Genomic DNA, 1153433 nt, shown 5'->3' on the forward strand with positions numbered 1-1153433 from the left:
GGTTGTGCTCAGGTTCAGAACGTTAATGCCTCGCTTCAGGCTCTGATGGCACAGCGTGCAAACCACTCGGGTCTTGTCGTCAGCACATTGTTTGAAGAAGTGCCATGCCAGGGAACTCCTTGAAGCTGCCTTTGGGGTGCTCGGTCCCAGATGGCGGCGGTCAGTAGCAGGCGGAGTCTCTTGGCGGCGGGTGTTCTGCTTTTGCCCACTGCTCCCTCTTTTGCTACGCTGTTGGCTCGGTCTCACCACTGCCTCTTCCTCCGAACTGTGAAAGTCAGTGGCACGACCTTCATTCCATGTGGGGTCTAGGACCTCATCGTCCCCTGCATCGTCTTCCACCCAGTCTTGATCCCTGACCTCCTGTTCAGTCTGCACACTGCAGAAAGACGCAGCAGTTGGCACCTGTGTTTCGTCATCATCAGAGACATGCTGAGGTGGTATTCCCATGTCCTCATCATCAGGAAACATAAGTGGTTGTGCGTCAGTGCATTCTATGTCTTTCACCGCTGGGGAAGGGCTAGGTGGATGCCCTTGGGAAACCCTGCCAGCGGAGTCTTCAAACAGCATAAGAGACTGCTGCATAACTTGAGGCTGAGACAGTTTCCCTGGTATGCATGGGGGTGATGTGACAGACTGATGGGGTTGGTTTTCAGGCGCCATCTGTGCGCTTTCTGCAGAAGACTGGGTGGGAGATAATGTGAACGTGCTGGATCCACTGTCGGCCACCCAATTGACTAATGCCTGTACCTGCTCAGGCCTTACCATCCTTAGAACGGCATTGGGCCCCACCATATATCGCTGTAAATTCTGGCGGCTACTGGGACCTGAGGTAGTTGGTACACTAGGACGTGTGGATGTGGCAGAACGGCCACGTCCTCTCCCAGCACCAGAGGGTCCACTAACACCACCACGACCATGTCCACGTCCGCGTCCCTTACTAGATGTTTTTCTCATTGTTATGGTTCACCACAACAACAAATATATTATTTGGCCCAATGTATTGTATTCAAATTCAGCGGGATATAAATTTGAGGCCTAGTATTTAGGCGCTGGGTGACCGGTATGGATTTAGTGACAGAATTAGACTTGGAAATGCACAGAAGCGTGTGTGTGAAGTTATTCTGAATGACCCTATGTGCACCTTCAATATGATCTACCCTTTTAGGGATAGATTTCAAATAGCTCTGATATAGCAGAAACGACTAAATTATGAAATTGCTAAATTGGGAATTGTATTTCAACCCAGAACAAAAAATGTGCTTTGACGGACACTAAATAACTTTCCCAGCCACAACAGGACAGCGGTAACGAGAGATTTAGCGGGATATAAATTTGAGGCCTAGTATTTAGGCGCTGGGTGACAGGTATGGGTTTAGTGCCAGAATTAGACTTGGAAATACACAGTAGCGGGTGTGTGTGAAGTTATTCTGAATGACCCAATGTGCACCTTGAATATTATATACCCTTTTAGGGATAGATTTCAAATAGCTCTGATATAGCAGAAACCACTAAATTATGAAATTGCTAAATTGGGAATTGTATTTCAACCCAGAACAAGAAATGTGCTTGAACAGACACTAAATAACTCGCCCAGCTACAGCACTAGGGACAGATTTAGCGGGATATAAATTTGAGGCCTAGTATTTAGGCGCTGGGTGACAGGTATGGGTTTAGTGCCAGAATTAGACTTGGAAATACACAGTAGCGGGTGTGTGTGAAGTTATTCTGAATGACCCAATGTGCACCTTGAATATTATATACCCTTTTAGGGATAGATTTCAAATAGCTCTGATATAGCAGAAACCACTAAATTATGAAATTGCTAAATTGGGAATTGTATTTCAACCCAGAACAAGAAATGTGCTTGAACGGACACTAAATAACTCGCCCAGCTACAGCACTAGGGACAGATTTAGCGGGATATAAATTTGAGGCCTAGTATTTAGGCGCTGGGTGACAGGTATGGGTTTAGTGCCAGAATTAGACTTGGAAATACACAGTAGCGGGTGTGTGTGAAGTTATTCTGAATGACCCAATGTGCACCTTGAATATTATATACCCTTTTAGGGATAGATTTCAAATAGCTCTGATATAGCAGAAACCACTAAATTATGAAATTGCTAAATTGGGAATTGTATTTCAACCCAGAACAAGAAATGTGCTTGAACGGACACTAAATAACTCGCCCAGCTACAGCACTAGGGACAGATTTAGCGGGATATAAATTTGAGGCCTAGTATTTAGGCGCTGGGTGACAGGTATGGGTTTAGTGCCAGAATTAGACTTGGAAATACACAGTAGCGGGTGTGTGTGAAGTTATTCTGAATGACCCAATGTGCACCTTGAATATTATATACCCTTTTAGGGATAGATTTCAAATAGCTCTGATATAGCAGAAACCACTAAATTATGAAATTGCTAAATTGGGAATTGTATTTCAACCCAGAACAAGAAATGTGCTTGAACGGACACTAAATAACTCGCCCAGCTACAGCACTAGGGACAGATTTAGCGGGATATAAATTTGAGGCCTAGTATTTAGGCGCTGGGTGACAGGTATGGGTTTAGTGCCAGAATTAGACTTGGAAATACACAGTAGCGGGTGTGTGTGAAGTTATTCTGAATGACCCAATGTGCACCTTGAATATTATATACCCTTTTAGGGATAGATTTCAAATAGCTCTGATATAGCAGAAACCACTAAATTATGAAATTGCTAAATTGGGAATTGTATTTCAACCCAGAACAAGAAATGTGCTTGAACGGACACTAAATAACTCGCCCAGCTACAGCACTAAGGACAGATTTAGCGGGATATAAATTTGAGGCCTAGTATTTAGGCGCTGGGTGACAGGTATGGGTTTAGTGCCAGAATTAGACTTGGAAATACACAGTAGCGGGTGTGTGTGAAGTTATTCTGAATGACCCAATGTGCACCTTGAATATTATATACCCTTTTAGGGATAGATTTCAAATAGCTCTGATATAGCAGAAACCACTAAATTATGAAATTGCTAAATTGGGAATTGTATTTCAACCCAGAACAAGAAATGTGCTTGAACGGACACTAAATAACTCGCCCAGCTACAGCACTAGGGACAGATTTAGCGGGATATAAATTTGAGGCCTAGTATTTAGGCGCTGGGTGACAGGTATGGGTTTAGTGCCAGAATTAGACTTGGAAATACACAGTAGCGGGTGTGTGTGAAGTTATTCTGAATGACCCAATGTGCACCTTGAATATTATATACCCTTTTAGGGATAGATTTCAAATAGCTCTGATATAGCAGAAACCACTAAATTATGAAATTGCTAAATTGGGAATTGTATTTCAACCCAGAACAAGAAATGTGCTTGAACGGACACTAAATAACTCGCCCAGCTACAGCACTAGGGACAGATTTAGCGGGATATAAATTTGAGGCCTAGTATTTAGGCGCTGGGTGACAGGTATGGGTTTAGTGCCAGAATTAGACTTGGAAATACACAGTAGCGGGTGTGTGTGAAGTTATTCTGAATGACCCAATGTGCACCTTGAATATTATATACCCTTTTAGGGATAGATTTCAAATAGCTCTGATATAGCAGAAACCACTAAATTATGAAATTGCTAAATTGGGAATTGTATTTCAACCCAGAACAAGAAATGTGCTTGAACGGACACTAAATAACTCGCCCAGCTACAGCACTAGGGACAGATTTAGCGGGATATAAATTTGAGGCCTAGTATTTAGGCGCTGGGTGACAGGTATGGGTTTAGTGCCAGAATTAGACTTGGAAATACACAGTAGCGGGTGTGTGTGAAGTTATTCTGAATGACCCAATGTGCACCTTGAATATTATATACCCTTTTAGGGATAGATTTCAAATAGCTCTGATATAGCAGAAACCACTAAATTATGAAATTGCTAAATTGGGAATTGTATTTCAACCCAGAACAAGAAATGTGCTTGAACGGACACTAAATAACTCGCCCAGCTACAGCACTAAGGACAGATTTAGCGGGATATAAATTTGAGGCCTAGTATTTAGGCGCTGGGTGACAGGTATGGGTTTAGTGCCAGAATTAGACTTGGAAATACACAGTAGCGGGTGTGTGTGAAGTTATTCTGAATGACCCAATGTGCACCTTGAATATTATATACCCTTTTAGGGATAGATTTCAAATAGCTCTGATATAGCAGAAACCACTAAATTATGAAATTGCTAAATTGGGAATTGTATTTCAACCCAGAACAAGAAATGTGCTTGAACGGACACTAAATAACTCGCCCAGCTACAGCACTAAGGACAGATTTAGCGGGATATAAATTTGAGGCCTAGTATTTAGGCGCTGGGTGACAGGTATGGGTTTAGTGCCAGAATTAGACTTGGAAATACACAGTAGCGGGTGTGTGTGAAGTTATTCTGAATGACCCAATGTGCACCTTGAATATTATATACCCTTTTAGGGATAGATTTCAAATAGCTCTGATATAGCAGAAACCACTAAATTATGAAATTGCTAAATTGGGAATTGTATTTCAACCCAGAACAAGAAATGTGCTTGAACGGACACTAAATAACTCGCCCAGCTACAGCACTAGGGACAGATTTAGCGGGATATAAATTTGAGGCCTAGTATTTAGGCGCTGGGTGACAGGTATGGGTTTAGTGCCAGAATTAGACTTGGAAATACACAGTAGCGGGTGTGTGTGAAGTTATTCTGAATGACCCAATGTGCACCTTGAATATTATATACCCTTTTAGGGATAGATTTCAAATAGCTCTGATATAGCAGAAACCACTAAATTATGAAATTGCTAAATTGGGAATTGTATTTCAACCCAGAACAAGAAATGTGCTTGAACGGACACTAAATAACTCGCCCAGCTACAGCACTAAGGACAGATTTAGCGGGATATAAATTTGAGGCCTAGTATTTAGGCGCTGGGTGACCGGTATGGATTTAGTGACAGAATTAGACTGGGATATGGCCAAAAAATAAACAGACTATTGCTGGTTAAATGCACTTGGTGTGACAGCTTCACCCTGATGTAGGCTTTAGCCAAAAAACAACCACACCATTGAGGGTTAAATGCACTTGGTGACAGGCGCAGCTTGCCCCTGATTTTGTATATGGCCAAAAAATGAACAGACTATTGCTGGTTAAATGCACTTGGTGTGACAGCTTCACCCTGATGTAGGCTTTAGCCAAAAAACAACCACACCATTGAGGGTTAAATGCACTTGGTCGCAGCTTGTGCTGGCGCACCACAAGACACAAAATGGCCGCCGATCACCCCAGAAAAATGTGACTGAAAAACGGTCTGGGCAGCCTAAAAACAGTGAGCAATTGAGGATCAGCAGCTCAATGATCCACAGCTGCAGATCGATCAGTTAATCAAGTCCTTTGGAGGAGTTAATCTGCCTAATCTCGCCCTACTGTCGCAGCCGCAACCTCTCCCTACGCTAATCAGAGCAGAGTGACGGGCGGCGCTATGTGACTCCAGCTTAAATAGAGGCTGGGTCACATGGTGCTCTGGCCAATCACAGCCATGCCAATAGTAGGCATGGCTGTGATGGCCTCTTGGGGCAAGTAGTATGACGCTTGTTGATTGGCTGCTTTGCAGCCTTTCAAAAAGCGCCAAGAAAGCGTCACAAAAGCGCGAAGAAAGCGACGAACACCGAACCCGAACCCGGACTTTTACGAAAATGTCCGGGTTCGGGTCCGTGTCACGGACACCCCAAAATTCAGTACGAACCCGAACTATACAGTTCGAGTTCGCTCATCCCTACCTACTAGTTTTAAGTTTATAGTTCGCTCCTGGATCAACATGGGACTTCAATGTAAACTTCAGCTACTTCATCGTCTTGACTGGGAGTATTACGGACACGTGTCACAGTGTTGTTTAGGAAGAAAGGAAGTGAAACTATTGTATAAACCTATAAGATTGTGAGCTCCTGTGCTGCACCGCGGACCACCTGTATCTTGCACCCAACAGAATTGTTCCCATTTCCTAGGGTAATAAGCGGTACGGCAGGGGAAGTGATTGTTGTGCCCGCAATAGGTAAATTATCGCAAGTGATGTCTGTCGGCCATCTCGGGGAGCCGTGCTGTGCAGCACAGGGGTTTCGGCGTCCAGGCCGAGCATATGTAACTTTATTATACTGTATGTTCACTACATTTGAGATTGTGTTTAATACTTCTGTTCAGTAAAGTTTCTGTTTTCATAAAAGCTGGTCTCGGTGTTGCTTTCCTCATCTGTGGCTTCGCTGTATCCTGGGGAGCCCTCCCTGGTTCATGGTCTTACAACTGCCCAAATAAGTGAAGTGTGCAGTGATTCTAAGAGCGACGCCTGTCATCTGAATGAGTATTGTTTCACTACCACAGCAGACTCCCTTTGCGTGTTACTGCAAGGCACAGTGTTCTACACCACTAAAAAGGCTCTCTGCAGCAAGGAAATAGACGTTTTTTTAACGCTATTCACCACTGATAAATTCGGATCGAAACTACTTTTTAAAAAAAATCTGGCGAATTTTTACTAATTTGCTCATCTCTAGTCACGATGATATATTATGAATATCAACAAGTGATTGATACTTGTAAAATATCCATCATTACCATTTTACCATAGTTATTAAACCAAGTCCTCATCACTATGTACAACAAAACAATTCTATATTGGTCTTTTCATTTTCCGATATCTCAACTCATTATTTTTCAAGGTTCCCAGAACTTTGTAATATAGTCAAAGTTCCTGAATACAACCATTATTGAAAGCTGATGTTCATTATATGGTTCATTTAATGACATTTAATTCCTTTCACTGGAAAAGTTCTTTATTAAGAAGTGTAGCACACAATGACAAATTAAACATTAAATTACATTACATTTTTTAATAGTATCTATTGAGAAATATTCAGTGCAATCGGGTCCATTTTATTTAGGTTCCATAAAATTATATTGCATTTTAAGTACAAGTGGGGACTACCGAAGATTACATTTTTTTGTAATTAGTTATAAAATATAGCCTAAAAAAGTCAGCTAAAATTCTGTACTTAATGCTAAGTCTTCAAACCACTGAAATGTGAATCCTAATGGGAGAATAACTCTTGTTTATTGTTTAATGGCGTTGACTTAATTTTAAACGTAGAATGTCTTTTGGGAGATTCATTCCTTGACTTCTGAAAATAGCATTGTACAAATGTCTGGCATCTCTGTCTATCCAGTCGCTTTACTACACAAACCTCATGCATTTTGGATTTTAACTAATTATTTTGGGTTCTTTATGGTAGAAATGCGAAACTGCCAGAAAGGGAAGCAAAGTAATTGTTATTTTCTGCTCCAGATGATAGATTAAATATTCATGTGTGGAATCTGTATCAAATGAGAATCTGAGCAGGTTAGTAATTAACAGACCCTGTGAATAGAATATTAAGTTTGTACGTTATGTATAGAACAGGCCAAGCATAGCCAGTGGATGTGGAAGAATAGAAAGTGACAACTGATATTGTAGGTAATGGTATGAAATTTACAATTCTTTACATTAGGCACACTGGGCTTTATATTTTTAGTAACTGGAATATGCATGACACAATCATCACTTGTCGATAATAGTAATTTCCCCATTGGAATATGTAAATTGACATTTTAGGAATTGTCTATTAAAGAGATCATGTTTTCCTGACAGGTTGCTGTTAGTAAATACGGTACTTGCAATTACCATGAAATAACAAATCTGCCGTATATTTCCTTTGAACTCTGCATTGGACTATTCCTCTGGTATTCCTCCTGGTATTGTAGGAATATATTGACAACTGAACATTGCCATTCCCCTTGTCAATAGCTTGTGTTGATACACAGTCTGGCACAGAGGCAACCCTCATTTATAAGGAGAATGGTAATCCAGTTCTTAATATAGTACTACAATTCCAGGAGGAAAAACAACAGCACTGCACAAAGTTACAGAAACAGATAATCCCAAAATATTTTTTTGTAGGAAAATCTGGTTAAAATAAAAAATTATTACTTTTTTGACTGAAACATAACACCAAGTTTGACAACTTATAGGATTTCTAAAATGTTTTTTCTGGGCTCAGTGGGTCCGACAAAGCCACCTTAATTTCACTTAACACACCTATAGGAGAACGTTTGCAATATACTTACCCTTCCGAAGTTGTGTGCATTGGCCATTCAGGAAAATTCCTGAAAATTCCCATCCACAAAAGAAGTGATATCCCACCTATAGCCCAGGCCAGAAACCTGGTAAAAGACATGATGGATTTTCTCAACAACAATGTCTTGTGATTGGGTTCCCAAGGACGATCCATGAAACTTCAGAACAGTTTGTATATTACAAACTTTCTCCTACTGTGTTCTGTGCAGTTTAAGTGGATTTTTGAGACCCATTAGGCTGTGAAAAAATTATTTAAACCTTTCATGACCGGGCCCAAAAAGGCCTGAATGTCCAGGCAACTTTTTGTGATTTTGTGCATAATTTTTGTGATTTTTTTTTTACTTGACACTTTTTATTAGAATGTTTTTTTAGAGATTTTTTTTCTTTTTTTAGGTTTAATTTGGAAGTAAACCACTAATTATTATTAAAAAGTATATATTTTTTAATTATAGCCTTTTATTTCTTAAATATTAAAACTGACACAAAAATTACTACGCTCTCTTGTCAAAAGTTGCTAATATACGTAAGGGACACCTTATAGTAGTGGGAGATTTCAATGCCGTCATGTGGCCCTCTATGGATTCCACTTAATTTACTAAAACCCGAGAACCAACGGAAGTTTCTCAAATTATGCATACTTATGATTTGTATGATGCTGTCACGGAAGGTGTACAGAAAACTAGAAGACACAAAATGAAGATCCGACTGACTGGATCCAAAACTAAGGAACAAAAGTGAGAGCCCTGCAACAGACCTGGCTCTCTCCCTAACTCCTCAGCCTATGCGAAAATCTCAATGGTAGATGATCGCATATCCTTGTACCTCGACTGTATAACACCTGAACACCCTATAATAGTGAGGGGACACGACCACCGGCTCCCTACACTTGATACGGAGGGAGTCAGGGTCACCTGGGATCCAGCAAACAGGAAAACACAAATGAATGAACAAAACTTATCTGTAGAAGACTCAGTAGTAGCATCAGCATGCACACACTCCAGGAAGGAATAGGTCGCCTTACCCTGCTCCTAGTTCAGGGATCTGCGGAGGGTGAGTAGGGATCCAAGGTTCCTGAGCATGGGCCCTCCTACCTTCAAGGTCGGCTCATGCAGCTAGGAGTTAGGGTTGGATTAGGGATGCGTTAGGAGGTGACCTGCTCTCTAATTCTGTCGTCCTGGCCGAGCAGCCATTAACATCTTCCGTCATCGCACGGCTGAAGGTTTTCCCCATCCTCAGCCGTGACAGATGCCTGGCGGATTCAGCACTCTACTGAGCATGATTTTACCTTATTTTCCTGTGTTCACAAGATTTATACCCGTATTGATTACTTTTTAGTAGACAAGAAGCTGCTTTCTTGCGTTGACTCCACGGCCATTCAAACTATTACTTGGTCTGACCATGCGCTTTTTATATCTATGTCTGTAGCGGAACAATACACATCATCACCCTATTCCGTTTGGAGGCTTAACAATTATATCTTACAAAATCCGCGATACTCTCCTCAAACTATTCAATGCCTAAAAAATTACTTTTAAGACAATGATAATGGTCAAACCCCGGACAGCACTCTTTGGTGCGCTACAAAGGCAACATTAAGGGGCCATTTAGTCAAACAAGCTTTTTATGATAAAAAAAACTAGGTTGCAGACTTTGCTTCAGATGCAAACTCAATTAGCAGACCTCCATCGCATGAATAAAGACAATTATTCCCCTAGCAGAGCAGTGGAGATTGCATTGATCCAATCTCGCTTGCACGAGCTTAACGCTTATCAGTATGATTTAATGCTGAGGATACTTAGGCTTAACCATTATTGGCACGGCAACTGGGGTGGAGCTTTGCTAGCTAAACAATTGAAGTCTCGCACAGCAAAGTCTAAAATCCCTTTTTTGTTGCGTTGAGATGGTTCAAGGGTTCTGTAGCCGCAGGGCATCGCTGATGAGTTTGCCAACTACTATGCCTCATTATACAATCTCTCATCTGACACATATACTCCACAACCAACCTTACCTACTATACAGGCATTCTTAGACCATCTCAGCTTGCCTACAATGTCAGAGGCTCAGGGGGTTTTGACGTCCTCAGCATTTTCCCTACATGAGGTCATGTTATCAAAACCCTGAAACCTGGTAAGTTCCAGATGGCCTCACCAACGGATTTTACAAAGTTCACGGTGAGTTATTAGCTCCATACCTAGTCCGAGTTTTCAATGAAGCTAGGTATTAAAACGTTGATCTAAAACTCTATGCAAAGCTCATCACGACACGATTATCTAACATCCTTCCGACACTGATAAAAGCAGACCAAGTTGGATTTGTGAAACATCGCTTCTTAAACATTATGTTGGTAGTGGCTGAAGGTCGGACACCTTCTCTGCTCCTATCTCTGGATGCCGAGAAGGCATTCGACCGGATACATTGGGGTTGTCTTGAGGCAGTTCTGGGCAAATTTGGGCTTCCTCCAAGGCTTCCATCTTCAATTTTAGCCTTATATACTAGTCCTTTAGCAAGGGTTTTCTCCTCGGGATCCCTTTCTTCTCGCTTTAACATTACAAATGGTACCCGCCAGGGATGCCCCCTATCACCCCTTCTATTTGCTTTATTAATGGAGCCATTTGCTCAACACATCTGCATGTCTCCATCTATAAGAGGTATCTCAGTAGAAGACATGGAACATAAAATAGGCCTTTTTGCTGATGACACCATTATTTCAATTACCGACCCTGTAGCTTCTCTAAAGTCCGTAGTGGATATCATTGATCAGTTCAGTCAAGTCAGCTACTATAAGGTTAATTCTCATAAATCACTTATGCTAAGTATGCATTTACCAGATGAACTCAAACAATCAATCCTATTACAATTTTGTTTTAAGTAGGCTGCAGATAGTATCTCCTACCTGGGTATTATTCTAACATTTCCCCTTAGCGAATTACAGGTTATTAATTATACCTCTCTTACCCGCCAGCTCGAGCAAAATATCTCAGTGTACTCTCACTACCCACTTTCATGGGTAGGCCGCATTGCAGCAGTCAAAATGTTTTTTTTACCTAAGATTTTATATTTATTTCAAACCTTACCCATCAGTCTCCCATGCTATGTGATAGCCTCACTGCAAAAACTTCTCTTGCAGTTCATATGGAACAAATAAAGAGCAAGAGTGTCAGCTGACATATTATATCGTCCTATCAGATTAGGGGGACTGGGATGCCCTTGCCTCATTACTTATTATAGAGCTACTATTCTAGATCAGCTAAAGAACTGGTGGGTTAACTACACTATAAAGCGATGGGTACAAATGAAATCTAGCTTATTACGAACCCCTTTCTGCAGCACATACTCTGGCAAGGAATTCTCTCAAAGAAATCCCCATGCTCTCCCTCTGTGACTTGTCAAGTAGGATTGTCACTATGGAATAAATGCCATTATGCCAACTGATAGGAATAACTTGCTGAAATTTGATAGTAACCATCCCCGTCGGATGGTTGAGTCTCTTCCGTGGAGGGGTAGATAGGGGTTATCCTCATAAACTAGTGGAAAAACGAATCAAAAGGTGGTGGTTGTTGACCGTGAGTCCACGCTCCAAGGTAAAAAAAAGAGTAGGGATAAGAAACGTATTCCCTTTGTCTCCACTTATGGTGCTCTTAGTGGGGAGCTTGCACGTATTATACGTAAGGAGTGGCATATCCTACAGAAAGGGTTGCCCACAATATGTGAGTTTGAGAATTTCCCTATGATGGCGTATAAAAGAGGCGCCAACTTACGTGACAAGCTGTTGAGAACAGAAGTTATGGATTCCCGAGGGGATGGACAGAGGTATCTGGCGCCAAGGAGGTTGGGATGTTATCCCTACCTTGGTTGCTGCAACTGTGGTAATATGGTGAAAGGAGATACCTTTGCCCACCCCTACAGTGGTAAATCCTATAAAATAAAATAATTCTATACATGTAGATCTCGTGACATTATTTACATGATCACGTGCCCCTGTGGTCTAATCTACATAGGGGAGACCACTATGGAGGCACGTGAGCGGATTAACTCCCACAAGAGTAACATTAGAAGGGCACTGGTGGATAAACCAGTAGCTAAGCATTTTGTTGAACGTGGACACTCGGCCAACCAGCTACGGTTCCGGATTATTGACTCAGTTGGTAAAATGAGACATGGGGGCGATGGAGATCGAATCCTACGTAGGAAGTAACTGAAGTGGATTTTTGAATTGAAGGCACTCCAACCTTATGGGATGAATATTGAATTTAATGTGGGGAATGTATAGGTTATCCATGGGACGTAATGATGAATTTACACTCAGTATTGTGATTTTTAATATGTACTTGTTTTTAACTTTTGTACCCGTAGGGACATATTCACTAAGATCACTATTGGTTTTGTATACTGAACACAGCTCAGTGATTCATAATGTGGAGGAACTTACCCCCCTCCATAACTGGTAATGAATGTATGATCGTTGGTTCATGGGATAATCACGGGTATGTTTTTTGCCAGCAGATCTGGATGGGGGCAGGTGGTTTGTTGTGCGTCCCTAGAAACGGAGCACAGCCTGTGGGAGGAGTATGAAGTGGCTCGGCTTCACTGATGATCGCATGGACGGGTTAGTTTGCGATCATGTGATTAGTGTCAGTCACGTGAGGGAAAGTTTCCTCCTCCCTGGACATGCGCACTGGATGCAGGGGGACGTGCTATAAATGTGCATCACGGAGGTATGTGTTCCATAGATCACAAGGTGAGAGTGTTACTTTTCACATGGGAGAATTAATATATATTTTAAGCGAATGTATAGGAACACATTTTAATACATTGTGGAGGAATGGTGTAATATGGAACTATGTGATTGGCCACGGCCGTTTGGGGAGGTGTGGCTTGTACTTTATAAGCAGGATCATTTGGGAATCACACTGTGCTTGATAAAGGCTATGTTATAGCCAAAACGTAGCAACTTTTTGTAATCACGTATTGCATGTAAGCAGTTCCCAATAAAGGGATATTCACCGGACATGCTGCCTCCATCATCGTTTATTGGACAATTGCAGTATATGACATTGTGATATACTTCTTTGAAAAAATGCTGTAATTTTTAATTCTCAATAAAATGTAAAAAAAAAAAAAAAAAACTGACACAAAAATTAATTATTGCAATGGGTTCCCTATTTTGTGACGATCGTTTTCATATATAACATGTATAGGTTTAAGCGAAAGTGGCGACTATGGTGATGGTTTCCGTTAGCGACTGGATTGTAATTTTGTTTTTTACATTTTTTTTATTTGTATTTTTTAGCATTATTCGTTTTTTTTTTTACTTATATTTTTATTTATTTTTGGCATATAATATGTCCCCCAGAAGGTCATTAAAAGACCTCTGGACACTGAAATTTTTTTTTTTTCCTCACTGATTCCACTGTAACTAGGGCATCCATAGGAGCCTCAGTTACAGGGATAAACAGCCCCTTGTGGTAGCATTAAACACAGGCAGAGCTGATCAGGGTCTCCTTGTACCCTGCAGCTCTGCTCCTGCCCGAGACACCCCAGGCGGTCACGTGACCGCTGAGACTAACAGGGGAAGCGACTCTGCCTCTTCCTGCTCCCCCCCTGTGCTCGTGCAGCGCTGTCCTCCCGGGAGGACAAGAGAAGGCAGAAGCACTAATAAACCGCTTCTGTCTTCTCCTCAGGGACCCCGCTGTGTCTCACAGCCGGGACCCGATCTGCTCCTGCTAGATTGCGGGAACAGGAGCTTTAATTCCAATGCTGATCAGCGCTGGTATTCAAGCGCTCCCTGGACGTTTATTTACGTGCTATCTGCACGGGGTATGTGCAGATAGGACGTATATATCCAGTGGGCAGTCGAGAAGGGGTTAAAGAAACCTGAAAGCTTCTTGTTTGGTTTTTAAAGAAATGTAGCATGCATCTAGTAGAAGCAGGGGTGTAGCAATAGGGGATGCACCTGGAGTTGGTGCGTGAAGGGGGCATAAAGCCTAAATCCTCTTTCACACGAGCATGATGGATTAGGTCCGGATGCGTTCAGGGTGCGTTCAGTGAAACTCGCACCATTTTGCAAGCAAGTTCAGTCAGTCTTGTCTGCGATTGCTTTCAGTTGTTCAGTTTTTTTCGCGCGGGTGCAATGCGTTTTGTTGCTTTTTTCACACGCGTGATAAAAAAAACTGAAGGATTACAAACAACATCTCTTACCAACCATCAGTGAAAAATGCATCGCACCCACACTTTCTTGCGGATGCAATGCGTTTTTCACACAGTCCCATTCACTTCTATGGGGCCAGGGCTGCGTGAAAAACGCAGAATATAGAACATGCTGCGATTTTCACACAACGCACAAGTGATGCGTAAAAAACAACGCTCATGTACACAGACATATTGAAATGAATGGGTCAGGATTCAGTGCGGGTGCTATGCGTTCACGTCACGCATTGCACCCGCGTGAAAAACTCGCTCGTGTTAAAGGGGCCTGAAAAGTATTATAAATAGCTTGTGGTAGATAGGGCTCTGTTCGGCTACAGTCATACAGTCAGTTTTCCTGATGCAAGCCAAAACCAGGAGAGAACTGAAAAAAGAGAAGTCATATGTGTACATTATTCTTTCTCTTTTTTTATGGTGGACTCCTGATTTTGACTTAAAAAACTACATCCAGAACCCATATTGTATGACCGTACTCTGATCTGTCCCAGTAAATTCAAGTTATCGATCTTGGTCAGGATGGCACTGCTGGTCTTTGTTCAGCACTAGTTTCTTGTGCACTGTATGCATGCACCAAATAATTTTTATTACCCTGTATATGCATAGGCAACAGAAAGAGTTCAAGACCTTCTATAGGGCCTGTTTGTACCACTGAAGCTGAATTCAGCCTGATAAAATAAGCTCACACAGCTGACTGAATGTGGTAAGGTACAGGCAGAATTGCCGCTAATGAAAAAGAAGTATGAGGACATTGCTGTTGTGAGCTAGATTTCAATTTTTTTGCTGGGATTCTCGCCAAGTTTAGTGAACTGTGTTAAACCTTGCTGCATTTTATTGCCCATTTAAATGAAGGAAAAACTGCAGGTTCATCCTCTCATATTCTGACCTCTATAAGAAATGACTTTTTCCACCCCTCTTGGCAACCTGCACTTAGATCCGCTTTGTAATACGGAAAACATGGCTAGGGCAGTTTAATTCCCATTTTAAGGACATTTTAGCTCATGTGAATATGCTAAGAATGATTTGGGTGAGGCAAAGTTAATCAAATTTAGACTGGAAAGGAAAGTGTAGAAGTAGAAATAAACTACAGTTTGGAGATTGGACACTTCACCCTCTAAACCTAGTTTTTATGAAACCAGCCTTTGCTGTTACATTAAAACCTAACATCGCAAAATTCCAGCGCTGGAAAAATAAAAGACTTGTCTAATAATCAGGTAGAGATTAAAAGATGTAGTGCATTCACAAAGTGTTTAAACCCTTTTAGTTTTTTCTCATTTTTGTATTTTGCAGCCATGTTCTAAAAAAAATAAAATAAATCGAAATGATAAAGTGAAAAAATAATTTTTGAAATGTTTGCAAATTTATTAAAAAGGAAAAACTATAATTTCACATGGACATAAGTATTCAGAATCTTTGCTATGACATTTGAAATTTAGCTGTGGGGGTCTCCCATTTCTCTTGATCATCTTTGAGATGCTTCTACACCTTGATTGGAGTCCACGTATAGTAAATTCAGTTGATTGTACATGATACAGAGAGACACAGTCCTGTATATAAGGTCTCGCAGCTGACAATGCATATTAGAGCAAAAACCAAGCCATGAGGAGGAATGAACTGCCAGGATTGTGTTGGGGCACAGATCTGGAGAAGAATACAAAACATTTCTGCTGCAAAAATTTCTACAATTCTGTTTTTACTTTCACAATATGGGTATTGAGTGCAGATTGATGGGGGAAGACTTAATTTTTTTTTATTTTAGCACAAAGCGGTCTGAAGACTTTCTGAATGCATTGTAGGTTTTAATTATTTGAAGCAGGATTCCTGAGTCAAAAGCATAGGAAATCCTGATATCACTTCTAGGAGGGACAATGGCAATGCTGCTGACCCTGCCCACGCACATTGATTGCAATCTATCTCTGTATTAGTGTGTGTGTCGTGGGCAATGGGTGTAAAACTACTGTGCCAACCAACCGGTTTGATTTTGGGCATAGACCTAAGGCCATTATCCTGGCAGAACTATACCAATATCTGGACTTTGCTACAAGGGAGCCACCAGAATGCTACCCATTATAATTGTCCCAGTATGGCTGGCTGCTAACCCACCTCAGAGACACTGGTGTGAAGCATAGTCAGGAAACAGGCAAAGGTCAGGGCTAGCAGAGTTCATGCGAATCCATGAAACTAGTCCGAGGTCTGGGTAGACAGCAAAGGGTCAATATAGTCAACAGACTAAAGTCAGGTTGGGCAGCGGAGAGTCAGAATTGATAAACAGGCAAAGGTTGGTACACAGGCAGACAAACAGAACAGCACACCTTCACTAGGAAATAGCAAGCTATATAATCAGGACTCAGTTTCTCTCCTAAGAGTCATCATATCCTGCTCCTAGATAGGGCAGTATAAGTCACCTGACAGATGTTGGGGTTTAGCCTTATAGTGACACAAAGTAATGTAATACAGTTCCAGAAAACTGAATGAGATTGGACAAAAATCATGTATACTTTGATTGTGGAAATTGACCCGCCGTGCAGAATTTGAATCTTGAGCTATGCAGTTTTTGGTTTGGAAATCCACATGGAAATTTGTTGCTATATTTCTGTAAGACAGCCCGCACCCATATGCAGGTAGCCATAGAGTCCATTCACACGTCCGCAATGTGTTTTGCGGATCCACAAAACACGGACAGCGGCAATGTGCTTTCCGTATTTTGCGGACCGCACATTGCCGGCACTAATAGAATATGCCTATTCTTATCCGCAATTGCGGACAAGAATAGGACATTTTCAATTTTTTTCGGGAATGGAATTGCGGACCCGGAAGTGCGGGTCCGCAATAGACCGCAAAATGCGGAACAAAATTGTGGATGTGTGAATGGACCCTTAGAGTGCCTTCACACACCGCGGATTTCGTTTCACAAATTTCCGCGACTGAAAATCAGTTCTATTCATTTGAATGGGGTGGAATGCACATGGATTTCTGCAAGCTCTATTCAAGAGAATGGAACTTATTTTCAGTCATGAAAATGTATGCAACAAAACCTGCCTTGTGTAAAGTCGCCCTTAGGCCTCCTGCACACGAGTGTGGGTGACAAGATCTGAACAAATGTCCATGTGGATTTATGTGCGTTTCTGCACAAACATTTTGTTGCAGATTTGATGCGGTTTTGCACCCATCGTTTTCAAAGGGTGAAATCCACAGCTAAAACCACAAACATAAATGATATGTTGCGGATTTGGGAATTCACAATGCGGTTTATTTGCTCCACAGAAAAAATCTGCAAAGTGTTCATGAGATTTGCGTACTGTACTATGCTACAGGAATCTATGTGGAAAAATTTAGCATATTCTGCAACATGTACAGGTAGCCAAAGGACTCTCACACGAGCGTGACGGATTGGCTCCGGATGCGTTCAGTGAAACTCGCACCATTTTACAAGCAACTTCAGTCAGTTTTTCCTGCGGTTGCGTTCAGTTGTTTCGTTTTTTTCTGCGCGAGTGCAATGTGTTTTGTTGCGTTTTTCACGCTCGTGATAAAAAGCTGAAAGTTTACAAACAACATCTCTTAGCAACCATCAGTTAAAAAACGCATCGCACCCACACTTGTTTGCGGATGCAATGTCTTTCTCACGCAGCCCCATTCAATTCTATGGGGCTAGGGCTGCGTTGAAAATGCAGAATATAAAACATGCTGAGTTTTTCACGCAACGCAGAACCAATGCGTGAAAAAAAAAAACGCAGACACATTGAAATGAATGGGTCAGGATTCAGTGCAGGTGTTATGCGTTCACATGACGCATTGCACCCGCGCAGAAAACTCGCTTGTGTAAAAGAGGCCTAGGCCTCTTTCACATGGGCGTCATAGTTTTGGGCCGGATAATATGCGGGTGCGTTGCAGTAAAATGCACGATTTTTCCACGCTAAAAATCGTCATGTTTGGTACCCAGACCCGAACCCGGACTTCTTCTCAGAAGTTCGGGTTTGGGTTAGGTGTTGTGTAGGTTGTATTATTTTCCATTATAACATGGTTATAAAGGAGCATAATAGCATTCTTAATACAGAATGCTTAGTAAAATAGGGATGGAGGGGTTAACAAAAAATAAAATAATAATTTAACTCACCTTAATCCACTTGTTTGCTCAGCCCGGCTTCTCTTCTTTCTTCTTTCTTCGGGACCCGTGTAAAGGACCTTTGATGACATCACTGGGCTCATCACATGGTCCATCACATGAGCCATCACCATGGTGATGGATCATGTGATGGACCATGTGATGAGCGCAGTGACATAACCACAGGTCCTTTTCCTACTGCACAGCAAAGATGAAGACAGAAGAGAAGCTGGGCCGGCACGAACAAGTGGATTAAGGTGAGTTAAATTTTTTATTTTATTTTTTTTAACCCCTCCAGCCCTACTAAGCATTCTGTATTAAGAATGCTATTATTTTCCCTTATAACCATGTTATAAGGGAAAATAATTATGATCGGGTCCCCATTCCGATCGTCTCCTAGCAACCGTGCGTGAAAATCGCACTGCATCCGCATTTGCTTGTGAATGCTTGCGATTTTCACGCAGCACCATTCATTTCTATAGGGCCTGCGTTGCGTGAAAAACGCACAAATAGAGCATGCAGGGCACGGAACATAACGAAATCCATAATACGGAAGGACGGATCCGTTTTGCTGCCCATAGACTTGCATTATGACGGAATGCAAAATGGAAGCCTTTAAAAGGCATTCCGTTTTTCTCCTTCCTAATTGAAGTCTATGGGAATCAAAACGGATCCGTCTGGTTCCCGTTATGCAAGACAGAAAACAAAGTCCTGTCGACGGGGCTTTTTTTTCCGGCTTGCATAACGGGACCCAGACAGATCCGTTATGTTTTCCCATAGACTTCTATTAAGACGGAGCAAAATGGAATGCTTCTTAAAGGCTTCCGTTTTGCATTCCATCCTATTGATTCCGTCATGTTCCGTTATAGCTCTGTTATAACGGAAAGCCATAGCGGACTCCTTAACGCTAGTGTGAACCCATCCTCAGGAAGATGTTGCAAATTTTGCCACACAGATGGCATGTGACAAAATTTGTGACTTGATTATGCCACAAAAGTGGTGTAAATAGATTAGTAAAAGTCCCCCAATAGTTAAACCCTGGGTTCACACCTGAGCGTTTCTGAGACGCGCGTTTTACGAGCGTTTTTATGCAAGTTTTTTGCAATAGTAAACGCGCGTTTGACGCGCGTTTGTGTGATTGACTGCAGTGTTGTCCAAAGAGCAAATATCCCTGCTGCCTGCTCCTCCTATTTTTGTACTTGCCATCCTGCGTATCATACAGGCAGCGTTTGGCTTGCACCAGCCTGATCAGGGTCTCGGTGTCACACACAGACTCCTCCATGCTGGATTCTCTCCAAAACTGTGCTTTGTACCTGGTGTTGGGCCTTTTCCAGCATGTTGCTAAATCCAAAACGCGCGTTCGAACGCGCGTTTTCAGTGTCAAAAACGCGCAAAATACAAGCGTGCGTTCCCATTGAAGTCTATGGGCCAAAACGCGTGACAAACAGCCAAAAAAAAGCTCAAGAACTTGTTTATGTGAACCAGTCCCATAGGGAAGCATTGGTTTGCATCAGTTATGCGTTTTACAGCGCGTTTGAACGCGCTGTAAAACGCGCAAGTGTGAACTTAGGGTAAAGTGAAAAAAGAAAAACGCCCCTTTCCCCCTGATTTTATAATAAAAAATTGGAAAAAAGAAGAAAAAAACACACATATTTGGTATTGCCGCGTCCATAACAACCGGCTCTATAAATAAAAAACATGATCCACCCTGTCCGATAATCATAAAAAAAATAAAAATAAAAACTGTGTAAAAAAAAGCCATTTTTGTCACCTTACATCACAAAAAGTGCAACACCAAGTGATCAAAAAGGCATATGTCACACCAAATAATATCAATAAAACCGTTACCTCATCCCACAAACAATTAGCCCCTACATAAGAAAATCCCAAAAAAAAAAATATATATATATATAGCTCTCAGAACATGAGACACTAAAACATCATTTTTTTGTTTCAAATATGCTATTATTGTGTTAAAGTGAAATAGATTTAAAAAAGTATATATATTAGGTATCGCCGTGTCCGTAACAACCAGCTCTATGACAATATCACATGAACTAACCCCTCAGGTGAACACCGTAAAAAATAAAAAATATTTTTTGTCACCTTACATCACAAAAATTGCAGCACCAAGCGATCAAAAAGGTGTATGCCCCCCAAAAAAGTACCAATCAAGCCGTCACCCCATCTCGCAAAAAATGAGACCATATCTAAGACAATCGGTCAAAAAATAAAAAAGCCATCACTCTCAGTCAATTGAGACACAAAAATAATATTTTTTTCTTCAAAACTGCTATTATTGTGCTAAAGTGAAATAAATAAACAAATATAGACATATTAGGCATTGCCGCATTCGTAACAACCTGCTCTATAAAAATACCACATGACCTAACCCCTCAGATGAACACCGTGATTTTTTTAAAATAAAAACATTTCCAAAAAAGCTATTTTTTTGTCACCTTACATCACAAAAATTGCAACACCAAGGGCTCAAAAAGGCGTATGACCCCCAAAATATTACCAATCAAACCATCACCTCATCCCTCAAAAAATGAGACCCTACCTGAGACAATCGGTCAAAAAATAAAAAAGCTATGGCTCTCAGACTATGGATACACTAAAACTTTTTTTTTTTTCAAAAATGCTATTATTGTGTCAAACTTAAATAAATAAGAAAAAGTATACATATTAGGTATTGCCATGTCTGTAATGATCTTCTCTATAAAAATATCACATGGCCTAACCCCTCAGGTGAACGCTGGAAAAAAAAGATAATAATGTGCCAAAATTACAAATTTTTAGATAAAAAAAATATGTACCCAACAATTGTACCAATAAAAACGTCAACTCTTCCTGCAAAAAACAAATCCCTGCACAAGATGATCGGCAGAAAAAAAAATGGAGAATGCTTTATCATGTAAAACTGAAGCAAACAAAGAAAGTAGACATATTTCATATCATTGCGTCCGTAGCAACCTGCTCTATAAAAATGGCACATTAACTACCCTGTCAGATGAATGTTGCATAAACAATAAAAACTGCGCCAAAACAGACATTTTTTGGTTACATTGCCTCCCAAAAAACGTAATATAGAGTAATTAAAAATCATATGTACCCCAAAATAGTACCCATAAAACTGGCACCTTATCCCCTAGTTTCCAAAATGGGGTCACTTTTTGGGAGTTTCTACTGTAAGGGTTTATCAGGGGGGCTTAAAATGCGACATGGCATCTAAAAACCAGTCCAGAAAAATCTGCCTTCCAAAAACCATATGGCATTCCTTTTCTTCTGCGGCCTGCAGTGCACCCTTACGTCAGTTTACGACCATATTTGGGGTGTTTCTGTAAACCGCAGAACCAGGGTAATAAATATTGAGTGTTGTTTGGCTGTTAACCCTCGATTTGTTAAAAAAAAAAAATTGATTAAAATGAAAAATCTGCCAAAAAAGTTACATTTTGAAATGTAATCTCTATGTTCCTTTAATTATTGTGGAACACCTATAGGGTTAACAAAGTTAGTAAAATCTGTTTTGAGTAGCTTGAGGGGTGTAGTTTCTACAATGGGGTCATTTATGGGAGGATTTCCACTATGTAAGCCCCAAAAGTGACTTCAGACCTGAACTGGTCCTTAACCTGTTTGGGACATAGGGCGTACAAGTACGCCCTGATGTCCTGGTACTTAAGGACACAGGGCGTACCTGTACATCCACTGTAGTTCGGATCACCGCCATGTGGCGGGCGGTGATCGGAACAAGGTGCCTGCTCAAATCATTGAGGAGGCACCTTGTGTCAATGCGCGGGTGGGTACCTGCGGTTTGCGGCTTTCACTGGAGGTTGCGGCGGGGGACGGCGGTGCCATCGGGTCTCCGTACGGCTATAGGGCGGACCCGATGGCATGGAAGGCAGAGCGATGCCTTCCTTAGGCATCGGCGCTGCCTTTCAGTGACGAGCCTGTGAGATCCAGCCCCCTGGATCTCACAGGCCGGAAGCTGTATGAGTAATGCATTCCAATACAGAAGTATTTGAATGCATTGTAAAGGGCATCAGACCCCAAAAGTTGAAGTCCCAAAGTTGGACAAAAAAGTAGTAAAAAAAAAGTTGAAAAAAAAAGTTTTCACCCTAAAATTAAAAGTTTCAATTAATAAAAAAACCATAAATGTCATTTCCCCCAAATAAAGTAAAAAGGTTTTTGTAAAAAATAGGAAAAAATAAGTTTACATATTAGGTATCGCCGCGTCCGTATCGAACGGCTCTATAAACATATCATATGACCTAAAATAAAAAATAAAAACTGTGCTAAATAGTACAACAGTAAGCGATCAAAAAGGAATATGCCCACCAAAATAGTACCAATCTAACCGTCACCTCATCCTGCAAAAAATGAGCCCCTACCTAAGACAATTGCCCAAAAAAAATAATATGGCTCAGAATATGGAACACTAAAACATAATTTTTTTGGTTTTAAAAAAGCTGTTACTGTGTAAAACCTAAGTAAATTAAAAGAAGTATACATATTAGGTATCGCTGCGTCCGTAATAACCTGCTCTATAAAAATATCACATGACCTAACCCCTCAGGTGAACACCATAAAAAAAAAAGTGTAAAAAATAGAGTTGAGCAAACCCGAACTGTACAGTTCGGGTTCGTACCGAACTTTAGGGTATTCGGCACCCGAACCTGAACATTTACGTAAAAGTTCGGGTTCGGTGTTCAGCAATTTTTATGGTGCTTTTTAAAAGGCTGCAAAGCAGCCAATCAACAAGCGTCATACTACTTGCCCCAAAAGGTCATCACAGCCATGCCTACTATTGGCATGGCTGTGATTGGCCAACTGCAGCATGTGACCCAGCCTCTATTTAAACTGGGAATAGACGTGCATAAGTTACTGTGAAATTTAGGACACAAATACCGCTGTCATATAGGGTTAATTATTTTTAACAGACTTAACCACTTTTTACTTTGCTTGGTGAGCGCTATGAGGCAAACATCTAATAAGGGATGCAGTCATGGTCGTGGGGGTGGTGTTGGTGGATCCTTTGGTGCAGGGAGAGGACGTGGCCGTTCTGCCACAGCTACGCATCCTACTAAACCTACTATTTCAGGTCCCAGTAGCCACCAGAATCTACAGCGATATTTGGTCGGGCCTAATGCTGTTCTAAGGATGGTAAGGCCTGAGCAAGTACAGGCGCTAGTCAATTGGGTGGCCGACAGTGGATCCAGCACGTTCACATTATCTCCCACCCAGTCTTCGGCAGAAAGCGCACAGGTGGCGCCTGAAACCCATGCCCATCAGTCTGTCACATCACCCCCGTGCATATTGGGGAACCTGTCTGAGCCTCAAGTCATGCAGCAGTCTCTTATGCTGTTTGAAGACTCTGCTGGCAGGGTTTCCCAAGGTCATCCACCTAGCCCTTCCCCAGGGATGGAAGACATAGAATGCACTGACACACAACCACTTATGTTTCCTGATGAGGACATGGGACTACCACCTCAGCACGTCTCTGATGATGATGAAACACAGGTGCCAACTGTTGCCTCTTTTTGTGCAGACCGAAAAGGAGGTCAGGGAGGAAGACTGGGTGGAAGACGATGTAGGGGACGATGAGGTCCTAGACACCACATGGAATGAAGGTCTCGCCACTGACTTTCAGAGTTCGGAGGAAGAGGCAGTGGTGAGACCGAGCCAACAGCGTAGCAAAATAGGGAGCAGGGTGCAAAAGCAGAACACCCGCCGCCAAGAGATTCCGCCTGCTACTGACCACCGCCATCTGGGACCGAGCACCCCAAAGGCAGCTTCAAGGAGTTCCCTGGCATGGCACTTCTTCACACAATGTGCTGACGACAAGACCCGAGTGGTTTGCACGCTGTGCCATCAGAGCCTGAAGCGAGACATTAACGTTCTGAACCTTAGCACAACCTGCATGACCAGGCATCTTATCTTATCTACATGCAAGACACGGGCTGCAGTGGAGTAGGCATGTTCAAAACCAAGAAAGGGCTCAGGCCCCTCCTGCTCCCTCTTCTGCTGCTGCCTCGGCCTCTTCCTCCGCCTCTGGAGGAACGTTGGCACCTGCCGCCCAGCAAACAGAGGATGTGCCACCAACAACACCACCTCCATCACCAAGCATCTACACCATGTCACACGGAAGCGTTCAGGTCTCCTTCTCACAAACCTTTGAGAGAAACGTAAATTCCCACCTAGCCACCCTCGATCCCTGGCCCTGAATGCCAGCATTTCTAAACTACTGGCCTTTGAAATGCTGTCATTCAGGCTGGTGGAGACGGACAGCTTCAAACAGCTCATGTCGCTTGCTGTCCCACAGTACGTAGTTCCCAGCCACCACTACTTCTCCAGGAGAGCCGTGCCCTCCCTGCACAACCAAGTATCGGATAAAATCAAGTGTGCATTGCACAACGCCATCTGTGGCAAGGTCCACCTAACCACAGATACGTGGACCAGTAAGCACGGCCAGAGATATATATGTCCCTAACTGCACACTAGGTTAATGTAGAGGCGGCTGGGCCCCAGGCAGAGAGCTGTTTGGTGCACGTCCTTCTGCCGCCAAGGATAGCAGGGCATCATTCTTTGCCTCCTGTTGCCTTCTTTTCCTACTCAGCTTCCTCCTCCTCTTCTACCACCTCCTCATCAGGTCAGCGACAGACCTTCACCACCAACTTCACCACAGCCAGGGGTAAACGTCAGCAGGCCGTTCTGAAACTGATGTGTTTGGGGGACAGGCCCCACACCGCGCAGGAGTTGTGGCGGGGTATAGAACAACAGACCGAGAAGTGGTTGCTGCCAGTGAGCCTCAAGCCCGCCCTGGTGGTGTGCGACAATGGGCGAAATCTCGTTGCAGCTCTGGGACTAGCCGGTTTGACGCACATCCCTTGCCTGGCGCATGTGCTGAATTTGGTGGTGCAGAAATTAATTCACAACTATCCCGACATGTCAGAGCTGCTGCGTAAAGTGCGAGCTGTCTGTGTACGCTTCCGGCATTCTCATCCTGCCGCTGCTCGGCTGTCTGCTCTACAGAGTAACTTTGGTCTTCCCGTTCACCGGCTCATATGCGACGTGCCCACCAGGTGGAAATCCACCTTGCACATGCTGGAGAGACTGTGCGAGCAGCAGCAGGCCATAGAGGAGTTTCAGCTGCAGCACGCACGGGTGAGTCACACTGCGGAACAGCACCACTTCGCCCCAAATTACTGGGCCTCCATGCGAGACCTTTGTGCCCTGTTGCGCTGTTTCGAGTACTCCACCAACATGGCCAGTGGCGATGACGCCGTTATCAGCTTTACAATACCACTTCTATGTCTCCTTGAGAAAACAGGGCGATGATGGAAGAGGATGTGGCCCAGAACGAGGAGGAGGAGGAAGAGGGGTTATCTCTAACACTTTCAGGCCACTCTTTTAGAAGTGGTTCAGAAAGAGGATTTTTGCAACAGCAGAGGCCAGGTACAAATTTGAACAGCCAGGGCCCACTACTGGAGGACGAGGATGAGGAGGATGGGGATGAAGCATGTTCACAGCGGGGTGGCATCCAACGCAGCTCGGGCCCATCACTGGTGCGTGGCTGGGGGGATACGGAGGACGCAGATGATACGCCTCCCACAGAGGACAGCTTGTCCTTACCTCTGGGAAGCCTGGCACACATGAGCGACTACATACTGCAGTGCCTGCGCAATGACAGCAGACTCAAGTTGCCCACATTTTAACGTGTGCTGACTGCTGGATCCCCATTACAAAGACAATGTGCCATCCTTAATTCCCTCACTGGAGCGTGAACAAGCTCACATTCATTAAAATGAACCAGGCCTGGATCCCACAAGACTTGTCTGTACCTTGTGCAGAATGGACAGTTCTAACAGGCGAACATCCAGGTGTCCGCTCAACTCTAGTAAAAAAAAGCAATTTTGTGTCACCTTACATCACAAAAAGTGTAATAGCAAGCAATCAAAAAGTAATATGCACCCCAAAATAGTGCCAATCAAACCTTTATCTCATCATGCAAAAAATGAGACCCTACCTAAGATATTAGCCCAAAAACAGTAAAAACTATGGCTCTTAGACTATGCAGACTAAAACATGATTTATTTTTTTTGTTTCAAAAATGATATTATTGTGTAAAACTTACATAAATAAAAAAAGTATACATATTAGGTATCGCCGTACCCGTAATAGCCTGCTCTACAAAAATATCACATGACCTAACCCCTCAGATGAACACCGTAAAAAAAAGGTCTAACAAAAAATATTTTGTCACCTTACGTCACAAAAAGTGTAATAGCAAGCGATCAAAAAGTCATACGCATCCCAAAATAGTGCTAATCAAACCGTCATCTCATCCTGCAAAAATCATACCCTACCCAAGATAATCGCCCAAAAACTGAAAAAACTATGGCTCTCAGACTATGGAAACACTAAAACATGATTTTTTTGTTTAAAAAATGAAATCATTGTGTAAAACTTACATAAATAAAAAAAGTATACATATTAGGTATCGCCGCGTCCATAATAACATGCTCTATAAAAATATCACATGACCTAACCTGTCAGATGAATGTTGTAAATAACAAAAAATAAAAACGGTGTCAAAATACCTATTTCTTGTTACCTTGCCTCACAAAAAGTGTAATATAGAGCAACCAAAAATCATATGTACCCTAAACTAGTACCAACAAAACTTCCACCTTATCCGGTACTTTCTAAAATGGGGTCACTTTTTGGGAGTTTCTACTCCAGGGGTGCTTCATGGGGACTTCAAATGGGACATGGTGTCAAAAAACCTGTCCAGCAAAAACTGCCTTCCAAAAACCGTATGGCATTCCTTTCCTTCTGCTCCCTGCCATGTGCCCGTACAGCAGTTTTATGATCACATATGGGGTGTTTCTGTAAACTACAGAATCAGGGCCATAAATATTGAGTTTTGTTTGGCTGTTAACCCTTGCTTTGTAACTGGAAAAAAATATTAAAATGAAAATTCTGCCAAAAAAGTGAAATTTTGAAATTGTATCTCTATTTTCCATTAATTCTTGTGGAACACCTAAAGGGCTAACAACGTTTGTAAAATCAGTTTTGAATACCTTGAGGGGTGTAGTTTCTAGAATGGGGTCATTTTTGGGTGGTTTCTATTATGTAAGCCTCACAAAGTGACTTCAGACCTGAACTGGTCCTTAAAAAGTGGGTTTTTGAAAATTTCTAAAAAAATTCAAGATTTGCTTCTAAACTTCTAAGCCTTGTAACATCCCCCAAAAATAAAATATCATTCCCAAAATGATCCAAACATTAAGTAGACATATGGGGAATGTAAAGCAATAACTATTTTTGGAGGTATTACTATGTATTATAGAAGTAGAGAAATTGAAAAAGCGTTTATCACCACATAAAGTGACACTGGTCAAATTAGCAAAAAATGGCCTGGTCCTTAAGGTGAAAATGAGCCCTAAGGGGTTAAAAAGTGGGTTTTTAGAAATTTTCTTGAAAGTTTTAAGAATTGCGTCTTAAATTCTAAGGCCTCTTTCACACGGGTAAGTTTTCTGCTCGGGTGCAATGCGTGAGGTGAACGCATTGCACCCCGCATTGAATCTGGACCCATTCATTTCTATGGGGCTGTGCACATAAGCAGTGATTTTCACGCATCACTTGTGCGTTGCGTGAAAATCGCAACATGTTCTATATTGTTCTTTTTTTACGCAACGAGGCCCCACAGAAGTGAATGGGACTGCATGAAAATCGCAAGCATCCACAAGCAAGAGCGGATGCGGTGCGATTTTTACGCATGGTTGCTAGGTGACGATCAGGATGGGGACCCTATCTTTATTATAGCATAATAATAGCATTCTTAATACAGAATGAAAAGTAAATTAGGGATGGGGGGTTAAAAAAATATATATTAAACTCACCTTGTCCACTTGTTCGCGCAGCCCGGCTTCTCTTCTTTCTTCTTCTTTGAGGACCTGGAAGAAAAGGACCTTTTGGTGACGTCACTGCGCTCATTACATGGTCCATCACCATGGTGATAGACCATGTGATAAGCGCGGAGGAATCATGTGGCCATCACATGTTCCATCACCATGGTGATGGATCATGTGATGAGCGCAGTGATATCACCAAAGGTCCTTTCAGGGGCGGGCTAAGATGGGGGCAGGGAGGCAATTGCCCCCCAGGCCACCCTAAAAAAACGGCCGCTGGGCTGTCTTTAACAGATTTTTATTTATTTTTTTATACCTCAGGGCCACACCGCCGATTACCACAGGCTGCGCAGCCCGGGATGTTTTTTCGGTGGGCAGCAGTGGCAGCGGTCAGTTGGAGATGAGCGCTTCCATTGTGGAAACACTGATCTCCATATTCATCTGTATCGCTGTCCTCAGGACAGCGATACAGATGGCTGTTCTGTTGGGCAGGGGAGGGAGAGGCGTGTCCCTCCCCTGTTCTTCTGATAGGCCGCAGGCACTTATGCATAGTATCAGCTTAGCACAATAATTTTTTGGGGACATGATCTTTATACTATTAGTGTCTGGGCGCAGTTATTTTTTTTAGAGCACTGTGTGCCAATAATTGTTGAAGGGGGCACTATATGTGTGGTAGTAGTATTACCAGGGGGACTGTTTCTGCAGTATAGTATTGGGGGTGGCAGGAAAGGGTGTTCAGAAAATGTGAAGATGATGGAAATGTGGGAAACTACCATAATGTCTGTTTGTCAATCTCTGCGGAGACGGGAGATGGCTGAAAAATCATTATGGCGGTCTGGTCTGAATGGAGAAGATGAGGAAAGAGAATGTCTACATCAAAGGTGACATCAGTGGTTCTAAGAGGTATGAGGCGCTATGTAAGAGAGGAGATGCTCCGGCTCCTCCCCCTGCAATTTGCAGAAGGAGGATTGAGAGCTGGGTGAGGACGGCCAAAGGGGGCAGCAGGCCACGGCCGGGTGGCAGAGGGTTGGGGGAACCACAGGCCTGGAGCAGAATCTGGGGAGGGAGGAGAGCAGATGAGCTTCCTGGCTGTAGCCTGCTGTCTATTGTATAATGTGAAGCAGGCAGTGCAGCCAGGACAGGCCCTCCCCTGGGTCCTTTTCTCCCAGGTCCTCAAAGAAGAAGAAAGAAGAGAAGCAGGGCTGCGCGAACAAGTGGATGAGGTGAGTTTAATTTATTTATTTTTTGACCCCTCCATCCCTAATTTACTTTGCATTCTGTATTAAGAATGCTATTATTATTAAGGAGGTTCCTGCTACACAGTTGGATATCGTTGATACTATTCAATACTTGGGTTTGACTATATCGCCTCGGGTTGAAAATTTTGTACAACTCAATCTGATCCCCACAATGGTAAAGATCAGAGCTAAAATAGGAATGTGGCTGAAACTTCCCCTATCCAGAGCTGATCGAGTTTCACTAGTTAAAATGGTGATACTACCACAATTTCTTTACGTGCTCAGGAACACACCTATTTGGATACAAGACAAACATTTTAAACTCATGGAAAGAATAATTAATGATTTAATATGGGGAAGAAAGCGAGTGCGAATTAAGCTGGAATACTTGTATAAATCAGTGGAGTGGGGGGGTTTAAATCTCCCCTACTTTAAAGGGTATTTTTATTGCAGCCCAGCTATTGAGGTGCTATGAATCAGAGGACAGTGCACTCCTGGGGAAGTTGGTAACTAGCCACGCTCATAACAATATTTTTACCTTGTTGGAATCCGGGCTTTTGAAGAGCTACGAGCAAGGCTATAAAGAGACTATAAATCTACTCCTGAAAGTGTGGGGTACAACTAGGACATGGTTGAAGGTTAGGGGTTCACTCACATTTACGCCTCTTTGGCATAATTTCTATTTACAAAGGTTAGATGATATTGCAGCTGACACATTTTGGCAGAAGAATAAAATATTATATATTTCACAGGTAGTTAAAGATAGAGAAATTTAATCCTTTACAGAAATGACACATAATATAAGAAATCTCTCATGGTTTAGGTATTTTCAATTGCGATCTGTACTATCCAGTTTGGACGATAAACGTCTGCTGGATATAGATAATTTATCTTTTCTGAATGATTGGGTAGGGGGTACACCTCTTAGAACTAAGATTTCCAATATATATAAGTTATTAATTAAGGCACGGTTTAGCGATACACAATCACCAGGACAAAAAGCATGGGAAGCGGACTGCCCGCATTTGCGAGTAGAAGGGTGGGAGAATATTTTTGGGAATCTGACTTCAGTATCCCAGAACTTTAACCATGTTCTAATACAATTTTACATTTCCCATAGACTATACATTACCCCCCTATGGATGAATAAATGCGGGTTGAGAGCCACGTCCAACTGCCCCAAATGTGATATTGTAGGAGCAGACTTCCTCCACATGATTTGGACTTGTCCAGAACTTGTAAAATACTGGAATAGTATTAATAATTGTATTATCCATAAACTAAAAATTCGAATTCCTTTTGAACCACATGTATTCGTGCTTAACGACTTTTCCAAATTAAAAAATCACAAGTATCAAAAGATCTTTCTGAGCAGAATATTGATGTTGGCTAGAGTTCTGATCAGTCGGACCTGGTTTGCCCGATCCACTCCAGACATAAATATATGGATAAATTTAACCGATAAGGTAAAAAACTACGAGAAAATTATATATAAATGGAGGGAAGTTGAGGACCAGTGGAATAGGATATGGGGTGGCTGGAAGATTGACTAATTGAGGTCATGTTCGTTTGTTTATGGGGGTCCTACTTTGACGCACCACAGACTAGGGGGGAGGGAGGGGAGGGTTTTTTCTAAATGCAACCAAAAGATGAACTGACTATATTTATATTTATCTACATTTGGTTGGGTCACTAAGAATTGAGGGGTTGTAAAAAATTTTGCTGTTAATGCTTTGTAATTTTCCCAATAAATTTTTTTTTGTTAAAAAAAAAAAAAAAAAAAAGAATGCTATTATTTTCCCTAATAACCATGTTAAAAGGGAAAATAATAAAATTTACACAACAACGATCCCAAACCCAAACCCAAACCCGTAACTGGGTAGCAAACATGCAGATTTTTCTCATGCGCATGCAAAACGCATTAAAACACTTTGCACTCGCGCGGAAAAATCAAGCATTTTCAGGTATCACTTTCTGTTTTTAAAGCGAAGAATTTGAAATTTAGAAAATTGTGAATTTATCCAAATTTTTCGTAAATTTTTGATTTTTTCATAAATAAAGGTGAAATATATTGACTTAAATTTATGACTATCATGAAGTACAATGTGTCACGTCTCAGAATGGCTTGGATAAATGAAAGTGTTCCAAAATTATTACCACATAATGTGACAGATTTGCAAAAAATTTGTGAATTTTACCAGAATATATAACTTACTTTTTCTTTTTTTACAGTCTACTAGGTATATCAGTGGTACTATACACACAAAGATTGGTGAATTTCACCCGAAAATGTAAATGACAATTTGTTTTTGTTTAACCTGTCTACTAGGAATAGCAGTGGTACTATACACCCAAAAATTAGTTAATTTCAACAGAAAATGTAACTGATAATTTTTTTTTAAACTGGCCTAGTAGGTATAGCAGTGTTACTATACACCTAAAAATTGGTGAATTTCACCTGAAAATGTAAATGACAATTTTTATTTTTTTAAACCTGTCTACTTGGTATAGCAGTGGTACTATATACCCAAGAATTGCTGAATTTCACCAGAAAATGTAATCGACAAAGTAGTGGAATGATATAAAATAAAATACGTACAAATAAAATAAAAAAATTGATTTATGAGGTGGAGTTCCATATGGAGTAGGAGTTTGTGGAGGCGGTGGATGTAGCGGTGTAGGTGGAAGCGGCGGTGGGGGAGGACAAGGAAGCCAACACAGGTTTTTGGTTTAAATTAGGGTACACTCTAAAAGAGTGTGAAATATCCAAAATACAAGAATGAGCAATTGCGCTGCAGTATAACAATGGCTGGTTAGTGCCGGTATACATGTCTATTCTACGAAGGTACGGACAAGTCCTGAGGGATCCATGTCTGGTTGATTTTAATGAACATGAGCTTGTCCACATTGGCTGTGGACAAGCGGCGTGCTAAACACATGTTCAGACAATACACTGGCTGCAGGGCAGGCCAGCACCTCCAAGGTGTAAAGGGCAAGCTCAGGCCATGTGCCCAAATTGGAGACCCAGAAGTTGAAGGGGGCAGACCCGTCATTTAGTATGTGTAGGCGTGTGTACACATACTGCTCCACCATGTTGGTGAAATGCTGCCTACTGCTAAGACGTTCCATATCAGCTGGTGATGCTGGTTGTTGTGGTGTGCTGACAAAGCTTTTCCACATTTCGGCCATGCTAACCCTGCCTTCTGAGGTGCTGGCGGTGCCCCAGCTGTGTTGGCAACCTCTTCCTCGTCCTCTGCTGTGGCCTTGTGCTTCCACTGTGCCCCCGCTGTCAGGTGGGAATGCCACCAGCAGCGCATCTACCAGCGTGCGCTTGTACTCGCGCATCTTACGATCACACTCCAGTGACGGAATTAAGGACGGTATGTTTTCCTTGTAACGGGGATCCAGCAGCGTGGCCACCCAGTAATCAGCACTGGTTAGAACGTGGGCAACTGGGCGGTCGTTGCGGAGACACTGCAGTATGTAATCGCTCATGTGTGCCAGGCTGCCCAGAGGCAACAAAAAGCTGTCCTCTGTGGGAGGTGTATCGTCTGTGTCCTCTGTATCCTCCCAGCCACGCACCAGTGATGGCCATGAGCTGGTCTGGGTGCCACCCTGCTGTGAACATGATTCCTTCTCCTCCATCTCCTCATCCTCCACCTCGTCATCATCAAGAACTGTGCCCTGGATGGACAATTGCATACCTGGCGTTTGTGGGTGCAAGAACCCACCCTCGGAGCCACTTGGGAATGACTGGCCGGAAACCCTACGAAATGATCCCTCTTCCTCCTCCTCCTCCTGTGCCACATCCTCTTCCATCATTGCCAGGAGGCATAGAAGTGGGATAGTAACGCTGAGAACGGCATTATCGGCACTGGCCATGTTGGTGGAGTAGTCGAAACAGCGCAACAAGGAACACAGGTCTCGCATGGAGGCCGAGTCATTAGTGGTGAAGTGGTGCTGTTCCGCCGAGCAACTCACCCGTGTGTGCTGCAGCTAAAACTACACTATCGCCTGCTGCTTCTTGCACAGTCTGGCCAGCATGTGCAAGGTGGAGTTCCACCTTGTGGGCATGTCGCATATGAGGCGGTGAGCGGGAAGGCCGAAGTTACGCTGCAGCGCTGACAGGCGAGCACGGCGAAAGGCGAGGCGAAAGCGCGCACAGACAGCCCGCACTTTATGCAGCAGCTCTGACATATCGGGGTAATTTTTAAGGAATCTCTGCACCACCAAATTCAGCACATGTGCCAGGCAAGGGATGTGCGTCAAACGGCTAGTCCCAGAGCTGCTACGAGATTTCACCCATTATCGCACACCACCAGGCCGGGCTTGAGGCTGACTGGCACAAACCACTCATCAGCCTGTTGTTCTGTTTAAGGCTGTCCACAGAACCTGTGCGGTGTGGGTTTTTTCCCCCAAACAGATACGTTTTAAAACTGCCTGCTGTCGTTTACCCCTGGCTGTGCTGAAGTTGGTGGTGAAGGTGTTACGCTGACCGGATAAGAAGCTGGTAGAGGATGAGGAAGCAGAGTAGGAGGAGGAAGCAGCAGGAGGCAAACTGAAGCGCCCTGCAATCCTCGGTGGTGGATGGACATGCGCCAAACTGCTATCCGCCTCAGGCCCAGCCGCCACTGCATTTACCCAGTGTGCTGTTAATGGCATGGCTGTGAATGGCCAGTGTAGCATGTACCCGTGCTTACTAGTCCACGTATCCTTGCCACAGATGGCGTTGCGCAGTGCACACCTGATTTTGTCCCCTACTTGGTTGTGCAGGGAATGGATGGTTCGCCTTAAAAAGTTGTGGCGGCTAGGCACGGCGTACTGTGAGACAGCCACTGCCATAAGGCCTTTAAAACTATCCGTCTCCACCCGACAGAATGACAACATTTCAAAGGCCAGTAATTTAGAAATGCTGGCATTCAGGGCTAGGGATCGTGGGTGGGTAGGGGGGTACTTCCTCTTCCTCTCCAGCGTTTGGGAGATGGAGAGCTGAACGCTTCCGTGGGACATTGTGGAGATGCTTGGTGACCCAGGTGTTGATGTTGCTGGCATATCCTCTGTTTGCGGGGTGGCAGGTAGCACTGTCACTCCAGAGGTGGATGAAGAGGCCGAGACTGCAGCAGAAGAGGAAGCAGGAGGAGCCAGAGACCTTTCTTGGTTTTTGAGGTGTCTACTGCACTGCAGCTCCTACTTTGCACTTAAATGCCTGGTCATGCAGGTTGTGCTCAGGTTGAGAACGTTTATGCCTCGCTTCATGCTCTGATTGCACAGCGTGCAAACCACTCGTGTCTTGTCATCAGCACATTTTCTGAAGAACTGCCAGGCCAGGGAACTCCTTGGAGCTGGCTTTGGTGTGCTCGGTCCCTTGCTGCGGTAGGCAGTAGCAGGCGTACTGTCTAGAGGACAGCCGCTCCGCTTTTGCACCCTGCTCCCTCTTCTGCTGTGCTTGCATGACCTTGATTCCATGTGGGGTCGAGGACCTCATCATCCTCCACATCATCTTCCACCCAGTCTTCACCCCTGCCTTCCTTATCGGTCTGCACACTTTTGAAAGCCCCAGCAGTTGGCACCTGTGTTTCATCATCATCCGATGCGTGCTGCGATGGTCCTCCCATGTACTCATCTTGAAAGATAAGTGGTTGGGCATCGGTGCACTCAATCTCTACCACTTCTGGGGCAGGGCTAGGTGGATGGCCCTGAGAAACCCTGCTAACAGAGTCATCAAAAAGCAGAAGAGACTGCTGCATGACTTGGGGCTCAGACTGCTTGGCTGATTTGCAAGAGGGTGAGGTGAAAGACTGATGGACATCGGCTGCAGGTGCCAACTGTGGTCTTTCAGCAGGAGACTGGGTGGGAGACAATGTGAAGGAACTGGATCCACTGTCAGCAACCCAATCTACTATTGCCTGTACTTGTTCAGGCCTCACCATTCGTAGAGCCGCATTAGGCCCGAACAAATACTGCTGCAGGTTTTGTCGCCTAGTCGCACCTGGGGAGGGGGTTTCACTTGTGCGTGTAGCTGGCACAGATCGACCACATCCTCTCCCTGCAACAGGAGCTCCACTAGCAGCGGTATTTTAAATCTCTGAAACTAACCCAAATGTATTAAGGGGGTATCTCACAATGACATATGCAGCAAAGGCTGCCAAATAAACATTTTTTGCCCAAACGGGTGTTTGTTTAATAACTCAATACGGCAGCAGTATATAACCCAGGAATTTCAAACGTGCTTATGCTGCAAGACCTAAAATATTGTGTATTTTGCCCTAAAAAGCGTGTTTTATTAATGAAAGAATATAAGCCCTGTATATACAGGGTGTATCTCACACGGCCTGACCCACTGTAGGCTTGAATTAAATATTGGTGCACCAAATGGCGGTATTTCAAATCCCTGAATCTAACCAAAATGTATTAAGGGTGTATCTCACAATACATATGCAGCAAAGGCTGCCAAATAAACTTTTTTTGCCCAAACGGGTGTTTGTTTAATAACTCAATATGGCAGCAGTATATAACCCAGGAATTTCAAACGTGCTTATGCTGCAAGGCCTGAAATATTGTGTACAATGACAACTGCCAAGTGCCAACAATTTTTTATTTTTTTTTGCACAAACCAGTGTTTGTTTAACAACTGAATTTGACAGCAGCATATAAGCCTGTAATTTCACATGTGATGATGCTGCAAGGCCTGAAAATAGTGTTTTTTGGCAAAAAAGTGTGTTTTTAGAACCCCAGAAAATGATGGGTGTATTTCTAGCTTAAATTGCACACTGCCTTATCCTGATGTTGTAGATTGCCCAAAAATTGTTTTTTGGGTAACAGTATTTGAAATCTGTATATATTAAACTTGAATTTAACACTTGCAGATCAGGAAAATAGTGTTTTTTGGCAAAAAAAGGTGTGTTTTTAAAACCCCAGAAAATGATGGTTGTATTTCTAGCTTAAATTGCACACTGACTAATCCAGATGTTGTATATTGTCAAAAAAGTGTTTTATTTTGGTAACAGAATATGAAAGCTGTATATATTAAACTTGAATTTAACACTTGCAGATCAGGAAAATAGTGTTTTTTGGCAAAAAAAGTGTGTTTTTAAAACCCCAGAAAATGATGGGTGTATTTCTAGCTTAAATTGCACACTGACTAATCCAGATGTTGTATATTGCCAAAAAAGTGTTTTTTTTGGTAACAGAATGTCAAATCTGTATATATTAAACTTGAATTTAACAGTTGCAGATCAGGAAAATGCTTTTTTTGTCCAAAAAGTGTGTTTTTAGAACCACAGAAAATGATGGGTGTATTTCTAGCTTAAATTGCACACTGACTAATCCAGATATTGTATATTGCCCAAAAAGTGTTTTTTTGGGTAACAGAATATGAAAGCTGTATATATTAAACTTGAATTTAACACTTGCAGATCAGGAAAATAGTGTTTTTTGGCAAAAAAAGTGTGTTTTTAAAACCCCAGAAAATGATGGGTGTATTACTAGCTTAAATTGCACACTGACTAATCCAGATGTTGTATATTGCCAAAAAAGTGTTTTTTTTGGAAACAGAATGTCAAATATGTATATATTAAACTTGAATTTAACAGTTGCAGATCAGGAAAATGCTTTTTTTGGTCCAAAAAGTGTGTTTTTAGAACCACAGAAAATGATGGGTGTATTTCTAGCTTAAATTGCACACTGACTAATTCAGATGTTGTATATTGCCAAAAAAATGATGATTTTTAATGTCCCAAAAGCTCAGATGGGGACATGACGCCGCCACCCACCTAACTGATTTATTAAAGTTATTTTTTTCAGTCACTGGGCTCAGGGCAGGATAAAAAAATGGTGCCCTGCACACACAAAACACAATGGGCCAGATTTAGCATTAGCTCAGGTCAGAATAATGGAGTGAAAAAGTCCCCAAAAAATGCGCAAACGCTAAAACTGCGCACAAATTTGCTCTGCACTATGCTCGCCAGTTTTCTGAAAGTGGGCGTGTTTTCTTATGTAAATTAATCTCTAGACAGATTTACTATTGGGACTATTTAAAAATTCACAAAAAAGTCGCAATTTCACTCCAGTGAGGACCATGCTTATCTTATGAGACTTTTTAATAAAACATGCGACTTTTTCATAAAAACGTGCAACTTTTTCGTAAAGATGTGTGACTTTTGTAAAGCTGCTTACTGATGGATAAACTGCTACAGTCAAACCACATTTATTACAGTCTTAAAGGAACGATCATAAATCTGACTTGGCTAAAACTGACTTTAGCCATATGTGAAAGTGGAGTGAGCTGTCAGAGACATGATAAATCTGGCCCACTGTATGTAGATCGCTGAGTTAGATTCGAGTTCTGATCACAGATTCTCTCCTATTCTCTCTCTGAAATCACCAGCAGCATCTTCTCCCTACACTAAGCACAGCAGAGTGACGTGCGGCACTACGTGACTCCAGCTTATATAGAGCCTGGGTCACATGCTACACTGGCCATTCACAGCCATGCCATTAGTAGGCATGGCTGTGATGGCTTCTAAGGTCAGACAGTTAACCGCTTGTTGATTGGCTGCTCTGCAGCCTTTCAAAAAGCATCAAGAAAGCGCCGAACACCGAACCCGAACCCAAACTTTTACTAAAATGTTTGCGTTCGGGTCCGGGGTCCAAAAATCCTAAAGTTCGGTACGAACCCAAACTTTACAGTTCGGGTTTGCTCAACCCTAGTTCTAATCAATGGTCAGGTACGTTGATACACTGCTCCAAATTAGATAGATAGATACGTGCATGCACGGCGAGAGAAATAACACTGATACTCTATATAAGGTCAAAGCATAACTCTAATGTATTAGGTGAGGGCTTCACATTATATTCCCTCCATATAAGGCTACTTTCACACCTGCGTTTAGGTGCGGATCCGTTTGGTATCTGCACAGACGGATCCGCACCTATAATGCAAACGCTTAGATCCGTTCAGAACGGATCCGTTCGCATTACCATAAACAAAAAAACGCAAGCAGCGTTCGGGTGTCCGCCTGCTGAGCGGAGGACAAACGGTGCCAGACTGATGCATTCTGAGCGGATCCGCATCCACTCTGAATGCATTAGGGCAGTACGGATCCGTTCGGAGCCGCTTGTGAGAGCCTTCAAACGGAACTCACAAGCGGAGCCCCGAGCGCTAGTGTGAAAGTAGCCTAAGTGGGAGGAGTGGGCTCACATGATTGTTTTTTTTTTTTAGCAAGAAGGAATGTAAAAAGGAAGTAAATTTAAGGCATATGTATGATAGACTTAGAGGAATTCCTGACAGTTTCAAGTTTTTGCTGCAAATAGTTTCAATCATAGAATGCATACTGGGGGTTGTCTCTCGGACAGACACCATTTTGTAAGTGACAAGCAAGTGTCCATTATATTAATATATTCCATAACAGTCCCCCCTTGGATTCTTGATTGTGGAACTTTCCCTGCCTAGTGAACCCCTGGGAATACCATTCGCAATCCTCTTCACCCACAGTGGCGACAACCTACCCCTTTTGGGTAGACTCCCGGTGCATCTGACTTATGATAGTACCCTGGGATTCATCTTTCCCTATCTCGGTACGACATCGTAATTGGTGAGGGAACTTGTGTTGAATTTTTTGGTTTCCATTTTTTTCACATATTTTTCAGACACAGGGTACAATGCAACATAACACTACTGACATTAATACTAGCCTCAAGACTATCACCATACCTATCTGGGTGAGGAAGCATTTCCAATTTTTGAACCATCCAAAGTACTCATCCAATGGGTCTGTTATCCCTGAGTTACGTTTTAATTCCTTTGAGAGGTTAGTAAGCTTGTTTATTGCTTCAGTTACCAGATGTTATCTGGGATGTAGGTGCAGCAAGTTTCCCCAATCATTTTACAAACTCCCCCAGTCTCAGCTAGGATCACTCTACCCTGCCTTTATGCTGGATGTTGAATAAGGCATTGGTGTACATTTTGGCCAAAGCGTAATAAGCCACTCACCACGTCAAGGTCGCCTTCATGAGTGGTCCCTAACACTAGTTCCTACCTGTTATGGGCCATGACAGCCACACAAAGTCCAGGGAGCGCAGGTACAGCATGCACGCCAAGCACAATCTGCTTTTAACCCCGTCCGGTGTCATTACAGCTTTCATCGGATCCAGGGATGCAAGTACCAACATGAATGCTGAGCCCACTATATACCTCTCCTGGAGCCAAATGGCTACTAGTAGGTGCTATATAAGCAGACTCAGTTTTATACTGACTTTAAAACCAGCCTCCAGGGCAGATTGACTGGTCAGGTGTGCATGACTGCTTGGAGATTGCCACGCCTCCAATATATACTACAAAGAAAAAAATGTGTGGGGGGGTCAGCCCGCACAACCTTGTATGCAGGTGCTCATTGCTATGGCAAAATACAGATACAAACGCAAAAACACAAATGCAATCGCACTCTGCAAACCAGCACTCTGCCCTGCCTTTATGCTGGATGTTGAATAAGGCATTGGTGTACATTTTGGCCAAAGCGTAATAAGCCACTCACCACGTCAAGGTCGCCTTCATGAGTGGTCCCTAACACTAGTTCCTACCTGTTATGGGCCACGACAGCCACACAAAGTCCAGGGAGCGCAGTATGATGTCAGAAAATCCTGTCTCGGCAGCCATAGTATCTTCAAAGGTGGGGTCTGCTATGGCTGTCATCTGCCTAAGGGAGGTAGTGTAGGGTTTGGACGAACCCTTCTCTATCTTTTTGAGAATATGTAGATCTTTTTGGTGGAACATGCCGATGTCCCCAGCATTTTACCTCAGGTGCCTATAAGGTATGTCCCTGCGTCCCTGGGGTTTTCTATTGTGAGGGTAAGTGGCATGTTGGAGCCTGTCTGTCCACTTGGGTGGCATCTTCCCCTCTTAAACAGTAGAAAAAACAAAGTGTAGCAGCACAACGGAAAAAGGGTTAATACCGTTCCTTAATGTGGTGGTGCCAGCCATGTTGGGAGTCAGTCCAGAGCTCCCCCAAACATAGATACACTTGTAAAGGAACCGCAGCACTCTCTTGTCTTCAATATTCAAAGGTTTATTTACCAACACAATGCAAAGTTTCGACCTGTGTGGTCTTTTTCAAGCTTTCAAGGCTTGAAAAAGACCACACAGGTCAGAACGTCGCATTGTGTTGGTGAATAAACCTTTAAATATTGAAGACAATAGAGTGCTTCGGTTCCTTTACAAGTGTATCCACTCTTAAACAGTGTCATGCAGGTAAGCAAGGCACTCTGAGGTCTCGGGCTCTCTGAGGTCTGTATCCCCATGGGTCACCCGTGTTCCACCCAAATGCTCCCCACGAGTTACACTGTTTCCCATACTGGTTATCAGTGACACAGATGTATGTGGATCTATGGCTGCCCGTCTGGTGCATGATACATTGCCATGCTGGCATTGGGCACAATACTAAACTGCAGTAATCGAATTTGAAGGTAGCCACGTGAGTACTTGAGGAATTAAACCAGAAAGTGGCAATATGTAGCCATCCTTCTCTTTTTGTTGGGTGATGGCCACGTGTCCTCCTGTCTTTGGAAGATTCTGTGTATATGTGACCGTGTAGGTGTAGACAAAAAGTATCAGAGCGATAACTGTTGCAAAAGGCATCGTGCAGATTCAGCTGTGGTTTCCTCGATATCTGAAGCTGGCACTCGTATTCTTTTGCAGTGTGATGCGTGGATCCAGTTAGGTCTCCCCTCGAGTTTTACAGAAGTTTGGGTGGTCAGCAGCACCTGGTAAGGTCCCTCGTATTGTGGTTTGAGGGTGCTTCTAATATGCTTCTTGACCACCACCCACTTTCCAGGTTTCAGAGGGTGGCTTCCTTCTAGAGAGTTAGGATCTGGAATGGAAGAGAAAACTTGAACATGTATGTTAGACAATTGTTTACTCAGAGCTATCACATATTTGGCAACAGATTCATAATGCATTTGCAACTGTTGCAGGAAATACTGTCCCATTCTTGACCCTGTCCCAAATAGGATCTCTTATGGTGTCAGTTTATGTGGAGGCCTTGGTGTGTGCCTAACTGAAAAGAGTGCTATAGGCAAGCACCGAAACCAATTGATCCCTGTCTCCCTGGTCATCTTCAACATTTTTTACTTTTACACCCTGTTCAATCTTTCAACTTTGCCGCTGCTTTGGGTCCTGTAGGGGGTGTGATACGCCAGGTGCGACCCTACCACTTCCCAGACTTCTTGGGTTAATCTGGCAGTGAATTCTGGGCCCTGATCACTCTCAATGACCTCAGGTACTCTGAACCTACAGACAAGCTCCTGCATCAGTTTTTTAGCAGCAGTAATTGCTGTCTGATTTCGGATGGGGAAGGCTTCTGGCCACCCAGAGAACAAGTCTATCACTACCAGCACATATTGATACCCTTGGCACATTGGCATCTGGATGTGGTCGATTAGCATCCTCTAAAAGGGATATAAGGCCTTTGGGAGACATTTCCGGGGCGTGGGCTCAGTTCTACCTGGATTACACTCTGCGCAGATGAGGCACACTTGAGTATGTCTCACCAGGACAGGGGTGATCCCTGGTGCCATCCATAATTTATCAATTAGCTCTTTCATGATGGTTTTGGATTGGTGAGTGGAACCATGAGCTATTGCAGCTATTAGGGGATAGAGAGTTCTGGGTAGGCATACTCTCTTTCCCTGTGTCCAGAGTCCGGATTCTTCTTCGAGGGCTGACTCTTTCAACCACGTTTCCTTTTTCCTGGGGGTGGCCTGTTTCTGCATTTGTTTCAGTAGGTCCTATGTGACTTCCTCTTGCTCCAGATCTTCTTGTACGGTCAGGATCTGTTCTGCCTAGGCTCCTTCCTCTTCCATTGCTGCTCTCTTTGCTGTTTGATCAGCTAGGGCATTTCCTCTGGCCTCAGGAGTGTCAGTTCATGTATGGGCCTTTACCTTGATCACTGCCACTTGAGTGGGCAGGAGTACTGCTGCCATTAGGGCCGCTACTGCTGAGGCATTTTTGGTTGGGGTTCCTGCGGCTGTGATGTAATCCTGTGTAGATATTAGCAGTGGAATCTTTTGACATGAGGCAGGCTTCAGTGAGGGCAATGAGTTCAGCCTCCTGTGCTTACTGGTCTGTAGTGTTGAGCGCGAATATTCGAATATCGAATTTTTTTAGCGAATATCGGCACATTGCTAATTCGCGAATATTTCGAATATAGTGCTATAAATTCGCTATTTCGAATATTGTATTTTTTTTATTGTTATATTTTTTTCTTTCACACTTCCCAAAAGTAGTTCTTACCTGTCCTTAGGATTCCTGGCTTCCTGGCTGCTGAAGTCAGTGCTCGTTGCCGCTTCTGCCGACTTCCGTGCTCATGGAACGTCCCCATCACCATGGGAACTCTCCATACTAGAATGTACTATCGGATTTGAGAATTACGTTGAAATCGCAATGCGATTAATATAACTTTAATTGTATTCGTCATATTCCTCAAAACGAAGATAACGAAGTATTCTCCATCTTTGTTTTAGCTCCATATCCGTCAACTTCGTTAATTCTTGCAATCAAATAGGAAAGGTGACTATAGAGACAGCTGTGTTTAATTCGCTATGCGATTATATATATATATATATATATATATTTTTTTTTATAAATAGAATAATTATTATAATTATTCTATTTATTTTAAAAAAGCTAAGTAATATAATCGCATAGCGAATTAAACAGCTGTCTCGATAGTCAACTTTCCTATTTGATTGCTAGAATTTTAGCGAAGTTGACGAATAGTTATCTAAAATGAAGATGGAGAATACTTCGTTATCTTTGTTTTGAGGAATATGACGAATACATTCGTCATATTTGCTAATTCTACCAAACCAACCATGGTAAACCGGGTCTAAGTTGAAATCGCAATGCGATTAATTCAAATTATATTAATCGCATTGTGATGACAACTTAGCACTGCTATATTCCTTATTCGTCAACTTCGTTAATTCTAGCAAGCTGACAAGTTGAAATCGTAATGCGATTAATATAGCTTTAAGTCATCGCATTGCAATTTCAACTTAGACCTGGTTTACTATGGTTGGCTTGGTAGAATTAGCGAATATGACGAATGTATTCGTCATATTCCTCAACACGAACATAACAAAGTATTCTCCATCTTCGTTTTAGCTACCTATCCGTCAACTTCGCTAATTCTAGCAATCAAATAGGAAAGTTGACTATAGAGACAGCTGTGTTTATAATTCGCTATGCAATTATATTACTTTGCTTTTTTTATAATAAATAGAATAATTATAATACTTGATAATTATTAGAATTATTCTATTTATAAAAAAAAGTAATATAATCGCATAGCGAATTAAACACAGTTGTCTCTATAGCCAACTTTCCAAATATTTTAGCGAATATTCGCGAATTTTGTCGAAATCGAATATGGCACCTCCCGCTCATCACTACTGGTCTGGGCGCAATTGTCTTGCACACAGCACTTCATGCTCACTAGTGACTGCCATGCCTGTATAGAATTTCCCTTTTTCATCGGCATACTTTGAGCCATCCACAAAGAGAATCCAATGAGGGTTTGTCAGAGGAGTGTCTTGGACCGATGGTGGTGTCCCTACTTCAGCTTCCATCATTGTGATGCAATCATGTTGAAGTCCATAGTTTTTCTTCCTGAAGATCTTCTTCAGCATGCAGATCAATAAAATCTTCAGAAGCTTCTCCTGAATCTCTAGTATACTTCCCCCTTGGAAGAGGAAGGATTGCAGCAGGGTTAAGGATGTGACATTTCTGAATGGTGACATTATCTGGCAGTAGCAGACTACACTGCAGCCAGAGGTGGTGTTGTGCAGTGAGGTGTTTGGGTTGTGTCTGCTGGCAGAGATGTCATGCAGAGCCAAAATAGTGAGGGGGTGCCCAAGCACAATGTTAGATGTGATGTCCAGAGGAGAGCTGGCAGCTTTTACACAGGAAGGGGCAGCTCTGGCTACAGGGTCAAGGCGCTTAGAGTAGTAGCCTAGCAGTCTGTTGCGTCCACCATGAGTTTGGGTAAGAACTCCAGTAGCGTGACCTTGACGTTCCATGACATACAGCCTAAAGGGAAGGCTGTAGTTAGGAATCCCAAGGCCTGGAGCAGTTGCAATTGTGGTCTTCAACTTGTCAAAGGACTCATTAGCCTCCCTTGTTAACTGGAACGGAGAGGTTGCATTCCGAAGAATACAGTCATATAGGGGCGGCATCAGCACTAAGGCATCGGGGATCCAGGGTTGGCAGTAGGAAATGAGGCCTAAGAAGGTCTGCAATTGGTGTGGAGTGTCTGGTATCCGTATGTTTGAAACTGCCTTTTTCCTGGAATCCGTGAAGTGTTTACTACCTTGGGCAATACAGTGGCCAAGAAAGACTACCTTGGGTAAACACAATTGGAGTTTGGTTTGAGATACTTTGCAGCCCGATTCGGCCAGGAACTGTAGGAGAGAGATTCAGCTGGCCAGACATTTGTGAAAGCTTGAAGCACAAAGGAGGAAGTCATCCACATATTGTAGGAGTTCGGCCTCTAGGTTTTCTGCCTGCCATGATTGGAGCACAGAGGACATGGCTTTGCTAAAGCACGAGGGGCTATTCTGTGCTCCCTGAGGCATCACAGTCCAAGTGTATTGCTTGCCTGCATGTGTGAATGGGACAATCTTCCTTTAATTATCTCTTTGGCCTTGTAGACAGTGTTCTCGCTTATCACACATGCCAATGTCATGACGTCACTTCCCCCTTTCAGCTATGGCCACCTATGAGGGCTGAGTATTCTCCAGTTTTGTTCTCTACTATACTTTGTAGATCTGACCACGTACACCCATATGTCTTGTATATTTGATCTAATTTACGGTAAAACAGCATGGGGTGGGTCTCGGGGTCTGGCAACTGACTGACAATTGCAGCTGATTTGGTGCTAATGACTCATATCTAGGTGGTCCCCTGGATATTGCTTTGGATAAAATGGTTTCATTTGCATATCTCAAAAATTCAGACTGTTCCCCTGCCACATTCTTTATCTGTTCTTTTATCTCATGTAACTCATACTGTATGCACCGCTCCTCCTCGGTCAAGTCTGACTGCTGTTTAGGTGCTAATATCTGCAGGAGAGGGGAAAGTTGTATGCACGGGGGGTTCTGCTGGGTTCTCATCCCCATCATCCCCCTCCTTCTTCCCGACCATCACTTGAACAACCTGCTGTGGCAGAGTGAATGTGCCATCAGAATTTATCATGGGGTAGAGTGCTTGAACTTGTGGGCTTACAGGCAGGACGGAGGGATCTGGTTTACCGGGGGTTAACAGTCCAGCCGTGGGCGTCGGCTGGGAATATGACGGTGTCTCATGCAGAGCTGTGGGTAGGAGGTGCCGGGGAGCTACAGGAATTTGGCTATGAGGGCATGAAATGCCACATGCAAGGCACGTAACACGGGAGGGAGGATTCTGTTGCCCACATACGGCAAAGGTCCACCCCCCTTCTTCTTGATGACACCATTATTATAAGGTGTCTGCCTGGGCATACAGTAATATCTTCCTGTCTTTTCATTATATGTTTGTTCTCCCCCCGTCCATTCAAATTCTTTGCTGCAGTAAAGCCACACCTTCACTGCACTTCCTATCTTTTCTTCAGTAAGTTTACCTTTCTTCTCATTTAACAATGCTCTCCATGTATCCATACAAAGATTGCCACCTTTACAAATCTCATAATGTTTCTCCAACCTGGGTAAACACTTTACGAAGAGTTTTCCTCTCTTGTCTGCCATGTACTGCTCCGGTGAGCAGCATCCCTTCTGGACACTTTCAACATTTCCCATAATGTAATATCTCCTGGAGCCGTCTAGTTCGTAACCTGTGCTTGCACCCTGTGTTCTTGAACTTCCTGAGTTCTTCTTTGAGTCAGACATGTAGTACACCTTCGGACCGGTTCTGACCGCCTCCTCCCTTTCTACTATCCGGACAGACGCCTCTGGCTGTACCGCGATGTAGGCAAATGAGGTAGGCTTCCTTATTTTATAACTAGGTAGTTCATACACAGGTGCTCAAGATCATAACGACGTCAGAACAACACATAAAACACAGTGTATCAAAATCTCATCAATTACTTTGGGGTTCTTACTTGCGTGCCCTCAAAGGCGCCCCAACTGCCGCCGCACCCCTTCCTCAGACAGATGACAAGAGGCTACACCAGGGGACACAGTATAGGCAAGATTACTCTGCTTTCTTACCTCATATCACGGTTTAGCGATCCCGGTGTCCGTTTGTGTTCCCCTCCTACATATGATCTCGGGGGGAATGGGAACAGGGGAGTCCAACCTTCGAGCCCCACATTGGGCGCCAAAATGTTCTGGTTCTGATCAATGGTCAGGTAAGTTGATACACTTCTCCAAATTAGATAGATAGATACGTGCATGCACGGCGAGAGAAATAACACTGACACTCTATATAAGGTCAAAGCATAACTCTAATTTATTATTCACATTATATTCCCCCATATAAGTGGGAGGAGTTGGGCTCACATGATTGTTTTTTTAGCAAGAAAGAATGTAAACAGGAAATAAGTTTAAGGCACATGTATGATAGACTTAGAGGAATTCCTTACAGTTTCAAGTTTTTGCTGCAAATAGTTTCAATCATAGAATGCATACTGAGGGTTGTCTCTCGGACAAACACCATTTTGTAAGTGACAAGCAAGTGTCCATTATATTAATATATTCTATAACAATGCCATATATATATATTTATATATATATATATATATATATATATATATATATATATATATATATATGTCTATATTAGCCCTGAAGGTTTTACTTAGCTGTAGACTAGCTAAAGTGAGATGACGTCAGATATGGGTGCATCTGAAATGTTATGAACCAAAATATCTTCAAAACTTCTAAAACTGTGCAAATTATTGCAGTTAAATAGGTAATAATGATTCAAGATTATTGCCTTATTAAAATTTGTTATGAGACCGAGGTTGAAAGACTTAAGACTATCCTAGGGCATAGTCTATTACTGCATACTGAGAACCAGTATTTAATTGAAGAAGATATTAAACTAAATCATTAGTTTCTTTCAAAGACCTGGTTTGTACATTAAGGGAGAATGTACCACTAATGCAAGCGAAAGATTGATGTCAGAAATTTTAGTTATGACATTTTATTAATTAGCCTTAAAATTAGTTCTAGCTTAAAAAAGCAGAAAATAAACTTTATTTCAGCCATGTAATACGATAATACATGTTCTCTAATAGAATTGATTCAACTGCAGTTTTGCTATGTTCAGTTTTAACTCCATTAATATTTACCCCTGATGGAAAAGTAATTGTTTTGATTAAATATGTCCATACCAGCAACTTTTGAGAGTACCCTTTCCCAATCACCCAGATAGGATAGCCACTGCAAAGTGTGGATGTTGCTCTGGCACACATGGTCTGAGGTTGCCCACCCTTTATTAGGTGATGGCCTCCTGCCAGTCAGTCCACAGTATATTATAAATGCTGCTGCAGGTCAATCCACAGGCTAGTGTAAATGCTGCTGCTGATCAGACCACAGTTTACGGTCAAGTGTCCCTCCATGTAACCTTCCAGTTTGACACAGCTGCAGCCAATCATTGGCCTCAATGGTGATCTGCTCCCCTTGAGTCATGTAACCATTTGACATGACGCAGGGGATGCTACTGTGGTGTAAAACAGGAAGTTCACATGGAGGGACCCAGGACAAGCAATGGAGGCAAGGCAGCAAACGAGCTGGGTCCCAGCTCGCCAATGCGAGTCTTGCCAATCTGAGTGGTTTGGAAATTAGTGAACAACCACTTTAAATACATTTGAGATAATAGATCATGTGTGACATACACACATCATCGATCCCAAAGGTCCTTTCCCCTTACATTATCTCAAGGTCCTTTACCCTTTCCTACACACATCCATGCCTATAGTCATTATATGTCGCAACCAGAATTGTGGCAAAAAAGCTCAATAAATCTGTTATGTACAGTAATCCTCCAAAACACTGATTTGTGCAGAGTTGTGCAGGAGACCACAGCTGGAACCTAATCCCCCCCCCCCCCGCAGTTCTAGCACAGCTCTGCCTGAGGCCATAGCCTCACTTTGCCTCATGAATGAACGATGTGCCCCTGGTCACACCCCTGTAAGGCTACTTTCACACCAGCATTTTTGCTGGATCTGTTATAGATCAGCAAAAATGCTTCCGTCATAATAATACAACAGTCTGCAACCGTTAAGAACGGATCCGGTTGTATTATCTTTAACATAGCAATGACAGATCCGTCATGAACACCACTGAAAGTCAATAGGTACAGATCAATTTTTTATTGTGTCCGAGAAAACTGATCCATGTTCGTTGACTTACATTGTCAGTTATGACAGATCCGTCTTGCTCTGCACTACATCGCAGACAGAAAATTGCTGCTTGTAGTGTTATTCTGTCGAGATGGGGATGCAACCAAATGGAATGGAATGCATTTTGGTGCATTCCGTCTTGTTCAGTTCAGTTTTGTCCCCATTGACAATGAATGGAGACAAAATGGAAGTGTTTTCCCCCGCTATTGAGGTCCTATGACTGATCTCAGTAGCAGAAAGGGAAAGTGCAGATCTGAAAGTAGCCTAATCTGATTTCTCTGTGGAGAGATATTTGCACTTATTTGTGGCCCTCTTCATTGGAATCTATAGAAGTTGCTAAAAAGCATAGCATGAGCCACTGGTTTACCCTGAGACCACTTTTTTAGGTGAAAGCCCTGGAGATGGGTCTTGGTCGTATCAGGCATCTATGGCACATTCTGTGTACACTCCACAAATACCTAATAAAAGTATACCCATTTAAAGAAGATACAATATTTTCATATAAATGTTTTTTACAATGCATTCAGAAAGTATTCAGACCTGTTCACTTGCTCCACATTTTGTAATACTCCAATTTTTATAAAAAATTGACAATATTCAGTTTTTCTCCCTAAAGGGACACTTCTGACAGTAAATGGGTATTTTTTAAGTCAGTATTCATAGAAACAAATTTGTAAAGAATTTTAAGCTGAGTTTCTTTTTTATTTTAGCAGTACCATGCCATTGGAAATTAAAAACAAAAATAGAGATACAACTCCTATAATGATAGGTAAACCATTGTTATTTTACTGCTGCTGTGAGAGAATGATACTATCTGCTAGGATAATAGTATTTGCAGCATTTGGACGAAATGTTGACAGCACTATTTTCTCTTGATAAGCCTAGATAAAGACGCCCACAATATTGCACAATACACAAAATTTGCACTTATCAATGTAATCTTTGATGCTCTAATTGAGTCACCCATCCCACTTCTGTCTCTGGCTGCAGTGAATGGTCTGACATAGAAAGTCAAGCGAGGCTGTTTGCCGTGTTAAATGTCAAAACAAAGGAAGAAGTTAAACGGAATGTGTCATCAGAAAATGACCTATTGTTTAAATCACATTTTTAGGTTTAACGTATTTTTTAAAAATTTTTGCTGATTTTATTTTTAAATATATATTTTTATATATATATATATATATATATATATATATATAACAAAACCATAAATTCCTGCTGATTTTGCGCTGGCCACTAAGCCTGATAATAGGTGTCACTCTTGGTCTGTACAGATCTCTTTGCGGCAGTTATATATTATTGTAAACCTGTCTGTAATGATAAGGAGATATCACCTCTGTGTATAGATAAGACAGGATCCACCGTTCACAATAGTTGATTGTCAGAGCTTCTCTATTGTTTCCTTGTACAATGACCTCTGCACAGGTCACAGAGCATGCCTAGACAACACTCCCATAGAAGTCAATGGGGTCCCCTCCTGACCATTGAGTCTATGGCCCATGGGGATGCCCTGAAGCAATTCCTTAATGCTTTCTAAATGCTGTTAAGAACAGCTCAGGCAAAATGGCCGCCCCCATAACCATGTTCAGGGATAGAATACAAAAATCTGCAATCAGAAAATAAGAAAAATATTAGAAAAAGAGGATATGTATTGCTATTTGGTTTTAACTGCAGATAACATTTTTTGTAATACATTTCCTTTAGGAGCCAGGACAGGATGTAGAATACATGGAGTAGCTTTAAAAATTCATATACCCGTTTATTGTTAAAAGAAAATTACAAGGAACATTCGCATATAGATTGTTAATTTGTGATAAAAAATGTCATGGTAGTGTTTTTCATACTACACCCAATATCTCCTAATGACAAAGTGATATGAGCTTTCTAGCCGATCAGCTGAAGAGGTTGGCGTTCTGTGAGCTCCGCAGCCTATTCCTAGGCCACGTGACTTCACCGAACAGCAATGAATTAACATTGCAGCCTGTGGGAGATTCAGTGCGATCCTATCAAGCCCTGATTTCAGAAGGATTGAGGCTGCCTGGGGGAGGGGTGGCGGCTGTTTGGTCTCCAGGAGCCACTTCTCCTGGGAAAAGACCACTCAGCTGCCATGGTCACAATTGACCATGGTATCTAAGGATTTAAATGTTCCTTATCAGTGTTATCGTCGGTCATGTCCTATGCCTCTGGGTGTCAGCTGTGTAAAACAGGTGCTGAGTGTGCACCATATTTAAAGACTAGACTTGCATTGTGCATACATATACAGAGCAAGTCCTGAAGGGTAGGTATCCACACAGGGTAGATTTTCTGCAGCTGCATTTCTGCTGCAGATTTGTTCTGGCTTTTGTGGTGGATTTGCTCTGGATTTCGGCAACATAAGGACTCTTTCACACGGGCGTCATGTTTTTGGCCTGGATAAGATGCGGGTGCGTCACGGGAAAATGCACGATCTTTCTGCGCGAGTGCAAAACATTGTAATGCGTTTTGCATGCGCGTGAGAAAAATCAGCATTTTTTGTACCTTTACAGAAGTTCGGGTTTTGGTTAGGTGTTCTGTAGATTGTATTATTTTCCCTTATAACATGGTTATAAGGGAAAATAATAGCATTCTTAATACAGAATGAATAGTACAATAGGTCTGGAGGGGTTAAAAAAAATTAAAAATTATTTAACTCACCTTAATCCACTTGTTCACGCAGCCCGGCTTCTCTTCTATCTGATTCTTTGAGCAATAAGACCTTTAATGACGTCACTGCGTTCATCACATGGTCCATCACATGATCTTTTGCCATGGTGATGGATCATGTGACGGACCATGTGATGAACGTAGTAACGTCACCACAGGTCCTTTTCCTGTGCACAGCAAAGATGAAGACAGAAGAGTAGCCGAGCTGCACGAACAAGTGGATTAAGGTGAGTTAAATTATTTAAAAAAATAATTTAACCCCTCCAGCCCTATTGCATTCTGTATTAAGAATAACCATGTTATAAGGGAAAATAATAATGATCGGGTCTCCATCCTGTTCGTCTCCTAGCAACCGTGCGTGAAAATCGCACTGCATCCGCACTTGCTTGCGGATGCTTGTGATTTTCACGCAGCCCCATTCACTTCTATTGGACCTGCGTTGTGTGGAAAACACACAAAGAGGAGAATGCTGCGATTTTCATGCAACGCACAAGTGATGCGTGAAAATCACTGCTCATGTGCACAGCCCCATAGAAATGAATGGGTCCGGATTCAGTGCGAGTGCAATGTGTTCACCTCAAGCATTGCACCCGCGTGGAAATCTCGCCCGTGTGAAAGGGCCCTAAATTGACATGCTACAGATTTTTTTTAGAATCTTTAAAATATCATCCACTGTGATAATACTGCAAAATGCTGCATATTTGCTACATGCATATCTGCAGTATATCCATTCTGTGTGTACATGCGTTAAAGCATTTCATTTTATAATATCTATACAAAAAGAACAATACTCTTCATTTTGATAACTGTATTGTCAAATAGGTAAAAATCCACCCTGTTAGCTCTGTAGAGGGCACTCTCTCCTTTCTTAAAGCATGTCTGAGAACAGAAAACTGCGTAAAATTTTCTTTTCTCAGTTTTCAGTAAATAGAGCTTATAATGCTTATCATTTAGAGTATATGATAATTTTTCACAAGCTTATTGTTTCACTTAAAAAAATTAAAAAAGACAAAAGTGCAGCATAAATGTTCAACTTATCTGCAACCCATAATCTATGTATCTATCTATCTGTCTGTCTGTCTGTCTGTCTGTCTGTCTGTCCAACTATCCATCCATTCATCCATCCATATCTGTTTCTTTCTTTCTTTCTTTCTTTCTTTCATCTATGTATCTATATTGGCACGCAAAGGTTTGGGAACCCCTGGTAAAAATTACTGTTACTGTGAACAGTTAAACAAGTTGAAGATGAAATGATCTCCAAAAGGCATCAAGTTCAAGATGAAACACACTTTTCAACATGTCAAGCAATGTCAGTGTATTATTTTGGTTTTGTACAATTTTACAGTGAAAAAAGGAAAGGAGTAACTTGCAAAAGTATGGGAACCCAAGGAGATTTGAGCACTCAAATAACTTTGACCGAGGTCTCAGACCTAAAATAGCCAGTAAGGGTTAAGGCTTGGTCAGAATCATAGTTAGGAAAGACCAGGTGATGCAAATTTCCAAACTTTATAAATACCCATTCTCCTCTAATCTTGTCCCAAAAACAGCAGCAATGGGTTCTTCTAAGCAGTTGCCTAACAATGGCTGAGGCTCACAAAGCAGAAGAAGGCTATAAGAAGATAGCAAACCGTTTTCAGGGTTGCCATTTCAAAATGTAATTAAGAAATAGCAGTTAACAGGAACAGTGGAGGTCAAGAGAAGGTCTGGAAGACCAAGAAAAAATTTAGAGACCGCTGCTCGTAGATTTTTAGAAAGGAAAATCAGACCCCCGCTTGACCTCAAAAGACCTTTAGGAATATTTAGCAGACTCTGGAGTTGTTTTACATTGTTCCAGTGTTCAGCGACACCTGCACAAATATGGCCCCATTATGAAAACAAGTCCTGTGGACTGATGAGGTTAAAAACTTACTATTTGGCCATAATGAGCAAAGGTATGTTTGGAGAAAAAGGGAACAGAATTTCATGAAAAGAACACCTCTCCAACCGTTAAGCATTAGTCATGCTCGCTGAACATTTCATGGATAGTGGGAAGAATGGAAGCAAACATACCACCAATTGTAAAAATGTTAAAGATGAAAAGAGGATGGCTTCTATAAATGCATAATGACCTTAAACACACCTCAAAATACACAATAGACTACCTCAAAAAGCACAAGCTGAAGGTTTTACCTAGGCCTTCATAGTCCCCTGATCTGAACATCATTGAAAATATGTGGCTAGACCTCAAAGGAGCAGTGCATGCAAGACAGCCCAGCAATTGTTCTCTGATTTTTCCACATGTGTACCAAATCTTACAAACTGCATTCTCACTGCAAAAAACATATCTTTTCATTCCTCTCACCACAAAGCATTATATACTATATTTGTTTCTTCTGACCCACCAGGGACCACATGAATTCACAAAATTTACTAAAACAGGTGTTTAATATGCCAATAATAATCTAACGTGTACGAATCGGCAAAGGCACAGAATTAATAATTTGTTGTGTCTTTGGCTGTCTGTGTGGCAGAAGCTGATATATACACCAGTTGTTTTAGCTATGATTTAGGCTACTTTCACACTAGCGTTGTTTGAATCCGGCGTTCAATTCCGACAACGGAACTGCCCGCCGGATCCGGAAAAACGCGTGAAAACTGATTACATTTGAATCCTGATTAGGATTGTGATCACAATAAAAAAATGCATTGGAAAAAACGGATCTGCCATTTATGGACTTTAACTTTTTTTTTTACATTTTTCGGGTTTAACATGCAAAAGCCAGATCCGTTTTGACAGAACACACGGCGACGGATCCGGCGTCCAGCAAGTCAATCGGAAAAAGGCCGGATACGGCGTTCAGTCAAAGTGTTCCGGATTTTTGGCCAGAGGTAAAAATACAACATGCTACGGTTTTCTGAAAAGACTGATCAGTCAAAAAGACTAAACTGAAGACATCCTGATGCATCCTGAACGGATTACTCTCTATTCAGAATGCATTAGGATAAAACTGATCAGTTCTTTTCCGGATTTGAGCCCCTAGGACGAAACTCAGCGCTGGAAAAGAAAAAACGCTAGTGTGAAAGTAGCCTTATGCATGTTTTTTTGGTTTAGTTATGAAAAGCCTGCTGGGTTGTGATGGGCTTGCACCTTGCACTCCCTACTTTTTTTAAAAGCTGACATTAGCAGTGGGGTAAAAATAAAAAAAATGTGATGTAAAAAAACCTGTGCAGTGGGCTTGATAAATTCACACTGGATAAATCTTAGATACTATTATTACGTTTTTCCATTGGTTTTACTATTGTATTGTCAAGGATCAGATGTAGTTTTCCCAAGGATAACGATGGGTTCATTATGTAAATTTCCAACACCAGACACTAAATATACAATGAGACACCGGATATAGAATATTTAGTTGTTAATCACCAATTGTCAAAAGTATCAAAGGGCATGTTCAGTTCTGAAGTCACTTTGTGGGGCTTACATAATAGAACCAACCCATAAATGACCTCATTTTAGAAATAACACCCTTCAAACTATTCAAAACTGTTTTTTATAAATGTTATTAACCCTTTAGATATTCCACAGGAATTAAAGCAAAATAGAGGTGAAATTTCAAAATTTCATTTTTTGTTGATTTTCCGTTTTAATAACTTTTATCACAACAACAAAACAAACCTCAATATTTATTACCTTGATTCTGCAGTTTGCAGAAACACCCCATTTGTGGTCGTAAACCGCTGTATGGGCACACAACAGGGCACAGAGGGCAAGGAGCGCCATATGGTTGTTGAAGGGCAGATTTTGCTGGTATAGTCTTTGGGCACAATGTTGCATTTGAAGAGGCCCTGAGGTAACCCCACAGTGAAAACCCACAAAAAGTGTTTTCATAGAATTTGTAATACTTGGGTGTGAAAATGAAAAAAATGCTTTAGGCCCAAACTTTCTTTTTTACAAAAGATAACAGGAGAATATCTCCCCAATTTGCTACCCACTTTCTCCTGAATACAGTAACACCCCAGTTGTGGTTGTAAACTGTTTGGGGATACGCCAGGGCTCAGAAGGGAAGGAGCGGCATCTGGATTTTCTAACATGGAATTTTTTGGGGATACGCCAGGGCTCAGAAGGGAAGGAGCGGCATCTGGATTTTCTAACATGGAATTTTTTGCCAGGTTTTATTTTTTTTGTTGAATGAGCTACGTGAGGGATTATTTTGTGGAAGACAAGCTATAGTTTTCATTGGCACCATTTTGGGGTACATTTGGCTTTCTGGTTGCTTTTATCAAATTTTTGGAAGGTGAAGTCACAAGAAAAGCTGTTTGGTGTCATTTTTTTTTTTAAAGAGTTCACTTGATGGGGTAGATCATGTGATATTTTTATAGATCTGGTCATTACAGACGCAACAATACTAAATATGTCTATTTATTTACATTTTACACAAATCTTTTTTTTTAAATGTTTTTGTGTTTCCATTTTCTTAGAGCCACTTTTAAAATTTTTATGGCTATAGTCTTGTGTGAGGGATTGTTTTTGCGGGCTGAGGTGACGTTTTTATTGCTACGTTTTTGGGGTACATACGACCTTTTGATTAAATGATATTATGTTTTTTCGTGAGGTGAGCTCACAAAAAAAAATCTGTTTTGGCGCAATGTTTATTTAATAATTTTTTATGGTGTTCACCTGATGGGGTAGATCATAGAATCTTATTATAGAGCCGGTTGTTGCGGACGTGGTGATATCAAATGTCTATTTTTTTTTTCTTCTGTTTAAAAAAAAAAGTGTTTGGGTATAATTTTTATTTGTTTTATTTTTTACAGCGTTCACTTGATGGGGTAGATCATGCGATATTTTTGTAGAGCCAATTGTTACGGATGCAGACATACCAAATATGTCTATTTTTATATTTTTTTACATTTTACACAATAGCATTTTTTTTATGAAAATCATATTTTTGCGTTGCAATTTTCATAGAGCCACATTTTTTAAACTATTATGGCTATATTCTTGTGTGACGGCTTGTTTTTGCGGGATGAGGTGACCTTTTTATTGCTACCATTTTGGGGTACCTACGACTTTTTGATTGATTGTTTTTTGGGAGGTAAGCTCACTAGAAAAATCTGTTTTGGCGCAATGTTTATTATTTTTATGTTTTACGGCATTCACCTGATGGGGTAGATGATATGATATTATTATAGAGCCGGTCGTTGCGGACGCTGCAATACCAAATATGTTATTGTAATTTATATTTTTTCTTCCATTTCTTTAACATTTTTTAAATAACAGATTTGGTGGGGGGGAATTTAAATGTGAAACTTTTTTATTTTATTTTTTAAAACACTTATTTTTTTTATTTTATACTTTGAGTCCCCCATAAGGTAATACAAGGGGGAGATTTAACATTTTTTTTTTTAACTATTGATTTCTCCTGTAACTGGGGCTGACATAGTAGCCCCAGTTGCAGGGGAAATACACCCCCAAGAGAGGCTGTACAGCATAATACAGTGCTGTACAGCCTCAGTGCAGGGCTGATCGAAGTCTATGGAAGACCTGACAGCTCCTGCACTCCCCCTCGGCTGTATACACAGCGCTCATTGACGTTTATAGTCAATGAGTGGTCGGGAAGTGGTTAAGAAACCATGAGAAATACAAACAACCAGTGTAAGAATTTCCATTTTTAGGATATACGTTTTTATATAACAGTGTTATTGTACTGTAACTCATGAGTTAGTTGAGATGTCAGTCACTCCCCAAGGACCCTACCACTCAGGAGATTTAATGCACATTTAATGCACCTTATGCAGAAGGTAGGTCCCAATGCTAGGATCAAGTTAACCTAAGGTATTTCTTCTCCAAATCCTCACTGTTGATCTAATGATCCAAACTAACAGCATCATAGGGTCCTTCGAAGCACACGAACGTTAAAGGGGTTGTCCAATAAATAATAAGCTTTTCATTGTATTAACCTGTACTTTTTAAGTGGTTTTCCAGGATTTCTATATTGATGGTCTATCGTCGGGATAGCTATCAATATAGTGTGATGGATGGAGCTAGTAACTTCAGCATTGCTCCCATTCACTTGAATGACTAACACATCAGTCTACACAGTCGATGGAACTGTCTAGGCAACAGCGGATCAGTGGGGGTGTGGGGGGTCAGAACCCTGCAGATTTGATTTTGATGACCTATCCTAAGTATAGGTTATTAATACTAAAATCCTGATAAACTCCTTTATGCTTCATGCACATGAATGCATGTATTTTTTGTGCTACCCACATTTATGGAGGATATCACACTGACTCCATGATATCTATGATGTACTCATCTGTATTTGTTCCTCTTGGCCATTTCAAAAATTATGGTACTTGTCTTATTCTTGTCTGTATTGTAGATGAGAATAGTCCTTTCTATTTATTGGATTAAGAAAAATGTGGGGTTGCACACAGAAGGCATTTTTCAGAACCATTGTTTGCGGACCGAAATACGGACATGGTCATGTGCATGAATCCTTAAAGAGGTATTCCTGGATTTTAATATTAAGGGCATATCCATATATATATATTTCATTGCTATTTTATTTGTACTGTCTATGAATTGATCTTTTTATTTAAAATGTAATGTTTTTGTAATTATTCTATGGTATTTTGGGGCCCACTAGTGTGTGACAAGAGTTCTGTATATGTCTGTTGCATAGTAAATTAGTTAATTAAGTACATTATAATTCACAAATAGAAAACTAATAACAAACAAATTGACAATAATGCATTTTTGTCTGTTGAATGGGTTTTAGCTGTATGACGTGGGATACATTTATAGTTGTTGTTTGTTCTTTAGATTTTTATGGATTCTTTCCTATTAATTATCTCCATGAGCTTGCGCATGAATGCTTTTTTTTTTTTTTACAGTGGGCACCCAACTGCAAAATTCAATGTTGCATAAAAAAGCAACAAATATAGTAATTAAAATAAACCCCATGAAACTTTCAGTATTTTGCTGGGGTTAATGTGTTTTGTTTAATTAATTCAATGATTGTAAGTAGAGTTGAGCGAACACCTGGATGTTCGGGTTCGAGAAGTTCGGCCGAACATCCCGGAAATGTTCGGGTTCGGGATCCGAACCCGATCCGAACTTCGTCCCGAACCCGAACCCCATTGAAGTCAATGGGGACCCGAACTTTTCGGCACTAAAAAGGCTGTAAAACAGCCCAGGAAAGAGCTAGAGGGCTGCAAAAGGCAGCAACATGTAGGTAAATCCCCTGCAAACAAATGTGGATAGGGAAATGAATTAAAATAAAAATTAAATAAATAAAAATTAACCAAAATCAATTGGAGAGAGGTTCCATAGCAGAGAATCTGGCTTCCCGTCACCCACCACTGGAACAGTCCATTCTCAGATATTTAGGCCCCGGCACCCAGGCAGAGGAGAGAGGTCCCGTAACAGAGAATCTGTCTTCATGTCAGCAGAGAATTAGTCTGCATGTCATAGCAGAGAATGAGGCTTCACGTCAGCCACCACTGCAACAGTCCATTGGCATATATTTAGGCCCAGCACCCAGGCAGAGGAGGGAGGTCCCGTAACAGAGAATCTGTCTTCATGTCAGCAGAGAATTAGTCTGCATGTCATAGCAGAGAATGAGGCTTCACGTCAGCCACCACTGCAACAGTCCATTGGCATATATTTAGGCCCAGCACACACACAGGCAGAGGAGAGAGGTCCCGTAACAGAGAATCTGGCTTCATGTCAGCAGAGAATCAGTCTGCATGTCATAGCAGAGAATGAGGCTTCACGTCAGCCACCACTGCAACAGTCCATTGGCATATATTTAGGCCCAGCACACACACAGGCAGAGGAGAGAGGTCCCGTAACAGAGAATCTGGCTTCATGTCAGCAGAGAATCAGTCTGCATGTCATAGCAGAGAATGAGGCTTCACGTCAGCCACCACTGCAACAGTCCATTGGCATATATTTAGGCCCAGCACCCAGGCAGAGGAGAGAGGTCCCGTAACAGAGAATCTGGCTTCATGTCAGCAGAGAATCAGTCTTCATATCATAGCAGAGAATCAGGCTTCACGTCACCCACCACTGTAAGAGTCAATTTTCATAAATTTAGGCCCAGAACCCAGGCAGAGGAGAAAGGTCCCGTAACAGACAATCTGGCTTCATGTCAGCAGAGAATCAGTCTTCATATCATAGCAGAGAATCAGGCTTCACGTCACCCACCACTGTAAGAGTCAATTTTCATAAATTTAGGCCCAGAACCCAGGCAGAGGAGAAAGGTCCCGTAACAGACAATCTGGCTTCATGTCAGCAGAGAATCAGTCTTCATATCATAGCAGAGAATCAGGCTTCACGTCACCCACCACTGTAAGAGTCAATTTTCATAAATTTAGGCCCAGAACCCAGGCAGAGGAGAAAGGTCCCGTAACAGACAATCTGGCTTCATGTCAGCAGAGAATCAGTCTTCATATCATAGCAGAGAATCAGGCTTCACGTCACCCACCACTGTAAGAGTCAATTTTCATAAATTTAGGCCCAGAACCCAGGCAGAGGAGAAAGGTCCCGTAACAGACAATCTGGCTTCATGTCAGCAGAGAATCAGTCTTCATATCATAGCAGAGAATCAGGCTTCACGTCACCCACCACTGTAAGAGTCAATTTTCATAAATTTAGGCCCAGAACCCAGGCAGAGGAGAAAGGTCCCGTAACAGACAATCTGGCTTCATGTCAGCAGAGAATCAGTCTTCATATCATAGCAGAGAATCAGGCTTCACGTCACCCACCACTGTAAGAGTCAATTTTCATAAATTTAGGCCCAGAACCCAGGCAGAGGAGAAAGGTCCCGTAACAGACAATCTGGCTTCATGTCAGCAGAGAATCAGTCTTCATATCATAGCAGAGAATCAGGCTTCACGTCACCCACCACTGTAAGAGTCAATTTTCATAAATTTAGGCCCAGAACCCAGGCAGAGGAGAAAGGTCCCGTAACAGACAATCTGGCTTCATGTCAGCAGAGAATCAGTCTGCATATCATAGCAGAGAATCAGGCTTCACGTCAGCCACCACTGTAACAGTCCATTGTCATAAATTTAGGCCCAGAACCCAGGCAGAGGAGAAAGGTCCCGTAACAGACAATCTGGCTTCATGTCAGCAGAGAATCAGTCTTCATATCATAGCAGAGAATCAGGCTTCACGTCACCCACCACTGTAAGAGTCAATTTTCATAAATTTAGGCCCAGAACCCAGGCAGAGGAGAAAGGTCCCGTAACAGACAATCTGGCTTCATGTCAGCAGAGAATCAGTCTTCATATCATAGCAGAGAATCAGGCTTCACGTCACCCACCACTGTAAGAGTCAATTTTCATAAATTTAGGCCCAGAACCCAGGCAGAGGAGAAAGGTCCCGTAACAGACAATCTGGCTTCATGTCAGCAGAGAATCAGTCTGCATGTCATAGCAGAGAATCAGGCTTCACGTCAGCCACCACTGCAACAGTCCATTGTCATAAATTTAGGCCCAGCACCCAGGCAGAGGAGAGAGGTCCCGTAACAGACAATCTGGCTTCATGTCAGCAGAGAATCAGTCTTCATATCATAGCAGAGAATCAGGCTTCACGTCACCCACCACTGTAAGAGTCAATTTTCATAAATTTAGGCCCAGAACCCAGGCAGAGGAGAAAGGTCCCGTAACAGACAATCTGGCTTCATGTCAGCAGAGAATCAGTCTTCATATCATAGCAGAGAATCAGGCTTCACGTCACCCACCACTGTAAGAGTCAATTTTCATAAATTTAGGCCCAGAACCCAGGTAGAGGAGAAAGGTCCCGTAACAGACAATCTGGCTTCATGACAGCAGAGAATCAGTCTGCATGTCATAGCAGAGAATCAGGCTTCACGTCAGCCACCACTGCAACAGTCCATTGTCATAAATTTAGGCCCAGCACCCAGGCAGAGGAGAGAGGTCCCGTAACAGACAATCTGGCTTCATGTCAGCAGAGAATTAGTCTGCATGTCATAGCAGAGAATCAGGCTTCATGTCAGCCACCACTGCAACAGTCCATTGGCATATATTTAGGCCTAGCACACAGGCAGAGGAGAGGTTCATTCAACTTTGGGTAGCATCGCAATATAATGGTAAAATGAAAATAAAAATAGGATTGAATGAGGAAGTGCCCTGGAGTCCAATAATATATGGTTATGGGGAGGTAGTTAATGTCTAATCTGGACAAGGGACGGACAGGTCCTGTGGGATCCATGCCTGGTTCATTTTTATGAACGTCAGCTTGTCCACATTGGCTGTAGACAGGCGGCTGCGTTTGTCTGTAATGACGCCCCCTGCCGTGCTGAATACACGTTCAGACAAAACGCTGGCTGCCGGGCAGGCCAGCACCTCCAAGGCATAAAAGGCTAGCTCTGGCCACGTGGACAATTTAGAGACCCAGAAGTTGAATGGGGCCGAACCATCAGTCAGTACGTGGAGGGGTGTGCACACGTACTGTTCCACCATGTTAGTGAAATGTTGCCTCCTGCTAACACGTTGCGTATCAGGTGGTGGTGCAGTTAGCTGTGGCGTGTTGACAAAAGTTTTCCACATCTCTGCCATGCTAACCCTGCCCTCAGAGGAGCTGGCCGTGACACAGCTGCCTTGGCGACCTCTTGCTCCTCCTCTGCCTTGGCCTTGGGCTTCCACTTGTTCCCCTGTGACATTTGGGAATGCTCTCAGTAGCGCGTCTACCAACGTGCGCTTGTACTCGCGCATCTTCCTATCACGCTCCAGTGCAGGAAGTAAGGTGGGCACATTGTCTTTGTAGCGTGGATCCAGCAGGGTGGCAACCCAGTAGTCCGCACAGGTTAAAATGTGGGCAACTCTGCTGTCGTTGCGCAGGCACTGCAGCATGTAGTCGCTCATGTGTGCCAGGCTGCCCAGGGGTAAGGACAAGCTGTCCTCTGTGGGAGGCGTATCGTCATCGTCCTGCCTTTCCCCCCAGCCACGCACCAGTGATGGACCCGAGCTGCGTTGGGTGCCACCCCGCTGTGACCATGCTTCATCCTCATCCTCCTCCACCTCCTCCTCATCCTCGTCCTCCTCGTCCTCCAGTAGTGGGCCCTGGCTGGCCACATTTGTACCTGGCCTCTGCTGTTGCAAAAAACCTCCCTCTGAGTCACTTCGAAGAGACTGGCCTGAAAGTGCTAAAAATGACCCCTCTTCCTCATCCTCCTCCTCCTCCTCCTGGGCCACCTCCTGTTCCATCATCGCCCTAAGTGTTTTCTCAAGGAGACATAGAAGTGGTATTGTAACGCTGATAACGGTGTCATCGCCACTGGCCATGTTGGTGGAGTACTCGAAACAGCGCAACAGGGCACACAGGTCTCGCATGGAGGCCCAGTCATTGGTGGTGAAGTGGTGCTGTTCTGTAGTGCGACTGACCCGTGCGTGCTGCAGCTGAAACTCCACTATGGCCTGCTGCTGCTCGCACAGTCTGTCCAGCATGTGCAAGGTGGAGTTCCACCTGGTGGGCACGTCGCATATGAGGCGGTGAGCGGGAAGGCCGAAGTTACGCTGTAGCGCAGACAGGCGAGCAGCGGCAGGATGTGAACGCCGGAAGCGCGAACAGACGGCCCGCACTTTATGCAGCAGCTCTGACATGTCGGGGTAGTTGTGAATGAACTTCTGCACCACCAAATTCAGCACATGCGCCAAGCAAGGGATGTGCGTCAAATTGGCTAGTCCCAGAGCTGCAACGAGATTTCGCCCATTATCACACACCACCAGGCCGGGCTTGAGGCTCACCGGCAGCAACCACTCGTCGGTCTGTTGTTCTATACCCCGCCACAACTCCTGTGCGGTGTGGGGCCTGTCCCCCAAACATATGAGTTTCAGAATGGCCTGCTGACGTTTACCCCGGGCTGTGCTGAAGTTGGTGGTGAAGGTGTGTGGCTGACTGGATGAGCAGGTGGAAGAAGAGGAGGAGGAAGCCGAGAAGGAGGAGGTGGCAACAGGAGGCAAAGAATGTTGCCCTGCGATCCTTGGCGGCGGAAGGACGTGCGCCAAACAGCTCTCCGCCTGGGGCCCAGCTGCCACTACATTTACCCAGTGTGCAGTTAGGGAGATATAGCGTCCCTGGCCGTGCTTACTGGTCCACGTATCTGTGGTTAGGTGGACCTTGCTACAGATGGCGTTGCGCAGTGCACACTTGATTTTATCGGATACTTGGTTGTGCAGGGAAGGCACGGCTCTCTTGGAGAAGTAGTGCCGGCTGGGAACAACATACTGTGGGACAGCAAGCGACATGAGCTGTTTGAAGCTGTCTGTGTCCACCAGCCTAAATGACAGCATTTCATAGGCCAGTAGTTTAGAAATGCTGGCATTCAGGGCCAGGGATCGAGGGTGGCTAGGTGGGAATTTACGCTTTCTATCAAATGTTTGTGAGATGGAGAGCTGAACGCTGGCGTGTGACATGGTTGAGACGCTTGGTGACGGAGGTGGTGGTGGTGGTGTTGGTGGTACATCCCCTGTTTGCTGGGCGGCAGGTGCCAACGTTCCTCCAGAGGCGGAGGAAGAGGCCGAGGCGGCAGCAGCAGAATAGGCCGAGGCGGCAGCAGCAGAAGAGGTAGCAGGGGGAGCCTGAGTGACTTCCTTGGTTTTAAGGTGTTTACTCCACTGCAGTTCATGCTTTGCATGCAGGTGCCTGGTCATGCAGGTTGTGCTCAGGTTCAGAACGTTAATGCCTCGCTTCAGGCTCTGATGGCACAGCGTGCAAACCACTCGGGTCTTGTCGTCAGCACATTGTTTGAAGAAGTGCCATGCCAGGGAACTCCTTGAAGCTGCCTTTGGGGTGCTCGGTCCCAGATGGCGGCGGTCAGTAGCAGGCGGAGTCTCTTGGCGGCGGGTGTTCTGCTTTTGCCCACTGCTCCCTCTTTTGCTACGCTGTTGGCTCGGTCTCACCACTGCCTCTTCCTCCGAACTGTGAAAGTCAGTGGCACGACCTTCATTCCATGTGGGGTCTAGGACCTCATCGTCCCCTGCATCGTCTTCCACCCAGTCTTGATCCCTGACCTCCTGTTCAGTCTGCACACTGCAGAAAGACGCAGCAGTTGGCACCTGTGTTTCGTCATCATCAGAGACATGCTGAGGTGGTATTCCCATGTCCTCATCATCAGGAAACATAAGTGGTTGTGCGTCAGTGCATTCTATGTCTTTCACCGCTGGGGAAGGGCTAGGTGGATGCCCTTGGGAAACCCTGCCAGCGGAGTCTTCAAACAGCATAAGAGACTGCTGCATAACTTGAGGCTGAGACAGTTTCCCTGGTATGCATGGGGGTGATGTGACAGACTGATGGGGTTGGTTTTCAGGCGCCATCTGTGCGCTTTCTGCAGAAGACTGGGTGGGAGATAATGTGAACGTGCTGGATCCACTGTCGGCCACCCAATTGACTAATGCCTGTACCTGCTCAGGCCTTACCATCCTTAGAACGGCATTGGGCCCCACCATATATCGCTGTAAATTCTGGCGGCTACTGGGACCTGAGGTAGTTGGTACACTAGGACGTGTGGATGTGGCAGAACGGCCACGTCCTCTCCCAGCACCAGAGGGTCCACTAACACCACCACGACCATGTCCACGTCCGCGTCCCTTACTAGATGTTTTTCTCATTGTTATGGTTCACCACAACAACAAATATATTATTTGGCCCAATGTATTGTATTCAAATTCAGCGGGATATAAATTTGAGGCCTAGTATTTAGGCGCTGGGTGACCGGTATGGATTTAGTGACAGAATTAGACTTGGAAATGCACAGAAGCGTGTGTGTGAAGTTATTCTGAATGACCCAATGTGCACCTTGAATATTATATACCCTTTTTGGGATAGATTTCAAATAGCTCTGATATAGCAGGAACCACTAAATTATGAAATTGCTAAATTGGGAATTGTACTTCAACCCAGAACAAAAAATGTGCTTTGACGGGCACTAAATAACTTTCCCAGCTACAACAGTACAGCGGTAACGAGAGATTTAGAGGGATTTAAATTTGAGGCCTAGTATTTAGGCGCTGGGTGACAGGTATGGGTTTAGTGACAGAATTAGACTTGGAAATACACAGTAGCGGGTGTGTGTGAAGTTATTCTGAATGACCCAATGTGCACCTTCAATATTATATACCCTTTTAGGGATAGATTTCAAATAGCTCTGATATAGCAGGAACCACTAAATTATGAAATTGCTAAATTGGGAATTGTACTTCAACCCAGAACAAAAAATGTGCTTTGACGGACACTAAATATCTTGCCCAGCAACAACAGTACAGCGGTGGGTAACGAGAGATTTAGAGGGATTTAAATTTGAGGCCTAGTATTTAGGCGCTGGGTCACCGGTATGGATTTAGTGACAGAATTAGACTTGGAAATGCACAGAAGCGTGTGTGTGAAGTTATTCTGAATGACCCTATGTGCACCTTCAATATTATATACCCTTTTAGGGATAGATTTCAAATAGCTCTGATATAGCAGAAACCACTAAATTATGAAATTGCTAAATTGGGAATTGTACTTCAACCCAGAACAAAAAATGTGCTTTGACGGACACTAAATATCTTGCCCAGCAACAACAGTACAGCGGTGGGTAACGAGAGATTTAGAGGGATTTAAATTTGAGGCCTAGTATTTAGGCGCTGGGTGACAGGTATGGGTTTAGTGACAGAATTAGACTTGGAAATACACAGTAGCGGGTGTGTGTGAAGTTATTCTGAATGACCCAATGTGCACCTTCAATATTATATACCCTTTTAGGGATAGATTTCAAATAGCTCTGATATAGCAGGAAACCACTAAATTATGAAATTGCTAAATTGGGAATTGTACTTCAACCCAGAACAAAAAATGTGCTTTGACGGACACTAAATATCTTGCCCAGCAACAACAGTACAGCGGTGGGTAACGAGAGATTTAGAGGGATTTAAATTTGAGGCCTAGTATTTAGGCGCTGGGTCACCGGTATGGATTTAGTGACAGAATTAGACTTGGAAATGCACAGAAGCGTGTGTGTGAAGTTATTCTGAATGACCCTATGTGCACCTTCAATATTATATACCCTTTTAGGGATAGATTTCAAATAGCTCTGATATAGCAGAAACCACTAAATTATGAAATTGCTAAATTGGGAATTGTACTTCAACCCAGAACAAAAAATGTGCTTTGACGGACACTAAATATCTTGCCCAGCAACAACAGTACAGCGGTGGGTAACGAGAGATTTAGAGGGATTTAAATTTGAGGCCTAGTATTTAGGCGCTGGGTGACAGGTATGGGTTTAGTGACAGAATTAGACTTGGAAATACACAGTAGCGGGTGTGTGTGAAGTTATTCTGAATGACCCAATGTGCACCTTCAATATTATATACCCTTTTTGGGATAGATTTCAAATAGCTCTGATATAGCAGGAACCACTAAATTATGAAATTGCTAAATTGGGAATTGTACTTCAACCCAGAACAAAAAATGTGCTTTGACGGACACTAAATATCTTGCCCAGCAACAACAGTACAGCGGTGGGTAACGAGAGATTTAGAGGGATTTAAATTTGAGGCCTAGTATTTAGGCGCTGGGTGACAGGTATGGGTTTAGTGACAGAATTAGACTTGGAAATACACAGTAGCGGGTGTGTGTGAAGTTATTCTGAATGACCCAATGTGCACCTTCAATATTATATACCCTTTTTGGGATAGATTTCAAATAGCTCTGATATAGCAGGAACCACTAAATTATGAAATTGCTAAATTGGGAATTGTATTTCAACCCAGAACAAGAAATGTGCTTGAACGGACACTAAATAACTCGCCCAGCTACAGCACTAGGGACAGATTTAGCTGGATATAAATTTGAGGCCTAGTATTTAGGCGCTGGGTGACCGGTATGGATTTAGTGACAGAATTAGACTGGGATATGGCCAAAAAATGAACAGACTATTGCTGGTTAAATGCACTTGGTGTGACAGCTTCACCCTGATGTAGGCTTTAGCCAAAAAACAACCACACCATTGAGGGTTAAATGCACTTGGTGACAGGCGCAGCTTGCCCCTGATTTTGTATATGGCCAGAAAAATGAACAGACTATTGCTGGTTAAATGCACTTGGTGTGACAGCTTCACCCTGATGTAGGCTTTAGCCAAAAAACAACCACACCATTGAGGGTTAAATGCACTTGGTGACAGGCGCAGCTTGCCCCTGATTTTGTATATGGCCAAAAAATGAACAGACTATTGCTGGTTAAATGCACTTGGTGTGACAGCTTCACCCTGATGTAGGCTTTAGCCAAAAAACAACCACACCATTGAGGGTTAAATGCACTTGGTGACAGGCGCAGCTTGCCCCTGATTTTGTATATGGCCAAAAAATGAACAGACTATTGCTGGTTAAATGCACTTGGTGTGACAGCTTCACCCTGATGTAGGCTTTAGCCAAAAAACAACCACACCATTGAGGGTTAAATGCACTTGGTGACAGGCGCAGCTTGCCCCTGATTTTGTATATGGCCAAAAAATGAACAGACTATTGCTGGTTAAATGCACTTGGTGTCACAGCTTCACCCTGATGTAGGCTTTAGCCAAAAAACAACCACACCATTGAGGGTTAAATGCACTTGGTCGCAGCTTGTGCTGGCGCACCACAAGACACAAAATGGCCGCCGATCACCCCAGAAAAATGAGACTGACAAACGGTCTGTGCAGCCTAAAAACAGTGAGCAATTGAGGATCAGCAGCTCAATGATCCACAGCTGCAGATCGATCAGTTAATCAAGTCCTTTGGAGGAGTTAATCTGCCTAATCTCGCCCTACTGTCGCAGCCGCAACCTCTCCCTACGCTAATCAGAGCAGAGTGACGGGCGGCGCTATGTGACTCCAGCTTAAATAGAGGCTGGGTCACATGGTGCTCTGGCCAATCACAGCCATGCCAATAGTAGGCATGGCTGTGATGGCCTCTTGGGGCAAGTAGTATGACGCTTGTTGATTGGCTGCTTTGCAGCCTTTCAAAAAGCGCCAAGAAAGCGTCACAAAAGCGCGAAGAAAGCGACGAACACCGAACCCGAACCCGGACTTTTACGAAAATGTCCGGGTTCGGGTCCGTGTCACGGACACCCCAAAATTCGGTACGAACCCGAACTATACAGTTCGAGTTCGCTCATCCCTAATTGTAAGTAGTTCACTGACCCATGCACGCTAAGCTATTCCAGTCAATAAAAGCTTGTGCACAGTGGTGGATCAGGATAGAGAACTATTATGGGTTTATAGACACCCTATGGAAAACACAATTTACAAATACTTCTATGTATTAGCATTATTACTGCGGGATGTAATGTAATTTCAATGGTGTTTCCTGATGCATGTGCAGGTGAACGCTGCTTGAGTGTAGTTACAGATATTTCTAACAGTATACTCATTAATTAATGCTTAATTGCAGGGGACAATAATGTAATCCTTCTGAATTCACTAGATCAGAAGGTTCCTCACTGAATGTATTGAAAGAGCCTCTATGCATTTTCAAAAACAGTGCCCCTCATGGCCATAGGCTGTGCCTGGTATTGCAACTCAAGTGTATGCACATTCAGGCAGCACTAGTTTTTCCATTAAAACAATGGAAAATGAAGTATTATGTGAATAGGGTCAATTGGGAGCCAATGACCTAATTCCAGACAACTAATTTATTTCTTCTACTAGTGCATGCAATTTAGAGATTTAAGGGCACATTTATTAAGACCAGTGCTTTAGAATCCGGTCTTAATAAACCCCTTGCACTGGCTGTGGTTCTGCAGAAGTTCAGCGGATCATCAGCCAGTTGTAAATGTAAGACAGCTTCCTTTCTGTATTACATTTAGACCTTTTTCTATGCCTGAAATAGGTGCAGAAAATGGTAAATGAGATGGGCCTGCCATCCTGTCCACTTACCTGCCCATACCAAGCCCTCTTTTTTAGACCTGGTGTGAGTGGGGAAAAGTCGCAGATTGCGACGCAAATCCAATTATCTTATATCCTATGTCCTGTTCTTATGATCAGCGGTTGAGAACCCGCTGCCCCACGTGCCCAGCTCCCTCTGAGGGTGATGTCTAAGCAAACCACTCTTTCTTTACACAATACCTCTGATAGTGAGGAGAGACTTTCCCAAGGGGTGTACCAGGTGCTACCTCAGAGGGGAATTGGAACACGGAATCGGGACCACAGTGTGAACCCACTGGACTGACCTCCAGGTGACACAATGCACCCAGTGGATGCTGGGAGGCCAGAGGCTAATCAGACAAAAGCGGAGTCGGGGTATGAAGGCAGAAGTCAGGGCAGATGGCAGTCAGGCAAAGTCAATAAACGTAGATCAAGGTCAGGGCAGATGGCAATCAGGCAAAGTCCGTAATACGTAATCCAAAGTCTGATACAGAAAATGACAAGAACCAACAGAACACCTTCATTCAAACAGGAAACTAGACTAGCTAGGAACCTAAGTTTCTCTAGTGCCTTTCTGTAGAAGGAGGTGCCTTTAAATACCTCCTGCAGACCAGCTATAATCAGGGGAAGATAGAGGGCGTGTGCAGGCTGCCTCACAAAGGGAGGAGAGACACGCCCGCACACACCCTAAATACCCACAAGGAACTCTGAGCCAGAGTGCAAGCTCTACTCAGATCCAGGAGTGAAACGCTGGTGGCAGGAATGCAAACCACAGCTAAGAATCCCACTGCCCGTGCCTGTCGGGAAGGAATGAAGAAGCCTGGCGCCTGTACCTGCGTGTGGGGACAGAATCGCAGGTACGGGGATCTGGGCTAACACCTGTTTTACTGACCTCCTTCTCTGATTGAGTGTAACTGCTCAAGAAAGCAATTTTTAGAATTTAGTGTGGTTGTCATAAGGAGTTTTTCAAGAAAATATCCAGCATCCAAAGAAGAAGGTTGAAAAAAGTTGAACAACAAAAATATCAGTCTACAGCGGTATAAATAACAAAAAAGTAAAATAACTATGGAGTCCTACTACATTCAGTGTGGTGGTGAGATATCTGCTGAATCCAGATTGAATCCAGATGGAAGTGGCTGCAATAAAAGAAAGGCGATGCAAATGAGAGCATTGCTGAAAATGTAAAGGCTATGTACACCTTAATAGGCAATTTTTGTTTATGATTGCATTTTACCAATTTTTGTCTAAAAATCATATTTTCAATTGGCCTTTATTAAAAATATTGAGCTGTTCTGTCACAAAGGGTTAACTGTTTTTCTAACTGTGTGACTGGTACTTTCAATTTGTGCCCCCCTATCTTTAAACTATTAAGAGGTCATAAACACTTATTTGAGCCACATTCTTATCAGAAAGATAAAAACTGTGCTATAATGAGTGTTTATAATGTCAGAGAGCAGAGATAAGGAGCCCATCAGTTCCCCAACTGATGGAAAAGAGAAAAAAATCCAGAGGCTGCTTCTAGAGCATCTTAGCTATCTACAGAAGAAAGGGCTCCATATTTTTACTAAAGACCAATTAAAAAAATTATTTTTGCTCACAATAATTTTAATACAATAGTAAAAAATATACCTCCAAACGGTGTACATAGCCTTTAAGCCTTCTCAGAGAATGCATCAATAAGTCTTTACCCGATTGCTGCATATTGCCCTCTGGTAGACTGAGGTATATTGCACTAATGCACCCCAGTCTCTCAGGATTTGCCCCTTATGTTGTTCCAAGTCCCCTGATGAGCCAAAGTGAAACATGCAGTTTGGGATATATGGGCTAGACCCATATAGGCCATGCTAGAGCATGTACATTAGTTAGTTAGTTCAGTAATATATATAATCCGGATAGTTAGTGGTAGATAGTGTAGGATAGTTAGTTTAGCATATAGGTTCCAGTGTAGGGTGTTAGGTACATTAGTTAGTTATCTCAGTCATATATATAATCCATATAGTTAGTGTTAGATAGTGTAGGTTAGTTAGTTAATAGTGTAGCTGATAGGGTTTAGTGCAAGGTGTAGTGTAGGTTAAAAAAATGTTAGCAAAGTGAGAGCTCTAAAATGTATAGGCTCAATCCAACACTCCAATATTCAAGCAAAAGAGAGACCCCCAGAGGGAGAGTGTCTATAACTAAAACATAACGTTTAATTAAATATGCAAATAAAACACACCACTGTGATGCCAAAATCTAAAAACGTAAGGGGTCCAAGTCTGGTACCCCGACAATACTGGTCGACAAAGAAAAAATCCTGCTCAACCTACGGTAGTAGACGAGGTCAGTATAGACGGTGGTGCTCTGTGCCCTGTTAAACTCTATTGAAGGTGAAGGGGGAACCCATCCGGATACCTGTCCCTAATCGGGCCCGGTCCATGAATCTAAAAGAATTAGTAGCCAGCTAGTGCGCTCCTGTTATCATCCCGACGTGGCACATTTCTGTTCGTGTCAACTCTTCAGGGGAATTCGATCAGAAGAATAGAGATGCCACCTGTAGCTGCAACTGGATCAAATATGGGTATATTAATAAATGCCTCTCAAATAGGAGGGTGCATTTATGCCAAGGAAATGATAATCCTGGGCTGAATAGTCAGGGGGATATGTTAATCCTACGCTTTGCAGGTCCCCTATGGTTGGGGGAAAGAAAAATACCACCAGCGATTTTACACCTACCCAGTGGAGTTTTTAAATGCTACCTGTCTGTGCATCTCCATGAGGAACACCCCCCCCCCCCCACGTACAGCGCCGTCTCGTAACGTCAGACGCACACGCATGTGACACCAGACGCCAGCGTCGCGGTCACGTGTATTGGTGCGGTCAATAGCAGACTCGAAAGAGGCGGCACAGGTGGTTTCCTGGTTATGGGAGTAAACAGGAACTATTAAGGACACTCAATTCATGTGCATCCATTGTAATTTGGCAAATACAGTCTGTAAGATAATTATTGACATTGTTGACAGATATGAGGACTATACACTTGCATCCCTGACCAGTAGGAGATAGTTTGCCTCCCTGGAATAGAAACAAGCTTCCTAAGGAATCATCGGTGATAAGAGCCATTATTGAGGGTCACAGACACCTTTGCGCCTGGTGGAGGACTTATAGCTTCTGGCAGCCACACCATACTTCTGAGAGACAGATGAGTTTACCCGTCCCAATGTTCAGCTTGTAGGGAAAAGACAAGGAATAGGACAGAGCACATCAATCCTGGCTGCTTAGAGCCTTTATGTCACAACCAGACAGCTGAGAAGCTCTGACAGAGGCCTTTCAGAACCTCCTCCTTGAGTTCTGTGTTGTGGTATTCAGCTCCTCCTCTCATTAGCCTCTCTCAGCTGTTATGTGTTGGACTAATTGTTTCCCTTTAAATTCTTCCCCAGAAGGCTTTTCTGGGCGGCTTATATTTCTTCCTGGAGTATGTGTGCATGCCCATCTGGTTCTCCTCTCCTCTACAAAGTTAAGTGTTATACTGTTATCTGTTATTTTCTGTTTGCTGGATCCCAGGTGACCCTGACTCCCTCTGTGTCTGGTGTAGGGAGCCGGTGGTCGTGTCCCCTCACTATTGCAGGGTGCTCAGGGATTATATAGTCAAGGTACGTGGATATGCATACCTCCACCATTCGTATCTATGCATAGGCTGAGCAGCCAGGGAAAGTCCCAGGTCTTCTACAGGGGTCCCCCTTTTGTTCCTTAGCTTCTGGATCCAGCGAGTCATTTATGCATGTTGTTTTGCCTTGTTTCCTGTACACCGTCCGTGACATTATAAGCCGCCATAACCGTCTCAAGCATGGATCCGGTTTCACTTTTGGCTGAACGCCTTCAGGGTCTTTCATTGGAGGTAGCTGATCTCCGCAGGACTTTTTCTCAGCTTCAAGTGACCGGTTCAGCTGGCGTTCATGGAGTTTGTTCTGAGCCTAAGATCTCGATCCCGGATACGTTCTCCGGGGGTAGTGAGAATTTTGTGCGTTTTAGAGAGGCTTGCAAACTCCATTTTTGCCTTCTTCCCCATTCTTCTGGTGATGAGGAACGGAGGGTGGGGATCATTATATCACTGCTCAGGGGTAACGCTCAGTCCTGGGCCTTTTCGCTGCCGGAGGGGGCACGGCCCCTCCGTTCAGTGGATGAATTCTTTTTAGCCCTGGGTCAGATATATGATGATCCGGATCGTATTGCTCTGGCGGAGTCTAGACTACGTCTCCTATGCCAGGGTAAACAATCCGCAGAAATATACTGCTCAGAATTTCGGAGTTGGGCAGCTGATATTGGTTGGAATGATGCTGCACTCCGAAGTCAATTTTGCCATGGTCTTTCAGAGGGATTGAAAGATGCATTTACTTTCATGAAAGGCCTATTTCTTTGGACTCTGCTATGTCTCAGGCCGTTCGTATTGACAGGCGTCTTAGAGAGAGAGGAGAGATCTCTCCTTCCTGTCATACTCGGTCCCAGGACTGTGCAGCGGTCCCATTCTCTGCGCAGGGGTCTCAGTCGCTGTCAGCCCCTTCTGAGCAGGAGCCCATGCAGCTGGGGTTGATTGCTTCTGACAATAGAAGATTCAGCCCGCATGGGAGGGTTTGTTTTTGTTGTGGAGGTATTAATCATTTGGCAAATATTTGTCCCTCTAGGAGATTCAGGCAGTTCTCTGGGTATAATAAAGAAACAAAGAGGAAAAAATCTTTGAAAAATGTTCCGTCTGTTACTATTGGCAGGATTGAGGCGGAGATTGAAGATTTTCTGTTTGCTTGTAGTTCCCGTTTTGTCCTGCCGGCTAGGGTGGCGCTAGAGAGCAAGAACATTTTTTTGTGAGATTTTTGTGGATAGTGGAGCAGCGGTCAATCTCATTGATAATCACTTTGCGATAACTCATGGTTTCCAGGTGTGCGCTTTGAGAAAGGATATCCCTGTTTTTGCTATCGATTCCGCTCCACTTTCTCAGAAATCATTAAAGGGCATAGTTCACAATATCCGTTTAATTGTGAGTGATGCTCTTGTTGAGGATGTGTCATGTTTCGTCCTTAGCGGTTTGCCCACCCCTCTGGTGTTGGGGCTGCCCTGGCTCACTAAGCATAACCCCACCATTGATTGGCAAGCGAAGCAAATAAATGGTTGGAGTGACTTTTGCAGAGAGAATTGCCTCATGACATCTGTTTCTGAGGTTGCTACTAAGACTATACCATCTTTTCTCTCTGAATTTTCGGATGTCTTCTCTGAAAGTGGAGTTCAGGATTTGCCCCCGCACAGGGAGTACGATTGCCCTATTAATCTCATCCCAGACGCCAAGCTGCCTAAATCTCGTTTATACAATCTTTCCCAACCTGAGAGGATCGCTATGCGTGCTTGTATCTCTGAGAGTCTGAGAAAGGGACACATACGACCCTCGAAGTCACCTGTTGCCGCTGGTTTTTTCTTTGTTAAGAAAAAAGATGGTTCTTTAAGACCTTGTCTGGATTTCAGGGAGCTGAACAATATCACAATTCGTGACCCTTATCCGCTTCCTCTGATCCCGGACCTATTTAACCAGGTTGTTGGGGCTAAAGTCTTTTCCAAATTAGATTTAAGAGGGGCATACAACCTGGTCAGGGTCAGAGAAGGGGACGAATGGAAGACAGCCTTCAATACCCCTGAGGGCCATTTTGAAAACTGGTTATGCCTTTTGGTTTGATGAATGCCCCAGCCGTTTTCCAGCATTTCGTGAACAGCATTTTTTATCATTTGATGGGAAAATTTGTATTGGTGTATTTGGATGACATTTTGATATTTTCTCCCGATTTCAAAACTCATAAGGAACATTTACGTCAGGTCTTGCTCATCCTGCGGGAGAATAAATTATATGTGAAACTGGAAAAATGTGTGTTTGCGGTTCCAGAAATTCAATTTCTGGGGTTTCTTCTCTCCGCTTCTGGTTTTCGCATGGACCCCGAGAAGGTCCGCGCTGTGCTTGAGTGGGAGCTTCCTGAGAATCAAAAGGCGCTGATGCGTTTTTTGGGCTTTGCCAATTATTACAGGAAGTTCATTTTGAATTATTCTTCTATTGTTAAACCACTCACTGATATGACCAGAAAGGGGGTAGATTTTTCTTCTTGGTCAGTAGAGGCGCGTAAGGCTTTTTCTGATATCAAGGAGAGTTTTGCTTCCGCTCCCATCTTGGTGCAACCTGATGTTTCGTTACCCTTCATAGTTGAGGTTGATGCTTCTGAGGTGGGTGTGGGGGCGGTCTTGTCTCAGGGTTCCTCTCCTGCCAATTGGCGACCGTGTGCCTTTTTCTCAAGAAAACTCTCCTCCGCAGAGCGAAATTACGATGTGGGAGATAGGGAATTGTTGGCCATCAAGTTGGCTTTTGAGGAATGGCGCCATTGGCTAGAGGGAGCCAGACACCCTATTACCGTATTTACTGACCATAAAAATCTGGCCTACTTGGAGTCAGCCAAGCGTCTGAACCCGAGACAGGCCAGATGGTCGTTGTTCTTTTCTAGGTTTAATTTTGTTGTCACGTTCCGCCCTGGAGTTAAGAATGTGAAGGCAGATGCCCTGTCACGTTGTTTTCCGGGAGGCGGGAATTTTGAAGACCCGGGTCCCATTTTGGCTGAAGGTGTGGTGGTCTCTGCTCTTTTTTCTGAATTGGAGGCAGAGGTGCAGGCAGCCCAGTCAGAGGCTCCTGATCTTTGTCCTCCTGGGAGCTTGTTTGTGCCTCTCGCTTTAAGACACAAGATTTTTAAAGAACACCACGATACGGTCCTTGCTGGGCACCCGGGGGTAAGAGCCACACTGGATCTCATCGCTCGGAGATTCTGGTGGCCTGCGCTTCGTAAGTCGGTTGAGGGTTTTGTGGCAGCCTGCGAGACTTGCGCTCGTGCCAAAGTCCCTCATTCACGGCCATCAGGTCCTCTCCTTCCCTTACCCATTCCTTCCCGTCCTTGGACACATCTGTCCATGGACTTTATCACGGACCTGCATCGTTCCTCGGGGAAGACTGTGATTCTGGTGGTGGTGGACCGTTTTAGCAAAATGGTGCATTTCATCCCTTTTCCTGGTTTGCCCAATGCTAAGACGCTGGCGCAGGCATTTGTTGATCACATTGTCAAATTGCACGGTATTCCTTCAGACATAGTCTCTGATAGGGGCACGCAGTTTGTTTCCAGATTCTGGAAGGCTTTCTGTTCTCGCTTGGGGGTTCGGTTGTCATTCTCTTCTGCATTCCACCCGCAGTCGAATGGCCAGACAGAGCGCGTCAATCAGAATCTGGAGACATATCTGCGTTGTTTTGTGGCGGAGAATCAAGAGGATTGGTGTTCTTTTTTGTCCCTTGCTGAGTTTGCTTTAAATAACCGTCGTCAGGAGTCCTCTGATAAGTCACCATTTTTTGGTGCATATGCGTTTCATCCACAGTTTGGGACTTTCTCGGGAGAGGGGTCTTCTGGTTTACCTGATGAGGACAGATTCTCCTCGTCTTTGTCATCTATTTGGCAAAAGATTCAAGATAATCTAAAGAGCATGAGTGAGAGATATAAGCGTGTGGCTGATAAGAGACGTGTGCTTGGTCCGGACCTGAATGTTGGTGATCTGGTGTGGTTGTCTACCAAGAATATCAAATTGAAGGTTCCCTCCTGGAAGTTGGGTCCTAGGTTTATTGGGCCTTACAAAATCCTGTCTGTCATCAATCCTGTTGCATACCGTCTTGATCTTCCTCAGACTTGGAAGATCCATAATGTTTTTCATAAGTCCTTATTGAAACCTTATGTTCAACCCATTGCACCCTCGCCTTTGCCTCCTCCTCCGATTATGGTTGATGGGAATCTTGAATTTCAGGTCTCTAGGATTGTGGATTCTCGTCTTGTCCGCGGTTCTCTTCAGTACCTTGTTCACTGGGAGGGGTATGGTCCTGAGGAGAGGATGTGGGTCTCAGTGACGGACATTAAAGCCTCTCGTCTCATCAAGGCTTTCCATAGGTCCCATCCTGAGAAGGTGGGTTCTGAGTGTCCGGAGTCCACTCGTAGAGGGAGGGGTACTGTCACAACCAGACAGCTGAGAAGTTCTGACAGAGGCCTTTCAGAACCTCCTCCTTGAGTTCTGTGTTGTGGTATTCAGCTCCTCCTCTCATTAGCCTCTCTCAGCTGTTATGTGTTGGACTAATTGTTTCCCTTTAAATTCTTCCCCAGAAGGCTTTTCTGGGCGGCTTATATTTCTTCCTGGAGTATGTGTGCATGCCCATCTGGTTCTCCTCTCCTCTACAAAGTTAAGTGTTATACTGTTATCTGTTATTTTCTGTTTGCTGGATCCCAGGTGACCCTGACTCCCTCCGTGTCTGGTGTAGGGAGCCGGTGGTCGTGTCCCCTCACTATTGCAGGGTGCTCAGGGATTATATAGTCAAGGTACGTGGATATGCATACCTCCACCATTCGGATCTATGCATAGGCTGAGCAGCCAGGGAAAGTCCCAGGTCTTCTACAGGGGTCCCCCTTTTGTTCCTTAGCTTCTGGATCCAGCGAGTCATTTATGCATGTTGTTTTGCCTTGTTTCCTGTACACCGTCCGTGACACTTTATAGTGGTGTAGAACACTGTGCCTTGCAGTAACACGCATAGGGAGTCTGCCGTCGTAGTGAAATAATACTGTGAGACAGTATCACATGCAGATGACAGGCGTCACTTTTAGAATCACTGCATACTTCACTTATTTGGGCAGTCACGGGGCCAAAACTGGCAAAATAACTCAAGTACAGGGCTGGTGCAAGGATTTTTGCCACCCTAGGCAAAAGCAAATTTTGCCGCCCCCTTGACTCCACCCATTGACCACACCCCTTTACCTGCCCCTTTTTCAGCCACCTATTGCATGTAACATTTAACTATGGTCGTGTACCCTATGCCAGTCTATGGTCATGTACCCTGTGCCAGTCTGACTATGGTCACGTACCCTGTGCCAGTCTAACTATGGTCATGTATATATAATATCCAGCCATTGTCTGCCACCTAGTACCATCCCAGTGATGCCAATCACTCTGCGCTGTTCAGCAGGTTGGCACACCAAACACGAGCAGTGCCACCTATTCACTGCCAGACGCCATTCAGCCACTGTCTGAAATCCTGTGCCACCAGGGCAACATAAAACAGTATGCTGCCTTGTGCCCTCTGCCAGTCTGGCACTGTCCTGCACCCTGTACCATTCATAGCACTTTAGACAGTCTGTGCTACCTATTAGGCTCCATGTGCCACTGCTGGGCACCCTGTGCCAGTCAGAATCTATGGCCCCTAGTCAAGCAGCAGGTGTGCCCTGATCCCTGTACACAAGTGTGTGACACCCTGCTGCCAGTCACTGTCCTGCAGCCTCTGACACCAAGGTGCAGGTTGTCAGAGTGTGGTTGCCAGGGGTGCCCATCAGGTTCTGCTCCTCACTGTGCTCCAGGTCCACATTGCCTTGGCTCTTGCTAAGATCATGTGTCTTCGGCGCTTGATCCCGCGAAACCCACCTCTGGAGGTCACTGGTCTCGCGGGATTGTGCGCCCGAAGTCAAGGATTTTTGTCAACACAAGCGAATTTACATTTTGGCACCCCCCATCATTTCACATTTCTGCCCCTCATGATTCATGTCCATTTCTTGCCCCCTCCCATGTGCTAATATCATAGTGCCATCCTCTCCCCCTGCCCCCTAATGTGCCAGTATCAAGTGCCTCTCTCCTCCCCCCTCCATGTGCCAGTATCATGGCGCCAATAGCCCCCCTCCCCCGTGGCAGTAAAATAACAGTCCGGTATTAAAAAAAAAAAAAAAAGAAACACTTTCAGGAAGGTTTGTCCTGGGATTCGAACTCACAACCTCTACACATCAGAGGCAAGGTATTTACCCTCACAGCTATGAAAGCTGTCAAGCTAGTTACTTAAAATAAAAAATAAAAATAAGACTTCTACTGTAGGTAACTTAATACCTAGTGTACATCCATACACATGACAGCTGCAGTGTATGGATGTAGCAGAGCTGGGTGTGTTGGGGCAGCTGTCATGTGTATGTTTGTACACTAGGTATCAAAGTTGCCTACAGTAGAAGTCTATTATATATAATATATTTTTTTTTTAAGTTACTAGCAAGACAGCTTTCATAGCTGTGAGGGTAAATTCCTTGCCTCTGATGTGTAGCGGTTGTGAGTTCGAATCCCAGGACAAACTTTTCTGAAAGGCAGTCTAAATGAGATTTAAATACACCAGGGTCTAGTAGCTGTGTGACTGAACCAACTCATACTTGCAGCGCATCTGGCTGGCAAGTACAGGAACAGAAGGAGTGAAGGAGATGATGTAGGGGGCAGGCGGCGGCCGGAACCTACTGCTTGGGATTTGGACTCCTGCCGGCGCCCCCAGGCAAACTGCGCTCTACGCAGTGGCCTACTCTGCTTATGGGTGGCGCCGCCCTGCTCAAGTATCAACTCAGCCTTACAGGTAGGTAGGTGCTAGCGTCAAGAACCGGCTGATTCCACATAGATGTCTACAGAACCTGTTCTTATTATACAAGTAAACAGAGTGGAGAGGGTGTCAGCAGTAAGTTTGTGTTGATGTCACTGATTTAATTTTCCCCATTCTCTGATCCTGTCTGTGGAGCATATGCCTTCACTTGGTCAGCATTTGCTCACTGTTCCATCAGTACTGCTAAAGGCAAAAAAATAAATAAAAAATGGAGTTGATCTAAAACAGAGATGACACGTGAATGCAATATTTGCATGCCTTCTGTGTTTTCTACCCACTCCTGCTTTTGGCTACCAAAACATAAGCCAATTCTTATGGGCCCATACAGGCCTTAAAGCTGCTACACAGACAGGATCCGTTGTGCGTCACATTTTTCCTTCCTTCTGACATATCAGAAGAAGTGTCAAATAAATGATGATGTCAGCCAGGCCGAAAGCCAAAATAGTGGACCAGTTATGAAATAGGGAGTGTGGGAACAGCATGAGAAGTCCACATAGTGGACCTATGACATAGTGGTGAGGTGAAAGCAGCATGAGGAGACCACAGAGTGGCCCAATGACAGGTTCTGGAGTTGGAAGCAGTATGAGGAGGCCACCGAGTGGCACAATGACAGAGTCTGTAGGTGGCGGCAGTGTGAGGAGACCACAGAGCGGCACAATGACAGAGTCTGGATGTGGTAGCAGCAGCAGCATCAGGAGGAGGCCACAGAGTGGCACAATGACAGAGTCTGGAGGTGGCAGCAGAATGTGGAGACCACAGAGCGGCACAATAACAGAGTCAGCATCAGGAGGCCACAGAGTGGCAGGGTGACATACTGTGGAGGTGGGTGGCAATACCAGTACCCGCTGAAGATGGTGGGTGAAAGAAGAGCAGTTGGCATCAGATGTGTGGCATCAGGCGGGTAACAGCATCATAATAGTAGCTGAGGCAGGTAGCCATAAGAAACCGGTTTATTTTGTCAAATTGTTGGTGTGGCACCATGCTTGAGCTAGTCTGATGCATCAGGCATTGGTCTGTGGAAATCGTGGCTCATCCATGCCTGATTCATCTTGACGCAGTGTCCCACTATGTGCTTTATGTGGGCACTTTAAACTTTTGCTGAATGTCATATCAAATGTATTGTGGTAATTCCCTTTAACAGGCTGGCAATGTCATTTACCTTTATTCGCCCCTAGATGGTGCTGGCATATAGCTAGGGTGGGGGTCAAGTCAGTGTGTGTGTTTAGGATGAGAATGAAGAGAGGAGGAAGTTAATGGAGGAGGTGGAGATTTGTTTTCCCACCGAAATAATTCGCAAAAGATTTTACTGCATATAACTGCAGTTGTTAACGCTGAATACAATTTTTTTTTCCACCTAAATAAGTCCCAAAAGATTTTACCGCATATAACTGCAGCGCTAAACTCTGAAAACAAACGCTGAATGAAATTTGTTTTTCCACTGGAATAATATCACAAGATTTGACTGCATATAAGTGCAAAGATTAACTACTTCTTGGTAACCAAATAGCGTACTACAAGTATAAACTATTAACTGCCTGAATAAAGCACGTTAAGAACATTTTATTAAGTATTTATTAAAAAATTGGTTCTCCACCAAATCTAACAATCAGACTGGCGGTGCGAGTGGGAGTATAGAAAGTGTATATATATATACACACACACACACTATCTCCACAGCTCACACCACCATAAAAACGTCTCCCTTGAAGTATGTGGGAGCTACATAAAGCCCACAGAGATAGTAGGGTGGTGCGGTCTAAACCAGTACATGTGTGGTCTATCCCTTAAAAGAAAACTAATCTCATCTGTAGATTCCGGAGTAAAGGATATGACCCCTGGTAATATTATTTCAATGGACTGCCTCTCCACTAAATTAACAGCTCTGCACTGGTGTTACTCTGTTGAAACTAAACATGGAAAGGCGCTCTATATTGCTCTATGCGTTTCCCTGCCGATGTTGATCGGTATTTCCTCAGGAGCAAATAGCAACCTATCATAGAGGGTGTTGTTCAGATATATTACTACATCACTCTGGTGAGTGTGTAGTGATGAAGACATACAAGACGCCAGCCTGTGATATTTTTAGGGCTGACTACATGTATTCAGTGAAATAGTGCCGGAGGCTCTTTCTTGCTGCACGCACGCCATCAGAGGCTTGCAGCGTTTGCTTCGCTGAGTACATGTAGTCAGCCCTCAAAATATCGGGCCGATCAACATCGTCAGGGAAACGCGTAGAGCAATATAGAGCACCTTTTCATGTCTATATGTATATCCCACATACTTCAAGCGAGACGTTTTTATGGTGGTGTGAGTTGTGGAGATAGTGTGTGTGTATATATATACACTACCTATACTCCCACTCGCACCACCAGCCTGATTGTTAGATTTGGTGGCGAACCAATTTTTAATAAATACTTAAAAAAATCTTCTTAACGTACTTTATTCAGGCAGTTAATCGCATATAAGTGCAGCGTTGAACACCAAATACAATTTTTTTTCCCACCGAAATAATTCACAAAAGATTTGACCGCATATAACTGCAGCGCTGAACGATTAATACAATTTCTTTTTCCACCGAAATAAGTCCCAAGATATTTTACTGCACATACATGCAGCGCTGAACGCTGAATAAAATTCGTTTTTCCATTGAAATAATTCAAAACAGTTTTTACTGCATATAAATGCAGCGATGAATGCTGAATAAAATTCCTTTTTCCACCAAAATACTTCAATAAAGATTTTACCACATATAACGGAGTACGGAGATGGAAAGGGTCTTTGGATTCCCCCCAAACTATATGGACGCTTCAGAAATGAACCGCTGCTCCCGACAGCAGCTCCTGGGAAGGTCATGGAGCGTCCCGGTCATCCAGCATCTATTCGCTCCGCTGAAGTATTATTTTGAAAGTGTGTAGAAGCCACACGGGCCCCCCATGCTGCAGATTTATCATGGAGACATCATGGAGATTTTACTGCATATTACCGCAGCGCTGACCGCTGAAAAATTTTTTTACAACCAAAAAACTTCAATAAAGATTTTACCACATATAACCGCTGCACTGACTGACTGCTACTGCCGCTACTTCCGTGAACCCCTGCACCACTACTTCCCAGGTAGATAGGCTGCTGTGAAGCAGGTGCTCTACCCCTGGCATGTTTTGCTCCATACCTCCCACTGCTCCCATCCTGCTGAATACCAGCCATGCTTTCAACACATATAACTGCCGCCGACATAAAGTGATAATGTATTTTTCTTTTTCTACTGAAATGCAAAATAACTAGAGTTGAGCGAACAGCTGGATGTTCGGGTTCGATAAGTTCGGCCGAACTTCCCGGAAATGTTCGGGATCCGAACTCGACCCGAACTTCGCCCCGAACCCGAACCCCATTGAAGTTAATGGGGACCCAAACTTTTTGGCACTAAAAAGGCTGTAAAACAGCCCAGAAAAGGGCTAGAGGGCTGCAAAAGGCATCAAAATGTAAGTAAATCCCCTGCAAACAAATGTGGATAGGAAATGAATAAAAATAAAAATAAAATAAATAAAAATTAACCAATATCAATTGGAGAGAGGTCCCATAGCAGAGAATCAGGCTTCATTTCACCCACCACTGGAACAGGCCACTGTCAGATATTTAGGCCCCGGCACCCAGACAGAGGAGAGAGGTCCCATAGCAGAGAATCAGGCTTCATGTCATAGCAGAGAATCAGGCTTCATTCATAGCAGAGAATCAGGCTTCACGTCACCCACCACTGGAACAGGCCATTGTCAGATATTTAGGTGGTGGTGTTGGTGGTACATCCTCTGTTTGCTGGTCGGCAGGTGCCAACGTTCCTCCAGAGGCGGAGGAAGAGGCCGAGGCAGCAGCAGAAGAGGTAGCAGGGGGAGTCTGAGTGAGTTCCTTGTTTTTAAGGTGTTTACTCCACTGCAGTTTATGCTTTGCATGCAGGTGCCTGGTCATGCAGGTTGTGCTAAGGTTCAGAACGTTAATGCCTCGCTTCAGGCTCTGATTGCACAGCGTGCAAACCACTCGGGTCTTTTCGTCAGCACATTGTTTGAAGAACTGCCACGCCAGGGAACTCCTTGAAGCTGCCTTTGGGGTGCTCGGTCCCAGATAGCGGTGGCCAATAGCAGGCGGGTGTTCTGGTTTTGCCTGCTGCTCCCTCTTTTGCTACGCTGTTGGCTTGGTCTCACCACTGCCTCTTCTTCCGAACTCTGAAAGTCAGTGGCACGACCTTCATTCCATGTGGGGTCTAGGACCTCATCGTCTCCTGCATTTTCTTCCACCCAGTCTTCCTCCCTGACCTCCTGTTCAGTCTGCACACTGCAGAAAGACGCAGCAGTTGGCACCTGTGATTCATCATCAGAGACGTGCTGGGGTGGTATTCCCATGTCCTCATCATCAGGAAACATAAGTGGTTGTGCGTCAGTGCATTCTATGTCTTCCACCGCTGGGGAAGGGCTAGGTGGATGCCATTGGGAAACCCTGCCAGCAGAGTCTTCAAACAGCATAAGAGACTGCTGCATAAGTTGAGGCTCAGACAGTTTCCCTGATATGCATGGGGGTGATGTGACAGACTGATGGGCTTGGTTTTCAGGCGCCATCTGTGCGCTTTCTGCAGCAGACTGGGTGGGAGATAACACCACCACGACCATGTCCGCGTCTCTTACTAGATGTTTTCCTCATTGTTACCGTTCACCACAATAAGCAAAAAATTATTTGGCCCAATGTATTGAATTCAAATTCAGGCCTTTTATTACAGGCACCTAACACTATCTGGCTATCTATTTAGGTACCGTATTACACTAATACAGGCACAGCAGTAACCACAGATTTAGCTGAATATAAATTGTAGGCCTAGTATTTAGGCCCTGGACAGGTATCCCTTTTACGGACAGAATTAGACTTGGAAATGCACGGTAGCGTGTGAAGTTATTGAGGATGACCCTATCCGCACCTTCAATCTAATATACCCTTTTATGGATAGATTTAAACTTGGCCTGATACAGCAGAAACCACTGATTTAGGGAATTGCTAAGTTGGGAATTGTATTTCAACCCAGAACAAAATATATCCTTTGCCAGACAGCAGACAGTATTACAATTGGCTAGCCACAGCTGAAACACCAGATTTAGGGTACTGCTATTTTGGCAATTGTATTTCACCCCTCAATAAAATAGTAAGCACAGCCAAGCCCCTGATGTAGGATATAGCAAAAAAAAAAAAAACACTATTGATGGTTAAATGTACTTGGTGGCAGCTTGTGCTGGCCCACCACAAGACACAAAATGGCCGCCGATCACCCCAGAAAAAAGTGACAGAAAAACGTTCTGGGCAGCCTAAAAACAGTGAGCAATTAAATAGCAGAAGTTGAATGATTCACAGCTGTAGATCGATCACTTCAGTAAGTATTTTTGAAGACCAAATCACTGCCTAATCCGGCCTTAACAGCAGCAGCTGCATCCTATCCCTACACTGATCAGAGCAGAGTGACGTGCGGCGCTACGTGACTCCAGCATAAATAGAGGCTGGGTCACATGCTGCACTGCCCAATCACAGCCATGCCAATAGTAGGCATGGCTGTGACGGCCTCTTGGGGCAAGTAGTATGACGCCTTTCAAAAAGCGCAAAGAAAGCGCAGAACACCGAACCCGGACTTTTACGAAAATGTTCGGGTTCGGGTCTGTGTCACGAACACCCCAAAATTCGGTACGGACCTGAACTATACAGTTCGGGTTCGCTCATCCCTAAAAATAACACATATAACCACCGCACTGACTGACTGCTACCCCGCTACTTCTGTGAACCCCTGCACCACTACTTCCCAGGTAGGTAGGCTGCTGTGAAGCAGGTGCTCTTCCGTAGGCACGTTTGGCTCCCAACCTCCCCCTGCTGACTCCCAGCTATGTTTTCAACAAATATAACCGTCGACGTGAACTGAGAATATATTTATCTTTTTGTACTGAAATAGGACAGTAAATGCTTTCAGCAGAAATAAATGCACCAGTGAAGTGTGTATATATTTTTCTTTCTGTACTGAAATAGACCACTGAACGCTTTTGCCACAAATAAGTGCACCAGTGAAATGCGTACAGTATACTGTATATTTATATTTTTTTTTACTGTAATATGCCCCTATACGCTTTCAACAGAAATAACTGCAGAAATGAACTGAGCATATATTTTTCTTGTTGGACTGAAATAGGCCACTATATGCTTTCACCAGAATTACCTGCAGAAATGCACTGAGAATATATTTTTCTTGTAGTAATGAAATACACCCCTATAAGCTTTCACCAGAAGTAACTGCAACAGTGCAGTGCGTATATATTTTTCTTTTTTTTTACTGTAATACGCCCCGATATGCTTTCAACAGAAATAACTGCAGAAGTGAACTGAGAATATATGTTTTTCTTTTTGGACTGAAATAGGTCACTATATGCTTTCACCAGAAATAACTGCAACAGTGCAGTGCGTATATATATATATATATATATATATATATATATTTTATTTATTTTTTCTTACTGAAATACGCCCCTATACGTTTTCACCAGAAATAACTTCAGAAGTGAAATGCGTATATATTTTTCTTTACAGATATAAGATTCTAAAGATAGTAAGATATAAGTCACTAAAGGCGTTTCAAAATAGCGCTTGCAGCCCGATAACAAATAGCTGGAATGACAGAGCTGTCTAATGGCTATTTGGATCCCCAAATAATCTTTCCCTGCACTTGTAAATCGCTTTCTATCAATGTCCCTAGTGCCTTCTGGTGTCTCTACCTGCACTAAGATGCTGTGAAATGATTCATCCCTATCTTTTCCCTACACTTATAAATCGTTTTTTCTGTCTTTTTTTTTTCTGCAATGAGGTTTTTCCAATAGCTGTCCCTAGTGCCTTCACACATCTGTCCCTGCACTCTGAACGCTGGAAAATGTCAGAATCTAAAATGGCTGCCGTATTTACAGGGCTGTGACATCACAGGGCTAGCTGACTGCTGATTGGCTGCATGCAGGCATGTCAATGTGTCCTCAGCCCTCACACGTGTAGCCACCATTTTAGCAAAATTGCGATTCGCTACCACGAAGCGCAAGGAAATTTGCATTTATTGCGAATCAAATTCTTCCTAAAAATTCGTATCGAATTCCACTTTGTCAGCTTCGATTCGCTCATCTCTAGTTGTGAGCAACCAAATCCACATTGTACTGTCAGCTTGGCTTAAAGGTGCAAAAGGTGTGGGGTCAGATGACATAAAGGATAGTTCCACTTGTAGAGAAGGTCATAGCAGGGCTGAGTTACTCTCTGTGGTATATCGCTACTTGGCCTGGCCTCACCTTCACATCCAGGTAGACGGAGCATGAACTTAAAAAAACAACCTCTGTTGACCCTCCGTAAAGTCTTCCTAGAACTCACTGGATGCGACCCTAAACAGATGGTATGGGTCCTGCTAAATTAGTGTATGGGGAACCATCAAAGAAGATGAAAAGGCATCCCATGTGTTTCAACTGGACAGTAGCATCCAGTTTTCTCAGAAGACTAGTGTGACAAAGACTAGAGTGATTAGAGTGCTGACCTAAACAATAGCCTTTGACTATGGGCTAGTTCAATAAATCTAGCTGAATAAATTGTCCTCACTTAACTAAAGTGTATGGCTATAGTGTACAAGAGAGGAAGGCTGTCAGACCTGCCTATGGCAGACATCAGCTTGGCTTCCCATGTGCATATTTAAGTTAAGGGATGCCATCTTGGCCCCCTTGTTTGTAGCTTTACCATCTTATACTAGAGATACAGGCAACTTTTTTCCCTGCTTGGAGGAATTAACATTAAATTATGAAGCCTGACTGGCCTTGATAGATGTTGAGGCCTTATTTACCTCTATCCCTCAAAATTGTCATTCAAGATCAGTGGAGTTCTACTTTAATGTAAGGTGTTGTCAGTTTAGCACCAATAGTGAGTTTGTCCTTGGGCTCCTTGAATTCATGCTGACAGGAACTATTTAATTTAACAAATGTTTCTACCACCAGCTCAAGGGCACTGTGATAGGGAGCTCATCTGCCCCTTTGTAAGCTAATTTGTTCTTGGGCTTGTGGCAGGAGCTCGTGGTGTTCCTGAGTCACATATTAAGGACACATAAAATATTGGGGTACATGTATTAATTTAGCCTCTTTGCTGTCTTACATTTAGACCATTTTCTACGCCTAAACCAGGTGTAGAAAATGGTGAATAACATGGCCTGCCGGCCTATCCCAGCCCACGCCATGCCCACCATTTTAGACCTGGAATGAGTGGGGTGAAGTCGCATATGGCGGCGTAACTAACCATTGGGCTGCCATCTGCACCTGAAGTAGGTATAATTTAGGCATATTTCAGCTTAGTAAATGACCCCATAGTGTTTTGTGACTTTTTAATGGCAAAAACACTGTGTAGGGTAATAATACATTTCCTCCTAAGTTCCTGTATAAATGTAGGATTTATTCCTTAAAACTTTTTGGTAGCTAGGTTTCTAGAAAAATGTAAGCATAAGTATTGCAACGTGTATCTCAGTGAGCTTTGGATATATTTAGTTATATTTCCTTGATCTCAAGCGTATTTATTTTGATACATTCCAATTCTGACTATGCAGCCTGTTGCTGAGAGACACAGTGTAAGGAGAATAACACAGCGCTGACAGTGCATAAGCAAGTGGCTCAACACAGTCTTAAAAATGTGAATGCCTTCCTAGGGTCTAATAATATCAAACATATCAAAGTTTTCAAATAATTTTCCAAGTAGACTTTGGAGACATTTGGCACTAATAAAACAAAAAGTATGAATCTTCTAAGAATAAAATTTAAAGGAACACTAAACCTACAAATAAATGCTAAACTAAACAGAACATAATCTAGTCTCCAGTGCTTGTCCTTCTACAGGATTTTCTACAGAGTCTTAACAGAATGTCAAAGCCCAAACATGACAGTGCCATATGACATTTACAGGGCATTATCATACATCATGTATATAATAGAGCTTTACATAGTTAAAATTAAAAGGCCATATGGCAACTTTCTTATAGTAGACACAAACACCACCTAAATAGCAGTACTATGCTGTGTGCAAATAGTATCATACCATACCTTTTAAAAGTGCCATGACTTCCTGTTAAAGTCCTTTCCTCTTGCCTCTTACCACCCCAGTAGTATATTCAACATATGAGATATCAACTGGCAAGCACATCCCTTCCACTACTACGTACTGCAGCACATAAGCTCTTCTCTTTCGTTTGCCCTCTGTACAATGTAGTAATTGGTTTGCAGCCAATCAGAGTGATGTTTACAAATTTTAGTTTACTGTAAGTGTAGCCTCTAACCATTGGTCAGTTCGACAGCAAATCAAATACACAGGCTTCACAATGGTCCAGTGTCTATTAGTACCACCTGCAAATCACAATATGGGAAAATTCTTTCCTGAATACTGGGCTTATTTCAGTCAGGCTTTGCACCGGAAGGGAATAAAGAGTTTTTGAAAAGTGGATAACTCCTCTCCCCCAGATGTAGCCAGTTTTGACTTTGAGGACGTTTTGAATTTTACTCCTCAGGATAGATTATCAATATCTGATTGATTGTATGTCTGAAGCAGTAACCAAACCATTGTCAGGAACCAAACCAAAAGTCACCACAAGGAGAATGATTAGGATTCGAGCCAGATAAAAAATGGAAGCTTAGGTAGCAATGGAACCAAGGGTCAGAGTCAGGGGTAGAACCAAAGGTAACCGATGGACAACCCAAAAAGCAAGGAAGAAGCGATATCCAGAAACAAGCCAAGGTGAGGATCGAAGTCAATCAGGAATCAGAATCAGGATTATTAGCACAAGGAACAGTGTAGTAGCTAAAGGCACATGGGCCCTGGTGCAAGAATTCAGCTTGGGCCCCTTTTTCCCGCGGTGCTTTGTGGCAAGGGGCAAGGGAGCACATAGACTTCCTGCTGACTGAAGCAAAAAACGAAATGCCACAACCCCAAGCCAAATTCTTGACCTAACCCCTTCCATCCAGCTAGAGGTGTAACTTGAAGATTCTGGGCCCCAGTGCAAAATCTATGACAAAGCCCTCCCAATATGCACATTCTATAATACCGGTGTCTTCTTATGCGGCACAAGGGTCTTTGGGCCCCCTCAGGCTCCTGGGCTCGGTAGTGACTGCTACCTCTGTACCCCATATAGCTACGCCTCTGACAAGGAAATGAGACTAGGCAAGGCATGCTTGTATGGTTCTCATTTAAATAGACCCCATGCCTGACATCATCTTCACGTGCCAGTCACCTAAGTAACCCTACTAGCCTAATCAGTGGATAGGATTTATGTATTATATAGCACCTTCAAGTTACTCTTAGCCAGACCCTGTGAGGTGCCTGATATAATGCACCTAGGGGTCCATTCACACATCTGCAGTGTTTTGCGGATACAAAAATTGCGGATCCGCAAAACACCGGGCCGGAACCCCAATAGAAATGCCTAGATTAGGACATGTTCTATTTTTTGGCGGAGCCACGGACCGGAAGTTCAGGGCCAGGGACCGGGAATGCTGATGCGGTCCGCATCTTTTCCGTCCCCATTGAAAATTAATAGGTCTGCACCCGTTCTGCATAATTGCAGAATGGTTCCGGACCCAAAGTGCGAACGTGTGAATGGACTCTTATCGTGTAAACCTGTTCACATTTTTACTGCTGATGTGATATATTTGCCAACTGAAAATGTTGAGCTAATTTGGGGATTTGGCTCCTCTCATTTTTAGAATAGAGCTAATCCAGGGCCAACTAGGATCACTGAGTGAGGTGGCCCTTGTCAGGGCGGGTGATCTTCAGCCGGACAGTGCAGGGATGTGACTGATAGAGATAGACAGAAGAAGCCATAATCTGTGTTATTAAACCTGCAGCTACCATCTGAACAGTACCTACTGAAGAGAAAAACCTGGAGAGACCTACACCAACCTGGAACTACTCACTACATGTTCAACCAACCCTTGGGAGACCTTAGCGTGACCTAACTAAACTATTGTATCTACAATTTGATCATTAGTGAGATGGGTGATTGTGTTAAACTTTTATTTTATTACTCTTAATGGTTGATGTAAAGGCAGATGAGCTTGCCGTGTCTGTTTACCTATAAATTTATAATATATAGGTGTGTTGTTATAGACCAAGGGCCCAATACCTACTAATATTGACCCCTCATCATTGAGTTTAGGGTTGAATATAAGCTGAGTAGTTATGTTTTAGACGGTACTTGTTCCAGTAAATTAACCCTGCTATGCAGTCAGATAAGCAGGGCTGTGGTTGAAGATGGGAGCTGGAGCAGCAGAAAGAATCTTGTTGCCTTGCAACTGAACAAGGCCATGGACATGGGGCTATGGATGCCGGCGGCCATGGAGCACTGGAACTGTGGCGAAGTGAGTAGCAACTCAAGAGTGAACTAAAGTGGGATTTATTGTTAAATTCAGTGGGAGTTGTATCAATCTGTATTCAGTAAGCTCCTTCTAGTGATGGTTATAGGAAGCCAGAATATTATGATTTAACTCTTGTAGGAGAGTCCCCGGAATAATAATGGACGGACGATACGTGCCACCAGAGGTCCTGGCCTCGGTGGAGTAAGAACCGGATCATTGCGGTTACAGCGGCGAATGCTGCTGGCGCAGCGTGTCCGGGCCGGTTCTTACTGTTCCCCACGGCCACCCAGGTTTTTGGTGGAGCTGGGCCTTTAAGAACCCAGCCTGCTGATGATGGGGGTGGGGTGTGTCTTGCTGTGCTGGAGATTTCCACAGACAGAGTGAGTGCTGGTGAAGGAGAGTCTGGGCGCAGCACACATTGAAGGATAGCCCTGGGACCTGTGGTGCTACGAGCCGAAGGGGCTCTGGCCTGAGGGAGACAAAGGCAGATAGCCTAGAAGCCTGCAGAACTGCTGTGGTCTGTCCAAAACAAGGTGACTCAAACCTGCTGTTTATTTTCTATGGAAGGACTTTTGTTTTATGCACTATGTGGATATGCACCTGTGTGGCCTGCACATTGCCTGTTATGCCGTTGGTGTGAATAAAGTCACAGTGTATCACAAAGACTGTCTATGATTGCCTCAATACTGCCGCCGCTACCGTAGCCTACCACGAGCACATCCCCACAATTGGTGGAGGATGCGGGCATTCCTGCAGTGAGGCAGGCCTGAGGCAAAAGTTGTGTTGGACTGCATGTCATATATCAGGCCTGCAAGTTTTATGGTTCCTGACAAGATGGAGGAGGCCATTAAGCACCTGATTCAGAGTAATGTACAGCAGCAACAGGCATTGCAGGCTCAGAAGGAAAGACATGATGAGGCTATGTGTGCACAGCAGCAAACAAACAATCTCCTAATGCAGCAGCTGCTAGCCATGCAAGAGTCGGTGCGAACATCCCTGCAAGGAGTTTCAACTGTGACAACCCCGACTGTGTCTACCGCCAGGGACAAAGTCCGATCCGCCCTGAGGAAAATGGGTCCGGGAGATGATATAGAGGCATTCCTGATGGTATTCGAAAGAACTGCGGAGCAAGAGAGGCTGCCGTTGGAGCAGTGGGCCGAGGTGGTGGCGCCTTTTCTGGTGGGGGACGCACAAAAGGCCTATTTTGACCTCAGCTGCGGTGAGGCCAAGGACTATGAGAGGCTAAAAACTGAGGTGTTGGCCAGGTTGGGGGTAAACACCTATGTGCGAGCGCACAGGGTGTATCAGTGGGTGTTTGCCGAGTCCCGACCCGCCCGGTCACAAGCCTATGACTTACTTCACCTAGTAAAAAAATGGCTTCAGCCTGAAATATTGAGCACTTCTCAGATGGTTGAAAGGGTCGTGGTCGACAGGTTCGTGCGTTCCCTCCCGAGAGCCATACAGCGCTGGGTGGGACAAGGCGATCCAGGCAACCTGGAACAACTGGTTAGCCTGGTGGAGAGGTATATGGCCACTCAGGATTTGGTGCGGGACTCAGCGGTACTACCGAAGTCACGTCAGCCCCCGCTGCCGACCCGGGATCCTGAAAAAGGGATCCCACCACATAAGGAGGGGAGTGGATCTCCAGTCCGTGGGAGGAATACCCTGGGGAGGAGGGAGGCTGCGAGGATCAGATGTTGGCATTGTCAGGACTGGGGACATGTGGCATCCAACTGCCCTAGGGCATCCGAACCCATGGACTGCGGGTTCGCTCGCCGGTCCTCTTTTTATGCCCAACCGGTGTATATAGCTGACCCCCTGCTGGCGGCGGACAACCCTCCGGTGTGTAATGTCGTTGTTAATGGACACTCCGTGCAGGCCCTGCTGGACTCTGGGAGCCTGGTAACTCTGGTCCATGAGTCGCTGGTAACGGAAAAACTCCCAGAAAGGCGAACCCTTACCATTGTCTGTATACATGGGGATCGCAGGGAGTATCCCACCACTAAGGTTACCCTGGCAGTGTGTGGACAGGAGGTACCACATGTCGTCGGGGTGGGGAGACGGCTCCCTTATGCCGCAATATTGGGGAGGGACTTTCCCCTGTTCTGGACTTTGTGGAGGAACGGGTTGCCTACCTATGGGGAAGGAAAATGTCCAGGTCCCGAGCCCGAGGACCCCGAGGCAGGGACCCCAGCTGTAGGGGTCACCGTAGAGGAGGTAGAGTGTAACCCTGACCGGTTTCCCCTAGAAGTATTGGCGGGTGAGACAGTAGAAAGTTCATCCATCCTGGATCTGGAGGTACCCCGAGAAACCTTCGGGACCGCACAGCTCCAGGATTCGACGTTATTGCGGGCTAGAGAAGGTGTGTCGGTGGTTAATGGTGTTGCCCAGCGTCCCGGCGCCGATACCGTATTTCCTCACCTGGCCTATAACCAGGACCTGTTATATAGGGTAGACAAGGTGAGGCAGGAGGTGGTGGAACAACTGGTGGTGCCCCAGCCTTACCGGCGAATGGTTTTGGATTTAGCGCATGCGCATGTGTTGGGTGGTCATCTAGGGGTTAAGAAAACGCTGGAGCGAATTCTACAACGGTTCTATTGGCCTGGGATATATGAGGAAGTCCGGAGGTTCTGTCAGTCCTGTCCAGTGTGTCAGCTGACTAGCCCCCAACCTCACTATCGCAGTCCACTGGTACCTATGCCCATTATAGAGGTGCCCCAGGGGTCCACGGGGTTCTCGCCCTTTGAGTTGTTATATGGGCGACATCCCCGTGGGCTACTGGATATCGCTAAGGAAGCATGGGAGCAACAGCCTACGCCTCATAAAAGTGTGATAGAGCACATAGGAAAAATGCAGGACCGAATAGGGGTCGTGTTGCCGATCGTCCGTGAGCACATGGAAGCGGCACAACTGGCCCAGAGTCGGGTATATAACCGAACCGCCCGGGTAAGGACATTTCACCCGGGGGACCGAGTTCTTGTACTCGTGCCCACGGTCGAGAGTAAATTCTTGGCCCGGTGGCAAGGACCCTATGAAGTTAAGGAGAAGGTGGGCCCAGTTGATTACAGGATATACCAGCCAGGGAGGCGGAAGCCCGAACAGGTATATCATGTGAATCTACTAAAACCTTGGAGAGACAGAGAGAATTTGTTTGCAGACAGCCCGCCCTCTGTCGGGACGTCAGGGAGTGACCCGGGGTCACCAGGTGTTCCGGAGAACGCCGCTGGGGTGACGATAGGGGACGGACTGTCGACCAAACAAGCACAAGAGGTGAAAGAATTTGTTAGTCGGAATAGGGACGTATTCTCTGACCTTCCTGGACGTACCACCTTGATCGAGCATGACATTGTCACCGAGCCCCGGGTGAAAGTCCGCCTAAGACCATACCGAGTACCGGAGGCTCGGCGACAGGCCATTTCGCAGGAGGTAAGATCGATGCTACGTCTAGGGGTCATAGAAGAGTCAAAGAGCGAGTGGGCTAGCCCGATTGTCCTTATTCCCAAGCCGGATGGTTCATTACGGTTCTGTAATGATTTTAGGAAATTGAATGAGGTATCAAAATTTGACGCCTATCCCATGCCCCGGGTAGACGAGTTGATAGAGCGGCTGGGAAAAGCCCGGTATTTTTCGATCCTAGATCTCACGAAGGGCTACTGGCAGGTACCTCTGACGGAGGCGGCAAAGGAGAAGACGGCCTTTGTCACCCCGGAGGGGCTTTTTCAGTATAGGGTGTTGCCTTTTGGGTTGCATGGCGCCCCGGCCACGTTCCAGCGTCTGATGGATGTCGTCCTCAAGCCCCATCACCAGTATACCTCCGCGTATCTGGATGATATAGTCGTGTTTAGCCCAGACTGGGAGGGTCATTTGTCAAAACTTCAGGCAGTGATAGATTCTCTAAGGAAGGCGGGGTTAACTGCCAACCCAAAAAAATGCTCGGTGGGACTAGAGGAAGCTCGCTATTTGGGGTATGTGATTGGACGCGGAGTCATTAGGCCCCAAGTGAATAAAGTTGAAGCAATCCGGAATTGGCCTAGACCTCGTACGTCCAAGCAAGTACGGTCATTTTTTGGGCCTGATTGGGTACTACATGAGGTTCATTCCCCATTTTGCCACCTTGGCAGCCCCGTTAACCGGCCTCTTGAAGGGTAGAAAGTCGGTGATGGTTCGCTGGGGGGAGAAGGAGGAGGAGGCGTTCTCCCGTTTGAAGTCGGCCCTATGTGAGTCCCCAGTTCTGGTGACGCCCGACTTCAAGCGGGAGTTTGTAGTTCAAACAGATGCCTCGGGAGTAGGACTAGGGGCTGTGCTTTCCCAAGAGCTCAACGGGGAAGAGCACCCCGTGGTTTTTCTAAGCCGCAAGCTTACCCCAGCAGAAACCCGGTATAGCATTGTGGAGAGAGAGTGCCTCGCCATCAAGTGGGCACTCGAGTCTCTCAGATATTACCTTCTGGGGAGAAGGTTCCGTCTGGTGACCGACCACTCCCCTCTCCAGTGGATGAGTCGGGCTAAGGAGGGGAGCGCTCGGGTTACCAGGTGGTTCTTGTCCCTCCAAAACTTTAAGTTCACTGTTGAGCACAGGGCCGGCCGCTTACAGGGGAACGCAGATGCCCTGTCCCGGGTACACTGCTGTGCGTGTGTTCACCCCCTCAGGCTTGAACGGTATGTTCAAGCCCTCAGGGGTGAACAAAGGGGGGGGATATGTAGGAGAGTCCCCGGAATAATAATGGACGGACGATACGTGCCACCAGAGGTCCTGGCCTCGGTGGAGTAAGAACCGGATCATTGCGGTTACAGCGGCGAATGCTGCTGGCGCAGCGTGTCCGGGCCGGTTCTTACTGTTCCCCACGGCCAGCCCAGGTTTTTGGTGGAGCTGGGCCTTTAAGAACCCAGCCTGCTGATGATGGGGGTGGGGTGTGTCTTGCTGTGCTGGAGATTTCCACAGACAGAGTGAGTGCTGGTGAAGGAGAGTCTGGGCGCAGCACACATTGAAGGATAGCCCTGGGACCTGTGGTGCTACGAGCCGAAGGGGCTCTGGCCTGAGGGAGACAAAGGCAGATAGCCTAGAAGCCTGCAGAACTGCTGTGGTCTGTCCAAAACAAGGTGACTCAAACCTGCTGTTTATTTTCTATGGAAGGACTTTTGTTTTATGCACTATGTGGATATGCACCTGTGTGGCCTGCACATTGCCTGTTATGCCGTTGGTGTGAATAAAGTCACAGTGTATCACAAAGACTGTCTATGATTGCCTCAATACTGCCGCCGCTACCGTAGCCTACCACGAGCACATCCCCACACTCTCTAATTGTTTCAAATTTGAAATGGGGGATATTTATCTCTCTAGTGGAAATGGAACCATATCCACTACAAAAATATTTTATAGCTCCCAGGGAAATTTATGCTATAGGGGTTGTCATATGGCACGATGCCCAAGGCTCCATATTTGGAGCCACAAAGACTACTAAGTGGGCCACAAAGATTTTGATAAGTAACATGAGTCCAAACAATGCCCTGTAGTAAGTAAATGGAGCAATCTAAAAATATTTTAAACACATTGAGAGAGGCTTCTATTCACACATTGTGTGTTTGAAGAAAAGGCAGTGCTCCATGTAAGTGCTACTTCCTGGTCATTACACTACGTGCTGCCTCCTATGGAGCGTCGGCGCAGTGTAATTACAAGTACTCACAAGTACTTGTCATTACTCTGCACTTCTGAGACGATGGGCATCGCAATGAAAAGGAAGCAACACTCACATGAAGCACTGACTCCTCTTCAAATAGTTGATCGGCGGGGGTGCTGGGTGTCGGACCCCCGCAGATCAGATATTGATGACCTATCTTGAGGATAGGTCATCCATATATAAGGCAGGACAACCCCTGGAGGAGGAGTGCCTTTTTATTAAGATTTGTGGCTTGTGTGTTTAGCCTCTAAATGCAGAAGCTAGTCAAAAATGCTGCGGATCAAGCTATACAAATTCTTCTTCTCTATCGCTGTTTCTGTCTGTAAGCATTAGATGAATTTTAGACAACTGACATGTTAGATTCTTTTTCAACAAACACATTTTCCATTTATGAAGGAAGGCTGGATTTCAGCATTGCATTTAACTGAAAGAACAAAAACTGCTTTGTAAGAGAACATAATATTGACAGTTTTTACATCCAGTGCCTAAGAATGGAGCCTATAGGTTTTTTGGGGATTTTATTTTCTAGTAAAAAAAATAGTGAATTTTGCCTCAAAAGGGATCTCTGAGATAATTAAAAAGTTGCCTAAAGCCAGGAATACTTATAGATTTAATAACCTGCTGTTTCCAATTACACTCCTCTGGTGATGATGTGCCGGCATACTAGATGTAACCTCTACATTCAATCACTTACCTCAGCAGTCTCATGTGGTACACCTCTGAGGCTCAGTGATTGGCTGCAGAGGTGATGTGCAGTATACAGACTACATAATATCTTCAACCAAGTGAATAGATAGGCTTTTAAGACTGAACAAAACCAGTGATGCTGGAAGGTGGGGGATTACATTGATGAGCATAGATGCTTTTAATTATCTCAGAAAACTCCTTTAAAGTGCTTGTCCCACAAATAGTAAAGAGGTTTTCTACCTTCCAAGTGTAACATTAACCTGTTCCGGACACATGAAGTACCGCTACGGCATGTTGTCCTGGTACTTAAGGACACATGAAGTACCGGTACGTCATGTGTAGTTCCGATCACCGCCGCACAGCGGACAGTGATCGGAACTGGGTGCCTGCTCAAATCATTGAGCAGGCACCCTGGGACAATGCGATGGGGGGGTCCTGTGACCCCCCCCCCCGTGTTGGCGATCGCAGCAAGTCAATTCAGACCTGCGGTTTGCTGCATTTCCGGGTTATTCGGGAACAGCATGGTGATCGGTGGTGTGATAATACACCACCAATCATCATCCTGCGATCCTGAGAGGTGATGGTGACATCACCTCTCAGGATCGGCTCTCATTGGTCGGCTGGGGCGGGCGGACTATTCAAATTAGTGCAGCGCTCCTCTCTTCCTCCTTATGTGTCCGGGAGCCGATGAGAGAGGATCGCTGCACGTCGATCTCCAGAGCCAGCTGCAGGGATCTTCAGCCAGCACCCCCATCTGTGCCCCAGCACCCCCATCAGTGCCCCAGAACCACCAAGGTATTTAGGGAAAAGTTAGGGACAGGTTAGGCAGAGATATTCAGGAAAAGTTATCGGAAAAAAAAAGTTTTTGTTGCATCACCCTAAATCGGTGAGTCTGGGGTCCACAGCAGAGCTGTGTGACCCTAGACCCCCCCAGGGGTACTGCAGCTTGCCCCCCTGCCCACCCACAACTTTTTGGGGGGCGCAGGCAGTGTTTTTTCTTTTCGTACGCTGTCTGTGGCCGGAACTCTTTGCGTACGGCCACTGTTAGCGCATCGCACACCCCACCGCTGATCAACAAGTTTAAATAAAAAAATAAAAAAACGTTTTTTCGCCTTTTTTATTTATTTGTCTGTTAGGTTTAGAGTCAGTTCATGAACACCCATGCCCCCTCACACACGCACTCCAAATAAAGTTTAACATGCACGCACACACACACGCACACACACACTCCCCTATAGCCCGCCAGATGTTCTCGGCCGAGGAGGCATACACTAAGCTTGCCTCCGAGTTCGAGAGCCCCAGTGAGAACGAGGATGACCCCACTTTCCTTTTGTCATCCACGTCCTCCTCATCATCTAGCAATGATGATGAGCCCCCAAGGCGGCGGAGACGCCGCCAGGCAGAGCAAGGGGACCGCCATGCTAGAGACCCTGTGGCCCACACTAGTACGAGCAGCTCTGGGGTTCGTGCTAGTTTTCCGGCCCACCGGTTAAGTCCATCTGAGCCCCCTGCCGGTGAACTTGTCTGGTGTACCCTAGAGCATTTTGAGCCTGCGATTCCTGATTTTGTAGGCCAACCAGGAATCCAGATTTCCACATTGGGCTTCACTGAATATGACTATTTTAGTCTTTTTTTCAGTGACCACTTTGTAAATCTGATGGTGGAGCAAACAAACCTGTACGCCCAACAGTTTGTTGCTCAATACCCGGGCTCCTTTTTGGCTAGGGTGGGTGGCTGGACTCCGTTCAGTGCAGCCAAGATGAGGACGTTTTGGGACCTCGTGCTGCACATGGGCCTAGTCAAAAAACCTAGTGTCAGGCATTACTGGAGTGGGGACGTCCTCTACCAGACCCCACTTTACGGTACGGCCATGACACGCTCCCGGTTTGAGGCCCCCCTGAAATGCCTGCATTATGCAGATAATGCAGCCAAATTTGTGCAGGCCTATGTACCTGGAAGGGAGGTCGCGGTTGATGAGTCTCTCATTGCTTTCAAGGAGAAACTCCTTTTCCGCCAGTATGTTCCCTCTAAGCAGGCGAGGTATGGCGTGAAGCTGTACAAAATTTGTGAGAGTAGCTCAGGGTACACTTACAAGTTTTGTGTGTACGAGGAGCGAGATTCCCGTATTCAACCCCCAGAATGTCGCCCCACTCTGGTTGTTAGCGGAAAACTTGTGTGGGACCTTATGCACCCACTGCTAGATAAGGGTTACCACCTGTACGTGGATAACTTTTATACTAGTATACCCTTGTTCCAGTCCCTCGCTGCCAGATCCACATCCGCTTGTGGGACCGTGCAGAAAAATCAACGCGGCCTCCCTACCCACCCCCTCCAGGTATCTATCCCCAGGAGTGAGACCGTGCCCTTACCAGTGGAAACCTGTTGCTGGTCAGATATATGGACAAGAGGGTGGCAACGGTCCTCAAGCCCGATTGTATCGTCGACTACAATCGGTATATGGGAGGAGTTGATCTCTCTGATCAAGTCCTCAAGCCATATAATGCCATGCACAAAACCCGGACATGGTACACAAAAGTTGTGGCAAACTTGGTGCAGGTTGCCTTGTACAACTCTTTTGTGCTGTCCCGAAGTGCTGTCAACACAGGGAAATTCCTTCAGTTCTATGAGGCAGTCCTCAAGGACCTGATCTTTTCTGACCGGGAAAGAGCAGGCCAGAGAACCTCGGGAACTGGAGGCGCCCGGATCGTCCCTGGCCAACACTTTTCAGGTGTGGTCCTCCATACTGGCAAGAAGGAACGGACCCAAAAAAGGTGTAGAGTGTATCACAGGAGGGGGATACGGAAGGACACCACTACTCAGTCTGACACGTACCCCGATCATCCGGGCCTCTGCATTATTGGTTGTTTCAGAGAGTACCACACTTCCATGGAGTACTAAATTGATATTCCCCTTACCCAAATTAGCCACTGACAATCGAATAAAAAACTATGGTTCTCAGACTTGAGACACTAAAACAAAAAACATTTCCAAAAATATTAGTTAGTAAAACTAAAATAAATAAAAAAAGTTGACATATTAGGTATTGCCGCGTCCGTAAGAATCTGCTCTATAAAAATACCCCATGAACTCACCCCTCAGATGAACACGGTGAAAAAAAGAAAAACTGTGAAAAAAAAGGTATTTCCATTACGCCCCATGACAGCACCTGTGAGAGATCCTCCTCCCTCCGGACAGGAAACAGGAACTTCCCAGATCTTTAAATTGGTCCCGTGCCTTCTACCTTCAGTTCTTTCCTGTTTCCTGTCCAGGGACAGGAGGATTTCTTTCCAGGTCTATTTCTTGGCTGCAGGACCTCTAGGGTTAAAACCGAAACCTAGTGGAGGTACCTGTCGGCGTAAGTCTCCACTAGGAGCCGCTGAGAAGCCCGGCGTCTGCATTTCATTCCCTTTTTCGGAGCCATGGGGGGATGCCTGGGCTGCCTCGTGTCCCTGCCTGCCGGCGAAGTTGCGGCATGAGGGGGGAGGTGCGTCTTCCCCTCTCATTGAGGCTGGCTGTGCTGGACGTGCGCGTCGCACCGGAAGTGACGCGTGCGTTCCATCGGCCGGAAGGGGAGGAGCTTAACATGGGGGCGCTGCGCGGCCCATTTGAAAAAGGGAACGCCGGCCAGCCAGCGTGGTGGTGAGTAGCAGCAGGAGATCGATCGGGACACAAGCAGCATCTACAGCCCTCAATTGGCCCCCCTTTACGCAGCATTATGATGCAAGAAGTAGGGGATGTACAACAGCGCACCGACGGACAGGAGCAGCTTTTGGAACCAAGCATGGTACTCCTGGGGGTAAGAGGGGTTAACCCCCACCATCTCCCTTTGGGGAGTTGTTTGTTTTTATGGTCAGGTTAAGCTGATGGGTTGTTTTATTAAATGCAGGCTAAAGAGCACCCAAAGAAAGCTTCCCACAAAAGAGCTAAGGAGTGCGGAATTTGCAAGAGGAAGCTGGATCCATCTTACTCCAAGACATGTTGTCAACCATGTCTGGATAAGTTAGTGGCCGAGGAGTCGCCATCTTTATTACAGAGTATCCAGAATTTAGTAAAAAATGAAGTCCGTTCGTCAGTAGAGGAGCTTAAAAAATCTCTGCCTAGCTCATCCAGGCATAAGAGGCCCCAGGCGGTAGCGGAGGATGCTGTGGACTCTGGGTCTGAGGAAGGCGCTATTGCAGACTCGGATTCCTCTTCTGAGGATTTGACAGGGAAGCCGTTGTTTAGAGCAGAAGATACGGACCTGTTATTGAAGGCGGTTAGATCCACGATGGAGCTTGAGGAGGAAAAGGAGTCCAGGTCTAGACCAGAGCTAATGTTTGAGAGCCTAAAGCCTAAAAAGTCTAGGGTTTTCCCCATTCAGGACTGTATCAAGGATCTGATTAAACGTGAATGGGAGAAGCCCGATAAAAAATTCTTTATCCCTAGAGCGGTCAAGAGAAAGTACCCCTTTGATGATCAGGAAGTGTCAGCTTGGCAGGAGGTACCGAGGGTAGACGCTCCCGTAGCCAAGATAAATAAGAAGTCAGCTCTCCCATTTGAGGATCTAGGGTCCCTTAAAGATCCCATGGACAAAAGGGCTGATGCATACCTAAGGAAGAATTGGGAAGCTTCCACTCCTGCCTTTAAGCCAAATATAGCAACTACCTCGGTGGCTAGGTCATTAAAGCTCTGGTTGGAGGAATTAGAGTCTCATATAGAGAATAAGACTCCTAGGGATCAGCTGCTGGAGGCGATACCAACTATGTCCAGTGCAGTGGACTTTATCTCTGATGCCTCCGCTGACGCATTGAGGCTTTCCGCTAGGGCGGCTGCACTCTCCAATTCAGCCAGAAGGTCGTTATGGTTGAAAGGGTGGAAGGGCGATGTAGCTTCAAAATCTAAGCTTTGTGCCTTACCTTGCCAAGGGGGCTTTCTATTCGGATCAGCCTTAGATGACATTTTAGATAAGGCATCCGATAGGAAAAAAGGTTTTCCAGCACCGTCCTTTCCTAAACAGGGGAAGCCATTTCGGAGTAATGAAAGAAGGAAGGCTTTTGGGGATCAAAAGAAAAGGAGGGAGTGGAGATCTGATAAATCAAAAAGTGTGCTGTTTAAATCCAGACCTCAAACCTCAAGTTCCACTCAACAATGACGCCAGACCCCAAGTGGGCGGTCGTCTTTCTTTATTTTTTCCAGCCTGGCGAAATATTACCGCAAGCGCTTGGGTAAAGGATATTATAAAGGAAGGCTATCGCCTAGACTTCAAGAGACTACCGCCCAGGACTTTCAAAGTTACTTCATTAAGCCAAAATTCTCCAAAACAGGTGGCACTTTTGGAGGAAATAAACAGCCTCCTGGAAAAGGCAGTCCTTGTTCCAGTCCCAAAGGACGAGCAAGGAGAGGGATTTTATTCAACCCTATTTCTGGTCCCCAAGCCCAACGGAACGTTCAGACTGATTATAAATTTGAAGGGTCTCAACCAGTATCTGTCCTATCAGAAATTCAGGATGGAGTCCATCTCCTCCACGGTCCTCCATCTGTTCCCCAACTGTGTGATGGCCTCAATAGACATAAAAGATGCCTACTACCACGTGCCCATCCATCCCTTGTCCCAAAGATACCTGAGGGTGGCAGTGAAGATAGGGGAATCAATTGTTCATTTACAGTTCAGAGCTCTTCCTTTTGGGGTATCACAGGCGCCGAGGCTCTTCACAAAGCTGATGGCGGAGGTAATGGCAGAAGTAAGGAGGTCGGACATCATTATAGTCTCATACCTGGACGACCTTCTCTTGGTAGGGCAGTCCCCAGAGCAGCTGAAATCTCACATACAGAAGGTCCTGGGGATCCTGACGAGCCTGGGCTGGCTAATAAATTGGGACAAATCATCCCTGATTCCAACATCCAGATGTGTTTTCCTAGGCATCCTGTTAGACTCTCAGACTCAGAAATCTTATCTTCCAGCAGTCAAGAAAGAGGGGATTCAGCAAAAGATCAGGTCTTTCAGCAAGATCAAGGAAGTCCCCTTAAGAAAAGCGATGTCTATTCTGGGTCTGATGACGGCCTGTATTCCAGCAGTGAGGTGGGCCCAATTCAGGTCCAGAATACTGCAATGGCTCATTCTGTCCAAATGGGATGGGAGGTCGCTATCCCTAGATCACAAGATTGTGGTCCCGGGGTCAGTAACCCGATCCCTAGCTTGGTGGCTAAAGGCTTCGAACCTCGATCAGGGGGTAGAGTGGGTGAGACACGACCCATTAATAATAACTACCGATGCAAGCCCTTGGGGATGGGGGGCCCATTCAGTTTTGGGGTTTTTCCAAGGTCCTTGGTCAAAAGACCAGAGTGCTCAGTCCCAAAATGCCAGGGAGTTAAGAGCGGTCCTGTGCGCACTAGAGAAGAGTCTCCCCTTTTTGTCTCAAAAACATGTCAGGATCCTATCAGGCAACGCCTCGGTGGTGGCTTATATAAACAAACAAGGGGGGACAAGATCCTATCAACTAATGGAGCTGGCATCCAGGATTTTCTTGTTAATGCAGGGGAAAGCTCTGTCTCTCTCGGCGGTTCATCTGAAAGGCTCAGAGAATCACCAGGCGGACTTTCTCAGCAGACACAGATTCAGTCAGGCGAATTGGTGTCTGAATCAAGAAGTGTTTCACCAAATACAGGCCCTATGGGGATCTCCTACGATAGATCTATTCGCCTCGGGGGAAAACAAAAAGTGCAAAAAGTTCTTTTCTCTCAGCAGGGAGGATCAGTCGATAGGCACAGATGCGCTCTCACAGACGTGGGGGAAGGGCCTAGTCTATGCGTTTCCTCCCATCAGCCTATTGCCCAGAGTGATCCAGAAGATCAGGGGGGAGCAGGCGACTGTGATTCTAATTGCACCTTTTTGGCCAAGAAGAGTCTGGTTTGCTTGGTTGAGGAGACTATCGATAGCAGATCCCTGGGTGCTTCCAGAAAGACAGGACCTATTATATCAGGGCCCTCTACATCATCCGGAAGTCAAGAATCTCCACCTGACAGCTTGGATTTTGAGAGGTCTTTCTTCAGGTCTAGGGGCCTATCAGAACAGGTCATCGGGACTCTCCTAGCTAGTAGGAAAAAAGTCACCTCCGATATCTATCTGAGGGTATGGAAAGCCTTCCTTCGGTTTGCAGGTCCAGGCTTAGACTTGAACTCGCCCAACATCCCGTTAATTTTGAACTTTTTGCAGGAAGGCCTGAACAAAAAGCTTAAACCCAGCACTCTCAAGGTGCAGGTCTCGGCACTGAGTGTCCTGTTTGACTTTCGTTTGGCTACTCATCCTTGGGTCAAAAGGTTCATTAGGGGGTCCTCTAGACTTTGTCCTGTAGTTAGATCTAAGTCAGCCCCATGGGACCTTAACCTGGTTCTTTCTGCTCTAACCAAGGCTCCGTTCGAGCCTCTGGGGGACATCCCCTTAAAGATGCTGTCCTATAAGACTGTATTTTTAGTGGCCATTACATCTGCCAGACGTGTTGGAGAGCTGTCCTCTTTGTCCTCTTCCCCTCCATATACCCAGATTCTGGAGGATAGGATTGTTTTCAGACCAGACCCTGCGTTCCTGCCCAAAGTAGTGTCGGTGTTTCATAGGTCTCAGGAGATAGTTCTCCCTTCCTTTTGTCAGGACCCAAAGAATGAAGGAGAGAAATCCTTTCATACTTTAGATGTTAGAAGGTGTGTCTGTGAGTATTTAGAATCTACGAAGGACCTTAGAAAGACCCCGCAACTCTTTGTTCAATTTCAGGGTCAGAACAGGGGCTCCAAGGTTACAAGCCGTACCTTAGCCAGATGGATCAAGAGAGCGATAGGTTTGGCATATTCACTATCAGATTGTCAGGTCCCTTCAGATTTTTCAGCCCATTCCACCAGGGCAGTAGCCTCTTCCTGGGCAGAAAAAGGGTGCGCTACCATAGAACAGATCTGTAGGGCTGCAACGTGGAGTTCCCCCTCTACGTTTTACAAACACTACAGGTTGGACCTTTCATCTGTGCAGGATATGTCCTTTGGGAGAAAGGTGCTGCAGGCTGCAGTCCCTCCCTAATAGTTATCTAGTCTAGTCTCTCACAGGTGCTGTCATGGGGCGTAATGGAAATACTTCAATTACTCTTACCGGTAATATGTTTTTCATGAGCCCATGACAGCACCTACATAATTCCCTCCCTTAATAAAAAAAAAAATATATATATATATATTATTTTTTATATATAAAGAATAATGGGAAAAAAGAGAAGTCTACTCTTTAGTATGGTGCCAAAGAAGAGATATGCCTGGCATATATTTGGCGCAGAGTTTTTTGTCTATTATGTTTTCTCGCCTATGTTGTTAGTTCTCACTATATATAGGTGCGTTGCTGGTCCCAGGAATCTTGTCAAATACTGAAGGTAGAAGGCACGGGACCAATTTAAAGATCTGGGAAGTTCCTGTTTCCTGTCCGGAGGGAGGAGGATCTCTCACAGGTGCTGTCATGGGCTCATGGAAAACATATTACCGGTAAGAGTAATTGAAGTATTTTTTGTCACCTTACATCACAAAAATTGTAATAGCAAGCGATCAAAAAGTCATATGCCCCCCAAAATAGTGCCAATAAAACTGTCCTCTCATCCCGCAAAAAATGAGCCCCTAACTAAGATAATCGTCTGTCATGGTCTTACCTTCTTGCTGTTCTCCTTCGTTTGACATGTGCTGGCGGCCATCTTGGTTTCTGGGTTTCTTGTAGCCTCCCACCCTGCGGCTTCTCCTTCCCACTGGGAGGAGCTGGATGCCTAGCTCATATATATAGGAGGTCTGTGGCTTCAGTTCCTTGCTTGGTCCTCCTGTGTTCACATGCTTCCAAGACTGCTGCTGCTTCTGGTTCCTGATCCTGGCTTCGTCTGACTACCCTGCTGGTTCCTGATCCAGGCTTCGTCTGACTACCCTGCTGGTTCCTGATCCAGGCTTCGTCTGACTACCCTTCTGGTTCCTGACCTCTGGCTTCGCAAGACCCTGCTTCGGTTTAGCCATCCGTTTGGACTTTTGCCCTACAGCTTGGTTTTCAATAAAGCCTTCTTATTTCCACTTATCTCTTGTTGTACGTCTGGTTCATGGTTCCATGACATCGTCTAAAAACAAAAATGACTCTTCGACTATGGAGATACAAAATTACTAAATTATTATTTTTTTATTTATAAAAAGATAATATAGTGTAAAACATAAAAATAAATAAAAAGTAGACATATTAGGTATCACCACGTCCGTAAGAATATGCTCTATAAAAATACCCCATAACCTAACCCCTCAGATAAATACGGTCTGCCTCCTGTGGAAAAAAACGTACATCCTGTGCAAAAAAATTTCAACTTACATCACAAAACTTGTAATAGCAAGCGATGAAAAAGTCATATGCCCCCCAAAATAGTGCCAATAAAACTGTCCTCTCATGCCACAAAAAATAAGCCCCTACCTAAGATAATCGGTTAAAAACGAACAAAAAAATGACTCTTAGACTATGTAGATACTAAAATGTTTTTTTGTTTGTTTATAAAAAGATAACATACAGTTGCAAGAAAAAGTATGTGGACCCTTTGGATTGATATGGATTTCTGCACAAATTGGTCATAAAATGTGATCTGATCTTCATCTAAGTCACAACAATAGACAATCACAGTCTGCTTAAACTAATAACACACAAAGAATTTAATGTTACCATGTTTTTATTGAACACACCATGTAAACATTCACAGTGCAGGTGGAAAAAGTATGTGAACCCTTGGATTTAATAACTGGTTTAACCTCCTTTGGCAGCAATAACTTCAACCAAACGTTTCCTGTAGTTGCAGATAAGACGTGCACAACGGTCAGGAGTAATTCTCGACCATTCCTCTTTACAGAACTGTTTCAGTTCAGCAATATTCTTGGGATGTCTGGTGTGAATCGCTTTCTTGAGGCCATGCCACAGCATCTCAATTTGGTTGAGGTCAGGACTCTGACTGGGCCACTCCAGAAGGCGTATTTTCTTCTGTTGTTAATTTACTTCTATGCTTTGGGTCGTTGCCCTGTTGCAACACTCATCTTCTGTTGAGCTTTAGCTGGTGGACAGATGGCCTTAAGTTCTTCTGCAAAATGTCTTGATAAACTTGGGAATTCATTTTTCCTTCGATGACAGCAATCCGTCCAGGCCCTGACGCAGCAAAGCAGCCCCAAACCTTGATGCCCCTACCACCATACTTCACAGTTGGGATGAGGTTTTGATGTTGGTGTGCTGTGCCTCTTTTCCTCCACACATAGTGTTGTGTGTTTCTTCCAAACAACTCAACTTTGGTTTTATCTGTCCACATAATATTTTGCCAGTACTGCTGTGGAACATCCAGATGCTCTTGTGCAAACTGTAAACGTGCAGCAATGTTTTTTTTTGGGACAGCAATAGCTTCCTCTGTGGTATCCTCCTATTAAATCCATTCTTGTTTAGTGTTTTACGTATCGTAGATTCGCTAATAGGGATGTTAGCGTATGCCAGAGACTTTTGTAAGTCTTTAGCTCACACTCTAGGATTCTTCTTCACCTCATTGAGCAGTCTGCGCTGTGCTCTTGCAGTCATCTTTACAGGATGGCCAAATCACTTCACTACTAGCAAGTAGGGCGTCTACCTGCTGGTAGCCGCCGCATCCTCCTTTAAAAAAAAGCGCCCCCTCCTCCTGTTGATTGACAATTCAAATCCCGCGCCTGCACTTCATTCGGTGCAGGCACTCTGAGAGAAGGACGCTCGCTTCCTCAGCACTCCCTCAGTTCGCCTGCGCTGATGACGTCACCTCTAAACCCGAAAGAGAAGACGTCATCGGCGCATGAGGTGCAGGCGCGGGATTTGAATTGCAGTCAGGGCCAGCCGGAGGAGGAGAGCGCTCCCTGGCTCTGTCAATCAACAGGAGGAGGGGGCGTTTTTTTTAAAAGGAGGATGCGGCGGCTACCAGCAAGTAGACGCCCTACTTGCTGATAGTGAAGTAATTTGCATATTTTTAAAGATAGATTTTTAGTGAAACCAAGCCACAGAACAAGGTAAGAGCCATATATTGTCACGGAAGGTGTGCAGGAAACTAGAAAACACAAAATGAATATACGACTGACTGGATCCAAAACTAAGGAACAAAAAGGGAGAGCCCTGCATCAGACCTGGCTGATCCCAAATGTAGATGATCGCATATCCTCGTACCTCGACTGTATAACACCGGAACACCATATAATAGTGAGGGGACACGACCACCGGCTCCCTACACTAGATACGGAGGGAGTCAGGGTCACCTGGGATCCAGCAAACAGAAAAACACAAATGAAAGAACAAAACTTATCTTGTAGCAGACTCAGAAGTAGAAACAGCATGCACACACTCCAGGAAGGAATCTAAACCGCAAAGTGATGCACTGTGGGAAAGGATTTAAAGGGATGGAATCAGTGCAACTACAAGACAGCTGAGAGAGGCTAACGAGATGAGAAAATGAAAGCAAAACAAAGGAACCTCAAGGAGGAGGTTCTAGACGTCTGTCAGAGCTTCTCAGATGTCTGGTGGTGACATATATAGGGAATAGTCGTCCAATAAGGATTTTAATATGCCCAAAAATGAAAAAAAAGTTTTGGGGGTGACAGAAGCCCTTTAATATTGCAGCCCTTGCTACATCTGTGATTGTTAAAAACAAGTTTTAAAAACTTTACTAATTTTCTGGCTTTGAAAAAACACCCAATTTTTTTGCAATAACCTTCATTTTGGGCCTCTGCCGCATTAGTCAGTATGCAATTTAAGCTAGAAATACAGCTATAAATTTCTGGGTTTTAAAAAACACCCTTTTTGTGCAAAATACACAATTTTACAGCCCTTGCTGCATCTGCACGTGTGAAATTTAAGCGTTATATTCTGTTATAAAAAAAAACCAAAACATTTTGGACAAAAAACTAAATTTTGCAGCCTTTGCTGCATATGTCATTGTGAGATACACCCTTTAGATACTGTGGTTCTATTCAGCTATTATAAAAACACAAATTTTGGGCAAGAATATTTAATTGCTGCCTAGTCTGGATCTGTACGTGTGAGATACACACTTTAGATACTGTGGTTCTATTCTGCTATTAGAAAAACACAAATTTTGGGCAAAAATCTTTAATTGTGTCCCAATCTACATCTGTACGTGTAAGATACACACTTTAGATACTGTGGTTCTATTCTGTTATTTGAAAAACAGCCATTTTGTGCAAAAAAACTTGAATTGCGGCCTAGTCTGGATCTGTATGTGTGAGATACACTCTTTACATACTGTGGTTCTATTATGCTATTAATAAAACACCCATTTTGGGCAAAAATCTTTAATTGCGGTCTAGTCTGGTTCTGTACGTGTGAGATACAACCTTTACATACTGGGGTTCCATTCTGCTATTAATAAAACACCCATTTTGGAAAAAAATCTTTCATTACGGGCGGCCTAGTCTGCATCTATACGTGTGAGATACACCGTTTACATACTGTGGTTATAATCTGCTATTAATAAAACACCCATTTAGGGCAAGATCCTTAATTTGAGAAATATGAGGAAAGTGTCAAATAAGGGACGTTGCCCCAGTCGTGGTGCTGCTGGTGGAGCTCCTGTTGCAGGGAGAGGACGTGGTCGATCTGTGCCAGCTACACGCACAAGTGAAACACCTCCCTCAGGTGCTAGTAGGCGACAGAACCTGCAGCGGTATTTGGTTGGGCCTAATGCGAATCTACGAATGGTGAGGCCAGAACAAGTACAGGCAATAGTAGATTGGGTTGCTGACAGTGCCTCCAGTTCCCTCACATTGTCTCCCACCTAGTCTCCTGCTGAAAGATCAGCGTTGGCACCTGCAGCCGATGTCCATCAGTCTTTCGCCTCACCCCCTTGCAAATCAGCCAAGCAGTCTGAGCCCCAAGTCATGCAGCAGTTTCTTCTGCTTTTTGATGACTCTGTTAGCAGGGTTTCCCAGGGCCATCCACCTAGCCCTGTCCCAGAAGTGGAAGAGATTGAGTGCACAGATGCCCAACCACTTATGTTTCAAGATGAGTACATGGGAGGACCATCACAGCACGTCTCGGGTGATGACGAAACACAGGTGCCAACTGCTGGGGCTTTCGAAAAGTGTGCAGACCGACAAGGAGGACAGGGGTGAAGACTGGGTGGAAGATGACGTGGAGGACGATGAGGTCCTCGACCCCACATGGAATCAAGGTCACGCAAGTGACCTGTGTAGTTCGGAGGAAGAGGCGGCGGTCGCACAGCAGAAGAGGGAGCAGGGTGCAAAAGCGGAACGGCCGTCCCCTAGACCAGTGGTCCCCAACCTTTTTTGCGCCAAGGACCAGTTTCATGCAAGACAATTTTCCCAGGGACCGGGTGGGGGGTGGGGTTCTTGGGCGGGGCTTAGTGGGTGCTGGTCGGCGCTGACTGATTCATGTGCATCTCCCATTCACAGTAGTTATTAACCACAGAGACCGTCACACTCTGCTCCCCACAGAGACCGTCACACTCTGCTCCCCACAGAGACCGTCACACTCTGCTCCCCACAGAGACCGTCACACTCTGCTCCCCACAGAGACCTCCACACTATGCTCCCCACAGAGACATCCACACTATGCTCCCCACAGAGACATCCACACTATGCTCCCCACAGAGACAGCCACACTATGCTCCCCACAGAGACAGCCACACTATGCTCCCCACAGAGACATCCACACTATGCTCCCCACAGAGACATCCACACTATGCTCCCCACAGAGACATCCACACTATGCTCCCCACAGAGACATCCACACTATGCTCCCCACAGAGACATCCACACTATGCTCCCCACAGAGACATCCACACTATGCTCCCTACAGAGACAGCCACACTATGCTCCCCACAGAGACATCCACACTATGCTCCCCACAGAGACATCCACACTATGCTCCCCACAGAGACTTGCCGCAGCTCACATGACTGGTTACTACAGGCGACACGCGCGCTCTCGACGTCTTCATTTCCATGGATATAATGGCTCTCATAGCAGATGACCGGACCATGTGACTGACCATATGACAGGTAATATAAGGGGCGGGCTGTCCTCATCACATGATGCGGGAGTGAGCGGCGTCTCGGTGACAGTTGCTAACGCTGGTCTGAAGAATGTACTCAGCAGGTGGGAGGAACTCAGAGCGGCTCGTGCATACTGCGAGTCCTTAGGCAGCTGCGCATTGAAGGGGTGGGGTTGTGCGGATGTGATTGACAGCTGCAGAGAGAGAGTTGTGCGGGGCGGAGCGTCTGGCAACCCTAACTGCCGCGGCCCGGCATACAATCTTCCAGGGCCCGGTCCCGGGCCGCGGCCCGGCGGTTGGGGACCGCTGCCCTAGACAGTACGCCTGCTACTGCCCACCGTAGCAAGGGACCGAGCACACCAAAGCCAGCACCAAGGAGTTCCCTGGCGTGGCAGTTCTTCGGAAAATGTGCTCGTGACAAGACACGAGTGGTTTGCACACTGTGCAATCAGAGCCTGAAACGAGGCATAAACGTTCTCAACCTGAGAACAACCTGCATGACCAGGCATCTAAGTGCAAAGCACGAGCTGCAGTGGAGTAGATACTTCAAAACCAAGAAAGGTCTCTGGATCCTCCTGCTTCCTCTTCTGCTGCAGTCTCGGCCTCTTCATCCACCTCTGGAGTGACAGTGCCACCTACCACCCTGCAAACAGAGGATTTGACAGCAACACCAAGCATCTCCACAATGTCCCATGGAAGTGTTCAGCTCTCCATCTCCCAAACACTGGAGTGGAAGAGGAAGTACCCCAATACCCACCCGCGATCCCTGGCCCTGAATGCCAGCATTTGAAAAATGACTGGCCTTTGAAATGCTGTCATTCCTTCGGGAGGAGATGGAGAGTTTTGAAGGCCTTATGGCGGTGGCTGTCCCACAGTACGACGTGCCCAGCCGCCACTACTTTTCCAGGAGAGCCATCCCTTCCCTGCACAACCAAGTTGGGGACAAAATAAGGTGTGCACTGCGCAACGCCATCTGTGGCAAGGTGCACCTCACTACGGATATGTGGACCAGTAAGCACGGTCAGGGACATTATATCTCCATAACAGCACACTGGGTAAATGCAGTGGCGGCTGGGCCTGAGGCGGATAGCAGTTTGCCGCATGTCCTTCCACCACCGAGGATAGCAGGGTGCTTCAGTTTGCCTCCTGTTGCTTCCTTCTCCTACTCCGCTTCCTCATCCTCTATCGGCTTCTCATCTAGTCAGCGTAACACCTTCACCACCAACCTCAGCACAGCCGGGGTAAACGACAGCAGGCAGTTTTAAAACTTATCTGTCTGGGGGACAAACCCCACATCGCGCAGGAGCTATGGACGGGCCTTGAACAACAGACTGATGAGTGGTTGGTGCCAGTGAGCCTCAAGCCCGACCTGGTGGTGTGCGATAGAGGGCGAAATCTTGTAGCAGCTCTGGGACTAGCTGGTTTGACGCACATCCCTTGCCTGGCGCATGTGCTGAATTTGGTGGTGCAGAGATTCCTTAAAAAATACCCCGATATGTCAGAGCTGCTGCATAAAGTGCGGGCCGTATGTGCGCGCTTTCGGCGTTCTCACCCTGCTGCTGCTCGCCTGTCAGCGCTGCAGCGTAACTTCGGCCTTCCCGCTCACCACCTCATATGCGATGTGCCCACAAAGTGGAACTCCACCTTGTACATGCTGGCCAGACTGTGCGAGCAGCAGCAGGCGATAGTGGAGTTTCAGCTGCAGCACGCACGGTTGGGTCACTCTGCAGAACAGCACCAGTTCACCATCAATGACTGGGCCTCCATGCGAGATGTGTTCCTTGTTGCGCTTTTTCGAGTACTTCACCAACATGGCCAGTGCCGATAACGCCATTCTCAGCGTTACTATCTCACTTCTATGCCTCCTTGAAAAAACGCTGCTGGTGATGATGAAAGAGGATGTGGCACATGAGGAGGAGGAATAGGAAGAGGGATCATTTTGTAGGGTTTCTGGCCAGTCATTCACAAGTGGCTCCAAGGGTGGGTTCCTGCACCCACAAACGCCAGGTACACAATTGTCCAGCCAGGGCACAGTTCTGGAGGATGAGGAGGTGGAGGATGAGGAGGAGGAGATGGAGGAGGAGGAACCTTGTTCGCAGCAGGGTGGCACCCAGACCAGCTCATAGCCATCACTGGTGCGTGGCTGGGGGGATACAGAGGACACAGACGATACACCTACCACAGAGGACAGCTTTTCTTTGCCTCTGGGCAGGCAGGCACACTTGAGCGTTTACATGCTGTAGTGTCTCCGTAACGACCGCAGAGTTGCCCACATTCTAACTTGTGCTGATTACTGGGTGGCCACGCTGCTGGATTGCCGTTACAAGGACAACGTACCGTCCTTAATTCCGTCACTGGAGTGTGATCGTAAAATGCGCAAGTACAAGTGCACGTTGGTAGATGCGCTGCTGGTGGCATTCCCACCTGACAGCGGGGGCACAGTGGAAGCACAAGGCGAAGGCAGCGCAGCTGGGGCACCGCCAGCACCTCAGAAGCCAGGATTAGCATGACAGAAATGTGGAAAAGCTCTGTCAGCACGCCACAACAACCAGCACCACCAGCTGATAGGGAATGTCTTAGCAGGAGGCAGCATTTCACCAACATGGTGGAGCAGTATGTGTGCACATGTCTACACGTACTGAATGATGGGTCTGCCCCCTTCAACTTTTGGGTCTCCAAATTGGGCTTGCCCTTTACGCCTTCGAGGTGCTGGCCTTCCCTGCACCCAGTGTATTATTTGAATGTGTGCTTAGCACGGCAGGGGGCATTATCACAGACAAGCACAGTTGCCTGTCCACAGCCAATGTGGACAAGCTCACGTTCATTAAAATGAACCAGGCATGGATCCCACAGGACTTGTCCGTACCTTGTGCAGAATAGACATGTATACCGGCCTTAACCTGCCTTAGTTATACTACGCAATTGCTCATTCTTGTATTTTGGATATTTCACACTCTTTTGGAGTGTACCCTAATTTAAAAATAATAATCATTAAAACCAAAAACCAGTGTTGTCTACCTCGTCCTTCTGCACCGTTGCTTCTACCTACACTGCTATGTCTACCGCCTCCTCAAACTCCTACTTCATATGGACCACCACCTCATAAATCAATTTTTTTTTTGTACATATTTTATGTCATTTCACTAATTTGTCTGTTACATTTTCAAGTGAGATTCACAATGTTTTGGGTGTGGTACACCACTGCTATACCTAGTAGACAGGTTTAAAAAATTTACTAATTTGTCCTATACATTTTCAAGTGAAATTAACCAATTTTTGGGTGTGATACACCACTGCTATACCTAGTAGTTAGGTTAAAAAAATTCACAAATTTGTCTGTTACATTTTCGGGTGAAATTCACCCATTTTTGGGTGTGATATGCCACTTCTATTCCTAGTATGCAGTTAAAGAAATTATATCGTTCAAATAGCCTAGTTTCCTAGACTAATAAGCTCCCATTTTAGGTCTATTTAAAATATAACGTTTATTTTGTTTGTTAAGAATAATATAAAGCGGGAGAACAAAGGAAAATTTTAAAATTCTAGGTACAGCAGGACTCTATGGGCAGAGATAAGGGTTACTTCACCCATATATTCTGCCTCCATAACATGCGTCCATCTACTCTTTGTTTCTGTTTAGCGATATGCTTTATCCGCCTTGATGGAATTTCTGTTAGGAGGTCACCTATTCAGTCGCTTTAAAACATTTATTTTCCAATATATATCTATCTTTAACGCGACTCTCCACCACTTACTATCAGGGTACAGAGGAGTCTGCAGATACTCCTCGCCGTGATATTTGGTCCTACCTACCTAATCTAAAATCTTAAGACAAAAGCTCCCCCAACATGTTTCACCACTGAACGTGGCTTCTTCAGGGGAATGGAGCTACTATCAATGTTGAATATCCTGGGTCCAAAGGGTCTTTGAAACACTACAGTTAAATAAATTCTCTAATTTTTCTGTTACATTTTCTGGTGAAATTCACCAATTTTTGGTTCTGATATACCACTGCTATACCTAGTAGACAGGTTAAAAAAATTCACAAATTTGTCTGTTACATTTCAGGGTGAAATTCACCCATTTTTGGGTGTGATATACCACTGCTATACCTAGTAGACAGTTAAAAAAAAAATCACAAATTTGAGTGTTACATTTTTAGCTGAAATTTACAAATTTTTGGCTGTGATATACCACTACTATACCTAGTAGACAGGTAAAAAAAATCACTAATCTGTCTGTTACATTTTTGGGGGAAATTCACCAATTTTTGGGTGTGAGATACCACTGCTATACCTAGTAGACAGGTAAAAAAAAACACTAATTTGTCTATTACATTTCCGGGTGAAATTAACAAATTTTTGGCTGTAATATACCCCTCCTCTACCTAGTTGACAGCTTAATAAATTTCACAAATTTTTCTTTTACATTTTCGGGTGACATTAAACAATTATTGTCTGTGATAGATCCCTCCTCTACCTAGTAGACAGGTTAATAAATGTCACTAATTTTTCTGTTACATTCTTGGGTTGACATTTTACAATTTTTGAGGTGGATAAACCCCTGCTCTTCGTAGGTGACAGGGACAGAAATTTAAAATAATAATCTGTTCCATTGGTGGGTGACATAAACCCATTTCTGGCAATGAAAAACCCCTACTCTGCGTAGGTGACGGGGACTTAAATTTCTAAAATTCATCTTTAATTGGCCCTTGCATTCGATCCTTCTGCTTTAAAAACTTTTCCCATATTTCCGCTCGATTAAAATAAAATGTCATCCATTTATCTCCCTTGGATGTAGTCTCTCTTTCTCTATTTGCAGCCCTCTAGCCCTTTCCATGACATTTTTACAGCCATTTTAGTGTTTAAAAGTTCAGGTCCCCATTGACTTCAATGAAGTTCGGGTTCGGGGTCAAGTTTGGGTCAATTTCGGGTCCCAAACTCTAACTTTTTTGTGAAGTTCGGCCAAATACGTCGAACCCGAAAATCCAGGTGTCTGCTCAACTCTAATTGCTATCATCGAAGGAAAAATGAATTCCCAAGTTTATCACAACATTTTGCAGGAGAACTTAAAGAGGACCTTTCATCAGAATTAAACTTCTAAAGTAACTATACAGGCATGTAGAGCTGCGCCCAGGGAGCCCCCTGCACTTACTGTTATACCTGGGCGCCGCTCCGTTCTCCGGTAATTGCCTCCGGTATCTTTACAGTTAGGCTCCACCCAGGGGAACCTGCCGGCGCCTCCTTCTCCCATGCTGCAGCGGTGGCCAATCACAGCGCTCAGCTCTCTCTCAGGCTATGAGCTGAGCGCTGTGATTGGCCAACCCTACAGCATTGGAGAATGAGCCGACGGCAGGTTCCCCTGGGTGGAGCCTAACTGTAAAGATACCGGAGGCAATTACCAGAGAACGGAGCGGCGCCCAGGTATAACAGTAAGTGCAGAGGGGTCCCTGGGCGCCGCTCTACATGCCTGTATGGTTACTTTAGAAGTTTAATTATGGTGAAAGGTCCTCTTTAAGGCCATCTGTCCACCAGCTGAATCTCAACAGAAGATTGGTGTTGCAACAGGACAACGACCCAAAGCATAGAAGTAAATCAGAATGGCTAAAACAGAAGAAAATACACCTTCTGGAGTGGCCCAGTCAGAGTTCTGACCTCAACCCGATTGAGATGTTATGGCATGACCTCAAGAAAGCGATTCACACCAGACATCCCAAGAATATTTTTGAACTGAAACAGTTCTTTAAAGAGGAATGGTCAAGAATTACTTCTGACCGTTGTGCACGTCTGATCTGCAACTACAGGAAAGATTTGGTTGAAGTTATTGCTGCCAAAGGAGGTTCAACCAATTATTAAATCCAAAGGTTCACATACTTTTTCCTCCTGTACTGTGAATGTTTACATGGTGAGTTCAATAAAAACATGGTAACATTTAATTCTTTGTGTGTTATTAGTTTAAGCAGACTGTGATTGTCTATTGTTGTGACTTAGATAAAGATCAGATCACATTTTATGACCAATTTGTGCAGAAATCCATATCATTCCAAAGGGTTCACATATTTTTTCTTGCAACTTTATGTATTATCTTTTGTTGTTATTGGTGAACGGGTTAGGGCTCTATGTAAGTGAATGAGTCAAGGAGCAAGGCAAATGTGGTGCCCGTATTCAGGGTTCTAGGTTTTTTACAGGTAATTATAGACCAGAAATCTTAAGTTCTGTTGTGGGAAATTTTTCTGATGGACTCTTAAGGGACTATATGCAGGAGTATGTAACTGTTAATAATATCACAATGATAACCAGCATTGTTTTTTTAAAGACAGAATTTGCTATACTAAAGTGTTTATTTTTTTAAATCAATAAGTCATAAAAGATGTCATAAAATAGTATAGATCATCGCATATAATAAAAGAGAAACAATAATATACATAAGGAAACAACAACATAACTGTTCCTCATAAGGGCAGCAAGTCTACACAGAGCCAAAGATCAGGCTGAAGAAGCCATGTAATTAGAGGCCTTCCATGTATGCCACATCCTCTGAAATTTGGGGTAGTAGTGTTTAGCTAGGGCCATTGTTCGTTCATAGAGGAATGTTAAATTCACTCTGTCTATAATGTCAGCAAGTGAGGGAATGGTAGCACTCTTCCTTTTAGAAGTCATAGTCATTATGGTTGAAAGGAGAACATGAGCGATAACCAACCGACCTCTGAGGGGTATGCTGTCTTTACTAGTGTTGGTCGAGCACCAAAGTGCTCGGGTGCTCGAGTAGAACACCTCGGGATGCACAATGGAAGTCGATGGGAGAACCTGAGCATTAAACCAGGCACCCCCAGCTCTGAAGAGGGGAGGGTGTCTGGTTCATAGTAAAAGGTCAGAAATTGATGGAAACACCACTGAAATGGTTCGGGAACAGCATAGGGAGGATGTCTGGATGCATCTTGGACTCCCCAAGTCACTGCTCGGAATGATGTTGTCCGAGTAGTACACCAATTTTACAGACTGACATAATATGAACCAAACCAAAGATAAAATCAATTTTAGAGGAAAAATTGTTAGGAAACATTATTTCCTGTATATTTACTTGTATATAAAGTGCAAGTGCTGCCAAAAATTTCAGGGCATAGGCACTCCGATACAACCTGAATATCACATAAGGGAGGGCCTCATTCACATTGTAATGCAATTGTTCAGGTAGTGGGACTCCTACACTCATAAAGCCTATGCACTAAGGGAAAGGGCTGCCAAAAATTACAAGGAAGCGGCACTCCAATACACCCTTTATTACACATAAAGGATGGCATCATACACACCCTTGAAAAATTATGATTGCTGGCCTGCTGGTAACCCTCAAAAACAATAGTGGTGAGGGCCTGCTGCTGTTCTGACCATCTAAAACATTAGGGGTGAGGGTCTGCTGCCGAGCTGACCATCTAAAACATTATGAGCGATGGCCTGCTGCCGAGCTGACCATCTAAAAAAAATTGTGTGCGAGGGCCTGCTGCCGAGTTGACCATCTAAAAAAAATTGTGGGCGAGGGCCTGCTGCCGAGTTGACCATCTAAAAATTGTTGTGGGCGAGGGCCTGTTGCCGAGCTGACCATCTAAATAATTGTGTGGGTGAGGCCTGCTGCCGAGCTGACCATCTAAAACATTATGGTTGAGGGCCTGCTGGTGACCCTCAAAAACATTATGGGTGAGGACCTGCTGGTGACTCTCTAAAACATTATGGGTGAGGGCCTGCTGCTGAGCTGACCCTCTAAAACATTAGGAGCGAGGGCAGCCTAATAAGCATGTTGATATGATGGAGGAGGAGGACGAGAAAAGGAAAATTGAACCATATACCCTTTTTTGTGGCGGAAAGTGTGCATGGGAATACAGTGTATTCAATACAGCATAAAAGCCACATTTAAAGTGCCTTTATGTTCAGCCATTTTCCTCTGGTGGAGTAGAGAAGTTAGCGGCAATACAGGCCTTGTTCATTTTTATAAGAGTCAACCGGTCAGCATTTTCAGTTGACAGGCAGATGCGCTTATCAGTTATTAGGCCCCCAGCAGCACTAAATACCCACTCTGACAAAACGCTGGCTGCGCGGTAGGCCAGCACCTCCAAGGCATAGAGCGCCAGTTTGTGCCTGTCCAGCTTGGACACCCAATAGTTGTAAGGCACACAGGGATCACTGAGGATGCTGAAAAGGTCTGCTACATACTCTTTCACCATCTTCCAAAATGTTTCCCTCCTTGTGACACTAGGCCGCGCATAAGTTGACTGTACTGGGGGGTGTTATAAAACTGTCCCAGTCCTTGGAACTGGCCCAGCCTCTGTTGGAACTGCTGTGTGTTCTCCTTGTCTCCCCTCCTTGGTTGGCCAAGGAACTATGTACTCTGCATCCAGCATTAGCTGGAAATTTTTGGAGCAATTGTTCCACAAGGACCTTCTGGTATTGCACCATTTTGCTCATCATCTTTACCACAGGAATGAGAGATGAGAAGTTATCTCTGTAGCGGGGGTCGAGAAGGGTGACCAACCAGTAATCAGTGTTGGCCAAAATGCGTACAACGCGAGGATCACGGGAAAGGCAGCCTAACATGTATTCAGCCATGTGTGCCAGAGTCTCAACAGACAAGATTTCGCTGTCCTCATCAGGAGGATGACTCTCAATCTCCTCATTCTCTTTCTCCTCTTCTACCCATCCACGCTAAACAGATGGAATAAAACTTCCATGGGTACTACCCTCTGTAGCAGAGGCAACCGTTCCTCCTCCTCATCATCCAATTCGAACTGAGAAGACGAACTGAGGGTGGTCTGGCTATCACCCTGTGTACTTTCTTCCCCCATTTCCACCTCTTCCACATGCAAAGCTTCTGCCTTAATTGTGAGCAGCGAGCGTTTGAGTAGACACAGAAGTGGGATGTTTCAGCTGATAATAGTGTTATCGACGCTCACCATCTGTGTTAATTCCTCAAAGTTGCACAAAACCTCACAGAGGTCAGTCAATGCCCAGTCATCGCTTATGAAGAGCGGAAGCGACGACCATGTGCAGCTGGTATTCCACTACTGCCCTCTGTTGCTCACAAAGCCTGGCCAACATGTGGAATGTGGAGTTCCAGCGCGTGCTCAAGTCGCACAACAGTCGTTGAGCTGGCAATTGCAAGCGCTGCTGCAGCGTTGCCAGACCGGCAGAAGCTGTCGATGACTTGCGAAAATGGGCACAAACGCGGCGCACCTTCATCAGTAGCTCAGGTAAATTGGGGTAGGTTTTGAGAAACCGCTGAACCACTAGGTTGAACACATGGGCTAGGCATGGTATGTGTGTGAGCTTGCCGAGTTTCAAACCCGCCACCAAGTTACGGCTATTATCAGACACAACTATGCCTGGTTCTAGGTTGAGTGGCAAGAGCCACAGCTCAGTCTGGTCCCTTATCCCCTGGCACAGCTCTGCGGCGGTGTGCTGTTTGTCACCTAAGCAGATCAGTTTAAGCACGGCCTATTGCCGCTTCCCCACTGCAGTGCTACACTGCTTCTAGCTACTGACTGATGTCTGACTGGTGCTGCAAGATGATAATCCTTAGGTGGAAGTGGAGGAGGAGGCGGAGGAGGACAAGTGGGAGTTGCAGCCACTAACGTAGGTGGTGGTGGAAACCCTGATGGAAGTAGGGCCCTCAATCCTTGGCGTTGGTAGCACCTGTGCTATACCAGGGTATGACTCACTCCCGGCCTACACAATGTTCACCCAGTGTGCCGTCAGGGTAATGTAGCGTCCCTGGCCAAAAGCACTTGTCCATGTCTCAGTCATTAAGTGGACCTTCCCAATAACTGCGTTTGTCAAGGCACGGGTGATGTTATGGGACACATGCTAGTGTAAGGCGGGGACAGCACACCAGGAAAAATGTTAGGGGCTAGGGACAGAGTACCGCGGGACAGCAGACGCCATCAGGCTGAGGAAAGCCTCAGTGTCCACAAGCCTAAATGGCAAGATTTCCACGGCCAGCAATTTGGAAAGGTGCAAATTTAGTGCTATGGCCTGTGGGTGTGTGGCTGGGTATTTGTGCTTTTGTTTTTAAAGGTCTGGGGTATAGACATCTGTATGTTGCGCTGGGATACAGAAGTGGATGTGCTAGCTTATGGTTCTTGCGAAGGTCCAGGTGCATGGTGGGAGGCATCCGGGCCTGCATCTTGGACAGGGGATTGGCCAGCACGTAACACAGGGGAAGAGGAATCAGTCGTGTGACCCGCAGACACTGATTGTGGACCCAGGCGTTCAGCCCACCTATTAGGGTGCTTTGATGCCATGTAGCGGATCCTGCTGGTGGTTGTGAGGTTGCTAGTGTTCACGCCCATGCTAAGTTTTTGGTTTCCAGTGCGGCCTTTGCCCCCACCCCTAATTGAAATCATTGGTGGCTAGTGCGGCCCCCCCACCCCCACCCACCCCCTATTAAAATCATTGGTGTCCAGTGCGTCCTCCCCTCTCACCCCCCTAATTAAAATCATTGGTTAACAATCCCTCCCCCATCATTGGAGGCAGCGGAGCGGCAGTTCCGATCGGAATCCCAGTTTAGTCGCTGGGCCTCCGATTGGTTACCATGGCAGCCACAGACCTTTCACTTACCAGTAGGATGAGTGCCGGGCACAGACAGCGCAGGTAAGTATAATGCTGCTAAAAGTGTTAAGTAACCATGGCAGCCAGGACTGCAGTAGCGTCCTGGCTGCCATGGTAACCGATCGGAGCCCCTGCAATTAAACTGTGACTTTGATCGGAACTTCCACTCCGCTGCCACCAATGATGGGGGGGTGGAGGGGGGTTGTTAACCTGTGGCCACTGCCACCAATAATTTTAATTAGGGGTTATGGGGGTTGCACTGGACACCAATGATTTTAATAGGGGGGGCCGCAGTAACCACCAATGATTTGAACAGGGGGGTGGGGGTGGGGGGGCCGCACTGGCCACCAATGATTTTAATACTGGGGAGGGAGGGGGGTCTGGCCCCTGCTGCCTGGCAGCACCCGATCTCTTACAGGGGGCTGAGATCCGCACAATTAGCCCCTCAGGTGCGGCACCTGAGGGGTTAATTGTGCGGATCTCAGCCCCCTGTAAGAGATCGGGTGCTGCCAGGCAGCAGGGGTAGCTATGTACACAGTTCTTATTATATTCTAACTTGAAGCGTCCCCATCACCATGAGAACACCTCTGTTAGAATATACTGTCGGAATCGTGAAAACTCAGATCTGAAAAAGCTAACACTATTATTTTCCGTTATAACCATGTTATAACGGAAAATAATAAAGTGAAGTTCGGGTCCCCATTGACTTCAATGGGGTTTGGTTTCGGGTCCAAGTTCGGATCAAGTTCGGGTCCCGAACCCGAACTTTTTTTTAAAGTTCAGCCGAACTCCCTGAACCCGAACTTCTAAGTGTTCGCTCAACTCTATTTATAACGAGTATAAAAACTAAAATATTGCTATTTCAATCCCTACACTATCTCTCCCTTCTGCTCTCCAGCTCTCCCTGACTAAGGCTCCATTCACACGTCCGCAATTTCGTTCCGCAATTTGAGGAACGGAATTACAGACCCATTCATTCCTATGGGGCAGCACGATGTGCTGCCCGGACACGGTATTGCGGACCCGCACTTCCGGGTCCGCAATTCCGTTCCCGAAAAAAATAGAACATGTCCTATTCTTGTCCGCAATTGCGGACAAGAATAGGAATATTATATAGTGCCGGCAATGTGCGGTCCCCAAAATGCGGAACACACATTGCCACTGTCCGTGTTTTGTGGAGCCGCGGCTCCGTGGATCCGCAAAACACGTTGTGGACGTGTGAATGGAGCCTAATACTGAGCAAAAAATTGTCATGGCTACAGCATTACAGTGAATGGCAGTACTCACCTGCATGTTTATTGGCTGCGTAGCAGCCAACAAACATGCGGGGAGGAGACTCGAGCATCACGCTCGAACACACGCGGTATTCGGCCGAACAGTGCGATGTGCTGAGCATCGCAATGCTCGAACCGAACTAGTGTTCAGCCGAGCATACTCGCCCAACACTAGTCTTTTCCAATAAACAGGAGGGCTAATTTGGGAGAGGGCAGCAGGGTACTAACAAATAATTCTGAGGCTAGAGAGAAGATCTCTGCCGACAGTGATCTGAAAAGTGGGCAATCCCACAAAATGTGGAAGAGTGTTCCCCTTTGGCCACAAGGAAACATGAAACTTAGCCTCTCTGGGGTAAAATACTATCTCAATGTAGTTTTCACAAAAGATTCATAGTGGGTTACACATGTTATATTCTTTGACATAAATTGTAGAGCACTTTGCCACTGAGTTGTTGAGAATGTGGTGCTTAGTTCTCTTTCCCATGTGAGGAAGGGAGTAGATTTGACAAACGTGTTTTTGTTGTTTAGCTTGATGTACACTGGGCGGAGGGGAGTTGGAGAGACGTTGGGTTTGGACCACAGTTCATAAATCTGTTTATTATCTCCTATATCAGTAGGGGGAAGGTGGAAAGATGTCTGAGTTTGGGATGTGGAAGGCATCATGGAGATATTTAAAGGAGTTTAGTTACTTCCCATGAAACAATTTGTGTACTAAGTCTACTCCATATTCCTTCCATTTTCCCACACAGAGGTCAAGGGTGAGGTATTCCAAAGTGGTCAAAGGTGCAATATCCGCTATTGGATAAACTGTATGTGAACATAACCCATGGAAATGAGACCAGTTGGTAATGGCAGTTGTTACAAAATAAGGCAAATCAGGGCATCTAAACGAAGGAGCTAAAGAGGCCAACAAAAGGGCTCTAAGGTTGTTGGAAATCACCGCAGTGGAGTCTATGTGCACCCAATTATTGGCGAAATCTCGTCTCCACCAGCTTTCCAATTGGGTGACTTGAGTCGCCAGATGATAGTCATATATATTTGGAAGACCAAGCCCTCGCACATGTCTTCTAATCTGGAGCAATTTAATGCTATCTGTGGTTTCCCTTTCCTCCATTAAAAGGAGTTCAACAGCTTGGTACAATTGTTGAAAAATAATTTGGGAGGAATGATGGGGAGTTTGGGGAGGGCGACCATTTGGAAGGAGGCCAAAAGGCCTAACCACGATATTTTGACTAAATTTGGCTAAATAATTTGGCTAAATTGTCAAGTTCCTTTTCTATGGATGCCAGGTGGGGTAGGTAATTTGCAGGAGAGCGACCAACGATGTGAGTTTCATACCGAAGTATTTAACTAAGTATTTAACAAAATACAAGGGTTGTCAATCTAAGTCAAGCTTATCCATTCGGATCTTAACTCTTTGGGAGTCTAGGTTGATTGGCAAACCCTTGTATTTTGTAGTGTTTAGCTTGTAATAGGACAATTGACCGAAGTCTGATATCATGTCTAAACCTGTACATATAGAGTTCTCTGGGTCAGTGAGTGTAAGAATTACATCATCATCATAAAGACTTATGGAATGTGTACAATCCCCAATATTAACACCTTGTATTCTATCATTTAGTCTAATGGCCTGGGCAAGGGGTTCTATGGATACAATGAACATCAGAGATGAAAAAGGGCAGCCCATTTTTTATCAATAAGGCTCCATTAACCCATACTCTTGTGGATGGGCTGGAGTATAGGGCTTTGATTGAAGATAGGATGGGCCCTTAGAAACCCATTCGGGAAAAAACGGAGAAGGCGAATAACCAGTTAATGAGGTTGAACGCTTTCTCCGCATCTAATGTAACGAACACAGCTTGATCTCTCGTTCTTTGGAGGTGGGCTAGTATGTTAATAGCCTTCTAGAGTTATCCTGTATTTGTCGACCCTTGACAAAACCTCCCTGGTCTTTGTCAACTAATAGAGGGATCAATAGGGCTAGTTTGTTTGCTAAGGCTTTGGGGAATATTTTAATGTCGGTGTTTAAAAGGGAGATTGGACAGTAATTTTGAGGGTCAGCCGTGGGCTTGTCCGGCTTGGGAATTGTAACAATAGTTGCTTCTAACATCTACCATGGGAAATCTCCAGTAGTCATCGCGGAGTGAAAAGTCTGGATTAGGTGAGACGAGAATTGAGGAAGGAAAGCTTTATAATAAATGTTAGATAGGCCATCTGGGCAAGGGGCCTTATGACAGGGTAGAGAGTTAATGATGGATTCAATTTCCCATACTGTGAAAGGGGCATTGATATCTTGCAATTGGGATTCAGAGATACTGGCTAGACCTGGCTATTCACCAAACGAATTGTCTATGTCCTGTGGGAACACAATTCTGGAGCCAAAGCGTGGGTCAATAAGATGTGGAATTTTCACATTAGCTGCACTGTGTTTCAAGCGTTGTGCTAATAACCGCCCCGCTTTGTTGTCCTGGGAGTAGAAGTTGGCTTTAACAGCTTTCAGGTGGAGTTCATGTTTGTGCAGTAAACATTCCCTAAGTTGAAGTCTGAGGGTTTTCAATCTTTCTAAATATGTCTGAGAAATAGAGTTCTTATTTAGGGATTTCAGAGCTCTTATTTCATTCAGTATGTCATCTATTCTTTTATTTCTCTCTTTTTTGGTTTTGCACCCCAGTTTAATAAATATGCCTCTCATAAAGGCCTTGTGGGCACACCAGAGTGAAAAGGGGTCAGAAACAGACCCCTCATTGATCTGGAAGTATCATATTCTGTCGAGGCAGGGAACAATTCATAGGAATACTAAGGGTGTTCTATCAGGAATGTTGCACCAAGGTGTGTATGGCTGGCTTACATGTACCTCCAGTAGTGTCAAAGTGATTTGGGCATTTTTGGACCAGGTAATAATCCCTATGGAAGATGATAAGGCGTTGCCTATCACTAATCTGCTGACTAAGAACAAATCAATCCTAGAGTAGGTTTTGCGGGCTGCAGAAAAGAAGGAATAGTCCCTTTCACCACTCTGTTGGAGCCTCCACATATAGAATTAGGGAAGAGAGGGCTGGGTGGCATTTCCTTGAGGGTGCAGTGGTATCAGTCAAGGGGTCTAAGACTTAAAATCACCTCCCTAGATAACATTTCCAGTCTTCACTTTGTTTACTTTAGGCGCCTGTTGCGTAAGAAGGAAACCTGGTGTCTGCTAGGGGCATATATAAAGATCATAGTGTAGTCCACATTGTTCACTGAGCCTACAATGATGATGAATCTTCCACCAGGGTCCACAACCAAAGTCCTCAAAGAAAAGACCACTGTGTTCTTTACAGCCAACACTCCTCTCTGCTTCTTTGAGTAGTGAGATTGAAGGATAGGAGGCAACTGGGGGTACCGAACTCTATGGCTATCCGCCTCTAAGAGATGCGTTTCAGTGGCACAAGAATATTGCATTTTAAATTATTAGCCTACTTCCAAATCATCAATCTCTTAAAGGGACTGTTTAGTCCCCTAAAATTCAAGGAAGTTATTGTAAGAAACATTGTATGGGACAAGGAAGGTTTAGGACAAGCATGCTCAACTTGCATGCTCAACTTGCAGCCCTCCAGCTTTTGCAAAACTACATCTCCCAGCATTCCCAGACAGTTCACAGCTATCAGCCTTCAGCAGGGCATGGTGGGAGCTGTTGTTTTACAGTAGCTGGAAGGCCACAGGTTTAGCATCCCTGGTTTAGAACATCATACCTTGAATGACAGGAGGTGGGGGGGACCATTACCACAGACCTTCGGCCAATTGAATGAAGTCCCGTCCGAGACTCCAGTAGCAGATCATATTGAGCCCCTGAGGAGACCAAGATAATAAAGTATTCTGTTTTAATTAGCCTAGACAGAGGGGTGGCTGTGGATGTAGTGTTCTTGAATTTTGCAAAGACATTTGATACTGTCCTTCATAGACGATTAATAGGTAAAATAAGGTCTATCCCAGGTTATACAAGGTTCAGTGCTGGATCCCCTATTTAATTTATTTATTAATAATATTGAGGATGGGATTAATAGCACTGTTTCAATTTTTTCAGATGACACTAAGCTATGTAGTACAGTGCAGTCTAAGGAAGATGTCCATAAACTACAAGCTGACTTGGACACTTGGACCTCATTGGCAAATATGGATAAATGTAAAGTTATGTATCTGGGTGGTGTAGGAAGGCGCAAGGGTCCATCATTGATGGAAGGTACGTGTCACCGAGTTTCCTGGCCTCTGTGAGATAGGAACCGGTAATTTTGGGTGTCAGCGGCAGCTAGTGCTCGCTGACACTGTTTTTACTTAGTGTGGCTGTAAAGCCGATTCGGGCTGTTCCCCACGTTCCAGGCCAGGTTTTGGGCTGGGATTTAAAAACCCAGCCTGCAGCACAGCTGGGTGTGGAATGATTCTCCAGGTAATAGTGGAGCTGTGGAAGCTCTGTGTTTGGGAGCTGAAGAGTTCCGCCTTTCTGCAAGGCTGAGAGCCGCATGAGAGCCGCCTGCTGGGAGTCAGGCACCCTAAAGCTTGCTGTGGACTGCCAGGTGACATGTTTTGTTCTGTGGACTCTTGCTGTGTGAATTAACACCAGGACCCTGCAAAGTATTGTTTTTCTTTTCTGTCTTTTGTTTGAATAAACACTGAACTTTTGCTTTTCAACCATGGTCTTGCCTCTGTATTGCGTCGGCTTACACTGCCTACCAGAGCAAATCCCTACAGTGGTGATAATCTACGTGCATCATATGTCTTAGGGCTGTTTCACACGAGCAAGTCCATTGTGGGAATCACGCTCCGTGTGTGAGTGTGATCCTCCGCTCTGGACTTGCAGGAGAGCACGGCATTATCATGGTTTAGGGTCCAATCACACGTCCGTTGTTTCTTTCCTGATCTGTTCCGTTTTTTGCTGAACAGATCTGGACCAGTTCTGTACCCATTCATTTTCAATGGGTCCTGAAAAAAATCGGACAGCACAATGTCTGATTTTTTTTCAGGACCCATTGAAAATGAATGGGTACAGAACTGGTCCAGATCTGTTCCGCAAAAAACGGAACAGATCAGGAAAGAAACAACGGACGTGTGAATGGACCCTTATAATGCTATGTGTCTCTTCATGGCATTTTTTCCACAGAATCATAGTGACATAAAGCTGTCACTATGATTCTGTAGAAATAAGGTCAAGCAGAGGTACATAGCATTATAAATCATGATAATGCCGTGCGCTCCTGCAAGTCCAGACCGGAGGATCACACTCACACACGGAGCGTGATTCCCGCAATGGACTTGCTCGTGTGAAACAGCCCTTAGGGTGAGTAACACTGGCAGAGTAATTTATAGAGTACTTGTAGATTATAGATTAAATAACAGCATACACTGTCAATCAGCTGCTTCTAAGGCTAGTAGGATATTATCATGTATTAAATGAAGCATGGATTTGCGGGACAGGGATGTAATATTACCACAATACAAAATGTTGGTGCAGCCTCATCTGGAATATGCAGTTCAGTTCTGGGCACCAGTCCATAGAAAGGATGCCCTGGAACTGGAAAAAGTTCAAAGAAGAGCAACTAAACTGATGAGGGGCATGAAGGGTCTTAGTCATGAGGAAAAATAAAAATAATTCAATTTACTTAGTCTTGAGAAGAGCCGTCTAAGAGGTGACATGATTAAACTATACAAATATATAAATGGCCTTTACAAAAATTAAGGTGAAAAGCTGTTCCATGTAAAATGCCCTCAAAGGACAAGGGGGCACTCAATCCAACTGGAGAAGAAAAAGTTCAGTCTCCTGAGGTGTAAAGGATTTTTTACTGTAAGAACTATAAATCTGTGGAATTGTCTACTTCACTTCATGGTCAAAGCATAAACAGTGGGTAGTTTTAAAATGAGGTTAGATGAATTCTTAAAAGAAATAACTGCACTTTATAAAATTCACATCCCCACCTATCCCTTGATTGAACTTGATGGACTTTTTTAACCGTATTAACTATGTAATTATGTAAGTACCAGGTATCCGGTGGTTTCTCACCTCCTCAGGCTCTAGCGATGTCTGCTCCTCCAATCTTTGGTCCACCACTAGATGCTGAATGCAGGGACCCTGCCACACAGACCACCAGGACATTAAGGGACACACATGTAACAAGTACACACATATATACAGGCTACAAATCTTGCACAGGTGCTCATCTCCTTTATGTGTTGGCTTGCCCGTCTGTTCAATAACTGAACTGCGAATGCACACATAAAAGAGATGGGCACCTGTGCAAGATTTGCAGAAGCCTCATGGTGACATCACCGAGGCTAGGAGGTGGAGAGAAGATGAGAAGGCGAGGAACGGTGCTCTGCTCTGATGGACACAGCTGTGCTCCTGCACCAATAAGAACAGCCCCTTGGGCTCTTTTCACCTCATTAGCAAAAACCTGTTCTTTTTGGCATAGAAAAGCATGATTACTACAGAAAGGTATATTTGAAAATGCCAGTAAGGGAGCTAGCAGTTCCATACAAATGGTTAACAGACTTCTTTTAAGAAACTATTTTTGCTTTTATTCTAGAATTTATCTATGAAACAATTGAAATAATTTCATTTGTTCAAAAATGAATTAAAGTGTTTCAGTGAACAACATAGGGATAATACTGTAGTTCATTAAGCTTCCATAGCTTATTTCTTGGCACCTAATATGCAAACTCAACATCTGTTTTTCTGCACAGAAACAAAATATCAAAATGCACACAACATAAAAACATTCTTGGAATATTGCTCTCATGTGGGATCACTGCAACCAGCTTGTGTTTAAAACTCATGAAGCTCAACTCACTCTCAAGTGTCTATTTTGTAAACACATATTAATAATGTAATCTTTATTTATTTTTTAAAAAATTTACTCCTTTTTTTTCTTGTTCAGAGGCAAAATGTTTGGTTGTAATATATCACTGCGAAGTAGCAAAAAGTTTGCATTATTTCTATATTCATATATTCTTTTTAATTGCATACATACACACACACACACACATCCATTTGTTTATGTTGCTTATTAGTGTTGGGTGTGAATATGCCATAAAATGCCATAAAATGAACAGAATACTCAAGCAAGACCTTGTTGGACTCCATTATATATCAATGAGGTTCATAATTTGCCGTTCACACGACTGACCAGTACTGATCATCACTTCAGCTCTAATAATTATTATATCTGAGTGCAGTTTTTGTATCTTAATTGTTTTTGTATAAAATTTTAATCTTGGCCACATTAATTTTATTCTTTTTCCCTTTCGAATATACACCATACAGTATTTGTACGATGAAAGTTAACAGGGAATGTTTGAAGCGGGCTTAGAACCTGAGAGAACTTCATAGGCAGGAGGTACTAGTTGTGTTATAAAGCTAAAACCTGCCTGCAATTGCTAGGATAACTCAGATCCTGGCCATTTGTCCACTGTGATGCCTTAGGGCCCTTTCACACGGGCGAGATTTCCGCGCGGGTGCAATGCGTGAAGTGAACGCATTGCACCCGCACTGAATCCGGACCCGTTCATTTCTATGGGGCTGTGCACATGAGCGGTGATTTTCACGCATCACTTCTGCGTTGCGTGAAAATCGCAGCATGTTCTATATTGTGCGTTTTCCACGCAATGCAGGCCCCATAGAATGGAATGAGGCTGCGTTTAAATCGCAAGCATCCGCAAGCAAGTGCGGATGCAATGCGATTTTCACGCAGGGTTGCTAGGAGACGATCGGGATGGAGACCCGATCATTATTATTTTCCCTTATAACATGGTTATAAGGGGAAATAATAGCATTCTGAATACAGAATGCATAGTACAATAGCGCTGGAGGGGTTAAAAAATTATAATAATTTAATTCAACTTAATCCACTTGCTTGAGCAGCCCGGCATGTCTTCTCTGTCTTCTGTGCTGTGTGCAGGAAAAGGACCTGTGGTGACATCACTCCGATCATCACATGATCCATCACCATGTTATAAGGGAAAATAATACAATCTACAGAACCCCGATCTCAAGCCCAAACTTCTGTCAAGAAGTTCGGGTTTGGGTACGCATTACAATGTTTGGCACTCGCGTGGAAAAATCGCGCTAGTTCCCGCAACGCACCCGCACCTTTTCCTGCAACGCCCGTCAGAAAGAGGCCTTAGTCAACAGGAACCAAGAGGTTAGACAGAGGGGGCACACGATGGCCCCACCATTATACAATTACACGGTGTCCAGTGTAGGTTTATAGATCTTCTAACTTAGGGCTCTTTCACATGAGTGATGTGAACGCATAGCATCCAGATCGAATTCTGACCCATTCATTTCATTTTTCACACATCGTCTCTGCATTCAGGAAAAATTGCAGGCATGTTCTATGTTGTGCGTTTTTCGTTCAGCCCTGACCATAGAAGTAAATGGGAATTGCGTGAAAAACCCAAAGCATCTTGATGCAATGTGTTTTTTTACTGATGGTAAAGTTAATGGCAAAGCTTTCATACACATTTATGTCCTGTTTTGTCATAGATACGTTCTGAGCTCATGCATATGTTTTTCATCTGCAGCGGATCAACATTTTTTGCTGGTTGGATGCGAACCCATTTACTTCAACGGTGCCGCAAATGATGTGGACAGCACACAGTGTCTGTTCTGTTTGTCCGCTATGTTGCATCCGCAAAAATATAGAACTTGTCCTATTCTGGTCTGTATAGACAAGGATATGACTGTTCTGTTATGGGTCTAACATTCTGTTACGCAAAATGCAGAATGCACACAGCTGGTATCCGTGTTTGGCGGATCCTCAATTTGCGCAAAACAGGCATGGTCGTGTGCATGTGCTCTAACAGTGAGCTGATGCTGAAATCAAATAGTACAACCAATTCCTTGTGATTTACCGCATAATTATAATCATAACATCTAGATAAAGCAGTTTTGTGGCCAAACTATTACTCTTAATATAGTTAATAATCAATATTTTAAATCTTATTTTAAATCAATATTTTAAATCTATCCAAATGTTTTGCATATAGCTGGCATAATGTATCCCTGACATTGCCATCTGCTAATTCAGCCAAGTCAGGAATTTTGAATTCTTTTTTAAGAACTTTTTTTTTATTTAACCTAAATGTCTTAAAGGGACACTGACAGGGCCAATAAGCATATTGAGGTCTATATATGTCACTACAGGTCTTATAATGGGTATTACAATCATATAAGTTTCCCCCCTGTCCACATTATACAAACAGTAAACTTAAAGTTTTATAACCTGCTTCAACGGTCTGCAATCTGCCCAAGGGGCGGCGTTTCACTTCTCTTGCGCCCAGCCAGCCTCCCCAACTGCCGATTTGAAGCGCCGCCCAGCTCATGAATATTCAGTTTGCTGGGCGGCTTCTGCGGTCCCCGCTCTGAAGCGCTGCGCTGAACAGTGCCCTGCGCATGCGCCGGATCTTGTGAAGTCGGGGACAGTAAGCGCCGCCCAGCGAAGTGAATATTGATGAGCTGGGCGGCGCTTACTGTACCGGACTTCACAAGATCCGGCGCATGCGCCGGGCACTGTTAAGCGAAGCGCTTCAGAGCGGGGACCGCAGAAGCCGCCCAGCAAACTGAATATTCATGAGCTTCAAATCGGCAGTTGGGGAGGCTGGCTGGGCGCAAGAGAAGTGAAACGCCGCCCCTTGGGCAGATTGCAGACCGTTGGAGCAGGTTATAAAACTTAAAGTTTACTGTTTGTATAATGTGGACAGGGGGGATACTTATATGATTGTAATACCCATTATAAGACCTGTAGTGACATATATAGACCTCAATATGCTTATTGGCCCTGTCAGTGTCCCTTTAAGGTAGTCCTGGACATTACCCTTTATTAAGAGGGTTGTCCCATTGCAACAACTTAATAATGTATGATTTTTAGGGGTCCATTCTCTTCTCTTGTGGGGCTCCAGTGGTCAGACCCCCACAAGTCAGACATTTGTCTTGTATCCTGTGGATAGGATTAACATGGGCTTATACAAGCCAATGAAGTGGCCGATTGTTGGGAAGTAGTGATGGACGAACATCGGCCTGGACGATTGCGAACGCGATCAAATGTTTGAAAACTACAAGTTCGCAGCGGGCCCCATTCACTTTAATGGCAGGCGAACCTGAAAAACCTTCAGGTCATATTTGCAGCCACCAAATACTTGCAAGAAGTGCACAAATCGTCCCACAACATTGACAGTGATATACCAGAGGGGGATCAATGGCAAAAATTCCCACAAAAAATATGTATTTTAATCAGGGGCCATTTTATGCATCTTAAAGGGAAACTCGCCATGCTGGAGCCTAGAATTTTTTTATTTTAGGCTACGGGGGGAGTACAGGCCCTAAACATTAGGCATTCACTGGACAGAAAACATCAAGTGATTATGTGGCTGGAGGTATATTAGACGGTCATTGGATATCAATTTTACTGCAAGCCAGTGGAGTACAGGCCCAAAAAAAATTATTCATTCAATGTACAGAAAAGAACAAGTTATTATGTGGCTGGGGGTATATTAGACGGTTGTTGGATATCAATTTTACTGCAGGCCAGTACAAATACATGTCAAATACTTATGTTCAAAAAAACAAAAAATATTAAATTTGATTTAAAAATGGTTAACAAAACCCCCCCCTCTTGAATAAACTCCAAATGATAATAGGTTGTATTTTATAACACGTGTTCATCACAGGTGTTGAATTCCTCCAAGGCCCCAACAATTAGGCATTCACCGTACAGAAAAGATCAAGTGATTATGTGGCCGGAGGTATATTAGACGGTCAATGGATATCAATTTTACAGCAGGCCAGTGGAGTACAGGCCCCCAAAAATTGTAATTCACTGTACAGAAAAGAACAATTGATAATGTGGCTGGAGGTACATTAGGCATTCACTGCATAACAATTTTACTGTTGGCCAGTACGATTACAGGCCCCAAAAATTATGCATTCACCGTACATAAATTATCAAGTGATTATGTGACTGGAGGTATATTAGACGGACAATCAATATCAATTTTACTGCAGGCCAGTGTAGTACAGGCCCCAAAAATTATTCATTCACCGGACAGAAAACATCAAGTGATTATGTGGCTGGAGGAATATTATACGGTCATTGGATATCAATTTTACTGCAGGCCAGTGCAAATACATGTCAAATACATATGTTTAAAAGAACAAAAAATATAAAATTGGATTAAAAACATGGCTAACAAAAAAAAACTCTTGAAAAAAAAACAAATGCTAATATTTGAAATTCGATAACACGTGGTCGTCACAGGTGTTGAATTCCTCCGAGGTCCCAACTATTAGGCATTCACCAGACAGAAAAGGCCTTTTATGCCGCTATATTTACATAAGACAGGGAACATTATTTGTTCTGGGTGGTGGCGGATATGTATGGGCAGGCATGAGGAAATTCAATTAAACAGGGTCGTCACTGATGTTAAATTCCTCAGAGATCCATGCCTCATTCATTTTTATAAATGTGAGGTAGTCCACACTGTCGGGTGACCAACACATCTTCAAACCGCCCTCTTCTTGCATGAGTTGTTGGATTGGTACTCGCAACTATTTCTTTGTGGGTGTAAATTCCTCTGCCAGCGCCCGCAACAGCAGAATGCAGCATCTCTCGAAGCAAGGCCTGGAAATTCTACATTCTGACAGCCCTCTGTGATGCTGGTAACATGTCCGCCATTTTGTGATTGTAACGAGGGTCTAAGTACGTTGCCACCCAGTACTGGTCCTTGCCGTTTATGCTTTTTATACGGGGGTCCCTCTTCAAACATTGCAGCATGAACATTGGCGCCCTGGCTACGACTGACCAGTTTGGTGATCTCATCAAATGGCCGCAGAAGTCTGGTTGATTCGCGCATGAGAAGCCACTGGCGCGGAGAAAAAAAAAAGCAAGCTCCCAGAACCTGTCCTACTGCAGAGTTCGTACAGGTAGACGTTATTGGCACGTTTCTGCTGGAGCAGCCTATCAAGCATATACGTATGTAACAGGGTTAACATACATGCTTTATGAGACATGTTATCTAAACTAAATGCAACTAAATGTGTTAAAACAATAGCCATTGAAAAGCAATTGCTTAAGTTAAGGCGATGAGTTAAGAAATTTGAGTTAAGCGTGTGTGTGTTACCACTGATACATCTGTACAAGGTGGAGTTCCAGATCGTCGGGCAGTCACAAATCAGACATTTGACGGACAAGTGGTGTCGCCACTGAATGTCAAAAAGGTGATCCATGGCCGTGTAAGATCTTCTAAATTTGCCAGAGATTTTCCTGGCCTGCCACAAGACATCCTGGACCTCGGAGAATTTGGCAAAGAATCGCTGCACAACAAAGTTCAGGACGTGTGCCATGCTCGGCACGTGTGTCATTTTGTCCTGTTTCAGTGCACTCAGCAGATTGGCACCGTTGTCGCACACCACTTTACCAACTGTCAAATTGAGCGGGGTTAGACACTGATCGGCCTGTGACCGCAGAGCTGAAAGCAATGCAGGATCAGTGTGGCTCTTGGCTTCCAGGCACAACAGATGCAGCACAACATGGCAACATCTCACCTGGCATGTCAAATAGGTTCTGGGAGCTTAGGGGGTTCAGCAGTTGAATAGGAGGAGTCAGCCAATGAGGAGACGGAGGATGGAGTAGTAGGAGGAGAAGGAGAGGCTGGCCTGCTCATGCAATACATGTAGCACCAAATCCACATGGGTGCCATGGTTTACATGCTTGATGGCCGTAAGAAAGTCACCCAGTGGGCAGTAAAAGTTATGTACCTTCCCTGCCCGTGTTTGCTAGACCACGTGTCTGTGGTCAGATGTATCTTGGCACCGACAAGGAGAGGAGAAGAAGCAGGACGTGGAGCGCCAGGAGTGTGGCTTTGTGGGTTTTGACGGTGTTGCTCCCACTGGGTGCCTTCTTAAGGTGGTCATCCCTAGGTGAGTATTGGGCTTACCGCGACTTATGCGTTAACAGCAGAGGCTGCAGATGGCAAGACTATTGTCAGCAGCTGACACGTTAAAAAAAGCCCACACTGCGGAGCCATGTGCCAGCGTCCTGGGAGCGCCAAATGTGACCCCTGCATCAATCAGTTTTTTGGGGGGGCAACTGGTATATCACACCAGCTGAAATTAGTTGTTCCAGTAGCGTTTTTCCCTCTGTATAGCTGAGGTATCTCAGCAGAACCGCACACAAATGCTGCACATGCACTATATATAAATTATGTTATAAGTATATCACACCCCTGCCTCAATCAGTTTTTTGGAGGGGCAACTGGTATATCACATCAGTTGAAATTAGTTGCTCTAGTAGTGTTTGGCCCTCTGTATAGCTGCGGTATCTCAGCAGAACCACACACAAATGCTGCACAATACAAATTCACTATATAAAAATTATATTATAGGTATATCACACCCCTGCCTCAATCAGTTTTTTTTTTTTGGGGGGGGGGGGGAACTGGTGTATCACAACAGTTGCAATTAGTTGTTCCAATAGTGTTTGTCCCTCTGTATAGCTGCGGTATCTAAGCAGAACCGCACGCAAATGCTGCATAATACAAATGCACTATAATATACTTTCTATGTTACAAAGTATATTATAAGTATATAACACCCCTCAGTATGTCACACCTATCGATAGCACACCTACACCAGTCCTTAACCCCTTAAGGACTCAGCCCTATTTCACCTTAAGGACTTGGCCATTTTTTGCAAATCTGACCAGTGTCCCTTTAAGTGCTCATAACTTTAAAACGCTTTGACTTACCCAGGCCGTTCTGAGATTGTTTTTTCGTCACATATTGTACTTCATGACACTGCTAAAATTGGGTCAAAAAAGTTAATTTTTTTGCACAAAAAAATAAAATTTTTACAATTTTTTTGGAAAAATTAGCAAATTTCAAAGTTTCAGTTTCTCTACTTCTGTAATACATAGTAATACCCCCAAAAATTGTGATGGCTTTACATTCCCCATATGTCTACTTCATGTGTGTAGCATTTTGGGAATGATATTTTATTTTTTGGGGATGTTACAAGGCTTAGAAGTTTAGAAGCAAATTTTGAAATTTTTCAGAAATCTTCAAAATCCCACTTTTTATGGACCAGTTCAGGTTTGCAGTCATATTGTGAGGCTTAGATAATAGAAACCTCCCAAAAATGACCCCATTCTAGAAACTACACCCCTCAAGGTATTCAAAACTGTTTTTTCAAACTTTATTAACCCTTTAGGTCTTCCACAAGAGTTAATGGCAGATGGAGAAACAATTTAGAAATTTCTATTTTTGGGAAAATTTTCCAATATAATCAATTTTTTCCAGGAGTAAAACAAGGGTTAACTGCCAAACAAAACTCAAAATGGGTTGCCCTGATTCTGTAGTTTGCAGAAACACCCCATATGTGGGCGTAAACTACTGTTTGGCCAAACGGGAGGACATAGAAGGAGGGGAACGCCATATGGGTTTTGGAAGGCAGATTTTGCAGGACTGGTTTTGTTTATACCATGTCCCATTTGAAGCCCCCTGTTGCACCCCTAGAATAGAAATTTCAAAAAAGTGACTCCATCTAAGAAAGTACACCCCTCAAGGTATTCAAAACTGGGTTTACAAACTTTGTTAACCCTTTAGGTGTTCCACAAGAGTTAATGGCAGATGGAGAAACAATTTAGAAATTTCTATTTTTTGGAAAATTTTCCAATATAATCAATTTTTTCCAGGAGTAAAACAAGGGTTAACTGCCAAACAAAACTCAAAATGGGTTGCCCTGATTCTGTAGTTTGCAGAAACACCCCATATGTGGTCGTAAACTACTGTTTGGCCAAACGGGAGGACATAGAAGAGGGGAACACCATATGGGTTTTGGAAGGCAGATTTTGCAGGACTGGTTTTGTTTATACCATGTCCCATTTGAAGCCCCCTGTTGCACCCCTAGAATAGAAATTTCAAAAAAGTGACTCCATCTAAGAAAGTACACCCCTCAAGGTATTCAAAACTGGGTTTACAAACTTTGTTAACCCTTTAGGTGTTCCACAAGAGTTAATGGCAGATGGAGAAACAATTTAGAAATTTCTATTTTTTGGAAAATTTTCCAATATAATCAATTTTTTCCAGGAGTAAAACAAGGGTTAACTGCCAAACAAAACTCAAAATGGGTTGCCCTGATTCTGTAGTTTGCAGAAACACCCCATATGTGGTCGTAAACTACTGTTTGGCCAAACGGGAGGACATAGAAGGAGGGGAACACCATATGGGTTTTGGAAGGCAGATTTTGCAGGACTGGTTTTGTTTATACCATGTCCCATTTGAAGCCCCCTGTTGCACCCCTAGAATAGAAATTTCAAAAAAGTGACTCCATCTAAGAAAGTACACCCCTCAAGGTATTCAAAACTGGGTTTACAAACTTTGTTAACCCTTTAGGTGTTCCACAAGAGTTAATGGCAGATGGAGAAACAATTTAGAAATTTCTATTTTTTGGAAAATTTTCCAATATAATCAATTTTTTCCAGGAGTAAAACAAGGGTTAACTGCCAAACAAAACTCAAAATGGGTTGCCCTGATTCTGTAGTTTGCAGAAACACCCCATATGTGGTCGTAAACTACTGTTTGGCCAAACGGCAGGACATAGAAGGAGGGGAACGTCATATGGTTTTTGGAAGGCAGATTTTGCTGGACTGGTTTATTTACACCATGTACCCTTTCAAGCCCCCTGATGCACCCCTAGAGTAGAAACTCCATAAAAGTGACCCCATCTAGGAAACTACAGGATAAGGTGGTTGTTGTTTTGGGACTATTTTAGGGGTAAATATGATTTTTGGTTGCTCTATATTACTCTTTTTTGAGGCAATGTAACAAAAAAATTAAATTCTAAAAATGTTTCTACATTCGCTATTTAGTTTTGTGGAACACCTAAAGGGTTAACATAGTTTGTGAAGTAACTTTTGAATACCTTGAGGGGTGTAGTTTCTTAGATGGGGTCACTTTTTTGGAGTTTCTAGTCTAGGCTACATCAGGGGGGGCTTCTAATGGGACATGGTGTCAAAAAAAAAACTGTCCATCAAAATCTGCCTTCCAGAAATCGTATGGAGTTCCCTTCGTTCTATGCCCTGCACGGGCTATATAGCCATTTACGACCACATATGGGGTGTTTCTGCAAACTACAGAATCAGGGCCATAAATATTGAGTTTTGTTTGGCGGTTAACCCTTGCTTTATTACCGGCAAAAGGGATTCAAATTGAAATTTTGCCCAAAAATGGGTGTTTTGGCACCGTTTTTGTTTTATATTTTTAACACCGTTCATTCGAGGCGTTTGGTCAAATGTTATTTTTATAGCGACGACTTTTACGCACGCGACGATGCCCAATATGTATGGCTCTCAGACTTTGGAGACACTAAGCAGGAATCCTAAAAACTGCGGCCCTCCAGATGTTGTAAAACTACAATTCCCACCATGCCCTGCTGATGGCTGTAGGTTGTCTGGGCATGCTGGGAGTTATAGTTTTACAACATCTGGAGGGCCGCAGTTTGAGGATGCCTGCTCTAAAACTAATATTTTTTTGGGGAAAAAAAATTGTTTCTGTGTCTCCAAAGTCTAAGAGCCATAGTGTTTTATGTTCTCTAGTGGACTGTTGGGGATTATAAAAATTTAGTACTCCATGGAAGTGTGATACTCCCTGAAGCAATCGATAACGCAGAGGCCCGGATGATCGGGGCACGTGTCACATTGAGTGGTGGTGTCCTTCCGTATCCCCCTCTTGTGACACACTCTGCATCTTTTTTGGGTTCGTCCCTTCTTTCCAGTATGGGGGACCACACCTGGAAAGTGTTGGCCAGGGACGATCCGGGCGCCTCCAGTTCCCGAGGTACTCCAGCCTGCTCTTTCCCGGTCCGAAAAGATCAGGTCTTTGAGGACTGCCTCATAGAATTGGAGGAATGTCCCTGTGCTGCCAGCGCTTCGGGATAGTACAAAAGAGTTGTACATGGCAACCTGCACCATGTAGACCGTAACTTTTTTGTACCATGCCCGGGTTTTGCGCATGGCATTATATGGCGTGAGGACTTGATCAGAGAGATCAACTCCTCCCATATACCGATTGTAGTCGACGATACAATCGGGCTTGAGGACCGTTGCCGCGGTACCTCGCACAGGGACTGGGGTGGTGCTGTTACCGTGGATTGTGGACAGCATAAGGACATCCCTCTTGTCCTTATACCTGACCAGCAACAGGTTTCCACTGGTAAGTGCACGGGTCTCACCCCTGGGGATAGGTACCTGGAGGGGGTGGGCAGGGAGGCCGCGCTGATTTTTCCGCACGGTCCCACAAGCGAACGTGGATCTGGCGGCAAGGGACCTGAACAAGGGAATGCTGGTATAAAAGTTATCCACGTACAAGTGGTAACCCTTATCCAGCAGTGGGTGCATAAGGTCCCACACGAGTTTCCCGCTAACACCCAGAGTGGGGGGACATTCTGGGGGTTGAATACGGGAATCTCGCCCCTCGTACACACGAAATTTGTAAGTGTACCCTGAGGTACTCTCACAAATTTTGTATAGCTTCACGCCATACCTCGCCCGCTTTGTGGGAATGTATTGGCGGAAACTGAGTCTCCCCTTGAACGCAACGAGAGACTCATCAACCGCGACCTCCCTTCCAGGTACGTAGGCCTGCTGAAATGTGGCCCCAAAGTGATCGATGACCGGCCGTATCTTATACAGCCGGTCATAGGCAGGATCACCTCGGGGTGGACATGCTGCATTATCGGAATAATGCAGACATTTCCGGATGGCCTCAAACCCGGGGACGTGTCATGACCATACTGTACAGTGGGGTCTGGTATAGGACGTCCCCACTCCAGTATTGCCTGACACTGGGTTTTTGGACTAGACCCATATGCAGCACGAGGCCCCAAAATGTCCTCATTTCGGCTGCACTGACCGGCGTCCAGCCACCGGGTCTAGCCAAAAATGAGCCTGGGTTTTGAGCGACGAACTGTTGGGCGTACAGATTCGTCTGCTCCATCATCAAATTCACCAGTGGGTTACTGAAAAAAAAAACTAAAAAAGTCTATTTCAGTAAACCCCACTGTGGGAATCTGGATTCCAGGATTGCCAGCGAAATCCGGAATCTCAGGCTCAAAGTCCACTGGGGGACACCAGCTAAGTTCATCGGCAGGGGGCTCCGGTGAACTTATTTGGTGGGCCGGGAAACCAGTACGAACCCCAGGGCGGCTCGTACTAGGGTGGGCCACAGGATCCCTAGCATGTGTGGCCCCTGGCTCCGCCTGGCGGCGTCTCCGCCGCCTTGGTGGCTCATCGTCATCCGATGATGATGAGGAGGATGCGGATGACAGAAGGAATGTGGGGTCATCCTCATCCTCACTGGGGCTCTCGGAGTCGGAGGCAATCTGGGCGTATGCCTCCTCGGCCGAGAACACCCGGCGGGCCATGGGTGTGTGTGCGTGTAGGTGTGCGTGTGTGGAAACCTTTATTATATGTGCGTGTGTGTGGGGGCAACGGGTGTTCGCGTACTAAAAAAAGGAAAATAAAGGGGCAAGTGTTAGGAAAAAAAAAAAAAAAAGTTCAAAGTTGCTGATCAGCGGTACAACGCTGATCAGCGGTGGGGCGGGCGATGCGCTAACAGTGGACGGACGCTAAAGTGCCGACCAGTCAGCGAACGCAGAAAAATAATAAAAAAGTGGTGGTAAGGGGGCTAGTGGTGAGGGGGGGGGGGGCTGGGGGAGGGCTGGTGGGGGGATGGGTGGGGGGGGGTGGGGGGGGCTGGTGGTGGTGGGGGGATGGTAGGGGGGGGCAAGTGGCAGGGGGGGCTCTGGGGTCTGATAGATGGATCAAAAAAGTTTTGTGTAAAAGTTCTTTTTTTTTTTCCTAACTAACTTTTCCCTTCTTTCCCTTCCTAATGGTGCCTCTCCCTCACTGACCCTAACCTACCTGAGTGGCGATGGGTGCAGGAGGGTGATGGATGCCGATTAGGGGGACACAGGAGCTGGTGCTGGACGATGCTGCACGGTCAGGGTGCTGGACAGGAAGAGGAGGGGAGAGAGGAGCGCAGGAAGTTTGAATCTCGCGCCTCTCTCCCCTGCACCAATCAGCACCCTGGACAGCAGTGTTCAGCACCAGGGCCAGCACCGCCTCCTCAAATCCTCGGACTGCGATTGGTGGTGTAAAATTACGCCACCGATCGCAGTCTTTTTCCGGTTCATCGGGTCACAGCACACCCGAATGGACCGGAAACGCAGAAAACCGCAGGTCTGAATGGACCTGCGGTTTTCTGCGATCGTCTATACGGGGGGGTCAAATGACCCCCCCCTGCGTTGTTACGGGATGCCGGCTGAATGATTTCAGCCGGCATCCCGTTCCGATTAACCCCCGCAGCGCCGGAATCGCGAATTAAAGCCATGACGTACCGGTACGTCATGGGTCCTTAAGGATTCGGGAAACATGCCGTACCGATACGTCATGGGTCCCTAAGGGGTTAAAAGGACTTTTGTGGCCCTATTAGCTAGTGTTTGGTGTCTCTAACAGTATATCCCTGCTGCACACAGCAACCTCTCCATACACTGGCAAAAGACTGAATGTAAAATGGCAGCCAGATCGGGTTTATTTATAAGGTAGGGGTTGTGTCCATATGCTGAAATGTCTCAATTGCCTTTACTATCCCACCTGATGGATGTGTCATCAATGAGCAAAGATTGCAGCGAAACGACCGCCGTGCGAACCGCAAGGCCATCTCTATCGGGAAGGTAGAGTTCCTTCCTGACAGTCGGCTGCTTGCTCAGTGATGAAGACACTCACAGTATGAGGGCGAGGGATTGCTATAGCGATCCCTCCTCCCCGTACAGAATCATTGTTTCTGGGCACCAGATCACTGCACAATGATTGGTGGTGCCTGCACGAACGACAGATAACCCGATTAACGAGCGTTTTGCTCGTCCTTCGGGTGGCGTAGCATGGATTGCCAGCACTCAGGGCAAGCCAATTATTGTGTCCCCTCCCTACCCCGTCCTATGACGGATCTCTATGGCAAAATTGAAAACGCTAGTGTGAAAGTAGCCTAACACAGTGATAGCTCTCTGAGTACAGATAATCTAGTAGATGAATGAGAGGCCCTAGAATTTAGAACACACACAGTGTGGCCTGAAGTCCTCCCCCCAACCATATGAAATAAATATGTGGATGGACATTACATATATTGATATTAAAAATACAGGAGAATACAGCAGCACATACCGCTTGCATCCAGTTACATCTCCTCTGAGGCACACTCTTTCCTCCACTTTTTCATTCGTAGATAAGACTGCCATGATGCCTTCTTTCAGCCATGGTATCTGTGGTATCCTGATGCTGTTGCTGCCATCTCCACACTATGTCACCTTGCCACACTGTGTTATCCTCCTGCTGCCATCTCCACACTATGTCACCTTGCCACTCTGTGGTATCCTCCTGCTGCTGCTGCTACTGCCATATCCACACTATGTCACCTTACCACTCTGTGGTATCCTCCTCCTGCTGCTGCCATCTCCACACTTTCTCACCTTGCAACTCTGTGGTATCCTCCTGCTGCTGCTGCTGCCATCTACACACTATGTCACCTTGCCACTCTGTGGTATCCTCCTCCTGCTGCTGCCATCTCCACACTTTCTCACCGTGCAACTCTGTGGTATCCTCCTCCTGCTGCTGCCATCTCCACACTTTCTCACCTTTCAACTCTGTGGTATCCTCCTGCTGCTGCTGCCATCTCCACACTATGTCACCTTGCCACTCTGTGGTATCCTGATGCTGCTGCCATATACACACTATGTCACCTTGACACTCTGTGGTATCCTGATGCTGCTGCTGCCATCTTCACACTATGTCACCTTGCAACTCTGTATTATCCTGATGCTGCTGCTGCCATCTCCACACTATGTCACCTTGCAACTCTGTATTATCCTGATGCTGCTGTTGCCATCTCCACACTATGTCACCTTGCCACTTTGTGGTATCCTGATGCTGCTGCCGCCATCTCCACACTATGTCACCTTGCCACTCTGTGGTATACTGATGCTGCTGTTGCCATCTCCACACTATGTCACCTTGCCACTTTGTGGTATCCTGATGCTGCTGCCGCCATCTCCACACTATGTCACCTTGCCACTCTGTGGTATACTAATGCTTCTTCTGCTGCTGCCATCTCTACACTATGTCACCTTGCCACTCTGTGGTATCCTGATGCTGCTTCCCCTCATCAATATGTGATAGCTTCACTCTGTGGACTTATCATGCTGTTCCCACCCTCCCCACTTCATGACTGGGCCACTATTTTGCCTTTCGGCCTGGCTGACATCATGATTTATTTGACCTTACTTCTGATCTGTCAGAAGTATGGAAAAATGTGATGCACAATGGATCCTGTCTGTGTAGTAGCTGTAAGGCCTGTATGGTCCCATCAGAATTGGCTTATGATTTGTTAGCCAAAAGCAGGAGTGGGTACAAAACACAGAAGACTTGCAAATATTCCATTCATGTGTCATTACTGCTTTACATCCAGTCCTGTTTTTTTGGGGTGCATTAGCAATACTGATGGATTATTGAGCAAATGCTGACTGAGTGAAGGTGGATGCTCCAAAGACAGGTTCCATTTTTTGTGGGTTATTGTGCTGATGAATCAGAGGAAGGGCAAATTAATCAGTGACGTCAACACAAACTTACTGCTGACATCCTCTCCACTCTGTCCGAGGGGGTTCTACTTGTATACGTGTTTAATAGAACAGGTTCTGTAGACATCTATGTGGAATCAGCTGACGACGGTGTAAAAGGAGTGCGCTTCCTCTTGACGTTAACATCGACCTGTAAGGCTGAGTTCATACTTGAGTTATTTGGTTAGTTTTGGCCCCGTAACTTCCCTAATAAGTGAAGTGGGCAGTGATTCTAAGAGTGACGCCTGTCATCTGCATGTCATACAGACTCACAGTATTATTTTACTACCAAAGCAGACTCCCTATGCGTGTTACTGCAAGGCACAGTGTTTTACACCACTATAAAGGTTCTCACCAGCCAGGAAATAGGAGTTTTTAATGTAATTCGCCGCTAATATATTTGGATCAATCCAATTTTTTCCTGAAAAAATTGGCGAACCAGTGAATCGAATTTTTGAAAAATTAGCTCACCTCTAATTATAATAATAGAGCAGCCATCCTGGTTCCCCCATACAGTAGTGCGACCTATCAATTGTGAATCAATCCCATATAATAATAGAAGCTCATAAGAAATGTGTGAATACCATGCTAAAATTATATTGCAGCGTAATTCTGGAAAGTCAACAAAATCAATAAAAGTCAGTGGTGCTGACCAGTAATGAGCGGCAGGGGCAATATTCAAATTCGCGATATTTTGCAAAAATTTGGGCAAATATTCGTAATATATTCGCAAATTCAAGAATTTGTGATCTCCAGTCATTTATTTCTTTATTGCGTAAATCGGCAATTGGAAAATTAGCGATAAAAATTTGCGATCAACACTACTCCTAAAGTCAAATATATTGCAGCATTATTATTAGCCCACAAGCAAGAAGCAGTGAGGGATTATGGGTATTGATGAAAAAAAAAATCTAGAATATTCGCGATTATGAAGATATAACACTACATTCTAGGTATTCGCAAATTCTCAAAGTGCCAATATTCGCGATAAAAATTCACGATTAAAATATTTGCGATCAACACTAGTACTGACCTCAATTTGTAAAATCATTTAACCAGTTTCCGCTAGTGTAGATAAAAAGAAACGTGGTGCCACATAGTACAGTAGTTCCATCAGTGTCACGTAATGCAGTGGTTCCATCAGTGCCACATAGTCCAATACATCCATCAGCACATAGATAATAATTTCCTCCAGGAGCACTCACCTATTAAGCTTGTGCAGGACACGGACAACACTGAGAAGAGCTAACCATACATGTTTTGGTCAGCTTCAGCCACCTCTGATCAGATACTGAAACCAGGCACCTCCACAACAGATCATCACATGATCTGATGAAGACATCGATCCTGAGTTGAAACATGTAATATTACCAATAATTATCATTTACAATGGTTCTTATTGTTTCAGGTCGGAAGCACTGATTATCCTTCCTTTTTTCCCAGTTGGAGTAATTCAAAGTAAGTTTGACTTTGAAAACTCGGAAAGTTATTTGTAAAGTTCTTTTAATAATAAGATATATCATTATGGCAAGTCAGTAATACGGGAATTAATACAAGGGCCATACAATTATACTATGTCTTTAAGACTCTAGTTCTGTAGTATAATGGAAAGTAAGCTACACAGTCAATCATAGTAGAAGTTGGCAATTCAATTTTGACATCTTAAACGGTTCCAAGATCGCCTCGGCCATTAGGACAGTAGAATTAATGTTCCCAACTTAGTAAATTGAAATTTATTAATGGGCTGTAGTTGCCAAATAAAAGCCTTATTATCTAAAATTAGAAAAAGTTAAAGACGTGTTTGCTTATAGTATGTTGAGGCATCAAAAATGAAATACCAAATGAGTCATATCCCTTATGGATTATTTGGATAGCCATTGTCTGAACACCATTATGTTAACTAAATAATTACAAGTAGGCTTTTATAATCCACTGCCCAGTTACTGTAATCACTCTATCTGTGTACAGGAATCTCTCAGGGCGCAAATGATTGTTCTAAAACTTGAAAGAATGATGTCAGTTCATGCACATGGTATTCCAGTAAAATAGATCAGTCGTTGGCAGGGCAGCACTGCTTGCCTCTGCATCTCTGTCAGATCTTAATCTTGTGGCTAGCAGTTTCCACATGAGCACGTTCTTGGCACCTGGCCAGTGGACAAATCAGAGACTTCAAGTTAAGAAACATTTCACAAGTCAGAGTTAACACATCGTGTAATGCTTTCAATGCTACATAAAGCAGGAATCCAAGCCAGGATGCACTGACTGATAGTTTCCATATAATATGCAGAATCACTATGCTTAAACTTTTTAGAAATGATGACAGAAATAATAGAAAAGGTTTTTGCTAAAGAAAAGGTGTACCCTGGCTAGGACATGTAGTTTATAAAGGGAAAATTTAACCTTGAATATTTTTTATGGTGCATAGACATAGGAATTAAAGAGGTGCTCTTAGAAAAAAAGTCCCATCCCCTTAGTGAGCTTGTATACATAGTTGTTTACAGACATACATATGGATTTATAGATGTATTTGCCACCATTGTTACTTTTGATAGTTAGATATAGTGACCCCTGATGAGACTTGCTGGAACCTACAGCATTTGAGGGATTCTACATTTATTGATATGCGGCACTGACTTAGGATCTTAAAGGGGTTCTCTCACTTCAGCAAGGTGCATTTATCATGTGCAAAAAGTTAATACAAGGCACTTACTAATGTATTGTGATTGTCCATATTGCTTTCTTTGCTGACTTGATTGATTTTTCCATCACACTATACACTGCTTGTTTCCATGGTTACAACTAGAGATGATTGAAATTTTCAAAAATTAGATTCTGCCAGTTCGCCGAATTTTTCGGAAAAATTTGCTTAGATCCGAAATTATTCTCAGCAAATTGTGTTAAAAAACGTCTGCTGAGAGCCTTCATAGTCATGTAGAACACTGTGCCTTGTAGTAACACGCATAGGGAGTCTGCATTGGTAATGAAATAATACTGTAAGTCCGTATGACACGCAGATGACAGGCGTCGCTCTTAGAATCACTGCACACTTCACTTATTAGGGCAGTCACTGACCAAATAACTCAAGTATGAAATTTATTTTGAAATATTCTACCATTGTAAGACCTCTGACTGACATGACTAAGAAGGGAGCCGATGTCTCTGTCTGGTCGGATGAGGCATTGCAGGCCTTTTCGACTATTGAGGAGTGTTTTGCTTCTGCTCCCATTCTGGTGCAGCCCGATGTGTCTCAGCCATTCGTGGTGGAGGTTGATGCATCAGAAGTGGGGGTTGGAGCGGTGCTGTCGCAGGGTTCTTCTCCTAGCAAATTGGTCTCGTGTGCTTTTTGTTCCAAGAAGCTCTCGGTCGCCGTAGGAGATAGAGAGTTGCTGGCCATCAAGTTGGCCTTTGAGGAATGGCGTCACTGGTTGGAGGGGGCGTCTCACCCCGTTACAGTATATACGGATCATAAGAATTTGGCTTACCTGCAATCTGCCAAGCGTCTGAACCCTAGACAGGCCAGATGGTCACTGTTTTTTACCAGGTTCAATTTTGTTGTTACTTTTCGCCCGGGGGTTAAAAACGTCAAGGCAGATGCCTTGTCTTGCAGTTTTCCTGGGGGATGTGATTCAGAGGATCCTGCTCCGATTTTGGCTGGTGGTGGTCTGCGCTCTGTACCCCGAATTGGAGATGGAGGTGTTGGGAGGCCAGGAGGGGGCTCCTGGTTCTTGTCCCCCAGGGAGGTTGTTTGTTCCTGAAGGACTGCGATACAAGGTATTCAAGGAACATCACAATACTGTCCTTGCTGGGCATCCTGGTGGTAAGTCCACCTGTGACCTTGTGTCCCGGAGGTTCTGGTGGCCCGGGTTACGTAAGAGCATTGAGGATTAAGTGGCAGCTTGTGAAACCTATGCACGGTTAAAGGTTGCTCATACTCGACCGGATGGTTCACTTCTTCCTTTGTCTATTCCGTCTCGTCCTTGGACGCACTTGTCGATGGACTTTATTATGGATCTGCCGAGTTCCTCCGGGAAAACAGTAATTTTGGTGGTAGTTGACCGTTTTAGTAAAATGGCTCACTTTATATCATTAACTAGTCTGCCTAATGCCAAGACTCTTGTGCAGATTTTTGCTGATAATATCATGAAATTGCATGGTATTCCTTCGGATATGGTTTCTGATAGGGGCACGCAGTTTGTCTCCAGGTTTTGGAGGGCGTTCTGCTCTCGGCTGGGCATTCAACTTTCGTTCTCTCTAATCAAAACCTGGAGACCTACTTGAGGTGCTTTGTGGCTGAGAATCAGGAAGACTGGTCCTCATTCTTGTCCCTAGCAGAGTTTGCTTTCAATAACCGTAGGCAGGAGTCCACGGGTAAGTTGCGATTTTTTGGCGCATGCGGTTTTCATCCTCAGTTTGGTACCTTTTCTGGGACTAGTTCCTCCGGGATGCCAGAGGAGGAAAGATTTTCTTCTGCCTTGTCTTCTATCTCGTGGAGGATCCAAGTGAATTTGGAGAAGATGGGTGAGAGGTATAAGCGAAAAGCTGACAAGAGACGTGTGACTTGTCCGGACCTGTGTGTGGATGATCTGGTGTGGTTGTCCACTAAAAATATTAAACTGAGAGTGCCATCTTGGAAACTGGGTCCAAGATTCATTGGTCCGTACAAAATATTGGTGTTCAATCCAGTAGCGTTTCGGCTGGATCTTCCGCAGACTTGGAGGATCCGTGATGTGTTCCACAGGTCCATAAAAAAATATGTGAAACCGGTGGAACCATCGCCATTGCCCCCTCCTCCTGTTCTGGTCGATGGAAATTTAGAGTTCGAGATCTCCAGGGTTCTTGACTCTAGAGTTCTTGGGGGTTCCCTTCAGTACCTGGTACACTGGAGGGGATACGACCCTGAGGAAAGGATGTGGGTTCCGGCGCTGGATGTCAGTGCCAGCCGACTGGTGAGGGCTTTTCACAGATCCCACCCGGATAAGGTTGGTCCGGGGTGTCCGCAGGTCACCTGTTGAAGGGGGGGTACTGTCATGCCCTGCTCAGTCTATGTCCGGAGGTCTGCCAGATTAGAAGCACATGTCTAGTGTTTCGTTTTGTTTTGGAGTCATGCTAGATCCGCCTCCCTTTAGGTGCACTGGGTGGGGTCGTTGGTTTAAATTACTTCCACTCCCAGTGTACCGTGCGGGTTATAGCATCAGTCTGGCTTTGGAAGCAAGGAAGGAAGGATTGGCTATTCCAGATAAGATAAGTTTGGCTTCTGATTTTTGTGGTTTGCTGTCTAGGCTGTTTGAGTGACGTCTGTCCCCTCCAGGTTCTGAGGGAGCAGGCTGCCCCTTTCCCCTTTCACCATCTCAGGGATTCTAGGGTATATTCAGCCCAGGCACGAGGACACATTATTCCCACCTTTAGGATCTGAATGTGGGCATAGCAGTATAGGGAGAGCTGTTAGGGATTTGCTAGGAGGTGACCTTATCCCCAGCCTCTTGCCTAGAAACTTGTTATTTATTTATCTGTGTATCTGAGATCCTGTCCACCGTGACAGAAGGGTACCGAGTAACAGTCTGGAGGTGGCAGATGCAGCAGCAGCATCATGAGAAGGCCACCAAGTGGCACAATGACAAAGGCTGAAGGTGGCGGCAGCATCAGGAGGTTGTCATTGTTTTCATGTACTTTTTGTATATTTGTTGTTTCATAATATACATTTTCCTCACGCTTTCAGATGTCACACGACCTCACACTACGTCATTTGGTCCATACAGCAAAAGGAGTTTTTCAGTCACCCTAATTTTTTGTGAAAAAACTAATTTGAAAGGAAAAATTTCACCACAATGTCATTCTGTTCGTACAGCAAAAGGAGGTTTGCTGTCACCCATCAACATTACCGAAAAATAACACATTAAAAGAGTGGCAAAATGACGGAGTCTGGAGTTGGCAGCAGTATAAGGAGGCCACCGATTGGCGCAATGACAGAGTCTGGAGTAGGCAGCAGTATAAGGAGGCCACTGAGTGGCACAATGACAGACTCTGGAGTTGGCACCAGTATGAGGAGGCCACCGAGTAGCACAATGACTGAGTCTGGAGGTGGTGGCAGCATCAGGAAGTTGTCATGTTTTCATGTACTTTTATATATTTGTTGTTTCATAATATATATATATATATATATATATATATATATATATATATAATCACACTATGTAATTCGGTCCATACAGCAAAAGGAGTTTTTCAGTCACCCATCATTTTTACCACAAAAAAACACTTTGAAAGAGTGGCACAATGACAGAGTCTGTAGATGGCAGCAGTATGATGAGGCCACCGAGTGGCAAGGTGACATAGTTTGGAGGTGGCGGCAGCGTCTGGAGACCACAGAGTGACAAGATAATATAGTGTGGAGATGACAGCAGCATGAGGAGACCACAGAGTGGCAAGATGACATAATGTGGAGATGGCAGCAGCAGCAAGATACCACAGAGTGGCAAGGTGACATAGTGTGGATATGGCAGCAGCATGAGGAGACTACAGAGTGGCAAGGTGACATAATGTGGAGATGGCAGCAGCAGCAGCATCAGGATACCACAGAGTGGCAAGGTGACATAGGGTCGAGAAGGCAGCAGCATGAGTAGACCACAGAGTGGCAAGGTGACATAGTGCGGAGATGGCAGCAGCATGAGGAAACCACAGAGTGGCAAGATGACATAGTTTGGAGGTGGTGGCAGCATCAGGAGGCCACAGAGTGGCAAGCTGACATAGTGTGGATATGGCAGTAGCAGCAGCAGTAGGATACCACAGAATAGCAAGGTTACATAGTGTGGAGATGGCAGCAGCATCAGGAGACCACAGAGTGGACAGGTGACATAGTTTGGCGGTGGCGGCCGCATCAGGAGGCCACAGAGTGGCAAGGTGACATAGTGTGGATATAACAGCAGCAGCAAGATACCACAAAGTGGCAAGGTGACAGAGTGTGGATATAGCAGCAGCAGCAGGATACCACAGAGTGGCAAGGTGACATAGTGTGGAGATGGCAGCAGCATGAGGAGACCACAGAGTGGCAAGGTGACATAGTTTGGAAGTGGACACTAAACATGAACTGAGAATGCTTTTTGTTTGTACTGAAATAGGCTACTGAACGCTTTCAACACATATAACCGCAACCGACGTGAACTGAGAATGCATTATTTTGTTTGTACTGAAATAGGCCACTAAACACTTTCAACACATCTAGTCACCTCCGAAGTGAACTGAGAATGCATTTTTCTGTTTGTACTGAAATAGCCCACTAAACGTTTTCAACACATATAACTGCCACAGATGTGAACTGAGAATGCATTTTTCTTTTTGTACTGAAATACAAAATAACAGATATACAGACGTGGACAAAATTGTTGGTACCCTTTGGTCAATGAAAGAAAAAGTCACAATGGTCACAGAAATAACTTTAATCTGACAAAAGTAATAATAAATTAAAATTCTATAAATGTTAACCAATGAAAGTCAGACATTGTTTTTCAACCATGCTTCAACAGAATTATGTAAAAAAATAAACTCATGAAACAGGCATGGACAAAAATGATGGTACCCCTAGAAAACACAGAACATAATGTGACCAAAGGGACATGTTAATTCAAGGTGTGTCCACTAATTAGCATCACAGGTGTCTACAACCTTGTAATCAGCCATTGGGCCTATATATATGGCTCCAGGTAATCACTGTGTTGTTTGGTGATATGGTGTGTACCACACTCGACATGGACCAGAGGAAGCAAAGGAAAGAGCTGTCTCAAGAGATCAGAAAGAAAATTATAGACAAGCATGTTAAAGGTAAAGGCTATAAGACCATCTCCAAGCAACTAGATGTTCCTGTGAGTACAGTTGCACATATTATTCATAAGTTTAAGATCCATGGGACTGTAGCCAACCTCCCTGGACGTGGCCGCAGGAGGAAAATTGATGACAAATCTAAGAGACGGATAATCCGAATGGTAACAAAAGAGCCTAGAAAGACTTCTAAAGAGATTCAAGGTGAACTTCATGCTCAAGGAACATCAGTGTCAGATCGCACCATCCGTCGTTGTTTGAGCCAAAGTGGACTACATGGGAGACGACCAAGGAGGACACCATTGTTGAAAACGAATCATAAAAAAGCAAGACTGGAATATGCCAAACTACATGTTGACAAGCCACAAAGCTTCTGGGAGAATGTCCTGTGGACAGATGAGACAAAAATTGAAGTTTTTGCCAAGGCACATCAGCTGTATGTTCACAGACGAAAAAATGAAGCATATCAAGAAAAGAACACTGTCCCTACTGTGAAACATGGAGGAGGCTCTGTTATGTTCTGGGGCTGCTTTGCTGCGTCTGGCACAGGGTGTCTTGAATCTGTGCAGGGTACAATGAAATCTCAAGACTATCAAGGAATTCTAGAGAGAAATGTACTAGCCAGTGTCAGAAAGCTTGGTCTCAGTCGCAGGTCATGGGTCTTGCAACAGGACAATGACCCAAAACACACCGCTAAAAACACCCAAGAATGGCTAAGAGGAAAAAATTGGACTATTCTAAAGTGGCCTTCTATGAGCCCTGACCTCAATCCTATTGAGCATCTTTGGAAGGAGCTGAAACATGCAGTCTGGAAAAGGCACCCTTCAAACCGGACACAACTGGAGCAGTTTGCTCATGAGGAGTGGGCCAAAATACCTGCTGAGAGGTGCAGATGTCTCATTGACAGTTACAGGAAGCGTTTGATTGCAGTGATTGCCTCAAAAGGTTGCGCAACAAAATATTAAGTTAGGGGTACCATCATTTTTGTCCATGCCTGTTTCATGAGTTTATTTTTTTACATAATTCTGTTGAAGCATGGTTGAAAAACAATGTCTGACTTTCATTGGTTAACATTTATAGAATTTTAATTTATTATTACTTTTGTCAGATTAAAGTTATTTCTGTGACCATTGTGACTTTTTCTTTCATTGACCAAAGGGTACCAACAATTTTGTCCACGTCTGTATCTGTCGCACTGACTGACTGCTACAACGCTACTTCCGTGAACCCCTGCACCACTACTTCCTGGGCAGGTAGGCTGCAGCGAAGCAGGTGCTGTACCGAGGGCATGCTTGGCTCCCGACCTCCCACTGCTGGAACCCTGCTGACTCCCAGCCATGTTTTGAACACATATAACCGCCGATGTGAACTGAGAATATATTTTTCTTTTTGTACTGAAATAGGCCACTAAACACTTTCAGCAGATATAAATGCACCAGTGAAGTCCGTATATATTTTTCTTTCTGTACTGAAATAGGCCACTGAACACTTTTGCCACAAATAAGTGCACTAGAATGTTACCAATGATAAGTGTCTAGTGCACCATTTGCAGTGATCTATTTTTTGTGGTACATGTGGTCCGCTGCCGGCATCCTCCATTGTATGCATTTTTGCTGAGGATTGCAATTAGCAACGGATCACATGTGGAGGAACTGCTTCCCCGGTTATAAATACGCTACAGTATGTGGGGTTTGAGCATTTCATCCTAGTTAATCCATCCTAGTTAATCCATCCTAGTTAATGTTTTTTTGCTATATGCTTTCACCAGAAAACAATTAAATAGTGCAGTGCGTATATATTTTTCGTATTTTACAGAAATACGCCCCTATACATAGAGATGGCCTTGCGGTTCGCCCGGCGGTCTTTTCGCGGCGAACTTTGCTCATTCGTAGTTTGCCAAACGGGCAAACATATGGCGATGTCCGCTGGCGCCATATTCTTTTACATTGTGAAGAACTTTGACCCATGACACATCCATCAGGTGGTACAGGACAGCCAATTGAGATGTTTCAGCACATTGACATAGCCCCTACCTTATAAATAAGCCAGGTCTGGCCGCCATTTTAAATTCAGTATTTTGCCAGTGTAGGGAGAGGTTGCTGTGTAGAGCAATGATAGACTGTTAGGGACACCAAACACTAGCTAATAGGGCCACAAAAGTCCTTTTAAGGACTGGTATATGTGTGCTATCGATAGGTGTGATATACCGTATTTACTGAGGGATGTGAAATACCGTAAAGTGGGAGAAAAATGGCAGTGCGTCTTATGGGGGGAATGCTGCCATTTTTACTTTGCACTGATACATGGCCAGCCGCGATGCTGCACATCGCGGCCTGCAATGTATCAGCGGGGAGGGAGGAGGGGCTGGAGGCCGGCAACTTGTGTTGGCTCGGCGGGGCTTGGTGCAGTCATTGTTCTCTATTACACCGGGCCCCGCTCACAGCAGTATTTATTAAGTGAAGTCATGAGTAAAGCTTTGTTAAGGTATAGTAATCCTCTGCAGCAGTAGCACACGTAGTACTTACTACGAAACTCCCGTAGCAGGCAGGCTGGCCGGTCACTCACTTCCTCATGTGCATGCTCCTCCCACTTTATGAATGAAGCAGGCAGAGCAGACGCGTGACGGAGTGAGTGACGTTACGCTGCCGGCCGCCCTGCCTGCTACAGGAGTTTTTATAGTGAGTGCTACGTGCACTACTGCTGAAGAGGATTGCCATACCTTAACAAAGCTTTACCCATGACTTCACTTAATAAATATTGCTGTGAGCGGGGCCCGGTGTAATAGAGAACAGTGATTGCACCAGACCCCGCCGCGACTCCAACACAAGTTGCAGGCCTCCACCCCCTGTATTGGGGGTCACTATTTACACAAGGATAGTGTTATGGGGGGGATCTGTGGATAACACACATATAGCATATTATTCTATATATGTGTCATCCACAGATACCACCATAACAGAGTCATCCACAGATCCCCCATAACAGTGCCATCCACAGATCCCCCATAACAGTGCGTCATCCACAGATCCCCTCAATAACAGTGTCATCCAGAGATCCTCTCCATAACAGTGTCATCCACAGATCCCCCATAATAATGTCTTCCACAGATCCCCTCCATAGCAGTGTCATCCACAGATCCCCCATAATAGTGTCATCCACAGACCAACATTAGTTCAAAACCCACCAAAAGCACATCTTTTGGTAAAAAAAAAAATTCTTCTTATTTTCCTCCTCAAAAACCTAGTTGCGTCTTATGGGCAGGTCCGTCTTATAGGCGAGAAATATGGTACTTATAATATACTTTCTAGCATAGAAAGTATATTATAGTGCATTTGTATTGTGCAGCAGTTGTGTGCGGTTCTGCTGCGATACTGCAACTACACAGAGTGACAAACGCTATTGGAGCAAATAATTTCTACTGGTGTGTTATACCAGTTGCCCCCCCCCAAAAGATTATTGAAGCAGGGGTGTTATATACCAATAATATCCTTTCTCTATAGTGCATTTGGGTAGTGTAGCATTTGTTTGCGGTTTTGCTGCGTTACCGCAGCTACTCAGAGTGACAAACGCTATTGTAACAAATAATTTCAACTGGTGTGATATACCAGTTGCCCCCCCTGTTATATACAGATGTAGCATGGCTAGCGCTCAATACTTTCGCATATTGTTACAAACTAAATGCGATTTTCTCTACTTCACAATAGAAATACACAACAAGGCAGGTAGATGGCAGTGTTCAGCTAAAGGACGAAATGAATCAGTAGTATTTGAATCAGTAGTACTGTACTTTAACTGGATGTACTGTCTACAGGGGAGGGGGTGTACACCAGGGCAGTGTACACCCTATTTCCTATGCTTTTCCCCGCTGTAGGAGCTCACATTCTCTCTGGTGGTGATGGAGCCGCTTCATCCCTGATACCGGCTACCCTCATCCCTACCCGGGTCTCCCCGCTCTGGCTTTCACCCTTACCGCTTATTCATCCCTGTCAGTGTCCCCCTACTGAAGATGTCCAGCTGGCAGGATTATATGTATCTTTTAAAGGACGATGGCAGCTGCCATGTGAACACTAACTGTAATGGGCATGTGTTCAATGATGTCGGTGCAGAGAGTTAACATGCAGCGGTCGGGTGCAGCGCATACTGGACTTCATCCTCCTCCTCTTACCATATACATGTGCTCTGTATATATATATATATACATACAGAAGAAAAATGGCGGCACTGGCTATAGATGAGTAAAGTAGGGTGCACGCTCCTAGGGAATAGACTTCTTACCCCGCAATAAAATCCAGAAAATGGACGGCACTCCAGTAAGATGAAAAAAAAGGGCTCATTTAGAGCTGAAACGTTGCGCCGGATGGTTGAATAAAGGTATCACCGATTTTTTTAATCTTACTGAAGTGCCGTCTATTTTCTGGATTATATATATATATATATATATATATATATATATTTACAGTATACATATATATATATATATATATATATATATATATTGTGTAAAAATAACACTTAATGAGACCTATTAGAAATATTACAAATATTAGAAGTATTAATTGTTGCCTGCGTGTCCTGTACCAGTGATCTACTCAGAGGGCCACTATTTGTGGCCGGGAGGTCGTAGTGTGCCCATAATAATTATTAAGCAGTACACATTATTCTGTTGGACAGTGTGGATCGCTGCTGAAGCTAGTTAAAAATCTGTACCAGCTATTTTAAACACTTGCATTAATTTTTCATTTATTATTATTTTTCCATTTTTCCTATTTACATATATTTTATTGTTTAATTGCATAGTACCTAGTATACATTTGGTGGTTGTCCTGTGCAGAGGTCTGTCTCAGTAAAAGACGATACATGCAGTCAGGTCCATAAATACTGGGACATCAACACAATTGTAACATTTTGGGCTCTATACACCACCACAATGGATTTGAAATGAAACAAACAAGATGTGCTTTAACTGCAGACTGTCAGCTTTAATTTGAGGGTATTTACATCCAAATCAGGTGAACGGTGTAGGAATTACAACAGTTTGCATACGTGCCTCCCACTTGTTAGGGAACTAAAAGTAATGGGACAATTGGCTTCTCAGCTGTTCACTGGCCAGGTGTGTGTTATTCCCTCATTATCCCAATTACAATGAGCAGATAAAAGGTCCAGAGTTCATTTCAAGTGTGCGATTTGCATCTGGAATCTGTTGCTGTCAACTCTCAAGATGAGATCCAAAGAGTTGTCACTATCAGTGAAGCAAGCCATTATTAGGCTAAAAAAACAAAACAAACCCATCACAGAGATAGCAAAAACATTAGGAGTGGCCAAAAAACCTGTTTAGAACATTCCTAAAAAGAAGGAACGCACCAGTGAGCTCAGCAACACCAAAAGACCCGGAAGACCATGGAAAACAACTTTGGTGGATGACCGAAGAATTCTTTCCCTGGTGAAGAAAACATCCTTCACAACAGGAGGTAGGTGCAGTGGCGTAGCTATAGGGGTCGCAGCGGTCGCACTTGCGACCGGGCCCCTAAGTCAGGGGGGTCCACAGGGCCCCCCAGGAGAGACGGAGTAAAGCCCTGACTCATGGAGTGCTCTGACAGGGCCCGGCATGAAGTACAGTGACAATGTCGGGCCCCGTCTGAGCGCTCTTCAAACAAGTACTGTATAATATGAGCGGGGGGAAGGGGTGGTTGGCGCAGAGGCAAAAGGGGGGGGGGCGCACACTGACACAGACACCCGGCAGTTCTTGTCACTGCCGGCCGGGCTGTATCCAGAGTGAAGCAGGGCTCCAGCGCTCCCCCTGCTGGCCGCACATCGCGCTGCTGGCTGTGGGAGGAGCGCTGAGAGACCGGGAATAAGTGTGGGAGCACATCATCAAGGACTCAGGTAAGCATGTGTTTTTTTGTTTTTCCCCCCCTAAAGCTGCAGACTGGGGGAGGGGGGAAGGAAGGCACTGATGATGATGCCCCCTGTGCAGTGTGTGGTTCCCTCCCTAGTACTGATGATGATGATGGTGCCCCCTGTGCAGTGTATGACTCCCTTTCTGGCACTGATGATGGTGGGCATCTCTAATCTGGCATAACTACTGTGAGGGGGCACATATCTGGGCATCGCTACTATGAAGGGACACATATCTGGTATAACTACTGTGAGGGGCACATATCTGGGCATAACTACTGTGAGGGGGCACATATCTGGCTACAACTACTGTGAGGGGGCACATATCTGGGCATCGCTACTATAAAGGGACACATATCTGGTATAACTACTGTGAAGGGCACATATCTGGGCATAACTACTGTGAGGGGGCACATATCTGGGCATAACTACTGTGAGGGGGCACATATCTGGGCATAACTACTGTGAGGGGGCACATATCTGGGCATAACTACTGTGAGGGGGCACATATCTGGGCATAACTACTGTGAGGGGCACATATCTGGGCATAACTACTGTGAGGGGCACATATCTGGGCATCGCTACTATGAAGGGACACATATCTGGAATAACTACTGTGAGGAGCACATATTGGAATATCTTCAGTGAGGGGGCACATATCTGGCTACAACTACTGTGAGGGGGCACATATTTGGGCATTGCTACTATGAAGGGACACATATCTGGTATAACTACTGTGAGGGGCACATATCTGGGCATAACTACTGTGAGGGGGGCACATATCTGGGCATAACTACTGTGAGGGGACACATATCTGGGCAGAACTACTGTGAGGGGGAACATGTCTGGGTATCACTACTATGAAGGGACACATATCTGGAATAACTACTGTGAGGGGCACATATCTGGGCATAACTACTGTGAGGGGGCACATATCGGAATATCTTCAGTGAGGGGGCACATATCTGGCTACAACTACTGTGAGGGGGCACATATCTGGGCATCGCTACTATGAAGGGACACATATCTGGTATTACTACTGTGAGGGGCACATATCTGGGCATCGCTACTATGAAGGGACACATATCTGGTATAACTACTGTGAGGGGGCACATATCTGGATATAACTACTGTGAGGGGGGCACATATCTGGGCATAACTACTGTGAGGGGACTCAAAAGTGGGCATAACTACTGTGACAGGAACAAAGGTGGGCATAACTGCTGTGAGGGGCCACAAGAAGGACATATCTTTTGTGAAGGGGCCACAAGATGGGCATTAGTACTGTGAGTGGCCACAATGTGGGCATTAGTACTATGTAGCAGCATTTAGGGGAAATGTCCTAGATTACCCTGCTATATATTGGCATGGCTCAGTCTTACAGGACCAGCACAGCACCCCCTGCTGGTGATTTCATCCCTTCCTTATGTGATTATTCTTTTTTTCTCTATCACCGCAGGGACCTTGTTTTGGATCCAGTGGACATCACACCGACGCCAGCGACACCCTGGATGAGGTAGGACCAGATTTTATTAGGACTGGGTGAGTGTAGCCTTGCATTGGGCTTAGTGTAAAAAAAATTGCAGCCTCTTTGTAAAAATTGGGGGGGGGGGGGCCCGATTCAAGTTTTGCACTGGGGCCGATAACAGTCTAGTTACGCCCCTGGGTAGGTGTATGTGTGCCAAAGTCAACAATCAATAGAAGACTTCACCAGGTTAAAGATCGGGGGTCGAGCTAGCGCCAGACGTGAATGGATGTGTGCGTCTGTGCTCCGTCTAACAGATTTATCTTTACTGCAGCTTACTTTAACTTTACCGGCAAGAAATTGTGAAAATCGGTCACCCGAGGTCGAGGGATTCCTCCCAACATCAGAAGACCCCCGCGGCCAGCGGTGAGATGGATAAATTAATCAAAAAATTGGCGGCTATACACACTGCTAAAGACTCCAGGATGGCGCCGGTTACACAGAATGTACCTGAAGACAGTGGCCTGGACGCTGCGGAGAGAGAGAGGGACTCAGAAGACGCAGGAAGACACCAGAACCTCCCGATTTCGAGGAAATATCTAAAAATGGCCCTGAGAAGAGCCATGGAACCACTGGTGAGCGAACTTTCGTCCCTCCGTCAGGACATCAGACATGTGGGTGGAAGGGTGGAAGACCTAGAGTCTGCCCATACCGTCATGCTGGAGTTCTAGTCCGCAGCTTCAAACAGCCTGAACTCCATCCAAAATCACCTTAATTCAATGCACACTGCACTGAAGGATCAGAAAAATCGGAGGAGAAGGAATAATTTAAGATTCCGTGGCTTCCCAGAATCCATATTAACCTCCGAAATTCCAGAAGCAATTCGTGCCTTGTGTGAAACACTATTAGGCCCAGAATACCCTGCTCCAGTTTTAGAGAGAGCTCATAGAGCGCTATGTCCAAAACCCAAACCGACCGAACCTCCCAGAGATATAATATGCCGCTTTTTAAACTTCCAAGATAAAGAAGCAATATTGGACCGCTCCAGGAAGATACCAGAAGTGCTGTTCAGAGATGACAGAATTTTCATCTATCAAGACCTAGCACTTATCACTCTCAAAAAGCATAAAGCCCTCAAACCTCTAACTGAGTGGCTTATCAACCATAAAGTTCTATATCGTTAGGTTTTCCAATTTGGTCTTTCATTCCTTTTCAAGGGGATTCAGATCACCATTCGCAACCATGCGGACCTCGATCAAGCTTTCCACCATCTGGAGATCCCACAGTTGGATATCGAGAACTGGGACTTTATTCAGGACATCTCTTCCCTTCCAGAGGTCCCCAAGCCTAACCCATTTGAGACTTGACGTACTCCTAAAGCCCAACGTCAGAAGAAAAAATCCTCTCCACTGACACCTTCTGAAGAATCTCCTCCACCTGCCGCTACCAAGTTGCTGAAGTTATCCCCGTGGAGTGGAGGAAGTTTCGGAACTTTAATTTGCACTCCTGAGTGGACTCCTTGAAGGACCTTTTTTTTTCTTTTTTTTTCCCCCTTTTCTCTCTTTCCTTCTTCCTCCCTTTTCCCGCCCCCCCTAAACCCCCCCTCCCACCATCCTCCTCCCCTCCCCTTTTCCCTGACGCTGTCCCCCCCCCCTTCCCCTCCTTCCTCTCAGGGTTACTAGCACAGGTGTGCACAGAGAAGAAGCGGCCTAAGGCTTGTTTCGCCTAGTACTCAGACCTGACTTGGTCTCATCTGGATTCTTCCCTCTGATGCACACTTGTCCTTTAAGATTGCCGGAAGACCCGAATTTGGGAACAGGCTAAGTGACTTGTCCCCGGTATTTTGGGTCCATATGTTGTTTACATTTTACAGTAAAGATAGAGTCGATTAAGGGTATACTGCCCATTGTCTCCCCCACTGATGAGGTTGCAGTTACACTGCTTACTTTATTAGTTTTTTCTTATTAGTTACTATGTTTGTTGTGAATTTACGTCACCATCACATCCTTTGAGGAGTATGTTACTTAATATACAAGTGTCCTCTTAGCAGACACATTTTTAATAGCTGGCTCAGCCTCTCCTGATGTCCCAGATGGCTGACATACGTATTGCCTCCTACAATGTACAAGGTTTTAATTCTCCTTCCAAAAGGCGGCAGGTGTTCGGGATGTTGAGGAGAGACGGAGCAACAGTGGTATTCCTGCAGGAAACACATCTGAAAACAAACCATTTTCCTAATCTCACGTACTCTTATTTCTCACAGTGGTACCATAGCGGTTCCCACTCTTCAAACTCCAGAGGGGTTAGTATAGGATTCCACAAAAAAGTCAAATTTCAATTGCTAGACCAACTCACGGATTCTGAGGGAAGATATATAATGTTAAAAGGGAAGATCCATCAACACCTTTAGGCACACTAGTTCTAGGAGGAGATTTCAATCTGGTATTTAACCCCCTTCTCGACTCATCCTCTGGAAAATCTGCCCATTCCAAATCAGCCCTTCGTTCTCTGATCTCCAAGATGTGGAGAGCGCATCTTATTGATGTATGGAGAACTATGCACCCTGACACTAAGGACTACACATTTTATTCATCGGTCCACAGCTCCTACCAGCGTCTCTACTATATTTTCGTTTCCAAGGAACATCTCCAGAACTGTAGGGAGGCAAGCATTGGTACGATCCTTTTTTCTGACCACTCCCCAATATATTTGTCCTTATCCACACCGAGAAAAACCCACTTCTACTCTATGTGGCGTCTAAATGAACAACTTCTAGGAAACTCTGAGGCCAAATCTAAATTACAAAAAGCGTTAGTGGAATATTTCCACTTAAACAAGACTCCTGGAGTTCCACCTAAAAACTCTGTGGGACGCTTATAAAGTGTTCCTGAGAGGCCAATGTATTAGCATAGGAGCCTACCTTAAGAAAATAAAAAACTTGCAGATTGATGGCCTTCATGAGAAAATCAGTTGTCTGGAGAGAACACATAAAATCTCATTACAATCACACTCGGATGAGCTAAATAGTTCTAGACATTCTCTTAAAAACCTGCTAAATACCCAGTCAGCAAAATATTATCTCCATTCACAGCAGAAAATGTTTGCTCATGGAAAAAAGGCTTCCAAATTTGTTATCCAGAGGGTTAAGAAGAGAAAGTCGGACAATTATTTATTTTTGACTTGAATCAAATTGCCGCACAATTCAGAGACTTTTATGCATCCCTCTACAACCTTGACACTGACCATCAAGTACAAAACGCAAAAGAATCTCCTATTTCCCCTTCTGCCTATTTAGAGAGGTTACAACTCCCTTGACTCTCTGAAGGTGATAAACAACTTATGGCATCCCCCTTTACCTCAGATGAACTTATAGAAGCTATTCAAAATTCCCCAAAAGGTAAAAGCCCAGGTCCAGATGGTCTTCTAATATCTTATTACTCCACATTTAAATATACTATAATACCATACTTACTTCCAATATATAACCTGGCCCTGAAGAACAATCCTTTGTCCAGTGAAATGACAAAACGGTACCCGTCAGGGCTGCCCCCTTTGCCCCCTCCTTTTAGTCCTGGTTAGGGAACCCCTCTTACAAACAATTAGACTAGATAACGAGATCAAAGGAGTAAAATTAGGGGACCAGGAACATGAACCAGCAGCCTTTGCGGACAACTTACTTATTATGATTAGCAATCCCGCTATAGCTCTCCCAAAAATCTATCAACATATTGAGACATTTGGCACCCACTCTAATTTTAAGATCAACCATAGCAAGTCATTGATTATACACACTGGTATTTCCATATCCCAGAAAGCTTGTTTAATTGGTCTCTCCCCCACCTAACTTACTTAGGAATAAAAATAAGTAACGACCCCTCCCGCTTATTTACACTAAATTACATCCCTCTTTAGAAACATATTTCTGACACCCTCAAAAACCTGGATCTTCCGATACTTTCTTGGTTTGGTAGGAAAAACATTCTCACGTCTTTAGTAGGGATGAGCGAACCCGAACTGTATAGTTCGGGTTCGTACCGAATTTTGGGGTGTCCATGACACGGACCCGAACCTGGACATTTTCGTAAAAGTCCGGGTTCGGTGTACGTCGCTTTCTTGGAGCTTTTTGAAAGGCTGCAAAGCAGCCAATCAACAAGCGTCATACTACTTGCCCCAAGAGGCCGTCACAGCCATGCCTACTATTGGCATGGCTGTGATTGGCCAGAGCACCATGTGACCCAGCCTCTATTTAAGCTGGAGTCACATAGCGCCGCCCGTCACTCTGCTCTGATCAGCATAGGGAGAGGTTGCAGCTGCCACGTTAGGGCGAGATTAGGCAGTGATTAATTCCTCCAAAGGACTTCATTCAGAGATCGATCTGCAGCTGTGGATGATTGAACTGCTGCTATTGAATTGCTCACTGATTTTAGGCTGCCCAGAGCGTTTTTCAGTCACTTTTTTCTGGGGTGATCGGCGGCCATTTTGTGTCTTGTGGTGTGCCAGCACAAGCTGCCACCAAGTGCATTCAACCCTCAATGGTGTGGTTGTTTTTTGGCTAAATCTTACATCAGGGTGAAGCTGTCACACCAAGTGCATTTAACCAGCAATAGTCTGGTTATTTTTTGGCCATATACTACATCAGGGGCAAGCTGAGCTTGTCACCAAGTGCATTTAACCCTCAATGGTGTGGTTATTTTTTGGCTAAATCCTACATTAGGGTGAAGCTGTCACACCAAGTGCATTTAACCAGCAATAGTCTGTTTATTTTTTGGCCATATACTACATCAGGGGCAAGCTGAGCCTGTCACCAAGTGCATTTAACCCTCAATAGTGTGGTTGGTCAAGCTGTCACACCAAGTGCATTTAACCATCAATAGTGTGGTTATTTTTTGGCCATATCCCAGTCTAATTCTGTCAGTAAACCTATATCTGTCACCCAGCGCCTAAATACTAGGCCTCAAATTTATATCTAGCTAAATCTGTCGTTACTGCTGTACTGTTGTGGCTGGTCAAGTTATTTAGTGTCCGTCAAAGCACATTTTTTGTTCTGGGTTGAAATACAATTCCCAATTTAGCAATTTCCTAATTTAGTGGTTTCTGCTGTATCAGAGCTATTTTAAATCTATCCCTAAAAGGGTATATAAGATTCAAGGTGCACATAGAGTCATTCTGAATAACTTCACACACACGCTACTGTGCATTTGCAAGTCTAATTCTGTCAGTAAACCTATACCTGTCACCCAGCGCCTAAATACTAGGCCTCAAATTTATATCCAGCTAAATCTGTCGTTACTGCTGTACTGTTGTGGCTGGTCAAGTTATTTAGTGTCCGTCAAAGCACAGTTTTTGTTCTGGGTTGAAATACAATTCCCAATTTAGCAATTTCCTAATTTAGTGGTTTCTGCTGTATCAGAGCTATTTTAAATCTATCCCTAAAAGGGTATATAAGATTCAAGGTGCACATAGGGTAATTCTGAATAACTTCACACACACACGCTACTGTGCATTTCCAAGTCGAATTCTGTCCGTAAACGTATACCTGTCACCCAGCGCCTAAATACTAGGCCTCAAATTTATATTCAGCTAAATCTGTGGTAACTGCTGTGCCTGTATTAGTGTAATACGGTACCTAAATAGATAGCCAGATAGTGTTAGGTGTCTGTAAAAAAAGGCCTGAATTTGAATTCAATACATTGGGCCAAATAATATTTTTGTTGTTGTGGTGCACGATAACAATGAGGAAAACATCTAGTAAGGGACGCGGACGTGGACATGGTCGTGGTGGTGTTAGTGGACCCTCTGGTGCTGGGAGAGGACGTGGCCGTTCTGCCACATCCACACGTCCTAGTGTACCAACTTCCCCAGCGGTCGAAGACATAGAATGCACTGACGCACAACCACTTATGTTTCCTGATGATGAGGACATCGGAATACCACCTCAGCACGCCTCTGATGATGACGAAACACAGGTGCCAACTGCTGCGTCTTTCTGCAGTGTGCAGACTGAACAGGAGGTCAGGGAGGAAGACTGGGTGGAAGACGATGCAGGGGACGATGAGGTCCTAGACCCCACATGGAATGAAGGTCGTGCCACTGACTTTCACAGTTCGGAGGAAGAGGCAGTGGTGAGACCGAGCCAACAGCGTAGCAAAAGAGGGAGCAGTGGGCAAAAGCAGAACACCCGCCGCCAAGAGACTCCGCCTGCTACTGACCGCCGCCATCTGGGACCGAGCACCCCAAAGGCAGCTTCAAGGAGTTCACTGGCATGGCACTTCTTCAAACAATGTGCTGACGACAAGACCCGAGTGGTTTGCACGCTGTGCCATCAGAGCCTGAAGCGAGGCATTAACGTTCTGAACCTTAGCACAACCTGCATGACCAGGCACCTGCATGCAAAGCATGAACTGCAGTGGAGTAAACACCTTAAAAACAAGGAAGTCGCTCAGGCTCCCCCTGCTACCTCTTCTGCTGCTGCCGCCTCGGCCTCTTCTGCTGCTGCCGCCTCGGCCTCTTCTGCTGCTGCCGCCTCGGCCTCTTCCTCCGCCTCTGGAGGAACGTTGGCACCTGCCGCCCAGCAAACAGGGGATGTACCACCAACACCACCACCTCCGTCACCAAGCATCTCAACCATGTCACACGGCAGCGTTCAGCTCTCCATATCACAAACATTTGAGAGAAAGCGTAAATTCCCACCTAGCCACCCTCAATCCCTGGCCCTGAATGCCAGCATTTCTAAACTACTGGCCTATGAAATGCTGTCATTTAGGCTGGTGGACACAGACAGCTTCAAACAGCTCATGTCGCTTGCTGTCCCACAGTATGTTGTTCCCAGCCGGCACTACTTCTCCAAGAGAGCCGTGCCTTCCCTGCACAACCAAGTATCCGATAAAATCAAGTGTGCACTGCGCAACGCCATCTGTAGCAAGGTCCACCTAACCACAGATACGTGGACCAGTAAGCACGGCTAGGGACGCTATATCTCTTTTAACTGCACACTGGGTAAATGTAGTGGCAGCTGGGCCCCAGGCGGAGAGCTGTTTGGCGCACGTCCTTCCGCCGCCAAGGATCGCAGGGCAACATTCTTTGCCTCCTGTTGCCACCTCCTCCTACTCAGCTTCCTCCTCCTCTTCTTCCACCTGCTCATCCAGTCAGCCACACACCTTCACCACCAACTTCAGCACAGCCCGGGGTAAACGTCAGCAGGCCATTCTGAAACTCATATGTTTGGGGGACAGGCCCCACACCGCACAGGAGTTGTGGTGGGGTATAGAACTACAGACCGACGAGTGGTTGCTGCCGGTGAGCCTCAAGCCCGGCCTAGTGGTGTGCGATAATGGGCGAAATCTCGTTGCAGCTCTGGGACTAGCCGGTTTGACGCACATCCCTTGCCTGGCGCATGTGCTGAATTTGGTGGTGCAGAAGTTCATTCACAACTACCCCGACATGTCAGAGCTGCTGCATAAAGTGCGGGCCGTCTGTTCGCGCTTCCGGCGTTCACATCCTACCGCTGCTCGCCTGTCTGCGCTACAGCGTAACTTCGGCCTTCCCGCTCACCGCCTCATATGCGATGTGCCCACCAGGTGGAACTCCACCTTGCACATGCTGGACAGACTTTGCGAGCAGCAGCAGGCCATAGTGGAGTTTCAGCTGCAGCACGCATGGGTCAGTCGCACTGCGGAACAGCACCACTTCACCACCAATGACTGGGCCTCCATGCGAGACCTGTGTGCCCTGTTGCGCTGTTTCGAGTACTCCACCAACATGGCCAGTGGCGATGACGCCGTTATCAGCATTACAATACCACTTCTATGTCTCCTTGAGAAAACACTTAGGGCGATGATGGAAGAGGAGGTGGCCCAGGAGGAGGAGGAGGAGGAGGAGGAGGAGGAAGAGGGGTCATTTTTAGCACTTTCAGGCCAGTCTCTTCGAAGTGACTCAGAGGGAGGTTTTTTGCAACAGCAGAGGCCAGGTACAAATGTGGCCAGCCAGGGCCCACTACTGGAGGACGAGGAGGATGAGGATGAGGAGGAGGTGGAGGAGGATGAGGATGAAGCATGGTCACAGCGGGGTGGCACCCAACGCAGCTCGGGCCCATCACTGATGCGTGGCTGGGGGGAAAGGCAGGACGATGACGATACGCCTCCCACAGAGGACAGCTTGTCCTTACCCCTGGGCAGCCTGGCACACATGAGCGACTACATGCTGCAGTGCCTGCGCAACGACAGCAGAGTTGCCCACATTTTAACGTGTGCGGACTACTGGGTTGCCACCCTGCTGGATCCACGCTACAAAGACAATGTGCCCACCTTACTTCCTGCACTGGAGCGTGATAGGAAGATGCGCGAGTACAAGCGCACGTTGGTAGACGCGCTACTGAGAGCATTCCCAAATGTCACAGGGGAACAAGTGGAAGCCCAAGGCCAAGGCAGAGGAGGAGCAAGAGGTCGCCAAGGCAGCTGTGTCACGGCCAGCTCCTCTGAAGGCAGGGTTAGCATGGCAGAGATGTGGAAAAGTTTTGTCAACACGCCACAGCTAACTGCACCACCACCTGATACGCAACGTGTTAGCAGGAGGCAACATTTCACTAACATGGTGGAACAGTACGTGTGCACACCCCTCCACGTACTGACTGATGGTTCGGCCCCATTCAACTTCTGGGTCTCTAAATTGTCCACGCGGCCAGAGCTAGCCTTTTATGCCTTGGAGGTGCTGGCCTGCCCGGCGGCCAGCGTTTTGTCTGAACGTGTATTCAGCACGGCAGGGGGCGTCATTACAGACAAACGCAGCCGCCTGTCTACAGCCAATGTGGACAAGCTGACGTTCATAAAAGGAACCAGGCATGGATCCCACAGGACCTGTCCATCCCTTGTGCAGATTAGACATTAACTACCTCCCCTTAACCATATATTATTGTACTCCAGGGCACTTCCTCATTCAATCCTATTTTTATTTTCATTACCATTATATTGCGAGGCTACCCAAAGTTGAATGAACCTCTCCTCTGTCTGGGTGCCGGGGCCTAAATATATGCCAATGGACTGTTCCAATGTTGGGTGACGTGAAGCCTGATTCTCTGCTATGACATGCAGACTGATTCTCTGCTGACATGAAGACAGATTCTCTGTTACGGGAGCTCTCTCCTCTGCCTGGGTGCTGGGCCTAAATATATGACACTGGACTGTTACAGTGGTGGCTGACGTGAAGCCTGATTCTCTGCTATGACATGCAGACTGATTCTCTGTTGACATGAAGCCAGATTCTCTGTTACGGGACCTCTCTCCTCTGCCTGGTTGCCTGGGCCTAAATATATGCCAATGGACTGTTGCAGTGGTGGCTGACGTGAAGCCTGATTCTCTGCTATGGGACCTCTTTCCTATTGATATTGGTTAATTTTTATTTATTTAATTTTAATTTTTATTCATTTCCCTATCCAAATTTGTTTGCAGGGGATTTACCTACATGTTGCTGCCTTTTGCAGCCTTCTAGCTCTTTCCTGGGCTGTTTTACAGCTTTTTTAGTGCCGAAAAGTTCGGGTCCCTATTGACTTCAATGGGGTTCGGGTTCGGGACGAAGTTCGGATCGGGTTCGGATCCCGAACCCGAACATTTCCGGGAAGTTCGGCCGAACTTCTCGAACCCGAACATCCAGGTGTCCGCTCAACTCTAGTGGTCACCTCTCTTGCCCATCCGTTGGCATACTTCACAAGTTTAATAATACTGTCGGACATCATTGGAAATTCCTGGCCAGAAAAAATGTTGGGTCACCCGGTATGACGTCCGCCGGATGCCCAAATGCCCAGCTATGGGGATGTTGTGCCCAATTCTCAACAGCTCCTGCCTATACTTTTGGGGGACTACTAGCGGACATTTCTACTTGGGCCATGAGGCATTTGTCCTAGAATCGGTTAGCCTATACAATTTGCTACCTTCCCATACATACTGCTCCCCCTCCAGTCCCTCTTGATCAGTTACAGCTTTTTCCCGACACTTTAGTAAGGTGGGGTCTCCAGCTACCTCTTTCCCAAAATCCTCAGGGGTGTCCAAGGATAGGGGCTCTACTGTTGCTGTCGGGAAATTGGATCTTACCTGGGTCTCCGGAGTTTGTGAGGGGCGTTCTGCAGCACGACTCTGGGCTCTGGTAATTACAGCGTGAACCTCCTGGTTGGGTGTAGGCATAAAGGCAGACATAAGAGGACCCAAATCATTGCCGAGTATCACATCGGTGGGCAAATCCTTCATGACCCCCACCTTTACTGTTCCAAACCCCACACCCCAATTTGAGCAAATGTCTCAGAATCAGCATGATGGTGGCCCCTGTATCCCAGAGGCCATGGACAGTTTGGCCATTAACCATCACCACTTGATGGTGGTGTTGTCGGTTAACCTCACTGGCCGCCTGTACCGGATTGGCTTCATGAAGGAACCCCAGCGGTTCTTCTCCAGATAACTCCCGGGCCTCCCCAGTAGTTGGAACCGGGTAATCAAGTGAGTGGACTGCTGCCCTGATGGAGGGTATAATAAAGGGCTTTCCTTCACAGGTTCGATTTAGTGCCTAAAAAATTGGAGTTTTGGAATGAATCTCGGAATCTGTGAATAGATTTGCTCATCTCCACTTCATCCACATCTTGTCCCTTCATAGAATGTGTCGGCAGATAAGAACCATTTGGCCCATCTAGTCTGCCCAATATACCTGAATCCTATGAATAGTCCCTGGCCCTATCTTATATGAAGGATAGCCTTATGCCTATCCCATGCATGCTTAAACTCCTTCACTGCAGCAGCAGAAGCCGCAGCAGCACCAGCTAGTTCAATCTCATGAATATGATAGAGACGTTTTTTTCCTCTGCCATGCCAGGGTGACACAAAATGTTAACTGGATACCTGCTGCCTAAGCAACCAGGTTTAGTCCTACCTGGATGTACTCTTCCTCTGGGAAGAAAAACATTCTGTTCACTGACCCCATAGACTTCTGGGCAGGCACAATGGCTGGAACTGGTCCAGTTTGCTCTCACTGTTCTGTCTTGTCCATTATCCAATGTCAGCTCAGATGTCTCAGATAATAGTGTTGAGCGCAAATATTCTAATCGTGAATTTTTATTGCGACTATCAGCACTTAGAGAATTTGCGAAGATCTAGAATATATTGCTATATCTTCATAATAGCGAATATTCTAGATTTTTTTATCACTAGATAAACCTATAATCTTTTCTCACTTATTGTATATAGCTACTCTTAATCCTTATTATACTATCTATTATCCATACCAATTTTTTTTTAATAGTTATTATTTTACCTATCATGAATTAACTTTTATTATAAATATTTTCCTACCTATTATTAATAATTTATTTTCATAGATGCTATATTATTTTATTTTTAAAATAAATCATTACCTATAACTCACATAAACAACATGTAACAGACAATCACGCAAAGGCTGTATGCCAAAAGCTGGGTATGTGCAAGCCAACAACCTGTCCATGAGACAGGTACAGTCAGCATACCTTACAATGGCAGCATTGTGCACTATGAGACATATGGATGTGGCAGAGTTAACACTCATGCTTTATGAGACGTGTTATCTAAACGAAATGAGTTCAATTGCTTTTCAAAGGCTTTTGTCTCAAGATAATGCGATGAGTTAAGAAATTTGAGCTAAGAGCTTGAGTGCTAAGGCTAGTTTCACACTAGCGTTCGGCTGTCCGCTCGTGAGCTCCGTTTGAAGGGGCTCACGAGCGGACCCGAACGCTTCCGTCCAGCCCTGATGCAGTCTGAATGGATGCGGATCCGCTCAGACTGCATCAGTCTGGCGGCGTTCAGCCTCCGCTCCGCTCAGCAGGCGGACACCTGAACGCTGCTTGCAGCGTTCGGGTGTCCGCCTGGCCGTGCGGAGGCGTGCGGATCCGTCCAGACTTACAATGTAAGTCAATGGGGACGGATCCGTTTGAAGATGCCACAATATGGCTCAATCTTCAAGCGGATCCGTCCCCCATTGACTTTCAATGTAAAAGTCTGGACGGATCCGCTCAGGCTAATTTCACACTTAGCTTTTTTTTGCTAATATAATGCAGACGTTTCAGCAAAAGTTACTCGAGAAGCACATTCCACATGTTAACATTCCATAATATAGGAGCTCTAACACCTAAACGTTTTCTGTCACGTAAACATAAATCTCACTTAAAGCAATTTTGGTGCATTCTTTTTCACCAATCAAGTCTCTCTTGAATAAAATATTACAAAAATTCCATAATGCATTTTTCAAGCAGTTCATCATAGTCCATAATACCTGCTTCTTACCTGTCTGCGGCACAGTACAAAGTCCATACATTACTAGTTTGTGATTCAAGAAGCCCAGATCACAAGTATGCTTCAGCAACCCACCCTCCTCCATAAGTTCTGTGCATACTTACAATTCCACATTACGTGGAAAGAGGTTTTATCCATAACACAGTCACTTCTTGGACACTTTGCCCTTGACACCAGTCTCCTCCTGTGCTGAAAGGCTCTCGTCAGTAGACAATCCTGCATTACCATCCAGGCTAAGTCTTTTAAACAGTTTGATAGGTAAGCACAATTACACAACTTCCAACATTCCAAAGACTTGGCTTCTGTATAATTGGACAGACTTGTTACTTATTATTCAGATATTGTATTATTTTTTTAGCATTATCCAAACAGTCTTTTTCACAATTCTCTAGGGAATGATCTTCTCAATTAATACATATTTCCTTGGTGGGACAAGCAACACTGGTACTGTTAAAAGAATTTGCATCCATTGGCGTTTCCGGAGCAAATGTCCTACTACATACTTTAGGAAAAAAGACCAGGTATTCTCAGTTCTTTTAATCATCCTGTAGTACAGGGGGAAAAAATGCAGGTACAGAATTTTCTTAATATTAGGTATCCCTTTGCCGCCAAACTTTTTTTGTTTATACATTGTCTTCCTGTTGACTTTCTCCATTTTTGAGCTCCAAATAAACTGAAAGATTACTCTCTGAAGATATTTTAGACACTGATCACTTGGAGGGAAGACTACATACAAGTACAGTAGAATTGGGATTATTAGGTCTTTAATGATCACATTTTTCCCTTCTATTGTAAATTTTCGCAGCTTCCAAAACTCAACTTTCTTTTGGACTTCCTTCCAACTCTTTTGACCGTTGTTATTGACCATCTGCTCTTTTTGTATTTTTAGATCCAAGATATTTGCTTCTCTCCAGTCTCCTATGGCTAAGACGAAAGGCAGAATTTTGGCAAAAGAATTCCGTAATTTGTACAGCTCTTCTTAATGCAGGTATTGTTGTACACAAAATTGTTACATCATCCATGTCTTTTTGTAGTAATGAAAGTAGTGGCTCCAAAACACAAATAAACAGAATGGGTAACAAGGGACAACCTTGCTTAACTCCGGAAACTAAAGTGACTTTTCCAGACAGAAAACCATTAATAAGAACTTGGTTGAAGGATTCTTTGTAGAGCAATGATATCTGTTTTATTACAACATCTGGAAAGTTCATTTGCTTTAGCACCAACCACAGAAACTCATGTGACACTCATTGTCATATGCTTTGAGAAAGTCCAAGGATAGTATGGCTAGATCTTATTTTCTCTCATTCTGATACCAGATACAGTCTCTTATTATGTTGAGATTTTCCCATAATCCTCTACCTGGGACTGCACATACTTGGTCTTTAACCCCTTCACGTCTGCAATCTGTATATATACGTGATAGCTGCACATACCCTGTGCAGCTACCACGTATATAAACGTTCTGGCAGCTCTTTAATCCAAGCGCTGCAAAGCGCTTGGATTAAAGCTTCTGCCCCTGCCCTGTATGCTGTCACGGACAGCATACAGTGCAGTAATGCCGGCAAGGGACCAATCAGAGTGGCCCCTTGCCGGCAATCGATCCGATTGGTTAGTCTGTGCAGACTAACCAATCGGATCGCGGCAGTGTTAAATGCCGGTTTCAGGCTCTGATCTGCGCTCTGCAGATCAGAGTCTGAAAGCAGATAGTGTACCTCATGCCCCCCGATTTGTGCCCCTCCAAGCACTTAGTGCAGATCTGTGCCCCCTCATCTGTGCCCCTCATCTGTGCCCCGCTGATCTGTGCCCATGCACTTATGCGGTCCGCCGCCTCCCCGCCCCCTGCATTAATTTTCAAGCCACCCCTCCTGCCCGCCTCCCTCGATATTATGGGCAGCCTCCCGGAACCCCCCTCTTTCCTGCGCTGCCCCCCCCCCCCCCCGATCCCCCTGCTGTGTGCGATGGCGGCGGCTCAATTACTGAGCCGCCGCCATCAGCAGAGAGTGTCAGCTCTATGCTGACACTCTCCTGTAACCCCTATAGATGCCGCGGTTGCGGCATCCATGGGGTTAACAGAGGGAGGGAGCTCCCTCTCTCCACCATCGGGGCTGCAGCGCTGTGATTGCAGCACCCGATGGTTGCCATGGCAAAGGCGTCCAGTGCTGCCACCTACAGGCAATCTGGAAGTACTATACTTTGCAATGCAAGAGCATTGCAAAGTATAGTACAACTATCAGCCCCACTGGATCTTCAAGATCCAAGAGGGAACTGATAAAAAAAAAAGTGAAAATAATAAAAGTAAAAATAAATAAATAAATAAAAATGTAAATTAGAAAAAAGAAATTGCCTTTTCCTATAAAAAAAATGAAAAAATAAAATAAAATACACATATTAGGTGTTGCCGCGTCCGTAACGACCATCTCTATAAATATATCACATGATAGACCCCGTCCGATAAACACCATAAAATTAAAATTAAAAAAACTGTGCCAAAAAAGCTATATTTGTCACCTTACATCACAAAAAGTGCAACAGCAAGCGATCAAAAAGGCGTATGACCCCCAAAATAGTACCAATCAAACCATCACCTCGTCCCGCAAAAAATGATACCCTATTTAAGACAATCGCCCAAAAAATAAAAAAGCTATGGCTCTCAGACTATAGAGACACTAAAACATCATTTTTTGGGTTTCAAAAATGCTATTATTGTGTAAAACTTAAATAAATAAGAAAAGTATACTTATTAGGTATTGCCACGTCCGTAACAATCTTCTCTATAAAACTATCACATGACCTAACTCCTCAGATGAATGCTGTAAAAATAAATAAATGAAAACTGTTCCAAAACAGCCAATTTTTGGGTCACCTTGCCACATAAAGTGTAATAGTGAATGATCAAAAAATCCTATGTACCCAAAAATGGTACCAATAAAAACCTCAACACTTTCTGCAAAAAATGAGCCCCTGCACAAGACGATCGGCACAAAAATAAAAAACATATGGCGTTCAGAAAACCAATCCAGCACAATTTACCTTCCAAAAACCATGTGGCATTCCTTTCCTTCTACGCCCTGCCGTGTGCCCGTACAGCAGTTTACGACCACATGTGGGGTGTTTATGTAAACCGCGGAATCAGGGTAATAAATTATGAGTTTTGTTTGGCTGTTAACTCTCAATGTGTTAAAGAAAAAAAATATATAAAATGGAAAATCTGCCAAAAATGTGAAATTTTGAAATTTCATCTCCATTTTCCTTTAATTCTTGTGGAACGCCTAAAGGGTTAACAAAGTTTTTAAAATCAGTTTTGAGTAACTTTAGGGGTGTAGTTTCTACAATGGGGTCATTTATGGGGGTTTCCACTATGTAAGCCCCACAAAGTGACTTCAGACCTGAACTGGTCCTTTAAAAAGTGGGTTTTTGAAATTTTCATAAAAATTATAAGAATTGCTTCTAAACTTCTAAGCCTTCTAACGTCCTAAAAAAATAAAATGACATTTCCAAAATGATGCCAACATAAAATAGACATACGGGGAATGTTAAGTAATAAATATTTTATTAGGTATCACTTTCTGTTTTAGAAGCAGAGAAATTGAAATTTGGAAAATTGTGAATTTTTCCACATTTTTGGTAAATTTGGGATTTTTTCCTAAATAAAGGTGAAATTTATTGACTCAAATATATGACTATCATGAAGTACAATGTGTCACGAGAAAACAATCTCAGAATGGCATGGATAAGTAAAAGTGTTCCAAAGCTATTACCACATAAAGTGACGCATGTCAGATTTGAAAATTTTGACCTGGACATTGGGGCATCAATGACCCTTGGTCATCAAAGGGTTAAGTATTACTTTGCCAATTACTTTTTTAATCTGGTTCACAAGCAACTTGGCCATTACTTTGTAATCCGTATTTAGGAGTGTGATTGGTATCCAATTTTATTAATTGAGATTTGTCGCCTTTTTTGTATAGTAATGCCACAATACCTTTCCTCCAAGATTCTGGCAACACTTCTTTATTTAAAGCTTCCTTGAAGATAGCCATTAGGTCTCCTGTCAATACATTATAGAAAGTTAAGTAAATCCATCAGGTGTTTTGTTTTTTGCGAAACCTTTAAAGACAGCATGCAATTCTTCTAGCAAGATGTCCTTGCAGAGCATTTCTTGCTCCTCTTTCTCCAGCTTGTTTTAGAGTTTAAGGCATTTTCAACAAAGGCTTTATCTACAGTATTTTTTTTATTTTTATTAAACAGCTCTTGATAGAATTGTTTGAATTTTTAAGCATTTCTTCTTTGTTACACCACCAATATTTGATAATACTGTTGTTTGCCCAGTTGTTGTTTTTTTATCTTGTACATTTTTCGTCAGCTTCAAGCTGCTTTACTTTTGTATTAAATATAATTTCTTTGCCTTTCTGGTAAATTGCCTTTTTAATTTCTCCTTTTGTTTTCTCTATCAGGTCTGAGACATCGATGCCTCTATTTCTCAGCTTCAGGTAAGTCTGTAGTTTGGTATTAAGATTTTTGAACCACAATTTTTTCTCTTTTGCTATTTTAATTAGAATTTTGAGGAAAATGATTTAGTTTTGGTTTTTACATAATCCCACTATAGCAATATTGACATGGACTTTTCTTTACAACATGTCCATTTCTTGTAGTTGTGAACAAATATCTTCTTTACATCTTCATCATTCAATAGATCCACATTTAGCCTCCATACGCCTTTGCCTTTTCCACCTTCATTTACCGTATTTTTTGCCCCATAAGACGCACTTTTTCCCCCCCAGAAGGAGGGGGGATGCCCCTGCGTCTTATGGGGCGAATGCTGCAATTAAACATCGCAGTCTGTGATGCTGCAGCATCACAGACTGCGATGTATCAGCTGGACGGGGGAGGGAGGAGGGGCCGGTGTCATGCAAATGCGGCGGGGCCGGTGCGGTCACTGTACTCCGGCTGGGGGATATGTGGATGGCACTGTTATGGGGTGGGCGATCTGTGGGTGACACATATATAGCAGTGCCATCCACAGATCCACCCCCCATAACAGTGTCATCCACAGATCCCCCTCCATAACAGTGCCGTCCACAGATAACCCCCCATAACAGTGCCATTCACAGATCACCCCCATAACAGTGCCATCCACAGATCACCCCCACATAACAGTGCCATCCACAGATCACCCCCCCATCACAGTGCCACCCACAGATCACCCCACCATAACAGTGCCATCCACAGATCACCCCCCATAACAGTGCCACCCACAGATCCCCCATAAGAGTGCCCCCCTCATATCCCCCCATAACAGTGCCCCCCTCATATCCCCCCCATATTAGTGCCATCCACAGATCCCCCCATAACAGTGCCACCTACAGATCCCCCCATAACAGTGCCATCCACAGATCCCCCATAATAGTGTCATGTACAGACCACATTAGTTCAGAACCTACCAAAAGCACAGCTTTTGGTAAAAAAAATGTTTTTCTTATTTTCCTCCTCAAAAACCTAGGTGCGTCTTATGGGCTGATGCGTCTTATAAGGCAAAAAATGCGGTACTTGAATTTGCGCTAGAAGCAACTTATGATCAGAGAAGATATTACCCTCCAGGGACATCGTCACAGGCTTCAGGACTTTTGAAATGAAGAAATAATCCAGTCTTGATTGAACTAAAGAGTTACTCCATGTGTATCCTGGGTTATTGTCCTTTACATTACTCCAAATGTCAATTTACTTTAACTTTAATTTAATTTAAATTAAAGTTCAAAATCATATTTTTAAGTTGCTGCACTGTTTTGTCCCTTCTTCTTACTTGCTCACCAGTTCTGTCTTCATCTTTTAGGGCACAATTAAAGTCTCCGGCCATAGTCACTGGTGATTGACCAGCTAAGAAAGGTTGTATGTCCTCTAGCATCCCAGCTCTTTCATGAAGTTCAGGTGAAGCATATACATTTAGTTTCATAAACAAAAGTCCCTTTTAGAGACCCTCGGGATATTTATATATATATGGCAATGGTCTAATGAGACCTTGAATCCCTGTAGGGGTCCCTAACTAATATTAAAACTTATATCTTTAATGGTTATTAATTAAAAATTTGAAACGAAAAAGAGAAAAAACACGCTCAGAAGAACAGTTATTTAAAATTATCAGTGTCTGATATTGGCTAGGGTTAATTCGGAGTGGTGTGGTCGCGTTCCCTTTAAATCAACGGGATGTTTTGATGGATTTGAATACGTCCCACCTAGTGTTGTGAGATAATATTGGAACCAGCAATTGGATTGAGGGTGATTTGCTTTGTTCAGAGTGATTCTTAGTCACATTACATGTGCTGGCTGAAGTGTCACTCCTACTATAGGTTCACTGTGACCTTTAGTAACACTCTGCTAACAATGTTGCCGTTTCCACTCCTGCAGATGTAGCAGTCAGCTTCTCACACGCAGCTATCGCTGCTATCATGTGCTGGCTGAAGTGTCACTCCTACTATAGGTTCACTGTGCCCTTTAGTAACGCTCTGCTAACAATGTTGCCGTTTCCACTCCTGCAGATGTAGCAGTCAGCTTCTCACACATCGCTATCGCTACATCACCATTCATCCTCTATCTGTGCTGGCTCCCTGTCATCTCCCTCTGCTTTTGCTCTAGCGTGTCCTCTATTATCATTCATAGAGGCACGCTGTAACACTATCTGTCCCTGTTAGGGCTCGCTCTCACACTCTCTCCTATGTTTGCAATGCTGCTGATTGCAGCGTACTAAATACTTCGTTTCCCTGCCGGTCAGACACTGCTTAAAATTGACAACACATTTCCCTCCCTCCCGACATGTTTCGCCACACCGTGGCTTCGTCAGGGGATAGAGGTGTATGTGTCCGCGCGCTCATTATGACCCTCCTATATGTCCTTGTGGGTCCCGCCCACCTCTCAACGTTCACCATTCCAGCCAATCACTGTAGCCTGCGTCAAGTCATTCATCCATGACACAGGCTTCGTTCACCGACGCGCTTCCTGTGCGCTCCTCTCCTACTTCTCCGTCATCTATTAGTGACAGGTAAACAATAATGTTGCATGATGCATAGGCAGTTCCGATCCATTTGAGATCGCATTGCAGAGGCTCCACCCTATCACCACATTCTCTCCTCCTCCATGACTAATCCCATTAACCCTTTAGTGCCCCACAGTATTATCACTCCATACATACTGTATATCATATAGATATCCTTGGGTGAGGGCACTGTCGGATCAGGACTATGGCAATTATCTATGTTAATGGGTGTGTATTATGACATATATTAATGTCAGATTTTTATTATTATTTTATTATTATATAATTCTATACACCACTAACAGGTTTTTAGTGAAGGCACTAACGAATCTGGACTGTTGCAGATGTCTATGTTGATAAATGTGTATTGTGACATCCATCAATGTAACATTTTTATTGTTATTAAGTTGTTACGTAATTCTACACATCAATACCAGATTTTAATTGCATAGATGGATGTCATGGTATTCATCTAAGATGGAGGGAGGCGGGGGGGGGGGGGGAGCGCAGCCATATCGTTTGTGGCTGGAGCGAGGATAGACCACTTCTTGTATCTTTATTTTGATATTAATATGTAATATCTCAAAGCTGCCTACCTCTGGACCATCCACCATGATTTATACCGCTCCATAGACTAGTACTCCTATCATCTCTCTTCGTGGATGTGATTCCATGGCAAGCTGCTTCATTCAGAGCTATAACGTAGTCATATACTAGTGAATCAGTGGTTGCTGGAATGAAATTGGGGTCAAATTATGATTCTTCTAGTTTGTTCTTTCAATATAATATTCAATAATTATTTACTTATAATTCTTTTGTCATTTTTTTTTTTTTTTTTTAGGCATTTGCTATGTATATTTTATTTTAAATGAAGGCCGTATATGAAAAACCCTCATTTAGTCCTCCAGGGCTCAGAGTCTGTAGTTTGTATATCCATCTGGCCTCTTCCTGCAGTAGTTTGGTATCTAAATTGCCTTTTCTTGGTCCTAGAGTTTTTTTCTCCAGGCCCCAAAACTTCAAAACCTCCAAATTTCCACCATGTACATAGGTGATATGTCTATATAAGGACGTATCTTTGCCCGTATTGATGGCACTGATGTGGCCAGATATTCTGCGCCTCAACTCCTGTGTGGTTTTGCCCACATATAATTTGGGACAATTACATGAGGCAATGTAGATAATGCCACTACTGCGGCAATTAAAAATTCTCTGATCTCATAGATACGTCCATCCATGGGGTTTTTGAATTGTTTTACTTTTGGCAAGAATTTACAAAACGTACAACTTCCGCAAGGAAAAGAACCAATGATACTGGACTTTAACCAGCTTGCATCTATCATTTGTCTTTCAGGTAGGAAGCTGTGAACAAGCTTATCCCTCAGATTTGGTCCTCTCCTATATGTGACGCTGGGATGTGATGGTAGTACATCCCTCAGCTGTTCATCACTGGTAAGTATCCTCCAATGCTTCTTTAAAATCTTCATCACCTGTTGGTTACCACAATCATAGGTCCCTATGCATCTAATCCTTTTGTCTTTTTCTTCTTTCTTCTGATTAATTTTGTAATTCTGAGATATTAATTCATCCCTATTTATGCTTTTGGCACGATTAAATGCCTTTTTGAGGCATTTACGTGGGTAACCTCTGCTCCTGAATCGATTATAGAGCTCATCCGCCTCTTTCTTAAATGCCTCTTCAGTAGCGCAGTTCCTTCTGGCTCTCAGATACTGCCCTGTTGGTATTCCTTTTCTCAATGCTACTGGATGCCAGCTCGTCCAGTGCAAAAGGCTATTGGTTGAGGTTGGTTTTCGAAAGATTTGGGTTAGGATTTGCCCATTTTCGTCCTTCTGGATCACCAGATCCAGGAAGCATATTTGGTTGGGGTGAATTTCAAAGGTGAAGTGCATACCTATGTGATTGTGGTTTAACCTGTCTACAAAGGTGACAAACTCATGTTCCTCCCCCCCCCAGAATAACAGAACATCATCGATGAAACGCCCCCAAAATAAAATGTGACTCGTGAATTGTGCCATATTCTCCGTGAAAATTATAGTGTCTTCCCACCACCCCAAAAACAAATTAGCAAAAGTCGGTGCACACGGCGTCCCCATCGCGGTACCTTTCATCTGTTGATAGAAGGTACCGTTGCAGAGGAAGTAGTTGTGAGTTAAAATAAATCTTAATAGTGATAAAATAAAATCATTGTGCTCGTAAAAATTGGTGCTCTTAGTATCCAGAAAGTGCTTTGTTGCCTGAATGCCCAGCTCATGTTCTATATTGCTATAGAGGGCTTCCACGTCCAAACTTGCCAGGAATGTGGATGGAGATAAAGTAATCCCCCTAATTCTTGTTAGTACATCGGTGGTGTCTTTAATATATGAGGGGAGAGAAGAGACAAACGGCCTCAATATCTCATCCACATATTCACTGGCAGGTTGGCTAAGAGAGTCATTGCCCGAGACTATCGGGCGCCCTGGTATTGGTTGCTTCCTCTTATGCACCTTGGGTAGTGCATAAAAGGTGGGGATCGTTGGGCTTTTATTGTACAGAAAATCCAACTCATCTTTGGATATGAGGTTATTGCCTCTAGCTGTTCTCAGGATCCCTTTAAGGTCCTCCAAATATCTCCTGGTTGGATTTTCAGGAAGGATCTGATATATTTCTTTATCCCCCAGTAATCTGTTTACCATATCTACATAGTCGTCCCTGTCAAGGATAACTATGTTTCCCCCCTTGTCACTAGGCTTCACTATTATGTCTTTGTTGGATCCTAGTTCCTCCAGTGACTCCAGTTCTTCCTTGGTTAAATTCCTAGGGCTCAATTCCCTATTTATTCTCACCTTATTGATGTCCTGAGATACCAACTGGACAAAAGTATCGATTTTCTGAAACTGTGAGAAGGGGGGGGTCCATTTGGACCTTGGTTTGAGGTCCGTAAGTGGGGGAATTATCTCTATACTAAAGCCCTCACTCTCCAAATGTAGGCTCTCCAATACGTCTAAAGCTTCTTGTTCTTTCTGGATAAGTTTTCCAGTTTCTATGTTTGTGCTTGAAAATTGCTTATGCAATGCCAACTTTCGTGCAAAAAGATTGATATCTTTTATCCAGTTGAATTTATTGAAATTCGGTACTGGTGTAAATGTAAGACCTTTTTTTAATAAGGTAATTTGTGTTTCTGTGAGAATCTGTGATGAGAGATTAATAATTTGGGTGGGTTCCACATTTCCAATCCGGGCTATTTCGTGTTGTACCCCCACTTGTCCCTGTCCCTCGGTTGGACATTGCTCTGTCCTAAAAAAAGGGGGGCTATGGGTGGTGTACAAAATAGATTTGGTTGCCCTGGCATATTTGAGCCCAGGTTTGGTAATGTCACTGCATTTGTGCCACTCATGCTTACATGTGTGGATGCAGATGATGTTGTTTCTAGTGGGTTCGGTGCAATGGGAGGTACTTTTGATCTCACAGAGGCCACTTGGTCTGTCTTGTTTTGAGCCCCCATATTTACATTGGAGAATGTAAAGCCACCCAAAAAGGAAGAGGCCCCACTTGCTTGTGGCTGAGTACATTCCGATATACTATTTTTAGGGTTACCAGTTTTTTTCTGGTCTTTGAATCTGTTATATCGCACCTTCCTCTTAGTTCCCCCCCTATTTCTGGGGTCTTGATTATTGGTACTTTCGGTGCCTGATGTATCAGACTCAGAATAATCTGTATATCGTGTACTTCTAATTGGGTTATTCTGCCTATTTCTCCAATTATAGATGCGGTTAGTGTCAAAGTCCAGTTTATCCCGGATATATTTACGGTGTTTCCTCTCTTTTATTTCCTCTTTTAGAGTTTCCAAGTTCTTCTGCAGTCTTAATTCCTGATTTTTGAATTCCGGATGTTGTCCAAAGGTGAGTATTTCTTTAACTTCCTGATTTAGTTGTTCAATTGTGCGTTCTAAACACTTCTTTTCATACTCCACCATATATCTCATTAGCTTCAATGAGCTCTCTGTCTGAATTTCCTCCCACCCTTTAATATATTCAGGGTCCTCAGTATGGATGTTAGGTCTCAAAGTGCTTCTAAGGCCTCTGTATATTATTTTCTGATTTAAATAGGTCTCAAGGCTAGCTATCTCCCACCAGGACCGATAATATTGCTTGTATGTCTTACTGAGGTTTTTGAAGCCCGTAGCAATATCCGTACTATTTAGGGGGATTGCCTGCTGTGAAAACACCTGTGTAGCTTCTAAACTAAATATATCTTTACTTATGCCCTGGGCTAGGAAGCCCGCCATAGCAGAACTATTAGGATGGAATAAATTTTCCAAAATTTGGGACTCAATTTTAGTGGGGGGTGACCCCTATCTTAACAATTTCATAAACAAAAGTCCCTTTTAGAGACCCTCGGGATATTTATATACAGTATATATGGCAATGGTCTAATGAGACCTTGAATCCCTGTAGGGGTCCCTAACTAATATTAAAACTTATATCTTTAATGGTTATTAATTAAAAATTTGAAACGAAAAAGAGAAAAAACACGCTCAGAAGAACAGTTATTTAAAATTATCAGTGTCTGATATTGGCTAGGGTTAATTCGGAGTGGTGTGGTCGCGTTCCCTTTAAATCAACGGGATGTTTTGATGGATGTGAATACGTCCCACCTAGTGTTGTGGGATAATATTGGAACCAGCAATTGGATTGAGGGTGATTTGCTTTATTCAGAGTGATTCTTAGTCACATTACATGTGCTGGCTGAAATGTCACTCCTACTATAAGTTCACTGTGACCTTTAGTAACACTCTGCTAACAATGTTGCCGTTTCCACTCCTGCAGATGTAGCAGTCAGCTTCTTCCCTGCTGACTGAGGGAAGAGCGAGCATCGGACGTCACTGGGCTCGGCGCATGCCCAGTGACGAGGATGAAGCTCCTGCCCTCAGTCTCCTGCTGATCGCACAGGCGCAGCCCTCAGTGGGTACTGCGCCTGTGCGAAAGTTCGTTTGGCGTGAGGGAGGGGGAGGAGAGGGAGGAGAGGCTGTGGCAGGCTGGGGGCGGTTAGACAGTGCAAGGAAGGCGGGCTGGGCACTGTAAGAGGGGCGGTACTGGGCTCTCTAAGAAGAACAAAACGCCCCTCTGGGCACCTTCAGGACACATTTGCATATGAATAATGTTACTGCAAAAATGTTTTTTGCAGTAACTGCTGGACGGATTGCAAGATAAAAGAGCACAGCCTAATCCAGGTAAGCTGTGCTTCATGGCTGCTTTAAAATCGTTTTTTGACTTAGGGGAGGTGACAGAATCCCTTTAAGAAAAACTTCAAATAACAGACAGTCTCTTTGCATACAATAGCAGCTCTCTTTGTTGAGCTCTCTCGAAATTTCTCACTTTCTGTGAGATGAATTTGTAGGAAATCATTTTATCAGATTAACTACTTGACATCAGTGGAACTAATGGCTCCGGGGATGCTAAGCTCTCAAACTGAAGGATGTGCATAGGATCAGATAAGGTCACACTTGGTCTTAAGCCGCTGTCACTCTCATCTACACTTTCATGGGATGCTCTTTTGACACTGAGAACATGTTCTTCATGAATAGTGATGGACGAACATCGTCCGGGACATTTCGCGAACGCAGATGCGCGTTTGCGATTAAATGTTCGCGAACCACGCATTCGCAGCGGACCCCATTCACTTTTTTGGCAGGCGAACCTGAAAAACCTTCTGGTCATATTTGCAGCCACCAAATACTTACTAGAACTGCACAAATAGTCCCACAACATGGACAGTGACATACCAAATTGGGATCAATGGCAAAAATTCCACAAAAAATATGTATTTTAATCAGGGGCCATTTGTATGCATTTTAAAGGGAAACTCTTAAAAATGTGCCCTGCTGGACCCTAGAAAATGTTTATTTTAGGCCATGGGAGTACAGGCCACAAAAATGAGGCATTCACTTTACAGAAAAGAACAAGTTATTATGTGGCTGGAGGTATATTAAACGGTCAGTGGATAACAATTTTACTGCAGGCCAGTGGAGTACAGGCCCCAAACATTAGGCATGTACTGGACAGAAAAGAACAAGTGATTATGTGGCTGGAGGTATATTAGACAGTCAGTGGATACTATTTTTACTGTAGGCCAGTGGAGTATAGGCCCCAAAAATTATGCATTCACAGGACAGAAAAGAACAAGTGATTATGTGGCAGGAGGTATATTAGACAGTCAGTGGATAACAATTTTACTGTAGGCCAGTGGAGTATAGGCCCCAAAAATTATGCATTCACCTGACAGAAAAAAACAAGTGATTATGAGTCTGGAAGTATATTAGACGGTCAGTGGATAACAATTTTACTGTAGGCCAGTACAGGCCCCAAGAATTATGCATTCACAGAACAGAAAAGAACAAGTGATTATGTGGCTGGAGGTACATTAGGAGGTCACTGAATAACAATTTTAATGTAGGCCAGTGCAGTACAGGCCCCAAAAATTATGCATTCACCTGACAGAAAAGAACAAGTGATTATGTGGCTGGAGGTATATAAGACGGTCAGTGGATAAAAAATTTACTGTAGGCTAGTACAGGCCCCAAAAATTTGTCATTCATCTGACAGAAAAGAACTTGTGATGATGTGGCTGGAGTTACAATAAGTGGTCACCGGCTAAAAATTTTACTGTACACCAGTACAGGCCCCAAATATTAGGCATTCACCTGACAGAAAAGAACTAGTGATTATGTGTCTGGAGGTACATTAGGCGGTCACTGAATACAAATTTTAATGTAGGCCACTGGAGTAAAGGCCCCAAAAATGTGGTATTTGCCTGACAGAAAAGGCTTTTTATGCCACTGTATATACATAAGACAAGGGCCATTCTTTGTTCTGGGTGGTGGCAGATATGTTTGAAAATATGAGGAAAATCAATAACATGTGGTCGTCACAGGTATTGAATCCCTCTGAGACCCATGCCTTATTCATTTTTAGAAATGTGAGTTAGTCCATACAGTCATAAGCTAGGCGAGTGTGCTTATCAGTCATGATCCCCCTGCTGCGCTTAACGTCCTTTCGGACAGGACACTTGACGAATGGCAAGCCAAAAGTTTCATGGAAAATTGTGCCAGCTCTGGCCACAGGTCAATCCTGCACACCTAGTAGTCCAGGGGTTCCTCGCTTCTCAGAGCGTCCACATCGGGCGTTAACCCGATGTAGTTGGACACCTGTTGGTCTAGGCATTCCCTGAGGTTGGATCCGGAGGGCGACTGTCGATGGGTTGGTTGCAAGAACGATCTCATATCCGAAGTGACCAACACATCTTCAAACCGCCCTCTTCTCGCAGGTGCGGTAGGATTGGTACCCACACCTGTTTCGCTGTGGGTGGAAATTCCTCTGCCAGCACCTGCAACAGCAGAATGCCGTATCTCTCGCAGCAAGGCCTGGAAATGCTGTATTCTGACAGCCCACTGTGATGCTGGTAACATGTCCGCCATTTTGTTTTTGTAACGGGGGTCTAAGTACGTTGCCACCCAGTACTGGTCCTTGCCCTTTATGATTTTTATATGGGGGTCCCTCTTCAAACACTGGAGCATGAAGGCGCCCAATTGGCACTAAATTGGAAGCAGTGGAGCGCCCTGTCTCCTGATCATCGCCCAGGAGAATGTTGTCCTTGGTCTCACCCCCCGGCCACGAACAACACTAAGGATCCCTGAAAGGTTTAAAGTCCCCCTCAAAGCCTGCTCTTATTTGCTCCTCCTCCTCCTCCCAGTCACCATCCAGACTCCTGCTGACTTGTCTCAGATGGAGTAGCCCCCCCTGGGAATTCATTCAGCATTGCGACTTCCTCATCTTCCAGTTCCTGCCCCTCAACGACTTGATCAATGACACAATGCAATGCAAGCTCCAGAAAGAAAGCGGAAGGTACGATGTCAGTGATGGTGCCCTGGCTGCGACTGACCAGTTTTATTGATCTCATCAAATGGCCGCAGAAGTCTGCTATGCATTGAGCATGAGCAGCCACTGGGGCGATGAAGAGAAACCAAGCTCCCCAGAACCTGTCCTGCTGCAGAGTGCGTACAGGTAGTCGTTAACGGCACGTTGCTGCTGGAACAGCCTATCAAGCATATAGAAGGTGGAGTTCCAGCGCGTCGGGCTGTCACAAATCAGATGTCTGATGGGCAGCAAGGCGAGGCTGCCGCAAGACATCCTGGACCCCGGGGTATTTGGCAACGAATCGCTGCACGACTAAGTTCAGGACATGTGCCATGCACGGCATGTATGTTATTTTGCCCTGTTTCAGCGTGCTCAGCAGATTGGCACTGTTGTCGCACACCACTTTACTAACTGACAAATTGAGTGGGGTTAGCCACTGATTGGCCTGTGACTGCAGAGCTAAAAGCAGTGCAGAAACACTTGGCTTCCAGGCACAACAGCCTCAGCATAGCATGGCAAAGTCTCACCTGGTACGTCGAATAGGTTCTGGTGAGTTGGGGGGTGCAGCGGAAAAGGCGGTAGCAGTGGAAAAGGAGGAGTCAGCCGAGGAGTAGACGGAGGATGGAGTAGGAGGAGGAGAAGAGGCAAGCCTGCATGCAATCTGTGGCAGTAGCACCAAATCCACACGGGTGCCACGGGTTACATGCTTGATGGCCATCAAAAGGTTCACCCAGTGGGCAGTAAAAGTTATGTACCTTCCCTGCCAGTGTTTGCTAGACCACGTGTCTGTGGTCAGATACATTTTGTCACCGACACTGTGTGCCAGAGAAATATTAAATTGCCGCTGAACGTGGCCATGTAGCTCTGGGATGCAGTTCTGGGTGAAATATTTCCTTCTGGGGACCTTCCTTTGTGGTGTGCCAATGGCCACAAATTTTCTAAAGGACTCCGAGTCCACCAGTTTATATGGCAGTAGTTGGTGGGCTAGCAGTTCCGACCAGCCAGCGGTCAGCCGTTGGGCAAGAGGGTTAACCGGCATCATAAACTTTTTACACTACAACATTTGGGCCACGGAAGCTTGTCTTCTGCCAGATGAACGCGACGACGGCACGGTGGAAAGTGGAGTGGATGACAAATGGGAGGACAGAGGAGAAGAAGAGTCAGGACGTGGAGCACCAGGAGTGTGGCTTTGTGGGTTCTGACGATGTTGCTCCCACTGTGCTCGGTAATGGGAGGCCATGTGCCTTCTTAAGGAGGTCGTCTCTAGGCGAGTGTTGGGCTTCCCACGACCTACGGACATGTTAAAAAAAGTCCACACTGCAGAGCCATGTGCCAGCGTCCTGGGAGCGCAAGATGTGACCGTGCATGGTGGATGGCTCGCTTCAGATACATTTGCAATCTGCTTTTTGCCTCCTGTGCAATGCGAGTTCTGCCTGCTTCTCCTCTTCTCCTTCCTATCTGCTGCTCCGTTTCTCCCTCTGAACTCCCCTCCTCTTCCTCTCTTGTGGGCAACCACGTGACGTCCATCGACAAGTCATTATCATCACCTTCACCACCACTTATGCTAGAGATCTCAGAATAGGCAGCAACAGCGGGGACCACTCTCCTTGGGCTGATCTGGGTACTGTCGTCAGACCGCTGGGTGGTGGCCGTTGCTACCTCCTCGTCCTCATCCGATGCCAAAAATGGCTGCGCATTGGTGAGGTCTGGAAATGGATGGGAAAATAATTCCTCTGACTCGAGTAGGGGGGCTATAGTGGTGGTGGTGGGGGTTTCTTTGGGGGTGCACACAGCAGAGAGTGGTAAGGGTGCAGATACAGAGGATGAGGAGGGTGCAGAAGCGGAAGGCTGAGTGAGCCACTCAACCAAATCTGGTGCGTCCTTTGACGTAATCGCACTCACCTTCTCCAACTTCCCACTTAGGCTCCGGCCTGGTGCACCTGCCCAACCCCTACCACCCCTGCGGAACGGCCTGCCTCTTCCTCTGCCTGTCATTTTCAAAATGACCCTGTGACAAAGTCCCTAGAGAAGAGCAGTATTTGTGGAAGCCGGTATATCGCACCCTATAATCAGTATTTTGTGAAAACAGGTATATAGAACCCCTGAATCAATATTTGGTGTAAGCAGGTATATCGCACCCCTCAATCAGTATTTTGTGGAAGCCGGTGTATTCCAGGCGTCAATCAATATTTGTTGGAAGCAGGTATATCGCACCCCTCAATCAGTATTTTGTGGCAGCCGGTGTATCGCAGGCCTCAATCAATATTTGGTGGAAGCAGGTATATCGCACCCTTTGATCAGTATTTTGCTGAAACAGGTATATAGAACCCCTAAATCAATATTTGGTGGAAGCAGGTATATCGCACCCCTTAATCAGTTTTTTTGGGGGGTAACAGATATATCACACCCGTTGCAAATAGTTGTTCCAATAACGCTCAGCCCTCTATATATATGCGGTATCGCAAAAGAACCGCACACAACTGCTGCATAGAGTTGAGCGAACACCTGGATGTTCGGGTTCGAGAAGTTCGGCCGAACATCCCGGAAATGTTCGGGTTCGGGATCCGAACCCGATCCGAACTTCGTCCCGAACCCGAACCCCATTGAAGTCAATGGGGACCCGAACTTTTCGGCACTAAAACGGCTGTAAAACAGCCCAGGAAAGGGCTAGAGGGCTGCAAAAGGCAGCAACATGTAGGTAAATCCCCTGCAAACAAATGTGGATAGGGAAATTAATTAAAATAAAAATTAAATAAATAAAAATTAACCAAAATCAATTGGAGAGAGGTTCCATAGCAGAGAATCTGGCTTCCCGTCACCCACCACTGGAACAGTCCATTCTCAGATATTTAGGCCCCGGCACCCAGGCAGAGGAGAGAGGTCCCGTAACAGACAATCTGGCTTCATGTCAGCAGAGAATCAGTCTTCATGTCATAGCAGAGAATCAGGCTTCACGTCACCCACCACTGTAAGAGTCCATTTTCATAAATTTAGGCCCAGCACCCAGGCAGAGGAGAGAGGTCCCGTAACAGACAATCTGGCTTCATGTCAGCAGAGAATCAGTCTTCATATCATAGCAGAGAATCTGGCTTCCCGTTACCCACCACTGGAACAGTCCATTCTCAGATATTTAGGCCCCGGCACCCAGGCAGAGGAGAGAGGTCCCGTAACAGACAATCTGGCTTCATGTCAGCAGAGAATCAGTCTTCATATCATAGCAGAGAATCAGGCTTCACGTCAGCCACCACTGCAACAGTCCATTGTCATAAATTCAGGCCCAGCACCCAGGCAGAGGAGAGAGGTCCCGTAACAGACAATCTGGCTTCATGTCAGCAGAGAATCAGTCTGCATGTCATAGCAGAGAATGAGGCTTCACGTCACCCACCACTGCAACAGTCCATTTTCATAAATTTAGGCCCAGCACCCAGGCAGAGGAGAGAGGTCCCGTAACAGAGGATCTGGCTTCATGTCACCAGAGAATCAGTCTGCATGTCATAGCAGAGAATCAGGCTTCACGTCACCCACCACTGCAACAGTCCATTTTCATAAATTTAGGCCCAGCACCCAGGCAGAGGAGAGAGGTCCCGTAACAGAGGATCTGGCTTCATGTCACCAGAGAATCAGTCTGCATGTCATAGCAGAGAATCAGGCTTCACGTCAGCCACCACTGCAACAATCCATTGGCATATATTTAGGCCTAGCACACAGGCAGAGGAGAGAGGTCCCGTAACAGACAATCTGGCTTCATGTCAGCAGAGAATCAGTCTTCATATCATAGCAGAGAATCAGGCTTCACGTCAGCCACCAATGCAACAGTCCATTGTCAGATATTTAGGCCCAGCACCCAGGCAGAGGAGAGAGGTCCCGTAACAGAGGATCTGGCTTCATGTCAGCAGAGAATCAGTCTTCATGTCATAGCAGAGAATCAGGCTTCACGTCACCCACCACTGTAAGAGTCCATTTTCATAAATTTAGGCCCAGCACCCAGGCAGAGGAGAGAGGTCCCGTAACAGACGATCTGGCTTCATGTCAGCAGAGAATCAGTCTGCATGTCATAGCAGAGAATGAGGCTTCACGTCACCCACCACTGCAACAGTCCATTTTCATAAATTTAGGCCCAGCACCCAGGCAGAGGAGAGAGGTCCCGTAACAGAGGATCTGGCTTCATGTCACCAGAGAATCAGTCTGCATGTCATAGCAGAGAATCAGGCTTCACGTCACCCACCACTGCAACAGTCCATTTTCATAAATTTAGGCCCAGCACCCAGGCAGAGGAGAGAGGTCCCGTAACAGAGGATCTGGCTTCATGTCACCAGAGAATCAGTCTGCATGTCATAGCAGAGAATCAGGCTTCACGTCAGCCACCACTGCAACAATCCATTGGCATATATTTAGGCCTAGCACACAGGCAGAGGAGAGAGGTCCCGTAACAGACAATCTGGCTTCATGTCAGCAGAGAATCAGTCTTCATATCATAGCAGAGAATCAGGCTTCACGTCAGCCACCAATGCAACAGTCCATTGTCAGATATTTAGGCCCAGCACCCAGGCAGAGGAGAGAGGTCCCGTAACAGAGGATCTGGCTTCATGTCAGCAGAGAATCAGTCTTCATGTCATAGCAGAGAATCAGGCTTCACGTCACCCACCACTGTAAGAGTCCATTTTCATAAATTTAGGCCCAGCACCCAGGCAGAGGAGAGAGGTCCCGTAACAGACAATCTGGCTTCATGTCAGCAGAGAATTAGTCTGCATGTCATAGCAGAGAATCAGGCTTCACGTCAGCCACCACTGCAACAGTCCATTGTCATAAATTCAGGCCCAGCACCCAGGCAGAGGAGAGAGGTCCCGTAACAGACAATCTGGCTTCATGTCAGCAGAGAATCAGTCTGCATGTCATAGCAGAGAATGAGGCTTCACGTCACCCACCACTGCAACAGTCCATTTTCATAAATTTAGGCCCAGCACCCAGGCAGAGGAGAGAGGTCCCGTAACAGAGGATCTGGCTTCATGTCAGCAGAGAATCAGTCTGCATGTCATAGCAGAGAATCAGGCTTCACGTCAGCCACCACTGCAACAGTCCATTGTCATAAATTTAGGCCCAGCACCCAGGCAGAGGAGAGAGGTCCCGTAACAGACAATCTGGCTTCATGTCAGCAGAGAATTAGTCTGCATGTCATAGCAGAGAATCAGGCTTCACGTCAGCCACCACTGCAACAATCCATTGGCATATATTTAGGCCTAGCACACAGGCAGAGGAGAGAGGTCCCGTAACAGACAATCTGGCTTCATGTCAGCAGAGAATCAGTCTTCATATCATAGCAGAGAATCAGGCTTCACGTCAGCCACCAATGCAACAGTCCATTGTCAGATATTTAGGCCCAGCACCCAGGCAGAGGAGAGAGGTCCCGTAACAGACAATCTGGCTTCATGTCAGCAGAGAATCAGTCTGCATGTCATAGCAGAGAATGAGGCTTCACGTCACCCACCACTGCAACAGTCCATTTTCATAAATTTAGGCCCAGCACCCAGGCAGAGGAGAGAGGTCCCGCAACAGAGGATCTGGCTTCATGTCAGCAGAGAATCAGTCTGCATGTCATAGCAGAGAATCAGGCTTCACGTCAGCCACCACTGCAACAGTCCATTGTCATAAATTCAGGCCCAGCACCCAGGCAGAGGAGAGAGGTCCCGTAACAGACAATCTGGCTTCATGTCACCAGAGAATCAGTCTGCATGTCATAGCAGAGAATGAGGCTTCACGTCAGCCACCACTGCAACAATCCATTGGCATATATTTAGGCCTAGCACACAGGCAGAGGAGAGGTTCATTCAACTTTGGGTAGCCTTGCAATATAATGGTAAAATGAAAATAAAAATAGGATTGAATGAGGAAGTGCCCTGGAGTCCAATAATATATGGTTATGGGGAGGTAGTTAATGTCTAATCTGGACAAGGGACGGACAGGTCCTGTGGGATCCATGCCTGGTTCATTTTTATGAACGTCAGCTTGTCCACATTGGCTGTAGACAGGCGGCTGCGTTTGTCTGTAATGACGCCCCCTGCCGTGCTGAATACACGTTCAGACAAAACGCTGGCTGCCGGGCAGGCCAGCACCTCCAAGGCATAAAAGGCTAGCTCTGGCCACGTGGACAATTTAGAGACCCAGAAGTTGAATGGGGCCGAACCATCAGTCAGTACGTGGAGGGGTGTGCACACGTACTGTTCCACCATGTTAGTGAAATGTTGCCTCCTGCTAACACGTTGCGTATCAGGTGGTGGTGCAGTTAGCTGTGGCGTGTTGACAAAAGTTTTCCACATCTCTGCCATGCTAACCCTGCCCTCAGAGGAGCTGGCCGTGACACAGCTGCCTTGGCGACCTCTTGCTCCTCCTCTGCCTTGGCCTTGGGCTTCCACTTGTTCCCCTGTGACATTTGGGAATGCTCTCAGTAGCGCGTCTACCAACGTGCGCTTGTACTCGCGCATCTTCCTATCACGCTCCAGTGCAGGAAGTAAGGTGGGCACATTGTCTTTGTAGCGTGGATCCAGCAGGGTGGCAACCCAGTAGTCCGCACAGGTTAAAATGTGGGCAACTCTGCTGTCGTTGCGCAGGCACTGCAGCATGTAGTCGCTCATGTGTGCCAGGCTGCCCAGGGGTAAGGACAAGCTGTCCTCTGTGGGAGGCGTATCGTCATCGTCCTGCCTTTCCCCCCAGCCACGCACCAGTGATGGACCCGAGCTGCGTTGGGTGCCACCCCGCTGTGACCATGCTTCATCCTCATCCTCCTCCACCTCCTCCTCATCCTCGTCCTCCTCGTCCTCCAGTAGTGGGCCCTGGCTGGCCACATTTGTACCTGGCCTCTGCTGTTGCCAAAAACCTCCCTCTGAGTCACTTCGAAGAGACTGGCCTGAAAGTGCTAAAAATGACCCCTCTTCCTCCTCCTCCTCCTCCTCCTCCTGGGCCACCTCCTCTTCCATCATCGCCCTAAGTGTTTTCTCAAGGAGACATAGAAGTGGTATTGTAACGCTGATAACGGTGTCATCGCCACTGGCCATGTTGGTGGAGTACTCGAAACAGCGCAACAGGGCACACAGGTCTCGCATGGAGGCCCAGTCATTGGTGGTGAAGTGGTGCTGTTCTGTAGTGCGACTGACCCGTGCGTGCTGCAGCTGAAACTCCACTATGGCCTGCTGCTGCTCGCACAGTCTGTCCAGCATGTGCAAGGTGGAGTTCCACCTGGTGGGCACGTCGCATATGAGGCGGTGAGCGGGAAGGCCGAAGTTACGCTGTAGCGCAGACAGGCGAGCAGCGGCAGGATGTGAACGCCGGAAGCGCGAACAGACGGCCCGCACTTTATGCAGCAGCTCTGACATGTCGGGGTAGTTGTGAATGAACTTCTGCACCACCAAATTCAGCACATGCGCCAAGCAAGGGATGTGCGTCAAATTGGCTAGTCCCAGAGCTGCAACGAGATTTCGCCCATTATCACACACCACCAGGCCGGGCTTGAGGCTCACCGGCAGCAACCACTCGTCGGTCTGTTGTTCAATACCCCGCCACAACTCCTGTGCGGTGTGGGGCCTGTCCCCCAAACATATGAGTTTCAGAATGGCCTGCTGACGTTTACCCCGGGCTGTGCTGAAGTTGGTGGTGAAGGTGTGTGGCTGACTGGATGAGCAGGTGGAAGAAGAGGAGGAGGAAGCCGAGAAGGAGGAGGTGGCAACAGGAGGCAAAGAATGTTGCCCTGCGATCCTTGGCGGCGGAAGGACGTGCGCCAAACAGCTCTCCGCCTGGGGCCCAGCTGCCACTACATTTACCCAGTGTGCAGTTAGGGAGATATAGCGTCCCTGGCCGTGCTTACTGGTCCACGTATCTGTGGTTAGGTGGACCTTGCTACAGATGGCGTTGCGCAGTGCACACTTGATTTTATCGGATACTTGGTTGTGCAGGGAAGGCACGGCTCTCTTGGAGAAGTAGTGCCGGCTGGGAACAACATACTGTGGGACAGCAAGCGACATGAGCTGTTTGAAGCTGTCTGTGTCCACCAGCCTAAATGACAGCATTTCATAGGCCAGTAGTTTAGAAATGCTGGCATTCAGGGCCAGGGATCGAGGGTGGCTAGGTGGGAATTTACGCTTTCTATCAAATGTTTGTGAGATGGAGAGCTGAACGCTGGCGTGTGACATGGTTGAGACGCTTGGTGACGGAGGTGGTGGTGGTGGTGTTGGTGGTACATCCCCTGTTTGCTGGGCGGCAGGTGCCAACGTTCCTCCAGAGGCGGAGGAAGAGGCCGAGGCGGCAGCAGCAGAATAGGCCGAGGCGGCAGCAGCAGAAGAGGTAGCAGGGGGAGCCTGAGTGACTTCCTTGGTTTTAAGGTGTTTACTCCACTGCAGTTCATGCTTTGCATGCAGGTGCCTGGTCATGCAGGTTGTGCTCAGGTTCAGAACGTTAATGCCTCGCTTCAGGCTCTGATGGCACAGCGTGCAAACCACTCGGGTCTTGTCGTCAGCACATTGTTTGAAGAAGTGCCATGCCAGGGAACTCCTTGAAGCTGCCTTTGGGGTGCTCGGTCCCAGATGGCGGCGGTCAGTAGCAGGCGGAGTCTCTTGGCGGCGGGTGTTCTGCTTTTGCCCACTGCTCCCTCTTTTGCTACGCTGTTGGCTCGGTCTCACCACTGCCTCTTCCTCCGAACTGTGAAAGTCAGTGGCACGACCTTCATTCCATGTGGGGTCTAGGACCTCATCGTCCCCTGCATCGTCTTCCACCCAGTCTTGATCCCTGACCTCCTGTTCAGTCTGCACACTGCAGAAAGACGCAGCAGTTGGCACCTGTGTTTCGTCATCATCAGAGACATGCTGAGGTGGTATTCCCATGTCCTCATCATCAGGAAACATAAGTGGTTGTGCGTCAGTGCATTCTATGTCTTTCACCGCTGGGGAAGGGCTAGGTGGATGCCCTTGGGAAACCCTGCCAGCGGAGTCTTCAAACAGCATAAGAGACTGCTGCATAACTTGAGGCTGAGACAGTTTCCCTGGTATGCATGGGGGTGATGTGACAGACTGATGGGGTTGGTTTTCAGGCGCCATCTGTGCGCTTTCTGCAGAAGACTGGGTGGGAGATAATGTGAACGTGCTGGATCCACTGTCGGCCACCCAATTGACTAATGCCTGTACCTGCTCAGGCCTTACCATCCTTAGAACGGCATTGGGCCCCACCATATATCGCTGTAAATTCTGGCGGCTACTGGGACCTGAGGTAGTTGGTACACTAGGACGTGTGGATGTGGCAGAACGGCCACGTCCTCTCCCAGCACCAGAGGGTCCACTAACACCACCACGACCATGTCCACGTCCGCGTCCCTTACTAGATGTTTTTCTCATTGTTATGGTTCACCACAACAACAAATATATTATTTGGCCCAATGTATTGTATTCAAATTCAGCGGGATATAAATTTGAGGCCTAGTATTTAGGCGCTGGGTGACCGGTATGGATTTAGTGACAGAATTAGACTTGGAAATGCACAGAAGCGTGTGTGTGAAGTTATTCTGAATGACCCTATGTGCACCTTGAATATTATATACCCTTTTTGGGATAGATTTCAAATAGCTCTGATATAGCAGGAACCACTAAATTATGAAATTGCTAAATTGGGAATTGTATTTCAACCCAGAACAAAAAATGTGCTTTGACGGACACTAAATATCTTGCCCAGCAACAACAGTACAGCGGTAACGAGAGATTTAGCAGGATATAAATTTGAGGCCTAGTATTTAGGCGCTGGGTGACAGGTATGGGTTTAGTGACAGAATTAGACTTGGAAATACACAGTAGCGGGTGTGTGTGAAGTTATTCTGAATGACCCAATGTGCACCTTGAATATTATATACCCTTTTAGGGATAGATTTCAAATAGCTCTGATATAGCAGAAACCACTAAATTATGAAATTGCTAAATTGGGAATTGTATTTCAACCCAGAACAAAAAATGTGCTTTGACGGACACTAAATATGTTGCCCAGCAACAACAGTACAGCGGTAACGAGAGATTTAGCAGGATATAAATTTGAGGCCTAGTATTTAGGCGCTGGGTGACAGGTATGGGTTTAGTGACAGAATTAGACTTGAAAATACACAGTAGCGGGTGTGTGTGAAGTTATTCTGAATGACCCAATGTGCACCTTGAATATTATATACCCTTTTAGGGATAGATTTCAAATAGCTCTGATATAGCAGAAACCACTAAATTATGAAATTGCTAAATTGGGAATTGTACTTCAACCCAGAACAAAAAATGTGCTTTGACGGACACTAAATATCTTTCCAAGCAACAACAGTACAGCGGTAACGAGAGATTTAGCAGGATATAAATTTGAGGCCTAGTATTTAGGCGCTGGGTGACAGGTATGGGTTTAGTGACAGAATTAGACTTGGAAATACACAGTAGCGGGTGTGTGTGAAGTTATTCTGAATGACCCAATGTGCACCTTGAATATTATATACCCTTTTAGGGATAGATTTCAAATAGCTCTGATATAGCAGAAACCACTAAATTATGAAATTGCTAAATTGGGAATTGTATTTCAACCCAGAACAAAAAATGTGCTTTGACGGACACTAAATATGTTGCCCAGCAACAACAGTACAGCGGTAACGAGAGATTTAGCAGGATATAAATTTGAGGCCTAGTATTTAGGCGCTGGGTGACAGGTATGGGTTTAGTGACAGAATTAGACTTGAAAATACACAGTAGCGGGTGTGTGTGAAGTTATTCTGAATGACCCAATGTGTACCTTGAATATTATATACCCTTTTAGGGATAGATTTCAAATAGCTCTGATATAGCAGAAACCACTAAATTATGAAATTGCTAAATTGGGAATTGTACTTCAACCCAGAACAAAAAATGTGCTTTGACGGACACTAAATATCTTTCCAAGCAACAACAGTACAGCGGTAACGAGAGATTTAGCAGGATATAAATTTGAGGCCTAGTATTTAGGTGCTGGGTGACAGGTATGGGTTTAGTGACAGAATTAGACTTGGAAATACACAGTAGCGGGTGTGTGTGAAGTTATTCTGAATGACCCAATGTGCACCTTGAATATTATATACCCTTTTAGGGATAGATTTCAAATAGCTCTGATATAGCAGAAACCACTAAATTATGAAATTGCTAAATTGGGAATTGTACTTCAACCCAGAACAAAAAATGTGCTTTGACGGACACTAAATAACTTTCCCAGCTACAACAGGACAGCGGTAACGAGAGATTTAGCGGGATATAAATTTGAGGCCTAGTATTTAGGCGCTGGGTGACAGGTATGGGTTTAGTGACAGAATTAGACTTGGAAATACACAGTAGCGGGTGTGTGTGAAGTTATTCTGAATGACCCTATGTGCACCTTCAATATGATCTACCCTTTTAGGGATAGATTTCAAATAGCTCTGATATAGCAGAAACCACTAAATTATGAAATTGCTAAATTGGGAATTGTATTTCAACCCAGAAGAAAAAATGTGCTTTGACGGACACTAAATAACTTTCCCAGCTACAACAGGACAGCGGTAACGAGAGATTTAGCAGGATATAAATTTGAGGCCTAGTATTTAGGCGCTGGGTGACAGGTATGGGTTTAGTGACAGAATTAGACTTGAAAATACACAGTAGCGGGTGTGTGTGAAGTTATTCTGAATGACCCAATGTGCACCTTGAATATTATATACCCTTTTAGGGATAGATTTCAAATAGCTCTGATATAGCAGAAACCACTAAATTATGAAATTGCTAAATTGGGAATTGTACTTCAACCCAGAACAAAAAATGTGCTTTGACGGACACTAAATATCTTTCCAAGCAACAACAGTACAGCGGTAACGAGAGATTTAGCAGGATATAAATTTGAGGCCTAGTATTTAGGCGCTGGGTGACAGGTATGGGTTTAGTGACAGAATTAGACTTGGAAATACACAGTAGCGGGTGTGTGTGAAGTTATTCTGAATGACCCAATGTGCACCTTGAATATTATATACCCTTTTAGGGATAGATTTCAAATAGCTCTGATATAGCAGAAACCACTAAATTATGAAATTGCTAAATTGGGAATTGTACTTCAACCCAGAACAAAAAATGTGCTTTGACGGACACTAAATAACTTTCCCAGCTACAACAGGACAGCGGTAACGAGAGATTTAGCGGGATATAAATTTGAGGCCTAGTATTTAGGCGCTGGGTGACAGGTATGGGTTTAGTGACAGAATTAGACTTGGAAATACACAGTAGCGGGTGTGTGTGAAGTTATTCTGAATGACCCTATGTGCACCTTCAATATGATCTACCCTTTTAGGGATAGATTTCAAATAGCTCTGATATAGCAGAAACCACTAAATTATGAAATTGCTAAATTGGGAATTGTATTTCAACCCAGAACAAAAAATGTGCTTTGACGGACACTAAATAACTTTCCCAGCTACAACAGGACAGCGGTAACGAGAGATTTAGCAGGATATAAATTTGAGGCCTAGTATTTAGGCGCTGGGTGACAGGTATGGGTTTAGTGACAGAATTAGACTTGAAAATACACAGTAGCGGGTGTGTGTGAAGTTATTCTGAATGACCCAATGTGCACCTTGAATATTATATACCCTTTTAGGGATAGATTTCAAATAGCTCTGATATAGCAGAAACCACTAAATTATGAAATTGCTAAATTGGGAATTGTACTTCAACCCAGAACAAAAAATGTGCTTTGACGGACACTAAATAACTTTCCCAGCTACAACAGGACAGCGGTAACGAGAGATTTAGCAGGATATAAATTTGAGGCCTAGTATTTAGGCGCTGGGTGACAGGTATGGGTTTAGTGACAGAATTAGACTTGAAAATACACAGTAGCGGGTGTGTGTGAAGTTATTCTGAATGACCCAATGTGCACCTTGAATATTATATACCCTTTTAGGGATAGATTTCAAATAGCTCTGATATAGCAGAAACCACTAAATTATGAAATTGCTAAATTGGGAATTGTACTTCAACCCAGAACAAAAAATGTGCTTTGACGGACACTAAATAACTTTCCCAGCTACAACAGGACAGCGGTAACGAGAGATTTAGCGGGATATAAATTTGAGGCCTAGTATTTAGGCGCTGGGTGACCGGTATGGATTTAGTGACAGAATTAGACTGGGATATGGCCAAAAAATAACCACACTATTGCTGGTTAAATGCACTTGGTGACGGGCGCAGCTTGCCCCTGATGTAGTATATGGCCAAAAAATGAACAGACTATTGCTGGTTAAATGCACTTGGTGTCACAGCTTGACCAACCACACTACTGAGGGTTAAATGCACTTGGTGACGGGCGCAGCTTGCCCCTGATGTAGTATATGGCCAAAAAATAAACAGACTATTGCTGGTTAAATGCACTTGGTGTGACAGCTTCACCCTGATGTAGGCTTTAGCCAGAAAACAACCACACCATTGAGGGTTAAATGCACTTGGTGACAGGCGCAGCTTGCCCCTGATTTTGTATATGGCCAAAAAATGAACAGACTATTGCTGGTTAAATGCACTTGGTGTGACAGCTTCACCCTGATGTAGGCTTTAGCCAAAAAACAACCACACCATTGAGGGTTAAATGCACTTGGTGACAGGCGCAGCTTGCCCCTGATTTTGTATATGGCCAAAAAATGAACAGACTATTGCTGGTTAAATGCACTTGGTGTGACAGCTTCACCCTGATGTAGGCTTTAGCCAAAAAACAACCACACCATTGAGGGTTAAATGCACTTGGTGACAGGCGCAGCTTGCCCCTGATTTTGTATATGGCCAAAAAATGAACAGACTATTGCTGGTTAAATGCACTTGGTGTGACAGCTTCACCCTGATGTAGGCTTTAGCCAAAAAACAACCACACCATTGAGGGTTAAATGCACTTGGTGACAGGCGCAGCTTGCCCCTGATTTTGTATATGGCCAAAAAATGAACAGACTATTGCTGGTTAAATGCACTTGGTGTGACAGCTTCACCCTGATGTAGGCTTTAGCCAAAAAACAACCACACCATTGAGGGTTAAATGCACTTGGTGACAGGCGCAGCTTGCCCCTGATTTTGTATATGGCCAAAAAATGAACAGACTATTGCTGGTTAAATGCACTTGGTGTGACAGCTTCACCCTGATGTAGGCTTTAGCCAAAAAACAACCACACCATTGAGGGTTAAATGCACTTGGTCGCAGCTTGTGCTGGCGCACCACAAGACACAAAATGGCCGCCGATCACCCCAGAAAAATGTGACTGACAAACGGTCTGGGCAGCCTAAAAACAGTGAGCAATTGAGGATCAGCAGCTCAATGATCCACAGCTGCAGATCGATCAGTTAATCAAGTCCTTTGGAGGAGTTAATCTGCCTAATCTCGCCCTACTGTCGCAGCCGCAACCTCTCCCTACGCTAATCAGAGCAGAGTGACGGGCGGCGCTATGTGACTCCAGCTTAAATAGAGGCTGGGTCACATGGTGCTCTGGCCAATCACAGCCATGCCAATAGTAGGCATGGCTGTGATGGCCTCTTGGGGCAAGTAGTATGACGCTTGTTGATTGGCTGCTTTGCAGCCTTTCAAAAAGCGCCAAGAAAGCGTCACAAAAGCGCCAAGAAAGCGACGAACACCGAACCCGAACCCGGACTTTTACGAAAATGTCCGGGTTCGGGTCCGTGTCACGGACACCCCAAAATTCGGTACGAACCCGAACTATACAGTTCGAGTTCGCTCATCCCTACTGCTGCACAATACAAATGCACTATAATATACGTTCTATGTTAGAAAGTATATTGTAGGTATATCACACCCCTCAATCAGTTATTTTGGGGGCAACAAGTATATCACACCAGTTGCATTTAGTTATTCTGCACACAACTGCTGCACAATACATATGCACTGTTATATACTTTCTATGTTAGAAAGTATATAATATATATATCACACCCCTCAGTATATCACACCTATCGATAACACACCTTTACCATTCCTTAAAAGGACTTTTGTGGCCCTATTAGCTATCGTTTAGTGTCCTTAAAAGTCTGCCCCTTCTCCCCAAAGCAACCTCTCCCTACACTGGCAAAACATAGAATGTAAAAGGATGCCAGATCGGGTTCTGTGATAGGGTTGTGTGTCCATGTGCTAAAATGTCTCAATTGGCTGCCCTGTCCTACCTGATGGACTCATAGGTCAAAGTTGCAATATGTTTGCATGTTTGGCGAATCGTGAATGAGCAAAGTTCGCTGTGAAACGACTGCTGGGCGAACCTTCAAGGCCATCTCTATTCATGACCACTCACTTTTCTTTTTGTTTATTTTGTCTGTAGGTCCATGGCATCATTTCCTGTGATCGTCCCCTTCACTCATGCGTCAGTAGCAGCTTCCCCTGCCACCTTTGCAAGAGCAGATTTTCCAGGGGCATTCTTCACAGGATCCACCATTTTCTCCTTCATCAGCACCTTGGATGTTCCAGGTACGCTCGTAGTTTCAGGTTTCTCCGGTATTTTCATAGCGGGTGCAGCTCCAGCCTTTTTGGGTTCCTCCGGTTCTTTTGTAGGTCCTTTGCCTATGGCAACATCCGCATAGGACCGAGCACCGTTCCGCTTTAGACAGTCTTTAAAGGCATGGCCTTCCATTATATTCAATAACCTTTCTATACTGTTTTGTCATGTAAACTCATTTGCATAAACCAGGGCATATGGGAAAGACACGCAAATAGTGTTTCAGCTAAAAAACAAGGCAGATTATGCTAATTTGCATGTGTTTCTCATATGCCCAAGTTTATGCAAATTAGTTTACATGACAAAACAGTATAGAAAGGTTATTGAATATAATGTTAGGACAATTAGAAAACTTAAAATGTATATGTATATGCAGCCTGTCTCCCTAAAGCCATCCAAGTCAAATCAAGCAACTTTGAAGCTTGCTGGCTTTGTCCTTTTTTTTCAAATTAGAGCTTGTCTTGTATGTCTCATAGTGCACAAGGCTGCCATTGCAAGGTATGCTGACTATACCTGTCTTAAGGATAGGTTGTTGGCTTGCACATACCCGGCTTTTGGCATATAGCCTTTGTGTGATTGTATGTTATAGGTAATGAACTTGCGCGCGCAATACATGCATATTACATTGCCGATTTTTCATGGTGGGCATCCTGGATTTATATATACAATATGGATTATTTAATGAATTATATGTGTACAGTATATCGTAGTACTACACAGTCGAGTCACATTATTAGTTAATATCCAGAGTAACCACTGTGTGCAGCACAGACAGCAGCTAGACGGGATCAGAGTGACTCAATAAGGTCTTGATAGGTTGTCACGGGTATCTGGGTCCATGCTGACTGCAGTGCATCTCACAGCATTGGGGAGGATCCATAGCGTGAACACGGCGATTGAGATGATCCCACAAATGCTCAATTGGGTTCAAGTTAGTGGAATTAGGGGGCCAGGACAGTACTTGGAAGTCTTGGTCAAGCTCTTCCAACCAAAGTCAGACATTTTTAGCCATATGACATGTCACATTGTCTTGAAAGAAGATCCCATTCGCCCCAGGAAAGACAATAGCTGTATATAGGTTTGTGTGATCTGTAAAGATGGATTCATACTTAGATTAGTTGAGAGTGCTTCCCCATGGATGAGTGGGCCTAGAGTATGTCACAAAAACATTCCCTAGACCACAACACTGCCATCACAAGCTTGTGTTCTTTCAGCAATATTTACAGGGTGTTGGTTCTCTGATGTTTCTCTGTTGACACTCAAGGAAGCAAAAAACATGACTCAGAGAGCAGACGTCCAATTTGGATACTGCTGCAAAAATTGCAGCATTTTCTGACAACGCAATTTCAGTAGCAGAGGTACAGTGACCATCCATCTGCCTTGAAGATCCATATGTACTAGTGTTCACTAAGCTGTTGTTTGAAACTCATGTATGGCAGCCTCCTGGTTATTTTTGGCAGTGCTCTGCAGTTTCCACATTGCTTATTCGCAGTGGTGCCATTTGTCCATTCATAATACATTTTCAAAATTGCCCCTTTTACCAATCACAGTAACTAGGGATATGTATGCAGACAGCCTATTGCAGATCTTTTATACCCACCTAGCCAGTTCACAACATGTGGCTTACTTTATGAGCTGCACGCTGTTGACTTCAAAAGTAGGAAGTGGTCATAATATTGTGACTTGACCATGTATATTTGTGTACTGTGTACCACTAAACTGTTTTCATACTCTATGTACAGTTTAGCTGTGTTATTTACATCAACAATTGGCAGTACTATGTATGTGTATTGCAGAGTGACAATATTTATGTACATATATCAACATTCTTTATTTGTGTTTGTATGTCAACATCCATTGGCTCTATTCAGCGGTGCATGTATATCTGTAGTTGCACACAGATAGGGTGAGAGAAATATCTTGGCAAAAGACATTACCATTTTTTTTATACAAAGTTGGCATTTGACCAAGATATTTATCTCACCCAGCATGGGTATATGTAAAATGACACCCCAAAACACATTCCCCAACTTCTCCTGAGTACGGCGATACCACATGTGTGACACTTTTTTGCAGCCAAGGTGGGCAAAGGGGCACACATTCCAAAGAGCACCTTTCGGATTTCACAGGCCATTTTTTACAGATTTTGATTTCAAACTACTTCTCACGCATATGGGCCCCTAAAATGCCAGGGCAGTATAAATACCCCACAAGTGACCCCATTTTGGGAAGAAGACACCCCAAGGTATTCCATGAGGGGCATGGCGAGTTCCTAGAATTTTTTTATTTTTTGTCGCAAGTTAGTGGAATATGAGACTTTGTAAGGAAAAAAAAAATAAAAAATCATCATTTTCCGCTAACTTGTGACAAAAAAAAAAAATTCTAGGAACTCGCCATGCCCCTCACTGAATACCTTGGGGTGTTTTCTTTCCAAAATGGGGTCACTTGTGGGGTAGTTATACTGCCCTGGCAATTTTAGGGGCCCATATGCGTGAGAAGTAGTTTGCAATCAAAATCTGTAGAAAATGCCCTGTGAAATCCGAAAGGTGCTCTTTGGAATGTGTGCCCCTTTGCCCACCTTGGCTGCAAAAAAAGTGTCACTCATGTGGTATCGCCGTACTCAGGAGAAGTTGGGGAATGTGTTTTGGGGTGTCATTTTACATATACCCATGCTAGGTGAGATAAATATCTTGGTCAAATGCCAACTTTGTATAAAAAAATGGGAAATGTTGTCTTTTACCAAGATATTTCTCTCACCCAGCATGGGTATATGTAAAATGACACCCCAAAACACATTCCCCATGTATGGCGATACCACATGTGTGATACTTTTTTGCAGACTAGATGCGCAAAGGTGCCCAAATTCCTTTTAGGAGGGCATTTTTAGACATTTGGATCCCAGACTTCTTCTCACACTTTAGGGCCCCTAAAAAGCCAGGGCAGTATAAATACCCCACATGTGACCCCATTTTGGAAAGAAGACACCCCAAGGTAATCAATGAGGGGCCTGGCGAGTTCATAGAATTTTTTTTTTTTTTGGCATAAGTTAGCGGAAATTCATTTTTTTAAATTTTTTCTCACAAAGTCTCACTTTCCGCTAACTTGGGACAAAAATTTTAATCTTTCATGGACTCAATATGCCCCTCAGCGAATATCTTGGGGTGTCTTCTTTCCAAAATGGCATCATTTGTGGGGTGTTTGTACTGCCCTGGCATTTGAGGGTCTCCGCAATCATTACATGTATGGCCAGCATTAGGAGTTTCTGCTATTCTCCTAATATTGAGCATACAGGTAATGAGATTTTTTTTTCCGTTCAGCCTCTGGGCTGAAAGAAAAAAATGAACGGCACAGATTTCTTCATTCACATCGATCAATTTGGATGAAAAAATCTCTGCCCAAAAAAAAAGGAGGGGAAAGGCGTCTGCCAGGACATAGGAGCTCCACCCAACATCCATACCCACTTAGCTCGTATGCCCTGGCAAACCCGATTTCTCCATTCACATCAATCGATGTGGATGAATAAATCATTGCCGGGATTTATTTTATTTTTTTATATATACAAAGTGTTTGCCAAAGCATATGAACACCGCCACCTCCTCAGCTCATATGCCTCGGCAAACGTATCTTTTACTGCAGAGGAGAAATCTCGTCTTGCAGCGCCGCATACACCGAATTGTGTGTAATCTGACAGCAGCGCAATGCTTCTGTCAGAATGCACATCAGTGCTGCAGCTAGTCGATCGGTTAGTCCACCTGGAAGGTAAAAAAAAAGAAAAAACCAGGCCGCAACGCAATAATTTTATTAACTTTATAATAACTTTTGAACAGAACATACAAATTTAACTTTTTGAACTGAACGTTAACCTTTTTGCTTACTGGTGATTTTATTTTTTTACCTTTATAGGACAAACCTCTCCTTCCCCATGGGACAATGTGCAAAGCGCAAATCGCCCAAAGATGTGGCGAAGTGCATTATGCACTTTGTCCCAGGTGAAAGGAGAGGTTTGCAGCAGGGCAGGGTGGTCAGGGCAGTCAGGACAGAAATAGCGGGTGTCACGCCTTATTCCACTCCTGCTACAGACACAACATCTTTTTCGGGGTGACGGTTGGGTTGAGGTACCAGCAACGACATTGGGGAAATGTCGCTCGTGTAGACGGCTAACTACACTGGTGGATGGGGCCACGGAACCTCCTGGGTACAGGAGGTTCTTGATGATCTCTTCCTGAAATTTGAGGAAGGATCCTGTTCTCCCAGCCTTACTGTAGAGAACAAAACTATTATATGCAGCCAATTGAATCAAATATACAGACACCTTCTTATACCAGCGTCTGGTGCGGTGGGACACTAAATACGGAGACAACATCTGGTCATTGAAGTCCACCCCTCCCATGTGAAGGTTATAGTTGTGGACTGAGAGGGGCTTTTCAATGACACGGGTTGCTCGCTCAATTTAGATTGTCGTGTCTGCATGAATGGAGGAGAGCATGTAAACGTCATGCTTGTCTCTCCATTTCACCGCGAGCAGTTCTTGGTTACACAAGGCAGCCCTCTCCCCCCCTTGCAAGACGGGCCGAATTTTGTGGAGCCGGTCAAAAGCTGGGTGGCCTCTGGGACGGGAGGTGGTGTTGTCGCTAAAGTGCAGGAAATGCAGGATGGTCTCAAATTGTGTCCTGGACATAGCAGCAGAGAACATGGGCATGTGATGAATTGGGTTCGTGGACCAACATGACCGCAATTCATGCTTTTTAGTTATACCCATGTTGAGGAGAAGGCCCAGAATTTTTTTATTTCGGAAACTTGGACTGGTTTCCACCGGAAAGGCTGGGCATAAAAGCTTCCCGGGTTGGCGGTTATAAATTTTGTGGCATACCGATTTGTTTCTGCCACAACTAAGTCAAAGAGCTCCGCAGTCAAGAACAGCTCAAAAAATCCCAGGGCCGAACCGATCTGAGCTGTCTCAACCCGAACTCCAGACTGGGCGGTGAAAGGGGGAACTACAGGTGCGGCTGAAGTTGGGGACTGCCAATCAGGGTTTGCCAGCACCTCAGGGATTCTAGGGGGTCTACGGGCCCGTCTTTGCGGTGGCTGCGATGGGGTAACTAATGCACGTGCCACCGTACCAGCTTCAACTGCCCTTCTGGTGCTCGTCACTTCACCATGTTGTATGGCAGTGCTGGTACTAGGTCCAGGATGGGCTGCACTGCTGGTGTATGCCTCACCACGTAATCCGACAGCGCCAGCCCCACTCTAGTGCCCTTGAAGCGGATCCTGCGCAACCTGTGGTCTAGCGACACGGGGCCGGGTACGCCTGGTGGTATCAGGGACCTCAAACTCCTCGTCCGAACTTTGAGTCAGACTGCCACTGCTTTCTACAGGTTCATATTCTGACCCGCTAGATTCATCAAATGAGGGTTCCCATTCCTCATCCGACTGGGTCAGAAGCCTGTAGGCCTCTTCAGAAGAATATCCCCTGTTTGACATTTGGGCAACTAAATTTAGGGGTATTCCCTGAGACTACCCAAGAAAAAAAGCAAGCCTGTCTTACAAATGGGAGGCTAGCGAATTACCGGAGGCCGCTGCGGTTGATAAAAAATATCAAAACTGATTTTTTATCGCCGCAGCGCTTGTGAAGTGAATGTGCAGTGATTAAATGTATATTTTTTGTCACTGCGGCGGGGCGGGCGTGGGCGAACGCACGTGTGGGCGACCGATCAGGCCTGATCGGGCAAACACTGCGTTTTGGGTGGAGGGCGAACTAAGGTGACACTAATACTATTATAGATCTGACTGTGATCAGTTTTGATCACTTACAGATACTATAAAAGTACAAATGCTGATTAGCGATACGCTAATCAGCGAATAAGTGACTGCGGTGCGGTGGGCTGGGCACTAACCGATCGCTAAACTACCTAACCAAGGGGCCTAAACTATCCTAAAACCTAACAGTCAATAACAGTGAAAAAAAAAGTGATAGTTTACACTGATCACTTTTTTCCCTTTCACTAGTGATTGACAGGGGCAAGAAGGGGTGATCAAGGGGTTAATTGGGGTGCAGGGGGGTGATCTGGGGCTATGTGTGGTGTTTGGTGCTACTCACTGTGAAGCCTGCTCCTCTGCTGAGACCAACCGACGAAAAGGACCAGCAGAGGAGCAGGGAAGCCATTTAACACATCATATTTACTAATATGATGTGTTATATGGCTTCTGATTCGACATTTTAAAAATCGCCAGCCCGCCAGCCACGATCATTGGCTGGCAGGCTGGTGACAAAATTGTTCTCGTTCATTTGCCGGCCCGCGATGCGCGTGCGCAGGCCGGCTCAGTCCGAAATCTCGCGTCTCGCGAGATGACGCACGAATGCGTCCAGGAGGAATGAATCGACCGCCTCCCGGACGCATCCGTGCGTTAAGCGGTTGGGAGGCGGTTAAAGGGGTTGTCTCACTTCAGTAAGTGGCATTTATCATGTAGAGAAAGTTAATACAAGCCACTTACTAATGTATTGTTATTATCCATATTGCTTCCTTTGCTGGCTGGATTAATTTTTCTATCACTTTATACACTGCTCGTTTCCATGGTTACAGACCACCCTGCAGTCCATCAGTGGTGGCTGTGCTTGCACGATATAGGAAAAAGCACTAGCCTATGTGTGCTCCCATACTCCTGGCCACTAGAGAGGCTGATATTTTCTCCTATAGTGTGCAAGCACAAGTACCACTGATGGATTGTAACCATGAAAACCAGCAGTGTATAATGAGATGGAAAAATTTATCCAGCCAGCAAAGAAAGCAATATGAATAATAATAATAATAATACATTAGTAAGTGTATTAACTTTCTCTATATGATAAATGCCACTTACTGAAGTTAGACAATCCCTTTAAGTGCTTGGTCTTTGGTAAATTTTGACAAACATTTGATATACTTACTGAAAGGTACAATACAAGGCAGGGATTACATCAAGGTTTTTGCCCTACCTTTAATGTATGCTTTGGGGGAAAATAAGATGCAAAAATGCAGTATACCACACTTTTCCATCCAGCAGAGTCCAGTAAAAAATGTATACATTAATGTAAAATAAAAAAAATGAACTATGGAATTCTATGCCACTCTATGGCATCCTTCTATCTAAAGTATCTGTTTCACATATACGTTTTTGTATTTGTGATACGTAAGACAAAATGTGATGTGATGTAAACCCAGCCTTAGTAAGAGTTTTGACTAAATAAATTAACCAACCCGTTGTGGCAACTACTGTAAACTTTGTTTTTCTAGTTAGCTTCATTTTTATCTTGAGATTGGTTTACAAGAAAATAGAATTTGTACCTTAGCCAGCAAGAGAGTGACAGCTGTGACAATCCTTTTGACAACTGCTGACAGCTTTATTATTCTTAATGGTATGCACCTTGTTAATTGCAATTTGATGCAAAGTGCCATGGAAATACAATTTTTAGAAAATCAACAGATATTTGGAGGCAATTTGGTGCATTTAGCAGCTATAATGGAAGATGGTATGATTGTATTTTTATTTAGAGCTTTAATACTTATTATTTTGATTTGAAGACATACAAATTGACAGGAAAGAATGGAACTGGTAGACCTACAAATACATTAAAGAACATGCAGAAATGGTTGGATATTTTTCTAGGCTAGGGCTAATTAGGTTGCAAAACATCAAGTGCATACAAGTCTGAAGTTTAAAAAATGTGTGACATCCATCAACAACTTACTGTAGCCCCCCGGGTGCAATTTGACTAGTCGTGTACAATTTATATTTGTGACTTACTAGACCCACACAAATCGCTAACACGTCTTATGATGCGCACCCTTAAGTCTATGGTAGAAAAGTTCCTTTGCGATCTGAGATCTTTGATCAAAGTTCAAGCAGGTTTGGATTTTTATGACTGCAGTAATATGTTGCAGTCGCATAACGTCGTGTCTAATAACCGTACCACATTACCAATTATTACTGGCGATCTTGGTATCGTAGCTTAAACACAGTTTACAGTGTAATTTTTTTTACTAGGGTTCATTCATACGACCCTATTTCTGGGTCCGCATCCGTTCAGCAATTTTTGCCGAACAGGTGTGGCCCATTCATTTCAATAGGGCTGCAAAAGATATGGACAACACATTGTGTTCTTTCCGCATCCGCAGTTCCATTCCGCGGTCCCGCAAAAAAAGATAGAGCATCAATATCCATTTCTATTATAGGGCTGGCTCTGCGGAACACACGCCCGGTACCCGTGTTTTGCATATCCACAATTTGGGGACTAGAAAACGCTTATGGTCGTGTGAATGGACCCTTAACCACAAACAATGATAATCCAGGGATCGTTCCAATTTCCAGGCAGATATGAAAAATAAAAAATCTGTTTTAAGATGAATTGGACTATGACTTACAAAAACATTTTTGTAAAATTAACAGGTTAAGCCTGAAGGACATATGTAATTATACTGTATTTGTGGCTGTATAACAATGTAACAGACAGCCTGTGCAAATGAAGTAATGTGACCTGAATTTTACATTTTTCTCTGAATTAAAAATGCAATGTTTTCATATGTGCAAGACATTGATTTAATGTTCTTCTGACGAACAGAACTGTTCGTATGGAGCCAGTCAGAAAAAGTTAAGCATGACAATTCTGAGTCCTTTTCCAGTCATTAAATATGGACAGGTTTTTAAACAGAGACTGCACACAGATAGCTTAAATGTTTTTAACACAAACTCATTCATTTAAAGTGTAACTGCCATTCTATTTTTATTTGTGTAATTTTTAGGGGCAGTGATGCTGACCTTTTTTGCAAAATAACTGGCCTAAATGGGAGGAAATGCTCAAAAACCCCAAACACTGTAGCGTGTTTATAACTGGGGGAGCAATTCCTCCGCATGTGATCTGTTGCTAAAGGCAATCCCAAGCAAAAATGCATACAATTGAGGATGTCGGCAGCGGACCACATGCACCACAAAAGCTCACATGGCCTGTTATAGGTAGGGCTTACAGCCTTATCATCTCTCCCACTACCTGAGTGATTTCACTATGGAGGTATGTGCGAGCTTGGCTGTAAGTTGTATCGTAGCACCTCTCAGATCGTGTTCACACACCGTAGGTAGTCTAGTGGTAGGAACCCATGCAACACTGAGATACCATGACAGTGGTGCAAAAGGGCTCTGATGTGTTGGCTAAAGTTTTAGTTCTTAACATCAGCTTGAGGGATTAGCCAGTGTTTTCAGTTGCATATCATTGTGGTGCACCTTTCAAAGTGATTTATGACCTTTTTTGTAATTTGCTTTAATTACTGATATTTCTATTAGAAAAATAGCTATAAAGTGGCCCAGTTTGAGCCTTAGCAACTCTCCGCTGTCTCCTCTTTACATAACACAGTCAGTGTTGAGCGCGTCTCCACTGTTATGTAAATAGGAGATAGAGGAGCATTGCTAAGGCTCAAACTGGGCCACTTTAGAGCTATTTTTCTAATAGAAATGTAGGATTTCAGTAATTAAAGTATATTTCAAAAATGGTCAGTATCACTGCCTCTAAACATTACAGAAATAAAAATAGAATGGCAGTTACACTTTGAATGGAGCGATACATATTGTGTCATGTCATGACACCTCTCATTGTATTAGAAAGCATTCAATTTAATTTGTATTTACCTGCTTCTAAGGTGTAAATGGTTAGCTCCAAGGTAACTGCAATAGTTGGCAGGAGGAAGATTGAAGGAGCTTGATTGGACGAATGGATAACGGCTGTTCAGGACCAATAAAAGAGTAGAAACAACTGTAAATGCACATTTCATGTAAGTATATTTCACAAAGACAGACCTGCACTAACCTTTAGGATGGAAGAACTTCTTAAACAGCTGATCTTCAAAGCTGAATCTCAAGGAAGTGAAGCTTGGCTCCGCAGCTGCCTCCAAATCGGTCAGGAATCCGAAGAGATGAATCTGCAACCAGCTAAGCAAGTCCACTGCGCAGTACACAGCGCGAGCACAGAGATCATCGATCTGCACTCAGTCACCGGCGCAGGCTTATGAAGTGACACAGAAGATTCATCACCACTAGGGATGAGCGAATCCGAACTGTATAGTTTTGGGGTGTCCGTGACACGGACCCGAACCCGAACATTTTCGTAAAAGTCCGGGTTCGGGTTCGGTGTTTGTCGCTTTCTTGGCGCTTTTTGAAAGGCTGCAAAGCAGCCAATCAACAAGCGTCATACTACTTGCCCCAAGAGGCCGTCACAGCCATGCCTACTATTGGCATGGGTGTGATTGGCCAGTGCAGCATGTGACCCAGCCTCTATTTAAGCTGGAGTCACGTAGCGCCGCACGTCACTCTGCTCTGATCAGTGTAGGGAGAGGTTGCAGCTGCGACGTTAGGGCGAGATTAGGCAGTGATTAACTCCTCCAAAAAACTTCATTCAGTGATCAATCTGCAGCTGTGGATCATTGAACTGCTGCTATTCAATTGCTCAGTGTTTTTAGGCTGCCCAGAGCGTTTTTCATTCACTTTTTTCTGGGGTGATCGGCGGCCATTTTGTGTCTTGTGGTGCGCCAGCACAAGCTGCCACCAAGTACATTTAACCCTCAATAGTGTGGTTATTTTTTGGCTATATCCTACATCAGGGTCAAGCTGTCACACCAAGTGCATTTAACCATCAATAGTGTGGTTATTTTTTGGCCATATACTACATCAGGGGCAAGCTGAGCCTGTCACCAAGTGCATTTAACCCTCAATAGTGTGGTTGTTTTTTGGCTATATCCTACATCGGTCAAGCTGTCACACCAAGTGCATTTAACCATCAATAGTGTGGTTATTTTTTGGCCATATACTACATCATGGGGAAAGTTGAGCCTGTCACCAAGTGCATTTAACCCTCAATAGTGTGGTTGTTTTTTGGCTATATCCTACATCAGGGTCAAGCTGTCACCAAGTGTATTTAACCATCAATAGTGTGGTTATTTTTTGGCCATATACTACATCGGGGGCAAGCTGAGCCTGTCACCAAGTGCATTTAACCCTCAATAGTGTGGTTGATTTTTGGCTATATCTTACATCGGTCAAGCTGTCACACCAAGTGCATTTAACCATCAATAGTGTGGTTATTTTTTGGCCATATACTACATCAGGGGCAAGCTGAGCCTGTCACTAAGTGCATTTAACCCGTCAAGTTATTTAGTGTCCGTCAAAGCACAGTTTTTGTTCTGGGTTGAAATACAATTCCCAATTTTGCAATTTCCTAATTTAGTAGTTTCTGCTGTATCAGACCTACTTTAAATCTATCCCTAAAAGGGTATATTAGATTCAAGGTGCTGATAGGGTCATCCACAATAACTTCACACGCTACCGTGCATTTCCAAGTCTAATTCTGTGTGTAAACGTATACCTGTCACCCAGCGCCTAAAAAATTGGCCTTAAATTTATATTCATCCAAATCTGTCATTATTGCTGTAGCTGGTCAAGTTATTTAGTGTCTGTCAAAGCACGGTTTTTGATCTGGGTTGAAATACAATACCCAATTTTGCAATTTCCTAATTTAGTGGTTTCTGCTGTATCAGACCTACTTTAAATCTATCCCTAAAAGGGTATATTAGATTCAAGGTGCTGATAGGGTCATCCACAATAACTTCACACGCTACCGTGCATTTCCAAGTCTCATTCTGTCTGTAAACGTATACCTTTCACCCAGCGCCTAAATACTAGGCCTCAAATTTACATCCATCTAAATCTGTGGTTATTGCTGTGGCTGGTCAAGTTATTTAGTGTCCGTCAAAGCACAGTTTTTGTTCTGGGTTGAAAAACAATGCCCAATTTAGAAATTTCCTAATTTAGTGGTTTCTGCTGTATCAGGCCTACTTTAAATCTATCCCTAAAAGGGTATATAAGATTCAAGGTGCAGATAGGGTCATTCTCAATAACTTCACACACACGCTACTGTGCAATTCCAAGTCTAATTCTGTGTGTAAACGTATACCTGTCACCCAGCGCCTAAAAAATAGGCCTTAAATTTATATTCATACAAATCTGTTATTATTGCTGTAGCTGGTCAAGTTATTTAGTGTCCGTCAAAGCACAGTTTTTGTTCTGGGTTGAAATACAATTCCCAATTTTGCAATTTCCTAATTTAGTGGTTTCTGCTGTATCAGACCTACTTTAAATCTATCCCTAAAAGGGTATATAAGATTCAAGGTGCACATAGGGTCATTGTCAATAACTTCACACGCACGCTACTGTGCATTTCCAAGTCTTATTCTGTCTGTAAACGTATACCTTTCACCCAGCGCCTAAATACTAGGCCTCAAATTTACATCCATCTAAATCTGTGGTTATTGCTGTGGCTGGTCAAGTTATTTAGTGTCCGTCAAAGCACAGTTTTTGTTCTGGGTTGAAATACAATTCCCAATTTTGCAATTTCCTAATTTAGTGGTTTCTGCTATATCAGACCTACTTTAAATCTATCCCTAAAAGGGTATATAAGATTCAAGGTGCACATAGGGTCATTCTCAATAACTTCACACACACGCTACTGTGCATTTCCAAGTCTAATTCTGTCTGTAAACGTATACCTTTCACCCAGCGCCTAAATACTAGGCCTCAAATTTACATCCATCTAAATCTGTGGTTATTGCTGTGGCTGGTCAAGTTATTTAGTGTCCGTCAAAGCACAGTTTTTGTTCTGGGTTGAAATACAATTCCCAATTTTGCAATTTCCTAATTTAGTAGTTTCTGCTGTATCAGACCTACTTTAAATCTATCCCTAAAAGGGTATATTAGATTCAAGGTGCTGATAGGGTCATCCACAATAACTTCACACGCTACCGTGCATTTCCAAGTCTAATTCTGTGTGTAAACGTATACCTGTCACCCAGCGCCTAAAAAATTGGCCTTAAATTTATATTCATCCAAATCTGTCATTATTGCTGTAGCTGGTCAAGTTATTTAGTGTCCGTCAAAGCACAGTTTTTGTTCTGGGTTGAAATACAATTCCCAATTTTGCAATTTCCTAATTTAGTGGTTTCTGCTGTATCAGACCTACTTTAAATCTATCCCTAAAAGGGTATATTAGATTCAAGGTGCTGATAGGGTCATCCACAATAACTTCACACGCTACCGTGCATTTCCAAGTCTAATTCTGTCCGTAAACGAATACCTGTCATCCAGCGCCTAAATGCTAGGCCTCAAATTTATATTCAGCTAAATCTGTCGTTACTGCTGTGCCTTTATTAGTGTAATACGGTACCTAAATAGATAACCAGATAGTTTTAGGTGTCTGTAAAAAAAGGCCTGAATTTGAATTCAATACATTGGGCCAAATAATATTTTTCTTATTGTGGTGAACGGTAACAATGAGGAAAACATCTAGTAAGGGACGTGGACATGGTCGTGGTGGTGTTAGTGGACCCTCTGGTGCTGGGAGAGGACGTGGCTGTTCTGCCACAGCCACACATCCTAGTGTACCAACTACCTCAGGTCCCAGTAGCCGCCATAATTTACAGCGATATTTGGTGGGGCCCAATGCCGTTCTAAGGATGGTAAGGCCTGAGCAGGTACAGGCATTAGTCAATTGGGTGGCCGACAGTGGATCCAGCACTTTCACATTATCTCCCACCCAGTCTTCTGCAGAAAGCGCACAGATGGCGCCTGAAAACCAAGCCCATCAGTCTGTCACATCACCCCCATGCATACCAGGGAAACTGTCTGAGCCTCAAGTTATGCAGCAGTCTCTTATGCTGTTTGAAGACTCCGCTGGCAGGGTTTCCCAAGGGCATCCACCTAGCCCTTCCCCAGCGGTGGAAGACATAGAATGCACTGACGCACAACCACTTATGTTTCCTGATGATGAGGACATGGGAATACCACCTCAGCACGTCTCTGATGATGACAAAACACAGGTGCCAACTGCTGCGTCTTTCTGCAGTGTGCAGACTGAACAGGAGGTCAGGGATCAAGACTGGGTGGAAGACTATGCAGGGGACGATGAGGTCCTAGACCCCACATGGAATGAAGGTCGTGCCACTGACTTTCACAGTTCGGAGGAAGAGGCAGTGGTGAGACCGAGCCAACAGCGTAGCAAAAGAGGGAGCAGTGGGCAAAAGCAGAACACCCGCCTCCAAGAGACTCCGCCTGCTACTGACCGCCGCCATCTGGGACCGAGCACCCCAAAGGCAGCTTCAAGGAGTTCCCTGTCATGGCACTTCTTCAAACAATGTGCTGACGACAAGACCTGAGTGGTTTGCACGCTGTGCCATCAGAGCCTGAAGCGAGGCATTAACGTTCTGAACCTCAACACAACCTGCATGACCAGGCACCTGCATGCAAAGCATGAACTGCAGTGGAGTAAACACCTTAAAAACAAGGAAGTCACTCAGGCTCCCCCTGCTACCTCTTCTGCTGCTGCCGCCTCGGCCTCTTCCTCCGCCTCTGGAGGAACGTTGGCACCTGCCGCCCAGCAAACAGAGGATGTACCACCAACACCACCACCTCCGTCACCAAGCATCTTAACCATGTCACACGCCAGCGTTCAGCTCTCCATCTCACAAACATTTGAGAGAAAGCGTAAATTCCCACCTAGCCACCCTCGATCCCTGGCCCTGAATGCCAGCATTTCTAAACTACTGGCCTATGAAATGCTGTCATTTAGGCTGGTGGACACAGACAGCTTGAAACAGCTCATGTCGCTTGCTGTCCCACAGTATGTTGTTCCCAGCCGGCACTACTTCTCCAATTGAGCCGTGCCTTCCCTGCACAACCAAGTATCCGATAAAATCAAGTGTGCACTGCGCAACGTCATCTGTGGCAAGGTCCACCTAACCACAGATACGTGGACCAGTAAGCACGGCCAGGGACGCTATATCTCCCTAACTGCACACTGGGTAAATGTAGTGGCGGCTGGACCCCAGGCAGAGAGCTGTTTAGCGCACGTCCTTCCGCCGCCAAGGATCGCAGGGCAACATTCTTTGCCTCCTGTTGCCGCCTCCTCCTACTCGGCTTCCTCCTCCTCTTCTTCCACCTGCTCAGCCAGTCAGCCACACACCTTCACCACCAATTTCAGCACAGCCCGGGTAAACGTCAGCAGGCCATTCTGAAACTCATATGTTTGGGGGACAGGCCCCACACCGCACAGGAGTTGTGGCGGGGTATAGAACAACAGACCGACGAGTGGTTGCTGCCGGTGAGCCTCAAGCCTGGCCTGGTGGTATGCGATAATGGGCGAAATCTCGTTGCAGCTCTGGGACTAGCCGGTTTGACGCACATCCCTTGCCTGGCGCATGTGCTGAATTTGGTGGTGCAGAAGTTCATTCACAACTACCCCGACATGTCAGAGCTGCTGCATAAAGTGCGGGCCGTCTGTTCGCGCTTCCGGCGTTCACATCCTACCGCTGCTCGCCTGTCTGCGCTACAGCGTAACTTCGGCCTTCCCGCTCACCGCCTCATATGCGACGTGCCCACCAGGTGGAACTCCACCTTGCACATGCTGGTCAGACTGTGCGAGCAGCAGCAGGCCATAGTGGAGTTTCAGCTGCAGCACGCACGGGTCAGTCGCACTGCGGAACAGCACCACTTCACAACCAATGACTGGGCCTCCATACGAGACCTGTGTGCCCTGTTGCGCTGTTTCGAGTACTCCACCAACATGGCCAGTGGCGATGACGCCGTTATCAGCGTTACAATACCACTTCTATGTCTCCTTGAGAAAACACTTAGGGCGATGATGGAAGAGGAGGTGGCCCAGGAGGAGGAGGAGGAAGAGGGGTCATTTTTAGCACTTTCAGGCCAGTCTCTTCGAAGTGACTCAGAGGGAGGCTTTTTGCAACAGCAGAGGCCAGGTACAAATGTGACCAGCCAGGGCCCACTACTGGAGGACGAGGATGAGGAGGAGGTGGAGGAGGATGAGGATGAAGCATGGTCACAGCGGGGTGGCACCCAACGCAGCTCGGGCCCATCACTAGTGCGTGGCTGGGGGGAAACGCAGGACGATGACGATACGCCTTCCACAGAGGACAGCTTGTCTTTACCTCTGGGCAGCCTGGCACACATGAGCGACTACATGCTGCAGTGCCTACGCAACGACAGCAGAGTTGCCCACATTTTAACGTGTGCGGACTACTGGGTTGCCACCCTGCTGGATCCACGGTACAAAGACAATGTGCCCACCTTACTTCCTGCACTGGAGCGTGATAGGAAGATGCGCGAGTACAAGCACACGTTGGTAGACGCGCTACTGAGAGCATTCCCAAATGTCACAGGGGAACAAGTGGAAGCCCAAGGCGAAGGCAGAGGAGGAGCAAGAGGTCGCCAAGGCAGCTGTGTCACGGCCAGCTCCTCTGAGGGCAGGGTTAGCATGGCAGAGATGTGGAAAAGTTTTGTCAACACGCCACAGTTAACTGCACCACCACCTGATACTCAACGTGTTAGCAGGAGGCAACATTTCACTAACATGGTGGAACAGTACGTGTGCACACCCCTCCACGTACTGACTGATGGTTCGGCCCCATTCAACTTCTGGGTCTCTAAATTGTCCACGTGGCCAGAGCTAGCCTTTTATGCTTTGGAGGTGCTGGCCTGCCCGGCAGCCAGCGTTTTGTCTGAACGTGTATTCAGCACGGCAGGGGGCGTCATTACAGACAAACGCAGCCGCCTGTCTACAGCCAATGTGGACAAGCTGACGTTCAACAAATTTAACCAGGCATGGATCCCACAGGACCTGTCCATCCTTTGTGCAGATTAGACATTTATAACTACCTCCCCTTAACCATATATTATTGTACTCCAGGGCACTTCCTCATTCAATCCTATTTTTATTTTCATTTTACCATTATATTGCGGGGCAACCCAAAGTTGAATGAACCTCTCCTCTGTCTGGGTGCCGGGGCCTAAATATCTGACAATGGACTGTTCCAGTGTTGGGTGACGTGAAGCCTGATTCTCTGCTATGACATGAAGACTGATTCTCTGCTGACATGAAGCTAGATTCTCTGTTACGGGACCTCTCTCCTCTGCCAGGATGCCAGGGCCTAAATATCTGACAATGGACTGTTCCAGTATTGGGTGACGTAAAGCATGATTCTCTGCTATGACATGAAGACTGATTCTCTGCTGACATGAAGCCAGATTCTCTGTTACGGGACCTCCCTCCTCTGCCTGGGTGACTGGGCCTAAATATATGACAATGGACTGTTACAGTGTTGGGTGACGTGAAGCCTGATTCTCTGCTATGACATGCAGACTGATTCTCTGCTGACATGAAGCCAGATTCTCTGTTACGGGACCTCTCTACTCTGCCTGGGTGCCTGGGCCTAAATATATGACAATGGACTGTTACAGTGGTGGGTGACGTGAAGCCTGATTCTCTGCTATGACATGCAGACTGATTCTCTGCTGACATGAAGCCAGATTCTCTGTTATGGGACCTCTCTCCTCTGCCTGGGTGCCGAGGCCTAAATATATGACAATGGACTGTTACAGTGGTGGGTGACGTGAAGCCTGATTCTCTGCTATGTTATGCAGACTGATTCTCTGCTGATATGAATCCAGATTCTCTGTTACCGGACCTCTCTCCTCTGCCTGGGTGCCGGGGCCTAAATATCTGACAATGGACTGTTCCAGTGTTGGGTGACGTGAAGCCTGATTCTCTGCTATGGGACCTCTCTCCAATTGATATTGATTAATTTTTATTTATTTTATTTTTATTTTTATTCATTTCCCTATCCACATTTGTTTGCAGGGGATTTACCTACATGTTGCTGCCTTTTGCAGCCCTCTAGCTCTTTCCTGGGCTGTTTTACAGCCTTTTTAGTGCCGAAAAGTTTGGGTCCCCATTTACTTTAATGGGGTTCGGGTTCGGGACGAAGTTCGGGTCGGGTTCGGATCCCGAACCCGAACATTTCCGGGAAGTTCGGCCGAACTTCTCGAACCCGAACATCCAGGTGTTCGCTCAACTCTAATCACCACCTATGAAGCACAGAAGAAAAAATAGGAGAGCTCATTCTTGTTCTTATTTTACATCAGTACAACAGGGTAAGAAAGGCAGAGGGATTTCTACAGCTGCAGCTGCGAAGGACGGCATCGTTGATCAACGGTAAAGCAAACATACAGCAAAAAAGGTGCCATCAAAGCCTTCAACTGTCACTTCACCAACGTTAACTCCTGCTCTAGGTGAGACTTATCATATATTACAACAATAAATATATATACTGGGCACTCTCTCTATATATGAACCTCACAGTTTATTAGATAGCATATGCAAACAATTCATAGAACACACATATAACTTAAAACAATATATCATAAAATCCGGGTAGGTCAGGGAAAACTATTGCAAATAGAATGCGTGCTCTGAGTTGTGATAGCCTCTGAATATTGGGAATAAGAGTCCTTAATGTAGATGTCCATCCAACCTTGGTTGGAGTATAATAAAACTTGCTCTTTAGAGTATGTGAAACCCACAGTGAAAGTCTCCTCCGAACAGGGAAAAAGTTATAAAGATACGCAGCTGATGAATACAGTGATTTAATCGTGCGGCGTCCCGCTTTACTCACCGTTAAGTTGCGATATTATGCTCCGCTGCTGTACCAATGCCATAGGTATTGCGATTCGGATCTGTACTTTATTTGACCCTTTCCCCTCTCTGTCTCTCAAGCGCCGCTCCGTAGATATGAGCACCGGCGCTTAGTGTATTTGCAGATTCCCTCTTCAGCGCTGGATTCTGTGTTCAAGTGAGCGTCATACGCTCCTCTAGTGGTCCTGTTAGAATGCGCGTCGGGTCTCTGGTTAGACGGGGTTAATTCGGGTACACACGATCCTTTAGCAGACGGAATCAATAGGGGGGTTCTTTGCATCAAACGCGTTTCGGGGTCCGTTGTCACCCCTTCCTCAGTGACCACTTCAGGTTAATTCACAATTTATATTACCCAAAAAATGATTCTTTAAATGATTCAATAATAAGAAAAAAGCAAGTGTAAAGTATGCTTCATTTGATCAAGCATTGTCTTATCTTCAAAAAGCAGGAAAAAATGCTCTACTTGCCAAAGCCGACATCTTGCCAATTAACCCAATTGGGTACAACTCCTTAGGTTTTTAGTTTTTAGGTAAATTATTTTATGATATGGCACTTCCCATGGGTTTCACCCTTTCTTGCCAGTACTTTGAGGCATTCTCAACATTCTTACATTGGATGTTGGAGGTGCATTCAAATGAATGACTTGGGTGACTTTTTGTTAATCGGGCATAAGGAATCAAATACTTGTTTAGTGCTGCTGGATACATTTTTTAATATAGCACAATACTTTAATATCCCTTTGGCCATGGACAAGATATCCCACTACTCAGTTAAAATTTCTGGGTATTCATATAAACACGGTAACCATGGAATTCAGCATTCCTGAAGAGAAAATTATACGAACTATTAATTTGTTATCCGAGTTAAAGAAAAAAGAAAGAACAACACTCGGGAAACTTCAATCTAGGTACCTAAATTTTATTTCAAGGGTGATTCCCACGGGGAGAGTTTTTTCTAAAAGAATGTACGCAGCTTAACCACTTCAGCCCCCCTAGCTTAAACACCCTTAATGACCAGACCACTTTTTACAATTCTGCACTACACTACTTTCACGGTTTATTGATCGGTCATACAACTTACCACCCAAATTAATTTTACCTCCTTTTCTTCTCACTAATAGAGCTTTCATTTGGTGGTATTTTCCTGCTACTGACATTTTTACATTTTTTGATATTAATCAAAATTGACCAAAATATTTGCCCAAAAATGACATTTTTCACTTTCTGTAAAATTTTTCAAATAAAAGTCAATTTCTATATAAATTTTTTTCAAAATGTATTGTTCTACATGTCTTTAATAAAAAAAAAAATGCAATAAGTGTATATTTATTGGTTTGGGTAAAAGTTATAGCGTTTACAAACTATAGTGCAAAAAAATTTATTTATGCACTTTGACTTTCTGAGTCCCTGTCGTTTCCTGAGGTTCTACAATGCCCAGACAGTAGAAACACCCCACAAATGACCCCATTTCGGAAAGTAGACACCCTAAGGTATTCGCTGATGGGCATAGTGAGTTCATGGAAGTTTTTATTTTTTGTCACAAGTTAGCGGAAATTGAATTTTTTTTTATTACAAAGTCTCATATTCCACTAACTTGTGACAAAAAATAAAATTTTACATGATCTCGCCATGCCCCTCACAAAATACCTTGGGGTGTCTTCTTTCCAAAATGGGGTCACTTGTGGGGTATTTATACTGCCCTGGCATTTTAGGGGCCCTAAAGCGTGAGAAGTCCTGTGAAATCCTAAAAGTATTCATTGGAATTTGGGCCCCTTTGCGCACCTAGGCTGCAAAAAAGTGTCACACATGTGGTATCGCCATACTCAGAAGAAGTAGGGCAATGTGTTTTGGAGTGAATATTTACATATACCCATGCTATGTGAGATAAATATATCTGTAAAATGACAACTTTGCGGATCCGCAGATCCGCAAAACACATGCGTACGTCTGAATGGAGCCTTTAGACGCTGTTAACAAAACAGTGTCTAATATACTTTTTTAGGGTTAGAATGATCGCTGCTGGCAGGCTGTAGATTAACTTGTGAGCCGCGCGTCGCTGTGAACGTGCGGCTCTCGCGGGATGACGCGACAACGCGTCAATGAGGAATAACTCAGCCTCCCTGCATTAGACTGTCGGAAGAAGGTTAAGCTGGTAACATTTTTCCTAATTCTCACATACGAATAACAAAACAAATAAAAAATTATATCCATATTTGGCAAATTTTTTTAATGAATTCAATGGTCATGCAATATGGCAAAAATAATTAATCAATCAATTCTGACACTCTATCTGCAGGAGCTATAGGAAATTTTTCAATTATAATTGGTCAGCGGAAAAATGGCCTATGGATTGGTTTTTAAATAATTATACAAAAAAATTCGTTTTCATAGAATTATTTCCAGTTTTAGTGTCACTCTTGATATGGTTTCATGAATTCCGGAATATAAGTATTCTTATCTACACCGATAATGTGGGTGTAGTATATGCCATTAATTGTCTTTCTTCAAAGTCAGACTTAGTAAACTATTTATTACGAAAATTGGTCTTAATTTGCTTACAAAATAACATCTGGATTAAGGCTAAACATATTCCAGGGAAATATAATATAGTTGCTGATGCTTTATCTCGACAGCGTTTCAAAGATTTCTTTGAGATGGTACCTCAAGCACGAGAATTGGAATCCCATGCCCTGTTCAACTATGGAATCTGACAGAAGATTAACAAATGAATTAATAAAAAATTAATTAGCTGCAAATACATGGGCTGCATATTCAGCCGCATGGCTAGATTGGAGATCTTTTTGCAAAGCTCAAAATATTGAATAATTCTGTTTAGAATACGGACAATTTTATATCTTTTATTTTATATCTCTCCAGGAAAGCTTTACAAGTTGGTGCCATTTCGAAAAATTATCTGGCATTTAATTTTTTCTTAAGTTAGAAGGTTTTAATTTGCTACTTAATAATTTCAAAATAAAACAAATTATAAAAGGTATTAGTAAAAATTCATTGAGAAGGGAAAAACAAGGCCTATTTCTTTACAACTATTACAAAAAATAATTATTCAATAATCCATAGTTTGTAATTCCAATTACGAAGCTTACCTTTTTTCTTCGGCTTTTTCTCTAGCATTTTTTGCAGCTCTTAGAATTAGCGAATTAGCTGCAAGAAACAAACAAACAGACTCTCCTTTATTAATTTCTAATGTAAATTGTAACAATAGTTCTTTAAAAATTCATATAAAAAAGTCCAAAACCGTTCAAATAGGCAAAGGTTCCATATTAAATCAGTTTGCCCTATAGAAAACATGAAAAAATGGCTTTTGATTAGAAAGAACGTCGCTGGTCCCCTATTCATTCATTTGGATGGGACGCCAATGACAATATATCAATTTAATTATATTCTCAATATGTGTTTGGCAAAGTTCCATATTAAATCAGTTTGCCCTATAGAAAACATGAAAAAATGGCTTTTGATTAGAAAGAACGTCGCTGGTCCCCTATTCATTCATTTGGATGGGACGCCAATGACAATATATCAATTTAATTATATTCTCAATATGTGTTTGAAAAATATTGGCCTTGACAACCTCAAAATAACAGCCCACTCTTTTAGGATTGGAGCTGCAACCTATGATGCTCAATTGGGAATTGATGATAGTGTTATAATAAAATTAGGTAGATAAAAATCCAATTGTTTTAAGCTCTACATTCATCCTAATTTAATTGTTCATTAATTGTAGGAACAAAGAAAATAATTTGGATCCTGGGAAATGAAACTGTATTGTTGGCTCAAAGACGATCAACAGTCAGAAAGTCATCAATTAATCTAGGTTTTCCAGATAACTACTCAATATTTTGGAGATCGGTAAAAGGTTTAAAATGTAATAACTTGTTAGATGAATGCAAAAGCTTATTCTCTAGCTGGCCGAAACCTAATTTAGTTATTTTACAGTTCGGTTCAGATGAAATAGGTAAGATAAAAAAGCACAAAATATTATTCGAATTAAAGGAAAATATTGTTCAAATTCGCAAAGTATTAGGAAACCACAAAGTACTTTTTTTCTGAGATTATACCAAGGTTTGCATGGTCTTACAAGGTTCTTGCATTCATGGGAAAAATTTGCAAAAGAATAAATAAACAAATCGAAAAATTCATGTATAAGATTGGGGAAAATTCTTACAGGCACTGGGAATTAAATGGATTCACCAGAGGTCTTTACCACCCATTGAAAGACCAGTTATCTGATATAGGTCTCGACATATTTAATGCTGATATTCAGAATATGATTGAAAAAGTCTTCAATTAAATGTTATTTTAGACTCGCAATTAGGGATGAGCGAACTCGAACTGTATAGTTCGGGTTCGTACCGAATTTTGGGGTGTCCGTGACACGGACCCGAACCCGGACATTTTCGTAAAAGTCCGGGTTCGGGTTCGGTGTTCGTCGCTTTCTTGGCGCTTTTGTGACGCTTTCTTGGCGCTTTTTGAAAGGCTGCAAAGCAGCCAATCAACAAGCGTCATACTACTTGCCCCAAGAGGCCATCACAGCCATGCCTACTATTGGCATGGCTGTGATTGGCCAGAGCACCATGTGACCCAGCCTCTATTTAAGCTGGAGTCACATAGCGCCGCCCGTCACTCTGCTCTGATTAGCGTAGGGAGAGGTTGCGGCTGCGACAGTAGGGCGAGATTAGGCAGATTAACTCCTCCAAAGGACTTGATTAACTGATCGATCTGCAGCTGTGGATCATTGAGCTGCTGATCCTCAATTGCTCACTGTTTTTAGGCTGCCCAGACCGTTTGTCAGTCACATTTTTCTGGGGTGATCGGCGGCCATTTTGTGTCTTGTGGTGCGCCAGCACAAGCTGCGACCAAGTGCATTTAACCCTCAATGGTGTGGTTGTTTTTTGGCTAAAGCCTACATCAGGGTGAAGCTGTCACACCAAGTGCATTTAACCAGCAATAGTCTGTTCATTTTTTGGCCATATACAAAATCAGGGGCAAGCTGCGCCTGTCACCAAGTGCATTTAACCCTCAATGGTGTGGTTGTTTTTTGGCTAAAGCCTACATCAGGGTGAAGCTGTCACACCAAGTGCATTTAACCAGCAATAGTCTGTTCATTTTTTGGCCATATACAAAATCAGGGGCAAGCTGCGCCTGTCACCAAGTGCATTTAACCCTCAATGGTGTGGTTGTTTTTTGGCTAAAGCCTACATCAGGGTGAAGCTGTCACACCAAGTGCATTTAACCAGCAATAGTCTGTTCATTTTTTGGCCATATACAAAATCAGGGGCAAGCTGCGCCTGTCACCAAGTGCATTTAACCCTCAATGGTGTGGTTGTTTTTTGGCTAAAGCCTACATCAGGGTGAAGCTGTCACACCAAGTGCATTTAACCAGCAATAGTCTGTTCATTTTTTGGCCATATACAAAATCAGGGGCAAGCTGCGCCTGTCACCAAGTGCATTTAACCCTCAATGGTGTGGTTGTTTTCTGGCTAAAGCCTACATCAGGGTGAAGCTGTCACACCAAGTGCATTTAACCAGCAATAGTCTGTTTATTTTTTGGCCATATACTACATCAGGGGCAAGCTGCGCCCGTCACCAAGTGCATTTAACCCTCAGTAGTGTGGTTGGTCAAGCTGTGACACCAAGTGCATTTAACCAGCAATAGTCTGTTCATTTTTTGGCCATATACTACATCAGGGGCAAGCTGCGCCCGTCACCAAGTGCATTTAACCAGCAATAGTGTGGTTATTTTTTGGCCATATCCCAGTCTAATTCTGTCACTAAATCCATACCGGTCACCCAGCGCCTAAATACTAGGCCTCAAATTTATATCCCGCTAAATCTCTCGTTACCGCTGTCCTGTTGTAGCTGGGAAAGTTATTTAGTGTCCGTCAAAGCACATTTTTTGTTCTGGGTTGAAGTACAATTCCCAATTTAGCAATTTCATAATTTAGTGGTTTCTGCTATATCAGAGCTATTTGAAATCTATCCCTAAAAGGGTATATAATATTCAAGGTGCACATTGGGTCATTCAGAATAACTTCACACACACCCGCTACTGTGTATTTTCAAGTCTAATTCTGTCACTAAACCCATACCTGTCACCCAGCGCCTAAATACTAGGCCTCAAATTTATATCCTGCTAAATCTCTCGTTACCGCTGTCCTGTTGTAGCTGGGAAAGTTATTTAGTGTCCGTCAAAGCACATTTTTTGTTCTGGGTTGAAGTACAATTCCCAATTTAGCAATTTCATAATTTAGTGGTTTCTGCTATATCAGAGCTATTTGAAATCTATCCCTAAAAGGGTATATAATATTCAAGGTGCACATTGGGTCATTCAGAATAACTTCACACACACCCGCTACTGTGTATTTTCAAGTCTAATTCTGTCACTAAACCCATACCTGTCACCCAGCGCCTAAATACTAGGCCTCAAATTTATATCCTGCTAAATCTCTCGTTACCGCTGTCCTGTTGTAGCTGGGAAAGTTATTTAGTGTCCGTCAAAGCACATTTTTTGTTCTGGGTTGAAATACAATTCCCAATTTAGCAATTTCATAATTTAGTGGTTTCTGCTATATCAGAGCTATTTGAAATCTATCCCTAAAAGGGTAGATCATATTGAAGGTGCACATAGGGTCATTCAGAATAACTTCACACACACCCGCTACTGTGTATTTCCAAGTCTAATTCTGTCACTAAACCCATACCTGTCACCCAGCGCCTAAATACTAGGCCTCAAATTTATATCCCGCTAAATCTCTCGTTACCGCTGTCCTGTTGTAGCTGGGAAAGTTATTTAGTGTCCGTCAAAGCACATTTTTTGTTCTGGGTTGAAGTACAATTCCCAATTTAGCAATTTCATAATTTAGTGGTTTCTGCTATATCAGAGCTATTTGAAATCTATCCCTAAAAGGGTATATAATATTCAAGGTGCACATTGGGTCATTCAGAATAACTTCACACACACCCGCTACTGTGTATTTCCAAGTCTAATTCTGTCACTAAACCCATACCTGTCACCCAGCGCCTAAATACTAGGCCTCAAATTTATATCCTGCTAAATCTCTCGTTACCGCTGTACTGTTGTTGCTTGGAAAGATATTTAGTGTCCGTCAAAGCACATTTTTTGTTCTGGGTTGAAGTACAATTCCCAATTTAGCAATTTCATAATTTAGTGGTTTCTGCTATATCAGAGCTATTTGAAATCTATCCCTAAAAGGGTATATAATATTCAAGGTGCACATTGGGTCATTCAGAATAACTTCACACACACCCGCTACTGTGTATTTTCAAGTCTAATTCTGTCACTAAACCCATACCTGTCACCCAGCGCCTAAATACTAGGCCTCAAATTTATATCCTGCTAAATCTCTCGTTACCGCTGTCCTGTTGTAGCTGGGAAAGTTATTTAGTGTCCGTCAAAGCACATTTTTTGTTCTGGGTTGAAATACAATTCCCAATTTAGCAATTTCATAATTTAGTGGTTTCTGCTATATCAGAGCTATTTGAAATCTATCCCTAAAAGGGTAGATCATATTGAAGGTGCACATAGGGTCATTCAGAATAACTTCACACACACCCGCTACTGTGTATTTCCAAGTCTAATTCTGTCACTAAACCCATACCTGTCACCCAGCGCCTAAATACTAGGCCTCAAATTTATATCCCGCTAAATCTCTCGTTACCGCTGTCCTGTTGTAGCTGGGAAAGTTATTTAGTGTCCGTCAAAGCACATTTTTTGTTCTGGGTTGAAGTACAATTCCCAATTTAGCAATTTCATAATTTAGTGGTTTCTGCTATATCAGAGCTATTTGAAATCTATCCCTAAAAGGGTATATAATATTCAAGGTGCACATTGGGTCATTCAGAATAACTTCACACACACCCGCTACTGTGTATTTCCAAGTCTAATTCTGTCACTAAACCCATACCTGTCACCCAGCGCCTAAATACTAGGCCTCAAATTTATATCCTGCTAAATCTCTCGTTACCGCTGTCCTGTTGTAGCTGGGAAAGTTATTTAGTGTCCGTCAAAGCACATTTTTTGTTCTGGGTTGAAGTACAATTCCCAATTTAGCAATTTCATAATTTAGTGGTTTCTGCTATATCAGAGCTATTTGAAATCTATCCCTAAAAGGGTATATAATATTCAAGGTGCACATTGGGTCATTCAGAATAACTTCACACACACCCGCTACTGTGTATTTCCAAGTCTAATTCTGTCACTAAACCCATACCTGTCACCCAGCGCCTAAATACTAGGCCTCAAATTTATATCCCGCTAAATCTCTCGTTACCGCTGTCCTGTTGTAGCTGGGAAAGTTATTTAGTGTCCGTCAAAGCACATTTTTTGTTCTGGGTTGAAATACAATTCCCAATTTAGCAATTTCATAATTTAGTGGTTTCTGCTATATCAGAGCTATTTGAAATCTATCCCTAAAAGGGTATATAATATTCAAGGTGCACATTGGGTCATTCAGAATAACTTCACACACACCCGCTACTGTGTATTTCCAAGTCTAATTCTGTCACTAAACCCATACCTGTCACCCAGCGCCTAAATACTAGGCCTCAAATTTATATCCTGCTAAATCTCTCGTTACCGCTGTACTGTTGTTGCTTGGAAAGATATTTAGTGTCCGTCAAAGCACATTTTTTGTTCTGGGTTGAAGTACAATTCCCAATTTAGCAATTTCATAATTTAGTGGTTTCTGCTATATCAGAGCTATTTGAAATCTATCCCTAAAAGGGTATATAATATTCAAGGTGCACATTGGGTCATTCAGAATAACTTCACACACACCCGCTACTGTGTATTTTCAAGTCTAATTCTGTCACTAAACCCATACCTGTCACCCAGCGCCTAAATACTAGGCCTCAAATTTATATCCTGCTAAATCTCTCGTTACCGCTGTCCTGTTGTAGCTGGGAAAGTTATTTAGTGTCCGTCAAAGCACATTTTTTGTTCTGGGTTGAAATACAATTCCCAATTTAGCAATTTCATAATTTAGTGGTTTCTGCTATATCAGAGCTATTTGAAATCTATCCCTAAAAGGGTAGATCATATTGAAGGTGCACATAGGGTCATTCAGAATAACTTCACACACACCCGCTACTGTGTATTTCCAAGTCTAATTCTGTCACTAAACCCATACCTGTCACCCAGCGCCTAAATACTAGGCCTCAAATTTATATCCCGCTAAATCTCTCGTTACCGCTGTCCTGTTGTAGCTGGGAAAGTTATTTAGTGTCCGTCAAAGCACATTTTTTGTTCTGGGTTGAAGTACAATTCCCAATTTAGCAATTTCATAATTTAGTGGTTTCTGCTATATCAGAGCTATTTGAAATCTATCCCTAAAAGGGTATATAATATTCAAGGTGCACATTGGGTCATTCAGAATAACTTCACACACACCCGCTACTGTGTATTTCCAAGTCTAATTCTGTCACTAAACCCATACCTGTCACCCAGCGCCTAAATACTAGGCCTCAAATTTATATCCTGCTAAATCTCTCGTTACCGCTGTCCTGTTGTAGCTGGGAAAGTTATTTAGTGTCCGTCAAAGCACATTTTTTGTTCTGGGTTGAAGTACAATTCCCAATTTAGCAATTTCATAATTTAGTGGTTTCTGCTATATCAGAGCTATTTGAAATCTATCCCTAAAAGGGTATATAATATTCAAGGTGCACATTGGGTCATTCAGAATAACTTCACACACACCCGCTACTGTGTATTTCCAAGTCTAATTCTGTCACTAAACCCATACCTGTCACCCAGCGCCTAAATACTAGGCCTCAAATTTATATCCTGCTAAATCTCTCGTTACCGCTGTCCTGTTGTAGCTGGGAAAGTTATTTAGTGTCCGTCAAAGCACATTTTTTGTTCTGGGTTGAAATACAATTCCCAATTTAGCAATTTCATAATTTAGTGGTTTCTGCTATATCAGAGCTATTTGAAATCTATCCCTAAAAGGGTATATAATATTCAAGGTGCACATTGGGTCATTCAGAATAACTTCACACACACCCGCTACTGTGTATTTTCAAGTCTAATTCTGTCACTAAACCCATACCTGTCACCCAGCGCCTAAATACTAGGCCTCAAATTTATATCCTGCTAAATCTCTCGTTACCGCTGTACTGTTGTTGCTGGGCAAGATATTTAGTGTCCGTCAAAGCACATTTTTTGTTCTGGGTTGAAATACAATTCCCAATTTAGCAATTTCATAATTTAGTGGTTCCTGCTATATCAGAGCTATTTGAAATCTATCCCAAAAAGGGTATATAATATTCAAGGTGCACATAGGGTCATTCAGAATAACTTCACACACACGCTTCTGTGCATTTCCAAGTCTAATTCTGTCACTAAATCCATACCGGTCACCCAGCGCCTAAATACTAGGCCTCAAATTTATATCCCGCTGAATTTGAATACAATACATTGGGCCAAATAATATATTTGTTGTTGTGGTGAACCATAACAATGAGAAAAACATCTAGTAAGGGACGCGGACGTGGACATGGTCGTGGTGGTGTTAGTGGACCCTCTGGTGCTGGGAGAGGACGTGGCCGTTCTGCCACATCCACACGTCCTAGTGTACCAACTACCTCAGGTCCCAGTAGCCGCCAGAATTTACAGCGATATATGGTGGGGCCCAATGCCGTTCTAAGGATGGTAAGGCCTGAGCAGGTACAGGCATTAGTCAATTGGGTGGCCGACAGTGGATCCAGCACGTTCACATTATCTCCCACCCAGTCTTCTGCAGAAAGCGCACAGATGGCGCCTGAAAACCAACCCCATCAGTCTGTCACATCACCCCCATGCATACCAGGGAAACTGTCTCAGCCTCAAGTTATGCAGCAGTCTCTTATGCTGTTTGAAGACTCCGCTGGCAGGGTTTCCCAAGGGCATCCACCTAGCCCTTCCCCAGCGGTGAAAGACATAGAATGCACTGACGCACAACCACTTATGTTTCCTGATGATGAGGACATGGGAATACCACCTCAGCATGTCTCTGATGATGACGAAACACAGGTGCCAACTGCTGCGTCTTTCTGCAGTGTGCAGACTGAACAGGAGGTCAGGGATCAAGACTGGGTGGAAGACGATGCAGGGGACGATGAGGTCCTAGACCCCACATGGAATGAAGGTCGTGCCACTGACTTTCACAGTTCGGAGGAAGAGGCAGTGGTGAGACCGAGCCAACAGCGTAGCAAAAGAGGGAGCAGTGGGCAAAAGCAGAACACCCGCCGCCAAGAGACTCCGCCTGCTACTGACCGCCGCCATCTGGGACCGAGCACCCCAAAGGCAGCTTCAAGGAGTTCCCTGGCATGGCACTTCTTCAAACAATGTGCTGACGACAAGACCCGAGTGGTTTGCACGCTGTGCCATCAGAGCCTGAAGCGAGGCATTAACGTTCTGAACCTGAGCACAACCTGCATGACCAGGCACCTGCATGCAAAGCATGAACTGCAGTGGAGTAAACACCTTAAAACCAAGGAAGTCACTCAGGCTCCCCCTGCTACCTCTTCTGCTGCTGCCGCCTCGGCCTATTCTGCTGCTGCCGCCTCGGCCTCTTCCTCCGCCTCTGGAGGAACGTTGGCACCTGCCGCCCAGCAAACAGGGGATGTACCACCAACACCACCACCACCACCTCCGTCACCAAGCGTCTCAACCATGTCACACGCCAGCGTTCAGCTCTCCATCTCACAAACATTTGATAGAAAGCGTAAATTCCCACCTAGCCACCCTCGATCCCTGGCCCTGAATGCCAGCATTTCTAAACTACTGGCCTATGAAATGCTGTCATTTAGGCTGGTGGACACAGACAGCTTCAAACAGCTCATGTCGCTTGCTGTCCCACAGTATGTTGTTCCCAGCCGGCACTACTTCTCCAAGAGAGCCGTGCCTTCCCTGCACAACCAAGTATCCGATAAAATCAAGTGTGCACTGCGCAACGCCATCTGTAGCAAGGTCCACCTAACCACAGATACGTGGACCAGTAAGCACGGCCAGGGACGCTATATCTCCCTAACTGCACACTGGGTAAATGTAGTGGCAGCTGGGCCCCAGGCGGAGAGCTGTTTGGCGCACGTCCTTCCGCCGCCAAGGATCGCAGGGCAACATTCTTTGCCTCCTGTTGCCACCTCCTCCTTCTCGGCTTCCTCCTCCTCTTCTTCCACCTGCTCATCCAGTCAGCCACACACCTTCACCACCAACTTCAGCACAGCCCGGGGTAAACGTCAGCAGGCCATTCTGAAACTCATATGTTTGGGGGACAGGCCCCACACCGCACAGGAGTTGTGGCGGGGTATTGAACAACAGACCGACGAGTGGTTGCTGCCGGTGAGCCTCAAGCCCGGCCTGGTGGTGTGTGATAATGGGCGAAATCTCGTTGCAGCTCTGGGACTAGCCAATTTGACGCACATCCCTTGCTTGGCGCATGTGCTGAATTTGGTGGTGCAGAAGTTCATTCACAACTACCCCGACATGTCAGAGCTGCTGCATAAAGTGCGGGCCGTCTGTTCGCGCTTCCGGCGTTCACATCCTGCCGCTGCTCGCCTGTCTGCGCTACAGCGTAACTTCGGCCTTCCCGCTCACCGCCTCATATGCGACGTGCCCACCAGGTGGAACTCCACCTTGCACATGCTGGACAGACTGTGCGAGCAGCAGCAGGCCATAGTGGAGTTTCAGCTGCAGCACGCACGGGTCAGTCGCACTACAGAACAGCACCACTTCACCACCAATGACTGGGCCTCCATGCGAGACCTGTGTGCCCTGTTGCGCTGTTTCGAGTACTCCACCAACATGGCCAGTGGCGATGACACCGTTATCAGCGTTACAATACCACTTCTATGTCTCCTTGAGAAAACACTTAGGGCGATGATGGAAGAGGAGGTGGCCCAGGAGGAGGAGGAGGAGGAGGAGGAAGAGGGGTCATTTTTAGCACTTTCAGGCCAGTCTCTTCGAAGTGACTCAGAGGGAGGTTTTTGGCAACAGCAGAGGCCAGGTACAAATGTGGCCAGCCAGGGCCCACTACTGGAGGACGAGGAGGACGAGGATGAGGAGGAGGTGGAGGAGGATGAGGATGAAGCATGGTCACAGCGGGGTGGCACCCAACGCAGCTCGGGTCCATCACTGGTGCGTGGCTGGGGGGAAAGGCAGGACGATGACGATACGCCTCCCACAGAGGACAGCTTGTCCTTACCCCTGGGCAGCCTGGCACACATGAGCGACTACATGCTGCAGTGCCTGCGCAACGACAGCAGAGTTGCCCACATTTTAACCTGTGCGGACTACTGGGTTGCCACCCTGCTGGATCCACGCTACAAAGACAATGTGCCCACCTTACTTCCTGCACTGGAGCGTGATAGGAAGATGCGCGAGTACAAGCGCACATTGGTAGACGCGCTACTGAGAGCATTCCCAAATGTCACAGGGGAACAAGTGGAAGCCCAAGGCCAAGGCAGAGGAGGAGCAAGAGGTCGCCAAGGCAGCTGTGTCACGGCCAGCTCCTCTGAGGGCAGGGTTAGCATGGCAGAGATGTGGAAAACTTTTGTCAACACGCCACAGCTAACTGCACCACCACCTGATACGCAACGTGTTAGCAGGAGGCAACATTTCACTAACATGGTGGAACAGTACGTGTGCACACCCCTCCACGTACTGACTGATGGTTCGGCCCCATTCAACTTCTGGGTCTCTAAATTGTCCACGTGGCCAGAGCTAGCCTTTTATGCCTTGGAGGTGCTGGCCTGCCCGGCAGCCAGCGTTTTGTCTGAACGTGTATTCAGCACGGCAGGGGGCGTCATTACAGACAAACGCAGCCGCCTGTCTACAGCCAATGTGGACAAGCTGACGTTCATAAAAATGAACCAGGCATGGATCCCACAGGACCTGTCCGTCCCTTGTCCAGATTAGACATTAACTACCTCCCCATAACCATATATTATTGGACTCCAGGGCACTTCCTCATTCAATCCTATTTTTATTTTCATTTTACCATTATATTGCAAGGCTACCCAAAGTTGAATGAACCTCTCCTCTGCCTGTGTGCTAGGCCTAAATATATGCCAATGGATTGTTGCAGTGGTGGCTGACGTGAAGCCTCATTCTCTGCTATGACATGCAGACTGATTCTCTGGTGACATGAAGCCAGATTGTCTGTTACGGGACCTCTCTCCTCTGCCTGGGTGCTGGGCCTGAATTTATGACAATGGACTGTTGCAGTGGTGGCTGACGTGAAGCCTGATTCTCTGCTATGACATGCAGACTGATTCTCTGCTGACATGAAGCCAGATCCTCTGTTGCGGGACCTCTCTCCTCTGCCTGGGTGCTGGGCCTAAATTTATGAAAATGGACTGTTGCAGTGGTGGGTGACGTGAAGCCTCATTCTCTGCTATGACATGCAGACTGATTCTCTGCTGACATGAAGCCAGATTGTCTGTTACGGGACCTCTCTCCTCTGCCTGGGTGCTGGGCCTAAATATCTGACAATGGACTGTTGCATTGGTGGCTGACGTGAAGCCTGATTCTCTGCTATGATATGAAGACTGATTCTCTGCTGACATGAAGCCAGATTGTCTGTTACGGGACCTCTCTCCTCTGCCTGGGTGCTGGGCCTAAATTTATGAAAATGGACTCTTACAGTGGTGGGTGACGTGAAGCCTGATTCTCTGCTATGACATGAAGACTGATTCTCTGCTGACATGAAGCCAGATCCTCTGTTACGGGACCTCTCTCCTCTGCCTGGGTGCTGGGCCTAAATATCTGACAATGGACTGTTGCATTGGTGGCTGACGTGAAGCCTGATTCTCTGCTATGATATGAAGACTGATTCTCTGCTGACATGAAGCCAGATTGTCTGTTACGGGACCTCTCTCCTCTGCCTGTGTGCTAGGCCTAAATATATGCCAATGGATTGTTGCAGTGGTGGCTGACGTGAAGCCTGATTCTCTGCTATGACATGCAGACTGATTCTCTGGTGACATGAAGCCAGATCCTCTGTTACGGGACCTCTCTCCTCTGCCTGGGTGCTGGGCCTAAATTTATGAAAATGGACTGTTGCAGTGGTGGGTGACGTGAAGCCTGATTCTCTGCTATGACATGCAGACTGATTCTCTGGTGACATGAAGCCAGATCCTCTGTTACGGGACCTCTCTCCTCTGCCTGGGTGCTGGGCCTAAATTTATGAAAATGGACTGTTGCAGTGGTGGGTGACGTGAAGCCTCATTCTCTGCTATGACATGCAGACTGATTCTCTGCTGACATGAAGCCAGATTGTCTGTTACGGGACCTCTCTCCTCTGCCTGGGTGCTGGGCCTGAATTTATGACAATGGACTGTTGCAGTGGTGGCTGACGTGAAGCCTGATTCTCTGCTATGATATGAAGACTGATTCTCTGCTGACATGAAGCCAGATTGTCTGTTACGGGACCTCTCTCCTCTGCCTGGGTGCCGGGGCCTAAATATCTGAGAATGGACTGTTCCAGTGGTGGGTAACGGGAAGCCAGATTCTCTGCTATGATATGAAGACTGATTCTCTGCTGACATGAAGCCAGATTGTCTGTTACGGGACCTCTCTCCTCTGCCTGGGTGCTGGGCCTAAATTTATGAAAATGGACTCTTACAGTGGTGGGTGACGTGAAGCCTGATTCTCTGCTATGACATGAAGACTGATTCTCTGCTGACATGAAGCCAGATTGTCTGTTACGGGACCTCTCTCCTCTGCCTGGGTGCCGGGGCCTAAATATCTGAGAATGGACTGTTCCAGTGGTGGGTGACGGGAAGCCAGATTCTCTGCTATGGAACCTCTCTCCAATTGATTTTGGTTAATTTTTATTTATTTAATTTTTATTTTAATTAATTTCCCTATCCACATTTGTTTGCAGGGGATTTACCTACATGTTGCTGCCTTTTGCAGCCCTCTAGCCCTTTCCTGGGCTGTTTTACAGCCGTTTTAGTGCCGAAAAGTTCGGGTCCCCATTGACTTCAATGGGGTTCGGGTTCGGGACGAAGTTCGGATCGGGTTCGGATCCCGAACCCGAACATTTCCGGGATGTTCGGCCGAACTTCTCGAACCCGAACATCCAGGTGTTCGCTCAACTCTACTCGCAATGTCTTTGGCCATGTCGCTTCGCGATTTGGAGGTGGGGGCTAAGTCACTCCGTTGAGTGGACTTTGAGTTTGAAATTTGTTGAAATTGAATGATATATTGATGTTTATTACAATGAATTTGGATATTTACTATATAATTAATGAATATAGTAACATAATAAGCATCGCAGCCTGTATATCCCAACATTTATTATATCACAACGTTTAATAAAAGAAAAGTTTATTCAAACTTAATTGAATGTGTTGGAATTTTATTTAATTATATATTATGGAAAATATGACATCATGAGTAGAGATGTCGCGAACATAAAATTTTCCGTTCGCAAACGGCGAACGCTAATGTTCGCGAACGGGCAAACCGGGCGAACCGCCATAGACTTCAATAGGCAGGCGAATTTTAAAACCCACAGGGACTCTTTCTGGCCACAATAGTGATGGAAAGTAGTTTAAAGGGGACTAACACCTGGACTGCGGCATGCTGGAGGGGGATCCATGGCAAAACTCCCATGGAAAATTACGTAGTTGACGTAGTTGAGTCGGGTTTTAATCCATAAAGGGCATAAATCACCTAACATTCCTAAATTGTTTGGAATAACATGCTTTAAAACATCCAGTGTGTGTATACGATCAGGTATGATGTTGTATCGATCAGGTAGTGCAAGGGTTACACCCGCTTCACAGTGACAGACCAAACTCCCCATTTAACGCACCGCAAACAACCGCAAACAGTCCATTTGCACAACCGCAAACTCCCCATTTGCACAAGGTTGGATACCAAGCTAGCCATGTCCCATTCCTTGTCCTCACTGACGTCATTGAAGGTCTCTTCCTCCACCCAGCCACATACAACACCAAGGGTACAAGAAAGGTGACGACAAGCCCCCTTGGATGCCTGCTGTGGTTAGTCTTCCACCTCCTCAAAGCCACCTTCCTCCTCTGACTCCTCTTCTTCAGATTCCTCTCTCTGCGTTGCCGCAGGTCCAGCAATCAACGACGACAAGGCTGCTTCTGGTGGTGATGGTGACCACAACTCTTCCTCTTCATGCTCATCTACGGCCTGATCCAGCACTCTTCGCAGGGCACGCTCCAGAAAAAACGCATATGGGATGAGGTCGATGATGTTGCCTTGGGGTTGAATGACCAGGTTTGTCACCTCCGCAAAAGTACGCATGAGCCTACCGCAATTGTGCATGAGCGTTCAGTAACGCGGATAAAAAATACCCAGCTCCGCAGAGGCTGTCCTCTTTTTATTTAAATTAAAAAAAATCTGTTCTTAACAGTTTAATCTCAGTTTTGTCCCCTATCAGGGGACGGTGTATGGAATAGATTTTAGGAACCGGGAGATGGAAAAAGATGCTTGGTCGGTCCTCTTACTTCCAATTTGGGGCACTGCGCGTACGGCTTGCAATGTACTGTGCCACCAGATATGAGTTGTGTTTTTAACCGCCTCCCGACCGCCTAACGCAGGATCGCGTTCCGGAGGCAGCTCACTCAGGCACAGTCACGCATCTATGCGTCATCTTGCGAGGCGCGAGATTACGTTCACAGCCGGCCCCCGCATGTGCATCGTGGGCTGGCAAAATTTACAGGACAAGTTCGTCATCAGCCTGCCAGCTAATGATCGTCGCTGGCAGGCTGATGATTTTCAAAAAAATGAATCAGAAGCCATCTAACACATTATATTTATAAATATGTGTTAAATGGCTGCTGTGCTCCTCTGCTGGTCCTTTTCGTCGGTTGGTTCCAGCAGAGGAGCACAGTTCACAGTGAGTACACCCAACACAACACTTAGCCCCCAGATCACCCCCCATCACCCCAATTAACCCCTTGATCGCCCCTGTCAATCACCTAGTGAAAGGGAAAAAAGTGATCAGTGTAAACTGTCACTTTTTTCACTGGTATTGACTGTTAGGTTTTAGGATAGTTTAGGCCCCTTGGTTAGGTAGTTAGCGATCGTTTAGCGCCCACCGCACCACAGTCACTGATTCGCTGATTAGCGTATCGCTAATCAGCATTTGTACTGTTATAGTATCTGTAAGTGATCAGAACTGATCACAGTCAGATCTATAATAGTATTAGTGTCACCTTAGCTCGCCCTCCACCCAAAACGCAGTGTTTGCTCGATCAGGCCTGAACGGTCGCCCACACGTGCGTTCACCCAAGCCCCGCCGCAGTGACAAATTATAATTTTTTTTTAATCACTGCAAAATCACTTTACAAGCGCTGCGGTGATAAAAAAATCAGTTTTGATATTTTTTATCAATCGCAGCGGCTTCCTGTACTTCGCTAGCCTCCCATTTGTAAGACAGGCTTGCTTTTTTTTCTTGGGTAGTCTCAGGGAATACCCCCTAAATTTAGTTGATCAAATGGCAAATAAGGGGTATTCTTCTGAAGAGGCCTACAGGCTTCTGACCAAGTAGGATGAGGAATGGGAACCCTCATCTGACGAATCCAGCGGGTCAGAATATGAACCTGTAGAAAGCAGTGGCTGTCTGACCCAAAGTTCGGACGAGGAGGTCGAGGTCCCTGATACCACCAGGCGTACCCAGCCCCGTGTTGTTAGACCACAGGTTGCGCGGTATCCACTTCAAGGGCAGCAGAGTGGGGCTGGCGCTGTCGGATTACGTGGTGAGGCATACACCAGCAGCGCAGCCCATCCTGGACCTAGTACCAGCACTGCCGAAGAACATGGTGAAGTGGCGAGCACCAGAAGGGCAGTTGAAGCTGGTACGGTGGCACGTGCAGTAATTCCCCCGTCACAGCCACCGCACAGACAGGCCCGTAGAGCCCCTAGAGTCCCTGAGGTGCTGGCAAGCCCTGATTGGCAGCCCCCAACTTCAGCCGCACCAGTAGTTCCCCTTTTCACCGCCCAGTCTGGAGTTCGGGTTGAGACAGCTTACATCGGTTTGGCACTGGGATTTTTTGAGCTGTTCTTGACTGCGGAGCTCTTGGACTTAGTCATGGCAGAAACAAATCGGTATGCCACTCAATTTATAACCGCCAACCCGGGAAGCTTTTATGCCCAGTCTTTCCGGTGGAAACCCGTCCAAGTTTCCGAAATTAAGACTTTTCTGGGCCTTCTCCTCAACATGGGCCTAACCAAAAAGCATGAATTGCGGTCATATTGGTCCACATACCCAGTTAATCACATGCCCATGTTCTCTGCTGCCATGTCCAGGGCACGATTTGAGGCCATCCTGCGTTTCCTGCACTTTAGCGACAACAGCACCTCTCGTCCCAGAGGCCACCCAGCTTTTGACCGGCCCCACAAAATTCGTCCTCTCATAGACCACCTTAACACCAAATTTGCAGATTTGTATACCCCTGAGCAAAACATCTGCGTAGACGAGTCCCTTATACATTTTACCGGGCGCCTTGGCTTCAAACAATACATCCCAAGCAAGCGCGCCTGGTATGGGGTCAAATTGTATAAGCTCTGTGAAAGGGCCACAGGCTATACCCACAAATATTGGATCTATGAGGGTAAAGATCAGACCCTGGAGCCGGTCGGTTGCCCTGACTACCTGGGGAGCAGTGGGAAGACAGTCTGGGACTTGGTGTCACCCTTATTTGGCAAGGGGTATCATCTTTATTTGGAAATTTTTTACACAAGTGTGCCCCTCTTCAGGCATTTGTTCCTAGAACAGATTGGCTGCTGTGGCACCGCACGACCTAGTTGCCGGGGCTTCCCCTAACGGCTCGTTACCACCCATCTTGCAAGGGGGGAGAGGGCTGCCTTGTGTAATGAAGAACTGCTTGCGGTGAAATGGAGAGACAAGTGTGACGTTTACATGCTCTCCTCCATTCACGCAGAGACGACAATACAAATTGAACGAGCAACCAGTGTCATTGAAAAGCCCCTCTCGGTCCACGACTATAATTTGCTCATGGGACCAGATGTTGGCTCCTTTATTTAGTGTCCCGCCGCACCAGACGCTGGTATAAGAAGGTGTCTGTATATTTAATTCAATTGGCTGTATATAATAGTTTTGTTCTCTACAGTAAGGCTGGGAGAACAAGATCCTTCCTCAAATTTCAGGAAGAGATCATCGAGAACCTCCTGTATCCAGGAGGTTCCGTGGCCCCATCCACCAGTGTAGTGAGCCATCTACACGAGCGACATTTCCCCAATGTCGTTGCTGGTACCTAAACCGAAGCGTCACCCCAAAAAAGATGTCATGTCTGTAGCAGGAGTGGAATAAGGCATGACACCCACTATTTTTTGTCCTGACTGCCCTGATCACCCTGCCCTATGCTTAGGGGAGTGTTTCCGGAAGTACCACTCACAGGTACACTATTAGCATAGGGATTGCATCTCACAGGACAGGCACACAGGGCTATTAGGGCCCTTTCACACAGAGCTGCTGCAAACCTCTCCTTTCACCTGGGACAAAGTGCATAATGTACTTCGCCACATCTCTAGGCAATTTGCGCTTTGCACATTGTCCCATGGGGAAGGAGAGGTTTGTCCTATAAAAAAGGTAAAAAAAAAAAAAATCACTAAAAAGTTAATGTTCTGTTCAAAAAGTTAAATAAAGTTTATAAAAGTTAATGTTCCGTTCAAATGTTCAAATAAATTTATTGCGTTGCGGCCTGTTTTTTTCTTTTTTTCCTTCGAGGTGGACCAACCGATGAACCAGCTGCAGCACTGATGTGCATTCTGACAGAAGCATTGCGCTGCTGTCAGATTACACAAAAGTCGGTGTATGCGGCGCTGCAAGACGAGATTTCTCCTCTGCAGTAAAAGATACGTTTGCCGAGGCTTATGAGCTAAGGGGGCGGTGGTGTTCATATGCTTTGGCAAACACTTTGTATATAAAAAAATAAAAAAGTCCTGGCAATGATTTATTCATCCACATTGATTGATGTGAATGGAGAAATCGGGTTTGCCAGGGCATACGAGCTAAGTGGGTTTGGATGTTGGGCGGAGCTCCTATGTCCTGGCAGACGCCTTTCCCCTCCTTTTTTTTTTTTGGCAGAGATTTTTTCATCCACATTGATCGATGCAAATGAAGAAATCTGTGCCGTTCATTATTTTATTTCAGCCCAGAGGCTGAACAGAAAAAAAAATCTCATTACCCGTATGCTCAATATAAGGAGAATAGCAGAAACTCCTAATGCTGGCCATACATGTAATGATTGCGGAGACCCTCAAATGCCAGGGCAGTACAAACACCCCACAAATGACCCCATTTTGGAAAGAAGACACCCCAAGGTATTCGCTGAGGGGCATATTGAGTCCATGAAAGATTGAAATTTTTGTCCCAAGTTAGCGGAAAGGGAAACTTTGTGAGAAAAAAATATATATCAATTTCCGCTAAATTGTGCCAAAAATAAAAATCTTCTATGAACTCGCCATGCCCCTCATGGAATACCTTGGGGTGTCTTCTTTCCAAAATGGGGTCACATGTGGGGTATTTATACTGCCCTGGCATTTTAGGGGCCCTAAAGCGTGAGAAGAAGTCTGGAATCCAAATGTCTAAAAATGCCCTCCTAAAAGGAATTTGTGCCCCTTTGCGCCCCTAGGCTGCAAATAAGTGTCACACATGTGGTATCACCGTACTCAGGAGAAGTTGGGCAATGTGTTTTGGGATGTCTTTTTACATAAACCCATGCTGGGTGAGATAAATATCTCTGTCAAATGCCAACTTTGTATAAAAAAAATTGGAAAAGTTGTCTTTTAGAGAGATATTTCTCTCACCCAGCATGGGTATATGTAAAAAGACACCCCAAAACACATTGCCCAACTTCTCCTGAGTACGGCGATACCACATGTGTGACACTTCTTTGCAGCCTAGGTGGGCAAAGGGGCCCACATTCCAAAGAGCACCTTTAGGATTTCACAGGGCATTTTGTACACATTTTGATTTCAAACTACTTCTCACGCATTAGGGCCCCTAAAATGCCAGGGCAGTATAACTACCCCACAAGTGACCCCATTTTGGAAAGAAGATACCCCAAGGTATTTTGTGATGGGCATAGTAAGTTCATGGAAGTTTTTATTTTTTGTCACAAGTTAGTGGAATATGAGACATTGTAAGAAAAAAAAAAAATAATATTTTCCGCTAACTTGTGACAAAAAATAAAATGTTCTATGAACTCACTATGCCCATCAGCGAATACCTTAGGGTGTCTACTTACCGAAATGGGGTCATTTGTGGGATTTTTCTACTGTCTGGGCATTGTAAAACCTCAGGAAACATGACAGCCGCTCAGAAAGTCAGAGCTGCTTCAAAATGCGGAAACTCACATTTTTGTACCGTAGTTTGTAAACGCTATAACTTTTACCCAAACCATTTTTTTTTACCCAAATTTTTTTTATCAAAGACATGTAGAACAATAAATTTAGATAAAAATTTATATAGAAATGTAGTTTTATTTGAAAAATGTTACAACTGAAAGTGAAAAATGTCATTTTTTTGTAAAAAATTTGTAAATTGCGATTAATAACAAAAAAAGTAAAAATTTCAGCAGCAATGAAATACTACCAAATGAAAGCTCTATTAGTGAGAAGAAAAGGAGGTAACATTCATTTGGGTGGTAAGTTGTATGACCGAGCAATAAACAGTGAAAGTAGTGTAGTGCAGAATTGTAAAAAGTGGTCTGGTCATTAAGGGTGTTTAAGCTAGGGGAGCTGAGGTGGTTAAGTAGTACTATTCCTATCAGGGGACGTGTATGGAATAGATTTTAGGAACCGGGAGATGGAAAAAGATGCCTGGTTGGTCCTGCTACTTCCAATTTGGGGCACTGCGCGTACGGCTTGCAATGTACTGTGCCACAAGATATGAGTGGTGTGTTAATTAGTACTATTCCTATCAGTTTAATCCCTGTTACGTCCCCTATCAGGGGACGAGTATGGAATAGATTTTAGACAACCGCAAAGAGTTGTCAATAGTTGACACACTCATGACATAAATTTTATTCCTCAATGCGTCAATCTTGGTGTAGTGATGACTGTGCTCGTGCGCACGTTTGGGAGATTGCAGGTGGTGACCCAGAAAACAATGATTCTGCAGTGTGGGCCCATTGTTGGCCTAGTAGGCTTTAATGATCACCTTAGATGATCACAAAGAAAATTAATATTTTTCTATGCAAAATTATCCAGCCGATCGCTTTTCACTTCATTGTGATATGCAAGCCCCTTCACCACAACAAGGTAACGATCACGAAGGGGAATTGACACATGTATGTGCCTTTTTTGTTTTGTTTTTGCAGCCACAGTGCAGCACCAGAGGCCAGAAAAATTAGGCATGTACACATGCCTGATAAATGAGGTATTGTTGCAGCCGCTGCTGTAGCAGCAGCCAGAAAAATTGATGTTTTCCAGGCAGAAAGTGCACTAAAACATTGCAGCTTGAACCCTAGTTGGTGGCGGATAAGTCACACAAGCCATCCGGCATGCAGAGATAAAATACAGCAGCGTATGGACCATTTTTAGCCCAAGGCAGCCCAAGTTTTACTAACTAATATATATATATATCTTTTTTTATAGTTTTAGTGTCTCAAGTCTGAAAACCATAGTTTTTTATCCTATTGTCAGTGGCTAAATTGGGGAAGGGGTATATAAATTTAGTACTCCATGGAAGTGTGGTACTCCCGGAAGCAACCAATAATGCAGAGGACCGGATGATCGGGGCACGTGTCACACTGAGTAGTGGTGTCCTTCCGTATCCCCCTCCTGTGAAACACTCTGCACCTTTTTTGGGTCCGTCCCTTCTTTCCAGTATGGGGGACCACACTTGGAAAGTGTTGGCCAGGAACGATCCGGGCGCCTCCAGTTCCCGAGGTACTCCGGCCTGCTCTTTCCCGGTCAGAAAAGATCAGGTCCTTGAGGACTAGAGATGGCCTTGCGGTTCGCCCGGCAGTCGTTTGTGGCGAACTTTGCGTGTTCGCGATTCGCCGAACATGCGAACATATTGAGAAACTCGCGCCCGCCATATTATTTTACATTGTGAAGAACTTTGACCCATGACACATCCATCAGGTGGTACAGGACAACCAATTGAGATGTTTCAGCACAAGGACATACCCCCTACCTTATAAATAAACCTGATCTGGCCGCCATTTTACATTCAGTGTTTTCTCAGTGTAGGGAGAGGTTGCTGTGTGGAGCAAGGACAGGCTGTTAGGGACACCAAATGCTAGCTAATAGGGCCACAAAAGTCATTTTAAGCACTAGTATAGGTGTGCTATCGATATGTGTGATACACAGAGGGGTGCGATTTACTTATAATATACTTTTATAATGAGTCAAAAACACATATATCTATATAGTGATCACCTGGAAGTCAGGGGGCTAGGGGCTTACTAGGGCTATTTTTATATAGGGTAAGGTTCCCGACGGGGTTGCTCTTATTAGGGCAGGTGGTCTGTGGTTAAGCTATCAGGGCCAGAATAGCACCCCCCTGTAGGGCAATATCAGGGACAGTTCTTTGCCCATCCTGTACTTCAATACCACAACATCATCTAGCCCAGGGATGGATGTTTTTTTTGCTTTCCCTCCTGGATTCATCGATGTGCACTGGAATCCCCCGGATAGTGGTAGGACATATGGTTTCTGATTTGGTGCCGTCGAGCACTTGATTTAGTGCCACTGAGCACTTGTTATTGCCTACCACATCTATGCTTTTTGCTTAACTTTAATAATTGAATTTATTTTCATTTTGAAGGATATATTTTCCATTTACATGTTCGCAAAATGGGTCCGCATCCGTTCCGCAATTTTGCGGAAAGGGTGAAGACCCATTCATTTTCAATGGGGTCGGAATGTGCTGTCCGCATCCGCATTTGCGGATCCACATCCGCATTTGCAGATCCGCACTTCCGCTATGGACTGAAACAAGGGGATACTAGTATAAAAGTTATCCACGTACAGGTGATAACCCTTGTCTAGCAGTGGGTGCATAAGGTCCCACACAAGTTTCCCGCTAACACCCAGACTGGGGGGACATTCTGGGGGTTGAATACGGGAATCTCGCCCCTCGTACACACAAAACTTGTAAGTGTACCCTGAGGTACTCTCACAAAGTTTGTACAGCTTCACACCATACCTCGCCAGCTTAGAGGGAACATACTGGAGGAAAAGTAGTCTCCCCTTGAAAGCAATGAGAAACTCATCAACCGCCACCTCCTTTCCAGGTACACAAATTTGGCCCTAAAGTGATCAATGACCGGCCTGATTTTATACAGGTGGTCATAGGCAGGATCACCTTGGGGAGACATGCTGCATTATCTGGCATTTCCAGATGCCCCAAAACGTCCTCACCTCAGCTGCACTGACCAGAGTCCAGCCACTGGCCCTAGCCAAAAGGGAGCCCGGGTACAGAACACCTAACTCAAACCCGAACTTCTGTGAAAAAGTTCGGGTTTGGGTACCAAACGCATGACAATGTTTTGCACTCGCGCGGAAAAATCACGGGTGTTCCCGCAACGCACCCGCACATGTTTCCGCAATGGCCGTGTGAAAGGGGCCTTAGGGCTCATGCATACAACAGTATTGCTTTTTCAGTGTTTTTCGGTCAGTTTTTTACGGATCCGTTGTTCCGTTTTTTGTTTCCGTTTTTCCGTTCCATTTTTCCATATGCCATATACAGTATACAGTAATTACATAGAAAAAATTGGCCTGGGCATAACATTTTCAATAGATGGTTCAGTAAAAAAGGAACGGATACGGAAGACATACGGATGCCTTTCCGTATGTGTTCCTTTTTTTGCGGACCCATTGACTTGAATGGAGCCAAGCACCGTGATTTGCGGACAAGAATAGGACATGTTCTATCTTTTCACGGCACGGAAATACTGAAACAGAATGCACACGGAGACACTTCAGTATTTTTTGCTGAACCATTGAAATAAGTCCGGGAGCCGAGCGCTCCTCTCTCCTCGGCTCCCGGACTCAAAAAGAGGAAGAGAGAAGCGCTTCTGTAATTTTAACTGCCCGCCCAGCCGACCAATGAGAGACGATCCTGAGAGGTGATGTCACCATCACCTCTCAGGATCGCAGGATGGTGATTGGTAGTGTATTATCACACCACCGATCACCATCCTGTTCCAGGGTATCGGGTCCCTAGAGACCCGAATAACCTGGAAACGCAGCAAACTGCAGGTCTGAATTGACCTGCGGTTTTCTGCGATCGCTGACATGGGGGGGTCACAGGACCCCCGGTGCATTGTCCCTGGGTGCCTGCTCAATGATTTGAGCAGGCACCCAGTTCCGATCGCCGGGTGGCGGTGATCGGAACTACACATGACATATTTAAGTACCAGGACAACATGCTGTACTGGTACGTCATGTGTCTGGAACAGATTAAATAAGGTGGAGCCAATCAGTGTAGAATTGCTGTATCCGAGCCCAATTCATTTAAAAACTTTGTTAATAATATGTCCTCCATGGATGTCTTTGCAAAGTTTCTGCAACTATCGCAAGACTTACTTCGCCTCGCCTTAATCATGTCAGTTTGTTTATTGGCATAAATTACTGTATCAAAACATAAAGCTGAACTCTGCTTTGTGCCTCATTAATGAAGCAGAGTTCAGCTTCGTATTTTGATACACTAATTTATGCCAACAAACAAACTGATGTGATAGAGGTGAAGTAAATCTCGCAATGCTTGCAGAAACTTCAGAAACACCTCCTCGGAGGACATACATTTTGCAGTAAGACGGAGACCATATTATTTAGGTAGTTTTTAAAAGAACCGGGTTCTGATTGCTGTATCCGAACCCAATTCACTCAACCCTAACTTTAAAGGGAGTCTGTCACCTCCATGTGGCCATACACAGTGCTTACATTGCCCTATACCACACCTATACATATATGTAATGGTACCTTTGTCTTTGTCTTTACACTTGCAGAAGCTGGAAAAACAAACTTTGATTGTTATGCAAATGGGGGGTGGCGTTCACTGTGTTGGTGTCCAGGCTGCCCTGCCTTTTTTCATTGTTCCCCCGCTGGTTTTGCGCCGTTCGCTGGAACATGCGCAGTAGTTAAAGCGATGCCGTGCCAAGAATGGGCATCGCAGTGCGCATGCTACGGCCCGGCAAGGCAGTGCACAGTCGCGGCATCTCGGCCGGACCTTAGGATGACGCAAGGGAATAGGAGGGCGGGCATATGCAGAGGCGGGTGAACAATGAAAAAAGGCAGGGCAGCCTGGGCACCAACACAGTGAACGCCGCCCCTGGGCACTTGCAAGTTCTCATTTGCATATCAATCAAAGTTCGTTTTTCCAGCTTCTGCAAGTCTAAGGACAAAGACAAAGGCACCATAACATTCATGTATAGGTGTTCTATAGGGCAATGTAAGCATTTTATATGGCCTTATGGAGGTGACAGACTCCCTTTAAACAATAGATCATATTCTATTTTCCTTTAATGGGTATGTATTCAGTACATTTGCTGTCTGTTCTGCATGCGAAAAGCGCTCGGATGGGAAAATTGTTCATCTAAATTGATATTTAGGATAAATCAATAAAATAACCTTATTTTTTTAAATCATTTTTGAAATAATTAGAATCTTTGTATTTAAAAGCCAACCATGGAAGGCTGTCTGCATACACATAGAAAATAATTGGCACTCTGGAAACCATCAATTACTTGCATTGAACTGCATATATTTTTCTCAGCTGATGGCAGAATTAATACTATAGTAGTCACCGCTAACAAATAACAAAAACATTAAAGCTGTCAAATTTTTTTCTAAAATAGCAAATTCATTGGAAAATGCTGTACGTACAGGTTGCACATTTGAAATATATCCTGCTGTCCTGATGGAGAGGCATTGAATGCAGGTACTACTCTATTTAGCATAAAGGACATATTGGCTGACGTACCACATTGATAGGGTCCTTCTCCTGGTCTAGAGGGCACCTAGGCATACAAATTATCTAAAAAGGCGAACAGCCAAGCCAGTCAATTCTTCATCGGGCTGTTCTCGGAACTGCCTGTTCCCGGTGACCGCATGTGTTTCAGAGCGGCTCGCGGCGCAGGCACAGGTAAGGACTTACCTCTGCATCGCCGGGCTTGGGAATAAAGATGGCAGATCGCATGTGTTCGTCGGCGAACACTGCGAACTGGCCATCACTGCTGATCAGTATCACAAATATAAAGATCACAGTGAACGGTCAGATTTTAGCCATAGTTTTTACTGCCTATTGGTCTGTCCATATAATATGACTGTTAAACGGCATGTACCACTGTATATAATCAACAGCCCATGCAAGTACAGTATGAGCCCACAGCAGCCTATTGGCTCCATATTACAGACATGGATCAATAATGGGGTGTTCGTTGGCCTTAAACGGGTTGTCCAGTATTTTGATATTGATGGCTATTCTCTGCACAGCCCTTCAATATCAGAACAAATGTTGAGTGAATCGGACTCCATGTTCCGAATTCCAGGAAAAATTCTATTTGCTGTGCAGACGAATTTCCTCGTACTTTGTGGGAGCGAACCGATTTTCCCTGAATGGCGGTAAAAAACATATAAAAAATTATACTTACCTCATCCGTTTGATCGTGGTGAGCCAGCCGCTGCTATCTTGATTGAAGATCTTGGACGAAATCCTGTGCGTGGTGACTTTATCAAGGGCCGTGAAAAATTTCACGCTATATCTTCAATCGAGATGGTGGCTGGCTCGTCGCAATCAAATGGATGAGGTAAATATGATTTAATAAAAATAAAAATTCTATTTCACACTGTGTTATTGCTGTCAGATGCCGTGATCAGCTATGAATGCGGCATCTGCGGCTCCCTGTCATTGCACCCACTAATTCCAAAGAAATGTGGTTTGTGTCGAATTCTTCGCTCATCACTAATCAGAACGGCAGGGGTTTGACACCCCACCTCCTTACCGATCAGCTTGTTACCTTGCAACTCTGCAACTGGAACTACACAGTTCCTTACATTTCACTATCCACTGCACAATGGATGGAGCAATGTAGTTTTGGTGCTGGAGTTACAAGGAAATAGCTAATAGATTGGGGGGCAGGGTCGGACCACTTCTGATCTGATATTGATGGCCTATCGGGAGGATAAGGCTACTTTCACATCTGCGTTGGATCAGCAAAAACGCTTCCATCGTAAAAATGCATCCGTTATGAACAGATCCGGTTGTATTATCTCTAAAATAGCCATGACGGATCCATCTCTAAAACCATTGTAAGTCAATGGGTGATGGACCAGTTTTCTTTTGTATTAGAGAAAACGGATCCGTCACCCTTGACTTACATAGTGAGTCATGCCGGATCCGTCTTGCTCTGCATCCCAGGGCGCACTCCAAAATGCTGCTTGCAGCACTTTTGTGTGCGTCATAGGAATGCAATGAAAAGGAATGAATTTTTGTGCACTCCATTCCCTTCAGGTCAGTTTTGTCCCCATTGACAATGAGTAGGGAGAAAACAAAAGCGTTTTCCACCACTATTAAGATCCTATGACGGATTTCAATGCCGGTAAGCGAAAGTGCAGGAGTGAAAGTAGCCTAAGCCATCAATATCAAAATCTTGGACAACCCTTTTAACCCTTTCACCCCCGGAGTTTTTTTGGGGTTTTTTTTTGGGCATTTTCATTTTGCGCTCCCTGCCTTCGCAGAGCCATAACTTTTTTTATTTGCCTGTTCGCATAGCCAAGTGAGGGCTTGTTTTTTGCAGAACAAGTCGTGTTTTCCAGCGCCACCATTTAATATTGCATATGATGTAGTGGGAAGCAGGAACAAAAATTCCAAATGGGGTGAAATTGCAAAACCAAAAAAGCAATTCCATCTCAGTTTTACAGGTTTTTTATTTACGATGTTCGATGTGCGATAAAAATGACTAGTTACTTTTATTCTAAAGGTCAGTACAAATCCGGTGATACCTTATGTGTATAGTTTTTCTTGCGTTTTGATAGTGATAAAAAAAATTAAAACGTGGGAAAAAAATCTGTTTTATTTTTTTTGTCGCCATATATTTATCCCTATAACTTTTTAAAGTTTACAGAGTTGTATGGGGGCTAATTTTTTGTGTGGGGTGATCTGAACTTTTAATTTATACCATTCTGGGGTGTGTATGACTTTTTGATCACTTTTTATTTAATTTTTTATAGAAAATAAGGCGACCAAAAACGGCGAATCGGCCATTTGAATGCTTTTTTTACGTTTTGCTGTTTGCCGTATGGGGAATATATTTTTATATTTTTATACTATGGGCGTTTTTGCACATCGCGACACCCATGATGTGCATTATATATATTTTTTTGTTCTTTTATTTTAATTTTGGGAAAAGGGGGGGGGGTGGTTTGAATTTTTATGTTTTTTTTAAATGTATTTATTTTTTTAACTCTTTTTTTTAAACACTTTTTTATAGTTCCCATTGGGAACTATAACAATGAATCATCTGAGTGCTATTATCATAGATTACAATGCACTTGCATTGGAGTCTATGATGATTTTACTAGTTTCCTATGGAGCCCTATTACAGGCAAGGGCTCCATAGGAAATACTATGCAGCAGCCTCCTGTCATTCACAAAGACAAGGGGCTGCTGCATACATGCTTCGGCTCCTCTGATCGCCGCATGGGGGAGCCGGAGCACGCGTTTTCAGCGCGCTCAGATGCCGTGGTCAGGAATGACCATGGCATCTGAGGGGTTAAATGTCCGCGATCGGCATTACTGCTGCTTGCGAACATGAGCCGTGGGTGTTTGCTATAAGAGGCAGATGGCCACCCGCAACACTCAGGAGCGGCACCATCTTTAAAGACCCGGCCAGCGCTGGGGGTGAAGGGGTTAAGAAAGAGTGTTCAGTAATAAAATTTGCTGAAATGTTTATCTGGACAAAACCAGATAATCGGCCCCCCATGTGGGCCCCAATGAAATACAATAATTAAACAGCTGCAAACCTCCTTTTGGTGAGAGCTTAGTGAAATCAATTTTCGGTTGCTCTTTCTCTTTAACCACACATCGTTTCTTTTGAATCTCTTATGCAAAACGTATCTGTCCTATGGCACATTAATATTCACCTTATTCGTTATGCCTCATCCAGTTCATCAAAGCTTTCCATCCTTGTCAGCAATTTTAATCATGGTGATGAGGTTAGATTAAAACTATTTAAATATGCTAATACTCTGACAGGCAATTGAATGGCCTATTATAAATGATTCAAAATCAAACATTGCTTTTCTCTCTCTGCACAGCTGATCCTGATTAGCTTTGCTATTTCTGCTTGTCAGATACATTGAATGTCCGGTCCGTTCCTTTCCTGTGAATCATATCATCCCCTATAGAACTACCATCCTTTCATAAATATTCACCTGGAAATTTCAGATTTTGGAAAAGTTTATCCTGATTATAGGACAGAAATCTGCAAAACCAAATCCACAATAATTCAATGTTTAAAGGGATTGTCCAAGAAAAAAAATATGCTTCATTTTTCAAACCAGCACCTGAATACTCTTTGTAATTGCATGCAATTAAAAATGTAGCATTGCCACTGAGTTATTCAATAAAATGTATCTGTATTGCGCCACCTGCTGTTTGTTCTTTTCCTTATTTCTCTGTCTGTCTTAGTAACATTACTGAGGTGGAAACAGATGCTCAGTTCTATCCTTCAACTGCCACCAGACATATCTCCTGTTAGAATCTGTGATGTGTATAGGCACAGAAATGACATGCCTCTCTGAGCTGTGATAGGGAGAGAGCTGTAGCAGAAAGGACACACCCTCTGAGCTGTGATAGGGAGAGATCTACAGAAGGAAGGACACACCCTCTGAGCTGTGATAGGGAGAGATCTACAGAAGGAAGGACACACCCTCTGAGCTGTGATAGGGAGAGATCTACAGAAGGAAGGACACACCCTCTGAGCTGTGATAGGGAGAGCTGCAACAGAAAAGAAACGTCTCCTGAACTGTTAGCCCCTTTCACACGGGCGAGTTTTCCGCGTGGGTGCAATGCGTGAGGTGAACGCATTGCACCCGCACTGAATATGGACCAATTCATTTCTATGGAGCTGTGCACATGAGCAGTGATTTTCACGCATCACTTGTGCGTTGTGTGAAAATCGCAGCATGCTCTATTTTGCATGTTTTTCACGCAACGCAGGCCCCATAGAAGTGAATGGGGCTGCGTGAAAATCAAGCAAACAAGTCCGGATGCGGTGTGATTTTCATGCATGGTTGCTAGGAGACGATCGGGATGGAGACCCGATCATTATTATTTTCCCTTATAGCATGGTTATAAGGGAAAATAATAGCATTCTGAATACAGAATGCTAAGTAAAATAGGGCTGGAGGGGTTAAAAAAAATACAATAATTTAACTCACCTTAAGCCACTTGTTCGTGCAAAGTGGTTAAAGTCCTTGCCAGTAATGTAGATGGTTGTGAGTTCAAATCCCAACAAAAACTTTTCAGAAATAGAGGCTAAATTAGACTTAAATACACTGGGTGTCCTCAAGCTCTGACTCCATATATTGACATAGCTATATATGGAGTCAGAGCAGGGACTCCTAAGCCACTGACTCACGCTGGGGGATTCCCTCACTGTGCAGCGATCTTCTGCATAGACCCGGCACACTCCCCTCTTCAGAGCAGGAGGAGCCTGGTTTAATGCTCGGTTTCTTCCATTGACCTCAATTGTGCTTGGGTGCACTGTAGAGCACCCGAGCATCGCAAAGTGTTCTACTTTGAGCACTTGTGCTCGATCAACACTAATGTTATCCCATATTTTTAACACGTGAAATCATGCTTAAAGGAGAACATATGCCCTAATAATTAACAATGTATGAACAACATATTTCTAATTAATTATGAAATTAAATTCTGTAACGTTAAATGCGTTAAATTTCTGATCAAGAGAGAACAAAATGTGTCAAAAACTGAAGCACAAAGATAAAAACATAACTCGCTATAATTATATTTATACTGTACATCTATTTTGCCATGAACATGCTTCCCATTTCTACAAATAAATGAAAGCCAATTATTATACAAAATGAGCATGTCAGTATATCTGTGGAAACATAATGGCTTTATAAAATGTCAGTAATTAATCATGTCTTCCAAATCAGCTAAATGTATAGCGTTCTGATGGTCTACCTACTCAGTACAAGAATTGTTAGGCCTCTTTCATACGACCGTATGGCTTTTTCAGTGTTCTGCAGGCCGTTTTTTCCGGATCCGTTGTTCCGTTTTTTGTTTCCGTTGTGTTTCCGTTTCTGTTCTGTTTTTCCGTATGGCATATACAGTATACAGTAATTACATTGGCTGGGCGTAAAATTTTCAATAGATGGTTCCGCAAAAAACGGAACGGATATGGAAGACATACGAATGCATTTCCGTATGTGTTCCGTTTTTTTTTTTGCGGACCCATTAACTTGAATGGAGCCACGGAACGTGATTTGCGGGCAATAATAGGACATGTTCTATCTTTTAACAGAACGGAAAAATGGAAATACAGAAACGGAATGCATACGGACTACATTCCGCTTTTTTTGCGGAGCCATTGAAATTAATGGTTCCGTGTGAAAGAGGCCTTACAGATACTATACCAGGAAGCATTTGCCTGCCATTATATGTAATGTACTGTATATGGTATATGCTTGTAGTACTCTACAGGAAACAGACAATGATCTTGATCAGATTCAAATCCAGGGCAGCAATGCTAAAAGACAACAGGGCTAGCCACTGGTGCTGGTTCTTTGGATAAAAGCTTCTTGGGCCTTTCATCTCAGCAGAGTCTCAAGGAACATTGGCACAGCACAGATTTATCAACAATGTCACGTAGACCTGTTTTGGCTCTATCTAAAAAAAAAAATGGCACTAATTTGGCCAATGTCTGTAAGCAGTGATGGCCAGTTCGCAGTGTTTGCCGACGAACACATGCCATCTGCCATATTCACTCCCAAGTCCGGCGATGCAGAGGTAAGTCCTTACCTGTGCCTGCGCCACGAGCCGCTCTGAAACACATGTGGTCACCAGGAGCAGGCAGTTCCAAAAACAGCCCGATGAAGGTGACCGCATGTGTTTCAGAGCGGCTCGCGGCGCAGGCACAGGTAAGGAATTACCTCTGCATCGCCGGACTTGGAAGTGAAGATGGCAGATGGCATGTGTTCTGAAGATGGCAGATGGCATGTGTTCTGAAGATGGCAGATCGCATGTGTTCGTCGGCGAACACTGCGAACTGGCCATCACTGTCTGTAAGGACTCATTTACACAATTGTATCTGTTTTACAGTCTGCAAATCATAAATCTGCAAAACAAGTATCCCAGCTGTGTGCATGCCACCATTTTCTTCAAACTCCTGTAGAAATGTCTTATCTTTGTCCAAAATATGGACAAGAATGGGACATGTTCTTTTTTGCGGGAGGGTGGAATGGACACAAAGATGCGGAGAGCACACGGTAAGTTCTCTGCAACTTTTGTGTCTCCATTGAAATGAAAGGGTCCACATCTGTTCTGCCAAAAATACGGATCAGATGTGGACCAAAATATGGTAATGTGACATCTAGGATAAATTGACAAATTAATTTATTGTTATGAATTTAGAAAAAACATAGTAAGGGTGGGTTCACACTAGCGTTATGGAGTCCATTATGGCTTTCCGTTATAACAGGATTATAACGGAACATAACAGAATCCATAGGACGGATGCAAAACGGAAGCCTTTAAGAGTAGGGATGAGCGCACCCGAACTGTATAGTTCGGGTTCGTACCGAATTTTGGGGTGTTCGTGACACGGACCCGAACCCGAACATTTTCGTAAAAGTCTGGGTTCCGGTTCGGTGTTCGGCGCTTTCTTGGCGCTTTTTTAAAAGGCTGCAAAGCAGCCAATCAACACGCGTCATACTACTTGCCCCAAGAGGCCATCACAGTCATGCCTACTATTGGCATGGCTGTGATTGGCCAGTGCAGCATGTGACCCAGCCTCTATTTAAGCTGGAGTCACGTAGCGCCGCACGTCACTCTGCTCTGATCAGTGTAGGGATAGGATGCAGCTGCTGCTGTTAGGGCGAGATTAGGCAGGGATTTACTCTTCCAAAACACTTAATGAAGTGATCGATCTACAGCTGTGAATCATTCAACCTCTGCTATTTAAATGCTCACTGTTTTTAGGCTGCCCAGAGCGTTTTTCTGTCACTTTTTTCTGGGGTGATCGGCGGCCATATTGCGTCTTGTGGTGCGCCAGCACAAGCTGCCACCAAGTACATTTAACCAATAGTGTTTTTTTTTTTTTTGCTGTATCCTATATCAGGGGCTTGGCTGTGCTTACTATTTTATTAACCCCTTCCCGACCTATGACGTGTATACTCGTCATAAAGCACTGCTAGTTAGTGCTCCATGACGAGTATATTCGTCATGGCATTAAACTGTCACCATGTCTGCAGACATGGTGACAGCGCTGAGTGCCGGCTGTTACACACAGCCAGGCACCCAGTGTCAATGCAGAGGGGGGTCCTGTGACCCCCCGTATCGGCGATTGCTTCAAACCGCAGGTCAATTCAGACCTGCGGTTTTTTAGCGCTTTATGTCGTTTCTGATCCCTGCGGTCCCTGACCGCAGGGATCAGAAACTTTAAAATTCCCCAAATAACGTTTTTTTACCCCCCCCTGCACCCCTGAATGGTATTATGTGGGCGGGTGGTGCAGGGGGAGGGTTGCGGGCCGTGCGGGCCGTGCGGGAGGCGGGCGGTGAGGCAGGCGGGATCGCGATCCCCCACCCGCCTCCCCTTCAATAATCGTTGGTTTCTAGTGGGTATACCAGGGTGCCAGCACATTGCTGGCACCCTGGTATAAACGGCTGACATCGTTGATGCGATGTCAGCCGTTTAACCCTTTCCATACAGCGGTCCGTACGGACCGCTGTATGGAAAAGGTTAACAGCGCAGGGAGCTCCCTCCCTCTCCGATCGGGGGGCTGCTGTGCCTTTGCAGCCCCCGATGGGAGAGGGAGAGAGCCCCCAGACAGCCCCCCGCCAGCCCCGTCGTCACCCTTCCCCGTCTGCGCAGTTGTGACAGACGGGGAAGGTTCCCATGGCAACAGGATGCCTTCTCAGGCATTCTGCTGTCCATGGGGGTCTGGGTCAAATTTTTTTTTTAAAAAAGTGAAAAAAGTAAAAGATAAAAAAAACACATTTATCACTGAATAAAAATAAAATAAATAAAAAACGCTACACATATTAGGTATCGCCGCGTCCGTAACGACCTGATCTATAAAAAAATCATGTTACTTTCCCCGCACGGTGAACGCCATAAAAAAAATAATAAAAACTATGAGGAAATAGAAATTTTGCCCACCTTACTTCCCAAAAAAGATAATAAAAGTGATCAAAAAAGTCGCATGTACGCCAAAATAGTGCCAATCAAACCGTCACCTTATCCCGCAAAAAATGAGCCCCTACATGAGACAATCGCCTAAAAACTGAAAAAACTATGGCTCTCAGACTATGGAGACACTAAAACATGATTTTTTTTTTGTTTCAAAAATTATATTATTGTGTAAAACCTAGATAAATTAAAAAAAGGTAGACATATTAGGTATTGCCACGTCCGTAAGAACCTGCTCTATAAAAATACCACATGACCTAACCCCTCAGGTAAACACTGTAAAAAAAATTAAATAAAAACGGTGTCAAAAAAGCAATTTTTTTGTTACCTTACATCACAAAAAGTGTAATAGCAAGCGATCAAAAAGTCATATGCACCCCAAAATAGTACCAATCTAACCGTCATCTCATCCCGCAAAAATGATACCCAACCTGAGACAATCGACTAAAAACTGAAAAAACTATGGCTCTCAGACTATGGAGACACTAAAACATGATTTTTTTTTGTTTCAAAAATGATATTATTGTGTAAAACCTAGATAAATTAAAAAAAGGTAGACATATTAGGTATTGCCACGTCCGTAAGAACCTGCTCTATAAAAATACCACATGACCTAACCCCTCAGGTAAACACTGTAAAAAAATAAAAATAAAAACGGTGTCAAAAAAGCAATTTTTTTGTTACCTTACATCACAAAAAGTGTAATAGCAAGCGATCAAAAAGTCATATGCACCCCAAAATAGTACCAATCTAACCGTCATCTCATCCCGCAAAAATTATACCCAACCTGAGACAATCGACTAAAAACTGAAAAAACTATGGCTCTCAGACTATAGAGACACTAAAACATTTTTGTTTCAAAATTTTTTTTGTTTCAAAAATGATTTTATTGTGTAAAACTTAGATAAATTCAAAAAAGGTAGACATATTAGGTATTGCCACGTCCGTAGGAACCTGCTCTATAACAATAGCACATAATCGTACCTGTCAGATGAACGTTACAAATAATAAAAAATAAAAACAGTGCCAAAACACCTATTTTTTGGGAAATTTTCCATTTTAATCCATTTTTTCCCATAACAAAGCAAGGGTTAACAGCCAAATAAAACTCAATATTTATTGGCATGATTCTGTAGTTTATATAAATGCCCCATATGTGGTCGTAAACTGCTGTATGGCCACACGGCAGGGCACAGAAGGAAAGGAATGCCATTTGGTTTTTGGAAGGCAGTTTTTGCTGGACTGGTATTTTTGACACCATGTCCCATTTGAAGCCCCCTGATGCACCCCTAGAGTAGAAACTCCAAAAAGTGACCCCATTTTGGAAACTACACCCCTCAAGGTATTCAAAACTGATTTTACAAACTGTGTTAACCCTTTAAGTGTTCCACAAGAGTTAGTGGCAAATGGAGATGAAATTTCAGAATTTCTATTTTTTGTTACTTTGCCTCACAAAAAGTGTAATATAGAGCAACCAAAAATCATATATACCCTAAAATAGTACCAACAAAACTGCCACCTTATCCCATAGTTTCCAAAATGGGGTCACTCTTTTGGAGTTTCTAACCTAGGGGTGCATCAGGGGGGCTTCAAATGGGACATAGTGCCCAAAAAAACTGTCTAGCAAAATCTGCCTTCCAAAAACCATATGGCATCCCTTTCCTTCTGCGCCCTGCCGTGTGCCCATACAGTGGTTTGCGACCACATATGGGGTGTTTCTGTAAACTACAGAATCAGGGCCATAAATAATGAGTTTTGTTTGGCTGTTAAACTTTGCTTTGTAACTGGAAAAAAAAAATAGTAAAATGGAAAATTTGGCCAAAAATTGAAATTCTGAAATTTCATCTCTATTTGCCAATAACTCTTGTGGAACACCTAAAGGGTTAACAATGTTTGTAAAATCAGTTTTGAATACCTTGAGGGGTGTAGTTTCTTAGATGGGGTCACTTTTATGGAGTTTCTACTCTAGGGGTGCATCAGGGGGCTTCAAATGGGACATGGTGTCAAAAAAACTGTCCAGCAAAATCTGGCTTCCAAAAACCATACGGCGCACCTTTCACTCTATGCCCCGCTGTGTGGCCGTACAGTAGTTTACGGCCACATATGGGGTGTTTCTGTAAACGGCAGAGTCAGGGCAATAAAGATACAATCTTGTTTGGCTGTTAACCCTTGCTTTATTAGTGGAAAAAATGGGTTAAAATGGAAAATTAGGCAAAAAAATAAAATTCTCAAATTTCATCCCCATTTGCCAATAACTCTTGTGCAACACCTAAAGGGTTAACAAAGTTTGTAAAATCAGTTTTGAATACCTTGAGGGGTGTAGTTTCTTAGATGGGGTCACTTTTATAGAGTTTCTACTCTAGGGGTGCATCAGGGGGCTTCAAATGGGACATGGTGTCAAAAAAACTGTCCAGCAAAATCTGGCTTCCAAAAATCATACGGCGCACCTTTCACTCTATACCCCGCTGTGTGGCCGTACAGTAGTTTACGGCCACATATGGGGTGTTTCTGTAAACGGCAGAGTCAGGGCAATAAAGATACAATCTTGTTTGGCTGTTAACCCTTGCTTTCTTAGTGAAAAAATGGGTTAAAATGGAAAATTTGGCAAAAAAATGAAATTCTCAAATTTCATCCCCATTTGCCAATAACTCTTGTGCAACACCTAAAGGGTTAACGAAGTTTGTAAAATCAGTTTTGAATATCTTGAGGGGTGTAGTTTATAGAATGGGGTCATTTTTGGGTGGTTTCAATTATGTAAGCCTCACAAAGTGACTTCAGAGCTGTAGTGGTCCCTAAAAATTGGGTTTTGGAAATTTTCCGAAAAATGCTTCTAAACTTCTAAGCCTTGTAACGTCCCCAAAAAATAAAATGTAATTCCCAAAATGATCCAAACATGAAGTAGACATATGGGGAATGTAAAGTCATCACAATTTTTAGGGGTATTACTATGTATTACAGGAGTAGAGAAACTGAAACTTTGAAATTTGCTAATTTTTCCAAATTTTGGGTAAATTTGGTATTTTTTTGTGCAAAAAAAAAATTTTTTTGGACTTCATTTTACCAGTGTCAGGAAGTACAATATGGGACGAAAAAACAATCTCAGAACGGCCTGGATAAGTAAAAGTGTTTTAAAGTTATTCACACATAAACTGACACTGGTCAGATTTGCAAAAAATAGCCTGGTCCTTAAGGTAAAAAATGGCTTGGTCCTGAAAGGGTTAAGGGGTGAAATACAATTGCCAAAATAGAAGTACCCTAAATATGGTGTTTCAGCTGTAGCAGGCCAAGTTTAAAACTATCCATAAAAGGGTATATTACATTGAAGGTGCTGATAGGGTCATCCTCAATAACTTCACACGCTACCGTGCATTTCCAAGTCTAATTCTGTCCGTAAACGTGTACCTGTCATCCAGGGCCTAAATACTAGGCCTACAATTTATATTCAGCTAAATCTGTGGTTACTGCTGTGCCTGTATTAGTGTAATACGGTACCTAAATAGATAGCCAGATAGTGTTAGGTGCCTGTAAAAAAAAGGCCTGAATTTGAATTCAAGACATTGGGCCAAATAATTTTTTTCTTATTGTGGTGAACGGTAACATTGAGGAAAACATCTAGTAAGGGACGCGGACGCGGACATGGTCGTGGTAGTGTTAGTGGACCCTCTGGTGCTGGGAGAGGACGTGGCCGTTCTGCCACAGCCACACATCCTAGTGTACCAACTACCTCAGGTCCCAGTAGACGCCATAATTTACAGCGATATTTGGTGGGGCCCAATGCCGTTCTAAGGATGGTAAGGCCTGAGCAGGCACAGGCATTAGTCAATTGGGTGTGCAACAGTGGATCCAGCACGTTCACATTATCTCCCACCCAGTCTTCTGCAGAAAGCGCACAGATGGCGCCTGAAAACCAAGCCCATCAGTCTGTCACATTACCCCCATGCATATCAGGGAAACTGTCTGAGCCTCAAGTTATGCAGCAGTCTCTTATGCTGTTTGAAGACTCTGGCAGGGTTTCCCAAGGGCATCCACCTAGCCGTTCCCCAGCGGTGGAATACATAGAATGCACTGACGCACAACCACTTATGCTTCCTGATGATGAGGACATGGGAATACCACCTCAGCACGTCTCTGATGATGAAACACAGGTGCCAACTGCTGCGTCTTTCTACAGTGTGCAGACTGATCAGGAGGTCAGGGAGGAAGACTGGGTGGAAGACGATGCAGGGGACGATGAGGTCCTAGACCCCACATGGAATGAAGGTCATGCCACTGACTTTCAGAGTACGGAGGAAGAGGTAGTGGTGAGACCGAGCCAACAGCGTAGCAAAAGAGGGAGCAGTGGGCAAAAGCAGAACAACCGCCGCCAACAGACTCCGCCTGCTACTGACCGCCGACATCTGGGACCGAGCACCCCAAAGGCAGCTTCAAGGTGTTCCCTGGCGTGGCAGCTCTTCAAACAATGTGCTGATGACAAGACCCGAGTGGTTTGCACGCTGTGCCATCAGAGTCTGAAGCGAGGCATTAACGTTCTGAACCTTAGCACAACCTGCATGACCAGGCACCCTTCATGCAAAGCATGAACTGCAGTGGAGTAAACACCTTAAAAACAAGGAACTCACTCAGACTCCCCCTGCTACCTCTTCTGCTGCTGCCGCCTCGGCCTCTTCCTCCGCCTCTGGAGTAAAGTTGGCACCTGACGACCAGCAAACAGAGGATGTACCACCAACACCACCACCTCTGTCACCAAGCATCTCAACCATGTCACACAGCAGCGTTCAGCTCTCCATCTCACAAACATTTGAGAGAAAGTGTAAATTCCCACCTAGCCACCCTCGATCCCTGGCCCTGAATGCCAGCATTTCTAAACTACTGGCCTATGAAATGCTGTCATTCAGGCTGATGGACACAGACAGCTTCAAACAGCTCATGTCGCTTGCTGTCCCACAGTATGTTGTTACCAGCCGCCACTACTTCTCCAAGAGAGTTGTGCCTTCGCTGCACACCCAAGTATCCGATAAAATAAAGTGTGCACTGCGCAACGCCATCTGTGGCAAGGTCCACCTAACCACAGATACGTGGACCAGTAAGCACGGCCAGGGACGCTATATCTCCCTAACTGCACACTGGGTAAATGTAGTGGTGGCTGGGCCCCAGGCGGAGAGCTGTTTGTCGCACGTCCTTCCGCCGCCAAGGATCGCAGGGAAACATTCTTTGCCTCCTGTAGCCTCCTCCTCCTACTCGGCTTCCTCCTCCGCTTCTTCCACCTGCTCATCCAGTCAGCAGGCCATTCTGAAACTCATATGTTTGGGGGACAGGTCCCACACCGCACAGGAGTTGTGGCGGGGTATAGAACAACAGACCGACGAGCGTTTGCTGCCGATGAGCCTCAAGCCCGGCCTGGTGGTGTGCGATAATCGGCGAAATCTCGTTGCAGCTCTGGGACTAGCCGGTTTGACGCACATCCCTTGCCTGGCGCATGTGCTGATTTTGGTGGTGCAGAAGTTCATTCAAAACTACCCCGACATGTCAGAGCTGCTGCATAAAGTGCGGGCCGTCTGTGCGCGCTTACGGCATTCACATCCTGCCGCTGCTCGCCTGTCTGCGCTACAGCGTAACTTCGGCCTTCCCGGTCACCGCCTCATATGCGACGTGCCCACCAGGTGGAACTCCACCTTGCACATGCTGGACAGACTGTGCGAGCAGCAGCAGGCCATAGTGGAGTTTCAGCTGCAGCACGCATGGGTCAGTCGTACTGCGGAAAAGCACCACTTCACCACCAATGACTGGGCCTCCATGCAAGACCTGTGTGCCCTGTTGCGCTGTTTCGAGTACTCCACCAACATGGCCAGTGTCGATGATGCCATTATCAGCGTTACAATACCACTTCTATGTCTCCTTGAGAAAACACTTAGGGCGATGATGGAAGAGGAGGTTGCCCAGGAGGAGGAGGAGGAGGAAGAGGGGTCATTTTTAGCACTTTCAGGCCAGTCTCTTAGAAGTGACTCAGAGGGAGGTTTTTTGCCACAGCAGAGGCCAGGTACAAATGTGGCCAGCCAGGGCGAGGAGGATGAGGAGGAGGTGGAGGAGGATGAGGATAAAGCATGTTCACAGCGGGGTGGCACCCAACGCAGCTCGGGCCCATCACTGGTGCGTGGCTGGGGGGAAACGCAGGACGATGACGATACGCCTCCCACAGAGGACAGCTTGTCCTTACCTCTGGGCAGCCTGGCGCACATGAGCGACTACATGTTTGACAGTGGGGATGGTGTTCTTTGGGTTGAAGGCTTCTCCTTTTTTACGCCAAATGAAGGAAACATCATTGTGACCAAACAATTAAATTTTTATTTTATCTGACCATAACACAGAAGACCAGAAGTCTTCTTCTTTGTCCAGATGAGCTTTTGCAAAGGCCAAGCAAGCTTTTGTGTGCTTTATCTGGAGAAGTGGCGTCCTCCTGGGTCTGCATTGTGCAGTGTCCGTTGGATTGTCTGCCTTGAGACATTGCCTCCAGCAGAGCCCAGATTCACCACGATGGCCTTGGTGGTGATCCTTGGATTCTTTTTCACCTCTCTAACTATCCTCCTGGCCAGCACATGTGTCACTTTTGGCTTCCGACCACGTCCTCTTAATTTTCCACAGTGCGGAACATCTTGTATTTTTTGCTCAAATGTAAATAAAAGATGAGAAATGTTTTTTTTTCCCACAACAATGCCTCTTGTACATCGTCTTATTATCTTTTGGGAGACATCTATGTCATTTCCTGTCAAAAAATTACTTGCTAGTTGAATAAAAGTAACTTTAAGTCAAAATTTGCCAGGAATATAAATAATTATGGGCAGCACTGTATATATATATTTTTATTATTATTATTATTATTATTATTATAAAAAGGCAAATAGTTCTATTTATTGGTTTAACTGTGAGGGTGCCAGACTGTTCAGATTGTATGTCCACTTGCTTTCATTTCTGGACATCAGCTTGATATAATCACCCCCTCTTGGGTCATATTGTATTTTTTTCAATCCCCCCAAATGTGGAGCCTATAAATTTACCTCCATGTTTATTTTTTAAGTGCCGTGATAGGGGTTGACCCTCAAAATTTTTATTGATGTTCCTTATATGTTCACCAATTCTAACCCGCAATTGTCGTTTTGTTCTGCCCACATAAATAGCCCACATAAATCTTCTCACATGGGCATTTGATGTAATATATGACACCCTTTGAGAGGCATGTGAGGTAGTTTTTTATTTTGTGTTGTATGTTTTTTCTCCACTCTTGATTTCCTTAACAGGGTTTTGCATCTCAATAGGTTACAGGCTTTGCACATTTTACAAGAAAAGAAACCTGTCCTAGTATTCTGAGCTGTTTGGTTCATATTCTTAATTTTGGTTATATTCATCTTGACGGAGGGGGCTATTAGTGACCCCAGATTGTTCGCCCTCCTAAAGATGAACCTGGGGTGCTGGGGTAACTTTTCCCCTATAAACTTGTCCTGCTTTAGTATATCCCAGTGTTTATTAACATTTTATTTTTTTAAAGAGTTTCTTTTTCATTATTTTGGTTGATTATCGGGATTGTAAAATCAATTTCCTCCTCCTTTTTATTCTTCTTTGTATTCTCTGTTTAAGTCTTCTGTAGGACAGTTCGTCTTTCCAGTGCCTTCACTTTTTGTGCATATTATTTGCCTCTTTCTCAAGTTGCGGTAATGTTGTGCAGTTTCTCCTTAATCTGATGTATTGGCTGCAAGTAGTTATTCTTGATTATTACGGTTAGATCTAAAAAAAAATGTTCATTTTTACTGTAATTGGGTGTAAATTTAAATAAAACTCGTTTTTATTAATTTCATCTAAAACCTTTTTAAGAGTTGACCCCAGAGCGATTATCTAGAATATACCCAGAAGTCTCAGCACAATGCTGGAGATGTGAGCAACATCTAGGTACTATCTTACATGTATTTTAGGAATGTCCTAAGATTTTGGAGTTTTGGGAAAAAATACATGATTTCCTGACCTCTTTCTTCCTGTGTACAATACCCTTTACACCAGCTATGTACTTACTTTTTACTGAATTAGAATCCTTCCCAAAACTATTCCACAACATTATATTCTATGTCTTAACTGCCTCTAAGATACTTGTAGCTAAACACTGGAGGTCCACTACGGTTCCCCAGCTTTCATATGTAATTCGTAGAGTCAGCTATAACTACAAAATGGAAGGTACTATGGCTTCATTCAATGTTACATTTGCAGTGTATTTAAAACTGTGGGAGAGTAGGAGGGACAAGTTCCCTCTTCTCACTGCTACATAACCATTCTGAGGGCTCTAGTTGTCTATTTGGTGTATACAAATACGGGGGGCTACAACATGAGATCAGGGAGATAATCAGACTTTTGGGGGATCTTTTACCTCATCACTTACCTGCACACGTGTACTATTGCAATACTCTATAGCTATCCACATCACACAGCAGTATGTCAGTCGTTAGCTGTTACTGAATCTCTACTTTATATTTAGATAGTTATCAACAGTTAAAGTTACAGTCCTCTGCATCTACTTTGTCTCCCTGAGTTAAAGGAGAGGACAGGACAATGTACCTTTCCCCTGGCTCAAGGTTTAACTAGTTCTAACTAGTTTTGTTGTTGTTGCTGATTTTACCCTATGTCCCTCTTCCCTATTTTTAAAGCCTTTCCTTCTCACCCCTCCCCCCCACCTTCCAACCCCTCGGTCCTCAGTACATAACTGTAAAACTTGTTCATTGTATGGGTAATTATACCTTAATGATTAACATCTTACCCCCTCTATGTAGGGGATTGCACTACTGTGATTTAGATATTGACATGTTATGTATGTCTACTTGTTATTTTTAAATAAAAATATTGTGAGATAAAAACTTTTTAAGAGAATCTTCACTTCCTTTCTATATAAAAAGAATATAATCTTTAAATCATTGCCAGAGGACCAGACTCACGCGGAGCTTGCCACTAGGGAAGATGGCGTTCTCCTCCCACCTGCCTATATATAAAGTTGGCAAAACTCGGCGCGAATCTGGTCCCCATAGCGGTACCCCATGTCTGTAAATAAAAAACTTCTTCAAATTTAAAATAATTATGGCTTACAATGAATGTAGTACATTCCCTGAGGAATTCGATCTGTTCTTGTGTCAGTTATTTTTCTTTATTTAGAAAATACCCCATTACTTCCCTCCCTTTATTGTTTTCGATTAATGTATAGAGATGTGACGTCTAATGTACCTAGAATATATTTGGGTGTCCACTCCATATTTTTCAGTATGTGCAGGATGTGCTGGGTATCCTTCAAATAGGCAGGGAGCTTCTGGACGTAGTTCTATAAAATGACATCCACGTATTTGGACAGATTTGATGTCAGATTTGTCTATGCCTGATATTATTGGTCTCCCAGGTGGTTGTTTTTCAGACTTATGAATCTTTGATAAATAGTAAAAAAAAAAGGGATTCTGGGGTGTTTGTTATTAATAAACTCAGCCTCTTCTTTTGTTAAAATTCTCTTACTTCTCCCTTTTTGGACCAATCTATTCAGTTTTATCTTATACGATTGTGTCGGATCAAATATTAGGTTTTTGTATCTTCCAAGAATCTCATTGATTCGGCCTGATATTGAACATAATCTAAAATAACAATGTCCCCTCCCCTTTGTCTGCGGAGCGGATAATTATATTATTGTTGCATTGTAGTTGTTTTATACTCCACTATTCATGGGCACGTATTTTCCTTTTTGGATTTATCTTCCTTATATCCCTCACAACTAGGGTCTCGAACGCGTTAAAGGCCTCAGAATATTCAATAACAGGGTTAAAGCTTGATTTAGCTTTGAGATTAGTATGTAGGAAGTTGTCATCATTCATGTTTTTTTGGTGGTTTTTATTCAGCTTGTCGGAATTTTTATTTGCTATTGTGTCCCCCAATCCTCTTTGTTTTTTTATAAAAGAATTTTTTGAGGGCAAGGTGACGTAGGAATTTTTTGATGTCTATAAAGGCATCAAAGGGGCGAAATTTAGTGGATGGTGCAAATTTTAATCCTTTTTGTAATAGTTTATTATCACTCTTGGTAAGTACATATTTGCCTAAATTATAGATTTTTTTGTCCCATTACCTTGATCTCCTTTTTTTGTCCCTTGTCCCTCTTCTTGTTTTTGTTTTTGTTGTTTTTCTTCCTTTCTTGACGGCCGTGCCTGAATTTTTTTTACTGTCTTTTTTATTTTATTTTTGTTTATATTATCTGATTCTGATATGCTCATATTTGTTTTAGATATGAGAGTGTTGATTTGTATTTTTCTTTGAACTAAAGCACTGTAGCTATTTACCATTAATTCAGTTTTAGATTCTGATCTATCCTGATTTTCCTATTCATTTTAGATATATTTTCTAATGGACTAAATTTATTAGATGTTTCCAAGGGACTATTTTTACTTGTTTATTTGATTCCTTTCCTTTTGTGGATGTGCACTATTGGAGTCAGGTGGATGTGGTTTATTTCCTTTCTGTATTCTTCTTGTACTATCAGGGCTTCTTTGCTTACATAATATATAGGGAAATCACTGTTAGAGACTGCTAGATCTTCACACATAATCGTATCTATATTGTTCAATGTTGATTTATCATTTATCCCACTATATTACCTTCCTACTGTCAATTGGGGTATCGAATCTCTCTTTTCTTTTATTTCCTCCTTCTTTATGTTGATCCTATTTTTTATAGACCTCTATAACTGGATGATGTCTGGGTGGTTCTTGAATGGTTTTAGAGTTTCAAATAAATCCACAATTTCTCTGTCCACTTTCACTAGTACATCCTTTCTTTTATCAATGATGAATTTATATTGTCTGTCTGGAGAAACTGTGGAATAGCTCATCTCATTCTCTAAGTGTGTTCATATCTAGCATATCACCTGCCAGTGTTTTATGTACTTGATGTCCCATTCCAAATATTTCCTTGAGATGAGATGAGAGATCTGTGGGAAGTAACCTCATTAGAGAAATATTTGGAATGGGACATCATTTGGAATGGGTCATAAAACACTGGCAGACACTGGAGATATGAACATACTTAGAGAATGGGATGAGCTATTCCACAGTTTCTCCAGACAGACAATACAATTCATCATTGATAAAAGAAAGAATGGACTAGTGAAAGCATTTATTGCATTTATTCAAAACTCTAAAACCATTCAAGAACCACCCAGACATCATCCAATTATAGAGGTCTATAAAAAATAGGATCAAAATAAAGGAGGAGGAAATAATAACAAAAAATAAACAACAATTCGAGAGAGATTTGATACCCCAATTGACAGTAGGAGGGGAACATAGTGGGATAAATGATAAATCAACATTCAACACTAAAGATGAGACTATGTGTGAAGATCTAGCAGTCTCCAACAGTGATTTCTCTCTCTCTATATAATGTAAGTATAGAAGCCCTGATAGTACAAGAAGAATACAGAGAGGAAATAAACTACATGCCCCTGACTCCAATAGTGCACATCAACAAAAGGAAAGGAATCAAATAAACCAGTAAAAATAGTCCCTTGGAAACATCTAATAAATTTAGTCCATTAGAAAATATATCGGAAAATCAAGATAGATCAGAATCTGAAAAGATCAAGGGGTATGAATACTTTTTTTTTTTAAGGCACTGTATATACGATATTGACACATTCTGCAAATCATAAAAAAAAAAATATACAATACTCTTTCAGTCTCCCATGTAAGGGCTTATGATATGCCACCAATGTCTGAGATGAGTCAACCCCTTTAATATGCACTGCAGCACCTTTATTCTGAGGATCAACGCAGGGATCCTGTCGATTGGATTACCATATATCTCATACTAAAGGCATATCCTAAAAAATATGCCATCACTTTTAACATCACTTTTACATTCCTTTAAAGGACACCTTTCACAGTGCAATCTGCAAACAGCAAGAGAAGCTGAGCAAATTGATATATAGTTTTGTGGGAAAACATTCAGTATAACGTGTATATTATTAAATTCAATTCCTGTTCGTTCTGGCTGTTGGAGTCAAGGAGGCGGTCCTATCAGTGATTGACAGCTATCTCTGTATGCACTGTTATACAGCGATATTTGTCTATTACTAATAGGACCGCCTCCTTAACACCAAATCCCAGAATGAGCAGAAAATTAAATGAATGAAATACAAGTTATGCCGAATGTTTTCTCACAAAATTATATATCAATATATAAGTCTATGGCAGCTCTAAGCTCCTGTAGATTTTATTCTGCCACATGGACTGACAGCATAGGCCCATCCATTTGATCATGACGAGCCAGCCACCGCCATCTTGATTGAATGTCTCACATGAAATCCCGCTATAAACGTGGCATCTGAGGGGTTTAATGAAAAGGGGTGGTGCAATTGCGTCTCCCTGTTGTTGCACCCACTACTTACAAAAAAATATGTTTGCTTGATGAATATGCACCTGTGATTCTGAATGTTCTAGTCTAAATTTTCTTGTAGTACTTACAAAGAAATGCGCTTCGTGGACAAGTAAGGGCCATTCACACGTCCGTAGTGCATTGCGGATCCGCAAATATAAAATACATAAAAATAAAAACTTTATTTGGGTCTTTTTTTTCAGAATTAAAATGCATAAATCTATTGGAATTGTTTCTTTTTGACAATTCCACCCCATTTGGATTTTTTTCCCCCTGCTTTCTGCAACATTGTATGCAACTGTAAATGGTGCCATCAAAAAGCACAACTTGTCTGGGAAAAATTCTCATACGGCTATGTGAATGTAAAAATGTAAAAATTATGGCTTTGGGAAAGATGGGAGTAAAAAACTAAAATGAAAAAATGGAAAATCGCCTGGTCCTGAAAGTGTTAAAGGGGGTTGTCCCACAAAAAATATTCTACAGTTTTCGAACCAACACCTGGATCTCAATAATTTTGTAATTGCATGTAATAAAAATTTTTGCATAGTCACCAAGTTATTCAATAAAATTTTCATTTTTTTTCATTAATCTTGGAATAAGCCCATGTATATGTTTCAAACAGCCATGTATGCAATTTACCTATATAAACTTATTACCAGTTCAGCAATGATTTTTTGCTTACATTCACAAGTGCCGCTTGTCACCAAAACCTCCTGCACTGTCCAGAGGTCGCCAGTTCAAAACAAGGCTGCTGAAGAAGAGGCAAGTGATCATCCATCATCCTCCTCACACTGCATATTGGCTAGATTCGTATGTGCAATGGTTTTCAATAGAAGAGGCTGATGGACAGGTCTGGTCGCATGTTCTTCCATCAGCTGCCATATTTGGAATGTATACAGTGGCCAAGCACTTTAAGAGTTTCTATTTTAGTTCTGGTATGCAGCTATATTCTTAAGGGTCTATTCACCTGACCGTTGGCCGTCCGTGCCCGTACTGCGTGCCACAAAATGCAGTTCTGCAATATACAGGCACCCGTCGTGTGAATCCCATATCACGTATATGGACCCACTGATTTGAATGGTCTGCAATCCTCAAGATATGATGTGGTGCGAAGTGAAGGCACGGATCGGAAGTCCATGGAAGTACTCAGAAGCGCTTTCAGGGCGTTTTGGTCAGTGTCCAGGACAGAAGATAGGACATGTCATCTTTTGCCATATATTGTGAACCATCGACTGATTCAAGTAAATGGGTCTGTGCCGCAAAATGGGATTCACATGGCCGGTGCCCGTGTGGACTGGCTTACGTTCATGTGAATGTACCCTAAAGCAGTTGAAACGGTTGAGACAAGTTATAATAGTGTGAGATGTATACTTGGATGTGACCCCAATGTTAGAATGTGAGTTGTAAGTTGTTTACAACTTGCATATTCATTTTTATAATGGCCACGCATGAGAACAGGATCTATCCACATTTTATTTTACAAAACTTTAAACATCTTAAAATCCATTATGTTATTACGTATGTACCCAAACAAGAGAAAAGAGCAATAACATTTTGCCTAAGGCCATTCTTTGAAAGAAGTGCCACATCATCCACTTCATTTAGACCCTTTCAGAGTGGAGTATTTAGCTCATTCATCTAAATGTTTGTTTTTTACATAGATAATGGACTCCGCTCCTACTGTTTCCCTAGATGTTATTATCTCAGTCCCTTTGATCTTTTTTCCTCACGTGTTACAATAATAAATGTCTACAAACAATCCTGCTTGTGTCCACCATTAAGTTGTCTGCAGTTACAAGAAGCCATATTGATTTGTCTGTTTGATATGTTTTCTATAAATTATGGTTATAAATGCTAAAAATGTAGATAATGTATTAAAGTAATAACTCTCTGTTCTATATGTTCTTATGTTGCTACTTCTTTATATGAAGGCTGTCAAATGAACTAATGAAGGAATTGTGTCTTATGCCTTCTAATTTCTATTACCTAAATGAAGAATTTTCATTGCAGCAGAAGAGATAAATCTTGATTTTTCAAATCGTAAATGTACTTTAAATAAGAAAAAAACAAACAATTTTTGACTGGAAGCATTTGAAATGTATGCTCCTGCATCCAGATATTGCTGTTACTGTAAATATGGCACTGTCTGTGTGTTTCTGATTCCTGTCAGAATATTTTCTATATTCCTTGAGGTATGTCCCCTTGTTTACAAAGTATTTTGTGCTGTCTACACAGAGGTCCTGTCCATAAGATGGCTACTGATGGAAGGTCATGTGACCAGGCAAATTACCTCCGTGTGATGCCTTCTCCATTCAAATACACTGTACTTGTTTTGTTGTGAGTGCAGTGCAGTGCAGTGTGTTTGAATGGAGGAGGCATCACATGGAGGTAATTTGTCTGGTCACACGACTCTCTATCAGCGGCCATATTATGGACAGGACCTCTGTGCATACAGCACAAAAAACTTTGTAAACAAGGGGACATTCCTCCAAAAATATAGAAAATAGTGCACAATTTTAACAAAAGTTATATTGGTAAGTGCCATATACAGTTGCAATAAAAAGTATGTGAACCCTTTGGAATCATATGGATTTCTGCACAAATTGGTCATAAAATGTGATCTGATCTTCATCTAAGTCACAACAATAGACAATCACAGTCTGCTTAAACTAATAACACACAAAGAATTAAATGTTACCATATTGTTATTTAAAACACTATGTAAACATTTACAGTGCAGGTGGAAAAAGTATGTGAACCCTTGGATTTAATGACTGGTTGAACCTCCTTTAGCAGAAATAACTTCAACCAAACGTTTCCTGTAGTTGCAGATCAGATGTGCACAACGGTCAAGAGTAGAGTTGAGCGAACCCGAACTGTAAAGTTCGGGTTCGTACTGAACTTTAGGATTTTTGGACCCCGGACCCAAATCCGAACATTTCATTAAAGGTCATTTGAGTTTGGGTTTGGTGTTTGGCAATTTCTTGGCGCTTTTTGAAAGGCTGCAGAGCAGCTAATCAACAAGCGTTTAACTGTCTGACCTTAGAAGCCTTCACAGCCATGCCTACTAATGGCATGGCTGTGATTGGCCAGTGCAGCATGTGACCCAGCCTCTATAAAAGCAGGAGTCACGTAGCGCCGCCCGTCACTCTGCTGTTACTAGTGTATGGAGAGGATGCTGCTGGTGATTTCAGGGAGAAAATAGGACAGAATCTGTGATCAGAACTCAAATCTAACTCAGCGATCTAAATACATTTAGTTGTGTGGGTGCAGTGCACAATCTTTTTATAAATCACTGTAGTATGGAACGCTATAGGGATTAGATAAAACAAATACTTTATAAAATTTACAAAAAATGTGTGAGGAAAGGAAACCTACTAACTATATAAAAAATTCTATGTGACCAGATCGATCCACGGATCCTGAGGTGGATCGAGGTATCACATGGAAAGCCAAGTTCTGCGGTACCGCTCAGGTGTGGATAAGGTCACCAATAAATCCACTTCTGGTGCACTACTAATGGTTGCAACACCACACCTACCGGCTGTAGTAATCTGACACAACCAAAAGTGTGTACCGTGGCACGGACGAGGTGCTCTGCTCAATCACCCAGTTTAGATGGCCCTGGACTAAATTAACAAACTAATCCACTGATAAACATCTACTCATTGGACCCGACCAAGATTAAGAACCACCTGTTCAGAGATATGAACCAGATGTCTGAATGTCAGTCCTGTGAGCACGAATCAAGGGACACCAACTACCTGGGTGTGAGCAAAAGGCTTGAGTGCACCTGTTCACATACTACAGAGGGCTGGATTGACGCAGACCACTTCTGTTGTGTGAACGCAAATCAAGCGCAATTCAAAAAACATTGGTTTGCCCCCACTGATCGCTCGACGCGTTTTGCCATTTTTGGCTCGTCAGGAGCATAAAATGTGGGTAGATGGACAAACAAACAAGTGAGTTGCTGACCTCCGTGACAGAGGCTGCAGTTATTAACACTGAATGGCCGTACACGGCTGCAAGGACACGCGCTATATAAGGATGAGACTCCTCCCCTCTTCTGGATCAAGCACCCGGGGGGGCCAATAAGGAAGCAGGAGGCACGGCAACGCCACAACAATTTATCCCGCCCCACTTACCTGCCCCCTCTGTAAGACGATCACAGGCGAATGTCAAAACATTCGCATACTTAGTGTTAGAGTGACTAAACGGCAGCTTAAAATCAATAAGGCAGCATAGCAATGCAGGAACAGGGATCATTGTCTTATTCTGGTAGGTGGTCAAGTGTAGTAATTATGATAATTAACTACTGTAGTTGTTGTCACTGAGTCAGGATAACCCCAAGACATAAAAAGTCCTGGATTGTCTTAAAATATAGGGGTGATGCATCCTGTGACTTGCCATAATGCTACAAGGTGATGCACAGCGTACCCAACTCTAAGTTGAAAATATAGAGTGGGGCAGGATATATTGTATTGTCTTTTAAATACAAGCCAAAGGCACTCCTCATAGTAGTGTGAAACAAAGTAGTGTGAAACAAACTACAAACCGGATTCCCAAAAAGTTGGGACACTATACAAATCGTGAATAAAAACTGAATGCAATGATGTGGAGGTGCCAACTTCTAATATTTTATTCAGAATAGAACATAAATCACGGAACAAAAGTTTAAACTGAAAAAATGTACCATTTTAAGGGAAAAATATGTTGAATCAGAATTTCATGGTGTCAACAAATCCCCAAAAAGTTGGGACAAGGCCATTTTCACCACTGTGTGGCATCTCCCCTCTTCCAGCTCTTCGTTATGCTCAAATTTTCTTTTTCCAGCCTCTTATTGCTACTTGTCCCAACTTTTTGGGGATTTGTTGACACCGTGAAAATTTGAATCAACGTATTTTTCCTTTAAAATGATACATTTACTCGGATTAAACGTTTGATCTGTCATTTACGTTCTATTACAAATAAAATATTGACATTTGCCATCTCCACATCATTGCATTCAGTTTTTATTCACAATTTGTTTAGTGTCCCAACTTTTTGGAATCCAGTTTGTATATGCATCGGGACTCAAAGAAAGCAGACAAAAGAGTTATACTCATTGAGTCCGTGCGGTTGGAGTGTGTGCAAGCGGTAAATCCACTGTGTTTCTTTTTGCAAACAATCGCTTGTCAAAGTCGCTTCCTCTTGGAGATCTTCTCACCACCTCTATGGCCTGAAATTTAATCACATCCGCATTGCCACCATGTAAGGTGGATGTATGTCTCGCAATTAGGGTGTCGGCACCCTTGCGGATGTCATTGAGATGTTCTGTGATTCTTCTGCGGAATTCCCTAAAGGTTTTCCCCTACATACTGTTTTCCATAAGTACAGGTGGCCAAATATACCAACCCTCTAATCCTACAATTGACAAAAGATCTTATGGTGAACGTTTGCTCTGTTACGCTGCAGGTAAATGTAGCACCTAACTGAACAGCAGAGCACGCCACACATCCTCCACAACGGAAGGTCCTTTTGAGGTTGGTACTCAGCCAAGTGGTTGTAGTGGGGGCTTTAGAGAAACTGTGGACCAGACGATCTCTTAGATTGCATCCATGTCGGTACGTTATCAGAGGTGTATCTCCTACCAGATGACCAATATCGGGGTCAGATTTTAAAATACCCTAATAACTGGTAAGTAACTCTCTTACCGTATCCTGTGCCTCGTCATAAGTGGCCACAATGCACAATTGTTCAGGCACAGATGGTCCTGATTTGGGTGTCAGCAAGGTTTCCCGATTCAAGGCCTAGGAGTGTTGATAGGCCTTGGCTAACACGTGTTGTGGGTATCCCCTACTTCTGAATCTTGACTGCAGATCATTAGAACCAGCCCTGAAATCAGACATCCTGGAACAATTGCGCCTTACCCTAAAGGTATTGTCCTTTGGGAATTCCTCTCTTCAGGGGCAAGGGGTGGCAACTGTCCCACCTAAGGAGACAATTTGTGGTGGTCTTCTTCCGAAATAGACGTGTGCCAACGTTGCCATCACAGTCCCTGAAGATGGTGAGATCAAGAAACGTGATTTGGGAATCCTGAATCTCGGATGTGAAAAACAGTCCCATTGTGCTGTTATTCTGGTCTGTAACAAAGCTGTTGAACTCAACTACACTTCCTGACCACAAAATCAGCACATCGTCGATGTAACGTAGCCATAAATTAATATGGTCAGCCCATTTATGGTTATTCTCAGCAAACACAACTTCCCGTTCCCGCCAGCCCAGGTAGAGGTTGGCGAAGGTGGGCGCACAGGGGCTCCCCATCGCCACCCCCCTGAGCTGGTGGTACATGCGGTGATCAAAGATAAATACAAAGATAAATAAATTTGTTGTGCTGCCAAAGATGGGTGCCATGTTGGTTTAAAAATGAGGCTACAACTCCACATCCCTTGTCATGAGGTATGGAGCTGTAGAGTGCCTCCACATCCAGACTGGCCAGCATTACGTTTTCACCAATATGGATCCCCTCAAATTTCTTGATCACTTCTATTGAATCACGTACGTACGAGGATAGAGCGAACGGTCGCAAAATCCGATCCACGTACGTACTGATAGGATGTGTCAAGCTCCTTGTCCAAGAAACAATGGGTCGCCCCTTCAACGCTGATAAGCCCTTATGTACTTTAGGCAATCCATAAAAGCATGGGATCTGGGGATGTTTGGGAAACAAAAATTAATGTTCTATTTGGCTGATCAGACCGTGCTCATGTGCTGTATCCAGGAGATTTTTCAGTTTTTTCCTGAACAACTCAATTCGGTTGGACTCCAGCACACGATAGCACAATACATAGCTGAGAATGCTGAGGCACATGATCTTATACTGGTCGTGATTCATAACAACAATGTTCCCCCTCTTGTCAGATGGTTTGATGACAAGGGAGGTGTTACGTTCCAGAGAGAGCAGTGCGTCAATTTCTATCTAATGGAGATTTGATTCAGTCCCTCTGACTTTATCTAGCATTCTCAACTGATCAGTCACAACATTTAAGAAAATGTCAGGGGGTGTGCCATCACCTACAGGTGGGTTCTTTGTAGAGGGCAACTTGAGGTCCGTTAATGGACCCTCTCCAGGATCCCTCTCCCCTTTCTCCAGAAGATCAACCAATAATTGGATGTCAGACAAGTCTTGGATTGCAATGCCAAGTTCACTACATTGTTGTTGGTTGCAATTTTTTTTTCCATTTTAGTCTACTTATGCATAGGGTCAGATCCTTTACCCACTCAAAGGAGCTAAATGAACAGGTGGGGACAAATGATAGTCCCCTACTAAGCAGCCCCATCTCAGTTTCCACTAGGGTCCTATCAGATAAATTAATAATTTGCAATTTATCCATTGATTTGCCCAATTCTGTGGTATTGGCAACTTAAGGGCAGACTGCACTCATCCTTTGATGATATGCTATTGGTTTTTTCTGTCCCTCAAAGTGTATGATGTCGTGGGTTGATTCCCTAAAATCCCCCCCCCCCGTGATCGAGGTCTCCTACCCCTATCTCCTCTACCTCTAGGCCCTCTATTAGAAGGCTGGAAGATGGGACATTGACTATTTGGGTAAGGTGTGTCCTCTATTTCAGTTTCACCCTCTGATGATGAGGGTTCTGTCTCGACCTCGAGGGTCCTGGCAGTCTTGGTCGCAAACTCAAGTATGTGCCCTTCTTTAAAGTCCGCTTTATCCCTCAAAAATTGGAAGTGTTTGCGCTCTTTTAACTGAGCTGTAAACCGCTACACGGTCTGCTGCAGAAAACCCTCCTTACAAGGGAAGTCAGGGCTGTTGGAGAATTTATTTATAGCTGTAATTTGCTCCTGCAGCAATTGTGTATTTTTAATATGCAGGGCCTTCTCTTCCTCCTTGCTCCTTGGGACACCTTGCTGACACCTAAATCAGGACCATCTGGGCCTGAACATTTGCGCATTGTGGCCACTTATGATGAGGCACACGATACGGTAAGACAAATTCTTACCAGTAATTGGGGTATTTTAAAATCTGACCCCGATATTGGTCATCTGGTAGGAGTTTCACCTCTGATAACGTACCCACGTGGACGCAATCTAAGATCGTCTGGTCCACAGTTTCTTTCAAGCCCCCACTACAACCACTTGGCTGAGTACCAACCTCAAAGGGACCTTCCGTTGTGGAGGATGTGTGGCGTGCTCTGCTGCTCAGTTAGGTGCTACATTCACCTGCAGCGTAACAGAGCAAACGTTCACCATTAGATCCTTTGTCAATTGTAGGACTAGCGGGTTGGTATATTTGGCCACCTGTACTTGTGGAAAACAGTATGTGGGGAAAACCTTTAGGGAATTCCGCAGAAGAATCACAGAACATCTTAATGACATCCGCAAGGGTGCCGACACCCCAATTGCGAGACATACAGCCACCTTACATGGTGGCAATGTGGATGTGATTAAATTTCAGGCCATAGAGGTGGTGAGAAGATCTCCAAGAGGAGGGATTTTGACAAGCGATTGTTTGCAAAAAGAGACACAGTGGATTTACCGCTTGCACACACTTCAACCGCAGGGACTCAATGAGTATAACTCTTTTGTCTGCCTTCTTTGAGTCCCAATGCATATAGTTTGTTTCACACTACTATGGGGAGTGCTTTTGGCTTGTATTTAAATGAGGATACGATATATCCTGCCCCACTCTATATTTTCATCTTAGAGTTGGGTACGCTGTGCGTCACCTTGTAACATTATGGCAAGTCACAGGATGCATCACCCCTATATTTCAAGACAATCCAGGACTTTTTATGTCTTGGGGTTATCATGACTCAATGACAACAACTACAGTAGCTAATTATCATAATTACTACACTTGACCACCTACCAGAATAATACAATGATCCCTGTTCCTGCATTGCTATTCTGCCTTATTGATTTTAAGCCGCCGTTTGGTCACTCTAACACTAAGTATGCAAATGTTTTGACATTCGCCTGTGATCGTCTCACAGAGGGGGCGGGTAAGTAGGGCAGGTTGGTTGTTGTGGCGTTGCCGTGCCTCCTGCTTCCTTATTGGCCGCCCCAGGGGCTTGATCCAGAAGAGGGGAGGAGTCTCCTCCTTATATAGCGCGTGTCCTTGCGGCCATTCAGTGCTGATAGCTGCAGCCTCTGTCACGTGGTCAGCAGCTCACTTGTTTGTTTGTTCTTCTACCCACATGTTATGCTCCTGAAGAGCCAAACATGGCGAAACGCGTTGAGCGATCAGTGGGGGCAAACCCATGTTTTTTGAATTGCGCTTGATTTGCGTTCACACAACAGAAGTGGTCTGCATCAATCCAGCCCTCTGTAGTATGTGAACAGGTGCACTGAAGCCTTTTGCTCACACCCAGGTAGTTAGTGTCCCTTGATTCGTGCTCACAGGGCCTACATTCAGACATCTGGTTCATATCTCTGAACAGGTGATTCTTGATCTTGGTCGGGTCCAATGAGTAGATGTTTATCAATGGATTAGTTTGTTAATTTAGTCCAGGGCCTTCTAAACTTGGTGATTGAGCAGAGCACCTCGTCTGTGCCACGGTACACACTTTTGGTTGTGTCAGATTACTACAGCCGGTAGGCGTGGTGTTGCAACCATTAGTAGTGCACCAGAAGTGGATTTCTTGGTGACCTTATCCACACCTGAGCGGTTCCACTGATCGTGGCTTTCCATGTGATACCTCGAACCGCCTCAGGATCCGTGGATAGATATGGTCACTTAGAATTTTTTATATAGTTAGTAGGTTTCCCTTCCTCACACATTTTTAGTAAATTTAATTAAGTATTAGTTTTATCTAATCCCTATAGCGTTCCATACTACAGTGATTTATATTTTTGATGGTGGAACGTATACCATTAGCAGCTTGTCAGTTATTTGTACAATCTTTTTACCCTGTCAGTGACAGAAAAAATCTTTTATCCGTCTGTTAGTTAGGTGGGACATTTTATGCAAGCTCAGTGCACCAGCAAGGCATCTGAGCTTTTGTGACATTTAAATCCAAACTTGAAATACTGCACTAATAATCTGGTTTAAAATCACTGTTTATTGGCAATATACAACATCTGGTGCATTTACAGGATTAGTCAGTGTGCAATTTAGGCTAGAAATACAGCCATAATTTTCTGTTTTTTTTAAAACACCCTTTTTGTGCAAAATACACAATTTCTCTGCTCTTGCAGAATCAGCACATGTGAAATTCATATTCTACTGTCCTACAGTACGTTGTGCCCAGCCACCACTACTTTGCCAGGCGAGCCATCCCTTCCCTGCACAACCAAGTGGGGGACAAAATCAGGTGTGCACTGCGCAACGTCATCTGTGGCAAGGTGCACCTCACTACGGATACGTGGACCAGTAAGCATGGTCAGGGACGTTATATCTCCATAACATCACACTGGGTAAATGCAGTTGGGGCTGGGCCTGAGGTGGATAGCAGTTTGGAGCATATCCTTTCACCACCGAGGATTGCAGGGCGCTTCAGTTTGCATCCTGTTGCTTCCTCCTCCTACTCCGCTTCCTCATCCCCTACCGGCTCATTCTCCCTGGCTAAGAGTGGTGCGCTCTGATTGGATGCGGTCACAGCCAGGGAGAAGAGAACTGCCCCCAGCGAAACTGCGAGTCTCCGCCTAGTATAAACGAGTCGGCTCATTATAACATAAGGCGCCGAAATCAACCGGGCCAAGAGCGGATGAATGGGGTTGGGGTGCGGGTGCGGGTATCTTTGGGGAAAAAAAATGCCATGGCATCAGTGGGGGCACCCTATAAGGTAAGGCCATAATTAGACTAGGGCTAAACTGATAAAAGGTCCTCTTGAATGCTTTCACCACATATAACTGCAGAAGTGAAATGCATATATATTTTTCCGTTTTTGTACTGAAATAGGCCACTAAACTGTTTCACAAATAAATGCACCAGTGAAGTGCGTAGATTTTTTTCCTTTTTTTACTGAAATCGGATATCCCAAAGAAACAGATGCAAAACAGGAGACTGTTTCAGGCCCATTTGGAATCTTCTCTTATCCTGATCGAAACGGCTGTATCAGTGCCAAAGCGAAGGCGACCATCTGCAAGCCCAGTTTCATCCATGGGGGGGGGGGGGCCTTGACTTCCCAAAAGAGGCAGTATACAGATGATGGAGGTTCTTCAGCTGCCAAAAAGTCAAATGCACACCCTCCAAAGGAAGTTTGCAAGGACATGATTGGACAGTTTCCCATCAAAGCCGATAGAGGACGGAGCCAACACTGTGCTAAAGGCTACACCAACACACTTTGCAGGAAGTGCAATGTTCGCCTCTGCTTTTCAGAGAAAAAGAACTGTTTTTGGGACTACCATAATTGAATAAATCAACAAAAAAACAAGCATGATTTGCACATATAGTCTGGATCCAATGTTTTTTTAAATATGATACTTATTTTTTGTTTTAAATTCATAATAAAACTTACTTTTTTTCTATTATACTATTCCTATTGTGTAGATACATAAACATATGTGGGTCTTTATAAGTTGTAAAGTACAAATCAACTTTTAATTGTTCATTACATGTGTTCAGGCCCAGCGTTGCAATTTTACAACATCCTCCCCAAAAGTTACTAAATTATCAAAATAAAAAAACACCACTGATTTAGGCATCACAAGCCTCCTAGAACAACATGTGAAAGGTTGGAAAAAAAAATCTTCTATATTTGGGTTTCTGGGGGATATACTTTCTATATAGTGCAGTTGGATAGTGCAGCATTGGTTTGCGGTTTTGCTGTGTTACCTCAGCTACAGATAGGGATAAACGATATTGGAATAAATAATTTCTACTGGTGTAATATACCAGTTGCCCCCCCAAAAAAACTGATTGAAGCAGGGGTGTGATATACCAATTATATACTTTCTATATAGTGCATTTAGGTAGTGCAGCATTGGTTTGCGGTTTTGCTACGTTACCTCAGCTACAGATGTACCTCGAGACACATAATCACAATTTCTTTTCTGTCAGGTGAATGCCTAATTTTTAAGGCCCATACTCCTATGGCCTAAAATAAAAAATTTCTAGGCTCCAACAGGGCACATTTCAGAGAATTTCCCTTTAAGACGCATTAAAATGTCCCCTGATTAAGATACATATTTATTGTTGAAATTTTTGTAATTGATCCCCCTCTAGTATGTCACTGTCCATGTTTTGGGACTATTTGTACACCTCTACTAAGTATTTTGTGGCTGCAAATATGACCAGAAAGTTTTTCCTTTTCACCTGCCATTAAAGTTAATGGGGCCCACCGCGAACTTTTAGTTCACGAACATTTGATTGCGCAAAATTTATCCCTTTTTGTACTGAAATAGGACAGTGAACGCTTTCACCACATATAACTGCAAAAGTGAAAAATGCTGATATATTTTTCCTTTTTGTACTGAAATAGGCCACTAAACTCTTTCAACACAAATAACTGCAGAAGTGAAATGCTTACATATTTTTATTTTTCCACAGATATAAGCCACTAAAGTCTTTTCATTATAGCCCTTGCACCCTAATAACAAGAACAAATTGCTAGAATGCCAGAGCTGTACAATGGCTATTTGGATCTCCAAATAGTGTTTCCCTGCACTAGTAGATCGCTTTTTTTCATGATTAGGTTTTTCTAGCACTGTCCCAAGCGACTTCAGACATCTCTCCCTGCACTAAGATGCTGTGAAATGAATCCTCCCTATCCTTTCCCAGCATTTGTAAATAGCTTTTCTGGCACTGTCCCTTGCACCTTCTGACGTCTCTCCCTGCACTAAGATGCTGTGGAATTATTCCTCCCTATCCTTTCCCTGCACTTATAAATAGTTTTTTAATTTTTGTTTTAACAATGAGGTTTTTCCAATAGAAAATGTTTGACTCTAAGATGGCTGTGACATTACAGGGCTGGCTGCTGATTGGCTGCATGCATGGCATTTTGGGTCAGCCCACCTTCCCAGAGTTCCTTGCCCCATGTCCTCACATGTGTAGCTTCCATTGTAGCTGCCATTTTAGGAAAAATTCACAAAGCGCAAGGAAATTTGCATTCTTTGCGAATTGAATTTTTTCCAAAATTCGGATCGAATTCCACTTTGTCAGCTTCGATACGCTCATCTCTACCTGACATGTCAACATCTATCCATTTGATCAAGCAAAAAACAGGAATTATTGGAGAAGGCAACCCTTTAGCAATCAGTGGAGGTCCAATTCTAATACTTCGAAAATTAAAACCTTTTCTGCCCATGCAACTTCGTTAGTAGAGTTACAGTGACCATCCATCTGTTAGGGAGCCCCATATACAGTAGGGTTTGCTGAACTGTTGTTTTAGCCCACTGATTCATTTTAACAGTGAACTGCTCCACTTTTGCTTGTCAGTCTGCCCCCATGCAATTTTGTAGCTGACATCCACCTCTGACACCAATGGCACGTGGTGCTCCGAAGTTTCTATGTCACTTATTTGCAGTGGTGCCATTTCTCCATTCATCAGACACGTTCACCACAACAGCATGCAAACAGTTCATAAACTGAGCAGTTTCAGAAATACTGCCATTCTTCATCCTTTTTTTGCAACTCAAATAAATCACCGCTTCACACACCTGATATACTCACCAAGCCAGCTCCCACACGCGACTTTCATGACCTACGCGTTGTCGGCGTTAAAGTAGGAAGTCATGATAATGTCACTTCACTGTGTGTACTTCTTATTTGCTTTAATACTACACTTCTGTATTTTTACCCAACCTTCAGAATTTTCCAAACTTCTTGAGCATGGAGTATTTAGCACAGTAATATAACATAAACTGAAATTGATCATGACTAACATCTTATAGAAGATCCAGTCATTTGAGACCGTCACGTTGGGAATATTTATTTGTCAGAATTTAGAAATGGGGAATAAACTGATTTTTTCTGCCATAACAAGATCTTCTATCTGCATTCACAGAAATCTTCCCTCTCTGCTTCTCGACATAACAGTTACAGATTTTAACCTTCTTCGTAACGACACACTAAAAAATACATAAAGGACACTAAGTTCTGTTTGATTCCTTCCTCTCTCTGGATTTACAATGCACAAAACTGTAATAAAAATAACTAAAAATGATATGCCGAAATTATACGTGATGGTTTTATAGCTGAGACGAGCTCCCAGTCATTCCTCAGTTACTTGCCACTTCAGACATAAAAGTTCCCTTATTCTAATGATTCTGAACATTACTATTTTACATGTCAAAAAATATTATGTTGGAAGTCGACCACATTAAGGCAATCAGTGATGGAGCTCTCAGAAGTGCAGGGTTCTTGCTGTGATTTGAATTGACAGGTATCTCTTGTACCTTTAGCTTCTGGGATTTTTTATTTTTATAGCTCAATGGAGACATAGCAAATAATATCACATCAACTCCGCGAGGTGTAGTTATCATCCCGTAGATGGAAGATGTATATTCACACTCAGAATCTTGTTACATGTCCCAGAACTGGTTTGTAATGGATTAGCATTATTCTTTTTTGTCACACGGTGCAGTGCCATGAAACTCATAAAATACTTTTCCGTCCTTCTTTATATTCATGCAACGATCGCCAAGGACTGAAGTTAGCGGTGGAGAGATTTACTTCATCTATAAGTCATATTAGAATATTCTCCAGAAGACAGGCTAATTCCATTAAGACGCGACACCTCTGGCTTCTCCAGACATAGTAATTGGGATTCAATGAACTTTCTGTCTCTATTGCTTGGCCCTTCTGAGTCGAGAAACTTTTGAAGATAAAACATGAATAATGACGCTCTGGCTATCAGAATATCAGCAAATTGTTAGTGCTTGTTATCGGCAGCACGAGAATGAATGAATTAAACAACAATTCGCTTATTGGGGGTGTTTTTATATCTAGTTCTCGTTGAAATATTTCAAAAGTTTTCACGTTACGAAAGAATGCAAAATATCTGCTTGTCCATAGGTAATCTTCTCTCTGCACAGGCGTGTTACAAAAGCAGGACTTAAAGGGAACCTGTCACCGGGATTTTGTATATAGAGCTGAGGACATGGGCTGCTAGATGGCCGCTAGCACATCCGCAATACCCAGTACCCATAGCTCTGTGTGCTTTTATTGTGTAAAAAAAAGATTTGGTACATATGCAAATTAACCTGAGATGAGTCCTGTACATGAGATGAGTCAGGGACAGGACTCATCTCAGGTTAATTTGCATATGTATCAAATCGTTTTTTTTTACACAATAAAAGCACACAGAGCTATGGGGACTGGATATTGCGGATGTGCTAGCGGCCATCTAGCAACCCATGTCCTCATCTCTATACACAAAATCCTGGTGACAGGTTCCCTTTAAGGACTCAGTTTGGCCTCCTGGCACTCAAACTTGCTCATTTGCATATAAATAAAAATGCAGATATCTCTGCAGTGGTTCAATATACAGACAGAAGAAAGGTATTGTTTTAATCAGCATCATCAACCCTACCAAACAATATTCCTGGGTCAATTGGGTTGATCATGCTGACAAATGCTCTTTAAAAGAGGTGTTTCTTGATTGTTTTTGAGAAATTTGGTTTTAGGGTACTTTCACACTTGCGTTGTTTGATTCCGGCAGGCAGTTGTATGCAAACGCATGTCATTTTTTTCTGACTGATCAGGCATTTTTCAGACTGATCAGGATCCTCCTGATCAGTCTGAAAAATGCCTGATCAGTCAGAAAAATGCATTGCAATACCGGATCCGTTTTTCCAGTGTCATCAGGCAAAACGGATCCAGTATTTATTTTTTTAAATCATTTTTAAAGGTCTGCGCATGCGCAGACCGGAAGGACGGATCCGGCATTCCAGTATTTTGAATGCCGGATCCGGCACTAATACATTCCTATGGAAAAAAATGCCGGATCCGGCATTCAAGCAAGTCTTCAGTTCTTTTCGCCGGAGATAAAACCGTAGCATACTACGGTTTTTTCTTTTGCCTGATCAGTCAAAATGACTGAATTGAAGACATCCTGATGCAAACTGAATAGATTACTCTCCATTCAGAATGCATGGGGATATGCCTGATCAGTTATTTTCCTGTATAGAGCCCCTGTCACGGAACTCTATGCCGGAAAAGAAAAACGCTAATGTGAAAGTAACCTTAGTGGTCTCCTTTCATGTAGTCATCTTTCCCACATATAAAACAATGGATTAAATGGGGAACAAGTCTGGCATAGAATAGCCTCAAAAGATGGTGCAATTCCAATTTTGCACCAAAATGTGCAAATGTCCTCCCTTTTCCAACACCCTCAGCATTTATGTAAAAAGTAGGCAAGGCATGGGCAGGAGGTGGTGGGCCATGGGTGCACTGAAGCTCTCATTTGCATAAACAATAAGGGGAAGACTGTAGGCCAGGTCAATGCCCTCTGATGAGGATCTTGGTTTGATGCTAGTGTTCACCACTACGGGGTTGAACAAAGGGGGGGGGGGGGGGGGCAGTGACAGGCCTCATGGCTGCTAGGGGAGATTTATGGCAGAAGTTTTTCATGTCTTCCCTGGCAATCATAAGATCTGAGGCAGCACCAGGTGCCACAATCAGTCTGGGATAAGAGCCCAGCCCAGACTGTCAGTCAAGAGGAGAGAATCTTTGTGCAACAGAGTCCTGCTGGAGGCTCTGTACAAGTGGCTTCAGCTGGGCTGGCTGAGGGGCCATGGGGCTAAATGCTAGCCAGAACATTTGGGGGACGCCGTGATGCCTGGGCTCAAGGGTCACAAGGCCACAGTCAGGAGGACTGCTGGGCCACAATCCCCCAAAGGGACTTGTATTTGGACTGACATTGCTACAGCCTGGGGGGCTGGTGTACAAGCGTCTGAGGAAGCCAGACCTGACACTGTGTCTAAACACGATTGTATAGGTGGGTCAGGGATTAAGTAAAATGTTTAGTTAGAGCCCAGCCAGGCGAGTGTTTATTGTTTTGTATTATTTGTGCTGTGTCTGAAGACTGTCCAAAAAAATGCACTGTTTGGACCTACAACACGGTTGTCCGTGGTAAGTCTGAGAGAATGACCCCCGAAAAGTGTTGATCCTTTACAAGGGACAAACACTATTGGAATAACTAATTGCAGCTGGTGTGATATACCTGTTGCCCCCCAAAAAACTGATTAAGGGGTGCAATATACCTGCTTCCACAAAATACTGATTAGGGGATTTATATCTCTGCTTCAAACAAAATACTGATTGAGGGGTGTGATATACCGGCTTCCACAAAATATTGATTAAGGGGTTTGATATACCAGCTTCCAGCAAATACTCATTAAGGGGTTCTATATACCTGTTTCCACAAAATACTGATAGAGGGGATTGATATACTGGCTTCCACCAAATATAGATTGAGGTCTGCGATACACCGGCTTCCACCAAATATTGATTAAGGGGTTTGATTTACCAGCTTCCAGCAGATATTCATTAAGGGGTTCTATATACCTGTTTCCACAAAATACTGATAGAGGGGATTGATATACACTCTTCCACCAAATATTGATTGAGGCCTGCGATACACCAGCTTCCACTAAATATTAATTGAGGCCTGCAATACACCATCTTCCACCAAATATTGATTAAGGGGTTTGATATACCAGCTTCCAGCAAATACTCCTTAAGGGGTTCTATATACCTGCTTCCATAAAATACCGATAGAGGGTATTGATATACCTGCTTCCACCATATGCTGATAGAGGAGATTGATATGCCGGCTTCCACCAAATATAGATTGAGGCCTGCGATACACCAGCTTCCACCAAATATTGATTAAGCGGTTTGATATGCCGGCTTCCAGCAAACACTCATTAAGGGGTTCTACATACCTGTTTCCACAAAATACTGAAAAAGGGACTTGCTATACTGGCTTCCACCAAATATTGATTGAGGCCTGCGATACACCAGCTTGCACCAAATATTGATTAAGGGGTTTGATATACCAGCTTCCAGCAAATACTCATTAAGGGGTTCTATATACCTATTTCCACAAAATACTGATAGAGGGGATTTATATACTGGCTTCCAGCAAATATACTGTAGATTGAGGCCTGCGATACTCCCGCTTCCACTAAATATTGATTAAGGGGGTTTGATATGCCAGCTTCCAGCAAAGCAAATACTCATTAAGTGGTTCTATATACCCGTTATTACAAAATACTGATAGAGGGGGTTGATATACCGGTTTCCACCAAATATAGATTGAGGCCTGCGATAGACCAGCTTCTACCAAGTATTGACTAAGGAAAGGAGTTTGATATACCAGTTTCCAGGAAATACTCATTAAGGGGTTCTATATACATGTTTCCGCAAAATACTGATAGAGGGGATTGATATACCGGCTTCCACCAAATATTGATTAAGGCCTGCGATACACCATCTTCCACCAAATATTGATTAAGGGGTGTGATATACCAGCTTCCAGCAAATACTCATTAAGGGGTTCTATATACCTGTTTCAACAAAATACTGATAGAGGGGATTGATATACCAGCTTCCACCAAATATTGATTGAGGCCTGCGATAAACCAGCTTCCACCAAATATTGATTGAGGCCTGCGATACACCATCTTCCACCAAATATTGATTAAGGGGTTTGATATACCAGCTTCCAGCAAATACTCATTAAGGGGTTCTGTATACCTGTTTCCACAAAATACTGATAGAGGGGGTTGATATACTGGCTTCCACCAAATATTGATTGAGGCCTGCGAAACACCAGCTTCCACCAATTATTGATTAAGGGGTTTGATATGCCAGCTTCCATAAAATACTCATTAAGGGGTTCTATATACTTGTTTCCACAAAATACTGAAAGAGGGGATTGATATACCGGCTTCTACCAAAAATAGATTAAGGCCTGCGATACACCGGCTTCCACCAAATATTGATTAAGGGGTTTGATATACCAGCTTCCAGCAAATACTCATTAAGGGGTTCTATATACCTGTTTTCACAAAATACTGATAGAGGGGATTGATATGCCAGTTTCCACCAAATATAGATTGAGGCCTGCGATACACCAGCTTCCACTAAATATTGATTAACGGCCTCCGGACCGCCTGACACTTTTTTGCAGCCTAGGTGGGCAAAGGGGCCCAAATTCTAAAGAGCACCTTTAGGATTTCACAGGGCATTTTTTACACATTTGGATTTCCAACTACTTCTCACGCATTAGGGCCCCTAAAATGCCAGGGCAGTATAAATACCCCACAAGTGACCCCATTTTAAAAAGAAGACACCCCAAGGTATTTCGTGATGGGCATAGTGAGTTCATGGAAGTTTTTATTTTTTGTCACAAGTTAGTGGAATATGAGACTTTGTAAGAAAAAAAAAAAAAGAAAAAATTTCTGCTAACTTGTGACAAAAAATAAAAACTTCTATGAACTCACTATGCCCATCATCGAATACCTTAGGGTGTCTACTTTCCGAAATGGGGTCATTTGTGGGGTGTTTCAACTGTCTGGGCATTGTAGAACCTCAGGAAACATGACAGGTGCTCAGAAAGTCAGAGCTGCTTCAAAATGCAGAAATTCACATTTTTGTACCATAGTTTGTAAACGCTATAACTTTTGCGCAAACCAATAAATATACACTTATTGCATTTTTTTAATCAAAGACATGTAGAACAATAAATTTTGAGAAAAATTTATATAGAAATGTAGTTTTATTTGAAAAATTTTTCAACTGAAAGTGGAGAATGTCATTTTTCCCCCCAAAATTTCGGTAAATTTCGATTAATAACAAAAAAGTAAAAATGTCAGCAGCAATGAAATACCACCAATTGAAAGCTCTATTAGTGAGAAGATAAGGAGGTAAAATTCATTTAGGTGGTAAGTTGTATGACCGAGCAATAAACCGTGAAAGTAGCGTAGTGCAGAATTATAAAAAGTGGTCTGGTAATTAAGGGGGTTTAAGCTAGGGTAGCTGAGGTGGTTAAGGAGTTTGATATACCGGCTTCCAGGAAATGCTCATTAAGGGGTTCTATATACCTATTTCCACAAAATACTGATAGATGGGATTTATATACTGGCTTCCACCAAATATAGATTGAGGCCTGCGATACACCCGCTTCCACTAAATATTGATTAAGGGGGTTTGATATGCCAGCTTCCAGCAAATACTCATTAAGTGGTTCTATATACCTGTTATTACAAAATACTGATAGAAGGGATTGATATACCGGTTTCCACTAAATATAGATTGAGACCTGCGATACACTAGCTTCTGCACCCTCCTTATCCTCTGTATTTGCACCCTCCTCATCCTCTGTATTTGCACCCTCCTCATCCTCTGTATCTGCACCCTCCTCATCCTCTGTATCTGCACCCTCCTTACTCTCTTCTGTGTGCACCCCCAAATACACCACCACCACCACCACTACCAGTATAGCCCTCTACTCGAGTCAGAGGAATTATTTTCCTTTCCATTCCCAGACCTTACCGTTGCACAGCCATTTTTGGCATTGGATGAGGAATAGGAGGTAGCAAAGGCCTCCACCCAGCGTTCTGACGACAGAACCAAAATCAGCCCAAGGACAGAGGTCCCCGTTGTTGCTGCCTACTCCAAGATCTTTAATGTCAGTGTTGATAAAGGTGACGATGATGACATGTCGATGGATGTCACGTGGGAGCCCACAAGAGAGGAATAGGAGGGGAGTTCAGAGGGAGAGACGGAGCAGCAGATAGGGGTAGAAGGAGGAGAATCAGGCAGTAGTCACAGTGCACAGGAGGCAAAAAGCAGACTGCAAATATATCTGGAGCGAGCCATCCACCATGCACGGTTACTTCTGGTGCTCCCAGGATGTGGGCACATGGCTCCGCAGTGTGGGCTTTATTTTACTTGTCAGCTGCTGCTAATAGTGTTGCCATCTGCAGCCTGTGCTGTCAATGCATAAGTTGCGGTAAGCCCAACATTCACCTAGGGACGACTGCCTAAAGAAGGCACCTGGCCTCCCATCATCGAGCCCAGTGGGAGCAACGCCGCCAGAACCCACAAAGCCACGCTCCTGGTGCTTCATGTCCTGCCTCTTCTCCTTCTACCCTCTCCTCCCATTTGTCCTCCAATCCACCTTACACTGTGCCGTCGTCGTGATCATCTGGCGCAAGGCAGGCTTCCATGGCCCAAATGTTTGAGCGTAAAAAATGATGATGCTGGATAATCCTCTTGCCCAACAGCTGACCACTGGCTTGTCGGAACTCTTAGCCCGCCAACTACTGGCATATAAATTGGATTCTGAGGCCTTTAAAAAATGTGTGGACATTGGCACACCGCATTGGAAGGTCCCCGGAAGGAAATATTTCTCCCAAAAGGGCATCCCAGAGCTATATGACCTCATTCAGCTGAAAGTGAATGTATCTGTGGCACACAGTGTCGGTGCTAAGATACATCTGGCAACAGACACGTGGTCTAGCAAACACGGGCAGGGAAGGTACATAACATTTACTGCCCACTCGGTGAACCTTCTGGCGGCTGTCAAGCATGCAACTTGTGGCACCCGTGTGGATTTGGTGTTACCGCCACGGATTGCATACAGGCCGGCCTCTTTTTCTCCTCCTCTGACTCGATCCTCCATCATCTCCTCGGCTGACTCCTTCTTTTCTACTGCTACAGCCTCTTCTGCTGCACACTTCGGCTCCCCAGAACTTATTCGACGTGCCAGGTGAGACGTTGCCATGCTGTGCTGCAGCTGTTGTGCCTGGAAGCCAAGAGCCACACCGGTCCTGCACTGCTTTCAGCTCTCTAGTCACATGCCGATCAGTGGCTAACCCCGCTCAATTTGACAGTTGGTAAAGTGGTGTGCGACAACGGTGCCAATCTGTTGAGCGTGCTGAAACAGGGCAAAATGACACACGTGCATGGCACACATCCAGAACTTCGTCGTCAAATACCCCGGTGTCAAGGACATCTTGCGGCAGGCCCGGAAAATCTCTGCCCATTTTAGAAGATCTTACACGGCCATGGCTCGCCTTGCTGACGTTCAGCGGCGATACCACTTGCCCGTCAGACGTCTGATTTGTGACTGAACGACACGCTGGAAATCCACCTTGTATATGCTTGATAGGCTTCTCCAGCAGCAACGTGCTGTTAATGACTACCTGTACGAACTCTGCAGCAGGACAGGTTCTGGGAGCTTAGTTTCTTTTCACCGCGCCAGTGGCTGCTCATGCTCGATGCATGCAAACTTCTGTAGCCATTTGATGAGATCACCAAACTGGTCAGCCATAGCCAGAGCACCATCAGTGACATCGTATCTTAAGCCTTCTTTCTGGAGTGTGCATTGCGTCGTATCATTGATCAAGCCGTCTAGGAGCAGGAGCTGGAAGATAAGGAAGTCGCAATGCTGAATGAATTCCTGGGGGGGCTACTCCATCTTAGACAAGTCAGCAGGAGTCTGAAGAGGAGTCAGAAGAGGATGGTGGCTGGGGCGAGGAGGAGGAGGAGGAGGAGCAAGAAGAGCAGGCTTTAAACTTTTCAGGGATCTCTGGTGTTGCCCGTGGCTGGGGAAAGTAGACCCTGGATGACATTCTCCTGGGCGATGAGCAGGAGCCAGGTGCTCCTCCACTTCCAATGTAGTGCAAATGGGGGCCTTCATGCTCCAGTGTTTGAAGAGGGACCCCCGTATAAAAAGCATAAAGGGCAAGGACCAGTACTGGGAGGCAACATACTCATACTCCTGGTACAAACACAAAATAGCGGACGTGTTACCAGCATCACAGAGGGCTGTCAGAATGCAGCATTTCCAGGTCATGCTGCGAGAGATGCTGTATTCTGCTCTTGCGGGCACTGGGAGAGGAATTTCCACCCACAGAGAAACAGGTGCAGATACCAATCCTACCATGCATTGAAGAAGAGGGCGGTTTGAAGATGTGTTGGTCACTTCGTATATGAGATCATTCTTATAGACTACCCATCGACTGCCGCCCTCCGGATCCAGCCTCAGGGAACGCCTAGACTGACGGGTGTCGGACTACATCAGGTTAACGGCCGATATGGACGCTCTGAGAAGTGAAGAACCCCTTGAGTAATTGCTATGCAAGCCTGACCTGTGGCCAAAGCTGGCACAATTTGCCATGGATCTCTTGGCTTGCCCCTCGTCTAGTGTCCTGTCTGAAAGGACGTTCAGCGCAGCAGGGGGGGATCGTGACCGATAAGCACACTCGCCTAGCTCACGATAGTGTGGACTACCTCACATTTCTAAAAATGAATGAGGCATGGATTTCGGAGGAATTCAACACCTGTGACGACCAAGTTTAATGGGGCCACAGGGTCTCCTTGCTCTGCCTGTTGGCATCTCCGCTGCCTTGGGGGCTCATCATCATCACTAGATGATGAGGAGGATGTGGATGACAAGAGGAAAGTGGGGTCATTCTCGTTCTCACTGGGGCTCTCGGAGTCGGAGGCAAGCAGGGCGTATGCCTCCTCGGTCGAGAACGTCTGGTGGGCCATAGGTTAGTGTGTGTGTGTGTAAAACTTTTTTTTTGTGTGCGTGTGTGTGTGGGGGATGGGTGTTCATGTTCACTACCCTAACAGATAAAATAAATAAAGCTAAATGAAAAAATATTGAAAGCCTCAAAAATGTGAAAAATAAAATAAAAACGTTTCAAACTCGCATATCAGCGGTCTGAAGCTAATCAGTGGTGGGGTGGGCAAAAAATGTGTGTGTGTGGGCAGGGGGGCAAGCTTCAGCACCCCTGAGGGGTCTAGGGTCGCACAGCTGAGTGTGCTGTGAACCCCAGACACCGGATCAGGGTGAAGCCGAAAAATAAAACTTTTTTTCCCTGAAGTCTCCCTGCCTAATCTAATCTTTCCCTAAAACCTGTCCCTGCAAATTTTGGTGGCTCACGTGGGGGTGCTGGGGGTGCTGGGCTCACTGATGGACGACGGGCTCCTCTCTCCACGGAAGCAGTGTGGAGGAGAGCAGAGCTGGGGAAAGTTAACCCCGCCCGCCGGTCCAGCCAATAGGAAGCAATCCTGAGAGGTGATGTAACCGCCACCTCTCAGGATCTAAGGATGGTGATTGGTGGTGTATTATCACACCACCGATCACCATCCTATTCCGAATGACCCGGAAACACAGCAAACCGCAGGTCTGTATTGACCTGCGGTTTGCTGCAATCGCCGATATGGAGGGGGGGTCACAGGACCCCCCTCGGCATTGTCACATAGTCCCTGCTGAATGATTTCACGCCCTGTACGCCCTGTGTCCTTAAGGACTCAGAAATCAGGGCGTACAGGTACGCCCTGTGTCCGTAATAGGTTAAACATATGCATTTGACATGTATTTGTACTGGCCTACAGTAAAATTGTTATCCAATGACTGTCTAATATACCTCCAGCTACTTAATCACTTCATCTTTTCTGTCCGGTAAATGCCTAATGTTTGGGGCCTGTACTCCACGGGCCTGCAGTAAAATTGATATCCAATGACCGTCTAATATACCTCCAGACACATAATCACTTGATCTTTTCTGTACGGTGAATGCATAATTTTTGGGGCCTGTAATCTAATTGGCTAACAGTACAATTGTTATGCAGTGACCGCCTAATGTACCTCCAGCCACATAATCATGTTTTCTTTTCTGTATGGTGAATGCCTAATGTTTGGGGCCTGTACTCCACGGGCCTTCAGTAAAATTGATATCCAATGACCGTCTAATATACCTCCAGCCACATAATCACTTGATCTTTTCTGTATGGTGAATGCCTAATGTTTGGGGCCTGTACTCCAGTGGACTACAATAAAATCTTTATCCATTGACCGCATGTCGGGATTCGAACCCGTGACCAGCCACATCCCAGGCAGTAGCCCTGCTTACTAGGCTACCATCCTCTCTGGACATTCCTCCCTGAAACCTATTAGTTAACCTCAGTCTTGCCAAGCCTTGCTCATCACCCTTGATTCCCCACACCTGGTACTTCCCTATATAAGTCCAGCCCCTTGCACTCTAGCTTGCTGATTATTGAGCTCCTGAGCCTTGATCAAGCGTCTCCTCATCTGCTGCTCTTGCTACTTACTACTACCGCTACTACCACTGCTGACCAGGAATTGCCTACCGACTACTCTTCTGCTTTGCCCCTACCTGCTGAACTGCTACCACCGTTGCCATCCGGATTGTCTGACCACGCTTACTGCCGCCTGCCCTGACCTACCGCCTGCCTACCGACTACTCTTCTGCTTTGCCCCTACCTACTGAACTGCTACCACCGTTGCCATCCGGATTGTCTGTCCACGCTTACTACCTGCCTGCGGTCCTTGCCACTGGGCTCCACTCCTACCTCCAGCCAGCTGTCCTCTGACTCAGGTGAGCCTGTAGGACTGTTACAGAATAATCAGCCACACTATGAAGTCCGCAATGGCCACTCTGCGTAAGCAGGTCTCTGAACTTCAAGAATTTGGTACTACATATCAGGAGAAATTTGCCCAGCTCCAAGTCGTAGTCCAAAGCCAACAGAGCGAGATTATTGAACTACAGAGGCAACTCCTGGACGTCCGCGGCACGGCTGCAGACACCCGCATGCCACTCCCATCAAGATTCGGCGGTGACAGACGCCAGTATCGGGGGTTTCTAAACCAATGCCGCATCTATTTTCAGATGTACCCGGCCCCCTTCACCACCGAGAAAAAGAAGGTGCTATTCATGGTCAATCTCCTGACGGATGAAGCATTAGCATGGGCATCACCATACGTGGAGACTAACAGCCAGCTCCTGAACAACCTAAACAACTTCATCACCGCAATGAGCCAAGTCTTCGACGACCCCAACCGCTGTGCGACAGCCGAGGCGCGACTACATAGTCTGCGGCAAGGGAGACGCTCCGTCGCCGAATACACCGCTGAGTTTCGCCGTTGGGTCACGGACACCACCTGGAACCCAGCGGCACAGAGGAGCCAATTCCGGCGAGGCCTGTCCGAATTAATAAAGGACGAACTCGCCAGAGTTGAGGCCCCGGACGATCTGGACGACTTCATTCAGTTATGCATCCGGATAGATCAAAGACTCTCCGAGAGGAAGAAAGAAAGACTCTGGTCCTTGGACCACAGACCCACTTATTCCTTTTCTTCCACCGCCCAGCGCGACCCCCGGTCAGCAACTGAACCTATGCAGGTCGACGCTCTACGTAGGTCTCTATCCACAGCTGAGAAGGAGAGACGGCTGGCCGAAAACCTCTGCCTCTACTGTGGGGAGCCGGGTCATTTTGCCATCAAATGTCCTCATAAGATCCGAAAGACTATTGCCATCACGGAACTAAAGGAGCAACCACAGACTCCAACCCCACCAGCAGCCCCTGAAAATAACAACACGGCGGCTCATGGATCCCACTTCATCGTCCCCATCCTCATCGAGATTGAGGGGCGACAACTCCCCTGTTCAGCGATGTTAGACTCCGGGGCGGGAGGCAACTTCATGGACCTAACCTTCGCCCGCGAAAAGAATATTCCACTGACAATCAAGGCAGCCCCCGTTGACCTAGAAACCGTCGACGGATCCCCACGCTCCTCGGGGCCGGCCACTCACGAGACCACCGAACTACAACTCCTCATAGAACCAGATCACCGTGAAAAGATCCACTTCTCTCTGATCGCCTCCCCGAAGTTCCCAGTGATCTTGGGCATCCCATGGTTGGCCACCCACAACCCCTCGGTGGACTGGGAAACCCGCTGCATACGATTCCTGTCCGAGTTCTGCACGCTAAATTGCTCCCACAAACCCGTCCTTCCACCCGAAGACACCACCATCTCAAAACTATCTGTCAAGGATCTGCTACCCCCTCAATACAACGAGTTCCAGGATGTCTGCGACAAGAAAAACGCAGACAAGCTGCCACCACACCGACCCTACGACTGCCCTATAGAACTGTTGCCTGGGGCCGAAATACCCTTTGGCAGTATCTACTCCCTCTCAGAGCCTGAACTCAAGGCTCTGAAAGAGTACCTGGACGAGGACCTGAGTAAGGGGTTCATCCGGCCCTCCACCTCTCCCGCGGGAGCCCCCTTTTTCTTCGTAGAGAAAAAAGACTCCTCCCTGCGTCCCTGCATAGACTACAGAAAGCTTAATGACATAACCGTAAAAAACCGGTACCCGCTCCCACTGATTTCCGAACTCCTTGAGAGACTCCGGGAAGAGAAGATCTTCACCAAACTCAACCTTCGAGGGGCCTACAACCTCGTCCGAATCCGCCCTGGGGACGAATGGAAGACCGCCTTCCGGACACGTTATGGTCATTTCGAGTACCTGGTCATGCCTTTCGGACTCTGCAATGCTCCCGCCACCTTCCAGCACTTCATTAACGACGTCCTCAGGGACATGCTGGATCTGTTTGTAGTCGTTTACCTGGACGACATCTTGATCTTCTCTGAAGACCTTGAGCAGCACCGCGAACACGTCCGCAGGGTACTGCAGAGGCTCAGACAGAACTCTCTCTATATCAAGCTAGAGAAATGCGAGTTTGAGCGAACCACCACTCAGTTCCTCGGATACATCATCTCCCCAGAGGGCCTAAGTATGGACCCGGGGAAGGTCCAAGCTGTGATGAACTGGCCCGTTCCGAAAAACGAGAAGGAGATACAAAGATTCATTGGCTTCGCCAACTTCTATCGGAAGTTTGTCCGGAACTTTTCCAAGGTCATAGCACCAATCACCCAACTCACCAAGAAGGCAGTCCCCTTCTCCTGGACACCCGAGGCCCAGGAGGCCTTCACCAAGTTGAAACTCCTCTTCACTTCTGCCCCAATCCTAATCCACCCGAACCCCGAGCTCCCATTTACAGTCGAAGTGGATGCATCAGACTCTGCGGTGGGGGCAGTTTTGTCACAACGGACAGGGGAGAGGATGCTATTACACCCGTGCGCATATTTCTCCTGCCAGATGTCCCCCTCTGAGAAGAACTATGACAACGGGAACAAAGAACTACTGGCGATCAAGGATGCCTTCTCCGAGTGGAGACACCTGCTGGAGGGAGCCACCAACCCCATAATCGTACTAACTGACCACAAGAACCTCGAGTTCATCCGCAGCGCTAAGAGACTCTCAGCCAGACAGGCCAGATGGAGCCTATTCTTTTCCCGCTTCAACTATCTCATCACCTATCGCCCTGGATCAAAAAACGGCAAGGCTGACGCCCTTTCCAGAATGTTTTCCGAGCCCTCACAGAGTAACAAGGGCCAAAATAACATCTTGCCCGAGAGAAGGGTCGTAGGGGCCACCTACTCTAAAGAACTCCTGGGCACAATCAAAGAAGGATATGAAAATGACCCCTTCCTCTCCCACCCCACAGGCAATGTCAGCCTTACGTTTAAGAACGGTCATTGGTTTCATCAGGACCTACAACTATATGTACCAGAAATCGCACGGCTCGAAGTGCTCAAACTCAACCATGACTCCAAGGTGGCCGGCCATTTTGGCACAAGAAAGACCCAGGAGCTTCTCTCCCGCTCCTTCTGGTGGCCAACATACAAGGAGGACATCAAGAGGTACATCTCCTCATGCACGGTCTGTGCCCGCAATAAGACTCCTCGTTCCTCTCCCGTGGGTCTGTTACAACCTCTCCCGATTCCCTCCCGCCCCTGGGGCTCGATCTCCATGGACTTCGCGGTAGACCTTCCTCCTTCAAAAGGGATGAACACCATCCTGGTCGTGGTCGACCGTCTCACCAAGATGGCCCATTTCATCCCCTACAAAGGCCTACCCACAGCCAAACAGACGGCCGATCTTATTCTCAGAGAGGTCTTCAGGCTGCATGGGATCCCGGACGACGTGGTCTCCGACCGATGTGTACAATTTGCCTCAAAGTTCTGGAAGAACTTCTGCCTGGCGCTCGGGGTTAAAGTGAACCTGTCCTCTGCTTTCCACCCTCAGTCAAACGGGCAGACGGAGAGAACTAATCAGACCCTAGAGCAATACCTACGCTGTTTCAGCTCCCACCTGCAGGATGACTGGCTTGATCATCTCCCCACGGCCGAGTTCGCCTACAACAATGCTGAGCACAGCTCAACCAAGCACAGCCCCTTCTTTGCTAACACAGGCTCGCACCCGGTGTTCATTCCCCACCTACCCGTTACCTCCACCCTCCCAGCAGTGGCCGAACGCCTAACAACCCTACAGGAGGCACAAGAGAACATTATAGACAACCTCCAGCTTGCCCAGAGGCGCTTTAAACAGGGAGCAGACAGACGTCGCAAACCCACCCCGGGCTTCCATGTGGGAGACAAGGTATGGCTGTCCACCAGGAACCTCAGATTGAAGGTCCCCTCCAAAAAATTTGCCCAAAGATACATGGGTCCGTTCCGGATCACCGCACAAATCAACGAGGTCACGTTCCGGCTCGACCTTCCGGACTCCATTAGGGTGCACCCTGTCTTCCATTGCTCTCTCCTCAAGCCTTACGTGGAGAACACCTTCACAGGTCGCCACTCTCCCCCACCACCACCCGTGAGGGTACAGGGTGAAGAAGAATACGTTGTCGCAAAGATCCTCGACTCCAGGATCCACCGGGGAAGACTACAATACCTAATTGGGTGGGAGGGTTACCCTCCCGAGGATAACTCCTGGGAGCCAGAAGAGGATGTCCACGCCCCCAGACTGGTAAAAGAGTTCCACCAACGGCACCCCGGTAAGCCTGCCCCTGCGGTGCCTGGAGGTCACCTTGGAAGGGGAGGAGTACTGTCGGGATTCGAACCCGTGACCAGCCACATCCCAGGCAGTAGCCCTGCTTACTAGGCTACCATCCTCTCTGGACATTCCTCCCTGAAACCTATTAGTTAACCTCAGTCTTGCCAAGCCTTGCTCATCACCCTTGATTCCCCACACCTGGTACTTCCCTATATAAGTCCAGCCCCTTGCACTCTAGCTTGCTGATTATTGAGCTCCTGAGCCTTGATCAAGCGTCTCCTCATCTGCTGCTCTTGCTACTTGCTACTACCGCTACTACCACTGCTGACCAGGAATTGCCTACCGACTACTCTTCTGCTTTGCCCCTACCTGCTGAACTGCTACCACCGTTGCCATCCGGATTGTCTGACCACGCTTACTGCCGCCTGCCCTGACCTACCGCCTGCCTACCGACTACTCTTCTGCTTTGCCCCTACCTACTGAACTGCTACCACCGTTGCCATCCGGATTGTCTGTCCACGCTTACTACCTGCCTGCGGTCCTTGCCACTGGGCTCCACTCCTACCTCCAGCCAGCTGTCCTCTGACTCAGGTGAGCCTGTAGGACTGTTACACCGCATAATGTACCTCGAGCCACATAATCACTTTTTCTTTTATGTCAGGTTAATGCCTAATTTTTAGGGCCCGTACTCCCATGGCCTAAAATAAAAAATTTCTAGGCTCCAGCAGGGCACATTTTTGAGAATTTCCCTTTAAGAAGCATAAAAATGGCCCCTGATTAAAATACATATTTTTGTGGGAATTTTTGTCATTGATTCCCCTCTAGTACAGATGTAGTAGGGTTAACACAAACACTTAACTCAAATTTATTAACTTATCGTGTAATCTTGAAACAAAAGCCATTGAAAAGCAATTGAAGGTGTTTGCTTAACGCATTTAGTTTAGATAACACGTCTCATAAAGCATTTGTGTTTACTACATCCGTATGTCACTGTCCATGTTGTGGGACTATTTGTGCTCTTCTAGTAAGTATTTGGTGGCTGTAAATATGACTTCTGTCTTCATGTCAGCAGAGAATCAGTCTGCATGTCATAGCAGAGAATCAGGCTTCACGTCACCCAACATTGGAACAGTCCATTGGCATATATTTAGGCCCAGCACCCAGGCAGAGGAGAGAGGTCCCGTAACAGAGAATCTGTCTTCATGTCAGCAGAGAATCAGTTTGCATGTCATAGCAGAGAATCAGGCTTCACGTCAGCCACCACTGCAACAGTCCATTGGCATATATTTAGGCCCAGCACCCAGGCAGAGGATAGAGGTCCCGTAACAGAGAATCTGTCTTCATGTCAGCAGAGAATCAGTCTGCATGTCATAGCAGAGAATCAGGCTTCACGTCAGCCACCAGTGCAACAGTCCATGGTCATATATTTAGGCCCAGCACCCAGGCAGAGGAGAGAGGTCCCGTAACAGAGAATCTGGCTTCATGTCAGCAGAGAATCAGTCTGCATGTCATAGCAGAGAATCAGGCTTCACGTCAGCCACCACTGCAACAGTCCATTGTCAGATATTTAGGCCCAGCACCCAGGCAGAGGAGAGAGGTCCCGTAACAGAGAATCTGTCTTCATGTCAGCAGAGAATCAGTCTGCATGTCATAGCAGAGAATCAGGCTTCACGTCACCCAACATTGGAACAGTCCATTGGCATATATTTAGGCCCAGCACACAGGAAGAGGAGAGAGGTCCCGTAACAGAGAATCTGTCTTCATGTCAGCAGAGAATTAGTCTGCATGTCATAGCAGAGAATCAGGCTTCACGTCAGCCACCACTGCAACAGTTCATTGTCAGATATTTAGGCCCAGCACCCAGGCAGAGGAGAGAGGTCCCGTAACAGAGAATCTGGCTTCGTGTCAGCAGAGAATTAGTCTGCATGTCATAGCAGAGAAACAGGCTTCACGTCACCCAACATTGGAACAGTCCATTGGCATATATTTAGGCTCCGGCACCCAGACAGAGGAGAGGTTCATTCAACTTTGGGTAGCCTCGCAATATAATGGTAAAATGAAAATAAAAATAGGATTGAATGAGGAAGTGCCCTGGAGTACAATAATATATGGTTAAGGGGAGGTAGTTAATGTCTAATCTGCACAAGGGATGGACAGGTCCTGTGGGATCCATGCTTGGTTCATTTTTATGAACGTCAGCTTGTCCACATTGGCTGTAGACAGGCGGCTGCGTTTGTCTGTAATGACGCCCCCTGCCGTGCTGAATACACGTTCAGACAAAACGCTGGCCACCGGGCAGGCCAGCACCTCCAAGGCATAAATGGCTAGCTCTGGCCACGTGGACAATTTAGAGACCCAGAAGTTGAATGGGGCCGAACCATCAGGTAGTACGTGGAGGGGTGTGCACACGTACTGTTCCACCATGTTAGTGAAATGTTGCCTCCTGCTAACACGTTGCGTATCAGGTGGTGGTGCAGTTAGCTGTGGCGTGTTGACAAAACTTTTCCACATCTCTGCCATGCTAACCCTGCCCTCAGAGGAGCTGGCCGTGACACAGCTGCCTTGGCGACCTCTTGCTCCTCCTCTGCCTTGGCCTTGGGCTTCCACTTGTTCCCGTGTGACGTTTGGGAATGCTCTCAGTAGCGCGTCTACCAACGTGCGCTTGTACTCGCGCATCTTCCTATCACGCTCCAGTGCAGGAAGTAAGGTGGGCACATTGTCTTTGTACCGTGGATCCAGCAGGGTGGCAACCCAGTAGTCCGCACACGTTAAAATGTGGGCAACTCTGCTGTCGTTGCGCAGGCACTGCAGCATGTAGTCGCTCATGTGTGCCAGGCTGCCCAGGGGTAAGGACACGCTGGGAGGCGTATCGTCATCGTCCTGCCTTTCCCCCTAGCCACGCACCAGTGATGGGCCCGAGGTGCATTGGGTGCCACCCCGCTGTGACCATGCTTCATCCTCATCCTCCTCCACCTCCTCCTCATCCTCGTCCTCCTCGTCCTCCAGTAGTGGGCCCTGGCTGGCCACATTTGTACCTGGCCTCTGCTGTTGCCAAAAACCTCCCTCTGAGTCACTTCGAAGAGACTGGCCTGAAAGTGCTAAAAATGACCCCTCTTCCTCCTCCTCCTCCTCCTCCTGGGCCACCTCCTCTTCCATCATCGCCCTAAGTGTTTTCTCAAGGAGACATAGAAGTGGTATTGTAACGCTGATAACGGCGTCATCGCCACTGGCCATGTTGGTGGAGTACTCGAAACAGCGCAACAGGGCACACAGGTCTCGCATGGAGGCCCAGTCATTGGTGGTGAAGTGGTGCTGTTCCGCAGTGCGGCTGACCCGTGCGTGCTGCAGCTGAAACTCCACTATGGCCTGCTGCTGCTCGCACAGTCTGTCCAGCATGTGCAAGGTGGAGTTCCACCTGGTGGGCACGTCGCATATGAGGCGGTGAGCGGGAAGGCCGAGGTTACGCTGTAGCGCAGACAGGCGAGCAGCGGCAGGATGTGAACGCCGGAAGCGCGAACAGACGGCCCGCACTTTATGCAGCAGCTCTGACATGTCGGGGTAGTTGTGAATGAACTTCTGCACCATCAAATTCAGCACATGCGCCAGGCAAGGGATGTGCGTCAAACCGGCTAGTCCCAGAGCTGCAACGAGATTTCGCCCATTATCGCACACCACCAGGCCGGGCTTGAGGCTCACCGGCAGCAACCACTCGTCGGTCTGTTGTTCTATACCCCGCCACAACTCCTGTGCGGTGTGGGGCCTGTCCCCCAAACATATGAGTTTCAGAATGGCCTGCTGACGTTTACCCCGGGCTGTGCTGAAGTTGGTGGTGAAGGTGTGTGGCTGACTGGATGAGCAGGTGGAAGAAGAGGAGGAGGAAGCCGAGAAGGAGGAGGTGGCAACAGGAGGCAAAGAATGTTGCCCTGCGATCCTTGGCGGCGGAAGGACGTGCGCCAAACAGCTCTCCGCCTGGGGCCCAGCTGCCACTACATTTACCCAGTGTGCAGTTAGGGAGATATAGCGTCCCTGGCCGTGCTTACTGGTCCACGTATCTGTGGTTAGGTGGACCTTGCTACAGATGGCGTTGCGCAGTGCACACTTGATTTTATCGGATACTTGGTTGTGCAGGGAAGGCACGGCTCTCTTGGCGAAGTAGTGGCGGCTAGGAACAACATACTGTGGGACAGCAAGCGACATGAGCTGTTTGAAGCTGTCTGTGTCCACCAGCCTAAATTACAGCATTTCATAGGCCAGTAGTTTAGAAATGCTGGCATTCAGGGCCAGGGATCGAGGGTGGCGAGGTGGGAATTTACGCTTTTTCTCAAATGTTTGTGAGATGGAGAGCTGAACGCTGCCATGTGACATGGTTGAGATGCTTGGTGATGGAGGTGGTGGTGGTGTTGGTGGTACATCCCCTGTTTGCTGGGCGGCAGGTGCCAACGTTCCTCCAGAGGCGGAGGAAGAGGCCGAGGCGGCAGCAGCAGAAGAGGCCGAGGCGGCAGCAGCAGAAGAGTCTGCAGGGGGATCCTGAGTGACTTCCTTGTTTTTAAGGTGTTTACTCCACTGCAGTTCATGCTTTGCATGCAGGTGCCTGGTCATACAGGTTGTGCTAAGGTTCAGAACGTTAATGCCTCGCTTCAGGCTCTGATGGCACAGCGTGCAAACCACTCGGGTCTTGTCATCAGCACATTGTTTGAAGAAGTGCCATGCCAGGGAACTCCTTGAAGCTGCCTTTGGGGTGCTCGGTCCCAGATGGCGGCGGTCAGTAGCAGGCGGAGTCTCTTGGCGGCGGGTGTTCTGCTTTTGCCCACTGCTCCCTCTTTTGCTACGCTGTTGGCTCGGTCTCACCACTGCCTCTTCCTCCGAACTCTGAAAGTCAGTGGCACGACCTTCATTCCATGTGGGGTCTAGGACCTCATCGTCCCCTGCATCGTCTTCCACCCAGTCTTGATCCCTGACCTCCTGTTCAGTCTGCACACTGCAGAAAGAGGCAGCAGTTGGCACCTGTGTTTCGTCATCATCAGAGACTTGCTGAGGTGATATTCCCATGTCCTCATCATCAGGAAACATAAGTGGTTGTGCGTCAGTGCATTCTATGTCTTCCACCGCTGGGGAAGGGCTAGGTGGATGCCCTTGGGAAACCCTGCCAGCAGAGTCTTCAAACAGCATAAGAGACTGCTGCATAGCTTGAGGCTCAGACAGTTTCCCTGATATGCATGGGGGTGATGTGACAGACTGATGGGGTTGGTTTTCAGATGCCATCTGTGCGCTTTCTGCAGAAGACTGGGTGGGAGATAATGTGAACGTGCTGGATCCACTGTCGGCCACCCAATTGACTAATGCCTGTACCTGCTCAGGCCTTACCATCCTTAGAACGGCATTGGGCCCCACCATATATCGCTGTAAATTCTGGCGGCTACTGGGACCTGAGGTAGTTGGTACACTAGGACGTGTGGATGTGGCAGAACAGCCACGTCCTCTCCCAGCACCAGAGGGTCCACTAACAACACCACGACCATGTCCACGTCCGCGTCCCTTACTAGATGTTTTCCTCATTGTTATCGTTCACCACAACATTGGCCCAATGTATTGAATTCAAATTCAGGCCTTTTTTTACAGACGCCTAACACTATCTGGCTATCTATTTAGGTACCGTATTACACTAATACAGGCACAGCAGTAACCACAGATTTAGTTGACTATGAATTTGAGGCCTAGTATTTAGGCGCTGGGTGACAGGTATACGTTTTACGGACAGAATTAGACTGGGATATGCACAATAGCGTGTGTGTAAAGTTATTGAGAATGACCCTATCAGCACCTTGATTCTGATATACCCTTTTAGGGATGTATTTAAAGTAGGCCTGATACAGCAGAAACCACTAAATTAGGAAATTGCTAAATTGGGAATTGTATTTCAACCCAGAACAAAAAATTTGCTTTGACGGACACTAAATAACTTGCCCAGCCACAATAGTACAGCAGTAACGACAGATTTAGCTAGATATAAATTTGAGGCCTAGTATTTAGGCGCTGGGTGACAGGTATAAGTTTACTGACAGAATTAGACTTGGAAATGCACAGTAGCGTGTGTGTGAAGTTATTCAGAATGACCCTATGTGCACCTTGAATCTGATATACCCTTTTAGGGATAGATTTAAAATAGCTCTGATACAGCAGAAACCACTAAATTAGGAAATTGCTAAATTGGGAATTGTATTTCAACCCAGAACAAAAACTGTGCTTTGACGGACACTAAATAACTTGACCAGCCACACCAGTAACGACAGATTTAGCTGGATATAAACTTGAGGCCTAGTATTTAGGCGCTGGGTGACAGGTATACGTTTACAGACAGAATTAGACTGGGATATGGCCAAAAAATAACCACACTATTGATGGTTAAATGCACTTGGTGTGACAGCTTGACCAACCACACTACTGAAGGTTAAATGCACTTGGTGACAGGCGCAGCTTGCCCCTGATGTAGTATATGGCCAAAAAATAAACAGACTATTGCTGGTTAAATGCACTTGGTGTGACAGCTTGACCAACCACACTACTGAGGGTTAAATGCACTTGGTGACAGGCGCAGCTTGTCCCTGATGTAGTATATGGCCAAAAAATAAACAGACTATTGCTGGTTAAATGCACTTGGTGTGACAGCTTGACCAACCACACTACTGAGGGTTAAATGCACTTGGTGACAGGCGCAGTTTGCCACTGATGTAGTATATGGCCAAAAAATAAACAGACTATTGCTGGTTAAATGCACTTGGTGTGACAGCTTGACCAACCACACTACTGAGGGTTAAATGCAATTGGTGACAGGCGCAGCTTGCCCCTGATGTAGTATATGGCCAAAAAATAAACAGACTATTGCTGGTTAAATGCACTTGGTGTGACAGCTTCACCCTGATGTAGGATTTAGCCAAAGAACAACCACACCATTGAGGGTTAAATGCACTTGGTGACAGCTTGCCCCTGATGTAGTATATGGCCAAAAAATAACCAGACTATTGATGGTTAAATGCACTTGGTGTGACAGCTTGACCCTGATGTAGGATTTAGCCAAAAAACAACCACACCATTGAGGGTTAAATGCACTTGGTGTGACAGCTTGACCCTGATGTAGGATTTAGCCAAAAAACAACCTCACCATTGAGGGTTAAATGCACTTGTGACAGCTTGCCCCTGATGTAGTATATGGCCAAAAAATAACCAGACTATTGATGGTTAAATGCACTTAGTGTGACAGCTTCACCCTGATGTAGGATTTAGCCAAAAAAACAACCACACCATTGAGGGTTAAATGCACTTGGTGACAGGCTCAGCTTGCCCCTGATGTAGTATATGGGCAAAAAATAACCACACCATTGAGGGTTAAATGCACCACAAGACACAAAATGGCCGCCGATCACCCCAGAAAAAAGTGACTGAAAAACGCTCTGGGCAGCCTAAAAACAGTGAGCAATTCAATAGCAGCAGTTCAATCAACCACAGCTGCAGATCGATCTCTGAATGAAGTCTTTTGGAGGAGTTAATCACTGCCTAATCTCGCCCTAACGTCGCAGCTGCAACCTCTCCCTACGCTAATCAGAGCAGAGCGACGGGCGGCGCTATGTGACTCCAGCTTAAATAGAGGCTGGGTCACATGGTGCTCTGGCCAATCACAGCCATGCCAATAGTAGGCATGGCTGTGACGGCCTCTTGGGGCAAGTAGTATGACGCTTGTTGATTGGCTGCTTTGCAGCCTTTCAAAAAGTGCCAAGAAAGCGACGAACACCGAACCCGAACCCGGACTTTTACGAAAATGTTCGGGTCCGTGTCACGAACACCCCAAAATTCGGTACGAACCCGAACTATGCAGTTCGGGTTCGCTCATCCCTAGTGATAACCACCGTCACTCCACCATTTCTGCTTACGTATTTTAGGTACTGTACAGAAAACCACATAAAATATGCAATAAAAACCACAGAAATCTGCACTATTTATCATGCTCTTTGTGCCTTTTTGTGCATTTTTATGTGTTTTTTGGTGCAGATTTTCTGTTTATTGTAACAACCTCATTGAAGTCTATAGGGCAAACTATTATAAGCTGCAGAATTAAACAATTGATGTGGATTTTATAATCTTCATGGCAGGTCAATTTCTGTGCACACAAAATACACAATGAGTAGGCAAGATTTGGCAAATCTCATTTACTTGGCTGGTCCTCTTTTACCTTATGCTGCAGTTTTTCTGCATTAAAATCTGAGTGGAAAAAATGCATGTAATCTGCAACTTGTGCAGGTAGCCTAAGGCATCATGCACATGGCCGTTGTGCGGCTGTTCCGTGCATTGGGGACCGCAATTTGGGGTCCCCAATGCATGGGCAACATCCGTGTGGTGGCCGGGACGGATTCAGACCCATTCAACTTCAATTTTTTTGCGCACCGCATCTCCCTGATTGCGGACCCATTCAAGTGAATGGGTCCGCATCCGTGATGCGGGGTGCACACGGCCGGTGCCTGTGTATTTCGGACCCGCTGTATGCGGGCTGCAATATGGCAACGGACGTGTGCATGAGGCCTTAGGGCACAGTAAAATAAAAGTGTATTTCTATGATCTGCTGCCTGTTCCACATTGATTAAAATAGTTACTAGCGATGAGCCTGCAATATTCGAATTTGCAATATTTCGCAAATATTTGGTAGAATATTAGCGAATTGGCGAATTCGAGATTAGGCAAAATCGGCAATGTAATATTCGCGTAATGCGAACAAAATACAGGCGTGGGTCACTATAGCAAAATTTTTCAAGCTGCTAGAAGTTTCCTGAGAAAATGGTTAGCATGGCAGAACATTACAATGGCATTATATGCAGATAGAGTGCTCCAATATATTTGCGATTGTGAAATCGGCACTAAAGATGCAAATATTTTGGCGCAATACACGCAACTTCCCATTTTAACAGGTCTGACTACTTATTAGTGATTGGTGCACTAAGTATTGTTGTGAACTTGTGACATCACAGCACTATGTATGTATGTATATCAGCTACACTATATCACTATCTAACCTACACTGACTATATTCCACTAATTATCTGTATTATATATATAAGATAACTAACTATCTAATGTAATGACACAGGAAAGCAGAGAGCACAGCAATAACACTGATGTCTCTCTCAGATCTGCAAAATACTGCAGACAAGGGCTGCTGGGGAGGTTCTTATATAGTAAGGGGTAGGCAACTGTCCTATTGGTTGCTAGGGATGTTGCTAAGATCAGACAAAGATATTGCAGCCTTCTCATTGGCCCACAAGCAAGAAGGGAGGTTACTGCTGAAAAAAAATCTAGAATATTCGAAATTACGAATATATAATACTATATTCTAAATGTTTGCGAATTCTCAAAGTGCTTATATTTGTGATTAATATTCGCTATTCGAATATTCGCGCCCAACACTAATGGTTACCACCTGCTAGCAATATGGACATTAATCTTTTAGCTGTGTTGTACATCTGGCAGACTCTTCAATAAAAAAAATATATTGTAAAATGCAGCAGACTTGGATTTTAGAAACTTTTTTACGGGTATTTTTGAACATCAGCAAACGACCTCATTATCCACTATAAATAGAAAATAAATTGGTGTATTTCGCCATTCCATCTGTTGCTTCAGGTTATGAATATAATTCTTCAGTAGAATTCACTACATTATTACTGTATATGAAACAGTCACTACATTTTTATCAACACTAATGAGATGTAAAAATCTTAATTAGATTTTCACTTGCAACACACAGAAACAGCGTACCAAATATATTCCACAATGTTGCCCAGTTTGTCATTTTTAGTGCTTTCAGTTATTATTTTATAGAACTCTACATTTTTTTATACGCATTGCACGACATGTTTATGGCATTTAAAAGCAGCATAAAATATCTAGAAATGTTAATAATAATAATAATAATAATACCTTTAAAAGGGTATTCCTGTTTGGGACATTGATAGCATATCACTAGGATATGCCATCAATGTCAGATAGGATCCGGTCTCAAACATGGGACCCACATCTATCTCCTGAGAGGAACCTCTGAAGTGAACAGAGAGCAGCCAATCTCTATTTATTGCTAAGGAAGTTTCAAAAATAGTCAAGCACTCGACTATTTTCATAAGCCCCATAATGATGAATGGAGTGCATGTGCAAGCGTGCCCTCCTGCACTTTGGCGGCCTCATTCACTAGATAGGAGCAGGTCTCAGAGGTGGGACCTGCACTAATCTGACATTGATGGCATATCCTAGAGATATGCCATCAATGTCCCAGATGGGCCAACCCCTTGTGGCTGTAGGTAGTCTCAAATAATCATTATCGGACAGAAGCAAAGAAAAACTGGAATAGTGGTCCATGGCAACCAATCTAGTCTCTAGACAAAAAATAGAATGGATTGCGCTCACCTGGCTATGAATAATGGCGGAAGTACGGAGCACGCCGGGAATATAGCATGAAGACAATGTCCAAAAAGAAGAGCAGAAGTCCAGCTTCCAATACAAATGTGGCGGTTTTTATTGAAATAGTGCATTAAAAAACAAAAAAGAAGTGCATGTCTACGCGTTTTGGATTATAGCATACTGATCCTTACTCATGACAAGGATAGACTACACAGTCTTGGATTTATATAGTGACCAACTGAAAAAATCAGGTGACCACAATTAACCTTAGCCACACCTTCATACAAATAAAATACACAATGTTCTTATGTTTCAACGTTTCAATAAAAAACAATCCTAAAAACAATGTTGCACAAAGAGTCAACAATGAAGAATCAAGTCATGTCTGCGATTTAATCCCTTGGGAAGGCATGAACCCATACGAAAGATCCAAGAGAATTCCCTATTCAGTAATTTCCTTCTATGGTCGCCTCCTCGAACTATCGGATTAACTCTTTCAAGTCCCTGAACATGCATCCCTGTAACATCACCTCCATGAACAGCCGCATAGTGTAATCTGATTTCTCATCTAGAATGTGGAATATCCGACATGTGTCTGCAGATTCTAACTTTGAGGCTGTTAGTGGTGCATCCCACATATTTGAGGTGGCACAGGGAGCATGTAATGCAGTAAACCACAAAATTAGTATTACAATTAATGTATTGCTTTATTTCAAAAGATTGTTGATTAGCAAGAGAAACAATATAACACCCAATTTGGATTACTTTGCAGCAAGTACATACCCGATTGCCACATCTAAAGTTTCCCTTGTGTCTCAATCAAATGGGTCGACCCCGCTCTGTCTAGTCTCTACTTTAATTTTACAAAGGGCTTCTGGAAAATGAGAGGATTTTTTTTACACTGCCAAGTAAAGTACTCCATTTTTATGTCCCTCTTTTACTAATACAGGAATCTGTCTTCTAAATCTATTTACTAGTTTAAATTGCATTGGAAAATGTGCAGTGTACATACTGTATAAATCCGCATAAAAAGTTGACTAAGGAAATGACCACAGCAATATTCTGCTGCAGAATTGTTGCACAGTTTGGTGCACAATTGCAGCAGATTCCTCATGGCAGGGCAATTTAGACTGTGGATAATTTGTGTAGCCTGTGGATGACTTTTCTTAGCATCTCATCCTCTTTGCTGGCGCCATAAAATGCTGTGGATCTAATGCATGTGAATCCACGGTGGCAAATCTGCACCATTTCACTACGTTGAACATACTGTACCTTAAGTTTGCCAAAGCTAAAATGTCTAGCTGGTCCAATCTATAAAATCTGAGATCTTTATTCGATTATATGGGTCAATAAACCCTCTGCGGTTTATGGCTTCACATATGGCTGGGAGCCATATTGCCTTTGTTTAGAAGAGAGTGAAGGTGAGCCTCAAACCCATTTAGCTTTGGTCACCAAATGGATTGGCTGGAGATCATGACACATCTGAAAACATTCTGTAATAGCCATATGATTGGGCAAAGGGAACATAGGGTGTTTTTGCCCAGCCAAAGTTTTAAAGAAAAAATACCTGGTCATGTGAGGGCAGAGTCTGTGTGTGTCCTGCCGAGTGATAACATCAGGACACAGCTCCCAGCATGACAGGACAAAGAACTGAAGCTGACCTCCACTGGCAGGAATACATGAACCACATTCTTAGTGATGTGATTTTTTTTAATGTAATTACTTTTACTTTTAGCTATCTTTGTATTGACTGTTTGTAAGTGTTACTTTATGCAATGTTGTTAAATCATATTAAACCATTAAGCTTATTAGCTGTTGTGTTGTCCTGTTGATGGAACCTGGTTATATTTAGTATTGTAGTCTACTGTGTGTACAGCATTGTATTGCAGTAGTGGGTGGGTGAATCCTATAATGTGCAGGAGTCCATGGTAGGGTCCCATAGAATAGAGTATCTGGTTTTGTTTAATCTAGGGAATTCTGGGGACAGCCTTCTATATCAACCCACAGGGATAGACTTAGCCAAGGTGTAAGTGGGGAAAGGTGGTGTTTGACATAGTGTGCAGTGTCAGCCCCACTTGCTCAGGTGATTGGCAGATCATCTTATCCAACTAAATAGGATATAAAACATTGAATGAATTAACAACAAAAAAACACCATATCCATGCTTCACCAGCAACATGGGATCTCATAAAGATAATAAAAACATGTTAAAAATACATAATTAAAAACAAAATGGGAGAAACAAAATAAATAAATTGTAATGTAATATACATTTTCATATTTCTAAATTATTCCACAAGGGATTTTGAGCAAATATATAATGATAGTACCTCACCTAAGTAAAGGTAGTTCTAAAACTCCTAAAAAATTACAAACAATGAAGGTGAGGCTGTTAGCAAATGAGTTGCAGGTAGTGAAACTTATTAAAAAATTCTGCGCAGTGAAAAAATCCAGGTCCTCTTAAAAGGTTTGCCTTTTGCCCCTATGGTTCATTTTAATTTATATCAGACTAGATTGGAAGTTCTGATATACCTTCTACCCGGGACAGTTTTTTCCCTCCTGCCCAGGCCATTTTTTGCAAATCTGACATGTGTCACTTTATGTCGTAATAACTTTGGAATACTTTTATTTATCCAAGCCAATCTGAGCTTGTTTTCTCGTGACACATTGTACTTCATGACAGTCATAAATTTTTGTCAATATATTTCACCTTTATTTATGAAAAAATCACAAATTTAACAGAAATTTGGAAAAGTTCTCAATTTTCAAAATTTCTATTTCTCTGCTGATATCTCATACAATATTTATTACTTAACATTCCCCATATGTCTACTTTATGTTGGCATAATTTTGTAAATGTCATGTTATTTTTTTAGGACGTTAGAAGGCTTAGAATTTTAGAAGCAATTCTTAAAATTGTTAAGAAAATTTCCCAGACCCACTTTTTATGGACCAGTTCAGGTCTGAAGTCACTTTGTAGGGTTCGCATAGTGGGAACCCCCCCATAAATGACCCCATTGTAGAAACTATACCCCTTAAGTTACTCAAAATTTATTTTACAAACATTTTAACCCTTTAGGTGTTCCACAAGAATTAAAGAAAAATGGAGATGACATTTCTAAATTTCACTTTTTTGGCAGATTTTCCATTTTAATCAATTTTTTTAACACATCGAGGGTTAACAGCCAAACAAAACTCAATATTTATTACCCTGATTCTCCTGTTTACAGAAACACCCCACATATGGTCTGATATAACACCCCACATATGAACTGATGTAAGGGCACAGGGCAAGGCGGAGAAGAAAAGGAACGCCATATGGTTTTTGGAAGGCAGATTTTGCTGTACTGGTTTTTAGATGCCATGTCCTATTTAAAGCCCCCCTGATGCACCCTTACAGTAGAAACTCCCAAAAAGTGTTCCCATTTTGGAAACTAGGGGATAAGGTGCCCAGTTTTATTTGTACTATTTTGGGGTACATATGATTTTTAATTGTTTTATATTATGTTTTTTTGTGAGGCAAGGTAACCTTGGCAACGTTTTTATTTTTTACAACATTCATATGACAGGATAGATCATGTGCTCTTTTTATAGAGCAGATAGTTATGGACGCGATGATATCAAATATGTCTACTTTCTTTGTTTGTTTCAGTTTTTCATAATAAAGCATTTAAAAAAAAAAAATGTTTTTGTGTCTCCATTTTCTGAATGCCTTTTTTAAATTTTTCTGCCGATTTTCTTGTGCAGGGGCTCGTTTTTTGCAGGAAGAGTTGACATTTTTATTGGTACCATTTTTGGGTACATATGATATTTTGATACTGAGACCAACCAAAATGTTTCAGAATCTTAATTTGCCGATTTTCTTGTGCAGGGGCTCGTTTTTTGCAGGAAGAGTTGACATTTTTATTGGTACCATTTTTGGGTACATATGATATTTTGATACTGAGACCAACCAAAATGTTTCAGAATCTTAATTTGCCGATTTTCTTGTGCAGGGGCTCGTTTTTTGCAGGAAGAGTTGACATTTTTATTGGTACCATTTTTGGGTACATATGATATTTTGATACTGAGACCAACCAAAATGTTTCAGAATCTTAATTTGTAAGTACTGCACTGTCTACTTGTGATTCAGCACCAATGTGAATTCTCCTCAACAAGTAACCTCTGTATTTTTATAAACAATTTACGTTTTCTAACCTACAACATTTACATGTGGACTCTTAACCTAAGGGTGATATTAATGTTTCCAAATATTATGTTACACATAACCATAATTTTTATCCCATCCAATCTAGATTGCTGGCATTAGACTGCTTTTGAGGGCTTGTGGAGAAGAATATTGTCTCTCTCCATTAGAGCATTGTATTATTTTCTTCAGTGGACAATCTTTCATGGTCGTAGAGGTGAGCCTTTAAAGGGGTTGTCCTGCCATATATATTAATGACCTATCATCAGGATAGGTCATCAATATCTGAGCGGTGGGAGTCCGACATCTGGCACCCCTGCCAATCAGCAGTGTAATGACCAGGAAGCACGGCTCACATGGAGGGCCCCCTCCTCTTCAATAAGCTGATTGGCAGGGGTGTCGGATGATAGCGCATCAATATATATGGCAGGACAACCCCTTTAAGGATTTGGAAAATAGTGATTATATCATAATATGCCAAGCTGATAAGGGAGTGCTGATTATATTATAAAAGGAAGCATATAAACAACAAAATGAATATCTTATCTCTGATTTTAATACTCATGTATCCTTGTAGCTTGATCCCTCTGTTCAACTTAAGAACAAATTACACTGTAACAACACTAATACACAGTATGAATGCATTCTTGTTGATCTAAGCTGCATAAACAAGATTTTCCTCCCCTTTTTGTCCAATTGTGGCAGGTATCAGATCACTCAACGAGCGGTTTTGTGGGTGGGTTGATAGCCTATTGCAGACTTTAATTCAGATTATTCCTGGTTATCTTCAGGATTCTTAATTTGTTGGCAGCATTGATGAATAAGGAATGGAAATCTGAGTATGGTTGGATTACTGATGATGATGTGTCATAGTATACTGTAATTCCTCAAGACAAAGCAGTTGAGGCGCTACATTGGCTTTTGGGTACATATTTCAATTCTTCTCTTAATCATTACTTTTTTATGTTTCATAGTTTTATTTCTGTTAAGACTTAATTTTTTAATGTTTAATAAAAAATATTTTTTGCAATTCACAGGCACTCGATGGGTGCAACATCCTTCCTTCCACTGACAAAACATATGGCATGGTGGGAGCAAACTCTCCTTTTTTGTCTTCCTTAGTCTCGTATGGTCGGTATATCGATGACATGATTTATATCTGGTGTGCCGGTAGCCTTCCCAGACCTTGGGATGTTTTCAAATAACAATGATCTTAATTTGTGGTTTTGGTCACTTACAAACCAGCTGGTACTTATTTTCTAGATTTTTGGCTTGAAGGGATCTGAAGTCAACTACTATAATTATATCTGCTTATTGGAAGGAGTCTGCAGGAAACACCCGTCTTCATGTTCATTCTTTCATTCTCCACACGTGGTGTATAATATATCAGTGGGAGAGATGATCACTGTTAGCACATGTCTGAGGGTTGCTTCAGTCATGCTTTGCTGGAGCAGCCTCCTGTGGTTTCCACCTGCCAGTGGGGGCCACCCTTGTTGTCATACTGCCACGGCTGAGGATTTTCCCCATCCTCAGCCGTGACACTAGGCTCATGTGTCGCCACTTTCCTATGTGCCCCTTACAGAGGGCCAAAAATATTACATTTATTAAATATTTGCTACTAAGAATTCTTGTGAAGCTTTACTCATTCCTCAACATAAAATGAAGAATACTGTTAGTGCGGTGACATTTTCAACTGGTTACAGTATAGAAGACACTCAAATCTGTAATCTTATTCACAAACCCATTGCAGTACAATCAACTGCCAATACATGTGTATTTACAATTTCTCAATGTATAAACTGCAATTTATCTTATATAGTTTGTCATTACATGCACATTCTGTTGTCTGAAGTATGTAGGATGTACCACTGGACAACTAAAAGCCAGATGTAGGAGGCTTCTGTCCTATACCCTGCTCACTGAGTCATAAAATGTCTCTGCTGTGACAATTTATTTTGCTACAATACATAAGGGAGATACAACCACATTTGTTGTACAAGGAGTTGAACAAATCACTATCCCTTTAAGGGTGGGTAAACATCATAAAAGCTTTAAAATTGGGAAACATTTTGGAAATTTGAAATGAATACTTGCATGCCATTTGGAATGAATGGGAAATATGATTTTATATTACTAAATATTAATTTCAGTTTCTCCTATTGTATGTTTATTTTTAACATGTTTATATTACACATAGTGAAAGAGAGTAAGAAAGTGAGTGAGAGAGAGAAAGAGAGCTGGCATCTGCTAAAAATGACTTCATCTTTTTTTGTTAGGAAAGCTCATTTGCATAAGCTAGGTTTTTTGAAAAAAATATTCAAATGAGATTTTCTGACAAAAAAATATAAGAAAAGTAATTCTTTCTGATGCCAAATGATGTTAGACATGCTAATTTGAATATATTTTCCCCAGAAACCAAGAGGAACATTGCCTAGCCTACAATATTCATCACCTATAATAACTGGTCTCCAGAATAAAAATAGCACCCAAGCCAGAAGCCTCCCCCCCCCAAGGGCTCTCAACTAGAAAAGCTAATTCAATCTGCTTTGCTCTTATAAAGGGTTACTGTTCTGGAAGAGCTATTTGCCAATATGAGCCTGAGTTAGCTGTTATCATAGTTATGCTAAGAAGCCTGTTTAAAAGGTTGAGCAATTTGAAATGCTATGCTGTAGTTGTGAGACTGAATTGCACATTTTCCACGTGTGGGTCTCTCTATTGAATACAAAAATATTTGTATTGGTTAGAATCCAATAAAAAAAAAAATATTCAGGATGAATTCCATATTGGTATAATTGATTTGCTAATTTGTAGTATGTATAATTATAAATATCTTTGTGCCTTATAGATCAATTTTCCCTTTTTTTTTCCAATAAGCTTTTGGTGGTAGGCTCAAACTGTTCAATCAGTGCTATTTTATTAATTCGATTTTTATGAACTGCTATGCTTGGATCTCCACATGATGCTTCTCTGAAAAACAGACATACAAGCTATTCTCTTTTCCAGAAGGAAATAAAAAACGTTTCATATCAGGAACTCCTTCTGGGTCACTACCCTTTAACACACTTGAGCAAAGTAATTTTGCTTGGCAGTCTGAGAGGCCTTGGTTGGTGTACTATTTCTTCATATAGAGGACACTATGGGTATTGTAAGCCAGTCAAAATTCTTCTTGGTTTCTGGGAAAAATATATAAAAATTAGCACATCTTACATCTGCTGCCATCAGATAGGCTTAGCAACGCAAATTTAAATATCTTTCTCAGAAACTCAGAGGATCATTGCCTGGCCTACAATACTCAGCACACTTGCTACACATACTTGACACTCTCTGTAGCTAGAACAGACCAAATCTCAAAGGGTTCACTCATCTCTAACATGGTGCTTAGAGATGAGTGAATTTCCGCTTATGAAATTCGTTCACACTTTGTTTGCTAGTAAAAGGTGAATTGCGTTACCACGGACCATAATGCAATTCTATGACGGAATGCCTTTAGAGGCATTCCATTATTCATTCCATCATAGTAGAAGTCTATGGGCTGCAAAACGGATCTGTCCCATTTCCGTTATGGGGAGGACTCCATAACGCAATTCACCCTTTACCAACAAAGTGTGAACGAATTTCAAAATATGAAATTCGCTCATCTCAAATGGTGTTATTGTAGCTAATCCATTCCATATTTGATATCCTGTTTACTTGTATTACATAATCCGCTCATCAGAGCAAATGGGGCTGTTATATATTTTCTGTTTTAATATAATTTTGTTATGCCGTGAGGAAGGATTCTGTATAGATCTGAAATGCATTACCTGTGGTAATAGACTGCATTACTCTGACCTAGATGATCGAATCAAAGTCTGTGATTTATGGATTTGATGTGCAGGACTTCATCATTTTACCATTGACCTGATCCTGCCTTTGTATCTCTGTACTTTCCACTTTGCTTCCAGGTGTTGTGATTTCGTCTCCATTAGTAACTTTGCCAAACCAATATATTACTTTTGTAGCACTGATCTAAGGGCTCAGCTGTAGTGCTGAGCTGCATGCATACTTCTGCAGGCCTCAGAAATGAAATCTCTCTGCTGACTCAACTGGGAAGTGTCACATGGCATTATAGAAGCCCATTTTAGAGATGTGTCTGACAACACATTTTTGAACTGTTTCCTACGAGTAGAATTGCAACTGTATGCCTGTACAGTTGCATATGCCTGCCATTGGCTACCATTATTATTGGTGGCTACTAGTGTTGAGCGAGTCAAAGTATACAAAGTGGATTCCAATTCGAATTTTAGGGAACATTTTATTCAAATTTTCTATGTGCTTTGTGGTAATGAATTGATTTTCCCTGAAATAGTGGTAAAAATAAAAAATAAATCATACTCACTATTTGAGTGTGAAGAGGCAGCGGCGGCCATCTTGCTTCAAGATCCCATGTGAAATCCCATGCGCAGCGACGTATGATGTCACCATCGCGTCCAGCCTGATGATGTCATCGTGCACTGCATAAGATTTTGCGCTGTGGCCTCTTTGCACTCAAATGGATAAGGTAAGTACAATTATTTTATATTTTTTACTGATTAACCACTGAAAGGCCTTAATATTCATCTCCGATGCCACGATCAGAGATGAACGCGGCATCTAACGGGTTAAATGACGGGGGAGGGGGCGTAATCGCCATTCCCCTTCATTGTGCCTGCTACTCAGAAATAAATGTGCTTGGTGACAAAGTAATTAGTCACAAGGCAATTATTTTTCTTTTTATTCGGCGAAGCAGCCAAATCGAATTTTTAAGATAACAGTCTGGCAATGTGTACATGAAGTGGTATAACATGGCTTCACTATGTCCTAGTATTCTTAAAAGTTTAATAAAGCAACACAGGTAATACAATTTTTTTCTACATCTTTAAAATTTAATTTCTCATTAAAAACATATAGAATAAGAGCCACAGGACTCACCACAAGCAGTTGATTTTGCAAGAGGAAAACTTGGCATACCTGGTGACTACTCAAATAAAAGGCTTGTTAGTGAGCCCTGTTTATGATGTCCTGTTGATTCTTCCCCTTTAACCACTTCCTGACCGCTCATTGACTATAAACGTTCCGTTATGCATTCCATCATAGAATTGCGTTATGGTCCGTGGTAACGGAATCCATAACGCAATTCACTTTTTACCAACAAACGAAGTGTGAATGAATTTCATAAGCGGAAATTTGCTCATCTATAATGCCAACATAAAGTAGACATATGGTGAATGTAATGAATGAGTATTTTCTGAGGTATCCATCTTAAAAGCAGAGAGATTCAAATTTATAAAACAGTGAATATTTTCATTAACTTTTGGATTTTTTATAAATAAAGGTTTAATTTACCATTAACATGTTGTAGCAATGTGTCGTGAGGAAACAACTGATGAATGGCTTGGATAAGTAACAGCATTTCAAAGTTATTACCACATAAAGTGACATGTCAGATTTTCAAAATTAGGCCTGGTCAGCAAGGGGGCAAATGGCCTGGTATGGAAGTGGTTAAATTTGAATGTGCCAGCTCCTGAATAGTGATGGACAAACATCGGCCGGGAGGATTCTTGAACGCCATCGCGCAAACGCAATCAAATGTTCGCGAACCGCAAGTTCGCGGCAGGCCCCATTCACTTTAACGGCAGGCGAACCTGAAAAACCTTCAGGTCATTATTGCAATTGCCAAATACTTACAAGAAGTGCACAAATCGTCCCACAACATGGACAGTGACATACCAGAGGGGGATCTATGGCAACAATTCCCACAAAAAATATGTATCAGGGGCCATTTTTATGCGTCTTAAAGTGAAACAGTCAAAAATGTGGCCTGCTGGAGTCTAGAAAATGTTTATTTTAGGCCCCAGAGTACAGGCCCCAAAAATTATGCATTCACTTTACATAAATGATCAAGTGATTACGGTATGTGGCTGGAGGTATAAGATGGTCATTAGATATCAATATTACTGCAGGCCAGTACAAATAAATGTCAAATACATATGTTTAAAAGAACAAAAAATATAAAATTGGATTAAAAACATGGCGAAATCGAAATCCCCCCTCTTGAAAAAAGCCCAAATGATAATAGTTGAAATTCGATAACACGTGGTCGTCACAGGTGTTAAATTTCTCTGAAGTCCCAAATATTAGGCATTCACTGGACAGAAAAGGCCTTTTATGCCGCTGCATTTACCTAAGACAGGGACCACTATTTGTTCTGTGTGGTGGCAGATATTTGTGGGCTGTCATGAGGAAATTCAATTAACAGTGTTCGTCACAGGTGTTGAATTCCTCCGAGATCCATGCCTCCTTCATTTTTAGAAATGTGAGGTAGTCCACACTGTCGTGAGCTAGGCGAGTGCACTTATCGGTCACGATCCCCCCCTGCTGCGCTGAATGTCCTTTTGGACAGGACACTCGACAAGGGGCAAGCCAAGAGTTCCATGGCAAATTGTGCCAGCTCTGGCCACAGGTCAAGCCTGCACAGCCAGTAGTCCAGGAATTCCTCGCTTCTCAGAGCGTCCACATCGGCCGTTAACCCGATGTAGTCGGACACCTGTTGGTCTAGGCGTTTCCTGAGGCCGGATCCGGAGGGCGGATGTCGATGGGTTGTCTGCAAGAATGATCTCATATCCGAAGTGACCAACACATCTTCAAACCGCCCTCTTCTTGAATGCGCGGTAGGATTGGGACCTGCACCTGTTTCTCTGTGGGTGGAAATTCCTCTGCAAGAATCCGCAACAACAGAATACTGCATCTCTCACAGCAAGACCGGGAAATGCTGCATTCTGAGAGTCCTCTGTGATGCTAGTAACATGTCCGCTATTTTGTGTTTGTACCGGGGGTCTAAGTATGTTGCCACCCAGTACTGGTCCTTGTCCTTTATGCTTTTTATACGGGGGTCCCTCTTCAAACACTGGAGCATGAAGGCCCCCATTTGCACTAAATTAGAATTGTTGTAGCGCCCAGTCTCCTGCTCCAAGCCACGGACAACACCAGGGATCCCCGAAAAGTTTAAAGCCTGCTCTTCTTGCTCCTCCTCCTCCTCCCCCCAGCTACCATCCTCCTCTGACTCCTCTTCAGACTCCTGATGACTTGTCTCAGATGGAGTAGCCCCCCTGGAAATTCATTCAGCATTGCGACTTCCTCATCTTCCAGCTCCTGCTCCTCGACGGCTTGATGAATGACACGACGCAATGCAAGCTCAAGTAAGAAGGCATAAGGTGCGATGTCACTGATGGCTCCCTGGCTGCGACTGACCAGTTTGGTGATCTTATCAAATGGTGGCAGAAGTCTGCATGCATTGCGCATGAGCAGCCACTGGCGCGGTTAAAAAAAACAAGCTCCCCAGAACCTGTCCTGCCGCAGAGTTCATACAGGTAGTTGTTAATGGCACGTTTCTGCTGGAGAAGCCTATTAAGCATATACAAGTACACAATCTACAAATCAGATGTCTGACTGGCAAGTGGTGTCGCTGCTGAATGTCAGCAAGGTAAACCATGACCGTGTAAGATCTTCTAAAATGGGCAGAGATTTTCCTGGCCTGCCGCAAGACATCCTGTACCCCAGGGTATTTGGCAACCAATCGCTGCACGACCAAGTTCAGGACGTGTGCCATGCACGGAACGTGTGTCATTTTGCCCTGTTTCAGTGAGCTCAGCAGATTGGCACCGTTGTCGCACACCACTTTACCGACTGTCAAATTGAGCCGGGTTAGCCACTGATCGGCCTGTGACCGCAGAGCTAAAAGCAGTGCAGGTCCAGTGTGGCTCTTGGCTTCCAGGCACAACAGTCGCAGCACAGTATGGCAACGTCTCACCTGGCACGTCGAATAGGTTTTGGGGAGCTGGGGGGGTGCAGTGGAAGAGGCAGTAGCAGTGGAAAAGGAGGAGTCAGACGAGGAGGAGACGGAGGATGGAGTAGGAGGAGAAGTAGAGGCAGGCCTGCATGCAATCCGTGGCGGTAACACTAAATCCACGCAGATGACACGGGTTACATGCTTGACGGCCGTCAGAAGGTTCATCCAGTGGGCACTAAAAGTTATGTACCTTCCCTGCCAGTGTTTGCTAGACCATGTGTCTGTGGTCAGATGTATCTTGGCACCGACACGGTGTGCCAGAGATACATTTACTTTCTGCTGAACATGGCCATATAGCTCTGGGATGCCCTTCTGGGATAAATATTTCCTTCCAGGGATCTTCCTTTGCGGTGTGGCAATGGCCACAAATTTTCTAAAGGCCTCCAAGTCCACCAATCTATATTGCAGTAGTTGGTGGGCTAGCAGTTCCCACAAGCCAGCGGTCAGCCGTTGGGTAAAAGAATTATCCGGCGTCATAATTTTTTTACACTCGAACATTTGGGCCACGGAAGCCTGCCTTGTGCCAGATGAACGTGACGAAGGCATAGTGGAAGGTGAAGTAGAGGACAAATGGGAGGAGAGAGGAGAAGGAGAAGAGGCAGGACGTGGAGCACCAGGAGTGTGGCTTTGTGGGTTCTGACGGCGTTGCTCCCACTGTGCACAGTGATGGGAGGCCAGGTGCCTTCTTAAGGCGGTCGTCCCTAGGTGAGTGTTGGGCTTACCGCGACTTATGGCTTGACAGCACAGGCTGCAGATGGCAACACTATTATCAGCAGCTGACAAGTTAAAAAAAGTCCACACTGCGGAGCCATGTGCCGGCGTCCTGGGAGTGCAAGATGTGACTGTGCATGGTGGATGGCTCGCACCAGATACATTTGCAGTTTGCTTTTTGCCTCCTGTGCACTGAAATTTCTGCCTGCTTCTCCACCTTTTCCTCCCTATCTGCTGCTCTGTCTCTCCCTCTGAACTCCCCTCCTCCTTCTCTCTTGTGGGCACTCACGTGATGTACATTGACACGTCATCATCGGATTTGTCACCTTCACCACCACTGACATTAGAGATCTCAGAGTAGGCAGCAACAGTGGGGACCACCTTCCTTGGGCTGATCTGGGTACTGTCGTCAGACTGCTCGGTGGTGGCCTTTGCTACCTCCTCTTCCTCATCCAATGCCAAGAATGGCTGCTCATCGGTAAGGTCTGGGTATTGATGGGAAAATAATTCCTCTGACTCGAGTGGAGGGGCTATGGTGGTGGTGTATTTAGGGGTGCACACAGCAGAGAGTGAGGAGGGTGCAGATATAGAGGATGAGGAGGGTGCAGAATCAGAAGGCTGAGTGAGCCACTCGACCAACTCTGGTGCGTCCTTTGATGTAATCGCACACATCTTCTCCAACTTCCCACTCGCATCGACCTTGTGCACCTGCCCGACCCCTACCACCCCTGCGGACATTTTCCTATGCCTGTCATTTTTAACATGACCCTGTGACAAAGTCCCCTATAGAAGAGTAGTATTTGGGGAAGCAGGTATATAGAACCCCTTAATCAGTTTTTTTTTGGGGCAACTATATTACACCAGTTGCAATTAGTTGTTCCAATGATGTTTGTTCCTCTGTATAGCTGCGGTATCTCAGCAGAACCGCACACAAATGCTGCGCAATAAAAATGCACTATATAGAAATTATATTCTAGGTATATCACACCCCTACCTCAATCAGATGTTTTTGGGGGGCAACTGGTATATCACACCAGTTGCAATTAGTTGTTCCAATGTCGTTTGTCCCTCTGTATAGCTGCGGTATCTCAGCAGAACCGCACACAAATGCTGCACAATTCAAATGGACTATATAGAAATTATATTGTACTGTAGGTATATCACATCCCTGCCTTAATCAAATTTTTTTTGGGGGGCAACTGTTATATCACACCAGTTGCAATTAATTGTACCAATGACGTTTGTTCCTATGTATAGCTGCAGTTTCGCAGCAGAACCGCACACAACTGCTGCACAATAAAAATGCACTATAATATACTTTCTATGTAAGAAAGTATATTATAAGTATATCACACCCCTCAGTATGTCACACCTACACTAGTCCTTAAAAGGACTTTTACGGCCCTATTAGCTAGCGTTTGGTGTCTCTATCAGTATGTCCCTGCTTCACACAGCAACCTCTCCTTACACTGGCAAAAGACTGAATGTAAAATGGCGGCCAGATCGGGTTTATTGACAGGGTACGGGGTGTGTCCATGTGCTGAAACGTCTCAATTGGCTGTCGTGTCCCACCTGATGATGTGTCATGGTGTGTCATGGGTCAAAGTTCGACGCTATGCAAAAAAATATGGTGCATGCGAATATCGCCATATGTTTGCATGTTCGGCGAATCGCAAACGAGAAAATTTCACTGCAAAACGACCACCGGGCAAACCGCAAGGCCATCTCTACTCCTGCATAAATGTATCCTGGCTATCAATGATACCAGATTGCACAGTATGCCTGACACATGCTGCGCGCAACAAGATGAGCCCTATAGGTGTCAAACTTGTCAATACATTTTAAATCTATTAATAAAACATTTTTAATAATCTGTTCTGATCTCTTGACTGGAAGTTCAAAATGTAAGCACTGATAAATATGTGTGAATTAATTCTATAGAATATATATATTATATGTAGAAGTGTGGGAAGATTACCATCTCATGTTTTAGACTCGAATGTAGCAACCAAAAATGTCCACAGTACATAGGATTTATCAGCAGAAAAATAGGGAAATCCTAATTTATGATGTTTTCATTCATACTGTTCTGTAATACATTGGTTTATCGTTTTTATTGTTTTCATTCATCACTTTTTATTAGGTTTTTCAGAGCAGGATAAAAATAAACAGCAATTCTGACATTGCTTTTTATTCTTCTAACCTAATATTAAGAGTTGTTACTGATGTGTTTCTACAATTTTTACGTAGTCTTTTTTTTTCTTTTCATTTTTTAGAAAACAAGGCATTTTATTTAGGGAAAAAGCTTTATTTTTTTTTATAATTTTTAAAAACGTTATTCAACTTTTTCTATACCTTTTTGCTAGGTTGAGGGATTTGAACATGAGCTTGATTGCCCAATGTATAATACACTGGATTCTGTTTTAGTATATATTATGCTTGTCAGCATTAGACTTACATGGGTACTCTATGATTACATTGCCTGGGGCCAGTTGGAGACAGAGGGAATCCCCTTCCTCTGTCTAACCACTGAGTTGTTGAAGTTTCTATTGACCATAGCATCTAAGTGAATAAATGGCTTCTCTGACCTTGGCCATTGCAGGCTGTCAGTCACACCCGGGCTTCCACAGTAATCTCAATAAAACAGCCACCGTGCCGTGTAATCACAATGACATTCATGAAGCACATTCTGAAGAAAAAATACCTGGCAGATGACTTACATGTATGTCATAGTACGTTAAGTGATAAATCTCTCAACAAAGAATAATAGAAAAAAAATTTGTGTGTATTGTGAACCGTCTCTTATTATAAAAAACAAATCAAAGCTATGATAAGTATGTAATGGTGTTTTTTTAAATGTCTTGTTTGATTGACATGTTAAAGGGAATGTATCAGAAAATTACCTACTGTTTTGCTCAAGTTTTTATGTTTGATTTTTGTTTTTTGTTTTTCTCATATTTGATGTTGTTACCTATACTTAAAATAAATCCGGAGATATTGCAGTTTTCTCTGTGACCGCTGAGCCCCACACAGGATTCTAATAAGAAAAAAATAAAACAAAACAGTCAACTTTCACTCAAGTCATAAAGTGAGGATAAATCACACACCAAGACAGCCCACACTTACTGAATACAGGAAATAAGTCCCCTATGCACACACACTGACACACACATTGCTTTCCAACAATGTGCTAAACACTCAATGAAAGACTATTGATCCTTTTAGAGCATACAAGGAGAAAACTAATTAATAAGCTTTAAAAGGGTTGTCCGGGTTCAGAGTTGAACCCCGACATATCTTCTACTCCCCCCACTCAGCCCCTCTGACTGGAACATTGGAGCATTTCATGTTCTGATGCTCTCTCTTGCTGTGCACTGAATCGTGCAGGGCAAGGGCTTTTTCTGGAGATCCGGTGACATACCAGGCTCTCGTGGGGCTGGGAGGGGAAGAAGAGGATATGTTCGGGTTCAGCTCTGAAACCGGACAATCGCTTTAACAGAAAAAGTACAGTGCTTAGACAAAATACTAAAATAGAAATTAAGTAAAATGAAATACAACCAAACAGTTACAAAACAAAAGAGAAAATAACAGAAATATCTAAAATGTTTAGTGCTCTCATTAAGAGAAACAAAGTAAGAGTATTGCAGGTTTGATACCTTTTAATGGGTAACAAAAATAGAAGTAATGATGTTACATAGCGAGCTTTCCAGACATCACCAGTCTCTTCATCATGCGTACTACACCTTAGGCACCGTTCGCACAGCATTCCTTTTCCTTAGAATTTTGTCCACGCAAAAATTTTGCTGAATTTCAGCGAAATTCAGCGAGTCCTTTCTGTCTCCTATTAATTTCAGTGGGATAATGGAAGGCAGCACTGAAGATCGTGGAGCGGAGCCTTTAAGACGCCACTCCGTGATCCTCAACCATTGAAATGAATAGGCGGCAGAAACCAGCAAGGAAATCATGTGACCGCTGGCTAACTTTCGAAGCACGTATCCGTACCAAACTTCTGCTGCAAAGGACACAGTGTGAACATATCCTTGAGGGTAAGAAAGAACATAGCATGCACAATTTAGACTTAGAATGATACCCACACCGTGATCCAGTTATTGTACCAGTCATATCTGATATCCTTAGTCCTGTTCTCAGGTTTATATGAATATTAAATTGTTCATCTGTCGCTTACAATCGTTTTCTAGCATTTTAATATTGATGGCCCATCCCTAGGATAAGTTATTAATATTTGATTGTCTGTGGTCCAGCACCCTGCATCCCCACTTATCAGCTGGAGTCCTGGAGTATCTGTGGCACCCAAAGTAGGCACCAGAACTACACAGCTATGTCCATTATGTAATGGAAAGAGCATGTTAATGCAGTACTATTCTGATTGCAGTGAATGGGAGAAGGGCTGCAGTAAATAGCTCAGGTGGCGAAACAATGGATGGAGTTGTATTATTTTAGCGTTATTCTCAAACAGATGATTGAGGAGAGTGCGGATTGTTGGACCCCAACAATCATATACTGATAGGCTAACCCCTTTAAAATGTATCTGCCATTTCAGATGCTTTCACATATAAGCATACATGAAAGATGGTACTATATCTGATGAGTAAATTGCTTGTATGTAGCATTTTTATCAGTTTTCTCCTGTGAATGCTCCATCTCTAATTCTTTGCTTGTGGGTGAAGACTAGCTGCTCCCCATAAAATACAAATATAGACAGTAGATTCTGCTTTACTCAAAAGCCCAATATATGGCATTATAGAACAGTACTGAACAGTATATATGTGAATAAAGCACTTGGGGTGAGATATAACACTTACTACTAGCTACTAAATCATGGCTGTGTCATCACTGTCTCTGTACTTTCTCCCTCCTCTTTCCCCTTCCTTCTAGACTTCTATGGGACAATGTAATCTGATCCTTCAGTGGAAAGGCAGCCTTTCTTGGTTTCAGAAAGGGGGCGCAAGTGATAACTCTAGAACAAAGCATTTTTCTCTACAGGGAGTGCAGAATTATTAGGCAAGTTGTATTTTTGAGGATTAATTTTATTATTGAACAACAACCATGTTCTCAATGAACCCAAAAAACGCATTAATATCAAAGCTGAATATTTTTGGAAGTAGTATTTAGTTTGTTTTTAGTTTTAGCTATTTTAGGGGGATATCTGTGTGTGCAGGTGACTATTACTGTGCATAATTATTAGGCAACTTAACTAAAAACAAATACAGTATATACCCATTTCAATTATTTATTTTTACCAGTGAAACCAATATAACATCTCAACATTCACAAATATACATTTCTGACATTCAAAAACAAAACAAAAACAAATCAGTGACCAATATAGCCACCTTTCTTTGCAAGGACACTCAAAAGCCTGCCATCCATGGATTCTGTCAGTGTTTTGATCTGTTCACCATCAACATTGCGTGCAGCAGCAACCACAGCCTCCAAGACACTGTTCAGAGAGGTGTACTGTTTTCCCTCCTTGTAAATCTCACATTTGATGATGGACCACAGGTCCTCAATGGGGTTCAGATCAGGTGAACAAGGAGGCCATGTCATTAGTTTTTCTTCTTTTATACCCTTTCTTGCCAGCCACGCTGTGGAGTACTTTGACGCGTGTGATGGAGCATTGTCCTGCATGAAAATCATGTTTTTCTTGAAGGATGCAGACTTCTTCCTGTACCACTGCTTGAAGAAGGTGTCTTCCAGAAACTGGCAGTAGGACTGGGAGTTAAGCTTGACTCCATCCTCAACCCGAAAAGGCCCCACAAGCTCATCTTTGATGATACCAGCCCAAACCAGTACTCCACCTCCACCTTGCTGGCATCTGAGTCGGACTGGAGCTCTCTGCCCTTTACCAATCCAGCCACGGGCCCATCCATCTGGCCCATCAAGACTCACTCTCATTTCATCAGTCCATAAAACCTTAGAAAAATCAGTCTTGAGATATTTCTTGGCCCAGTCTTGACGTTTCAGCTTGTGTGTCTTGTTCAGTGGTGGTCGTCTTTCAGCCTTTCTTACCTTGGCTATGTCTCTGAGTATTGCACACCTTGTGCTTTTGGGCACTCCAGTGATGTTGCAGCTCTGAAATATGGCCAAACTGGTGGCAAGTGGCATCTTGGCAGCTGCACGCTTGACTTTTCTCAGTTCATGGGCAGTTATTTTGCGCCTTGGTTTTTCCACACGCTTCTTGCGACCCTGTTGACTATTTTGAATGAAACGCTTGATTGTTCGATGATCACACTTCAGAAGCTTTGCAATTTTAAGAGTGCTGCATCCCTCTGCAAGATATCTCACTATTTCTGACTTTTCTGAGCCTGTCAAGTCCTTCTTTTGACCAATTTTGCCAAAGGAAAGGAAGTTGCCTAATAATTATGCACACCTGATATAGGGTGTTGATGTCATTAGACCACACCCCTTCTCATTACAGAGATGCACATCACCTAATATGCTTAATTGGTAGTAGGCTTTCGAGCCTATACAGCTTGGAGTAAGACAACATGCATAAAGAGGATGATGTGGTCAAAATACTAATTTGCCTAATAATTCTGCACTCCCTGTAATAAGATGCAGCAAAGTATTAGCTTTTATTTTTTTTTATTTTTTTTGTGTGTGTCAACTTTGGGGGCAGAGGAGGACATATTACTGTGGGGGAAAATGATTACATGGGACCAGTTTGGGGGAAAATCACTTCAGGGGGCGGTGTGGGGGCATATTATTACATAGGGGGCAAATCACTTAATGGGGGCAGTGTGTGAGCAGATTATTACATGAGGAAAATTACCTCATAGGGGGGAAGTGTGGGGGAAATTACTATATGGGGTAGTGTGAGTGCGTTGCTATTGTGGAGGCACTGTAGGGGCATGTGGCGAAACCAACCTCGCCACTGGGTTTTGGAGAGGGCTGTTTAAAAGCCTCTTGCCTCAGGATTATGGCCCATAGTAACTTTAAAGGAGAAAACAGACCGGCCGCACAGCTTAAATCTGTCTGTAGAATTGTATTTTATGTTATTATGCGTTCGGTTAAATTGTATGTTATGTGAGGGCACCCAGATAGCTAATTTTATTGTATTCATGTATTCTGAGTGCCCTTCACCTAATGATATGCACTCAGACTTGAGCTATCTGGGGATATGTTAAATGTCTGTGTTTGCTGTGGGGGTGTGCCATTGTGTGTTTGGGTGGTGATTCCTGTCTTGTTGTCTCCACATGTGTATTGGCGATCTCCCTTTTGTCCTGAGAGATAATTGGATTGTCTTCGGTCGTCTCTGGGACAGAGGGGAGGAAACCATGATGCATTGTGGGGATGTGTAGTATTTGCAAAACTGTAATAAAAACCAGGCTGGGTGTGCCAGCACATCAGACTACTGCTTGACCCTCAAGACGGAGCCTTGTCTCGTTATTGGGGGGATTCCCTGTATGCTGTTGGAGACTGATTGCCAGGAGTGTAAGCGGACTGAATGCTTTTCCTGTTCGTCTGCTGACAGTTATTTGCGAGGTTCCAGTTTGGAGTGCTATTTTGTATCCAGTTCGGGAGGTTGGTGTTCTGCAGTAGCTGTGCCTGTCTCTCGGAAAGGGGCATATCGTCTAAACGGATTTTAACCCCTTGTCTGCTGAAACGGTCTGTTACATTGGTGGCAAGCAGCGGGATCTTTCCTACAGCCAGAAGGACAGCTACAGGAGACACCATTTCTTTGGATTTTTACAACTTGAGGGCAACGCATGTCTCAGTACAGTGACCCTAAAAGCACCAGGATGGAACCAGCAGTGGAGTACAGATACTCTGTGGAGGAATTTGACCGTATGATGTGGTTGCGGCTGAACTTCTTCGGACCCAATCCAGCTGAGAAATACGTGAAGTTCGTGAGGAATCTAGTGTCTACGACCCTACTATACCGGGCAGAAGGTGACGGTCAGCTGCCACGTTGGGTGGACCTCCATCGGAAGTTACGGTTGCGGGACAGTGGGAGCCCAGTCTCCATTCCCCAGCGGCAGTGTGAAGTGCAGGGAGAGGAGAGCAGCGGCCTCCCTCCCCAGCGGCAGGCTGAGTTACAGGGGGCAGAAGTAGTTGTTCCTGCCCCCCAGCAGCAGAGTGATATGCCAGGAAGGCAGTGTGAAATGCAGGGAGAGGAGAGCAACGGCCTCCCTCCCCAGCGGCAGGCTGAGTTACAGGGGGCAGAGGTAGTTGTTCTTGCCCCCCAGCAGCAGCATGATTTTTTGGGAATTGGGAGCCGAGTCTCCATTCCCCAGCGGCAGACGGAGTTACAGGGGGCAGAGACAGTCGGTCCTGTCCCCCAGCGGCAGAGTGTCCTACAGGGAATAGAGAGCCCAGTCTCCTTTCCCCAGCAGCAGGACACTGTATTGGGAGCGGAGGCGGTCGGTCGCCCTCCCCAGCGGCTGGAAGTATGTATGGGAGAGGAGCTTGTTACCCCCTCTCCCCAGCGGCAGCTTAACGCACCAGGGGGAGACAGTAAGCCCCACAACTGTGCAGATGGGACCGTGGTCTCTGCACTTACAGCACAGGGGGTAGGGACAGTCGGTCCTGCCCCCCAGCAACAGGGCTGTTTAGCCAAAGGGGAGACAGTCGGTTTCCCCCTCCAACAACCAGACTCCAACCAGGCTTCTTCCATGGTAGTGCTGGCACCAGGGCAGAGTCCTGCTGATCCCTGCCCACAAAGCAACCTCCACTCCAAGCCAGGGAGCAACTCGGAGACCGGGAGTACCAGCTACAGATATAATCTTGGTGGACTCACTGGACAGAGACAGGCTACGAAATTCAGCAGGTCCAGTATTTTGTTGTGGGTGGCCTGCCAGACTAACTCAGGTACCGACCGGCGTGAGGTCAGGTATCTGGTTAGTCTTCCCTGGGGGGGGGAGATGTGTGGTGAAACCAACCTCGCCACTGGGTTTTGGAGAGGGCTGTTTAAAAGCCTCTTGCCTCAGGATTATGGCCCATAGTAACTTTAAAGGAGAAAACAGACCGGCCGCACAGCTTAAATCTGTCTGTAGAATTGTATTTTATGTTATTATGCGTTCGGTTAAATTGTATGTTATGTGAGGGCACCCAGATAGCTAATTTTATTGTATTCATGTATTCTGAGTGCCATTCACCTAATGATATGCACTCAGACTTGAGCTATCTGGGGATATGTTAAATGTCTGTGTTTGCTGTGGGGGTGTGCCATTGTGTGTTTGGGTGGTGATTCCTGTCTTGTTGTCTCCACATGTGTATTGGCGATCTCCCTTTTGTCCTGAGAGATAATTGGATTGTCTTCGGTCGTCTCTGGGACAGAGGGGAGGAAACCATGATGCATTGTGGGGATGTGTAGTATTTGCAAAACTGTAATAAAAACCAGGCTGGGTGTGCCAGCACATCAGACTACTGCTTGACCCTCAAGACGGAGCCTTGTCTCGTTATTGGGGGGATTCCCTGTATGCTGTTGGAGACTGATTGCCAGGAGTGTAAGCGGACTGAATGCTTTTCCTGTTCGTCTGCTGACAGTTATTTGCGAGGTTCCAGTTTGGAGTGCTATTTTGTATCCAGTTCGGGAGGTTGGTGTTCTGCAGTAGCTGTGCCTGTCTCTCGGAAAGGGGCATATCGTCTAAACGGATTTTAACCCCTTGTCTGCTGAAACGGTGCCGTTACATAGGGGCATTTCTATTACAGGGACATATTAGGGGACATTATTTTTGGGGACACTATACAGGCATTATTACCTGGAGCACAATATAGGGTGTTATTATTATTACTGGGGGCACTCTAGGGGACATTATAACTGCTGTAGACACCACAGGGACATTGAGGATAATGTATCAAACTGGTGTAAAGTAGAACTGGCTTAGTAGCCCATATAACCAATCAGATTCCACCTTTCATTTTTGGAGCTATGGGCAACCAAGACAGTTCTACTTTACACCAGTTTGATGAATGACCCCAATTATGAGAAATATAACGTGTCTCTGTAACAAACTCTGTAGAGACGAGATGCGTCTGAAAGAATTTGTCATGGCGGTCTGGGTCAAACCAAGGAGAAGAGGAAAGAGAAGATCTACATGACAGGAGATGTCCCTAGATGTAAGAGGTATGTGGTGCTGTATTCTCCTATATGTAGTGCGGGCTCACTACTGTGACCTGTGTCTCATCTTCACCTCCAAGTCTTTTTTATCATAAATATATGTATTTTAAATTTGGCAACTAAAATTTTTATTTGTCACCTGCAGTCCTATGTAACAGCCTAGATAACAGCGATAACTTTCTGTGTGCAGAAAATATAGTAGATATTCCCTGCAGTCCTATGTAACATCCCACATAACACAATAATTCACTGTGTTATGTGGGGTGTTACATAGGAGTGCAGGGAACATCTATGACATCTGTACTCAGAGAGTTATGGGATGGTGGGGGTCCGACTCCTAGCACCCCCGCCAATCAGCTGTTTGAGGAGACCGCGATGTTCCAGTGAGCGCTGCAGCCTCTTTGCTCCTTACCAAGCTCAGCGCTGTCCATTTGATAGCACTGCGCTTGGTATTGCAGCTCAGACCCAATCACTCAGATGGGACAGAGCTGCACCTAGACCACGTGAATGATGAATGTGATGTCATGTAGCCTAGGAAGAGACTGTGATGCTCACAAAGTTGGGTAGACAGCCCCAGGCCTATCATGCACTAAATCCAACCCTGCTGTCAGGCGGCATCCAAGATGGTAGATGCAAGAGACAGGTAGTTCTCTCACAGATGTCTTCTTTGGAACCTACAGTATATTCTGTTATATGTATAGATCCTTTATACCTAGTTTAGACCCCTCCCCCCCCCCCCAAATAAAAATTCATAAAACATAAATGAAAAGAGATAACAAGTTTTCCTAAAAATTATGAGTCCTAGAAGGCTAGAGAGGGTTATACACCAACTTCCAGGGCAATTTGGAGCAACTTCGGTTTGGCCTGAATCGATTTGGGTCCCAAACAAACTGTTTAAAAAATTCAGCGAACCAGAACCTTAACGAATCTGAAGTGTTTTGCTCATCTCTACCATTTTACAAAGTAATAATTAAAGGGGGGAAAAAAACGCTAAACTGAACGTTATAACACAGGGAATGAGGGATGCTCAGGTTAGATAAACGTACAGTAAGTCTATCTGTTCATGATTTGAAATCTGTAGAAACCAGGTCCAATGTGTCCAAAGTCACATTCAGAGACTCTGATTGCCATGTCTCCAATTGCCATGGTCCAAATCATACCCATCTTGCCATCAAATACCAAGTCACGTTAAATGGGTTTATTCACTTTACAAAGTTATCCATGTGGATGCCAAGTATGTACAGTCATGGTACATTTTTCAATACATTGGCAAATCTCGGAACTTTTATTCACATAACAGAGCAGCGGCTCAGGCAAATGGCTGCCCCTATAGTCATGTAGTGTTGATCGCAAATATTCTAATCGTGAATTTTTATCGTGAATATCGACACCGTGAATTTGCAAAGATGTAGAATATAGTGCTATATATTCGAAATTGCGGATATTCTAGATTTTTTTTCATCAGTAACCTCCCTTCTTGCTTGTGGGCCAATGAGAAGGCTGCAATATCTTTATCAGAGCTTAGTAACATCCCTACCAACCAATAGGAAAGTTGCATGCCTACCCCTTTACTATATAAGAAACTCTCCAGCAGCCATTTTCTGCATTTTTTATTTTTTTTGCAGTTCCGAAAGAGAGAGAGCAGTGACATTGCTGTGCTCTGTGCTTTCTTCTGGATCCTGTTCCTTATCCAATTACATTAGATAGTTAGTTAGCTCATATATATAATACAGATAGTTAGTGAGAGGTAGTCAGTGTAGGTTATATCCTGTGCAGGGTGTTAGGTAGTGTGATAGGAATTACTGTTTCTCTGCTGTCCATACATACATACATGCTACAGACCTAGTGCTGTGATATCACAACAATACTTAGTGCACCAATCAGTAACATCTACACAGACCTGGAAAAAAAATTTGAAGTTGCATGTATTGCGTGAAAAATATGCGCATTATTAGTGGCGATTTGCGCAATCGCGAAAATAATTACGAAATCACGAATCCTATAGTTCGTGAATTTATTGTGAATATTATGCAGAAAATTCACGAAATATCGCGAAAATGAATATTGCCTATGCCGCTCATCACTATATTCGTGTACAACAAAAAAATTGCAGAAAAATCTAAAATCCGAGGATTTAAAAAAAAGTAGAAAAAATAATATTCTTCAGTAACTGACTGTACTTAGTAAAAAATAAATGAATTTTCTTTAAGTCTTCTGTTTGGGGCCACAGAGTTTAAATTCGTATTGTGGACTCATATTTGCTGCAAAATACTTGTAAAATATTGAATTGTGAACCATGCAGAAATCTATGGTATGCTTCTGAGTCAGGAATAAAGTGTTACATTTAGGATGTATGGTAGGATTTTTCCAAGATGCATAAACTTAATTTACCTTTAGTTCCTTCAACCACTTCAGAATGTGAACCATACCTTAGTTGCTGACTGTAAAGATGTTAAGTTTTTTTGTGGTGCAATAAATGTCAGCTTGTCATGCTTACGGTAATACTCTGTAAGCAGATTTGTTAGGTGATTTTCTTCACCGAGGTGCTAGGGACAGGCTGGTGCTGTAGCAACCTTTTGGGATAAAAAAAAAAAAAAGCCATTGGAAAATTAAATGTAAAATATAAGATTTTTTTATTATCGTTTTTGCTCCTAAGGCTTTTTTCAACTCTGAGCTGAAGTGACTTTGAAAATTGCTGTTTCGTACACTTAAACTTTCAGCATTTCTGCAGCCATTTCTTATAAAAAGTAAAAAACTGCACGGACAGCATGGTGGATCAGTGGTTACCAATGGTGATTGCAGCGCTGGGGTCTTAGGTTCATATCTGACCAAGGACAACATCTTTATAAGGCCTCATGCACACGACCGTTGTGTGCATCCGTGGCCGTTGTGCCATTTTCCGTTTTTTTTCGCAGACCCATTAACTTTCAATGGGTCCGTGGAAAAATCGGAAAATGCACCGTTTTGCAGCTGAGACCGTGATCCGTATATCCTGTCCGTCAAAAAAATATGACCTGTCCTATTTTTTTGACGGACAACGGTTCACGGACCCATTCAAGTCAATGGGTCCGTGAAACACGGATGAACACAAGATTGGCATCCGTGTCTGTGATCCATGGCCGTAGGTTACTTTCATACAGACGGATCCGAAGATCCGTCTGCATAAAAGCTTTTTCAGAGCTGAGTTTTCACTTCGTGAAAACTCAGATCCGACAGTATATTCTAACACAGAGGCGTTCCCATAGTGATGGGGACGCTTCAGGTTAGAATATACTAAAAGAACTGTGTACATGACTGCCCCCTGCTGCCTGGCAGGTGCTGCCAGGCAGCAGGGGGCAGACCCCCCTCCCCCCCCTGTAGTTAACACATTGGTGGCCAGTGCGGCCGGCCCCGCCCCTCCCTCCCCTGTAGTTAACTCATTGGTAGCCAGTGGGCCCCCCCTCCCTCCCCTGTAGTTAACTCGTTGGTGGCCAGTGGGCCCCCCCCCCTCCCTCCCCTGTAGTTAACTTGTTGGTGGCCAGTGGACCCTCTCCCCTCCCTCCCCCTCCTAATTAAAATCTCCCCCCCTATCATTGGTGACTGTGGAGAGTACCGATCGGAGTCCCAGTTTAATCGCTGGGGCTCCGATCGGTAACCATGGCAACCAGGACGCTACTGCAGTCCCGGTTGCCATGGTTACTTAGCAATTTGTAGAAGCATTATACTTACCTGCGAGCTGCGATGTCTGTGTCCGGCCGGGAGCTCCTCCTACTGGTAAGTGACAGGTCTGTGCGGTGCATTGCTTAATGATCTGTCACTTACCAGTAGGAGGAGCTCCCGGCCGAACACAGACATCGCAGCTCGCAGGTAAGTATGATGCTTCTACAAATTGCTAAGTAACCATGGCAACCGGGACTGCAGTAGCGTCCTGGTTGCCATGGTTACCGATCAGAGCCCCAGCGATTAAACTGGGACTCCGATCGGTACTCTCCACTGCCACCAATGATAGGGGGGGAGATTTTAATTAGGAGGCGGAGGGAGGGGAGAGGGCCCACTGGCCACCAACGAGTTAACTACAGGGGAGGGGGGGGCCCACTGGCCACCAATGAGTTAACTACAGGGGAGGGAGGGGGGGCCCACTGGCCACCAATGAGTTAACTACAGGGGAGGGAGGGGGGGGCCCACTGGCCACCAATGAGTTAACTACAGGGGAGGGAGGGGGGGCTGGCCACCAACGAGTTAACTACAGGGGAGGAAGGGGGGGCCCACTGGCTACCAACGAGTTAACTACAGGGGGGGAGGGGCGGGGCCAGCCACACTGGCCACCAATGAGTTAAAAACAGGGGGGGTCTGCCCCCTGCTGCCTGGCAGCGCCTGTCAGGCAGCAGGGGGCAGTCATGTACACAGTTTTTTAGTATATTGTAACTTGAAGCGTCCCCATCACTATGGGAACGCCTCTGTGTTAGAATATACTGTCGGATCTGAGTTTCACGATGTAACTCAGTATATTCTAACATAGAGGCATTCCCATGGTGATGGGGACGCTTCAAGTTAAAATATACCATCGGATTAGAGAAAACTCCGATCCGATGGTATAAAAGGGACTCCTGACTTTACATTAAAAGTCAATGGGGGACGGATCCGTTTGCAATTGCACCATATTGTATCAACGTCAAACGGATCCGTCCCCATTGACTTGCATTGTAATTCAGGACGGATCCGTTTGGCTCTGCACGGCCAGGCGGACACCAAAACGACTTTTTTTTCATGTCCGTGGTTCCTCCAAAGATCAAGGAAGACCCACGGACTAAAAAACGGTCACGGACCTACGGACCCCGTTTTTGCGGACCGTGAAAAAATACTGTTGTGTGCATGAGGCCTAAGAGTTTGTATGTTCTCCATGTCAGAATAGGAGCGAGTGTGCTACACGAGGGGAGAGAAGAGTCTGTTCCATGACAGTATGTTATTTGATAAAGGTCACTCTGACCGGAACGTCATCTGTTATTTCATCTGGACATACTTTATTCCATTAAAAGATAATAATAATAATTATAGTAATACTCTTTATTTATGTAGCGCCAACATATTCTGCAGCACTTTACAGTTCAGGGGTTCATGTACAAACAGTCATGAATAACATAGCAACAGACAACTCTATAATTACAACAAGAGGAATGAGGGCCCTGCTCGCAAGAGCTTACAATCTTTGAGGAGATAGGGGTGACACAAAAGGTAAAAGTGCTTGTTTTGCACAATGGTCCAGCCATGCTCGGAAAATAGGGGAGCAGATATAAAGCTGCATGAGCCAGTCACCAGCTGATATATGAAGTGCTTCTGGGTTTCTGGGTGCATGGGTGTGGTGGAGAGTTTGGTGGAGGGTCAGGTCAGGAAATGATAAATGGACTATATGGAGAGGAGTTAGATTAGGGGATGTGATAGGCCACTGTAAAAAGATGTGTTTTGAGGGAGCACCTAAAACTGTGTATATTGTGGTTTAAATCTAATTTCTTGGGGTAGGGCATTCCAGAGAACCGGTGCAGCTCAGCAAAAGTCTCGTAGCCGGAAGTGAGAGGTTCGAATTCTGGTGGATGTCAGTCGTAAGTCATTGACTGAACGGAGAGCACTGGTAGGGTGGTAGACATAGATGAGGGAAGAGATGTAGGGTGGTGCAGCACTGTGGAGAGCTTTGTGGGTGAGGACAAGGATAATTTATTTTTGACACTTACTACTTGAGAAAGAACGAAAATAGAAACCAAAAATATACAAAATAAAGATTACTCATTCATGCAAGTGTGCCCTGGATTTTTCTTGCCTATGTGGTGTACAATCGTGGCCAAAAGTTTTGAGAATGACACAAATATTAGTTTTCACAAAGTTTGCTGCTAAAATGCTTTTAGATCTTTGTTTCAGTTGTTTCTGTGATGTAGTGAAATATAATTACACGCACTTCATACGTTTCAAAGGCTTTTATCGACAATTACATGACATTTATGCAAAGAGTCAGTATTTGCAGTGTTGGCCCTTCTTTTTCAGGACCTCTGCAATTCGACTGGGCATGTTCTCAATCAACTTCTGGGCCAATTCCTGACTGATAGCAACCCATTCTTTCATAATCACTTCTTGGAGTTTGTCAGAATTAGTGGGTTTTTGTTTGTCCACCCGCCTCTTGATGATTGACCACAAGATCTCAATGGGATTAAGATCTGGGGAGTTTCCAGGCCATGAACCCAAAATGTCAACCTTTTGGTCCCCGAGCCACTGTCACGGCCTATGGTATGTGTAGTGACACTTTCCTTCACTTGGTTGCCTGTGACTACGATTGGTGTTGTTTGCATGTGGTGGCAGTGTCTCGGCCTCCTGGCTGATCCCCAGGACATGGTTGCCACGCATGCCATTGCCCACGGCAACAGGTGAAGTGTGTGTCTATGTGTGTATTTCCCCTTTAAGTGGCCGTCTTCCCTTGCTTTGTGTTGGAAGGGTTAAATCCCTTCCGTGTGTGTGAACACTGGGTGTGTCTGTGTGGGTGTAGCTACTTGGGCCTATAAAGCCTCAGTGAAGATCACTAGTCTGAGGGGTACTTCAGCCATGGCTAGCTGGAGTCAGCCTCCTGTGTTACCATCTGCCAGTGGGGGCCACCCTTGTGGTCATAAGCTTCATGTATGGTGTTAAGTAGATGTTTCTTTGGTCTTTATTTATTGCAGCATATGGTTTCCTGGGTTCCCGTGTGATGTGTGTTGTGTGCTGTGTCTTTTGTGTTGTTGTGGACAGCAGCACTTACACATGGGGAGGAGACACGACAGTATGACCACAATGGCTCCTCATGTGGCATTCCCTCGAATGAGGGTGCAGCACGTACCGCCATCTGCAGATGGGGTGCATGCGCATTCTCCGGAGGGAGAGCGTAATGGGGGTTTCACCGTTTACGGTGCAGTGAGTGGCATTCCCCGCCATTCCTTTCTCACCGTTGTCCGTGTTGGTGTCCCCTTGTTTGTCATTCCCCTCCCCCCCTCCCATTGTTTTTTGTGCCCCACCAACTTTCCCATTTTGTTGTTGGGGGGGGGGGCTTTGAAGGGTGGGAGTATCCTGCCTTCGGAAGAGGGCGCAGCATGTGGCGCCTGCCGCTTTCTGGCACACATGCTTATCCTCCGGAGGGAGGGTGAAAGGGGAACCCTAGTACAGTGCAGTTCTCTGTAGCAGTGGCTGCAGTGTGTGTGAACTGGCACTTGTGGTTGGGTTTCTCCTCGTCCACTTCTCAGTGGTTCTCTACCTTTTGTTGCTGTGGCTGGCTGCAGTCCTCGTTGGACTGGCTTTAGTGTGTGCTGGGAGAGGATGCATGCTGGCAGCGACTTTGTGGGAACCATTTGCTGAGAGTGGATGCAGTGTTCAGTGCGGTCTCTCCGGGCTGTTTCTTTGCTGGTCTCTGGTCCCTGTGTGTTGTTCCAGGGGCTGGCAGCAGTCCTGAGGAGACTCGCTGACACTGATTCTGCTTCTTTTTCCCATCTCCTTTCCCTGTTTTGAGTCCCACACTGGTTTTCCCTTTTGTGTTGGTGGGGGGGCTTTGAGGGGTGAGAGTGTCACGGCCTATGGTGTATCTAGTGACACTTTCCTTCACTTGGTTGCCTGTGACTACGATTGGTGTTGTTTGCATGTGGTGGCAGTGTCTCGGCCTCCTGACTGATCCCCAGGACATGGTTGCCACGCATGCCGTTGCCCGCGGCAACAGGTGAAGTGTGTGTGTTTATGTGTGTACTTCCCCTTTAAGTGGCCCTCTTCCCTTGCTTTGTGTGGAAAGGGTTAAATCCCTTCTGTATGTGTGAACACTGGGTGTGTCTGTGTGGGTGTGGCTACTTGGGCCTATAAAGCCTCAGTGAAGATCACTAGTCTGAGGGGTACTTCAGCCATGGCTAGCTGGAGTCAGCCTCCTGTGTTATGCCATCTGCCAGTGGGGGCCACCCTTGTGGTCATAAGCTTCATGTATGGTGTTAAGTAGATGTTTCTTTGGTCTTTATTTATTGCAGCATATGGTTTCCTGGGTTCCTGTGTTAGGTAGGTAGGTGTGTTGGTGGTAGGTAGGTGTGGTACTAGTTGCACTTACCTGCCATTGCCATATGTCTGTTCCTGTTTCCCCTTTCTTTATAGCTTGGCCAGTGAGACTCCTGTTCGTCCGTATCTAGGAGGAACAGGTAGTCTTACCCAGCTCCTAGTCCAGGGCCACCCTGAGGGCTAGCAGGAATATAAGGTTCCGGAGTATGAGCCCTCCTACCATCAGGGTCGGCTCATACGGCTAGGAGACAGGGTCAGAATTAGGGATTGTTAGGAGGTGACCTGCTCCCTGATTCCTGTCCTGGCCTTGCACTGACCATCCATCTTCTGGCATCGCACGGCTGAGGGTTTTCCCCATCCTCAGCCGTGACAGCCACTTAGTTATCACTTTTGCCTTATGGCACAGTGCTCCATCGTGCTGAAAAATGCATTATTCTTCACCAAACTGTTGTTGGATTGTTGGAAGAAGTTGCTGTTGGAGGGTGTTTTGATACCATTCTTTATTCATGGCTGTAATTTTGGGCAAAATTGTGAGTGAGCCCACTCCCTTGGAGGAGAAGCAACCCAACACATGAATGGTCTCAGGATGCTTTACTGTTGGCATGACTGATGGTAGCGCTCACCTTTTCTTCTCCGGACAAGCCTTTTTCCTGATGCCCCAAACAATCGGAAAGAGGCTTCATTGGAGAATATGACTTTGCCCCTGTCCTCAGCAGTCCATTCACCATATTTTCTGCAGAACATCAATCTGTCCCTGATGTTTTTTTTGGAGAGAAGTGGCTTCTTTGCTGCCCTTCTTGACACCAGGCTATCTTCCAAAAGTCTTCGCCTCACTGTGCGTGCAGATGCGCTCACATCTGTTCTCTGCCATTCCTGAGAAAGCTCTGCACTGGTGGCACTCCGATCCCACAGCTGAATCCTCTTTAAGAGACGATCCTGGCGCTTGCTGGACTTTCTTGAAGTTCTTGATGATCCTATAAATTGTTGATTGAGGTGCAATCTTAGTAGCCACAATATCCTTGCCTGTGAAGCAATTTTTATGCAACGCAATGATGGCTGCACACGTTTCTTTGCAGGTGACCATGGTTAACAATGGAAGAACAATGATTTCAAGTACCACCCTCATTTTACCAGGTCAAGTCTGCCATTTTAACCCAATCAACCTGACATAGTAATCTCCAGCCTTGTGCTCGTCAACATTCTCACCTTTAACAAGACAATTACTGAAATTATCTCAGCAGGTCTTTTAATGACAGCAATGAAATGCAGTGGAAAGGTTTTTTTGGGATTAAGTTAATTTTCATGGCAAAGAAGGACATCTGATCACTCTTCATAACATTCTGGAGTATATGCAAATTGCTATTATAAAAACTTAAGCAGCAACTTTTCCAATTTCCAATATTTATGTAATTCTCAAAACTTTTGGCCATGACCAGGGCCGTCTTTAATATTGATTGGACCCTGGGCAAAAATTTACTTGGGCCCCCTGGATCCTGCCTTCCCACACCTTAGCAGGGAATCACGCCTCCACCACAACACACACACAAAAAATCCACACATCTGGTAGAGTCCAGTGAATGACTGTAAATACTTCCAGTTCTGAAGACTCCAGCGGCTCAGGATCAGTGCTCTGGGCAGCTGGGCTCAGGCTGGAAGTGGGCACCGCTCTGCAGGAAGGAGACCAGGGCTCGGCTCACCCTAGTGTTACAGTGCACACCAGCACCCTACAGTTCACAGTATAGCACCCTATAGTATACAGCACCACACAATATGCAGTTTAGCACCCCACACTATACAGTACCCCACAGTATATAGTAGAGCAGTATAGCAGCCCACAGTGTACAGCACCTCACGGTATACAACACCTCACTGTATACAGCACTCCAAACTATACACAATACAGCCCCCCACACTATACAGTACAGCAGTATAGCACTCCACACTATACCGCACCCACAGTATACAGCCCCCCACACTATACAGTACAGCAGTATAGCACTCCACACTATACCACACCCACAGTATACAGCCCCCCACACTATACAGTACAGCAGTATAGCACTCCCCCCCACTATACAGGCCCCCCACACTATACAGGCCCCCCACAGTATACAGCCCACCACACAGTATACAGGCCACCCCCCCCCCCACAGTATACAGCCCACCACACAATATACAGCCCATTACACAATATATAGCCCACCACACAATATACAGTCCCACACAATATACAGCCCACCACACAGTATACGGCACCCCACTATACAGTAGTTTACAGTATATTAACATAACAGCCCCTGTCACCTTTTTCTGATGTAATCTTTACACAAAAAAGCTCCACAGTTAACTTCTGCAACACTCCACAGGACCTGTGATGACCTCATAGCCATGTGACCAGTAATTGCTAGGTTACTGGTCACGTGGTAATGATGTCATTAAGGTCCTAGATCAAAACTCATTAAGGTCCTAGAATTAAGATCATTAACACAGTACGATCATGATGCCTGTGTAGCCGACAGCCTGACACCCAGGGCAGTAGCTAGCAGGGCTCAAGAGGCAGCTGCCTTGGGCCCCCCAGGAGCAACTGGGCCCAGGGCAGCTGCCCCTTTTGCCCCTTGGTAAAGATGGCCCTGGCCATGACTGTATATAGTTAAAAATCTGTGTGTGTATTTGATGTATTTAACTATTTATGACGCTTATGTGATTTTTGCATTTTTGTGTTTGATATATTTTATTGCCTTATAATATTTTTACTATTGTTAAATTATGTATGTAACTTTTGATGCTTATATTCATCTGATTCATACAAGGCAATACTGGGAACCTTCTAACAGTATTATTTAAAGTGAATGGGACTTGTATTTGAGCACCGTATCAATGTTTTGGGCTCTGTGAGAGGTATAAGTAATTCATGGCACTATTATATGTACATTGCTTGGCATTTTTTTTTGGGTAACTGTACGGTAGTATTCATTTTCAATTGCTCTATTATGTAAGCACTGCACACCTTTGGTTTTGGATTGTTTATAGCAGTATTATTTAGGTGTATGAAGGTATTCTTTGGGCTTGTCAAGATGGGTTTGAGCAATGTAAAACTGAGATTTTGGCACTATTTGGCTGTGTTTTTTCACCACCATATGCAGTACTAATTTGAAACTTTGCAAAATATAATTGAGTAGTATGCAAGGTGAAAGTTTTTCTCATATTGAAGAAATCTTTTTTTGCCTTTTGGTATTAAGCTATGTGATACTAATGTATTTGTTTGGCTATAGAGAATTTAATATCAAAGACATTGCATCTGTAAATATGATTGGCAGGTGATCATCTGGACTTGAAAATGACTTGCAGTTCATAAATTCCTGCTACCAGTTTTGGAATATTATTGTTCTACCAGAATATAAGTAGATAAATAAATGCAGTGTTGCAAACCTTAAAAAACCATAAAAGCAGATACCTAAAACAATCATACAGGGTCTTGGCGTCCAATTCTTGTCCTTACTATTGTTTTGAAAGAAGTCATTTCCATTGAAATTAACTTTTACAGTACAAATAAAATGGATTTCTGTGCAATTTCCCAGAGGTAATCAAACCTAAGCAGTGTTCTTTATCTCAGCTGCCTATGAATTGTAATGATTATTTCTAAGATTCTACACAATTCGATCTTCCAACATCAATCTGTTCTACCATTTGATATTTGTCTGACAGGTGCTATTCATTGAAAATCAAGCACTAATAACTTATGACAAAGTCATAATGCAAAGATGAAGGAATATCTGCAAAAGTTTGCTTTGAAAAAATATGCACATTTTACAGTTTAAGACCTGGCTCATCAGGGATAATTTCACCAGAAAATATAAGGGTGAAAGTGCTAGCACGTATGCAGTAGTGCAAAACCTCATCTGAAATTATGTTTAATAAGTACTATCATCTGTGAAGTCTCACAACGTGAAAAAATATATGGTTGGCCAATATGCAATCAAAAATGGTCACATTGTATTTGATGAAGTGGCAGGCAGCTTGAAATGCACTGTACAATAAATCTTAAAATGAAAAAAATGTATTCTTCATCTTAACCCCTTTGGATTCTTATTGCAGTCTTCATTCCAGAGGATAACAACAGTCCTGCATCTTCTTGGTTGAATTTCATCCAAAGTGGACCTCACACTGCCCAAATAAACAGTGGCATATAGTGCCCATTTGAAAGTCTCCTGCTGTGCCAGTTAATTTTTCACAATATTCCATTAGTGTCATACAGTTCCCTCAATCCATCAAGTAGCTCCTAGCTCCCCATTTAAGTTAGTTGTCCTTGAGGACCAAGAGCTATCCACCATCTGCTAGACATTGGCTAGAAAATATATAAAAAATTATGTAATGGACTATATATTGTGAAAATCAATTATAATTTTCTAAACTGAATAAATGTATCTTTATTTCCCCCCAAAAATTTGGATTCCAACTGAATCAGATCTTTTCGGTGCAAGAAAGGGCTAAAAAGAATGTGCAAAACCCCCCAAAACCACCAACTCTTAAAGGGCAGTGATGGACACTTTTTGGTTTATTGAGGGAGATTTAGCAAAACTTGTACAAAGAAAAAAAACATAGTTTCTGCTTTTATTTAAAGACCTCTGAGAAGTAAAAGTTAACTTTGATAAATCTCCTCCAAAATGTGAATTGTCTCAGTTGAATGGTAGCACTATGTGAATGGGGGAGGAACTCTAGCTGGGGGATCCTTCCAGTGTTTGACTTCAACAAGGCCTAAGAAATATATAAGGTGACAGTCCTGGGCAACTTCATTAGGTAATTAGCCATTATGACAGCCTATCAGTACTCACTGATTGTGACTGAGTTAGGTGCTGTGGTTGCCATTGACTGCAACATCTAAGGGGCTAAATGCCTGCGAAGGGAAGTTCCTCTGATGCCAGCCAATAGAGCTGGTGTCAGCTGTTATTAGATAACTGAACACCTATTACACTAAGAATAGGACACGTGTTCCGCAAAGTTGTTTCTTTTTTAAATAATGCACGCATTGAAGTAATACAAAGCATACTGTTTAAAGATAACTGCATTTATTAACATGATTCTATTGGACCATTTGATCTGACTTTGTATTAGGCCTCTTTCACACTTGCGTTGTCCGGATCCGGCGTGTACTCCACTTGCCGGAATTACACCCCGGATCCGGAAAAACGCAAGTGTACTGAAAGTATTTGAAGACGGATCCGTCTTCAAAATGCTTTCAGTGTTACTATGGCACCCAGGACGCTATTAAAGTCCTGGTTGCCATAGTAGGAGCGGGGAGCGGGGGAGCGGTATACTTACCATCCGTGCGGCTCCCGGGGCGCTCCAGAGTGACGTCAGAGCGCCCCATGCGCATGGATGACGTGCCATGCGATCACGTCATCCATGCGCGTGGGGCGCCCTGACGTCACTCTGGAGCGCCCCGGGAGCCGCACGGACGGTAAGTATGCTGCTCCCCCGCTCCCCGCTAAACTTTACCATGGCTGCCAGGACTTTAGCGTCCCGGCAGCCATGGTAACCACTCTAAAAAAGCTAAACGTCGGATCCGGCAACGCGCCGAAACGACGTTTAGCTTAAGGCCGGATCCGGATCAATGCCTTTCAATGGGCATTCATTCCGGATCCGGCCTTGCGGCAAGTCTTCAGGATTTTTGGCCGGAGCAAAAAGCACAGCATGCTGCGGTATTTTCTCCGGCCAAAAAACGTTCCGTTCCGGAACTGAAGACATCCTGATGCATCCTGAACGGATTTCACTCCATTCAGAATGCATGGGGATAATCCTGATCAGGATTCTTCCGGCATAGAGCCCCGACGACGGAACTCTATGCCGGAAGACAATAACGCAGGTGTGAAAGAGCCTTTAGCTAAAATTGTACAATATGGTCTGATACAAATTGTAAATACTATACAGAGTGGCCCATAAAAGGATCTTGCCTCCAGTGATAGATCTTGCCTCCAAGATGATCGAGCAAGTGGATAGTTATTTTTTGTTTAATTACCCAAAAGTCACAAAAGATGCTGAAAGTGGTCCCTGTTCACATCTGTACATCTACAGGTCGGATTATGTTGGCTGATGCTGCTTGTGACGCTGCAGATAGTGTTTATGAGGTTTTCCTTGAGTTCATCCAGAGTATGTGGATTTTTTGTGTACACTTTCTGTTTTAAATTTAATTGCACGTGGACAAGTCTGGGGAATGCAGTGGCCATAACTCTTTGCTCATAGTTCGCTCCTCAGTAAACAGTTCATGAACCCGTGCCAGTCTTGTGAGGTGCGGCATGTTTTCCTATCTTGTTCGAAAAAGCAGGACATCTTTTCTTTTGGTGTTAGTTGGTTGGAAAATTGTGCAGAGATGTCCAGGTAAATTGTGGTATTCTCAGTTGATTTAAAGAAAACTTGGGCCACCAGACACCAATATTCTGGTCATGTGGTGTTTTGTTAGTCAAATGGGGATTTTCAGTCGGCCAGTACCTCGTATTCTGGGTATTTACGTGACCTGATAAATTAAATCAAGTTTTGTCCATCATGAAGTACAGCAATGGGTCCAAATCTATCAACAATCAAAGTCAGCAACCAAGTTGAGTAATTTATGTGTTTAGCTTTGTACTTTGGACAACTAAGATAGATTTACTATTAAGCAGTTTGATATGGAGATGTTGGAGGTGGGCTACTTTTTCGTGGGCCACCCTGCAGGGCCGTTTGAAGGAATTTGGGGGCCCCAAGCAAAATAGACATGGAGGCCCCCACAGTATAGCCATACAGTTTAAGTTCACCCACATTTTTTGCCGCCCTAGGCAAGATAAAAATTGACGCCCACCCCACCCCTTTCTCAGCTTTTAAATTAAAAGAACTGCTATGTTTCCCTTAGGGTTAATCCAGCTTCTTGTAGCTGTCTCTTTTTGTGGAACGGAATTGCGGACCCATACATTTCTATGGGGCCGCACAACGTGCGGCCCCGATCCGGAATTGCGGACCCGGATCCTCAATTCCGATCCTGAAAAAAATAGAACATGTCCTATTCTTGTCCGCAATAGCAGACAAGAATAGGCATATTCTTAGTGCTGGCAATGTGCGGTCCGCAAAATGTGGAACGCACATTGCCGCTGTCCGTGTTTTGTGGATCCGCAAAACACACACGGATGTGTGAATGGACCCTAAATGTGAAGTAAATTAGTTTCCAATGTAGTATTAATAACTAAACAATTACATAATAAACATATTGCATTGTCTACTTACCACCAGGACAATAAGATGATCTGGTCTCTGGCTGCAGTCTGGCTCTTGGTCTGGCTCTGCGGACTCCCTCGTCACTCTCATTATCCCCCCCCCTCCCTTGTCACTCTCATTACCCCCCTCCTCCCTTGTCACTCTCATTACCCCCCCTCCCTTGTCACTCTCATTTTCCCCCCCCTCCCTTGTCACTCTCATTACCCCCCCTCTCCCTTGTCACTCTCATTACCCCCCCCTCCTTTGTCACTCTCATTATTCCCCCCTCCTTTGTCACTCTCATTATCCCCCCCTCCTTTGTCACTCTCATTATCCCCCCCCTCCCTTGTCACTCTCATTATCCCCCCCTCCCTTGTCACTCTCATTATTCCCCCCCCTTGTCACTCTCATTATCCCCCCCCCTTGTCACTCTCATTACCCCCCCTCCCTTGTCACTCTCATTACCCCCCCTCCCTTGTCACTCTCATTATTCCCCCCCCCTCCCTTGTCACTCTCATTATCCCCCCCTCTCCCTTGTCACTCTCATTATCCCCCCCTCCTTTGTCACTCTCATTATCCCCCCCTCCTTTGCCACTCTCATTATCCCCCCTCCCTTGTCAATCTCATTATTCCCCCCCCCTTGTCACTCTCATTATTCCCCCCCCTTGTCACTCTCATTACCCCCCCCTCCCTTGTCACTCTCATTATTCCCCCCCTCCTTTGTCACTCTCATTATTCCCCCCCTTGTCACTCTCATTACCCCCCCCCTCCCTTGTCACTCTCATTACCCCCCCCCCTCCCTTGTCACTCTCATTATTCCCCCCCCCTCTCTTGTCACTCTCATTATTCCCCCCCCCTCTCTTGTCACTCTCATTATCCCCCCCTCTCCCTTGTCACTCTCATTATCCCCCCCTCCTTTGTCACTCTCATTATCCCCCCCTCCCTTGTCACTCTCATTATCCCCCCCCTTGTCACTCTCATTATTCCCCCCCCTTGTCACTCTCATTATTCCCCCCTCCCTTGTCACTATCTCCCCCCCTACCTCCTCACTCTCATTATCCCCCCCCCTTGTCACTCTCATTATTCCCCCCCCTTGTCACTCTCATTATTCCCCCCTCCCTTGTCACTCTCATTATTCCCCCCCCTCCTTTGTCACTATCTCCCCCCCTCCCTCCTTTGTCACTGTCTCCCCCCTCCCTCCTTTGTCACTGTCTCCCCCCTCCCTCCTTTGTCACTGTCTCCCCCCTCCCTCCTTTGTCACTGTCTCACCCCCTCCCTCCTTTGTCACTCTCTCTCATTTCCTCCCCCCCTCCCTTGTCACCTCTAGTGTAGCGTGGCCGAGCTCTGTTCGGTCCGCGGTACAGGAGCATTTGTTTCCTGTACCCGGCCGGACTGAAAGGAAGTGCACACTAAGTGTGCACTTCCTGTCAGTCCGGCCGGGTACAGGAAACAAAAGCTCCTGTACCGCGGACCGAACAGAGCTCTGCCACGCTACATTAACAACAGCATAGAGGCAGAGCAGACACAGCAGGCAGGATTCTTTAGAGCGGCGCCGGCAAGCGCTCAGCCTCAGCCGCTCAGGCAAAACAAGCACCGGCTCTGCTTGGGGCCCCGGGCCAGCTCGGGGCCCCAAGCAATTGCTTGTTTTGCCTGTGTGTTAGCGACGGGCCTGCCACCCTGTATATACTTTGCTGTTTCTAACAACTTCCTTATGTGTTTGGCAAAATCTTGACAATTCGCAGGATCCTCCTTCATGTCAATTGATAAAGACTATCTTGATTTTGTAGCTACATTTGCTATCTAGTAAGGTTTGATGCAAGTAGAATGAATCATTTACATTTAGGATATAGGTCATGAATGATTCAGAAGTTGACACATAAATGAAACCGAGAATGAAACTTTCCTGTGCTATCTTTGTCTGTTGGGTGTAATATAAAAGTGGTTATTTATAACAATGAATGTTCACTTTAAAATGCAAACATAAACATACAATGTATTTCAATTTAGCAGCATGCTGCAAAAATGCATCTGAGCTATCATAAAGTAAAGCAGATTTGGAACTGGTATGCCATGAATATTTTAAGCACATTGCCAAAGTGGAATTCATTCAAAGTACATTTAAGTAAATCCCTTGTGTGCATTCAAAAACAGTTATAAAGTTTGGAGGATTTTATAGTTAAAGGTATAAAACTTATGTTTGATTACCAGGTTACCAAAAAACTGGCCCTGATCCAAAATACTGTAAAGAAAAACAGATTAAAAAATTCAAAAGTAACAAAATAAACAAGTAGACATTATATCACCATTAAAGGCATTATACAGGAATGGATAATTATGACCTATCCTCAGGTTCCAAGTCCCGGCAACCATGCCAATCAGCTGTTTCAGGGAGCTGCTAATAGATGGGGTGCAGTGTAAATATAGGGTGCAGAGAAGGAGGCAATACCCAGGTCTTGGTACCTGAAGGGACCCAAAGGCCTCTTTTTTACTTTATAAGTATCACAGAACAGCGGATGTGAACCCACTGTGCCACTGACTAGCAATACTCCAGAGGGGCGTAACTAAGAAACTACCTGGATTTCACTAGAGCCTCAGATGGTGAGGATAGGCTTGACCATTGGTAGTTGATAGGGAGTACTCTGGGGCATAAACCAGTCAGTGACAGCTGTTCTAGGCAGACCATAAGGTACCTGCAAAGGTACCGACAGTACAGACGTAGTAAACCAGGCAGGGTCATGACAAGGAGCAACAAGACAGGAACCGGAGGATGATGCAGAGACGTAGTCAGGACGAGCAAAGGGTCAAGGCAAGCGGTACAGGAGCAAGGTCAGACAATACGGGTCGGCAACAGGAGAGGAGATGCAAGCAGGCTGGTATAGGAGATAAACGAAGTCCAGGAACGAAGCACAAAGTCAGGAACACGATAAGCAAGCTCTTTAGCACAAGATTAGGACCTTGACATTGAGGTGTCTGGCTAGAGGGCTGAGCTACTAAAGTACCTGCAGGAGAGCCAGGATAGGTTAACGAGATCACCTGACACAACTGAGCCCCGCTCAGGGAGCGATGCGTACTGCCACAACAGAAGCCGAGTTCAAGCAGTGTTCAGTTTGAATGGAAGTTGTGGAGCGGAATCTTCAAAGGTAATACTAACCCCACAGGCAGAACCCAAGGCTGCAGCAGAGGCAGGGAAGCACAGACCACAATCACAGATGAGCACGGTGCCCGGAACTGTAGTGGTAAGCAGGGGGATAGCGCCGCACAGAGGATGCTGTTACAGTACCCTCCCCCTTGCACCCCCTCTTCTTCTTGATAAGATCCGGAGCATGAATGTTCTCCTGCGGCTCTCAGGACCTCTCTTCTGGACCAAATCCTTTCCAGTCCACAAGATAATAGGTCTTCTTGCCCCGCTTCTTGACATCCAGGATATCCTTGACTTCAAAGACCTCATCAGTAGTGTTGATCAAGCATGCTCGGCCGAACACCAGTTTGGCTCGAGCATCTCGATGCTCGGCACATGTGGGTACTCGGCTGAGTACCGCATGTGCTCGAGCGCAATGCTCGAGTCTCCTCCCCGCACGTTTCTTGGCTGCTACGCATCCAATAAACATGCAGGGAGGTACTGGCATGCACTGTAATGCCGTAGCCATGTTGGCTACTGGCATTACAGTGATTGGCTGGTCGGAACGCTTCAGCACCCGATGACACGTGTTCAGCTCAGTCTTAGGCTCAGTCTTAGGCAGTCTGAGCATAGGAAGGGACAGACAGTGTAGGGAGTGTTATTGGAAGATTTTTATTAGAAAAACTTTTCAGAGACCCAAAAGTCTTTTTAAGGACAGCAGCAATATATATTTTTAGCACATCCTGTGCTAAATAGCGTTTAATAGGCCGCTGCGGACAGTTAAATTATCTGTGTCACATCTCCTGTGTAAAGTGTGCGCATCCCTAAAATATCAGTGACATCCAATGTCCAGTGTACTTTTTCCGTAGATGGTGTCTGGTTGCACGGTTAAATTATCCGCGCCACATTTCCTGTGTAAAGTGTGCGCATCCCTAAAATATCAGTGGCATCCAGTGTACTTTTTCCGTATGACGGTGTCCACTGTGGACATTTAAATTATCAGAGCCACATCTCCAGTGTAAAGTGTGCGCATCCAAAAAATATCAGTGACATCCAATGTACTTTTTCGATAGACGGTGTTCGCTGCAGACAGTGACATTAGCTACGCCACATAGAAACATAGAAACATAGAAACATAGAATGTGTCGGCAGATAAGAACCATTTGGCCCATCTAGTCTGCCCAATATATCTGAATCCTATGAATAGCCCCGGCCCTATCTTATATGAAGGATGGCCTTATGTCTATCCCATGCATGCTTAAACTCCTTCACTGTATTTGCAGCTACCACTTCTGCAGGAAGGCTATTCCATGCATCCACTACCCTCTCAGTAAAGTAATACTTCCTTATATTACTTTTAAACCTTTGCCCCTCTAATTTAAAACTGTGTCCTCTTGTGGTAGTTTTTCTTCTTTTAAATATGCTCTCCTCCTTTACCGAGTTGATTCCCTTTATGTATTTAAAAGTTTCTATCATATCCCCTCGGTCTCTTCTTTCTTCCAAGCTATACATATTAAGGTCTTTTAACCTTTCCTGGTAAGTTTTATCCTGCAATCCATGTACTAGTTTAGTAGCTCTTCTCTGAACTCTCTCTAGAGTATCTATATCCTTCTGGAGATATGGCCTCCAGTACTGCGCACAATACTCCAAGTGAGGTCTCACTAGTGATCTGTACAGCGGCATAAGCACTTCACTCTTTCTACTGCTTATACCTCTCCCTATACATCCAAGCATTCTGCTTGCATTTCGTGCTGCTTTATTACATTGTCTTCCCACCTTTAAGTCTTCTGAAATAATTACTCCTAAATCCCTTTCCTCAGATACTGAGGTCAGGACTGTGTCGAATATTCTATATTCTGCCCTTGGGTTTTTACGCCCCAGGTGCATTATCTTGCACTTATCCACATTAAATTTCAGTTGCCAGAGTTCTGACCATTCTTCTAGTTTTCCTAAGTCCTTTTCCATTTGGCGTTTCCCTCCAGGAACATCAACCCTGTTACATATCTTTGTGTCATCAGCAAAAAGACAAACCTTACCATCGAGGCCTTTTGCAATGTCACTTATGAAGATATTAAACAAAATTGGTCCCAGTACAGATCCCTGTGGAATCCCACTGGTAACATGACCTTGTTTTGAATGTTCTCCATTGACTACAACCCTCTGTTGTCTGTCACTCAGCCACTGCCTAATCCACTCAACAATATGGGAGTCCATGCTCAATGACTGCAGTTTATTGATAAGTCTTCTATGTGGGACAGTGTCAAAAGCCTTACTAAAATCTAGATATGCGATGTCTACTGCACCTCCACCGTCTATTATTTTAGTCACCCAGTCAAAAAAATCTATAAGATTTGTTTGACATGATCTCCCTGAAGTAAACCCATGCTGTTTTTCATCTTGCAATCCATGGGATTTTAGATGTTCCACAATCCTATCCTTTAATAGGGTTTCCATTAATTTGCCTACTATTGATGTCAGACTCACTGGTCTATAGTTGCTCGATTCCTCCCTACTACCTTTCTTGTGAATGGGCACGACATTTGCCAATTTCCAATCTTCCGGGACGACTCCTGTTACTAATGATTGGTTAAATAAATCTGTTAACGGTTTTGCCAGCTCACCACTAAGCTCTTTTAATAATTTTGGGTGTATCTCATCAGGCCCCTGTGACTTATTTGTCTTCACTTTAGACAGCAAACTTAGAACATCTTCCTCTGTAAAGACACATGCATCAAACGATTTAATAGTCATCCTTTCTAGTGGAGGTCCTTCTCCTTCTTTTTCTTTTGTAAAAACTGAACAGAAGTATTCATTAAGGCAGTCGGCTAGCCCTTTATTCTCTTCTACATACCTTCCGTCCTTTATTTTTAATTTAGTTATTCCTTGTTTTAATTTCCTTTTTTCATTTATATATCTAAAGAATGTCTTATCCCCTTTTTTCATAGACTGAGCTAGTTTTTCTTCTGCCTGCGCTTTAGAAGTTCTTATAACTTGCTTGGCCTCTTTCTGCCTAATCTTGTAGATTTCCTTATCTTCATTGCTCTGGGTTTTTTTATAATTACAAAATGCTAGCTTTTTATTTTTAACGATTTGGGCCACTTCTGCCGAGTACCACAGTGGTCTCTTCCTTTTTTTGCTTTTACTGACAAGTCTAATGCAATTTTCTGTTGCCTTCAATAATGCACCTTTTAAGTAGTCCCATTTCTCCTGGACTCCATGTAATCCGTTCCAGTCTGATAAGGACTCATTTATGACTAATTTCATTTTTGAAAAGTCTGTTTTTCTAAAATCTAAAACTTTTGTTTTTGTGTGGTGGGACTCTTTCACAGTTCTTATATTAAACCACACTGACTGGTGATCACTAGATCCCAAGGTTTCGCCTACAATGACATCATATACCGAATCCCCATTTGTGAATCACATCTCCAGTGTAAAGAGTGCGAATCCAAAAAATATCTGACATCCAGTGTACTTTTTCTGTAGACGGTGTCCGCTGCGGACAGGGACATTAGCTGCACCAGATCTTCAGTGTAAAGTGTGCGCATCCAAAAAATATCGGAAATCCAGTGTACTTTTTCCGTAGATGGTGTCCGCTGTGGCAATGAGATTAGAACATCCAATTTTACCAAAACACAAATAGCTGAATATGTGTGTACATATAGAATAGCTCACCAAAAAATTTAGAACACACATATAATATAACTTTATCCTTTATTAGTAAAATGTCATACAACACACAATATCTGACATAATAAATATGCAAGCAGCAATACAGGACAGTGGCATGACACAAAATGGTTCCTCCCAGCCATGGTAGGTCAGCACCTTTTAAGTCTCAAAGGAGTGTGCAATCTGTATGTAACACAAGACTACAGGGAGTGCAGAATTATTAGGCAAGTTGTATTTTTGAGGATTAATTTTATTATTGAACAACAACCATGTTCTCAATGAACCCAAAAAACTCATTAATATCAAAGCTGAATATTTTTGGAAGTAGTTTTTAGTTTGTTTTTAGTTTTAGCTATTTTAGGGGGATATCTGTGTGTGCAGGTGACTATTACTGTACATAATTATTAGGCAACTTAACAAAAAACAAATATATACCCATTTCAATTATTTAGTTTTACCAGTGAAACCAATATAGCATCTCAACATTCACAAATATACATTTCTGACATTCAAAAACAAAACAAAAACAAATCAGTGACCAATATAGCCACCTTTCTTTGCAAGGACACTCAAAAGCCTGCCATCCATGGATTCTGTCAGTGTTTTAATCTGTTCACCATCAACATTGCGTGCAGCAGCAACCACAGCCTCCCAGACACTGTTCAGAGAGGTGTACTGTTTTCCCTCCTTGTAAATCTCACATTTGATGATGGACCACAGGTTCTCAATGGGGTTCAGATCAGGTGAACAAGGAGGCCATGTCATTAGATTTTCTTCTTTTATACCCTTTCTTGCCAGCCACGTTGTGGAGTACTTGGACGCGTGTGATGGAGCATTGTCCTGCATGAAAATCATGTTTTTCTTACCTTGCAGACTTCTTCCTGTACCACTGCTTGAAGAAGGTGTCTTCCAGAAACTGGCAGTAGGACTGGGAGTTGAGCTTGACTCCATCCTCAACCCAAAAAGGCCCCACAAGCTCATCTTTGATGATACCAGCCCAAACCAGTACTCCACCTCCACCTTGCTGGCGTCTGAGTCGGACTGGAGCTCTCTGCCCTTTACCAATCCAGCCATCTGGCCCATCAAGACTCACTCTCATTTCATCAGTCCATAAAACCTTAGAAAAATCAGTCTTGAGATATTTCTTGGCCCAGTATTGACTTTTTAGCTTGTGTGTCTTGTTCAGTGGTGGCCGTCTTTCAGCCTTTCTTACCTTGGCCATGTCTCTGAGTATTGCACACCTTGTGCTTTTGGGCACTCCAGTGATGTTGCAGCTCTGAAATATGGCCAAACTGGTGGCAAGTGGCATCTTGGCAGCTGCACGCTTGACTTTTCTCAGTTCATGGGCAGTTATTTTGCGCCTTGGTTTTTCCACACGCTTCTTGCGACCCTGTTGACTATTTTGAATGAAACTGCATCCCGCTGCAAGATATCTCACTATTTTTGACTTTTCTGAGCCTGTCAAGTCCTTCTTTTGACCCATTTTGCCAAAGGAAAGGAAGTTGCCTAATAATTATGCACACCTGATATAGGGTGTTGATGTCATTAGACCACACCCCTTCTCATTACAGAGATGCAGATCACCTAATATGCTTAATTGGTAGTAGGCTTTCGAGCCTATACAGCTTGGAGTAAGACAACATGCATAAAGAGGATGATGTGGTCAAAATACTCATTTGCCTAATAATTCTGCACGTAGTGTAGTTCAAACTACACCTGGTCCTCCATTCTGCTACAAACATACTTGCACAAGCCCATAAACACGGTGCCAATACTCATTTGCAATGGATCCCAAACCAGAGATATCTAAATAGGTGAAATACACACTACAAGCAAAATAAAATAAAATACAAAGCAAGTGGAAGGGCAGAAAACAGTATTAACAAGTAGCACAATTAAAGAGACATATACAGACCAAGAGCACAGGGGGACACTGACCCCGACGTGCGTTTCGCCTTGCTTCCTCTTGGGGGCATACCCTACCCATTCAGGCACATGCTATTTATACCCTTATAATTGGTCCTTTACCAGTGAAATTGTGCCTGCTGCCTGAGCACAAGAAAAACAATCATCCACAATACCTAGCTTTATGTCCCAGTTTGCAGGGCCGCGCAGGACACCACTTTAGAAGTTAGACCAATGCGACCAGGTGGTTGGTTGGATTGCAGCAGATTATGCTTCCAGTCGCTTAAGCACCACCCTGTCTTCTACCAAGTCCAGTCTCAGTAGCCAAGAGTCTGCTCAACCCAATCCTCACCATGATCCTCCCCGCCAGCACCCTCACACTGATGCGCGGCTTAGTGTCACAAGGAGGGAATATTTTTGGAAAATGGTGAAGGAGTACATAGCAGACCGTGTCAGCGTCTTCAATGATCCCTCAGTGCCTTACAACTTACAACAAAGAAGAGAACTGGGGTGGTCTCCTTCTTCTCTTGTCCACATTGGTCTTTATGCGGATCCCCGCTTTGTCGATACAGACCTTGGTGTCAGAGTCTGCAGCTGGTACCCCAGAAGATGCAGGAACAATAAGAGTATGAGGGTGTTGACTATAGACAACAAAGAATGGCGAGGATCTAGTAGACTCACTAGTGTGGTTGTTGTAGGAGAATTTTGCCCAAGGTAGCAGTGATACTCAGTTGTCGTGTTGCGTGGAAACAAAATGTCAAATATAGTTCTCCAAAATCTGATTGACCCACTCTACTTACCTGTTGGTTTGGGGGTGATAACTGAAATAGAAGTCCAGGTCAATTTCTAGCAGACAACAGAGGGCTCTCCAGAGCTTGGATGTAAACTGGGTGTGGCTTGCTGGCAGAGTAAGATGGCTGCGTGAGGTGTGAGCTCCGGCGTGCCCCTGCTCGACTACTCCAGCGACAGTGGTATAAGGGATCCAACCTCTCAGCTTCCAAGCAATTGAGTAACCGAGCTTATGTTACATCTGAGCTACACCTGAGCCTACGCTATATCTGAGCTATATTTGAGCTTACGCCATACCTGAGAATGACCAGAGGTATGAGATCGGCGAAGAAGCAAGGGAAGCTGGACGCTTTTATGGAAAAGGGGACCCCTCCTGGAGACATAACATCGCCTCCATTATTGCCTCTATCACCCGAACAGCTAAACCCGGAAGTGGATGGAGCGCGGGTCATCACCCGACGTGAGCCAGTGGCAGACTCATCGCCGGATGCGTATCCACACGGAGCGGCAGGCTGTCAAACCGAGCGTGAGAGGCCCAGAGATCCTCGTGGTCCTCAGGCGGAGAGCACTAAGAGGTATGTTAGCCTTCTGACTCCGACCTCTCCGATAGAGCCGCTAGGAGAGGGGAGGACACAAGCGACAGCACAGCCCGACGGGGAGACTCTGATCCCGATGATCAAGGTGAGCGAGGTGACTGATTACACCACTGAAACAATTCAGGCGATCCCTACTGATGATAAACCTGCATCAGGTAACTTATTGAAAGACATGCTGATCCTTTTTAGCAACTCAATGCATAAAGATCTGATCTGCCTGGTTCGCCCATTACAGATTGCGGTAGTAGAGGTGGGGAATAGGGTGGACTCTGTTGAATCTAGGATGGAAGAACATGCTGTTTCCCATAATCAGCTTAAAGATGCCTATAGCGATCTTAAGGGAGAAATAGCGTGGCTCAAAGCAAAGGTAGTTGATCTAGAGGACAGATCACGCCGAAATAACCTTAAGATCCGAGGGGCCCCTGAAGATATTGCTCAGAAGGATTTGATTCCCTATCTACAGAATCTAATGAAAGCCCTGATTCCGGAGCTCATTTCACAGGATTTGACCCTGGACAGAGCACATAGGGTCATGAGACCTAAGTATCTTCCTAATTCATTACCAAGGGATATTGTGGTACGGGTTCATTTCTATCATGTTAAAGAAGCATTACTAGCTCTGTCCAGAAAATTAGGTACTTTGCCCTCTCCGTATCATCAGATTAAGATCTTTGCGGACTTATCTGCTAATACCCTGCAGCAGCGTCGTCAGCTGAGTGCATTTACTGCTGCCTTGCGAGGGAATAATATCCCTTATAGATGGGGATTCCCGACTAGAGTTCTGATTCATCACCAGGGAACTATACATGTCGTAACTTCTATGAAATCTGGGAAACAATTGTTAGATTCCTGGAATATCAAGATGGGAACCCCGGATCAAAGCCAAAGTCTACCTACCTCCCTGAACTCTGAATGGCATTTAGTTACACAGGGGGATAGACTCCATCGTTGAATGCGGCTACGGGAATTTAGTGGGGTAGAACTTGCTGGGGCAACGCTGAGCAGCCCTTTCTGGCCATGAGCCGAAATATATGCCCTCTCAAGGGAATAACGGCATTACATGCCGGGTTTTTGTTTGTCTTAAATTAATTTTGTCTTATTTTTTGGGTTTCGTTTTATGTAGTAACGTTTGTGATTTATGTATTGTCTGGCAGTGCAAGGATAGGATATACTGTTTACAGGCCTTAAAATGGGAGATATTTGATTTAGTAGGGGAGCAATCCCTCGACAGCATGGACCCATCGACTGATGGTTCATAAAATTGTTGCAATAAATGTGAAGGGCCTGAACAGCCCATTTAAGAGGTCCATGCTGTGGAGGGAAGTAGAGGTTATGAAGGGGGATATAGTTTGTGCAACTGAGACACATCTTTTGAAGGAGGACGCGTATAGACTTAAAAATACTCATTTTCCACATGTCTTTCACTCGCATTACACGAAAAAACAGAGAGGTGTGATGGTGGCAATTAGGGATTCGGTCAACTTCCAACTACTTGAATCCGTAATTGACCATAATGGGCGATTCATTATCATGGTGGCATCGGTAAATAGCATGATCTTCACCATGGTATTTGTATACGCTCCGAATAAGCACCAGCTACACTTTTTACGCAATCTAGTGACTAAGGTGAATACTGTTAAGAGGGGTTTGATCCTCTGGGGTGGAGACTTCAACTCTATATTAGACCCAGTTATGGATTCGTCATCTGGAGTTGGAGGGTCCATCCGGGGTCTCAACTCCCTCTTATTGAGAGAAGATCTCTACGATGTATGGAGGTTCCATCATGATGGGGAAAAAGATTTTTCCTTTTTTTCAAACGTCCACCAAACATATACCAGGATTGATTTTTTTTTTGGTGGATCGCCATTTGTTAAACATAGCGGTGCGCTCGACCATAGGGATGATTACATGGTCTGACCATGCGCCTGTTACTCTTACAATCGGCGAGGATTCCATTAGACCCCCCTGCTTTCTCTGGCGGGACAACACATATTTACTGGAACACCCTAGACATGGGTTGACATTGCAGGAGGGCCTAAGGGAATTTTTTCGCATCAATGAGGGATCAGTGTCCAGCCCTTTCTCTCTCTGGAATGCCCATAAGGCCTATATGCGAGGTTTGCTCATGAAGGCTGGATGTAGAGCAAAGAAGGAGAGAGAAGAACGGACAACCGCTTTGACTCTGCAGATCAGGTCCTTGGAATCCAGTAACAAAATGAGCCCTTCACGCACTGTAGGAACTCAACTGCATAATCTACGCCTTCAATTGAAGGAACATTTACTTTATAGATATGAAAAGGACCTAAAAAAGACACGTACTTTATACTATGCACAGGATAATAAATCAGGGAAGTTGCTAGCCCGTAGATTAAGGGAGAGAACTACAAAAAATAAGATCCCCTATATAACGTCAAATCTGACGAATAAAAAGATTATTGACCCACAAGGCATAGCAAATGCCTTTCAGGGCTTTTACAATACCCTTTATAACTTAGAATCCCCGCCGGATATGTCCTCTGTAAATTTGGTGGCTATAGAAAAGTTCTTGGATTCTATTGATCTTCCAAGTCTTACTGAAGCTCAGTTAGGGAAACTAAACTCCCCAGTGACAGAGCAGGAAATTGCTAAAATCATTAAGAAATTACCAAATAATAAAGCGCAAGGACCAGACGGCTTCTCAAACACATATTATAAGTTATTCCAAAAGGAAATCTCTCCTTATTTATGTCAGATTTTTAGGGAAATGGTGAGTACCGGTCGTGTTCCTAAAGAGATGTTGGAGGCGAGGATAATCACCATTCCAAAAACTGACCCCCCCTCGGATGACGTAAGAGGTTATCGCCCGATTTCGTTATTGAATACAGACGTAAAGATCTACGCAAAGGTTTTGGCAAGTCGCCTGGTCCCCTGTATTACAACCCTCGTCCATATGGACCAGGTGGGATTTGTAAGAGGTAGGCAGCTACAAGATAATACCAGGCGGACACTAAATATTCTGGACTATGTCCAGAAGGAGAAACTTCCAAAGCTTTTTGTTACCCTAGATGCCGAGAAGGCGTTTGACCGCATTAGCTGGCGGTTCGCCTTCTCGGTGCTGGGGAAGATGGGATTTACGGGGGCGGTCCTGGCGGCTATCAAGGCACTTTATACCCAACCAAGTGCCAGAGTATGGGTCAATGGGGCACTCTCGGACCCGTTTGATATTAGTAATGGTACCCGCCAGGGCTGCCCCCTGTCCCCCTTGATATTTGCTTTGACTATAGAGCCCTTAGCTCAGGCTCTTCGCCAATGTTCTGATATGAAGGGCGTTGATATAGGGGGTATAGAGCATAAAGTTAGTTTATATGCAGACGATATTATTTTGACGTTGTCAAATCCTCAAACATCTTTAATAGCTGCAATCGAGGTTATAACCCGATTTGGAGATCTCTCATTTTACAAACTGAATGCTCTTAAATCCCAGGCTCTCCCAGTAAATATCCCCCCTGATCAGATAAAGAGGCTGAAGGATAGTTTCGACCTTGACTGGCAAAATAGCCAGATCGATTACCTAGGGATAAAACTCACAGCATCATTCAAGAAGTTGTTCATGGCAAACTATGTCCCATTGTTAAAAGTCTTAGAGAGGGATCTTGATAAGTTGGCCAAGTATGAGGTGTCTTGGGTGGGTCGTATCGCATCTTTTCAGATGTTTACCCTCCCAAAACTCCTGTATATATTTAGGACAGTACCTATCACCCCCCCAGGTAGTTTTTTTCAGAAGTGTTCTAACTTGATTAATGCATTAATTTGGAAACGACATAAACCTAGAATAGCAACAGCGATAATGCAGAAGCCTAAACTCCGAGGTGGACTAGGCCTCCCGAATATTTACGAGTATTTTTTAGCTTCACAGATATCACAACTAAGAGAATGGTGGGTGGGTAATGAGGCGAAACAATGGGCACAAATAGAATCAACACTATCTCCTGGTAGGAACTTAAAAACCCTCCTACTTGCGGTTCTTTACCCAACATTTAATTGGCCACCCCTCCCGACGTTAGTATGCATAGCTTTGGAAAATTGGCTTCGATTTCATAGATTATGTACCTCGGGGTCTGGATCCTTTCCGCCCAGCGCCCCAGTAACTGTACTCAATTTTCTTATTCCGAATATTTCGGAATTGGGCACTGGGCGGATTGGACCTTCTCTCTAAATTATTTATTGCGGACACCCTTCGCCCTTTTGAAAATCTCCATGAGCGGTTCCTGATTCCACACACAGATTTCTATAAATACCTGTGTATTAGACATTTTTTTAAAGCTAACTGTCCGTTTAATCTGGTGTGCAATCGGGAAGTCTTCAGTCTGTGGTCAATGGCTTCTCCACAGGGTACACGACTGAGGCCTCTGTATATGATGATGGGAGATAAGGGAACATTTGTTAAAACTACACCATTGACTTCCTGGGAAAGAGAGTTGGGGGTGGAGTTCACGGTTGAGCAGTGGTCCACGGCCTTTATTTGTATAAATAAAAATATTAGATGTGCTCTTCATCTTGAATCCTTGATGAAGACCACATTGAGGTGGTACTATACTCCGGATCGGAGTCATATATTTCCCGACCTTTCACATCTATGTTGGTGGGGATGCGGCGATAGGGGTACATTGTACCACATCTTGTGGTCCTGCCCGAGGTTGCGAGATATCTGGAGAGCTATATTTTGTCTTGCCTCGGATCTGCTGGGCTCCCAGCTCCTGCCATCCCCCGCATTGGCTCTTTTATGGATTGATTTGGCAGGGATACCATGTGAGGGGAGGGTCATACTGGGACACCTTTTCCTCTCAACCAAACTAGCCATAGTTAAAAATTGGAAAACACGGGATGTTCCCTGCCTAACAGAGATCGTCCGTAGGTTAAACTCTACTTATATATATGAGCGTGCGCTGGCGGGAGCTGGAGAAGCGGCCGTGAGATTTGAGAGGGAATGGGGGTCTGGAGAGTCTCTCCGCTTGCCTTATCATACCCTGACTGATATATTTAGGCATATTTAATATGTGGTTAATCCCCTACGATATATAAAGGCATATCTATATAAAATTATATCTGTGTAAAAATCGCCTAGTAATTGCACTGTATGTTTTTGTGTCCCTTTCATGTTCCCTTTGTCTGTTTAGTCTAATTTTGTTTGTTTTGTATTTTACTGTGGCTTGTATATCGGCTAAGCTACTGTTGTTAATGTGACCGTGTATAAGGGCTGATTGTGCAGCTGTCTGTCTTCTTTTTATGTCTAACAATATATGTATGTCTTTATCAAAAACTAATAAAATAAATAAATAAATAAATAAACTGGACTCCTTGACCGGAAACAATATGTCCAGGCAAACCATGTAGTCGAAATATATGTTTTATGAACAGCTTGGCAAGTTCCACAGCCGAGGGCAATCCAGGCAATGGAATGAAGTGTGCCATCTTGGAAAAGCTGTCCACCACTACCCAAATCATGGTACATTCAGCTGAAGAAGGCAGATCTGTAATAAAGTCCATGGTAATGAGTTGAAATGGAACATCAGGAACAGGTAGGGGTAGCAACAGGCCTGGCGGTTTGCTCCTGGAAATTTTATTTTGAGCATAGACTGTGCAAGCAGAAACATAGTCATGTATGTCTTTGGACAATGTGGGCCACCAGTAGTGGTGAGACACTAGTTCTGTGGTCTTGCGGATCCCGGGATGACCGGTCAGTTTGGAGTTGTGCCCCCACGACAGGAAATATGTTTCTTTTTGGCAGCGGGTACGAATATTCTCCCCAGAGGAATGTCTCTTACCAGAGTCGGAGCCACAGTGATGGAGAGAGCAGGATATATCATGTATTGAGGCTCCTCCTGTTGGACAGAAAAATCTAAAGATCGGGACAGAGCATCCACCTTGATATATTTCTCATCGGAAGTGTAGCTCAAAGTTAAAATGGGAGAAGAAAAGTGCCCCCCTGGCTTGGTGGGGGTTCAGACGCTGAGCTGTCTGCAGGTACGGGAGATTCTTGTGGTCGGTAAAATTTTTTACCGGATGCTGGGCTCTCTCCAATAGATAACTCTGCTCCTCCAAAGCAAGTTTCATGGCCAGGAGCTCCCTGTCCTCTATACAGTAATTCTTCTCGGCGGGAGAGAAGAGCTTGGAGGAGAATCCAAAGGTGAGCATCTTGCCCTTGAAATTCTTTTGTAGTAGGACCGCACAGGCTCCTATGGAGGAGGTGTCCACTACTAGGAAGAATTGTTGGGAGACTTTGGGATGTCGCAGGACAGGTGCAGATGCAAAGGATCTCTTTAATTGGGTGAAAGTGGCCTCTGCCTCAGGAGGCCAGTCTTTGGCATTCACCCCTTTTTTAGTAAGAGCGGATATCGGAGACGTTAGAAAGGAGAAATTCGGAATAAACTGCTGATAGAAATTGGCGAATCCCAGGAAGTGCTGTGTAGCATGCAGACCCTGTGGGTGAGGCCAGTTCTTTACTGCATTCAGTTTTTCAGGATCCATCTGTAATACAGCATCTGAGATTATGTATCCGAGAAATGGTACTGTCGTTCTTTCAAAGGTGCATTTCTCAAGTTTGGCATAGAGTCTATTTTCGCTCAAGCGCTGTAAGACTAGTCATACATGCCTTCAGTGAGTGATCAAGTCTGGAGAGAAGACCAGTATATCATCCAGATACACAATCACGCAGGTATAAAGCAGGTCCCAGAAGACATCATTAACTAGCTTTTGGAATACTGCAGGAATATTGCATAGACCAAAGGGCATGACGAGATACTTGTAGTGTCCATCACGAGTGTTGAAAGCGGTCTTCCACTCATCACCTTTTCGAATGCGGACAAAATTATATGCACCGTGCAGGTCGAGTTTGTTGAAGACTTTAACCCCCCGGATTCTGTCAAAGAGTTCAGAGATCAGCGGAAGAGGGTATAGGTTTTTAAGTGTGATCTTATTCAGACCTCGATAATCGATACAGGGCCGCAAGGATCCATCTTTCTTCTACACAAAGAAGAACCCGGCCCCGGCTGGTGAAGTGGATTTCTGAATAAACCCCCTCTCAAGATTCTCTTTGTTGTAGTCAGTCATCGCCTGAGTCTCTGGAAGTGAGAGTGGGTAGACTCGACCAGGAGGAGGAGTGGCACCAGGCAAAAGGTCGATCGGGCAGTCATAGGGACGATGAGGAGGCAGAGTCTCGGCATCTTTTTTACAAAAGACATCTGCGTAATTGGCATATTGCTTCAGAAGTACAGGCAGGTTTACAGGTACCGTAGGCGTGGAAGCCGGTCGGACCTCCGCTAGGCAGGTGGAGCGGCAAGATGATCTCCATCGCACAATCTGACGGGAGTGCCAGTCCACAATTGGCGAATGAAGACGTAACCAGGATAGCCCAAGAATAATCAGATTCACAGAGACTGGCAGCATATAGAAAGAGATCAGCTTTGAGTGCAGAACTTAAGGGGCACAGTAACCGTGAGTACTGGTTCAGGAAGCAGACAACGGCCTCAGACAAAGGATCCTCCAGTCGGCTGGTGGGAAGCCGATACTGATGGACCAGTGCTTGTTGAATGAAGTTATCGGCTGACCCAGAGTCCATGAATGCTGGCACAGATAACTTAACTGCCTTGTGAAAAAGAGTCACCGGAAGTGAAAGTTTCGGAAAATACTTCTCCTGGTCTAGGACCACCTCTCCAACTGATCCTAGACAATAGTGTTTCCCAGCCTCTGGGAGCAGTTATGCACAAAATGGCCCTTGCTTCCACAATATAGACATAGATTCTCCACCTTGTAGACATTCTAGGTCAGTCAGGAGAAGGCGCTCAATTTGCATGGGCTTAGGTGGGATAGACACAAGAGGAAGGACCGGCCTCTGGAAGGATGGAGCCAGACGAGGTGGTCTTCTGGCGTATGCAACCTGCTTTGAGCGTTCCCTGAAACGCACATCAATCCTAGTAGCCAATGTGATCAGATCATTCAGAGTGGACGGGCGGTCGCAGACAGCTAATTCGTCCTTAATGTGGTCAGAAAGGCCTTCCCAGAACACTGCCAGTTGAGCCTCATCATTTCAAGTGAGTTTGGTCCTCAAAGACCATGCGGAAGGTAGTCAGGAAAGACTGCAGATTAGTCGTTTCCAAATAGCAAGGGCCCCATCTGACAGCATAGACAAGATGAAGGCAACCTTGGACCACTCCGTGGGGAACCTCTGCCCATGTAACTCGAAGTGGAACAGGCACTGATTAAGGAATCCACAACACGTTTTTGGATCATCACCGTAGTGAGTAGGCAGTGCGAGTTGCACACCAGCGGCACTCTGATCCGGAATCATGGCTGAAGTCATAGCAGCGGCAGGAGTGACTGGCAACCCTGCAGTGGCAGGAGGAAAGACTGCATCCAGGTGAGCAGCAACATTCTGCATGAACTGCATCAATACGTCTTTTCGTTCACTCTGGCGCTTTAATTCCTGTAACAGGTGATGAAGACAGCCTTAGGATGACCAGCGGGACCCATGGCCTCAGTGTACTATCACAGAACAACAGATGTTAACTAGAGTTGAGCGAACACCTGGATGTTCGGGTTCGAGAAGTTCGGCCGAACATCCCGGAAATGTTCGGGTTCGGGATCCGAACCCGATCCGAACTTCGTCCCGAACCCGAACCCCATTGAAGTCAATGGGGACCCGAACTTTTCGGCACTAAAAAGGCTGTAAAACAGCCCAGGAAAGAGCTAGAGGGCTGCAAAAGGCAGCAACATGTAGGTAAATCCCCTGCAAACAAATGTGGATAGGGAAATGAATTAAAATAAAAATTAAATAAATAAAAATTAACCAAAATCAATTGGAGAGAGGTCCCATAGCAGAGAATCTGGCTTCACGTCACCCACCACTGTAAGAGTCCATTTTCATAAATTTAGGCCCAGCACCCAGGCAGAGGAGAGAGGTCCCGTAACAGAGAATCTGGCTTCATGTCAGCAGAGAATCAGTCTGCATGTCATAGCAGAGAATGAGGCTTCACGTCAGCCACCACTGCAACAGTCCATTGTCATATATTTAGGCCCAGCACCCAGGCAGAGGAGGGAGGTCCCGTAACAGAGAATCTGTCTTCATGTCAGCAGAGAATCAGTCTGCATGTCATAGCAGAGAATGAGGCTTCACGTCAGCCACCACTGCAACAGTCCATTGGCATATATTTAGGCCCAGCACCCAGGCAGAGGAGAGAGGTCCCGTAACAGACAATCTGGCTTCATGTCAGCGGAGAATCAGTCTGCATGTCATAGCAGAGAATGAGGCTTCACGTCAGCCACCACTGCAACAGTCCATTGGCATATATTTAGGCCCAGCACACACACAGGCAGAGGAGAGAGGTTCCGTAACAGAGAATCTGTCTTCATGTCAGCAGAGAATTAGTCTGCATGTCATAGCAGAGAATGAGGCTTCACGTCAGCCACCACTGCAACAGTCCATTGGCATATATTTAGGCCCAGCACACACACAGGCAGAGGAGAGAGGTCCCGTAACAGAGAATCGGTCTTCATGTCAGCAGAGAATTAGTCTGCATGTCATAGCAGAGAATGAGGCTTCACGTCAGCCACCACTGCAACAGTCCATTGGCATATATTTAGGCCCAGCACCCTGGCAGAGGAGGGAGGTCCCGTAACAGAGAATCTGGCTTCATGTCAGCAGAGAATCAGTCTGCATGTCATAGCAGAGAATGAGGCTTCACGTCAGCCACCACTGCAACAGTCCATTGGCATATATTTAGGCCCAGCACCCAGGCAGAGGAGAGAGGTCCCGTAACAGAGAATCTGTCTTCATGTCAGCAGAGAATCAGTCTGCATGTCATAGCAGAGAATGAGGCTTCACGTCAGCCACCACTGCAACAGTCCATTGGCATATATTTAGGCCCAGCACACACACAGGCAGAGGAGAGAGGTCCCGTAACAGAGAATCTGTCTTCATGTCAGCAGAGAATTAGTCTGCATGTCATAGCAGAGAATGAGGCTTCACGTCAGCCACCACTGCAACAGTCCATTGGCATATATTTAGGCCCAGCACCCAGGCAGAGGAGGGAGGTCCCGTAACAGAGAATCTGGCTTCATGTCAGCAGAGAATCAGTCTGCATGTCATAGCAGAGAATGAGGCTTCACGTCAGCCACCACTGCAACAGTCCATTGGCATATATTTAGGCCCAGCACACACACAGGCAGAGGAGAGAGGTCCCGTAACAGAGAATCTGTCTTCATGTCAGCAGAGAATTAGTCTGCATGTCATAGCAGAGAATGAGGCTTCACGTCAGCCACCACTGCAACAGTCCATTGGCATATATTTAGGCCCAGCACCCAGGCAGAGGAGGGAGGTCCCGTAACAGAGAATCTGGCTTCATGTCAGCAGAGAATCAGTCTGCATGTCATAGCAGAGAATGAGGCTTCACGTCAGCCACCACTGCAACAGTCCATTGGCATATATTTAGGCCCAGCACCCAGGCAGAGGAGGGAGGTCCCGTAACAGAGAATCTGTCTTCATGTCAGCAGAGAATCAGTCTGCATGTCATAGCAGAGAATGAGGCTTCACGTCAGCCACCACTGCAACAGTCCATTGGCATATATTTAGGCCCAGCACACACACAGGCAGAGGAGAGAGGTCCCGTAACAGAGAATCTGTCTTCATGTCAGCAGAGAATTAGTCTGCATGTCATAGCAGAGAATGAGGCTTCACGTCAGCCACCACTGCAACAGTCCATTGGCATATATTTAGGCCCAGCACCCAGGCAGAGGAGGGAGGACCCGTAACAGAGAATCTGGCTTCATGTCAGCAGAGAATCAGTCTGCATGTCATAGCAGAGAATGAGGCTTCACGTCAGCCACCACTGCAACAGTCCATTGGCATATATTTAGGCCCAGCACACACACAGGCAGAGGAGAGAGGTCCCGTAACAGAGAATCTGTCTTCATGTCAGCAGAGAATTAGTCTGCATGTCATAGCAGAGAATGAGGCTTCACGTCAGCCACCACTGCAACAGTCCATTGGCATATATTTAGGCCCAGCACCCAGGCAGAGGAGGGAGGTCCCGTAACAGAGAATCTGGCTTCATGTCAGCAGAGAATCAGTCTGCATGTCATAGCAGAGAATGAGGCTTCACGTCAGCCACCACTGCAACAGTCCATTGGCATATATTTAGGCCCAGCACCCAGGCAGAGGAGGCAGGTCCCGTAACAGAGAATCTGTCTTCATGTCAGCAGAGAATTAGTCTGCATGTCATAGCAGAGAATGAGGCTTCACGTCAGCCACCACTGCAACAGTCCATTGGCATATATTTAGGCCCAGCACACACACAGGCAGAGGAGAGAGGTCCCGTAACAGAGAATCTGTCTTCATGTCAGCAGAGAATTAGTCTGCATGTCATAGCAGAGAATGAGGCTTCACGTCAGCCACCACTGCAACAGTCCATTGGCATATATTTAGGCCCAGCACACACACAGGCAGAGGAGAGAGGTCCCGTAACAGAGAATCTGTCTTCATGTCAGCAGAGAATTAGTCTGCATGTCATAGCAGAGAATGAGGCTTCACGTCAGCCACCACTGCAACAGTCCATTGGCATATATTTAGGCCCAGCACACACACAGGCAGAGGAGAGAGGTCCCGTAACAGAGAATCTGGCTTCATGTCAGCAGAGAATCATTCTGCATGTCATAGCAGAGAATCAGGCTTCACCTCACCCAACATTGGAACAGTCCATTGGCATATATTTAGGCCCCGGCACCCAGACACAGGAGAGGTTCATTCAACTTTGGGTAGCCTCGCAATATAATGGTAAAATGAAAATAAAAATAGGATTGAATGAGGAAGTGCCCTGGAGTCCAATAATATATGGTTAAGGGGAGGTAGTTAATGTCTAATCTGGACAAGGGACGGACAGATCCTGTGGGATCCATGCCTGGTTCATTTTTATGAACGTCAGCTTGTCCACATTGGCTGTAGACAGGCGGCTGCGTTTGTCTGTAATGACGCCCCCTGCCGTGCTGAATACACGTTCAGACAAAACGCTGGCCGCCGGGCAGGCCAGCACCTCCAAGGCATAAAAGGCTAGCTCTGGCCACGTGGACAATTTAGAGACCCAGAAGTTGAATGGGGCCGAACCATCAGTCAGTACGTGGAGGGGTGTGCACACGTACTGTTCCACCATGTTAGTGAAATGTTGCCTCCTGCTAACACGTTGCGTATCAGGTGGTGGTGCAGTTAGCTGTGACGTGTTGACAAAAGTTTTCCACATCTCTGCCATGCTAACCCTGCCCTCAAAGGAGCTGGCATTGACACAGCTGCCTTGGCGACCTCTTGCTCCTCCTCTGCCTTGGCCTTGGGCTTCCACTTGTTCCCCTGTGACATTTGGGAATGCTCTCAGTAGCGCGTCTACCAACGTGCGCTTCTACTCGCGCATCTTCCTATCACGCTCCAGTGCAGGAAGTAAGGTGGGCACATTTGTAGCGTGGATCCAGCAGGGTGGCAACCCAGTAGTCCGCACAGGTTAAAATGTGGGCAACTCTGCTGTCGTTGCGCAGGCACTGCAGCATGTAGTCGCTCATGTGTGCCAGGCTGCCCAGGGGTAAGGACAAGCTGTCCTCTGTGGGAGGCGTATCGTCATCGTCCTGCCTTTCCCCCCAGCCACGCACCAGTGATGGACCCGAGCTGCGTTGGGTGCCACCCCGCTGTGACCATGCTTCATCCTCATCCTCCTCCACCTCCTCCTCATCCTCGTCCTCCTCGTCCTTCAGTAGTGGGCCCTGGCTGGCCACATTTGTACCTGGCCTCTGCTGTTGCCAAAAACCTCCCTCTGAGTCACTTCGAAGAGACTGGCCTGAAAGTGCTAAAAATGACCCCTCTTCCTCCTCCTCCTCCTCCTCCTGGGCCACCTCCTCTTCCATCATCGCCCTAAGTGTTTTCTCAAGGAGACATAGAAGTGGTATTGTAACGCTGATAACGGCGTCATCGCCACTGGCCATGTTGGTGGAGTACTCGAAACAGCGCAACAGGGCACACAGGTCTCGCATGGAGGCCCAGTCATTGGTGGTGAAGTGGTGCTGTTCTGTAGTGCGACTGACCCGTGCGTGCTGCAGCTGAAACTCCACTATGGCCTGCTGCTGCTCGCACAGTCTGTCCAGCATGTGCAAGGTGGAGTTCCACCTGGTGGGCACGTCGCATATGAGGCGGTGAGCGGGAAGGCCGAAGTTACGCTGTAGCGCAGACAGGCGAGCAGCAGCAGGATGTGAACGCCGGAAGCGCGAACAGACGGCCCGCACTTTATGCAGCAGCTCTGACATGTCGGGGTAGTTGTGAATGAACTTCTGCACCACCAAATTCAGCACATGCGCCAAGCAAGGGATGTGCGTCAAATTGGCTAGTCCCAGAGCTGCAACGAGATTTCGCCCATTATCGCACACCACCAGGCCGGGCTTGAGGCTCACCGGCAGCAACCACTCGTCGGTCTGTTGTTCTATACCCCGCCACAACTCCTGTGCGGTGTGGGGCCTGTCCCCCAAACATATGAGTTTCAGAATGGCCTGCTGACGTTTACCCCGGGCTGTGCTGAAGTTGGTGGTGAAGGTGTGTGGCTGACTGGATGAGCAGGTGGAAGAAGAGGAGGAGGAAGCCGAGAAGGAGGAGGTGGCAACAGGAGGCAAAGAATGTTGCCCTGCGATCCTTGGCGGCGGAAGGACGTGCGCCAAACAGCTCTCCGCCTGGGGCCCAGCTGCCACTACATTTACCCAGTGTGCAGTTAGGGAGATATAGCGTCCCTGGCCGTGCTTACTGGTCCACGTATCTGTGGTTAGGTGGACTTTGCCACAGATGGCGTTGCGCAGTGCACACTTGATTTTATCGGATACTTGGTTGTGCAGGGAAGGCACGGCTCTCTTGGAGAAGTAGTGGCGGCTGGGAACAACATACTGTGGGACAGCAAGCGACATGAGCTGTTTGAAGCTGTCTGTGTCCACCAGCCTAAATGACAGCATTTCATAGGCCAGTAGTTTAGAAATGCTGGCATTCAGGGCCAGGGATCGAGGGTGGCTAGGTGGGAATTTACGCTTTCTCTCAAATGTTTGTGAGATGGAGAGCTGAACGCTGGCGTGTGACATGGTTGAGACGCTTGGTGACGGAGGTGGTGGTGGTGGTGTTGGTGGTACATCCCCTGTTTGCTGGGCGGCAGGTGCCAACGTTCCTCCAGAGGCGGAGGAAGAGGCCGAGGCGGCAGCAGCAGAAGAGGTAGCAGGGGGAGCCTGAGTGACTTCCTTGGTTTCAAGGTGTTTACTCCACTGCAGTTCATGCTTTGCATGCAGGTGCCTGGTCATGCAGGTTGTGCTCAGGTTCAGAACGTTAATGCCTCGCTTAAGGCTCTGATGGCACAGCGTGCAAACCACTCGGGTCTTGTCGTCAGCACATTGTTTGAAGAAGTGCCATGCCAGGGAACTCCTTGAAGCTGCCTTTGGGGTGCTCGGTCCCAGATGGCGGCGGGCAGTAGCAGGCGGAGTCTCTTGGCGGCGGGTGTTCTGCTTTTGCCCACTGCTCCCTCTTTTGCTACGCTGTTGGCTCGGTCTCACCACTGCCTCTTCCTCCGAACTGTGAAAGTCAGTGGCACGACCTTCATTCCATGTGGGGTCTAGGACCTCATCATCCCCTGCATCGTCTTCCACCCAGTCTTGATCCCTGACCTCCTGTTCAGTCTGCACACTGCAGAAAGACGCAGCAGTTGGCGCCTGTGTTTCGTCATCATCAGAGACATGCTGAGGTGGTATTCCCATGTCCTCATCATCAGGAAACATAAGTGGTTGTGCGTCAGTGCATTCTATATCTTTCACCGCTGGGGAAGGGCTAGGTGGATGCCCTTGGGAAACCCTGCCAGCGGAGTCTTCAAACAGCATAAGAGACTGCTGCATAACTTGAGGCTGAGACAGTTTCCCTGGTATGCATGGGGGTGATGTGACAGACTGATGGGGTTGGTTTTCAGGCGCCATCTGTGCGCTTTCTGCAGAAGACTGGGTGGGAGATAATGTGAACGTGCTGGATCCACTGTCGGCCACCCAATTGACTAATGCCTGTACCTGCTCAGGCCTTACCATCCTTAGAACGGCATTGGGCCCCACCATATATCGCTGTAAATTCTGGCGGCTACTGGGACCTGAGGTAGTTGGTACACTAGGACGTGTGGATGTGGCAGAACGGCCACGTCCTCTCCCAGCACCAGAGGGTCCACTAACACCACCACGACCATGTCCACGTCCGCGTCCCTTACTAGATGTTTTTCTCATTGTTATGGTTCACCACAACAACAAAAATATTATTTGGCCCAATGTATTGTATTCAAATTCAGCGGGATATAAATTTGAGGCCTAGTATTTAGGCGCTGGGTGACCGGTATGGATTTAGCGACAGAATTAGACTTGGAAATGCACAGTAGCGTGTGTGTGAAGTTATTCTGAATGACCCTATGTGCACCTTGAATATTATATACCTTTTTAGGGATAGATTTCAAATAGCTCTGATATAGCAGAAACCACTAAATTATGAAATTGCTAAATTGGGAATTGTATTTCAACCCAGAACAAAAAATGTGCTTTGACGGACATTAAATAACTTTCCCAGCCACAACAGGACAGCGGTAACGAGAGATTTAGCGGGATATAAATTTGAGGCCTAGTATTTAGGCGCTGGGTGACCGGTATGGATTTAGCGACAGAATTAGACTTGGAAATGCACAGTAGCGTGTGTGGGAAGTTATTCTGAATGACCCTATGTGCACCTTGAATATTATATACCCTTTTAGGGATAGATTTCAAATAGCTCTGATATAGCAGGAACCACTAAATTATGAAATTGCTAAATTGGGAATTGTACTTCAACCCAGAACAAAAAATGTGCTTTGACGGACACTAAATAACTTTCCCAGCCACAACAGTACAGCGGTAACGAGAGATTTAGCGGGATATAAATTTGAGGCCTAGTATTTAGGCGCTGGGTGACCGGTATGGATTTAGCGACAGAATTAGACTTGGAAATGCACAGTAGCGTGTGTGTGAAGTTATTCTGAATGACCCTATGTGCACCTTGAATATTATATACCCTTTTAGGGATAGATTTCAAATAGCTCTGATATAGCAGGAACCACTAAATTATGAAATTGCTAAATTGGGAATTGTACTTCAACCCAGAACAAAAAATGTGCTTTGACGGACACTAAATAACTTTCCCAGCCACAACAGGACAGCGGTAACGAGAGATTTAGCGGGATATAAATTTGAGGCCTAGTATTTAGGCGCTGGGTGACCGGTATGGATTTACTAACAGAATTAGACTTGGAAATGCACAGTAGCGTGTGTGTGAAGTTATTCTGAATGACCCTATGTGCACCTTGAATATTATATACCCTTTTAGGGATAGATTTCAAATAGCTCTGATATAGCAGAAACCACTAAATTATGAAATTGCTAAATTGGGAATTGTATTTCAACCCAGAACAAAAAATGTGCTTTGACGGACACTAAATAACTTTCCCAGCCACAACAGGACAGCGGTAACGAGAGATTTAGCGGGATATAAATTTGAGGCCTAGTATTTAGGCGCTGGGTGACCGGTATGGATTTAGCGACAGAATTAGACTTGGAAATGCACAGTAGCGTGTGTGTGAAGTTATTCTGAATGACCCTATGTGCACCTTGAATATTATATACCCTTTTAGGGATAGATTTCAAATAGCTCTGATATAGCAGGAACCACTAAATTATGAAATTGCTAAATTGGGAATTGTACTTCAACCCAGAACAAAAAATGTGCTTTGACGGACACTAAATAACTTTCCCAGCCACAACAGTACAGCGGTAACGAGAGATTTAGCGGGATATAAATTTGAGGCCTAGTATTTAGGCGCTGGGTGACCGGTATGGATTTAGCGACAGAATTAGACTTGGAAATGCACAGTAGCGTGTGTGTGAAGTTATTCTGAATGACCCTATGTGCACCTTGAATATTATATACCCTTTTAGGGATAGATTTCAATTAGCTCTGATATAGCAGGAACCACTAAATTATGAAATTGCTAAATTGGGAATTGTACTTCAACCCAGAACAAAAATAGTGCTTTGACGGACACTAAATAACTTTCCCAGCCACAACAGGACAGCGGTAACGAGAGATTTAGCGGGATATAAATTTGAGGCCTAGTATTTAGGCGCTGGGTGACCGGTATGGATTTACTAACAGAATTAGACTTGGAAATGCACAGTAGCGTGTGTGTGAAGTTATTCTGAATGACCCTATGTGCACCTTGAATATTATATACCCTTTTAGGGATAGATTTCAAATAGCTCTGATATAGCAGAAACCACTAAATTATGAAATTGCTAAATTGGGAATTGTATTTCAACCCAGAACAAAAAATGTGCTTTGACGGACACTAAATAACTTTCCCAGCCACAACAGGACAGCGGTAACGAGAGATTTAGCGGGATATAAATTTGAGGCCTAGTATTTAGGCGCTGGGTGACCGGTATGGATTTAGCGACAGAATTAGACTTGGAAATGCACAGTAGCGTGTGTGTGAAGTTATTCTGAATGACCCTATGTGCACCTTGAATATTATATACCCTTTTAGGGATAGATTTCAAATAGCTCTGATATAGCAGGAACCACTAAATTATGAAATTGCTAAATTGGGAATTGTACTTCAACCCAGAACAAAAAATGTGCTTTGACGGACACTAAATAACTTTCCCAGCCACAACAGTACAGCGGTAACGAGAGATTTAGCGGGATATAAATTTGAGGCCTAGTATTTAGGCGCTGGGTGACCGGTATGGATTTAGCGACAGAATTAGACTTGGAAATGCACAGTAGCGTGTGTGTGAAGTTATTCTGAATGACCCTATGTGCACCTTGAATATTATATACCCTTTTAGGGATAGATTTCAATTAGCTCTGATATAGCAGGAACCACTAAATTATGAAATTGCTAAATTGGGAATTGTACTTCAACCCAGAACAAAAATAGTGCTTTGACGGACACTAAATAACTTTCCCAGCCACAACAGGACAGCGGTAACGAGAGATTTAGCGGGATATAAATTTGAGGCCTAGTATTTAGGCGCTGGGTGACCGGTATGGATTTAGTGACAGAATTAGACTGGGATATGGCCAAAAAATAACCACACTATTGCTGGTTAAATGCACTTGGTGACGGGCGCAGCTTGCCCCTGATGTAGTATATGGCCAAAAAATGAACAGACTATTGCTGGTTAAATGCACTTGGTGTCACAGCTTGACGAACCACACTACTGAGGGTTAAATGCACTTGGTGACGGGCGCAGCTTGCCCCTGATGTAGTATATGGCCAAAAAATGAACAGACTATTGCTGGTTAAATGCACTTGGTGACGGGCGCAGCTTGCCCCTGATTTAGTATATGGCCAAAAAATGAACAGACTATTGCTGGTTAAATGCACTTGGTGTGATAGCTTGACCAACCACACTACTGAGGGTTAAATGCACTTGGTGACGGGCGCAGCTTGCCCCTGATGTAGTATATGGCCAAAAAATGAACAGACTATTGCTGGTTAAATGCACTTGGTGACGGGCGCAGCTTGCCCCTGATTTAGTATATGGCCAAAAAATGAACAGACTATTGCTGGTTAAATGCACTTGGTGTGATAGCTTGACCAACCACACTACTGAGGGTTAAATGCACTTGGTGACGGGCGCAGCTTGCCCCTGATGTAGTATATGGCCAAAAAATGAACAGACTATTGCTGGTTAAATGAACTTGGTGACGGGCGCAGCTTGCCCCTGATTTAGTATATGGCCAAAAAATGAACAGACTATTGCTGGTTAAATGCACTTGGTGTGATAGCTTGACCAACCACACTACTGAGGGTTAAATGCACTTGGTGACGGGCGCAGCTTGCCCCTGATGTAGTATATGGCCAAAAAATGAACAGACTATTGCTGGTTAAATGCACTTGGTGTGACAGCTTCACCCTGATGTAGGCTTTAGCCAAAAAACAACCACACCATTGAGGGTTAAATGCACTTGGTGACAGGCGCAGCTTGCTTCTGATTTAGTATATGGCCAAAAAATGAACAGACTATTGCTGGTTAAATGCACTTGGTGTGACAGCTTCACCCTGATGTAGGCTTTAGCCAAAAAACAACCACACCATTGAGGGTTAAATGCACTTGGTCGCAGCTTGGATGCACTTGGTCGCAGCACCGCACAAGACACAAAATGGCCGCCGATCACCCCAGAAAAAAGTGACTGACAAACGGTCTGGGCAGCCTAAAAACAGTGAGTGAGCATTTGAATTTCAGCAGCTCAATGATGCACAGCTGCAGATCGATCGATTAATCAAGTGAAGTCCTTTGGAGGAGTTAATCTGCCTAATCTCGCCCTACTGTCGCAGCCGCAACCTCTCCCTACGCTAATCAGAGCAGAGTGACGGGCGGCGCTATGTGACTCCAGCTTAAATAGAGGCTGGGTCACATGGTGCTCTGGCCAATCACAGCCATGCCAATAGTAGGCATGGCTGTGACGGCCTCTTGGGGCAAGTAGTATGACGCTTGTTGATTGGCTGCTTTGCAGCCTTTCAAAAAGCGCCAAGAAAGCGTCACAAAAGCGCCAAGAAAGCGACGAACACCGAACCCGAACCCGGACTTTTACGAAAATGTCCGGGTTCGGGTCCGTGTCACGGACACCCCAAAATTCGGTACGAACCCGAACTATACAGTTCGAGTTCGCTCATCCCTAATGTTAACCCAATGTGCAACTGACTAGCAATTCTCCAGAGGGGCGTGACTAAGCAACTACCTGGATTTTACTAGAGCCTCAGATGGTGGGGATAGGCTTGACCGTCGGTAGTTGCCAGGGGCTACTCTTGAGCGCAAACCAGTCAGTGACAGCTGTTCCAGGCAGACCATGAGGTACCTGCGAAGGTACAGACATAGTAAACCAGGCAGGGTCGTGACAAGGAGCAACAAGACAGGAACCAGAGGATGATGCAGAGACGTAGTCAGGACGAGCAAAGGGTTAAGGCAGGCAGCACAGGAGTAAGGTTAGATAATACGGGTCGGCAACAGGAGAGCAGATGCAAGCAGGCTGGGATAAGAGATAAACAAAGTCCAGGAACGAAACACGAAATCAGGAACACGAGTGGTAAGCAAGCACAAGATTAGAACCTTGACACTGAGGCGTCTGGCTAGAGGGCTGAGCTACTAAAGTAGCTGCAGGAGAGCCAGGATAGGTTAACAAGATCACCTGACGCAACTCAGCCCCGTCCAGGGAGTGATGCATACTGCCACAACTGAATCCGAGTTCAAGCAGTGTTCAGGTTGAATGAAAGTTGCGGAGCGGAATCTTCAAAGGTAATACTAACCACACAGGCAGAACCGAAATCTGCAGGGAAGGGACAGGGAAGCACAGACCACGATCACAGGTGATCACAGTGCCCGAAACTGCCGCTGTAAGCCAGGAAACTGTGTCGCACAGAGGACGCTGTTACAATAAGACACCATATTACAAGGGTGAGTCAAAAGTTATCCATACTTTGGCTGTAGAATTTATTTTGATCAACTTTTCAGATAAGACAAATACATCATTTTTGACATAATCTTTCATATTCCCTTATTTTAAAAAATGTTTTAGGCTGAGCTGCGAGTCACAACTGCAACGCTGTCTTCACCTTTTCATCAGACATGAATGTTTGTTCTCCTAGAGCCACATACTAGTAATCCACTGTAACTTGTCTATCCAAGAGCATCAGTTCACATACTTGCTCAATGTTGTCATCATTCGTGGATGGGTGTCCGTCTCCTTCTTCATGACTGACACTTGTGTGATCTTCCTTGAACTTCTCTATCCATTCATACACACTTCTCCACGATAAAACACTTTCTCCATACTGTGCAAAAAGTATTTGTTAAATATCACCACCAGACAAAAACTCCTCATCATAAATCAGATGCAGCATCTAGAAGAGCACCTTGTTATCATAGCCTGCTGTAAGCTACCAGGCTTACTTGTGTGTAGATGCTACCTGCATATACTCCTCTCCATCCACTACTGATCTGCATTAAAGGGGTTGTCTCACTTCAGCAAGTGGCATTTATCATGTAGAGAAAGTTAATACAAGCCACTTACTAATGTATTGTGATTGTCCATATTGCCTACTTTGCTGGTTGGATTAATTTTTCCATCACATTATACACTGTTAGTTTCCATGGCTATGACCACCGTGCAGTCCGTCAGCGGTGGTCGTGCTTGCACACTATAGAAAAAAGTGCTGGCCTCTCTGGTGTCCGGGACCAAGGGAGCACACATAGACTGGAGCTTTGTTCTATTGTGTGCTCCATGGACACCACTGCTGGACTGCAGAATGGTCGTAACAATGGAAATGAACAGTGTATAGTGTGATGGAAAAATGAATAAAGTAAGCAATATGGATAATAACAGTACATTAGTAAGTGACTTGCACTAACCTTTTCTAAATAATAAATGCTATTTGCAAAAGTGACACAACCGCTTTAAGGTAAAACTATTTTTGCTGTGCAACACAACTTTGATTGGCCACTGGGAGCATTTAAAGAGTGTAGAGACCCCCATTGAGAATCCCCCTAAGCATAGCAAAACGTGTGTGTCATATTTGGGTCTGTATTATGTCTATTGATTGGTTGGACCTGGTTATTTTTTATGTATACAACTATTAATATTTTGAGTCCATTCCTTGCAATTTGAGATTCTGACCCTACTAGGCACTCACCTTGTGGATGATGTGTCCTATGATTATGTGTTTTTGTACATAATGTCTTTTCAATAAAGATGTTCTTTATTTTTAATACAACAACAATTTGATCGGTATGGCTAGTTGCATATTGGAACATGCACATGCACTTTACCCTTTGCAGCCCATTTTGTACTGGTTTATTTTTTGACACAGCAGGGCAGATTTACTAAAATAAATGCAGGAGAAACTCTGACTTTATTTGTACCAAAAAAAAAGAAAACTTTCATAGAAGCTTTTCACTAAATTTCACATGTATTATCTATTTTAGATCTTTTCTGCAAATTAGAAACAAGCTTAGTGTGAAAGGGGCATAGCTTAGGTGGCACCAAAATTGCACCAACAAGTATGTACAGGAAAAGAAAAGGTATTAGCATTGATCATCCAAAATAAACAGATCAACTACAGATGCAAAGGGAAGTAAAGTCACATCTACATTGTAATCTGGTCTTTTCAAATGCAAGCAGACAAAAAAACAAATAAAAGCTCTCGGACCAAGAGGCATAAAAATATTCACTGTTAGCTGTGGAAGGGTAAGAGGCACAAAGTAGAGGATGGGGGGGGGGGAGAGAGAATAGCTTCCATGGGCAATAGAAAAATAAGGATAGGTTGGGACTTTGTGAGACCAAATTAATATTTAGAATTTATCCAGGCAGATCACATATTGGTGAATTTAGCGTGGGTTCTATTTTCACTGTACCTCTCAGATGCTGTGTTGATATATGATCATGGCATCTGAGAGGTACAGCGATCTGGGCAGTGCTATCGCAGCTCCCTGTCATTGCATCCGCTACTGACAAAAAAAATGTTAAATTCTGCGAATCAGCCAAATCAAACTTTAAAAAAATGTGCTCATCTCTATTATTTTTTCATTATCAAAATGCAAAAAATTATATACTGTATATAAGGTATCACCAGATTCGTACTGACTGTAGAGTAAAAGTAACTGGTCATATAGAACATTGTAAATAAAAAATCTGTAAAACATTTGGAATTTTTTCCCACTTCCAACTACAGCATATGCAATATTAAATGGTGGCGTTGGAAAGTTCAACTTGTCCCGCAAAAAAAACATGCCCCAGATACGGCTATGTGAACAGAAAAATAAAAAAGTTATGGCTCTAGAAAGACAGGGAGTGCAAAATGAAAAGCCAAAAACCTCCGAGGTATAAGGGGTTAATACAGAATGAAACATACGAGCAGCAATTAACTATCAGATTTAGAGAGAAATATTGCATTCTTTTTCCCATTCTAGTAAATAGTTGTGTCTGGAGGGCAAGCTGGGCTGTTGGAGTAAGTTAAAAACCTGTCACAAAACACGTTGAGGGGAAGGTGGTTAGTGGCTATGAGGGTAAAGGTTATGCAAGTCGATGGGTCAAAAGTAGTGTGATTTTGCTACAAATTTTGCTTTGCCCACTAAAAATCAGTGCACTCCTAAGTAAATATATGCTGGAAATGGTGCAAACTATTACAGTAAAAAGGTGCAGAAAGTTCTTAAATTTGTTGAAAATTTTATGGAATATAATGGACACTTCCTTGACACTTAAAAAATGGTGTCTGTCCGAGATACAACCCCCAGTATGCATTCTATGATTGAAACTATTTTCAGCAAAAACTTAAAACTGTCTATCATACATATGCCTTAAACTTATTTCCTGTTTACATTCCTTCTTGCTAAAAGACCAATCATGTGAGCCCACTCATCCCACTAATATGGAGGGTATATAATGCGAAGCCCCCACCTAATAAATTAGAGTTATGCTTTGACCTTATATAGAGTGTCAGTGTTAATTCTCTCGCCGTGCATGCACGTATCTATCTAATCTATCTATATAATTTGGAGCAGTGTATCAACCTACCTGATCATTGATCAGAACCAGAACATTTTGGTGCCCAGCGTGGGGCTCAAAGGTTGGACCGCCCTGTTCCGATACCCCCGGAGATCAGACGTAGGAGGGGCGCACCAACGTACACCGGGATTGCTATCCGTGATATGAGTTAAGAAAATAGAGTAATCTTGCCTATACTGCGTCCAATGCTGTAGCCTCTTGTCACCTGTCTGAGGAAGGGGTGCGGAAGCATTTGGGGGGCCTTTGAGGGCACGCAAGTAAGAACCCCACAGTAATTGATGAGATTTTGATACACTGTGTTTTATGTGTTGTTCTGACGTCATTATGACCTTGAGCACCTGTGTATAAACTACCGAGTTACAAAATAAGGAAGCCTACCTCATTTGCCTATTCGCAGTACAGCCAGAGGCAACTGTCCGGATAGTAGAAGGGGAGGAGGTGGTCAGAACCGGTCCAAACGTGTACTACATGTCTGACTCAAATAAGAACTCAGGTAGTTCAGGAACACAGGGTGCAAGCACAGGTTACGGACTAGGCGGCTCCAGAAGTTATTACATTATGGGAAATGTTGAAAGTGTCCCTAAGGGATGCTGCTCACCGGAGCAGTACGTGACGGACAAGAGAGGGAATTGCTTTGTAAAGTGTTTACTCAGGTTGAAGCAACATTATGAGATGTGTAAAGGTGGCACTCTTTGTGTTGATACATGGAGAGCATTGTTAAATAAGGAGCAAAAAACTTGCTGATGAAAAGATAGTAAATGCAGTGGAGGTGTAGCTTGACTGCAGCAAAGAATTTGAACGGACGGGGGGAGAACAGGCATATAATGAAAAGACAGGAAGATATTACTGTATGCCCGGGCAGCCACCTTATAATATATATAATCAGCTGTATTCAATTGTCAGTCATTTGCCTGACCCCGAGACCCACTCCATGCCATTTTACCGTAAATTAGATCAAATATACAAGACATATGGGGGTACGTGGGCAGATTTACAAAGTATAATAGAGAACAAAACTGGAGAATACTCAGCCCTCATTCTGGAGAAATTCAAGAAGCATTGTGTGCCTGTGTGCCCCGCACCATGCGTGTCTCTGTTGATCGGTGAATATAGAGTGAGAAACAGGGGGCCATAGCTGGAAGGGGGGAGTGATGTCATGACATTGGCATGTGTGATAAGCGAGAACACTGTCTGGAAGGCCAAAGAGAGAATTAAAAGAAGATTGTCGCATTCACACATGCAGGCAAGCAATACACTTGGACTGTGATGCCTCAGGGAGCACAGAATAGCCCCTTATGCTTTAGCAAAGCCATGTCCTCCGTGCTCCAACCATGGTAAGCAGCACTTCTACAATACGTAGTTGTTAAGCAAACTCATGGAGGACACAACAGACCTCTGGGCTACTAGTCTAAGCGCCTTGACCCTGTAGCCAGAGCTGCCCCTTCCTGTGTCAGAGCTGGCTCCGCATGACATCTCTGCCATCCTTCAGCAGACACAACCCAAACACCTCACTGCACAACGCCACCACTGACTGCAGTGTAGTCTGCTCCTGCCAGATAATGTCACCATTCAGAAATGTCAAATCCTTAACCCTGCTGCACTCCTTCCTCTGCCAAAGGGGGGGTATGCTAGAGATTCAGGAGAAGCTTCTGAAGATTTTATTTATCTGCATGCTGAAGAAGATCTTCAGGAAGAAGAACTATGGACCTCAACTGACACTCTTTACCAGGAACAGGATCATGATTGCATCACAATGAATAATGATGGAAGCTGAAGTAGGGACACCACCATCGGTCCAAGACACTCCTCTGACAAACCCTCATTGGATTCTCTTTGTGGACGACTCAAGGTACACCGATGACAAAGGGAAATTCAATAGAGGCATGGCAGTCACTAGTGAGCATGAAGTGCTGTGTGCAAGACAATTGTGCCCAGACCAGTCAGCACAGGAGGCTGAACTCTTTGCCCTCACTGAAGCCTGCCTCAAGATTCCACTGCTAATATCTACATGGATTCCAGATATGCCTTTGGAGTGGTTCATGACTTTGGACTAATATGGAAGGCACAGGATTACATCACAGCCACAGGAACCCCAATCAAAAATGCCTCAGCAATGGCAGCAGCAACAGCAGAAGCAGGAAAGCATGCCACCTCCCCCACCCGACAACAGATAGGACACCGGCAAGCTAGGGCCGGGAGGGGATAACACATACATGGCGGTTCACACCCTTCCCACTGGTCCCGCCCCTCGAGTGACACTCGATATAGCGGGAGAAAGCCTCATGTGTACGGCCCTAATGGCAGCAGTACTCCTGCCCACTCAAGTGGCAGTGATCAAAGTAAAGGCCCATACACGAACTGACACTCCTGAAGCCAGAGGAAATGCCCTAGCTGATCAAACAGCAAAGAGAGCAGCAATGGAAGAGGAAGGAGACCAGACAGAACAGATCCTGACAGTATAAGAAGATCTGGAGCAAGAGGAAGTCACATGGGACCTACTGAAACAAATGCAGAAACAGGCCACTCCCAGGGAAAAGGAAACCTGGTTAAAAGAGTCAGCCCTCGAAGAATAATCCGGACTCTGGACACAGGGAAAGAGAGTATGCCTACCCAGAACACTCTATCCCCTAATAGCCGCAATAGCTCATGGGCACACCCACCAATGCAAAACCATCAATAAAGAGCTAATTGATAAAATATGGGTGGCCTCAGGGATCACCCCCATCCTGGTGAAACATACTCAAGCGTGCTTTATCTGCGCAGAGTGTAATCCAGGTAGAACCGAGCCCACGCCCCAGAAATGTCTCCCAAAGGCCTTATATCCCTTTCAGAGAATACAAATCGACCACATCCAGATGCCAATAAGCCAAGTGTTTTAATATGTGCTGGTAGTGATAGAATTTTTCTCTGGGTGGCCAGAAGTCTACCGCATCAGAAATTAGACAACAACTACTGCTGCTAAAAAATTGATGCAGGAGCTTTTCTGTAGGTTCGGAGTACCTTAGGTCATTGAGAGTGATCAGGGACCAGCATTCACTGCCAGATTAACCCAAGAAGTCTGGGAAATGGTAATGTCGCACCTGGCGTATCACACCTCCTACAGGCCCCAAAGCAGCGGCAAAGTTGAAAGATTGAACTGGGTGTTGAAGTCAAAAATGTTGAAGATGACCAGGGAGACAGGGCTCAATTGGGTTCAGTGCTTGCCTATAGCACTATTTTCAGTTAGGCACACACCAAGGTCTCTACACAAACTGACACCATACGAGATCCTATTTGGGACAGGGCCAAGAATGGGACAGTATAATATGTGATAGCTTTGAGTAAACAATTGTCTAACATACATGCACAAGTTTTCTCTTCCATTCCAGATCCTAAGTCCCTAGAAGGAAGCCACACTCTGAAACCTGGAGAATGGGTGGTGGTCAAGAAGCATATCAGAAGCACCTTAACAGGTGCTGCAGACCACCCCAACTTCTGTAAAATTCGAGGGGAGACCTAACTGGATCCACGCATCCCACTGCAAAAGAATATGAGTGCCAGCTCCAGATATCGAGGGAACCACCGCTGAATCTGCATGATGCCACAGTTATCGCTTTGCTACTTTTTGTCTACAACTACACGGTCACATATACACAGACTCTTCCAAAGACAGGAGGACAAGTGGCCATCACCCAACAAAAAGAGAAGGATGGCTACATTTTGACCACTTTCTGGTTTAATTCCTCCAGTACTTACGTGGCTACCCTCAAATTTGATTACTGCAGTCTAGTATTGTGCCCAATGACAGCATGGCAATGTAGCATGTACCAAACGGGCAGCCATAGATCAATATACATCTGTGTCACTGATAACTATTATGGGGAACAGTGTAACTCGTGAGGAGCCGTTGGGTGGAACACGGGTGACCCATGGGGATACAGACCTCAGAGTGCCTGAGACAAAAAAGACAAAATGGGTAAATCCTTGCTTACCTGCATGACACAGTGGACAGACAGGCTCCAACATGCCCCTTACCCTCACAATAGAAAACCCCAGCCCCAATCACGCAGGGACATACCCCTATCCAGGTGCCTATAAGGTAACTTCTAGGGACATGGGCATGTTCCACCAGAAAGACCTACATAATCTCACAAGGATAGTGATGGGTCCGTCCAAACCCTACACTACCTCCCTTAGGCAGATTACAGCCATAGCAGACCCCACCTTTGAAGATACTATGGCCGCCGAGACAGGATTTTCTGACACCAACCTGTGGTTAGAATGGATGAAATACAATGCTGACACAGACAATAAGATGAACTGTTACATATGCGGGGGGGGGGGGGGGACACCCACACCTAGGCACAGTGTCCTTGCATCTGCCTCCTGAGACTGAAAGCTGCTTCCTGAGCCTATATACCAACACTAGCATAAATGACTCTGCCGGTGAAAGTGGAAGAGAAAATACCCCCTGGTAGTAAAACCCCCCAAACCAGGTGAAAGCATAACCACATATCCTGGTAACTACACCTGTTTCTTCAACCCTGGCAGTCAGAGATTCTTGGGCAACTTCACAGAGGGGTACTGCTTATCCTACAGCAACCTGTCCACTGAAACACAGAATCAGAGGGTATCTTTGGGGGACATCTAATGGATCTGTGGAGATGGAAAAATAAGAACTAGGTAGAAGGCAATTGGTCCGGTGAATGCGCCCTAGCGAAAGCCATAATGCCCCTTCACATACTAGAAGATGACCCCACAGTTAGAGGGTATACTCAAAAATGGAGGCCTCCCCACAGGGGAGTTTTGACCCACATGTGTATATAGATGCAATAGGAAACTCAAGGGGGGTCCCCAACGAGTTTAAGGCCAGAGATCAGGTGGCAGCTGGATTTGAATCCCTACTCCCAATGGTGATAATCAACAAGAACATCAACTGGATAAACTACATATATTATAATCAGCAAACATTTTTAAACTACACCCGTGATGCCCTAAAAGGAATTTCAGAACAGTTAGAGGCTACTTTTGCTGTGGCCTTTCAGAATAGGATGGCCCTAGATATGATCCTAGCTGAGACTGGAAGAGTTTGTAAAATGATTGGGGAAACTTGCTGCACCTACATCCCAGATAACACTGGCCCCAAAGGGAAGGTAACTGAAGCAATAAACAAGCTTACTAACCTCTCAGAGGAATTAAAACGTAACTCAGGGATAACAGACCTAAGGGATGAGTACTTTGGATGGTTCAAAAATTGAAAATCCTTCATCACCCAGATAGGTATGATAGTCTTAAAGCTAGTATTAATGTCAGTAGTGTTATGTTGCATTGTACCCTGTGTCCAAAAAAAATGTGAAAAAATTGTGACTTCAACTACTGAACAGCCCATCATGCTGCTATATGGTGAAGAAGAAATAGAAACCAAAGAATTCAATGGACACTTGCTTGACACTTTCAAAATGGTGTCTGTCCGAGAGACAACCCCTAGTATGCATTCTATGATTGAAACTATTTGCAGCAAAAACTTGAAACTGTCAGGAATTCCTCTGAGTCTATCATACATATGCCTTAATCTTATTTCCTGTTTACATTCCTTCTTGTTAAAAGACCAATCATGTGAGCCCACTCCTCCCACTAATATGGAGGGTATGTAATGTGAAGCCTTCACCTAATAAATTAGAGTTATGCTTTGACCTTATATAGAATGTCAGTGTTATTTATCTCGCTGTGCATGCACGTATCTATCTAATCTATCTAATTTGGAGCAGTGTATCAACCTACCTGACCATTGATTAGAACCAGAACAAAAATGCCTACTGTGGCGAAAGCCACTTCGCCACAGTGTTTTGGAGGGGACTGTTTGCTAGCCTCCTGCCTCAGGATTATGGGCCCTCTCATCAGCCAGGCCTCCTTCGTTCACAAAGGACTTGGACTAACTTGAACCCCTGGTTTAATTCGTGCCATTTTGGGATGTTAAATGTCTATGTGTATTGAAAAAGGGTGGGACTTTGTATACGTTGAGTAGGGAGGTCTGTTCCATTGTCTCTCTGTGTGTATTGGCGATGTCCTTTGTCCTGAGAGATAATTGAATTTCTTCTTGGTTGTCTCCAGGACAGAAGATATTGTGTATTCGCCTGCCTGTGATGATTGCATCAACCCAGTGTTAGGTAATTCTATCACCGGCAGAGGGGGGGGATTTTGTGTGGGAGTGTCTGAGTGTATTGTACGTGGTTATTGGCTGTTTTTACAAAACCCTGTGGGTGGTAACATTGTTGGAAGATGTGTATAAAATGCTTGTGTGTTAAAACAAAGAGGCTGCTTTATACCTTCATGAAGTTTTGGCTCATGTTTGGGGAATGGGATAACTACACTCTTGGGGATTGCTACTCCCCTGAGTATAAGCTCTTGTAAGAGTTTGTTCATGGTTCCTGCTCTCTGGATGTAGGAGAGGTTCACCCACTGGAAGCTGAAGCCCGGTCTTGGGTCCAGCGTGGGTGGAGGACGGTGAGACCCCAACCAAGCTGCGGCGGTTCGTGGGGTCTGCAGTGCGTACGGTGTCAAGTGGAGTGCTTGGAGTCCTCGGAAAGCACTAGGAGCATCTATCGACAGAGGTACCCGGTCGGGGTGCCTAGGAGATCCGTTACACCTACTTTACTGAAAAAACTACCAAAAACACTCCACTTTTCTTTTCTGGTGCAGTGCATTTGATACATTACTCCCTAACTTTACAAGTGCATTTCAATAAATTAGAATATCAGTGAAAAGTTAATTTATTTCCATAATTCAATTCAAAAAGTGAATCTATAGATTCATTACATACAGAGTGATCTATTTCAAGTTTTTATTTCTTTTAATGTTGACGAATATGTCTTTACTGCTAATTAAAAGCTGAAAGTCAGTATCTTTAAAAGTTAGAACATTGTGAAAAATGTTCCATATTTTGGACTCATGGGGTCACATCAGCTAATTAACACAAAACACCTGCAAAGGTTTCCTAAGCCTTTAAATTGTCCATTGGTCTGGTTTAGTAGCATGCATAATCATGGGGAAGACTGCTGACTTGACAGTTGTTCAGAAGACAGTCAGTGACACCTTCTACAAGGAGTGTAAGTCACAAAAGTTAATTGGCAAAGAAGCTGGCTGTTCACAGAGTGATGTGTTCAAACATATTAATGGAAAATTGAGTGGAACGAAAAAGTGTGGCACAAAATGGGGAACAAGCAACAGAGATAACTGCGGATTGACAAGAAAAGACTATTCAATAATTTGGGGGAGATTCACAAGGAGTGGACTGTGACTGAAGTCAGTGCTTCAAGAGCGACCAACACACAAACATATCCAGGACATGGGCTAATACTGTTGCATTCCTTGTGTCAAGCGACTCATGACCTAGAGACAATGTAAGGATTATCTTACCTGGGCAGAAGGAGAAAAAGGACTAGACTGTTGCTCAGTGGTCCAAAGCATGGACTTAGCTATAGGGGAAGCTGGGAAAGTGGCTGCTTTTGGGCCTTAACTCAGAAGGGGCCCATCCAGAATAAGGACTTAAAGATTTTATTGTCAGGGCCACCTCAACAGTATTATACAATGACATTATGTACAGTGGTACAGTGACACTGGTCCAAAGTGCTGTTTTCAGATGAAAGTAAATTTAGCATTTTATTTGGAAATCAAGGTCCCAGAGGCTGGGGGAAGAGTGGAGAGGCGCACAATCCAAGTTGCTTGGGGTGCAGTGTGAAGTTTTCAGTCAGTGATGGTTTGGGGAGCTATGACATCTGCTGTTGTTGGTCAACTGTGATATATCAAGTCCAAAGTCAGCACAGCCGTCTACCAGTAACTTTTAGAGCACTTCATGCATCCCTCTGTTGACAAGCTATATGGAGATGCTGATTTCCTTTTCCAGCATACTTGGCACCTGCCTACACTGCCAAAAGTACCAATACCCAGTTTAGTAACCACCGTATCACTGCGCTTGATTTGCCATCATGGCTCACCTGACCTAAACCCCATAGAGAATCTATGGGGTATTGTCAAGAAGAAGATGAGAGACACCAAACCCAAGAATGCAGGGGAGCTAAAGCCCGCTATCCAAGTGGCTTCCATAGCACCTTAGCAGTGCCACAGGCTGATCATCTCCATGCCACGCCACATTGATGCAGTGAGTCATGCAAAAGGAGCCAAGAATTGAGTCCATATACTGTACATAGTTTTTAGTAGGCCAACATTTCTGTATTAAAAAGTCTTTTTTTTTATTGATCTTATGTATTATTTTAATTTTCTGAGACATTGACTTTTGGGTTTTCACTAGCTGTAAGACATAATCATCATCGTTAAAATAAATAAATACTTGGAATAGATCACTCTGTGTGTAATGAATCTATAGAATATAGGAGTTTCATTGTATGAATTAAATTACTGAAATAAATTAACTTTTTGATGATATTCTAATTTATTGAGATGCACATGTGCACTGTATAAATATTAAACGGGATTAGTAATACGGTTCCAATATGTTTATTCCAAAGTGGAAAGAAGGAAAAGTAGAACATAGATACTACAATACTGCTCCTAGCTTCTTTTGTAGCCACATCTGTGTTTGGCTTGAAAAACTGCATCAAAAAGTGTGAATCTGCAGTACCTAGACCTGTGGGTACCCGCTATTGTTATCGTATGTATTTATATATTATGTAAGTACACCAGTAGATTTCAGAATTGTCAGGGACGGGGTTAACCACCTTGTTCCTTCCCTCTTCATAGGAGTGGGCTGGTCTTGCTTCCTGTCAGACGTAGGAGTTCTAGCTTGGACAGTCAGGAGAAAGGAAGCACGTTCAATTGCTCCTACTCCAAGCATGAGATCCAATTCACCTGTGAGACCACCACTCTTGAGATACTGCCAGTACACCAGGATACAGCTTTCCTAGAAGCTACAGCATTGATAGCAGAGTCACCAGCAAGCTACAGTTTTACAGACCCTGCTGCAGTTGAGGGACTTCAGTTCAGACACCCATCACCTATATAATATCCAGGCAGACTAACTCAGTCTATATTACACAAGAGACATCTACAGCCTCACAAGTGCCATCTTCCAGCTGTTATCCAGAACTTCAAAGGAGAGTCTTCAGCAAGATAGCATATCAGAGGTGCCTTTATCTGCCACTTTTCCCGCCACCCACTTTAAAATCTGGGGATAGAAGTTGCACTTTGTGCAAACTGTTGTTGGATGTACTGCTAGTTATCTGTTGCACTAAGTATACATGGCCTCAGGGAATAGTACACAGTGAAACAACATCAGGGTCGCTACCACTCCCATCCTCTACACTGGCTCCTCAGGGGCTTGCTGCAAATCCAACCTTTATACCGGATTGTGTGTGAACAATGCCTTGTAAATAAATGCCAATGTAACCGTCTACTCTGCATATTTTATGCCAGTATTCTCAGTGTTATATTTGTATACTTTATAGTTGCAAAACTTAAAACAATTATTAAAAATATTGAAATCAACTATATTCAGTATAAATAATTAATGTTTAAACACTTCTAGGCTATGAATAAAATCTGAATTTTAGTGAACTTGTAATGCAGTTAGTGTATATTATTGCTATTTACACAAAAAACAACAACAAAAAATACAACATGGTTCCAAAAATTAGAACAGCCACTCTTTTTTGAAAAGGCTCAGAAAAAGAAATTGTGGCTACAAATACTGTGACAATGGCATAGTAATACCTTAAGAGGAAAATAATGCATGGTATGGAAAGAAAGATTTGAAGCTCAAGGTTAAATGTTGAAAGTCATGGGGATTGGACGGCGGGATGACGTGAACACAGCACGTCTCGCTCTCCCACGCCGGCCTCTTCCCCTCAGGCTCCCGGCTTACCCATCAGCTGATTAGCCGATGCTGCACAGCTGACGCTGAAGCATTGATGCGCTGAGCGGCGTCTCTGTGCTGGATGCGGCTCCTGGATCCTGGATTACCTTACTTGCTGCTCATCGGTGCTTGGGTGCTGGACGCGCTGTACGGGACCCTCCGCTGTTCTTCTTGTGCTGTCGGCTCTCCCTTCTGCTTGTGCTTGACTTCAGCTGCTTCGCTGCTCCGGGGACCTCCTTTCTCCTTTCCTCGTTGGCTGGCCCTTGTCTCTTGTCTTCTCCCTGCTTTGGATCCGGTGACCACGCTGTTCTGCCTGCGGCTTCTCCTCTCCTGTCTCCCTGCAACCTGGACTGCTGGCCATTTCTGGACACGTGAGAACACAGCCTTGGTTGACCTTGTTTTCGTATAGTGCTGGTTTTTGTGTTGCCGAGTTGCTGGGAGGACGTATATTCTGTGCCTTGCCTCTTTCCGCTTTCCCTTTGCGGTGCCAGGTGGGGGGGGGGAGGAAGCGGTTAAAAGGGGGAGAATAAGGCGAGAGAGAAGCTATAAGGAGGAAAAAGAAAGAAGCAGTGAGGTGTGAAATTAACAGGGACAAAAGGAAGGAAGAAAAAAGAGAGAAAAAAAAAAAAAGAAAAAAAAAGGGGGGGATATAAAGAAACTGGAAATTTAATAAAAAAGGGAGAGAACCAGCCGGAAAAAAAAAAGGGAAGAGAATGGCCCCAAAGCGACGATCAGTGGACTCCTCGGCTACTAAATTGGGGTCTAAAACACCAGAAAACAAGATCGATAAGTTTTTGAAATCACCCTTCCCTATTGAAAAAAATCCATCTAAAATTAAACCCTCTGCTAATGTGAAGAAAAATGCTAAAACGCCCCAGTTTGAGGAACCCTCTGAGGACGGATCAATGGAGGCAGATCAGGAGACTGTAGAGGAGGGTTGCCCTATACAAACGCGAACAGAATATGATCCATTGGTATTAGATAAGATCCTCTCTGCCGTGGAAAACAACGGCTCCCTGGTGCAGGGGATGTCCACCCAATTGGGCTCAGTGCAGAGCGATATCACCCTAATCAGGGAAGATTTAGCAAAGATCCGTGACCGAGTTCTCAATGTGGAAAAAACTGTTGTTTTACTGCAAACCGATATAGCCACATTAAAATCTCAAACTTTGCTTCTCGCCTCAGAAAACCAAGTGCTACAACACAGGCTGGAGGACCTTGAGAATAAGTCAAGGCGGAACAATGTTCGTGTAGTTGGTTTCCCGGAAGGGGCTGAGGGCCGGCAGTTAGAGGAGCAACTCAAAGATGTCGTCACACACAATCTAGGCAGCGAGAATTTTTCTTCTATGTTTCAAATAGAAAGAGCTCATCGAATACCAGGAGGAAAACCTATTCCAGGGAGGCCGCCGCGCACAATTTTAATGAAACTTTTATTGTCCGTTGATAGGGATATGATATTAAGAAGAGCTAGAGAATGTACTCCCATTGAATATCAGGGCTCTAGGTTGCTCTTTTTTCCTGACTTTGCTCGTCAGACTCAGGAAAAGAGACGCAATTTTATAGAGATAAAGAAGCGCCTGGCGCTAAAGGATATTAAATATTCTTTACAGTACCCAGCGAAATTAAGAGTGATCTACAATGGGACTTCCTTGTTTTTTGAAACACCACAACAAGCGTCAGACTGGATCGATCAAATAGGCATTTGAAATCGCGTAATATTATGTTTGAGGGGATGCTGGGGGGTGGGGCTTGGCTGAGGGAGAGTGGCCGGGGGTTAGAGGTTCGCTGAGCAGTTCGGGCGGATCAATGGAGAGGGGGTTGGGAGGGTGGGGGGGGGCTGGGAACACACCTTGCAGGCGGGTTTTTTTTTTTTTTTTTTTTTTTTTCTTTTCTCTTCTTTTTTTTGATTGATGTCTATTAGAATTGTATCTTGGAATGTTAGAGGGCTTGGGGAAAGGGTTAAAAGGCAAGCTATTATGGATGCAGTAAAAAGATATCTTCCAGCAATTATATGTATAGTAGAAACTCACCTTACTAAAGAAACCCTGCGCCGTCTGACAACGGGATGGCACTCCCAGTCTTACCACTCCACATTTAGTGGATCCTCTAGGGGCGTTTCAGTCCTGATTCATAATTCTGTAGACTTCATCCTTATAAAATCCTACATAGATGATCAGGGTAGATTCATTTTCCTACACGGCAAGCTGTATGGCCACAGTTACATTCTGGCTTTCTTTTATATACCCCCTCCATTCTCAATGTACCCCCTGACTCAGCTATTGCTTTTTGCTGAAAATAGACCAGAATGCCGGTTAATCCTGATGGGAGACTTCAATGCGGTTATGGACCCCAACAAGGATAGATTTACTTTAGATGCAGATCGGGGGAGGAACCCCTGTAACTCCTTGTTGCCCCAGTTCTGTTTAGAGGTAGGAGTGGTAGATATATGGGAACATCTTGGCGGAGGAAAGAGAGTATTCTCCTGCGTTAGCAGGGGGGGGAGAGCAATGTCTCGGATTGATCTAGCACTCACTAATGAGAGCAATTTGAGTAATATCAGCAAGATTCGATATGGAGTACGAACCGTTTCGGACCACTCACCCGTACTAATTGAGGTTTGCACTGGGGAGAATAAGGCCATAAGGGGGCTAGGATTCAAGTTGAACCCATATTGGCTTGCCGTTATGGAGAATCCTCAGTCTATTACATTATTGATATCCTCCTTTTGGGAGGTAAACTTTCCCTCTGCTAATATCAATGTAGTTTGGGATGCCTTGAAAGCGTATCTAAGAGGGGTCTTTATCAGTGAGATCGCTGCAGCAAGGAGAATATTTAGGTGTAAAGAGGAGGAACTGGTTAAGATCGCTGCCTCTACCAATGAGTGTTTTACCAGTCAACCCACGGAATATAACAGGGAAGAGATGCAGAAGGCTAGCTGTTGCTTGGAAAGGTATTTATTAGAGAAAGCAAATCATAGAGTATTCTTTAAGGGGCTTAAATATTTCTCGGAGTCTGGACGTCCTGGTAAGCTCCTGGCAAGAATAATTACTCAACAAGATAGGAAAAATCAATCCATCACTTTAATTCGTAATTTAGAGGGGGAAACCATAACAAATTTAGAGGGGATTAGGGATACCTTCTTACATTATTTTGCTCAGATATATAGACCCCCTCCTGTTACGACACCCGAACTGGCGATGCGATTCTTGGAGAGGATTCCACTTTCTACCTTGAATGAAGCTCAGGTGGAATTTTTGGAGGAGGAGCTGTCCCTTTCTGAGTTAAAGGAGGCTCTGGGGTCTATCTCGGGGAGCTCATCGCCAGGATTGGATGGCCTCCCATATGAAGTTTACCGTAGGCATGGTGAGACGCTCCTCCCCCAGTTACTTGAGGTGTTTTCCCAGGCGATCCAGGGAGGGGGCTTACCATGCTCCATGATGGAGGCTCTTATTGTTCTAATTCCGAAAAAGGATAAAGACCCGGCAGAATTGAGCTCCTATAGACCAATTTCCTTATTAAATACCGATGTTAAGCTACTATCAAAAATTTTGGCTAGGAGGCTCTCGCGGGTTATATCCACTATTATCCATCCAGATCAAAATGGTTTTATGCCAAGAAGGGGCACCCATCATAACTTGCATAGGCTATTTATGAATATCCAGTCCCCGGGGAGCGGCGCCCGCTCCATCCTGTCGTTGGATGCTACTAAAGCCTTCGACAGGGTGGAGTGGACCTTTCTCTGGGAGGTGATGAAAAAAATGGGCTTTGGCCCAAGATTCTTGGCGATGGTACAGCTCCTATATAACTCTCCAGTTGCTAGGATAAGGATCAACGACATGATAACAGAGAGTTTTGTATTAGGAAGAGGTACCCGTCAGGGCTGCCCTCTCTCCCCCCTGCTATTTAATATTTACATTGAACCCTTAGCGGCTAGTATTAGGCAGGATCCGAGGGTGGCTGGCTTTGGCATAATGGGGAATCACGATCGAGTATCACTTTATGCAGACGATATCTTGATTTTCATACATCAGACAGACACTACTCTTCCTCGCATAATGGACCTGGTTGGTCTCTTTTCCGGTCCTTCCGGTCTCGAGATCAACTGGGAGAAGACCGTTCTCCTCCCTATAGATGAACTGCGGGGCGAACGGTATAACCAGCTAACGATCTCAGATTCAATAAAGTACCTGGGGATAACAGTTTCTGCCAAACCACAGGAATATCTACAACTTAATCTGCTCCCTCTGTTGATAAAGCTGAGGGTTAAAATAAAGATATGGCAAAAAATCCTGTCGGCAAGAGCCGACAGAATTTCATTAATAAAAATGGTGGTGCTGCCCCAGGTTCTATATATCTTGCGCAACTCGCCTGTATGGATTGTAGATAAGTACTTTAGATTGATAGAGCGGATGCTCAATGACTTAATATGGGGGAGGAAGCGTGTGAGACTGAAGGTACTCTATTTTTCTATGCCCTATAGTCGGGGAGGCCTTAACCTCCCCTACTTTAGGGGGTACTTTGTGGCCTCTCAACTCTGCCTGTTTAATGAATGGGAAAATAGCCAGTTCTGCAGCAGGGTGGTGAAAGATTCAGGCTTTGCAGATTTTTTTACAGTACTTGAGTCTGACTATTTATTAAATGCATTAAATGGGTATACACTCTTCTGCAGAATGGCCATAAAGTCTTGGCGAAATATAAGGAACTGGTGTGGAGCTGGGGCATCACTTATTTGTACTCCACTGTGGCACAACCCAAAGCTCTTGAATTTAAATGACTTGAGTTGCAGCCAGTATTGGAGGACCAAGAACATTCAGTACCTGCATCAAGTGGTCAGTGGTGGACACATTTTGCCCCTTGCGGATTTAAAGCAAGGGGCAAATCTAGGTGAGGTGGCTTGGTATGCATATTTTCAATTAAGGTCAGCACTTTCTAGCACTGCGAATCGCTATCTTCTTATTATAGAAACTCCTGAATTTTTACATGATTTAATTTCTAAGAAAATTGTCACGAGAATTAAAGTATCTCACTGTTATAGACACTTAATGAAAAAGTTTTTTTCTGACGTTCTCTCACCAGGACAGAGAGCCTGGTCATCTTCGCTTTTAGCGACGGGCTCCCCAAACTGGGAGAATATAGGGGAAAGTTTAAAATTGGTTTCGCATAATTTTAATCACATTGTGGTACAATTTAATATTTTGCACAAAATATATGTGACACCTACATGGTTATATAGGAGAGGACTTAGAACCTCCTCTAACTGCCCACGCTGTGGTAAATCCGAGGCAGATCATTTACATCTGTTCTGGGACTGTCCAATGGTGAGCAGGTACTGGAGATCGGTTCAAACCAATCTGGCTCGTAAACTCAATATTGTTGTTCCCTTCACTCCCAGGATATGGGTCCTGGGAGATCTATCGGAGGTTAATCACCAACCTACAAATGGTCGATTGTTGATTAAGGTGATGTTTCTGGCTAGGCTTCTCATTTCTAGAGTATGGTTTTGCTCCTCCGCTCCAGAGTGTAATAATTGGCTGGGTTTGGTTGAGAAGGTGAAAAGCTACGAGAAGATCTTGTATAAACAACGAGGAGTATACTTAAAGTGGGATAAATTGTGGAAAGACTGGGATACGACCAACTAATTTAACTTTTTTTTTTGTTTTTTTTTTTTTTTTTGTTTTTGTATGCAAGGTGGGGGGGGGGGGGGGGTAAGGTGGGGGATTTTTTGGGGAAGATCCAATTGTCCGGCTTCTTTGTGTATGCAATGTATTAATGCAGAATGTGAAGCCATAATAGAGCATTGGAGCATCTTTGGAAATGCCGGGGGCTGGCAGGACTCACCGGTATTAGATATTGGTTAACTCTTGATCAATTTAAAATATTGACTAACATTCTGGTGAGGGTTCGGGGCTCGGGATCTTGGGGGGTCCGGGCATCGGGTGCGACCCGGGATGCGGCTTTTTCTCTTGGACGTGAGTTTTTACTACGGGCAGCGATTTGACACGGGTGTGGTTTGGGTCCCTCATTTGTTCCTTCTTAATGAACTGGAGTTGATGCCGGGCTCTGCCCTCCTAACGAGACAGTGCTGGCTGGCTATTTTTCTTTTCTCTCCCCAAGTGCTGGGGATTGTTGAGTGACACTTTGATTTGTGTCCCCTCTCCATGAGACACCGTGGAGAACCCATGCGAGTTATGCTTAAACAAGCCATTAACATTTAATCCAACTATATGGGGATGAGGCAGGAAATCCTGGGAGTGGGTTTTATACCACTGGGATAGAAGACTGCTGGACCCCCCTCCCCTTCTCTTCGGTTTTACGGAAGGGTGCGATCAAAGATCGCTGTGAGCTTGCCCCACACGGGATAGGTGAGCACCAGAGATTCGCCCCACGGGTGTTGGCCCTGTCAGTGGTGCTTACTTGCGTCTGAGGGAGGCCGTGGGGGGTGCGTGTTCGCTGCTCGGTGGGCCGCCCGGGTCTCGGGCCTATGCTCCCTCTCAGTATGGAGATAATAACATTAAATAAGATCTCGTTTTTTATCTGTAATGCTAAACCCTTTGATGCCGGGCTGGTCCTGCTTTTCCCCCAGGCAGTGAGACCTTTAGTTGATATCTATATAATTATGGGTATTTGCATGAAATCATATTTAATTATGCTTTAAGGACTAGAACTGACGGACTTTTGGATCTTATAGCATTGTAAATGGTATATTGTTATGTATTTTTTTGTATGAGAACTAAAAAAATAAAAGTTTATATAATAAAAAAAAAGAAAGTCATGGGGATTCCTTTATCACTTGGATAATCCGTTGTGAAGGGGCTTTTATTTTTTTGCACAAATCATTCTCTACTAACATATTTACATAAGAAATAACACCCACTCATTTGTTAAAATTGTATTTCATTCAACATAATCTCGCAGAGAAGCCTTACAATAGGCAGAACAGAAAACAGAAAAAAAAAAAATATTGCTTTTATTAATCATGTTAGCGCTTTATTGAATCGCAAAAAGACTTGAAAGCACATTTGGAAATAAAACAAGGAAATGGGGAGATATTCTAACTAATTGTACAGTATATGTCATTATTAGACAACAGCCATGGTTGTAGAAATGAATAGGTTTCCGAGAAGCAGGCCATAAATGCTACATGTTTGTTTATAATCGTAAACTATGCTGTAACTATAGTTACAATGGAAAACAATGTATCAGAAATAGAAGACATTTCATTTTCAGTTATGAAAAATATGTAACCATATTGCTGTTGAAAGCCTACTGATGCCACCTGAACCCCCACACCCACATAGTACTTGCCGCATGGTCAGAGGAAATTAACCTTTATTCACACTTTTGTATTTATTTATGGCTTTTTTTTTTTTTTTTTTGCTTCTAGTTTTTTTTTATTTTTTAGGCTGCTTTCACACTAGCGTTCGCTGGTCCGCTCGTGAGCTCCGTTTGAAGGAGCTCACGAGCGGACCCGAACGCAGCCGTCCAGCCCTGATGCAGTCTGAATGGAGGCGGATCCGCTCAGACTGCATCAGTCTGGCGGCGTTCAGCCTCCGCTCCGCTCGCCTCCGCACGGACAGGCGGACAGCTGAACGCTGCTTGCAGCGTTCGGGTGTCCGCCTGGCCGTTCGGAGGCGTGCGGATCCGTGCGGATCCGTCCAGACTTTCAATGTAAGTCAATGGGGACGGATCCGTTTGAAGATGCCACAATGTGGCTCAATCTTCAAGCGGATCCGTCCCCCATTGACTTTACATTGAAAGTCTGGACGGATCCGTACTAGGCTATTTTCACACTTAGCTGTTCTATGCTAAAAATAATGCAGACGGATCCGTTCTGAACGGAGCCTCCGTCTGCATTATTATGAGCGGATCCGTTCAGAACGGATCCGCCCGAACGCTAGTGTGAAAGTAGCCTAAGAGGAATTAAATCACAGTGGTCTCCTATCAGAAATTTTTACCATCACAATCACTCTCCGTGTTCCCTATAAGGACAAATGGATATCATAGGAAGAGGATCCACACTCAAGATCCCTCAAGATCCATCTCAGTTAGACCATGTAGATGTTAAAGAAGTTGTGGTGCACATTGAGGGGGGTTGACATGATTGGTTCCGATAAAATAACATTCCTTGGGTATGTTTTCCTAGAATGCTGGATTGTGTCAATCCTGAAAATTTCCAATAAAATAACACTCCTTGGGTTCCAATAAAAATAAGATTCGTTGGGTATCTATTCTTTGTATGCTGCACTATGTCAATCCTCCTAAAATTTAGGAATAAATCGACAATTCAATGTTACCATTTCCTTTGTCATTGTGGTGTGTCCCTAGTGGCATGGAGGCAGACCACACAACATTATATGGATCCAGGGGTAGGAGGGGGCCTGGCCCTGGACTCCTGCATCTGTTTCCAACATGAAAACGCAGCATTGTCATGCAGCTGCCACTGGGGGTGCTCAGTCTAAAGAGCTTATTACAACTTCTATTGCAGACTATGGTAAATATATAAATTCCTATTCACTGAGCTTCTGCAAGTGGTGGTTGCAGGATGGCAGCTTAGTGATAGAGGAAGCAGAAGATTCATCAGTGTATTTATGCCGGTTATCTGGTATAAATACATTGAGAAATATTTGAGAAATATAGTGTTTAGCATGAATGCTATCTTTTTGAAACACCTGTTCCAGTTTATTTGACATAGAAGTGGCTGAAGGTGACTTTTTTTAATTACAATTTTTTAAAATCAAGACTTCTGCTTACCCCTTTTTGTCCCACTGCCAAGGAGGGGTTTAAAATATTGCGCTCGCTTGCGAGTGAGTGCCATAGCTGTCAGGGCTCCGCCTGTGGCTAATGTCTGCAATCTAACATAATTCAGATTGCAGACATTTAACTGTTCAAATGCCGTGGTCAAATAATGTGATCGCAGCATCTAAATACTGAAGAACAGCATTCCCATGCGGCGATTAGTGGAGCCGCTCATTCGCTTTTATGCGCTGGGTCTCTCTACAATTTAAGGCTACTTTCACACAGGCGTTTTGGCTTTCTATTTGTGAGATCCGTTCATGGCTCTAACAAGTGGTCCAAAACGGATGAGTTGTGCCCTAATGCATTCTGAATGTAAAAGGATCCGCTCAGAATGCATCAGTTTGCCTCAGTTCCTGCTCCATTCGGCTTTGGAGGCGGACACCAAAACGCTACTTGCAGCGTTTTGGTGTCTGTCTGACGAAACTGAGCCAAACGGATCCGTTCTGACACACAATGTAAGTTAATGGGGACGGATCCGTTTTCTATGACACAATAGAAAACAGATCCGTCCTCCATTGACTTTCAATGGTGTGCAAGACAGATCCATCTTGGTTATGTTAAAGATAATACAAATGGATCTGTTCTGAACGGATGCAGACGTTTGTATTATCTGGATGGATCCTTCTGTGCAATTCCATGACGGATCCGCACTAAACGCGAGTGTGAAAGTAGCCTAAGCTAAAAGTGATCTGAAGCGTCATTCTAGCATCCTGTGGAGGGGGGAGGAGGGGCTAAAAAAAAAAAGTTAAACTTTTTTTTTTAAACATTTTGAAAAATATTTTTTCTTTGTTCAAATCAACTCCCTTTCTCCAGAATTAAAGTAAAAATAAATAAACAATAAAAAACATAAAGATCATAGGCATTGCCACATCTCAAAATGCCTGAACTATTAAAATATATATATATATATATATATATATATATAAAAAAAAATCCCATACAGAGAATGACGTAATGGAAAACAAAGAGCTATTTTGCCACCATATACAAAAAAAAATAATAAAAATGCTTAAAAAGTCACAAACACTCCAAAATGGTATCAATAAAAGGTGCAGATTGTCCCCAAAAAGTTAGCATGCCACAGCTCTGTAGAGATAATTATAAAAACTTTATGAGGGTCAGAGTATGGCGATTAAAAAAAAAAAATTGTTTTCAAAGATTTTTCTTTTTTCAGTATTAAAACACAAGCAAAGCTGTATAAAAGTAATATTGTTATAATTGTATGGGTTAAATTGGTTTTCCATGCTCACCATATTAATGATATACTCTCAGGATAGGTTGCTAATAACCATCAGTAATGTCAGTGATTTTGAGCCAAAACCAGGTGTGGCTCTAAACAGGGGCGTACCTAGAGCATTTGGCACCCGGGGCGAACCCTTTGTTTGCCCCCCCCCCCCCCCCCCAAGAAAGTTAAGAAAACATGCACAAACTTTTTTCAATGTTTTCAATAATATTTTTACAAATTTTCGGATCCGCAAAACACATGTGGACATCTGAATGGAGCCTTACAGGGGGGTGATCAATGACAGAGGGGTGATCACCCATATAGACTACCTGATCACCTCCGTCATTGATCACCCCCCTGTAAGGCTCCATTCAGACGTCCGCATGTGTTTTGCGGATCCGATCCATGTATCAGTGGATCCGTAAAAATCATACGGACGTCTGAATGGAGCCTTACAGGGGGGTGATCAATGACGGAGGTGATCAGGGAGTCTATATGGGTGATCACCCGCCTGTAAGGCTCCATTCAGACGTCCGTATGATTTTTACGGATCCATGGATACATGGATCGGATCCGCAAAACACATACGGACGTCTGAATGGAGCCTTACAGGGGGGTGATCAATGACAGGGGGTGATCAGGGAGTGTATATGGGTGATCACCCCTCTGTCATTGATCACCCCCCTGTAAGGCTCCATTTAGACATCCGCATGTGTTTTGCGGATCCGATCCATGTATCAGTGGATCCGTAAAAATCATACGGACCTCTGAATGGAGCCTTACAGGGGGGTGATCAATGACAGGGGGGTGATCAGGGAGTCTATATGGGGTGATCAGGGGTGATCAGTGGTTCAAAAGGGGTTAATAAGTGACAGGGGGGGTGTAGTGTAGTGGTGTTTTGTTGTACTTTTCACCCCCCCCCCTTAATTACACCCTCTCTTCTCCCCTTAATAACAAACCCCCCCCCTTAATTACACCCCCTCCCTCCCCACCTTAATTACACGGTACACCCCGACCCCCCCCCCCCCCCCTTAATTACACAATTATTTACTTAACTTTACTTGTGTGTGTCTCACATTTATTTTGATGATGCCCCCCGCCGTCCGGCCGTCCGACCGCTGCGCTGGTATAATAGATGGATCATGGATGGGATCCTTCTGATCCGTGAAGGCGGCGGCGCCGCGTCAGCGTCGTGACGTCGTCACGTCATGTTGCGCGCCGCCTGCCGCCGCAATAATCCTTCTTCCACTGGACCGAAGCCGGTGCCTGGCAGTGGATGGAGCCGGGGGCGGGTGACTCCGGCGTCAGCACCCCCCTTGTGAGTGGCACCCGGGGCGGCCCGCCCCCCCCCCCCGCCCCCCCCTTAGTACGCCACTGGCTCTAAACACAGAACAGTTGCAGATCTTTCCAAACCTGGTTTTGGCTCACAATCAGTGATGACCAGTTCGCATCGTTCGCCCGTGAACATATGCGGGCTGCCATCTTTTTTCACAAGTCCGGCGATGCACAGGTGCCTTACCTGTGCCTGTGCGTGAGCCGGTCTGAAAACAAGTGCGGTCAGGGGGAGCAGGCAGTTCCGAGAAACAGCCACTGGGGGCCTTCATTGGGCTGTTCTCAGAACTGCCTGCTCCCGGTGACTGCATCTGTTTCAGACCGGCTCGCGGCACAGGTACAGGTAAGGGCTTACCTGTGAATCGCCGGACTTGTAAAAAAAGATGGCAGCCCGCATATGTTCGCGGGCGAACAATGCGAACTGGCCATCACTGCTCACTGATGAAAATCACTAACCAAAACACTGACGTGTGAATAAAGCTTAAGGGTCCAACACCCTGCACTGTGAGGGAACCACAGCTCCTTTCAAAGTGTAGTGGTCATGCTGGGCTACTCAGGTGTTATTCAATTCAATGGGAGATGAGCTGCAGTAATCCAGCACAGCCACTACACTTTAAAAAAAGTTGTGGTTCATTTTCCATTTACAATGCTAGTTCATGTACTGGAGGCTGTTGGAAACACCTAATTGGTGGGGGGGGGGGGGGGGGTGATATGTTGGACCTCCACCGATTGGATATCAATGCCAATGTGTGCTTCAGGGTCTGGTGATGCCGCTGACAACTGTGGATGGGTTAGGCCCAAAACGTGCCAGAGCTAAGCCGAGCTCGGCTGCCTCTAACTTTGCGCGAGTTTCTCCCATCGCGCAGAGTTCGATTCAATTCGCTGGTTCGCTGAATTTTTCGGGAAACATTCTGTTCAATCTGAATATATTTGAGACAAATTACGTAAAAAAAACGGCTATTTCCTGGCTGCTGAGAGCTTTTATAGTGGTGTAGAACACTGTGCCTTGTAGTAACACGCATAGGGAGTCCGCACTTGGTAGTGAATTAAAACTATGAGTCTGTATGATATGCAGATGAAAGGCGTCACGCTTAGAATCACTGCACACTTCACTTATTAGGGCAGTCATGGGGCCAAAACTGACCAAATAACTCAAGTATAAACTAAGCCTTACAGGTCGATGTTATTGCCAAAAAGAAATGCACTCTTTTTACACCGTTGCCAGCTGATTCCACATAGATGTCTACAGAACCTGTTCTATTAAACAAGTATACAAGTAGAGCCCCCCCCCCCGACAGAGTGGAGAGGGTGTCAGCAGTAAGTTTGTGTTGACGTCACTGATTCATTTGCCATTTCTCTGATCCGTCAGAACAATAACCCACAAAAAATGGATCCTGTCTGTGGAGCATACGCCTTCACTCGGTCAGCATTTCCTCAAAAATCCATCAGTATTGCTAATGCCCCAAAAAAACAGGAGTGGATCTAAAACAGAGATGGAATATTTGCATGTCTTCTGTGTTTTGTACCCACTACTGCTTTTGGCTACCAAATCATAAGCCAATGCTGATGGGATCATACAGGACTTACAGTTGCTAAACAGACAGGGTCCGTTGTGCGTCTCATTTTTCCTTCCTTCTGACAAATCAAAAGAAAGGTCAAATAAATGATTATGTCAGCCAGGCTGAAAAGCAAAATAGCGGCCCAGTCATGAAGTGTGGAGGGTGGGAATAGCATGAGAAGTCCACAGAGTGGACCTATGACATAGTAGAGAGGTGGAAGCAGCATGAGGAGACCATAGAGTGGCCCAATGACAGAGTCTGGAGGTAGCGGCAGCATGAGGAGGCCACAGAGTAGCATGATGACAAGAGATAGTGCAGGTGGCAGCAGCATGAGGAGGCCACAGAGTGGCACGAAGACAAAGTGTGGAGGTGTCATCAGCATGAGGAGGCCAGAGTAGCACAATGACGAGAGATTATGTACATACTACTGATTGGTGACTTCACAGCACTATGTCTGTAGCATGTATGTATGGAAAGCAGAACCTATCACTAGAGATGGCCTTGCGGTTTGCCCGGCGGTCGTTTCGTGGCGAACTTTGCGTGTTCGCGATTCGCCGAACATGCGAACATATTGAGATATTTGCGCCCGCCATATTCTTTTACATCGTGAAGAGCTTTGACCCATGATACATCCATCTGGTGGTACACGACAGCCAATTGAGATGTTTCAGCACATGGACATACCCCCTACCTTATAAATAAACCTGATCTGGCTGCCATTTTACATTCCGTGTTTTGCCAGTATAGGGATAGGTTGCTGTGTGGAGCAGGGACAGGCTGTTAGGGACACCAAACACTTGCTAATAGTGCCACAAAAGTCTTTTTAAGGACTGGTATAGGTGTGCTATTGATAGGTGTGATACACAGAGGGGTGCGATATACTTATAATATACTTTTATAATGAGCCAAAAACACATGGATCTATATAGTGATCACATGGAAGTCAGGGGCCTAGGGGCTAGGGGCTTACCAGGGTCATTTTTATATAAGGTAAGGTTCTGGACGGTGTCACTCTTATCAGGGTGGGTGGTCTGTGGTAAGGCTATCAGGGCCAGAATAGCACCCCCCTGTATGGCAATATCAGGGAAAGTTATTTGCCAACCCTGTCCTTCAATACCACATCATCATCTAGCCCAGGGATAGATGGTGTTTGCTTTCCCTCCGGGATTCATGGATGTGCACTGGAACCCCCCAGATTGTGGTAGGACATATGATTTCTGAATTGGTGCCGCCGAGCACTTGTTATTGCCTACCACATCTATGCTTTTTGCTTAACTTTAATAATTTAATTTATTTTCATTTTGAGGGATATCTTTTCCATTTACACGTCCACAAATTGGGTCCGCATTCGTTCTGCAATTTTGCGGAACCGGTGAAGACCTATTAATTTTCAATGAGGCCGGAATGTGCATTTGCGGATCCACACTTCCGCATCCGTACTTCCGTTTCTGCAAAAAAATAGAACATGTCCTATTCTTGCAGACAAAATTAGGCATTTTCTATTATAGTGCCGGCGATGTGCGGTCCGCAAATTGCAGAATGCACATTGCCAATGTGCGTGTTTTGCGGACGTGTGAATGGACTCTCATAGTAACATTATTAAAGGTTACGTTTTATCTTCATGTATATTCTAATGGATTGCCTTCCTTGTACAATGTTATAATATACTTCAGTGGCGTAGCTACAGGGGTCGCAGCGGTCGCAATTGCGACCGGGCCCTTGAGCCAGGGTGGCCCACGGCCCCCCCCACCGCCTCCTATTCAAAATGTGATCTAATAGTGCCGGGGCCGGGGCAGTGCGCACGGCGCAGCGCAGTAGGCAGCTCACGTGTGTTAGAGGGGGCGGCCGCGGAAGCAGACATTGAGTGAGGTAAGGTCTGAGTGACTGAGTGAGGAGGAGCCGCCCGGAGGCGTGGTTTCCGCACATCTCCGGCTCCCTCCCAGTCAGACACTCAGCAGCAGGCGGCAGTGACTGTGTGGACGTGCGGTGGCTGGCGGCGCGAGGTGAGTTTTGAATAGCCTCTGGCCGGCCGCCGGGCCCTCTAGCCTCTACAGTACTTTACAATACAGTCCAGATGTGCCGCCGTAAAGCCCCCTCGCCCTCTCATCTCCCCTCTTGCTGCAGACTCAAGAAAGTGCTTGCCTGTCCTTCCATTCTTTGGACAGAGACCCTAGCAACCAGTTGCTTTCCCGCTGTTCGAAGTACTACTTGTTGCAGCATGCCCTGCAAGTTTTACAAGTGAAGCTCTGGTTTTCGAACCTGTTGCATCCCCTCAAACAGGCATTCGTCAGCCACTGGCAGCGCCAGGAGGGGAGGCTGAGGGCAGCAGTGTGGAATATATAGGACGGGGCTTGAGACACCGCTACTTACCTGCAATTTACATGGTATCAATGAAATCTGAATGACTGCTTCTGTCTCAGTGCCACGTTACATATGCATCCAGTCACATATGTTGTGGGTCAAATGTATTCACCCAACTTTCTAATATACTTTTGTTTAAATTTCACCCCGCAGTCAAGGTCTCTGTTTGTTTGCTGTAAGTGAACAGGGACATGTTTCTTCACGTGTAGAAGCTGAATATCAGTTTTTTTTAAAACCATAGCAACCAATCACAGCAGATACTTTTTTTTGTATTCTGCTCTTGAAAAATGAAAGCTGCTCTGTTATTGGTTGCCATGCGCAACACGGGCGGTTTCTTTTCCCTTCAACAAATGAGGCCATGTCTTGGTTGCCCGGAGCAACGAATCACAGAGCAGGTTTCATTTTACATGAGCAGAATACAAAATGAAAGCTGCTCTGTGATTGGTTGCCATGCGCAACAAGGGCGGTTTCTTTTCCCTAGCGTAGCTACAGGGGTCGCAGCGTTCGCAATTGCGACCGGGCCCCTGAGCCAGGGGGGCTACACTTTATCTCACTCAGATTTTATATTTTCAATAAAAAATAAGAACTTTTACTACTTTTAAATAGCATCCTTATTATTATGCATTTATTGGATCAAAATGTATTTTCTCTGTGAGATTTTAGTTCTGCCATTAGGCGTACATGGGTCTGGTGGTGTTATGAAACGGTATTGAAGGTAGGGGGGCCCAAACTGAACTCTTGCACCAGGGCCCATGAGCCTATAGCTACGCCCCTGATATACTTTCTATGTTAGAAAGTATATTATAGTGCATTTGTATTGTGCACCAGTTGTGTGCGATTCTGCTGCGATACTGCAGATATATAGAGGGACAAGCGTTATTGAAACAAATTATTTCTACTGGTGCGATATACCAGTCCCCCCCCAAAAAAAAACAGATTGAAGCGGGGTGTTATATACCAATATACTTTCTTTATAGTGCATTTGGGCACTGTATAGTGCATTTGCGCATGCGCGTACGTGAAAATTATATTGCCGATATTTCCCATTGAAAAAAAATTAATCAATGGAGATCGAAAATTTGAATAATACATCTGGTATGTCACTGTCCATGTTGTGGCCCTATTTGTGCACTTCTAGTGATTATTTCTTGGCTGCAAATATGAGCTGAAGGTTTTTCAGGTTCGCCTGCTATTAAAATGAATGGGACCCGCCGCGAACTTGCGGTTCGAGAACATTTGATCGCGTTTGTGCGATCGCGTTCACGAACCGTCCTGGCAGATATTCATCCATGACTACCTATCACACTTCTTGAATTGGCGATATTCGCAATTAAAATTCGCGATTTGAATATTCATGCCCTACACTACCGCCGAGTAGGTGATTTTCCCCCCAACAGTCTGCACTGAGTGACTACTACCTCCGCTGCTTCGGTGAACCCCTGCACCACTACTTCCCAGGCAGGTAGGCTGCTACAAAACAGGTGGTCTACCCCGGGCGCGTTTGGTTCCCGTCCTCCCACTGCTGCCAGCCTGCTGACTCCCAGCCATGCTTTTAACACATATAACCGCCGACGTGCACTGAGAATATATTTTTCTATTCGTACTGAAATAGGCCACTAAATGCTTTCAACACATATAACCATCGAAGTGAACTGAGAATATAATTTTCTTTTTGTACTGAAATACGCCACTAAACGCTTTCTTGTCACAGACTAATAAAGATACAAATGTTTCCATCTCTCTATCTCAAAATGAATTACTGCTTAATAGGACGGTAATAGAAAATAAGAAAACTTTATTATAAATACTTATTAAAACTTGGCTGATCCCTCTCTAGATATAGAGAGATAGGCAGTTGAGATATCACTTGTATAAGGGTTCAAATGGGTTTATATAACCCTTGTGCGATGGCTTTGGGCTGATAATACACTGCTAATGGATGTTCACAGTGATCACACAGCCATACATACATATATCCCACAATGTTAGGGTTGACAATATTCTATGCTTTATTTTATATTTATGTGATAAAAGCCACAGTAATGCCACCACCTAGCGCCCTGTCCCTCTTGTTGCAGATATCCCCCAGCAGAAGTGAACTGAGAATATATTTTTCTATTTGTACTGAAATAGGCCACTGAATGCTTTTGCCACAAATAACTGCTCCAGTGAAGTGCGTATATTTTTTTCATTCTGTTCTGAAATAGGCCACTAAATGCTTTTAACACATATAACTGCACCTGTGAAGTGTGTATATTTTTTTATTTCTGTACGCTTTAACCACAAATAACTGCTTCAGTGAACGGAGAATATATTTTTCTTTTTGTACTGAAATAGGCCACTAAACGCTTTTAGCTGAAATAGATGCACCAGTGAAGTGCGTATATATTTTTCTTTCTGTACTGAAATAGGCCACTAAATGCTTTTGCAACAAATAACTGCACCAGTAAACTGTGTATATTTTTTTCTTTCAGTGCACTTTCAACTATAAATAACTGCACAAGTGAACTGAGAATATATTTTTCTTTTCCACAGATATAAGCCACTAAAGGCTTTTCAACATAGCACTTGCACCCCAAGAACAAATTGCTGGAATGACAGAGCTGTATAATGGCTACTTAAATAATCTTTCCCTGCACTTGTAAATCGCTTTCCTATCAATGTCCCTAGCGTCTTCTGACGTCTTTCCCTGCACTAAGATGCTGTGAAATGATTCCTCCCTATTAGAGTTGAGCGAACACCTGGATGTTCGGGTTCGAGAAGTTCGGCCGAACATCCCGGAAATGTTCGGGTTCGGGATCCGAACCCGATCCGAACTTCGTCCCGAACCCGAACCCCATTGAAGTCAATGGGGACCCGAACTTTTCGGCACTAAAAAGGCTGTAAAACAGCCCAGGAAAGAGCTAGAGGGCTGCAAAAGGCAGCAACATGTAGGTAAATCCCCTGCAAACAAATGGATAGGGAAATGAATTAAAATAAAAATTAAATAAATAAAAATTAACCAAAATCAATTGGAGAGAGGTTCCATAGCAGAGAATCTGGCTTCCCGTCACCCACCACTGGAACAGTCCATTCTCAGATATTTAGGCCCCGGCACCCAGGCAGAGGAGAGAGGCCCCGTAACAGAGAATCTGTCTTCATGTCAGCAGAGAATTAGTCTGCATGTCATAGCATAAAATGAGGCTTCACGTCACCCACCACTGCAACAGTCCATTGGCATATATTTAGGCCTAGCACACAGGCAGAGCAGAGAGGTCCCGTAACAGACGATCTGGCTTCATGTCAGCAGAGAATCAGTCTGCATGTCATAGCAGAGAATGAGGCTTCACGTCAGCCACCACTGCAACAGTCCATTGGCATATATTTAGGCCTAGCACACAGGCAGAGGAGAGAGGTCCCGTAACAGACAATCTGGCTTCATGTCAGCAGAGAATCAGTCTGCATGTCATAGCAGAGAATGAGGCTTCACGTCACCCACCACTGCAACAGTCCATTGGCATATATTTAGGCCTAGCACACAGGCAGAGCAGAGAGGTCCCGTAACAGACAATCTGGCTTCATGACAGCAGAGAATCAGTCTGCATGTCATAGCAGAGAATGAGGCTTCACGTCACCCACCACTGCAACAGTCCATTGGCATATATTTAGGCCTAGCACACAGGCAGAGCAGAGAGGTCCCGTAACAGACGATCTGGCTTCATGTCAGCAGAGAATCAGTCTGCATGTCATAGCAGAGAATGAGGCTTCACGTCAGCCACCACTGCAACAGTCCATTGGCATATATTTAGGCCTAGCACACAGGCAGAGGAGAGAGGTCCCGTAACAGACAATCTGGCTTCATGTCAGCAGAGAATCAGTCTGCATGTCATAGCAGAGAATGAGGCTTCACGTCACCCACCACTGCAACAGTCCATTGGCATATATTTAGGCCTAGCACACAGGCAGAGCAGAGAGGTCCCGTAACAGACAATCTGGCTTCATGACAGCAGAGAATCAGTCTGCATGTCATAGCAGAGAATGAGGCTTCACGTCACCCACCACTGCAACAGTCCATTGGCATATATTTAGGCCTAGCACACAGGCAGAGCAGAGAGGTCCCGTAACAGACGATCTGGCTTCATGTCAGCAGAGAATCAGTCTGCATGTCATAGCAGAGAATGAGGCTTCACGTCACCCACCACTGCAACAGTCCATTGGCATATATTTAGGCCTAGCACACAGGCAGAGTAGAGAGGTCCCGTAACAGACAATCTGGCTTCATGTCAGCAGAGAATCAGTCTGCATGTCATAGCAGAGAATCAGGCTTCACGTCAGCCACCACTGCAACAGTCCATTGTCATAAATTTAGGCCCAGCACCCAGGCAGAGGAGAGAGGTCCCGTAACAGACAATCTGGCTTCATGTCAGCAGAGAATTAGTCTGCATGTCATAGCAGAGAATCAGGCTTCATGTCAGCCACCACTGCAACAGTCCATTGGCATATATTTAGGCCTAGCACACAGGCAGAGGAGAGGTTCATTCAACTTTGGGTAGCCTCGCAATATAATGGTAAAATGAAAATAAAAATAGGATTGAATGAGGAAGTGCCCTGGAGTCCAATAATATATGGTTATGGGGAGGTAGTTAATGTCTAATCTGGACAAGGGACGGACAGGTCCTGTGGGATCCATGCCTGGTTCATTTTTATGAACGTCAGCTTGTCCACATTGGCTGTAGACAGGCGGCTGCGTTTGTCTGTAATGACGCCCCCTGCCGTGCTGAATACACGTTCAGACAAAACGCTGGCTGCCGGGCAGGCCAGCACCTCCAAGGCATAAAAGGCTAGCTCTGGCCACGTGGACAATTTAGAGACCCAGAAGTTGAATGGGGCCGAACCATCAGTCAGTACGTGGAGGGGTGTGCACACGTACTGTTCCACCATGTTAGTGAAATGTTGCCTCCTGCTAACACGTTGCGTATCAGGTGGTGGTGCAGTTAGCTGTGGCGTGTTGACAAAAGTTTTCCACATCTCTGCCATGCTAACCCTGCCCTCAGAGGAGCTGGCCGTGACACAGCTGCCTTGGCGACCTCTTGCTCCTCCTCTGCCTTGGCCTTGGGCTTCCACTTGTTCCCCTGTGACATTTGGGAATGCTCTCAGTAGCGCGTCTACCAACGTGCGCTTGTACTCGCGCATCTTCCTATCACGCTCCAGTGCAGGAAGTAAGGTGGGCACATTGTCTTTGTAGTGTGGATCCAGCAGGGTGGCAACCCAGTAGTCCGCACAGGTTAAAATGTGGGCAACTCTGCTGTCGTTGCGCAGGCACTGCAGCATGTAGTCGCTCATGTGTGCCAGGCTGCCCAGGGGTAAGGACAAGCTGTCCTCTGTGGGAGGCGTATCGTCATTGTCCTGCCTTTCCCCCCAGCCACGCACCAGTGATGGACCCGAGCTGCGTTGGGTGCCACCCCGCTGTGACCATGCTTCATCCTCATCCTCCTCCACCTCCTCCTCATCCTCGTCCTCCTCGTCCTCCAGTAGTGGGCCCTGGCTGGCCACATTTGTACCTGGCCTCTGCTGTTGCCAAAAACCTCCCTCTGAGTCACTTCGAAGAGACTGGCCTGAAAGTGCTAAAAATGACCCCTCTTCCTCCTCCTCCTCCTCCTCCTGGGCCACCTCCTCTTCCATCATCGCCCTAAGTGTTTTCTCAAGGAGACATAGAAGTGGTATTGTAACGCTGATAACGGTGTCATCGCCACTGGCCATGTTGGTGGAGTACTCGAAACAGCGCAACAGGGCACACAGGTCTCGCATGGAGGCCCAGTCATTGGTGGTGAAGTGGTGCTGTTCTGTAGTGCGACTGACCCGTGCGTGCTGCAGCTGAAACTCCACTATGGCCTGCTGCTGCTCGCACAGTCTGTCCAGCATGTGCAAGGTGGAGTTCCACCTGGTGGGCACGTCGCATATGAGGCGGTGAGCGGGAAGGCCGAAGTTACGCTGTAGCGCAGACAGGCGAGCAGCAGCAGGATGTGAACGCCGGAAGCGCGAACAGACGGCCCGCACTTTATGCAGCAGCTCTGACATGTCGGGGTAGTTGTGAATGAACTTCTGCACCACCAAATTCAGCACATGCGCCAAGCAAGGGATGTGCGTCAAATTGGCTAGTCCCAGAGCTGCAACGAGATTTCGCCCATTATCACACCACCAGGCCGGGCTTGAGGCTCACCGGCAGCAACCACTCGTCGGTCTGTTGTTCAATACCCCGCCACAACTCCTGTGCGGTGTGGGGCCTGTCCCCCAAACATATGAGTTTCAGAATGGCCTGCTGACGTTTACCCCGGGCTGTGCTGAAGTTGGTGGTGAAGGTGTGTGGCTGACTGGATGAGCAGGTGGAAGAAGAGGAGGAGGAAGCCGAGAAGGAGGAGGTGGCAACAGGAGGCAAAGAATGTTGCCCTGCGATCCTTGGCGGCGGAAGGACGTGCGCCAAACAGCTCTCCGCCTGGGGCCCAGCTGCCACTACATTTACCCAGTGTGCAGTTAGGGAGATATAGCGTCCCTGGCCGTGCTTACTGGTCCACGTATCTGTGGTTAGGTGGACCTTGCTACAGATGGCGTTGCGCAGTGCACACTTGATTTTATCGGATACTTGGTTGTGCAGGGAAGGCACGGCTCTCTTGGAGAAGTAGTGCCGGCTGGGAACAACATACTGTGGGACAGCAAGCGACATGAGCTGTTTGAAGCTGTCTGTGTCCACCAGCCTAAATGACAGCATTTCATAGGCCAGTAGTTTAGAAATGCTGGCATTCAGGGCCAGGGATCGAGGGTGGCTAGGTGGGAATTTACGCTTTCTATCAAATGTTTGTGAGATGGAGAGCTGAACGCTGGCGTGTGACATGGTTGAGACGCTTGGTGACGGAGGTGGTGGTGGTGGTGTTGGTGGTACATCCCCTGTTTGCTGGGCGGCAGGTGCCAACGTTCCTCCAGAGGCGGAGGAAGAGGCCGAGGCGGCAGCAGCAGAATAGGCCGAGGCGGCAGCAGCAGAAGAGGTAGCAGGGGGAGCCTGAGTGACTTCCTTGGTTTTAAGGTGTTTACTCCACTGCAGTTCATGCTTTGCATGCAGGTGCCTGGTCATGCAGGTTGTGCTCAGGTTCAGAACGTTAATGCCTCGCTTCAGGCTCTGATGGCACAGCGTGCAAACCACTCGGGTCTTGTCGTCAGCACATTGTTTGAAGAAGTGCCATGCCAGGGAACTCCTTGAAGCTGCCTTTGGGGTGCTCGGTCCCAGATGGCGGCGGTCAGTAGCAGGCGGAGTCTCTTGGCGGCGGGTGTTCTGCTTTTGCCCACTGCTCCCTCTTTTGCTACGCTGTTGGCTCGGTCTCACCACTGCCTCTTCCTCCGAACTGTGAAAGTCAGTGGCACGACCTTCATTCCATGTGGGGTCTAGGACCTCATCGTCCCCTGCATCGTCTTCCACCCAGTCTTGATCCCTGACCTCCTGTTCAGTCTGCACACTGCAGAAAGACGCAGCAGTTGGCACCTGTGTTTCGTCATCATCAGAGACATGCTGAGGTGGTATTCCCATGTCCTCATCATCAGGAAACATAAGTGGTTGTGCGTCAGTGCATTCTATGTCTTTCACCGCTGGGGAAGGGCTAGGTGGATGCCCTTGGGAAACCCTGCCAGCGGAGTCTTCAAACAGCATAAGAGACTGCTGCATAACTTGAGGCTGAGACAGTTTCCCTGGTATGCATGGGGGTGATGTGACAGACTGATGGGGTTGGTTTTCAGGCGCCATCTGTGCGCTTTCTGCAGAAGACTGGGTGGGAGATAATGTGAACGTGCTGGATCCACTGTCGGCCACCCAATTGACTAATGCCTGTACCTGCTCAGGCCTTACCATCCTTAGAACGGCATTGGGCCCCACCATATATCGCTGTAAATTCTGGCGGCTACTGGGACCTGAGGTAGTTGGTACACTAGGACGTGTGGATGTGGCAGAACGGCCACGTCCTCTCCCAGCACCAGAGGGTCCACTAACACCACCACGACCATGTCCACGTCCGCGTCCCTTACTAGATGTTTTTCTCATTGTTATGGTTCACCACAACAACAAATATATTATTTGGCCCAATGTATTGTATTCAAATTCAGCGGGATATAAATTTGAGGCCTAGTATTTAGGCGCTGGGTGACCGGTATGGATTTAGTGACAGAATTAGACTTGGAAATGCACAGAAGCGTGTGTGTGTGAAGTTATTCTGAATGACCCAATGTGCACCTTGAATATTATATACCCTTTTAGGGATAGATTTCAAATAGCTCTGATATAGCAGAAACCACTAAATTATGAAATTGCTAAATTGGGAATTGTATTTCAACCCAGAACAAAAAATGTGCTTTGACGGACACTAAATAACTTTCCCAGCCACAACAGGACAGCGTTAACGAGAGATTTAGCAGGATATAAATTTGAGGCCTAGTATTTAGGCGCTGGGTGACCGGTATGGATTTAGTGACAGAATTAGACTTGGAAATGCACAGAAGCGTGTGTGTGTGAAGTTATTCTGAATGACCCAATGTGCACCTTGAATATTATATACCCTTTTAGGGATAGATTTCAAATAGCTCTGATATAGCAGAAACCACTAAATTATGAAATTGCTAAATTGGGAATTGTATTTCAACCCAGAACAAAAAATGTGCTTTGACGGACACTAAATAACTTTCCCAGCCACAACAGGACAGCGTTAACGAGAGATTTAGCAGGATATAAATTTGAGGCCTAGTATTTAGGCGCTGGGTGACAGGTATGGGTTTAGTGACAGAATTAGACTTAGAAATACACAGTAGCGGGTGTGTGTGAAGTTATTCTGAATGACCCAATGTGCACCTTGAATATTATATACCCTTTTAGGGATAGATTTCAAATAGCTCTGATATAGCAGAAACCACTAAATTATGAAATTGCTAAATTGGGAATTGTATTTCAACCCAGAACAAAAAATGTGCTTTGACGGACACTAAATAACTTTCCCAGCCACAACAGGACAGCGTTAACGAGAGATTTAGCAGGATATAAATTTGAGGCCTAGTATTTAGGCGCTGGGTGACCGGTATGGATTTAGTGACAGAATTAGACTTGGAAATGCACAGAAGCGTGTGTGTGTGAAGTTATTCTGAATGACCCAATGTGCACCTTGAATATTATATACCCTTTTAGGGATAGATTTCAAATAGCTCTGATATAGCAGAAACCACTAAATTATGAAATTGCTAAATTGGGAATTGTATTTCAACCCAGAACAAAAAATGTGCTTTGACGGACACTAAATAACTTTCCCAGCCACAACAGGACAGCGTTAACGAGAGATTTAGCAGGATATAAATTTGAGGCCTAGTATTTAGGCGCTGGGTGACAGGTATGGGTTTAGTGACAGAATTAGACTTAGAAATACACAGTAGCGGGTGTGTGTGAAGTTATTCTGAATGACCCAATGTGCACCTTGAATATTATATACCCTTTTAGGGATAGATTTCAAATAGCTCTGATATAGCAGAAACCACTAAATTATGAAATTGCTAAATTGGGAATTGTATTTCAACCCAGAACAAAAAATGTGCTTTGACGGACACTAAATAACTTTCCCAGCCACAACAGGACAGCGTTAACGAGAGATTTAGCAGGATATAAATTTGAGGCCTAGTATTTAGGCGCTGGGTGACCGGTATGGATTTAGTGACAGAATTAGACTTGGAAATGCACAGAAGCGTGTGTGTGTGAAGTTATTCTGAATGACCCAATGTGCACCTTGAATATTATATACCCTTTTAGGGATAGATTTCAAATAGCTCTGATATAGCAGAAACCACTAAATTATGAAATTGCTAAATTGGGAATTGTATTTCAACCCAGAACAAAAAAATGTGCTTTGACGGACACTAAATAACTTTCCCAGCCACAACAGGACAGCGTTAACGAGAGATTTAGCAGGATATAAATTTGAGGCCTAGTATTTAGGCGCTGGGTGACAGGTATGGGTTTAGTGACAGAATTAGACTTAGAAATACACAGTAGCGGGTGTGTGTGAAGTTATTCTGAATGACCCAATGTGCACCTTGAATATTATATACCCTTTTAGGGATAGATTTCAAATAGCTCTGATATAGCAGAAACCACTAAATTATGAAATTGCTAAATTGGGAATTGTATTTCAACCCAGAACAAAAAATGTGCTTTGACGGACACTAAATAACTTTCCCAGCCACAACAGGACAGCGTTAACGAGAGATTTAGCAGGATATAAATTTGAGGCCTAGTATTTAGGCGCTGGGTGACAGGTATGGGTTTAGTGACAGAATTAGACTTAGAAATACACAGTAGCGGGTGTGTGTGAAGTTATTCTGAATGACCCAATGTGCACCTTGAATATTATATACCCTTTTAGGGATAGATTTCAAATAGCTCTGATATAGCAGAAACCACTAAATTATGAAATTGCTAAATTGGGAATTGTATTTCAACCCAGAACAAAAAATGTGCTTTGACGGACACTAAATAACTTTCCCAGCCACAACAGGACAGCGTTAACGAGAGATTTAGCAGGATATAAATTTGAGGCCTAGTATTTAGGCGCTGGGTGACAGGTATGGGTTTAGTGACAGAATTAGACTTAGAAATACACAGTAGCGGGTGTGTGTGAAGTTATTCTGAATGACCCAATGTGCACCTTGAATATTATATACCCTTTTAGGGATAGATTTCAAATAGCTCTGATATAGCAGAAACCACTAAATTATGAAATTGCTAAATTGGGAATTGTATTTCAACCCAGAACAAAAAATGTGCTTTGACGGACACTAAATAACTTTCCCAGCCACAACAGGACAGCGTTAACGAGAGATTTAGCAGGATATAAATTTGAGGCCTAGTATTTAGGCGCTGGGTGACAGGTATGGGTTTAGTGACAGAATTAGACTTAGAAATACACAGTAGCGGGTGTGTGTGAAGTTATTCTGAATGACCCAATGTGCACCTTGAATATTATATACCCTTTTAGGGATAGATTTCAAATAGCTCTGATATAGCAGAAACCACTAAATTATGAAATTGCTAAATTGGGAATTGTATTTCAACCCAGAACAAAAAATGTGCTTTGACGGACACTAAATAACTTTCCCAGCCACAACAGGACAGCGTTAACGAGAGATTTAGCAGGATATAAATTTGAGGCCTAGTATTTAGGCGCTGGGTGACAGGTATGGGTTTAGTGACAGAATTAGACTTAGAAATACACAGTAGCGGGTGTGTGTGAAGTTATTCTGAATGACCCAATGTGCACCTTGAATATTATATACCCTTTTAGGGATAGATTTCAAATAGCTCTGATATAGCAGAAACCACTAAATTATGAAATTGCTAAATTGGGAATTGTATTTCAACCCAGAACAAGAAATGTGCTTGAACGGACACTAAATAACTCGCCCAGCTACAGCACTAAGGACAGATTTAGCTGGATATAAATTTGAGGCCTAGTATTTAGGCGCTGGGTGACAGGTATGGGTTTAGTGACAGAATTAGACTTGGAAATGCACAGTAGCGGGTGTGTGAAGTTATTCTGAATGTCCCTATGTGCACCTTCAATATGATCTACCCTTTTAGGGATAGATTTCAAATAGCTCTGATATAGCAGAAACCACTAAATTATGAAATTGCTAAATTGGGAATTGTATTTCAACCCAGAACAAGAAATGTGCTTGAACGGACACTAAATAACTCGCCCAGCTACAGCACTAAGGACAGATTTAGCTGGATATAAATTTGAGGCCTAGTATTTAGGCGCTGGGTGACAGGTATGGGTTTAGTGACAGAATTAGACTTGGAAATGCACAGTAGCGGGTGTGTGAAGTTATTCTGAATGTCCCTATGTGCACCTTCAATATGATCTACCCTTTTAGGGATAGATTTCAAATAGCTCTGATATAGCAGAAACCACTAAATTATGAAATTGCTAAATTGGGAATTGTATTTCAACCCAGAACAAGAAATGTGCTTGAACGGACACTAAATAACTCGCCCAGCTACAGCACTAAGGACAGATTTAGCTGGATATAAATTTGAGGCCTAGTATTTAGGCGCTGGGTGACAGGTATGGGTTTAGTGACAGAATTAGACTTGGAAATGCACAGTAGCGGGTGTGTGAAGTTATTCTGAATGTCCCTATGTGCACCTTCAATATGATCTACCCTTTTAGGGATAGATTTCAAATAGCTCTGATATAGCAGAAACCACTAAATTATGAAATTGCTAAATTGGGAATTGTATTTCAACCCAGAACAAGAAATGTGCTTGAACGGACACTAAATAACTCGCCCAGCTACAGCACTAACGACAGATTTAGCTGGATATGAATTTGAGGCCTAGTATTTAGGCGCTGGGTGACAGGTATGGGTTTAGTGACAGAATTAGACTTGGAAATGCACAGTAGCGGGTGTGTGAAGTTATTCTGAATGACCCTATGTGCACCTTGAATATTATATACCCTTTTAGGGATAGATTTCAAATAGCTCTGATACAGCAGAAACCACTAAATTTTTAAATTGCTAAATTGGGAATTGTATTTCAACCCAGAACAAAAAATGTGCTTTGACGGACACTAAATAACTTTCCCAGCCACAACAGGACAGCAGTAACGAGAGATTTAGCGGGATATAAATTTGAGGCCTAGTATTTAGGCGCTGGGTGACCGGTATGGATTTAGTGACAGAATTAGACTGGGATATGGCCAAAAAATAACCACACTATTGCTGGTTAAATGCACTTGGTGATGGGCGCAGCTTGCCCCTGATGTAGTATATGGCCAAAAAATGAACAGACTATTGCTGGTTAAATGCACTTGGTGTCACAGCTTGACCAACCACACTACTGAGGGTTAAATGCACTTGGTGACGGGCGCAGCTTGCCCCTGATGTAGTATATGGCCAAAAAATGAACAGACTATTGCTGGTTAAATGCACTTGGTGACGGGCGCAGCTTGCCCCTGATTTAGTATATGGCCAAAAAATGAACAGACTATTGCTGGTTAAATGCACTTGGTGTGATAGCTTGACCAACCACACTACTGAGGGTTAAATGCACTTGGTGACGGGCGCAGCTTGCCCCTGATGTAGTATATGGCCAAAAAATAAACAGACTATTGCTGGTTAAATGCACTTGGTGTGACAGCTTCACCCTGATGTAGGCTTTAGCCAAAAAACAAACGCACCATTGAGGGTTAAATGCACTTGGTGACAGGCGCAGCTTGCCCCTGATGTAGTATATGGCCAAAAAATAAACAGACTATTGCTGGTTAAATGCACTTGGTGTGACAGCTTCACCCTGATGTAGGCTTTAGCCAAAAAACAACCACACCATTGAGGGTTAAATGCACTTGGTCGCAGCTTGTGCTGGCGCACCACAAGACACAAAATGGCCGCCGATCACCCCAGAAAAATGTGACTGACAAACGGTCTGGGCAGCCTAAAAACAGTGAGCAATTGAGGATCAGCAGCTCAATGATCCACAGCTGCAGATCGATCAGTTAATCAAGTCCTTTGGAGGAGTTAATCTGCCTAATCTCGCCCTACTGTCGCAGCCGCAACCTCTCCCTACGCTAATCAGAGCAGAGTGACGGGCGGCGCTATGTGACTCCAGCTTAAATAGAGGCTGGGTCACATGGTGCTCTGGCCAATCACAGCCATGCCAATAGTAGGCATGGCTGTGATGGCCTCTTGGGGCAAGTAGTATGACGCTTGTTGATTGGCTGCTTTGCAGCCTTTCAAAAAGCGCCAAGAAAGCGTCACAAAAGCGCGAAGAAAGCGACGAACACCGAACCCGAACCCGGACTTTTACGAAAATGTCCGGGTTCGGGTCCGTGTCACGGACACCCCAAAATTCGGTACGAACCCGAACTATACAGTTCGAGTTCGCTCATCCCTACTCCCTATCCTTTCCCTGCACTTGTAAATAGTTTTTTCAGTTTCTTTGTTCGCAATGAGGTTATTCCTATTGCTGTCCCTAGCACCTTCTCAAGACTGCCCCTGCACTCAGAAAGCTGGAAAATGGCAGAATCTAAAATGGCTGCCGTATTTATAGGGCTGTGACATCACAGGGCTGGCTGGCTGCTTATTGGCTGCATGCATGCATGTCCATCTGGGTGATCCCATCTTCCCAGAGTTCCTTGCCCCAAGTCCTCAGTCCTCACATGTGTAGCTGCCATTTAGGAAAAATTGTGATTCGTTACTGCAAAGAGCGAGGAAATTTGCATTAGTTGCAAATCAAATTTTTCCTGAAATTTAGATCGAATTCCACTTCGTCAGCTCCGATTCGCTCACCTCTATCTATAACCTTTTAGTGCGGACCAATAGAAATAAATGAGCCTATGTGCAACGCGCAAAAGATGCAGATCGGACATGGATGAAAAATACGGCCAAGTAATAAATGCTCCACTATCAATTACATAATGAATGTTTAAATAGAAACATTTTAATTTTAGCGGTTTGCGTCTTGTAAGCTGACCTAAAGAAACTGTGTGTAAAAAAACAACCTATTTTATAGCAGGCTGGGTTGTCTTCAAAGTTTGTGATGATGATTCCAGAAATCCAGCAAGATCCCTGCACTTGGAAAGAAGGAAAAAGTTAACTATTCAGTAAGTAAGCCATTACCAAACATGATTTGCTCAACACTACACTTGACGGTACCAAGCTCGATTCGCTCAACACTGCACTTGACCAAGGAGGATTACCAGTAAATGAGAATTTGACTTTTGTAGGTGAACAGTCAATAGGTGATATTTTAGCTATTAGAGAGGTGGTAATAAAGCACATACCTAGGGGCAGGTTGAGTAATAGATCACATTTCTTTTTTTAAGTACTATTTCATATTTTTTGTGAAGTCAAACACCCTAGGCAGAATCTAATTTATTATAAGGGCAAATGTATCTATCTCTAATCTGAGAAACACAATCTTATGAAAATATATAGAACACAGTGTATATCTTTGGTACACTTTACTTTGCCATTTAAAATCTGTTTTATGTTTTTGCTATTACAGTCTTTATTTCTTTTGTGCATGATTGATCTTTTGTTTATGACAGCCGAGATGTGAACCAAAGTACATTTTTAATTTTACAACAAAATCCATATGCACCCTCCAGTCATAAAATAAGACTGCAGTTTTATGAGTGACTCGCTAGTCATAAATAATTCAGGTTGTGTTAATTAAACATTCAAACTTTCTACTGGTTTTCCTTGCTTGTTTATTTTGGTGGCAATTATAGTTATGTTTTAATGGTATTTACTTATGAAGAACTCTTAGTGTTGGCAAAATAGAGAAAGAAGGTGATTTGCTCAGTTCGGTTATGCTAAATAGAAGAAAGTGAATTTCCTAAAATTTATTTCAGGTCTGATTTGTTGATTGATTCAGGTACAAATTGATTCTACCCGAATCAAAATTACTTTGAATACATTGAAAAGTCTCTCACTCTCTATTTCTCTCTCTCTTTAGAATAAAAATAAATAAATTAGGTTGAATTTTGATTCTAAAGAATTGATTCACTCATCTCTACCTAGAACCAAGTGGTCTGACACCCCATGTAACCCAATGTTATTCAAGCTCCCAATAAAAATCCTCAAAGGACATGGTAAATGAATCTCTCAGAGCAGAGAAGGAGTCTTCTGTCCATTCCCATGCTCTCATTCCCCAGGCCCTGCAGTTAGTACATTAGCAGTGGAGAATGTCAGACTTCAATATTTTATGCTCTGTTTCAACTCAAATAGTTATAAGTGCTAAATGTTTGATTATCACTTTGGTTGGCCAAAGGATACTGAAGTACTCAAGTTTACTGTATATAATGCAGAGGTATACCGTAACTTGAGGCTCCTGGTCCCAAATGCACAATTTGTAACTGGGCTCTGATATAATGTGTAATTTATAATACAAGTGCCTTATGTGACAGGGGGACCCTTTGGGCCCCCTCAAGCAAGGGCATGGGTATAACTGTTACATCCTTACTAATAGTTTGACACAATAAGATTCTCTAAATAGATTTTGAATAAAATCTAGACCTTGGACCTGCATTGGAACATATTAGTACACTGGGCTGTGATGAACCAATTATTAGTACAGTATTTAATACTTTGATAATTAAACATAAAGGGGAATATTTATCAAAAGTGGTGCAAAGGAAAACTTGCTTAGTTGCCCCTAACAACCAGATTCCACTTTAATTTTTGTAGAGCTGCTTTGGAAAATAATAGGATCAATATCATTGATTGGTATGAGTAGCTAAGCCAGCTTTCCTTTGCACTAGTTTCAATGACCCCACCCCAGATTATTAGGTTTGAATATAACTTTTTTTAGAGGGATGCAAGTGATTAGCTCCATCACCTTGAAATTCTGGGGTCCTGGGTCTAAATTCGACCATAACATCTGCATGCAGTATATATGTTGTCTCATAGGCAAACACATGCTGACAGACATTACACCGACATGCTTATAGATGTAGCTGTTTCTTAACTTTACTCAATGGCGATCATGTACTTATGTTCTATGCTACATATTTTGCTTAGAAAAGTCAAAACTTTTTAACTTTCAAAAATTGGACAATGTGTGGAGAGAAGGCAAGCTGCAGGTGGGAGCTCCGTGACCCAATTAATTTAACATGTATGCCAGAAAATGGACAAGTGGACTTCTGTTCTGGTGAACAGACAGGGGAAAATGGCATGCACCTCCTAATAAACTGGTCAGATCTTCCTGTGGCAGGATTTTTACTAAGACTAACGTAAAATGCCCTTCTTAATACATAATCCACAATGCGTTAAAGGACTGTCCACGTTTTTTATATTGATGACCTATTCTAAGGATAGGTCATCAATATCAGATTATTGGGGGTCCATCTCCCAGAATCCCGAGCGATCAGCTGTTTGAAGAGAAAGTAGCACTTGTACGAATGCTGCCTTCTCTTCACTGTTTACCTGCTCACTGCAGTGGCAAGCAGGTGTAATTACAACTCCGCCATCCCCATTCACTTCAATGGGGCAGCTTCTTCCTATTTCCATTGAAGTGAATGGGGCAGCGTAGTTGCAGTTACACCTGCTCACTGCTGCAGTTGAGACAGCGAGCAGGTAAACAGAAAAGAGATGACAGTGTTCATAAGAGCGCTGCTTTCTCTTTAAACAGCTGATCAGCGGGGGTGCCAGGAGTCAGACTTTCGCCAATTTGATTGATGACCTATAAGTAGGTCATCAATGTAAAAAAAGCAGACAGCCCCTTTAAGTACACAGTTTCAGCACACATTAAGGCCTAGTTCACACGACCGTATGGCTTTTATTGTTTTTTGCGGTCCGTATACCGTATACGGAACACAAAAAAATGGCTCGTACACTCGCAAAAAAAAGTTTGTGTGAACTAGGCCTAAGGGGGATTTATCACATCCTACACACTGTAGAATTCTAGCTTCAAAAAGTTGCAAATTGGCCTTTTGAAAATTTTTGTGCTTACTTGCACACATATTTATGCAACTTTTTGCATTTTTACAATACTCACTTCAGTTTTGAAAAGTGCTTTGGAAAGTGGGCATGGCTAGCTATGTTAAATAGTTATATTACAGATTTAACACTGCAACGTTTTAAAAAGTTGGAAAAATAAATAAACTGACTCCAGTGGGAGGGCTGGGGTGGCATAAAAGAAAACAGTCTTAGGTATAATTGATGCACCAAATGTAACAAACAGTGTACATTTCATACATTCAGAGTAGAGTACACCAACTTAAACTCAAGTAAACAGGACTTCAGATATTAACCTCAAGATAAATTCCTCTCTTTAACTTGACTTTTTCAACGGTACTTGTTTTGTTAAATGTCAATTTAAAGTTTGCTGCAACACAATATTTAACACAAGTGTCATGTTGATGTTTGCTTCATCTGTATTATATCGCAATGCAGCAGTATTGCAGTGTGTTATGTCAGTAATTAGGCAATCACATAGTCAAGACCCCTAGTGGGATTAAAAAATTTAAGAAAATGTTAGTAAAATATAACATTTTCCAAAAAAAGGAAAATAACCAATTTCCCATCAAAATTTGCTTTTGTTGATTTAAAACAATATTGAAATTATAGTAAACATAATTTAATTACTGGTGTATTATTTATTTAACACTGTCAATATTGTCCCCCCCCCCCCCCCCCACACACACACACAAATTAAGGCCTCATGCACATGCAGTGTCCATATTTCGATCTGCAAAAACACTGATCGGCAAAATACAGATACCTTATGTGTTCATTCCGTATTTTTCTTACACCCATCGAAAAAAAAGGGCCATTCTCATCCACAATACGGACCAGAATAGGACATCATTTGCGGAACTGCAACGCGGATTCACAAAAAATACAGATGTGTGCATGGTCCATTAGTATGCTATCTACAAAAAAAACGCATAGCACACAAATTTAAAATATGCATGATGCCTAAAAAAAAAAAAAAAAACTGTGCTAGAATTGCTGTTAATCTCATCCTGCCTATGAAAAGTGAAATGTGATGATGATATTGTACATACAAAATGGTGCTATTAAAAACTTCAGCTCATCCCACAAAAAACAAGACCTCACACAGCTCTGTCAACAGAAAAATTGTAATGGGTCTGACCAGGGGTGCACCACCAATGAGACCAGGTGAAGCAACCACCTGAGGCAGCACCAGGTAAGGGCAAGAAAGGGGCAGCTGAAGGGCCATGGGCTGAAGGGAAGGGGTTAGGTTAAGAATTTTGGATTGCGAAGGAGGGGCACAGGTTCAGTTTTCACCTTGGGCAGCAGCAAGGCTTAGTGCACCTCTGGGTCTGACACACAGAAGGAAGTTAACCTCTTTGTGAATGTTGTAAAAAAAACAATGGCAGAATTTCTGTATTTTTCCACTGTAGAAACAAAATTAATAAAAGCTATTAATTCCATAATATGTATTATCACTATATGCAGATGGAAACTGGTCACAGGGTATATTATACATACATCACAGAGAAGAGTTGCTAAGGTGGCGCTCAGTGGATGCTATATGTTGGAGCAGCGGTATCGCGACAGAACCACAAAGATCTGCCGCACAGGTAAAGGCAATGTGATATATTCAGATACTGCGCTAAGGGACATATATATTGTTGCAAGTTAGTGTACAGGTATTGCAGATATGTGGTTACTGGCACATGAAGGTGTATCAACATACAGGCGCTTAGCTGGTTTTAAACAGTGTACCTGAAATGTCGGCTTCAGTATGTGTGCCTTTGTCCGTATCCCCGTACTTGATGTCGAAGTTTATTTCCTTCTATTTTTCTTCTTTGCTTTCTGTCTCCGTTCTTAATTTTGCTGGTGATCAGGAATAGTCCAGGTGTATTTTGGGTTAGCGTGCCTCGGCCGGTGGCACGTTGCTGCCGCAAGTGGAGGTGTGTATGGAGGAGTGGTTCGCACTCACTTGGAGCTTGTGAGTGACGTCACTTACAGCGGTCATGCATTGACCACCAGTACCAGGTATCTCTTACTCCGACGCGTTTCGAACAGACGCTGTTCTTCCTCAGGGAGTGTTACCTGGCTGCTCACGCTCCCTTTTTATGGGCGCTTCTCCAGAATGTTAACCCCTTCCCTGCCGATCCTGCATGTAATTATCACCAGTCATTCAAACGCAAACAGTTCTATCTCTGCATTTAAACCACTGGGTATTAGGGTGTCCATATTGAATATCCATTTGGATTCTCTTCTGGACATTTCTTTAATGTAATCCCCTCCTCTGTTATTTGGTTGTATTATTTCAACCCCGCAAAAATAGGACCCGGCAAATTTGCCACCATGCTTTACACTGTAGTGGCGTGATAAAGGATGACCTTCATATTTTCTATTTATATTGTATATATGTTCACCTATTCTTTTCTTTAGGGTTCTCTTGGTGCGGCCCACGTAGATTTTGTTACAGGGGCATGTTAAAGTGTAGATGACTCCTTTACTGTTGCAGGTGATAAATTGTTTGATAGTTTGTTTGTAGGTTCCCTCCGTATTATTTATTTGTGCTATTGTTTTCGTATTTTTTGATATCTTGCATCCTCTGCACATTTTGCACGGATGGAAACCGCTTTTTCCCCCCCCCCCCTTCTTGTTGTTTTTGGTTTTTTGCCTCTGTCTTTGTTTCTGTACATTTAGCTGTGGATGCAATTATATTGCCCACATTTTGTGCCCTTCGGAAAACAAATTTGGGGTCTTTGGGGATAAATTCTCCTATTATTTTGTCCTCCTTGAGGGTGTCCCAGTGTTTTTTTATAATTTTTTTGAAAAGTGGTACCTGGTTGCTGTATGGTGTAATGATGGGTGGTATTTTTGTATTATTTTCAGTCTCTGGAGTGGTCAAGTTCTTTTTATTTTCTGTTAATAAGGTCTGCCTGTTTAGACGATTTATTTCAGATTTTTGTGCTGCCAATTTTATTGTGTCATATCCCTTGTGTTCCAGCTTCTTCTGTAGTATCTCTGCCTCTCTCTCATATTCCCCTATTTCTGTGCAATTTCTTCTTAGTCTCATGAATTGACTGCGTGGGATGTTTTCCAGCCATTTGGGGAGGTGGCAGCTGTTCATGGAAATAAAGCTGTTGCCATCTGTTGGTTTACTGTAGGTCTTGGTGAGTAGTTTTTCTCCTTCTACATATATAGATAGATCCAAAAAATTGATCTCTTTTCTGCTGTATACTGAACTAAATTCCAAATAAAACTAATTTTTATTTAATGTCATTTAAAAATTCCAGCAGCTTTGTCTCTCCCCCATCCCATATAAAAATAATATCGTCGATAAAACGCCGCCAGAGGACGAGACCCGCACGGGGGGCGCCACCTGGGTGGATGAATTGCTGTTTCCACCACCCAACATACAGGTTTGCGAACCCCGGTGCGAATCTCGTCCCCATCGCGGTCCCCCACGTCTGGAGGTAAAAATTCCCATTATATAAAAAATAGTTTTTTGTTAAAATGAACATAATGCATTCTCCCAGGAAGTTTATTTGTGCCTCTGGCATTTCTCCTTTTGTTTTTAGAAAATGTTGAACGGCGTCTACTCCTTTTTTATTTTCTATCACGGTGTATAGAGATTTCAAGTCCAGTGTACCAATTATATAGTTATTTTTCCATTCTATATTGTTTAGGATCTGTAGAGTGTGTTGGGTGTCTTTGAGGTAAGTGGGGAGTATCTGTACATATGGTTGTAGTTGTTGGTCAATATACCTAGACAGCGGGCTAGTGAGACAATCTATGCCGGACACTATCGGTCTCCCTGGTGGTTTTTCCATATTTTTGTGTATTTTGGGATTGTAGTATAGTACAGCAATTTTTGGGTGATCATTATTTATAAACGCCGCTTCTTTTTTGTTTAGGATCCCTATGTCTCTCCCTTTTTGAACCAGCCCTTTAAGTTGTTTTTTGAAGGAATCAGTGGGGTTGTTTTTTAATTTTTTATATGTTCTTATGTCACTTAGAATGTTTTCTGCTTCCCCCTTATAGTCCTCAATATTCATTAGGACTATGCCTCCCCCCTTGTCTGCTGGGCGTATAATAATGTTATGGTTTTTCTGCATGGTGGAGATAGCTCTCTTTTCTTCCTCCGAAATATTGCACATGTATTGGGGGTTTTTTGGGTAATGGATTTTTCTTATGTCCCTTGTTACCTGATTCATAAAGCTGTTTAGTGCCGAGGAGTATTCCTGTAAAGGGTTATATTTTGATTTTGGTTTTAGATCAGTATGTTTGAAATCGTTTGTTGGCTCCTCCTCTTTATCTTGTTTTTCCTTATATTGTTTTTTTTGTTTTTTTTTGATTTTTTTGATTTTTTTGAGGCACTTGGCTGTTTGCAGATTTTTTTATGAAATATTTTTTCAAGGCTAGATGTCTCATGAATTTCCTGACCCCAATAAAGGCCTGAAATTTGTTGAGGTATACCGTCGGGGCAAATTTGAGACCCTTTTTAAGGATTTTTTCTTCTCCTGGTTTTAAGACATGATTGCTTAGATTATATATCTTTTGCCCCCATTTTTCGTCCAATTCTGTTTCACCACTTAGTATTTGTTGCTATTGTTCATAACGACACGCACCAATATCCATATGGCGGAATTGTGGTGGGACAGAAAGGAACGGATCCAAAGAGTTCAATCAATCTTTGGATCCAACTCCTTAAAAAACTCTAAAAATAATAAGGATGTGGACACCCACTTCCCATTTATCAGAAACACTTTAAGGGATCTAGAGGACATGCTCACAATAGAACTGAAAGATCTATGGGAGATTATGACACTCGAGAAATATCTAGATGATGGAACATCATCCCAAAAGGCTTAAAAATAGAGAAGACCCTTTCAGGGGACATGGGAGATAAAGAAATCACCACTAAATTGGAACCACATGTTCCATGACTTCTCAAGAAAAGCTATCAGCTTCATCATCCTCAAAAGGAAACAGAGATTAACAATCATGAGCAAGGATATCTGCAAAGCCTTTGAAAAAATAAGACCATGGAAAGATGACCCAAGTATACAACCTCTAGTCAATAACATAAGAACACGACTACACAATAAAGAACTAGATATAAAAGAAAAGAAACTATGGAAATTCAACAGAGATTCACTACCAACACATATATTTAATCATGAGAAACCAGAGGAATATAGCGACTTGGAAACCATAGATGAACTATCTGTAGAAACATCAATCATTGAAGAAACATCATTCTCTGTGCATAACAATACAGAAGACAACGACACAGACACTCCAATAACCACAACTAACCACATGACAACAGAGGCACAGATACATAACACCAATATCTTGGAACAAAATAGATACAGCCCACTCAGCCAAATAGTAGATGAAGATCAAAATGTTGATATAGAGCAAAGTAAGGATCCAAAAAAGAAAACAAAAACTGTCAACATATACAATGAGGAAAAGGGTGAAAGATCCTCTTTGAGGAGACACACTACAAGAACTTCACATGGCGCAACAACATCACAGAGACAAAACTATGGAGAAAATAGAGAAAATGAAATAGACACCCAGCTAGCGACAGACGAGAAAACAAATCAAGAAAACCAGGACAACCTTGAAACAATAAGAAAAAAGAAAGGGACTTTTAAAAAAAACTGTAAAAAAGGATTTTTTTCAGGTCCGAAGAAACACAAACAAAAAAGGGGATGCAGAGGAGGGAAACTCTCCAAAAAAAAGAAAAAACTAAGTGGTGAAACAGAATTGGACGAAAAATGGGGGCAAAAGATATATAATCTAAGCAATCATGTCTTAAAACCAGGAGAAGAAAAAATCCTTAAAAAGGGTCTCAAATTTGCCCCGACGGTATACCTCAACAAATTTCAGGCCTTTATTGGGGTCAGGAAATTCATGAGACATCTAGCCTTGAAAAAATATTTCATAAAAAAATCTGCAAACAGCCAAGTGCCTCAAAAAAAAAAAAAAAAAAAAAAAAAAAAAAAATATATAAGGAAAAACAAGATAAAGAGGAGGAGCCAACAAACGATTTCAAACATACTGATCTAAAACCGAAATCAAAATATAACCCTTTACAGAAATACTCCTCGGCACTAAACAGCTTTATGAATCAGGTAACAAGGGACATAAGAAAAATCCATTACCCAAAAAACCCCCAATACATGTGCAATATTTCGGAGGAAGAAAAGAGAGCTATCTCCACCATGCAGAAAAACCATAACATTATTATACGCCCAGCAGACAAGGGGGGAGGCATAGTCCTAATGAATATTGAGGACTATAAGGGGGAAGCAGAAAACATTCTAAGTGACATAAGAACATATAAAAAATTAAAAAACAACCCCACTGATTCCTTCAAAAAATAACTTAAAGGGCTGGTTCAAAAAGGGAGAGACATAGGGATCCTAAACAAAAAAGAAGCGGCGTTTATAAATAATGATCACCCAAAAATTGCTGTACTATACTACAATCCCAAAATACACAAAAATATGGAAAAACCACCAGGGAGACCGATAGTGTCTGGCATAGATTGTCTCACTAGCCCACTGTCTAGGTATATTGACCAACAACTACAACCATATGTACAGATACTCCCCACTTACCTCAAAGACACCCAACACACTCTACAGATCCTAAACAATATAGAATGGAAAAATAACTATATAATTGGTACACTGGACGTGAAATCTCTATACACCGTGATAGAAAATAAAAAAGGAGTAGACGCCGTTCAACATTTTCTAAAAACAAAAGGAGAAATGCCAGAGGCACAAATAAACTTCCTGGGAGAATGCATTATGTTCATTTTAACAAAAAACTATTTTTTATATAATGGGAATTTTTACCTCCAGACGTGGGGGACCGCGATGGGGACGAGATTCGCACCGGGGTTCGCAAACCTGTATGTTGGGTGGTGGGAACAGCAATTCATCCACCCAGGTGGCGCCCCCCGTGCGGGTCTCGTCCTCTGGCGGCGTTTTATCGACGATATTATTTTTATATGGGATGGGGGAGAGACAAAGCTGCTGGAATTTTTAAATGACATCAATAAAAATTTGTTTTATTTGGAATTTAGTTCAGTATACAGCAGAAAAGAGATCAATTTTTTGGATCTATCTATATATGTAGAAGGAGAAAAACTACTCACCAAGACCTACAGTAAACCAACAGATGGCAACAGCTTTATTTCCATGAACAGCTGCCACCTCCCCAAATGGCTGGAAAACATCCCACGCAGTCAATTCATGAGACTAAGAAGAAATTGCACAGAAATAGGGGAATATGAGAGAGAGGCAGAGATACTACAGAAGAAGCTGGAACACAAGGGATATGACACAATAAAATTGGCAGCACAAAAATCTGAAATAAATCGACTAAACAGGCAGACCTTATTAACAGAAAATAAAAAGAACTTGACCACTCCAGAGACTGAAAATAATACAAAAATACCACCCATCATTACACCATACAGCAACCAGGTACCACTTTTCAAAAAAATTATAAAAAAAACACTGGGACACCCTCAAGGAGGACAAAATAATAGGAGAATTTATCCCCAAAGACCCCAAATTTGTTTTCCGAAGGGCACAAAATGTGGGCAATATAATTGCATCCACAGCTAAATGTACAGAAACAAAGACAGAGGCAAAAAAACAAAAACAACAAGAAGGGGGGGAAAAAAAAGCGGTTTCCATCCGTGCAAAATGTGCAGAGGATGCAAGATATCAAAAAATACGAAAACAATAGCACAAATAAATAATACGGAGGGAACCTACAAACAAACTATCAAACAATTTATCACCTGCAACAGTAAAGGAGTCATCTACACTTTAACATGCCCCTGTAACAAAATCTACGTGGGCCGCACCAAGAGAACCCTAAAGAAAAGAATAGGTGAACATATATACAATATAAATAGAAAATATGAAGGTCATCCTTTATCACGCCACTACAGTGTAAAGCATGGTGGCAAATTTGCCGGGTCCTATTTTTGCGGGGTTGAAATAATACAACCAAATAACAGAGGAGGGGATTACATTAAAGAAATGTCCAGAAGAGAATCCAAATGGATATTCAATATGGACACCCTAATACCCAGTGGTTTAAATGCAGAGATAGAACTGTTTGCGTTTGAATGACTGTTGATAATTAAATGCAGGATCGGCAGGGAAGGGGTTAAAATTCTGGAGAAGCGCCCATAAAAAGGGAGCGTGAGCAGCCAGGTAACACTCCCTGAGGAAGAACAGTGTCTGTTCGAAACGCGTCGGAGTAAGAGATACCTGGTACTGGTGGTCAATGCATGACCGCTGTAAGTGACGTCACTCACAAGCTCCAAGTGAGCGTGAACCACTCCTCCATACACACCTCCACTTGCGGCAGCAACGTGCCACCGGCCGAGGCACGCTAACCCAAAATACACCTGGACTATTCCTGATCACCAGCAAAATTAAGAACGGAGACAGAAAGCAAAGAAGAAAAATAGAAGGAAATAAACTTCGACATCAAGTACGGGGATACGGACAAAGGCACACATACTGAAGCCGACATTTCAGGTACACTGTTTAAAACCAGCTAAGCGCCTGTATGTTGATACACCTTCATGTGCCAGTAACCACATATCTGCAATACCTGTACACTAACTTGCAACAATATATATGTCCCTTAGCGCAGTATCTGAATATATCACAATACATCACAGAACTGACACCTATGATAAAATGCAACTTTTATTCTAACCCATTAAAAATAACAAAAATAAAAATTCCTAATATAAAAATCAGATGTCTTCACCAAATATACATGTTCATTCGCAAAGATGGCAATGCTATAGATAAGGAATCACCCGCTCAATGATTTCAGATATACAAATACAGTGTTATCCAGCTTGGACTCTGGTGCAGGCTCTGGTGAAATCTGCACCAAGTCCATCTTACTTACAATATGCTGAGTCAGTGGGGTCCAGCAAGATGATGACAATCCGGATCACCCTATTCTCTCCCTAAAGTGTGCCTAAAATACCCCTGTCTACAGGGATAGTCACTAAACTCTGTAGAAATCTTGTGTTAACGTGCAGTTTTCAAGTGTTCCGACACATTTTCCCAACCAAAGAAGCTGGCTCATCAGGGTACCATGTGTAGGTACATTTTTGTAGTTTGATAACTCAGAGATGCTGGGAGTCTAGGACCTTAGATGCACATGAGCCCAGCTTCAGATACAGCGTAATATGTACACAGCTATACCGTATATTCCAGCTAGCATACAGTTGTTTTGGGCTTATTGGCCTCCATGAGAGTAAGATATAGAAAGCAGGGTTCTATGAAGGTGGGGTTTTGGAGGCCCTAATCCAAGTCTTAATCCAGGTTAAAGGTCCAAATTAGTGTTGACTGAATCAAAGTAGAAAGAATCTGATTTGGTAACAAATCTTTTTTTCCTAAAATAGTGGCTAAACATGTCACAAAGTGAAAGCAAGAAGCCTGGGAGTGCAATATGACCCATAAAGCCATGCAGCCAGCCAATCAGCAGATAGCCATTCCCTGTGATGTCAAAGCCCTATGAAAATCCTAATCTTGCTTGGTCTTCTCCATTTTACTGTGAACTGAGCATAGGGAGAAATGTGGCAAATGCTAGGGACAATGTTTTAGCAATCTTTTAATTGTATAATATTGGATAGGGACAATGTAAGGAAATCATAGGGAGAGTTTTCAGACACTGTAGGGTGGGTATTGGGAGACTGCAGGGACAGTGCAGGCTCTGTGTAATCGCCCTGTCCATCTTGTTCCACTGCTGTACCATTTATACAGTACTTAAAGAGTAACTAAACCTTTGACAAAAATTTTAATACAATGTTCCTGATTCCCTAATAAAACTTTTTCTAATTATTAGGCCTCTTTCACACTACCGTTTTTTTTTTCCCTTTTGTGGGTCGTTTTTTGCGTTCCGTATACAGAACCATTCATTTCAATGGTTCCGCAAAAAACGGAATGTACTCCGTATGCATTCAGTTTCCGTATTTGCATTTTTCCATTCCGTTGAAAGATAGAACATGTTCTATTATTGCCCGCAAATCACGTTCCGTGGCTCCATTCAAGTCAATGGTCCGCAAAAAAAAACTGAACACATACGGAAATGCATCCGTATGTCTTCTGTATCCGTTCTATTTTTTCAGAACCATCTATTGAAAATGTCATGCCCAGCCCAATTTTTTCTATGTAATTACTGTATACTATATATGCCATATGGAAAAACAGAACGTAAAAACGAAATGGAAACGAAACGGAAACAAAAAAACAGAACAACGGTTCTGTGGAAAACGGACCGCAAAACACTGAAATAGCCATACGGTAGTGTGAAAGAGGCTTTAATGGATTTTCTATTTTTATTTGACTTTTCACTACCTAAAGCACAACATTCCCTGTGTGCTTAGAACTGCCAGGATTAACTGAGCGGGCTCTTGCTTCTGCCTGCTCCTCTAAGCTAAGAGCTGACATGCAGCGAAGCGGGCAGAAGCAGGAGCCCGATCCGCTCAGCTAATACTGGCATAGTACATGGGTACAATGTAAACCTCCAGGGGTTACGGGCAGGAGCAGCAATATGTGCTCCTGCCTGTACTCCTTGAGCTGTGGACCCATTCATAAAAATGTCATGCCCGTACTCTGTACACCACTGAGCGGTGTACAGAAATGTCAGTTTTAAGCACACAGGGAATGGTGCGATTTAGGTAGGGAAAGTTCTAATAAAAATAGAAAACCCATCAATATTGTATATCAGAAACAAATCTGTTCAGTTATACATAGATGTACTGTGCATCAGACTCATTGTCAACAGGCGGTGTAATATATAGGCACGTTTTGTAGTCTATCTGCTGCGCCATTCATACTTCATCTGTTACATTACTGATTCAATTAATATACACTATGGTCAACAGACAGTTACCTGAGCCCCCCCTAAGGAATGGGCAGTGGCAAAAACGTTGCTGTAGCCGTCACAAGTAGCAGCAGAAGAAAGGGTGGTGGTAGCAGAAGCTGCAGCAACAGGCCAGAGCTGCCACTGTTATCCAGCAGTAATGTTTTGACCGGGGGTGGACTGACCATTCGGGCACTCGGTCATGGATCGAGGGCCCGCGGCCACTAGGGGGCTCGGCGGCAGTGGCAGCAGCAGGGAGAGATGAGCACTTCCATTGTGGAAGCGCTCATGTCTATATTCATCTGTATCGCCATCCTCCGGACAGCGATACAGATGAACGGTGGGGGCAGGAGAGAGGAGTCTCCCTTGCCCGTTCCTCTGATAGGATGCAGGCGTAGTGCCTGTAGCCTATCAGAGGCCGATGCAGGCGGCGCAATGACGTCCCGCCTGAGCAGTACAGAGCGGGACACAGGCCGGAAGAGACCTGCATCGCATCACTGAGAGTGTCATGGAGGTACAGTAAGTATAAGTGTTTATTGTTTTAATAATTTTTTGTATAGTATGGCAAGAAGGGGGGTGGGGGCCCCCATATACTGGCACATTATGACACCAGCCATTTTCTCAGGCCCTTTGAGGAGTCCACTTTATTTGTCAGTCGCCAGGACTATGGGATGAATTATGTCATTCCACTCCTTCACGTCCTGGATGGGATGCTGATAAATCTGACAGGCGAGAGGAAAAAAGACGTGGCACTTACATCTCACAGTCACCTGAGCCCTGTGGAGGCTGAACTGGCACAGGAAGAGGAGGAGGATGAGAAGGAGGACTTAAATGCCAAGGAATTCTGTACAGAACTAGGTGGCTTATCTGTCCGAGTGATGGGAGAGGAGCAGGAGGAGCTAGAGGGCGAGTAAAAAAAAAATGCAGATGATCCGGACAGACCGAGCCAGTATGTGGTGGAGATGGAAGCAGGAAGTCCCTCTGAGGCCATTGTACACATGGCCAGATGCGTGATAAGTTGCTTGCGCAGTGACAGCTACATTATCACCATTCAGCATAGGTAGTGGGATACTTGGACTGCACCCTGTCACCCCATATCCAAGATCCCCTGGACTACTGGGTAGTCAAACTTGAATTGTGGCCCAGGGCAAGCTTTCCTCTCTGGCCAGTAGTGTGGCATCAGAGCAGGTGTTTAGTGCAGCGTGTGGAATAGTTACTTAAAAGAGAACTCGCCTTTCAACACAAAATATTCAGAAACAAACGTTTATATAGATGAATCAGGCCTGGATAAACCAGGATTTCCAGACACCGGCACCTGATAAAACAGACAAGATTACTCTGGCAGTAATGATCTGAATGTAGTGTGCTGCCACACCAGAATATTGTGACAAGTGACCAGTTACTTCTGCCCACATGTTGCTGCCACTGTTCTGATGCTGTCACCCACCTTATCACCAACTCTCCTGCTGTGATTTTTGCATTCCATTATTACAGGTGGGGACCCTATCCACAGCACCCAAGGAGGCAGGTGGCCACAAAGTCTAGCTAATATTGTTGTTCTTCCCAATTTGGAAGGCTCCTGCTGAAGACCACACCATGACAGAGAACACCTTGTCTTACACTGAGGAAGAGATATCCATGGTCTTATCCCAAGTAACTTTGTCAAATGAGTTCCTCCAAACCCCAGTGGTGGACCTCCAAGCAAGAGACCTTGAAAAGGAATCAAGGAGATTCCAGAGTTACGAACTCCATAGCGTAACTTTTGCGGAGTACATTAAAACACAACGAATCCCAAGGGGATTGAGAATGAGAATTCAACCAACCTTTTTCAGAGAGAATAAAGAATATTGCACAAGATTCGAGCATATCCTAAATAAGTGCTCATTTGACCTAATGACACTTACCCTCAAATACCTACAGACAGCCATAACAGATACGCAAACAAAGATCCATTCCATTGAACTCCAACTACAAGCAATCACTTTGTCTGAGGAATTTAAAAATCTTCAAGACAGAATCTCTTCAACCCTAATGACAGCCAGAAAGGAAATTGAAACTACCAAAAGGAAAAATTCCTACGGGATTGTGACGACTATAGAAATAACGTCTACAACTGGTCAGAAGGAAAGCAACGCACTAGAGACAGATCATCATCCAGAGACTCACAGATGTCCACTTCTAGCAATGAACAATCAAGACAACCGAACCGCGGATTTCGGAGAACCAGAAGTACCAACCAAGGAGACAGAGGCGGAGAAATCATTGCGAATCTGAACACCACCAGGTTAACCAGATCACAGGTAGTAACTTTAGATAAGAGCACACACTCCTTAGTAATAAATATTTTGTCAGAACTGTTAAGTCCAGCTGAACTGGAGCTATTGCAGAAAGGGTTATCCTTCTGCCCTTCATATCATATGGACACTTTTCAGCTGGACTTGGACTTGGAATGCTTTTTCAGAAATGTGCGCCTAAAAGCACATTTCTCAAAAACTAAGCCACAAACCTCACAAGAGGTCCCTACAAAATTTCCATTACCCAGCTAGGATTGCACCAGAGTCACATTCCGCCATTGAGACATTCATTGAACTAGTACACAAAGAAGTAGAGACATTTAAACAGGACGTCCGAAAAGGGAGATACAAATATAAAAACAACATCAGTAACGTGGAAAGACAAGCACTCAGTACTTTACAAAAGTCAAAACAAATAATAGTCAAGCCTGCAGATAAAGGGGGTGCACTAGTAGTAATGGATAGAACAATGTATATTGCTGAAATCCAATGTCAACTCCAAGATCTTACAATGTACAAAGTGCTAGACAGTAACCCATCTTTCCTGATTACTAAAAAGATACAGGATGTTTTAAAACATTACCATACCGACAACATCATTGATATAAAAACAGTCACTTTTCTAACAAAATCCCATCCCATCACTCCAGTATTTTACGTACTACCCAAAATTCACAAAGATTTGACCAACCCACCAGGACGACCAATAGTGGCTTCAACAGACTCATTATTGTCCCCTCTAGCCATATTTCTCGAAAAATTACTTACACCTTTGATCAGAAACACTAAGTGCTTTCTGTTGGACTCTACATCTTTCCTTCAAATTTAAACACAGTTTAGAAACACTCTCTCCAGATACTCTACTAGTGACGTGGGATGTAACAAGCTAGTATACGTCGATCCAACACTCCAAAGGCATTTCCGCAGTACATAAACTACTCCAGAACAACCATATAGACAAAGATATCATCTCACTCAGCATAGATCTACTGACTCTTGTTCTACACAACGATTTTGTCTTGTTCCAAGATACGTATTCTATGCAGATACAAGGAACGGCACGTGGCCCCCCATACACAAATAGCTACATGGCAGATGTAGAGGAGTCATACATCTATCAAAATTCACTTTTTCAACAACACAGCAGATTATGGAAACAATATATAGACGATGTCTTTTGCATCTGGTTAGGACCCATGGATACACTTATACAATTTCACCAATTCGTCAATAACATTTACCCGGAATTACAATTCACAATGCATCATGACAAAACATCCATTAGTTTCCTGGACACAAGAATACACAAAGATTCATTAGGGAAACTATCAACTGATCTTTTCCGCAAACCAACAGACAGAAATAATTTGCTTAATTTTTCCAGTTTTCATCCCCCCACAACAAAAAAAGCATTACCGGGTTCACAACTCAAAAGAGTACAGGCAATAGTTACTGATCCCCTACTTAGGAAGGAATGGGAAACAGAGATCAAGAACCGCTTTAGAGAAAGGGGCTATCCTTCTCAAACTTTACATATCCCAACAAAAGGGAAAACCAGACTTATTACAAATGACAAACGCCTTGCCTTTGTCTACAAATTCCATCCCAATGCTCAAAAAGTGATCAATATAATTAAGTCCCATTGGCCCCTCTTACGAAAGGCCTTTCCGGAAATTGAGGAATTCAGGAACCCCATTCTCCCGTGCAATCAGAGCAGACATAGGCCCATCCAGATCACATCCAAGACAATTATTTTTTCAGACTCAGAAAACCGGCACTTTTCCATGTTTACATTGTGCACAATGTAGTAATGTAGAAAAAGGCTCAATCATTACTCATCCACACACAGGCAAACCATACAAAATTCAAGGCTATTTTACTTGCGAGACAGATTACGTAGTGTACACCATCAAATGTCCCTGCGGCCTAATGTATGTAGGCAAAACCACACAAACAATCAGAGACAGAATATGTCAACATAAGTCCACAATACGCCATCAGAATCTGCTACTACCACTCCCACATCATTTTGATCAAGCCCATCATAACATTTCCCAATTGAAATTTCAAATCATTGAACATGTGTTACCCCCAAGAAGAGGGGGAGATAGATCCAGGATGCTGAAACACAGGGAGGCATTCTGGATTCATACTCTACAAACCCTGTCTCCCAAAGGACTGAACAGAGAATATGAACTTTATGCGTTTATGTGACTTCTCATCTGCTTGTGACGGTTCAAGACATAACATGAGTTCTACAGTTGAGATAACTATGATTTTATAGTTACAACTAATTACATTGTAAAATTATAGCAAAATGTGAATTACCACAGTGTCAGCGATTACCATATTGTCAGAATCTACATATGGCCATAGTCTATCCAGCTGTTATTTTTCAAAATACAAATTTCTATGTTTTTCACCATTCCCACAGGTATCCTAGATAGATCCCTTAGGACCATGCCGCAGGAGGTATCCTTTTTCAAAATTACGTTCTTTCCTTATAGATAATAGTTTTTCTGCATTAGCTTCTGTCCAGTGTGCTTCACCGGCGTCATTTCCGGTCCTTGGAGCGCACATAGTCTCCACTTCCTGTCAGTTGGAACACATCATGCGTTCCACCGCCAGTTTCCGCTAGTATGGAACGCACGCCGGCCGCACTTCCTCCCTCAGAGACGGCCGTCCTCCCGGTGCCGCGAACATGCTAAAAAGCGGGACTGGGATATCGGACATCAGACTCACAGAGACAGACGTACTGTGTGGCGGCCGGAGTGCTCCATCTCCGTATCCACTATCATCTTTTCACCTCTTGCGGCTTAGGTAAGGCAATGAAATAGAATACTACAGTTATCATAGATATCAGTTTCTCTTTCTGGCCCTATTTTAAGAAATGTAATGCACTCTGAGAAATGTAATGCATTAAAAGAACGTGTTACATACCCTGTCATCATAGGATGTAATTATTCTGTTAATTAAGCTGTTGTCAGGTAAACTGAGAAAGTTAAAAGACTTATGGTGGACGTTTTCCTTATAACCTATTCAACAGATATGAATGTCATAGTAGATTTACCAGCATACATTGTTTTCTACTTAAAAGAAAAAGATGGCGATTTTGTTGTAACGGATGCACTTTGTGTTAATTATGTAACATGTAAACTGACAATCATGTACATATGGACTGATTTTTGCTAAAATTACTTTTCTAGTGCCTGACGAAGGCCTAATAAGGCCGAAAACGTTTGTGCATATACATTGCCGCTTTTTCCAGAAAAAAATTTATTCATGGAAAAAGAAAAATAACTCTCCTGCTGTGATTTTTGCATTCCATCCGTCACCCACCTTATGCCACACGCCTGCTGTCTCTACTGTGATCTGCCACCATCTTGTGCTGTTACTGCCACTGCTGTTGCCCTTCACCCTCCCCACTCTGTTCCGTAGCTACTATTGTGACTCTTCATGCTGTTAAAAATCTCACTACTCTGTTACCCCTACTAGTGTTTTGTCATATTGTCATCACTGTTCACTCTTCCATTTTTATGATCAACCTGAAGAAACGAAAGATATGTTGCTTGAGTGTCCAGAAGGTCTTTATCACATGGTCAGTATTTAGCATCAGGATTTGATCATGATTTGAAAGTCAAAAGCAGGAATGCGACCAAGACATAGGACCTGCAAATATTTACATCACATGTTATCTTTGTTTTGGACCAACTCAGGTTTTTGTCTTACCAATACCGATCAATAGAGATGGCCTTGGGGTTCGCCCGGCGGTCGTTTCGCGGCGATGTCATATGGCAATGTCCGCCAGCGCCATATTCTTTTACATTGTATAGAACTTTGACCCATGGCACATCCGTCAGGTGGTACAGGAAAGCCAATTGAGACATTTCACCACATGGACATACCCCCTACCTTAAAAATAAACCCGATCTGGACGCCATTTTATATTCAGTCTTTTGCCAGTGTAGAGAGATGTTGCTGTGTGGAGCAGGGACAGACTGTTAGGGACACCAAATGTTATCTAATAGGGCCACAAAAGTCCTTTTAAGGACTGGTATAGGATTGCTATCGATAGGTGTGACTTACTGAGGGGTGTGATATACTTATAATATAATTTTTAACATAGTATATTATAGTGCATTTGTATTGTGCAGCAGTTGTGTACGGTTCTGCTGCGATACTGCAGCTACACAGAGTGACAAACGCTATTGGAACAAATAATTTCTACTGGTGTGATTTACCAGTTGCCCCCCCAAAAAACTGATTGAAGCAGGGGTGTGATATACCAATAATATACTTTCAATATAGTGCATTTGGGGAGTGCAGCATTTGTTTGCTGTTTTGCTGCGTTACCGCAGCTACACAGAGTGACAAAAGCATTTGCAACAAATAATTTCAACTGGTGTGATATACCAGTTGCTCCTCAAAAAAACTAATTGAAGCAGGGGTGTTATGTACCAAAAATATACTTTCTATATAGTGCATTTGGGTAGTGCAGCATTTGTTTGCGGTTTTGCTACGTTACCACAGCTACACAGAGTGACAAACACTATTGGAACAAATAATTTCAACTGGTGTGATATACCAGTTTCCCCCCAAAAAATTGATTGAGGCAGTGGTGTGATATACCAATAATATACTTTCTATATAGTGCATTTGGGTAGTGCAGCATTTGTTTGCGGTTTTGCTAGGTTACCGCAGCTACACAGAGTGACAAACGCTATTGGAACAAATAATTTCTACTGGTGTGATATACCAGTTGACCCCCCAAAAAAGTGATTGAGGCAGGGGTGTTTATACCAATAATATACTTTCTATATAGTGCATTTGGGTAGTGCAGCATTTGTTTGCGGGTTTGCTGCGTTACCGCAGCTACACAGAGTAACAAACGCTATTGAAACAAATAATTTCAACAAGTGTGATATGCCAGTTTCCCCCCCAAAAAACTGATTGAGGCAGGGGTGTGATATACCTTCTTTCACAAATACTGCTCTTCTATAGGGATTTTTGTCACAGGGTCATTTTGAAAATCACAGGCAGAGGAAGAGGCAGGCCATTCGACTGGGGTGGTAGGGGTTGGGCAGGTGCACCAGGCCGGAGCCTAAGTGGGAAGTTGCAGAAGGTGCATGCGATTACGTCAAAGTACGCACCAGACTTGGATGAGTGGCTCACTCAGCCTTCCACTTCTCATCATCTCTATCTGCACCCTCTTCACTCTATGCTGTATGCACCCCCAAAGACACTACCACCACCACCATCATATCCCCTCCGCTCGAGTCAGAGGAATTATTTTCCCATCCATACCAAGACCTTACCGATGCGCAGACATTCTTGGCATCGGATCAGGAAGAGGAAGTATCAACCGTCGCCAAACAGCAGTCTGACGACAGTTCCCAGATCAGCCCAAGGAGGGTGGTCCCCGCTGTTGCTGCCTACTCCAAGGTCTCTAATGTAAGTTGTGGTGAGGGTGACGACGATGACGTGTCGATTGATGTCACGTGGGTGCCTGCAAGAGAGGAAGAGGAGGGGAGTTCCGAGGGAGAGATGGAGCAGCAGATAGGGAGGAGGGGGATAAGGAGGACAAGCAGGCAGAATTTACAGTGCACAGGAGGCAAAAATAAGACTTCTAATATATCTGGAATGAGACATCCACCATGCATGGTCACATCTGGTGCTCCCAATACGCCGGCACAAGGCTCTGCAGTGTGGGCTTTTTTTTAACATGTCCGCTGTTGACAATAGTCTTGCCATCTGCAGCCTGTGCTGTCAACGCATAAGTTGCGGTAAGCCCAACACTCGACCTAGGGATGACCGCCTTAAGAAGGCCCTGGCCTCCCATCACCGAGCCCAGTGGGAGCAACACTGTCAGAACCCACAAATCCACACTCCTGGTGCTCCACGTCCTACCTCTTCTCCTTCTCCTCTCATTTGTCCTCCACTCCACCTTCCACCATGCCGTTGTCGCGTTCATCTGGCAAAAGTCAGGCTTCCGTGTCCCAAATGTTCAAGCGTAAAAGAAATTTGATGCCGTATAACCCTCGTGCCCAACAGCTGACCGCCGGCTTGAAAGAATTGTTGCTGCTACTAGGTGATTTCTTCATCAGAGACCCAAGACTTAAGTTGCTGCTAATGGAGCTGCTCCTGCCCCCCCTCTTCAGCAGTCATGGCAGTGGAACATGAGCTCAGACGGTCCCCCTGATTAGATGTTCATGAGGATGGGCAATGGGGCGCGTAGGCACCAACCAAATACAAAGGATGACTTAGTAGTTGAGTTTTTCATCCCTCTCAGAAGGTCTAAAAAAGGCCCCCATTTTGAACCGGTAGTGGTGGTCTAACATAGTGGTGAGCCAGTAGTCATCCCTCTGCCGAAAATGTGGCTATCACTATGCAAGCAACTAGGCATGCATCTGGCCATTTGTGCAAGAGACTCAAAGGGATTTCCTGCCTCCATCTCCACTGCATACTGTCATGGTCTCTCAGGGTCATTTCTGTTGTTTCAGTCATCACTCTCTAGTCCCTCATGCTACTCCTGCTCCTCTCCTGTCATTTAAGAAGATAAAACACCTAGTTCTGTGTAGAATTCCTGGGAGTTTATGTCCTCCTCCTTGTCATCCCTCCCAGCCCTCCCTGACATTGTGCAGACAGAATGTTCTTGTCAATATTGGTGAACATGATTCATATCTCCAATTGGTGAGGAGACAGCCAAGATTATATTTCTTAGTTAGTGACGCAGAGCAGTTCCTCCCCGATGTGATTCCGTTCACTCAAACTGACCAGGTGCAGGACCGCGTGACAACACCATGCTGTCCATAGATGGTATGTTGGAGGATTACTCTGAACTATGCCTGAAGGCTGAGGACAAGGTAAAGGATAAGGGTGCAGGGGACATTCGCACAGAAATCCCTTGATTACAACGTGGAGGTGGTATTTCCATAACCTGGCCAAGTTGCTGGTGTACCTGAGCCAGAACCACATTTTACCCAGTGGGCTGTAAAGGACATATATTGTCCTTGGCCATAGCTAAAGCTCCACATGTCAGCACTGGCATGAACTCTACCAGACACCGACAAGCTCAATGACTGGCCCTTCCTTCAGCTCAACATACACTCACCTAAAGAATTATTAGGAACACCATACTAATACGGTGTTGGACCCCCTTTTGCCTTCAGAACTGCCTTAATTCTACGTGGCATTGATTCAACAAGGTGCTGATAGCATTCTTTAGAAATGTTGGCCCATATTGATAGGATAGCATCTTGCAGTTGATGGAGATTTGAGGGATGCACATCCAGGGCACGAAGCTCCCGTTCCACCACATCCCAAAGATGCTCTATTGGGTTGAGATCTGGTGACTATGGGGGCCATTTTAGTACAGTTAACTCATTGTCATGTTCAAGAAACCAATTTGAAATGATTCGAGCTTTGTGACATGGTGCATTATCCTGCTGGAAGTAGCCATCAGAGGATGGGTACATGGTGGTCATGAAGGGATGGACATGGTCAGAAACAATGCTCAGGTAGCCCGTGGCATTTAAACGATGGCCAATTGGCACTAAGGGACCTATAGTGTGCCCAGAAAACATCCCCCACACCATTATACCACCACCACCAGCCTGCACAGTGGTAACAAGGCATGATGGATACATGTTCTCATTCTGTTTACGCCAAATTCGGACTCTACCATTTTAATGTCTCAACAGAAATCGAGACTCATCAGACCAGGCAACATTTTTCCAGTCTTCAAAGGTCCAATTTTGGTGAGCTTGTGCAAATTGTAGCCTCTTTTTCCTATTTGTAGTGGAGATGAGTGGTACCCGGTGGGGTCTTCTGCTGTTGTAGCCCACCTTTCTTTCCCATTCTGACATTCAGTTTGGAGTTCAGGAGATTGTCTTGACCAGGACCACAACCCTACATGCATTGAAGCAACTGCCATGTGATTGGTTGACTAGATAATCACATTAATGAGAAATAGAACAGGTGTTCCTAATAATTCTTTAGGTAAGTGTATGTGTACAGGGCTGGTACAGCTTTTTTAGGGAAGTAATGATGGCTTGGAACTATCCACCTTGGGTGGCCATCAGTTTTCTGAAAATTTCAGTCCACAATATGAAAAAGGAAGGACTAGTACCAGCAACTGGGCCAGGTGCACGTTCAGCTTCTGCGCCGTTCGAAAAGTGCATGCATACTGTTGTCTCTTTGCAATCGCCTTGGTGAACGATTGCTGATGAAACATGTGACAAGGAGTAGGAGCAGGAGGAGGACATCAGGAACAATAGATGAAGGGAAGGAACAACAGCTTCATTCTGCTGAGATTGAGGAGCCCTGTCTGCTGGAGAAGGCGTGCAGGCCACTTGGGAGATGCATTGGTTGCTGCATCAGGCTATACTACTACGTTAGTGCCACAGGGCTATATGACTACGTTAGTCATATACACTTTATGGTGACTGATATAACACATATCCTACATGCCGCCACATTAACCTTCTCCAGTGACTTGATAAAAAAATTCCTGCACTGCCGAGTAAGGCATTTTACCCCCGCCACTCCGTGCTGACTGCCTGCAGTTGCCTTTTTGAACCCGTGCACCACTAGTTGTTTCCTGACAGGTTGGCTCCGGAGTAGCAGACGGTCTAACCTGAGTGTGTCTTGCTCCAGATCTCCCACTGGTTCATCGGCACGCTGCCATCCTGCTGCTGTCTCATGGGCCTGCTGCCATCCTCACTCCCTGATGATTAGATATGAGTGAAGTTCTCAAAACTTCGATTTGGCTTCTTTGCAAAATTTCACAAAGAAATATGCTTAGTGACTAATTAGTTTATAACGAAGCTCATTTCTTTTTGAGTAGCAGGCGCAATGACAGGGAACGGCGATGGTGCCGCCCTCCATTATTTAAGCCCTTAGATGCCGCGTTCTTCGCTGATTTTGGCATCTGTGATAACCATTGAGGGCTTTCAGGGGTTTATCTTTTTTTTTTTTTAAATACTCACCTTATCCATTTGCTCACAAAGAGTCCACCGCAACAATCTTGATTGAAGATCCAGCACAAAATCTATTGCAGTGAGTGATGACGTCAGCACGCTGGCTGGCGTGGTGTCCGTCATACGTCACCTTGCACAGGATCTTCAATCAAGATGGCCCCAGGTGAGTATGCATTTTTTTACCACGAAACACGAGGAACTTTGCAGCAGATCAAATTTTCCCTGAAATTCGGATCGGAGTTCACTTCGTGAACTTAGATTCGTTCAACACTAATGATGATGCCCTCTCTTTACCCGGCAACCACATGCGATTGGCTACATCATCATCCACTATTGTCCTCACTGAAAAGCCGAGCAGATCCAGCAGTTAGCATAACTTCCCGAGCAGAAGGAGTAGCAAAAGAAAGATGCAGTTTCAGGACAGGTGAGGGCACAGAGGTTGTTCATGGCCATGCCAACTAAATGTGGTATCACTTTTCCTGGCTGTTTGTATCTGTAGTCACCTGAGATGATGAGTTGAAGAGTGAGTCAACCATTCCAGTACAGCTGGATTGTTGGTCAAAACATGACTACTGGATGACAGTGGCAGCTCTGGCCTGTTGCTGCAGCTGTTGCTACCACCAACCCTTCCTCTGCTGCTACTTGTGCCACTTAGAGCAACGTTTTTGCCACTGCCCATTTCTTTTGAGGGGGCCCAGGCAACTGTCTGTTTGCCATAGTGTACGGTAACTGAATCAGCATTTTAACAGAAGAAGTATGAATGACTCAGCAGATAGACTAGAAAAACATGCCAATATATTACATTGCCTGTTGACAATGAGTCTGATGCACCGTACATATCTTCATATCTTAACAGATTAATTATTAATTGCACATCAGATTAAATAGGTAAACATGCCTATATACCGTGTTTCTCCGAAAATAAGACAGGGTCTTATATTAGTTTTTTCTCTGTAAAAGGGTTAGGGCTTATTATTGGGGTAGGGCTTAAAGGGATTCTGTCATGAGATTTTACCCCTAATAAGAAGAATCCTAAGCTGGCCTTATTAAATGTCACTGTGGCTCTATTTGCCCAAAAAACAGGTTTTTATAATCTGTCACTCACTTAAGGTCCCCAGGGGGAGGTCCGTTAATACAGGGTGCCCGGCCGAACCCCTTGCCGTCCGGAGCCGAGCGCTACCTTCCCTGTCTTCTGCACCGCCTTCTACAGCTCAGCGCCGCCTCCGCTATCTTACCTGTCCCTCTGCCAGATCCCACGCCTGTGCACTAGGTTGAGCCTGACGCGCCGCGGACTCCTGGAAGCGGCTTTGTTGAGCGAAGTGCGCATGCGCCGGCCTGATGCACACTTCGCTCAACAAAGCCGCTGCCAGGAGTCCGCGGCGTATCAGGCTGAGCCTAGTGCGCAGGCGCGGGATGTGTAGGATTGCAGAGGCGGCGCTGAGCTGTAGAAGGTGGCGCAAAAGACGGGGAAGGCGGCGCTGGGCACCGGACGGCGAGGAGTGTGGCCTGGCACCCTGTATTAACAGACCTCCCCTTGGGCACCTTAAGTGAGTGATTGACAGGTTATAAAAACCAGTTTTTTGGGCAAATAGAGCCACAGTGAAGTTTAAGAAGGCCAGCTTAGGATTCTTCTTATTTGTCCGGACATGAGCATATGTTTAGGTTATAGGGGTAAAATCTTGTTATAGTATCTTTATGACTAAGGCAGCTTTCACATTAGCGTTTTCAATTCCGCTATTGAGATCAGTCATATGATCTCAATAGCAGAAGAAAATGCTTCAGTTTCATCCCCATTCATTGTCAATGGGGACAAAACTGAACTGAACGAAACACAATGCACAAAATGCATTCCGTTCCGTTTGGTTGTGTCCCCATCGCGGACAGAAAAACGCTGAAATAGAAAACTGATCCGTCCCCCATTAACTTTCAATAGTGTTCAAGAAGGATCCGTCTTAACTATAGAAGACATAATACAACCGGATCCGTTCATGACGGATGCATGCAGTTGTAGTATTGTAACTGAAATGTTTTTGCGGATCCACAAAAATTGCTAATGTGAAAGCAGCCTAAATAATGCATTATAGTTATTAAGCAATGGAATATTACAACTTTACCTGAAGACTCCCGTAACAAAGATGGCATGATAATTCCAGCTGTTCCTTTACTTGGTAGTGGAAATAATGCCCTGTGTTTTCAATGCTAATAGGCTCTCCAGATGCTTACTTAGAAATCCTAATTAACTTGCAAAATCCACATATCATGTTTACACGTGGTCGGAACTCCACACTGGCTCTATGTGCAAATTGTAGCTGTGAGCTTTATAATAGTTTATAATTGGTTTCCAGAGGATAACAGCAAATCTTCCAAACACATTTTAATTGTAGAGAGTATTATATTATGCGCAATGATTTTACCAGGGGATAATATGGTATTAAGCAACCATGATCTTCTGCAAAAGAAGTTAAATATGTATTTACAGAAAGGTTCTATAGCTCTGAGCATGTAATCAAAAATCCTATTTAGCCTTTTCACTGCATAGTATTTTCAAGTTCCGATCATTTACAAATGTATTTACCTAGAAAATTAAATATTACTGAAAAGGGCCCCTCAGACCTACAGCTATCTATCTTTCTATTTACCTGTCTGTCAGTCTCTCTGTCTTTCAGTCTGTCTGTCTTTCTATCTATCTGTCCACCTGGCTGTGCCCCCCGTTCACTTTTCCCGCCTGGTATGCTAATGAATAGCATCGGTACAGGGAGGAGGAGACTGCCCTGTTTCTTAGTGGGCATCTCCTTCTCCCTGGTTGTGGCGCTATGCTTTGTGATTGGACCGCGCTACAGCAAGGAAGAAGGAGGTGCCCATTGAGAAACAGGACAGTCTCCTCCTCCCTGTACCGATGCTATTCATTAGCATGCCAGGCGGGAAAAGTGAACGGAGCAGCGCGCACACAAACTAGTAAGCGATATTACCTCCCTGCACTATGCCCTACATAACCTGCTAGTTATTTTATAATGTCTGGACCCATGAAAGGTCCTCTTTAAGTCCTGTGATTTTGTGAGATTTATTTTAAAATGGGAAAAACATGGCTTTGGGAATGCAGAAACATAAACAGTATGTTTCATGGAGAAAATTATTATTATTATTATTTGTTATTTAAAAAACCTGATTAACTGCAATATAATTATTTTTATTAGTCCCACTAAAGGACTTCACAATACAATCTGCTGGTTACCTTTATAATGATATGATATACCCAGGATGCCAAATATTATTGCCTGTCAGTAATAAACTGACGAGCATTCTATTAAGCTGTGCCCAATTGGCAGCATATAGCCATAGAAGGTCTAGGAGACTTTTTTTTAGGTTCCTGATTGCCTTCTTAACACAGTGGAGCCCCATCTGGGATGACAGAGGGAGCTCCCCCCCCCCCCCCATTCTCTCTAATCACATAGTTACTTAGGTTGCTATTGACTGTGACATTTAAGAGATTTAATGAGTAACAAAGCTTTTTTTTTACAGTTTTCTTTTAAACTGTTCTTAGTTAGTGTTGAATATTCAAATCGCGAATTTTAATTGCGAATATCGCAAATATTTAGAATATAGTGCTATATATTCATAATAGCAAATAGTGTTGAATATTCTAATCTCTAATTTATCGCAAATATATTACATTGCCGATTTTTCACAATCAAGTAAACAATGAAAAGATCATAAATTCTCGAATTTGTGAATTTATGGCGAATATTCGTCTAACAATTTGCGAAATATCGCAAATTCGAATATTGCCTATGCCACTCATCACTATTCTTAATAACCCAAAAATATTTTTGGGTAATTTACTGTCTTAATTAATTATGCTGTTTTCCATCTTAAAAAAACGTAAAGTCCTGGATTGTATCTCTTCTTAAAATCATCATTCTGGTGCAGCACTGGCTTATCAATGCTGTATTGGTGTACGGATTACTGGCTGCCGTGGAGAACGCTGCAGAAGACAGAGCACAGATCGCTGCTCCTGCCTGTGCTCCCCTCAAGCTAATTCTTGCACAGCACATAGGTACCCTGTGCATTGTACTGAGCCTTGAGCTGAGAAGTGCGGGCAGAGGCAGGAGCCCACTCCGCTCAGCAAAATCCTAGCATAGCGTATAAGCCAGTTTTCAGACCGACTATACGGAGACTGTTTGTAACTACGGACTATTTTGTAGATAGGTTTTTTTTTATGGACAACTACAGATGTAGCCTAGATAAACTTGATGTGTTAAGTGAACAATAGTGTTGGCCGCAAATATTCGAATCGTGAATATTTAGAATAAAGTAATAAATATTCGTAATTTTGAATATTCTAGATTTTTATTTATTTATCAGTAACCTCCCTTCTTACTTACATAGAAACATAGAAACATAGAATGTGTCGGCAGATAAGAACCATTTGGCCCATCTAGTCTGCCCAATATATCTGAATCCTATGAATAGCCCCGGCCCTATCTTATATGAAGGATGGCCTTATGCCTATCCCATGCATGCTTAAACTCCTTCACTGTATTTGCAGCTACCACTTCTGCAGGAAGGCTATTCCATGCATCCACTACCCTCTCAGTAAAGTAATACTTCCTTATATTACTTTTAAACCTTTGCCCCTCTAATTTAAAACTGTGTCCTCTTGTGGTAGTTTTTCTTCTTTTAAATATGCTCTCCTCCTTTACCGAGTTGATTCCCTTTATGTATTTAAAAGTTTCTATCATATCCCCTCGGTCTCTTCTTTCTTCCAAGCTATTGTGGGCCAATGAGAAGGCAATGTCTTTGTCTAAGCTTAGCAACATCCCTAGCAACCAATAGGAAAGTTGCCTGCCCCTCACTATATAAGAACCTCCCCAGCAGCCATTTTCTGCAGTTTTTTTAAGTTCTGAGAGAGACAGCAGTGTTATCGCTGAGCTCTATGCTTTCCACACTACATTAGATAGATAGTTAAATAGCTTATATATATATATATATATATATATATATATATAGGTAGAAAGGTGTGGGCAGCACAGCTATCTGGACAGTACGGTCGGAGTGCCAGCGGCTGAGGAGGCGATCCACCTCCAGGGATATAAAGAAGAAAAATCCACAGCACATCCAGGTTGTAAAAAGTAAAAGACGGCTTTATTCACCAGACACGCGACGTTTCGATCCGCTCAATGGGATCTTTTTCAAGCAGTGACAAAAGTGGGCAGTGCATAGTGCATATTTATGCAGTTTAAACATCATTAGATAATTGATAAATCAAATACATTTAGTACATATAATATAATAAAAAACAACAATACAAAAATATTTTCACAGTCAAAGTCTGTACCTCATTTGAGTGTATCACAATGGCATTATTCAATCTTATACAATACAGTATACACATCAAAAATATGATATAATATATTAATTGTGATGATAGTGAGTACAGGTGCAAATCTTTTCTAATACCTTAATAATCTAAAATGCACAGGTGTACCTTTAGTTGAGGATGACATGAATCGTGGGAGTATGGAGTCAAAACACATGGATCTCGGCGTATCAGACAATGCAGTGCGCATGTCCAAGGACCTTTCCACACAGCTCAGTCACATGATCGCACGTAAGCCGGTCACGTAGTGCGCATGTCCAAGGACCTTGAAGCATGTGATCGCACCACGTGATCACGTACCCGATCACGTGACTAGATACATCACGTCACAGGAAAGAAGAAATTCCAAGTACTTTGTACCCTACGTGACTTAGGAACAGCTGATCATAAATCTGATCTTGTGTTCCAATATATAGTCGCCCCCTCTTGGAAGAAGTACACATATAGATTATTTAGTTAAATAACATAGTTCTCATAGTGTCTGCAACTTGGCACATGTACAGAACCATTGTCCGCATTAGCACATCATGATCGCCGGCCACGTCTCAGTGTTGGCCGCAAATTACCGGCTCTGATGGAAAGAGGCATATGCATATGGGTCCGTGGTTCATCAGGGAGATTCGCAGGCAACTTCTTAGACGGAAGTACCGTTATTGTAAGGAAAAGTAAGAAGAAGGTGTACAGTGTGCGGTAGTACCGCCAGATACCAAATCGAGTTGTTAACTCAAAAATGGTCATTCTAGTGCCTCCCAGTCATGTCGAGGAACACAACCACTGTGGTCCGGTTGTCACCGCATAACCACAGGTTGGAATAATCCCCTGTTCACAGGATCCCATTTATGGGAATCCAATGTGACCGCCCGGGATCATCCTCTAGGCTGGGGGGCAATCATACATAACACCCATTAGAGAAATCCTATGTCGCCTATCTCTCTGATACCACTAACTCCAAATGCACCACCGCATAGTCGGTCGGAAGATGCAGGCCATCCTCTGGACATCGCCGGTCTATCACGACAGTGCCGCGCATGGGACTGTCAATGTGCCAAGTGCAGAACAAATTAATCATATAATATAATATCCAAAAAGATAATAATGTGTACGAAAAAAAGAAAAAAGGGGGATGAAAATTCTTAGTAAAACTGATCCAGGTCCCATGCTGATCCAATTGGTTGACTTTGCACCAATTTCCCCTGGCCTAAACCAGATCAATTGTCACCATCTCCTAAAGATAATAAAAACAATACATAGAATTACCCTGTTATTTCAACAAGGAACACTACCACAAATAATTCAAGACAGGAGCAGGCGAACAGAATCCCAACATGATCACTCAAGACAATAACCAGGGCCTATAATCCACATTTAACCCTTGGGGTCTCAAAGTGTTTAGTCTAGCAATCCATCGGATCTCACACTTCTTAAGTAAAGTGTGTCTATTGCCACCTCTACGGGGAGTGGGAATGTGGTCTATTAACATAAATTTGAGGTCCCTTTCTTTGTGGCCCATGTCAGTAAAGTGTTTTGGAACTGGAAGATCCATCCGTTTTTTACGGATAGTGTACCGATGTTGATTAATTCGACTTTTAAAATCCAATGAGGTTTCTCCCACGTATAATAACTGACATGGGCACCAAAGAATATATACAACGAATGAAGATTCGCATGTTAAGTAATATTTGATTTGGTATTTTTTCTGTGTCGATGGATGCAGAAAGAAACTACCTTTCTGCATATAGCGACAATTGATACAGTTTAAACAGGGGAAACTACCCAATTTAGGGCAACGTAAAAAAGTCTGGCCAGATTCTTTTTGTGGACCTATGTCAGTATATATTATTTTATCTTTAAGATTTTTGGCTCTCTTGTATGACATGAGGGGAGGAAGAAGAAATTCTTCAATTCCCCCATGTCCACTCCTCAGTATCGACCAGTGTTTTGATATAATTTGTCTAACCTGTGTACTATCTTCAGTGTAGGTAGTGACTAAAGGAATTCTCTTAATTTGTTTGTTATTATTCCCATCCTTCTTTTTGAGAAGATCAACACGTGATTTCTCTTGTGTCGTAATGAGGTGTTCCTTAAGCAGAGACAGGGGATAATTTCTATCAACAAAGGCCTGTGTCATGCGTTTAAGGGTATCTGGTAATTCATCATTATTGCTCACAATGCGTTTTGCACGATAGAACTGACTTAGAGGAAGAGACTTCACCATAGCTCTTGGATGTGCACTGTTGTAACTCAACAAAGTATTGCGATCAGTCGGTTTGGAGTACAGGCTCGTTGACAATACACCCTCCTTGATGGTCACAACAGTGTCCAGAAAGTGGATCTGTTCCCTTGAGTGTTCCAATGTGAATTTAATGTCTATGTCAATAGTATTCAAAAAATGAAAAAACTCAATGAGTGCATCCTCTGGTCCGGTCCAAATCAAGAAAATGTCATCTATGTATCGCCACCACCTCAGGACATGCCGGAAGTGGGGCGATACATAGATGTACATCTCTTCGAGGAAGGAGACCGCCATGTTGGCATAAGTAGGGGCCACATTCGACCCCATGGCGGTCCCCTTCCTCTGGAGATAAAAATAATCTCCAAACAAAAAATAATTGCATGTCAGTACCAGGTGTAACAATTGTAAAATAAAATCCTAACATTCAGCTGAAAAAGTTGACTGGGCCAGAGCCCTAGTGACTACCTCAATCCCAAAGTTGTGTCGGATTGAGGTGTATAAACTGGTAATGTCCAACAATGCCAATATGGCATTCGGTGGAAAAGTGGTCACTGTCAGTTTATTCAGAAAATCAGAAGTATCCTGAATATAGGACTGAGCTGATATTGCATATTGTCGCAATATTCTATCTAAAAAGATATAAATATTGGACAAAATGGAACCTCGGCCCGAGACGATGGGTCTCCCTGGTGGAATTTTAAGATTTTTGTGGATCTTAGGCAACAGGTATAGAAACGGTGTCATGGGATGTGAAATTGTTAAAAAGTCTCTAAGTTTGTCATCAATAATGCCAGCATTACTAGCCCCCTGTATCACACTCTGTATCCTACGTTCAATGTCCCATCTCGGGTCAGTATTTAATTTCTGATAAACCTCACAGTCATCCAACTGTCTATTGGCCTCTGCAATGTACTGATGAGTGTCCATGACCACAATCGCACCGCCTTTGTCAGCAGGCTTAATGGTGAGACTGTGGTCATGGACCAACTCATCAATAGCACGCCACTCCAGTAATGTCATATTAGGGTGTACAATTTTTTTTTGAGCATTCAATTTTAGTGTATTTACATCTTTCATCACTGCATCAATGAATAACTCAATTGCTGGAGAGGACACAGGTGGAACAAAATCACTCTTATTGAATAGGTTGTAATCACTCAATTTCAATTCAGTGTGAGTACTGGTTTTGTCTGTAAATGAATGTGTTGAAAACCAGGTTCTGAGTTTGAGCCTGCGGAAGAATTGATATAGGTCCGCTTCAAGTTGTAACCAATCTGTGTTACTGTTAGGGCAAAAACTCAGACCTCTGGCCAACAAACTCAATTGTGTATCTGACAAGACATGTGATGAAATATTTACCACAATATCGGCATCTTTCAATTGCGTTTTTTGACAAATGGCCTCTTGCTCCTTGTTTTTGTGTTGGTAGCGGTGGTGTTTTCGTCCTCCACGTCGCGTTCGTTTCTTCCTGATAAATTCACTGTGTGCTCTAAAAAAGGCTCAGTAACCAAGTTGTTTTGTTGTATTTAAGTTAAGTCCCTGATAGGAGATTTCTTTCCGGCTTTTTGAGTGCGTTGTTGTGGCTGGTGATTCATTGTCCAGTTATAAACATTCCCTGTGTTGTAATCTGATGTATCGCGCTGCCATTTGCTGCGCTTAGTATCCTGTATTTCAATCCTCAATTTATCCAGGAATGGTTGAAACTTCAATAAGTATTCCTGATATTCATCTGTGGATAACAGGGAACATAATGTGGCTTGTAAAGCTTCCTGTTTTTCAGTGGTATCAACCAAATCTTTTTGAAGAAACTCCATATTGAGTAAAATAAGGTCCAGTGCAAACTTGTTAGCGATGGATTCATATTTAATGCGAAAATCGTTGTCATGCATGTACATGGTAGGCTGTGAATGTGTCCTCAATCCACGAGGTATTCTATTGGTTTTAAAATATTCTCCGAAGGTGGTAAGGTGCAAATCAAGACTTACCAATTTTTTGGTAATGCGCTCAAAGTCCCGTTTGGTATCCAAGATGTTGGGAGTGGATAAAAACTCGGCATGTCCTTTGTGAGCACCCAGGATTCTGCTCGCCTGCTCCTGGGAATATGAAAAGACGCCTGGTGTAGACTGGTCCCCAGTGGGAAAGGTAGTATCGGAAGTCATCTTGTATAAATCGGCGTGCTCCGCTCCACTTGATGCAATGATAATACAGGTAGAAAGGTGTGGGCAGCACAGCTATCTGGACAGTACGGTCGGAGTGCCAGCGGCTGAGGAGGCGATCCACCTCCAGGGATATAAAGAAGTCACGTGATCGGGTACGTGATCACGTGGTGCGATCACATGCTTCAAGGTCCTTGGACATGCGCACTACGTGACCGGCTTACGTGCGATCATGTGACTGAGCTGTGTGGAAAGGTCCTTGGACATGCGCACTGCATTGTCTGATACGCCGAGATCCATGTGTTTTGACTCCATACTCCCACGATTCATGTCATCCTCAACTAAAGGTACACCTGTGCACTTTAGATTATTAAGGTATTAGAAAAGATTTGCACCTGTACTCACTATCATCACAATTAATATATTATATCATATTTTTGATGTGTATACTGTATTGTATAAGATTGAATAATGCCATTGTGATACACTCAAATGAGGTACAGACTTTGACTGTGAAAATATTTTTGTATTGTTGTTTTTTATTATATTATATGTACTAAATGTATTTGATTTATCAATTATCTAATGATGTTTAAACTGCATAAATATGCACTATGCACTGCCCACTTTTGTCACTGCTTGAAAAAGATCCCATTGAGCGGATCGAAACGTCGCGTGTCTGGTGAATAAAGCCGTCTTTTACTTTTTACAACCTGGATGTGCTGTGGATTTTTCTTCTTTATATGTATTAAGGCAGATTGCCTGGATTTGTGGGAGGGGCTGAGGTCCGCCTCCAGCCTATTTAGGGCACTCCCCTTACCTGGCTCCTGCATCATTGAGGTCTGAGCTTTTGAGAGAGGAGGTCGCTTGTGGAGTGTCTGGAGAGTTGCCTGCGAGTCGCTGAATTTCTGGGAGTTTTTCGTTGCCATCAGTTCTGGATTTGGAGCATTTCGGTTCTATTTTTCCGGCTTTACTCAGGTTCACTGGGGGTCACGTTTTTGCCCGTTAAATTGCGAGTCATCCATACGGTGCAGCCGGGGCCTCACGGTTGTCCCCTGTACCGGTTCAATTCATTTCACCAAATGCTGCACCATGTCACTGTTTTCTCATACAAGTCACCAGTATTTCATTTCTGTCACCCCTTGTTCATGCACAATTTGTCTACACCGTACCACTATTCCGGTCAGCACCCCTGCGGCAAGCATGCAGTCGTTTCCTGGGCATCCCCCATTTCTGTTAATTTCATTTCACCAAACGCTGCACTAATGTCACAGCTTTCTCGCCCAGGTCACCAGCATTTCATTTCTGTCATGTCTTGTTCATGTATAAATTTACCTACACCGTATCACCACTCCGGACAACACCCCTGCGGCTGCAGGCAGTAGTTCTGAGTCATCCATACGGTACAGCCGGGGCCTCACGGTTGCCCCTGTACCGGTTCATTTCATTTCATCATACGCTGCACCCATGTCACGGTTTTCTCATACAAGTCACCAGTATTCATTTCTGTCACGCCTTGTTCATGCGCAATTTGTCCACACCGTACTACCATTCCGGTCAACACCTCTGCAGCATGCGGCATGGTTTCTGGCCTAATCCCCCATTTCTGTTTATTTCATTTCATAGACGCTGCGCAATATCACGCCTTTCTCACAGTCACCAGCATCTCATTTTGTCATGTCTCGTTCAAGCAATCTTCCCACAGGCAACACTGCGGTCAGCACCCCTGTGGTTTCCAGGCTCGTTCCCCATTTCCTTTTCAGTCCATATCACCCCACAATCATCCACATTCATGCCCCCCCCCCTCCTCCTCCTCATGTTCATGTGCACGGCTGCAGGGGCACAAATGCGTATGAGTTATTTCGTACGGGTCAGCAGGGCCTCACGGTTGCCCCAGTACTGGTTCAGCTCTTTTCATCATGGCGCACCAATGTCACGGTTTCAATACAAGTCACTAAGCATTTCTGTCACACCTGGGCATGCATTCTCTTTCACATCTGCACCACCTCCGGCCTTACACTCTGACGGCATGCGGCAGGGTCCCCCCTTTTCTGTTGGTCTCACACACGCTGCACCCAGGTCACGGCTTCTCGCAGCAGTCACCGCCAGCTCGTTTCTCAGGCATTTCTCACGTCTCCCCAGCAGATTCCGGTCAGCCCCTGTCGGTCCCAGCCCCATTCCCTGGTGGGATCACCCCCCAACATCCATCATTCAGGCCCCCCCCTTCCTCCCCCGTTCATGTCCACTTCACCAGGCTGGCGCTCTTACATACAGATAGTATGGCCCCATGCTGATGGCAGAATCCTGCATAGAAGACAAATCACCAAGGTAAACAACAGCCAAACTTTCCTTTGCTTGTTGCGGCCTCCTCTCCACTCGTTGTCTCACTCACGTGGGAAGACTCTCACCTCCTGACCCGCAGCCTCCTGCCTGTTGCCGCTCCGCTTGCACGCGGCCAATGGCGCCCGGCCGCGTCCTGGGGCCGGTTCTGCGCATGCGCGGCGATTTTTCTGCGCATGCGCGGTGATTTTTCTGCACATGCGCGGCGATTTTCTCGGCGCATGAGCGGTATCCCGGCGCCCGCGGGCGGACTCCGGGCGCATGGGTTCGCCGCCAGGGGGTAGTCACCGATGTCGCTCCATGCGGCCACCATCAGTCAGGCCCCCCCTTCCTCCCCCGTTCATGTCATCATCAGGCTGGCGCTCCCCGCCGCCTCCTGCGCACACCACACCCGCACACACTCATCCCCCCCCCCGGTCATTACGGGCGGCTCATTTCACCTTCACAGGGCTCACCGCGGCCCTGTCATCCCCTCCCCGCTACCTCCTGCTGGATCACCACTCCTCCCGCCGCGCGGCCGGTGGCGCCCGCCCGCCCGCGTCCTGGTGCCTGGTCTGCGCATGCGTGGCCGAGATTCGGCGCATGCGCGGCGATTCCGTCGCCGCGTGCGCGGTGTCCCGGCGGCCGTGCGAGCCGCATCTGGTGCGGGGGGCGCGCCGGCGGACGACGAGAGAACCTCCCAGCACGCCCCATCATCATACTCCCCAGCAGCCCCCCCCCTGTTCTCCATCATGGGCACTACCATCATCATGCAGCAGCAATTTGCATATTCACAATCATCCTTCTTACCGGTGTTCACCAGGGATTCAGCATGTCCCACGGATTGCAATGGATTTCAGTGCCAAATGTGAATCTCATCAGTTGGACCGGCAGTGTGATGCATGTTTCATTCCCCTTTTGATAATCAGATCATCAGGGGACGGGAGAAAAAAAATAAAAATAAAAATTAAAAGACTCACGTCGCTGCTTCACACACAAATGGACAGGTGGAATGGCTGGGGCACGGTCCCTATGCGCCATCCAATTGCAGACACGCACTTTCACCTGGGCATGGCCACACAGCACGCACCGGCCCCCCCTTTCATACCAGGCGCAAGCTGTCATTTCACGGACAACCGCCATGATCCTCCCGGTCATGCACATGTACCACATGCTTTACACATTTTCTCACACTTTGTCATGTCTACCCCCCCCCCCCCTTGTGTTTTAGGCGGTTAACCTATACTGTTTACACTACCGTGTAGCCGGAGAATTTTTTCTTGGTACCAGGTACGTTCACCTGCTCATTTACCTAAATCTTCCTCACATTTCGGACGGTTCCGTTAGGGTCAGCGTGCTGGCTTTAGGGCCACCATCATCCCACTAGGTACCCCCCCCCCTTCTTTGGCTTCGCCAGTAGTTAGTGGTCCCGCGAGGCCGACACCCCACCTCAAACGTACGGAGGCACCTGCCCAACGCGCCATCTCGTTAGTAAGCCGCCTCGCATGTTGCATAGAGAGGGCCTCACCTGTCACTCCCTTCCCCTAGTCCTGTCTTACAGTCACCGAGAGGCCAACGATCCTGCCACTACCTCGAGTGGCCTCATTATCCCCTCGCGCCAAATCATAGGTAGAGCCTCTCAAAGCCGCTTGGCAACTAGCAGGGCCTCATCTGTCACCATGCAAGTATAATTTTTCGCCATCCGGCCTAGCTAGCTTGCCAGCACGATCCTGTGTTTCCCCAAGCTAATCAACTGTTTTGTTTTACCATGTCTCTGGAAGGGATAGAGAACTTCTCCCTACCTGGCACCCCTGCTAGATCCGTCACTGCTACCCAGGGAGACGGTCTAGCCAGTCCAGCACCCATCAGATCCTGGACAATCCCGCGCATAACGACAGAGTTAAGGTGACTGCATGTTCCCTTCCCCGCCACGGCGAGGGAAGCAGAGCTTTTCCGGCTGCTGCGCACGCCAATCGATAACAGGGAGGCAGGGGAAGGACCTAGCCAGTCCAGCACAGAGGATATACATACCATGCTGTCCTCCCTAAATGTCATCCATGTCTAAAGTCAATGCCAGGTTGGAGAGGCTGGAATCAGTCACCGCGACCCTCTCCTTGGCAGGGCCACCACCGGCAGCATCACCGGCGCCGGCCGGATTGCCAGTGATCACGTCGACCGTTAGCCTGGAGGACCAAGAAGTCAGCCCGGCGCACATAATACCGGAGGAGGAACCTGGGGTACCCATCGCCACCAAGAAGACAGAAGGGCCAGACACGGTCATCACTTTTCCTGGGTACCCAGTTGGATTCCGCCTCAATGCAAGCCAGTTTGCCATCCGGGAAGATCCAGGACATTCTCGCCCACATAGTCAACTACCTTCAACTCAGCACCGGCAACCGCAAAGAACTGCAGTCCCTGTTGGGCTCCCTGATCTTTGCCATGCGCATCCACCTCGGGGTCGCTCATTTATATCACGGCTCCTGCACCTCTCCCCTTTCTCCTACACGACTCGCACGGGGTGTCCCTGGATGCCCACGCTGCAGGCAGCTCTGGGCATGTGGGGGAGGTTTCTGTCCACCTGGAGTGGCGGGGGCTTGTTTCTCCCTCAGCCGTCGGACTCTTCCCCCTCTATCTGGTCAGATGCGGCATCTACCACAGGCTTCGCGGCCATTTTTGGGAACGATTGGCTGTGGGGCAGCTGGCCTCCTGCGGTCCGGGGTTTGGAGGGATTCTCCGCTGCCTCAGCGCTTTTCAAGTTCTACCCCATCGGGGCAGCTGCCGTAGCGTGGGGTCATTCAGGGGCAAACATGTCGGTCCGGTGCTAGTCAGACAACCATACGACCTGCCAGTTCATCAACAGGATCGTTCCAAATCTCTCACAATCGTGAGGTTTCTGCGGAGACTTCCTTGGTTGGCCGCTTGCAATAATTTCTTCTCACATTGGTTCCATGTCCCAGGGGTGGGCAATACGGCAGCTGTCAGTCTGTCTAGCGTCAAATTTCAGGCATTTCATCAAGCTCTCCCATCAGCGTCACCCACGGCCTCCATCACTCCATCATTCAAACAGCTCATTCTAGATTAGAAGGCATCATGCGGCATAGCCAGTCTTTGTCCCGCTCAGCACTATCAGACGATACACATAGAACACACGACAGAGCGTTCACACTATTCAACAGGTCCTGTTGGAACACAACATCACGCACCCTTTTGTCATGACGTCTCTTCCGGGGTTGGCTTCTTTTTGCCACCTCAAAATCATGTCATACAACACCATCAAACTATATCTCACTGGCATTTCAACATCATATGCTAATCACACACCCCAATAACATCAGCTTCATGTCCTCGCACCAGATCAAATCCATACACAGAGGTATTCAGGAAACGGAACCCGCACGTCCAGCCCAGAGGCTACCCATAGTCAATCATATCTTCAAAGCATTATCCGACTTACTGGACGCCACGCCTCTTGAAACAGATACTAACTCCATCATCAAAACGGCAATTTACTTGGCCATCTACGGATTCCTGAGTTCCTGGAAATTCACTACAGCCTCCACGACCCGAACCTCACCTTGTCTTCTTGTCTCCCACTTGTCAAAACACATGGTTCCCTACATCCTGTCCTTACCTCACTCCAAGAATAGTCAGCACTTACCCGTCAACATTTCATTACCCCACGCACAACAGATCCAGTCAGTGTCCTGGATGCTCACAATCAGCGTCACAAGTTCTACCCTCTCAACCGCTACTTCAACTACATGGTTCGGTACTCACCACCACCACCTTCATGACCCATGCCGGGTCATCCCTCACACAACTAGGCCTCAACGCAGCCAACTACTCAGGGCACTCCTGTCGCATTGGAGCCACGTCCACGGCCTCCAGTGCCAACATCCTCACTCATGTCATCAGGGGATTGGGGCGCTGGGAGTCATCCGCTTACGCGCAATACATTCCCAATCCAACACAAGAGTCAAGAGTGGCTTTCCAAAACATGTCGGGTTAAGCCATTGATACATCAATTGGTTACAATAAACTGGTTATTTCCATTTTTGCCCTCTTCTTTCTCAGGCCTACCTCATCCTCGGTTTCGGCACACCACAACCGACTGCACTCATTCCCTGCTTTCCCAGGGCTCTTCACTGTACTACCGTAAGCCCCTTACACAAGTATTAAGGCAGATTGCCTGGATTTGTGGGAGGGGCTGAGGTCCGCCTCCAGCCTATTTAGGGCACTCCCCTTACCTGGCTCCTGCATCATTGAGGTCTGAGCTTTTGACCCTCCCACCACTCCACTCATTTACAACTCATTTCTTCCATATCTTTTCCTTGGGTAGGCCCTCTTCTTTCTCAGGCCTACCTCATCCTCGGTTTCGGCACACCACAACCGACTGCACTCATTCCCTGCTTTCCCAGGGCTCTTCACTGTACTACCGTAAGCCCCTTACACAAATATATATATATATATATATATATAAAATACAGCTAGATAGTGGGAGATAGTCAGTGTAGGTTACATCCTGACATAGTGTAGCTGTTGAACTGCAGGGTGTTAGGTAGTGTGATAGGTTCTGCTGTCCATACATACATGCAGACCTGCTAGAATGTGACGTTTCACGTATTGCGCCAAAATATTTGCATCATTAGTGCCGATTAGCGCAATCGCAAATATATTGGAGCACTCTATCTGCATATAAAGCCATTTTTAATGTTCTGCCATGCCAACCATTTTCTCCAGTCTCAGGAAACTTCTAGGAGCTTGGAAAATATAGCAAAAGTGACCCACTCCTGTATCTTGCGCGAATTACGTGAATATTACATTGCTGATTTTTCGCAAACCAGAAAATAATCTTGAATTTGCAAATATATGACGAATATTCACCCAAATATTTGTGAAATATTGCAAATTCGAATATAGCCCTTGGCGCTCATCACTAGTGAACAATAACAAGAAAATATTAATGGATTTCAATGGCTTTTGTCACGAGAGAACACTGACAAATTTTATCAGAGTCAATTTTAGCTTGGCTACTTCTGCATTCAAAATGTTATTATTTTATATTTAGTTTGTTTTGTAGGATTTTATTGAAGTGCTCCGAGATTATTTTAAAACTGTATTTCATTTGCTAGCATCATGGAAGCATAGCATCCCTCAACATGATCTTGGAGAGTTTTGGATGGGTTCTGCTAAGTAAATGATAACTGAAATATATGGCAGCAGGTGTAGATTTCATCCTGGAAGCATGGACTGCCAGAGGATGCTCTTAATTTATGACAAGCTATGCGCCTTATCATAAATTAAGCGCACCCTCTGCTGGTTCAGAGGGATATCAAAATCCGGTCTTAATAAATGATCCCCATCGTTTTTAAACCACCCAAATTAATAATCTTTGGGGATAGGATATGTCTGTATTATAGTTAATGTGGTTGTCATATTGTAGCAAGTACATATGGTGAGCCACATGTGACTTCCAGTCCACTGGTTAGGGACCCCTGTTATAAAAAGAAGCTCATTATCAATTCCTCCATTGCAAAAAATAAATAAAGAAAAGGCAAAATTGACCGCAGCCATAATTTCTTTTAATTTTATGGATATTATATTTTTCTTTATTGGAATTCAGTAAGAGGATTTTAAACCTATGTATTAAAAAAAGTAGGATCATGGTAAATATGAGGGAAAATTACCTGCCAATGCAATACGTATTATTGGAAGAGGGCATTGTGGTCTGTATTATGTTTAGGAATTTATTCATACTGCATTTTCCGTAGCCATGAGAAATGAAGTAGATGATGAAATATAGGAGTATATCATATTGTGCAATACATACATTCCACACTATAAAAATGCTTTTCATCTACTTTATGTAAATGATGTTCTTAGATATTCCATTAGATTCAGAACTATTCAACTAGATTTCTCCTTAGAAATTGAACATTACTCACCCCTCACTCTATAACCGGAAAGAATTCCAATGCCTTCTGTTCTTTTCACTATAAATTCAATTTATTCACTCAAAAAGCCAGTCAGTGAGATTGCTGTATTTTTTTCCGTTATTGATTTGAAGTCTCTATATGACTGCTTAAATTTCTCTCTCCGTCATTATCACAAGCATAGCTATAGTAAATTTATGCTCCAATTTGAGAATATATCTTCATTATAAAGACTATGATAGAGTTAGAAATAATTTGGTCATATATAAAACGGAGTGGCAGATACTTGGCTTTAGAATAGCACAATTATTGGGTATAGAGATGACTATGAAGTGGAACGTACTATTATTATACGCTACGTACTATTGTTTTCTTTTTAAATCAAAACTATGGCACGCGGGCCAGTACATTCTAGGGCAGGCATGCTCAACCTGCGACCCTCCAGCTGTTGTAAAACTACAACTCCCACAATGCCCTGCTGTAGGCTGTTCCGGCATGCTGGGAGTTGCAGTTTTGCAACAGCTGGAGGGTCGCAGGTTAAGCATGCCTGTTCTAGGGTATCTTCTTTCATATCAGAATATTTTGTTGACATTGAAGGCCACTAATTAAAGCTCTTGTAACAAATAATAGTAACGGTAGATAAAACAAGTTACCAAACATAGAAACCTGCTTTGAAGTTCTCTAAAACTAAAATGTATAATTTATCATCATCAATGTAAATTTTACAATGCACTGGTGACGATACTTTAACATTTATTAGCTCAGTTACTGCTAAAAACTACAATTTTATAATATAACAAATATAGAGACATATGAACATCCAACCGAAGATAAAGAACAAAGCGAATGCACTCAGCTAAGTCTGTTTCTTTATTTCTGTTTTTCTGTGGGCTTGATCCTAGGTGACCCTGACTCCCTCTGTATTAAGTGTAGGGAGCCGGTGGTCGTGTCCCCTCACTATTATAGGGTGTTCAGGTGTCATACAGTCGAGGAACGAGGGTATGCAATTTTCTACCATTGAGATTTTTGCATAGGCTGAGCAGTAAGGGAGAGAGCTAGGGCTGTTACAGGGCTTACCCTTTTGTTCCTTAGTTTTGGATCAAGTCAGTCGGATCTTTATTTGTGTCTTCTAGTTTTCTGTAACACCATCCGTGAAATTATAAACCGCCAAAACCATCTCAAGCATGGATCCAGTTTCACTTTTGACTGAATGCTTGCAGGGTCTTTCATTGGAGGTAGCAGATCTCCGTAAAACTGTATATCAGTTTCAGGTGACCAGTTCAGCTTGCGTTCATGGAGTTTGTTCTGAGCCTAAGATCTTGCTCCCGGATACGTTCTCCGGGGGTAGTGAGAATTTAGTTAGTTTTAGAGAGGCTTGCAAACTCAATTTTCGTCTACTTCCCCATTCCTCTGGTGATGAGGAGCAGAGGGTGGGGATCATCATCTCGCTGCTCAGGGATAACGCTCAGTCCTGGGCTTTTTCGCTGCCGGTGGGGGCACAGCCCCTTCGTTCAGTGGAGGAATTTTTTTTAGCCCTGGGTCAGATATATGATGATCCGGATCGTATTGCTCTGGCTGAGTCTAGACTACGTCTTTTATGCCAGGGTAAACAATCCGCAGAGATATACTGTTCAGAATTTCGGAGATGGGCAGCTGATACTGGTTGGAATGATGCTGCACTCCGAAGTCAATTTTGCCATGGTCTTTCAGAGGGATTGAAAGATGCATTTGCCTTTCATGAGAGACCTATCTCTTTGGAGTCTGCCATGTCTCAGGCCGTTGGTATTGACAGGCGTCTTAGAGAGAGAGGAGAGATCACTCCTTCCTGTCATACTCAGCCCAAGGACAGTGCGGCGGTCTCACTCAGTGCGCAGGGGTCTCAGTCTCTCTCAATCCCTTTTGAGCAGGAGCCCATGCAGCTGGGTTTGCTTGTCTCTGACAATAGAAGATTCAGCTCTCAGAGGAGGGTTTGTTTCTGTTGTGGAGGTATAAATCATTTGGCAAATGTTTGTTCCTCTAGGAGATTCAGGCAGTTTTTTGAGAGTAATAAAGAAACAAAAAGAAAAAAAATCCTCTAAAAACGGTTCCATCTGTTACTATTCGCAAGGTTGATGCGGAAATTGAAGGTTTTCCGTTTGCTTGTAGTTCCCGTTTTGTCCTATCTGCTAGAGAGCAAGAACATTTTTTGTGAGATTTTTGTAGATAGTGGAGCAGCTGTCAATCTCATTGATAATCAATTTGCTATAACACATGGTTTCCAGGTATGCACTTTGGGAAAGGATATACCTGTTTTTGCTATTGATTCCGCTCCACTTTCTCAGAAATCGTTAAAGGGCATAGTTCACAATATCCGTTTGATTGTGAGTGATACTCATGTTGAGGATGTGTCATGTTTCGTCCTAAGCGGGTTACTTACTCCTCTAGTGTTGGGGCTACCCTGGCTCACTAAACATAAACCCACCATTGATTGGCAAGCGAGGCAAATAAATGGTTGGAGTGACTTTTGCAGAGAGAATTGCCTCACAACATCTGTTTCAGAGGTTTCTACTAAGACTGTACCATCTTTTCCCTCTGAATTTTCGGATGTGTTTTCTGAGAGTGGTATTCAGGAGCTGCCCCCTCACAGGGAGTATAATTGCCCTATTAATCTCATCCCAGGCGCCAAGCTGCCTAAATCTCGTTTATACAATCTCTCCCAACCTGAAAGGGTTGCTATGCGTGCTTACATCTCTGAGAGCCTGAGAAAGGGACACATACGACCGTCGAAGTCACCTGTTGCCGCTGTTTTTTTCTTTGTTAAGAAAAAAGATGGTTCTTTAAGACCATGTCTGGATTTCAGGGAGCTGAACAGTATCACAATTTGTGACCCTTATCCGCTTCCTTTGATCCCGGACCTGTTTAACCTGATTGTTGGGGCTAAAGTTTTTTCCAAGTTGGATTTAAGAGGGGCATACAACCTGGTCAGGGTCAGAGAAGGAGACGAATGGAAGACGGCCTTCAATACTCCTGAGGGCCATTTTGAGAATTTGGTTATGCCTTTTGGTTTGATGGATGCTCCAGCCGTCTTTCAGCATTTCATGAACAGCATTTTTTATTATTTAATGGGAAAATTTGTACTAGTGTATCTAGATGACATTTGACATTTTTACTCCTGATTTCAAAACTCATAAGGACCACCTACGTCAGGTCTTGCACATCCTACGGTAGAATAAATTGTACGCTAAACTGGAAAAATGTGTGCTTGCGGTTCCAGAAATTCAATTTCTGAGGTTTCTTCTCTCCGCTTCTGGTTTTCGCATGGACCCCGAGAAGGTCCACGCTGTGCTTGAGTGGGAGCTTCCTGAGAATCAGAAGGCGCTGATGCATTTTTTGGGTTTTGCCAATTATTACAGGAAGTTTATTTTGAATTATTCCTCTGTTGTTAAACCACTCACTGATATGACGAGAAAGGGGGTAGATTTTTCCTCCTGGTCGGTAGAGGCGCATAAGGCCTTTTCTAGTATCAAGGAGAGTTTTGCTTCCGTTCCCATCATGGTACAACCTGATATCTCTCTGCCCTTCATAGTTGAGGTGGACGCTTCTGAGGTGGGTGTGGGTGCGGTCTTGTTTCAGGGTCCCTCTCCTGCCAAATGGTGACCATGTGCCTTTTTCTCTAAGAAACTCTCCTCCGCAGAGAGAAATTACGATGTAGGAGATAGGGAGTTGTTGGCCATCAAGTTAGCTTTTGAGGAATGGCGCCATTGGCTAGAAGGAGCCAGACACCCTATTACCGTGTTTACCGACCATAAGAATCTGGCCTACTTGGAGTCAGCTAAGCGTCTGAACCCGAGACAGGCCAGATGGTCTTTGTTCTTTTCAAGGTTTAATTTTGTTGTCACATTCCGCCCTGGGGTTAAGAATGTGAAGGCGGATGCCCTGTCACGTTGTTTTCCGGGAGGGGGGAACTTTGAAATCCCGGGTCCCATTTTGGCTGAAGGTGTGGTTGTGTCTGCTCTTTATCCTGAATTGGAGGCAGAGGTTCAGGAAGCCCAGGCAGAGGCTCCTGATCTTTGTCCTCCTGGGAGGTTGTTTGTGCTCTCATTTTATGACACAAGGTTTTTAAGGAGCACCACGATACTGTCCTTGCTGGGCACCCGGGGGATAGAGCCACAGTGGATCTCATTGCTCAGAGATTTTGGTGGCCGGCTCTTCGTAAGTCGGTTGAGGGTTTTGTGGCAGCCTGCGAGACCTGCGCTCGTGCCAAAGTCCCTCATTCACGGCCATCGGGTCCTCTCCTTCCGTTTCCCATTCCTTCCCATCCTTGGACACATCTGTCCATGGATTTCATTACAGACCTGCCTCGTTCCTCGGGGAAGACTGTGATTCTGGTGGTGGTGGACCGTTTTAGCAAAATGGCGCATTTTGTTCCTTTTCCTGGTTTGCCGAATGCTAAAACGCTGGCGCAGGCATTTATTGATCACATTGTCAAACTGTATGGTATCCCTTCAGACATAGTTTATGATAGGGGAACACAGTTTGTTTCCAGATTCTGGAAGGCCTTCTGTTCTCACTTGGGGGTTCGGTTGTCATTCTCTTCTGCTTTCCACCCGCAGTCGAATGGCCAGACAGAGCGCATCAATTAGAATCTAGAGACATATCTGCGTTGTTTTGTGGCGGAGAATCAGGAGGATTGGTGTTCTTTTCTCTCCCTTGCTGAGTTTGCTTTAAATAACCGTCGTCAGGAGTCCTCTGATAGGTCACCATTTTTTGGTGCATATGGGTTTCATCCGCAGTTTGGGACATTCTCTGGAGAGGGGGCTTCTGGTTTACCTGATGAGGAGAAATTCTCCTTGTCTTTGTCATCTATTTGGCAAAAGATTCAGGATAATCTAAAGAGCATAAGTGAGAGATATAAGCGTGTGGCGGATAAGAGACGTGTGCCTGGTCCGGACCTGAATGCTGGTGATCTGGTATGGTTGTCTACTAAGAATATCAAATTGAAGGTTCCCTCCTGTAAGTTGGGTCCTAAGTTTATTGGGCCTTACAAAATCTTGTCCGTCATCAATCCCGTTGCCTACCGTCTTGATCTTCCTCAGACTTGGAAGATCCATAATATTTTTCACAAGTCCCTATTAAAACCTTATGTCTAACCCACTGTACCCTCCTCTTTGCCACCTCCTCCGATTGTGGTTGATGGTAATCTTGAATTTCAGGTCTCTAGGATTGTAGACTCTCGTATTGTCCGCGGTTCTCTTCAGTACCTCGTTCATTGGGAGGGTTATGGTCCTGAGGAGAGGATGTGGGTTCCAGTGGCGGACATTAAGGCCACTCGTCTTCTCAGGGCATTCCATAGGTCCCATCCTGAGAAGGTGGGCTCTGAGTGTCCGGAGTCCTCTCATAGAGGGAGGGGTACTGTATCTTTGAGAAGTTCTGTTAGATGTTCTTCAGTACCTTCTGCATGATCTTCTTTTGTTTTGCTTCCGTTTTGACATCTCTCTGCCCTCTAATTACAAAAGTATTCAGATACAGGTGCTGATTTAAAAAATTTAAAATATTGGACAACCCCTGTAATAAGACTGATTTCATGAAGCTCCCCTTTAGAGTTTAATAAGGGATAGTTCTCCTTGAAATAACTGGATATTCATTTTCTTTTACTTGATATTACAGTTTCCATTAAGACAATACTGTATTGGTACTGTTGTCAGCTGTTCCATCTAAAAAAGACTTTGTCATATTTTACCTCCTTCCCAGTGGACAGCCCACAGGACTTGATCCCCAGTTGGACTTAGGTTTTACTTTTCCATAATGATCTACTAAATGTGAGTTCTTGGACCCAGAAATTAGATTTATTGTGTGTGGGAATGAAAATAGTCTTTAGTATTGAAAAGGATTATGCTTTCATCCCAGTGGAATCCAAGATGGGAGATATAGAAGGTGGTTGTGAAGATTTGTCCAGATCCTTTTGATGGCAGCAATGTTTTCACTTACATTGGTCATTGTGTTACAGGAAAACAACATTAGTCATAACTGGATTAAAGTTGATGGGATTACTTTACTGAACTAATTGGAAAATTTGTGGTAAGATATGTTATGTTATATCTTTAAAGGTTGTGCTTTATTCATCCATATTTTCAGTTATACAATTGGTGGGAAGTGAGAACCAATTTTTCTCTTGCTGATTGTGTAGTAATCCAGACCTGGGATATTACAAATTGTATATTGTTATGTATGATATGTTTTACTGTTTGCTTCTGGCTGTAGCTATCAACAAGGATAGGATAGCAAAGGTTGTTAGGAACAGGGTTAACTACCAGGTTTCTCCCCTCTTGGTAGGAGTGGGATAGTCCTGCTCCCTGCCAGGAGGGGGAGATCCTGTCTGGATACAGAAGAGAGAGGAAGCACACTGCCTGAGTTCCTGCTCCTAGAAAGATTCTTCAGAGAAAAATATTGTTCTCAAGTAAAGCCTTGAGATCCCAGACAGCAGAGTGACCCACTACATCAGCATCTACAGACATTGCTATGATGAGGAACTACAGCCAAGCCATCCATCACTAAACAACCACTAGGCCAGTATCACCTAAGAGCTGAATTGCCACCAACTAACCTGCCTCCATATCCTTGCTGGTGCCAGGGAAGAGCTGCACCAGCAAGTATACGGAGGCAGGTTAGTTGGTGGCAATTCAGTTCTTAGGTGATACTGGTCTAGTGGCCTAAAAGCCTGCTGCTACTGTATGTGTAACACCCCAGAGTGGTGTTACCACTTCTGCCCCTTGCTACTGTCTTTATTGGTCTAATGTCATGTTATGCATTTATTTACAGCTCCTTCCAGCAGGTGGCAGCAAACCCAGCAGAGCTGTAATTATATATAATGGAGCTAACCATTCAATTCTAACCCCCCTCTGTGGAGAAGTGGGCTAGTCCCACTTCCTGCAGGAAGGGTGGGGACAAGGTTCTAATTAGTCTATCTTACCCCCTTCTAGGGGAAGGGTGTACTGGGGCACGTCTCTGCTGGACGTGCCCACACCAGCCAGAGCACCTTAAGCTCTGCTGGCCATGGAGGCCAAAGCTCGAAGCCTCAGGAGCCAGGAGGAAAGTTCCCTGGCATAACCATAAGTCAGACCAAAGAGAGAAGTGCAGCATACAGAAGTAATAGTATAATAGGAAAGCCTGTCAGTACAGCAGAGAGATTGAAAGCAAGCAGAGTTATTAAATAAACCTGACAGTTTAATATTAAAGCCTGCTTGGATCAAGACGAAGTGCTGCAATTATATCACTGACTTCTCTGTGAGTCAGAGTAGTCAAATTACTGGCAAATCTATACCATATAATCCATATTTATAATGCAACTGTATATGTAAGGAGGAACCAGAAGAAACTCCTTTAACTGCTAAAACACCATTCCTATATATTTACTTGCAAAGACATTCAGAAAACATTGTAATGTAGGCAACCCTCAATGAACTAAGCATATATTACAATATATTAGTAGAGTTCATAAAGCCCACATACACACCACACACAAAAAACACTAAAACATTACATTCTTCCTCTGTGTACAGATTATATTGCAATTTTAATCTACCTCTAGTCTATTATATTAACTTTCACTGAGGCAAAGTTATTGCAGTGATGAAGAGGTACCATGCTAAAAAATTAATCATGTCACTGAAAGCCTGGAATATAAAACTTAACTTTTAATATTTCAAAGATAAAAGGTGCAATTCATAAGTGACAAAAATATAAGTACAATATAGTAATAGTACCCATAATTTGGGCAAATACAAGTAGATTGAATGTAAATGATGAAGAGTGAATTACAAAATTAGAAGGGGAGGTTGAGGGGGAGAATTTGGGGGCGACTAACCATACAGAAACCCTAACTATACCTAACAGTAGAGATGGCCTTGCGGTTCGCCCGGTGGTTGTTTCACGGCGAACTTTGCTCGTTCGCGGTTCGCCGAACGGGCGAACATATATATACGCTGGCGCCATATTCTTTTACATTGTGAAGAACTTTGACCCATGACTAGAGTTGAGCGGACACCTGGTTGTTCGGGTTCGACGGGTTCGGCTGAACTTTGGAAAAAAGTTAGAGTTCAGGACCCGAACTTGACCCCGAACCCAAACCCTATTGAAGTCAATGGAGACCCGAACTTTTGAGCACTAAAATGGCTGTAAAATTGTAATGGAAAGAGCTAGAGGGCAAATGTCGTCAAAATGTGGTTAAGAGCATGGCAAGTGCTCTGCAAACAAATGTGGATAGGGAAATGACTTAAAATAACATAAAATACGTAAAAATAAAAAAAAATAATCTTGATCTAGGAGGACCAGGTCCATATGAAGTAGGAGGTTGAGGAGGCGGTGGATGTGGCGGTGTAGGTGGAAGTGGGGGTGGAGGAGAAGGAGGTAGCCTACACTGCTTTTTGGTTTAAAATTTATTTTTATTTTTTTAAATTAGGGTACATCCCAAAACATTGGGAAATATAAACCTCCAGTCGTGCTAAACACACGTTCAGACAATACACCGCTGCAGGGCAGGCCAGCACCTCCAAGGCGTAAAGGGCAAGCTTAGGCCATGTGCCCAATTTGGAGACCCAGAAGTTGCAGGGGCTGACCCCTGTCAGTTAGTTTGTGTAGGCATGTGAACACTTACTGCCCCACCATGTCGCACGTCCCCGTGATGTTCACGATTCAATTTGATATCTGCTCTATCAACTTTCGATATTCTTTTATGCGCCTACCATGGTGATCACGGGTGGCGGGGAATCAGGGTTCCAAGTCGGAGAGGAAGCGTGAGTAAAAGAGACCAAATTCAAGGGAGATAAATGTATTTAAATAAATTGGGATCGAGCAGAGATGTGGGAAAAGCTATTGAGGCGCAAATGTGGGACAAATTACAGGAGCCCAAATGTGGGCCAAAAGAGTCAAGCGGAATTGTGGGAAAAGCTATTGAGGCACAAATGTTGTCCAAAAGAGTATAGCGGAAATGTGGGACAAAGTATTGAAGTTTAAATGTGGTACAAATTGTTTAAGTTTAAGCTTTGAATCAAAGGAGGTGGCGTGCATCAATTAAAGAAGCATTTCAGAAATTTTATTCCCTGTCACCTATACAGAGCAGGGGTTTATTCACATCTAAAATTGTATAATGTCAACCCAAGAATGTAACAGAAAAATTACAGAAATTAATTAACCTGTCTACTTGGTAGAGCAGGGGTCTATGACAGAAAACTATTGTTTATTGTCACCCGAAAATGTAAAAAAAAAATTATAGAAATTGGTAGAGGAGGGGTACATTACACCCAAAAATTGGTGAATTTGACCATAAAATGTAACTGACAAATGTTTATTTTTTTTTTTTTTACTGGTCTAATAGGTATAGCAGTGGTACATCACACCAAAAAATTGCTGAATTTCACTAGAAAATGTAACTGACAATTTTTATTTTATTTTTTAACCGGCCTACTAGGTATACCAGTGGTACTTCGCACCCAAAAATTGTTAAATTTCACGCGAAAATGTAAATGACAATTTATTTTTATTAACGGGCCTACTGGGTATAGCAGTGGTACTATACACCCAAAAATTGGTTAATTTCACCAGAAAATGTTAATGACCATTTTTAAAATTTATTTTACTGGTCTACTAGGTATAACAGTGGTACTATACACCCAACAATTTGTGAATTTCACCCAAAAATGTGAATGGCAATTTTTATTTATTTTTTAACCGGCCTACTAGGTATAGCAGTGGTACTATACACCCAAAAATTGGTTAATTTCACCAGAAAATGTTAATGACAATTTTTTTATTTTTTTTTAAGCGGCCTACTAGGTATAGCAGTGGTACTATACACCCCAAAATTTGTAAATTTAGCCCAAAAATTTTAATGACAATTTTAATTATTTTTTAACCGGCCTACTAGGTATAGCAGTGGTACTATACACCCAAAAATTGGTTAATTTCACCAGAAAATGTAACAGATAATTTTTTTTATTTATTTTACCGTTCTCTAGGTATAGCAGTGGTACTATACACCCAAAAATTTGTGAATTTCACCCAAAAATGTAAATGAACATTTTTATTCATTTTTTTTACCGGCCTACTAGATGAAGCAGTGGTACTATACACCCAAAAATTAGTTAATTTCACCAGAAAATGTAACAGATAATCTTTTTAATTTATTTTACCTGTCACCCGAAAATGTTAATGACAATTTATTTTTATTTTTAACTGGCCTACTAGGTATAGTTTGAGGAGGCGGTAGACATAGCGAAGTAGGTGGAAGCGGCGGTGGAGGAGGACGAGTTAGCCAACACAGGTTTTTGGTTTTAATTTAATTTAGTAAAATTAAGGTACACTCCAAAAGAGTGTAAAATCTCCAAAATACAAACATGAGCAATTTCGCTGCAGTATATCACCGGTTGGTGCTGGTTGTTGTGGCATGCTGACAAAGCTTTTCCACATTTCGGCCATGCTAATCCTGCCTTCTGAGGTGCTGGCGGTGCCCCAGCTGCGTTGGCAACCTCTTCCTTGTCCTCTGCCTTCGCCTTGTGCTTCCACTGTGCCCCCGCTGTCAGGTGGGAATGCCACCAGCAGCGCATCTACCAGCGTGCGCTTGTACTCGCGTATCTTACGATCACGCTCCAGTGATGGAATTAAAGATGGTACGTTGTCTTTGTAATGGGGATCCAGTAATCAGCACAAGTTAGAATGTGGGCAACTCGGCGGTCATTGCGGAGACACTGCAGCATGTAATCGCTCATGTGTCCTCTGTGGGAGGTGTATCGTCTGTCTCCTCTGTATTCCCCCATCCATGCACCAGTGATGGCCATTAGCTGGACTGGTTGCCACCCTGCTGTGAACATGGTTCCTCCTCCTTCTCCTCCTCATCCTCCACCTCCTCATCCTCCAGAACTGTGCCCTGGCTGGACAATTGTGTACCTTGGGTTTGTGGGTGCACGAATCCACCCACGGAGAAACTTGGGAATGACTGGCTGAAAACCCTACGAAATAATCCCTCTTCCTCCTCCTCATGTGCCACATCCTCTTCCATCATCGCCAGGAGCGTTTTTTCAAGGAGGCATAAAAGTGGGATAGTAACGCTGAGAACGGCGTTATCGTCACTGGCCATGTTGGTGGAGTACTCGAAACAGCGCAACAAGGAACACAGGTCTCGCATGGTGGCCCAGTCATTGGTGGTGAAGTGATGCTGTTCCGTCGAGCGAAACTCCACTATCACCTGCTGCTGCTCACACAGTCTGGCCAGCATGTGCAAGGTGGAATTCCACCTTGTGGGCACTTTGCATATGAGGCGGTGAGCGGGAAGGCCGAAGTTACACTTCAGCGCTGACAGGCGAGCATCAGCAGGGTGAGAACACCGAAAGCGGCTCTGACATATCGGGGTAATTTTTAAGGAATCTCTGCACCACCAAATTCAGCACATACGCCAGGCAAGGGATGTGCGTCAAACCGGCTAGTCCCAGAGCTGCTACGAGATTTCGCCCATTATCGCACACCACCAGGCCGGGCTTGAGGCTCACTGGCACAAACCACTCATCGGTTGTTCAAGGCCCGTCCACAGCTTCTGCGCGGTGTGGTGTTTGCCCCCCAAACAGATACGTTTTATAACTGCCTGCTGTCGTTTACCCCTGGCTGTGCTGAAGTTGGTGGTGAAGGTGTTATGCTGACGGGATGAGGAGCTGGTAGAGGATGAGGAAGCAGAGTAGGAGGAGGAAGCAACAGGAGGCAAACTGAAGCGCCCTGCAATCCTCGGTGGTGGAAGGACATGCGCCAAACTGTTATCCGCCTCAGGCCCAGCCGCCACTGCATTTACCCAGTGTGCTGTTATGGAGATATAACGGCCCTGACCGTGCATACTGGTCCATGTATCCGTAGTCAGGTGCACCTTGCCACAGATGGCGTTGTGCAGTGCACACCTGATTTTGTCCCCTACCTGGTTGTACAGGGAAGGGATAGCTCGTCTTGAAATGTAGTGGCGGCTGGGCACGACGTACTGTGGAACAGCCACCGCCATAAGGCCTTTAAAACTATCTGTCTCCACCATATGGAATGACAGCATTTCAAAGGACAGTAATTTAGAAATGCTGGCATTCAGGGCTAGAAATCGCGGGTGGGTAGGGGGGTACTTCCTCTTCCTCTCCAGCCTTTGGGAGATGGAGAGCTGAACGCTTCCGTGGGACATTGTTGAGATGCTTGGTGACCCAGGTGTTGGTGTTGCTGGCAGATCCTCTGTTTTCAGGGTGGCAGGTGGCACTGTCACTCCAGAGGTGGATGAGGAGGCCATAACTGCGGCAGAAGAGGAAGCAGGAGGAGCCAGAGACCTTTCTTGGTTTTTGAGGTGTCTACTCTACTGCAGCTCCTGCTTTGCACTTAAATGCCTGGTCATGCAGGTTGTGCTCAGGTTGAGAACGTTTATGCCTCGCTTCAGGCTCTGATTTCACAGCGTGCAATCCACTCGTGTCTTGTCATCAGCACATTGTCTGAAGAACTGCCACGCCAGGGAACTCCTTGGAGCTGGCTTTGATGTGCTCGGTCCCTTGCTGCGGTGGGCAGTAGCAGGCGTCCTGTCTAGAGGACGGCCGCTCCGCTTTTGCACCCTGCTCCCTCTTCTGCTGTGCTGATGGCTCTGTGTGACCAGTGCCTCTTTCTCCGAAATACATAGGTCATTTGGGGCCGAGGACATCATCGTCCTCCACATAATCTTCCACCCAGTCTTCACCCCTGCCCTCCTTGTCGGTCTGGACACTTTCGAATGCCCCAGCAGTTGGCACCTGTGTTTCGTCATCATCCGAGACGTGCTACGATGGTCCTCCCATGTACTCATCTTGAAAGATAAGTGGTTGGGCATCGTTGCACTCAATCTCTTCCACTTCTGGCTCAAGGCTAGGTGAATGGCCCTGGGAAACCCTGCTAACAGAGTCATCAAAAAGCAGAAGAGCTTGCTGCATGACTTGGGGGTCAGACTGCTTGGCTGATTTGCAAGGGGGCAAGGTGAAAGACTGATGGACATCGGCTGCGGGTGCCAACTCTGATCTTGCAGCAGGAGACTGGGTGGGAAACAATGTGAAGGAACTGGAGGCACTGTCAATCCAATCTACTATCGCCTGTACATGTTCAGGCCTCACCATTCGTAAAGCCGCATTAGGCCTGACCAAATACCGCTGCAGGTTCTGTCGCCTACTCGTACCTGAGGAAGGGGTTTCACTTGTGAGTGTAGCTGGCACAGATCGACCACATCGTCTCCCTGCAACAGGAGCTCCACCAGCAGCACCACGACCTGGGCCACATCCCTTATTTGACGCTCTCCTCATATTTTTCAAATTTAGGATCCTTGCCCTAAATGGGTGTTTAATTAATAGCAGAATAGAACCAAGTATGTAAAGGGCGTATCCCTCATCCCGTGATCCAGACTAGGCCACAATTAAAGATTTGTGCCCAAAATGGGTGTTTGTTTAATAACTGACTAGAACCACAGTTTGTAAAGGGTGTATCTCACACGCCCTGATCCAGACCAGGCCGCAAGTAAAGATTTGTGCCCAAAATGGTTGTATTTCAAATAACTGAATAGAACAAGAGTATATAAAAGGTGTATCTCACACTCCCTGATCCAGACTATGCCGCAATTAATGATTTGTGCCCAAAATGGGTGTTTGTTTAATAACTGAATAGAACCACAATATGTAAAGGGTGTATCTAACATGCCCTGATCGAGACTAGGCCACAATTAAACTTTTTTGCCCAAAACGGGTGTTTGTTTAATGACTGAAAATGACAGCAGTATATAACCCTTGAATTTCACGCGTGCTGATGCTGCAAGGCCAGAAAAATTGTGTATTTTGCCCAAAAAAGTGTGTTTTATTAATAGAAGAATATAACCACAGTATCTGAATGGTGTATCTCACACCAACTGATCCAGACTAGGCCGCAATTAAATTTGTTTGCCCAAAATTGCTGTATTTCAAATAACTGAATAGAACCATAGTATGTAAAGGGTGTATCTCACACGTACTGATCCAGACTAGGCAGCAATTTAAGTTTTTTGCCCAAACTGGGTGTTTGTTTAATAACTGAATATGACAGCAGTATATAACCCTTGAATTTCACATATGCTGATGCTGCAAAGCTATAAAATTGAGTATTTTGGCAAAAAAGTGTTTTTAAAAACCCAGAAAATTATGGCTGTATTTCTAGCTTAAAATGCACACTGACTAATCCAGATGTTGGATATTGCCCCAAAAAGTTTTTTTACTAACTGAATATGAAAGATGCATACAACCCTTGAATTTCACATGTGCTGATGCTGCAAGGGCTGTAAAATAGTGGATTTTGGCAAAAAAGAGTGTTTTGAAAAACCCAGAAAATTATGGCTGCATTTCTAGCTTAAATTGCACACTGACTAATCCAGATGTTGTATATTGCCCCAAAAGTGTGTTTTTTTAGTAACATAATATAAAATCTGTATAAATTGAACTTGGATTGCACACGTGCATATCTGTAAAATAGTGGATTTTGCCAAAAAAAGGCAGTTTTTAAAAACCCCAAAAATGATGGCTATATTTCTAGCTTAAATTGCACACTGACTAATCCAGATGTTGGATATTGCCCCAAAAGTTTTTTTTTTTTGTAACAGAATATAAAAGCTGTATAAATTAAACTTGAATTTCACACGTGCAGATCTGTAAAATAGTGGATTTTGCCAAAAAAGGGTGTTTTTAAAAACCCATAAAATTATGGCTGTATTTCTAGCTTAACTTGCACACTGACTGATCCAGATGTTGTATATTGCCAAAAAAGTGTGTTTTTTTAGCAACAGAATATGAAAGCTGTATATATTAAGTAAAAAAATTATTTTGTCCAAAAAAGGGTGTTTTGTTAATAGAAAAATATAACCACAGTATCTAAATGGTGTATCTCACACCGACTGATCCAATAAGGCCGCAATTAAATTTGTTTGCCCAAAATGGCTGTATTTCAAATAACTGAATAGAACCACAGTATGTAAAGGGTGTATCTCACAATGACATATGCAGCAAAGGCTGCAAAATAAACTTTTTTTAGCCTAAAACGGGTGTTTGTTTAATAACTGAATATGACAGCAGTATATAACCCTTGAATTTCACACATGCTGATGCTGCAAGGGCTGTAAAATTGGGTATTTGGGCAAAAAAGTGTTTTTAAAAACCCAGAAAATTATGGCTGTTTTTCTAGCTTAAATTGCACACTGACTAATCCAGATGTTGGATATTGCCAAAAAGTGTGTTTTTTTACTTAAAGAATATGAAAGCTGTATATAACCCTTGCATTTCACACATGCTGATGCTGCAAGGACTGTAAAATTGTGTATTTTGCCAAACATTGTGTTTTTAAAAACCCAGAAAATTATGGCTGTATTTCTAGCTTAAATTGCACACTGACTAATCCAGATGTTGGATATTTCCAAATAATTTTATTTTTTTTCTAAAACAATATGAAAGCTGTGTTTGACCCTTGAATTTCACACATGCTGAAGCTGCAAGGGCTGTAAAATTGTGCCGCTGCAGCCCACCTAACAGACGGTTAAAACTAATTTTTTTCTGTCACTGGGCTCAGGGCAGAGTACAAAGATTGTGCCCTGCACCCACACAACTAAATGTATGTAGATCGCTGAGTTAGATTCGAGTTCTGATCACAGATTCTCTCCTATTCTCTCCCTGAAATCACCAGCAGCATCCTCTCCCTACACTAGTAACAGCAGAGTGACGTGCAGCGCTACGTGACTCCAGCTTATATAGAGGCTGGTTCACATGCTGCACTGGCCAATTACAGCCATGCCATTAGTAGGCATGGCTGTGATCGCTCCCAAGGTCAGACAGTTAAACGCTTGTTGATTGGCTGCTCTGCAGCCTTTCAAAAAACGCTAAGAAATCGCCGAACAGCGAACCTGAACCCAAACTTTTACTGAAATGTTTGGGTTCGGGTCCAGGGTCCAAAATTCCAAAATTTCGGTACGAACCCGAACTTTACAGTTTGGGTTTGCTCAACTCTAGTCACAAGTCACTGCAGACACCTTCTATAGACAAATTATTTAAAATAAAGGAAAAAATATACTAGTTTTCACTTGTATTTTTCCTATCTCTGGCCCTGGCCTACAGAAGCTATTGGACAGATGTCACAAGTCACTGCAGACACCCTCTATAGAAAAATTATTAAAAATAAAGGAAAAAATATCCTAGTTTTCACTTATATTTTTCCTATCTCTGGCCCTGACACATAGAAGGTATTGGACAGATGTCACAAGTTACTGCAGACACTCTCTATCGAAAAAGTATCGAAAATAAAGGAAAAAATATAATAGTTTTCACTTATATTTTTCCTATTTCTGGCCCTGACACATAGAAGGTATTGGACAGATGTCACAAGTCACTGCAGACACCCTCTATAGAAAAAGTATTGAAAATGATGGAAACAAAAACATTGATGGCTATATTATATTACTGCCAGCCTGCCACTACACACAATAGTCCTTAAAAGGACTTTTGGGTCTTTGAAATGTTTTTTAACTAAATTGATTGAGATCACACTCCCTACACTGTCTTTTCCGAAGCGCAGCTCGCACTGACTACAAATGAGCCGAACATGAGTCATCGGGTGCTATATAACACCCGATGACATATTCCGGCCAGCCAATCACTGTAATGCCAGTAGACAACATGGCTACTGGCATTACAGTGAGGGCAGTACTTATCTGCACGCTTTTTGGCTGCATAGCAGCTGCGTAACATGCGGGGAGGAGACTCGAGCATGGCGCTCAAGCACACGCGGTACTCGGCTGAGTACCGCCATGTGCCAAGAATAGCAATGCTCGAGCCAAACAGCAGTTCTGCCGAGCATGCTCGCTCAACACTAGCGGTAAGCACAACATTCATTTAGGGACAACACCTTAAGAAGGCACCTGGCCTCCCATCACCGAGCCCAGAGGGAGAAACACCATCAGAACCCACAAAGCCACACTCCCGGCGCTCCACATCCTGCTTCTTCTCCTTTCTCCTCCCATTTGTCCTCCACTCCACCTTCCACTGTGACTTAGTCACGTTCATCTGGCAAAAGGCAGGCTTCCGTGGCTCAAATGTTCGAGCGAAAAAAGATGATGACACCGGATAACCCTCTTGCCCAATGGCTGACCGCTGGCTTGTCGGAACTGCTAGCCCGCCAACTAATGCCATATATTTTTCCAAGAAGGGAATCCAGGAGCTATATGGCCATGTTCAGCAGCAAATGAATGTTTCTCTGGCACACAGTGTCGGTGCCAAGATACATCTGAACACAGACACATGGTTTAGCAAACACGGGCAGGGAAGGTACATAACTTTTACTGCCCACTGGGTGAACCTTTTGACGGCTGTCACGCATGCAACTTGTGGCACCCATGTGGATTTGGTGTTACCGCCACAGATTGCATGCAGGCCTAGCTCTTTTTCTCCTCTTCCAACTCCATCCTCTGCTCCCCAGAACCTATTCGACGTGCCAGGTGAGATGTTGCCATGCTGTTCTGCGGCTGTTGTGCCTGGAAGCCAAGAGCCACACCGGTCCTGCACTGCTTTCAGCTTTGTGGTCACAGGCCGATCAGTGGCTAACCCTGCTCAATTTGACAATTGGTAAAGTGATGTGCGACAACAGTGCCAATCTGATGACCGCGCTGCAACAGGGCAAAATGATACACGTGCCATGCATGGCAAACATCCTGAACATTCCGGCGTCCAGGATGTCTTGCGGCAGGCCAGTAAAATCTCTGGCTATTTTAGAAGATCTTTACACGGCCATGGCTTGGCTTGCTGACCTTCAGCGACGACATCACCTGCCCGTCAGACGTCTGATTTGTGACTGCCCGACGCGCTGAAACTCCACCTTGTATATGGTTGATAGGCTGCTCCAGCGGAAACGTGCAGTTAACGACTATCTGTACGAACTCTGCGGCAGGACAGGTTCTGGGAGCTTGATTTTTTTTCACCGTGCTAGTGGCTGCTCATGTGCGACACATGCAGACTTCTGCCGCCATTTGTGACTGACCAAACTGGTCAGTCACAGCCAGGGCGCCATCAGTGACATCATACCTTACACCTTCTTTCTGGAGCATGCATTGCGTCGTGTCATTGATCATGCCGTCGAGGAGCAGGAGCAAGAAGATGAGGAAGTCGCAATGCTGAATGAATTCCCAGGGGGGGCTTCTCCAACTAAGACAAGTCAACAGGAATCTGAAGAGAGGTCAGAGGAGGATGGTGCCGGGGCCGAGGAGGAGCAAGAAGAGCATGCTTTAAACCTTTCTTTGATCCCTGGTGTCGTCGGTGCCTGGGTGTAAGAGACCAAGGATGACATTATCCTGGACAATGAGCAGGATCCAGGCCACTCCACCGCTTCCAGTTTAGTGTAAATGGGGGCCTTCATGCTCCAGTGTTTGAAGAGGGACCCCCGTATAAAAATCATAAAGGGCAAGGACCAGTACTGGGTGGCAACGTACTTAGACCCCCGGTACAAACACAAAATGGCAGATATGTTACCAGCATCACAGAGGGCTGGCCGAATGCAGCATTTCCAGGCGTTGCTTTGAGAAAAGCTGCATTCTACAGAGAAACAGTTGTGAGTACCAATCCAACAGCGCATGCAAAAATAGGGCAGTTTGAAGATGTGTTGGTCACTTCAGATATGAGATCATTCTTGCAGCCAACCCATCGACAGCTGCCCTCCGGATCCAGCCTCAGGGAACGCCTAGACCGACAGGTTGATCTTTTCTGTACATTAATGCCCTAGTTGTCCCAATGCTGTTACTCTTGTTCTAAATGAAGGAATGAGCCAGAGTGTCTTATCCCTTTATACTGACCAGGGGTAACAGTAAGTGTAACCACTGTGAGCCATACCTGTGTATACAGCAGCATACAATTTTTTTGTTGTCTTCTTGTTAGTATCTTTTTGTGCATGTGGCTGCCCTGTGAGTGCTTATAACACTACATTAGTCTTTGGCCTGTTTTCACAGTGGTTTATATATTAATTTATACAATGCTAATGCTTATGGATACTCAGCATTACAGTATTTCTACTGCATTTCTCATCTTATGTAATAGTTGCAATTCACTTGTAGCGCAAACTAGCTGTATATTATAGACTTTGTTTTTCTCTATGGCCCCCTGATGAAAACCTAATGGTAGAAATGGTTTGGGACAATTAGGGTGTGTTTTTTAGGGCAATGAGGGTTATGTTCCAGAGCAGTGCACTTCCACCCTCAAGTGACCATGCTGTTAGGAGATGTCAGGGTTATTGTAGAACTAGTCGCCTCAATTCTCTCCCCCTCAACTTCCGCCCCTTACTGAATAACTCACTCTTCATCATTTACAGCCTATCTACTTTTTGCCCAAATTATGGGTATTATTACTATATATTAGATAACCCCTATATCTGGCGGTCCTTCCACCGAAGTTATGAAGAGGTGCCTCTACATAACTTCGGCGCATCCAGCGTCAGTTCTAAATGTAAGACTGTTTTCTACCTATCTTACATTTAGACCATTTTCTATGCCTAAGACAGGAGTAGAAAATGATGAATGAGACGGGCCTCCCAGCCCAGCCCATCCCCTTCCCTGCCCGTGCCACGCCCACTTTTTTAGACCTGTTGTGAGCGGGGAAAAGTCGCAGATTGCGGTGCAACTAACCGTTGAACCGCAATCTGCACCTGATAACCGGCTATTATAGGCGTTTTTTTAGGATAATACATAACCCCCTATATTTTTGGTCACTCATGGATTGTTTTTTTTATCTTTGAAATATTTAAAGTTAAGTTTCATATTCCAGACTTTAAAGAATGCGTTATAGCCGCATTCTCTGGAACATAATTTAGAGGTCAGAACTGCTACATCACATTATATGGGATATCCAACTTGATACATTATATCTTCATTGCATGCTGCACTCCTCAGTGAACTACCTTGGTAACATTACCCCTTGGGGTCAGTGTCTGCTCAAATACCAAGTGCCTTATCTTCCCTTTGTCACCTCCTCCCTTATATGTTATACTCCCTATGTTATATTCCCCTTGTTCTATTTGTTTTCTGAAGGTGTCCTGAATTCGGGATACGACTATGTCCATATACAGCTACTATTGTACCTTGAAATATTGCACCATTTATGTCAGTCTAATGGACTAAGTTGTATTGTAAACTTCTTTTTGCTATATTTGAAATAATAAAAAGACATTTGCAAAAAAAAATAAAAAAAAAATGATAAGATAGTCTAATATATTAAATCAAGATGGTAAAAGTAAGGTGAAATTACTGCGCGCAATTAATTATTGCAATTAATGCATATTCTGGAATATGAGATCACACAGTCTTGTTTCCTTATTTCTACTACTGACTTTAGGTAATTATCATTTTAATCAATTTAATAGCTAATTAAATATTTTATAGAAATGTATTTCTTTTCTTTAGGAAAGCCTTAACCTCTTTAACCTCAGTGACAGATACATACATATGTCACAGGTGAGCATTAGGTTAAAAGCCAGCAATAACTCCCACCATCAGTGTCGGACAGGGGTGCCAAGGGCCCACCAGTAAAAGTGACTCTAGGGGCCCACCCTATAGTTTCATACAAATATTGACCCTTAAGGGGGTTTTCTGATTGGCATCAACATTCTTTAAAATAATCCTTTATATAGGAAGCTGTAGTTTAATAGCGCACATGACCGCTGCAGCTAATCACTGGCCTTGGTGCTCTACATCACTGAGGCCAGTAATTAGTTACAGCAGTCAGGTGCGTTACACAGGCATTTTACCGTGGCAGCCAAAACATTATGTTCCATCTGCAGCCCGATGGAGAGAACAGGGTATTGGTGCTGGATCAAATAGTGATCAGGATGGTGAGCATAAGTGTTTTTTCTGTGTTTTTTTTTTTTCATTTTTTTTTTACAGCATCCCTGTAGTTTGGCCTAAAAAATTTGAACTTAGGCACCCCCTTCAAGCTCAGTACTTAGATACTAGAACAATACCAAGCTCTGTATTCAGGTAAGGTAGCAGAACCAAGCTCTGTGCATAGATACAGCAACAGAACTCTGTTGCACACATACTTCTACACATGCCGGCACTATTTTATACACACACTGTCATACATGCAGGCACCCTTTCATACACACACTGTCATACATGCATGCACTCTTACATACACACACTGTCATATATACAGGCACTCTTACACATGGACACTGTTATACATGCAGGCACTCTTACATACACACACTGTCATATATGCAGGCACTTTTTCATACAGACACTGTCATACATGCAGGCACTCTTACATACACACACTGTCATACATGCAGGCACTCTTACATACATACACTGTCATACATGTAGGCACATTTACATACACACACAGTCATACATGCAGGTACTCTTACATACACACACTGTCATACATGCATGTACCCTTACATACACACACTGTCATACATGCATGTACTCTTACATACACACACAGTCATACATGCAGGTACTCATACATACACACACAGTCATACATGCAGGTACTCTTACATACACACACTGCCATACATGCATGTACTCTTACATACACACACTGCCATACATGCATGTACTCTTACATACACACACTGTCCTACATGCATGTACTCTTACATACACACACTTTCATACATGCAGGCACTCTTACATACACACACTGTCCTACATGCAGGCACCCTTTCATACACATACTGTCATACATGAAGGCACCCTTTCATATTCACACTTTCATACATGCAGGCACTTTTACATACACACTGTCATACATGCAGGCACCATTTCATAAGCACACTGTCATACATGCAGATACTCTTACATACACACACTGTCATACATGCAGGCACTCTTACATACACACACTGTCATACATGCAGGCACCCTTTCATACACATACTGTCATACATGAAGGCACCCTTTCATACACACACTCTCATACACGGGGTACTCATACATACACACTGTCATACATGCCGTCACTCTTACATACACACACGGTCATACATGCATGTATTCTTACATACACACACTGTCTTACATGCAGGCACTTTTTTAAACCAATTACAATACATGTAGATTCCTTCCTCACCTCATGGCTCTCTGTGTTGCTTTTATGTCCCCAGGTCCTGAGCCAGGCTCCTACCCCTCACAGCAGCAGGGCTTAAGTCTGATCATGCAGACAGCAGTACCTTTAGCAGAGCTGCCTCATTGGAGGAGAGCCTGTCAGTGCTATTGACTGACAAGTTGTAGTCCAATCAGCACTCCTTGTCAGAGTAAGGCTGTTTCCACATGATCTAAATTACATAAAATTGGGGCAAAATGCCTTTTTTGTTATAAGATCATGTGGAAACAGCCTTACTCTTATCAGGAGTGCTGATTACACAAAACTTGTCATGTTCCCATGATTCAGCGCTGGTGTGGAGCACTCCTTCTCATTTAGGATGAATCGCAGGCAGCATGCATCTTACTGTGTACAGGGGGCGGGCTTATCACAGACAGCTTCTAAGCAAGGAAGCTCAATTGCTGGTTCGGGGGCCCACCGAGGATTTCCCCAGCTCCCCGGTGGGCCAGTCTGAGCCTGCTCACCATCACCACCAAGCTCAACAAATCGCCAATGCATTTCTGACGCAAACAGTGTCCTTAGTCATGGCACTTCAGTCTAGAAACAATCATAAGGTTTAAATAAAACTAATGATCGCATGATATATTTGTCAAAATGACGTGTGAATGGAGATACACAAATGTGATCTGGATTTATGATACTTAAGACATTTATGCAAAACACATACGGTATTTAAAAACATGTGATATATAATAACTTTAGATAATCCTACATTTCAAAAGGCATAGAACAAAATTCTATTGATAATGATACATAAGTTTTTAAGTTTAGACTAAAAGGACTTTTTTAAACTGAAAATCCAATACGCCTTCTTGTTTAAATTGAGGCGTTTCATGTTAACCAATGGGCAGCTCTTTTTTAAAATGTTTTCTATACTATATGCCATATATTACAAAAGAGTTTATACTGCCTGAGTGACAGGTAATAAAATGTCTGGCTGCTTTTGAATTATTACATTAAAAAAGTAGGTGTGGCATGTGTGGGGCAAGGGGAGGGCTGGCAGGCCCATCTCATTCATCAGTTTCTACGCCTGTTTTAGGCATAGTAAATGGTCAAAAGTAACCCAGCAAGGAATCTGGCTTACATTTAGACCGGGGCTGGATTATGTACAGATTCATGCCTTACATAACCATGGCAGATCGAATGCCAGTTATGGTCCTAAATAATGACCCCCTGTGAGTTTTTGTCTTTTCATTGTTCTGCCTGCATATAGCAAACCCCATTGTGTACATTGAATGATGTATACAACATGATCACTGTTGATGAATCCTAATACACATCAGAAATGCGTTTAAAGGTTTGTTGATGGTGGTGAAAGTTATTGCTGGATTTTAATTATTTTATAATAAAGACAGATTTTATGATGGATGCTGGATGAACTCCCTTCGATGATTTACATGAAACATCGGAGCAAAACCGGTGAGCTAGCTTCCTTTTTTTTTATTTGCATGGAAATATTCACCACTTTACCTTCCAGGTGAGCATCCCTGCTTCTAATACAACTGCAGAGATTAACAGTTTTGCAAAACCTATCAAAGGTCCCCTGAACTTTTCTGTTTCCTCATTAGAGCATTTTAATGGCATAGTTGCCATGTATGCTTTTAATGGTATTTCTTGTTATTCTTTAGCTTCCTTTAAGAGAAGGAATCAAAGGAATACCATTGAGAACATAACAATTATGTAATAGCAACATCTAAGGCTACTTTCACACTAGCGTTCGGAGCGGGTCCGTCTGATGTTTCATCAGACGGATCCGCTCCTATAATGCAGACGTTTGCATCCGTTCTGAACGGATCCACTCATATTAATGCAGACGGTGGCTCCGTTCAGAACGGATCCGTCTGCATTATAACTTAGAAAAATTTCTAAGTGTGAAAGTAGCCTGAGCGGATCCGTTCATTCTTTACATTGAAAGTCAATGGGGGACGGATCCGCTTGAATATTGAGCCATATGGTGTCATCTTCAAGCGGATCCGTCCCCATTGACTTCCATTATAAGTCTGGACGGATCCACTCGCCTCCGCACGGCCAGGCGGACACCCGAACGCTGCTTGCAGCGTTCAGGTGTCCGCTCACTGAGCGGAGCGGAGGCTGAGCGCTGGCAGGCAGATGCATTCTTAGTGGATCCGCCTCCACTGAGAATGCATTAGGGCCAGACGGCTGCGTTCAGGGCCGCTTGTGAGCCCCTTCAAACGGAGCTCACGAGCGGACACCTGAACGCAGGTGTGAAAGTAGCCTAAATACAGAGGCATTTTAAAAATGAAAATAAAAAGGTTCCAGTTGAAAAATGTCTTCTTCTAACAGAAAACTAATTTTATTTGCTACTAGGTCAGCCTACAGTAGGTAATAAAAACATACATGTATAACAAAATAATCCCCATATTTTTGGTACATTAAGAAATAGCACTTGTATAATACCTTTGCAGTGTCCCACTAGTGTATGTGGGCACTGCAAAAGCTTGTTATGTCACATGTTGTATCATGCTGTATTTCATTCTTGTGTAGAATCCCTGTTACCGGGCTGTTGGGTGCATTACACACATTCCACCACTAGATGGGGATAGCACCACAGTATATATACCTCAGTTCAGGCCTAGTTAGTTAGTTGGTGAGATATAGGGAGTTGGAGTTAGAGTGTGGGAGCAGGAGGAGATGGAGTGAGGGGCAAGGGGGAAGGAGAGTACCCCTCCTCTCAGCTCTCTCTTGGGCTCCACGGCCCAGAGGAGCCAATTCATGGTCTCAGTGTCAAGCCAGGAAAATAGGCAGAGGTGAAGTCTTATGCTACCATCTACTCTTCCGGAGTGTCAAATGGATTTTTACTAAGTTTATTGTGGAAAGACAAAGGAAGGACAATAGCCATTATTCTAGGCTTTAGGCGCCTCTGTAATAAGGTGAAGGTTTATTAGCTTCCGGCAGCCTCACCGTTACTTCAAGGACAGATGGGCCATCTGTTACATCACTTGTGTGTAGAAGACAAGGGGCCAGATTTATCATTAGCTCAAGTCAGAATAATGGAGTGAAAAAGTTGCAAATTTTTGCGCAATCACTAAAACTGCGCAAAAATTTGCGACTTTTTTCTGCTCTGCACTATGCTCGCCAGTTTTCTGAAAGTGGGCGTGTTTTCTTATGTAAATTAATCTCTAGACAGATTTACTATTGAGACTATTTAAAAAGTCGCAAAAAAGTCGCAAAAAATTGCGCAATTTCACTCCAGTGAGGACCATGCTTATCTTATGAGACGTTTTAATAGAACATGCGACTTTTTCATAAAGACGTGCGACTTTTGTAAAGCTGCTTACTGACGGATAAACTGCTACCGTCAAACCACATTTATTACAGTCTTAAAGGGCCGATCATAAATCTGACTTGGCTAAAACTGACTTTAGCCACATGTGAAAGTGGAGTGAGCTGTCAGTCATGATAAATCTGGCCCAAGGACTTAATACCTTTGCTGAGACTGAGGCAAGGCAAAGAGCTGAATACCAGTGAGTACATAACTTCCTATGGTAGCCTGAGAGATAGCCACGTATACAGCCACAGAAGGCGCACTCGGTCTCCCATCAGCCGCAGACCTGCTGCTTAGCTTCATGAGCAGGGATCTGTGTTTGGCCTCATTCCCAGGGCGGCTTTGCTAGCTGGGAGGCTCCCTGCTCCTAGGTCTGCCTTGAGCGCCGAGCTGATCACTCGGTGCTCAACTTGTCTGTTTGTCGGTCATGTGACGCTGGCCACGTCACATGACCCTCAGACCCCACTATAAATACAGGCGGCCTGCTGGCTACAGGTTGCCTGTGATTTTCGTCTCTAGGGCTGTGTGTACTATTATTCTTGCTTCTGGAAATAATAATAGTACACATATTAATTAATATTAAAAATATTGCTTACTTGACCTCTGGTATTGACCTTGTTTGTTTCCTGACCTCGCTTTGCCGGCTCCATTGGTACCTACGCTATCTCTCGGATTTGACCTCGGTTTGTTCTCGGATTTCGTCTCCTGCCTCATCCTTTGTATTGACGTGACCTCCTGGACTGACCTCGGCTAGTTGACCCGCCATTGCCTTTCCCATCACTGGTACTGTTGTCTTATCTACCTCCCTGTCTATCCGTTTGCCTTAGTTTTGTGTACCGCCTTCTGCCTTGGCTGTCTGTTCCTCTCTTTCTCTGTTCGCTCTGCTCTACACTTACGTAGGTCAGGGACCGTCTCCCAGTTGCGCCCCGTCACCTAGGGCAGGTGGTGTAAGTAGGCAGGGACAGGGTTGAGGGTGGCAGTTTAGGTTCTTCCAACGCCATACTACAACCACTCTCATCATTTTGCATAATCAAGGTGCTGGCGTCACAACATTACCTAAGTCAGGGGCCAAACCACACAAACACCCATAAAATCCAATCACCATCAAGGGCACCTCAACCACTGTGCTGTTCTCCCCTTCACTGCACTGCTGGCCCAGGGAGGCATCTGCTAACCGTGAGTACCCAATGAACTATTGTACCCTTCGGCCCACTGGGAACCTCACGTGTTCTTCCCTGCGGACCAGCACGTTGAACCTTGATCCCCTTTTGATATGTACATACTGCGTGAAAAGTAAAAAAAAATACATACCTGTGAAATACATTCCAGTTCAGGGGATTCTTCTCCTCTGCTTATGGTTCCTGCTGGACAAAAAGTGTGACATGCCATCTACACAAACATCCCTGATGCTGGCCAATCAATGTTCTTAGCCGTGCCATGTGCATGCATGGCACATGATTGCTGATATTGTTGAGGCCACTGATTGGCCAGCAGTGGTGAGGTTAATTTAGATGGCACATTACACTTCCAAAAACGTATTCAAACTAAAAAGAGTTAGATGATCCCGGCTCTGCTGTCCTCGGGAACCACAAGACTGTCAGTACCCCCTATAATATGAATATATACAGTGGATATAAAAAGTCAGGTTTCTGTGATGTAAAAAAATGAGACAAAGATAAATCATTTCAGAACTTTTTCCACCTTTTAATGTGACCTGCACAACTCAATTGAAAAACAAACTGAAATCTTTTAGGTAGAGGGAAGAAAAAAAATATATAACAAAATAGCATGGCACATTTTGACTTGGCAAGATTTTCCCGCTCTTCTTTGCGCTCCAAATCTGTCAGATTGCGAGGGCATCTCCTGTGCACAGCCCTCTTCAGATCACACCACAAATTTTCTATCGGATTCAGGTCTGGGCTCTGGCTGGGATATTCCAAAACTTTATTCTTCTTCTGGTGAAGCCGTTCCTTTGTTGATTTGGATGTATGCTTTGGGTCATGGTCATGCTGAAGGATGAAGTTCCTCTTTATGTTCAGCTTTCTAGCAGAAGCCTGAAGGTTTTGTGCCAATATTGACTAGTATTTGAAACTGTTCATAATTCCCTCTAGCTTAACTAATGCCCCAGTTCCAGCTGAAGAAAAACATTCCTAAAGCATGATGCTGCCTCCACCATGCTTCACTGTGGGTATGGTGTTCTTTTGGTGATGTGCAGTGTTGTCTTTGCACCAAATATATCTTTTGGAATTATGGCCGCATGATGCTGCCTCCACCATGCTTCACTGTGGGTATGGTGTTCTTTTGGTGATGTGCAGTGTTGTTTTTGTACCAAATATGTCTTTTGGAATTAAATCCAAAAAGTTTAACCTTGCTTTCATCAGACCATAACACCTTTTCCCACATGCTTTTGGGAGACTTCAGATGTGTTTTTGCAATATGTAGCCTGGCTTGGATGTTTTAATTCGTAAGAAAAGGCTTTCGTCTTGCCACTCTACCCCATAGCCCAGACATATGAAGAACACGGGAGATTGTTGTCATATGTACCACACAGCCAGTACTTGCCAGAAATTCCTGCAGCTCCTTTAATGTTTATGTAGGCCTCTTGGTAGCCTCCCAGACCAGTTTTCTTCTAGTCTTTTCATCAATTTTGGAGGGGTGTTCAGTTCTTGGTAATGTCACTGTTGTGCCATATTTTCTCCACTTGATGATGACTGTCTTTACTGTGTTCCATGGTATATCTAATGCCTTGGAAACCTTTTGTACCCTTCTCCTGACTGATACCTTTTAACAATGAGATCTCTCTGATGCTTTGGAAGCTCTCTGTGGACCATGGCTTTTGCTGTGGGATGCGACTAAAAAAAATTCTGAAAAGACCAACTAGAGCAGCTCAACTTTATTTGGGGTTATGGGGGGGTTTATGGACACCTGACCAGGTAATTTGCCCTGGAGGCTGGTTTTAAAGTCAGTATAAAACTGAGTCTGCTTATACAGCACCTACCAGTAGCCATTTGGCTCCAGGAGAAGTATATAGTGGGCTCAGCATGCATGTTGGTACTTGCATCCTTGGATCCGATGAAAGCTGTAATGGCACCGAACGGGGTTAAAAGCAGAGTGTGCTTGGCGTGCATGCTGTACCTGCGCTCCCTGGACTTTGTGTGGCTGTCGTGGCCCATAACAGGTAGGAACTAGTGTTAGGGACCACTCATGAAGGCAACCTTGACGTGGTGAGTGGCTTATTACGCTTTGGCCAAAAGGTACACCAATGCCTTATTCAACATCCAGCATAAAGGCAGGGCAGAGTGCTGGTTTGCAGAGTGCGATTGCATTTGTGTTTTTGCGTTTGTATCTTTATTTGGGGTTAATCAGAGGCACTTAAAATTATGACAGGTGAGTGTGATTGCTTAATTCTGAACACAGCTACATCCCCAGTTATAAGAGGGTGTGCACACTTATGCAACCACATTATTATTTTTTTTTTGTTTGTTTTTTTCCCTCCATCTAAAAGATTTCAGTTTGTTTTTCAATTGAGTGGTACAGTTTATAGGTCACATTAAAGGTGGAAAAAGTTCTGATATTATTGATCTTTGTCTCATTTTTTTTACAGCACAGAAACCTGACATTTTAACAGGGGTGTGTATACTTTTTATATCCACTGTAAATAGTTAAAAAAACGTGAACCTGCGCAGACTAATTGAGAATCAAATAATACTGTATTATTATAAGGCACACTAAAATACACTTGCCTTTCAAGCTGTAGGGTAGTTTTTTTTTTCTTTGATCTCCTCCCAAAGAGATATACAGGAACTGATCCAAAATGTTTGGTTTCTTCTAACCTCAATGTGCGGCCCTGGCCGGTAGCACGCACGTGTAGGGAGGCGCTGCACATATACCTGATGAAGGAATGCGAGAATTCCGAAACGCATTGGTTGAAGTGTGGACTCAGGAGTCACCCGTAGACAGTGGCGGATTACAATATGGACGTTCGGGTCGGCAGCCCTGGGCTCAGCACCGCTGGGGGGCCCAACGCTGATCCGAACGCCCACATACTGCGGCGGGGCACGGGAGCGCATAGCTCCCTGTCCCGTCGCCGATCACCGGCATTCACCGCATAGGCCTCAGGCCTTGTAGGCCTGAGGCCTATGCGGTAGTGAAATCACTGCGCAGGCGTGCGTGATGACGTCATCGCGCGCCTGTGCCGGGACGCAGCACTGTGACGCGCCTGACTCATCCCGCCCGCCTTCCTCTGCGAGAAAGCGCCTGGCCCTGGACATAGGTGAGTATTTTTTTTTTCATTTTTTGTTCATTTTTTATTTCATTTGCCTACTTGGGGGGGACACAGGAGGACCTATTAGGGAAGATAAATCGATTACATGGGGGGGAATGTGGGGGTTGTATGGGGCCAAATTATTATGGGAGGGAATACTATGTCGGGGCAAATTACTAGATGGGGCAGTGTGGGGGCAAATTATTATGAGGGAATACTATGTGGGGGCAAATTACTATGTGGGGGCAAATTATTATGAGAGGGACTACTATGTGGGGGCAAATTACTAGATGGGGCAGTGTGGGGGAAACTATTGTGTGGGGGCAAATTGCTGTGTGGGGGGCAAATTATTATGGGAGGGACTACTATGTGGGGGCAAATTTCTATCTGGGGGTAGTGTGGGGGAAACTATCGTGTGGGGGTAATTGCTATGTGGGGACTATGTGGGGGCAAATTACTATGTGGGGGACACTATTGTGTGGGGGCAGTGTGGGGGAAATTGCCATGTGGGGACAGGGTGGGGTAATTGCTATATGGGGACAGTGTGGGGTAATTTCTATGTGGGGACAGTGTGGGGTAATTTCTATGTGGGGACAGTGTGGGGTAATTGCTATGTGGGGGCAAATTACTATGTGGGGGCAGTGTGGGGAAAACTATTGTGTGGGGGCAAATTATTATTAGAGGGAATACTATGTGGGGACAAATCACTATGTGGGGGCAAATTATTATGAGAGGGACTACTATGTGGGGGCAAATTACTATATGGGGCAGTGTGGGGGCAAATTACTATGTGGGGGAAACTATTGTGTGGGGGAAATTGCAATGTGGGGACAGTGTGGGGTAATTTCTGTGTGGGGTAATTTCTATGTGGGGACAGTGTGGGGTAATTGCTATGTGGGAAAATTGCTATGTGGGGGCAAAATACTATGTGGGGGCAGTGTGGTGGAAATTACTATGTGGGGGCAGTGTGGTGGAAATTACTATGTGGGGGCAGTGTGGTGGAAATTACTATGTGGGGGCAGTGTGGAGGAAATTACTATGTGGGGGCAGTGTGGAGGAAATTACTATGTGGGGGCAGTGTGGGGCAAATTACTATGTGGGGGCAGTGTGGGGCAAATTACTATGTGGGGGCAGTGTGGGGCAAATTACTGTGTGGGGGCAAACTACTATATGGGGGCAGTGTGGGGCAAATTACTGTCTGGGGCAAACTACTATATGGGGCAGTTTGGGGGAAATTGCTGTGTAGGGGCAAATTACTATGGGGGATTACTATGTGGGGGCAGTGTGGTGGAAATTACTATATGGGGGTGTTGCTATTGGGGAGGCACTATAGGGGCAATTCTATTATTTCTGGGGACACTATACAGGGATTATTGCCTGGAGCACAATAGAGGGTGGTATTATTACTGGGGGTCTCTAGGGGACATTATAGCTGCTGTGGACACTATAGGGACATTTGGGGTAATTTATCAAACTGGTGTAATGCAGAACTGGCTTAGTTGCCCATAGCAGCCAATCAGATTCCACCTTTCATATTTGACAGCTCTTTTGGAAATCCAGTTCTACTTTACACCAGTTTGATAAATTACCCCAATTATATCTATCAGGGTCACTATTTTTTCAGCAGTATAGTTCCTGGGGCATTGGGGAGCACAACGGGCACAGTATTGGGGGTGGCAGGATGACACTGTGGGGACACCAGGATGAGGAGGTTGATGGAAAAATTTAGAAATCTAACGTGTCTGTGTTACAAACTGTAGAGACGAGATGCGGCTAAAAGAATTTGCCATGGTGGTCTGGGTCAAATGGAGGAGAAGAGGAAATAGAAGGTCTACATGACAGGAGATGTCACTGGATGTAACAGGTATGTGGTGCTGTATTCTCCTCCATGTCTTTTTTATTACAATTATATGTATTTTAAATTTGATGACCAAATATTTCAGTTTAGGACCCAATTTGGGGTATTTTTTTTTTGTCTGAAGATGTCATATGGCCTAAGAAGAGACTGTGGCGCTCATAAAGCACCGCAGCCTCTTCATACAAAAAAAAAACTAAAACTAAACTAAAATGGAGGGGGGGGGGCCCAAGTTGGGTAGACAGCCCCGGGCCTATCATGCACTTAATCCGCCCCTGCCCGTAGAGCATGTCACACTTAATACTAGTCTTCTTGGTTACAGGATAGCTTCCCCCTGCATGTGCGTGCTACCGGCCGGAGCCACACATTGAGGTTAGAAGAAGCCAAAACTTTTTGGATCAGTTCCTATATATCTCTTTGGAGGAAATCAAAGTCAAAAAGACTTACCCTACAGCTTGAAAGGCAAGTGTATTTTAGCGTGCATTATAATAATACAGTATTGTTTGATACTCAATTAGTCAGCACGGGTTCACGTTTTTGAACTATTGATATATGCAAATTAGAGGATAACACATCTTTGTGTGGGAACTGGAGTGCACGTGACAGGTGAGTCTTTTCCTTTGCATCCTATCTGCACCTTTGAAAAGGGGTTCCTAGTCTCAGAATATCCCATTAAATTAATAACATTTAAATATAGATGTTGTTCCACAAAAATAACAGAACATACAGTTGTGTATTTGTGCCAAGGCAAAAATAAAACTTAGATATCTGTTCTGGAAGCTTCTAATCTGGAAAAGCTATATAAAAATGTTACTGTAGGCAACTGGAGTAGAGGCCCCCAAATTTAGGCTGACAGAAAAGGCCTTCTATGCCGCTGTATATACATAAGACAAGGACCATTGTTTGTTTTGGGGTTGTGGCGGATATGTGTGGGCTGGCATGAGGAAATTCAATTACACGTGGTCGTCACAGGTGTTGAATTCCTCCGAGATCCATGCCTTATTTATTTTTAGAAATGTGAGATAGTCCACACTGTTGTAAGCTAGGTGAGTGAGCTGATCTTTCACGATCCCCCCTGCTGCACTGAACGTCCTTTCGGACAGGACAGTCTATGAGGGGCAAGCCAAGAGTTCCATGGCAAATTATGCCAGCTCTGGCCATAGGTCAAGCCAGCACACCAAGTAGTCCAGGGGTTTCTCGCTTTTCAGAGCGTCCGCATCGGCCGTTAACCCGATGTAGTCGGACACCTGTCGGTCTAGGCGTTCCCTAGGCTGGATCCGAAGGGCGGCTGTAGATGGGTTGGCTGCAAGAATGATCTCATATCCAAAGTGACCAACACATCTTCAAACCGCCCTCTTCTTGCAGGCATGGTAGGATTGGTATCCGCACCTGTTTCTCTTTGGGTGGAAATTCTTCTGCCAGCGCCCGCAACAGCAGAATGCAGCATCTCTCGCAGCAAGGCCTGGAAAAGCATTCTGACAGCCCTCTGTGATGCTGGTAACATGTCTGCCATTTTGTGTTGTTCCGGGGGTCTAAGTACGTTGCTACCAAGTACTGGTCTTTGCCCTTTATCCTTTTTATACAGGGGTCCCTCTTCAAACACTGGAGCATGAAGGCCCCCATTTGTCTCCCATCCTCAGTCTCCTCCCGCAGCCACGGACAACACCAGGGATCCCTCAAAAGTTTAAAGTCCCCCTCAAAGCCTTCTCTTCTTTTTCTTCCTCCTCCACCCATCCACAATCCTCCTCTGACTCCTCTTCCTACTCCTGCTGACCTGTCTCAGATGGAGTAGCCCCACCTGGGAATTCATTCAGCATTGCGACGTTTTCATCTTCCAGCTCCTGCTTCTCGACGGCTTGATAGAGGACACAACGCAATTCACGCTCCAGAAAGAAGGCATAAGGTACAATGTCACTGATGGTGACCTGGCTGTGACTGACGAGTTTAGTGATCTTATCAAATGCCCGCAGAAGTCTGCATGCGTCGCGCATGAACAACCACTAGTGCAGTAAAAAGAAACCAAGCTCCCCAAAACCTATTCTGCTGCAGAGTTCGTACAGGTAGTCGTTAACAGCACGTTTCTGCTGGCGAAGCCTATCAAGCATATATAAGGTGGAGTTCCAGTGCTTCAGGCTGTCACAAATCAGACGTCTGACGGCCAGCTGGTGTCGACGCTGAATGTCAGCAAGACGAGCCATGGCTGTGTAAGATCTTCTAAAATGGACAGAGTTTTTCCTGGCCTACCGCAAGACGTCTTGGATCCCAGGGTATTTGGCAAAGAATCGCTGCACGACTAAGTTCAGGACATGTGCCATGCACGGCACGTGTGTCATTGTGCCCTGTTGCAGTGCGCTCAGCAGATTGGCACCGTTGTCGCACACCACTTTACCAACTGTCAAATTGTGCAGGGTTAGCCACTGATTGGCCTGTGACCGCAGAGCTGAAAGCAGTGCAGGATCTGTGTGACTCTTGGCTTCCAGGCACAACAGCCGCAGAACAGCATGGCAATGTCTCACCTGGCACGTTGAATAGGTTCTGGGGAGCTTGGGGCGTGCAGTGGAAGAGGTGGTAGCAGTGGAAAAGGAGGAGTCAGCCGAGGAGGAGACGGAGTATGGAGGAGGAGAAGAAGAGCCAGGCCTGCATGCAATCCGTAGCGGTAACTTCAAATCCACACGGGTGCCACTGGTTAAATGCTTGACGGCCGTCAGAAGGTTCCCCCCAGTGGACAGTAAAAGTTATGTACCATCCCTGCCTGTGTTTGATAGACCACCTGTCTGTGGTCAGATGTATCTAGGCACTGACACTGTGTGCCAGAGATATATTCTATTGCTGATGAACATATAGCTCTGTGATGCCCTTCTGGGAGAAATATTTCCTTCCGGGTACCTTCTATTGCGGTGTGCCAATGACCACAAATTTTCTAAAAGGTCTCTGTGTCAACCAGTTTATATGGCAGTAGTTGGTGGGCTAGAAGTTCGGCCACGAAAGCCTGCCTTCTGCCAGATGAACTAGATGATGGCACGGTGGAAGGTGGAGTGGAGGACAAATGGGAGGAGAGAGGAGAAGGAGAAGAGGCAGGACTTGGAGCGCCGGGAGTGTGGCTTTGTGGATTCTGGCGGCGTTGCTCCCACTGGGCTCGGTGTTGGGAGGCCAGGTGCCTTTTTAAGGCGGTCATCCTTAGGTGAGTGTTGGTCTTACCGCGACTTATGCATTGATAGCACAAGCTGCAGATGACAACACTATTATCAGCTGCTGACACGTGAAAAAAAAAAAACACACTGCAGAGCCATGTGCCGTCGTCCCGGGAGTGCAAGATGTGACCGTACATGGTGGATGGCTCGCTCCAGATACATTTGCAGTCTGCTTTTTCCCTCCTGTGCACTGCAAGTTCTGTCTGCTTCTCCTCCTTCTCCTCCCTATCTGCTGCTCCGTCTCTCCCTCGGAACTCTCCTTCTTTTCCTTTCTTCTGGGCACCCAAGTGTTGTCCATAGACAAGCATCGGTAAGAGTGTTGTCCATAGACAAGCATCGGTAAGGTCTGGGAATGGATGGGAAAATAATTCCTCCTACTCGAGTCGAGGGGCTATGGTGGTGATGGTGGTGTATTTGGGTGTGCACACAGCAGAGAGTGAGGAGGGTGCAGATACAGAGGATGAGGAGGGTGCAGAAGTTGAAGGCTGATTGAGCCACTCAACCAACTCTGGTGCGTTCTTTGACGTAATCGCACGTAACTTTTCTAACTTCCCACTTAGACTCCGGCCTGGTGCACCTGCCTGACCCCTATCACCCTTGCGGAACAGCCTGCCTCTTCCTTTGTCTGTCATTTTCAAAATGACCACATGCCAAAGTCCCTAGAGAAGAGCAGTATTTGTGAAAGCAGGTATATTGAAAGCCTCAATCAGAATTTTGTGGAAGCAGGAATATCATACCCTTCAATCAGTATTTTGTGGAAGCAGGTATATAGAACCCCTTAATCAGTATTTTGTAGCAGCTGGTATATCGCACCCCTCAATCAGTATTTTGTGGAAACAGGTATATAGAACCCCTGAATCAGTATTTTGTAGAAGCAGGTATATCGCACCCCTCAATCAGTATTTTGTGGAAGCAGGTATATAGAACCACTTAATCAGTATTTTGTAGAAGCAGGTATATCGCACCCCTCAATCAGTTTTTTGGGGGGCAACAGGTATATCATACCCATTGCAAATAGTTGTTTCAATAACTCTTGTCCCTCTATATACCTGCGGTATTGCAGCAGAACTTCACACAACTGCTGCACAATACAAATGCACTATAATATACTTTCTATGTTAGGAGGTATATTATTAGTATATCACACCCTTTAATCATTATTTTGGGGGGAGCAACAGGTATATCACACCAGTTGCAATTAGTTATTCCAATAGCGTTTGTCCCTCTATATAGCTGCGGTATTGCAGCAGAATCGCACACAACTGCTGCACAATACAAATGCACTATAATATACTTTTTATGTTAGAAAGTATATTATAGGTATATCTCACCTCTCAGTATAGCACACCTATCATTAGCACACCTATACCAGTCCTTAAAAGGACTTTTGTGGCCCTATTAGCTAGTGTTTGGTGTCCCCAAAAGTCTGCCCCTGCTCCACAAAGCAACCTCTCCCTACACTGGCAAAACACAGAATGTAAAATGGATGCCAGATCGGGTTCTGTTATAGGATGGGGGTGTGTCTATGTGCTGAAATGTCTCAATTGGCTGTCCTGTTCCACCTGATGGATGTGTCATGGGTCAAAGTCTGGCACAATGCAAAAGAATATGGCGCATGCGAACATCGCCATATGTTCGCATGTTCGGCAAATCACGAACTAGCAAAGTTTGCAGTGAAACAACCCCCGGGCGAACTGCAAGGCCATCTCTACCCATAGCTACAGCATTTCGAATGCTAAAGAGGACAATGAGGTGACGAGGATAGATTCCTATACCTATCATATACACAACCTACATGTGTCTGGATAATGACTAGATTATGCCACCATAGCTTACTAATAGTTATTTACAATTTTAATTACTGTGCAGCCCAGTTGTTTTTATGCTGCCAGGACTTGCTGTAGGTAGGAATACCAATGTAAAGGACTCTAGCTCCCATCATTTCTCTTTCTTGTCACAGACGTGGTCATTACTTACAGGTGCCTACATGCCCCTCAATTACAAGGTGTGAGATAGTGCTGCTACTTCTCCCTATCTTCACAGACAATACAGACCTGCTACTGTGACACTGCTACTGACTGTTTCTGCATGATCTGCTGTTGAACATGTGTCCAGAGGTAACTCTAACAAAACCTCCATGATGCAGTATATACCTGCACTGTAGTGCAGTTATTGTTCCCTCATCTGCAAATGATTCATTTATCTGAGACAGGTTTATACTGTATATACTGTGTGTATATATAATGTAGTATACTGTGTTTTAAAGTACATTGGAGATTGCATGTCATTTCAGGAAAAGGTTATTCTGCATGAAAGACCAAACTGCTGTCCTCTTTTAACCATCCATACTGAAAGCTGAAATGTTATACAGTAGTTTATCAAGGAGATGCATAAGACCATGTCTGCTGCTGAGCCATTGGGTACTACTGTTTGTGACAATGGCTTACTTCTAGACTGGATCTGACGGAAAAGAACACAAAGCTCTTGAATTGATTTCAAGTTTCTTTGCCCACACATTTTTATAGAAGTAGTTTATAACGAGAAGAATAGGTACAATGCAAATTTTAACATAATACTTTATTATGTTTCAAGGCCATGTTAGCTAGACAGGTTGTTATTTACCTTGAACAGACGGGGAAAATAAATCTTGTATATTTACTAATTAAACTTTTTAGCTTCTTTAGTTTTAACAGAAGCCCAAAGGGTTCTATTGACCAGTTTGCCACTGTGAATTAATCTTCATTTGTGTTTTTTTATTTATACTTTACAGAAAAGACTTCACTCAATAATGCTCGATAAAGCCTCTGGCAGCGTACTGACCTGCTGGGAAAAATGAGCTTTTTACTATTATGTTTAACTTGATATGGTACAAAGCTATTACAATAACATAGGTTAACATTGTAAATAAACTATGAAATATAGGATTGCTGATAGTACACTGGATAAGTGTGTAAAAATACTGTAGCTATTAACCCATTAAGGACTTGGGCCAAAAAAGTACGGTATGTAACGGGCAGAAGATCACATGACGTTTTATGCCTCCGTTTGACAAACAAAGGATACAAAAATGCTGCACACCACGTTCTAGTATCCTGCACAGTCTGGTAAAAAGCCTAAAACATATTTTTACAATGGAACTCTATGGTGAACGGATGCCACAGTATGGTATCAGTCTGAGGAATCCGTTTAACTTATACATTAAATGGATGGGATAAAACATATTTTATGGCGTACTGATTGTGTGGGCACTGCACTCTACCTGAACATTCAGGAACTTGCAGTGGAACCCCTAGTGATCAGACAGTAATCCCCTACCCTGTAGACAAGGGATTAGTGTTGTTAGTAAAAACCCCTTTCAATTCTGCTGTGGCCGCCCACCACACTATATTTATATTCTTACCATGAAGATGTGTCTTATATGTGACAACAATAGTCAGTCACTCGCTGAAGCGATGAAGTCAATATTATATACACTCACCTAAAGAATTATTAGGAACACCATACTAATACGGTGTTGGACCCCCTTTTGCCTTCAGAACTGCCTTAATTCTACGTGGCATTGATTCAACAAGGTGCTGATAGCATTCTTTAGAAATGTTGGCCCATATTGATAGGATAGCATCTTGCAGTTGATGGAGATTTGAGGGATGCACATCCAGGGCACGAAGCTCCCGTTCCACCACATCCCAAAGATGCTCTATTGGGTTGAGATCTGGTGACTGTGGGGGCCATTTTAGTACAGTGAACTCATTGTCATGTTCAAGAAACCAATTTGAAATGATTCGAGCTTTGTGACATGGTGCATTATCCTGCTGGAAGTAGCCATCAGAGGATGGATACATGGTGGTCATGAAGGGATGGACATGGTCAGAAACAATGCTCAGGTAGCCCGTGGCATTTAAACGATGGCCAATTGGCACTAAGGGGCCTAAAGTGTGCCCAGAAAACATCCTTCACACCATTACACCACCACCACCAGCCTGCACAGTGGTAACAAGGCATGATGGATACATGTTCTCATTCTGCTTACACCAAATTCAGACTCTACCATTTGAATGTCTCAACAGAAATCGTGACTCATCAGACCAGGCAACATTTTTCCAGTCTTCAACAGTCCAATTTTGAGCTCTTGCAAATTGTAGCCTCTTTTTCCTATTTGTAGTGGAGATGAGTAGTACCTGGTGGGGTCTTCTGCTGTTGTAGCCCACCTTTCTTTCCCATTCTGACATTCAGTTTGGAGTTCAGGAGATTGTCTTGACCAGGACCACAACCCTACATGCATTGAAGCAACTGCTATGTGATTGGTTGACTAGATAATTGCATTAATGAGAAATAGAACAGGTGTTCCTAATAATTCTTTAGGTGAGTGTATATTACAAACCTGACCGGTACATTTTTATGAATTTTTGCAATATCTACATAATTGTGAGTATGCATAGAGGTGTTTCCCATCAAAAGTTTACCAAGGTTTCTAGTTATATTTGCATTTTGGCTTTTTTCCCCTCCCATTTATGTCATCTTCTTGTGCTAAAGTTTTTAAGCATATAATCTGAGGAGCTGCGAATCGTTCAGCTCAGAATTTTATCTCTCAAGATTATAGAGTGAAGCCAAGCATAGAGATAAACAGAAGACACTGTATGTTTGTGTAATGCCGCATTTCTCAAACTAACCTCAATTTATTTTCGTCACCCAGCACTGATATCAATCATAAGCCATGCCTGACTAATATTTCATGATCGTTCATAGGGACACACAAACTTTTCTCTTAAATTCAATGTACTGCTGGCCAGTGGGTGCCATTTCAACATCTCAGCGAGCTCCTAGTGCATCAGCAGCTGACGATTCTGTTATATGACACAGCGCAGACTGTGTAATCTGTAGTTTGCTGATACTCCTCAGCCCCCACAATTTCACACTGACAGGTTTATCTGAAACAAGATTAATGTTCTAGGGCTCCTCACACATCCAATTTTCAAGCAATACAGAACAGATTTAGAATTCAAAACATGAATATGAAACATACTGAAAAATAAAAATATCTTGTCATTACTTGTATTCCTCCTATACGCTGTTCAGTTCTCCGTCAGTCACACAGGTTCAAAGATTTTATTGTTGAAGAAAGGAGGGACAATTTTAAGGATTCATGTTCTTTTCAAATCAATTAAAGTGTCTTGTTCTGTTTGATTACATCCAGAAATGGCTTATGCAAGATAAAGGACTAACATCATTTCTGACTGAAAACATAATTTCTTCTTATTGGCACTGTTTCCCCACCAAAAGCAATCAATAAATGAATGTTTTTGTATGTCCTTCTTTACTAAATCTTGCTGTCTGTTAATCAACATCAATTGCAGCAGTAATTAAACTATGTTTTGGAGGTGTTCCACGTTGCATGTCTATTGGTAGAAATAATAGAAAAGGTTTTCAATGACAGACTGGAATCGGACCTACTGTTGTGTATTTTTGGCCATAGTGGTAAAAGGATAGTAGACACCAGGGGCGTAGCTAAAGCCTCATAGGCCCTAATGCAAGAGTTCAGTTTGGGCGCCCTTCCATCAGTGCTTTGTGGCAAGGGACAGATGAGCAAATAGCCTTCCTGCTACCTGAGGTAAAAATTGAAACGGCACCTCCCCACCATTCCAAATTCTTGACCTAACCCCTTCCCTTCAGCCAGAAGTGTAACTTGAAGATTCTGGGCCCCAGTGCAAAATCTATGACAGAGCTCTTCCACTTTCTATAACACTGATGTCTTCTTATATGGCACAAGGGTCTGGTAAGGATTGCTACCTCTGGACCCCCAATAGATAGGCCCCTGGTAGACACAAAAAAAGCTATTATGGTTTGTTTGTTTTTAGCTTGGAAGGTTATAATAAAAAAAGCACTGGATTATCAAGGAACCTCCTCATGGGATAATTTGACTTGAAAATCCCTGGTAATATTTATTAACTTCGGATTAAAAACCAGACATCATCGAGGTAGAAATAAAAAAATAATTCACAGGGACTCGTTCCGGGCGCCTTAGTTGCTGCCCTTCATCATGACAATGATCATGACAGCCACAGGATCCACATACAGTTTACCATTAGGTGCCAGGCTGGACCTGTACTTGCAGGCTTGATCTAAAATTGCTATAGTTTGAAATAATTATAGGCAATCTGCATGTGGATTCTGTGGCCAGGCCATTAGTGTTCGGCGAGCATGCTCGACCGATCACCATTTTGACTTGAGCATTGCGATGCTCGGCAGATAGCGGTGTTCGGTCAAACACTGCGTGTGCTCAAGTGAGATGCTCGAGTCTGCTACCCACATGTTTGTTGGCTGCTACACAGCCAATAAACGTGCGGTAAAGTACTAGCACTCACTGTAATGCCGTAGCCATGTTGGTTACTGGCATTACAGTGATTGGCTGGCCGGAACGCGTCATCAGGTGCTCTATAGAACCCAATGACATGTAGTTCGGCTCAGTTTTAGTCAGGGCGAGCTTCAGCATTTTTTATGGTTTAGCATGGTTTAGTGCTGAAAGGTGTTAGAGACCCAAAAGTCCTTTTAAAGACTATTGTTTTATCTGGCTGCAATATATATTATATATATAATAATTGCGCTAAATTGCGTGCAATTGTTTTGCTGCTGCTGAAAATGACACAACCTCTTCTACATCTGTTGTATTACATTTGCACATCCTAAATATCTGTGAGATTCAACGCAATTGTTTGGCCGCTGCTGACAGCAACATTACCTGTGCTACATCTCCTGTATAATGTTTGCTCATCCTAAATATCTGTGACATTCAGAGTAATTTTTTCTTAGCCACTGGCAACAGCGACATTACCTGCTCAACATCTCCTGTATAACGTTTGCACATCCTAAATATCTGTGACATTCAGTGTAATTTTTTCTTAGCACCTGGTGACAGCGACATTACCTGCGCTACATCTCCTGTATAACGTTTGCACATCCTAAATATCTGTGACATTCAGTGTAATTTTTTCTTAGCCGCTGGTGACAGCAACATTACCTGGCTACATTTCCTGTATAACGTTTGCGCATCCTAAATATCTGTGACATTCATTGTAATGCATTTGCGCATACACTTACAAAACCTGAGCTACTGTACTTGTGACATACTTGAAGCATATATACCATTTAATATGCTCAAGGTAAGCAGTAAGGAATGGGGAAGTGGTCGTGTTGCTGATGGTGCACGCAGAGGCCATGGCCCTGGGCTCGGTGAAACTGTGCCTGCTGCCAGAGCACAAGAATCACACTCATCCACGATACTTAGCTTCATGTCCCAGTTTGCAGGATGGCACAGGACACCACTCTCGAAGTCACACCAGTACAACCAGGTGGTCGGTTGGATTGCAGCAGATACTGCTTCTAGTAGGTTAAGCACCACCCTGTCTTACACAAAGTCCAGTCTCAGTAGCCAAGAGTCTAATCAACAGAATCCTCACCCTGATCCTCCTTCCTCCCACCATGGAGAGTCTAGGAAAACAAGTGATCCCACCAGGGGCGTTGCTAGGGTCTCAAAAGATCCAGGGCTCAATCACCAATGCCACTGGCCCAATTCTTGTTGAACATCCCCCCCCCCCCCGCGCAAACACTAGCACTGAAGATATTTTACTGTACTTGCTATACAGCAGCACATACCTCTCACATCCAGGGCCTCACAGGTGACTTCTCCTCTGTGTGTAGATCTTCTCTGTCATCTTCTCCATTCGGTCCAGACACTTCTCTTCTCAGCCACCTCGTCTCTGCAGAGTGTGACGCATAGACATCTTAGCTTCCTTACTTTTCTGGACCCCCAAATACTATCCTGAAGAAAAATGAATGCCAATAGTAATTCCCTTCTAGAATACTCTCATTAGTAATACTGTTCCCTACTGGACCCAACAGTGATAATGCTCCACAAGAGTGCCTCGATTAGCAGAAGGGCCGTCCAGTATTAATAATACTCTCACAGAGCCCACAGTAGAAATAAGGTCCCCTGTAAATACCATCAAGCCATCTCTCCAGCCCCCTCCAAAATACAGTCCCATGTAAATAACATCCCTCTCTATCTACAACCTCCTCCAATTCACAGTCCCATGTAAATAACAGCCCTCTCTATTTACAACCTCCTCCAAAATGTAAATAGCATCACACCATCTCTCCTGCCCCATCCAACATGCAGTCCCATATAAATAACATTACCTCTTAACATTCAATCCCATGTAAATAATATTACTCCCTCCCACAGCTGCCTTCAACATGAAGTCCCATATAAATAACATTACCCCTCAACATACAGTCCCATGTAAATAACATCACCCTACCCCAGACACTTCCAAATTTCAGTCCCATGTAATTAACATCACTCCACCTCACTGTTCAATGTAAATAACTTCCCTCCCTTCAGCCCTAACATACAGTCCCAGTTAAATAACAACAACTCCCAACATTTCTCTGCCTCTGACACTGAGTAATCTTCACTTACCTCTCCTCATGTAGCAGATCTCACCTCAGCCTCTTCCCAGGGTTTTTCTTCACTGCTGAGCCATCCTCTCCTGCACTGGTCACATGATGGTGACATCTTCCCAGGTCCTTTTCAGCTACTGCATTTAGAACTGATCATGTGACCTGTGAGGTCATCACGGGTCCTTCAGTTCTTGCAGTGCATTAGATTGCAGGACATACGGGGCCTGGGACAAAACATCAGGGGCCCAGGCCCCGAATGTTTTGACCTAGCAACGCCCCTGCATCCCACACTCGGATCTTCCGAGGAGCTCTTTTCATTGCCATTCCTTAATTTGGGCCTCTCGCCAAGCCTCCTTAAAGAGGGACATGAGTAGATCTTGTGAACTGATTCCCAAACTCTTAAGCATCCACAGTCAGAAAAAGATGGCGGTGGGGAACGGCAATTAGTGTTTCACGAGGTGGATGATGATGAGACACAGTTGCCAATAAGTCAACGGCAATTAGTGTCTCAAGAGGTTGATGATGAGGATGAGACACAGTTGTTAATAAGTGAGGTTCTTGTCAGGTCAGCAAGTCAGGAGGATGACCAGAGTTAGGAAGTTGAGGAGGAGGTGGTGGACATTGAAATCACTGACCCAACCTGGGAAGGTGGCAAGCTGAGCTAGGACAGCAGTACAGAGGGGGAGGGATCCGTAGCACCGCAACAGGCTGGAAGAGACAGTGGGGTAGCAAAAGGAAGAAGGCGGGCCACACCAAACAGGCCCGCAACTGTTCCCCAGAGCAATCTCCCTTGCCAAGGGGTATGCGGCAATCTCCCTTGCCAAGGGGTATGTGTTCCGCAGTATGGCGCTTTTTTTAGGAAAGCGCGGACGATAAAAGAATTGTCATTTGCAACCTGTGCCGTACCAAAATGAGCAAGGGCGTGAACACTAGCAACCTTTCCACCTCCAGCATGATCCGCCACATGGCATCAAAGCACCGTAATAGGTGAGCCGAATGCCTGGGTCCACAATCAGTGTCTGCGGGTCACACCACTGCCTCATCTTCCCCTGTGTTACGTGCTGGCCATTTCCCTGTCCAAGACACAGGCCAGGATTCCTCCTGCCCTGCATCTGGACCTCTGCAAGCACCATCTTCTAGCACATCCACTTCTGTATCTGAGCGCAGCATATAGATGTCCATACCCCAAGCCTTTGAACGAAAGCTCAAATACCCAGCCACCCATCCACCCACAGGCCAGAGCACTAAATGCACAACTTTCCAAATTGCTGGCCCTGGAAATGTTGCCATTTAGGCTTGTGGACACTGAGGCATTTTTTCAGCCTAATGGAGGTGGCCGTCCCTCATTACTCAGTCCTCAGACGCCACTATTTTGCCTGCTGTGCCGTCCCCGCCTTACACCAGCATGTGTCCCGTAACATCACCCGTGCCCTGACCAACGCAGTTATTGGGAAGGTCCACTTAAAGACCGACACATTGACAAGTGCTTTTGGCCAGGGATGCTACATTTCCCTGACGGCACACTGGGTGAACGTTGTGGAGGCCGGAAGCGAGTCGTACCCTTGGATGGCACAGGTACTACCAACGACAAGGATTGCGGGCCCTACTTTCATCAGGATTTCCGTCACTACCTATTGGCTGCAACCCCCCCTTCTCCACCTCCTCCTCCACTTCCACCTCTGAATTCTCATCTTGCAGCACCAGTCAGCCATTAGTCAGTAGCTGGAAGCATTGTAGCACTGCAGTGAGGAGGCGGCAACAGACTGTGCAGAAACTCATATGCTGGACAAACAGTACACTGCCGCAGAGCTGTGGCAGGGTACAAAGGACCAGACTGAGCTGTGGCTCTCGCCACTCAACGTACAGCCAGGCATGGTTGTGTCTGATAATGTCTGTAACTTGGTGGCGGCTTTGGAGCTCGACAAGCTCACACACATACCATGCCTATCCCACGTGTTCAACTTAGTGGTTCAGCGGTTTCTCAAAACCTACCTCAATTTGCCTGAGCTACTGGTGAAGGTGCGCCGCCTGTGTGCCCATTTTCGGAAGTGATCTACAGCTGCTGCTGGTCTGGCAACACTACAGAAGCGCTTGCAATTGCCGCCTTACCGACTGTTGTGCGTGCGGCGTGAGCACGTGCTGGAACTCGACATTCCACATGTTGGCCAGGCTTTGTGAGCAGCAAAGGGCAGTAGTGGAATACCAGCTGCAACATGGTCATCGCCTTTCCAGTCAGCTTCCGCTAATCAGAAGCGAGGAGTGGGCATGGATGTCTGACCTTGGAATAACATCATTCATCCCATAGTCATGGTGACTGACAAATAAAATGGCCAGTGAATATTACACCTGCCTAATACTGAGGCACAGTAACTGTATCACTAAAATAAGGGATTAAAGGGGTTCTCCGGTCCAAACCTAATAATTGTTGGCTAAATCTAACCTGTGAAGGGAAGGTTAGTGGCCTTATACTTACATTACACAGTCCAGGCAGTTTGGAGATACACCTCCCGGTCACAAGGTTCCTCCTGATGGATTTTCTATCTTCCGGCCGAAGTCCGTCTTCTTCTCTTCCTGACTTCTCTTCATTTCTCCAGCAGGAGACGGATCGCCACGAGTGACGTCACTGCCTCCTGCTGGAGAAAGCGCTGGCTGGCAGTCTTCACAGCGCAGTAAGCTGTATGCTAATGCACATGTGCAGGACTGCCGGCTGGCCGTTAGTCTCTGCATCATACAGGCTTCTATGTGAATGTAAGCGCTGTGCAGGAGTGACAGCATAGCGATCAGCCAGAGAGGCTGATGGCTATGCTGTGCATGTCACAGGGGGCACTTTGGATGGCAAACAGGGGGCACTGGATGGCACAATGGGGGCAATGGATAGAACATGGGGGCAATGGATGGCACAAAGCTGAAATGGTTTTGCTATTTAGTATGGCTATAAAGCCAATCCAGGCAGGCTCTTACTGGGAGCAGCCAAAGTGCAGGGTGGTTGGCTTCTCCCCACGTTCCAGGCCAGGTCTTTGTTTGGGCTATAAAACACAGGCATCACTGTCAGGTGGTAGGAATTTGCTCCTCTCTGACAGTGAATCTCTGAAGTAGGCCTCGGAGCTGTGCTCTCTTAGGACATCAATGGGGAGGAACATCCTGCTGTTTTCCTGAGCCGAAAGCTTACCCCAGCCGAGACTAGGTACAGTATAGTGGAGAAAGAGTGCCTGCCAATCAAATGGGCACTCAAGTCTCTCCGCTATAATCTGTTGGGGAGAAAGTTCTGTCTGGTGACCGACCACTCCCCTCTCAAGTGGATGAGCCAAGCCAAAGAGAGGAATGCTCGGGTCACCAGATGGTTCTTGTCATTACAGAACTTCAAGTTCTCAGTAGAACACAGGGCAGGCAGCTTACAGGGAAACACAGTAAGAGCTTCTAAGGACTTCTGCATTGCTTCAAGGAGACTGTTTTCCTTGAAACTGACCTTTTGTTTTGCTTATCCTACACTGTCTCTGCAGTCTCCCTATCCAAGAATCTACAATTAAAGCTCTGTTAAACACTCCCCCTAGAACTTGTCATGTCTCTCCCTATGCTCAGTTCTCAGTAACCGGTCAGAGACCGGTCGGGATTAGGATTTTTATAGGGCTGTGACATCACAGGGGCTTGCTAGCAGCTGATTGGCTGGCTTCACTGCCTTATGGGTGATCTATTGTGTCCAAGCTTCTAACTTTTGACTTTGCAACACATGTTGCAGCCATTTTAGGAAAAAATCTATTTGTTATCACGAAGCACCAGAAAATTCAGATTCACTACGTATTAAATTTTTCCTAAACTTTGGATTGAATTCCACTTCGGATGCTTGAATTCGCTCAACACTAACATTCCTTGCATTTTACATTAATACCCAGAATACCCTTTTTTATGTATCTGTTGAATGCGCATCACCCATACTCTAAATGTTTAAAGGGGTTCTGCAGTTTCTTTAAACTGATGATCTATACTCTGGATAGATCATCAGCATCTGATTGGCAAGGGTTCAACACCCGGGAACCCTACCAATCAGCTGTTTGAGAAGGCATCAGCGCTGCGGCCTTCTTACTGTTTATCGCTGGCCCAGTGACATAACGACTAGTATCAATGGCCTGGGCGCGGCTAAGCTCTGTTCACTTGAATGTAGCTTAGCCCCGCCCAGGCCAGTTGATACTAGTCGTGATGTCACTGGGCCAGCGGTAAACAGTGAGAAGGCTGCGGCGCTGCTGGAGCGCCGCTGCCTTCTCAAACAGCTGATTGGCGGGGGTCCCGGGTGTAGGACCCCCACCGATCAGATTTGGATGATCTATCCATAGGATAGATCATCAGTTTAAACAAACTGCAGAACCCCTTTAATACCATGAAAATGTTTTGATTTTGTTTTATAATTATATTTATATTTATTTATAAAATTGCAAATAAATACAATATTTTTCTATGTATTCTAGTTTTAGAATGTTTAAGCCTCGAGCAAACTCTTGCATTGTATCTGATAAATGAAGAGGTCTCAGCTCAGCTTACATTACTTGTAGGATTTTTTTTATTTTCTTACCAACTACTCTAAAATGTATTTCCCTGGTGCCTGTAACTTAACTGCTTTGCAGCTATAAAACAACAAGGGCCAATGTCTGTCACTAACATTTTTCTGGAATATTTGAGTCAAGGGAAACATTACTGTATTGTTGTTTCAGCATCAAGAATACATTTCCTGCTAAACTTTAGCAATGTGTATATTCTAGCTATGTAAATGTATTTTTTATGTTACAAGTGGCCTCATCATCACGAACATCCCTTAAGATAAGCACAATGGGGAAACACAGAAAGCATTTAGTTGAGGAACTCAGTATTTTATGTTTACAAGAATTTGGTGACCCTGAACACATCGACTATGGTGATGAGCTGAATTTGGAGTGGTCACAAATACCTTGGGAATATGGGTTAATATCTCAGGGTTTCAGAGCCCAATACAAAAAGCAGTTTCTGTATGGCACTCAGATACGCTTCAGAAGCGTACAGTGCTGCCCATAATTATTCATACCCCTGGCAAATTTGGGCTTAAAGTAACTTTTATTCAATCAGCAAGTAATTTTTTGATAGGAAATGACATAGGTGTCTCCCAAAAGATAATAAGACGATGTACAAGAGGCATTATTGTGGGGGAAAAAACATTTCTCAGCTTTTATTTACATTTGAGCAACAAAATATAAAAAGATGTTCCGCACTGTGGAAAATCTCAGAGGACGTGGTCGGAAGCCAAAAGTGACACCTGTGCTGGCCAGGAGGATAGTTAGAAAGGTGAAAAAGAATCCAAGGATCACCACCAAGGCCATCCTGGTGAATCTCGGTTCTGCTGGTGGCAATGTCTCAAGGCAGACAATCCAACGGACACTGCACAATGCAGACCAAGGAGGACGCCACTTCTCCAGATATGGCACACAAAAGCTCACTTGACCTTTGCAAAAGCTCATATGGACAAAGAAGAAGACTTCTGGTCTTCTGTGTTATGGTCAGATGAAACAAAAATTTAATTATTTGGTCCCAATGATGTTTACTTCATTTGGCGTTAAAAAGGAGAAGCCTTCAACCCAAAGAACACCATCTCCACTGTCAAACATGGTGGTGGGAACCTGATGCTTTGGGGGTGTTTTTCAGCCAATGGACCAGGGAACCTAATCACAGTAAATGGCATCATGAAAAAAGAGCAATACATGAGGATTCTCAACAACAACATCAGGCAGTCTGCAGAGAAACTTATGTAAAGGATCCCAGCAGTCGTGATTAAGAAATGGTTAGCAGACAACAACATTAACGTTTTGGAGTGGACCAGCCAGAGTCCAGACTTAAATCAAATTAAGAATCTGTGGAGGGAGCTAAAGATCAGGGTGATGGCAAGAAGACCCTCCAACCTGAAAGATTTGGAGCTCATTGCTGAAGATGAATGGGCAAAGATACCTGTGGAGACATGCAAAAAGCTGGTCTGCAATTATAGGAAGCGTTTGATTGCTGTAATAGCCAATAAAGGCTTTTCTATTGATTATTGAGAAGGGTATGAATTATTTTGGACTGGACACTTTTTGCTCAAATGTAAATAAAAGCTGAGAAATGTTTTTATCTCCACAATAATGCTTCTTGTACATCGTCTAATTATCTTTTGGGAGACACCTATGTAATTTCCTGTCAAAAAATTGCTGGTTGAATAAAAGTAACTTTAAGTCAAAATTTGCCAGGGGTATAAATAATTATGTACATCCAATGAAAAACATTATTTTGGTGTGCACGCGTTTCAGTCGTGGTTTTAGAGGCATTGTGAGTGACAAACAATTTTTTATTGAATGGGCGTGACTCATATAACCTTGTATTATCACTTAGGGAAGCTCAAGTTGACCATACATTACAATGTCTAGCTGATGACATAAAGCATGAATAGGCCACATCCTCTAGAGCTGGAGATCGTCCTCTGTGATCTTCATATGCATTAATATACTCCTTTAAGGAGTCTTAATTGCTGGTTCGTCTAGAAATGATCCTCAAATGATATAGTACATTTCTATATTTTATATCTTGCCTCTTACACGATGGCAGTAAGTGGTTCATTACACTAATCAGTGCTTGCAGGATAGATATTTTAGTGCATTTTAGTAATTTTATTCTGTATATATCCAAGGTAAGTGGATATTTACCTTACGTGGAATGAAGTTGTTTTCTTTATTGACACAGCAAGGTTGTTTTCGTAGAAATTGTTAAAAAAAATAAATAAAAATAGTTGATGAACACTTTACTGTCATGATACTATTGCCAAGATTTTTATATCACCTAATTCATCCCCCCTGCAGGATCAGACTACATAGGTCCACACAGGAGCTGTAAACACAAAACATTATGAGATATTTAAAGGGTAAAGGGGTTGTCTCACTTCAGCAAATGGGATTTATCATGTAGACAAAGTAAATACAAGGCACTTACTAATGTATTGTGATTGTCCTTATTGCCTCCTTTGCTGGCTGGATTCATTTTTCCATCCCATTATACACTGCTCATTTCCAGGGGTTACGACCACCCGCAACACAGATACAAGGTGACTGGTACAAGAGCTGCTGTGCATGCGTGCCTATGAGTGCTCCCAAATTCACAGAAACCAGAGAGGCTGGTGCCTTTTCCTGTAGTGTGCAAACATGGCCATCGCTGATTGATTCCAAGCAGTGTACAATACGATTGAAAATGAATCCAGCCGGCAAAGGAGGCAATATGGACAATCACATTAGTAAGTGCCTTGTATTAACTTTGTCTACATGATAAATGCCATTTACTGAAGTGAGACAACCCCTTTAACCTCTTAGGGGCATATGATGTACCGGTATGTCATGCGTATTTACGATCACCGCCGGGTGGTGATCAGAACAGAGTGCCTGCTGAAAACATTTGTCAGGCACTCTGTCACAAGGCCGAGGGGGGTCCTGTGAACCCCCCGTATCAGCGATCACAGCAAACCGCAGATCAATTCAGACCTGTGGCTTGCTGCGTTTCTGGGTTATTCAGGTCTCTGGTAACCCGATAACCCGGGGTTTTACTATCCAAATGTTGTCGCTAATATATAACTTTTATTAATACATAATGTAATAGGGATTTCTCCACTAAACAAACATGTAAGTACGAAATGCGCACAGGACGTATGGGGTATGAGTTTGTTATGTGACACTTACCCTTGCACCTAAGTCTATGTGCAGTAAAGGGAGCAGTGAACTAACTGGATATAAGGGGGAGGTGCAACCACTGTACTGTACAACCACTTCATCAGGAGCTTTTTTAGGACACACAAACACAAACAGTGTACTGCACGCTTCCATACACTGCGTGCAGACACGTAGCCAATGGCCGTCCCAGTGCTGCAGGCTACGTGTCTGCACGCTGTGTATGGAAGCGTGCAGTACACTTTTTGTGTTTGTGTGTCCTCAAAAAGCTCCTGATGAAGTGGTTGTACAGTAAAGAGACAACCAGAGAAACGCCTCGAGCTGGGCTAGTCACCCTGAAAGAAAGGGTGCAGCTCTTATAGGAAGGGACACTATTGTAGCGGTTTTTATCGTCTACATAGGGTAGCAGTGCTAGTGGCTCTGAGTCACTGGCGTTAGGGTGTGTGAGTGTAGTGGAGAAGCTTATTGTGCAATTAGTCCACCTCCCCCTTATATCCAGTTAGTTCACTGCTCCCTTTACTGCACATAGACTTAGGTGTAGGGGTGAGTGTCATATAACAAACTCATACCCGGAAACTACGCCACCTAGGACGTCCTGTGCACATTTTGTACTTAACTCCCCCCCCCCCCAGCTCTCCTCTCCTCCTCCATTCTGTATCCGGGAGCGAGGAGAGAGAGCAGCGTCGGCTATCAGTGAGCCCAGAATCTCCATCTTTGCCCCTCCACAGTGCCATCTGACCCTCCACAGCACTAAAAGGTACATAGGATAAGGTTAGAGAAAGGTTAGTTTAGGCAGGGCTATTCAGGGAAAGTTTAGGGAAAAAAATAAAATAAAAGTTCACTGTTGCATCACCCTGATCGGGTGTCTGGGGTCCACAGCACAGTTGTGTGACTCTAGACCCACCAGGGGTGCTGCAGCTTGAAAAATTTTTTGGGTGCACAAGCATTTTTTTTTTTTTGCGCAGCTGACTGTGGCCGGCACTCTTAGCGTCCGGCCACTGTTAGCGCATCGCCCACCCCACTGCTGATTAGCTTCGGATGGCTGATCAGCGAGTTTGAATCTTTTTTTTTCACATTTTTGGGGCTTTTTTATATTTAGGTTTCATTTTTTCTGTAAGGTTTAGGTATAAGTAAGCGAACACCCATGCCCCCACACACAAACGCACACTAAATAAAGTTTAACACGCACACACACACATACACTCCCCTATGGCCCGCCAGACGTTCTCGGCCGAGGAGGCATACGCCCTGCTTGCCTCCGACTCCGAGAGCCCCAGTAAGGACGAGGATGACCCCACTATCCTCTTGTCATCCGCCTCCTCATCATCTAGCGATGATGATGAGCCCCCAAGGCGGCAGAGACGCCTCCAGGCGGAGCAAGGGGACCGCCATGCAAGGAACCCTGTGGCCCACACTAGTACGAGCAGGGGCTCATACTAGTTTTCCGGCCCACCAGATAAGTCCAACTGAGCCCCCTACTGGAGAACTTGCATGGTATACCCCAGAGCATTTTGAGCTCCAGATTCCTACAGTGGGCTTCACTGAATATGACTATTTTAGTCTTTTTTTCAGTGACCACTTTGGGAATTTGATGGTGGAGCAAACAAACTTGTACGCCCAACAGTTCGTTGATCAACACCCAGGCTCCTTTTTAACTAGAGCCGGTAGCTGGACTCCGGTCACTTTTATGGAGTTTCTACTCTAGGGGTGCATCAGAGGGCTTAAAATGGGACATGGTGTAAATAAACCAATACAGCAAAATCTGCCTTCCAAAAACCACACGGCGCTCCTTTCTGTCTACGCCCTGCCGTGTGCCCGTACAGTAGTTTACAACGACATATGGGGTGTTTCTGCAAACAACAGAATCAGGGCAATAAATATAGATTTTAATTTTGCTGTTAACCCTTGCTTTGTTACTGGAAAAAATTGATTAAAATGGAAAATTTGGCAAAAAATTTTAATTCTTAAATTTCATCTACATTTGCCAATAACTCTTGTGGAACACCTAAAGGGTTAGTGACATTTGTAAAAATCAGTTTTGAATACCTTGAGGGGTGTAATTTCTACAATGGGGTCATGTTTGATACTGGTCAGATTTTCAAAAAATGGCCTGTTCCTTAAGGTGAAATATGGCCGAGTTCTTAAGGGGTTAATGAAGACTTTACTATGGTGGTGGCAATTGAGAACATAACCTTTTGGCATCAACCAAACTATTGTAACTGTTGAGATCTTGTTTTTCATTCTTCTTAATGAGAAAATATTAGAATAAACTTGATGGTTTTTCAACCCCTCTATGATGCTTTTTCTAACAGTATTTCATTGCAAATTCCATCTAAAAAGTAGCTTGTTTAACAGTTATTTATATTAATACATAGAACGCTGTCAACTAGCGCTACACCGCATGGAATTCGCAGCGGTGTATTAGCAGTCCCGCAACCTGCCAATAAGGTAATGTACAGACTAGCTGTACAAGACTCAGAAAGACTAGAAACAATAATAGTACACCGCGCGCTATATTAGAAGTGGTGCCGAACAAGTTAACCAAAGCACACTCTTCCTTATCGCGTACTTTTACACTATAGGCAGTAAATCTGTGTGTTCGTCCTACCTTTACTCAGATGTATCTGCCGCGATGTGGTGTTCCGTGATGGTCCACGTGTCTGTACTGTGTTTGAAGCAGGGCAGGAGACGTAGATCCAGGAAGGATGGCTGTGGCGTCGGCCTTTTTGGTATTAAGGTATTGGGCAGTGATTCGCCCCGGCCGGTAGCAAAATATGCCCGTTACCTGTTTTAGATTAACGCTCACGTCTGAGCTGGTGACGTCACCGTTGGTATGCTACGGGTAGCAGTGGAGGTCAATCCTACGCGTTTCAAGTGCAACGGCACTCTTCCTCAGGGAATGTTACATCCACTGCATTGAAGCTTGTTATTTATAGTCCGTGCTGTCCATCCTTCCCACCCCTCTAATTCCGTGACTTATTCAAAACCAAACAGTTCAATTTCTGAGTTGAGGCCTTTTGGCAACATGGTATCTAGGTTAAAGATCCATTCTGTTTCTTTTTTTGATTGTTTCTTAATGTAATCTCCTCCTCGGGCGTCTGGTTCTATTTTATCTATGCCCATAAAGGACATACCTTCTAATCGTCCTCCATGTTCTTCCGTAAAATGCCTAGATAAGGGATGCCCTATAGATTTTTTCTTTATATTGTATATATGCTCGCTAATACGTTTTTTCAATTTTCTCTTAGTGCGTCCAATATACAATTTATTACAGGGACATTTGATGGCATAGATAACCCCTTCGGTGTTACAGGAGATGTGACCCCTTATTTTTTGCTCAAAGGTGCCCTCAGGATTTTTTACGTACTGTGTTTTAATTGTATTTTTAGCTGTATTTTTACATGGGACACATCTTTTGCAAGGAAAAAATCCTTGCAGGAGATTGGTTTTTGTATTTATGTTTTTGCCCACAATTCCTGCACCTTTACTAGTGGAGGCAATTTTGTTGCCTATATTGGCTGCCCTTTTGAATATGAAAACCGGTCTTGATGGTATGAGGTTACCTACAATTTTGTCTTCTTTTAAAATATCCCAATATTTTCCTACGATTTTTTTGAGGATATAAGTTTGTGTATTATAGGGTATTATAATGGGTGGTATTCCGTCTTTCATTTCTATTTCTTTCTGTTTTTCAGAAAGATACATCTGAGTAAAGGTAGGACGAACACACAGATTTACTGCCTATAGTGTAAAAGTACGCGATAAGGAAGAGTGTGCTTTGGTTAACTTGTTCGGCACCACTTCTAATATAGCGCGCGGTGTACTATTATTGTTTCTAGTTATTTATATTAAGGTGATATGTTCTCCTTACTGTCTGTAGGTCACACAAATATTTAAAATTCGAAGCCGATCTTACATTTATACATTGAATAGTGAAAGGAGTAACTGTGGGAGACAACCCTGTTTGCTCCATCACATTTGTGAATATATGTGTTCTACATTAAATATATCTGTCAAAGCAATGAAATGAAAATGCTACCTGTGAAATTTAGTATTCAATAAAGAAAGAGTGTTTTCTATGTGACAAACAGTAAAAATTGTAAATCTTTGATCAGTGCCGCTATCCTGTGCAACTGACATTTATATAAATGTTTAAATAGAGGCTCCAAAGTAATGCTGGGAAAAGTCAGCAGATTCTATAATTAGTGTTGATCTCTAGAATATTGTCAAGTAAGGAAAAAGTGATAAAGAAAACAGATGCCTAGGGAAGCCATCACAGAAATAACAGTTGATGGCGCAAAAAAAGTAAAAATTAAAATAACCAATTTATAACTAGCAAAAGAGGTAAAATAGATGGAAGGAAGTATGTAGAAGATATCAGCTGCCTAGCACAAAGTAACATGGAAATCTACTACAAAAATTGTAGCAAAGCAAATAGGATATAAGGGGGATTCTCACCAAAGAACAATAAAACTGGAGCACTGCCGGCCTTTTACCATCTAGCACTATTATAATACTATAAAAACAATTATGGTGAGTTCACAGTAAAATAATTACATTTAATATCCACTCATAACCAATACACATATGCAATACCAATATAGCAAAGTTTATAAGGCCGAAAAAAGACATCTGTCCATCTAGTTCGGCCTGTTATCCTGCAAGTTGATACAGAGGAAGGAAAATAAGACCCTGGGAGGTAGAAGCCAATTTTCCCCACTTAAGGGGAAAAAAATTCCTTCCCGACTCCAATCGGAATAACTCCCTGGTTGCATAGTCTTACTGCTCTTAACGTAAAGAAAGTGATGATCGGCAGGGGAAATATTCGAATTTGCGATATTTCGTGAATATTTGGTAGAATATACATCATATATTCTAGAATTCGAGATTATTTTCTTTATCGCAATGTAATATTCGGCAATGTAATATGCGTGTAATGTGCTTGAAATACAGGCGTGGGTCACTATAGCTACATTTTTCAAGCTGCTAGAAGTTTCCTGAGAAAATGGTTAGTATGGCAGAACATTACAATAGCTTTATATGCAGATAGAGTGCTCCAGTACATTCACGATTGTGAAATGGGCAACAATTATGCAAATATTTTGGCGCCATACGTGCAACTTTACATTTTAACTGGTCTGACTACTTATTAGTAGAGTTGAGCGAACACCTGGATGTTCGAGTTTGAGAAGTTTGGCCGAACTTCCCGGAAATGTTCGGGTTCGGGATCCGAACCCGATCCGAACTTCGTCCCGAACCCGAACCCCATTGAAGTCAATGGGGACCCGAACTTTTCGGCACTAAAACGGCTGTAAAACAGCCCAGGAAAGGGCTAGAGGGCTGCAAAAGGCAGCAACATGTAGGTAAATCCGCTGCAAACAAATGTGGATAGGGAAATGAATTAAAATAAAAATTAAATAAATAAAAATTAACCAAAATCAATTGGAGAGAGGTCCCATAGCAGAGAATCTGGCTTCCCGTCACCCACCACTGGAACAGTCCATTCTCAGATATTTAGGCCCCGGCACCCAGGCAGAGGAGAGAGGTCCCGTAAAAGAGAATCTGGCTTCATGTCAGCAGAGAATCAGTCTGCATGTCATAGCAGAGAATGAGGCTTCACGTCAGCCACCACTGCAACAGTCCATTGGCATATATTTAGGCCCAGCACCCAGGCAGAGGAGAGAGGTCCCGTAACAGACAATCTGGCTTCATGTCAGCAGAGAATCAGTCTGCATGTCATAGCAGAGAATCAGGCTTCACGTCAGCCACCACTGCAACAGTCCATTGGCATATATTTAGGCCCAGCACCCAGGCAGAGGAGAGAGGTCCCGTAAGAGACAATCTGGCTTCATGTCAGCAGAGAATTAGTCTGCATGTCATAGCAGAGAATGAGGCTTCACGTCAGCCACCACTGCAACAGTCCATTGGCATATATTTAGGCCCAGCACCCAGGCAGAGGAGAGAGGTCCCGTAAGAGACAATCTGGCTTCATGTCAGCAGAGAATTAGTCTGCATGTCATAGCAGAGAATGAGGCTTCACGTCAGCCACCACTGCAACAGTCCATTGGCATATATTTAGGCCCAGCACCCAGGCAGAGGAGAGAGGTCCCGTAACAGACAATCTGGCTTCATGTCAGCAGAGAATCAGTCTGCATGTCATAGCAGAGAATGAGGCTTCACATCAGCCACCACTGCAACAGTCCATTGGCATATATTTAGGCCCAGCACCCAGGCAGAGGAGAGAGGTCCCGTAACAGACAATCTGGCTTCATGTCAGCAGAGAATCAGTCTGCATGTCATAGCAGAGAATCAGGCTTCACGTCACCCACCACTGCAACAGTCCATTGGCATATATTTAGGCCCAGCACCCAGGCAGAGGAGAGAGGTCCCGTAAGAGACAATCTGGCTTCATGTCAGCAGAGAATTAGTCTGCATGTCATAGCAGAGAATGAGGCTTCACGTCAGCCACCACTGCAACAGTCCATTGGCATATATTTAGGCCCAGCACCCAGGCAGAGGAGAGAGGTCCCGTAACAGACAATCTGGCTTCATGTCAGCAGAGAATCAGTCTGCATGTCATAGCAGAGAATGAGGCTTCACATCAGCCACCACTGCAACAGTCCATTGGCATATATTTAGGCCCAGCACCCAGGCAGAGGAGAGAGGTCCCGTAACAGACAATCTGGCTTCATGTCAGCAGAGAATCAGTCTGCATGTCATAGCAGAGAATCAGGCTTCACGTCAGCCACCACTGCAACAGTCCATTGGCATATATTTAGGCCCAGCACCCAGGCAGAGGAGAGAGGTCCCGTAAGAGACAATCTGGCTTCATGTCAGCAGAGAATTAGTCTGCATGTCATAGCAGAGAATGAGGCTTCACGTCAGCCACCACTGCAACAGTCCATTGGCATATATTTAGGCCCAGCACCCAGGCAGAGGAGAGAGGTCCCGTAAGAGACAATCTGGCTTCATGTCAGCAGAGAATTAGTCTGCATGTCATAGCAGAGAATGAGGCTTCACGTCAGCCACCACTGCAACAGTCCATTGGCATATATTTAGGCCCAGCACCCAGGCAGAGGAGAGAGGTCCCGTAACAGACAATCTGGCTTCATGTCAGCAGAGAATCAGTCTGCATGTCATAGCAGAGAATGAGGCTTCACGTCACCCACCACTGCAACAGTCCATTGGCATATATTTAGGCCTAGCACACAGGCAGAGCAGAGAGGTCCCGTAACAGACAATCTGGCTTCATGTCAGGGCAGCACCCAGGCAGAGTAGTAGAGGTCCCGTAACAGACAATCTGGCTTCATGTCAGCAGAGATCAGTCTGCATGTCATAGCAGAGAATCAGGCGTTCACGTCACCCACCACTGCAACAGTCCATTGTCATAAATTTAGGCCCAGCACCCAGGCAGAGGAGAGAGGTCCCGTAACAGACAATCTGGCTTCATGTCAGCAGAGAATTAGTCTGCATGTCATAGCAGAGAATGAGGCTTCACGTCAGCCACCACTGCAACAGTCCATTGGCATATATTTAGGCCCAGCACCCAGGCAGAGGAGAGAGGTCCCGTAACAGACAATCTGGCTTCATGTCAGCAGAGAATCAGTCTGCATGTCATAGCAGAGAATGAGGCTTCACGTCAGCCACCACTGCAACAGTCCATTGGCATATATTTAGGCCCAGCACCCAGGCAGAAGAGAGAGAGGTCCCGTAACAGACAATCTGGCTTCATGTCAGCAGAGAATCAATCTTCATGTCATAGCAGAGAATGAGGCTTCACGTCAGCCACCACTGCAACAGTCCATTGGCATATATTTAGGCCCAGCACCCAGGCAGAGGAGAGAGGTCCCGTAACAGACAATCTGGCTTCATGTCAGCAGAGAATCAGTCTGCATGTCATAGCAGAGAATCAGGCTTCACGTCACCCACCACTGCAACAGTCCATTGTCATAAATTTAGGCCCAGCACCCAGGCAGAGGAGAGAGGTCCCGTAACAGACAATCTGGCTTCATGTCAGCAGAGAATCAGTCTGCATGTCATAGCAGAGAAGGAGGCTTCACGTCAGCCACCACTGCAACAGTCCATTGGCATATATTTAGGCCCAGCACCCAGGCAGAGGAGAGAGGTCCCGTAACAGACAATCTGGCTTCATGTCAGCAGAGAATTAGTCTGCATGTCATAGCAGAGAATGAGGCTTCACGTCAGCCACCACTGCAACAGTCCATTGGCATATATTTAGGCCCAGCACCCAGGCAGAGGAGAGAGGTCCCGTAACAGACAATCTGGCTTCATGTCAGCAGAGAATCAGTCTGCATGTCATAGCAGAGAATGAGGCTTCACGTCAGCCACCACTGCAACAGTCCATTGGCATATATTTAGGCCCAGCACCCAGGCAGAGGAGAGAGGTCCCGTAACAGACAATCTGGCTTCATGTCAGCAGAGAATCAGTCTGCATGTCATAGCAGAGAATGAGGCTTCACGTCAGCCACCACTGCAACAGTCCATTGTCATAATTTAGGCCCAGCACCCAGGCAGAGGAGAGAGGTCCCGTAACAGACAATCTGGCTTCATGTCAGCAGAGAATTAGTCTGCATGTCATAGCAGAGAATGAGGCTTCACGTCAGCCACCACTGCAACAGTCCATTGGCATATATTTAGGCCCAGCACCCAGGCAGAGGAGAGAGGTCCCGTAACAGACAATCTGGCTTCATGTCAGCAGAGAATCAGTCTTCATGTCATAGCAGAGAATGAGGCTTCACGTCAGCCACCACTGCAACAGTCCATTGGCATATATTTAGGCCCAGCACCCAGGCAGAGGAGAGAGGTCCCGTAACAGACAATCTGGCTTCATGTCAGCAGAGAATCAGTCTGCATGTCATAGCAGAGAATCAGGCTTCACGTCACCCACCACTGCAACAGTCCATTGTCATAAATTTAGGCCCAGCACCCAGGCAGAGGAGAGAGGTCCCGTAACAGACAATCTGGCTTCATGTCAGCAGAGAATCAGTCTGCATGTCATTGCAGAGAATGAGGCTTCACATCAGCCACCACTGCAACAGTCCATTGGCATATATTTAGGCCCAGCACCCAGGCAGAGGAGAGAGGTCCCGTAACAGACAATCTGGCTTCATGTCAGCAGAGAATTAGTCTGCATGTCATAGCAGAGAATGAGGCTTCACGTCAGCCACCACTGCAACAGTCCATTGGCATATATTTAGGCCATGGCACCCAGACAGAGGAGAGGTTCATTCAACTTTGGGTAGCCTCGCAATATAATGGTAAAATGAAAATAAAAATAGGATTGAATGAGGAAGTGCCCTGGAGTCCAATAATATATGGTTAAGGGGAGGTAGTTAATGTCTAATCTGGACAAGGGACGGACAGGTCCTGTGGGATCCATGCCTGGTTCATTTTTATCAACGTCAGCTTGTCCACATTGGCTGTAGACAGGCGGCTGCGTTTGTCTGTAATGACGCCCCCTGCCATGCTGAATACACGTTCAGACAAAACGCTGGCTGCTGGGCAGGCCAGCACCTCCAAGGCATAAAAGGCTAGCTCTGGCCACGTGGACAATTTAGAGACCCAGAAGTTGAATGGGGCCGAATCATCAGTCAGTACGTGGAGGGGTGTGCACACGTACTGTTCCACCATGTTAGTGAAATGTTGCCTCCTGCTAACACGTTGCGTATCAGGTGGTGGTGCAGTTAGCTGTGGCGTGTTGACAAAAGTTTTCCACATCTCTGCCATGCTAACCCTGCCCTCAGAGGAGCTGGCCGTGACACAGCTGCCTTGGCGACCTCTTGCTCCTCCTCTGCCTTGGCCTTGGGCTTCCACTTGTTCCCCTGTGACATTTGGGAATGCTCTCAGTAGCGCGTCTACCAACGTGCGCTTGTACTCGCGCATCTTCCTATCACGCTCCAGTGCAGGAAGTAAGGTGGGCACATTGTCTTTGTAGCGGCGATCCAGCAGGGTGGCAACCCAGTAGTCCGCACAGGTTAAAATGTGGGCAACTCTGCTGTCGTTGCGCAGGCACTGCAGCATGTAGTCGCTCATGTGTGCCAGGCTGCCCAGGGGTAAGGACAAGCTGTCCTCTGTGGGAGGCGTATCGTCATTGTCCTGCCTTTCCCCCCAGCCACGCACCAGTGATGGACCCGAGCTGCGTTGGGTGCCACCCCGCTGTGACCATGCTTCATCCTCATTCTCCTCCACCTCCTCCTCATCCTCGTCCTCCTCGTCCTCCAGTAGTGGGCCCTGGCTGGCCACATTTGTACCTGGCCTCTGCTGTTGCCAAAAACCTCCCTCTGAGTCACTTCGAAGAGACTGGCCTGAAAGTGCTAAAAATGACCCCTCTTCCTCCTCCTCCTCCTCCTCCTGGGCCACCTCCTCTTCCATCATCGCCCTAAGTGTTTTCTCAAGGAGACATAGAAGTGGTATTGTAACGCTGATAACGGCGTCATCGCCACTGGCCATGTTGGTGGAGTACTCGAAACAGCGCAACAGGGCACACAGGTCTCGCATGGAGGCCCAGTCATTGGTGGTGAAGTGGTGCTGTTCTGTAGTGCGACTGACCCGTGCGTGCTGCAGCTGAAACTCCACTATGGCCTGCTGCTGCTCGCACAGTCTGTCCAGCATGTGCAAGGTGGAGTTCCACCTGGTGGGCACGTCGCATATGAGGCGGTGAGCGGGAAGGCCGAAGTTATGCTGTAGCGCAGACAGGCGAGCAGCAGCAGGATGTGAACGCCGGAAGCGCGAACAGACGGCCCGCACTTTATGCAGCAGCTCTGACATGTCGGGGTAGTTGTGAATGAACTTCTGCACCACCAAATTCAGCACATGCGCCAAGCAAGGGATGTGCGTCAAATTGGCTAGTCCCAGAGCTGCAACGAGATTTCGCCCATTATCACACACCACCAGGCCGGGCTTGAGGCTCACCGGCAGCAACCACTTGTTGGTCTGTTGTTCTATACCCCGCCACAACTCCTGTGCGGTGTGGGGCCTGTCCCCCAAACATATGAGTTTCAGAATGACCTGCTGACGTTTACCCCGGGCTGTGCTGAAGTTGGTGGTCAAGGTGTGTGGCTGACTGGATGAGCAGGTGGAAGAAGAGGAGGAGGAAGCCGAGAAGGAGGAGGTGGCAACAGGAGGCAAAGAATGTTGCCCTGCGATCCTTGGCGGCGGAAGGACGTGCGCCAAACAGCTCTCCGCCTGGGGCCCAGCTGCCACTACATTTACCCAGTGTGCAGTTAGGGAGATATAGCGTCCCTGGCCGTGCTTACTGGTCCACGTATCTGTGGTTAGGTGGACCTTGCTACAGATGGCGTTGCACAGTGCACACTTGATTTTATCGGATACTTGGTTGTGCAGGGAAGGCACGGCTCTCTTGGAGAAGTAGTGGCGGCTGGGAACAACATACTGTGGGACAGCAAGCGACATGAGCTGTTTGAAGCTGTCTGTGTCCACCAGCCTAAATGACAGCATTTCATAGGCCAGTAGTTTAGAAATGCTGGCATTCAGGGCCAGGGATCGAGGGTGGCTAGGTGGGAATTTACGCTTTCTGTCAAATGTTTGTGAGATGGAGAGCTGAACGCTGGCGTGTGACATGGTTGAGATGCTTGGTGACGGAGGTGGTGGTGGTGGTGTTGGTGGTACATCCCCTGTTTGCTGGGCGGCAGGTGCCAACGTTCCTCCAGAGGCGGAGGAAGAGGCCGAGGCGGCAGCAGCAGAAGAGGCCGAGGCGGTAGCAGCAGAAGAGGTAGCAGGGGGAGCCTGAGTGACTTCCTTGGTTTTAAGGTGTTTACTCCACTGCAGTTCATGCTTTGCATGCAGGTGCCTGGTCATGCAGGTTGTGCTCAGGTTCAGAACGTTAATGCCTCGCTTCAGGCTCTGATGGCACAGCGTGCAAACCACTCGGGTCTTGTCGTCAGCACATTGTTTGAAGGAGTTCCATGCCAGGGAACTCCTTGAAGCTGCCTTTGGGGTGCTCGGTCCCAGATGGCGGCGGTCAGTAGCAGGCGGAGTCTCTTGGCGTCGGGTGTTCTGCTTTTGCCCACTGCTCCCTCTTTTGCTACGCTGTTGGCTCGGTCTCACCACTGCCTCTTCCTCCGAACTGTGAAAGTCAGTGGCACGACCTTCATTCCATGTGGGGTCTAGGACCTCATCGTCCCCTGCATCGTCTTCCACCCAGTCTTGATCCCTGACCTCCTGTTCAGTCTGCACACTGCAGAAAGATGCAGCAGTTGGCACCTGTGTTTCGTCATCATCAGAGACATGCTGAGGTGGTATTCCCATGTCCTCATCATCAGGAAACATAAGTGGTTGTGCGTCAGTGCATTCTATGTCTTTCACCGCTGGGGAAGGGCTAGGTGGATACCCTTGGGAAACCCTGCCAGCGGAGTCTTCAAACAGCATAAGAGACTGCTGCATAACTTAAGGCTGAGACAGTTTCCCTGGTATGCATGGGGGTGATGTGACAGACTGATGGGGTTGGTTTTCAGGCGCCATCTGTGCGCTTTCTGCAGAAGACTGGGTGGGAGATAATGTGAACGTGCTGGATCCACTGTCGGCCACCCAATTGACTAATGCCTGTACCTGCTCAGGCCTTACCATCCTTAGAACGGCATTGGGCCCCACCATATATCGCTGTAAATTCTGGCGGCTACTGGGACCTGAGGTAGTTGGTACACTAGGACGTGTGAATGTGGCAGAACGGCCACGTCCTCTCCCAGCACCAGAGGGTCCACTAACACCACCACGACCATGTCCACGTCCGCGTCCCTTACTAGATGTTTTCCTCATTGTTATGGTTCACCACAACAACAAAAATATTATTTGGCCCAATGTATTGTATTCAAATTCAGCTGAATATAAATTTGAGGCCTAGTATTTAGGCGCTGGGTGACCGGTATGGATTTACTAACAGAATTAGACTTGGAAATGCACAGTAGCGTGTGTGTGAAGTTATTCTGAATGACCCTATGTGCACCTTGAATATTATATACCCTTTTAGGGATAGATTTCAAATAGCTCTGATATAGCAGAAACCACTAAATTATGAAATTGCTAAATTGGGAATTGTATTTCAACCCAGAACAAAAAATGTGCTTTGACGGACACTAAATAACTTTCCCATCCACAACAGGACAGCGGTACCGAGAGATTTAGCGGGATATAAATTTGAGGCCTAGTATTTAGGCGCTGGGTGACCGGTATGGATTTAGTGACAGAATTAGACTGGGATATGGCCAAAAAATAACCACACTATTGCTGGTTAAATGCACTTGGTGTGACAGCTTGACCAACCACACTACTGAGGGTTAAATGCACTTGGTGACGGGCGCAGCTTGCCCCTGATGTAGTATATATATGGCCAAAAAATGAACAGACAATTGCTGGTTAAATGCACTTGGTGTGACAGCTTCACCCTGATGTAGGCTTTAGCCAAAAAACAACCACACCATTGAGGGTTAAATGCACTTGGTGACAGGCGCAGCTTGCCCCTGATGTAGTATATGGCCAAAAAATGAACAGACTATTGCTGGTTAAATGCACTTGGTGACGGGCGCAGCTTGCCCCTGATTTAGTATATGGCCAAAAAATGAACAGACTATTGCTGGTTAAATGCACTTGGTGTGACAGCTTCACCCTGATGTAGGCTTTAGCCAAAAAACAACCACACCATTGAGGGTTAAATGCAGTTGGTGACAGGCGCAGCTTGCCCCTGATGTAGTATATGGCCAAAAAATGAACAGACTATTGCTGGTTAAATGCACTTGGTGTGACAGCTTGACCAACCACACTACTGAGGGTTAAATGCACTTGGTGATGGGCGCAGCTTGCCCCTGATGTAGTATATGGCCAAAAAATGAACAGACTATTGCTGGTTAAATGCACTTGGTGTCACAGCTTGACCAACCACACTACTGAGGGTTAAATGCACTTGGTGACGGGCGCAGCTTGCCCCTGATGTAGTATATGGCCAAAAAATGAACAGACTATTGCTGGTTAAATGCACTTGGTGACGGGCGCAGCTTGCCCCTGATTTAGTATATGGCCAAAAAATGAACAGACTATTGCTGGTTAAATGCACTTGGTGTGATAGCTTGACCAACCACACTACTGAGGGTTAAATGCACTTGGTGACGGGCGCAGCTTGCCCCTGATGTAGTATATGGCCAAAAAATAAACAGACTATTGCTGGTTAAATGCACTTGGTGTGACAGCTTCACCCTGATGTAGGCTTTAGCCAAAAAACAACCACACCATTGAGGGTTAAATGCACTTGGTCGCAGCTTGGATGCACTTGGTCGCAGCACCGCACAAGACACAAAATGGCCTCCGATCACCCCAGAAAAAAGTGACTGACAAACGGTCTGGGCAGCCTCAAAACAGTGAGCAATTGAGTATCAGCAGCTCAATGATCCACAGCTGCAGATCGATCAATTAATCAAGTGCTTTGAACGAGTTAATCAGCCTAATCTCGCCCTACTGTCGCAGCCGCAACCTCTCCCTACGCTAATCAGAGCAGAGTGACGGGTGGCGCTATGTGACTCCAGCTTAAATAGAGGCTGGGTCACATGGTGCTCTGGCCAATCACAGCCATGCCAATAGTAGGCATGGCTGTGACGGCCTCTTGGGGCAAGTAGTATGACGCTTGTTGATTGGCTGCTTTGTAGCCTTTCAAAAAGCGCCAAGAAAGCGTCACAAAAGCGCCAAGAAAGCGACGAACACCGAACCCGAACCCGGACTTTTACGAAAATGTCCGGGTTCGGGTCCGTGTCACGGACACCCAAAAATTCGGTACGAACCCGAACTATACAGTTCGAGTTCGCTCATCCCTACTTATTAGTGATTGGTGCGCTAAGTATTGTCGTGAACTTGTGACATCATAGCACTATGTATGTATGTATGTACAGTACAGACCAAAAGTTTGGACACACCTTCTCATTAAAAGAGTTTTCTTTATTTTCATGACTATGAAAATTGTAGATTCACACTGAAGGCATCAAAACTATCAATTAACACATGTGGAATTATATACATAGCAAACAAGTGTGAAAAAACTGAAAATATGTCATATTCTAGGTTCTTCAAAGTAGCCACCTTTTGCTTTGATTACTGCTTTGCACACTCTTGGCATTCTCTTGATGAGCTTCAAGAGGTAGTCACCTGAAATGGTTTTCACTTCACAGGTGTGCCCTGTCAGGTTTAATAAGTGGGATTTCTTGCCTTATAAATGGGGTTGGGACCATCAGTTGCGTTGAGGAGAAGTCAGGTGGATACACAGCTGATAGTCCTATTGAATAGACTGTTAGAATTTGTATTATGGCAAGAAAAAAGCAGCTAAGTAAAGAAAAACGAGTTGCCATCATTACTTTAAGAAATGAAGGTCAGTCAGTCAGCCGAAAAATTGGGAAAACTTTGAAAGTAAGGGCTATTTGACCATGAAGGAGAGTAATGGGGTGCTGCGCCAGATGACCTGGCCTCCACAGTCACCAGACCTGAACCCAATCGAGATGGTTTGGGGTGAGCTGGACCGCAGAGACAAGGCAAAAGGGCCAACAAGTGCTAAGCATCTCTGGGAACTCCTTCAAGACTGTTGGAAGACCATTTCAGGTGACTACCTCTTGAAGCTCATCAAGAGAATGCCAAAAGTGTGCAAAGCAGTAATCAAAGCAAAAGGTGGCTACTTTGAAGAACCTAGAATATGACATATTTTCAGTTGTTTCACACTTGTTTGTTATGTGTATAATTCCACATGTGTTAATTCATAGTTTTGATGCCTTTATAGTCATGAAAATAAAGAAAACTCTTTGAATGAGAAGGTGTGTTCAAACTTTTGGTCTGTACTGTATATTAGCTACATTATATAACTATCTAACCTACACTGACTATCTCCCACTAACTATTTGTATTATATATATATAAGCTAACTAACTGATATAATGACACAGGAAAGCAGAGAGCACAGCAATAACACTGCTGTCTCTCTCAGATTTGCAAAATACTGCATACAAGGGCTGCTGAGAAGGTTCTTATATACAAACCGGATTCCAAAAAAGTTGGGACACTAAACAAATTGTGAATAAAAACTGAATGCAATGATGTGGAGATGGCAAATGTCAATATTTTATTTGTAATAGAATGTAGATGACAGATCAAACGTTTAATCCGAGTAAATGTATCATTTTAAAGGAGAAATACGTTGATTCAAATTTTCACAGTGTCAACAAATCCCCAAAAAGTTGGGACAAGTAGCAATAAGAGGCTGGAAAAAGTAAATTTGAGCATAACGAAGAGCTGGAAGACCAATTAACACTAATTAGGTCAATTGGCAACATGATTGGGTATAAAAAGAGCTTCTCAGAGTGGCAGTGTCTCTCAGAATCCAAGATGGGTAGAGGATTACCAATTCCCACAATGTTGCGCAGAAAAATAGTGGAGCAATATCAGAAAGGTGTTACCCAGCGAAAAATTGCAAAGACTTTCCATCTATCATCATCAACTGTGCATAACATCATCCGAAGATTCAGAGAATCTGGAACAATCTCTGTGCGTAAGGGTCAAGGCCGTAAAACCATACTGGATGCCCGTGATCTCCGGGCCCTTAAACGACACTGCACCACAAACAGGAATGCTACTGTAAAGGAAATCACAGAATGGGCTCAGGAATACTTCCAGAAACCATTGTCAGTGAACACAATCCACTGTGCCATCCGCCGTTGCCAGCTGAAACTCTACAGTGCAAAGAAGAAGCAATTTCTAAGCAAGATCCACAAGCTCAGGTGTTTTCACTGGGCCAGAGATCATTTAAAATGGAGTGTGGCAAAATGAAAGACTGTTCTGTGGTCAGACGAGTCACGATTCGAAGTTATTTTTGGAAATCTGGGACGCCATATCATCCGGACCAAAAAGGACAAGGACAACCCAAGTTGTTATCAACTCTCAGTTCAGAAGCCTGCATCTCTGATGGTATGGGGTTGCATGAGTGCGTGTCGCATGGGCAGCTTGCATGTCTGGAAAGGCACCATCAATGCAGAAAAATATATTTAGGTTCTAGAACAACATATGCTCCCATCCAGACGTCATCTCTTTCAGGGAAGACCCTGCATTTTTCAACAAGATAATGCCAGACCACATTCTGCATCAATCACAACATCATGGTTGCGTAGGAGAAGGCTCCGGGTACTGAAATGGCCAGTCTGCAGTCCAGATCTTTCACCTATAGAGAACATTTGGCGCATCATAAAGAGGAAGGTGCAACAAAGAAGGCCCAAGACGATTGAACAGTTAGAGGCCTGTATTAGACAAGAATGGGAGAGCATTCCTATTTCTAAACTTGAGAAACTGGTCTCCTCGGTCCCCAGACGTCTGTTGAGTGTTGTAAGAAGAAGGGGAGATGCCACACAGTGGTGAAAATGGCCTTGTCCAAATTTTTGGGGGATTTGTTGACACCATGAAATTCTGATTCAACATATTTTTCCCTTAAAATGGTAAATTTTCTCAGTTTAAACTTTTGTTCTGTGATTTATGTTCTATTCTGAATAAAATATTAGAAGTTGGCACCTCCACATCAATGCATTCAGTTTTTATTCACGATTTGTATAGTGTCCCAACTTTTTGGGAATCCGGTTTGTAGTAAGGGGTAGGCAACTTTCCTATTGGTTGCTAGGGATGTTAAGCTCAGACAAAGACATTGCAGCCTTCTCATTGGCCCACAAGCAAGAAGGGAGGTTACTGTTGAAAAACAAATCTGCCTATCGCCACCTGGATTTAACTAAGCAAATAGTTATGAGCCTCCTATTGGATAATTACTGCATGAGTGATTATCTTTCTGCTGGCAACAAGTTATTTAACCACAACTGGTGCAATGAGTTGCTTCTCATTTGTTAAACAACCATGTCGAAAGACACATCTCGTGGTAGTGGAAAAGATGTTGGTCTGTTTGAGAAGGGTCAAATCATTGGCATACATCAAGCAGAGAAAACATCTAAGGAGATTGCAGAAACTACTAAAATTGGGTTAAGAACTGTCCAACGCATTATTATAAAGGGGAAGGATAGTGGGGACTCATCGTATTCGAGGAATAAATGTGGCTGGAAAAAAAGTCCTGAATGATCGTGATCAGCGATCACTTAAAAGTTTTGTGAAATAAAATAGAAGAAAAACAACAGTAGAACTCAGGGATATGCTAGTGAAAATAAGAGCATTTTCACAAGCACAATGCAAAGGGAACTCAAGGGATTGGGGCTGAACAGCTGTGTAGCCATAAGAAAACCACTAATCACTGAGGCAAACCAGAAAAAAAGGCTTCAATTTGCAAGGGAGCATAAAGATTGAACTCTGGAGCAATGGACGAAGGTCATGTGGTCTGATGAGTCAAGATTTACCTTGTTCCAGAGTTATGGGCGCATCAGGGTAAGAAGAGAGGCAGATGAAGTGATGCACCCATTATGCCTAGTGCCTACTGTACAAGCCTGTGGGAGCAGTGCTATGATCTGGGGTTGCTGTCGTTGGTCAGGTCTAGGTTCAGCAACAGTATTTGCTCCAAGAATGAGGTCAGCTGACTCCCTGAACATACTGAATGACCAGGTTATTCCATCAATGGATTTTTTCATCCCTGATATCACAGGCATATTGTCACGACCCTTGGTCATGGCCGTGACTCCTGTAACCGCATGCAGTTGCCTGCGGTCTTGGTGTTGTTGTCAATCACAGGTGAGGGCTATAGTATGTTGCCTCACCTGTGGTTGCCGCTGGCAACATTGTGTATGTGGCAGCAGAGCAGCTTGAGCGGTGCTAGGCAGCTTGCTGCAATAGGCATGCGGTTGCACCTGGCAACCTCTCTTTATAGGTGTGCCTTTTATCGGTGTGCACGGGGTGTTACATGTGTTGTGTGCACTTCCCCTTTAAGTTGATGTCTTCCCTTCCCTGGTGTTGGAAGGGTTAACTTCCTTCCTAGTGTGTGTGTGCACTGGGTGTGTCTGACTGTGGGTGTGGCTACTTGGCCCTATAAAGCCTCAGTGAATAGCAATAGCCAGTGGGGGATTCTTCAGCCATGCTTGCTGGAGACATCCTCCTGGTTATTTACCATCTGCCAGTGAGGGCCACCCTGGTGGTCATAAAACGTTATGTCTGGTCTTAGTTTATGGTTTATCTGTTATTGCAGCATATGGTTTACTGGGTTCCCGTGTGATGTCTGTTGTGTGCTGTGTCCTTTGTGTTGGTTGTGGATAGCAGCACTTGCACGTGGGTTCCAGGTTGTGTTTCTGTGGCAGGTAAGTGTGGTACTTGTCTCACTTACCTTTCATTGCCATATGTCTGTTTATGTTCCCCTTTCTATGTAGCTTGGCCATTGAGACTCCTGTTCCTCCGTGTCTAGGAGGAATGGGTCGTCTTACCCTGCTCCTAGTCCAGGGCCACCCTGAGGTCGAGCAGGAATCTCAGGTTCCGGAGTATGAGCCCTCCTACCTTCAGGGTTGGCACATATGGATAGGAGACAGGGTCAGAATTAGGGACGTGTAGGAGGTGACCTTCTCCCTAATTCTCTGTCCTGGCCTTGCAGCGACTCCATATTCTGGCACCGCACGGCTAAGGGTTTCTACCATCCTCAGCCGTGACACATATTCCAAGATGACAATGCTAGGATTCATCGGGCTCAAATTGTGAAAGAGTTGTTCAGGGAGCATGGGACATCATTTTCACACATGGATTGTGTCTAGACCTTAACCCCATTGAGAATCTTTGGGATGTGCTGGAGAAGGCTTTTGCGCAGCAGTCAGACTCTACCATCATCAATGCAAGATCTTGGTGAAAAACGAATGCAACACTGAATGGAACTAAATCTTGTAACATTGCAGAAGCTTATCGAAACAATACCACAGCGAATGTGTGCCATAATCAAAGCTAAAGGCGGTCCAACAAAATATTTTTGTTGGTGACTTTTTTGGGGGATGGGTAGTGTATATCACTTTATTCTAAATATTTGCGAGTTCTCGAAGTGCCGATATTCACAAATAATATTCGCTATTCGAATATTCGAGCCCAACACTAGTAAAGAATCCTCTTCTATGTTTGCATATAAAACTTCTTTCCTTCAGATGCAGAGGATGTCCCCTCGTCACAGTCACCGTCCTGGGGATAAATAGATGACGGGAGAGATCTCTGTACTCACCCCTGATATATTTATACATAGTTATTAGATCTCTCTTCAGCTGTCTTTTTTCTAAAGTGAATTACCCTAATGTTGATAATCATTCAGGGTACTGTAGTCCACCCATTCCAGTTATTACTTTAGTTGCCCTCCTCTGAACCCTCTCCAGCTCTGCTATGTCTGCCTTGTTCATAGGAGCGCAGAACTGTACACAGTACTCCATGTGTGGTCTGACTAGTGATTTGTAAAGTGGTAGAACTATGTTCTTATCATGGGCATCTATGTCCCTTTTGATGCGACCCATTATCTTATTGGCCTTGGCAGCAGCTGTCTGACACTGGGTTTTACTGCTTAGTTTGCTGTTCACTAAAATCCCTAGGTCCTTTTCCATGTCAGTGTTACCCAGTGTTTTACCATTTAGTATGTACGGGTGACTTGCATTATTCCTTCCCATGTGCATAACCTTACATTTGTCAGTGTTAAACCTCATATGCCACTTATCTGCCCAAGCCTCCAATCTATCCAGATCCCTCTGTAGCAGTATACTGTCCTCTTCTGTGTCAATTACTTTACACAGTTTAGTGTCATCTGCAAAAAATTATATTTTACTGTGCAAGCCTAAATATATTGAAGAGAAAAGGGCCTAGTACTGACCGCTGACGTACTCCACTAGTGACAGTGACCCAATCTGAGTGTGTACAGTTAATAACCACCCTCTGTTTTCTATCACTGAGCCAGTTACTTAACCACATACAGACATTTTCTCCCAGTCCAAGCATTCTCATTTTATATACTAACCTTTTATGTGGTACAGTGTCAAATGCTTTGGAGAAGTCCAGATATACGACATCTATTGATTCACCGCTGTCAAGTCTAGAACTTACTTCCTTATAGAAACCAATTTAATTAGTTTGAATTAGATGACCGATCCCTCATGAAGCCATGCTGATATGGCGTTATTTGCTTACTTTCATTGAGGTACTCCAAGATAGCATCTCTTAGAAAACCTTCAAACAGTTTACCCACGACAGATATTAAACTTACCGGCCTATAGTTTCCCTGCTCTGTTTTTGAACCCTTTTTGAATATTGGCACCACATTTGCTACGCGCCAATCCTTAATTATCAGAAATAAGGGTCAGGCTATAACATTACTTAATTCTCTTAGGATACAGAGGTGTATGCCATCCGGTCCTGGCGATTTGTCAATTTTAATGTTTTTAAGACGCCGCTGTACTTCTTCCTAGGTCAGACAGGTCACTTTTAATGAGGAATTTACTTTTACATTCTGCATTTCTTCTGACAGTTTATTTTTCTTAGTGAATACAGTGGAGAAAAAAACATTTAATAGCTTTGCTTTCTTCTCAACGCTCTCCCCCCTCATTACTTTGTAAAGGGCCGACACCTTCAGATTTATACTTTTTACCATTTATATAATAGAAGAACATTTTAGGGTTAGTTTTGCTCTCTTTGGCAATTAATATCTCGGTCTCTAGTTTGGCTGCTGTTTCAATTGTTTTCCTTACAGTTTTTCAGTGCTTCCTAACTACCCTCCTGTTTTAGTGATATAAATGCTTTCTTTCTGTCATTTATTGCTTTCTTTACAGTTTTATTTATCTACATAAAGTATGTACCTCTTACAATTAGATTTTAGGATGCTTTAAAACAATAAAAAATAAACAGGTGGAAATGCTCCAAACCCAAACACTGTAGCATGTCTATAACCGGGGTAGCAATTCCTCCGCATTCGATCCGCAGATAACGGCAATCCCTAGCAATAAAAAAACATACAATGGAGGATGCCGGGGCGGACAACATGCACCACAAGGACATCTTACACAAAATTATACACTGTGTAGATGAAAAAATATCTAAATACTGTAGGAGGGCGAAATGGGTCCATCATTGACGGAAGGTACGTGTCACTGAGATTCCTGGTCTCGGTGAGATAAGAACCGGTAATTTTGTGTTTCAGCAGCAGCTAGTGCTGGCTGACACTGTTGTTTTACTTAGTATGGCTGTAAAGCCTATCCAGTTCTTATTGGGAGCAGCCAAAGAGCAGGGTGGGTGGCTGTTCCCCATGATCCAGGCCAGGTTTTGGGCTGGGCTATAAAAACCCAGCCAGCAGTCTAAGCGTGGTGGAATTGATCCTCCATCTGAAAGTGGAGCTCTGTCAGGCTCTGCTTTTGGACCTAAATGTTTGGTACCGTGCTAATGAGCCACACGCTGGGAATCAGGCGCCCTAAAGCGGATGGCTGTGGACTGCTGTGGATAAATCAGCCTGCCAGGTGAAATCTTTGTTTGTTAAGGCAACAATAAGCAGCAGTGGGGATATTTTAACATCTTAAACTGGCAGTTTACTATAAATCACAGAAAAGGGAATCAAATGTACTTAAAATTACTGAAAAATTCCTTACCTTAGCAAAGTGTATACTGTGGCTGTTGCTGGAATTGCAATTTACCACCATGTAAGTACATTGTGCTGAACTCCAATGTCAGGCAGCCTTTAAACATGTGTAGCACTGTTTCTGGACAAAAGCACGCTCTCTTCTAGTTATAAACAATCACTTTAACAGCTCCTTTACATGGGCCAACAGTCAGGGAAATGATTGGGAAGGAGTGTTCCTAGGAAAGCTAGTTTCCAATAATTACTGTGTGTAAAAGTGCTGCGGATAAAACTCTTGTCCATCTGGTGAAGGCATTGCTGGTGCAAACACCTTAATTCTGTGTAAACAGCAAGTAACCAGCCCCATACAGTGGAAGTGATTTTGTATGGGGATGCAGCTCTCACCTCCTCTGATGAGCAGGCAATTATACGGAATGAACTCTTCATTAGTGATGGATGAACATCGGCTGGGACGATTCGCGAACGCTATGCAATGTTCGCGAACTGTAAGTTCGCGGCGGGCCCCATTCACTTTAATGGCAGGCAAACCTGAAAGACATTCAGGTCATATTTGCAGCCACCAAATACTTACAAGAAGTGCACAAATTGTCCCACAACATGGACAGTGACATACCAGAGGGGGATCAATGGCAAAAATTCCCCCCAAATATGTATTTTAATCAGGGGCCATTTTTATGCATCTTAAAGGGAAATTCTCAAAAATGTTAAATATATATAAAGGGATGGCACTCTAATCATAAGTTATGCATGGAGAGGAATATTTATTATTATTATCCTAGGATTTACTATTTATTTATTTTTTAATCTAAATTGTATCCATCACTTTTACTATTGTACACTGATGTTATCTGGCTCATCAAGCCATCTCATAATAAATATCCATCCTCTCCATGCATACCTTATTTTTAGAGTGCCATCCCTCTATTTATATTTTATATTTCACATTTCCCTTCTACAAGCGTTGGGTACGCTTTGTTTGGATTGAGCACCTTATTCCATTTTTTGGGTCCTAGTGAGCCGCCCTACATACATTCTATTTCAAATTCTCAAAAATGTGCCCTGCTGGAACCTAGAAAATTATTATGTTAGGCCACGGGAGTACGGTCTTTAAATAGGCATTCACCTGACATAAAAGAAATTGTGATTATGTGGCTCGAGGTACATTATGCAGTCAATGGATAAAAATTATTATGTAGGACACTGGAGTACAGGCCCCAAACATTAGGCATTCCCCAGACAGACAAGAACAAGCATTTATGTCACTGGAGGTACCGTATATTAGACGGTCATTAGATACAATTTTACTGCAGGCCCCAAACTTTAGGCATTCATTGGACAGAAAAGAACAAGTGATAATGTTGTGGTTGGAGGTATATTAGACAGTCATTGGATTTCAATTTTACTGCAGGCCAGTGGAGTACAGGCCCCCAAAATGATTCATTTACTATACAGAAAAGAACAATTGATAATGCGGCTGGAGGTACCATACATTAGGCGGTCACCATATAACGATTTTACTGTTGGCCAGTTAGATTACAGGCCACAAAAATTATGCATTCACCGTACATTCAAGATCAAGTGATTATGTGGCTGGATGTATATTAGACGGTCAATGGATATCAATTTTACTGCAGGCCAGTGTAGTACAGGCCCCAAACAGGCCAGTACAAATAGATGTCAAATACATATGTTTAAAATAACAAAAAATATAAAATAGGATTAAAAACACGGCTAACGAAATCCCCCTTCTTGAAAAAAAAACTAATGATAATAGTTGAAATTCAATAAAACATGGTCGTCACAGGTGTTGAATTGCTCCGAGGTCCCAAATATTAGGCATTCACCGGACAGAAAAAAACAAGTAATTATGTGGCTGGAGGTATATTAGAAAGTCATTCAATATCAATTTTACTGCAGGCCAGTGTAGTACAGGCCCCAAACATTAGGCATTCCCCGGACAGAAAAGAACAATTGATAATGTGGATGGAGGTATATTAGGCGGTCACCACAATTTTACTGTTGGCCAGTTAGATTACAGGCCCCAAAAATTATGCATTCAACTTACATAAATGATTAAGTGATTATGTGGCTGGATGTATATTAGACGGTCAATGGATATCAATTTTACAGCAGGCCAGTGGACTACAGGCCCCAAAAATTATTTATTCACCGTACAGAAAAGCACAATTGAAAATGTGGCTGGAGGTAAATTAGGCGGTCACCGTATAACAATTTTATTGTTGGCCAGTTAGATTACAGGTCCCAAAAATTATGCATTCACCGTACATAAATGATTAAGTGATTATGTAGCTCAAGGTATATTAGATGTCCAGTGTAGTACAGGCCCCAAACATTAGGCATTCACCGGACAGAAAGGAACAAGTAATTATATGGCTGGAGGTATATTAGATGGTCATTGGATATTAATTTTACTGTAGGCCAGTAGAAATAGATGTCAAATACATATGTTTAAAAGAACAAAAAATATAAAATTGGATTAAAAACATGGCTAACAAAATCCCCCATCTTGAAAAATCCCCAATTGATAATAGTTGAAATTCGATAACACGTGGTTTTCACGGATGTTCTATTCCTCCGAGGTCCCAAACAATAGGCATTCACCAGACAGAAAAGGCATTTTATGCCACTGTATTTACTTAAGACAGGGACAAATATTTGTTCTCGGTGGTGGTGGATATTTCTGGGCTGTTATGAGGAAATTCAATTAAACTTGGTCATCACAGGTGTTGAATTCCTCCGAGATCCATGCCGCATTCATTTTTAGAAATGTAAGGTAGTTCCTATCGTGAGCTAGGCAAGTGAGCTTATCGGTCACAATCCCCCCTGCTGCACTGAATTTCCTTTCAGACAGGACATCCAACGAGGGGAAAGCCAAGAGTTCCGTGGCAAAATGTACCTGCTCTTGCCACAGGTCAAGCCTGCACACCCAGTAGTGGCTTCTCAGAGCGTCCACATTGGCCATTCACCCAATGTTGTTGGAGAGCTGTAGGTCTAGGTGTTCAATGAGGCTGTATCTGAGGGGGGCTGTCGATGGGTTGGCTGCAAGAATGATCTCATATCCGAAGTGACCAACACATCTTCAAACCACCCTCTTTTTGCATGTGCTGTAGGATTTGTATTCTCAACTGTTTCTCTGTGGGTGAAAATTCCTCTGCCAGTGCCCGCAACAGCAGAATGCAGCATCTATCGCAGCAAGGCCTGGAAATGTTGCATTCTGACAGACCTCTGTTATGCTGGTAACATGTCCACCATTTTGTGTTTGTACCGGGAGTCTAAGTATGTTGCCACCCATTACTTGTCCTTGCCCTTTATGCTTTTTATAAGGGGGTCCCTCTTCAAACACTGGAGCATGAAGGCCCCCATTTGCACAAAATTGGAAGTGGTGGAGCGCCCTGTCTCTTGCGCATCGCCCAGTAGAATGTCATCCTCAGTTTCCTCCCCCCATACACGGACAACACCAGGGATCCCAGAAAACTTTAAAGCCTGCTCTTCTTGCTCCCCCCAGGCACCATCCTCCTCTGACTCCTCTTCAGACTCCTGCTGACTTGTCTCAGATGGAGTAGCCCCCCTGGGAACTCATCCAGCATTGCGACTTCCTCATCTTCCTGCTCCTGCTCCTCGACGGCTTGATCAATGACACGACACAATGCACACTCCAGAAAGAAGGCATAAGGTACGATGTCACTGATTGCGCCCTGGCTGCGACTGACCAGTTTGGTGATCTCATCAAATGGGTGCAGAAGTCTGCATGCATCGCGCATGAGCAGCCACTGGCACGGTAAAAAAACCAAGCTCCCCAGAACCTGTCCTGCCGCAGAGTTCATACAGGTAGTCGTTATTGGCACATTTCTGCTGGAGAATCAATTTTTTGGGGAGGCAACTGTTATATCACACCAGTTGCAATTAGTTGTTCCAATGGTGTTTGTCCCTCTGTATAGCTGCAGTATCTCAGCAGAACCGCACACAAATGCTGCACAATACAAATGCACTATAATATACTTTCTATGTTAGAAAGTATATTATAAGTATAATACACCCCTCAGTAAGTCACGCCTATCGATAGCACACCTATACCAGTCCTTAAAAGGACTTTTGTGGCCCTATTAGCTAGCGTTTTTTGTCTCTATACTCTCTAACAGCCTGTCCCTGCTCCACAAAGCAACCTCTCCCTACACTGACAAAATACTGAATGTAAAATGGCGGCTAGATTAGATTTATTTATAGGGTAGGGTGTGTGTCCATGTGCTGAAACATCTCAATTGGCTGTCCTGTACCACCAGGTGGATGTGTCATGGGTCAAAGTTCTTCACAATGCAAAGAATATGGCGCCAGCGGACATGGCTATAGGTTCGCCTATTTGGCGAACAGCGAGCAAGCAAAGTTTGCCACGAAACGACCACCGGGCAAACAAGGCCATCTCTACTTCTTATTCCTAATAACTGCATTCTGTGTCAGCTGTGTAAAGGGGCTTTAAAACTTCTGGATGTTGCACAGTAATCTTTATTCACATGAAGCATACCACGGACACTAAGGAAGCCTGAAGGAAAAAGTAGAGGCATAAGAACTTTGCTAGTTTATGGAGAATCCTCATTAAAAAAGTTGGTGAGGGGCAGAACTGATTTTTCCTTGCTTGAGTCAATATAATTTTTTTATAGCAGATTGCAGAACATTTAACTTCCAGAAGAAGCTCAAAGCATACTTATCAAATTATGAAAACATCATAAAACCACTGCAGAGCTTTTGACATCCATACGACATTGTAAAAGTTAGCTTTCAATGGTTGAATCAGTCACCTGAACAATGCGAATGGTGGAAGAATTCCCAACAATGAGATCTGTAGGTTACATTAATAATCTTGACACACATTGTAATATCAGTTTCACATTCCAGAAACTGGTCCATCAAGTTTCTTATGATTGCAGCAAACCTTTTCAAACAAATAGGAAGAAGAGAGAGAAATGATTGCAGGACATAAATGTTCATATCTGCATCTATTAATTCCTTCCAGTGTGGTGCAATTGTCCATAATTGTTCTGTTTCGGATGAGGACAAAAATGGAAGAGCAAAATAAATGTTCAATGTTCTTTCCAAGTCAATTCAGTGAAACAAACTTGTTTTCCCAGCCTTATAAATACATCTTTTAATCTTTTAAATAAATAATTTTTATTTTCTATGCAGTAAAAGAAATATTTAAAAGTACGTGACAGATTAAACTTTGTCATTTCAGCGCTCTTGATGTGTCATTAAATGGATATTATTTAAATCAATTCTGGCTATGATCTGAAAATTATTGCAGGCTGTCAGAGGAAAGTATTATCCATCACTTTAGCATGCATATGAGAACAGGGGTAAGTAAATCTTGCAGACAGTTAAAAAGTTTGGAACTTTTTTGTTTACAGTGAAAGATATAATTTTCCTTTACGTAGTTATTCATTTGTTCCTAGAAATGTTACTTTCTGTGACACAATTATATTTTATTCACTTGTAAGTCGTGTATGGGGTGGGCTCTCCAGTATACAGCAAAGCCACACGGGTTGATAAGTAAACTTTGTACTTTTATTCCTAACAAATCAAACCTGGGAAATGCCACAGAAACAGTATGGCAATATATGTATTTACAGTTCTGGGAGCACTCACGCTGGGGCTTTGCCACCTGCCGGAATATGTAGTGAAGGGAGTTTCCAAATTTAACTATAGGCAAGAACATGTGTATGACTGCCAGAACTATATTATCTCCCCTTAGAGTTATAGATCCGCTGTAGTGTCTGCAGGGCCATCTGCTGGTGGTACAGTATCAGACTCAGACCTGTCGGAACCTCTGTAGCCTATAACACCACCCAGCAACACATAGATACACAGAGTACCTTATACTCCAGACGCAAAGTCACTGTTCCTGTCCGGCCGGATGAACCTAATGCAGTGGCGTGCACAGCAAAGCCTACAAGTCATTACTGTGAAGTGAAAAAGAACAAACCTAACTGGGGTCGATACTGTGCCGCTGGAGAAGATTGACTTACCTGGTGCTAGCCACGGCAGGAACTCACAGTCGTAGCAGGGCACTTAACATGTTGGTATCCCCTGCAAAGTTTAACGGTCTTCATGGGTATTGATGGCCTTGAAGTTCGCCTGGCTGTCTGTTCGAGGAAAACTTTGCACGTTCGTGATCCGCCAAAAATGTGAACATATGGCGATGTCCGCGCGTGCCATATTCTTTTGCATTGCGCCGAGCTTTTACCCATGACACATCCATCAGGTGGGACAGGACAGCCAATTCAGACATTTCAGTACATGGACACACCCCCAACCCTATAACAGAACCTGATCTGGCAGCCATTTTACATTATATATCATATGCGTTTTGCCAGTGTAAGGAGAGGTTGCATTTTGGAGCAGGGACAGGCTGTCAGGAACTTAGGGACACCAAACTCTAGCTAATAGGGCCACAAAAGTCCTTTTAAGGACTGGTAACGCTGTGCTATCGATAGATATGATACACAGAGGGGTGTGATATACTTATAATACACTTTCTAACATAGAAAGTATATTATAGTGCATTTGTATGCTTCCGGAAAATACTGATTGAGGGTTGCCATATATTAGCTTCCACAAAATAGTGATAGAGGTTTTCCATATACCTGCATCCACAAAATTATTGCTTGAGGGTGATATACTAGCTTCAACTAACAACTGATTGAGGCCTGCCATATATCAGCTTCCACAAATACTACTCTTCTCTAGGGACTTTGGTACAGGGTTATTTTGAAAATGACAGGCAGAGGAAGAGGCAGGCTGTTCCCAGAGGTGCTAGGGGTTGGGCAAGTGCACCAGGATGGAGCCTAAGTGGGAAGTTGGAGAAGGTGTGTGCGATCATGTCAAAGGATGCACCAGAGTTGGTTGAGTGGCTCACTCAGCCTTCCGCTTCTGCACCCTCCTCATCCTCTGTATCTGCAACATCTCCACTCTCTACTGTGTGCACCATAGCCCCTCCACTCGACATCGGATGAGGAAGAGGAGGTAGCAACGGCCGCCACCCAGCGGTCTGATGATAGTACCCAGATCAGCCCAAGGAGGGTGGTCCCTACTGTTGCTGCATACTCCGAGATCTCTAATGTCAGTGGTGGTGAAGCTGAAGATGATGACGTGTCGATGGACGACACATGGGTGCCTACAAGAGAGGAAGAGGAGGGGAGTTCAGAGGGAGAGACTGAGCAGCAGATAAGGAGGAGAAGCAGGCAGAACTCGCACTGCACAGGAGGCAAAAAGAAGACTGCAAATATATCTGGAGCGAGCCATCCGCCATGCACGGTCACATCTTGCTCTCCCAGGATGCCGGCACATGGCTCCGCAGTGTGGGCATTTTTTTTAATGTGTCAGCTGCAGATAATAGTGTTGCCATCTGCAGCCTGTGCTGTCAACGCATAAGTCGCATTAAGCCCAACACTCACCTAGGAATGACCACCTTAAGAAGGCAACTGGCCTATCACTGAGCCCAGTGGGAGCAACGCCGTTAGAACCCACAAAGCCACACTCTCGGCACTCCACGTCCTGCCTCTTCTCCTTCTCCTCTCCACTCTTATTTGTCCTCCACTCCACCTTCCACCATGCTGTTGTCGTGTTCATCTGGCAGAAGGCAGGCTCCGTGGCCCAAATGTTGGAGCGTAAAAAAAAAAAGGTTTCGCCGGATAATCCTCTTACCTAACAGCTGACCGCTGGCTTGTCGGAACTGCTAACCCGCCAACTACTGGCATATAAATTGGAGAACTCGCTGGCCTTTAGAAAATTTGTGGCCATTGGCACACTGCAATGGAAGGTCCTCGGAAGGAAATATTTCTTCGAGAAGGGCATCCCTGTACTATATGGCCACGTTCAGCATCAAGTTAATATATCTCTGGCACACAGTGTTGGTGCCAAGATAAATATGACCACAGACACGTCGTCTAGCAAACACGGGTAGGGAAGGTACATAACTTTTACTGAACCTTCTGACGGCCATCAAGCATGTAACCCGTGGTACCTGTGTGGATTTGGTGTTACCGCCACAGATTGCATGCAGGCAGACCTATCCTCCTCCTCCTCCTACTCCAACCTCCGACTCCTCCTTAGCTGACTCCTCCTACTCAACTGCTACCGCCTCTTCCGCTGAACCCCCTCAAGCTTCCCAGAAGCTATTCGACATTGTGATGCTGTGCTGCGACTGTTGTGCCTGGAAGCCTAGATCCACACTGGTTCTGCACTGCTTTCAGCTCTGCAGTCACAGGCCGATCAGTGGCTAATACAGCTCAATATGACAGTTGGTAAAGTGGTGTGTGACAACGGTGCCAATCTGCTGAGCGCACTGAAACAGGGCAAAATGACACACGTGCTGTGCATGTCACACGTCCTGAACTTAGTCGTGCAGTGATTCATTGCCAAATACCCCGGTGTCTAGGACGTCTTGCTGCATGCCAAAAGAATCTCTGGCCATTTCATTAGATCTTACACGGCCATGGCTCGCCTTGCTGACTTTCAGCGGCGACACCACATGTCCGTCAGACTTCTGATTTGTGACTGCCCGACGCGCTGGAACTCCACCTTGTATATGTTGATAGGCTGCTCCAGCAGAAACGTGCCATTGATGACTAACTGTATGAACTCTGTGGCAGGAAAGGTTCTGGGGAGCTTGGTTTCTTTTCACCGCGACAGTGGCTGCTTATGCGCAACACATGCAGACTTCTGTAGATATTTGATGAGATCACCAAACTAGTCAGTCACAGCCAGGTCGCCATCAGTGACATCGTACCTTATGCCTTCTTTCTGGAGTGTGCATTGCGTCATTCTCCTGGGCAATGAGCAGGAGCCAGGGTGCTCCACCACTTCCAATTTAGTGCAAATGGGGGACTTCATGCTCCAGTGTTTGAAGAGGGACCCCCGTATAAAAAGCATAAAGGTCAAGGACCTGTACTGGGTGGCAGCGTACTTAGACCCCCAGTACAAATACAAAATGGCAGACATGTTACCAGCATAACAGAGGGCTGTCAGAATGCAGCATTTTCAGGCCATGCTGCGAGAGATGCATCATTCTGCTGTTGCTAGTGCTGGCAGAGGAATTTCCACCCACAGCGAAACAGGTGCGGGTACCAATCCTACCGCGCCTGCAAAAAGAGGGCGGTTTGAAGATGTGTTGGTCACTTTGGAATGGTCACTTCGGACATTCTTGCAACCAACCCATTGACAGCCGCCCTCTGGATCCAGCCTCAGGGAACACCTAGACTGACATTGGGTTAACAGCCGATGTGGATGCGCTGAGAAGCGAGGAACCCCTTGACTACTGGGTCTGCAGGCTTGACCTGTGGCCAGAGCAGGTACAATTTGCCATGGAACTCTTGGCTTGCCCTTGTTGAGTGTCCTGTCCGAAAGGGCGTTCTGCGCAGCAGGGGGGATTGTAACCGATAAGAGCACTCTCCTAGCTCACGTGTGAACTACCTCACATTTTTAAAACTGAATGAGGCATGGAATTCAACATCTGTGATGACCATGTGAAATTGAATTACCTCATGACAGCCCACACATATCCGCCACCACTTAGAACAAAGAATGGTCCTTGCCTTATATATATACAGTGGCATAAAAGGCCTTTTATGTCAGGTGAATGCCAAATTTTTTGGCCTGTACTGGCCGACAGTTACATATTTATCCTGTGACCGCCTAATGTACCTCCAGCCACAGAATCCAACGTTTTTTGCTGTCAGGTGAATGCCTATTGCCTAATTTTTTGGGCCTATACTGGCCGACATTTACATTTTTATCCTGTGACCGCCTAATGAACCTCCAGCCACAGAATCCAAAGTACTTTGCTGTCAGGTGAATGAGTGGGAAAAATATGCAGATTACGGTGTTAAGGACCTTTGCGCCACAATCTGTGTCAGAAATAGATGTATTTCTTTATAATAAATGACCGCCTTATTCGGGGGTAGGGCTAATACCTTTATATTATTTAGATTGTAGTGTATTATACTGTGCCCTGTATTTCCCAGTAGAAAATGATCCTTGGGAAACACAGTCCTCATCCCTGACCAGCAGGACCAGGTAGCGCTCTGTCAGTACATGGCGGCCTCTCCTCTCCGCCACGCTGCTCCGCTGTGTACTGGTGCTTATTCTGACACTAGTGCTGGGTTCACGCCCTATTTTTGCCATCCATTTAATGCATACCAAAACTGTATGCGTTAACAGATGCCTCAGACTGATGCCGTACAGTGGCGTCCGTTCACCATACAGTTCCATTATAGAAAAAAAAATTACGTTAAAGTTTGCATTTTTTTTTTATGAACTCTGCAGGATACAAAAACGTGGAGGGCTGCACATTTGTATACATCAAACCGATAGGATATAAAAATTTTCTAGGCTTCAGCAGGGAACATTTTTCAGAGTTTCCTTTTAAGATGCATAAAAATGGCCCCTGATTAAAAAAATAATAATTTGTGGCAATTTTTGCCAATGATCCCCCTCTGGTATATCACTGTCCATGTTGTGGGACTATTTGTGTACTTCTAGTACGTGTTTGCTGACTGCAAATATGACCTGAAGGTTTTTCAGGTTCGTCTGCCATTTATGTTTATGCGTTCGTGTATCATCCCGGCTGATGTTTGTCCATCACTATTCCTGGGGCGCGCACCGGTGTAGGCCTACACAGAAAGAAGTTAATCCTCTACCTTTAGCATGCACGGTGTTCACGACTAACCAGATCCGGATCTGCTATGGCTCGCAATGCTGGCAGAACCCTTCCTCCGCTACCTGAAGTCGTTGCAAGGAAGCTCCTGCTACTGGTGTCAGTTTCTGTATGGAGCAGAATTCCAGCACAGTTCCTCAGAGAAACAATCCTTTACACTCAATAATGTCTCTCCTGCAGCACAAACAGAGTTTTCTTACTTCCTGCAGCCTTAGAACACAGTCCAGCCCAGCTCACCAGGGACACAGCGGCATCTGGTGGCTGGAGTTAGTAGTACTGGCAATAACAGTCTATAAGTTCCTAACACTTAACTGATACAGCTTGTGTGTTTCATAGTAGCACCCTGCAAATAATCCTAGTTCACATGAAGATCCACTTAAGGGTCCATTCACACGTCCGTGGTGTATTGAGGATACCCAATACACCCGACCGGCACCCCCATAGAACTGCCTATTCTTGTCCGCAATTTTTCCTGAGCCACGGACCAGAAGATCGGGGACGCGCTCCGGAAATGCTGATGCGGACAGCACACTGTGTGCTGTCTGCATCTATTATCTATCATCTATTATCTATCATCTATTGCATCTAGTCTGCCCCATAGAGAAGGAATGGGTCCGCACCCGTTCCGCAGAATTACGGAACGGGTGCGGACACGTTCACGGACATGTGAATGGACCCTAAGTGTATATCCTCACACACTCATTGAATGATTGTGAATGTGGTTTTCTTTAAGCAACTTCTGATAGGGACATAAAATGTATAAAATACACTTAAAAATAATCCCTGCAATTCTTTCCTTATGGGAGTATTCCACCAGTCTTATAGTCTTATCTTAAGACTGGGTTCACACCTGAGCGTTTTACAGCGCGTTCCTATGCGCTGTAAAACTCTCAACAGGCAAGAACCAATGATTCCCTATGGGAATAGTTCTCACCTGAGCGTTTTACAGCGTGTATGATCGCGCTGTAAAATGCCTGACGCCCCAAGAAGTACAGGAGCTTCTTTGGGGCATCTTGTCGCGCGTTCCTGTACATAGACTCAGGGGAACGCGCGACAATGGGCGTTCGCTTGTTCCAAAGCCGCGATTGTAAACGTGCATACAATCGCGCATACAGAGCTCTCCATCACATAAGCTCAGGTGTGAATGCAGCGTAATTGTTTGATAGGTGTGGATCCACCTCTCTGACCGTCAACCTTCAGGAGAACACCAGATCCCTGTTTGTAGTCATACTCTCCATTCAGTTTCATGGGAATTACAGACAGAGCTGTCATATTCTTCACTAAAGGTGGTTGGAGGTCACTGGACCTTCATGTAAAGGTCTCAGAGGTTAAACCTGTCACTCATATTGAAATAAAGTCTCTGAGAAATACAGTATATCAAGAATTCTTGTCTGCATTTCCCAGAAGTTGTGCCATGTCTTCTGCCTCCTACACACAAGCCTGCATCTGACTGTAAGACAAAAGGCTGAGAAATAGCCTCTGTCATTGTGTTGTCTGCAATAGAAGGTCAGTAGCACTAAGACCCACCCCTTTGGGTAAGCTCCACACATCAAGTAGCTGAAAAAAAAGTGTTCATTAAATTAACCCTTTGATGACTACCATGTTTCATTGACATGTGGTGCTGGTCCCAAGTCTTCAAAGATGTCATTGGCATTGCAGCTTTAAAGGGAATGTTTCATCAGAAAATTATCTATTGTATAGATCACATTTTTATGTTAACATATGTTTGGACTTTTTGATGTTATTTCTAGAGTTGAGCGAACACCTGGATGTTCGGGTTCGAGAAGTTCGGCCGAACTTCCCGGAAATGTTCGGGTTCGGGATCCGAACCCTACCCGAACTTCGTCCCAAACCCAAACACAATTGAAGTCAATGGGGACCCGAACTTTTCGGCACTAAAAAGGCTGTAAAACAGCCCAGGAAAGAGCTAGAGGGCTGCAAAAGGCAGCAACATGTAGGTAAATCCCCTGCAAACAAATGTGGATAGGGAAATGAATAAAAATAAAAATAAAATAAATAAAAATTAACCAATATCAATTGGAGAGAGGTCCCATAGCAGAGAATCTGGCTTCACGTCACCCACCACTGTAACAGTCCATTGTTAGATATTTAGGCCCAGGCACCCAGGCAGAGAAGAGAGGTCCCGTAAAATAGAATCTGGCTTCATGTCAGCAGAGAATCAGTCTGCATGTCATAGCAGAGAATCATGCTTCACGTCACCCAACATTGGAACAGTCCATTGTCAGATATTTAGGCCCAGGCACCCAGGCAGAGGAGAGAGGTCCCGTAAAATAGAATCTGGCTTCATGTCAGCAGAGAATCAGTCTGCATGTCATAGCAGAGAATCATGCTTCACGTCACCCAACATTGGAACAGTCCATTGTCATATATTTAGGCCCCGGCACCCAGACAGAGGAGAGGTTCATTCAACTTTCGGTTGCCTCGCAATATAATGGTAAAATGAAAATAAAAATAGGATTGAATGAGGAAGTGCCCTGGAGTACAATAATATATGGTTAAGGGGAGGTAGTTAATGTCTAATATGCTCAAAGGATGGACAGGTCCTGTGGGATCCATGCCCGGTTCATTTTTATGAATGTCAGCTTGTCCACATTGGCTGTAGACAGGCGGCTGCGTTTGTCTGTAATGACGCCCCCTGCCGTGCTGAATACACGTTCCGACAAAACGCTGGCCGCCGGGCAGGCCAGCACCTCCAAGGCATAAAAGACTAGCTCTGGCCACGTGGACAATTTAGAGACCCAGAAGTTGAATGGGGCCGAACCATCAGTCAGTACGTGGAGGGGTGTGCACATTTACTGTTCCACCATGTTAGTGAAATGTTGCCCCCTGCTAACACGTTGCGTATCAGGTGGTGGTGCAGTTAGCTGTGGCGTATTGACAAAAGTTTTCCACATCTCTGCCATGCTAACCCTGCCCTCAGAGGAGCTGGCCTTGACAAAGCTGCCTTGGCGACCTCTTATTCCTCCTCTGCCTTGGCCTTGGGCTTCTACTTGTTCCCCTGTGACATTTGGGAATGCTCTCAGTAGCGCGTCTATCACGCTCCAGTGCAGGAAGTAAGGTGGGCACATTGTCTTTGTACCGTGGATCCAACAGGGTGGCAACCCAGTAGACCGCACACGTTAAATTGTGGGCAACTCTGCTGTCGTTGCGCAGGCACTGCAGCATGTAGTCGCTCATGTGTGCCAGGCTGCCCAGGGGTAAGGACAAGCTGTCCTCTGTGGGAGGCGTATCGTCATCGTCCTGCCTTTCACCGCAGCCACGCACCAGTGATGGGCCCGAGCTGCGTTGGGTGCCACCCCACTGTGACCATGCTTCATCCTCATCCTCCTCCACCTCCTCATCCTCGTCCTCCTCATCCTCAAGTAGTGGGCCCTGGCTGGCCACATTTGTACCTGGCCTCTGATGTTGCAAAAAACCTCCCTCTGAGTCACTTCGAAGAGACTGGCCTGAAAGTGCTAAAATTGACCCCTCTTCCTCCTCCTCCTCCTCCTCCTGGGCCACCTCCTCTTCCATCATCGCCCTAAGTGTTTTCTCAAGGAGACATAGAAGTGGTATTGTAACGCTGATAACGGCGTCATCGCCACTGGCCATGTTGGTGGAGTACTCGAAACAGCACAACAGGGCACACAGGTCTCGCATGGAGGCCCAGTCATTGGTGGTGAAGTGGTGCTGTTCCGCAGTGCGACTGACCCGTGCGTGCTGCAGCTGAAACTCCACTATGGCCTGCTGCTGCTCGCACAGTCTGTCCAGCATGTGCAAGGTGGAGTTCCACCTGGTGGGCACGTCGCATATGAGGCGGTGAGTGGGAAGGCCGAAGATACGCTGTAGCGCAGACAGGCGAGCAGCGGCAGGATGTGAACGCCGGAAGCGCGAACAGACGGCCCGCACTTTATGCAGCAGCTCTGACATGTCGGGATAGTTGTGAATGAACTTCTGCACCACCAAATTCAGCACATGTGCCAAGCAAGGGATGTGTGTCAAACCGGCTAGTCCCAGAGCTGCAACGAGATTTCGCCCATTATCGCACACCACCAGGCCGGGCTTGAGGCTCACCGGCAGCAACCACTCGTCGGTCTGTTGTTCTATACCCCGCCACAACTCCTGTGCGGTGTGGGGCCTGTCCCCCAAACATATGAGTTTCAGAATGGCCTGCTGACGTTTACCCCGGGCTGTGCTGAAGTTGGTGGTGAAGGTGTGTGGCTGACTGGATGAGCAGGTGGAAGAAGAGGAGGAGGAAGCTGAGTAGGAGGAGGTGGCAACAGGAGGCAAAGAATGTTGCCCTGCGATCCTTGGCGGCCGAAGGACGTGCGCCAAACAGCTCTCCTCCTGGGGCCCAGCCTCCACTAGTGTGCAGTTAGGGAGATATAGCGTCCCTGGCCGTGCTTACTGGTCCACGTATCTGTGGTTAGGTGGACCTTGCCACAGATGGCGTTGCGCAGTGCACACTTGATTTTATCGGATACTTGGTTGTGCAGCGAAGGCACGGCTCTCTTGGAGAAGTAGTGCCGGCTGGGAACAACATACTGTGGGACAGCAAGCGACATGAGCTGTTTGAAGCTGTCTGTGTCCACCAGCCTGAATGACAGAATTTCATAGGCCAGTAGTTTAGAAATGCTGGCATTCAGGGCCAGGGATCGAGGGTGGCTAGGTGGGAATTTACGCTTTCTCTCAAATGTTTGTGAGATGGAGAGCTGAACGCTGGCGTGTGACATGGTTGAGATGCTTGGTGACGGAGGTGGTGGTGTTGGTGGTACATCCCCTGTTTGCTGGGCAGCAGGTGCCAACGTTCCTCCAGAGGCGGAGGAAGAGGCCGAGGCGGCAGCAGCAGAAGAGGCCGAGGCGGCAGCAGCAGAAGAGGTAGCAGGGGGAGCCTGAGTGACTTCCTTGTTTTTAAGGTGTTTACTCCACTGCAGTTCATGCTTTGCATGCAGGTGCCTGGTCATGCAGGTTGTGCTAAGGTTCAGAACGTTAATGCCTCGCATCAGGCTCCGATGGCACAGCGTGCAAACCACTCGGGTCTTGTCGTCAGCACATTGTTTGAAGAAGTGCCATGCCAGGGAGCTGCCTTTGGGGTGCTCGGTCCCAGATGGCGGCGGTCAGTAGCAGGCGGAGTCTCTTGGCGGCGGGTGTTCTGCTTTTGCCCACTGCTCCCTCTTTTGCTACGCTGTTGGCTCGGTCTCACCACTGCCTCTTCCTCCGAACTGTGAAAGTCAGTGGCACGACCTTCATTCCATGTGGGGTCTAGGACCTCATCGTCCCCTGCATCGTCTTCCACCCAGTCTTGATCCCTGACCTCCTGTTCAGTCTGCACACTGCACAAAGACGCAGCAGTTGGCATCTGTGTTTCGTCATCATCAGAGAGGTGCTGAGGTAGTATTCCCATGTCCTCATCATCAGGAAACATAAGTGGTTGTGCGTCAGTGCATTCTATGTCTTCCACCGCTGGGGAAGGGCTAGGTGGATGCCCTTGGGAAACCCTGCCAGCGGAGTCTTCAAACAGCATAAGAGACTGCTGCATAACTTGAGGCTCAGACAGTTTCCCTGGTATGCATAGGGGTGATGTGACAGACTGATGGGCTTGGTTTTCAGGCGCCATCTGTTCGCTTTCTGCAGAAGACTGGGTGGGAGATAATGTAAACGTGCTGGATCCACTGTCGGCCACCCAATTGACTAATGCCTGTACCTGCTCAGGACTTACCATCCTTAGAAAGGCATTGGGCCCCACCAAATATCGCTGTAAATTATGGCGGCTACTGGGACCTGAGGTAGTTGGTACACTAGGACGTGTGGCTGTGGCAGAACGGCCACGTCCTCTCCCAGCACCAGAGGGTCCACTAACACCACCACGACCATGTCCGCGTCCTTTACTAGATGTTTTCCTCATAGTTATCGTTCACCACAACAACTAAAATATTATTTGGCCCAATGTATTGAATTCAAATTCAGGCCTTTTTTTACAGACATCTAACACTATCTGGCTGTCTATTTAGGTACCGTATTATACTAATACAGGCACAGCAGTAACCACAGATTTAGCTGACTATAAATTTGAGGCCTATTATTTAGGCGCTGGGTGACAGGTATACGTTTACGGACAGAATTAGACTGGGATATGCACAGTAGCGTGTGTGTGAAGTTATTGAGAATGACCCTATGTGCACCTTGAATCTTATATACCCTTTTAGGGATAAATTTAAAGTAGGCCTGATACAGCAGAAACCACTAATTTAGAGAATTGCTAAATTGGGAATTGTATTTTAACCCAGAACAAAAACTGTGCTTTGACGGACACTAAATAACTTGCCTAGCTACAGCAATAACCACAGATTTAGCTGACTATAAATTTGAGGCCTATCATTTAGGCGCTGGGTGACAGGTATACGTTTACATACAGAATTAGACTGGGATATGGCCAAAAAATAACCACACTATTGATGGTTAAATGCACTTGGTGTGACAGCTTCACCCTGATGTAGGATATAGCCAAAAAACAACCACACTATTGAGGGTAAAATGCACTTGGTGACAGGCTCAGCTTGCCCCTGATGTAGTATATGGCCAAAAAATAACCACACTATTGATGGTTAAATGCACTTGGTGTGACAGCTTCACCCTGATGTAGGATATAGCCAAAAAACAACCACACGATTGAGGGTTAAATGTACTTGGTGGCAGCTTGTGCTGGCGCACCACAAGAAACAAAATGGCCGCCGATCACCCTAGAAAAAAGTGAATGAAAAACGCTCTGGGCAGCCTAAAAACAGTGAGCAATTGAATAGCAGCAGTTCAATCATCCACAGCTGCAGATCGATCTCTGAATGAAGTCTTTTGGAGGAGTTAATCACTGCCTAATCTCGCCCTAACGTCGCAGCTGCAACCTCTCCCTACACTGATCAGAGCAGAGTGACGGGCGGCGCTATGTGACTCCAGCTTAAATAGAGGCTGGGTCACATGTTGCACTGGCCAATCACAGCCATGCCAATAGTAGGCAATGCTGTCACAGCCTCTTGGGACAAGTAGTATGACGCTTGTTGATTGGCTGCTTTGCAGCCTTTCCATAAGCGCTAAGAAAGCGACGAACACCGAACCCGAACTTTTATGAAAATGTTCTGGTTCGGGTCCGTGTCACGGACACCCCAAAATTCGGTACGAACCCGAACTATACAGTTCGGGTTCGCTCATCCCTAGTTATTTCTAATTTTTCATGTCAATATCTATATTTAAACAAAAAATATAAAATCCCGACATTTTCGCTTTGACCACTAAGCCCAATAATAGGAACAACTTCTTGGTCTGTGCATCTGACTTTACTGCAGTTATCTGCTTATCTGCCATTCTAATCCTGTCAGTAATGATATCACCTCTGTGTATAGATAATACATGATCCTCTATTCACAATAGGTGATTGTCAAAATTTATCTATTCTTTCCTTGTACAATGACCTCTGCACAGGTCACAGAGCATGCCTAGAAAACTCTCCCATAGATGTCCCATAGTCAATCTCCAGACAATTGTGTCTTAGGACCATATGGCTGCCGCATTTTCTTAATGCCTTATAGATGTTGTTAAGAACAGCTCAAGAAAGATGGCCACCCCAGTAATCATGTTCAGATAATAGAGTAAAAAAAATTTGCAACCAGAATATAAAAACTGATGAGAAAGAAAAAGGATATGAGGATATGAGTTGCTTTCTGTTTTTAACTGAAAGCTAACATTTTATGACACATTTCCTTTAAAGCTGCTGCAATCTAAGAGTAGTAGATTGGTTCCCCAGTTGTCAGACACTGCTGATGCACCTATTGGACCCAGCAACCACATGATCACTGGATGCCCCCTAGCATGGCAGAGCTCCTGGACTTTATACAGTCAAAAAAGAAATTGGCTATCTGAGCTGCAATGTTTGTAAATGTGAACATTTCTACAGACTGATTTAAATAAGCCTAAAAATGTACATAGAAATCTATCTTCTCAATGCATCCATAAAGCCGTCTAAGGATGAGCTGTGTGGACACAAAAACCTATGTCCTATTTCATCCTGCAGCCATTGTCTCGGAGATCAGCATTCAGAGAATATATTAGCATATTGTTGGGCTATGTTCACACTGTGCATGCAGTGCATTTTCAGTGCATACATTAAATGTATCCATAAGCAAAAGAAAAAAAAAAGTGCCCCTTTATTTTTACTTACATACTGTCTACCTAGCTTCTGTACATTGTTATACCTTTTTGTTATTGTACAGAAAAGAACAGTGAATTATGACTTCCTATCCTGTTGAAAGAGTATACTGCATGGTATATTTTTTTATTTTTTAACATGGACGACATTTATCAATGTATATGAATACAGTGACACATGTCAGAGCCTTCCATTAGAGGCGCGTGTTGAATTCTCCAGAGCTATCCCACTGACAAAAGGCTTGAAAAGCCACAATTATATGATGTCATAGAACTGAATATATATATATATATATATATATATATATATATATATATATATACACACACACACACACACAGTACAGACCAAAAGTTTGGACACACCTTCTCATTCACAGAGTTTTCTTTATTTTCATGACTATGAAAATTGTAGATTCACACTGAAGACATCAAAACTATGAATTAACACATGTGGAATTATATACATAACAAAAAAGTGTGAAACAACTAAAAATATGTCATATTCTAGGTTCTTCAAAGTAGCCACCTTTTGCTTTGATTACTGCTTTGCACACTCTTGGCATTCTCTTGATGAGCTTCAAGAGGTAGTCACCTGAAATGGTTTTCACTTCACAGGTGTGCCCTGTCAGGTTTAATAAGTGGGATTTCTTGCCTATAAATGGGGTTGGGACCTTCAGTTGCGTTGTGGAGACGTCAGGTGGATACACAGCTTATAGTCCTACTGAATAGACTGTTAGAATTTGTATTATGGCAAGAAAAAAGCAGCTAAGTAAAGAAAAATGAGTGGCCATCATTACTTTAAGAAATTAAGGTCAGTCAGTCCGAAAAATTGGGAAAACTTTGAAAGTGTCCCCAAGTGCAGTCACAAAAACCATCAAGCGCTACAAATAAACTGGCTCACATGCGGACCGCCCCAGGAAAGGAAGACCAAGAGTCACCTCTGCTGCGGAGGATAAGTTCATCCGAGTCACCAGCCTCAGAAATCGCAGGTTAACAGCAGCTCAGATTAGAGGCCAGGTCAATGCCACACAGAGTTCTAGCAGCAGACACATCTTAAGAACAACTGTTAATAGGAGACTGTGTGAATCAGGCCTTCATGGTAGAATATCTGCTAGGAAACCACTGCTAAGGACAGGCAACAAGCAGAAGAGACTTGTTTGGGCTAAAGAACACAAGGAATGGACATTAGACCAGTGGAAATCTGTGCTTTGGTCTGTTGAGTCCAAATTTGAGATTTTAGGTTCCAATCACTGTGTCTTTGTGCGTCGCTGAAAAGGTGAACGGATGGACTCTACATGCCTGGCTCCCACCGTGAAGCATGGAGGAGGAGGTGTGATGGTGCTTTGCTGGTGACACTGTTGGGGATTTATTCAAAATTGAAGGCATACTGAACCAGCATGGCTACCACAGCATCTTGCAGCGGCATGCTATTCCATCCGGTTTGCGTTTAGTTGGACCATCATTTATTTTTCAACAGGACAATGACCCCAAACACACCGCCAGGCTATGTAAGGGCTATTTGACCATGAAGGAGAGTCATGGGGTGCTGCGCCAGATGACTGTCATGGTCTCACCTTCTTACTGTTCTCCTTCATTTGACATGTGCTGGCGGCCATCTTGGTTTCTGGGTTTCTTGTAGCCTCCCACCCTGCGGCTTCTCCTTCCCACTGGGAGGAGCTGGATGCCTAGCTCATATATATAGGAGGTCTGTGGCTTCAGTTCCTTGCTTGGTCCTCCTGTGTTCACATGCTTCTAAGACTGCTGCTGCTTCTGGTTCCTGATCCTGGCCTCGTCTGACTACCCCGTTGGTTCCTGATCCTGGCTTCGTCTGACTACCCTGCTGGTTCCTGATCCAGGCTACGTCTGACTACCCTTCTGGTTCCTGACCTCTGTCTACGCAAGACCCTGCTTCGGTTTAGCCATCCGTTTGGACTTTTGCTTACAGCTTGATTTTCAATAAAGCCTTCTTATTTCCACTTATCTCTTGTTGTACGTCTGGTTCATGGTTCCATGACATTAGGACCAAGCCATGAATTCTGACGGTACAGGGCCATCCTCGCTACCTACGCTGGTTGCCAGACTTGATCAGCAGGATCACCTGTTGGGTCGGTTCGCTGTGGCGTTGCAAACCCTGCTTGAACGCACGGCTCATTTCGCTTCCGTTGCCGATGGGTCGGTTGTCGCTCCTGGGCCCGCTCCTACTGCCGCTCCGGTTGTTGCGCCAGAGTCTACCCCGACACCTGTTGCTGCGCCTGCGGTGTCTCGGGGTATGACCGGTTCTGCCCCCCTTCCACAGCGCTTTGGGGGAGAGCCAACTCAGTGCCGAGGTTTCCTTAACCAGGTGGGCATTTATTTCGAGTTGCTGCCACATGCCTTTCCTACTGAGAGATCAAAGGTGGGCTTCTTGATCTCACTGCTCTCGGACAAGGCCTTGGCCTGGGCCAGCCCTTTATGGGAGAACAACAATCCGGTGGTTGCCGAGTTTTCCGGTTTTGTTGCTTCTCTTCGGAAGGTATTCGATGTGCCGGCTCGTGCTGCCTCTGCTGCGAAGCTCCTTATGTCCATCAGACAGGGTTCACGATCCGTAGCTGAATACGCCATTGAGTTTCGTACCCTGGCAGCAGAGGTGGGCTGGAATAATGAGGCTCTGGTCGCTGCTTTCTCTCATGGTCTCTCGGATGCCTTGAAGGATGAGGTTGCAGCTAAGGACCTACCAGTGGAGCTTGAGTCTCTTATTTCTTTCCTGATTTTGATTGACACCAGACTCAGGGAGAGACCTTCCTTTAAGGAGAGCCTGCGGAGGTCTTCTAACAGATTGGCGCCTACGTTTGCTGTCCCACCCGTGCCTCCCTCTCCTCCCACGCCTCCTGGGGATGACTTGTCTGGGGGTGAACCCATGCAGCTGGGGTTTGCTCGCCTGTCCGAGGGGGAGAGGGTACTCCGGAGACGCGAGGGCCGATGCATGTACTGTGGTCTCGGTGGGCATTTTCGGTTGGCATGTCCGAACCGTCCGGGAAACGCTCGCACCTGAGATCCTGTCGGGGGCAGATCTTGGGTGGAGTCTCCTCGTCCCCGGTTTCCCGTGTTGACAAACCACTGATCACTGTTGTCCTCTCCTGGGTCGGGGGCTTGGTGACGACCCAGGCGTTGGTGGACTCTGGTGCTGGTGGTTTGTTCATTGATAGTGTGTTCGCTGCCGCCAATTCCATTCCTCTGCAGCCTCGAGGTTCCCCACTGGCTCTTGAGGCGATAGACGGCAGACCCCTTCTGCCGCCACACGTGACTCAGGAGACCCTTCCAGTGGGGATAGCCATTGGTGCCGTTCACAGAGAGTCGGTCTGTCTCCAGGTGATTTCGTCTCCACACTACTCGGTGGTCTTGGGGTACCCCTGGCTCCAGAAGCATAATCCGACTTTCGATTGGAGATCGGCCGAGATCCTCTCGTGGTCACCGCAGTGTGGGGCTAGTTGCATCCATGGGCCTGTCAAGTTGCTGTGTACTTCCTCGGACTCTCTGTTGCCTCCTGAATACGAAGAGTACCGGGATGTATTCGATAAGGTGCGCGCAGTTGCCCTACCTCCGCACCGCCCATACGATTGTGCCATAGAGTTACAATCTGGTACCGTTCCTCCTCGTGGCAAAGTCTATCCACTGTCGGTAGCGGAGAATGAGGCCATGGAGGAGTACGTGAGGGAGGCGCTTTCACGCGGACACATTCGCAAATCCTCGTCCCCGGCAGGGGCTGGATTTTTCTTTGTGAAAAAGAAGGGCGGTGAGTTGAGGCCTTGCATCGATTACAGGGGTCTCAATCGCATCACGATCAAGAACGCTTACCCGATACCCTTGATTTCCGAGCTGTTCGATCGCCTCAAAGGGGCCACGGTCTTTACCAAACTCGACCTGAGGGCGGCATATAACCTGGTAAGGATCAAGGCGGGCGATGAGTGGAAGACCGCGTTTAACACCAGGACCGGTCATTATGAATCCTTGGTTATGCCCTTTGGGTTGTGCAATGCGCCCGCAGTCTTCCAGGAATTCATCAACGATGTTTTCCGTGACCTGTTGCAGCAGTGTGTGGTGGTCTATTTGGATGACATCTTGGTATATTCTGAATCCATGGAGGCCCACATTATGGATGTCAGACGAGTGTTGCAACGGTTACGAGAGAACAGGCTGTTCAGTAAGCTTGAGAAATGCGAATTTCACCGATCCCAGGTAACCTTCTTAGGTTACATCATTTCCGCTGAGGGGTTCTCCATGGATCCTGAGAAGGTTTCGGCTGTCTTACAGTGGCCCCAGCCCAGTGGTCTCCGTGCCCTGCAGCGCTTTTTGGGCTTCGCCAATTATTATCGGAAGTTCATCAGGGACTTTTCTATGCTAGCCAAGCCTCTCACGGATCTGACCAGGAAGGGCAGTAATTTCCAGGTCTGGCCGCTCGAGGCCATCCGAGCTTTTGAGGCTCTAAAGTCCGCCTTTGTGTCGGCTCCGATTCTGTCGCATCCCAACCCTGGGTTGCCCTTTGTCCTCGAGGTGGACGCGTCTGAGACGGGAGTAGGCGCCCTTCTGTCTCAGCGTAGAACACCAGAGGGTCCTCTGCTTCCTTGTGGGTTTTACTCCCGGAAACTGTCTTCCGCGGAGTGCAACTATCAGATTGGTGACAGGGAGTTATTGGCCATCGTGCAGGCCCTTAAAGAATGGAGGCACTTGCTCGAGGGTTCGGTGGTTCCGGTTCTCATCCTGACGGACCACAAGAATCTGACCTACCTTTCTGAGGCCAAGAGATTGACACCACGTCAGGCCAGATGGGCTCTGTTCTTGTCACGTTTTAATTACGTGGTCTCCTACCTACCCGGTTCCAAGAACATCAGAGCGGATGCCTTATCACGGCAGTACTCCGAGCTGTCCGGGGAGGAGTCGATTCCGACTTCGGTCATACCTCCGAATCAGATCCTGGCCGCCATTCGCACCAGCCTGACCTCTCCCCTGGGTGAGCAGATTTTGGCGGCTCAATCTGGTGCTCCCTCTGGGAGACCCAAAGGCAGATGTTTTGTGCCTGAGGAGTTGCGCACTCGGTTGTTGCGAACCTACCATAACTCCAAGGCCGCGGGGCATCCTGGAAAGAATCAGCTGTCCTGGGCTGTTTCACGTCTGTTCTGGTGGCCTTCTCTACGTGCCGACATCGCCGCATATGTAGCGGCATGCTCCGTTTGTGCCCAGAGTAAGTCCCCTCGGCACCTTCCGTTGGGCCTTTTGCAACCCATAGCCACCGGGGAGCGCCCATGGTCACACCTGGGGATGGATTTCATTGTGGACCTCCCTGCATCCCGAGGCCATACGGTCATTCTCATGATTGTGGATCGGTTTTCCAAAATGTGCCACTGTGTTCCTCTCAAGAAGTTACCCTCTGCCCAAGAGTTGGCCACGATTTTCGCCAGGGAGGTCTTCCGGTTGCACGGTTTGCCCAAGGAGATTGTGTCGGATCGGGGGAGTCAGTTTGTGTCCAGGTTCTGGCGCGCCTTTTGCTCCCAGTTGGGGATTCATCTCTCTTTCTCCTCGGCCTACCACCCTCAGTCCAATGGGGCCGCAGAACGATCCAATCAGGCCTTGGAGCAATTCCTTTGTTGCTATGTCTCTGATCACCAAGACAATTGGGTTGACCTCCTGCCTTGGGCTGAGTTTGCCAGGAACACGGCGGTGAACTCTTCCTCTGGGACGTCTCCCTTCATGGCCAATTATGGGTTCCAACCTGCCGTGTTACCGGAGGTATTCTCTCCCCAGGATATTCCGGCTGTGGAGGATCACCTTTCCGTCCTACGTGCTTCTTGGGTACAGAACCAGAGGTCCCTTGAGGTCTCTGCGCAGCGCCAGAGACTCCAGGCTGATCGCAGACGAGCGCCCGCTCCTTCCTACCAGGTCGGAGACCGTGTATGGTTGTCCACCCGCAACCTCAACCTTCGTGTGCCCACTCCCAAGCTGGCGCCTCGCTTTCTTGGTCCCTTCCGAGTGCTTCGCAGGGTAAACCCGGTAGCCTATGCCCTTGCGCTTCCTCCTGGCATGCGGATCTCCAACGTGTTTCATGTCTCCCTGTTGAAGCCATTGGTGTGTAATCGTTTCACTTCCTCGGTTCCTCGGCCTCGTCCGGTCCAAGTGGGCAATCGTGAGGAGTATGAGGTGAGCAATATCCTGGACTCACGCCTGGTCCGCGGTCGGTTGCAGTTTTTGGTCCATTGGCGTGGTTATGGTCCAGAGGAGCGTTCCTGGGTTCCCTCCGCAGATGTCCATGCTCCTGCTTTGCTCCGAGCCTTCCACGCACGCTTCCCTCAGAAACCGTTCCTTACTCCGCGGAGGAGGGGCCCTTGAGGGGGAGGTACTGTCATGGTCTTACCTTCTTGCCGTTCTCCTTCGTTTGACATGTGCTGGCGGCCATCTTGGTTTCTGGGTTTCTTGTAGCCTCCCACCCTGCGGCTTCTCCTTCCCACTGGGAGGAGCTGGATGCCTAGCTCATATATATAGGAGGTCTGTGGCTTCAGTTCCTTGCTTGGTCCTCCTGTGTTCACATGCTTCTAAGACTGCTGCTGCTTCTGGTTCCTGATCCTGGCCTCGTCTGACTACCCCGCTGGTTCCTGATCCTGGCTTCGTCTGACTACCCCTGCTGGTTCCTGATCCTGGCTTCGTCTGACTACCCTGCTGGTTCCTGATCCAGGCTTCGTCTGACTACCCCTCTGGTTCCTGACCTCTGGCTACGCAAGACCCTGCTTCGGTTTAGCCATCCGTTTGGACTTTTGCTTACAGCTTGATTTTCAATAAAGCCTTCTTATTTCTACTTATCTCTTGTTGTACGTCTGGTTCATGGTTCCATGACACCGTGTTACCGGAGGTATTCTCTCCCCAGGATATTCCGGCTGTGGAGGATCACCTTTCCGTCCTACGTGCTTCTTGGGTACAGATCCAGAGGTCCCTTGAGGTCTCTGCGCAGCGCCAGAGACTCCAGGCTGATCGCAGACGAGCGCCCGCTCCTTCCTACCAGGTCGGAGACCGTGTATGGTTGTCCACCCGCAACCTCAACCTTCGAGTGCCCACTCCCAAGCTGGCGCCTCGCTTTGTTGGTCCCTTCCGAGTGCTTCGCAGGGTAAACCCGGTAGCCTATGCCTTGCGCTTCCTCCTGGCATGCGGATCTCCAACATGTTTCATGTCTCCCTGTTGAAGCCATTGGTGTGTAATCGTTTCACTTCCTTGGTTCCTCGGCCCCGTCCGGTCCAAGTGGGCAATCGTGAGGAATATGAGGTGAGCAATATCCTGGACTCACGCCTGGTCCGCGGTCGGTTGCAGTTTTTGGTCCATTGGCGTGGTTATGGTCCAGAGGAGCGTTCCTGGGTTCCCTCCGCAGATGTCCATGCTCCTGCTTTGCTCCGAGCCTTCCACGCACGCTTCCCTCAGAAACCGTTCCTTACTCCGCGGAGGAGGGGCCCTTGAGGGGGAGGTACTGTCATGGTCTCACCTTCTTACTGTTCTCCTTCGTTTGACATGTGCTGGCGGCCATCTTGGTTTCTGGGTTTCTTGTAGCCTCCCACCCTGCGGCTTCTCCTTCCCACTGGGAGGAGCTGGATGCCTAGCTCATATATATAGGAGGTCTGTGGCTTCAGTTCCTTGCTTGGTCCTCCTGTGTTCACATGCTTCTAAGACTGCTGCTGCTTCTGGTTCCTGATCCTGGCCTCGTCTGACTACCCCGTTGGTTCCTGATCCTGGCTTCGTCTGACTACCCTGCTGGTTCCTGATCCATGCTTCGTCTGACTACCCTTCTGGTTCCTGACCTCTGTCTACGCAAGACCCTGCTTCGGTTTAGCCATCCGTTTGGACTTTTGCTTACAGCTTGATTTTCAATAAAGCCTTCTTATTTCCACTTATCTCTTGTTGTACGTCTGGTTCATGGTTCCATGACAATGACCTGGCATCCAGTCACCAGACCTGAACCCAATCGAGATGGTTTGGGGTGAGCCGGACCACAGAGTGAAGGAAAAAGGGCCAACAAGTGCTAAGCATCTCTGGGAACTCCTTCAAGACTGTGGAAGACCATTGAATCTCATCAAGAGAATGCCAAGAGTGTGCAAAGCAGTAATCAAAGCAAAAGGTGGCTACTTTGAAGAACCTAGAATATGACATATTTTCAGTTGTTTCACATTTCTTTATGTATATAATTCCACATGTGTTAATTCATAGTTTTGATGCCTTCAGTGTGAATCTACAATTTTTATAGTCATGAAAATAAAGAAAACTCTTTGAATGAGAAGGTGTGTCCAAACTTTTCGTCTGTACTATATATATATATATATATATATATATATATATATATATATAGAGTAATGGATCGCCTCTTATTTGGGGGTCGTTCTCACAGATACGCCTTTAGGACACCCTGGGAGGTGCTTTGTGCTAGGCTGATTACCTCCAGCTTCTCTCACCTGTGGTGGAACAGGGGTGTGGACCGAATTATCCACCCCTTCCTTGCCTCTAACCTGAGTGAGACCTGTCACTGTCTCACATATCCCCCCCCTTTGTTCAAGCCCGTGAGGGTGAACACCTGCATAACCACGGGAGGCTGGTGAGAGGGCATCGACCTGGCCTGGACGTGGGGAACAGCCACTCACCCTGCTCTTTGGCTGCTCCCAATAAGAACCGGCCCAGATTGGCTTTACAGCCACACTAAGTAACCCAGTGTCAGCGAGCACTAGCTGCCGCTGACACAGAAAATTACCGGTTCTTATTTCACCGAGGCCAGGAACCTCGGTGACACATACCTTCCCTTTGTTCTGCCAGACCCACGCCATCAGAGCTTGGTTTATCACCAAAACCAACATCTTGCCTAACCGAAACTGCCTAAGGGCCTCATGTGCCCATCTCATGGCCAGATACTCTTTTTTTACTCTTTCCCGAGTGATGATGCGCTGTCGTATATTTGGATCTCTCTCTCTTTTTAGATCCTCTGGCTCCTGTACATGCGCCTCACGTCCTTTCTGGGACTGCTGCAGCTCTTGCATGAACTGTTCCCAGTCATGGTCATATCCCGAGACTTTCTCCTTTGCTTTGCAGGGCTCCTTCAGCAGAGCATGCTTGCCCCTACTCGCTTCTTTTAAGTGCATCTGGGTCACTTCTTCCTTCTTTCCAACAGTAGTTACCCCAGCTACTATGGCAGTTTTAGAGACCTCTGCTTCTTTAGCGGCTTTTTCCACTTCGGCCGCGGCTCCCTTTGGCTTAACTTTGGCCTCTGTAGAACCTGGGGACTTCATGTCAACCAACATATCGGCCTTAACTTTTTCAGTCTTTGTCTTCTTGAAGTCTCCAGTGTCTTTGACCGCCTTCTCATCCTTCTCGGACATGGCACCATACACGTGCCCTGTTAACCCCTCCCCCTCTTTCTCATTGAGGCAGGAGGCACCAGGGTCTTCAGCAGACTCCTCGTCTTCTTTTATTTTCTCCAGAGGCTCACCCAGGACCCTGTTCTCATTTTGTGGAGGAGTCAGGAGATACATGCCATTGTATTAGCCCGGATCCGAAAACTGATCGTTCACCTTCTTGTACTTCTTCCCCAGCAGCCTGCTGGCTATTTGGAAGGCCTTGTATGCAGAGGGGACATCTTCCAGGCCTAGGCTACACGCTACCACGGGTCTGTGGTCTTCGGCATCCACATCAGCCCCATCAACTGGTTTAGCAGAAGCATCTTCCATCTTCTCTGCCACAGCCAGCACCACAGTGCCACCCTCTCCAGTCCCATTTTTAACAGGCTCTGGCTTCTTGACGTCTTCCAGAGAACTCTCGTCTTCAGGTTTCTCACCTTCTACCTGCTGCTCGAGAGCACACTTAGATTTCTCCAACTCATCTTTTAAGCTAATGAGATGTTCAGTCTCTGCTCTGAGTTGCTTGTTCAGCCTCTCCAATTCAGCATGCTCCTCAAGCGCTTCTTCCAGGGCTTTAGCCAAGGAGAGGGCCTTGGTCTCCTTTTCCCAAGCATCAGTCTCTGTTTGGTCACTTTTTTCACCATATCGAGCAGAGATGCATTTCTCTTCAGCTAGGAGCCAGTCACACTTCTCCTGTTTCTTCGCTGGATTAGACATAACTTGCTTCTGGTGGTCCAGGTCCACCATCAGATCATCCAATCCTCGCTGAAGTTTGTTCTTTGCTTTCTCCACCTTTTTGTAAGTCACACCCTGTTTCTCCAGGCGCTGAACCACCAACTCCATGTTTTTCAGCAGTTTCTTTTCAGCTTTTTGCACAAGCTTGTGGGAAGTGCCCCGCTTTTTGGCCTCCGGTTCCAGCTGCTCCTTGCTCGGCTCTGCTGCAGCAGATGTAGGAGTATCACCATTCTCTTTCTTTGCCCTTTCTGAAATTTTCTTCAGTTGCTCTGTGAAGACAGCTAGTCCCGTCTCTAACGTTTCTAGGAAGCGTGAGGAGAGAGAGAGATCATCCTCCTGTTTGCAGCTGTACTGTCGTGTCAGGTCACCTACAACTGTCTGGATATGGGCTTCAGAACCTAGGCTGATGTCACCCGACTTAATTTCCATCTCGTCAGATATAACTGTCTGGTCGCTACTAGTAACCACCTTTGTTTCGCAGGACCTTGACATGGTAGCTTCACTCTCTGAGTCGGTCACAGCACATACGTCACCTATACCGCTCGTGTCATTATTAATTCTGACCTCTAGGGGCACCGATGAGCTAATCCCCACCTGGGACACTTCCTTAGTAACCGACCAACATTGTGGAAACTGCATTTCCACCTCTGGTACGTGCGGTACACCCTCTAACCCGATCATATTTTCCTGCACCTTCAAACACTGAGCTGGAGCTGGGCTTTGCTCCACACTACTTATATGCATGTCTTCAAACCTTTTGATTACGTCATATCGCGCTTCATGAAACATAGCAGATGCAGAAAATAAAGTTTCATCATCATTTACATTTTTACCACCAGGGGGCGCTTCTCCCCTGACCACAACCTGCAACGGAAAAGTTATATCACTGTCACCACATATTTCATATGACATCATATTTTCCTTATGCATTTCCGCACTTTTGTCACCATCACTTGACCAGCACCATTGTTTCCAATGGTCAATATTCTTTCCCTATGCAGGTCAAAGTGCAGCTCCCTTAGATCCTCACTTAAAGGGACAGGTACAGGTTCTGCAGGAGTTTCGTCACTATCTGCAGAAGTGTCTACCTTACCCCACAGCAACAAACCGATATCACGGCCCAATACTCCCTCATGCATAAGCTTATCTGTAACATCAAGTTCATCAGTCTCTGTTCTCATTGGAGTCTCACGCTCAGTGAAAATCTGCGGATAGTCCTTATCTGCACGACTGTCCAGCACCTTTAATATTTTATCAGTCTCTGGTTTCAATATTGTGCTACCCCTTACCCGGGCTAGCATGGGATCCCGGATCCTTGTCATCCCATGTCTAGCTTTGGGCAACTGAGGTAACACAGAACCCTTCTCCCCTGCAGGTTTCTGTGAGGGAGCGATCACAGCAGGCTTATCCGCCTGTCCAGACACAGTTTTTTCTCTGTGTGACTTATTACCTACCGGCCCAGCAGATATCCCCTGCCGCCGGCTCACTGTCACTGGGTCTGCCACATAGTTAATAACAGGAACGGTCTTACCCTTTGTAATCAACCATTCTGGTAAAGCAGTGACATCCTCTCCCGCGGACTCATCAAGGTTGTGGTTGCTCCTAGCAACAGCTTTACTGCACCTCCGCACTTCCTCTCTAGGACTCAGGACACAGTCGCAGGAAAGATATGCACTCCTGAGAACCGCACGGCTCTTCACCTCTTTGTCTTCCCGACGGTTGCCCTTGGCAACGGCATATCTTTGCCTCTTATCAGGAACTCCGCTCCACAACTGCCCAAACAACGGAAAGTCCTTGCCCAGTACAAATTCCACTTCCAGTGTCTCACATTTTAACAGCTCCCATTGCACAGAGCCATAGTCAGTCACAAAGGTCAGTGACACCGTAGTTTTTGTCTCTGGCCCCCTTGTTACAAAGTCCAGAATTTCAGGCAGGACCCGAGACACTTGCTGGCGGGAGTCTAGAATGACCCCCAGCGGGATTCCCCCAATCACCAACTTGCAGGATCTTTCGGTACAGGGTCCATACAGTGTTGAGAACCCACTTCTCAAGGCCAGCTGCAACTGTGACTCCAAAGCCTCTCGCTCTGCATCAAATTTCGCCAATTCATTTTTAGTGTAGCCAATTGCTACAGCCATGTCTTCTGCATGCTGTATGCGCCAGCGCTGCCGGACGTACTCTTCCCCGAGACCCATGGTAGCAGGAAAAGCTTTCAGCCACAAGTCCACTTTTGCTGGGCTACTGGCCATTTAATTCACTGCAGTTTTACTTGCACCACAGCAAAATTGTTCACACTCTTATGAGCAGCACCTGCTCCACTGGACAAAAAAAAGCTTCCGTTCCTTTAACGCCACACACGGCAAAAAACAGCTTTTAGCAGCACCTGCAGTCTCCGCGTTGCCCCTAGCAACCGACCGTTGCCCTTCTCTCATGGACAACTTGCCCGCATCCGACACCAATTGTAAGGGATCGCCTCTTATTTGGGGGTCATTCTCACAGATACGCCTTTAGGACACCCTGGGAGGTGCTTTGTGCTAGGCTGATTACCTCCAGCTTCTCTCACCTGTGGTGGAACAGGGGTGTGGACCAAATTATCCACCCCTTCCTTGCCTCTAACCTGAGTGAGACCTGTCACTGTCTCATATATATATATATATATATATATATATATATATATAAAGAAAAAGGATATGGCAGCACACAGTGAAAATGTGGATATTTTATTACACCCAACAGCAATGCAGCATTTCAGCTCTCTCAATGGAGCCTTTGTCAAGCTTGACAAAGGCTCCAAGGAGAGAGCTCAAATGCTGCATTGCTGTTGGGTTTAATAAAGTATCCACTTTTTCACTGGAAGACCAGAGTGCAGCCTTATCCTTTTTCTTTATAATCATCGTTCCAGGTCCTAGGAACAATTGGGAATTGCACCCGGCATCATAGGAGTGCTGCTGTATATTTTTTTCGTTTCTATATATATATTTAATAACGAAAATTCAGGGCAGCACTTCTGATAATGAAGGATCGGGTGCCAGCGATGAAAACACCTGACAAAGGTGTGCAATACAAAAATAGAAGACACCGCAGCACATCCGTTGGTGAAATAGTAGATCTTTATTCACCCAAGCGACGTTTCAGTCTGCTTACCGGGACCTTTCTCAAGCTTGAGAAAGGTCCCAATAAGCGGACTGAAACTTCGCTTGGGTGAATAAAGATCCACTATTTCACCAACGGATGTGCTGCGGTGTCTTCTATTTTTATATATATTTATATACAGTCAGGTCCATAAATATTGGGACATCGACACAATTATAACATTTTTGGCTCTATACACCACCACAATGGATTTTAAATAAAAACGAACAAGGTGTGCTTTAACTGCAGACCGTCAGCTTTAATTTGAGGGCATTTACATCCAAATCAGGTGAACGGTGTGGGAATTACAACAGTTTGCATATGTGACTCCCACTTGTTAAGGAACCAAAAGTAATGGGACAATTGGCTTCTCAGCTGTTCCATGGATAGGTGTGTGGTAGTCCCTCATTATCCCCATTACAATGAGCAGATACAAGGTCTAGAGTTAATTTCAAGTGCGCTATTTGCATTTGGAATCTCTTGCTGTCAACTCTAAAGATGAGATCCAAAGAGCTGTCACTATCAGTGAAGCAAGCCATCATTAGGCTAAAAAACAAAACAAACCCATCAGAGAGATAGCAAAAACATTAGGTGTGGCCAAAACAACTGTTTGGAACATTCTTAAAAATAAGGAATGCATCGGTGAGCTCAGCAACACCAAAAGACCTGGTAGACCATGGAAAACAACTGTGGTGGATGACCGAAGAATTCTTTCCCTGGTAAAAATAACCTTCAAAACAGTTGGCCAGATCAAGAACACTCTCCAGGAGGTAGGTGTATGTGTGTCAACAATCAAGAGAATACTTCAGCAGAGTGAATACAGAGGGTTCACCACAAGATGTAAACCATTGGTGAGCCTCAAAAACAGGAAGGCCAGATTAGAATTTGCCAAACATAAAAAAAAGCCTTCACAGTTCTGGAACAATATCCTATGGACAGATGAGACCAAGGTCAACTTGTACCAGAGTGATGGGAAGAGAAGAGTATGGAGAAGGAAAGGAACTGCTCATGATCCTAAGCATACCACCTCATCAGTGAAGCATGGTGGTGGTAGTGTCATGGCGTGGGCACTAGTGATGAGCGGCAGGGGTCATATTCGAATTCGCGATATTTCGCGAATATTTTTTAGAATATTAGTTGAATATTCGAAAATTCACGATTTTTTTTTACTCCAAAAAATCGTCAAGGTAATGATTGTGCAATATGCGAATTTTCGTAATTCGGATTCGAATTTTTTTGCAAATTTTTCAACTTACAACTATTAGACAAAGAAGATTATAGCACTATATAATCTTCTTTCTCTAATAGTTGTAATTTTTTTCTCATTTGAAGTCCAGATTGGAAAAAAATTACAACTATAAAAAAAATGATTATAGCACTATATTAGCTAAATTGCTCTATATTCGTTTTTTCGAATATTCGCTATATTGCTATAACTTCCTTTTTTCGAATATTCGTAATATTCTAAAACAAGAATATATAGCAATATAGAGAATATTCGAAAAAATGAATATAGAGCAAAATTCGCAAACACTACTACTCCTAAAGTCAAGTATATTGCAGCCTTCTTATTGGCCCACAAGCTAGAAGCAGGGAGGGATCATGTGTACTGATTAAAAAAAATAATAATAAAATATTCGAAATTCCGAATATATATAACTATTCGAAATATTCGCAAATTTTCAAAGTACCTATATTCGCGATAAAAATTCGAATTTTCGAATATTCGTGATCAACACTAGTGGGCATGTATGGCTGTCAATGGAACTGGTTCTCTTGTATTTATTGATGATGTGACTGCTGACAAAAGCAGCAGGATGAATTCTGAAGAGTTTCAGGCAATATTATCTGCTCGTATTTAGCCAAATGATGCAGAACTCATTGGACGACCCTTCACAGTGCAGATGGACAATGACCCAAAGCATGCTGCAAAAGCAACTAAAGAGTTTTTCAAGGGAAAGAAGTGGAATGTTATACAATAGCCAAGTCAATCATCTGACCTGAATCAGATTGAGCATGCATTTGACTTGCTGAAGACAAAACTGAAGGGAAAATGCCCCAAGAACAAGCAGGAACTGAAGACAGTTGCAGTAGAGGCCTGGCAGAGCATCACCAGGGATGAAACCCAGCGTCTGGTGATGTCTATGTGTTCCAGACTTCAGGCTGTAATTGACTGCAAAGGATTTGCAACCAAGTATTAAAAAGTGAAAGTTTGATTTATGATTATTATTCTGTCCCATTACTTTTGGTTCCTTCACAAGTGGGAGGCACATATGCAAACTGTTATAATTCCTACACCATTCACCTTATTTGGATGTAAATACCCTCAAATTAAAGCTGACAGTCTGCAGTTAAAGCACAACTTGTTTGTTTCATTTCAAATCTAATGTGGTGGTGTATAGAGATGTTGCGAACATAAAATTTTCTGTTCACGAACAGCGAACGCAAATTTTCGCAAATGTTCGCGAACGGGCGAACCGGGCTAACCGCCATTGACTTCAATGGGTAGGTGAATTTTAACACCCGTAGGGACTCTCTCTGGCCACAATAGTGATGGAAAAGTTGTTTCAAGGGGACTAACACCTGGACTGTGGCATGCCAGAGGGGGATCCATGGCAAAACTCCCATGGAAAATTACATAGTTGACGCAGTTGGATTTTAATCCATAAAGGGCATAAATCACCTAACAATCCAATTTTTTTTTAACAACGTGGTTTAAAACATCCAGTGTGTGTATACGATCAGGAATTATGTTGTATCGATCAGGTAGTGTAAAGGTTACGCCCGCTTCACAGACATTGAAAGACCAAACTCCCCTTTTAATGCACCGCAAACCGTCCATTTGCCCAACCTCAAACTTCCCATTTGCACAAGGTTGGATACCAAGCTAGCCATGTCCCGTTGATGTCATTGAAGGTTTCTTCCTCCACCCAGCCACGTACAACACCAAGGGTCCCGGAAAGGTGAATTGAATTGATTTTTCGAATGGGGAGATGGTTAACAAAACGCTGGCTCCCTCCCCTTTGTTTGAATCCACGGTCACTGCGTCTGTGCCGTGCAATTTACTGTCCCACCCGATATGAGTGGTATTTCCTGTAGTTCTCTCTTCTCATCAGTTTAATCCCTGTTACGTCCCCAATCTGGGGTCCATTTATTAAATAGATTTTTCGAACGGGGAGATGGTTAAAAAATTGCTGGCTCCCCCCCTTTTGTTTGAATCCACGCCACGTTCACTGCGTCTACGCCTTGCAATTTACTGTCACACCCGATATGAGTGCTATTTTCTGTAGTACTATTCTCATCAGTTTAATCCCTGTTACATCCCATATCAGGGTGCGATTGCCTTTTGTGAAAAAAAATTTAGGCCGGGTACCTTCAACTGCCTTCACAGTGACAGACCAAACTCTCATACACCAAACTGAATTGATTTTAGGAACCGGGAGATGGAAAAAGCAGCTTGGTCGGTCCTCTTACTCCCAAGTTGGGGCACTGCGCGTGCACGGAGCAATGTGCTGTGACACCCTATATGTGTGGTGTCTCAACTAGTCCTATTCCTATCAGTTTAATCCCTGTTACGTCCCCTATCCGGGGACGTGTGTCGAATTGATTAACCATTGTCGAATTAACGAACCATTACGACATCCTGGAATAATTTAGTTCTGAGCTTTGTACTTGATTTGTATTGGAATTGTTGGGGATTTTTTAAATTGTCTGCATTATTTATTTTTCTATTTTCTTTAAGACTTTATTATGATTTTTTTATTTTATGTATTAAAAACCCACCCATACAACTTAAAAAAAGATAAATAAAAAATGTACGTTTTTTCTATGAAAAAACATCCAGATGTCCCGATCGCTTTTGGTCTGATCATAATGAAGCAACGGCCTTATCATCTGGGGTGTGGCAACATTGCCAACACACTCATAGAGGTCATGATCGCTTCATTGTGATACGCAAGCCCCTTCACCACAGCAAGGTAACGATCACGAAAGGGGAATTGACACTTGTATGTGCCTTTTTTTTGTTTTGTTTTTGCAGCCACAGTGCAGCACCAGAGGCCAGAAAAATTAGGCATGTACACATGCCTGAAAAACAATGTTATTGTTGCAGCCGCTGTTGTAGCAGCGGCCGGAAAAATTTATGTTTTCAAGGCAGAAAGGTGACTAAAACATTGCGGCTTGAACCCTAGTTGGTGGTGGAGAATTCACGAAAGTCATCCAGTATGCAGACATTAAATACAGCAGCGTGGGGACAATTTTGAGGCCAAGGCATGTCAGGCCTTTTGTTAGTTAAACGTATCCCCCTACTGTCAGTCCCTTCGGGATCCATGACTCATTCATCTTAATGAAGGTCAGGTAATCAACACTTTTTTGACCGAGGCAACTTCTTTTGTCAGTGACAATGCCTCCTGCTGCACTGAAGGTCCTTTCTGACAGGATACTTGAAGCAGGGCAGACCAGAAGTTCTATCGCAAACTGGGATAGCTCAGGCCACAGGTCAAGCCTGCACACCCAGTAGTCAAGGGGCTCATCGCTCCTCAGAGTGTCGATATCTGCAGTTAAGGTGAGGTAGTCTGCCACCTGTCGGTCGAGTCGTTCTCTAAGGCTGGATCCTGAAGGGCTGTGGCGATGTGTAGGACTGAAAAAGCTCTGCATGTCCTCCATCAACAACACATCTGTAAAGCGTCCTGTCCTTGCCGCCGTGGTAGGAGGAGGATTACTTTGACCTCTTCCCCAGTTAGAGTCCCGTTGTGCTGTGACATCCCCCTTATAAGCTGTGTAAAGCATATTTTTTAGTTTAGACAGCGTGACACTGTTGTATCCAGGATGTGGAATAGCCCCTGGGGAGCTGGGGGGGTTCAGTTGATGTGCAGCAGAAGAGGACTCAGCTGAGGAGGTTATGGAGAGGATGGAGTAGGAGGAGTAGAGGAGGTGGCAGTAGGCCTGCCTGCAAGTCGTGGCGGTGTCACCAACTCCGCTGCAGAGCCACGCATTCCATGCTTGGCAGCCGTCAGCAGGTTGACCCAATGCGCAGTGTAGGTGATATACCTGCCGGGCGGGCGAGTGGTGACCAAAGCTGAGCTGGAGGAGGATGGTGTGTCAAGGTTCTTAGCGGAAGCTGTTGAAGATTGGGTGTCCTGTGTAAGCAAGTCAACTATTTTCTCAGAATTTTTGGGGTTCAGGGTACGTGGCCTCTGAACACTGGGCATTATTCCAGGGCCAGTGGAAATCACAGCACCACAAACACGACGGCCCCTGCGGCGTGTCCTGCCTCTGCCTGTCATTTTTTATTAGATAAGTGTTACTATGCGTGCAAGGTACTGTGCCACTCTATATAAGTGGTGGGCAGTGGGTACAGTACAATCTGTGTGGGCCTGGCTGACACACACGGGCTTGCCAATGTGATTAGATCACAGTTAAATTTTTAATATAATTTTTTTTTCTGAAAGGTATTTGGGCGAATGACACCCTGTAACGGTATGAGTGCTGGCCTAACCAGTCACTAGCCAGTGGACACAATAGAGTATGTGTGGGCGCCTGACACACACGGGCTTGCTAATGTGATTAGATCACAGAAAAATATTAAAAATATTTTTTTTTTATCTGCAAGGTATTTTCTGTCACACCCTGTATGAATGGTGTGCACTGTGCACACAGTGCTGTCTATGACTGAGCCTGCAGCCTCTCACACACGGGCAGCCAGGCAACTGTAATATATATATATATATATATATATATATATATGAAAAAAAAAAAGAAAAAGCAGACTGATGTACCAGCCCTAAAAAAGGGCTTTTTGGGGTGCTGTCTGGATGCTGTCCTTACAACAGATGAGTCTGTGGACACAGAACAATGCCCTAGCTAACGCTTTCCCTATTGAATCAGCAGCAGCTACACGCTCCCTCCTATCTCTGTTAATGCAGATTCCGAATGAATCTAAAATAGATGCTGTCCTGGAGGTGGGAGGGTCTGGGAGGGAGGGTCTGCTGCTGATTGGCTGGAATGTGTCTGCTGACTGAGGTAGAGGGTCAACGTTTACTCAATGATATATAGGGGGCAGACCGAACATCGCATATGTTCGCCCGCAGCGGCGAACAAGCTATGTTCGCCGGGAACTATTCGCTGGCGAATAGTTCGGGACATCACTAGTGGTGTATAGAAACATAGAAACATAGAATGTGTCGGCAGATAAGAACCATTTGGCCCATCTAGTCTGCCCAATATATCTGAATCCTATGAATAGTCCCTGGCCCTATCTTATATGAAGGATAGCCTTATGCCTATCCCATGCATGCTTAAACTCCTTCACTGTATTTGCCGCTACCACTTCTGCAGGAAGGCTATTCCATGCATCCACTACTCTCTCAGTAAAGTAATACTTCCTTATATTACTTTTAAACCTTTGCCCCTCTAATTTAAAACTGTGTCCTCTTGTGGTAGTTTTTCTTCTTTTAAATATGCTCTCCTCCTTTACCGAGTTGATTCCCTTTATGTATTTAAAAGTTTCTATCATATCCCCTCGGTCTCTTCTTTCTTCCAAGCTATACATATTAAGGTCTTTTAACCTTTCCTGGTAAGTTTTATCCTGCAATCCATGGACCAGTTTAGTAGCTCTTCTCTGAACTCTCTCTAGAGTATCTATATCCTTCTGGAGATATGGCCTCCAGTACTGCGCACAATACTCCAAGTGAGGTCTCACCAGTGATCTGTACAGCGGCATAAGCACTTCACTCTTTCTACTGCTTATACCTCTCCCTATACACCCAAGCATTCTGCTGGCATTTCGTGCTGCTCTATGACATTGTCTTCCCACCTTTAAGTCTTCTGAAATAATTACTCCTAAATCCCTTTCCTCAGATACTGAGGTCAGGACTGTGTCAAATATTCTATATTCTGCCCTTGGGTTTTTACGCCCCAGGTGCATTATCTTGCACTTATCCACATTAAATTTCAGTTGCCAGAGTTCTGACCATTCTTCTAGTTTTCCTAAATCCTTTTCCATTTGGCGTTTCCCTCCAGGAACATCAACCCTGTTACATATCTTTGTGTCATCAGCAAAAAGACAAACCTTACCATCGAGGCCTTTTGCAATATCACTTATGAAGATATTAAACAAAATTGGTCCCAGTACAGATCCCTGTGGAATCCCACTGGTAACATGACCTTGTTTTGAATGTTCTCCATTGACTACAACCCTCTGTTGTCTGTCACTCAGCCACTGCCTAATCCACTCAGCAATATGGGAGTCCATGCTCAATGACTGCAGTTTATTGATAAGTCTTCTATGTGGGACAGTGTCAAAAGCCTTACTAAAATCTAGATATGCAATGTCTACTGCACCTCCACCGTCTATTATTTTAGTCACCCAGTCAAAAAAATCTATAAGATTTGTTTGACATGATCTCCCTGAAGTAAACCCATGCTGTTTTTCATCTTGCAATCCATGGGATTTTAGATGTTCCACAATCCTATCCTTTAATAGGGTTTCCATTAATTTGCCTACTATTGATGTCAGACTCACTGGTCTATAGTTGCTCGATTCCTCCTTACTACCTTTCTTGTGAATGGGCACGACATTTGCCAATTTCCAATCTTCCGGGACGACTCCTGTTACTAATGATTGGTTAAATAAATCTGTTAACGGTTTTGCCAGCTCACCACTAAGCTCTTTGTATAATTTTGGGTGTATCTCATCAGGCCCCTGTGACTTATTTGTCTTCACTTTAGACAGCAAACTATAGAGCCAAAAATGTTAGAATTGTGTAGATGTCCCAATATTAATGGACCTGACTGTCATATATATATATATATATATATATATATATATATATATTACAGACAAAAAGTTTAGACACACCTTCTCATTCAAAGAGTTTTCTTTATTTTCATGACTATGAAAATTGTAGATTCACACTGAAGGCATCAAAACTATGAATTAACACATGTGGAATTATATACATAACAAAAAAGTGTGAAACAACTAAAAATATGTTATATTCTAGGTTCTTCAAAGTAGCCACCTTTTGCTTTGATTAATGCTTTGAACACTCTTGGCATTCTCTTGATGAGCTTCAAGAGGTAGTCACCTGAAATGGTCTTCCAACAGTCTTGAAGGAGTTCCCAGAGATGCTTAGCACTTGTTGGCCCTTTTGCCTTCACTCTGCGGTCCAGCTCACCCCAAACCATCTCGATTGGGTTCGGGTCCGGTGACTGTGGAGGCCAGGGCATCTGGCGCAGCACCCCATCACTCTCCTTCATGGTCAAATAGCCCTTACACAGCCTGGAGGTGTGTTTGGGGTCATTGTCCTGTTGAAAAATAAATGATGGTCCAACTAAACGCAAACCGGATGGAATAGCATGCCGCTGCAAGATGCTGTGGTAGCCATGCTGGTTCAGTATGCCTTCAATTTTTATTAAATCCCCAACAGTGTCACCAGCAAAGCACCCCCACACCATCACACCTCCTCCTCCATGCTTCATGGTGGGAACCAGGCACGTAGAGTCCATCCGTTCACCTTTTCTGTATCGCACAAAGACACTGTGGTTGGAACCAAAGATCTCAAATTTGGACTCATCAGACCAAAGCACAGATTTCCACTGGTCTAATGTCCATTCCTTGTGTTCTTTAGCCCAAACAAGTCTCTTCTGCTTGTTGCCTGTCCTTAGCAGTGGTTTCCTAGCAGATATTCTACCGTGAAGGCCTGATTCACACAGTCTCCTCTTAACAGTTGTTCTAGAGATGTGTCTGCTGCTAGAACTCTGTGTGGCATTGACCTGGTCTCTAATCTGAGCTGCTGTTAACCTGCGATTTCTGAGGCTGGTGACTCGGATGAACTTATCCTCCGCAGCAGAGGTGACTCTTGGTCTTCCTTTCCTGGGGCGGTCCGCATGTGAGCCAGTTTATTTGTAGCGCTTGATGGTTTTTGTGACTGCACTTGGGGACACTTTCAAAGTTTTCCCAATTTTTCGGACTGACTGACCTTCATTTCTTAAAGTAATGATGGCCACTCGTTTTTCTTTACTTAGCTGCTTTTTTCTTGCCATAATACAAATTCTAACAGTCTATTCAGTAGGACTATCAGCTGTGTATCCACCTGACTTCTCCACAACGCAACTGATGGTCCCAACCCCATTTATAAGGCAAGAAATCCCACTTATTAAATCTGACAGGGCACACCTGTGAAGTGAAAACCATTTCAGGTGACTACCTCTTGAAGCTCATCAGAGAATGCCAAGAGTGTACAAAGCAGTAATCAAAGCAAAAGGTGGCTACTTTGAAGAACCTAGAATATGACATATTTTCAGTTGTTTCACACTTTTCTGTTATGTATATAATTCCACATGTGTTAATTCATAGTTTTGATGCCTTCAGTGTGAATCTACAATTTTCATAATCATTAAAATAAAGAAAACTCTTCAAAAGGTGTGTCTAAACTTTTGGTCTGTACTGTGTGTATATATATATATATATATATATATATATATATATATATATGCAGAGAATCGGACAGCACTCCAAGACTTGAAAAAAGTAGAAATCTTTATTCACCCATGTGAAAAATAATTGCAACGTTTCAGCTCACAATCGAGCCTTTCTCATATATATATATATATATATATACACACACACACACACAGTGGCTATAAAAACTCTACACACCCCTGTTAAAATGTCAGGCTTCTGTGATGTAAAAAAAAAAGTGAGACAAAGATAAATCATTTCAGAAATTTTGTGACTTAATGTGACCTGTAAACTGTACATCTCAATTGAAAAACAAACTGAAATCTTCTAGGTAGAGTGATGAAAAAATATATAAAAAAAAATAATATGGTTGCATAAGTGTCCACACCCTTAAACTAATACTTTGTTGAAGCACCTTTTGATTTTGTTACAACACTCAGTCTTTTGGGGTATGAGTCTATCAGCATGGCACATTTTGACTTGCCAAGATTAGCCCACTCTTCTTTGCAAAAACACTCCAAATCTGTTAGAATGCGAGGACATCTCCCGCGCACAGCCCTCTTCAGATCACCCCACAGATCTTCAATCGGATTCAGATACACATGCTTTTGGGAGACTACAGATGTGTTTTTGCAAAATGTAGCCTGGCTTGGATGTTTTTCTTCATAAGAAAAGGCTTTTGTCTTGCCACTCTACCCCATAGCCCAGACATATGAAGAAAACAGGAGATTGCTGTCACATGTACCACACAGCCAGTACTTGCGAGATATTCCTTTAATGTTGCTGTAGGCCTCTTGGTAGCTTCTGAGACCAGTTTTCTTCTCGTCTTTTCATCAATTTTGGAGGGACGTCCAGTTATTGGTAATGTCACTATTGTGCCATATTTTCTCCACTTGATGATGACTGTCTTCACTGTGTTCCATGGTATATCTAATGCCTTGGAAATTCTTTTGTACCCTTCTACTGACTGATGCCTTTTAACAATAAGATCCCTCTGATGCTTTGGAAGCCTTCTGTGGACCATGGCTTTTGCTGTGGGATGTGACTAAGAAAATTTCAGGAAAGACCAACTAGAGCAGCTGAACTTTATTTGGGGGTTAATCAGAGGCACTTTAAATGATGGCAGGTGTATGCTGACTCCTATTTAACATGGTTTTGAATGTGATTGCTTAATTCTGAACACAGCTACATCCCCAGTTATAAGTGGGTGTGCACACTTATGCAACCACATTATTTTAGTTATTTTTTTGTTTTCTTTCCTCCATCTAAAAGATTTCATTTTGTTTTTCAATTGAGTGGTACAGTTTATAGGTCACATTAAAGGTGGAAAAAGTTCTGAAATTATTTATCTTTGTCTCATTTTTTTACAGCACAGAAACCTGACATTTTACAGGGGTGTGTAGACTTTTTATATCCAATATATATACTCATATACTCTGATATAATTGTTCTTCCACATATAACTGTGCATTGCAGAATATTAGTTGCTTAATGACCTTTTGTTTTCAGTGGCTTTTAAGGACAACAGACAACGTGATTACTTTGAATAAGATATTGAAGATAAACCAATGACAAAGATGTAAGTTAAGACCCAAAACCACAAGTGTCTTTCACTCAACATAGAACAATCAATATAATACTAAATAAGGACAGACACATAGGCTAAAATGACACATTCAAGATCACTTAGGAAATGTTACTGACTGGAGTGACCTAGTAAGTTGCTTCGTTCAGAAGCTTAAAAAAGTATCCTATATCCTATGTAGAGCTATATTTATGAATACTAATACAGAAAGAAGAATGTAGACATTTAAAAAAATGTAAACTAGGTTATTTAATAATATTATGTGATGAGCAAACAGTTATTCTTATAAAACATTATTTATAGTTTAACCCCTTAAGGAAAAAGTCTGGTTTGAAGCTAGCTTGTGGCCTCTATTGACCGTGGCATCCGAGGGGTTAAATTGCCAGGATCAGAGCTATCTCCAATCCTGGCAGTTGCAGTCAGGTGCCTGCTGTGTAATACAGTTGGAACTGGCAAGCAATAATACGGGCCCAGCTCATGAGCCATTACCATGGCACAGAGCATTAAGTATCAGCAATCTCGAATGGGTTAAAGGGAACCTGGCATGTTTAACATGGTGTCTGTGCCTGTTATAGAGCAGGAGGAGCTGAGCAGACTGATACATATGTTTGTGGGAAAAGATTCAATATGATGTGTTTAATTCATTTACATTTCTGCTCAATCTGGGCTTTGAAGTCAAGGAGGTGGTCTTTTTTAGTGACTGACAGCCTTCCCTTTCTGTTTGTACATACAGAAATACCTTTCTATCACTGATAGGGCCGTCTCCTTTACCTCAAAGCCCAGAATAAGCAGTAATTTAAATGAATGACATACCAGTTATAATTATGTTATAGGATAGAAAAATATTGCAGATAGAGACTGGGGGCAAGGTAATAGGACTGGGGAGGAATGGAAGGAGGGACTAGAACTGCTCAGAAGGAAAGGTGTAGGGTAAAAAATATACATAAACCTCTTAATTGTATGTATACTAATGCCAGAAGCGTGACTAATAAAACTGGTAAAACTGGGGAACTGGAATAAGTGATGTGTTAGGAGGACTATCACATAGTGGAAATAACTGAGACATGGCTGGATGATAGCTATGACTGGGCAGTTAATGTACAGGGTTACAGTCTGCTTAGAAAGGATCGCAAAAACCAGAGAGGGGGAGGGGTCTGCCTTTATGTAAAGTCCTGTCTAAAGCCCACAGTCCGAGAAGATATAAGTAAGGGACATGAACATGTGGATTCACTGTGGGTAGAGATACATGGAGGCAAAAACAATAATAAAATACTAATAGGAGTTTATTATAAACCACCTAATATACCAGAGTCCTCAGAAAATCTGCTACTAAGATAGACAATAAGGCAGATCATGATGAGGTCGTTATTATGGGGGACTTCAACTACCCATATATAGTGTGATAGTCCGTTATTTAGCTCACCTTTCCAGAGGTGAAAAGGTAGTGGGAATAGTCAAATTATTTCGCACAAGGAGACCTCAGGAGACAGAAGTGCATTTCAACTGGCATCCTGACAGCTTTATTTCACAGGTTGCATTAAAACACAAAACATAAATAGAACACTTAGCCTTGTCCAGGCTCTAACTAAACAATAGGTCCCTCTCTAGGACGTGGCTGAGCTATCCTCAGTCCACCCAAAATAGGCACGCCGTCTGAACAGCAACCTGTTATACTTGCAGTTTGCAGGCTCTGGACCTTCAGAGTCCCTCAGTGAGATGTGGCTTCTCTCACTCCCAGGAAGTTCTGAGCAAGTGTGTTGTCAGCCCAGTTATCTAGCAACTCCCCAGGTGCAGCTCATCAGGACCCAGGCTTAGTTTTCTTTTAACCCTTTCCTAAATAACTTTCTTCAGCATATGCTAAGAACCTGGGAGACACATATATACCCTCAATTACTTTACCCTGAGAGACACCACAATAGACTGGGAAACTGAAACCTGTATATCTAATAAATGAAGCAGGTTCTTGGCAATAACCAAAGACAATTACCTTTCCCAACTTGTTTAATACCTGATTAGAGGGACAGCAATACTGGACTTAGTATTAACCAATAGACCTGACAGAATAACAGATGTGCAGGTTGGGGGACACCAGGGAAATAGTGACCATAAAGTAATAACCTTCCAATTGTCATTCAAAAGAGTGTTTCTTCAGGGAGGAACAAAAATACCAAACTTCAAAAAAGCTAAACTTAGCCAACTAAGAGAGGCTTAACTAACTGGGACAAAGTCTTAAAAAAAAAAAATACAGCCACAAAATGTAATATTTTTTAAAAGAATCATAAAATCTAATTGTGAGAGGTGCATACCTTATGGAAATAAAAGGTTATTTAACAAGAAAAAAAAACTATGTGGATAAATAGAACTGTAAAGAAAGCAATAAATGACAAAAATAAAGTATTTAAATCACGGGGGGGGGGGGGGAGGGGCGGAGCTGGCTGCAGAGCTGAGCAGAAGCAAGGTGGTAGAGCTCTGCATGCAGCTGGATTGAAAATCGATTTTTCTCAGCTAAATCTGGACATTTTGCTCTAAAACCTACAGATTTAGATTCAAGACACCGACCAGAACCCAGGGATATTAAATTTATTGGAATTCTGAGTGGCTGAGAGGTGCGGCCTGCTGCACAGCCTGAGGCGGCGGACTTTATTTTAGCCCACAGCCAACTACCAGACAGTATATTGGTGTTCCCCCGCACCATCACCGCTTGAAATATCAGCGGACAATTAATGCGGTCCTGTACTGGGTGAAAACCCTTATTTATACGGCAATCGGAGCCGCTGAAGTGACCGGGGACAGTCGGAACTTGCGGCACGACCTGATGGAGCATTGAGCACCCGACTGCAGCCTGTTGAGAACAGACCATTGGACTGTTAGTGAAGACCGCGCTCCATAATCGCTGTCCAGGAGACAGGCAGTGCTATACCCAGCGCTGAAGTCCCGCTGCTTTAATAAAGAGCCGCCGCGAAACTACCGCTCAGGAGACAGACCGAGGGCCTGCAAAAATAATCGCAGCGCGGAGGTGACGAATCGCCACCAAGCTACCTATCGGGACCTAGAAGCTGCAGGTGCCAAGAACCGGAGTGCCGATCTGAAGCTGCTGTCGGCCGGAGGAACAAGGGAGCCGCTGCGCTACACTGGCAGAACACTGCAGGCACCGGAGAACAGAGAGCCGCCCGCTCCATATCTACATCCCACAGTGAGTACCGCTGGGTTTAAAAGTGGAGGGGTCCTGTAACTGATGACTGCTAAGTTCGGCACTGGACGCCGCAAGTACAGAGGGATCCCAGACCCATAGAGCGGTCACAAGCCAGCATATAAAGAACAGGGTAGAAGATCGCAGCCTGCAGTGATATAGACAGGCATACACTGAAAAATTTAAAGAGACAGTAACCAATTTTTGTGCGGATTCAGGACTCAAGCCTTGAGGTACCCCCCTTGCCCTCTATGCCCCGATTAGTCAGACATCCATAGGCACTCACCAGTAAATCTCCTGCGGCTCTGCGCTGGGCCTCAGCTGCAGTACCGACACAGTACTCCACTCCTCTAGCCCTCAGCCGGACTCTGTCATTTCTCATAGTGCCGATCGGTAGTGGCATACTACCTCCACTACCCCTGAGCTCGCCAGACAAACTTAGGAGCATAAGGACCTCTCTCTGATAAATCGGCTGCTTTAAAGGGACAGTAGCCCATTTTGCCATAATACAAATTTTGCGGCAGCAATATTTAACATCAAGAGAATGCTCTAACAGCGGGGGCAGAGCTAGCCCCTGAAATGTCCGGTCACATGCAGCAGTAGCTCTGTATAATATATCGCCCTACAGCCTGGACTTATAGCTTGTCAGATCCAGAATGGTCAAAATAGGAGGATCAAAAGCTTCTGACTCCTCTACCCAGCAAAAAAACGCTCCCAATGAAGGGGAAATGGATAAATTTATAAAGAAAGCGGCCTCTGCCTAAGCTGCTAGAGAATCCAAGATGGCGCCGAACTCGCCGCACGCCGCTGCACACAAAAAGACAGACCCCTCCGGTGCCACACATAGAGGTGAGGAAGACTTAGACAACCTACCTATCTCCCGAGCATACCTCAGAGACGCCCTCACCTCTTCACTGTCAGCTGCGCTGGAACCTCTGAGCTCTGACCTCCTGACTATAAAACAGGATGTTAGACACATTGGACGCAGGGTCGAATCTCTAGAGGAGTCACAGACTGTGATTATTCAGCACCAGAGCGCTGTGCAACATTCCCTCCTCAGGATCCAGTCCAACATTAACTCTCTGTATGAAGCTGTGGAGGATCAAGAGAATCGGGGGAGGCGGAATAATCTGCGTTTCAGGGGTGTACCAGAGTCTGTCACTCCTGGAGATATCCCTAATACAATAGTCCAGATCTGCCTTTCCCTCCTGGGCCCTGATTCGGCACATGAAGTGTTACTTGAGAGAGCACACAGAGCCTTAAAGCCTAAACCCGCACCCACAGCACCCCCCAGGGACATCATATGCAAGTTCCTCCACTTTCAAGTTAAAGAAGCAGTCATCAATAGAGCAAGGGAAGCAGGATCGGTCGCATGGGACGGTCATGATATCCTGATATTCCAAGACTTGGCGCAATCCACACTAAAGAAGAGACGCTCACTTAAACCGCTTACTGACTTGCTCAGATCAAGGAATACCCCATACAGGTGGTCCTTCCCTTTTGGTCTCTCTTTCGCTTTTGATGGTCGCAGGATCAATATTTCCTCATACCAAGACCTCAACCAAGCATATGCCCTCCTGGGAATTAAACCCCTGGATATACAAAATTGGGACTTTGTCCAAGACTTGGCGGTCCTGCCGGCCCTCCCTCCCATGGAACTCTGGGAAAAACAGCAGCGGACCCCGAAACCGCAAAGGGGCAGAAGAGGATCTTCCAAATCGACCCCAAGAAGACTAGCCCTGGGAGACCAAGAAGACCCTGTATAACATGTAATTTACACATGATCTCTGTCTACACTGCTCCTCTTAATACTTCTTACTAGTCTCTGTGCCTCTCCCTCCGTCACAACCTCTCTTCTTACCCCGCATCGCACTGGTGCCTCCTATTGAGTCCTATATTGGATCTCACCTCTTACTTTGGGCGATATGACATTTCACTGGGTGATCTCTCCCCTCTCTTCTTTTCCTTCCTTTTCTTCACTTCTCTCTGCTTACGCAGTACATTCTTTCGTTCTTTCTACACTCAAGTCTTATTTTTATTCATTCTTACTACTAGGGATGCCTTCCCTAAAAGCAGTGTATATACTGCCGAGTTATAATGTTTGTTATGATTATGTTCTGGTTTCTAGACATGACTGGTCCAGCAGTGGACACCCATATTATGCTCCAGGGAAAGTGTTGGACACCCCTGTATGTCGAAGCAGCGTCCCCCCTCCGGATATGCCAGATAAGTGCACCTGTAAGGTGAGATTACTCCTTCTCCCCTTCCCCCCCCCCCTTTCATTATGATACACTATGACCACTCTCAGAATTGCCTCATATAATGTTAAAGGGATGAGATCCCCCTCCAAGAGGAGTCAAATTTTCTCCCAATTACACAAAGAGAAATGCTCTGTCATATTTTTACAGGAAACCCACTTTAAACAGGGCAATTTTCCTAATCTTACCTTTTCCAAATTCCCTGACTGGTACCATTGCGGAGCTGGGGGCGCTGCTTCGAGGGGAGTAAGTATTGGCTTTAACAAGGGCCTGGCCTTCCAATACAAGACCCATACTCAAGATCCAGAGGGTAGATTCTTAATACTTAAAGGACTCATTGGCCAAACACTCTACACTTTAGTCAACATTTATGCCCCAAACTCCAACCAAATTTCCTGGCTATCCTCTCTATTTAAACGTATAGAGACACTAAAGGAAGGTATACTGGTAATAGCAGGAGACTTCAACCTACCCCTGAATCCTCTTATGGATACTTCTAAGTAAAAGTCCTCTATTCCTGCTAGTGCCCTTAAAGCACTTCACTCCTCTCTCCAGAAACTAGGGGTACTGGACACCTGGCGATGTATTAACCCTAACTCAATTGACTACTCCTTTTACTCAACCCCTAACAACTCGTATAGTAGAATAGACTATATCTTCATTTCAAAAGAGCACTTACAATACTGCTCCTTAGCCAGAATTGGGGACATCACCCTCTCAGACCACTCCCCGGTATTCTGTGACATCCACCCCCCTGGAGAGAGGAAAAGAACAGCTAACTGGAGGTTCAATGAGTCCCTACTGGGTAACCCAAAATTTGTTTCCCAAATAGCTGCTTACCTGGATGAATATTTCTTAACGAACAACACCCCGGACATTTCTCCCCACGCATTATGGGATGCACATAAGGCCTATATCAGAGGCAGGCAGATTGGACTCTGCTCCTTCTTAAAAAAGGAATCTGAGAAAAAATACTCTTCCCTACTAGATAGGATACATACTCTTGAAAAAGCCCACAAGCAATCTCTTCTGGCTCAACAGCTGGACGAGCTTACTTCTCTCAGAAATGAACTGAAAAATCTCCTAAATGAGCGTTCTGCTAAATATTTTTTGTCTGCGCAGCAAAAATTCTACGCTCACGGAAACAAGGCATCCAAGTTCATGATGCAGAGGATTAAACAGAGAAGGAGCTCTAGATATATTCATTCCATTAAAAGCTCGAGAGGAGAACTGGTTTTTAAAGCAGAAGAGATTGCGGAACAATTCAAACTCTTCTATGCTGAGTTATACAATCTGCCTTCCTCTGATCTACCTGAGCCATCCCTGGGGAGAGAGGCCAACATCATTAAGTTCCTTGATTCACTCCGCCTTCCTAGCCTGACGCCAACCCAACGTGACTCCTTGACAAAACCTTTCACTAATCAAGAGCTGATGAGAGCCATTAAATCCACCCCCAAAGGTAAATGCCCAGGCCCTGATGACCTCCCCATAACCTACTATTCAACTTTCAAAAATTCCCTTCTCCCTTTCTTGCTCCCCCTTTGCAACCTATCGTTGCTTAACCAACCTTTTTCAGCAGACAAGAGCCACAATCATGGTCATACCCAAAGAAGGGAAAGATCCCTCAGCATGCCCTAGCTATCGACCAATCTCCCTACTTAACGTGGATCTCAAATTAATAGCTAAAATGCTAGCCTCCAGAATTCAGACATTTTTGCCCCTTTTAATTAACCCAGACCAAGTAGGATTCGTCAAGGGACGTGAGGGAAAGGATAACACTATGAAAGTTCTGGACGCTCTTTTTTATGCTTCCCATAACTCTATCCCCCTAGTCCTGATGGGCACGGATGCCGAGAAGGCGTTTGATAGGGTCGACTGGACTTACATCAGGTTAGCCATGTCTAAATTCGGGTTCCCTGAGCCCTACATCAACGCAGTATTTTCCATGTACTGCTGCTCCTCGGCATCCGTGTCCGTCAATGGTACCTTATCTTCCCCCTTCCGAATCAGAAATGGTACGAGGCAGGGATGTCCCCTCTCCCCCCTTTTATTCGTCATAACCATGGAAACCCTACTGCAATCTCTCAGGGAGGAGGGTGACATTAGGGGTCTTCAGGTTGGGGACTTAGAAATTAAACTAGCTGCCTTTGCGGACGACTTGCTCATTCTCATGACTAACCCAGGTAAATCTATAGGCATTATTTTATCAATTCTAATCCGCTTTGGCTCCTTGTCCAACTTTAAAATTAATCCCTCCAAAACTCAGGTTCTTCATGTTGGCCTCTCTTCCCTGAATCTCTCTATGCTTCAAAAAGACTCCCCTTTCAATTGGCTCTCTCAACATCTAACTTACCTAGGTGTAGAGCTCTCTCCCTTCCTATCGGATTTATTCAATCTAAATTATAAACCACTCCTAACTTCCATAATTGCTCAGCTGGACTCATTGGACCTCCCTTATCTATCGTGGTTCGGGCGGAAGAACATACTCATGTCCTTAGTCATCCCGAGGTTAACTTACCTGATGCAGGTTTTACCCATTGAGATCCCCAAGTCATTCTTTACTGCCCTAAACAAAGCAATCCGTAAGTTTATATGGCAGGGGAAGAGCTCACGTATCTCCTTTCAAACGCTTACCAAGCCCAGACCACAAGGGGGAATAGGTCTACCGGATCCCGAAATCTACATGAAGGCCATCCAGCTCTCTAGGGCAGTGGATTGGATGAGAAGCCCGCCTCATAAAATGTGGACTACTCTGGAGAATTCATTCTTACCCTCTCCTGCCCGGGCCCTACTATTAGCCAATAAGCCGCTTCCGCCCTTCAGCTCTATAGCTAACTCCATGATCCGTAACACTCTGAAAGTATGGGGATGGTTCTTGACTATTGGTCAAGCCTTATCGGTACCATCTCCCCTTCTACTTCTAAAGGATATTTTAGATCTAGCTCCCATGGAACTCAGAGACAGCTGTCCTGTCAATCTGAGGTTGTCAAGGCTCCCTATCTCTGACATTCTGGACTCTGAGGGATGTGTTCCCTCTGATTTAGAGTTTTGCGTTAAATTGGGTATATCTGCCCAAAATTTTATGCTGATACACTTTATAAAGAAGGAAATCCGTAGCCTCATAGGGGGTTCCCCCTACCCATCAGACGCAGAATGGTTCGAGAAGTTGATAGTGAGCTCACTCCCCCCAACTAAAGTAATATTAACAATTTATAAGTCCCTTAAGTCCCCCATTTCCAGTACCAAACCGGCAATCATTGGCTTATGGGAGAGAGATTTAAAGAGAGCTTTGACAAATTCAGAAATTGCAAGGGCTCTGATCACTCCTCATAAGATCTCCAGATGCACCCGCTTACAGGAGAATAGCTACAAGGTATTGTCACGCTGGTATAAGACCCCGGACAAAACTAGCTTGTATAACCCTAACTCTCCCGATATATGCTGGAGATGCCAAGAAGAGAAGGGCACTTTCTTCCACGTGTTGTGGTCCTGCAAAGTAATATGTCCTTGGTGGACAGAAATAGTGGAGCTCAGTAACCAAATATGTAAAACAACCTTCCCATGTACACCAGAACTGGTATTGCTTACTCTGGGTTTGGAAGGTAGCAACAAATTCAAATCCTCTCTCTTTTCTCTGCTCTTAATGGCAGCCAGAACACTCCTACCATCCTGTTGGCTCTCAACAGAAGTCCCAACGACTCAACATTGGATCAACAAGGTTGATCAGATTTATAGATTAGAAGAGATTTCACATTGGGAGTTGAGCTCAAGACACACTTTCCTCCTAATTTGGTCTCCCTGGAGAGAATATAGGAATTTCTCCTAACCCACCCCCCCTACACTGAGTATTTATCCCTGTGAGTAAACCTATCGCGGCTTAGTAACTAAAGTACACTGATATGCTGACACCACCTCATGTCTTGTTTCAGTTATTACTGTTATGTTATAAAACTTATTTTAGCAATAACTCATATCCCCATTGTGAGACGGATAAGGGCGTTACCCCGCCCTGTCCATTCATGTTTGTAACTCATATGTCTGTATTACATTTGCCTGAGATATGACTTCATGCTTATGGATATGTGTGACCATTTGATAAAAACAATAAAAATTGTTAATATTAAAAAAAATAGTATTTAAATCACTAAAACTGGAGGGTAGCGAGGAAGCACTGAAAAACTATAAGGAAAAAATAGAACATGTAAAAAAAAAATAAAAGCAGACAAACTAGAGACTGAGAGATTAATTGCCAAAGAGTGCAAAACTAACCCTAAAATGTTCTTCTATTATATAAATTGTAAAAAGTATAAATCTGAAGGTGTCGGCCCTTGAGGGGAGGAGTTGCAGAGAACGATGAGAAGAAAGCAAAGCTATTAAATATTTTTTTCTCCACTGTATTCACTGAGGAAAATAAACTGTCAAATGAAATGCAAAATGTAAAAATAAATTCCCCATTAAAAGTGCCCTGTCTGACCTAGGAGGAAGTACAGCGGCATCTTAAAAATATTAAAATAGACAAATCGCCAGGACCAGATGGCATGCACCCACCGTATCCTAAGAGAATTAAGTAATGTCATAGCCAGACCCATATTTCTGATTTTTAAGGACTCTATACTGACAGGGAGTGTTTCACAGGATTGGCGCATAGCAAATGTGGTGCCGATATTCAAAAAGGGTCCAAAAACAGAGCCCGGAAACTATAGGCCGGTAAGTTTAACATCTGTCGTGGGTAAACAGTTTGAAGGTTTTCTAATAGATTGAAAATATGGGGTAGTAGGACACACAGGGCTACTAGTCACCAACCAGGGTGCTCACAGTCAAGTAGTATCACCCCACTACTCAATAAGGCTAGAAATATATGTAAAAAGAGTGGGCACACCTGAGGAAATTTGGTCACTACGTTTATTAATTGGAATATAAGACTAAAAGCACATATAGCTAAAAGGGTGGTACACCCAATTAGCGCTCCAATGTGTAAGATGTGTAATAAATGTGTAGTAAAATAAGATACAGTAATACCACCTGTAGGTGGATAATAAAAAATATACAGGATAAACAATATACTCAATAAAATGTCTGACCTCCTGTGAATAAATAGGGTAAGGTTAAAAGATCAATCAATAGAATAAAATAAATATAGCAGCATGTATCGTATATAGCAGCGTTAGTATTTAGGCAAAAGTCTTGTGTAACAGCGCAAATATAGTGTATCTAATAATACTAAACTTGTTGCAACAAAGTAAAACGAATGTAGCCAAAAATATCATGGCAGCTGACAGCCGCAGATAATCGCAAGTTATTGCATTGCTGTATGTCCGTTTGGATAAATCAAAGTCATGCACAAAGTTCAGCAAATAGTTTTCGTTGTTTGCACCATAGACTATTACAGCCTATACGGTAGGTTAATGCCCAAAAAGCAGGTGCATCAAAGACGACAATACTTGAACTGTATACAGCGGCGTCCCGCTGTCACTGAACCTAGCGGCGTCCCGCTAGAGGTAGATAATAGGATTGGTGATCACTCTAATGACAGAACAGTCTTACCAGTTTTTGAAGACCTCTGCCGTCCTGTAGACTTCAATAGAATTCTTTCCTTTTGTCTTTCAGGGTGTTGGTTTGCCGCGTCGGTGGATTATTTCACGTGGGCCCGCCGGTTTAGATCCAGGCTCCCACGGAATTTCACAGTAAATTTTTCTGCAATGGTCCTTCACTGGTTCTTTGTGGTGCACTCACATTCAAGTGGGGGGGTCTGACCAGACGCGTTTTGGGGTTAAGATATCCCCTTCCTCAATGGTCCACCACAAGTTTACTATTATTAGATACACTATATTTACGCTGTTACACAAGACTTTTGCCTAAATACTAACGCTGCTATATACAATACATGCTGCTATATTTATTTTATTCTATTGATTGATGTTTTAACCTTACCCTATTTATTCACAGGAGGTCAGACATTTTATTGAGTATATTGTATATCCTGTATATTGTTTATTATCCACCTACAGGTGGTATTACTGTATCTTATTTTACTACACATTTATTACACATCTTACACATTGGAGCGCTAATTGGGTGTACCACCCTTTTAGCTATATGTGCCTTTAGTCTTATATTCCAATTAATAAACGTAGTGACCAAATTTCCTCAGGTGTGCCCAGTCTTTTTACATAGTTTTCTAAGAGCTGCTATCTTGGAGTACCTCAATGAAAAAAAGCAAATAACGCCATATCAGCATGGCTTCATGAGGGATCGGTCATGTCAAACTAATTTAATCAGTTTCTATGAGGAGGTAAGTTTTAGACATGACAGCGGCGAATCAATGGATGCCGTATATATGGACTTCTCCAAAGCATTTGACACTGTACCACAAGAAATGTTAGTATATAAAATGAGAATGCTTGGACTGAGAGAAAATGTCTGTATGTGGGTGGTTAACTGGCTCAGTAATAGAAAACAGAGGGTGGTTATTAATGGTACACACTCAGATTAGGTCACTGTCACTAGTGGAGTCCCTTAGGTGTCAGTATTGGGCCCTATTCTCTTCAATAAATGTATTAATGATCTTGTAGAAGGCTTGCACAGTAAAATATCAATTTCTACAGATGACACTAAACTGTGTAAAGTAATTGACACGGAAGAGGACAGTATACTGCTACAGAGGGCTGACACTGACAAATGTAAGGTTATGAACATGGGAAGGAATAATGCAAGTCACCCGTACACACTAAAGGGTAAAACACTGGATAACACTGACATGGAAAAAGGACCTAGGAAATTTAGTAAACAGCAAACTAAGCTGTAGAAACCAGTGTCAGGCAACTGCTGCCAAGGCCAAAAAGTTAATGGGTTGCATCAAAAGAGGCATAGATGCCCGTGATGAGAACATAGTCCTACCACTTTACAATCACTAGTCAGACCATACATGGAGTACTATGTACAGTTCTGGGCTCCTGTGAACAAGGCAGACAAAGTAGAGCTGGAGAGGGTTCAGAGGAGTGCAACTAAAATAATAACTGGAATGGGTGGACTAGAGTATCCTGAAAGATCATCAAAATTGGGGTTATTCACTTCAGAAAAAAGATGACTGAGGGGAATCTAATAACTATAAATATATCAGGGGTCAGTATAGAGATCTCTCCCATCATCTATTTATCCCCTGGACTGTGACTGTGACAAGGGGACATCCTCTGGGGGAAATAAGGTTTGTACACAAACATAGAAGAGGATTCTTTACGGTAAGAGCAGTGAGACTATGGAACTCTCTGCCTGAGGAGGTGGTGATGGTGAGTTCACTAAAAGAGTTCCAGGGAGTTATTCTGATTGCCTGATTGGAGTCAGAAAATAATTTTTTCCCCCTTAATTGGGGAAAATTGGCTTCTACCTCAGAGGGTTTATTTTTGCCTTCCCCTGGATCAACTTGCAGGATAACAGGCTGAACTGGATGGACAGATGTCTTTTTCGGCCTTATAAACTATGTTACTATGTTACTATGTTATAGTTGTACTGAATCTTTTTCCACATAATTATATATTCATCTGCTCCGCTCTTCCTGCTCTACAACATTCTCCTGGCAGATTACACTGCATTTCAATGTAAATATTCAATAATATTGTACAATTCCTTGATCCTGGTCAATTTTTGGACCATTGGGACCATTGAAATCTTGCGAAACATGAAATTTGTTTTGATGACATGATGACGTAGTTCGCTGCATTGCACCTCCTCCTCCCTCCCTACCTCGCCACGCTAAGTGATCCATGCTGTGTCAGGTCCTGCTTTACGGATCCGAGGCATCCACTCTGGCTTAATCCGAGACAGGACCCCTAGAACTGCGTCCAGCCTTTGTGAAGTCCTGCTCTTCATCGGTATTCTCTTGCGATTCTGGCATCCGCTTACCTTCCTGGACCTCCACGCTCCTTTCTCCTTTACTTCGGCTTCCTCTGCCCGTGGATGCCGATTGGACTGAGGTTTGAGAAGCTGTCACTCCATGTTGTGCTTGTTAAATAGGTCTGAGCCACCTTCTCTCCTGTCTCCTGAATCTACCTCCCATCCTATTGTATCTGTTTTGCTCCTCTGGGCCCACTGTGTTTCTTCTGCCCTCTGCTTCCCTGCTTTGTTTTGACCTGGACAGCCCTGCTTGCTCCTGCTTCATCCTTCTGATTCTCGGTACCCCCGGTACCTGTGGGTGTTTGGCTGCAGAGTGGAAGCTGTGAACCTGCGCTCCCTCCTGTACTCTCCCCGGCTGCATGTGGGACCTACCCTCCCCCTGCTCCTTGTAATCAGCTCCTCCATCTCTAACTCTCCTTAAACACTGCTCCAACCCTCCTGCAACTAACTCCTCTGCTTTAGTCATTTATTGTCCTTCCTGCTCTTTTGAAATTGTATATCAGTCTCAAGTTGGCTGGCTGTGGATGACTTTTCTATGCAGTAAGATTGTTGGTATCTGGCTGTGGGGCTGGTTTAAATAAATGGGAGATGATGAGAATGACAAAATAAAAAGTTAATAAAAGTGAAGTAAGAAGAAAGAACAGGAGAAGGAGGTAGTAAGGGGGAAGAGAGGGGTGACAACAGATAGAGGGGGAAAGAAGGGGGAAAAAACAGAACAATAGGATAAATGGAGAAAAAAGTGGGGAAAAAAGACAAGGGAGAGGAAGAAGGCCCCTAAACAAAATAGGCAGTCTGTTGAGCACACAACCGCTAAAACAACCCAGAAAGTCTCAGATTCTGCTAAAATGTAACAATTTTTTCAATCTCCAAAAGTCCTAACTACAAGGGCTGGGCAGAAAGGATTTCACGACTTGGATATAGAAAAAAGGGGGCGGATCTAGAATGGAGGATACAGGGGAGGATGCTGTCCAGGAGGCAGGGGGGAGAGAGATGATGAAAATGTTTTCCCTAAAGATATCTCAACCCAACTTGGGGCAATTCAGATTGATGTGGTCTTGGTAAGAGACAACCTCTCTAAAATTCAGTACAGAGTAACCACTATAGAAAAAACTGTGGAGGTTTTGGAGAAGGATGCCAAAATGTTTAAAATCTAAATTCCCAAGCTGAGATCAGAGGGTAACACCTTTAAATCAAAGATGGTGGACTTGGAAGATAGGTCCAGGTGAAACAACGTGAAAATTATGGGCCTACCAGAGGGCATGGAAGGGGATAACCCTGGAGATATGTTGCAGACTTTAATTTTGGAGAAGCTTGAGAAGGAGAACTTCTCGCCAATTTTTTGCATGGAAAGGGTCCACCAGGACCCAGGGTGTAAATCAACTCCTGGAAGACATCCGCAGATAATTCTCGCAAAGATACTTCTCTCACAAGATAGGGATATGATCTTGAGAAGGGCAAGAAAGAGTGCCCTCCTATCTCATATAATGAAAATAAACTGTCTTTTTTCCCTGATTTCTCAAAGGACACTCAAGAAAAGAGACATAATTTCACTGAGGTTATTAGATGACTTTGTAAAAAGGGCAATTAATATACGTTTGTTTTTCAGGCCAAATTGCAAATAATCTTCAACAATGATACTCATTTTTTTTGAGTCTCCTGATTTTGTAGTAGACTGGCTTGCCTTTAGGGGAAGATATGTTTTTCTTTATGGAAAACTCGCTGGAAGGTTATGTATTCTGACTTTTGTTTATATCCCTCTATCCTTTTCTCTTGGAGTACTTAATTCTTTTAACTTTCATAGATCGTTAGCCTGAATGTCCCACAATAGTTAATGGAGATTTTAACTGTGCTATTAACCCAATAATTGATAGGTTTTCAATGGGGGGTAATACACAGATTCCTCTACAAGGGTATCTCCTGGCAAGATTTTGTCAGGAATCAGGTTTTATTGATATATGGGGCCTTGTAGGGAGGGGGAAGAGAGCCTACTCCTGTGTAAGTAAGTACGGAAACTCTGTGTCCAGGATGGACCTGGCTGTGATAAATACAGGGAGTGCAGAATTATTAGGCAAATGAGTATTTTGACCACATCATCCTCTTTATGCATGTTGTCTTACTCCAAGCTGTATAGGCTCGAAAGCCTACTACCAATTAAGCATATTCGGTGATGTGCATCTCTGTAATGAGAAGGGGTGTGGTCTAATGACATCAACACCCTATATCAGGTGTGCATAATTATTAGGCAACTCCTTTCCTTTGGCAAAATGGGTCAAAAGAAGGACTCGACAGGCTCAGAAAAGTCAAAAATAGTGAGATATCTTGCAGAGGGATGCAGCACTTTCAAAATTGCAAAGCTTCTGTAGCAGGATCATCGAACAATCAAGCGTTTCATTCAAAATAGTCAACAGGGTCGCAAGAAGCGTGTGGAAAAACCAAGGCGCAAAATAACTGCCCATGAACTGAGAAAAGTCAAGCGTGCAGCTGCCAAGATGCCACTTGCCACCAGTTTGGCCATATTTCAGAGCTGCAACATCACTGGAGTGCCCAAAAGCACAAGGTGTGCAATACTCAGAGACATGGCCAAGGTAAGACGACCACCACTGAACAAGACACACAAGCTGAAACGTCAAGACTGGGCCAAGAAATATCTCAAGACTGATTTTTCTAAGGTTTTATGGACTGATGAAATGAGAGTGAGTCTTGATGGGCCAGATGGATGGGCCCGTGGCTGGATTGGTAAAGGGCAGAGAGCTCCAGAACGACTTAGACGCCTGCAAGGTAGAGGTGGAGTACTGGTTTGGGCTGGTATCATCAAAGATGAGCTTGTGGGGCCTTTTCGGGTTGAGGATGGAGTCAAGCTCAACTCCCAGTCCTACTGCCAGTTTCTGGAAGACACCTTCTTCAAGCAGTGGTACAGGAAGAAGTCTGCATCCTTCAAGAAAAACATGATTTTCATGCAGGACAATGCTCCATCACACGCGTCCAAGTACTCCACAGCGTGGCTGGCAAGAAAGGGTATAAAAGAAGAAAATCTAATGACATGGCCTCCTTGTTCACCTGATCTGAACCCCATTGAGAACCTGTGGTCCATCATCAAATGTGAGATTTACAAGGAGGGAAAACAGTACACCTCTCTGAACAGTGTCTGGGAGGCTGTGGCTGCTGCTGCACGCAATGTTGATGGTGAACAGATTAAAACACTGACAGAATCCATGGATGGCAGGCTTTTGAGTGTCCTTGCAAAGAAAGGTGGCTATATTGGTCACTGATTTGTTTTTGTTTTGTTTTTGAATGTCAGAAATGTATATTTGTAAATGTGGAGATGTTATATTGGTTTCACTGGTAAAAATAAATAATTGAAATGGGTATATATTTGTTTTTTGTTAAGTTGCCTAATAATTATGCACAGTAATAGTCACCTGCACACACAGATATCGACCTAAAATAGCTAAAACTAAAAACAAACTAAAAACTACTTCCAAAAATATTCAGCTTTGATATTAATGAGTTTTTTGGGTTCATTGAGAACATGGTTGTTGTTCAATAATAAAATTAATCCTCAAAAATACAACTTGCCTAATAATTCTGCACTCCCTGTAAAGATTACTTGAGATGTATTAAGCAGATGAAATATGAAGCCAGGGCTCTGTCGGATCATGTCCCCATGTACCTCCATTTGTTAGGCATTTTGCTGAGCTATACAAATTAGATAAAAATACTTCAGATGAAACCTTTGATGTTTATTCGAATTCTATTAACCTTCCGGTTCTTACCGATAGTCAAAGACAATACCTTGATCTTGACTTTTCCCCTCAAGAGCTAGAAGCAGCTTTAAAAGCTGGTTCGGGTAATTCTTCCCCTGGTTCAGATGGATTCCCATACAAATTTTATCATAAATATAGGGAGGTTCTTTTCCCATGGCTACTAAAGGTGTTTAATTAATCACTGGAGGACGGTATCCTTCCTGTTTCAATGTTAGAAGCCGTAATAGTATTAATACTATCCAAGATCCCTTGGATGTGTAGTCCTATAGGCCGATTTCCCCATTAAACACTGATGTGAAGCTTTTTTCTAGGATTTTGGCTATGAGACTTGCTAAGGTTATTAGTTTACAGGGTGGGGGGGGGGGTCGCCCACTCCATCCTGTCTCTTGACACCTCTAAGGCTTTTGACAGGGTGGAGGGTGGAGTGGAGATTCCTCTGGAGGGTCTTAGGCAAAATGGGATTTGGGGCCAGATTTATAAATATGATTAAGTTTTTGTATCAGTCCCCTATGGTCAGTTTGAACATTAATGGGAGTTCGACAGAGATCTTGTGTGGTTTTAGCTGTAATTTTATTTCTTATTAAATAATTTCTATCCGACTCTTTGGTGCGCATCCATTCCACTTGCTAGACCTTCTGAGAAGCTGAGGTCTATTACCATCTAGGTGCAGAAGCATTTCATCCGTCGGATCGATATTTGGGATTTTCCTGCTCGAGTGTCTTGATCCTTGCCTGCTCCACCCGCCCAGCTGCCTGTGAAGATTGCACAGATCCCTTCCATGCATCTCATAAGGGACATCCTGTGAGTACAACTTTACAGCAAGCGTTTCAAGTGTAATTACATGCTACACTATAGTCCTCTCTCTTCAACAGAGTTCTATCGAAGATACCATCTATTCCTATACGCATTTACTCGCAAGAAATCCTGTGAGTATAATCCATTCGCAGGTGCGCTAAGTTTTTGGAATTTGCTACACCATAGTGCGCTTTTTCATTTCAGAACAGATTTCCATACCAGTGTTATTTTGTGAGGTTGGCTTATGACCACGTTGATTGAAGATCTACTAAAGGAACTTTTTATTTTATTTTATTTTCATTTTCATACAAAAGAATTTTCTCCTGCAGCGCAATCCTTCTCCATAACTTTACTTATCTGACTTTTCCCACATTGTCTCCGGATTTGCAGCGCTAGAGAAGACAACTATATCTAACAGAGACTTTACTTTATTTATTTTTCTGTATAAATATCTAGCATATGACAAAACAAACAAAAACAAAATAAATACAGTTTTGGACTCTTTTTTTTTTTAACCTAGTTAACAATCAAAAGCAGCTCTTACTGCTCAGTATATATAGTGGATATAAAAAGTCTACACACCCCTGATAAAATGTCTGTGCTGTAAAAAAATGAGACAAACATAAATCATTTCAGAAATTTTTCCACCTTTAATGTGACCTATAAACTGTACCACTCAATTGAAAAACAAACTGAAATCTTTTAGGTGGAGGGAAGAAAACAAAAAAAACTAAAATAATGTGGTTGCATAAGTGTGCACACCCTCTTATAACTGGGGGTGTAGCTGTGTTCAGAATTAAGCAATCACATTCAAAATCATGTTAAATAGGAGTCAGCATACACCTGCTATCATTTAAAGTGCCTCTGATTAACCACAAATAAAGTTCAGCTGCTCTAGTTGGTTTTTACTGAAATTTTCTTAGTCGCATCCCACAGCAAAAGCCATGGTCCACAGAGTGCTTCCAAAGCATCAGAGGGATCTCATTGTTAAAAGGTATCAGTTAGGAGAAGAGTACAAAAGAATTTCCAAGGCATTAGATATACCATGGAACACAGTGAAGACAGTCATCATCAAGTGGAGAAATTATGGCACAACAGTGACATTACCAAAAACTGGATGTCCCTCGAAAATTGATGAAAAGACGAGAAGAAAACTGGTCTGGGAGGCTACCAAGAGGTCTACATCAACATTAAAGGAGCTGCAGGAATATCTGGCAAGTACTGGCTGTGTGGTGCATGTGACAACAATCTCCCGTTTTCTTCATATGTCTGGGCTATGGGTTAGAGTGTCAGGACAAAAGCCTTTTCTTATGAAGAAAAACATCCAAGCCAGGCTACATTTTGCAAAAACACATCTGAAGTCTCCCAAAAGCATGTGGGAAAAGGTGTTATGGTCTGATGAAACCAAAGTTGAACTTTTTGGCCATAATTCCAAAAGATATGTTTGGCTCAAAAACAACACTTCACTTCATCAAAAGAACACTATACCCACAGTAAAGCATGGTGGTGGCAACATCATGCATTTGGGCTGTTTTTCTTCAGTAGTGATGAGCGGCAGGGGCAATAATCGAATTCGCTATATTTCGCGAATATATGGTAGAATATTCGTCATATATTCGTGAATATTCGTATTCAAGATATTTGTTTTATTGCGAAAAATCTGTAATAAAAAAATCGCATAATGCAAATTTTTATGCGAAAAAAGGAGTTGGTCAAACTATATACTGTATGCTTTTAGAACATTTGTGATTTTTTTCCATCTGAACAAATGATTCCTCCCTGCTTAAAATGCTTGTGGCCAAAGAGTCATTGGCCCACAAGCAAGAAGCAGAGAGGAATCATGACTTTAGATGTTGAAAAAAGACGAATATTAAAAAAAACTAATATATAGCACTATAGCGAATATATTCGTTTTCACATTTTTTTAAATATTTGTCTCTTTTTTTTTCTCTCCAAACAGTACAGTTAAACCCCTTTGGCATACTCCTCCCCACAAGCGTCCCCGTCACCATGGGAACGCCTGGTCATTAGAATATATCATAGGATCTGAGTTAGATCTTGAAAACTCAAATCCAATGGTATATTCTAACACAGAGGCGTTCCCATGGTGATGGGGACGCTTGAAGTTAGATTATACCAACAGGCGCATACTGGCCCCCTGCTGCCTGGCGGCAACTGACCTCTGACAGGGCACTGTGATCCACACAATTAACCCCTCAGGTGCGGCACCTTGTGCGGATCACAGCACCCTGTCAGAGGTCGGGTGCCGCCGGGCAGCAGTGCGCCCCCCTGCCCCCCCCTACTATTAACATCATTCAAATGTAGTGCGCCCTAACCCCCCCTCACCAGTATTACAATCATTGATGGCCAGTGCGGATCCCCCCCTCCGTATTAAACATAATTGCTGGCAGTGCGCTGACAATCCCCCCCCCCCGTATTAATCATTGCTGGCAGTGCGCCCTCAATCCCCCCTCCCTCCCCAGTATTAATCATTGCTTGCAGTGCGCCCTCAATCTCCCCTCCCTCCCCAGTATTAATCATTGCTGGCAGTGCACCCTCAATCCCCCCTCCCTCCCCAGTATTAATCATTGCTGGCAGTGCGCCCTCAATCCCCCCTCCCTCCCCAGTATTAATCATTGCTGTCAGCGCACGTCTGTGCGGCGTATGCTTATAGCAATGCGCCACACAGACCTGTGAGTTTGAGAAGAAGGAGCGCCCGGCGGCCCCAGCGCAGGTAAGTACAATGCTGACTAACTGACCCTAAAAGAGAGACCGGAGGCAGCGCCTCATGTGTGGTGTTGTATAGTAAATCGTATAAAAGATAAGTAGAAACTCTTACCAGACGATGTTGTGATGAGTCACAACACGTATATAAAGCTTGTGCTGATTTTCCCGATCAGCGTGCGGGGTGCCTGCGCTGCTGCCTAGGTTCCAGCCCGTGCTGTGAAAGCATTCGTCGGGGAGAGGTATCGTTACAGAGGAAGAAAGAAACTGAACCTTTAGGATGGCACTGTCAGCAGGAGTCAGAAGAACCGCCCCTGAAACGCGTTGACTGTAAATAAAAAGTATTGTGTTATAAATACTTACCTGCTTCTGACTCCTGCTGACAGCACCTAAAGGTTCAGTTTCTTTCTTCCTCTGCGACTAACTGACCATGGCAGCCAGGAATTCAGTAGCGTCCTGGCTGCTACCAATGATGGGGGGGTGGCACACTGCCAGCAATGATTAATACTGGGGATGGTGGATTCAGGGTGCACTGCCAGCAATGATTAATACTGGGGAGGGAGGGGGGATTGAGGGCATACTGCCAGCAATGATTAATACCGGGGGGGGGGGGGATTGTCAGCGCACTGCCAGCAATGATGTTTAATACGGAGGGGGGGATCCGCACTTGCCACCAATGATTGTAATACTGGTGAGGGGGCGCACTGCCCATGAATGATTTTAATAGTGGGGGGGGGGCACACTGCTGCCCGGCAGTTGCGGCACCTGAGGGGTTAATTGTGTGGATCACAGTGCCCTGTCAGAGGTCAGGTGCCGCCAGGCAGCAGGGGGCCAGTATGTATGCGCCTGTTGGTATACTCTATCTTCAAGCGTCCCCATCACCATGTGAACACCTCTGTGTTAGTATATTCCATCGGATTTGAGTTTTCACGATCTAACTCAGATCTGATAGTATAGTCTAACCACCAGATGTTCCCATGGTGACGGGGACGCTTGTGGGGAGGAGTATGCCAAAGGGGTTTAACTGTACTGTTTGGAGGGGGGGGAAAAGAGAGGAATATTCTAAAAAATTTCAAAACTAATATATTCGCTATAGTGCTATATATTTGTTTTTTTAGAATATTCATCTTTTTTCAACATCTAAAGTGATGATTCCTCCCTGCTTCTTGCTTGTGGGCCAATGACTCATTGACCACAAGCATTTTAAGCAGGGAGGAATCATTTGTTCAGATGGAAAAAATGACTAATATTCAATATGACGAATATATAGCAGTATATTCGTAATATTTGCGAATTATCGAAGTTGCGATATTCGCGATTAATATTCTCAATTCGAATACTCGTGCTCAACACTATTCATTAGCTGGAACTGGGGCCTTAATTAAGCTAGAGGGTATTATGAACAGTTCCAAATACCAGTCAATATTTGCACAAAACCTTCAGGCTTCTGCTAGAAAGCTGAACATGAAGAGGAACTTCATCTTTTAGCATCACAACTACCCAAAGCATACATCCAAATCAACAAAGGAATGGCTTCACCAGAAGAAGATTAAAGTTTTGGAATGGCCCAGCCAGAGATCAGACTTTAATCCGTTTGGAAATCTGTGGGGTGATCTGAAGAGGGCCATGCACAGTAGATGCCCTCACAATCAGATTTGGAGTGTTTTTGCAGAGAAGAGTGGGCAAATCTTGCCAAGTCAAAATGTGCCATGCTGATAGACTCATACCCAAAAAGACTGACTGCTGTAATACAATCAAAAGGTGCTTCAACAAAGTATTAGTTTAAGGGTGTGCACACTTATGCAACCATATTATATTATTTTTATATTTTTTCTTTCAGTTAGTTTTTCATTGAGTTGTACAGTTTATAGATCACATTAAAGGTGGAAAAAGTTCAGAAATGACATTGTCTCATTTTTTTACATCACAGAAACCTGACATTTTAACAGGGGTGTGTAGACCTTTTATATCCACTGTAGTTGTAAGTAGATCATTTGGGATTGCTTGGATTTCTGCATTGATTACTAATAAAATGTGGCTTAATGGTTATCTAAGTCACAATTATAGACATACACAATCTAACTAAACGAATAGCACATGCAGTTGTACTATTAATATATTTTATTACATTGCAGGCAGAAAAAGTAAGTGAAACTTTGTGTTACATACTTCTTCGAGAGCTAATTGGCAAAACATGTTTCAGTTAAGGAAATTTGATTATACGTGTGGGGTTTCTTTTAAGATCACACTAAAAAACACAATAGGCAATCTTGACAGTGGTTAAAAAGAAAAAAAAGGTAACAGGGAAAGATCTACAAAAAACTCTACAAGCTGCAAAAAGCTCTGTTCATGCTACAAGAACACTGAACAAGAAGGGTTTGGATTGGAAATTATTCCTATCCAAAAATAAATCCCTGCAGTCCTTCACAAATATTCTTGAAACCACCTTGATGTTCCACAATGCTTCTGGGAAATGTTCTATGAAAAAAGTGCACATACATAGCACTATGTTCAGAGTAAGGCCTCATGCACACGACCTTAGCAAACAGCGGATCCGCAAAATACGGGTGGCGTCTGTGTGCGTTCCTCAATTTGCAGAACAGCAGGGACAACTTTAATATAACTGCCTATTCTTGTCCGCAAAGCGCAGACAAGAATAGGACATGTTATATTTTTGGGGCGGACCACGGAACGCAGCAAAATGTTAAGGCTCTAAGGCAGCTGAGTGCCAAAACAACGGCCGTGTGCATGAGGCCTAAAAAGAACATTGAACACTAACATGAAAACCTCATCCTAACTTTGAACCGTTGAGGAGAGAACATCGTGATTTGGGGCTACTCAGCTGCCTTAGAGCCTTAACATTTTGCTGTTATTAAGAGAACTATTAATTCTCTGGAGTATCAAAACATTTATAGAATAATGTAAGGGCAGCGGTCCATAACTTCAAGCTGAAAAGACATTGGGTGAGGCAACAAGCCAAAGCAAGTAAATGCTTGAAAAAGAAAAATATTTGTGGCGTAATCTCAATCCTATCAAGATGTTGTAGCATGACCTGAAGATGGCTGTGCATGGAAGCCATCCCTAAAATTCGGAGTAAGTAAAACATTTGCAGGAAAAAATGGTCCAAAACTCCTATTATGCAAACCTTTATTTGGAGTTTTAGGAAATGTTTGGTGGAGGTGATTGCTGCTAAAGGGAGAACTAGTGCTTATTAAAGAGTTCACTTTATTTTTTTTCTCCCTGCGCAAGGCATTATCATGATTTATAATGATATGTGCCTCTGCTTGACCTTATTTCTACAGAATCATACTGACAGCTTTATGTCACTATGATTCTGTAGAAAACAGGCCATGCAGAGACACATAGCATTATAAATCATGATAATGCCGTGAGCTCCTGCAAGTCCAGAGCGGAGGATCACACTCACACATGGAGCGTGATTCCCGCAATGGACTCGCTGGTGTAAAACAGCCCTTACTGTTTTTGTATTTTTTATTTAGTTTGCTTGTGTTTTTCATAATTATGATTGTGGAGTTGGACTTTAATAATAGAGATGAAGCCTATATGCTTTTCAGATTAAAATCATAGCACAACTAATATGTGATTTTGAGTGCTATGACACTATAACTCACAATGCACATTTAGAACTCACACTTTCACTGATGTTGCATACCATCATACTGTCACGATTAGAGTGGGGGTAACTCTAATCCATGTGATGTTACTGTACGTGGAAGCTGCTAGGCCAGAAACAACAGAATTAGGGAGCAGGTCACCTCCTAGCGCATCCCTAATCTGACCCTGACTCCTAGCTGCATGAGCCGACCTTAATGGTAGGAGGGCTCATGCTCCGGAACCTCGGATCCCTACTAACCCTTCGCAGATCCCTGAGCTAGGAGATGGGTAGACAACCTGTTCCTCCTGGACGCAGAGAAACAGGAGTCTAAACTGGCCAAGCTGCAAGGGGATAGGAACATAAACAGCCTATGGATATGGCAGGAGGATGAAAAGCACTTCCACACCTACCTTCCACAGACACACTGACTGGATCCCGTGCACACAAGCTGGTGTCCACACCCAAACATAAAAGGACACAGCACACACACATAAAAACACAGGAAGCCAGATCCATAGCCGCAGTAATCATAAACACCACATAAACATAAAATGACATCATGTAAAAACTTATGACCACAAGATTGGCCCTCACTGGCAGATGGTAATAACCAGGAGAATTACTCCAGCTTACAAACAAGGCTGGAGTACCCCTCAGACTACAGGTCTTTACTGAGGCTTTATAGCCCAAAGTGGCCACACCCACACACAGACAAACCCAGTGTTCACACACAAAGAAGGAAGTTAACCCTTCCTACGCCAGGCACTGAAAGACTGCTACTAAAAGGGGAAATGTCCAAACAAATCTTACACTGCAGCAGTTACCGCAGGCAACGACATGCGTGGCAACTATGTCTTGGGAAACAGCCAGAAGGCCGAGATACTGCCACCACATTTACAACACCACACGTTGCCACGAACAGCCACCAGTGAAGGGAAATGACACAGTGCACACCAGAAAAAGGAAAGTGCACATAAACACACACACAAAGCCAGAGGCAACCGCACACATACCTGTTGTCCGCACTTGAGGCAAACAACGAAGTGCCCCCAGCTGCGGTTGACACAACCCCCAGACTGCGGGCAACTGCATGTGGCTCCCAAGGAGTCACGACCATAACCATGGGCGTGACACATACTGCATTGAACTCACTGATGTCCCACCAGGGGTGTGGTTATAGGTGGTTCAGAAGAATCAGATGCACCCATTCTTTAATGACTAATATCCCCTCTGCCACATAATAAGGCATCCGTATAATTAATGACACATGGTAGGTGGGGGGGGGGGGATGATATTAGAGATTTTGTTTTGGGTCATATTCTATTTATCAGCAGGATCTGGTCAGTTAACATTAATGGGCTGTGGCTGGCTCTGGATGAGTACATGTTCTTAATGATCTCAATGAGTTTCAATGTGAGTGCTACAAATTCTACCATACATTGCCAACATCATACCACACCAGGCTTTTCTGTATACAAATATAGGAAGATGTGTGGCTCTAAAGCCTTGGATTTGTGGCACCCTTATTGCATATTTTCTCCATAAGTGTGCATCACGGCAGCACTCAGTCGCAACACAGCAGTCGCAACACAAAGAGAAGGTCACTTTAAAAAATAAATTAGCAGTACAGTATTACATGGTAAAATGTACAGTTAAAAATAGAAAACCGATCTACCCTTTTAAAAAAAAAGACTGTGAAACTTCCCTCCCTACCCCCAAGTGATGAACGAATCAAAGTTGACGCAGTGGAATTCGATCTCAATTTCAGGAAAAATTTGATTCTTCCCGAAGATTAATTTTCTTGAACTTTGTGGTAACAAATCGTATTTTTTCTAAAATGAAGTAATGCCATGCAGATAGCCAATAAGCAGCTAGCCAGCCCCTGTGATGTCACAGCCCCATAAAAAGCCTCATCTTGCTCTGTCTCTGCCATTTTCCAGTGAACTTAGCACAGGGAGAGATGTGACAGGCAATAGGGACAGTGTTTAGGAAAGACTTAAAAAATTACTATTGAGCTGTTCAGGGAAAGATTATTGATAGTGCCGGCATATATAAAAGGGAGGCTTTATTCATATTGTAGGGATAGAGAAGCAACCAATAAGAGAGTGTAAAACCTGGGTAATAGGGGCTCTTCTATTACACCTTCACTAATTGGGGATACAAAGTGCATCTTTTGATACATAAGTAACTTCCAGTAATCCTTGATTTTGTTATTAGAGTGAAACTGGTGCTCCAGATTTTAAGGTGCTCAAGTTCTATTACATATAAATATATCCCATAATCCTTAATTGTAGAATTGGTGTGAAAATGAAGCCTAATTCTACAAGTTTTGGGGTGTTTATTACATTCATCCTTGATTCTGGGGTGAAATTGAGGTCAGATTTTAGGGTGTTCAAGTTCTATTACACAAAAGTACATCCATTTATCCCTAATTGTGGAATTGGTATGAAATTGCAACCCGATACTATAAGTTTATAATTTTATATATATATATATATATATATATATATATATATAAAGCAGAGAGGTCAGCAGCACTCTATAGGTATGCCAGGTGCAACTCCACAAAAATTCCCGGACCAGGAACAGTAAGATAGAAATGATGAAAAACGGGCAGCACTCCGGTCTTGTGATGAAAATTCAGTGATGTTTATTTACACCCCAAAGCAATGCAGCATTTCAGCCCTCTCGATGGAGCCTTTGTCAAGCTCTCCAAAGGCTCCATTGAGAGAGCTGAAATGCTGCATTGCTTTGGGGTGTAAATAAACATGAACACTGAATTTTCACCACAAGACCGGAGTGCTGCCCGTTTTTCATTATATATACACCAATATACAGGCTCTCTGCAGCCGGGAAATAGCAGTTTTTTTTATGTGATCCGTCAAAAATAAATTCAGTTAAAATCAAATCTTTATGGGAAATTCGGCGAATAGTCCGAATCCAATTTTTTTTTTCTCAGGAAAACAGGAGTTTTGATTAATGTGAGATCTGATAACTTCCACAAAAAAAAAGGATCCTCAGCGCCACTAACAGATTGTATACACACTGCTGATTGGCATACTGTATACAGCTGACACTTTCTTCTGTAAGAGAAGGTGAGAGACCTTCCGCATTATCTAAAAAACAACAGACCCTTTCAGTACTTTTAATCCAGAAGAAAAACCTGATTTTTTTTTCATTGCAAAGAAGTTAACTTTCAATTTTATTGCAACAGGAGGCTCACATTGTGCATTAACTTTCTTTACTACTCCCATTAGCAGCAAGAATAACTATTACAACTAGTGAAAAGAATTTTTTCAAGACAGGAATCGGATATGTAAATTAGGTAGTCCAGACAGCCAATCAGAGATCTCCCTAGTGTATATAAGGTGCTGTTGCTGTAGGTTCTGACTCTTTCTTGCTGCTCCCTCAGAAAAGATATGTATTTTAATAGTATCTTACTACGATTATAATTTATTGTATTTAGAGCAAATTATAAGGCTTTTGCATTATTTTACCAGGGCTGAGGTCCGGTATTGGGACCATTGACAGCGGCGCGTGTCCCCCGTTCAGCGGTGCGCGTTATATGCCGCCATTCATTATAATATTAATGAGGTTTTTCTTCTTCCCTCCCTCCTATCTCCTATCTCGGTCCATGACACTGTTTCCAGCCCCTAATACCTCTTAACGTGCCTCCGTCTCGTCCCCGGTATCTGAACTCCTTCTCCTGCATTCAGCGCCGAAATCCCGTTTATCGCGAGATTTCGAGCGCTCCGGTCTTGTGACTGTGAGGTGATTGCGCGTGCTTTTCAAATTACCTCAGAGCGGCCAGTCACCTCACTGAGCACAGTTTACTCCAACTGTTTTCCTCTCACATTATTAAAACAGATACTTACCCATACACTTCCTTACTAATTGTGAGTATACCCACACATTACATCACATTTACTTCAGAATTTTACGCTTGCATACATTCAGGTAATTTATACTGGTCTGTATGTATTATACGGATTTAGTGTTTCCTGAATGCATGCATTAGTGTATATATGATTGTATATATATATATATATATATATATATATGTATGGATATACACACATTTGTATATATATATATATATGTATATGAATAAAACTTTCATTTAAATCTTTTCCCATTTTTTCCCTTTTCTATCCTTATTTAGCAATATGAACCCCTGTGAAGAACAACCTAACCCCCAACCCACTCAACCAATACCCATTGACTATGAACTGCTAATTTCGGATTCCATTCAACAAATGGTTGATCAATCCGTTTCTAAATCGGTATCAGTGGCAATACAATCAGCCATGGTATCTATTCAGGATTCCATCTCCAAATCTCTCTCCTTGGTAGTAAACCAAAGACCTCAAAATTACCCCTCTACTCCAACTGACAATTTCCTCTCAGCGGAAGACTCAGTTACGGAACTTGCCAAAGGTTTTAAAAAATCAGGCAAAGCAACCAAAAAGAGGAGATTTACAGATGACCCTAAATCCCATACCATGGGAAAGGGTCACAATCTCAAAGAATGTCCGCATAAACCTTGGGGTAATGATAACAGTGGCGAAAATCCCCACAAAGGACACTCCACCCGGGAGGAGATTACCAATAGCCGGGTTATGACAGCCAGTAAGAGGGCTAAGTTTATCTCTTACAAGGAAATATCTTCCTCATCACAATCAGATGATTCTGATTCAGTGTTAAGAGACGAATTACCTTTTTTCTATGAGGATGATTATCCCGAGGATCCTGAGGAATCCTCTTCAACTAATCAAATCTCAGAATCCTTGATCCTAGATAGTCAGGGTATCCCCTTTTTCAACCCCGATCAAATAAAACACCCCAGGTCCGGCGAATTGGTTCCCCAACCTCAAATTTCCAAATTTTTGGCACAATGGGTCAATAAATCCCTGGATAGATCCTCCAGGAACAAACTAAAAGCCGAATGTCCCAGGTCTACTTTACCAAATAAAAAATCCTTAACTCCAGAGTTAGACCCCATAATTTTTAAATATTTAAACAAAACGGGAAAAAATCCCGAAAGAGGTCTGGACAGATCTTTTAAACTATGCCAGGATAAACTTTTAGATTTATTAGGACCCCTCACAAAAATTTTAGACCTATCAGAACAAGCCGTTATTACAGGCGAGCCAGTAGACACATCAGTTCGACGTGGCTGGGCCCAAAGGGCCATCTGTTTCTTCGGAAACATCAACTCCGCCCTGAGTGCGGAAAGAAAAATAAATATTCTGATGAAATTAGACCCTCTGCTCACCCATTTGGCCAATTCTGACCCCGATGAGTCTGCCGACGGTCTTCTTTTTGGGGATTCCCTCATTAAAGAAATAGGAAAATTCGTGGGAGTATTCTCCTCCCTAGATAAAGCCAAAACGTCCTTGAAAAAAGTAGGTCAACCCAAAATTTTGGGCAGGGCTGGGAAAGGCAGGGGCCGCTTTCCCAGCCGAACTTCACAGTTCAGACAGACCCAGCAGGCTCCCTTCCAATCAGACAGAACTACCACCTTCACACCGCACACCAAACCTTTTTTCCCTACCAGAGGACGCCCATGGAGAACCCGAGGCCACCGAGGTTTCCCTAGATCCAGACCCTCATCAGGTAAGCTTTTCTATCCCAAACTATCCCCACTTCCCTCTAGGGGGAAGACTGAAACATTTTTTCCAAATATGGTCCTCTCTAACCTCAGACTTATGGATCCTGAACACCATCTCAGGATACCTGATAGATTTCCAATCTCTTCCCTCACAGAACTACATCCCTCAACCAATACATTTCTCGAATTTAGACCAAGACCTCATAGAGTCAGAGATACGAGATTTGCTCCACAAGGAAGCTATCATTCAAGTACCACACCTATCCCCAGGTTTCATCAGCAACATCTTTCTAGTAAAAAAGAAAGACGGCGGTCACAGACCAGTCAAAAACTTGAAAACGCTAAACAATTTTGTGACTTACCATCATTTCAAAATGGAGGGAATTCACCTTCTCAGGGATCTCTTACTCCCCCAAGATTGGCTAATAAAAATAGACCTAAAAGACGCTTATCTCACTGTACCCATTCACCATTCACATCAACCTTTTCTACAATTCTATTGGAACAATCAGAAATGGCAATTCACTTGTCTCCAGTTTGGCCTTTCATCAGCCCCTTGATGCTTCACCAAATTAATGAAACCAGTGATATCATCCCTAAGATCCCGGGGTGTACGTCTAATCATATACCTAGATGACATCCTAATTATGGCACAAACACTCTCACTAATACTCACACATACTCAATGGACCATTTCTCTTCTAACCAATCTTGGTTTTCTAATCAACTACAAAAAATCTATCCTATCCCCTTCCAAAGAACTAGAGTTTTTAGGCTTCAACATCAATACAGATTCCGCTCTGTTGAGTCTTCCTACAAAGAAGCTGACATTGATTCGAAAAGAAATCCGTTCAGTACTAAACAAACAAATAGTATCACTAAGGACCATTGCACGGATTGTGGGCCTCTTGTCGGCCTCCATACAAGCAATATTCCCTGCCCCATTACACTACAGAGCCCTTCAACGTTTAAAAACGCAACATTTACGAGAGGGATTACAATATTCAAACAAAGTCCCACTATCCCCGGAAGCCAAAGAAGAACTTCTTTGGTGGCTTCAACATATCCAGATCTGGAATGGGAAAATGATATTCAACTCCCTACCAGATCTGATATTGGAATCAGACGCCAGTCTTTCGGGATGGGGCGCTCGCTGTGGCCCTTACTCCACAGGAGGAAAATGGTCAGACTCGGAATCTCAACTACATATCAATTGTCTGGAACTACTAGCGGCCTTTTTCGCCATGAAAAGTTTCGCAAAAGACAAATCACACTGCTGCATCCTCCTACGTATGGACAATATTGCAGCAGTTCAATACATCAACCGTTTTGGAGGCACCACCTCCAAGATTCTAACAGACATTGCCAAAGAATTCTGGCACTTCTGTCTAGACAAGGATATCACCTTAAAAGCGGAATACCTCCCAGGATTGATAAACTCAGTGGCCGATTGGAATTCCCGATACCTTTCGGATTCCAGCGACTGGCAATTACACCCGCTCATCTTTCAACAGATCAACAAATTATGGGGTCCCTTTCTCATAGATCTTTTTGCATCACGACTGAACACCCAACTCCCCAACTTCTTCAGCTGGCGTCCGGATCCAGAGGCCTTAGCCATAGACGCTCTCCTCCAAATTTGGCCACAGGAACGTCTCTACGCCTTTCCCCCATTTGCACTAATCCCCAGAGTCCTAATTCAGACGATGGCACAAAATTCCACATTAGTGATCATCACCCCATGGTGGCCGTCTCAGACATGGTTTCCCACACTACTCAGTCTGACGATAGACATCCCGAGGATCCTTCCTTCTCCCCAAGATCTTCTCCTAAACCCTTCGGGACACCTACACCCCCTAATCCTTTCGGAACATCTAACACTAATAGCTTGGCTGATTTCAGGCAACCAACAATCGATCTCGGATTTTCACAATCTACTATCGACATCCTCTCTGATGCATGGGCCCCGGGAACCAAAAAGGCTTATAGATCAGCCTGGAAAATTTGGCTTCATTGGTGCACTCAATGAGACTTGGATCCCATTCGAGCACCTATTACCCACATATTAAATTTTCTATCAGAAGCTTTCAATATGGGGAAGGCCTATAGGACCATAAACCTTTACCGTTCCGCTATATCATCAGAACATACCCTTATTAACTCCATTCCAATCGGCAAACACCCAATGATTTGTAGGCTCATGAAAGGCATTCGTTTTAGAAACCCCCCAAAACCTAGGTACCATTCCACTTGGGACGTTACTTCCCTTCTAAACCTTTTTTCTAACTAGGAAGACAATGAACACCTTTCACTAAAATTACTCTCCTTTAAAATCACGACCCTCTTATGCCTCATATCCATAAAAAGGGTGTCAGATGTTAGAGCCTTAGATATATCTCATAGATCCTTCACCCCTAACGGAGTAACTTTCCAAATAACCAGAAGAACCAAAACCAACCTACACACAGTGTTCTACCCGGCTTTCCCTTCTAACGACAAACTATGCATTGTCCGCTGTTTAAAAACATACGAATCCATGACCCAATCTTTACGCTCTCCTCAATCTTCACAACTTCTTATTTCTTTTCGTAAACCACACCTTCCAGTATCCTCCCCTACATTAGCAAGATGGATTAAACTTACCATGCAAATGGCAGGGATTAATACAACAATATTTGGCCCACACTCTATCCAAGGGGCGGTTTCTACTAAAGCATTCCAAAAAGGAGCTTCTCTATCTGAGATTTTGAAGGCCGCGGACTGGTCTTCGGAATCCACTTTTAAAACATTTTACTTCAAACCTGACACTCATGTTTCCATGTCTATCATTGAAGGATAGTTATATCGTCTAGCATAAGTTAGCTTTAAACTTGCACAATGTGAGCCTCCTGTTGCAATAAAATTGGAGATTTTCCTAGCTATTGTAACGGAAAATATAGATTTTATTGAAGACAGGAGGCGAACATTGCCCCCCCCCCCTTTTTTTAACCCAACCCTAATCATCTTTCAAATATGTCTTTCTGTCTCCATAGCATATTAGGATAGCTCCAATCCTCCATTCATCCTACACTGTTCCTGTTACTCCAGATTTCCTTCATGTGAATCTACTCTTTATTCCTTTATGGTCAAGATCTGTTTAATTTCAAGTTACTTCATCGTGAGTCATCATCAAGAAAGAGGCAGAACCTACAGCAACAGCACCTTATATACACTAGGGAGATCTCTGATTGGCTATCTGGACTACCTAATTTACATATCCGATACCTGTCTTGAAAAAATTATTTTCACTAGTTGTAATAGTTATGCTTGCTGCTAATGGGAGTAGTAAAGAAAGTTAATGCACAATGTTCGCCTCCTGTCTTCAATAAAATCTATATTTTCCGTTACAATAGCTAGGAAAATCTCCAATTGTCCACCATATTTGTATTTCATTCTTATTTTATTGGTAAATGGTAAATCTGCAATGCAGTGTTTTTATTTTTAAGCAATAAACTTTAGTTTGATTTTGACATTGATTTAGCAAAAAAAGTAAATAAATAAGTAAATACATAATTAAAAAGATCTATACAGACAATGCCTTAAGACTTGGTAGAGTAGCATATGTTGTCTAGAAAGAAATGCCAGTCTAGAAAGAAACATTTTACACTTTATTTTCTTTAATTATGCAATTACACAGTTAAGCATATGGCAGCTTAACACTCGGAAATGAAATTTCTTCACATCAGTAGTCTTGAAATGTAAGATTTAACACTGACCCACAATGAATAGCAGAAATATGTTTACATTTTCTTCTAGTTAAATTGCCCTTGGTGTTCATTGATCTGACATAATAGCTCTCACTGATAAAGTCCTCTATGACTTTAAGCAGCAATTGGCAAGATAATAGGCTTTGAAAACTTCAGAATGTTCTTGATTTAGGCAAATGTAAGGAGAATTTATACAGTGGTATCTAAACTGGTATTATATCTATCTATGGATGTTAATCACATTCATGCGAAAACTTGGATTTTACTTGCCAATTGTACCTAGAAGAATTGATGCTGTTTTGAAGGAATATTGATTTGAGTTAGATTTCTTTTTTTAACATTAACGTTGCATTTTGTTGATTGATAAAAAATAAACTTTCATCTTTGAAAGCATTCTTACTTTGCAGGATTTTTTCCACACCTGCCTAAAACGTATGATTACATGTCATTCGGCTCAGAAATGGTCTTGTACATTGTTGGAGGGCTGTAGCCTCCAACTGGGACACTTTTCCAGCTGCAGCCTTTGCAATCCATAGGATACATCCACACAAGATATAAAATATAGAAGAAAAGTCTGATATGCATTTTACCATGGATCGGTTGCACAAAACCACAATTCAAATCAAAACCACATATATCTGGATCTCACCGTCTTCATTTCCAGGGTTGAGAAACATGATCCACAAAACAGATTGACAAGCTAAATAAAAGTTCATATTCACATTACAAAACTTCATAAAATGTATATTTGTCCTGCTCTCCTGAGTTTCCACCTAGTGGTGCCAGCAGTTTAGGTAAAAACAGCTGACAGACTCCATTTACTTATCTAAAAATGAAAAAAAATATATATATATAAACATAAAGGATCATGTTTAGGGATGAGCGAACCCGAACTGTATAGTTCGGGTTCGTACCGAATTTTGGGGTGTCCGTGACACGGACCCGAACCCGGACATTTTCGTAAAAGTCCGGGTTCGGATTCGGTGTTCGTCGCTTTCTTGGCGCTTTTTGAAAGGCTGCAAAGCAGCCAATCAACAAGCGTCATACTACTTGCCCCAAGAGGCCGTCACAGCCATGCCTACTATTGGCATGGCTGTGATTGGCCAGAGCACCATGTGACCCAGCCTCTATTTAAGCTGGAGTCACATAGCGCCGCCCGTCACTCTGCTCTGATTAGCGTAGGGAGAGGTTGCGGCTGCGACAGAAGGGCGAGATTAGGCAGATTAACTCCTCCAAAGGACTTGATTAATTGATCGATCTGCAGCTGTGGATCATTGAGCTGCTGATACTCAATTGCTCACTGTTTTTAGGCTGCCCAGACCGTTTGTCAGTCACTTTTTTCTGGGGTGATCGGCGGCCATTTTGTGTCTTGTGGTGTGCCAGCACAAGCTGCGACCAAGTGCATTTAACCCTTAATGGTGTGGTTGTTTTTTGCATAATTCTTACATCAGTGTGAAGCTGTCACACCAAGTGCATTTAACCAACAATAGTCTGGTTATTTTTTGGCCATATACTACATCAGGGGCAAGCTACGCCTGTCACCAAGTGCATTTAACCCTCAATGGTGTGGTTGTTTTTTGGCTAAAGCCTACATCAGGGTGAAGCTGTCACACCAAGTGCATTTAACCAGCAATAGTCTGTTTATTTTTTGGCCATATACTACATCAGGGGCAAGCTGCGCCTGTCACCAAGTGCATTTAACCCTCAGTAGTGTGGTTGGTCAAGCTGTCACACCAAGTGCATTTAACCAGCAATTGTCTGTTTATTTTTTGGCCATATACTACATCAGGGGCAAGCTGCGCCTGTCACCAAGTGCATTTAACCCTCAATGGTGTGGTTGTTTTTTGGCTAAAGCCTACATCAGGGTGAAGCTGTCACACCAAGTGCATTTAACCAGCAATAGTCTGTTTATTTTTTTGCCATATACTACATCAGGGGCAAGCTGCGCCTGTCACCAAGTGCATTTAACCCTCAGTAGTGTGGTTGGTCAAGCTGTCACACCAAGTGCATTTAACCATCAATAGTGTGGTTATTTTTAGGCCATATCCCAGTCTAATTCTGTCAGTAAACGTATACCTGTCACCCAGCGCCTAAATACTAGGCCTCAAGTTTATATCCGGCTAAATCTGTCGTTACTGGTGTGGCTGGTCAAGTTATTTAGTGTCCGTCAAAGCACATTTTTTGTTCTGGGTTGAAATACAATTCCCAATTTAGCAATTTCATAATTTAGTGGTTTCTGCTGTATCAGGCCTACTTTAAATACATCCCTAAAAGGGTATATCAGATTCAAGGTGCACATAGGGTCATTCTGAATAACTTCACACACACGCTACTGTGCATATCCCAGTCTAATTCTGTCCGTAAAACGTATACCTGTCACCCAGCGCCTAAATACTAGGCCTCAAATTTATATCCTGCTAAATCTGTCGTTACTGCTGTACTGTTGTGCCTGGGCAAGTTATTTAGTGTCCGTCAAAGCACAGTTTTTGTTCTGGGTTAAAATACAATTCCTAATTTAGCAATTTCCTAATTTAGTGGTTTCTGCTGTATCAGAGCTATTTGAAATCTATCCCTAAAAGGGTATATAATATTCAAGGTGCACATAGGGTCATTCTGAATAACTTCACACACACGCTACTGTGCATATCCCAGTCTAATTCTGTCCGTAAACGTATACCTGTCACCCAGCGCCTAAATACTAGGCCTCAAATTTATATCCTGCTAAATCTGTCGTTACTGCTGTACTGTTGTGGCTGGGCAAGTTATTTAGTGTCCTGTCAAAGCACATTTTTTGTTCTGGGTTGAAATACAATTCCCAATTTAGCAATTTCCTAATTTAGTGGTTTCTGCTGTATCAGAGCTATTTTAAATCTATCCCTAATAGGGTATATCAGATTCAAGGTGCACATAGGGTCATTCTGAATAACTTCACACACACGCTACTGTGCATATCCCAGTCTAATTCTGTCAGTAAACGTATACCTGTCACCCAGCGCCTAAATACTAGGCCTCAAATTTATATCCTGCTAAATCTGTCGTTACTGCTGTACTGTTGTGGCTGGGCAAGTTATTTAGTGTCCGTCAAAGCACATTTTTTGTTCTGGGTTGAAATACAATTCCCAATTTAGCAATTTTCTAATTTAGTGGTTTCTGCTGTATCATGCCTACTTTAAATATATCCCTAAAAGGGTATATCAGAATCAAGGTGCTGATAGGGTCATTCTCAATAACTTCACACACACGCTACTGTGCATATCCCAGTCTAATTCTGTCCGTAAAACGTATATCTGTCACCCAGCGCCTAAATACTAGGCCTCAAATTTATATCCTGCTAAATCTGTCGTTACTGCTGTACTGTTGTGGCTGGGCAAGTTATTTAGTGTCCGTCAAAGCACATTTTTTTTTCTGGGTTAAAATACAATTCCCAATTTAGCAATTTCCTAATTTAGTGGTTTCTGCTGTATCAGAGCTATTTGAAATCTATCCCTAAAAGGATATATAATATTCAAGGTGCACATAGGGTCATTCTGAATAACTTCACACACACGCTACTGTGCATTTCCAAGTCTAATTCTGTCAGTAAACCTTTATCTGTCAACCAGCGCCTAAATACTAGGCCTCAAATTTATATCCTGCTAAATCTGTCGTTACAGCTGTACTATTGTGGCTGGGCAAGTTATTTCGTGTCCATCAAAGCACATTTTTTGTTGTGGGTTGAAATACAATTCCCAATTTAGCAATTTCCTAATTTAGTGGTTTCTGCTGTATCAGAGCTATTTGAAATCTATCCCTAAAAGGGTATATCAGATTCAAGGTGCACATAGGGTCATTCTGAATAACTTCACACACACGCTACTGTGCATTTCCAAGTCTAATTCTGTCAGTAAACCTATATCTGTCACCCAGCGCCTAAATACTAGGCCTCAAATTTATATCCTGCTAAATCTGTCATTACTACTGTACTGTTGTGGCTGGGCAAGTTATTTAGTGTCCGTCAAAGCACAGTTTCTGTTCTGGGTTGAAATACAATTCCCAATTTAGCAATTTCCTAACTTAGTGGTTTCTTCTGTATCAGAGCTATTTGAAATCTATCCCTGAAAGGGTATATAATATTTAAGGTGCACATAGGGTGATTTGAATAACTTCACACACACGCTACTGTGCATTTCCAAGTCTAATTCCGTCAGTAAACCTATACCTGTCACCCAGCGCCTAAATACTAGGCCTCAAATTTATATCCTGCTAAATCTGTCGTTACTGCTGTACTGTTGTGGCTGGGCATGTTATTTAGTGTCCGTCAAAGCACAGTTTTTGTTCTGGGTTGAAATACAATTCCCAATTTAGCAATTTCCTAATTTAGTGGTTTCTGCTGTATCAGAGCTATTTGAAATCTATCCCTAAAAGGGTATATCAGATTCAAGGTGCACATAGGGTCATTCTGAATAACTTCACACACACGCTACTGTGCATTTCCAAGTCTAATTCTGTCAGTAAACCAATACCTGTCACCCAGCGCCTAAATACTAGGCCTCAAATTTATATCCTGCTAAATCTGTCGTTACTACTGTACTGTTGTGGCTGGGCAAGTTATTTAGTGACCGTCAAAGCACATTTTTTGTTCTGGGTTGAAATACAATTCCCAATTTAGCAATTTCCTAATTTAGTGGTTTCTGCTGTATCAGAGCTATTTTAAATCTATCCCTAAAAGGGTATATCAGATTCAAGGTGCACATAGGGTCATTCTGAATAACTTCACACACACGCTACTGTGCATATCCCAGTCTAATTCTGTTCGTAAAACGTATACCTGTCACCCAGCGCCTAAATACTAGGCCTCAAATTTATATCCTGCTAAATCTGTCGTTACTGCTGTACTGTTGTGGCTGGGCAAGTTATTTAGTGTCCGTCACAGTACAGTTTTTGTTCTGGGTTAAAATACAATTCCTAATTTAGCAATTTCCTAATTTAGTGGTTTCTGCTGTATCAGAGCTATTTGAAATCTATCCCTAAAAGGGTATATAATATTCAAGGTGCACATAGGGTCATTCTAAATAACTTCACACACACGCTACTGTGCATATCCCAGTCTAATTCTGTCCGTAAAACGTATACCTGTCACCCAGCGCCTAAATACTAGGCCTCAAATTTATATCCTGCTAAATCTGTCGTTACTGCTGTACTGTTGTGGCTGGGCAAGTTATTTAGTGTCCGTCAAAGCACATTTTTTGTTGTGGGTTGAAATACAATTCCCAATTTAGCAATTTCCTAATTTAGTGGTTTCTGCTGTATCAGAGCTATTTGAAATCTATCCCTAAAAGGGTATATCAGATTCAAGGTGCACATAGGGTCATTCTGAATAACTTCACACACACGCTACTGTGCATTTCCAAGTCTAATTCTGTCAGTAAACCTATATCTGTCACCCAGCGCCTAAATACTAGGCTTCAAATTTATATCTTGCTAAATCTGTCGTTACTACTGTACTGTTGTGGCTGGGCAAGTTATTTAGTGTCCGTCAAAGCACAGTTTCTGTTCTGGGTTGAAATACAATTCCCAATTTAGCAATTTCCTAACTTAGTGGTTTCTGCTGTATCAGAGCTATTTGAAATCTATCCCTGAAAGGGTATATAATATTTAAGGTGCACATAGGGTGATTTGAATAACTTCACACACACGCTACTGTGCATTTCCAAGTCTAATTCCGTCAGTAAACCTATACCTGTCACCCAGCGCCTAAATACTAGGCCTCAAATTTATATCCTGCTAAATCTGTCGTTACTGCTGTACTGTTGTGGCTGGGCAAGTTATCTAGTGTCCGTCACAGCACAGTTTTTGTTCTGGGTTAAAATACAATTCCTAATTTAGCAATTTTCTAATTTAGTGGTTTCTGCTGTATCAGAGCTATTTGAAATCTATCCCTAAAAGGGTATATAATATTCAAGGTGCACATAGGGTCATTCTAAATAACTTCACACACACGCTACTGTGCATATCCCAGTCTAATTCTGTCCGTAAAACGTATACCTGTCACCCAGCGCCTAAATACTAGGCCTCAAATTTATATCCTGCTAAATCTGTCGTTACTGCTGTACTGTTGTGGCTGGGCAAGTTATTTAGTGTCCTATAAAGCACATTTTTTGTTCTGGGTTGAAATACAATTCCCAATTTAGCAATTTCCTAATTTAGTGGTTTCTGCTGTATCAGAGCTATTTTAAATCTATCCCTAAAAGGGTATATCAGATTCAAGGTGCACATAGGGTCATTCTGAATAACTTCACACACACGCTACTGTGCATATCCCAGTCTAATTCTGTCCGTAAAACGTATACCTGTCACCCAGCGCCTAAATACTAGGCCTCAAATTTATATCCTGCTAAATCTGTCGTTACTGCTGTACTGTTGTGGCTGGGCAAGTTATTTAGTGTCCGTCAAAGCACATTTTTTGTTCTGGGTTTAAATACAATTCCCAATTTAGCAATTTCCTAATTTAGTGGTTTCTGCTGTATCAGGCCTACTTTAAATACATCCCTAAAAGGGTATATCAGAATCAAGGTGCTGATAGGGTCATTCTGAATAACTTCACACACACGCTACTGTGCATATCCCAGTCTAATTCTGTCCGTAAAATGTATACCTGTCACCCAGCGCCTAAATACTAGGCCTCAAATTTATATCCTACTAAATCTGTCGTTACTGCTGTACTGTTGTGGCTGGGCAAGTTATTTAGTGTCCGTCAAAGCACAGTTTTTGTTCTGGGTTTAAATACAATTCCCAATTTAGCAATTTCCTAATTTAGTGGTTTCTGCTGTATCAGAGCTATTTTAAATCTATCCCTAAAAGGGTATATCAGATTCAAGGTGCACATAGGGTCATTCTGAATAACTTCACACACACGCTACTGTGCATATCCCAGTCTAATTCTGTCCGTAAAACGTATACCTGTCACCCAGCGCCTAAATACTAGGCCTCAAATTTATATCCTGCTAAATCTGTCGTTACTGCTGTACTGTTGTGGCTGGGCAAGTTATTTAGTGTCCGTCAAAGCACATTTTTTGTTCTGGGTTTAAATACAATTCCCAATTTAGCAATTTCCTAATTTAGTGGTTTCTGCTGTATCAGGCCTACTTTAAATACATCCCTAAAAGGGTATATCAGAATCAAGGTGCTGATAGGGTCATTCTGAATAACTTCACACACACGCTACTGTGCATATCCCAGTCTAATTCTGTCCGTAAAATGTATACCTGTCACCCAGCGCCTAAATACTAGGCCTCAAATTTATATCCTACTAAATCTGTCGTTACTGCTGTACTGTTGTGGCTGGGCAAGTTATTTAGTGTCCGTCAAAGCACAGTTTTTGTTCTGGGTTTAAATACAATTCCCAATTTAGCAATTTCCTAATTTAGTGGTTTCTGCTGTATCAGAGCTATTTGAAATCTATCCCTAAAAGGGTATATAATATTCAAGGTGCTGTAATGACCGGTGTCAGGCACAGGGAGGAAAACAGGGAAAGCCCTGCCTAAGGGAGAGGGAAAGGTGGTGACCCCTAACTCACCTTGCGGCTGGCACCTGACTGCCCTGACGTCCCTAGACGGGTTCCTCACCCGTGCGACGATCATGTGCCTAAACCCTGGCTTTCCCTGAAATGAGCCCTAGAAAGTGAATGGGCCGGTGGGATCGCTAGTCCTCACCACTGCACTAAGAGGGAAACACCATGGAGAGGACAGACAAACACAGACAAACACAAACACCCAGGTGGACGACAACAACTGTCCACAAAGGTCCAACAGGGATCCGGAGGGTAGCGTTCTGAATCAACAGTCAAAGAACGCAGCAACACAGCTCCAGTGGGTCAGGATAGATGTCGAGGCAGGAAGCTCTATCTCTGGCAACCAGAGAAGTGTGAGAGAGGAATATAAGGAGGTTTGGGAGTGCTGGACAAGGAACAGCTGAGGAGAAGGAGCTACGGATCCCTGAGTGAGCCAAAAGGGTTTGCAAAGCAAACCCAGAAAGCTACCATAAGGAAAACAGCCCTATCTTAAATAGAGCGTGCAGCCAACCGCTGCGAATTCCTGACCCCGGGTATAACGGAGTCAGGCGTGGTTCTCGATACCCTCGTGACAGGTGCACATAGGGTCATTTTGAATAACTTCACACACACGCTACTGTGCATTTCCAAGTCTAATTCTGTCAGTAAACCTATACCTGTCACCCAGTGCCTAAATACTAGGCCTCAAATTTATGTCCTGCTAAATCTGTCGTTACTGCTGTACTGTTGTGGCTGGGCAAGTTATTTAGTGTCCGTCAAAGCACATTTTTTGTTCTGGGTTTAAATACAATTCCCAATTTAGCAATTTCCTAATTTAGTGGTTTCTGCTGTATCAGAGCTATTTGAAATCTATCCCTAAAAGGGTATATAATATTCAAGGTGCACATAGGGTCATTCTGAATAACTTCACACACACGCTACTGTGCATTTCCAAGTCCAATTCTGTCAGTAAACCTATACCTGTCACCCAGCGCCTAAATACTAGGCCTCAAATTTATATCCTGCTAAATCTGTCGTTACTGCTGTACTGTTGTGGCTGGGCAAGTTATTTAGTGTCCGTCAAAGCACATTTTTTGTTCTGGGTTGAAATACAATTCCCAATTTAGCAATTTCCTGATTTAGTGGTTTCTGCTGTATTAGGCCTACTTTAAATACATCCCTAAAAGGGTATTTTAGAATCAAGGTGCTGATAGGGTCATTCTCAATAACTTCACACACACGCTACTGTGCATATCCCAGTCTAATTCTGTCCGTAAAACATATACCTGTCACCCAGCGCCTAAATACTAGACCTTAAAATTATATCCTGCTAAATCTGTCGTTACTGCTGTACTGTTGTGGCTGGGCAAGTTATTTAGTGTCCATCAAAGCACAGTTTTTGTTCTGGGTTGAAATACAAGTCCCAATTTAGCAATTTCCTAATTTAGTGGTTTCTGCTGTATCAGAGATACTTGAAATCTATCCCTAAAAGGGTATATAATATTCAAGGTGCACATAGGGTCATTCTGAATAACTTCACACACACGCTACTGTGCATTTCCAAGTCTAATTCTGTCAGTAAACCTATACCTGTCACCCAGCGCCTAAATACTAGGCCTCAAATTTATATCCTGCTAAATCTGTCGTTACTGCTGTACTGTTGTGGCTGGGCAAGTTATTTAGTGTCTGTCAAAAAACAGTTTTTGTTCTGGGTTGAAATACAATTCCCAATTTAGCAATTTCCTAATTTAGTGGTTTCTGCTGTATCAGAGCTATTTGAAATCTATCCCTAAAAGGGTATATAATATTCAAGGTGCACATAGGGTCATTCTGAATAACTTCACACACACGCTACTGTGCATTTCCAAGTCTAATTCTGTCAGTAAACCTATACCTGTCACCCAGCACCTAAATACTAGGCCTTAAATTTATATCCTGCTAAATCTGTCGTTACTGCTGTACTGTTGTGGCTGGGCAAGTTATTTAGTGTCCGTCAAAGCACATTTTTTGTTCTGGGTTGAAATACAATTCCCAATTTAGCAATTTCCTAATTTAGTGGTTTCTGCTGAATCAGAGCTATTTGAAATCTATCCCTAAAAGGGTATATCAGAATCAAGGTGCACATAGGGTCATTTTGAATAACTTCACACACACGCTACTGTGCATTTCCAAGTCTAATTCTGTCAGTAAACCTATACCTGTCACCCAGCACCTAAATACTAGGCCTCAAATTTATATCCTGCTAAATCTGTCGTTACTGCTGTACTGTTGTGGCTGGGCAAGTTATTTAGTGTCCGTCAAATCACAGTTTTTGTTCTGGGTTTAAATACAATTCCAAATTTAGCAATTTCCTATTTTAATGGTTTCTGCTGTATCAGAGCAATTTGAAATCTATCCCTAAAAGGGTATATAATATTCAAGGTGCACATAGGGTCATTCTGAATAACTTCACACACACGCTACTGTGCGTTTCCAAGTGAAATTCTGTCAGTAAACCTATACCTGTCACCCATCGCCTAAATACTAGGCCTCAAATTTATATCCTGCTAAATCTGTCGTTACTGCTGTACTGTTGAGGCTGGGCAAGTTATTTAGTGTCCGTCAAAGCACATTTTTTGTTCTGGGTTGAAATACAATTCCCAATTTAGCAATTTCATAATTTAGTGGTTTCTGCTGTATCAGGCCTACTTTAAATACATCCCTAAAAGGGTATATCAGAATCAAGGTGCTGATAGGGTCATTCTCAATAACTTCACACATACGCTACTGTGCATATCCCAGTATAATTCTGTCAGTAAAACGTATACCTGTCACCCAGCGCCTAAATACTAGGCCTCAAATTTATATCCTGCTAAATCTGTCGTTACTTCTGTACTGTTGTGGCTGGGCAAGTTATTTAGTGTCCGACAAAGCACAGTTTTTGTTCTGGGTTTAAATACAATTCCCAATTTAGCAATTTCCTAATTTAGTGGTTTCTGCTGTATCAGAGCTATTTGAAATCTATCCCTAAAAGGGTATATAATATTCAAGGTGCACATAGGGTCATTCAGAATAAATTCACACACACGCTACTGTGCATTTCCAAGTCTAATTCTGTCACTAAATCCATACCGGTCACCCAGCGCCTAAATACTAGGCCTCAAATTTATATCCCGCTAAATCTGTCATTACCGCTGTACTGTTGTGGCTGGGCAAGTTATTTAGTGTCCGTCAAAGCACATTTTTTGTTCTGGGTTGAAATACAATTCCCAATTTAGCAATTTCCTAATTTAGTGGTTTCTGCTGTATCAGAGCTATTTGAAATCTATCCCTAAAAGGGTATATAATATTCAAGGTGCACATAGGGTCATTCTGAATAACTTCACACACACGCTACTGTGCATTTCCAAGTCCAATTCTGTCAGTAAACCTATACCTGTCACCCAGCGCCTAAATACTAGGCCTCAAATTTATATCCTGCTAAATCTGTCGTTACTGCTGTACTGTTGTGGCTGGGCAAGTTATTTAGTGTCCGTCAAAGCACAGTTTTTGTTCTGGGTTGAAATACTATTCCCAATTTAGCAATTTCCTAATTTAGTGGTTTCTGCTGTATCAGAGCTATTTTAAATCTATCCCAAAAAGGGTATATCAGATTCAAGTTGCATATAGGGTCATTCTGAATAACTTCACACACATGCTACTGTGCATATCTCAGTCTAATTCTGTCCGTAAAACGTATATCTGTCACCCAGCGCCTAAATACTAGGCCTCAAATTTATATCCTGCTAAATCTGTCGTTACTTCTGTACTGTTGTGGCTGGGCAAGTTATTTAGTGTCCGACAAAGCACAGTTTTTGTTCTGGGTTTAAATACAATTCCCAATTTAGCAATTTCCTAATTTAGTGGTTTCTGCTGTATCAGAGCTATTTGAAATCTATCCCTAAAAGGGTATATAATATTCAAGGTGCACATAGGGTCATTCAGAATAAATTCACACACACGCTACTGTGCATTTCCAAGTCTAATTCTGTCACTAAACCTATACCTGTCACCCAGCGCCTAAATACTAGGCCTCAAATTTATATCCTGCTAAATCTGTCGTTACTGCTGTACTGTTGTGGCTGGGCAAGTTATTTAGTGTCCGTCAAAGCACATTTTTTGTTCTGGGTTGAAATACAATTCCCAATTTAGCAATTTCCTAATTTAGTGGTTTCTGCTGTATCAGAGCTATTTGAAATCTATCCCTAAAAGGGTATATAATATTCAAGGTGCACATAGGGTCATTCTGAATAACTTCACACACACGCTACTGTGCATTTCCAAGTCCAATTCTGTCAGTAAACCTATACCTGTCACCCAGCGCCTAAATACTAGGCCTCAAATTTATATCCTGCTAAATCTGTCGTTACTGCTGTACTGTTGTGGCTGGGCAAGTTATTTAGTGTCCGTCAAAGCACATTTTTTGTTCTGGGTTGAAATACAATTCCCAATTTAGCAATTTCCTGGTTTAGTGGTTTCTGCTGTATTAGGCCTACTTTAAATACATCCCTAAAAGGGTATTTTAGAATCAAGGTGCTGATAGGGTCATTCTCAATAACTTCACACACACGCTACTGTGCATATCCCAGTCTAATTCTGTCCGTAAAACATATACCTGTCACCCAGCGCCTAAATACTAGACCTTAAATTTATATCCTGCTAAATCTGTCGTTACTGCTGTACTGTTGTGGCTGGGCAAGTTATTTAGTGTCCATCAAAGCACAGTTTTTGTTCTGGGTTGAAATACAAGTCCCAATTTAGCAATTTCCTAATTTAGTGGTTTCTGCTGTATCAGAGATACTTGAAATCTATCCCTAAAAGGGTATATAATATTCAAGGTGCACATAGGGTCATTCTGAATAACTTCACACACACGCTACTGTGCATTTCCAAGTCTAATTCTGTCAGTAAACCTATACCTGTCACCCAGCGCCTAAATACTAGGCCTCAAATTTATATCCTGCTAAATCTGTCGTTACTGCTGTACTGTTGTGGCTGGGCAAGTTATTTAGTGTCTGTCAAAAAACTGTTTTTGTTCTGGGTTGAAATACAATTCCCAATTTAGCAATTTCCTAATTTAGTGGTTTCTGCTGTATCAGAGCTATTTGAAATCTATCCCAAAAAGGGTATATAATATTCAAGGTGCACATAGGGTCATTCTGAATAACTTCACACACACGCTACTGTGCATTTCCAAGTCTAATTCTGTCAGTAAACCTATACCTGTCACCCAGCACCTAAATACTAGGCCTTAAATTTATATCCTGCTAAATCTGTCGTTACTGCTGTACTGTTGTGGCTGGGCAAGTTATTTAGTGTCCGTCAAAGCACATTTTTTGTTCTGGGTTGAAATACAATTCCCAATTTAGCAATTTCCTAATTTAGTGGTTTCTGCTGAATCAGAGCTATTTGAAATCTATCCCTAAAAGCGTATATCAGAATCAAGGTGCACATAGGGTCATTCTGAAAAACTTCACACACACGCTACTGTGCATTTCCAAGTCTAATTCTGTCAGTAAACCTATACCTGTCACCCAGCGCCTAAATACTAGGCCTCAAATTTATATCCTGCTAAATCTGTCGTTACTGCTGTACTGTTGTTGCTGGGCAAGTTATTTAGTGTCCGTCAAATCACAGTTTTTGTTCTGGCTTGAAATACAATTCCAAATTTAGCAATTTCCTATTTTAATGGTTTCTGCTGTATCAGGGCAATTTGAAATCTATCCCTAAAAGGGTATATAATATTCAAGGTGCACATAGGGTCATTCTGAATAACTTCACACACACGCTACTGTGCGTTTCCAAGTGAAATTCTGTCAGTAAACCTATACCTGTCACCCATCGCCTAAATACTAGGCCTCAAATTTATATCCTGCTAAATCTGTCGTTACTGCTGTACTGTTGAGGCTGGGCAAGTTATTTAGTGTCCGTCAAAGCACATTTTTTGTTCTGGGTTGAAATACAATTCCCAATTTAGCAATTTCATAATTTAGTGGTTTCTGCTGTATCAGGCCTACTTTAAATACATCCCTAAAAGGGTATATCAGAATCAAGGTGCTGATAGGGTCATTCTCAATAACTTCACACATACGCTACTGTGCATATCCCAGTATAATTCTGTCAGTAAAACGTATACCTGTCACCCAGCGCCTAAATACTAGGCCTCAAATTTATATCCTGCTAAATCTGTCGTTACTTCTGTATTGTTGTGGCTGGGCAAGTTATTTAGTGTCCGACAAAGCACAGTTTTTGTTCTGGGTTGAAATACTATTCCCAATTTAGCAATTTCCTAATTTAGTGGTTTCTGCTGTATCAGAGCTATTTGAAATCTATCCCTAAAAGGGTATATAATATTCAAGGTGCACATAGGGTCATTCAGAATAAATTCACACACACGCTACTGTGCATTTCCAAGTCTAATTCTGTCACTAAATCCATACCGGTCACCCAGCGCCTAAATACTAGGCCTCAAATTTATATCCCGCTAAATCTGTCGTTACCGCTGTACTGTTGTGGCTGGGCAAGTTATTTAGTGTCCGTCAAAGCACATTTTTTGTTCTGGGTTGAAATACAATTCCCAATTTAGCAATTTCCTAATTTAGTGGTTTCTGCTGTATCAGAGCTATTTGAAATCTATCCCTAAAAGGGTATATAATATTCAAGGTGCACATAGGGTCATTCTGAATAACTTCACACACACGCTACTGTGCATTTCCAAGTCCAATTCTGTCAGTAAACCTATACCTGTCACCCAGCGCCTAAATACTAGGCCTCAAATTTATATCCTGCTAAATCTGTCGTTACTGCTGTACTGTTGTGGCTGGGCAAGTTATTTAGTGTCCGTCAAAGCACAGTTTTTGTTCTGGGTTGAAATACTATTCCCAATTTAGCAATTTCCTAATTTAGTGGTTTCTGCTGTATCAGAGCTATTTTAAATCTATCCCAAAAAGGGTATATCAGATTCAAGTTGCATATAGGGTCATTCTGAATAACTTCACACACATGCTACTGTGCATATCCCAGTCTAATTCTGTCCGTAAAACGTATACCTGTCACCCAGCGCCTAAATACTAGGCCTCAAATTTATATCCTGCTAAATCTGTCGTTACTGCTGTACTGTTGTGGCTGGGCAAGTTATTTAGTGTCCGTCAAAGCACATTTTTTGTTCTGGGTTGAAATACAATTCCCAATTTAGCAATTTCCTAATTTAGTGGTTTCTGCTGTATCAGGCCTACTTTAAATACATCCCTAAAAGGGTATATCAGATTCAAGGTGCACATAGGGTCATTCTGAATAACTTCACACACACGCTACTGTGCATTTCCAAGTCTAATTCTGTCAGTAAACCTATACCTGTCACCCAGCGCCTAAATACTAGGCCTCAAATTTATATTCAGCTAAATCTGTGGTTACTGCTGTGCCTGTATTAGTGTAATACGGTACCTAAATAGATAGCCAGATAGTGTTAGGTGTCTGTAAAAAAAGTCCTGAATTTGAATTCAATACATTGGGCCAAATAATATTTTTGTTGTTGTGGTGAACGATAACAATGAGGAAAACATCTAGTAAAGGACGCGGACGCGGACATGGTCGTGGTGGTGTTAGTGGACCCTCTGGTGCTGGGAGAGGACGTGGCTGTTCTGCCACAGCCACACGTCCTAGTGTACCAACTACCTCAGGTCCCAGTAGCAGACTTAATTTACAGCGATATTTGGTCGGGCCCAATTCCGTTCTAAGGATGGTAAGGCCTGAGCAGGTACAGGCATTAGTCAATTGGGTGGCCGACAGTGGATCCAGCACGTTCACATTATCTCCCACCCAGTCTTCTGCAGAAAGCGCACAGATGGCGCCTGAAAACCAAGCCCATCAGTCTGTCACATCACCCCCATGCATACCAGGGAAACTGTCTGAGCCTCAAGTTATGCAGCAGTCTCTTATGCTGTTTGAAGACTCCGCTGGCAGGGTTTCCCAAGGGCATCCACCCAGCCCTTCCCCAGCGGTGGAAGACATAGAATGCACTGACGCATAACCACTTATGTTTCCTGATGATGAGGACATGGGAATACCACCTCAGCATGTCTCTGATGATGACGAAACACAGGTGCCAACTGCTGCGTCTTTCTGCAGTGTGCAGACTGAACAGGAGGTCAGGGATCAAGACTGGGTGGAAGACGATGAGGTCCTAGACCCCACATGGAATGAAGGTCGTGCCACTGACTTTCACAGTTCGGAGGAAGAGGCAGTGGTGAGACCGAGCCAACAGCGTAGCAAAAGAGGGAGCAGTGGGCAAAAGCAGAACACCCGCCGCCAAGAGACTCCGTCTGCTACTGACCGCCGCCATCTGGGACCGAGCACCCCAAAGGCAGCTTCAAGGAGTTCCCTGGCATGGCACTTCTTCAAACAATGTGCTGACGACAAGACCCGAGTGGTTTGCACGCTATGCCATCAGAGCCTGAAGCGAGGCATTAACGTTCTGAACCTTAGCACAACCTGCATGACCAGGCACCTGCATGCAAAGCATGAACTGCAGTGGAGTAAACACCTTAAAACCAAGGAAGTCACTCAGGCTCCCCCTGCTACCTCTTCTGCTGCTGCCGCCTCGGCCTCTTCTGCTGCTGCCGCCTCGGCCTCTTCCTCCGCCTCTGGAGGAACGTTGGCACCTGCCGCCCAGCAAACAGGGAATGTACCACCAACACCACCACCACCTCCGTCACCAAGCATCTCAACCATGTCACACGGCAGCGTTCAGCTCTCCATCTCACAAACATTTGAGAGAAAGCGTAAATTCCCACCTAGCCACCCTCGATCCCTGGCCCTGAATGCCAGCATTTCTAAACTACTGGCCTATGAAATGCTGTCATTTAGGCTGGTGGACACAGACAGCTTCAAACAGCTCATGTCGCTTGCTGTCCCACAGTATGTTGTTCCCAGCCGGCACTACTTCTCCAAGAGTGCCGTGCCTTCCCTGCACAACCAAGTATCAGATAAAATCAAGTGTGCACTGCGCAACGCCATCTGTGGCAAGGTTCACCTAACCACAGATACATGGACCAGTAAGCACGGCCAGGGACGCTATATCTCCCTAACTGCACACTGGGTAAATGTAGTGGCAGCTGGGCCCCAGGCGGAGAGCTGTTTGGTGCACGTCCTTCCGCCGCCAAGGATCACAGGGCAACATTCTTTGCCTCCTGTTGCCACCTCCTCCTACTCGGCTTCCTCCTCCTCTTCTTCCACCTGCTCATCCAGTCAGCCACACACCTTCACCACCAACTTCAGCACAGCCCGGGGTAAACATCAGCAGGCCATTCTGAAACTCATATGTTTGGGGGACAGGCCCCACACCGCACAGGAGTTGTGGCGGGGTATAGAACAACAGACCGACGAGTGGTTGCTGCCGGTGAGCCTCAAGCCCGGCCTGGTGGTGTGCGATAATGGGCGAAATCTCGTTGCAGCTCTAGGACTAGCCGGTTTGACGCACATCCCTTGCTTGGCGCATGTGCTGAATTTGGTGGTGCAGAAGTTCATTCACAACTACCCCGACATGTCAGAGCTGCTGCATAAAGTGCGGGCCGTCTGTTCGCGCTTCCGGCGTTCACATCCTGCTGCTGCTCGCCTGTCTGCGCTACAGCGTAACTTCGGCCTTCCCGCTCACCGCCTCATATGCGACGTGCCCACCAGGTGGAACTCCACCTTGCACATGCTGGACAGACTGTGCGAGCAGCAGCAGGCCATAGTGGAGTTTCAGCTGCAGCACGCACGGGTCAGTCGCACTACAGAACAGCACCACTTCACCACCAATGACTGGGCCTCCATGCGAGACCTGTGTGCCCTGTTGCGCTGTTTCGAGTACTCCACCAACATGGCCAGTGGCGATGACGCCGTTATCAGCGTTACAATACCACTTCTATGTCTCCTTGAGAAAACACTTAGGGCGATGATGGAAGAGGAGGTGGCCCAGGAGGAGGAGGAGGAGGAAGAGGGGTCATTTTTAGCACTTTCAGGCCAGTCTCTTCGAAGTGACTCAGAGGGAGGTTTTTTGCAACAGCAGAGGCCAGGTACAAATGTGGACAGCCAGGGCCCACTACTGGAGGACGATGAGGACGAGGATGATGAGGATGTGGAGGAGGATGAGGATGAAGCATGGTCACAGCGGGGTGGCACCCAACGCAGCTCGGGCCCATCACTGGTGCGTGGCTGGGGTGAAAGGCAGGACGATGACGATACGCCTCCCACAGAGGACAGCTTGTCCTTACCCCTGGGCAGCCTGGCACACATGAGCGACTACATGCTGCAGTGCCTGCGCAACGACAGCAGAGTTGCCCACATTTTAACGTGTGTGGACTACTGGGTTGCCACCCTGCTGGATCCACGGTACAAAGACAATGTGCCCACCTTACTTCCTGCACTGGAGCGTGATAGGAAGATGCACGAGTACAAGTGCACGTTGGTAGACGCGCTATTGAGAGCATTCCCAAATGTCACAGGGGAACAAGTGGAAGCCCAAGGCCAAGGCAGAGGAGGAGCAAGAGGTCGCCAAGGCAGCTGTGTCACGGCCAGCTCCTCTGAGGGCAGGGTTAGCATGGCAGAGATGTGGAAAAGTTTTGTCAACACGCCACAGCTAACTGCACCACCACCTGATACGGAACGTGTTAGCAGGAGGCAACATTTCACTAACATGGTGGAACAGTACGTGTGCACACCCCTCCACGTACTGACTGATGGTTCGGCCCGATTCAACTTCTGGGTCTCCAAATTGTCCACGTGGCCAGAGCTAGCCTTTTATGCCTTGGAGGTGCTGGCCTGCCCGGCGGCCAGCGTTTTGTCTGAACGTGTATTCAGCACGGCAAGGGGCGTCATTACAGACAAACGCAGCCGCCTGTCTACAGCCAATGTGGACAAGCTGACGTTCATAAAAATGAACCAGGCATGGATCCCACAGGACCTGTCCATCCCTTGTGCAGATTAGACATTAACTACCTCCCCTTAACCATATATTATTGTACTCCAGGGCACTTCCTCATTCAATCCTATTTTTATTTTAATTTTACCATTATATTGCGAGGCTACCCAAAGTTGAATGAACCTCTCCTCTGTCTGGGTGCCGGGGCCTAAATATATGTGTCACAACCAGACAGCTGAGAAGCTCTGACAGAGTGTCACAACCAGACAGCTGAGAAGCTCTGACAGAGGCCTTTCAGAACCTCCTCCTTGAGTTTCTGTGTTGTGGTATTCAGCTCCTCCTCTCGTTAGCCTCTCTCAGCTGTCATGTGTTGGACTAATTGCTTCCCTTTAAATTCTTCCCCAGAAGGCTTTTCTGGGCGGCTTATACTACTTCCTGGAGTGTGTGTGCGCACGCTGACTCTGTCCTCCTGTTTGCTTCAAAGCTAAGTGTTGTACCTTTATCTGTTATTTTCTGTTTGCTGGATCCCAGGTGACCCTGACTCCCTCCGTATCTTGTGTAGGGAGCCGGTGGTCGTGTCCCCTCACTATTGTAGGGTGCTCAGGGCTTTATAGTCAAGGTTCGTGGATATGCAAACCTCCACCATTCGGATCTTTGCATAGGCTGAGCAGCCAGGGAAAGTGCCAGGTCTTCTGCAGGGGTCTCCCTTGGTTCCTTAGTTTTTGGATCCAGCGAGTCGTTTATACATGTTGCTTTGCCTTGTTTCCTGTACACCGTCCGTGACATTATAAGCCGCCATAACCGTCTCAAGCATGGATCCGGTTTCACTTTTGGCTGAACGCCTTCAGGGTCTTTCATTGGAGGTAGCTGATCTCCGTAAGACTTTTTCTCAGCTTCAAGTGACCGGTTCAGCTTGCGTTCATGGAGTTTGTTCTGAGCCTAAGATCTCGCTCCCGGATACGTTCTCCGGGGGTAGTGAGAATTTTGTGCGTTTTAGAGAGGCTTGCAAACTCCATTTTCGCCTTCTTCCCCACTCCTCTGGTGATGAGGAACGGAGGGTGGGGATCATTATATCGCTGCTCAGAGGTAACGCTCAGTCCTGGGCCTTTTCGCTGCCGGAGGGGGCACGGCCTCTCCGTTCAGTGGATGAATTCTTTTTAGCCCTGGGTCAGATATATGATGATCCGGATCGTATTGCTCTGGCTGAGTCTAAACTACGTCTATTATGCCAGGGTAAACAATCCGCAGAAATATACTGCTCAGAATTTCGGAGATGGGCAGTTGATACTGGTTGGAATGATGCTGCGCTCCGAAGTCAATTTTGCCATGGTCTTTCAGAGGGATTGAAAGATGCATTTGCCTTTCATGAGAGGCCTAGTTCTTTGGACTCTGCTATGTCTCAGGCCGTTCGTATTGACAGGCGTCTTAGAGAGAGAGGAGAGATGTCCCCTTCCTGTCATACTCAGTCCCAGGACAGTGCAGCAGTCCCGTTCTGTGCGCAGGGGTCTCAGTCGCCATCAGCCCCTTCTGAGCAGGAGCCCATGCAGCTGGGGTTGATTGCTTCTGACAATAGAAGATTCAGCCCGCATGGGAGGGTTTGTTTTTGTTGTGGAGGTATAAATCATTTGGCAAATATTTGTCCCTCTAGGAGATTCAGGCAGTTTTCTGGGAGTAATAAAGAAACAAACAGGAAAAAATCTTTTAAAAATGTTCCGTCTGTTACTATTGGCAGGGTTGAGGCGGAAATTGAAGGTTTTCCATTTGCTTGTAGTTCCCGTTTTGTCCTGCCGGCTAGGGTGGCGCTAGAGAGCAAGAACATTTTTTGTGAGATTTTTGTGGATAGTGGAGCAGCGGTTAATCTCATTGATAATCAATTTGCGATAACTCATGGTTTCCAGGTGCGCACTTTGGGAAAGGATATTCCTGTTTTTGCTATCGATTCCGCTCCACTTTCTCAAAAATCATTAAAGGGCATAGTTCACAATATCCGTTCAATTGTGAATGATGCTCATGTTGAGGATGTGTCATGTTTCGTCCTTAGCGGTTTACCCACCCCTCTGGTGTTGGGGCTGCCCTGGCTCACTAAGCATAACCCCACCATTGATTGGCAAGCGAGGCAAATAAATGGTTGGAGTGACTTTTTCAGAGAGAATTGCCTCATGACATCTGTTTCTGAGGTTGCTACTAAGACTGTACCATCTTTTCTCTCAAAATTTTCGGATGTCTTCTCTGAGAGTGGAGTTCAGGATTTGCCCCCGCACAGGGAGTACGATTGCCCTATTAATCTCATTCCAGACGCCAAGCTGCCTAAATCTCGTTTATACAATCTTTCCCAACCTGAGAGGATCGCTATGCGTGCTTATATCTCTGAGAGTCTGAGAAAGGGACACATACGACCCTCGAAGTCACCTGTTGCCGCTGGTTTTTTCTTTGTTAAGAAAAAAGATGGTTCTTTAAGACCTTGTCTGGATTTCAGGGAGCTGAATAATATCACAATTCGTGACCCTTATCCGCTTCCTCTGATCCCGGACCTATTTAACCAGGTTGTTGGGGCTAAAGTCTTTTCCAAATTAGATTTAAGAGGGGCATACAACCTGGTCAGGGTCAGAGAAGGGGACGAATGGAAGACGGCCTTCAATACCCCTGAGGGCCATTTTGAAAATTTGGTTATGCCTTTTGGTTTGATGAATGCCCCAGCCGTTTTTCAGCATTTCGTGAACAGCATTTTTTATCATTTGATGGGAAAATTTGTATTGGTGTATTTGGATGACATTTTGATTTTTTCTCCCGATTTCAAAACTCATAAGGAACATTTACGTCAGGTCTTGCTCATCCTGCGGGAGAATAAATTATATGCGAAACTGGAAAAATGTGTGTTTGCGGTTCCAGAAATTCAATTTCTGGGGTTTCTTCTCTCCGCTTCTGGTTTTCGCATGGACCCCGAGAAGGTCCGCGCTGTGCTTGAGTGGGAGCTTCCTGAGAATCAAAAGGCGCTGATGCGTTTTTTGGGCTTTGCCAATTATTACAGGAAGTTCATTTTGAATTATTCTTCTATTGTTAAACCACTCACTGATATGACCAGAAAGGGGGTAGATTTTTCTTCTTGGTCAGTAGAGGCGCGTAAGGCTTTTTCTGATATCAAGGAGAGTTTTGCTTCCGCTCCCATCTTGGTGCAACCTGATGTTTCTTTACCCTTCATAGTTGAGGTTGATGCTTCTGAGGTGGGTGTGGGGGCGGTCTTGTCTCAGGGTTCCTCTCCTGCCAATTGGCGACCGTGTGCCTTTTTCTCAAGAAAACTCTCCTCCGCAGAGAGAAATTACGTTATGGGAGATAGGGAATTGTTGGCCATCAAGTTGGCTTTTGAGGAATGGCGCCATTGGCTAGAGGGAGCCAGACACCCTATTACCGTATTTACTGACCATAAAAATCTGGCCTACTTGGAGTCAGCCAAGCGTCTGAACCCGAGACAGGCCAGATGGTCGTTGTTCTTTTCTAGGTTTAATTTTGTTGTCACGTTCCTCCCTGGAGTTAAGAATGTGAAGGCAGATGCCCTGTCACGTTGTTTTCCGGGAGGCGGGAATTTTGAAGACCCGGGTCCCATTTTGGCTGAAGGTGTGGTGGTCTCTGCTCTTTTTCCTGAATTGGAGGCAGAGGTGCAGGCAGCCCAGTCAGAGGCTCCTGATCTTTGTCCTCCTGGGAGGTTGTTTGTGCCTCTCGCTTTAAGACACAAGATTTTTAAAGAACACCACGATACGGCCACACTGGATCTCATCGCTCGGAGATTCTGGTGGCCTGCGCTTCGTAAGTCGGTTGAGGGTTTTGTGGCAGCCTGCGAGACTTGCGCTCGTGCCAAAGTCCCTCATTCACGGCCATCAGGTCCTCTCCTTCCCTTACCCATTCCTTCCCGTCCTTGGACACATCTGTCCATGGACTTCATAACGGACCTGCCTCGTTCCTCGGCGAAGACTGTGATTCTGGTGGTGGTGGACCGTTTTAGCAAAATGGTGCATTTCATCCCTTTTCCTGGTTTGCCCAATGCTAAGACGCTGGCGCAGGCATTTGTTGATCACATTGTCAAATTGCACGGTATTCCTTCAGACATAGTCTCTGATAGGGGCACGCAGTTTGTTTCCAGATTCTGGAAGGCTTTCTGTTCTCGCTTGGGGGTTCGGTTGTCATTCTCTTCTGCTTTCCACCCGCAGTCGAATGGCCAGACAGAGCACGTCAATCAGAATCTGGAGACATATCTGCGTTGTTTTGTGGCGGAGAATCAAGAGGATTGGTGTTCTTTTTTGTCCCTTGCTGAGTTTGCTTTAAATAACCGTCGTCAGGAGTCCTCTGATAAGTCACCATTTTTTGGTGCATATGGGTTTCATCCACAGTTTGGGACTTTCTCGGGAGAGGGGTCTTCTGGTTTACCTGATGAGGACAGATTCTCCTCGTCTTTGTCATCTATTTGGCAAAAGATTCAAGATAATCTAAAGAGCATGAGTGAGAGATATAAGCGTGTGGCTGATAAGAGACGTGTGCTTGGTCTGGACCTGAATGTTGGTGATCTGGTGTGGTTGTCTACCAAGAATATCAAATTGAAGGTTCCCTCCTGGAAGTTGGGTCCTAGGTTTATTGGGCCTTACAAAATCCTGTCTGTCATCAATCCTGTTGCATACCGTCTTGATCTTCCTCAGACTTGGAAGATTCATTCAGTTTTTCATAAGTCCTTATTGAAACCTTATGTTCAACCCATTGTACCCTCGCCTTTGCCTCCTCCTCCGATTATGGTTGATGGGAATCTTGAATTTCAGGTCTCTAGGATTGTGGATTCTCGACTTGTCCGCGGTTCTCTTCAGTACCTTGTTCAGTGGGAGGGGTATGGTCCTGAGGAGAGGATGTGGGTCCCAGTGACGGACATTAAGGCCTCTCGTCTCATCAGGGCTTTCCATAGGTCCCATCCTGAGAAGGTGGGTTCTGAGTGTCCGGAGTCCACTCGTAGAGGGAGGGGTACTGTCACAACCAGACCAGACAGCTGAGAAGCTCTGACAGAGTGTCACAACCAGACAGCTGAGAAGCTCTGACAGAGGCCTTTCAGAACCTCCTCCTTGAGTTTCTGTGTTGTGGTATTCAGCTCCTCCTCTCGTTAGCCTCTCTCAGCTGTCATGTGTTGGACTAATTGCTTCCCTTTAAATTCTTCCCCAGAAGGCTTTTCTGGGCGGCTTATACTACTTCCTGGAGTGTGTGTGCACGCTGACTCTGTCCTCCTGTTTGCTTCAAAGCTAAGTGTTGTACCTTTATCTGTTATTTTCTGTTTGCTGGATCCCAGGTGACCCTGACTCCCTCCGTATCTTGTGTAGGGAGCCGGTGGTTGTGTCCCCTCACTATTGTAGGGTGCTCAGGGCTTTATAGTCAAGGTTCGTGGATATGCAAACCTCCACCATTCGGATCTTTGCATAGGCTGAGCAGCCAGGGAAAGTGCGAGGTCTTCTGCAGGGGTCTCCCTTGGTTCCTTAGTTTTTGGATCCAGCGAGTCGTTTATACATGTTGCTTTGCCTTGTTTCCTGTACACCGTCCGTGACAATAGGCCAATGGACTGTTCCAATGTCTGGTGACGTGAAGCCTGATTCTCTGCTATGACATGCAGACTGATTCTCTGCTGACATGAAGACAGATTTTCTGTTACGGGACCTCTCTTCTCTGCCTGGGTGCCTGGGCCTAAATATATGCCAATGGACTGTTCCAATGTTGGGTGACGTGAAGCCTGATTCTCTGCTATGACACGCAGACTGATTCTCTGCTGACATGAAGCCAGATCCTCTGTGACGGGACCTCTCTCCTCTGCCTGGGTGCTGGGCCTAAATATCTGACAATGGACTGTTGCAGTGGTGGCTGACGTGAAGCCTGATTCTCTGCTATGACATGCAGACTAATTCTCTGCTGACATGAAGCCAGATTCTCTGTTACGGGACCTCTCTCCTCTGCCTGGGTGCTGGGCCTAAATATATGCCAATGGACTGTTGCAGTGGTGGCTGACGTGAAGCCTGATTCTCTGCTATGACATGCAGACTGATTCTCTGCTGACATGAAGCCAGATTGTCTGTTATGGGACCTCTCTCCTCTGCCTGGGTGCTGGGCCTAAATATATGCCAACGGACTGTTGCAGTGGTGGCTGACATGAAGCCTGATTCTCTGCTATGACATGCAGACTGATTCTCTGCTAACATGAAGCCAGATCCTCTGTTACGGGACCTCTCTCCTCTGCCTGGGTGCTGGGCCTAAATATATGCCAATGGACTGTTGCAGTGGTGGCTGACGTTAAGCCTGATTCTCTGCTATGACATGCAGACTAATTCTCTGCTGACATGAAGCCAGATTGTCTGTTATGGGACCTCTCTCCTCTGCCTGGGTGCTGGGCCTAAATATGTGCCAATGGACTGTTGCAGTGGTGGCTGACGTGAAGCCTGATTCTCTGCTATGATATGAAGACTAATTCTCTGCTGACATGAAGACAGATTCTCTGTTACGGGACCTCTCTCCTCTGCCTGTGTGCTGGGCCTAAATATATGCCAATGGACTGTTGCAGTGGTGGCTGACGTGAAGCCTGATTCTCTGCTATGACATGCAGACTGATTCTCTGCTGACATGCAGCCAGATCCTCTGTTACGGGACCTCTCTCCTCTGCCTGGGTGCTGGGCCTAAATATATGCCAATGGACTGTTGCAGTGGTGGCTGACGTGAAGCCTGATTCTCTGCTATGACATGCAGACTGATTCTCTGCTGACATGAAGCCAGATTCTCTGTTACGGGACCTCTCTCCTCTGCCTGGATGCCGGGGCCTAAATATCTGATAATGGACTGTTCCAGTGGTGGTGACGTGAAGCCAGATTCTCTGCTATGGGACCTCTCTCCAATTGATATTGGTTAATTTGTATTTATTTTATTTTTATTTTTATTCATTTCCCTATCCACATTTGTTTGCATGGGATTTACCTACATGTTGCTGCCTTTTGCAGCCCTCTAGCCCTTTCCTGGGCTGTTTTACCGCCTTTTTAGTGCCGAAAAGTTTGGGTCCCTATTAACTTCAATGGGGTTCGGGTTCGGGACGAAGTTCGGATCGGGTTCGGATCCTGAACCCGAACATTTCCGGGAAGTTCGACCGAACTTCTCGAACCCGAACATCCAGGTGTCCGCTCAACTCTAATCATAGAATATGAAAAATAGTTTCTCCAGTTTTCCAGATAAACATATCCAATGCCCATTAAAAATGACAAATTTGGTTATAAATAGAGATGATTGAATTTCTAAAAAATTTGAGGCGGCTGGTTCGCCAATTACTATTATGTTTTTATTTGATTCGATCTCAATTTATTTGTGGTGAATCGCATTAAAAAAACATCTATTTCCTGACTGTAGAGAGCCTTTATAGTGGTGTAGAACACTGTGCCTTGTAGTAAATCTGTGGTAGTGAAATAATACTGTGAGTCAGTATTACATGCAGGTGACAGGCGTCTCTCTTAGAATCACTGGACACTTCCCTTATTCGTGCAGTTACTGGGCCAAAACTGACCAAATAATTCAAGTGTGAACTCAGCCTTACAAGTCACTGTTAGCATCAAGAAAAAGCACACTTCTTTTACACTGTCGTCAGCTGTTTACACATAGATGTCTACAGAACCTGTTCTATTAAACACTTATACAAGTAGTGGAGACGGTGTCAGCAGTAAGTTTGTGTTGATGTCACTGAATTTTTTTCTCTTCCTCTGATCCATCAGAACAATTACCCACAAAAAAAACGATCCTGTCTGTGGAGCATCCACCTTCACTCGATCAGCATTTGGTCAGTAATCCATCAGCATTGCTAAAGCCATAAAATAAACAGGAGTCGAACCAAAACAGATGAATATTTGCATGTCTTCTGTGTCTTGTACCTACTCCTGCTTTTGGCTACCAAATCATAAGCCAATTCTGATGCAAAATAGGGACCATGTCATGCAGGCCTTACAGCTGTTACATAGACAGGATTCGTTTTTCATCTCATTTTTCCTTCCTTCTGACAGAAGAAGGGTCAAATAAATGATGATGTCTGCCAGGACGAAAGTCAAAATAGTGTCCCAGTCATAAAGTGGGAATAGTGGAACAGCATGAGAAGTCCACAGAGTGGCACAATGACAGAGTGTGGAGGAGGCGGCAGCGGCAGCAGCATAAGGAGGAGGCGACCACAGGGTGGCACAATGACAGTGTGGAGGTGGAAGCAGCATCAGGAGGCCACATAGTGGCACAATAACAGAGTGTGAAGGTGGCAGCAGCATCAGGAGGAGGCCACAGGGTGGCACAATAACAGTGTGGAGGTGGCAGCAGCCTCAGGAGGCTACAGAGTGGCACAATGACAGAGTGTGGAGGTGGCAGCAGCAGCATCAGGAAGAGGCCACAGGGTGTCACAATGGCAATGTGGAGGTGGCAGCAGCAGCAGGAGACCATAGAGTGGCAAGGTGACACAGTGTGGAGGTGTCAGCAGCATCAGGAGACCACAGAGTGGTAAGGTGACATAGTGTGAATATGGCAGCAGCAGGAGGATATTACAGAGTGGCAAGGTGACATACTGTGGAGGTGGCAGCAGCATCAGGAGACCACAGAGTGGCAAGGTGACATAATGTGGAGGTGGCAGCATGAGGAGACCACAGAGTGGCAAGGTGAAATAGTGTGGAGGTGGCAGCATCAGGAGACCACAGAGTGACCCGGTGACAGAGTGGGGAGGTGAGTACCAATACCAGTACCAGCTGAAAATGGTTGGTGAAAGAAGGAGCACTTGGCATCAGGCAGGTAGTAGCATCAGAATAGAAGCTGAGGCAGGTAGCCAGAAGAAAGTGGTTTCTTTTGTCAAAGTGTTGGTGTGACACCATGGATGATCTGGTTTGATGCATCAGGCATTGGTGGGTGGAAATCATGGCTGATCCACGCCTTAGTCTCTCTGCTTTTCGGATGCACAGGCGAGTTCTTCTTGGGGTAACTATGGCCCCCGCCACACTAAACACCCGCTCTGATGCCACACTTCTGGCCAGGTAGGACAGCTTTCCAGGCCAAACTCTTCCAGTTGCAGCCACTAATCCAGTTTGGCTGCCCAGTAGTCCAGCGGATCTTCAATGTGGGGTGGCAGGGTACTGTCCTCGTATGCCACCACCTGCTGGTTCAGATTCTGCTTCAGGTCAAGCTGCTGCTGATGGAGCTGGAACTGCTCCTATGCCGCCACCCTGCCACAGCAGTCATGGCAGAGGAAAGGGAGCGCAGAGGGCCCCCCTGGTCAGTCCTGCGAGAGGATGGACGATGGCGCAGATAGGCAGCGGCCGGCCAACTGACTACATAGTATGTCTTTATAGTAGTTTAGTTTGTCTTCCCTCTCAGTGGGTGTAAAAAAGGCCCCCATTTCGGACCGGTAGCGAGGGTCCAACAAGGTGGAGAGACAGAAGCCATCCCTCTGCCGAATAATGACAATTCAACTGTCACTACGCAAGCAAGTGAGCATGCATCAGGACATTTGTGCAAGTGATTCGGAGGGACTCCCTGCCTCCATCTCCACTACATACTGCCACGGTGTGTCTGGGCCCTCTGCCTCATATTCCTTATCGCCCTGTAGCTCCTCTTGCTGTTCCTGCTCCTCCTCTCCTGTCACCTTTGTAGAAAAACCACCCATTTTGCTATGCATTGCTTGTGCTCCAATGTCCTCCTCCTCCTCCAGTTCAGCCCCCACAAGGCTCTTGTGGCCGTGAGATCTAGTCGCCACGTCTCCAGTCCCATGACCAGACAGATTTACCAGCATCTGTTCCAGGACATGAAGCAGTGGAATGAAATTGTTCATCCTGTAGTCCTGACGAATGACAAATAACATGGCCTCCTTAAAGGGCCTGAACAAACAGCAGGTATCACGCATGAGTTGCCACTGGCGCTGAATGGAAATAACATATATATATATTTTCCACTAATACACACCAAAAAGGGCTTTAGAACATATAATTGCACCGCTGAACGGCAAAAATATATATTTTTTGCCACTAATACATGCCCAAAAAGAGCTATAATTTTCTCACTTCACCACACAATGGCAAATACATTTTTTTTGTGCCACTAATACACATCAAAAAGGGCTTTAGAACATTTAACTGCACTGCTGAAAGGCAAATAGGCCCTTATTTTTTTCCACTTATAAACGCCACAAAAGGCTTTAGAACATATAACTGCACAGATGAACGGCATATATATATTTTTTTGCCACTAATACATGCCAAAAAGTGCTTTAGATAAACAAAGAAGTAGTTGGCACTCGATCCCTGTGTATGCCGCACAGGAAGAAAAGAATCCCAAGGCTTAAAAGTAAAAAATTCCAGCTGGCGCTTGAAGTCTTCAATTTATGTACACTTTTTTGTATTACTATCGATATCTCGAAACATATAAATGCACCGCTGAACGGCAAATAATATATATTTTTTTCCACTAATAGATGCCAAAAAGGGCTTTAGGACATATAACTGCACCGCTGAACACCAAATATATATTTTTTTTGCCACTAATGCACGCCAAAAAGGGCTGTAATATTCACACTTCACTACACAACCGCTAATAAGCCCCTTTTTCCACTAATACAAGCCTAAAAATACTTTAGAACATATAACTGCACTACGCAAGGGCAAATAAGACATATAAATATTTCCTTTTAATAAACCCTGTTAATAGCTGTTACAAACAGCACTTGCACACTAATAACAAGAACGGTTTGTTGGATTTACAGAGCTGTATAATGGCAATTTAGATCTGCAGTCAGTGCAGCAAGGTGTAATAGGATTGTGCCTATTACCCAGGCTGTAACCTCCCCTACTGAACCCTGTTCTGCTTCAATACTGTGGAATAATTCTTCCCTATCCTTTCCCTATACAGCAAAATTAAAGTTTTAAAGCCTTTTCTACCACTGTACCTAGCGCCTGCTGATGTCTCTCCCTGCACTAAGTACACTGGAAAATGGCTGAATCCAAGATGGCTGAGGCTATTTATAGGGCTGTGACATCACAGGGCTGGCTAGCTGCTGATTGGCTGCATGCATGGAATTGTGGGTGATCCCTCGTTCCCAGAGTTACTTGCTCCATGTCCTAACACATGCAGCAGTCATTTTAGAAAAATATGTGATTCAATAGCACGAAGCGTGAGGAAATTCGGATTTGGTGCAAATGAAATTTTTTCTGAAATTAGGATCAAATTCCACTTCATCAACTTTGATTCGCTCATCTCTAGTTATAAACATTCAGGGAAAATGTGATAGTTTCTAACTTTACTTCATGCAAGAATTAGCATTTTTCAATTTATACAAGACATAGTATGAACCTCATGTTTGACCTGTCAACAGATCAAGATCAAATAAATAGAGATGAGCATGTGAAACCAGCTTAAAAAGCAAGAGAACTGGTCGATATCTGTGAAGCAGATTTTACAAATGAAAATATAAAGGAAAATATGGACTGTGACAAACACATAAGGCAACAAGGGATCTGAGAGGACAAAGTATCCATAAAATAATGTCCATTGTCCAGATTTATGATGGTTTCTAATCACATGAAGTTAATGTTCCACTTTATTTTCAACTCATATAAATTGCATTATCAACCGCTGTTGTCTGCTAGAATAAATTGTCTGGAATAATTATTTTTAATCAGTCTACTCTGACTTTATATCACAGCACTGAGATAAAAGTATTGTTACATAAAGCGAACCTATCAGTTCCTGGCAACCTGAAAATTAAAGCCCATAGTGCCCACCAGAGCTGTGGGAGAGATGAGTTCAATGCGGTACACTGCTCTCCCCACCTGCGAATGATGATTTACAGTTTTTTTTTCCTGTTGTGCATAGGAAATAAAACAATCATTGCCTGGAGGCAAGTGAGGGCGAGGGCAACATATTGCATTGGACTCATCTAGCTTACAGTTCTGATGCGCTGGGGGATGGGATTTAGAAGTCAGGACTAGAGACAAGCAGATTTCTTGAGATTTTTTTTTATTTTTCAAAAAGTTTGTACGAAATTGATTTGTCACGAATCAAAGTTGCTCCAGTTTCCTTGAAAATTGGTATACAACACCATTTCGTTTTTTTTCGCTCCCATACGCTTGTATAGGAGCAATCCATCCCATTGAAATGAATGGGACGGCTTGGGTGTAATTACACCTGCTCACCGCTGCAGAGGCGACGGCGAGAAGGTAAACAGTGAAGAGGAGGCAACGCTGGCACTGCACGCGCCTCCTTTTCACCACGGCTTCTGTACAATTGGCCATCCGTACTTTAGAAGATCTACTGTCTGAACAAGATGGTGGGACAAAAGGCGATGTACCCCCTTTCTTGAAACAAAAGTCCCAAAAGTTTCCTCCTCTGTCATTAATGCCAGCGATTGACACATTTGTTAAACTGGTCAGTAATGACTTTGAAAAAATACCTAGGGTGGCCCGCAGTGATAACCTTACCAAAATACAACGACAAAGCTTGGAGAAATTGAAGAATATGCCCGATGTCATATACAAACCTGCCGATAAAGGTGGAAATTTTGTTATATGGCCCCGATGGAGGCATATAAACAACTGAACAATAATACATGCTACCAGAAGCTAACCTATAATGCTTTATCGTCATTTAGAGATGAATTAATGAAGATCCTGGGGGTGGCCTTGGAGAAAAACATAATCTCCAAGGAACTCTATGATGTCCTCAGCATTCGGGAGCCGACCATTCCAACATTATACCTACTTCCCAAAATCCACAAAAATCCACGTATACCACCAGGTAGGCCAATAATTTCTGGCCAGAGAAGTATGGTAGAGAACATCTGTAAATTCATAGACCATCATCTAAAACCGATGGTGGAACTATTACCCTCATACACACGGGAAACATCAGATTTACTGAAGAAATTACACGGAATATGTCTGGAGGATAATACACTTTTGGTAACATGTGATGTAGAGTCCTTGTATACCAGTATTAGACGGACTCCAGTCAGTAGAGTTCTTCCTTAGGGCTAATAATATTAACCAGGAAACTGCCTCTTTTCTATTGCAACTACTCCAGTTTGTGTTGACCAAAAACTTTTTTACTTTTAATGGGTCCTTTTTCCTGCAGCTCCAGGGGACAGCAATGGGGCGGCTTGTGCGCCCTCATATGCTAAATTGTTCCTGGGGCTGTGGGAGAGGGACTTATTTATGTCAGATGGACATGTCATCATGGACCGCGCCATTTTTGGGGCGCGGTACATAGACAACGTCTTCCTTATCTGGCAGGGCACTCCAGAATGTTTACAAGAGTTTTTTGGGGTTCTCAACACAAACACACGCAATATTAGGCTCACATATACGTACAATAAGGAGAAGATAGATTTTCTGGATGTGTCCATAAGTAGGGCTAGAGATGGCCACATCCAGACTGATGTGTATCGTAAGGAAACTGCAGTCAATGCTTATCTGCATGCATTTTCCTCACATCCTAGGAGCATCGTTAACGCCATGCCAATTGGGCAATTTCTACGGATGCGCAGAATCTGCTCCACAGATACAGCCTTCGAAACACAAGCTATGGATCTACGAGACCGTCTCCTGAAAAGGGGATATAGCCATCGTTCTATAAAAAAAAGCTTACCAAAGAGCCAAGAGTCATCAACAGACAGATTTATTACAACCTAGAAAGGAAAAGGCTGGAGACAATAACATCAGGTACATGACAAAATATCACTCACGTGGGGAGGAAATGTTTTAATGTCTTTTTTGTGTTTTAATGTCTTGATTTTAACATATTTTAACTAGATTTTTCTGTTTTTCCAGACCCTGGCCATGTAGTAGTAAAGCTGCTGTTTGATGCCGGTTTATTCCATCTATAAGTGTTCTGTGTGGTGGGGTTTTAGAAGTATACCATCGGCTCTACGGTACTTCTGACTGTTCGTTGCCACATTGCTTCACCACATTCTCGCATATATACATTGTGCTTTGCATTATATTGTCTTTGGTAATTTTTGGGATGATGTTTTATATATATATATATATATATATATATATATATATATTTATTCATATATCCTAAAGTATATATTCATATATATATATTGTTCTATCACATCTGTATATATGCATTGTGTTTTGCTCATTGCTATCTTTATGAATTTTTATCACATGTTTTTTATATATATATATTTTCTATGTATGACATTTTTATTATTTTTTATTTATAATACACTATTGTTATGAATTGTCTTTTTATTATAATGTATGATGGTCTTCACTGATCCATATGGATGTTGACACATTATTTTAACATGTTAACACATACACTGTAGCTCCCCACTCATCACATTCACTTTACTTACTTCAATAACTCCCCCTCCCCCCATCTTTACACATAACATTTAGTGTCCTCTTATTAGGGTATGATTTAACAATGGACACCTTACCATTGTTTCACTTCCCCCTTTTCTTTTCCTTCTTTCACTCCATACACACGGTTGATACATTTCATCTTTTCATTTTCGTATTCTTCATATACACATTGTGTCTTCCTAATACGGTATTATTTACAATGGACACTTTATTATCATAGTCTTCCTTCCTCATTCACCCATTCTTTATTCACTTATTATCATTTTTTCACCATGACATTATCCTACACTAGACCACCTCCTGTGATGAGTATACATTCCGTTGTGGATCTGTTCAGTGGAGTCATGATCATTTTTTAATGATACTGTCTATTTATGGGGTATTTGTGATATCTATGAAATGTTATCCATATATGATCAGTGGAGGTATTGACCCGTGGGACGTATACTCAGTATTAGATTATGTAGTGAGATATGATAGATATATACTTATATTTTACATGGATTCATGTGGATGTCCGAGTTCTCATATTATATGTCTGTATGGGTATTTGAAAAATAGATTTTTATACTGAACATTGTACGATAAAGGTAATACATGATGTATTTTATTGGATTATTATGAACTATTGTATATCGTCTCTATACATTATAACAATATATGCAGCAAAACAGCGCTTCTTAGTTTTAAGGACTTCTTCCCACGAACATCCATATGGCTTCCATGTATGTCTGTGTCTGATTCCCCCAGCTGACACGGGCTGCGGGACCGCGCTCCGTGTACTGCCCCGGGGCGTCTCTATGCCGGCTTGGAGTGTCACGTGACTGTGTCATGTGGCCCGCCACGTCACGGCATGACGCCCGTGGGCGGCACCTACGGAGCCCGGGCCGCCACGCTCTGTGCGCCCACGAATGTTCAGCTGATGGTAATCATTATCAGCACATGGATTGGCTGGGGCCTGTTTAAATAGTTATCCCCACAGTGATGGCGTTACCCCCTGACGAAGGTACGCCGAAACGTGCGTTGGGTTAACGCCATCCCAGGCTTTCAGGTTGTCGCTATTCTTGGGTGAGTCCACTTCTACTTACATCTTCAGTTATGGCTTATCGTTATATAGGTAGGATATAGGTCAAGCGGGCTCACATAACCGCCTTTGGTTGTGGGTCTCTCTGTGTGAAATACCCCTTGATTACTACCTACCACATTTACACCATCTTGGTAACTGCAATATCTGTATATTAGGACTCATGCTAACTAATCATTTTTTCTATGTTTATTTTTGTTGTTATTTTTCATGTAAACACTGTAATGCTGGGATGGTGTCTGTGCTCCCTATCCTCCTTGTTATGGTATTTTATTACCCACTGATTTGTGTAATCAATAAAGTATATTATTTCTCATTACTGGACGTTTATGAGCTTTAGTTCCTCTGTTTTCTCCTTTTCAAACAGCTGATCGGCGGAGGTGCCGGCTGTCGGACCCCCGCCGATCTGATATTGATGACCTATCCTGAGGATAGGTCATCAATATTAAAATTTGAGTATCTTCCATAGCAATTGGTGGGGATTTTTTGCCACTAGGAGGGATAAGTGATGACAGAGAGGATGTAATTGAAACTGAAAGGCTTCATGCTGCAGAGTAACACTAAGTCCTGGCGCATCTTGCTGGTGAGCAGGATATGCGCACTGAGGAGGATTAAGCAGGCTCAGTAGCATGAGCTCTTGCCGTAGAAACACTAAGTCCCGGCGCTGTAATGACCGGCAACACGCACAGGGAGGAAAACAGGGAAAGCCCTGCCCAAGGGAGAGGGAAAGGTGGTGACCCCTAACTCACCTTGCAGCTGGCACCTGCCTGCCCTGACGTCCCTAGACGGGTTCCTCACCCGTGCGGCGATCACGTGCCTAAACCCTGGCTTTCCCTGAAATGAGCCCTAGATAATGAACGGGCCGGTGGGATCGCTAGTCCTCACCACTGCACTAAGAGGGAAACACCAGGGAGAGGACAGACAAACACAGACAAACACAAACACCCAGGTGGACGGCAACAATTGTTCACAAAGGTCCAACAGGGATCCGGAGGGTAGCGTTCTAAGGCAACACTCAGAGAACGCAGCAACACAGCTCCAGTGGGTCAGAATAGATGTCCAGGCAGGAAGCTCTATATCTGGCAACCAGAGAAGTGTGAGAGGGGAATATAAGGAGGATTGGGAGTGCTGGACAAGGAACAGCTGAGAGAAGGAGCTACGGATCCCTGAGTGAGCCAAAAGGGTTTGTAAAGCAAACCCAGAAAGCTACAATAAGGAAACTTCCCTATCTGACATAGAGCGTGCAGCCAACCGCTGCGACCTCCTGACCCCGGGTACAACGGAGTCAGGCGTGGCTCTTGACACCCTCGTGACAGTACCCCCCTCTCTACGAGGGGCCTCCGGACACTCAGGACCAGGTCTCTCAGGATGAGAGGCATGAAAAATCCGGACTAGCCTGTCGGCGTTTACCTCAGACGCAGGAACCCACATTCTTTCCTCGGGACCGTAACCTCTCCAGTGCACCAGATATTGGAGAGAGCGGCGGACCCGACGAGAATTAACAATTTTGGATATCTGAAATTCCAAACTACCATCCACGACAACAGGAGGGGGTGGCAGCGGTGACGGTTCTAGAGGTGGAACATATTTTTTGAGTAACGACTTATGAAAGACATTATGGATTTTAAAAGTCTGAGGTAACTCCAGGCGAAAAGCCACGGGGTTGATGATGGCTACAATCTTGTAAGGACCAATAAACCTAGGACCCAGTTTCCAAGAGGGAACCTTCAACTTGATATTCCTAGTAGACAACCACACATAGTCATTCACTCCTAGGTCCGGACCTGGCGACCGTCTCTTATCAGCCATGCATTTGTATTTACCTCCCATATTTTTCAAGTTAGCTTGCACCTTCTGCCATACTGATGAAAGAGATGACGAAAACCGTTCCTCTTCGGGAACCCCAGAAGACCCCCCCTCTTTGAAAGTACAGAATTGGGGATGAAAACCATATGCACCAAGAAAAGGTGACTTGCCAGTGGATTCCTGACGGCGATTATTTATGGCAAACTCAGCTAACGGTAAATATGACGACCACAACTCTTGGTTTTCAGACACAAAACATCTTAGATATGTCTCCAGGTTTTGGTTGGTACGCTCAGTCTGTCCATTCGACTGAGGATGGAAAGCTGAGGAAAAGGACAAGTGAACCCCCAAACGGGAACAAAAAGCTTTCCAAAATTTAGAAATAAACTGGGTTCCCCGATCCGAAACAACATCGGAGGGGACCCCGTGAAGCTTCACGATCTCACTGACGAATACCTGAGCAAGAGTTTTAGCATTAGGATAGTGCGGGTAACGCAATAAAGTGTGCCATTTTGCTAAACCTGTCCACTACTACCAAAATCACTGTTTTACCCGCAGACAAAGGTAAGTCAGTGATAAAATCCATAGACAGATGTGTCCATGGTCTATTGGGAATGACGAGTGGTAATAGAGACCCTGCAGGACGTGTATGTGAAACTTTTGCGCGCGCACAGGTAGAACAAGAAGACACAAAATCCAATACATCCTGACGCAACCTTGGCCACCAAAAACGACGAGACAATAGCTCTAAGGTTGCTTTACTACCCGGGTGCCCAGCAAGTGCCGAATTATGATGTTCCTTTAATAATTCGAGACGTAGGTTCAACGGTACAAACAATTTCTCTGAGGGGCAAGAGACCGGGGCGTCCCCCTGGGCCTCTAACACCTTCCCCTCCAAAGCAGAGTGTACCGCAGAGACAACTACTCCTCTTTGTAGAATGGGTACCGGATCACTCACATTACCCCCTCCAGGGAAACAACGAGATAGTGCATCAGCCTTGGTATTCTTTACCCCAGGACGATAGGTAATCACAAAGTTAAACCTGGTAAAAAATAGCGACCACCTAGCCTGTCTAGGGGTGAGACGCTTAGCTGATTCGAGGTACAGCAGATTTTTGTGGTCCGTAAACACAGTGACGGGGTGGACTGCCCCCTCTAAAAAGTGACGCCACTCCTCAAACGCAAGTTTAATAGCTAACAGTTCCCTATTGCCAATATCGTAGTTCTGTTCTGCTGCAGATAGTTTTTTAGAAAAGAAAGCACAAGGACCCCATTTGCCAGAAGACGGACCCTGAGACAGCACAGCCCCCACTCCCACCTCTGACGCATCGACTTCAACAATAAAAGGCTGGGAGACATCAGGTTGGACTAGTACAGGTGCTGAGGTAAACCTCTCTTTTAGAGAGGAAAAAGCAACTTTAGCAGCGTCAGACCATTTAGAAAAATCAGTCCCCTTCCTAGTCATGTCAGTAAGGGGTTTTACGATCACCGAATAATTTTTTATGAATTTCCTATAGAAATTCGCGAAGCCCAAGAACCGTTGTAGTGCTTTGAGGTTCTCAGGAAGATCCCAATCCAAAATTGCCTGGACCTTCCTAGGATCCATACGGAAACCTGACGCAGATAAATAATAACCTAGGAATTGTATCTCCTGAACGGCAAAAACACATTTTTCAATTTTAGCATATAATTCATTCGTCCGTAGGACCTGTAGTACTTGTCTGACATGCTCCTCATGTGTTTTCAGATCAGACGAATAAATTAAGATATCATCTAGGTATATTACCACAAACCTGCCGATTAGATGACTAAAAATGTCATTAACGAAATGTTGAAAGACGGCAGGAGCATTGGTCAGGCCGAAAGGCATAACTAGATTTTCATAATGCCCCTCAGGGGTGTTAAAAGCTGTTTTCCACTCATCCCCCTCTTTAATACGAATCAGATTGTAGGCCCCCCTAAGATCGAGTTTGGAGAACCACCTAGCACCCGCAATCTGGTTAAACAGGTCAGGAATGAGAGGAAGAGGGTATGGGTCTCGGATGGTTATCCGATTTAATTCACGAAAATCTAGGCAAGGACGCAGGCCCCCATCTTTCTTTTTAACAAAGAAAAACCCTGCAGCCACGGGTGAAGAAGAGGGTCTGATGTGTCCCTTAGCCAAACTCTCGGAGATATAATCCTTCATGGCTTGTCTCTCTGGACCTGAAAGATTATATAACCTGGTCTTGGGCAATTTTGCGCCGGGAATAAGGTTAACCGGGCAATCATAAGGACGATGAGGTGGTAACTTCTGACAACCCTTTTCAGAAAAAACGTCCTCAAAGTCCGAAACAAATGTAGGTAGGGTAGTTATGGAGGCGACTAAGCAATTGCTATTTAAGCAATTTTCTCTGCACGGCTCACTCCACTCCAATATCTCCCTGGCCTGCCAATCCACCACTGGATTGTGCGCTACCAACCAGGGAAGGCCCAGCACCACCGGAGTGGGAAGCCCCTCCAGAACAAAACATGAGAGCATCTCGTTATGGTGGTCCCCTACCCGAAGGTGTAAATTATGAACGATGTGGGTGAGGTTTCTCTGAGACAGAGGAGCAGAATCTATAGAAAATATGGGAATAGGTCTCTGTAACGTACAGAGAGACAAACCCATAGTGCGGGCAAAATGGGCATCTATCAAATTTACCCCTGCTCCACTGTCTAGAAAGAAAGAAACAGTCTCTGTCTTATCACCAAAAACAATAACCGCTGGCAACACAAATTGCGATGTACGTATGGAGGAAACGTATACCCCCCGGCTGACATCCTCCACACAGCCTGGGGTTAGTAGTTTTCCGACGGTTTTTTTGTTTCTGAGGAAAAAAGGACAGACGTTAATGAAATGACCCCTCTCACCCCAAAAAAAACAACCCCCACGCCTACGGCGAACCTCAGGAGGACGGACCTGACGAGTAGTTCCTCCTAGCTGCATAGGCTCGTCTATGTCCGTACAGACTAACTGCTGCTTGGGAGGGGTTACCAATGGCTCCGGTTTTTTCAACCTGTCCCTAAGGCGTCTATCTATACGGATAGAAAGGGACATAACTGCATCAAGGGAAAAGGGGGTCTCATACAATGCAAGCGCATCCTTAACCCTTTCGGATAACCCGGAGCAGAACTGACTCCTGAGAGCCGGGTCGTTCCATTGGGTATCCGTAGCCCACCTACGGAAGTCAGAGCAATACTCCTCTACCGGCCGCTCTCCTTGTAGGAGTCTCCGTAATTTTGATTCAGCCAGTGCGACTCGGTCAGGGTCGTCATATATGAGACCCAAGGCCCCGAAAAACTCATCCACTGACCGAAGAGCCTGGGAATCAGTAGGTAAAGAGAACGCCCAGGACTGCGGGTCCCCCTGCAGCAGGGAAATAACAACACCCACCCGCTGTTCTTCATTACCAGAGGAGTAAGGGCGCAGTTTAAAGTATAGTTTACAGGCCTCACGGAACATCAAAAACTTGTCCCTTCCCCCAGAAAATCTGTCAGGGAGAGGGACCTTGGGTTCCGCAACAACCTGGTTACCAGTAGCAACCGCTGGGCTTGCGGTCTGTTGTAATTGCTGCTGTTGCTGGAGGACCGACGCCTTCAATCCTGCCACCTCCAAAGACAGGCCATGAAATTGTTCGGACAGAGCAGCAATTGGATCCATACTGGATTCTAAGTAGGTGAAAAATTTTTTTTTTTTTTTTACCTACACAAAAATAAAGGCCAGATATAATGTAATGACCGGCAACACGCACAGGGAGGAAAACAGGGAAAGCCCTGCCCAAGGGAGAGGGAAAGGTGGTGACCCCTAACTCACCTTGCAGCTGGCACCTGCCTGCCCTGACGTCCCTAGACGGGTTCCTCACCCGTGCGGCGATCACGTGCCTAAACCCTGGCTTTCCCTGAAATGAGCCCTAGATAATGAACGGGCCGGTGGGATCGCTAGTCCTCACCACTGCACTAAGAGGGAAACACCAGGGAGAGGACAGACAAACACAGACAAACACAAACACCCAAGTGGACGGCAACAATTGTTCACAAAGGTCCAACAGGGATCCGGAGGGTAGCGTTCTAAGGCAACACTCAGAGAACGCAGCAACACAGCTCCAGTGGGTCAGAATAGATGTCCAGGCAGGAAGCTCTATATCTGGCAACCAGAGAAGTGTGAGAGGGGAATATAAGGAGGATTGGGAGTGCTGGACAAGGAACAGCTGAGAGAAGGAGCTACGGATCCCTGAGTGAGCCAAAAGGGTTTGTAAAGCAAACCCAGAAAGCTACAATAAGGAAACTTCCCTATCTGACATAGAGCGTGCAGCCAACCGCTGCGACCTCCTGACCCCGGGTACAACGGAGTCAGGCGTGGCTCTTGACACCCTCGTGACAGGCGCATCCTGTTGGTGCGCAGGACATAAATATAGAGGAGAATGAAGCGAAGTTGGACTAACTCCCAAGACAGGCCCAGTAGCATGAGCTTATGCCGTAGCAACACTAAGTCCCGACACATCCTGCTGGTGCGCAAAACATGCGCATTGAGGGGGATGAAGTGTTGTCAGGCTAAATCTCGGTAGTATGGATGGGCATAGTGAGTTCATGGAAGTTTTTATTTTTTGTCACAAGTTAGTGGAATATGAGACTTTGTAAGAAAAAAAAAAGAAAAAAAGAAAAATCATCATTTTCCGCTAACTTGTGACAAAAAATAAAAAATTCTAGGAACTCGCCATGCCCCTCACGGATTACCTTGGGGTGTCTTCTTTCCAAAATGGGGTCACTTGTGGGGTAGTTATACTGCCCAGGAATTTTAGGGGCCCAAATGCGTTAGAATAATTTGAAATCAAAATCTGTAAAAAATGCCCTGTGAAATCCGAAAGGTGCTCTTTGGAATGTGGGCCCATTTGCCCAACTAGGCTGCAAAAAAGTGTCACATATGTGGTATCGCCGTACTCAGGAAAAGTTGGGGAATGTGTTTTGGGGTGTCTTTTTACATATATCCATGTTGGGTGAGAGAAATATCTCGGCAAAAGACAACTTTTCCAAAAAATTTTATACAAAGTTGGCATTTGACCAAGATATTTATCTCACCCAGCATGGGCATATGTAAAATGACACCCCAAAACACATTGACCAACTTCTCCTGAGTACGGCGATACCACATGTGTGACACTTTTTTGCAGCCTAGATGCGCAAAGGGGCCCAAATTCCTTTTAGGAGGGCATTTTTAGACATTTGGATCCCAGACTTCTTCTCACGCTTTCGGGCCCCTAAAATGCCAGGGCAGTATAAATACCCCACATGTGACCACATTTTGGAAAGAAGACACCCCAAGGTATTCAATGAGGGGCATGGCGAGTTCATAGAAATTATTATTTTTTGGCACAAGTTAGCGGAAATTGATTTTTTTTAAAGTTTTTTCTCACAAAGTCTCCCTTTCCGCTAACTTGGGACAAAAATTTCAATCTCTCATGGACTCAATATGCCCATCAGCGAATACCTTGGGGTGTCTTCTTTCCGAAATGGGGTCACATGTGGGGTATTAATACTACCCTGGCATTTTAGGGGCCCTAAAGCGTGAGAAGAAGTCTGGAATATAAATGTCAAAAAAAATTTACGCATTTGAATTCCGTGAGGGGTATGGTGAGTTCATGTGAGATTTTATTTTTTGACACAAGTTAGTGGAATATGAGACTTTGTAAGAAAAAAATAAATAAATAAATCAATAACCGCTAACTTGTGCCAAAAAAAAGTCTGAATGGAGCCTTACAGGGGGGTGATCAATGACAGGGGGGTAATCAGGGAGTCTATATGGGGTGATCACCCCCCTGTCATTGATAACCCCCCTGTAAGGCTCCATTCAGACGTCCGTATGTGTTTTGCGGATCCTATCCATGGATGCGTGGATCCGTAAAACACATATGTGTCATGGTCTTACCTTCTTGCTGTTCTCCTTCGTTTGACATGTGCTGGCGGCCATCTTGGTTTCTGGGTTTCTTGTAGCCTCCCACCCTGCGGCTTCTCCTTCCCACTGGGAGGAGCTGGATGCCTAGCTCATATATATAGGAGGTCTGTGGCCTCAGTTCCTTGCTTGGTCCTCCTGTGTTCACATGCTTCTAAGACTGCTGCTGCTTCTGGTTCCTGATCCTGGCTTCGTCTGACTACCCTGCTGGTTCCTGATCCAGGCTTCGTCTGACTACCCTGCTGGTTCCTGATCCAGGCTTCGTCTGACTACCCTTCTGGTTCCTGACCTCTGGCTTCGCAAGACCCTGCTTCGGTTTAGCCATCCGTTTGGACTTTTGCCTTACAGCTTGATTTTCAATAAAGCCTTCTTATTTCCACTTATCTCTTGTTGTACGTCTGGTTCATGGTTCCATGACATTAGGACCAAGCCATGAATTCTGACGGTACAGGGCCATCCTCGCTACCTACGCTGGTTGCCAGACTTGATCAGCAGGATCACCTGTTGGGTCGGTTCGCTGTGGCGTTGCAAACCCTGCTTGAACGCACGGCTCATTTAGCTTCTGTTGCCGATGGGTCGGTTGTCGCTCCTGGGCCCGCTCCTACTGCCTCTCCGGTTGTTGCGCCAGAGTCTACCCCGACACCTGTTGCTGCGCCTGCGGTGTTTCGGGGTATGACCGGTTCTGCCCCCCTTCCACAGCGCTTTGGGGGAGAGCCAACTCAGTGCCGAGGTTTCCTTAACCAGGTGGGCATTTATTTCGAGTTGCTGCCACATGCCTTTCCTACTGAGAGATCAAAGGTGGGCTTCTTGATCTCGCTGCTCTCGGACAAGGCCTTGGCCTGGGCCAGCCCTTTATGGGAGAACAACAATCCGGTGGTTGCCGAGTTTTCCGGTTTTGTTGCTTCTCTTCGGAAGGTATTCGATGTGCCGGCTCGTGCTGCCTCTGCTGCGAAGCTCCTTATGTCCATCAGACAGGGTTCACGATCCGTAGCTGAATACGCCATTGAGTTTCGTACCCTGGCAGCAGAGGTGGGCTGGAATAATGAGGCTCTGGTCGCTGCTTTCTCTCATGGTCTCTCGGATGCCTTGAAGGATGAGGTTGCAGCTAAGGACCTACCAGTGGAGCTCGAGTCTCTTATTTCTTTCCTGATTTTGATTGACACCAGACTCAGGGAGAGACCTTCCTTTAAGGAGAGCCTGCGGAGGTCTTCTAACAGATTGGCGCCTACGTTTGCTGTCCCACCCGTGCCTCCCTCTCCTCCCACGCCTCCTGGGGATGACTTGTCTGGGGGTGAACCCATGCAGCTGGGGTTTGCTCGCCTGTCCGAGGGGGAGAGGGTACTCCGGAGACGCGAGGGCCGATGCATGTACTGTGGTCTCGGTGGGCATTTTCGGTTGGCATGCCCGAACCGTCCGGGAAACGCTCGCACCTGAGATCCTGTCGGGGGCAGATCTTGGGTGGAGTCTCCTCGTCCCCGGTTTCCCGTGTTGACAAACCACTTATTACTGTTGTCCTCTCCTGGGTCGGGGGCTCGGTGACGACCCAGGCGTTGGTGGACTCTGGTGCTGGTGGTTTGTTCATTGATAGTGTGTTCGCTGCCGCCAATTCCATTCCTCTGCAGCCTCGAGGTTCCCCACTGGCTCTTGAGGCGATAGACGGCAGACCCCTTCTGCCGCCACACGTGACTCAGGAGACCCTTCCAGTGGGGATGGCCATTGGTGCCGTTCACAGAGAGTCGGTCTGTCTCCAGGTTATTTCGTCTCCACACTACTCGGTGGTCTTGGGGTACCCCTGGCTCTCGTGGTCACCGCAGTGTGGGGCTAGTTGCATCCATGGGCCTGTCAAGTTGCTGTGTACTTCCTCGGACTCTCTGTTGCCTCCTGAATACGAGGAGTACCGGGATGTATTCGATAAGGTGCGTGCGGTTGCCCTACCTCCGCACCGCCCATACGATTGTGCCATAGAGTTACAATCTGGTGCCGTTCCTCCTCGTGGCAAAGTCTATCCACTGTCGGTAGCGGAGAATGAGGCCATGGAGGAGTACGTGAGGGAGGCGCTTTCACGCGGACACATTCGCAAATCCTCGTCCCCGGCAGGGGCTGGATTTTTCTTTGTGAAAAAGAAGGGCGGTGAGTTGAGGCCTTCCATCGATTACAGGGGTCTCAATCGCATCACGATCAAGAACGCTTACCCGATACCCTTGATTTCCGAGCTGTTCGATCGCCTCAAAGGGGCCACGGTCTTTACCAAACTCGATCTGAGGGCGGCATATAACCTGGTAAGGATCAAGGCGGGCGATGAGTGGAAGACCGCGTTTAACACCAGGACCGGTCATTATGAATCCTTGGTTATGCCCTTTGGGTTGTGCAATGCGCCCGCAGTCTTCCAGGAATTCATCAACGATGTTTTCCGTGACCTGTTGCAGCAGTGTGTGGTGGTCTATTTGGATGACATCTTGGTATATTCTGAATCCATGGAGGCCCACATTCTGGATGTCAGACGAGTGTTGCAACGGTTACGAGAGAACAAGCTGTTCGGTAAGCTTGAGAAATGCGAATTTCACCGATCCCAGGTAACCTTCTTAGGTTACATCATTTCTGCTGAGGGGTTCTCCATGGATCCTGAGAAGGTTTCGGCTGTCTTACAGTGGCCCCAGCCCAGTGGTCTTCGTGCCCTGCAGCGCTTTTTGGGCTTCGCCAATTATTATCGGAAGTTCATCAGGGACTTTTCCATGCTAGCCAAGCCTCTCACGGATCTGACCAGGAAGGGCAGTAATCCCCAGGTCTGGCCGCTCGAGGCCATCCGAGCTTTTGAGGCTCTAAAGTCCGCCTTTGTGTCGGCTCCGATTCTGTCGCATCCCAACCCTGGGTTGCCTTTTGTCCTCGAGGTGGACGCGTCTGAGACGGGAGTAGGCGCCCTTCTGTCTCAGCGTAGAACACCAGAGGGTCCTCTGCTTCCTTGTGGGTTTTACTCCCGGAAACTGTCTTCCGCGGAGTGCAACTATCAGATTGGTGACAGGGAGTTATTGGCCATCGTGCAGGCCCTTAAAGAATGGAGGCACTTGCTCGAGGGCTCGGTGGTTCCAGTTCTCATCCTGACGGACCACAAGAATCTGACCTACCTCTCTGAGGCCAAGAGATTGACACCACGTCAGGCCAGATGGGCTCTGTTCTTGTCACGTTTTAATTACGTGGTCTCCTACCTACCCGGTTCCAAGAACATCAGAGCGGATGCCTTATCACGGCAGTACTCCGAGCTGTCTGGGGAGGAGTCGATTCCGACTTCGGTCATACCTCCGAATCAGATCCTGGCCGCCATTCGCACCAGCCTGACCTCGCCCCTGGGTGAGCAGATTTTGGCGGCTCAATCTGGTGCTCCCTCTGGGAGACCCAACGGCAGATGTTTTGTGCCTGAGGAGTTGCGCACTCGGTTGTTGCGAACCTACCATAACTCCAAGGCCGCGGGGCATCCTGGAAAGAATCAGCTGTCCTGGGCTGTTTCACGTCTGTTCTGGTGGCCTTCTCTACGTTCCGACATCGCCGCATATGTAGCGGCATGCTCCGTTTGTGCCCAGAGTAAGTCCCCTCGGCACCTTCCGTTGGGCCTTTTGCAACCCATAGCCACCGGGGAGCGTCCATGGTCACACCTGGGGATGGATTTCATTGTGGACCTCCCTGCATCCCGAGGCCATACGGTCATTCTCATGATTGTGGATCGGTTTTCCAAAATGTGCCACTGTGTTCCTCTCAAGAAGTTACCCTCTGCACAAGAGTTGGCCTCGATTTTTGCCAGGGAGGTCTTCCGGTTGCACGCTTTGCCCAAGGAGATTGTGTCGGATCGGGGGAGTCAGTTTGTGTCCAGGTTCTGGCGCGCCTTTTGCTCCCAGTTGGGGATTCATCTCTCTTTCTCCTCGGCCTACCACCCTCAGTCCAATGGGGCCGCAGAACGATCCAATCAGGCCTTGGAGCAATTCCTTCGTTGCTATGTCTCCGATCACCAAGACAATTGGGTTGACCTCCTGCCTTGGGCTGAGTTTGCCAGGAACACGGCGGTGAACTCTTCTTCTGGGACGTCTCCCTTCATGGCCAATTATGGGTTCCAACCTGCCGTGTTACCGGAGGTATTCTCTCCCCAGGATATTCCGGCTGTGGAGGATCACCTTTCCGTCCTACGTGCTTCTTGGGTACAGATCCAGAGGTCCCTTGAGGTCTCTGCGCAGCGCCAGAGACTCCAGGCTGATCGCAGACAAGCGCCCGCTCCTTTCTACCAGGTCGGAGACCGCGTATGGTTGTCCACCCGCAACCTCAACCTTCGAGTGCCCACTCCCAAGCTGGCGCCTCGCTTTGTTGGTCCCTTCCGAGTGCTTCGCAGGGTAAACCCGGTAGCCTATGCCCTTGCGCTTCCTCCTGGCATGCGGATCTCCAACGTGTTTCATATCTCCCTGTTGAAGCCACTGGTGTGTAATCGTTTCACTTCCTCGGTTCCTCTGCCTCGTCCGGTCCAAGTGGCCAATCGTGAGGAGTATGAGGTGAGCAATATCCTGGACTCACGCCTGGTCCACGGTCGGGTGCAGTTTTTGGTCCATTGGCGTGGTTATGGTCCAGAGGAGCGTTCCTGGGTTCCCTCCGCAGATGTCCATGCTCCTGCCTTGCTCCGAGCCTTCCACGCACGCTTCCCTCAGAAACCGTTCTTTACCCCGCGGAGGAGGGGCCCTTGAGGGGGAGGTACTGTCATGGTCTTACCTTCTTGCTGTTCTCCTTCGTTTGACATGTGCTGGCGGCCATCTTGGTTTCTGGGTTTCTTGTAGCCTCCCACCCTGCGGCTTCTCCTTCCCACTGGGAGGAGCTGAATGCCTAGCTCATATATATAGGAGGTCTGTGGCCTCAGTTCCTTGCTTGGTCCTCCTGTGTTCACATGCTTCTAAGACTGCTGCTGCTTCTGGTTCCTGATCCTGGCTTCGTCTGACTACCCTGCTGGTTCCTGATCCAGGCTTCGTCTGACTACCCTGCTGGTTCCAGATCCAGGCTTCGTCTGACTACCCTTCTGGTTCCTGACCTCTGGCTTCGCAAGACCCTGCTTCGGTTTAGCCATCCGTTTGGACTTTTGCCTTACAGCTTGATTTTCAATAAAGCCATCTTATTTCCACTTATCTCTTGTTGTACGTCTGGTTCATGGTTCCATGACAATATGGACGTCTGAATGGAGCCTTACAGGGGGGTGATCATCCCATATAGACTCCCTGATCACCCCCCTGTAAGGCTCCATTCAGACGTCCGTATGTGTTTTGCGGATCCACGGTGTCGTGTTTTGCGGATCCACGGATCCGCAAAACACATACGGACGTCTGAATGGAGCCTTACAGGGGGGTGATCAATGACAGGGGGGTGATCAGGGAGCGTATATGGGGTGATCACCCCCCTGTCAATGATCACCCCCCTGTAAGGCTCCATTCAGACGTCCGTATGTGTTTTGCGGATCCAATCCATGGATGCGTGGATCCGTAAAACACATACGGACGTCTTAATGGAGCCTTACAGGGGGGTGATCAATGACAGGGGGGTGATCAATGACAGGGGCGTGATCAATGACAGGGAAGTGATCAGGGAGTCTATATTTTTTTTGATCACCCCCCTGTCACTGATCACCCCCCTGTAAGGCTCCATTCAGACGTCGTATGTGTTTTGCGGATCCGATCCATAGGTGCGTGGATCCGTAAAACACATACGGACGTCTGAATGGAGCCTTACAGGGGGGTGATCATTCCATATAGACTCCCTGATCACCCCCCTGTAAGGCTCCATTCAGACGTCCATATGTGTTTTGCTGATCCGATCCATGGATTCGTGGATCCGTAAAACACATTCGGGCGTCTGAATGGAGCCTTACAGGGGGGTGATAAATGACAGGGGGGTAATCAATGACAGGGGGTGATCAGGGAGTGTATATGGGGTGATCACCCCCCTGTCATTGATCACCCCCCTGTAAGGCTCTATTCAGACGCCCGTATGTGTTTTGCTGATCCGATCCATGGATGCGTGGATCCGTAAAACACATACGGACGTCTGAATGGAGCCTTACAGGGGGTGATCATCCCATATAGACTCCATGATCACCCCCCTGTAAGGCTTAATTCAGACATCCGTATGTGTTTTGCGGATCCGATCCATGGATGCGTGGATCCGTAAAACACATACGGACGTCTGAATGGAGCCTTACAGGGGGGTGATCAATGACAGGGGGGTGTTCAATGACAGGGGGGTGATCAGGGAGTCTATATGGGGTGATCAGGGGTTAATAAGGGGTTAATAAGTGACAGGGGGGGTGTAGTGTGGTGTTTGGTGCTACTTTACTGAGCTGCCTGTGTCCTCTGGTGGTCGATCCAAGCAAAAGGGACCACTAGAGGACCAGGTAGCAGGTATATTAGATGCTGTTATCAAAACAGCGTCTAATATACCTGTTAGGGGTTAAAAAAATTGCATCTACAGCCTGCCAGCGAACGATCGCCGCTGGCAGGCAGTAGATCCTGTCTCTTACCGGCCGATCCTGTGAACGCGCGCGCCTGTGTGCGCGCGTTCACAGGAAGTCACGCGTCTCGCGAGATGACGCGTAGACGCGTGACTCTGCCTGGAGCTGCCACCTCCGGACCGCGATCCTGCGTTAGGCAGTCCGGAGGCGGTTAAAGGGCCCTGTGTTAGTACCCTGCGCACGCTGCAATTGGCATCACGAATAAAACCATAGACTACTATCACCTACACCTGACCTAGCCATTGCATATTATTGGCGTCAGAGTGCATACCCCGGTTCAGCTCACTGCACTTGCTGGACTGACATCTGTAGATAATAATAAAAAATCACCGCCTGCTGTTTTATGACGACAGGTGGTGTGGATGCTCATTCTCCTATAATAAATAACTGTTACTCACAGTTCCATTTCTTAGAATGATTCTTGCTTTACAGCTGGGGTTGGATTAAGCTCCAATCCTGGCTGTTAACCCTTTGCCACATTCAGTAAGCGCAGCATAATCAAAGGGTAGCCCCACTTTCGATCAGGTCACCAATTGACATTTATAACAGTTGTCATAGAGACACACAGTATAATGTATTAGGCTTACAAAAGTAAGCTATTGCATTACAAGTAAAAATAAAATAAAAACCAATAATGCAAAATAGTAATGCCATGAAAGGATTAACCGCTTAAGGACCCATGACGTACATGTACGTCATTTCTGTCCGGGACTTAAAGACCTGCGACGTACATGTGCTTCATGGTGATCGGGCAGGTGCAGGAAATGTGCCCGCCCGATCCGCGGCCGGGGTCCAGCAGTCACTGATTACCGGACCCCTGCTGCATGAAATAACCGATGCCAGCACATTAACCCTGATGTGACGGGGACCCGATAGCAGGGAAGGCAGCGCGATGCCTTCCTTTGGCATCAGGCCTGCCTTCCAGCGGAGAGCCTGTGAGATCCAGCCCCTTGGATCTCTCAGGCAGGAAGCTGTATGTGTAATACTTACAGCCAATGCATTCCAATACAGAAGTATTGGAATGCATTGTAAAGGGGATCAGACCCCCAAAAGTTGAAGTCCCAAAGTGGGAAAAAAAATAAAGTGAAATAAAAGTTTAAAAAATAGTTTTCCACCCCTTAAATTAAAAGTTTCAAGTAAAAAACTAATTTTCCCCAAATAAAGTAAATTTAATTTTTTTTAAATAGAAAGAAGAGAAGAAAAGTAGACATATTAGGTATTGCCACGTCCGTATCAAATGGCTCTATAAAAATATCACATGACCTAACCTCTCAGATGAACATCGTCAAAAAAAATAATATAAAAACTGCTAAATATACCATTTTTTTGTCACCTTACATCAGTGCAACACCAAGCGATCAAAAAGGCGTATGCCCCCCAAAATAGTGTCAATCTAACCGTCACCTCATTCCACAAAAAATGAGCTCCTACCTAAGAGAATCGTCCAAAAAATAAAAATAAACTATGGCTCTCAGACTAAAACAAGATTTTTTTTTTGTTTCATAAATGCTTTTTTATGTTAAATGTAAAAAAATAAATAGAAAAAGCAGACATATTAGGCATCACCACATCCGTAAGAACCTGCTCTATTAAAATAGATGCAGGTGAACATTGCAAAAAAAATAAAGAAAACTGTGTCAAAAAACATTTTTTGTCACCTTACATCACAAAAAAGTGTAATAGCAAGCGATCAAAAAGTCATATGCACCCCAAAATAGTACCAATCAAACTGTCATCTCTTTCCATATAAAATAAGCCCCTACCTAAGACAATCGCCCAAAAAACAAAAATAAATATGGCTCTCAGACTATCGAGACACTAAAACATGATTTTATTTTTTGCTTCAAAAATAATATTATTGTTTAAAACTTAAATAAATAAATCAAAGTATACATATTAGATATTGCCACGTCCGTAACTCTCTATAAAAATATCATATGAGCTAACCCCTCAGATGAACACCTTCAAAAAAATAAAATAAAAACTGTGTTAAAAAAACTTTTTTTTGGTCAACTTACATCACTAAAAGTGAAAAACCAAGTGATCAAAAAGGCATATGCCCCCCAAAATAGTACCAATCTAACCGTCACCTCATTCTGCAAAAAATGAAACCCTACCTAAGACAATCTCCCAAAAAAAATAATAATAATATGGCTCTCAGACTATGGAGACACAAAAATATTTTTATATCTATAAAAACGGTGTCAAAAAAGCCATTTTTTGTCATCTTACATCACAAAAAGTGTAATAGCAAGTGATCAAAAAGTCATATGCACCACAAAATCAAACAATAATCTCACCATGCAAAAAATGAGTCCCTACAAAAGACAGTCGCCCAAACAAAAATTTAAATAAACTATGGCTTTCAGAATGTGGAGACACAAAAAAATCTTTTTTTTTCAAAAATGCTTTATTATGTAAAACTGAAACAAAAAGCAGTAGTCATATTTGATATTGTCGCGTCTGTAACAACCTACTCTATAAAAATAGCACATGATCTAACCTGTCAGATGAACGTTGTAAATAACAAAAAATAAAAACGGTGACAAAACAGCTATTTTTTAGCAAATTTTCTATTTTAATCCATTTTTTCCAGTAACAAAGCAAGGGTTATCAGTCAAACAAAACTCAATATTTATTGCCCTGATTCTGTAGTTTACAGAAATACTCAATATGTGGTCAAAAAGTGGGTTTTGGAAATTTTCTGAAAAATTTTAGGATTTGCTTCTAAACTTCTAAGCCTTCTAACGTTTCCAAAAAATTGTAATTTGCAAAATGATCCAAACATGAAGTCGACATATGGAGAATGTAAAGTTATAATTATTTTTGGAGGCATTACTGACTATTATAAAATTAGTAAATTTGCTAATTTTTCAACATTTTTAGTAAATTTGGTATTTTTTATAAATAAAAATGAAAATGTTTGACTCAATTTTTCCACTGTCATGAAGTACAATATGTGATGAGAAATCATTCTCAGAATGGCCTGGATAAGTAAAATAGTTTTAAAGTTATCACCACATAAAGTGACACATGTCAGATTTGCAAAAAATGGCCGGGTCCTTAAGGTGAAATATGGCAGTGTTCTTAAGGGGTTAAGCATATTAAAAAACGTATTTAAAAAAGTCAACAAAACATTTTCTTCTGCATACTCTACATAAAAACAAAACAACTATAAAAACCAAAAAAATAAATTTAACAGGTTATTCAGTGTGACGTGATTGGTATAAAATAAGCCAAAACTGATGTTAATTCTTGCATATTCTATATTTGTATCAGAGAAATGAATACGTAAATAAATAAATACAGTTTCTTCTGCATGTAAAAAAGCCCTATGCAGCGATGTCTCTGAAATGTTTGATAAGCTATGGCTGCTTAAATGCATAGAAGTAAAAATTAAAAAGGGAGGCAATTGAAAAAAATATGGACCATAGAAAAACCCAAGCAAGACATTGTATGTAATATATTGCTTCATAATACATGCAGCTATTATAATAGCAATCCTGGCCAGTTAATTTCTGAGCTTGTTGCTTTTCGATAATTATAAATCAGCAGCCTCTCTATGTATGTGTCTCTAGAAAAGCAGGCCAGAAGCACTTTTTGCTCAGCTATTGTTCTGTCACTTTTCATGTTTCCCTCATTAATAAAAGATGATTCTGTTGTAATTATTAGTTTTGGTCAACAGAGGACTTTTCTCCATGGGAATATCATTAGATTTTTCCACTGTATGTGATCCTGTTCATAATTCTTTAGGAACAAACAAAAATTCTCTGAAATAAAATGTGAGCATAATTAAAACCCACTAAACATAATGTAAAAGACAGGAGATTTGCACACTGGAATTGCAGCATAGCATAACAAGTACATACTATAATAATCATAATTATAGCCAGGGTAACCATCAGGGCACTACTGGCGATATTGAGGTCAGGGACCAGGAGCTGTTGGGAGGTAAAAGCCAAGGCACTTTGAGGGTCATATATTAAGACCAGCGTTTTACATGTCAGTCTTAAAAAGGTCCTGCATTGGTGGTGTATCCACTGCAGTTATGTAGAGGCGCTGGACTCTACATAACCTCGGTGGATCCACTACCGCTTCTAAGTATCCACCAGCTCCCTTGCTAGCATAGATTTAGACCATTTTCTATGCCTAAAACAGGCGTAGAAAATGATGAATGAGGCGGGCCTGCCGGCTCATCCCCTTTCCCCAACCACACCACTCCCACTTTTGTAGACCGGGTGTGAGCGGGGAAAAGTTGCAAATTATATAAAGATACCACAAGTCTTAATATCAATAGCATAATTGTAACTGGGTAAGGATCTCCATGTTTATATTATAGAAAAGAGTTTAAAGAGTGCACCAAAAAATCCCCTCCCAAAAAAGTCATTTATTGAATATACTGTATATTATTAAAAATACAGACATTAATTTCCCCAAAAACAATACTTAGGAAACAGGCTACAATAATAGAGGGAGCAGGAACCCCTCAAACTGGGGTGATAGTGGTGTATATGCTGGCACTTAAATCAGCTAGTCATGAAATGTAACTGGGCAGATAGGCAAGAGACAACTAACAATTAAATAGAGATGCAAAACAATCTACTGGTCAAATGTACGGCAGCTATGCCAAAACACCTATGACACCAGCAAAATAAAGGGCAAACACATGGTTACTAAGGGAATTCCAATTCCTAACACCTGAGCACAATAAGCTAAACAGTTATGGATGTGCCCCCTAGCAACAAGTGATTAACCTATGTACCCCCAAATGAAGTGCACAAAAAATCACTTACCCCTAGAAGAGTGACTGCTCCCAAAAGCCTTGATGTGCGTTTTGCGTATAGTACGCATTGTCAGTAGGACAATAAGTGATGGAAATGGCCTGATCTGAAATACGATGAACCATCCAATGATTATAAAGATTGCAGATCACATGTACTGGCCCAATGAAAATAATCTTACATTGAGGCACATGATCAGTAGTAGGGCGCCGTGCTGAAAAAATAAATAAAAATCAGTGCCCACCCACTACAACAAGGTGACTGCGCCATTTATATTTAATCTGTTCAGTTACTGTACGCTGTGGCCAACAAACAGTTGCCTAAGTCTTCAAAACAAAAGGGCAGTGGAATTTTTTTTGCTGTAGCTGGCACAAGTAGCAGCAAAAGAAGGGGTGGTGGTAGCAGCAGCTGTAGCAACAGGCCAGAGCTACCACTGTAATCCAGCAGTTGGGTTTGACCAAGAATCCAGCTGTAATGGAATGGTTGACTCGCTGTTCAACATTATCTTATGTGATGTCGGATGTACACAACCAGAAATCGGTGGATTCGACTGACACTGAACTTAGTTGACATGGCCCAGGAACAACCTCTGTGCCCTTATCTGTCATGCAACTGCCTCTTTCTTTTGATGCTCCTTCTGCTCAGGAAGTAATGCATGCTGCCGGCTCTGCTCCACCTTTCAGTGAGAACAAGCATAGTGAGGACAGTCATCAGCACAAACGTGGAGGAGAAGTTTGATGTATCCTTTCTTTCTTCAGCCACTCTTACCTTGCAAAACACACCCTCATTGACCGTCAAAGTCAGAATGGTGTTCCCCTACATTGCCTCATATGTGACGTTTCTACACGTGATGTCATTCAACTCCCTCATGTCCTGGAGTGGATGCTGATAAATCTGACTGGCAAGGGGACAGAAGACGTGGATCCTTCATCTCACAGCCCCCGGAGCCCTGTGGGGACTGAACAAAAATGCCCAGGAAATATATACAGAACTAGGTGGTTTATCTGCCCAAGCAACAGGAGAGGAGCATGAATAGCCATAGGGCGACGACAAAGATGATGAAGAAGACCCTGACAGACCAAGGCAGAATGCAGCAGAGATGGAAGCAGGGAGTTCCTCTGAGCAAGTGGCCAGGAGCATGATGACTTGCTTGTGTAGTGACAGCTACTTTATCACCATTTGGCAGAGGGATTACTACTGGCTCTCCACAATGTTAGACCCTCGCTACCAGTCCAAAATGGGGGCCTTTTTCCACCCGCTGAGAGGGAGGACAAACTGAACTACTATCGAGACATCATTTGTAGTCATTTGGTCGCAGCCTACATGGACCATCGTCCATCCTCACAAAGATCTAACTGGGTGGATCATATGCGATCACGCTCCACTGTCATGACTGCTGGGGAGAGAGTGTGAGGGCAGGAGCAGCACCAGCTCAATTAGCAGCAACTTAAGTATTGAGTCTCTATTGAGCAATTTTCTTAAGCCACCTACTAATGAAACTACCCAGCAGCAGGACATGGAGCAGAACTTGAAACAGCAGGTAATGGGATACTTCGACTGTACCCTGTCACCCCAGATTCAAGATCCCCATGACTACTGGGCAGCCAAACTTGATTTGTGGCTGCAACTGACTGAATTTGCCCTGGGTAAGCTTTTCTGCCCAACCAGTAGTGTGGGATCAGAGTGAGTGTTTAACATGGCGGGTAGCGATAGACGAACATCGGTCGAGACGTTTTGCAAACGCACGTTCGCAATCAAATGTTTCCAAACCGCACGTTTGCGGTGGGCCCCATTCACTTTAAAGGCAGGTCAACCTGAAAACCCTTCAGGTCATATTTTCAGCCATGAAACACTTACTAGAAGTGCACAAATAGTCCAAAAACATAGACAGTGACATACCAGAGGGGGATCAATGGCAAAAATTCCCACAAAAAAAATGTATTTTAACCAGAGGCCATTTTTATGTGTCTTAAAGGGAAATTCTCAAACATGTGCCCTGCTGGAGCATATTTATTTTATTTTTTTTATGCCATGGGAGTATGGACCCCAAAAATGATGCATTCACCTGACAGAAAAAAACAAGTGATTATGTGGCTGGAGGTATATTAGGCGGTCACTGATTAACAATTTTACTGTAGGGCAGTGGAGTATAGGCCCCATTCACCTAACAGAGAAGAACAAGTAGTTAAGTGGTTGGAGGTGTATTAGACGATCAGTGGATAACAATTTTACGGTAGGCCAGTAAAGGCCCCAAAAATTAGGCATTCCCCTGACAGAAAAGAACTTGTGATGATGTGTCTGGAGGTACATTAGGCGGTCAATGGATAAAAATTTTAGAGCTGATCTTCCAATTGTGCTTCTGGACTATTGTTCGAACAGCCAAACCCAGGGGCTGTTGTTCGTGCTCTGAAACAGGTGAGAGCTGCTTTTTCCAATACTCCAAAAAATTTACTGTAGGCCACTGGTGTAGAGGCCCCAAAAATTAGCCATTCAATGGACAGAAAAGGCCATTTATGATGCTGTATATGCATAAGACAAGGACCATTCTTTGTTCTAGTGATGGCGGATATGTGCGGGCTGGCATGAGGAAATTAAATTACACATGGTCGTCACAGGTGTTGAATTCCTCCAAAATCCATGCCTCATTCATTTTTTTAAATGTGAGGTAGTCCACACTGTCCTGAGCTAGGCAAGTGCCCTTATCGGTCACGATCCCCCCTGCTGCGATGAATGTCCTTTCGGACAGGACACTAACTTCTCAGAGCGTTCACATCGGCTGTTAACGGAATGTAGTCGGACACCTGTCGGTCTAGGCATTCCCGGAGGCTGGATCCGAAGGGGCGGCTGTCAATGGTTTAGCTGCAAAAATGATCTTATATCCGAAGTGACTAACACATTTTCAAGCCCTCCTCTTCTTGCAGGCGTGGTAGGATTGGTACCTGTTTCGCTGTGGGTGGAAATTCCTCTCTCAGCGCCCGCAATGCCAGAATGCAGCATCTCTCGCAGCAAGGCCTGGAAATGCTGCATTCTGCCAGCCCTCTGTGATGCTGGTAACATGTCCGCCTTTTTGTGTTTGTACCGGGGGTCTAAGTACGTTGCTACCCAGTACTGGTCCTTGCGCTTTATGCTTTTTATATGGGGGTCCCTCTTCAAACACTGGAGCATGAAGGCCCCCATTTGCACTAAATTGGAAGCAGTCATCCTCGGTCTCTTCCCCCTAGTCACAGACAACACCAGGGATCCCTGAAAAGTTTAAAATCCCCCTCAAAGCCTGCTCTTCTTGCTCCTCCTCCTCCTCCCCCCAGCTACCATCATCCTCTGACTCCTCTTCAGACTGCTGCTGACTTGTCTCAGATGGAGTAGCCCCCCTGGGAATTAATTCAGCATTGCAACTTCCAAATTTTTTTGGGCTCCTGCTCCTCGACTGCTTGATCAATGACACAGCACAATGCACGCTCCAGAAAGAAGGCGTAAGGTACAATGTGACTGACTGTGCCCTGGCTACGACTGACCAGTTTGGTAATCTCATCAAATGGCCGCAGAAGTCTGCATGCATCGCGCATTAGCAGCCACTGGCGCGGTGAAAAGAAACCAAGCTCCCCAGAACCTGTCCCGTTGCAGTGTTCATACAGGTAGTCGTTAATGGTACGATGCTGCTGGAGCAGCCTGTCAAACATTTACAAGGTGGAGTTCCTGCGAGTCGGGCTGTCACAAATTAGACGTCTTACTGGCAGGTTCTATCGCCTAACAAGGCTTGATATAGCCGTGTAAGGTCTTCTAAAATGGCCAGAGATTTTCCTCGCTTGCCACAAGACATCCTGGACCCCAGGGTATTTGGCAACGAATTGCTGCATGATGTGTGCCATGCACGGCACGTATTATTTTGCCCTGTTTCAGCGCGCTCAGCAGATTGACACCGTTGTCTCACACCACTTTACCAACAGTCAAATTGACCGGGGTTAGCCACTGATCGGCCTGTGACCGCAGAGCTGAAAGCAGTGCAGGACCAGTGTCGCACTTGGCTTCCAGGCACAACAGCCGGCGCACAGCATCGTCTCACCTGACACGTCGAATAGGTTCTGGGGAGCTTGGGGGTGCAGTGGAAGAGGCGGGAGCAGTGGAAAAGGAGGAGTCAGCCGAGGAGGAGACAGAGGATGGAGTAGGAGGAGAAGAAGAAGAGGCCGGCCTGCATGCAATCCATGGCGGCAACACCAAATCCACACGGGTGCCACGGGTTACTTGCTTGACAGCCATCAGAAAGTTCATTTAGTAGGCAGTAAAAGTTATGTACCTTCCCTGCCCGTGTTTGCTAGACCATGTGTCTGTGGTCAGATGTATCTTGGCACCGACACTGTGTGCCAGAGATATATTCAATTGCTGCTGAATGTGGCCATATAGCTCTGGGGTGCCCTTTTGGGAGAATTTTTTCCTTCCTGGGACCTTTCATTGCAGTGTGCTAAAGGCCACAAATTTTCTAATGACCTCCGAGTCCACCAGTTTATATGGCAGTAGTTGGTGGACTAGCAGTTTTGAGAAGCTAGCAGTCAGCTGTTGGGCAAGAGGGTTATCCGTCGTCATCAACTTTATACGCGCAAACATTTGGGCCACAGAAGCCTGCCTTCTGCCAGATGAATGCGACAATGACACGCTGGAAGGTGGAGTGGAGGACAAATGGGAGGAGAGTGGAGAAGGAGAAGAGCCAGGATGTGGAGCGCTGGGAGTGTTGCTTTGAGTGTCCTGACAGCGTTGCTCCCACTGGGCTCAGTGGTGGGAGGCCAGGAACCTTAAGGCGGTCATACCTAGGTGAGTGTTGGGCTCGCCACGACTTATGCGTTGGCAGCATAGGCTGAAGATGGCAACACTATTGTCCGCAGCTGACACGTTAAAATAAGTCCACACTGCAGACCCATGTGCCGACGTCCTGGGAGCACAAGATGTGACCGTGCATGGTGGATGACTCGCTCCAGATACATTTGCAGTCTGCTTTTTGCCTCCTGCGCGCTGCAAGTTCTGGCTGTTTCTCTTTCTTTTCCTCCCTATCTGCTGCTCTGTCTCTCCCTCTGAACTCCCCTCCTCTTCCTCTCTTGTGGACACCCACGTGACGTGCATTGACACGTTATCATCGTCACCTTCACCACCACTGACATTAGAGATCTAGGAGTAGGCAGCAACAGCAGGTACCACCCTCCTTAGACTGATCTGGGTACTGTGGGCAGACCGCTGGGTGGCGGCCATTGCTACCTCCTCTTCCTCATCCAATGCCAAGAATGGCTACGCATTGGTAAGGTCTGGGAATGGATGGGAAAATAATTCCTCTGACTTAAGTGGAGGGACTATAGTGGTGGTGGTGTCTTTTGGGGTGCACACAGCAGAGAGTGAGGCGGGTGCAGATACAGAGGATGAAGAAGGTGCAGAAGCGGAAGGCTGAGTGAGCCACTAAACCAACTCTGGTACGTCCTTTGAAGTAATCAAACGCACCTTCTCCAACTTCCCACTTAGGCTCCGGCCTGGTCCACCTGCGCGACCCATACCATACCTGTGTAACGACCCTGTGCCAAAGTCCCTAGAGAAGAGCAGTATTTGTGTAAGCAGGTATATCGCAGGCCTCAATCAGTATTTGGTGCAAGCCAGTATATCGCACCCCTGAATCAGTATTTGGTGCAAGCCGGTATATCGCACCCCTCAATCAGTATTTTGTGGAAGCAGGTATATAAAATCCCTTAATCAGTATTTTGTGGAAGCAGGTAATTTGCACCCCTCAATCAGTATTTTGTGGAAACAAGTATATAAAACACCTGAATCAATATTTGGTGTAAGCAGGTATATCGCATCCCTCAATCAGTATTTTTTTAAAACCGGTGTATCGTAGGCCTCAATCAATATTTGGTGGAAGCAGGTTTATCGCACCCTTCAATCAGTATTTTGTGGAGGCAGGAATATAGAACCCTTTAATCAGTATTTTGTAGAAGCAGGTATATCACAACCCTCAATCAGTATTTTGTGGAAATCAGTGGAATCAGTATTTGGTGGAAGTAGGTATAGCGCACCCCTCAATCAGTATTTTGTGGAAGCATGTATATCAAACTCCTTATTCATTATTTTGTGGAAGTAGTCTGATCTGCAACTACAGGAAATGTTTGGTTGAAGTTTTTGCTACCAAAGGAGGTTCAACCAGTTATTAAATCCAAGGGTTCACATACTTTTTACACCTGCACTGTGACTGTTTACATGGTGTGTTCAATAAAAACATGGTAGCATTTAATTATTTGTGTGTGTGTGTTATTAGTTTAAGCAGACTGTGATTATCTATTGTTGTGACTTAGATAAGGATCAGATCACATTTTATGACCAATTTGTGCAGAAATCCATATCATTCCAAAGGGTTCACATACTTTTTCTTGCAACCGTATCTCTGTTCTGTCCATGGGCTTTGCCCGAATTCATGGCTCATAGATTCTTTAAAGATACCTCTCCTCCAGTACCTTATGACTATAACCCTCCCACCTTTCTATGCTTCATTGAACCTGCCGCATAGCCTCTCAGTGTGCTCCATGGACTGTCCCTTTCCGGCCGGTGGAACGCACTTCTGGTCTGGATGGAACGCACTTCCGGTCTAGATGCATGGCGTTCAGCGTGCACTCAGGTGGACACTGCCCCCTGAGCGGCATGCAATCACCCACAATATATAAAGCTGGGACAGGCGGATGCCAGGTACACCCTTTTTCTTAGGTGCTATATGCACAACTCTACTTGGTGTCAACACCCTCTTTATTCTTGTTACCGACTGCAGCACAGGTAAGTCTTATCCGTGGGGATCATGGCCTTTATATGAAAATCTTAGTATATCATTAGAATTTTTGCATACAGGGACAACAGGACACGCCACACTTAATTTGGTTTCGATTACTGACTGCTCCACTGCACTTGACTGCTAGCTTAGTACTGCCATCTAGGTTTACTGTCTGTCTCTGCTGTTCCATATACAATACTGAGGTGGGAGAAGTGTCCTCTTCCTGAATGTATTTCCATCAAGCACTGACCCAGCTGCCACTATTACGTCCCTATCACCGATCCCAGCAAACATTGTGGATTGTGTACCTAAACAGACAATGGGGCGACCAACAGATGGTCGGCGAAGTCTTACCTTAAATTACGCAGTCAACACCCCGTTACATAGGTCCTAGTCTGCGATTAGGATCACAGCATCCTGGTTCCACGTTATATTATGTATCCAGCACTCTGACTTTACCATACATTTTGTACCCAGCATTCTACCTTTGCCTTATATCATATAACTCAACGTTCTGTTTTATTGTATATTATGTACTCAGCATTCTATCGTTGCCATATATTATGTACTCAGCATTCTGGTTTTGCTGCATATTATGTACTCAGCATCAACACTTGCAATAATGTTTTCTTGTCTGTGGTGGTATAGCCTGCTGGACATTCAGCTGGCTATAGACATCTACTATGATCCATGAACGAATTTGTGACATTTTGAAAACTTGAGGCTATACGACTGGTTATTAGATTGTGACTACCCCAGAATAATACTTGCAGACAGCCATTTTTTAAGTTACATCAGTCTTGTATACAGGGAGTGCAGAATTATTAGGCAAATGAGTATTTTGACCACATCATCCTCTTTATGCATGTTGTCTTACTCCAAGCTGTATAGGCTCGAAAGCCTTCTACCAATTAAGCATATTAGGTGATGTGCATCTCTGTAATGATAAGGGGTGTGGTCTAATGACATCAACACCCTATATCAGGTGTGCATAATTATTAGGCAACTTCCTTTCCTTTGGCAAAATGGGTCAAAAGAAGGACCCAAAAATAGTGAGATATCTTGCAGAGGGATGCAGCACTCTTAAAATTGCAAAGCTTCTGAAGAGTGATCATCGAACAATCAAGCGTTTCATTCAAAATAGTCAACAGGATCGCAAGAAGCGTGTGGAAAAACCAAGGCGCAAAATAACTGCCCATGAACTGAGAAAGCGTGCAGCTGCCAAGATGCCACTTGCCACCAGTTTGGCCATATTTCAGAGCTGCAACATCACTGGAGTGCCCAAAAGCACAAGGTGTGCAATACTCAGAGACATGGCCAAGGTAAGAAAGGCTGAAAGACGACCACCACTGAACAAGACACACAAGCTGAAACGTCAAGACTGGGCCAAGAAATATCTCAAGACTGATTTTTCTAAGGTTTTATGGACTGATGAAATGAGAGTGAGTCTTGATGGGCCAGATGGATGGGCCCGTGGCTGGATTGGTAAAGGGCAGAGAGCTCCTGTCCGACTCAGACGCCAGCAAGGTGGAGGTGGAGTACTGGTTTGGGCTGGTATCATCAAAGATGAGCTTGTGGGGCCTTTTCGGGTTGAGGATGGAGTCAAGCTCAACTCCCAGTCCTACTGCCAGTTTCTGGAAGACACCTTCTTCAATCAGTGGTACAGGAAGAAGTCTGCATCCTTCAAGAAAAACATGATTTTCATGCAGGACAATGCTCCATCACACGCGTCCAAGTACTCCACAGCGTGGCTGGCAAGAAAGGGTATAAAAGAAGAAAATCTAATGACATGGCCTCCTTGTTCACCTGATCTGAACCCCATTGAGAACCTGTGGTCCATCATCAAATGTGAGATTTACAAGGAGGGAAAACAGTACACCTCTCTGAACAGTGTCTGGGAGGCTGTGGTTGCTGCTGCACGCAATGTTGATGGTGAACAGATCAAAACACTGACAGAATCCATGGATGGCAGGCTTTTGAGTGTCCTTGCAAAGAAAGGTGGCTATATTGGTCACTGATTTGTTTTTGTTTTGTTTTTGAATGTCAGAAATGTATATTTGTGAATGTTGAGATGTTATATTGGTTTCACTGGTAAAAATAAATAATTGAAATGGGTATATATTTGTTTTTTGTTAAGTTGCCTAATAATTATGCACAGTAATAGTCACCTGCACACACAGATATCCCCCTAAAATAGCTAAAACTAAAAACAAACTAAAAACTACTTCCAAAAATATTCAGCTTTGATATTGAGTTATTTGGGTTTATTGAGAACATGGTTGTTGTTCAATAATAAAATTAATCCTCAAAAATACAACTTGCCTAATAATTCTGCATTCCCTGTAGGAGTGATTGGTTATTTCTCTTTATTTTCTCTGTTTTGATGAATTTTGTTCTATTGTAATCGCAGTGTCTGACGAAGGCCTACGTGCCGAAAACATTAACACATGAACTGCCACATGTCTTCTAAATGTACTCAGCAAATAAAAGCATTCCAATTGAAGATTACCTGCTGTGATTCGTAATTAACAGTTCTTGGAATGTCACTGTTGTGCTATATTTTCTCCACTTTATGATGACTGTCTTCACTGTGTTCCATGATATATCTAATGCCTTGGAAATTCTTTTGTACCCTACTCCTGACTGATACCTTTTAACAATGAGATCCTCTCTGTGGACCATGGCTTTTGCTGTAGGATGCGACTAAGAAAATTTCAGAAAAGACCAACTAGAGCAGCTGAACTTTATTTGGGGTTAATCAGAGGCACTTTAAATGATGGCAGGTGTATGCTGACTCCTATTTAACATGATTTTGAATGTGGTTGCTTAATTCTGAACACAGCTACATCCCCAGTTATAATAGGGTGTGCACACTTATGCAGCCACATTATTTTATTTTATTTTTTGTTTTCTTCCCTCTACCTAAAAGATTTCATTTTGTTTTTCAATTGAGTGGTACAGTTTATAGGTCACATTAAAGGTGGAAAAAGTTCTGAAATGATTTATCTTTGTCTAATTTTTTTACAGCACAGAAACCTGTCATTTTAACAGGGGTGTGTAGACTTTTTATATTCACTGTATCTCAGAAGTATGATTTGATATATATATATATATGTATATATATATATATATTTTTTTTTATTTATTTATTTATTTATTATTATTATTATTATTATTATTATTTTGTAATTGCACATTTATTTTGTTTCATACATTTTTTACAATTACAAAAGTAAATATAAAATATATAATTTTAATTTAGCCACCTCTAATTCTGAAATGTGTCTGCTAGGATTTGAACTCACAACCTTCTACATTAGAGCTAAGAACCTTAACCACTACGCTATACAGCTGCATGTTAACCTGCAGTTAAATGTAAAATTACATTGAGTATAATGTAAGTTCAAATCCCAGCAGAAACTTTTAAGAAAAAGAGGCTAAATTTGATTTAAATACACTGACTTGAGCATCGAGCTCGAGCACACGCGGTGTTAGGCCGAGCATCGCGATGCTCAAGTCAAAATGGTGTTTGGCCGAGCTTGCTCGATCAACACTACTCACCTTTCAACACAAAATGTTGGGAGACTAACCTTTATAAAGCTGAATCAGGCCTGGATCAACCATGATTTCTCGACACCGGTGCCTAACACAACAGTCTAGATCATTCTGACAGTAATGATCTGACTGTAGTGTGCTGCCACACAAGAACACTTTGACAAATGGTCCGTTACTTCTGCCTATATGCTGCTTCCACTATTCTGATGCTGTCACCCGTCTGATGCCACATGCCTGATGCCTCTACTGCCATCTGCTCCTATTGTGACCTGCCACCATCTTGTGTTGTAACTGCCACTGCTGCCCCCCCACTCTGTTTTGGGGCAACAACTGTGACTCTTTATGCTGTTGCAACCCATGCCACCCTTTTTCGGGGCCACTATTGCTGTGGCTACCTTCACCACTCTGTTCTAGGGCCACTATTGTGACTATTCATGCTTTTGCCACCCTCACCAGTCTGTTACAGGGCCATTAGTGTGCCTGTTTGGCCGTGTGGACATCAGCATTTATTGTTATGTTCTTCTGGACCTTCAGAAGAACAGAAAAATAAAAAAAAAGGTCCTATCATTTCAGCGTCTTCAAGGTCCTCAAGAAAGTAAACAGTGATGTGTACACAGCCTTACTGCTGACATGCTCCCCACTGTCATGGGGCCACTACTTGATTCTTGACCACTGCACTGTTAAGTCAATGCAGATAAATTAGAGCTGCCGCTAACATTGACCTGTAAGGCTGAGTTCACACTTATGTTATTTGGGCAGTTATTTCCATCAGTTCTTGTTTTAGCAAATTCAGTAGGCAAGCCTACTCTCAGATTAGGTATCATGAATAGATCTGCACCTGTTCTGTGATTGACCTGCACCTGCTTAAGGCCTCTTTCACACTTGCGTTGTCCGGATCCGGCGTGTACTCCACTTGCCGGAATTACACGCCGGATCCGGAAAAACGCAAGTGTACTGAAAGCATTTGAAGACGGATCCGTCTACAAAATGCTTTCAGTGTTACTATGGCAGCCAGGACGCTATTAAAGTCCTGGTTGCCATAGTAGTAGTGGGGAGCGGGGGAGCGGATGACGTGCCATGCGATCACGTGATCCATGCGCTTGGGGCGCCCTGACGTCACTCTGGATCGCCCCGGGAGCCGCACGGACGGTAAGTATGCTGCTCCCCCGCTCCCCACTACACTTTACCATGGCTGCCAGGACTTTAGCGTCCCGGCAGCCATGGTAACCATTCAGAAAAAGCTAAACGTCGGATCCAGCAATGCGCCAAAACGACGTTTAGCTTAAGTCCGGATCCGGATCAATGCCTTTCAATGGGCATTCATTCCGGATCCGGCCTTGCGGCAAGTCTTCAGGATTTTGGGCCGGAGCAAAAAGCGCAGCATGCTGCGGTATTTTCTCCGGCCAAAAAACGTTCCGGTCCGGAACTGAAGACATCCTGATGCATCCTGAACGGATTTCTCTCCATTCAGAATGCATTAGGATAAAACTGATCAGGATTCTTCTGGCATAGAGCCCCGACGACGGAACTCTATGCCGGAAGAAAAGAACGCAGGTGTGAAAGAACCCTTAGGCTGACAATAACTGATCAGAATAACTGACCAAAAAAGTGAAGTGTGAACTAAGTGTAATAGTGACATACTGTCATTCTACAGCTAGCAGAAGGGATTGCACTGCCACAGCATGATTAAAATAACTTTTTCTTTTCCACTACTTTATTAGTGCTGCCTCCACATCCTTATTTTGTTCCACTAAAGAGTCATTGGGACACCTGCATATTTTCTTTTTTTTGCTTTACTGAAGAATGCTGTGTGCTTTTTTTGTTTGTTGGTGGCCATACATGTGACCTGTTTTTCATTCGGATGCACAGTAACTGTTTCGCTACCAGAAAGGACCACCTATGCAAGTTGCTGCACTGCATAGTCATTTACAATAGAATGGGGATAAACCATAAATATATATTTGTTGGGGCTCTGAGGTTAAAATCCCCTATAGATCAGTATAATCCTGCAGTCACCATGTCTACTTCATTGTTTATACAGATACAGTAGTAAATCCACATGGGCAGTAATGTCAGGTTGTCCATTTTGTCTCATTCTCTATAATAGAACTGAATTGTACCAGTATGGTAACAGGCACAGCTGAATTTAAAAGACAAATGTGTTGCAGCACTCACAAAAGTGCCACAGTCAGTTCACATCCCATATTGATTTTCTGGGATATTTTTCTAAACATCAAATTAACCATTTGATGACATATGCCGAACACTTACAGAGAATGTTGTCTCTTTAAAGATGGTGTTGGCTCCGAAGCGATCTGGGCCCCATAGCTGTCGGGTGACCTGGGCCTTGGGCTTAATGTCTATGATCTATGCTTAAGGGGCCTGAATGGCTTCCCCATGCAGATAGCCTGGGTCTTTCTGAAGGGTTCCATGCTATTACAGTTGTAGTATTTATGGAGGGCAGGACTGCCATGCGCTGCAATGTTAATTAATTTTGTACGGGAGAAGTGATCTGAACATTTCCTATTCAAGCTCCCTAGGGGCCTAAAAAAGAAAAATAAAGTTTTTAAAAAATATTTAAAAAAATTAAATATGTACCACTGCATTGCAAAATATAAATGCATCTATCCTATACGGTAAATGCTGTAATAGAAAAAAAAATGGCCAATTTGCAGCTTTTTAACCTTCACTTCCCCAAAAAATTTATAAAGAGTGATCAAAAAATCATTCACACTCCAAGATGATGTTACTAAAAACTACAGATCCCAACGCAAAACAAAGAGCCCTAACACAGCTTCATAGATGGAAATATAAAAAAGTTATGGGGGTCAGAATATAGCAATGCAAAGAAAAACATATTATTTTCCAAAGTCTTTTTTCAGCATTAAAACACAAGAAGAACTATATAAATGTGATATCACAGTAATCCTACTGACCTATAAATTGAAGGGGACAGGTCAGTTTTACCACATAGGGAACATCATAAAAACGAAACCCATAGAACTGCGGCACAAATTTTAATTTCCAATTCTACTCCATTCCGTATGTTTTTCCAGCTTCCCGCTAAATCATATGCAATATAAAATAGTGCAACTTGTCCAGCAAAAAAACAGCCCTCATAGGTCTATGTGAATGGAAAAAAAGAAAAAAAAATGTATGGCTCTGGGAAGACAGGGACTAAAAAACTAAAACTGGAAAATCGCAATGCCAAGAAAGGTTTCTTGGAAAGCACAGAAGAATAATCAGCATTGTTGAAAGGAACATTCTGCATAATTTTGGATGGAGTATTCCAAGTCTTTTATAGGACTGTAGTGGATGCAATCTAGTAAATCATTTCTCTGTGAACAATAAATCAAGAAATGTTTTTAATCTTGTCTGTTTTGTATTCTAGCTGCATCATACACTTGGGCAAGTTATAATCTTGTCTGCTGGGCTTACCCATTGCATACCTGATGGGTTTAATCAAAACCTTCAGCGTAATCAACTTTACTTACATTTAAAGCAGCATCAAAATGTTTCTCACATGATAAAGTTTTAGCAAAAAAGTGTGGAAGCCCAGCTTGTATTATACTTTGACTAGATATGCCATAAAAGCAAGCTTAGTGGTGTTCCTATATGCAGTTGCATCTTTAAATATGGAAGTACTTTGCAAAACCTTTAAGTTAAATGTAGTGTTTCAGTTTAAAAAAAAAATAGCTGCTACTTTGGTTCCTTAAATGATCGTGCACAATTGTCACACTGGGGGAATATTAATTTACAATATACTGAACATATAAAAACCCTTCCTCCTCCAGGGTTGTGAAATATGATTTCAGTCCTGATGGGTTGTTATATTTGAATTGCTAATGAGCCTCGGCATTTGGTTCAGAAGTTCACTTTTTGAATTAATAATCCATAAAAGAATAGTTATCCCTATATTAATACTCAAAAGCATTAGAAAGAGTACTTTAGGGATTTGTCACGTGCAGTAGACCTACATTCCTAATATGTGCTGTTGCTGAAAGATAACGCTAACAAATGAATTGCCCATTGATGCCAGGCGCAGAAAGGATAATTGTAGTAGCTACAATTTTCACAGAGCAGGTTCTGTATACCATTATAAAGGGAGAGACATGAATTATCCACATAATTTTATACCTGCAGGCATCCCGTGTTATGCCATTGTTCCAGAAAATTCTCTGCCAGCTATGTTCCTATAATAATGTCGGCTACAGGAACTGGTATTATTAGAACTAATGCAGAGCCATTAACAAGTACATTATTTATACCGAGCAGATAAATATACTTTAGATGGTGCTAAAATTTTGATTCTAAATGCTGGAAACTGCGCAACAACTATAAAGACACCAGGAGACATTTAGTAAGGTCGCAATTTTCCATTTCTGAATTTTTCACTCCCTGTCTTCCTGGAGCCATTTTTTCTTTCCATTCATATAGGCATATTATTATTATTATTATTATTTTAGGTGCAAGTTTCACTTTCTAATGTTTTATGTTTTTTTCTTTGTATGACGTTTCCTATGGGGCTTCTGAGTGCTTCTGGGTCCGTTCCGCCTCACCGCAAAAAAAGGACTATATTTGGTCGCATCTAGCAGATCACGGACCCATTGAAGTCAATGGATCCGTAATGCGATCGGAGTGCACACGGCGTATGTTCCTTTTTTTGTGGATCTGCTGTTTGAGATCCGTTAAATGTACACTGTTGTGTGAGTGGCACCTTAGTTAACCCCTTAAGGACCGGGCCATTTTTCTGCTTAAGGACCAGACTGATGTTTGCAAATCTGACATGTGTCACTTTATGTGGTGATAACTTTAAAACGCTTTTACTTATCCAAGCCATTCTGAGAATGTTTTCTCATCATATATTGTACTTCATGAAAGTGGTAAATTTAAATCAAAATATTTCATTTTTATTTTTAAAAAATACCAAATTTACCAAAAATTTAGAAAAATTCACAACTTAAAATTTCTCTCCTTTTAAAACAGATAGTTATATCTCATATAATAGTTATTACTTTACATTCCCCATATGTCTACTTCATGTTTGAATCATTTAATGAATGCCATTTTATTTTTTGGGGACATTAAGAAGGCTTAGAAGTTTAGAAGCAAATCTTGAATTTTTTCTGAAAATTTCTAAAACCCACTTTTTAAGGACCAGTTCAGGTCTCAAGTCACTTTGTGAGGCTTACATAATAAAAAAAACCCACCCAATAACACCCCTCAAGGTATTCAAAACTGATTTTACAAACTTTGTTAACCCTTTAGGTGTTCCACAAGAATTAATTGAAAATGAATATGAAATTTCATATTTTTTGGCAGATTTTCAATTTTAATAATTTTTTTCCGCTAACAAAGCAAGGATTAACAGCCAAACTAAACTCAATATTTATTGCCCTGGTTCTGCAGTTTACAGAAACACCCCATATTTGGTTGTAAACTGCTGTATGGCCACACGACAGGGCGCAGAAGGAAAGGGTCAACATATGGTTTTTGGAAGACAGATTTTGATTGACACCATGTCCCATTTGAAACCCTCTGATGCACCCCTAGAGTAGAAACTCCAAAATAAGTGACCCCATTTTAGAAACTACATGCCACAAGGTTTCCAAAACTGATTTTACAAACTTTGTTAACCCTTTATGTGTTCGACAAGAATTAATGGAAATTGGAGAAGAAATTTCTGAATTTCACTTTTTTGGCAGATTTTCAGTTTTAAGCATTTTTTTTCTGCTAGCAAAGCAAGGGTAACAGCAAAACAAAACTCTATATTAATTGCCCTGATTCTGTAATTTATAGAAACACCCCATATGAGTTTGCAAACCTCTGTACGGGCACACGGTAGGGCGCAGAAGGAAAGGAATGCCATTTGGTTTTTGAAAGGCAGATTTCACTGGGATAACTTTAACTTGTCATGTCACATTTGAAGACCCCCTGGAGTAGAAACTCCAAAAAAGTGACCCCATTTTGGAAACAACGGGATAAGGTGGCAGTTTTGTACTATTTTAGGATACAGATGATTTTTGGTTGCTCTATATTACACTTTTTGTGAGCCAAGCTAACACAAAAATAGCTGTCTTGACATTGTATTTTCATCTGACAGGTTAGATCATGAGCTATTTTAAAATAGCAGGTTATTACGGATGCGATAATACCAAATATGACTGTTTGTTTCAGTTTTACATAATTTTTCAAAATGCTTTACATGATAAAGCATTTTTGAAAAACAAAAACATTTTGTGTCTCCATATTCTGAAAGCCATTGTTTTTTATTAATTTTTTGTGTGACTTTCTTATGTAGGGGCTCATTTTTTTGGGTATGAGATGACTGTTTGATTTGTACTATTTTAGGTTGCATATGACTTTTTTATCGCTTGGCATTACAGTTTTTGTGATGTAAGATGACAAAAAAATTGCTTTTTTTTATTTTTACGGTGTTTACCTGAGGGGTTAGGTCATGTGATATTTTTATAGAGCAGGTTGTTATGGATGTGGAAATACCTAATATGTATACTTTTTTATTTATTTAAGTTTTACACAATAACAGCATTTTTTAAACCAAAAAAATTAATGTTTTAGTGTCTCCACATTCTGAGAGCCATAGTTATATTTTTTTGCAATTGTCTTAGGTAGGGACTCATTTTTTGCAGGATGAGATGACAATTTGATTGGTATGATTTTAGGGTGCTTATGACTTTTTGATCGCCTGGTATTACACTTTTTGTGATGTAAGGTGCCAAAAATATTTTTTTTTTTTTACACAGTAATTTTTTTTATGGTGTGATATTTTTATAGAGCAGGTCATTACAGACGTGGCAATACCTAATATGTATACTTTTTTTATTTATTTAAGTTTTACACAATAATATATTTTTTGAAACAAACAAGAAAATCATGTTTTAGTGTCTCGATAGTCTGAGAGCCATAGTTTTTAAAATATTAAAAAATTTTTAGCTATTGTCCTAGGTAGGGTATAATTTTTGCTGGATGAGATTATGGTTTAATTGGTGCAATTTTGGGGTGCATATGACTTTTTGATCGCTTTTACACTTTTTGTGAAGTGACAAAATGGCTATTTGACACTGTTTTTATATTTTTTTACGGTGTTCATCTGAGGTGTTAAATCATGTGATATTTTTAAAGAGAAGATTGTTACGGAAGTGGCAATTTGTAATATGTATACTTTTTTAAATTTATTGAAGTTTTATACACTAATATTTAAAAAAATATAAAAAATCTTGTTTTAGTGTCTCAATAGCCTGAGAGCAATAGTTTTTGTTTTTTTTTTGGACGATTGTCTTATGCAGAGTATAATTTTTGCGGGATGAGGTGACAGTTTGATTGGTACAATTTTGGGGTGCGTATGATGTTTTGATCGCTTGCTCATACCCTTTTTGTGAAATATGGTGACAAAAAAATTGTTTTTTTGCCACTTTTATGTTTTTAAGGTGTTCACATGAGGGTTTAGGTCATGTGCTTTTTTTAAAGAGCAGGTACACAGCGATACCTAATATGTATACTTTTTAGTTTTTTTTTAAATAATTAACAAAAATCATGTTTTAGTGTCTCCGTAGTCTGAGAGACATAGTTTTTTTGAGGGGAGATTGTCCTATGTAGGGGCTCATTTTTTGCGGGATGAGGTGATGAGGGCATACGCCTTTTTGATTACTTGGTGTTGCACTTTTAGTGATGTAAGGTGCCAAAATTTTAATTTTTTTACACCATTTTTTTTTTTTATAGTGTCTATCAGACAGGGTGGATTAAGTGATATATTTATATAGCCGGTCATTATAGGCAATACCTAATATGTGTGTTTTTTCATTATTTTTTCTTATATTCAGGGGAAAGGGGCTTTTTTTTTCTTCCTTTTTTAACTTGAAACTTATTTTTTTTTTTATTGAAAACACATTATTTCCTTTTTTAACTTTATTTCTGTCCCACTCTGAGACTTCTTCTTTTGGGGGTCTGATCCCCTCTGCAATGCATTACGATGCATCAGTATCGTAATGCATTGCCTGTTAGTGTAATACACTAACAGGTTGCCTGGGAGACCCAGACTGAGGCTGGATCTCTGCGGCATTAGTAGAAGGCAGGTCCCGACGCCGTGCAAGGTATTGGGCAGCCACTGCACGGCATCGGGCTGCCTTGTCTTACATCGGGTCCCCTCCACAGCAGCGCAGGGACCCGATGCGCTCCTTCACCCGCCGAAAACCACTTCTATGTCGCGGTCAGCGCTGATCGCGGCATAGAAGGGGTTAATCCACTGGCACCATGTATGGCGGAATGCCTTCTGGCACAGCATCCCCCGCCGTACATGCACGGCATTTTGCTTTAAGGGGTTAATAGAAAACTCAATATATTCTGATGCAGTGCTGCCAGATGAAGGCCTGCATTGAATTATATCTGTGATAGGTATCAGAGCCCCCAGCAGCAGCAACAGCAACAATTTCAACAACATTCCCAATCTCAGTGAGGGAAAACTGTTCCAGATGTGGGAGTGTGTGGCTCCTGGATTTTCACCACTCAGATGCTGTGTTGACAAATGAACATGGCATCTGAGATGTTAAAAGCTATGTACACCTTTGGGGGCAAATTTTTATTATTATTGCATGGTACTCATTTTGAGCTAAAAAAAATTGTTGAGCCACTTTCTTTGTATAGCTGAGATTCTCTAGTAGCCAGATCTGTGTTTATACTCTTTTCTGTCAGGCAGATTAGCTGACCGTTCCTTATCTCAGCCCTTATAAACACTTATTATAGCTCAAGTCTTATCTTACTGATAAGAATGTAGCTTAAATAAAAGTTTTTGAGCCACTGATAATTTAGAGATAAAGGTTAGTAGATGACTGGCACAAAGTGAAAGTGAATGTACAATTCCCACAGTTAGACAGTTAATCCATTGTGACAGAAAGACTGAATATTTTTAATAAAGACTAAGTGAAAAAAAGATTTTTAGTTCAAAATGAGCCTTTAAATGTCTGCGATTGTTGTTATCACTGATCGTGGATATTAGCCCCAGGTCTCTGCTGCCTAAAGCATCAGAAATGTGGTGCTATGGTGCCTAATGTGCTTGTAAGCGAGCACCATATATAAAATGAATATTTCTACCACACATGTACGCCAGATGTCATCAAGGGGTTAAACAGCTTATCTGTAGTGGCCTCGGGCAACAAAACCTCACTGATCATATACTGGTGAACTATACTAAAATGGCTATCATACAACCATTATTTTGTCAGTGTTTGGTCAGTGATTTCCATCAGTTATTGTGAGCCTAAATCAGTTGCAGGTTCAAAACACGGAACAGGTGTGAATTAATTATAATTTATCTCTGTGTTGACTCCACAACAGGTTTTGGCTCACAGTCACTGATGGAAATCACTGACCAAACACTAAGAGGGTCATTATGAAAAAGCATATGACACCTTTTGGCGTATTTAAGGTGCAGATTTTGGATGTAGTTTTCCCCGACATGATACCTGACTGATCCTCATGAACTAACGTCGACATTACTCCCCCAAGTCTGGCTGCAAAAATCTGTGCTAGTATTTTATTATCGGTGTTGATCAAAGAAATAGGGCGATTTGAGTCCGGGAAGGAAGGATCCTTCCCCGGTTTCAAAACGAGTGTACTAAGGGCTTCCCTGAAAGAGTCGGGCAATCTCCCCGTATCCCTGGAGGCTGCCCACATTGTAATCAATTTTGGGATCAGTATTTCTCTATATTGAGCATACATTTCAAACGGGATGCCGTCTATACCGGGGGTCTTATTTTTAGTTATGCTTGATATTATTTTATCCACTTCTGTGGATTCCATGGGGGGTTTCCAGATCTTTCCTTTGTTCTGGGGTTAATGAGGTAATAGCAGTTTCATCCAAAAACTGCTGTATTTGCGCCATATTTTCTTTTATCTTATTGCTGTATATACAGTCGTGGCCAAAAGTTTTGAGAATGACACAAATATTAGTTTTCACAAAGTTTGCTACTAAACTGCTTTTAGATCTTTGTTTCAGTTGTTTCTCTGATGTAGTGAAATATAATTACACGCACTTCATACGTTTCAAAGGCTTTTATTGACAATTACATGACATTTATGCAAAGAGTCAGTATTTGCAGTGTTGGCCCTTCTTTTTCAGGACCTCTGCAATTCGACTGGGAATGCTCTCAATCAACTTCTGGGCCAATTCCTGACTGATAGCAACCCACTCTTTCATAATCACTTCTTGGAGTTTGTCAGAATTAGGGAGTTTTTGTTTGTCCACCCGCCTCTTGAGGATTGATCAGAAGTTCTCAATAGGATTAAGATCTGGGCAGTTTCCAGGCCATGGACCCAAAATGTCAACGTTTTGGTCCCCGAGCCACTTAGTTATCACTTTTGCCTTATGGCACGTTGCTCCATCATGCTGGAAAATGCATTGCTCTTCATCAAACTGTTGTTGGATTGTTGGAAGAAGTTGCTGTTGGAGGGTGTTTTGGTACCATTCTTTATTCATAGCTGTGTTTTGGGGCAAAATTGTGAGTGAGCCCACTCTCTTGGATGAGAGGCAACCCCACACATGAATGGTCTCAGGATGCTTTACTGTTGGCATGACACAGGACTGAAGGTAGCGCTCACCTTTTCTTCTCCGGACAAGTCTTTTTCCTGATGCCCCAAACAATCGGAAAGAGGCTTCATCGGAGAATATGACTTTGCCCCAGTCCTCAGCAGTCCATTTACCATATTTTCTGCAGAAGCTCAATCTGTCCCTGTTGTTTTTTTTTGAGAGAAGTGGCTTTTTTGCTGCCCTTCTTGACACCAGGCCATCTTTCAAAAGTCTTCGCCTCACACCTGCCTGCTGCCATTTCTGAGCAAGCTCTGCACTGGTGGCACTCCGATCCCGCAGCTGAATCCTGCCGCTTGCTGGACTTTCTTGGATGCCCTGAAGCCTTCTTAACAAGAATTGAACCTCTACCTTGAAGTTCTTGATGATCCTGTAAATTGTTGATTGAGGTGCAATCTTAGTAGCCACAATATCCTTGCCTATGAAGCCATTTTTATGCAACGCAATGATGGCTGCACGCGTTTCTTTGCAGGTCACCATGGTTAACAATGAAAGAACAATGATTTCAAGCATCACCCTCCTTTTAACAGGTCAAGTCTGCCATTTTCACCCAATCAGCCTGACATAATGATCTCCAGCCTTGTGCTCGTCAACATTCTCACCTGAGTTAACAAGACGATTACTGAAACGATCTCAGCAGGTCCTTTAATGACAGGAATGAAATGCAGCGTAAAGGTTTTTTGGGGATTAAGTTAATTTTCATGGCAAAGAAGGACTATGCAATTCATCTGATCACTCTTCATAACATTCTGGAGTATATGCAAATTGCTATTATAAAAACTTAAGCAGCAACGTTTCCAATTTCCCATATTTATGTAATTCTCAAAACTTTTGGCCACGACTGTATATGCAAAATATTCCTTAAGTAGACCTAACTTAGCTGTTTGCTCCACAATTTTCTTCCCCTGATTATTTACTAAACAATATATATATTAGTTTTTTTGTGTCTGGGCTGCTACGAGGGTGGCTAATTTTTTGCCGGGTATATGTTTATAGATGTAATTATCTTTAACATACGGTAGTTTTCTTTTTGTTGTTCCGCCAGCAAATACTATTCATCTTCCATTTTGGTTGCTTTATCTAGTCATTCTTTATATTTTTGTTCTGTGGGATCTTTAACATATTTTTTTCATACCTCTCCACCTCTTGTTCTTGCTCCAATATTTTCTTCCTTGTGCCCTTATTATATATTACTGTATATTTTATGAAAATCCCTCTAATGAAGGCCTTAGCAGCCTCCCAAACCACCTTAGTTTCAGCTGAACCCTCATTTATATCAAAATATTCCCTAATCTCTCTCGAGATCCTATTGTGTATTCCCATTATGTTTATCCATCCTATACTTTTCCCTTTTTCTTTCCCTTCTACCCGTTTTATGCTAGTGATGATAGGGTTGTGATCTGAAATACCCTGTTGTCCATACCTAACTCGTTCAATGTCCAATGGAACCTTTATTATTTGTGAAAACATATCAATCCATGATAAACTCCTGTGCGTTTTAGAAAAACATGAATATCTCTTTAACCTTGGATATATTACTCTCCAAATATCGATCAACCAACCCAATTCTTCTGTTATACTTTTTAATTTAGATCCCGTGCATTTCCCCTGCATATTCTCTAGTCTACATCTATCTAATTCACCGTCCATTATATTATTAAAATCTCCCATTACCAAAAGTGATTTTTCCCCCGCCTTAAGGGCAAGGTCATGAATTTTGAGTACCTTGTTTTAAAGGGTGGCGGTATGTAAACGTTTGCTATTACCCATGCTTTTCCTTCTAGTATGCAGTCCACAAAAATGTAACAGCCTTCCTTATCTATCTCAGTTCTTACTACTTTGATATCTATATCTCGATGTATTAATATACTTACACCTCTCGCATATGATGAGTAAACTGAATGTAAGGAATACTGGATCCAAGGTCTACTCACCCCTCCTACAGTCTCGCTTGGCAGATGTGTCTCTTGTAAGCAGACTATGGCGGGTAGAGACCATTGTATTGCGTCAAAAACTGCCACCCTCTTTACACCCCTACTCAATCCCCTAATATTCCATGAGATTATTCTCATAAAAAAAAAATGGTAATATAAACTACCCATCACCTGGGTCCTAATTGCCGACGGAGATGGGGGCGGGGGGGGGGTTTGACACGAGGGACATCGGGAGAGAGAAAAAAAAAGTGAAAAAACAGCTGAGGAAATGCCCTTTGCCCAACCCATCCCTGCCTCCCCTCCTGAAAGACCCAGAGTAATATCTAACCCTGGCTCTCTTTCTTGGCATTACTCCCTCCCTGCCGCCTCCCCAACCTGTTGCACCTCAGCTCTTTATCTTTTCTTTAATCCATTCTTCCACCGCCCTAGGAGTCTAAAAAAAACAGGTTCTATTCTCCCATTCTATACGTAATTTAGCTAGAAACATCATGGAGTACTTTACATTTTTTGAGCGCAATTTTTTTTTTTTACATCAATAAAATGGCTTCTTTCCTTTACCGTCTCCCTTGCGTAATCCGGAAATAACATTACTGGTGCAGCTAGATACCTTAGCCTTCCTTTCTTCCTGGCCCTATGTACTATCTCCCCCTTGTCCCTGGCTAATAATAAATTAATCACTATCGGTCTTGGTTTTGTTCCCGGGGGGTGGCTTTACCGGCAATCTATAGGCCCGTTCCACAAAATCCCTGAGGTCTGAAAAATCCTGGCCCAGTTGTTCCATCAGCCAGGTTTGTATAAAACCACAAAGATCTCGTTCTCCCACCCCCTCCGGGATCCCTAAACATCTCAAATTTGCCCTTCTGGACCTGTTGTCTAGCTCAAGTATTTTATTTTTTAATACCTTATTCTCTTCCTTTAAGGCATTTTTCTCTTTAACTATTATCTGTAGGAGATCCTTTTAGTCTGATATTCTTTTCTCTGCCTCAGCCATCCTGTCTTTATATTTTTGTAGGTCCGCTCTAAGAAGCCCAACCACCTCCTTGATATTTCCAATCTGGAGAGAGAGATCTTTTATTGCCAGGTTACATTTCTTTATTTCTTGAAATATATATTGCAGACTAGGCATCTGCTCCCCTTTTTCGAGGTCCACCTCTTTCAACTGTTTACTACTGGTTGCCCCTCCCCTTTCTCCCTATCCCCTGCTTGGCCATCTCTATATTCCGTATTTAAACAAGTCTAAAAAGAAAAAAACAGTTTACCATTTAGTGTGTGTACTCCATTTAAAAAGGGTACGTTTTTCAGTTATTAGACCACCAGTCACAAAAGGGGATCAAAAGATCACCAGCCCCAACAGTGTAAAAAAATATATTTATCACCGGCGATCGTATTCACACAATTTAGTGCAGTTGATGCTGTTAAACTCAAATTCCCTTATAATTATCTGGGTTACTTCCATCCTCGTACAGGTAGAGGTCACTCAGCCAAACTCACAATCCACTCTAAATGGTTAGTCCAATTAAGCAGACCTCCAGTCAGTATGGTTTGAAGTAATTAAACCACCCCCAGTACTTCCACAGCTACTAAGCCGTGATAACTTTTCAAGTTATAAAACATACAATAGGTTATATGGATTATACATAACCAACAGTTAGTATAATTGACGCAGCTGAAGTTGCAGTCCGCTCAATATAGTTGACACTGCCTGACTCCACGCCAATTAATATTGTTAGTCCGGAGAGCAGTCCCAGATGTCTCTGCTCCAGTAGTTAGCAGGCTTACATTTATATGGCAAATCACGGTTAGTTGGATAAATTCATGCGGCTGATTAGTATAATTGACGCTACTCCGCACCAGTTGACATTATTAGCCTGTAGAACAGTCCCAAGTGTCTCCGCTACAAGGGCTAACAGGCTTACGCCTATATGGCAAGTCCCGGCTAGTTGGATTAGTTCATGCAGCTAATTCATATAATTGACCAGATGCCTCTACTCCAAAGTCAGCAGGCTTACACTTGTATGGCGAATCACAATTAGTTGGATTAGCTCATTCAGCAATTATCAATCTTCAATCCATCCCCTATTTTCTCTATATATATCCATAACAATCCAGTTAAGTTGAGCCATTAATACACTTATCTAAGTGGTTCCTGTACATCAATATAAGGTCCCATTCAGACCGCTCCATTGACATGGCTGAATAATCTCCATTTGTTACAAAAGTATTGAAAAGAGGGGTGCATGAGGAAAACAAGTCTTATAATTGTACAGCCACAGCCCTCCTCCCGGGCTATAGGATTGTAAGGTTCCCAGCCGACATTCAAAAAAGGATGGGGGGGAGGGGTAAGAGGTGGCTGGATATTCAGGGGTATAAAGTGGCTGGGTGTTGTTTACCACTCACTTGTTTGTTAGTTTTTTTCCCCCCTCAGCGCCTCTTTGCTATCAATAAGCAGCCTCCTCCTCCCCTACCAGAGTCAATGCCTTCCCTTTCTCAATGCACACTGTCCGGGGGGGGGGGGGGGGGCGGGGGGTTACCGCATGGTGGACGTCCAAACCCCTCACCAAAAGACCCCCCTATCCAACAAGCATGAATCCCCTCAGAATCAAGGCTCCACTCGGCCCGGCGACCATACACCTCACCTCAGTGCCAGCTTGTAGCTTTAGGGGAGAGGGGGGAAAACACCACGCGGTCCTCCCAGTACAACTACATCCGGATAGTCGCTGCGTCCATCTCACTCAAGCGCCAGAAGTCAGCTGGGCGACTCTCGACCCTTCAGCGTTGGGACGTTCAGGGACACTCAAAGTCCAGGGGGAGCAAAACGGCAAGGTGGCGGGACAGTGAGCCGCTGAAGCAGCCGCTATTCCATCGAGATGCTGGTGGCTGGAGCTCGGCAACAGGGAGGGAGGTGCGCACGTCACCTGCGTGCGTACGCACACATGCTCCTCCTACTACATCTGAAAATATCATCAGATATTTTATGAATGTCCAATTGGAGCCCACAAACAGGGGAGAGCGCATGGTTTTAACTATGGATGCTTCAAAAGCTTTTCATACTATAGAGTGGCCCTTCCTAATCACAACATTGAAGAGAATGGGATTTGGTGATATATTTGTTTCTTGGATCAAATTGTTATACACCGAAATCTCTGCAAGGGTGATTTTGAACGGAGAATACTCGGATAATATAGCTGTTGGCAGGGGGGTATTATGCTGTTTGTGGGCTCCCATGGACCACTAGCTAGGATTTTTCAGATATTTGATGATTATAGTAAATACAGTTGCAAGAAAAAGTATGTGAACCAATTTCTGCACAAATTGGTCATAAAATGTGATCTAATCTTCATCTAAGTCACAACAATAGACAATCACAGTCTGCTTAAACTATTAACACACAAAGAATTAAATGTTACCATGTTTTTATTGAACACACCTTGTAAACATTCACAGTGCAGGTGGAAAAAGTAGGTGAACCCCTAGACCCCTAATGACATCTCCAAGAGCTAATTGGAGTGAGGTGTCAGCCAACTGGAGTCCAATCGATTAAATGAGATTGGAGGTGTTGGTTATAGCTGCCCTATAAAAAACACACACCAGTTCTGGGTTTGCTTTTCACAAGAAGCATTGCCTGATGTGAATGATGCCTCGCACAAAAGAGCTCTCAGAAGACCTACTATTAAGAATTGTTGACTTGCATAAAGCTGGAAAGGGTTATAAAAGTATCTCCAAAAGCCTTGCTGTTCAGCAGTCCACTGTAAGAAAAATTGTCTATAAATGGAGAAAGTTCAGCACTGCTGCTACTCTCCCTAGGAGTAGCCGTCCTGTAAAGATGACTGCAAGAGCACAGCGCAGACTGCTCAATGAGGTGAAGAAGAATCCTAGAGTGTCAGCTAAAGACTTACAAAAGCCACTGGCATATGCTAACATCCCTGTTAGCGAATCTACGATACGTAAAATGCTAAACAAGAATGGATTTCATAGGAGGATTTCACAGAGGAAGCCACTGCTGTCCAAAAAAAACATTGCTGCACATTTGCAGTTTGCACAAGAGCACCTGGATGTTCCACAGCAGTACTGGCAAAATATTCTGTGGACAGATGAAACCAAAGTTGAGTTGTTTGGAAGAAACACAAACCACTATGTGTGGAGAAAAAGAGGCACAGCACACCAACATCAAAACCTCATCCCAACGGTGAAGTATGGTGGGGGGGGGGGGGCATCATGGTTTGGGGCTGCTTTGCTGCATCAGGACCTGGACGGATTGCTACCATCGAAGGAAAAATGAATTCCCAAGTTTATCAAGACATTTTGCAGGAGAACTTAAGGCCTCGTTCACACTTCAGTGTTTGGTCAGTGATTTCCATCAGTGATTTGTGAGCCAAAACCAGAAGTGGAGCCTCCACAGACATGAGGTAGAAGGGAAAGATCTGCTCCTGTTCTGTGTTTAGAGTTGCACCTGGTTTTGGCTCACAAATCACTGATGGAAATCACTGACCAAACACTGAAGTGTGAACGAGGCCTAATACTTGTAATACTTAATACTTAATTGTGGGATAATACTCAACTTACAGAATTAAAGCTGATTGAACAGGCAATCTGGTGGAATTGTGGAGTTTTTAGACTGGGTCAAATATGGAAGGAGGGAGATATTATTACATACCTGGAAATTAAAAATGAGTGTGGAATAGGAGATAGGGACATGAGCTTCGTCGATCTATAATTGAAACAAGCTTTAAGGATGTCGTTGAGAAGGGGAACACAAATTACCACCTTCCCACGCCCTCTAGCTAATATCTGTAAATAAATCGTGGGGAAGAAACTGGTGTCTAGGATATATGAATCATTGCTACATCAAAAGACAACTAATTATTTAATGCACAAATGGCAGGATGTTTTTAAGTCTCAAAGGGAAGAGTTTTGGGAGAGGGCGATACAAGCAAAAAACAGGGTCTCAAACAATTTTTCTCATAGGATTACCCAATTCAATATACTATACCAATTATATCACTCCGCCAAAAGCCTTATGAAATATTATTAACCCAAATAATTTAGTTGCAGCGGACACCGGAAAATGTACACTGGATGTCACAGATATTTTGGGATGCGCACACTTTACATAGGAGATGTGGAGCAGCTAATGTCGCTGTCTGCAGTGTCCTAAATATTGCACACTATTTAGTGCATCCTGCCACACACAATAGTACTTAAAAGGACTTTTGGGTCTGTAAAGTTTTAGCAATTTAGCGCAGGTTGCACTAAAAATATATATTACTGCTGCCACACACAATAGTCCTTAAAAGGACTTTTGGGTCCTGAAAAGTTTTTCTAAAAAAAATATTCATATATCACTCCCTACGCTGTCTGTCCCTTCCTCAGCACAATTCTCTCTGACTAAGACTAAGCCGAACACGCGTCATCGGATGCTATATAGCATCCGATGATGCGTTCTGGCCAGCCAATCAGTGTAATGCCAGTAACCAATGTGGCTATTGCATTACAGTGAGGTCAGTACTTAACTGCACGTTTATTGACTGCGTAGCAGCCAAGAAACATGCGGGGAGGAGACCTGAGCATTGTGCTCAAGCACATGCCGTATTCGGCCGAATACCCCCATGTGCCGAGTATCCAGATGCTCGAGCCAAACTAGTGTTCAGCCGAGCATGCTCGATCAACACAAATTATTATATAGAGAAAAATAATAATATGAAGCCTCTTCTTCACCCGGCTCCCAAGTGAGATCAGCTACATCATCATCATCAAGTACTGTCTGCACGTAACTGATGTCCTCCTATACTGTCTCTAGGTCAGGAGCCTGACTGCTCGCAACATCAGCTCCCATGCCACTATCCTCATCACTACTTGTCCCATGCCACTATCCTCATCGCTACTTGCCCACCTAGTAGAGGAAAGGACAGAGGCAGGTTGAGGACAGGTGAGGGCAGTAGGCCTTCTCCGGGGCCATGCCAACTAAGGGTTGTGTCTGACGAACCCACTGACCCCTAGCTGGGGGTGTCTGATGTAAGTTGCAACAAATTCGAAGATTGAGTCAACCATTGAAGAACCGCTGGGTTGCTGGTCATGACATGACTACTAGCTGACACTGGGAGCTCAGGCCTCTCAAAGTGACCCCTGCTGCCAGGGGGCCCCTTACTCTACTGCGACCTCTGCCTGTGGCAGAAACATTTAGGCTTCTGCCACTCCCCTGTGCAGGGCCTGGAACTTCTCTGCCTGGCTATTCAACAAATAACTGCAACAATGAAAGATGAATATAGTTTTATTTTGCCAGTAATACACGGCAAACTGGGCTGTAAAATATCTCACTGCATCGCTGAATGGCAAATAGGCCCTAATTCTTTAATATTTTTACACAAAAGGCTTTTTTAAACAGATGAGTGCAACAATGAAAGACTAATATATTTGTATTTCGCCAGTAATACACAGGAAATTGGTCTGTAAAATATCTCACTGCACCTCTGAACGGCCAATAGGCCTAAGTTTTTTCCTATTTTTACACAAAAGTCTTTTCTACAGATAAGTGCAACGATAAAAGGCGAATATAGTTGTATTTCGCAAATAATACACGGCAAACTGTTTGTAAAATATCTCACTGCACCGCTGACTGGCAAATGGGCCCTAATTTTTTTATATTTTTACACAAACGCTTTTCAACAGATAAGTACAACCATGAATGGCAAATATAGTTATATTTCACTAGTAATAAACGGCAAACTGGCCTGTAAAATATCTCACTGCACCGCTGAATGGCAATTAGGCCCTATTTTTTTTCTATTTTTAAACAAAAGGCTTTTCAACAGATAAGTACAAACATGAACGGCAAATATATTTGTATTTTGCCTGTTATACACGGCAAAGTGGGCTGTAAAATATTTCACTGAAGGGCAATTAGGCCCAAATTATTTTCTATTTTTACACAAAAGGTTTTTCAACAGAGAGGGGCAACAATGAGAGGTGAATATAGTTGCATTTTGCCCCAGTAATACATGGCAAACTGGGCTGTAAACTATCTCACTGCACCGCTGAGCGGCAAACATATTTTTTTCTTTTTCCACTAATACATGGAAAAAAGGGCTTTGAAACAGATAAGTGCACCGCTGAGCGGCAAAGATATTTTTCCTTTTTCCACTAATACGCGACAAAAAAGGCTGTAATTTTCGCACTTCACCACACAACGGCAATAAGCCCTGGTTTCCCACTAATACAAGCCAAAAAATGCTTTAGAACATATAACTGCACCGCACAAGGGCAAATAAAACGTTGAAATATTTCCTTGTAATAACCCCTGTTAAGGCCTGTACCAAACAGCAGTTGCACCCTAATAAGAACGGTTTGCTGGAATTACAGAACTGTATAATGGAAATTTGTATCGCCAGTCAGTGCTGCAAGGTGTAATAGGATTGTTCCTATTAACCAGGCTGTCACCGACTGAACCTTGTTCAACAAAAATGCTGTGGAATGATTCCTCCCTATCCTTTCCCCCACACCTTGAATAATCTTTCCCTGCACTTGTAAATCTTTTTTTTATCACAATGACAATTTTTCTAGCACTGGCCCTAGAGCCTGCAGACATGTCTCTCCGTGTACTAAGTACGCTGATGAATGGCAGCTGTATTGAGACGGCTGTGACATCACAGAGCTGGCTGGCTGTTGATTGGCTGCATGCATGTCAGTATGGGTGATCCCGCCTTCCCAGACTTCCTTTCTCCATGCAGCAGCCATTTTAGGAAAAATGTGATTCATTACTACGAAGCGCAAGGAAATTTGCAGTCGGTGCAAATCAAATTTGTCAGCTTGGATTCACTCATCTCTAGTCTTAAATGATGTATAGTGATGTGTTAATTTTTATGACAATTTCATTTTGATCCTGTTATGTGTATGAACAATTTTATAATAATAGAAAATAAATAAATAAAATATTCTATAATGTAAAACAGAATTTTTCTTGGAAGAACATTGACTAGTTTACAGAATACTTTCATGTCTAGTATTACATGAAAACAGAGACACTATTCTGCAAGAAAAGATAAAAGTCCAATTTCAAGACAAAGAAAATAGGCCACAGACAAGAAACTACAAGTAGTTGCCCTTGTGGTACAGGAGGGCATCTTGATGATTAAAGATCATGTTGTAAGAACAAAATCTAATAATAGTGTTAGAAAAGTGAGAACAATCTGCTCTAGTAAGTGGTGGCAGTAAATCAAGCACTTCGTTATTGGCTTGTCTATAAGTTAATATTTTGTGTTCTTCATGACTGCACAGGAATAGTCAGTAAGGGCATTATTTCTCCAAGTAGTCCTATAGTGCACACTGTAAAACACGGCAGGGCAGTGTGCTAAAGCTTCACATCTAATTACTAAGCCTCTAAAAGGCTTAAACCTTGTAATTGCCTCAAATAATATTTTATTTTGAAAATTTGAAAAAGTGCAATTATTTTCACAATAATCAAAAGACTTTGTAAAGAAGTGCCTAATTAAAAATATATATATTTTATCTTATTACAGACGTGGACAAAATTGTTGGTACCCTTTGGTCAATGAAAGAAAAAGTCACAATGGTCACAGAAATAACTTTAATCTGACAAAAGTAATAATAAATTAAAATTCTATAAATGTTAACCAATGAAAGTCAGACATTGTTTTTCAACCATGCTTCAACAGAATTATGTAAAAAAATAAACTCATGAAACAGGCATGGACAAAAATGATGGTACCCCTAGAAAACACAGAACATAATGTGACCAAAGGGACATGTTAATTCAAGGTGTGTCCACTAATTAGCATCACAGGTGTCTACAACCTTGTAATCAGCCATTGGGCCTATATATATGGCTCCAGGTAATCACTGTGTTGTTTGGTGATATGGTGTGTACCACACTCGACATGGACCAGAGGAAGCAAAGGAAAGAGCTGTCTCAAGAGATCAGAAAGAAAATTATAGACAAGCATGTTAAAGGTAAAGGCTATAAGACCATCTCCAAGCAACTAGATGTTCCTGTGAGTACAGTTGCACATATTATTCATAAGTTTAAGATCCATGGGACTGTAGCCAACCTCCCTGGACGTGGCCGCAGGAGGAAAATTGATGACAAATCTAAGAGACGGATAATCCGAATGGTAACAAAAGAGCCTAGAAAGACTTCTAAAGAGATTCAAGGTGAACTTCATGCTCAAGGAACATCAGTGTCAGATCGCACCATCCGTCGTTGTTTGAGCCAAAGTGGACTACATGGGAGACGACCAAGGAGGACACCATTGTTGAAAACGAATCATAAAAAAGCAAGACTGGAATATGCCAAACTACATGTTGACAAGCCACAAAGCTTCTGGGAGAATGTCCTGTGGACAGATGAGACAAAAATCGAAGTTTTTGCCAAGGCACATCAGCTGTATGTTCACAGACGAAAAAATGAAGCATATCAAGAAAAGAACACTGTCCCTACTGTGAAACATGGAGGAGGCTCTGTTATGTTCTGGGGCTGCTTTGCTGCGTCTGGCACAGGGTGTCTTGAATCTGTGCAGGGTACAATGAAATCTCAAGACTATCAAGGAATTCTAGAGAGAAATGTACTAGCCAGTGTCAGAAAGCTTGGTCTCAGTCGCAGGTCATGGGTCTTGCAACAGGACAATGACCCAAAACACACCGCTAAAAACACCCAAGAATGGCTAAGAGGAAAAAATTGGACTATTCTAAAGTGGCCTTCTATGAGCCCTGACCTCAATCCTATTGAGCATCTTTGGAAGGAGCTGAAACATGCAGTCTGGAAAAGGCACCCTTCAAACCGGACACAACTGGAGCAGTTTGCTCATGAGGAGTGGGCCAAAATACCTGCTGAGAGGTGCAGATGTCTCATTGACAGTTACAGGAAGCGTTTGATTGCAGTGATTGCCTCAAAAGGTTGCGCAACAAAATATTAAGTTAGGGGTACCATCATTTTTGTCCATGCCTGTTTCATGAGTTTATTTTTTTACATAATTCTGTTGAAGCATGGTTGAAAAACAATGTCTGACTTTCATTGGTTAACATTTATAGAATTTTAATTTATTATTACTTTTGTCAGATTAAAGTTATTTCTGTGACCATTGTGACTTTTTCTTTCATTGACCAAAGGGTACCAACAATTTTGTCCACGTCTGTAGAGAGTTAATAGATCCCCTGCTCAAGATCCTCATCTTTTGAGAGCTGCAAAGGGCATCTCTTATTCTGGAGGAGCTGTCCTGTCCAGCATTGTACAGACAACACATGAGTTCAAATGGGCATGATGTAATACATACAGTAGTTACTCCTGAAGTTGCTCTTCAAAGACTAAATATTAAATGCTAGTTTTCCCCACAGGTAACAGAAATTAACTGAGGACTCCAACAGAGGGACAATTTCTAATCAGCTTGCTTTCCATGGTCCCCTATAACAAATAGTGATTGTTCATAGAGGAGAATCCCTTTAATGAATCAGTGAATACAATTCTCTGTAACAATCATCTATGTACAAATATTACACAAGTTAATGGAATATTTGACTTTTTTATCAACATCATATTCATTTAATAGAGGTATCCTTGCAAACTTGAGTGTGTCATTTAGTCCATGCTTCCCGTGACAGAGGTGAGAAAGTCAGATAGACTTTTTGCACATGAGGCTATCTGACAGGTCTCTCTGATTTCCTCTTTGTATGTTGTTGTTTGTCAGGATCTCACCTCTACTCAGTTTCTGCTTGTTATCAGTGACGAGGCTCTATTTAGGTCCGCCTAACACTGCTGACCATGTGGTTGATATTTCCTCTTGGAGTTGCTAGAGCTTGTTTGTCTTGGATCTCCTGCTTCTCCGTTCATCTATAAGCTAAGTACAAGTTGCCTGTTCTGTTTGTTGTTCTCTGGTGTGTTTTGGTTCTAGGCCTCAGGGAGATGCGGATTTCTTCATCTGCAAAGGAACCAGCTGTCTCGTCTCCTGCTACCTACTGTGTTTTGAATCCGCCCCCCGGTTGTTTACTAGGCCTCAGCGAGATTCTGGTTTCTTCACCAGGGAAGGAACAGGTTTTCTCTGCCCTGTCATTACCTTTAGGGCATCCGAAGGTTACCAGGGTTTTCCAGGTTCCTGTGTATGGGCATCTCTACTGTAGAGAGGTGCCCATACGGATAGGAGTTAGGGCCAGGACCAGGGTTTTTCCTAGAGGTGAGGCCTAGTGTCTTTCCCCTTCCTTCTTGTTGTCTTTTGGTGTTCTCCCCTACTACATCTGTGACATTATCCAGAGCCAATACTGCAATTATTGTTCTGATCTGTGCAGCTATGGATACTATGTCTGCACTGGTCAAACAGCTGCAGAATATGACTTTGGAGGTAGCAGACCTCCGCACGACGGTCTTGCAGATTCTGAGTCCAAAGGCTGCTGGTTCCGGTGGTGGGCCCCAGGCCTGCCCTGATCCGAAGGTGGCTCTCCCGGACAGGTTTTACGGAGATAGTGACAATTTTATCCAGTTCAGGGAGTCATGTAAATTATACTTTAGGCTGGGTCCATACTCTTCTGGGGATGAGTGTCAAGGTGTGGGTATGATTATTTTATTGCTTAAAGAGGATACCCAATCTTGGGCTTTTTCTCTGCCGACCGGATCACTCTAGTCGGTAGATGAATTCTTTACAGCCTTGGGTCTTATCTACGATGACCCGGATCATATCTCTCAGGCCGAGACCAAGTTACGGGGTTTGCGGCAGACCTGTTTTCTCCTGTCTGCCGAGGTGGCGCTAGAGTCCAAAACTGACAATTGAAGCATTTAACAATAGCGGGGCAGGAGTTAACTTGAATAATGGATAGTTTGTTCGCATTCACCGGTTGAATACTAATGCATTCAGAGAAAAGTACTTCTATCTTTGCAATTGACTCAGCACCTCTCACACAAAAATGCCTGTCGAAGGTAGTGAATGACATTCATTTAAGAGTGGTTGATTTTCATCAGAAACCGATCTCCTGTTATGTGTTGGAGGGTCTCCCTGCTCCTTTGGTGTTGGGTCTACTATCATAAAGCAAACCTAGCCCTAACATCGACTGGCAAGCGAGACAGATTCTCGATTGGAGTGATTTTTGCATGGACAAGTGTCTTAATGCATTATTCTCTATGGTTACCACTAAAACTCCGCACTACCTCCGCACCGAGGTATGACTGTCCCATCAATCTTATTCCCGGAGCTAAATTGCCCAAATTTCGGTTGTATAGTTTTTCGGAACCCTAAAGAAAGGCCATGCGAGAGTATATCACTGAGAGTTTGGCAAAGGGACATATTAGACCATCCAGGTCCCCAGTGGCTGATGGATTTTTCTTTGTAAAGAAAAAGAATGGTACCCTGAGGCCATGTCTGGACTTCCGTGAGCTCAATCGTATTAACGTCCGTAATCCTTACCCCCTTTCTTAGATTCCGGATTCGTTTAGTCAGCTTGTCGGTGCCAAGGTGCTCTCTAAATAGAATCTGAGGGGGGTATATCATTTGGTAAGGATTAAGGAGGGGGATGAATGAAAGACCGCATTTAATACCCCCGAGGGTCATTTTCAAAACCTGGTCATGCCCTTTCGGTTAACCAATGCTCCTGCGGTTTTTCAGTACCTTGTCAATGACATCTTTCATCATCTGGTGGGGAGGTTTGTATTTGTATACATTGATGACATACCAATTTATTTGCCTAATATGGAGACTCATCAGGATCATGTGAGACAGGTGTTACAGATCCTAAGAGAGAAAAAGTTATATGCTAAGATGGAAAAGTGTGTATTTTCTGGACAGGAGGTGCAATTCCTGGGTTACCTGCTCTCATCCTCAAGTTTTCATATGGATCTCGAGAAGCTCTGTGCCGTGTTGGACTGAGATCGACCCGAAAATTTTATGCGCTTATGCGGTTTTTGGGGTTTACCAACTACTATCATAAATTTATCTTTAACTATTCAACGGTTTGGTAAACCTTTAAAAGACATGACTAGGAAGGGTGATGATATTCCTATCTGGTCTGATGCGGCATTACAGGCCTTTTCTGCTGTGAGATAATGCTTTGCTTCGGCCCCTATTCTGGTGCAACCGGACATGTTTCAGCCATTTATTGTTGAGGTTGATGCAACCGAGGTAGGGGAAGGATCAATCTTGTCGCAGGGTCCTTCACCTAGTAAATGTGCATTTTTCTCTAAAAAACTCTAGACTGCTGAAAGGAATTATGATGTGGGGAATAGGGAATTCCTGGCCATTAAGTTGGCGGTCGAGGAATGGCGGCATTGGTTGGAAGGAGCAATTCATCCTATTACGGTAATTATGGATCACAAGAATCTGGCCTACCTGGAGTCGGCTAAGCGACTGAAGCCAAGGCAGGCCAGATAGTCATTGTTTTTCACCAGATTTAACTTCATTGTCACTTACTGCCCTGGGGTTAAGAATGTCAAGGCGGATGCTTTGTCGCATAGTTTTCATGGGGGGAGGCTAATGACCCTAATCCCATTTTATCTAAAGGGGTAGTCATATCCGCTCTTTATCCTGATCTCGAGGCCAAGGTTTTGGAGGCACAGGAGGATGCTCCAGATTCTTGTCCTCCTGGGAAATTGTTTGTTCCCTCCGAATTACGTCACAAGGTATTCGAGGAACATCACTGAACGTTGCTGGTTGGGCACCCTGGGAGCAGATCAACTGTTGATCTCATCTCTAGTAGATTCTGGTGGCCGGGGTTGCATAAGTGTGTTGAGGTCTTTGTGTCAGCCTGTGATACCTCTGCACGTGCTAAGGTGACACATACTCGCCCTTACAGATCTGTGCTTCCATTGTCCATCCCGTCCAGACCTTGGAACCATTTGTCCATGGATTTTATCACAGATTTACCGAATTCTTCAAAAACTTTATTCTGGTGGTTGTCGATCGTTTTAGTAAAATGGCACACTTTATTGCATTACCTGGTCTACCCAATGCTAAAACTCTTGCACAGGTGTTTGTCGACAACATTGTGAAACTACATTCCCTCTGATGTGGTGTCCGATAGAGGGACTCAGTTTGTTTCCAGATTCTGGAAAGCGTTCTGTACTCATCTGGGTGTACAATTGTCCTTTTATTCGGCTTTTCATCCTCAGTCGAACGGACAGACGGAGCACACAAATCGGAATCTTGAGACTTACTTGAGATGTTTGATTTTAGAGAATCAGGAACAGTGGTCTTCATTTTTGTCGTTAGCTGGGTTTGCTATAAATAACCGTTGACAGGAATCCACTGATAAGTCACCGTTTTTGGGGGCATATGGGTTTTTTATCCACAGTTTGGTACATTTTCTGGTACTCAAATTTCCAGCATTCCTGAGGAGGAACAATTTTCTTCTTCTTTGTCTTCTATTTGGCAGAAAATAACCAAAATAACCTGAAAAATATGGGCAACAGGTATAATCGTGCGGCTCACAGGAGACGTATGAGTGGTCCGGACCTCAGAGTGGGTGATTCTGTGTGGTTGTCTACAAGAAACATTAAACTTAAGGTACCTTCTTGGAAGTTGGCTCAAGATTTATTGGTCCATACAAGATCACTGCCATTATTAACCCTGTAGCCTTCTGTCTTGAACTTCCTCAGGCTATTAAAAACCATAACGTATTTCATAAATCGTTGTTAAAGAAATATGTCGAACTTGTTGAGCTGTCCTCCTTACCTCCCGCTCCTGTCATGGTGGATGGCAATTTAGAATTTCAGATCAGAAGTATTGTGGACTCCTGAGTTCTCCAGAGATCCCACCAGTATCTCGTTCATTGGAGAGGGTACGGACCAGAGGAGAGGATGTGGGTTCCAGTGACCGATGCTATTGCTAGTCGTCTGGTGAGAGCTTTCCACAGAGCTCATCCTGACAAGGTCGGTCCTGGGTGCACGGAGGTCACCTGTAAAAGGGGAAGGGTACTGTCAGTCACACCTGTGACAGGTGCTAGAAGGTCTGAAAGACTGACTGTACATGAGTGATCTGACAGCCTGTTTTGTTGTCACTTTGTCTGTGTGTTGCTGGTATGTCCACACCTCCTGTTCAGTTGTGGATCATGTGACCTTTAACTTTCCCTATTTAGTCTGACTTTAACCACCACTCCTTGCTCTAGATAGCTTCATTTGGTTTTGAAAGAGCTGGAGGGTGGTTCTTGTTGAAGTCCTGTTCAACCATCATCCTCAGAAGTTAAGTGTTCAGCTTGTTGTGTTTTGTATCCCCCCGGGTTGTTTACTAGGCCTCACCAGGGAGGGACGTGTTGTCTCTGCCATGTCATTACCTTTAGAGAATCCAAGGGTTACCAGGGTTTTCCAGTGTATGAACATCTCTACCATCGAGAGGTACCCATACGGAAAGGAGTTAGGGCCAGGAGCAGGGATTTATAAGTGGTGACCCTTTTCCTTCCCTAGTGATGAGGCCTAGTGTCTTTCCTCTTCCTTCTTGTTGTCTTTTGGTGTTCTCCCCTACTACATCCGTGACAGTCCGCTGCGGACAGTTAAATTATCTGCACCACATCTCCTGTTTAAAGTGTGCGCATCCCTAAAAAATCAGTGACATCCAGTGTACTTTTTCCTCAGACACTGCAAACAGTGACATTACCTGTGATACCTGTCCTATATAATGTTTCCTCATCACAAATACCTTTGTAAATGTTTTTGTGCATATGCTTCTAAATCCTACGCTACTGTACGTGTGACATACTTTCAAGCATATATCACATTTAAAATGAAGAAGGCAAGCAGTAAGGGACGGGGAAGTGGCCGTGTGCCACCGCCAGATATCTGAGAAGCTCTGACAGACGTTCTTCAGAACCCCCTGCTTGAGGTTCTTTTGTTTTGCTTTCGTTTTGTCATCTCGTTTCCCTCTCTCAGCTGTCATCTAGTGGCACTGATTGCATCCCTTTAAATCCCCCCCATACTGCATCACTTTGCGGTTTATACAACTTCTTGGATTGTGTGCATGCTGGATGCTGCAACTGATGCTTCTACAGATAAGTCTGTTCCTTTATTTGTGTTTTCCTGTTGGCTTGATCCTAGGTGACCCTGACTCTCTCCGTATTAAGTGTGGGGAGCCGGTGGTCGTGTCCCCTCACTATTATAGGGTGTTCAGGTGTCATACAGTCAAGGCACGAGGGCATGCAATTATCTATCATAGAGATTTTTGCATGGGCTGAGAAGTCAGGGAGAGCGTGAGGGCTTTTACAGGGCTCACCCTTATGTTCCTTAGTTTGGGATCAAGTCAGTCGGATCTTCATTTGTTGTCTTCTAGTTTTCTGTAACACCATCCTTGACATTATAAACCGCCAAAACCGTCTTAAGCATGGATCCGGTTTTACTCTTGATTGAACGCATGCAGGCTCTTTCACTGGAGGTAGCAGATCTCCTTAAAACTGTATCTCAGTTTCAGGTGACCGGTTCAGCTTGCATTCATGGAGTTTGTTCTGAGCCTAAGATCTCTCTCCTGGATACGTTCTCTGGGGGTAGTGAGAATTTTGTTCGCTTTAGAGAGGCTTGCAAACTCCATTTTCGCCCTCTTCTCCATTCCTCTGGTGATGAGGAGCAGAGAGTGGGGATCATCATCTTGCTGCTCGGGAAAACGCTCAGTCTTGGGCCTTTTCACTACCGGTGGGGGCACAGCTCCTCCGATCGGTGGATGAATTTTTTGTAGCCCTGGGTCAGATATCTGATGATCCGGATCGTATCGCTCTGGCTGAATCAAGACTGCGTCTTTTATGCCAGGGTAAACACTCCGCAGAGATATACTGCTCAGAATTTCGGAGATGGGTAGCTGATTCTGGTTGGAATGATGCTGCACTCCGAAGTCAATTTTGCCATGGTCTTTCAGAGGGATTGAAGGATGCATTTGCATTTCATGAGAGACCTGCCTCTTTGGAGTCTGCCATGTCTCAGGCTGTTCGTATTGACAGGCATCTTAGAGAGAAAGGAGAGATCACGCCTTCCTGTCATATTCAGTCCAAGGACAGTGGCTCTGTCTCATTCAGTGCACAGGAGTCTCAGTCTCTCTCAATCCCCTTTGAGGAGGAGCCCATGTAGCTGGGTTTGTTTGCCTCTAATAATAGAGGATTCAGCTCTCCAAGGAGGGTTTGTTTCTGTTGTGGAGGTATAAATAATTTGGCAAATGTTTGCCCCTCTAGAAGATCCAGGGAGAGTTTTGAGGGTAATAAAGAAACAAAAAGAAAGAAATCTTCGAAAAAATTTCCATCTGTTACCATTGGCAAGGTTGATATGGAAATTGAAGCTTTTCCGTTTGCTTGTAGTTTCCATTTTGTCCTACCTGCCAGGGTGGTGCTAGAGAGCAAGAACATTGTTTGTGAGATTTTTGTAGATAGTGGAGCAGCTGTCAATCTCATTGATAGTCAATTTGCTGTAACACATGGTTTCCAGGTATGCACTTTGGGAAAGGACATACCTGTTTTTGCTATTGATTCCGCTCCACTTTCTCAAAAATCGTTAAAGGGCATAGTTCACAATATCCGTTTGACTGTGAGTGATGCTCATGTTGAGGATGTGTCATGTTTCGTTCTAAGCGGATTACCTACTCCTCTAGTATTGGGGCTACCCTGGCTCACTTAACATAACCCCACCATTGATTGGCAAGCGAGGCAAATAAATGGTTGGAGTGACTTTTGCAGAGAGAATTGCCTCTCGACGTCTCTTTCAGAGGTTTCTACTAAGACTGTACCATTTTTTCTCTCTGAATTTTTGGATGTGTTTTCTGAGACTGGGGTTCAGGAACTGCCCCCTCACCGGGAGTATGATTGCCCTATTAATCTCATCCCAGGCGCCAAGCTGCCTAAGTCTCGTTTATACAATTTCTCCCAACCTGAGAGGGTCGCTATGCGTACTTATATCTCTGAGAGTCTGAGAAAGGGGCGTAGGGGCGTAGCTAAAAGCTCATGGGGTCTGTTGCAAGAGTCTAGCTTGGGCCCCCGTCCCTCAGTGCTTGTTGGCAAGGGGCAGGGGAGAACGTAGCATTTCTGCTGCCTGAGGCAAACATTGAAAGGGCACCCCCTCATGCCAATTTCTTAATCTAACCCCTTCCCTCCAGCCAGAGGTGTAAATTGACCAGTATTTACCATCTGTAATGCCAGTGTCTTATGTGGCACAAAGGTCTTTGGGCCCGCATAGGCTCCTAGGCCCGGTAGTGACTGCTACCTCTGCACCCCCTATAGCTACGCCCCTGCATACGACCCTCGAAGTCACCTGCTGCCGCTGTTTTTTTTTTGGGTTAAGAAAAAAGTTGGTTCTTTAAAACCAGGTCTGGATCCCGGACCTTTTTAACCAGATTGTTGGGTCTAAAGTTTTTTCCAAGTTGGATTTAAGAGGGGCATACAACCTGGTCAGGGTCAGAGAAGGGGACGAATGGAAGACGGCCTTCAATACCCCTGAGGGCCATTTTGAGAATTTGGTTATGCCTTTTGGTTTGATGAATGGTCCAGCCGTCTTCCAACATTTTGTGAACAGCATTTTTTATCATTTAATGGGGAAATTTGTACTAGTGCATCTAGATGACATTTAGATTTTTTCTCCTGATTTCAAAACTCATAGAGACCACCTACGTCAGGTCTTGCTCATTCTGTGGGAGAATAAATTGTACGCTAAACTGGAAAAATGTGTGTTTGCGGTTCCAGAAATTCAATTTCTGGGGTTTCTTCTCTCCGCTCCTGGTTTTCGCATGGACCCTGAGAAGGTCCGTGCTGTGCTTGATTGGGAGCTTCCTGAGAATCAGAAGGCGCTGATGTGCTTTTTGGGTTTTGCCAAGTATTACAGGAAGTTCATTTTGAATTATTCCTCTGTTGTTAAGCCACTCACTGATATGACTAGAAAGGGTGTAGATTTTTCCTCCTAGTCGGTAGAGGTGCGTAAGGCCTTTTCTAGTATCAAGGAGAGTTTTGTTTCTGCTCCCATCTTGGTACAACCTGATATCTCTCTGCCCTTCATTGTTGAGGTGGACGCTTCTGAGGTGGGTGTGGGTGCGGTCTTGTCTCAGGGTCCCTCTCCTGCCAAATGGCGACCGTGTGCCTTTTTCTCATAGAAACTCTCCTCCGCAGAGAGGAATTACGATGTGGGAGATAGGAAGTTGTTGGCCATCAAGTTAGCTTTTGAGGAATGGCGACATCGGCTAGAGGGAGCAAAACATCCTATTACCGTGTTTACCGACCATAAGAATCTGGCCTACTTGGAGTCAGCCAAGCGTCTGAACCCAAGACAGGCCAGATGGTCTTTGTTCTTTTCAAGGTTTAATTTTGTTGTCACTTTCCGCCCTGGGGTTAAGAATGTGAAGGCGGATGCCCTGTCACGTTGTTTTCCGGAAGGGGGGAACTTTGAAGACCCGGGTCCCATTTTGGCTGAAGGGGTGGTTGTGCCTGCTCTTTATCCTGAATTGGAGGCAGAGGTTCAAGCAGCCCAGGCAGAGGCTCCTGATCTTTGTCCTCCTGGGAGGTTGTTTGTGCCTCTCGCTTTACGACACAAGGTTTTTAAGGAGCACCATGATACTGTCCTTGCTGGGCACCCGGGGGGTAGAGCCACAGTTGATCTCATTGCTCGGAGATTCTGGTGGCCGGCTCTTTGTAAGTCGGTTGAGGCTTTTGTGGCAGCCTGCGAGACCTGCGCTCGTGCCAAGGTCCCTCCTTCACGGCCATCAGGTCCCCTTCTCCTGTTACCCATTCCTTCCCGTCCTTGGACACATCTGTCCATGGACTTCATTACGGACCTACCTCGTTCCTCGGGGAAGACTGTGATTCTGGTGGTGGTGGACCGTTTTAGCAAAATGGCGCATTTCATTCCTTTTCCTGGGTTGCCCAATGCTAAAACGCTGGTGCAGGCATTTATTGATCACATTGTCAAATTGCATGGTATTCCTTCAGACATAGTCTCTGATAGGGGCACGCAGTTTGTTTCCAGATTCTGGAAGGCTTTCTGTTCTCACTTGGGAGTTTGGTTGTCATTCTCTTCTGCTTTCCACCCGCAGTCGAATGGCCAGACAGAGCGCGTCAATCAGAATCTGGAGACTTATCTGCGCTGTTTTGTGGCGGAGAATCAGGAGGATTGGTGTTCTTTTTTGTCCCTTGCTGAGTTTTCTTTAAATAACCGTCGTCAGGAGTCTTCTGATAAGTCACCATTTTTCGGTGCATATGGGTTTCATCCACAGTTTGGGACATTTTCTGGAGAGGAGTCTTCTGGTTTACCTGATGAGGAGAGATTCTCCTCGTCTTTATCATCTATTTGGCAAAAGATTCAGGATAATCTAAAGAGCATGAGTGAGAGATATAAGCGTGTGGCGGATAAGAGACGTGTGCCTGGTCCGGACCTGAATGTTGGTGATCTGGTGTGGTTGTCTACTAAGAATATCAAATTGAAGGTTCCCTCCTGTAAGTTGGGTCCTAAGTTTATTGGGCCTCACAAAATCTTGTCCGTCATCAATCCTGTTGCCTACCGTCTTGATCTTCCTCAGACTTGGAAGATCCATAATGTTTTTCATAAGTCCCTATTAAAACCTTATGTCCAACCCACTGTACCCTTCTCTGTGCCTCCTCCTCCAATTATGGTTGATGGTAATCTTGAAGTTCAGGTCTCTAGGATTGTGGATTCTCGTATTGTCCGTGGTTCTCTCCAGTATCTCGTTCATTGGGAGGGTTATGGTCCTGAGGAGAGGATGTGGGTCCCAGTGACGGACATTAAGGCCACTCGTCTCATCAGGGCTTTCCATAGGTCCCATCCTGAGAAGGTGGGCTCTGAGTGTCCGGAGTTCACTCATAGAAGGAGGGGTACTGTCACCGCCAGATATCTGAGAAGATATCTGACCAAACAAGTGTTCCCACACTCGGATATTCCGAGGACCTCTTTTCATCGACATTACTTGATTTGGCCCTCTCGCCAAGCACGTTTAAAGAGGGACATGAGATCTTGTGCCCTGATTCCCAACATTTTGAGCATCCACAGTCACAAGAACATGACAGTGGAGAATGGAAATTAGTGCCTAATGAGGTGGATGATAAGAAACAGTTGCCAATGAGTCAACCGCAATTACTGTCTCAAGAGGTTGATGAAGAGGATGAGACACAATTGTCAATCATTGAGCTTGTGATTAGGTCAACAAATCAGGAGAATGATCAGAGTGAGGAAGTGGAAGAGGATGTGGTGGACGATGAGGTCACTGACCCAACCTGGGAATGAAGAAAGGCGAGCAAGGACAGCAGTACAGAGGGGGAGGGATCTGCTGCACCGCAACAGGCTGAAAGAGGCAGTGGGGTAAAAAAGGGAGAAGGTGGGCCACACAAAACAGGCCTGAAACTGTTCCACGGAGCACCCCCTTGCTGAAATCTTCCTTGCCACGGGGTAGGTGTTTCACAGTATGGCGCTTTTTTGAGGAATGTGCGGATGAGAAAAGAATAGTAGTTTGCAACCTGTGCCATACGAAAATTAGCTGGGGCGTGAACACTAGCAACCTCACCACCACCAGCATGATCTGCCACATGACATCCAAGCACGGTAATAAGTGGGACGAACACCTGGGTCCACAATCTGTGTCTGCGGGTCACACCACTGCCTCCTCTTCCTCTATGTTAGGTGCTTGCCAATCCCCTGTCAAAGGCTCTGGCCCATATGCCTCCTACCCTGCACCTGGGCCTTCTTAAGCACAATCAGTGACCACATCCACTTCCGTGTCCCAGTGCAGCGTCCATATGTCCTTACCCCAGGCCTTTGAACGCAAGCGAAAATACCCAGCCACCCACCCACAGGCCATAGCACTAAATGCACAGATTTCCAAATTACTGGCCCTGGAAATGTTGCCATTTAGGCTTGTGGACATTGAGGCCTTCTGCAGCTTGATGTCGGCAGCCGTCCCACGTAACGCAGTCCCCAGCCGCCACTATCTTTCAAGGTGTACCAAGCCCACCTTACAACAACATGTGTCCCGAAAGGTCCTCTTAACCACGGACACATGGACAAATGCATTCAGCCAGGGACACTACATTTTCCTGACGGCACACTGGCTGAATGTTTTGGAGGCCAGGAGTGAGTCATACCCTGGGATGGCATTCTACCGACGCCAAGGATTGCAGGCTCTACATCGATCAGGATTTCCGCTAGCACCTACGTTAGTGGCTCCAAACCCCTCTTTTCCTCCCCTACCTCCTCCTCCACTTCCACCTCCGAATTATCCGCGAGAAGCACCAGTTAGCCATCAGTCGGTAGCTGGAAGTAGTGTAGCACTGCAGTGGGAAAGCGGCAACAGGCTGTGGTGAAGCTGATATGCTTAGGGAACAAACAGCACAGCGCCACAGAACTGTGGCAGGGGATAAGAGACCAGTTTGAGCTGTGGCTCTCGCCACTAAACCTACAACCAGGCATGGTTGTGATTGATAATGGCCGTAACTTGCTCGGCAAGCTCAGACACATCCCATGCCCAGCCCACGTGTTCAACCTTGTGGTTCAGCTGTTTCTAAAAACCTACCCTAATTTGCCTGAGCTACTGGTGAAGGTGCGCCGTGTGTGTGCACATTTCCACAAGTCATCAACAGCTTCAGCCGGCCTGTAAACGCTGCAGCAGCGCTTGAAATTGCCAGCTCACTGGCTGTTGTGCGACATGAGCACACGATGGGACTCGACGTTCCACATGTTGGCCAGGCTTTGTGAGCAGCAGAGGGTAGTAGTGGAATACCAGCTGCAACATGGTTGTCAACTCTCCAGTCAGCTTCCGCTATTCACAAGCGAGGAGTGGGCATGGATGTCTGACCTCTGTGAGGTTTTAAGAATCTTTGAGGAATCAACACAAATGGTGAGCGGCGATAATGCTATTATCAATGTAACCATCCCACTTCTGTGTCTACTCCAACGCTTGCTGCTCACAATTAAGGACAATGCTTTGCATGTGGAAGAGATGGAAATGGAGGAAGACATTACACAGGGTGATAGCCAGACCACCCTCAGTTCGTCTTCTCAGCGCAAATTGGACGATTAAGAGGAGGAGCATGAGACGGTTGACTCTGCTACAGAGTACAGATGGAAGTTTAATTCCATCTGTTCAGCTGGGGTGGACAGAAGAGGAGGAAATTGAAGAGGATGAGGAGATTGAGAGTGATCTTCCTGATGACGACAGAAAAGTCTTGCCTGTTGGTACTCTAGCACACATGATCGACTTCATGTTAGGCTGCCTTTCCTGCCACCCAAGCGTTATACGCATTTTAGACAACACGGATTACTAGGTGTTCACCCTTCTCGACCCCCGCTACCAAGAGAACTTCTCATCTCTCATTCCTCTGGTGAAGAGGATGAACAAAACGGTGCAATATCAGAAGATCCTTGTTGAAAAATTGCTCCAAAAATTGCCATCTGACAACGCTGGCGGCAGAGTATGTAGTTCCTTGGCCAACCAAGGAGTGGAGACAAGGGGAACACATAGCAGTTCCAACAGAGACAGGGCAACTCTCTACAAAGCTTGGGACAGTTTTGTGACACCCCGCCAGCACCCTCACCCTGATGCACGGCCTAGTGTCACAAGGAGGGAAAATTTTTGAAGATGGTGAAGGAGTACATAGCAGACCGTGTCAGTGTCCTCAATGATCCCTGAGTGCCTTACAACTACTGGGTGTCCAAGCTGGACACGTGGCACGAACTGGCGCTCTATGACTTGGAGGTGCTGGCCTGCCCTGCCTCCAGCGTTTTGTCTGAGCGGGTAATTAGTGCTGCTGGTGGCATTATAACAGATAAGCGTATCAGCCTGTCAACTGAAAATGCTGACAGTTTGACTCTTATAAAAATGAACAAGGCCTGGATTGACCATGACTTCTCGACTCCACCAGAGGAAAGCTGATGAAAATAAAGGCACTTTATATGTGTTTATAATGTACTAAATACACTGCATATCCATGCACCCCTTCCACCAACAACAAGTGTATATGGTTGAATCTTCCTTTTCGCATCCTCCTTCTCCTCTTCCATCATACGGTATCAACACATGCTTATTCTTCACATATATTGCCCTCGCATATATACCTTTAGCATATAATGTTTTACAGGGTTAGCTCCCCAGCAGGCCCTCACCTACAATGCTTCACAGGGTCAGCTCACCTGAAGGCCCTTGCATATAATGTTTTAGAAGGTCGGCTCACCGGCAGGCCCTTACCTAAAACCTTTTAGAGGAAGAAAGTAGAAAAAATGGTTTCGGCACTAAAGTTGTCATCCAATAAAAGCTTCTTCTTTATTGATACACATATACATCAGCAGACACAACCACGGAGCATGTGGTAATCGTTGATGCGTTTTGGACTGTCTGTCCTTAGTCGTAACAATGTTCCATGCTGGTTTGAGATATTTAAGACCAACATCCCCTCCACCAACACAAAACCAGAGGAAGGAATGTCTCACTACTATTTATCAAAGAACCACCTCTTGCCCAATATATCATTAAAGTCCTCCTGTGCTACATAGTTCTCTGGTGTTTAGATCAAATTAACCCCAGGCTCCCCACCTCAATCACATAAAAAATGCACCTGCCCTTCGGTATGGGGGCCTTGGGAAAAACATGATGAATATCCGCCCACTGTGCACAGTGACAAATACACACATTTTTTTTATTTTAAAACATAAAGGCAAACCACTTCATAAGCCATCTAAACCAAGGATTTCACAGATGAACGAATATAATATATTTGCAACAACATAATATATAAAAACATAAAAAAAAAATCTTTGTTTTGTGTTTGTACATCCCTATATTCAACTGCTATTATTGATAGACATACATTAATTCCTTTCTCTGGTTCATACCTGTGGGAACCCGAGTATTAAGCCTAAAGATCCAGAAAGCTTCTCTCAAAAGAAGTTTCTTCCTTTGATCACCACCCTGTGGTGCTGCTGTAACTTTATCAATTGCAAAAGCAAGGAAAGTGTTTGTTTTCCAACTGTGGATGCGAATAAAATGTTTAGCTGCATTTCAAATATTTAAAGCTATAGGATTTATTATATAATCTAGATGTTCTAGAATCCTATTTTTGAACTTGCGTATAGTACTACCTACATACATTAGATCACACATCGAATCACGCACACCACTCCCGTGCTGTTGAAATTTATATAACTTTTGACAAAGAATGTTGATGCATGATCAGCGTTACAGTTACAATATTACATGTCTTGCAGGGGTAGTTGCCGCACTTTGTAAATCCCTTATAGCTCAGCTATGTATTCCCTGGATTTCTCATTTTGTTTAGTATAAATAATAATGGCGAAAGAGAGCTGGACAATGTGAGAGCCGTTCTTGAGACTATGCGGCACCCATATTTAAGGGCATCGTACAATATTTTATCATTAAATAAGATTGGTAGGCAACTTCTCACTATATCTTGTATTTTGTCAAATTGCCTACTAAAAGTTAGAACTAGGGTTGGCAAATTGTCCCACTCTCCATCACCACCATCATATTGCTTTCTATCTTCTGTCTCACTTATACCTTGTTTTTCACACAGGTTTACCTCTTTAGCCATACTTTTTCTTTCATTCTTATTTCTATCCTTATTTTTATTTTTATAGCCACCGAACAAAATCTCATGTCTGGAACCCTTGGACACCAATGGTTTTCCCCCTTCTGTAGCATCCATTTGGGATAGTTTATTTTCTTTAATCTGTTATCAATTGTAAGGCACGCCTTCTTAAAGGCTGTCTCCGTACTGCAATTTCTGAGTGCACGTATATATTTCCCCACAGGAATAGCCTTGATAACATTCACTGGATGGTGACTGATAGCACTTAGAATAGAGTTACCAGCCACCTCCTTTCTATAAGTTTCAGTAAGCACAACTCTCTCTGGGCAGCCACTTCATTTGAAATCTAAAAAGTGGATGCTGGACATTTCCACCGCACATGTAAACTGGAGATTTTTATGAATTATCATTCAAATCATTTTGGAAGTCTGGCATGGCAGACACAGGAGGAGAAAGTCATCAATGTATCTGCCATACCAGACCACACCAGACAAAAAGGGATTATTCACATTGTAGATGTATCTTTCTTCCCAATAACCATTGTGAGATTTGCCAATGAGGGCGAAAATTTCGCCCCCATTGACACGCCCCATGGCTGTAAATAATAAACTCCATCAAACATAAAATAGTTGTGCATCAACAGAAACAGTGTGATCTCACATATATAATCTATGAAATCCGCCGAGTGGCTGGTATGTTTGTGAAGATGGAATTCCAAGGCTAATAAGGCAATCCTGTGGGGGATTAAATTGCACTAAATTGCAACAGCACGGGAGTGGTGTATGTGATTCGATGTGTGGAATGTGATCTAATGTATGTAGGTAGTACTATATGCAAGTTCAAAAATAGGATTCTAGAACATCTAAATTATAAAAAAAAAATCCTACAGCTTTAAATATTTCAAACGCAGTTAAACATTTTATTCACATCCACAGTCGAAAAACAATCACTTGAAAAAGTTACAGCGCCACCAAGGGCTGGTGATCAAAGAAAGAAACTTCTTTTGAGAGAAGCTTTCTGGATCTTTAGGCTTAATACTCAGTTTCCCACAGGTATGAACCAGAGAAAGGAATTAATGTATGTAACAATAGCAGTTAATTATAGGGAAATACAAACACAAAACAAAGATTATTTTTTTCATGTTTTTATATATTATGTTTTTGCAAATATATTATATTCGTTCATCTGTTCTTATGAAGTGGTTTGCCTTTATGTTTAAAAAAAATAATAATAAATGTGTATTTGTCACTGTGCACATTGGGCGGTTTTCAAGGGGGTAGGTGCATTATTCATGTGATTGAGGTGGGGAGCCTAGGGTTAATTTGATCTAAGAACCAGGGAACTATGTAGCACAGGTGGATTTTAATGATATATTGGGCAAGAGGTGGTTCTATGTTGGAATGAACAATAGTATTGAGACATACCTTCCTCTGGTTTTGTGTTGGGGGAGAGGATGTTGGTCTTAAATATCTGAAACCAACAAGGAACATTGTTACTACTAAGGACAGACAGTCCGAAACGTGTCAACGATTACCGCATGCACCGTGCTTGTGTCTGCTGATGTATATGTGTATCAATAAAGAAGAAGCTTTTATTGGATTACAACTTCACTTTCTGGCTGTTTCACTGGGACACACCTAAAGGTTTCTGGACACACGGGAGAGCAAAAGCCAAGGAGGTTAGCTGGAAAAACAACCTTATATGTATTTTACCTTTTAGAGGGTCAGCTCACCAGCAGGCACGCACCTAAAATCTTTTACAGGGTCAGCTCACCAGCAGGAACACACCTAAAATCTTTTACAGGGTCAGCTCCCCAGCAGGCCCTCGCATATACTTTTTTACAGGGTCAGCTCACCAGCAGGCCCTTGCATATAATGTTTTAAGGGTCAGCTCAGCAGCAGGCCCTCGTATATAATTTTTTAGAGGGTCAGCTCACCAGCAGGCCCTTGCATATAATGTTTTACAGGGTCAGCTTACCAGCAGGCCATCGAATATAATTTTTTAGAGGGTCAGCTCACTAGCATATCAACTGGAGGCCCTCGCATATCATGTTTTACAGGGTTAGTTCGCCAGCAGGCCCTTGCATATAATGTTTTACAGGGTCAGCTCACCAGCAGGCCCGGATCTAAAACCTTTTACAGGGTCCGCTCACCTGAAGGCCCTTGCATATAATTTTTTAGAGGGTCAGCTCATCAGCAGGCCCTTGCATATAATGTTTTACATGGTCTGCTCAATAGTAGGCCCTCAGCTACAACCTTTTACAGGGTCAGCTCACCAGCAGGCCCGCACCTACAACCTTTTACAGGGTCAGCTCACCAGCAGGCCCGCACCTAAAATCTTTTACAGGGTCAGCTCACCAGCAGGATCGCACCTAAAATCTTTTACAGGGTCAGCTCACCAGCAGGCCCTCACATATAATTTTTTAGAGAATCAGCTCACAGCAGGCCCTCGCATATAATTTTTTACAGGGTCAGCTCACCAGCAGGCCTTCAACTACAATCTTTTACAGGGTCATCTCGCCAGCAGGGCCGCACCTTATTATACCTAATATGTAATTTGTGCGCATGCTGCCTTGCTTGGTTGTGGTAGCCGTACCTGTTTCTCAGGCTCCCTCTCCAAAATCGAACCATGATTCCCCGTTGTCCATGGTCTACATGGTTTGGGCTGAAAATAACATCTAAAGGTGATAGGGCAGACAATGGATTGTCGCCATTATAGAGACGTGCGATCAGCCCCAGGTTATCTAGAGTAACCAAAGCGGCAGCAGGTCCTCGCCCCATAATGTTTTAGATGGTCAGATCAGCAGGGCCTTGCTCCAAATGTTTTTGAGGGTCACCAGCAGGCCATCAATCATAATTTTTCAAGGCTGTGTTCAATGCCCTCCTTTATGTTTAGCAAAGGGTGTATTGGAGTGCCGTTTCCTTGTAATTTTTGGCAGCCCTTTCACTTAGTGCATAGGCTTTATGAGTGTAGAAGTCCCACTACCTGAACAATTGTACCACAATGTGAATGAGGCCCTCCTTTATGTGATATACAGGTTGTATCGGAGTGCCTCCTCCTTGTACTTTTTGGCAGCACTTGCACTTTATATACAAGTAAATATACAGGAAATAATGTTTCCTAACAATTTTTTCTATAAAATCTTCTTCGGTTTGGTGCGTATTATTGTCAGTCTGTAAAAGTGGTGTAATACTCGAACAACATCGTTCCAAGCAGCGACCTGGGAGTTTAATATGCATCCAGACATCCCCCCGATGCTGTTCCTGAACCATGGAGGTGTTTCCATATTTTTTTTTTCCTACGAACCAGGCACAATCCCCTCTTCAGAGCAGGATTATACTCGGGTGCTCGGTAAGACATCCGAGGATCCTGATGTGTTCGGCCAGAGCACCCAAGCACCCTAGCACTTTGGTGCTCGATCTACACTAGCAAGGTGACATAGTGTGGATATGGCAGCAGCAGGAGGATACCACAAAGTGGCAGGGTGACATAGTGTAGAAATAGCAGCAGTGGGAGGATACCATGGTGTTGCAAGGTGACATAGTATGGAGATGGCAGCAGCAGCAGCATCAGGATACCACAGAGTGGCAAGGGGACATAGTGTGAATATTGCAGCAGCAGGAGGATACCACAGAGTGGCAAGGTGACATAGTGTGGAGATGGCAGCAGCAGCTGCAACAGGAGACCGCAAAGTTACCCGGTGACAGAGTGGGGCAGTGGGTGGCAATACCAGTACTTGCTGATGAAGGTGGCTGAAAGAAGGAGCATTTGGCATCAGATGTGTGGCATCAGGTGGGTATCAGCATCAGAGTAGTAGCTGAGGCAGGTAGTCAGAAGAAACCGGTCTCTTTTATCAAAGTGCTGGTGTGGCTCCATGGATGATCTAGTCTGATGCATCAGGAATTGGTTGTTGGAAATCCTGGCCTGATTCATCTTGGCAAAGGTCTGTCTCTCCACATTTTGGGTGGACAGGCGAGTTTTCCTTGGGGTAACTATGGCCCCCGCCACACTAAACACCCGCTCTGATGCCACACTACTGGCTGGGCAGGACAGCTTTTCCAGGGTAAACTCTGCTAGTTGTGGCCACAAATCCAGTTTGGCTGCCCATTAGTCCAGCAGATCTTCAATATGGGTTGGCAGGGTGCTGTTCAAGTATGCCAGGTCCTTCTCCAGGTCTACCTGCTGCTGGTGAGTAGTTTCTTCACTATGCGGGTGAAGAAAGCTACTCATCAGCGACTGTAGACTCAGGCTGCTGCTGATGGAGCTGGTACTGCTCCTGCCATCCTCCCCAGCAGCCATGGCAGTGAAACATGAGTGCAGAGGGCCCCTCCGGTCAGACCTACGAGAGGATGGACGATGGCGAAGATAGGCAGCGGCCAACTGACTACATAGGATGTCTCTGTAGTAATTTAGTTTGTCCTCCCACTCAGTGGGTGTAAAAAAGGCCCTCCATTCTGGACCGGTAGTGAGGGTCCAACAAGGTGGAGAGCCAGAATTCTTACCTCTGCCGAATGGAGACAATGCGACTGTCACAACGCAAGCAAGTGAGCATGGAATGGGCCATTTGAGCAAGTGACTTGGAGAGACTCTCTGCCTCCATCTCTACTGCATACTGCCACAGTGTGTCTGGGTCCTCTGTCTCGTCTTCCTCATCGCCCTGGAGCTTCCTCTCCTGTCACATGAGTAATAAAACCACCCATTTGGCTACACATTGTGTGCGCTCCAATGTCCTCCTCCCCCTCCTCCTCCTCTTTCAGTTCAGCCCCCACAGGGCTTATGTGGCCGTGTGATCTAGGCACCACGTCTCCAGTCCCCTGGCCAGCCATTGTTACCAGCATCTGTTCCAGGACATGAAGCAGCGGAATGATGTCGCTCAGCCCGTAGTCCTGGTACTGACAAATAATGTGGCGTCCTCAAAGGGCCAGAGCAAATTACAGGTGTCACGCATGAGCTGCCACTGGCTGACATTGAAGTTACACAGGGGAGTACTCCTATCCATTTGCATCATCAAGAAATCATTGATGGCCTTTCTCTGTTCATATAGTCGGTCCAACATATGGAGGAATTCCAACGGCTGGAAACGTAGCATATCAGCCTATGTTGGGGGATGCCTTTCTGCAGCTCAAGGAGGGTGTGCTTTGCAGTGTACGAGTGGCTGAAGTGCATGCAAAGTTTCCTGGCCTCAGTGGGCTGTAAAGGACATGTACTGTCCCTGATCGTAGTTACAGCTCAACACATCAGCGCTGCCATGCACTTTGGCAGACACCGTCAGGCTCAAGGACTGGCCCATCTTCTGTTCAACATATTTGTGCAGGGCTGGTATAGCATTTTTCACAAAGAAATGACGGCTTCGGACTCTCCACCTCGGCTCGGCACAAGCCATCAGTTCTCTGAAAGGTGCAGAGTCCACCACTTGGAAAGGGAGGCACTGCAGTACCAGCAACTTGGACAGGAGCACGTTCAGCTTCTGCACTGTTGGATGTGTGCACGCATACTGCTTTCTCTTGGCAATCGCTTAGGTGATTGATTGCTGATAAAATGACTGAAGAGGAGTAGAAGCAGGAGCATCTGCACCAACAGAAGATGGGAATGACAAACAGCTCCCTTCAGCTGAGGTGGTGGAGCCTTGACTGGCTGAAACTAGGTGCGTGCCACTGGGTGATGCAGTGATAGCTGTGGCAGGCTGGACCACCACATTGAAGCCACGGTTCTCCCAGGCCACAGCATCGCGATGCTGCATATGTTGATGCAGGGCTGTAGTGCCATTATTGGCACCCTAGCCATGCTTCACCTTCTGCCCACATATTCTACATGTGGCCAGGCTAACCTCCTCTGGCAGCTTAATAAAAAACTGCCACACCGTCTGCACTGACTGTCTGCTACTGCCGCTGTCTCCGTGAACCCTTGCACCACTACTTCCCGGGCAGGTAGGCTGCTGCAAAGCAGGTGGTCTACCCCGGGCACATTTGGCTCCCGACCTGCAACTTCTGCCACCCTGTTTACTCTCAGCCATGCTATCAACTTGCTGGTTCAGCCACTCCCTTACAGGCAAGCTGCCACCCTCTTCTCCTGATGATGATGAAGCCCCTTCTGCACCCGGCTCCCAAGTGCAGATGTCTCCTTCAGATCTTGGCTGTGCAGTAGCTGCTGACTGTCTTCTAGTAGCTCTTCCTCGCTGAAAAGTGGAGCTGAGCCCACAGCATAGTAAAATAGTAACATAATACATAAGGCCGAAAAAAGACATTTGTCCATCCAGTTCGGCCTGTCATCCTGCAAGTTGATCCAGAGGAAGGCAAAAAAAAAAAAAAACCTGTGAGGTAGAAGCCAATTTTCCTCACTTTAGGGGAATAAAAAATTCCTTCCCGACTCCAATCAGGCAATCAGAATAACTCCCTGGATCAACGATCTCTCTCTGGTAGCTATAGCCTGTAATATTATTACGCTCCAGAAATACATCCAGGCCCCTCTTGAATTCCTTTATTGTACTCACCATCACCACCTCCTCAGGCAGAGAGTTCCATAGTCTCACTGCTCTTACCGTAAAGAATCCTCTTCTATGTTTGTGCACAAACCTTCTTTCCTCTAGACGCAGAGGATGTCCCCTCATCACATTCCTTCTCGCGGTGAAGGAACAGAAAACGTCAGAGGCAGGTTGAGGACACATGAGGGCACAAGGCCTGCTCCCAGACCATGCCAACTAAGGGTTGTGTCTTACAAACTCACTAACTGTTGGTTGGGGGCGGCTGATGTCACTTGGGATGACGTGGATAATCGAGTTAACCAATCAAGAACCGCTTGGTTGCTGGTCAAGACACGACCACTAGATGACACCGGGAGCTCAGGCCTTTCGCTGCGACTCCTGCTACTATGCCCCCATACTCTGCTGCGACCTCTGTATGCGCCAGATACATTTTGGCCTCTGCCACTCCTCTGTGCATGGCCTGGCACTTCTCTGCCTAACATACTTGTAGCTGAACTAAACAAATTAAACGGAAATTAAAACACCCCTAAAAGCGACAAATATATTTTTCTGTTTGTACTGAAATAGGCCACTAAACGCTTTCACCGCAATTAACTGCAGAAGTGAACTGAGAATTTATTTTTCTTGTTGGACTGAAATAGGCCACTATACACTTTGACCAGAAAAAACGTAAAGAGTTAAGTGCGTATATATTTTTCTTGTAAGACTCTAGGTCGTCTGCTGGGTTCATATTGGGGATCGCCACACGGAGTGCTTTTCGGGCATCGTGGACGCTCTGGGATGCTCCTGCTGCTTGTAAAGCCGTCACATGTTGTTACAGCAACTGGTTTGTTTCCTGCTGCTGCTTATTGGCCTCCTGCTGTTGCAGGCTAACCTCCACGAGGGCTTTCACGACAGCTTCCATTTTGTAGAGGGACACGGGTTGTAATCTCGCTGGTTTGATGTAGGACATACAACCGTGCCCGGAAAAACAAAAATATTTTGGCCTTCACACACTGCAATGCACGCATCCTCCGCTAATTGTAGGGATTCGCTCTGATAGACAGGACAAGTGGACGCAGTATAGAGGCAAAAACCAGTTTGTAACTCAAAAAAACTTCAGTGTTTTATTCACAATTATGGCAACAAAACAGTACGACAGTCCATTCACAGTTTTGGTGTTCGTTCACACCTAGACAGTTCATACAGTAGCACAGTCACCTGTTATTCTAGGTGTAAGTTCACACCCGATTGGCATTGCTCAGGACAAAGTAGACCTCCCAAACGCAGGCCTCAAGTCTAGCACACGGCTCATATCCCAATCCAACGATTGCCAGAGTTCCTCTGTCAGAGAGAGAGGTAATCATATACAGCTGACACTGATGGCTGTTTTTTTTTATAGGCCAGTAAGTACCTGGCCTGGAACGTGTGAAGTCACCCACCCAGCACTTTGACTACTCCCAGTAAGAGCCGTCCCGGATCAGCTAAGTATACAGCTATACTAAATAGCTTGGTGTCAAACAGCAACTGCTGCTGACACATGAAAATTGTCTCTTACTCCTCCGAGGCCAGGAACCTTGCGCCTTCCTACATACCTCCCCCTTTGTTCAACCCTGAGGGGGTGAACATTTGTCAGACAATGTACCCGGGACAGAGCATCCGCGTTTCACTGCAACGGCCTGCCCTGTGTTCCACTGAGAACTTGAAGTTCTGTAATGACAAGAACCATCTGGTGACCCGAGCATTCGTCTCTTTGGCCTGGCTCATCCACTTGAAAGGGGAGTGGTCGGTCACCAGACGGAACTTTCTCCCCAACAGATAATAGCGGAGAGACTTGAGTGCCCATTTGATGGCCAGGCACTCTCTCTCCACTATACTGTACCTAGTCTCGGCTGGGGTGAGTTTGCGGCTCAGGATAACAATGCGATGTTCTTCCCCATTGATTTCCTGAGAGAGTACAGCTTTGAGGTCTACTTCAGAGGTATCGGTCTGTACCTGAAAACTCCCTCTTGAAATCGGGCGTCACGAAAACCGGTGACCCGCAAAGGACTGACTTCAACGCGGGAAAAAGCCTCTTCCATCTGGTCATTCCAGCAGACCATCATGGACTTCTGTATCTTCAAAACCCCTGTCAACGGAACTGCTAAAGTGGCAAAATAGGGAACAAACCTTATATAATAGCCCACCATTCCCAGGAACGACTTTACTTGCCTAATGGTGACAGATCGCAACCAATTCCGAATCGCCTTGATTTTATTCACTTGGGGTTTGATAATTCCATGTCCAATGACGTACCCCAGGTACTTAGTCTCCTCTAACCCTATCGCGCATTTCCTTTTGATTAGCGGTCAGTCCAGCCTTCCTAAGGGAGTCCTCTACAGCCTGCACTTTTGGTAGATGACTCTCCTCGTCGGTACTGTGGATGATAATATCGTGCAGGTGAGCCAACGCGTACCGACGATGTGGACGAAGTACAATGTCCATGAGTCGTTGGAACACGGCGGGGGCAAAATCTGCCTTCCAAAAACCATGTGGTGCTCCTTTTCTTCTGTGCCCTGTAAACCGCAGAATCAGGGTAATAAATATAGAGTTTTGTTTGGCTGTTAACCCTCGATGTGTTGATGAAAAAAATTAATCAAAATAGGAAATATGCCAAAAAAGTGAAATAAAAAAATTGGATCTCCATTTTCCTTTAATTCTTGTGGAACACCTTAAGGGTTAACAAAGTTTGTAAAATCAGTTTTAAAGGGAACCTGTCACCGGGATTTTGTGTATAGAGCTGAGGACATGGGTTGCTAGATGACCGCTAGCACATCCGCAATACCCAGTCCCCATAGCTCTGTGTGCTTTTATTGTGTAAAAAACACGATTTGATACATATGCAAATTAACCTGAAATGAGTCCTGTCCCTGACTCATCTCACCTACAGGACTCATCTCAGGTTAATTTGCATATGTATCAAATCGTTTTTTTACACAATAGAAGCACACAGAGCTATGGGGACTGGGTATTGCGGATGTGCTAGCGGCCATCTAGCAACCCATGTCCTCAGCTCTATACACAAAATCCCGGTGACAGGTCCCCTTTAACCACTTAGCGCTACGCTAACGCCGAAAGGCGTCATCTCTGCGGCGCTCCCAGGCTACGCTAACGCCAATAGGCGTCATCTCGCGTGAGCCGAGATTTCCTGTGAACGCGCGCACGCAGACGCGCGCGTTCACAGGAACGGGAGGTAAGCGAGTGGATCTCCAGCCTGCCAGCGGCGATCGCTCGCTGGCAGGCTGGAGATGTGATTTTTTTAACCCCTAACAGGCATATTAGACGCTGTTTTGATAACAGCGTCTAATATACCTGCTACCTGGTCCTCTGGTGGTCCCTTTTGTTAGGATCGACCACCAGAGGACTCAGGCAGCTCACTAAAGTAGCACCAAACACCACTACACTACACTACACCCCCCCTGTCACTTATTAACCTTTTATAAACCACTGATCAGCCCATATAGACTCCCTGATCACCCCCCTGTCATTGATCACCCCCCTGTCATTGATCACCCCCCTGTAAGGCTCCATTCAGAGGTCCGTATGATTTTTACGGATCCACGGATACATGGATCGGATCCGCAAAACGCATACGGACGTCTGAATGGAGCCTTACAGGGGGATGATCAATGACAAGGGGGTGATCACGCATATAGACTTCCTGATCACATCCCTGTCATTGATCACCCCCCTGTAAGGCTCCATTCAGACGTCCGTATGATTTTTACGGATCCACTGATACATGGATCGGATCCGCAAAACACATGCGGACGTCTGAATGGAGCCATACAGGGGGGTGATCAATTACAGAGGAGTGATCACCCATATAGACTCCCTGATCACCTCCGTCATTGATCACCCCCCTGTAAGGCTCCATTCAGACGTCCGTATGATTTTTACGGATCCACGGATACATGGATCGGATCCGCAAAACACATACGGACGTCTGAATGGAGCCTTACAGGGGGGTGATCAATGACAGAGGGGTGATCACCCATATAGACTTCCTGATCACCCCCTGTCATTGATCACCCCCCTGTCATTGATCACCCCCCTGTAAGGCTCCATTCAGACGTCCGTATGATTTTTACTGATCCACGGATACATGAATCGGATCCGCAAAACACATACGGACGTCTGAATGGAGCCTCACAGGGGGGTGATCAGTGACAGGGGGGTGATCACCCCATATACACTCCCTGATCACCCCCTGTCATTGATCACCCCCCTGTAAGGCTCCATTCAGACGTCCGTATGATTTTTTACGGATCCACAGATACATGGATCGGATCCGCAAAACACATGCGGACGTCTGAATGGAGCCTTACAGGGGGGTGATCAATGACGAAGGTGATCAGGGAGTCTATATGGGTGATCACCCCTCTGTCATTGATCACCCCCCTGTAAGGCTCCATTCAGACGTCCGCATGTGTTTTGCGGATCCGATCCATGTATCCGTGGATCCGTAAAAAATCATACGGACGTCTGCATGGAGCCTTACAGGGGGGTGATCAATGACGAAGGTGATCAGGGAGTCTATATGGGTGATCACCCCTCTGTCATTGATCACCCCCCTGTAAGGCTCCATTCAGACGTCCGCATGTGTTTTGCGGATCCGATCCATGTATCCGTGGATCCGTTAAAAATCATACGGACGTCTGAATGGAGCCTTACAGGGGGGTGATCAATGACGAAGGTGATCAGGGAGTCTATATGGGTGATCACCCCTCTGTCATTGATCACCCCCCTGTAAGGCTCCATTCAGACGTCCGCATGTGTTTTGCGGATCCGATCCATGTATCCGTGGATCCGTAAAAAATCATACGGATGTCTGAATGGAGCCTTACAGGGGGGTGATCAATGACAGGGGTGTGATCAATGACAGGGGGGTGATCACCCCATATAGATTCCCTGATCACCCCCCTGTCATTGATCACCCCCTGTAAGGCTCCATGTAGACATTTTTTTGGGCACAAGTTAGCGGAAATTTTTTGTTTGTTTTTGTTTTTTCTTACAAAGTCTCATATTCCACAAACTTGTGTCAAAAAATAAAATCTCACATGAACTCACCATACCCCTCACGGAATCCAAATGCGTAAATTTTTTTAGACATTTATATTCCAGACTTCTTCTGACGCTGTAGGGCCCCTAAAATGCCAGGGCAGTATAAGTACCCCACATGTGACCCCATTTTGGAAAGAAGACACCCCAAGGTATTCCGTGAGGGGCATATTGAGTCCATGAAAGATTGAAATTTTTGTCCCAAGTTAACAGAAAGGGAGACTTTGTGAGAAAATACAAAAAAAATCAATTTCCGCTAACTTGTGCCCAAAAAAAAATTCTAGGAACTCGCCATGCCCCTCACGGAATACCTTAGGGTGTCTTCTTTCCAAAATGGGGTCACATGTGGGGTATTTATACTGCCCTGGCATGTTAGGGGCCCGAAAGCTCCATTCAGCGTGAGAAGAAGTCTGGGATCCAAATGTCTAAAAAGGAATTTGGGCCGCTTTGCGCATCTAGGCTGCAAAAAAGTGTCACACATCTGGTATCGCCGTACTAAGGAGAAGTTGGGCAATGTGTTTTGGGGTGTCATTTTACATATACCCATGCTGGGTGAGATAAATATCTTGGTCAAATGCCAACTTTGTATAAAAAAATGGGAAAAGTTGTCTTTTGCCAAGATATTTCTCTCACCCAGCATGGGTATATGTAAAATGACACCCCAAAACACATTCCCCAACTTCTCCCGAGTACGGAGATACCAGATGTGTGACACTTTATTGCAGCCTAGGTGGGCAAAGGGGCACACATTCCAAAGAGCACCTTTCGGATTTCGCAGGCCATTTTTTACACATTTTGATTGCAAAGTACTTCTCACACATATGGGCCCCTAAATTGCCAGGGCAGTATAACTACGCCACAAGTGACCCTATTTTGGAAAGAAGACACCCCAAGGTATTCTGTGAGGGGCATGGCGAGTTCCTAGAATTTTTTATTTTTTGTCATAAGTTAGCGGAAAATTATGATTTTTTTTTTTTCCCTTACAAAGTCTCATATTCCACTAACTTGTGACAAAAAAAAAAAAATTCCAGGAACTCGCCATGCCCCTCACGGAATACCTTGGGGTGTCTTCTTTCCAAAATGGGGTCACTTGTGGGGTAGTTATACTGCCCTGGCAATTTAGGGGCCCTAATGTGTGCGAAGTAGTTTGAAATCAAAATCTGTAAAAAATGGCCGGTGAAATCCTAAAGGTGTTCTTTGGAATGTGGGCCCCTTTGCCCACCTAGGCTGCAAAAAAGTGTCACACATCTAGTATCGTCGTACTCAGGAGAAGTTGGGCAATGTGTTTTGGGGTGTCATTTTACATATACCCATGCTGGGTGATATAAATATCTTGGTCAAATGCCAACTGTGTATAAAAAAATGGGAAAAGTTGTCTTTTGCCAAGATATTTCTCTCACCGAGCATGGGTATATGTAAAATGACACCCCAAAACACATTCCCCAACTTCTCCTGAGTACGGCGATACCAGATGTGTGACACTTTTTTGCAGCCTAGGTGGGCAAAGGGGCACACATTCCAAAGAGCACCTTTCGGATTTCACAGGCCATTTTTTACACATTTTGATTTCAAACTACTAACCACACATTTGGGCCCCTAAATTGCCAGGGCAGTATAACTACCCCACAAGTGACCCCATTTTGGAAAGAAGACACCCCAAGGTATTTCGTGATGGGCATAGTGAGTTCATGGAAGTTTTTATTTTTTGTTACAAGTTAGTGGAATATGAGACTTTGTAAGAAAAATAAAATAATAATAATAAATCATCATTTTCCGCTAACTTGTGACAAAAAACTAAAAGTTCTATGAACTCACTATGCCCATCAGCGAATACCTCAGGGTGTCTACTTTCCGAAATGGGGTCATTTGTGGGGTTTTTCTACTGTTTGGGCATTGTAGAACCTCAGGAAACATGACAGGTGCTCAGAAAGTCAGAGCTGCTTCAAAAAGCGGAAATTCACATTTTTGTACCATAGTTTGTAAACGCTATAACTTTTACCCAAACCATTTTTTTTTTACCCAAACATTTTTTTTAATCAAAGACATGTAGAACAATAAATTTAGAGAAAAATTTATATATGGATGTCGTTTTTTTTGCAAAATTTTACAACTGAAAGTGAAAAACGTCATTTTTTTGCAAAAAAAAAAAATCACAAAATTTCGATTAATAACAAAAAAAGTAAAAATGTCAGCAGCAATGAAATACCACCAAATGAAAGCTCTATTAGTGAGAAGAAAAGGAGGTAAAATTCATTTGGGTGGTAAGTTGCATGACCGAGCAATTAACCGCTAAAGTTGTGGAGTGCCGATTTGTAAAAAAGGGCCTGGTCACTAGGGGGGTATAAACCTGTGGTCCTTACGTGGTTAAGTAACTTGAGGGGTGTTTTTACAATGGGGTCATTAATGGGGGTATCCACTATGTAAGCCCCATGAAGTGACTTCAGACCTGAACCGGGCCTTAAAAAGTGGGTTTTTGCAATTTTGTTAAACATTTTAAGAATTGCTTCTAAAATTCTAAGCCTTCTAACTTCCTAAAAAAATAAAATTACATTTACAAAATGATGCCAACATAAAGTAGACATATGGGGAATGTTAAGTAATAAATATTTTATAAGGTATCACTTTCTGTTTTAAAATTCTAATTTTTTAATTTTTTTGGTTAATTTGAAATTTTTTCATAAATAAAGGTGAAATATATTGACTCAAATTTATGACTATCATGAAGTACAATGTGTCACGAGAAAACAATCTCTGAATGGCTTGGATAACTGAACCAGCTGTCTTTTAAAGGCAGCTAGGTGTTGTCAAAACCTGGGCCGTCACGAGTCCAGTCCGGTGTTTGACCACACCTGGCCGCTTATCAGTCTAGCAGCACACACTGGGAGGAAAATACCTGCCTCCCCATACAACTTCCTTTACTGTGTCACAGCGTATATATTTTTCTTTTTTTTACTGAAATACTCCCCTATACACTTTCAACAGAAATAACTGCGGAAGTGAACGGAGAATATATTTTTCTTGTTGGACTGAGATAGGCCACTATATGCATTGACCAGAAAAACTTAAAGAGTGAGGTGCACATATACTTTTCTTGTAGTACTTAAATACGCCCATATACACTTTCACCCAAAATAATTGAAACAGTGCCGGGCGTATATATTTTTCTTTTTTTTTACTGAAAAATTGCCCCTATACGCTTTAACAGAAATAACTGCAGAAGTGAACGGAGAATATATTTTTCTTGCTGGACTGAAATAGGCCACTATACCCTTTCACCAGAATTAACTGCAGAAATGCACTAAGAAAATATTTTTGTTGTTGGACTGAAATAGGCCACTATACGCTTTGACCAGAAATAACTGCAACAGTGCAGTGCGTATATATTTTTATTTGTTTACTGAAATACGCCCCTATACGCTTTAACAAAAATAACTGCAGAAGTGAACTGAGAATAAATATTTTCATGGTGGACTGAAATAGGCTACTATATGCTTTCACCAGAATTAACTGCAGAAATGCACTAAGAAAATATTTTTGTTGTTGGACTGAAATAGGCCACTATACGCTTTGACCAGAAATAACTGCAACAGTGCAGTGCGTATATATTTTTATTTGTTTACTGAAATACGCCCCTATACGCTTTTAACAAAAATAACTGCAGAAGTGAACTGAGAATAAATATTTTCATGGTGGACTGAAATAGGATACTATATGCTTTCACCAGAATTAACTGCAGAAATGCACTGAGAACATATTTTTCTTGTTGTACTGCAATGCAACCCTATACACTTTCACCATAAATAACTGCAGAAGTGAAATGTGTATATATTTTTCTTGTAGTACTGATATAAGATACTAAAGATACTAAGATATAAGCCACTAAAGGCTTTTCAACATAGCACTTGCAGCCCAAATAGCTGGAATGACAGAGCTGTCTAATGGCTATTTGGATCCCCAAATAATCTTTCCCTGTACTTGTAAATCACTTTCCCATCAATGTCCCTAGCACCTTTTGATGTCTTTCCCTGCACTAAGATGCTGTGAAATGATTCCTCCCTATCCTTTCCCAGCATTTATAAATCATTTTATCTGTCTCTTTTTTCTACAATCAGATTTTTTTTTAAATTGCTGTCCCTAGAGCGTTCACATGTTTGTCCCTGCACTCTGAACACTGGAAAAGGTCTAACTGTAAGATGGTTGCCGTATTTATAGGGCTGTGACATCACAGGGCTGGTTGACTGCTGATTGGATGCAAGCAGGCATGTCAATCTGGGTGATCCCGCCTTCCCAGAATTTTTTGCTCCATATTCTCAATCCTCACATGTGTAGCCGCCATTTTAGGATAAATGCGTTTCGTTAACACAAAACGCGAAGAAACTCGCATTCATTGTGAATCAAATTTTTCCTGAAATTCTAAACGAATTCCACTTCGTCAGCTTCTATTTGCTCATCTCTAGTAGTGACTTGAACAAATGAAAAAGTCACCAAAGTTTTCTCAAAACATCTCAAACACAAAAACACACTTTTAAAAATAGATCCTGTTTCATTCCTTCTAAAGCTGGAATCACATGTGAAGTTTAATGTGGCAATTTTTGAGACAAAGTCAGGAGTGAGAAGGAAAAATATCAGAAAAGATTGGTACTTCTCCTCTCCTTAATAACTACTCCTGTGTTTATCTAAAAATAAATATCTCCACAAACAGCTTGCATATGTGATGCCAGCCTAAAGGACTTGGGATTTGGACAATCCTTATTAGTTATACGGATGGATTTTCAATAAATTGATCACATTGCTATCAGATGTAATTGTTGTGGAAACCTGCCAGTAAACATTCAATTTCCCCACAGCACTACTAGAGAGGAAACCAAGCATTACAGTTTTCATTCAAACTAATGGATTGTCTCTGTAAAGCAGGACTTTAGAAGTCCTCCATATGCCTTTTTGGCCTTTCTCCACTCTGATTGAGTGATGAAAATTTGGAAATCGTTAAAGGGGTTTTCCCACTAGTAACATAGTGGCATAGTTTATAAGGCTGAAAAAAGACATCTGTCCATCCAGTTCAGCTTGTTATTCTGCAACTTGATCCTGAGGAAGGCAAAAAAAAACAAAACTGTGAGGTGAAAGCCAATCAGAATAACTCTCTGGATGAACAACCCCTCTCTACTAGCTATAGCCTATGATATTACACTGCAGAAATACATCCAGGTGTCACCACCAGACATCTGAGAAGCTCTCACAGATGTCTTTCAGAACCTCCTCCTTGAGCTTCCTTTTGTTTTTCTTTCATTTTATCTTCTCGTTAGCCTCTCTCAGCTGTCATGCAGTTGCACTGATTGCATCCCTTTAAATCCCTTCCCAGACTGCTTCACTTTGCGGTTTATATTCCTTCCTGGAGTGTGTGCATGCTGATCCTACTTCTGAGTCTTCTACAGATAAGTTTTGTTCATTCATTTGTGTTTTACTGTTTGCTGGATCCCAGGTGACCCTCACTCCCTCCGTATCAAGTGTAGGGAGCCGGTGGCCGTGTCCCCTCACTATTATAGGGTGTTCAGGTGTTATACAGTCGAGGTACGAGGTTATGCGATCATCTACCATTGGGATTTTCACATAGGCTGAGCAGTCAGGGAGAGAGCCAGGTCTGATGCAGGGCTCTCCCTTTTGTTCCTTAGTTTTGGATCCAGTGAGTCGGATATTCATTTTGTGTCTTCTAGTTTCCTGTACACCTTCCGTGACACCAGGCCCCTCTTGAACTCTTTTAGTGAATTCACCATCACCAGCTCTTCAGGCAGAGAATTGTGGCGTACATATCAGGGTCGCAGGGGTCGCAGTTGCGACCGAGCCCGGCACTCCAGGGGGCCCGGCCGCCTGTGGACCCCCCCAGGCCGCTGGCAGGGCCTCCGCTGTACTCACATGTAATGGAGCGCTCTGATGGGGCCCGGCATGAAGTACAGTGGCAATTTCGGGCCCATCAGAGCGCTCCATGCCACCATTACATGTATAATATGGGGGTGGGGTTGGGGGGCCAGAGGGTCAAGTAAGAGGGGGGGAGCACGCACTCACTCACACCTGGCCAGGCAGTTCCGTTTTCATAGTGAAGCAGGGAAACCTCTCTGCTCTCTTCTTCACTGATCTTCAGAGCTCAGGAGCTCCCCCTGCTGGCCTCGGATCGTGCTGCAGGCTGTGGGAGGAGACCTGAAAGCCCAGCAATCTGCCTCCTCTCATCAGGGAAGAAGGTAAGTATGTGTATTTTTTTTTCTAAAGCTGCAGACTCGGGGCAGGGGGGAAGAGGGTGGTTTGATGGGAACAACTAGAGTGAGGGGGCACAAAAGTTGACATCTCTACTGAGGGGAACCTAATCTGCCATAACTAATTTGAGGGGTGCACCTAATCTGCCATAACTAATTTGAGTGGGCACCTAATGTGGCATAACTACTGTGAGGGGTGCACATATAAAGGCATAATTATGAGGGGGCACATATGAAGGCATAACTACTGTGACGGGGCATGTCATCTGGCATAACCAATGTGAGGGGCACATATGTGGGCATATCTAATGTGAGGGGCACATAATCTCCCATAACCACTCTGAGGGGACACATATCTGGGCATATTTACTTTGAAGGGGCACATAACCGGGCATAAATACTATGAAGGGGCACATAATCTGACATTATTACTGAGAGAGGACACATAATCTGGCATAACCACTCTGAGGGGGAACATATCTGGGCTTATTTACTTTAAGGGGGCACAAAACCGGGCATAAATACTGCAAAGGGGCACATAATCTGGAATTACTACTGTGAGGGGACACATAATCTGGCATAACCACTCTGAGGGGGCACATATCTGGGCATATTTACTTTGAGGGGGCACATAACCGGGCATAAATACTGTGAAGGGGCACATAATCTGGAATTACTACTGTGAGGGGACACATAATCTGGCATAACCACTCTGAGGGGGCACATATCTGGGCATATTTACTTTGAGGGGGCACATAACCGGGCATAAATACTGTGAAGGGGCACATAATCTGGAATTACTACTGTGAGGGGACACATAATCTTGCATAACCACTCTGAGGGGGCACATATCTGGGCATATCTACTTTGAGGGGGCACATAACTGGGCATAAATACTGCGAGGGGCACATAATCTGGCATTACTACTGTGAGGGGCATATAATCTGGCATTACTAGGTGAGGGGCACATAGTCTGGCATTACTACTGTGAGGGGACACATAATCTGGCATAACCACTTTGAGGGGGCACATATCTGGGCATAACTACTGTAAGGGGACACATATTTAGCATAACTACTATGAGGGGGCACATATCTGGGCATAATTACTGTGACAGGAACAAAGGTGTGCATAACTACTGTGAGGGGCCACATGGTGGGCATTAGTACTGTGTGGTTGCACTTAGGGGAAATGTCCTAGATTACCCTGCTATACATTGGCATGGCTCAGTCTTACAGGCCAGCTGGTGATTTCACAGGGGCAGTCACCATCCCTTCCTTATGTGATTATTCTTTTTTTCTCACCACAGGGACCTTGTTCTGGATCCAGCGGACATCACGCCGATACCAGCGACACCCTGGATGAGGTAGGACCAGATTTTATTAGGACTGGTTGAGTGTAGCCATGCATTGGGCTTAGGGTTCTTTAACACGAGCGGATCCCGTGCGGGTAATCCACTGTGTGAAAGACAGCCAAGCTCCGTTCCGGACAGCAGAGACACGGAGCATTAACATGATTGGCAATGCTCTGTGCCTCTCTGTGATCTTTTTACTACAAAATCACAGAGACATAAAGTTGTCACTGTGATTTTGTAGTAAAAAGATCACAGTCAATCATGTTACTGCTCCGTGTCTCTGCTGTCCAGAATGGGGCTTGGCAGTCAGTCACGCAGCGGATTACCCGCACGGAAAGAGCCCTTAGTAAGAAAATCTGCCTGTTCTTTGTAAAAATGTTTGCACTGTGGCCCATTACACTATACTTACAACACTAGTAGGGGAGGTAGTGGGGGGGGGGGCTTGGAGGCAGGTTGGGGAGAGCGACGGGGAGGGGGCCCCATAGATCAGTTTCGCACCGGGGCCCCATGGATTGTGTGTACGCCATTGGTAAAGAATCCTGTGTACAAACCTTATTTCCTCCAGATGCAGAGGATGTCCCCTCGTCACAGTCCTGGGGATAAATAGATGATGGGAGAGATCTCTGTACTGACCCCTGATATATTTATACATAGTTATGAGATCTCCCCTCAGTCGTCTTTTTTCTAAAGTGAATAACCCTAATTTTGATAATCTTTCAGGATACTGTAGTCCACCCATTCCAGTTATTACTTTAGTTGCCCTCCTCTGAACCCTCTCCAGCTCTGCTATGTCTGCCTTGTTCACAGGATCCCAGAACTGTACACAATATGTGGTCTGACTAGTGATTAATAAAGTGGTAGGAGTATCTGATTGGTGGGGGTCTGACATCCAGGACCAGCTGTTTGAGAAGGCAGTGGTGCTCTCAGTAGCGCCACAGACTTCTACAGCTTTTCCTAGGCTAGTGACATCAAATTCATTGGTCATATGGCCTAGGAGAAGCTTAGCCCCATTGAAGTTATTGAGACTGGGCTGCGATACCAAGCAGAGCCGCTATACAATGTACAGTGCTGTGCTTAGTGCAGAGAGAAGGCCGCAGTACCACTGTGAGCATCAGGTGTCAGACCCCCATCTCAGAGGGTAGGTTGTGAGTAAAAAACACTTGAAAAACCCACTTAACTCAGAATTTCTTAGTAGGGTTCTTAAAATCGGTTTTCTAATTTAGTCAAAATATTTGAAGCACAAAACACACACACATTTTCCACAGATCTTGCTGAATATTTGCAGCAGATTTCACCCTATGCATTGCAAATCCTTGATGGAAATATGCAGCATAAATTGACATGTAGCAAGTCCGAAATCTGTACTTCAGCTCACTTTCCACTGTGGATTTTTCCGCAGCATCTGGATGAGGATTTTAAAAAATCCCATTCACTATGCTGATACTGTAGTTCCCTGGCGGAAAATACACATTGTATCTGCCGTGTGTGAACATAGTCAAAGACATTAATAATAGTATATATTACATCAATTATTACATTAATAATAGTATAATAATAGTATAAACTAGTATGACTAATGTCAAACAAATTTCATCACTGACCACAGCAAAAAATCTATAAGATCACTTAAGAACATAGCAGAAATAAGAAAGCCTCAGGTCATTGACACAAGAAGAACATTACTATAACAATGAAGCTCAGAATTCTTTGTAAAAACTGTTAAAACATATAGAATCAGAAGCCTTTTTTGTGTGTTTTTAGCCATGAAATATCATGCTGTCAGGATGATTGCTCCATCTCCTGGTGGCTTAATGGTACTTTTCTGTGTCAGTGATGGAAAAGAGTAATACAGTACCTAGGACTTATATTGAGAAAGAAAAAAAAATACAGCTTAATGTCTTAGCTTTGGTTTTCAGACAAGGTCGAGCTTAAGTTATTTTCGTTCTGTTTCTACACTGGATTATTCTTTTGACATCCACCCTGCCTCATCTAAATTGCAGGCTGAGGCTTCTGAGACACATTTAGAAGGATATTTAAGTTCCCGGGCATGGTATTGACAAGATGACACATTACAGGTTGGTAAACACAACCTTTTAAAGTCACTTCCACTTCAAAAAAAGCAATTAATCAAAGCTGGTAAGAATGCCTAACACACTATCAATAACCTCAGGTAGTAATACAATCTAAGTTATCCAATTAAGAGCTAGCAAATTGACACAGGGGAATAGAATGGAGAGAATGGAGATGGCCTCTGAGACCCAGCAGCTACTGGCAAACCTCTGATCTTGTTCATGAAGGTTAACATACCTGCTTTAGGTGACTGATAGATCTGCAATCCCACTAGTTAAAAACTGCATTACAGCAATGTTTGTTATCGAATGTTTAGGAGAACATAAAACATTTTATTAGAATTTCTTAAATTTTGCTAAATTTGCAAAGGGTATACATTACTTGATAGACCATTGGTGGTGAACCCATGGCATGGGTGCCACAAGTGGCACTCAAAACCCCTTTCTGTGGGAACCCGCCCCCTGGAAAAAGTCAAAGGCGTACTGATATGCCGTAGACGTTTCTTGCCATTCATTAGCACAGGGCGCACTATGAACAAAACAGGCAGTGCACTAAATGTATGCAGGCTATTATAGCTAAATAATAAAGTACATGGAAGATATACTATATTGGTTAAATTGCCGACTGGCACTTTGCGATAAATATGTAGGTTTTGGGCACTCGGTCTGTAAAAGGATCGCCGTCACTGTGATAGACCCTCAGCGGATGGGGCACCCAAATAACTTGTTCTGTTATATAATGATGGATAAAGAGCCCTCTCAGTCTCAGACTCACCATGTGGGCTCACGTGTTAGTTTCCTCTAGTTGTTTACCTTTCTCCTGATTGAATATGTACCCACTATCTTCTCTTACCATAAAAAATTACCATTTCTTTGTTAAATAGAATTTTTCTATATATTTGCATATAAGGATGCTGTCACGGTCCCTCGGGTGTTCCTGCTCATCTTTCTACATCAGAAGCTAAGTGTCACGGGAAGCCGGCGGCACGCTCTTTATTTGCAGGGCCGCCAACATCCCACGCATACAGCGGAGTGAGGACGCGGTCGGCTTCCTCGTCTCCATGGGGACCAGGTGGCGGAGAGGACCTGGCCGTGCATGCCCGCTCAGCTTGGCCGGCGTCCTTCGTCACCTAGACAATGAGCAGCAGGGGATCTGAGCGCCGATGTTAATGAATCGGCGCTCAGCTGTGTTATGAGCAATCAGAGTCACGCGACGCTGGCCATGTCACGTGACTTACCTGTAGGGGTTATTTAAGCAGGCAGCCTGCTGGCCACAGGTTGCCTGTGATTGGTCTTTCTACCCTCAGTAGCATTTTGTATTGCACCTTTCTGTGTGTGTTTGGACCTCAGCTCTGTTTTTTACCTCAACCTTGTGGCCTCCCTGGAATTGACATGACCTCTTGGCTTCTGACTCCGGATACTCTTTTGACCTCATTATTGTATTGCTCCCTTTATCTTCTTAGGCCCCTGCACGTGTCTAAATGAGGGACTGCCACCAAGTTGTATGCCGTCGGTTAGGACAGGCCGTGCAAGTAGGCAGGGACAGAAGTGGGGTGGAGTTTAGGGCTACACTTATCTCTACCCTCTGTCGTGACACTAAGTGTCTTGCTTGTTTGTATTTTGGCTTTTCCCCTTGGTTGTTGTTGCTAAGCCTCAGGGAGACGCTTGTTCCTTCATCTGGGAAGGAACGTGTTGTCTCAGTCCTGCCAATATCTTTAGGGATCTTCAAGGTCTCCAGGGCTTCCAGGTTTCTGTGTATGGGCATCTGCACCTTCAGGAAGTGCCCATACGATTAGGAGTCAGGGCCAGGAGTAGGGTTCTTTAGGTGGTGACCCTTTTCCTTCCCCAGTTTTGAGGCCTAGTGGATTTTCTCTTCCCCCTCGTTGTCGGTGTGGTGTTTACTCCTTTACCTCATTCGTGACAGATGTAAAGTCATGTTTAAAAATCCCACTTTGGCCATCATTTCACAAAAAGACTAGTAATGACAGCTCCATGCGGGTGAAATAATTTGCTTGTTAATTAATAGGGCTTTCCCACAAAAAATATTCAACATTTTTCAACCCAGCACCTATAGCTGAATACTTAATTATATTTAATAGAAAATGTAATACAATTACTGATTTATTCTATAAAATCAGTTTAACGCCACCTGCTGTTTGTTCTTTTCCTTATTGGTCCATCAACCTCAGTGACATCACTGGGGTGGATACACATGCTCAGTTCTGTCTTTGAACTGCCACCAGGCGTTTAAACTACTAGAAGCTGGCACAGTTAGAGTACGGCTAAATGGTGACACTAGTCGGACGACATGTTGTGGCCAGAATAGCAGAGTAGAGGTAATCCCATAGAAATGAATGTGATCACTGTTGAATAAAATTCAGCAGTGCTGTTGACAGGACTTTCTTTTCCGTCTTGCAGAACCGCTATGCTTGCCCATAGACCTCTATCATGCCAGATCAAAACAGAATGCCTCTAAAGGTTTCCGTTTTGATTTCCATCTTACAAATTCCGTTATTTTTTGTTATAGCTATGTTATAACGGAAAGCAATAACGGAATACATAACCCTGAAGTAAACCCGCCCTAAGAAGTGCACAACCAAAATGGAGGAAGCCACACCTCCAAATGCTTACTGCAAAAACAAAAGAAAATGTTAGCACATCCTGTAATATAAAATTTCTTTAATTGGGCATCTTAGTGATGCCCTATTATAAAGGAATCTGTTTGGTAACTGAAGACCGACGATTATGCTTCAGAGTTTAGCATCAAAAACTGGATTTTCCAAAGTGAATTTTATTGCAATGAGCCAACTCTTTCTCATCAAGAGCTTTCAATGGTTACAATGTTATATATATATATATATATATATATATATATATATATATTTATATATACCTTTCAGTGCTTCCTGGTAAATATATCAAGTGCGTATTATTAATAGCATAAAAGTCATTTCAGGTTAAGCATACATTATACACTGATATACATAATGTAATTCTATCTCTAGAATCATTCTTTGACCTGATTGTGTCTTTCCAGTGTGAAATCAAATATGGAAATTTGATAATGCAGCCTACTATCAATGCACTTCACACCAGATTAATTGCAATTTATAAATAAATAAATAAATCACAAGACATATATTGATAGTAAGGTAAAAATGGAAAATGGATTAACCGTCTGGCAGGATGTGAAAGGCAAAGAATTCATTTCTTTCCTCTTGTTACGTTATTTTTGGGAACATCAATATTCTTAGCAGTTAATTCTCTATGAGACAAAGCAACCTTGATAAAAATAGCACAAGGAATAAATAATAGGAGCTAGACTGGGAAGACTTGTTTATGGCACAGGTCTGGGGGGAAAAAAATGACATAGAGCTTAATGATTGTGCAATATTTCATCAGTAGTTGGTTTTATTGACACTACAAGTGTTAACTTCACACATGCCAGAAATAGTTGGGGGGGGGGGGGGGGGGGGGAACAATTGAAAAGAGGACCCATAACCTCTCCTGATGATATGTCTGTTTTTGTAACTACTTGCAAGAAAGGATGCAAATGAGCTCTTAACAAGCTGTGCCTCTAATGCCATCAAATGTAAGGCAGCTATTCTATAGGTCAGTACTTAACCCTTTAAATAGGCCTTGAGATATGAAGTGGCCCTTAAATAAGCCAGCACCTCATCTGCAGACAGCTGTTTCTGGATGATTTCCCAATTGTAACTACTTGCATCACACCGTAGCATCTATTACGTTGAACCATTCATTTACTATTTCTTCTAGAGGTTATGAATGAATTACTGTCAGTTTGCAATTAAGTTCCAGGTGAGTTCTACCAGTTGAGGGTGTTCAACACAGTTTGACTTTATCCAATTAGTGCTGCTAATGTCAGACTTTGCAGGTACACACTCCTAACTGTAACCTACAGCAACTGGACACCCAGTTGGAACTACACCCCTCTGGCCCTTTATTGCAAACCATTAGCAATTCATTCAGAATTTCAGGACAGAACAATAAACATATAGTACAACATGACATCATCGGGGTAGAATTGATTATTGCATGAGGAACGCAATTACTTGCTAAAATAGATATGTCAGGCGTGGTGACAGGTCATCTTTTAGGAGGCCATGGTTCCAAACATCATAAAAAAATGCCATAAATGTATACAAATCAAACTAAATATTGAAAATCGACATGCGCTGCTGCTGCAGTGGTGTCTCTCTCTCACCTCCTTCAGAGAGCAATTAAATACGCTCATGTCTTAAGAAATACAAAGTAGTAGCCGTGCAGATTATGGCACCTTACCCTAGAGTATAGAAGATTCAACAATTAAAAAGATGTACCTGCCGTTGTGAACATAAAGAATGGAGAAGATAACTCAGTCCTACTCTTTATAGGAGTGCAATATTCTTCCTCTGCTGCTTCTTGCTTACACCCAATAGTCGCGTGCTACTCCGGCAGGTAGAAAGCGTGCGAGTGCGGAAACCAGCAAGTGATTGCTGTGAGAGAGCTTCTCTGTGATGTCACACACCTCTATGGATGCCCCTAAGGACCAAAAAACCTTATGATGCATTTTGGAATAAATGTATTGCTTCGTCGTATTCCTGACAAAGTATTATTATTATTATTAATATTGATTATTAAAGCGCCATTCATTCCATAGCACTGTACATATGATAAGGGGTGCACATACATAATACAGACAATTGCACTAATCATAAACAAAATGAGTTACAGACTGATAAAGTGAGAGCTTACATTCTACGAGGTATGGGAGAAGGACACAGTAGGTGAGGGTGAAGTTCGTCATGGCGGGATAGAGGAAGCAGGGTCACTGGTTGTAGGCTTGTCTGAAGAGGTGGATTTTCAGGTTTCTTTTGAAGGATTTCACTGTAGCAAATTCCAGAGTATGGGGGATGCGCGGGAGAAATCTTGGAGGCGATTGTGGAAAGAGGAGAGGAGAGAAGGAGGTCTTGTAAAGATTGGAGAGTGCGTGTGGGGATGTATCGGGAAAGTAGCTCAGAGATGTAGGGAGGGGACAGGTTATGGATGGCCTTGTATGTATTTGATAGTACTTTGAAGTGAATTCCCTGGGCAATGGGGAGCCAGTGAAGGGATTGGCAGAGGGGAGAGGCAGAGGAGTAATAGGGTGAGAGGTTAATTAGTCTGGAAGCAGAGTTGAGGATAGATTGGAGGGGTGCGAGAGTGCTAGATGGAAAGCCACAAAGGAGAGTGTTGCAGTAGTCTAGGCGGGAGATGATGAGGGCATGTACAAGCATTTTCGCAGATTCAAAAGTTAAGGAAAGTGCGGGTGCAGGAGATGTTTTTGAGTTGGAGGCGACCGGTGGTGGAAAGGGTGGGAATAGTGTGCAGCCATTGATCGTGCTAGATAGGTCTGTTGGAGGGGTTGAGCAAGATGGGGGAACGATGATGAATTCTGTTTTATCCATGTTAGCAAAAGGCGAAAAAAGGATGATATAGAAGATAGACATTGTGGGATTCTTAATAGTAAGGTGGTGATGTCTGGACCAGAGAGGTAGATTTGTGTGTCGTCAGCATAGGAGTGATACTGAAAGCCATGGGACTCTATGAGCTGTCCCAGGCCAAAAGTGTAGAGAAGAGCAGGGGTTCTAGGACAGAGCCTTGCGGGACACCAACAGAGAGGGAATGAGATGAGGAGGTGGTGCGAGAGTGGGAGACACAAAATGTCCGTTCTGGGAGGTATGATGTGATCCAGGAGAGGGCCAGGTCAGTGATGCTAAGAGATGAGAGAGTTTGCAACAGAAGGGAGTGGTCAACAGTGTCGAAGGCAGAGGACAGTTCAAGGAGAAGAAGGACAGAGTATTGTTTCTTGGTTTTAGCTGTTAGTAGGTCATTGGTGACTTTGATAAGGGCAGTCTCAGTTGAGTGGTGGGGTCGGAAGCCAGATTGTAGTCGGTCAAAGAAGGAGCAGGAGGAGAGGTGAGAGGACAGTTCTGAATAGACATGTTGTTCAAGTAGCTTTGAGGCATACAGAAGAAGTGATATGGGGCGATAACTGGACAAAGCAGATGGGTCAAGTGAAGGCTTTTTGAGGATGGGTGTAATGGTAGCATGTTTAAAAGCAGAGGGGAAGATACCAGAGGTTAGTGATAGGTTGAAGAGATGAGTTAGGGCTGGGATAAACACTGTGGTGAGGTTAGGGATGAGGTGGGATGGTATTGGGTCAAGAGCGCAGGTGGTCAGATGAGATCTGGAGAGTAGAGTGGAGAGTTTTTCTTCTGTAATGTTGGAGAAGCAGGTTTTGGGAGAAGAGGACCGAGCAGTTGTGTAGAGGGTCCGTGGGGACTGTGTACTGAAGCTTTCTCTGATGTAGACTATCTTTTGTTTGAAGTATTTGGCAAAGATCAGAGGAGAGGGTGAGGGTGCTGGGGGACGGAGAAAGGAAAAGTGTTAAAAAGTTGTTTAGGGCTGTGAGCCAGGGAAGATATGAGAGATGAGAAGTAGGCCTGTTTTGCATCAGCGAGTGAGGATTTGAATATGAGGAGGGATTGCTTGTATGCGGTGAAATGATCTTTAGAATGGGATTTCTTCCATTGCTGCTCAGCAGCCCTGGAAGCTTGTCTGAGTTTTTTCGTCAGATTTGTGTGCCACGGTTGTCTGTTAATTTTTCGGATTACGATTTTTTTTGGTCCTTGGGGCATCCATAGAGGAGTGTGACGTCCCACAGAAGCTCTCTCACAGCAATCACTTACCGGCTTCCCCACACGCACGCTAGCTACCGACTGGAGCAGCGCAAAGCTGTAAACTAATCAAGTTTGGCAGAACTCCTAATCATACCACCATGTGTAATCTAAGGTTTGCATTTGCACCAAGATGCAGGGCTGTTCAGGATGCAGTGCTTGAGTACAGCAACTAGCCTGGCTGGTGGCAATTATATTTTATTTTACTATTTTTATAAACTCTAAGTCTACATATTCTAAAAATGTGATGAGTAGGTGTAAAATACGATAAGGAGCAAAGTTAGATTGGCCATTAAATAAATACCACAACAATCCTGTAGATGTTCACCAAAAAATGTTATAGCCCTCACCTAGTATGTAACAGCAGCGGGCACTTTTTGAAAGGATAGGACCATCTAGGACATTGATGGCATTATGCCATCAATGTCAGATAGGTGCAAGTCCCAAATTCTGAGACCCTCTATAATCTCCAGAACAAGGCTACAGAACTGAATAGAGACTACACTGATCTGCTCAGCTCAGCCCAGTTCACTGCTATGGGACTTCTGGAAAGTTATTAATGATAAAGGTAAATAATAAACACAACACTATGTGTCGACTATTCATCTGTATGTTCTATTATATTTATATATTTTGTATGAAATATTGCAGTCTTCTGTCCCAGCCTCAATATGCTGATTTTCAGAAAGAAAAATGGCACTTCATTTGGCTGCCTACTGGGACACTTACTGCTTTTTGACTAAAATACTATTCAATGAAGACTCATATAAGTCTTGAATATATTTACCTCTATTGAATTGGTCCCCTGGTGTTATTGTCTACTTTAGATTTGTATTGCTCACTATAAATTATTAGTATTATATATGCTCCCTGCCTTCGTCTCTGGAGCACAACAAACATATAACAATGTATTCAAATAAAAAAGTTATTGTACCTAAAATAGGCGGTTATAGTAAAATGAAGAAAGCACTATTTGTTTTATGGCTAAATATCATATTGACAGTGGGTCTTGGTACATGGAAATACAAGTTTAGGGACACCTACAGACTCCTACATTTGGTAGAGATAACAGAAAGGGGATGCTACATCTGTGAGGGATCAACAGGGAAGTCCAAACAAGGGGACAACCCAAAGTAAGAGTAGAATGCACTAAAGATCACCATAGGCATGTCATTCTAATGGAAACATACTGTTATAGTTTCCAGTTGTCCCTTTATCAAAGGGACAGTCCCAACTTTTGACCCAAACCCATATTTACCTTTCAATTACCCCTTTTTTCAACTGATCAATAGCTAAATTGCTCCCGAAGGCTTTTGTCAGGTTCCTAAATGCATATAAAGCCCCCATTTGTAAATTATTATTTTGTGATTTGAAGATACTCTGTCAGCATAATGAACCCTATTAAACCAAATATACTGCTTGGTAGGGTTGATCATGCTGATACCTTTCTTTTATTTGTATGCTAAACAGTTTCAACTAAATGCAAATTAACAAGATTGAGCACCAATGGGTCAGACTGAGTACTTGGAACACTGATTTTGTAATTCCCCTGAGCTCTGTACACTCCTTTCTCCCCATCTTGATTGACAGGGCTAGACATCAAACATGGACAAAACAGCAGATACAATCATACTTTTCATATCTATGACACTCTGCTCTGGCTCAAACTTTATGCTAAGAAACAGATCCTGGGCTAGATATGAGAAGTATTGTGTATGAGTATCAGGAAAGAAGTAATAGTCCTCCTAGAGCTATGTACTAGCATCATATACACTAACTACAGCTAGCAAGTACAGCATTACTTGCATCAGGACATTTTGCCATACACATAAGATTTATATTTCTGTCAACTTTGATTATGGATTAAACGAGGGAGAGAAAAAAATAACAAGTCTCTTTTGGGATTTGAGACCCTCTGTATAGAAGGCAAACTGCTTACTTCCAAGATATAGAGCTATCGGGTTGAGGATAGAAATTTATGCATAGAAAGCTAATACATATACATTTTTTTATTTTCACAGGCATATATTGTATTCAGACATAATACTCTAGTTCACGATCTGTTTCTCAGTGTAAAAGCAAAGTATGAAAGCAAAGCTGAATGTCATAGATATGAGAAGCATGACTGCATCTGCTGCTTCTGCCTGTGCCATGCTTGATGTCTAGCAATGTCAATCAAGGGGAGGGGAGTGTGTAGTACACGGGGCATTACAAAAGCAGTGCTTCAAGGACTCAGTCTGGCCCCTTGATGCTTGAACTTGCTGATTTCCATATAAATAAAAAAGGTAAAAAAATAAAATTAAATATATATATATATATATATATATATATATATATATATATATATAATGTTAATCACCACAATCAGGGGCATAACTGGAAATGACTGGGCACTATAGTACATTTTTTAACAAAGCCTTCTACCAGCAACTTACCCGTAACCCACTCCTCCCAGGCAACACGTGACCTGTCACTGCTGCGGCCCGTCATTGGCTGCAGCTGTCACATGTCCCTCGTCAAAATGAATTTTAATAGGCAGGAAGACCCAGGACCTGCAAAGCCAGCAGTTTTGAGATGGAACCAAAACCCAGTGGCGAGGTTCAGTTAAGTATGATCACCACTTCAGGTCTGTCCACACTGGAGGGGGGTTTGAAAAAAAGTGGACAACTCCCTTATAAATAAGCAGGCACTATTTATGAGCCCATACAGGCCAGTATCCCCTACCTCCACCTGAGCCCCCTCCCTCTCTGGCTTTTTGTCTCCTGTCAATGATTTATAAGTCAGTGACAGAGACAGTGACATTCTGCTTTAACTTACACACTCCTCAGAGACTGAGCCCCCTGATGCCAGACTCCGCTCAGGATCCACAAGATCATCGCTTGCTGCCTCTGTGCTCCTCTTTCAGTCCTAAACTGTTTCCATACAGGGAGGCCACTGCATAGGTAAGTGACTTCATAGAGCTGGCTAGAGTCATGACGTACTTTACAAACTGCAGGTCCTCCTAAATGAGTCCTGATGATTATTATCACAGTGCTGGACTTAGGAATCTGTCTACCAGTGCCACTGTAGTGTATATGTGCTGGGCCCACGCCCCCCGGCTGCTGTCTCTTTGACACGGGCGTTCCAGATGTTCTACGGATGCGTCACGTGTGCATTGCGGGAAACCTGTGCGAGTAGGCACGCAATTGCAGTCAGTTTTGACTGCGACTGCATTCCGATGTTCAGTTTTTTCTGCGCGAGCGCAATGCGTTTTGCATGCGCGGGAGAAAAAAATGAATGTGGTACCCAGACCCAAACCCAGACTTCTTCACTGAAGTTCGGGTTTGGGTTAGGTGTTCTATTCATTTTATTATATTTCCTTATAACATGGTTATAAGGGAAAATAATAGCATTCTTAATATGGAATGCTTACTAAAATATGGCTTGAAGGGTTAAAAAAATAATAATTATTAACTCATGTTCTTGTTCACGCAGCTGGCATGTCTTCTTCTTCCTTCTATCTTCATTCAGCAGGACCTGCGCTGACATCACCGCGCTCACCACGTCAAAGGTCCTTTTGCAGGTCCTGAAAGAAGAAGAAAAAAGACATGCCGGTTGCGCGAACAAGAGGATGAGTTAATTTATTTTTTCGTTTTTGACCCCTCAAGCAACATTTTAGTAAGCATTCTGTATTAAGAATGCTTTTATTTTCCCTTATAACCATGTTATAAGGGAAAATAATAAAATGATTAGATGCGGATGCTTGCGATTTTCACACAGACCCATTCATTTCTATGGGGCCTGCGTTGCGTGAAAAACGCTGAATATAGAATATGCTGCGATTTTCACACAACGCACAAGTGATGCATGAAAATGACGGCTCATCTGCACAGCCCCATTGAAGTGAATGGGTCCGGATTCAGTGCAGGTGCAATGCGTTCACCTCACGCATTGCACCCGCTCGGAAAACTCGCCCTTGTGAAAGGGGCCTAACAGTGAACGCATCACTTGTGCGTTGTGTGAAAATCGCAGCATATTCTATATTCAGCGTTTTTCACGCAACTTCTATCTAGCTAAGGTTTTTCTCTGTCTAGAAACTTCAAAAGTATTCTTCTTCACATGCACAACTTGCTGATATATTTCTATACATCTCTATACACATGATCATGCTTACCTTCCTGTGTTAAGGACTCAAATTTCTCATGAATAAAATGAAATACTTTAGCACAAAGTTTTGAGAATAACATAAATATTGGAAATTGGAAAAGTTGCTGCATAAGTTTTTATAATAGCAATTTGCATATACTCCAGAATGTTATGAGGGTGATCAGATGAATTGCATAGTCCTTCTTTGCCATGAAAATTAACTTAATCCCCAAAAAACCTTTCCATTGCATTTCATTGCTGTCATTAAAGGACCTGCTGAGATCATTTCAGTAATCGTCTTGTTAACTCAGGTAAGAATGTTGACGAGCACAAGGCTGGAGATCATTATGTCAGGCTGATTGGGTTAAAATGGCAGATTAGACCTGTTAAAAGGAGGGTAATGCTTGAAATCATTGTTCTTCCATTGTTAACCATGGTGACCTGCAAAGAAACGCGTGCAGCCATCATTGCTTTGCATAAAAATGGCTTCACAGGCAAGGATATTGTGGCTACTAAGATTGCACCTCAATCAACAATTCATAGGATCATCAAGAACTTCAAGGAAAGAGGTCCATTTCTTGTTAAGAAGGCTTCAAGGCGTTCAAGAAAGTCCAGCAAGCGCCAGGATCGTCTCCTAAAGAGGATTCAGCTGCGGGATCAGAGTACCACCAGTGCAGAGCTTGCTCAGGAATAGAAGCAGGCAGGTGTGAGCGCATCTGCACGCACAGTGAGGCGAAGACTTTTGGAAGATGGCCTGGTGTCAAGAAGGGCAGCAAAGAAGCCACTTCTCTCCAAAAAAAAATAAGGGACAGATTGATCTTCTGCAGAAAATATGGTGAATGGACTGCTGAGGACTGGGGCAAAGTCATATTCTCTGATGAAGCCTCTTTCCGATTGTTTGGGGCATCAGGAAAAAGGCTTGTCCGGAGAAGAAAAGGTGAGCGCTACCATCAGTCCTGTGTCATGCCAACAGTAAAGCATCCTGAGACCATTCATGTGTGGGGTTGCTTCTCATCTAAGGGAGTGGGCTCACTCACAATTTTTGCCCCAAAACACAGCCATGAATAAAGAATGGTACCAAAACACCCTCCAACAGCAACTTCTTCCAACAATCCAACAACAGTTTGGTGAAGAACAATGCATTTTCCAGCACGATGGAGCACCGTGCCATAAGGCAAAAGTGATAACTAAGTGGCTCGAGGACCAAAACTGACATTTTGGGTCCTTGGCCTGGAAACTCCCCAGATCTTAATCCCATTGAGAACTTGTGGTCAATCCTCAAGAGGCGGGTGGACAAACAAAAACCCACTAATTCTGACATACTCCAAGAAGTGATTATGAAAGAATGAGTTGCTATCAGTCAGGAATTGGCCCAGAATTTGATTGAGAGCATGTCCAGTCGAATTGCAAAGGTCCTGAAAAAGAAGGGCCAACACTGCAAATACTGACTCTTTGCATAAATGTCATGTAATTGTCGATAAAAGCCTTTGAAACGTATGAAGTGTGTGTAATTATATTTCACTACATCACAGAAACAACTGAAACAAAGATCTAAAAGCAGACTGTGAAAACTAATATTTGTGTCATTCTCAAAACTTTTGGCCACGACTGTAGACAAATAGCATAGACATCTCGTAAGTGTCCTGAAATCATGTTTCATATTTCAAAGCTGGCCATTTGCTTCATAAATCTGGAAATACTTTGAGAAAAAGAGCAAAGGTAGGGAAAGACAAATTTGTATATGAAATACCAGTGTATTACAGGTGAAATATATTACATACTGAATACATACCATAGTCACAGAACATAACATTTAAAGGTGAAACTCGAAAAATTAGAATATTGTGCAAAGTTCATTTATTTCAGTAATGCAACTTAAAATGTGAAACTAATATATGAGATAGTCTCATTACATGCAAAGTGAGATATTTAAAGCCTTTATTTGTTATAATTTGGATGATTATGGCTTACAGCTTATGAAATCCCAAAGTTACAATTCTGAGGTGCCCTTTGCTCAGGGGGTATGGATTAGTTAGCTGACTAGAGTGTGACACTTTGAGCCTAGAATAGTGAACCTTTTCACAATAATCTAATTTTAAGTTGCATTAATGCAATTCCTTTTAATTTGCATTACTGAAATAAATGGACTTTTGCACGATATTCAAATTTTTCAAGTTTCACCTGTTTATTACATAAATTATTTGGATTGAGATTCCACACAACATGCATGGAATAGCCTTCCTGCAGAAGTGGTAGCTGCAAATACAGTGAAGGAGTTTAAGCATGCATGGGATAGGCATAAGGCCATCCTTCATATAAGATAGGGCCAGGGGCTATTCATAGTATTCAGTATATTGGGCAGACTAGATGGGCCAAATGGTTCTTATCTGCAGACACATTTTATGTTTCTATGTTTCTAACATAAGTAGCTATATCTACCTTTTAGCAGGTGTAACCTCTCTAAGAAATGGTGGTGGTCTCTCCATCCAGATAGCTTAATGGTTAAGTCTCACTGAAGTAATAAAAAATACAATTTCAAATACTGAGGTAGCAGTAGAGAGATAATGCATGTAGCAGTGGCTTAAAGGGGTATCCGATAAAACAAATAACTGCCATATTGTACCCAGAAGTGCTGTAATCAGGTTTGCACTGCTAACGAGACGAGGTACTGTATTGCTGTCATCAGGATGGTGATACAGATAAATGTTGTGACACAGGAGCAATGTTTCCCTGCTCTGTCATTTCATCTGATAGGCTTCAGGCCTAGTGCCTGTAGCTTATCAGAGCCTGGCGCATATGGAGTGATGATGTCATCATCAGGCTGCCTGAGCCAGGCAGCATACAGCTCAGGACACAGATCACATCTTGAGAGTGGCATTGAGGTAGGTTTTTGAGCTTGTTATTTTACTTTGGCAGCATGCTGGCACGCATTATGAGGGGGAATTTTTGCACTAGCACACATTATCAGTTTATTTTTTTTTTCTACTGGCACACATTATAAGTAGGTATTCTCAGTACTGGCACACATTATAAGGAGGTATTCTCAGTACTGGCACACATTATAAGGAGGTATTCTCAGTACTGGCACACAGTATCAGATGATTTTTTTTTACTGGCACACATTAAAAGGGGTATGTTTTGTATTGATACACATTCTAAGGGATTATTTTTGTACTGCCACACAGAAGTGGCATTTTTGTACTGGCACACATTATAAAGGGACTTTTTTGTACAGGCTCACATTGGGGAGCACTGTGGACACAGTTTTGTGGGTGGCAAGATTGGGGGCGATGATGGAAAAGTGGGAAACTAAGATGTCTGTGTGTCAATCTCAAAAGAAAAAGGGGGTCAATCAGCACATCCCAATGCGCAGGTGCACGCTGCCATGGCTAGAAACACAAAGACCACCATAAAATTCAGGGAGTGCAGGTTCAAACATGCATGCTGAGCCCACTCTATACCTCTCCTGGTGCCAAATGGCTGCCAGTGAGTGCAGGGAGAGCCTGCACTCCCTGAATTTTACGGTGGTCATTATGGCACATAACAGGTAGCATTTAGTGTTAGCGTCTCGTCTTACAGAGGTCGCCTCGACGTATGGCCAACGGGACCAAATAATTTTGTACAAAATGTATTTGCCAAGAATCTAAATTTTACAAAATAAGTGTAGCATTAGGACCAGAATATTTTCTATTACTATGGCGTTGTTGTACTTTATTTGGTTTGCAGAGTGCTGCATTGTGTTTTATTTATATTTTTTATTCTTTGTGTGTCAATCTCTGCATAGACGAGACATGGCTGAAAGAAATAATCATAGTGGTCTGGATGTAAGAGGCATGCAGTGCTGTATTACCCTGCATGTTTTGTAGCACTGTACGGAATGTTTTTCAAGTAAGTCTTTAAAGGGAATGTATCATCAACTTTATGCTCACCTCACTGAGGGCAGCATAAAATAGTGAAAGAAATGCTGATTTCAGCGGTGTGTCCCTCAATAGCTAAAAGTAAGTGGTTGCTGAGAACCAGCATCATAATCACTGCAGCCCAGGCCTTGAAAAGAGTAAAATCTACCTGAGAAGAGTCATGGTTATTCATAATCTCTTGCTCTCTCACCCATCTGCTGATGATTGGCAGGTCTCGCCTAGATAGAAAGGCAGAAAACTAGGTAGAAAACTGTCAGTCATCAGCAGGTGGACAGGAATCCATGAATAACCATGACTCTTCTCAGGTGGCCGTGACTCTTTTCCAGGCCCAGTCTGCGATGATTGTGATGTTGGTTTTTGGCAACCATTTACTTTTAAATTATAAATTACAGACTGCTGAAATTAACTCACCTGTCTCTACTTTATACTAGCATTAGTATGGGCAGCATAAAGTTGATGACAGGTTCCCTTTAACAATAGGGCTGAAGGGAAGAGGTTAGGTTGAGAGGCATGGGGTGTGGCACAACTTATATTTTTTACTCAGGCAGCAGAAAGGTATGCAGCCAGTAAACGTGCAGGTAAGTACTTCCCTCGCTATAATACTGTAGCCATGACACCCGATGACGCGTGTTCGGCTTAGTCTTAGTAAGGGAGAGCTGTGCTGAGGAAGGGACAGACCGTGTAGGAAGTGATATAGGAATAATTTTATTAGGAAAAATTTTCAGAGACCCAAAAGTCCTTTTAAGCGCAACCTGAGCTAAATTGCTAAAACTTAACAGACCCATAATTCCTTTTGAGGACTATTGTTGTGTGTGGCAGCAGCGATATATATTTTTAGAGCAAATTGCACTAAATAGCTAAAACTTTAAAGAGCCAAAAGTCCTTTTGTGTGTGGCAGCAATATCTATTTTTAGCGCATTCTGCGCTAAATATCGTACAATAGTTAGGCCGCTGCAGACAGTGACATTAGCTGTGCTACATCTCCTGTGTAAAGTGTGCGCATCCCAAAAATATTTATGACATCCAGTGTACTTTTTCCATAGACTATGTCCGCTGCGGACAGTGACATTAGATGCGCCACATCTCCAGTGTAAAGTGTGCACATCCCAAAAATATTTGTGACATATAGTCTACTTTTTCAATAGACGGTTTCCGCTTCTGACAGTGACAATACCAGTGCCACATCTGCAGTGTAAACATGTGCACTGAAAAAATGTATCTGTGACAGTGAACTTTTTCAATAGACAGTGTCCGCTTCTGACAGTGACATTACCAGTGCCACATCTGCAGTGTAACATGTGCGCTGAAAAAAATGTATCTGTGACATCCAGTGTACTTTTTCAATAGACAGTGTCCGCTTCTGACAGTGACTTTAACTGCGCCACATCTCCTTTGTAAAGTGTGCGCATCCCAAAAATATTACCAGCGCCACATCTGTAGGGTAATTTGTGCGCTGAAAAAGTTAATCTGTGACATACTTTTTTCATAGACGCTGTGGACAGTGACATTACCGGTGTTATCTCTCCTGTATAACGTTTCCTCATCATAAATGCCTGTGACATTCCCTGTAATTTTTTATTAGCCGCTGGTGACAGCATTGACATAATCTGCTGGATATCTCCTGTGTGACGCTTCCACATCCCAAATACCTTTTTAAATTTGTTTGTGCATACCCTTCCAAATCCTACATTACTGTACGTGTGACAGACTTTCAAGCATATATAACATTTAATATGAAGAAAGCGAGCAGTAAGGGATGGGGCAGTGGCCGTGATGCTGATGTTGCACGCAAAAGCCGTGGCCCTGGGTGCGGTGAAATTGTGCCTGCTGCCAGAGCACAAGAAAAACAATTATTCACGATACCTAACTTCATGTCCCAGTTTGCAGGGCGGCGCAGGACACCACTCTTGAAGTCAGACCAGTGCAACCAGGTGGTCAGTTGGACTGCAGCAGATAATACTTCCAGGTGCTTAAGCACCACCCTGTCTTCCACCAAGTCCAGTCTCAGTAGCCAAGAGTCTGCTCAACACAATCCTCACCCTGATCCTCCTTCCTCCCACCATGGAGAGTCTGGGCAAACAAGTGACCCCACACTCGGATATTGAGACCCCACACTCGGATATTCCGAGGAGCTCTTTTGAACTCCATTCCTTGATTTGGCCATTTCGCCAAGCACGCTTGAAGAGACAGATCTTGTGCCCTGATTCCCAAACTCTTGAGCATCCAAAGTCACAGGAAGATGACAGTGGGGAAAGGCAATTACTGTTTAATGAGGTGGATGATGATGAGACACAGTTGCCAATAAGTCAACAGCAATTACTGTCTCAAGAGGTTGATGAAGAGGATGAGACACAGTTATCAATCACTGAAGTTGCGGTTAGGTCAACAAGTCAGTAGAATGAGCAGAGTAAGGAGGTGGTGGACAATTAAGACACTGACCTCACCTGGGAAGGTGGAAAGCCGAGCCAGGACAGCAGTACAGAGGGGAAGGGATCTGCTGCACCGCAACAGACTGGAAGAGGCAGTGGGATGGCAAAAGGGAGAAGGCGGGCCACACCAAACAGGCCCACAACTGTTCCACGAAGCACTCCGTTGTGGAAATCTTCTTTGCAAAGGGGTAGTTGTTCTGCAGTATAGTGCTTTTTTGAGGAAAATGCAAATGACAATAGAATAGTAGTTTGCATCCTGTGCCGTAACAAAATGAGCCGGGGCGTGAACACTAGCAACCTCACCACCACCAGCATGATCCGTCACATGGCATCCAAGCACCGTAATAAGTGGGACAAATGCCTGGCTCCACAATCTGTTTCTGCGGGTCACACCACTGCCTCCTCTTCCCCTGTGTTAAGTACTGGCCAATCACCGGTCGAAGGTGCAGGCCCGGATGCCTCCCACCCTGCACCTGGACCTTCACAAGCACCATCAGCGACCACATCCACTTCCGTCTCCCAGTGCAGCATACAAATGTCCTTACCCCAGGCATTTGAATGCAAGCGCAAATACCCAGCCATCCACCCACAGGCCATATCACTAAATGAGCAACTTTCCAAATTACTGGCTCTGGAAATGTAGCCATTTAGGCTTGTGGACACTGAGGCCTTTTGCAGCCTGAGGTTGGCGGCCGTTCCACGTTACCCAGTCCCCAGCCGCCACTATTTTTCAAGGTGTGCCGTGCCCCCCTTACACCAACATGTGCCCCGTAACCGTAACATCACACGTGCCCTAACCAACGCAGTTACTGGGAAGTTCCAATTAACCACGGACATATGGAAAAGTGCATTCGGCTAGGGACCTTACATTTCCCTGACGGCACACTGGGTGAACGTTGTGGAGGCCAGGAGCGGGTCATACCCTGAGATGGCACAGATGCTACCGACACCAAGGATTGTGGGGCTTACGTCAATCAGGGTTTCCGCCAGCACCTACGTTAGTGGCTCCAACCCTTATTTCTCCTTCTCCTCCTACACTTCCACCTCTGAATTATCCACGTGAAGCACCAGTCAGCCATCAGTCGGTAGCTGGAAGCAGTGCAGCACTGCAGTGGGGAAGCGGCAACAGGCCGGGCTGAAGCTTAGGGGACAAACAGCACACCGCTGCACACGTATGGCAGGGGATAAGAGACCAGACTGAGCTGTGGCTCTCACCATTAAACCTAGAACCAAGCATTGTTGTGTCTGATAATGGCAGTAAATTGGTAGCGGCTTTGGGGCTCGGCAAGCTCACACACATCCCATGCCAAGCCCATGTCTTAAACTTAGTGGTTCAGCCTTTTTTTTTAAAACCTACCCAAATTTGCCTGAGCTACTGGAGAAGGTGCACCACATGTGTGCACATTTCAGCAAGTCGCTTCAGCCGGTCTGTCAACACTGCAGCAGTGCTGGAAATTGGCAGCTCATCGGCTGTTGTGCAACGTGAGCATGCGCTGGAACTCGACGTTCCACATGTTGGGCAGGCTTTGTGAGCAGCAGAGGGCAGTACTGTAATACCAGCTGCAACATGGTCCTCGCCTTTCCAGTCAGCTTCCTCTATTAACAAGCGAGGAGTGGGCATGGATTTCTTACCGCTGTGAAGTTTTAAGAAACTTTGAGGAATCAACACAGATGGTGAGCGGCGATAACACTTTTATCAGCGTAACCATCCCACTTCTGTGTCTACTCAAACGCTCGCTGGTCACAATTAAGAACGATGCTTTGCATGTGGAAGAGGTTGAAATGGGAGAAGACATTACACAGGGTGAAAGCCAGACCACCCTCAGTTCATCTTCTCAGCGTGAATTGGATATCCGCTACACAGGTTAGTACCAATAGAAGTTTATTTCCATCTGTTCAGTGTGGGTGGGCAGAAGAGGAGGAAGAGGATGAGGAGATTGAGAGTCATCCTCCTGATGAAGACAGCAAAGTCTTGCCTGTTGGTACTCTTTCTTACATGGCTGACTTCATGTTAGGATGCCTTTCCAGTAACCCACGCGTTAAACTCATTTTAGACAACACAGATTACTGGTTGTTTATTCCTTTCAACCCCGCTACAAAGAGAACTTCTCATCTCTCATTCCTTTGGTGGCGAGGACGAGCAAAATGGTGTAATACAAAATGATCCTTGTTGAAGAATTGCTCCAAAAATTTCCATCTGACAACGCTGGCGGCAGAGTCTATAGTTCCTTGGGCAACCGAGGAGAGGAGACAAGGGGAACACACAGCAATTCTAACAGAGGTAGGGCAACACTCTCCAAAGCCTGGGACTGTTTCATGACACCCCACCAGCACCCTCACCCTGATGCACGGCCTACTGTCACAAGGAGGGAAAACTTTTGGAAGATGGTGAAGGAGTACATAGCAGACCGTGTCAGAGTCCTCAGTGATCCCTCAGTATCTTACAACTACTGGGTGTCCAAGCTGGAGAGGTGACACGAATTGGCGCTCCACGCCTTGGAGGTGCTGGCCTGCCTTGCTGCCAGCATTTTGTCTGAGCGGTTATTTAGTGCTGCTGGTGGCATTATAACAGATAAGCTATCCGCCTGTCAACTGAAAATGCTGACAGGTTGACTCTTATAAAAATGGACAAGGCCTGGATTGACCATTACTTCTCGACTCCACAAAAGGAAAGCTGTTGAATATAAAGGCACTTTAAATTTGTTGTTTATAATGTACTGAATATACTGTATTCCCATGCACCCCTTCCACCAAAAACAAGGGTATATGGTTGAATATTCCTTTTCTCATCCTCCTCTTCAATCATATCAACATGCTTATTCGTTTCATATAATGCCCTCGCATATAGGCCCTCGCATATAATGTTTTACAGGGTCAGCTCACCTGCAGGCCCTCACATATAATTTTTTAGAGGGTCAGCTCACCAGCAGGCCCTCAAATACAATCTTTTACAGGGTCAGCTCACCTGAAAGCCCTTGCATATAATATTTTACAGGGTCAGCTCACCTGCATGCACTCGCATATATTTTTTTAGAGGGTCAGCTCACCTGAAGGACTTCACATATAATGTTTTGCAGGGTCAGTGTCATGGTCTTACCTCCTTGCTGTTCCCTTCGTTTGACATGTGCTGGCGGCCATCTTGGTTTCTGGGTTTTCTTGTAGCCTCCCACCCTGCGGCTCCTCCTTCCCACTGGGAGGAGCTGGATGCCCAGCTCATATATATAGGAGGTCTGTGGCTTCAGTTCCTTGCTTGGTCCTCCTGTGTTCACATGCTTCCAAGACTGCTGCTGCTTCTGGTTCCTGATCCTGGCCTCGTCTGACTACCCCGTTGGTTCCTGATTCCGGCTTCGTCTGACTACCCCGTTGGTTCCTGATTCCGGCTTCGTCTGACTACCCCGTTGGTTCCTGTTCCTGGCTTCGTCTGACTACCCTTCTGGTTCCTGACCTCTGTCTCCGCAAGACCCTGCTTCGGTTTAGCCATCCGTTCGGACTTTGCTTACGGCTTGCTCTTCAATAAAACCTTCTTATTTTCCGCTTATCTCTTGTTGTACGTCTGGTTCATGGTTCCATGACATTAGGACCAAGCCATGAATTCTGACGGTACAGGGCCACCCTCGCTACCTACGCTGGTTGCCAGACTTGATCAGCAGGATCACCTGTTGGGTCGGTTCGCTGTGGCGTTGCAAACCCTGCTTGAACGCACGGCTCATTTAGCTTCCGTTGCCGATGGGTCGGTTGTCGCTCCTGGGCCCGCTCCTACTGCCGCTCCGGTTGTTGCGCCAGAGTCTACCCTGACACCTGTTGCTGCGCCTGTGGTGTTTCAGGGTATGACCGGTTCTGCCCCCCTTCCACAGCGCTTTGGGGGAGAGCCAACTCAGTGCCGAGGTTTCCTTAACCAGGTGGGCATTTACTTCGAGTTGCTGCCACATGCCTTTCCTACTGAGAGATCAAGGGTGGGCTTCTTGATCTCGCTGCTCTCGGACAAGGCCTTGGCCTGGGCCAGCCCTTTATGGGAGAACAACAATCCGGTGGTTGCCGAGTTTTCCGGTTTTGTTGCTTCTCTTCGGAAGGTATTCGATGTGCCGGCTCGTGCTGCCTCTGCTGCGAAGCTCCTTATGTCTATCAGACAGGGTTCACGATCCGTAGCTGAATACGCCATTGAGTTTCGTACCCTGGCAGCAGAGGTGGGCTGGAATAATGAGGCTCTGGTCGCTGCTTTCTCTCATGGTCTCTCGGATGCCTTGAAGGATGAGGTTGCAGCTAAGGACCTACCAGTGGAGCTCGAGTCTCTTATTTCTTTCCTGATTTTGATTGACACCAGACTCAGGGAGAGACCTTCCTTTAAGGAGAGCCTGCGGAGGTCTCCTAACAGATTGGCGCCTACGTTTGCTGTCCCACCCGTGCCTCCCTCTCCTCCCACGCCTCCTGGGGATGACTTGTCTGGGGGTGAACCCATGCAGCGGGGGTTTGCTCGCCTGTCTGAGGGGGAGAGGGTACTCCGGAGACGCGAGGGCCGATGCATGTACTGTGGTCTCGGTGGGCATTTTCGGTTGGCATGTCCGAACCGTCCGGGAGAACGCTCGCACCTGAGGTCCTGTCGGGGGCAGATCTTGGGTGGAGTCTCCTCGTCCCCGGTTTCCCGTGTTGACAAACCACTGATCACGGTTGTCCTCTCCTGGGTCGGGGGCTCGGTGACGACCCAGGCGTTGGTGCTGGTGGTTTGTTCATTGATAGAGTGTTCGTTGCCGCCAATTCCATTCCTCTGCAGCCTCGAGGTTCCCCACTGGCTCTTGAGGCGATAGACGGCAGACCCCTTCTGCCGCCACACGTGACTCATGAGACCCTTCCAGTGGGGATAGCCATTGGTGCCGTTCACAGAGAGTCGGTCTGTCTCCAGGTTATTTCGTCTCCACACTACTCGGTGGTCTTGGGGTACCCCTGGCTCCAGAAGCATAATCCGACTTTCGATTGGAGATCGGTCGAGATCCTCTCGTGGTCACCGCAGTGTGGGGCTAGTTGCATCCATGGGCCTGTCAAGTTGCTGTGTACTTCCTCGGACTCTCTGTTGCCTCCTGAATACGAAGAGTACCGGGATGTATTCGATAAGGTGCGCGCGGTTGCCCTACCTCCGCACCGCCCATACGATTGTGCCATAGAGTTACAATCCGGTGCCGTTCCTCCTCGTGGCAAAGTCTATCCACTGTCGGTAGCGGAGAATGAGGCCATGGAGGAGTACGTGAGGGAGGCGCTTTCACGCGGACACATTCGCAAATCCTCGTCCCCGGCAGGGGCTGGATTTTTCTTTGTGAAAAAGAAGGGCGGCGAGTTGAGGCCTTGCATCGATTACAGGGGTCTCAATCGCATCACGATCAAGAACGCTTACCCGATACCCTTGATTTCCGAGCTGTTCGATCGCCTCAAAGGGGCCACGGTCTTTACCAAACTCGACCTGAGGGCGGCATATAACCTGGTAAGGATCAAGGCGGGCGATGAGTGGAAGACCGCGTTTAACACCAGGACCGGTCATTATGAATCCTTGGTTATGCCCTTTGGGTTGTGCAATGCGCCCGCAGTCTTCCAGGAATTCATCAACGATGTTTTCCGTGACCTGTTGCAGCAGTGTGTGGTGGTCTATTTGGATGACATCTTGGTATATTCTGCATCCATGGAGGCCCACATTCTGGATGTCAGACGAGTGTTGCAACGCTTACGAGAGAACAAGCTGTTCGGTAAGCTTGAGAAATGCGAATTTCACCGATCCCAGGTAACCTTCTTAGGTTACATCATTTCCGCTGAGGGGTTCTCCATGGATCCTGAGAAGGTTTCGGCTGTCTTACAGTGGCCCCAGCCCAGTGGGCTTCGTGCCCTGCAGCGCTTTTTGGGCTTCGCCAATTATTATCGGAAGTTCATCAGGGACTTTTCCATGCTAGCCAAGCCTCTCACGGATCTGACCAGGAAGGGCAGTAATCCTCAGGTCTGGCCGCTCGAGGCCATCCGAGCTTTTGAGGCTCTAAAGTCCGCCTTTGTGTCGGCTCCGATTCTGTCGCATCCCAACCCTGGGTTGCCTTTTGTCCTCGAGGTGGAGGCGTCTGAGACGGGAGTAGGCGCCCTCCTGTCTCAGCGTAGAACACCAGAGGGTCCTCTGCTTCCTTGTGGGTTTTACTCCCGGAAACTGTCTTCCGCGGAGTGCAACTATCAGATTGGTGACAGGGAGTTATTGGCCATCGTGCAGGCCCTTAAAGAATGGAGGCACTTGCTCGAGGGCTCGGTGGTTCCGGTTCTCATCCTGACGGACCACAAGAATCTGACCTACCTCTCTGAGGCCAAGAGATTGACACCACGTCAGGCCAGATGGGCTCTGTTCTTGTCACGTTTTAATTACGTGGTCTCCTACCTACCCGGCTCCAAGAACATCAGAGCGGATGCCTTATCACGGCAGTACTCCGAGCTGTCCGGGGAGGAGTCGATTCCGACTACGGTCATACCCCCGAATGAGATCCTGGCCGCTATTCGCACCAGCCTGACTTCTCCTCTGGGTGAGCAGATTTTGGCGGCTCAATCTGGTGCTCCCTCTGGGAGACCCAACGGCAGATGTTTTGTGCCTGAGGAGTTGCGCACTCGGTTGTTGCGAACCTACCATAACTCCAAGGCCGCGGGGCACCCTGGAAAGAATCAGCTGTCCTGGGCGGTTTCACGTCTGTTCTGGTGGCCTTCTCTACGTTCCGACATCGCCGCATATGTAGCGGCATGCTCCGTTTGTGCCCAGAGTAAGTCCCCTCGGCACCTTCCGTTGGGCCTTTTGCAACCCATAGCCACCGGGGAGCGTCCATGGTCACACCTGGGGATGGATTTCATTGTGGACCTCCCTGCATCCTGAGGCCATACGGTCATTCTCATGATTGTGGATCGGTTTTCCAAAATGTGCCACTGTGTTCCTCTCAAGAAGTTACCCTCTGCACAAGAGTTGGCCTCGATTTTTGCCAGGGAGGTCTTCCGGTTGCACGGTTTGCCCAAGGAGATTGTGTCGGATCGGGGGAGTCAGTTTGTGTCCAGGTTCTGGCGCGCCTTTTGCTCCCAGTTGGGGATTCATCTCTCTTTCTCCTCGGCCTACCACCCTCAGTCCAATGGGGCCGCAGAACGATCCAATCAGGCCTTGGAGCAATTCCTTCGTTGCTATGTCTCCGATCACCAAGACAATTGGGTTGACCTCCTGCCTTGGGCTGAGTTTGCCAGGAACACGGCGGTGAACTCTTCCTCTGGGACGTCTCCCTTCATGGCCAATTATGGGTTCCAACCTGCCGTGTTACCGGAGGTATTCTCTCCCCAGGATATTCCGGCTGTGGAGGATCACCTTTCCGTCCTACGTGCTTCTTGGGTACAGATCCAGAGGTCCCTTGAGGTCTCTGCGCAGCGCCAGAAACTCCAGGCTGATCGCAGACGAGCGCCCGCTCCTTCCTACCAGGTCGGAGACCGCGTATGGTTGTCCACCCGCAACCTCAACCTTCGAGTGCCCACTCCCAAGCTGGCGCCTCGCTTTGTTGGTCCCTTCCGAGTGCTTCGCAGGGTAAACCCGGTAGCCTATGCCCTTGCGCTTCCTCCTGGCATGCGGATCTCCAACGTGTTTCATGTCTCCCTGTTGAAGCCACTGGTGTGTAATCGTTTCACTTCCTCGATTCCTCGGCCTCGTCCGGTCCAAGTGGGCAATCGTGAGGAGTATGAGGTGAGCAATATCCTGGACTCACGCCTGGTCCGCGGCCGGGTGCAGTTTTTGGTCCATTGGCGTGGTTATGGTCCAGAGGAGCGTTCCTGGGTTCCCTCCGCAGATGTCCATGCTCCTGCTTTGCTCCGAGCCTTCCACGCACGCTTCCCTCAGAAACCGTTCCTTACTCCGCGGAGGAGGGGCCCTTGAGGGGGAGGTACTGTCATGGTCTTACCTCCTTGCTGTTCCCTTCGTTTGACATGTGCTGGCGGCCATCTTGGTTTCTGGGTTTTCTTGTAGCCTCCCACCCTGCGGCTCCTCCTTCCCACTGGGAGGAGCTGGATGCCCAGCTCATATATATAGGAGGTCTGTGGCTTCAGTTCCTTGCTTGGTCCTCCTGTGTTCACATGCTTCCAAGACTGCTGCTGCTTCTGGTTCCTGATCCTGGCCTCGTCTGACTACCCCGTTGGTTCCTGATTCCGGCTTCGTCTGACTACCCCGTTGGTTCCTGATTCCGGCTTCGTCTGACTACCCCGTTGGTTCCTGTTCCTGGCTTCGTCTGACTACCCTTCTGGTTCCTGACCTCTGTCTCCGCAAGACCCTGCTTCGGTTTAGCCATCCGTTCGGACTTTGCTTACGGCTTGCTCTTCAATAAAACCTTCTTATTTTCCGCTTATCTCTTGTTGTACGTCTGGTTCATGGTTCCATGACAGTCAGCTCACCTGCAGGCCCTCACATATAATGTTTTACATGGTTAGCACTCATCTGCATGCCCTCGTATATAATTTTTTAGAGGGTCAGCTCACTAGCAGACCCTCAAATACAATCTTTTACAGGGTCAGCTCACCTGAAAGCCCTTGCATATAATATTTTACAGGGTCAGCTCACCTGCATGCCCTCGCATATATTTTTTTAGAGGGTCAGCTCACCTGAAGGACCTCACATATAATGTTTTGCAGGGTCAGCTCACCTGCAGGCCCTCACATATAATGTTTTACAGGGTTATCTCTCACCTGCACGCCCTCGCATATAATTTTTTACAGGGTCAGCTCACCTACAGGCCCTCGCATATAATTTTTAGATGGTCAGCTCACCAGCAGGCCCTCGCATATAATGCTTTACAGGGTTAGCTCACCAGCAACCCCTCTCATATAATTATTTAGAGGGTCAGCTCACCAGCAGGCCTTTGCATATAATACTATACAGGGTCAGCTCCCCTGCAGGCCCTCGCCTACAATCTTTTACAGGGTCAGCTCACCTGCAGTCCCTCACCTACAATCTTTTACAGGGTCAACTCCCCTGCATGCCCTCACCTACAATCTTTTACAGGGTCAGCTCACCTACAGGCCCTTGCATATAATTTTTTAGAGGATCAGCTCACCAGCATGCCATCAATCATAATTTTTCAAGGGTGTATGATGCCCTCCTTTATGTGTAATAAAGGGTGTATTGAAGTTGGTTCCTTTGAATTTTTGGCAGCCCTTTCACTTAGTGCATAGGCTTTATGAGTGTAGGAGTCCCACTACTTTTTTTATTTTATTCCTTTATTGTTCCATGATTAAAACATAACAATGGTTCTAGTAAGGAATACAGCAAATTCATTCCTCCAGGACAGGTTACATAATTATATGCACAATATCCAGCAAATCATTACCATAAAATACCCCTGCAGGCGATTGTGCAATTAATAAAAATAAAACCTAAGTAGATTAGCAGCAATGCATTCCTAAGCTGTATTCCAAATATATAACGAAAGAAGAGATTCAATGGCAGTACCTGACAGCCCATAATAGTATAGCTAATTTCTATAACTAAAAGGCCAAGTTAGGAGGGCTACTGATTGTACTAAGTAGGCACCCCAGCGCCCACCCGAGGCCCCCCTGCCACAGGCAGCACAGCCCCACGGCAAACCCATTCTGGACTTTTTTTTTGTTTTCTCTTTTCTTTCCCCCCTTCCCCTGGCCCCCCCCCCCCCCTTTTCCCGTCGCTGCTGCTAGACCATTCCAACCAATGAATGTCACCAGAGGGCCTGTTCTTGAAAGGTGCCTATGCTGTTTTCAAAAAGGACCAACAGCTTATCTCCACATATCACTGCTCACCAGCTATATCCTCCTAGATCTTTAGCTTATTGATTAAGGACTTCCATTCTGGAAGGTAGTGTGTTTTTTCTCTTGCTATAAGTGCTTTTGCTGCCATAAAATACTTTAAGCAGATCTTTATGCTTTCAGAAAGGAGTCCCACTACTTTAACAATTGTACCACAATGTGAATGAGGCCCTCCTTTATGTGATATACAGGTTGTATCGGAGTGCCTCTTCCTTGTAATTTTTGGCAGCACTTGCACTTTATATACAACTAAATATACAGTAAAGAATGTTTCCTACCAATTTTAACTCTAAAATCGATTTTATGTTTGGTTTTGTGGATATTAATGTCAGTCTGAAAAAGTGACGTACTACTCGAGCAACATCGTTCCAAGCAGCGACGTGGGAGTACAAGATGCATCCAGACAATCCTGCCCATGCTGTTCCCGAACCATTTCAGTGGTGTTTCCATACATTTCTGACCTTTTCATGTGAACCAGGCAACTTCCCCTCTTCAGAGCAGGGGATGCCTGGTTTAATGCTCGGTTTCTTCTATTGACTTCCATTGTGCTCGGGTGCTCGGTAGAGCACCCGAGCATCCCGAGGTGTTCGGCCCGAGCACTTTGGTGCTCGATCAACACTATACCTCACTCTTATGCTTTTCTTTCATTAATTTTCTTCTTCAGGTCACCAGCCACTTGCTGTTTCATTCCTCTTGCTAAGGCCTCATGCACACGACCGTTTTTTTGTTTTTTAAGGTCCGCAAAAACGGGGTCCGTAGGTCCGTGATCCGTGACCGTTTTTTCGTCCGTGGGTCTTCCTTGATTTTTGGAGGATCCACGGACATGAAAAAAAAAGTCGTTTTGGTGTCCGCCTGGCCGTGCGGAGCCAAACGGATCAGTCCTGAATTACAATGCAAGTCAATGGGGACGGATCCGTTTGACATTGACACAATATGGTGCAATTGCAAATGGATCCGTCCCCATTGACTTTCAATGTAAAGTCAGGAGTCTCAGACGGATCCGCTCATATAATGCAGACGGTGGCTCCGTTCAGTACGGATCCGTCTGCATTATATTGTTAAAATATTTCTAAGTGTGAAAATAGCCTCAGACGGATCCGTCCAGACTTTCAATGTAAAGTCAATGGGGGACGGATCCGTTTGAAGATTGAGCCATAGTGTGTCATCTTCAAACGGATCCGTCCCCATTGACTTACATTGTAAGTCTGGACGGATCCGCACGCCTCCGCATGGCCAGGCGGACACCCAAACGCTGCAAGCAGCGTTCAGGTGTCCGCCTGCTGAGCGGAGTGGAGGCTGAACGCTGCCAGACTGATGCATTCTGAGCGGATCCGCGTCCACTCAGAATGTATTAGTGCTGGACGGAAGCGTTCGGGTCCGTTTGTGAGCCCCTTCAAACGGAGCTCACAAGTGGACACCCAAACATTTTAACTTGAAGCGTCCCCATCACCATGGGAACACCTCTATGTTACAATATACTGTCGGATATGAGCTAGATCGTGAAACTCAGATCCGACAGTATATTCTAACACAGAGGTGTTCCCATGGTGATGGGGACGCTTCAGGTTAGAATATACTGAAAAACTGTGTACATGACTGCCCCCTGCTGCCTGGCAGGTGCTGCCAGGCAGCAGGGGGCAGACCCTTCCCCCCCTGTTTTTAACTCATTGGTGGCCAGTGCGGCCGCCCCCCCCTCCCTCCCCTGTAGTTAACTCATTGGTGGCCAGTGCGGCCGCCCCCCCCTCCCCTGTAGTTAACTTATTGGTGTCCAGTGGGCCCCCCTCCCTCCCCTGTAGTTAATTCATTGGTGTCCAGTGGGCCCCCCTCCCTCCCCTGTAGTTAAATCATTGGTGTCCAGTGGGCCCCCCTCCCTCCCCTGTAGTTAACTCATTGGTGTCCAGTGGGCCCCCCTCCCTCCCCTGTAGTTAACTCATTGGTGTCCAGTGGACCCCCCCTCCCTCCGCTGTAGATAACTCGTTGGTGGCCAGTGGGCCCTCTCCCCTCCCTCCCCCTCCTAATTAAAATCGCCCCCCCTATCATTGGTGGCAGTGGAGAGTACCGATCGGAGTCCCAGTGTAATCGCCCGGGCTCCGATCGGTAACCATGGCAACCGGGACGCTACTGCAGTCCCGGTTGCCATGGTTGCTTAGCAATTTGTAGAAGCTTCATACTTACCTGTGAGCTGCGATGTCTGTGACCGGCCGGGAGCTCCTCCTACTGGTAAGTGAAAGGTCTGTGCGGCGCATTGCCTATAGCACAGACCTGTCACTTACCAGTAGGAGGAGCTCCCGCCCGTTCACAGACATCGCTGCTCGCAGGTAAGCATGAAGCTTCTACAAATTGCTAAGTAACCATGGCAACCGGGACTGCAGTAGCGTCCCGGTTGCCATGGTTACCAATCGGAGCCCCAGCGATTACACTGGGACTCCGATCGGTAATCTCCACTGCCACCAATGAAAGGGGGGGGCGATTTTAATTAGGAGGGGGAGGGAGGGGAGAGGGCCCACTGGCCATCAATGAGTTATCTACAGCGGAGGAAGGGGGGGCCCACTGGACACCAATGAGTTAACTACAGGGGAGGGAGGGGGGGCCCACTGGACACCAATGAGTTAACTACAGGGGAGGGAGGGGGGGGGCGGCCGCACCGGCCACCAATGAGTTAAAAACGGGAGGGGGGGGTCTGCCCCCTGCTGCCTGGCAGCACCTGCCAGGCAGCAGGGGGCAGTCATGTACACAGTTTTTCAGTATATTCTAACCTGAAGCGTCCCCATCACCATGGGAACGCCTCTGTGTTAGAATATACTGTCGGATCTGAGTTTTCACGAAGTGAAAACTCACCTGTGAAAAAGCTTTTATGCAGACGGATCTTCGGATCCGTCTGTATGAAAGTAACCTACGGCCACGGATCACGGACACGGATGCCAATCTTGTGTGCATCCGTGTATTTTCACGGACCCATTGACTTGAATGGGTCCGTGAACCGTTGTCCGTCAAAAAAATAGGACAGGTCCTATTTTTTTGACGGACAGGAAACACGGATCACGGTCTCGGCTGCAAAACGGTGCATTTTCGGATTTTTCCACGGACCCATTGAAAGTCAATGGGTCGCGAAGAAAAACGGAAAACGGCACAACGGCCACGGATGCACACAACGGTCGTGTGCATGAGGCCTTAGTCTGGTCTGGCATGTTTCAGTGACAGCAAAAGCTTCTTCAGCCTTCCAGCACTGTTTGCCTTATTTGTCACTACACTGCTCCTCTAACTTCCAGTTCCTGCTCACTCTCCATGTATTTAGCTTGGAGTATACCACTGCACCCATGTGCAAGCACTTGTACTACCTGCTACACCATTGAGCTTGTTTACTCCATTTTATTCCACAAGGATGGGGGCAATGTCAAAAAAGGTCCTGCAACAAACAAGATGATTTCAACTGCACATGCATGCTAAAATGTTTCCCCAAATGCACATTATTTAGACAGCCTGACCTAGCCCATATACGTATCATAATTGATGACGACATATACATTGAAGGTTGAACCCACAGTGCGGGAAGATCACATAAATGATGTATGGCACAAGATGTACAAGCAAAGCAGCACTGCAATGCAGCTCCAAAGCTTGGAAACGTATTGAAATGTGAAAAATAAAATACTATCTTATTACAGCATTAAATTTAGGGTTACAAATTATTCCTCGAAAACCTCAGCTATGGGGACCCCAACTAAAATCTGGAATTCAGTTTTCTACACCTCATTTCATTATCCATAGTCATACTATACTTTGAGTGGAGATGCTATGCCTGCTACTCAATGTGGACATTCAGTATATACAATATACAGCATACATGTTGATACATTAGCAACGTGAAAACATACGGTAGGTACCCTACAGGGCTAAAATATTTTACATTTTTTAAGCAGCAGGTTCTATTCTAATAAATAAAAAATAAAACATTCTATAAACCAGTGCACTACAATTTTGTAGACTAAAATTGATACCAAAAACATGTAATCATTACACAAAAAAGTCCATATCAGTTGGTGATTGGAAGTTGAGTTGTACAATTTCTAAAGCCTGTTTTTGTATTTGTCACTTTATGACAGTAAAAAAAAAATACTGTTATTAAGCTCCACAGTAAGCTGTAATTTAAACGCAAGTAATTGATTATAGGGAGAAGGGAGTAAATATAGGTTCATAGCTATAGGATGTCTAATATACTGTTACTGTGCGCACCTGATTTTGCCAAAATGTTCCACAGCTGTTCCTGCCGCCCTCTAGATATTTTCTCATCTGTTTTTGCAATCTACCAATATTGATGTTGTAAATGCACATTTGTTTTCAGGCATTAGAGCAAATCTGAGCATTAATTTATTTCTCTGATAATCAGCATAAAATCACTTAATAACATGTTCATTAACTTCCCTTGTTTTAACTCCGTCTCCCTACCAAATCAGCATTCACTACAAGCAATTATTGAATTAAGCGTTATTATTTCCTCGCCCTGTTCATTTGTGAAGCAAAAATTGCTTTTTTGTAAGTGTTTTCCTAGCAGAGGATTGTTTAGGAAATTTCACACATGGTACATGGCCATGCATAAAATAAAGTCTCTTCTAATGCTCCACTGAACTTACATTGCGTTTCTGCAATTTACTGGGCAAGTACAGGTAGTTATTGTGTTTCTTAGAAAATAGAATCAAATTGATAATATTGTTATATTTTATTATTAGGTCATAATGGATGTACAATGAGGTATGTACCATAGAGACAACCAGGTTGGATTAATTCTGTATTTTTAGAGTAGTGTATGTGTGAAGGGGCACTCATACAATAGGAATCACATAAGCACAATAAAAAGACAATTTATTTGATGCTGAATACAATAATCGATACTAGATAAAATGTAATAAAAATATAAAAATATTAAAATAATCACTAGGCAGCCACTGGTGGAGTAAGCATAAACTCCGAAATGCGTTTGGCATGCTTTATACACTTGCAAACCCGACATAGAAGGCATGAACCTTATGGGGAATATCCATTGATGTGGTACATAACCCTATTATGAAAAACGAATGAAGCGCTTCACTGAAAAACACAGAGAAGATAGAGGTACACAAGCCCGGATGACACAATTGGACCTTATAGGAGCTGATAGCCAGCTGATCCTCAACACATAGTGACCACTGTGCTCCACCCTCACCCCTGGCCCTGCCTACTTGCCTCACGAGTCCTGATGACAGGGTACAACTGGACGACAGTCCCTAACTTAGAATATGTGCAGGGAAGTCAGACAAGACAAAATACGGAACGTGAACGGACCAGGTCAGAACCAAGAGAGCTACGCAGTACAGAGGATAAAGCAAAGAATGGTCAGGAGAAGCCGAGGTTCAATACCAGGAGAGTAGAGAAGTACCAGAGGAGTCCGCAAAGAGTTGTCAGGTGAGAGCCGAGGTCACAATACCAGGAGAGATACGCAGTACAGGAGGAGCAGGTGAGTATTCAGTAGTCCAACAAATCGCCAGGAACCTAGAATTAACAGGCAACCTGTGGCCAGCAGGCTGCCTGTTAAATACTGACTAGCTGACTCGCAGCAGGAAGTACAGCCGAGCACCGAGTGCCCAGTTCGGTGCTCAGACCCCGCGGCCGGTCCGTCCCACCCCCTATCACCAAGGAGACGAGGACGCCATGCGCGTCCTCGCTCCTGCACAAAAACAGGATGCCGGCGGCGCTGAGGAGAGTAAGCGTCCCGGCGTCCCGTGACATGCGAGTTGTGGAACTTTCACGGCAACTAATCTACGTAAGAATCTACTAACCTCTCTTCTCAGATATCTATACCACACAAATGGAGGTAAGCTTACCAACCTAATCACCACGTGGGACACCACAGATGGATGTAGACCTCACAACAGTGAGTACAACATATACAACAAAATAGAAAATTAGGAATAACCCCTATCAATAAGTGTTATAGAGGCTTATTGAGAACATTTGAACAAGTGATTAAACAAAACTTTCACCATATAGCATTTGGATTAATAATTAAGCGAAACTGTTACAACACAATAGAGATGGTTTTGGGATATATTATTATATGAATCACCATTTCTTTGGTCTATAACATCCTCTCTATTGTACCATGGACCACAAGTAATTGACATATTTTTCATTGTTTGATGAACACTAAATGATTATCCTAGTATAACTGGAAATTCCAATTACCCGTACACCATAGCGGTTGGTTCCTACAGAGCATAGCAACGTTACCCTCCACTTTTTACTTTTTATTTTAATATATTAATATATTGTCGATCCAGAGATCTCTGACATATTGTTCTGATATATTGTTTAGTATATGCTAGCTAACTTGCTGATCCTGTACACTGCCCAAACAGTTGATTGATACTATCACATTATTCCATCCAAGGTTGCCCAATACTAGGGCATACAAGATAATTCAAGGGCAGTGTATCAGATCACCGCCAATCTATTGTCACAAGCTTAGCGACTAGAAATTATTTTTAATTTTCTATATTTTTATTACATTTTATCTAGTATTGATTATTGTATTCAGCGTCAAATAAATTTTCTTTTTATTGTTCTTATGTGATTCCTAATGTATGAGTGCCCATTCACACATACGCTACTCTCTATTTAATGTGACTAGGGTGCATCATTAGTTTGGAGCACCATTACATCACCAAGAAAAGGAGATCCATCCTTAGAAATCTATATCATCCTGTATTTTATTGGTTGTTAAGAAAGATTAAACCAAAGATCATGGAAAGGAGATGAGTAAAAACAAGCATCAGGTCCTCTAGTGCCAGGTGGTTATGGGTGTGGTGGTATCAACTAGCACCAAGGGTAAGGCCAAACTGTCTGGTAGTGGTGCTGCCATGTCCATCCACTTCACCCAATGGTCGTCCAAAAATAAAATAAAAAAATAGCTGGCCACAGGTTGACCAGACCATTCACCATTAGTATAAAAATGGACCCCATTTTAATCTTTGTTACGAAGTCACCTTTCTTCAATACATAGCCTACTCAAGTTACATTAATTTAATGGTAAAGAGAACCTGTCACCACTCCTGACATACCTGTTTTAATAGCTTCATGCATTTCCCATGTAATAACAATTCTGGAGCATCTATTCTTATAGCTCTATATTGTACCATTCCTGTATTATTTCTACTAGAAGTTATGAATGGATTGCTAGCAGTCTGTAGTAAGGGTACAGAGCGGTGGTAACCAGTTGGGGGGTGTGTGTACCTGTACAGTCTCACTTTATGCAATCAGTGCTGCCATTTTCAGACTGTGCATATGCAATGGAAACAATAAAAACACTGGCGTGATCGTGTAAGGCTACTTTAACAGTCACATTTTCTGCAAAAACGGATCCGCTACAATAATACAACCGCATGCATCCGTCATGTATTATCTGTAACATAGCCAAGACGGATCCGTCATGAACTCCACTGAAAGTCAATGCGAGATGGATTCCTTTTCTATTGTGCCAGATTGTTTCAAAGAAAACAGATCCGTCCCCATTGACTTACATTGTGTGCCAGGACGGATCTGTTTGGCTCCGTTTCGTCAAGCGGACAGCAAAACGCTGCAGGCCAGAATGGAGACTGATCGGAGGCAAACTGATGCATTCTGAGCGGATACTTGTATGAGTGAGTGCCCATTCACACATACGCTACTCTCTATTTAATGTGACTAGGGTGCATCATTAGTTTGGAGCACCATTACATCACCAAGAAAAGGAGATCCATCCTTAGAAATCTATATCATCCTGTATTTTATTGGTTGTTAAGAAAGATTAAACCAAAGATCATGGAAAGGAGATGAGTAAAAACAAGCATCAGGTCCTCTAGTGCCAGGTGGTTATGGGTGTGGTGGTATCAACTAGCACCAAGGGTAAGGCCAAACTGTCTGGTAGTGGTGCTGCCATGTCCATCCACTTCACCCAATGGTCGTCCAAAAATAAAATAAAAAAATAGCTGGCCACAGGTTGACCAGACCATTCACCATTAGTATAAAAATGGACCCCATTTTAATCTTTGTTACGAAGTCACCTTTCTTCAATACATAGCCTACTCAAGTTACATTAATTTAATGGTAAAGAGAACCTGTCACCACTCCTGACATACCTGTTTTAATAGCTTCATGCATTTCCCATGTAATAACAATTCTGGAGCATCTATTCTTATAGCTCTATATTGTACCATTCCTGTATTATTTCTACTAGAAGTTATGAATGGATTGCTAGCAGTCTGTAGTAAGGGTACAGAGCGGTGGTAACCAGTTGGGGGGTGTGTGTACCTGTACAGTCTCACTTTATGCAATCAGTGCTGCCATTTTCAGACTGTGCATATGCAATGGAAACAATAAAAACACTGGCGTGATCGTGTAAGGCTACTTTAACAGTCACATTTTCTGCAAAAACGGATCCGCTACAATAATACAACCGCATGCATCCGTCATGTATTATCTGTAACATAGCCAAGACGGATCCGTCATGAACTCCACTGAAAGTCAATGCGAGATGGATTCCTTTTCTATTGTGCCAGATTGTTTCAAAGAAAACAGATCCGTCCCCATTGACTTACATTGTGTGCCAGGACGGATCTGTTTGGCTCCGTTTCGTCAAGCGGACAGCAAAACGCTGCAGGCCAGAATGGAGACTGATCGGAGGCAAACTGATGCATTCTGAGCGGATACTTTTCCATTCAGAATGCATTAGGGCAAAACTGATCTGTTCTAGACTGCTTGTAAGAGCCCTGAAAGGATCTCACAAATGGAAAGCCAAAACGCCAGTGTGAAAGTAGCCTAATTGGGTACTTTCACACTAGCGTTATTCTTTTCCGGCATTGAGTTCCGTCACAGGGGCTCATTACCGGAAAAGAACTGATCAGTTTTATCCTAATGCCATCAGTTTGTTCTGGAGACGGAACTGCCTGCCGGAATCCTCTGCCGCAAGTGTGAAAGTAACCTAAGCCGTGTACCGGGTGAGCTCCCCAGAATACAGCGAAGTCACGAACAAGGAAAACAATTCCACCACCAGCTTTTGCCAAAAACAGATTTTTTTTCACCATCGCACAAGTTCAACAGCCTATTTAATCGGCTGATCCGCAGCAATGATGAGTGCAGGGCGAAACTATCCTGAGGCTACCCAATCAATATTTGGAATCTGGAAACCAAGAATTATTTACATAAAACTGGACTACAAGTCTAGAGAAACATTGAAGCATAATAAAAACACACAGTGAGTTATCACATAAAGTTAACGCGTTATGACTGTAAGGGCTCATTCAGACGAACGCGTGCGGCCCGTTACCATATTGCGGACCGCACATCTGACTTCAGGAAGAAAACAATCATCGGAAACATGCTGCTTGCTACTCTCAAGTACTGCTGGTGGCTTGGGATAGTTTTTGGAGGTGACAGGTTCCCTTTAAATGTACACCAGTTTCCTTGCTGATGTAAATTCAAGCCATTCTCCACACAAAAAAAACCTGTAGTTAAAAATGATAAATAAAATGGGCCTGCCGGCCTGCCCGCTTCCCCTCCCACGCCACACCCATTTTATCTTGCAGATGTTACTGCAAAATGGCGTACGACTAAATCTGCAACTTTTATGTCCCACAATAGTACCGTATGTATGTTAATAAATGATCCCCTATTTGAAATTTATACTTATTCCAAAATTCCTTCTGTTGATTGCCTTTAAGCTTTTTTTTAAAGCATATCTTTGAAATAACTTTGTTTAGGTGTTATGTCATTGTTTCAAAGAACCTCAGAAGCTAAACAATCACTTAATGGTCCGATACACACAGCTATAGACAAGTTGTTGTGGAAACAAAAAGATGAATTGCTTTTATGCTAATGCCATCATTAATGTGTCTAATGGATTTGAAAATCAATAATAGATGTTCACCATCTACTGCACCTACTGAGGCTTATAATCATATGTATGAGTTTCAACTATTACTAGCAGAAATGTACAAGAAATGATAATTCAGTCCAGAAAGTGACACATTTCGGTGTATTAATTACAATAATAATATGCAAATGTTTTCCAAATAAATGAGACTAGGTCACCTTTCATTAAATTAAATGAAATGTTACTGAGGTTCCATAGTCCCAGAATCATGAAAAAATATATTCCAGCCTTCACATTACTGTACCTTGTTTAGAGAGCTTGTCATTCTGCAGCCCCTTCACCTTTTAGAAAGCCTGGACATAACTTTGCTTATGAATACACATTTTGGTTTTAATAGCAACATATTCTTGAGTTTATTGCTGTTTGGGTGAAAATGTATGTTTAAATTAACTATTTTAATGTATTCAGCATTTGTATGTGTAGTGGCTATATTACTCTGGGTCCCCAAGACACCGCCGAGGTGTCACCACATGTTGCTGCTCTCTGGAAGGGATGGTAAGGAGTGGTGCACCCCAATGGGAAATAAATTCAGAGAGTCAGGGTCTAGAGCAAATCAATGTGCTTCTTTACTGGAGGAATTCAGGTGCAAAACAATATAGGCGAGGCATAAGGCTGTCTTTTCCAGTTTACTCCTTGGCAGAAAATGGGTTTGATGCTTAGGAAAGGCCTGAGCTAGCTGTCCCTCTCTCTCTCTCTTCAGAAGGCTGGTACCCTGGTCAAAGGCTGGTGATCCAGGGTCTATAGCAGAGTATCCCTGTCTCAGCGTCTTCTTCTGGCCACACAATAGTCTCAATATTCGCAGAGTCTCCTGTTCTAAGCACAATTCCCTAACTGCAGAACAATAGGGGCTCTGACTGCTCTCCTTATACACAGTTTCACCTTCTAGTGGGAGAGGTGGAGTGGAGAAACTCAGCACAAACAGTTACAATGTTACAATTCTGGTCTTTCATAGACTTACATTAGAATTTCAATAATACTCAATGGCAATGACACAGCAGTTTTTTAAGACAGTCTGTCTGGTTTTGTTGGTAAACAAGTCTGGCTTTTTCCCTCCAATAAATGTGTAGACAAAAAACAAAGAGAAGAACCACCAAGAGGGCACCATGAGCTCAAGTAATCACTGGATACAGACAGAAATTACTAATGAAAATACCAATAAAGATGTAGTAGTTACTATAAAACTATTTCATATGAGTAATTAAAAGTTATTTTAATGGTAAAAGATTTAAATGAAAATAAATTGACTCACTTCACTGAGGAGGAGGTCAAAGGGATAAAGATCAAGACACCCGTTGACTATGCTCCCCCGGCAGAATCGCTTGTAGTATATTAGGAATAAACACAGCAGTACCCGAGGGTTACTTTTAGTGGTTTCATTTTATTGTCATCACAGGTGGGCTCAAAGCATTTTGGGGGTTCCTAGATACCCCCTTCTTCAGGAGAAGTCAGAATAAAAAATACAGCCATAAAAAGCAATATGAATGTATCATCTTTACTGGTAAGCCTTATATACTCTATAATTGGTAAGTGCCACAAGATGGGGAGGGAGGGAGAAATGTCACTTTCTGTTTGCGGACAGGAAGTGTGCGTTCCACTGTGGAATGCATATTAAAATCATATATTTTTGTAATATAATTGGTGGTGCAGTGTCACCAGGTATATATTTGAGTTCCTGGTGTTTGGGGCTGACATCAAGGGTCCCTATGTGGGAGAAGAAGGCCCGAAGTCACTAGATCGAGTGGGACAGGAAAGGACTTCCGGTCCTGCTTGAAGTGGAACACACCTGTGCAACGCATGCATGAAGCTCAAAGGTGGACATGCCCCAATTATCACTTACAGAAGAGCACAGACATTAAAAAATATTTTAGCACCCTTGTGCCCCAAAAACAAGTCAAAAAAGGAAGATCGGTATTCTTCCTTGAAGAAAGATACTTTGGCCAATATAGGTGCGCATAAATGCAACAACAAAAAGTGCAAATGTTAAGTTATAATCACACAAAATAAAAAAAGAAATTAACATCCTTCTGACGAAACTTTTTATCTCAAACATGATATGGATTGTGGAACAAGTAATGTAGTCTACCTGCTGCAATGTCCTTGCCACTTACAATATGTGGGGAGAACCTCCTAAACATTGCGTGAAAGAATGAATGAGCATCGCTCTAATATTAAATGAAAGGTTCCCGCACACAGTGTCTCTAGACACTTTTCTATCTATCATGAGAGTGATCCCTCCCTCCTCCAAGTAACTAAGTAACTATTGAGTGGATCCCCCAATCGTATCAATTACTTTGTAGGAAAGAAATATATAGTATTTATTGGCTTAACACACTCTATCTCCGTTTGGATTAAACGAGTCCTTTAAATATACCAATTATTAACCTACTAACTACTACCCGCCTAAATAATCAATCTATCAAAAGACTTAGAAATCAGTCTGAATGGACCAAGAGATATATCGATATATTGCGGTGGTCTTTTTAAACTATTCTTATTTGTTCATAGTTTTATTTATATTTGACTACTCGACAGTTGGAAAGTTATATTTCCATCCTCATTTAGCCATTTTATTACATATTTATGCCTCTTTTATTATTCATACATCAGCATTTAGAAGCAACTTATATAGATCCATAAATATGGATACCTCTGAATATTCTTTTATTGATGATATTTAATGACAATATAGGTTATTTTCTCGGCATCACAGTTTTTTTTCTGTCAAAAAAACAAAAGATATAATAATGGGAAAACTACTATTCTACTAACTTGTGAATATCTACTAATGTTTATTTTTTAGCATCAATTGATATGATGAAGAATATTTTATTCTTTTATTTTATCTTTATTAATGTATCCCTTTTTTATGTACTCATTTTTCACTATGTATCATCTTTTTGATGCTTACCCCTATTATATATTATATTTATTTTTTATACTTTTAATTATGTATCTACTTATTTATTTACTTATGTATTATTTTGTTTACAAATATGTTGCTCTGCTTGTAGGCTACTATATACTTATACACCAATGCTCAAAAGGGAAAAAATGGAAGGCTCAACACCTAGACGGGTGGATAACGGTGGGTGCACTGTTCACTGGGTCACCTACCCAGTAAAGTAATTTGTAAAGAAGGAAAAGAGAATGAACAGGCACAACCACCTCCTGGAGTGTATACCAACAGTTTTATTCAGCAGTAATAAAAGCAATAAAATCAGTAATAAAATATGTGATAAAATCCTGTATAACGTGGTAAAACACAACAATCTGCAGCAATAGGGTCACAATAATACACAGCAAAAAATACACAGCAAAAAATGATCGCAGCATACACAATAAATGTCCAGTATACCTCAATCCATAAATATGGATGAGGATAAATAAGCAGCCTTTTGACTGAGTAATGAGAGGTCACACTTTAGGATCAATTCAAAGAGTCCCACTTGTAGATATGTATAATTATAACATAGCGATCCTCATCAGATAAAAAGCCCAATAAATGTTAGTGATATTTGGATCACATAAACATTCTTACGGCTTGCTTCTCTCTGGTGTGTTTGGTGAAAGATCACGGCAGGAACTGCATACTCACATGTATATTCGAACACGATCCAGTGGTTTGCAGGGACGCTGAAATCACGTGGTCGGAAGCGTTCCACTGCGTAACTTGATGGGCGTATCTTTGAGTGTCAGGTGATCCTGACGACCAGGTCAAGTGTCTGGTCAGATGATCCGCAGGTCCTATACAGTATAGGGGGCTATGTAATCTCGCAGGTCCTATGCGATATAGATGGCAATGTATTTTCTTCCTTCTTTAAACTCTGCCTTTGTGCGCACAATATGCTTTTAGGTCCGGACCGGTCACGGAGGATATAAGAGCCGCAGTTAGCTGGTGACTAGATGCGTTTCGAGGCTACTTGCCTCTTCCTCAGTAGCTCCAGAACTGCGATCCTCTAGTCATTTATAAAGGGCGTCTTTAATTAAGCAATAAGTTAAACATGGGTCCAATTCCATGTGTATGCGGAATGGATTTGAGTCAGAGTCCAATACAAACAATTGCAGATACGATAAAATATAATAAAATATAATAAAATGTGACAAGTAACCTTTATATAAAATACAGCAAATAATATCTAAAATTCCCATTGGTGTCTTTGTAAATATAACATATCAATAAAACATACATCAATCATTCCCAGTCTGTTGCGGTTTTATTGCATTTTCTCTAAATTCTGGTATTTGTTCTTTATTCAATAGCAGTGGGATAGATGGGATTATTGGGGCCTGGGAGCAAGGGGAGATCAGAGTGCTGGAAATATATACTATATACTTATACATCAATGCACCTGCTAAATACATCGCCCATTTCCCCTCCCCTTATTTTCCCCCATTTTCTTTCTTGAAATCATAGCCTGCCCCTAATATCTATATTATTCATAAGAAACTGCATAATGTGAATCAATAGAAACTACTAGCAATAATAAGAGGATTTTGTGCACTCCAGCTATGCGCTTTGCACCAGAAGCCACATGGATTCCACCTTTGAGCTTCATGCGCAACCGAAAGTTGCATGCATTCCACCGATGCGTTCCACTTCAAGCGGGACCGGAAGTACTTTTCTGTCCTGCTCGATCTAGTAACTTCGGGCCTTCTTCTCCCACATAGAGACCCTTGATGTCAGCCCCAAACACCAGGAGCTCAAATATGTACCTGGTGACACTGCACCACCAATTATATTACAAAAATATATGATTTTAATATGCATTCCACAGTGAAACAAACACTTCCGGTCCGCAAACCGGAAGTGACATTTCTCCCTACCTCCCCACCTTGAGGCACTTACTAATTATAGAGTATATAAGGCCTACCAGTAAAGATGATACATTCATATTGATTTTTATGGCTGTATTTTTTATTCTGACTTCTCCTAAAGAAGGGGGTATCTAGGAACACCGAAACGCTTTGAGCCCACCTGTGATGACAATAAAATTAAATCACTAGAAGTAACCCTCGGGTACTGCCGTGTTAATTCCTAATATACTACAAGCGATCCTGGTGGGGGAGGCAGAGTCAATGGGTGTCTTGAGCTTTATCCCTTTGACCTCCTCCTCTGTGAAGTGAGTCAATTTATTTTCATTTAATTATTTTACCATTGAAATAACGTTTAATTGCTCATATGAAATAGTTTTATTGTAACAACTACATCTTTATTGGTATTTTCATTAGTAATTTCTGTCTGTATACAGTGATTACTTGAGCTCGTGGCGCCCTCTTGGTGGTTCTTCACTTTGTTTTTTGTCTACACATTTATTGAGTATTTGACCTACTCACTAAGCCACCACCGGCAGCCTTCCGCTCTATTTACTTCCCAATTAACTTCTCAACCCCCCCCCCCCCCCCTTCCTCTGGCGCCCTGCTTGTTATTTTGAGATTCTTTTGGGAAATACCTCCCTAAAAGATTCTTCTGACCAACACTCATATTTTCCCTTTTTTTTTCTCCATCTTTTTCCCTCCAAGACATGCTCTTTGTTAAATCTTATGATTGCTGTGGAAAATTACTAGCTTCTAATTCTCATAAGCCAGAAAGTCCTAAAAGTCTCTTAGTATTAATTAACCCTTTCCACAGTGTTGTGCAAATGCTGAGCAAATGAACAGAATATATATCACAACAAACATATTAAATGCAGTTACATAGTATTAAACAGTATAAGTCAATGAAAGTGAATCCATTAACATGAAATAAAGTAAAGAGTTGATTAATTTGCATAGAGGAAACAAGGACAAATTTCCACAAATTTACAAACTTCAAAGTACCCCTGCTCGCGGGCACTACATATGTGCAACAAAAAAATCTATCACCTTATATGTGTTACAATTGCGGCTCATGGCCGCCGCTGTCCAGGACACATGGGCGCTGTCTTCCTGAATGTGAGTTAGGGCCATTGTTCATTGTACAGTATCTCACCACAGGTGCAGTACTGTTAACCTCTTCTTGTTCTTTGAACTACTATGAGTCTGTTCAAAATTCCTAATCCATTTCTGCTATATAGCTGTACTGCTGATGTCATTTCCTTGTCTGAGAGATTTAGGGCAACATCGACATCTGAAGGAGCATCGTGAAATTGTGTAGGACTGCCCAAGCTTTAATAACCAGGGTGTCATTTTCGGAATTAATCTGCAAGGACAACATTTTGTGTAAAGTATGCCAAATGTGCAATCCAAATGCCAGCGAGCATGAGTTAAGCAGTAGTTGAATATGCGCCTTCGGTGGCCAAATCACTTCTATTAAAAAACTGTAGTTACTGTCAGCCAAGGGCAACAGCACCACATAAAAATATTGCTTATAATTAAGGCATCGGGACCCTGAGTGAGGTGGCTTTTTAACACAAATGTTTTTGCCACCTAGTGGAAGCTGTGCTAATTGCAGAAATCCCTCGACGGTATTGAGCCAATCTTCTGCCTTGCTTCTCTGAGACTCTGGCAGATGAGATCACAGGTATGACAGATGATCCCAGAGATAGTTGAGATCCCCAGCAGAAACGTATAATGACAAATCAGTTTCCAGTAGCAGGAATCTGGAAATTAAAAAAATAAAATAAAAAAAAGGAAATGTAAGTATAGGAGAAACATTCAGACAAGAAAAAATGTATTTTTTTAAAGCTTCTTACCTCGACGTAACAATGAGCCTTTGCTTAGGTGAAAATTCGACGCCTCATGTTGTTTTCCTGGAAGGAGAGGCCAGAACACAGAGACCCCGCAGACAATCAAATGAGGCCACTGACAACAGTTATTACTAAATTTCTCCGAGTGCTGACACAGATTAGTGTATAAGGTGTGGATGTGGCCCTCACTGAGCCGTTGGGAGACAATAGAATGAATCCACTCCTTCTTTCCGGTACTTTGTCCACCATAGCTGACTGCCGCCTGAATCGCTGAGAGAGGAGGCAGCACAGGAGCACCGCTTCCACAGAGTTTTTACCAATGATGGATGAAAAGAAAATGCCGGAAACCTATGCCAGCCAAGCAAAGGACTCTCACAAAGCTCTCTATGCCACAAAACCTGTGTAAAATGGCGGCTAAGCGATTATGTGACCATATTTTAGGGTGTTAACAAAGAAAAACTATGTATATTTAACACTTTTTTTGAGGTCCGCAAAAATTTGATGTAATACGGAATACTACGTCTGTATTTTGCATATGTTCTGTTCTTGATACCCTCCTCTTGAATGGAGTATGCAGCCATCTGGGATATTTTAAAATGTAGCTTTTATTAAGGGAATCATTATGAGAACATCATTACTTTTACTCTGTACTATTTTTATTTTAGCAAGGTGAGTTCTGATTGGAGCAGCTGGGCCAGTGTTTTAATTTGTATAATCTATAGATAATTAAATGCATTGAAATCGTAAAAAAATAACTAAGCAGTATTGAGCCAAACTAATGATATGCTCCTAGATGTCAGCCATGCTGTTATTATATATGTTACAATCATTATTATATTACAGCAATGTCACCTATAATAGAAGCAACAGTGTATTTTTAGGTGCCCTTTCTTGTCCTACAGCTTATGTCCTTTTAGAACTAAAATGTAAGATGGTATATACCGGTAGTTAAATATGTATTATTGTGTTTTTGTAATTCTTCCTTGTATAAAGAGCAGAATTAAATGAGGTTATTGTATATTATCCATCTCGCTCTGATACCAGGGGTGACATTTATTATTTTATCAAACATTAATATGCCATCTCAATAGCAATAATTTCTAATCACATTTTAAAAATATTAGTTATGATTCAAGGTCAAAAAGTTCTGGTTCTTGCTCGTAGAAGATAGCTTTGATACTGCTTCTGGGATTTACGTGCCCACCTATTCCACCTCCGACTTTTGCTCATTTCCTCTGCAGACCACCCCTACTCTCTATAAAAATTGATCTCCCCATCCGTATGTTCCCTATAACACTGCCATCCTGCTGATGTCACCAACATGCCATGTTGGATATACATAAATCATTACATTATTTAAAACTGTTTAGAGTGAAGTGATAGTTTACTGATCGTTGCCCCTAATTTTCTGATGCCTCCCAATACTGGATGCAGCGGTCACATATTACACACCTAGTTTACAGGGACCAGAAAGTACATAGAAGCATCAGAATGGGAGTGGTGGTAGATCAGTAAGGTGAATATCACTTCAGTTAAAATTTTATAACATTCTGAGCAATTTGTAAATATTTTATACAGATCCCAATTTGTGTAATACAGACCCCTAGATGAGACCCGAAATTAATACAGACCCCCCCTAGATCAGACCCCAAAATTACGAGAGATGCCAGATTACACTAAAAAAAAACTATTATAGACCCCTAATCAGACCTCAGAATTTACACAGATCCCAAATCAAATCACAAAATTAATATAGACCCCAGATGAATACAGATATGAATCAGACCTATACATTTATACAGACCTCAAATTAGACCCTAAATCAATTCAGACACCAGAGAAATTCATACAGACCCCAGTTTAGACCCAAATAATGCAGACGAGACCCCAAATTAATACAGACTGTAGATCAGACTCCAGATTAATACAGACTTCTGTCTCCTAAATTCAGACCACAGACTAGACCACCTCTCTTCACTGCTTTTCTACTCTGGGCACCGCCAATTATGCACTTCCACTTTGATTGCTGCCGCCACTCGAATACAGCCTGGACAGTGCACAGCGTCAACTGCTGTTTGCTCTTTTTCTAATTTCTCTGTCTAGCTCACTGAGGTCCATGCACATGCTTATCCTTCAACTACCACCAGCTGTAGCATACAGGACATGCCTCCTGAGAAAGGACACATCCCCTGAGCTGTTGGCTTGAAAAAATCTAGCAGAACAATTAAAGCAATGACTGGGGAGATCTCTGGATCCATGAGAGGTGCAGGGCTGGTTCTAGCTTTGTGAGAAAGAGGTTGTCATGGGCTATGTTATGTGTGATTAATATTTTTTTTTTATTAATCACAGGACATCCCCTTTAAGGGACTTTTATATTTAACTAAATTATTACTTCATTGGATACTTTTGAATGCCCTTTTAAAGATTATTGTCAAGGAACCAGCAGCCCCGGGTAAATAACGCCATTACAGATAATCAGCGTTTAATAATACAGAGTATATGCGATACACACTCATTACACCAAGGATGAATGGGCCTAAGTTCTTAAAACTTTTAACTTCTAAAAGGACCCCCACACCCAGCTTCCCCCCTTTAACATCCTGCTGCTACCACCAATACTGTGCACAATGTTCTCTCATTACTGTATCTACAGTGCCGCCCAATGTTCCCAGTTCTTACTGTACTGCTGAAATAAGAGTGCCCAAGGATGCAAAATTGGAAAATGATGGGTACCAGCATAGGTTGAGGATGACCATAATAATGTTGGGCTGAAGAATCATAGATGCTAAAGCTATCTATCTTTGTTGTTATGCTGTTTTGGCCTGTTTTAATGCACATCATTCATCTCTTTCACATATAAACATTTTTAATCATTTTTGCTATTTTGCATTTTCAGCCTATTTATATTTTTCTAATTTATTTTATCCTTTAATGGTTGAAGAGAAACCATCAGTCTACTTAACCCCAGGATACCAATTTCTGTTCTCATAGTGCTAACTGGGAATAAGAAAATTTCCTAACTGACTGGAGTCTTATGGTACAAAGAAATGCTTTCAATTTCAAAAACCACTAGGAAGCGATTGAATGCTTGGCAGCAAGCACTGGCATTTATGAGGAAGCATTAAATGTATCAAAATAAGCAAACACAAAGCAAAAATATGAAATGATTTATCTTTAATAGGAAGGAAAATCATTCTACAAGGCTTATTTCAAGTTAAGTTCAGTAGGGTATGTGTACATAGTATTTCATGTTGAAGGACAACAGCATGGTGCAGTTTTATAATTGCCAGAATCTCAAGAAAATTTCCTTTACTATAAATGATCAAAAATTTGGAAACCAGCATATGAAAATATTTTCAATAGTACTTTTTTACTCCACAGGGAATTAAATGACAAAAGTGTGAGGAATGCTGGAAGACAACTAGTTTTTATTTAATTAGTGTTACAAAGTAATGATTTACTGGCATACATCACCAGTGCAGCTTCCTATATTGAAACTATTAAAATTAGAGTTTATTCCAGTAATAATCAGTCACTGAGTATTTAGCTGTGCTGGCAATGCAGTTTTTTCTTCATCCTATTTTATTACTTTCTTTTCATGAGAGTTTAAAAAAAATGTAAATGTACTGTAGGAGATGTTAATTTGAAACAGAACTGTTAGACTAAAAAAGGGTATTTTCCTCAGAAACAGGGCCACTCCTGTCTATGGGCTAACTGGTATGGCAGCACAACTCTATTCATGTGAACCCTAGTGAGCTCTAGTACCAGACATAGCCCTGTGATAACAGTGGTGCGGTTTCTAGGTGGGAAAACATTTTTTCTTATGTCGAATAATCCCTTTAAAATTGTGAGACCACCACAATACTGCAAATACTGAAGAAATGTTACGCTCAACAGAAATATGATTGCACCGCTCCCCATCATTGTACCCCTTAGTTGCCTCGTTCATCCCCGATCGCAGCATCTGACATTAAGGTCTATAATGGAAAATAAAAAACTAAAAAAATAATCATACTCACCTCTTGATTGAAGATCCATTGCAAAGTCTTGAACGGCGTGTGATGACGGCATCGAGTCAGCCAGCATGGTGACGTTACACATCACAGCGCACAAGATTTTCAGCAGAATCTTCAATCAAGATGGCGGTGGGAAAATCAATTAGTTACCATGAAGCATGAGGAAATTTGGCTTTGCAGCAAATTTTCCCTGAAATTCAGTTCGAAGTGCACTTCAAACTGTTCGATTCGCTCAACACTAAGGCCTCTTGCACACGGCCGTGACGTTTTTTGCGGTCCGCAAAAAAACGGAAGCCGTCCATGTTGCCTTCCGCAATTTGTGGAACGGAACGGGCACCGAAAATATAAATGCCTATTCTTGTCCGTAAAACGCGGACAAGAATAGGACATGTTATATTTTTTTTGCGGGGCCGCGGAACGGATCCACGGATGCGGACAGCACACAGAGTGCTGTTGCATCTTTTGCGGCCCCATTGAAGTGAATGGGTACACATCCACGGCTCGGATGCGGACCCAAACAACGGTCGTGTGCATGAGACCTAATACCGCTAGTCAAAAAGCATAACTATCTAGAAATAATAAGTTTGCTTGATGGTAAGTATTAGAGATGAACAAAAAATTAAAAAGTTTGAAGTTAACCAAGAAAGTCGATTTGTTCCGAATTAATTTGTCACAAATCTCTATAAATCAGGTAAACACAGGCAACTCTGCATGTTCATATTATTCCCACTTGGTGGCTCAGTCTCAGTGTTAAGGCTTGGAAGTTAACCCTTTTCGGACCGCAAAGGTGTCTACTGTTTCAAAAAGCAGACACTGATGTCCTTAAAATGCTTTGGTCATCCCGGTGTGCTTCGGCTCCCCCCGGCGGGGATCGGGAGAGCCAGAGCATGTATGCAGCAGCCCTGTCCTCCTGTGTGTTCGTACCAGCGATGGTACACGGCATTTAGGAGGGAAAACCTTCCTCAAGGCAATTACATTTAGGGATTCTCAACAGGGATGACTATAATCCCATGTGGATCCATCCATAAGGTCTAGGCTCCCACCCTACCTACTGGTATGTTGCTTTTAAAATTATTAGGGTTAAGGCTAGTTAGGGTTAAAAGTACTGCATGCAGTACTTTTAGTCCGGCTGCCTCTCGCCGTGAACTAGCGACAGGACGGATCCGACCGGCTGTTCACCTGCCATAACAGCCTGCCGGACTCCCCTGCCGCTAAAGTGAAAGTACCCTAAAATCAGATGTCGAACATGGTGGATGGATCAAACATGTCCCCTGGATTATTGCAGCAACACTGTCCCTAGCGCATGAGCACTTGCCACGTCTCTCCCTATGTTCAGCTCACAGGACAATGATGGAGATGGCGCTGTATGAGGCCTTTATAGGGCTGTGACATCACAGGGGATGGCTACCTGCAGATTGGTTGGCTGCACGGTATTATGGATGATCTTGCGTTCCTGTTCTTCTGATGCTGAGTTCACATCACTGTTTAGCTTTCCGTTTTTCTTCATGTCACTCAGGATGACTGAGGCTGCTGAACACTACATACGGCTCCAATAATCCTTGCTAGAGGATGCACGTCCGAGAATGCCGATTTTTATACTTACAGATGCTGTGGTCACGATTCACCACTGCATCAGGGGGGTTAAATGTGTGCAATCGACATTACGACATTATCATAGATTGCATACATTAAACAGCAGTCACCCCACAGATAAAGTACTAATGGATGAGGTATACAGTGCCTTGCAAAAGTATTCACCCCCTTGACTTTTTTCGTATTTTGTTAGATTTCAGCTAGGGTTGAGCAAACCCGAAATGTAAAGTTCGGGTTCGTACCGAACTTTAGGATTTTTGGACCCCGGACCTGAACCCAAACTTTTCAGTAAAAGTTTGGGTTCAGTGTCCGGCTATTATATGGTGCTTTTTGAAAGGCTGCAGAGCAGCCAATCAACAAGCGTTTAACTCTGTGTCCTTAGAAGCTATCACAGCCATGCCTACTAATGGCATGGCTGTGATTGGCCAGTGCAGCATGTCACCCAGACTCTATATAAGCTGGAATCACGTAGCGCTGCATGTCACTCTGCCCTGATTAGTGTAGGGATAGGATGCTGCTGCTGTGAGGGAGAGAATAGGAAAGAATCTTTAATCAGAAGTGCTTGTTAACTCAGCGATCTACATAGATTTTGTTTTGTGGGTGCAGTGCACAATCTTTTTACCCTGCCTTGAGCCCAGTGACACAGAAAAATAACTTTTATCTGTCTGTTAGTTAGGTGGGCATCGGTGGCCATTTTATGCAAGCTCAGTGCACCAGCACAGCAGCATATGTGCTTTTGTGACATTCAAATCCAAGCTTGAAATACTGCAATATTAATCTGGGTTTAAAAAAATCACCCATTTTTTGCAAGACACTACATCTGGGGCCTTTGCAGCATTTCTCAGTGTGAAATCTGATCTTGAAATACTGCAATAATTTTCTGGGTAAAAAATAAAGATTTTTGGCAAAAGCCTACATCTGCTGCCTTCGCAGCATTTGTCATCATAAAAGACCAGCTTGAAATATTTCAATAATTTTCTGGGTTTAAAAAAACAAAATTTTCAGCCTATGCTGCATGTCTTAGTGTGAGAGACACGCGTTAGATACTGCAGTTCTTTTCTGTTATTAAAAAAACACCCATTTTAGGCAAAATACTTAATTTGCGGCCTAGTCTGCATCTGTCAGTGTGAGATACACGCGTTAGATACTGCAGTTTTTTCTGTTATAAAAAAACACCATTTTGGGCAAGATCCAAAATTTGGGACATATGAGGAGAGGGTTGAATAAGAGACGTGGCCACGGTCATGGTGCTGCTGGTGGAGCTCCTGTCGCAGAGAGAGAACGTGGTCAATCTGTGCCAGCTACATGCACATGTGAAACACCTTCCTCAGGTGAGAGTAGGCGACAGAACCTTCAGCAGTATTTGGTCGGGCCTAATGCGGCTCTACGAATGGTGAGGCCAGAACAAGTACAGGCGATAGTAGATTGGGTTGCTGACAGTGCCTCCAGTTCCTTTACATTGTCTCCCACCCAGTCTCCTGCTGAAAGATCAGTGTTGGCACGTGCAGCCGTCCATCAGTCTTTCACCTCACCCCCTTGCAAATCAGCCAAGCAGTCTGAGCCCCAAGTCATGCAGCAGTCTCTTTTCTTCTTTTTGATGACTCTGCTAGCAGGGTTTCCCAGGGCCATCCACCTAGCCCTACCCCAGAAGTGGAAGAGATTGAATGCACCGATGCCCAACCACTTATGTTTCAAGATGAGTACATGGAAGGAACATCACAGCATGTCTCGGTTGATGACGAAACACAGGTGCCAACTGCTAGGGCTTTCGAAAGTGTGCAGACCGACGAGGAGGGCAGGGGTGAAGACTGGGTGGAAGATGATGTGGAGAATGATGAGGTCCTCAGCCCCACATGGACTCAAGGTTATGCGAGTGACCTGTGTAATTCGGAGGAAGAGGCGGTGGTCGCACAGAGCCACCAGCACAGCAGAAGAGGGAGCAGGGTGCAAAAGCGCCTGCTACTGCCCACCGCAGCAAGGGACCCAGCACACCAAAGCCAGCTCCAAGGAGTTTCCTTGCGTGGCAGTTCTTCAGACAATGTGCTGATGACAAGACACGAGTGGTTTGCATGCTGTGCAATCAGAGCCTGAAGCGAGGCATAAACGTTCTCAACCTGAGCACAACCTGCATGACCTGCAGTTGAGTAGACACTGTTGAGTAAAAACCAAGAAAGGTCTCTGGCTCCTGCTGCTTCCTCTTCTGCTGCAGTCTCGGCCTTTTCATCCACCTCTGGAGTGACAGTGCCAGCTGCCACTCGACAGACAGAGGATCTGCCAGCAACACCACCATCTGGGTCACCAAGCATCTCCACAATGTCCCACGGAAGCGTTCAGCTCTCCATCTCCCAAACACTGGAACGGAAGAGGAAGTACCGCCCTACCCACCCGTAATCTCTGGCCCTGAATGCCAGCATTTCAAAATTACTGGCCTTTGAAATGCTGTCATTCCATCTGGTGGAGACAGAGAGTTTTAAAAGCCTTATGGCGGTGGCTGTCCCACAGTACGTCCTGCCCAGCCGTCACTTCTTTTCCAGGCGTGCCATCCCTTCCCTGCACAACCAAGTGGGGGACAAAATCAGGTGTGCACTGCGCAGCGCCATCTGTGGCAAGGTGCACCTCACGATGGATACCAGTAAGCATGGTCAGGGACGTTATATCTAGATAACAGCACACTTAGTAAATGCAGTGGTGTCTGGGCCTGAGGCAGATAGCAGTTTGGCGCATGTCCTTCTGTAACATCTCAGAGTTATGTTACTAAACTCTTTTTCCCCGCTACTATTTGTTGGTAACATGTGCCTTGTCATCTAATGTGATTTTATTTAATATTCCTCACAAATGTGCATTTTCTAAGCCTGTTACTTGTATTTGCTGTAATTTCCATATACACCAGCAGGTGGCAGCAATGTGTCAGCAGGACCTTAGTTCAGTTTAGCATATCTAGACTCCAGATATCTACATTCCAGTTTAGCTCCCCCCTCTTTGAGCAGAGTGGGCTTGCCCATGTCCTGCCTCATGGGGAGGAAAGGAAGTTCAGTTAGTGTGCCAGCCACCCCCGCTAGGGGAAGGCTGTGCTGGTAGGAGCTCCCAGTTCTAGGGATTCCCACCCAGGATCGTGTCTCGGCTGAGACCAAAGATCTTCATTCCCAGCCTGAGCCCTTCAGCCTCGGCTGGTGACAACCAAGCAGCACCTCCAGAACTCCAGGAAGAGCCATTCCCTGTGAGCTGTGAGTACTATCCAGAGACCAGGAGAAGCCAAATTCTTCCTCAGCTAGTCAGTCCCAATACAGCAGAAGGTAGACAAGGCAGAAGATATAGATTCCTGCCACATATTACAGAGCTATAAGCAGACGACTAATCCTGCCATAGAGCTCCAGGCACATGATAGAAGCAGAAGAGATATTGATCCCTGCCATACATTGCCAATACCTGCTGGAACCCAAGACTATTGCTGTATCTCATATGGATTAATGCTGCCTCCAGTAAAGAAAAGTTGAATTATATCCTAAGTCTGGATCTCATTCATTGCTACCAAAATCCTCAATTACTCCTACTAGCAACACACAAATTTATTGCAAGTGAGCCAAGATCATTCCGAGGGTGGGTTCCTGCACCCACAAACGCCAGGTACACAATTGTCTAGCCAGGGCACAGTTCTGGAGGATGAGGAGGTGGAGGATGAGGAGGAGGAGATGGAGGAGGAACCATGTTCACAGCAGGGTGGCACCCAGACCAGCTCATGGCCATCACTGGTACGTGGCTGGGGGGATACAGAGTACACAGATGATAGACCTCCCACAGTGGACTGCTTTTCGTTGCCTATTGGAAGCCTGGCACACATGAGCGATTACATGCTGCAATGTCTCCGCAATGACCGCCGATTTGCCCACATTCTAACTTGTGCTGATTACTGGGTGGCCACGCTGCTGGAACCCCGTTACAAGGACAATGTACCATCCTTAATTCCCTCACTGGAGCGTGATCATAAGTAGCACAAGTACAAGCGCACGCTGGTAGACGCGCTGATGGTGGCATTCCCACCTGACAGCGGGGGCACAGTGGAAGCACAAGGAGAAGGCAGAGGAGGAGGAAGAGGTCACCAATGCAGCTGGGGCACCGCCAGCACCTCATAAGGCAGGGTTAGCATGGCTGATATGTGGAAAAGCTTTGTCAGCATGCCACAACAACCAGCACTACCAGATGATATGGAACGTCTTAGCAGGAGGCAGCATTTCACCAACATGGTGGAGCAGTATGTGTGCACACGCCTAAACGTACTGAATGACGGGTCTGCCCCCTTCAACTTCTGGGTCTCCAAATTGGGCACATGGCCTGAGCTTTCCCTTTACTCCTTGGAAGTGCTGGCCTGCCTGCAGCCAGTGTATTATCTAAACGTGTGTTTAGCACGACAGGGGGCGTTATCACAGACAAGTGCGGCCGCCCGTCCACAGCCAATGTGGACAAGCTCACGTTCATTAAAACAAACCAGGCATGGATCCCACAGGACTTGTCTGTACCTTGTGCAGAATAGACATGTATACTGGCCTTAACCAGCCATTGTTTTACTACAGCACAATTGCTCATTCTTGTATTTTGGATATTTCACACTCTTTTGGAGTGTACCCTAATTAACAAAATAAAATTAAAAATGAAAACCAGTGTTGGCTACCTCGTACTCCTCCACCGCCACTTCCACCTTCACCGCTACGTACATCGCCTCCTCAAACTCCTACTCCATATGGACCTCCACCTCATAAATGTCACAAATTTGTTACATTTTCTGGTGAAATTAACTAATCTTTGGGTGTGATATACCACTGCTCTACCTAGTTGACAGCTTAATAAATTTCAGTAATTTTTCTGTTACATTTTCGGGTGACATTCAACAATTTTTGGCACTGATAGACCCCTGCTCTACCTAGTAGACAGGTTAATAAATTTCACACATTTTTCTGTTACATTCTTGGGTGACATTTTACAATTTTTGCCATTAATTAACCCCTGCTCTGCATAGGTGACAGGAACCGAAATTTTAAAAAATAATCTGTTCCATTGGTGGGTGACATTAACCCATTTCTGGCGATGAAAAAACCCTGCTGTGCATAGGTGACAGGGACTTAAATTTCTAAAATTCGTCTTTAATTGGCCCTTTCATTCGATCCTTCTGCTTCAATAACTTGTCCCACATTTCCGCTCCATCCCATTCCAGCCATTGACCTCCCTTGGATGAGGTTTCCCTTTCTCACTCTCCCTCTCCGGCGTGGAACCCTGATTCGCCGATAACCCTGATCAATGATAGGCTCAGAAAAGAACATCGAAGGTTGATAGAGAAGATAACCAATTGGAATGTGTGCATCACAGGGACGTGCGATCAGGCAGAAGTTATCTAGAGTCAACAAAGCGGCAGCAGGGCCTCTCCTGGCTAACGTTTCCAAATCCTAAATACCCCAGTGACATTTCCTATGATTTTTTTATAATTCATTTCAATAACAGGGCATCTTAAGAGTCCTGTATTGTTATTTATCGTCACTACCTCCCCGAGTCGGGAGTGGGTAATTGCCGCCACCCCCGTCTTTCCTTCAATTCTTCCATTTTAATAGCTTCTTCCACATTTCTGCTTGATCACAATTAAAATTGAAAGTCATTTCCCTATCCACATTTGTTGTCAGATCACTTGCCATGCTCTTAACAACATTTTGATGGCATTTGCAGCCCTCTAGCCCTTTCCATGACATTTTTAGAGCCATTTTAGTGCTCAAAAGTTTGTGTCCCCATTGACTTCAATGGGGTTCGGGTTCAGGGTCAAGTTCGGGTCAAGTTCAGGTCCCGAACTCGAACTTTTTTGTGAAGTTCAGCCGAACCCGTCGAACCCGAACATCCAGGTGTTCGCTCAATTCTTATTACAGGGGTTCCCGTTCCATCAATCAGTCACTGAAGATCCAAAAAGGATTTGAACGTGGTGGAGGTATCTCAGGTTGTGGTATGAGGACGGGCCCTTCACTTACAGTGCGGTCACATCACTATCAGTCCCTGACCAACGACAGCCAATCCCTCCTGCTGATTTTGCTTACTGCCTGTCTCTTGTCCTGACTAGAGTGTGGCAGGAGAGAGAGAAAGCGCGGCAGGCAAGAGGAGCAGCAAGACAGTGGCGCAGCAGCCAGCGCACATCACTCACTCCTCGGCTTTTAAGGTATGTTCGCGGTGCCTGTGCCCCCCTGTCCCGTTCAGTGAAGCCCCTGGCCCTTATCTGCACCCCCCTGTCCTGTGCCCCCCTGGCTCTGTCTTCACCTCCCTGGCCCTGGCCTTTGCCCCCCTGGCCTCTGTCTTCACCCCACTGGCCCCTTTCTGTGGCCCTTATCTGCACCCCCCTGGCCCCTGTCTGTGCCCCTTTGGCCCCTGTCTGTGCCCCTTTGGCCCCTGTCTGCACCCCCTGGCCCCTGTCTGTGCTCTTATCCCCCAGACCTTGTCTGTATCTCCCTGGCCCTTGTCTGTGCCCCCCTGGCCCTGTCTGCACCTCCCTGACCCTGCCCTGTGTCCCCCTGGCCCCTCTCTGCACCACCCTGGCCCCTGTCTGTCCCCTCTTGGCCCTTATCTGCATCCCCCTGGCCCTTGTCTGTGCCCCCTCCCCTGGCCCTTATCTTCACCCCCTGGCCTTTGTCTGTTCCCTCTCCCCTGGCCCCTATCTGTAGCTCCATGGTTCTTGTCTCTGCCCCCTCTGGCCCTTATCTGCACCCCCTTTGGCCTGGCTTGTTCCCCCCTGGCCCTGGCCTGTGCCCTCCTGGGCCCTGTCTGCACCCCCCTGGCCCTGGTCTGCGCCCCTTCCCTTGTCTGTGCCCCTGGCACTTGTTTGCACCACTGGCCATTGTTTGTGTCCCTGGCTTTTATCTGCACCCCTCTGGTCCTGGCCTGTGTCCCCCCAGCCCCTGTCTTCCCCTCCCTGGCCCTTGTATGTGCCCCAACAGGCCCTTGTTTGTGACCCTGGCCCTTGTCTGCACCCCCCTGGCCTTTGCCTGTACCCCCCGGCCCCTGTCTGCGCCCCCTGGGACGGGCCCCTGTCTGCAATCTTGACTAGTCAAAGGAGTGGGGTTTCCATGGGAGGATGGAGTTGCGAAGTGAGGCAGGGTTTGGGGGGGCCCGTACAATATTTTGCTGTGGGGCTTAGTCACTTCTAGCTACGGCCTTGCCACTAATAATGCCTAGAAACCAACCTACTAGTGCCCTCTATACCCGAATGTCCGCTCAACACAGACATGTAACTCAGACAATAAAGGGATAATAATAAAAACGGACAATAAAAAATAAATACAAAACCTCTGAGGAGTACTATCAAGTACCTGAATCTGATTAGCAGAGATCTCGGAGGCCAGATCAGGAGAAATCGCAGAAAACACAATCCCTGCAGTTAAAATGGGAACAGGCTAAGACTTTGGGACTTGAGTGACACAAAAGCTTCTGGACAAGGCATCAGTTTTGAAATATTTGAAACCTGGCCTATAGGTAACAACAAATTTAAAATCTGTAAAAAAATAAAAATAAAAAACAAATGTGTCTGTCAGGCAGTCATATATTCCGGCTTCCAATTAACAACATTCACGCCTTTCTTGGTTAGATTTGCGAGGGGTTTGGCAATAACAGAACAGTTTTTTTAAATAAATGTTCTGCAATAATTGTTAAAGCCCAAGAATCGACGCAAGGCCTTGTGAGATTTTGGTTAAACCCAATGATTAATTGCCTGGAACTTAACTGGGTCCATAGGAAAAGAATCTGGGGATATGATATACCTCTTTGACACCAAACAGACATTTTTTCTAATTTAACAGATAATAGATTATCACGTAACGTCTGTAGAACAGCCTTCACATGACGAATAATGAGAATCCAGATCTGACAACTACACTAAAATATCATCAAAATTATATGACAACCAAACATTTTCCTATTTTCCTATTTTGTCTCGAAACAAGTCATTCACCAAATTTTGAAAGACCACAGGGGCATTGCTTAAACTAAATGGCATCACCAAATACTACAACTTCTTGATGCGAATGAGATTATTAGCCCCCTAAAGATCTAACTTGGTGAACCATTTAGCTCCCTGGATCTGATTAAAGAGGTCAGGTATCAAAAGCAAAGGATAGCGGTTCTTGACCGTGATCCTTTTAAGCTCCCTGTAGTCAATACATTGTTTGAGACCGCCATCATTCTTTTTAACAAAAAAGAATACCCTCTCCATAGGAGAAACAGATATAACCCTTTACCGGACTTTTTTTTTTTTTTATTGTAGTCTTTGGTGGCATGATGTTCCAAACCTGACAAGTTAAAAATGTGCCCTTTCTGAAATTTGGAGTCCGGAATCAACTCAATCACGTAGTGGTAGATTTAGGGAAAGGGAGAGAATTAGAGCTAGGTTCATGAGGTTAGACAATTGCAGAGGAATCACTTGCAACAAATCCATTGATAAAGTAGAGAGATGATCCGAACAATCTCTACCCCAACTTTCTAGTTCCCCTGTTTCCCAGTTAATAAGATTATGAACCTATAAGCAAGGTATTCCTAGCAAGACATCAACAGGTAGTTCTCTCCAGGGGCGGACATATCGCCTGTGAAGCCTGTTCAGCTGCACAGGGGCCTGGCGTGTGAGGGGGTCCGAATGGGCCCCCTCTACTATGCAAGAGACAGGCGGTGGCGGTGGAGAGAAGCGCTTACTTACCCCTCCGGCTCCGCTTCCTCCCTGGTCTCCTCCAGCCTGACTGTGTACAGTGCGCACTATGACCTGACTCTGTATGCAGTCAAGTCACGTGACTGTGCAGCGCAGGCTGTTGGAGACCAGCAGGGCAGGCACTCACATCAGGACACCCCGGTGGACATGGAGAGCAGCAGAGCAGGAGAGGTAAGTTTAAATTTTATTATTTTTTGCATGATCTGAGGTCTGATAGGGGGTCTATTTAACCTAACCTGATAGGAGCGTTAAAATAAAATAAATAAACTTTATTGGTATTACTGGTTTAAAACTTACGGGTGATTTGCCCCAAATTCCATATATGTAAAAAAAAGGCTTCAAGAGGAGCATACACTGGCCCAGATTCAGGTAGATTTGCCCATTACTTACACCTGAGCCGCTCAGCTGAATTTCTCTGCGCTGGAGCAATTTTGCCAAATTGCCACCTGATTCAGGAATCGTTTGTTCATTTAATTTGCTCCTGTTTAAGGCAAAGCTGAGGGCGCAAGGCCGTGCAAGTCAAAGTGGGTGTGCCCCTATGTAAATGAGGAATTTTCGGCTCAGCAGAGGTTTGCTAGCATAATTTCAGGGCAAATCCTGCTCAGCTGCTTGCACTGAGCAAATAAATAGGAGCAGACTTGCGCAGGTTCTTTGCTGAATTTCATCCTGCTTTTTCCTACCCCCCCCTGAGCAAGGAAATTCAGCCCTTTTGCAAGACATGGCACCTCCCAAAGGGACCAAAATAAGGAAGGCCAACTTTGTGGCTGCAGAGATGGACATCCTGATTGCTGCACTCCAGCAGCATAAGGAAGTCCTATATGGTGCCCAGCGGGCAAACACCACCATTGCCCAAAGGAGGGCTATATATGAAGCCATTGCCCTGGACATCAATGCCCTGGGTAATGAAGTGCGTACCTGGGATGACATCCAGAAGAAATTAAATGATATGAGACATTTGGCCATCTTTTGCTAACTTGCCCCTGCTTTTAACAGGAGCAAGTTTGCCCAGGGAAAAAAGCTTGCACGCTTCCAGCGCAAGATGCGCATCACACGCGCATGTTTCTGAATCATCGGCAGTACCTAATTTGCATATTCGCTGAGGGAATTCCATGAAGGCGCAACTTACACCCCGTGCAAAATTGCACGAAAATTGCGCAGGAACAGCTAGGCTGCGTGCGCGGGAAAATGGCCGCTTTTCAGGCTTAACTGGTTTACAGAATCAGCCGCAAATTTGCATAGGAGCAAATCAGTACTTGCGCGGCGCAAATCACACTTGTTCCCGCGCAAGTGCTTCTTGAATCTGGGCCACTGTGTGGCTTGATGAAGCAATAAATCACCATGCAGTGAATGTTTCTGAACCAAAAAGTATGACAGAGCTGACTGACATACGACTCAGACCCCCCTCTAGCTAAACAGAATGTCGGAAGGCCATCTCACAGGAGCTTCTGATATGCCTTCAATTATCCCAGAGAATTTAACCAGTAACTTCCCTAGGATTTGCAACTATAAGTCTCAATGTTGCTTAAAGTCTGGCATCTAGTATATGGCCAGTACTGTGGATCAATCCCAGGTTTTAGGATAAGATCAAATACACGTGTCTCAACGCGTTTCTGTGCTCTTATTGTTAGCACTTTGTCAAGGAGCCATGCACAGGAGAACTTGTTTGCATAATTTCTCTGCCTGAAAGTAACTATGATACTCTGGTGGAAGTATCGGAGCTAGGCTGGCCGCACACGGCTGCGTGAGCACGAAGCTTTAAAGGGGAATACACTCCACCCCCAGGGGCGTGGCTTCATACGGTCAGCCAGTCGGATGTGAGAGGCTTCCCCATATTCATCCGACTGTCGGAACACCTCATAACTTCAAAAGGCAAGCCTTCGGGGGAAGCGCTAAATACGCAAATCATATCAGGGGGAAGGGGGGCAATTACAGCGGCTATCCGAGGGAAAGTAAAGTATTCCAGGAACAATTGCGGGGAAATCCCTACCATCCTACAGATCTATTAATCATTAAATACCGGCTGCTAGAAATACCTTAAACACCACTAGGTCTATTGTCCAGAGAGGCTTTGAAACTGAAGTACATAAACCCATTTTTTTTCGCACACATCACGTATAACTCCAATGAACTCAAACCAGGGGACCTCTAGGAGAGAAACATCTGATAGGGGGGGTCTGTCACATCGATATGGGGGGCCTAAATAAATAATTAACAACTGATATTAGGGGGATCCTCCTGACTCTGGGGGTTCTGAGCAAGTGACATATGGGGGGCCTGAGCAATTGACATATGGGGGGCATGCCTATTTAATATACTGGCAGTCAGGGGGGGGGCACTATAGAGGGGGAAGAGCACTATGGGGGGCCCTATCTTGTATACTGACACACACGGGGGGCACTATGGAGAGGGAGGAGCACTATGGGGACTCTATCTTATATACTGGCACACATGGGGGGCACTATGGAGAAGGGGGGAAAGGAGCATTATGGGGGCATCTTCTGGGGCCCTATCTTAGATACTGGCAGACATGGAGGGTAGGAGCACTTTGGGGGCTCTATTCTATATACTAGCACACATGGGGGCACTATGGAGAAGGGCGGAGCACTATGGGGGCATCTACTGGGGACCCTATCTTATATACTGGCACATATGGGGGTGCTATGGAGAATGGGGGAGAGGAGCACTATTGGGGTCATTATTAGAGATGAGCGAACTTCTGTTTTAAGTTCGGCGTCTAAAGTTCGGGGGCGGGTTAGCGGAGAATCCCGATCTGGAACCGGATATGGATTCCGACTTCCGTTGTGGTCCGTGGTAGCGGAATCAATAATCGGCCATTATTGATTCCGCTACCACGGACCACAACGGAAGTCGGAATCCATATCCGGTTCCAGATCGGGATTCTCCGCTAACCCGCCCCCGAACTTTAGACGCCGAACTTAAAACAGAAGTTCGCTCATCTCTAGTCATTATATAGGGGAAATATACTGGCACACATTATGGGGGCATTTTATACTGGCACATTGTCAGGGACCAAGGGGATAAGGGGAGGCACACTATTGGGGCATGATATAGGAGTATTTTATACTGGCACACATTATGGCACACAGGGGGCACTAAGAGAAGGTATTTTTTTTATACTGCCACACAACAGGGCATTTTTATTTTTACTGTAACAGATTATAAAGAGAATTATTACTACCGTGGGCATTATGGTGTGCTTTATTACATTTGAGGGACTATGAGGAACATGAATACTAGTATGAGCACTATGGGAGCATTATTACTTCTGAGACACAGTGGGAAATTACTGTAGGGGCAATATTATTACTACATGTTGTTGATAATTATTTATATTAGTGGGACTTTGGGGAGCAGTATTACTGTGGGGGGCACCCTGGCACGGTATCAGCTTAGCACAATTATTTATGGGGAACATTATGTTTACACTATTAGTGTCAGGGACACTGTTTCCTGGGCACAGTTATTTTTTAGGACACTGTGTGCCAATAATTATTGAAGGGGAACTATGTGTGTGTAAATTGTATAGGGAGCACAGCGGGCACAGTATTGGGGGTGGCAGGATGGGGTGTTCAGAAGGTGGGAGGATGATGGAAAAGTAGGAAACTAAGATGTCTGTCAAACTCTGCAGAGAGAAGAGATGGCTGAAAGAAATCATCATGGCGGTCTGGTCTGAAAGGAGAAGATGAGAACAGAGAACATCTACATCAAAGGAGACATCACTGGATGGAAGAGGTATATGGACCTGTATTAGGCTACTTTCACATCTGCGTTAGTGATTCTGGCAGGCTGTTCCAGCAGAGAACAGCCTGCTGAAATTCACTGGATCAGGCATTGCTGGATGCAGACAAAATGACCACCAACCCCATTGACTATAATGGGGTACGGCAGAGATCCGGCCACAATCTGGCAAAAATGCAGAGAATCAGTGGGACACAAACTGCTGTATGCTGCGGTTTGTGTCCGGCCGATTTCTTGCATTTTTTGCCGGATTAAGTGGCCGGAGCATAGTGCTGCAGGTGAGAAAGTAGCCTTACCCTGTATGTTTTGTATTGCTATAAGTAATATTAGGACAGAATAGGTTAAGTTGTAAATTTGGCTTGGGGGGATCCCAGGCACATTCTTTGCACAGGGGCCCTCTGCTGTCTGTGTCCACCCCTGGTTCTCTCATTACCAGAAATGAACAAATTTCAGAATGAAGGATCACCACTGACATAGTGATCTCAGGAGTATACAATTTAATACCAGAATTAATTGCCATCACCTGAACAGATGAAAGCAATAGAGATGAAGAAAGACCTAGGGATAACGCTAATTTATCACTATTGAAATTCATTGCGGCCCCACAGTCTATAAACGCTTCTCCTATCAGTCTTTTCTGCAAAGCACATTTGGGACATGAGTTGACCCAGTGATCAGTAGCACCATAATAGTCTTGAGTCCCTGAGAGTTCTTTGTTCCACAGAGAAGAAAGTGGCACCAAGCTGCATAGGTTCTTCCAGGATCAGAAACTGGTACAGAAAGAGTAGGAACTGAATCTAGAAGATACCTGGGAACCTGCAAAACCACATGTTCCCTATTTTGTTCTCTAAGCCGATGATTCAAACTTATTTAAAAAGTCATAGTGGAATAGGTTCTTCAAATATATGAAGCTCATTTTAAACACTATATTTCTCATTGCATTTACACGACAAAACTGGCAAAAATACATTGATAAATCTCCTGCTTTGCTTCTACTACAAAGCTAGCTGACTGCCTACAGCCACTACTAGGGGGTGCTCAGTAAACAGGAATTAATACAACTACAATGGAAGCTATAATAATCTCTTTGCATTGAGCTCCTCGTAGTGACAGCTGTGCAAAAATTCTATGTTTTCGAGTGGGGAAGAGGAAAACAAGTTCTGTGATGTGCCCTTCCTCCACCCTTGCCCCATGGCAGCCGTGTGGTCTGCCTCTATTGCAGGTACGTCATTGTGTGGCATAGTTTCATGCATTCAACAAAATGTAGTTCTTCTCAAAAATTGATTTTTACTGTATGCTAGAGAAGATCTATGCTTGTCTGTTGGACATTTGGACAACATTTGGACTTTTTTCCAGGTGTCCGTAAAAATTGTCTCATCATTATGGAAATGTGGTACAGCTGTACTTTTTTTTTTTTTTTTATTGTCTAATTTTCTAAATGACTATGGACTTTCCCTGGAACATACTGCATCCAATTTCTTAACCCTATGGACTTCTGGGCAGGAAGATTGGAATAGTAGCCAGAACTGTCCCAGTTTGCTCTTGCTGAACTTTTTTGTCTATCCTCCAGTGCTGTCTCAGAGAGGGTTTTTAGTGCTGCCAAAAAGGCATATGTTTAATATTGAAATAAGACCAAGTGACTCAACTAAGCACAAAAGCATAGGAACAGGGGTGCAGAAATATCACTGCAAATTTCTCTGGACTGATGAGTTATAGTTTGAAATACCTGGCTGTAAAAGAGTCAGTTTGTTCACAGAAGGGCTGGAAAATAGTCCAATGATGAGTGTTTTGCAGGCAACCGTGAAGGGTGGTGGAAGTTCCTTGCAAGTTTGTTGAGGATCAATGGTGTCCTCGATGTTGAGAAATAGCCGACACGTATCCATCATGCAATACCATTAGTCGTGTTTCTGAATTGCTCCAAATGTGAAGCAGGATAAAAATCCCAAAACATACAGCCAATGACATTAAGAACTTGTTTCAGCATAAAAAACAAGGAGTCCTGGAAGTGATAACATGGTCCCCTCAGAGTCCTAATCTCAACATCATTGCGTATGTATGGGATTACATGAAGAGACAAAAAGAATCTGTGGTTAGTTCTCCAAGATGTTTGGAATGATCTGTCTGCTGCGTTCCATCAAAAACTGTGTGCAAGTATATCTAGAAGAATAGATTTTTTTTTTTTAAGGCAAAGGGTATTATATAATATCAGTAACAAAATAAGAATGAAGATCAAGGGATACTGTATATTAATCTCCCATCATCACTGCTTAGTACAAACAAGCAAGTTCTTTATCTGGACAGGGTGTCACAAAAGCAAATTACATTCATAAATTGATAGGATATAGTACTTAGTATTTCAGAAATATGTAGCTGGATATACAGATGTGATAGATCACTGCAAATGGTGCACCACACTAATATGCAACTGACAATACAAGGCTAAACTCTTAGGCCTCTTTCACACGGGCGTCAGTTTTTTTGCCCGGATAAGAGGCGGGTGCGTTGCGGGAAAATGTGCGATTTTTCCGTGCGAGTGCAAAACATTGTAATGCGTTTTGCACTCGCATGAGAAAAATCGCGCATGTTTGGTGCCCAAACCCGAAATTCTTCACAAAAGTTCGGGCTTGGGATTGATGTTCTGAAGATTGTATTATTTTCCCTTATAACATGGTTATAAGGGAAAATAATAGCATTCTGACTACAGAATGCATAGTATAATAGTGCTGGAGGGGTTAAAAAAATAAAAAAAGTTAACTCACCTTATCCTCTTGATCACGTAGTTCCCGGTCTGTTCTTTACTAGATGTGGGCTAAATGACCCGTGGTGATGTCAGATCACATGCTCCAATCACATGGTCCATCACCATAGTGATGGAGCATGTGATCTGACATCACCACGGGTCATTTAGCCCACAGCTAGTAAAGAACAGACCGGCATCTACGCGATCAAGAGGATAAGGTGAGTTAACTTTTTTATTTTTTTAATCCTTCCAGCACTATTATACTATGCATTCTGTAGTCAGACCATTAGTTATAACCATGTTATAAGGGAAAATAATACAGTGAATAGACTGTCACCTAGAAACCATGCATGAAAATCGCACCGCATCCGCACTTGCTTGCGGATGCTTGCGATTTTCACGCAACCCCATTCACTTCTATGGGGCCTGCATTGCGTGGATTATCGCACCGCAACGCACAAAGAGGAGCATGCTGCGAGTTTCACGCAACGCATAAGTGATGTGTGAAAATCACCGCTCATGTGAACAGCCCCATAGAAATGAATGGGTCAGGATTCAGTGCGGGTGCAATGCGTTCAACTCACGCATCGCACCCGCGCGGAATACTCGCCCGTGTGAAAGGGGCCTTACACTGATGTTAAAAAATGAGATTTTAGCCAATATATTGCTGTCAAGAACATATCGGAGCCAAGGTATCTCAGTGTAGTGCGGGAGCTACCGCTAACCTACCTATAGTGTGTGAACACTGTCTGATAGGTGCCAAGGTCCGACTCACAGCCAAACTCCCACATACTTCCAAAGTAAGATCACTAACACAATGGGAGTATACTGTACAGTTATACCATTTTGGTTTATTTGCTAGTCAATCCAACTGAAATTAATAATGAATGCCAAACTCAGCCTAACATGACCTTTTAGGTAAATGGAACACAGAATGACAATTCATGGCTGAATAAATGTGTTTACTTCATTTGTTCCTTGAAATTTCTGCAGCTAATTGGCTCATACTAATTGTGTATGAATCTACCACTGTCATTCTGCTTGTCAAAAGAGATAATGCAATCTTTTGTAAATAATTGATTATTTTCTCATTTATTTTACTGATTCCAATTTAATTATCAGTCATAATTTAAAAGCTTCTGTCCTCCAGTTTTAAACTTAAAGGACTATAAAGTTCTTTGTTTTTAATACAGAAATAGTGATTTATACAGACACACTCTAAGGAGCTTTCAATGGAGATTAATAGTAACCACAATCACATCTGAAACACTGGCTGATAATGTGTTTGTCATGGCCTTACAAAACTGTTACTATACTGCTAACTTCTTGGAGGAATTAGACAGCACCATCCTCCTCTCTTAGGCCTCTTTCACACGAGAGTGACGGATTAGGTCCGGATGCGTCAGGGTGCGTTCACTGAAACTCGCACTATTTTGCAAGCAAGTTCAGTCAGTTTTGTCTGCGATTGCGTTCAGTTGTTCAGTTTTTTCCGCACGGGTTCAATGCGTTTTGATGCGTTTTTCACGCGCGTGATAAAAACTGAAGGTTTACAAACAACATCTCTTAGGCCTCGTTCACACTTCAGTGTTTGGTCAGTGATTTCCATCAGTGATTTGTGAGCCAAAACCAGGTGCAACTCTAAACACAGAACAGGAGCAGATCTTTCCCTTCTACCTCATGTCTGTGGAGGCTCCACTTCTGGTTTTGGCTCACAAATCACTGATGGAAATCACTGACCAAACACTGAAGTGTGAACGAGGCCTAAGAAACCATCAGTGAAAAACGCATCGCACCCGCACTTGCTTGCGGATGTAATGCGTTTTTCACGCAGCCCCATTCACTTCTATGGAGCCAGGGCTGCGTGAAAAACGCTGAATATAGAACATGCTGCGATTTTTACGCAACGCAGAACTGATGTGTGAAAAACAACGCTCATGTACACAGACCCATTGAAATGAATGGGTCGGGATTCAGTGCGGGTGCTATGCGTTCACGTCAGGCATTGCACCCGCGCGGAAAACACTCTAGTGTGAAAGGGACCTTATGTACAATAGGAAACTGAGGCACCTCCATTGATTGAGTAATGAAGTAGACCCCCTAATATCAATATTAGTAATATAATGGCTGGATAAAAATGGGAGTTACTATTTATTTCTAAAATGTTGGTTATCAAATTTGGAACATTATCAAATGTTTATTTTTAGGAATTGATTGCATATTACTCCTACCCCCAAATCTTATGAATGAAGAAGCACGCTCACTCGTCATTTTCTTTGCTCAACAGTTAAATGGAAGCTACTGTAGAACTGCATTGCAACATGGCCCCATTAAAGTGCATAGGGCTGTGTTCCGTCACCTGTACAATGACGGTGCAAAGAACTACAAGCTAGTAAGGGAGTCATGACAAATTATAGTGATGTACCATTATTATTTAGCTGCTTCATAAATGCTTTGTCACTGTGAGGAAAAACGCATTTATGTTAAGACATAAATCACAAGATTGATGACTCTCCAGGCAGTGAGACCCCTGACAATTAGCTGCTGGCAGGGATATCTCAAATATGTCCTTTGAACACAGAGGAAAAAATCTGCAGTTTGACCAGCTACGAGAAGCCATTGGTCACACTGACTGGGCCAATTTCCTCTGGAATATAAATGCAGCCACAGAATAGGATATTTTTAAAAGCAATGAATGACAAATAGAAAGCGTTTAAATCACTGACTAAACAGAAAGTTAGTGAGGAATCATCGAAGAACTATAAGAAAAGAATAGAATAAGTAAAAGACAGATAAAAGCAGCCGAGCTCGAGACAGAGAGATTCATTGACAAGGAGAGTAAAACTAACCCTAAAATATTCTTCAGTAATATAATTGGTAAACAAGTTTAAGTGATGAGGGAAGAGTTGGAGAGTGATGAGGAGAAAGCGAAGCTATTAGATAATTTTTTTTTCTCCACTGTATTTCCTGAGGAAAATGAACTGTCAGATGGAATGCAGAGTGTAAAAAAAAATCCCCATAAAAAGTGGCCTGTCTGACCCAGGAATAAGTGGAGCGGCATCTTAAAAAGAATAAAATAGACAAATCAGCGGGTCTAGATGGCATACACACCCGTATCCTAAGAGACTTAATGTAATAGACAGACCTTTATTTCTGATATTTAAGGACTCTATAAGGACAGGGAGCATTCCACAGATTAGCAAATGTGATGCCAATATTCAAAAAGGGAGCCTAAGAAATCCCAGCAGGCGCTTGGAGTCTTCAGTTTATGTATTCTTTATTACATTACATCTATATTTCAGTATAATGGACGCGTTTCGGCTAATCCAGCCCTTATCAACAGTTGATGAAGGCTGGATTCGACGAAACGCGTCCATTATTCTGAGATATCGATGTCATATAATAAAGAATACATAAACTGAAGACTCCAAGCGCCTGCTGGGATTTCTTATACTACTGGAATTCCTTCCTTCCCGTGCCGGCACGCACAAGGATCGAGTACCAGCTATTCTCTTGTTTGTCTAAAATTCTAACTAATTATTTGTCAAACCAATTTAATCAGTTTCTGCGAGGAGATAAGTTCTAGACTTGACCGAGGTGAGTAAATGGATGTCGTAGATTTTGACTTCTCTAAAGCATTTAATTCTGTGCCACATAAAAGGTTAGTACACAAAATGGGAATGCTTGGACTGGGGGAAAATGTGTGTACGTAGGTAAGTAACTGGCTCAATGATAGAAAACAGAGGGTGGTTATTAACGGTACACACTCAGATTGGGTCACCGTCACTAGTGGGGCACCACAGAGGTCAGTATTGGGCCCTATTCTCTTCAATATATTTATTAATGATCTTGTAGAAGGCTTGCACAGTAAAATATAATTTTTTGCAGATGGCACTAAACTGTTTAACGTAATTAACACAAAAGAGGACAGTATACTGTTACAGAGGGATCTGGATAGATTGGAGGCTTGGCCAGAGAAGAGACAGATGAGTTTTAGTACTGACAAATGTAAGGTCACAGTATGCACATGGGAAGGAAAAATACATGTCACCAGTACATACTAAATGGTGAAACACTGGGTAAGGCTAATTTCTCATCTGCTTTTTGCTGTACGTTTTTGAGATCCTTCACAGGTTCCCAAAACCGCTGCAAAATGCTTCCGTTTTCTCTCCTTTCATTTTCAATGTGGAGAAAACTGAACGGACTGTATCAGAATGCACTCCGTTCCATTTAGCTGCATTCCCATGATGCACACCAAAAAACTGAAAGCAGCTTTTTTGTGTGCATCACGGGATACTGAGCAAGATGGATCCGGCTTGAAACACAATGTAAGTCAATGGATCTGGATCTGTTTTCTGGACATATCTTGTTCATTTTGAAGATAATACAACCAGATCCATTCTAAACGGAAAAGTTGAAGCCAGTGTCAGGCAGCTGCTGCCAAGACCAATAAGATCATGGGGGGCATCAAAATGTGATGAGAACATAGTCCTTACACTTTACAAATCACTAGTCAGACCACACATGGAATACTGGGTACAGTTCTGGGCTCCTGTGAACAAGGCAGACATAGCAGAGCTGGAGAGGGTTCAGAGGAGGGCAACTAAAGTAATAACTGGAATGGGGGGACTACAGTACCCTGAAAGATTATCAAAATTAGAGTTATTCATTTTAGAAAAAAGATGCCTAAGGGGAGATCTAATAACTATGTATAAATATATCAGGGGTCAGTACAGAGATCTCTCTCATCATCTATTTATCCCCAGGACAGTGACTGTGACGAGGGGACTTCCTCTGCGTCTGGAGGGAAGAAGGTTTGTACATTGAACATAGAAGAGGATTCTTTACGGTAAGAGCAGTGAGACTATGGAACTCTCTGCCTGAGGAGCTGGTGATGGTCAGTACAATAAAGTAATTCAAGAGGGGCCTGGATGTATTTCTGGAGTGTAAAAATATTACAGGTTATATAGAGATGGGTCGTTGATCCAGTTAATTATTCTGATTGCCTGATTGGAGGAACCGATTCGACCTTACTTGATAACAGGCTGAACAGGATGTACGTATGTTTTTTTCAAGTATTTTGTTTACTTTCTAAAACACACAGATTAAATAAATAAAAATACTCTGGTTATTGATCTTCATCAGATAAAGCTGCATTAAAGTAATGTCCTGAATACATATTCAGTTCTAAAAATATATGTATTTATAAATAAGTTATCTGGATCAGCCACAGCAAATCTACAGAGAACTGCTACATTCTTTATAGGACTTGCTAGGAAAATACAGCAGCTGCTGAAATTGTTACATTTGGACAATGCAATTGAGAATTTATTAGAACATTAAAGGGGTTGTCCAAGTTATATTTATTGATGACCTATCCCCAGGATAGGTCATCAATATCAGATCGGCTTGGGTCCGACACCCAGCACCCCCTCCGATCGGCTGTTTGAAGAGGAGACTTGCACAGTGTCAGCGCTGCCTCCTCTTCACTGTTTACGTTCTAGCCGTTGCATCTGCAGTGGTGAGCAGGTGTAATAACACCCAAGCCTTCCTATTGAAATGAATAGGACGGCTTAGGTGTAATTACACCTTCTCACCACTGCAGATGCAACGGCTAGAAGGTAAACAGTGAAGAGGAGGCAGCGCTGACACCGTGCAAGTCTCCTCTTCAAACAGCTGATCGGAGGGGGTGCCGGGTGTCAGACCCCAGCCGATCTGATATTGATGACCTATCCTGGGGATAGGTCATCAATAAATATAACTTGGACAACCCCTTTAAGTGCAGGCGATGTTAGCCACTTTAGAATTACTATCCAGATGTTTAAACGTAAAGCATGGTAAGAAAAAAGACCAGCAAACTTGAAAAAAAGAAACATAAATAGGTTTTCTAGGCTCCACATATTGATAAAGTATCCTCAGTATAGTTCATCAGTATTGGATTGATGTGGATCAGTTGCTCCTCTAGCCAATGGCACTGGCACTTTGAACAGAGTTGAAAGAACAGTGACCTTGTAGTGGCCATGGCATATTACTTCATTTTAGCTCCCATTCATTTGAATGGGAGCTGAGCTGCAGTAACCCAGCATGATCACTAGATGCCTCCAACTCCATTAAAAGTGCTAGTTTTGACACTGGAGGAAGCAGTGAACAGCTGATCAGTGTGTCAGACCTCCACAATCTTATATTGATTACCTATCCCGAGGACTGGTCATCAATATGTGGAGTTTGGAAAAAACCCTTAACTCCTTAAGGACACAGCCTTATTTCACCTTAAGGACCAGGCCATTTTTTGCAAATCTGACCAGTGTCACTTTAAGTGGTGATAACTTTAAAACACTTTGACTTATCCAGGCCATTCTGAGATCATTTTTTCGTCACATATTGTACTTCATGACACTGGTAAAATGGAGTCAAAAAAATTCCTTTTTGTTTCAATTTCTCTACTTCTATAATACATATTAATACCTACTAAAATAGTTATTACTTTGCATTTCCCATATGTCTACTTCATGTTAGGATCATTTTGGGAATGACATTTTATTTTTGGGGGACGTTAGAAGGCTTTGAAGTTTAGAAGTAAATCTTGAAATTTCAATTTTTTTTTCAAAAACCAACTTTTTACGGACCAGTTCAGGTCTGAAGTCACTTTGTGAGGCTTGCATAATAGAAACCACCCAAAAATGACCCATTCTAGAAACTACACCCCTCAAGGTATTCAAAACTGATTTTACAAACGTCGTTAACCCTTTAGGTGTTCCAAAAGAATTAATGGAAAATAGAGATACAATTTCAAAATTTAACTTTTTTAGCAGATTTACCATTTTAATATTTTTTTTCCAGTTACAAAGCAAGGGTTAACAGCAAAACAAAACTCAATATTTATGCCCTGATTCTGTAGTTTACAGAAACACCCCATATGTTGTTGTAAACTGCTGTACGGGCACACGGCAGGGTGCAGAAGGAAAGGAATGCCATATGGTTTTTGGAAGGCAGATTTTGCTGGATTTATTATTTTACACCATGTCCCATTTGAAGCCCCCCTGATGCACCCCTAGAGTAGAAACTCCATAAAAGTGACCCCATCTAAGAAACTACACCCCTCAAGGTATTCAAAACTGATTTTACAAACTTTGTTAACCCTTTAGGTGTTCCACAAGAGTTATTGGCAAATGGAGATTAAATGTCAGAATTTAAATTTTTGGGCAAATTTTCCATTTTAATCAATTTTTTCCAGTTACAAAGCAAGGGTTAACAGCCAAACAAAACTCTATATTTATGGTCCTGAATCTGTAGTTTACAGAAACACCCCATATGTGGTCGTAAACTGCTGTATGTGGCCACGGCAGGGCGCAGAAGGAAAGGAATGCCATACGGTTTTTGGAAGGCATATTTTGCTGGACTGTTTTTTTTTATACCATGTCCCATTTGATGCACCCCTAGAGTAGAAACTCCAAAAAAAGTGACCCGATTTTAGAAACTATGGTATGGATGGAAGTTTTGTTGGTACCAGTTTAGGGTACATATGATTTTTGGTTGCTCTATATTATACTTTTTGTGAGGCATGGTAACAAGAAATAGCTGTTTTGGCACAGTTTTTTATTTTTTATTTACAACATTCATCCGACAGGTTAGATCAGGTGGTATTTTTATAGAGCAGGTTGTCACGGCGATACCTAATATGTATTACATTTTTTTATTTATGTAAGTTTTACACAATGATTTCATTTTTGAAACAAAAAAAATCATGTTTTAGTGTCTCCATAGTCTGAGAGCCATAGTTTTTTCAGTTTTTGGGCGATTATCTTAGGTAGGGTCTCATTTTTTGTAGGATTAGATGATTATTTGATTGGCACTATTTTGGGGTGCATATGACTTTTTGATCGTTTGCTATTACACTTTTTGTGATGTAAGGTGACAAAAAATGGCTTTTTTTATACCGTTTTTTTTTTTTTTTTTTTACGGTGTTCACCTGAGGTGTTAGGTCATGTGATATTTTTATAAAGCCGGTTGATATGGACGCGGTGATACCTAATATGTATACTTTTTTTTTATTTATGTAAGTTTTACACAATAATTTCATTTTTGAAACAAAAAAAAATAATTATGTTTAAGTGTCTCCATAGTCTGAGAGCCATAGTTTTTTCAGTTTTTGGGCGATTACCTTAGGTAGGGTCTAATTTTTTGCGGGATGAGATGAAGGTTTGATTGGCACTATTTTGGGGTGCATATGACTTTTTGATCGCTTTTGTCCCACTTTGGGACTTCAACTTTTGGGGGTCTGATCACTTTTACAATGCATTCCAATACTTCGGTATTGGAATGCATTTGGCTGTATGAGTAATACTGTGTGTATTACTCATACAGCATCCGGCCTGTGAGATCCAGGGGGCTGGATCTCACAGGCTCATCACCAGAAGGCAGCGCTGATGCCTAAGGAAGGCATCGCGCTGTCTTTCATGCCATCGGGTCCCCCCTACAGCCGCATGGAGACCCAATGGCACCGCCGCCCGCCGCATAAGGTAAAACCGCAAACCGCAGTTCTGAATTGACCTGCGGTTTGCGGAGATCGCCAACACGGGGGGTCATGGGACCCCCCCCTCACATTTAGCCAAGGTGCCTGCTCAATGATTTGAGCAGGCACTGGGTTCCGATCACCGCCCGCCGAGCGGCCGTGATCGGAAATACACAGGGCGTACAGTCCCTGCAAACAGCAAGTTTGCAATATGCTGGCATCAGTCCTGTGCACCCCGCATCACGGATGCAAACCCATTCACTTGAATGGGTCCGCAATCTGGAAAGTGTGGAACGGAGGCATGGAACTCAGTGGCGTGCCTAGGGTGTTTCGCACCCAGGGTGGGTCCTTTCTCTGCCCCCCCTCACATACCTCTTACATCCAGGGACATCTCCTGTCATGTAGACCTTCTCTTTCATTATATTTCTCAGTTGCTGCCACCCCCAATACTGTGCCCGTTGTGCCCCCCAATGCCCTAGGTACTATACTGCTAAATAAATGGTTACCCCCAGTAGACATAATTAGGGTCATTTATCACACTGGTGTAATGTAGAACTGGATTTCCAAAAGAGCTTTCAAAAATAAAGGTGGAATCTGATTGGCTGCTATAGGCAACTAAGCCAGTTCTACTTTACACCAGTCTGATAAATTACCCCAAATGCATCTATAATGTCCCCAGAGAGCCCCCAGTAATAATAGCACCCTATATTGTGCTCCAGGGAATAATCCCTGTATAGTGTCCCCACAAATAATAGAATTGCCCCTACAGTGTCTCCCCAATAACAAGGCCCCCACACTGCCCCCATATAGTAATTTCCCCCACACTGCCCCCATACAGTAATTTCCCCAACACTGCCCCCACACAGTAGTTTCTTCCACACTGCCCCATAGTAATTTCCCCCACACCATAATTTCCCCCACACAGTAGTTTCCCCACACTGCCCCCACAGTAATTTCCTCCACACTGTCCCCCCACACAGTAATATCCCCCACACTGCCCCCATATAGTAATTTACCCCGCACAGTAGTTTCCACCACATTGCCCCCACACAGTAATTTCCCCCACACTGTCCCCACACAGTAGTTTTCCTCACACTGCCCCCACACAGTAGTTTTCCCCACACTGCCCCCCACACAGTAACTTTCCCCACACTGCCCTCCACACAGTAATTTTCCCCACACTGCCCCCCACACAGTAATTTCCCCCACACAGTAGTTTCCCTCACACTGTCCCCACACAGTTGTTTCCCCCACACTTCCCCCTCACAGTAATTTCTTCCACACTGCCCCCCCACAGTAATTTCCCCCACACAGTAATTTACTCCACACAGTAATTTACCCAACACTGCCCCATATAGTAATTTGCCCCCACATAGTAATCCCTCCCATAATCATTTGCCCCCACATAGTAATCCCTCCCATAATAATTTGCCCCCACACTGTATCCTACCATTTTTCCCCAACGTGTCCTTCTGTGTGCCCCCTCCCAATGTCATCCCCCAAAGCTGGCACATGCTAGGCCTGAAGCCTATGGCGGTGATCGTCTGCGAGGCAGGGAACTCTGAGATCCTGTCCCCCTACCGCAGTATGTGGGCACCAGCGCTCCAGCAATGAGCACTTCCATCTGTATTGATGGAAGTGCTCATTGCTTCTGGCACCCCCCGAGAGCCGGCATTTGGATTATAATGAACCCGAACTTCTTGAGATTAGTTTCAGGTGAATGAGAGAGAGAGAAACCCAGAAGACCATTGCTTGGCCTATGATACTCCCCACGCATACTAGTCGCTGTCCATAATGAGAAAGCATACCCTCCAATCCCACGACAAAGAACTCTCAGCTAGTTAAAGGGAGTCTTTCACCAAATATGACCATTATTATGGTACCTTTCATATTGCAGTCCATCTGCGATTTGCTCCAAAAAACACTTGTATACCATATGGTAATTAGGTTCTGAAGGTGCCCCGGGGCGGCATTGAATGCGGCCGGTGCCCAGGCCCCTCGGCACTTTGCTTACCAAACTTCTCCTCTTTCACCCCTCTGGCCTGCCCTTGTTTAATCTGATTACCTCCTCCTCTCTGTCTAAAATCCTGTGTCCTCGCCGCTCCACATATTCCCGGCTCGTGTACACTGCATTGCCCATTATGGGCAGAGGAACAGGTACTTTCAATGCGCAGGCGCCAGCCTGCGCCACCTGATCCAGCTGGTGGAGGCATGTTATTTCAGATGGAGAGGAGGAGGTAATCAGATTAAACAAGGGTGGGCCAGAGGGGTGAAAGAGAAGGGTTCTGGGTAGAGTTGAGCGAACACCTGGATGTTCGGGTTCGAGAAGTTCGGCCGAACATCCCGGAAATGTTCGGGTTCGGGATCCGAACCCGATCCGAACTTCGTCCCGAACCCGAACCCCATTGAAGTCAATGGGGACCCGAACTTTTCGGCACTAAAACGGCTGTAAAACAGCCCAGGAAAGGGCTAGAGGGCTGCAAAAGGCAGCAACATGTAGGTAAATCCCCTGCAAACAAATGTGGATAGGGAAATTAATTAAAATAAAAATTAAATAAATAAAAATTAACCAAAATCAATTGGAGAGAGGTTCCATAGCAGAGAATCTGGCTTCCCGTCACCCACCACTGGAACAGTCCATTCTCAGATATTTAGGCCCGGCACCCAGGCAGAGGAGAGAGGTCCCGTAACAGACAATCTGGCTTCATGTCAGCAGAGAATCAGTCTTCATGTCATAGCAGAGAATCAGGCTTCACGTCACCCACCACTGTAAGAGTCCATTTTCATAAATTTAGGCCCAGCACCCAGGCAGAGGAGAGAGGTCCCGTAACAGAGGATCTGGCTTCATGTCAGCAGAGAATCAGTCTGCATGTCATAGCAGAGAATCAGGCTTCACGTCAGCCACCACTGCAACAGTCCATTGTCATAAATTTAGGCCCAGCACCCAGGCAGAGGAGAGAGGTCCCGTAACAGAGGATCTGGCTTCATGTCAGCAGAGAATCAGTCTGCATGTCATAGCAGAGAATTAGGCTTCACGTCAGCCACCACTGCAACAGTCCATTGTCATAAATTTAGGCCCAGCACCCAGGCAGAGGAGAGAGGTCCCGTAACAGACAATCTGGCTTCATGTCAGCAGAGAATTAGTCTGCATGTCATAGCAGAGAATGAGGCTTCACGTCAGCCACCACTGCAACAGTCCATTGGCATATATTTAGGCCTAGCACACAGGCAGAGGAGAGAGGTCCCGTAACAGACAATCTGGCTTCATGTCAGCAGAGAATCAGTCTGCATGTCATAGCAGAGAATGAGGCTTCACGTCACCCACCACTGCAACAGTCCATTGGCATATATTTAGGCCTAGCACACAGGCAGAGCAGAGAGGTCCCGTAACAGACAATCTGGCTTCATGACAGCAGAGAATCAGTCTGCATGTCATAGCAGAGAATGAGGCTTCACGTCACCCACCACTGCAACAGTCCATTGGCATATATTTAGGCCTAGCACACAGGCAGAGCAGAGAGGTCCCGTAACAGACAATCTGGCTTCATGTCAGCAGAGAATCAGTCTGCATGTCATAGCAGAGAATGAGGCTTAACGTCACCCACCACTGCAACAGTCCATTGGCATATATTTAGGCCTAGCACACAGGCAGAGCAGAGAGGTCCCGTAACAGACAATCTGGCTTCATGTCAGCAGAGAATCAGTCTGCATGTCATAGCAGAGAATGAGGCTTCACGTCACCCACCACTGCAACAGTCCATTGGCATATATTTAGGCCTAGCACACAGGCAGAGCAGAGAGGTCCCGTAACAGACAATCTGGCTTCATGACAGCAGAGAATCAGTCTGCATGTCATAGCAGAGAATGAGGCTTCACGTCACCCACCACTGCAACAGTCCATTGGCATATATTTAGGCCTAGCACACAGGCAGAGCAGAGAGGTCCCGTAACAGACAATCTGGCTTCATGTCAGCAGAGAATCAGTCTGCATGTCATAGCAGAGAATGAGGCTTCACGTCACCCACCACTGCAACAGTCCATTGGCATATATTTAGGCCTAGCACACAGGCAGAGCAGAGAGGTCCCGTAACAGACAATCTGGCTTCATGACAGCAGAGAATCAGTCTGCATGTCATAGCAGAGAATGAGGCTTCACGTCACCCACCACTGCAACAGTCCATTGGCATATATTTAGGCCTAGCACACAGGCAGAGCAGAGAGGTCCCGTAACAGACGATCTGGCTTCATGTCAGCAGAGAATCAGTCTGCATGTCATAGCAGAGAATGAGGCTTCACGTCACCCACCACTGCAACAGTCCATTGGCATATATTTAGGCCTAGCACACAGGCAGAGCAGAGAGGTCCCGTAACAGACAATCTGGCTTCATGACAGCAGAGAATCAGTCTGCATGTCATAGCAGAGAATGAGGCTTCACGTCACCCACCACTGCAACAGTCCATTGGCATATATTTAGGCCTAGCACACAGGCAGAGCAGAGAGGTCCCGTAACAGACGATCTGGCTTCATGTCAGCAGAGAATCAGTCTGCATGTCATAGCAGAGAATGAGGCTTCACGTCACCCACCACTGCAACAGTCCATTGGCATATATTTAGGCCTAGCACACAGGCAGAGCAGAGAGGTCCCGTAACAGACAATCTGGCTTCATGACAGCAGAGAATCAGTCTGCATGTCATAGCAGAGAATGAGGCTTCACGTCACCCACCATGTCCGACCATGTCCACGACCATGTCCACGTCCGCGTCCCTTACTAGATGTTTTTCTCATTGTTATGGTTCACCACAACAACAAATATATTATTTGGCCCAATGTATTGTATTCAAATTCAGCGGGATATAAATTTGAGGCCTAGTATTTAGGCGCTGGGTGACCGGTATGGATTTAGTGACAGAATTAGACTTGGAAATGCACAGAAGCGTGTGTGTGTGAAGTTATTCTGAATGACCCAATGTGCACCTTGAATATTATATACCCTTTTAGGGATAGATTTCAAATAGCTCTGATATAGCAGAAACCACTAAATTATGAAATTGTTAAATTGGGAATTGTATTTCAACCCAGAACAAAAAATGTGCTTTGACGGACACTAAATAACTTTCCCAGCCACAACAGGACAGCGTTAACGAGAGATTTAGCAGGATATAAATTTGAGGCCTAGTATTTAGGCACTGGGTGACAGGTATGGGTTTAGTGACAGAATTAGACTTGGAAATACACAGTAGCGGGTGTGTGTGAAGTTATTCTGAATGACCCAATGTGCACCTTGAATATTATATACCCTTTTAGGGATAGATTTCAAATAGCTCTGATATAGCAGAAACCACTAAATTATGAAATTGCTAAATTGGGAATTGTATTTCAACCCAGAACAAGAAATGTGCTTGAACGGACACTAAATAACTCGCCCAGCTACAGCACTAAGGACAGATTTAGCTGGATATAAATTTGAGGCCTAGTATTTAGGCGCTGGGTGACAGGTATGGGTTTAGTGACAGAATTAGACTTGGAAATACACAGTAGCGGGTGTGTGTGAAGTTATTCTGAATGACCCAATGTGCACCTTGAATATTATATACCCTTTTAGGGATAGATTTCAAATAGCTCTGATATAGCAGAAACCACTAAATTATGAAATTGCTAAATTGGGAATTGTATTTCAACCCAGAACAAAAAATGTGCTTTGACGGACACTAAATAACTTTCCCAGCCACAACAGGACAGCGTTAACGAGAGATTTAGCAGGATATAAATTTGAGGCCTAGTATTTAGGCGCTGGGTGACAGGTATGGGTTTAGTGACAGAATTAGACTTGGAAATACACAGTAGCGGGTGTGTGTGAAGTTATTCTGAATGACCCAATGTGCACCTTGAATATTATATACCCTTTTAGGGATAGATTTCAAATAGCTCTGATATAGCAGAAACCACTAAATTATGAAATTGCTAAATTGGGAATTGTATTTCAACCCAGAACAAGAAATGTGCTTGAACGGACACTAAATAACTCGCCCAGCTACAGCACTAAGGACAGATTTAGCTGGATATAAATTTGAGGCCTAGTATTTAGGCGCTGGGTGACAGGTATGGGTTTAGTGACAGAATTAGACTTGGAAATGCACAGTAGCGGGTGTGTGAAGTTATTCTGAATGTCCCTATGTGCACCTTCAATATGATCTACCCTTTTAGGGATAGATTTCAAATAGCTCTGATATAGCAGAAACCACTAAATTATGAAATTGCTAAATTGGGAATTGTATTTCAACCCAGAACAAGAAATGTGCTTGAACGGACACTAAATAACTCGCCCAGCTACAGCACTAACGACAGATTTAGCTGGATATGAATTTGAGGCCTAGTATTTAGGCGCTGGGTGACAGGTATGGGTTTAGTGACAGAATTAGACTTGGAAATGCACAGTAGCGGGTGTGTGAAGTTATTCTGAATGACCCTATGTGCACCTTGAATATTATATACCCTTTTAGGGATAGATTTCAAATAGCTCTGATACAGCAGAAACCACTAAATTTTTAAATTGCTAAATTGGGAATTGTATTTCAACCCAGAACAAAAAATGTGCTTTGACGGACACTAAATAACTTTCCCAGCCACAACAGGACAGCGGTAACGAGAGATTTAGCGGGATATAAATTTGAGGCCTAGTATTTAGGCGCTGGGTGACCGGTATGGATTTAGTGACAGAATTAGACTGGGATATGGCCAAAAAATAACCACACTATTGCTGGTTAAATGCACTTGGTGATGGGCGCAGCTTGCCCCTGATGTAGTATATGGCCAAAAAATGAACAGACTATTGCTGGTTAAATGCACTTGGTGTCACAGCTTGACCAACCACACTACTGAGGGTTAAATGCACTTGGTGACGGGCGCAGCTTGCCCCTGATGTAGTATATGGCCAAAAAATGAACAGACTATTGCTGGTTAAATGCACTTGGTGACGGGCGCAGCTTGCCCCTGATTTAGTATATGGCCAAAAAATGAACAGACTATTGCTGGTTAAATGCACTTGGTGTGATAGCTTGACCAACCACACTACTGAGGGTTAAATGCACTTGGTGACGGGCGCAGCTTGCCCCTAATGTAGTATATGGCCAAAAAATAAACAGACTATTGCTGGTTAAATGCACTTGGTGTGACAGCTTCACCCTGATGTAGGCTTTAGCCAAAAAACAAACGCACCATTGAGGGTTAAATGCACTTGGTGACAGGCGCAGCTTGCCCCTGATGTAGTATATGGCCAAAAAATAAACAGACTATTGCTGGTTAAATGCACTTGGTGTGACAGCTTCACCCTGATGTAGGCTTTAGCCAAAAAACAACCACACCATTGAGGGTTAAATGCACTTGGTCGCAGCTTGTGCTGGCGCACCACAAGACACAAAATGGCCGCCGATCACCCCAGAAAAATGTGACTGACAAACGGTCTGGGCAGCCTAAAAACAGTGAGCAATTGAGGATCAGCAGCTCAATGATCCACAGCTGCAGATCGATCAGTTAATCAAGTCCTTTGGAGGAGTTAATCTGCCTAATCTCGCCCTACTGTCGCAGCCGCAACCTCTCCCTACGCTAATCAGAGCAGAGTGACGGGCGGCGCTATGTGACTCCAGCTTAAATAGAGGCTGGGTCACATGGTGCTCTGGCCAATCACAGCCATGCCAATAGTAGGCATGGCTGTGATGGCCTCTTGGGGCAAGTAGTATGACGCTTGTTGATTGGCTGCTTTGCAGCCTTTCAAAAAGCGCCAAGAAAGCGTCACAAAAGCGCGAAGAAAGCGACGAACACCGAACCCGAACCCGGACTTTTACGAAAATGTCCGGGTTCGGGTCCGTGTCACGGACACCCCAAAATTCGGTACGAACCCGAACTATACAGTTCGAGTTCGCTCATCCCTAGTTCTGGGCAACGGCTGCATGAACGCCGCCCTTCAGAACCTAATTACCCTATGGTATAAAAGTGTTTTTTTACAATCGGCGATGGTAACATAGTAATCTGGGGAATGTAATGGAGAACCTGATCTGAGTGGTCTGTAATTGTCATATTTGGTGAAAGACTCCCTTTAAGCCAATTTTCTTAGCCCTGATAAAGGGTAATCACCTGGAAAGAGCTGTTGGTTGGCATAGGCGTGCGCAGCCTATTGCATTAGGGTGTGCACCCTAAAGCACAAACACAGACGCAGCACGCGCACGTGTGTATGTATATATATATATATATATATATATATTATATACACACACATATATCTACACAAATACACTCTGTATACATACATACAGACTTTCACTATTAATATAATGAAGGGAGAAGAAATCATTTTTAAACTTACCGTATTTTTCGCCCTATAAGACGCTCCTGCCCATAAGACGCACCTAGGTTTTAGAGAGGGACAATGATAATAAAAAAAAAAATCATTACACCTCAGGTCAGACCACCAATCAGACTCCCAATGTCAATAAGACCCCAATAAGACCTCAGATCAGACCCCAATTTAAATTATCTCCAATCAGACCTCAGATAAGAGCCCCAGTGCCTCATATCAGCCCCTAGTGCCCCCATATAAAATAAAAAAAAACACCTTTCCTGCTCCAGACGCTGCACTCTGCTGTGTGGGCGTGCACAGAGTGAGGTCACAGCGTGGCCTCACACTTTGCGCAGCCTTCACAGTGGAGCACATGAGGACCAGGAAGAGGTGAGTATAGCGCTTTCAGCGCTTCCTGGCCCTCTGGTACTAAGCAGTGCAGCACAGGGTTGACAGAACCAGTGTTCCCTCTAAGCCTTGGCAGCTGCTGAGCGGGATCGGCTCAGAGCTGGGTACAGCGCCATCAAAGGTGGGTGATAGGAAAACCTAAGATAATTGTCACATCAAAGAGCATACAAACCACTGCGCCATCCCATATAATACAGTATAACACCTGCACCATCCCGTACAATATACATATCTTACATAGAAAAACTAATAACCAAGAGGCTAAACAAAACTCTGTTTCTGACCCTTATGTTAAAACATAACTTTCATTAAATTGCTCTAACACCTAAACAACTAAAGGAAAAATAAAGAATTTAAAAAAAAACCTGCTTTTTCTCTAGATGACCTTATGTTAATAGTAGTGTTAATAGAGTCTCAAAGGTCTGTAAAAATAGTGTAGCTGTTTTTATAGACCCTTGAGACTCTATTGCCACTACTTTAAGGTCATCTAGAGAAACAGCAGGTTTTTTAAATTATTTTTTTCCTTTAGGCAATCAAATGAAAGTTATGTTTTAACATAAGGGTCAGAAGCACTATTAGTTTTTCCATTCATAAAGCTCCACATTGAGCTCCCACCCAGCAGTAGATAGAAGCCTGCAGGACACTTCACCTTGTCACATCACCTGGGCACATGGTGATGGCTCCATTCCTATGCTGTCCCTGGCACTTCAGCAGCAGGGGTGGCGCGCTTCCTGTTTTCATAACTGAAAAGGAAGCTACTGCTGCTGCTGTGTTCAGCTCCCGAGAGAAGGGGGTGTGAGAGAATCAGCCAATGGCAGGGCAGCCAGCTGATACTGGCCAATCAGCAGCCTCCTCCCTAATAACAAAGCTCTGTAATGTACAGAGCTCTGTTATTGGAGAATTCAGGCATCAGCTGTATTGCTCTGCTGCCTGCAGTGCCGTTCACAGCGCTCAGTGCGCTAATGAACAGTGAAATCGGCGGCTCAGCGCACATTGTAAACCTCAAGTCGGCTTGATTAGGATGTGCCCAGGCACACCCGGCACACCCCGTGCGCACGCCTATGTTGGTTGGTGTGAGACTGATTTGGACATTTATTGGACATCTATTTTTCAGCAGAGCGTTACATGGGGAGAATCAATTTTATTTTTGTGTTAGAATGAGAACTGATTTTGATGTCTCTTTTCCAGAGGAGCATTATCCCCTTCTTTCATTGATCTGTGTAGAATAGATTTAAACCCAAATCTATTTTTTTGAAAAATATGGCAAATCATTACAGAAAATTAAAACATATACCATGCTGTATAGATTTTTTTTTTACTGGATACTGTTTCAATTAAAACATGTGAATCCACAGGTGGGCCCCTGTGCAAGGTGGGCCCCTAGTCCCCCACCCCCTGCACAAATGGCACAAGGCACAGTACGCTGACTGCACTACATATACATTGGAAGCGTACAACATCTCAACAAGCCTCTACTCACATAAAAAACTGGATAGAATATTTAACAAACTACTTAGTTTATTGTTAAAGAAGCATCAGGTACAGAGGTGGACTGGCCAGTATCTTCTTTCATCATTGACCTTCCTTCTCAAAGTCAGAGCCCTATAATCAACCATGTGTGTGAAGATATTTGCATGTATCTTTACAGTGGGCTCCCAGAATGAATTTTACTGGTGGGCATCCCAGTCTGACACTGCTGATAACCTATCCTAAAGATAGGTCATCAATATTAAACAGACCCCTTTAATTTGAAGATACTTAACAGGTAACTTAACCACCTCAGCCCCCCTAGGTTAAACCCCCTTAATGACCAGCCCACTTTTTACAATTCTGCACTACACTACTTTCACGGTTTATTGCTCGGTCATACAACTTACCACCCAAATTAATTTTACCTCCTTTTCTTCTCACTAATAGAGATTTAATTTGGTGGTATTTCATTGCTGCTGACATTTTTATTTTTTTTTATATTAATCGAAATTGACCGCAATTTTTGCAAAAAAACATCATTTTTCTCTTTTGGTTATAAAATTTTTCAATTAAAACTACATTTCTATATAAATTTTTCTCAAAATTTATTGTTCTACATGTCTTTGATAAAAAAAAATGCAATAAGTGTATATTTATTGGTTTGGGTAAAAGTTATAGCGTTTACAAACTATGGTGCAAAAATGTGAATTTCCGCATTTTGAAGCATCTCTGACTTTCTGAGCACCTGTCATGTTTCCTGAGGTTCTACAATGTCCAGACAGTAGAAACACCTCACAAATGACCCCATTTCAGAAAGTAGACACCCTAAGGTATTCGCTGATGGGCATAGTAAGTTCATGGAAATTTTTTTGTCACAAGTTAGCGGAAAATGTTTTTTTTTTTTTTTTTTTTTTTACAAAGTCTCATATTCCACTAATTTGTGACAAAAAATACAATTTTACATGAACTAACCATACCCCTTACTGAATACCTTGGGGTGTCTTCTTTCCAAAATGGGGTCACATGTGGGGTATTTATACTGCCCTGGCATTTTAGGGGCCCTAAGCGTGAGAAGTAGTTTGGAATCGAAATTCGTAAAAATGTGAAATTCGTGCCCTGTGAAATCCTGAAAGTACTCATTGGAAATTGGGCCCCTTTGCGCATCTTGGCTGCAAAAAAGTGTCAAACATGTGGTATCGCCGTAGAATAAGTAGGGCAATATGTTTTGGGGTGTCTTTTTACAAATACCCATGCTGGGTGAGAGAAATATCTCTCTAAAAGACTATATTTCTCACACAAAGTTAGGGTATATGTAAAAATACACCCCAAAACACATTTCCCTACTTCTCCTGAGTACGGCGATACCACATGTGTGACACTTTTTTGCAGCCTAGGTGCGCAAAGGGGCCCAAATTTCGATGAGTATCTTTTAGGAGGGCATTTTTAGGCATTTGGATTCTCAAGCTTTAGGGCCCCTAAAATGCCAGGGCAGTATAAATACCCCACAAGTGACCCCATTTTGGAAAGAAGACACCCCAAGGTATTCCGTGAGGGGCATGGCGAGTTGCTAAAATATTATTATTTTTTGGCACGAGTTAGCGGAAAATGATTTTGTTAGAGAAAAAAAAATAAAAAATAATCATTTTCCCCTAACTTGTGCAAAAAAATTAAAAATATTCTAGGAACTCGCCTTGCCCCTCACGGAATATCTTGGGGTGTCTTCTTTCCAAAATGGGGTCACTTGTGGGGTATTTATACTGCCCTGGCATTTTAGGGGCTCTAAAGCGTGAAAGAAGTCTGGAATATAAATGTCCGAAAAATTTTACACATTTGGATTCCGGGAGGGGTATGGAGAGTTCATGTGAGATTTTATTTTTTGTCACAAGTTAGTGGAATATGAGACTTTGTAAGAAAAAAATAAATAATATATCAATTTCTGCTAACTTGTGACAAAAAAATATATTCTTCTATGAACTCGCCATGCCCCTCAAAAGGGATCTTTTTATAGCGCCGCAGCGATTTTACGGTGTTTTTGCAGTGATCAGAAAAAAAGAATTCTGTCACTGAGGTAGGGCGGACTGAACGCAAGTGTGCGCACATTGCTGGTGTCCGTGTTTTGCAGATCCGCGGATCTGCAAAACACATACGGACGTCTGAATGGAGCCTTACAGGTGGGTGATCAATTACAGGGGGGTGATAAAGGAGTCTATATGGGGTGATCACCCCCCTGTCATTGATCACCCTCCTGTAAGGCTCATTCAGATGTGCCAGTAGCCAGTAGCCCCACTTATGTGCCAGCAGCCCCCCTTATGTCTGTGCCAGCAGCCCCCCTTATGTCTGTGCCAGAACCCCCCATTATGTGCCAGCAGCCCCCCTTATGTGCCAGTAGTCAGTAGCCCCCCTTATGTGCCAGAAGCCCCCCTTATGTGCCAGTAGCCAGTGTCCCGCCTTATGTGCCAGCAGCCCCCTTATGTCTGTGCCAGCCCAGAAGCCCCCCTTATGTCTGTGCCAGCATAGCAGCCCCCCTTATGTGCCAGTAGCCAGTGTCCCGCCTTATGTGCCAGCAGCCCCCCTTATGTCTGTGCCAGCCCAGCAGCCCCCCTTATGTCTGTGCCAGCCCAGCAGCCCCCCTTATGTGCCAGGGATTGTCATTTTTACATATAAAAAAATAAAAATAAACTTATACTTACCTCCTCCAGGATGCGATGCAGGCCTCTTCCGGCCTGTGTCCTTCGCTGGCTCAGGCGGCGCGATGAAGTCATCGCGCCGCCTGCACTGGCCTCTGATAGGCTGCCGGCCTAGTGCTGGCAGCCTATCAGTGGAACAGGGAGGGGACACACCTCTCCCTGCCCTGCCGCATTACAGACATTTGTATCGCCGTGCTGAGGATGGCGATACAGATGAGATGACTTTGGAGATGAGTGAGCGTTTCCACAATGGAAGCGCAGCGCTCATCTCCTGCTGTGCCCTGCTGGCACCCCCCTTCTGACAACACCCCGGGCGGCTGCCCAGCCCGCCCGCCCCAAGAAACGGCCCTGAGCGTCTGATATATCTGCTACCTGCTCCTCTGGTGGTCCCTTTTGCTTGGATCGACCACCAGAGGACACAGGCAGCTCTGTAAGTAGCACCAAACACCACTACACTACACCCCCCACCCCCCTGTCACTTATTAACCCATTATTAACCCCTGATCACCCCATATAGACTCACTGATCACCCCCCTGTCAATAGGTCATCAATATTAAACAGACCCCTTTAATTTGAAGATACTTAACAGGTAACTTAACCTCCTCAGCCCCCCTAGCTTAAACCCCCTTAATGACCAGCCCACTTTTTACAATTCTGCGCTACACTACTTTCACGGTTTATTGCTCGGTCATACAACTTACCACCCAAATGAATTTTACCTCCTTTTCTTCTCACTAATAGAGCTTTCATTTGGTGGTATTTCATTGCTGCTGACATTTTTTGATATTAATCGAAATTGACCGCAATTTTTGCAAAAAAACATAATTTTTCTCTTTTGGTTGTAAAATTTTTCAATTAAAACTACATTTCTATATAAATTTTTCTCTAAATTTATTGTTCTACATGTCTTTGATAAAAAAAATGCAATAAGTGTATATTTATTGGTTTGGGTAAAAGTTATAGCGTTTACAAACTACGGTGCAAAAATGTGAATTTCCGCATTTTGAAGCATCTCTGACTTTCTGAGCACCTGTCATGTTTCCTGAGGTTCTACAATGTCCAGACAGTAGAAACACCCCACAAATGACCCCATTTCGGAAAGTAGACACCCTAAGGTATTCGCTGATGGGCATAGTGAGTTCATGGAAATTTTTTTGTCACAAGTTAGCGGAAAATGTTTTTTTTTTTTTTTTTTTACAAAGTCTCATATTCCACTAACTTGTGACAAAAAAATAAAATTTTACATGAACTAACCATACCCCTTATGGAATACCTTGGGGTGTCTTCTTTCCAAAATGGGGTCACATGTGGGGTATTTATACTGCCCTGGCATTTTAGGGGCCCTAATCGTGAGAAGTAGTTTGGAATCGAAATTCGTAAAAATGCCCTGTGAAATCCTGAAAGTACTCATTGGAAATTGGGCCCCTTTGCGCATCTTGGCTGCAAAAAAGTGTCAAACATGTGGTATCGCCGTACATACACTGAATAAGTAGGGCAATATGTTTTGGGGTGTCTTTTTACAAATACCCATGCTGGGTGAGAGAAATATCTCTCTAAAAGACTACTTTTCCCATTTTTTTTATACAAAGTTGTCATTACACAGAGTTTTTTCTCACAAAAAGTTTGGGTATATGTAAAAATACACTCCAAAACACATTTCCCTACTTCTCCTGAGTACGGCGATACCACATGTGTGACACTTTTTTGCAGCCTAGGTGCGCAAAGGGTCCCAAATTTCAATGAGTATCTTTTAGGAGGGCATTTTTAGGCATTTGGATTCTCAAGCTTTAGGGCCCCTAAAATGCCAGGGCAGTATAAATACCCCACAAGTGACCCCATTTTGGAAAGAAGACACCCCAAGGTATTCCGTGAGGGGCATGGCGAGTTGCTAAAATATTATTATTTTTTGGCACAAGTTAGCGGAAAATGATTTTGTTCGAGAAAAAAATAAAATAAAATAATCATTTTCCCCTAACTTGCGCAAAAAAATAAAAAATATTCTAGGAACTCGCCTTGCCCCTCACGGAATATCTTGGGGTGTCTTCTTTCCAAAATGGGGTCACTTGTGGGGTATTTATACTGCCCTGGCATTTTAGGGGCTCTAAAGCGTGAGAAGAAGTCTGGAATATAAATGTCTAAAAAAATTTACACATTTGGATTCCGTGAGGGGTATGGAGAGTTCATGTGAGATTTTATTTTTTGTTACAAGTTAGTGGAATATGAGACTTTGTAAGAAAAAATAAAAATAAAAATCAATTTCCGCTAACTTGTGACAAAAAAAAATATTCTTCTATGAACTCGCCATGACCCTCAAAAGGGATCTTTTTATAGCGCCGCAGCAATTTTACGGTGTTTTTGCAGTGATCAGAAAAAAAATTCTGTCACTGAGGTAGGGCGGACTGAACGCAAGTGTGCGCACATTGCCGGTGTCCATGTTTTGCAGATCCGCGGATCCACAAAACACATACGGACGTCTGAATGGAGCCTTACAGGTGGGTGATCAATTACAGGGGGGTGATAAAGGAGTCTATATGGGGTGATCACCCCCCTGTCATTGATCACCCTCCTGTAAGGCTCCATTCAGATGTGCCAGTAGCCAGTAGCCCTACTTATGTGCCAGCAGCCCCCTTTATGTCTGTGCCAGCAGCCCCCCTTATGTCTGTGCCAGAACCCCCCATTATGTGCCAGCAGCCCCCCTTATGTGCCAGTAGTCAGTAGCCCCCCTTATGTGCCAGAAGCCCCCCTTATGTGCCAGTAGCCAGTGTCCCGCCTTATGTGCCAGCAGCCCCCCTTATGTCTGTGCCAGCCCAGCACAGACACATCTGCTAACTGCTACTCTGGTGGTCCCTTTTGCTTGGATCGACCACCAGAGGACACAGGCAGCTCTATAAGTAGCACCAAACACCACTATTCTACACCCCCACCCCCTGTCACTTATTAACCCCTTATTAACCCCTGATCACCCCATATAGACTCACTGATCACCCCCCTGTCAATAGGTCATCAATATTAAACAGACCCCTTTAATTTGAAGATACTTAACAGGTAACTTAACCTCCTCAGCCCCCCTAGCTTAAACCCCCTTAATGACCAGCCCACTTTTTACAATTCTGCGCTACACTACTTTCACGGTTTATTGCTCGGTCATACAACTTACCACCCAAATGAATTTTACCCCCCTGTAAAGCTCCATTTAGACATCCGTATGTGTTTTGCGGATACGCGGATCCACAGATCCGCAAAACACATACGTACGTCTGAATGGAGCCTTACAGGGGGGTGATCAATGACAGGGGGGTGATTACCCCATATAGACTCCCTGATCACCCCCTGTCATTGATCACCCCCCTGTAAGGCTCCATTCAGACGTCCGTATGTGTTTTGCGGATCCATGGATCGGCAAAACACATACAGACGTCTGAATGGAGCCTTACAGGGGGGGTGATTACCCCATATAGACTCCCTGATCACCCCCCTGTCATTAATCACCCCCCTGTAAGGCTCCATTCAGACGTCCGTATCCGCAAGACACGGACACCGCGGATCTGCAAAACACGGACACTGGAATGTGCTTTCCGCATTTTGAGAATCCGCACATTGCAGGAACTTAGATAGAAAATGCCTTTTCTTGCCCGCAATTGTGGACAAGAATAGGACATGTTCTATAGGCTCTACAAAAAACGCAGTGTTCGCTCGATCAGGCCTGATATTGTGCGTACACTTGCGTTCAGTCCGCCCCACCTCAGTGACAGCATTTTTTTTTCCTGATCACTGCAAAAACACTGTAAAATCGCTGCAGCGCTATAAAAATATTACTTTTGAGGGGCATGGCGAGTTCATTGAATAATTTATTTATTTTTGTCGCAAGTTAGCAGAAATTGATTTTTTGCTTTAGTTTTTTCTTACAAAGTCTCATATTCCACTAACTTGTGACAAAAAATAAAATCTCACATGAACTCACCATACCCCTCATTATGGGAACATTAGCTCAACTGGGGGCATTACAAGGGGGTATGTTTTGCACATTATAAGGAGAATTATTACTACTGGGGGGGCATTATGGTGGGCTTTATTACTCCCCCATGGTATGTACCCCCTAGTAGCAGCACCAGCCTCTCCCTGCTCTGCTATCCCTCTGCCCCTTAATCCTTATTATGAAATCTTTCTCATTAGGATAAAACACATCAGCTCCGCCGAGCCCCCGGCCAAAGTGTTGAAGTGGCGTCCGAGATCCCCAAGGGCCAAGCCAAGTAATTGTAAGTTTTCATGTGAAATATGTTTATGCTATACACACATAGCATACACTGTGCCACACAATATACAGTATACCTCTACACTGTGTAGGGGTTAGGCTCCATTCACACGTCAGCAAAATGGGTCCGCATGCGTTCCGTAATTTGGGGCCTAATATAGGGGCGGGGTTTTTTTTTTTTGACACTTGCCCTGAGAGAAATTTTACCTGGAAACTGCACTGCAGACGCTGTTAACAAAACAGCGTCTGATATACCTTTCAAGGGTTAAAAACAAAATCGCATCTACAGCCTGCCAGCGAATGATTGCCACTGGCAGGCTGTAGGTGCACTAGTTTACCTGCTGTTTCGTGTAAACGCGCGCTCCTGTGTGCGCGCGTTCATAGGAGGAAATCTCGCAACTCGCGAGATGATGCGCCGGCGCGTCGAAGAGGAACAAACTGCCCGCCTCCGGACCGCAATCCTGCGTTAGGCAGTCCGGAGGTGGTTAAAGGGGTTGTCTGGGTTCAGAGCTGAACCCGGACATATCCCCATTTTCACCCAGGCAGCCCCCTTGACATGAATAGCGCAGAGAAAAGGCATTTTTTGGAGATCATGTGACGTACAGGGCTGTCCATGGGGACTGCTAGGTGGAGGCTTCTGCCTAGCAGTGAGCCTGGTGTCATCACCGGCACTAATGGGCAGGCTTTAGCACGGCCCTAGCCTGTACAATGGCTAGGGCAGCGCTAAAGCCCGCCCATTAGAGTAGGTGATGTCACCGGGAACACTGCTGGGCAGAAACCTCAGCCTAGCAGTGTGCTATTGAAAACAAAATAGTACTTGCTCTGCACTATACAGCGCAGGGCAACTGAGAGCATCAGAGCATGAGGCTCACTTCAGGAGGTCCGGAGGGGTGAAGGTGGGGATATGTCCGGGTTCATCACCTATTAAACCTACACATTTGTGCTATTATCTCTGACACCCAGTTTCGTAGGACTACATTGCATTACCTTGCGTGATTTATACACTTGTATCATGGAAATCAAGGACTCCAATCTATCTCTTTCAAAGTACTCACAGTGTTCCACAATACTGATAACATATATAATAAAATATTTCTAGACCACTATTTTAATTGTGCTAAATGGAACAAGTCTATCTCCCTGAAATAAGCCATTAGTCCTCTGCATCAGTGATGTAACGGTGCATTATGTCTGGTTAAGCCTCTGACTACTGTTATATGAATTATAAGGAGCAGAAAATGATATGCTTTGTCCTTTTTCTTACTTTCTGTACTTTATGTCAATCAATAATTTCAATGTCATCAAGAACTATTTTGAAGATGTATTATTTTATATATTTGGATGATGTCAGATGGTCCATACAATAGCTGAGTGAAGAAATTATAATTAAACATGGCATAATAGTACTTCAAAGTGAAGGCATTGAATGGCTGAATAAAAAAAAATTGCAAATAATTGCAAGCTTTTAGATACTAGAATCATTCCTGAAGGTTATAGAAACACTTGCATGTAATAAATACAATGGAGACAGAATCAAAATTTACATCTCCTTGACTGGGTCTCATTTTTAGGCCAGATGTTATAAATGGATGAAAATGGGGTATTTTTATTTAATTCTCAATCCCTTATTCTTTACAAATTCAATCCCAATGTAACTCTGGAACTAAATTATATTGGATATCTGAACCATTTCTCTACCAAATACTAATGGAGTGAATGATAACTACGTTAGTTGACTTGTAAAACTTGTACAACCTTCCAATATACATTGAGTTTCAATTCCACAACATTTGTTAGATCCCTGATGTCTGCGGTATTAAATCCATCCGCAAACAAAACAAAACGAAAAACCCATACAGATGTAATCAGGGAATACATCGGCTGCTTTGATGAATTTTATGAAAAAATCTGCTTTGTGACAAATTACTTCCTCACGAAGTGCATTTCTTTGTAAGTAGTGAGTGCTATGACAGGGAGCGGCGATTGTGCCCCTCCCCTTCATTGTACCCCTCAGATGCCGCGTTCATAGCTGATTGCGGCATCTGATAGGAAAAAATCTGTGAAATTTTTCAAAAAAAAAGGAAAATAATACTTTCCTGATCCATTTGCTTGCGACAGGCCGGTCGCCACCATCTTGCTTGAAGGCCTCGCGTGACACCTAACATGGCCTGAGATGACATCATCACTGCATGGAATTTCGGACGGGATCCTCAAGCAAGATGACCGTCATAAACAGATGGATCAGGTAAGTATTATTTTTTTGTTTGTTTTTTACACTGAAATTCGTATTGAAGTCCACAGGTCTTCGATTTGCTCATTCATCACTAGCTATAACCCTCACCTTACACATGTCCCTTAGATCTAATGATTCTCAGTTAAATGCTTTTCTAGTACTGTATTCAGTCTGGGGGACATATAAACATGAGTATTCTACAACATACCGTAGTTTGTAACCAGAATTGATGCACACTATTAGTAAATGGGTTAACTTGGTACTATATTATTACAGGTAATTTTATGATTATTTTTGTTGCCTGATTTATACCAACTATCTCATTTTTTATTTGTACTATGTGCTAATGATGTGTGGTGTCATGAACCAACGGCATGAGGACAGCTTCACTGTATTGTATGGGCACTCTGAATGGTAGTATCTGTACATTATGGCTAGTATTGTGTGCTCTGTATCTACAATTATTACCTAACCACCATTTGTGCCACTACTATAGATTCAAAATACCTAGCACAAATGTAATTTAATATGACAGATCATATTATGCATACACTAGATCAGGCACTCAGCTATTTTTTGGGGGGATATCACAGATCATTTGTCAAAGTAACATCCCCTAAGGGTTCTATAAATGCAGGACCTGACCTGGGCGAGGTTAATTAACAACTTTATTTACAAATGCCTGGGCTTAGAGCGGGCCAGTGGAGGGTGAATCGGCCAGCATCATCATCATGTATCTCCTGATGGGCTTTATATATCTTGCAATTTGGTAACCCTACAACCTGCGCCTCCCATATCGAGCTTCTCTAGCTAAGTATCGTTTCTTGTATATCATCGCCTTTGTGTCATTGTTGGACTTCGTCCAAATGTCTACCTACCTCCTGATGAGCCTGGTTAGTTACAGGTGAAACGCGTTGAGGTTTGCGTATTAAGGTTTGCGTATTGTTTCCTTGAGAAGGTAGGTGGTGATCCTACAACCTGGACCACCTTCCACTCTCTTTGTATCTGTGAAATTTGTGATTTGCTTTTTGAGAGGGCAGGTGGCGACCCCATTTATCTGGACCACCTTCCACTCTCGGTATATCTCTGTTTTAACCGTTATTCTGTATCCAATATTCTTCCCTGGTTAGGGTCGATCTAGGGACTGGACAGTAATAGGTTCGGGGACAGGGAACCCCCACCATCAGGGGGTCACCCTGGGCTGAGCAGATATTAGGGCCTTTAGGGTAAGTGTTGTGTCTGCCCTGCCCTCTTCTAGACCCTGTTCTTTGCGGTTTCTCGAACCTATAGGTCTATAGACAGTATCGTGTCACCTGTGAATGTTCTGTGTAGGGGTCGCTACTCCCCTGTCAAAGAGTTTAATCTTTTTGAAATGTAGTACACTTTGTTGGTATATACATACCTATACCCACACTATCACGATTAAAGGTATTTTTAAAAGTCACTAATTCTAAAGCAATGTAACATCCCCTAAGGGTTCTATAAATACAGGACCTGACCTGGGCGAGGTTAATTAACAACTTTATTTACAAATGCCGGAATAGGCAGTGGAACCTATCTTGGCCCAGGTGCAAATTAATACTTCACTTTTATTGCAATATTTATTAAAAATCTAACACTAAATGTGAACATGAAACACAGCTTGATTGGTTACAGACAAAAGAAACAAAAAAGCTACTAAGGTGTTAAAAACACAGTCATCAATCCACTGTTAGAAATGTTGGTTTAGTCAATTAGAGGGGATGTGCACAATCCCTCACTCTAATGTCTAAAGGGGCAGACTCTTGCCGTGCCGCGTCTGCAAATGTTGTCGCCAACTTAGTCTGACTGTCAGCTAAATCTGATTATCAGAAACTACTATAGGATGGTGGGAGACTTGACCTGTCAACCCACTAGAAAACTCAACGTGCTATTTGGCAGCTAACAATTGATGAAGACGTTGACAACACAGCTATGACTCCTGTGTGTGCCAACTGCTTATTGCACCAGAGATGTGACAGTAATCCGGCCGGACTACTATTTGCCTCTTAACGGTGGAATCGTGACCGCATGATAAAACCTAAAACTGCCCCCCGACATGTTTCGCCAGTTTTACTGGCTTCTTCAGGGGTAAACGGGCAGCGATGAGTGACCTCAGATACTGGAGGTTGAAATAGAGTGTACACTGATTGACAGATGCTGCCGCCCTATCAATCAGAGGGCAGGAGACTTCGCCAGCCAATTGCCGTCATGAAACGAAACTCCTATCAAATTATTGTGTCACCTTCCGCCGTCGCCTCCTAAGTGCGTCATCGCAATCGCGCTGCCCTGAAAGCGCATGCGCAGGTACTTAGACATCCACGGCTATTGCATGCCTCACTGCGCATGTGCTGCGTCGTACAGGGCTGCGCACTGACTCTGAGCCATTCGGACAGAAGGAGAAAGATGCGCAGGACCGGGTTGCTCCAGAACTTAGGGGTGAGTTATTATCAATAGAGGTGCAGGCCTATTGAACAGTGAGCTAGAGCGCATTAATTCTGCCCAAAACTGACACCGGGCCATACCCTACTGCGCATAAACCCTAAGGGTTGTTTCACACAAGCAGATGTCGTTCGTGTCATCCGCAGTGTGAATGACAGCCAAGCCAGGCTCTGGACAGCAGAGACATGGAGCATTGACATGATAAATAATGCTCCGTGCCTCTCTGTGATCTGTTTAATACAAAATCACAGTGAGATAAAGTTGTCACGGTGGTTTTGTAGTAAAACGATAAAAGAGAAACACAGAGCATTATCAATCATGTTAATGCTCCGTGTCTCTGCTGTCCGGAGCGTGGCTTGGCTGACATTCATGCTGTGGATGACACGCACGACATCTGCTCGTGTGAAACAGCCCTAAGTGTTCCTAGTCGTCATAGACATCAACCTGCGTGAAAACACTTAAAATGTCATTGGAATTGCTCAATTGGTTTAATGTTTTTCATTGTGCCAACGCCAGGGTCATCAGCTATGGACTATCCTATTGTAAGAATGATTCTCCATCTATAAGACGATGACGGGTCGTCCTTTAGCCGAGACTTCATTAATCTGATATAATTTCTAGCACAGGTTTTCACTTCTCCTACAGCACTACCACAGGGGAAACAAAGTATTGGATAATTAACATTACGTTCAGTGGGGTGTCTGAGACAGGTAGGATCCTGTTAAAAGACATTCTTTATAGCCATTGTACTGTTGCTAAAAGATGATGACCTGTCACCTGTGTACTCCTCCCTCATAACTCAACATTGACCTAAATATCTGAAAATAAGCTTTAAACTAGACAACACCTTTAAATGATCCAGTAAGGTCTCATGCACACGACCGTTGTTTTATTCCGTGTCCGTTGTGCCGTTTTTCGTGATTTTCTGCGCACCCATTGACTCTCAATGGGTCCGTTGAAAACTCGGCTAATGCACCGTTTGCCATCCATGTCCGTGATCCATGGTTCCAGTCCGTCAAAAAAATATAACCTGTCCTATTATTTTCACGGAAAACGGTTCGCAGACCCATTCAAGTCAATGGGACCGCTAAAAAACGCGGAGGCACACAAGATTGTCCTCTGTGTCCGCGTCCGTTTTTTTCCTATCATTTGCATGGCAAACCTGTCTTAGACTTTTTTTACTTTCCTTTATGTCTGGTGGTCCTCCAAAAATTAAGGAAGACACATGGAAACAAAAACAAAAAAGGATCACGGAACAACGGAACCCCATTTTGCGGAACGGAACACAGCAACGGTCCTGTGCATGAGGCCTAAATCAATACCGTGATGTACAGGCTGCCCATTGTGCTTACAGAAAAAAGATACAGAAATTGCTTCCCTCACTATTTCTTTTTAATTTAGGTGTATAGCATAACTGATGTGTAGTTTAGCATAAGGATTGTGATTTGGTGCCATCACATCTTCTGTGCTGCCATTCCCATCCATGCTTAACTTTTAAATTAAATTGTTGCTAAGGTTTGTAGTTTTTCTTTCAACATCATTGAACTTTAATCATGACGTGATCATTGAAAGTGTAACTCAAACAAAAAGCAAAAAATGCAATTTAAAGAAAAATTGCTCTAAATAATACTTTCTGCAGACAGTACAAGAATGTAAGCCTGTAAAATGTAAGATATCATGAATATTCTGCCCCCGGCCAACCAATTGATATCATAGTTGAGTAATCCCATTAGTTGCTAACAGTTAGTGTTTCACTCTTGGACATCATTTTAGAGGTTGAATCTATTTATAAGGTAGAGAAACTTTACTTTATCTATGTTGTATTTTTTTTTTATTCACAGTAGGTTTTAAGCTCCATTCACACCCAAAGCTCAATTCAGAATTATGCAGGACACTGCTGTAAGCCTTACAGTGCCTTATAACTTACAGGTTTGCTAATAATGCACCCCTTACATCTTATTCTGGGGTACATGTATTTTAATCATTAGGCAAGTATATCTTGCCCTCAATACACACCATTGGGGGTCATTTATTAAGCTGAAATACGCTAATATTAGGTGTATTTTAGGCGCAGATGGCAGCTTAATGGTTAGTTGCGTCGCCATCTGCAACTTCCCACCGCTCCCACCAGCTCTAAAATAATGGTTGTGGCATGGGCGGGGGAGAAGGGCGTTTCAGGCATACAAAAATGTCTAATTGTAGCACTTTGTGGTAATGAATCAGATTTTCCTAAAATAGCGGCTGCACGTTACAAAGTGAAACTAAGTGTAGAGGAGACAAGCCCGGGAATGCAAGATGACCAATAACACTGTGCAGCCAGCCAATCCACAGATAGCCAATCCCCTGTGATGCCACAGCCCTATGCAACGCTCCTCCTGCACGGTCTCCGCTATTGTCCTGTGAGCTGAGTTGTTTACTGTCAAAAACCAGCAGGAGATTGTAGGCCAGAACAGCAATAATTTGCTTAATGTCCCTCCACCTAACGAGCCAAACTCCACACCAGCAACAGCCCCTGTTAAAAGGTGCATTAAAGGTGCCTCGCGGCCATTAACAATGAAGAAGGACTATACAGTGCGGTATTCATTATTAAATAAAATGCAGCTGCGGGTTTATTGGCCATGCGGTTATTCACAGTAGCATGTCCGAAACCCGGCCAGGCAGAGTAGCCTGGGTATACCTGAGTCGTACCGATTTATGAGGAATTAATTCATAATGAATCAAATTTCTTGGCAAACTTTGAATTTTTCAAAATTTGGTTCTCTAGTTGTCACAGATACAGTATTCCCATACTTCTGAAAGAACAGATTTGCTTGGTTATTGACGTATTGCTTTTTGCATATAACAGTATTTTTAGTCAGAATAACCTGTCAGTTAGATAATCAATCATTTTAAAAACTATATTTGCCCGCTCGCTTCTTTTACTTGCCTCCTGTTCACTACTTTCTTCTTTACAGCAGTGGTTTCTCCCACTTTGGCGGCAATTTCAGAGACCTCGACTTCTTTAGTGGGTTTTTCCATTTCAGTAGCTGCTCCTTCGGTCACTGCGGCACCTGAGGACTTGACGTCCTCCAACACCTCGGCCTTAACTTCTTCAGCCTTGGTTTTCTTGGACCCGGCATCATATACTTGCGGCATCATATGCTTGCCCTCTTAAATCCTTTTTCCTCTTTCTCACCAGACTCGTAGACTTCTGGCATTTTCTCCAGAGGCTAACTTAGGACACGGTTCTCCTTTTGGGAAGAATTCAGGATTCTGTAGACAGGATCCGCATACTGGTCGTCCAACTCCTCGTATTTCTTCCCCAGCAGGCTGCTGGCTACTTGGATGGCTTTGCAGTCGGAGGGGACGTCTTTCGGGACCAGGTCCTGGCTACCCACTGCTGTGAGTCTCTTGGCCTCTGCATCTACATCAGCCCTATCTATGGGTTCAGCAGAAAGATCTTCCGTCTTCTCTGCCTCGGTCGGCACCGCAGTGCCACCATCTCCTTCTTAACATGCTCTGGCTTAGACTTCTCCAACTCATAGACGTTCTTCCCGACGTCATCTTTTGAGCTCATAAGATCCTCCATCTCTGCTCTGAGTTGCTTGTTCAGCCTTTCAAACTCATCTCGCTCCTTTTGTGCTCCTTCAAGGGCTCTAGCCAAGGAGAGGGCCTTGGTCTCTTTTTCCCAAGCACTCGCCTTCGCTTGGTCATATTCTTCAGCATATCGGGCCAAGATGTATTTCTCTTCAGCCTGGGGCCGGTCAAACTTTTTCAGTTTTTTCTTCGTTTTTTGCACTAGTTTGTTGGAAGCACCCCACTCTTGGGCCTCCTGGTCCAACTGCACCTCGCTGGGTTCTCCGGCAGCAGATATAGGAGTATCACCCTTCTTTTTTGGAGACCCTGTGGGGGTTCCACCCAAAATCCCTTCAAGCACTTTATCAGTGTCTACTACAGTTTTCTGTATTTCTTTTGTGCCTTTGCTCTTCACCTTGATATCAGGCTGTAGACCCTTCAGCTCACTCATTTCTTTCGAGGTCTCCTCCCTTGACCCCTCTGCAGCTTTCTTCAGTGACTCTGTTAAGACAGCTAGTCTTTTCTTTATCAGATCTAGGGACTGTATAGAGAGGAAGGAATCATCTTCCTGCTTGCAGCTGTACCGACATGTCAGGTCATTTACCATGGCCTGGGTATGGGTCTCAGACAGTAGACTGAAGTCTCCTCAATTAACTCTTGTCATGCCAGATACAACTGTCATCTGGTCGCTACTAGTAACCACCTCAACTTCGCAAGACTTTGACCTGGTAGCTTCCCTCTCGGAGTTGCTAATGGTCGCAGCACATAAGTCACCTATGCCGCTCGTGTCATTGTTAATGCTGACCTCTAGGGGCACTGACAAGTAGTGATGAGGGGGAGGTGCCATATTCGATTTTGCGATATTTCGCGAATATTCGATTGGATATTCGTGTTATATTCGTCGAAATCGAATAATCGTAACTATTCAAATTATCGCGAATAATATGCGATTTAATCAATCACGTATTGCGAATTTTTTCCTTGATAGTATAAGGCAACGTTCCTATGACTAATTGACTATGGCTAGGCTAATATGTGTATTTTACGAAATTTCGTAATATTGCTCTAACTTCGTCTTTTAGAATATTACGAATATTCTAAAAGACGAAGTTAGAGCAATATTACGAAATTTCGTAAAATACACATATAGATTGTAATTTAGTTAATATAGTGCTATAATCCTTTTTTTCTCTATTTTTTTTTTGCCTCTTCTGAACTTAAGTTTTGTAAAATATGTACACTATTAAAAAAATTACTATAGCAGTATATTAGCTAAATTACAATCTATATGGGTATTTTACGAAATTTCGTAATATTGCTCTAACTTCGTCTTTTAGAATATTCGTAATATTGCTCTAACTTCGTCTTTTAGAATATTCGTAATATTGCGCTAACTTCGTCTTTTAGAATATTCGTATCGCAATAGTAAGAATATACGTAAAAAGTTGAAATTGCGATGCGATTAATATAACTCGAAGTAATCGCATGGCGATTTCAACTTAGCACTGCTATATTCCATATTATGGAATATAGCAGTGCTAACTTAGCACTGCTATATTCCTTATTATGGAATATAGCAGTGCTAACTTAGCACTGCTATATTCCATAATATGAAATATAGCAGTGCTAAGTTGAAATCGCCATGCGATTACTTTGAGTTATATTAATCGCATCGCAATTTCAACTTTTTACGTATATTCTTAATATTGCTCTAACTTCGTCTTTTAGAATATTACAATACGAATATTCTAAAAGACGAAGTTAGAGCAATACAGTATTACGAAAATTGTAAAAGACGAAGTAAGAGCAATATTACGAATATTCTAAAAGACGAAGTTAGAGCAATATTAGGAATATTCTAAAAGACGAAGTTAGAGCAATATTACGAAATTTCATAAAATACCCATATAGATTGTAATTTAGCTAATATGGAATATAGCAGTGCTAAGAAGCGGCAACGGGCACTGACTGGAGCAGCCAGGAAGCCAGGAATCCAAAGGACAGGTAAGAACAACTTTAGGAAAGTGGGAAAGAAAAAAATATAACAAAAAAAAAACAAAAAAAAAGAATATTCGATTTCGCGAATATATAGAACGATATTCTAAATATTCGCGAAATCTCAAAATTGCGATATTCGAGAAAAAAAATTGCAATTTGAATATTCGCGCTCAACACTACTGACAAGTTAATCCCTACCTGGGACATTACTTTATTGATCATAGAACACTGTAGAGACTGCATATCCACCTCTTGCAGGTGTGGTACAACCTCTAGGACTGCCACCCTTTCTTGCACGTTCACCAGAGTAGGATTGCTTCACTCTGTTCTCACAATATTTATCAACCCTTCTGCCATTTTTATAATTTTTCCTCCAGGGGGTGCTATTTCTCTGACCACATCCTGCAACGGAAAAGGCATGTCATCATCATCACCTATTTCACAAGACGTCACATTTTCATTTTGCACTTTATCAGTACCATTGTTTCTAATGGTCACTTAATTTAAAGGGCTAGAAATGACTGCAGGAGTTTCACCACTAACTGCAGAAGTGTTTCCCCACAGTCCCCATATAAAAAAAAAAAACACAGCTTCACTTCACCTCATGTACAAGCACCTTAACATCAAGTTCACATATTTTGCAAAAATCCACATTGTCATTATGCTTTTCAAGTAACTTGACACTTTGCATCTTATCAGCACCATTGTTCTCAATGTGCAGCTCCTTCACATTATCATTTAAAAGGACAGGTACAGGCTCTGCAGGAGTTTTGGCACTCTCTGCAGAAGTGTCTCCATTACTCAAAACCTCCAAGCAGAAGGGAAAATTACTGTCCACCATTACTTCATGTATGAGCACATTTGTAACATCAGGTTCACAAGTCTCAGTTCTCACCGGAGACTCTCCCTATTGTCCCAAACATTTAATATTCTATCAGTCTCTCGGGCGGCTTTCACGCTACCTCTTACCCAGGCTAGCATGGGATCTCTGACTTTCACCACCCCAAATCTAGCTTTGATCACAGGCTCTTTGGGTGACCCAGAAACCTTCTCCCCTGCAGGTTCCTGCGAGGGAGTAACCGCAACAGGCTTACTCGCCTGTTCAGAGTTTTTCCCAATGTCATAAACTTCCGAGACGGTTTCTCGCGTCTTTGATTTTTTTGTCACTGACCTAGCCGGTTTCCACTGCGGCCGGCTCACGGTCACTGGAACTACCACAAAACCATTAGCAGGAACAGTTTTACCACCTGACATTGTGGATTCGGGAGACGACGATATCCCAGGACATCTCTGCCAAGATCACCAGCCTTCTCTTGGTTCCTTATATCCCTAACACCGGCAGACTCCTTACTGCAACTGTTGCCTTTGGAAACAGCATGGCCTGGAGTCCCAACTTTTCCTGGTCGGTCACTCCAGCCGCACCCTTTTGGACTCTGTGCACAGTCGCAGGTAATATAGGAACTCCGGAAAACCACACTGTTCTCCAGCTTGTCTTTCCGATGGTTGCCCTTGGACCTCAGAGCTTGAAGCATTCTCTCCGCTCCATAGCTGCCAAAATAAAGGAAAGTCTTTGCCCAGTATGAATTCCTCCCTCAGGGTCTCACATATCAAGAGCTCCCATTGTACAGAACCACAGTCCGTTACAAAGGCCAGGGCCACCTTGGTATCTGTTTTTGGCCCCCTCTCCAGCAATTCCAAAACTTCGGGCCTGACCCGAGACACTTGTTGGCGGGAGGCTAACGTAACCCACGCTGGGGGTCCCCCAATCACCATCTTGCAGGATCTCTCCCATGGGCTCCCCCAAGCCGCAGCCATTTCCACCGGGCAGTTTATTTTACTGTGCTTCTGGCTTTTTAAATCCCTGCACAGCTTTCACCACAGAAAAAAAAGTCCAGATTAAAATCTGCAGTTTTCTAGCAGCACCTGCTCCAGCAAACTAGCAGGCTTCCGGCCCTTTAAATCCCTGCACAGCAACACAGCAATTCCTTGGCAACATTCAGCAGCACCTGCTCTTTTCCATCAGTTCATTGCCCCTAGCAACCTGCTGTTGTTATTGCCCGCATCCTCCACCAATTGTAAGGGATTAGCTCTTTTTTGGGGGTCATTCTCACAATTATCGCCACAACAGCCGGATTGCAGGTCCAAACGTACGGTTTATTTTCATAACAGCCAAATAAAAATAACAAACCGTCTGAGCACCGGGGAGCACAGACAGCATGACGTAGCAGAGAAGCTACGTAGACGTGCTGCACGTCCGTATGGGTACCGCCCCCTTGTTCGCCCGCCCTGACCTGGCGTCTCGGCGTGTGGTTCTTGCACCTGCCCCGCCTCTCTTCAGCGCGGTCTGTTGAACTGAGCTGGGAGCCATTGATGTCTGCCAAGCTACCGGGCGATAGCAGTTAGCTGTATCCCTCCCTATGGACCCGATGTGATCCTGGGCGCTATACCTGTCTTGACGCTGGAGTGGAAAGAGCACTGGGAGCCGTCTGCTACAAAGAAAGGGGTCGCTGCCTGCAGACAAATCCGCAGTGGAGAGGCATACGCGGTGGAGGGTGATGACACACTTGGACGGGCCGGCTGGCTGAAAATCCGGTGAGATCGGTCCTATGTGCTTACCTACTAACATCCGCTCCTGCTAATTAGCGTTTTGTAAACCTACCCTGCGTATATAGAAACTCGCCCCCCATTCGATCCATCTGACCCGGCTCTCTTACTCACCTTCTGTTTGCTGCCCCCTGGTGCCGCGCTGGTCGGGTGTGTGCCTCCGGTGTGTCTCTGCTGATTGGCGATAGGGGAGGACTCTGTGGTGGCCTTCGGTGAGGCTGACGGCTTGGGAATAAGAGCCGGAATAACCTTTGCCCTTCCTGGATATAGGGGATATAGGGGTACTCTGTGGCCTCATGTGTTTCCCCCATTGTTCAAGGGTTGTAACATATACATACCCCTTTATAGTGAATGTGCACTGATTACACTACCGCAAAAAAAAAAAAAAAAACGTGTATCATAGGAGAATATGGGGGGCCAATACTGAATGTTGGACATGCTGGACATTCTCCCTACAACAAGCCAATAGAGGCTCCCTGAGGTGACACATTGGATTTGCTGGATTGTCCCTGATATAAACCTCTGGCGACTACTGGAGACTATTGCCCATTATCCCGAAAATCCTGGGGAAGGAAGGACATGGTCCATCTGGCCCATCGCTCTATTTTTGGGCAGTTAAATGATAACTAGGCGAACTCTTGACATGCGCAGAGAGTGACGAGGGGAGCTGTGTCCTCTTCCCCTTACTAACTTACTAACTTCTGCTTTCTCCTCTCTCCTTTTTTTTTTTTTTTTCTTTTTTTGTGTTATTGACATAATTAGGCGCCCTCCCTCCGCCTGCTCTCCCCCTTTTTTTTTTTTTTTTTTTGATCTTTTGCAAGACCTAGGTACCCACTGGGCTTAATGCTACGTTAATAACTGCCGTCGTCATTTCATGTGTATATGTATATATATATGTTCTAAATAGCGGTCTATATTTATACCCCTTTTTAAAAAGGTCTTTGATAAACTAATGCTTTAGGGGGGGAGGTAGGAGGTGGGAGAGAGAGGGGAGGGAAGGGGGAGGGAAAGGGAAAAGAGGAAAGAAAAAAAAAAAAAGGAAAGAAAAAAGAAAAAAAAGGGGTACAGTGCTAGGATATTCATGTCAAGGGGCGAGATTATAAGTGCGTCCGCCCTTTGAATTGCCTGCCTTTTTCTCTTTCCACCCTTCCTCTCTTTTTCCCTGTACGGATTATCCGTGACTTATACATTGGAACTATGCCCCCTAAATATAATAGGAGATCTGGGGGTATGGGATCCCCGAGGGCTGGTGATGAGAATAGTTCACAGGCGAGATTGGATAAATATCTAAAATCGCCTCCACCTAAACAGAGGGGGGGGAAAAAAATACCTGAACCAGTGGAGACACAAATAGACCTGCCTGCACAGATTGAGCAGTCTGTGCGATTTGACATGATTGAGAATAAATTAGTGGACATATTATCGGCAGTGCAGACTACCAACCAATCGGTTTTAGATGTTGCCAGCACAGTACAGACATTACAGACTGAGCTTACCCATATCAGAGAAGACATGAATAAAATCAGGGTTAGCGTTTCAATAGTCGAAACCGAACTATCCAAGGTCCAAATAGAACAGCGACAAATGTCAAAAAAAATAGATGAATTGGATAAGGAAAATAAACGGATTAATACAAAATTGACCGATATGGAGGATAGAGCACGCCGAAATAATCTTAGAATATTGGGTCTCCCAGAGGGAGTAGAGGGGGGGAACCCCGCGGCATTTATGCAAAAATGGCTGATTGAAATGCTGGGACCCTGTGGAGACACTCCTGGATTTTGTGTAGAGAGAGCGCACAGAGTCCCTGTAAAAAAGGTCCCGCCGGGGGGCCCCCCTCGCCCCCTCTTAATTAGGATACTATCGACTAGTGATAGAGATTGGGTTCTTCGACGTAAGCGGGAATTGGCAGAGGTAACTCTGGACGGCCACATGATACGGATATACCCTGATTTTTCTAAAGACACTCAGAATAAGCGTAGGGAGTATTATGACATTAAAAAAAAGATTACGGGATGGAAACATCAAATACTCTATGCTATACCCGGCTAAGCTAAGAGTAGTATACAGAGATACTGTAATGTTTTTCTACTCGCCTGGAGAAACCCTGGAGTGGTTAGACACTGTTAGGGATTAGATATTGAGTCTTGACTGATATGGCAGGAGGCTGATCAGGTGTAGGGGACTGGGGGAACAATAGGGGCGGCCCACGGATGGAGGGGCGAAATGTAAGAGGTTTACAATGATGCTTTGCATCAGTGAACCAGTAAGGGGGATATGGGGGGGTGGGAGTCAATTGGGTGGGGTGGGTGGTAGGCGGGGGTGGATTCTGGTCTGGGTGCGGCTGCCTGCGGGGGGCGATGGACGCCTCCTTCATAATTCATGACATGATTAATAATAGAGTTATGATATGGAATGTACGTGGGCTGGCGGATAGAACGAAACGGGTTGTGGTCTTTGATTTGATTAACCGTCATCTCCCTGCAATAGTGGCCCTATTGGAGACGCATGCCACGCCAAACATTCCAGAATATTTAATAAAGAGATGGGCGGGGCATCAGTTCCACTCTGGCTTCTCGCCATATTCCCGTGGGATCAGTGTGTATGTACATCAGAACATCGATTTTACTCCGCTTGATCAGTTGATCGATAGGGATGGGCGATTCATCTTTCTTTACGCTCAATGGAATGGCAGAAAGTGTGTCCTGGCCTTTTTGTATATCCCGCCACCATTTACAATGAATGTTTTAAAGCAACTTGCCCTCTTTTTGCATAGTAGGGAGCGGTCTCCGGTATTAATATGCGGCGACTTTAACTGCGTACTGGATCCGGAGCTAGATAGATTTTCATCTGCCCGGAAAAATACGCAGGAAAAGTATGCCCTATTTCGTGGGTTCTGTGAGGAGATGGGATTAATAGATGTCTGGAGACGGCTCTATGGTAATAGACAGGTGTTTTCCTGTTTCAGCAGAGCGTATAGTGCTATGTCCAGGATTGATATTGCCTTGGCCAATGGCGAGATGCTTGAATCTATTTTAAAAATGACATATGAGATACACGGCATCTCTGACCATTCACCAATTTTACTGGTGATGAAGACCGGACAACAAGTCGGCATTAGCAGACCGTTTAGATTGAATGAACATTGGTTAACTATATTAAATGACTCTGTAGGGATTGATAAAGAACTTATACAATTTTGGCAGGAAAACATCGCTACAACACATGTTCATTATGTCTGGGATGCTATGAAGGCATTTATACGCGGGATATACTTCTCCCGAATAAAAAAGAAAAAAAATGTTTTCTTTGAGGAACAAAGGAAGTTGGAGGTAAATATTGCATACCTGGAGGGCTGTATTCGCACACAAAACGATGCTAATATACGCACTAAGTTAAAATCTGCTAAAGACCAATACTCCATCTTTATGCGGGAGAAAGCCCAGAACCAACTGTTTTTTATGGGATATAAAGACTTCTGTGAGTGCGGCACTCCGGGTAGGTTATTGACCTCCATTATTGCGAATCAAAGACCCTCCCAAAAGATCCAACAACTATTGACAGATGATGGGCACAGACTGGGAGGTGGAGTGGAGATGGAGGGAGAGTTTTTTAAATACTTCGATAATCTATATCGCTCTGGTGTGGCGGATGCAGGACCTCAGATAGATGAATTCCTGAAACAAGTTAAGATCCCGGCACTGTCGGACTTGGACTCGGCCGCCTTGGGCTCCCCCATTTCTTTGGGGGAGCTACAGGCGGCCCTGCAAGAGACTCGGGGCTCCTCGGTGCCCGGGTTGGATGGGCTCCCGTTTGGCATATATAAATGCCACACGGGGGTACTTCTCCCCGGGTTATTACAGGTCCTGAATAGATCTAGTGAGTGTGGAAAACTGCCCCCGTCCATGACTGAGGCAACAGTCACACTGATCCTAAAGAAAGGAAAAGACGGCAATAAGGTTGAGGACTATCGGCCTATATCACTGCTTAATGCGGACTATAAAATTATTGCCAAAGCTCTCTCTAATAGGCTAAAAAAAGTAATAGCTCGGTTGGTCCATGTTGACCAGACTGGATTTATACCAGGGCGACAGATACAGACAAATATACGCCGGACCATCCTTAATATCCAGATTGGGGGGGGGAGGACCACTCCATCCTGTCATTAGACGCCGCTAAGGCGTTTGATCGGGTGGAGTGGCCCTTCCTCTGGCGTGTTATGCATAGGATGAACCTGGGTCAGACATTTATTGGATGGGTCAAATTGCTATACTGTGACGCCACCGCTAGAATTAAGGTCAATGGGGTACTCACCCCTGCCGTCTCCCTAAAGCGGGGGACGCGCCAGGGGTGCCCACTCTCTCCGCTCCTCTTCTCGATCTTTATGGAACCATTCGCTTGCAGGATACGCACAGAACCTGGCATAGTGGGCTTTGGGGGGAAGGGTACGGATGATAAGATCTGTCTATATGCAGACGACGTGTTACTCTACCTGAATGACGGATGGAGAAATGTCCCCGATGTTATACGGATAACAGAGGAATTCGGTAGAGTTTCCGGCTATGCGATAAATTGGGTAAAGTCTGTGCTCTTCCCTCTCAATCGGATGCCTCCCCCGAACGACCTACGGGTCAGAATTATTGCCCCAACTGATCATTTAGACTATCTTGGGATAAAAATTAGTAATACCATCAGGAACTACAACAAGTTAAATATTATCCCCTTAGTCGGGAAGATAAAAGAAAAAATAAGGATCTGGCAGAAACTCCCACTGTCGCAGATAAATAGGATTGTGTTGATTAAAATGATTCTACTGCCGTGGATACTATATACGGTAAGCTCTTGCCCGGCTTGGATTGAGGATAGTGTTTTCAATCTGATTGATCGTTTGATAAACGACCTGATATGGGGCAGGAAAAGGGTTCGCATTAAACTACAATACTTGCGAATGCCAGCTAGCAATGGAGGCCTAGGCTTGCCCCATTTTCAAATATACTATTTGTGTGCACAACTACAGTGGTGCGTTAACAACGGAGATGGAGCATTACTGCCCCATATTCTAGGGCAACGACATCAACCCACGTATAATATATTTAATATACTTGAAACTGGAATTCTCCAACATGCAAGTCAGTCTTGTCCCATTGGGGCTGCGCTGCAGAAAGTTTGGAACAGGATTAAGAAATTGACTCTGGCTCCAAAAATTCTGGACTTCTCCCCGATATGGGACAATCCCGCGTTAACAGAATTCTCGACACTTAATGCAAAGGAATATTGGATTCAAAAAGGTATCACATTAGTTTCACATATATATATGAAAGGGAAAATTAAACCAATAAGGGAATTGAATCAACTGACACCAAGAACTGCACTAGAGCACTATAGATACTTTCAACTACATCACGCACTAGCATGTACTCTTAAAAAAATACCTATAAAAGACACCCCAGGGTTTTTAGTATTTTGTTATAATTTATTCGGGAATAAAATTAAGATTTCACTAATTTATAAGAGATTTATTGAGGAATTAAGTACAACCACTAAATTTAAAAGTGTAGATAAGTGGAATGCGGATATAGGGGAATGTAATCCCTCACAATGGCGGGAAATCTATCAAAATATCAAGAAGGCCTCCTCTTCACGACAATATCAATTGTTACAATTTAAAATAATACACCGTCTATATGTCACTCCGAGCCTCCTATCCAAAGTATATAGCAATAAGGGCTTAGAATTTAGCTGTTTGAAATGCTCCCTTGTAGCTGCCGGGATCGTACACATGCTGTGGGATTGTCCTGTGATTAGGACCTTTTGGGATAGTATATTTCAGATAATGACGGCACAAAACAGGACCAGCCCCCCTTTAACCATTCAAGTAGTTGTGCTTGGTTTTCTCCCTCTTGAATATAAAAAAAAAACCTCCAAAGATGAACAGGCTTATTGGTTGAGGGGCTTCCTATTGGCCAAGGTAATAATCTTGAGACAGTGGGTGAAAGATAGACTTCCGACAATTAATGAATGGCAAACCTTAATGACAAGAATGACAAACTTCGAGAGTATGAAACGATGTGGGGTGCATTTTGCTACTGAAATGGGCATATAGAGAAAGTTGATATGGGGAGAGGAATTTTCCTGACTGGAACTGATGCCCTTTTAGTGCTATCATTGAGGCTACACTCCAGTATTAATAAATATACCCCACTTTCTTGAATAATAAATGTTACTAAACACGGCCCACACTAATTGGTTTGGATACTATAAAACTCTGATAGATACCTCAGATGGGGGCAAGAGTGCTCCATCGCCCCGCGGGGCCGCCGCACCAGACCAGACTAGATGGGATTGGCGGGTGGGGGACAATGGGGGGGGGGGGGGGGAAATGGGTCTCCCACTTTTTTTTATTGTTTTTTTTTGGGGGTTGAGCTGATGAACCTCGATATGTATTTAAGAAATGATATTAATGTCAGGATAACTTCGGCTATAGATGTCTTTTATATATGTATGTCACCATAACATGTAACTAGATACACTGCTCTAAATGTATTGACATATGTATTGTTATATGTGCTCCCCCCTCTATTACTTGGCATATATAAGAAAAAGAATAAAAGATAAATGTATAAAAAAAAAAAAAAAAAAACCGTCTGAGCTTTAACTAAACAGAGATAAACCTACCTTACTTATAGCATCGTTCACACACGGTACCAACATGCAGCTTTTCCAGCCTATACTCCAGCACTTCCAGGCTGTAACAAAGTCCAGTACCTGGATTGTGGCAGAGAAGTCCGCCTGACTCTGGCCTTGCGACCCTCGATTCCCAGATCTCGCGGAGTCCCCCAAAGCTCAAGCTAACACCTAGCCCTGTCGCCCCTCAGCCAGCCTGGCTGCGACCACTCTTCCTGAGCCTCCAGCAGGCCTCTGTTGCACCAAGACTTTCTCTTTGACTGACAGTCTGGTCAGAAGTTGTCCGCTGCGGACAGTTAAATTATCCGCGCCACATCTCATGTGTAAATACCTCATGTAACCTTACCAGGGCCACATCTGGAGTGTAACTTGTGCGCTTCAAAAAAGTATCTGTGACATACAGTATACTTTTTCCGTAGACGGTGTCAGCTTCTGACAGTGACCTTACCAGGGCAACATCTGCAGTGTAATGTTTGCGCTTGAAAAAAAATTCTGTGACATACAGTGAACTTTTTTAGCGTAGACGCTGTGGACAGTGACATTACCGGTGGTACCTCTCCTGTATAACGTTTCCTCATCCCAAACACCTGTGACATTCCCTGTAATTTTTCATTAGCCGCTCGTGACAGCATTGACATTATCTGCGGGATATCTTCTGTGTGACGTTTTCATATCCAAAATACCTTTTTACATTTATTTGTTCATACACTTAACAAAATCCTACGCTACTGTACATGTGACAGACAGCAGTAAGGGACGCGGCAGTGGTTGTGATGCTGATGGTGCATGCAGAGGCCTTGTCCATGGGCGCGGTGAAGCTGTGCCTGCTGCCAGAGAACAAGAAAAACAATCATCCACGATACCTAGATTCATGTCCCAGTTTGCAGGGCGGTGCAGGGCACCTCTCTTGAAGTCAGACCAGTGCGACCAGGTGGTCAGTTGGATTGCAGCAGATAATGCTTCCAGTCACTTAAGCACCACCCTGTCTTCCACCAAGTCCAGTCTTAGAAGCCAAGAGTCTGCTCAACCCAATCTTCACCCTGATCCTCCTTCTTCTCACCATGGAGAGTCTGGGCAAACAAGTGATCCCATACTCGGATATTCCGAGGAGCTCTTTTCAGCGCCAATCACTGATTTGGCCCTCTCGCCAAGCACGCTTGAAGAGACAGATCTTGTGCCCTGATTCCCAAACTCTTGAGCATCAAAAGTCACAGGAAGATGACAGTGGGGTAAGGCAATTACTGTTTAATGAGGTGGATGATGATGAGACACAGTTGCCAATAACTCTACGGCAATTACTGTCTCAAGAGGTTGATGAAGAGGATGAGACACAGTTGTCAATCACTGAGGTAGTGGTTATGTCAACAAGATGCTGAAGGAGAACATAGCAGACCATGTCAGTGTCCTCAATGATCCCTGAGTGCCTTACAACTACTGGGTGTCCAAGCTGGACATGTGGTACGAACTGGCACTCTATGCCTTGGAGGTGCTAGCCTGCCATGCCACCAGTGTTTTGTCTGAGCGGGTATTTAGTGCTGCTGGTGGCATTATAACAAATAAACATATCCGCCTGTAAACTGAAAATGCTGACAGGTTGATTCTTATAAAAATGAACAAGGCCTGTATTGACTATGATTCCTCGACTCCACCAAAGGAAAGCTGATGACCATAAAGGCACTTTAAATGTGTCTATAATGTACTGAATACACTGCATTCCCATGCACCCCTTCCACCACAAACATGGGTATATGGTTGAATCTTCCTTTTCTCATACTCCTTCTCCTCTTCCATTATATCAACATCCTTATTTGTCGCATATAATGCCCTTCGCATATAATGTTTTACATGGTCAGCTCAGCTGCAGGCCCTTGTATATAATTCTTTAGAGGGTCAGCTCACCAGCCAGCCCCAGCATATAATGTTTTACAGGGTCAGCTCACCAGAAGACATGTTATGTGTAACAAAGGGTGCATTGGAGTGCCGGTTCCTTGTAATGTTTGGCAGCACTTTCACTTAGTGCATAGGCTTTATGAGTGCAGTAGTCCCACTACATGAACAATTGTACCACGTTGTGAATGAGGCCCTCCTTTATGTGATATACAGGTTGTATCGGAGTGCCTCTTCCTTGTAATTTTTGGCAGCACTTGCACTTGCATTTACTACAAGTAAATATATAGGAAAGAATTTTTTTCCTCTAAAATCGATTTTTTTTTCTTCGGTTCTGTGCCTATTATTGTCAGTCTTTAAAAGTACTGCTCGGACAACATTGTTCCCAGGCGCGACCTGGGAGTCCAAGATGCATACAGACATCCTCCCCATGCTGTTCCTGAACCATTTCAGTGGTGTTTCCATCAATTTTTGACCTTTTCCTATGAACCAGGCACCCTCCCCTCTTCAGAGCTGGGGGTGCCTGTCTTAAAGGGATTCTGTCATCAGAATTTAGGCCTATAACCTAAACATATGGAGAGGTCCCTACTAATACACAGAATCCTAAAGTGACATTATCAAATGCTCCTGTGGCTCTATAATCATATAAAACAGGTTTATATAACTTGTTACTCACATCACAAATGTGTCCAAGGGGACGTCTCATGATGCAGGGTGCCCAGCTGCAGCCATCTCCTTTCAGTGCCCAGCGCCGCCTTCTGAATTGAAATCGCCGCCCTCCCTTTCATTAGAGCCGCCTACCTCAGTTCATCGCCGCCTTTCTAACATCCGCTCTCCTCAGCCTGATCCCGCACGTGCGCACTAGGTATAACCTGAGGAGAGCGGACGATTTCAGAGGGCGATTTCAATTCAGAAGGCGGCACATTTGATAAGGTCACTTTAGGATTCTGTGTATTAGTAGGGACCTTGCCATATGTTTAGGTTATAGGCCTAAATTCTGATGACAGAATCCCTTTAATGCTCAGCTTCTCCCATTGACTTCCATCCCAATGTGTTCGGCCAGAGCACCCGAGCACTTTGGTGCTCAATCAACACTAGTGCACGCATACTGCTGTCTCTTGGCAATCGCTTCGGGGATTGATTGCTGATGGAATGACTGAGTAGGAGCAGGAGCATCTGGACCAGCAGAAGATGGGAATGACAGACAGCTCCCTTCGGCTGAGGTGGTGGAGCCTTGATTGGTTGAAACCAGGTGAGTGCCACTGGGTGATGCAGCGGTAGCTGCGGCAGGCTGGACCACCACATTGGAGCCACGGTACTCCCAGGCACTGCATATGTTGATGCAGGGCCATAGTGCCAACATTGGCATCCTGGCCATACGTCTGCCCACATATTCTACATCTGTCGACGTTAACCTCCACTGGCAGCTTAATAAAAAAACTGCCACACCGCAGAGTAGGTGATTTTCTTCAGTCCGCACTGACTGACTGCTACCGCCGCTGCCTCCGTGAACCTCTGCACCACTACTTCCCAGACAGGTAGGCTGCTGCGAAGCAGGTGGTCTACCCCTGGTTCGTTTGGCTCCCGACCTGCAACTGCTGCCACCCTGCTGACTCCCAGCCATGCTACCACGCAGCTGACTCAGCCGCTGCCTCACAGGCAAGCTGACACCCTATTCTCCTGATGATGATGAAGCCCCTTCTGCACCTGGCTTCCAAGTGTGATCGGCTTTGTTATTATCAAGTAGTGTCTGCACTTTACTGATGTCCTCCTCAACAGTCTCTGGGTCTGAAGCCTGACCACTCGCAACCATAGGCGTCGCTACAGGGAGGCAAGGGGGGGCAATTGCCCCCCTAGGTAATTTCTTACCCCCCTGGCATAGCATGTGGGGGGCCAGGGGGCAGTGTTCCCTGTACTTACTGCCAGTGCCTCCGCTCAGTGCCTCTACGCAGGTCTGATAACCGCCGTAGCTCGGACTTCATATGGTATGTGCCTGTTCCCCGTAAAGCCCATCCTGGCAATGCACACCTTTTTTACTGTGTACATTGCTGTGGTGGGCTTGGAACAAGCACCTACCAGGCCACCATACTTCCCACAGCGTCCTGACATGACGTTACTCAGTAGACGTTACTGTGTGGCTCTCCCGTTGGCCCCACCTCCTTTCTCATGCCGCGCTGCTGGTCCTTGAAGAGGAGAAGTTAGTGCAGCATCATGGGCTGCCCAGGAAAAACAACACTGGATCAGGTTGGGTTCAGTTGCAAACAGAGATTTTTTTTCTTTTGTGGTTCATGCAGTCCCAGTAATTTCAGGTCTTTTCATAAATTAGGCACACCACCAGCAGACATTGCAACTGGAGTAAAAACTACTCCAGCCCCTGACTGGAGTAGTTTTTAATCTGCTTTTACGCATGTTTTCAGGCATAAAATATAGTAAATGTGGCGGGCCGGATGTCCTGGACCCAGCCACTGCATGCCCCGCTCCAAAATATTGCTGTATGGGAGCATTAGGTCTCAAAATGGGGTCTAGTGATTTTATTTATGCCAAAAACAGGCATAGCGCCATCATGAATGACCCCCATTGTATTTCCATACTAGCTATGTCGCAACACATGCTCCTGCGCCACTCTCCTCATCACTACTTGCCCGCCTAGTGGAGGAAGCTGCAGATCCTCCAGATTTTGGCTGGGCAGTACCTGCTGACTGTCCTCTAGCAGCATGTCTTTGCTGTATAGTGGAGCTGAGCCCACAGCATACAATACTTCTATGGCTGAGGGAACAGCAAAGGACAGAGGAAGGTTGAGGACAGGTAAGGGCACAGGGCCTGCTCCTGGGCCATGACAACTAAGGGTTGCATCTGACGAACCCACCGACTGTTGGCTGGGGGTTTCTGATGTCACTTGGGATGACGTGGATGAGCAAGTTAACCAATCAAGAACTTACCCCATACCTATCAGAGTTATTCAAAATAAACTATAAACCCCTATTACTCTCAATAACCACCCAGCTGGACTCATTGGACTTTCCATACCTATTCTGGTTTGGGAGAAAGAACATTCTTATGTCTCTAGTTATCCCAAGATTGACTTACTTGATGCAGGTACTCCCTATTGAGATCCCCAAGTCATATTTTTTTTCCCTAAATAAACTGATCCGCAGATTCATATGGCAGGGGAAAAGTTCACGTATCTCCTTTAACACGCTCACTAAATCTAGAACCCAGGGTGGTATTGGGCTACCTGACCCTGAAATAAACATGAAGGCCATTCAGCTCTCCAGAGCAGTGGATTGGATAAGGAACCCTACTCATAAAACCTGCATTTCCCTGTAGAACGCTTTCCTACCCATCCTAGCTTGGGCCCTTCTATTGGCCAATAAGCCACCTCCGATACCCAGCTCTTTTCCCAACCCCATGATTCGTAGCACAGTAAACGTTTGGGGGTGGTTCTTGGCCAGTGGTGGGGCTTTGACGCTACCATCTCCCCTCTTGCTTCTAAAAGACATCTTAGCCCTAGCCCCTAAAGAACTTAGGGATAGCTGCCCCATCTCCTTAAGATTATCCAGGCTTCCCATTTCTGATATTTTGGATCATGACGGATGTATGCCCCCTGATTCTGAACTTCACAAGAAGTTGGGTCTACCCATTCGAAATTACATGCTCTGCATTTTATTAAGTCAGAAACACTCCTTCTCATAAAAAAACACCCCCTCTCCGAAAGAGACTAACTGGTTTGGGAGGCTGATAGGCAATTTGCTTCCTCCTCCCAAAGTAATATCTACAATTTATAAGTCTCTTAAGAATTCCCTCTCTACCACTAAACCTGCTGCAATAGGTCTTTGGGAGAGATATTTGAATCGTTCCCTGTCGACCTCCAAAACCGCGAAGGTCTTGATCACCCTACATAAGTTTTCCAGATGTATTCACATTCAGGAAAATAGTTCTAAAATATTACTACGTTGGTATAGGACCCCAGAGAAAACTAGTCTCTACAAGCCTGGATCCCCAGATATCTGTTGGAGATGTCAGAAAGAAAGAGGAACTTACACATCTGGTGGTCTTGCAACCCAATCAAGACCTGGTGGTCGGAGATAATTAAAATTAGCAACCAGATATGCAAGACTTCCTTCCCATGCACCCTGGAATTAGTCTTGCTCACTTTGGGGATAGAAGGTATCAACACACATAAAGCCTCCCTTTTCTCCTTATTATTATCTGCGGACAGAATTCTCCTGCCTTCTCACTGGCTTTCCTCTGAAATCCCAAAAGTGGAGCACTGGATCAACAAAGTTGACCAGATCTATAGATTTGAAGAAATTTCACACTGGGAACTAAGATCTAGATCTACTTTCCTCCAAATATGGTCACCCTGGAGAAGTTATAGGGACTTCTCATGACTTTCTTCTCTAAACCACTTTGCCTCGCCTGTACGACAAGACTCAGGTGATACTTTATGTACTATATTAATTGATATAACTTACCACTACTTTTCCATGTCTAACTATTGTTGTTATTGTTATGTTATTGATTGTATGTGATGCAATACCTATTCTTCCCGGGCTATACCGGTCGAGATATATGTACACTACTTCCACTTGTATCTATGATTTTCTTGGCCTTGATTGAAAGAATACTTTCTATATGGATACTTGTGACCACCTGATAAAAACAATAAAAATTGTTAATTATAAAAAAAAAAAGAACTGCTGGGTTTCTGGTTAAGACACGATCGCTAGATGTCAACGGGAGCTCACGCCTCTCGCTGCGACTCCTGCTGCCACGCTCCGTTACTCTGCCACGATGTCTGCTTGCACCCAAAACATTCAGGCCTCTGCCAGTCCTCTGTGCATGGCCTGGCACTTCACTGCCTGACATGCTTGTAGCTGAACTACACCAATTAAACGGAAATTAAAACACCACTAAAAGCGATTAATATATTTTTATTTTTGTACTAAAATAGTCCACTAAACGCTTTCATCACAATTAACTGCAGAAATGCACTGAGAATATATTTTTCTAGTAGTACTGAAATACGCCCCTGTATGCTTTGACCAGAAAAAAACTTTAAGAGTTAAGTGCATATTTATATTGCTGGAAGTACTGAATATGCCCCTATTCATTTTAAACAGATATAACTGAAACAGTGCAGTGTGTATATATTTTTATTTTTTTAATGAAGTACGCCCCTATACACTTTCAACACAAATAATTGCAGAAGTGAAATGCGTATATATTTTTCATGTAGTTCTGAAATACACCCCTATACGCTTTCACCAGAAATTACTGCAACAGTGCAGTGCGCATAAATTTTTCTTTTTTTACTGTAATACGCCCCTATATTCTTTCAACAGAAATAACTGCAGAAGTGAACTGAGAATATATTTTCTTTGTTGGACTGAACTAGGCCACTATACGCTTTAAACAGAAATAACTGCAACAGTGCAGTGCGTATATATTTTTCTTGTTGGACTGAAATTGGCCACTATTTGCTTTGACTAGAAACCAATCAAAGAGTGAAGTGACTATATATTTTTCTTGTAGTTCTGAAATACGCCCCTATATGATTTAAACAGAAATAACTGCAACAGCGTAGTGCGTATATATTTTTCGTGTCGTACTGAATAAGATACTAAGACATAAGCCACTAAAGGCTTTTCAACATGACACTTGGATCCCAGTAACAAAAAGCTGGATGACAGAGCTGTCTAATGATTACCGTATTTGGATCTCCAAATAATCGTTCCCTGCTCTTATAAATCAATTTCCTATCATTGTCCCTAGCATCTTCTGAAGTCTCTTCCTGCACTAAGATGCTGTGAAATGATTCCTAGCTATCCTTTCCCTGCACTAATAAATCCTTTTTTCATTTTTATTTTTTTAAACATAGAGGTTTTTCCAAGTGCTGTCCCTAGCACCTTCACACCTCTGTCCCTGCACTCTGAACGCTGGAAAATGGCACAATCTAAAATGGCTGCTGTATTTAATGGGCTGTGACATCACAAGGCTGTCTGGCTGCTGATTGGCTGCTTGCAGGCATGTCAATATGAGTGATCCCGCCTTCCCAGAGTTCCTTGCCTTATGTCCTCAGTCCTCACACGTGTAGCCGCCATTTTAGGAAAATTGTGATTCGTTACAACGAAATGCGATGAAATTAGAATTAGTTGCAAACTGAATTTTCTATGAAATTCGCATTGAATTCCACTTCATCAGCTTCGATTTGCTCATCTCTAACCAGTCCACTTGACAGTGAGAAAACATTGATGAATTCTAAAGGTAATTGTATTATGCACTCCCCACTTGGATAGACCAGTAAAAGGATGCTCACTTACCTGCTTTGCGGTGCTCACTCCCTGCTCCTTCTCCTCCAGGTCTGGGCTGCTCCCCTGGCTTCCCTCGCTGAAAACATCTGGTTCGACATAGCCACAGCCAGTAATTGGTTGCAGGCAATGTGAAACCAGATATTTACAGAGAAGGAGCCCAGTGGAGCATCACAGGCCAAGAGGAGAAGGATCCGGGAGCCAGAGCAGGGAAGCTGGTAAGTAAGGTAAGTTACAGGTCTGGCCTGGTTTGCTCCCCTCCATTCTTGCACAACCCCTTTAAGTTTTCTTACCTCCTGAAAAATATTTTTATGTTGGTTGGAGCATATTCCATATACTTATATCTGCAAATTTACATGATATTGCAATTGCTTACTCTGGTATGCCAAATATGTCTCAACTCTGCTTGTTACGATTTATTCTAAAAAACTTTATTTTCCTATTGATTTTCCTTTACTTCTCCAGTATATTGCCAGGAGAAACCTGCGTCCTTCAAAACACTAAAAATACAATATCAAGCTGAAAATGTCAAGTGAAATGCATTTCATCAGTTATTAAAAGTCTGCAGCAGCATCAAAGGTGTATTGTAATGATGGAAAAAGGAATGCATAATTAATGCAAAGTGTGCAATATCACATCTAATTTTTCTTCAGCGTGTCATTGACCTTTAGTATGTCTTCTTCAATGGACTGTTTCAAAGCAAAAGCTTGTCTTATTGTCCTTTTAGTCTATCACGTTTACTGAACTTTAAAATAATAGCCTTTTGTTTTTACTGTACAGCATCTGTGCTAAGTAGTTGAGGCAAAACTCACAATGATTATTTTTTTTATGCGCTTGGGTTAGTGTTTAGGGGTGTCTAAACTATGTGCCATAACCACACCATCTAAAACTCGGAGCAAGGCATCAGGAAGGTTAGTTGTGACACACAGTTTAGGCAGCTTTGCTAATGCTGGGATTTTTTGCTTAAAGTGCTACTGCTACAAATGAGTTATCTAATATGGTTAAAAAAGAAACATGTCCATCAAATTCAACCAGAAGAGGAAGAAAGACATGGATGAAAGGAAAAGGGATGGGGTAACTTTCAGGACTTTGCCTCCCCTTTTTGATCCACAGGTGGGAAAAACACATAAGGTATGAACTAAATTGCCCTAAGAGGGAAACATTTCTTTGCTAATTCAAAGTAGCCAGGGGCTTACCTACCTCAGAGACTGATCATGCGACTGCTATGGGGATTCATGGGAGGGGGCTTGGCGCTGAACTGCTTCTCCTGTTCCCAATATAGAATCACTGCATTTTTCATCAGCTGCCACTAAGGGGAGCTCATTTCAAGTACAGCTTCCATTAAAATCAATGGTAACTGCATATATTTTATGTACTGAGCTCTTCCTAGTGGTGGCTTTAAACAGGCAGTTTTAAAATCTACTATGTGAAGGGAAACAGATGTATATGTATGTATTCCAGTTGGCTGGTGTAAGTAAATTGGTAAATATGGTGTTAAGAATGAGTGATGTATTTAAGAAGCACATGTTCACCTTTTTTTGACAAAGAAGTCAGATATTGAGTGCGGGGAGGGCAATTATTTTTTTTCTTTCGTTCTTGCAATGGAGCCCTATGAGACCTGCAATGTTTTATCCACCCTGCTGAATTTAGTTCACATGCAGTTATTTTCAATATTGCCTCTAAATCCAACAATACATGACACTTTTTTTTAGATTGGGTTCATATGCAATCTAAATAATAAAAAAAAAAATGTTTGCCTCTTTAAAAAATCATAAGGAGGTAAAGTAGGATGACATAGACTTCTACAGGTGTCATATTACAGCCCCATACAACTTGGAGGCTGTGCATAACTGTAATGTGGTTCTGTACACATGCCCTATGTATATTAAGTTGGAGCTACTTGAATATGACAATCCGGCAAAGGAAAGTTTTGCAATTATTTTTGCTGACAGTGAAATGAAGGTAGAAATAAATCGAATACAACATAAATGCAGGAATTACCTTAAAACACTGAATTGGTTTGATGTAATATTGGCAAACAAGTGACTAAGTACATCTAGCTGTATATCTTTCACAAGCTATCACTGTCTATAAAAAGAAATTCATTTCTCAAGCTCGTTATGTTGTCTTTGATTTGCAACTTTTGATTTTAACTAGAAAAAGAGAAATATAATATATCAAGGAATTATGCAAAATTTTTAAATTCCCCTCAAAGCATAGGAATGGGAATAAGAGCCTGATCAGTTCGAATCTGATATCTGGGACCCCCACTAATGATAAAAATGGAGCTTCTAACAGCAGTCACGCATGTACACGGCTGCTCTATTAATCTCTATGGCTCCTATTAATCTCTATGGGTCTCCCAAAGAGAAGCCAAGGACAGCACTCAGTATGTATACTTGACTGCACTCCATTCATATGGGGAGGCAAATGATCCAATTTTTGTGATGGGCAGGGACTACCACCAATCAGGCTCTTACAGGGCCGGTGCAACCATATAGGCGAACGCCGGCCTGCTAGGGGCGCCCTGGTGGGCTCCCCCTGACTGGGGCTGCAGCCCTAGGCGAGCAGCTCTTGAGCCGCCCCCAGCGCTGTTACAGGGAGGCCAGGAGGTGGAGGTCCTTTTTAAATATGGCAGAGCAGGCATCTGCTTACCCTGATGGCAGGTTCCTGCTCTGCCAGTAAATTACCGGAGGAGAGGAGGCGGGCGGCAAGGGAGGCTGTTCTAGCAGCTCCCCACTCCTCCCTCGTGCACCCTTTGTGATGCCGGAATATGACGTCATTACGGCCCCGGCATACTAAACGGCGCGCTGGAGGACTGAGGAGCTGCACCACACTGGACCCCAGGGAGGTGAGTGTTTAAGTGTTTGACTGAGTGAGTGTCTGCCTGTGTATTTATGTCAGTGAGTGAGTGTATGTATGTCTTTCTGTCAGTAAATGTATGTGTGTCTGTCATTGAGTGTCTGTGTATGTAAGTCAGTGAGTGAGTGTATGTCAGTGAGTGTGGATGTCTGTCGGTCAGTAAGTGTCTGTGTGTTTGTCAGTGAGTATATGTGTGTGTTTGTCTGCCAGTGAGTGAGTGTCTGTCAGTGAGTTTCTGTGTGTGTGTGTGTGTGTGTGTGTCTTTCAGTGGGTAGGTGTATGTCTGTTAGTGAGTGAGTATCTGCCAGTGAGTGAGTGTCTGTCAGTGAGTGAGTGTCTGCCAGTGAGTGAGTGTCTGTCAGTGAGTGAGTGTCTGCCAGTGAGTGAGTATCTGTCAGTGAGTGAGTGTCTGTCAGTGAGTGTTTCAGTGGGTAGGTGTATGTCTGTAAGGCCTCTTTCACACTACAGTATGTTGAATTCAGTGTTTTGCGTTCCGTTTTTTACGGATCCGTTGTTCCGTTTTTTGCTTCCGTTGTGGTTCAGTTTCCGTTCCGTTGTTCCGTTCCGTTTTTCCGTATGGCATATACAGTATACAGTAATTACATAGAAAAAATTGGGCTGGGCATAACATTTTCAATTGATGGTTCCGCAAAAAACGGAACGGATACGGAAGACATACGGATGCATTTCCGTATGTGTTCCGTTTTTTTTGCGGACCCATTGACTTGAATGGAGCCACGGACTGTGATTTGCGGCCAAATATAGGACATGTTCTATCTTTTCAACGGAACGGAAAAACGGAAATACGGAAACGGAATGCATACGGAACACATTCCGTTTTTTTGCGGAACCATTGAAATGAATGGTTCCGTATACGGAACGCAAAAAACGGACCGCAAAACGGAAAAAAAAACGGTAGTGTGAAAGAGGCCTTAGTGAGTGAGTGTGTGTCTGTCTGTCAGTGAGTGAGTGTCTGTCAGTGAGTTTCTGTGTGTGTGTGTGTTTCAGTGGGTAGGTGTATGTCATCATTTTCCGCTAACTTGTGACAAAAAATAAAAAATTCTAGGAACTCGCCATGCCCCTCACGGAATACCTTGGGGTGTCTTCTTTCCAAAATGGGGTCACTTGTGGAGTAGTTATACTGCCCTGGAATTTTAGGGGCCCAGATGCGTGAGAAGTAGTTTGCAATCAAAATCTGTAAAAAATGACCGGTGAAATACGAAAGGTACTCTTTGGAATGTGTGTCCCTTTGCCCCCCTAGGCTGCAAAAAAGTGTCACACATGTGGTATCGCCGTACTCAGGAGAAGTTGAGGAATGTGTTTTGGGGTGTCATTTTACATATACCCATGCTGGGTGAGATAAATATCTCGGCAAAAGTCAACTTTTCCCTTTTTTTAATACAAAGTTGGCATTTGACTAAGATATTTATCTCACCCAACATGGGTATATGTAAAATGACACTCCAAAACACATTCCCCAACTTCTCCTGAGTACGGCGATACCACATGTGTGACACTTTTTTGCAGCCTAGGGGCGCAAAGGGGCCCAAATTCCTTTTAGGAGGGCATTTTTAGACATTTGGATCCCAGACTTCTACTCACGCTTTAGGGCCCCTAAAAAGCCAGGGCAGTATAAATTCCCCACATGTGACCCCATTTTGGAAAGAAGACACCCCAAGGTATTCAATGAGGGGCATGCCGAGTTCATAGGGAAAAAAAATTGGGCACAAGTTAGCAGAAATTGATTATTTTTAGTTTTTTCTCACAAAATCTCCCTTTCCGCTAACTTGAGACCAAAATTTCAATCTTTCATGGACTCAATATGCCCCTCAGAGAATACCTTGGGGTGTCTTCTTTCCAAAATGGTGTTATTTATGGGGTGTTTGTACTGCCCTGGCATTTGAGGGTCTCTGCACTCATTACATGTATGGTCAGCATTAGGAGTTACTGCTATTCTTCTTATATTGAGCATACGGGTAATGAGATTTTTTTTTTTCCGTTCAGCCTCTGGGCTGAAAGAAAAAATGAACGGCACGATGCGCATGCGCGGGCCGGCTAAGCTCGTCATCTCGCGCGTCTGTGTGACTGTGCGCAGCGCTGCCGCCTCCGGAACGCGATCCTGCGTTAGGCGGTCCGGAGGCGGTTAATAACTAAATATTACAGCAGATTCTGCAAGGCCAGACAAATACTGGATTTTGGCAAAAAAGTGTGTTTTTAAAAACCAATAAAATTATGTCTGTATTTCTAGCTTAAATTGCACACTGACTAATCGAGATGTTGTATATTGCCAAAAAAGTTTCTTTTGGTAACAGAATATGAAAGCTGTATATATTAATGAGGGGCTCCGATATTTTCCTGACTGGAACATATAGGCAAAGTTCTCAGCTTTTAACATCGGCCTGAGGAATTAGCTAGTATTGTCAGGTGCGTATCATTTTGGTGCATTTTTTGCAGTGATTTTTGTATGTATATTCTTTCATCTGCACAATGTATCATTTTGTGTAAGATGTTCTTGTGGTGCGTACGGTCCGCCCCGGCATCCTCCATTGTACGCATTTTTTGCTGGGGATTGCCGTTGTCTGTGGACCGCATGCTTAGGAATTGCTCACCCGGTTATAGACACGCTACAGTGTCTGGGTTTGGAGCATTTTCACTCGTTTAGGCCACTTTTTTCAGTTAGTTTTTTGTCTTTTTGTGTATGGAATGTGCCACTTTATTTTGTTGGTAACATTCATTTGTACCTGATAGCTGCTGTGGGTGTGGCTCACAGCTTTATCCTATCTCACAGTGCATTGGTGACATGTGAGACACTATGGAGGCATGTAAGGCTGAGTTCACACGAGCGTGACAGATTTGGTCCGGATGCGTTCAGGGTGCGTTCAGTTAAACTCGCACCATTTTGCAAGCAAGTTCAGTCAGTTTTGGCTGCAATTGCGTTTAGTTGTTCAGTTTTTTCCGCGCGGATGCAATGCGTTTTGATGCATTTTTCACGCGCGTGATAAAAAACTGAATGTTTACAAACAACATCTCCTAGCAACCATCAGTGAAAAACGCATTGCATCCGCACTTGCTTGCAGATGCAATGCGTTATTAACGCAGCCCCATTCACTTCTATGGAGCCAGGGCTGCGTTAAAAACGCAGAATATAGAACATGCTGCGATTTTAAAGCATTGCAGAAGTGATGCATGAAAAAAAATGCTCATGTGCACAGCCCCATTGAAATGAATGGGTCAGGATTCAGTGCAGGTGCAATGCGTTCACCTACTGCATTGCACCCGCGCGGAAATCTCGCCCGTGTGAACTCAGCCTAAGATTCTGGCTGTGAGTTGGTTTCTTGCACTGTTCAGACCCTGTTCATACACCACGAACAGTTGAGTGGTAGGACCCCATGCGTGCTGAGACACCGTGACATGGTGCATGAGAGGCTCCAATATGTTCCTGACTGGAAGATATTGGCAACGTTCTCAGCTTTTAACATCGGCCTGAGGAATTAGCTAGTATTGTCAGTTGCTTATCATTTTGGTGCATTTTTTACAGTGATTTTTGTCTGTATATATTAAACTTGAAATTAACACTTGCAGATCTGTAAAATAGTGTTTTTGGCAAAAAAATGTGTTTTTTAAAAACATGGCTGTATTTCTAGCTTAAATTGCACACTGAATAAGGCCTCTTTCACACGACAGTATGTCCATTTCAGTGTTTTGCGGTCCGTTTTTCACGGATCCGTTGTTCCGTTTTTTGCTTCCGTTGTGGTTCCGTTTCCGTTCCGTTGTTCCGTTCCGTTTTTCCGTATGGCAAATACAGTATACAGTAATTTCATATTAAAAATTGGGCTGGGCATAACATTTTCAATAGATGGTTCCGCAAAAAACGGAACGGATACGGAAGACATACGGATGCATTTCCGTATGCATTCCGTTTTTTTGCGGACCCATAGACTTTAATGGAGCCACGGAACGTGATTTGCGGCCAAATATAGGACATGTTCTATCTTTAAACGGAACGGAAAAACGGAAAAACGGAAACGGAATGCACACGGAGTACATTCCGTTTTTTTTGCGGAACCATTGAAATGAATGGTTCCGTATACGGACCGTATACGGACCGCAAAAAACGGCCCGCAAAACGGAAAAAAAAAAACGGTCGTGTGAAAGAGGCCTAAGTCTGCAAATGCACCAGATGTTGTAAATTGCAAAAAAAATTGTGATTTTTTTTTACAAACAGATTATTTGTGCTGTTTTGAAAGCTTCAATGTCCCAAAAGCTCAGATGCAGTGCTGGTGCACTGAGCTGGCATAAAATAACCTCCACTGCCCACCTAACTGACTTAAATTAATAAAATCTTTTATTTTTCGGTCAATGGGCTCAGGGCAGGATAAAAAAAATTGTGCCCTGCACCCGCACAACACAATGTATGTAGATCGCTGAGTTAGATTCACGTTTTGAACAAAGATTCTCTCCTATTCTCTCCCTGAAATCACCAGCAGCATCCTCTCCCTACTGTACATTCAGTAGGCCAACATTTCTGTATTAAAAATAATTTTTAATTGGTCTTATATAATATTCTAACTTTTGAAATACATACTTTCATTAGCTATAAACCATAATCATCAACATTAAAATAAATAAACGCTTGAAATAATTCACTCTGTGTGTAATAAATCTATAGAATATGAGTTTCACTTTTTGAATTTAATTACTTGAATAAATTAGATTTTTGATGATATTCTAAATTATTGATATGCACTAGTATTAAATGATTAAAAGAAACATCAGCAGTTAGTTATAGATATGGAAAACTACAGAAAACAGACTAAATGTCACCCAAGAGTCACCCAAAATATTGACAAATCATATCCCAAAGGAGTATATCAAATATTTACACAATCAAGAGCCCAGTAAATATTATAAATAATAATAATACATAATATATTGCTGTTTAACCCTTTCAGGACCAAGCCATTTTTTACCTTAAGGACCAGGCTATTTTTTGCAAATCTGACCAGTGTCAGTTTATGTGTGAATAACTTTAAAACACTTTTACTTATCCAGGCCATTCTGAGATTGTTTTTTCGTCCCATATTGTACTTCATGACACTGGTAAAATGAAGTCCAAAAAAAATTTTTTTTTGCACAAAAAAATACCAAATTTACCCAAAATTTGGAAAAATTAGCAAATTTCAAAGTTTCAGTTTCTCTACTTCTGTAATACATAGTAATACCCCTAAAAATTGTGATGACTTTACATTCCCCATATGTCTACTTCATGTTTGGATCATTTTGGGAATTACATTTTATTTTTTGGGGACGTTACAAGGCTTAGAAGTTTAGAAGCATTTTTCGGAAAATTTCCAAAACCCAATTTTTAGGGACCACTACAGCTCTGAAGTCACTTTGTGAGGCTTACATAATTGAAACCACCCAAAAATGACCCCATTCTATAAACTACACCCCTCAAGGTATTCAAAACTGATTTTACAAACTTGGTTAACCCTTTAGGTGTTGCACAAGAGTTATTGGCAAATAAAGATAAAATTTGAGAATTTCATTTTTTTGCCTAATTTTCCATTTTAACCCATTTTTTCCACTAACAAAGCAAGGGTTAACAGCCAAACAAGACTGCATCTTTATTGCCCTGACTCTGCCGTTTACAGAAACACCCCATATGTGGCCGTAAACTACTGTACGGCCACACAGCGGGGCGTAGAGTGACAGATGCGCCGTATGGTTTTTGGAAACCAGATTTTGCTGGACAGTTTTTTTGACACCATGTCCCATTTGAAGCCCCCTGATGCACCCCTAGAGTAGAAACTCTATAAAAGTGACCCCATCTAAGAAACTACACCCCTCAAGGTATTCAAAACTGATTTTACAAACTTCGTTAACCCTTTAGGTGTTGCACAAGAGTTATTGGCAAATAGAGATAAAATTTGAGAATTTCATTTTTTTGCCTAATTTTCCATTTTAACCCATTTTTTCCACTAACAAAGCAAGGGTTAACAGCCAAACAAGACTGCATATTTATTGCCCTGACTCTGCCGTTTACAGAAACACCCCATATGTGGCCGTAAACTACTGTACGGCCACACAGCGGGGCGTAGAGTGAAAGGTGCGCCGTATGGTTTTTGGAAGCCAGATTTTGCTGGACAGTTTTTTTGACACCATGTCCCATTTGAAGCCCCCTGATGCACCCCTAGAGTAGAAACTACATAAAAGTGACCCTATCTAAGAAACTACACCCCTCAAGGTATTCAAAACTGATTTTACAAACGTTGTTAACCCTTTAGGTGTTCCACAAGAGTTATTGGCAAATAGAGATGAAATTTCAATTTTTGGGCAAATTTTCCATTTTACTTTTTTTTTTCCAGTTACAAAGCAAAGTTTAACAGCCAAACAAAACTCATTATTTATGGCCCTGATTCTGTAGTTTACAGAAACACCCCATATGTGGTCGCAAACCGCTGTATGGGCACTCGGCAGGGCGCAGAAGGAAAGGGATGCCATATGGTTTTTGGAAGGCAGATTTTGCTAGACAGTTTTTTTGGGCACTATGTCCCATTTGAAGCCCCCCTGATGCACCCCTAGGTTAGAAACTCCAAAAGAGTGACCCCATTTTGGAAACTATGGGATAAGGTGGCAGTTTTGTTGGTACTATTTTAGGGTATATATGATTTTTGGTTGCTCTATATTACACTTTTTGTGAGGCAAAGTAACAAAAAATAGAAATTCTGAAATTTCATCTCCATTTCCCACTAACTCTTGTGGAACACTTAAAGGGTTAACACAGTTTGTAAAATCAGTTTTGAATATCTTGAGGGGTGTAGTTTCCAAAATGGGGTCACTTTTTGGAGTTTCTACTCTAGGGGTGCATCAGGGGGCTTCAAATGGGACATGGTGTCAAAAATACCAGTCCAGCAAAAACTGCCTTCCAAAAACCATATGGCATTCCTTTCCTTCTGTGCCCTGCCATGTGGCCATACAGCAGTTTACGACCACATATTGGGCATTTATATAAACTACAGAATCAGGCCAATAAATATTGAGTTTTATTTGGCTGTTAACCCTTGCTTTGATACGGGAAAAAATTGATTAAAATGGAAAATTTCCCCAAAAATAGGTGTTTTGGCACTGTTTTTATTTTTTATTATTTGCAACGTTCATCTGACAGGTACGATTATGTGCTATTGTTATAGAGCAAGTTCCTACGGACGTGGCAATACCTAATATGTCTACCTTTTTTAATTTATCTAGGTTTTACACAATAAAATCATTTTTGAAACAAAAAAAATCATGTTTTAGTGTCTCCATAGTCTGAGAGCCATAGTTTTTTCAGTTTTTAGTCGATTGTCTCAGGTTGGGTATCATTTTTGCGGGATGAGATGACGGTTAGATTGGTACTATTTTGGGCTGCATATGACTTTTTGATCGCTTGCTATTACACTTTTTGTGATGTAAGGTAACAAAAAAATGGCTTTTTTGACACTGTTTTTATTTAATTTTTTTTACAGTGTTCACCTGAGGGGTTAGGTCATGTGGTATTTTTATAGAGCAGGTTCTTACGGACGTGCCAATACCTAATATGTCTACCTTTTTTTAATTTATCTAGGTTTTACACAATAATATCATTTTTGAAACAAACAAAAATCATGTTTTAGTGTCTCCATAGTCTGAGAGCCATAGTTTTTTCAGTTTTTAGTCGATTGTCTCAGGTTGGGTATCATTTTTGCGGGATGAGATGACGGTTAGATTGGTACTATTTTGGGCTGCATATGACTTTTTGATCGCTTGCTATTACACTTTTTGTGATGTAAGGTAACAAAAAAATGGCTTTTTTGACACCGTTTTTATTTAAAAAAATTTACAGTGTTCACCTGAGGGGTTAGGTCATGTGGTATTTTTATAGAGTAGGTTCTTACGGACGTGGCAATACCTAATATGTCTACCTTTTTTTAATTTATCTAGGTTTTACACAATAATATCATTTTTGAAACAAAAAAAAATCATGTTTTAGTGTCTCCATAGTCTGAGAGCCATAGTTTTTTCAGTTTTTAGGCGATTGTCTCATGTAGGGGCTCATTTTTTGCGGGATGAGGTGACGGTTGGATTGGCACTATTTTGGCGTACATGTGACTTTTTTGATCACTTTTATTATCTTTTTTGGGAAGTAAGGTGGGCAAAATTTCTATTTCCTCATAGTTTTTATTTTTTTATTTTTATGGCGTTCACCGTGCGGGGAAATTAACATGATTGTTTTATAAATCAGGTCGTTACGGACGCGGCGATACCTAATATGTGTAGTGTTTTTTATTTATTTTATTTTTATTCAGTGATAAATGTTTTTTTTTTATCTTTTACTTTTTTCACTTTTTTTTACATTTTTTTTGACCCAGACCCACTTGGTTCTTGAAGATCCAGTGGGTCTGATGTCTGTATAATACAGTACAGTACAATATACTATACAGTACTGCACTGTATTTTACTTACAGTTTGCCTGAACAGACCTATGCTTTCAGCATAGATCTGTTCAGTACCATGGACAGCAGGATGCCTGAGAAGGCATCCTGTTGCCATGGGAACCTTCCCCGTCTGTCACAACTGCGCAGACGGGGAAGGGTGAGGACGGGGCTGGCGGGGGGCTGTCTGGGGGCTCTCTCCCTCTCCCATCGGGGGCTGCAAAGGCACAGCAGCCCCCCGATCGGAGAGGGAGGGAGCTCTCTCTTACTGTTAACCTTTTCCATACAGCGGTCCGTACGGACCGCTGTATGGAAAGGGTTAAACGGCTGACATCGCATCAACGATGTCAGCCGTTTATACCAGGGTGCCAGCAATGTGCTGGCACCCTGGTATACCCACTGTACACCAACGATTATTGAAGGGGAGGCGGGCGGGGGATCGCGATCCCGCCCGCCTCCCGCACGGCCCGCACGGCCCGCAAACCCTCCCCCTGCACCACCCGCCCACATAATACTATTCAGGGGTGCAGGGGGGGGTAAAAAAACGTGATTTTGGTAATTTTAAAGTTTCTGATCCCTGCTGTCAGGGACCGCAGGGATCAGAAACGGCATAAAGCGCTAAAAACCGCAGGTCAGAATTGACCTGCGGTTTGAAGCAATCGCCGATACGGGGGGTCACAGGACCCCCCTCGGCATTGACACTGGGTGCCTGGCTGTGTGTAACAGCCGGCACTCAGCGCTGTCACCATGTCTGCAGACATGGTGACAGTTTAATGCCATGACGTTTATACTCGTCATGGAGCACTAACTAGCAGTGTTTTATGACGAGTATACACGTCATCGGTCGGGAAGGGGTTAATATACTCAATAATATAGTATGGAATGCTAATATGTCCCCAACTGAGTATGAACCTGTCATGAGGGTGTCAAGAACCACGCCTGACTCCGTTATACCCGGGGTCAGGAAGTCGCAGCGGTTGGCTGCGCGCTCTATGTAGTAAGATAGGGCTGTTTCCTTATGGTAGCTTTCTGGGTTTGCTTTGCAACCCTTTTTGGCTCACTCAGGGACCCGTAGCTCCTTCTCCTCAGCTGTGCCTTCTCCAGCACTCCCAACCTCCTTATATTCTCCTCTCACACTTCTCTGGTTGCCAGATATAGAGCTTCCTGTCTGGACTTCTATACTGACCCAATAGAGCTGTGTTGCTGCGTTCTCTGGTTGTTGGTCCAGAACGTTTCCCTCCGTATCCCTGTTGGACCTTTGTGGTCTGCTGTGGTCACCCACCTGGGTTTATGTGTTTGTCTGTATTGTCTGTCCTCTCCCTGGTGTTTTCCTCTTAGTGTCAGTGGTGCGGACTAGCGATCCCACCGGCCCGTTCAAGATCTAGGGCTCATTTTAGGGAAAGCCCGGGTTTAGGCACGTGATCGCCGCACGGGTGAGGAACCTGTCTAAAGACATCAGGGCAGTCAGGTGCCAGCCGCAAGGTGAGTCAGGGGTCACCACCTTTCCCTCTCCCTTGGGCAGGGCTTTCCCTTTTCCCTCCCTGTGCGTGACGCCGGTCATTACAGAACCTCACCCAAAAAGTATATAATTGGCTCTATCAGTCTATTTAAACCAATCACAGAATCTACAATTAAATACCATAGCCTGGGATCAAATGTTTACTCTACAGTGATGGACGAACATCGGCCGGGACAGTTCGCGAACGATCAAATGTTCGCGAACGATCAAATGTTAAACAACTTTAATGGCAGGTGAACCTGAAAAACCATCAGCTCATATTTTCAGCCACTAAATACTAAGTAGAAGTGCACAAATAGTCCCACAACATGGACAGTGACATACTAGAGGGGGATCAATGACAAAAAATCCAGCAAAAAATATGTATCTAAATCAGGGGACATTTTTATGTGTCTTAAAGGGAAATTCTCAGAAATTTCTCTGAAAAGGGAAATTTTATTTTAGGCCACTGGAGTACGGGCCTTAAAAATTAGGCATTCACCTGACATAAAATAAATTCTGATCATGTGGCTCGAGGTACATTATGCGGTCAATGGATAAAAATTTTACTGTAGGCCACTGGACTACAGACCCCAAACATTCACCCGACAGAAAAGATCAAGTGATTATGTGGCGGGAGGTATATTACATGGTCAATAGATATCAATTTTACTGCAGGCCAGTACAAATACAAGTCAAATACATATGTTTAAAAGAACTAAAAATATAAAATTGAATTAAAAAAGGAAACAGGTTCTTGGCAATAACCAAAGACAATTACCTCTCCCAACTAGTTCAGGACCCGACTAGAGGGACGGCCATACTGGACTTAGTATTAACCAATAGGCCAGACAGAACAACAGACGTGCAGGTTGGGGGACACCTGGGAAATAGTGACCACAAAGTAATAACCTTCCAATTATCATTCAAAAGAGCGTTTCTACAGGGAGGAACAAAAATACCAAACTTCAAAAAAGCTAAATTTAGCCAACTAAGAGAGGCCATAGGCCAAACTAACTGGGACAAAGTCCTCAAAAATAAAAATACAGCCACAAAATGGGATATCTTTAAAAACATCCTAAAATCTCATTGTGAGAGGTACATACCGTATGGTAATAAAAGGTTAAGGAATAAAAAGAAACCAATGTGGATAAATAGAACTGTAACGAAAGCAATAAATGACAAAAAGAAAGCATATCATTCACTGAAAAAGGAGGGGAGCACGGAAGCACTGAAAAACTATAAGGAAAAAAATAGAACATGTAAAAAACAAATAAAAGCGGCCAAACTAGAGACCGAGAGATTAATTGCCAAAGAGAGTAAAACTAACCCTAAAATATTCTTCAATTATATAAATGTTAAAAAGTATAAATCTGAAGGTGTCGGCCCTTTAAAGAGTAATGAGGGGGAAGTCGCAGAGAGCGATGAGGAGAAAGCAAAGCTGTTAAATATTTTTTTCTCCAATGTATTCACTGAGGAAAATAAATTGTCAGATGACATGCAGAATGCAAAAATAAATTCCCCATTAAAAGTGTCCTGTCTGACCCAGGAAGAAGTACATCAGCGACTTAAAAAGATTAAAATAGACAAATCGCCAGGACCGGATGACATACACCCCCGTATCCTAAAGGAATTAAGTAATGTCATAGCCAGACCCTTATTTCTGATATTTGCAGACTCTATACTGACAGGGAATGTCCCACAGGATTGGCGCATGGCATATGTGGTGCCAATATTCAAAAAGGGGCCAAAAACAGACCCTGGAAACTATAGGCCGGTAAGTTTAACATCTGTTGTGGGTAAACTGTTTGAAGGTTTTCTGAGAGATGCTATATTAGAGCATCTCAACAGAAATAAGCAAATAACGCCATATCAGCATGGCTTCGTGAGGGATCGGTCATGTCAGACTAATTTAATCAGTTTCTATGAGGAGGTAAGTTCTAGACTTGACAGCGGCGAATCAATGGATGTCGTATATCTGGACTTCTCCAAAGCATTTGACACTGTACCACATAAAAGGTTAGTATATAAAATGAGAATGCTCGGACTGGGAGAAAACGTCTGTATGTGGGTAAGTAACTGGCTCAGTGATAGAAAACAGAGGGTGGTTATTAACGGTACACACTCAGATTGGGTCACTGTCACTAGTGGGGTACCTCAGGGGTCAGTATTGGGCCCTATTCTCTTCAATATATTTATTAATGATCTTGTAGAAGGCTTGCATAGTAAAGTATCAATTTTCGCAGATGACACTAAACTGTGTAAAGTAATTTACACTGATGAGGACAGTATACTACTACAGAGGGATCTGGATAGACTGGAGGCTTGGGCAGATAAGTGGCAGATGGGGTTTAACACTGATAAATGTAAAGTTATGCACATGGGAAGGAAAAATGCAAGTCAACCGTACATACTAAATGGTAAAACACTCGGTAACACTGACATGGAAAAGGATCTAGGAATTTTAATAAACAGCAAACTAAGCTGCAAAAACCAGTGTCAGGCAGCTGCTGCCAAGGCCAACAAGATAATGGGTTGCATCAGAAGGGGCATAGATTCCCGTGATAAGAACATAGTCCTACCACTTTACAAATCGCTAGTCAGACCACACATGGAGTACTGTGTACAGTTCTGGGCTCCTGTAAACAAGGCAGACATAGCAGAGCTGGAGAAGGCCCAGAGGAGGGCAACTAAAGTAATAACTGGAATAGGGCAACTACAGTACCCTGAAAGATTATCAAAATTAGAGTTATTCACTTTAGAAAAAAGACGACTGAGGGGAGATCTAATTAATATGTATAAATATATCAAGGGTCAGTACAGAGATCTATCCCATCAGCTATTTATCCCCAGGACTGTGACTGTGACGAGGGGACATCCTCTGCGCCTGGAGGAAAGAAGGTTTGTACACAAACATAGAAAAGGATTCTTTACGGTAAGAGCAGTGAGAATATGGAACTCTCTGCCTGAGGAGGTGGTGATGGTGAGTACAATAAAGGAATTCAAGAGGGGCCTGGACGTATTTCTGGAGCTTAATAATATTACAGGCTATAGCTACTAGAGAGGGGTCTTCCTCTGGATCAACTTGCGGGATAACAGGCCGAACTGGATGGACAAATGTCTTTTTTCGGCCTTATGTACTATGTTACTATGTTACTATGTTACTATGTAAAAACATTGCTAATGAAATCCCCCCTCTTGAAAAAAACCCTAATGATAATAGTTGAAATTTGATAACACGTGGTCGTCACTGGTGTTGAATTCCTCCGAGGCCCCAACAATCATTCATTCACCATACAGAAAAGAACAAGTAAGTATGTGGCTGGAAGTAGATTACATAGTCATCGGATATCAATTTCAAAGCAGGCCAGTGGACTACAGGCCCCCAAAATTATGCATTCAGCAGAAAGAAAAGAACAAGTAAGTATGTGGCTGGAGGTAAATTACACAGTCATTAGATATCAATTTTACAGCAGGCCAGTGGACGACAGGCCTCAAAAACTATGCATTCTGTGGACAGAAAAGAACAAGTAAGTATGTGGCTGGGGTAGATTACACGGTCATTGGATATCAATTTTACAGCAGGCCAGTTGACTACAGGCCCCAAACATTAAGCATTCAGCAGAAAGAAAAGAACAAGTAAGTATGTGGCTCGAGGTAGATTACATGGTCATTGGATATCAATTTCACAGCAGGCCAGTGGACTATAGGCCCCAAAAATTATGCATTCACCGTACAGAAAAGAACAAGTATGTGGCTGGAGGTATATTACACAGTCATTGGATATCAATTTTACAGCAGGCCAGTGGACTAAAGGCCCCAAATATTATGCATTCATCGTACAGAAGAGAACAAGTAAGTATGTGGCTGGAGGTAAATTACACTATCATTGGATATCAAATTTACAGCAACCAGTGGACGACAGGCCCCCAAAAATATGCATTCAGTGTACAAAAAAGAACAAGTAAGTATGTGGCTGGAGGTAAATTAAACATTCAATAGATATCAATTTTACAGCAGGCCAGTGGACCAAAGGGCCCAAAAATTATGCATTCAGCAGAAAGAAACGAACAAGTAAGTATGTGGCTGGGGTAGATTACTCGGTCATTGGATATCAATTTTGCAGTAGGCCAGTGGACTACAGGCCCCAAACATTAAGCATTCAGCAGAAAGTAAAGAACAAGTAAGTATGTGGCTCGAGGTAGATTACATGGTCATTGGATATCAATTTCACAGCAGGCCAGTGGACTATAGGCCCCAAAAATTATGCATTCACTGTTCAGAAAAGAACAAGTATGTGGCTGGAGGTAGATTACACAGTCATTGGATATCAATTTAACAGCAGGCCAGTGGACGACAGGCCCCAAAACTTATGCATTCAGCTGTCATGGTCTTACCTCCTTGCTGTCCTCCTTCGTTTGACATGTGCTGGCGGCCATCTTGGTTTCTGGGTTTCTTGTAGCCTCCCACCCTGCGGCTCCTCCTTCCCACTGGGAGGAGCTGGATGCCTAGCTCATATATATAGGAGGTCTGTGGCTTCAGTTCCTTGCTTGGTCCTCCTGTGCTCACATGCTTCTAAGACTGCTGCTGCTTCTGGTTCCTGATCCTGGCTTCGTCTGACTACCCTGCTGATTCCTGATCCTGGCTTCGTCTGACTACCCTGCTGATTCCTGATCCTGGCTTCGTCTGACTACCCTTCTGGTTCCTGATCCCTGGTTTCGCAAGACCCTGCTTCGGTTTAGCCATCCGTTTGGACTTTTTCCTTACAGCTTTATTTTCAATAAAGCCTTCTTATTTCCACTCATCTCTTGTTGTACGTCTGGTTCATGGTTCCATGACATTAGGACCAAGCCATGAATTCTGACGGTACAGGGCCATCCTCGCTACCTACGCTGGTTGCCAGACTTGATCAGCAGGATCACCTGTTGGGTCGGTTCGCTGTGGCGTTGCAAACCCTGCTTGAACGCACGGCTCATTTAGCTTCCGTTGCCGATGGGTCGGTTGTCGCTCCTGGGCCCGCTCCTACTGCCGCTCCGGTTGTTGCGCCAGAGTCTACCCCGACACCTGTTGCTGCGCCTGCGGTGTTTGGTTCTGCCCCCCTTCCACAGCGCTTTGGGGGAGAGCCAACTCAGTGCCGAGGTTTCCTTAACCAGGTGGGCATTTACTTTGAGTTGCTGCCACATGCTTTTCCTACTGAGAGATCAAAGGTGGGCTTCTTGATCTCGCTGCTCTCGGACAAGGCCTTGGCCTGGGCCAGCCCTTTATGGGAGAACAACAATCCGGTGGTTGCCGAGTTTTCTGGTTTTGTTGCTTCTCTTCGGAAGGTATTCGATGTGCCGGCTCGTGCTGCCTCTGCTGCGAAGCTCCTTATGTCCATCAGACAGGGTTCACGATCCGTAGCTGAATACGCCATTGAGTTTCGTACCCTGGCAGCAGAGGTGGGCTGGAATAATGAGGCTCTGGTCGCTGCTTTCTCTCATGGTCTCTCGGATGCCTTGAAGGATGAGGTTGCAGCTAAGGACCTACCAGTGGAGCTCGAGTCTCTTATTTCTTTCCTGATTTTGATTGACACCAGACTCAGGGAGAGACATTCCTTTAAGGAGAGCCTGCGGAGGCCTTCTAACAGATTGGCGCCTACGTTTGCTGTCCCACCCGTGCCTCCCTCTCCTCCCACGCCTCCTGGGGATGACTTGTCTGGGGGTGAACCCATGCAGCTGGGGTTTGCTCGCCTGTCCGAGGGGGAGAGGGTACTCCGGAGACGCGAGGGCCGATGCATGTCCTGTGGTATCGGTGGGCATTTTCGGTTGGCATGCCCGAACCGTCCGGGAAACGCTCGCACCTGAGATCCTGTCGGGGGCAGATCTTGGGTGGAGTCTCCTCGTCCCCGGTTTCCCGTGTTGACAAACCACTGATTACTGTTGTCCTCTCCTGGGTCGGGGGCTCGTTGACGACCCAGGCGTTGGTGGACTCTGGTGCTGGTGGTTTGTTCATTGATAGTGTGTTCGCTGCCGCCAATTCCATTCCTCTGCAGCCTCGAGGTTCCCCACTGGCTCTTGAGGCGATAGACGGCAGACCCCTTCTGCCGCCACACGTGACTCATGAGACCCTTCCAGTGGGGATGGCCGTTGGTGCCGTTCACAGAGAGTCGGTCTGTCTCCAGGTTATTTCGTCCCCACACTACTCGGTGGTCTTGGGGTACCCCTGGCTCCAGAAGCATAATCCGACTTTCGATTGGAGATCGGCCGAGATCCTCTCGTGGTCACCGCAGTGTGGGGCTAGTTGCATCCATGGGCCTGTCAAGTTGCTGTATACTTCCTCGGACTCTCTGTTGCCTCCTGAATACGAGGAGTACCGGGATGTATTCGATAAGGTGCGCGCGGTTGCCCTACCTCCGCACCGCCCATACGATTGTGCCATAGAGTTACAATCTGGTGCCGTTCCGCCTCGTGGCAAAGTCTATCCACTGTCGGTAGCGGAGAATGAGGCCATGGAGGAGCACTGTTCAGAAAAGAACAAGTATGTGGCTGGAGGTAGATTACACAGTCATTGGATATCAATTTAACAACAGGCCAGTGGACGACAGGCCCCAAAACTTATGCATTCAGCTGTCATGGTCTTACCTCCTTGCTGTCCTCCTTCGTTTGACATGTGCTGGCGGCCATCTTGGTTTCTGGGTTTCTTGTAGCCTCCCACCCTGCGGCTCCTCCTTCCCACTGGGAGGAGCTGGATGCCTAGCTCATATATATAGGAGGTCTGTGGCTTCAGTTCCTTGCTTGGTCCTCCTGTGCTCACATGCTTCTAAGACTGCTGCTGCTTCTGGTTCCTGATCCTGGCTTCGTCTGACTACCCTGCTGATTCCTGATCCTGGCTTCGTCTGACTACCCTGCTGATTCCTGATCCTGGCTTCGTCTGACTACCCTTCTGGTTCCTGATCTCTGGTTTCGCAAGACCCTGCTTCGGTTTAGCCATCCGTTTGGACTTTTTCCTTACAGCTTTATTTTCAATAAAGCCTTCTTATTTCCACTCATCTCTTGTTGTACGTCTGGTTCATGGTTCCATGACATTAGGACCAAGCCATGAATTCTGACGGTACAGGGCCATCCTCGCTACCTACGCTGGTTGCCAGACTTGATCAGCAGGATCACCTGTTGGGTCGGTTCGCTGTGGCGTTGCAAACCCTGCTTGAACGCACGGCTCATTTAGCTTCCGTTGCCGATGGGTCGGTTGTCGCTCCTGGGCCCGCTCCTACTGCCGCTCCGGTTGTTGCGCCAGAGTCTACCCCGACACCTGTTGCTGCGCCTGCGGTGTTTCGGGGTATGACCGTTCTGCCCCCCTTCCACAGCGCTTTGGGGGAGAGCCAACTCAGTGCCGAGGTTTCCTTAACCAGGTGGGCATTTACTTTCGAGTTGCTGCCACATGCCTTTCCTACTGAGAGATCAAAGGTGGGCTTCTTGATCTCGCTGCTCTCGGACAAGGCCTTGGCCTGGGCCAGCCCTTTATGGGAGAACAACAATCCGGTGGTTGCCGAGTTTTCTGGTTTTGTTGCTTCTCTTCGGAAGGTATTCGATGTGCCGGCTCGTGCTGCCTCTGCTGCGAAGCTCCTTATGTCCATCAGACAGGGTTCACGATCCGTAGCTGAATACGCCATTGAGTTTCGTACCCTGGCAGCAGAGGTGGGCTGGAATAATGAGGCTCTGGTCGCTGCTTTCTCTCATGGTCTCTCGGATGCCTTGAAGGATGAGGTTGCAGCTAAGGACCTACCAGTGGAGCTCGAGTCTCTTATTTCTTTCCTGATTTTGATTGACACCAGACTCAGGGAGAGACCTTCCTTTAAGGAGAGCCTGCGGAGGCCTTCTAACAGATTGGCGCCTACGTTTGCTGTCCCACCCGTGCCTCCCTCTCCTCCCACGCCTCCTGGGGATGACTTGTCTGGGGGTGAACCCATGCAGCTGGGGTTTGCTCGCCTGTCCGAGGGGGAGAGGGTACTCCGGAGACGCGAGGGCCGATGCATGTACTGTGGTCTCGGTGGGCATTTTCGGTTGGCATGCCCGAACCGTCCGGGAAACGCTCGCACCTGAGATCCTGTCGGGGGCAGATCTTGGGTGGAGTCTCCTCGTCCCCGGTTTCCCGTGTTGACAAACCACTGATTACTGTTGTCCTCTCCTGGGTCGGGGGCTCGTTGACGACCCAGGCGTTGGTGGACTCTGGTGCTGGTGGTTTGTTCATTGATAGTGTGTTCGCTGCCGCCAATTCCATTCCTCTGCAGCCTCGAGGTTCCCCACTGGCTCTTGAGGCGATAGACGGCAGACCCCTTCTGCCGCCACACGTGACTCATGAGACCCTTCCAGTGGGGATGGCCGTTGGTGCCGTTCACAGAGAGTCGGTCTGTCTCCAGGTTATTTCGTCCCCACACTACTCGGTGGTCTTGGAGTACCCCTGGCTCCAGAAGCATAATCCGACTTTCGATTGGAGATCGGCCGAGATCCTCTCGTGGTCACCGCAGTGTGGGGCTAGTTGCATCCATGGGCCTGTCAAGTTGCTGTGTACTTCCTCGGACTCTCTGTTGCCTCCTGAATACGAGGAGTACCGGGATGTATTCGATAAGGTGCGTGCGGTTGCCCTACCTCCGCACCGCCCATACGATTGTGCCATAGAGTTACAATCTGGTGCCGTTCCGCCTCGTGGCAAAGTCTATCCACTGTCGGTAGCGGAGAATGAGGCCATGGAGGAGTACGTGAGGGAGGCGCTTTCACGCGGACACATTCGCAAATCCTCGTCCCCGGCAGGGGCTGGATTTTTCTTTGTGAAAAAGAAGGGCGGTGAGTTGAGGCCTTGCATCGATTACAGGGGTCTCAATCGCATCACGATCAAGAACGCTTACCCGATACCCTTGATTTCCGAGCTGTTCGATCGCCTCAAAGGGGCCACAGTCTTTACCAAACTCGACCTGAGGGCGGCATATAACCTGGTAAGGATCAAGGCGGGCGATGAGTGGAAGACCGCGTTTAACACCAGGACCGGTCATTATGAATCCTTGGTTATGCCCTTTGGGTTGTGCAATGCGCCCGCAGTCTTCCAGGAATTCATCAACGATGTTTTCCGTGACCTGTTGCAGCAGTGTGTGGTGGTCTATTTGGATGACATCTTGGTATATTCTGAATCCATGGAGGCCCACATTCTGGATGTCAGACGAGTGTTGCAACGGTTACGAGAGAACAAGCTGTTCGGTAAGCTTGAGAAATGCGAATTTCACCGATCCCAGGTAACCTTCTTAGGTTACATCATTTCCGCTGAGGGGTTCTCCATGGATCCTGAGAAGGTTTCGGCTGTCTTAGAGTGGCCCCAGCCCAGTGGTCTTCGTGCCCTGCAGCGCTTTTTGGGCTTCGCCAATTATTATCGGAAGTTCATCAGGGACTTTTCCATGCTAGCCAAGCCTCTCACGGATCTGACCAAGAAGGGTAGTAATCCCCAGGTCTGGCCGCCCGAGGCCATCCGAGCTTTTGAGGCTCTAAAGTCCGCCTTTGTGTCGGCTCCGATTCTGTCGCATCCCAACCCTGGGTTGCCGTTTGTCCTCGAGGTGGACGCGTCTGAGACGGGAGTAGGCGCCCTCCTGTCTCAGCGTAGAACACCAGAGGGTCCTCTGCTTCCTTGTGGGTTTTACTCCCGGAAACTGTCTATTTCGCGGAGTGCAACTACCAGATTGGTGACAGGGAGTTATTGGCCATCGTGCAGGCCCTTAAAGAATGGAGGCACTTGCTCGAGGGCTCGGTGGTTCCGGTTCTCATCCTGACGGACCACAAGAATCTGACCTACCTCTCTGAGGCCAAGAGATTGACACCACGTCAGGCCAGATGGGCTCTGTTCTTGTCACGTTTTAATTACGTGGTCTCCTACCTACCCGGTTCCAAGAACATCAGAGCGGATGCCTTATCACGGCAGTACTCCGAGCTGTCCGGGGAGGAGTCGATTCCGACTTCGGTCATACCTCCGAATCAGATCCTGGCCGCCATTCGCACCAGCCTGACCTCTCCCCTGGGTGAGCAGATTTTGGCGGCTCAATCTGGTGCTCCCTCTGGGAGACCCAACGGCAGGTGTTTTGTGCCTGAGGAGTTGCGCACTCGGTTGTTGCGAACCTACCATAACTCCAAGGCCGCGGGGCATCCTGGAAAGAATCAGCTGTCCTGGGCTGTTTCACGTCTGTTCTGGTGGCCTTCTCTACGTTCCGACATCGCCGCATATGTAGCGGCATGCTCCGTTTGTGCCCAGAGTAAGTCCCCTCGGCACCTTCCGTTGGGCCTTTTGCAACCCATAGCCACCGGGGAGCGTCCATGGTCACACCTGGGGATGGATTTCATTGTGGACCTCCCTGCATCCCGAGGCCATACGGTCATTCTCATGATAGTGGATCGGTTTTCCAAAATGTGCCACTGTGTTCCTCTTAAGAAGTTACCCTCTGCACAAGAGTTGGCCTCGATTTTTGCCAGGGAGGTCTTCCGGTTGCACGGTTTGCCCAGGGAGATTGTGTCGGATCGGGGGAGTCAGTTTGTGTCCAGGTTCTGGCGCGCCTTTTGCTCCCAGTTGGGGATTCATCTCTCTTTCTCCTCGGCCTACCACCCTCAGTCCAATGGGGCCGCAGAACGATCCAATCAGGCCTTGGAGCAATTCCTTCGTTGCTATGTCTCCGATCACCAAGACAATTGGGTTGACCTCCTGCCTTGGGCTGAGTTTGCCAGGAACACGGCGGTGAACTCTTCCTCTGGGACGTCTCCCTTCATGGCCAATTATGGGTTCCAACCTGCCGTGTTACCGGAGGTATTCTCTCCCCAGGATATTCCGGCTGTGGAGGATCACCTTTCCGTCCTACGTGCTTCTTGGGTACAGATCCAGAGGTCCCTTGAGGTCTCTGCGCAGCGCCAGAGACTCCAGGCTGATCGCAGACGAGCGCCCGCTCCTTCCTACCAGGTCGGAGACCGCGTATGGTTGTCCACCCGCAACCTCAACCTTCGAGTGCCCACTCCCAAGCTGGCGCCTCGCTTTGTTGGTCCCTTCCGAGTGCTTCGCAGGGTAAACCCGGTAGCCTATGCCCTTGCGCTTCCTCCTGGCATGCGGATCTCCAACGTGTTTCATGTCTCCCTGTTGAAGCCACTGGTGTGTAATCGTTTCACTTCCTCGATTCCTCGGCCTCGTCCGGTCCAAGTGGGCAATCGTGAGGAGTATGAGGTGAGCAATATCCTGGACTCACGCCTGGTCCGCGGCCGGGTGCAGTTTTTGGTCCATTGGCGTGGTTATGGTCCAGAGGAGCGTTCCTGGGTTCCCTCCGCAGATGTCCATGCTCCTGCCTTGCTCCGAGCCTTCCACGCACGCTTCCCTCAGAAACCGTTCCTTACTCCGCGGAGGAGGGGCCCTTGAGGGGGAGGTACTGTCATGGTCTTACCTCCTTGCTGTCCTCCTTCGTTTGACATGTGCTGGCGGCCATCTTGGTTTCTGGGTTTCTTGTAGCCTCCCACCCTGCGGCTCCTCCTTCCCACTGGGAGGAGCTGGATGCCTAGCTCATATATATAGGAGGTCTGTGGCTTCAGTTCCTTGCTTGGTCCTCCTGTGCTCACATGCTTCTAAGACTGCTGCTGCTTCTGGTTCCTGATCCTGGCTTCGTCTGACTACCCTGCTGATTCCTGATCCTGGCTTCGTCTGACTACCCTGCTGATTCCTGATCCTGGCTTCGTCTGACTACCCTTCTGGTTCCTGATCCCTGGTTTTGCAAGACCCTGCTTCGGTTTAGCCATCCGTTTGGACTTTTGCCTTACAGCTTTATTTTCAATAAAGCCTTCTTATTTCCACTCATCTCTTGTTGTACGTCTGGTTCATGGTTCCATGACATCAGCGGACAGAAAAGAACAAGTGAGTATGTGGCTGGAGGTAGATTACACGGTCATTGGATATCAATTTTACAGCAGGCCAGTTGACTACAGGCCCCCAAAAAATATGCATTCATTGTACAGAAAAGAACAAGTAAGTATGTGGCCGGGGTAGATTACACGGTCATTGGATATCAATTTTACAGCAGGCCAGTGTAATTCAGGCCCCAAAAATTATGCATTCAGCGACAGAAAAGAACAAATAAATATGTGACTGGAGGTAAATTACACTATCATTGGATATCAAATTCACAGCAGGCCAGTGGACGACAGGCCCCAAAACTTATGCATTCAGCGGACAGAAAAGAACAAGTAAGTATGTGGCTGGAGGTAGATTGCACGGTCATTGGATATCAATTTTACAGCATACCAGCTGACTACAGGCCCCCAAAAATATGGATTCAGTGTACAGAAAAGAACAACTAAGTATTTGGGTGGAGGTAAATTAAACAGTCAATTGATATCAATTTTACAGTAGGCCAGTGGACCAAAGGGCCCAAAAATTTTGCATTGAGCAGAAAGAAACGAACAAGTAAGTATGTGGCTAGGGTAGATTACACAGTCATTAGATATTAATTTTACAGTAGGCCAGTGGACTACAGGCCCCAAACATTAAGAATTCAGCAGAAAGAAAATAACAAGTAAGTATGTGGCTGGAGGTAGATTACATGGTCATTGGATATCAATTTTACAGCAGGCCAGTGGACTACAGGCCCCTAAAATTATGCATTCAGCAGAAAGAAAAGAACAAGTAAGTATGTAGCTGGAGGTAGATTACATGGTCATTGGATATCAAATTCAAAGCAGGCCAGTGGACTATAGGCCCCAAAAAGTATGCATATGTGGCTGGAGGTAAATTACACTATCATTGGATATCAAATTCACAGCAGGCCAGTGGACGACAGGCCCCAAAACTTATGCATTCAGCGGACAGAAAAGAACAAGTAAGTATGTGGCTGGAGGTAGATTGCACGGTCATTGGATATCAATTTTACAGCATACCAGCTGACTACAGGCCCCCAAAAATATGCATTCAGTGTACAGAAAAGAACAACTAAGTATGTGGCTAGGGTAGATTACACAGTCATTAGATATTAATTTTACAGTAGGCCAGTGGACTACAGGCCCCAAACATTAAGCATTCAGCAGAAAGAAAAGAACAAGTAAGTATGTGGCTGGAGGTAGATTACACGGTCATTGAATATCAATTTTTCAGCAGGCCAGTGGACTTAAGGGCCCAAATATTATGCATTCATCGTACAGAATAGAACAAGTATGTGGCTGGAGGTAATTTACACTATCATTGGATATCAAATTTAGCGCACAGAAAAGAACAACTAAGTATGTGGCTAGAGGTAGATTACACGGTCATTGGATATCAATTTTACTGCAGGCCAGTGTATTTACAGGCCCAAAAAATTATGCATTTACCGTACAGAAAATTTCAAGTGATTATGTGGCTGGAGGTATATTAGACGATCAATAGATATCAATTTTACTGAAGGCCAGTACAAATAAAGGTCAAATGCATATGTTTAAAATAACTAAATTATTAAATTGGATTAAAAACATGGCTAACGAAATCCCCCCTCTTGAAAAAAACCCTAATGATAATATTTGAAACACATGGTTTTTACATGTGTTGAATTCCTCCGAGGCCTATAACATTAGGCATTTAACGGACAGAAAAGGCCTTTTATGCCTCATTATTTACATAAGACAGGGACCATTCTTTGTTCTTGGTGTTGTACAATATGTGTGGGCTGGCATGAAGAAATTCAATTAAACGTGGTCATCACAGATGTTGAATTTGTCCGAGAGCCATGCCTCATTCATTTTTATAAATGTGAGGTAGTCCACACTGTCGTGAGCTAGGCAAGCGCGCTTACCCCTGCTGCGCTGAACGTTCATGGCAAATTGTGCCAGCTCTGGCCACAGGTCAAATCTGCACACCAAGTAGTCCAGGGGTTCCTTGCTTCTCAGAGCGTCCACATCGGCTGTTAACCCGATGTAGTCAGATACCTGTTGGTCGAGGCGTTCCCTGAGGCTGTCGATGGGTTGGCTGCAAGAATGATCTCATATCCGAAGTGACCAACACATCTTTAAACCGCCCTCTTCTTGCATGCGATGTTGGATTGGTACCCGCAACAGTTTCTCTGTGAGTGAAAATTCCTCTGCCAGCGCCCGCAAAAGCAGAATGCAGCATTTCTCGAAGCAAGGCCTGGAAGTGCTGCATTTTGACAGCCCTCTGTGATGCTGGTAACATGTCTGCCATTTTGTGTTTGTACCGGGGGTCTAAGTACGTTGCCACCCAGTACTGGTCCTTGCCCTTTATGCTTTTTATACGGGGGTCACTCTTCAAACACTGGAGCATAAAGGCCCTCATTTGCTCTAAACTGGAAACGGTGGAGTGGCTTGGCTCCTGCTCATCGTCCAGTAAAATGTCGTCCTCGGTCTCCTCCCCCCAGCCACGGACAACACCAGGGATCCCAGAAAAGTTTAAAGCATGCTCTTCTTGCTCTTTCTCCGCCCCGGCACCATTCTCCTCTGACTCCTCTTCAGACTGCTGTTGACTGGGAATTCATCCAACATTGCGACTTCCTCATCTTCCTGCTCTTGTTCCTCGACGGCTTGATCAATCACATGACACAATGCACGCTCCAGAAAGAAGGCGTAAGGTACGATATCATTGATGGCACCCTGGCTGCGACGGACCAGTTTTGTGATCTCATCAAATGGCTGCAGAAGTCTGCATGCGTTGAGCATGAACAGCCACTGTCGCGGTGGAAAAAAACAAGCTCCCCAGAACCTGTCCTGCCGCAGAGTTCGTACAGGTAGTTGTTAACTGCACCTTTTTGCTGGAGCAGCCTATCAAGCATATGGAGCTCCATCGCGTCGGGCAGTCACAAATCAGACGTCTGACGGGTAAGGGGTGTCGCCGATGAACTTCAGCCAGGCGAGCCATGGCCGTGTAAAATCTTCTAAAATGGCCAGAGATTTTACTGGCCTGCTGCAAGACATCCTGGACCCTGGGGGATTTGGCAACGAATCGCTGCACGACTAAGTTCAAGACTTGTGCCATGCACAATTTTGCCCTGTTTCAGCACGCTCAGCAGATTGGCACTGTTGTTGCACATCACCTTACCAACTGTCAAATTGAGCGGGGTTAGCCTGTGACCGCAGAGCTGAAAGGAGTGCAGGACCGGTGAGGCTCTTGGCTTCCAGGCACAACAGCCGCAGCACAGCATGGCAACTACTCACCTGGCTCATCGAATAGGTTCTGGGGAGCTTGGGAGGAGCAGCGGAAGAGGCAGTAGCAGTGGAAAAGGAGGAGTCAGCCGAGGAGGAGACGAAGGATGGTGTAGGAGGAGGAGTAGAAGAGCCAGGTCTGCAGGCGATCTGTAGCGGTACCAACAAATCCACATGGGTGCCATGGGTTGCATGCAAGGTTCACCCAGTGGGCAGTAAAAGTTATGTACCTTCCCTGCCCGTGTTTGCTAGACCACGTGTCAGTGGTCAGATGTATCTTGGCACCGACACTGTGTGCTAGAGATACATGACATCCATCGGCACATCATCGTCACCTTCATCACCACTGACATTAGAGATCTCAGAGTAGGCAGCAACAGTGGGGACCATTCCACTTGGGCTGATGTGGGTACTGTTATCATACTGCGGGGTGGCGACTGTTAATACGTCCTCTTCCTGATCCGATGCCAAGAATGGCTGCGCATTAGTAAGGTCTAGGAATGGATAGGGAAATAATTCCTCTGACTCGAGCGGAGGGGATATGGTGGTGGTGGTGTCTTTGGGGGTGCACACAGCAGAGGGTGAAGAGGGTGCAGGTAGAGAGGATGAGAAGGTGCAGAAGGGGAAGGCTGATTGAGAAACTTATCCAACTCTGGTGCGTCCTTTGACGTAATCGCACGCACCTTCTGCAACTTCCCACTTAGGCTCCAGCCTGGTGCACCTGCCCGACCCCTACCACCCCTGCGGAATGGCCTGCCTCTTCCTCTGCCTGTCATTTTCAAAATGACACTGTGACAAAAGTCCCTATAGAAGAGCAGTATCTGAGGAAGAAGGTATATCACACCCCTGCCTCAATCTGTTTTTTTGGGGGGCAACTGGTATATCACACCAGTAGAAATTATTTTTTTCAATAGCATTTGACACTCTGTGTGGCTGTGGTAACACAGCAGAACCGCAAACAAATGCTGAGCTACCTAAATGCACTATATTGAAAGTATATTATTGGTATATAACACCCCTGCTTCAATCAGTTTATTTTTGTGGGGCAACTGGTATATAACACCTGTTGAAATGTTTTGTTCCAATAGCGTTTGTCACTCTGTGTAGCTGCGGTAACACATCAGAACCGCAAACAAATGCTGCACTACCTAAATGCACTATATAGAAAGTATATTATTGATATATAACACCCCTGCTAGAATCAGTTTTTTTGTGGGGCAACTGTTATTTCACACCAGTTGAAATTATTTGTTCCAATAGCGTTTGTCACTCTGTAGCTGCGGTAACGCAGCAGAACCGCAAACAATTGCTGCACTACCCAAATGCACTATATACTGTAGAAAGTATTATTGGTATATCACACCCCTGCCTCAATCACTTTAATGCACTATATAGAAAGTATATTATTAGTATATCACACCCCTGCCTCAATCAGTTTTTTTGGGGGGCAACCGGTATATCACACAAGTTTAAATTATTTGTTCCTTGAGCATTTGCCCCTCTGTATAGCTGCAGTATCACAGCAGAAAAGCACACAACTGCTGCACAATACAAATGCACTATAATATTATTTTATGTTAGAAAGTATATTATAAGTATATCACACCCCTCTGTAAGTCACACCTATCAATAGCACGCCTATACCAGTCCTTAAAAGGACTTTTGTGGCACTATTGGCTAGCGTTTGGTGTCCCTGCTCCACACAGCAACCTCTCCTTACACTGGCAAAAGACTGAATGTAAAATGGCAGCCAAATCCGGTTTATTTGCTGAAACGTCTCAATTGGCTGTCCTGTACCACCTGATGGATGTGTCATGGGTCAAAGTAAAAGAATATGGCGCCAGCGGACATTGCCATATGTTCGCCCTTTCGGCAAACCGTGAACGAGCAAAGTTCGCCGTGAAACGACCACCGGGCGAACCGCACAGCCATCTCTATTGGTCTACTTTGTGGAATTACAAAGTGTAATAAACACTGAAAAAGTAATACTTGGTGTAATCTATAGATGCCACAACATAACTGAGAAGAGAGAAGTTCAGCAGTAAAACTAAATAGAGTGGGCTGTATAGGCAGGTACAGTGGTCATAGTGGGAGATTTTTACTTACCAGATATTAACTGGGGTCATTGTTCTGCTGCCTTAACTGCAAAGGGGAGGAAAAAAAAAATATCTCAACTTGCTGCAGGGCAACTTTATATTATTATTATTATTATTATTATTATTATTATTATTATTATTTATTAAAGCGCCATTCATTCCATAGCGCTGTATATATTAAAAGGGGTATACATACATAATACATACAATTGCACTAAGCATGAACAAGAAAAGTTACAAATTGGTACAGAAGGAGGGAGGGCCCTGCCCATGAGGGCTTACAATCTACATGGTATGAGAGAAGGACACAGTAGGAGAGGGTAAAGTTGGTCATGGTGGTATAGAGGCAGCAGGGTCACTGGTTGTAAACTTGTCTAAAGAGGTGGGCTATTCGGTTTCTTTTGAAAGATTCCACTGTAGGTGAGAGTCTGATATGTTGGGGCAGCGAGTTCCAGAGTGTGGGGGATGCACGGGAGAAATCTTGGAGGCGATTGTGGGAAGAGGTGATAAGAGGAGAGGAGAGAAGGAGGTCTTGTGAGGATTGGAGATTGCGTGTGGGGATGTATCGGGAAAGTAGCTCAGAGATGTAGGGAGTGGACAGATTGTGGACAGCCTTGTATGTATTTGTCTTTCACACTAGCGTTAAAGTTTTCCGGTATTCAGTTCCATCCTAGGGGCTCAATACCGGAAAAAAAAAAAACTTATTTATTGTCAATGGGGACCAAACTGAACTGAAAAAACTGGACTGCACCAAAATGCATTCTGTCCCGTTTAGTTTAGTTTCCAGACCATAGAGAAAACCATAGCATGCTGCTTTTTTCTTTCCATCCTTAGGATGCGGAGCAAAACCGTTTTCTCTGACACAATAGAAAACGGATCCGTCCTCCATTTACTTTCAATGAAGTTCAAAACAGATCCATTTTGGCAATATATAAAAAAAAAAGTTTAAGATAATACAATTGGATCCGTTCAAACTGATGCAGATGGTTGTATTTTCAGTAACGGAAGCGTTTTTTCTGGACCCTGCCGGATACAGCATTAACGCTAGTGTGAAAGTACCCTTAGTATTTTGAACTGAATTCGCTGGGCAATGGGGAGCCAGTGAAAGGATTGACAGAGGGAGAGGCAGAAGAGTAACAGGGTGAGAGGTGGATTAGTCAGGCCGCAGAGTTGAGGATAGATTGGAGGGGTGCGAGAGTGCTAGATGGAAGGCCACAGAGGAGGATGTTGCAGTAGTCTATGTGGGAGATGATGAGGCCGTGTACAAGCATTTTTACAGACTCAAAGTTGAGGAAAGTGCAAATGCGGGAGATGTTTTTGAGTTGGATGAGGCAGGTGGTGGAAAGGGCCTGGTTGTGCGGTCGGAAGGAGAGGGCAGAATCCAAGGTCACTCCAAGGCAGCGGACTTGGTTGACCAGGGAGAGTGTGCAGCCATTGATCATGATAGGTCTGTTGGAGGGGTTGAGCAAGATAGGTAAATATGATTAATTCTGTTTTATCCATGTTACGTTTTAGAAAGCGAGAGGAGAAAAAGAAGGATATGGAAGATAGGCATTGAGGGATTTTATAAGACAGACTGTAGAAGCTAAGGGCTATGCTCTGTTGGATCTGGTAATTTCTAATGATGCAGAGCTTGTTGGGAATGTCACTGTTCATGAAACACTTGTAATGACCGGCGTCACACACAGGGAGGAAAACAGGGAAAGCCCTGCCCAAGGGAGAGGGAAAGGTGGTGACCCCTAACTCACCTTGCGGCTGGCACCTAACTGCCCTGACGTCCCTAGACGGGTTCCTCACCCGTGCGGCGATCACGTGCCTAAACCCTGGCTTTCCCTGAAATGAGCCCTAGATAGTGAACGGTCCGGTGGGATCGCTAGTCCGCACCACTGCACTAAGAGGGAAACACCAGGGAGAGGACAGACAAATACAAACAAACACCCAGGTGGGCGACCACAGCAGTCCACAAAGGTCCAACAGGGATCCGGAGGGTAGCGTTCTGAAACAACCATCCGAGAACGCAGCAACACAGCTCCAGTGGGTCAGAATAGATGTCCAGGCAGGAAGCTCTATCTCTGGCAACCAGAGAAGTGTGAGAGAGGAATATAAGGAGGTTTGGGAGTGCTGGACAAGGAACAGCTGAGGAGAAGGAGCTACGGATCCCTGAGTGAGCCAAAAGGGTTTGCAAAGCAAACCCAGAAAGCTACCATAAGGAAAACAGCCCTATCTTAAATAGAGCGTGCAGCCAACCGCTGCGACTTCCTGACCCCGGGTATAACGGAGTCAGGCGTGGTTCTCGATACCCTCGTGACAGTACCCCCTTCTCTACGAGGGGCCTCCGGACACTCAGGACCAGGTCTCTCAGGATGAGAGGCATGAAAAACCCGAACTAACCTGTCGGCGTTTACCTCAGACGCAGGAACCCACATTCTTTCCTCGGGACCGTAACCTCTCCAATGCACCAGATATTGAAGAGAGCGGCGGACCCGACGAGAATTAACAATTTTGGATATCTGAAATTCTAGATTACCATCCACGACAACAGGAGGGGGTTGCAGCAGTGATGGTTCTAGAGGTGGAACATATTTTTTGAGTAACGACTTATGAAAAACATTATGAATTTTAAAAGTCTGAGGTAACTCCAGGCGAAAAGCCACGGGGTTGATGATGGCTACAATTTTGTAACGGCCAATAAACCTAGGACCCAGTTTCCAAGAGGGAACCTTCAATTTAATATTCCTAGTAGACAACCACACATAGTCATTCACTCCTAGGTCCGGACCTGGCGACCGTCTCTTATCAGCCATGCATTTGTATTTACCTCCCATATTTTTTAAGTTAGCTTGCACCTTCTGCCATACCGATGAAAGAGATGACGAAAAACGTTCCTCTTCGGGAACCCCAGAAGACCCCCCCTCTTTGAAAGTACAGAATTGGGGATGAAAACCATATGCACCAAGAAATGGTGACTTGCCAGTGGATTCCTGACGACGATTATTTATGGCAAACTCAGCTAACGGTAAATATGATGACCACAACTCTTGGTTTTCAGACACAAAACATCTTGGATATGTCTCAAGGTTTTGGTTGGTACGCTCAGTCTGTCCATTCGACTGAGGATGGAAAGCTGAGGAAAAGGATAAGTGTACCCCCAAACGGGAACAAAAAGCTTTCCAAAATTTAGAAATAAACTGGGTACCCCGATCCGAAACAACATCGGAGGGGACCCCGTGAAGCTTCACGGTTTCACTGACGAATACCTGAGCAAGAGTCTTAGCATTAGGTAGTGCGGGTAACGCAATGAAGTGTACCATTTTGCTAAACCTGTCCACTACTACCAAAATAACTGTTTTACCCGCAGACAAAGGTAAGTCAGTGATAAAATCCATTGACAGATGTGTCCACGGTCTATTGGGAATGACGAGTGGTAATAGAGACCCTGCAGGACGTGTATGTGAAACTTTTGCGCGCGCACAGGTAGAACAAGAAGACACAAAATCTAATACATCCTGACGCAACCTTGGCCACCAAAAACGACGAGACAATAGCTCCAAGGTTGCTTTACTACCCGGGTGCCCAGCAAGTGCCGAATTATGATGTTCCTTTAATAATTCGAAACGCAGGTTCAACGGTACAAACAATTTCTCTGAGGGGCAAGAGACCGGGGCGTCCCCCTGGGCCTCTAGAACCTTCCCCTCCAAAACAGAGTGTACCGCAGAGACAACCACTCCTCTCTGTAGAATGGGCACCGGATCACTCACAGTACCCCGTCCAGGGAAACAACGAGATAGTGCATCAGCCTTGGTGTTCTTTGCCCCAGGACGATAGGTAATCACAAAGTTAAACCTGGTAAAAAATAGCGACCACCTAGCCTGTCTAGGGGTGAGACGCTTGGCTGATTCGAGGTACAGGAGATTTTTGTGGTCCGTAATCACAGTGACGGGGTGGACTGCCCCCTCTAAGAAGTGACGCCACTCCTCAAACGCAAGTTTAATAGCTAATAGTTCCCTATTGCCAATATCGTAGTTCTTTTCTGCTGCAGATAGTTTTTTAGAAAAGAAAGCACAAGGGCACCATTTGCCAGGAGACGGACCCTGAGACAGCACAGCCCCCACTCCCACCTCTGACGCATCGACTTCAACAATAAAAGGCTGAGAGACATCAGGTTGGACTAGTACAGGTGCTGAGGTAAACCTCTCTTTTAGAGAGGAAAAAGCAACTTTAGCGGCGTCAGACCATTTAGAAAAATCAGTCCCCTTCCTAGTCATATCAGTAAGCGGTTTTACAATAAGTGAATAATCTTTAATGAATTTCCTATAGAAATTTGCGAAGCCCAAGAACCGTTGTAGTGCTTTGAGGTTCTCAGGAAGATCCCAATCTAAAATTGCCTGGACCTTCCTAGGATCCATACGGAAACCTGACGCAGATAAAAAATAACCCAGGAATTGTATCTCCTGAACGGCAAAGACACATTTTTCAATCTTAGCATATAATTCATTCGTCCGTAGGACCTGCAGTACTTGTCTGACATGTACCTAATGTGTTTTCAGATCAGATGAATAAATTAAAATATCATCTAGGTATATTACCACAAACCTGCCGATTAGATGACTAAAAATTTCATTAACGAAATGTTGAAAGACGGCAGGGGCATTGGTCAGACCGAAAGGCATAACTAGATTTTCATAATGCCCCTCAGGGGTGTTAAACGCTGTCTTCCACTCATCCCCCTCCTTAATACGAATCAGATTGTAGGCCCCCCTAAGATCAAGTTTGGAGAACCACCTAGCACCCGCAATCTGATTAAACAGGTCAGGAATGAGAGGAAGAGGGTATGGGTCTCGGATGGTTATCCAATTTAATTCGCGAAAATCTAAGCAAGGACGCAGGCCCCCATCTTTCTTTTTAACGAAGAAAAACCCTGCAGCCACGGGTGAAGAAGAGGGTCTGATGTGTCCCTTAGCCAAGCTCTCGGAGATATAATCTTTCATGGCTTGTCTCTCTGGACCCGAAAGATTATATAACCTGGTCTTGGGTAATTTTGCGCCGGGAAAAAGGTTAACCGGGCAATCATAAGGACGATGAGGTGGTAACTTCTGACAACCTTTTTCAGAAAAAACATCCTCAAAATCCGAAATAAATGTAGGTAGGGTAGTTATGGAGGCGACTAAGCAATTGCTATTTAAGCAATTTTCTCTGCACTGCTCACTCCACTCCAATATCTCCCTGGCCTGCCAATCCACCACTGGATTGTGCGCTACCAACCAGGGAAGGCCCAGCACCACCGGAGTGGGAAGCCCCTCCAGAACATAACCTGAAAGCATCTCGTTATGGTGGTCCCCTACCCGAAGGTGTAAATTATGAACGATGTGGGTGAGGTTTCTCTGAGACCGAGGAGCAGAATCAATAGCGAAAATGGGAATGGGTCTCTGTAACGTACAGAGAGACAAACCCAAAGAGCGGGCAAAATGGGCATCTATCAAATTTACCCCTGCTCCACTGTCTAGAAAGAAAGAAATAGTCTCTGTCTTATCACCAAAAATAATAACCGCTGGCAACACAAATTGCGATGTACGTATGGAGGAGACGTATACCCCCCGGCTGACATCCTCCACACAGCCTGGGGTTAGTAGTTTTTCCGACGGTCTTTTGTTTCTGAGGAAAGAAGGACAGACATTAATGAAATGACCCCTCTCCCCACAAAAAAAACAAACCCCACACCTACGGCGAGCCTCAGGAGGACGGACCTGACGAGTAGTTCCTCCTAGCTGCATAGGCTCGTCTAAGTCCGTACAGACTAACTGCTGCTTGGGAGGGGTTACCAATTTCTCTGGTTCTTTCAACCTGTCCCTAAGGCGTCTCTCTATATGGATAGAAAGTGACATAACCGCGTCAAGGGAAACGGGGGTCTCATATAATGCAAGCGCATCCTTAACCGTTTCGGATAACCCAGAGCAGAACTGACTCCTGAGAGCCGGGTCGTTCCATTGGGTATCCGTAGCCCACCTACGGAATTCAGAGCAATAATCCTCTACCGGCCGCTCTCCTTGTAAGAGTCTCCGTAATCTTGATTCAGCCAGTGCTACTCGGTCAGGGTCGTCATATATGAGACCCAAGGCCCCGAAAAACTCATCCACTAACCGAAGAGCCTGGGAATCAGTAGGTAAAGAGAACGCCCAGGACTGCGGGTCCCCCTGCAGCAGGGAAATAACAACCCCCACCCGCTGATCTTCATTACCAGAGGAGTAAGGGCGCAGTTTAAAGTATAACTTACAGGCCTCACGGAACGTCAAAAACTTGTCCCTTCCCCCAGAAAATCTGTCAGAGAGAGGGACCTTGGGTTCCGCAACAACCTGGTTACCAGTAGCAACCGCTGGGCTTGCGGTCGGTTGTAATTGCTGCTGTTGCTGGAGGACCGACGCCTTCAATTCTACCACCTCCAAAGACAGGCCACGAAATTGTTTGGACAGAGCAGCAATTTGATCCATACTGGATTCTAAGTAGGTAAAAAAAAAATTTTATTTTTTTTTACCTACACAAAATAAGGGCCAGAGATAATGTAATGACCGGCGTCACACACAGGGAGGAAAACAGGGAAAGCCCTGCCCAAGGGAGAGGGAAAGGTGGTGACCCCTAACTCACCTTGCGGCTGGCACCTGACTGCCCTGACGTCCCTAGACGGGTTCCTCACCCGTGCGGCGATCACGTGCCTAAACCCTGGCTTTCCCTGAAATGAGCCCTAGATAGTGAACGGTCCGGTGGGATCGCTAGTCCGCACCACTGCACTAAGAGGGAAACACCAGGGAGAGGACAGACAAATACAAACAAACACAAACACCCAGGTGGGCGACCACAGCAGTCCACAAAGGTCCAACAGGGATCCGGAGGGTAGCGTTCTGAAACAACCATCCGAGAACGCAGCAACACAGCTCCAGTGGGTCAGAATAGATGTCCAGGCAGGAAGCTCTATCTCTGGCAACCAGAGAAGTGTGAGAGAGGAATATAAGGAGGTTTGGGAGTGCTGGACAAGGAACAGCTGAGGAGAAGGAGCTACGGATCCCTGAGTGAGCCAAAAGGGTTTGAAAAGCAAACCCAGAAAGCTACCATAAGGAAAACAGCCCTATCTTAAATAGAGCGTGCAGCCAACCTCTGCGACTTCCTGACCCCGGGTATAACGGAGTCAGGCGTGGTTCTCGATACCCTCGTGACAACACTTGATAATAGTGACCACAATATAATTATATTCCCCCTATAAAAAGCAAACTCTGGTTGGGAAGGCAAAAAAACTCAATTTGAAAAGGCAATTTACCCTGCGTTGAGGGCAGCATTTCAAGGCATAGACTGGAAGTATCTATTATCACATAATAGTACAGATGGTAAATGGGAGATATTTAAATCCACATTGGGTAAACACACTACAAAATGTATTCCTGTAGCTAACAGTAACAGTAGTACAAATGGCTAAAATTAAACCCCACATGGCTTAGAGCGACTATAAAAATGGCAATAATCGACAAAAAAGTCATTTCAAAAGTACAATCTGAGGGGTAATCTGTAGACTTTGAAATTTACAAAGAGCTTAATAAAATCTTTTAAAAAATGAACATCAGATGGTGAAAGACAGCAAAATGAATCCCAAAAATTCATTAAACATATAAATGCTAAAAAAAAGGTCAGAACAGGTAGGTCCCTTAAGTAATGCTAATGGGGAATGGTCACTGAGGCAGAACTACTAAAAGGATCTTTTAGATTTGTATGTACAAAAGAAGAGAAAGAAGCTGATATCTGTGGTGTCAGGGCTGTTTGTAGATCCAGTAATATACTAAATTGGCTAAATGTAGTTAAATGTAAAAAAATTAATAAAAATCTCAGGGTCCAGATGGCTTACACCCAAGAGTGTTTAAGGAACTCAGTTCAGTTATTGATGTGTCCCTGTTCATCATTTTTGAAATTCTCTAGTGACTACAGTGCTAAGCAACTGCTAGCACAAGGTAAATGACCAGTAAGCTTAACTTCTGTTGTGAATTTTTTTTGAAGGACTCTTAAGGGACTATGTACAGGTGTATGTGACTGTAAATAATCTCATAAGTGATAACCAGCATGTGTTTACCAACGACAAAAGTTGTCAGACTAACCTGATTTAATTTTATGAGGCGATGAACAGAAGCCTGGACAGGTTGTGGATAATGTATATTTGGACTTTACATTGGCATTTGATTCTGTCCCTCATAGATGTTTAACCACCTCCGGACCGCCTAACGCAGATGTGCGTTCCGGAGGTGGCAGCCCTGCGCACAGTCACGCATATATGCGTCATCTCGCGAGACGCGAGATTTCCTGTGAACGCGCGCACACAGGCGCTCGCGCTCACAGGAACGGAAGGTAAGCGAGTGGATCTCCAGCATGCCAGCAGCGATCGTTCGCTGGCAGGCTGGAGATCAGATTTTTTTAACCCCTAACAGGTATATTAGACGCTGTTTTGATAACAGCGTCTAATATACCTGCTACCTGGTCCTCTGGTGGTCCCTTTTGTTAGGATCGACCACCAGAGGACTCAGGTAGCTCAGTACAGTCGCACCAAACACCACACTACACTACACCCCCCCCCGTCACTTATTAACCCCTTATAAACCCCTGATCACCCATGATCACCCCATATAAACTCCCTGATCACCCCCCTGTCATTGATCACCCCCCTGTCAGGCTCCGTTCAGACGTCCGTATGATTTTTACGGATCCACGGATACATGGATCGGATCCGCAAAACGCATACGGACGTCTGAATGGAGCCTTACAGGGGGGTGATCAATGACAAGTGGGTGATCACGCATATAGACTTCCTGATCACTTCCCTGTCATTGATCACCCCTCTGTCATTGATCACCCCCCTGTAAGGCTCCATTCAGACATCCGCATGATTTTTACGGATCCACTGATACATGGATCGGATCCGCAAAACACATACGGACGTCTGAATGGAGCCTTACAGGGAGGGGGTGTTCAATGACAAGGGGGTGATCACGCATATAGACTTCCTGATCACTTCCCTGTCATTGATCACCCCTCTGTCATTGATCACCCCCCTGTAAGGCTCCATTCAGACATCCGCATGATTTTTACGGATCCACTGATACATGGATCGGATCCGCAAAACACATACGGACGTCTGAATGGAGCCTTACAGGGGGGTGATCAATGACAAGTGGGTGATCACGCATATAGACTTCCTGATCACTTCCCTGTCATTGATCACCCCTCTGTCATTGATCACCCCCCTGTAAGGTTCCATTCAGACGTCCGCATGATTTTTACGGATCCACTGATACATGGATCGGATCCGCAAAACACATGCGGACGTCTGAATGGAGCCTTACAGGAGGGTGATCAATGACAGGGGGTTGATCACCCCATATAGACTCCCTGATCACCCCCCTGTCATTGATCACCCCCCTGTAAGGCTCCATTCAGACGTCCGCATGTGTTTTGCGGATCCGATCCATGTATCCGTGGATCCGTAAAAATCATACGGACGTCTGAATGGAGCCTTACACGGGGGTGATCAGGGAGTCTATATGGGTGATCACCCCTCTGTCATTGATCACCCCCCCCCCCTTGTAAGGCTCCATTCAGATGTCCGCATGTGTTTTGCGGATCCGATCCATGTATCCGTGGATCCGTAAAAAATCATACGGACGTCTGAATGGAGCCTTACAGGGGGGTGATCAGGGAGTCTATACGGGTGATCACCCCTCTGTCATTGATCACCCCCCCCCCCCGTAAGGCTCCATTCAGACGTCCGCATGTGTTTTGCGGATCCGATCCATGTATCCGTGGATCCGTAAAAAATCATACGGACGTCTGAATGGAGCCTTACAGGGGGGTGATCAGGGAGTCTATATGGGTGATCACCCCTCTGTCATTGATCACCCCCCCCCCCTGTAAGGCTCCATTCAGACGTCCGCATGTGTTTGCGGATCCGATCCATGTATCCGTGGATCCGTAAAAAATCATACGGACGTCTGAATGGAGCCTTACAGGGGGGTGATCAGGGAGTCTATATGGGTGATCACCCCTCTGTCATTGATCACCCCCCCCTGTAAGGCTCCATTCAGACGTCCGCATGTGTTTTGCGGATCCGATCCATGTATCCATGTATCCGTAAAAATCATACGGACGTCTGAATGGAGCCTTACAGGGGGGGTGATCAGTGACAGGGGGGTGATCACCCTGATCACCCCCTGTCATTGATAAACCCCCCTGTAAGGCTCCATTCAGACGTCCGCATGTGTTTTGCGGATCCGATCCATGTATCCATGGATCCGTAAAAATCATACGGACGTCTGAATGGTGCCATAACAGGGGGGTGATCAGTGACAGGGGGGTGATCAGGGAGTCTATATGGGTGATCACCCCCCTGTCATTGATCACCCCCCTGTCATTGATCACCCCCCTGTCATTGATCACTCCCCCTGTAAGGCTCCATTCAGACATTTTTTGGCCCAAGTTAGCGGAAATTTTTTGTTTGTTTTTGTTTTAGTTTTTTCTTACAAAGTCTCATATTCCACTAACTTGTGTCAAAAAATAAAATCTCACATGAACTCACCATACCCCTCACGGAATCCAAATGCGTAAACATTTTTAGACATTTATATTCCAGACTTCTTCTCACGCTTTAGGGCCCCTAAAAAGCCAGGGCAGTATAAATACCCCACATGTGACCCCATTTCGGAAAGAAGACACCCCAAGGTATTCCGTGAGGGGCATATTGAGTCCATGAAAGATTGAAATTTTTGTCCTAAGTTAGCGGAAAGTGAGACTTTGTGAGAAAAAAACAAAAAAAATCAATTTCCGCTAACTTATGCAAAAAAATAAAAATTTCTAGGAACTCGCCAGGCCCCTCCTTGAATACCTTGGGGTGTCTTCTTTCCAAAGTGGGGTCACATGTGGGGTATTTATACTGCCCTGGCTTTTTAGGGGCCCGAAAGTGTGAGAAGAAGTCTGGGATCTAAATGTCTAAAAATGCCCTCCTAAAAGGAATTTGGGCACCTTTGCGCATCTAGGCTGCAAAAAAGTGTCACACATCTGGTATCGCCGTACTCAGGAGAAGTTGGGCAATGTGTTTTTGGGTGTCATTTTACATATACCCATGCTGGGTGAGAAAAATATCTTGGTCAAATGCCAACTTTGTATAAAAAAATGGGAAAAGTTGTCTTTTGCCAAGATATTTCTCTCACCCAGCATGGGTATATGTAAAATGACACCCCAAAACACATTCCCCAACTTCTCCTGAGTACGGCGATACCAGATGTGTGACACTTTTTTGCAGCCAAGGTGGGCAAAGGGGCACATATTCCAAAGAGCACCTTTCGGATTTCACAGGCTATTTTTTACAGATTTTGATTGCAAAGTACTTCTTACACATTTGGGCCCCTAAATTGCCAGGGCAGTATAACTACGTCACAAGTGACCCCATTTTGGAAAGAAGACACCCCAAGGTATTCCGTGAGGGGCATGGCGAGTTCCTAGAATTTTTTATTTTTTGTCACAAGTTAGCGGAAAATGATGATTTTTCTTTTTTTTTCTTTTTTCCTTACAAAGTCTCATATTCCACTAACTTGCGACAAAAAAAAAATAATTCTAGGAACTCGCCGTGCCCCTCACGGAATACCTTGGGGTGTCTTCTTTCCAAAATGGGGTCACTTGTGGCGTAGTTATACTGCCCTGGCAATTTAGGGGCCCAAATGTGTAAGAAGTACCTTGCAATCAAAATGTGTAAAAAATGGCCTGCGAAATCCGAAAGGTGCACTTTGGAATATGTGCCCCTTTGCCCACCTTGGCTGCAAAAAAGTGTCACACATCTGGTATCGCCGTACTCAGGAGAAGTTGGGGAATGTGTTTTGGGGTGTCATTTTACATATACCCATGCTGGGTGAGAAAAATATCTTGGTCAAATGCCAACTTTGTATAAAAAAATGGGAAAAGTTGTCTTTTGCCAAGATATTTCTCTCACCCAGCATGGGTATATGTAAAATGACACCCCAAAACACATTCCCCAACTTCTCCTGAGTACGGAGATTAGGGCCCCTAAATTGCCAGGGCAGTATAACTACGCCACAAGTGACCCCATTTTGGAAAGACGACACCCCAAGGTATTCTGTGAGGGGCACAGCGAGTTCCTAGAATTTTTTATTTTTTGTCGCAAGTTAGTGGAATATGGAACTTTTGTAAGAAAAAAAAGAAAAGAAAAAATCATCATCATTTTCCGCTAACTTGTGACAAAAAATAAAAAGTTCTATGAACTCACTATGCCCATCAGCGAATACCTTAGGGTGTCTACTTTCCGAAATGGGGTCATTTGTGGGGTTTTTCTACTGTTTGGGCATTGTATATCCTCAGGAATCATGACAGGTGCTCAGAAAATCAGAGCCGTTTCAAAAAGCGGAAATTCACATTTTTGTACCATAGTGTGTAAACGCTATAACTTTTACCCAAACAATTTTTTTTTTTGCCCAAACATATTTTTTTTTATCAAAGACATGTAGAACTATAAATTTAGCGAAAAATTTATATATGGATGTCGGTTTTTTTTGCAAAATTTCACAGCTGAAAGTGAAAAATGTCATTTTTTTGCAAAAAAATCGTTACATTTTGATTAATAACAAAAAAAGTAAAAATGTCAGCAGCAATAAAATACCACCAAATGAAAGCTCTATTAGTGAGAAGAAAAGGAGGTAAAATTCATTTGGGTGGTAAGTTGCATGACCGAGCGATAAACGGTGAAAGGAGTGTAGTGCCGAAGTGTAAAAAGTGCTCTGGTCATGAAGGGGGTTTCAGCTAGCGGGGCTGAAGTGGTTAAAGGCAACCTGTCACCTAAAAAACGCCTCCCAAACCACCAGCATTGCCTTAAAGTAGCAAACAGTATGTTCCTAAAGATCCTTTTCTTCCTCTCGCCAGATGCACCAAAATCTTGAAAAACGAACTTTAATCCCCTGCACACGTTATGTAACAGCAGATTTTGAAGTCAAGGGGGCAGTAGCCTCCTCGATTCAAGTCAGGATAGCCACACACCCTTTCCTTTACCTCTGAGTGACAGCCGCACACATGAACGTCTGACGCACACTCACACTCGGCTAGCTTTGCTGAACAGCTGAAAGCTATCAGCTCTCAATCAAAAGAGAAGGGGCAGGGAAAGGCAGTGTGTTTATCTTGACTTGAAGCGAGGAGGCCTCTGCCCCCTTGACTTCAAAATCTTCTGTTACATAGCGCGTGCAGGGGATTAAAGTTTGTTTTTCAAGATTTTGGAGCATCTGGCAGGAGGGAGAAAAGGATCCTTAGGAACATACTGCTGGCTACTTTAAGGTAATGCTGGTTGTTTGGGAGGCGTTTTTGAGGTGACAGGTTCTCTTTAATAGATATAATAAGGTTTATAGGTCTAAAAACTATAGTTTATAATTGGATTGAAAATAGGACGAAGGACAATGTCCAGAGAGTTGTGATCAACGCTCGCTATTCTGAATGGTCCCTGGTTACAAGTGGTTTACCCCAAGGTTCAGTGCCTTTTATTAAATGTATAGAGGGTCAAATTAATACCACTATTTATATTTTTCAGATTACACTAAGCTATGTGGTACTATGTAGTCTATGGAAGATGTCCATAAACTAAAAGCTGACTTGGACACTGAGTGTTTGGGCATCCTGTTGACAAATAATGCTCAATGCCTGAGGGAGTAAACCATGAAACAACACTTTATCAGGGCCACTTCCACTCCCATTCTCTACACCGTCTCCTGCATGAAATTGGAGTCACAAATAGGATTGTATCTCTGTGCCTTAGTATTGTTGGCCTAATTGTTTTGTGAACCCTAAAATAGACTTTAATGCCTAACAGGAGGGAAGTCAGTGGTAGCTACAGCCACATTGTGTTAGCAGGACTCTGTGTCTTATTCACATTCACCATCACTTGCTTCTAAAGCCCCAAAACACTCCAGTGATTGGGCACCAGCACAAAAGGGTTTAATCTGCCATTTTGTATCTGTACTACGTGTGCAGATGCATCACTCCTGCAGAGCAGGAAATCAGAGAGAATGCAGAGCAGAGGAGTAGGCAAGACATGCCTGTCGGTGCACTTCGTTCAAGTGTTCGGCACCTTCACTCAGACACCATTTTATTATTTTGCACAGGATCTCCTCACCCTGCTCTACTCCAGGGGATCAGAAGCTGGAGAAAATGGTTTGGCAAATTTGGCCATTAGCTACCATCTAAAAATGTGATAAAAGACCAAACCCTGTCACTAGAAGTCCGGTGCCCCAAAGATGCTTAAGACATGAGAGGGTCAGGCGGAAAGTTATAACCTCCAATGAGGAGTCTTTGGCCATCTTGGAAGTCAGTATTCTCATTCATCAGGGGAAATGATCTAAGCTGTGGACACTAGTGTTGATCGAGCACCAAAGTGGTCGAGTAGAGCACTTTGTGATGCTCGGGTAGAGTAGTGGTTAAAGTTCTTGGTTCTAATGTAGAAGGTTCTGAGTTCAAATCTCAGCAGAAACGTTTAAGAAATAGAGATTCAATAAATATATTTTATAATTTTTTTAGTAATTGTAAAAAATGTATGGCACAAAAGAAATATGTAATTACTAATTACAAATATATATATATATAGAAGAAATAAATCCACCGCAGCACATCCAATGGTGAAAAAAATGTGGGATCCTTTATTCACCCAAGCAGCGACGTTTCGGTCCGCTTGCTGGGGCCATTTTCAAGCTTGAAAATGGTCCCAGCAAGCGGACCGAAACGTCGCTGCTTGGGTGAATAAAGGATCCCACATTTTTTTCACCATTGGATGTGCTGCGATGGATTTATTTCTTCTATATATATATATTTGTAATTAGTAATTACATATTTCTTTTGTGCCATACATTTTTTACAATTACTCGACACTGCGGTAGAGTGTTGACATCGCTGGCACCCAGTACCCGTAACAAGGTGTGCTGCCCTGAACTTCTGTTGCTCTATATATATATATATATATATATAAAAAATCCTATTTCTTAAATATATAAATGCATAATATGTGGGAAACTGCTACTGTTGTTTTTAGCCATAATATATTTACATATAATATATTATATATTCTAAATCTATAATAATAAATGTAAATGTATTATGGCTAAAAACTTATATATATATATATATATATATATATATATATATATATATATATATATATATATGAAAAGAATAGTGTGGCAGAACCAATATATAAAAGATATAGCGGGTGCTATGTCCAGGGTTATCACTGCTTACCCAAAGTATGTAGATGGAAACGGACAGCACATCCAATAGAAAAATTCAAAATTTATTCAACCAGAGTGGCACAGTGAGGCGACGTTTCGGCTCAAAACACAGAGCCTTTCTCAAGCATTGCTTGAGAAAGACTCTGTGTTTTGAGCCAAAACGTCGCCTCACTGTGCCACTGTGGTCGAATACATTTTGAATTTTTCTATTGGATGTGCTGTCTGTTTCCATCTATATATATATATATATATATATATATATATAAATATATAGTAGAAAAAGTCCAGCGGGAGCACCATCAAAAAAGCGGGTGCAATGTCCAACAAGGGCAGCGGCAATACCCCAATAATACAAAATAGAAAAAATAGGACTGCACTCCTGAATAAAAGTGAAATATGTGAACTTTTATTCACCCATAATATGGCAAACTTGCAACGTTTTGGCTCACAAGAGCCTTCCTCCAGCATAGAAACAGTGAAAATGAGGGCATATAAAGACATATCTTAAGTGACCAACCAATCACAATGTGGTTACAATCATGATTAAATTGAATACATCTGATGCATGTGCAAAAATAAACAAAGTGCATGTGCATAAAGTGACATGTGCTAAGAGATCCACAATACAAGAACAGTGTCCCTGCTCGTAGATCAAATAGATGTATAATATACACAATTTCCAAATACATATAAATAACATCTTTAGTAGTTTAAAATAAAGTGACTGAGTGTGCCGGATGAAGATCGTAGAAATCGCACCTCTAGAAGCCATGGCGCCCGCAAACACCATCGCGCTCCATTGAGCGTCTCCATCGATTCATTGCGCATGTCCAGACCCACGTCATCATGTCTGTTATAGCGCTTTCATGTGACGCATGCACTCATCATAGTTACACTGAAACCGCCATTTTACTAAAAGGCAACACTGCCCTGCAGTTCCATAAGTGTATACCATAGTTATGTAAATTGTGCAAGGTGCCTCCCCAACAATATATCAAGCCGCGGTAGGTGCATTCTACATAGTCCAGCATGTGGGGAAGGTTCCAGCTTTCCAGCTCTGCCGAGATGGATCCAGCCCACTAGGTCGCATGTGTCAGAGGGGGACATATCAATGTACCCCGCTGGCACCGCCAACCGCATTGCCGGCAATAACGCAGCTATAGGGGGGGTTTCTCCCTCAAAGGAAAGCACTACACAAAAATACCAACATTTAATGTCTGGAATTGCGCAATGAGAGAACACAGATGTTATTGCTCGGCGTCATCACCATCAAAGAGGTCCAGTTCAGGGATTTTTGAAAATTCAAATTACTCTAAAAGGCAAAGAAAAATTAACAAATTAATTACAAATTGATTGATATATTTCATATAGGTTACAAATTTGTACTTTTACCATTTCAAGGCACTATTATACAAAATTGACACAGGAGAACCGCCAATACAAGGAGAATCAAGTTTAACCCCAAATCACAGCTCTCTCACCTAAATTCTACATTAAGCCCCCTGGGATGCAAGCTATCCAGAACATATATCCATCGCAATTCTCTTTTTTTCAAAATTGCTAAACGGTCACCACTAGAGTTGAGCGAACACCTTCCCGGAAATGTTCGGGTTCGAGATCCGAACCCGATCCGAACTTCGTCCCGAACCCGAACCCCATTGAAGTCAATGGGGACCCGAACTTTTCGGCACTAAAAAGGCTGTAAAACAGCCCAGGAAAGAGCTAGAAGGCTGCAAAAGGCAGCAACATGTAGGTAAATCCCCTGCAAACAAATGTGGATAGGGAAATGAATAAAAATAAAAATAAAATAAATAATAATTAACCAATATCAATTGGAGAGAGGTCCCATAGCAGAGAATCAGGCTTCACGTCAGCCACCACTGCAACAGTCCATTGGCATATATTTAGGCCCAGGCACCCAGGCAGAGGGGAGAGGTCCCGTAACAGAGAATCTGGCTTCATGTCAGCAGAGAATCAGTCTGCATGTCATAGAAGAGAATCAGGCTTCACGTCAGCCACCACTGCAAAAGTCCATTGTCATATATTTAGGCCCAGGTACCCAGCCAGAGGAGAGAATTCCCGTAACAGAGAATCTGGCTTCATGTCAGCAGAGAATCAGTCTGCATGTCATAGCAGAGAATCAGGCTTCACGTCAGCCACCACTGTAACAGTCCATTGTCATATATTTAGGCCCAGGCACCCAGCCAGAGGAGAGAGGTCCCGTAACAGAGAATCTGGCTTCATGTCAGCAGAGAATCAGTCTGCATGTTATAGAAGAGAATCAGGCTTCACGTCAGCCACCACTGCAACAGTCCATTGGCATATATTTAGGCCCAGGTACCCAGCCAGAGGAGAAAGGTCCCGTAACAGAGAATCTGGCTTCATGTCAGCAGAGAATCAGTCTGCATGTCAAAGAAGAGAATCAGGCTTCACGTCAGCCACCACTGCAACAGTCCATTGGCATATATTTAGGCCCAGGTACCCAGCCAGAGGAGAGAGGTCCTGTAACAGAGAATCTGGCTTCATGTCAGCAGAGAATCAGTCTGCATGTCAAAGCAGAGAATCAGGCTTCACGTCAGCCACCACTGTAACAGTCCATTGTCATATATTTAAGCCCAGGCACCCAGCCAGAGGAGAGAGGTCCCGTAACAGAGAATCTGGCTTCATGTCAGCAGAGAATCAGTCTGCATGTCATAGAAGAGAATCAGGCTTCACGTCAGCCACCACTGCAACAGTCCATTGGCATATATTTAGGCCCAGGTACCCAGGCAGAGGAGAGAGGTCCCGTAACAGACAATCTGGCTTCATGTCAGCAGAGAATCAGTCTGCATGTCATAGCAGAGAATCAGGCTTCACGTAAGCCACCACTGTAACATTCCATTGTCATATATTTAGGCCCAGCACCCAGGCAGAGGAGAGAGGTCCCGTAACAGAGAATCTGGCTTCATGTCAGCAGAGAATCAGTCTGCATGTCATAGCAGAGAATCAGGCTTCACGTCAGCCACCACTGTAACAGTCCATTGTCATATATTTAGGCCCAGGCACCCAGCCAGAGGAGAGAGGTCCCGTAACAGAGAATCTGGCTTCATGTCAGCAGAGAATCAGTCTGCATGTCATAGAAGAGAATCAGGCTTCACGTCAGCCACCACTGCAACAGTCCATTGGCATATATTTAGGCCCAGGTACCCAGCCAGAGGAGAGAGGTCCTGTAACAGAGAATCTGGCTTCATGTCAGCAGAGAATCAGTCTGCATGTCATAGCAGAGAATCAGGCTTCACGTCAGCCACCACTGTAACAGTCAATTGTCATATATTTAGGCCCAGGTACCCAGCCAGAGGAGAGAGGTCTCGTAACAGAGAATCTGGCTTCATGTCAGCAGAGAATCAGTCTGCATGTCATAGCAGAGAATCAGGCTTCACGTCAGCCAACATTGGAACAGTCCATTGGCATATATTTAGGCCCCGGCACCCAGACAGAGGAGATGTTCATTCAACGTTGGGTTGCCCCGCAATATAATGGTAAAATTAAAATAAAAAGAGGATTGAATGAAGAAGTGCCCTGGAGTACAATAATATATGGTTAAGGGGATGTAGTTAATGTCTAATCTGCACAAGGGATGGACAGGTCCTGTGGGATCCATGCCTGGTTCATTTTTATGAACGTCAGCTTGTCCACATTGGCTGTAGACAGGCGGCTGCGTTTGTCTGTAATGACGCCTCCTGCCGTGCTGAATACACGTTCAGACAAAACGCTGGCCGCTGGGCAGGCCAGCACCTCCAAGGCATAAATGGCTAGCTCTGGCCACGTGGACAATTTGGAGACCCAGAAGTTGAATGGAGCCGAACCATCAGTCAGTACGTGGAGGGGTGTGCACACGTACTGTTCCACCATGTTAGTGAAATGTTGCCTCCTGCTAACACGTTGCGTATCAGGTGGTGGTGCAGTTAGCTGTGGCGTGTTGACAAAACTTTTCCACATCTCTGCCATGCTAACCCTGCCCTCAGAGGAGCTGGCCGTGACACAGCTGCCTTGGCGACCTCTTGCTCCTCCTCTGCCTTGCCCTTGGGCTTCCACTTGTTCCCCTGTGACATTTGGGAATGCTCTCAGTAGTGCGTCTACCAACGTGTGCTTGTACTCGAGCATCTTCCTATCACGCTCCAGTGAAGGAAGTAAGGTGGGCACATAGTCTTTGTAGCGTGGATCCAGCAGGGTGGCATTAAAATGTGGGCAACTCTGCTGTCGTTGCGCAGGCACTGCAGCATGTAGTCGCTCATGTGTGCCAGGCTGCCCAGAGGTAAGGACAAGCTGTCCTCTGTGGGAGGCGTATCGTCATCGTCCTGCCTTTCCCCCCAGCCATGCACCAGTGATGGGCCCGAGCTGCGTTGGGTGCCACCCCGCTGTGACCATGCTTCATCCTCATCCTCCTCCACCTCCTCCTCATCCTCGTCCTCCTCGTCCTCCAGTAGTGGGCCCTGGCTGGCCACATTTGTACCTGGCCTCTGCTGTTGCAAAAAACCTCCCTCTGAGTCACTTCGAAGAGACTGGCCTAAAAGTGCTAAAAATGACACCTCTTCCTCCTCCTCCTGGGTCACCTCCTCTTCCATCATCGCCCTAAGTGTTTTCTCAAGGAGTCATAGAAGTGGTATTGTAACGCTGATAACGGCGTCATCGCCACTGGCCATGTTGGTGGAGTACTCGAAACAGCGCAACAGGGCACACAGGTCTCGCATGGAGGCCCAGTCATTGGTGGTGAAGTGGTGCTGTTCCGTAGTGCGACTGACCCGTGCGTGCTGCAGCTGAAACTCCACTATGGCCTGCTGCTGCTCGCGCAGTCTGTCCAGCATGTGCAAGGTGGAGTTCCACCTGGTGGGCACGTCGCATATGAGGCGGTGAGCGGGAAGGCCGAAGTTACGCTGTAGCGCAGACAGGCGAGCAGCGGCAGGATGTGAACGCCGGAAGCGCGAACAGACGGCCCGCACTTTATGCAGCAGCTCTGACATGTCGGGGTAGTTGTGAATGAACTTCTGCACCACCAAATTCAGCACATGCGCCAAGCAAGGGATGTGCGTCAAACCGGCTAGTCCCAGAGCTGCAACGAGATTTCGCCCATTAGCACACACCACCAGGCCGGTCTTGAGGCTCACCGGCAGCAACCACTCGTCGGTCTGTTGTTCTATACCCCTCCACAACTCCTGTGCGGTGTGGGGCCTGTCCCCCAAACATATGAGTTTCAGAATGGCCTGCTGACGTTTACCCCGGGCTGTGCTGAAGTTGGTGGTGAAGGTGTGTGGCTGACTGGATGAGCAGGTGGAAGAAGAGGAGGAGGAAGCCGAGAAGGAGGAGGTGGCAACAGGAGGCAAAGAATGTTGCCCTGCGATCCTTGGCGGCGGAAGGACGTGCGCCAAACAGCTCTCCGCCTGGGGCCCAGCTGCCACTACATTTACCCAGTGTGCAGTTAGGGAGATATAGCGTCCCTGGCCGTGCTTACTGGTCCAAGTATCTGTGGTTAGGTGGACCTTGCCACAGATGGCGTTGCGCAGTGCACACTTGATTTTATCGGATACTTGGTTGTGCAGGGAAGGCACGGCTCTCTTGGAGAAGTAGTGCCGGCTAGGAACAACATACTGTGGGACAGCAAGCGACATGAGCTGTTTGAAGCTGTCTGTGTCCACCAGCCTAAATGAAAGCATTTCATAGGCCAGTAGTCTAGAAATGCTGGCATTCAGGGCCAGGGATCGAGGGTGGCTAGGTGGGAATTTACGCTTTCTCTCAAATGTTTGTGAGATGGAGAGCTGAACGCTGCCGTGTGACATGGTTGAGATGCTTGGTGATGGAGGTGGTGGTGGTGTTGGTGGTACATCCCCTGTTTGCTGGGCGGCAGGTGCCCACGTTCCTCCAGAGGCGGAGGAAGAGGCCGAGGCGGCAGCAGCAGAAGAGGCCGAGGCGGCAGCAGCAGAAGAGGTAGCAGGGGGAGCCTGAGTGACTTCCTTGGTTTTAAGGTGTTTACTCCACTTCAGTTTATGCTTTGCATGCAGGTGCCTGGTCATGCAGGTTGTGCTAAGGTTCAGAACGTTAATGCCTCGCTTCAGGCTCTGATGGCATAGCGTGCAAACCACTCGGGTCTTGTCGTCAGCACATTGTTTGAAAAAGTGCCATGCCAGGGAACTCCTTGAAGCTGCATTTGGGGTGCTCGGTCCCAGGTGGCGGCGATCAGTAGCAGGCGGAGTCTCTTGGCGGCGGGTGTTCTGCTTTTGCCCACTGCTCCCTCTTTTGCTACGCTGTTGGCTCGGTCTCACCACTGCCTCTTCCTCCGAACTGTGAAAGTCAGTGGCACGACCTTCATTCCATGTGGGGTCTAGGACCTTATCGTCCCCTGCATCGTCTTCCACCCAGTCTCGATCCCTGACCTCCTGTTCAGTCTGCACACTGCAGAAAGACGCAGCAGTTGGCACCTGTGTTTCGTCATCATCAGAGACATGCTGAGGTGGTATTCCCATGTCCTCATCATCAGGAAACATAAGTGGTTGTGCGTCAGTGCATTCTATGTCTTCCACCGCTGGGGAAGGGCTGGGTGGATGCCCTTGGGAAACCCTGCCAGCGGAGTCTTCAAACAGCATAAGAGACTGCTGCATAACTTGAGGCTCAGACAGTTTCCCTGGTATGCATTGGGGTGATGTGACAGACTGATGGGCTTGGTTTTCAGGCGCCATCTGTGCGCTTTCTGCAGAAGACTGGGTGGGAGATAATGTGAACGTGCTGGATCCACTGTCGGCCACCCAATTGACTAATGCCTGTACCTGCTCAGGCCTTACCATCCTTAGAACGGCATTGGGCCCCACCAAATATCGCTGTAAATTATGGCGGCTACTGGGACCTGAGGTAGTTGGTACACTAGGACGTGTGGCTGTGGCAGAACGCCCACGTCCTCTCCCAGCACCAGAGGGTCCACTAACACCACCACGACCATGTCCGCGTCCGCGTCCTTTACTAGATGTTTTCCTCATTGTTATCGTTCACCACAACAACAAAAATATTATTTGACCCAATGTATTCAATTCAAATTCAGGCCTTTTTTTAAAGACAACTAACACTATCTGGCTATCTATTTAGGCACCGTATTACACTAATACAGGCACAGCAGTAACCACAGATTTAGCTGACTATAAATTTGAGGACTATTATTTAGGCGCTGGGTGACAGGTATAGGTTTACTGACAGAATTAGACTTGGAAATGCACAGTAGCGTGTGTGTGAAGTTATTCAGAATGACCCTATGTGCACCTTTAATCTGATATACCCTTTTAGGGATAAATTTAAAGTAGGCCTGATACAGCAGAAACCACTAAATTAAGAAATTGCTAAATTGGGAATTGTATTTCAACCCAGAACAAAAACTGTGCTTTGGCGGACACTAAATAACTTGACCAGCCACACCAGTACAGCAGTAACGACAGTTTTAGCTGGATATAAATTTGAGGCCTAGTATTTAGGCGCTGGGTGACAGGTATACGTTTACTGACAGAATTAGACTGGGATATGCACAGTAGCGTGTGTGTGAAGTTATTCAGAATGACCCTATCTGCACCTTGAATCTAATATACCCTTTTAGGGATAAATTTAAAGTAGGCCTGATACAGCAGAAACCACTAAATTAGGAAATTGCTCAATTGGGAATTGTATTTCAACCCAGAACAAAAACTGTGCTTTGGCGGACACTAAATAACTTGACCAGCCACACCAGTACAGCAGTAACGACAGATTTAGCTGGATGTAAATTTGAGGCCTAGTATTTAGGCGCTGGGTGACAGGTATAGGTTTACTGACAGAATTAGACTGGGATATGCACAGTAGCGTGTGTGTGAAGTTATTCAGAATGACCCTATCTGCACCTTGAATCTAATATACCCTTTTAGGGATAAATTTAAAGTAGGCCTGATACAGAAGAAACCACTAAATTAGGAAATTGCTGAATTGGGAATTGTATTTCAACCCAGAACAAAAACTGTGCTTTGACAGACACTAAATAACTTGACCAGCCACACCAGTAACGACAGATTTAGCTGGATATAAATTTGAGGCCTAGTATTTAGGCGCTGGGTGACAGGTATAGGTTTACTGACAGAATTAGACTTGGAAATGCACAGTAGCGTGTGTGTGAAGTTTTTCAGAATGACCCTATGTGCACCTTGAATCTGATATACCCTTTTAGGGATAAATTTAAAGTAGGCCTGATACAGCAGAAACCACTAAATTAGGAAATTGCTAAATTGGGAATTGTATTTCAACCCAGAACAAAAACTGTGCTTTGACGGACACTAAATAACTTGACCAGCCACACCAGTACAGCAGTAATGACAGATTTAGCTGGATATAAATTTGAGGCCTAGTATTTAGGCGCTGGGTGACAGGTATACGTTTACTGACAGAATTAGACTGGGATATGCACAGTAGCGTGTGTGTGAAGTTATTCAGAATGACCCTATCTGCACCTTGAATCTAATATACCCTTTTAGGGATACATTTAAAGTAGGCCTGATACAGCAGAAACCACTAAATTAGGAAATTGCTAAATTGGGAATTGTATTTCAACCCAGAACAAAAACTGTGCTTTGACGGACACTAAATAACTTGACCAGCCACACCAGCACAGCAGTAACGACAGATTTAGCTGGATATAAATTTGAGGCCTAGTATTTAGGCGCTGGGTGACAGGTATAGGTTTACTGACAGAATTAGACTTGGAAATGCACAGTAGCGTGTGTGTGAAGTTTTTCAGAATGACCCTATGTGCACCTTGAATCTGATATACCCTTTTAGGGATAAATTTAAAGTAGGCCTGATACAGCAGAAACCACTAAATTAGGAAATTGCTAAATTGGGAATTGTATTTCAACCCAGAACAAAAACTGTGCTTTGACGGACACTAAATAACTTGACCAGCCACACCAGTAATGACAGATTTAGCTGACTATAAATTTGAGGCCTAGTATTTAGGCGCTGGGTGACATGTATAGGTTTATTGACAGAATTAGACTTGGAAATGCACAGTAGCGTGTGTGTGAAGTTATTCAGAATGACCCTATGTGCACCTTGAATCTGATATACCCTTTTAGGGATAAATTTAAAGTAGGCCTGATACAGCAGAAACCACTAAATTAGGAAATTGCTAAATTGGGAATTGTATTTCAACCCAGAACAAAAAATGTTCTTTGACGGACACTAAATAACTTGCCAAGCCACAGTAGTAACGACAGATTTAGCTGGATATAAATTTAAGGCCTAGTATTTAGGCGCTGGGTGACAGGTATACGTTTACTGACAGAATTAGACTGGGATATGGCCAAAAAATAACCACACTATTGATGGTTAAATGCACTCGGTGTGACAGCTTGACTAACCACACTATTGAGGGTTAAATGCACTTGGTGACAGGCGCAGCTTGCCCCTGATGTAGTATATGGCCAAAAAATAACCAGACTATTGCTGGTTAAATGCACTTGGTGTGACAGCTTGACCCTGATGTAGGAGTTAACAAAAAAAACAACCACACCATTGAGAGTTAAATGCACTTGGTGACAGCTTGCCCCTGATGTAGCATATGGCCAAAAATAAACAGACTATTGCTAGTTAAATGCACTTGGTGTGACAGCTTTACCCTGATGTAGGATTTAGCCCAAAAAAAAACCACACCATTGAGGGTTAAATGCACTTGGTGACAGGCTCAGCTTGCCTCTGATGTAGTATATGGCCAAAAAATAACCAGACTATTGCTGGTTAAATGCACTTGGTGTGACAGCTTCACCCTGATGTAGGATTTAGCCAAAAAACAACCACACCATTGAGGGTTAAATGCACTTGGTGGCATTCTATGTCTTCCACCGCTGGGGAAGGGCTGGGTGGATGCCCTTGGGAAACCCTGCCAGCGGAGTCTTCAAACAGCATAAGAGACTGCTGCATAACTTGAGGCTCAGACAGTTTCCCTGGTATGCATTGGGGTGATGTGACAGACTGATGGGCTTGGTTTTCAGGCGCCATCTGTGCGCTTTCTGCAGAAGACTGGGTGGGAGATAATGTGAACGTGCTGGATCCACTGTCGGCCACCCAATTGACTAATGCCTGTACCTGCTCAGGCCTTACCATCCTTAGAACGGCATTGGGCCCCACCAAATATCGCTGTAAATTATGGCGGCTACTGGGACCTGAGGTAGTTGGTACACTAGGACGTGTGGCTGTGGCAGAACGCCCACGTCCTCTCCCAGCACCAGAGGGTCCACTAACACCACCACGACCATGTCCGCGTCCGCGTCCTTTACTAGATGTTTTCCTCATTGTTATCGTTCACCACAACAACAAAAATATTATTTGACCCAATGTATTCAATTCAAATTCAGGCCTTTTTTTAAAGACAACTAACACTATCTGGCTATCTATTTAGGCACCGTATTACACTAATACAGGCACAGCAGTAACCACAGATTTAGCTGACTATAAATTTGAGGACTATTATTTAGGCGCTGGGTGACAGGTATAGGTTTACTGACAGAATTAGACTTGGAAATGCACAGTAGCGTGTGTGTGAAGTTATTCAGAATGACCCTATGTGCACCTTTAATCTGATATACCCTTTTAGGGATAAATTTAAAGTAGGCCTGATACAGCAGAAACCACTAAATTAAGAAATTGCTAAATTGGGAATTGTATTTCAACCCAGAACAAAAACTGTGCTTTGGCGGACACTAAATAACTTGACCAGCCACACCAGTACAGCAGTAACGACAGTTTTAGCTGGATATAAATTTGAGGCCTAGTATTTAGGCGCTGGGTGACAGGTATACGTTTACTGACAGAATTAGACTGGGATATGCACAGTAGCGTGTGTGTGAAGTTATTCAGAATGACCCTATCTGCACCTTGAATCTAATATACCCTTTTAGGGATAAATTTAAAGTAGGCCTGATACAGCAGACACCACTAAATTAGGAAATTGCTCAATTGGGAATTGTATTTCAACCCAGAACAAAAACTGTGCTTTGGCGGACACTAAATAACTTGACCAGCCACACCAGTACAGCAGTAACGACAGATTTAGCTGGATGTAAATTTGAGGCCTAGTATTTAGGCGCTGGGTGACAGGTATAGGTTTACTGACAGAATTAGACTGGGATATGCACAGTAGCGTGTGTGTGAAGTTATTCAGAATGACCCTATCTGCACCTTGAATCTAATATACCCTATTAGGGATAAATTTAAAGTAGGCCTGATACAGAAGAAACCACTAAATTAGGAAATTGCTGAATTGGGAATTGTATTTCAACCCAGAACAAAAACTGTGCTTTGACAGACACTAAATAACTTGACCAGCCACACCAGTAACGACAGATTTAGCTGGATATAAATTTGAGGCCTAGTATTTAGGCGCTGGGTGACAGGTATAGGTTTACTGACAGAATTAGACTTGGAAATGCACAGTAGCGTGTGTGTGAAGTTTTTCAGAATGACCCTATGTGCACCTTGAATCTGATATACCCTTTTAGGGATAAATTTAAAGTAGGCCTGATACAGCAGAAACCACTAAATTAGGAAATTGCTAAATTGGGAATTGTATTTCAACCCAGAACAAAAACTGTGCTTTGATGGACACTAAATAACTTGACCAGCCACACCAGTACAGCAGTAATGACAGATTTAGCTGGATATAAATTTGAGGCCTAGTATTTAGGCGCTGGGTGACAGGTATACGTTTACTGACAGAATTAGACTGGGATATGCACAGTAGCGTGTGTGTGAAGTTATTCAGAATGACCCTATCTGCACCTTGAATCTAATATACCCTTTTAGGGATACATTTAAAGTAGGCCTGATACAGCAGAAACCACTAAATTAGGAAATTGCTAAATTGGGAATTGTATTTCAACCCAGAACAAAAACTGTGCTTTGACGGACACTAAATAACTTGACCAGCCACACCAGTAACGACAGATTTAGCTGGATATAAATTTGAGGCCTAGTATTTAGGCGCTGGGTGACAGGTATAGGTTTACTGACAGAATTAGACTTGGAAATGCACAGTAGCGTGTGTGAAGTTATTCAGAATGACCCTATGTGCACCTTGAATCTGATATACCCTTTTAGGGATAAATTTAAAGTAGGCCTGATACAGCAGAAACCACTAAATTAGGAAATTGCTAAATTGGGAATTGTATTTCAACCCAGAACAAAAACTGTGCTTTGACGGACACTAAATAACTTGACCAGCCACACCAGTAACGACAGATTTAGCTGGATATAAATTTGAGGCCTAGTATTTAGGCACTGGGTGACAGGTATAGGTTTACTGTCAGAATTAGACTTGGAAATGCACAGTAGCGTGTGTGTGAAGTTTTTCAGAATGACCCTATGTGCACCTTGAATCTGATATACCCTTTTAGGGATAAATTTAAAGTAGGCCTGATACAGCAGAAACCACTAAATTAGGAAATTGCTAAATTGGGAATTGTATTTCAACCCAGAACAAAAACTGTGCTTTGACGGACACTAAATAACTTGACCAGCCACACCAGTACAGCAGTAACGACAGATTTAGCTGGATATAAATTTGAGGCCTAGTATTTAGGCGCTGGGTGACAGGTATAGGTTTACTGATAGAATTAGACTGGGATATGCACAGTAGCGTGTGTGTGTGTGAAGTTATTCAGAATGACCCTATCTGCACCTTGAATCTAATATACCCTTTTAGGGATAAATTTAAAGTAGGCCTGATACAGCAGAAACCACTAAATTAGGAAATTGCTAAATTGGGAATTGTATTTCAACCCAGAACAAAAACTGTGCTTTGACGGACACTAAATAACTTGACCAGCCACACCAGCACAGCAGTAACGACAGATTTAGCTGGATATAAATTTGAGGCCTAGTATTTAGGCGCTGGGTGACAGGTATACGTTTACTGACAGAATTAGACTGGGATATGCACAGTAGCGTGTGTGTGAAGTTATTCAGAATGACCCTATCTGCACCTTGAATCTAATATACCCTTTTAGGGATAAATTTAAAGTAGGCCTGATACAGCAGAAACCACTAAATTAGGAAATTGCTCAATTGGGAATTGTATTTCAACCCAGAACAAAAACTGTGCTTTGGCGGACACTAAATAACTTGACCAGCCACACCAGTACAGCAGTAACGACACATTTAGCTGGATGTAAATTTGAGGCCTAGTATTTAGGCGCTGGGTGACAGGTATAGGTTTACTGACAGAATTAGACTGGGATATGCACAGTAGCGTGTGTGTGAAGTTATTCAGAATGACCCTATCTGCACCTTGAATCTAATATACCCTATTAGGGATAAATTTAAAGTAGGCCTGATACAGAAGAAACCACTAAATTAGGAAATTGCTGAATTGGGAATTGTATTTCAACCCAGAACAAAAACTGTGCTTTGACAGACACTAAATAACTTGACCAGCCACACCAGTAACGACAGATTTAGCTGGATATAAATTTGAGGCCTAGTATTTAGGCGCTGGGTGACAGGTATAGGTTTACTGACAGAATTAGACTTGGAAATGCACAGTAGCGTGTGTGTGAAGTTTTTCAGAATGACCCTATGTGCACCTTGAATCTGATATACCCTTTTAGGGATAAATTTAAAGTAGGCCTGATACAGCAGAAACCACTAAATTAGGAAATTGCTAAATTGGGAATTGTATTTCAACCCAGAACAAAAACTGTGCTTTGACGGACACTAAATAACTTGACCAGCCACACCAGTACAGCAGTAATGACAGATTTAGCTGGATATAAATTTGAGGCCTAGTATTTAGGCGCTGGGTGACAGGTATACGTTTACTGACAGAATTAGACTGGGATATGCACAGTAGCGTGTGTGTGAAGTTATTCAGAATGACCCTATCTGCACCTTGAATCTAATATACCCTTTTAGGGATACATTTAAAGTAGGCCTGATACAGCAGAAACCACTAAATTAGGAAATTGCTAAATTGGGAATTGTATTTCAACCCAGAACAAAAACTGTGCTTTGACGGACACTAAATAACTTGACCAGCCACACCAGTAACGACAGATTTAGCTGGATATAAATTTGAGGCCTAGTATTTAGGCGCTGGGTGACAGGTATAGGTTTACTGACAGAATTAGACTTGGAAATGCACAGTAGCGTGTGTGAAGTTATTCAGAATGACCCTATGTGCACCTTGAATCTGATATACCCTTTTAGGGATAAATTTAAAGTAGGCCTGATACAGCAGAAACCACTAAATTAGGAAATTGCTAAATTGGGAATTGTATTTCAACCCAGAACAAAAACTGTGCTTTGACGGACACTAAATAACTTGACCAGCCACACCAGTAACGACAGATTTAGCTGGATATAAATTTGAGGCCTAGTATTTAGGCACTGGGTGACAGGTATAGGTTTACTGTCAGAATTAGACTTGGAAATGCACAGTAGCGTGTGTGTGAAGTTTTTCAGAATGACCCTATGTGCACCTTGAATCTGATATACCCTTTTAGGGATAAATTTAAAGTAGGCCTGATACAGCAGAAACCACTAAATTAGGAAATTGCTAAATTTGGAATTGTATTTCAACCCAGAACAAAAACTGTGCTTTGACGGACACTAAATAACTTGACCAGCCACACCAGTACAGCAGTAACGACAGATTTAGCTGGATATAAATTTGAGGCCTAGTATTTAGGCGCTGGGTGACAGGTATAGGTTTACTGATAGAATTAGACTGGGATATGCACAGTAGCGTGTGTGTGTGTGAAGTTATTCAGAATGACCCTATCTGCACCTTGAATCTAATATACCCTTTTAGGGATAAATTTAAAGTAGGCCTGATACAGCAGAAACCACTAAATTAGGAAATTGCTAAATTGGGAATTGTATTTCAACCCAGAACAAAAACTGTGCTTTGACGGACACTAAATAACTTGACCAGCCACACCAGCACAGCAGTAACGACAGATTTAGCTGGATATAAATTTGAGGCCTAGTATTTAGGCGCTGGGTGACAGGTATAGGTTTACTGACAGAATTAGACTTGGAAATGCACAGTAGCGTGTGTGTGAAGTTTTTCAGAATGACCCTATGTGCACCTTGAATCTGATATACCCTTTTAGGGATAAATTTAAAGTAGGCCTGATACAGCAGAAACCACTAAATTAGGAAATTGCTAAATTGGGAATTGTATTTCAACCCAGAACAAAAACTGTGCTTTGACGGACACTAAATAACTTGACCAGCCACACCAGTAATGACAGATTTAGCTGACTATAAATTTGAGGCCTAGTATTTAGGCGCTGGGTGACATGTATATGTTTACTGACAGAATTAGACTTGGAAATGCACAGTAGCGTGTGTGTGAAGTTATTCAGAATGACCCTATGTGCACCTTGAATCTGATATACCCTTTTAGGGATAAATTTAAAGTAGGCCTGATACAGCAGAAACCACTAAATTAGGAAATTGCTAAATTGGGAATTGTATTTCAACCCAGAACAAAAAATGTTCTTTGACGGACACTAAATAACTTGCCAAGCCACAGTAGTAACGACAGATTTAGCTGGATATAAATTTAAGGCCTAGTATTTAGGCGCTGGGTGACAGGTATACGTTTACTGACAGAATTAGACTGGGATATGGCCAAAAAATAACCACACTATTGATGGTTAAATGCACTCGGTGTGACAGCTTGACTAACCACACTATTGAGGGTTAAATGCACTTGGTGACAGGCGCAGCTTGCCCCTGATGTAGTATATGGCCAAAAAATAACCAGACTATTGCTGGTTAAATGCACTTGGTGTGACAGCTTGACCCTGATGTAGGATTTAGCAAAAAAAACAACCACACCATTGAGAGTTAAATGCACTTGGTGACAGCTTGCCCCTGATGTAGCATATGGCCAAAAATAAACAGACTATTGCTAGTTAAATGCACATGGTGTGACAGCTTTACCCTGATGTAGGATTTAGCCAAAAAACAACCACACCATTGAGGGTTAAATGCACTTGGTGACAGGCTCAGCTTGCCTCTGATGTAGTATATGGCCAAAAAATAACCAGACTATTGCTGGTTAAATGCACTTGGTGTGACAGCTTCACCCTGATGTAGGATTTAGCCAAAAAACAACCACACCATTGAGGGTTAAATGCACTTGGTGGCAGCTTGTGCTGGCACACCACAAGACACAAAATGGCCGCCGATCACCCCAGAAAAAAGTGACTGAAAAACGCTCTGGGCAGCCTAAAAACAGTGAGCAATTCAATAGCAGCAGTTCAATCATCCACAGCTGCAGATCAATCTCTGAATGAAGTCTTTTGGAGGAGTTAATTACTGCCTAATCTCGCCCTAACGTCGCGGCTGCAACCTCTCCCTATGCTGATCAGAGCAGAGTGACGTGCGGCGCTACTTGACTCCAGCTTAAATAGAGGCTGGGTCACATGGTGCTCTGGCCAATCACAGCCATGCCAATAGTAGGCATGGCTGTGACGGCCTCTTGGGGCAAGTAGTATGACGCTTGTTGATTGGCTGCTTTGCAGCCTTTCAAAAAGCGCCAAGAAAGCGACGAACACCGAACCCGGACTTTTACGAAAATGTCCGGGTTCGGGTCCGCGTCACGGACACCCCAAAATTCGGTACGAACCCGAACTATACAGTTCGGGTTCGATCATCCCTAGTCACCACCTTTTCTGGGTAGTGCAACATGATCGATTATCCAGCATCTTAGATCCCGTTCAGTGTGATGAAGGGATCCAAAATGTCTGGAAACCGGTAGATCAGTGCGTTTTTTCCTAATTGAATTTCTATGATTATTTAACCTTAATTTCAGTTCCGTTGATGTTTCCCCTACGTATATTAAATTGCACGGACATGCTAGAACGTAAATAACGTATGATGAAGAACATGTAAGGTGAAATCTAATAGGGTACTCTTTTCATGTAAATGGATGTACAAAAGATTTGGATTTACAAATATGACGGCAATTGATGCAAGGGAGGGGGGGTGGTTGTACTTGATGCACCTAATAATATAAAAGAAATCCAACGTCAATTAGGAGACACCAATGTCTATGGTATCTTGCAGGGTGATCCAAAATTTCATATAATTAATATAATCAAGAAGAGTCTGATGCGGTGGTGGCGGGCATTATAGATGAGGGGTTAAGGGAATACTTGACGGTACCTTTCCCTGTCACTCCTGTAATAAACATATTTCCCAAGGTCCACAAAAGTCTGGTGGACCCTCCTGGCCGCCCCATCGTATCAGGCGCTCAGACTCTATATTCAGCAGAATAACTATCTTCCTTGATAAGATGCTGAGGGATTTCTCAACAGCTGGAAAATCCTATATTAAAGATACAGGTGATTTTCTGCAGCAATTGAGAACGGTTGACATTAGTAATGTGGAGTCTCTAACTCTTGTATCCTTTGATGTAGTATCTTTATACACATCAATAGGACATGAGAAAGGTATTGCTGCAGTTAATAAATATCTGGCTGATTCACATATTACTATGGAGACAAAATGTTTTATTAATTCTCTTCTGAAATTGATACTTGAGAATAACTATTTCTTGTTCCAAGACACCTTTTTTTTAATCAAAAACGCGGCGTTGTGATGGGGTCAAATATGGCCCCAATGTACGCAAACATATATATGCGCCACATGGAGGAGGACTTTATCTATGTATCCCACCTCTTCCAACATGTTTTGAGGTGGTGGAGATACATAGATGACATCTTTCTCCTGTGGACAGGTACTGGAACACAGTTAACTGAATTTCATGATTACCTCAATAGTGTGGATGTTGATCTTCAGTATACTGTATCCCACTCTAAAACCAATTTGTCATTTCTTGACACCAATGTGAAATTGGTTGATGGCTTAATTTGCACTGGTCTGTTCGTCAAACCGACGGACAGAAATACGATTTTACGATTTGAAAGCAATCACCCACGTAGTTTGATTAAACATCTCCCTCATTCTCAATTCTTGAGGGCAAAACGCATTGTATCTGATCAAACTGAGTTGTCTGCCACATTGGCTATATGATGGCAGGTAAATTCAAAGAACGTGGTTACCCTCGTAAATTGTTAAACGAACAAAAAATTAAAATCCTTCATACTAATACAGAAAGTGTACAACCTATTCCTCGAAAAATTCAAAGGATACCGTTTATGTCTACATACTCTGATTGTAGTCTAGAGATAGGACAGATTTTGAAAAATAATTGGAATATTCTTAGTAGAGGGATTAAAGATGTCCCTGAATTAAAAAATCCTCCTCTGCTATCCTATCGAAAAAATAAAAATATCAGAGATTATCTGGTTAAAGCAGATGTAGGCCCCAAAAGAAATACTATACAGCGATCATTGACCCAAGCGGGACTAGGATGTTTCCCGTGTCTCAATCGCGTCAATTGTGGTCATATTTGTAAATCCAAATCTTTTGTACATCCATTTACAGGAAAAGAGTACCCTATTAGATTTTACCTTACACGTTCTTCATCATACGTTATTTACGTTCTAGCATGTCCGTGCTATGTAGGGGAAACATCAACGGAACTGAAATTAAGGTTAAATATTCATAGAAATTCAATTAGGAAAAAACGCACTGATCTACCGGTTTCCAGACATTTTGGATCCCTTCATCACACTGAACGGGATCTAAGATGCTTGATAATCGATTATGTTGCACTACCCAGAAGAGGTGGTGACCGTTTAGCAATTTTGAAAAGAAGAGAATTGCGATGGATATATGTTCTGGATAGCTTGCATCCCAGGGGGCTTAATGTAGAATTTAGGTGAGAGATCTGTGATTTGGGGTTGAACTTGATTCTCCTTGTATTGGCGGTCCTCCTGTTTCAATTTTGTATAATAGTGCCTTGAAATGGTGAAAGTACAAATTTGTAACCTATCTGAAATATATCAATCAATTTGTAATTAATTTTTTAATTTTTCTTTGCCTTTTAGAGTAATTTTAATCTTCAAAAGATCGGATGGGGATCCCTGAAATGGACCTCTTTGATGGTGATGTTATTTATATGTATTTGGAAATTGTGTATATTATACATCTATTTGATCTACGAGCAGGGACACTGTTCTTGTATTGTGGATCTCTTAGCACATGTCACTTTATGCACATGCACTTTGTTTATTTTTGCACATGCATCAGATGTATTCAATTTAATCATGATTGTAACCACATTGTGATTGGTTGGTCACTTAACCACTTTAACCCCGCTAGCTGAAACTCCCTTAAAGGGGTTCTGCACTTTCATTTAACTGATGATCTATCCTCTGGATAGATCATCAGCTTCTGATCGGCGGGGGTCCAACACCCGGGACCCCCGCCGAACAGCTGTTTGAGAAGGCAGCGGCGCTCCAGGAGCGCCGCGGCCTTCTCACTGTTTACCGCCGGGCCGCCCGCCCACTGACGTCACGACTTGTATCAACTAGAGTGGGCGCGGCTAAGCTCTGTTCACTTAAATGGAGCTTAGCCGCGCCCACTCTAGTTGATACAAGTCGTGACATCAGTGGGCGGGCGGCCTGGCGGTAAACAGTGAGAAGGCCGCGGCGCTGCTGGAGCGCCGCTGCCTTCTCAAACAGCTGTTCGGCGGGGGTCCCGGGTGTCGGACCCCCGCCGATCAGAAGCTGATGATCTATCCAGAGGATAGATCATCAGTTAAATGAAAGTGCAGAACCCCTTTAATGACCAGGCTACTTTTTACACTTCTGCACTACACTACTTTCACCGTTTATTGCTCGGTCATGCAACTGGCCACCCAAATGAATTTTACCTCCTTTTCTTCTCACTAATAGTGCTTTCATTTGGTGGTATTTCATTGCTGCTGACATTTTTACTTTTTTTGTTATTAATCGAAATTTAAAGATTTTTTGGCAAAAAATTAATTTTTTTTTTTCAGTTGTAAAATTTTGCAAAAAAAAACGACATCCATATATAAATTTTTCGCTAAATTTATTGTTCTACATGTCTTTGATAAAAAAAAAAAGATTTTTGGGTAAAAAGAAAAATGGTTTGGGTAAAAGTTATAGCGTTTACAAACTATGGTACAAAAATTTGAATTTCCGCTTTTTGAAGCAGCTCTGACTTTCTGAGCACCTGTCATGTTTCCTGAGGTTCTACAATGGCCAGACAGTACAAACACCCCACAAATGACTCCATTTCGGAAAGTAGACACCCTAAGGTATTCACTGATGGGCATAGTGAGTTCATAGAACTTTTTATTTTTTGTCACAAGTTAGCGGAAAATGATGATTTTTTTTTTCTTACAAAGTCTCATATTCCACTAACTTGTAACAAAAAATAAAAACTTCCATGAACTCATTATGCCCATCATGAAATACCTTGGGGTGTCTTCTCTCCAAAATGGGGTCACTTGTGGGGTAGTTATACTGCCCTTGCATTTTAGGGGCCCAAATGCATGAGAAGTAGTTTGAAATCAAAATCTGTAAAAAATGACCGGTGAAATCCGAAAGGTGATCTTTGGAATGTGTGCCCCTTTGCCCACCTAGGCTGCAAAAAAGTGTCACACATCTGGTATCGCCGTACTCAGGAGAAGTTGGGGAATGTGTTTTGGGGTGTCATTTTACATATACCCATGCTGGGTGAGAGAAATATCTTGGCAAAAGACAACTTTTCCCATTTTCATATACAAAGTTGGCATTTGACCAAGATATTTATCTCACCCATACCTTCCATACCTTCTGATCCTGTGAACGCGCGCGCCTGTGTGCGCGCGTTCACAGGAAATCACGGCTCTCGTGAGATGACGCATATATGCGTGACTCTGCGCAGAGCTGCCACCTCCGGAACGCGAATCTGCGTTAGGCGGTCCGGAGGTGGTTAAGATATGTCTTTATATGCCCTCATTTTCACTGTTTCTATGCTGGAGGAAGGCTCTTGTGAGCCGAAACGTCACAAGTTTGCCATATTATGGGTGAATAAAAGTTCACATATTTCACTTTTATTCAGGAGTGCAGTCCTATTTTTTCTATTTTATATATATATATATATATATATATATATATATATATGTTCAAAAGGATGAGGCAGCACTCCAGCATAAAGTGAAAAAAATAGTGGATCTTTTATTCCCCTCTGCAACGTTTCAACCGCTCAATGCGGTCTTTATCAAGCATCAATCAAAGACTGCATTGAGCGGTTGAAACGTTGCAGAGGGGAATAAAAGATCCACAATTTTTTTTCACTTTATGCTGGAGTGCTGCCTCATCCTTTTGAATTTATATCTACTGTTAGCCGCTTGAGCCTGCGGCTGTGAGGATTTTCTTGCACCCGTATCATTGGTCTAGTTTGCTATATATATATATATATTTTTATATATATATATATATATATATATATATACAGTATATATATAAATATATATATATATATATATATATATACAGTGCTGCCCATAATTAGTCCAATACCCCAGGCAAATTTTGACTTAAAGTTACTTTTATTCAACCTGCAAGTAATTTTTTGACGGGAAATGACATAGGTGTCTCCCGAAAGATAATAAGACCATGTACAAGAGGCATTATTGTGTAAAAAAAAAAACATTTCTCAGCTTTTATTTACATTTGAGCAAAAAATACAAGATGTTCCGCACTGTGAAAAATCTCAGAGGACGTGGTCGGAAGCCAAAAGTGACACCTGTGCTGGCCAGGAGGATAGTTAGAGAGGTGAAAAAGAATCCAAGGATCACCATCAAGTTCATCCTGGTGAATCTGGGCTCTGCTGGTGGCAATGTCTCAAGGCAGACAATCCAACAGACACTGCACACTGCTGGGTTCCACTTTTCCAGATAAGGTATACAAAAGCTCGCTTGGCCTTTGCAAAAGCTCATCTGGACAAAGAAGACGACTTCTGGTCTTCTGTGTTATGGTCAGATGAAACAAAAATGTAATTGTTTTGTCACAATGATGTTTCCTTCATTTGACGTAAAAAAGGAGAACTCTTCAACCAAAAGAACACCATCCCCACTGGCAAACATGGTGGTGGGAACCAAATGCTTTGGGGGTGTTTTTCAGCCAATGGAGCAGGGAACCTAATCACAGTAAATGGCACTATGAAAAAAGAGCAATACATGAGGATTCTCAACGACAACATCAGGCAGTCTGCAGAGAAACTTGGCTTCGGGCACCAGTGGACATTTCAGCATGACAATGACCCAAAACATACAGCAAAAGTGGTGAAGAAATGGTTAGCAGACAAAAACATTAATATTTTGGAGTGGCCCAGCCAGAGTCCAGATTTGAATCCAATTGAGAATCTGTGGAGGGAGCTAAAGATCAGGGTGATGGCAAGAAGACCCTCCAACCTGAAAGATTTGTACCTTATTGCTAAAGATCAATGGACAAAAATACCTGTGGAGACATGCAAAAAGCTGGTCTGCAATTATAGGAAGCGTTTGATTGCTGTAATAGCCAATAAAGGGTTTTTTTTATGATTATTGAGAAGGGTATGAATAATTTTGGACTGGACACTTTTTGCTCAAATGTAAATAAAAGCAGAGAAATGTTTTGTTCCCACAATAATGCCTCTTGTACATCGTCTTATTATCTTTTGGGAGACTCCTATGTAATTTCTCGTCAAAAAATTACTTGCTGGTTGAATAAAAGTAACTTTAAGTCAAAATTTGCCAGGAGTATAAATAATTATAGGTATAAATTTAGCCTCTATTTCTGAAAAGTTTCTGCCAGGTTATGAACTCACAACCTTCTACATTAGAGCCAAGGTCCTTAAGCACTATGCTACACAGCTACATGTTAACCTGCAGTGAAATATGAAATGATACTTCTCCTGAATAGGAATATTTACTACATGGCAAACTACTATGAGGTTTTTCTGGCACAGTTTATTATTCAGCTTTATAGCTGAGTGGTTAAAGTCTTTGCTGCAAATGTAGAAAATAACAAGTGATTAAGTAGCTAAAAATACATTAGGCGGTCACTGAATAACAAATTAACTGTATGCCAGTGTAGTATAGGCCCCAAAAATTAGGCCTTTACCTGACAGAGAAGAACAAGTGATTATGTGGCTGGAGGTACATTAGGCAGTCACTGAATAACAATTTTACTGTCGGCCAGTGGAGTATAGGCCCCATAAATTAGACTTTAACCTGACAGAAAAAAACAATTCATTATGTGGCTGGAGATATATTAGATGGTCAGTGGTTAACAATTTTACTGTAGGCTAGTACAGGCCACAAAAATTAGGCATTCACCCGACAGAAAACAACAAGTGATTATGTGGCTGGAGGTATATTAGGCGGTCACTGAATAACAATTTTACTGTAGGCCAGTGGAGTACAGGCTCCAAAATTAGACATTTACCTGACAGAAAAGAACAAGTAATTATATTGCTGGAGGTAAATTAGGCGGTCACTAAATAAGAATTTGACTGAAGGCCAGTGGAGTATAGGTTCTAAAAATTAGGCATTCAACTGACAGAAAAAAACAAGTGATAAGGCTGGAGGTATATTAGACGGTCAGTGGATAACAATATTACTGTAGGCTAGTATAGGCCCCCCAAAAAAGGCATTCATCTAACATAAAAGAACACGTGATTTAGTGGCTGGAGGTATATTAGTCGGTCACTGAATAACAGTTTTACTAAAGGACAATGCAGTACATGTCCCCAAAATTAGGTATTCACCTGACAGAAAAGAACAAGTGATTATGTGGCAGGAGGAATATTAGACGGTCAGTGGATAACAATATTACTGTAGGTCAGTGGAATACAGGCCCCAAAAAGTAGGCATTCACCTGGCAGAAAATAATAAGTGTTTATGCAGCTGGAGGTACATTAGGCGGTCACTGAATAACAGTTTTATTGAAGGACAGTGGAGTAAAGGCCCCCAAAATTAGGCATTCACCTGACAGAAAAGAACAAGTGATTATGTGGCTGGAGGTATATTAGACGGTTAGTGTATAACAATTTTACTCTAGGCCAGTACAGGCCCCAAAAATTAGGCATTCACCTGACAGAAAAGAATAAGTGTTTATGTGGCTGGAGATACATTAGGAAGTCACAGAATTACAATTTTACTGTAGGCCAGTGGAGTATAGGCCCCAAAAATTAGGCATTCACCTGACAGAAAAGAAAAAGTGATTATGTGGCTGGAGGTACATTAGGCGGTCACAGAATAACAATTTTACTGAAGGCCAGTGGAATACAGGCCCCCAAATTTAGGCATTCAACAGAGAAAATAACAAGTGTTTATGTGGCTGGAGATAAATTAGGCCATCACTGAATAACAATTTTACTGTAGGCCAGTGGAGTATAGTCCTCAAAAATTAGGCATTCATCTGACAGAAAAGAACAAGTAATTATGTGGCTGGAGGTATATTAGACGGCCAGTGGATGTTAACCACCTCAGCCCCCCTAGCTTAAACCCCTTTAATGACCAGTCTACTTTTTACAATTCTGCAATACACTAATTTCATGGTTAATTGCTCAGTCATACAACTTACCAGCCAAATGATTTTTACCTCTTTTTCTTCTCACTAATAGAGATTTCATTTGGTGGTATTTCATTGCTGCTGACATTTTAACTTTATTTTATATTAATCAAAATTGACTGAATTTTTTGTAAAAAAAAACAAAATTTTTCACTTTCTGTAGTAAAATTTTTCAATTAAAACTACATTTCTATATAAATTGTTCTCTAAATTTATTGTTCTACATGTCTTTGATAAACAAAATTCAATAAGTGTATATTTATTGGTTAGGGTAAAAGTTATAGTGTTTACAAACTATGGTGCAAAAATGTGAATTTACACACTTTGACTTTCTGAGCACCTGTCATTTTTCCTGAGGTTCTACAATGCCCAGACAGTAGAAACACCCCACAAATGACCCCATTTCGGAAAGTAGACACCCTAAGGTATTTGCTGATGGGCATAGTGAGTTCATGGAAGTTTTAATTTTTTTGTCACAAGTTAGCGGAAAATGATTTATTATATATTTTTTTTCTTACAAAGTCTCATATTCCACTAACTTGTGACAAAAAATATAATTTTAAATGAACTCACCATACCCCTCACGGAATACCTTGGGGTGTCTTCTTTCAAAATGCGGTCAATTGTGGGGTATTTATACTGCCCTGGCATTTTAGGGGCTCTGAAGCGTGAGAAGTAGTTTGGAATCCAAATGTGTAAAAAATGCCCTGTGAAATCCTAAAGTTGCTCTTTAGAATTTGGGCCCCTTTGCGCACCTAGGCTGCAAAAAAAGTCCCACATGTGGTATCGCCGTACTCAGAAGAAGTAGGGCAATGTGTTTTGGGGTGCATTTTTACATATACCCATGCTGGGTGAGAGAAATATCTCTGTAAAAGACAACTTTTCCCATTATTTTATACAAAGTTGTCATATTTTTCTCACCCAGCATGGGTATATGTAAAAATACACCCCAAAACACATTGCCCTACTTCTCCTGAGTACGGCGATACCACATGTGTAACACTTTTTTGCAGCCTAGGTGCGCAAAGGGGCCCAAATTCCAATGAGTACCTTTTATTAGGGCATTTTTAGGCATTTGGATTCCAGACTTCTTCTCACGCTTTAGAGCCCCTAAAATGCCAGGGCAGTGTAAATACCCCACATCTGACTCCATTTCGGAAAGAAGACACCCCAAGGTATTCCGTGAGGGGCATGGCGAGTTCATAGAATTTTTTATTTTTTGTTGGCACAAGTTAGTGGAAATTGATTTATTTCTTTTTTCTCACAAAGTCTCCCTTTCTGCTAACTTGTGACAAAAAGTTCAATCTTTCATGGACTCAATATGCCCCTCAGCGAATACCTTGGGGTGTCTACTTTCTGAAATGGGGTCATTTGTGGGGTGTATTTACTGTTCTGGCATTTTGGGCGGGGCTAAATTGTGAGCAACCCTGTAAGCCTAAAGGTACTCGTTGGACTTTCGGCCCCTTTACGCACCTAGGCTGCAAAAAAGTGTCACACATGTGGTATCGCTGTACTCAGGAGAAGTAGGGCAATATGTTTTGAGGTGTATATACCAGTGCTGGGTGAGAGAAAAATCTCTGTAAATTGACAACTTTGTATAAAAAAATGTAAAAAGTTTTCATTTACAGAGATATTTCTCACACACAGTATGGGTATATGTAAAAATACACCCCAAAACACACGCTACTTCTCCTGAGTACGGCGCTATCGCATGTGTGACACGTTTTTGCAGCCTAGGTGCAGAAAGGGGCCCAAATTCCAATGAGTACCCTTTAGGAGGGCATTTTTAGGCATTTGGATTCCAGACTTCTTCTCCTGCTTTAGGGCCCCTAAAATGCCAGAGCAGTATAAATACCCCACATGTGACCCCATTTTGGAAAGAAGACACCCCAAGGTATTCCGTGAGGGGCATGGCGAGTTCCTAGAATATTTTTTTTTGTTGGCACAAGTTAGCGGAAAATGATTTTGTAAGAGAAAAAAAAAAAAACATTTTCCGCTAACTTGTGCCAAAAAAATAAATATTCTATGAACTCGCCATGCCCCTCACGGAATACCTTAGGGTGTCTTCTTTCCAAAATGGGGTCACTTATGGGGTATTTATACTGCCTTGGCATTTTAGGGGCCCTAAAGCGTGAGAAGAAGTCTGGAATATAAATGTCTAAAAATTAAAAAAATATATACATTTTACGCAATTGGATTCCTTGAGGGGTATGGTGAGTTCATGTGAGATTTTATTTTTTGTCACAAGTTAGTGGAATATCAGACTTTGTAAGAAAAAAAAAATTAAAAAAATTCCGCTAACTTGTGCCAAAAAAGAAAATTTTTCTATGAACTCGCCATGCCCCTCAAAAGTGATCTTTATAGCTGTCACGAGGGTATCGAGAACCACGCCTGACTCCGTTATACCCGGGGTCAGGAAGTCGCAGCGGTTGGCTGCACGCTCTATTTAAGATAGGGCTGTTTTCCTTATGGTAGCTTTCTGGGTTTGCTTTGCAAACCCTTTTGGCTCACTCAGGGATCCGTAGCTCCTTCTCCTCAGCTGTTCCTTGTCCAGCACTCCCAAACCTCCTTATATTCCTCTCTCACACTTCCTGCCTGGACATCTATTCTGACCCACTGGAGCTGTGTTGCTGCGTTCTCGGATGGTTGTTTCAGAACGCTACCCTCCGGATCCCTGTTGGACCTTTGTGGACTGCTGTGGTCGCCCACCTGGGTGTTTGTGTTTGTTTGTATTTGTCTGTCCTCTCCCTGGTGTTTCCCTCTTAGTACAGTGGTGCGGACTAGCGATCCCACCGGCCCGTTCACTATCTAGGGCTCATTTCAGGGAAAGCCAGGGTTTAGGCACGTGATCGCCGCACGGGTGAGGAACCCGTCTAGGGACGTCAGGGCAGTCAGGTGCCAGCCGCAAGGTGAGTTAGGGGTCACCACCTTTCCCTCTCCCTTGGGCAGGGCTTTCCCTGTTTTCCTCCCTGTGTGTGACGCCGGTCATTACATTATCTCTGGCCCTTATTTTGTGTAGGTAAAAAAAATAAAAATTTTTTACCTACTTAGAATCCAGTATGGATCAAATTGCTGCTCTGTCCAAACAATTTCGTGGCCTGTCTTTGGAGGTGGTAGGATTGAAGGCGTCGGTCCTCCAGCAACAGCAGCAATTACAACTGACCGCAAGCCCAGCGGTTGCTACTGGAAACCAGGTTGTTGCGGAACCCAAGGTCCCTCTCCCTGACAGATTTTCTGGGGGAAGGGACAAGTTTTTGACGTTCCGTGAGGCCTGTAAGTTATACTTTAAACTGCGCCCTTACTCCTCTGGTAATGAAGATCAGCGGGTGGGGGTTGTTATTTCCCTGCTGCAGGGGGACCCGCAGTCCTGGGCGTTCTCTTTACCTACTGATTCCCAGGCTCTTCGGTCAGTGGATGAGTTTTTCGGGGCCTTGGGTCTCATATATGACGACCCTGACCGAGTAGCACTGGCTGAATCAAGATTAAGGAGACTCTTACAAGGAGAGCGGCCGGTAGAGGATTATTGCTCTGAATTCCGTAGGTGGGCTACGGATACCCAATGGAACGACCCGGCTCTCAGGAGTCAGTTCTGCTCTGGGTTATCCGAAAGGGTTAAGGATGCGCTTGCATTATATGAGACCCCCGTTTCCCTTGATGCGGTTATGTCCCTTTCTATCCGTATAGAGAGACGCCTTAGGGACAGGTTGAAAGAACCGGAAAAATTGGTAACCCCTCTCAAGCAGCAGTTAGTCTGTACGGACTTAGACGAGCCTATGCAGCTAGGAGAAACTACTCGTCAGGTCCGTCCTCCTGAGGCTCGCCGTAGGCGTGGGGTTTGTTTTTTTTGTGGGGAGAGGGGTCATTTCATTAATGTCTGTCCTTCTTTCCTCAGAAACAAAAGACCGTCGGAAAAACTACTAACCCCAGGCTGTGTGGAGGATGTCAGCCGGGGGGTATACGTCTCCTCCATACGTACATCGCAATTTGTGTTGCCAGCGGTTATTATTTTTAGTGATAAGACGGAGACTATTTCTTTCTTTCTAGACAGTGGAGCAGGGGTAAATTTGATAGATGCCAATTTTGCCCGCTCTTTGGGTTTGTCTCTCTGTACGTTACAGAGACCCATTCCCATATTCGCTATTGATTCTGCTCCCCTGTCTCAGAGAAACCTCACCCACATCGTTCATAATGTACACCTTCGGGTAGGGGACCACCATAGCGAGATGCTTTCAGGTTATGTTCTGGAGGGGCTTCCCACTCCGGTGGTGCTGGGCCTTCCCTGGTTGGTAGCGCACAATCCAGTAGTGGATTGGCAGGCCAGGGAGATATTGGAGTGGAGTGAGCAGTGCAGAGAAAATTGCTTAAATAGCAATTGCTTAGTCGCCTCCATAACTACCCTACCTACATTTATTTCGGATTTTGAGGATGTTTTTTCTGAAAAAGGTTGTCAGAAGTTACCACCTCATCATCCTTATGATTGCCCAGTTAACCTTATTCCCGGCGCAAAATTACCCAAGACCAGGTTATATAATCTTTCGGGTCCAGAGAGACAAGCCATGAAAGATTATATCTCCGAGAGCTTGGCTAAGGGACACATCAGACCCTCTTCTTCACCCGTGGCTGCAGGGTTTTTCTTCGTTAAAAAGAAAGATGGGGGCCTGCGTCCTTGCTTAGATTTTCACGAATTAAATCGGATAACCATCCGAGACCCATACCCTCTTCCTCTCATTCCTGACCTGTTTAATCAGATTGCGGGTGCTAGGTGGTTCTCCAAACTTGATCTTAGGGGGGCCTACAATCTGATTCATATTAAGGAGGGGGGTGAGTGGAAGACAGCGTTTAACACCCCTGAGGGGCATTATGAAAATCTAGTTATGCCTTTCAGTCTGACCAATGCTCCTGCCGTCTTTCAACATTTCGTTAATGACATTTTTAGTCATCTAATCGGCAGGTTTGTGGTAATATACCTAGATGATATTTTAATTTATTCATCTGATCTGAAAACACATGAGGTGCATGTCAGACAAGTACTGCAGGTCCTACGGACGAATGAATTATATGCTAAGATTGAAAAATGTGTCTTCGCCGTTCAGGAGATACAATTCCTGGGTTATTTTTTATCTGCGTCAGGTTTCCGTATGGATCCTAGAAAGGTCCAGGCAATTTTAGATTGGGATCTTCCTGAGAACCTCAAAGCACTACAACGGTTCTTGGGCTTCGCAAATTTCTATAGGAAATTCATTAAAGATTATTCACTTATTGTAAAACCGCTTACTGATATGACTAGGAAGGGGACTGATTTTTCTAAATGGTCTGACGCCGCTAAAGTTGCTTTTTCCTCTCTAAAAGAGAGGTTTACCTCAGCACCTGTACTAGTCCAACCTGATGTCTCTCAGCCTTTTATTGTTGAAGTCGATGCGTCAGAGGTGGGAGTGGGGGCTGTGCTGTCTCAGGGTCCGTCTCCTGGCAAATGGCGTCCTTGTGCTTTCTTTTCTAAAAAACTATCTGCAGCAGAAAAGAACTACGATATTGGCAATAGGGAACTATTAGCTATTAAACTTGCGTTTGAGGAGTGGCGTCACTTCTTAGAGGGGGCAGTCCACCCCGTCACTGTGATTACGGACCACAAAAATCTCCTGTACCTTGAATCAGCTAAGCGTCTCACCCCTAGACAGGCTAGGTGGTCGCTATTTTTTACCAGGTTTAACTTTGTGATTACCTATCGTCGTGGGGCAAAGAACACCAAGGCTGATGCACTATCTCGTTGTTTCCCTGGAGGGGGTACTGTGAGTGATCCGGTGCCCATTCTACAAAGAGGAGTGGTTGTCTCTGCGATACACTCTGTTTTGGAGGGGAAGGTGCTAGAGGCCCAGGGGGACGCCCCGGTCTCTTGCCCCTCAGAGAAATTGTTTGTACCGTTGAACCTACGTTTAGAATTATTAAAGGAACATCATAATTCGGCACTTGCTGGTCACCCGGGTAGTAAAGCAACCTTGGAGCTATTGTCTCGTCGTTTTTGGTGGCCAAGGTTGCGTCAGGATGTATTAGATTTTGTGTCTTCTTGTTCTACCTGTGCGCGCGCAAAAGTTTCACATACACGTCCTGCAGGGTCTCTATTACCACTCGTCATTCCCAATAGACCGTGGACACATCTGTCAATGGATTTTATCACTGACTTACCTTTGTCTGCGGGTAAAACAGTTATTTTGGTAGTAGTGGACAGGTTTAGCAAAATGGTACACTTCATTGCGTTACCCGCACTACCTAATGCTAAGACTCTTGCTCAGGTATTCGTCAGTGAAATCGTGAAGCTTCACGGGGTCCCCTCCGATGTTGTTTCGGATCGGGGTACCCAGTTTATTTCTAAATTTTGGAAAGCTTTTTGTTCCCGTTTGGGGGTACACTTGTCCTTTTCCTCAGCTTTCCATCCTCAGTCGAATGGACAGACTGAGCGTACCAACCAAAACCTTGAGACATATCTAAGATGTTTTGTGTCTGAAAACCAAGAGTTGTGGTCCTCATATTTACCGTTAGCTGAGTTTGCCATAAATAATCGTCGTCAGGAATCCACTGGCAAGTCACCATTTCTTGGTGCATATGGTTTTCATCCCCAATTCTGTACTTTCAAAGAGGGGGGGTCCTCTGGGGTTCCCGAAGAGGAACGTTTTTCGTCATCTCTTTCATCGGTATGGCAGAAGGTGCAAGCTAACTTGAAAAATATGGGAGGTAAATACAAATGCATGGCTGATAAGAGACGGTCGCCAGGTCCGGACCTAGGAGTGAATGACTATGTGTGGTTGTCTACTAGGAATATTAAATTGAAGGTTCCCTCTTGGAAACTGGGTCCTAGGTTTATTGGCCCTTACAAAATTATAGCCATCATCAACCCCGTGGCTTTTCGCCTGGAGTTACCTCAGACTTTTAAAATTCATAATGTTTTTCATAAGTCGTTACTCAAAAAATATGTTCCACCTCTAGAACCATCACCGCTGCCACCCCTTCCTGTTGTCGTGGATGGTAATCTAGAATTTCAGATATCCAAAATTGTTAATTCTCGTCGGGTCCGCCGCTCTCTTCAATATCTGGTGCATTGGAGAGGTTACGGTCCCGAGGAAAGAATGTGGGTTCCTGCGTCTGAGGTAAACGCCGACAGGTTAGTTCGGGTTTTTCATGCCTCTCATCCTGAGAGACCTGGTCCTGAGTGTCCGGAGGCCCCTCGTAGAGAGGGGGGTACTGTCACGAGGGTATCGAGAACCACGCCTAACTCCGTTATACCCGGGGTCAGGAAGTCGCAGCGGTTGGCTGCACGCTCTATTTAAGATAGGGCTGTTTTCCTTATGGTAGCTTTCTGGGTTTGCTTTGCAAACCCTTTTGGCTCACTCAGGGATCCGTAGCTCCTTCTCCTCAGCTGTTCCTTGTCCAGTACTCCCAAACCTCCTTATATTCCTCTCTCACACTTCTCTGGTTGCCAGAGATAGAGCTTCCTGCCTGGACATCTATTCTGACCCACTGGAGCTGTGTTGCTGCGTTCTCGGATGGTTGTTTCAGAACGCTACCCTCCGGATCCCTGTTGGAACTTTGTGGACTGCTGTGGTCGCCCACCTGGGTGTTTGTGCTTGTTTGTATTTGTCTGTCCTCTCCCTGGTGTTTCCCTCTTAGTACAGTGGTGCGGACTAGCGATCCCACCGGCCCGTTCACTATCTAGGGCTCATTTCAGGGAAAGCCAGGGTTTAGGCACGTGATCGCTGCACGGGTGAGGAACCCGTCTAGGGACGTCAGGGCAGTCAGGTGCCAGCCGCAAGGTGAGTTAGGGGTCACCACCTTTCCCTCTCCCTTGGGCAGGGCTTTCCCTGTTTTCCTCCCTGTGTGTGACGCCGGTCATTACAATAGCGCTGCAGCGATTTTACGGTGTTTTTGCAGTGATCAGAAAAAAAAATTCTGTCACTGCGGTGGGGCAGACTGAACGCAAGTGTGCGCACAAGATCAGGCCTGATCGGGCGAACACTGCGTTTTTTGTAGAGCCTATAGAACATGTCATATTCTTGTCCGCAATTGCGGGCAAGAAAAGGCATTTTCTATATAGTTCTGGCAATGTGCAGATCCGCAAAATGCGGAAAGCATATTGCCAGTGTCCGTGTTTTGCAGATCCGCGGTGTCCGTGTTTTAAGGATCCACGGATCCGTGGATCCACGGAACCGCAAAACAAATACGGATGTCTGAATGGAGCCTTACAGGGGGGTGATCAATGACAGGGGGGTGATTGGGGGTTAATAAGGGGTTAATAAGTGAAAGGGGGGGAGTAGTGTAGTGTGGTGCTTGGTGCTACTTATTACAGAGCTGCCTGTGTCCTCTGGTGGTCGATCCAAGCAAAATGGACCACCAGAGACCAGGTAGCAGGTATATCAGACGCTGTTAACAAAACAGCGTCTGATATACCTGTCAAGGGTTAAAAAAATTGCATCTACAGCCTGCCAGCGAATGATCGACGCTGGCAGGCTGTAGATCTACTGGTTTACCTTCCGATCCTGTGAACGCGTGCTCCTGTGTGCGGGCGTTCACAGAAGTCTCACTAGAGGACGTGTCGATGCGTACAGGAGGAATAACCCGGCCGCCTGCAGGAAGCATCCCTGCGTTCGGCGGTCGGGTAGCGGTTAATATTACAGTAGGCCAGTAGAGGCCCCAAAAATTAGGCATTCGCTTGACAGAAAAGAACAAGTGTTTATGTGGCTAGAGGTACATTAGGCGGTCACTGAATAACAATTTTAGTATAGGTCAGTGGTGTACATGCCCCCAAAATTACGCAATTACCTGACAGAATAGAACAAGTGAAGTAGCTGGAGGTATATTAGACACTCCACGGATAATAATATTACTGTAGGCCAGTATATGCCCAAAAAATAAGGCATTCACCTGACGGAAAAGTGATTATGGAGCTTGGAGGTACATTAGGCGGTCACAGAATAACAATTTTACTGTATGCCCCAAAAATTGGTCATTCACCTGACAGAAAAGAACAAGTGACTATGTGGCTGGAGGTATATTAGACGGTCAGTGGATAACAATATTACTGTAGGCCAGTATAGGCCCCAAAAATTAGGCATTCATCTGACAGAAAAGAACAAGTGATTGTGTGGCTGAAGGTATATGAGACGGTCAGTGTATGACAATTTTACTGTAGGCCAGTACAGGCCCCAAAAATTAGGCACTTACCTAATAGAAAAGAAAAAGTGATTATGTGGCTGGAGTTATATTAGACGGTCAGTGAATATTAATATTAATGTAGGCCAGTATAGACCCCAAAAATTAGGTATTTGTCTGACAAAAAAGAACAAGTGTTTATGTGGCTGGAGGTACATTAGGCGGTCACTGAATAACAATTTTACTATAGGTCAGTGGAGTACATGCCCCCAAAATTATGCAATTTCCTGACAGAATAGAACAAGTGAAGTAGCTGGAGGTACATTAGACACTCCAAGGATGATAATATTACTGTAGGCCAGTATATGCCCAAAAAATAAGTCATTCACCTAACAGAAAAGAACAAGTGATTATGTAGCTGGAGGTACATTAAGCGGTCACAGAATAACAATTTTTACTGTAGTCCAGTGGGGTATAGGCTCCAAAAATTAGTCGTTCACCTGACAGAAAAGAACAAGTGATTATGTGGTTGCCCCTTTACAGGCGCAAATAATTAGGCATTTAACTGACAGAAAAGAATAAGTGTTTATGTAGCTGGAGGTACATTAGGCGGTCACTGAATAACAGTTTTAGTGAAGCACAGTGGAGTAAAGGCCCCCAAAATTAGGCATTCACTTGACAGAAAAGAACAACTAATTATGTTGCTGGAGGTATATTAGACGGTCAGTGTATAACAATTTTACAATATGCCAGTACAGGCCCCAAAAATTAGGCATTCACCTGACAGAAAAGAACAAGTGATTATGTGGCTTGAGGTATATTAGACAGTCAATGTATAATAATTTTACTGTAGGCCTGTACAGGCCCCAAAAATTAGGCATTTAACTGACAGAAAAGAATAAGTGTTTATGTAACTGAATGTACATTAGGAGGTCACTGAATAACAGTTTTACTGAAGGACAGTGGAGTAAAGGCCCACAAAACTAGGCATTCATCTGACAGAAAAGAACAGGTGATTATATGGCTGGAGGTATATTAGACGGTCAGTGTATAATAATATTACTGTAGGCATTATAGGCCCCAAAAATTAGGCATTCACCAGACAGAAAATAACAAGTGTTTATGTGGCTGGAGATACATTAGGCCGTCACAAAAAAACAATTTTACTGTAGGCCAGTGGAGTATAGGTCCCAAAAATTAGCCATTTACCTGACAGAAAAGAACAAGTGATTATGTGGCCGGAGGTATATTAGACGGTCAGTGGATAACAATATTACTGTAGGCCAATATAGGCCCCAAAAATTTGTCATTCACCTGACAGAAAAGAACAAGTGATTATGTGGCTTGAGATATATTAGACGGTCAGCATATAATAATTTTACTGTAGGCCAGTACAGCCCCAGAAATTAGGCATTTACCTGACAGAAAAGAACAAGTGATGATGTGGCTGGAGGTATATTATATGGTCAGTGGATATTAATATTACTGTAGGCAAGTATAGGCCCAAAAAAATTAGGCATTCGCCTGACAGAAAAGAACAAGTGTTTATGTGGCTGGAGGTACATTAGGCGGTCACTGAATAACAATTTTACTGTAGGTCAGTGGAGTACATGCCCCCAAAAATTATGCAATTACCTGACAGAATAGAACAATTGAAGTAGCTGGAGGGATATTAGACACTTCAAGGATAATAATATTACTGTAGGCAAGTATAGGCCCAAAAAATAAGGCATTCACCTGATGGAAAAGTGATTATGGAGATTGGAGGTACATTAGGCGATCACAGAATAACAATTTTACTGTAGGCCAGTGGAATACAGGCCCCCAAATTTAGGCATTCGTCTGACAGAAAAGAACAAGTTATTATGTGGCTGGAGGTACATTAGGCGATCATAGAATAACAATTTTTACTGTAGTCCAGTGGGGTATAGGCCCCAAAAATTAGGCATTCATCTGACAGAAAAGAACAAGTGATTATATGGCTCGAGGTATATTAGACAGTCAGTGTATAATAATTTTACTGTAGGCCTGTACAGGCCCCCAGAATTAGGCATTTAACAGACAGAAAAGAAAAAGTGTTTATGTAGCTGGAGGCAGTGGCGTAGGGATCGCCATAGCAACCATAGCAGTGGCTATGGGGCCCTACGCCACTGGGGGCCCGTCCGGACCGCATCATTATTATTTTTTTTTTATTAATACACTACACACAGGCAGGCAGCCAGCCAGGTCCGACCGCCCGCCCTGTGTAGTGGGCGGGGATCGGGCGGTCCGTGGCTGGGGCCTGGCTGGGGGGAAGGAAGGAAGCCAACAGAAACAGGAAGGAGGAGCTGTAGTAGGAGCAGGCGGGCCCGGGCCGGGGGCCGGGCGCACTGTCTGCCGCACGCACAAGGAAGGAGATTCGGAGAACATGAGGTAGGCGGTGGAGGGGGCCGGAACGGGGGCCTAGCGGAGGCGGAGCCAGGCTGGCACCAGTGCCGCAGTGCGTGCAGGAAAGATTTCCTCCGGCTCCGCCTCCTAGAGTCCTAGTAACTAGAGGGAGTACTCAGGAGGCGGACTCAGGCGGTGGAGGGGGCGGGGCCGGGCCGGTGGAGTGTCCTAACTTCAATTCCCTTATCTCCTGCTCATTAAATTGCCCTAGATAGCTAGTGCTCTGAATCATTTACTGAACTCAGGGGCGTCGTTAGGTCAAAACATTCGGGGCTTCAGCCCCGGATGTTTTGACCAATGCCCCGAATGTTATGCTGGCAGTCACTTCCACACAATCTCCTGCACAGCCCGGAGCCTGACTCCGCCCACTCATGTGACTGATCATGTGCTCCTGACATCATGCAAGGTCCTTTAGCCCACTAGGAACTATCATCTCCTGAGGTAGGACATGTGAATGGAGCATTTCTAGGTGCATGTTTTGGCTGTATTCTGCCCCCTGCCCTGTACTGTACCCCTCTGGTGCACTGTGTATACCCCCTATGCTGTATTTTGCCCCCTGCCCTGTACTGTGTACCCCATGCTGTATTCTGCCCCCTACCCTATGCTGCACTGTGTGTGCCTCCTGCCCTGTACTGCACCACCTATAATGCACTGTGCCCCCTATGCTGCACTTTGTGTGCCCCCTGCCTTATACTGTACCCCCTATAATGCACTGTGCCTCCTATTCCTCACTGTGTGTGCCCCCTGCCCAGTATTGTGCCCGCTATGCTGTACTGTCCCCCTTGCCCTTTAGTGTGCCCCCTATGCTGCATTGTACCCCTATGCTGCACAGTGTGCGTCCCCCCTCTTGCCCTGTACTGTACCCCCTATTAGTGATGGGAAGTTCGGATCTTTCAGATGAATCGGTTCATTTGAATCAGCTCATTCAAATGAACCGATTCATGAATCGGATCTTCGGTTCACTTCATGAGCCGGCAGAAGCAAGTGAACTGAAGATCAATGCGCATGCTCAGCTCATCGAATCTTCGGTTCACTTGCTGAGTCGGCTCTCAAGTGAACCGAAGGTCAGGAGGGACTGGCTCCTGGCAAACACAGCTCTGCTGCAGTGAAGCAGACTGTGATAATTGTCTGAGAGTTTTAGTTAAAAGAATCGTGTCACCGAGTCCCTACCAGACTTCCTGCTCTGCTACAGCATGTAGCAGAGCTGTGTGTGCACAGGGTGCATGTAGCATGATGCTACACTGCTGCATGCACCCTGTACACACACAGCTCTGCTACATGCTAGATTAATGCCCCCCCTTCCCCCCGGACGGACTTACAGGGAGCCGCAGAGCAGGGAGCTGCAGAGCAGGGAGCCTGGCAGGGACTCGGTGACTCACGGTTCTTTTAACTCAAAAGAATCAAATGAGTCTCTGACTCATTCGATTCTTTTAACTAATAGACTCAGACGATTCTCTGAGTCCCTGCGACTCCCCCTGTGCTGGGAGTCAGTGCTGGCTGCCTCTGATTGGTTGGAGGGCTGGGAGGGGCGGGGCTAGCGTCCACTGTCGGCTCCTATTACACTGCCTGCTGCTGATCTGACTGAGCCGTTTCATTCGGATCGGCTCAGTCAGAGGAACCGACTCTTCCGGATCAGTGAACTGAATCGGTTCAAAAGAACGATTCGTTCATGATCCGGACATCACTACCCCCTATACTATACTGTGCCCTGTACATTGCAGCCTCCCTTCTCTGTCTCTAGTGCTTGCCACTTGGCACTATCATGGCACACTAAGGCCGGTTTCACATCACGTTTTGCCATTCGTCTAATGCAGGGGTAGGCACTCCAGCTGTTGTGAAACTACAACTCCCAGCATGCATTATTGCTCTTCTCATAACTCCCATAGAAATTAATGGAACATGCTGGGAATTGTGTTTCACAACAGCTGGAGTGCCGAAGGTTGCTGACCCCTGGTAATGTATACATAAAATGTATATGTTAACAGGTGACTCAGACTGACACCATAAAAAAAAATTATATGTTAATGTATACGTTTTTTTTTTTAACAGACTTTGCAGGATACAAAAGCGTAGTATGCTGCGCTTTTGTATCCCATTTTCCAATGTAAACATCAAACGGATGGCAAAAATGTAATGTGAACTCTCCCATACATATGCACATATAGGATACCAGGATAGTCATGGAGGGGGGGGCCCCATACAAAAATTTGCTGTGGGGCCCAGTCAGTTCTAGGTACGCCCCTGGCTGGAGGTACATTAGGCGGTCACTGAATAACAGTTTTACTGAAGGACAGTGGAGTAAAGTCCCCTAAAATTAGGCATTCACCTGACATAAAAGAACAAGTGATTATGTGGCTGGAGTTACATTAGGCGGTCACAGAATAACAATTTTACTGTAGGCCAGTGAAATACAGGCCCCCAAATTTAGGCATTCGCCTGACAGAAAAGAAAAAGTGATTATGTGGCTGGAGGTACATTAGGCGATCATGGAATAACAATTTTTACTGTAGTCCAGTGGGGTATAGGCCCCAAAAATTAGGCATTCATCTGACAGAAAAGAACAATTGATTATATGGATTGAGGTATATTAGACAGTCAGTGTATAATAATTTTACTGTAGGCCTGTACAGGCCCCCAAAATTAGGCATTTAACAGACAGAAAAGAAAAAGTGTTTATGTAGCTGGAGGTACATTAGGCGGTCACTGAATAACAGTTTTACTGAAGGACAGTGGAGTAAAGGCCCACAAAACTAGGCATTCACCTGACAGAAAAGAAACAAGTGATTATGTGGCTGGAGGTATATTAGACGGTCAGTGGATAATAATTTTACTCTAGGCCAGTATAGGCCCCAAAAATTAGGCATTCACCAGACAGAAAATAACAAGTGTTTATGTGGCTGGAGATACATTAGGCGGTCACTGAATAACAATTTTACTGTAGGCCAGCGGAGTATAGGCCCCAAAAATTAGCCATTTACCTGGCAGAAAAGAACAAGTGATTATGTGTCTGGAAGTACATTAGTCAGTCACTGATTAACAATTTTGCTGTATAGTATAGGCCCCCAAAATTAAGCATTCGCCTGACAGAAAAGAACAAGTGATTATGTGGCTGGAGGTATATTAGACGGTCAGTGTATAGCAATCTTACTCTAGGCCAGTACAGTCCTCAAAAATTAGGCATTCACCTGACAGAAAAGAATAAGTGTTTATGTGGCTGGAGATACATTAAAAGGTCACAGAATAACAATTTTACTGTAGGCCATTGGAGTATTCACCCCAAAAATTAGGCATTCACCAGACATAATAGAACAAGTGATTATTTAGCTAGAGGTACATTAGATGGTCACTGAATAACAATTTTACTGTATGCCAGTACAGGCCCCAAAAAATAATAGGCATTCACCTGACAGAAAATAACAAGTGTTTATGTGGCTGGAGATACCCCTCAATCTATATTTTTTGGAAGCAGGTATATAGAACCCCTTATTGAATATTTGGTGGAAGCAGTTATATCGCACCCCTCAATCTGTATTTTCTGGTATCAGGTATACCAAACCCCTTTAATCAATATTTTGCAGAAGCAGGTATATCGCATTTCTAAATCAGAATTTTGTGAAAGCAGATGTATAGAAGGCCTTAATCAGTATTTTGTGGAAACAGGTGTATCGCAGGCCTCAATCAGTTTTTGGTGGAAGCAAGTATATCACAACCCTCAATCAGTATTTTGTGGAAGCAGGTATTTAAAACCCCTTATTCAATATTTGGTGGAAGCAGGTATATCACACCCCTCAATCTGTATTTTGTGGAAGCAGGTATATCAAACTCTATAATCAGTATTTTTGGGAAGCAGCAGGTATATCGCACCCCTTAATCAGCATTTTGTGGAAACATGTGTATCGCAGGCCTCAATCAGTATTTTGTGGAAACAGGTGTATTGCAGGCCTCAATCAATATTTGTTGGAAGCAGGTATATCAATCCCCTCAATGAGTATTTTGTGATAGCAGGTGTATCGCAAATCTGATTCAATATTTGGTGGAAGCAGGTATATCACTCCCCTCAATCAATATTTTGTGGAAGCAGGTATATAGAACCCATATTCATTATTTTGTAGAAGCAGGTATATCGCACCCCTGAATCAGTATTTTGTGGAAGCAGGTACATAAAAACCCAATAATCAATATTTTGTGGAAGTAGGTATATCACACCCCTCAATCAGTATTTTGTGGAAGCAGGTATATCAAACCCCATAATCAGTATTTGGTGGAAGCAGGTATTTCAATTCCCTTTATCAGTATTTTGTGGAAGCAGGTCTATAGAACCCCTTAATCAATATTTGGTGGCAACAGGTATATCGTACCCCTCAATCTGTATTTTTGTGGAATTAGGTATATCAAACCCCTTAGTCAGTATTTTGTGGAAGTAGGTATATAGAAACCCTTAATCAATATTTGGTGGAAGCAGGTGTATCGCACCCCTCAATCAGTATTTTGTGCAAGCAGGTATATCGCAAGCCTCAATCAATTATTGTTGGAAGCAGGTATATCGCACCCCTGAATCAGTATTTTGTGGAAGCAGGTATAAAAAAACCACTTAATAAATATTTTGTGGAAGCAGGTATATAACACCCCTCAATCTGTATTTTGTGGAAGCAGGTATATCGCACCCCTCAATCAGTATTTTGTGGAAGCAGGTATATCAAACCCCTTAATCATTATTTTGTGGAAGTAGGTATATTGCAATCCGCAATCAGTTTTTTTTGGAGCAACAGGTATATCACACCCGTTGCAAATAGTTGTTCCAGTAGCGCTTGTCCCTCTATAAACCTACGGTATCGCAGCAGAACCGCACGCAACTGCTACACAATACAAATGCACTATAATATACTTTCTATGTTAGAAAGTATATTATAAGTATATCACGGCCATCAATAGCACACCTATACCAGTCCTTTAAAGGACTTTTGTTGCCCTATTAGCTAGCGTTTGGTGTCCCTAACAGTCTGTCCCTGCTCCACAAAACAACCTCTCCCAACACTGTCAAAATACAGAATGTAGATCGGGTTCTGTTATAGAGTGGGGGTGTGCCCATGTGCTGAAATGTCTCAATTGGCTGTCCTGTCCCACCTGATGGATATGTCATGGGTCAAAGTTCAGCGCAATGCAAAAGAATATGGCGAATGCGAACATCGCCATATGTTCGCATTTTTGCTGAATCGCGAATGAGCAAAGTTTGCCGCGAAACGACCGCAAGGTGAACCACAAGGCCATATCTAGTGAAAATCTGATCCATGTAAGATGGGGCACTGCCTCCATTTGGAGAAGAAAAAGTCTACCCCAGGAAGTGGTCACAGCAGGAACAGTGGGCAGTATTAAAAAAGGCTTAAATTAAATTAAATTAATTCCTAAAATGAAAATGACATTAATGCTTATGAAAATGTGAATAAGTCTGGGTCTCGCTACTCTTTCCTAAAATTCACAACTCCACCCATCCCTTGGCTGAACTTATGCTTTTTTCAACCATAAAAAAAGATATATGAAAAGTGTGGGCTGGCATGAAAGAAATTACATGTTTTAAGGCTATTCGGGTTGAGAGGTGACGCTAATGCATTGAATATTTGTTTAATATACTTAGTAATGTGGATGTGTATGAGGGTGACAGCTATAGGGATGGCAGGAACAATAGGTTAGCGCGACGCTGCAATCTCTGAACATCTGTTTTAAACAACCAATGAAATATAAGTCCTAGATGTTTATAGCCTATGGGTAGTCTGGGAACTGGTTGATTTCAAAATATTAACCAGCCTCAAAAGTTATTTATTATCCTTATGGTGTCTAGTGAAGTTCTAGTGGCTAACAAATCATAATCGCAGAGGAGATATTTATGACTAGAATTGCTTCCACTAAGTGAATTTTGTTCCTAATTATACAGTATTTTAAGCTGACCCTACTTATAATGGTTGTTAATGCCTGTAATTATTTTAATTCACTTACCTATGAAAAAAAGATAAAGTGAATCACTTTAATTGTTTTACCATTATGTAACCATTTTCCCATTTTTCTCATTATCTTCATTATATACATATTCTAACATATTTTTAAATATAGATATAATACCTAAGAGATATAATATTCCATCTATTCAAATTCTAATCTAAATCTTGCTCGGGGAAGGGAATGGGTGGCACTGGCTCTTATTGAAGAGACTCAACAGAGTATTAATGAATATTTTTAGGCCGTGATCCACTGAATTAAACTGTGCAACTAAGCTTATATCAGCCAACCCAGAGATCTGTATGTATGATGAGGGTCAAGAACCCTGAAGCAGTGCTATCTACATATTGGTCTTTAGTTTGGATGACTTAAAGAGGACCTTTCACCACTCCTGACTTGCCTAATTTAAAAGCTTCATGCATTCCTGTTACAAAACTGTTAGTTACACTGTTACAAAACTGTTAGTTACACTGTGTGCAATTAAGTGCTATTTTGCCTCCCAGCTCTGTTTTCAGCCATTCGCATGGTTCGGCACGAGTCCTTTGTGTTGGGCATGGGTAGCCGCCATTTCAGGACCTTGCACGTGGTCGCGGCCGTCTTACGCCTGAACAGCGGTGGTTGCCAGCAGTCGCCTGGATGTAAGGCGAGCGCCGCTGAGTCCTCCAGGACAGCGTAGATTCGTGCTGGGGCTGCCGACCGACCGGCCGTTCGGTGGAAGGACTAAAACTTGCAGGGGGATTCTGGCGGACACCGAGGTGGCTGTGGGGGGGAGGGGTTTCGTAGGGTACTTGGGTGCACGAGCGGAGACCGGCCGCAGGACCAAAGCTTGGGGAACCATTTTCAGCTGAAGAGTCTGTGTGGTCGGTCAGGACTTCAGGGACCCGTAACTCCCGAACCCTTGGAGCCGGATTTTGGATATGTTGTTTCCCTACACCAGGACTGTCTGAGGATACCGAATGTAAAGATGTACCCCCTGGTTTTGGGGTACATCCAGAAATTGGGTAACATTGTGTGTGGGTTAATTATGTTAAAGGGTTATCTGAGGGGAGGAGACGTGGGGGTTGTACCAGACATGTAATTGTGTATTGTGGTAATCATGTAACCTTTCCAGGGCAGGATGGCATAAAAGGAGACCCGGGTCAATAAACATCTGTCTTGCTTAACCTTCAAATCGCAGCCTCGACTCGTTTGTGGAGGGGGGAAGGATTATTCTAGCTGAAAGATCGTTACCGGGATTGTTCTACATTTACAGGATCCTTCTGGATGGAGATCCAGACTATCCAAGCGGTCCAGCTCCCAGCTAGCCGGAGAGTAACCGTAACAATTCCCCATGCAATAACAGTTCTGTAACATCTATTCTTATGGCTATATGTTGTGCCATTGCTTTATTATATAACTCGCGGTCTACACTGAGTTATTAACCATCTTTTCCAGTGTCAGATATTATCACTGACTTACTATATAATTATTACATAATATTCGCTATAGTGCTATATATTCGTTTTTTTAGAATATTCGTAATATTCTAAAAAACAAATATATAGCAATATAGCGAATATTATGTAATAATTATATAGTAAGTCAGTGATAATATTTGACACTGGAAAAGCTGGGTAATAAATCAGTGTAGATCGCGAGTTATTACGCAGCTTTCCCAGTTTTCAGATTTTATCACTGAGTTATTACCCAGCTTTCCCAGTGTCAGATAGTGAAACTTCAGACTGTGAAACCAATAGAGGGCGCTGTTCATAACTCAATAGCGCCTTCTATTGGTTTCATAGTCTTCTGACAAGAATATTTGTCTTGTCATAAGACTGTGAAACCAATAGAGGGCGCTGTTCATGACTCAATAGCGCCATCTATTGGTTTTCATAGTCTTATGACAGCTGAAAAACAAGGCAGATTATGCTCATTTGCATTCCTTTACCATATGCCCATGTTTATGCAAATGATTTTTTACATGACAAAACTATATAAAAAGGTTGTTGAATATTATGTTAGGACAATCGTAAAACTTTTTGTAGCCCTAATGATATTGATCTGGGTGTGCAGGTCCGACCAAGCCATCCAACAGATGCAAATTAACTTTGCGGTTTACTGGTTCACAGTCATATTAGAGCTGGTTTGGAATATCTCATAGTGCACAAGGCTGTCATTGTAAGGTATGCTGACTAAGCCTGTTATCTGTCTCACAGATAGATTGATGGCTTGCACATACCTGTCTTTTGGCATACAGCCTTTGTGTGGTTGTCTATTGTATGTCATACATAATATGAGTCTAAGACACATCCAGCTATTCTCTTAATGCTGTTTCCAAACCATTTTGATGGGGCTTCCATCAAATTCTAACCTTTTTTTTAATGAACCAGGCACCCTCTTCTCTTCTGTGCAGGGGTTGCCTGGTTGTCTCCTATTGGCTTCCATTATACTCGGGTGCTCGGCCGAGCACAGAAACATAGCAATGTGTTCGGGCCAAACACCCGGATGCTTTGGTGCTTGCTCATCACTAGTTAACAGACTGCTAGCAATTCATTGATAAACTTCTAGTAGAAATAATAAAGGAATGGCACTGCATAGAGCCATAGGAATAGATGCTCCAGAATTGTTATTATGTGGGGAATGCATGAAGCTGTTAAAACAGGTATGACAGGAGTGGTGTAAGGTCCTCTTTAAGCTTATTTGCATATGTTTTCCCAATGGGCATTGCCTGTAAATAAGTCTTCCGCCATCACCAAGTCTCTGCTATGAAATCTAGTAACCTAGTAAGTCTCTGCTATAAAATCTAGTAACCTAGTAAGTCTCTGCGATGAAATCTAGTCAACAATCCAGTAACGTGAACTGTACTGATGAGAGGTAAAAACCCTGGAACCGGTCCTCTGCTTTGGCACATAGGACCTAATTTTCAAAATCTGAATCCTCGGGGCTCCCATTTCTATGAAATATGTTTTGTTACTTTTTGCTCATTAACATAAAAATGATTTTTTTTTATATTGATGATTTAACATGTCACAACAATTGCAATAAATTACACTACCTCTTGCAATTAATTAGCATTTAGTCTGTGGAATTTTCCTTGTAGATACAAATTGTGCTGTCAGTTTAATCTCATGCTATTGTACGTCTCTGCGTTAGATTGTTGTGAATTTTAATTTAGTGCCATTGTGGCAGTCAATATCTGAACAAATTTTTGGGAAATGCAAAACTGAAACTCATCACAACAGTAGCAGCTGCCAGAGAGACTATGTTGCTCAACAACCTACAAATGTATTACATTATACTGCAGATTATTATACAATCTGTGTACCACCAGTATTAAAGTACGTTATCATGGCTGGCAGTATTATAAGCATTGTGCCTGACACTGGGGCACTGTGACTATAATTGCTATGTGTTTTTGGGGATCTGTATTGTTGCCTATGGGATTAGATTGAGCTGCTTTGTGACTGTCAGTTTAAGGCCTCGTTCACACCACAGTTGTTTCGGTTGAGTTCCGAGCTGCCATTTTTTGTAGCTCAGATGCAGACCCATTCACGTCAATGGGGGCGCCAAAGATCCGGAAAGCACTTTGTTGCTCCATTCCATGGTCCGGCAAAAAAATAAAAATAAAAAAAAAGAACATGTCCTATTCTTTTCCATTTGCGGACAAGAATAGGCATTTCTATAATGGCCATCCCATTCTGTTCCGCAAATTGTGGAACCCACACAGGCAGTATCTGTGATTTGCAGATCCGCAATTTGTGGACCGCAAAACACAGCATGTTCGTGTGCATGTAGCCTTAGGTGCATGGACGATGGGATGCGTACGGTAAGTACTAGAGTGATTAAGGCTGAGTTCACATCACTGTTTAGCTTTTAGTTCTCCTGATCCCAAAAAAAAAAGTTATGCACATTTTGCATGCGTTTGAGCCATTTCTGTTCAAGATCCATTTTTTAGATGGAAAAATATTCCTGCATGCAGTACTATTTTTTCTATCTAAGAAAAAAATTATTCTCAGACGGAAATGGGTAAAACACATGCAAAATGTACATAACAGATGCTCAAAATATGTTTTTTTACAGGATTTTTTTCCCCTGTTTGTCTGACGGATCAGAAGAACAAAAAATGAAACAGTGATTTGAACTCTCCCTAAGTAAATTGCACTCGAGGGTATAGCCTCTCTATGACAGTGTGGGGCAAATGTCTGGAAATTATGGGGAAGGTTTATGAAACAGGTGTAAAGTAGAACTGGCTTAGTTGCCCATAGCAACCAATAAGATTCCATCTTTCATCTTCCAAAGGAGCTGTGAAAAATTAAAGGTGGGATACAATTGGCTGAACTTCTGGAACACAAAGAGAGGCACTATTTATCTATTTTAATTGCACTATAGGACAAATAGGACAAAGGGAAAGGAACATGACATCTGACAAGACAAAACCTGGTGGGGTTCCTTGAGAACATATTGGTATACACTATAGGTTTATATTAATTAGTACAGAGAAAAATAATAATCTGTTGCCAACTACAAAATTCCGATTCCATTTGTAATATTTTTCCTTCAGAATAGAGAATTGTGATCTGACTAATAGATATGACCTGGTTGACTGAATGTGTCATTTATATATAGTAAATTCCAATACATTTTACATACAGTTTAGCTGTGCAGCAAAGAGTTAAACACATCAAGCTTTATTTGTCCATTACATTGCTGATCATTTTAAGCATACGATCAAGGAGAGAAATCCGCCTTCAGATACGAAAACATTTTGTGCTTCTGTTCTCTATGAAATAATAAATGTACTCTGATCTTCACTCATATCGTACTTTGGCTTTGCTACATTGTATTTTTTTCGAAGATTGATATAAGCGTCTGCAAGTGCGGTAGTTTCAGCAAATACAGGCAATTTGAAGTTACAATTACTTTTTTTTTCCCCAGAAACGATATACTTATTGTTACTATAACAATACCTAGTTATATGAAACTGCTCTGTTTCTTGTATCACCTTATAGGAAGTCATAGCTCACTTACAGAAAAACTTTTATTCCTTACTAAAACTTCAATCTGTCCCCGTATTCAACAACTTTCATTTTATGTGTAGCTACAAAATAGCTTAGAGCAAAAATGATTTGATTACATTAATAAATGCTATTAAATGCCAGCTTTTTTGTCTCTTATAGAGAATGTTTCAGCCTCAAAAAATGTATCCTCCAAAGACTAAGGTTACATTCACACACCTGTGCTGCCGCCATGGTTGTGTTGTGCACTGCAATATATGGGCACTGACCATGTAAACACTACATTGCAGTGCAGATGCATTACCTTCGATGAGTCCGTGATCCTCAATATACATACAGTAAAAAGATAGGACATGTCTTATCTTTTGCAGTGTGGAGGCACCGGTACTTTGGTGCCATAGGCAGAGTAGGCAAATTGCGGCCCCCCCCCCCCCCCAAATCATTTTGAAGTGCCCTTACTCTCTAGTACAACACATATTTAACACACATTTTAACCCTTTAATGACTGAGCAAATTTCCATTTATCTATTTTAGTTTTTACTCCAAGCCTAGAAAAAATCGCTAACCGTTTAATTCTTCCATTCACATAGTCATATGAGGGCTTGTTGTTTTTCTTTGCTGGACAAGTTGCACTTTCTAAAGGCTCTATTTTTAGTTGCATACAATGTAGTGGGAAGCGGGGAAAAAAAAAATCCAAATGGGGTGGAATGAAAAAAGAAATACACAATTCTGCTATAGTTTTATTGGTTTCGTTTTTACAACGTTTCCTATGTGGTAAAACTGAACTTTTATTTTTCTTCTCCAGGTCACTACGATTGCAAAAATACTATTATGTATATCTTTTCTTGTGTTTACTGAAAAAAATATAAAAAGTTGTCAAAAAACATTTTTTTTTCTTTGCATAACCGTATTCTTACCCTCCTTTAACTTTTTTATGGGTACGGAGCTGTTTGAGGAATTTTTGCGGGTCGGTCTGTACTTTTCATTGATACCATTTTGGGGGGTGAATGACTTTTTGCTCACTTTTTATAAAAAAATTTGTGGAAGGTGAAGCAACCAACAATCAGCAATTTTTTTTTGCCATTTGCCGTATGGGATACATAGTTTTATATTTTAATAATAGGGTGTTTTCGCATGCAACAATACCCATGATATTTTTTTATTTTATTATTTATGTACTTATATTTTAACTTTGCGGAAAAGGGGGTGATTTTAATATTTATATTTTTTTTATATTTTTTAAAACTTTATTATAGTTCCCCTAGGGAACTATAACAAGCAATCATCAGATCACTTCTCTCATAGACTCCAATGCACTAGCATTGGAGTCTATTAGAATTACACTGTGTTCCTATGGAGTCCTGCCACATGCTGTTTAAAACAGTAGGCACCTGGAGCTATGGCACCCACTGCATGCGTGAGCGGGCATCACATTTAAAGTCCCGACTGCTGACATATATATACAGTATCTCACAAAAGTGAGTACACCACTCACATTTATATATATATTTTCATGGGACAACACTGAAGATCTGATACTTTGATAGAATGTAAAGTAGTCAGTGTCTCTAACATCCACCAGGTCCGTGATGTCATCATGGAGGAGTGTAAGAGGATTCTAGTGGCAACCTGTGAAGATTTAATGAAGTCCATGTCCAAAAGAGTTAAGGCAGTGCTGGAAAATAATGGTGGCCACACAAAATATTGACGCTTTGGGCACAATTTGGCCATTTTCACTTAATGGTATACAAACTTTTGTTGCTAGCTGTTTAGACATTAATGACTGTGTGTACACTGACTACTTTACATTGCATCAAAGTGTCAGATCTTCAGTGTTGTCCCATGATGTAATAAAATATTAGCAAAAATCTGAGTGGTGTACTCACTTTTGTCAGATACTGTATGCAATGTGGTCGGGAATGGGTTAAAAGAAGTTGTCATGGACATAACACATGTAACTCCAGTGACTTACAGGGGAGATCTCCACTGAGTTGAGATGTTCACTTTTCTTCATTTAGTCCAGACCATCATGTGCAGAGGCATCTGTGGCCAAAGGCTTCTGCTATAGAAGACACCAGTATTAGGCTAGTTTCACACTAGTGGCAGGGGACTCCAGCAGGCTGTTCTGGTGGGTGAACAGCCTGTCGGATCCGTCCTGCCACTAGTTCACGTGTGCTTCAGGACTGCCGCTCCGTCCCCATTGACTATGGAGGCGGGGGGGGGGTTCCGGCGGCAGCACGGCAGCGCACGCCGAGAGGCAGCCGGACTAAAAGTACTGCCTGCCGCTAGTGTGAAAGTACCCTAAATAAATGGCACATGGTACAGTTAGGGCCCTGGAGATTCATGGTACAACTTTGACTTTGACTCATTCTTATGCAGTTTTTTATGCAGTTTCCCCGCCTTCTATAATAAAGAAATACCATTTTCAGGTGTCCGTTTAACACTGCAATCCTGTAGCTTTCACCAATACTGTGCCTGGTGCTGCCTTGTGTGCACACATTACTGTAAAGTGCTGCCAAATGCCCCCAATACTATAGTCGAGAGACTAGGATTTACATAAGGCGCTAAGCTTTTCATAACTTCGGCAGATCCTCCGCCAGTTCTAAATATAAAACAGCTTCCAAGCTGTCTTACAATTAGACCATTTTTTATGCCTGAAACAAGCGTAGAAAATGGTAGATAAGACGACCCTTCCCCGCTAACGCCACGCCCACTATTTTAGACCTGGCATGAGCAGGTAGAAGTCTCAGATTGCGGCACAAGGGTTAGTTGCTAATATAGGCATATTTTAGATTAATAAATGACCCCCTTAAAGTCTAGTTATCAGGCTGGGAAGGAAGAGCTGGGGTATATAAGGTAATCAGTGTATGTGTTCCTCCAGGGGATTATGTAGATACAGTAACCATATTTTTGTACAGTGATGTCATCAATCAGTATACACTAATAAAATGTATGAGTGAGAACGGTGATGCACGCATTGTATGTTACACTATGGTGTACGGTGCTGTGCAAAAAAATAACATGCATCACCGGTTGCACTAGAGTATACTGATTGATTGGTGACATCTCTGATAGTGGCTTATCTCCTGAGAGTATCCGGTGAAAATATTCATCATCTGTTGGAGGAGAATTGGGAGCTCCCCACACACATTAGACTGACTGCCAAACCCTCCATTCTTGGTAGGTACAGCCAACAATACACTAATGTGTATGGGGGCCTTAAATCCTTGTAAACAAGGGATGCTTATTGAGGTTAAAGGGTTTCTGTCACCAGAAATACCTAAATTAAACTGTCTGACATTAGCGATGTGCTGATGCCAGGTGAACCTAACTAGCCTATTCCTAGTTTTATCCATACCCCCGTTACTCCATAAATGTAATTTTTACAATATGCAAATTAGCCTCTAGGAGCAGGGGGGTTGCTCCTGCTCCTATAGCCTCCGTTCTCCCACCTCTGTCACATCCCTCCAAGTCTTGATTGACAGGGCCAGGCAGCGCTCGCATCCTCCTGCCAGCCCTGAGTGCATGTTAAATATTGTGCCTGCGCCGTGCTGTTCAGTATTCGGCGCAGGCATAGTGAAGGAAGGACGCTCACTGGCTGCCGACTTGGAGGGAGGTGACAGAGGTGGGAGAAAATGTCAGAGGAGCAAAGGAAATTTTTATTACAGTGTCTGAAGTTCTCTTTAATGCATAATTATTTTTGGTTTGACGGCAGCTATTACTTACAATGCACTGGGACGGCGATGGGGGCGAAATTCGCCCCCAGTTTCACCAACCTGTATATGGCCATACGGGAGGAGTCTTTTATTGCCCCTAAAATACAGAAAAATATAACAGAGGATATATTGCTTGAGAGTTGGTTGAGAGAGTGTAAAGATGCAGTTGCAAAAGAAAGTAGACAAAAGATAAAAGAACAGGAAGATTCTTTTTTATATGTAATATATATGAAAGCACCAAATATTAAAGACAAATTGTTTCATAGTTGTTTGCCTATACATCAACAAAAAAGTAAAAAAAACATTGATTCACTTGGTGCGGTTTCTGTGCGGTTTGCAAGGTGCTCACAAGAGAAAACAGACAAATTAGAACTGAAGAGGTGACTTCAAACAGCAAGGGAGCAACCTACACTGTGCAAGGAGAATTAACTTGTGAAAGTATGGGGGTCATCTACATGCTGGAGTGCCCATGTGGCCTCCAGTATGTTGGACGGACTTTTAGGAAAACTCGCTTACAGGAGCATTTAAGAAACATAAAAAAAGGAGTTGACACACATAGTGTTTCAGCTCACTTCAAGAAAGCACATAATAAAAACCCACAGGGGTTAAAGTTTGTGGGGTTGGAAAGGGTTCAGAAGAATTGGAGAGGGGAGGATCCGATTAAAAAAATAAATAAAAAAGAGGTTGAATGGATTTACCGTCTGGGTACACTGCAACCCGATGGGTTAAATATAGAATTTGATATCAAGACATGCCTGAAGGGGTGATGGAAGACACCCAAAACAACTACGGTTCCATCAACATGGTTGTAAATTATGTGTGTTTTTCATGTGAGTAATGCTAGAGAAGAGGAATGTGGTTATATCTGTATTGCAAGCTAATATCAAGATATGTCTGAAGGGGTGTTAAGATTTTTTTTTATTGCGGTTTTATGAACATGTGCGTTTTTGTATGTGAATAGGGCTAGAGAAGAGGAATGCGTTTTTTGCTGCTATATAAACTGTGAGGTAGAAGAAAAATAATTTATTTCTCATATTAGAAAATGTGTTGATTGAGGATGATTTTATAGAAGACTTGTTTGCATTGCCGATTTTATGGAGTTTTTTTGGAGTTGCACTTCTGGGATTGTTTAACTGGTCTATTTATTACTACTCACCTGAATATAAAAGGGTGGGGAGAACAAGTGCATTCAGAGCAGCTCCTGACCAAGCAAGTGAAGGTGAAACCTGGGTGGGGCATGCGATTCTGAACATCATTTTATACTTTTATATGCCTGATACTTTTTATCTATGTGAGTATAATAAAACCAATTGTTAAATGAAGTGTTACGGTACCTCACTATGTTCAGTCCTCTAATTTAACATCCAGGAGGTGAGAAACCTGAATGTGAAGGGAACCTTAAATCCAGTGATCGAGTGCATCTAAAGATACCATCCACCTACCTTATTCATCCACGCTCCTATGAAAAGAGTTTGAGCTGTGTGGTCTTTTTTTTGTACAAAGGACTGAGTGTGAATTGGAACCTACTTCACCACAGACTTGTTTGCATTGCCGATTTTATGGAGTTTTTTTGGAGTTGCACTTCTGGGATTGTTTAACTGGTCTATTTATTACTACTCACCTGAATATAAAAGGGTGGGGAGAACAAGTGCATTCAGAGCAGCCCCTGACCAAGCAAGTGAAGGTGAAACCTGGGTGGGGCATGCGATTCTGAACATCATTTTATACTTTTATATGCCTGATACTTTTTATCTATGTGAGTATAATAAAACCAATTGTTAAATGAAGTGTTACGGTACCTCACTATGTTCAGTCCTCTAATTTAACATCCAGGAGGTGAGAAACCTGAATGTGAAGGGAACCTTAAATCCAGTGATCGAGTGCATCTAAAGATACCATCCACCTACCTTATTCATCCACGCTCCTATGAAAAGAGTTTGAGCTGTGTGGTCTTTTTTTTGTACAAAGGACTGAGTGTGAATTGGAACCTACTTCACCACAGACTTGTTTGCATTGCCGATTTTATGGAGTTTTTTTGGAGTTGCACTTCTGGGATTGTTTAACTGGTCTATTTATTACTACTCACCTGAATATAAAAGGGTGGGGAGAACAAGTGCATTCAGAGCAGCCCCTGACCAAGCAAGTGAAGGTGAAACCTGGGTGGGGCATGCGATTCTGAACATCATTTTATACTTTTATATGCCTGATACTTTTTATCTATGTGAGTATAATAAAACCAATTGTTAAATGAAGTGTTACGGTACCTCACTATGTTCAGTCCTCTAATTTAACATCCAGGAGGTGAGAAACCTGAATGTGAAGGGAACCTTAAATCCAGTGATCGAGTGCATCTAAAGATACCATCCACCTACCTTATTCATCCACGCTCCTATGAAAAGAGTTTGAGCTGTGTGGTCTTTTTTTTGTACAAAGGACTGAGTGTGAATTGGAATCTACTTCACCACAGACCTGCTACGCTCCAAGGGACTTTGTCGTTTGGGACAAATTTTATATGCAAACTTTGTATTTTTGTGTTAGGAACTTTTATGAAAATATTAGTGTATGTAAGGGCAACTTTTCATCCCATGGCTATGCCCCTACACTGTAAATAAAAATTGTTGTGTCTTTTTAAAATAAAATGAGGAAGAAGGCTGAAATATGGTGATTGTTTCTTCTATCAATGTCAGCAAAAGTTAACCTTGTGAAAATGATTTGTCTCCCTCAGATTTTATATGAGCTCCACAATGTTCCCTTCTTTTTAATAAAAAAAAGTATATTTACTGCATTACATTTAATTGTACAGTATGTAGTTTTGTTTGGAAACTAGGAACAGCCAGACTCAAAAAATAATTTTACAGCATCCTATTAAAAAGGAGGTTCAGCTTCTTCACCTAATTCAAAGTTATACTTCATTACTTCTGGATAATGTGAAATTAAAAGAAAAAAGCTTAGATATTTTTGTTGCTTTGGAAGCCGGTTTGTTAAAAAAAATAATGGTAAGAGGAAAGCAAATCACCAAAACTTCTAATTTATTTAACGGACAAGTTTTGGTGAAATTTATAATGATTCTGATTTATTTAGAGTCGATTTACTCATTTCTACTTTCAATTCTATATTATCTCTGCTCTTTTTCTCAATATAAAACATAACATTTAGTTACTGGTCCTATTGTAATAACACATGAGGCTTTTGAGAAAATGCTATGTAGCCTTAGCATATACTGTTTTGAAAAGATGAACTATTGTTGTGGGGGGTAAACTGATCTGGTAATATGTTATTACTAGTGTTGAGTGAATCAAACCATCCGAAGTGGAATTCAAAGTTCTAAGTTTAGGAAAAATTTTATTCACCGTGAAGCCGAATTTCATAGCACTTTGTGGTAACGAATGTGTTTTCTGCACATATTACGAAGTGAAAGTAAGAAGCCCGGAAATGTGATATGAACCATAATGCCGTGCAGCTAGCCATTCAGCAGATTTCCACCACTTTGATGTCACAACCTAATAACAATCCTCATCCTGTGCGGTCTCCACCATTTTACTGTGAGCTGAGCTTAAAGAAAGATGTGACAAACACATATGCACTAGGAAAAGTGCTGCAGAAAGCTTTTAAATAGGGATAATCTCTTTTTTTATATATAGAATTACTGTGCCTCAGTATTAAAAGGCGGTCTGATATATCGCTGTCTGTATTTTGTTGAACTGCTGACACATTTGCAGTTAATCTCTTATTTTATATATAGAATTACTGTATCTCAGTATTAAAGAGCAGTCTAATATATCGCCACATGCATCTTGTGCGACATTCATAGTTAATCCGTTACAGTATACTATGGCCAATAGGCAGTTGCCTGGGCCCCTCTGTAGGAACAGCTGTTTCTCCCACTGGCCTGCACCCCCTCTCCAGCAGTTAGGGATCATCAGCAGAAGGAAGCTGTTCTTCAATGTCGTCTTTTGCTCCTGATGCTCCTCCTTCTCCTTCTCTTCGTTACTTGTTTCAACAGCAATTGATCACGAGGTGATTGCTAAAAGACAACAGCATGCGTGTACTCATCCAACGGCGCAGAAGCTGAACGTGCACCTGGCCAAGCTACTGGTACTACAGTCCCTCCCCTTCCATGTAGTTGACTATAGAAGTAGTATTTAGTAGAATATGGAAATCATTTTTTATGCACCCCTTAGGGAGGCCAGGTCTCAATAATGATCATCCTCATTTTTTGCTGGCTTTACTGAATTTAAATCATCCACTGCTGTCTCCATTTCCGAGACAAGTCAGCAAGATGCAGAGAAAAGACGAGCTGGATATTCCTGATGACATATCATTGGTATTAGATGATGTGGAAAAAAGGGGAAAAGCAGATGGCAAAAATAGGGTTATTCAACGTGAAGGGCAGGAGAGCAGTTGGTAATGGAGAAGTAGGTTTGTAACTAGGGGGTGCGAGGTGGAGGGGGATTTCTTCTTGTGTCACTCCAGGAATTCCTCATGACTGTTTTTCTCTCCTATTTTAACAGCTTGTTAGATCCTACTGCACTTCACCTGCTGTACCACGAGGTACTCTTCATATGTAGTTTTAGGACACATGGGTTAAAGATAAGTATTTATTATATTATTAGGTAAAATGTATATAGTAGTCAACTATTGGGCCCATGTGGCCCCTTTATGTAATTCTCATCCAAAGGGGCATTTTAAGAGGAATGCAGGCCACAACAGCAATAATTTGCATAATGTGCCACACACCTAACCAGCCAAACCGTATACCAGCAACAGCCCCTGTTTGGCCAACATATTCTATGGCAGCTGCTAGTTTTCAGGCTCCTGTCCCTTATGGAAATAATTCTGCAGCCATTTTTGATCCATCCATCATGTTCAGCCCATCTGGTATTAAGATAAATATGTTTAAAGCAAAATATCATCCGGTTCATAGTATATGTACAGTACAGACCAAAAGTTTGGACACACCTTCTCATTCAAAGAGTTTTCTTTATTTTCATGACTATGAAGGCATCAAAACTATGAATTAACACATGTGGAATTATATACATAACAAACAAGTGTGAAGCAACTGAAAATATGTCATATTCTAGGTTCTTCAAAGTAGCCACCTTTTGCTTTGATTACTGCTTTGCACACTCTTGGCATTCTCTTGATGAGCTTCAAGAGGTAGTCCCCTGAAATGGTCTTCCAACAGTCTTGAAGGAGTTTCCAGAGATGCTTAGCACTTGTCGGCACTTTTGCCTTCACTCTGCGGTCCAGCTCACCCCAAACCATCTCGATTGGGTTCAGGTCCGGTGACTGTGGAGGCTAGGTCATCTGGCGCAGCACCCCATCACTCTCCTTCATGGTCAAATAGCCCTTACTTTCAAAGTTTTCCCAATTTTTCGGCTGACTGACTGACCTTCATTTCTTAAAGTAATGATTGCCACTTGTTTTTCTTTACTTAGCTGCTTTTTTCTTGCCATAATACAAATTCTAACAGTCTATTCAGTAGGACTATCAGCTGTGTATCCACCTGAATTCTCCTCAATGCCACTGATGGTCCCAACCCCATCTATAAGGTAAGAAATCCCACTTATTAAACCTGACAGGGCACACCTGTGAAGTGAAAACCATTTCAGGGGACTACCTCTTGAAGCTCATCAAGAGAATGCCAAGAGTGTGCAAAGCAGTAATCAAAGCAAAAGGTGGCTACTTTGAAGAACCTAGAATATGACATATTTTCAGTTGTTTCACACTTTTTTGTTATGTATATAATTCCACATGAGTTAATTCATAGTTTTGATGCCTTCAGTGTGAATCTGCAATTTTCATAGTCCTGAAAATAAAGAAAACTCTTTGAATGAGAAGGTGTGTCCAAACTTTTGGTCTGTACTGTATATTTGGATAGTTTTCGATTTTACACCTGAATATGGAAATCATTCTTTTTCTAAAGGGATTTATTTCTACAATAAAAAAAATAAAAATATTCAGTTCTTTCAGTCGTTTTCCATTTGACAGAACAGAACCATTTACAAATTTAATGTGTACATTTTTATATTATTCTTTATTTTGGAGGGGGTAAGTTGTTATATTTAAGAGCACCATTCAATATACCATGTCTGTTATTGGAAAATGGGAAAAACATTCTTTGTGGGGTAAAATAAAAAAATAAAAAAATAAACTATGCCAAGGTTTTCCTTGTTTTGACATCACGGCGTTCACTGTATACTGAACATGTTAAGACCTCCTTATTCTGAGGCTCAGTATGAATACAGCAATACCAAACTTGATTATTTTTTTAGCTCTTACTTGTTTTTTTAAGTTATGAAATGTAGATTTTATTGGTACTATTTTTGTGTTACATATGATTTTATTTATCACTGTGTGAGGGAGGAATTGACAAAAAAGGCAAATCATGTGGTTTTTTTTTCTATTACGGCGATCAGCGCACATAAAGTTCTTATTAATATATTAATAGTTCAGACATTTTCGAATGACGCAATACATAATATGTTTTTTTTTGTTTATATATTTTTATAGGTAAAATGGGGGTTAAATAAAACATTTTATTTTTACAGTGACAACTTTCAACCCCTTAGGGGGCTAGAACCTTGGATCTTTTGATCCCTTGTTCTATTCACCCTAATCGTCATTCCTCGTCATTGCGGATGGATGTATGCTGTATGATACAGCCGACACCAGCTGTGTTTGGGGTGGACTCAATGCAGCAGTCCACTCCATACATTTCTTCAACAGCCATGACGTACGGGTATACATGATTCATAGCGATTTGTGACAAGTTAATTTGCAATGAATCAAATTTCTTGTCCAAGTTCCGCGAATTGAGAGAATCAAATTTTTCAAAACAAGTAATTACAAAAGAAAACAAGTGTGGGTATTCATTGCTGTTCATTCTCATTTTACATAGAAATGATTATACTATGGAATACAGCATTTCAGCTCAGGAAAATGTATTAGAAAGCATGTCTGAAATAGCATTATTTAGAAAGTGAAACAAGAGTATAGTGTAAGTAAATGTTAGTCAAGCAAAGAAAAAAAAATCAATAGAAGCTGTTAAGCTGATCTCAGGTTATAATTAATAATGTTACAAGTCTTCGAATGTGAGACTAACAAATATGCCTCGTCCTAGAAATTACAAATCTGTAATCATTTAATTGCATCAACAGGGGAACATATCCATAACACACTGAATTAAAATGCATTTCTTTTTTCCCCATAATAAATTCAATTCTCCTGACTTAGATACATTAGCCTTTTGTAGTAAAGATTGTTATCTGGAAAAAAACGAAAGGGAGAGACAAAAATTATTGCTATGTCAACAAATTGTCTAATTTGTAATGCTGTCCTAGTTTGAGAAAGCAGATAAATGGCCTTTTAGTTGACAAATTTTGCTTTGGCCAGTAAAAATGAGGGATAATTTGAAAAACATAGAGGGAAAGATATTATACCAGTATGAAATTAGCACATTGGTGGGATATAGTCAAAACTAATGGAAAGAAAATAGTGTAAGGCCATATACAGTATTGTATTGCATTATTATATACAGGTGAAACTCGAAAAATTAGAATATCGCGCAAAAGTCCATTTATTTCAGTAATGCAAATTAAAATTAGAATTTTGTGAAAAGGTTCAATATTCTAGGCTTAAAGTGTCACACTGTAGTCAGCTAATTAATCCATATCCCCTGAGCAAAGGGGACCTCAAAATTGAGACTTTGGGGTTTCATAAGCTATAAGCCATAATCATCCAAATTATAACAAATAAAGGCTTGGAATATATCGCTTTGCATGTAATGAGTCTCATATGTTAGTTTCACCTTCTAAGTTGGATTACTGAAATAAATGAACTTTGCACAATATTCTAATTTTTCGAGTTTCATCTGTACATGCTTATTGTCATATTAGGCGTAGTTTTGAAGAACAACATCTTGTTCCTTAGCACGATAAAGAATATCAATTCTTCAGAAGAATTAGCCTTTACAGTGAGACATCAGACAAAAACTGAAAATGTGTTTCTCACTCCCTAAAGTGTCGTTTATGAATTCTTCAATGTAAGATTCGTTGGTGCTACTGGACTGTTTCTTCTAGATTATGATAACTAAGAATCCTATGTACTGATGCTGATGTCATGTTCAAGGCCAATTCTAAGTTCTCTGTTGCCTTTGGCAAAAAAATGAAATGGTGCCCCCAACTCTATTGCTAAAGACATATTTGGATGGACATTACATTCCACGCTACCAAACATACTGCAGAATATAGCATTACAAACGTCTTACCCCCAGTGATATTGTAGTTGCTCTCCTTCCTCATCTTTTCCACTGGGAGCAGACTGCCATAATGAGTTCATTCAGTCATGTTTCTGCAGTTTGCCACACAGACATCTTACATTCCTGAATTTTTGATCATTCTCCCCCTCCTCCTGATGCTGCAACAGTGTAAGCCTGCTGCTACGATCAATACTGCGCCCACTGTGCTCCTCTATGCTAGACTTCAGAAATAACAGTATGAATACAGATAGTCCCCCGAAGTCGATTCACATAAAACTTCATTTCAATACTGTACAGAACGAGCGCATCGTACAGTGTTAGAATGTGCAGTGACCAGGATGCAGGTATACTGACGCCACTTTAATGCAATGGCTTGGTCAGGTGGATAATAGTCTGTATTTTGTTTGTGACGCCAATTGCAGCGTGCGCAGGGTATTGTCACAGGGCCCTTCAAAGGTGTTATAATGCATGTCCCAGTTTACGAATGCCAGAATGGTGTAATGTCTCTGAACGGTAGTGGCAATTGTGTCAACTGTGTCTCCTACCTGGGTACAGCGGAACTCCTGGCTCATTTGCAATAAATTGAGTGTAGTGATAGTAAGAGTAATAGAGGGATTTTGCAGCAGAAATTGATGCCCAGAACTTTAGATGTTCAAACTTTTCTTTACTGAAGATAACTTGTATCCAAGCAGTATACAGCTTTGGTCTTTGGTCCCAGCAGGTTTTGGCAATCATTGGCAGGAATAAATGCTTCTCCTTTGAACTGTACCTCCTGCTTTGTGGGGACAGACTAGCTGAGGAGGAATGGCTTCTCCTAGGTCTCTGAACTTGACTCACAGTTATATTCTCAGGGGATGCTTTCTTCCCGGAACTGGAGGTTGTCTGTAACTTTCTACTTCTTTTCATCCAGTTGAGCAGCAGGGCTCAGACTGGGAATTTGATCGATCCTCACAACGAGACTTGGTTCTTACTGTCTTCCCTATACAGGGGGAAAACTAGATCTAGTTCAAACTGTTTTTTCCTCCCTTGCTGCAGGATGTGGGAACCTTCACTTCTCTTCAGCAGGGGGGCAGAACAGAACAGGATCGTTCCACTCTGAACAGCCATAACATTAAAACTAACTCTACCAATGATGCTGCCACCTGCTGGTCAACCTGGAACATTACAAGGGAACAATTACATTTAACATAGTTTTAGATGCACATTTGTGAAGACATAATGTAAGTTATATCAGATGACAATATAAAAGTTCTTAAAGGGCAGTAGCGGGGTAGAGGCGTGTAGTAACACAACTCTGGGGTGTTACAAATGTATTGGCTCCGATGAGCTGAAGTTATTAGCCAAAGTACCTTGGAACCAAACTCGAGTTTGTGAAGTGTTTTTTTACAGTAGAAATCAATTTATGAAGTTATTACGCAAAGTCTCACAAGACTTTGCAAAGTAACTTAGGCTCTTCGGAGCCAATACATTCTAATACTGTACAGAGCACTCGCTCTGTACAGTATTGAAAAAAGTTTTATGTGAATCAACTTCGGATGAAATATCACTCATCCCTAGTGCTCACTAGTGATGATCGAGCATGCTCGGCCAAAACAATAGTGATGAGCGAGCATGCTCAGCCGAAATGCTGTTCGGCTCAAGCACCGCTAAGCTCAGCAGATCCGAGTGTTTGGCTGAATAATTTGGGTGCTCAAATACAATTTAATACAATGGAAGTCAATGGGAGAACCCCAGGCATGCCCTGCTCGGAAGAGAAGAGGGTGTCTGGTTCATAAAAAAACTTTATAAATTGATGGAAACCCCACCAAAATGGTTTGGCAACAGCATTAACAGGATAGCTGGATGCGTCTTAGACTCCTATTATGTACAACATACCATAGACAACCACACAAAGGCTATATGCCAAAAGCGAGGTATGTACAAGCCATTCATCTATCTATCCATGAGACAGATAACAGCCAGCATACCTAACAATAGCAGCCTTGTGCACTATGAGATATTTCAAACCAGCTCTCATCTGACTGAGAACCATTAAACCTCATAGTTATTTTGCATCTGTTGGATGGTTTGGGTGGACCACACACCTAGATCAATATCATTAGGACGACAAAAAGTTTTCTGATTGTCCTAACATAATATTCAATAACCTATCTATGCAGTTTTGTCATGTAAAAACTAATTTACAAAACCATGGCTATATGGGAAAGACATGCAAATGAGCAGAATCTCTCATGAACAGTGCCCTCTATTAGTTGCATAGTGTCATGACAAGACTATTCACTCACAACAGCGAAAAGTCTAATCATAACACTATGCAACTAATAGAGGGTGCTGTTCATGAGTAATGAACAGCACCCTCTATTAGTTGCATAGTGTTATGACAAGACTATTCGCTGAGATCATATTCGCTATATTGCTCTATATTCATTTTTTGAATATTCTAAAAAACAAATATATAGCAATATAGCAAATATTATGTAATAATTATGTAGAAAGTCAGTAATAATATCTGACACTGGAAAAGCTGGGTAATAACTCAGTGTAAATTGTGAGTTATTTATTACCCAGCTTTCCCAGCGTCAGATTTTATCACTGAGTTATTACCCAGCTTTCCCAGTGTAAAATATCATCCTAGTGTAAATTGCGAATATTCTAATTGCGAATTATCAATGCAAAAGGCTACACTAAGCTTGTCATAAGACTCAGTCTAATATTCTTGTCAGAAGACTATGAAACAAATAGATGGCGCTATTAAGTTATAAGAATATTAGACTTGTCATAAGACTGTGAAACCAGTAGAGGGCGCTGTTCGTAACTCAATAGCGCCATCTATTGGTTTTCATAGTCTTATGACAGCTGAAAAACAAGGCAGATTCAGCTTATTTGTATGTCTTTCCCATATGTCCATGTTTATGCAAATTCGTTTTTACATGACAAAACTGTATAGAAAGGGTATTGAATATTATGTTAGCACAATCAGAAAACTTTTTGTCGCCCTAATGATATTGATATAAGTGTGCAGGTCCACCCAAGCCATCCAACAGATGCAACATAATTTTGAGGTTTTACTGGTTTTCAGTCAGATAAGAGCTGGTTTGGTTTCTGGCATATAGTGTTTGTGTGGTTGTCTATTGTATGTCGTACATAATTGGAGTCTAAGATTCATCCAGCTATCCTCTTAATGCTGTTTCCAAACCATTTTGATGGGGTTTCCATCAATTTCTAACCTTTTTTTTATGAACCAGACACTCTCTTCCCTTCTGAGCAGGAGGTACCTGGGATTGACTTCCATTATACTCGGGTGCTTGGCTGAGCACACCGATATAGCAATGTGTTTGGGCTGAAAATCCGAATACTTTGGTGCTCGCTCATCACTACCAAACACCAGTTGGGCTCGAGCATCTCGATGCTTGGCACATGGCGGTATTCGGCCGAATATTGCATGTCCTCAAGCACAATGTTTGAGTCTCCACCCTGCACGTTTCTTGGCTGCTATGCAGCCAAGAAACGTGCAGGTAAGTACTGCCCTCCCTGTAATACCGTAGCCAAGTTGGCTGCTGGCATTACAGTGATTGGCTGGCCGGCACACGTCATTGGGTGCTATATAGCACTCAATGACACATGTTCAGCTCATTCTTAGTGTGCTGAGGAAGGGACAGACAGTGTAGGGAGTGATTTATTAATATTTTTACCACCAAAACGTTTCAGAGACCCAAAAGTCCTTTTAAGGACTATTGTGTGTGGCAGCAGCAATCTATATTTTTAGCGCAACCTACGCTAAATTGCTAATACTTTACAGACCCAAAAGTCTTACTAAGGCCTATTGTGTGTGGCAGCAATATATTATTTTAGCTCATCCTGCGCTAAATAGCGTACAATAGTTAGGCCGCTGAAGACAGCAACATTAGCTGCGCCACATCTCCAGTGTAAAGTGTGCGCATCCCCAAAAAATCTGTGACATCCAATGTACTTTTTCCATAGACGCTGTCCACTGCGGACAGTGAAATTAGCTGCGCCACATCTCCAGTGTAAAGTGTGCGCATCCCAAAAAAATATCTGTGCCATACAGTGTACTTTTTCAATAGACGGTGTCCGCTTCTGACAGTGACATAACCAGTGCCACATCTGCAGTATAACGTACGCGCTGAAAAAAATGTATCTGTGACGTACAGTGTCCTTTTTCCATAGACGGTGTCCGCTGCGGACAGTTACATTAGCTGCTCCACATCTCAAGTGTAAAGTGTGCGCATCCAAAAAATATCTGCCATCCAGTGTACTGTCTCCATAGACGGTGCCGCTGTGGACAGTGACATTACCAGGGCCACATCTCCTGTGTAAAGTGTGTGCATCCCAAAAATATCTGTGACATACAGTGTACTTTGTTACGTAGACACTGCGGAAAGTGGTAAATCTCCTGTATAACTTTTCCTTATCCCAAATACCTGTGACATTCCCTGTAATCTTTCTTTAGCCACTGGTGATAGCATTGACATTATCGGCGGGATATCGCCTGTGTGACGTTTCCACATCCCAAATACCTTTGTAAATTTGTTTGCGCATACACTTCCAAATCTAAAGCTACTGTACGTGTGACAGACTTTCAATCAAATATAACATTTAATATGAAGATGGCGAGCAGTAAGGGACATAGCAGTGGCCGCGATGCTGATGGGGCACGCAGAGGCTGTGGCTCTGGGCGCGGTTATACTGTGCCTGCTGCCAGAGCACAAGAAAAACAATCATCCATGATATCTAGCTTCATGCTTCATGTCCCAGTTTCCAGGGCGGCTCAGGACACTACTCTCGAAGTCAGAACAGTGTGACCAGTTGGTTGGTTGGATTGCAGCATATAATGCTTACAGTCAGTTAAGCACCACCCTGTCTTCCACGAAGTCCAGTCTTGGTAGCCAGGAGAATGCTCAACCCAATCCTCACCCTGATCCTCCTTCCTTCCACCATGGAGAGTCTGGGCAAACAAGTGATCCCACACTCGGATATTCCGAGGAGCTCTTTTCAGCACCATTCCTTGATTTGGCCCTGTCACCAAGCACGCTTGAAGAGGGACAAATCTTGTTCCCTGATTTCCAAACTCTTTAGCAAACTCTTGAGCATCCTCATAAGAAGATGACGGTGGGGAAAGGCAATTACTGTTTAATAAGGTGGATGATGATAAGACACAGTTGCAAATAACAGCCATTACTGTCTCAAGAGGTTGATGAAGAGGATGAGACACAGTTGTCAATCACTGAGGTAGTTGATAGGTCAACAAGTCAGTAGAGTGAGCAGAGTGAGGTAGTGGAAGAGGATGTGGTGGACGATGAAGTCACTGACCCAACCTGGGAAGGTGGAAAGCTGAGCGAGGACAGCAGTACAGAGGGGGAGGGATCTGCTGCACAGCAACAGGCTGGAAGAAGCAGTGGGGTGCCAAAGGGGAGAAGGGGGGCCACACCAAACAGGCCCGTAACTGTTCCACGGAGCACCCCCTTGCGGAAATCTCCCTTGCCAAGGGGTAGGTGTTCTGCAGTCTGGCACTTTTTTGAGGTAAGTGCGGATGACAAAAGAATAGTAGCTTGCCACCTGTGCCGTACCAAAATGAGCCGGGGTGTGAATACTAGCAACCTCATCACCACCAGAATGATCCGCCACATGGCATCCAAGCACCGTAATAAGTGGGACGAATGCCTGGGTCCACAATCTGTGTCTGCAGATCACACCACTGTCTCCTCTTCCCCTGTGTTACATGCTGGCCAATCCCCTGTCAAAGGCGCAGGCCTGGATGCCTCCAACCCTGCACCTGGACCTTTGCAAGCACAATCAGTGACCACATCCACTTCTGTTTCCCAGCGTCCAAATGTCCTTACCCCAGGCATTTGAACGCAAGTGCAAATACCCAGCCATCCACTCACCCACAGGCCATAGCACTAAATGTACAGCTTTCCAAATTATTGGCCTCGGAAATGTTGCCATTTAGGTTTGTGGACACTGAGTCAGCTTCATGTCGGCAGCCGTCCTGCGTTACCCAGCCCTCAGCCACCACTATTTTTCAAGATGTGCCGTGCCCGCCTTACACCAACATGTGTCCCCGTAACATCACACGTGCCCTGACCAACGCGGTTACTGGGAAGGTCCACTTAACCACGGAAACATGGACAAGCGCATTCGGCCAGGGATGCTACATTTCGCTGATGGCACTCTGGGTGAATGTTGTGGAGGCGGGAGTTAGTCATACCCTGGGATGGCAAAGGTGCTACCGACGCCAAGAATTGTGGGCCCTCATTACATCAGGGTTGTCGCCAGCATCTATGTTGGTGGCTCCAACCGCACTTCTCCGCCTCCTCCTCCTCCACTTCCACCTCCGAATTATCCACATGCAGCACCAGTCAGTCAACAGTTGGTAGCTGGAAGCAGTGTAGCGTGGCATTGGGGAAGTGGTTATATCAGTATATAGCACTATAGAATATAGAGATATTTATTCATTATTTAGAATATTCGTCATTTTTTCCATCTGAAGTTATGATTCCTCCCTGCTTAAGTTGCTTGTCAAGCAATTTAAGCAGGGAGGAATCATGACTTCAGATGGAAAAAAATGACGAATATTCTAAAAAATGAATATATAGCACTATATTCAGATCCGATGGTATATTCTAACTCTCAGGCGTTTCCATGGTGATGGGGACGCTTGTCGGGGAGGAGTATGCTGAAGTGGAACAACTATACAGATTGAAAAAAAAAGACGAATATTCTAAAAACAAATATATTCAATATAGTGCTATATATTTGTTTTTTAGAATATTTAGCATTTTTTAAAATCTTTTTCATTCTATAGTGCTATATATTCCTTTTTGTCCCATGCCTGTATTGATCGCGTAATATTTGCATATTACACGATCATTACATTGACGATTTTTCGAGTAAAAAAATGTTGAATATTCGAAAAACGAATATATAGCACTATATTCAAAATATTCACGAATTCTCGAAGTTGCGATATTAGCAATAAATATTCCTAATTCGAATATTCGCGCTCAACACTAGTCACCATGGTTTGAGCTGAAAATAACATCGAAAGGATCGTCGCTGTCACGGGGGCGTGCGATCGGCCCCAGGTTATCTAGAGTCACCAAAGTGGCAGCAGGCCCTCGCCCATAATGTTTTAGATGGTCAGATCAGCAGACCCTTGCTCCAAATGTTTTTGAGGGTCACCGGCTGGCCATCAATCATAATTTTTCAAGCCTGCATATGATGCCCTCCTTTATGTGTAACAAAGAGTGTATTGGAGTGCCGGTTCCTTGTAATTTTTGGCAGCCTTTTCACTTCGTGCATAGGCTTTATAAGTGTAGGAGTCCCACTACATGAACAATTAATATGAATGAGACCCTCCTTTATGTGATATACAAGTTGTATCGGAGTGCATCTTCCTTGTAATTTTTGGCAGCACTTACACTTTATATACAAGTAAATATACAGGAAAGAATGTTTCCTAACAATTTTTTTTATCTAAAATCAATTTTATCTTCAGTTTTGTGCGTATTATTGTTATTCTGTAAAAGTAGCATACTACATGGTTCCCAGCAGCGACCTGGGAGTCTAAGATGCATCCAGACATCCTCCCCATGCTGTTCCCGAACCATTTTGGTGGTGTTTCCATCAATTTTCCTATGAACCAGGCACCCTTGCCTCTTCAGAGCAAGGGGTGCCTGGTTTAATACTCGGGTGCTCGGTAGAGCACCTAAGCACCTGGGCGCTCAATCAACACTAGTGCTCATCAAAGTACAACCAATAGTAATAATTCTCTCACAGAGTGCCCTCATTAGTAATAGTCAAACAAAACAATAGCTGATCTTAGGGAGACCAGCTACACAAAACATAGTGGAGCCTCATTTAAGAGTCTCGACACAGAAATCCAAAGTGCAAAGCTCCCTGGGAAACAGTAATATGCAAAATAACTGTGGAGCCTCAGCTATGGGTCTTCAACACAGTGAAAGGCAGATATCCCTCCAGGAAAGGAAAACCAAGCAAAGGGGTATCCCTGATTTAGAGATCACCATATCCACCATATTAAGTGTCCGCTCTGTTACAAGCCTTAAGGATGTGACAAGGGAAAAAACCTAAGTCAGAAATCCACAGACAGCTGTTTCAGGGGTGTTGCCCCTCCTCAGTGTGGACTAGGATTCTGGATAACCCAGAGCAACGCCTAGGAGACTACTCAAACAAAACAATAGCTGATCTTGCGTAGACCACCTACAATAGTAATAGTGTCCTCTACATTGCTAATACTTCACAAGAGTACCCCCATTAGTTGCAATGCACCCATATTGTGGCCAATAATAATAATGCCCCAATGGTACCCCCAGTGGTAATAATGCAACCTAAGTGCCCTCTGTAAGGTAATTCTTTTTTGTAAAAGCAGTGAGACTATGGATCTCTCTGCCAGAGGAAGCTATGATGGTGAACTAACTAAAAGAGTTTAACAAAGGCCTGGATACATTTCTGGAGAGTGACAAGATATAGCTACATGATTACTGGAGAAAAGTCGTTGATCCAGGAAATTATTCTGATTGCTCAATTTGGAGTCAGGTACTTTCACACTTGCGGCAGAGGATTCCGGCAGGCAGTTCCGGCAATCCATATGCAAACTGATGGCATTTGTCAGACAGATCCGGATGCGGATCCCTCTGACAAATGCATTGAAATACCGGATCCGTCTCTCCGGTGTCATCTGGAAAAACGGATCCGGTATTATTATTTTTTGCATTTTTAAAGGTCGGCGCATGTGCACACCGGAAAGCCGGATCCGTTTTGCCTGAACATCTAATGCCGGATTCGTCACTAATACACTTCAATGTAAATTAATGCCGGCATTCCGGCAAGTGTTCAGTATTTTTGGCCGGAGAGAAAACTGCAGCATGCTGCAGTATTTTCTCAGTCCAAAAAACATAAGAGGGACTAAACTGATGCATCCTGAACGGAAAGCTCTCCATTCAGAAAACATTAGCATAAAACTGATCAGTTTTTTTTCCGGTATTGAGCTCCTGTGAAGGAACTCCATACCGGAAAACAAAAAAGCTAGTGTGAAAGTACCCTTAGATAAGGACAATTGGCCTCTACCCCATTGCTCTTTGTTAACCACTTTTGGCCACAGCATGTTTTTGTAATGTGTATTGTACACCACCTTTGTATGTATGACATTTCACATTGTCCCCTGATGACCTAGTGCCTAATGGGGAAACGCTTCGGAACCTTGGAGTAGGGTAGTCAAAATGTCTATAGATTTACTGTAAGTACCCACTCAATCACCATATTACTTGTACTTATTGTGGTTTATACATTAAATGTACTGTATGATAAATGTGTTTGGTTTGACGACTGACTAGTGGTGCCTCTGTATATTTAATCCACTAGCTGTGTCCTCCTACTCTAGGGACCCCTTTCCCTGTTTTATTTTTTTATTTTATTTTGAGATTGTCATTACATCAAGAATTAAATGCTGTTTACTTACTTTGGAGGTCAGTTATCTGTTACTTTGTAAAAGATATGATCATGATGAGTGATTTTTCTTCTTCTCCTTTAGGAAGCATAAGTTATTTGCTTATGCTTTTTCCAGAAACCCAGAGGAGTGTTGCCTTGCTTATCAGACTCCTTATGCTGATTAGGTGCTCAGGTGCTTTCCATAAGGAGAAATAGTACCCCTGGATCTTGACCAAGGCCTGCACTGATGAGGGGTAATCATTAGATATGCTTCAAGGCCTATTTAAAAGGCTAAGTATTGACTTATTAGAGTGATACCTAGCATCTGTTTGGCAAAGAGATGCTCTAAAAGCTTGCAATATGTGTTTTTTTTTTTCTGGTTGGCCAACAGTGTTTGCATCAGAGACTTTCTGTTCCTTTTAGAAGGAAAGCTAATAAGCTTTAAGCAGATGTGATGTTGAATACTTTTGCGTTAATAAATACAAAAGTATTACTGGAGTAATACCTTTATAGGCCAACCAGAAAAAAACATATTGCAAGCTTTTAGATCACAAAGGTTCTTTCTTCAGGCAAGATAACAGGTTATATGTACATTCGAACTACAGTATGTGACTGTTTCCATTTTAATCCCACAGCAGGCGTTGTTCTTGTGAGTAGATGTCTACCACAAAAGTATATAACTGGTGAGCAATGTTTTGTGGCACATTATCGCATGAAATATGAGACACATTATTTTGCATACAAAGCTGAAAAGCAAAATATATTGAAATGTCTTTGCTCTAATCAACTACAGCGATTCAGTACAGCCAGTTTAATAGGCAAATATATTTGCTAAATAATATTAGATGGCATTTGCAAACAAAACTGATGGAACTTGACAAAATCTAATTTTAATGGTTATACCTGAACTGCTCATAGTATTTTTTGCATTATAGTTTAAGTATATTTGCATTTTTTTTATGCTTGGATTGCATTAGGAGCACTCAGTGGCGTAGCGTGTGTGTGCATGCGTGCGTGTGCGTGCGTGTGGGCATGGTGGCCGTTGCCCCAGGCACAACATTTTAGGGGGAGCCAGCAGGGCCGCACCGCCAATTAGGCAAAGTGAGGCTATCACCCCAGGCAGCGAGGCCCTGCTCACAACTGGGGGGTGGCGGCAGGTCACAGGGAGATGAGCGCTTCGATTGTGGAAGCGCTTATCTCCATAGTCATCTGTATCGCCATACAGCGCAGGACACAGGCCTGAAGAGGCCATCTATGAGAGGCACTTCTCACTGGCACATGATTGGGGGGCATCTATGGGGGCACATCTTGCTGGCAAATTATTGGGGGGCACTGTGGGGTCATCTATAGGGGCACTTCTTACTCGCACATTATTGGGTGGCACTATGGGGGCACTTCTTACTGGCACATTATTGGGGGCATCTACTGAGGCCACAAAGAATGTATAGGGGCACTTTATTCTGGGACACATTATGGTGGGTACTATGGGGAAGGGGAGAGAGGAGTACTATGGGGTCATCTACGGGGGCACTAAGAAGGGGTATTTTATACTGGTAAACATAGAAACATAGAATGTGCCAGCAGATAAGAACCATTTGGCCCATCTAGTCTGCCCAATATACTGAATACTATGATTAGCCCCTGGCCCTATCTTATTTGAAGGATGGCCTTATGCCTATCCCATGCATGCTTAAACTCCTTCACTGTATTTGCAGCTACCACTTCTGCAGGAAGTACATAAAAATGATGCAAATGAAAATAAAAGTATAATTTATATTTTTAGGGTAATACAATAAACATTTAGAAACGCTCAGTGAGGGTAGCATAGTACAGGTGACAGGTTCTCTTTAAAGGGGTTCTGCACTTTTATTTAACTGATGATCTATCCTCTGGATAGATCATCAGCTTCTGATCGGCGGGGGTCCGACACCTGGGACCCCCGCCGATCAGCTGTTTGAGAAGGCAGCGGCGCTCCAGCAGTGCCGCGGCTTTCTCACTGTTTACCGCCGGGCCGCCCGCCCACTGACGTCACGACTTGTATCAACTAGAGTGTGCCCGGCTAAGCTCCATTCAAGTGAACAGAGGGAGGGAATGGGAGGGAATGGGAGTAGGAGTGATGCTTTGCCCTGCAGCTGTTGAGGACGGCAAAATGTCCATAAAGGAGTAGTCAGAGCAGGTGAATAATTGCCTGGTGCCAGACTTACATAAACATGGAGTTGTCTAAAGGACCTGACCTTGTAGCTGTGGTGCTGTCTTGTTACAGCTGTGAAAAATTATGACCAAGTGTGACATGTATGTATTGTCCCTGCCTGTAACAGCTGCTCCAGGTGTCCACCATGTCAAGCATCTTTCAGCACAGTGGCAATTGCAAGGAGCGAGCCAAATTCTCTGCCACGTGAAAGTTAAAGGCAGGGAGAAATAATGCCTGCTAGGTATCTTCCAGTGAAGCTGTGTGCAGGCCATCAACTCCCTATAGGCTGTAGACTATACTAAATGGTACAGCAGCAACTTGGCCAGGTAGAACTTAAGCTTGCACACCAGCGGATTGCTGGGTGTGTAAAATTATTTCCTGGTCATGCATTCTGTTATTGATGACTGACCATGGAGCTAAGGAGGCATCATACTGCCCTTGGATGCTGCTTGGCTGCCACAAAGGAGATCAGGAGAAGAAGTAAAATTCTTCTTGCTCTAGCTGGTAGCTAGCTACCCCTGTTTACCCGCTGGATTGGGGATGCCACTTCATGTGATTCGACAGAGCAGTGGTACCTATGTTTGTGTTTGACTGCTCAATGCTTATTTTACTCTTGCAGATCTTGCACAGGGTAATGCTTCTGTCTTCCAGCCATGTGGAGAAAAACTGCCAGGCAGGAGATACTCACACACTCCACACAGAGCTAGTGTCTGCCAAGCTTGACTGAGCTTTGGCATGTTTTGGGCCTGCTGCACCCACAGTGTAAGCGGCATCACCAGTTCCTAAAGTTGATCTGAGCCTGGCAATGCTTTGGGAGGTTCTAGCCATACACAGCCTCTGCTTTTTATTTCTTCCACTGCCATCGTCCTCCTCCTTGAATGTTACCTCCTCCTCAGCACCTCTTTCTGGCTCTGAGATCCTGGCTAACACACAATCATCCCTACCTTTCCTGCCATTTTTATCAGACCGTGATATCGTATGGTGGCTCCTTGGTCCCCTTCCCTATTCCCTGCTCTAAATTTGCCCAAAATTCTGCTGTTGCTACTACGACCACTACTGCTGCCCCGTGGCCACAAGTGCTATCACCCCTACACAGCTATGCATGGGGTCTACTAACTCCATTGGAATGGAAGCTGACTGCTCTCATAAGTTATCAATAGAGATACTCCCTTGACCATCTGCCTCTAGTGTGTGGTGGGGTTTTGTTGCCTCTTCTTAGAAAATAAAGAAAAAACTCACTCAGAGGAAACAGTGAAGAAGGAGTGGATGCAATTGAAAGGCTTCTCTGTGGCCTCAATGAGCAGCAGGAATGCTATGGCTAGGCTTGAGCGAATCAAGCTTCGGATTATAGATCCAAAGTCGATTAATTCAAAAACTTAATTTCTAATGCTGTTTTTCTGCAACATTAAAATGTATTGGCTCCATGGAGTCAAACTTTGTATCACCCGAAGTCGTGCAAGACTCTGGTGAATTACTACGGTATTCCTATCTGCGTTTTAATAACATTGTAAAATATGAATCTGAAGTGGGCATTGGTACCAAGGTACCAGCCAGTACTAAAGCACACTTTGGATTCCTATTTTAAAATGTTTTTAAAGACGCAGATAGGAATTCTGTAGTAATTAAAAGATATCTTTGGGTGGTACGAACTTTGCCCACACAAAGTCAATTAATTTAATGTTGTATGGAAACAACATTAAAAAGTAAGTTTTTTTAATAAATTAACTTTGGATCTATGGTCTGAATCTCGATTTGCTCAAGCCTAGCTATGATTACTGGCTCAAAGGCACAGTGTCAGACTCAGAATTGATCTCAATGTCTTCCTGCTGTGACTGAGAGAAGAATTGAGCCATCCAGTCCACAAACATCCAGTCCACAATCTGTTCCTCTTTGTCCTCAATAATAATGTTGCACCTGTAGGAAACCAGGAAGAAATGTGGCCTACTAATACTATTGCCTTGGTAGATGGTGCTGCTATTACTTACATTCTGGCTGTAGGATGATGAGTCTTGGGTCTTTAGTATTGAACTCTTCACCAAACAGACATTTTATTATGAGGCCTAATAAATAAAAAATCCTAATTTTCCTAAATGGTAAGTCACAAATTTGTTTTCTGTAATTTAAAGACAGAGGCATAATTAAATGTCCTTTACCTTATACAAACACACTGCACACTGCTATTGACAATTTGCTTTTGGAATAATGCAGAATTTATGCAGTAATATTTATGTCTACTGTGTAGTTTGCATACACTAGTACAAAACAGAGATTCTTGTACTGTAAAACATGTTGCAAACTTGTAATGTGATTTTGCACCTCCCCACAACCAATATAACGATTCAAGAAAAGACTTATATTTCTGTCTACATTTCTCTGTGTAATTTGTATTTAACAACTCTGTTTAAAAAAAGACATTTCTGTAATATACACCTACCACCAATATAATAATGCAGGAAAGGTGGTAATATTTCTATCTAACGTGTAATTTACATTTAATGTCACTGGCATTAAAACGGCATTATTGCAATAAAATGCAATGAAAAAAAGGTGCAATTCGGGTTCTGTGCTAGTAATAAGATTATGTAGAAATGTGTCATTTTGAAGAAAGAAAAAATGTCTCTGTTTAAATGAAAAAAAAAAAGATATATATATATATATATATATATATATATATATATATAATTTCATTGACTGCAAAGGATTTGCAACCAAGTATTAAAAAGTGAAAGTTTGATTTATGATTATTATTCTGTCCCATTACTTTTGGTCCCTTAACAAGTGGGAGGCACATATGCAAACTCCTACACCGTTCACCTGATTTGGATGTAAATACCCTCAAATTAAAGCTGCAGTTAAAACACATCTAGTTCGTTTAATTTCAAATCCATTGTGGTGGTGTATAGAGCCAACATTTTTAAAATTGTGTTGATGTCCCAATATTTATGAACCTGACTGTGTATGTACATCCAGGTCCATAAATATTGGGACATCAACACAATTCTAAAATTGTTGGCTCTATACACCACCACAATGGATTTGAAATTAAATGAGAGAGATGTGCTTTAACTGCAGACTGTAAGCTTTAATTTCAGGGCATTTACTTCCAAATCAGGTGAACGGTGTAGGAATTACAACAGTTTGCATATGTGCCCCCCACTTGTTAAGGAACCAAAAGTAATGGAACATAATAATAATCATAAATTAAACTTTCACTTTTTAATACTTGGTTGCAAATCCTTTGCAGTCTGGAACGCATAGACATCACCAGATGCTGGGTTTCATCCCTGGTGATGCACTGCCAGGCCTCTACTGCAACTGTCTTCAGTTCCTGCTTGTTCTTGGGGCATTTTCCATTCAGTTTAGTCTTCAGCAAGTGAAATGCATGCTCCATCGGATTCAGGTCAGGTGATTGACTTGGCCATTGCATAACATTCCACTTCTTTCCCTTAAAAAACTCTTTAGTTGCTTTTGCAGTATGCTTTGGGTCATTGTTCATCTGCACTATGAAGCGCCGTCCAATGAGTTCTGAAGCATTTGGCTGAATATGAGCAGATAATATTGCCCAAAACACTTCAGAATTCATCCTGCTGCTTTTGTCAGCAGTCACATCATCAATAAATACAAGAGAACCAGTTCCATTGGCAGCCATACATGCCCACGCCATGACACTACCACCACCATGCTTCACTGATGAGGTGGTATGCCTAGGATCATGAGCAGTTCCTTTTATTCTCCATACTCTTCTTTTCCCATCACTCTGGTACAAGTTGATTTTGGTCTCATCTGTCCATGGGATGTTGTCCCAGAACTGTGAAGGCTTTTTTAGATGTCGTTTGGCAAACTCTAGTCTGGCCTTCCTGTTTTTGAGGCTCACCAATTGTTTACATCTTGTGGTGAACCCTCTGTATTCACTCTGGTGAAGTCTTCTCTTGATTGTTGACTTTGACACACATACACCTACCTCCTGGAGAGTGTTCTTGATCTAGCCAATTGTTGTGAAGGGTGTTTTCTTCACCAGGGAAAGAAATCTTTGGGCATCCACCACAGTTGTTTTCCGTGGTCTTCCGGGTCTTTTGGTGTTGCTGAGCTCCTTCTTATTAAGAATGTTCCAAACAGTAGTTTTGGCCACGCCTAATGTGTTTGCTATCTCTATGATGGGTTTGTTTTGCTTTTTTCAGCCTATTGATGGCTCGCTTCACTGATAGTGATAGCTCTTTGGATCTCATCTTGAGAGTTGACAGCAACAGATTCCAAATGCAAATAGCACACTTGAAATTAACTCTGGACCTTTTATCTGCTCATTGTAATTGGGATAATGAGGGAATAACACACACCTGGCCATGGAACAGCTGAGAAGCCAATTGTCCCATTACTTTTGGTTCCTTAACAAATGGGAGGCACGTATGCAAACTGTTGTAATTCCTACACCGTTCACCTGATTTGGATGTAAATACCCTCAAATTAAAGCTGACAGTCTACAGTTAAAGCACATCTTGTTCATTTCATTTCAAATACATTGTGGTGGTGTATAGAGCCAACAATGTTAGAACTGTGTCGATGTCCCAATATGTATGGACCTGACTGTATATATATATTGGTTTTGTAACAAAGAACTGCTAGAATGAGGTTCTGCAGCAGCTGTTTTATTAAGCACTTGCCCCAGCCCCTTACTTCTTCAAAGCTTCAAAGCTTTCCCTGAACAAAGTCTCTAGCATTCTACACAATTATTTATTTCTATATTTTCCCTAAACTGTCAATGTTGCGCTAAAATACATAGTAGAAAATTGCGGCACACAGTATTTTTCTTTTGCTGTTAGGTTATGTTTTAATCTTATATCATCATATGATCATCATGATCCAGTGGAATAACAGGGTATATAAGGCAGGCATGTACAAATCAATATGGTGACCGGACGTTTCGGCCTGTCAGGGCCTTCTTCAGCGGTCTATAATCTAAAACAAAGCAATACATACTTCCATGAGCGGTAGGATACATGCATGGAGATAAAAAAAATGATGAAGAAAATAAAGAAATCAGGACATAGTGAACAAATATAAAGGAATGAAGGATTTAAAAACAACAGACAGCTTGTTAAAGTCTGGGAGTGAACAAAATCGTATACCCAATTGTTATATTGAAATGACATGGTAATATATATTGATATGGTTTAATGCTCTCATATTAGGTCACAAGACCTTACTGGCTCATGTCATAGTTGGGCCAATATAATTTTATGGGTGATATGTATATATACAGACGTGGACAAAATTGTTGGTACCCTTTGGTCAATGAAAGAAAAAGTCACAATGGTCACAGAAATAACTTTAATCTGACAAAAGTAATAATAAATTAAAATTCTATAAATGTTAACCAATGAAAGTCAGACATTGTTTTTCAACCATGCTTCAACAGAATTATGTAAAAAAAAAAACTCATGAAACAGGCATGGACAAAAATGATGGTACCCCTAACTTAATATTTTGTTGCGCAACCTTTTGAGGCAATCACTGCAATCAAACGCTTCCTGTAACTGTCAATGAGACATCTGCACCTCTCAGCAGGTATTTTGGCCCACTCCTCATGAGCAAACTGCTCCAGTTGTGTCCGGTTTGAAGGGTGCCTTTTCCAGACTGCATGTTTCAGCTCCTTCCAAAGATGCTCAATAGGATTGAGGTCAGGGCTCATAGAAGGCCACTTTAGAATAGTCCAATTTTTTCCTCTTAGCCATTCTTGGGTGTTTTTAGCGGTGTGTTTTGGGTCATTGTCCTGTTGCAAGACCCATGACCTGCGACTGAGACCAAGCTTTCTGACACTGGCTAGTACATTTCTCTCTAGAATTCCTTGATAGTCTTGAGATTTCATTGTACCCTGCACAGATTCAAGACACCCTGTGCCAGACGCAGCAAAGCAGCCCCAGAACATAACAGAGCCTCCTCCATGTTTCACAGTAGGGACAGTGTTCTTTTCTTGATATGCTTCATTTTTTCGTCTGTGAACATACAGCTGATGTGCCTTGGCAAAAACTTCGATTTTTGTCTCATCTGTCCACAGGACATTCTCCCAGAAGCTTTGTGGCTTGTCAACATGTAGTTTGGCATATTCCAGTCTTGCTTTTTTATGATTCGTTTTCAACAATGGTGTCCTCCTTGGTCGTCTCCCATGTAGTCCACTTTGGCTCAAACAACGACGGATGGTGCGATCTGACACTGATGTTCCTTGAGCATGAAGTTCACCTTGAATCTCTTTAGAAGTCTTTCTAGGCTCTTTTGTTACCATTCGGATTATCCGTCTCTTAGATTTGTCATCAATTTTCCTCCTGCGGCCACGTCCAGGGAGGTTGGCTACAGTCCCATGGATCTTAAACTTATGAATAATATGTGCAACTGTACTCACAGGAACATCTAGTTGCTTGGAGATGGTCTTATAGCCTTTACCTTTAACATGCTTGTCTATAATTTTCTTTCTGATCTCTTGAGACAGCTCTTTCCTTTGCTTCCTCTGGTCCATGTCGAGTGTGGTACACACCATATCACCAAACAACACAGTGATTACCTGGAGCCATATATATAGGCCCAATGGCTGATTACAAGGTTGTAGACACCTGTGATGCTAATTAGTGGACACACCTTGAATTAACATGTCCCTTTGGTCACATTATGTTCTGTGTTTTCTAGGGGTACCATCATTTTTGTCCATGCCTGTTTCATGAGTTTATTTTTTTACATAATTCTGTTGAAGCATGGTTGAAAAACAATGTCTGACTTTCATTGGTTAACATTTATAGAATTTTAATTTATTATTACTTTTGTCAGATTAAAGTTATTTCTGTGACCATTGTGACTTTTTCTTTCATTGACCAAAGGGTACCAACAATTTTGTCCACGTCTGTATATATATATATATATATATATATATATATATAACTATATGTCCAGTAGTCATCTGACAAACAATACAGAGCTAGCAGGAGCAGCAGTAAGGTATATCTGGCAAGCAATACTGAGCTAGCAGGAACAGCAGTAAGGCATATCATAGGGGGGATCATATTAGGTACATATCGGTTATATATTCAGAAAATGGGAAGATCGCTCGGACGGCAAGGGGTTAAGGCACTGTTGATATTACCTATAGCTGGCTTCCTGTATTGTGTAGCGCTGGATGCTGGGTCATAGCTTTGCAGGCGCGCCCTTATAGCGACAAGGGACACCGGGTACGCTGGTCACGTGCGACATGAGTCACGTGACACGGGCAGAGCTGATGTGCGTTCCACCTGCGTGTCAAGCGCTACAGCCGGACGTGCGTCGCGCTGCCTGATCTAGAGAGGCAGGGAAATATCGGGTCATGTGATATTGACAGCGCATGTCTCGGGGACAGTTTTATAATTACCTCGCCAGCATGTTAGAATGTGATGCGATATAGGGACAGACATATACAATATGGGGGAAAAATTATAGATACCATTTGTGGATATTATGTGAATACCTATGAATATTAGAATGATTCATATATATACTTGATGCAGATGCATAATTAGACAATGACATTGAGGAACATCTCAGACTATGACACTACGGATAGTATTTGTAGACCACTGAAGCAACGTATGTTATGAATCTTTAGACATATAGAATTCTATAGGATTAAATAGTGAGTCATATAAAGTAAAATTAATACATATTGAGTAATACATCAAGAGATGGAGTAATTGGTGCATCTATTAGGAAGAAATGTATGATCATTAAACACTTGATAATGTTTATTGACTCGTTAATACATAAATAATTTGATCATATCCCTAAACTAAGGTTTTAATAAGAGAAAAAAGGGGTGGGAGGGGGATAGGGTAGGGAAAAGGAAAGTAGGGGTGGGGGGTTAGTGAGGTAGGGGAAGCCAGGAGAGGAGGGGGGAATTTATCTCACCCTTACAAGTCGTGATTTCAACGAGTCTGAAAATGAAGTAAAAAGGCATGTCAGTCTCATTGAGTCATTATTTTTGCACAATCACATTAAATATTAATAAAGAAGTCGCATTCCCGGTTGAGTGTTATGAAAGAGTTCCCAATGTGTGGATCCAAAAAGCCTCTCTTTGTTTTAAGCGTAGGATCCGGTTACCGCCGCGTCTTGGGAAATCAATTTGTTCCAACACTTGAAAACGTAGTTGTGAGACCCGATGCTTTTTTTCACTGAAGTGGTGTGGAACGGGTAACATAGTGTGTCAAAGTCTGAATGTGCATTTATGTTTACTAACACGATCGCAGACATGTTGTGTTGTCTCTCCCACATGGGCACTTCAGTAAGTAGATCACAAAACTGGAATTACACGTATAGAATCCCTAATAGAATATAGTCGTCCCGTTCTTGTGTGAGTGACGTGCTCACCTCTGATGACACTTGAACATTGTGCACAGTGTAGACAAGGGAATGTCCCTTGTCGCTGGATCCTTAAGAATGTCTGTTTGGGTAATTTGGTAAAGCTCCCTACGTCAGCCTTAACTAGTTTGTCTATGATGTTATTGGGTCGTTTGTAGAAGGTAAGAGGGGGTTGGCTAAATTCTACGATATTAGGGTAGGCTTTTGTTAATAATGGCCAATGTTTCCTCGGTGCCTGATGAATTTGGGGGATAAGGGGATGATACGTTGTCACGCATGCCAATCGTTGGAGTTCATTCCTCCGTGGTAAGCTGGTGTCACTCATGTTATTTATTGTGGAATCAAGGAGAGATTGCGGATACCCCCTTATCTGAAATTTTTGTTTAATTTCTTGGAGTCTAATTTTCTTGACATCGTTACTGGAGATGATGCGGTTCACTCGTATGAATTGTGACTTGGGGAGGGAATTTTTGGTGGCCCTGGGATGGCAGCTATTATAAGAGAGGAGGCTATTACTGTCTGTAGGTTTGTTAAAGAGATCCAGCGTTATATTCCCCATTTGATCAAGTTTGACCATCGTGTCCAGAAAGCTGATTTCTTCCTGGTTGACATGCATAGTGAAGCATAATTCCGGGTAAGAGGTCCTGGACAAATTCCTCAATGGTGAAGATGGGGCCCCTCCATATGCAAAAAAAATTGTCAATGAAGCGAAGCCACATGACAGAGAATTGGTGGAATAAAGGATGTGTATATACGTGATCTTCTTCGAAGGCCATCATATAGGCATTTGCATATGGAGGGGCCACATTGGACCCCATAGCGGCACCCCTTTTCTGGCCATAATACGTGTCACCGAACATAATTTTTTTTTGGGGTCAGTATAGTTGTTAATAACTCAATGCAGAATTCCTGTTGTACCAAGTGTAGTTTGGATTGCGTATACAGGAGTCTGGCCGTGGCCTCTTTCCCCTTATGTTCAATGGATGTGTATAAGCTATTAACATCTAATGTGACCAGTGTACAATTCGGTGTTTTGTCTGATTGTTGTAATTTGGAAATTAAGTCTGTTGTATCAAGGAGGAAGGATCTGGATGTCTTAATCAGTAGAGTAAGGATCTTTTCAAGGTAAATGGCCAATGGGGAGAACACAGAATACATGGAGGCCACAATAGGGTGTCCTGGGGGGTCTTGCAGGTTTTTGTGGATCTTGGGTAGAGTGTAAAATACCGGTGTGATGTGATTTTGTTTGGTAAGAAATGTGGTTTTGGAATCGATCACCTCTAGGCTAGTGTATGTAGTGAGGATATTAAATATAAGTTCTTGTACTTGTCTCATGGATTCCTGGCGCAGGACCTCACATGTTATGTCATCACTTAATTGTCTCCTGATCTCACTCATGTATTTAGTTTTATCCATTATCACCAGGGCACCGCCCTTGTCGGCCGGTTTAATAATGATGTCATTTTGTGCTTGTAGTGAATCTAGGGACATCCTTTCTTCTGCTGTTAAATTGTTGGTGTGTTTGTAGTGGCCTTGTGTATTATCTTTTAGAATCTCGTGTATAGTATTCTGGGCAAAGGAGATGAATGTTTCTACTGGGTGTTTATTACGTCGCGGCATAAATGAGCTCTTGTTCCTGAGGCCTAGTGATTCCAAAGATAATGCGCTAGGGGAATCAGTGGTAGTTACTGATCCTGGTCAGGGGTGTATCTATCACAAGGCAAACAAGGCATTTGCCTAGGGCGGCACTTGCCAATAGGGCGGCAAAATGCCTTGTTGGCTTGGTGATAGTTACACAATATGCTAAGTATTTTTTTTTGCCCCTTGTCTGATCCGATCCTTCACTATGCGAGCGGCATCGCTGGCGCCGCATAGTGAAGGAGTTGAAAGACTTACTTCCTCCTCCTCCTGACTTCCTCCCGACCTCCCCTGCCTTTTGCGTCCGCACGTTGCCGTTGTGACGTCACACAGAGGTGGAGACACGGCTGGCAACGCTAGGGTGAGCCTTATCTCCTCCAGGTGCAGAATGGATCCTGCACACGGTCACCGTGAACACTCAGGCCAGGCCCCGGCCACCAATGCACTGATCCCTGAGCCTGCTGTCTTCAAAAACTGTAAGTACTTAAATTACAATAATTCACAAAAAATGTATTACTTAGTTGTTTTATGGGGTAAGGGGGTTGGGACCCGTTGGGTGGTTAGAGGGGGGAGAATTAGAGAGGGGTTAATACTGTACTATCGCTAGCTCTAACAGGAAAGGGTGGAGCCTAAAGAGGAAGGGATGGGGTTTACAGAGGAAGGGGTTTGGCCTTAACAGGAAGGGGTGGGTCAAATTTATATTAGGGGGGTGCCCGAGTTTAGTTTCGCCTAGGGCAGCACAAAACCAAGATACACCACTGATCCTGGTTCCCTTTCGCTAAAGTGTACTTTTAGTCCGGTAAAACCTCTGGAGCTCTTGTTCCAGGGTAAATGTGTTCAGGCTTGGTTTTGGACTCACTATTTAATCCTATAGAATCCTCAATGTTCCTCAATGTCATTGTCTAATTATGCATCTGCATCAAGCATATATATGGATCATTCTAATATTCATAGGTATTCATATAATATCCACAAATGGTGTCTATAATTTTTCCCCCATATTGTATATAATATCTGTCCCTATATCGCATCACATTCTAACATGCTGGCAAGGTGATTATAAAACTGTCCCCGAGACATGACCCGATATTTCCCTGCCTCTCTAGATCGGGCATCGCGACGCACGTCCGGCTGGAACGCTGCACACACAGGTGGAACGCACGTCGGCTCCGCCCGTGTCACGTGACTCACACCGCACATGACCAGCGTAGCCGGCATCCCTCGTTGCTATAAGGGTGCGCTTGCAAAGATATGACCCAGCATCCAGCGCTACACAATACAGGAAGCCAGCTATAGGTAATACCAACAGCGCCTTAACCCCTTTGCCGTCTGAGCGATCTTCCCATTTTCGGAATATATAACCAATATGTACCTAATATGTTCGTCCCTATGATATGCCTTACTGCTGTTCCTGCTAGCTCAGTATTGCTTGCCAGATATACCTTACTGCTGCTCCTGCTAGCTCTGTATTGTTTGTCTGATGACCACTGGACATACAGTTTATATATATATATATATATATATATATCACCCATAAAATTAGATTGCACCAACTATGACATGAGCCAGTAAGGTCTTGTGACCTACTATGAGAGCATTAAGCAACATCAATATATATTACCATGTCATTTCAATACAACAATTGGGTATATGATTTTGATCACTCCCAGACTTTAACCCTTTCATGACCAAGGGTCATTGATGCCCTAGTGTCCAGGTCAAAATATACAAATCTGACATGCGTCACTTTATGTGGTAATAGCTTTGGAACACTTTTACTTATCCACGCCATTCTGAGATTGTTTTCTCGTGACACATTGTACTTCATGATAGTCATATATTTGAGTCAATATATTTCACCTTTATTTATGAAAAATCCCAAATCTACCAAAAATTGGGAAAAATTCACAATTTTCCAAATTTCAATTTCTCTGCTTCTAAAACAGAAAGTCATACCTAATAAAATATGTATTACTTAACATTCCCCATATGTCTACTTTATGTTGGCATAATTTTGGAAATGTCATTTTATTTTTTAGGACATTAGAAGGCTTAGAAGTTTAGAAGCAATTCTTACAATTTTTAAGAAAATTTTCAAAACCAACTTTTTAAGGACCAGTTCAGGTCTGAAGTCACTTTGTGGGGCTTACATAGTGGAAACCCCCATAAATGACCCCATTGTAGAAACTACACCCCTCAAGTTACTCAAAACTGATTTTACAAACTTTGTTAACCCATTAGGCGTTCCACAAGAATTAAAGGAAAATGGAGATGAAATTTCTAAATTTCACTTTTTTGGCAGATTTTCCATTTTATACATTTTTTTTCTTTAACACATTGAGGGTTAACAGCCAAACAAAACTCAATATTTATTACCCTGATTCCGCGGTTTACATAAACACCCCACATGTGGTCGTAAACTGCTGTACGGACACACTTTTCTACTACGTGACTACGACTAACAAGTCCTTGCTGGCACCAGTAATAACGGTGTGTGGTACTCCAAATTTTACAGATGTTACGCTAAAATACACACTTGCTTGTGCCTCTGTATACTGTCTAAGATTGTTTTCTGTCAAACACGACATAGCTACAACCACCCTCATCAACAGCTCAACACAGAATGACACCTGCTTGTTCTGCATAGGCATCTCCCTGCCTGCTACCACCCCTGCTGCCCTGTTTTTCAGCCTCTGAGCCAACCACACAAGCCATCTCCCCCACTTCCTCCTACAGTCATGTGACCATCCTTCTTATTCCTCCATCTTGGTTTTGCCTGCCAAAGTGTGCAGTAAAAGGGTTCTGCACCCAGTTTTAAAAAAGCGTTGGTTTGTATGGTGGATACATTTTTGTTATGAATCACAATCAAATTCCAGATATATTAATTTAGACCTGCAGTCCATAACACTCTTGGTACAGATTTAGGGTAAATAATACTGTGAACAATATAGTATAATATGCTACCATTCAACTGAATAGATTGTGTTGATGTAATGTGCTGCAATTGATTAAATTGGTTACATGAGATTGACTCAAACTTTTTAATACATCTGGTTAAAAGAGCCGTTCATTAACCCTGTGTGTAATCTTTGAAATGCATTTCATGCTGACTGTCTCGTGTTACAAATGCTCCTGTCTTTATGCAAGCTTTCAACTTATGTTCAATCATGCAATCGATCTCTGACCAACTTTGGTCAAGAATAATTAGTTTTTAGAAGACACATCTCCTGACAAGTAACTATTCAAAGTACGGTCAGCTGAGAGTTCAGCAGAGGAAATTTGAGAACATATTTAGTAGTTCTTACTGATTCTTATTTTTTTGTGCATATTTTTATTTTATTTTATTACAGTTGAGCGAATTTATTTAAACTCTAATTAATTGGTCAAAAGATTGAATTTGAGTACAGATACATTCATCTTGGATCAAAAGTGCTCAGATTGCCCTGAAAAGTTGCATATGACATTCTGGGGTCACCTAGGACTGTATGCAACTACTTTTGAGATTTTTAACACCAACACAGCATTAATTTTAAAGTGACAGCCACATATATGTTTATGGGTAAAAGCATTGTTCACAGGGATAACAAACAGCCTGTTGGAAAGTGCATGGTCTATGTTTATACAGACAAGGTAGTATCGGGAAAAAACAATGGCTTGCGTTAATCAATCAGTCCAAAACTGATCGCTTAATCCGCTTATACACACATGGTAGTATAAAAAACGGCTTGTTCTGAAAAACAGTCTGAAAATTCTCTCTTTTTTGGGAGAATCAGCAGTATAATATGAAACCTGACAGACGGATGTGCAGCTGTGTAGGGGTAGTAGTAGTGGCAGTAGTAGCAACAGTAGCAGCAGAGTATAGAACCTGATGGACAAGGCAGAAGTTGTGCAGCAGTGAAGGGGATGTAGCAGTAGCAATAGTAGCTGTGGCAGCAGCAGTACAGTAGGGGAAATAGACAAGACAGAAAATGTGCAGCTGTGTAGTGGTAGTAAGACAGGGAGTAGCAGTTGTGGCAGCAGCAGTAGCAATACAGTATAAAAAAAGAAGGATAGGCTGACAGTGGCTGGGGCATCATTTGGCAGGCGATAAATAGCCACTGCCAGCAATAGCATATCTATTTATGGGTGTGTCTGATTGATTTTCACAAATGTAGTATTTTCTAACCTTACAGAGGACAATTTTGCCTGCTTCAATGTGACAGTGCCACCTTCCAAACTGAATACCCTACAAGAAAATTTACAATTGCACATTCATAGTCGTATGTGCACATCCATAAAGCTAGCATGCAGAAAGCAAGCAAAAAAACATATGGCAGCACAACATTACACATACAAACAATAAACCTGGGGAATAGGGATTATTCTGAATTAAAGTGGCATTATACCTACTATACATAAAAAATAAATAAAGATTTTGTGTCAGACCCATCTACCAGGCGTCAAGTTGGCCTCTGCAGATGGGTACCTAACACTAACATAACTGCCTCTCTTCTAAACTTCTGAGCAGAGTATAAATGTAGCTGGTTTCTACACTGCCCTAAACATTGTAGGATTAGGTCAAGCCCAGGAGAGGCAGTTTTGTTAGTGTTAGGTACCCATCTGCAGAAGCCACCTTGATGCCTGGTAGATGGGCTCGACACACGTTTGATCAAAAATGTGGGCAAAGAGCTTTTATTTTTTTAATGTATAGTAGGTATGATTCCAATCCCTATTCCCCAGTTTTATTGTTTTTAGATGTAATGTTGTGCTGCCAAACTGAATACCCTGAGGTATACCCTGGAGGTTGGACAAGCATGTATACCAATAACAAACCGGGCTATTTCTGTCCACTGTTCCAGTCTGCCTCCCCAGAAGTCCATAGGGGTCAGAAAACAGGATTATGAGCCAGAGAACATGCTGTACTGTATGACTGAACTTGGTTGTTCAGACAGTGCACATCTATTTGCTGCTGTAAATCAAGTTGGCGTGGCACTTGAAAAGACCATTCCACTATGTTTAGCATACTGTATTGACTGCCTTCGGTTTCTGATACTTGTCGTAGTGGTAGCACCTGCAGAAATGGTGGAAGTGCAATGTCTCAGTGGGAAGCACAGAGGAGCCTCCTAGTCAGACACACCTGCTCTATGGAAGCAACAACAAGCTTTGACAGAGCTATCTTGTTAATTAGAGTTGAGCGGACACCTGGGTGCTCGGATTCGCCGGGATCGGGACCCGAACTTGACCCGAACTTGACCCCGAACCCGAACCCCATTGAAGTCAATAGGGACACAAACTTTTGGGCACTAAAATGGCTCTAAAATAGTCCTGGAAAGGGCTAGAGGACTGAAAAAGACAGAAAAATGTTAAGAGCATGGCAAGTGTTCTGCAAACAAAGGTGGATAGGGAAATTACTTAAAATAACATAAAATACGTAAAAATAAAAAATAATAATCTTGATCTAGGAGGAGGAGGTCCATATGAAGTAGCAGGTTGAGGAGGTGGTGGAGGTGGAAGCGGCAGTGGAGGAGGAGGAGGTAGCTAACACAGTTTTTTTGTTTTTTATTTAATTTTATTATTATATATTTTTTTTGTTTAAATTTGGGTAGACCCCAAAACATTGGGAAATATAGAAAATAAAACAAAGAGAAAGTGCGCTGAGGTACAACAATTGCTGGGTGAGGCCGGTATACACGTCTATTCTGCACAAGGTACAGACAAGTCCTGTGGGATCCCTGCCTGGTTCATTTTAATGAGAGTGAGCTTGTCCACATTGGCTGAGGACAGACAGCTGCGCTTGTCTGTGATAACCCCCTCCTGCCGTGCTAAACAAACGTTTAGACAATACACTGGCTGCAGGGCAGGTCAGCACCTCCAAGGCGTAAAGGGCAAGCTCAGGCCATGTGCCCACTTTGCAGACGTAGAAGTTGAAGGGGTCAGACCCGTCAGTCAGTACGTGTAGGCGTGTGCACACATACTGCTCCACCATGTTGGTGAAATGCTGCCTCCTGCTAATACGTTCCATATCAGCTGGTGGTGCTGGTTGTTGTGGCGTGCTGACAAAGATTTTCCACATTTTGGCCATGCTAACCCTGCCTTCTGAGGTGCTGGCGGTGCCCCAGCTGCGTTATCTACCTCTTCCTCCTCCTCAGCCTTCACCTTGTGCTTCCACTGAGCCCCCGCTGTCAGGTGGAAATGCCATCAGCAGCGCGTCGACCAGTGTGCACTTGTAGTAGCGCATCTTCCGATCAGTAACAGACGTTTTTACAAAATTTAGTTTGTCTGTCTGTCTGTCTGTCTGTCAGCAGTGCAGAGCAGGGGTTTTTCACAGAAAAAAATGGTTTCATGTCAACCATCAATGTTACAGACGATTTTTTGAAATTTAGGTACCTGTCACCTATGCAGAGCAGAGGTTTATTCATGGCAAAACTGGGTTCATGTCACCCACCAATGGAACAGACGATTATACAAAAATTAGGTCCCTGTCACCGATGCAGAACAGAGGTTTGTATATGTCAAAAATTGTAAAATGTCACCTGAGAATGTAACAGACGATTTTTAGAAATTTAGATCCCTGTCACCTATGCAGAGCAGGGGTTTATTCACTGCAAAAATGGTAAAATGTCACCCAAGAATGTAACAGACGCTTTTGTACCCTACTCCCTCTTTTGCTGTGCTGGTGCCTCTGTGTGACCACAGCCTTTTCCTCCAAACTGCACATGTCACTCGCATGACCTTGATTCTATGTGGGGTCTAGTACCTTCTCCACATCATCTTCCACCCACTCTTTAACCCTGCCCTCCTTGTCGGTCTGCAGACTGCAGAAAGCTGCAGCAGTTGGCACCTGTGTTTCGTCATCATCAAAGATGTGCTGCGGTGGTCTTCCCATGTCCTGATCCTGAAACATAAGTGGTTGGGCAGTGCACTTAATCTCTTCCACTTCTGGGGCAGGGATATGTTGAAAGGCTAATTAAGTACAATTACTTCACGGTCACAAAAAATGAGAATTTGTCAACCAACAATGTAACAGCAGTGACTGGTTTTATTGGACATTCAGAAATGCAGCGCAAATGCAGCACAAATGTACTATCTAGCACAAAAAGTGTAATTCTTTATTTTTTTTAACCAACAATGTAATAGTGTTGAGCGCGAATATTCGAATATCGAATTTTTTTCGCGAATATCGGCACTTCGCTAATTCGCGAATATTTCGAATATAGTGATATAAATTCGATATTTCGAATATTCGTTTTTTTTTGTTTTTTTTTATTTATATTTTTTTCTTTCCCACTTCCCTAAAGTTGTTCTTACCTGTCCTTTGGATTCCTGGCTTCCTGGCTGCTCCAGTCACTGCCCGTTGCCGTTTCTGCCGACTTCCGTGCTCATGGAGCGTCCCCATCACCATGGGAACGTCTACATATACTAGAATGTACTGTCGGATTTGAGAATTACGTTGAAATCGCAATTCGATTATTTCAAGTTATAATAATCGAATTTCGATTTTAACTTAAAGGCTACTCTCCTATTGAAATAGCAATGCGAATATTTCAAGTTATAATAATCGAATTTCGATTTTAACTTAGCACTGCTATATTCCATATTCGTTAATTCTAGCCTAATATGGAATATAGCAGTGCTAAGTTAAAATCGAAATTCAATTATTATAACTTGAATTAATCGAATTGCGATTTCAACTTGGACCTGGTTTACTATGGTTGGCTTGGTAGAATTAGCGAATATGACGAATATATTCGTTATATTCCACAAAACGAATATGGCGAATGTATTTGTTATATTCCACAAAACGAAGATAACGAAATATTTGGACATAATATCGCTATCATAACTACTGCTCTGCACGCAGCCAAATCGGCAGAGTGAGACAAAAATTTGCATAGAAAGATAGCCTAATCCCTAATTAAATAAATAAAAATACATACAGTACAAATATATATTACTGCATATGGTGTTACTTTACTTTATGAATAAAAATGAATAATTTATATACATGTATATGTGCGTGTATTTAAATATATATTATAATTATTATTTATATTATAATATAACTTGTAATATATTTTTATATTTGTAAAAAATGCATTGCTAGTTATCAATAATATCAGTATTTACATTTCTATGCAGTCACGCATTGCGATTGGTAGTGGAACTATGTATATACACAATATACTGCCGCACTGGATATAAATATAACATAAAAAACTTCTGGGGACTTAAGCTTATATTAGCAAATGTATATCAAATGAACTTTACTGAGGCTCTGAATAAGGTTGCACCCCATACCCCCTCCCCCTACAGGCTGTCTGTGAATTAGATCGCACGCTATCTTTCTACACACGGATGCCCTGCCCTCCCATTCACTGAAAGACGGTAGACAAAAGGAACTCCCTGTTTGGGGGAAGGGGGGTATTGTCTGCAGGCTGAAAGTGCAGGTTATTTTCTGGCTGGAGACCCTTTCACTGCGCTTCTGGTGGAGTACGTGTTTATTAACTAAAATCAGGACAATAGCTAAAATAATGACCAGCAATAAAAAATAGCAATACATATAAATGAGTGATAGATCCAGGAGCATACACAAACAAATAAATTAATATCCCATAAATACTGTAGGTCCTTCACTAACTGCCTGCTGTCTCTGTTATATGGCAAATTCCATTAAAAGGTTGAAGCGCTGACATTGATAGTTACTTACCAACTACTGACACCTTGTCTATACTGCAACAAATTGCTGTGAACGTTGATACATATATATATATATATATATATATATATATATTTATATATTCTCTATTCTCCTATTCTATGCTGCTACAATTATATTAGAATATGAAAGTGTCTTATTCCCCTCTGTGAATTGGAACACTATCTAACTCTGCTACATAAACTATGATATTTATGGGATATTAATTTATTTGTTTGCGTATGCTCCTGGATCTATCACTATTTTAAATTTATTGCTATTTTTTATTCATTGCTATATTTTATTGCTGGTCATTATTTTAGCTGCTATATTGATTTATTATATATAAATATATTTTATATATTTATATTATATATAAATTTACATATAGTATAATTAGTGTAATATTGTATAATTATTTTTTAATACAGAGGTTATCCTTTATTACTATCTATCTATATCTATATATGTCCATTATACTGTACAATACACTATATCTAAATCACCATACCTCATATGGATCATGGAATAAATAATTATACAATATTACACTAATTATACTATATGTAAATTTACTACTAACAAATAATTAAGAAAGGCTCTACTAGCAAAGTACTGGAGCTCGGCCCTTCAGTTACCAGCTGAAAAATAGGAATAGATTAAATAGAAATATTGGCTGGCTCACAGTATTTTCGCATGAAATTTTATTAATAACTAACAAACAGTCTTTGTGTCATCATATCAGCATATATAAACATATATAAACATGTAAATTACATAAGTATGTGCGGAGCTCACGCACAGACTTAAATAGCTGGAGTACTCCTAAGTATAGGACCAGAATGGCTATATTGGGGCTGCAAGAAATGGTTACTTATAACGCTTGAATGTCCAGGACGTGAGTCTCAATTGTCAGGTAATTGAGACAAAGTTGTAACACAGTAGCTACAGCGATTGCAATACGTCCTTGCTGTAATTCTTACAAGAAAGGTTTCTCTGTTCGGGTATCCTGTAATAAATCTGGACCGCTTTTGTTGTAAGCAATATTCCACTTAGTTTTGGCTGTCGGCTTGCAGCACAAGACCTCAGACCCGTTCGTTCACTCAGCGTCCCACGTGTCCAGCCAGGTAGTTGATCGCTGGAAGATGACGTAGGTGCCTGTGGCCGTCGAGCACACGGAAGGTGGTTAGGCTGAGCTGAGCTGGTGGTTAGCTGGGCCTGTCTGGCCGGCAGTCGTGGATACAGCACAGTTTGACCTTAAACTTGTAATGATAATTGGATATAGCAGCATACGTTTTAGTCCATTTGGTAGATGGTTGATGGATAGAAAAAGCTTTCAGATGGTTTGTAGCGTCTTCAAATCCTTGTAGATGTTGCAAAGGTTGAAGATTAAAGAAAGTCCTTTTCTTGCATATTAAATGAAAAAACCGCACCTATAGCCTTGGTCTCTATACACACTAGACGCGTTTCGGAAACAAGTTCCTTCCTCAGTAGACAATCATAGAATGCTGCATGTAGACACAAGACTTGACTTAAATACCCTTTTGGGGTTAACATAAAAGCTGGACCGGATTGTGGACTGGGCTGATTATACAGCCTCATTACACATCTTCACAATATATACAATGGATTTCCACAGATTAAATACGGTATAAATCTCACTAGCATATTTGTATATCACTGTGTAAAATCCTTATTGGGTATACAGGATAACTATGACACATAATAAATGATATCATAATAATCCGTATTGTAATATTATAGGTTCAATGGAAGACATGAATCAAACTGTGCATGGAGCTGTTCTTATGTCTATAGCTTTCTTCATGTATTACATTGATCCATACACTTCGGTACATGTTTACATTATTCAGAAAAAATAATAAAAATGAAAATAAAAATAAAACTACATATAAAAATACAATAAAAATAAAAATAAAAATAAAATACATATATGAGAAATAATAAATATACTTAAAAATTTATTAAATATAGATCTATGGATGAAAACATATAGATAAAAGACATATAGATAAAAAACATAAAATAATCTCATGCTGGGACAGTTATGTGTGGCTTGAAGGAGGGAAGGGATGCAGGAGGGGTCGGTGCGCTGGAAAACAGCCCAGCACCGACTCCCCATGTAAGCCAACCCATCTCTCCTAGAGGAATCCAAAGATTTCAATCTCCGAGTTTAGACCCTGTGGCGCCAAGGACCCAAACTTGAATATTTTCTTGGATTCCAATCTGGACATTTTAGCCACAAAATCTCCTCCTCTCCAGTCTTGTTTTACAGACTGGATGGCCATATATCTCATTTTGCTTGGATCACCTGCATGGAATAGTTTAAAATGTTTGGATAAAGGATGCGTTTCAGATTGCTTTTTGATATTATTAATATGTTCAGATATTCTGGTCTTGAATATCCTTTTTGTACGACCAATATACTGTTTTGGGCATGGGCACTGAATGATATAGATTACTGACTTACTGTTACATGACAGAATATCTTTTATTTCCCATTTAAAGTTATTGGATGTTAACACTATTTGTTTTGTATTTTTGTCAAAGTGTGTCTGTCTGCAATTCTGACAGCAGCCACACCTATAGAAGCCTTTTAAGTTATCCCAAGGAGTTATCATTGATTTAACTTGATATTTTCTTATGGTGGGAGCCACTTGTAATCCCAAATTGGGGGCCCGAGTGTAGACTATTGGCGGATGTGCCGGAAGTATGGGGCCTAAAACTTTATCGTCTTTTAATAGATGCCAATGATTATGGACTATATTGCTCACCATTTTATAATCTTTATTGTACGGTAATATTATTTTGGCCGTGCTATCTTGCTCTTGTGTGGTAATAGATGCTTCTTTGGGGTTAAAAAATAGGGCTCTGTCTAGTTGCCTTACTCTTTGAATTGAGTTCTCCAACAAATTAATGGGATACTCTTTTGCCAGAAATTATACTTTCATATTCTGTGCCTCTACCTCAAATTGTTCCTCTGCCGTACAATTCCTTCTCAAACGCCTAAATTGGCTAAAAGGGACATTCAAGAGCCACCTAGGGAGGTGACAGCTTGTATTTAGAATAAAGCAATTTTTGGCCACATCTTTTTGGTACGTGCTGCAGACAAAAGTTTCATTCTTCTTTTCAATGTGCAAATCCAAAAAATCCACTGTGTTTGGATCAACGTTAGCTATAAATCTCAAATTTAACTTGTTGGTATTTATATTTTCAATGAACTCCAACAGTGATGCATGGGATCCCTTCCAGACTAACAGAATATCATCAATGTAGCGCCGCCATAGGACCAGGTCCGCTCCAAGCTTTGGGGTAATGATGTCTTTTTCCCAAGATGCCATGAATAAATTGGCATAACTCGGAGCGAACCTGGTACCCATGGCGGTGCCTGTAGTCTGTAGATAATAATTGGATCCAAATTGGAAATAGTTGTGGTTTAGCACAAAATTGATCCCGTCCAGTATAAATTGAAGTTGTTCAGTTGCAAGGTTCCCCTTATAACTCAGGATTTTAGACATTAAGAATAAATTTATTGCTATTTTTTATTCATTGCTATATTTTATTGCTGGTCATTATTTTAGCTGCTATATTGATTTATTATATATAAATATATTTTATATATTTATATTATATATAAATTTACATATAGTATGATTAGTGTAATATTGTATAATTATTTTTTAATACAGAGGTTATCCTTTATTACTATCTATCTATATATCTATATATGTCCATTATACTGTACAATACACTATATCTAAATCACCATACCTCATATGGATCATGGAATAAATAATTATACAATATTACACTAATTATACTATATGTAAATTTATATATAATATAAATACTGTATTAACATTCAGCCACTATAGGAACATAGCTAATAAATACACTCTGTATCCACTACTTCAGAGAAAAACAAATAAATAAAAATAAATACAGTATGGAAAACTCCATCAAGATACAAACCAATATACACTTAAAGGATAAATAAAAACAGATGAATGCAATAATATTGATTGTGTATCTGACATACTTGAAGCAAACTATCTCATTACTTGAAATTGGGACATTCTCTAATAACTTTCCTACCCCCCACTCTCAGTATGGCTACAATAGGATCTAAGGCCCCTTTCACATGGGTGAGCAGGGGCTGGAGGGGTTAAAATAGGGCTGGAGGTATTAAAAATAGGGCTGGAGAGGTTAATAAGGGGTATAATACTCAAGTATGTCAGATACACAATAAATATTATTGCATTCATCTGTTTCCTACCCCCCACACTCTCAGTATGGCTACAATAGGATCTAAGGCCCCTTTCACATGGGTGAGAATGGGCTGGAGGGGTTAAAAATAGGCTGGAGGGGTTAATAAGGGGTATAATACTCAAGTATGTCTGATACACAATCAATATTATTGTATTCATCTGTTTCCTACTCCCCCCCCCCCCCACTCTCAGTATGGCTACAATAGAATCTAAAGCCCCTTTCACACGGACGAGGAGGGGCTGGAGGGGTTACAAATTAATTAAAAAAAATAATTTAACTCACCTTAATCCACTTGTTCGCGCAGCCCGTCTTCTCTTCTGTCCTCAGGACCTGGGTGAAAGGCCTGATAATAATATTGATTGTGTATCTGACATACTTGAAGCAAACTATCTTATTATCTTACTATCTATTAAAAATAGGGCTGGAGGGTTAAAAATAGGGCTGGAGGGGTTAATAAGGGGTATAATACTCAAGTATGTCCGATACACAATCAATATTATTGTATTGATCTGTTTCCTACCCCCCACTCTCAGTATGGCTACAATAGGATCTAAAGCCCCTTTCACACAGGCGAGGAGGGGCTGGAGGGGTTAAAAATTAATAAAAAATAATTTAACTCACCTTAATCCACTTGTACGCGCAGCCCATCTTCTCTTCTGTCTTCTTTCTTCAGGACCTGGGTAAAAGACCAGTGGTGACATCACAACGCTCATCACATGGTCCGTCACATGATCCATCACCATGGTGATAAGCGCAGTGACGTCACCACAGGTCTTTTACCCAGGTCCTGAAGAAAGAAGACAGAAGAGAAGACGGGCTGCGCGAACAAGTGGATTAAGGTGAGTTAAATTATTTTTTATTAATTTTTAACCCATCCAGCCCCTCCTCGCCCATGTGAAAGGGGCCTTAGATCCTATTGTAGCCATACTGAGAGTGGGGGTAGGAAAGTTATTAGAGAATGTCACAATTTCAAGTAATAAGATAGTTTGCTTCAAGTATGTCAGATACACAATCAATATTATTGCATTCATCTGTTTTTTTTATCCTTTAAGTGTATATTGTTTTGTATCTTGATGCAGTTTTCCATATTTATTTTTATTTATTATTTGTTTTTCTCTGAAGAAGTGGATACAGAGTGTATTTATTAGCTATGTTCCTATAGTGGCTGAATGTTAATACAGTATTTATATTATATATAAATTTACATATAGTATAATTAGTGTAATATTGTATAATTATTTATTCCATGATCCATATGAGGTATGGTGATTTAGATATAGTGCATTGTACAGTATAATGGACATATATAGATATAGATAGATAGTAAGATAGATAACCTCTGTATTAAAAAATAATTATACAATATTACACTAATTATACTATATGTAAATTTATATATAATATAAATATATAAAATATATTTATATATATTAAATCAATATAGCAGCAACGCTGTATATATTGGTCTATTTTTGCCTGTAAACTTTTGGTGTATTTTAAAACTTACCCAGCGCTGGAGCTGTATTAATTTATTTATTTTTGTTTTTCATGTAACAATATTATTTGTTTTAATGGTGTCAGTGTTAACATCATAATTCATATTAGGTTTCCATTACGCAATTGTGGAGAAAGAGATCCAACATTAAGAATAGCAAGAATAGGTGTGGGGATTGTCCTGGCAGAAGGGGTTTCGGTGGGGGCTGCCGTCAAGGAGGAAATGTACAAAAGGCTTTGCTAAATACAAATGTATCCATACTGTACATGTTGTTTTTCGATACTGTAATAACATTCAGCCACTATAGGAACATAGCTAATAAATACACTCTGTATCCACTACATTATATATCTGTATACTGTACACTGCTCCATTACATATCTGTATACAACACTTCGTTATATATCTGTACACACCGCTCTATTATATATCTGTATGCAGTAGACCGCACAAAATCCGGTACAATGTATCACCAGGTGTTATCCAAATCTAATCCACTTGTATCACAGATCTAAAGACATAATGGAGCGGTGTATACAGATATATTATAGAGCTGCATATGAAAATATATAGTCTAATATTCTAGATGTACTGAATCATAATTGTAATCGATACATAGATATATGAATGTATAGTTAGTCCATTGTACAGTAGTTTATTATTTTTTATTTATTCTTAACCCCTCGAGCCCTATTTTTAACCCTTCCAGCCCTTCCTCGCCCGTGTGAAAGGGGCCTTAGATCCTATTGTAGCCATACTGAGAGTGGGGGGTAAGAAAGTTATTAGAGAATGTCCCAATTTCAAGTAATAAGATAGTTTGCTTCAAGTCAGGCGCAGGCAGTGTAGTCAGCGATACTGAGGTACAATACTGCAATGTACACCATTAGTCGATCCTTTTGTATGTACTTGCAACATTAATGAAGGGCGGCATTAGCATATGAATCGCGATTTGCATGTAAATTCCTTCAGTGTTTAGGGGATAAGAAAGTTATTAGAGAATGTCCCAATTTCAAGTAATAAGATAGTTTGCTTCAAGTATGTCAGATACACAATCAATATTATTGCATTCATCTGTTTTTTTTTATCCTTTAAGTGTATATTGTTTTGTATCTTGATGGAGTTTTCCATATTTATTTTTATTTATTTGTTTTTCTCTGAAGTAGTTGATACAGTGTATTTATTAGCTATGTTCCTATAGTGGCTGACTGTTAATACAGTATTTATATTATATGTAAATTTACATATAGTATAATTAGTGTAATATTGTATAATTATTTATTCCATGATCCATATGAGGTATGGTGATTTAGATATAATGTATTGTACAGTATAATGGACATATATAGATAACCTCTGTATTAAAAAAATAATTATACAATATTACACAAATTATACTATATGTAAATGTATATATAATATAAATATATAAAATATATTTACATATAATAAATCAATATAGCAGCTAAAATAATGACCAGCAATAAAATATAGCAATGAATAAAAAATAGCAATACATTTAAAATAGTGATAGATCCAGGAGCATACACAAACAAATAAATTAATATCCCATAAATATCATAGTTTATGTAGCAGAGTTAGATAGTGTTCCAATTCACAGAGGGGAATAAGACACTTCCATATTCTAATATAATTGTAGCAGCATAGAATAGGAGAATAGAGAATATATATATATATATATATATATATATATATATGTATCAACGTTCACAGCAATTTGTTGCAGTATAGACAAGGTGTCAGTAGTTGGTAAGTAACTATCAATGTCAGCGCTTCGACCTTTTAATGGAATTTGCCATATAACAGAGACAGCAGGCAGTTAGTGAAGGACCTACAGTATTTATGGGATAGTAATTTATTTGTTTGTGTATGCTCCTGGATCTATCACTTATTTATATGTATTGCTATTTTTTATTGCTGGTCATTATTTTAGCTACACGTACTCCACCAGAAGCGCAGTGAAAGGGTCTCCAGCCAGAAAATAACCTGCACTTTCAGCCTGCAGACAATACCCCCCTTCCCCCAAACAGGGAGTTCCTTTTGTCTACCGTCTTTCAGTGAATGGGAGGGCAGGGCATCAGTGTGTAGAAAGATAGCGTGCGATCTAATTCACAGACTGCCTGTAGGGGGAGGGGGTATGGGGTGCAACCTTATTCAGAGCCTCAGTAAAGTTCATTTGATATACATTTGCTAATATAAGCTTAAGTCCCCAGAAGTTTTTTATGTTATATTTATATCCAGTGCAGCAGTATATTGTGTATATACATAGTTCCACTACCAATCGCAATGCGTGACTGCATAGAAATGTAAATACTGATATTATTGATAACTAGCAATGCATTTTTTACAAATATAAAAATATATTACAAGTTATATTATAATATAAATAATAATTATAATATATATTTATATACACGCACATATACATGTATATAAATTATTCATTTTTATTCATAAAGTAAAGTAACACCATATGCAGTAATATATATTTGTACTGTATGTATTTTTATTTATTTAATTAGGGATTAGGCTATCTTTCTATGCAAATTTTTGTCTCACTCTGCCGATTTGGCTGCGTGCAGAGCAGTAGTTATGATAGCGATATTATGTCCAAGCTCTTTGTGGAATATATTCGTCATATTCGCTAATTCTACCAAGCCAACCATAGTAAACCAGGTCCAAGTTGAAATCGCAATTCGATTAATTCAAGTTATAATAATCGAATTTCGATTTTAACTTAGCACTGCTATATTCCATATTAGGCTAGAATTAACGAATATGGAATATAGCAGTGCTAAGTTAAAATCGAAATTCGATTATTATAACTTGAATTAATCGAATTGCGATTTCAATAGGAGAATAGCTCTTAAGTTAAAATCGCAATACGCGATTATTTAAATCGCATATTAATCGCGATAACAAGAATAATGACAAATATTCGATTTCGACGAATATAAAATGAATATTCTATCGAATATTCGCGAATTTCATCGAAATCGAATATGGCACCTGCCGCTCATCACTACAATGTAACAGCATTGACAAAGTGTTGAAAAACCACTGGAGCATTGGTTAACCCAAAGGGCATGACCAGGTTTTCCAAATGACCCTCAGGGGTATTAAATGCGGTCTTCCACTCATCCCCTTCCTTGATCCTTTCCAGATTAAATGCCCCCCTCAGATCCAATTTAGAAAACACCTTGGCACCGACAATCTGACTAAACAAATCTGGAATCAAAGGAATGGGGTAAGGATCACGGACTGTAATACGATTGAGCTCACAGAAGTCCAGACATGGTCTCAGGGTACCATCTTTTTTCTTTACAAAGAAAAATCCAGCAGCCACTGGAGACTTGGATGGTCTTATATGTCCCTTTGCCAAACTCTCTGTAATATACTCTCGCATGGCCTTTTTTCGGGTTCTGAAAGATTATACAACCGAGATTTGGGCAATTTAGCTCCGCGAATAAGATTGCCGGGACAGTCATATTCCCGATGCGGAGGCAACTCCTGATTACCACTCTCAGAGAACACATCAGAAAATTCAGAAATTAACGAGGGCACAGTTTTAGTGGTAACCATAGAGAACGATGCATTAAGACAGTTGTCCATGCAAAAATCACTACAATCGAGAATCTGTCTCGCTTGCCAGTCGATATTAGAGTTATGTTTGCTTAACCATGGTAAACCCAACACCAACGGAGCAGGCAGACTCTCCAACACATAACAGGAGATAGATTCCTGATGTAAATCACTCACTCTTAAATAAATGTCATTCACTACCTGTGACAGGCATTTTTGGGTGAAAGGTGCTGAGTCAATTGCAAAGACAGAAATACAATTCTCTAATGCATTAGTAGTCAACCCGTGAATGCGTACAAACTGTCCATCAATCAAGTTAACTCCTGGCCTACTGTCGATAAATGCTTCGATTTTCACAGTTTTGGACTCTAGCGCCACCTCGGCAGACAGGAGAAAATGGGTACTACCAGTAAAAGACAAAAGTATGTTTTCTTGCTCCCCACCCATACCACCAATAGTAATTTGGGGATTAAAAGTTTTTTCCTTTTTGTTTACACCTTGATGCTGCAAGTACGGACGAATATCCACAAAATGTCCCTTCTTGCCACAACAAAAGCAGACTCCTTTCACATGACCAAAACTTTTGCCAGAAGTTCCAGGAGTAGCTCCTCCTAACTGCATAGGCTCCTTGCAAGGCGCAACCACCAGTGTCTCTCCACCATAAGTGTCAAGCAGTACCCTTATTGGACAGTACTGAAGGTGAGGACCCCTAGATCTCTCCCTCAGTCGTCTATCAAGACGTACAGCAAGGGACATAGCTGCTTCCAATGACTCAGGATTTTCATGAATTCGCTACGGAGAGCAGGATCGTTCCACTCTGTATCAGTAGCCCATCTCCTAAATTCAGAGCAATAGTTCTCTGCGGAACGTTCTCCCTGCCGCAAACCCCTTAACTTGGTCTAGGCCTGAGAGATCTGATCCGTTTCATCGTAGATAAGACCCAAGGCTCTAAAGAATTCATCTACCGACCGGAGGGACGGTGATGCGGTCGGCAGAGAAAAAGCCCAAGATTGGGCTTCCTCTTTAAGCAATTAAATAATCATGCCCACACATTGACACTCAGTATGGACGCAGCCTAAAGTATAATTTACATGTTCGGGAATGCCACCTTCGGTTCAGGGCAGGCCTGGGACCCACTACCAGAACCAGCAGCCTGTGGACTCTGAATTTGCAAGACCGTCGCGCGGAGGTCTGCTACCTCCAAAGTCAGATTCTGCAGCTGTTCAACCAGTGCAGACATAGTATCCATAGCTGCACAGATCAAAACAAAAATGGCGGTATTGGGCTCTAGATAATGTCATGGATGTAATAGGGGAGAACACCAAAAGACAACAAAAAGGAAGGGTAAAGACTCTAGGCCTCACAGCTAGGATTGGAAAAGGGTCCCCACCTATAAAACCCTGCTCCTGGCCCTAACTCCTATCCGTATGAGCACCTCTCAATGGTAGGGATGCCTATACACTGTAACCTAGAAAACCCTGGTGACCCTCGGATGCCCTAAAGGTAATGACAGGGCAGAGTCAACCCCTTCCTTCCCTGGGGAAGGAACTAGAGTCTCGCTGAGGCCTAGTAAACAACCAGAGGGGGGGGGGGAATACAAAACACAACAAGCGGGACACTTAACTTCTGAGGATGATGGATGAACATCAACACAAACCACACTCCAGCTCTTCCAAAACCAAATTAAGCTATCCAGAGCAAGGAGTGATGGGTAAAGTCAGACTAAATAGAGATGGGTAAAGGTCACATGATCCACACCTGAACAGGAGGTGTGGACATACCAGCAACACACAGACAAAGTTAAACCAAAAGAGACTGTCAGATCACTAATGTGCAGATAATCTTTCAGACCTTCTAAGACCTGTCACAGGAGTGACAGAAGCATGGCCAAGGTGCCATTGTTGTCAGCACGGCCTTGCCTCAACACATGGAGTGTCAACATAAGGTGGCCTGGGAAAACAGTGGCACTAATGTTATTGTACAGCCTGATGCATCTCCCAACAGCCCACACCCCTTCTCCAGCAGTCAGGGCTCCACCACCTCAGCAGAAGGGAGCTGTGTTCCTTCCCATCATCTACTGGTCCTGATGCTCTTCCTACTTGCCACGTGTTTCACCAAGACGATTGCAAAAAAAACAACAGTATGCATGCACTAATCCAACGGTGCAGAAGCTGAACATGGACAAGTTACTGGAAGTCCATCCCCTTCCATGTGGTTGACTCTGCACATTTCAGAGAAATGATAGCTTGTGCTGAGCTACGGTGAAGAGTACCAAGCTATCACTACTTCTATGTTATGGTACATCTAGTACAATTAATGGAAGCACTGACTTGTCAAGCTGTAACTATGGTCAAGGACAATATATGTCCTTTATGACCTACTGAGTAAATGTGGTTCCTGCCTAGACACACCAGCAACTTGGCCAGGTGATGGAAAATTCTGCCTCCCATTCTCATGCTGTGATTCTGGTGCCAATGTCCTCCTCTGCCTTCTCATCCTCCACATTGTCCTCAGCCTTCACTGTAGGCACAGTTCGGAGTGGTCTTCCAGCATACCACCTATGCAAAGCACAGCGGTGTCACTCTGTTCTGCACCTGGCAATCCTGGGCAAAAGGAGTCACACTGAAGAGGAAAAGCTTCACTTCATCAATTAAGAAATCAAATCCTAGCTGTCTCCTCAACAACTGAAGATCAGAACCATGGACACTGAAAAAGGGAAGAATAGAGTTGAACGGACACCTGGATGTTCGGATTCGACGGGTTTCGTCCGAACTTCAAAAAAAAGTTTGAATTCGGGATCCGAACTTGACCCAGAACCCGAACCCTATTGAAGTCAAAGGGGACCTGAACTTTTCAGCACTAAAATGGCTGTAAAAAGGTAATGAAAAGGGTTAGAGGGCTGCAAATGGCAGCAAAATGTGGTTAAGAGGTTAAGAGCATGGCAAGTGCTCAGCAAACAAATGTGGATAGGGAAATGACTTCAAATAAGTAAGAATAAAAAATAATAATCTTGATCTTGGAGGACTCCATATGGAGTAAGAGGTTGAGGAGGAGGTGGATGTGAAGGTGTAGGTGGAAGCGACGGTGGAGGAGGAGGTATCCAACACAGTTTTTTGGTTTAAATTTTATTGTTTTTTGTTTAAATTAGGGTACACCCCAAAACAATGGGAAATATAATCTGTTATAACCCCCTCCAGCTGTGCTAAAGAAACGTTCAGATAATATACTGGCTGCAGGGCAGGCCAGCACCACCAAGGCGTAAAGGGCAAGCTCAGGCCATATGCCCAAATTGGAGACCCAGAAATTGAAGGGGGCAGACCCGTCATTCAGTACATGTAGGAGTGTGCACACCTACTGCTCCACCATGTTGCTGAAATGCTGCCTCCTGCTAAGACGTTCCATATCAGCTGGTGGTGCTGGTTGTTGTGGCGTGCTGACAAAGCTTTTCCACATTTAGGCCACGCTAAACCTTCCTTCTGAGGTGCTGGTGGTGCCCCAGCTGCATTGGCGACCTCTTCCTCCTCCTCTGCCTTCACCTTGTGCTTCCAAGGTGCCCCTGCTGTCAGGTGGGAATGCCATCAGCAGCGCGTCTACCAGTGTGTGCTTGTACTCGCGGATCTTACCATCACGCTCCAGTGACGGAATTAAGGACGGTACGTTGTCCTTGTAACGGGGATCCAGCAGCGTGGCCACCCAGTAATCAGCACAAGTTAGAATGTGGGCAACTCGGCGGTCGTTGCGGAGACACTGCAGCATGTAATCGCTCATGTGTGCCAGGCTGTCCAGAGGCAACGAAAAGCTGTCTTCTGTGGGGCGTGTATCGTCTGTGTCCTCTGTATCCCCCAAGCCACACACCAGTGATGGTCATGAGCTGGTTTGGGTGCCACCCTGCTGTGAACACGATTCGTCCTCCTCCATCTCCTCCTCCTCATCCTCCACCTCATCATCCTCCAGAACAGTGCCCTGGCTGGACAATAGTGTACCTGCCGTTTCTGGGTGCAGGAACCCACACTCGGAGCCACTTGTAAATGACTGGCCGGAAACCCTACGAAATGATCCCTCTTCCTCCTCCTCCTCCTGTGCCACATCCTCTTCCATCATCGCCAGGAGCGTTTTTTCAAGGAGGCATAGAAGTGGGATAGTAACGCTGAGAACGGCATTATCAGTACTGGTCATGTTGGTGGAGTACTCAAAACAAGGAACACAGGTCTCGCATGGAGGCCCAGTCATTGGTGGTGAAGTGGTGCTATTCCGTCGAGCGACTCACCCCTACAAGCTTCTGCTGGAGTTCCACCTTGTGAGCACGTCACATATGAGGTGGTGAGTGGGAAGGCCGAAGTTACGCTGCAGCACTGACAGGCAAGCAGTAGCAGTGTGAAAACGCCAAAAGCGCGCACAGATGGCCCGCATTTTATGCAGCAGCTCTGAGATATCGGGGTAATTTTTAAGGAATCTGCACCACCAAATTCAGCACATGCGCCAGGCAAGGGATGTGAGTCAAACCAGCTAGTCCCAGAGCTGCTACGAGATTTCGCCCATTGTCGCACACCACCAGGCTGGGCTTGAGGCTATCTGGCACAGACCACTCATCGGTCTGTTGTTCAAGGCCCAACCACAGCTCCTGCGCGGTGTGGGGTTTGTCCCCCAAACAGATACATTTTAAAACTGCCTGCTGTCGTTTACCCCTGGCTGTGCTGAAGTTGGTGGTGAAGGTGTTATGCTGACCGGATGAGGAGCTGGTAGAGGATGAGGAAGCGGAGTAGGAGGAGGAAGCAACAGGAGGCAAACTGAAGCGCCCTGCAATCCTCGGTGGTGGAAGGACTTGCGCTAAACTGCTATCCGCCTCAGGCCCAGCTGCCACTGCATTTACCTAGTGTGCTATTATGGAAATATAACGTCCCTGACTGTGCTTACTGGTCCACGTATCTATAGTGAGGTGCACCTTGCCACAGATGGCGTTGCGCAGTGCACACCTGATTTTGTCCTCCACTTGGTTGTGCAGGGAAGGGATGACTCGCCTGGAAAAGTAGTGGCGGCTGGGCACGACGTACTGTGGGACAGACACCGCCATAAGGCCTTTAAAACTATCCGTCTCCACCAGAAGGAATGACAGCATTTCAAAGGCCAGTAATTTAGAAATGCTGGCATTCAGGGATAGGGATTGCGAGTAAGTAGGGGAGTACTTCCTCTTCCTCTCCAGTGTTTAGGAGATGGATAGCTGAACACTTCCGTGGGACATTGTGGAGATGCTTGGTGACAAAGGTAGTGGTATTGCTGGCAGATCCTCTGATTGTGGGGTGGCAGGTGGCACTGTCACTCCAGAGGTGGATAAAGAGGCCTAGACTGCAGAAGAAGAGGAAGCTGGAGGAGCCAGAGACCTTTATTTGTTTTTAAGGTGTCATGCAGCTCATGCTTAGCACTTAAATGCCTGGTCATGCAGGTTGAGCTCAGGTTGAGAACGTTTATGCCTTGCTTGAGGCTCTGATTGCACAGCGTGCAAACCACTCGTGTCTTCTCGTCAGCACATTGTCTGAAGAACTGCCACGCCAGGGAACTCCTTGGAGCTGGCTTTGGTGTGCTCGGTCCCTTGCTGCGGTGGGCAGTAGCAGGCGTACTGTCTAGGGGACGGCCATTCCGCTTTTGCACCCTGCTCCCTCTTCTGCTGTGCTAGTGGCTCTTTGCAACCACCGCCTCTTCCTCCGAACTACATAGGTCACTCACATTACCTTGATTCCATGTGGGGTCGAGGACCTCATCATCCTCAGCATCGTCTTCCACCCAGTCTTCACCCCTGCCCTCCTTGTTGGTCTGCACACTTTCGAATGCCCCAGCAGTTAACACCTGTGTTTCATCACCATCCGAGACGTGCTGCAATGGTCCTCCCATGTTCTCATCTTGACACATAAGTGGTTGGGCATGGATAGGGGGATTGCCCTGGGAAACCGTCCTAACAGAGTCATTAAAAAGCAGAAGAGACTGCTGCATGACTTGGGGCTCAGACTGCTTGGCTGATTTGCAAGGGGGTGAGGTGAAAGCCTGATGGACATCGGCTGCAGGTGCCAACTCTTATCTTTCAGCAGGAGACTGGGTGGGAGACAATGTGAATGAAGTGGAGGCACTGTCAGCAACCCAATCTACTATTGCCTGTACTTGTTCAGGCCTCACCATTCGTAGAGCCGCATTAGGCCCAACGAAGTACGGCTGCAGGTTCTGTCGCCTACTCTTACCTGAGGAAGGGGTTTCACTTGTGCGTGTAGCTGGCACAGATCGACCACGTCCTCTCCCTGCAACAGGAGCTCCACCAGCAGCACCACGACCTGGGTCACGTCCCTTATTTGACGCTCTCCTCATATTTCTCAAATTTAGGATCTTGCCCTAAATGGGTGTTTAATTAATAACAGAATAGAACAACAGTATATAAAGGTTGGATCTCTCAAGTACAGATGCAGACTAGTCCGCAATTAAAGTATTTGGCCCAAAATGGGTGTTTGTTTAATAAATGAATAGAACCACAGTATGTAAAGGGTGTATCTCACACGCCCTGATCCAGACTAGGCTGCAATGAAAGTTTTTGGCAAAATATGGCTGTTTTACAAATTATTGAATAGAACCACAGTATCTTAAGGGTGTATCTCACACGCCCTGATCCAGACTAGGCCGCAATTAAAGATTTGTGCCCAAAATGGGTGTTTTTCAAATAAATTAATATACCCACAGTATCTAAAGTGTGTATCTAACAATTATATATGCAGCAAAGGCTGCAAAATAAACTTTTTTGCCCAAAACTGGTGTTTGTTTAATAACAGAATATGACAGCAGTATATAACCCTTGAATTTCACACGTGCTGATGGTGCAAGGGCAGAAAAATTGTGTATTTTGCCCAAAAAGGGTGTTTTATTAATAGAAGAATATAACCACGGTATGTAAAGGGTGTATCTTACACGTCCTGATATAGACTAGGCCGCAATTAATGTTTTTTTGCCCAAAATGGCTGTATTATCAAAAAACTGGGTGTTTGTTTAATAACTGAATATGATAGCAGTATATAACCCTTAAATTTCACACTTTTTAAAAACCCTGAAAATGATGGCTGTATTTCTAGCTTAAATTACACACTGACTAATCCAGATGTTGGATATTGCCAAAAATTTTGTTTTTTTACAAATAGAATATGAAAGCTGTATATAACCCTTGAATTTCACACGTGCTGATGCTGCAAGGGCTGTAAAATTGTGTATTTTGCCCAAAAAGTTTTTTTTTTTTAAAACAGAAAATTATGGCTGTATTTCCAGCTTAAATTGTACACTGACTAATCCTGCAAATGCACCAGATGTTGTATATTGCCCAAAAAGAGTGATTTTTTTAAAACCAGATTATTAGTCTATTATTAGTATTTCTAGCTTGGATTTGAATGTCACAAAAGCTCAGATGCAGTGATGGTGGATTGAGCTTGCATAAAATGGCCGCTGCCGCTGCCCACCTAACTAACAGATGGATAAAAGTTATTTTTTTCTGTCACTGGCAGGGTAAAAAGATTATGCACTGCACCCACACAACTAAATGTATGTAGATCACTGAGTTATTTGAGTTCTGATCACAGATTCTGTCCTATTCTCTCCCTGAAATCACCAGCAGCATCCTTTCCCTACACGAGTAACAGCAGAGAGACGTGCGGCGCTACGTGACTCAAGCTTATATAGAGACTGGGTCACATGCTGCACTGGCCAATCACAGCCATTAGTAGGCATGGCTGTTATGGCTTCTAAGGTCAGACAGTTAACCGCTTGTTGATTGGCTGCTCTGCAGCCTTTCAAAAAGCACCTTGAAAGCTCCGAACACTGAACCCGAACCCAAACTTTTACTGAAATGTTTGGGTTCGGGTCCGGGGTCCAAAAATCCTAACGTTCGGTATGAACCCGAACTTTACAGTTCGGATTCGCTCAACCCTATTCTGCAGTTAATTCTGGTGAAACCGTATAGGGGCGTATTTCATTAAAAAAAGAAAAATATATTCTCAGTGCATTTATGCAGTTAATTTTGGTGAAAGTGTATAGGGGCTCATTTTAGTTCAACAAAAAAAATACTGTATATGCTCAGTTCACTTCTGCAGTTATTACTGTTGAAAACGTATATGGGCGTATTACAATAAAAAAAGAAAATATATATACGCATTTCACTGGTGCACTTATTTGTGGCAAAAGCGTTCAGTGGCTTATTTCAGTACAAAAAGAAAAATATATTTACAGTTCACTTCTGCAGTTGTATGTGTTGAAAGCATGCCTGGGAGTCAGCAAGGTTGCAGCAGTGGGAGGTCGGGAGCCAAAGGTGCCCGGGGTAGAGCGACTGATTCGCAGCAGCCTACCTGCCCGGGAAGTAGTGATGCAGGGGTTCACGGAAGTAGTGGCTGTAGCAGTCAGTCAGTGCGGCGGTTATATGTGTTATTTTGCATTTCAGTACAAAAAGAAAAATACATTCTCAGTTCACGTCGGTGGCGGTTAGATGTGTTGAAAGCGTTTAGTGGCCTATTTTAGTACAAACAGAAAAATGCATTCTCAGTTCACGTCGGCGGCAATTATATGTGTTGAAAGCATTTAGTGGCCTATTTCAGTACAAACATAAAAATACATTCTAAGTTCATGTTGGTGCTTATATGTGTTGAAAGCATGGCTGGGATTCAACAGGGTGGCAGCAGTGCGAGTAGCAGAGGTTCATGGAAGTAGCGGCGGTAGCAGTTAGTCAGTGCTGAGGTTATATGTGGTAAAATCTTTATTGAAGTATTTCAGTCGAAAAACTAAATGTATTCAGCGGTCAGCGCTGCGGTTATATGCGGTTAAATCTGCAGCATGGGGGTTCTACACACTTTTAAAATAATCCTTTAGCGAATAGATGCCGGATGACCGGGATGCTCCATGACCTTCCCAGGAGCTGCTGTCGGGAGCAGCGGTTTATTTCTGACACGTCCGTATAGTGCTGGGGGAATCCGAAGACCCTTTCCATCTCCGTGCCCCGTTATATGTGGTAAAATCTTATCTTACCTATTTGGTGTTCAGCGGTGCACTTATATGCATGCATCTTTTGTGAATTATTTCTGTGGAAAAACAAATTTTAATACGATAAAAATCACAGCAGTGAGAGATTTTCTTTGATTGCGATTTATTTTCTGCAAATTATATGCGACATTCATGTGTGAACGCGTTTTCGGCTAAGTTAGCCTTCATCAGACACTATGGGACAGAAAGTAATAGTGTCATGTATACATATACATATACAAGGTATATACATAAATCTATGTAGTAAACCATGGACGACGATAAACTTAAAATAAGAAGAAAAAAAAAAAGAAAAAAAAAAAATGGCAGGCAGATAATCAATGAGACATCATCCAGTAGATACAAAATGCAGAATTACAATTCCGTAGCTACATAGTATTGCACTGGCGTACAAAATCAGAATTATATGACGATGCGATGGTGCCTAGGAAGTAAAATTAAGGAAAAGCCATATCTAGACAGAATCCTCTAATTCCAGTATAATGTCAATTACATCCTACTGAATCACAGACTAATAATTCGAGGTATGGTGATAATAGTATTATGATATGCATTGGTATATATAAAAAAGGAAGTACCATTTAAATAAAGGAACCTAATCCCTACTCAGGAGGACCTACCATTGCCGCTGGGAGATGGAAGAAGGATACGGAAGACACACTAGTGTAGATAAGGTGCTGTCAGCACCAGTGGTTTGAGGTGTGTGCCCATAGCAGTGTGGTCCACTGCTTTAAAAAGGTGCCAGGAAGCGCGCCATGGGAGGGGGGCGGACCTGGAAGATGATGCACGTGCGACGCCGTGCATTCCATTGGCCGGAAGTAAATCGGCAAATGGAACGCATCGGGTCATGTGACTTCCAACCGGAAGTGGATCGGTCTGTTGGATGCAATCGTCTGAAACAACACTGGGGACTTAAAAAGGGAAGCAAAAGAATAGTGGATTGTATAGTATAGTATCATAGAAGGGAAGAGAAGATGTGAATAAAACAATATGTGATTATATGTGCAAAGATAATATTAATGGATGAGTATACATGGTCAAATTTGCTGATATGCAGACACTTAATATGGTACCGTGTCTATTATGAAATATAGTAATGTAATTTCAGTGTAGTACTATATATTTGGACAAATATAGTCAGGTCCAATAACTGGGAGCTGTAATGGAATGATGTAAGCGATTTTTTACGTGAAATATGTATATATGAACCAAACTTATATATAGTATGTATCTACGCAATACGGTGTGTGTGTAAACTATGGAAGTGGAAAATATAGATCAAGGATACAGCAGACGGCACGTGGTCCAAGAGGTGGGGATCAGGAGGCCTGTCAAAAGAAAAAAGACACATGTGTTAATATAATGATAGGACACACATTTTTATAACTGCATTACAATAAACATTGGATTTCATATTCTTTATTCATTCCTTTTGGATGGAGCGTCTGCAGTGTGTGAATCCAATAAGCTTCTCTGAATTTGAGGTTTCTAATTCTATTACCCCCTCTGCGAGGTGGAGGTACCTGTTCAATTATCTGGTACTTCAATTGGGATATAGAATGTTTGTGTTTATCGAAGTTCGCCGGGACTGGTAACAGTAAATTTTTCCTCCGTATCGTGGATTTGTGCTGACAAATCCTATCCCTCGCTTTTTGTGTAGTTTCTCCTACATAAGCTATTCCACAGGGGCATTTTATAAGGTATACGACAAAGTCAGTGTCACAGGTAAAGAAGCCGTTTATGTTAAACGCTTTGCCAGTTTGGGGGTGCGTGAATTGGGAACCTTTTTGTATGTTGGAACACTGGGAGCATGCAAGGCATGGGAACGTACCTTTCCTCTGGGTCTGTAGAAAAGCCTGCCTGGGTAAGCGTGTCTCGGAACCCAGGTCTGCCCTCACCAGGTTGTCTCGTAGATTGCGGGGACGACAATTGCATGAAAGTACTGGATTATGAAATTCCTCTATTTTCGGATACGCCTTTTTGAGAATTGGCCAATGGTTACGGATGATATGTAAGATTTTGTTGGAGCTAGGATGGAAGGTGTGGACGAATGGGATTCTTTTATTGTTGTCTCTTGGACTCCTATTCCTGATGTGAGTCTTAAGGGTATGTTCTGGATAACCCCTGGCCCTAAATCTCTGTTTAATCTCGTCCTCCCTTTCTTTGAGTATGAGGGTATCATCCACTATGGTCTGTATCCTTTTCATTTGTGAATATGGTAGAGATTTTTTGGTCATGGGTGGATGGAAACTGGTAAAGTGTACTAAGCTATTACGATCAGTCAGTTTACGGTAGAGGTCAGTTTTGAGTTTACCCTGGGAATTTATACTGACGATTGTGTCCAAGTAGGCTATTGATGAGTTGCTGTGGTGGATAGTGAACTGGAGCTCTGGCCAAATGGAATTGAGATGGTTGTGGAATGTGAGGAGTGATTCCTCTGTTCCGGTCCAGACGCAGAAAATATCGTCTATATATCTTCTCCACAACCTGCAGTGGGATACAAAGAGATCTGACGGGTATATGTGGGTGGTCTCGAAATGTACCATAAAACAATTGGCGTATGGGGGGGCCACGTTTGACCCCATAGCGGTACCCTGTACCTGTAGATAAAATGTGTCCTGGAACATGAAAAAGTTATGATGTAAAACTAACTTGAGAAGGTCTAGAAATAGTGAGATGATGTCTTTGTGTAAATCGATATTGGTCAACATGGTGGTTACTGCATTGATGCCCTTTTCGTGTTTAATGGAGGTATATAAGCTTGTGACATCCCAGGTAACAAGAAGTGTGTTAGATGGTAATGGGTCCAGTTGTCTAATCAGTTTAAGGAATGATGTAGTATCTAGGAGGAAAGATCTGGTACGTTTTACATGAGGGGTAAGAACCCTTTCAAGAAAAATAGACAGAGGAGATAAAATGGATTCTGTGGATGCAACTATTGGTTGGCCAGGAGGATTATGGAGATTTTTATGGATCTTAGGTAGTACATAGAAAACTGGTATAATGGGGTAAGCTTTGGTTAAGAAATTGACAGTTGAGGTATCAATGGTGCCCTTAGCAAAATTATGTCTAAGAGTATTATTGATTAGGGTGGCTACAGATGCTGTCGGGTTGTGGTCTAATTTTTTATAAACTGTTGTATCATTTAGTTGGCGGTGTATTTCTGCCACATACTGGATTTTGTCCATGATGACTAGCTCTCCCCCCTTATCTGCTGGTTTCAGGATTAACTTTTTCACCCGTTTTAGTGCTTCTAGGGATACTCTTTCTGTATTAGTCAGATTATTTATATATTTGTATTGCCCCTCTCTGACCCCTTTAATGAAAGTGTCAGTGTCTCTTTGCACTAGTTTGATAAAGGTTTCTACAGCTGGCTGGTTCCGTGGAGGCATGTATGTGCTTTTAGTATGTAGGCCTAAGTCCCTGGCTGATATAAGCGATCTTTCCTTATCAGGAGTGGGTTGTGCCTCTCTATTATCGTCTTCAAAATATGCCCGAAGGCGAATATTTCTGAAAAAGCGCAATAAGTCAAGTTCCAACTCGAAACTGTTTAGACAGTATGAGGGACAAAAGGATAGTCCTTTTTGTAATAGAGTCAGTTCGGATGGACTGAGGGGAGTCGAGGAGATGTTAATCACCAGTGACTCAGATGACGGTGGTATGTGTGTAGTATGTGTATTGACTGAACTATACAGTACCTGGGATCTGGTAGTGACGGATGACATTTGCTGTTGCGATGTCCCAGTTCTGGGTGCTCTTCGAGTATTCTTGGGTCTGCATTGTTCATCAGGATGGCGCGAATCCAAGCTTGAGGCTGATCTCTGGGAGTCCAGGGAGGAAGCCCTTCCACTTTTCCTCGGACTAAATCCGGTGGAGTCTGGCCAGTGGTAGATTCTATTGTTTTTATAGTCTTCTGTATCTCTCAGGAATTTCTTTTTCTTGGAAAACTCAATTTCCTTCCGTTTTTCCAGGAGGATAGTGGAGATCTTTTCTTGGAGAGTGCTGTATTCCTCCTTAGATAGGAGATCAAGTAGCTGAGATTCTATGGCCCGGATCTTGGTTTTTAGTTCCGTCATAGCTGAATGGATGTACATCAGGGTCAGCGTCATGATGTCTATTGAACACTTATTAAGGATCTGTTCGAATTTGGTACAATATTCTGGATTGTCCTTAAAAAACGTAGGATGTGTCCTTATACGTAATCCCCTTGGGATCATCTTAGTTTTGAGATACTCGGCCAGTGTGACACTGTGTAGCTCAAAATTTTGCAGCTTCTTGGTTTCACGTTCCAATTCTCTTTCCTGCAGTTCTACTGCTGGGGTCTGGAGAAAATCACTGGATGAGGTGACTTGTGCCAGAACGGTTGAAATCTCATTGTCTGCAAAAGATAAGGTGAAGTCGGCCATTTTGGTGGTCCTGGTGCGTTCCAAATCAGGGAAACGTAATATATAGAAAAAATTTGTTCACACCAGGTTAACTCCGCTGTGTATAGGGTTCCCACCCCAAGTTGTAATACGATAAAAATCACAGCAGTGAGAGATTTTCTTTGATTGCGATTTATTTTGTGCAAATTATATGCGGCATTCATGTGTGAACGCGTTTTCGGCTAAGTTAGCCTTCATCAGACACTATGGGACAGAAAGTAATAGTGTCATGTATACATATACATATACAAGGTATATACATAAATCTATGTAGTAAACCATGGACGACGATAAACTTAAAAGACAGAAAAAAATAAAAAATAAAAAAATGGCAGGCAGATAATCAATTCCGTAGCTACATAGTATTGCACTGGCGTACAAAATCAGAATTATATGACGATGCGATGGTGCCTAGGAAGTAAAATTAAGGAAAAGCCATATCTAGACAGAATCCTCTAATTCCAGTATAATGTCAATTACATCCTACTTAATCACAGACTAATAATTCGAGGTATGGTGATAATAGTATTATGAATATGATATGCATTGGTATATATAAAAAAGGAAGTACCATTTAAATAAAGGAACCTAATCCCCACTCTGGTGGACCTACCATTTCCGCTGGGAGATGGAAGAAGGATACGGAAGACACACTAGTGTAGATAAGGTGCTGTCAGCAGTCAGCACCAGTGGTTTGAGGTGTGTGCCCATAGCAGTGTGGTCCACTGCTTTAAAAAGGTGCCAGGAAGCGCGCCATGGTAGGGGGGCGGACCTGGAAGATGGTGCACGTGTGACGCCGTGCGTTCCATTGGCCGGAAGTCAATTGGCAAATGGAACGCATCGGGTCACGTGACTGCGTTCCAACGACCGGAGTGGATCGGTCTGTTGGATGCAATCGTCTGAAACAACACTGGGGACTTAAAAAATGAAGCAAAAGAATAGGGGATTGTATAGTATAGTATCATAGAAGGGAAGAGAAGGAAGGAAAAACTAGACGCACAACTGATCCTGTCTGTGTATCAGCTTTAAGGCCTGTATGGTCCCATCAGAATTGGCTTATGATTTGGTAGCCAAAAGCAGGATATTGGATTATTGAGCAAATGCTGACCAAGTGAAGGCGTATGCTCCCCAGACAGGATCCGTTTTTTCTGGGTAATTGTTCCGACGGATCAGAGAATGGGGAAAATGAATCAGTAAAGTCAACACAAACTTACTGCTGACACCCTCTCCACTCTGTCGGGGGGCTCTAATTGTATAAGCGTTTAATAGAACAGGTTCTGTAGACATCTATGTGGAATCGGCAGATGAGGGTGTAAAAGGAGTGCGCTTCTACTTGACGCTAACATCTACCTGTAAGGCCTCCTGTACACGAACGTGTGTGCCTCGTGACAGTGCTGTGGGCCGCAATGCACGAACACTGCACTTTAATGGGTCCGCGATCCGGCCATTCCGCAAAAAGATAGGACATGCAACAGGAAACACACTTTCATAAGAAGGAGGCCTAAGTCTGATACTTGAGCTATTTGTTCAGTTTTGGCCCTATGACCGACCAAATAAGTAAAGTGTGCAGTGACTCCTGTTATCTGCATGTCATACGGACTCACTACCAAAGCAGACTCCCTATGCGTGCTACTACAAGGCACAGTCTTCTTACACCACTGTAAAGGCTCTCAGCAGTCAGGAAATAGCATTTTTTTTTTACATAATTTGCAACAAATTTATTTGGATTGAACCAAATTTTTCCAGATTTTTTATTTTTATTTGTTCATCTCTACGGATGATAAATAACCCCAGCCCATGTAAAAATATTTACTTTAGCCCTAGTGATCAGTGGTTTTCTTCTTCTTGTTTGGTATTTAGGAGGACACCAGAAGCAGATTTTGATTCAGTTTTTTTTTATTTCAGTTTCAGAAGTGGATCCCAAAACTTTATTTGCATAAATTTGGCACAAAAACAGCCTTTAAAAACCTCAGTGTGTGAGTTTAGCCTGCCTACTGATAACAAATATCCAAAACTCCAGAGATTGCCGATAATATTTTTTGTACTCAAATCAAATGTGTCATTCTAAATTTACTAAATTTTTATTTGAACATATCATCAGAAAATCCATTGTTTATATCATGTTTGTATGTAAAATGTTTTTTAAATGTTGTTTCAGTTTTTGTTAATTTTGCCTGTTACTTTCTGTGTGTTTTATTTTTTGGAATCCTGAAATATTGCAGCTTTTATACTGAGCCCACACAACAGACTAACACTTCCTTTCACTTTTATTTTGTGTTAGATATACTGGTCCGCAGTCAGTTAATTTTCATCAGAGGACAGGACTACAGTGAAAGATGACACTGTTAGGGTCCATTCATACGTCCGCAACGTGTTTTGCGGATCCACGGATCCGCAAAACACGGACAGCGGCATAGTGTGTTCCGCATTTTGCGGACCGCTAATTGCCAGCACTTATAAAATACGCAAATGCGGACAAAAATAGGACTATTTTTTTCGAGAACAGAATTGCGGACCCAGGAGTGCGCGTCCGCAATTCCGTGTCCGCGCAGCACATTGTGCTGCCCCATAGAAGTGAATGGGTCCGCAATTTCGTTCCACATTTTGCGGAACGAAATTGCGGACGTGTCAATGGACCCTTATATAGCTGGAGGCAGATATAACAGGATCACACAACTGATAGTAGGAGATAGCCAATCCTCTCCCCTTTCTTTCCACAGTGACCACTGGACAAGTCACAGTGCATGCTTGCTATAGTCTCCTATAGATCAATAGATCATTTTTATTATAACAAAATGGAAAAAGGTATGTTTCAGTATATATTTTAATTAGTAAATCATTTAGATGTTAATTCCTTTTACGTTAATTTATTTGTAGACAATAGACTATATTATTTTAGAACTTTCTTTATATTTCTGGGTAGAAAAAAAAAAACAACAAAATAACAAGATCTATTCTGGGGGAATTTAAGTAACAACATTGAAAGAATGAAAAATTGGAAGATATCTGATTGAACATTTGTATCTCTAATGATTGACTTCTCTGAGCCTTGTTTGCACAAGTAATTTCATGGTGGCTGGCAGTGATGCCTGGGGGAATTGAGGTCACTCCCTTGGAGCAGACATTCAGTGATGCTTAACAGAACAAGGGTAGAGCTATTTTTCCTGGCAGATAACTGGTAGGCGAAGTTTGGCTTGAGGTCAGACATGAAGTTAATTATGATTAGAGTTGTATCGAAAGTTCTAGTAATTGTAATGTTTCATCGGGCTCCTATTAATCAGCACATTATATTTATTTTCTAGGCTGTCATTTGTATTTTTTTTTTAATATAGATTTTAAATTCATTTTCACATGTTCTCCGGGTAAATCATGAAGTCATATAAATGGAAACGAAAAATGAAATATCAGCATCATCATTTACAGTATTGATCCACTTTAGTCATTAACTAACTGAACCACTTGTACATGTGTTTTGAAATATAAATGCTCCCTTTAGTGTGACCCTTTTCAGTCGATTGGTTGTAGAATGGGTTTATGGTGTGTTTTTCCCTGCTAGATGATGAGGAGAGTTATTTTACTACTGTGGGTACAGTGGAGTGCACAGATTTCTGACAATACACAGTAGTACAGTTTTAGATTTAGGTAAAAAAAAACAACAACAACATTCTGTAACCTGAAAGGCTGATTTTTGTAACCCTTTAGATTACTCCTTGAAAGCTCTTTGCAGATGATGATATTACTCTACAGACATCTTGTTCATGATCCTCTGATACATCTTAACTGGTGCAGCATATGCATTATCTTTCATTTGGTTCACAGACTTTTGTGGTTTATCCTATGCTGGCACTACCTTAGCTAAGTCATGTAATGAAAGGGACCAACATTGGGGAAAAAAATATTGCATACGATAAACCAAGTATAGATCCATGATCTTTTATTTGCAGCTTACCAGTACTTGGATCTAAATACATATAATTAAAAATGGAGTATAGCCAGTGAGCTAATCAATAAATTGTGTATCTGTATAGCGCCACCTGCTGTTGGTTCTTTTCTTCATTTTTAATATCAATCATAGCATAACCTCTTTAAGGACCACGCCCCTGGAATCAACCAACACTGTTCCTTGCGATTCTGTAGTCATTGTCTCAGCAACTTGAGAGTCATGCTGCAAACTCATTCAGAATAAATGACTACTACACAGACATCTTTAGTTGTGTGATGCTTATTGCAACCAATGTCGCTGTGTAGCCCAAGCTTTTTTTCTTGGCCATTAACAATGCAGAACCTCTCATTCTAGCAAGTTGATTCCAACATTGGTGACTAGTGCTAAGCCTTAGCCTCTTGCACACAAACATATTTTCATTCCGTGTCCATTCAGGTTTTTTTGCGGACCGTATATGGAACCATTCATTTCAATGAATCCGCAAATAAAACTGAAGGTACTCAGTGTGCATTCCATTTCCGTATATATCCGTTCCGCTAAAAGATAGCTCTTGTCCTATTTTTGACCGCATCATGGACAAGGATAGTACTGTTCTATTAGGGGCCAGCTTTCGTTCCACAAAATACGGAATGCACACATCATCCGTATATGTTTTGGATCCGTTTTTTGCAGACCGCAAAATACATACGTTGTGTGCAAGAAGCCTTAGGCTCATTGTACACGAATGTGTGCGCTCTGTGGCGGTATTGCGGACCGCATTTGCGGATCTCCAATACACGGGCACCATTCTGTGTGCATTCCGCATCACGGATGTGAACCCATTCACTTCAATTGGTCCGCAAATCCGGAGATGCTGAATGGTGCGGAACGGAAGCACAGTACAGAATTCTATGGAAGCACTAAGGAGTGCTTCCCTGGGGTCTCGTCCCATACTTCCGTTTCGCAAAAAGATAGAACATGTCCTATCTTTTTGCGGAATGGCCGGATCACGGACCCATTAAAGTGAATGCGTCCGCAATTCGCTGCAGCTGCCCCATGGTGGGTGTTCGTGCACGGCCACGAGGCGCACACGTAGTCAGTTTTCGATCAATGATTTCCATCAGTGATTGTAAGCCAAAACTAGGATTGGAGCCTAAACAGATGTTACCCTAAGTTCCCACCTGAGCGTTTTACAGCGCGTTCCTACGCGCTGTAAAACGCTCAACAAGGAGAAACCAATGCTTCCCTATGGGAATGGTTCTCACCTGGGCGTTTTACAGCGTGTACGATCGCGCTGTAAAACGCTCGACGCTCAAACAAGTTCTTGAGCTTTTTTGGGGCGTTTGTCGCGCGTTCCCGTACATAGACTTCAGCGGGAACGCACGACAATGGGCGTTCGCTTGTCTCTGTATGCGCGATTGTAAACGCCGGTACAATCGCGCATACAGAGCGCTCGTTTCAGAACGCTCAGGTCTGAACCCAGGGTTAGGGATAAAGAAAATATCTGCACCTACTCTGTGTTTCTGACCTGCATCTGGTTTTGGCTCACATTCACTGATGGAAAACACTGACTAAACACTTATATGTAAATAAAGCTTTAAACTGACCTTTTATTGTTTTGTTACTTGCCTTTCAATGTCATCTACAGAAATATTAGGTTTAATATTTTTTCTATTTAATAAAAACAGTCGTTTTTTTACTTTACCGTATGGGATAACTTATTTTATATTTTAATAGTACAGTTGTTTTTGCATGCATAGATATCTATGATATTTTTATTTTATTTCAAGGAATGATTTGAATTTTTATATTTTTTCATTTTTAATATTAAAAAAAAATCATCTTGAAAAAGCAATCATTATATTGCTTATAACCACATTTATATAGTTTTTCTTGTGTTTTAATACTGAAAAAAAGGAACTTTGGTATTTTTTTCTTTTCATTGCGATATTCTGACCCCCCTTAACTTTTTATAGTTGTGTTTATGTTGCTGTGTGAGAGCTAGATTTTTGCAGGATAGTATTTATTGATAACATTTGGAGTGCGTGTGGCTTTTTTGATTACTTTTTGTTCATTTTATGCGAGGTACAGTGCCCAAAAGAATTAAGAAATGACCATTTTGACAACATCTATAACAACAGTTGGGAAAGAGGTAAAATAGTTCTTATTTTTGTGTGTATTTGTTTTTAACAAATATTTTTATTACTCCTTTTAGGACGAAACCTATTTTTTCCTTTTTTTTTCCAATCTCTTCATTCCAAGCTCCATGACTTTTTTTGTGATAAGTTTCATCTTTTAATGGCACCATTACATTTGCCATATCTTGTACTGAAAAATAATTATTTGTGGGGTGAAATTGTTTTTTGTTTTTTTGTTTTTTTACAGTGCTCATTGTTTGCTATTTTGACAACATGACAACCTTATTCTTCACATGAGTGTGAAAGCAGCAATATAAATTTATATAGTTGTCTTTATTGTTTTACAACTTTTAAAAATCAAAAACCTTTGAAAAAAAGTTTTTTTTTGCTTACATCACCATGTGCTGACCCAGATAACTTTTTAAATTTCCATCCATAGAGCTATGTAGGACTTGTGGTTCAAATGTTTATGCCATTTTGGGATACATAAGACCTTTTAATCACTTGTTATTTACAGTTCAAGACTCCTTGAGGGGCTTGAACATGCATTTAGTATAGCATTCTTTTCAAATCCATGGGATTATTACAGGCTTTCTGTTAAAACCTGCAGCGGACCTGAGCTGAACAGGCAGTTTGCTATGACAGGCCCAGGAGACTTCACAAGGCCCCAGAATGCCATAACAAAATATTGGAGCCCTGCATGGGTGGACTGGGAACTTATAGTGGCCCTGGAAAAAAAAAACTTAAATTGGCCCCATGTTGTAGGCGGTCCAAATTGACAGAAAGTGAGGCAACACAAGTAGGCAGGTCCAGAAATACCATAGTGCACCACAAAAGACTGTCGTAGCAGAACCAAATAGAACACAGTACAGCACAAAATACTGCTATATTCGCCACAGTATTCCACCGTGTATTATTGCGAGATCTGAAGTTCAGGAAAAAATAGACTTAACATGACTTAAGTGCATAAAGAGTCTACTAAACTATGATAAAAGATATATAAAAGTATATAAAGACAAAGATTAAGTAAAGTAACAGCCACCGAGAGTCGTTAACAAATGGGCGGGCTCCATCGACCAGTGCCCAACATGGAACTTTGCCGACACAAAGAGAGGTGATAGTAGCAAGATATCTTACTCTGATGATGTCTTCAATGGAGCTGAGCTCTCTGTTCCAATACAAAGTGTTTTCTACTCTCCTGGTCCCTTCTAGTCCCACCTAAAGGTCAGTATGCACGTTATCTCATACTGCAGTAATGTGGCCAGGTATAGACATCACTAAATAACTTCATGAAGTTAAAGGGGAAGAGCCAATTAAAAACCTTGCTTTACATTCCATTGCTGGTTCTTCCAGTTTCATTAATTTCAACCTTTTTCAAAATAAAAAATAAAACCAAAAACATCATTAAAATATGTATAAATGTATATTATGGCTAATACATCGTGGTGCACCTTAGTTTCAAAGCAAATTCCATAAAGGTATCTACAGAATAAGTGACCTATTCTACGTAATCTATCAACACTTTTAATTAACGAATACTGCCCTAATACTACACTATATATGTTATCTGGTACAAGTAATTCATCACAAAGCAAATTCTTTAGTAAAATTCAGCAAAGCAGCCAAATTGAATTTTCCATAACTTCGCTTAACACTAATTCTAATACATTGAAATATCTATGTATTGCATTTGCAATACATTACTGCTTGTGCATGAAAAATGCACATCCAGCTTTTAGGATCTACCATAGGAATGCACTAAGAGGTGCAGCTCTGTGAACATAGCCTAAAGAAATCTGAAATAAATTAAAAAAGAACAAATAAAAGATTGATCGTATATATTTAGCATTTTTTCATATTTTTTTTTTTTATAAATCAAAACATTCCATCATTGGTTTAACTGGTTATTCAGCTTTCTTTGATGCATTAGATCCATTGATTGCAGTGTTAAGGCAAGAAACATTTACAATAACACTAGGCCATTGGTCCATCTTATGGTAAGCAAGTTCTTGAAAGCAAAGTGGAAGATAAAAGACTGTGGAACATCGGTGTCTCTATTTATATAGATCAACACGTCAAATGTTTGTTCTCATGGTTCCATTTTCCTTGGTGACTCATGGAGTGGTATAAAGTAGAACAATGGCTGAGAAAGAAATGGAAGATGAAAGAATCAAGATATCCAAGTTTTCCCATTTTACTACTATCTTTTTCATCTCTCAGTTTGCAAGGAAATTGTTTTAGTTGGCAGCAAGACCGAAGCCAAAGAAAATTAAGAAAGCTGAAAGAAAAGCAAAAGATAAAAGCCTGAAAAGACTAAAAGAGCCCATTATCAAAGACCTTCTGCTCCACATGCAAGATTATATAGAGAGAAGCTACAAATCCCCTGAGCCGACTTAATTAAACAGTAAAATCAATAACAGAAAACTTTGCTAATTAGTAGTAGCAATGAAGAACCTTCAAGCAGACATCACACCGACATCCATGGATTTACATATATGTACAGTACATGAGGCATTTCTCCTCTTCAGGATCATTTCAGAGGTTCTTTGCTTTGAATGTAAAACATAATAACTTGCAAAATTGTTGTCAGTTAAAAAAATATGGAAATAGACAGGGTAACTATAGAGAATGGGAATGTAAATTCCCTGCAGAAGTCCAGAGTTTAAAAAAACATGAAGTTTAATATTGATGATTGATGAAAATGAAAAACAATTAAAGTCTCAAAATGAACTTAGATTTTTGTGTCATTTACTATGCCTAGGCAAAAATAGTAAAATGTTATAAGTGTTGAATTTGTGTTTCTGCCCTAATAGTCCCTAAGCAACCGTAGTCACATTCTGATTTCAACTAGTCCAATAATGACTCAAAATTAAAAAAAAATTCTTCTATAGGACTTTAGGAACAAAATACCTAGGAACTTGCTCACACCCATCAAATGTCTTTCAAGTTAAGTATTAATATGTCAATCTGTAAAAAAAAATAAAAGGATATGGATCGCACATCCACATGCCTTGCATTGATCTATTGCTTCTCAGCATAAATTATAGACATCTCCACTGAGGCACTTAGTATACATTTTGATCAAAATACATAGGCCCACTCACCACGACAAGGTGACCTCTTATGAGTGGGTCTCAACTCTAATTTGGCACAGCTCCACAAGGATACCAGTTTAGGTTTCTGATATCACATGGAGAGGTGAGCTTCGGAGACCTGTTCTGTGCTGCATGGTGGCTGTTGTTGCAACGCTGTGCCTGTGGATTGGTAGAGCCCAGTGCCATGGGGGCTTAGTCAGATAGCAGGGTTGTTGTTGCTTTGCTGGGTCTTGCCTCCTGGTGCGGCTGTGCCAAATTAGAGAAGTGACCCACTCATAAGAGGCCACCTTGACATGGGTAGTGGGCTTATGCATTTTGATTAAAACATATACTAATTGCCTCAATAGAGAAGTCTATAATCTATGCTGAGAAACATTAGATCAATGAATGAGGATGTGTAATTGTTTTTTTTCTAAAGATAAGTTAATATAATATAAGAAAATCACTTCCTTCCTTCTGTTGACATAAGGATTAAAACAAACTAGACACTGCATAATAGAAGCAGATACTGGGCCTAGAGCAGTTGCCCCGGAAGCTGTATGAGTAATACACACTTTATTACTCATACAGCCAATGCATTCCAATACAGAAGTATTGGAATGCATTCTAAAGGAATATACCCCCCAAAGTGGGACAAAAAACTAAAGTGAAAACAAAAGTTGAAAAATAAAGTTTCCCCCCCAAAAAATTAAAGTTTCAAGTAAAAATAAACAAAAACGTCATTTTCCCCAAATAAAGTAAAAAATAATTGGGAAAAAATAGGGGGGGGGGGAATATATATACATATTAGGTATCGCCGCATCCGAATCGACTGGCTCTATAAACATATCACATGACCTAACCCCTCAGATGAACACCGTAAAAAAAAAAAATTTAAAAAACTGTGCTAAATAAACAATTTTTTTGTCACCTTACATCACAAAAAGTACAACAGCAAGTGATCAAAAAGGCGTTTGCCCACCAAAATAGTACCAATCTAACCGTCACCTCATCCCGCAAAAAATGAGCCCCTACCTGAGACAAACGTCCAAAAAATAAAAAAACTATAGCTCAGAATATGGAGACACTAAAATATCTTTGTTTTTATTGAAAAAAGCTGTTATTGTATAAAACTTAAAAAAATAAAAAAGTATACATGTTTGATATTGCCGCGTTCATATCGACGGGCTCTATAAAAAGTATCACATGACCTAACCTCTCAGATGAACACCGTAAAAAAATAAAAAATAAAAACTGTGCTAAATAAACCATTTTTTGTCACCTTACATCACAAAAAGTGTAATAGCAAGCGATCAAAAAATCATATGCACCCCAAAATAGTGCCAATAAAACCGTCATCTCATCCCGCAAAAATCATACCCTACCCAAGGTAATCGCCCAAAAACTGAAAAAATTATGGCTCTCAGACTATGGAAACACTAAAACATGATTTTTTTTGCTTCAAAAATGAAATCATTGTGTAAAACTTACATAAATAAAAAAAAGTATACATATTAGGTATCGCCGCATTCGTGACAACCCGGTCTATAAAAATATCACATGATCTAACCTGTCAGATGAATGTTGTAAATAACAAAAAATAAAAACGGTGCCAAAACAGCTATTTCTTGTTATCTTGCCTTACAAAAAGTGTAATATAGAGCAACCAAAAATCATATGTACCCTAAACTAGTACCAACAATACTGCCACCCTATCCTGTAGTTTATACTCTAGGGGTGCATCGGAGGGGTTTGAATGGGACATGGTGTCAAAAAAACCAGTCCAGCATAATCTGCCTCCCAAAAACCGTATGTTATTCCTTTCCTTCTGTGCCCTGCCGTGTGCCCGTACAGCTGTTTACGACCACATATGGGGTTTTTCTGTAAACTACAGAATCAGGGCCATAAATATTGAGTTTGGTTTGGCTGTTCTTTGTAACCGGAAAAAAATTATAAAAATGTAAAATCTGCCAAAAAAGTTAAATTTTGAAATTGTATCTCTATTTTCCATTAATTCTTGTGGAACACCTAAAGGGTTAACAACGTTTGTAAAATCAGTTTTGAATACCTTGAGGGGTGTAGTTTCTTAGATGGGGTCACTTTTATTGAGTTTCTACTCTAGGGGTGCATCAGGGGGCTTCAAATGGGACATGGGTGTAAAAAAAAATACAGTCCAGCAAAACCTGCCTTCCAAAAACCGTATGGCATTCCTTTCCTTCAGCGCCCTGCCATGTGCCCGTACAGCGGTTTACGACCACATATGAGGTGTTTCTGCAGTTTAAGACCACATATGGGGTGTTTCTGCAGTTTAAGACCACATATGGGGTGTTTCTGTAAACTACAGAATCAGGGCCATAAATATTGAGTTTGGTTTGGCTGTTAACCCTTGCTTTGTAACTGGAAAAAAATTATTAAAATGGAAAATCTGCCCAAAAAGTGAAATTTTTAAATTGTATCTCTATTTTCCATTAATTCTTGTGGAACACCTAAAGGGTTAACAAAGTTTGTAAAATCTGTTCTGAATACCTTGAGGGGTGTAGTTTATAGAATGGGGTCATTTTTGGGTGGTTTCTATTATGTAAGCCTTGCAAAGTGACTTCAGACCTGAACTGGTCCCTAAAAATTGGGTTTTTGAAAATTTTTGAAAAATTTGAAGATTTGCTTCTAAACTTCTAAGCCTTGTAACATCCCCCAAAAATAAAATATAATTTTCAAAATGATCCAAACATGAAGTAGACATATGGGGAATGTAAAGCAATAAATATTTTTGGAGGCATTACTATGTATTATAGAAGTATAGAAATTGAAACTTGGAAATGTGCAATTTTTTACAAATGTTTGGTAAATTTGGTATTTTTTTTATAAATAAAAAATATTTTTTTTACTTCATTTTACCAGTGTCATGAAGTACAATATGTGACGAAAAAACAATCTCAGAATGGCCTGGATAAGGCTACTTTCACACTAGCGTTCGGGGCTCCGCTTGTCCGTACGGCCCCAATGCATTCTGAGTGGATGCGGATCCGCTCAGAATGCCTCAGTCTGGCACCGTTTGGCCTCTGCTCCACTCAGCAGGCGGCACCCGAACGCTGCTTGCAGCGTTCGGGTGTCCGCCTGGCCGTGCGGAGCCAAACGGATCCGTCCAGACTTACAATGTAAGTCAATGGGGACGGATCCGTTTGAAGTTGACACAATATGGCTCAATTTCAAACCGATCCGTCCCCCCTTGACTTTCAATGTAAAGTCTGGACAGATCCGTCTGACTAACTTTCGCACTTAGAATTTTTTCTGAAATATAATGCAGACGGATCCGTTCTGAACGGATCCCATCGTCTGCATTATAGGAGCGGATCCGTCTGTGCAGACACCAGACGGATCCGCTCCGAACGCAAGTCAAAGCCTAAGTCAAAGCGTTTTAAAGTTATCAGCACTTAAAGTGACACTGGTCAGATTTGCAAAAAATGGCCAAGTCCTTAAGGTGAAATAGGGCCTTAAGTGGTTAAAGGAGTTATCCCATGAAAAATATCCCACAATTTTAAAACCAGCACCTCGATCTAAATACTTTTTTAATTGCATGTAATAAAAAAATTTGCATAGCCACTGAGTTATTCAGAAAGTAAAAGTGAGCGATTAAAAGTGATCATAAAGTACTATGTATCTCAAAACATCAACTCATCTCATAAAAACAGCATTTTACTCCACGTTAATGGCATTTCAGTAACCAGTAGAACCTGTCTAACATTTTAAAGGGCACAGTGTGTCTCAGATAGTACACAGAGCCTCTGCAATTGTCAACCAGAGCTGTATAAATTACCAATCTAGGCCTCAAATGCACATGACCATCTTTCTCTTCTGAGCCCGGCGGTGTGACCATACAGTAGTTTATTACCACATATGGGGTGTTGCTGTATTCAGAAAGAAATGGGTAACAAAATATGGGGTCCTTTTTTTCCTGCAACCCTTTAAAAATGAAAAATCTGGGCTTAAAGAAAAAATTTCTTGTATAAAAAAACTTTCATTTTATATGAAACACCTTTTAGGTCAAAGTGCTCACTACATGCCTTGAAAAATTCACTAGGGGGTGTAGTTTCCAACTGTACTACTGTAGTGATACCTCAGAGTCTCTACAAATGTGATATGTGAAATGGCTCCTGGAAACCATTCCAGCAAAATCTGCCCTCCAAAAGCATGTTTCGCTTTTTCCCTTCTGAATCCTGCAGTGTGCCCATACAGCAGTTTATGACCACATAAGGTGTGCTGTCATATTCAGTAGAAATGGCATAACAAATTGGGGGATCTTTTTTCTCATGTTACCCCTTGTGAAAATGAAAAATCTGGGAATCTGGGGCTAAAGTGACTTTTTATTGGAATATTTTTTTTTTACATTTTAACAGCCAAGTGTTTCTAAATTCTATAAAACTACTGTGGGGTCAAAGCAATAGGTACAGTTTCCAAAACGGGGTTAGTTTTTTGGGTTTCCACTTGATGGGTACCTCAGAGTCTCTTCAAATGTGACATGATGCCCAAAAACCATTCCAGCAAAATCTGCCCTCCAAAAACCATATGGTGCTTCTTCCCTTCTGATACCTGCCATTTGTCCCAATACCAGTTTACAATCACATATGAGGTGTTTTTAAAGCCTTGTTTCGAAGAAAATGCTTAACAAAATTTACTTTTTTTTCCCTGTTACCCCTTGTGAAAATGAAAAAAGAGGGGCTTATGTAACATTTTATATGGGGAATTTACATTTTTAATTTTCATAGCCATGCATTTCTAAATTCTATGAAACGCCTATGGGGGTCAAAGCGCTCAGTACACCCTTCGTTTTTCTTTTGTTTACATTCCGTATTCATTTCTATGGATTCGCAAAAAAAAGGAAGGTTCTCCTTATGTCTTCCTTTTCCGTATTTCTGTTTTTCCGTTCCGTTCAAAGATAGAACGTGTCCTATTATTGTCTGCATAATGGACAAGTATAGTACTGTTCTATCAGGGGCCAGCTGTTCTGTTCTGCAAAAAACGGAATGCTCACAGACGTAATCCGTATTTTTTACATATCCGGTTTTTGTGGACTGAAAAATACTGAAAAAGCCATATGGTCGTGTGCAAGAGGCCTTACAGTTAAAATGGATTGAAATGGAATTTTTCATTTTTGTGAAACATATAGAGGGTTAACAAAGATTGTAATATCATTTTAAATAATTTGAGGGGTATAGTTTCTAAAATTGGGTCATTTATGTGAAATTTCTACTATGTAAGCTCCACAAAGTGACTTCCTTACTGAATTAGTCCTTAAAAAAGTGGGTTTTGGAAATTTTTAAAATTGCTTCAACTAGGGTCCTCCTGCCGTTTACTACCCTGCAGGCCAAATATGATCTCCCCCCCTTCACCAACTTCTTTTATATCCAGATTAGGCACGTTGCCCAATCCATATTTTCGGGGGTCACTGTTTCCCTTCCGATCCCCTTTGAGCGCCTTTGCAGGGAAGGGGTACATGCGAAAGGTTTAATTTCTGAGCGAAATCATCTATGTCGGTACTTCATCAGGAGAACCAATATAAGATCTTAATGTTCTGGTATCACACTCCTGACCTCCTCCATAGAATGAATCTAGTAGTTCTGAGTGATTGTTGGAGATGTGGCTTACATAGGGGTACATTGCCTCACATTTTTTGGGACTGTCCCAAGATAGGCCCTTACTGGTCTGAAGTAGGCACCCTCCTGAGTGATGTTTTTGGATTTGAAATCCGACCGGAACCTGTGTCCTTCCTACTTAATGCGGTCCCCATACAAGTTAAAAAACATGCACTCAAGCTGCTGCTACTGATACTAACAGCAGCTCGTGCTCTAGTCTCCTGAGCCTGGAAAAGCCCTGAACCACCACGGGTCTCTGATTTGTATGCCAGGGTGATAGAGGTTCGAATAATGGAGTACTCCACTGCTATGCTTCAGGACAAAATGACACTCTTTAATGCCATATGGGACATATGGGAAAATTATTGGGCCACTAGGCAACCTTGATGATCTCTGGTGAAAGGAATGTTCCCTCCCCCACTCCCCCCCCTTTTCTTCTATGTCTTTGTCCATGTCATTTGTCATGTCTGTTGGGTATTTGTTGGGTTGGGTATTACTGGTTTAGAAACTTTGGGCCTTAGGGTCCTTAAGGCTCTCTCGCTTCTACCTGATGTTTCTTTGTTTAAGATATATTGCACAGCAGTCCTTCGTCGGGCTGGTTAAAGATAGACGCAGTCTCAGTTAGTTCAATTCAATGCCTTATTTTTGTTCGGTCTTAAAGCTTCATCACTGAATATTATCAAGTGTTACATATGCCCATCCAATATGTATGTGATATATTTTGTGCATTAACCTTACCTTGTATTTCTGTGCATTATGCTACTGTAAAAGTGTATTCACGTTTCTGTTTTATATCATAATAAACATACAATTATAAAAAATAACAAATTGCTTCAAAAATTCTAAGATTTCTAACAACCTAAAAACTTAAAATAGCATTTACAAAATGATGCCAACATAAAGTGGACATATGGTGAATGTTAATTAATAACTATTTTATAAGGTATCGCTATCCATCGTAAAAGTAGAGAAATTCAAATGTAGAAAATAACTGATTTTTCCAAATTTTCTGATTTTATATTTTTTTTTTATAAATAAAGGTGAAGCATATTGACTTAAATGTACCACTATCATGAAGTACAATGTGTCACGTGAAAACAATCCCAGAATCACTTAATGACTTTAAGCAAGGAGGCCGCTGTCACCTTGACTTCAAGCATGACTAGAAAATCGTGCGGGCAAGGGATAAAAGAAAGTTTTCAGAGCTTTTGTTTCATCTGCCTTCAGAAAGAAATACACTGCTGGCTACTCTCAGGTACTGCTGGCAGCTTGGGATGTTTTTTGGAGGTGACAGGTTCCCTTTAATGTTGTTGATCTGCATTTTCCTGTTTTATATTTTTATTTTCTAGAACATGTAAAAATCTAATAAAACCTTTGAATAAGAAAGATAAGCAATCAACAATAAAGAAAACTGACAAAACGAGAGAAAATAAAAAACTACAATAAATCAATACTGGCAAGGAAATGTTTATTTACAAATCTTTTTATCTCAAACTTAGATATGAATATGGTTTGCATTGATCGTTAATAATTTTCTGCCTTCTTCCATTAAAAAAAAAACAGCATGCAGATTTGCGCTCTGGTAAATTTTAGTTTGTTTTTGGGAAAACTGAATATAGATTTTTATATCACACATTATGTCCAATTACAGACCAAATTCTGCTGCATTAGCATACAGTCCTGATCAAAAGTTTAAGACCACTTGAAAAATGGCAAAAAATCATATTCATCATGGTTGGATCTTAACAAGGTTCCAAGTAGAGCTTCAACATGCAACAAGAAGAAATGGGAGTGAGACAAAACATTTTTTGAGCATTCAATTTAATGAAAACAACGAATAAACTGAAATCAAAAGTTTAGGACCACACCCCCAAAAAAAACTAAACCCCCACAAAACAGAAATCCAACTTGCAAACATGAACTCAGTAATGAGTAGCTCCGCTGTTATTGTTCATCACTTCAAAATTTTTTTAGGCATGCTTGATGCAAGCGTTTCCATGAGGTGAGTGGGAACATTTTTCCAAGTGGTGAAGATGGCCGCACGAAGGCCATCTACTGTCTAGAACTGTTGTCCATTTTTGTAAACTTCCCTTGCCATCCATCCCCAATAGTTCTCAATTGGATTTAGATTAGGGGAACACGCAGGATGGGCCAAAAGAGTGATGTTATTCTCCTGGAAGAAGTCCCTTGTCCTGCAGGCATTGCGTGTACTGTAGCGTTGTCCTGTTTAAAAACCCAGTCGTTACCACACAGACGAGGGCCCTCAGTCATGAGGAATGAGCTCTGCAACATCTGGACATAGCTAGCGGACGTTTTACGCCTCTGCACTTCCTGAAGCTCCATTGTTCCACTGAAGGAAAAAGCACCCCAGATCACTATGCCCCCTCCACTGTGGCGCATTGAAAACATCTCAGGTGGGATCTGCTTGTCATGCCAGTAACGTTGGAAACCATCAGGACCATCAAGGTTAATTTTTTTCTCATCAGAGAATAAAACTTTCTTCCACCTTTGAATGTCCCATGTTTGGTGCTCTCTTGCAAAGTCCAAATGAGCAGTTCTGTGGCATTCAAGGAGACGAGGTCTTTGAAGACGTTTTTTGTTTTAAAAACCCTTCAGTCAAAGATGCCATCTGATGGTTATGGGGCTGCAGTCAGCACTAGTAAGGACCTTAATTTGGGTCGAGGATCGTCCAGTGTCTTAACGGACAGCCAATTGGATCCTCCGGCTCAGTGCTGATGAAATTTTTTGGGGTCTTCAACTTGACTTTTTTATTCCATAACTCTCTGGATCATTTAAGAAATTCCAAATGATGGTGCACTGTGAGAGACCCTGCTTATGCAGTTCAACAACCCGTCCACGTTCAAAAAGGGAGAGTTTTTTATGCCTTTGCCATCACAACGTGTGACTACCTGACAGAAAATGACAATAAATCCACATTTTGCACAGATTTGGCCTTTTAAAGGCATGTGGTCCTAAAATTTGGATCAGCTGAAAACCAGCCTGTTTCAGTTTAATCGTTATTTTCAATTAATTGAATGCTCAAAAAATAATTTCTTATTGTTGCATGTTGAAGCTCTACTTGGAACCTTGTTATGATCCAACAATGTAAAATATGATTTTTTCCTATTTTTCAAGTGGTCTTAAAATTTTGAACAGGATTATACATAGATCTTCTCAGTCAGCAGCTATCAATTAATTAATCAGACAGCCAATAAATATGAATACCTTTTTGCAGACTTGTCAATTTATTGTCATGTGAATAAATAGTACAGCACATTAGTGATGGACGAACATCAGCCGGGATGTTTCGCGGATGCGTTCGCGATAAAATGTTCGTGAACCACATTCTCTGCAGGCCCCATTCACTTTAATGCCAGTCGAACCTGAAATACCTTCAGGTCATATTTGCAGCCACCAAATACTTACTAGAAGTGCACAAATAGTCCTACAACATGGATAGTGACATACCAGAGGTGGATCAATGGCAAAAATTTCCACAAAAATATGTATTTCAATCAGGGGCCATTTTTATGCGTCTTAAAGAGAAACTCTCAAAAATGTGCACTGCTGGAGCCTAGAAAAATTATATTTTAGGCCATGGGAGTAGAGGCCCAAAAAATTTGGCATTCACCTGACTTAAAGGGCTATCCCACAGCCCTGGTGTCTCTATCCACGGTGGCTGGCAGGTGGACTCATGAGGTGGCTGTCGCTACAAAGTTACTTTATTAACTAATAATTCAGAGAGACTTTCCCGGTTTCCAGTCACTGTGGCCTGAGGCGAGAGTCACTGATACCCATGGGGGAGGAGTAGCCCCAATAGAATGGCCATGCTCAGTGGAGAAACCGGAACTCTGGGAACCTGGGAACCTGAGGCCGAAGGGCCGGCAGTAGAGGTGGCCGCCACTGCGGTGGAAGGGGGGGGGGGAGCCAACCACACTGAATGTAATGGTGGGAGATTTGGAGGATTTGCCGCTGGGTCCGGACTTGGCAGACCTCAACGTCTCTGGAGACAATTTTGGTACAGCGCAGCACCAGGACCCGACTCTATCTCGGGCCTGGGAAAATGTGGTAATAGTTGAGGGTGAGCCGCAACAACCGGGGACCGAGTCTATGTTCCCCTGTTTTGTGGTTCAACAGAAGATGCTGTACCGGGTAAATCAACTACGGGGTAAGCATATTGAACAGTTAGTGGTGCCCAAGGCGTATCGCAAGTTCGTTTTTGGAGTTAGCCCACCAACATGTTCTTGGGGGACATCTGGGCCAGCAGAAAACGCAGGAACGAATTCTACAGTGTTTTACTGGCCCAGTGTGTTCAGAGAGGTGGAAGAGTATTGCAAGTCTTGCCCAAACTTCCAGATAACCAGCCCCCAGCCACATTACCGTAGTCCCCTAGTCCCTCTCCTGATTATTGAGGTTCCAATCGAGCAGATCGCTATGGATCTCATAGGCCCAGTACCAAAGTCCGCTATAGGGCACCAACACATATTGGTAGTCTTAGACTATGCCACTCGATACCCGGAGGCAGTGGCGCTGCAACATACCTTCACCAAACTCATAGCCAAAGAGCTAATGAAGATGTTTTCCCGAATGGGCCTAACTAAAGAAATTCTGACCGACCAGGAACCCTTTTTATGTCAAAAGTCATGAGGGAACTCATTAAACTACTACAGATCAAACAGTTACAGACGTCTGTCTATCACCCACAAACGGACAGCCTGGTAGAAAGGTTTAATCAAACCTTGAAAAGCATGTTAAAGCGGGTGGTGTCTAAAGATGGAAGGGCTGGGGATCTTCTATTGCCCTATCCCATGTTTGCAGTGCGAGAGGTGCCCCAGGCCTCTACTGGGTTCTCGCCCTTAGAACTGCTGTATGGCCGACATCTGCATGGTCTGTTGGACATAGCCAAAGAGGCGTGGGAACAACAACCCACACCGCATAAAAGTGTGATTGAGTATGTCACTCGGATGCAAAAGCAGATGGAGCCAGTGTTGCCGCTTGTTAAGGAACATATGGAGGCAGCTCAGCGAGCCCACAGTAGAGTCTATAATCGCCAGGCTCGGCTTCGGAATATTAACCCGGATGATCGGGTTTTGGTTCTGGTACCGACCCTGGACATTAAGTTCCTGGCCAGGTGACAGGGGCCCTACAAGGTACTCAAGAAAGTTGGAGAGGTAAATTACAATGCACACCAGCCATGGCGGTGAAAGCCGGAGCAGGTTTAGCATGTTAATTTACTAAAACCTTGTAAAAATAAACGAAATAGAGGTGATACGGAATTGGCCCCAACCTATCACCTCTAGGCAAGTAAAGTCGTTCCTGGGGATTGTGGGCGATTACATGAAGTTCGTCCCCTACTTTGCTACAGGACTCTTGAAGGGACATAAGTCCGTGATGGTTCGCTGGGATAATCAGGCGGAAGAGGCATTCTCCGCTTTGAAGTTGGCCCTGTGTCGGTCCCTGGTTTTGATGACGCCTGACTTCAAGCGGAAATTTATAGTACAGACGGATGCCTCCTAAGTAGGCCTTGGTGCTGTACTGTCCCAGGAAGTCAACGGGGAGGAGCAGCCCATTGTTTTCCTCAACCAGGTACAGTATAGTGGAGAGAGAGTGTCTGGCTATCAAGTGGGCACTCGAGTCTCTCCGCTATTATTTGTTGGGGAGAAAAGTTCCACTTGGCAACCGACCACTCCCCTGTCAAGTGGATGAGCCAGGCAAAATACAGAAATGCCGGGTCACCCAATGGCTCCTTTCTGTACAAAACTTTATATTTGCAGTAGAACACAGGGCAGGCCTGTTACAGGGAAACGCAGATGCCCTGTCCCCAGTACACTGCTTGGCGAGTGTTCACCCCCTCAGGGATGAACAGGGGGAGGGGGCATGTGACACAGTGAAGGATATGGTCTGGGAGAACAGGTATTTTTTTTCCCCAGTGTGCGCTTCTGGACTGATGTGCAGCCAGGTGGGGTCAAAAACCGGACTGGATTTTAAGTGTCAGTCCGGGTTTTGACAACAGCTAGCTGTCCTTAAAAGACAGCTGGGCTCAGCAGCAAAGTGTTTCTGTCTTTAAAGCATGGCACCGTGCTAGATGGCTGAGAGCCGCACGCTGGAGAAACAGGCCTACTAAAGCCTGTTGTGCATCGCTGGAGATTGTACCGCCAACACGGTGATTCTTTTGTTCTGTGGACTTTCCTTTCTGTGAACTAACACCAAGACTGGAAAATGGCTCTTTGTTTTCACCTTGTGTGTGAATAAACACTGAAGTTTTGCTTACAAACAGTTTTTTGCCTCTGTTCTGCGTCCGCTTACCCTGCCTACAAGAGTGAATCTCCACAGTATGGACAGCAGAACCTATCAGCTAAACTATATCACTATCTAACCTACACTGACTATCTCCCACTCACTATCTGTAATACATATATAATATATGTAATATATATATATATATATTACATATATATTTTTATATATATATATATATATATATATATATATATAAGCTAACTAACTATCTAATGTAATGACAAAGGAAAACAAAGAGCACAGCAATAACACTGCTGTCTCTCTCAGATCTGCAAAATACTGCATACAAGGGCTGCTGGGGAGGTTCTTATATAGTAAGGGGTAGGAATTGTTCCTATTGGTTGCTAAGAATGTTGCTAAGCTCAGACAAAGACATTGCAGCCTTCTCATTGGCCCACAAGCAAGAAAGGAGGCTACTGATGAAAAAAAAATATGGAATATTCGAAATTACGAATATATATCACTATATTCTAAATATTAGCAAATGCTTGAAGTGCCAATTTTCTTTTCTTTTTTTAAATTTAATATTGTCTTTATTCTTGTTTTATAAAAACATAGAATTAGTACATAGACCAATATCAATCACATTAATGTATAAAGTTTAACAGTATATATCATATCCATCGCATCTATGTGTACAATATAAGATTCATAAACATCCCTCCCCCCCCCCCCCCCATTGGCTGCTGTTCCCCTCAGTTCAATCAAATGCAACATACAACAAATACATTAGCTATTTCTACGTGGCTCTGCGTGCAACTCTCCGATTCCTTTCGCTATCCTCGAATATTTTAATTTGTTGAAGGTATGAATCCCACTCCCTTGACGAAGGCTGGGAGGCAGAGCCCCAGTACCTGACCACTATAGCTTTCGCTACCATCAATCCTCTCATCCAGACCCGTCTAACCTGAGGGGGGACTTCCGTTTCTGAACTATAGTCTCCAAAGATCACTATCAAGATCCCCGGGTTATAGTTCATTGATGATTCCTTTTGTAGGGCAGAGAAAACCTCTTCCCAATATTTTCTTATTTTGCTGCAACTCCAAAGTAAATGGGCATAGTCAGCATTCACCTCTCCACATTTAGGACAACAACAGTCCCGATCCCTATTTTGGGGGAACTTTCCTTGAGTTTTGGGCGTATAATATAATCTATGAAAGATCTTAAATTGAATCAATCTGTGAGCACTGGATACTGTCGCCCTTCTCACATTCCTATAGATATTAGGCCACTGTAAAGGAGGGCAATTTAACTCTTGCTCCCATTTACCTGGGCTTTTAAAGGGTGTTACAGTAGCCAGTGCCATTCGGAGTTTAGCATATAATCGAGATAGTTTCACCTTCTGGTCCTTCTGAGCGTCACAATAGTCAAAAAATATATTCTCTTGTGGGAAAACACGGCCCCTATTCCTAGAGGCTTCAAATACGTGTTTCAAACGTGCATACATAAATAAATCTAATGGTGAAATGTCGGTTAAGCCAAATTCCAAGAGTGATTTAAATCGACCTAAGTGGAATAAGTGAGACACCCTATTAATGCCTTTACGTGTCCAATACCCAAACTCTGTAATTTTGAAAAATTCCTCCAGGTCCCCATTCCCCCACAGAGGGGTGAAGACAAACGGTCCGGGAACTTTAAGAAGCTCCTTCAGCTTATTCCACACCCTCTGTATTGAAAAAGAGATCAACAAGGCCTTTCTCATTCCCATGGACCCAGTTTCCAACCATGAAAAAATATTATCTATTGGTTTGTCGCAAACTTTACTCAAGTACCGTGAAAGTAAGCTCTCTTTCCAATTACAACACCGCTGAATCTGTGCACAAAAGTAATAACCTTGAAAAAAGGGAAGTGACAGCCCACCATCTGCCTCCGACAGCCATAGATATCTCTGCTTTATACGCACCCTCTTCCTGCCCCAAATTAGGTCATTAATCAAGGTCTCCAGTCTATAAAAGAAGATATCCTCTATCCAAATAGGAGAAGCAAACATCGGGAACAAAACCATAGGCAAAATAACCATCCTGATCAGTGCGATTCGATCTATCTGTGCCAGTATCAATTTCCGCCAAGCGCCAACTTTGGTCCTAACTTTATCCAAAGCTGGGGCCAGATTGAGCTCATTATACCTGCTTATAGGCACCCCAATCTTAACCCCCAAGTAATCTAATGTATCATTAGGCGCCAAAACACAAACTCGGCTACCCACATCTAGAGCTTTCCGGTTCAGCGGGAGGAGCGATGACTTTGCCCAGTTAATCATATAGCCTGATAATTTACCATAGTGTTCTATTACCTCAATGACATACGGAAGGATTTTCCACCCCTGATCTAGAAACAAGATCACGTCATCTGCATATAGGCTTATTTTGTCGCTCACTCCCGCCACCCCGAAGCCATCTATACCCCTCTCTAATCGGATCTGACAAGCCAACGGTTCTATAAAGAGTGCGAAGAGGAGAGGAGACAGGGGACAACCCTGTCTCATCCCTCTTCGCATCATAACAGGAGAAGTAGTATTACCATTGATATTAATATATGCAACCGGCTGTTCATATAGCATTTGAGTCATTTCCAAGAAAGAGTTCCCAAGGCCAAAATGAGACATTGTAGCCCACAAAAAAGACCACTCCATCCTGTCAAACGCCTTTGCGGCGTCTAATGACAGGACGGAGTGGTCCACACTACCCCCAACAGACAAATTCAAATACACCCTATATATACTCGACTGTATATGGCGACCTGGGATAAAGCCCGTCTGGTCAGGGTGAACCAGACCAGCTATAACCCTTTTCAGTCGACAAGCCAGAATTTTGGCAAAAATCTTGTAGTCCGTATTTAAAAGCGATATAGGTCTATATGACCCCACATCGCATGGGTCCTTATCCTTCTTCAAGATCAAAACCATCACTGCCTCTCTAAATGATGGTGGTAGAGAGCCGAGTACACAGGATTCATTAAAGACCCAAAGAAGGATTGGGAGGAGAGACTTAGCATGGTACCTATAAATTTCGAAAGGCAATCCATCTAGGCCAGGAGATGAGCTATACTTTAAAGACGGAAGAATCGCTTGGAGTTCCTCCAAACGAATGGGGGAGTCCAATATTTCTCTATCCTGGATATTTAGTTGGGGAAGCGCCAGTTGCTGAAGGTATTGATCCATGTCAGTACGACTAAACATAGACTCAGATTCATAGAGTGTAGAATAATATTTCGCAAATTCCTCTCTAATCTCTTCTGCAGATCTTACTCCAATTCCCTGTGAGTTCCTGATTTCTTTTATATTGGTATCCACTCTCTGGTTAGCCACCAAACGAGCCAAGAACCTACCTGTTTTACCAGACTCGCAGAAACGATTCTGGCCCTGAAATAGCAGCTTGTGATGTGCTTTTTTATATAACAATGTCTTAAGCTGAGAGTTAGCCTCCTTTAATTGAGTGATGGATTGCTCATTATGACTGTCAATCAGTGCGGCCCGCAAACTTCTTACTGTATCTGTCAGTTGATTTTCCCTTCGTCGTGATTCCTTTCTGAATCTATGAATTTTGTTGAAGTAGAGACCCCTAATATGGGCCTTCAACGCATCCCACACATAATGAATGTGAGTCGAACCTACGTTGAAGCCCCAAAATTCCTGAATATCCTGGTCTATTCGGGATTGCTCCCCAATAACCTCTAGCCAGTGCGAATTTAATTTAAAAGTTCTTCCTACAGATGGGGCCTCCACAAACCCAATCAGAACCGGGGAATGATCCGAAATTCCGTGAGGTTCATACCTCATCCTCCGGACTCGACCGCACAGATCCCAACTTGCAAAAGCCAAATCAATACGGGACATAGACCCGTATGACTGGCTAAAACATGAAAAGATTTTTTTATTGCCATAGAGGTGGCGCCAGATATCAATCAGCGCCAACTCCTGGCACACAGCAGTTAAAGGGGACCCACTGCGACCGTGCCCAGAGAGTGAAGAAAATCGGTCCAACTCAGGGTCCGGAACCGCATTAAAATCACCCGCCACCAATACGGAACATTGATTTTTGGTAGATATATATTGAGCTAGATGGGAGAGAACTGTTGCTTTAAATGGAGGGGGGATGTAAATAAACTCCAAAATCACCTCCTGCCTTTTCCAATATCCATGAAGAAATACATATCGCCCTTCATTATCGATGGAACTGTCTAGCGGTTGGAACTCCACCCCTCGATGAATATAAACACTAACTCCTCTTGCATAAGAAGAGTAACAGGCGTGGTACTCCAGAGAGGCCCATCTCCTTTTCAATGTGTAAATCCTGTCAGCTGTTACATGGGTCTCTAGTAGTGCCACAATCGCGGGCAGATGCCGGACCACAAGGTCAAAAACCACCGTCCTCTTCACTCTGTCTCCCAACCCTCTCACATTCCAACATAAGATATTACACGGCATATCCTATGAGTAGTGGTATCGCCAATCTCAGCGGAGAGGCACGCACAACCACGTAGCAGAGAACAGCAGCCAATCCCTCCCTAAAAAACAAACCCTCCCCCAAAAATCCCCCTACATGGTTGACAAGGCGTTTTACAATACCCATCAACCTCTCACCTTCCACCAAACCTCCCCCCCGCCACCTCCCCTCATTAACCTCCCTCCTCTCCACCTCTTCATACTATTTCATAAACCCCTGGAATCCAGCCATTGCCCCACCTCCGCCTGTGTGGTGAAAAAATAAACAGAATCGTTGTGTACCACTCTTAATTTAGCAGGGTATAACATTGAATACTTAATCTTAGCTGAAATCAATCTTTTTTTAACTTCGGAAAAAGATCTTCTTTTGTTTTGGGTCTCTCGTGAAAAATCAGGAAATATTGAAATCAGATTACTATCAAAATATATTTCAGATTTTTCTCTTTTTCGTCTAAGAACCCAATCACGGTCCTTTGAACATACAAATTTTGCTAAGATTGCCCTAGGGGGGGCACCTGGAGGGGTTTTTTTAAATGGGATTCTGTGGGCCCTTTCCACACAGAAGGAGGATGTGTCGTAGTCTGAACCCAAACTTTCTACCAACCACTTCTGAACAAAATTCGGCGGATTATCCTGTTCTACCCCTTCCGGGAAGCCTACTAATCGCAAATTATATCTATGAGACCTATCCTCCAGCTCTACCATTTTCCTTCTTAACCAAGCACGGTCTTCATCAACCTCTTCTAGTCTATTCTTTAGTATCCCATTCTCTACAGTAACAGAATTTACCGTGGTTTCCAATTCCTTAACCTTTACCCTCAGCTTCGTCATTTCATCCCTTATTATAGTAACGTCCCCTTGTACTACTGCAAGGGAGGAGGCCAGATCTACAACCGAAATACTAGTAGCATTTACCACTCCCAGTATATCCTGCAATTTATTATTAATACTCTCAAAGCCTTCACTATGGAGGGAGCTGGTCTTTAATACGCCGTATTCTAACCGGTCCGTATTGTCTGTACCTGACTCAACCTGAGGGACAGATCTCTGTACCCCTCCTCTAGTCTTAGGTGGTGGTGACTTCAAAAATTTATCAAGTCAGGCCTGTGGGCTCCCCCCTGATCCACCTTTTGGGGAGGTCAGCCCAGCTGATTTATGAAGTGCCAATTTTCGCTATTAGTGATGGACAAACATCGGCTGGGACGATTCGCGAATGGGCCCCATTCACTTTAATGGCAGGCAAACCTGAAAAACCTTCTGGTCATTATTGTAGCCACAAAATACTTACAAGAAGTGCACAAATCGTCCCACCACATGGACAGTGACATACCAGAGGGGGATCATGTCGTCCACCTGGTTGAGATACTATACAAATTTCAAAAACTCTGGTTCTGTCCCTGTCCGTACAATGAGCACATCGTCGATATATCTCAGATAGGTATGGATATATCGGACAAAGGGATTTGAGAGTGTGAACACATACCTGTCTTCAAATCTGGCTAAATATAGATTTGCAAACGTGCATGATACGGGCGTCCCCATGGCGGTCCCGAACTTTTGCCTGTACCACGCATCCCCAAATCTGAAGGCATTGTGTTTAAGAATGAATTCCAGTGCATCATAGATGAAACTGGTAAACTTCTCACTTTTGCCCATCTCGGACAAAATGTCTGTGACTACCTTAATGCCTTCATCTTGGGGGATGCGCGTGTACAGGCTTTCCACGTCTAAGGACACTAGTCGGAAACCCTCCTGCCAAGGTATAGACCTTAATGCCTGGAGGAGATCCGACGTGTCCCTGACGTATGAGGGTATGTTGCTCACCATGGGTCTAAGTAGCCAGTCCACATATTTAGACAGGGGTTCAGTCACTGACCCAACCCTGGACACAATGGGCCTACCAGGGGGGTGGGTCAGTGACTTGTGGATCTTGGGTACAAAGTACCATGACGGTTTAGAGGGGAAGAGTGGCAGTAATTTTTCTGCCATTCTCTGTGACAGAGTACCCTTCTCACAATGCTTGTGGAGTAGTCTCCTCAAAATACCTTGCACCTGATGTGTGGGGTCTATTTGTACAACCTCATAGACCTCCATGTTGTGCAGCTGTCGGTGGGCCTCTGTGACATAATACTCTTTTGTCATAAGAACCACATTGCCCCCCTTGTCCGCTGGTTTTATTATAATGTCATCGCGTGTTTGTAGCCACTTAAGGGCCTTTTCTTCACCAACATCCAAATTGTTGGCTGCCCTGGGGTATACTAAGGCTTTCACCCCTTCTAAGACCTTTTGTTCGAACACGTCGATGGAGCTGCCAGCGGACAAGGGGGGGGGTTAAATGTGGACCTGACACCTCCCCGAAAGTCAACCCTATCACACCAGTCTGCCATTCTTGCCAAATTTGTTGTCTGCTAAAGTACCTCTATGTCCGTGAATCCTATTCCACCACCACCTTTGGGTTTTGTGAAAGTTTTGTACGCCAATCTATGTTTAGATTTCCACCAAAGAAATTGTAAAAATTTCTTTGGGATTTTGGCCAAGAAAGAAAGGGATAGATGTAAAGGCAGTGTTTGGAACAGGTACAGAAATTTTGGTAGCACCATCATTTTAAGTAAATTGGCCAGACCAAACCAAGAAAAATATGGTATCTTCAAACTATCTATAGTTTCCGATATGTGTTGCAGTACGAGGGTATAGTTGAGGTAGAACCATGTCTCAGATTTGGCTGAGATATTAAGGCCTAGGTACTTTATAGATGAGGACGCCCAGGGAAAAGGAGCATTCGTTCTAGCCTTGAGTACTGTGCTATCATGGCAAGTAACGTTAAACGCTAAGGACTTAGAGGGGTTGATCTTAAAGTTGGAGAGAGCATGAGAAGAAGAAAAAAATCTGGTGTAGTATCGGGAAGGAAACATCTGGATTGGATGTGATTATCAATAAATCATCAGCATAAGCTGCTGTGAGATGTGATTGTTTCCCTACTGTGAGTCTTAGTATGCCCGGATGTTGTCATATTTTTTTGATTAATGTAGAACGAAAAGAAGAGGCGGTAAGGGACATCCTTGGCGGGTCCCGTTTCAGATTGTGAAAGAGGGGGATAACGTTCCATTGACTATGACAGAGGCAGTGGATCTGAGTTAAGGGCCATCATTCTAGATATGAATAAGGGAGGCAGCCCTAATTTAGTCAATGTAAGGGACATAAAGGTCCAGTCCACACGGTCAAACGCTTTCTAAGCGTCAGTTGAGAGAAGAGCCAAGGCGGTCTTAGTGGGCCGAACTGAATCAATTGTAAAATTCTCAGCGTACTGTCCTTAACCTCTCTCCCCTTCAAAAACCCCATCTGCTCTTCATTTATCAAAGTCAAAAGAAACGCTTTCAAACGATTAGCTAGCAATTTCACAAATAGTTTGATATCTGCATTGAGTAGCAAGATGGGGCGCAAACTTCTACAGAGGGAGGGGTCCTTACCCTCCATGGGCAATATTGTAATGTGAGCTTCCAAAGTTTGAGTTGGAAAGTTTGTTCCAGAATTGAAAGTCTTTAGCATTTGAGGAAGCAGAATTTCTGTAAAGTATTTATAATATTGTATCGGAAGGCCATCTGGGACTGGACTTTTGCCCCGTGGGGATGATGTAAGGACTCAACTCATCTAAAGTAAAATGTTTGTCTAATTCCAATTGCTGAGATGTGCTAAGAGAGGGCAAGGACAATGTATATAGAAATGAAGCAATATCCACTTTCCGCAGTTCTGTTACACAATGGGAATAGTTTTTTCGTATATTATATAAGTCAGCATAAAAGTCCCTAAATTGTAAAGCGATGTCTTTGGTGAAAATGAGATGGTCGTCTGATGCGGAGAGTATTTTCTTAATGTGAAGTTGTTCCTGACGTTGTTTCGCTGTTAATGCCATGAGCTTGGATCCCTTATTGCCGTGTTGATACATTTTGTGTTGTGCGTATAGGTAAGCCTTGGCAGCTTTTAAGTTCAAAAGCTGTTTTAGTTTCTCCCATAACTTGGTTAGGTCACAGGATCAGTTTTTTGAGGGATTATTGTTGTGACGGATCAGAGGAAGGGCAAAATAATCAGTGACGTCAACACAAACTTACTGCTGACGCCCTCTACACTCTGTCCGGGGGGGCTCTACTTTTATAAGCGTTTAATAGAACAGGTTCTGTAGACATCTATGTGGAATCAGCTGACAACGGTGTAAAAGGAGTGTGCTCAATCGTGAAGCTAACATCTACCTGTAAGGCTGAGTTGATACTTGAGTTATTTGGTCAGTTTTGGCCCCGTGTCTGTCCAAATAAGTGAAGTATGCAGTGATTCTAAGAGTGACACCTGTCATGTGCTTGTCATACTGACTCACAGTATTGTTTCACTACCACAGTAGACTCCCTATGTGTATTACTGCAAGGCACAGTGTTCTACACCTCTATAAAGCTTCTCTTTAGCCCATAAATAGCAATTTTTTAACGCAATTCACCGTGAAATTTTTTTAATTGAAGCATTTTTCCGAAAAATTCGCTGAATTAGACTAATCAAATTTTTTAAAAATTTGCTCATTTCTACCTACTATAAATGAAAAAATAGAAGCTCTTTCCTACTCTCAGGTACTGCTGGTGGCTAGGGATGGTTTTTGGAGGTAAAAGTTTCTTTTTAATGTTGTTGATCTGCTTTTTTCCTGTTTTGTATTTTTATTTTCTTGAACTTGTAAAAATCTAATAAAACCTTTGAATAAGAAAGATAAGCAATCAACAATAAAGAAAACTTTAACAAAACGAGAGAGAAGAAAAAAATACAATATATCAATACTGTCAAAGAAATGTTTAATTACAAATGTTTTTATCTCAAACTTAGATACGAATATGGTTTGCATTGATTGTTAATGATTTTCTGCCTTCTTCCATAAAAAAAACAGCATGAAGATTTCTGCTCTGTTATATATATATATATATATTTTTTTTTTTTTTTTACTGAATATAGATTTTTATACCATGCATTATGTCAAATTACAGACCAAATTCTGCTGCATTAACATACATAGATCTTCTCAGTCAGCAGTAGAGATGAGAACATTTTTAAAAAATTTGATTCGGCTGGTTCTACCCACTGCTTTTGGCTACCAAATCATAAGCCAATTCTGATGGGACCATACAGGCCTTAAAGCTGCTACACAGACAGGATCCGTTGTGCATCTCATTTTTCTTTCCTTCTGACAGATCAGAACAAGTGTCAAATAAATGATGATGTCAGCCATGCCGAAAGCCAAAATAGTGGAACAGTCATAAAGTAGGGAGGGTGGGAACAGCATGAGAAGTCCACAGAATGGACCTATGAAATAGTGGTGAGGTGAGAGAAGCATGAGGAGACCACAAAGTAGTCCAATGACAGGGTTTGGAGGTGGAATCAGAATGAGGTGTCCACCGAGTGTCACAATGACAGAGTCTGTAGGTGGCAGCAGCAGCATTTGGAGAATACCACTGGGTGGCACAATGACAGAGTTTGGAGGTGGAAGAAGTATGAGGAGACCACCGAGTGGCACAATGACCGAGTCTGCAGGTGGCGGCAGCATGAGGAGACCACAGAGTGGCACACTGACAGAGTGTGGAGGTGGCAGCAGCACAAGTAGGCCACAAAGTGGCACACTGACAGAGTCTGGAGGTGGTGGCAGCAGCAGCATCAGGAGTAGGCCACAGTGTGGCGCAATAAAGGAGTGTGGAGGTTGCAGCAGCATGAGTAGGCCACAGAGTGGCACAATGACAGAGTCTGGAGGTGGTGGCGGCACCAGCAGCAGCATCAGGAGGAGGCCACAGAGTGGTACAATGACAGAATCTGGAGGTGGCCGCAGCATGAGGATACTACAGAGCAGCACAATGATAGATTCTGGAGGTGGGTGCAGTCTAAGGAGGCTACAGAGTGGCAAGCGGACATACTGTGGAGGTTGGTGGCAATGCTAGTACCCACTGAAGATGGTGGGTGAAAGAAGGAGCACTTGGCATGAGATGTGTGGCATCAGGCCCACTTTATTCCATTTTCTGGTTTACCCAATGCCAAATCTCTGGCTCGGACATTTGTTGCTAACATTGTGAAATTACACTTGCATCCCCTGTATTCAATGGAGGCCATTTTGGCACCAAAATGATAAAAACCAAAGGGGACCCAGCATGCATGTGGAACCTACACCCTCTGAATTTCATGGTCACTGTCATGGCACTTAACAGGTAGAACTTAGTGTTAGGTTCCTGTCTTACAGAGATCGCCTTGACGTGCAGCAGACGGGCTCAAATAATTTTGTACAAAATGTATTTGCCAAGCATCTCTACTTTATTAGCGTAGCATTAGCATTAAAATATGTTTTTGTACTTTATTTGGTTCGCAGAGAGCTGTTGCATTATATGTTGTGTTGTTTTGTGTTTTCAGTCATAGCAGCATGCACCTGCGCATTTGGATGTGCTGACCAACCCCTTTTGTGTTTCCATTGTGAAATTACACAACATTCCCTCTGATGTGGTGTCTGATAGAGGGACTCAATTTGTGTCCAGATTCTGGAAGGCTTTCTGTACTCTCCTGGGGATTCGTTTGTCCTTCTCTTCCGCTTTTTAACCTCAGTCGAAACGGACAAACTGAACGCACTAACCAGAATCTGGAGACGTATTTGAGGTGTTTTGTTGCTGAGAATCAGGAGGAGTGGTCCTCATGTTTGTCTTTGGCTGAATTTGCTTTGAATAAACCATCGTCAGGAGTCCACTGATAAGTCCTCATTTTTTGGTGCATATGGGTTTCACCATCAGTTTGGTACGTTCTCTGGGAATAGTTCCTCTGGTATGTCTGATGAGGAGAGATTTGCTTCTTCCTTATCATCTATCTGGCGGAAAATTCTAATCAATTTAAAAAAGATAGAAACGTGTGTCTGGTCCAGACCTGAATGTGGGCGATTTGGGGTGGTTGTCCACTAAGAATATTACGTTGAAGGTGCCATCCTGGAAGTTAGGTCCAAGATTTATTGGTCTATACAAGATCTCTGCCATTATTAATCCGGTTTCTTTTCGACTTGAACTTCCACAAGCTTGGAAGATCCATAATGTCTTCCATAAATCTTTGTTATGTGGAACCTGCTGTACCATCTTCCTTGCCATCTCCACCTGTTTTGGTTGACGGGAATCTGGAGTTTAAAATATCCAGAGTTGTTGACTCTCGTGTCCTTCGGGGTTCCCTTTAATACCTTGTTCATTGGAAGGGTTATGGTACGGAGGAGAGAATGTGGGTCCCGGCGACAGATGTGAATGGCACAGAGCCCACCCTGATAAAGTTGGTCCTGGGTGCTCGGGGGTCACCCGTAGAAGGGGGTTACTGTCACCGCTGGCCCTGGGAGAGATCTTAGAAGTTCAAATAGACAGAAGACTCAGGAGTCTATCTGACAGATCTCTCTTGTTTTCATTGTTGCTGACAGGTTTCCACCCCTTCGCAGATGCTGCTCATTATCAGTCAGGTGGCTCTTTATATGTTTGGCCTCTCACTTGTTTCCCTGCGGCTGTAAAGGTTAGAGGTCATTTTAGGTTAATCCTATGCTTGTGTGGTGGTTCTCCTGTTCCAGTTACATCTCAAGCTAAGTCCTTTCCCTTGTCTTGGTGTGTCTGTCCTGACTAGGCTCAGGGAGACACTAGCTCCATCAGTTTGGAAGGAGTCGATTGCCTCTTTCCCTGTTTCCTAAGTTGAGGGTTTGTTGCAATGTTTCAGCAGTCTCAGGTTCCTGTGCATGTGCATTTCTACCATTGAGATTTGCACATGTTGTTAGCAGCTTAGGGAGAGTTTCAGGGAATGCTAGGAGGCGACCTCTTTATTCACTAGGTTTGGGGCCTAGTCTGTTGTTGTTTAGTTGTGGTTCCCTTTCGTTGTCTTTCCTTCTCCATACGCCCCTATACGCTTTTACCAGAAATAACTGCAACAATGCATTGCATATATATTTTTCTTATTTTACTAAAATACGCCCCTATATGCTTTCACCAGAAGTAACTGCAACAGTGCAGTACGTATATATATATTTCTCTTATTTTACTGAAATAAGCCCCTATACGCTTTCACCAAAAAATAACTGCAACAGTGCAGTGCGCATATGTTTTTCTTATTTTACTGAAATACGCCCCTATACGCTTTCAACAGAAATAACTGCAACAGTGCAGTGTGTATATATTTGTCTTTTGTTACTGTAATACGCCCCTATACCCTTTTAAATACCCTTTAGAAATAACTGTAACAGTGCATTCCATATACAGTACAGACCAAAAGTTTGGACACACCTTCTCATTCAAAGAGTTTTCTATATTTTCATGACTATGAAAATTGTAGATTCACACTGAAGACATCAAAACTATGAATTAACACATGTGGAATTATATACATAACAAAAAAGTGTGAAACAACTGAAAATATGCCATATTCTAAGTTCTTCAAAGTAGCCACCTTTTGCTTTGATTACTGCTTTGCACACTCTTTGCATTCTCTTGATGAGCTTCAAGAGGTAGTCACCTGAAATGGTCTTCCAACAGTCTTGAAGGAGTTCCAAGAGATGCTTAGCACTTGTTAGCCCTTTTGCCTTCACTCTGCGGTCTAGCTCACCCCAAACATCTCAATTGAGTTCAGGTCCAGTGACTGTGGAGGCCAGGTCATCTGGCGCAGCACCCCATCACTCTCCTTCATGGTCAAATAGCCTTTACACAGCCTGGAGGTGTGTTTGGGGTCATTGTCCTGTTGAAAAATAAATGATGGTCCAACTAAACGCAAACCGGATGGAATAGCATGCCGCTGCAAGATGCTGTGGTAGCCATGCTGGTTCAGTATGCCTTCAATTTTGAATAAATCCCCAACAGTGTCACCAGCAAAGCACCCCCACACCATCACACCTCTTCCTCCATGCTTCACGGTGGGAACCAGGCATGTAGAGTCCATCCGTTCACCTTTTCTGCGTCGCACAAAGACACGGTGGTTGGAACCAAAGATCTCAAATTTGGACTCACCAGACCAAAGCACAGATTTCCACTGGTCTAATGCCCATTCCTTGTGTTCTTTAACCCAAACAAGTCTCTTCTGCTTATTGCCTGTCCTTAGCAGTGGTTTCTTTACAGATATTCTACCATGAAGGCCTGATTCACACAGTCTCCTCTTAACAGTTGTTCTAGCGATGTGTCTGCTGCTAGAACTCTGTGTGGCATTGACCTGGTCTCTAATCTGAGCTGCTGTTAACCTGCGATTTCTGAGGATGGTGACTCGGATGAACTTATCCTCCGCAGCAAAGGTGACTCTTGGTCTTCCTTTCCTGGGGTGGTCCGCATGTGAGTCAGTTTCTTTGTAGCGCTTGATGGTTTTTGTGACTGCACTTAGGGACACTTTCAAAGTTTTCCCAATTTTTTAGGACTGACTGACCTTCATTTCTTAAAGTAATGATGGCCATTCATTTTTCTTTACTTAGCTGCTTTTTTTCTTGCCATAATACGAATTCTAACAGTCTATTCAGTAGGACTATCAGCTGTGTATCCACCTGACTTCTCCACAACGCAACTGATGGTCCCAAACCCATTTATAAGGCAAGAAATCCCACTTATTAAACCTGATAGGGCACACCTGTGAAGTGAAAACCATTTCAGGTGACTAACTCTTGAAGCTCATCAAGAGAATGCCAAGAGTGTGCAAAGCAGTAATCAAAGCAAAAGGTGGCTACTTTGAAGAACCTAGAATATGACATATTTTCAGTTGTTTCACACTTTTTGTTATGTATATAATTCCACATGTGTTAATTCATAGTTTTGATGCCTTCAGTGTGAATCTACAATTGTCATAGTGTCATGGTCTTACCTCCTTGCTGTTCCCTTCGTTTGACATGTGCTGGCGGCCATCTTGGTTTCTGGGTTTTCTTGTAGCCTCCCACCCTGCGGCTCCTCCTTCCCACTGGGAGGAGCTGGATGCCCAGCTCATATATATAGGAGGTCTGTGGCTTCAGTTCCTTGCTTGGTCCTCCTGTGTTCACATGCTTCCAAGACTGCTGCTGCTTCTGGTTCCTGATCCTGGCCTCGTCTGACTACCCCGTTGGTTCCTGATTCCGGCTTCGTCTGACTACCCCGTTGGTTCCTGATTCCGGCTTCGTCTGACTACCCCGTTGGTTCCTGTTCCTGGCTTCGTCTGACTACCCTTCTGGTTCCTGACCTCTGTCTCCGCAAGACCCTGCTTCGGTTTAGCCATCCGTTCGGACTTTGCTTACGGCTTGCTCTTCAATAAAACCTTCTTATTTTCCACTTATCTCTTGTTGTACGTCTGGTTCATGGTTCCATGACATTAGGACCAAGCCATGAATTCTGACGGTACAGGGCCACCCTCGCTACCTACGCTGGTTGCCAGACTTGATCAGCAGGATCACCTGTTGGGTCGGTTCGCTGTGGCGTTGCAAACCCTGCTTGAACGCACGGCTCATTTAGCTTCTGTTGCCGATGGGTCGGTTGTCGCTCCTGGGCCCGCTCCTACTGCCGCTCCGGTTGTTGCGCCAGAGTCTACCCTGACACCTGTTGCTGCGCCTGTGGTGTTTCAGGGTATGACCGGTTCTGCCCCCCTTCCACAGCGCTTTGGGGGAGAGCCAACTCAGTGCCGAGGTTTCCTTAACCAGGTGGGCATTTACTTCGAGTTGCTGCCACATGCCTTTCCTACTGAGAGATCAAGGGTGGGCTTCTTGATCTCGCTGCTCTCGGACAAGGCCTTGGCCTGGGCCAGCCCTTTATGGGAGAACAACAATCCGGTGGTTGCCGAGTTTTCCGGTTTTGTTGCTTCTCTTCGGAAGGTATTCGATGTGCCGGCTCGTGCTGCCTCCGCTGCGAAGCTCCTTATGTCCATCAGACAGGGTTCACGATCCGTAGCTGAATACGCCATTGAGTTTCGTACCCTGGCAGCAGAGGTGGGCTGGAATAATGAGGCTCTGGTCGCTGCTTTCTCTCATGGTCTCTCGGATGCCTTGAAGGATGAGGTTGCAGCTAAGGACCTACCAGTGGAGCTCGAGTCTCTTATTTCTTTCCTGATTTTGATTGACACCAGACTCAGGGAGAGACCTTCCTTTAAGGAGAGCCTGCGGAGGTCTCCTAACAGATTGGCGCCTACGTTTGCTGTCCCACCCGTGCCTCCCTCTCCTCCCACGCCTCCTGGGGATGACTTGTCTGGGGGTGAACCCATGCAGCGGGGGTTTGCTCGCCTGTCTGAGGGGGAGAGGGTACTCCGGAGACGCGAGGGCCGATGCATGTACTGTGGTCTCGGTGGGCATTTTCGGTTGGCATGTCCGAACCGTCCGGGAGAACGCTCGCACCTGAGGTCCTGTCGGGGGCAGATCTTGGGTGGAGTCTCCTCGTCCCCGGTTTCCCGTGTTGACAAACCACTGATCACGGTTGTCCTCTCCTGGGTCGGGGGCTCGGTGACGACCCAGGCGTTGGTGGACTCTGGTGCTGGTGGTTTGTTCATTGATAGAGTGTTCGTTGCCGCCAATTCCATTCCTCTGCAGCCTCGAGGTTCCCCACTGGCTCTTGAGGCGATAGACGGCAGACCCCTTCTGCCGCCACACGTGACTCATGAGACCCTTCCAGTGGGGATAGCCATTGGTGCCGTTCACAGAGAGTCGGTCTGTCTCCAGGTTATTTCGTCTCCACACTACTCGGTGGTCTTGGGGTACCCCTGGCTCCAGAAGCATAATCCGACTTTCGATTGGAGATCGGTCGAGATCCTCTCGTGGTCACCGCAGTGTGGGGCTAGTTGCATCCATGGGCCTGTCAAGTTGCTGTGTACTTCCTCGGACTCTCTGTTGCCTCCTGAATACGAAGAGTACCGGGATGTATTCGATAAGGTGCGCGCGGTTGCCCTACCTCCGCACCGCCCATACGATTGTGCCATAGAGTTACAATCCGGTGCCGTTCCTCCTCGTGGCAAAGTCTATCCACTGTCGGTAGCGGAGAATGAGGCCATGGAGGAGTACGTGAGGGAGGCGCTTTCACGCGGACACATTCGCAAATCCTCGTCCCCGGCAGGGGCTGGATTTTTCTTTGTGAAAAAGAAGGTCGGCGAGTTGAGGCCTTGCATCGATTACAGGGGTCTCAATCGCATCACGATCAAGAACGCTTACCCGATACCCTTGATTTCCGAGCTGTTCGATCGCCTCAAAGGGGCCACGGTCTTTACCAAACTCGACCTGAGGGCGGCATATAACCTGGTAAGGATCAAGGCGGGCGATGAGTGGAAGACCGCGTTTAACACCAGGACCGGTCATTATGAATCCTTGGTTATGCCCTTTGGGTTGTGCAATGCGCCCGCAGTCTTCCAGGAATTCATCAACGATGTTTTCCGTGACCTGTTGCAGCAGTGTGTGGTGGTCTATTTGGATGACATCTTGGTATATTCTGCATCCATGGAGGCCCACATTCTGGATGTCAGACGAGTGTTGCAACGCTTACGAGAGAACAAGCTGTTCGGTAAGCTTGAGAAATGCGAATTTCACCGATCCCAGGTAACCTTCTTAGGTTACATCATTTCCGCTGAGGGGTTCTCCATGGATCCTGAGAAGGTTTCGGCTGTCTTACAGTGGCCCCAGCCCAGTGGGCTTCGTGCCCTGCAGCGCTTTTTGGGCTTCGCCAATTATTATCGGAAGTTCATCAGGGACTTTTCCATGCTAGCCAAGCCTCTCACGGATCTGACCAGGAAGGGCAGTAATCCTCAGGTCTGGCCGCTCGAGGCCATCCGAGCTTTTGAGGCTCTAAAGTCCGCCTTTGTGTCGGCTCCGATTCTGTCGCATCCCAACCCTGGGTTGCCTTTTGTCCTCGAGGTGGACGCGTCTGAGACGGGAGTAGGCGCCCTCCTGTCTCAGCGTAGAACACCAGAGGGTCCTCTGCTTCCTTGTGGGTTTTACTCCCGGAAACTGTCTTCCGCGGAGTGCAACTATCAGATTGGTGACAGGGAGTTATTGGCCATCGTGCAGGCCCTTAAAGAATGGAGGCACTTGCTCGAGGGCTCGGTGGTTCCGGTTCTCATCCTGACGGACCACAAGAATCTGACCTACCTCTCTGAGGCCAAGAGATTGACACCACGTCAGGCCAGATGGGCTCTGTTCTTGTCACGTTTTAATTACGTGGTCTCCTACCTACCCGGCTCCAAGAACATCAGAGCGGATGCCTTATCATGGCAGTACTCCGAGCTGTCCGGGGAGGAGTCGATTCCGACTACGGTCATACCCCCGAATCAGATCCTGGCCGCTATTCGCACCAGCCTGACTTCTCCTCTGGGTGAGCAGATTTTGGCGGCTCAATCTGGTGCTCCCTCTGGGAGACCCAACGGCAGATGTTTTGTGCCTGAGGAGTTGCGCACTCGGTTGTTGCGAACCTACCATAACTCCAAGGCCGCGGGGCACCCTGGAAAGAATCAGCTGTCCTGGGCGGTTTCACGTCTGTTCTGGTGGCCTTCTCTACGTTCCGACATCGCCGCATATGTAGCGGCATGCTCCGTTTGTGCCCAGAGTAAGTCCCCTCGGCACCTTCCGTTGGGCCTTTTGCAACCCATAGCCACCGGGGAGCGTCCATGGTCACACCTGGGGATTGATTTCATTGTGGACCTCCCTGCATCCCGAGGCCATACGGTCATTCTCATGATTGTGGATCGGTTTTCCAAAATGTGCCACTGTGTTCCTCTCAAGAAGTTACCCTCTGCACAAGAGTTGGCCTCGATTTTTGCCAGGGAGGTCTTCCGGTTGCACGGTTTGCCCAAGGAGATTGTGTCGGATCGGGGGAGTCAGTTTGTGTCCAGGTTCTGGCGCGCCTTTTGCTCCCAGTTGGGAATTCATCTCTCTTTCTCCTCGGCCTACCACCCTCAGTCCAATGGGGCCGCAGAACGATCCAATCAGGCCTTGGAGCAATTCCTTCGTTGCTATGTCTCCGATCACCAAGACAATTGGGTTGACCTCCTGCCTTGGGCTGAGTTTGCCAGGAACACGGCGGTGAACTCTTCCTCTGGGACGTCTCCCTTCATGGCCAATTATGGGTTCCAACCTGCCGTGTTACCGGAGGTATTCTCTCCCCAGGATATTCCGGCTGTGGAGGATCACCTTTCCGTCCTACGTGCTTCTTGGGTACAGATCCAGAGGTCCCTTGAGGTCTCTGCGCAGCGCCAGAAACTCCAGGCTGATCGCAGACGAGCGCCCGCTCCTTCCTACCAGGTCGGAGACCGCGTATGGTTGTCCACCCGCAACCTCAACCTTCGAGTGCCCACTCCAAAGCTGGCGCCTCGCTTTGTTGGTCCCTTCCGAGTGCTTCGCAGGGTAAACCCGGTAGCCTATGCCCTTGCGCTTCCTCCTGGCATGCGGATCTCCAACGTGTTTCATGTCTCCCTGTTGAAGCCACTGGTGTGTAATCGTTTCACTTCCTCGATTCCTCGGCCTCGTCCGGTCCAAGTGGGCAATCGTGAGGAGTATGAGGTGAGCAATATCCTGGACTCACGCCTGGTCCGCGGCCGGGTGCAGTTTTTGGTCCATTGGCGTGGTTATGGTCCAGAGGAGCGTTCCTGGGTTCCCTCCGCAGATGTCCATGCTCCTGCTTTGCTCCGAGCCTTCCACGCACGCTTCCCTCAGAAACCGTTCCTTACTCCGCGGAGGAGGGGCCCTTGAGGGGGAGGTACTGTCATGGTCTTACCTCCTTGCTGTTCCCTTCGTTTGACATGTGCTGGCGGCCATCTTGGTTTCTGGGTTTTCTTGTAGCCTCCCACCCTGCGGCTCCTCCTTCCCACTGGGAGGAGCTGGATGCCCAGCTCATATATATAGGAGGTCTGTGGCTTCAGTTCCTTGCTTGGTCCTCCTGTGTTCACATGCTTCCAAGACTGCTGCTGCTTCTGGTTCCTGATCCTGGCCTCGTCTGACTACCCCGTTGGTTCCTGATTCCGGCTTCGTCTGACTACCCCGTTGGTTCCTGATTCCGGCTTCGTCTGACTACCCCGTTGGTTCCTGTTCCTGGCTTCGTCTGACTACCCTTCTGGTTCCTGACCTCTGTCTCCGCAAGACCCTGCTTCGGTTTAGCCATCCGTTCGGACTTTGCTTACGGCTTGCTCTTCAATAAAACCTTCTTATTTTCCACTTATCTCTTGTTGTACGTCTGGTTCATGGTTCCATGACACATAGTCATGAAAATAAAGAAAACTTTTTGAATGAGAAGGTGTGTCCAAACTTTTGGTCTGTACTGTATATTTTTCTTTTTTTAATGAAATAGGCCAGTATATGCTTTTACCAGAAATAACTGCTGAAGTGACCTAAGAATATATATTTCTTGTTGGAAGGAAATATGCCACTATACGCTTTCACCAGAAAACAATTAAATAGTGGACTGTGTATATATTTTTCTGATAGTACTAAAATACGCCCCTATACGCTTTCACCAGAAATATTTGCAACAGTGCAGTGCACATATATTTGTCTTTTTTTTACTTAAATACGCCCCTATACGCTTTTAACAGAAATAACTGCAAAAGGAAGTGCATATATATTTTTCTTATTTTACTGAAATACGCCCCTCTATGCTTTCACCAGAAATAACTGCAACAGTGCATATATATTTTTCTTATTTTATTGAAATACGCCTCTATACTCTTTCACTAGAAATAACTGCAACAGCGCAGTGCGCATATATTTTTTTTCTTGTTGTACTGAAATACGCCCCTATAAGCTTTCAACAGAAATAATTGCAGAAGTGAAATGCGTAAATATTGGGGGCGGAGCCAGCGCTTGATCCGGATGGACGTGTAGAGCGCTGCTCTCCTGCCTGCATATCCCTCACAGCACCTTATCACAAGCCTACCAAAGCCAGAAAATGGTTAAAATCGGGGGCCAAAAGCCCACTGACCAGCCAGGAGGTAATCGCCCCCAGAATCAAGCGGGAGAAATCGAGCGATTTATGAAAAAAGCTGCCGCTGCTGCTGGGAGCCGAGATTCTAAGATGGCGCCCGGCACCCCACGCTCCGGTCATAAACAACCATCCGCCTGTAGTGATGACCAGGTAGGAAATGACCCCAGTGAAGCGGAATGCCTACCGATATCTAGAGCCTTTCTGAAGGAAGCGCTAGCAGAGGCTCTGAGCCCCATAAGTGTGGACATCTCTTCTATAAAAGAAGACATCAGGCACATAGGTAGGAGAGTGGAGGCCCTAGAAGAATCGCAGGCCACAACCCTCCAGCATCAAAGGGAGGTCTCATCTAGCCTGTCGCTAGCACAGTGTCATTTAAATGCCTTGTACACAGCTATGGAAGATCAGGAGAACCGAAGCAGGTGTAACAACCTGCGTTTCAGAGGGATTCCTGAGACCGTCATGGCAGTAGACATTCCGGAAACGATAATCCAAATATGCCTTAAAATTCTGGGCCCTGACTCGCCACATGAAGTACTGCTTGAACGGGCGCACAGAGCCCTTAGACCAAAACCAAGGGATGACGAACCACCCAGAGATATAATATGCAGATTTCTACATTTTCCAGTAAAAGAAGCCATTTTGACTGGCGCGAGGAGCTCTAATTCAGTAGAATGGGAGAACATCAGCATTTCCATCTACCAAGACCTGTCACAATCAACCCTCAGAAAACGCAAAGCTTTAAAACCTCTTACGGATTGGCTTAGACAGAAAATAATTATCTATAGATGGACATTTCCCTTTGGCTTATCCTTCCTTCATGATGGCCGTCGTATTCATGTCTCGTCGTTTGCGGATCTGGACAAGACCTACGATCTCCTCCAACTGCCCCCACTGCCTATTGCTAACTGGGACATGGTCCAGAATCTGAACTCTCTTCCAGAATTACCCAAGACCATCCCCTGGGAGCCCCAACGCACCCCAAAGCCACAAAGAAACAGCAAAAGAAGAGGTTCCTTCTCCACCCCAAAGCGTCTCTCCATGGCGGACAGCTAATTAGCCCTTTCTTCCTCCTCTCTTTCTCAACTTAGGATCTAGGTGACCTAGAAAAGCGTCAGATGGGACTCAACACAGCTGAGTTTTTATTTTACGTTTGATTTTATGACTGCGTGCTATACGCTTGGTGTGGAGCTGGGTCCGCCCTATTTTCGGGCCCTGCTCTTCACTGAGTAGTAGTCGTAGAGACAGTGGGGACTTCTCCTCGGAGATTTCTCATCTGTTTGAATGCCAGGCTAGTCATGCTATATTTAATTTTATTTTGTTTTTTGCACTAATGTTTTTTCCCATTTGCATAAGCTCTACTACATTGGGAAAGTTAAATGTGCCGCCTTACTAGCATGTTTTCTGTTTAACAATTCGAGAATTGTTGCAGCAACCGAAAAGTTCTCCAGCCTTCCCCCCTTACTAATACCGCATAAACTCACTATGTTTTGGTATCCTTATTACTTTAGAGGGAAAGTGCTTCTGGGTACACTACCCTTTCCCCCCTGTTACTGGTTCTGTTTTCTCAGACAAACAGAGTATGTATACACCTTATCTTGTCTGGAGGATATTCATCCTCTTATTGTTTTTACTTAAGTTTTTTAGTAACTGTTCTTCTGGTTCTTACCCTGACAGGTACTTCAGAAACAATTCTATACCCTTTTCAAAATGGAAGCAGGGACCCCCACCGGAAGGGAGGCATTTTGAAGGGAAAAATCTTAGGAGATGGGTGTTTCGCGGATCCTCTCGTGGCTGTGCTCTCCGCCTCATGATGTATCTGGTTTTTCAATTACTTAATGGTTTTGTCATTTACAGCTTAGGGCCGGCCCTCCCCACTGAAAAATTATGGCGGACTTTAAATTAGCCTCCTATAATGTAAAGGGGCTGAGATCCCCCTCAAAGAGGTGCCAGATCTTATCTCTCCTGCACAAGGAAAAATGCTCAGTGGTATTTCTCCAAGAGACACATTTTAAGCACAACAACTATCCTAACCTTTCCTTTTCCAGATTCCCTTGCTGGTATCATTGTGGGGCTGGGGGTGCAGCTTCGAGAGGAGTCAGCATAGGCTTCCGCAGAGACCTTCCATTTCAATACAAGTCCCACATCCAGGACCCTGATGGTCGGTATTTAATCCTTAAAGGTCTGGTAGGACAGTCTATGTTTACATTTGTAAATGTTTACGCCCCTAATACTGACCAACTTGACTGGCTTACTAATATTTTTTCCTTAATAGAGCAACATAGAGAGGGCTTCCTGCTTGTCGCAGGAGACTTTAACATCGCTTTTAACCCTTTACTAGACACATCTTCTAAAAAATCCCCTATCTCCACAAAAAATCTCAGACGGCTACATAATACGCTACACAAACTGGGAATTATAGATGTATGGCGTTGTCATAACCCAGATTTAATAGACTACTCCTTTTACTCGCCCCCTAATAACTCCTATAGCAGAATTGATTATATTCTAGTCCCAAAGGAGAAAATACAATACTGTACTGTACCCAAGATAGGAGACATCACTCTATCAGACCACTCTCCAATTTTCTGTACCATATCCCCGGATATAAAAAGCGCTAGGCAACCCAATTGGAGATTCAATGAATCCCTCTTGAGTAATGCGAAACATACTGCCCAGATCTCCTCTTACCTAGAAGAATATTTTCTAATTAACAACACCCCTGAGGTAGCCCCCCAGGTTGTCTGGGACGCCCATAAAGCTTATATACGTGGAAGATTGATCAGCCTTTGCTCCTTCTTAAAGAAAGAGTCAGAGAAGAAACTTAACACCCTGCTTTTACAAATCCATCAGGTAGAAAAAGCCCATAAACAATGTTTGTTGGCACAGAAACTTGCGGAACTCTCTTCTCTTAGAACTCAGCTGAAAAACCTTCTGAATGAGCGTTCAGCCAAATTTTTTCTGTCCGCCCAGCAGAAGATTTATGCTCATGGGAATAAGGCTTCAAAGTATGTTATGAGCCGTATCAAGCAGAGGAGAGTCTCCCGCTACGTTCAGTCCATTAAATCCCCCCAGGGTACTCAGTTATTCAAAGCTGATGAAATTGCTGAACAATTTAGACTGTTCTACAAATCTTTATATAATCTCCCGGCCTCTAATCTCCCTAACCCCTCCTTAAGCAGAGAGAGCAATATCAACTCGTTTCTGGAGACCCTTCACCTCCCAGCATTAACTTTGACACAACAAAATTCCCTGACTACACCATTCACTATCCCAGAATTAATTACTGCAATTAAAGCTACCCCTAGAGGCAAATGCCCTGGCCCCGATGGTCTCCCCATAACTTATTATTCATCCTTTCAAAGTATCCTACTACCCCACTTACTTCGTATATGTAATCTCTCATTGGCCAATAAACCACTCTCTCCCGATATGACCAAAGCAGTCATTACGGTAATCCCCAAAGAGGGTAAGGATCCCTCGAGCTGCTCCAATTATCGCCCGATTTCCTTACTTAACGTGGATCTTAAACTCTTAGCAAAAATGCTGGCCACTAGGCTCCAAAGCTTACTCCCTGAACTTATTCGGCCTGATCAGGTGGGATTAGTTAAAGGTAGGGAAGGCAAAGATAACACCACAAAAATCTTGGATGCCCTGTTCTATGCCTCACATAAACCCTGCCCTCTGGTCTTGCTTGGCACGGACGCCGAGAAAGCATTTGATAGAGTGGATTGGATTTATATTAGATTAGCCCTGGCCAAATTCCAAATTCCTGAGCAATATATTGACTCTATATTCTCCATGTACACTTGCTCCTCGGCGTCCGTGTCAGTAAACAGACTTCTTTCCTCCCCTTTCCACATTAGAAACGGAACGAGGCAGGGGTGCCCCCTCTCTCCACTCATCTTTGTTCTTGTAATGGAATCCCTCCTTCAAGCCCTCAGACAAGACGGTGGAATTAAGGGCCTTAGGGTGGAGAAGCAAGAGTTTAAATTAGCGGCTTTCGCCGACGACCTCTTGATCATCACCACTAATCCACAGAGATCTATGCCCAGGATTCTCTCGATACTTGACCTCTTTGGCTCTCTCTCCAACTTTAAGGTCAACCCTTCTAAATCCCAGATCTTACACATAGGTCTATCCTCCGCCAGTCTTGCCTCCCTCCAATTTAACTCCCCTTTTAATTGGCAAACCCAACAATTAACTTACCTAGGGATAAAATTGTCCTCCAATCTCCCTGACCTATTCCAATTGAATTATAAACCCTTTTAGCCTCTATGATAGCTCAAATGGACTCCCTGGACTCTCCCTACCTCACATGGTTTGGAAGGAAGAATATTTTTATGTCACTGATCATGCCGAAACTTACATATATGATGCAAGTCCTCCCTATCAATATCCCTAATTCATATTTTGCTTCCTTAAACAAGCATATCCGTAAATTTATCTGGCAAGGCAAAACCCCCCGTATCTCCTTCGATACCTTAACTAAACCCAGAACCAGAGGAGGTATTGGCCTTCCTGATCCTAAATCCTATATGCAAGCCATTCAACTTTCCAGAGCTATTGATTGGATTAGGGAGCCCACACATAAATCCTGGCTCACGCTAGAGACTGCTCTCCTTCCCTCCTCTCCCAGGGCTTTGTTGCTGGCTGACAGGCTACCCCCGTCCCAATCCTCAATACCTAACCCTATTGTACGCAGCACCTTAAGGGTCTGGGGTGGCCTCTCATTCATCAGTGGAGCTCCAATACCTCTCACCTCGCTTATGCTCATAAAAGACATAATTAGTTTGGCCCCCAAAGAACTGAGAGACAGCTGTCCGGTGCTTATTAGGTCCTCATTGGTCCCCATAACCCATTTCCTAGATGCAGAAGGATGTATCATCTCTGACTCGGAAATATGCAAGCTTCTAGGGACACAGATCCATAATCCCACCCTGTTACGCTTTCTTAAGACTGAAACACTCAGTAGGGTTAAACATTCTCAAGTATTGGAAGAAACAAAATGGTTGGTGGAAATGCTAACCAGCAAGCGATACCCTCCTAAACCCATCTCCACAATTTATAGGCACCTAAAATCCCCTACCTCCTTTGTTAAACCAGCAATAGTAGGCAAGTGGGAAACGGATCTACAAAGATCACTGACTAGGGATGAGCGAACTCGAACTGTATAGTTCGGGTTCGTACCGAATTTTGGGGTGTCCGTGACACGGACCCGAACCTGGACATTTTCGTAAAAGTCCGGGTTCGGGTTCGGTGTTCGTCGCTTTCTTGGCGCTTTTGTGACGCTTTCTTGGCGCTTTTTGAAAGGCTGCAAAGCAGCCAATCAACAAGAGTCATACTACTTGCCCCAAGAGGCCATCACAGCCATGCCTACTATTGGCATGGCTGTGATTGGCCAGAGCACCATGTGACCCAGCCTCTATTTAAGCTGGAGTCACATAGCGCCGCCCGTCACTCTGCTCTGATTAGCGTAGGGAGAGGTTGCGGCTGCGACAGTAGGGCGAGATTAGGCAGATTAACTCCTCCAAAGGACTTGATTATTGATCGATCTGCAGCTGTGGGTCATTGAGCTGCTGATACTCAATTGCTCACTGTTTTTAGGCTGCTCAGACCGTTTGTCAGTCACATTTTTCTGGGGTGATCGGCGGCCATTTTGTGTCTTGTGGTGCGCCAGCACAAGCTGCGACCAAGTGCATTTAACCCTCAATGGTGTGGTTGTTTTTTGGCTAAAGCCTACATCAGGGTGAAGCTGTCACACCAAGTGCATTTAACCAGCAATAGTCTGTTTATTTTTTGGCCATATACTACATCAGGGGCAAGCTGCGCCCGTCACCAAGTGCATTTAACCCTCAGTAGTGTGGTTGGTCAAGCTATCACACCAAGTGCATTTAACCAGCAATAGTCTGTTCATTTTTTGGCCATATACTAAATCAGGGGCAAGCTGCGCCCGTCACCAAGTGCATTTAACCAGCAATAGTCTGTTCATTTTTTGGCCATATACTACATCAGGGGCAAGCTGCGCCCGTCACCAAGTGCATTTAACCCTCAGTAGTGTGGTTGGTCAAGCTGTGACACCAAGTGCATTTAACCAGCAATAGTCTGTTCATTTTTTGGCCATATACTACATCAGGGGCAAGCTGCGCCCGTCACCAAGTGCATTTAACCCTCAGTAGTGTGGTTGGTCAAGCTATCACACCAAGTGCATTTAACCAGCAATAGTCTGTTCATTTTTTGGCCATATACTAAATCAGGGGCAAGCTGCGCCCGTCACCAAGTGCATTTAACCAGCAATAGTCTGTTCATTTTTAGGCCATATACTACATCAGGGGCAAGCTGCGCCCGTCACCAAGTGCATTTAACCCTCAGTAGTGTGGTTGGTCAAGCTATCACACCAAGTGCATTTAACCAGCAATAGTCTGTTCATTTTTTGGCCATATACTAAATCAGGGGCAAGCTGCGCCTGTCACCAAGTGCATTTAACCAGCAATAGTCTGTTTATTTTTTGGCCATATACTACATCAGGGGCAAGCTGCGCCCGTCACCAAGTGCTTTTAACCCTCAGTAGTGTGGTTGGTCAAGCTGTGACACCAAGTGCATTTAACCAGCAATAGTCTGTTCATTTTTTGGCCATATACTACATCAGGGGCAAGCTGCGCCCGTCACCAAGTGCAATTAAACCCTCAGTAGTGTGGTTGGTCAAGCTATCACACCAAGTGCATTTAACAAGCAATAGTCTGTTCATTTTTTGGCCATATACTAAATCAGAAGCAAGCTGCGCCCGTCACCAAGTGCATTTAACCAGCAATAGTCTGTTCATTTTTTGGCCATATACTACATCAGGGGCAAGCTGCGCCCGTCACCAAGTGCATTTAACCCTCAGTAGTGTGGTTGGTCAAGCTATCACACCAAGTGCATTTAACCAGCAATAGTCTGTTCATTTTTTTGCCATATACTAAATCAGGGGCAAGCTGCGCCTGTCACCAAGTGCATTTAACCAGCAATAGTCTGTTCATTTTTTGGCCATATCCTACATCAGGGGCAAGCTGCGCCCGTCACCAAGTGCATTTAACCCTCAGTAGTGTGGTTGGTCAAGCTATCACACCAAGTGCATTTAACCAGCAATAGTCTGTTCATTTTTTGGCCATATACTAAATCAGGGGCAAGCTGCGCCTGTCACCAAGTGCATTTAACCAGCAATAGTCTGTTCATTTTTTGGCCATATACTACATCAGGGGCAAGCTGCGCCCGTCACCAAGTGCATTTAAACCCTCAGTAGTGTGGTTGGTCAAGCTGTCACACCAAGTGCATTTAACCAGCAATAGTCTGTTCATTTTTTGGCCATATACTAAATCAGGGGCAAGCTGCGCCCGTCACCAAGTGCATTTAACCAGCAATGGTCTGTTCATTTTTTGGCCATATACTAAATCAGGGGCAAGCTGCGCCTGTCACCAAGTGCATTTAACCAGCAATAGTCTGTTCATTTTTTGGCCATATACTAAATCAGGGGCAAGCTGCGCCTGTCACCAAGTGCATTTAACCAGCAATAGTCTGTTTATTTTTTGGCCATATACTACATCAGGGGCAAGCTGCGCCCGTCACCAAGTGCTTTTAACCCTCAGTAGTGCTGTTGGTCAAGCTATCACACCAAGTGCATTTAACCAGCAATAGTCTGTTCATTTTTTGGCCATATACTAAATCAGGGGCAAGCTGCGCCTGTCACCAAGTGCATTTAACCAGCAATAGTCTGTTCATTTTTTGGCCATATACTACATCAGGGGCAAGCTGCGCCCGTCACCAAGTGCATTTAACCCTCAGTAGTGTGGTTGGTCAAGCTGTGACACCAAGTGCATTTAACCAGCAATAGTCTGTTCATTTTTTGGCCATATACTACATCAGGGGCAAGCTGCGCCCGTCACCAAGTGCATTTAAACCCTCAGTAGTGTGGTTGGTCAAGCTGTCACACCAAGTGCATTTAACCAGCAATAGTCTGTTCATTTTTTGGCCATATACTAAATCAGGGGCAAGCTGCGCCCGTCACCAAGTGCATTTAACCAGCAATAGTCTGTTCATTTTTTGGCCATATACTACATCAGGGGCAAGCTGCGCCCGTCACCAAGTGCATTTAACCCTCAGTAGTGTGGTTCGTCAAGCTGTGACACCAAGTGCATTTAACCAGCAATAGTCTGTTCATTTTTTGGCCATATACTACATCAGGGGCAAGCTGCGCCCGTCAACAAGTGCATTTAACCAGCAATAGTGTGGTTATTTTTTGGCCATATCCCAGTCTAATTCTGTCACTAAATCCATAACGGTCACCCAGCGCCTAAATACTAGGCCTCAAATTTATATCCCGCTAAATCTCTCGTTACCGCTGTACTGTTGTGGCTGGGCAAGTTATTTAGTGTCCGTCAAAGCACATTTTTTGCTCAGGGTTGAAATACAATTCCCAATTTAGCAATTTCATAATTTAGTGGTTCCTGCTATATCAGAGCTATTTGAAATCTATCCCTAAAAGGGTATATAATATTCAAGGTGCACATAGGGTCATTCAGAATAACTTCACACACACGCTACTGTGCATTTCCAAGTCTAATTCTGTTAGTAAATCCATACCGGTCACCCAGCGCCTAAATACTAGGCCTCAAATTTATATCCCGCTAAATCTCTCGTTACCGCTGTCCTGTTGTGGCTGGGAAAGTTATTTAGTGTCCGTCAAAGCACATTTTTTGTTCTGGTTTGAAATACAATTCCCAATTTAGCAATTTCATAATTTAGTGGTTCCTGCTATATCAGAGCTATTTGAAATCTATCCCTAAAAGGGTATATAATATTCAAGGTGCACATAGGGTCATTCAGAATAACTTCACACACACGCTACTGTGCATTTCCAAGTCTAATTCTGTCACTAAATCCATACCGGTCACCCAGCGCCTTAATACTAGGCCTCAAATTTATATCCCGCTAAATCTCTCGTTACCGCTGTCCTGTTGTGGCTGGGAAAGTTATTTAGTGTCCGTCAAAGCACATTTTTTGATCTGGGTTGAAATACAATTCCCAATTTAGCAATTTCATAATTGAGTGGTTCCTGCTATATCAGAGCTATTTGAAATCTATCCCTAAAAGGGTATATAATATTCAAGGTGCACATAGGGTCATTCAGAATAACTTCACACACACGCTACTGTGCATTTCCAAGTCTAATTCTGTCACTAAATCCATACCGGTCACCCAGCGCCTAAATACTAGGCCTCAAATTTATATCCCGCTAAATCTCTCGTTACCGCTGTACTGTTGTGGCTGGGAAAGTTATTTAGTGTCCGTCAAAGCACATTTTTTGTTCTGGGTTGAAATACAATTCCCAATTTAGCAATTTCATAATTTAGTGGTTTCTGCTATATCAGAGCTATTTGAAATCTATCCCTAAAAGGGTATATAATATTCAAGGTGCACATAGGGTCATTCAGAATAACTTCACACACACGCTACTGTGCATTTCCAAGTCCAATTCTGTTAGTAAATCCATACCGGTCACCCAGCGCCTAAATACTAGGCCTCAAATTTATATCCCGCTGAATTTGAATACAATACATTGGGCCAAATAATATTTTTGTTGTTGTGGTGAACCATAACAATGAGGAAAACATCTAGTAAGGGACGCGGACGTGGACATGGTCGTGGTGGTGTTAGTGGACCCTCTGGTGCTGGGAGAGGACGTGGCCGTTCTGCCACATCCACACGTCCTAGTGTACCAACTACCTCAGGTCCCAGTAGCCGCCAGAATTTACAGCGATATATGGTGGGGCCCAATGCCGTTCTAAGGATGGTAAGGCCTGAGCAGGTACAGGCATTAGTCAATTGGGTGGCCGACAGTGGATTCAGCACGTTCACATTATCTCCCACCCAGTCTTCTGCAGAAAGCGCACAGATGGCGCCTGAAAACCAACCCCATCAGTCTGTCACATCACCCCCATGCATACCAGGGAAACTGTCTCAGCCTCAAGTTATGCAGCAGTCTCTTATGCTGTTTGAAGACTCCGCTGGCAGGGTTTCCCAAGGGCATCCACCTAGCCCTTCCCCAGCGGTGAAAGACATAGAATGCACTGACGCACAACCACTTATGTTTCCTGATGATGAGGACATGGGAATACAACCTCAGCATGTCTCGGATGATGACGAAACACAGGTGCCAACTGCTGCGTCTTTCTGCAGTGTGCAGACTGAACAGGAGGTCAGGGATCAAGACTGGGTGGAAGACGATGCAGGGGACGATGAGGTCCTAGACCCCACATGGAATGAAGGTCGTGCCACTGACTTTCACAGTTCGGAGGAAGAGGCAGTGGTGAGACCGAGCCAACAGCGTAGCAAAAGAGGGAGCAGTGGGCAAAAGCAGAACACCCACGGCCAAGAGACTCCGCCTGCTACTGACCGTCGCCATCTGGGACCGAGCACCCCAAAGGCAGCTTCAAGGAGTTCCCTGGCATGGCACTTCTTCAAACAATGTGCTGACGACAAGACCCGAGTGGTTTGCACGCTGTGCCATCAGAGCCTGAAGCGAGGCATTAACGTTCTGAACCTGAGCACAACCTGCATGACCAGGCACCTGCATGCAAAGCATGAACTGCAGTGGAGTAAACACCTTAAAACCAAGGAAGTCACTCAGGCTCCCCCTGCTACCTCTTCTGCTGCTGCCGCCTCGGCCTCTTCTGCTGCTGCCGCCTCGGCCTCTTCCTCCGCCTCTGGAGGAACGTTGGCATCTGCCGCCCAGCAAACAGGGGATGTACCACCAACACCACCACCACCACCTCCGTCACCAAGCGTCTCAACCATGTCACACGGCAGCGTTCAGCTCTCCATCTCACAAACATTTGAGAGAAAGCGTAAATTCCCACCTAGCCACCCTCGATCCCTGGCCCTGAATGCCAGCATTTCTAAACTACTGGCCTATGAAATGCTGTCATTTAGGCTGGTGGACACAGACAGCTTCAAACAGCTCATGTCGCTTGCTGTCCCACAGTATGTTGTTCCCAGCCGCCACTACTTCTCCAAGAGAGCCGTGCCTTCCCTGCACAACCAAGTATCCGATAAAATCAAGTGTGCACTGCGCAACGCCATCTGTAGCAAGGTCCACCTAACCACAGATACGTGGACCAGTAAGCACGGCCAGGGACGCTATATCTCCCTAACTGCACACTGGGTAAATGTAGTGGCAGCTGGGCCCCAGGCGGAGAGCTGTTTGGCGCACGTCCTTCCGCCGCCAAGGATCGCAGGGCAACATTCTTTGCCTCCTGTTGCCACCTCCTCCTTCTCGGCTTCCTCCTCCTCTTCTTCCACCTGCTCATCCAGTCAGCCACACACCTTCACCACCAACTTCAGCACAGCCCGGGGTAAACGTCAGCAGGCCATTGTGAAACTCATATGTTTGGGGGACAGGCCCCACACCGCACAGGAGTTGTGGCGGGGTATAGAACAACAGACCGACGAGTGGTTGCTGACGGTGAGCCTCAAGCCCGGCCTGGTGGTGTGTGATAATGGGCGAAATCTCGTTGCAGCTCTGGGACTAGCCAATTTGACGCACATCCCTTGCTTGGCGCATGTGCTGAATTTGGTGGTGCAGAAGTTCATACACAACTACCCCGTCATGTCAGAGCTGCTGCATAAAGTGCGGGCCGTCTGTTCGCGCTTCCGGCGTTCACATCCTGCTGCTGCTCGCCTGTCTGCGCTACAGCGTAACTTCGGCCTTCCCGCTCACCGCCTCATATGCGACGTGCCCACCAGGTGGAACTCCACCTTGCACATGCTGGACAGACTGTGCGAGCAGCAGCAGGCCATAGTGGAGTTTCAGCTGCAGCACGCACGGGTCAGTCGCACTACAGAACAGCACCACTTCACCACCAATGACTGGGCCTCCATGCGAGACCTGTGTGCCCTGTTGCGCTGTTTCGAGTACTCCACCAACATGGCCAGTGGCGATGACGCCGTTATCAGCGTTACAATACCACTTCTATGTCTCCTTGAGAAAACACTTAGGGCGATGATGGAAGAGGAGGTGGCCCAGGAGGAGGGGGAGGAGGAGGAGGAAGAGGGGTCATTTTTAGCACTTTCAGGCCAGTCTATTCGAAGTGACTCAGAGGGAGGTTTTTGGCAACAGCAGAGGCCAGGTACAAATGTGGCCAGCCAGCGCCCACTACTGGAGGACGAGTAGGACGAGGATGAGGAGGAGGTGGAGGAGGATGAGGATGAAGCATGGTCACAGCGGGGTGGCACCCAACGCAGCTCGGGTCTATCACTGGTGCGTGGCTGGGGGGAAAGGCAGGATGATGACGATACGCCTCCCACAGAGGACAGCTTGTCCTTACCCCTGGGCAGCCTGGCACACATGAGCGACTACATGCTGCAGTGCCTGCGCAACGACAGCAGAGTTGCCCACATTTTAACCTGTGCGGACTACTGGGTTGCCACCCTGCTGGATCCACGCTACAAAGACAATGTGCCCACCTTACTTCCTGCACTGGAGCGTGATAGGAAGATGCGCGAGTACAAGCGCACGTTGGTAGACGCGCTACTGAGAGCATTCCCAAATGTCACAGGGGAACAAGTGGAAGCCCAAGGCCAAGGCAGAGGAGGAGCAAGAGGTCGCCAAGGCAGCTGTGTCAATGTCAGCTCCTCTGAGGGCAGGGTTAGCATGGCAGAGATGTGGAAAACTTTTGTCAACACGCCACAGCTAACTGCACCACCACCTGATACGCAACGTGTTAGCAGGAGGCAACATTTCACTAACATGGTGGAACAGTACATGTGCACACCCCTCCACGTACTGACTGATGGTTCGGCCCCATTCAACTTCTGGGTCTCTAAATTGTCCACGTGGCCAGAGCTAGCCTTTTATGCCTTGGAGGTGCTGGCCTGCCCGGCGGCCAGAGTTTTGTCTGAACGTGTATTCAGCACGGCAGGGGGCGTCATTACAGACAAACGCAGCCGCCTGTCTACAGCCAATGTGGACAAGCTGACGTTCATAAAAATGAACCACGCATGGATCCCACAGGATCTGTCCGTCCCTTGTCCAGATTAGACATTAACTACCTCCCCTTAACCATATATTATTGGACTCCAGGGCACTTCCTCATTCAATCCTATTTTTATTTTCATTTTACCATTATATTGCGAGGCTACCCAAAGTTGAATGAACCTCTCCTCTGTCTGGGTGCCGGGGCCTAAATATATGCCAATGGACTGTTCCAAAGTTGGGTGACGTGAAGCCTGATTCTCTGCTATGACATGCAGAATGATTCTCTGCTGACATGAAGCCAGATCCTCTGTTACGGGACCTCTCTCCTCTGCCTGGGTGCTGGGCCTAAATTTATGAAAATGGACTCTTACAGTGGTGGGTGACGTGAAGCCTGATTCTCTGCTATGATATGAAGACTGATTCTCTGCTGACATGAAGCCAGATTGTCTGTTACGGGACCTCTCTCCTCTGCCTGGGTGCTGGGCCTAAATATATGCCAATGGACTGTTGCAGTGGTGGCTGACGTGAAGCCTCATTCTCTGCTATGACATGCAGACTAATTCTCTGCTGACATGAAGCCAGAATGTCTGTTACGGGACCTCTCTCCTCTGCCTGGGTGCTGGGCCTAAATATATGCCAATGGACTGTTGCAGTGGTGGCTGACGTGAAGCCTCATTCTCTGCTATGACATGCAGACTGATTCTCTGCTGACATGAAGCCAGATTGTCTGTTACGGGACCTCTCTCCTCTGCCTGGGTGCTGGGCCTAAATATATGCCAATGGACTGTTGCAGTGGTGGCTGACGTGAAGCCTCATTCTCTGCTATGACATGCAGACTAATTCTCTGCTGACATGAAGCCAGATTGTCTGTTACGGGACCTCTCTCCTCTGCCTGGGTGCTGGGCCTAAACTTATGAAAATGGACTGTTACAGTGGTGGGTGATGTGAAGCCTGATTCTCTGCTATGACATGAAGACTGATTCTCTGCTGACATGAAGCCAGATTGTCTGTTACGGGACCTCTCTCCTCTGCCTGGGTGCTGGGCCTAAATATATGCCAATGGACTGTTGCAGTGGTGGCTGACGTGAAGCCTTATTCTCTGCTATGACATGCAGACTAATTCTCTGCTGACATGAAGCCAGATTGTCTGTTACGGGACCTCTCTCCACTGCCTGGGTGCTGGGCCTAAACTTATGAAAATGGACTCTTACAGTGGTGGCTGACGTGAAGCCTGATTCTCTGCTATGACATGCAGACTGATTCTCTGCTGACATGAAGCCAGATCCTCTGTTACGGGACCTCTCTCCTCTGCCTGGGTGCTGGGCCTAAACATATGAAAATGGACTCTTACAGTGGTGGGTGACGTGAATCCTCATTCTCTGCTATGACATGCAGACTAATTCTCTGCTGACATGAAGCCAGATTGTCTGTTACGGGACCTCTCTCCTCTGCCTGGGTGCTGGGCCTAAATTTATGACAATGGACTGTTGCAGTGGTGGGTGACGTGAAGCCTGATTCTCTGCTATGACATGCAGACTGATTCTCTGCTGACATGAAGCCAGATTGTCTGTTACGGGACCTCTCTCCTCTGCCTGGGTGCTGGGCCTAAATATATGCCAATGGACTGTTGCAGTGGTGGCTGACATGAAGCCTCATTCTCTGCTATGACATGCAGACTAATTCTCTGCTGACATGAAGCCAGATCCTCTGTTACGGGACCTCTCTCCTCTGCCTGGGTGCTGGGCCTAAATTTATGACAATGGACTGTTGCAGTGGTGGCTGACGTGAAGCCTCATTCTCTGCTATGACATGCAGACTAATTCTCTGCTGACATGAAGCCAGATCCTCTGTTACGGGACCTCTCTCCTCTGCCTGGGTGCTGGGCCTAAATTTATGACAATGGACTGTTGCAGTGGTGGCTGACGTGAAGCCTGATTCTCTGCTATGACATGCAGACTGATTCTCTGCTGACATGAAGACAGATTCTCTGTTACGGGACCTCTCTCCTCTGCCTGGGTGCTGGGCCTAAATATATGCCAATGGACTGTTGCAGTGGTGGCTGACGTGAAGCCTCATTCTCTGCTATGACATGCAGACTAATTCTCTGCTGACATGAAGCCAGATCCTCTGTTACGGGACCTCTCTCCTCTGCCTGGGTGCTGGGCCTAAATTTATGAAAATGGACTGTTGCAGTGGTGGCTGACGTGAAGCCTCATTCTCTGCTATGACATGCAGACTAATTCTCTGCTGACATGAAGCCAGATCCTCTGTTACGGGACCTCTCTCCTCTGCCTGGGTGCTGGGCCTAAATTTATGACAATGGACTGTTGCAGTGGTGGCTGACGTGAAGCCTGATTCTCTGCTATGACATGCAGACTGATTCTCTGCTGACATGAAGACAGATTCTCTGTTACGGGACCTCTCTCCTCTGCCTGGGTGCCGGGGCCTAAATATCTGAGAATAGACTGTTCCAGTGGTGGGTGACGTGAAGCCAGATTCTCTGCTATGGGACCTCTCTCCAATTGATTTTGGTTAATTTTTATTTATTTAATTTTTATTTTAATTCATTTCCCTATCCACATTTGTTTGCAGGGGATTTACCTACATGTTGCTGCCTTTTGCAGCCCTTTAGCCCTTTCCTGGGCTGTTTTACAGCCTTTTTAGTGCCGAAAAGTTTGGGTCCCTATTGACTTCAATGGGGTTCGGGTTCGGGACGAAGTTCGGATCGGGTTCGGATCCCGAACCCGAACATTTTCGGGAAGTTCGGCCAAACTTCTCGAACTCGAACATCCAGGTGTTCGCTCAACTCTATCACTGACACCTCAAGAAACTTCAAGAATCTTAATCCTACCACACAAAGTATCTAGATGCATTCGAGTCCAAGAAAACGGCTACAAGATTCTTATGCAATGGTATAGAATCCCAGATAAAACCTATAGATATAGTACGTCAGCCTCTGATCTGTGTTGGAGATGCCATAACACCAAAGGAACCTTCTTACATATTTGGTGGGCTTGCGAAAAGATTAACCCATGGTGGCACACAATAACCAAAATATGTAACCAGATATGTGGGTCATCGCTCCCTTGTTCTCCTGAATTGACACTGTTATCTTTAGGGATGGAAAATCTAGACAAACATAGAAAAACCCTCTTTACTCTCCTTTTGGCAGCGGCTAGATTGCTTTTGCCTACCCACTGGTTATCCTCTGAAATCCCCAGTACTGAACACTGGACGAATAAAGTTGACCAGATTTATAGACTAGAGGAAATTTCACACTGGGAGGCACAATCTAGACCTTCCTTCCTAAAAACTTGGACACCCTGGAAGCGTTACAGGAACTTCTCCTAGGTATAAATTCCTTGAAGCTTTTTTGCTTTCATAACCCTCTCTAATACACCCCTCCAGGTAACAAAGTGCTATCAATTCATACCACTCCCCCCCCTCCCTCTCATCCCCCCCCCCCACCTGCACACATATAATATAGAATTGTTAACTTTATTTTTGCACTTTTATGCTTAACCTGACTTTGCTGTCAAGTTTATACTTCTTGCTGATACCTGTCAAGTTTTGGCTTAACCGCCCTTTGGTTTCTTGTTTTTATTTGTGACACCTTTCTTTAGGTGATCTTCGCTTATGATTATGTCACATGTATTGTTGTACGCCTTACTTATTGGATAATGTACTTTGCCTTGAAAAAATTGAAAACAATAAAAATTTTCGATATAAAAAAAAAAAGAAATGCGTAAATATTTTTCTTGTAGTACTGAATAAGATACTAAGACATAAGCCTCTAAAGGCTTTTTAATATAAGACTTACAGCAAGGGATGAGCGAACCTGAACTGTATAGTTCGTGTTCGTACCGAATTTTGGGGTGTCCGTGACACGGACCCGAACCCGAACATTTTAGTAAAAGTCCGGGTACGGGTTCGGTGTTCGTCGCTTTCTTGGCGCTTTTTGAAAGGCTGCAAAGCAGCCAATCAACAAGCGTCATACTACTTGCCCCAAGAGGCCGTCACAGCCATGCCTACTATTGGAATGGCTGTGATTGGCCAGTGCAGCATGGTACCCAGCCTCTATTTAAGCTGGAGTCACGTAGCGCAACAAGTCACTCTGCTCTGATCAGTGTAGGGAGAGGTTGCAGCTGCGACGTTACGGCGAGATTAGGCAGTGATTAACTCCTCCAAAAGACTTCATTCAGTGATCGATCTGCAGCTGTGGATCATTGAACTACTGCTATTCAATTGCTCACTGTTTTTAGGCTGCCCAGAGCGTTTTTAATTCACTTTTTTCTGGGGTGATCGGAGGCCATTTTGTGTCTTGTGGTGCGCCAGCACAAGCTGCCACCAAGTGCATTTAACCCTCAATAGTGTGGTTGTTTTTTGGCTATATCCCACATCAGGGTCAAGCTGTGACACCAAGTGCATTTAACCATCAATAGTATGGTTATTCTTTGGTTATATCCTACATCAGGTTCAAGCTGTCACACCAAGTGCATTTAACTATCAATAGTGTGGTTATTTTTTGGCCATATACTACATCAGGGGCAAGCTGAGCCTGTCAACAAGTGCATTTAACCCTCAATAGTGTGGTTGTTTTTTGGCTATATCCTACATCAGGGTCAAGCTGTCACACCAATTGCATTTAACCATCAATAGTGTGGTTATTTTTTGGCCATATACTACATCAGGGGCAAGCTGAGCCTGTCACCAAGTGCATTTTACCATCAATAGTGTGGTTGTTCTTTGGCTATATCCTACATCAGGGTCAAGCTGTCACCAAGTGCATTTAACCCTCAATAGTGTGGTTATTTTTTGGCTATATCCTACAGTAGGTTGAAGCTGTCACCAAGTGCATTTAACCATCAATAGTGTGGTTATTTTTTGGCTATATCCTACATCAGGGGCTTGGCTGTGCTTGCTATTTTATTGAGGGGTGAAATACAATTGCCAAAATAGCAGTACCCTAAATCTGGTGTTTCAGCTGTGGCCAGCCAATTGTAATACTGTCTGCGGTCTGGCAAAGGATATATTTTTGTTCAGGGTTGAAATACAATTCCCAACTTAGCAATTTCCTAAATTAGTGTATCAGGGCTACTTTAAATCTATTCATTAAAAGGGTATATAAGATTCAAGGTGCAGATAGGGTCATTCTCAATAACTTCACACACACGCTACTGTGCATTTCCAAGTCTAATTCTGTCTGTAAACGTATACCTTTCACCCAGCGCTAAATACTAGGCCTCAAATTTACATTCATCTAAATCTATGGTTATTGCTGTGGCTGGTCAAGTTATTTAGTGTCCGTCAAAGCACAGTTTTTGTTCTGGGTTGAAATACAATTCCCAATTTAGCAATTATCCTAATTTAGTGGTTTCTGCTATATCAGGCCTACTTTAAATCTATCCCTAAAAGGGTATATAAGATTCAAGGTGCAGATAGGGTTATTCTCAATAACTTCACACACACGCTACTGTGCAATTCCAAGTCTAATTCTGTGTGTAAACGTATACCTGTCACCCAGCGCCTAAAAAATAGGCCTCAAATTTATATTCATCCAAATATGTCATTATTGCTGTAGCTGGTCAAGTTATTTAGTGTCCGTCAAAGCACAGTTTTTGTTCTGGGTTGAAATACAATTCCCAATTTAGCAATTTCCTAATTTAGTGGTTTCTGCTGTATCAGACCTACTTTAAATCTATCCCTAAAAGGGTATATAAGATTCACGGTGCAGATAGGGTTATTCTCAATAACTTCACACACACGCTACTGTGCAATTTCAAGTCTAATTCTGTGTGTAAACGTATACCTGTCACCCAGCGCCTAAAAAATAGGCCTCAAATTTATATTCATCCAAATCTGTCATTATTGCTGTAGCTGGTCAAGTTATTTAGTGTCCGTCAAAGCACAGTTTTTGTTCTGGGTTGAAATAGAATTCCTAATTTAGCAATTTCCTAATTTAGTGGTTTCTGCTGTATCAGACCTACTTTAAATCTATCCCTAAAAGGGTATATAAGATTCACTGTACAGATAGGGTTATTCTCAATAACTTTACACACACGCTACTGTGCAATTCCAAGTCTAATACTGTCCGTAAACGTATACCTGTCATCCAGCGCCTAAATACTAGGCCTCAAATTTATATTCAGCTAAATCTGTTGTTACTGCTGTGCCTTTATTAGTGTAATACGGTACCTAAATAGATAGCCAGATAGTGTTAGGTGTCTGTAAAAAAAGGCCTGAATTTGAATTCAATACATTGGGCCAAATAATATTTTTCTTAATGTGCTGACGACAAGACCCGAGTGGTTTGCACGCTGTGCCATCAGAGCCTGAAGCGAGGCATTAACGTTCTGAACCTTAGCACAACCTGCATGACCAGGCACCTGCATGCAAAGCATGAACTGCAGTGGAGTAAACACCTTAAAAACAAGGAAGTCACTCAGGCTCCCCCTGCTACCTCTTCTGCTGCTGCCGCCTCGGCCTCTTCCTCTGCCTCTGGAGGAACGTTGGCACCTGCCGCCCAGCAAACAGGGGATGTACCACCAACACCACCACCTCCGTCACCAAGCATCTCAACCATGTCACACGGCAGCGTTCAGCTCTCCATCTCACAAACATTTGAGAGAAAGCGTAAATTCCCACCTAGCCACCCTCGATCCCTGGCCCTGAATGCCAGCATTTCTAAACTACTGGCCTATGAAATGCTGTCATTTAGGCTGGTGGACACAGACAGCTTCAAACAGCTCATGTCGCTTGCTGTCCCACAGTATGTTGTTCCCAGCCGGCACTACTTCTCCAAGAGAGCCGTGTCCTCCCTGCACAACCAAGTATCCGATAAAATCAAGTGTGCACTGCGCAACGCCATCTGTGGCAAGGTCCACCTAACCACAGATACGTGGACCAGTAAGCACGGCCAGGGACGCTATATCTCCCTAACTGCACACTGGGTAAATGTAGTGGCAGCTGGACCCCAGGCGGAGAGCTGTTTGGCGCACGTCCTTCCGCCGCCAAGGATCGCAGGGCAACATTCTTTGCCTCCTGTTGCCACCTCATACTACTCAGCTTCCTCCTCCTCTTCTTTCACCTGCTCATCCAGTCAGCCACACACCTTCACCACCAACTTCAGCACAGCCTGGGGTAAACGTCAGCAGGCCATTCTGAAACTCATATGTTTGGGGGACAGGCCCCACACCGCACAGGAGTTGTGGCGGGGTATAGAACAACAGACCGACGAGTGGTTGCTGCCGGTGAGCCTCAAGCCCGGCCTGGTGGTGTGCGATAATGGGCGAAATCTCGTTGCAGCTCTGGGACTAGCCGGTTTGATGCACATCCCTTGCCTGGCGCATGTGCTGAATTTGGTGGTGCAGAAGTTCATTCACAACTACCCCGACATGTCAGAGCTGCTGCATAAAGTGCGGGCCGTCTGTTCGCGCTTCCGGCGTTCACATCCTGCCGCTGCTCGCCTGTCTGCGCTACAGCGTAACTTCGGCCTTCCCGCTCAATGCCTCATATGCGACGTGAAATCCACCTTGCACATGCTGGACAGACTGTGCGAGCAGCAGCAGGCCATAGTGGAGTTTCAGCTGCAGCACGCACGGGTCAGTCGCACTGCGGAACAGCACCACTTCACCACCAATGACTGGGCCTCCATGCGAGACCTGTGTGCCCTGTTGCGCTGTTTCGAGTACTCCACCAACATGGCCAGTGGTGATGACGTAGTTATCAGCGTTACAATACCACTTCTATGTCTCCTTGAAAAAACACTTAGGGCGATGATGGAAGAGGAGGTAGCCCAGGAGGAGGAGGAGGAGGAAGAGGGGTCATTTTTAACACTTTCAGGCCAGTCTCTTCGAAGTGACTCAGAGGGAGGTTTTTTGCAACAGCAGAGGCCAGGTACAAATGTGGCCAGCCAGGGCCCACTACTGGAGGACGAGGATGAGGAGGAGGTGGAGGAGGATGAGGATGAAGCATGGTCACAGCAGGGTGGCACCCAACGCAGCTCGGGCCCATCACTGGTGCGTGGCTGGGGGTAAACGCAGGACGATAACGATACGCCTCCCACAGAGGACAGCTTGTCCTTACCTCTGGGCAGCCTGGCACACATGAGCGACTACATGCTGCAGTGTCTGCGCAACGACAGCAGAGTTGCCCACATTTTAACGTGTGCGGACTACTGGGTTGCCACCCTGCTGGATCCACGGTACAAAGACAATGTGCCCACCTTACTTCCAGCACTGGAGCGTGATAGGAAGATGCGCGAGTACAAGCGCACGTTGGTAGATGCGCTACTGAGAGCATTCCCAAATGTCACAGGGGAACAAGTGGAAGCCCAAGGCCAAGGCAGAGGAGGAGCAAGAGGTCGCCAAGGCAGCTGTGTCACGGCCATCTCCTCTGAGGGCAGGGTTAGCATGGCAGAGATGTGGAAAAGTTTTGTCAACACGCCACAGCTAACTGCACCACCACCTGATACGCAACGTGTTAGCAGGAGACAACATTTCACTTACATGGTGGAACAGTACGTGTGCACACCCCTCCACGTACTGATGGTTCGGCCCCATTCAACTTCTGGGTCTCTAAATTGTCCACGTGGCCAGAGCTAGCCTTCTATGCCTTGGAGGTGCTGGCCTGCCCGGCGGCCAGCATTTTGTCTGAACGTGTATTCAGCACGGCAGGGGGCGTCATTACAGACAAACGCAGCCGCCTGTCTACAGCCAATGTGGACAAGCTGACGTTCATAAAAATGAACCAGGCATGGATCCCACAGGCCCTGTCCATCCCTTGTGCAGATTAGACATTAACTACCTCCCCTTAACCATATATTATTGTACTCCAGGGAACTTCCTCATTCAATCCTATTTTTATTTTAATTTTACCATTATATTGCGGGGCAACCCAAAGTTGAATGAACCTCTCCTCTGTCTAGGTGCCTGGGCGTAAATATATGACAATGGACTGTTACAATGGTGGGTGACGTAAAGCATGATTCTCTGCTATGACATGCAGACTAATTCTCTGCTGACATGAAGCCAGATTCTCTGTTATGGGACCTCTCTCCTCTGCCTGGGTGCCTGGGCCTAAACATTTGACAATGGACTGTTACAGTGGTGAGTGACGTGAAGCCTGATTATCTGCTATGACATGCAGACTGATTCTCTGCTGACATGAAGCCAGATTCTCTGTTATGGGATCTCTCTCCACTGCCTGGTTGCCTGGGCCTAAATATATGACAATGGACTGTTACAGTGGTGGGTGACGTGAAGCCTGATTATCTGCTATGACATGCAGACTGATTCTCTGCTGACATGAAGCCAGATTCTCTGTTATGGGACCTCTCTCCTCTGCCTGGGTGCCTGGGCTTAAATATCTGACAATGGACTGTTCCAGTGTTGGGTGACGTGAAGCCTGATTCTCTGCTATGACATGAAGACTGATTCTCTGCTGACATGAAGCCAGATTCTCTGTTACGGGACCTCTCTCCTCTGCCTGGGTGCCTGGGCCTAAATATCTGACAATGGACTGTTACAGTGGTGGGTGACGTGAAGCCTGATTCTCTGCTATGACATGCAGACTGATTCTCTGCTGACATGAAGCCAGATTCTCTGTTACGGGACCTCTCTCCTCTGCCTGGGTGCCTGGGCCTAAATATCTGACAATGGACTGTTCCAGTGTTGGGTGACGTAAAGGATGATTCTCTGCTATGACATGAAGACTGATTCTCTGCTGACATGAAGCCAGATTCTCTGTTAAGGGACCTCTCTCCTCTGCCTGGGTGCCTGGGCCTAAATATATGACAATGGACTGTTACAGTGGTGGGTGACGTGAAGCCTGATTCTCTGCTATGACATGCAGACTGATTCTCTGCTGACATGAAGCCAGATTCTCTGTTATGGGACCTCTCTCCTCTGCCTGGGTGCCAGGGCTTAAATATCTGACAATGGACTGTTCCATTGTTGGGTGACGTAAGGCATGATTCTCTGCTATGACATGAAGACTGATTCTCTGCTGACATGAAGCCAGATTCTCTGTTACGGGACCTCTCTCCTCTGCCTGGGTGCCTGGGCGTAAATATATGACAATGGACTGTTACAGTGGTGGGTGACGTGAAGCCTCATTCTCTGCTATGACATGCAGACTGATTCTCTGCTGACATGAAGCCAGATTCTCTGTTATGGGACCTCTCTCCTCTGCCTGGTTGCCTGGGCCTAAATATATGACAATGGACTGTTACAGTGGTGGGTGACGTGAAGCCTGATTCTCTGCTATGACATGCAGACTGATTCTCTACTGACATGAAGCCAGATTCTCTGTTATGGGACCTCTCTCCTCTGCCTGGGTGCCGGGGCCTAAATATATGACAATGGACTGTTAGAGTGGTGGGTGACGTGAAGCCTGATTCTCTGCTATGACATGCAGACTGATTCTCTGCTGACATGAAGCCAGATTCTCTGTTACGGGACCTCTCTCCTCTGCCTGGGTGCCGGGGCCTAAGTATCTGACAATGGACTGTTCGTGTGTTGGGTGACGTGAAGCATGATTCTCTGCTATGACATGAAGACTGATTCTCTGCTATGACATGAAGACTGATTCTCTGTTAAGGGACCTCTCTCCTCTGCCTGGGTGCCTGGGCCTAAATATCTGACAATGGACTGTTACAGTGGTGGGTGACTTGAAGCCAGATTCTCAGCTATGGGACCTCTCTCCAATTGATATTGGTTAATTTTTATTTATTTTATTTTTATTTATTTCCCTATCCACATTTGTTTGCAGGGGATTTATCTACATGTTTGCTGCCCTCTAGCTCTTTCCTGGGCTGTTTTACAGCCTTTTTAGTGCCGAAAAGTTCAGGTCCCCATTGACTTCAATGGGGTTCGGGACGAAGTTCGGGTCGGGTTCGGATCCCGAACCCGAACATTTCCGGGAAGTTCGGCCGAACTTCTCGAACCCGAACATCCAGGTGTTCGCTCAACTCTACTTACAGCCTAATATCAAAAAGATTGAATGACAGAGCTGTCTATTGGCTATTTGGATCCCCAAATAATCGTTCCCTGCATTTGTAAATCACTTTCTTATCAATGTCCCTTACGCCTTCTGACGTGAAATGATTCCTCCCTATCCTTTCCCTGCACTTATAAATTGTTTTTCTGTCTTTTTTCTCCACAATTGTTTTTTCAATAGCTGTCCCTAGCACCTTCACACGTCTGTCACTGCAGTTTGAATGCTGGAAAATCTCAGACTAATAGATGGCCAACGTATTTATAGGGCTGTGACATCACAGGGCTGGCTGCTGATTGGCTGCATGCAGGCATGTCAATCTGGGTGATCCCGCCTTTCCAGAGTTACTTGCTCCATGTCCTCAGTCCTCACACGTGTAGCCGCCATTTTAGGAAAAATGTGATTCATTACCACGAAGCGTGAGGAAATTCGTATTCGTTGCAAATCAAATTTTTCTGAAATTCTAAATGAATTCCACTTCATCAGCTTCAATTCGCTCATCCCTAGTCAGAAACTATCAATTAACTAATCAGACAACCAATAAATATGAATACCATTTTGCAGACTTGTTAATTTATTGTCGTGTGACTAAATAGTACAGTACATAATAGTCAAAATTTTTATGACCATTGTGGTATGTGGTCAGGGTAAACTGCATATAACATAGCCATGGTCAAAACTAGCAATTTTCACAATGCAATCCACCCTCTGCACTTACACTATGATCTACAATGACTTATCCCATCCGGTCACTATCAAAAATCACATATTGGGGCTGTCCGCTTTCCCCATTATTTTTTTATACTGGTAATGGAATCCTTTTTATAATTTGCGCAAATCGAAATACCCACGTTTACATTGTCTGCAACGCTGTTGGACAGTTGCCTATGACAGCCGCTCCCGTTTTCTCCCCTGTGGGCACAATCCCTCTGTCTCCTTAGGGTACACATGGGCTCACCTCTGGCCTTTTAAAGTGCCAGTGCATTTGCTTACAAATCCTTCCCCAGCCAATGGCTAGGGGTTCCTAGGCATTTAAGGCACCCTCTCTAGCAAAGGTATTTGAAGTTTAGTGCTTCAGCAATTCTCCAGTGTTTTACCTGCATTTATCCTGCATTTGTTTCTGTCTGTGCTCCAGCCCCATACCTGCCCCCGCTTGTGTGTTCCTCCACTACTAGTTTCAGTTCTGTTCATGTTTAAGTTTAACCCTGTCCATCTGCCTTGTCTGTATTTCTTTGAAGTATCCAGCCTGCATGCCTCAACTGTGACTTCACTACCACCCAGGCTTCTGATTTGACCTGTGTCTTTATTCATGTATATTACCAGTGTCGTCCGCATCAAATAACCTGCATTTAAGCCTTAATGTCTATTCAGACTGTTCCTATAGTTCAGACTGTCATTCTAAGCTCAGTGGCCACTTCCATCAGAGAATATCCTGTTTGAAGCCTCGCAATGGTCAGGTACTGTTAATCAAATATTAGGTGTTGTCCTGGTCTCATGATCTCAAAATGTGAACAGCATGATGAGGAGGACTGTTAAAATATCAATTCTAATTGAACCAGAATATTGTTTGGGCGATTCATGGATCAAACACCTATTTTTCCATTAAGCTCCTTGTTAGAGAACAGCAAGTTGTGCGAAAAGTACTGAAACATGCGCATTCAAAAGTTTAGAGACGGTCACATTAAGTTCACCTGTAAAGGTTAGAGGTCATTTTAGGTTAATCCTTAAATTTCACCTACAAGCCACATATACCTAACTTTTAGTGAGTAGTGTACGTGTTGTGTCTGCCAAAAAGGCTTTCTATACAGCAGTGATCATTTCCCAAAAAGTCGTTAAATCAAATGAACATTTCCAATCACTGTCCAGTGTAAATATAAGTATGATCGAGTGAACAATCAGCAATAATTTTTCATTGATCTCATCTTTTATGATTGCTTAAAGCTACTGTTTGTTGGCAGTACATTGACTCGTCTAAGTAGGCATTTGCTTGTTTGAAATGGAAACTATGTGAGAGTAGGAAAAACAACAATCCCACAAATGATCACAATTACTGGAAAACACCTGACTGTTGTAATCATTGTAGAAATTCACATCTTGCAAATGTTAGCAACTTGCTTATATTGTTAATTATGATTACCACTAATTGTAGCAAAGGATAATGCCATGATAACCTTAGCAAAGTATTGGGTCTTTTGCATGAATTGACCCAGCCGTTATGCTAAAATCTGTATTGGAAGAGCTCCAGTACAAGCTGACTACTGGGGCGCCCCTCATAATAACTCCTTAAGGACCTATGACGTACAGCCCTGACCATGGCACGAGCAATGTCGGGCGGAGATCGGTGCTGCCATCAGGTCTCCGTGCTGCTGTGACGGGGACACAATGGCATGGAAGGCAGCCCAATGCCTTCCTTAGGCATCAGGGGTGCAGTCCGGTGCAGAGTCTGTGAGATCCAGACCCCTGGATCTCACAGGCAGGAAGCTGTATGAGTGGTACACACTGTATTATTCATACAGCCAATGCATTCCAATACAGAAGTATTGGAATGCATTGAAAAGGGGATCAGACCTCCAAAAGTTGAAGTTCCAAAGTGGGACAAAAAACAAGTGATTTTTTTGAAAAAGTCAAGTTTTTCCCCTAAAAAATCAAAAGTTTCAAGTAAAAAACAAACAAAAAAAAGTAATTTTTTTAGTAGACATATTATGTATTGTCATGTCCGTATCGACCGGCTCTATAAACATATCACATGACTTTATTCCTCAGATGAACACCGTAAAAATAAAGAAACAAAAACTGTGCTAAATAAAATAAAAATTGTCACCTTACATCACTAAAAGTACAACACCAAGCGATCAAAAAGGCGTATGCCCGCCAACATAGTACCAATCTAACCTTCACCTCATCCCACAAAAAATGAGCCCCTACCTAAGACAATCGCCCAAAAAATAAAAAAAAACTATGGCTCAGAATATGGAGACACTAAAACATATTTTGTTTAAAAAAATGCTGTTATTGTGTAAAACTTAAGTAAATAAAAAAGTATACATATAAGGTATTTCCACATCCGTAAGAACCTGCACTATAAAAATACCACATTACCTAACCCCTCAGATGAACACTGTAAAACATTTTAAATAAAAACAATGTCAAAAAAGCAATTTTTTGTCACCTTACATCACAAAAAGTGTAATAGCACGCAATTCATACGCACCCCAAAATAGTGCCAACAAAACCGTCATCACATCCAACAAAAATCATACCCTACTTAAGATAATTGCCCAAAAACGGAAAAAACTATGGCTCTTAGACTATGGAGACATTAAAACATGATTTTTTTTTTGTTTAAAAAAATGAAATCGGGGGCGTGGCCAGCAGCCGGCATGTGAGCACGCTTCTGTGAGTAGCTCCGCTAACCCTCGATAATCCTCCACCATCCTGTCAAACTGCCGACTCCGGGCTCAGAGTGGACGGTGTGTAAGAGACGGAGAGACCCCGCACACCGAATATGGGGCCCAGTAAAGCTCAATCGGCTGCAGAGAGGCTCAAAGAGTTCGCCAGGCCTGAGGCCCAGAGCGGGGCCGCGACCGCGACTCCCACACGTGCGGCAGTTACCCACGGGCAGGCTGCCCAACAGGCGGATGCAGAGGAAGGCTCGGAGCAGGAGTTCACCCTAAAGGCAGCTTATGAGCAGTTGCTAACGGCGATTTCATCATGCCAAACCTCACTCACCGGGAAGCTGGAGGAGGTGAGAGTGGATGTGGGCCTGCTCCGCCATGACATGCAACAGCTTAGAGACCGGGTCAAGACCACTGAAGACCGTGTGTCTGCACTGGAAGACCTGACCAGACCCATGGCTGGGCAGATGCAAGAACTGGAGCGAGCTGTCGGGCAGTGGCAACAGAAATGTGACGACCTGGAGAATAGGTCGCGCCGCAACAATGTGAGGATCCTAGGCCTACCAGAGAAAGCTGAAGGCAGAGATCCTGCGGCCTTCCTAGAGGCCTGGTTCAAGGAGCAGTTCCCTGAAGCACCCTTCTCTCCTGCTTACACCGTAGAGAGGGCACACCGTGTTCCAGCCAGGCAGCCCCCGCCAGGGGCCCCTCCTAGACCTCTTTTGGCGCGGCTGCTGAATTGGAGGGATCGGGACCTTCTCCTCAGCCAGGCCAGAAGCAAGCAAGACATCAGGCATGAAAATGCAAAGGTCTCCCTCTTTCCGGATTTCTCTGCAAACCTCCAGAAGAAGAGAGCCACATTTGTTGCAGTTAAACGCCGCCTACGGGAGTTGAACTTTCAATATTCAATGGCTTACCCGGCTCGCCTCAGAGTCGTAGATGGCGATAAAACAGTGTTTTTCAATGCTCCTCGCGAGGCAGCGGACTGGGCCTCAAGAAAGACCGCGCGGCCTGGACCGCGCTGAACCTCTGGCAGCTCGGTCGCAGCAAGTATTATACTGTTCTTATATGTTTCATTTCAGGGAGACTTGTTTTTGTTGTCCCTATACATGACTGCACTTAAGCTGAGGCTCAGCCTATAGCGGTCAACATATGTTCTGGACTGCAGTTCATGTTTATATATGGGATGCCACTTTACTATTGAATGTCTCCTTGTGTTCAGTACCGGACGACATGTTGTCGTACCCAATCATCCTGCATCGTGATCGGCAGTTTAGCACTACCCTGCAGAACAGAGGGTAGGGGCACTACCTGTATGGTTATTCCACCTAGCTACACCATACGGGTCCCCGAGACAAGAGCCACTAAGTTAGTTGGATCTGAATCCGACGCTATGTTTATACTGTTATTGTTCTGTGTTACGTTTGTGTATGCGCAAGATTATGTGCTTCAAGTATGGCCACCTCTTCATGCATTGGCAATAGGGGAGTATTTACCCCTCGCAACTCAATCGTCCACACTGCTGATGTATACAATGTGGATGTGGGTATCTGTCATTGATTTAGTCCAGGAGACCCCATGGCCCCCTTGAGGGTGATGTCTTGGAATGTGAGGGGACTGGGAGACCCGAATAGGAGGATTGCGATCTTCTCTCAAATACGCTCCTTTAATCCTCATATTCTGGGCCTTCAGGAGACCCACCTCACCCCGGAGACAGGGAATAGGCTGCAAAAGCCCTGGGTGCAGAGTTTATTCAATTCCTATGGGAGCTCTCACTCCAGAGGAGTGGCCCTTATGATCCATAAAAGTCTCAGGTGCGAGATTCATTATTCAGCTGTGGATCAGGGCGGACAGTATATATTTGTATATGCTCATATTAACGGCGTTCCCTATGTGATCGTTAATCTGTATAACTCTCCTCCGGCGTCTTTATCTCTTTTGCAAGCAGTCGCGGGATTTGTAGCTGGTTACCCTAATGCCCGTCTCATATGTATGGGAGATTTTAATCAGGTAGTCAGTGAGGACTTAGACAGATTCAGTAGCAGAGCAGATAGGGGTGGGCAGAGAGGGAGCATCACAGTTCTAGCCAGGATATCGCAGGAGATGGGATGGGTAGACATGTGGAGAGCCAGGAATCCGTTGACAAGGGAGTACTCTTGCTTTACACCTGCCAGGGGTGCCCTGTCTAGAATCGATTATCTGTTTGGCAATGCTGCAGTGTACACTGATCTGGTAGACATTAGACATGGCCCGCAGGGCCCGTCCGATCACGCTCCATTGATGGCAGAGTTGGGTCAGGCCGATAGCGCTGGCGCTGGCGGTAAGATGCGCGTGCACCCTTTCTGGCTGTCCCTGTTTGGGTTAAATGACAGAATCCCCGATCAATTGAAGATGTTCTTTGATGCCCAGGGTGAGACTACTGATGCTCTCTTACTTTGGGAGACATTGAAAGCGTACCTTAGAGGATGCCTCAAATCCTCCATTTCTTACGTTAAGAGGGATTCACAACGTAAGGAGAATGACTTACATACCAGCTGTAAGGAGGCAGAGAGGGCGTTTATTGAGTCCCCCTCTGAAGAGCGTAGAGTGGAGTGGTTATCCAGAGGGAGAATGTACATGTTACACCTGGAGGAAAAGAGCAAAAGAAAGCTCTTTTTTCTTAAACAGCAAGCGTTTGAAACCGGCAAACAGACAGGGAAGCTTCTAGCGCAAATTGCACGCACTAATAATATGTCTCCCCCTGTGCTCAGGATACGGGAGGCTGATGGCCGCATTGTAGAGTCGGCACAAGACATATTGAAATGCTTTCAAAATTTTTACAGAGACCTGTACAAATCGGTAGCTGCTTATTCGGCGTTAGAATTGGAGTCCTACCTCATTGAAGTGTCTCATCCTCGGCTAACAGACCTGGATAAGGGTCTTATGGAGGAGGATGTTACACTAGAGGAGGTGGAGAGGGCCATTCAGGATCTACCGACAGGGAAGGCACCAGGTCCAGATGGCATTCCGGTAGAGGTATACTCTAAATATAGGGATAACTTAGCCCCTCAGTTACTGACCCTGTATCAAACGGCGCACTCCCGAGGTTCCTTGTCAGATTCCATGTATGATGCATCTATTGTTGTGATCTTGAAGCCTGGCAGGGATCCGTTGGACTGTGGATCTTATCGTCCAATTTCTCTTTTGAACTTGGACTATAAAATCCTGACCAGGATTATTGCTAATAGACTGAATAAGGTTATCACATATATTATCCATTCCGATCAGTCGGGCTTCATGCCTGGGAGGTCCACGTCGGACAATATTAGAAGGGCTCAAGTAATTGCCCAGATGGGGGTAGCTAAGATGGAGAAGTGGGCTCTGGCCTCGCTGGACACGGCCAAGGCCTTCGATTCACTGGAGTGGCCCTTTTTGACAGCGGTGCTGGGGAACTTTGGCTTTGGCCCCAAGTTCATCAAATGGATAGAATTGCTGTATAGAAAGCCCACTGCCAGCATCCAACTGAACGGGTCGCATTCTGACAGGTTTCCCTTACTCAGGGGTACGAGACAGGGGTGCCCGCTCTCGCCGTTGCTGTTTGCGATTGCCATAGAGCACTTGGCTATCAGATTCAGACAGGACCAGGTGTATGTGGGAATCAGCGAGGGGGATAGGGAAGACAGGATTGGGTTGTATGCAGACGACCTGATTCTTTTTATGTCGGACCCGGAGGTATCTCTCTTGAGAGCTATTGAAATTATAGAGCGTTTTGGGCAATATTCCGGGCTGCACATAAATTGGGGTAAATCTGCCATCATGCCACTCTGGAATCATGATTGGCATAGCCGCCGGAACAATCTGCCTGTGGTCGATAGATTTAAATACCTAGGGGTGGTGATCACCAGGGAGCCTCAGCTCTCCTATGCCCTGAATATCGCGCCCTTGGAAACAATGTTCCAGGACAAGGTTAGAACATGGGAGGCCCTTCCTTTGTCGGTTATGGGCAGACTGAATCTAGTGAAGATGGTGCTGCTGCCCAAGGGTTTATACTTGCTGTCCCATGCCTGCACGCCAGTCCCCAGGGGATTTTTTAAACGTATACACGCTATAATAGCCTCCTTTGTGTGGGGTAAATCTAGGAGGAAACTCTCACTGGCGGTACTACAGAGACCGAAGCTGCAGGGAGGAGCTTCTCTTCCAGACTTCTTCCTTTATTATATAGCGAGCCAGCTCAGGTTCCTGAGATATTGGGCTACTGACGTCTTAAAGCCGAACGCTGAGTGCTTTTTGCAGGAATATCTGCAGATTCCAACGCTGTGGCCTGTTTTGGAGGGTTCTCGCCATATTACAAAGGGTCTTCTCCCAGTGCATAAGCTAGCTCACCAGGTATGGCAGGCATCCAAGTTGAATTCCTACAAGGATTTACCGAGTGAGGTCCCCGTCTGGGACAACTGCATGTTCCCACATCTGGTGCAGCTGGAGGGTGCGGCTGATTGGAAGAGGCATGGTATTTCCTCTTTGTGCGACCTATATGAGAATGGGCAGCTTAGATCATTCTCCCAGATCCAGGATAGGTTTCAGGTACCCCGAACTCTCTTCTTCAGGTATCTTCAACTGAGACACGCGCTGCAGGCCCAATTTAGGAGAGATGATAGGAATATCTCTAAATATCCTACTATAGGAGTTTTGAAGTCGCAAGGCCCAAGAGGCATAGTTTCTGCGCTATATACCCATTTGCTGGACCGACGCTTGCTGGTGACCCCGATGGCTGTCGAGGAAAGATGGAGGCTGCAAATTCCTTCTTTATCTCCTGAGGAATGGAGCGAGGCATTAATGGCCCCGACCCAAGTGTCGCCCTCCATAAACAATAGGATGATTCAGCTTTATATCCTGCACCGTAGCTACCTCACACCCATTAGACTTCAGAAGATGGGCAGGATTAATCACTCCAGGTGCCATAGATGCGATGCTGTTAGGGCCGACTTTTGGCACATGATGTGGGATTGTGAGTACATACGTCGGTTCTGGGTCTCTGTCCTGGAGGTCCTCACTACTATGGTTCCTGCGACACTGCCATTGTGCCCCAAGGCGTGTGTTCTTGGAGTCATTGATGAGGAGGCGTGGTCGCACTATCACAAAATTTTCCTAGCAGAGACGCTATTTCTGGCTAGGAAGGCAATTGCCTTAAGATGGATGGGAGACTCGCCCCCCTCAAAGGGACAATGGCTCACTCTGGTGAACCATGCTGTCTCCATGGAGAATATCGTATATAAACATAGGGGCTGCCCACAGAAATTTGATAAAGTTTGGGGTGACTGGTGTGCCTCTCCTCTTACCTTGCACTCCCCACGTCTGCACGCGGCGGCCGACGGGTCGTTATGAGCTACGAGACAGCATTGCTCTAACTGATGTTAATGTTGAAGTTTCTTTGCGCATGTTTTACCTACTTTGTGATAAATGTGTACAGGCAGGGTTTAATTCATGCCCTCTCCTAGGTTCGTGATCTGACAAACTCTCAATGTCATTTGTTTCTGCAATACTGTCTTCCTGGTATTATTGAGGAGCCCCTGCGTGGGCCGTATTATTGCTACATGTATGCCATACTTGTGTTATACTCTTTCAATAAAACGAGTTTAAAAAAAATAAAATATGAAATCATTGTGTAAAACTTGCATAAATAAAAAAAATGTAGACATATTAGGTATCGCTGCGTTCGTAATATCCTGCTCTATAAAAATATCACATGACCTAACCCCTCAGGTGAATACCATAAAAAAAATTATAGTACCAACAAAATTGCGACCTTATACCGTAGTTTCCAAAATGGGGTAACTTTTTTGGAATTTCTACTCTAGGGGGGCTTCAAATGGAACATGGTGTAAAAAAAAAAAAAAACAGTCCAGCAAAATATGCCTTCCAATAACCGTATGGCGTTCCATTCTTTCTGTGCAATGCCATGTGCCCATACAGCAGTTTATAACCACATATGGGGTGTTTCTGTAACCTACAGAATCAGGGCCATAATTATTGAGTTTTGTTTGGCTGTTAACCCTTGCTTTGTAACTGGAAAAAATGGATTCAAATGGAAAAACCTGCCAAAAAAAATGAAATTTAAAAATGTTATCTCTATTTTCCATTAATTCTTGTGGAACACTTAAAGTGTTAACAAAGTCTGTAAAATCAGTTTTGAATACCTTGAGGAGTGTAGTTTGTAAAATCGGGTCATTTTTGGGTGGCTCCTATTATGTAAGCCTCACAAAGTGACTTCAGACCTGAACTGGTCGTTAAAAAGTAGGTTTTGCTTCTAAACTTCTAAGCCTTCTGACTTCCCCAAAAAATAAAATGGCATTCACAAAATGATCCTAACATGAAGTAGACATATGGAGAATGTAAAGTAATACCTACTTTTGGAGGTATTACTATCTATTATAAAAGTAGAGAAATTGAAATTTGGAACTTAGCTTATTTTTCAAAATTTTGGGTAAATTTGGAAATTTTTTATAAATAAAAATTAATTGTTTTGACTAAATTTTACTACTGTCATGAAGTACAATTCGTGACAAGATAACAATCTTAGAATGGCCTGGATAAGTAAAAGTGTTTTAAAGTTATCACCACATATACACATGTCAGTTTTGCAACAAATGGCCTGGTCCTTAAGGTGAAAAATGGCAGGGTCCTGAAGGGCTTAATGAGCTCCCAGCATGTCCCACCCATCACTCAAAGCAATAGGAAGACTACTGTCAATCAGTGTCAGGGGACTGGTCAGAGTGGGAGCTAATGAAGATGTGCACTCCCTAGTACATGCCAGAGCTGTTTGGTAAAGGTTTTAGTAAAAGGGGTATCCCATGATTAATCTAAAAATGACTTTCTGTAGTACATGAAAATCTCTTTCTAACAAAGCTGGTCGCAGTACTGTACATTACATGGATTCAGATGTCTCCCCATTCATTGCTCCACTTTCACTGCTAGATTTTCTTCAGACTAGCAGATCATGGGTGTGTCCTTTCTGCTGCAGCTTTCTCTATTCCCATTAAAACTTATGGCGTATATCCTTTCTGTTGCAGCTTTCCCTATCAAAGTTTAGAAGTGTCAATTCTCTGGGGTATGTCATTTTCACTGCAGCTCTCTCTATCACAGCTCAGTTGGTGTATCCTTTCTGCTGCAGCCCTTTGCCTGTAACCATCACAGCTTCAAACAGAAGATACAGTTGATGGTAGCTGAAGGATGGAACTGAGCATGTGCGTCCACCTCATCAATATTAGGCCTCTTTCACACGACCGTGTTTTATTTACGTTTTGCGGGCCGTATACGGAACCACTCATTTCAATGGGTCCGCCCAAAAAACTGAATGTACTCCGTATGCATTCCGTTTCCGTATTTCCTTTCCATGCAAAGATAGAACATGTCCTATATTTGTCCGCAAATCACATTCCATGGCTCTATTCAAGTCAATGGGTCCACAAAAAAACGGAATGCATACGGAACGCATCCGTATGTCATCCGTTTTTTGCGGATCCATCATTTACAAATGCTAGGCCCAGCCCACTGTGGCCATGTGTTTCTTGTTGCCAAACTTTGGCTGAGCACATGCACAGGTGCTGAAACCGGTTCTAACCTGTCTGTCTTGGCTGCAAACCAAGAAGATGGATGTGGAGAAACGTATCTCTTTGATCCAAAAGCGTCCCAAGCTATGGGACTCCCGCTCGGATACCTACAACAGCAAAATATTTAAGGAGCGTGGCTGGGATGAGAGTGGGAGAAGGCCAATTCCGCAAAATGCCACAAATTAGGTAAGCTAACCCATGCATTTGTGTATTCCTTTTGAATAGTATGTATTCATTTTAACAATGTTTTTAGCAACGTCCTTGTATGTGGTATTATTTTTGTGTGGACAACAGATATATTTTAATGCACCATAAAAAGTACATTTAAATGATTCATTCAATCATTGTTTATTTTTTTTCTGTATGGTTTTTAAAGGCTTATTACTGGTCACTTACTGATTCATGACAGCAGCCTTGGCCACCGTAGTCGGTCCTGCTGTAGTGATACTATAATTTCCATCATGGCCTGCTGTAGGCAGGTCGTTTTATTATGTCTGGACATGCTTTGAGTTGTAGATTCTAAACAGCAGTATACCTGCATATATTTTGTCCCTGTATGTAAACGTAAAACTTTGGATAAACATTTGAATCCCTGTCACGCTTCCGTGGTTACAACAACCCTGCTATCCATCAGTAGTGCACATGCTTGGATAGTATTGTGAAAACGTGCCACCCTTTCATTTGGCGGAGAACAGTATAGCTTGGATAAATCAGGTAATGTACCCGTACTGTGCAAACATGGTCACTGCCGATGGATTGTATGGTTTTATTTCAACCATGGAGACAATAACTCTATAACGTTATGTAAAAATGTCGGTAACGAGATTATGGCGAAATGTATTGAAACAACATATATTATAAAAAGTATTTTCTTAATGTCCTATACGTTATAAATGTTAGCGACCGACTTTTGCGCTAAAACCTTTATAATCAAAATAATTTCTAATATTGTTTATTTTTTGTTTGGTTTTCCATGTGCAGTTATAATTGTGTATGTATATAATCCTATTGAAAGGTTGTTATGTCATATTTCTACAGTCCAACGTGTGAAGACCTGCTGGCAGTCCTGCCGAGATCAGTACCGGCGGGAACGCATGGAATAGGACATAGTGGCGAGGGTGGCCGCCAGAAGAAGCCCTATATATACACCCGCCAAGTCAACTTCTTTAGAGCAGTGCTGGATGTGAGGACATGAGTAGAGTTGAGCGAACACCTGGATGTTCGGGTTCGAGAAGTTCGGCCGAACTTCCCGGAAATGTTCGGGTTCGGGATGCGAACCCGATCCGAACTTCGTCCCGAACCCGAACCCCATTGAAGTCAATGGGGACCCGAACTTTTCGGCACTAAAACGGCTGTAAAACAGCCCAGGAAAGGGCTAGAGGGCTGCAAAAGGCAGCAACATGTAGGTGAATCCCCTGCAAACAAATGTGGATAGGGAAATAATTAAAATAAAAATTAAATAAATAAAAATTAACCAAAATCAATTGGAGAGAGGTCCCATAGCAGAGAATCTGGCTTCCCGTCACCCACCACTGGAACAGTCCATTCTCAGATATTTAGGCCCCGGCACCCAGGCAGAGGAGAGAGGTCCCGTAACAGACAATCTGGCTTCATGTCAGCAGAGAATCAGTCTTCATGTCATAGCAGAGAATCAGGCTTCACGTCACCCACCACTGCAACAGTCCATTTTCATTAATTTAGGCCCAGCACCCAGGCAGAGGAGAGAGGTCCCGTAACAGACAATCTGGCTTCATGTCAGCAGAGAATTAGTCTGCATGTCATAGCAGAGAATGAGGCTTCACGTCAGCCACCAATGCAACAGTCCATTGGCATATATTTAGGCCCAGCACACAGGCAGAGGAGAGAGGTCCCGTAACAGAGGATCTGGCTTCATGTCAGCAGAGAATCAGTTTGCATGTCATAGCAGAGAATCAGGCTTCACGTCACCCACCAATGCAACAGTCCATTGTCATATATTTAGGCCCAGCACACAGGCAGAGGAGAGAGGTCCCGTAACAGAGAATCTGGCTTCATGTCAGCAGAGAATTAGTCTGCATGTCATAGCAGAGAATCTGGCTTCATGTCAGCAGAGAATTAGTCTGCATGCCATAGCAGAGAATCAGGCTTCATGTCAGCCACCACGGCAACAGTCCATTGGCATATATTTAGGCCCAGCACCAAGGCAGAGGAGAGAGGTCCCGTAACAGAGAATCTGGCTTCATGTCAGCAGAGAATCAGTCTGCATGTCATAGCAGAGAATCAGGCTTCACATCAGCCACCACTGCAACAGTCTATTGTCATATATTTAGGCCCAGCACCCAGGCAGAGGAGAGAGGTCCCGTAACAGAGAATCTGGCTTCATGTCAGCAGAGAATTAGTCTGCATGTCATAGCAGAGAATCAGGCTTCATGTCAGCCACCACTGCAACAGTCCATTGGCATATATTTAGGCCCAGCACACAGGCAGAGGAGAGAGGTCCCGTAACAGAGGATCTGGCTTCATGTCAGCAGAGAATCAGTCTGCATGTCATAGCAGAAAATCAGGCTTCACGTCACCCACCACTGCAACAGTCCATTGTCATATATTTAGGCCCAGCACCCAGGCAGAGGAGAGAGGTCCCGTAACAGAGAATCTGGCTTCATGTCAGCAGAGAATTAGTCTGCATGTCATAGCAGAGAATCAGGCTTCATGTCAGCCACCACTGCAACAGTCCATTGTCATATATTTAGGCCCAGCACCCAGGCAGAGGAGAGAGGTCCCGTAACAGACAATCTGGCTTCATGTCAGCAGAGAATTAGTCTGCATGTCATAGCAGAGAATGAGGCTTCACGTCAGCCACCACTGCAACAGTCCATTGGCATATATTTAGGCCCAGCACACAGGCAGAGGAGAGAGGTCCCGTAACAGAGGATCTGGCTTCATGTCAGCAGAGAATCAGTCTGCATGTCATAGCAGAAAATCATGCTTCACGTCACCCACCACGGCAACAGTCCATTGTCATATATTTAGGCCCAGCACCCAGGCAGAGGAGAGAGGTCCCGTAACAGAGAATCTGGCTTCATGTCAGCAGAGAATTAGTCTGCATGTCATAGCAGAGAATCTGGCTTCATGTCAGCAGAGAATTAGTCTGCATGTCATAGCAGAGAATCAGGCTTCATGTCAGCCACCACTGCAACAGTCCATTGGCATATATTTAGGCCCAGCACCAAGGCAGAGGAGAGAGGTCCCGTAACAGAGAATCTGGCTTCATGTCAGCAGAGAATCAGTCTGCATGTCATAGCAGAGAATCAGGCTTCACGTCAGCCACCACTGCAACAGTCCATTGTCATATATTTAGGCCCAGCACCCAGGCAGAGGAGAGAGGTCCCGTAACAGACAATCTGGCTTCATGTCAGCAGAGAATTAGTCTGCATGTCATAGCAGAGAATGAGGCTTCACGTCAGCCACCACTGCAACAGTCCATTGGCATATATTTAGTCCCAGCACACAGGCAGAGGAGAGAGGTCCCGTAACAGAGGATCTGGCTTCATGTCAGCAGAGAATCAGTCTGCATGTCATAGCAGAAAATCATGCTTCACGTCACCCACCACGGCAACAGTCCATTGTCATATATTTAGGCCCAGCACCCAGGCAGAGGAGAGAGGTCCCGTAACAGAGAATCTGGCTTCATGTCAGCAGAGAATTAGTCTGCATGTCATAGCAGAGAATCAGGCTTCATGTCAGCCACCACTGCAACAGTCCATTGGCATATATTTAGGCCCAGCACCAAGGCAGAGGAGAGAGGTCCCGTAACAGAGAATCTGGCTTCATGTCAGCAGAGAATCAGTCTGCATGTCATAGCAGAGAATCAGGCTTCACGTCAGCCACCACTGCAACAGTCCATTGGCATATATTTAGGCCCAGCACACAGGCAGAGGAGAGAGGTCCCATAACAGACAATCTGGCATCACGTCAGCAGAGAATTAGTCTGCATGTCATAGCAGAGAATGAGGCTTCACGTCAGCCACCACTGCAACAGTCCAGTGGCATATATTTAGGCCCAGCACACAGGCAGAGGAGAGAGGTCCCGTAACAGACAATCTGGCTTCACGTCAGCGGAGAATTAGTCTGCATGTCATATCAGAGAATGAGGCTTCACGTCAGCCACCACTGCAACAGTCCATTGGCATATATTTAGGCCCAGCACACAGGCAGAGGAGAGAGGTCCCGTAACAGACAATCTGGCTTCACGTCAGCAGACAATTAGTCTGCATGTCATAGCAGAGAATGAGGCTTCACGTCAGCCACCACTGCAACAGTCCAGTGGCATATATTTAGGCCCAGCACACAGGCAGAGGAGAGAGGTCCCGTAACAGAGGATCTGGCTTCATGTCAGCAGAGAATCAGTCTGCATGTCATAGCAGAAAATCAGGCTTCACGTCACCCACCACTGCAACAGTCCATTTTCATAAATTTAGGCCCAGCACCCAGGCAGAGGAGAGAGGTCCCGTAACAGACAATATGGCTTCATGTCAGCAGAGAATTAGTCTGCATGTCATAGCAGAGAATGAGGATTCACATCAGCCACCACTGCAACAGTCCATTGGCATATATTTAGGCCCAGCACACAGGCAGAGGAGAGAGGTCCCGTAACAGAGGATCTGGCTTCATGTCAGCAGAGAATCAGTCTTCATGTCATAGCAGAGAATCAGGCTTCACGTCAACCACCACTGCAACAGTCCATTTTCATAAATTTAGGCCCAGCACCCAGGCAGAGGAGAGAGGTCCCGTAACAGAGGATCTGGCTTCATGTCAGCAGAGAATTAGTCTGCATGTCATAGCAGAGAATGAGGCTTCACGTCAGCCACCACTGCAACAGTCCATTGGCATATATTTAGGCCCAGCACACAGGCAGAGGAGAGAGGTCCCATAACAGAGGATCTGGCTTCATGTCAGCAGAGAATCAGTCTTCATGTCATAGCAGAGAATCAGGCTTCACGTCACCCACCACTGCAACAGTCCATTTTTATAAATTTAGGCCCAGCACCCAGGCAGAGGAGAGAGGTCCCGTAACAGAGAATCTGTCTTCATGTCAGCAGAGAATTAGTCTGCATGTCATAGCAGAGAATCAGGCTTCACGTCACCCAACATTGGAACAGTCCATTGGCATATATTTAGGCCCCGGCACCCAGACAGAGGAGAGGTTCATTCAACTTTGGGTAGCCTCGCAATATAATTGGGAAATGAAAATAAAAATAGGATTGAATGAGGAAGTGCCCTGGAGTCCAATAATATATGGTTAAGGGGAGGTAGTTAATGTCTAATCTGGACAAGGGACGGACAGGTCCTGTGGGATCCATGCCTGGTTCATTTTTATGAACGTCAGCTTGTCCACATTGGCTGTAGACAGGCGGCTGCGTTTGTCTGTAATGACGGCCCCTGCCGTGCTGAATACACGTTCAGACAAAACGCTGGCCGCCGGGCAGGCCAGCACCTCCAAGGCATAAAAGGCTAGCTCTGGCCACGTGGACAATTTAGAGACCCAGAAGTTGAATGGGGCCGAACCATCAGTCAGTACGTGGAGGGTTGTGCACACGTACTGTTTTACCATGTTAGTGAAATGTTGCCTCCTGCTAACACGTTGCGTATCAGGTGGTGGTGCAGTTAGCTGTGGCGTGTTGACAAAAGTTTTCCACATCTCTGCCATGCTAACCCTGCCCTCAGAGGAGCTGGCCGTGACACAGCTGCCTTGGCGACCTCTTGCTCCTTCTCTGCCTTGGCCTTTTGGCTTCCACTTGTTCCCCTGTGACATTTGGGAATGCTCTCAGTAGCGCGTCTACCAACGTGCGCTTGTACTCGCGCATCTTCCTATCACGCTCCAGTGCAGGAAGTAAGGTGGGCACATTGTCTTTGTAGCGTGGATCCAGCAGGGTGGCAACCCAGTAGTAAGCACAGGTTAAAATGTGGGCAACTCTGCTGTCGTTGCGCAGGCACTGCAGCATGTAGTCGCTCATGTGTGCCAGGCTGCCCAGGGGTAAGGACAAGCTGTCCTCTGTGGGAGGCGTATCGTCATTGTCCTGCCTTTCCCCCCAGCCACGCACCAGTGATGGACCCGAGCTGCGTTGGGTGCCACCCCGCTGTGACCATGCTTCATCCTCATCCTCCTCCACCTCCTCCTCATCCTCGTCCTCCTCGTCCTTCAGTAGTGGGCCCTGGCTGGCCACATTTGTACCTGGCCTCTGCTGTTGCCAAAAACCTCCCTCTGAGTCACTTCGAAGAGACTGGCCTGAAAGTGCTAAAAATGACCCCTCTTCCTCCTCCTCCTCCTCCTCCTCCTCCTGGGCCACCTCCTCTTCCATCATCGCCCTAAGTGTTTTCTCAAGGAGACATAGAAGTGGTATTGTAACGCTGATAACGGTGTCATCGCCACTGGCCATGTTGGTGGAGTACTCGAAACAGCGCAACAGGGCACACAGGTCTCGCATGAAGGCCCAGTCATTGGTGGTGAAGTGGTGCTGTTCTGTAGTGCGACTGACCCGTGCGTGCTGCAGCTGAAACTCCACTATGGCCTGCTGCTGCTCGCACAGTCTGTCCAGCATGTGCAAGGTGGAGTTCCACCTGGTGGGCACGTCGCATATGAGGCGGTGAGCGGGAAGGCCGAAGTTACGCTGTAGCGCAGACAGGCGAGCAGCAGCAGGATGTGAACGCCGGAAGCGCGAACAGATGGCCCGCACTTTATGCAGCAGCTCTGACATGTCGGGGTAGTTGTGAATGAACTTCTGCACCACCAAATTCAGCACATGCGCCAAGCAAGGGATGTGCGTCAAATTGGCTAGTCCCAGAGCTGCAACGAGATTTCGCCCATTATCGCACACCACCAGGCCGGGCTTGAGGCTCACCGGCAGCAACCACTCGTCGGTCTGTTGTTCTATACCCCACCACAACTCCTGTGCGGTGTGGGGCCTGTCCCCCAAACATATGAGTTTCAGAATGGCCTGCTGACGTTTACCCCGGGCTGTGCTGAAGTTGGTGGTGAAGGTGTGTGGCTGACTGGATGAGCAGGTAGAAGAAGAGGAGGAAGCCGAGAAGGAGGAGGTGGCAACAGGAGGCAAAGAATGTTGCCCTGCGATCCTTGGCGGCGGAAGGACGTGCGCTAAACAGCTCTCCACCTGGGGCCCAGCTGCCACTACATTTACCCAGTGTGCAGTTAGGGAGATATAGCGTCCCTGGCCGTGCTTACTGGTCCACGTATCTGTGGTTAGGTGGACCTTGCTACAGATGGCGTTGCGCAGTGCACACTTGATTTTATCGGATACTTGGTTGTGCAGGGAAGGCACGGCTCTCTTGGAGAAGTAGTGGCGGCTGGGAACAACATACTGTGGGACAGCAAGCGACATGAGCTGTTTGAAGCTGTCTGTGTCCACCAGCCTAAATGACAGAATTTCATAGGCCAGTAGTTTAGAAATGCTGGCATTCAGGGCCAGGGATCGAGGGTGGCTAGGTGGGAATTTACGCTTTCTCTCAAATGTTTATGAGATGGAGAGCTGAACGCTGCCGTGTGACATGGTTGAGACGCTTAGTTACGGAGGTGGTGGTGGTGTTGGTGGTACATCCCCTGTTTGCTGGGCGGCAGGTGCCAACGTTCCTCCAGAGGCAGAGGAAGAGGCCGAGGCGGCAGCAGCAGAAGAGGTAGCAGGGGGAGCCTGAGTGACTTCCTTGGTTTTAAGGTGTTTACTCCACTGCAGTTCATGCTTTGCATGCAGTTGCCTGGTCATGCAGGTTGTGCTCAGGTTCAGAACGTTAATGCCTCGCTTCAGGCTCTGATGGCACAGCGTGCAAACCACTCGGGTCTTGTCGTCAGCACATTGTTTGAAGAAGTGCCATGCCAGGGAACTCCTTGAAGCTGCCTTTGGGGTGCTCGGTCCCAGATGGCGGCGGTCAGTAGCAGGCGGAGTCTCTTGGCAGCGGGTGTTCTGCTTTTGCCCACTGCTCCCTCTTTTGCTACGCTGTTGGCTCGGTCTCACCACTGCCTCTTCCTCCGAACTGTGAAAGTCAGTAGCACGACCTTCATTCCATGTGGGGTCTAGGACCTCATCGTCCCCTGCAACGTCTTCCACCCAGTCTTGATCCCTGACCTCCTGTTCAGTCTGCACACTGCAGAAAGACGCAGCAGTTGGCACCTGTGTTTCGTCATCATCAGAGACATGCTGAGGTGGTATTCCCATGTCCTCATCATCAGGAAACATAAGTGGTTTTGCGCCAGTGCATTCTATGTCTTTCACCGCTGGGGAAGGGCTAGGTGGATGCCCTTGGGAAACCCTGCCAGCGGAGTCTTCAAACAGCATAAGAGACTGCTGCATAACTTGAGGCTGAGACAGTTTCCCTGGTATGCATGGGGGTGATGTGACAGACTGATGGGGTTGGTTTTCAGGCGCCATCTGTGCGCTTTCTGCAGAAGACTGGGTGGGAGATAATGTGAACGTGCTGGATCCACTGTCGGCCACCCAATTGACTAATGCCTGTACCTGCTCAGGCCTTACCATCCTTAGAACGGCATTGGGCCCCACCATATATCGCTGTAAATTCTGGCGGCTACTGGGACCTGAGGTAGTTGGTACACTAGGACGTGTGGATGTGGCAGAACGGCCACGAACTCTCCCAGCACCAGAGGGTCCACTAACACCACCACGACCATGTCCACGTCCGCGTCCCTTACTAGATGTTTTCCTCATTGTTATGGTTCACCACAACAACAAAAATATTATTTGGCCCAATGTATTGTATTCAAATTCAGCGGGATATAAATTTGAGGCCTAGTATTTAGGCGCTGGGTGACCGGTATGGATTTAGTGACAGAATTAGACTTGGAAATGCACAGTAGCGTGTGTGTGAAGTTATTCTGAATGACCCTATGTGCACCTTGAATATTATATACCCTTTTAGGGATAGATTTCAAATAGCTCTGATATAGCAGAAACCACTAAATTATGAAATTGCTCAATTGGGAATTGTATTTCAACCCAGAACAAAAAATGTGCTTTGACGGACACTAAATAACTTGCCCATCCACAACAGGACAGCGGTAACGACAGATTTGGCGGGATATAAATTTGAGGCCTAGTATTTAGGCGCTGGGTGACCGGTATGGATTTAGTGACAGAATTAGACTTGGAAATGCACAGTAGCGTGTGTGTGAAGTTATTCTGAATGACCCTATGTGCACCTTGAATATTATATACCCTTTTAGGGATAGATTTCAAATAGCTCTGATATAGCAGAAACCACTAAATTATGAAATTGCTAAATTGGGAATTGTATTTCAACCCAGAACAAAAAATGTGCTTTGACGGACACTAAATAACTTGCCCATCCACAACAGGACAGCGGTAACGACAGATTTGGCGGGATATAAATTTGAGGCCTAGTATTTAGGCGCTGGGTGACCGGTATGGATTTAGTGACAGAATTAGACTTGGAAATGCACAGTAGCGTGTGTGTGAAGTTATTCTGAATGACCCTATGTGCACCTTGAATATTATATACCCTTTTAGGGATAGATTTCAAATAGCTCTGATATAGCAGAAACCACTAAATTATGAAATTGCTAAATTGGGAATTGTATTTCAACCCAGAACAAAAAATGTGCTTTGACGGACACTAGATAACTTGCCCATCCACAACAGGACAGCGGTAATGACAGATTTGGCGGGATATAAATTTGAGGCCTAGTATTTAGGCGCTGGGTGACCGGTATGGATTTAGTGACAGAATTTGACTTGGAAATGCACAGTAGCGTGTGTGTGAAGTTATTCTGAATGACCCTATGTGCACCTTGAATATTATATACCCTTTTAGGGATAGATTTCAAATAGCTCTGATATAGCAGAAACCACTAAATTATGAAATTGCTAAATTGGGAATTGTATTTCAACCCAGAACAAAAAATGTGCTTTGACGGACACTAAATAACTTGCCCATCCACAACAGGACAGCGGTAACGACAGATTTGGCGGGATATAAATTTGAGGCCTAGTATTTAGGCGCTGGGTGACCGGTATGGATTTAGTGACAGAATTAGACTTGGAAATGCACAGTAGCGTGTGTGTGAAGTTATTCTGAATGACCCTATGTGCACCTTGAATATTATATACCCTTTTAGGGATAGATTTCAAATAGCTCTGATATAGCAGAAACCACTAAATTATGAAATTGCTAAATTGGGAATTGTATTTCAACCCAGAACAAAAAATGTGCTTTGACGGACACTAGATAACTTGCCCATCCACAACAGGACAGCGGTAATGACAGATTTGGCGGGATATAAATTTGAGGCCTAGTATTTAGGCGCTGGGTGACCGGTATGGATTTAGTGACAGAATTAGACTTGGAAATGCACAGTAGCGTGTGTGTGAAGTTATTCTGAATGACCCTATGTGCACCTTGAATATTATATACCCTTTTAGGGATAGATTTCAAATAGCTCTGATATAGCAGAAACCACTAAATTATGAAATTGCTCAATTGGGAATTGTATTTCAACCCAGAACAAAAAATGTGCTTTGACGGACACTAAATAACTTGCCCATCCACAACAGGACAGCGGTAACGACAGATTTGGCGGGATATAAATTTGAGGCCTAGTATTTAGGCGCTGGGTGACCGGTATGGATTTAGTGACAGAATTAGACTTGGAAATGCACAGTAGCGTGTGTGTGAAGTTATTCTGAATGACCCTATGTGCACCTTGAATATTATATACCCTTTTAGGGATAGATTTCAAATAGCTCTGATATAGCAGAAACCACTAAATTATGAAATTGCTAAATTGGGAATTGTATTTCAACCCAGAACAAAAAATGTGCTTTGACGGACACTAAATAACTTGCCCATCCACAACAGGACAGCGGTAACGACAGATTTGGCGGGATATAAATTTGAGGCCTAGTATTTAGGCGCTGGGTGACCGGTATGGATTTAGTGACAGAATTAGACTTGGAAATGCACAGTAGCGTGTGTGTGAAGTTATTCTGAATAACCCTATGTGCACCTTGAATATTATATACCCTTTTAGGGATAGATTTCAAATAGCTCTGATATAGCAGAAACCACTAAATTATGAAATTGCTAAATTGGGAATTGTATTTCAACCCAGAACAAAAAATGTGCTTTGACGGACACTAGATAACTTGCCCATCCACAACAGGACAGCGGTAATGACAGATTTGGCGGGATATAAATTTGAGGCCTAGTATTTAGGCGCTGGGTGACCGGTATGGATTTAGTGACAGAATTTGACTTGGAAATGCACAGTAGCGTGTGTGTGAAGTTATTCTGAATGACCCTATGTGCACCTTGAATATTATATACCCTTTTAGGGATAGATTTCAAATAGCTCTGATATAGCAGAAACCACTAAATTATGAAATTGCTAAATTGGGAATTGTATTTCAACCCAGAACAAAAAATGTGCTTTGACGGACACTAAATAACTTGCCCATCCACAACAGGACAGCGGTAACGACAGATTTGGCGGGATATAAATTTGAGGCCTAGTATTTAGGCGCTGGGTGACCGGTATGGATTTAGTGACAGAATTAGACTTGGAAATGCACAGTAGCGTGTGTGTGAAGTTATTCTGAATGACCCTATGTGCACCTTGAATATTATATACCCTTTTAGGGATAGATTTCAAATAGCTCTGATATAGCAGAAACCACTAAATTATGAAATTGCTAAATTGGGAATTGTATTTCAACCCAGAACAAAAAATGTGCTTTGACGGACACTAGATAACTTGCCCATCCACAACAGGACAGCGGTAATGACAGATTTGGCGGGATATAAATTTGAGGCCTAGTATTTAGGCGCTGGGTGACCGGTATGGATTTAGTGACAGAATTAGACTTGGAAATGCACAGTAGCGTGTGTGTGAAGTTATTCTGAATGACCCTATGTGCACCTTGAATATTATATACCCTTTTAGGGATAGATTTCAAATAGCTCTGATATAGCAGAAACCACTAAATTATGAAATTGCTCAATTGGGAATTGTATTTCAACCCAGAACAAAAAATGTGCTTTGACGGACACTAAATAACTTGCCCATCCACAACAGGACAGCGGTAACGACAGATTTGGCGGGATATAAATTTGAGGCCTAGTATTTAGGCGCTGGGTGACCGGTATGGATTTAGTGACAGAATTAGACTTGGAAATGCACAGTAGCGTGTGTGTGAAGTTATTCTGAATGACCCTATGTGCACCTTGAATATTATATACCCTTTTAGGGATAGATTTCAAATAGCTCTGATATAGCAGAAACCACTAAATTATGAAATTGCTAAATTGGGAATTGTATTTCAACCCAGAACAAAAAATGTGCTTTGACGGACACTAAATAACTTGCCCATCCACAACAGGACAGCGGTAACGACAGATTTGGCGGGATATAAATTTGAGGCCTAGTATTTAGGCGCTGGGTGACCGGTATGGATTTAGTGACAGAATTAGACTTGGAAATGCACAGTAGCGTGTGTGTGAAGTTATTCTGAATGACCCTATGTGCACCTTGAATATTATATACCCTTTTAGGGATAGATTTCAAATAGCTCTGATATAGCAGAAACCACTAAATTATGAAATTGCTAAATTGGGAATTGTATTTCAACCCAGAACAAAAAATGTGCTTTGACGGACACTAAATAACTTGCCCATCCACAACAGTATATGGCCAAAAAATTAACAGACTATTGCTGGTTAAATGCACTTGGTGTGACAGCTTCACCCTGATGTAGGCTTTAGCCAAAAAACAACCACACCATTGAGGGTTAAATGCACTTCGTCGCAGCTTGGATGCACTTGGTCGCAGCACCGCACAAGACACAAAATGGCCGCCGATCACCCCAGAAAAAAGTGACTGACAAATGGTCTGGGCAGCCTAAAAACAGTGAGCAATTGAGTATCAGCAGCTCAATGATCCACAGCTGCAGATCGATCAATAATCAAGTCCTTTGGAGGAGTAATCTGCCTAATCTGCCCTACTGTCGCAGCCGCAACCTCTCCCTACGCTAATCAGAGCAGAGTGACGGGCGGCGCTATGTGACTCCAGCTTAAATAGAGGCTGGGTCACATGGTGCTCTGGCCAATCACAGCCATGCCAATAGTAGGCATGGCTGTGACGGCCTCTTGGGGCAAGTAGTATGACGCTTGTTGATTGGCTGCTTTGCAGCCTTTCAAAAAGCGCCAAGAAAGCGTCACAAAAGCGCCAAGAAAGCGACGAACACCGAACCCGAACCCGGACTTTTACGAAAATGTCCAGGTTCGGGTCCGTGTCACGGACACCCCAAAATTCGGTACGAACCCAAACTATACAGTTCGAGTTCGCTCATCCCTAGACATGAGTATACTTTTTTTTTTTATGTTTGTAATTTATACGCTACAAGAAAAATAAAACCTAGCTTCTTGCTTTGATTTTAGTAGGATTTAGAACATCCTAGAAAGTAATGTATTAAAGGAGTATTCCCATCTTAGACAATGGGGGCATATCGCTAGGATATGCCCCCATTGTCTTATAGGTGTGGGACCTGCACCTATACAGAGAACAGAGCCCCGAAAGTGAAGGACAGTGCACTGCACATGCGCAGCCACCCTCCATTCATTTCTATGGGCCGTCTGTCCCATAGAAATGAATGGGAGCATGAGGCGCACATGGGCGGCACGCTCCCATTGAAATTCTATGGGAGAGGAGGGGATTAGCACTTGGTGGTGGACGGTACCCAGGAAATCTGGGCTCCTCCAGCCACAGCGCTCCCCGCTTCGTTCTCGATATAGGTGCAGGTCCCAGCGGGGGGACCCGCACCTATCAGACAATGGGGGCATAACCTGCGAGATAAGAAAACCCCTTTAAAAGGCTATGCTGAAACTTTACCTGGTTTGCACATGCCTGGTACACTTTGGGATCTGTAAGTACTATACTGCCCTTGTCCACACCATGCTATAAGAATATTTGCATCTACTGTTGTTAAAATACTGACATGACCTGCACAAATAGATGACATTCTAAACAGGTGAGGAGTTCGCAAAGGAGCATTCTTTTGTGTAGGTCCCTTTGGCAGGTGGTCAAAATTGCTATGAGGAAGGCACTGTCTACTATAATGTTGACAAGGACAGTACATCACTGGCAGTACCAAAACAGAGCTTGACCTCTGCAAAGCAACATATGGAAACCGTGTACCAATACATGTACAAATTATGTAATGTCTTTATCCTCCACTAGACATTAATGGCCGATAGAACAGTAGTGCATAAGCTATAAGAATGTGTAGGAAGACTGAGCACTCACCAGCTGGATCAATCAATCATACACCTACAAATATAGGGGACAACAAAACGCATATGCATTGAAGGAACCGCATTTGCGTTTTAAAAAACCGCATTGATAAATCATATGGAAATCACTGCAAAATGAAAACGGGATCTAATTGAGAAACGCCAGATAATAGGATCGCTAAAACTGATTCTCAGCACAACACCTGAAAATACCTTTCCTTATAAAAATAACAATCATTTAGACTGCTCCATGCCAGAGTTTCTATGCGATCAGATCCAAAATCCACAATTTTGTTTTTGCTCCAGCTCACTTTAAGGGATGTTGGGTATAAAAAGAGGGTCAAAACCCTCTTACAGACCACCACTGAGGAAGGGGCCAGGAAAGGACCCCGAAACGCGTCTGGTTATTGTATACCTCGGACATCAGCTGATGAAAAACCTACGAGACCCCAACATCCCGATAATTGAACTTTGACTCTGCCGGAAGTATAACTCTTTGCTAGTGTGGAGGAAACACCTTGTTACTCATCAACCAGGTCCAGGCTTGCAGCATCGGTGAATATCACCAGAAGACTCCTTACGCCGAGAGCTACACGCTCATCCCAACCACCTCAAGCAAGCGACCAGACTCAGGTACCGCCGAATCTAATACAGTGAGCCTCGTGGGACGCCACGGCTATACTCACATTAGACGGCGAATAACAGGTGTACTATATCCATTAAATATATGTCCACCTAGCTTCATTGATCAAAGTATTTCATACGAAGTGAACCGATCTCTCTAAACACAGGGAAACTAATCTGCTTTTGACTATTGATGACTATAGGATACCATATCTGGCGCATTTACTGTATCGATCAGTATTTTATCGTATATTCATTGCAATATTTCGATTTGGACACTTTATTTGGCGTACTCCCCGAACTGATCAGCAGTCTACCAAATATTTATTCCAACCATCTGTATATGGTTTTTTTTTTTTTTTTTTTTTTTTTTTTATATATATTGTGAACAATTGCCCTTTTTTCTAGGCTTATTATGTCTTTTAATATCGTTTAAGCTACATATATACGACTGCATTTTATTATAGGTGTATTTATTATATTTGAACAAAAAATGTTTATATACCATATTATTATTGATTCCGCTGCATTTTAGATTTAGGGCTATATATAAATATTAAATAAATTATTTTGCTATATATCCGTTTGTTCTCTAATTGATCCAGCTGGTGAGTGCTCAGTCTTCCTACACATTCTTATATATTATCCAACCTATGACTGGGTGAGTCATATTAGACTTAGTAGCACCCATTTCCACAACTGTATGCGGAGTGAGCCACCATACTATAAACATAAAGTAGTGCATAAGCATTAGTAGGAATAGTCTATATTAAATGGCAAGGGGACAACTGGCACTGAGTGGTGGCGCTGAGACTGCTGACAGCAGATTCTCTCTCTGGCTGAGAGTGCTGGGAATGTGTTTTTTATTATAATACACTTCATATATACATTGTTTGTATAACATTCTCTCTCATTCAACAGCACTGTTGACAGCCTGGTGCCACAGAGGGGAACTGCCAACACCACCAGTGATTTGGAACATGCAGCGTCTGGCCAGGACTCCCCTCGATCAAGAGGTGGAACCTGTCCAGCAGCTGCCACTTTAAAAGAGGGAGGAGTCCTCTGCTCTGGAGGGACCTTCTGTACCCATAGAATCCAGTCCACAGCCCTCAAGGAGACAGCTATGCCGGAGAAGGGTGGCACCTCAGAACCCAGATTCTGCTGCATATACTCAAGCACAGGTACAGACTCAGGTGCTTGAGTATTTGAGGAAGAGACATACAGAAGGGAGTGAGGAGCGAATGCTTAGTGGCCTTGCTCATCTTCTCAAAAAGCTCCCTTTGTATAAACAAACACTTTTTGTGGTGACAATTTTCAAGACACAATTAGATCCACATGAGGTGGTGTGTTGTGTGGATAACCTGAAAAATCGAGCCCCTTTTTTTTTTCAGGAGCCAGCATTTATGCACCACCAAATTTTGCCAGGAGCAGTCAACCTACTCACCCCCAGGTCATGTGGCTGACCCTCATCCCCGAGGGCAAGGTCTTTTTACACATGAACTTTTGAACCTGTAATTTGTTTATTTATGTTTTTTACTTTTTTCTGTATATAAGCTGATTATAAAGCCAGATTTGATTTGTTTATGTTTTATTAATCATATAAAAAAATATGCCACATTATATGTGTCAACTTTTATTAAATCATTCACTATAATCTCTAATGTTATACTTTCAATGTATTTGATCACATGCATATAGTCCAAATATTGTACAAAGTCTTTATTTGATTATACACATACATACAACTAGGACTGTGCATATACTCTTTGACAACTATGCTCAACCTGATGCCCACCAGCTTTATTATCAAAACTATTAATCCCGGCATATCATAATTTAACTGTAGGATGTGCAGCCAATTCTTTTTAAAAAAGTGTGCGGCCATCAACTCAAATGGTAGGACCTTAGACAGCCGTGTGAACTCATCTGCCTGCGTAAAGAAAGAAGAGATGTGTTACTATTTCACAAACTATTATTGCACATCTGCAAACTCTACAAACCAATTACAACATTACTTATTTAAGAGGTATTGGAGGGTTATTGTAGTCCAAAAGATAAATTATATCATCACTGACATGTTATTATTGACAACATAGATATTAATTTTTTATGGGGCTACATTTTAACCCCAGCCCACAAGCCCACGTCAAGGGTCCTCTTTGTCTTGTAAGTCCCTACACTATCTACATATAACCCCCTCCCACAAACAAAAAACTCACTAGAAACAAATAAAACTAACTTACTAAGATGACCAGAGTCCAGACACTTCATAGTCTGCCAAGAACTACGTCCATCTGCCATGGCAATGCTTCCTCAGAACTTGAAAAATATTGCTCATAGAGGGCCTGAACTGCAATCCCTGCTCTTCCAGGTCGTCCATGTAGGGTCTGGTCCAATCCTCCAGATAAAGAAGAGGTACCAGGTTCCAATTCATCAACTTCTGAGGGAACATCATGAATCCTGGCAAAGTAATGCATGATCACACATGCTTTAATAACCTGGGTGGCATTCTCCGATGCCATCTGTGAGGATGACAGTAATACTCTTCACTTGTGTGAGAATATTCTAAATGCACATTCAACATACCGATGGGCCCTACTCAGCCGATAGTTAAATATACATCTGCTGTCATCCAGGTTGTGTCTGGGGAAGGGCCGCATGCAGGGCCGTCTTTAATATTGATTGGACCCTGGGCAAGAATTTACTTGGGCCCCCTGGATCCCGCCTTCACACACCCTAGCATGCAATCATCCCTCCACCACAACACACACAAAAAAAAATCCAATAATTTAGGGACTGTAAGGCCTCATGCACACAACCGCAAACCGCAGATCCGCAAAAAAAGGAAGCCGCCCATGTGCCTTCCGCAATTTGCATAACGGAATGGGCGTCCCATTGTAGACATGCCTATTCTTGTCCGCAAAACGGACAAGAATAGGACATGATATATTTATTTGGCGGGGCCACGGAACGGAGCAACGGATGCGGACCCAAACAATGAGGCCTAAGCACATGCAGTCTCATGAGTGGTCCACACCACACCCCTGCCTTGCAGCCTCACAGGAGTACAGGACCAGTATCTGCACACGTATGTATGACATAATTGGGATGCACATCACACATGACATGACACAGGTCTTTACCAGGCTGCAGGCCAGCAGACACATTATTATTGCCACATGTGTCACATGCCACTACTGACTGTACAGCCATTTAGAGTTCAGACAGTTCACAGTTCCACTTCCTTCAGAAAAGTGAGCCTGCCATGCACTCCAGCGACTTACAGATAGAGGCAGTGGCGTTGCTATGGCTAGTGTCACCCTTTGCTCAGGGGGGCCCTCATGGTGTTGTGTGGAATGGTCATTTTTACTAAGGAATATAGTTTAACCATTTATGTGCAAAAGAGAAAAAAAGAAGTAACTAAGTCAGCTTGAATCAGATATCTGCACATAGACCAAGAGTCTTGGTCTATGTGCAGATATCTGATTGGAGCTGACTTCTAATTTTCTCTCTTACACATAAATGGTTAAACTATATTCCTTAGTGAAAATGACCAGTCCAGTCCACACCATGAGGGCCCCCCTGAGCAAAGATTAGTAAATGTGGCCGGTGGTAGCCCCAGGCCACAGTTCAGCAGCAGACTGAAAGAAGAACCCAACCCAACCCCTTATCTCTCCTGGGGCCGTCTGTCTTTATAATAATCCCCCACTAATTTATGAATGGATCTGGGGTTAATTATTAATTCGGATTTGGTGACCTGACCGGTTTCTAATATACAATAAAGTCAATATATATGCATGCCACTGCTTTTTGCTTTACCTTACCTCCTCCCCTCCTGGCGCGGCAGTGGCAGGTCTGGCTGTGTAACTAAAGGTACTATTAGGTGAGTGAGTCACTGGTCTGGTTGTCTGGTCAGCTGAGGCCGTGACTCATCACCCAATCCCTTTAGCTCTGGACCGGAGGCGGGGAATTAGTCCCTGCTGCTGGCTGCTCCGCCGTGGCGCCACTCACCAGGCTGCGGTGAGTCACACACCCCCTTTTACCACGTGAGCAGTGCTTGTAAGTTCAGCGCTTGTAAGTTCAAGTTGTTCTGAAGACTGCTGCGCTGCGCTGCTGCATAGACAGTCAGTGAATGGGAGTCGCGAGTCGGGACTCCGGAAGCAGAGCTCCTTGGGCCCCCAGAAGCAACTGGGCCCGGGACAGCTGCCCCTTTTGCCCTGCGGCAAAGAAGGCCCTTGCCGCATGACATGTGGTGTCAAACAAAACCCTTCATCAGCCACAATAACAAATGGAGCCGGTGGTCCCGCAGAACCTGGCAGCAATCTGGGCTCTGAAAGCTGGTTGGCTTGAAGCCGATCAACCATTCTAGAAAAACTGAAAATGCGCGCATCTGCAGTGCTCCCATAGGCCCCAATAACCACAATTATAAACTTGTAATTACTGTCAGCCAAGGCCATTAGCACGACAGGAAAATATTGTTTATAATTGTAGTACCGGGACCCTGAGTGAGGCGGCTTCTTAACACGTATGTGTTTGCCATCCAGTGCCCCAATACAGTTAGGAAAATGTGCATTGACATGAAAACCCTCAGCAATTTCGGATCCATTCCTAAGCCTTGGGCTCTGGCATCACCGCTCACCGGAGTTGCTGCCATATCAAATCACAAGTTTGGCGAACTATCTGAGAAATGGTTGAGACTCCCAGCAGAAACTCAGAATGCAGAGATAAAAATTAATTCCCAGTAGCCAAAAATCGGAAAGACACAATAAAAAAAACGTAATGCAACACACATATACTGTAACTCCCCACATTTTACATGTATTGTTAGATGCACATGATCACATTGCATCTACACTATCACATAAATATATAAATAATGATAAATAGACATACCTCAACGTGACGATGAGACGTTCCTCAAGAGAAATGCAGCGCCTCATATTGTATTTGTGTCCTGATATGTGAGGCCAGAGACGCAGAGACGCTAACAACAAGTCAAAGCTGATCACAGACATACGACAATACCCATGAAATTTCTCAGGATGCTGTCGCAGATCTATGTACAGTAAGTGGACAGAGATTTGGGTGAATCCAATGCCTTCTCCTCGGTTCCACGTTCACTATAGTAGGCTGATGTCCGTGTTCCTGAGAAATCAGCCAGCACAAGAGAACCATTTCCTCCTCCATGATGTAACAGAAAATTGTAGCCAGAAACTAATGTCTGCCAAACACAGGATTCCAAGTACGCGCTCAATGCTGCAAGTAGCTGCATAAAATGGAGTCACAACTATCACATGACCAAGTTAAACAGGGGGAGTGAAAAAGGGGATGTGTCCAAAATGATTATGTAAAAAAAAAAAATCTGTTTTAGATCCGTATAAAAAAAAAATTATGATTGTATACGGAAACCATACGGATAGGTTTTTGCAGATATAAGGAACAAACCAAAAAAGACAAGGTGGCATTAGCAGGAGGTGCTCAAACCCACATGCAGTCGTGCATATATATAGGGGAGCAAATCCTGCACTTGTGGCCCGTTGCTAATGGCGATCCCCAGCAATATGCATACGGTGGAGGATGCCCGCGGCGAACCACAAGTACCACAATAGACATCTCACACAAGGTAACAAGTGCGGATGTAATAATCAATATAACAATATAACAAAACAACAACAAATACAGGTGCACTCTGCGGTCTCACTAATCCCTCAAACTGATTTTAAAATTGAGAGATTAGTCAACATGTCCTACTGTGTAGAACATGTCTAAGCCCGGGCACCACGTCAAGGTTTCTCAAGTAGCCCAGGACCTAACGCTCTCCTACCTGCGCCGTATGGGCGATACCAGGAGCCAGTGGGCAAATTACTGGAGCATGAGGCCGACTCACAAACAGCTCACCAGTTACCTCCTGCATGTAGCCATGCTTGCAATGGGAGGAGGGAGGAGTCTGTGAGTCCCACTCAAGACTGACTGATATGGCCCAGGCCTCACAGGTGCACCTAAATGTGGCCTGTAGATGGAAAACAGGCACATTTGAATTGGAGTTTATACACCTCCAGGAATCTATATATACAAACCAAAAAAGACAAGGTGGCATTAGCAGGAGGTGCTCAAACCCACATGCAGTCGTGCATATATATAGGGGAGCAAATCCTGCACTTGTGGCCCGTTGCTAATGGCGATCCCCAGCAATATGCATACGGTGGAGGATGCCCGCGGCGAACCACAAGTACCACAATAGACATCTCACACAAGGTAACAAGTGCGGATGTAATAATCAATATAACAATATAACAAAACAACAACAAATACAGGTGCACTCTGCGGTCTCACTAATCCCTCAAACTGATTTTAAAATTGAGAGATTAGTCAACATGTCCTACTGTGTAGAACATGTCTAAGCCCGGGCACCACGTCAAGGTTTCTCAAGTAGCCCAGGGCTACTTGAGAAACCTTGACGTGGTGCCCGGGCTTAGACATGTTCTACACAGTACCTGGGCTAAGTACCTGGGCTACTTGAGAAACCTTGACGTGGTGCCCGGGCTTAGACATGTTCTACACAGTAGGACATGTTGACTAATCTCTCAATTTTAAAATCAGTTTGAGGGTTTAGTGAGACCACAGAGTGCACCTGTATTTGTTGTTGTTTTGTTATATTGTTATATTGATTATTACATCCGCACTTGTTACCTTGTGTGAGATGTCTATTGTGGTACTTGTGGTTCGCCGCGGGCATCCTCCACCGTATGCATATTGCTGGGGATCGCCATTAGCAACGGGCCACAAGTGCAGGATTTGCTCCCCTATATATATGCACGACTGCATGTGGGTTTGAGCACCTCCTGCTAATGCCACCTTGTCTTTTTTGGTTTGTATATATAGATTCCTGGAGGTGTATAAACTCCAATTCAAATGTGCCTGTTTTCCATCTACAGGCCACATTTAGGTGCACCTGTGAGGCCTGGGCCATATCAGTCAGTCTTGAGTGGGACTCACAGACTCCTCCCTCCTCCCATTGCAAGCATGGCTACATGCAGGAGGTAACTGGTGAGCTGTTTGTGAGTCGGCCTCATGCTCCTGTAATTTGCCCACTGGCTCCTGGTATCGCCCATACGGCGCAGGTAGGAGAGCGTTAGGTCCTGGGCTACTTGAGAAACCTTGACGTGGTGCCCGGGCTTAGACATGTTCTACACAGTAGGACATGTTGACTAATCTCTCAGATATAAGGAACAGAAACGGAAACACAACAGAGACACAACGGAAACAAAAAAATGGAACAACAGATCCGTGAAAAAACGGACCTCGAAACACTGAAAAAGCCATACGATCTTGTGAAAGAGGCCTTACTGTGGTGGAAAGAGAAGAAAGGAAGAGAAGAAACAGCAGCTGGCACTTTACAGGTAAATTTGATTGATTAACTCAGTGGCTATGCTAAATTTTTCATTACATGCAATTACAGTATTCAGTTCCAGACGCTGGTTTGAAAAATAGAAAATAATCTTTATATTTTTTATTCTAGTAAATGACACAGCCTTTTGCTAAGAGTATCTGTTACCGGTTTATGCTACCCTCAGGTGTCAAATTCCTTCTGAACATAAAAATGTGCAAAATAGCTTTAAAACTGCATAATATGCTATGTATTGATACAATAAAGGAATAAAGGTATTACACTGAAATGAGATGATGATTAGAGATGAGCGAACTTCTTATTTTGAAATTCGTTCACGCTTCGTTTAAAATCAGACTTGCGTTATGGATTCCGTTACCACGGACCATAAAGCACTTCTATGATGGAATACATAACGGAATGCCTTTAGAGGCATTCAGTTATTCATTCCGTTATAATAAAAGTCTATGGGCTGCAAAACGGATCCTCTCCTGCATAACGGAAACGGGACGGATCTTATTGCTGGCCATAGACTCCTATTATGACGGAATGAATAACTGAATGCTCCTCTAAAGGCATTCCGTTATGTATTCCATCATAGAATTGCGTTATGGTCCGTGGTAACAGAATCAATAGCGCAATTCTGCTTTTACCACCAAATAAAGCATGAACGAATTTCATAACATGAAATTTGCTCATCTCTAATGATGATGATAATGAGGATGATGAGGGGTATTGTTATTCTTAACAATTTCAAGTATGGCATTAGGATGAAGTATAATAGAGATCATTACTGTTATTATCTGGTATAATGGAATACTAATATAATACTCCTATTAGAGGCTATTATAATATATAATATTATTTTAAAGAAAAGAAGCCCTCACCCATGCACCATCGCCCTTCTTGGTAAGAGTGCATTCCGTCATTAAATATTTGTAGGGGACTGCTTGCTTCCACCTGTGAATAACATCTATAAAATTACATTATTCAATTATTAAACGCAGTACAGATGCATTGGAAAACATTACAGTTCTGCACAAGCCTTGTTTCGTGTGAAAATGATTGTTAGCTCCTATGGGCACACTACCCTGCATAAAAAAAGAAGCTTAAAGATTTATGTTTGGTTATGAATTACTAATGAAATCTAGAGAGGGGCATGCCAAGCTGTTGTAAGTTTTTTTTTCTTTTCTCTTTTTGGTATATTAAATTGACATTGTGTCACCTTGAGCAACTAACACAGACAAATCAGCCACTCCCAAGAGGTCAGTCGTCCGCATGGAATGAACTAGCTATAGGAAGTTTCCCAATAGAATTTAGGCAGTCATTTATCAAACTGGTGCAAAGTAGAACTGGCTTGGTTGCCCATGGCAACCAATCATATCCCATCTTTCATTTTAGACAGCTCCTTTGGAAAATGAAAGGAGAAATCTGATTGGTTGCTATGGGCAACTAAGCCAGTTCTACTTTGCACCAGTTTGATAAATGACCCCCTTAGTGCCCTTAAATGGGAAATAGAAAGTTATTAGGCACTTCCAGTATTTTATAGCTGAAGTTATTACAGCAAATTGAAACTATTTCTACTACTTTATTTTTTACTGGTTGTCCAACAAGATATTACATGTCTATTAGGGCATATACACATTATAGGAAGAGATCCCGAATGATCTGTTAGCTAGAGTGGAGAACATCTCCTTCTCTAGTGTGCACCTGTCCATGGATTATAAGACAATCCATTCACCTTTTTTTCACATTACTGTATTGTAATTTTGCATTGCGGCAGTTGTGTTGAAATTGCATTGAAAGAACTTTTAAGAGATATTCACAAATAAACAAAAAGCAAACAATGCAACAGCACTCTGCAAACACAAATAAAGTAAATACAATCGTGCCATACTCACTGTAGGAAATGTAAAATGCTAATGCTACGTTAGAAATATGAGATTCTTGGCAAATACATTTTATACAAAATTATTTGTGCTTGTCCACCAACGACAAGGTGATCCCTTTAGTACAAGAACCTAACACTATATACTACATTCACTAGGTGCCATACCAGCCTCCATTAAATTTAGAGAATGCAGGTTCCACATGCATGCTAAGCCCACATTATATTATATCTCTTTGGTGCCACTATGGCCTCCATTATGTTCAGGAAATGCAAACTCCACATATATGCCAAACCCACTCTATATTCGGCCTCTCCGGGTGCAGGACACAGCTTTAGGCTAAATGCACATGATCAGGATTGCATGCGGATTTTCCGCGCGGATTTGCGTGTGGAAAATCTGCACCGTAGGTCATGTACATTGTATTCTATGAAAATTTGAAATTCTCAATGCACACAATGCAGATTTTTTCTGTGCGGATTGTGACCTGCGGTGCGGATTTTAAAATCCGCAGCTTTTCTATTTATTTTATTTTTCCAGACTGGATTTTCTTCATTAACTTAGTAAAAATCAATTGATGCGGATTGACGGCGTGGATTTGCCTGTGAACACCTGCGGATTTCAGTGCAGATTCTCCGCACATGAATCCTGAACGTGTTTATGTACCCTTATACTTGCACTAATTGAAATCTGCCTATGGGTGCATGACCAATGGAGTCAGCCATATCTCTAATGCAAACTGCAAAGAAATGAAAATGGGGATTAGTCAGCACTTCTAGTATGGCACCTAATGAATGTAGTATATAGTGTTAGGTTCCTCTCCTAAAGAGATCACCTTGTCATTGGCAGACAGGCACAAATCATTTTGTACAAAATGTATTTGCCAAGAATATAAATCTTATAGCATTAGTACATTTTCTATAGTGAGTATGGCACGATTCTATTTACTTTATGGCTAATTCAGATGGCTTTATGCTGTCTGCAAAAATGCAGATCAATTTTTTTGCAGATTAGATGCTGACCCATTCACTTCTATGGGGCCCTTTTTTTCCATTCCAGCTCAGCAAATCAAATGAAACATGTCCCATTGAAGTCTATGAGTCCACAAAAAACGGAAGGCAATCTTTTTTTTTTGCGGACACGCTGAACTGTCTGCAAAAAAAAAAAATCCACATTTTTGCGGACAGCATACAGTCATCTGAATGAGCCCTTATTGTTTGTGTTTGCAGAATGCCTGTTGCATTGTTTACTTTTTGCTGTTGTGCTTCCAGCCATGGTGACGTGCACCTATGTACTGGGATGTGCCGACTTACCCCCATTTTATTTTTATTTTTTTGCATTCACAAATAAGCCTTATCTGGCTCATTTAATCTACACTCACCTAAAGAATTATTAGGAACACCTGTTCTATTTCTCATTAATGCGATTATCTAGTCAACCAATCACATGGCAGTTGCTTCAATGCATGTAGGGTTGTGGTCCTGGTCAAGACAATCTCCTGAACTCCAAACTGAATGTCAGAATGGGAAAGAAAGGTGGGCTACAACAGCAGAAGACCCCACCGGGTACCACTCATCTCCACTACAAATAGGAAAAAGAGGCTACAATTTGCACGAGATCACCAAAATTGGACTGTTGAAGACTGGAAAAATGTTGCCTGGTCTGATGAGTCTCGATTTCTGTTGAGACATTCAAATGGTAGAGTCCGAATTTGGCATAAACAGAATGAGAACATGTATCCATCATGCCTTGTTACCACTGTGCAGGCTGATGGTGGTGGTGTAATGGTGTGGGGGATGTTTTCTGGGCACACTTTATGCCCCTTAGTGCCAATCGGCCATTGTTTAAATGCCATGGGCTACCTAAGCATTGTTTCTTCCCATGTCCATCCCTTCATGACCACCATGTACCCATCCTCTGATGGCTACTTCCAGCAGGATAATGCACCATGTCACAAAGCTCAAATCATTTCAAATTGGTTTCTTGAACATGACAATGAGTTCCCTGTACTAAAATGGCCCCCACAGTCACCAGATCTCAACCCAATAGAGCATCTTTGGGATCTGGTGGAACAGGAGCTTTGTGCCCTGGATGTGCATCCCTCAAATCTCCATCAACTGCACGATGCTATCCTATCAATATGGGCCAAAATTTCTAAAGAATGCTATTAGCACCTTGTTGAATCAATGCCATGTAGAATTAAGGCAGTTCTGAAGGCAAAAGGGGGTCCAACACTGTATTAGTATGGTGTTCCTAATAATTCTTTAGGTGAGTGTAGTTGTACTACGCTAGTTACACAATATGTAAAGTGCGGGTGGGCGCCCTCTCAGGTTCTTTGGATGGCATGGAACAAGGCAGGTGGAGGCGAAGAGAAAACTTTACTGTACAATATATAGTATGCATAGCTTTACTTCACAAGAGGGTCCTGGCACTTATACACAGTCCATATTTACACTCAGCCCATGTATATTTTTGCATTAGGAAATGGTATCAGTCAATGGTATATAGGTACTGTAATCCATGGAATTTATAATGAAGCACTGATTTGTATTGTTATTTGTACACAGTATGATAGTGTACCACTTGGGAGGAGACAACAGAAGATACTGCACATGGCCCATCCAACATGGCTTGGACACCAAATCCAAGGAGAGAAGCAGCACTCCAAGAACTCCAAATGAATGTAAAATGTGCTATTATTACCCAAGGTACAAGCCAGGTTCCTTTCCTTTCTTGGATCCATTTACAAACAGCTTGAAAAGGGTTTCTATGAGTGGGCTGAAATGTTGCTTGTATGCTGGGTGACAAAATGTATAATTCATTTGGATTTCTTGAAGTGCTGCTTCTTTCCTTGGATTTGGCTACAGTGTGATGGGTTTGGAGTCCAGCCCTCTGAAACTCTCTGCCCACTTTTAAGATTTGCTTTGACTCCTGCTATCCTTTCAATGCATTTCATCTTGGACACCATGCAGTCCTGACATAGTGCTATGGACACTACACATTCCACTATCTATGATGAGGTATAGTAAGTTATATACTACCCACCATGAGTTAGGCATACAAACAACAATGTGCCAAGTGCTAACTATTATTTATCTGCCCGACTGATACACATACATTTCATCACAGTTCTCATTCTCTATATATCTGCCATATGCATGGATGCACCTAGCCTATCTGCTGCCTGAGGCGAAAATTGAAATGGCACACTTTCTCTCGTTGCTGCCGGAGACAAGTTCAAAAAGAGTTTATGGGCTAATCTAGGTTGTTTTTCAACGCTTCCTGACAGACACAGGCAGTGAATTATAGCCTGTGACCCGACAGGAAGTTCATGTGGGGGTTAGGGGTTATCATCACTGCTGGTGCTCAGTTCAGAAGCCGCTCTGTGGATGTGGACAAGAGCGCTGGCTGAACTCTGTGCAGTGCAGTCAGGTAGCTGTGAGGAGGAAGCAGGGATGTGCTGCCCGCTCCTCAATAGTCTTTGCGGCATGTATTGAGAGGGAGGCTGTTCTTACACCACAGTGACAGCGCATAGAGTACTGAACTATCACTGTAAACCACTGTTTCACATCGCTGCCCCCTCCTTCCCCTAGATGGCGCCTACTGAGGCGGCCGCCTCACCTTGCCTCATTAAAGGTGCGCCCCCTGGTCATATGCATATTCTGCTATGGCTACATGTGGAGATAAATCCTGACATCAATCAGGACAGAAAAAGCTTCGAATGTAGCACTATATCACCTAGTACAATAATTTATAGATGTGGTATTAGACATACCATAGAAATGCCTTTGTCTCCACTTCCCCTCTGCCTCCTCTTGACTCCTGCACTGATGATTCACTCTAAATTCACTGATTAAAACCATCATTGGTGAAGTAGAGATGATAATTTATTATCAGTTTAGGGGCTAGATTACAGCTACCAACTATAAAAATCTATGGAGAGGTGAGGATGAGGAGGAGCAGCTGCCAGGTAAAAAAAAGAAGAGACACATTGATATGCTCATGCTGCTGCTTCTAGTAAATATTTTATCTTGCCCCATTTCTGGATTCTCAGCTTTATTGCTCAGTACTGTTGTATAGTGTCCTACATGCTGTTACTACTTCTCTGTGTCTGGTAGATAGAGGTAGGATATCAAGATCTCCTATTCTGCCTGTTTGCTGTGTGTGGGAGACATCATAGCAGCTAGCCTGCTAATTGTCAAAACCGACAATTAGATGGGGCTTGAAGGAAAACATTTCCACTGTTACTTCCTTTGAAAATAAATTGACAACTCGACATTCCGATTCCAATTTTCAACTGGACATGTTGCTGGACAACATGGGACAACATGGGACAACAGAGCAGCAGACTGTTAGAAGGGAACCATTCCTTCCTGACAATCTTCTGCTTGCTGGTGGAGGAGACTGCTGCATTTACAGCAATCTCCTCCACAGTATGGGGAGGAGTGATTGCTAATGCCATCACTTTTCCCCATACTGACTCATTGTTTACACAGCAATCTGCTGATGGGAAACAATGATTTTTGTGTGTGCTCAAACGATTCTGCACCTCAATGGGGAAGGGGCAGCTGTGTTGGGGGAGAAGATGGCTAGAAGGTTGGAGGCGTGTTTAAACTAGGGACTGGGGGAGGGTAATTATGTTATAGGATGGGAACCGCAGATAGAGACCGGGGGGGGGGGGGGAGGTAATGGAACTGGGGGAGGAATGGAAGGAGGGACTAGAACAGTTCATAAGGAAAGGTGTAGGAGGAAAAAAATATATATAAACCTCTTAATTGTATGTATACTAATGCCAGAAGCCTGACTACTAAAGCTGGTGAACTGGAATTAGTGATGTGTGAAGAGGACTATGACATAATGGGAATAACTGAGACATGGCTGGATGATAGCTATGACTGGGCAGTTAATGTACAGGGTTACAGTCTGTTTAGAAAGGATCACCAAAACTGGAGAGGGGGAGGGGTCTGCCTTTATGTAAAGTCCTGTCTAAGGCCCACAGTCCGAGAAGATACAAGTGAGGGACATGAACATATGGAGTCACTGTGAGTAGAAATACATCAGATGAAATGCAGAATATAAAAGTAAATTCCTCATTAAAAGTGCCCTGTCTGACCCAGGAAGAAGTACAGTGGCGTCTTAAAAAGATTAAAATAGACAAATTGCTAGGACCAGATGACAAACACCCCCGCATCCTAAGAGAATTAAGTAATGTCAGAGCAAGACCCTTTTTTAACTGATATTTAAGGACTCTATACTGACAGGGAATGTTCCACAGGATTGGAGCATAGAAAATGTGGTGCCAATATTAAAAAAGGGTCCAAAAACAGAGCCCGGAAGCTGTAGGCCAGGTAGTTTAACATCTGTCATAGGTAAACTGTTTGAATGTTTTCTATAAGATGCTATCTTGGAGTACCTCAATGAAAATAAGCAAAAAACGCCATATCAGCATGGCTTCATGAGGGATCGGTCATGTCAAACTAATTTAATCATTTTCTATGATGAGGTAAGTTCTAGACTTGACAGCGGCGAATAAATGGACAGCGGCAAATGTATATCTGGACTTCTTCAAAGCATTTAAAACTGTACCGCATAAAAGGCTAGTATATAAAATGAGAATGCTTGGACTGGGAGAAAATGTCTGTATGTGGGTAAGTAGCTGGCTCAGTGATAGAAAACAGAGGGTGGTTATTAATGGTACACACTCAGATTGGTCACTTTCAGTAGTGGAGTACCTCAGTGGTTAGTATTGGTGTAACAGGGTGCCGAAGGCACACTTGGTCTCCCATCAGCCGCAGACCTGCTGCTTAGCTTTGGGAGCGAGGATCTGTGTTTGACCTCGTTGCCAGGGCAGCTTTGTTAGCTGGGAGGCTCCCTGCTCCTAGGTCTGCCTTAAGCGCCGAGCTGATCACTTGGTGCTCGACTGGTCAGTCTGTCGGTCATGTGACGCTGGCCACGTCACATGACCCTCACTCCCCACTATAAATACAGGCAGCCTGCTGGCCACAGGTTGCCTGTTAATTCTAGGTTCCTGGCATTTTGTTGGACTACTGAATACTACCTGACCCTGTTCCCTGACGATCCTTTGCCTGCTCCTCCTGTACTGCGCGTCTCTCCTGGTATCCTGACCTCGGCTTCCACCTGACGATTCTTTGCGGACTCCTGTTGTACTTTGTTTCTATCCTGGTATTTGACCTTCGCTTTTCCTGACTATTCTCTGCTCATTCCTTAGTACTGCGTAGCTCTCTAGGTATTGACCCGGTCTGTTCACATTCCGTTATTTGTCTTGTCTGTCTTCCCAGCGCGTATCCTAAGTTAGGGACTGCCGTCTAGTTGTCCCCTGTCATTAGGACTTGCGAGGCAAGTAGGCAGGGCCAGGGGTGAGGGTGGAGCGCAGTGGTCACTATCCTCCCCCCTGTGTGTAGTGTACGTTACCGTCACAATTGGGCACTATTCTCTTCAATATATTTATTAATGATCTTGTAGAAGGCTTGCACAGTAAAATATTTATTTTTGCAGGTGACACTAAATTGTGTAAAGTAGTTAACATGAAATAGGACAGTATACTGCTACAGATGGATCTGGATAGATTGGAGGCTTGGGCAGAGAAGTGGCAGATGAAGTTTAACACTGAAAAATGTAAGGTTATGCACATGGAAAGGAAAGATGCAAGTCACCCGTAAATACTAAATAATAAAACACTGGGTAACACTGACATGGAAAAGGACCTAGGAATTTTAGTAAACAGCTGTAAAAAACAGTGTCAGGCAGCTGCTACCAAGGCCAATACGATAATGGGTTGCATCAAACGGGGCATAGATGCCCGTGATGAGAACATAGTCCTGCCACTTTACAAATCATTAGTCAGACCACATATGGAGTACTGTGTACAGTTCTGGGCTCCTGTGAACAAGGCAGATAAAGCAGAGCTGGAGAGGGTTCAGAGGAGGGCAACTAAAGTAATAACTGGAATGGGGCAACTACAGTACCCTGAAAGATTATCAAAATTAGGGTTATTCACTTTAGAAAAAAGATGACTGAGGGGAGATCTAATTAATATGTATAAATATATCAGGGGTCAGTACAGAGATCTCTCCCATCTATTTGTCCCCAGGACTGTGACGAGGGGACATCCTATGCATCTGGAGGAAAAAAGGTTTATACACAAACTTAGAAGAGGATTCTTTACGGTAAGAGCAGTGAGACTATGGAACTCTCTGCCTGAGGAGGTGTGATGGTGAGTTCACTAAAAGCGTTCAAGAGGGGCCTGGATGTATTTCTGGACTGTAATAATATGACAGGTTATCGCTACCTCACAGTTTCTTTTATTTTTTTTTGCCTTCTTCTGGATCAGCTTGCAGAATAACAGGCCGAGCTGGATGGACAGAGATCTTTTTTCTGCCTTATAAACTATGTTACTATGATTGGATTACCAGATGAACAAGCATTTTGTTCATTCATTGGGTAATTTGCTGCACTTTTTTTTCTTTTTTTTTTAAATATATCTTTATTTCGATTTCGTACAATAAATACATCCGTAGAAAAAACATTACCCCAACAATACATGCAAAAATTGACAGTTAATAATTGCTGTTCATCTTTCATTTTTTCTTCCTTTCTCCCCTTTCCCAACCACCCCCCATCACCCCCCCCCCCATTTCCCTCCCACCCCCAGAAGGAAGGGGGGGGGGGGCGTAGAGAGAAAAAAAAAAATATATAAAGTAACCAATTTTTCCAGACCTGGTCGAGATTTGATGACTTTTTGGTATAATTCTTCATCCCACGTTCTTCTTTAATTAGATTGTCTATTGCTTTCCTCCACTGTCCCACCGTCGGTGGATCTACCTTTATCCATTTCCTAAGTATAAGGAGTCTAGCCTGAAATAATACTTTGTTCAAAACCAATCGTGTATTTTTATTTAATTTCAAATGTTCAGTTGCCCCTAAAATACAAATTACTGGATCATTTGGCAATCGGACCTTCAGTAGCAAAAACACAATTTCCGTAATTTCTGTCCAATATCTGTGAAGCTTGGGACACCTCCAAAAGCAATGTATCAAATCTGCTCTCTCCTCCCAACATTTTGAACATTTATCTGTTGCTCTCACCTCCATTCTTTTTAGCATCCATGGAGATCGATGTAATCTATGCATTATAAAGAATTGTGAGATCTTATGCGAACCCCTATCCGAAACTGTCGCATAATTTCTAAGGGCATCTCTCTATTTTTCCTCTGTAAAGGAATCTAGATCTTTCTCTTATTTCTTCGCGGCAAGCATTGTAATTGTTTTTCTTTTTTCCTCCATCAAGATCCTATATCTCTTTGCAGTTATTCCACCTCCTTTCCCTGCTACAATAAACTTATCCAACATATCTGATGTTTCCCTTCTGTACCTATCCTCCTGTATCACTATCCGCAATGCATTCCTAAGCTGGAAATATTTATACATGTCACTATAGGGGATCCCGAATTCCGACACCATTATATTAAAGTCCTTCAGCTTATCTCCCTCGAAAATCTGTTCTAGATATTTCACTCCTTTTTTCTCCCAATCTATATAATCTCTTATTGTTTCCAATTCCTTTAAATTAAGATTTTTCCATATCGGTGTATACTTCAAAAACCCTTTAATCTCCAATATCTTCTTGATTTCCCCCCATACGTATTCTACCAAATTTAATATCCTATTACTAGTATTTTTTTTCCCAAGAAAACCTGACTCCAACACCTCTAAGTGATTAAATTCCTCTTTCCATCCCCATCTATTTAGTTCTTGTCTACCCATCTGACTATCTAAGCTATCCTTTATATTCCCATATTGTGTTATTAAGTAGTAAAAGAACAGATTGGGAAGCGCTAGTCCTCCTTCTTGCACTGGGAGCTGAAGGACTTCCTTCTTTATCCGAGGGATCGCACCCTTCCAAATGAAGTCCCCCATTAATCTATCAAATAGTTTAAAAGTATTTTGTGGTATTCTTACTGGGGCATTTTGCAGTACATAAAGTATCTTTGGGAGAAAGACCATTTTTATTAAATTTACCCTGCCCTGCATTGACATTGGTAATCTTTTCCATATGTGTATTTTAGTTCTTAATTATTTTATTAAGGGGAGAACATTTAATTTTTCATATTCTTCTATGTTTCCAGAGATTTGTATACCGAGATATTTGAAATTTTTGTGTCTTTTTAAAACATGCACCCGTGTGTCTCTCTGTAGTTGCCCCTCTCCTAATAATAACATATGTGATGTGCCCCAATTAATGTTTAAACCGGAAAAGGACCCGAACTTATCTATTATCTTTACCACTTTATTAAACTGTTCCCCAGTGTTTTGCAAAAAAAGTAAAATATCATCTGCATACATCAACAATTTTTCTTCTCCACCCACATATGTAAAAATTTTAATCTCCCTATCGTTTCTTATTATATTTGCCAAGGGTTCAATTGCAATTGCAAATAGCAATGGGGAGAGAGGGCATCCCTGCCTTGTGCCACGTGATAGGGCAAACGGCAGGGACAAGCTCCCATCCACAACCACTCTAGCCCTAGGGTTACGATAAATTAACTGAATCCACCCTATAAATCCTTCCCCTATGCCTAATCTCCTTAATACTGCCCATAGATACTCCCATTCAATGCAATCAAATGCCTTTTGGGCATCCAATGAGAGTATCGCTTTCTCCCCTGCATCTGATCTATTAGCTTCAATGTTAAGGAATAGCCTTCTTATGTTAGAGTATATTGTTCTGCCCGGTATAAAACCTGTCTGATCTTTATTTATTATTACTTTAATAACCCTGGAGAGCCTGTCTGCTAATACTTTTGCCAAAATTTTCACATCCGTATTCAGAAGGGATATAGGCCTATATGAGCCGGGATCTGTTTGTTCCTTCCCCTTTTTTAAAATTAATGTAATAATTGCTTCCTTCATAGAACTCGGTAAATCACCTAATTTTCGAGCCTCATCCAGTGTTATTTTTAATTCTGGAACTAATACCTGTGAGAAGGTTTTATATATTTCAAAGGGGAGCCCATCTCCACCTGGTGTTTTCTCAAGTTTAACCTTACCCAGAGCTAAATTTATATCTGCCACCGTTATTTCTTTTTCCAAAAATTCTTTTTGAACCTCAGATATCCTATTAAAAGCAATCTTATCCAAATATGAATCTAACTCTTGTTTTGAGTATTGTACCCTGGACTTATATAGCTCTTGGAAATAGTCCCCAAACACTTTTTTAATATCTTCAGGTACGGTAAGTAATTTGCCCGTTTTATCTTTAATCGTGCCAATCCATGCTTTCCCTTTTTGATTTCTCACTATATTTGCTAATATTTTACCGACCTTTTCACCCTCCGAGGCCAACTTAATCCCCTGAAGGAGCAATTCTTTCCTACTTTTTTCTAATTGATATATCCTCAACTTTTCTTGTTCTTCCTCCCAAACTCTCTTATTAAGTACAGTAGGGTATTTCATACATACCATTCCAGCCTCTTGTAGTTTTTTTTCCAATACCTTCCCGTTCTCTCTAGTATTTTTTTTCCAATAGTTTACTTTTTTGAACAATAATCCCCTCAAAAATGCCTTAAAAGTGTCCCAAACCACAAGTCTACCGGCAGAACCATTATTTTCCATGAAAAAAAGTTTTAACTCTTCTATTATACTCTCTTTATCTGAGATTAATAATAGCCAATGGGGATTAAACTTGAACAACGGCAAAGTATTATTTTTATTCAGATCCAACTCAATTACCATTGCACTATGGTCCGACAAAGCCATGGGTATATACTTTACCCTAATCCTGTTTTGAGATGTTAGATTTTTGTTTCCCAGAATCATATCTATTCTCGACCAGGTTTGGTGTGTTTTTGAATAACAAGAATAATTAATTTCATCCGGGTTCTGCACCCGCCAAACATCTACCCAATTAAATTCATGTACTAATTTACATAACTCTACATTTTGTGCTCCTCCCCTTCTAATAGACATCCTATCCATGAGTGGATCCATAACCGCGTTAGTCACCGACCGCAATCAACATACATTCCTGTTTGTTCAACATAAATCTATACAATTGATACAAAACATCTGATTTGTATGGTGGTGGAATATATATATTTGCGAGTGTGTTTTTTTTTTCCCCTCTACATAAAAATGTAAAAAGAGGTACCTGCCACAATCATCGGCCTCACATGCCAGAGCCTCAAATTTAATCTTATGTATCAAAATCGAGACCCCTCTAGAATAGGTAGTGTATACAGAATGATATCCCGCCACCATCCATCTCCTCTCCAACCACCTTACTGATTATTTATCTAAATGTGTCTCCTGGAGGCAGATGACGGCTGGCAGAAACCTCTTGATCCACTCAAGGATAGCAAACCTTTTAACCCTCTCGCAGAGCCCTCTCACATTCAATGAAAGGACCCTAACCATCTATCCAGGAAAAAAAAAAAAAAAAAAAAAAAGGAAATTCTCCCCCCTTCTGCTGGTCGGCAGTCCGGGCGACTCCATATCTTAGCATAATGGCTAAGATACTTTACACCGCCAGCAAATCGCTAGCGAGCATTCCTATGAACAATTGTTAGCGATTATCTTTAGGATTCTCAGCCCGTGTAAAGGACCCATAAAAAAAAAAAAAGCATCAGAATGTCTTTTTTTTTTAAGGGGAATACAATTATTTACTAAAACAAACAGCTAATAGATCCTCTTTGCTCTCACTCAATCTGACATTACAAATGGAGAGATGCAACTGCACATTGTCCGAGCCTAACAATTATCTTGCAAGAGTCATATCATAATTAATAGGACCCTTGCAAACTACATGACAAAATAACGTGGTCTGAAAAAAGCAGGAAATGCTCAACCCCGTATGAAGTTATGAATCTGTACCTGCACGTGGTCCATTGCTAATGGCGATTCCCAGCAAAAAATGCATGCAATGGAGGATGCCCGCAGCAGACCACAAGTGCCACAAAACATCTTACATCAGATAACAAAATGTGTGGATGTAATTGACTATATAAAATAAACCTTTACACGAATAGGTGCACTACTGTGGTGAATGCAATCAACAAAATCTGACTAAACCCTCACTGATGTTAAAATGAGACTTTCGCCAATATATCCTTATACAAAGGACATACGGGAGCCCACGCATCAAGTCAAGGTATCTCAGGTGGCACGGGACCTAACGCTAACCTACCTGTGCCATATGGGCAGTAGCAGGGGCCAGACCATCATATTAGTCAGTCTTGGGTGGGACTTACAGCCTCCTCCCTCCTCCCATTGTATGTGTGGTTTCACACTGGAGGTAACGGGGAGCTGTTTGCTTTGAGTCGGACCTTAAGCTCCTGTAATTCGCCCACTGCCCCCTGGTACTGCCCATACGGCACAGGCAGGTTAACGTTAGGTCCCGTGCCACCTGAGATACCTTGACATGGTGTGTGGGCTCCGGTATGTCCTTCATATAAGGATATATTGGCTAAAGTCTCATTTTAACATCAGTGAGGGTTTAGTCAGATTTTGTTGATTGCATCCACCACAGTAGTGCACCTATTCGTGTAAAGGTTTATTTCATATAGTCAATTACATCCACACATTTTGTTATCTGATGTTTTTGTGGCACTTGTGGTCTGCTGCGGGCATCCTCCATTGCATGCATTTTTTGCTTGGGATCACCATTAGCAACGGACCACATGTGCAGGATTTGTTCCCCAGGGTACAGATGCATAACTTCATACGGGGTTGAGCATTTCCTGCTTTTTTGAGACCACGTTATTTTGTCATGTAGTTTGCAAGGGTCCTATTTAATTATAATGTTGATTGCATCCACCACAGTAGTGCACCTATTTATGTAAAAGTTTAATAGGACCCTTGTCCAAATCTTGCTGGGTGCTGTAGCGTCCTAGTACACTGCTGCATTCTTACGTGGTAAAGTATCCCTAAAGGTACGCTTTGATCTATCTCTGCTTCCTTTAGTGGGCTGCATAAGTTACAGTAGTCACAAAGTATAATGCAAATAATGTTGCTTGTGCCATAATCTTGTTTATCCCTTATTAACTATATGGAAAGCAATATGTTTGCACATAAAGCATAATTTTTATGACAAATGATCTGTTTGCTTTATTTTGCACACGTTGGTGGTTCATTAAAATAGCCTTACGGGAAGAGAAAATAAACTGCGTTAAGAGTTGGAAGATTTCATTTCACACATAACAAGATTAGACATCAAATGTACCATACAGATTTCAGATACACAAAGCCCAAGGTCCAAACTTTACAGAGCAGAAAATTATGAAATCTTGTTCAAACTTGCTAATGTCCTCACTGGTTTATACACAATAAAGCAAGAATATAATAATATTTATTCAAACCATTAGACATAATTTACATTTTATACCTGTATTGTACTCACGGAATCATGGAAAATCTAATTTTCATCAAGCGTACAAGTAACTTGCATGGTGTAAAAAAGTGTTTTACTGGCAGAAGGATCTCATAAAATGAAATTTACATGTAGATATAATTACAGTATTTATATCAGTGAATGAATTATACACATGTATGGGATTTCCCTTGACAAGTGTGTAAATAATAAATGTGTTATTGGAGCGTTAGGGTGTCAGAATGAGTTGATGCTAGAGAAATTAACAAAGCAGGGAGAAGTTATAGTGCCTTGCAAAAGTATACACCCCCTTGACTTTTTTCAGATTTTGGTGCCTCACAACCTGGAATTAACAGTGATTGTTTGAGGATTTGCATAGTTTAATTTACAGAACATACCCACAATTTTGAATATGTGTTTTTTTTTTTTTATTATTATTATTATTGTGAAGCAAACAACAAATAGGACAAAATTACAGAAAAAGTCAATGTGCATAACTATTCACACCCCTAAAGTCAATACTTTGTAGATCCACCTTTTGCAACAATCACAGCTCCAAGTCGCTTTGGATAAGTCTCTATGAGCTTACCACATCTTACCACTGGGATTTTTGCCCATTCCTCCTTGCAAAACTGCTCCAGCTCTTTCAAGTTGGATGGTTTGCGCTTGTGAACAGCAATCTTTAAGCCTGACCACAGATTTTCTATTGGTTTGAGACCTGGGCTTTGACTAGGCCAGTCCAACACATTTACATGTTTCCCCTTAAACCACTTAAGTGTTGCTTTAGCAGTGTGTTTGGGGTCATTGTCCTGCTGGAAGGTGAACCTCTGTCCTAGCTTCAAATCACGCACAGAGTGGTACAGGTTTTGCTCAAGAATATCCCTGTATTTAGCACCATCCATCTTTCCCTCAACCACCAATTTCCCGTTGCCGGCTGCTGAAAAACATCCCCACAGCATGATAGCATGATACTGCCACCACCATGTTTCACTGTGGGGATGGTGTTCTTTGGGTGATGTGTTGGGTTTGCACCAGAAATAACGTTTTCCTTGATGGCCAAAAAGTTAAATTTTAGTATCAGCAGACCACAGCACCTTCCTCCATACATTTTGGGAGTCTCCCACATGCCTTTTTGTTTTTAGCTGAAAGTAATGGCTTTATTCTGGCCACTCCACCATAAATCCCAACTCTATGGAGCGTACGGCTTATTGTCGTCCTATGTACAGATACTCCAGTCACTGCTGTGGAACTCTGCAGCTCCTCCAGGGTTACCTTAGGTCTCTGTGCTGCCTCTCTGATTAATGCGCTCTTTGCCCGGTCCATGAGTTTTGGTGGGTGGCCGTCTCTTGGCAGGTTTGCTGTTGTGCCATGTTCTTTCCATTTAGTTATGATAGATTTGATTGTGCTCCTGGGGATCATTAAAGAATTGGATATTTTTTTATAACCTAACCTTGACTTGTACTTATCAACAACATTGTCCCTTACTTGTTTGGAGAGTTCCTTGGTTTTAATGGCAGTGTTTGGTTAGTGCTGCCTCTTGCTTAGGTGTTGCAGCCTCTGGGGCCTTTCAGAAAAGGTGTGTGTATGTAATGACATATTGCACACAAGTACAGTCATGGCCAAAAGTTTTGAGAATTACATAAATATTGGAAATTGGAAAAGTTGCTGCTTAAGTTTTTATAATAGCAATTTGCATATACTCCAGAATGTTATGAAGAGTGATCAGATGTCCTTCTTTGCCATGAAAATTAACTTAATCCCCAAAAAAACTTTCCACTGCATTTCATTGCTGTCATTAAAGGACCTGCTGAGATCATTTCAGTGATCGTCTTGTTAACTCAGGTGAGAATGTTGACGAGCACAAGGCTGGAGATCATTATGTCAGGCTGATTGGGTTAAAATGGCAGACTTGACCTGTTAAAAGGATGCTTGAAATCATTGTTCTTCCATTGTTAACCATGGTGACCTGCAAAGGAACGCGTGCAGCCATCATTGCGTTGCATAAAAATGGCTTCACAGGCAAGGATATTGTGGCTACTAAGATTGCACCTCAATCAACAATTTATAGGATCATCAAGAACTTCAAGGAAAGAGGTTCAATTCTTGTTAAGAAGGCTTCAGGGCATCCAAGAAAGTCCAGCAAGTGCCAGGATCGTCTCCTAGCTGAAGAGGATTCAGCTGTGGGATCGGAGTGCCACCAGTGCAGAGCTTGCTCAGGAATGGCAGCAGGCAGGTGTGAGCGCATCTGCACGCACAGTGAGGCAAAGACTTTTGGAAGATGGCCTGGTGTCAAGAAGGGCAGCAAAGAAGCCACTTCTCTCCAAAAAAAACATCAGGGACAGATTGATCTTCTGCAGAAAATATGGTGAATGGACTGTTGAGGACTGGGGCAAAGTCATATTCTCTGATGAAGCCTCTTTCCGATTGTTTGGGGCATCAGGAAAAAGGCTTGTTCGGAGAAGAAAAGGTGAGCTCTACCATCAGTCCTGTGTCATGCCAACAGTAAAGCATCCTGAGACCATTCATGTGTGGGGTTGCTTCTCATCCAAGGGAGTGGGCTCACTCACAATTTTGCCCCAAAACACAGCCATGAATAAAGAATGGCACCAAAACACCCTCCAACAGCAACTTCTTCCAACAATCCAACAACAGTTTGGTGAAAAACAATGCATTTTCCAGCACGATGGAGCACCGTGCCATAAGGCAAAAGTGATAACTAAGTGGCTCGGGGACCAAAACGTTGACATTTTGGGTCCATGGTCTGGAAACTCCCCAGATCTTAATCCCATTGAGAACTTGTGGTCAATCCTCAAGAGACGGGTGGACAAACAAAAACCCACTAATTCTGACAAACTCCAAGAAGTGATTATGAAAGAATGGGTTGCTATCAGTCAGGAATTGGCCCAGAAGTTGATTGAGAGCATTCCCAGTCGAATTGCAGAGGTCCTGAAAAAGAAGGGCCAACACTGCAAATACTGACTCTTTGCAGAAATGTCATGTAATTGTCGATAAAAGCCTTTGAAACGTTGGAAGTGCGTGTAATTATATTTCACTACATCACAGAAACAACTGAAACAAAGATCTAAAAGCAGTTTAGCAGCAAACTTTGTGAAAACTAATATTTGTGTCATTCTCAAAACTTTTGGCCACGACTGTAGACATCATTTCACTAATTATGTGACTTCAAAAGATAATTGGTTACAACAGAGCTTTTTATGGGCTTCCTAACAAAGGGGGTGAATACATACGCACATGCCAATTTTCTGTTTTCTATTTCTAAACAATAGTTTTATTTATATATTTTTCTCATTTCACTTCACCAACTTAGACTATTGTGTTCTAATCCATCACATAAAATTCTGATTCAAACAAAATTAGCAAAAATACAAAACGAACAGCAGGTAGCAAAAGAGAGCAAAACAAATCTCCAAAAATTCTTTAAATATATAAATGCTAAAAAACCTAGGTCTGAGCAGGTAGGTCCACTAAATATTGGTAAAGGAAGGGGGGTAGTCACTAAAAATAATGAAAAGGCAGAGTTACTAAATGTTTTTTTTAGCTCTGTATATACAAAAGAGAAATGTGGCGCCGGGGCTGTTAGTACATCCAGTAATATACTCAATTGGCTAACTGTAGATATGGTCCAAGAGAAGTTAATTAGTGTAAATGATTGGCGCAAGGCAAACGTGGTGCCTATATTCGAAAAAGGATCAAGGTCCTCCACAGGTAAGTATAGACCAGTTAGTTTAACTTCTGTTGTGGGAAAAAAAGTTTGAAGGACTCTTAAGGGACAATATACAGGGAGTATGTGACTATAAATTATATTATAAGTGATAACCAGTTGTCAGACTAACCTGATTTGTTTTTATGAGGAGGTGAGTAGTATCTTGGACAGAGGGGCGTCTGTGGTTGTAGTGTTTCTTTGATATTGTCCATTATAGACTCTTAATAGGTAAAGTAAGGTCTATAGGCTTGAAAATTATAGTTTGTAATTGGATTGAAAACTGGCTGAAGGACCGTGTCCAGAGAGTTGTGGTCAATGTTTCCTATTCAGAATGGTCTCAGGTTATAAGTGGTGTACCCCAAGGTTCAGTGCTGGGCCCTTTATTGTTTAATTTGTTTATTAATCATATTGAGGAGGGGATTAATAGCACCATATCTATTTATGCAGATTACACTAAGCTGTGTAAAACTGTACAGTCTATGGAAGAGGTCCACAAACTACATGCTGACTTGAACACTGAGTGATTGGGTATCAACTTTGCAAATGAGGTTCAATGTGGACAAATGTAAAGTTATGCATCTTGGTAATAATAATCTCTGTGCTTCATATGTCCTAGGTGATGTAGCACTGTAAGAGTCACTTATGGACAAGGATTTGGGTGTCCTTGTGCATGGTAGATTAAATTACAGCATACAATGTCAATCAGCTGCTTCTAAGGCCACCAGGATATTGTCATACATTAAGCGAGGCATGGACTCGTGGCACAGGGATGTAATATAACCACTTTACAAAGAGTTGGTGCGGCCTCATCTGGAATATGCAGTTCAGTTCTGGGCACCAGTCCACGGAAAGGACGCACTGCAGCTGGAAAAAGTGCAGAGGAGAGTGACTAAACTGATAAGGGGAATGGAGGGTCTTAGTTATGAACATAGATTAAAATAATTGAATTTATTTAGTCTTGAGAAGAGGCACCTGAGAAGAGAGGAAAACGTTCAGTCTCCAGAAGTGTCAAAGCTTCTTTACTGTAAGAACTGTGAATCTGTGGAATAGACTTCCTGAGGACGTGGTCATAGCAGGAACAGTAGAGAGTTTCAAAAAGTGTTTAGACAAATTCTTAAAAGTAAAAAAACATTAATCCTTTTGAAAACGTGTAGAAATGAGTCTCAATTCCTTTTGGAATTTGCATCCCCACCTATCCCTTGCTTGAACTTGATGGATGTAGAGGGAAGTCAGGTGGGCGTATGTATATGGATATATATATTGTGAGACAGTGACAGGTCTCAAGCAGGGTAGAGGCAAGGAAGGGGTGGATAGTTCGGTCCACACCCCTATTCCACCACAGGCGAGACCAGCTGGAAGTAATCAGGCTGGCACAAAGCACCTCCCAGAGTGTCAGCAAGGAGGAGTGTGTTGCCTGTGGACAGAGGCCTGGAGGTTCTGTGTGGTCCAAGCCAGGAGGGCTGAGAGACCACTATTCCTCAAGAGACACTGGTGTGAGAGCAGCCTGGAGGCTGCTGAAGGTTGGGCTGGGAAAGCCGCATCTCATCACGGGTGTGAACTGTGTTACGCTCAGTGGCGTACCGCCAATATAGGCAGACCACGCCGCTGCTATGGGGCCCGCAGCACAGGGGGGCCCGGAGCACACAGAAGGCCCCGCCCCCTTAGTTTATTTTAGACAGTACACAGACTTGTGGTGCAGGCGCAGCGGGCCCTCGGCACTTGCGTTTGATCGGCGGCACCCCCCACCCAGACCCCAGCATCTGGAGTCTTGTCTGACCTGCCTCTTAATTCACCCGGCCGGGCTGTGGGCGTGTTTTGATTCACACTGGCCAATCAGCACAAGGAGGCAGCTGCTGATTGGCCAGTGTATTGCAGGCAGCAGGAGCGGGCGCTGCTCATACATACAGACTCAGAGCGCGTGAGCGAGGCAAGTAGGTGACACACACGGCCCCCTGCAAAGCCATGCTGAAAAAGTAATCTGCCACTGCCCTGCCGTTTCCCGGCGACAGCAAGTGCAGTGACACTAGTGAGTGAAGGCCAGACTGAAGGACTGCCCGCTCCTGAACAGACACAGACGGTGGTCTGTTGATTGAGTGGTTGTGTTGTGTATGGGAAGGGATAATGCAGCATTGCCAGCAAGAGAACTCCTAGGGAGGGAGGGGAGGCTCATAGAGGACAGTGTGCTTTCCTCCTACACTGTCCTCTATGAGCCTCCCCCCCATGAGTCCCCCCAACCCCTAATGCCCCCCCCCCCCAAAATGCCCAGGGGGGTGGAGTAATAGGAGTAAAGCACACTGTCCTCTATGAGCCCCCCAACCCCTAATGCCCCCCAAAATGCCCAGGGGTAGAGAAATAGGAGGAAAGCACACTGTCCTGAGAATTTTGGGGGGCATTAGGGGTTGGAGGGGCTCATAGAGGACTCAGGAAACCCCTTGCTGCTGATGCTAAGTGTGCACACAGCCACCAATCACATTCCCCCAAGCCACCCATCCCCCAACACATCAGTTACCTTTGGGGGGGGGGGGGGATATGATTGGTGACTATGTGCACACTCAGCATCAGCAGCAAAGTGTTAAAGGGGTTTGGGGTAAGAGAAGTGATGACAAAATGGCACTGGTAGCAAAGGGGTTAAGATGTGGGGGATGGCCTACGTCTGGCTTTAGCACAGTGGACACAGGCAGGAGGAGCGATGTGTATGCGGGCTCCGGCCCTGCACTCGTTCAGCTATGCTCGCATACATATCGCGCCCTGTGTCCACTGTCCTGTGCCCACTCTGCTAAAACCTGACATAGCCCATATATACCCGGCTTTACCAAAGCAGACAGGTATGTATGTGTGTGTGTCTGTGTTTGTATCACTATCACCATGCCCACAATGTTCCTATGTCTTGACGCAGCTGCATCAGGACGTTCTGTGCGGAGCAAGAAGATGGAAGAGGAGGCAGCGCCGCTAGCGTGGATTCCGTGGAAGAGACACTGGGAGGCACACTAAGGACACAGGTAAAACTACCACATGATCTACTCTAGTGTTATCTGTGGTTTTACAGAGGACTGCAGGTAACACTACCACATTATCATCACTAGTGTTATCTGTGGTTTTACATAGGACTGCAGGTAACACTACTACATTTTCGGTAATCAGAGAGCCATCACTGTGTTATCTGTATTCAGAGAGCTATCGCTGTGTTATTTGTGGTGTTACATAGGACTACAGGTGACCTCTACTACATTATCTGTACTCAGAGAGTTATCACTGTGTTATTTGCAATGTTACATAGGACTGCAGATAAAACTTTTATGGATATCCACAGTAGTCCCATAGATTCAGCTACCACAGGGTTTTGTTCCTGCGGCATTCCCTTTGCCGCAAAAATGACCTGTGCCCTTCATTCTCTGGGTCAGTACGAATACGTACGAATGTATGTATACATTTCTTAATTGGCAAATGGGGGGGGGGTGGCAGGGGAGGAGCCAGGACAGGAGGTGGGATGGACCAGGGGTGGGTAGTGGGCGGGGTTAGGGGGCCCAATTCAGATTCTTGCTATGGGGCCCAGTGATTTCTATGTACGCCCCTGGTTACGCTTTAGGTGAGTCAGGGAAACCTATGTGTTTAGATAGGGCCCAGACGGGCAAGGTATTTTATTTTGGCTTTGTGTGTTTTTCTTTATGCTGTGTGCCACAATAAAGCACAGTTTGGCCCCTAAATCCTGGTGTCTGTGAAGAAGCGTGTGTTTGCAACCCCTGGAAAAGAGCTAATCCCCTACAATTGGTGTCGGATGCGGGCAAGCGTCCGTGCTGAAAGGAGATAACTGGTTGCTAGGGGCAACGGCAAGAGCAGGTGCTGCTGAATTCTGCTGTGTTGCAAAGGAAATTGCTGTGTGGATTTAAAGGGCCAGCAGCCCTGGGAAAGAAACTTTAATGTCTGCAATGCAAAAGAGACTGTGAATGCTGAAATTGTCTCTTGAGAGTGAGACACCTGGAGGCCAGGTCTCTGTTAGTGGACTTGTTGCTGAAAATTTTTCTGGTGCCTGGGCTGTCTGTTGCTATGGGGTGGATGGAGGATCTCACCGAGCAGCTGAGGCAGGCCAATCTGGAGGCTACCCAGAGGCACTTGAAATGGCAGCAGGAGCATGAAAAACTCATGGAGGATTATGAAAGACAAAGAACTCCTAACCCAAAGCGTTTCCCAGGGTAACAGCTGTGCTGATGCTTTGAGGACGCCATTGCAGTGGGCCCTGGAGAAAAAACCTGAAAAGCTGAGTGGACAATTTGTAAAAGTCCAAAGTGTCGGTGATGCGGCTGAAAAAACTGTCAAAAAGGTGATGTGTGCCGTTGCCAAGGGAAACCGTCGGGAGGAAAAGGATGTCCGGAGGACTCGTGATGCGGGTGCTAGGTGCAACCAACCACGACGGCAGGCAGCTGTCCTGCAACAAAGAGAGCGCTGCTGGAGATGCCGTCAAGTCACAAAGTGTGAACCTGATTGTCCTATGGTCAGAAGTCAGGTAACCAGGAATCAAAGGCAGGAGGTTCCTAATGTCCAGGAGAAGGACGGTGACCTCGGGGAAGATGTTCCTGGCTCTCCCTCATTGCCTGAGACTGCCGAACCAGTGACGTCTGTGGGTAAGACTGTTCCGTGTTTTTCTGGTGTAAAAGACAAAGTGACAGTGAGCATGGTTCTGGAGACTGAGCCGCAAATGATAGATGTGTGGGACAGTCATGCGGATAATAAGGACTATCCGGTGGTTCTCACTCAGTGTGAGACTCCAGTGAGAACTGGGTATTGTGGACCTGATGTTATAAATATGTTCATATATGATGTGATGTTGGGCTGGGATATTGTGTCGTTGTTGTGGGGTAAGGTAGACACTTCTGCAGATAGTGAGGAAACTCCTGCAGAACCTGTACTTGTCCCTTTAAGTTAAGGTCTAAGGGAGCTGCACTTTGACCTGCATGGGGAAAGAATATTGACCATTGAAAACAATGGTGCTGGTAAAGTGCAAAGTGATGGTGACAAGAGTGTGGAAATGCATAAGGAAAATATGATGTCATATGAAATATGTGGCGACAGTGATGCACCTTTTCCGTTGCAGGTTGTGGTCAGGGGAGAAGCGCCCCCTGGTGGTAAAAATGTAAATGATAATGAAACTTTATTTTCTGCATCTGCTATGTTTCATGAAGTGCTATATGACTTGATCAAAAGGTTTGAAGACATGCATATAAGTAGTGTGGAGCAAAGCCCAGCTCCAGCTCAGTGTTTGAAGGTGCAGGAAAATAGGATGGGGTTAGAGGGTGTATTGCACGGACCAGAGGTGGAAATGCAGTCTCCACAATGTTGATTGGTTACTAAGGAAGTGTCCCAGGTGGGGAATAGCTCAGCAGTGCCCCTAGAGGTCAGAATTAATAATGACACGAGCGGTATAGGTGACGTATGTGCTGTGACTGATAGCAACCCAGAGAGTGAAACAAAGGTGGTTACTAGTAGCAACCAGACAGTTATATTTGACGAGATGGGGAAAAAAGTCGGGTGACATCAGCCTAGTGTCTGAGGCCCATGTCCAGGCAGTTATAGATGACCTGACACGACAGTACAGCTGCAAACAGGAGAAGTGTGACTGGCTCCTAGCTGAAGAGAAATACATTTCGGCTTAACATGGTGAAAAACGTGACCAAACAGAGACTGATGCTTGGGAAAAGGAGACCAAGGCCATCTCCTTGGCTAGAGCCCTGGAAGAAGCGCTTAAGGAGCATGCTGAATTTGAGAGGCTGAACAAGCAACTCAGAGCAGAGACTGAAAATCTCATGAGCTTAAAAGATGAGTTGGAGAAATCTAAGGGTGCTCTCGAGCAGCAGGGAGAAGGTGAAAAACCTGAAGAGCAGAGTTCTCTGCAAGACGTCATGAAGCCAGAGCCTGTTAAAAATGGGACTGGAGATGGTGGCACTGTGGTGCTGGCTGTGGCAGAGAGGATGGAAGATGCTTCTGCTGAACCAGTTGATGGGGCTGATGTGGATGCTTGTAGTCCAGGCTTGTAGTCCAGGCTTGTAGTCCAGACCCGTGGGAGCTTGTAGTCCAGGCCTGGAAGATGTCCCCTCTGCATACAAGGCCTTCCAAATAGCCAGCAGCCTGCTGGGGAAGAAATACGAGGAGGCGAACAATCAGTTTTTGGATCCGGGCTATTACGATGGGCTGTATGTCCTGACTCCTCCCCAAAAGGAGAACAGTGTCCTGGGTGAGCCTCTGGAGAAAATGACAGAAGATGAGGTGTCTGCTGAAGACCCTGCTGCCTCCTGCCTTGGTGAGAAAGAGGGGGAGGAGTTAACAGGGCAAGTGTATGGTGCCATGTCTGAGAAGGCGGTCAAAGAGACTGGAGACTTCGAGAAGACAAAGGCTGAAAAAGTTAAGGCCGATGTGTTGGTTGACATGAAGTCCCCAGGTGCTGCAAAGACCAAAGTTAAGCCAAAGGGAGCCGCGGCCGAAGTGGAAAAAGCCGCTAGAGAAGCAGAGGTCTCTGAAACTGGAATGAAGGAAGAAGTGACCCAGATGCACGTAAAAGAAGCAAAGGAGAAAGTGTCAGGACATGAACATGACTGGGAACGGTTCAGGCAAGAACTGCAGCAGTCCAAGAAAGGACATGAGGCCTTTAGGCAGATTAGATTGGGCAAGAGGCTAGTTTGGGTGATAAACCAAGCGCTATTGTCCTGGGTCTGGCAGAACAAAGGGAAGGTACGTGTCACCGAGGTTCCTGGCCTTGGTGAAATAAGAACCGGTAAATTTATATGTCAGCGGCAGCTAGTGCTCGCTGACACTGGGTTACTTAGTGTGGCTGTAAAGCCAAGCTGGGCCGGTTCTTATAGGGAGCAGCCAAAGAGCAGGGTGGGTGGCTGTTCCCCACGTCCAGGCCAGGTGGATGCCCTCTCGCCAGCCTCCGGTGGTTATGCAGGTGTTCACCCTCACAGGCTTGAACAAAGGGGGGGGGGGTGATATGTGAGACAGTGACAGGTCTCAAGCAGGGTAGAGGCAAGGAAGGGGTGGATAGTTCGGTCCACACCCCTATTCCACCACAGGCAAGACCAGCTGGAAGTAATCAGGCTGGCACAAAGCACCTCCCAGAGCATGGGGGAGTGTGCTGCCTGTGGACAGAGGCCTGGAGGTTCTGTGTGGTCCAAGCCAGGAGGGCTGAGTGACCACAATTCCCCAAGAGACACTGGTGTGAAAGCAGCCTGGAGGCTGCTGAAGGTTGGGCTGGGAAAGCCGCATCTCATCACGGGTGTGAACTGTGTTACGCTTTAGGTGAGTCAGGGAAACCTATGTGTTTAGATAGGGCCCAGACGGGCAAGGTATTTTATTTTGGCTTTGTGTGTTTTCTTTATGCCCCTAAATCCTGGTGTCTGTGAAGAAGCGCGTGTTTGCAACCCCTGGAAAAGAGCTAATCCCCTACAATATGTATCTGCCCCTTCTTTGATATGTGTATGTATGTATATATATGGGCCCCTTTATATGGCCAATAGGGATATATATTTCCTGTATGACTGTGTATATATTGGCCCTGTATGGCAAGTGGGGACATATGTATGTCCCCTGTATGTGATGCCCCAGGTATATGCGAGTGTGCGTGTATATATAGATATGTGTATATGTATTTGCACACATGTCTATGTATATACACTTATGTCAGCATGACAGTATGTATGTGGGCTTATTGCTGCCCATTCATACCCTCGGTTTTGTATGTGTATGTGTTTATAGATGTGCCCAAAGCATTTGTGGATATACAGTAAATGCAAATAGAGAAGTATATACATATCGGGGTCAAGCAATGAACAGCAGATATACTGTATGATTCCCATCCTATATACAAAACATGAAGCAATCAGGAGTGATTGAATAAACATATGAATTCATGTTATAACTATAACATCAACATATATTCCTACAGGACAAATTAATAATGAATAATCATAGACAATAATGTAAACGTAAGAGGACCCTAATCTATGATCCAAGACGTGTATCAAACCCAAAAGGAAAAAGGTAGTGAGGTGATAACTAAATAAAATATAACGTGGGAAAGACCACGGAAGTGGAAGTGAAAAGTATGGTGGATAAAGGAGTGCACAAACGTGTATGGAGAGAAAACTAAAGAAGTGGAGAAGACCTGTAAGGAATGAATTAATTGGTTAGTTAATAAGTACATGAAAGAATTGATAAATTTAAAATCAGGATGTAGCAGCAGGCCAAATGGCCATGCCTAGTTTATATAATCTGCAGTCCTTTGCTTAGACCCCTGTGTCATTTAGTCCATGTCGGCCCACTGTATCCAGATTAAAGATCCATTTGGACTCCAAACGTAGTAGCTGGGAGGTGGGCGACCCTCCCCTCAGATTCATGTGCACCACGTCAAGCTCGGAAATCCTAAGTCCAGAGGTTATGCAGTATATCAGAGGGTGCAGTATATCAGATGGGCAGTATATCAGAGGGGTTTTTCACCCCAGTAACCAAAAAGCCGTATTTTTGGCCTAAATGTGACAGTCACTTATGCATGTCTAATCCCAGATGTGCAGTATATCAGAGTTTTTTTTTACCCCAGTAAGCACAAAGCCGTATTTGTGGCCTAAATGTGACAATCACTTATGCATGTAACTTTGAAAAGAAAGGTCCCGGAGGCAATAGAGATCCTCTAAAAGCTCTTCTTTATTGTTCACATAAGAATAACAGACACAGCCACATCGTACACAGCATAAACGTTGACGCGTTTCGGGTTGGTACCCTTAGTCGTAACACTTTGCTATGTGTGACCCCACAATTTAAAGGAGTTGGAATGCTCCTCCCTCCAAAATCCAAGAGGGGAGGGGGGGAGCCTCCAACACCATAGGCTATCACACAGTGCATCACACCTTTCGTTTATTACACCAATCACTAGTATAATTAGTAGCACACTGCGCTGCGTTTATGCTGTGTACGATGTGGCTGTGTCCGTTATTCTTATGTGAACAATAAAGAAGAGCTTTTAGAGGATCTCTATTGCCTCCGGGACCTTTCTTTTCAAAGTTACTTGCAGCCTGCTACGGGAACACTCCCCTAGGGCCTCTGGAGCCGGGATTACATATTCCACCAGGAAGGTGAGCTGGACTAAGTTTTCTTAAATCACTTATGCATGTCTAATCCCAGATGTGTAGTATATCAAAGCGTTTTTTCACCCCAGTAATCAAAAAGCCGTATTTCTGGCCTAAATGTGACAGTCACTTATGCATGTCTAATCCCAGAGGTGCAGTATATCAGAGGGTTTTTTTCACACCAGTAAGCAAAAAGCTGTATTTCTGGCCTAAATGTGACACTCACTTATGCACGTTTAATCCTAGATGTGCACTATATGAAACAGATGTTTTTTTTCACCCCAGTAAGCAAAAAGCTGTATTTCTGGCCTAAATGTTAGACTAACTTATGCACATCTAATCCCAGATGTGCACTATATGAAACAGATGGGTTTTTTTTCACCCCAGTAAGCAAAAAGCTGTATTTGTGGCCTAAATGTTACACTTACTTATGCACGTCTAATCCTAGATGTGCACTATATAAAAAAAAAATTTTTTAACCCTAGTAAGCAAAAAGCTGTATTTCTGGACTTGCAGACATGCAGATTTATCGTTGCATAAAATGGCTGCCGATTATGTATTGATATTGACAAACTGAAGTAAAAAAAGTTTGTTTTCAGCAGTAGTTGGCTCACGCCAGGCTTAAAAAATAGTGCACTGCACCCACAAAACACATTTGCTGTAGATCGCTGAGTAAAAAAAGCAGTTCTTCATAAGATTTCTCCCTGATCTCTCCCTCACAGCAGCTGCAGCCTCTCCCTACACTAATCCGAGAAGAGTGACGGGCGGCGATACGTGACTCTAGCTTAAATACAGGCTGGGTCACATGCTGCAGTTGGCCAATCATAGCTATGCCAATAGTAGGCACGGCTGTGATGGCCTTTTGGGGCAAGTAGCATGACGCTTGTTGATTGGCTGCTGTGCAGCCTTTTTCAAAAAGCGCCAATAAAGCGCCGAACACTGAACCCGAACTTTTACGTAAATGTTCGGGTCCGGGTGCCGAAAAATCTAAAGTTCGGTACGAACCCAAACTTTACAGTTTGGGTTCGCTCAACTCTATAAATGAGCCATACAAAAAATATGGCAAAAAGCTGTTCCATGTAAAATGTGTTCAAAAGACAAGGGGACACTGCCTCCGACTGAAGAAGAAAAAGTTCAGTCTCCAGAAGCGTCAAAGCTACTTTACTGTAAGAACTGTGAATTTGTGGAATAGACTTCCTCAGGACGTGGTCACAGCAGGAACAGTGTACAGTTTCAAAAAGGGTTTAGACTAATTCTTTAAAGTAAAAAACAAATGCTTATGAAAACATGTAGAAATCTGAGTCTCACTTCCTTCTGGGATTCGCGTCTACCACCTTTCCCTTGGTTGAACTTGATGGACGTTTGTCTTTTTTCAGCCATATTAACTATATAACTATGTAATTACAGACAGCCCAAAAGTTTGGACACACCTTCTCATTCAAAGAGTTTTCTTTATTTTCATGACTATGAAAATTATAGATACACACTGAAGGCATCAAAACTATGGGAAAAAAAAGTGTGAAACAACTGAAAATATGTCATATTCTAGGTTCTTCAAAGTAGCCACCTTTTGCTTTGATTACTGCTTTGCACACTCTTAGCATTCTCTTGATGAGCTTCAAGAGGTAGTCACCTGAAATGGTCTTCCAACAGTCTTGAAGGAGTTCCCAGAGATGCTTAGCACTTGTTGGCCCTTTTGCCTTCACTCTGCGGTCCAGCTCACCCCAAACCATCTCAACTGGGTTCAGGTCCGGTGACTGTGGAGGCCAGGTCATCTGGTGCAGCACCCCATCACTCTTCTTCATGGTCAAATAGCCCTTACACAGCCTGGAGGTGTGTTTTGGCGTCATTGTCCTGTTGAAAAATAAATGATGGTCCAACTAAACGCAAACCGGATGGAATAGCATGCAGCTGCAAGATGCTGTGGTAGCCATGCTGGTTCAGTATGCCTTCAATTTTGAATAAATCCCCAACAGTGTCACCAGCAAAGCACCCCCACACTATCACACCTCCTCCATGCTTCACGGTGGGAACCAGGCATGTATAGTCCATCCGTTCACCTTTTCCGCGTCGCACAAAGACACGGTGGTTGGAACCAAAGATCTCAAATTTGGACTCATCAGACCAAAGCACAGATTTCCACTGGTCTAATGTCCATTCATTGTGTTCTTTAGCCCAAACAAGTCTCTTCTGCTTGTTGCCTGTCCTTAGCAGTGGTTTCCTAGCAGATATTCTACCATGAAGGCCTGATTTACACAGTCTCCTCTTAACAGTTGTTCTAGAAATGTGTCTGCTGCTAGAACTCTGTGTGGCATTGACCTGGTCTCTAATCTGAGCTGCTGTTAACCTGGATTTCTGAGGCTGGTGACTCGGATGAACTTATCCTCCGCAGCAGAGGTGACCCTTGGTCTTCTTTCCTGGGGCGGTCCGCATGTGAGCCAGTTCCTTCTCTTGTGGACCAGATGCTATCTTTTCTTCCCCTCAGTAATATACTCGCTTTTTGAGGTGTACTGAATGTTATAAGTTATAACCCTTCCCTATTTTACCAGTCAATATGTATTGAAGGTGCCACCCTTATATAACATGTAGGATGACAGAATTTAGATGTGTAACTTATAATGCCAATGGCCTAAACATCCCATCGAAGAGGGGGCATATATTGCAGTTATTCCAAAAACGGAAGGTTGACATTCTCTTGCAAGAGACACATTTTAAAAAGACCTACACCCCTGCCACAAAGCACAATTATTTCACGCAATGGTATAACGCATGTACCCCGACACAAAAGAGAAAGGGAGCATCTATAGTACTTAGTAAACATGTAAACTTCGCCAAAACTGACTGTTTAATATACCCGGACGGAAGATTTATTTTTATTAAAGGTAAAATAGATGATAATGTATACACATTTGTTAATGTATATGCCCCCAATGACAATCTGCTTTCTTCAAGCTTGTTTTTGACAGGTTGGAGTCTTTCCTGGAGGGGAGCCTGATATTTGGAGGTGTTTAGGAAATTATTTCAACAATTCCAACTAGTCGACGTATGGAGGGTAATGCATCCAACAGTTAAAGACTTCTCTTTTTAATCCAAAATACACAAAAAATATTCGAGAATAGACCATATACTAGTGAGCCAAAGGGATATTAATACTGTTAAGAGCATCAAATATGATTCTATAATTCTCTCTGATCACGCTCCCCTCCAGGCCCAATTTCAATTTGGCCTAGAACAAAAATGTCCCATGTCTTGGAGACTAAATGAAAGTCTTCTATCTAAAAAAAGGAACCGTAGACCTATTTGCTTCCCACTTACAGCATTTCTTTGAAGATAACATCACAGAAAGCGGATGTGACCCCCTAATTTGGGAAGCTCATAAAGCGGTCCTTAGGAGAGCATTCATCCAACTAGGCTCTAGAGAGAAAAAAGTTAGAAATATAGAAATTGAAGAGGTGCTGGGAAAAAGTGGGAAGTTAGAATGATTACATAAAGCTTCTCTATGTAAAAAAATGAAAAGTGAGTTAGTACAACTCAGACTAAGATTTAAAGAACTGCTTGAAATACATTCCTAGAGATATCTCTTTATGGTTATGTTTAAACACTATTTACATGCTAACAAATGTGGAAAGGCTCTAGCTAAGATGGTATGCAAAAATAGAATAGCAACGTGTGTTTCCAAAATGAATTCTGAGAGAAATACCAAGATTTTCGACTCTGAAAAGATTGCGGACACCTTTAAAGAGTTTTATGCTAAACTATATAATCTTCACCCAGACAGAAGGGATGACCTCTCCTTAAAACACTTTATAGAGACCCCTAAAATATTTCAGGAACAGGCAAAGAGACTCATTGCCCCTTTCTCCACTGAAGAAGTGATTAAAACGATTGACACGTTAACTAACGGCAAAAGTCCAGGGCCAGATGGATTTGCAGTTTGTTATTACAAGAAATTTAGGAACATTCTTGCCCCTCATTTGGCTAGCTATTTTAACAAGATTTCGATTAATATCCCACTCAGGACAGAATCCATCTTAGCCCATATTTCTGTGATCCCTAAGGAAGGGAAAGATAGTACCCTGTGTGCGAATTATAGACCGATATCGTTGCTTAATAATGATATCAAAATATACTCGAAACTGCTAGCAACAAGACTGCAGAAACTGATGGGATTTTTAGTAAGAGAAGGACAGGTAGGATTCGTGCCAGGTAGGGAAGCAAAAGATAACAAACTAAAAAGACAGGGTGGCGTTAGCAGGAGGTGTTCAAACCCACATGCAGTCGTGCATATATACAGGGGAGCAAATCTTGCACTTGTGGCCCGTTGCTAATGGCGATCCCCAGCAAAATGCATACGGTGGAGGATGCCCGCGGCGAACCACAAGTACCACAATAGACATCTCACACAAGGTAACAAGTGCGTATGTCATAATCAATATAACAATATAACAAAACAATAACAAATACAGGTGCACTCTGCAGTCTCACTAAACCCTCAAACTGATTTTAAAATTGAGAGATTAGTCAACATGTCCTACGGTGTAGAACATGTCTAAGCCCGGGCACCACGTCAAGGTTTCTCAAGTAGCCCGAGACCTAACACTCTCCTACCTGAGCCGTATGGGCGATACCAGGAGCTAGTGGGCAAATTACAGGAGCATGAGGCCGACTCACAAACAGCTCACCAGTTACCTCCAGCATGTAACCATGCTTGCAATGGGAGGAGGGAGGAGTCTGTGAGTCTTGTGTGAGATGTCTATTGTGGTACTTGTGGTTCGCCGCGGGCATCCTCCACCGTATGCATTTTGCTGGGGATCGCCATTAGCAACGGGCCACAAGTGCAAGATTTGCTCCCCTGTATATATGCACGACTGCATGTGGGTTTGAGCACCTCCTGCTGTGGGGTGTCTCCACAGCCAAAAAGCTATGGGTTGACATAGAAACTGACAGTTCGGAGATTAATCTATTCTCCATGTTATGGAGGGCAACACCACACAATAGAAACCTAAAAAAGATTTAAAAAAATCAGATAACCAAACATTCCCTTAAAAAATGGTTTTCTCCGTAAAATAAGCCCAGATACTCCATTCATTGGTTTTGTTCCCAATACATGGCATATATGGAAGAAAACATTGAAAAATAATAGGCAATTGGGAGAAACTCCAATTAAGTCCATCTACAATAACAAAAAAATTATACCTCTTAATGATCTTGCAAACCTCTGTGGGCAGGTTGTAATTCCCAAAGCTCAATACCAAAAACTATCAGACTTATTGGACAAATTGCACTTTGACTCTGTTAATACAACAGAAGAGACAGTGAGTGCATCTCTCCTCCGCAATCGTTCGACTAGTGATCATTTAATCTCTAAATGCCACAAACTAGTAAATGAATCCACAAATCCTCCTACATATATTGAGAAATGGTACAAAGAATTGAATTCACAATTCAATGCATCACAAATGGAACACATACTGAGAAATGTTCATTTAACCTCAAAATGCTATCTCTATCAAGAGATGCAATATAAACTTACATCACGGTGGTATAAAACCCCAGCTCTTATGCATAGGGTAAACCCAGAGATTCCTGATAGTTGTTGGAGATGCGGAGGAGAGATTGGTACATATACCCACATATGGTACGACTGCCCCTAATTGTTCCTTTTTGGGAAGTAGTTAACAGAATAATGAATTAGATTTTTCAAACTAAGGTCAAATTTTCATTGAGGATGGTATTGTTTAACATGTTTGAAGTGCACCCATAAAGGTTCTTAGAGATAAAGAAGACCCAAAGCTATGAAAAGATGCAATGGACCTTGGCTCATAACACACAGAGATATGAGGACATTTTGAATATATGGATTGTATACTTGACCCCAGAAAAAGCTGCATAGCTGTTATTGTGACCCAATGTTTATTTAGGCTCATCATGACATACCTTCTTGTGTTTATCTGAGAGGTCTGTGTACAGATCAACCCCAAAGTTACTAATCTGACTGGTACTTTTTCCTCCCACTTGTCCTTTCCCTCCCCCCTCTCTCTCCTATCCTCTCCTCTCCTCTCCTATTCTCTCCTTGTTGGTCCCATTTTACTTGTACTTGTATCCATTTTATGATATATGTACTATGGATGTACAGTACAGACCAAAAGTTTGGACACACCTTCTCATTCAAAGAGTTTTCTTTATTTTCATGACTATGAAAATTGTAGATTCACACTGAAGGCATCAAAACTATGAATTAACACATGTGGAATTATATACATAACAAAAAAGTGTGAAACAACTGAAAATATGTCATATTCTAGGTTCTTCAAAGTAGCCACCTTTTGCTTTGATTACTGCTTTGCACACTCTTGGCATTTTCTTGATGAGCTTCAAGCGGTAGTCACCTGAAATGGTCTTCTAAGAGTCTTGAAGGAGTTCCCAGAGATGCTTAGCACTTGTTGGACCTTTTGCCTTCACTCTGCAGTCCAGCTCACCCCAAACCATCTCGATTGGTTTCAGGTCCGGTGACTGTGGAGGCCAGGTCATCTGGCTCAGCACCCCATCACTCTCCTTCATGGTCAAATAGCCCTTACACAGCCTGGAGGTGTGTTTGGGGTCATTGTCCTGTTGAAAAATAAATGATGGTCCAACTAAACGCAAACCGGATGGAATAGCATGCAGCTGCAAGATGCTGTGGTAGCCATGCTGGTTCAGTATGCCTTCAATTTTGAATAAATCCCCAACAGTGTCACCAGCAAAGCACTCCCACACCATCACACCTCCTCCTCCATGCTTCACGGTGGGAACCAGGCATGTAGAGTCCATCCGTTCACCTTTTCTGCGTTGCACAAAGACACGGTGGTTGGAACCAAAGATCTCAAATTTGGACTCATCAGACCAAAGCACAGATTTCCACTGGTCTAATGTCCATTCCTTGTGTTCTTTAGCCCAAACAAGTCTCTTCTGCTTGTTGCCTGTCCTTAGCAGTGGTTTCCTAGCAGATATTCTACCATGAAGGCCTGATTCACACAGTATCCTCTTAATCTTAACAGTTGTTCTAGAGATGTGTCTGCTGCTGGAACTCTGTGTGGAATTGACCTGGTCTCTAATCTGAGCTGCTGTTAACCTGCGATTTCTGAGGCTGGTGACTCAGATGAACTTATCCTCCGCAGCAGAGGTGACTCTTGGTCTTCGTTTCCTGGGGCGGTCCGCATGTGAGCCAGTTTCTTTGTAGCGCTTGATGGTTTTTGTGACTGCACTTGGGGACACTTTCAAAGTTTTGCCAATTTTTCGGACTGACTGACCTACCTTCATTTCTTAAAGTAATGATGGCCACTCTGCTTTTTTCTTGCCATAATACAAATTCTAACAGTCTATTCAGTAGGACAATCAGCTGTGTATCCACCTGACTTCTCCACAACGCAACTGATGATCCCAACCCCATTTATAAGGCAAGAAATCCCACTTATTAAACCTGACAGGGCACACCTATGAAGTGAAAACCATTTTAGGTGAGACTACCTCTTGAAGCTCATCAAGAGAATGCCAAGAGTGTGCAAAGCAGTAATCAAAGCAAAAGGTGGCTACTTTGAAGAACCTAGAATATGACATATTTTCAGTTGTTTCACACTTTTTTGTTATGTATATAATTCCACATGTGTTAATTCATAGTTTGGTGCCTTCAGTGTGAATCTACAATTTTCATAGTCATGAAAATAAAGAAAACTCTTTGAATGAGAAGGTGTGTCCAAACTTTTGGTCTGTACTGTATATGTATTATTTTCTTCTTTTTTTTGTAACAAAATTGTTATAACTTGATTGATTTGGAGTGCTGTAACTCCAAGACATATTTTCATAAATAAACAAAATTTACAAGAAATTGATGGAAACACCACTGAAATGGTTCGGGAATAGGGTTGAGCGAACTTTACGGTGTTCGGCACCCGAACCCGAACATTTTAGTAAAAGTTCGGGTTCGGTGTTCAGGTAATATTAATATACCATCGGATTGGAGTTTTCTCTAGTCCGATGGTATATTTTAACTTGAAGCATCCCCATCACCATGGGAACGCCTCTATGTTAGACTATACCATCGGATTTGAGTTAGATCTTGAACTCAAATCACACAGTATTTTCTAACACAGGCGTTCCCATGGTGATGGGGACACTTCAAGTTAGAATATACTAAGAACTGTGTACATAACTGCCCCCTGCTGCCTGGCAGCACCTGATCTCTTACAGGGGGCTGTGATCCGCACAATTAACCACTCAGGTGCCGCACCTGGGGGGTTAATTGTGCAGATCTCAGCTCCCTGTAAGAGATCGGGTGCTGTCAGGCAGCAGGGGCGAGACCCCCCTCCCTCCCCAGTATTAAAATCATTGGTGGCCAGTGCAGCCCCCTGACCCCCACCCCCCCTAATAAAATCATTGGTGGTTAGTGCGCCCCCCCTATTAAAATCATTGGTGTCCAGTGCAGCCTCCCCTCTCCCCCCCACAGCTAATTAAAATCATTGGTGGCTAGTGCGGCCCCCCCACCCCCACCCACCCCCTAATAAAATCATTGTTGTCCAGTGTGGCCTCCCCTCTCCCCCCCCTAATTAAAATCATTGGTTAACAACCCCCCCATCATTGGTGGCAGTGAAGCGGCAGTTCCAATCGGAGTAACAGTTTATTCGCTGGGGCTCCGATCGGTTACCATGGCAGCCAGGACGCTACTTTAGCAGCATTATACTTACATGCGCAGTCTGTGGCCGGCCGGCGCTCCTCCTACTGGTAAGTGAAAGGTCTGTGCGGCGCATTGCTTATAGCACAGACCTTTCACTTACCAGTAGGAGGAGCGCCTGGCCGGCCACAGACAGCCAACGTAAGTATAATGCTGCTAAAAGTGCAAAGTAACCATGGAAGCCAGGACTGCAGTAGCGTCCTGGCTGCCATGGTAACCGATCGGAGCCCAGCGATTAAACTGGGACTCCGATCGGAACTGACGCTCCGCTGCCAGGGGGGGAGAGGGCTTGTTAACCTGTGGCCACTGCCACCAATGATTTTAATTAGGGGTAGGGGGGGCGCACTGGACACCAATGATTTTAATAGGAGGGGTGGAGGTGGGGGGCTACACTGGCCACCAATGATTTTAATACTGGGGAGGGAAGGAGGGGGGGCCCGCACTGGCCACCAGTGATTTTAATACTGGGGAGAGAGGGGGTCTGACCCCTGCTGCCTGGCAGCACCCGATCTCGTACAGGGGGCTGAGATCCGCACAATTAACCCCTCAGGTGCGGAACCTGAGGGGTTAATTGTGCGGATCACAGCCCCCTGTAAGAGAGCAGGTGCTGCCAGGCAGCAGGGGGCAGTTATGTACACAGTTCTTAGTATATTCTAACTTGAAGCGTCCCCATCACCATGGGAACGCCTCTGTGTTAGAATATACTGTCGGAACTGAGTTTTCACGATAGTGAAAACTCATATCTGAAAAAGCTGATACTATTATTTTCTGTTATAACCATGTTATAACGGAAAATAATAAAGTGAGGTTCGGGTCCCCATTGACTTCAATGGGGTTCGGGTCCAAGTTCGGGTCCTGATCCCAAACTTTTTTTTCAAGTTCGGCCGAACTCTCCGAACCTGAACATCTAGGTGTTCGCTCAACTCTATTAGGGAACAGCATGGGGAGGATGTCTGGATGCATCTTGGACTCCTGGTCGCTGCTGGGAGTGATATTGTCCGAGTACTCCGCCAATTTTACAGACTGACAATAATACACACAAAACCGAAGTTAAAATCGATTTTAGAGCAAAAATTGTTAGGAAACATTCTTTCCTTCATATTTACATGTATATAAAGTGCAAAGTGAAAGGGCTGCCAAAAATTACAAGGAACTAGCACTGCAATCCACCCTTTATTACACATAAAAGAGGGCATCATACACACCCTTGAAAAATTATGATTGATGGCCTGCTGGTGACCCTCAAACATTAGGAGCAAGGGCCTTCTGGTGACCCTCTAAAACATTAGGGGCGAGGGCCTGCTGCTGATCTGACCATCTAAAACATTATGGGCGAGGACCTGGTGCTGAGCTGACCATCTAAAACATTAGGGGCGAGGTCCTGCTGCTGATCTGACCATAGAAAAAATTATGGGCGAAGGCCTGCTGCTGAGCTAACCATCTAAAACATTATGGGCGAGGGCCTGCTGCTGAGCTGACCATCTAAAACATTATGGCGAGGGCCTACTGCTGAGCAAACCATCTAAAACATTATAGGTGAGGGCCTACTGCTAAGCTGTCCATCTAAAACATTAGGGACGAGGGAACGCTGCTGAGCGGACCATCTAAAACATTATAGGCGAGGACCTGCTGCTGAGCTGACAATCTTAAACATTAGGGGTGAGGGTCTGCTGCTGAAATAACTCTCTAAAACATTAGGGGCGAGTGCCTGCTGCTGATTTGACTATTTAAAACATTATGGGCGAGGACCTGCTGCTGAGCTGACCATCTAAAACATTATGGGCGAGGGACTGCGGCTGAGCTGACCATCTAAAACATTATGGACGAGGACCTGCTGCTGAGCTGACCATCTAAAACATTAGGGGCGAGGGCCTGCTGCTGATCTGACCATGGAAAACATTATGGGTGAGGGTCTGCTGCTGAGCTGACCATCTAAAACATTATAGGTGAGGGCCTACTGCTGAGCTGACCATCTAAAACATTAGGGGCGAGGTAACGCTGCTGAGCTGACCATCTAAGGCTACTTTCACACTTGCGTTCGGGGGGGATCCGTCTGGTATCTGCACTGACGGATCCGCACCTATAATGCAAACGATGGTATCCGTTCAGAACGGATCCGTCTGCATTATATTTCAGAAAAAAATCTAAGTCAAATTGTTAGTCAGACGGATCCGTCCTGACTTTGCATTCAAAGTCAATGGGGGACAGATCCGTTTGCAATTACATCATATTGTGTCAACGTCAAACGGATCCGTCCCCATTGACTTCCATTGTAAGTCTGGACAGATCCGTTTGGCTCCGCACGGCCAGGCGGACACCAAAACGCAGCGTACTAAGCCATACTGATGCATTCTGAGCGGATCCTTATCCACTCAGAATGCATTGGGGATGTACGGATCCGTTTCGGGGCAGCTTGTGGCGGAACCCCGAACGCAAGTTTGAAAGTAGCCTTAAACATTATGGGCGACGACCTGCTGCTGAGCTGACCATCTAAAACATTTGGGGTAAGGGCCTACTGCTGAGCTGACCATCTAAAACATTAGGGGTGAGGGTCTGCTGCAGATCTGACCATCTAAAACATTAGGGGTGAGCTGCTGCTGCTGAGCTGACTCCCTACAACATTAGGGGCGAGGGCCTGCTGCTGATGTGACCATCTAAAACATTATGGGCGAGGGTCTGCTGCTGAACAAGCCATCTAAAACATTATAGGCGAGGGCCTACTGCTAAGCTGACCTGCTAAAATATTATGGGCAAGGGCCTGCTGCCGAGCTTACAATCTAAAACATTATGGGCAAGGGCCTGCTGCTGAGCTGACCATTTAAAACATTAGGGGTGAGGGTCTGCTGCAGATCTGACTCTCTAAAACATTAGGGGCAAGTGCCTGCTGCTGATCTGACTGTCTAAACATTAGGGGTGAGGGTCTGCTTCTGAGCTGACTCTAAAACATTAAAGGGAAGTGCCTGCTGCTGAGCTGACCATCAAAAAAAAATGGTTGAGGGCCTGCTGCTGATCTGACCCTCTAAAATATTAGGAGCGAGGGCAGCCTAACAAGCATTTTGATATGATGGAGGAGGAGGAGGAGAAAAGTAAGATTGAACCATATACCATTTTTTGCGGTAGAATGGGTGCATGGGAATACAGTGTATTCAATGCACCATAAAAGCCACATTTAAAGTGCCTTTATGTTCAGCCGCTTTCCTCTGGTGGAGTAGAGAAGTCAGGGGCAATCCAGGCCTTGTACATTTTGATAAGAGTCAACAGGTCAACCTTTTTAGTTGACAGGCGGATGCGCTTATCAGTTATTATGCCCCCAGTAGCACTAAATGCCCGCTCTAACAAAACGCTGGCGGCAGGGCAGGCCAGCACCTCCAAAGCCGTAGAGCACCAGTTCGCTTCACGTGTCCAACTTGGATACTCAATAGTTGTAAGGCACAGAGGGATTATTGAGGATGCAGACACGGTCTGCTACGTAATCCTTCACCATCTTCCAAAATGTTTCCCTCCTTGTGACAGTAGGCCGTGCATCAGGGTGAGGCTGCTGGTGGGGTGTCATGAAACTGTCCCAGGCCTTGAAGAGTGTTGACCTGCCTCTGTTGTAACAGCTGTGCGTTCTCCTTGTCTCCCCTCCTTGGTTGCCCAAGGAACTACATACTCTGCCGCCAGCGTTTTTAGCTGGAAATATTTGGAGCTAATTCTCCACAAGGACCTTCTGGTATTGCACTATTTTGCTTGTCCTTTCCACCACAGGAATGAGAGATGAGAAGTTCTCTTTGTAGCGGGGGGGGGGGGGGGGGGAAGGGTCAAGAAGGGTGAACAACCAGTAATCTGTGTTGGTAAAAATGTGTACAACGCGAGGGTCACAGGAAAGGCAGCATAACATATTATGTGTGCCAGGATCCCAACAGACAAGACTTCGCTGTCCTCATCAGAATGATGACTCTCAATCTCCTCATTCTCTTCCTCCTCTTTTGCTCATCCACGCTGAACAGATAAAATAAACCTGCTATGGGTACTACCCTCTGTAGCAGAGGCAACCGTCTCCTGCTCCTCCTCCTTCTCATTATCGTCCAATTTGTGCTGAAAAGATAAACGGAGGGTGGTCTGGCTTTCACCCTGTGTACTGTCTTCCC

Source organism: Bufo gargarizans, chromosome 5 (assembly GCF_014858855.1).
Source record: "Bufo gargarizans isolate SCDJY-AF-19 chromosome 5, ASM1485885v1, whole genome shotgun sequence".
Classification (NCBI taxonomy): Eukaryota; Metazoa; Chordata; class Amphibia; order Anura; family Bufonidae; genus Bufo; species Bufo gargarizans.